At 37.5% G+C, this 1094730-nt stretch overlaps 2 protein-coding genes, 2 long non-coding RNA genes, 1 other non-coding gene and 2 pseudogenes across 5 annotated transcripts; 2 read left to right on the top strand and 5 right to left on the bottom strand.

Moving 5' to 3' along the window:
- Nucleotides 1-26103: 26103 nt before the first annotated feature.
- LOC129520508 (uncharacterized) lies at nt 26104-35001 on the bottom strand. Its single transcript, XR_008666625.1, has 3 exons — nt 33333-35001; nt 31028-31201; nt 26104-26383 (listed from the first exon to the last, which is right to left on the bottom strand). It is a non-coding gene; the product is annotated as an uncharacterized LOC129520508 (long non-coding RNA).
- Nucleotides 35002-44239: 9238 nt separating this feature from the next.
- On the top strand, nt 44240-148117 carry PAWR (pro-apoptotic WT1 regulator). Its single transcript, XM_055341765.1, is given in 7 exon segments — nt 44240-44622; nt 44624-44974; nt 110558-110689; nt 120545-120579; nt 139592-139736; nt 142139-142243; nt 145534-148117. Coding segments are annotated over 7 exon segments (1020 nt in total). The 5' UTR covers nt 44240-44457; the 3' UTR covers nt 145621-148117.
- On the bottom strand, nt 114311-114873 carry LOC129520453 (60S ribosomal protein L15-like; annotated as a pseudogene).
- Nucleotides 148118-195424: 47307 nt separating the features above from the next.
- LOC129520432 (peptidyl-prolyl cis-trans isomerase FKBP3-like) lies at nt 195425-196302 on the bottom strand (annotated as a pseudogene).
- A 29038-nt stretch (nt 196303-225340) lies between these two features.
- On the bottom strand, nt 225341-754073 carry SYT1 (synaptotagmin 1). The gene is made up of 11 exons (XM_055342176.1): nt 753750-754073; nt 634149-634269; nt 570988-571035; nt 431685-431867; nt 378753-378937; nt 372763-372885; nt 367676-367843; nt 364012-364179; nt 319421-319538; nt 230611-230744; nt 225341-226378 (listed from the first exon to the last, which is right to left on the bottom strand). Exons 4-11 carry the CDS (start codon nt 431848-431850, stop codon nt 226172-226174), a joined length of 1269 nt encoding a protein of 422 aa, XP_055198151.1. The 5' UTR covers nt 431851-431867; nt 570988-571035; nt 634149-634269; nt 753750-754073; the 3' UTR covers nt 225341-226171.
- On the bottom strand, nt 320062-320134 carry TRNAR-CCU (transfer RNA arginine (anticodon CCU)). Its single transcript has one exon. It is a non-coding gene; the product is annotated as a tRNA-Arg (tRNA).
- Nucleotides 754074-762165: 8092 nt separating the features above from the next.
- LOC129520516 (uncharacterized) lies at nt 762166-768865 on the top strand. The gene is made up of 3 exons (XR_008666626.1): nt 762166-762281; nt 767766-767872; nt 768762-768865. It is a non-coding gene; the product is annotated as an uncharacterized LOC129520516 (long non-coding RNA).
- Nucleotides 768866-1094730: the final 325865 nt, after the last annotated feature.

Raw genomic sequence — 1094730 nt, 5'->3', positions numbered from 1 at the left:
ACTCACAGGACTGAGATTGAGTCGCATGCTCCACCAACTAAGCCAGCCAGGTGCCCCATATGTTTAATATTGTTTATCATAAACATTGTAGATAATATATGAATTTATCTTCCTCTAAAGGGTTCTGACTTCCATTCTTGTAGGCAGCTAAGTTACTGTTAACTTTAGTGGCTGATGACTTTGAACTTGTGTAAGCTTACTTTTATATTTTTTGGATGGACCTATTTCGATTTGATTCTTAGTCTTAGAGCAAATCTTTAGTCCCAAAAATTAGTCTTTACCCCAAAGCTGTAGCCCCTTTTGAGTTTTGATTGATAGTTTGAAATGTTTACCAAGCCCCTCTGACTTGGTAGGATTATGGTCTGAATGTCTGGGTTTCCTGCAATTTCACATGTTGTAATCCTAACACCAAATATAATGATGTTTGAAGGTGAGGCCTTTTGAAAGTGATTAGGTCATGAGGATAGAGCACTCACGAATGGGATTAGTGCTTTTATAAAAGAAAACCCACAGAGCTCTATAGCCCCATCCATTAGGGTGGATACAATGAGAAGCCGGGAAGAGGACCCTCACTCCACCATGCTGACACCTTGATCTTGGACTTTTATCTTCAGAACTGTGAAAAATAAATTTCTATTTTTTATAAACTGCTCAGCCTGTGATTTTTTTTTTAAGATTTTATTTATGTATTCATGAGAGACACAGAGAGAGAGGCAGAGACACAGGAAGAAGGAGAAGCAGGCTCCATGCAGGGAGCCCGATGTGGGACTCGATCCCAGGACCCCAGGATCACAACCTGAGCCAAAGGCAGACACTCAACCCCTGAACCACCCAGATGTCCCTCAGCCTGTGATATTTTTGTTATAGTAGACCAAATGGACTAAATAGTATTCAAAATCCAAACTCTGTGTCTTCAATGTTGACAATAGCTGAAATCTCTGCTGTGTTTTCTAACTGTTCTCTTCCTGAGTTGTTGTTGTTTGTTTTTGTTTTTGTTTTTGTTTTTGTTTTTGTTTTGAGACCAGGCAATTCATCCAAAGATTTGAAGGAAATTTGTACATAGATTTTGGGACTCCCATTTCTGTGGCTTTCATTTCAGAATTCAGAATTTTCCCCCTTAATTTCCAGTTGTTCTGGCTGCCCCAAACTGCTCTCTGATACCTAAAACCAGTAAGACTGCAGTTTAAGTTCTAGCCACCCTCTACGTCATTCAAAGGAGAATGCCCTCGGAGGTGAATCTGTTTAAACATACATCTCACCAAGTGTGGTTTCCTTTTTCAGAGTTGAGTCCTCTAGTTTAGGCCTGTATTTGGTTGCTTTCCAGCTAGTTTTCATATTTTGTCCAAATTCCGTAGTTGTTATCTGTGGGAGGCTTAGTCCAATATAAGCTACTGTGCCAGCACTGAAAGCAAAATCTCTGTATTACTTTTATAATTTAACAACTAGCTTTTACAACGGGGCACCTCACTAGCTCAGTCAGCAGATCATGTGACTCTTGATCTTAGGGTTGTGAGTGCAAGCCCCATTTTTTGAGTAGAGATTACTAAAAAAATAAAATAAAATAAAATAAAATAAAAAATAACTTTAAAAGTAAAATTTAAAAAAAAAAGTAAAATCAGACTTTGCCTCATTCTCTCCACTCCAAACACTTGTGTCCGCTGGCCCCCAGTGGGTACACACTCACATGCACATTCTCATACCCACCCTCGCACACGTAGGAACACATGCATGGGTTGTCATCCACCAAGGGCAGTAGTGGAGGAAGCAGGAACATGCTTCGTTGGCACTGCAGTGCCATTCATTTGTAGTCTGAACCCCAAACCAACACCTCCTGGGCACTCCCTTCAAATAAAGTGCCTCCCCCCAAAACACACAAATAAAATTAACTAATTAATTAAAAAATTAGAAGGCTAGAACATATGGGCCAAACTATCGTATATTGTCCTAGAGAACAGTTTTATAGATAATATTTATCCTCTATTTTCTAAATTTTCTATAATGTAATGCTTTTTAATAAAAGTTTTTTAATGGATAGAATTTGCATGGCATTACAAATAGTAAGAAGAATATAAGGTAAAAGGTGTGTTTATATAAAGAGCATGAGTCATCTTTGGGTCAGCTGTTAGGTGGGAGCAGGATGGTTTTGCAAGGGTGGAGAAGTGTAAAGAAACAAGCAACAACTTTGCCATATACAGAGGCAATTAGCCTCAATTCATTGCCAAGTAGCTTGAGTTATAAACCTGCTGGATTACTTTATGATGTAGAAGAATAACTGAATCTGCCATAGAGAAACTTAAATATTTCATTAAAAATTTCCAACGTAAGGCAGCCCCGGTGGCTCAGCGGTTTAGCGCCACCTGCAGCCCAGGGCGTGATCCTGGACCCCCGGGATCGAGTCCCACATCAGGCTCTCTGTATGATGCCTGCTTCTCCCTCTGCCTGTGTCTCTGCCTCTCTCTCTCTCTCTGTCTCTATGAATAAATACAAAATCTAAAAAAAAAAAAAAAAAATTCCAACTTAGGGGATCCCTGGGTGGCGCAACGGTTTAGCGCCTGCCTTTGGCCAAGGGCACGATCCTGGAGACCCGGGATCGAATCCCACGTTGGGCTCCCGGTGCATGGAGCCTGCTTCTCCCTTTGCCTGTGTCTCGCTTCTCTCTCTTTCTCTCTCTCTCTCTCTCTCTCTCTCTCTCTCTCTCTCTCATAAATAAATTAATTAATTAATTCTTAAAAAAATTAAAACAAAAAATTTCCAACTTAGGGGCAGCCCCGGTGACGCAGCAGTTTGGCGCCGCCTGCAGCCCAGGGTGTGATCCTGGAGGCCCGGGATCGAGTCCCACGTCGGGCTCCCTGCTTCTCCCTCTGCCTGTGTCTCGGCCTCTCTCTGTGTGTGTCTCTCATGAATGAATGAATAAATAAAATCTTTAAAAAAATTCCAACTTAATATTACATAAAATAATTAATATACATATACAACTAGTATGTATGCATCTTGATGCAAATCAGAAAGGGATATGGAAAAAGGAAAACAATTTGTAGAGTGATGAAATTTGGGGATGATTTTTAAGGCAGTAGATCTCAATTTTTTCCCCTCTGGGATGCATATAATGGGTGACTTTGACATCCCCATGGAATTCCTAGACAGCCTCTGGCCCAAATAAGACGCTAGAGGTTATTATGGGAAATTCTTTCTTGGCCTGCAGTAAAACACTGCTCCCCACCCTCTGCCCCTTTTCCTCTCCCACTCAGGAATATATATACAGGGGCACCTGGGTGGCTCAGTGGTTGAACATCTGGCTTTAGCTCAGACTGATCCCAGGGTTCTGGGATCGAGTCCTGCATTGGGCTCCCCATGGCAAGCCTGCTTTTCCCTCTGCCTATGTCTCTGCCTCTCTCTGTGTCTCTCATGAATAAATAAATAAAATCTTAAAAAAAAAAAGAAATGTATATACATTAGAATTCAAGTAAGTGAGAATATTATTACCCCAAGAACTTTGATTCTGTCCTTAAATAATTAGAAAACATTCATTCATTTAACAGGTATTTACTAAACACCTACTGTGTGCAATGTACTGGTTCTATTTCAACTATCACTGTAATTTACTGATTACACAGTTCATGACTAGTTTGAGTAAGACACCCATGAAAGCTAACAGAGAGATTGATAGAATCCTTGTTTTAAATAATTTAAATTGTTGTAAAGTTGTTTGTAAAATAAATTAAGATTTTTAATAACCTGAAACATATCAGGTTTAGTCAATATTCAATTCTTTAAAAGTTTTAACTTCAAAGTTTTCAGTAATAAGGATAAGCAGACTTGAAAGTAGGAAAAAAGAAGCAAAGATTTTTTTTTAATATTTTATTTATTTATTCATGACAGACACAGAGAGAGAGGCAGAGACACAGGCAAAGGGAGAAGCAGGCTCCATGCAGGGAACCCGATGCGGGACTGGATCCCCGGTCTCCAGGATCACACCCTGAGGCAAAGGCAGGCGCCAAACTGCTGAGCCACCCAGGGATCCCCCAGGACCAAAGATTTTTAAAAAACTCTTGGGGCACCTGGATGGCTCAGTTGGTTAAACATCTGACCTAAGGTCAGGTCATGATCTTGGGGTCCTGGGATGGAGCCCTGGGCCGAGCTTCCCACTCAGTGGGAGTCTGCTTACTTCTATCCTTCCATCCCTCCCCCTACTCATACTCACTCTCTCTTGCTCTCTCTCTCTCTCTAGTAAATAAAATCTTTGGGGGGAAAAATCCAAAATTCTTGTCTTGCCTTCGTTCACTATATTTAAAGATCTTTTTTTTAAATTTTTTTTTAATTTTTATTTATTTATGATAGTCACAGAGAGAGAGAGAGAGAGGCAGAGACATAGGCAGAGGGAGAAGCAGGCTCCATGCACTGGGAGTCCGATGTGGGATTCGATCCCGGGTCTCCAGGATCGCGCCCTGGGCCAAAGGCAGGCGCCAAACCGCTGCGCCACCCAGGGATCCCTGTTCACTATATTTAATCACTGCTCAAGGTTGTTTGGTTTTTGTTTGTTTGTTTGTTTAGTATTTTGAAATAACTTTTCATGTGTGTCCCTTTCTCTTGGCTTTGAATACTAATCAGTCTTTTTAAAAAAAGATTTTATTTATTTATTCATGAGAGACAGAGAGAGGCAGAGACACAGGCAGAGGGAGAAGCAGTCTCCATGCAGGGAGCCCGACATGGGACTCGATCTCAGATCTCCAGGATCAGGCCCCGGGTTGAGGATGGCGCTAAACCGCTGAGCCGCCCCCCTCCCCGCCCCCCCAGGCTGCCCAAGTACTAATCTTTCTACCCAGTTTATCCTGCATACTTTTATCACCTCATGATTTCTTCCTATAATGTAACCTCCATGAGGACAGGAACTTTGTTTTAGTCGCTGCTGTATCGGCATATCCTAGTACCTGGCACATAGTATGTACTTGATAAATATTTGCTATTGAATTACTTATTCCATCACATTTTACTCTCATTCTCTCCCAGCCATCCTCGAGATAAAGTCCAAATTCCTCAGGCTCATTTTCAAGACCCTCCTTTTGTGAGCTGACTACACACCATATCTACCACTGCTTCCTCTTCTTCAAAACTCCAAGCAGTCCAGTCTTACCCCAGAGTCTCCTGATGAGAAGGTTCACTGCCTCTCTGTCTACCTCACCACATCCCAACCACCTCTCCATGTTGTGCTCTCATCCATCTGCTCCCTGAAGACTGCAGTTACCTGCAGCTCATGCGCTCGCCTCATTTCTCTCTTCCATCAGACTGAAGATCTGCTTCACTCAGTAAGTACAACTACTGGCCTTATTCCTATAGATTCAAGCATTCTTCCTTTTTTTTTTTTAAGAATTTATTTAGAGAGAGCATGTGCAAGAAGTGGTAAGTGGTGGGGGGTAAGAAGGGCAGAGGGAGTGAGAGAATCTCAAGCAAACTCCTGCTGAACAAGGAGCCCAATACGGGACTTTGTCTCTCGACCCTGAGTTCATGACCTGAGCTGAAACCAAGAGTTGGACACTTAGCAGACTGAGCCCCCCAGGGGACCTGGTTCATGCATTCGTATTTAACTGTCTCAAATGTCATCATCTCTCCACTTGGAATGTAAGTAGCTGGAAGACTGAAAACTTAAGGCCTCAGGCATCAATTTCTGTGATTTTTTTTCACACCACCTTCTGCATATTCTGAGATAGTCTTCATTTTTCTCCTTTTACTTGGCTAACTCACCTGTCAAGTCTCAGCTTGAACATTTTTTCTTCCATTAAGGTTTTATCAACTAGACAAGACTATCTATGCTTTTCCTTTTTATAAAACACTCATCATACAACACTCTCTCTCTCCCTGCTTGCCTCTAGTCTCAGTGAGAATACACTTGACTTGTTCATTGCTATTTCCCAGTACCTAGCCCAGCACCTGGCAATAAAAGAATGTTCTAACAAATATTTGTTGACTTAAAGAATTGTCCATTGATTTCTTTCCTTCTCATATATAATAATATATTAAGTACATTCTTGGTATTTAATGTATTCCTGATTAATGAAAGAAAGGACAATGAGAATTTATTCATCAGAGATAAACATGACTGGTGACAATGTGTCTGCAGAATAACTGGACATGGCATTTAAAACTTCTACCAATTGGTCCCTTGTTCTCTCCTTTCCTTCCCCAAATAACTTACTGAGACCTCCAGGAAGAGGCACTGGAGATTTGATGGTCAACAAAATGAAGTCCCTATCCTCAGTGATTTAGTTTATAGCCTAGGATGGAAGATAGAACATTAACAAGTAAACAAAAGATGTGATACCAGGCAGTAGTAAGCGCTATATAGAAGAACCAAAATAGAGGAATTGGAGAGCAACTGGGTATGGGGTGACTTTTCCAGATGAGGTGGACGAGGAGGGCATCCCTGAGGAAGGACCTGAGAAAAGTGACAGAGGAGCTGCATGCATATGTGTTCACAGAGGGACCTGAAACTGCAAATCCTGAGACAGAAACTAATTCAGTGTGCATGAGGAAGAGAAAGGAGATAGTAAGCTAAAGCAAAACTAGCCAGGGTGAAGAGTGTGACAGAATGGGAGAGTTAAGGAGGCAGGAAATGTAGGTCCCGAGACTCCGAGTAAGATCTGGGGATTGTATTCGAAATATGATGGGAAGATTTGGAGCATGAGAGTGACATGATCCATCTTCATTTCCTTCAGTGTTGACTGAGCACCTGGGGTCTATGCCAAGCACCATGCCAGGCCTACTTCTCTGATCACATATTGATGTGCCCCTCCCCATGCTCCAGCCGCACCAGCCGCACTCTTGGAACAGACCTCAGACTTCCCTCACCTTGACCCATGACCTGCACTGTTTCCTATGCTGCTGTCAAGACTCAGCTATAACAGCATCCCTCTGATGAAGCCTGATTTTCTTTGGGCTCCCACGGTTCTCCTTCTGCCTCTGCCACCGTAGGTGTAATTGGCTGTGAGTACATCAATTCCTCCCACCAGACCATAAGTCAGCAGCACGTCTTATTTTTGTCTGAGGCCTTGTAATGAGTCATTTCTTCCCTTTACACTTGTATAAATTGAATCCATTTTAAAGACTATTTTAAGCTGAAAAGAACAATATGTATGATATGCTAGGAGGTAAAACGAGCCCAGTGACATGGGGAAAAAAACGATATTCGCTCAATCTAATTAAAAAATGCAACAATAAGTTTAATGAAACATTTTATAATTCATAATAAATAAAATTTAATAAAAAGATTCAGTGAACATCACAGAATTGCAGACTTAGACCTGATCTTGTAGCCTTTTAAAAGGTCTGTTTCTCCTTACTTGGCAGACGATCCTTGGGTGAATAGAATAGGGTGTCACAGAGCGTAAAGGAGGAATGATAAGCAAGAGTGGAGGGGAGTGGGTGCTAGTTACAATCATGATGTAAAAAGACTGTTCACACACCACAGGAGGCTCCTTGCAAGTGCTGGTGGTTGTACACATCCCCTACACGCGCTCTCCTTCCTTTCCCTCTGGATCTGGGGGGATTGAAACATTTGGCAGCTCCTATACTCACTTCCAGTGACTGTTCAGAATACATTTAAAGAAACACACTTCTAAGCATTTCTCCTGCTGCCTTGGCTACAACATATGCATTAGGGACACAGGCAAACCCACACCTATTGTGAGACACACCCGGAACCGAGTGAACGAAAGAATGGTTAAATCGCTAGGTAGTATAGTATATTTTATACTATAGAATAATGGTAGATGTAAGTAAAGAGAGAGTAATGTGTATTTGAAAAAGCAAAGAAAAACACTGAAGTGCTTTACATTTTAAATTATCTAGTTGGAAAAGATGAGACAAAACGTATTGATTGGCTTATTTTTTTAAAAGGTTTATTTATTTTAGAGAGCACTAGAGGGTTAGGGGCAGAAGGGGGTGAGAGAGAACCTCAAACAGACTCTGCGCTGAGTGTAGAGCCTGACTCGGGGCTCAGTCTCAGGACGCTGAGATCATGACCTGAGCTGACATCAAGAATCAGACACTTAACTGAGCAAGCCACCCAGGTACCCCCATTGAGAGCGGCTTAATCGGGGAAATGTTAAGCAATATTTCAGATGGCAAAATTGTATAAGTAGGCATACTTAAGAATTATTTCTTACATATAATCAAAGTTTTAAAAGCTTATTTTAAATTTTCATTATGATTTCACTTTAAATGTCGCCAGATTTTCTTAAAAGGGCTGAATTTGCCCTTCTCCAACATGCCAACATTTTTTTTTTTTTGCTAAGTCCATCAGTACACCACTGAGTTAAAAATGTATTTATCTGGGACGCCTGGGTGGCTCAGAGGTTGAGCATCTGCCTTTGGCCCAGGGTGTGATCCTGGAGTCACGGGATCGAGTCCCACTTCGGGGTCCCTGCATGGAGCCTGCTTCTCCCTCTGCCCGTGTCTCTGCCTCTCTCTCTCTGTGTGTGTCTCTCATGAATAAATAAATAAAATCTCTTTTTAAAATGTATTTATCTATAAGCACAACTTATTAATGTGAGACTGTGTTAATACTAAACAATTGTTAAGAGTCCTTAATATAGATACTACAACCCAATAGTAACATTATATCAGTTATTATAACATGTTTATGTTTTGGACATTGGACAGTAAAAATGTCAGAAGAGATAGTGAGTCTTGAATAGCATCCTTGAAATTTTAATCTGTGTTCATTTATACATCTTTGCAAATGTTAATAGAAACTAAAGTATGGGGGAGCCTGAGCATCCGACTCTTGATTTTGGCTCAGGTCATGATCTCAGGGTTGTGGGATCGAGCCCCAAGTTGAGGCTCTGCGTTTAGCACAGGGTCTGCCTGAAATTCTCTCTTCCTCTGCCTCTCTCCCTGCTCTCTGAATAAATAAATAAAATCTCTAAAAAAGAAATAAACAAGAATGTTTTCTCAAATCTTGGTACAACAATCTCTTTTGACACCACCACCATTTCACATTTGGCTGATCCTGATCCTAAAAATAGAACTGCCCTTTATGGAGCTGACATACTTATTATTCCCTTATTCTCTAAAAAGCTACGTGTTGACTCCAAACTAAGAAATCTGTGACCTCAAGTTAAAATGGAACAAGTGAGTTTCACTATCTGGTAATTATTAGAAGATTTAAAAATATGTATCCCCAGGCACAAAATCTACTTGTTATAATTATGTATAATAATAGATTCTCAGGGCATTAAGAATTTTATGTGAATCTTATTAAAAACAGCTCATGACTTCTTTGCTGACACAAGTCTGTGCTGCCAGTAAAACCAGAGACCATGGGAAAAAAAGCTTTGAATTCTTTGCTGATTGTTTTACTCAATATTGTCTAGTACGTTAGTCTCAAAGAAACAAGAAAAAACATTTCTTAAACACCTACTGTGTGCCAAGTGTTCACAAGCACCTTATGCACAAGATACATACGATTTAGTCCACATAACAACAACAGTGTGATTCCCAGTTTACAAGGAGAAACTGAAGTCACGGACCCAGGGCATGAGCCATGAAGCCAAGATCTGAGCCGTATCTGACTCAGGGCCCCTTCCACTTCAAGTAGTTTCAAGAAGTCAACATAAAAGGCACCTGTCTGGCCCAGTTAGAGGAGCACACCTTGATCTCAGGGTTGTGAGTTCGAGCCCCGTGTTGGGTATAGAGATTACTTTAAAATAAAATCTTTAAAAAATAAAATATTTTATAAAAGGCCTTGTGGATTTTTCATCAAAACCTATTTTCTTCCCGCCTGTCTTCAACAATTGATCTTCAGATCAATTGTTTTAACTGCCAAGATCCGAAGGTATTCCAATAGTGTTCCCATCTTACTTTTAGCAGGAAATAGCTTTAGTTTGTCATAATGTACATGAACTCCATATTGCCTAGAATAACTAATGAGAGCTACCTGTAAAGCTCATCTCTGATCCTAGCCCTTGGAACTGGGCCACAGTTGCATCACGTTTTCTTAAATAAATCTTTTTCTGTATTGGTGATGCCTGAAAATATACCTCTTGGCCATGCTTTAAAAATATTCAGGTATTAAAATAAAATCTGGAACAGCCGAAAGCCTAATTGACACAGGTTGAGACTTTTAAATGGGACTTAAACTTGTGTTTCAAATGTATTGTTAGTTAACTTTTTCAGCCTCCTCAAAAATTATGTGAGACCTTCATCACTTTTGCCACTTTTGCTGCAGTGGTGCCTCAACCTCTGCTCCCAAAACTTTCCCCTCTTCCCTTTCTGCCTCTGCTTCCATTCCTCGGATGGCTGCTTTGTGTCCTGCTAGTCTTGGTTCCAGATTCCCTCCCTCCAGCGACTTGTCAACAGACTTCCTTTATCCTTCTTCACCAAATGTCCTTCCTGTACTTGAGTTTAGTCATTATTGTTCTAAAAATAGCTTTGATAAGTGGCCCAGCCCAGCAGACCAGCAACTGCTAAATTTTATAACACCTTGAGCAAACACATCACTTCATGATTCACTCCTTTCACGACCCCTTGTAAAAGAAAGGAAATCGTTATAGGGTGAGAGTATAGAAGCAAGGAAACCCTTTAAACCTTCAGTAGTTGTTGATACACGGTTTGGTCCACAGAAATAATTAGCGTTAGGAGAAGGATTATATCTAAGTTTTCACTGAAAGGAATGTATGTTCATTAGAAGACTTCAAAAGAGTTGAATCCCTTCTAATGGTTAAATTGTGCACTTAGAAATTCTAAGTGTAGCCCTTATGTATTAGTCTTTGACATGGTCACAGATTTATTTTTTATTTATTATTTATTTATTTATTTAACACAGAATAACACCTGATTCAGTGGAAAGTCTGAATTGCAGATTTTTTTTTAAAAAAGATGTTAGTACTTTTCAGCCCCTACTGTGTAACTTGACTATTGATTTTACAGGAATTCTAAGGATCTGTACTAAGTAAGAATTCACTCTTTTGATTTGAAAATGAGTTGCAATGAATAATCATTTGGGCTTGAAATAATTCATCTTGAGGTCCCCAACTGGCTCAAGTTGGTGGAGCACGCAACTCTTGATTGTGGGGTTATGAGAGTTTGAGCCTCACGTTGGGTGTAGAGATTACATAAAAATAAAATCTTTAAAAAAATGTTTTTTCTCTGTCAAGTAGTTTTTTCTATCAAGAAGGAAGTTTTTATTTGGCAGTGATAAACCGGATAGCTAAACCAAAAATGAGCCTCTACCTTTATATTCTGAAAAGCATTTTCACCTACAACATCAAAGCAATAAAGTGGCTGAGGAAGTTGGTGATGAGTTTTAGCATATTAATTGAAACAGCATTAACAAAAGGGGAATCTAAAATGTCTTCTGAATTACTGCCAGTGTAACATCTATCCCTTGAACCACAAGGTGGCACCAACAGGCTTTTTCCAAATATGTACATTAAAGGATGTGTGTGCAAGACACTCCTTGAATTCCATCCACTTATTGAACAATACCTGATACAATCACTATCACCAGGCCTACTAATTTAATCCATCTGGCAAATTGAACTCCAATAAAAAAAAAGAAAAAAATACTAAAAAAAATATTGAAAGAATATAAAAAATGCTAAAATATTATTGTAATTGCATTATAAAAAAGAAATGACAAATTTTTAAAAATTTAATCCATCTGTTTAAAGAATACTGTATAGGGACACCTGGGTGGCTCAGCAGTTAGGCATCTGCTTTCGGCTCATGAGACACAGAGAGAGAGGAAGAGACACAGGCAGAGGGAGAAGCAGGCTCCATGCAGGGAGCCCGATGTGGGACTCAGTCCCAGGACTCCAGGATCACGCCCTGGGCCGAAGGCAGACGCTCAACCACTGAGCCACCGGGGCATCCCAGGAAGGTAAGATTTTCAACAGGTAATTGTGTTGCCAGGATTAAAGCCCCCAAATATTCCTGTGTGTCTCTCATGAATAAATTAATAAAATCTTTTTCTTTAAAAAAAAGGAATACTGTGTAAAGTTATGGCTCTAGACAACCTTCAGTGTTATCACCTTAGCAAATTACTAGCTGCTTAAGAAACTGCACTTTTGACAAAAATGTCAGGCAGTCGATCAAAATACAAAGCACCACAACCTAGTAAAACAATGCTGGACCGAGGGCCAATAGCTCTGGCTCTGTTTTCATCTTCACCACCATCTCGGTGTCTTCTGTAAGTCACTAAACCTCCCCGGTCACCAGTCTCCTAGTCAGTAAAAAATGAAAGATTAGGACTAGAAGAGTTGATATCAAAACGCATTAAGTAAAAAACACTTCCCCAAAATCTCTCAGGAACGTAATCCAGAGAACAAAGGAAAGCCAGGCTGGGAGGGGCGGGGAACTGGGGGAGTGTTAGAAGGGGTAGGATGGATGGGAAGCCCTTCTGCTCTACCCCTCTTCACTCTGCACAATGTCCAACCTGTGGTCCCTATGCCCAGAAAACGTTTATTTGGAGACCAGTGAGGTAGGAAATTATGAAGGTCCCTTATGTTCCAGAATTCTGACCCAAATATGTAGCTATGTGCAATTTCTTAAACATTTTTTAACTTTACCCAATTTCAGGATACAGTACAGATTATTTTCTCCATTTTACAAACGAGTAAACTGAGACTGAGGATTGTTTCTAAAAATCACCTGGACATAGGATCAGAATCCAGAACTTCTGTTTTTCTGTGTGTGTGTGTGTGTTTTTATCCAACTATTTATTTTGCTAAAAGTATAGATTCATATGCAGTTATAAAAAAAATTAACACAGAGTGGGGCCTCTGGCTGGCTCAGTCCTTAAAGTATGCCATTCTTGGTCTCAGGGTCATGAGTTCAAGCCCTATGTTGGGTGTAGAGATTAGTTAAAAATAAAATCTTTTTAAAAATTAATAACAGAAATCACATGTACTATTTACCCAGTTTTTCCTAATGGTAACATTTTGCAAAATTAAAGTACTATAGCACAACCAGGGTATGGACACTAACACAGTCAAGATACAGAAGAATTAGGGGCACCTGGGTGGTCAGTACAGTGCCAACTCTTGATCTCTGCTTGGATCTTGATAGCAGAGTTATGGGTTCAGGCCCTACAGTGGGCTCTGCTCTGGGCATGGAGCCTATTTTAAAAAGAAGAAGGAGAATGAGAAGGGGAAGGGGAAGGAGAAGGAGAAGGAGAAGGAGGAAGAGAAGAAGGAGAAGGAAGAAGAGAAGGAGAAGGACAAGGAGAAGGAGGAGGAGGAGGAGAAGAAGAAGAAGAAGAAGAAGAAGAAGAAGAAGAAGAAGAAGAAGAAGAAGAAGAAGAAGAAGAAGAAGAAAAGAAGAAGGAAGAAGAAGGAGAAGGAGAAGAAGAAGAAAGAAGAAAAGAAGAAGAGAAGAAGAAGAAGAAGAAGAAGAAGAAGAAGAAGAAGAAGAATTATTACACCACCACAGAAATTACTGTGTTGTGCATTTATAGCTACATACAGTTCCCTCCATAGTTCCCTGGGAACCACTAATTTGTTCTTCATTTCTTTAATTTTTTTCATCTCAAGAATGTTATACAAATGAAATCATACATTGGGGTGCACGGGTGGCTCAGTTAAGCAAATGACTCTTGATTTGGGCTCTGATCATGAGCTCAAGGTTGAGAGACAAAGCCCTGAGTTGGGCTCCACGGTGTGGAGTTTGGAGTCTGCTTAAGATTCTCTCTCTTAAAAAAAAAAAAAAAAAGATTCTTTCTTCCTCTCCCCCTGCCCCTCCCAATCACACTTTCTCTAAGAAAGAAAGAAAGGAGAGAAAGAAGAAAGAAAGAAAGAAAGAAAGAAAGAAAGAAAGAAAGAAAGAGAAAGAAAGAAGAGAAAGAAAGAAAAAGAAAGAGAAAGAAAAGAAAAAAGAAAGAAAGAAGAAAGAAGAAGAAAGAAAGAAAGAAAGAAAGAAAGAAAGAAAGAAAGAAAGAAAGAAAGAAAAAGAAAAAAGAAATCATAGAGAATCATAGAGTACATAACCCTTTAGGATTTAGTTTTCCACTCATCATAATTCTCTATAAATTTATCCAGATTGTTGCATGTATCAAGTATTTATTCCTTTTTTACTGCTGAAGAATATTCCATGATATGGGTGGATCACAGATTTTTTAACCATCCATCCACTGAAAGATATCTGGGTTGTTTTCAGTTTGGGCCCTGAGGTGTAAGGCACCTATAAGCGCCTGTGTACAGATTTCTGCATGAACCTAGGTTTTCATTTCTGTGGGATGAACACCCAAGAGTGCAACTGTTGAGTCACTGTGTCGTCGCATATTAAATTTTTTTAAGATACTGCTAAGCTGTTTTCCAGAACAGGTGTGCCACTGTCCATTCCCACCAGCAATGGAGGCGTGATCCACTTTCTCTCCATCCTCACCAGAATTTGGTGTTTGCATGACTTTCAAAAAAATGTTAGCCGTTCTGATAGGTGTGTAGTGAAAAGTCATTGCGGTTTTAATTTGCATTTCCCTAGTGGCTGATAATGTTGAACACCTTTCTTTGTGCTTATTTGCTCTCTGTATATTCATTTCGACAAAGTGTCTCTTCATGTCTTTTGTTTATTTTCTAGTGGAATTTTTTTTTGAGTTTTAAGAGATCTTTATGTATTCCCAACATTAGTCTTTGTCTTTTCATCCTGTTAACAGAATTGTTCACAGAGAAAAAGGTTTTAATTTTGATGAAATCCATTTTTCCTCTTATGAATCATGTTTTTGGTGTCAGATCTAAGAACTCTTTGTTTATCTCTAGATTTCAAAGATTTTTCACCTACTTTTTTTTAGGTTTTATAATTTTTGTTTTACATTTATGTCCATGATCCATTTTTTAAAGATTTTACTTATTTATTCATGAGAGACACAGAGAGAGAGAGAGAGAGAGAGGCAGAGACACAGGCAGAGGGAGAAGCAGGCTCCATGCAGGGAGCCCGATGCAGGACTCGATCCCGGGACCCCAGGATCACGCCCTGGGCCGAAGGCAGGCACTCAACTGCTGAGCCACCCAGGCTGCGCCCCCATGATCCATTTTGAGTTAATTTCTGGATAAGGTCTGCAGGTTAGGTTGAAATTTTTCATTTTTAATGAATGTCCAATTGCTTCAAGCTACTTTTTTTTTTTTAAGCCATCTTTCTTCCACTGAATTGTCTTTGTAACTTTGTCAAAAATCAGTTGGGCATATTTTATTCCTGGGCTCTCTGGTCTGTCCCATTGATTTATGCGTCTCTCTCTTCCTCTATACCACACCATCTTGATTAATGAAGTATATGAAAAAAATATTGAAATGGGAATTGATTCCTCCCACTTCATTCTTCTTTTTCAGTAACTTTTCAAATCATTCTTTATTTGCCTTTCCATCTACATTTTAAAATGGTCTTGCTTATATCTACAAAAATCTTGCTGGAATTTTGCAGGAATAGCATTAAATTTTCATATTAAATAAGGGGAAATTGCCATCTTTACTATGTTGAGTCTTCTGATCTGTGAACAGAATTTAACTCTCCCATTTATTTAGATCTTTTATTTCTTTTACCAATGTTTTGTAGTGTTTAGCATATACAGCCTGTACCTGGTTAAGTGACATTTACACCTAAGTATTTCAACTTTTTGAGTGATTATAAATGGTATTATATTTTTAATGTTGGTACCGGCATGTTAATTGCTAGTATATAGAAACATAATTGATTTTAATATTCTTACTGGGTATCCTGAGACCTTAAGGAACTCAATTACTAGTTGTAGGAGTCTTTTCTGTACATTCCTTAGGATTTTCTATGTAGACGATTACATCATCTGCAAACAGGGAAAGTTGTATTTCTTCCATCTTGATCTATATGCCTTTTATTTTATTTTCTTGCTTTATTGCCCTCGGTAGACCTTCTAGCACTATGTTGAGGGAGAGTGATGAGAATAGATGTTTTTCCCTTGTTCTTTCTCATAGAGAGAAAGCATTATCATTCACTCTTAAGTGTGATGTTATCTATAGCTTTTTTAATAGATGTTCCTGATCAAAGTAAGGACGTTTCCTCTGTTCCTGGTTTTTTTTTTAGCATTTTTATCATAAATGCATACTGAATTTTGTCAAATGCTTTTTCTGCATCAGTTGCTATTATGCTTTTTTTTTCATTTTTACCCCAATATGACAAATTACATTGGTTGATTTTCAAATATTAATCTAGCCATGCATCCCTGGGGTAAACTGCACTGGTATGGTGTGTAGTTCTTTATGTATATCTGTATGTACATATGCATTTATGTAGGTAGGTGTACGTATATGTGTGTGTGTGTGTGTGTGTGTGTGTATGGATGTGTGAATTTCCTTGATATTTTGTTAAGGATCTTTGCATCTATATTGGTGAAGGATGTTGTTTTGTAAATTTCTTTTTTGTACTGTCTTTGTCCGGTTTGTTATCAGGGTAACAGTTGCTTCATAAAATGACAGCATTCCTTCTTATATTTTCCAGAAGAAACAAGAGTTTATGTGTAATTGGCATTAGTTCTTCTGGTAGTTCCTACCTATTCTTTTCATTCAGTTAGAGACCTTCCTGGCGCCTGGTATGTTGACTGAATTTCACTTGAAATGGGGATATTAAAAAAAATAAAAATAAAAATAAAGAAATGGGGATATTTGGGCAGCCCGGGTTGGGTGGCTCAGCGGTTTAGCGCCGTCTTCAGTCCAGGGTGTGATCCTGGAGACCCAGGATCGAGTCCCACGTCAGGCTCCCTGCATGGAGCCTGCTTCTCCCTCTGCCTATGTCTCTACCTTTCGCTCTATCTCTCTGTGTCTCTCATGAATAAATAAATAAAGTCTTTTTTAAAAAAAGAAATGGGAAATGGGGATATTTTAGTTATTATATTTCAAGACTGAATCTTTTTTAAACTTTGTTTTAACTGGCTCCTCCTTCTTCAGTGTTCCAGCAGGGAATAGGTGGTGATGGTGATTATTTTCAGGTAGGGTAGAAGGTCAGTACTCAGTCTCTATCGACAGCTCATGTGGGGGCTCCTATTGCTAGGCAGGGGTATGCATTCTGGCTTCCAGCTAGACCCCCCCTGGCATCCCCCTGGCTGGCATAGGAGAAGCACCTCATTGCTGCTCTCTATATGACATCTGTTGACCCTAGGATGGTGGAGAGACTGGCCTGATAGCCGTTATCTCTGGGCAGTGATGGAGGCCCTGTATTTCCACTAGGTCTCCTATGACATCGCCATGATGGGAGATGGAAGGATGTTGCACTACTGCCAGGTAGGGGTGGAAGTCCAGATGGTTTATACCATCCCTGTGGAGCGGGAGGTAGGGAGTTCATCACTTCCAAATGTGGGTAAAGCTCCAGCTTCCTCCTTAACCTCCTTTCTCACCACACTCTTGGAGTAAGTGGGGTGCTTCATTTTAGCCTGAAGAGGATGGAAATATAGGTGACCCTCCCTTTTTGCTTTCCCTGGTGTGGGTAGGAGTGGAGAGAGATTTTTCCATGGTGGTTGACTGGCATAGAATGGTTGTCTCAAAGTTTGCTATCTTGCCAGGCTACTGCTTTCTTGGCTCTTTGGCTAGAGAGAGCTGCTGTATTTGTTTTCTATTTGTGCTTAGTGGTGGGTCTAGTTTAGGAGCTTCTCTAGCACCTGTTCTTGGATATATGAGACAAAAAGGAAACCAAGGGGATTCACCATCATGTCATTTCTTGGGTTTCAAGACTCCCAGCTGGTCTGTCTCCTCTCCACCTTTCAGAGTCATTAATGTTTGTGCAGAGTTTTAAGTTGTATTTAATGGCAGAAATACGGAAATGTACACTTGCTGCTTCTTCCCAGAAGTAGGAGTCTTATTTCTAGTCTTTTTATCTCATGTGTAGAGGCAATAATCTCTACTCTACTGTAGAAAAATAATAATAAAGGTATCTCAGAGTGTGCAATTACTGTCAAATGCAGAAGAGATTGTTACTGGTTAAGGTCACTTCACGAAGCAAAAACGACTCAAGTTCCCATCTTAATAAGTAAATGCCATCACGTAAGTCCTGTAACTCTCCAAACATTATCTAATAAAGAGCTCAAAAATAATTATCATGCCTTTAGCTTTTACCATGTGCCAGACACTATGTTGGTTGTCTTACATGCAATTAATCCTCTCAACAGCCTAATGCCATAATATGCATTAGTGCAGTCATCGGTTTTACCACTGGGGAAAAGTGAGGCTTAGAGACTTGAAGTAAATATGCCAGGTCTTGCGTCTGAGTTGAGTCTAGCTGGAATCAGACACGTCAAAGTAAGGTGCAGGGATTGCCAAACAAGAAGTGAACAAAAATATTGCATATGGAGGTGAAGACTGTACTCCTGACAAAGTCACTTGCTTTGGTCTTCCTCAGTTTTCCTATGGGAAGATGATGTGGAGAAGGACACACTGTTCTTTAATGAGCGTGATGTAAGATGTGCCAGCATTATGAATCACAAGACAAATGAAATATTTTATGTGGCTTTAAAGCACTTGAGCCTCAGGGGAAAATACATTCCTAGTCAATGAAGTATGATGAGGTTGAGTATCAGTGCTACCTTTTCAAGTTATATAAAAGTATTTTCCTTTAACAATTAATATCGTCCTTTTCATTAGTCAAAATGCATCCCAATGATATCATCTTTGAATTCACTCTTTTTCTCTTGGAACATGTGGATCCCTAGGAGTGTCTTTCTAAACAAACACCTCTTAGAATTATTTGAAGACTCGATTTGAGCTGAACTTTTCTTGTTCATATTCTATCTGCTTATCTCCTAAATTTTTTGGAGTCAACTTCAGCAAATGACCTTGGTCTTTCTTCTTAGCCTCTTAAATGATATCGCTTATAAGAGCATCTGGTTGGAAGAATATCCTAGATACTTTCTGGAAGTCAATGACAACACCACAATGTCGGAGCTGTACGGGGATTCAACAAAGGAAGGTGGAACATGAGCTAGCTCTTATGATATATGGCACCCCCGCCCCCCCTCCCCGGTCTATCAACCCTCTTGGGTTCAATCCTTTGGAAGACCAAAGAGCATTTTCTTTCATTCTATTTATTTTCACATTTTTGTTTCATAGGACTTTTGAACTATGATTTTATGCTACATTAAGTAATACTTCTAATGTTTTTTTATGGTGCCCATTTTGAAAATGCAACATGGTTCATACATTTGAATTATATAACAGACTATGTCTATGGAATTTATACATTTTTTAAAATTCTAATTCATGGGATGCCTGGGTGGCTCAGCGGTTGAGCGTCTGCCTTCGGCCCAGGGCGTGATTCTGGAGACCCAGGATCAAGTCCCCTATCAGGCTCCCTGCATGGAGCCTGCTTCTCCTGTCTCTGCCTCTCTCTGTGCTTCTCTCTCTCTCTGTGTCTCTCATGAATAAGTAAATAAAATCTTTAAAAAAAAATTCTGTTTCATTTCTTACAGAATTAACTAGGGGGGGATCCCCGGATGGCTTAGCAGTTGAGCATCTGCCTTCAGCCCAGGGCATGATCCTGGAGTCCCAGGATTGAGTCCTGCATCGGACTTCCTGCATGGAGCCTGCTTCTCCCTCTGCCTGTGTCTCTGCCTCTCTCTCTCTCTCTCTCTCTCTCTCTCTCTATCTCTCTATCTCTCATGAATAAATAAATAAAATCTTAAAAAAAAAAAAAGAAAGAAAGAACTAGGGGCCCATGGGTGGTTCAGTCAGTTAAGAACCCAGCTCTTGGTTTTGGCTCAGTCATGATCAAGGTCGTGGGATCAAGCCCTGGGTGGGCTTTGTGCTCAGCAGTGAGTCTGCTTAAGAGTTTCTCTCTCTCTCTCAATTAAATAAATAAATAAATAAATAAATAAATAAATACCTACATACATACATACTTTAAAACAATTAACTAGGTAATGACTATTATAGAATATTCAAGGAAATTTCTGAAATAAACATTTTAACCTCTTTTTTGAATTGGTTAGTACAATGAAAGAAGGTGTATTTGTAATATTCAAGCCAATGTTGCTAATTATTTTTAATAGCAATAGCTGCAAATTATTAGGTACTTAGTCATTTCCCTGTTGAAGATTTTACATAAATTCCATTTACTTTTCACAACTATATGAATTAAGTATAATCTTTTGCCCATTTTATAGATGAAAAGTTGATGCTTAGAAAAGGTAAGTAGGGGATCCCTGGGTGGCTCAGCGGTTTAGTGCCTGCCTTTGGACCAGGGCGTTATCCTGGAGACCCAGGATCAATTCCCACATCAGGCTCCCTGCACAGAGCCTGCTTCTCCCTCTGCCTGTGTCTCTGCGTCTCTCTCTCTCTCTCTCTCTCTCTCTCTCTCTCCCCCCCCCCTCTCTCTCTGTGTGTGTCTCATGAATAAATAAGTAAAATCTTAAAAAAAAAAAGAAAAGGTAAGTAAATTTCCCCAAAGACAAGCTCAGATCTCTTTGACACCAAAGCCTGATATTCTCTAATATATCTTTAATAAAAATAATCAGGAAGGGTGCTGGGTGGCTCAGTTGGTTAAGCATCAGACTCTTGATTTTGGCTCAGATCATGATCTCAGGGTTGTGAGATCAAGCCCGACATTCAGTTCCATGTTCAGTGGGGAGTCTACTTGAGATTCTCTCTCTCCCTAGCCCTTTCTCCTCCCCCTGCTCACACACAGTCTCTCTCTCTCTATCTAAAATAAATAAATAAATCTTAAATAAAAATCAAGAACTTCAAATTCTAATTTGCCCTCACATAGATGACTGCTAACTTCAAGGCTTCCCTTCTGATTGAAAAAGAATGATAGAAATAACATCATTCACTTGGTTGAAACTTGGCTTGTATTAAGGTAGAGTTTCAACTTCAGGTTTATTTATTCAATCTACTCTAAGACCCAATGAAGTAAGTGTTAACTATTTTTCCCTTTTACAGGTGAAGAAACTGAAGAAGAAGAAATTAAGTAACTTGACGAGGATCACATAGTAAGTGGTATAAGCAAGGATTCAGTGAAAGGAAGTCCAACTTTGAAATTCGTATCTTAACCAATATACTATCCAGCCTCTGGCTGATTCTGATACTGAAAGGCTGTCTTCATTTTTGTGAGTTCTTCAAAATATTAACATGGTATCAAACATATCTTTTACTTTTAGAAATACTTTCCCTCCATTTTTCCTTCCTTTTTGTATTCTATAGAACCATATGAAATTGATGATATCCAACCATTCATGAAAATGGCAATTTCATATATATCATATATATCTACATATCTATATCTATATATATTATTTAAAGATTTTATGTACTTATTCATGAGAGAGAGAGAGAGAGAGAGAGAGAGAGAGCAGAGGGAGACACAGGCAGGAGAAGCAGCCTCCATGAAGGAAGCCTGATCTGGAACTCGATCCCGGAACTCCAGGGTCACATCCTGAGCCAAGGGCAGATGCTCAACCACTGAGGCACCCAGGCACCCCAATATATTTTTTTAATATGCTTTCTCAATATAACTCTGTTCTTTCATCTTCCTTCATTTCTTGAACACCCATATGCTCTCTCCTAATGTTCAATCCTTTTACAAGTCTGTAGAAAAATAGAATAAGAAATTTGGGTCTCACCTTTCTTGTAATACAGGCCTATTGCCTTCTGACCTGCTACCTTTGAACATCATTTTGTACATTTATTATAATACTTATATTGAATAACATAGGGACAAAGGGATACCAGTCATGATTTTAGTGGTTTATAGTGAGTATATTTTTCCTGTTATTTATCCAGGTTTGAAAGAAACAAAACCAAACCAAAATAAAGTTGGAAAAATTTTGAAAGTCAGTTTCTTTTTCAACATTTTCCAATCAACATGTATCAGGTACCCACAAGGTACTGACACTCTTTAATGACAGTAAGGTCTAGAAAGATAGAAAATGAAAAAAGCAACAACATCATAATGGTCCTGGAAGAATTTAAAGGAGAGCCTATATACTTAACTATTAAACTTTCCTTTGAATTTTCTGGTTTCTGACCATATGTCCTGGAGGGAGGGTTGTAAATAAAAACCTGCCAGGGGCTATTGCTTTCTCATCTTATTGTTGACTAACTTTGCAAATTACCAATTATGATTTTTTTTTGAAATGGTAGTTGATAGTTCTGCAAAATAATTTCTTTTTTTAAAAATATGTATGTATTTATTTACTTATTTTAGAGAGAATGCAAACATGTGAGCGGGAGTGGGGGCAGAAGGAGAGAAAGAGAATCTCCAGCAGACTCCCCACTGAGAGCAGAGTCAGACATAGGGCTCGATCTCACCACCCTGGGATCATGACCTGAGCCAAAATCAAGAGTTGGATGCTCAGCCAACTGAGCCACCCAGGCGCCCCTCTACAAAATAATTTCTAATGATTAGCCATATGGATGAACTGATCATCAGTCTAGATTTCTTAAGTATGGAGGTGGCCAACAAAAAGGCACTCCAAGTTCTGTGGCCACCTGGGTTTGTGGCTTCACAAACATGGGTTTAGGGAGCCTGAGGAAACAAAGGGTCCCAGGACCCCATCATGCTCGGGGACTCCATGCAACACCAGTAGACTTTACATTAGGGGCTGAGGAGGGCAAGAGGGCCAACTCTTTTCTTCAGCCTGACTCTCTCTTCAAAGCTGGAGTGAAAGATGTTTCATAACTTTGAACTTATTATTTAGTAAGGATGGTTCTTTTTCAGTTTTACATCATTAGCTTATTCACTTGGCAAACATTTGCTAAGTGTCTGCTTGTGTGCCAGGATTAATGGTAAAATATATGAAAATGGGTTAAATGTGGTGGTTGACCTTGAGGGGCTCATAATCCAAAACTACAGACAATTATAAAATTGTCTGGTGATGACTAAAGTAGGGGCCTAGAAGTCAAGCACTACAGAGGAATAAGCACTTAGTTCCCACACAGGGAATCCAAGGGAGTTCACTTAGGAGGTGACATTTCAGCTGATTCGTGAGGAATAAATAGGTATTTTTAAGGCAGAAAGGAAGCAAAGGAAGCCACTACAGAAGGAGAGAATATAATTTGTATATCCTGGTTTGGTTTATGTACCTGAACCTACTTGCAAAGGAGCCAGAGACCTAATTCCAAAGTTCACTTAGGTTATGCTAAGATTAGACTTCACCCTGAAGCACACTAGGCAAAAATGAAGGATTTTAATCCAATAACGTAATCATCAGATTTATATCTTAAAATGTCATTCCGCTTTTATTGTGGAGAATGACTTAGTGGTTAAATAAGTCATCCAGGTTAGAACAGTTAAGAGTTTCCAAAATGGGAGCTAGGGCAGAAATTTAAGAGATTTGGGAAGTTGAAACTCCAGGGAGGAGTTACTGATGGCATATGGGACTTGACAGAGGGGAGCCTACGATTACCTCCAGGTTTTGACCGGAAGGATTACAATAATATATATTTCATTAATCCTTAAAAGCATACTTTTCTTTTCACGTATAAACATCTCTGAAATTGAGCCCCATCTTCTATTCCGTGGTATGTCTACCAAATGTTTTCAGTACTTTTGTTCTTACTCCACGAGACAATAAATAATCGTGCATCAACTACAAGATGACATCTTAGACTTAGTAAACTATGGGAAATAAGATCAGGAACACAGCAGAAAGATCAGATATGGGCCCAAGGGTGAGGAGGGAAAAGGTTATCACCTATGAGAGAGGAGGGAAATGGTACTTTTAAGCATTATGCCTTACTTTATTATTATTATTATATTTGCCTTACTTTATTATTTAGAACAGAAGCCACGTTCCTGTTCTGCTGTACATGGGATGCTTGACTATTCGAGGCAGGTGAAATATCCAACTCTAGAAGCTGGACATGGAGGGATGGAGTTCATGTGATGGTGTGCAGGTTTGGAGCTCACCTAGAAGGGTAGGTTTGTGGGAAGATGGGGCAAAAAACATAGTCTTTTTTTAAGTGACTTATTTTTTGTTGAATGTGGCATCCTGCATTACTAGGTATCAGTTATCAACAAAAGTTCATGATATAAATGCACGTCTCTGTAGTTTTAGTTGCGTATCATTTCATAGTCAAAATACCTGAATTTATTCCCTGTTCTAAAAAATAAATGGGCACGATCCCACCCGTGGAAACAACGGCCACTGCTCTGATGTCCTGCCTGTCTGCGTACTTTCCCCTCCCGTCCGTCCTTAGTGGATCACCGCATATCTGCCAGGGGCATCCCTTAGGACTGAAATTTCAGGGTGCCTGGGGGGCTCAGGGCGTGATCCCGGGGTCCTGGCTCTGTCTCTGCCTCTCTCTCGTTGCATCACTCATGAACAAATAAATAAAATCTTTAAAAATAAATAAATAAATAAAATAAGACTGAAATTCCATGTCATTTCCTGGCTCAAAACCCTCCAATGTTTCCTGTCACCCTTGGGGTGAAATCCAAGTCTACCTCAGCCTATCACCTCCCGTATAATCAGGGCCACTTACCTCACTGACTTATCTTGGACTCTCCTTTTGTTCTCCTGAGCCTTACCATCTTAACCCTGAGACACTACCAGTTTCTCCCCGCTCCCCAGGACCTGTGTCTTTGTTCTGCCTCAATTGTCCTTCCTCTAGATCTTCCCTTGGCTTTCTCCTTTCCTTCGTGTCTCTGTCAAGTGTCGCTGGCCCAGGTAGGCCTTGACTGAACACCCACCCTGAAACCTCCAGAGCAGAGCCCCACACTCCCAGGATCTTTCCTTCAGCCAGCTTCATTTCTCTTCCTTGCGCCTAGCACAACTTGGAATTAGCCATTTAACCGTCCACCTAGAAAAATGTGAAATATGACAAGAAGGACTTAGCTTGTCTTAGAATTGGGCCTGGTGCACAGTTAGCTTAAAATGAATAAGTTTTCATTAAACAGATGCAATGGACCTCAATGTCTGTCCTGCGCGTGGCTGAACTAGAGGAGTCCCTGCTGCTCTCAGGGCCTACTATGGGCCCAGCCCTCTCTCAACGAGGTAGCCATGCCTGTGGTAAATCTCTGTGCCTTATACTAAAATTCTAAGACCCTTGCCTCAGCCAATTAAACCAGAGATTGGGCTGGGGGCAGGAGCCGGGGGTGGGGGGTGGGGGGAGGAGAAAAATACCTGTAGGCTGACTCCTCCCAGGTGTGGTCCACAGACCAGCAGCAGCAGCAGCACCTGTGAGTTTCTTAAAAGTGCCGGTTCTCAGCCCTATTGAATCAGAATCCGCATTTTTAACATGATCCCTAGGTGATTTGGATGAGCATTAAGATTTGAGAAGCACTGATTTATAGCACTGTTTTTCAATCTGCAGAGTTATGAAATCAGTTTAGCAAGTCACAACGAGCAAGTTCTTAAATGAATAGAACAGAATGGGATAGGATAGGCAGGATAGGCTGCATTAAGAACAGAAAAGCACGCAGATGGTTTAAGTGTTATTTTAAGAAACCGAATGGGTATATGCACGTATGCCGAAGATCACAGTGTAATACATTTATCAGTGTGGATCCTGGTCCCAAAGCTTGAAAGCTGCTGACCCCACAGGGCAGCCAGGAACTTGAGGTAGGAATTAACCCATGGAGGTAAGTGATCCTGTATTGTGACAACTAAACCATTTAGATCTTCCAAATAAAGTCTAGAGACTTAAAACAAAGGGGTTGTTTTGACAAACCTTTTGCAGATTGTTAACATTTTCCAAGTTTCAGCTTCTCCACGTAGAGTAGTACATACGTTATTCAACTCTTATTCCTACATTGCAACTTGAAAAAAAGCAGTACCTAAAAGCTCTGAAAAGACAGCAGTTTGGGGTTTTAGATATCGCCTTACCTTAACACGCACGCTGTTAATGAATATCTGATTTACAGAGTTACAGTCACTTTGGGGTGTTTAAAAAAAACACACAAAACAGCAAAAGAGCAAATTTTTTATTATTTTTTTAATAAATTTTTTATTGGTGTTCAATTTACCAACATACAGAATAACACCCAGTGCTCATCCCGTCAAGTGTCCCCCTCAGTGCCCGTCACCCATTCACCCCCACCCCCCGCCCTCCTCCCCCTCCACCACCCCTAGTTCATTTCCCAGAGTTAGGAGTCTTTATGTTCTGTCTCCCTTTCTGATATTTCCCACACATTTCTTCTCCCTTCCCTTATATTCCCTTTCACTATTATTCATATTCCCCAAATGAATGAGAACATACAATGTTTGTCCTTCTCCGATTGACTTACTTCACTCAGCATAATACCCTCCAGTTCCATCCACGTTGAAGCAAATGGTGGGTATTTGTCGTTTCTAATGGCTGAGTAATATTCCATTGTATACATAAACCACATCTTCTTTATCCATCATCTTTCGATGGGCACCGAGGCTCCTTCCACAGTTTGGCTATTGTGGACATGGCTGCTATAAACATCGGGGTGCAGGTGTCCCGGCGTTTCATTGCATCTGAATAAAAGAGCAAATTTTAACTGTCATGATTGATAAGGTCTCAGCACTAATCCAATTGTCAGCAACCCATAAATGTAGTTTCATAGCAATATATTTTCAAACATCTACCTTCATTATCTTCTAAAAAGCAGATGCCTATGTCAGACTCACTAAAGCCCTTCCTTTGTTCGACAGACATTGCGACATATCACTAGTAGAAAACCACACAAGGTGCACTAATTGCCTAACATTCACTCATTCAATGGATCTTTTTAAACATTGGTTATATTTAAGACATTGTGGAAGATAAATGAAAGCCTTTGAACAATCTTAAGGCAACTTTTCTAAACAGGAAAATTTGAGTATTGATAGATTAGACAAGCAGGAGCCATTTTTTTTTTGTGCATTTGAGAGAAAAGAAATAGTGTCTAAATTAAGGCCAAGTTTTGGCTAATTAGAGGCTGATGACTTCGCATACTGTTGGATTATTTGGATTTCATACTCCCTTTCTATTCTTTTTGTTGGCAGTTTTATTCTCCTCTGGTACATTCATGAAAGAGCAATTTCAGGGGGACTGGATGACTCAGCTGGTTAATCACATGACTCAGGTCATGCTCCTTGCTCAGCAGGAGGTCTGCTTAAGATTCTCTCTCTCCTTCTCCCTTTGCCCCTTCCTTCTGCTCTCTCTCTCTCTCAAATAAATAAGTAAATCTTAAAAAAAAAAAAAGAAAAGAACGAGCCATTTCAGAGCAAGACATGGAAACTCCTATCACTTAACTTTCCTTTGGGGCATTTTACCTCTGCATATCACCTGTAACTCTTGAGGAGATTAATTTCTTTCTTTTTTTTTTTTTAAGATTTATCTATTTATTCATGAGAGACACAGAGGGAGAAGCAGGCTCCCTTTGAGGAACCTGATGTGGGACTCGATCCTAAATCCCAGGATCATGACCTGAGCCAAAGACAGAGGCTCAACCACTGAGCCACCCAGGTTTCCCAGAGATCAATTTCAAACAACCTTATGTGTGTAAAAACGTTAGCACAGTGTTAGGTTAGGGGGAAAACGAGTGAAACAGTGAGTAATTAGCAACCACACTGCCACGGTTTCTTATGTCCTTCATTTTCCTAAATATTCCCAGGATAAATCCCCGTCACTAGAAAGAACCTGTACATGAGCATCCTCATTTTCTAAAAGTTTGATCTCTGGTAAGCACCCCAGATTCTTATGATTAAAAATTTCTGAATGGAGCCTTCCGCTTCTAGCTATGACAAAGAAGCTTATATTGGAGTAGCATTCCCATTCATACCAGGAATAAGTTAAGGGTCTTCTTTATCACTGCTACTGTTTAGCCAACATAATTAGATAACAGAAATGAAAAAAAAAATTGGAAAAGTGAAGCAAAATCATCATTATTTGCTAATGGTATGATTGTTTGCCAAAAAGTGCAAGAGGATTTAGTGCAAAACTGTTAGAAACAATAAGAGAATTCAAAATCCATAAAAGCATCCATGTAGCCAGTTTGAAGGAAGAAAACTGGAAAAAAAGTAAGATATCCAAAAAGTGTGAACAATTTACATGAAGAAAACTAAAACGCTACTGAAGGACACACAAAAAAGATGTACCACAAGACATACTATGCTTTTGTTCAGAAAATTTTAGTAGGACAAAGATGTCAATTCTCCCTAAATTAATTTGTAAATTCAGTGTAATCCCAATAAAAACACTGAGATGATTTATTTTGGAACTAGACAAACTGATTCTAAAGTTCAAATGGAAAATAAGCAAATAAAAAGAGCCTGGGAAAGTCTAAAAAGAACAAGAAAACTAAGATGTATTTTTCTATCAGATAGTACACTATATTTTATAAACTCTAACATTTAAAAATGTTACTAATGCATGCACAGGACAGTACTTGGCACATATAACATACACTTGTTGATTAAATGAACAGTTACATCAATGGATTTGTCCAGAAAACTCAAATTGGACCCAAATTCTGATTGGGTCATGAGAAAAAGTGGGGTTTAAAAGTCATGGAGGGGTGCCTGACTGGCTCAGTCAGTAGAACATGTGACTCTTGATCTCTGGGTTGTAAGTTCCAGCCCCACATTGGGCATAAAGATTAAACAAATAAAATCTTTTTTAAAAAAGTCATGGAAAAAAGAAAAACTATTCCTATAAATGGTGCTGGGACAATTGAGTAACCAGTTGGAAAAAAAAATAATTAGGGCCATGCCTTACGCCTTCCATAGAATGAATTGCAAATGAATAAAATATTTAAATGTTAAAAAACAAACCACTGGGGCACCTGGGTGGCTCCGTTGGTTAAGTGTCCTACTTTGGCTCAGGTCATGATCTCAGGGTCCTGGGATGGAGCCCCGGCGGGCAGGGCTCCCTGCTCAGTAGGGAGTCTTCTTGTCCCTCTCCTTCTGCCCCTCACCTCACTCGTGCTCTCTCTTTTTCTCTCTCTCAAATAAATAAATAAAATATTTTAAAAAATAACAAACTGTTAAAGTACTAGAAGAAAAACTGTAAATAATTTCAGAAACCATTAAAAGATGGTATAATTGGGCTACATTATAGTGAAAATTTTCTGCATTATAAAAACCATTTATTATAAACACAATCTAAAAAGAACTGACAAACTGAATAAAACTTTCGCTACCCACCTCCCAGAAAAGCTGTAAACTCTTTACTGAGTTTCTACGACTCAGAAATGAAACAAAACAAAGCAACCACTCCCCCCGCTCCTCACACACGCACAGTAGCAAATTTAGCAAAGGACGTGAACAATTTACAAGAAATAAAAATGATCTTTAGACACAGGAGACGTGTAAGTTGAATCATAAAAAGTAAAATGCAAATGAGACCTGTAGCCAGATTGCATGGCTTACTCGCCCGGTTGGCGAGCATCACAGATCTTGACAGCACCGTGTTGATGCAGGTGGGATCCTCGCATTGATCGCTGAAGGAACTGGAGTTGGGTGCTCCTCAGGAAGTAACTGAGCAATATCTGTTAAAATTAAAACTGCACAAATGCCTAGACTGGCACTTGCACTTCTCGGAATTTAACTTACAAATATACTCTTAGGCGTGACAAGTGACCTGGATGCAAGGCATGCAGCAACACTAACTGCAAAATATTGGAAACGAAGTAAATGTCAGCAGGGGACTGATTCAACAAATACTGGTGTGTGTTTATCCGACAGGTTGCAACCGGACCAACGCAAGAACCAGGCTTCTGTTTCTTTGTGTCTCCTGTACGTACCCGGCTGGGGCCAGGCTCCTACGTCTGCCCCCCCAGCACTCACCAGCATCCAGCATACTAGACACATTTTGTTGCTGATTTGCTGCTTGTCTGTCTGTCCTGCACCCCTCTGCTGGAAGATAAGTTCCATGAAGGTGGAGATTTTGCCACCGCTCTATCTTTACCACCTAAGAGTGCCAGGCACCTGATAGACACTGCGTAACTACTTGTCAGATGAATGAATACAAGAATGAACAGATACAGAAAAATCCTAAATCCATTTTAAAATGAAAAAAGCAAAATGCAGTCGTATTCTAGCCTTGGTGTAAAAAATCATACTGACACAAATGTATGCACACATAGCCACGCATTTATACATGAGCACGTGCACGCACACACATGCTAGCCCATCCAGAGCCTTTATGGCTGGATACACAGCAAGCCAGTGCCAGCCGTTGTCCCTCAGAGCAGGAGAGCAGAGCTGTGCAGGTGGCCATTGTAGGTAGGATTTTTTATACTTTGCCCTAATAGCTCTTGAACATCATTCCACAAACATGTATTATATAATCAAAAGCCAATTTTTAAAAGTTATTTATTTTCTTAAAGTAATCTCTACACCCAACGCAGGACTGAAACTCATGACCCTGAGATCCAGAAGCTTCTGGAGACAGAGAATTAATAACTAGAGGCACAGGAGGCAAACATAGAGTCGAATATTTGAGAGATGAGAGAAGGAGCGTGGGAGAGGGAGGAAATGTCTCCTGTATCCTTGGCCCTAAGGAGCTCAAGACCCCTCCGTCCCCTCCAGCTCACCTGTGTCTCTGCTCCCAGCCTTCCAAGGGCCCTGCCTTCCCCATTCCTTCTGCACACTGTACATAGCTGTGTCTTAGCTGACCTGGCTCCATCTGTTGGAATGCACTTTCCTCCCTTGTCTACTTAAAAAAATCTTTTCATTCTCAGTGAAGCCATCTGTCCTCTTTGTGCTTCCACAACCATTTGTTCTTATTTCCACTTAGAACAAAATACCATCAGTTTGTTTACAAGTTTGTTTGTTTGTTTGTTTATAAGCAGGGGCCCTGCCCAAGATGGTGCTTGAACTCACCACGCTGAGATCAAGAGTCACATGTTCTCTGGACAGAGTCAGCCAAGTGCCCTGTTTACAAGTCTTCTAACACAGATATTCTTTTTTTTTTTTAAAGGTTTTATTTATTTATTCATGAGATGCAGGGGCGGGGGCAGAGACACAGGCAGAGGGAGAAAAAGGCTCCATGCAGGGAGCCCGATGTGGGACTAGATCCCAGGTCTCCAGGATCATGCCCTGGGCCAAAGGCAGGCGCTAAACCACTGAGCCACCCAGGGAACCCCACAGATATACTTTTATGGTATCTGTTTTTGTTTATGTGTGTTTACCGACCTGCAAGCTCCTTGAAGGCGGGAGCAGTCATTCATTCTTGTTCTTCATTGTTAAATGGTAACTTGCATGGATCAAGCTTGAGCGCAGTACGTACACCCCCAAAATGTCCATGAAAGACTCACAATCCTTTTCTTCATGTAGCTTATATATTAACTTTAAAATGAGGAGCAATTTCTGTTGGAAGATGAAGGGACTTTTACTGGACAGCCTTAGAAAATGTTAGTTATTAGCACACTCAAATTACAGTAGAATGCCCACCAATAACATTGCCAAGGAGAATTAAACTTCTAGAAAATTCAATAAAGGGTGCCTGGGTAGCTCAGTCTGTTTGGGCTCAGGTCATGGTCTCCTGGTTGTGGGATCCAGCCCACGTCTGGTTCCAAGCTCAGTGAGGAGTCTGCTTTGGAATCTTTCTTCCTCCCCCCTCTGCCCCTCCCTGCACCCATGCTCTCTCATTCTCTCTAATAAAAATCTTTTTAAAAAAAAATTAAAAAAAAAGAATTTTAGAAAAGCTTAATAAGTGGATTTTGTGGAAATATTCAAATTCACCTGAAAGAAGTCTGCCCAATAAAACCTGACCATAACCAGATTAAAATCATTAGCATATACAAAGAAAGAATGTGTCCATCAGTAGCCAAGTTAGCAGCTTCCTTAGCAAACAAGAGATGGAATGCGAAGGTCCTGGGGAGAGCCCGTTCTGTTCTGTTCAGTTTGGCAAGACTCCCCTTATTTGTGGCGATGAATGCTCTGGCTCTCTTACCAAAGGCCAATAAACACTGGATTCCTCTAATTAACCCCTATTGTTCATTTTCCATATTTACCAAGTAAACTTCCAGTTATGTTTTCACTCCCATGCAGGTCTGCCTTCTTGGAGCATACCCGCTGCTAGTGATGACTTTGACATTCCTGTGTTTCTGACCTTCATATTTTTTGTAATAAGTCAACGAGTTATTTGGCGCTTAGGTATCAGGCAAGTGTGCTACGTTAATGTGAATGTATTGCTGAAAATTAATCTGCTCTTTAATTGCTGATAAAATCAGAGTTCTGAATCTGCAAAGCTGAGGATCAAAGGCTGGCTAGGCCAAGGAAGAAATCTCCAACCAGACTTGTCCCCACCTCTCAAGTAAGCCCTGGCAGACAGTTGGCATATGTCCAGGGCAACCTTAGGACTGCCATCCTGCCCCCGTGCCATCTGACACTTATACATAGAGCACTGCTGTCCGCCAGACATCATGGTGCAAAGACAGGGAAGGAAGGGGCTACTCAGGTATCCCAAGTTCTGTGGCTTATCTAGTCCTGTTGTTCTTAGCCCTAAGACTCACTGATTACAAAACTCTAAAATTTTGATGAAATCGAAACAAGTCTTTCACAGAAAAATGCACAGAAACTGGGCTGTTTGCACTTAGTTTACTTTATAGCCTTGAAAATTAATGCTTTTGACATTTGATATAGGATAGGCTCTGGAATCAGACAGCTGTGTGCTGAAATAATTGGCTTTATCATGTATTAGCTGTGGGACACTGCACAAATTACTCTCTCCATGTCTCACTTTGCGTATCTGTCCAAGGGAATATTGGTGCTCCCCTCCTAGGATTGTTTAGAATTGTTAGACATTAGGGCAGCCTGGGTGGTGCAGTGGTTTAGCGCCGCCTTTGGCCTGGAGTGTGATCCTGGAGACCTGGGATCGAGTCCCACGTCGGGCTCCCTGCATGGAGCCTGCTTCTCCCTCTGCCTGCGTCTCTGCCTCCTTCTCTGTGTGTGTGTCTCATGAATAAATAAATAAAATCTTAAAAAAAAAAAGAATTGTTAGACATTATAAAGTGACAGCACAGTCCCTAGTGTGTAGTAAGCAATGACTTGCTGCTATAAATGGTATTATGCAAAATACTGTCTTCATCAATTTGTTTTTTTTTTAAAGATTTTATTTATTTATTCATTAGAGATACACAGAAAGAGGCAGAGACACAGGCAGAGGGAGAAGCAGGCTCCATGCAGGGAGCCCGATGTGGGACTCGATCCTGGAACCCCGGGGTCACGCCCTGGGCTGAAGGCGGCGCTAAATTGCTGAACCACCCGGCCTGCCCCTGTCTTCATTAATTTGAATGACAACAAAATCAAAGGCAACCTTGACTTTACTTAGTAGTAAATTCCGGTGAAAGGATGCTTTTGATTTGAATAAGAAGTTGGGTTATGTCAAAAAAAAAAAAAAAGTTGGGTTATGTCATTTATGTCATCCACTTGACTTCAATTCATTTTACGGCAATAAACACTGAAAACATTGGCCCAGATAGGTCAAAGAACATACCCGAAGGTAGCCGAATTCGTGCCTTATCACTACCACTGTAAATTAATGGAACCATCTTTGGTTAGGTACATCGTTGAAGCTTCTGTGGGCCAAAAAGGATGACTGATTCATGTTTTAATTTCAAAGTCATCGGATCAAGAGTAACTTGCAGAAGAATTCTATGGTGTTTTGAGGTATTGAAGATTTCTGCTTGTAGAGAAATTAGGAAGACTTTCTCAGTGGGCTTCTGACCACAGGAAGTCTTTCTCCTCATTGGGAAGCCTGAAGTGCTGCCCGCATTGTCTTCGCTTCCTCAAAGGGTGCTGAGCTGTGAGTTGGTGGGTTCCTTTTAGCAGTATCCGTAATACCCCGTGTAGGACCTTAAATCTGAAGATCTGCTTTAGTCTCATGGTCAGAAATACCTATGATGTAACAAAACCAGGAATGAACTCCTCTTAAACTGTTCTGAGAAGGCTTCCCTCCCTCTCTCTCTCTGTTCCTGTGTCTGTTTGTCTCTCTTTAGAGCACACACGCGACCTAAGCATGAAGTTCAATCACATACTTTAGGATGTATTCTTTGTAAACTTAGTGGACTACACGCGACAGAGAAGAGCTTCCTACTCTGATCTCTTTTCTAGTCAACATTTTTTGAAAAGGCTGAGGTCCAGACCAGGCTCTGATAGAGTTGATGACTTTCAGGGCAGTAAACAAGACTCCTTTGAGAATTGCTGGCACAAAGCAATTCCTGTGGATGCTGAGGGCAATGAGTCATGACAGCACGTGGATTGCCTTCAGCAAAGCCGCCTGGCCAGGTATGCTACTGAGCCCAGAGAACCAAACGCTCTGTCCACACAAAGTTTTCCTTGACAAAGCCACTTTTTTCACCATGTGGAAAATGATAAGGGCTTGTTGAGTTTCCAAATGGGAATAAAAAAGATCAGAATACTTCTTGAGTGGCACCGGTGTGCAAATAAAGAATGATGATAAAGAACTGGCTGAAATGAGAGGCATCAGCAGTTTCTTCCAATGCTTGCCTATTGAATGAAGGTGGTTGTGGAGCCACTGTAGGAACCTTTTTCCAGATATTAGAAGAAAGATCAGGGACTACCAAGGGGATCGTGACTTTCGAGATTGGTATGCCTTCAGTTTTCTTCCTTGGTCCCAAGCAATGAACCGTTTCAAATATCTCCAGGGTACATGGCTTCATTATATTTTCTACAATTTTGAGTCTTCTTTTGCCTGACTTAAAAAAGAACAGGGACATGTTAAGGTTGCCCCCCAAGACATGGGCAAGTTCAATTTTGTTAAAATTTCGGCCTTTTAGAATCAAATGTTTTCTCATGAAGTGATTTATCCAAGTCCAGAGATTTTCCTTTTAAAAATTATGTTAAATTCTAGCATATTTTAAACATAAAAAGTACAGAAAGTAAATAACAAAGAACCTAGGTCCTCCCCACTCCCACTGAGATTTAACAAATGTTTTCTTAAATAAAAATCTTAAAAAAAATTTTTTTAAATTTATTCATGAGAGACACAGAGAGAGGCTGAGACCCAGGCAGACGGAGATTCAGGCTCCCTGCAGGGAGCCCAACGCAGGACTCGATCCTGGGACCCGGGGCTAGGGCAGATGCTCAACCGCTGAGCCACCCAGGTGTCCTTCAAGGGAAGTTGTTTTTTCCTTTTCTTTTCTTTTCTTTTTTCTTTTTTTTTTTTTTGCCTTAGGAGGGTGTGGTGGTCAGAATAACGGCCCCCAAAGAGTTTCGAGGCCCTAATCCCAGGAACCGGTGAGTGTATTAAGTTCCAGCAAAGGAGAATGAAGGCTGAAGATGGAAGTAAGGTTGTTAACCAGGGGACTATAAAGCAGAGGCTCCTGGAGTACGCAGGCGTTCTCCCCGTGCAATCATTCATCCTTACACGTGGAGAAGGGAGGCCCAAGAGGGAGCCATAGGAGTTCACGATGATGAGAGAGAGACACAGAGAGAGAACAACATTCCTTATTCTGAAAAGGAGGAAGAGAACCTGGTGCCAAGGAATGTGGGAGGTTCTAGTGTTGGGAAGGCCCGGGAAGCGCATTCCAGAAAGGAGCCTCCAGAAAGGAATGTAGCCCCGCGGGGAGGGAGGCCCAGCCCAACACCTGCGGGACACTGGCCACAGAACCCTGCAGCGCTGCCCGGGGGACCTGTGCTTGGGGGGTGGGTAGAGACGGGGGGGGGGGGGGAGGAGGAAGGGAACTGGAGGTGTCTCCATCGCCATAGGCACAGTCCCCACAGAGGCCACGGCCTAAGAGGAGCAACTGATGACCTGCAAGAGGAGAGTGATGCAGGAGCAGAGCCCTCCAGTGGGCAGGACACCGGCAAGGGACACTGGCTTCTGCAAGGGGCCCAGAGGGGCGCCAGGGTGGCCCAGGGCGCAAGCCAGGTCAGAGGGCAGCGAGGGGCCCCGACACAGGAAGGGGGACACTGTCAGGGGTACGGGCCCGCTCCCACCTGCCCTACTCTAGCCAGTGGGCCGAGAGCAGGGTCATGAGCTGTGGGGAGGGCAGGATGCGAGTGTGGGGATGCAGGGACTGACCCCGAGTCTTGAAGCAGGGCAGCAAGCTCCGGGATTGCCCGACAGCCTGGCCTGTCCCCTTGGGGCCATTTAAAGTAGGGCTGGACAGCACGCCCTGCTGTGTGTGTGTGTGTGTGTGTGTTTTAAGATTTTATTTATTTATTCATGAGAGACACAGAGGGAGGGAGGCAGAGACACAGGCAGAGGGAGAAGCAGGCTCCATGTGGAGATCCTGATGTGGGACTTGATCCCGGGACCCCGGGGTCACACCCTGGGCCCAAGGCAGAAGCTCACCCGCTGGGCCACCCAAGGTCCTGCGCTCTGCTGTTTTCAACTAATCTTACGTGGCTGAGCAGGTGCAGGCATAGAGCAGGCTGGTGGCAATACACTTTAGGCTGAGTAAGGAAGCTGGGCTCTGAAAGAATAGGGAGTGAAGAGCTGGTAGGACCAACAGAACAAAGAGGGGTCGCAGTGGGGGGACCAGAGAAAGTGGGGGACTAGGAGGCCATGGCCGGGCAACAGGGGGTTTGAACTGGGAATCTGGAGGTGACTGGGTGGTGATGGCAGAGCCAAGAGGTGGACCGTGGAGAAGTTGGACTAAAAAGGGGAAAGAGGCAGAGGTGGTTGCAAGTGAAGCCAAGGACCTAAGGTGCCAGGGGCTTGGACCCACTGTCTCCGCATCTCATCACTAGGAAGTGACACAAGTGGGAGAAGAGGACAGTCGGCCAGGGGCGGTTGGCTGGACCACGCCGCGAGCTGGCTCTCAGGCCGCGAGGCCCCTCCTCTGGGGATGGGTTGCACCATGCAGGCTCTAATATCACTAACGCCAAGGATATTACTTGCTTTTTTTGATGGGAATAGTGCGAAGTAGAGTTTGTCGGAGTGCCCGCTCGTGGTTCACCACTTTGTGTCTTTGCACTGCGGAGAGAGGACACATCTGTGTGTGAAGTCACCTAACGCAGCAGTAAGTAAAAATAAGATCAGCAATAAAAATGCAGACAAAATGGTGCTGGAGAAAGATGTCAAAGCCCAGGTCCTTCCTGGACATGCCACCAAGGAAGCCTGGGGTTAGGGGCCGTCAGCCGAAGGGGCAAACCTCACTAGCTGGAGGGCACATGGTGCTACTCTGGTTAAAACACCTGCAAATCAGGAACAAAAGGAAGATGCAACTTTTTTTTTTTCCTTTCACAGAATAGGATTATAAGGTGCATTTGGTAATGTAAACTGGTTTTCGCATTTTAGTTGGATAAACCCGACTCCATATCATTATTTATTTATTCCTTTTAGTATTCAGTATCTTTAAATATCTATTTATAATATTGGTTTTCATGCTTTTTTTGACTCTGCCTACCTTAAGGAATGAACCTCACATGCTGACAGTGCCTCGCCTCCCCTACACAAACAATTGAGGCCAACGGCTCACCAATAGCACTCACTCTTACAATGAGGGCTTTTCTCTAATAGTTTTCTGTTTTCTTTCTTTTTAAAACAATCCTCACATGACCCCTTAAGGGGTCATGACTGCAGTGTGAGAGACTCTTTCTGATACCATCATTTTATTTTATTTTTATGTTTATTTATTTAAAAGATCATTCATTCATTCATTCATTCATGAGAGACACAGAGAGAGAGAGAGAGAGGCAGAGACACAGGCAGAGGGATAAGCAGGCTCCATTCAGGGAGCCTGATGTGGGACTCGATCTCAGGACTCCAGGATCAGGCCTTGGGCTGAAGGCAGATGCTCAACCACTGAGCCACCCGGGCTGCCCTATTTTTTTGTATTTATTGAAGTATAGTTGACAAGTTACATTAGTTTTGAGCGTACAATGCAGTGATTCGACGACTCCATCTGTTATGCTGTACTCTCTGCAAGTGTAGCTGCAGTCTATGGCTGTACATTGCTATTACCATACCATATAACTATTTTTGATATGGTCAGACATTTTTCTCTAGTCTTTCTGATAATAGAAACGTTATGTAATAGGATGTGCCGCACCTTTATAGCCAGGCTACAGAAAATACACCTCCTGGAGTTCTCTGTAATAGTGTCAGTCAAGAGGGGCTTATGATGTAATTCAACATGGAGAAGTAGAGGTCTCTACTTATGTGGCCTCATCAGATATTAGATTTCAGAGCACCTGGAAATCTGCAAAAGGGAGAGACGAGGCCTCCTGTTGAACACCACAGGCGGAACACACGTTTATCCCTACTTCCACAGGTAATTTTTCTTTATTTCTTTTAGATTTTAAAAAATTTATTTATGATAGACACAGAGAAAGAAAGAGAGAGGCAGAGACCCAGGCAGAGGGAGAAGCAGGCTCCATGTAGGGAGCCCGACGCAGGACTCGATCCCGGGACTCCAGGACCGCGCCCCGGGCCAAAGGCAGGCGCCAAGCCGCTGAGCCCCCCAGGGATCCCCCAGGTAATTTTTCTAAAACAAAAGTAATAAACCAGTCACAACAAAGAGGATGGGAGAGGAGAACAAAATGTTGGAGGATGGAAGGAGGGGAACACACATGAGCAGAGCAGAGAAAGGGGACTCCCAAGCACCTGCAAGAGACAAAGAAGAAATGTTTTTTGTCCAGAAGAAAGCTCAGCAATTGGAGGCATGTACTTCTGAAAACAGAAGAAGTATTTGAGAATCTACGTCAGGAACAGTTAGATTCTCAAGTTCCTTCTCTAAGGCCAGTAGCCGAGAGGCTCTCTTTCCTGGTCCTGGCAGAGAAGCGAAAGTCCACAAGTCTGCGGGTGTTGAGTCACAAAGGTCCTGAACTTGCATGTCCCAGGAACGTCGAGCCTAGGTACAGGGTATGGTAAGGTCCTCTCTGCTTTCCCACCTTGGCACCTGGAATGGTTGACAACTGGCGACACAGGCAGAGGCGCAACTTCAGGGAGGCCGATCTGGCCAAGAGAAGAGGCCCACGGATGCTGACATTGGACACGTGCCTCCGTGAAAGGTCTGTGTCCCGGCAGCCGCCTCTGTGGTGAGGACCAACAAGCTCTGGCTTTGCACAAAAGAGCACCCAGTCAGCTTTCCAGTACTTCTGCCTTAAATATGAATGCATGGCAGGCAGGAGAAGAAATCCTCTAACCCGAAAGATGAGGACGAAAACATCCAAAAGATAAAAAGGAACTCCTAGGACAAGAGACCGAGTGCAGGGCCAGAGAAAGAAAAGTTAAAGAAGTTTCCTTTGGGAGAGAAAAGATGGTGAATCTATGACGCAAGGATAGGATGATATGGAAAAAGAACACTTAGAGAATTAGAAACAAATCTTACCCCAAAATAATGGTGGCAGAAACAGGAAACTTGATAGGAAGGTTGGCATGTAAGATGGAGGAAACTTCACCGACAGAAAAAGAACACGCCAGAGAGATTGAAACTAGGAGAGAAAAGATCAAATATTTATTAGCGAATGTTTAGAAGGCCAACATCTACTTAACAAGTTCAAGAGAGAACAGAGGCACAGAGGATTTGCCCTGATTTAGCCCTTTTTTTCATTATTATATTAGGCCCTCATGAGCCCTTTCAGTCTGCCATCTGCCCTAGAGCTGGGAAATTTCCTTATCCTTTATCTTTGCTAATTCTTCTTTAATTTTCTGCGCAGAGAGGGAGGGAGAGAATCTCGTGCAGACTCTGTGCTGAGCAAGGAGCCTGGCGCAGGACTCCATTTCACGAGCCTGAGGTCATGACCTGAGCTGAAATCAAGAGTTGGATGCCCAACCGACTGAGCCACCCAGGTGCCCCGCGATACCTTGAAAACTATGAAGGAAAGTGATTTTTAAAAAAAGATTTTTTTAATTTATTCATGAGAGACACACAGAGAGAAGCAGAGACACAGGCAGAGGGAGAAGCAAGGCCTCATGCAGGGAGCCCGATGCGGGACTCGATCCTAGGACTCCAGGATCACACTCAGGGCTGAAGGCAGGCACTAAACCTCTGAGCCACCCAGGGATCCCTGAAAAATTATTTCTAACCTAGAGTCCCATGCCCCACCAAACTGAGTGCGAGGATACATTAAAATGTTTTCCGACATACAAGGTCTTCAAGAATGTGTAATCCTATCTGAATAACTGAATAAACTGAAAATGTACTCCGCTGAAACGATGAGGGAAAAAAAGGAAGGGGGACAATCTGGGATTCAGGAAACCAGAGGTCTGCGTAGGAAACGATTCCCGGGATGTTAGGGAAACCTAATCCTAGGATGACCACAGAGCCACGAGCCTTCAAATCAACCCAGATCATGGCAGGGCACAGTGGGCTCCAGGAGAGAGATCTCCAAGAAAAAGAGAAATAGAACTGTAGATTCTCTGGTATGATTAATTGCACCAGGAGGAGGAAAGTTTGGGTTTCAGTTTGTGACTGGTAAAGGAATATGATGAAATGATTTTAAAAATGGCAAGTTTTGACTGAAGAGGAAAAAGAATCGTGTGACAAGAAAAAATGGTAAAAATGCAATCATAGTACACTGCCTGGCTCTGCTGGGAACAGTATTTGCAGAGTCATAATGTAATGAACATTAAACGTTTATTTAATAAAACTGTGATATAAACAGAGCAGGAACTTAAGAATAAAAAAGTGTATGTGTAGATAGGGTAAGAGGCAAATTTTCTTTTTTCCATATCAGGAAGTCAACAAGGTAGGTCTAAAAATGAAGAAATCAAGAAGTACAATAGCTGATGAGGGTATTAAGATAAATACGATGATTTCTATTGGCAGAAAAAGAAGAACTCAAATTTGGGGGAGGGTTTTTGGGAGTGAGAAGGTTAGGTAGGGGATTGTTGGCTTTTGTAAGAATCCTTGCAGAACTAAAGTATTTAGCTTTTAAGACTAAGTACATGTGTCATTTTGATTTTAGAGAGTGAACTGCATCTGCTCCAGAAATATTTGCACTGAAGGCACAGTGGCTATTCCTCAATATCCTATTAATTATTTCAACATATACAGATCAGCTATTTCATATCATAGCTAATCCACTGCCCGGGAAACATTAACATTTAGAGTAAGTGTCATTCTGACATATAAAAATGAAACTTTTTATTTGTTAGCATCACCATATTTCCCTTTATTACTAAGGGCAGGTGTACCACCAAAACTGGTCATTTTAGGGATAGCTCAGGGGAAGGTTTTTTCCCCTCTAGGGAACATCTGGCAAAATTACAACTGGGGGGTTGGGGGCAACTAGTGATAGATATCGAAAGGATACAAGCCAAGGATGCTGCTAAACATCCTGCAAGGGGCCAGGACAAGCCCCCAGGAATTACCCAGTCCCAAATGGCAATAGTGCCACAGCTGAAAAACCAAGCTCTGCGTCTTTGAGGATTAATTCATGAGAACGCTAACCATAAGGACTGATGCCCTGCAAACATTTTGCAATTTGGGACTGACTCAGCGGAGTATCTTGGTGCAGTGCTGGAAGCAGTCTGGCTGTGCAATACATCTTTGGAGATGAGAATGGCCGGGTAAAGACACAAGGTATAATAAATGATAACAATAATACTACACAGGGCGTTGTACCTCAATAATCTCTTTCATCCATGGTTCCCCGGGCCCTTTATAGGCTGATAATAACCACTCTGGTTCTCATATACCACCTTTTATCCAAAGAGCGCAGGCACCTTCACAACACTCTCACAATGTAGGCTGTATCATTAGCCCCATTTTACACGGATGGAAACCGAGGCACAAAAGTTAAGCAACTTGCCCAAAGCCCCAGGAGTCGGTAGCAGCCAGTTCCTGACTCAGCCTATTAATACTAAGAGAACTAGTCCACGAGTGCAGTGATACATTTATGTGGCATTAAGCGTCATTCTAGTTCATTCTGGGTCTATAGTTTTCCAATTAATATGGTGTATTCTCTACCTTGTTCTTTTTGCTTGCCTTTTCTTCCCCTCCCACCCCTCACTTCTTAGAGACCAAGAACTCTTCAGTATCCTAACAATAAGAGGGGAAGATAGGATACTGATTGTTAGGATACTGATTGATAGGATACTGATTGTTAGGATACTGATTGATAGGATACTGATTGTTAGGATACTGATTGATAGGATACTGATTGTTAGGATACTGAGGAGTTCTTGGTCTCTAAGAAGTGGGGGGTGGGAGGGGAAGAAATGGCAAGCAAAAAGAACAAGGTAGAGAATACACCATATTAATTGGAAACCTATAGACCCAGAATGAACTAGAATGACGCTTAACGCCACATAAATGTATTTACGGAGTGTCTTCCTTGAACCAAGCACAGAGTGCCAGTTCTCACAATAGCTTAAAAATACACGCTGTTGTTGGTGATTTTATAGCAGAGAAAGCGGAGTTTCAGAGGATTTAAACCAACAACACATCCAGGACGCGTCAGCTACTTAGGAATTCCTTCTCAGGCACACTGCAACCCCCCCTCCCCCAGCTCCTGCAGCCCCTCTGGGTGTGCAAAGCCCCAGCTCCCGCAGCCCTTCCGGGTGTGCAAAGCCCCAGCTCCCGCAGCCTCTCCGGATGTGCAAAGCCTTGTAACTTGTGAATTTCGAGGCAGTGAGCTGAGATCTGGTTCATGCCCAAGCCTCCTACTGCCCCCTTAAAACTCAGAAAACAAAAATCCGTAATTGAAGAATTCCGGGTGGCACACCCAGGACGGAACCAGCCAGGCTCAGCCTTTGAAACCAATTCCCAAGGAAGGCCTTTAGGTTTCTGCGGGTTTTCCAGGGCTCCCTCCCTGTGACCCACACGGTTCACCCCAACAGCCACCCCGAGGGCCAGGACGCGGGGCTCTCCCTCCGTGCACGGCACGTGACTCACCTTCTCGCGGAGGCGCCCACCCACTGGGTGCCACCCGGGCAGAAAAGAGACAGAAGTAGGAAGAACGATTTAGGTTAGGGGAGAGTGTGACCCAGGGCTCGCCTTTTTTTTTTTGTTTTTTGCCAAAGCGGTGACCGGGCGTCCGCAGGCTGCGAGCACACCGGGCCGGGCCGCAGCACCTGCGCCGCCGCCACGTGGGCCGCGGTCCGCCTGCACCCGAGGGACGCAAACCTGGAGGCCCGGCCCCCGGGTCACCCCCGGGTCACCCCCCGGTCCCTCGGTGCAGCGGCGGCGGGGCGACACGGCTCACGGCCACCCCGCCCGGGGACGCCGAGGCCCCGCGGGCGAGCCCCCCGCCCCAGGTCACGCTGCTCTCGGGGGGGGGGGGGGGGCCGCGGTCGCTCGGGCCTTCTCCCGCCCCTCCGCCCGCCGCCCCCGCACGACCCCAAGACCGGCCGCCGCCCCGGAAGAGGGACGCGACGCCGGCCGCACCCGGGGCACTCGGGGGACCCCCAGCCTCAGGGCCCCCCCCGCGGGCAGCTCCGGGTGCGCCCTCCGGCACGCGGTCCGCAGCTTAAGCGGAAGAGCGGCGGGGGCGGGCGGGCACGGCGGGGGGCACGGGGGGGCTACGGGGGACGAAGGCGGTCGGGGGGTCGGCCCCAGGTGCTGCTGGGGTGACGGGGGGCGGGGGGGACGGGGGACGGAGGGGGCGCCAGCGGGGGCACGGGGGACGAAGGGGGACGAAGCGGGGGCGGAGGAGCGGCCCGAGAGGCTGCGGGGGGTGAACAGGGAGGCGGCGGTGGCCGTGGGAGGGCGGCCCCAGGTGCTGCGGGGGGGAACGGGGGGCGGGGGGACGGGGGATCGGGGGTCGGCCCCAGGAGCTGCATGGGGGACGGGGCGGGGGGGCCACGGGGGTCGGCCCGAGTGGCTGGGGGGTTGCGGGGGGCGGCCGCGCTCGCAGCGGGAGGCGCGGGGCCTGGAGCGGGCGGCGCGCACCTGAGCGGCGGGCGGGGCGGGCGGGGCGGCGGCCAGGACCACCCCCCTCGCGCGCCGTCTCGGCCCCTTCCGCCCGCTCCCCGGCGCCGCTCAGCTCCCCCCGCCCCTCCCTCCGCCCTGCCGGCCGGCCCCGGGGAGCCGCGAGCCCCGGCCGCTAGTTGGCGGCAGCGCTTCCGCGCCGCCGCGGGGGCTCACCTGGGCGCCCCCCCACCTCCTCCCAGGTAAGGGGCTGCCCCGACCGCCCGCGCCCCGCCTGCGCAGCGGGCCACCTGGGGCTTCGCGCGTCGCCCGGGGGCGGCGGGGCGGGGCGGGGCGGGGCGGGGCGGCGGGGCGAGCGGCCGGAGGTGCGCCGCGCCGACAGGTGGCGGGGCCGGGTCCGAGTCCGGGTCCCGCGCAGACCCCGGCGGGGCGTGGGCGGGGCGTGGGCGGGGCGTGGGCGGGGCCGACCGCCGGGGGCGGGGCCAGTCCGTTTCCCCGCCCCTTCCCCGCCCCCGGGGGCGGTGACCGGCCCGGGCCGCCGTGTAGGTGCGTCGGAGCCGCTGGCAAGGAGGGGACGCGGCGGCCGCTCGCGGGGCAGCGGGGCAGCGGGGGCAGCAGGGGCAGCGGGGGCAGCGGGGGCGGCGGCGGCGGGCGGACCCCGGCCGGGCGAGGACTCAGCCTTCCCCTCCCGCCCCCCGTGTGCGCCCCGCAGACCGTCGGCCCCGCGCCCGGGCTCGTTGCGCCGCAGCGTCCCTCCGGCCTGTGCAGGGCGGCGGCGGCGGCGGCGGCGGGGCCGGGGCCGGGGTCGGGGAGCGCGGCCGCTCCGCGGGGAACATGGCGACCGGCGGCTACCGGGCGGGCGGCGGCGGCAGCACCACGGACTTCCTGGAGGAGTGGAAGGCGAAGCGCGAGAAGATGCGCGCCAAGCAGAACCCCGCGGGCCCGGCCGCCGCGGGCGCGGGCGCGGGCGGGGGCGCGGGGCGGGCGGGGGGCGCGGGGCGGGAAGCCCCCGGCGGCGACTCCGGGCCCCGTGGCCGCCGCCGCCGAGCTGGGCAGCCACGCACCTGCCGGGCCGGGCTCCGGGGGCGTGAACTGCGCCGGGGGCCCCGCGCCGCTGCCCCGGCCGGGCCCCGGCCCCCGGCGGCCCGAGGACGAGCCCCCCGCCCCCGCCGCGCCCGCCGCCGCCCCCGCCGCCCCCGCCGAGCAGGAGGAGCGGGAGGAGCGGGACGGCGCGGCGGGCAGGGGCAAGGGCGCGGGCCCCAGCGCCAGGAAAGGCAAAGGGCAGATCGAGAAGAGGAAGCTGCGGGAGAAGCGGCGCTCCACCGGCGTGGTCAACATCCCCGCGGCGGAGGTGAGCGCGCGGCCGCGCACACGTGCTCCTCGGCGGGAGGGCGGGCGGGCGCGCGGGTCCGCGCCCCGGAGCAGCCCCGGCACAGCCCCGGCGGCCGGGGGATGGCGACGCGCCCGGCTGGCGACCCGCGCGTCCCTCCCGAGCCTCCGGGGCGCGCCCGCCGTTGCCTCGGCCCGTGTCGGGGGCACCTGCGCGGAGCCGCGGCCGCAGCGCGACCCCGCCCCGCCCCGCCGGGCCCGGCTGGCAGCGTCTCTAACCCGAGGCCCTAAGTCCCCGCGGCGCCTCGGGGCCACGGGAGCGCTACGGGAGCGCTGCGGCCGCCGCGGCCACGGTGCGGGCGACCGGTCCCCGTCCCCGTCCGCAGTGCGGGGCTCCGTGCAGCGGGGAGACGGCCGCAGCGGGCTTGTGTCGGGCCTGCGAGCCGCCTCCACCCCCTGCAGGCTGCAGCCTCTTCCTAGGAGGACGTGTCTCCGCACCTCTCTACCCCCAAGGGAAAAAGCCAAAACAAAACCCAATTTTGGTGAAAAAAAACCAAAACAAAGCCCAATTTTGGTGACCTTAATAGAAGCTCCCCGGTTTTGGGAAGTGGTTCCACAACCTTCTTTCACCCAAAGTAGTACTTGCATTTTTTTTTTCTCCTCCCATTGGCTCTTTAGGGTTTCTTTCTTTTTTCCCCATTGGCTCCTTAGGGTTTCTTTCTTTATTTGTTAAAACTTTTTTTTTTTTTTACTCGTGTCTTTCTGATTTTTTTCAGCTTTGATACCCAGTAAATAATTAATAAGAATCTATTAACTTTGTGGTTCAAGTGAAAGCACGCACAGTAAGTTAGGGGGAGTGCCAGACATACCCAACTTAAGTGTTAATATGTTTTCCATACCTGGAAAAATCATGGTTTACCCTTTGAAGGGTGTATTTTTATATGCAAGTTTCAGGCAGATTTTTATCAGCTAGCAAAACTGTCCTCTGCGGCTTGCTACTTGCACAAAAGATCTGTTATTCATTAAATTGCTTTAAAAGGAATTCATGAAAGTGGTAATCAAATTTCTAGGGTTTCTTTTTCTTTTTTTTTTAAGTTAAAAATATGAAGATTAAGGGGGAAACTAAAGACAAGGCTTTGGAAAAGCTACATTCCTCAACTTTATTTTTAAAAGTAGCTGATGGTCCAAATAAAAGAATTAGTCATTTTCAATCTTTTCCTCATTGTTCATCTGACAGGGGTCTTATTTTGGGAAATATCTTGGCAGATGTTAGACTTCATTTTTTTTTTTTTTTTGGGTCTGGCTGCTTGTGCTGGAATTGTTACTTTTCAAGTACCTTTTCTGTTTTTAACAAGGGTAATGTTTACTGGGGGAAATAAGTGTGGTGTATCTTGCAGGATCCTAAGAAACATCCTTTGTTAATACTCCTGCTTCGGGTTAGGGAACATAGTGCCGAGAATGTAGATGACTCCCCACTACAATTGAGTCTAATACTCTGGAATGTTTTTTGTTTGGGTGTTGGCAACTCCTAAATTTAATCTTCCTTAAAAACAAACAACCCAGGGTACCATTTTTTTTTTTGTCTGTGGAATTTGAACCTTTTTTTTTTTTTTATTGAAGAGGGAATTGAGGACTGCTTTCTTTTTGTGGTAACTATGGCTCTATCTGTCGCTGTAGGACGCAACAAAACATGGTAATGTTTTACTGCAGGATCTAATTAGCAGGCATACTTCTGGAGGGCCTCCTCCTCTTTTCATAGCCACTTAAATCTTTCAGATTATTTTAATAGTGGTAAATATATGACACAAAACCTTAAAGGTGGGCCATCCTTATATCTTTAGGCGGTGGTTTGTTTTAGGATTGGGTGCCATTCATTTCTCTTGGTAGTTTCAACATTGAGAGGGTCCGTTGCTGTGGAGTTTCTTGTGTAATAGAACTTAGCACTCCTGGGGGAAGCAGCCATAAAATGTCTTACAGAATTTTCAGGTTTGTAAATATCATAAAAGCAGAAGATCAACAATCTGTCACTATTCAAGAGTAGACTTGTACTGTATATATTGTTGAGAAAGACTCCTATTTTCGGACAGTATTGTCAACCAAGTTTATAGTAGAGGAGTAACATGTAACTTGCATGCAAGATGTTTTGCATCTTGCAAAACCATCTATTTTGGTGGTTGATAAACATTGAAGTTCCTTCGGGAAGTATTTATTAAACGTCTCTGTGGCACATTCATGGTGACTTTCATTAGCTTCTTTTACTAATTACAGAGTATCATAAAATTGTTGTAGAGATACCTGACACTAGCTAAAGAGCCTACAGCCAAGCAGAAGATAGTTTTAGCAGGGAAGCAAGTCAGAAACTCAGAGTGGTGGATGGGGATGGGAAGCTGGGTGGGCTACTACTTGTAAGTGTAATAAAAAGTGCAGATATTCAGTAGCTTGTTAGTGAGACAAACTTTGGCTTTCATTTACTAGGGTAAAAATTTAAAAAAAATTTTTCCTGAATTTTTACTCTATTTTTCTAGGCAGTAGCCCAAATTGGATAATTTGGATATACTTCCTGCCAATAATTCTGGTATATGTTTGTTAGATCAGTCAGATGTTTATTACACGTCTGTGTTCGAGGCACTGTTGTAAGTGCTGTGGAAAAAAAGAAGAGTGAGGCAGTGTGTATTCTCAAGGAGCAGGACTGTAATCCAGGAGGAGGCATAAGGCATAATTATATGAAAAAACTCGAGTACTGAGTTAACAGTTGAAAAGCCATCCTAACACAGCAGATTGTGAAATAGGAATATTTCATGTGTAGGGGTGCCTGACTGGCTTAGTTGGTGGAGCGTGTGACTCTTCATCTCGGGGTTGGTAAGTTCGAGCCCCACGTTGGATGTGGGGATTACTTAAAAATCTAAAAAAAAAAAAAAAAAACAAAAACCAAAAAAACTTATCTATCATCTGTCTGTCTGTCTGTCTTGTTTTTGGAGGGAAGAGAGGATTGGGGCCATGAGAAACTTCCGAGGAGGGTCTTGAGCTGAGACTTTTGTTTCTGTAGTTCCGTGTCTATATGTGTATGTGTGTGTGTGTGTGTGTGTGTGTGTGTGTGTGTGTATATATATATCTCCACACATACATGTATACATACCTGTTTGTATAGTATTGTAAATATCAGAGGGCAGTGCTTCTTAATTGTGGCAGAGAGTTAATATCACATGAGGATCTTAAAAGAAAATGCCCCCCATGCAGAACACTTCGCTTTTCCCTCCCTGACCCCTGTTTGATTTAATGGGTCTGGGATGGATCCCAGGCATTAGTATTTTGATAAACTTCTCATGTGATTCTAGCGTGAGTCAGGGTTTAGAACTGTTGGGCCACAGTCTGGGGATTTGGGCGTGAATAGAAGCCAGGCCTTGTCCGCAGGCCTCTCAGGGGCTGTAGAGAGCTGGGCGCAGTCCTGGAAGTGCGGCCTGTTGCTGAGCCAGGGCACCTAGTTCGAGGAGGGGACTGGTTGAGGAGGGATTCCTAGACAGGACCACTGCTGTTTTCAGAGTGCTTATGAAGTCACTGCCATTTAATAGGTTTGCACGAGGCCTTAACAGAGAGGGTTACCCTAGAAAATATAAATATCAATAGGTAGAGGTGGAATGGCACTCCAGTTTTGATTGAAACCATAAAGTTAGCATATATTGAAGCTTACTGTTTTCATAGTGGTTGGCTAGAGTGCTGCTTTATGCGTTGTTTTAATTAATGCTCAGAGCAATGCCATGTGGTAGTTACAGTTTCTCTCTTTATCCTCCTTTCCAGAGAAGAAAATGGAGGCTTGGAAAATTTAAACGACTCAGGATCCTATGGAAAGTGAATCAGTGGTAGAGCAATATTTTAAACGTTTTTTCTTTTGTTGTTTTTTGGTGTACATGTGCCTCTTGGGAAAGTGTTTTTTTAAGAATTAACCTCCTCTGGGGGCACCTGGCTGGCTCAGTTAGTAGAGTGTGAAAATCTTGATTTCAAGGTCCTGAGTTCAAGCTCCACATCGATTGTGAAGCCTACTTAAAATTAAAAAAAAAAAAAAAACTAAACTAAAAAAATTAAAATTAAAAAAGAACCTACTTTGCATTATTTAGCTTATTTCCTGATAGCTTTTTAAATTTTTTCTGTGACTTTTTATTAGAGGTTATCTTAAGTAATATAAACATCTGGCTGGGGAGAAAACAATAAAAGGAACTGAATAGAAATTAAGGTCAAATTTGTAGATTCAGGTCTTGTGTTAGACCCTCTTACTTTATAGTTGACTTGGAAAAATTTTGAGCACCAGGCCACCAGCAAAATCTGTTTTTTTGGCTAGAAGTCAGAAACTATGACTCTGTTTTTACTTAAGTGTTACGTTGTTTTTCTGTCAGGATGGGGCTAAAACACTTACCCTGTTATTTAAAGGAGCATATAATATATAGAAAGCACTTTTAGGTGAGCACACTTTTAAGTCATAATCATTCAGCATATTTATTGAACATTATGTAGGACAAGTTCTACTTAGTAAATCATGTAAATCCAGGTAGATTAAGAAATGCTTTTTGGTATGTCCATTATATTCCAGACTGTCTACCTTTCTATGTGATGAGTCAGAAGAGGAACTAATAGTGACTCAGGGTTGGAGAAAATTGGACTTGTCAGTAGGGTAGGTATAGTATAAACACTAAGACTGCCTTAGTAAGATAGCCCGACTTTCCTGTTTGAACTCATTGGTAAAATAAATGGAAATTTTAATATTCTCAGGAATTGTAATGAGTTGTCTAAGGTGAGAAGCCTCTTTCTATAAAAAGAATTATGTAATTAAAGTAGATGACATTTATGGTGTGCTTATTAGGTTCTAGGCACTATTCTTAGCACTTTACATGTATTGATGCATTCTCACCAACCTTATGGTAAAATGGGGGTAGAGCAGATAAGTTACTTACTTGACTGAGGTCACATATGTGGTGAGGAGCAGAGATAGCCTGCCTTTAAAGCCTGATGCTTAATAGCCATCTTATCTATTTCAGTCTATCATATACTGTATACCTAGTTTAAGAAAGACAAAGGTTATTTTATTTTAGTAAACCAGAAGATGCTAACATTACTATAGACCTTGAAAATAGCCCTCTAATAAAAGGCAGATAAAGTGGGACTTCATTAGAAAAACTTGAGAGTAAATAGTGACACTAAAATTCTTACTTAAAATCATTATCAAGCTAGTGGCTTTATTTATGCTGTTTATTATTTCTACATTGGTTTTTGGCACCTGTGTTATAGGTCAGACTATAGCAAAGTTGGTATACATGTTTAATAGCAAGGCTAATTAATATATGTCTTTAAAATGAGTGGCAAATATTAGAGTTTGAAATTTTCTGAGTGCTTTTTTTAAAGAAGTGAGATATAATTCATTTATCATAAAATTAATCCTTTAAATTATTCAGTTCAGTAGTTGTTAGTGTATTCACAAAGCTGTGCTCTAAGTGCTTTTGTATTTTCATCTTAATTTTTCATTATGTTTTTAAAACCTGTAGTACCTAAGTTTTAGCTTCCCACCCTATAAAATGCAGCAGTATCCAAATAATTAAATTTCAGTTTTTCCTGCATATCACAGAGAAAATGAAAGAAACTGTGATGGAATTTTCTAACAGTTTTATGTTTCTTAAAACACCTGCTACCATGTGTTTGTATAGGAGATGAGTATAAGAGGTATTTAACTCAAGGTACAATTTTTAAATAAATTTTTAAAAATTTAAAATTCTGCATATCTTTCATGGACATCTGCAATGCTCTACTGTCTAAACATATGGGAGCTTTGATTCAAAGTAAAAATGGAGTTTTAAACCACCTAAAACCTTAGTCATGTTACTTAAATCAATGTCTGAAAGGATGTGCCCAGGGTTTATGGGGATGCGGGCCACCTGCATACCAGTATCACCTGTGTTGCTTATTTGAAATGTGGATTTCTGAGATCCACCTCATCCTGGGGACAGGGAGGGGTATCTGAGTCTGCTGCAGTCTTAACATGTTGAGTGATTCTTGTACACACAACTGGAGAGAACTGACTTAGATGCCCTGTAATGGTTTACTGATCCGTCAAGGGAAATTGATACTGATTGTCTAACAGGTTTGTCACCTGATCAGATAAAATAATGTTGGTGTCAGTGTCCTAAAACTGATAAAATGATAAATTATAGTTAATGTGTAGGTTTATATTGATAACTGGTTGCTGATGTCTAATGGAAATTTATTACTGGGATGCTGAAAATTCTTTTTTTCCTTCTAATAAAAAAACTTCGTAGACATTTTAACAGAGCTACTTGGAAATTCAAAGCACCTTAAACATTTATGTAATAGTTAGTGCAAAATGTTGCATCTGCCTTGCTTCTTGTCCTGAATTTATTAGAAGCCTAGACTACAGGGAAAAGAAAAACCAAAAATTGTACTTAATGTGTAATTTGAACTTTCATTCATTTTTCATTTTTAAATATCTTTAAGGGAAATCATATAATTATGTTTGTAAATCTATGTCATTAGTAGCTCAAACTCTTAAAGCAGGTTTTGTCCATCTTATCAAAATATTCCCAAGTGAATGATTTTTTTTCTCTTGTTTACTCTCACATATTAAATCTATAGGCATTCTCAGCCAGTTGATTCTTAAAATAGTTATTGCTGAGAGAACTTTGAATTTAAATCTTAGGTATTTGTGTTTGTAGCCATATACCTACTGGTATAGAATTAAGCCTAAGCCACTTATCACATTGTCCTTGGGTTAAGTAAAAATACAATAGGCACCGTGTCTGAATGAAGTTGTAAGAACATTTAATTTCTAAAAGCAGCAGAATTATACTCTTCAAAGGACGAAGCTGCTCCAATGAGTTCAAAACCTAGCATGTGAAAATTGGATAGTAAACATTTATTCTGTGATAGAATTAAGATTATGTAAGTTAGGTGTGGATCAACTTTGGCTTGCACTATAGGATATCAAAAAGTCTTGTCAAGAATTTGAAACCCATGATATCTTCTTTGACTATTTCAGCTACTTTTTATTCAAGTACCATCTTCTGTATGTTTAATATTGTTTTTTAAATTAAGATTTCCATTCTTTTTTAAGTACTACTAAAAATACTCAGAAAGAAATTCCAAAAGTAATAGAAAATCACTTCATACTTTGTATAACTTGTAAATTTCTCAGGTCATGATCTCAGGGTCCTGAATTTAGAAATAAGATTAAATAGTTTACTTTTATGCTCATAAGCTTAATATTAAATACTGTCTTTCAAAGTGAATTTTATTATAAAACATGTTTTCATCCTGTATTTCAAATTGTATTATTTTTATTTTTTAGTCCTCTAGAGTTTATGTAAAGAAACTGTAAACAAAGTTTTAGCTATCACAGAAATGTAATCTGTAACATAAATTCTCTCCTTTCTATTCATTTCAGCAAAACCCTAACAAAATACCTTCAGAATACAACAGCCTTAAAAAAAAAAAATCCAACCGTATAAAACAAATAAAACTATTACTGAAAACTACATTTTGACCCATAAGAATTTGGTGAAGGAATTTAGTTAACCCAAGGACAATGTGATAAATGGCTAAGGCTTGGTGCTATCCCAGTGGGTGTATAGCTAGAAACACAAATAACTGAGATTTAAATTTTTTCTGCTGGTAAAAATAACGTGTTTTAAAATAAAAAGGATTGTGTTCCTTGTAGTTCTCCTTCTGGAAGTCGAGGAAAAGATAAACATCACCTGTTATCTTTCCCATATATATATTTTTAAGATTTTATTTATTTATTCATGAGAGACACACACAGAGGCAGAGACACAGGCAGAGGGAGAAGCAGGCTCCGTGCAGGGAGCCTGATGCAGGCCTCAATCCCAGGACCCCAGGATCAGGCCCTGAGCTGAAGGCAGATGCTCAACTGCTGAGCCACCGAGGCATCCCTTGATATATTTGTTTCTGACCCTTTTTCTCTATATCTACATAAAAAACAGAACCACACTATACAGATTTTGTGTGTAGTTCATCATGAATATTTTTATGGTGGTGATCTTTAAAATTAAGGATGGATTTTTAAAAAAATCAGTTTCAGGTGTGCAATATAGGAATTTTTTTTTCTTTGTGTTGTGGTAAAATACTAATAAAATCTTACCTGCTTCGGAGTGTGCATTCAATGGTATTGAATATATTTATATTATTGTACAGTCATCATCACTCTCTATCCCATTACTCTTCTCCTGTTGTAAAACTAAAACTCTGTAAGACAATAACTGCTCTCTACCTACCTGGCCCCTGGAAACCACCATTACACTTTCTGTCTTTAGGGATGGATATGTTTGTGTTGCTTGATATGAAAATACTTAAGCATTACTTAACTGGTAAAGGACTCTACTACTTCTGTGCCCTATAGAGCTGTCTGATTGGCAGATAAGTAAGTTGTCTTAAGATAAACAGCAGTATATTGTATATTTCTCTTTTCATGTATTGTATTTCCTCTTTTTTTTTTAAACATTTTATTTATTTATTCATGAGAGACTAGAGAGAGAGGCAGAGACACAGCCGAGGGAGAAGCAGGCTCTATGCAGGGAGCCTGACGTGGGACTCGATCCCAGGATCAGGCCCTGGGCCAAAGGCAGAGACGCTCAACCACTGAGCCACACAGGCGTCCCATGTATTGTATTTCTTGAAGTTTCCTGAAGTGTACTTCAAGACAAGTGTTTGGATCTTTCAAAACACCTCATAGGTACTAGGACCTTCAAATAATTGTGAAGGATGCCCAGTTATATTTTATAAAGATTTATTGAGAGAGAGAGGTAGGGAGAGAGAGAATCCTCAAGCAGATTCCCGGCTGAGCACAGAGTCAGACGTGAGGCTCGATCCCAGGACTCTGAGATCATGCCCTGAGCTGAAATCAAGAGTCAGATGGTTTACTGACTGAACTACCTATGTTCCCCATGCCCATTTTTTTTTTAAAACCTCCTCTGTAGCCTTTGATTTCAGTGGGAAATTAGTAATCAGAGCTGCAATAGTTGTGAGTGTGTATAAGTAATAACATCATATAAAAGTTCCTAATCATATGTGCAAGATCACACAATTAAAAGTATAGGACATAAGGAAAAGTGAAGTTTAGGGGCATAACACTCAGAAATTTTGTAAGTGAAGTGTAAAAAGATAGAAACCTAAAAAGACTAGCACAATTTTACACGTTAAATGCTTAAGAAATCTATAAATACTACAATAGATGTGACCTTGAAAAAGACTTGAGTTTTCTTATAGAAGTGGGGGTTGGGGGTCGAAAGGGTGGCAATTTGGAAGTGATGGAGGAAGAGTCATCGTAAATTGGACTGAAGCCGTAACACCAGATGTGGGTGGGGAAGGCCTGTAACAGGAGGAGTGAGCGCACGTCTGAGATATGCACATTCTGTGATGTTCTGTGGGACTGGTTGCATTTTCTGTGCTTACCTAGTATTTCTTTCAGTTGCCCACAGGCAGGTGTGAAATTTGTATTGTGCTCAATTTGCTCCCTAATATATCTGGTGCATTGGAACGAATACAGTTTTCTAAACCAGTATTCTAGTTTTTATGTATATACCCATATTATACATCTGTTTATACAATTATGTGCACACCTACGTTTGTCCATCCGAAATCCATGCAACCAGTGGCTTGAGAAGGTCATTCCAAGTAATGAGATGGAGAAAGGGTCAGGGAGCAGATGTGACTAGAGATAAGAATACTCATTTAAGAACATACTGATCCTGATTGCTAGGGCAGTGGTGGTAGGGAAGGAGAGGAATGGGTGGATTAAGAGGGATTTCACTGGTAATTAGGAAATTACATAACAAACTTTTGAGATGGAAGATTCAACCTCAAACTCGAACCTGTAGCTGAGCCAGGGCTCCCTCCCCTCAGGGCTACCTATACCCTGATTCCTATCTAAATCTTGCTTATTGTTTTCCTTCTTTCTTGAATACTTGGCCTATTCCTCTTGGTTCATCTTGCCATGAAGAACTGTTCCCTTAATTCTCCTTCACTTTCAACTTTTCTTTTTTAAAGATTTTATTTATTCATGAGAGACACAAAGAGGGGGGGGGAGGGAGAAGCAGGCTCCATGCAGGGAGCCCCACGTGGGACTCGATCCCAGGACCCCAGGATCACGCCCTGAGCATGAAGGCAGATGCTCAACGTTGAGCCACCCAGGTGTCCCACTTTCAACTTTTCTTAATTGCTCAACTTGCAGGCATTGTTTTCACCTGCTGACTCCCATTACATTGCTTATTTCCTTCTATGTAATTGAAGTTGGTCTCTTCAAGGTTGCTTGTGACCTCCTAATGGCCAAATGAGGCGGCAGCTTTTCTACTTTGAGCCTATTTGACTCTCCTATAGTGTCTGCCCTTATCCTTCCCTCCCTTGGATTCTACTGCATTTTTTGTTAGATTCTTTTTTACTTGGTTTACTCGGAAACATTGGAGTGCCTGCCATGTGTCCCAGGCTCAGTGCTAGGTGATACAAAGATGGATTGCATGCTCAGCAGTACTAAAGGAACTTTCAGTCTTTTCTCAGAGAAAAAGGTGATGTCTTAGTTCAGGCTGCCATAACAGGATACACTAGTCTGGATGGCTTACAAACGACAGACATTCTCACAGTTCTGGAGGCTGCGAAGTCCAAGGCAGCAGCAGAATTGGTGTCTGGCGAGAGCTGCTTCCTGGTTCACTCTGTCCTCCCATGGTGGAAGGGGTGAGCGAGATTACTGGGATCTCGCTTATCAGGGCACTAATCCCATTTGTGAGGGGCCCCATCGTTATGGCCTGATCGTCTCTCAAGGGCCCCATCTATGATAATACTGTTGTACTGGGCAGTTAGGGTCTCAACATAGGAATTCTGGGGAGCCACAAATGCTCAGTTCATAGCACATAAATGGAATTTGGTGTCATAAGAACTATGGTAGAGAAGAGCATAGAGTATACTGAACCAGCTCAGAAAAGGGAGCCATCAGCTACATGAGGGAGTCAAGGAGGGCTTTACATAAGATAAAGTAGTATTAAGCCTCGTGTCTTGACTGATCCAAAGGATTTCCCAAATGGAGAGGGTTGACTCGGTAACATTTTATGTAGAGGAAAATAGCATTTGTGAAGGCACAAAGCCAGGAAATAATAGCATTTTATTACATATACATCCCTCCTGTCTACCCAGCACTGTGCTGGGGGATTTCCATGTGTTAGTTGTAGTCTCTGCATTAACTCACGAGGTAGATTTTAAAACTATATTCTTTATTTTATAAGATCCCTCAAAGAAGTTGTGACTTGCCCAAAGGCCATACTGACATATTGGATTTGCTTTAGATTTGTTTGGATCCCAATGCACACACATTGGTTATCATTGGTGGAAAGAGAGAGAGATGTGTTCTAATAGAGGAAACTTTGGTGTGCAGAGAATTCATGGTGGGGAGTGGATGGAGAACAGCCGAAGAGGAATCGGGGAACGTGATGGCTCTGAATGTCGTGATGGCTCTGAATGTCATGCTGAGGAATTCAGATGTTTCTCTGCTGTTCTCTGCTAGTGGTGTTGTCTGGGTGTTTCTCTCCTCTCTCTGCATCTGTATATACAGTAGCTCTGACAGCTTCTGGAATGGAAAACTTTTGTCTGCCTAGTTTGAAGTCATTAAGGGGATCTTTTTGTTTGGAGACAGGCATCTCTTCAAGAATAACAAACAACACAACATCATGTAAAAATTATATGCATATGATAAATAAATCCCAAATTTCCATGTGGGTTAGAAAGAAATGAGAGGAGAGAATAGCCTCTAAGTAAAGTTGTGCCCAAGTAATTCTCTTTATTACAAAAATAATTCTGTAGTGTAGATAGATTTGGGAGTGACTTTGTTAGTGGAGCATGATGGAGTGGAGATGGGGGCTCTGATGCCATTAAATGGTCAGGCTCTGTACGGAGTGTTACCGTGAAGAAGTTCATAGTTTAATATTGTCCCTGGGTTCAGATTTGGCCCTGTGCTTGATAGAAAAGCTGGTGTTTTTTTCCATTCCTATATTCTTCCAGTTGATCTTGCAATACAGATGCTTAGAATTCAAGTGCTGAAGAGTGAGCATTGCCTTTGAATTTGTCCTCCCATATTATTTGTTCAACTTCCACAGAAGCTCCCTGCCCCCTTCATCCCTCCTGCCCTCTTTTAGAGGAATCAAGTGCTGCTTCAAACCATGTTTTAGGAATAGTGTTCATTTACTTTTGGTGATACAAAGAAAATGCCTACTTATTTGTAGAAAATTAGAAATAAAAAATTCTAAAATAAAAATTAGAAATAAAATCTTAAAAATTAGCAAAAACAGGATTGCACAAAGGTTAGCTATAGATTACTATATCAATTTGACTTTTTTTTCCATTTTTACTTATGCAATAAGATTATATTCCATGTATATTTTCAGAAACTGTTAAACATGACATCATTAAATATGGCCAATAATAATATTACTTTTAAGCTTTTTGAAAGAGATTAAAAAAATAAAATACTTCAAAGGAGATATTAACTGCTGCATATTTTTTTTGTTTCATAAACATAATTTCCACTATTCAATGATGACTATAACTTTATAGTTTTGGTATACAATTCTTGAGTATATTTTTAGTCATACACATGAAAAATACATCTCCAGAAGTTTAATCTTTCTACAAATACTGGGACACCTTGGTGGCTCAGGGGTTGAGTGTTTGCCTTTGGTTCGGGTCGTGATCCCAGGGTCCTGGGATCAAGTCTAGCATCTGGCTCCTTGCAGGGAGCCTGCTTCTCCCTCTGCCTGTGTTTCTGCCTCTCTCTCTGGGGTCTCTCATGAATCTTTAAAAGAAAAAAAAAGACCATTCTACAAATACTATTAAACCTTTTTGTTTTCAGTATTTTATGAATATCTTAGTATGCCAATAAATATCTACTGTGCTGGGTTTTTTTTTTTTAAGTTTATTTATAGTTTTTAGTAATCTCTACACCCGGTGTGGGGCTTGAACTCACAACCCTGAGATCAAGAGTCACCTGTTCTGGTTGAGCCAGCCAGGTGCCCCACTGTGTTGTTGTTATTCTTAATGGCTACGGACTATTGCATAATTTGGGTCTCTGATAAAGCTACAATACATTTACCACAGTCTAAGTACATATTTTATTTATTTTACTTTTCAGTCTCAGTACTTATTACATTTTAGACACTGAAAAAAGCCTTTTGAGCATTTGAATTGCTCTATCTATTCTGTTACCAACACTCAGGATTTGGATGAACTCTGGCTCATCCTTTTGTCCTTGAATAATTTACAATCTTATTTGGAGAAAGAAGAGTACCTACAATAATTTTGAAACATGAAAAATAAATATGTTAAATGTTACGCTGTGCTGTTAGTACAGGGAAGTGAGAGAGATCCCTAGAGAACTGGATGGCTCAGAAAGTTTCCTGGAGGGAGTGTGAGATTTGAGCTGATTGTGAAGGACTATAAGTAGTGGACACATAAAGAGGAGTCATTGTTTCAGACAGAGAGAGCAGGGTGGGTTGAGGTACAAAGGTGGGAGTTAGCAACCCCCACCATTGGAATAAAGGGTTTATATTAGAACATAATAATAGTTAGAAAAGTTAAGGAGCAGAATTGAAAACTGGGCTGAAGATTTTAGGCTTCTTGTATCAGCCTGTAGGAGAACTTCGAGCAGGATGTTTTGATATTTGTGACACCAGGAATGTAACAGGATCAGCTGAGCAGTGGTGTGTAGACTAGGTTAGAGGGAGCAGAGAACGTAGTAAGGAGATGAATTGAGAGACTGTCCTGCACCAGGCGGGGCAACATTGTGTGTGAAAGCGTTAGCACACGGTAGTAGAGTGTCGTTCATTAACATTTTCAGTTTTATGTCTTGTTTAATGGACTATTACTGTCTTCAGTTGAAGTGCTTAGGGGAGCTTATTATGAGTCACATGATAATTTCAAAGACAATAATTAAACCAGAAATTACTTATACTACAAACTGGCGTTTAGAATGCCTTACTATTTTGATTGTAGGTGAAGAGAAAGGCATTCATTTCTCAGGATAAGCGGGCCATGTTGATAGGTAGGTAGCACTTGCACGCTTACTGGGCCAGTAGGCACTCTTCTAGGTCCTTTATGGGTATTAACTCACTACGTTTTTAGAAGACTCCAGCAGGTCAGTGCTCTTCCTGTTTTACAGATCAGGAAAGTGAAGCATAGAGATATGATAAACCATACTGAATTTCTGATTTGAGGGATTAGTTGCCTCTTTGGTTTTTTTTCTCCCAATATCCCCTTAGCCCGAGCAAAGTTGACCTCCTCATATTTAACTTGCTTTCAGATTTCTATTTAAGTATTTTGTTTTAAGAGGTTTTTCTCTCTTTTTTTGCTTCTTTTGGGGTAAAAGCTACATGTGAGAGTCAGAGGCCTAGCAAAAAGGCTTGGGAAGGTATCCGTGCACTGATGGACAGTGATTCTCTCTGGATGGTAGAATTAAGGAGACGTTCGTTGGTGGAATGTTCTCTGTGTGATCTTTCTCGTGGAGGTTCTCTCCATGACGTAACGCACAAGACGTTTCTGTAGATATCCCCGGGGTATTTGAAGAGGTTGTGTATTTTCTGGGTCTAGAATTCTAAATATTTTCTCTTAAGCCAGTCTCCCAAATTACGTTTCAAATCATTTAACCTTATTTCTGGCTTGTTTGATCTGAAGACATACTGATATTTACTGCTGTTGGCTTGTTAATTTTTCCTTGAACTTTGAGAGAATTTCATCTTATAAGCAGAAAATTCATAACTGAAAACGTACATACTATAAAATCTCAATCTTGAAACACATGGTAGAGGGATACAGGTAATATAATTGGTAGTTTGCTTTGATTTTTTTTTTAAGATTTTATTGATTTATTTAGAGAGCATGAGTGGAGGGGAGGGGCACAGGGAGAGGGAGAGAGAATCTCAAGCCGAATCTGTGTCCAGCTCGGAGCCCGATGTGAGGCCTGATCCCACAACTCAAGCTAAATCAAGAGATGCTCAACCAACTGCCACCCAGGCATCCCTGATGTTCCTTTCAGAGCTCTCTCTACTCTGGATCATCTGAATCACTCACATTAGTTCATAGTAACATGTTGGAGCAGTTTTAGGTTTATAGAGAAATTGAGTAGAAAGCAGAGAATTCTCACATTCTCCTCGCCCGAGTTTGTCTCTTAACATCTTGCATTGGTACGTTTGTTACACCTGATGAACCAGTATTTTTTTTTAAAGATTCTATTTATTCATTCATGATAGACATAGAGAGAGAGAGAGAGAGAGAGGCAGAGACCCAGGCAGAAGGAGAAGCAGGCTCCACACAGGGAGCCCGACATGGGACTCGATCCCGGGACTCCAGGATCATGCTCTGGGCCGAAGGCAGGTGCTGAACCACTGAGTTACCCAGGGATCCCCTGATGAACCAGTATTAACTAAGGCTGATACTAGAGTTCACTCTTTGTTTATACTTTTTTTGGATTTTGAGTGTATGTTGTATATGAACCATTACGGTATCCTAGGGAATCGTTTCACTGCCCTAAAAATCCTCTGTGCTGCACCTGTCCAGGCTTTCTTCCCTCCCCTGTCAACTAACTCATCTTTTTACCGTCTCCATAGTATTACCTTTTCCAAAATGTCTTATAGTTGGAATGCTACCACATAAAGCCATTTTAGACTGGCTGCTTTCATTTTAGCAATATGCATTTAAGGGTCTAACGTTTCATTTTTGATCATTAATTATTTTCCTTAACCTAATAATCCGAGTAACCCAGAGGACCTCACGTAGATTTCAAAAAGTCAGATCTACCCTCAAATGACAAACATTTGTCACCATTAAGGAGTTAATGGCACAGCTGAAGTGATGAATTGATTTATCAAATGAACAGTTGTTTGGAAAATATACCGAAGCTGTAATGGAAATTCGAAAAGAAGGTCACCAAAAAATACTTTGGTTAATGATGGTATTTTCATTGAATGTGTACAGCTTCGTAAGGTGTATATAAAGCTTTGAGAAGACACTAATGTTTACCTGATCATGTCAACTAGAGTATGTTTATGTTAAAATATTAATCCTATCACTTCTTGGTCCACATTTGTAGTTCTTATGTGGCTTTCCTCTAAATGTCTTTTTTTAAAAGATTTATTTATTTTAAAGAAAGCTCGCATGCACATGTGCAAATGGTGGGGAGGAGCAGAGGGAGAGAATCCTCAAGCTGACTCCCCGCTGACTGTGGAGCCCGGGGCAGGGGCTGCAGTCTCAGGACCCCACGAGAGCATGACCTGAGCCAGAGCCAAGAGTCGTGGCTTAACTGACTGGGCCACCAGACACCCTCCTCTAAATATCTGATCAAGTGTTTTCACAAGGAGTCAGATCTACCTGTGACTTTCCAAAGATCCTTAGCAAGGGATACTCATTTGCATTGATTCCGTGAGATGTGTAGAGTAAGCATTTGTAGTTTAAGTGCCTTCTTTCTGCCCGGCTTCGTTTCCAGATGGCAGTACGTGTGCATTCACGGAAGTTACTTCCACCTTCAGGACACAGACAGAGGTCCTGTGTTTCTTGCATGTTGATTAAAATCTTTCCTGTGTCAGTGAAGTCCATCCATTATCATTCTCACAGAGAAGGGATTCAGCTCTGAGATTAGAATATTTGAGATGGTAAATCGATTATAGAAGAGAGACTGTTGTTACATTTCTCAGCACTTCACTTTGCTAAGTTCAAGTTTTTAAAGCTTTTAAGCACGAAGGTAGAGGTGCCTGGGTGACTGACTTGGTTGAGCCTCTGACTCTTGGGCTCAGGTCATGATTTCAGGGCCCTGAATTGGGTTCACCTCCAGGGGGGCATCCATGGGATTCTCTGTGCCCTCCTGGCCCTCCACCCCTCCTCCTGCTTCCTATTGTGTGCCCCAGTGCTCTATCTGTCTCTAAAGTCAACAGATCTTTAAAAGCATGCCCGCAAAACAACTTTAGGCTATGGTTGATTATGAAGTGAATATTTGAATATAATATTTTCTTTTTTCAACTTAGTTTTGCTTGAGAATTTATTTAGTATTGTCAATACTCAGCTCATTGCTTGCTGTGTACAAATAAGAATGTTTATTAAGAATGTGGCACAGATGTCTTGATTGAGAAGTGATTTCATATATAAATTGTGTTTTCGCCTAGATTCCTGCTTTAACATCACAGAATCTTGAGGGAGACTTAAAATTTGGAGTTGAACCTATGATAGCCATTTTTTATTGTGAACTGCAGTTTTTTTTAATAGTACTGTTATTCATTCCAACGAATATTTGAACATAAATAGTAGAAAATAACTGCCAAAAATTTTGTTTCTGCATGAGAAAGAGTCACAGCAATTGCTGTTATCTTGATATTTTGCACATTACTCCTTTTGCAGCGTTTGCATCTCAGGAAACCTCATTTTTTTTTTAAATGTAAAATAGAATTTTTCAGAATGAAACTGAATAAGCTACTTTTTTTAAAGCAAAGTTTAATTTAATTTAACTTATTTATTTTTAAGTAAGCTCTACACCTAACGTGGGGCTTGAATTTACAACTCTGAGATCAAGAAGTCGTAGGCGTGCTCTAAGAATCCTGTGGACTGAGCCTGCCTGTCAGGCATTCCTGAATAAGCTATTTTTAGTATTCTTGAAACCCAGTGATTTTTCTGTGAAGAGTTTTCAGTCTTACTAATTGGAATTTTTTGTTCAAGAAAAAAAATTATAATACATAAGATGAGCATTTTATATGTATTTATTTATCTTAAAGATTTTATGTATTCATGAGAGACATAGAGAGAGGCAGAGACACAGGCAGAGGAAGAAGCAGGCTGAGTGTGGGGAGCCCGATGTGGGACTAGATCCCGGAACTCCAGGATCACGACCTGAGCTGAAGGCAGGCAGGCGCTCAACCGCTGAGCCACCTAGGCATCCCAAGACGGGCGTTCTAATATTAAGATGTTTGACTCATTTAATTTTGTTTTGGTTCCAAGAACAGAGATGATAGTTTTTTTAAATAGATTTTATATTTTAGAGCAGTTTTAGGTTTATAGCAAAATTGCACAGAAGATAGAAAGATCGCCAGTATATCTTTCCACCCACACATGCATAGGGCCACCCATTATCAGCATTCCCCACAGAGTGATACATGCGTTAGAATTGATGAACCTGCTGTGACGCATCATTACCCAAAGTCTATATTTTTTATATTATGGTTCACTCTTGGTGTTGTCCATTCTGTTTGTTTGGACAAATGTATAATGGCGTGTATCCATTGTTACAACATCATACAGAGTAGTTTCACTACCTTAAGGACCCTTTGTGCTCCATCTGTTTAACCCACTTCCCAACCCTTGGCAATTGCAAAGCAATCTCCATAGCTCTGTCTTTACCAGAATGTCATGTAGGAATCATACAGTATGTAGTCTTTTCATACTGACTTTTTTTACTTAGTAATATACATTTAAGCTTCCTCCATCTTTCCATAGCTCTTTTTAATGTTGAATAATAATATTCCGTTGTCTGGATGTACCATACTTTTTCCATTCACCTACTAAAGAAGGTTGCTTCCAAGTTGTAATTAAAATTAAAGCTATAACAAACATCCATGTTTAGGTGTTTGGATATAATTTTCAGTTTCTTTCTTTTTTTTTTTAAATAAATTTTCAGTTTCTTTAGGTAAATACCAAGATTGATGGATTGGACATGATTGATGGATTGAATGGTAAGAGTATGTTTAGTTTTATTTATTTATTTATCTTTAATTTTTTTTTTAATTTTAGAGAGAATGCATGCATGAGAGCAGGGGGACAGACAGGGAGAGAGAGGATCTCAAGCATACTCCCCACTGAGAGCGGGGTTTTATATTTTGTACTTAAGTCTGTGATCCATTTGTGTGTGTGTGTGTGTGATTCATTTTGAATTAGTTTTTTTGAAAGTTGCGAGGTGTTTGTCTAGATTCATTTTTTTGCATACGGATATCCAATAGTTCTAGCACCATTTGTTGAAAAGACATCTTTGCTCCATTGTAATGCCTTTGCTCCTTGTCAAGTGACTATATTTACGTGGATCCATTTCTGGGCTGTCTGTTCCATTGCTAGTATTTGTTCTTTCAGTGGCGCTACATTGTTTTGATTACTGTAACTTTATAGTAAGTCTTGAAGTTGGGTAGTGTCAGTCCTCCATCTTTGTTTTTCTCGTTCAGGATTGTGTTGGCTATTCCTGTTCTTTGCCTCTTATATAAATTTTAAAATCAGTTTGACTATATCCACAAAATACTTGCTTGAGATTTTGAATGGTCTTTCATTGAATTGATGGATCAGTTGGGAGGAACTGACATCTTGACAATGATGAGTCTTCCTAACCATAAATAGGGAATATCTGTTTATTAAGCTTTTCTTTGACATCTCTCAACCAGAGTTTTGTAGTTTTCCTCATAAAGATGATGCATGTATTTTGTTAGATTTATATCTAGGTATCTTTTTTTTTTAATTTTTTTTTTTTGGTGCTAATGTTAAATGTATTGTGTTTCTTTTCCAAATCCACTTGTTCATTGCTGGCATATGAGAAAACAATTATTTATTTATTTTTATTTAATTTATTTTTTAAAGATTTTTTTTTGCTTTTTTTTTTTTAATTTTTATTTATGATAGTCACACACAGAGAGAGAGAGAGGCAGAGACACAGGCAGAGGGAGAAGCAGGCTCCATGCACCGGGAGCCCGATGTGGGATTCGATCCCAGGTCTCCAGGATCGCGCCCTGGGCCAAAGGCAGGCGCCAAACCGCTGCGCCACCCAGGGATCCCTATTTTTTAAAGATTTTATTTATTTAATCATGAGAGAGAGAGGCAGAGACACAGGCAGAGGGAGAAGCAGGCTCCCTGTAGGGAGCCCGATGTGGGACTCGATCCGGGGACCCTGGGGTCACACCTGCCCAAGGCAGATGCTAAACTGCTGAGCCACTCAGGGATACCCTGATTTTTTTTTTTTTAAATCATGTATTCTGCAACCTTGCTATAATTGCTTATCATTTCTAGCATTTTTTAAAAAAAGATTTTATTTGAGAGAGAGTGATCCAGAAAGAGAGCGAGAGCACTAGAAGGAGGAAGGCAGAGGGAGAAGCAGAGTCCTGTGCTAAGCAGAGAGCCCAATGCAAGGCTTCGTTCCTGGACCCTGGGATCATGACTTGAGCCAAAGGCAGAAACCCAACTGACTGAGCCCCTAGGTGCTCGATTTCTGGCATTTTTTTGTTGTTGATTCAGGTTTCTGTGTAGTCAGTCATGTCATCTGTGAACAAAGACAGTTTTATTTCTTCCTTTCCAATCTGTATACATTTTCTTTTCTTAATTACATTAACTAGGATGATAGTTTCATTTTTTAAATTTAAATTACGTGATTCCATGGTAATCTTTGAGAATAAGGTCTTAAAAACAAACAGAAAAACCCTTTTGTAAGTTTCCCTTGTGTTTTTCTTTTAGACCTTGGTTATATACTATCCATTAGTTCTTTAAAACTTATTGTTTTGGGACACCTGGGTGGTTCAGCGGTTGAATGTCTGCCTTCAGCTCAGGGCATGATCCCAGGATCTGGGATCAAGTTCTGTATTGGGTTCCCTGCGAGGTACCTGCTTCTCCCTCCACCTATGTCTCTGCCTCTCTCTCTCTCTCTGGCTCTCATGAACAAATAAATAATAAAATCTTTTAAAAAAAAAAAACCTTTTTGTTTTGTGTAAACTGTTTACATTGCTAAAATGAGGGGAAAATCATAAAAATTTGCTCTAATTCAAGGAAAGAAATGGTGTCATTAAAGAGCTTTCTTTCCTGTTTAGAAGAAACATCATTCTTTAGCTTTTCATCCATCCATAAATAAAAATACTGCCTTTTTTTGGAAAAGTAATCATTAGAAACAAAGACTACCACCCATAGAGAATAACTTACTTAACAATTTCAGTTTCTTTTTCCATTTATTATAGGATTTTTTTTTTTAAAGAATACTTGAGTGAGAATTATTCAACTCAGGATAGATTATTGATAGAGTTGCTTCTTTTGGAGGTCTTGAAAATGAAACATATTATTAGATGGGGGGAAAATGTTAGATGTTATTTATTTACTTATTCTGTTAGATGTTATTTAAATATATTTTTTAGTTATTTAAGTTCCTATGGATCTGGTGACTATATTTTCCAAACCAGTAGTCAGAATGTAAGACCTGATGACAAGATAGGATACTTGAAATGTAGATGATCCTGCATAAATAGACGTGGCCCTACTCTATGGCCTACCCTTTCCTTCCATGCTGGACAAGTTAGAGGCCTTGTTGACTCATAAGTTTGTCATGCAGATTATTTTTAAAAAACAAATAATATCATGTGCAAGAAACTCAGTTTAAGATTGATTTTAAATCCTTAATCTTTACATAGTTTCTGTTGGATGGGGTATCCTGTACATAACAAAGGCAGTACTTTTAGGGTTTGCCTTTCAACAACTCTAGGACTGAAGACTTTCAAATCAAAATGTGAAGACTACTCAGTCTTTAAAATGCACTCATTCCTTCCTTTCCCTCTCTGTTTTGAACTTTTCCATCATTTCTGGGCTGTAATGGACAACATGTGCCTGTGTGTAAGCCTGCTGGTATTTGTTCTATTAGGAAGAGATTATTTCCTTCTTGTGTGAAGTCCCCAACTTGTCCTGATTCCTCACTTTGTCCTCTCTCAGTTTTTTGTTTTGTTTTGTTTTAATATTCTTGGAGGTGAAGAGTTTAGAAGTGAGATGCTGAAATAACCAAAGGCAAACTGTTCAGGGCTATTATCAAGCTGCTTAGAGGAAACACTGATTATTGTTCTCTTTGGTTACAGTGTGAGTGAATGAACTTGCCTATGGAAATACATTTTCTCCTAACTTGAAATATTAAAAAGCAACAACCTAAGAGAAAAACTAAAAGAACAAAGGTAAACAAAACAGTATAATGAACCCTGTGTACGACCATAGCTATCTGGGTTCAGTGATTTTCATTTCTCTCAGTCCTCTTTATTTTGAGACATCCTTGAATCCTATCATTTCATTTGTAAATAGTACAAGTTTATAAAGATGAAGACTCTTTTAAGGATAATCACAGTATTACTATTACAGTACAATTACATGTAAATAATAATACCTTAATATAAAATATCCATTGTTCGTACTTGCATGATTGTCCCATATATGTTTTTTGTATTTTGCCTAAATAAGGTTTATACGCTCAGTTGGTTACTATGTCTGTGTTTGTGTAAATGTCATTTTATCTATTGGTGTTTACTTTATAAGAAATGAAAACAAGTTTTAGAAATAATCAGTTATTTAAAAATAACAATAGTTGCATGTTTAAATGAATCACATTTTTGTGAAAACTATTTTCCAAAAGAAACTTAGAAAAGTGTCATTGTTTTCACATTTTTGTAAATCTCTTTATTATCTGGCTTAAGGAGGGGTTGCTGAATTCTCATATCTACTTTATCATTTAGCTTTTTATGATACCTATATCATGTAGCCTCTGGAAACTTCATGTACAGTAATGAGAGCATGAGATGGGGAAAATGTAGGTAACGTTTTAGTATTATTGTAATAACTTTGGCCTTGCAGATTCTCTGAAAGGGTCTTAGGGACCCACAGAGGTGTCCAGACCATGCTTTGGGCAGTACCCCTACATTTTATTAGGGATTGCAAAATGGTCCTATTCTAATTCGTTCCTACCTTTATAATATATTAGCTAGGGGCACTTGTGTGGCTCAGACGGTTAAGCAGCAGGCTCTTGGTCTTGGCTCAGGTCATGATCTCAAGAGTCCTGGGATGAGTGAGCTCTGCCCTGTTTGCTCAGTAGAGAGTCGGCTAGAGCTTCTCTCCCTCTGCACCCCCTATACTTGCATGTGTGTTTGTGCTCACTCTCTCTCAAATAAAAAAAAATTATTAGCTGGAGTATTTTATAAAGAGAACTTTTCTTTTATCAACTATTTAGTTACTCTGAGATATGGTTTGTACAAATAAGGTAGGTTAAATTATTTGTTCTTTTTCTTTAGGGAGATAGAAGCTTTACTGCATTTGTTTCACCTTGTGAGAAAGATAAAGAGGACCACAAAACCCCCTTTGTACTAATTGAAACTACTTTCAGTTAGACTCCTAGGAGGGAAATGAAGCCCTCTGCTAATCCATTTGAGTTGCCTTCTTAAATTATTAAGATGCAGTTTGTATCTTACAGGTTGCTTATTTTAGTAGTATATCAAATAACATCATAATCTTTAAGACACTCGAGTTTAAAAAGGATTGGAAGCTTCCAAGTTATCTGATGTTTTTACCTATTTGCTTCCTTACAGAAATGTTGTAGAGATTAACAAGATAATGTCTGTGAATAGTTTGAAGCTCTTGGTTATTGTGAGATACATTATTAATTCCATAGAAGGAATAATATAGGTTCTGTAATGGGATGTTAGATTTTGCTGCAGTTTGATTTTAGAAAACTGAACTGTGTAATCTACTTCCAGAATTGCTTCCAAAATTTGAGCACTCTTGAAGCAAGACTGGGAGTTGTAAGCTGTCATAAATGATAAAGCCCAGGGACTAAAACTTGGAATGGAATGAAGTCTGGAGAGAGGAGATGTGTGTCAGAATAGTGTAAGCAATAGATTAATTAGTCATAATAAAATTTCACAAGTGAAAGAGGGGAGGTCATCTTAATTCCCTACTTGTGTATACTTGAGATGAAATGTGGCATCAATTTTCCTGTACTTAACAATTTTAATTTTAATTGACTTTTGGAATTTTTACAATACAATAGAACCATGTTGAGACAAGTTTACTGAGCCAACTATCTATAGATCTTAAAATATTTGGCAGTTCAAATTGTTGTTTAATGTGGGTTAGAAGTGAGAAGGATGTGAGTTGAAGGATAGAAGGAAGCTGAACCACAAAGAATAATCTGTCAGCAAAGTAAATCTTCTCTAGTTAGACTTACTCTTTTGTTGTTCTTGGACCTGATGAAAATTATTTTAGAGATTAGAATTTAATAGCATAGTAATGGTTTGAAGGTATCTATTTTAGTTTGTATTTGTAGACTATAAGAAGAATTTTTTTAATATATTTTTCAGAATTTTTTTTTAAGATAGTCACAGAGAGAGAGACAGAGAGAGAGAGAGAGAGAGGCAGAGACATAGGCAGAGGGAGAAGCAGGCTCCATGCACCGGTAGCCCGACGTGGGATTCAATCCCGGGTCTCCAGGATCGCACCCTGGGCCAAAGGCAGGCATCAAACCGCTGCGTCACCCAGGGATCCCTATAAGAAGAATTTTAAAAATTCAATAGTTTTTGCATTTATACAGTTCCTTTGAAAAAAACTACCTTTTGGGTTTTTTGTTTTTTGTTTTGAGAATCTTTTGAATAACCACCATCATTCCATGGACACATGTCTAAGTTCGAAAAGAAATTAAATGTTTTTTTCATTGTTTAATCTGTTTTTAAAGAATATATATATACACACACACACACACACACGTATATTTTAAGAATTTATTTACTTATTCATGAGAGACAGAGAGAGAGAGAGAGAGAGAGAGAGAGAGAGAGAGAGAGAGAGAGGCCGAGACACAGGCAGAGGGAGAAGCAGGCTTCATGCAGGGAGCCTGATGTGGGACTCGATCCCGGGTCTCCTGGATCACACCCTGGGCTGAAGGCGGCGCTAAACCGCTGAGCCATTCCTGTTTTTTAAAGGCTGTCCTGTTTTTTAAAGAATATTTCTTGGAGGTGTATATCAAAATTGAACCCTAAAATATCAATAATAAGTTTTGGAAAAATATGTGCCTTCCTGGAAATTAAAGAGGAATTGTCTAGTTGTAAATGATGAATGCAGTGAGTGAATATTCATTACAAAATTAAGATTTTTGGTTTATTAACATAATTTGATATCAAAAAAAGGAGAAGTAATTTGGTATCACGTTTACGACTTCCTTTTCAATGTTATGTTTAAAAACATTAGCTTTCTGGGGTGCCTAACTGGCTCATTCAGTGGAGCACATGACTCTTGATCTCAGGGTTGTGATTTTGAGTTGCATGTTGGATGTAGAGATTACTTAGAAATAAAATATTAAAAAAACAACACTGACTTAGTAAAAAACAATAATATGACCCAAAACAAGGTAACGTCATGGGTTTAAAAACAAATAAAAATATACTTTCAGGACATGTTCCAGTAAATATAGATTCAGTTAAAAAACTTGGTAATGATAGTTCATGGTAATTAATAATCCAAAAGCACTACATGATCCTAAAGGGCCAAAATTTAGAGAAGATTCTTAGTAAAGAGACCTCATTTTTGAGTATTTAATTTCCTAAATTTATTTTTTTTTGATTGAAAGGAAGGTTTTGCTGAGGTGTAATGGAAGAAGAGGATCATTCAAATCCTATCTCCAAATCATTTTACGTGATGAAAACTCACTTAAAAAAAAAAACAAACTAAGGAGTGGGGCGCCTTGGTGACTTAGTCAAGTTAAGTATCTGCCTTTAGCTCAGGTCATGATCTCGGGCTCTTGAGATGAAGCCCCAAGACAGGATCCCTGCTCAGTGGGGAGTGTGCTTCTGTCTGTCTGTCCCTCCCCCTGTCTGTGTGCCCAAGCACCCCATACTCTCTCTCTCTCTACCAAACAAATAACATCTTTAAAGAAACATTAGGGGCTAGTTGCCATTCAGCCCTTGAAGTGGTGGGCTTTGGTGACTTTTTTCAGGAGATTTGTACACCTCTTATGAAAATGATCACTTTTGAAAAGTAGGTAAATTGTAAATTTCTTACTAGGTCTATTTATTTTTGATGGGCAGTTTTTTGTTTAGAACATAAAAAACAATTTCTTTATAAGCTGGTATAGATGAAATGTTTTCCCCCAAAATTAATCTGTGATGATTGTATTTGGAGGTGGGGTCTTTGGGAAGTAGATCATGAAGACAGAGTTTCAGGAATGGGATTAGTGCCCTTATAATGGAGGTTCCAGTGAGCTCCCTTGCACCTTCCACCTTGGGAGGAGAGCAAAAGAGACCTCTTGTCTGTGAACCAAGAATTGGGCTCTCACCAGACCGCCAGTCTGCCAGCACCTTCATCTTGGAATTCCCAGCCTCAAGAACTGTGAGAAATAAATTTCTGTTGTTTGCAAGCCACTTAATCTGTTGCAGTTTGTCGCAGCAGCCCAGAGAGACTAAGACCTGAGCTATGACTCCCTTTAACAGCATCCTATTTTCCAGCACTTTTCCTGTAATGTATGTTTTGCATATATGCTTTGCAGTTGGATTTATTTTTGTCAGTTTATTACGTTATGGATACATAGCTTAGTTAATCATACTATTTTTAATTCAGATGTTAGTAAATCACTATATGTAGCATAACTTATTTCTCTTTTAAGTTGCTGTGTCAATTCATCCTAGGCTGTTTAAAACAAGTGTTCCTACACCTTAGCTGCCATACAATCAATAAGGGAGAGTTAGTAAGCCTAGGATGGGACCTGTGAAATATGTATTTTAAAGATCTCACCAGATAATTGCGATGAAAAATGGACCATCAAGATCTATGAGAAACATTGATTTACAGAATTTACTAATAGCTTCATGTTAACTAAAACAGATTACCCACTTCGTCTGGTTTCTTTTTTTTTTTCCATTTAAAAAATTCTAATTTTTCTTAGATTTCTTAGAGTTACTAAACTCTTGGTATTTGATGTATAAGGTGGAGTAAGGAAGCATTGAGAAAATGCTATTTAAAAAAATGTTAATCCCTCAGGTGCCTTGGTAGCTCAGTCGGTTGGGCATTCCAATCTTGGTTTTGTCTCTGATTTTGATCTCAAGGTCATGGGTTTGAGCCCTGCATCAGGCTCTGTGCTCAGCAGGAGCCTACATGAGATTCCCTGCCTATGTCCTCCTTCCACTCACTCTTTCTCTTCTTCTTCCTCTCTAAAAAGAAAGAAATCTTTAAGGAAAAATAAAAATTGCTAGTCATTGATCATAAGGAAATAATAAAAGTGATACTATATCGTCATTGTTAATACAAATAGATACTATTTATCTGAGAACTGTTAAATGGGAGATATTTTAGATAAGCACTTTTAATTGATTTAATCCTGACACAAAGGATAGTTGAATGAGGGGCAGCCCAGGTGGCTCAGCGGTTTAGCTCTGCCTTCAGCCCAGGGCCTGATCCTGGAGTCCTGGGATTGAGTCCCACTTCAGGCTCCCTGCATGGAGCCTGCTTCTCCCTCTGCCTGTGTCTCTGCCTCTCTCTCTCTCTCTCTCTCGAATAAATACATAAAATCTAAAAAAAAAAAAGTAAGTTAAATGAATCTCCATTTTTCTAGAGTGCCACCTGTGCCCCTTCCCAGTTTTAAACAGCTACTAACTGATGGTGTCAAGATTGAAATTCAGATTTATCTCACTCCCACAGCCATCCTTCTTAATAACTAACATCATGAATAGTTAGCAATATTCAATAATAATTACTAAGAATTAATATGAAGAACATATTAATAATAAATCTTAATAATTAATGTTAAATTAACAATACTTTGTGTGGTAGGAAAATGATAAATGGATAAATATTTGATAATGTGAAGATCAGTGTTTCCATGGAACCCCAGTCACTTACTCTGTATTTCACCAGCGGTAAGGGGATCTGCTGAGATTCTTGGTGGTGTCTTACCCATTTTTCCTGTCTCTCTTATGCTTTTAAGTGTTGATTCCCTGTTGATTTTAGAGCTTTTTCTATGTTTTTCTCTGTTCCTTTGTTCAGTAGGAGTTGGCCTGATTGGAATGGATGCCATTTTATCACGAGTTTGCAGATGCTTAAAGGGACTTTATGTGATTTGGTTTAAGCCTTCTGTAGATTTCTTACTCTGGAATTCATAAGAGCTGGGCTCCTACTTTGGCCTTTATGTGTGAATAATGCTTTTTTTTTTTACCTTGCGGAGGGAAGCAAGCTGAACTAAATTCTAGTTCATCGTGGCAGTGAATCTGTTGGTGAATGGGCCAGAACAAGGATGTGAACGGAAGCAAAAGATTAGTACTCCTAGACGATCTAGATTTCCCCGTATGCAGATACCGTAGAAAGTCACAGGCTAAGGGCTAAAATGGTTTTTACTTTTCTGTGGCTGAGCAATTAACCTAATTTTTCTGATCTTTGATTTATTTATTAGAACACATCATAACCTAGTTATTCTACTTATAGGGTTGTTGTGAGAATCAAATGAGAGGTTATCTGTAAAAATTATTTTGTCAGATGTTAAGTATTACCTCTACAAATGATTTTTACAAACGTGTCCTGTCCCAAATGTCTGGATCTTCTAAGCCCTATTGTACTTACAGACATTTTTCTGTAATTCAGGTAGCATTTCCTGCATTCAGTGGGCCTTTTGGAAAAGATTGCTTTTTAGTTTGAGAATCTTTTTTTTTTCCCAAACACGTTATTTATTTATTATACAGAGAACTTATTTTTTAAATATTTAGTAAAAAATAAAGAATTTTAGTTATTTTTATAAACCGAAGTGTAGTTGACACACAGTGTTATATTAGTTTCAGGTGTGCAACATAGTGATTTCAGTTTGAGGATGTTTTCTAGCATTTCTTTGGAGTGGCAGCATTTGTTTGAGGTACTTTTTTTTTCTTTAAGACTTACTTATTTATGTATTTGTTACAGAGAATGCCCGAGCGGGGGGAGGGGGAGGGACAGTGAGGGGAAGCAGACTCCTCACTTAGTGGGGAGCCTGTTGCAGGGCTTGATTCCGTGACCCCGAGATCATGACCTGATCCAAAACCAAGATTCAGACACAACCAGCTGAGCCACCCAGGTGCCCTTGTTTGAGGTACTTTTATTTTTGTTTTTTATTGCTATGCACTTTACTTTCTGGGTATGATTAACCAGACTGTTGTAACTCTCCTGTATTATGATTTCCTGAACCCTAAAGTCTCGGAGCCCTCCTTATGGTATGACCCTGACTGACTCTCTTACTATGATACATGAGCTTTTCATAGTTGCTTACTGAAATGTTTATGAGGATAAGGGGCATGGGGCTTTGAATTAATGCATATAATGATGCAAAGGCAGGAGCAGACTTTGTGGTTAGCAGTTTCTCAGCTTCATGCGGCTTTAAATCAAAGTGTTACTAATAGAAAATTTTTATAAAAAAGTAACAAAACAATCTTCTTATTACTAAAAGTGCAATATTACCTTAAATGTATTAATTTTTACAACTTATGACAAAATTTCAAATGGTACACACAGATAACCACATTATTTTTCTTGTGTGCCTTCTAGGGATATATTTTTTTTAACCAACAAAAATGTATGGATATCCCCAGAGATTCTTTCTTTCAAGGCTGATAATGAACACCATAGTCAATTTGAAATCTTTTGTTGTTTTCTAGTTAGAAATATTATATATGGTTAAGAGTTGAAATAGTTAAGGGCAGGTTATTTTCTTAGCTGTTGGTGAATATTTACTGTTTATATTAATTCTCTAGTTTATGTAAATTCCATCTTTAAAAAAAGATAAAATGGGATGCTTTTTGGCTGTCCTACTGAATAGGCTGAGTCTGTGTTTCAAGGAAGAGGTGTGGCCGAGAGATAGCAGTTTGGAGCTGGTAAGTCTGTCTGTGTCAGTGGTTCTCAAACTTCAGCATCCATTGACATCACTCAGAGGGCTTTTGTTGTAACGCTCGTTGCTGGGGGCCACCCAGAGAGCTTCTGACTCAGTAGGTCTGGATCAGTGTCCAAGAATTTGCATTTCTGACATGTCCCCAATTGATGCAGCTTTTCCTGTGGGGACCACACTTTGAGAATTAATGATCTGTGTTAGTTTAAACCCTATGAGAGTAGATAGATCATCTAGGGAGGTAGCTTAGGTCTACAAGAGCAAAGTTCTGAGGGCTGAGCACTGAGCATCTTTAGTTGATGGAGTCAAGGGATGGGGTGAGGTGGGGGTGAGGTCTTGTCTAGGAGGAGGAGAAGGGTTCTGGTAATTAGATAAATTTGGAAAAATTTTTGTGTTCTATTGCTGTCTCTTGGAAGCTTCAGAATACACACGGACATGATAAAGGATTTAAGAAATCCCTGAGGAAAGAATGTAGGTGTTTTAAAGCAAAGGTCCGTATACCTGCCTGGAGGGCAGAGGGGGACTGTTCCATATCTAGGCTGCCCAGGGGAAGTGGGTGTGGTGTAAAAATGGGGGAAGTGGTGGCAGTTACCAAGATGAAAGTCATTTGGTTTTATGACAGAAGGAACAGGGTACCAGCAAGAAAGTTTTAGTGGGGTTTCTAATTTTGGAGTTAGTCCGCCTGTCTTTGAATTCCAGCCATGTTGGAGAATCGGTGATAACTTCTGGTTGTGTTTTTTAAAGACTGATATTAGACACAGTAGGTACTCAGGTAATGAATTTTCACTCTCACCATATGGTCTTCTTGGTTTCTGAATTGTTGATGTACCACTGCTGACTCTTTTCGACTTTGCTAGTGCAGAGGTTTATACTTTTTATATTTATTTTGTTGAATTACATCTTATTTTGCATTCAATTTCAGTTTTACTCTGATATACAATAAAAGAGAGGGAGTAAAAGTTTTCTCTCTTAATTTCTTTAGCAGTTTAGATAGGCACGAATGTCAGGAATTTGTAGCGTTCGGGTCAGTGAAACTTGTTTGTGTCGCCCTGTGGGGTTTCTGTATCTAGTATGATAGCCACTGTTACAGGTGGCTGCTCAGCACCTGACTAGTCTGAGTTGAGATGTGCTGTAAATGTGAAATACACACTGGGAAAAAGAATAAAATATGAACTGGATTTTGAAGACTTTATTTGAAAAAATACTAATATAAACTTGTGAAAACATTAAGATACTAAACTTTGTATGAATTACATATTAAAATTAAATTTTTGGTCTATTGGATGAAATACAATATATTACCAAAATTAATTTTACCTGTTTCTTTTGACTTGTTTTAATATGGCTATTAGAATATTTACAATGACAATCTGTGGCTTATAATTTATTTCCATTGGACAGCATAGATCTGGGAATGGGGAAAATCACAGTAGAAACATCTAACTTTTAATATTCTGGTATTAGTCACAGTAGTTGAAAAAACTTTGTACAGGAGTAAAGAGGTGAACCTAGATAGTGAATCATGTAATTTTATGAAAAGATTAACACAGGGGCGCCTGGGTGACACAGTCTAACCGACTGGCCTAACTCTTGATTTTGGCTCAGGTCGTGATCCCAGGGCCTGAGATTGAGCCCCAGATTGGGCTCCCCCCCCCCTCAGCTTGGAGTCCACTTGAGATTTTTGCTCCCTCTGTCTTTGCCCCTTCCACTCATGTGCACATGTGTGCTTTCAGATAAATAATTCTTTAAAAAAAAAGATTAACACAGATCTGTTATCTTTAAATGGCTTGATGATAACAGTTTGCATAGGTATTCTAAAAATACAGTGGTAGGGAATCATCTATAAATGTCAATTATAAAAATGACTGGAGAGAAAAATAGGTATTTGTTACATGAGGCCTTTCCTCAAGGGGGGGAAATAATAATTTTTTAAAAATGAAGAGGACATGAATACTAATTTACATAGATAGGTCTTGACAGTTTGAAGAAAATGTACGTGCATTATCTGATTTGATCCTATTGACCTCATTTTTGGTAATTGTAGAAAAATATCTAATATTGTACTGCTGACAGGTTTATTATAGAAACCAGTGCTTCTCAAACTGCCACCAAATGACTCCTTGGCAGGAGAGGATACTGTTCTGTGTATTTCAAATGGCCCGAGTCGTGCGGTATGGTTGCCCAGTTCTTTGAGGTCTCCTTTCCTCTCCTCTACCTACCACCCCGCCTCCTGCATCTTTGAATGCAGTTGGTGCTATAAGAATAGATCATGCATGTATTGTGCCTCTACATAGCAGGATTTCATGGTGTATTCCTAGGAAGGTTGTATGTATCCTAAACCGAGATATACAGCTTCCAAGAAAGTAGAAATAGATCAAATCAAGTATATCTAGAGGCCCTATTTTTATTAGTTTCGGACATAACAAGAGATGTTGTCTTCTGCTTTTTTTTTTCTTTTATACTACCTCTCTCTTCTTACTTAGAGGTTCATTTTGTTACACAGTGGCCTCCCCGCCACCTGCCATCACATACACAAAATCTTTTCCTATAAATGAGAAGACTCAATTCTCTAACGTTTGTAAACTGTAACTTAAATAACTTAGTAGTGGGGCACCTGGATTGCTCAGGCCGTTGGGTGTTTGCCTTCGGCCCGGGTCATGATGCCAGAGTCCTAGCTAGAATCTAGCCCCTCATTGGGCTCCCTGCTCAGGGAGGAGGCTGCTTCTCTGTCTCCTACTACCTGCTGCTTCCTTTGCTTGTGCTCTCTCTCTGTCTCTGTCCAATGAATAAATAAAAATCTTAAAAAAAACCTCAGCACTTTGAGTATAGATAAAATAACCAAATTCAACAAATACTTTAATAGATATAGTTCATTATAGATCCTAGGTCCTATTCTCTTTTGGCTAGGACTAACATTCATCTCTGTGTTGATAATATGGATTAATAGTAATAACGGCAATGATGCTAATGATAATAGATGCTAGGTTTTATTGTTAGACACTCTTCTGAGCCCTGTGTGGCTGGTGGTCTTATTATTATATCCATTTTATAAATGAAGAAATTGGCTTTTTCTGGAATTTAGACCCAGGCAGCATTCAGTTCATTGGGTTTACACTTTGGTGCTCTCACCACCTCGTTATTGAGCACACAGGGTACTCATTAAATGCTAAGTTAAAAATAAAACAAAGCAACTAACAAAAAACTGACTTAATGGAAAGAATAACAGTTCAGGAAGAGGTTAAAAGGCTAAAATATTTGCTCAAGGTTATTCTAGGGACTCAGGTCTAGGTCCTTCTGACTCTAAAGGCAAATGGTTTCATCACTTACGGTCTAGTTTCCTTATCTGTAAAAGGTAGAGAACAGCATCTAAAGTGGTTGATTAAAAGTAACTGTTTAATGTAGTATCTGACTCATAGGTCCTTCATGAATTCTTGCCATGATCATGGTGATTAGGATCTTAGCTATCTAACAGCAGTAGGCCCATAACAGATCCTCTTCTCCACCTGAATGTCATTTACCATGATTTCCTTTTTAAAAATCATCTTTTTCATGATACCAGATACTCTGATTTTTCCTCCTTTACTTCTATTTCATTGTCACACACCTTTCTCTAGCTTATGACCTGTCTGGGAAATTACTGTACAGTTGCTGCCGTTCTCATTAAGACTTGGGCAATTCTTATTGCAAGTTCTTGTAAATTTATATTGTGCTTTTGTTCTGTACATCTTTGTACTTTTATTTCTCTTTCTAGTGAATCTCCCCCACCCCCCGCCCATTTACTTCTGTTCTATATGCATTCCAGGTTTTTCCCCTTGGTCTTTATGCCTTGAATAATATTTAGAGACTATGATAATATCACCCATTGTGCTGGGTGATAGCCATACAGTGATGGATTGAACAGTCTTTCCCTTCCTAGATAACAGATAAATATTAAAAATATTATTATAAATATTGTATATTATAAATATACTATAAATATATTAAAGGGTGATGACTAGGATAAGTGTTAAAAAAAGGTAAGTAGAGAGCAATACTTAAACTCTGGTTCTGGGTCTGGCAGCTTCATCAAATGTTAAAATTTCTAACACCCTTGTTAGAAATTAAAATTCTTGTGTTTCGCTCTGGGCCTCTTGTTTCAGCAAGCTCCGTGGACACTGTTAGGGGCTAGAGCTTGAGAACCTTTGGTTTGGGCCTTTCTGAAAGCCTGTGGCAGGAAAGGGAGGTGATGGTGGTGGTTAGTGTGTGTGCAAGGGGGTTATCCTCAGGAGGGTTTTTTTTTTTAATCTTTGCTTTCCGTCGTTCTCCTCTCTTTCTGCGGTCCCCAGTGCCTTCTCTTGGCACTTCTGCTGCTGGTTCTGTCTTGTGGTACCTGATAACTATGTACCTTCATTCTCTGCCTCATAACATGTTCTTGGCTGATCAGGAAAGAACCAGATTCCTGGCCATGTCACCTCGAAGTTTACCTTAGGGGAAAGCCCTTTACTGTGCTGTTCCTGTTTCCCTCGCTTCCCTCCCTTGCTGCTCTTGACCAGGGTAAATCAGCAGAGACTCCGGCTGCTCATTGTAGGTGGTCGCAGAGCTCCCAGGTACTTGCATCTTTGACTTTGTGGTAACATTTGCTTTTACTGCCTTTTATTTTGTAAAGATTTTATTTATCCATGAGAGAGAGAGAGAGAGAGAGGCAGAGACACAGGCAGAGGGAGAAGCAGGCTCCATGTAGGGAGCCCGATGTGGGACTCGAACCCGGGTCTCCAGGATCATGCCCTGGGCCGAAGGTGGCGCTAAACCGCTGAGGCACCCAGGGATCCCCAATGATAAAATTTTTAATTAACATGTAGTCTCAAGTGACTATAGCTTATTTTTCTCTTGCCCTTACATAAGAATGCAATAAATGTTCCGAGTGACCACAGATAGAAATATGCATAGTTGTAAAATGGAATTTACTATGAAAAAGTCTTTTTGACACTAATCATATTTAGGGATCAATCAGTTGGTCAGGATAATATGTGAACTAGTGGATTTTCTCTAGTCATGTATTACTACTGTACGGGTGGAGATGATGCTGCTAAAATGAGGGAGAGTGTTTTTCATGAGAAGACCAAATAAAGCCTGTCCATGTTTGTGAATGTCTGTGGCTGTATTTGGCCTTCTGTATTGGCTTATTTTATCCAATATCTAAACTGCTCCTGCTAAAAGTAGTATAGATATTTGTAGCTTCAGTGTGTGTATATATATATATATATACATATATATATATATATATGTTAAGAGTCAAGAAACATCTAGAATCTATTTTATAACTTTTTCATTTTGAGATATTTAGTAAGTTGAATCTGTATAAACATTTAAAAGGAACAATAAAACAATCACTTTCTGGTATTTACTTTGAAGGATGACTGGCTTATTCTCTTGGAATTTTAGTGTTATATAACATAGATAAATCTGCATTTGTTTTAAAGAGTGTTCACTAACTTTAATGCGTACTGATGATGTGCATCTGTATGTAAACATAAATTTTTATTTTAACATGAGGCAAAAACAGTCCTGTTCTGCTTGGTTGGTTGGTTGATAGGAAGAACATAAATAACCCTATTACTCATTAAAAAAGAAAAACTGGAAGAATTTCAAGTATTTAGTTTCCTATTAAATTTAGATGAGAAGATAGACCTCCAAGTTGGATTTTTCCTCATGCTTAATGAGAATAATAACTCTTAGCCTGATTCTGATTTAATTTCCTTTAAAGGCTCAATTAAGGAAAATTAATTGCTGTTGTTTATGTTGCATATAGTATATTAGGAGGGTGCTAGTACCAGATGTAACAAAGTGTCGGCACCTAGGATTCATGGTCTTTCTGAACTGTCAAACCTAAAACAAAATTTCACCCTGTTTCTTAGTCTTTCTTGTTAAATTGACAAATTATTGGATAAAGAATGTCTTGGTGCTCTTTCTCCTAAACCATGTTGCCTACCTCATAATCTTCGTCTCTTTTGTACATTGAACCTTTCTTAGGCCTTATCTTACATTTCATGTTACAGACTGCTCTTTCCTTAAGAGACTCCCTGAGAGAAAACTCTTTGTCCTTTGCTTCAGAGATGTCATACTCTCCAGATTTCTCCTCTAATTCTTTGGACACTCCTTCACAAGCACTTTGCTCTATTACTTCTTTAGATGTTGGCATTCTTTGTGGTCCTATCTTAGATCTTCTTTTGAGTCTATATGTGATTGCTCAGCAAGCTCAACTACCCCCATAGCTTCAGATTCTATATATGCTGATAGTTTTTTTTTTTTTAAGATTTTATTTATTTGTTCATGAGAGACACAGAGAGAGAGTGATAGAGACACAGGCAGAGGGAGAAGCAGGCTCCCTGCAGGGAGCCCAACGGTGGGACTCGACCCCGGGTCTCCCAGGATCATGCCCTGGGCTGAAGGCGGCGCTAAACCGCTGAGCCACCCGGGCTGCCCTGCTGATAGTTTTTAAAAATTCTATTGAGATGTGATAAACACAGTGTAAACCACATATTTGAAGTGCATGATATACAAGTTTTGACATTTGTATACACCCATGAAACCATCACTACAATTAAGATAATTGAACCATCCATTGCTCTCAAAAGTTTATCCATTACCCCTTTGTAATTTTTGCCCTATCCAAGGCAACCAGTGATCTGTTTTCTGAAACAATAGATTACTTGGCATTTTCTAGAATTTTATATGCCTGTAATCATACGGTATGTATTCTTTTGAATCTGGCTTCCTTCGGCACAGTGGTGGTGGTGTTGCCTGTTTCAGCTGTGTTTAGATTTGTTCCCACTAAGCCTCACAGACGATTCTCTCTCCAGCTTTGGGGGTGCTTCCTCATGCGGATGCACTGATCAATATTTAGCTTAAATCTAGAGAGGGGATTAGATTTAGAGTCTGCCCTGCAACTTCTAGCCACCTCAGTCTTCCAGGACTCCCACATCCATTCCTTCGGTTCTGGGAGCTTGCTGGGCTTCACCCTCGTCTGGGAACAAAGCAGTAACTGTGGAGCTTACTTTGGTAGTTCTCTCTCAGGGGTCATGATTGTGTGCAGCCTTATGTTCATTGTCTGAAAACCATTATTTCATATGTTTGATCTGGTTTTTGTTGTTGTTTTTTCAGACAGAAAGGTAAATCTGGTCCCTATTACTCCAGCTTGGCCAGAAATAGATGTCATCACTATTAATTTATGGCTGTACTTTCAGTGTCTTTTTTCCTCTTGAGCCTGAGATTTGTGTGCCAGGCTGCCTACTGAATATTTCTGTCTTTTTCCCTAAAAATTTATAATCTGTTCCTGCTGAGCTTTATTGTTCTTGTGTTCTCTAACTTGTGAGCAGTAAGAGCATCACATTTTTCCAAGATATTGATGTGAATACTCAGAATCCACGTGATTATCTTCCATACTTTCTTGCTCCACCTCCAGGTCACATCTGTTCATTCACCATATGTTGTCAGCTTTAGTTCCTGGATATTGCTCAGATTCACCTACTTTTTTCCCATCCCCGTTACTACTGCAATAGTGCAAACCACCAGTATCACTTAAATTGGATCACTGTGGTAGCTTCTCAGGAGTTTATCTGTCTCCAGTCTGTTCTCTGTCCTGTAACAAGAGCTGGATTTCAAAGCACCAGTCTGGTCATACTGTTTTCCCATTGGAAAAGGAGTTAGGAAAATTCCAGACTCTTCGTTTATGAGACTTGATGTTTTGGCCTTTGCTCCATCTGCCCCTTCAATCTCATCTGTCAGATTCTCTATCCTTCACGTTCTGGACTTCAGACATAGTGAACACCGGGTTCCTGAAATGTGATGTGCTCTTGCTCACCTCGAGACCTTCACGTGTACTGTCCTGTGCCCCTGGGGGGGAATTCCATCCCAGATGTGCTCGTGGTACCTCTGCCTTATGGTACTTGAGAATCTCTCTCCATCCCAGGGTCTGCGTTAGGAATCTCCATCAGCACTATTTTAATTGCTGATCTCTTTCAGGTATCAGATGATCCACTCCACGAGGGTAGGAAGTTTTATGTATCTTGTTAAGTTTTTGTAGTGGTTTGTCTAAAACAATGTCTGACACATAACGTGAATATTCTGAATTTGGAGATTATCCATAGTCACATTTGACTGTTGAGAATGAGGAGAGCAAAAACACAAAACCTCTGTTTTTGAAAACCGGTCCTGCATTGTTGAACCACATGGACAGAGGCTGAGCTGTTCCTTCTCCGAGTCTTCTTGGGAATGCAGTATTTCAGGCCTCAATCCAGAGAATGGATTGGCATCTGCTTTTTTTTACAGTTTCACAGGTGATAGGTGCTCTGAAGTGTGAGGAGTCAGATTCTAGTTTTTTTGTTTATCCTTTTTAGCTGTATATTACAGTCCCCTGGGGGACTGATGGTTGGCATTTCATCCTGTGATGTGCATCTTGGGCATCAGTATTTTTGTAACACTCCCAAGAGGATTGTAAGGAGAGCCAGGAATAAGAACCTATGCTTTCATTAAAGTTCTCTCTCATTTTTCTCTGGTAATGGAGAAACTGTTCATATTCAGATTTTGAGCTACTTTTGCACTTTTATTTTATTTTATTTTATTTTATTTTATTTTTTTTATTCTTGAGAGACATAGAGGCAGAGACAGAGGAGAAGGAGGCTCCCTGAGAGGAGCCTGATGCGCGACTCATTCCCAGGACCCCGGGATCATGACCTGAGCCAAAGGCAGACGCTCCGACCATTGAGCCACCTGGGTGCCCCTGACACTTCCATCTTAAAGTTTAAAAATTTTTGGAGAGTGATGATGTGTTTATTAAGCCTGGGCTAATTGGGGATGTCGGGTTGGCAAGTGTGGCCCTTTTAGCCCGAAACATCTCAGACTTTAATATGCTTACACCTTACCCAAGGCTTTTGTAAAATGCAGATTTTGTTAGAAGAATCTGGGGTGAGGTCTGAGATGCTACATTTTTAGCAGTTTAAATTCTTTGGAAAACTAACAGAGACATTAAGTGACTTTAATAAAAACAAATGAACTTCCTTCAGCTTCCTCAGTTTCTTCCTCAGCTATGGGAGAGCTGCTTCCCAAGACGAAGGATTCCTTGATGGTCACCAAAAAGAAGAGGGTGCTGAGGTGCCAGCAGCCTCCAGTACCCAAGCCATAGCTGCCCCTTCAGTGAGGTCATAAAGCACCATTAAAATTGGGCTTTTTGAGCATTTTCCACTTTGAGGGAAAACAAAGTGCATGTGATGTGACCAGGGCCTTCCTAGGTCAGTTCATCGATGGGAAGGAGAAACACCTTGCTTTTGTGCTGAGGGACAAGGGTGCTCTCATTTGGATCGTTGTCTTATAGTTGATGCAAAGCTTCATCTGTTACACCAGAGTATGTCCCCCCCCCCACCTTTTTTAATATATTGAACTCAGAGCCTGCCTTATGAGTACTGTTTCTGTATTTGATCGTATTTTATGACCGATGGCTCAGTCCATGTCTTCTTCCCGACTCCCACACTTTGCTAGTGCTTTAGGAGAATATTATTTATAATTAAGGTGAGTTTTAAATGCAGTCAGGTTTAAGCAAACAGTATTTATGAAAATGGTGGGTGATGCCTTTTTGGGTAGACTTTTCATCCATTTTTCTAAACTCTGTTATTGTGCCAATAGGATGCTGTTTCCCTGAGTCATAGGACTGGACTGTTCTTCACAAGGATCTTTTGGTTTTCCCCCTTTCTATTCTTCAAGGACTGTCAGTTCATTTTTGTTAATCTTTTCATCTTGTTCTCTTGGGTTTACAGCAGCTGTTTTAACATGTTTGAGTACTTAAATTAAGCTGATCTGACAATTTGGCTCTTCTAGGGAGATTTTGTATCATTCAGATAGCACCTGTAGTGATACTTGATTTTCTGTAATTTACCACACCAGGAATAAGGAGCCATTTCAGTGTTTAGGTGTAAACTAAATGTTGCAGAATTAAATGAGTGTCTGTTGTTTACAGTTAACATAATTTGTCAAATGAATGTTAAGAAAAGCCCTAAGAGTTTGAAATAAAAGATAGAGTGGATTTATTTTTAATAAGCAGTAAACATCAGTTCACATGAAGTGTTTAAGGAGATTAAATTGCATCATTAAAAAAAATCATCCTGCTTTCTAGTAGAGAACTAGTTCAAAAGTAGATGGGTTAAGAGTTTTTAAATGATGGATTTGAAATAGGATTTCCTGTTATTGGAATTTTTAATTTATTCATTTTTTGCCAAAAATAGCAATGTCATTTCAAATACAAGACGATAGTATAAACAGGTAAAGTCAGCGCAGTAATGTGTAGAAATTTTAATTGAAATTCTGTGTTATTTTATTTCTTTGCTAATGATGGAGAACATAAATATGAAAACTCATGATAGAACATTTTAAGTTCTTTAGAAAAGAAACTCTTTGTCAAATTCTAAATCCAATTCTTTGCTTTTAAGCCAGGTTTCAGTCTCATACAAACTCATTTAAATCCTCCCAGGAATGCACAGTGTCCCTGCCAAAGGTTTTCACATGGTGATTGATGAAAAGATTTGCTGCAGAATATGCATTCTTTGTAAATACATTTCAGGAAAAGGAAAATAAGTAAGTGCATGATGGTCCATATTTTTATCCTATTTTATTATTGAACTCTTTCCAAAGAGCTTTTGAAATGACATTCTCCATAGAATCACAAATCTGAAGCTTGTTCCATATGAAAGATTTAAGTGACTTGTATTGAAAGCCTTTCATTTATCAGCTCAAATCCTCACATTCATCAGGTTGTAGTCTGTATTACAAGGTGCATCTAGCCAAAGAATATCCTGTATTACTCAGGCAGTTAAATATTTAAACTCCACTGTGCTTTTGAAAGTCTTTAGGGTCTTTGCAGTTGTGAGCTTAATTGTTTTTATCTTCCCTTTACCTTTTTTATTCTTGGATAGAATATACATACCATAAAGTTTACCATTCTATCTTAAAATGTACAGTTCAGTGACATTAAATATGTTCACATGGTTGTGCAGCCACTTTATCATCATCTTCCCAAACTGAAACTTTGACAGTTATTCCCCATACTTTCTGCTTATGAGTTTGACTTCTTTAGGTACCTCACAGAAGTGGAAGAAGACTGTATTTGTCCTTTTGTTACTAGCTTATTTCATTTAGCATATGTCTTAAGGCTCATCCATGTTGTAGCATGTGTCAGAATTTCCCTATTAAGGCTGTAGGTGTGTATACACACACACTCAAACGTATATTTTGTTTGTATACATGTATACTACTGTTTGTTCATTCCTCAGTTGAATGACGCAGAGTGCTTCCTTTTCTTTCCTTTTATAGCATTTATTTTATTTTATTATAATTTTTTTTTTAGAGATTTTTTATTCTATGACAGAGCCCAAGCAAGGGGAGCAGCAGGCTTCCCCCTGAGCAGGGACCTTGGAATCAGTACCTGCGCCAAAAGCAGACGCTTAACCGACTGAGCCATGCAGGCGCCCCTATAGCATAAATCTTAAATACTGATCATATTGGTCCTTTCTAGTGTTTTACAATATGAACAGTGGTGTAGAAATCTGCTATGGAAGGGACCAAGGAATTTAAGCTTTGGGACTATTCTTTTCTTCCTCGATTTTCTTATTGTTACTGGAGTCTTTGTTTTGCTAGTCCAGCCTGAGGTGACAATAGCCTGACCCTCTGGCTAGATGGAAGCTGAGGTACCACATGGAGCATCTCTCAATACAGAGAGATTGAACCAAGATATAGAAGAATAAAATAACGGGATTGAGGATTCAGGGGAAGCTGCAAATGCAAATTGTGTTCCGTAATTTCTTTAAGCAGTTCTTTCTCTTTTGGTTGTAATATGCTTTTCTTTGTGATCGTACATGTTTATACTTACTTAACCGGGTGTTTTCGAATTCATGTTTACAGTGTATTGGCCATTCAGTCACGCAGAGTAAAAATTTAAGTCAGAAGAAAGAAAATACTTTAAATTTCAGAAATGTAATATTTTGCTTAATTTTTAAAATGTGTATTTCATATGACTATACTTCATGCATCTCCTGGACACCTGGTTCTTTCTGTTCAAGATCATTTACTCTAGTATCCAATTAGAATTACTAATTGCAGATTTATTACTCTCGAATTGCATAGAATTATTTCTTCCCATCATACTGGCCTCGTTCAGTTGTGCTGAATATTGCTGTGTAGCATACAATGAATGATTATTTTGACATTAAAGCTTTGAATTAGGGGTTGCAAGTCCTTCCCCTAGAGCACTTGTATTGTAACTTGCAAATTGATGTTTGCACAATCTAAATGGAAAGCATGGAGTATAAAAATCAGCTTTTGACTAGTTTAGCTAAGTCTTAACTCTGGGTATGGGCTTGCTGGAAACACCGTAAAAGGGAAAGGATGTTGATAATGTTTAAAGTATTAGTTGGAAAAAAAAAAAGTATTAGTTGAACCTCTTGTGTTTTAGTTGAAGGGATAATTGAGATAATACGATCTCCCATTGCTCTATGTAACAAGATTTTTCAAGTTAAATTGTGATTGGCTTCCAGTTAGGGAAGAATGTTCATCTAGATAGAGCCAGTGGTATTTACCAACTGTGCCTGTGAAAACATTCCTTTTTACCCTCAGATGCTCACTCAGCCTTCTGTTTTCCAAGTGACATTATTATAGCCTTTAGTAGTCAGAAAAATTAAAAGCACATTTTAAAAGCATGAACAGCAGAGTCTCCCTTCAGTTTCACAAAATTATTACTTTTTATGATAATGCAAATATGGGAGGATTTCTGAAAACTGAGAGAATTTAACTGCTAAACGTCCTTTGACATTTTAAGGACACAGGTCATAGAAATATAAAGCATATGGCCAAGTTGTTGGGCTGCTCAGTAACTTTTGACTTTGTTTAATTGAAAAGTAGATATGTGACCATTTAAGTTTTGAGCATTCTTTTTGCTATGACTCTTCATTGGCTGAACCAGCAATGTAATTAAATCCTCAGCTACAATAAGACAAACATGATGAATCTATTCTATCAAATTGAAGGTTTTTCTGGGGATAATATCTCCTTGGAATGTTAATTGTAATAAATCTAATTTATTGACCATTTTGTTTGCCAACTAGTCTTTGGTCATTTACTGTATGGATTTTCATAAGTATTTTTGGTTGTTAGGAATATTAGAAAACTATAATGAGAATTTAATTGTGATGCTTAGTTGGTTATCAAATAATGTTTTCCCTTATGTCTCAACTTTTTCCCCTTCACCTTACCCCCACGGGGATCACAGCTATATTATTTCATCTCTGAGTTTTAGATTTTTAACCTGTTAATGGAAGTTTTGTAAAGACTGCCTGTTTCTATCGTCTGACTCAAAATATATAATAGAACCTCAGTAAATGGTAGTCCCTATTAATATAACTTCTAATTCTCCTCTACCTTTTTTAAGTGCTTCCTTGTTTCTTCATTATTATTTTGTTTTCAAAATAAAGAGTTTATTTGAGAGAGCAAGAGAGAGAGAGCATGAAGGGGGAAGGGGTAGAGGGAGAGGGAGAAGCAGACTCCTTGCTGAGTAGGGAGCCTGGTTAGGACTCGATCTCAGGACCCCGGGATCAGGATCTGAGCTGTAGGCAGATGGTTAACTAATTGAGCCACCCAGGTGCCCTGTTTTCAAAATTTTAAATTACTGTAGTTCAAAGAATAAATTTTGTCTAATGTTAGATCCTTTCTTTTATTTTTTAAGTAATCTACACCCAACATGGGGCTCGAATTTACAACACTGAGATCAAGAGTCGCATCAGTTCTATGGACTGAGCCAGCCAGGCACCCCTATTAAAAATGTTTTTAGAATCATAATTAAGAAATCCTTGGCGTTTGAAGGAATTTTATCTGGTCTTAACTTCACCAGCCAGTTTAGTCACTGCGTCTACAGTAGTGTGCCTCAACCTTTAGATATTTACATACTGCTCTTATTTCTGCAAAGTATCTTGTTAATACCTACAGTAATATTTTTTTAAATTTAGCCTTGACTAAGCAATAATATCTGTGAATTTTATACTAGCAATATTTTTTCTAATGTACGTTAAAATAACTATATAACCATTTGTGTGCTATTTAAGATTGAGTAGATTACCTTTTTGCTCATTGCCTAAAGCATCCCTGACAGGGTGTTTTTCTAATCTCTAAAAATGATTCCTTATGTTCTCTTTTTATATAAACTTGAACATAATAAAAATATTATTTTGTTAGTGAAATACGGCTTTTTGGTGAACAAGAAGCATAATTATAAATACTGTATTTAGTAAGTTGGAGAAGTCTGAAATTATGGGGAGTACTTGTTATACTTTTTTCATTTTGATGTTTTGAGATCCATGTGGTGAAAGGGGACTGAAAAGGACACTTTTTTTTTTAAATGACACTATTAAAAAAAAATGACTCAAAAAAAAAAAAAAGACTCTGTTTTATACGTACAGATGTTCATTCCTGGTTTCAGTGTGATTCATTCCCTACCTCCACCCTTGACTGTTACTAAGGTCTGAGTCCCAGCATTCTTTGGTTCAGTATTTGTAGAGAGTAAACCTCCCTCTGTTGGGGAGAAGATAGTTGACTGAGGAGGGTAGGGAGTAAGTTGTCCTAACTTTCTTTTAGGCAGGATTTTCAGTATTCCTCCTTTTTTTGCCCAATCCCCCACCCTCTTGCCTTAGAGGCAAGAGGCCTTTAGTACTTAACAGTTCCTAAGCCTTTTCTTCAATTCCTTAGTATACTTTTCTTTTTTTAATTGATATGTAGATCTCAGCTTTATCTATCAGCAGTTGCCCATCTGCTTTCTGTGGTCCAGGATTTTAGCGGTCATCTCTCATTTTGTTGCCTCACTTTTTTTTGTCATTATGTGCTAGTATCTTTTTATCATTTCTTCATTGTCACTTTTAGTGGGAGGAAACTGAGATTAAATATATTAATTATTTCCACAGCTAGAATTTCAGTTCCATGAAGAGAGGGGTTCTTTCTGTTTTGTTTATTTCTCAGTCCCCATTGCTAACACAATGCCCTGCATGTAAATATTTGAAGGAATGAGGTATCCACTAGATTGTGTAACAAGTAACATTTTATGAAGTGTTTTTAATAAGCATGATTTCATTTGAACATCACTAAATGTTATATAAAAGGGTCCCTTTTATGGTCGAGGACACTGGGACTCAGGAGTTAGAGAGACCAGTTTAAGGGTACCTGCTAGCAGAACCTGACTGCAGCTCTGAGATACTGGGCTTGCTACTGAAAGGAGCTGTTTGAATTGCTACAACCAGATCAACATTGAATTGGCTCCATGGGCCTTCAAATTTTACAAAGCAACACTATAATTGGGATAATGAGGATACCGATATTTAAGGATATGGCTCAGAAAGTATTTTGATAAAGAGAATAGGAAAACAACTAAGGTGAAATGGGATTTTTGTTACCTAACGTTTTATTTAAATCTTTCGCATTAAGTGATTTGGTCAATAGGAAATGTGTTCTGAGCCCCGAAAGAAGGTATGTAAATAAGTACTTCATGTTTGTAATTGTTAGGCATATAATTTGATCTGAACTATGTAATAGGAAAAACATATTATTATCATTCTTTGAAAGGCTTTGAAAAGTACGCTGTACAAGAACATTTTTCAGTAAATGTCAGAATTAAGACAAAATGAACATACCATTTTCTGTAGGCATTTTTGTTTTCTCTGTCATTAGAGAAGTCTTGTTCAGTTCTTCTGACATACGAGATCAAGAACTTTGGATCCTTTTAAAATAAACTAAAACTCAATGATATGGGATTTTGGCAATTTAAACAAATCTTAAATTTCAATTACAAAGACAAGAAACCGCATAATAAGCACATTGGTACTGAAGGAATGTTTTCCTTTCTAAATAACTATTGTGTGTTAATGTTCATTGATTCAGATGTGTCAAGTCAAAGTGGCGTTATTACTATTTGCTTTCATACTTGTCTAAATTTATGGAGAAGCATGAACACAAATAATAAACTAAAAGTAGTCCACTTTTGTTCATGTATCTATTATGGTTAAGACCCCAACTAAACATTTATTTTAAGTGCCCATGAGCTACTGCAAGCGTGCCAGTGTCTGGGGGTAAGGGCAGAGGAGAGGGAGAGAATCTTCAAGCAGTAGGGAGCTTGACCCAGGGCTCACTTTCACCACCGTGAGATCATGACCTGAGCCTAAACCAAGAGTTGGATGCTGAACCAACTAAGACACCCAGATGCTCCTCAGCCAAATATTTAGATACTGCTTTATTTTTGGTTTGTATATACATTCTGATACTCCTTGACAGATGAAAAATAGCAGGTAGCCATTAAGAATATTTATTTTCACCTATCTCGGGCCTACTCTGTGCTTCCACTTTTCCCCTTGTAGAGTGGAGACATTCAAATGATAAACCCTGAATGAGCTGACAGCTTATTTAGTGGAAGGTTTCTGAATATCTAGGGGTTTAGAGGAGGCATTATATGTGTTTATGAAGGCCCTTTGGGGGACAAAGCAGATAAAATTTTGTAAAAGTTTCTTGTTGAAACAGTAGAATTAACAGGCTTCAAAAACCAGCTTTTGAACTAGTAGACTTACTGGCAGTTAAATAGACCCCCTAAGCTTTGAAAAGTCTTTCTAAACTGTGTCTGTTTTCTGCTTTCAAATAACATTTAAATGCTCATTCAGGGGGAGCTGACATTTTGTTTATAAGATTTTCTTTCTACTTCAGTGAGTTGTAACATGAAACTAAGAACTAGCTGAGGTCTGTGTTAGACCTTAAATTTGCTGTATCTTTATACCTTCTCTGAATGTTAAGCATTTTGGTTCAAGTAATCTGCAGAATATCTACTAAAAGCTGGTAAGAGTTAAGAGTGCTGTATCTAAATTGACAAATTCTTTCTTCTTCTCTTTCTCCAGTTTTCCCCTTCGGATATTTATTTATTTAGTAGCTACTACATGCCAGGCACTTTGTGAGGTGCTAGTGAGTCAAAGGTAAATGGTGATTCTTACCCTTAAGTAATATAGAGAATAATGTGCAAAAATTCCCTGAAAGCAGTATTTGCCATTGTAATATAAAACGTGAATTGATTCTGTGAGAATATAGCAAGAACCAGAAATAAGGGCACTTTTTTTGAGCTTTAAACAATTTTTAAAAATCCCAGGATAATTTATTTTAGTTTCACATGAAGAACTATTACGGTTGTTTTGTTTGAGTTGTTGCTCCTAACATAGAAATGACTATACTGAATACTCTTAACCTCAGCAGTAGCTTCCTGTAACAGCAATGGTGTTTTGCATTCTAGGAATGGGTTCCACTAAGATCAGCTCTTGTATATTGTTAGAGACCGAATTTTGTCTCCTCCGACTCAACCAAGTACTAACCTCCAGCATGACTGTATTTGGAGATAGGGCCCTTAGTGAGATTATTAAGATTAAATGAGATTGTTAAAAGTGGGGCATTAATCCAATATGATTGGTGTCCAGAAGAAGAGAGAGAGAGACACCGAAAGACAGACACAGAGAAAAGGCCGTGTGAGGGTACCATGAAAAGACAGCTGGCCGCAAACCAAGGAGAGAGGCATCAGTAGAAACCAAACCTGCTGGTGCCTTGGTCTTGGACTTCCAGCCTCCAGAACTGTCACAAAATTAAATTTCTCTTCTTTAAGTCATGTGTTGTATGATACTTTGTTATGGAAGCCCCAGCCAATCTAGGCATATGGTTGGTAAACCAATTTTTCATATAGTTTTTGAAATTCTCTACAATTTCAGTTTAAGCCCGAGTCTTAGGTTGTTTTCAAATCTTTAATTTCTCCTATGTATGTAGACTCCTAGAATGATATAGCAGATTTCAAGAAATAATATTTTTGTTTTACATGGTTTCATCTATTAAGCAGCTGTATATTGACGTTTCCTTGATAAATGACTGTAGCTCATTGACATAATTATACCTTTGTTCACTTTTTATTTAAGATATGTTTTAAAATAACATTGTATCATATTTGGCAGAATTTTTTGGTGAGTGGCATGTAAAATAATGGTATGTTTTCAATCAGTGGCATCTTTGATTTAATGAAATAGGTTTTTCCTATTTTATTATTTTATTCTCCTCCACCTTCACCTTATACAGCATCTCAGATAAATATGCATGATGTTTCAGAATGCTCAGGAGAGGAGATAGACAGTTCCCCTTGGTAAATCATTAGATTTTCTTAATTTTGTTAATAGACATTGTATACAATATGTGCTGTATTTGAGACTTTTTTTTTTATTTTTGTAAGAGCAGAGAATAATCTTGTCACTACAGAATCATAAATATGGCTTAGTGGTTAAAAACCTAGGCTCTGCAGCCACATTGTCTGAATTCAAATTACACTTCCATCACTTGCTAGCTTTGTGACCTTAGGTAAGTTGCTTAACTGCTGCCAAATTCGTCAAGTGGGATTAATCATAGTAGTTATCTTACAGGGCTGTGAAGGTTAAAAAAATTATTCTCTGAAAAGCACTTAAAGCAGTGCCTGACACAGAAGTGATATAGGATTGTTAATTGTACTGTTGTTACTACATTTGAGTTAGCATGATCACTTACTAACAAATTAGAAAAAATAAGTTTAACTGTATATGTATAATCAATAAAGTCTGAGAATTAAGGGCACAAATAGAGTTTCATGTTATCTAACAAGATTGAGAGTAAAATGAATGGTGGGTGTTATATGGTAATTAGACAAAATTGAGATTAAATTTATGGTTCTCCCTTTATTTTCTTTACCAGCCATCTAGCCCCTGCTAATACAAAACAGTAGTTTTGTAGTTACTCCTCTTGATCTCAGGCTCTCAGGTACATATAACTCATAAGCAATCATCCAGGATCCCTACCTGTCAAACTCTTCTAGGATTGACTTCCTTTAAGCCGCATCCTTGTGCCCCCAAGCACTCTTTCTCCAAGGTTCTTTGTCTCCTTCTTGCCTGAGATAGGGGTACCCAAAGTACTAAAGAGCTCAGGAAATCAGAATCCCTTGGTTATGCAGGTTGGCTTGCCTTTTTGGCAAGGTTATGGCAAGGTTTTGGTTATGCAGGTTGGCTTGCCTACTGTGACTGTAGGCCTGGATAGAAGAATAAGGTACAGCAAATAGGACTTGAATCTTTGAGTCTTGGGGCCAAGGGATGGAAGCGAAATGGAGGATCTAGGACTAAGGAAGAGCCTCGGTGGGTGGGGGCATGCTAGGCAAAAGTGGAATCATTAGTTCGCTTGTTAAGTCATTCATTCATCTACTTAATTTTTAAATACCTGTAGTGTGCCAGCATCTGTGCCAAGTGCTAGCTTACATTCAAGGTCAGTTTTAGTGTGTTTTATATAGACATACACTTTTTATTTTTTTGTAAGAGAAACCATTCTTAATGGATTGAATATATATAGAGAGAGGACAAAGAAATGGAAATGGAAATGTAAAGCTTCCTAAGGAGGGGTTAGATGAATGTTTCTAAAGGAAAAAAGAAGACTGAAGCCAAAAAGGTAGGTTCTCTGTGGAGCCTCTACAGAGCTTTGTGCTGTGTAAGTGGAAACTTAGCAAGACTATGACGTTCAAGCTGTTCTTCTCTAGGATTCCTTTTCCTATACCCTTCCCTTATTTAGTAATTTCTTTTTAGTAGTATTGACCAAATGGTGTAATGTTCTTTATTGAAAATTGTGGCTAAAATAGAGAGAGAGAAGCTGTTTGCTGGTTTTGTTTCTCCAAGCATAAAAGGGATTCCAGGATAATTACTCAGTTCCAAAGGATTCAGTGCTATCATTCCTTTTGTTCAAGTATGTATACAAATTATCCTGTCATTGTGTTTATCCAAATATTTCTAAATTCTCGGAAAAAGCACATTGCATTGGAGAAATCTCAACATGTGGTAGGTTGCCTTCCGTTCCATAGTCTCTTCTCTCCCTTCGTCCCAAAATCTCAATAGGTAGTTCAAAGGAAGTTCTAAATGATTTTAAAAATAAACATTCTCACAAAAACCAGAAAGACATAACTTATTTTAAAAGTTGAAACTTCTGCCTGCAGTCTTTTTAGGTTTAAATTTTTATTTATTTATTTTTATTTATTTATGATAGTCACACACACACACACACAGAGAGAGAGAGAGAGAGAGAGAGAGAGGCAGAGACACAGGCAGAGGGAGAAGCAGGCTCCATGCACCGGGAGCCTGACGTGGGATTCGATCCCGGGTCTCCAGGATCACGCCCTGGGCCAAAGGCAGGCGCTAAACTGCTGCGCCACCCAGGGATCCCGTCTTTTTAGGTTTAATTTTAAGTCCTCTGAATTTATTAATCACTACTTTTCATTATTTGAGGGGAGAGGATTTGAGGTGGACGGTGACCTATATTAATTACTTAGGACGTAGGGAAGTTTGGCTTGTTCAGTGCTGAAGTGCTGAAGAAACAGGCTTTACTGCATTTGTATAGTGTTTCTCAGAGCATGGTATGTATGAGAGTTCTTGAAAATCCCGTGTTTCTCATTAGAATCTGTAATGAAATTGGAATAAAAAAGAAAAGTGGTTACCAGAGGTTATTTCTATATGCCTGAGGATCTTTTGAATTGTATCTTTAAACAGAAGGAATGTCCTTGAGTAAGTGAATAAATTTGCTGTTAAAATTATTTTAAAATATAAGAGGTTCTCCGGAAATATTAAGTTAGGATATATACATTTGTATTTGTTAAGTTCCCATTATGTAGGTATTAGTGACAAGAGACTGAAGGATCCACAAACAATACTGGATGAGGTCCCTGCCTTAGGGAACCTGAATGTCTACGTCTGATTAAGTAGGGAACATGAAAGGAAGAAACAGCGCAGAAGTACGTAATCAGGAACTAGAATGAGTTAAAGGTTAAGGATTTGGGAACTTATAAAATCTGGTTTTTACATTTGAAATAAACAGGCAAGGTTTCATTCAATAAATATATATATTCCTACAATGTGGAAGAATTGGGTACTTGGTGGTTGGAAGCATAGAGAAGTAAGGAGGAGATTCCAGTGGAAGCAGCATTGACCAAATAAATTTGTAATAGTACCTACCTGTGAGGATTAACTGAACTATTAGAAAAATGCCTGGTGCATAGTAGGTGTTCAGTAAAAGTTAACTATTACTGTCATTAGCGTGTTGAAATGTGCAGCTGAGTTTCTTTGACGGGAGTCACGGTGATAGAACATTTACCTAGTGCTCTGTGTGTTAGTGTTCTTAGCTTTTCCACACACATCATTTCCTTTAATCCTTACAGTTCTGTGAGGGCACAGTTACTGGTGTTCTCTCCATGTTGTAGAAGAACAAAACGAGCATAGAATGGTTGAGTATATTACCCAGATATCTTGCAAGATAACAAATAATTACCATGAGAGTAGATTGCATCATTGGATGTAGCTGAAGAAAGCCTGTGAATCCTGGATTGTTTAAATCTGATAATAATTGAAAACTAAAAATAGATAATTTGGATTATTCATTTTCTTTGATTATTCATATTGCTCTCTAGGACTATAATCAATAATGTGTGAACTATTGAGCTAAAGAGTATGGTGCTTATTTTTCTGATCTTAGCACTATGCTGAAGAGCCATCATTGATACATTTAAGATCGAATATGTCTTGCGTATTTTTCTGTTTTGATAATTCCTTCGGAAGATAGTCTCTTGTACTGGTGTCTGGTTTGTTTTCCTAGTATTGTTTGTGTGACTCATGTTGAGGAATTTTTATGTTATAAATACCCAGGCCTATTACTCCCTACTGCTAATAAGCATCAGTACAAGTCTAATTAGGTTGAGACCTAGGTTGTAGATAATAGAAGAAAGTGTATAATATAAAGCTGTGGAAAGAATTTCCACCTAAAAGTAGTATGATCCTGTAGTAACTTTAAAAAGATTCCAGAGGGGAGTCAGATATTGATGGAAAATGATACTAATATAGTTAATATATTCAACTATAACCGCACAGTCACTATCTTGCTGGTCAGGACTTGCTTCTGAATTACCTGTTTCAACAATTGAGGGATAAAGGAAGACCTGTTTTCACATTCACTCCAGAAATAGTCAACTTGATGAAAAAATTTTTTTAAAGATTTTATTTATTCATGAGAGACACAGAGAGAGAGAGGAGAGAGAGAGAGAGAGAGAGAGAGAGAGAGTGAGGGGCAGAGACACAGGCAGAGAGAGAAGCAGGCTCCATGCAGGAAGCCTGATGCAGGACTTGATCCCGGGTCTCCAGGATCACGCCCTGGGCTGAAGATGGTGCTAAACTGCTGAGCCACCCAGAATGTCCAGAAAATTTTGATAAATAAGTTTTCACTATAGAATTGGACTCCTAGCCCTGGTGAGCTCTAAAGTAGTAACACCTGATACCAGAGATTAGCGCTGTTTTGAAGTCTTAGGTTCTTCATGCTGAGCTAGACCCTCAGCTCTTGCCTGAAAGTCCTTTTCATATTTTTATTTCATTCACTTTTATGTTTCCTACTATAGGTATTTTAAACTTTTAACTCACCTCACACCCATTACCTTATCCTAAACTTCTACCCATGATTGTCAGCAGAAAAGCATAATTAACTTCTCAAAGAAGAAACTAGAGAACCCCTCGGTCAGAATTCCCTCAATTTTTTTTTCGCCTGTATTAGTATTGTCTCACTTATTGCATTTAGATTCATATTGAGAACCTTCCCTGCAGTTTTAGAAGAGGTTTAGCCTTTAATCTGTACTTTGGTCTTTTTCCTTCCTTTTACATCTCCCACAAATATTTCAAATGCTCAACGCCAAACTCATTTCCCTTTTTAAATTTTCTGTGTGCATGAATGACACCATGAGCTAGATGATTAGGAGTCCTCTTGTTACTGCTGCTACTTGATTGCTTTTGGCTCTGCCAGTCCAGTCAAGTTCTACTTCTGTTTGCCGTGTCTATCCATTGTCCATATCTACTTTCATTTCCTTAGTTCTAACTCACTGCTAGCGTATATAGCAACAGCCCTATTGTGTGGGCACTGCTGTTGTCCCCATTTTACAAGGTCACAGAGCTAATAAATGTCAGTTTTCTCCAAGTAATTTATATAGTACTTCAAATGTATTGAAATAATCTACTAGGAGAATGTGTTGGCTGGGAATGGCCTAGAGAGTTTTAAGAATGAATAATAATAGAACTGCCATATATTTACTAGATCCTGTTAACTGTCGTGATCCTAGGATAGGGCCCACATTGGGCTCCCTGCTCAGTGGGAGCCTGCTTCTCCCTCGCCCCCTGCCCTGCCCCACCTGCACATGTGGGCACCCACTCTCTCTCTCAAATAAATAAAGTCTTAAAAAAAAAAAAAGGAAACACATTTGTTTCCAGCCTGACTATATGACAAATTGTGAGATGAGTTAAAAAGTTAATAATGAGATAGTAAAAATTAGAAAGTATATGTGTTTCAAAAGGAAAACTTACGCAGAATTAAAAGGTGAGCTAGAAAAAAACTGGCTGTATGACAGACCGAAGTTACCATCTTACTTGTATTAAGAGCTTTGAGAAATACTAGGGAAGTCAAGAGGCTGGCATAAAAATTTGAAGACATAGTGAAGAAAGTAAAGGTACATAAAAGCCAGTAAAGGGACGCCTGGGGGGCTCAGTGGTTGAACATCTGCCTTTGGCCCAGGGCGTGATCCCGGGTTCTGGCATCAAGTCCCTCATTGGACTCCCAGCATGGAGCCTGCTTCTCCCTCTGCCTATGTCTCTGCTTCTCTCTGTGTGTCTGTCATGAATAAAAAAGTAAAATCTTAAAAAAAAAAAAAAAAGAAAAGAAAAGCCAGTAAAGATAACACAAGTTCATTCTGCTGACCAGGGCTCCATCAAACCATTGTTTGCCTAATATGTTTGGAGAGAGTTAAAAATAAGGGTGAGACAACTTTCTTGGCAGAAGATTTGGCAGCATGCTTAAAAAGCCATGAAAATTAGAGACGTACACTAGAATTTACGTGAAAGACGATTCAGCTTGTATGACCCACAACCAGCTATGGTTAAACAGATCACGATGTATTCATAATGAACTATCATACCATGCAGCTACCAAAATGTTTGTTGAAAACGAAGAAACATACAAATACACCTTAACAGGATGCCTGTAATTACCTGAATATAAGAAAAAAAACCTAGTAGAAGATTTGTACCAGAGTGATAACTTGCCAATTTTTTTAAGTTTGTTTATTTTATAGAGAGTTGGGGGGGGGCAAGGGAGAGAGGGGAGGAGATAAACAGACTCCCCACTGAGCGTGGAACCCAATGCAGGGCTTGCTTTCAGGACCCTGTGATCATGACCTGAGCCAAAATCAAGAGTTAGACACTAAACCAGCTGAGCCACCCAGGTGCTCCTCTTTTTTTTTTTTTTTTTTAAGTGTTTTGGTCATGTACATTAATTTTATAATCAGGAAAAGTGTCATTTTCTGTGTAAATGTATCTAACGACAGTTTTTAAATTATTTTTAAAAAACTTTATTTTTAAAAATATTAATATTAGTTGAAATGGCTGAAAATGAGAGTACTACCTGTCTAATCATGAATATTGCTATTTAAGCATTTAACGCTGCTTTGCCCTGATGTCCAGTGGGATCCCAGCACAAGATGGTGTGATTGGGTCTGACCACGGATGAGTTGTATCTGATGGTATTGGTGTAGCTTCTAGTGGTGAGAAAGGTGCTTTAAAACTGTAAGAATGAAATTCTGATCTCATTTCCTGTTATTTTGGACGGTTATATTTTGAGATTCCTTACAAATATGATTTTTTTTAATTTAAAATGCTAATAATTTATTGTAAATTCAGCTTTTTAATCTCTGAAATCAGAGTACTTCTGTTAGATGTTTCAATGTTGTTAGAAAGCATAACTAATTCAGTTACTGAATTATTTAATAATTTATTTTGGAAATTTCATACATCTGAATTTACTCCATTTAGTTCTCATACTGTGTGTGTGTGTGTAGTAGTAGTAGTAGTAGTAGTAGTAGTAGTAGTAGTAGCAGTAGTACTAGTAATAGTAGTAGTTTTTAGTCATTGTGATACAGATAACATGCCTTTTTTTCAACCACCTGATGAGTGAAGACAGGCATCATTTGTTCATTTTCCTTCACTCTTTTCATGTAGAGATACTTACTTGTTTGATCTTATTTCCGTTTTCTTTTTGTTATGTTGGGAAGTTTCTTTTGTTTAACCATTCAAAATAAACCTCTCAGGAGCAGGGGAGGGAAGGTAAGGAAAAGCTAGGCAGGGGTTGAGTGATGACAGACTGGTATATGCTAGATAAAGGGCTAATGGAGGATGTGAAAGGGTATTTACCAGGGAGGGAGGCAGATAAACAGCAGCACTAATGGGATTGACATGGCCTTACTGAAGAAAATCTCAACTTCTCTCATGCCTTTCAGGGATATGGCAACTTCATTTTGGAAAGCACAGCCACTTACCCATATTCATGGTTTGTAATGGTGTGATCCTAAATAGAAACTTTGTTCTTTCTCTTGGAGCTATATAGCTTTTCTTTCTTTTCCCTAAAAGCTTTGCTAGGATTGCTTACTTAATTTTCTTTTAAGTACAAAGGACAATCCAGCATGCTTTTAGGGCACATTTATATGATTTATTATACATAGATATAGTTAAATTTACTTGGCTGTTTGAAATATGCATTTCATTTTAGTTCTGTTGTTATTTTTGTCCTCATTCTGATTCATATGAAGAAAATGTTGCCCTGTTCCCTGGTGTTAGAGCTTTATAGAGAAGTATTTATACTTTGCAAAAATTTATTGAAAAACCAGAACACCTAAGGAATTTGTGTGGATTATTTCAAGATCAGATGTGCATATGTTACATAGACTTTAGCATTTGGATAGAAGAGAATATTAAAATTTAGGGGGAGGATTCTGAAAATTAAAGGAAGTAGCATTTTTTTTAAAACATTTTATTTAATCATGAGAGACAGAGAGGCAGAGACACAAGCAGAGGGAGAAGCAGGCTCTATGCAGGGAGCCCGATGTGTGGGACTCAATCCCAGGACCCGAGGATCATGCCCTGGGCCGAAGGCAGATGCTCAACCGCTGAGCCACCCGGGTGTCCCAGAAAGTAGCATTTTTTAATGGGTTTTATGAACTATTCAATATTGTTTGGAGATGAATGAATTATTTCATTCTTTATAAGACTCATCACTTATGAAAGAGAACAGATGTGGAAAAATATAAAGGAATGTGAAGCATTATCTAGCTGAACTCTTCCAGGAACTAGATAGTATACCACAAATTTATTCTGTCAAAATATCAAAGTCACAAAACTTGGCTTAAGCTTTTATATTTAACAAAAATAATTTTTAACAACTTTTACTGTGTTTGAATCAAAATTTTTTAAACTGCATTTTGTTTTATATGCATAGTGTTAGATAAGTAATAGTTGTGAATGGTGATTATCTGTTATGCTTAGCTATAGCTCTACTGTTCAAAAATTCCTACTAATGTAACTAGAAAGTCCTATGGAGTATGCTGTTTTCCATATATTAGAAGCACTTAAAAATACCTTAATAAAATTATATTTATTATTTATTTAATATGTATATTTAAGATTTTATTTATTCATAAGAGACACAGAGAGAGAGGCAGAGACACAGGCAGAGGGAGAAGCAGGCTCCATGCAGGGAGCCTGATGAGGACTCCGACCCTGGGGACCCCGGGGTCACACCCTGGGCCGAAGTCAGGCACTCAACCGCTGAGCCACCCAGGTATCCCCAAGGCTTTCCTTTATTGAACACCAAACCATGTCATGGTCTCTTGGACTTTTATTAAATAAAAAGGGAAATGAGTTTGAAATGGAAAAAAAAAAAAAAAAAACAGACCTTTGAGGTGTGGTAATAGGAATTTGAGTCGTAGTGAGGAACTGAGGCCTTAAGATGCCCAAGTCAAGTTGATGGGCCTGTTTCACACGTACACACGAGTGTCTCTCATTTGTAGAAATTGAGGGATACTTGGTGGGTTGCTTTGTATCCAGGACGTGAAGCCACACCTGCCCCTTGGTCCCAGGGCCCTTCGCTACCTGGTGCAGTCTAGTCGAGGCCTTCAGAGGCGCCCCAGGATTCGGTCCAGCAGACACTGACAGCGTACTACGCAGGCCACCTTTCCCGTGCCGTACGCTGTGGCGCTGTGGCGCTGCTGCTGCTGTGGTGGCCCGTCTGTTGCCTCAAGCAGAGTCTCAGAGCTAGGAGAACACAGTGCCGCGGCTTTCAAACTTTGTTTTGGAGTGATAAAAGTGTGCCTTATTAACGACTCAAATACCATGAATAGTTTGGCTGTTAGTGACATTTTCTGAAATGCCAGGCAAATTTTTTCATAAGGTCACTAACAAAATGTCACTTACAGGACATAGTGGTCATCCTGGAAAAATCTACATATATTTTAAGGTGCTGCATCCAACCGCCCCCCAAACACACACACCACATACACACACAGGTTTTCAGAGGTGATACGTGGTTAGGCTCAGATAATCATCCGTAGGTTCTCACCTGCGGGACTGTTCAGGGTTAGGTTGTGTGGTTGAATGACGTGGGTCGGGTCTTTCTGAGGGACTAATTTTTCAGACTGCAGGCTCCTCCCCCCACGCTCCTGACCCATAAACTAGTCGCATCCCTTAGTCCTCGATCCGACCAAAAGTGCCTTTGCAGAATTCCATGCCTTGTAGGGAGTAGCAGCGACGGACGGAGAGTCCCTGGGCCCTGCGCCGCAGGCGACCCTAGCGCTCGAGGGTAGCCGGGAGCGCCGGGGAGCTCAAGACTCCGGTACGTTCGGCTGAGAGGGCTGAGACGGCTGCCGCGGAGAGGGGTTTTTCAGGGACTTCATTCTGCAGCCGAGGAGAGCAGACTCTCAATCTGCAGGGACTCAGGGTACAGTGGAACGGCGTGGGGGGGGGGAGGTGCAGGGTTGGCTCAGGTGTCAACGCACGGAGCGAGGTGGAAATGAGGGTGCGGAGGTGGCCGAGGTCTGAGGAAGCTGGGCCGGCCGCCTGGCCGAGGTGGATGCGGAGATGAGGCCTGGGGGGGTTCCTCCAGGAAGTCTCCGAAAAATCAACGAAGGAGGAAATCCGAACACACCTGCGTAGGACTACAGGTAGGCAACCGCCCGCTCAGCCGCCGTCCGACCGCTGCTCCCCTCAGCCTGTGGGGCTCCGCATGCGGGAGCCAGCGCGTTCACAGATGACCCGAAGCAAAAGTCTCACACAAAAAACAACGTTCTTTGATATTTTCCATTCCGTTTTCTTTTTCCTCATAAAAATCGTGGGTTGGGTTGTTCTACGTGAACCCCGTGACCGGGGAGTAGGTGCAGCTTGGCAGTTGGAAGGGAGTTGGGGTTAGGCTGCAGGTCGCACCGCTTCCCTGACAGCTTCCTGTCTCTGAGCCTCTTAGAGCTAATCCTCAGGTTCCTCTTCTGCAAAGTGGTAGGCGCCTCGCAGGGTCTTTGTGGGAATTCTACGTGATATTAGATGTTAGTGCTAAACAGGGCCCTGCACACCTGGAACGTACTTAATTGTTCACGCGATTAAGTATTCTAAGTGACGGACTCGGGATTCGAATCTAGGGCTCTGGATTCCAGACTCTGAGATCTTCTCTTAAAATTTTCTACTGAGGGATCCCTGGGGGGCGCAGTGGTTTAGCGCCTGCTTTTGGCCCAGGGCGCGATCCTGGAGACCCGGGATCGAATCCCACGTCAGGCTCCCAGTGTATGGAGCCTTCTTCTCCCTCTGCCTGTGTCTCTGCCTCTCTCTCTCTCTCTCTCTGTGACTATCATAAATAAAAATTAAAAAAAATTTCTAATGAAACATAGTGCCTTACAGACAACTATTAAAAAAAAAGATCTAAAGATAATGTGTATTTTTCTTTGTGTCATTTGTATCTTTTTTCCCCCACTCTACGTGAAATTACAAACATTTCCCATTTCTTGGAAAACACTTTGTAATACTCCATCATTTTGCTCTCCAGAGGCAGAAGTGTTATACTACATAGAATAAAATATTTGTCTACTTTTATTTAGTCCTGATCAGCTAAATTTTATTGCTATTCTAAGACTTTATTATGGGACTTTTCATTGTATGCAAAAATAAGAAAAATGGTATAATGAAGTCCCCCATGTACCCATCCTTCAGCTTCAGTGGTCATCAACTTCTGGCTACGTTTATCTGGACCACCACACACTACCCATTCTATTTCTTGTGTTATTTTGAAGCCAATCTCAGATGACCTATTATTTTAGCATATATCATAAGTATATCTAAAGACAAGGAATATCCTTTTTTAAAATTTTTATTTATTATTTATTCATGAGAGACCCAAAGAGAGAGAGGCCGAGACACAGGCAGAGGGGAGAAGCAGGCTCCAAGCAGGGAGCCCGACGTGGGACTCGATCCCGGGACCCCAGGATCACGCCCTGGGCCGAAGGCAGGCACTTAACCGCTGAGCTACCCAGGCATCCCAAAATCCTTTTTTAAAACAAAATCACTACACCTAAAAAAGTTAATCTCATGAAACTCCTGAGACTTACTTTTACCATATATGCATTGTCCAAACTGTCTCTTAAATGAAATTTTAAAAATGTTTTTTTTTAAATTTTTATTTATTTATGATAGTCACAGAGAGAGAAAGAGAGGCAGAGACACAGGCAGAGGGAGAAGCAGGCTCCATGCACCGGGAGCCCGATGTGGGACTCGATCCGGGGTCTCCAGGATCGCGCCCTGGGCCAAAGGCAGGCGCCAAACCGCTGCGCCACCCAGGGATCCCTTAAAAATGTTTTATTTTAATGAGGATGCAGAGAGGTCAGTATGTCGGTATTGATTCACGTGTCCTTTGAGTTTCACATTTATGAGTCTCTTCTCTCCCTTTCTCTTGCAGTTTTTTAGTTGTAAAAGCTGGCTATCTTTTAAGCCCTAGTAGAGGCTTGTTTCAGTATGTATGACAGAGCTAAGAATGGTTTTTGTTTTTAAAGGATTGTTTAGAAAAAAAAAAAAAGCAACAGATCTTATGTAGCCCAGAAGACTAAAATATTTCCTTGTTTTTTTCAGTTTTCTGACCCCTGCTTTATTTGGATTTTCATGATTGCATCTCCATGGTAGTTATCGAATATATTTTTTTTTAAATTTTTATTTATTTATGACAGTCACACAGATAGAGAGAGAGAGGCAGAGACACAGGCAGAGGGAGAAGCAGGCTCCATGCACCAGGAGCCCGACATGGGATTCGATCCCGGGTCTCCAGGATCGTGCGCTGGGCCAAAGGCAGGCGCCAAACCGCTGCGCCACCCAGGGATCCCTCGAATATATTTTTATGTCCCCTCTATTTTCTGTAATTAGTAGTTGGATCTAGAAACTTAAACAGATATAGGTTCAGGTTTTTTTTTTTTTCTTTTTTAGCATGTTGTTTGTTCAATACCTCCACCACTATATCTTTTATAAGTCATTTATTGTCATATATTTACAATATTATGCTACTGTTTGAAAAATACATTTTGATGAATTTTGACAAATATACACATCTGGGTAAACCATCCTGAGAATCAGGGTATAAAACATTTCCATCACTCCTTCTGTCCCTTTCTAGTCAGCCCCATCCTCTCACACTCAGCTCTTGGCAACCACTGATCTGCTTTCTGTCACTAGGATTTTGCTTCCTCTGGAATTTTATGTAAATGGAAGCATACATTATATAATCTTTGTTTTCTGATGCCTTCCACTTAGCATAATGCTTTTGAGATTTCATGTATTTTGTTACTGAGTTAGTATTCCACTACATGGCTCTACTACTGTTTATCTAATTACTAGTTGGTAGACTTCTCAACAATTTTCAGTTATTGGCTATTATGAAAAAAGTTGATTTTTTTTTGTACAAGTTTTGAGTGAACATGTTTTCATTTCTTTTGGTTAACTAGTAGAATTGCTGGGTCATATGATAAGTGTATATTTAAATTTATAGGGAACTGCCAAACTATTTTCCAGTTTTATTTTTTTTTTTTTTTTTTACCAGTGGGATAGGTGATACTCATTTGTTTGAAATCCGCATTAACACTTGATATTACCAGGGCGCCTGAGTGGCTCAGTTAAGTGTCTGCCTTCAGCTCAGGTCATGATCCCGGGTTCTGGGATCGAGCCTCACATCAAGCTCCCCACTGACTGGGGAGCCTGCGTCTCACTCTTCCTCTCCCTCTGCCCCCCTCCTCCTACTCATGTTCTCTTTCTTTCTCAAATACATAAAAAAAACAAAAAACAAAAACACTTGGTATTATCAGTCTTTAATTCTGATCATTCTGGTTTTATTTCACATTTCCCTAATAACTAATTCTACTGAGCCTCTTTTCCTGTGTTTATTCACAACACCTGTATTTTCTTTGGTGGAGTGTCTGTTTTTGCTCATTTTTAATGATGCACTGAAATTTATCCTGGTGTGTGATACATGGAATAAATCTGATTTCATCTTTTTAAATACAGCTTTCTAGTTATCCCCAAACCGCATATCAAAAAGTTCCTCTTTTCCCACTGGTATGAGTTTCCACTTTTACTGTAAACTCAGTTTGTGAATTTAGATCTATTTCTGGATTTCCTATTCTATTCCTGTGAATTACATTTTTTGAGTCTCAACTAATAGGACTTTAAAAATGTCCTGATTTCCTTTTTACTTGGCTACACTGTCAGATGTGTAGCAATAATCTGAATAATTTTTAGAACATATTATAGCATGTTAATGTTAGTAATTTGTTATTAGGAATGAAAATCATACTCTTGTTTTGTTCGGGGGTTTTATTTGCCAAAATATTGGTGCTCTAAAATGCAGTTTTGGGAATAGCAAAGAGCTTGGTGACAATCAGTGATACTTCTCATTTCTGTTTTTAAAATGTCAATTTATAAGAAGCGGCTTTTTAGTTTCAATTTAAAATAATTGTTAACCCAGTTCTCATACAGTTCTTTCTCTCTCTAACCTATGTAAAAAGAGAGTAAGTTTGACATGATTAATGTTTATCTAGAAATGAGAGCTGGGAAGAGAGAAAGGGCATTCAGTTCCACGTTACTGGTATAATTATAAAATCAGCATCTATTTTCATCTCATTTTTTTCTCTCTCAGATAAGAAGCTTATTTATTAGTAGAAAGAGACTTTTAAAAAGGTTTGGGTTCTTTTTGGTTCTCTTTTGCTGGTACTTATTTAAAAATTACGGTGGGGGAACCGGGCTGGCTCAGTAGAGCATGTGACTCTTGATCTTGGGGTTGTGAGTTTGAGCCCCATGGTGGGTGTAGAGATTACTTACAAATAAAAAAAAATCTTAAAACCAAAAATAACTGTCTCCCTTAAAGATGCCCTCAGCTGTGCACTTAGAGAATCATGAATCTTTGCAAGAAATACAGGTAGAAAATGTATTAACCAACCTTGGTCCAGTAACTCAGTTCTCTTTTGTTTTTATTCTTACTTATCACCATTTCCACCAAAGTATTCCTCCAGGAGTATTTATTGCAGTCACATAAGATAACTTAAAAAATATGTAGGATGCAAATATATATATATGTTGGATGCTTGTTGTGAAAAAAACAAAACAAAAAACTGTACCAGTTGCTAGAAGAACCTTGGAGGGAAGTTGTGATTCGTCAAGTAATCCCTATTCTCAAAGCTGCCTGGAATGTAAAATGAGATAGTATGTGTGATGACTAGGTTCCCTGGTCCGTGAGTGACAGTGTCGCCATGGAAAAGAATATTCCATTTTAACCTGAGGTGATGCCGCCCATCTCCCTGATTTGTCTCATCTTGGTAACTCATTCATTCACTTACCAAGCATTCACTGAATTTTTCTTCTTCTTCTTTCTAATGCGCTGGTGAGGGAAAGGAGGGGAGGTCAGTGCTGAGGGACTGGATCTCAGGAAGTGAAAACAGAGATAAATAAAGTCCTAGTGCTCAGGGAGTTCACGGCTACCCGCTTCAGCTTTTACCTGCTGTCTACACTGCTTTAGGATTTAAGAGTTCTTAAGCTGCTGACGGTTTTACGGTCAGGGCTCCAGGTACAGGAGACTGAGATGATTCCTTCACGGAGTAGAAGGCTAGAAATGAGATCACTCCTTATTTTTTCCAGATTTTACACACTTGCTTCTCAGCCCCCACTGTGCATTAAATGATTGGCCTCTTACTATTGTGTATTGACGAGTTCCTTTACTTTACTCTCTCTTCCATTCTGGGACCTGGATTCCACAGTTTCTACTGTGGTCTTACACATTTTAATGTTAACTAGAGTGAAGTATCATAACTTTTTTTTTAAAGATTTTATTTATTCATGAGAGACACAGGCAGAGGGAGAAGCAGGCTCCCTGCAGGGAGCCCGATGTGGGACTCAAACCCGGGACCCCAGGGTCACGCCCTGAGCTGAAGGCAGACGCTCATCTGCTGAGCCACCCGGGGATCCCATCGTAACTTTTTTAAAAAGTAATTTTTCTGGATGTCTTACGTATTTACCCACATGATCCACCTCTGCTTAAGATTTTGATTGGAATTTTTATTGAACTTTTAAATGGACTTACAATGGACACCTTCACAATATTAGGTTTTTCTCCATTTAAGAATAGGTTTTAATTTGTATTTCTCAGTAAAGCTTTGTAGTTTTTTTTTTCATAAAGTTTTTTGCTTTATTTTTATAGTTACCATTGAAATTCTACAATCTAGTTGGCTATTGATGTTACTTTGGGAAGCTATTTTTGCATACTTCTATAAAAACCATAATGAACTCTAGTAATTTTTAAATATTTTTATGTTATCAACAAAATTGTATCATCTGAAGGGATGGAATTTTGCCTTCTTTTTATTGCGGAAATCTTTTTTTCTTACCTGGTTTTATCAGCACTTCCAGAACAATATTGACAACTATGTAGATAGTGGAATGGATTATCAGTGTCTTACATCTCATTTTGCTTTAAGTCATTTTTTTATTTCTTTTGATATTTTGCCATTAAACATGATACCGTCTGTTGGTCTGAGAAAGGTTTTAAAGAGTCTTAAGAGATTCTTTTTCTAATCAGGACTAATTAAACTTCTAGTACTCTTACTAGATTTTTTTTCTTATTGTTTCTTTTCTTTTTTTTTTTTTACCTAGGATACGTTACTTTTCATAGGATCAAGTTATCTCTTTTGTTGTCTACTCTCCACTTTTGGTCCCTATTAATTTCCACTCTGAACTGCTGTATGTAGGTTCTATTCCCAAAATCAGTTTTGATCATGTTTTACTCATATTCCAGGAAATTGTAGGACCGAAACATCTTTCTGTGTTATGAAGGAAAAGTTCATACTTCTGCGACTATTTCTGTTCCTTGTGATCAGAGTACTTGCTTTTCCAGTCCTCACCTCTGTCAAGAACTGCAAGGTCTGAGGTCTTGCCCTGCTTACAGACTAACCGTGTTAGCTTGCTGTGGTTTCATGGATCATGACAACATGCTAGTCTCCTGGGTCAGAGTCAAATAGCCACGGTCTCCTCATTTTTCTTGTACCAAATATCCAAGTTCCAGTTCTCACCAAGTGACATGACAAAGATCAGATGACATCTGTACACACAGTCCCATTACTGGGAGGATAGGAGCATTCGCTGGAATCTCACTCCTTTCATTGTTTACCCTCATTTCCTAATTTTTAAGACTCCACCTCAGATGCTTCCTTCCATATCCTCCATTGCGGACCTTGTATCTGCATGTGTTGCTCATCTACTGTGTTCTTTCCTGTTCCACATACTCCAGAGTCCCTTCTTGGTTTGCACAGTACCCTACCCTTTTCTTTCTTTTTATAATTTGTAAGTCCTGTTTTCTTTGGTTAGTGCCTTAGTGTTTACAGAGTGCCTGCAGAAACATTATCTATCTATCTTTCTTTCTTTCTTTCTCTCTTTCTCTCTTTCTCTCTTTCTCTCTTTCTCTCTTTCTCTCTCTCTCTCTCTCTCTCTCTCTCTCTCTCTCTCTCTCACAGAACCCTTTAGGGCAGTATTGGTTAAGAATGAGTTCAGTTGCAAGAAACAGATAACCCATTCCACAGTTGGTGTAATGGATAGAATTTGTTTCTTTCTACGATTTTTTTTTCACGTAGAGTCGGGAGAGAGGTAATGCAGGTGTTGATCCAGCTTTTTAGCAATAACCTTTCCATATGCTCTTTCCACCATCTGAAATTTTATTTTTTTTTCAGACACACAGAGAGAGAGAGGCAGAGGGAGAAGCCAGGCTCCATGCAGGGAGCCTGACGTGGGACTCGATCCCGGGTCTCCGGAATCAGGCCCTGGGCTGAAGGCAGGCGCTAAACCGCTAAGCCACTGGGGCTGCCCAGTTTTCTTTTTTCTATGTCTGCAATTCCAAATTTAACCTACACCTTAAATTATAAATTTTTCTATGGAGTTTCTATAGAAGACTTCTTCCCCAGGTGAAAATACTCTTTCGGTATATATTCATAGGTACTACTAACCTGAAAAATGGCCTTTATTATTAAGTTATCTGCATCTATATCTACATATAAATTAGATCTTAAATCTTAACTTCCCACTGGACTATAAATTGTGTCTTGAGTGTGTCATTTGTTACTCTCTGAATAGTGCCTTGTTTAAGGTAGACACCATTCGTTTACTTGTTGAATGAATGTAAAAGAATGAGTAGTAGATCTTACCTTTAGGCAAGCCCTGTCGCTGCTATTTAGAGTCTAGAGAAAAGATAAGTTGTCAGGGGTTTGAATGTGGACGTTGGTGTTTAAGCAGATAATTTAATTTATAGGAATTAAATGTATATATTGCTGAAAGGACCACCTTTGCCCAGATATTTCTTTAGTGCTATCAAATGTGTCTTCATATACTATCAAAATATTCTGTTAATATTATGTGGAAATAAAATGGAAACTATTCTTTCTTTCAGTGCTTAGATGAATATGAAGATGACGAAGCAGGGCAGAAAGAACGGAAACGCGAAGATGCAATTACACAACAGAACACGATGCAGAATGAAGCTGTCAGTTTATTAGATCCAGGCAGTTCCTACTTGCTACAAGTGAGTATTTATTTAAATTAAATTAAATTAAAAATTTAAAAAGACTTTATTTATTTGACAGAGAGAGTGCACACAAGCAGGGGAGCAGTAGAGGGAGAGAGAGAAGCAGGCTCCCCACTGAGCAGGGAGTCAGAGATGGGGCTCAATCCCAGGACCCTAGGATTATGACCTGAGTTGAAGGCAGACGCTTAACTTAGCCACCCAGGCGCCCCTTAAATTTAATTTTAAAAAATTATCTTAAAAATTTATTTTCTTATGAGTTACTATTGATTGTGAGCTCTGAAATCAAGCGTCACATGCTCTTCCAACTGAACCAGCCAGATGCCCCTAAACATTTATTTTTTTAATTTTTTAATTTTACAAATGAATATTTAAAAATACTGGGATGTCAGTTGCTATTTTAATAATAATTTTTAAGTAGCTTTTAATAATTTTTTCTAGTCTCCTTTTGGTTATATCAGCTCCATTTAAGTTTTTTCAATGTATTTAACCATTGATTATAACTTCTATCCAAATACTTCTTGACTTATAAGCTCTGGTTCTTAGTTCTTGATCAGTGAATATTTGCTGTCTGACTGGTGAAGGAAATAGGAATAATAATTTAGAAATAGGAAAAATAATTACCTCTTTGCTTTTAATAAAGTTAGAATTAGTGAATCTGAGTGGACAATTCTGCTCTAGTCTGATATTTGCATTAGAATTACATAGCAAATAACCGAATAGGCAAGTTTATACAAAGTCAGATATTTTAATGTAGTAACAAAATACCATATGTAGTATGTTTTTTAGGATTTTATTTCTTTAAGAGAGAAGAGCACAAGCTAGGTGAGGAGTAGAGGGAGAAGCAGACTTCCCGCTGAGCAGGGAGCCCAATCTAGGGCTTGATCGTGGGACTCTAGGATCACGACCTGAGCCAAAGGCAGAAACTTAACTGACTGAGCCACCCAGGTGCCCCCCCGCCCATATGTAGTATTGTGAATTCACAGAAGCATCTGTACTTCTGTGTAATTATACAAATCAAACTCAATTTCAAATTAGCTGTTATTTTGGGGTTTTTATGGCAAAGGAAATTGGGAGTCGATGGTGTTGGAATGCCTCTACCTAAAGCGAACTAGTCCGCAGAATTGTTTAAACTGTAATTTGAGAGTGATCTTGATTTTATGTGAATTTAATGACATTTTGAGACCTTAAGCTACTCTGTTGTCTTTGCAAAGTTCAGTTTGGACTTTAAAAAAAAAAAATTTAGGGCAGCCCCGGTGGCGCAGCGGTTTAGCACCTCCTGCAGCCCAGGGTATGATCCTGGAGACCCTGGATCGAGTCCCACGTCGGGCTCCCTGCATGGAGCCTGCTTCTCCCTCTGCCTGTGTCCTCTGCTTCTCTCTCTCTCTCTCTCTCTCTCTCTCTCTGAATAAATAAATAAATCTTTAAAAAATTTTAAAAACCCATTTATGTATTTAAGTAATCTCTATACCCATGTGGGGCTCAGACTCATGACCCTGAGATCAAGAGTTGCATGCTCTTCTAATGGAACCAGCCTCCAGTTTTTGGCTTTTAAAATGCATTTTCTTCTGATACCACTTTAAAAGGAGTTTCTGGGCAGTACAAACATCTCCCCATTTTCTCTATGAATTTGCAAGATTATGATAAAAAGGCATTTGACAGAGAGAGGCAAAATATTTTGAAGTAGTTTGGAAATGCAGATGCAAAACTCCTTTGTTGTCTGCTCTTTGAGGCAGATAAACCGATGTGAAGAATGATGGAAGTGATGCAGATTTATCTGTTCCTCTGTATCTAGGTTGATGTTACTAGAAGTACCAGCCCTGTTAGAACATGGTGTAAGCTAACAAGCAATGTTTCTCTCAGTATCTGTGTGGACTGTTCATAGTCTAAAGTATCTTTGTATTCTTTGTTTAACAAAGTTGAAGGTAAACCTGGATATACTCCAGGTGAAGATAGAAGCTTAATTTATTGGGATAGAGACAATACAGTATATTTATTAAGAGTTTAAACCTGATTTTAATTCTTGGTCATGCCACTTACTCTGGTATACTCAAATAGCACCAGGGAACAATAGCTTTTAGAAAGAGAGCTGTTATTTTACATGGATACATGTAAAAGCAAAACTGATAAACATTTTGTTCAACTTTAGAGTATCCTTTCTTTTTTTAATGTGTATAGTAGTTAACACAAATATCTTACTGATGGAAATCCTCAGTGGTCAAAATTTTTTTACTTTTGTAAATAATACTGGAATTAAATCTGTTAGAGACTAAACTGGTGTTTTGAATTATTTGGCCAAGTTTCCAGTAATAAACTTTTGGGCCAAAAGGGCTTAAGTATTTAAAAAATTTCTGCTTAAGTATTTAAGTATTTAAAAAATTTCTGCTACATATTGCCTAAATTTAAGAAAAGTTTTTTAGTTTATATAATCAATGGCATTTTGTGGGAGGGCATTTATGAGTTTTATGTTTCTTCTGTTTTTTTTTAATATGTTCATTGATTTTCCTCTTAAAACAATTTCAATCTTAATGAAGTTACAGGTATTGTATAGAGAACTTTGGCCCCTAAATTGTTTGAGAATGAGTTGCTAATCTCATGCCCTATTACCCTCAGTATTTTACTATGTATTTCCTTTTTCCTTTTTAAAAAAATTCTGATGAAAGCCAACTTTAATTTTTTATCCTCACTCTTAAAAGGTTGTTTGATAGCTACCAGTTTCCCAAACCTAGCATTGATCACTAGCCCACAAATCTTTTTTTTTTTTAGCCCACAAATCTTAAAGTAAATGCTTCTCGTTTACCTAATGTTCAGTTTCAGTACACACCAGTGTAAATACCCTTACTAACTGTTGTGTATGAGATTTAGTATTCTACAGATCCCATAGGGTTGTGGGATAAAACCAGAAGCCTCCATCTTTTATAGGAACTCTGGTGGTGGAGACCAAGGCAGTTTTGCTGAGGTTAAGCAGGATATACCATCATTTGTAAGAGAACCCTCTTGCAACAGATTTATTCAGTTCTCCTAAAAATGGTGGAATTCTCTTAATTTATTCTTTCAGAAGCAGCAGTTACATAAATGGAATATTAAATTAAACCTAAAGATGTGGGCCCTAGTTAACTTTATTATTCTTCATGTGATTTTACATATATATTTAAGATATCTAAAAGATTAGGAAATTCTTCACGTTTCTAATGAAATCTGATTTTAAGAAGCTTCTTACTGAACCCCTAGAAACAGCCATTTGAGAGTAAACCAGCAAAGCATTACATCATCTCAGTGAAGCTGTAGGTTTTATTACATGCACCAACAGATCTACGTGGCTAGCTTCTGCAGTCCACTTTTACAGAATTTATATTATACCTGTTATTCCAAATAGCATTGTAAATATTGATGTATAAACTCTATAATAAAGCGAAGATAAAGCGTTTATCTTACAAGAAACAGAGATATCCTACCACTTACAGTTTTCAAACATTATTGCACTTTAACTTTCATAATTTGACAGTGCATTCATGGAACATTCTGCAGACAACTTATTTTAACAGATATATTAAGGAACACTTAATTTTACAAGCATTACTTATCTTAGCAGTAATGGTGGAGCTGGAAAGCATTGCATCTTCATGCCACACAGCAAGAACCCCCAATACCTACGGTAGAACTTGTGACTCTTTCCAAGGCCACATTCTTGAGGTCTGCAGATGTTAGTCGTTGTATCTCCCTGTGGTTTGGTGATCCACTGGGTGTCAGGATTTCTTTTGATAGCTTTTTGGAATAGGTTAGTGAAGATAACCTCAAAGAATTTATACGTGGAATCTTTGCCAACCCAGTAAGAATTCAGGACTCTCAGACCCCACAGTGGTGTCTAGCTCTGTCCTCTGCAACAGACTGAAGGCTCCAGGCAGACTTTAGCTGGTTAACATCATGATGGACAGGCTTGCCATAGGTCACACCGTTAGAGACTGGGTGTTTGCGGCCACCACGTTGCGCATGAATCCTATATATGATATGATCTTGCTTGGCCTTTTACCCTGGTCTGTGCGCTTTTTTAGGCCAGGTTGGGCAGGGGCCTCGTGGAGCGCAGAGAGCTGGTGGTACTGCCAGCAGTGTACCCGGAGAAGAAAGTACATTACAGGGTACTGCTTCTTTCTCCGTAGCCCCTGGGTGTACTGCTGGGCACCCATCATGGCTTACCTTTGGGCTGATGACCGCCACCAGACCGAAAGGAAAGAGCCTCTTTCTCCTTGCTTGGGTATTTTCTACAATCTCCTATGTAACCACAGCATGGTCCTTAAAAATAAGAAATTAAAAATGACACATTCTTATCATCCAGTACTCAGACCTTGTTTGGGTTTCACTAGTTGTCCCAGTGATGTTCTAAAGTTTAGCAAAAGGATCTCATTCAGCATCACGAGTTGCATTTAGTTGCTGTTATTTCTTTAGTTTCCTTTAATCTGAAGCAGTTCCACAGTGTCTCTCTTTAAATTTCTTAATCTTCCCATTTTAAAAGACTACAGGGAAGTTTATGATTTTTCCCTTCCGTTTGGGTTACCTAATATTTACTCTAATTATATTCACATTATAGATCTTTGTCAGGAATATCACAGAATTGATGCTATGTTCTTCTCACTGCAATTCCTATTGGGGCACATAATTGTAATTTGTTCTATTGCTGCTGTTGATCACTCTGGTCATGTGATTAAAGTAGTTGTTTCCAGATTCTGCTTTCCCTTTCTTAATAAGTATTTTGTGGAACTGCTGATTCACATGAAATCCTTTAACAGGAAAAATATATATTTTTTTATGGATAAGTGCTTTGAATCCTGTAGATATCTTAATTCCCATAAGACTTTCTTTCTTCCTTTTTTTTTTTTTTATTTATGATAGTCACACACAGAGAGAGAGAGGCAGAGACATAGGCAGAGGGAGAAGCAGGCTCCATGCACCGGGAGCCCGATGTGGGATTCGATCCCGGGTCTCCAGGATCGCGCCCTGGGCCAAAGGCAGGTGCCAAACCGCTGCACCACCCAGGGATCCCCAGACTTTCTATCTCTATCATCTTCCTGTGTTTATATCTGTATTGACTCGCTGTTACTATCTTCTCTGATGGATTATATCCTGTTAGCATCCATATTCGTTTTCTATTGCTGCTCTAACAAATTACTACAAATTTGCTGTCTTAAAAACAGTACAAATTTATCATCTTAAAGTTTTGTCAATGGGAAGTCCTCCATGGGTCTCATTGGCCAGCATCAAGGACTAAAATCAGAGGCTAAAATCTGGACCAGGTTCGTTATTGGAGGCTCTAAGGACGAATCCATTTCCTTGCCTTTTCCAGCTCCCGGTGGCTACCCACGTTCTTTGGCTTATGGCCCTCCTTCCATCAAAGCCTGCACTGGTGGGTTGAGTACTTCCTACATCTTGTCATTCTGACCTTTCTTCTTAGTCATATCTCCCTCTGACCTCCTTCTACCTCTGTCTTCCACTCATTTAATGACTCCTGTGACTATATCGGGCCCATCAAATAATGTACATGTCTGGCTGCTGGCTGCCTACCTACCTACATCTATTTCTGTGGATACTAATTTATACTGATAACTTCTAATCTAATACTATAGGGTTTTATTGTAGTAGTTGTAACTCCCTTTTATGACATTGAGAAACTTGTTTCCCATTCTCCTGAATGTCTTCTGATTTGTTCCGTCCCCTTATATGTAACCTATCTCCCATTGCCTCCCCTCCCCATATTTATACCCTCTTCACCACAAGTGGGTTCTGACATCCCATGTTGACTGTCTTTGCTCACGACCACCCTGCTGACAGTCTTCAGGCTTGGGCATCGCATGCAAGGCTGGCTATAGGATGCCCTCCTTATGTTGCTTGAATTGTGACTCTCCATACTGGATCCCCCCACCACACACACACACACACACACACTCCCTGGGATTCCCTCCATGCACTGCTTAGCCTCTGTCATCCTGCAGTAGGCTCCTCTTCCTACTATCCTTGTTCATGTTCAGACTCTGAGACCTCAGGCTGGATTGTTTCTCCATGGAGACCTCTCATCAACCTGATTGGGTTTTCACACCTCCAAGCCAGACTACTACTCAGTATGGACACTCTCTTGATCCTGTTAGGGCTCTGGTATGTCACCCCTGTTCATCTCTTTGCAGAGAGGCTCTCTGCAAGGGCTATGAACTCCCCATGCCATGCCGCTTTTTTTTTTTTTAAACCTTCTGAGGCTCTAAAACTCTTCTGTGCCACCCTCTTGAAAGAATGACCATCACACCCTACCTGGGCCTCTTGATGTCCCTACGTGGTACTCTCTTCCTGATGTTGCCTCAGGACCTGACTTCCCTTCCCACTTTGTAGATACCCTTATTTCTGCTCTGGCCCTGATTTCTCCGGCCAAGCCAAGTCCCCCTGCTATGTGGATGTTCTCTGCAGTTAGCTTGGACCCTTTCTCTGTGCCAGGCAGCTCTTCATGTAGTTAGTGTTCCAGTACTCTGATACTGATTTGGGCCTCTTTATTTCCCTCCCATCTAGCTCTGCCTCACCTAATGGCTTTAGTACTGACTCATTTGGAAAGGAAGGGGAATAATGGGTTTTTCCTTTTTTAATCTTTGTTACTTTAATAAAGTTCTTGTTTAGTTTTTCATTTTCTTAGCTATTTTATCAATGATCCATTACAGATATTTTGTTCTGCATTCATCTTCAACAGCGTATCTTGTTACATTAAGTGTACCAGTATAGGCACTTGAAGTTAGTCTGGAAGGCCAGTTAGCATGCTATGCCACAATTTTATTGAGGATTATGGCTTCATCACTAATTAGTCTAATCGAATAACCTCAGTATTCCTTTGCTATATTTAGCTGGGCTTGTATTTCTCTGATCTTATTTCACATATGCTTTTATATTTGTTTATACTTTACAAGTTCTAATCTGCCACTGCACCTGTAAAGAAAATGCATGGGATTTCCTTACTGAGTGTTCTAAGCTTGACTGAAGCAGAATGTTTTATTTAAACTTACACAAAACAGTTTGTGCCTTGCCAACATTTTCTAAGCTCACTGTAGGTCTCTCCCCCTCCCGCTAGTAATACAAACCATCCCATTGCAGGGAAGATTATTTCAGGCAAAGTATAATTTTAAATTAGTTGTGTAATAGGCTTTGGGGTTATTGTAAGGTCTAATTACATAGTCTTTGAAACTTTAAGACCAATGTCAGTCTTAGCACTTACAGTTTTTATACGTAGTTTCAGTGATACTGGTATTTCTCCTACCTCCTGCCCCATTTAGAATGCACTTGTCAACTTTAACAGGTATACTAATTAATGAGTTGCCATCCTTTGCTTGGAAGTCTTTGTTGCCACAGAAATACAGAGGCTTCTAGTTAACAAATCTGAGGTGAAGTTTATATTTGTGTATTTAATGTGTAAAAACATCAAGCATTTTCCTTCTTAAAATTATAAGGGACTCTTGCACTATAGGGATTGATTTAGTTTTTTCTACCTAATATTTCTCATTCAAGAAATGCCCAAGTTCCTCTTTTTGGCAAGAGTATTAGAGATCACTTTAAATTCCATCTTTAATTGACCACTTTGAATGCAGAGGAGCAGCAGACTTACCTACCACTCCTCCCAATTTCTTCTGATACTAGTTCTCATACTAATATAGTCTATCCAGTTTGGGGAACATTCCATTGCTAAGGAATGTCATTTGATTACTAGAATTACTGTGAAATAGCCTTTAGCTACAAAATGCGTAAAAGACCCTATTTAAATATATCAATAAAGAATAAGCTTGAGTGTCTTCTGTCTGCTCAGAATCTTAACTATTGAAATAGTAGTAGTATAGAAATAAGCTTAAATTCTAATTCCTTACATATCTTGGATATGAACATTGAATGATTTGATCAGAGTTCTAATTCTACAAATTGCACCAAACTAGCAGTATGGAAAATATTGTGTGAAACTTAACTGCGATACGTTTTTAAGTGACTAGTTGTTTAAAAAAAAAAAAAAAGCTGCCAGAAAGATGGAAATCTGATATTACACAACTTCTTATTAGTATACTTAACTAGAAATTTGTCTAATACTGACCTTAAGTCTATTAAGTGGGTCAAAGTATAAAATTAGTATAATGCCACTATAGTTCAGTATTGCTAAAAACAGCCTTCATCTCACATTTTTGTACTTGTTAAAATTCTGCTCTAAATCTGTATTAATCAAAGTTTTACCACATTCAGGAAAATGCTTCTGTGTTAAGCTTCAAAAGTATTATTTATTGCAGTGTTGTTCATATCATTTCAGTGTATCAGCAACCCACAAATCGGTAAATCCAATAAAGGCTGTTCTCATTTAGCAATTCAGCATATTCCATTTCAGTAAAAGGCAGTCTGGGCAATCAAGCTGTCCATTTGGTGTCATGTTTTAAAATATTTCAATTATAATCAAACTGAGAGAGAAGTATTTTGGAAACTATGGCATTAGCATTTTTTGACTAGGTTTTATTAAGATGAAACTGCAAAAATTATTTGGGGAGCTGGGGCTATTAAGAGATTGAACAGGGGCAGCCCCGGTGGCCCAGTGGTTTAGCACCACTTTCAGCCCAGAGCCTGATCCTGGGGACCCAGGATTGAGTCCCACATTGGGCTCCCTGCAGGGAGCCTGCTTCTCCCTTTGCCTGTCTCTGCCTCTGTCTCTCTCTGTGTCTCTCATGAATAAATAAATAAAATCTTTGAAAAAAAAAAAAAGATTGAACAGGGGTGCCCTGGTGGCTTGGTTGGTTAAGTGACTGACTCTTGGTTTAGGCTCAGGTCATGATCTGGATGGAGGGATTGAACCCTGCACTGAATCTGCTTGAGAGTCTTTCCCCCTCCCTCTCCAGCTCCCTCTGCTCCTTTTCCTGCTCCCATGTACTTGCTCTCTCTCTGTTCCAAATAAATAAGTAAAATCTTAAAAAAAAAATTGAACAGAAAAATACCTGGTTGGGACGCCTGGGTGGCTCGGTGGTTGAGCATCTACCTTTGGTTCAAGACATGATCCTGGTTTGGGGATCGAGTCCCACATTGGGCTCCCTGTAGGGAACCTGCTTCTCTGCCTGTGTCTCTGCCTCTCTCTGTGTGTGTCTCTCATGACTAAATAAATGAAATCCTAAAAAAAAAAAAAAAAAAAAAAAAAAAAAAAAAAAAGACTAAGTTTAAAAAAGAGAGAAAGAAAGAAAAAGAAAGAAAGAAAGAAAAGAAAGAAAGAAAGAAAGAAGAAAGAAAGAAAGAAAGAAAGAGAAAGAAAAATACCTGGTTAATCGCAAGATAATAATTTCCCTACCCCAGTGGTTAATGTTAACTTTCAGCCACTTCCTTTTGGTTAGCATACAATCAACATGAACAGTACTTTCTTTTAATTTTTAGCTGTCTTTGAAAATAGGCATTAATCATTATACGTATGTGGTGAATCTTTTTTAAGTTGAATGCATAAAAAAGCAGAAGGGAAATCCATGTGTGTGTATATATACATATATATACAAATACCCACATATATATATTTGATTTTAATTGTGTTTTTGAATGCTCATTGGCTTCCATTAAGCCAATTGATTGATGAATGATGCTTCTTTTGTCAATTTTTTTTAAAAGTCTTCTAAATTAAAAATTTAAAGAAGTGTTTGGTTTTGTCTGAAAAATCAGATGTAGAGTCTTGTTTTGTTTTGCCAGCATTGTGAATTTTTTTTAAAGCAACACTTGTGCCAAATTAGTTTCTTTCAAAATTAGACATTTTTAACGGTTTTATGTTAATATCTGGAATTATGTTTTTGCACACTCACCCAAACTGATGTCATTATTTTTGCTTTACAGGAATCATCTAGAACAGTTTCAGGCAGATATAAAAGGTGAGAATCCTTAAGTTTTAACTTACAACATATTGTAGACATGACTGTAATGTCTGTCTGTGGCTTAACTAACTAGAACTGTTTCAAACAGCTTGTTGAAAATTAAGAAACCTTAATGTTGTGCTGTTAAGAAGAATTACATTGTAGGCAGGAACGTGGTAACGTCTGTCTGATTCATGACTTTGACGTACCCTGCTGTCTCTGAAAACTGCATACTGTGAATTTGTATGGAACTGGTGAAATTAGCAAAATAAAAACTGAGAATCATTTTCCCTTGTATATTTGAACTTTGAAAATACAAGAATACTACCTTTATTAGCTTGGGATGCCATAACAAAACACGGTAGACAGGATAGACTAAATAGAAACTACTTTTCTGACAATTGTGGAACCTGAAAGTCCTGAATCAGAGAGCCAGCAAGGTCAGGTTCTGGTGAGGGCCATCTTCTAGGTTGCGGACTAAGAACCGTCCTTAACCCTGGTGTGGAAGAGCCAAGGAGCTTTCTTACACCGTCCTTAACCCTGGTGTGGAAGAGCCAAGGAGCTTTCTCACATCTCTCTTATCTGCATACTGATTCCATCCATGAGGACTCTACCTTTGTGACTTAAGCACCTCTGAAAGACCTCTGGAAGGCCCCACCTCCTAATATTATCATACTGAACACGAGGATTTCAACATAGGAATTTTGGGGGAATGTAAAACATTCAGACCATACCAAGTCTTCTACACAATGAGTAATGCTTTTACCAGAAAATGTGTTTGACTGTGTATTTACATATATAGGAAGAAAATCAGAATTAAATATGTGAAGTTGTTTAATGGAGATGCTTGGGCTATTAGCTTCCTCTTTCCCGGGTGTTATCATAAGGTTGCAGAAGACGTTGGTCATACGTATGCTAATAATTGTAGAATAATGGTAAACATTATCAAGCGCTTATCATGTCCAACATGCTTTACATGGAGATATCTCATTCGATTCTCAACAGGTATCTTAAAAGAAAGGTACAGAAGGTACAATGTTTACTTTCATTTTGTAGATGAGAGAAGTGGGGTTTAAGAGGTAAAATAATTTTATGAGGATACAAGCTTGGCCAACAGTAAGTCTAGATTGGAACTCAGACAGCCTGATTCCAGAACACACATGCTTGCTTGCACCATCTACCTAAGTTTACATATATAAAACCTTTAATTTTCTCTATTTGTATGTTAACATTTGAAGTATTTGGTTGAAAGTTGGTTATTATATTCCATCTAAAACAAAACATTGATTCAGAGGAGCTCCAATTTCCATACTATTACATATAAATAAAACTCAATTTTTAAGTTTTACTATTGGCTGTAATATCTACTAGTGGTAGCAAGAGGTAAAAAGGCCAAAATAGTAGAGTAGGAAAGTCTGAAACTGTCTCAGGTGAACCTAGTATGTTTGCTGCTACTTCTTCAGTTTTAATTTCTGAGTAATTTTAATTTAGGTATAATGAAACCTGTGAATCTTTTAAGCATCTGACATTTATACATTGCTTAATAATTTTTACTTAACATGAATAGCTTAAACTGGAAAGAATCTTGTTTCTTTTGCCAGAAATTATTGCCAGTGAAATAGCTTTGATTTGGCTTATTTTCAGGCCACATTCTCAAACCAAAAAATTTTTTATCACTAGTTTTTGGTTTAGGGATAAAGATAAAACTTAAGTAACTTAATAAATGTATAAATATTTACTTGTTAAATAGTAAACCTTGAATTATAATTGACACTATTCAGATTACTGTTCTTTAAGTAGAATCAACAGGAGAATAATTTTCTTATAAATAGTCATCAAAAGGTTCATTAACATATCACTGTGTGAAGAAGATTGGTTTTCCATCATGTATGTTTTTATTTTTAAGCTTTCAGACCATTATTTTACTTAGGACCAGTTCCTCTGCTGGTACTTTTTTAATTTTCATGACCTAGAGCATGTTTTGTTACTTTTCAATTTTCAAAGATTTAGCCCTGTTTAATACTGTTATAAAACAAAATTTTTTAAAGCTTCTAGTCATTATTCACTCTGACTTCCAGCAATTCGTTTCTGCATGCAGTTTGGATACTGTCTAAAAAGAAAAAAATACTAAAACAACATAAAACCTAGAATCTTTATTTAAAATTATCTAGAGGAATTTGTTAAATCATACATCAACAATTCATTACTGTCATTAATCTCTGAAGTTTGGATACTGTCTAAAAAGGAAAAAAATACTAAAACAACATAAAACCTAGAATCTGTATTTAAAATTATCTAGAGGAATTTGTTAAATCATACATCAATAATTCATTACTTTCATTAATTTCTCAAGTTGTAGCAATGACTAGAGAATAGATGTTCTTGCAAAGGGTGTCTGCTGACTTAATGGGCATTTTAAAAAAAGGAAGAATGGCTTAAGAATAGAAATTTGTCCTCATCTGTTAGAAAATGTTTTCAGTGCACCAGATAGCTTATGTTATACTGTATACACCTTTTTTTTAAAGGTGTATGACAAATAGCTGGACAAATCGTTAAAAAGTCATTAGAGGATATAATGACAAGATTAGTTTGTATATGTGCTGTTATAATTAAATATATTTTTTCTTACAAATATCAAGGATGTACTTTTTCAGTATTGAGTCTCTTAAACACTATAGTTAGGCTGTATTTTATTCATCAACTCTTGTTTATGCAGAGCATCTCTTATATATTGACTACTTTCCTTTTTAAAATGTATTTAGAAACTATTTGGAGGTGAGAGGATCATGAAATCTCTGAGACTCAAGGTTTAGGAAAGATGGATCAGTATGTTTTTGTAGGTTTTTTTTTCCAATATATGATTTAAAAAAAAAAGATTTTATTTATTTATTTATGAGAGACACTGAGAATGGGGCAGAGACACAGGCAGAGGGAGAAGCAGGCTCCATGCAGGGAGCCCGATGGGGGACTCGATCCCGGGTCTCCAGGATCAATCACATCCTGAGCCAAAGGCAGATGCTCAACTGCTGAGCCACCCAGGCATCCCGTGATTTTTCTTAATATGTTTACTTGGTTAAGTTTATAGACCAATAGTTAAAGTTTTTTTAAAGGACAAGACAGGTTATTAGCTTGTAGATACCCTGCTTGATGTGATATCTAAATAAAACTGTCATACACCTTAAAAAGGGGGGGGGGCAAGACAGTTCTAAGTGACTTGCAAAGGGCAGGATTAACCAGGGTGTATAATTTACCATTTTTATTTAAGCGTATAATCAACCATCAGGAATGGTTCTGAATAAAAAATATGGGAAGCACGTTAAGACAAATATCATTCTCACATAGTAATTAACTGATCCCTTTGTTTTCACAAATATATTTAATGCAGTATTAAGTGTTCTAAGTCCCCTTCCCCTCTAATAACCTTACATGGGATATATTTATGTAGCCTTTAATAGTATGCAAAGCACCTTGACATAGGTTACCCAACAAATAGGTTGGGGGGCAGACATCATCTTTCCAAAGTGAGGAAAAAGGCTTTACTTTGTGAACCCTTTGGTATACCACATTCCCTCTGAGCAGAAATTAGTTAAGTTACAAGAGAAGAAATATTTTTATTTTTTATTTTAAAGATTTATTTTTTATTAGGGCGGGGCTGTGCACATGCTGCAGGGGTGGGGAGGAGCAGAGGGAGAGAGCGAGAAGCAGATTCCCCGCTGAGCTGGTCGCAAGGCTTGATCTCATGGAGGTCAGTGAGAGTGTGACGGGAGCTGAAGTCAAGAGTCCAGTGCTTAACCGACTGAGCCACCACAGGGTCTTGCTTTTATAAAGTATGTGAACACATCATAATATGAACGTTAGAAAGAATAAGCATTATCTTAGCTAAAACGTAGGTGCAAAATCCTATTTCAGACCCGTAGTGTTTCATGTTACTATTGTACTTCTTTCTATAGCTATAACGCATGTACCTTTTTCAGGACTTTTCTTTCCTTATAATTTTTTTCAATTACTAAAAACGATTACTAAAAAATTGTTCTCTTCTTTTTAAAAGCAATCCTCACCACTGAAGATTTGAATTGGAAAAGCCTACTCACAAACTTACCATCCAAGTCAGTCATTATTAACCTTATTTCTATTTTTTTGCTTCCATTTTATTTTTTAGGCTTCTTATTTGTGTGATTGTGAGCATATTGGATTTTGCATTCTGTTTTGCTTCTTAATGTAACATGAGTATCTTTAACTTTTAAGTTTTAAAGAGAATGGCTGGTATCAGCGGAGCAGTCTCTGCTCTTCTCCCTTTCAATGAAGTACAGTATAAACCTACCAGAGGCGCTCATTATAACTGCATTGGAGGCCTATAATTTCTTTATTTTTTATTTTTAAAATTGGTATTTATTTAAGTAATCTCTACACCCAACATGGGCCTGAGATCAAGAGTTGCAGGCTATTCTGACTGCACCAGCCAGGTAGCGCCCCCGCCCCATTCTTTATTTGGATAAAACATGACTACAGTTCTTTTCCTTAAGAGCCAATATCCGCTTCCAGTCAGTTCTGCTACAATACATGTTTTTGGAAACTTGAATTTGTCCCAGTTGATATATTAGGAAACAGTTTGACCATAACACAGATTTTATGTTTGCTTATGCATAATTTTGTTCATCAGAAACACTAGGTAAATACAGAAAACTGCACCCAGCTCAACTGAACTATGTAGGAAGACACAAAACACACACCGCAAACATCTACCAGCTGACCTCAGTAGGAGCCACAGCTATTCATTCACATGTGGAATCACGACTTCCCATCTGATTTCAGATAACTGCTTTTTACACTTCACTTCATGTGGGAAAGAAAAGAGGGATCACTTTTAAAAGATACTATATCTTAGATTATTTCTATCTCAGATCTGTTGTTTTGAGCTACCATACAGAGGAGTTCAAACCCTTAGTTGTCACTTGATTCTTAGGCTCTTTCATAGGAAATTGAATAGAACCTATTTAAGTTTAGGAAGTGAAGAAACAATTTTCATGCAGAGATACAAGATGTCGCAACTTTTTTCTAAATGGGACCGTCTTTATAACCATTGTTTTAAAACCAGTAGTTCTTGTTTGATTGTACATGTGTTTTGAGAACCACTGAGTCACCAGAAATTTCTTTGATTTATTGGTTAGGGATCAAACCAAAACAATCATCCATATTCTTTAATTGCAGACTAAAGACCAAATGAATCTTCCAGTAGCTGAAGAGAAACCAGTCTTCTTGGACTATGTGTGTTTTCTAAGGAAATCTATTCCTTCTCAAGATGCCTTATTTTTATATTAATATATTCTGTATTTTACCGAATGCTGTAAGACATACAATAGCTATATGTTCTAGCTGTGCTTAATGGGTATTACAAATGAACACGAATGTCAAAAAAATGGTAATTTAAAAGTAATTGAGATACTAGTACATTTTGTGGACCTAATTGTTCCCTTGTGGATCTGAATTTTTATCCATGTTGTAAATATTATTAGCTAAGATTTATATATTTATTATGTACCATATGCTGTTCAGAGTACTTTCCTTTTTTTATTTATTTTTATTTTTTTAAAGATTTTATTTATTTATTCATAGAGACACAGAGAGAGAGAGAGAGGCAGAGACACAGGCAGAGGGAGAAACAGGCTCCATGCAGAGAGCCTGACGTGGGACTCGATCCAGGGTCTCCAGGATCACTCCCTGGGCTGCAGGCGGCGCTAAACCGCTGCGCCACCAGGGCTGCCCAAGAGTACTTTCCATATACATTAATTCAGTCAGTTCTCCCAGTAGTCTCATGAGGGAGATGTTTTATTATCCCCATTTTATAAATGAGTAAACTGAGACATATAATGACTTGTGTGAGATCAAAGAGATCAGTTGGTTTTATCAACATAGGTTGCTTTACCTCAGGGTAATATTATTTGCCTAGTATGGGTACAATGCAGAGCGTTTGGTCAGAGTTTGATTTAGCTTATTTTGACTCCCAATAAACTGGAAGGTACCAATAACCGGATATTTTTGTTTAACATAGTTTTTTTTTGCAAAATAACTTCAACTTATGTAGCTTTGGATGTCATAGAGTCTATGCAGTGTTCTAGCTACAGTATAGGAAAATAACTTTTGTTCCTATATTCTTCAGATCCAGCAAGATCTTAAGTTATCCTTATAATCATGAAAGAGAAATTATGTAATAATATTTGGTATAATATTATTTTTAAGTGCATTTTAAGTGTTATATTTCCTTGGAAACTAAGCACTAATCTGAATTTGCTATTCCATATTTAATCTCTGTTTTTAAGAGTTTTGAGATGTAGTTCAGCTATCATAAAGTTTATCCTTTGAAAGTGTACAATTCTGTGGTAGATTGTACTTACCCAGTGTTGCATAACTGTTACCACTATCTAGTTCTAAAGCTTCTCCTCCCCAGTTTTTTTCCAAAAAAAGGGGAAGCTCCATGCCTATTAAATAGTTTGCCAAACTCCATTTTTCCCTTCAGCCTTAGCAACTGGTACTCTGCTTTGTGTTTTTAGAGATTTGCATATGCTGGATAATGCATATGAATGAAATTATACAATATGTGGCCTTTTGGTCTGGCTTCTTTCATTTTGCATAACATCTATAAGGTTTATCTGTGTTACATAGTCTGCCTGGATAATAACACATTTTGTTTAACCATTCATCAGTTGTTGGACATTTGAGGTGTTTCCACGTTTTGGTTCATATGAATTATATTAGGATATGTAATATATAGTGTGCTGTGAATATTTTTGTGTAAATTTTTGTGGTTCCTATTTATTCATAATACACAGAAATATTTCTCCTTTTTTTTAATATTTCTCTTTTTTAAAGATTTTATTTATTTATTCATGAGAGACGTAGAGAGAGGGAGACACACAAGCAGAGGGAGAAGCAGGCTCCTTGCAGGGAGCCCGATGTGGGACACCTTGAGCTGAAGGCAGATGCTCAACCTCTGAGCCACCCAGGCGTCCCTCTTAATACACAGAACTTTTTCATATCGCTTAGTTGAAGATTTTCTTAAAAAATAAAATAGATGTTTTATGTCAAATATGTGGTGAATAATTCTGAGGTGCAAGGTGTACTGTGCTTGGCTGTTTGGGAGACACGTGTTAAGATAATAATGAAAAGTGTATAATTTTAGCTCTTCTTACCTAGTGCAGTGACTTACTTCTAGAGGAATGTTCTCTGGGTTTGTTTTGTCTATACCTCGGGTAGTGAAATTTAGCAACCAGGTACATTTGATGAGATAACTGTTATATTTGATCTTTTTAGGATAATTCACTATATGTAATACACCAGAAGTGAGTGTGTATGATAGATAGCCCTTAACAGGGAAAACTTAAATTTCTAACAGTGAGGTAAGTTATAAGCCAAAACTTATTAATATAGTATAAATAGTTGTAATGCAGACATTAAACTGATGCTTTAGAAAACCATGAATTATATAGGATAATTATTACCTATTTATGTTAAATGGAGAGAGGGAGGATATATTATAAAGAGAATGATGCAGAATGAAGTATCATAGTATATATCAAGTATTCATAACTTGAAATCTACTAAAATTCTATGTAATAGAATATAATATTTGCTTATAAATAAATATTTATCTTTTTGTCAGACTTTCAAAGGGAGCTGTGATCCAAAAAAGTTAAAAACTTTATATTGTAAAATGTATCGGCAGTTATTTCTGGGTTGGTGGGATTACTGGAGATAAATTATTTATATTTTTTGTTTCCCATAGTTAATATCTATCGACTTGAGTATCGTCTGAGTTTTTTATTTTGATCTTTAGTTGGTGTGTGTGTGTGTGTGTGTGTGTGTGTGTGTGTAAAGGAAGAAGAAGAAGATGATGTACAGAGTAAGGGGCTGTTTTGAGGAGTGGGAGTAACAGAGTAAGATAGCAAAATATGTTAAAAATATGAAGGCCAGTCATGTACTTGCTGATTATTTAGGGATTTCATAGTTTATCCAGTACTGCTAAATATTTGATATCCATTCTAAAAGTAGGATTTTATTCATGAGTCTTGTATTTCTTCTAATTGCTAAGCCTTAAAATACCTATTTTCGTGGAAAATTCCTCTAGCTGTAATCTTATAATGCTGTGCCAATCTTGTTCTCATGATAGTTTTAGAATAACAATGTTTTATTCCCCATCATAACACCTCCTTGTCTTTCCACAAGAAGATGTTAAAAAATTCCCGGGGCGGGGGGGAACTTTCAGTAAATGGAAGTATTTATCTTTGATGACACTTTATTCTTTTCCCTTTTCTGGACATTATAGTTAATATTTTTATAGCTAAGGACAGAGGGGATTCTTTTTGGAATTCTATTAGAGACTTGTGTTAACATTCCTAAGTAGAATATTACAAACTTTTTGAAGTTGATGAAACAAGTGTTATTTAAAAAAAAATTCATTTACTTGAGAAAGAGAGAGGATGAGAGAGAGAGAGAGAAAGAGAGAGAGTGCATGAGCAGGAGGAGGGCTACAGGGAGAAGCAGACTCTCTCCACTGAGCAGGGAGCCTGACGTGGGACTTGATCCCAGGACCCTGGGATCATGACCTGAGCTGAAGGCAGGTGTTTAGCCAACTAAGCCACACTCAGTTGCCTCTGAAACAACCTTTTTTTGTTCTGTGTATTTTGCACTGTACATATTTGTCTCCCAAAATAGGTTGAAAACATTTGTTTTTAAAATAGAGCTAAATTTGCTAGAAGATCAAATAACAGTTATTCACAATTTTAATAGTATTCCTTATAAACCTCATATATAATGGGGATAAAGCACTAATTTTTTTAGTAATAATTATTCCTTGTTTTGAATTTGTATAATAATTTCATTTATGTAATGACAAGCCTAATATGAAGGATTTCAGAAATTGTCAATGGGTTAAATTTTCTAAAATACAGTCTTAAGCTTGTGCATCAAACAAATACAGAGCTGTTAGGGGATATTCATGTTTCTAGATTTTTGTGTTTATGGTTGTCAGCATTGTAATTTCTACATGAATAATATTGATGCAGGTAATTGAATTTTTTAAGAGAAAAGCTTTTTAAAATGATTCTGATGACCTTCTATAATATGATACTGCTTCAGTGATACCTTACTCTCTTGATTTCCTTTCTATCACTTTGCTGCTATTTCTCAGTCTTATTTGTAGTTCTTCCTTTCCTGTACTTGTATTTTATGTGTTGGTTTACTCAGTTCTGTCTTCAGCTTTATTCTCTTTTTGTTTTCTGTGTTTGTGCCAGAAATTTTCTTTACTACTATGACTTCTGTCACTACCTGTATATATACCAGTGAATCCCAAGTCATCATTAACTCTATACCTGTCTAACCAACAACCTTTAAATATGTACTTACAGATATCTCAGAAATATCTGAAACTCAGCATGTTCAAAAGTAAACTTGTGAAACCTGGTGGATTTCAGTAGTTGGAATCAAAGTCCACTTTTGGTCAAGCCAGAAATCTGGACATTGTTTATGACACTCCCCCCTACCCATCTATCTACATTCAATCATTTATCAAGTCTTACTGACTTTGTATCTTCAATGCCAACACATCAATCTAGGACATCATCATCTCTTACGCAGATTATTATGATATGCTTATTTTGGAGTGTTAAGTGAAAAGTTTTAAAATTTTATTTTATTTTAAGATTTTATTTATTTATTAATGAGAGACAGAGAGGCAGAGACACAGGCAGAGGGAGAAGCAGGCTCCATGCAGGGAGCCCAGCGTGGGACTTGATCCTGGGACCCTGGGGTTATGCTCTGGGCTGAAGGCAGACCTCAACCGCTGAGCCACCCAGGTGTCCCTTAAATCTGATTTTAAATATTCTCTAGCGGGATGCCTGGGTAGCTTAGCGGTTAAGCTTCTGCCTTCAGCCCGGCACGTGATCCTGCAATCCTGGGATCGAGTCCCATGTCAGGTTCCCTGCATGGAGCCTGCTTCCCCCTCTGCCCGTGTCTCTGCCTCTATCTCTTTCTCTCATGAATAAATAAATAAAATCTTAAAAAAAATTCTCTAGCATGCGTAGTGCTACTATTCAAAGTGTGGTCCTTGAGCTGTTGGTTACCAACCCTTGACAAGATAAGAACAGAACTTGAGAGTAAAAACACTTAGAAGCTTGAATTGCATTTTAATATTGTCATCATCACTCCCAACTGCATGTAGACTCCTTTCTGAATAGGAAATTAATGAGTGTAAGTGCCATGATTGTTTAGTTTCAAATTTTAAATTCAAATTTTTTAGAGCTGTTTAAAATTAATAGTAAAATTAAGGGGAAGGTACCAAGATCTCCAGTATATCCCTTGCCTCCTCTCACACATAGCCTCATGCATCATCAGTTTTCCCCAACAGAAAGGCACAGTTGTTAAGATCGATAAACTTCCATATCACATCATAATCACCCAAAGTGCATAGTTTACACTATGGTTCACTCTTAGTGTTGTACATGCTATAGGTTTGGACAAATGAATAATAAATATTCATCATTATGATATGCAGAGTATGTTTCCTGCTCTGAAAACCATCTGTACCTCCCACCTATTTATCCTTCCCCGAATTATCTCTCCCCCCTGCTTCCTGGAAACGAGTGATCTTTACTTTCTCCATAGTTTTGTCTTTTCCACAGTGTCATATAATTGAAATCCTACAGTATATAGCCTTCTCATATTGGCTTCTTACACTTAGTAATATGCCTTTAAGTTTCTTTTTAGCACCAAATAATATTCTAATGTCACAGTTTATTTGGCCACTCATCTAGGAAAGGATATTGTGATTGCTTTTAAATTTTGGCAGTTAGGAATAAAGCTGCTGTAAACTTCCCAGTGCAGATTTTTGTGTAGACATAAGTTTTCAGTTTCTTCAGCTAAATACCAAGAAGCATGATTGATTGATGGATCATATATTTAAAAGTATTATTTAGTTTTATAAGAAACTACCGAACTGTCTTCCAGAGTGACTGTACCATTTTACATTCCCACCAGCAGTGAATGAGAGTTCTTGTTGTTCTAGTGCTCAACGATATTTGGGGATTGTCACTGTTTTGGATTTTAGCCATTCTCATGGGTGTGCATTGTTTTAATTTGCATTTCCCTGATGACATAATATGGAACCATCTCTTCATATGCTTATTTGCCTTCTGTGTATCTTCTTTGACAAGGTATCTGTTAAGATCTTTGGCCTTTTTTTTTTTTAATAGAGTTGTTTGTTTATTGTTGAGTTTTAAGAGTTCTTTGTACATTTTGTATTATAGTTCTTTGTCAGGTGTGTCTTTTATAAGTATTTTCTTTCAGTGTGGCTTATGTTCCTATTTTCTTAACATTGTCCTTTACAGAGTAGGAATTTTTAATTTTAATGAAGTCCAACTGTCTATTATTTCTTTCATGGATTATGCCTTTGCCATTGAATCTAAAAAGTAATTGTCAAAACCAGAATTTCCTAGGTTTTCTCCTATGTTAATTATCTTCTAGGAGTTTTACAGTTTTGCATTTTGCATTTAGGTCTGTGATCTGTTTTGAGTTGATTTTTCTGAAGGATATAAGGTCTTTGTTTTAATTTTTCATATTTGCATGTGGGTGTTCAGCTGTCCTAGCAGCATTTGTTGAAAAGACTATCTTTTATCTTTGCTCCATTGTATTACGTTTGCTTCTTCGTCAAAGGTCAGTTGTGGGGATATTTGTGGGTTATTTATAGGAGTTTATTTCTGGGCTCCCTATCGATTCTATTGCCCTGTATTCCTTCTGCACTACTACTTTGTCTTGATTACTGTGGCTTTATAGTATAGTCTTCCAGCTTTGTTCTTCAATATTGTGTTAGCTATTCTCGTTTGGGTTTTTTGTTTTTTGTTTTTTGTTTTTGTTTTGTTTTTTGCCTATCCGTGTAAACTTTAGCATTAATTTTTTTTTTATTTTTATTTTTTATGACAGTCACAGAGAGAGAGAGAGAGAGAGAGGCAGAGACACAGTCAGAGGGAGAAGCAGGCTCCATGCACCGGGAGCCTGACGTGGGATTCGATCCCGGGTCTCCAGGATCGCGCCCTGGGCCAAAGACAGGCGCCAAACCACTGTGCCACCCAAGGATCCCTGCATTAATTTGTTAATACAAAATAACTTGCTGAGATTTTGGTTGGGCTTGCATTGACTACAGATCAAGTTGAGAAGAATTGATGCTTTGCTAATATTCAGTCTTCCTATTCATTAGCTGAGAATATATCTCCATTTATTTAGTTCTTTTTTGATATCTTTCTCTAGAATTTTGTAGTTTTCCTCATATAGATGCAGTACTTTCTTACTATATTTATACCTAAATATTTTGTTTTGGGGGGAGCTTAATGTAAATATATTGTGTTTTGAATTTCAAATTCCAGTTGTTTATTGCTAGTATATAGGACAGTGATTGATTGACTTTTGTGTTTTAAACTTGTATCCTGCAACCTTGCTATAACTTATAATTGTTTGTTAGTTGCAAGAATTTTTTGTTGATTATTTTGGATTTTCTGCATAGACGATGATGTCATCATTGAACAAATAGTTTTATTTTTGTCTTCCCAATCTGTATACCTTTTTCCTTTTCTTGTTTTGTTACATTAGCTGAGACTTCCTCTAAGATGTTGCAAATGAGTTCTGAGAGGAGACATTCTACCCTTGTTCCTGGTCCTAGCAAGGTAGCTTCAAGTGTCTCACCATTTAATGTGATGTAGGTTCCTTGTAGGTATTCTTTATCAAGGTGAGGAAATTCCCTTTTGTGTTTAATTCGTCTTAGAATTTTCTTCATGAGTAGGTGTTGGATTTTGCCATATTTTTTTTTCTACATCTATTGTATGATCATTTGATTTTTCTTCTTTAGCCTGTTGATGTGATGGATTACATTGACTTTTTTGAACATTTTGTGTGTGTGTGTTTAATCATCATCATAAGTGTACTTTTTAATCCCTATCCTCTATTTCACCCATCTCCCAACCCAACTCCCTTTGGTATCCATCAGTTTTTTCTTTCTAATTAAGAGTTTGTTTCTTGGTTTGTCTCTTTTATTTCCTTTGCTAATTTATTTCTTTCTTAAATTCCACATATTAGTGAGATCATATGCTATTTGTCTTTCTTTGACTGACTTCGATTAGTGTTATACCTTCTGGCTCTATCCATGCTGTTGTAAATGGCAGGATTTCATTCTTTTTAATGACTGAATAATATTCAGCTGAATGATACATGAATAGGTATGTGTGTGTGTGTGTGTGTGTGTACATACATATGTATGTATATCACCTCTTCTTTATCCATTCATCTATTGATGGACACTTGGACTGCTTCCATAGTTTGGCTATTGTAAAAAGCTGTAATAGGGATCCCTGGGTGGCGCAGCGGTTTGGCTCCTGCCTTTGGCCCAGGGCGCGATCCTGGAGACCCGGGATCGAGTCCCACGTAGGGCTCCCGGTGCATGGAGCCTGCTTCTCTCTCTACCTATGTCTCTGCCTCTCTCTCTCTCTCTCTGTCTGTGTGACTATCATAAATAAATAAAAATTTAAAAAAAAGAAATGTTTAAAAAAAAGCTGTAATAAATATAGGGGTGCATGTATCCCTTTGAATTAGTGTTTTCATAGTTTTTGGTTAAATACTCAGCAGTGTGATTCGTAGGTCATAGGGTAGTTCTAGTTTTAATTTTTTGAGGAACCTCCATACTGTTTTCCACAATGGTTGTGCCAATTTGTATTTTTACAAATAGGACAAGAGGATCCTTTTTATCCACATCCTTGTCAACACTTGTTTCTTGTGTTTTTGATTTTAGCCATTCTGTGAGTCGTGAGGTGATATTATGTTGTAGTTTGATGTGCATTTCTCTGATAATGACTGATGTTGAGAATTCTTTATGTGTCTGTTGACTGTATGTCTTCTTTGGAGAAATATCTGTTTATGTCTTCTACCCATTTTTTAATTGGATTATTTGTTTTGGGATATTGAGTTGTATCAGTTCTTTTGGATACTAACCCTTTATCAGATTTGTCATTTGCAGATATCTTATCTCATTCAGTAGATTGCCCTTTAGTTCAATTGTTTCCTTTGCTGTGTAGAAACTTTATTTTTTGCCATCCCAATAATCTATTTTTGCTTTTATTTCCTTCGCCTAGACATATCTAGAAAAATGTTGTTATGGCCCTGAGAGATTACTGCCTGTACTCCCTTCAAGGATTTTTATGGTTTCAGGTCTTACATTTAGGTATTCAATCCACTTTGAGTTTATTTTTGTGTATGATGAAAGAAACTGGTCCAGTTTCATTCTTCTGCCTATTGCTGTCCAGTTGTCCCAGCACCATTTGTTGAAGAGACTTTTTCCCATTATATATTCTTTCCTTTTTTGTCAAAGATTAATTCACTGTATAATTGTGGGTTTATTTCCTGGTTTTCTATTTCATTTATCTGTGCATTTATTTCTATATGTCAGTACCATACTGTTTAATTACCACTGTTTTGTAATACAACTTGAGATCTGGAATTGTTATACTTCCAGTTTAGTTTTTCTTTTTCAAGATTGCTTTGGCTATTTGAGGTCTTTTGTGATTCCATACAAATTTCAGGGTTGTTTGTTCTAGTTCTGTGAAAAATTCTGTTGATATTTTGGTAAAGATTGCATTTAAATGTGTAGATTGCTCTGGGTAGTATAGACATTTTAACAATTTTTGTTCTTCCAATCCATGAGCATGGAATATTTTTCCATTTCTTTGTGTCATCTTGAATTTCTTTCATCAGTGCTTTATACTTTTCAGAGTATAGATCTTTTAGCTCTTTGGTTAAGTTTATTCCTAGATATTTTGTTGCTTATGGTATAGTTTTTGTAAATGGGATTGTTTTCTTAATTTCACTTTCTACTGTTTTATTATTAATGTATAGGAATGCAACAGATTTCTGTATATCTATTTTGTATCTGCTGCTTTGCTGAATTCATCTATCAGTTCTAGTAGTTTTTTGATAGATTCTTTAGGGTTTTCTGTATATAGTATCATATCATCTGCAAATAGTGAGAGTTTTACTTTTTCGTTATCAATTTGGATGCCTTTTATATCATTATACTGTCTGATTGCTGTGACTAAAACCACCAGTATTATGTTGAATAAAAGTGGTGAGAGTGGGCATTCTGTCTTGCAAGCTGGTGCAGCCACTCTGGAAAACAGTATGGAGGTTCTTCAAAAAGTTAAAAATAGAACTGCCCTATGAGCCAGCAGTTGCACTATTAGGTTTACTCAAAGGATACAACAATACAGATTTGAAGGGATATATGCACCCTGATGTTTATAGCAGCAGTATCAACACTAGCAAACTATGTTTCCATAGTTTGAATGGATACAGATTATCTGGATATTACTCAGCCATCAAAAAGAATGAAATCTTGCCATTTGCAATAATGTGGATGGAGCCAGAGTATATTATGCTAAGCAAAATAAGTCAGAGAAAGACAAATAACCATATGATTTCGCTCATATGTGAAATTTAAGAAACAAAATAGGTTGAACATATGGGAAGGGGGAAAAGCAAGGAGAGGGAAACAAGCCTTAAAAGACTCAACGATAGGGGATAAACAGGTTTAATGGAGGGAGGTGGGTTGGGGATGGGCTAAATAGGTGATGGGTGTAAAGAGGGCACATGTTATGATGAGCACTGGATGTTGTATGTAAGTGATGAATCACTGAATTCTACTCCTGAAACCAATATTGTACTGTATGTTAACTAACTAGAATTTAAATAAAAATGTAAAAAAACTTACTGACATAGTTTTATAAAATTTAAAAAAGAGGTTTCAATATGGTGTAACATAACTTTTATATGCCCTGGGAAACCAAAAAAAATCATTTGATCCTCTTTATTGCGAGACTTGCTTCATTGTGGTGGTCTGGAACCAAACCCAAAGTATCTCTGAGGAATGCCTGTGCTGAGTTCAATTTTTAGCCATAATTGATGGGGAAGTGCTAAAACCACAGTGGGTTAAGTGGCATTTATAAGTATTACATAAATACATTCACAACCACAAATGCATTTTGAAAGAAGAAATATTACAGTTAAGAAGCTGACAGAAGCAGATCTCCAGGATTTCATATGTAATCATTAGGGCTTTTTTCGTTTCTTTTTAAGTCTCGTTTCATGTTGCTAACATTGAAAACAACTACATACAAACAAAAAAGACAGAGATGTTTGTTTGGAAATGTTGGATGAATCTGTAGTAAAGGTAGTTTATGTAATACTTTTTGACAACACCATAGCTTGATATACTTGGGAATAATTTAGTGATACAGAAGACCGACTCTCTGAGACAAATAAGCTTAGGAAAGTAATTTTTATTACAATTTGATTAACACGTTGATTTTGTTAATATAACAGTGATACGAAGGCAGAATTTATTTTTCAACTTACTTGCTGACAAATGGAGCTTACTATGAGTTATTTAAAATTTTAAAGGGTTAACAAATCAATGTGGTTTGCAGTTTTGCTTTGCTTTTGTGGGAGTATGTTCTGATTATAGAGAGCTGGTGACAAGAAAAACATGCTGGAACTTGTGCCATAATGTAAAGCAACGTCCTGCTTCTTTCATTGAGAAAGTCTTGCTATGTCAGCTGAACTAAACAGTGTACTTGCTATATCAGCTAGATTAGCAGTAGTTCACTATAAAAGTGTGAATTGCTTACACTAATACGATAAATTTGAGATTTTTTTTAAAAAATAAGTGATAGTTTGGAAGCTGAGCCAGTTGACTGTTACTATATGCTAAGGAATACAATAATTTTCAAAGGAAAATATTCCGACAAAAGTGTTTGAACTTTGGGATGAATGCTTAGTGTTTTTGCAAGATACGAAACCAGTTTGGTCCCCAAACTTATTAAATATGTGAATTAGACTTATTTATCTGATAGCCCTACTCTTTTAAGAAAATGACCTTATTAGCCTTCCACGCAAAAAAGACTGTCAGATGTTTTTAATGTTACATAATATCAAGGACAAAAATGAAAGTTAGAAATTTGGGAGAAAAGTTTCCATAAATTGTTATGATGGGTTTCACAGTATAGTAACAATTATCAGTAAAGTAGTTGGTAATTCTTGTAGTGCACATTTATAAATGTTAAAATCAAATGGGTAAGACAAACTTGGTAAGAAGTTTGTCAAATTTACAAATTTGGTTAAGACACACTTTGAGTTTCATTTTTTATTGAAAGAAAACCAATGCATAGGAAATTAATAGTTTAAGAATCCATTGTTTTTTATCAAAAGCTGTTTTAGACTGAATTATAATTTTGATGGATAAGTTACTGGTTTTGGCTACCAACGAAGGATTGAGGACAAATTTTTAAAAGCATCATTTTCTGGATTTTGAGTTAAAAGTTAAAAATTAATACCCTGAGCTGAAATTGCTTTAAAATATCTTCTATTCCTGTCAACATACATCTATGGAACCAGTTTCTCTGTTAAGTACTATTAAAGAAACCATAGAAGTAGCCAGCCTCTGAGAGAGCTCCCAGATGGATGCCCTGCCTCCTGTATTTACATCTTGCAATCCGTTTCCACACAGCAGTATGCGTAGGGTTGATGTGATAGTATGTCACTTGTAAGATTAGGTCATAGCAGATATGCATATCTGTCTTGTCTGTTCTGGAAACCAGCTGCCATGTGGTAAACTGCCCAGTGGAGAAGCCTGCGTACTGAGAACTGAGGCTTTTGGTCAACAGCCAGTTAGAAATTGAAGCCTTTTGCCATCAGCCATGTGAGTGAACTTAATGGCGAATTCTCTAGACCAGTCAAGCCTTCACATGACTGCAGACCTGACCAAAACCTCATAAAAGACCTTGAAACATAACCACTCAGCTAAACTGCTTCCAGATTTCTGACCAACAGAAATTATGAGATAATAAGCGTGTGTTGTTTTAATTTTTTTTTTTAAATTTTTATTTATGATAGTCACACAGTGAGAGAGAGAGGCAGAGACATAGGCAGAGGGAGAAGCAGGCTCCATGCACCGGGAGCCCGACGTGGGATTCGATCCCGGGTCTCCAGGATCGCGCCCTGGGCCAAAGGCAAGCGCCAAACCGCTGCGCCACCCAGGGATCCCGCGTGTGTTGTTTTAAGCCACCAATTTTGGTGTAGTTTTTAATGCAGTAATGGGTAACGAATACAAAAAAAAAAAGAAGAAGAAGAAGAAGAAGCAAACTCACTTATAACATTAAAAACTCTTATATACTATTAGTTCAGAGAGTTTGAACTGGTATTTGATATGAAGAATTGCCATTTCAGTCGGTCATCACTTTGAGTTAAGTTAGAATTCTGAAATGACAAAAGTTATTAGTGTGATGGCTGTTTTCTGTGATTGCCTATATGCATACTTCAGTGAAATCACACAGTTTTATGTAATTCTTTTTTCTGTTCATTCTAATTATATTATTGAAATTAATTTCGTGGGCATGGCTAATAAAACACTGAAATTGTATTTTTATATGGCCTTCTAAATTTTTATTTTTCTACATAGTTTGTTTTTATTTTATCTTACAAGAAGTATTAGTCCATGATGGATTGGAACTTAAGAAAAAGGAAACAAAATGCTTTTCCATCACAGATAATCTACCTTAAGTCTCCTGTCATAGTTGTCATAGTACCTTAGGCCTCTTACCTTATTGTCACGGTCACCTTGCTTTATTATGATTGGTTCTGTTCCCTGGTAAACTGAAAGCCCTATGAAAGGCAGAGTCCATGTCTTTGTTGCTGTTACATCTTCCTGCCTAGAACAGTGTCTGGTACTTAGCAGCTACTCAGTAATTATTGGTCAAAAGAATTAACTAAAAAAATTTTTTTTGGTTGTGTTGGAATAATGATTAATTTCTTTAGTTATAAATGAGTCGGCTACTAAAACCATGTGTCCTCAGGGAATGGTAGTTATCTCAGGTGAATAGAAAATATTCCTGGCATTCTTCTTGCTGAGTATTAGGTACTTATAAAATACATCTTTTTATTTCCATAGCACAACTGCCTCTGAAGAAGATGTCTCAAGTAGATATCCCCGAACAGATAGAAGTGGGTTCAGCCGATATAACAGGGATGCAAATACTTCAGGTAATTTGGTCTCAAGTAGCATGTTGGAAAAGAAAATTGAAGATCTTGAAAAGGTATGAATTACAAATTACTTAAGATTGATAAAATTAATTACCATTGGGATTCCTTTTTTTTTTCTTTTATAGCAGCTGAGAAAATAAATTGAAATTTGTATGGGAGAGAGAGTGCCAACAAAGGGGAAAAAATGAGAGGTGCTAGTGGAAGATATCATTAGTGTTAATTGGCATTTCCATATATAGTCAAGTAGCAGTTCTGAATCACGGTCTTAAGTATATATTTTCCAGATGCATTGTGGCTAGGCATTTTCTGATTGCCTTAATACTTTCCTATCCAGTTCTGTTGATGTTAAGATTTTTAGGAATGGAGCCTATTCTTATATTCCTTAATATTTAATGGGCACTAAAAAAAATATTTAATGGGCACTTCCATTCTGCCCCAAGTTACCTCTAATATATTAAAGACAGTCTGTCTTTGAAATGGTTACAAGTCTATGCTGGCAGTGTGTCCTGCTGTGCGTTTATTACGTTATCTGTACAGTTTATCATTTGTAGACTTTCTTCTGGTTTCTGGTTTGACCCTAGAGCTATCTTTGGTGTTTGAAACTATTGTCAGAATAAGCCTGTTTAGGAGTATCCTTGAAAACAAGTTAAATGAATATTGGCATAAATTTATTAACTATACACTCAGGTTTTCTTCTGTCGACATTTAATCTGTGAAGTTGCTAATGGTGCTGATTACTTTCTGATTGTTGAAAATATGTTTTGTTTTGATGAATTGAAATTATTCCCTGTGATATAAAGATTGTTTTACACAGAAATTTAATTTAAAAAAATTTTATGGCATTATGAATGTTTTTAGTTCACATCTCAGTTTTTGATACCAGTTTCTGTGAGTTTAAATTAAAAACTTTAAGGAATACATAGTCTAATAGGTTTCAAGTGTTTCTTCAGAAAGACTTTTACAGCTCCCCACAAGTTTGGATCCACTTCCTAGTAGTTTGGCAACAGCTGATGAATGAGGGTGACTGGCCACCTTTTCTGAGGGTTAATAGGAAAGAGATTAAATTCTGTGCAAAATTTTTCAGTTTTGCTTTTCTTTCGCCCCCAAAATAGTCCACCCAGCCCAAGGCCCTGGATTCTAAATACGATTTCTTTGGAAAAGGTGTGTTATTTAAAGAAAAAAAGTTTAAAAACCAGTAATCTATTTCAGTTCCTTTATTTTATCTATTAACTAGCAGAGCCACAGGCAACCTAGAGGACCATTATTTTTCTGTTTAGAGGTTTCCATACAGCCATCACCTTTTCTTAAACTTTGTATTTTTTAAAAAGATTTATTTATTTATTTATTGTGGGGTCAGGGAGAATGAGAGAATCCTAAACGGACTCCTGCTGAGGTGGAGCTGACAAGGGGCTCTAACTAACTACTCTGAGATCACTGCCTGAGTCGGAGGCTTAGTGGACTGGGCCACCCAGGTGCCCCTTCAACTTTGTATTTTGAATTAAGATTTTTTAAAAGATTGTATTTATCTGTCAGAGAGAGAGAGCCCAAGCAGGGAGAGCAGCAGGTAGAGGGAGAAGCAGACTCCCCACTGAGCAGGGAGCCCAATGTGGGACTTGATCCCAGGACCCAGGGATCATGATCTGATCCCAAGGCAGACATTTAACTGACTGAGCCACCCAGGCGGCCCAAACCTTGTATTTTGAATAAAAAATTTGAATTTCCTCAAACAGGATATTATCCATTAAAAAAGTAAGCTACTTCATTACTAATGGTGGTGAAAAGTTAAAAGAGGGTAAGTCATTGGGTATTAGTATTTGTATTGTTTTGTTTTTAAGAACTTATTTATTTGAAATAGAGAGAGAGAACAAGTTGGGGGAGGGAGAGGGAAAAGCAGACTCCCCACTGAATAAGGGAGCTCGACCCAGGGCTTGATCCCAGGACCCTGGGGTCCTATCAAGGCAGACACTTAACTGACTGAGCCACTTAGGTGCCCCGGGTAATAGTGTTAAAAGAATTGTGTAAACATATTCAGAAATATGGAGCACCTGGATGGCTCAGTTGATTAAGCAACCAACTCTTGGTTTCAGGTCATGATCTCATGGATTGTGGGATCAAGGCGGCCTGGGGCTCCATGCTCAGCAAGGAGTTTGCTTGGAGCCTGTCCAACTCTGCTCCTCTGCCCATGGTCACACGCACTTGCACTTGCGGACTCTCTCTCTCTCAAATAAATAAATCTTTGAGACAAAAAAAAATACATCTTACAACTCCTGTATTCCTCTCATTCTTTGGGTCTTTCTTAGGATAGGTTTTTCCTTCCCTCACAGGTTACTTAAGAAATGCATTGGAAATCTTCCTATGTCTAAGGCACTTCGCCAGACTTGACAGATGCATGTCATTTAAGGTTAAAAACAGCCAGTTACTTCCCCAATTAATACTTTGTAATTATATCTACCAGGAAGTAGTAAGAGAAAGGCAAGAAAACTTACGACTTGTGAGACTAATGCAAGATAAAGAGGAAATGATCGGAAAACTCAAAGAAGAAATTGATTTGTTAAATAGAGTGAGTATTCACACATTCCAGTTTCATAGTTTTTTTTCTTCTTTTTTTTTTCCTGGCAACTGAAAAAAATATGTATATGTAAACATGAAATATGTATATGTATACATGAAAATATATGCATATGAAGAGATTATTTAATTTCATTATTTTTTTAATGAGATGGTAATTTGTGGTAGTAAGAATCATCATTTCATTCTATAAACTGATTTCCTCTGGCCAATTATCAGTTGTATTCAGTTAATACTATTCTTTTGGGGATGGACTGATGAATGGATTTGTTCAGTGCTTTGTTAAGAGTCTGGAGGTGAGAGGCAGCTCAGTCACCACCACACATAAAAGGATATTAGCACAGAGTTGCCTCGGTGAACAACTAAACTTGCTACTTTCTTGCCATAAGAAACTCCAGATGTCTTTGTGTGTATTTTCACCAGTTTTCCCCCTCCAGTTATACTTAGACAGCCCCCACTTTAGGTTTAGCTTACCCCCCCCCCAGGTCTCTATTATACTATTTTGTAACTCTTTTTCTTGCATTCAGCCCTAGAATTTTTTTTTAATTTTTATTTATTTATGATAGTCACGCACAGAGAGAGAGAGAGAGAGGCAGAGACACAGGCAGAGGGAGAAGCAGGCTCCATGCACCGGGAGCCCGACGTGGGATTTGATCCTGGGTCTCCAGGATCGCGCCCTGGGCCAAAGGCAGGCGCTAAACTGCTGCACCACCCAGGGATCCCCAGCCCTAGAATTTATTTTTTGCTTAAGAAGCAGGTATTAGTGCTAAGCCATATTTAGGTAATAGTGTTGAGAAGAGATTCCATAGTTCTGCATGTTAAAAGGCTCTAAATAAGATGGAAATACATTTGCTTCAGGGAAAAGGGGAACAGATTCCTAAGCCAATTGTAACTCTAACAATGAAAGAAGAGAAAATAGAGGCCTCCTTATGTGCAGATCCATTCTAATAAAGCTCGGAGCATTAACTACAGGTAATAGATGAAGACTGCGAAATTTAAGAGTTTAACTTGCTCAAAATCCTAGTTAGTAATCACATAGTAACTATCTGAGCCAGTATTTGACATTAGGTATTCCATAGCCCCAAGTCTAAGCTCTTCCATAATTGTAGACAGTCTTTCATCTTGGTTAGAACCCGGGAAATCTGCCTCTGTTGGTTTTGGAATATGATTTAATAAAATCTGAAAATAGATTTGATGTCTGTGATATATTAGTACTGTCTTAGGCACTGTGTGCGTTAAAAAGATAAAACACCTGCTCTTACAGCTTATAACTTAGTGATGATACAGGAATATAATTTATTATTTAATTCTAAATCTTAGGTCTCAAAAAAAATAAATCTTGGGTCTCAGTTGTAGTAATTCTTGAAATCTTGTATATTTATTGTTGTTGCTTTCAACAAGTAAGTTCCCCAACATCATTCATTTAATTTGTAAGTAAATGCACATTCTGTTTTTGCACATTTTAAAAACGTTCACCTATTGTCCAAAGGTAGTATGCTAAATTTATTAGAATGCTGTTATCCAGCAGAATGCTTATAATTTAAATTGACTACTCCAAGTTTTATTATTTTGAAATACAAGGATAAATTTTAAAATGTGTGCTTTCACAACTATCAGTAAACATACTGCCTTGAAATAGTTTCTTCTAAATGAAACTTAGAGTGCATTATCTTCATATTTACCAGATGGTTATATATTTGGCACTAGGATTGATATAGGGAACGTAGACCTGGAATCATATGAATTTAAAGCTGGAGGATAATTACTTAGTTTAGTGGCTTTCATTTTTCTTTAAGCTCCTCAAACACGATGTTAGAGAAAAGCTTAACACAAATTGAACCAGATCAACTGAATGCTCTAGATTTTCACCTCACAACGTGCACCCTTGTTCAAGATCCTACAGAGTGAGAGGGGTGCATTCAGAACTTATGCCCTGGGGACCCCTGGGTGTCTCAGCGGTTCAGCGGCTGCCTTCAGCCCAGGGCATGACCCCAGGGTCCCAGGATCGAGTCCCACATCGGGCTCCCTGCATGGTGCCTGCTTCTCCCTCTGCCTAAGTCTCTGCCTCTCTCTGTGTGTGTCTCTCATGAATAAATAAATATAATCTTAAAAAAAAAAACACCCTTACACCTTGATCTTTTTGATGCCCCATTTGACAGACTGTAATCCGAGGTCCTGAGTCTTATATTGCCCACATATGAATTTTCTTTAGCCCTCAATTTGGGGGAAGTGGAGATCTGTTTTTAGCTAAAAAATTAGGTATTTATAATGATTAAAAATTGGAAGACATACAAATTAAAGAATTCTGATTTTTGGCTTCTCTTAAACTGAAAAATCTGGCACGAGATGATCTATCTTATCGTGATACTAATGAGAAGGACTTGAAGTGGATGCTCCCTTCAGGCAGGATGTATTCCATCTAAAGTTGTTTTCAGAATTGGCACTTGTTTTTTCCAAATTAAATGCTTGTATGAATTATCTTTGCATGTATGTATTTTATTTTTTTCTCCACTATTATATTTTTTGAATTTTATTTATTTATTTAAATTTCTTTTTTATTGGAGTTGAATTTGCCAACATTTAACATAACACCCACTGCTCATCCTGCCAAGTGCTCCCCTCAGTGCCCATCGCCCAGTCACCCCAACCCCCCATCCACCTCCCCTTGTTCATTTCCCAGAATTGGGAGTCTCTTGTGTTTTGTCGCCCTCCCTGATATTTTCACTCATTTTCTCTCCTTTCCCTTTATGCCCTTTCACTAATTTTTATATTCCCCAAATGAATGAGACCATATAATGTTTGTTCTTCTCCGATTGACTTATTTCACTCAGCATAGTACCCTCCAGGTCCCTCCACGTCGAAGCAAATGGTGGGTATATGTTGTTTCTACTGGCTGAGGAATATTCCATTGTATACATAAACCACAGCTTCTTTATCCATTCATCTGTCGATGGACACGGAGGCTCCTTCCACAGTTTGGCTATTGTGGACATTGCTGCACATGTATGTATTTTAATTTTTTTTAAAGATTTTATTTATTTATTCATGAAAGACACAGAAAGAGAGAGGCAGAGACACAGGCAGAGGGAGAAACAGGCTCCATGCAGGGAGCCTGACATGGGACTCAATCCTGGGTCTCCAGGATCATGCCCTGGGCCGAAGGCGGCGCTACCCCCACCCGGGGGGCCCACGTGTATGTGTTTTAAAGTGTTTTTATCACCTTTAGAATATTTTTAAGTATTTAAAAAACTCATATAATATTTTCTTTTTTGTTTCCTTAAGGACCTAGATGACATAGAAGATGAAAATGAACAACTAAAGCAGGAAAATAAAACTCTTTTGAAAGTTGTTGGTCAGCTAACAAGGTAGAAGATTGAAGTCCCCATGTGGAAAAAATATTTTAAAACTACTGATTGAATGTTATGGTTAATGCTAGGACAATACTCCTATGCTGCAATACATTAAGTGTGTATATTTATTTCTAGAAAACAGTGGATGTCTGTTTTCAAAATACTTCTTTTTCATTATTTCAAAGAAGTATCAACCTTCTATTTCACAAATAAGTAACATCTCTCAGTTATTAAATTGATAGGTTATGCCTGTTGGTTCCGTGTGGTATTCAAATAATATATGGTTTAAAGTCACAACCGTTTGAATATATTTTATCTATGGTAGTGTGTTTTCTCCCTAAAGGAATATACATAGTCTTTGTTTACATGAATTCCAGTACTTTTGGGGAGTTACCCGCAATTGCCTTATTACTGATGTGTGCAAACTTATATGTGTTGTTGATGTACTACTCATAAAGGCTTTGTCTGTTGTCATTTGTTCTTTCAACTTATTTTTAAGCCATTTAGAGTCCTAGAGTGTCACACCATTTTGTATAAGTAATCTTCAAAAAGAAAAGCTATTATGAAAAGTCATTTAATATCATGTACTAGTTGGCTAAATATTAAAATTTTAGAGAATACTTGAATTGTGCTACAATGAATTAAAATACATAATTTTTGTATCTGAATGTTGAAAAAATCTAAAATCACTTTAGCTTTTGAAAAACATACAATTGTAATTTCATTGTAAAATTTCTTATGTAGGTACTACCTTTTTTATTATTCCAAGGTTTATAAGTGAAAATAGATGTTTAAGAAGTTGTTCACTTATCAGTTGTGGAGTGTGTACAATTTCAATGTAAAAGAAAAAAAATCCATATTTTTAATTATTATTTGCATTAAAAACAAAACCAAAATATTTATCCACACTTAAAACATTTATACTTACATTTACAAAGTTAGTACATAAACAGAGTATTGAAATATTTTCCTTATTTCTAACCTGGAGAGTAACACTGTGATAGTTGTTCTCATATGAGAGAATTATTCCCCTACCTCAAATTTAAGGGATTATTTTTTTCCTAACATTGGATTTTTTTTTGTAAAACAATTTTTAAAAATTTTGAAGAATTGTATAAATTTTATATTAAATATCACTTAGTGTTTAGAGTCATTTTATATTGAATTTTCATGTTGAATAAGGAAACCCCCTCGTTTAAGATTTATTAACATTAAAAAAATATCTGGTAGTTGAATCCTGAGCAATAAGCTCATACTGTCTTGTCCAGTTAAACATAGTAAAATCCATTTTGGTAACCTATTGACTCTTTCTTCACTTGCCGAGTCCCTTCGTTATTTACTATTAGAAAAATAGGGAAGTGAGACATTTGGACAAATGTAGAGTAAATGATAAATGTCACACGTTGAATCCTAAAATTCTTTGTGATTACCTAGATTGGCTTCTCACTTTCAACCTTGGCTGAATCACTTGGGTTGCTTACAGAGAATTCCCTTGCTGTAATTTCTAGATAGATTTAGGGTGAGACCCTGAACAAAATTTTTAAATTTCACCATCTGATGATTCTGATCATAACCTAGGTTTGGAAATAGCTGCTGTCACCTCTTTCCTCCTCTCTCTTCCACTGGAGACCCTAGAATGAACATACGTTAGCTACCAGCATTTTGTCCCCCTTATAGTTTATTTAATAATTTATTTGGTCTCTGGGGAAGTTTTCATAGGTTTTAAATACATTTACCAAAAAGTTCAATGTTCGATTACCAAACTGGATGTAGGTGCAGAATTACTACATAAGGGCATCCTTTTCGGAGAGTGTTTACCCAGCATCCTGGAAGAGTGACCTGCTGTCCACATGTCCGAGTGGCGCTGCGCTGGCCCTGGGGCACTCGTCCCCCTTCACTTACCCTTAGGCATGTGGCGGAAACATTGGTACTACCTAGTTTTGCATGCAAGCTTTGGATGTTGTAAAATGCTGTCCGTGTCCAGCTTTAAAATATGTTCGTGTGCTGGTTTTTCAGTAAAGTATTTGAAATTTCTGTTTAGTCTGTATGTAAGTAAGTAAGGGATATATCATTTCCCTTTCAAAATTATACCAGTTTTTAATGCCTTTAAAGACTGAGCAGTTTTTTAAACTTACCTTTTCTTCAGTTTATTAGGAAAATTTCCAGCAATGATCTTAAACATAATGGTACCTAGTGCAAATACAGGAGCCTGACAACTCAGGCAAAGCAATTCACAAGCAGTCCTTCCTCCTGCCCTTAAGATGTATATTTATATCACATGTAGATTTTTACACTGAATATTGAAAAATTTAGAATCTCCTATAATTTCCCTTTGAAATGTGTAAAAAGCGTTGAGATTTTAAAAAGGTAACTTAAATACATGTGCACTACCTTAGAAAATTTGGCTGTTGTCAATAAAGTGCTAGTATTTGTGAAATTATTAGTTCCATTCAGAAATTATATTTCTTATATTTCCTGGGAATTTATGGTATAATAAAGCATATTCAAAGTTTTAATGTGTTTATGATATTATTTTCAAAACAGTTCACTAACTTTAAAATGAACATGACTTGTCCCCTGATTTCTGACATGCATTAACTTGAGCAAAGTAACCTCCATTTCATTTTTCTAGGATTGTTACTCATTTTATTGCACCTCAGTTACCTTTAGAGAGGAAGAGGGTAGTGTTTATATATTTCTTAGGGAATTAACTAAATGTAGAGATTAGCACTGTCACATTGGCTCAAGTAGTTTAAAACAGAAAATTAAATATCAGGGGCAGACATATGAAGCAATGCATTCTTTTTTTTTTTTTTTAAGTAACTTTTTAATTGTGGTTAAAGCAATGTTTTCCTAAGGTGAAAAACCTACCTCAGTTATATGTGGATTTATGTTTTTTGGATTAACCTGGATTTTTATAATTAGAAATTAAAATGTAACATTTTGAGCCCACTAACACTTTGTTGAAAATAATGCAAGTCAGTATGCAACACTGTAATATAAAACAGAAAAGATCTTGGGTTTGATCACTGATCTGATGTCCTAGACAATATTCATTTGTATAGTGATGGTCATCTTTCATCTTTTTTTGTATTTTATAATCTTGAGTCTCTGCCTAGTAAGTTCCATGGAGTGTTGGCACTTAATTTAATAACTATTCAAGGTTCAGTTAATAGCCTGTTAAAAGATTCGGGCGTAGATTTTCATCTTGTAATGTAAGAAACCAAACACACCACTTTTCATTAGGAAAAATAATAAGTGAGAAAGAACTAGCATCCAGGAGTCAGAATTTATAACATGTTGAAGTCAGTGCTAACATTCTCTTACTGTATCTGAACCATTCCCAGTATGTAACAGACTTAGCTTCTTTTGCTTTGGAACCATGCTCACTCGGAAAAAGTAGAGGACATCCCATCAACTAGGATTGCAAGCTGGTGCCGCTTTTGTTGTTCCATTAAACTGAAAGCATAATACTAATAGACAACAAGTATTTTGCTCATCAGGTACCTTCCTCCATGTCGTTAAATTTCTCGATGTATAGAAGTTGGTTGGTTCATTCTCGGTATTAAGACTTGAAAAATTACCCTGGAAAACCTAAACCCATATTTTTTATTTTTTTATTTTACTTAGCTAGACTCTCATAGCATGTTAAAACCAAATAAATCCCTATTCTAAAAATACTTACATGTGAGTATGTGAGAGGAATATGGATGAGGACTATAAATACATTAAATTTTCATATCTATTCTTTTAGTAAGTATTTATTAGTCTAGTAGGTTCCTTATAGCCATTTTTAAAAATGGACATGGACCAGCCCTTCCACTTAGCAGCGGACAATCTATGTGGTGTGTGTCAGTAGCACAAAGTGCAATCTGAATTAGCATGTAACTGGCCTAATCTGAAGAGTTCATTCAAAAGTTGGTTTTTGGTTTTTGGTTTTTTTTCTATTACCTAGCCATTGTCTTTTAGGTCTAGTTAATAGGTACTGTTTAATTTGCTGCAGCATTTAACCCAATGGTGGAGTGGAAGACGTGATGCATATTGGGAAATACCTTACCGTATTTTATTTAGGTAATTATGGTTTATGAAAAGAACATTAAGGAATTTATAGAAGTAATGATGCAAAAAGAATTCAGTGTATTTCAGATACAGCAAACTATTATTGGCATTCTCTCTGTACATATTGATTACTGGTTTGTTTTTAGGTATTTACATCTAATAAGCTCATAGACTGACACATATTGCTTTGATAGTAACAGAATGTTAGTGATGATCACCTGATGGACACTAATTACATGTGTGTTTTGTTTTGATTCCCCCTCTGAATGCCTATAATAAGAATAATAGATAATAATAATAGATAAATGTTACTTTTTTCAGTGAACTTTGTTTCTTAAAAGATTTGGCTATTTTATTCAAGTTTTTTCTTCTACATTTAAGTATCAGATGGCTGCTGCTACCTATAAAGACTGTATGGAAACTAAAATTGACTGTTTTGTCGCAGAATCAATTAATTCAGATACTTAAATATTTGTAGGAAAACACCTGGATAATTTATTGACCACATTAGGATTGTGTAGAGAGCTTTCATAATTCCAGTTGCATAGAGTTTCAATGTGGAATAGTCAACTTGATGGAGATTCACTTTTAATATGCTTTGCATGTAAAATAGTAAATAATAAAAAGAATAAGTTTTCATTTATTTTTCAACACTGGTTATTTTTTTCTCTCTGAACTATCAGCAAAACCTTGACCACGAGTTTTACTTTTGGAGTTAAGGGATAATGTTAACATTCTAATTAATCTGTGTGCCTCTTACTAAAACTATGCAATACATGTACATTATGGTGGGAGGAATAATGTTTTAAAAAAAATGCCATGTTGATAAGACCTGTACACATTAATGGTGGGATTTCTTGAGTAGTGAGGAAGTGCACACATGTTGAATCTAACTGAAAATTGTAATTGTCTTTGTGTTTTAAAGCTACATTAATAATTTCTTAATTCAAAACGAACTCTTTTCAGCTAAATCCGATAGTGTTAAAGAATTTCAGGTCTTTCATAGTTTGAAAAAGATAAGTAGGGGTCTGGGAATGTAAAACCCTGGTCTTTGTTTTTTGAGTAAATGGTTTACATAACCTTTTGCTAATGTGTCATTCTTCATACACCTGCACAAGCTAATCAGTCTTCTTTACTTCTAGAACTCTAAATCAATCTTCTCAGTAATGTCATACGTGTCTGACAAGTGAACAAGCCTAGTGAACAAGCATCCTTCAGTTAGACTGTTTAGACAATGCCTCAAGTCCTTATAGGAGAACCTACTCCATTAGCAAGCCTATTGAAAAAATTTGCAAGGTGCCTTAGTCTTAATTGGACTGGAGCCCTTTATCTTAGGCTTTGTCAAATCTCTGTTTTTATTCTTCGAGAGTCCCTCTGTACATGCACACAATTCTATCAGTAGCTGTATACCACCCACAGACTTTCTTAATCTCTTGTGTCTAGTTTCTCTTTTCACCTCTGCAAGAGGTTACATTTTCTTCCTGGTCAACTTCTTGGAAAGAATTTATGTAATGTTGGACCTTCATGTTAAAGAGATAGCACTGTTCTAATAACCCTTACAATTCATTCATTTTACTTTGATATCTAACCAGATAAGGTTAAAAGGGAAGCCAGAAAGCAAAAACCTACCTTTTAATAGTGGACTGAATGCATAATTTTACTCTTCATTTTTAAAAAAGCTTCTGTGATGAGTCAAGATGGATTTAATAAAGGAAGAAGCTCTCTACTTGGTGTCAGATAGTTAAGTAATACAAAAAAGTTAATATGAACCAGTTAGGAAAGGTAGATTGGACTTTGACTTTACACAGGTGGAAGATGAAATAAGGGTTTTGACAGCTAAGTGTGTTATTCACGTTAAAATGTGTAAAATTATTCAGTATGTGGTCTTAATTCATATATAATCAGCTGCTCTTCCTGTTTAGATATATCGTGGGACATAATATTCATAGTCTTTCCATTATATTACAAATTCTTACCGAGAAAAATATTTGCAGCCCTTTAAAGTGGGAACTCTTGGGGCTCCTGGGTGGCTTAGTCAGTGTCTGCCTCTGGCTCAGGTCATGATCCCAGGGCCCTGGGATGGAGCCCCAAGTCATACCCCCTGCTCAGTGGAGTCTGCTTCTCTCTCTCCTCTGCCCCTCCTTGCTTGCATGTGCTCACTTGTGCTCGCTCGCTCTCTGTCAAATGAATAAAGTCTTTAAATAAAATATTGGGAACTGTTTATTGTGGTTAAAAAAGGTAGATGATGTCATCAGTGGGCATTTTAGCTTTATGGAAAAAATTATTAAGGAAAACTAATAGAAAGGTACCTGATTTCTTTTAGTATTGTAGTGCAAAAGTAAAACCAAAGCTATCAAAGGCATAGGAAATACCATTTTGAAGAACTTGCAAATCACATTTGGTAAGAATGCATTCGTTTGATACAGTGTTAAGAAAAGTTGAAAAATCATAGCTTTCCATAGCAGATCAAAAGTTTCATGTATGGGTAATTTGGGACAATGAACAACGTCACTAGAGTAAAATTATGCCAGTAACTGTCATATTAGCTGTATTCTTTAAGGTGAATCAGTGAAAATTTAAAGGGATGAATGATGGTTGCTTGGGAAATGCTAATTGTGATCACAGGGGGCCTAAAGTGCCTTTTGTGTCTTAACTCCATTAAGATCTGTGTACCTTAAGAAGTTCAGGTAAACATAGTGATTCACTGGGTTAAAAGTGAGCCCAACTTTAACCCTAATGTACTATAGCATAACAACATGAAATAATTAGAAATTCAGTGGCACTGTTTGCCAGGCATTGTGGTTAAGTGCTTTAAGTATTGTTTTTATTTGATTCTTTAAAACTTGTGCGAAATACAGATTAGGAAGGGTAATTTGCCCCAAATCACAAAGCAGTGCTTTGTTCTGGTGCTTGTACATAACTCAGTTTATGACATAATCCGTAGTCTATTAAACGTTTTGCCAGTGCTTCTCAAAGTGTGGTCACCACACTAGTAGTGTTGGCTTCACTTAGAAACCTATTAGAAATAGTAACTCTTGGGCCCCACCCAACACCTGGATGGGGTGGGGCCCAACAATCTGTGTTTTGTTAGGCCCTTCAAGTGATTCTGATGCAGGTCAAAGCTTGCAAATTTGCATTGTGCTTTTTTTTTTAGGTTTTTTTTTTTTTTTTTTTTTTTTTGCATTTCTGTTTTTAAGTTAAGATCTTGGCCTTTCTTTTTTGACATTATATAAATAATATAACATGAACTTGTTAGAAAAAAAAAGTGATCTTTTCATTGTTGTTTACAATGCAAAAGATTGTATCGGGAAAAGCCCTAGCATAGATAATGGCAGCTTGACATAACTGCATTAGTTTTAGTATTATCTCTGGAACTGAAATGGATTCTTAAGTTCAAGGGACTGTGGAAGGAAATCTTTGTTTTACTGTGTTAAGGTCCATCTCTGTTATTGCCTGAAGGTTTTTGGTAGTAAAAATGCATTCGGTAACAATAATGCATTTTTTTCAGACTCTCAAACTTGATTGGAACAAAGAAATGTTTCATCAGTGACAGTTTTATTTTTGTTGGTTTCTGTCCTTTTTTTTTTTTTCATGTATGGACACTGGGGTTGGCCATGGGCAGATTGAATCTTCAAAGTTTATTGAACTCAGAAAATCAGTAACATTTTCTAGCTAATCGATCAGTGAGGAGGACTCCAGTATTCGAACCCGGTGAGTAAAGTTTAGTCTGTGTTGATTGATTTAGAATAACTTTTTTCTTTTGAGATAGTTGATTATTTTTAATTATTTCTGCTTTTTAAATACTTTAGAGCAATTTTAGATTCTATAATTACCTTGAAGGTAGTACAGAGAGCAGTTGGAATACCTCACACCCAGTTTTCCTCATTACTAATGTTTTGCATTAGTATGGTGCACTCCTCACAATTAAGGAACCAAGATGGATACGTTATTGCTAATTAAAGTCCATACTTGCTTCAGATTTCCTCAATTTTTCCCTAATGTTTTTCTCTTCCAGGATCCAATCTAAGATACCACATTAAATTTAGTGGTTAGGTCTCTTACACTCCTCTTAGTTGTGACAGTTTCTTAGACTTTACTTATTTTTGATGACCCTGACAGTTTTGAGGATTATTGGTCAGGTATTTTTTACTTCTTACTATGGCCATTCTCACATATGCACAGAAGTCGAGACAAAAATGATCCATATGTTGCTAATCTTATCCCCCATTTTTATTCTTTTTTTGCTGGGGTACTTTAAAGTTAAATTGTTCATTCATTCGTTCATTCATTCACTCATTCATGAGAGACAGAAAGAGAGACAGAGGCACAGGCAGAGGGAGGAGATGCAGGCTCCATGCAGGGCCCCAGGATCATGCCCTGGGCAGAAGGCAGATACTCAACCACTGAGCCACCCAGGTGCCCCCGTATCTAACAAATTTAATGCTGACTTCTTGATGTGCCTGTTTAGTTTGGGTTGTTGAGGGGCAGGCCTGCAGGAGACTTATTGGGGGAAAACCTCTGTGAGGAAAAAGGGCAGAAGCTAGGAGAGGTAGGGAGAAGGAGAGAGGGAGGAAGGATGGCTGAGCAGGAAGTCTTAATACATAGAGAAGTTTGAAAAAGTTCTTGGAAGATTTAAAAGTCCTCAAACCAAAGGCGGCCTGTTCATCAGAGTAGACTCCTGTCTTACAGGGGTGTCCCTTCTGTGCTCCTTAGGGGCAGGGAACAGCCTAGGGCCTCAGCTGAATACCGGGGGATTCCCACCCCAGCAGCTGAACTGACAGTAGGAGCTGGACAAGCCCTTGTGTGGGGCTCTCCCACCAGGTAGGTCTTGATGTTCACATTTCCCCAGATCCGTCAGAACTGCCCTTTTACTATTAGTTTATTCAAATACAGACCCAAATGAGAGCCCTCCACTGTATTTGGTTCGTATGTCTCTTTAATCTTTATTAGCTTATAAATTACACACACTTCCAATTTGTATGTCCTTTTCAAACTGAAGAAATAATTTGCTTTTTGAAAATTTCCCACATTCTGGAGTGAGTGATTGCATCCTTATGCATCTTGTTCCTCTATCCCCACTATTTCTGGTAAATTGTTGATTAGCTGTGGAGGTTTTATTAGTTTCGATATATATATATATATATACCTTTTGGTAATAATTCATAGGTGGCGTGCACTTTGAATTGAATCACATAAGGAGGTACCCTGTGTCTTTTCTCACTTTTAGTGATGTTATGATTAACAGATGCAGATACTGTTAGCTTAATTACTCTATTTTAAAGTTCCCCATCAACCTTTCACGTAACAGTTTTAGCAAACATCGATAATTGTTGCTCAGATCCGTTATGTCATGAGATACCATTGTATCCTGTAGTTTTCTAATTCTATCATTCTATTTATATTAGTGGTTGGAATTCTTTAAAGGAAAACTTTAATTTATCAATTACTTGGTTCCTTAAAGTAGGAGTAATATATGATCACAGTGTTTGTTTCCTTTTATTTTTATTTATCATTTTAATAATAATGGGCCCACAGCCCAAGCAATCTCAAAAGGTAAGTCATATGTTTGTTTATATATTTCCATGTTGTTATTTTTATGTCCAAGTTGTCTCATGTTTAGCTAGTAGGAGTCCTTTCCAAATTGACCTGTGTCCTTTGAGTCCTTCCTTGTTTTCTTAGCATGAGGTATTCGGTTTCATCCTGTACATTCCCTTTCGGGACCTGGAGTCAAGAGCTACCTTTCTTTGTGGAAAATTAAAGCCTTGATAGCCATTGAAATTATAAGAGGATAGAAAAACCAGAGGGCATTTATAGAGCCCCTTTTTTAACTGTGAAAGTTATGTGGACATTGAAACATTCCAACTGGTACTTCTAGTGGAAAATTTTTAAGGTGGTGATGAATCTACTTGTTCCTTTGCCATTTTTCGTTTATTTTCTCACTCATTTTCTATGCAAATAGGAGGCAGATCTTAAATATATCTTGATTTTTTTTTCTGAAATTTAAGCCTATTCATGCTTATTGAGAATCTCAGGAAACTGATTATTAAAGTCAAGATTTTTTTTGAGTAGTTAAATCACTTTAAAGTGGTGTCAAATTAGAATGCAGCCGCATAACCGTGTAAAAATGTGTAGATATTCATTAAGTTGGGCACGAAAAGGGAGCTTATATAATCTAAAATTCAAAATAAAAAAGTGCCCAAGTTGCAGTTTCTCTACTCCACCACATTAAACTTTGACTCAAACTCGTCCTGTGGGTTTTAATAGAGATAATATCCATGTCTAGTCACTTCTGAGTGAGTGTCTATGCAGAGGTGCCAAAGTCTTCACAGCTGGTTGTGGGGCATTCCTGGTGAGGAGGAAGGAATAATATTAGATGATGGAATGCAAACTGGTGCAGCCACTGTGGATAACTGGATGGAGGTTCCTAAAAAACTAAACCTAGACTACTGTATGATCTGGTAATTCTACTTCAGGGTATTTACCCAAAGAATATGAAAATACTAATTTGAAAAGATACGTGCACCCTGTGTTTATTGCAGCATTATTTATGATAGCCAAAATATGGAAGCAGCCCAAGTGTCCGTTGATGGATGAATGGGTGACAAAGATGTGGGGTGTGTGTGGGGGGGGGGGATATACAATGGAATATTAGCCATAAAAAAAAAATGAAGTTTTGCCATTTGCGGTCACGTGGGTAGAGACAGTTTAAGTGAAGTAAGTCAGAGAAAGATGTATGATTTCACTCACAGAATTTAAGAAACAAAGGAACAGAGTGAGTAAAAAAGAGACAAACCAAGAAACTGACTCTTAACTACGGAGAACAAAACTGATGGTTACCAGAGAGAGGAGGAGTGAGGGAGCTGACGGGAATTCAGAGAGTACACTTACCTTGATGAGCACGGAGTGGCACCCAGCGTTGCTGAGTCACTGTGTTGTACCCCTGAAAGTCCTAGAACACTGTGTGTTAATTATACTAGATCTTTTAAAAAAGGCATCAAGTTGAGTGTTAGGGTGTATGTTGCATAATATAAACTCGTTTACTTTTTTAAATGAAAAAAAAATTGCTAGGGACGCCTGGGTGCCTCGGCGGTTGAGCCTCTGCCTTTGTCCCAGGGCGTGATCCCGGGGTCCTGGGATCGAGTCCTGCATCGGGCTCCTACAAGGAGCCTGCTTCTCCCTCTGCCTGTGTCTCTGCCTCTCTCTCTCTGTGTGTGTGTCTCTCGTGAATAAATAAATGAAATCTTAAACATTGTGAGATGATGGATAGAGGGTTCCCAACCCTGTGAAGTGACGGTGTGACTGAGCCATCAGGAGTTGTTAACATGATTCGAATCCAAGCCCAGCTGCTGGCAGCCATCACCTAGGGGACCACCTGATAATACTGACAAAATCCTTTTCTCTACTTCTGCCAATACCTTCACCCAGAAAGAAGGATCCACTCATTGTCAAATGGGGAAACCACCTGTAGCCTAAATTCTCGCAACTTGCATGAATCACAAAGAGTTGTACACTACCTTGTGCTAGGCTTATTCTAGGTATGAATAGAATAGAAAGCAGTGAAAAAATCCTGACCTATATAATTTTTTCTTTATTACCCATTAAAAAAGTTGACATAGGGTTGAGGAATGGTTGGTCCTTAGGATGTACTTTGGACCTTTCCAGAAGATGAGAATTGACATTTAATCTTTTGACCGCAATGGTAGCCTTCACACATGTCATGGGCTATATATCAAAATCCTGCTTATAAATGTGTCATCAAAATCATGCTTGTAAATCTAATGTTTGAAAAAGATTTATTCCCCTGATCTGGAAAAATTGAAAGTGATTGTGGATTTAGAGCATAAATTCATATTGCCATTAATTTGTTATATTAATTTTAATTTTGCCCCCAAATCATGTCTTCATTGGCTGATGCTAGAGTAAGTCCTCAGTGGGAGTCAGGGCCCTACATTTTCTAGTACCTTCTGATCGTCCACAGCATTCATAATTGTTCAGAGTTTCTATGCTTACTTTTGTAATGGATTTCAAATATCTGTTCCTATAGCTCATAAAATTCCCAGTCATTTACAGTCAAAACTTTTCCTGAGTTTTTCTTTTCTTCTGAGCTTTGTCATTGGAGTGGAACTAAGTCCGGTGTACTTTACAGCTTTTATTATCTAGTTACCTGAGAAACACTCCCCCTGTGATGAAATCATCAATTTCCTTTTTTGTTGTTGTTGAAATTGAGTGGTCAGGACATTTTATCCTTTTCCTGTGATTCCTGCCTAAAGATTTATTTCATTTTGGAAGGATGTATGTGGGAGAATTAGATCCAGTTTTGAGGATTTAGCCCCGATTCACCTGTAGAGTAGCATTAGTCTTTTCATACTTGGATTTTTAAAAACTCTTAAAAATAACAAACTAGTAAGAGCTATCTGTCTTTCCCAGGCTCCTTGAAGAGGTTCTCTTATTTGGCCTCAACTGGATTTTATAACCTCTTCCTGACTAACTTAAAGCTGATGATCTCTGTTGCAGATGAAGTAAAAATGAAAAGCGCCTGTTTACTGGGATGTCCCATGGTGGTATCAATGGAATCCTATCTTGCCGGTACCTGAAAACCCAGGTGTCTGACTACTGACAGGATTAGTCTGCAACACAGGGCTGTTCAGAGGGAAGATTAGAGATTACAAGACACTATAAGATACAAAAGGTCATAAAACATATTTTTTGATGAAAAGTAGAAATTAACCCTTATTTTTTCCTTGCCTCTTCAATGTAGTGTTACAGAGAGAGGTAGTGTGTTTCAGTGGGATAGTCCCTCTGTTCCTGTACTGAGGTCCCCTGGCATCCCCAGGAATATTCAAAGGAACCGGGCTGTGTTCCCAGAACACTTACATACCGGTAAAGAATAGAACCTACACAAGCAAAAGAGGAGTGAGAGAGACTGAATTCCTAAAGGACTGGGGTGGACTTCCTTAGGACCTAGCATTCGAAGCAAACTCTCTAGGAGTTGGGGAGGGAAGGTTGGTATCCACCACAGTCAGGAATATTTAGAAGATTTATTCATCACTGGATGAAACCTGGTATTAAGCTAGGGACCACGTCTAATGCTCTTTGTAGACCCACCACCTCAGGAAGGGGCAGCTTCCAGATTCGATCCACTTGATCACTAGTTTCCAAGTTAGAGCTACTTGAATTCAGATCCCAGCCATACCACTTTTAGCTGGTGTGACCTTGAATACTAGCCCTCTATCTGATAGGTCATTTGCAAATATCTTCTCCCATCCTGTAGGTTGTCTTTGAATTTTGTTGACTGTTTCTGCTGTGCAAAAACTTCTTATCTTGATGAAGTCCCAATAGTTCATTTTTGCTTTTGTTTCTCTTGCCTTCATGGATGTATCTTGCAAGAAGTTGCTGTGACTAAGTTCAAAAAGGGTGTTGCCTGTGTTCTCTAGGATTTTGATGGAATCTTGTCTCACATTTAGATCTTTCATCCATTTTGAGTTATCTTTGTGTCTGGTGTAAGAGAGTGGTCTAGTTTCATTCTTCTGCACGTGGCTGTCCAATTTTCCCAGCACCATTTATTGAAGAGACTGTCTTTTTTTCCAGTGGATCGTCTTTCCTCCTTTGTCGAATATTAGTTGACCACAAAGTTGAGGGTCTACTTCTGGGTTCTCTATTCTGTTCCATTGATCTATGTGTCTGTTTTTGTGCCAGTACCACACTGTCTTGATGACCACAGCTTTGTAGTACAACCTGAAATCTGGCATTGTGTGATGCCCCCAGATATGGCTTTCTTTTTTAAAATTCCCCTGACTATTCGGGGTCTTTTCTGATTCCACACACATCTTAAAATAATTTGTTCCAACTCTGTGAAGAAAGTCCATGGTATTTTGACTGGTGTGACCTTGAACAAGCTGCTTTATCACTTCACCATCTGCAGCAAAGACAAAGTAGTGCCCAACTTAGTTGGGTCATTGTGAAGAATAAATGAGGTCATGCACATAGAGTGTGCAATGCAATGCCTGTTCACAGCCGTGGTGGGAATTCAGTACAGGAATTGAAGTGACTCTTCTAGCATGACTTGTACCAGTAAAGTTGAGAACATTATAATGGTTCTCTTTCCTGAAATTAAAAAAAAAAAAAGTGATCAGGAAGCTCTGGCTAAGTAATAAAACTACCATATGGTTTTCTATTTCTGCTCTTCAGAGAGGCTGTCTGTCCTTAGAGGTCCACCTGAAGCAAGTCAGAAGAACCCTGTCCTAAAAAGGAAAGCAGTATGTGTTGATTCGTGTATCACCTCTGTGTCCCCTGCTAGCTGTGGCTGTTGGAGGAACCCTGAACAGTCTTGGGTAAAGGAAGGAATCTTTTAGAAATAAAGAGCTTCTTTAGTTCATGTTCTCGAGAAGCTCTGAATATTTCCCAGTTAGGTCTCTCTTCTCTCCAAATCCCAGCCTCATCCTGGGCCTGTTTTCCTGCTAAGCAATGCCTCTGCCTGGACTCCTGAACAAATATATTCCAGGGCAGTGTCATTAACCAAGCTGATACGGGAACTAAACAAACAGGGTGATTCAGCTTGAATTCATGAGGGTTGGCAACCAGTCAAGTTCTTTCTCTACTTCTCCACTTGTTTTTTCAGTGAACCTGATTGCCAGTGACCAGTATGTCCTGATAACAGAGAACAGGAAGCGTATCAAAGCAAGAGGTTGTTTGTGTACTGGACCTGCTTCTCAATAACAAGAAGCAGTTTTTGTTGATGTGGCTACACGCACTCTAAAGCAGCGACACAGACGGTGGCAATTATAGCGTCGGTACCAGGGATGATTTTTTTTTTTTATCACTGTGGCACAATGCAAAACATTTTTCCCTCTGAATTGCAGAAATTTGAAAGTAATGTCCGTCTTCTGGCCTAAAATAGTTAACTGGAATGTGGACATTTTATTGTCTGATTATATATATTATATTATACTCTATGTATACTATGTCCTATTAGAGCATAATATATATGTGTATTAATTTGAATTGTACACACAGTCTAATTCCTTTTGTTGTATTCTCCCCTCAAATACTGGATTTTATATACTTGTCCATTCCTAGATCTTACATATCTGATTAATATCCCTCTAGTAGGACAATACCTTGCTTAAGGTGACTTAAGGTGACAGGTGACTTGCCATATGAAATTTGTAGAGTAGAAGAAAGTTTAATTTCTATTTTATTTATTTATTTATATTAAGGTTTACTTGTTTCTAGAGAGAATTGCATACATGCAAGGAGGAGGGGGTGGAGAGAGAATCTTGAGCAGACTCCCCACTGAGGCACAGAGCCTGACACCGACCGGACCTGTCTCCCGATACTGAGATCATGACCTGTGCTGAAATCAAGGGTCCGACGGACCTCAGCCGACTGAGTCACCAGGCGCCCCAATCTCTATTCTGAATCAAGTTCAGAAATAGGAACTTTTTTTTCCCTATGAGTGAGATTAATGAGAAAAATTAAGGCAGGCGATAGATTCTTTTCAACTAAAAATATTTGGGGCTTCAGTTTAAACTGGTGGGGGTAACCAGAGGTAATACGGATTGAAAGAGATGTTGGATTTTCTTAACATCTTGAAAATGGCCAACTAAGCACTACACAGGAAAACATATCAAAAGGATATTTAAAATATATATATTTCCAATTGAAAAAATTCTGTGTACCAAGGGAAAAGCTATTCCTAAAATAGTGAAGTGCTGTATCTAGAAATAAAACTCTAGGACACCCCTTTGCTCTTCTAGATCTGCATCCTTTCTGATGGCTACTCCAGGCTGCATTGGGAGCAGAAAGCTTTTCCAGGACTGTCAGCTAGTGGTATAGAAATAATCAGCTTGGCCCCTGGGGAGCTCAGCTGTGGAGCGTCTGCCTTCGGCTCAGGGCATGATCCTGGGTTGGGGGATCGAGTCCTGCATGGGGCTCCCCGAAGGGAGCCTGCTTCTCCCTCTGCCTGTGTCTCTGCCTCTGTCTCTGTGTCTCTCATGAATGAATGAATGAATGAATGAGTGAATGAATGAATGAAATCTTAAAAAAGAACAAAAAAATAATCGGCATTCAGTGTCTGCCAGCATTTTTCATTTGAAAGCCCAAAAGAGAGTTTTAAATACTTGTTGAATAAGTAAATGTGACAATGATTGAACGGAGAGCCCTTGATTGTTATGTTAGCTTAACCCTGAGTCTTATTTATTACAAATTTTGTGACCATTAGGAAGTTAATTACCCTTGGCTTTGTTTTCTTGTTTATAAAGTGGAATTAATAACACCACATAAAGTATTTAGTAAATGTTTATTGAGTATCTGAATTAATCACTAGGTTCAGTTCAGCTATACTGACTGAGTCTAGTTTTCTGGGGCCTGGGGATTTGCCCTTTTAACGAAAAATGCTGATAATTCTCATGTACCCAAAGTCTGAAATCCATCCATTTGAACCCTAGTACTTAGTGGGCAGGGCAGATGACAGATGCCCAAGGCGGTATTGGAAGCAACCAGACTGCCTGTGTTTTCAATAAATTTACATATGGCTCAAGTATAGACCTCAATAAGCACAGAGGAAGGAGAGATTAATTCTCTTAAAGGACTGGTGAGACTTTTTAAGGATCTAGCATTTGTAGGAATTAAGATTTCAAGAACGCCTGCAGGGACGCCCGGGTGGCTCAGCAGTTGAGTGTCTGCCTTCAGCCCAGGGGGTGACCCCGGGGTCCCAGGATCAAGTCCCACGTCCTCGGGCTCCCTGCATGGAGCCTGCTTCTCCTTCCACCTCTCTATGTGTGTGTCTCATGAATAAATCTTTTAAAAATTTGTTTAAAAATTTATAAATAAATAGTAAAGAGTGCCTGGATCAGTATGTGTGACAAGGCAAATGCAGAAGCCTGGTGTCCTTATTTCCACATGAGCTTTGTCTGTGCTCCCCATTTGGTTCTCTCCAATCTGTGAGGACGAGGTCTGTCTGCCCACTAGATCTTCTCCAGCCAACCTATAAATTACTTTGGATGGCTGTAAGAACTTTTCTGAAAGGTTTCCATGCTTCTCTATGGTTTTGTCCTGGGGATAGAGTTGTGACAGGTGTTTTTCTCTCTCTTTTAGTAAACCGACTTACGCACTTTCTCATCGCCGTGTTAGGACTCTGGGAAAAAGCTTTCATGGAAATGAAGTTCAGCTGCGCTCACATTGTATCCGGAGACTCCCCATCTGATTTCAGGACATTCGCTTTCTCGACTGTAGAAAAGAAATCCACTTAGTTAATTCTCATTTGGTCAGGTTGTTCCGGCTTGTGGATTATTCACATTCTTTGCCTCTGCACTTACAGGTTTCCTTTTATCTGTGCCTTTGCTTGGTAGGCATGAGCAGAGAAGGAGAAAGCAGCAGATCTGGTAAAAAGATTTAGTATGTGCACTGAGAGAAACTGGTGGCGAGAGGAAGGCTCAGCCTAGAAACTCTGTTGATATTAGGGAGGGCGGCACAGTTCTCACTTGTTAGCAGAGGTGTCACCTAAGGATCCTGGCAGGCGAGGCAAGCCATCGATCAGAGATTCTGACCTTTGACCCTGATACGAACTCCCTGTGTAACTTGAGCAAACCATTCGCGTAATAGGGAAATGCCTACATAATTCTGGATTCATGGTCCAAACGAATGTCAGTAAAAGGAATTTAAAGAATTCGCTGAATGTGAACACAATATTCTAGATATTAAACAAGAAACCTCAAAAAAAATGTACCTTGTCTCTTAAGATACTACATGAAATAAAACTGGAAATGAGCTGGTTTTTTTCTGTGCCTTTTCAGAATCTGTATCCCAGTGGCACTAGGAACTATGTAAAGTTAAAATATTTTAGAGTTAATGAGTTTGTACTGCTTGTAAACCATAAAGGGCAGTTTTTCTACTCCTTGGATAGTGTGTGAAATTGTGGCACAGAGCTTGATGGACGTGCCCAACGTTAGTCAACTAAATAATGCTGCAATGGGGACTAAATCGTTTTTTCTGATTTCCCGTCTGCCTAAATGATACGCTCCAACCAAGAAGTGAACACTTTTGTTCTATTTGTGAAAGTCTGAGCTATCTATAGTCTGTTGTTAGTATGTGTTTAATTTTTTGTTTCTAAATCAAGTGGGCCAGATGATAGGTTATTAAAGCAAAACCAAAGATTTCAGACTCAGCAAGAATCTTCTGCATCATTAGGAGGAATTCTCAGTCGGAAATACTGTGCAGGTTTGTAACATGAGCTACAGCATATTAGTGACTTATCACCTCGTACGACACCATATCCAGCTATTATATTATTAGCTCTCCGGTTGTTATCAAAGGAAATTGGCTTTATCCTTTAGAGGTCAATCTTGACTTCCGAGAAGGCTTAAAAAAGTCTAAAATCCTTTGGATCAAAGAACCCCAAAACTATCAGTTGCCAGAATCAAAAGGGGGGGGGGTTGTAAATTCAGTTCCTAAATTACCGAAAGATAAAACAGATAGAAAGTAAAGCTTGTGCCCGGAGATGTCACGGCTTACGTTCAGAGCAGAACTGGACACCGGAAAAGCCAGATGTTCTCCTCAAGTGTCCTATGTTGAGGTCCCTGAGTTTGGGAGGGCTGAGTGTACGGTAGGTGCTCGGCAGCGGGTTGTTCAGTGAACGAACGCACGAATGAATGATGTGTAAATGCGACGGCATCTGCTTCTCTGTTAGCTGCTTTTCCTGTTGGAAGACTTGATCTTTTATCATTTGAATTCCACAAAGAAACATCTTAACCCAGTATGTCTTTGGGCCAATCTGTTTCCAGGCTTGTTTGTGTTTTGCACATTCTTTTTTTGGCCTGCAGTAATATTCTGTGACCTTGCTCATGAATTCCAGTAGGTCGTTCAGTTGGGACCCAAGGAAGTCAGTAAATTAAACTTGATTTGGAATGGAATACATAGGGTGTGTGGTTTGGATTGGAATCAAATTAGGTCCGGCTAATCTTATTTTGGTTTAATCTATGTGGGAAAGAATAGAAATAGGGGAAAAACAAATAAACAAAAAATAGAGGAAGCTATTCTTGTATGATGGTAGGCAGTTTCTGGAAGGAATAGCTCTGAGGGCAAAAGCCTGAATTATTTTTATTGGAAGTTTAGGGATAAGATTGAGCAAAGGAAAGATTAACTTCTCCAGTCATCAGAGTTGATGTTTACTTTTTTAGCTTTCCCAAACCAGAATCTCTGGGCTTTTATTTAACATGTGGATGCTCCGCAGACAAGGCTTGTTACTTAATATAGTTCTTGCTTTTTCATCTTCTCCAGGGCTCTGGGAATTGGTAAGGAAGCCCAATCTTTGGGGGAACCTCAGCAATCAGGGAGGCAGAAAAAGTGTCTGTGACACTGAGTTTATCTGAGGTCGGATCATCTAGACTCTTAAATAGGCCTAAGGAGAAGAAATGTCGAGAAAGCACAGGAAGTTCCTACACTGACCATTTCTTTAAGCTGACTTTTTCCTCCCTTCAACTATTTCCAACTTGCAATTTATTGGATTCTGAAGACTCCACTTTGGTGCTCAAAGGAGAGGAGATCCATCCCCTCTGTGCACTGACTTATTTGAATAAAATGAGAAACTTCTTCAAAGCTCCCAGGCAAGGACGAGGCTGGGAGGGAGCAAGGCAGGCCGGAGAGCACAGCCCTCAGTGCAGAGTTCCCACTGCACGCCAGGGGTCAGGGAGTCGGGAGCCGGGTCGTTCTTTGAGTGTATTTCAGGTGATGGCCTGCTCAGTTCTCACAGAGGAGAGTCAGGAGTTACCTTCAGGACTTTCTTAACCCTAAGAATACTTGTTCCTGACAATTGGATTTCCCATCCCATGGAACTCAGTATTTTGTCCATTTTAACAGCAAATTAAGTTTTCATTTGGAAGAGGGAAGGAGTCATCACATTACTCTGAATTTCTCAGTTTGACCTGGGGGTTAAAGGCATGAATTGAGGAACTGAAACATGAAATTTTTCCAGTTGCTACAGAGTTCTAAGCACCCCACTTCCTATGTGGTTGCCGCCTGTCCTCACCTGGATGGAGGGGTGATGGTGGGTGGCTCTGCTAAAGGTATTTGTGTAGACTTCTTTTCAGCTTCAGAACCATGATGCCAAAGCGGCAATGAATTTTGGCTTTGGTTCATTTTCTAGGAGCAAATCTAATTAGTGACAATCTTTTTTTTTTTTTAAGATTTTTATTTATTTATTCATGAGACACACAGAGACACAGGCAGAGGGAGAAGCAGGCTCCATGCAAGGAGCCCCACGTGGGACTCGATCCCGGGACCCCGGGGTCACACCCTGGGCCAAAGGCGATGCTCAACCCGGGTGTCCCTAGTCATCTAAATGTAATAAATGACTTTTGGCTGGTTCGGCAGGAACTTAAACATTTAGAAAATGAATTTATTGCGGAATATTTTCTACATATAATATTAGACATAAATCTACAACTACACAGGCACACATACGACATATCCTACACTATAGATAGAGGTTTGAAAAATAAGATCCAATTCCAGGTCAGCTCAAGAGACCACGTATCCTGTACTTGGTGACATTTGCTGTTTTAGAAAAAAACAGTCACCGTTATACTTGCTCAGCTCTGCTTCTGGGAACTGACCTTTTTTTTTTTTTTTTTTTTTTTTTGTCTTTGGAAACCGCATCTTTAAAAACGCAAACTCAGTGGCCGAGACGTTGCCGCTTATGTGTCACGCGGGGTGGCTGGTGGCAGTGAGGAGTGGCCGGGCTCAGCGAGCCGCGGGCTGGTAAATGACCTTTTTAAAAGGTCTTCAAATCCACGGGCACATGAAGCCGCCCTGGAACCGGGAGATGCCCGAGTAGGCACGGTTCCGAGGGGCTCACCCTATTCCAGGCTAAGGAGGCGGCGGCACAGCTGCGCCCCAGCGTGACCGCGGCCACTGGGGACCTTGCGACAAGAACTAACCCCCCTGCCCCATCTCTGGGTGACCGGTTTCTTTCTTCCCGAGCTTTAGGGGTCACATTCCTTCTAGTGGGAAAGAAGGGGCCTGCTGGGCCTGCGGCGTGTCTGCGGCCTGCTGCTGCCACCTGCTGCCCTCGGGCCACCACCGCCTCCCTCGAAGGCAGGAAGAGCTTCGGGCCCTGGTCCTTTCTTTGCAGATAAATCTCCTTAGTGTGGGAAGAGGACAACAGGGACACGTTTCAAACACATGGAAGATGATTGTGTATGTGTGTGGGTGGGTGTGGGGGGGCAGCTGGGGGCACGTTCACTAGGTTACATCAGCCTTAAAATGACATTTTATCGCCGGCGACGGCCACCTGGTAAAGGAGAGCGAAGGCCTTGCTTCCCGTGCCGGTAGCAGTGAGCTCCGTGAGGGTCCGGGCCGTTCCGTGGACCTTTCTATTCCTGCCTGCTCTTTAAGGCATAAGGACAGAACCAGACACTTGTGCCCAGAAAGCTCTAGGTGGCTCGTTACACGTGGCTCTTTAAGTCGCCCGCCGTGTTTACACCGACTGTTTTCTCTGCACACAGCGTTCCCGAGCCTTCCCGAGCCTTCCCGGAGCGGGGCCTCCAGCTCCCTGCATGGGCGGCTGCCCCGCAGCTGTGCGGAGCCCGGGCACCTTCCCGCCGGGCCCTGCTGCTTGGCTGGGACCTGTCCCAGGGCCTCAGGTCTCTCCCTTTAGGAACCGATGTGCAGGCGTTTGATTTTGAACTAGTGTTTAGGGAGCCATGGATGCAAATGGTTCCCGGTGTCACCTGGGCAGACCCTGCCGTGGGGCTGCGGGGGATCAGTCTCGGCCCGCGGGTGTCCTCTCGCATGCACGGGCCACCGCTGGGACTTTGCATCCCCAGGGCCGCCTCTACCGAGCCCCCCACCCCGCCAGGCCAGGCCCCTTTATACGCCTAGTGCTCAAGGCCCCAGGGAGCGCTCTGGGATGCGGATCATCGCCCACATTTCAGCCAAGAAAACCGGAGACGGGACGGGGTGGCTTCCCCGCCTTTCCCCGGGCAGAGCAGTGGTGGGACCCCCGGGGGCTCAGGGGTTGGGCCGCTGCCTTGGGCCCAGGCCGTGACCCCGGGTCCCGGGCTCGAGTCCCATGTCGGGCTCCTTGCGTGGAGCCTGCTTCTCCCTCTGCCTGGGTCTCTGCCCCTGTCTCTGTGACTCTCATGAATAAGTAAATAAAATCTTTAAAAAAATAAATTAAAAAAAAAAAAAAAAGGAAATGCAAGTGTTTCCCAGCCTCCAGCTCACCCTCTTCTACGAAGGGCGGATGAGCCCTCCGTTGTCACGGTGGGGACCCTGGGCTCACGGTGGCCTGAACAGGGAAGTGGGGTCGACAGGGACTGAAAGCAAAGTTGAGGCCAAAAGCAGGGCCGGGACCTTGGGTCAGGCTCAGCGCCGCGTCCACACGAAGCCGCGTGTCGCTCCCTGGCGCCTCCTTGCAGGGAGCCCGGGCAGGCCTCCGGGTACCTTCCGACTGGCCTTCGGGGCGGGCAGCTCCTGCTGCTCCTGGGCCATAGCTCCCGCGCGATGCTCCCCAGGATCAGAACCAAGTCCGAATCCCCTCTCCCCGCCCTCAGCAGCACTGTGCCCACCCCCCCGCCCCCAGCACCTGCTGCCCCCCCAACACCTGCTACCCCCCCACACCTGCTGCCCCCCAGCGCCTGCTGCCCCCCAGCACCTCCTGCCCCCAGCACCTGCTGCCCCCCAGTGCCTACTGCCCCCCAGCACCTGCTGCCCCCCCACACCTGCTGCCCCCCCCAGCACCTGCTGCCCCCCCAGAACCTGCTGCTCCCCCCAGTCCTGGGCGGCCTGGCTCACTCCCTGGCGAGGCCACTGCTCCTCCTCCCCTCCTGCTTCTGCTCCTGCTGGGCTCCCGTGGTCCCCGCTGGAAAGCATCCCCCAGAAGGCCTGTCTGGCCTCTTGCCCAGCTCTGATCTAAATACGTTGGACAGTGCTCTGTCGTACCGAGGCACCTGCCACACGGTGTCATAATTACCACATTTTATTGGGAGACAATTCACATACCATAAAATTCACCCTTTAAAAAAAAAAGATTTTATTCATGAGAGACACAGAGAGAGAGAGGCGGAGACACAGGCAGAGGGAGAAGCAGGCTCTATGCAGGGAGCCCAACACGGGATTCGAACCTGGGACTCCAGGATCAGGCCCTGGGTCGAAGGCGGTGCTAAACCACTGGGCCCCTGGGCCGCCCAAAATTCACCCTTTTAAAGTATACAGTTCGGTGGTTTTTACACTCCTGGGGTTACACAACTATGACCACCTTATAATTGGAGCCCTTTCTCCTCATCCCCAAGAGGAAGCACACACCTACCGGTAGCCACTCCCTGCTCCCCCTCCTCCCACCCAAGGACACCCACTAACCTCCTTTCTATGGATGGGCCTGCTCTAGGCACTCCCTATAACTGGAATCCTACAATATCTGTCCTCCTTGTGTCCGGCTCCTTTCACTGGAAGCAGCTGTGAGGTTCAGCCACTTTGTAGCATGCGTCAGTGCTTCATTCCTCTCTCCGGCTGTGTGATACTCCATGTAGGAATATACCACCTTTTGTTTCTGTTCCTTGATTTATTAGTGTGGGTCGTTTCCTCTTTTGGGGCTACTATGAGTGATGCTTCTGTGCACATCTGTGTACAGGTTTTTGTTTGATCATCTGTCTTGAATTCTCTTGGATCTGTTCCTGAGGATGGAATCGATGGGTCATGGGGTAACTCTTCCACAGCAGCCGTACCACTTTATGTTCCCAAAATAATCCAAAGGTTCTAATTTTCCACCTCCTCTTATAATCAATCTAACAATACTTGTTATATTCTGGATTTTTTTTTAAATGATAGGACCCCAGTGGGTGAGAAGTTATAATTGCCTTTAACTGGGTTGTTTCCCTCACAACTGGACTCTGAAGGCAAGGGCTGCTCGCTCCTGTTCATGATTGTACGCCGGGGGCTAAGACAGTGAGTAGGTGCTCAGTTAATACCTCCAGAGTGGGCAGGAGGGCCTAACTCCTTCCTGCCTGCTTTGCTCCTGCGAACTCAGGGAACACAGAGGCTGGAACAAGAAAAGACGTCCTGTCAACTTACCCGCTGTTCCCCAGAGTGGCCATTGGATTTTAATGGCCACGCTCAGTAGAGGGCTCCCTGGCTTCAGTCAGCAGTGTTCCCTGAGAAGGTCCCTGCTTGGAGGAAGAGCGGCGGCAGGTCTCACTTAGCCAGCTCAGAAGGGGGAAGAGCATACCCTACTCTGCTGGCATTTTATTTATTTATTTATTTATTTATTTATTTATTTATTTATTTATTTATATTTTATTTTATTTTTTTCTGCTGGCATCTTAATGCGATTCCAGGGACTCTCTAGTCCAGACCCATTTCTGAGGGCATGTGAACGCTGCCGAATGAGGAAGCCATCCATTCCCAGTGGAAGTGTGGAAGAAAAGAAAGCAAAACAGAAGTTCTTTTCCTGGAAAAAGAGGGGCCACCTTGATCATACATTCAGAACAATACCGGCTAAAGCCAAGTGTGGGGTTCTAAAGCAACCCTACTTAGCCAGGGCCAGCGGGGATCTCACCTGCTGTCTGTCCTCTCCTGGCTGCCTGTCCTTGTCTGTCCCAGTGTACCAGAACCTTGGGTTTGTAAAGGGGAGCTGGAAGCAAAGAGGTCCTTGTCCCCTGGTTTCCTGGGGGCACAGCCGTGTAAGGACAGCACCTTCTTGGTAAGGTTCCCGGGGCTGGGAGTAGGTGGACCGAGGCCATGGGTGCCATCTGCAAAGCCCAGCGTCCATCTCCACCCTTTGTCAACATTCCACCTAGGGAGGTTTTACTCGGGAGTTAGCTTTCCTGGCATTCTCTTCTATCTCTGTTTGTTTTCCTGTACTTTTTTCTCTCCTCGCCTGCTGCAAAACACAATGTTGGCCCAACTCTGGAAGCCTTCTGTGGAAACATAATCTTTAAACCTTGGAACGGATTTTCAGCTCCATCCTTTCCTCAGTAAATGTGGATTTGCTGAGTTAACAGTCCCCACCTTGCTGAGTTAACAGTCCCCACCTCATTTCTGTACACTTTTCTTCTGTTTTGTTTTTAGCCCTCAAGAGAAATACAGCATCTTCTCACGAGCCTTTGAGAAGAGATGATAGGAAAGAAGAGAAACCCGTGTGAAGGTCTTAGGTAAACAGGTCTGACTTGTGTAAAGAGTGTTAATGTTACTACATAGCAGGGAAAATACAAAAGACAGGAAAAAAAATAACATAGCAATCTTTGTCCAAATATGGCCCACTTGTACTCGGGATGGTATTTCAGCACTGTAGGAAAATTCCAGAAATCTCTCTGGCTGCAAATGTTTCCCTTACCTTATCTGCCTCTGCTGATAAACCCGGGATGGACTCGATATCAGCAGAAAGCAGTTGTTTGAAGAAGTATAGCACCAGGGTTGGAGCAGCAATGCCCATGTCCATGTGCTGACCTTTGGCCGATGATTTATCATCGCACCCAGGTCTTCAGTCGGTGGCTTAGTTTGCCTGGCTTCTTAAAATACTAATTTCAGAGATGTCAGACGTTAGCCTGCCCCCATGCAAGGGTGCAAAGTCTATGCCTAGGAGCACTAGCTGAACTCACAGGAAGGGGAATAATGCCAAAGAAAGAAAAAAAAAAGGCCAAAACTTCTAGCAACTTTGCTTTTTTTGGCATACTGAACCACGACCAAGTTTCCTGGGCCCACTTTACACTCTCAGCACCCTTAGGAGCATGTGGCTCTCAGTGCCCGTGTTTGCACACATGACTAATCCCCTCATAGCTCCCGGCCAGTTTTGAGCAAGCCAAACACTTGCAACTTGAGGATGGAGGCAAACCAGGATCTTGTACAAACAGGTTGTGCAGGATTCCTCGACTCTTCCTTTCTTTGAAGAGTTCCTTCTGCTCCAGAGCGTGGCATGGGGGGGAAAGTCCCAAACTGGGGAAGAAACGTGGCAGGACAAAAATGCGAGTTCCAGCCCTGGGCCCTCTGTGCCCAGAGCTGTGCCCTGCGGATGCAGCGGGGCCCCGGGCCGGGGGTTAGCACGGGCTGTATCCACACTGAGGTATTCACCAAGGGAACTGCAGGGTGACACTGCCCTCCAGTGGCCGCCTGTGGCCCCAGTGAGCAGTCCGCAGAGGAGCCCCGTCCCCCCAGTTCAACCCAGATTAACTCCCGGATTGTGTGTGGGAAGGAAAAAGGGAGGAGGGAGAGAGGGGAGGCAGGACTCTGGGCCTGTAGCTCTTGTGCGTGGCCTTGCCTGGGCCATGGGCCGGGCCCCCAGATCCGGTTAGGGCCCCGTGGGAACGTGGCCTCGGGCTGGCAGCCAGCCCCCTCCAGCTGAAGGCCCGCACCGTAAAGCCCCGCACCGTGCACCTGCCCCAGGGCCCCGGCCGCTTTCCGGCCTCCGAGGGCTTGTCCCTGCCTCCCCTGCCCCGTCCAGGCCACGGTGGGTCCCTAACCGCGCTGAGCTGCAGCTGCTCGCCTCCACCCAGCTCCCTACCTTGCACGCCCCGCTCCCCTCTGTGTTCCCTTTGGGCCGAGCTGTCATTGCCCCCGCCCCCAGTATTTCCCGAATATTCTGCACCGTGCACTTAACTTCCTGCTGTCTCCCCGCCCCGCAGGGTCGCAGGATCATGGGGGCCCATTCCTCAGGTGCCTGCGGGCAAGAATGTTTAGAGACTGCCTGAGCCCTCAGGGAATGACAGGAATGCCGAGCATCTCAGGCACTACTTTGCACACCCACAGGAAGGAAAGTGTTGGCCTAGAGGGGAGGGAAGGAAAGGGAGGGGAGGGGAGGGAGAGGAGGGGAGGGGAGGGAAGGGAAGGGAAGGGAAGGGAAGGGAAGGGGCCTTCAAAAATCTCCGCAATCACAATCACCTGCGGCTGTGGAGCGGGCTGTGAGGCCAGGGCCGGGTCTCAGGGTCCCCCTCTGCCCTGGCGCAGAGGCCCCCCGGGGCTAGGGCTTGGGGTGGGGCCACCACTCTAGGTGCCCAGATGGGACTCCCCTGCTGCAAGGTGGCCGTGACTGGTCAGCAAAGGGCCTTGGCAGCCAGGCTGGGGGGTCTTCCAAGGCCGAGCTGTCCTGTCGGGGCCAAGCCTGACTTCATCACAGGGAAGCAGTGGGGAAGGTGGGGGGAGTGTGACTCAGAGCCCCCATCGGGGCTCTTTTTTTTTTGGATGTTATTTTTTTAATAAATAGAAGCCACACCACTTCGTCTGTTACAGCAAATGAGAGGCAAGAATTGAGGAGGGCCCCAGAAAGCATTTTCATCCACAAAATAACAGAAAGGACAAGCATCTTCACCACCCATGCCTTTGGTTAGTTCTTTCGACTGCTGTTCCCCTACCCACATCAGTATGTTGTTTCCAGGATGGGACTGTCTTCGAGTCTTCTACTAGTTGGGAGGCTAGGCTATCAGCTTGCCTTAACGACAGAATGGAAGTCTCTAACTTAGCTGAGAAACCTGGACAGGTCTTCTTTGATTTCAGCCTCATCCCAAGGCCCATGAATGTTTTCTTTAAAAAGCTGCCTGCGAATGAGGTGGAAAGGGCAGAGACAAGAGATGGAAACCAGCAGAAGGGCAAAGAGGATGGCTCCCACAGCACTAATGGACAGTAAACCTCCCAAGGCTGAAAATGTGAAAAGCAACGTGACTCCCACATAGCTGCATGGACTACGTGCCTTCAGTTTCTTCTGTAACATGGGCCACAGGGCAAAAATCTGGATGGCAAATGTCACCATGATGAAAGCATGCAGGGACCGGGCCAACATCATTGGGGGCCCTTGGGCTCTCCCACGGTAATTTTTTATTTTTTATTTTTATTTTTTATGTTTTTTACTTAAATCACACAATTATGAGGATGCCCCGCAAACCCGCACAGAAGACAGTCAGAGCCTTTGTGACAACTGGAGGAATCTGGTGTGGGCAGCAGATGGGTAATTTGAGGCTCCTCTTTTGAATTATTATATTTTTAAAGATTTTATATATTTATTCATGAGAGACACAGAGAGACGCAGAGAGAGGCGGAGAGACAGGCAGAGGGAGAAGCAGGATCCACGCAGGGAGCCCAACGCGGGATTCGATCCCGGGAGCCCAGGATCACGCTCTGGGCCAAAGGCAGGCGCTCAACCGCTGAGCCCCCCCGGGGGTCCCTTCTTTTGAATGATTTATTCACCTGTTATGTTGAGGCATGTCTGGCTCTTGCCGAAGAGCGACCATCACCCTCAGACACTGCAGCCACCTCCTGCCACCACCCCGCTCCACCATTGTCTCCGTAAAAACCTCCTTGGCCACGTAATCACTTGAGAGTGGGCAGCACTCCAGCTCCCGTGGAAGGCGTGCGAACACTGGCCTATGTCACCTGCTGTGTCAGACTCTTGGGTGAACACGAAAGGGGGTCACTTTCCCCATAAGTGCTCCTAACCGCATCCTGTCAAACTCCTTTGCGGGCTGGGGAGGAAGCTCCCCTAATGGTGTCTCAGCCCAACTCCCTAACTTGTGTCCCTTCCGGCTCATTAGTGTCACCGAAGGCCCAAGCCCCAGTTGGTGTTGGTTGTAGAAGTGACTTTGTGTTCAGGGCTCGCCCCCCGCCTCCCTTGCCCACCCCCAGAAGGCACAGTACTCGTGGGGGCCGGGGGCGGGGGGGCTTGGGGCCTTCCTCCTCGTCCCAGCCCCCATCCTGTGCTCCTCCTCTGGGGACTCTGGACTTCCCTCTTCCCCGGGGCCGTGGCTGCTTGCTTGGCCGCCACTCACTGTCCTTTGGTCCCTTGTGGGACAAGTCAGGAGAGTTCCTCTCCTGGGCCGAGTGGCTGCCCTTTAGACCCCCAGGCCCAGGCCCCCCTCACACGCGGTGCTCCCCTTGCCCCTGGCCATGTGGCCCCGGGGAAGAGGTCACGGCCTGAGCCCGGCCGCCTTCCTGCTGTCCCTTGCTCCCAGGCTCGCTCCGGGCGTCAGCATCCCCGTCCTGCTCCCTGTCCCCTTCCTGCCCCGCGGCCCCGGGCCAGAGCCGGTGTCCAGGCCACAGCCTAGTGCCGGTGGGAAGCGACGTCTAGGGCCTGTCGTGTTGTGCAGGGCCCCTGGGAGACTATGAACCTGATCGCAGATGAGTGATGGGAAGGACAGTGGCCACTCTGCGGGATGCGCCCCCTGCCCCCCAAGAGGTGACCCTTCTACCCTTCCAACCCCTTCTTCTACCATGGGGGGCTGCAGAAATGCTGGCTTGTCTCCCAATTCCTGGGTGAAGGTGTCCCTGCATCTCTAAGCACCCCCAGACGTGGACGGCGGGCCAGGCTTCGGTTCTGAGCCCCAGGCCCCCCCCATGGTCCCTGCATGGAGCGCCCCACGGCAGTCTGAGCGCGGTGACCTGCGGCTCTGTTGTCTTAGCTTCGCATTGCATTCAGTCCGGGAGTGGGACCTGGCCTTAGTGGTCTTCAAAAAATTCTCCTTGTGGTTTTGGCATAGGGTGAAGGGTCAGAACTGCCCGTGACCCATGCAGGGCGGGGGGGGGGTGGAGGGGGGCTTGAATGACAGGATTTAGAATTCGGTTCTGAAGTGAGAAGTAGGTTCTTGAGATGCATGAAGAAAGTAGCTTCTGCAGGAGTGGTTTACGGGAGGAGGAACTGGGGGAGGGGATCCTGGCATCGTTCTCTATTTCCCCCCAAATTCTTTCTAGTGATTTTGTTTTTCTCACCATCAAATACCCAATCCCACTCTTTGAACAAGATTTGTTGGAGTTTGGGCTCTTGACCTTTTTCTTATCACTGCTGATTAGGCTGCTAAAGGCACTGTGCCTGAGGCCTTGCTCTAGACAAGGTCCTTGCCCTCTAACAAAGTAGAGAATAGGGGTAAGATAAGAAGTCTGTAAATATCCTACAAAGCAAAAGCAGCTGGTTTCTTTTTTTTTTTTAAGATTTTTATTTTATTTATTTATTCATGAGAGACACAGAGAGAAAGAGAGAGAGGCGGAGACACAGGTAGAGGGAGAAGCAGGCCCCATGCAGGGAGCCCAATGCGGGACTCGATCCGGGGTCTCCAGGGTCACACCCTAGGCTGAAGGCAGGTGCTTAACCTGCTGAGCTCCCCGGGAGTCCCAAGCAGCTGGTTTCGGAAGACGCTTATCTCCTGGCCGTGAGAATAATAATTGCTGCTTCTTCCTGTGGCACATAAAGTCTCTCTACTCAGATACCTTGCTTTTTCATCTTTCCAGGCCTTCTTGTTCACCTGCTGAAATAGTGCCTGGGGCCTTAGAGTAAGCCCACTGGTCAGGTGGTTGACCCCAAAGTCCAGAGGACAAGAAGAAGCATCTCTTTTTCTGTGTGTGTCTCTTTTCTAAGAGTGAGAAATTTTTCCACTTATTTTCATGTCTTGGTGTCCAAGGTTGGATCCTAGGCCCCTTTTTAAACCAATGACCGGTGAAGGGAATGGGAGTCTCATGAGTCGATTACAATCTTCATGTGGAGCAGAATTGATATTGAGGAGTCGACCAAGAACACTACCCAGTGCTCATCTGTCTCTCCTAGCCCTTTCACACCATTCTGTAGTAGTGTCCTCACTGGCCTGTTTCCTCTAGTAGGTCAAGGATCTTGTCTTCTTCATCTTTATCTCGGCGTGTCCTCTGGGAGTTTATAATCTGGATAGAGATAGCATATGGCCCGTAAATGAAACATACGTACAGGCCTACACTTTAAGTGGATGCACATCCCACTTAGTGGTGGAGTCATGGCCTTGAGTTCGGGTGCTCCAGCTGGATCAGCATCATACAAGGTCCTTATGGCAAAGTCCGCTGGAAATGCGTTTCCTCGGAAGAGACTGGCAATGGCTTTCTTCAGCCCCTTCAGCTCCCCTAAAGCTCTGCCTCCAACTGTATCTTTCTCTAGCTGCTTCCTTATGTGATTGTTGGTCCGTCTGCCCCGGATGCAGTAATGTTTATGAGGCTTTTCCTAAGGTTAAAGGACTTCCATGAGTCTCTTGTCACCTGAGGAACTCTAGTCTCCCTCAAGGTGCCTAGAGCTAGGGTAAAGCGGGCACTGGAGGTTTCCTCTGACACTGTTTCTCATTCCTTTTAGCAGGTGCAGCACTAGCATTTGAATAGCTTTTGTCAGGCATGATTGTTCAGAACTGTTTGCCAGAACATAAAACAAGTGGAGAGAGACCCCACGGGAAAACACCAGACACTTAGGGTAGCACAGTAGAGCTCTCGGGGGCTGAGAGAGTGTAGTCAGTCCACTGCACTCAGGGCATAGGGGAAAATATATCAGTTATGGGGAAAATGCATATAAGCAATTATTTATAAAATATTTTTGGAAAAAAATTCAGACAAATAGGCTTATAGAGAATAGACACTGCACGAATGACATTAAATAACTTATCTAATGTATGAATTGGTATATAGGCAACTGTATATATATAATATATATACCAATTCATACTTTAGATAAGTTATTTAATATATATATACAGTATTATATATATAATATATATAATATTACTATACTCAACTATAGTACAGTTTGGGATGCCTGCACCACTCAAATCTGTCTTGTTTTCCAATGGAAACCCATAGCCCCCGCTAAAAGGATGAGTTTAGTCAGCCAGGTTTGTACCATGGAACCCACCACACCCCCGTTCTCCTTAGTTTGTTCCAACGGTGTGGAGACTTGACGTAAGCTGAAGCAACTAGGTTTCTTTCTTAGCTTCCTAATGACTCCAAACTATGACCAGGTTCTGTTGAGTTAAGCCCAATACCTCAGTTGGATCTTCATTAGGCTTTGAAGGGTGGAGAGCAAAAGTCATGACGCCTGAACAAGATACTCCTATTTCTCTCACATGACCAGGCCAGCCATCATCAGGGCCTCAGGCTTCTCCTGTGTTACCACTTGGTCATCTCTAGCGTATCTTCTGTCCAGCGCCACGCTGGTGAGCTGGCTCTGGGGGAGGGGGGTGGCTTGAATCAGCATTGCCTGGTTCCTATGGTAGGAATATCCCCACCGTGGCCAATTTCAAGCTATTGATGTTTTATTTTATTTTTTTAAAAATTTATATATTTATTTATTTAGGAGAGACACACAGAGAGAGAAGCAGAGACACAGGCAGAGGGAGAAGCAGGCTCCCTGGGGAAGCCTGGTGCAGGACTCGATCCCAGGACCCTGGGATCATGCCCTGAGCCAAAGGCAGATGCTCAACCGCTGAGCCACCCAGGGGCCCTGGGAAAGGTAGTCTTTATTCAGGGCTTCCCTGTGCCCAGCACAATGTGGGTGTTCTGTTCCTAAGCAAGAAGGGGGGACTACATTTGGGGGAGGGAACTTAGAGTCTGTCACTAACAGCAGCACTCGGTTCCACACAAATGCCCAAGGTAATGAGGAGCCAGAAGCCCAAGTGAAAAAGAAGTTAATTTTCAGAATGGGAGGAATTGGCGTGGATTTATGGCAGAGGCGATAAATATGCAGCTCCAGACAGAGAAAGAGAGAATAGCTGCCGGTTTATTTAAATTTTAGGTGACCGGTAATAATACCCTTTGCTTTTTCTCCAGAGTGGGAACCAATTAAGGGACAAATAAGTCAAACAGATGGAGATAAAAGTGTCACTTTTCTTACCCATTAGACTGTTGGGGAACGACTCCCACCCTGCAGTAATGAGGGACTCCCTGGCTTCACCTTTACAAGAAACTTCCCCACCTGGTCAGTGGCAGAGTCAGAAAGTGCCACGCTGCCTGCAGCCCCATCTTGCCTCCCCCTCCCCCCAGCACCTGCCCTTGAATGTTCCCTACAGAAGTCCCCAGAAAGGACGGAGGAAAGGCAACACTAAGCATGTGTGGTTTCTACCCACGAATCCACCAATCAGATAATCAACATTGATTGAGGGGCAGGGAGAGAGGCCAGGCCTGTTCAAGCTTGAGGAATAAATGTCTTGTCTAATATGTGTGACCTTTTGAACACTGTTGAGGTTTAGCTAATGACCCTGTCATTGGGTTACGCCGAGTCCCTCTGCATCCCTACAACCATCTCTACTTGCTGAAATGAGTGCATATGGTTTCTCCTACACCAAAATGGCCCCTGTCTTAAAAATATAATGGTGTGTGTCACACACTGAAAATTGTAGGAGCTCACTAAAGAGTTCTAAGACAGGTTTGGAGCCAACAAAGGATTTTTCATGGACGTGGTAAAACTTGAGCTTGCTTTTAAAGTCAGGACAGGAGATTTGATGGGCTGAAGGAACAGCAGTGTTTCGTTCAAGGGGAACTGCATGGGTGAAATGAGAATGAGAGAATGGACGGGCTGTGGTCGGGGCACGGGGAAGAGACTATGGGGATCATGGCCAAGGTGGCTGTTGGAGAGTAGCGGGGAGTCAAGTCTCATGGGTAGCTTGGCCCCATGGCACAGACAACCCTAACAGGGCAGCGTGTAGCTGACGGAAATTTGCAGCTGTTGAAGAAAAACCAAACATGGTATTTTTCACAGATTTTTCTGAACTCTTTAGTTGCATGGCCTAACAGATGCCCTTTTTTGTTTAATCCAGTTAAAATAAATCGCCCTGACTAATACATTCCACGTATAGGATGTAGGAAATGATTCTCAAGCTTTCGTGTGCACTAGAATAACCCTGTAGACTTGCTGAGATACCAGTCGCTGGGCTCTACCCCCACTATGTCCGATTCAGTCGATCTGGGATGAGACTCAAGAATTTTCATTTTTTCTGGGAAACGAACAAGAGGTGGTGGAAAGGGAGGTGGACAGGGGGTGGGGGTGACTGGGTGACAGGCATTGAAGGGGGCACATGATGGGATGAGCACGGGGTGTTATGCTATATGTTGGCAAATTGAATTCCAATAAAAAAATAAATTAAAAAAAAAGAATTTTCATGTTTAAAAGGCCCCAGGCGATGATGCTGTTGCTGGTCCAGAAATCACACTTTGAGAATCACTGGGGTGAATGCTGGCCTGGGATGAATCTTGCCCAGTTTAAATGCATGAATGAATGAATGACAATGAATTCCCTAAATCCTAAAATAGGAGATTAGAGGAGATGGTCTCTGAGGTTTTTGATTTTTGATTTTTTTTTTTTTAGTTTTTCTGAGGTCTTTTTGATTTTTTTTTTTTTAGTTTTTATTTAAATTCTAGTTAGTTAATATATAGTGTAAGATTAGTTTCAGGAATAGAATTTAGTGGCTTATCACTTGCACATAACACCCAGGAGTCTTTTTGAATCTATGCTTCTGCGATTTGAAACTATAGCATAACCTATTCATATTTTTCTTCATGTAATAGAAAACTCGATGTTTACTGATGTTGCTTTTATCCCCTGTTTGTGCCTTCATTTTACATGAGAGCTTATGTTATTACCTGGTGGGAATCCGTAGGTATGTGACTGGACGTGAGACACTTTCTCAAGAGGGAAGCCTAAGCCTGTCTTAAGATGGCTCTTCCACACTCAAGAAAGCAAACGAAGAAAAAAAAAAGCACTTTGAAATATTGTCCATAATGCTTTAAAAGGTAAAAAGAGAAAAGATGAGCCTTTTTTCTTTAAAGGGAAAGTACATTTGACCCAGCACCTAAAGCTTTGAAGAACATTCTCTCGGGATCCCTGGGTGGCGCAGCGGTTTAGCGCCTGCCTTTGGCTCAGGGCGTGATCCTGGAGACCCGGGATCGAATCCCACGTCGGGCTCCCGGTGCATGGAGCCTGCTTCTCCCTCTGCCTATGTCTCTGCCTTTCTCTCTCTGTGTGACTATCATAAATAAATAAAAAAATTAAAAAAGAAAAAGAACATTCTCTCAAACTGCTAAAAATGTTCAGCCTTAAGAAAATATTTACACAATTCGTATCGTCCAGAACAATCTGCTGGATGTCTGACCAAAGAGGCCAGAGGCTTCCTAGAGAGCTCCAGCTCAACACGGAGGCCCCTGATCTGGCCACAGGTGGAGGGCTGTTTGTCAACCTTTGCGGCGGCAGCCCATCTCGCCCGGGCTCTACTTGGCCTACATCCCATTGGTCGAGGGAGGGCTGGCCTCAGCCGGGACAGCTGCTGGCAGCCATATGGAGAGAACTCTACCCAGGCTGGGAGACTTCCCGAACTTCGTTTTGAGGGATCTTTATATGCAGCCCCACACCACGGAGATGAGGCTGAGAGGTGATGTGTCCAAAGCAACCGCATGGCTAGGCCACATGGCCCTTAGGAATAGAGGCAAGATTTTGAGGGATCATCAGGACATTGAGGTTTAATCTCTTTTTCAAGGAAGATGGGTTTTGGGGTCAGAGCCAACCAGGAAGTGGTCATGCAACTTTTTGATGAGAATGCTCCCACACAATTTAAACTGTGGGCGCATCCTCCTGTGATTAGGGATTCTGTGATAAGTTAGTAGATGTGGAGAATATAAAACCTTTGAGTGTCTGGCCCTCTATGGGATAACACGATCTTTGTGTGTTGGGTTCATTCAACAGATTGGAAGTATTAGGATGGAGCAGAAGACCACGACTTCTCCCCACTCCGGTCTCCTCCAACTCAGGCAGGACAGTGTAACATTGACCTCGTCACTCAGTGGGATTTTAAAATAATCCATGCACCATGACTTCTGGAAGCTAGTGGCTAAGTTTATGGCGAGCTGGCCTTTTATCCAGTTCCATTATATTGCGCTTGGGCCGGATCTGACTCCTCACCATATTCCACATAGTGACCAGCCATCAGTGGTGGTCTCAGGCCATACCTACGTCCTAAAACTGAGCTCCGATGGTTGTAAGCAGAAGTCATGATGCCGAAGGTCAGGATCTTTGGGAGGGGAGAGGGAGGTGGCTGAGAGGCCATGCAGCCAATGCAATGCTCTCGCCCCACATTTTGATCCCATGGCTTAAAATCTCTTTTAACCTCCACTGCTGAACAAATCCTATTCATCCTTGAAAACCAAGTCCAGTCAACGGCTCCTCTGTGAAGCTTTCCTGTTTGTACTAATCTGTCCTTTATGCTTGTCCTCTTGTTCTTGAAAACATTGTGCAATTCAAAGCTTTGATTCCTATTTATTCCCTCAGCTCCTTGAGAAAAGTCATCCCTGAAGCTCCTAGCAGAGATTTATTTTAGGGCTAAGGCATTCCGATCTCTTCATGAGAGGCTGTTTTGATAAGGAAAGAACTTGAGAGGTAAAGAGGGGGAGGCACACGGTGGAGGGCGGAGATGAAGGGTTATCTCAGGTCACCGAAGATAAATCTGCCTCGTTTCCAATTTCACTAAAAGTTGAGGCTTTCTAATGAGTCAGTCGGTGAGAAGCCCAGTGTAGAGTGGAGCTCAACCCACTGAAGCTAGAGAAAGGAAGATGAATCCTGTGTCCATCAATTATATGTTGGAACTGGGTCCAAGTGGTTTTAAACTCTCAGATGGCAAAGCGGCAGAAGCAGTATAGCTCTTGTGTCGGGGGTTGCTGGGTTACTAGAAACCAGGCTGTGCCTCGATGCCTTGGAGACCCCACACTGCAATGCACTAAACCCTAAGAAATGTTAAAACATCTCCGGGCTTTTCTGGGAAAGATCATCAACTCACATGTGTACCCCATCTCTTAGAAACTGAACCAGTTGGACATTGAGTAGGTCACGATGTTGCTCCTAAACTACTGGGGGCTTCATGAAGGATCTTAGTCCTGGGCAAGGGTCAAGGGCTATCAGTGAAAAACATCCTTTTCCATTTAAGAAAAGGCAGTGCTGCATCTCTGCACCTCTAGACATAGGAAATCATTTGCTTTTAATTGTCTGATTTCTGGGTCTGACCAAAACGAACCTTGTGTTTTGTGTTTTTGATTTTTATACATGTCACCGCATCTACCGACAGACGTGTTACTATAACGAGAAACTTGCTGAACAGTTTCAGGCCTGCTTTGGAAATAAAGAGATATGGGAAGATGGGACTAAGGGAAGGAGCAAATAAATCATCAAACATTTATAGGCCCGAGATTCATCTTTAATTTTTAGATCATATCCAATCCAAACACGAGTAAAAGACCCATCATCATTTTGATACTCTGTGCATCTGTTGACAGGCTGTAGTCTCTCTACAGTTTCCCAAATGTGCGTAGTGGTCACGTAGGTGACACACCTGTACTGCATTCCCTCTTTTCCCTGTTTTTCCACAGAGTGGAGCTGTAACTGCACTGAGATGAAGCAAACAATTCCAAAGATCAAAGATGGAGTAAATGTGAGTCAGAATTGACCAACAGCTTCCGTTTATCAGTTGACAGGAAAGGGGAAATCACTCATCAGGTTCAGTTTGAAGATCTCAGGATGCTGAAATCAGACGTCAAGATCTTAATCCAAAGACAGTGAAAAATGACCGACTCTTGTGTCTGCTTATGACAAGCCATTTCTTTACTCTGGGATCATATTCTGTGAATCATATTTCCAGTGGCCTGAAATATTCCTTTTGGGGAGATAAGTTGCTTTTCAGACTCCAGGGCCTTCCAGGTGTGCTGATTCTGGCAAAGCACTAGCATCTGGCACGCGGGACTTGGGTTGCGGTACTAGTTAGTCAGCACATATCTGTTCATCTGTAGCTTGTGCCGGGAAGTCTTGGAGTCCATGAGGATGGAGCGGAGAACAAGCCAGATGGGTTCCCGCCTTCACTGAAGTGAAGCTCTCACTCCAGTGACAGGCAGATAGTAAAAGTTGAGCCACGAAAGAAATAAAATACGGTGATGTGATAGCGATTGATCTCTATTGGTCAGGGAAGATTCTCTGAGGAGTGACACCTGAGCAGAAGTCTGAATGTTGGGAAGAAAGCAGCCTTTTGACCATTATGAAGGCAGAGGGGCTGAGCTCCACATGTTTAATAGAAACAGGGCCCAGGGATTTGGCTCTGATGGACAAGGGGGAGAAGAGGATGAGGTGGGAGAGGAAGGCAGGGGCCCAGTCACCAGAGGCTCTACAGGCCAAGGTGAGGAGCCTGGAGTTTATTCTTGTGCAACGAGGAGTCCTTGAGTGTTTGACGTAGGAAGGGGATGCGAGCTGACATAATGAGAACAGTTAATTTGGCTACTGTGGGGAGGATGGACAAATGGGACAGGTGGGGTGGTGGCAGGGGCCCGTCAGTGGGCGTAGACTAGGTGGTGATGCTGAGGGTGGGAAATGGTCAGCTTAGGTATTTATTGTAGTCAAGGCTGTCAGGACTTTGGACAGACTGGACGTAGACCATGAGGGAGAAGAATCAGGGATGGCCACGACGTTTTTGATCTGAGTGATGAGTAAGTGACGATGCTATTGACTAAGGCTTCTTGCGGTGTTAGAAGGGGGTTTCAGAGACAAATGATTCTCTATGAACAGAAAGGATTCTGTTCAGACTCGTGGAAGACATCAGTCGTTCTGTGCCAAACTCCCCTACTGATGTAATAATTAGAAGTCTGCATTAATACTTTTAGCTAGTGTTGTCCATGCGGATGCTCTCAGGTGACAGTTGGGTCCTAGTACTCAGCGGCCTGCAATGTGTGGCCTGGATGAAGCATTAATACTGGTAACATGTGATTTCTCCGGTTAGTTTTTCCCCCCAGACAAAAATGGTATTGAGGAAGTGAGTTGGGATTCTAATTAATTCTCTAGGCAATAGACGACCAGGTTATAATTTTGTTTTCAATCAAATAGTTTGCTTACTGGCTGCAGAGGCTTTTGGACTATCAAGTGAGTGATACAAATTAGCCCTGAGAGTAAGAAAGGGAACACAAGTAAATCCCTCAGCGTCTTCAGTTCAACAACCCCTACTGAAGAGAGCCACTATATCTAATGCCTGATTTTTTGGGCTGTCAGATAGATAGAGAGATAGATGATAGATAGATAGATCATGTCTTTTTCCCCCCTGTGAATATATATTCTCAGATTCTAGATTGGAGATTCTAGATTGAGAACTTTGCACTGGATCCTGAAAGGGGATAGACATCATATGGAGGGGGTCATCTTGAGGGCAACGGGGAGCCATTGAAGAGTTTCATATGCAGGAGTGACTTTCTCTAGCTTTCCACACTGGAAAAACCACTATAGCAACAGTAGGGAGATAAAAACGTAGATGAAGAGATGTTCTCCTCACGTGTCCCCAGACCCGTGACCTCCCCCCACATCCGTCCATGTACATAGGCTTGTGACTTAGCCATTGGTGTCTTCAGAGTCTTTTAGGAAAGACAAAGTCATGATATGCGCCTTCTTGAAATTCCATAAGCACATGCTTCCAGATCAGAGAAAGAAAATTGCCAAACCAGTTAAAACCAGTAGCTTAAAAATACTTTTATAGTGTAATTGCTTTATTATGTGCGATCGCCTGAGTCATTTTCTGATTCAAGGACATTTAGAGATGAGATTTCCTCTGATAACGTAAAGAATCCTTTCCGGTGAGCTATAGCTCTACTGTGGCAATGCTTTTGTTTTGCTTTGTTTTGTCTCCTTTCCTTCTATTGATTGTGCAGATTTGTTTTCTGGAAATGTCTTAGAAGCAGCCTACTGAATTTTCTCTCTGATGGGTATGTATCTTTTTATTTGTAGGATACGTAAACGCCATGACTCAGGTAACAGTGAGCTCAAGTAGAGAAACTAAAGGTAGCTTAAAAAAAAGGGAGCAGACACAAATCTCCAGTTTCTAATCCACAACATTTATGCCATCGGGAAAAATAACGAGAGTAAACTTGAGGCAATCTAGCTGGTGACTCATTACGTCAGAGGACACTTCCTGAGTGGCTCAGCATGCCAGGCAATACCAGATGCTCCTACCCTCACGGTTATTTTGGCACGGGCTTGGGAAATGTTTGGTATACTCATTAGGAAAAAGAATTCGTTCCTCTAAAAACATTAAGTCCTTAGTCTTTTACTCTGCTAGCTTATTCAAACATTCATTTATTAATACATTCAGCAAATGTATCTATTTTGATTAATTACTATAGAAAGGATTATGCTAGGTGTGGAGATTCATGAAAGAAAATCAAATAAAATGAAGCTTTCGAAGAGTGATGGAGACCTCCACTGCATTTCGGTGTTCCTGTGGTGTCAGTAAATGCATCAGTAGAGTTAAATCCAATATAATAACCAGCAGTGGTTTGAAACACTCATTTGAAATGTCCTGGGGCTGGAATAAATAATGAATCATTATTATGAAGTGCTAGGTCCCTGGGGAATATGATCTTTGCACCAGCCAGAGATGGGATGAAAGGCATTTCTGGTCACTGAAACTGTGTGAGGATACAGCATCAGTAATAAATCCAGTCATGTCTCAGGGTACCCGACAGGAGACAGAGCGACCGCCTTTCCAGTGTCTCTTGTATTTCCCCCCATTTTTATTACTGTGCTTTGCATTATCTAAACCCTACTGAGTTTTCCTCTTTGGCTCTAATGAACCCTGTCCCTTTCAAAATTGTTGACCATTATCTCTCCCGCAGAGTTACTAACAGATATTACATATTCAGGGCCAGGAGTGACAAGCCACGTGCAAGAAGAGCTAAAAAGGTGTTAGTCAAATGACCATGAGTCCACACTCCTTTTGTTTTTGTTAACACACAAAACAGGACAACGTGTCTCCAGGCTATTGGAATGAGTAAGATCTTTCAGAAGCTGTGAGGTAACTTTCAACATTGAGGCTACCTCTTCAGAATTCACACCTAGAGAAATCTACAGAGTTTGGAGAGGCCTCTCCGGGAGAGTTTTTGAAAAATTGGTTAAAGGTAGAAGATAGGGCTAGAAGAGTATGCCTTGGGGCACCTTGGAGAGGACATGGTGGCTTGGGAATGACAGTTGTCTGAGACGAGCCAGATGACTGGAAGGAGAAGGGAATGGAGACAGATCTCCTTGGATTCCTTTCTAAGGACTCTGTGGGGTAGGCTTTTGGACTCCCATAGTGTGTGCTATTTCCATTTACAAAAGTAATTGAGTTTTTAGTGAAGTGAGTGATTTAACTTAGATGCATGTGTTTAATAGATACGTGTAGTCCTGGGAAGAACACAAGCCTTCCAATTAGATCTGCTTTGGGAGGGGAGGAGGGGCAAGATGGCGGAAGAGCAGGGTCCCCAAGTCACCTGTCCCCACCAAATTACCCAGATAACCTTCAAATCATCCTGAACATCTACGAATTCGGCCTGAGATGTAAAGAGAGACCAGCTGGAACGCTACAGTGAGAAGAGTTCGCGCTTCTATCAAGGTAGGAAGACGCGGGAAAAAGAAATAAAGGAACAAAAGGCCTCCGAGGGGGAGGGGCCCCGCGAGGAGCCGGGCTGAGGCCGGGGCGAGTGTCCCCAGGACAGGAGAGCCCCGTCCCGGAGGAGCAGGAGCTGCACCAACCTTCCCGGGCGGGCGGAAAGGGGCTCGCAGGGAGTTGGAGCAGGACCCAGGAGGGCGGGGATGCCCTCGGGCTCCCGGGGACACTAACAGACACCTGCGCCCCGGGAGAGTGCGCCGAGCTCCCTAAGGGCTGCAGCGCGCACGGCGGGACCGGGAGCAGCTCGGAGGGGCTCGGGCGGCGGCTCCAGGGAGGGGGCTGCGGGGCGGGAGCGCGAATCCACCAGCGCAGGCCCCGGAGCACAGGGCGCCGGGACACAGCCCAGGATCCGGCCTCCCCCGGGACAGGCAGAGGCCGGGAGGGCCCAGGACAGCAAGGACGCTCCTGCCCCGAGCTGAGCAGATCAGCGGCCCCGCCCCGGAGCCTCCAGGCCCTGCAGACGGAGAGCCCCGTAGTTACTGCGGAGGCTGACTCCAGGGCTCCAGAGCTGGCCCCGCCACTGGGGTTGTTCCTCCTGGGGCCTCACGGGGTAAACAACCCCCACTGAGCCCTGCAGCAGGCAGGGGCAGAGCAGCTCCCCCAAGTGCTAACACCTGAAAATCAGCACAGCAGGCCCCTCCCCCAGAAGACCAGCTGGACGGGCCAGTTCCAGGGGAAGTCAAGGGACTTAAAGTCTACAGAATCAGAGGATACTCCCCCGTGTTTTTGGTTTTTTTTCTCTTTTTGATTTCTGATTGCTTCCCCCACCCCCCTTTTTTCACCTTTCTTTTTCTTTCTCTTTTTCTTCTCTTTTTTCCTTTTTTTCTTCTTTTTCTTTTTATCTTTTCTTTCCTTCTCTCTCTCTCTCTTTCTCCTTTTCCCAATACAACTTGTTTTTGGCCACTCTGCACTGAGCAAAATGACTAGAAGGAAAACCTCACCTCAAAAGAAAGAATCAGAAACAGCCCTCTCTCCCACAGAGTTACAAAATCTGGATTACACTTCAATGTCAGAAAGCCAATTCAGAAGCACTATTATACAGCTACTGGTGGCTCTAGAAAAAAGCATTAAGGACTCACGAGACTTCATGACTGCAGAATTTAGATCCAATCAGGCAGAGATTAAAAATCAATTGAATGAGATGCAATCCAAACTAGAAGTCCTAACGACGAGGGTTAACGAGGTGGAAGAACGAGTGAGTGACATAGAAGACAAGTTAATGGCAAAGAGGGAAACTGAGGAAAAAAGAGACAGACAATTAAAAGACCATGAAGACAGATTAAGGGAAATAAATGACAGCCTGAGGAAGAAAAACCTACGTTTAATTGGGGTTCCCGAGGGCGCCGAAAGGGACAGAGGGCCAGAATATGTATTTGAACAAATCCTAGCTGAAAACTTTCCCAATCTGGGAAGGGAAACAGGCATTCAGATCCAGGAAATAGAGAGATCCCCCCCTAAAATCAATAAAAACCGTTCAACACCTCGACATTTAATAGTGAAGCTTGCAAATTCCAAAGATAAAGAGAAGATCCTTAAAGCAGCAAGAGACAAGAAGTCCCTGACTTTCATGGGGAGGAATATTAGGGTAACAGCAGACCTCTCCACAGAGACCTGGCAGGCCAGAAAGGGCTGGCAGGATATATTCAGGGTCCTAAATGAGAAGAACATGCAACCAAGAATACTTTATCCAGCAAGGCTCTCATTCAAAATGGAAGGAGAGATAAAGAGCTTCCAAGACAGGCAGGAACTGAAAGAATATGTGACCTCCAAACCAGCTCTGCAAGAAATTTTAAGGGGGACTCTTAAAACTCCCCTTTAAGAAGAAGTTCAGTGGAACAATCCACAAAAACAAGGACTAAATAGATATCACGATGACACTAAACTCATATCTGTCAATAGTAACTCTGAACGTGAATGGGCTTAATGACCCCATCAAAAGGCGCAGGGTTTCAGACTGGATAAAAAAGCAGGACCCATCTATTTGCTGTCTACAAGAGACTCATTTTAGACAGAAGGACACCTACAACCTGAAAATAAAAGGTTGGAGAACCATTTACCATTCAAATGGTTCTCAAAATATACCCTAAAAACTATAGAACACTTCTGAAAGAAATTGAGGAAGACACAAAGAGATGGAAAAATATTCCATGCTCATGGATTGGCAGAATTAATATTGTGAAAATGTCAATGTTACCCAGGGCAATTTACACGTATAATGCAATCCCTATCAAAATACCATGGACTTTCTTCAGAGACTTAGAACAAATTATTTTAAGATTTGTGTGGAATCAGAAAAGACCCCGAAAGCCAGGGGAATTTTAAAAAAGAAAACCATATCTGGGGGCATCACAATGCCAGATTTCAGGTTGTACTACAAAGCTGTGTTCATCAAGACAGTGTGGTACTGGCACAAAAACAGACATATAGATCAACGGAACAGAACAGAGAACCCAGAAGTGGACCCTGAACTTTATGGTCAACTAATATACGATAAAGGAGGAAAGACGATCCACTGGAAGAAAGACAGTCTCTTCAATAAATGGTGCTGGGAAAATTGGACATCCACATGCAGAAGAATGAAACTGGACCACTCTCTTGCACCATACACAAAGATAAACTCAAAATAGATGAAAGATCTAAATGTGAGACAAGATTCCATCAAAATCCCAGAGGAGAACTCAGGCAACACCCTTTTTGAACTTGGCCACAGTAACCGGAGAAGGACAAACAGTATATGTTCTCATTCATTTGGGGAATATGAATAATAGTGAAGGGGAATATAAGGGAAGGGAGAAGAAATGTGTGAGAAATATCAGAAAGGGAGACAGAACATAAAGACTTCTAACTCTGGGAAATGAACTAGGGGTGGTGGAGGGGGAGGAGGGCGGGGGGTGGGGGTGAATGGGTGACGGGCACTGAGGGGGACACTTGACGGGATGAGCACTGGGTGTTATTCAGTATGTTGGTAAATTGAACACCAATAAAAATTAATTTATAAAAAACAAAACAAAACAAAACAAAAAAGATCTGCTTTGGTATCCTGACTAGACTGCCTTGTTGGGTTTATGTGACCTTGTTTGAATAATTTCATCGTCTCACCTGTAGAATGGGCCTAATAAAGCCTGTGCTGTTACTGACAGATTAAGGTAAATAACTCTATGAGAAGCATCTACTACCATGCCAGGTACACGCTAACCTTTCAATAAATGGAAACCATTATTAGGACAAAGTTACAAAAGCAGGTTGTAAAATATTCTCTGAAGACTTTGAAAAAATGGACAGATTTTCACTAAATTGTGATATTAGGTATGGTCCCGGGAAAGGAGATTCGATAACCTTTCCCACATAGCCAGCAAAAAGTAAAAGTCTATTCCCTTCTAATTCCATGCCCTGAGATGATCACACCATGAACAGTTTGATGTGTACCTTTTCATTTCTTTCGCTAGTTACATGAAAACACACCCACACGCTTTTCTGTAAAAATGGAATTATGTGGTGTGCACGTATTTCTGTAACTTGCTTTTTTCATGTAGCAATGTATCATAGATGTTTTTCTATGAAAATTCATGAAGTTCTATAGTTTTTATTTTTTGTTTTAATAACTAATACTCTGCAGAATGGATATGTCATTATTATTTCAATCTCCAGCTGTTTGACTCTTAGTGGGGTTTTAAAATCTTATTTTATTTTGCCATAACAAATGATGCTATGGTGTACAACCTTGTATGTTTTCTATCTTTTCTTTTTTTTCTTTTTTTCTTAAGTAGGCTCCACACCCAACATGGGGCTTAAACTCACAACCCTGAGATCAAGAGTCGAAAGCTCTACTGATCCAGTCAGCCAGGTGCCCCCCTGTATGTTTTATTTCTGTAGGATATATTCCTAGAAATATACATGTCAAGGTCAGTGCATATTTGATATAGTAATAGGTTCGTTTCTAGAAAACTTTACTAGAGTCAAGTTAGGACTTGTTTTAGCTGACTTTAAACCTACACGTATGGCTCACATTACTGGAAAACAGCTTAAGAGAAACGGCCTAGTGACCCTGAGTTCAATGGGACATCAAGTGAATAAGGTCGAAAAACAACGTTTCCTTCTCCTGGACTCCGGAAGTTATGGGATTGTCTTCTTCCTAGAACTTGTATCAGTAACTCTGATCCCCCGGGAACAAAATTGCAGTTTTGGGAGCTTTGGGATTCGTTGAAGAGGGATGTCTTTAGCGGATACAAAACTATGCTGGTGGCTCAAGTTGGGTCATTAGTCCCTTTTAGTCAACAGTGTCACGGGGTGGGTGTGGGAGATGCAGTTTGAAGAGTGATCTTTGTTCACATCCCCGAGGAGGCTGTCAAGATAACCAAGGCAATTTTCTCTTGTATCTTCGAAGAGTAAAAATCAGCCTGGAGAAAATCGGTACGATGCTGCGGTGGGAGATATTCAGCGCGCTTAGCTGTCCCACTCCTCTGGCTGCTACTGTGTTAAGGACCCGGTGCCATCTGAGAGTCTGTGCCATTTGCATCATCTGGAGGGAGAGGAGAACCGGGGGCACTGCAGCTGGGTGATTTTCCCTTTCTTGGCCTTCCAGCTCCCTGGTCGCCTCTGTTTCAAAGGCTTGCACTGCCAAAGCCTAAGCCACATCTGGCCCGAGGGAGGAGGGGAGGGAGGAGGGACAACTCTAGCCCTGATCCACAAGGAAGAGCCCTGGGGCCCTGGAACAACTCCTGGGTGGAAAGTGCTTCCGTTATCTTGCCGATTGGTGTCTGAAAAGAACCTTATTTTTCTCTCTAGTGGCTCCAGAAGAGGAAATTAATTTCTAGTTTTGAATCCATCTTCGCCTTTATGTAAATTTTAAAGCTTTTATCAAAAATAACATGTGCACATGGCTTCAAAATACAATAGTGCAAAAGGGCTTATAAAGGAAAGGAACGTTTACTTATCCCTCCCCTCCTCAACTCCAGTCCCATTTTTAACTCATTTCTTCTGATGACTACCTCCATCTCTCTAAATATATAAAATCAGGACACCTGGGGAGCTTAGTTGGTTAAGCATCTGCCTTCAGCTCAGGTCATGATCCCAGGGTCCTCGGATGGAGTCCCGCAACAGGCTCCCTGCTCAGTGGCAGGGGTGGGGTGGGGGGTGGGGGGTGTCTGCTTCCCCTCTGACCCTCCTCCCTCCTTGTGCTCGCTCTCTCTCTGCCAAATAAATAAATAAAATCCTTTTCAAAAATTAAATTTAAAATGTATATATATAATCACATATAAAATACATTGACCTTGACCTTCCACTAGCACACGTGGGAATTTACTTCTCTTTCCTCCTTCCTTCTTTTTGCCTCCCACTCAGTTACATCAAACCATCATTTTAGTTTCCTCCATGAGCTATTGTATGTTAGGTTGTTTTCACTTCTAGTAAGAAAAAAAGTCAATTCCAAATATTTAAGCAGTGAGGAAAATGTCTTTTCCCACAATAAGATGCTCCAAGATGGGAGAACAGTATAAGGTTAATTAATTCGGATAATGTCTCAAGGCGTAGGAGAGGCTGGCTACTTCTCCCCCCCTAATGCCTGCCAGCAGGCCAGCGCAGATTTCCCCTTGTGTCTCTGGCAAGAGCCAGCCACGTTCCCACACCCCAGGAGTGACAAGGAATGTGGAGTTACCACGATTTAGATGAATCCTGATTTACCCCAGTCATTCCTCAGCACCTGATTCCAAAGGAGAACGTTCGACAGATGAAGACAATCTGGGCTCTGGATAGAATCGGGGCTCTGCAAACAAGCAAAAGGCAGAGGGAAGCGGGCGATGAGCGGGGAGGTGATAAGCAGGCAGGAACCAGTAATGTCTCCTACAGGAACCAGGAAACTGGAACCAGTAATGTCTCCTACAGGAACCAGGAGACTGGAACCAGTAATGTCTCCTACAGGAACCAGGGGACTGGAACCAGTAATGTCTACTACAGGAACCAGGGGACTGGAACCAGTAATGTCTCCTACAGGAACCAGGAGACTGGAACCAGTAATGTCAACTACAATTGCTCTGCTGGCGCCAATGTTTATACCTTTACTTATTCTTCCATGAACTCTAGGAAGTATCTCTTGATCCCCCAGGCCTTCTCCTCAGAAATATCCCCTCCCTTCCACTTCCCAGCATTTGTCATTTGCGTCGTTACTTCGTCACTTTTGCCACCACTCACATTCTGCTCTGTGCATTAAGTATCACGACTCCATGCACAGGTTCCCTCTGAGTGCTGGATTTCAGCAATCAAGGTTTGCAGCATTGCAATGGGTCGTTCTCTTTCAAAATCAAACTGCTGTCTTCCTCCAGGGTCTTGGTGTGCCTGCAGTGGGCCGGCAGCATGGCCTGCACCTGCACTTGCTGGACGAGTGAATGAGCCGGAGGTAGTTAGGAATGAAGTCTGCGGATGAGGACAAGGCCAGTGCAGGCAGAGGAAGGACAAGAAGATGGGAGCAGAAACACACCCAGGTTTATGCAGGTGGTGAAGCTACCATGGAAGCCACAGTCTTCAGCGTGGTGGCAGCTGCAGCTTGCACATGGTAGGTGCCTGACTCTACGATGGTTCTTCTCCAAGAATCGGAAGAGTCCTCCAATGCCAGTGATGTGGCATGTTCCGGGTCGGCTGGTGGGACCTTCTCCAGTTCTGTACGGTGCACCTGCATGCAGCGAGCAGAATGGGGCTTGGCACGGGCATCCAGGTTGCCCACGCATACAGGCCTTCAGTTAGGATTCACCTCACCAGGCCACCTCCCCGGGACAGATGACCCGTGGGAAAGACAAATTGAGCCCACCCTGGGCAGGCTGTTGTCTGAGAGTAGTTCTCAGGTGTTGTCACTGAGAACGCCCAGTGAGGTCAAATGGGTCTTGTCCCAGGAAGACACACACACACACACACACACACACACACACGCCCAGGAGTGACTATTGCCTTGAGGACTGTGACTCCAAGGAAGCGTCAGTACCAGATGGATGCAAAGTTAGAAATGTGAACTTTTATTTATTTATTTTTTATTTTTTATTTTTTAGAAATGTGAAATTTTATATAGAAAATCTTTGTAGCTGTAATTAGAACCAGAATATGGATTCAGCACAGGAGGCAGATCCAAAACACTCACCACTGTTGTTTCACTACTGATGCACGCGCCTGACTTAGCACATCCGTGAGCAGAAACCCTGGTTACAGTGGCGCTCATTAGAGAGTCTGTACTCACACCTGGTGGACCATTTCCCTGCCTTCGCCTCTCCAGGGGGGACGAAGAGGGAATGTTAACGATGCCCTATTAAAGCAACTAAACAGTGCAGCAAGTAGTTCGCAGCTCCTCCGCTGCCATTGGGTAGAAAGTGACTTGTTCTAGTGGAATTCTAGTTTCTAAGCAAGTGGAAGTTCCTGTTGGCTCACCAAGGACTGCTGGTTCAGGTACCTTTTTGAATGGATGTTGGGGAAAAGGTGGGACATTTTTCTTTGCTTTGCGTGGAGGAGAGGGATTATTCATCTCGTTGAAATAATTTTGTTCTTATGGTGATTATTTTGGAGTACTTTTCTCCCACCATGGGCCAATTTAAGGAGATTGGGTTACAGAGAAATGTGGAGCCAAAATTCCTGCATCATTAAATTTGATGTCGGATAATAACATGGGTTCTGTTAGTGAGTGGCTGTGCAAGCAGGCTGCTGCCATTGCACACCAAAAATGTTGGCTGAGGTTGGGACTGACCCTTGGGATTCAGGGCCTGTTGAATCCGGGGCTTGGAACTTCTGGGACATGGACACAGCTCCCTTCCACCCCTTGACCTTTACCTCAGGCGGAGCCCAAATGAACTCGTAGATTGTGAATTCCAACCTGGGCCATTCTCTTTCCTGAACTAGAGACCCGAGGCTGTGTGCAGGCTCTTGGCTGGAATCTGAGGGCATTTGGAGGGGAGGGGGCAGCAGGCCTGTGGGTGAATGATACGATTCACTCCGATGTCAAATTCTTTTCAGTATCAGATTTTTTGCTCAGAGTAGCTGTCTGCCTGCAGTCCGTGGGTTTCTTCACTCATTTTTCCCCTATTTTTTCCCTCCTTTTTGTTGGTAGCCTGTGCCCTTCTGTGTCAGGCCTTACATCAAATGCTCCATGGTGGCCATAGTGGTAATGGCCGCTGTCTTTCTGAAACAGGTGGGGCCCAGGCTGGCAGGAGAGCTGTAGATTTTTCTCCATCTGACATGGGATTTTTGCCCTCCTATTGATGGCTGAATCATCTCTTTTCTTAGGGCCCATGCCTGCTATCTGGGATTTTATTTTTTTCAAGACACTGAATACATTCTTATTGAGCCTTTTAGTTTACAACACGAGGTAAAAGGAAAGTCATTTCACCTTAACTAATATTTTACACAGCTGTAGTAAAACATTTCAAACTTTAGGGAATTATGGTGGATTACATATATTAAAAGTTGGGGATTGGGTAAACAATATCTGAGTTCTTGAATTTTCCAGTTGACTCTTCCCTTACAATAGTAACCAGCTCTAGTTACAGAAGTTTCTTCAAGGCCATGTCTTATTGTTGCTGATGTCTTTATATCTGAAGCATTGCTATTTCAATCAATATCCACTAATTCCACTTCAAAAATGAGTTTTGAGGGATCCCTGGGTGGCGCAGAGGTTTAGCGCCTGCCTTTGGCCCAGGGCACGATCCTGGAGACCCGGGATCGAATCCCATGTCAGGCTCCTGGTGCATGGAGCCTGCTTCTCCCTCTGCCTATGTCTCTGCCTCTCTCTCTCTCTCTCTCTCTCTGTGTGTGTGACTATCATAAATAAATAAAAAAATTTTTTTTAAAGATGAGTTTTGCGTTTGGTGGAATTTTGGTGTCAGGCTGTCCTTTCTTTCCATAAACCCATTCTGGTTCAATCTCTAATCGAGCCTTTTCTCCTTTACTCATAGTTAAGAGTGCTTTACCCATCCTCTCATAACTTTGCCTATTCCAACCTTAAAGGCTTGGCATTTTTCTTCTTCTTTGAACTAGGTTTGAATATTAGTATCAAAAACAGCCCCATCCTGTAGTGCTCCTGTATGCCAGCAGTGAACAACATCTCCCTTTTCAGGAAAGTTGGTTTTATCTCCTTTTTTAAGGACATATTTTGTATATTTTGGTGGACCCTCATCCGGAGTCTCTTCACAGTTGGTTTCTTTGGGTTTATCTTCATTAAGCTTCAGATTTTTCACCTGCTCAGACCCTTTACTTAATACTTTCAGTACCTTTGAAACATTTACTTTCAAAAAGATGGTTGTGGGCTGTAAGCCAATGGTCCTTGTTAGCTGTCTTGGCCACATTTTTAATGTTTCCTAATAACTTATGTTCTGTAAGAAACGAATCTGGACTGTGGTCCTGTAGAACCCTGATAATGTCCTTCTTGGGTAGTTGCTCGCTGCGCAGCTGCTCCACATCCAGGCCCACTGTGGATCGGCCACTGCCATCTTCCCCTGCTGCCTCTGCTTTCCTCCTATCTGGGATTTTAATCTTCTGTCTCTTCTCTTTTACTTTTTAATCTTTCTGCATCCACTGGCTTCTTCCTTTAGACCTACAAATGTTTTTAGATTTCCCTTATAACCAAGCCATGTTTATTTCTGTGTAATCTATGTATTTATCTCTTTCTTATCATCATTTTCTCAACCTGATCCTCCAATGAACTATGGCCAAAATTCTTGAGTCAAGCTGTGTTCATTGTCTTCATGTCTCATCACCCATGTATTCCCTGGCCGTTTGCCATATGTCTTCTCCCCACAGGATTTATCTGAAATGGCTTCCTTCAAGGTCACTAGTGACATTTTTAATTTGAAATTTTTATCGTGGAAAATACATTCCATGGAAAATGCCAAATATATTTAATAAGTAGACATTGGATTATTCTCATTGAATCCCTGGTGATTTCTTTCTTACACTTCGTTTTATAATCTTCACTCTCATTCCCATCCCATTCCCATTTTGTGGGCCAGTTGTGTAAGTCATGGTAACTTTGCAAATTGAACTCTAAATCTCTAACAGAAAGACATTAAAAAAGTATAGCCCACGGGGTGCCTGGGTGGCTCTGTTGGTTAAGCATCTGCCTTCAGCTCAGGTCCTGATTCCAGGGTCCTGGGATTGAGCCCCACGTTGGACTCTCTCTCTGCCTGCCACTCACCCTGCTTGTGCATTATCTCTCTCTCTCTCTCTCTCTCTCTCTCTCTCTCAAATAAATAAAATCTCTCTCTCTCTCTCTTTTTAAAGAGAAATGATGGAGGTTTATGTATACATGTGATGCTGTGGGAACAGAGTAGGAGAACCTGGATTGGGCCCGGCCCGGTGAAGGCAGCTGGGGAAAGTTTCCCTGGGGAAGTGTTACATACTCTGAGATGTACGGTTGAATTGGAAAGGAGTCTATGTCCATGATCAAGTATTTACAATGTGTTAGGTTGTATATATGTGCTTTACATACTTTATTTAATCCTGACAACTCTTATAATAAAGCCCCATCATCATCATTATTACTTTAAGGATGACGATGCTGAGGCTTTGTAAGGTTGTTACCTGACCCAGGTGAGAGGAATGAGTGGCATGGAGAGGTAGTATGGCAATACAGTCTCCTGAAGCTTGAGTCTCAAGTCCAACTGTTCCTTGGCTGTGAGATTATGGACACGTTTGTTAAGCTATGTAAGTCTCTGCTTGTCCTTTTGTAATATGAGGATTATGAACATCTTTGCCTCACAGAATGGTGAGGATTAAATGGAAAAATGCATTTGAAATCCTTTGAAAACTGTTGGGTTTTTGAGAAAATCACACATGATCTTTCAACCATAATTTACTGGTCTCATTTGGGTATAACTGCCTTCCATTCTTTCCCCTGGTCATAAAATGCACATAGTTGTAATCATAGCATGCATTCAATTTTATGGCCTACTTTTCCAGTTATGAACATTATTATGTTGCTATGCGTTTTCTTATTGTGAAGTGTATCACACACATACAAGAGTGTCTAAGATGCATATATGTATTTTAAAGAAAAATTATGAAATGAAGAGTTATAAATACACTAACTAGATCAAAACATTGCCAACACTTTAGAAACAACTCTAGGTTCCTCCTTTTCACCCTTCTAGAGGAACTGTTATGTTCATTTTATACTCAGATGGTGTTTCTCTTTATAGCTTTATCACCCATGCATGTATCCTTCAACAATACACGCTTTCGTTTTGAAAAAACTCACTAGTAAGCACAAACCTAAGGAAAAGGCAATATGGCCACTCTTAGATGAAACAGAACACATGTCTTGCAGGGCCCCTGGGTTGTAGCTTGGCCTCAGCTTTCCCAAGTTTTTAGAAGCCCCTCTTGGGGAAATCAGGATGCAGAGTTAGGAGGTAAGTCCTTGGGAAGCAGGAGTATAGGCAGAGAGTATAGGCAGGCCTGATAATGGACATCTGGTCCTAGGAATAGGATGAAAGGAAGGGACTGCACTCTATTTTCCATTTTAAGCATACCATGGTCTACCTCATACTTTCAGGACTAGATCAAAACAAAACATTTCTCTAGAAAGAAATGAATATTCTCAACTGATTCAAGAGTCCAGGAGTGGAGTGGAGAAGAGAAGCATTAGCACATGGTTCTTATAAGCCGAGTGCATATGAGAAACCGGGCCAGGCTTTGTTTGGGCATTCAGTCCTCAGATTGTAAGGTTGGCAAAAGGCAAGAGGATCTTGCTAGTGGTCGTAGTCCTCAGTGTGTCAGTCTTTGGAGTAAGACTGTTCTGATTGCTCTAAATACTTGTTCTATAACTGCCATCTTGGGCTCTTCCTTCATGTTTCCCCTGGAGATTCCATTTGATTCCCTTTTGTCTTGTACCTCCTGTTTTCCTAAATCCAGTATTTTTCTCTTTCTTGGCTTACTTCCTCATTTAGATGGAACACATTAATCAGTTTTACTTACTAATGGCTTAGTGGGAGATTGATTTTTTTTTTTGAGATCTTGAATGTCTGAAAATGCCCATATTCACTTTCACGCTTGTTTGATAGCTTGGTTGAGTTACTGAACTCTAGGTTGGTTATCATTGGAAGTCATTTCTCCACTGTCTTCTAACCTTTCGGGTAGCTCCTGAGATGTCCAGAATTATATGGACTTCTTCCTCTCTTCCTCCTCTTCTTCCTTTCCTCCTCTGCCTCCACCTTTCCTCCCTCTCAAAACTTACAGAATCTTTTCTTTGGTCCAGTGTTTTGAAATTTCACAATAATCATCTAGATTTATGTTCATCCACCGTTCTGAGCACTCAGTGGATCCTTTCAATCCAGCATGTCAGTTTGGGGGAATGTCCCTCAATTATTTTGTTGATAATTTCATCCTCTTTGTTTCTCTGTTTCTGGAGCTTTTACTGCTCAGGCACTGGGTTTCCTGGGTTGCATTTCATAATTTTTAAAATCCCTTTTCTCTTATGTCCCAGATATTTGTCTTTTTTTATGTGTAAGTATGCCACATATGGGAAATTTCCTCCACTCCTCTACATTTTTGTTAACTTTTGTGATCACATCTTCAATTTATGCGAGCATTTTTTTGTTGTTCTCTGAAAATCTCATTTAAAAATTAGCAACCTGTTTTTATTTCATGAATGCATTATCTTCTCTGATTAATATCATATTGTTTAATGTTTTCTCTTTTTGCATGGTCTCCATTTTTACTAAATTTTTTTTCACAAATTTTGTGCTTTGGATTTCTATGTTCTATCCAGGATTAAGCATATTTTCATATGTTTAAAGGCATCTGTGTTTCCTATGCTGATTACCATCTATATCCAGCGTTTTAAGATCGGCAATATTGGTATTGGCATCAGTGTAGGAAAATAGGCAGTCTCCAGAACTCTTGATAGAATATAAATTTTTAACATCTTTTTTTGAGAGTGCAAGTAGTATGGCTCATAATTTTAAAATATACATGTCCTTTGATCAAAAACTTAGCATCAGAGAAATGTAAATTAAGGTTACATTGACAGGTTTCTGTACCAGAAAGAATGAAGGGACAAAACTTACCTTCTCACTTTAACTAAAAAATCTGGACAAGAGAACATGAAATAGCAGTTTTCAGACATTGGATAAGAAGCAGCAAGAGATACATTCCCGGGAGAAGGCAAACAAACAAGGTGGGCTCTACGACTGCACCAGCTCACGGCCTGGAGCTAATTTCCAGGCCACAGCCCAAGGAGGGGGAACCCAAACAGAACCAGGTAGTCCCAATTAATTGTGGAGACAGAGATTGAGTTTGGGGATGTTAAGATGTCAACAATTTGTAGGTTAGAGTACCCCAGGGAATATAGTGTGGGGAGAAGGCTGGAGGAGTGACAGGCAGAAAGGCCGGACAGCAAGCAAGTAAGCTGCCAAGGGATCCTCCTGAGGTTTTTGGCTGAGTACTGACCTGTGCTTTTGTGAGAGGAAAACTGTCTGAGACCAGAAGAACAACCTTAAGAAGGAAGGAAGAAAAATTACTGGAACTCAAATAAGGCTGCGAATAGTTCATGTTTTCACCAGCCATGGAAAGACCTCATTTTATACAGCATTGTGCAGAAACCTCTAAGGAATATCGTCTTAGTATTGGACCTAAGTTAGCCCTTGACCACTGACTGCTCTGGACCTACCCTAGCAAAGCTTAAAAGTAAGTCTTTGAGGTGGCTGGGTAGCTCACTCAGTTAAGTGTCAAACTCTTGATCTCAGCTCCAGTCTTGATTTCAGAGTTGTGAGTTCAAGCCCTGCATTGGGCTCCACACTAGGCATGGAGTTTACTGAAAAGAAATAAATAGATATCAAATTTTAAAAAGTCACTCTCTTTTAAAAGAAGAATTTATTTATTAACTAGAGAGAGACAGCACGAGCAGGGGAAGGAGAAGAAGGAGAAGGAGACAATTAGATTCCCTGCTGAGAGGGGAGTCCAGCAGGGGGCTTGATCCCAGGACCATGAGATTACAACCTGACCCAAAATTATGAGTCAGACCCTTAACTTACTGAGCCACCCAGGTGCCCCTAAAAAAGTAAGTCTTGAAAACATTCAAGTGACACCATAACTTATCTGTATGCCAGAAAAAAATATCCAACCTTATTCAAAGGAATACAACAATCTTGAGATGATGGAACTAGTAGAAAATAGCATGGAAGCGCCTCTTATAAATAGATTCCGTATGTTCAGAAAGGTAGAAGAAAATATGAGCATATTGAAAAGAGAAATAGAAGATATATATCCCAAAAGGAACTTTTAAAGATGAAAAATACCTTATCTGAAATGAAGAATAGACCAGGTGGGCTTGACAGAGATGAAGCACCAGAGAAGAAGAGATCAGTGAACTTCAAGACGGGAACAGAAGCCATCCAAAGGAAAGCACAGAGAGCAAGAAACCTCAGAAAAGGGCATCGTGATCTATGGAACAACATCAAGCAATCAACCGTATGTAATTGGGCTCCCAGAAAAAGAGGGGAAAAGGAGAGAAAAGCATTCAACTAGCCCCCACCATTCCCCCAGTCAATGGAGGGAACTTGGAAGAGAGACTTGGTGGGCATGACCCACACTGGACAAGGTCCAGACTTGAAGCGGCCCTCGTGGATGACTGGCCCCAGGCAATTCCAGGCCCCAGACTTAGGAAACCTTAAGGAAGATGCTCTGAAGTACAGGTATCCCTGAGGGGTGTAATTCAGGACAGGTACCCCGCTTCCCTCCAGGCTAAGGGTATGATCCATCCATCTTCTTTCTTCTCCCAGGGAAATACTGAAGCTGTAGTTTGAAGATGATGGTAGGGCTTCCATCAGTCTGGATGACAAAATGTAGGGTCCCCCTTCCTGGGCACTCCCATGCCCATCCCTGCTGCCCACGGCATGTGATGTAAGTAAAGGAGATTGATTTCTGTGGTGTCAAACCAGTGAGGTGTCAGCCTGTATCTGTTACAGCAGGTACCCAATAAGTCCCCCGCGGATCATCCCAGCTCCTTCATGCTTTCATTACCTACGACCTTGGATAACCTCCAGAATGGCTAGCATCACTGCAGTGGTCTTTTTTCTCTTTTTCCAGACTCTTTTGGTTTCCCTCCATCAATCCAGTGCAGTGGATTCTTTTATAGTTCAAGAATTTCACAACATTTTTAGTCTGCTGATGGCACTTTGTTCTGTTTTCTTTGTATCATTCCTGTCATTTTGGGGATTGGGGTTAAGAGAGTAGTTAGATTTGTGGGGTTAATCCACCGTTTTGTGTCAATTTCCCTTTCATTGTGTTTTAGTGTGCATTTTTTGATTCCTAGTAGTACTGAATATGTTCCCATGTGTTTGTTTACTAATTATTCCCTAATTTGTGAATTTGCTGCTCATGTCCTTTGCTTCTTTATTCATTTTTAAAAGTTAAGAACTATTGCTCAGCTATGTTCAAATTTACCGAGTCTGAAACTGCCCTCTGCCTACTTGTTTCCCTGTGTTTACTCGTGTTGGTCCTTGCTTTGAGCTGTTCTCTCCCCTCTGTCCTCTAAGTTGGAACCTTCATAACGTCTTTAGAAAGACTTGCAGCTCAGCTGCAAACCCAGTCTTCCGTTATCATTCCTCCAGTAATTAATTATGATGGGTAATATTTATTGGAATAATATAATATTATTCCTCTTGCCAGACTCCAGGCCAAGGATTTTACATATATTATCATGCTTCCATCTTAAAATAACTTTTTATAGTGGTTACAATTATTGAACCCATTTTACAGATGAGGAAACTGAGGTGTAGATAGGTTACTTAACATGCTTAGAACACATAGGTGGAGGTGATGGAAAGGGATGCAAGCCTGTTCTGCTTGTTTAAAAAGGCCATAAACCTGGCGCCTGGTGGCTCAGCAGTTGAGTGTCTGCCTTCAGCTCAGGGCATGACCCCTGGGTCCCGGGATCGAGTCCCACTTCGGGCTCCCCACAGGGAGCCTGCTTCTCCCTCTGCCTGTGTCTCTGCCTCTCTCTCTCTCTGTGTCTCTCATGAATAAATAAATAAAATCTTAAAAAAAGGAAACCCTTTGATTTCTTAAAAAATAAAAATAAATAAGAACAAAAAGGCCTTAGCCATGGCACTCTGTGTATTTCCCTGAATTCCTGTAGTCCATCTAGCTGTGTCACTTGGATGTATTTAATCTATGTATCATTATTTATTTTGCTTTTATATATGTCCTATATTTACTATTCAGTTGTCAACTTTTAAAGGTTGCCATGTAAATGTTTTGTAGGCTTGGTGTGAATGTCATTGCTAACGATGTCAGGCCCTTAGTGAAGTTTGCTAAATGTAACAATTGTTCAGGATCTCTTTTGAATTAATTAATTCCTATCTAATGGAGATTCTTCTTGCAGGCAAAGCTGAGAGGCATCTTCTTTGTAGTTTATCTCAAGTAACTCTTGCCACATATTAAATGTCATTCCTTTTTGATGTCTCAATTGTTATGGCAAGTAATTTAGAAGGTCTTTAAGTGACAGCTTCAGCGCTGGATAGAAATTCCATTTGTAGTTACGAAGAACTAATATGCATGGAAATTTCCAGAATTGAGTTTGATTTCCTTGACTCTTTCTGATCGGGGGAAACTTCCTAAGCAAGCCTGGCTACCGTCCCATCACTTTCCTACAGATAGAAACTTCAAGTCTTTATAGTTACCTTTAAAAATTGCAGGGCAATTTGCAATAATGGCAAAGCAGCTCATCTTCAACAGAAATTCAAGAGTGGTTTGGGTCGTTGCCCTTCCATTCTTGCCTAGACTTACAGAGTTCAATTTTATCTTTTTTCCCGGGTGCTGAATCGGTGCCTAAAGAAGAGAAAAAGACACTGCCATCAAGATGATGATAATACTCAGCAATTTATATCTCCTTCGTTTCCTCACATATATTAGGCTGCCCATTTCCCAGCATTCCCAAGGGCAGCTGTGCTGGGAACTGGGGTGGAATCAGGTTTTCTCCATGTGAAGAGAACCAAGTAGAAATTCTTTAAAGATGTGTATCTGGATTCTGGTGCCCCAACCCAAGACAGCAATATGCAAGGGCATTTATAGTTTTTACAAAGGATGGAACAGAATTCTCACCACAGAATTTATTTGTGTTTATTTAAATTATTAGTAGAACTCTATTTACAAGCAGAATTGGTGGGAGGTGATAGCTACAAAATTAAGCAAACTAATGGTTTTAGATTCTTTGATCAACATTCAGGTTTAGGGAAATCTTAGAAAACCACTTGTATATATTTTTTTCTTCTCTCTTCTTTTTCATTTTCTTTTTTTTTTTTTTTTTTTCAAGCAGGCTCTAGCGCAGTGTGGGCTTGTACTCGGGACTCCAAGATCAAAGCTGCATACTCCACCAGCTGAGGCAACTAGTTGCTCCCAAAATACTTGCATATTCACGTCTCGGTGCTGACCTAGAGAGGTTTGCATTGTAGAGCTTGCAATGGCTATAAATACATACATTTTTATTGCTTTAGATTTACTCTACCTACTGTCAAGAGGGTTTGAGGTGAATTATGATGAAAGTACAAACATTCTAAGTCTGAAACACAGTCAGCTTATCCCCAGATAAAAATTATGTGACATGTAATCATCAATGTGATTCTCAGTGAAGAAAGTTAAAAAAAAAAAAAAGGAAATTAAAAGACAATGTGACAGACAATGGCTTAAACAAGAAATAAGCTAATTTTTCTGGAACAAACATAGTTCTGCAGCCCAGGACAGCCCAATAATGCCATCAGTGAGTGACCCAGGCCACCTCTCTCTCTCTGCTCTTCTCCTGAGAGCACAGCTTTCGGTTTCCTGGTTACGAGATGCTGGCTGCACCTAAGGTGTCAGGACGGTGATCCAGCCAGGACAAAGGGACAGAGGCCACAGGCTTGATGGGCACGCCAGCGGCATCCCTCTTAACCAGCCTTCCTAGAAACCAAAACGAATTACTTCTGCCTCGGTCTCATTTGCTATGACTTGGTCACAAGGCCAGAAAGGGATAGAAATTAGGTGTTTTTCAGCCAAGCACATTGCTACATTGACCAGAAAAGATTTGTTTTTTAGAGGCAGAAGGGAAAAATGGATATGAGAGATACAACTTGCAATGTTGGCTACAGTAACTGATTTTAAAAATAGGTATGTTTTTCTAAAATCTATATGTCCAAGTGTATTTATTTATTTTTAGAAAGATTTTATTTTTAGATAATCTCTACAGCCAACATGGGGCTCGAACTCAACCCTGAGATCGAGGGTGCATGCTCTACTGACTGAGTCAGTCACGCAAGTGCTTTTAGAAAAAAAATTTAAATTACATGAGATAGTCATGTGTTACTTTAAAAAAAGAATCGTTATTTGTCAATTATCTCAATAAAAGATTGCCCAATGTGCATTCTAGGAGATATTAGGAGGCATTATTTTTTCTTAAAAGACTCCAGAGGGTGGTTCTGTTGGTTAAGCATTGGACTTTTGGTTTCAGCTCAGGTGGTGATCTCAGGGTCCTGGGATTGAGCTCCAGCCGGGCTCCGTGCTCAGCATGGAGTCTGCTTGGGATTCTCTCTCCATCTCCTCCTCCCGCTGGAGCTCTCATTCTCAATCTCCAAAATAAATAAATCTTTTAAAAAAATTAGAAAACATAAAAGACTTCTGAGTCAAAGTAGTTTGGGATCCCATGGTTACACAGCAGGGGCTGATAGTATGATAGAAATATGCTTTGCAAATCTCCAGGGGGGAGCATAGGTTGAAATAGCTTCTAAACTTTTTTGGCCGCAGAATTCTTTTGTTGGTTTATTTTTAAGACTAGTAGAAGAGAACATTTGAGAAATGAGTAGGATTTTATTTTGTGATTGACCGAAAGAAATTCTTACTATCTCAGCTGTATCCAAAAACTTTAGTTAAACCTCTCCTTGGGATATTTGTTTTCTTTTTTCTTTTTTTTTGGGGGGGGGATATTTGTTTTAAAAAGACTTTTTTTATTTGAGAGGAAGAACTCCAGCCAGAGAGTGAGGGCATGAGCAGCAGGGAGGTGTAGAGGGAGAGGGAGAAACAGGCTCCTGCTGAGCAGGGAGCCCAACTTGAGGCTCTATCCCAGGATCTCAAGATCATCACCGGAGAAGGCAGACACTTTACCAACTAAGCCACCTAGGTGCCCCTCCTTAGGACGTTTTTACGAATATTGTTACCAAAAGGAATTCTGAAAATATTTTGAACAATAGCAAAATCGTTGGAATTCTCACCACCTGCACACACACATACACGAAGTTTTGTTTTTTGTTTTTTCCTTAAAGAACCAGGCATTCCAAAATAAAAATAAAAATAAAAAATAAAGAACTAGCCATTCCTATCTTTTTGTTCTGTCTTATTTTTTAATAGCACATACTCCGTCATTAACCCTTTCGTCAAAGGCCTATGTGTTAAGCTCCTACAGGCGTCAAAAACAGAGCTAAGGCAGGGATGTTCCACTATGTCCACTCCCACGGGCCACACTCCTCATTTGCAGAGTCCTTCGCGTGTTTTTTGTTGTCCCATCTTGCAGAGCAGGGTATCTGCAAATGTATAGGTCATATTAACACGCTGAATGGACGATGGATGGTTGAGTAAATAATGCCCTGGGCAGCATTATTATTATTATTATTATTATTATTATTATTGAGGCTGAGATAAAGGCCCTGGTGCCCAAGATGGTTAGCAATTAGTTAAGCCAAAATTTATCCAGTGTGTCCTTTATTCCTGGCATTTGTGAGACCCTTGGATATAAAGGAAAAAAGCACAACCTCTCCACCTAAAATTCTTTTTTGGAAAAAATTGCATCTCTTTTGCTCAGGTTATAAACTCAGGGCAAAACCTAGTGCCTGGCACTTTGAAGCCCTTGATAATTGCTTTTGTTGAATAAAAGAATGGATGAAAGGAAAAAGTCCCTGCTCTCAACGGATTCATTTTAGAGAATGTGCTTTTTTTTTTTTCTGGACATGTATTTAGAACGTAGTCCAGTGGAGATGAGTATTATATCAAGAATATTTTTAGTACAAGATAGAAATATAAAAACAGCATTTAAGGCATAGTGTGTCAGGATTGCTTTTGAGTGATTCTCACTTTTGCTTCCCAAAAGATACATGGCTATGTTTTTTTCCCCCAATTACTTTTAAATTTCAAAATGTAGTCATATAAAAAAACTAAGTAAGGATAAATAATATACTCGTTATTCCCCTATCTCCAAAAGCTACGAGTAGAAATCTGTGTTTTTTAAAAAAAGTATATTCGGTAAAAACGATGGGTTGTCCTACAGAGAGAGAAGATAAAGAAATATGGAAGAGGACTTTAGAAACCAAGTAAGAAAAATGAACCTCTCTAGCAGCTTTGGACTGTCCACCAGAAGCGTGGTTTGGTTTGGTTTGGCTTTTTATGGGACGAGGCTCAATAGGGAAGGCGATCCTAGAGAAGGTAGGTTTTGTTCCTACCTCTCACTTCCTGGTGAGTGTTAACCAGAAAACTCAAATCCCTTGGGTCTTGCTTCCGTTTCTCTTGCCTCCTTGAGCCCCTTGCTAAATGGTCCCCCCACGTGAGTACTTCTGGGAGGAGTCACGAGTGTCTTGCATGTGATGCAAATCAATGTAGGAGCCAAGCTACAGACCTCAGCTGCTCTGACACAGACCTTTCTATCCAGCACGTTCTTCGCCTTCATGATCTGCACAGAGCTGGCGGGCTTTTTCAATGGCTCCTTCCTCACAGTGTTACATTCAGTTAAGGCCCAAGGAGGCCTGAACTGTGACAGGGTTTAGTGAGTTGGGTCATTTAGTTTTCACATACATTGTGTCTTGTTAGCTTGTATATGCACTGCCAGCTTGGCTGAGTCCATAGGCGCGCCATTGTCTGCTGCCATTTTGTCCTTGGAATCCGCTGCTTGCTATAAACTACCCTGTGACAAATGTCATCATATGCATTTCCTGGACATTTGACTAGTTATTTCCTCAGGCTATGTTCGCAGAACTGCAGAGTTGGGCATTATAAACCGTTTTTCAGCTGTTACCAAATGCTGCCAAATTACCTCTTAAATGCATCCATACCTCTCTCCTCATTTATGGTATTTAAGAGTTTCCTTTTACCCTTGTTAACAGCATGTTATACCTTTTAATCTGCACCAGTGTATTATGTGAAATAAGTTTTTGGTACTTAGGTGCATTTATCTTATTAATGAAGCTGAATATTTATGTTTTTGACCATCAGTATTCTATTTTATTTTATTTTTTCATCATGATAAGTGTACTTTTTAATCCCCAGCCTCAGTATTTTTTATAAGCATTGCGTTTTTTGAAATTTTGCATCATTTTTTCTTATTAATCTCAGAAAGGCTTTATATATTAGTAACTTTAACCATTTTTCAGGGAAACTACATTCCCTCCAGTTTGCTGCTTGTTTTATATATATATATATATATAGATAGATAGTTAGATAGATTTTATTTACTCATGAGAGACACACACACAGAGGCAGAGACACAGGCAGAAGGAGAAGCAGGCTTCCTGCAGAGGAGCCTGGTGTGGAACTTGATCCCAAGACCCTGCATTTGATGCAGGGTTGCATCATGCATTGTTGCATGCATGTGTTGTTCAGCCTGGGATCACGAACTGAGCCAAAGGCAGATGCTCAACCATTGAGCCATCAGGCACCACACTGCTTGTTTCTTTAAACTCAGTTCACAAATGTTCTGTTGTTGTTGATTCAGTTTTTTAAAAATTTGTAGAAAGTCAAGTTTACCAACCATTTTATGGATAGTTTTTACTTTCAGTGTAAAGTATGGAAATTTCCACCTGCATTTTCTTCTAGCAATTTATATTTTCCATTTTGCCCTCAAGTATTTTACTCATGTATGTTTGGTTTTGTTTTTACTGATTGATTTTCTTTTTTAAAGAATATTTATATGAGAGAATGAGAGAGCACGCACGAGGAGGGACGGAGGGGCAGAGAGAGAGGGAGAAGCAGACTCCCCACTGAGCAGGGGAGCCCAATTCTCAAGGCCTGGGGATCATTACCTGAGCCTAAGGCAGACGCTTAACCAACTGAGCTACCCAGGCATGCCACTGACTGATTTTCTCTTGGTTATGGGTCATAATTTTTCTTTATATATCTTTTTTTTAAGATTTTATTTATTTATTCATGAGACACACCACACACACACACACACACACACACACAGAAGCAGAGACATAGGCAGAGGGAGAAAGCAGGCTCCATGCAGGGAGCCCGGTGTGGGACTTAATCCCAGGTCTCTAGGATCTGAGCCAAAGGCAGATGCTTAACTGCTGAGCCACCCAGGTGTCTCTCTTCATATATCTTTTAATAATATTTGCTTGTATATGAGTGTGATGAATGTACATAATTGAGCATCTGGATTTTTTTCTCCTTTAATAGTAAGTTTTATTCAGTAGGCAATTAATGTACTTGTGAATCAGCATGGTCTTTCCAGGTTTGTGTTTCAGCTTTGTTAGGGCAGGTCTGGAGAAGTCTTTACCCTAAGGCTACATTAGCCATACTTTAAGCATAGCCTTTCTGGGAGTCTCCACCGAATTCCCAGGGTATACAACGAGGTCTTTTTACTTCAACTGCTTGAAACTCAAATGTCTCCCAGGTGCATGCAGGCTTTGGTTGTTGTTCAGTTCACAGCATCCTAGTGGTCCTTTGGCCCTGATAGTTCTTTTGGCCCAGATACATGGAGTCTCATTTCGCAAACACACAGTTTAATATTTGGTCAAAGATTCTAGGGGACTCCTTTGCAGAGTTTTGGAGCTCCATGTCCCTTTGTTTTTCTGGTACCCTATCCCACATATTCCAGCCACTTTAATAGCTACAAGCTATTAATATACAAACCTTACTTCCTCAACTCAGTAAGACCACCATACTTTGTGTGGACTCTCTATCCATCTGCTGCTGCAGTCTGAAAACTTTTTCCAGAAGAAAGCTGAGATAGTTACATGGTTCACCTTGTTTGTTTCTCTTTCTCAGTAAGCTTGGTCCTGTTTATTCTGCTGTCCACCATCTGAAAACAATCATTTCACATATTTTTTCTAGTTTTATAGTCGTGTATCAGGGGAGGACTAGACCAGTGGCAGTTACTCTGATGATGGCCAGAAGCATGTATTTGATATGCATTATGGAGAGTCTGATTACCTAATAGCCATTTCCAGCCCCCTCTTCCCTTGCCCACCTCCCAACTACAGACTGAAAAAGCCAGACACTGGCTTAACCTGCATCCTCTGCAGCAAGGAATGATTCTGGGCCTAGTCTAGCCAATGAGCAGAAGAGAAATTCTGGGAGGCTTCTAGAAAGACAGTTTAACTCGCTAATAAAAGGAGAGAGATACTAAAGGAGGGCCTGGCCTACTTTTACTTTGGTATGTGAGCACTTGATGTTTTGAATTATGGCAGCCATCTTGGATAATGGGGCAACAAGCCAAAGGGCGAAAAGCGAACCCACTGAAGATGTTGGATAGGAAAGATAAAAAGAATCCAGGACTCAAAAACATCCTTAAGTAGTGAACCAATCCTGAGACTGTCTCCTTTTGGACTTCACGCTATATGAAACTCAGCATCCTTATATATGAAGTCTCTGATGGTTTTTGTTGTTTTGTTAATTGCAGGTAGAGCATTCCTAAGTGATGTAGGATTTAAATAATCTGTTTTCCACCAAAGAAGACATACAGATGGCCAATAGATACACGAAAAGATGTTCAACATCACTCATCAGGGAAATGTAAATCAAAACTACAATGAGATACCACTTCACACTTGTCAGAATGGCTAAAATCAAAAACACAAGAAACAAGTGTTGGTGAGGATGTGGAGAAAAAGGAGCTGTTGTTGCACTATTGGTCAGACTGCTAGTTGGTATAGCTACTGTGGAAAACAGTGTGGAGGTTTTTCAAAAAAATTAAAAATAGAACTACTTTATGATCCAGGAATCCCAGTGCTGGGTATTTACCCAAAGAATACAAAAACAGTAAATCAAAGGGATACATGCAACTGATGTTTAGAGAAACGTTAATTACAAAAGCCAGGATCTGGAAGCAGCCGAAGTATCCACCAATAGATGTATAGATAAAGAGGTGGTGTGTATCTACAATGGAATATTAGTTAGCCATAAAAAAGAATGAAATCTTGCCATTTGCCATTTGCAACAACATGGTTGGATCTGGAGAGCATAGTGTTAAATGAAATAAGTCAGTCGGAGAAAGACAAATACCATGATTTCAGTCATATGTGGAAATTAAGAAATAAAACAAATGAACAAAGAAAAAAAAAAGAGACAAAAAACCAGACACTTACCTATAGAGAACAAACTGATGGTTACCAGAGGAGGGGTGGGGGGTTGGGTGAAACAGATGAAGAAGAGTAAGATATACTTACCATGATAAGCACTGAGTAATGTATAGAATTGTTGAATCACTTGCTGTATGCCTAAAACTAATATAATGCTGTATGTTAACTATACTGGAATTAAAAATTAAAAAAAATTAATGATAAAAAAATATTCTCTTTTCCAAATGATTGGGCAATCATAAAATAGTCTGTTAAAACAGCTGCTTTTTTTCCCCCTTTTTAAAAGATTTTATTTATTCATGAGAGACAGAGAGAGAGAGAGAGAGAGAGAGAGGCAGAGACACAGGCAGAGGGAGAAGCAGTCTCCATGCAGGGAGCCCGATGTGAGACTCGATCCCGGGTCTCCAGGATCTGCCCTGGGCTGAAGGCAGTGCTAAACCACTGAGCCACCTGGGCTGCCCAGCTGCTTTTTCATATACCAAATTCTTATATATGTTCTGGCCTCTGTATGGACTTTTCTGTTCTATTCCATTGGTTTACCTGTATAGTACGGTGAGCAAGTTTTTAATATCTGGGGAAGGAGTAGGATTTTTAATATCTAGGGTGGGAGTTACTACTGCCCTTAACTTATCAATTCTGATATTTCTTTTCAACTTTGAGATACTCATAGGTCCAAATTTTGGTAATTTAAAAAATGATTCAGCAGAACAACTTGTACTTTTTATGTCTCGAAGGGTGATAAGATTGGTAAAGACTTGGGAAAACATGTAGGCATTACCTAACATTTTCTGGAAAAAAGACAAAGATTATTGGTACTTTGGAAGTTTCTTTAAAACATGACAGTATCACATATAGATAATAACATCAAGGGCAATGTGATTTTAGAAAAACAAAGCAAAGGAAACATTTACGTTGAACAGGTGCTTTCTGTATGCAATTTGAAAGTTGAGATTAACAGTTCTAAAAACATTAGCAAATAGGAAATAGGGTTGTACAGTAATAAGAAAAAATAATGCCTCCGTTCCCATTCTGCATGAGCGATAAGCAATTAGTTTGCTTTCTGAGACTGATGATGTGACAGGAACCTGAGAGAAGCAGGCCCTTTGGTTTTCTAACTGAAGCAGTCAGTCAGGAAGGGTGTTTTGCCTGACAGTTGATTAGGGGTTAAATGAACTGAAAATATTGGTAATTTTTTCTGCTTTTCCATTTATTGTAACAGCGATTATCTGCATTTTTTCTTCTGCCAGTTCTAAAGGCTAGATTTAAATAATTATCCATGTGAGAGAAAATGATTTTGAATGGCAAAAGGGCAATGAGGGTTTGAAACCACCAACTCTTTGAAGGATAAGATTCTCGTCTGAAAATTGGCTAACGTGGTTGATGAGTCTTGAAAAATGCCTTAAAAACCTGCTGGAACTAAATAATGCAGTTCTGAAAAAAATAATATTGAATACGTGGTTATCTAGCTTATTCTTAATTATTCAACCTAACATTGCTAATTCTTTCTGAGTCAATTAGTTATATATTTATTGTCCAGTACTTATTGAGTACCTACTGTATGTCAGGCACTGTTTAAGGTGCCAGAGATACAGAAAGGAACAAGCAGGTGAAAGGCTTAGTCCTTATGGAAACGTTTCTTTGAGAAGAATCACCTAGTAGGCATAAGCCATTTAGTGCTAGAAGGCATTTTTTTATGGAGAAAAATAAAGCAGTGTAGGGTGATAGAGGGTGATGGCTTGGAGATGCTGAAAGTTGAAGTTTAGGTGAGGTTCTAAGGAAAATGAAGAAATAAGATCTAGGTTCCCTGGAGAATGTTGAAGTAGAGTGAATGAAAAACAGGTACAGGAGGTGCAAAGGCCCTGAGATAGGAGCATATTTGGCATGCCATGATCAGCAAGGAGGCCAAATATGAATGAATGGCATAAGTTGAGGAAAGAGTGGTGGGTAATGAGGTCAAAGTGGCGTCTGGAGGCCAGACCATAGAGGGCCTCATAGAACATGGTAAGAATTCAGCCTTTCTTTTGAGTGGTATAGAGAACCACTGGAGAATTTTAAGATGAGGAATGACATGATTTATATATTTTAATGTGATCACTTTGGCTGCTCTATTAAAAATAAACCAAAAGGGAGAAGGATCAAAGTATAAAGACCAGATACGAAGCTGTTGAATTAACCATAGTGAAAGACAGTGGTGGTTTGGACCAGGTTGGGGAGCTGTTGAGAATAATTAGATACTCGTATTTCAAAGGTAGAGTTAACTAATATATTGGACTGATAATATATATATATATATATATACACAATAATATATAGTTATTGTATATAAATTAAATATATTTAATATTATAATAATATATAAAAATAAATATATATTTAATAAAAATTAAATATTTAATATTTAATAAATATATATATTTAAAGTTGTTGATATATTGCATATGGGCCAGGAAGCAAAAAGAATAATCAAGGATTCTTTTGAGGTTTTGGGTCTTACTGAGATGGGAGAAAGTGTATGGCAGCAGTTTGGGATGAAGAATGGGATTGGTGCTGAGGAAGAGCAAGGGTTCAGTTTGAGACATATTACATCAGAGGTGCCCATTAGACATCCACATGGCAACATCGGTAGGTAGTTGGATATATGAGACAAGAGTTCAAGGGTAAGGTCTGGGCTGGAGATAAAATTTTGGAGTCATCAGCACATAAATAGCATTAAAGTCATTAGATAGGATGAGATCACCCAGGATGAGTGAGGGAAGAGAGGAGCCCCGAGGCACTTCAAAGTTCTCAGCATCATTATTGACCTGATTTATATCTTTTGACAAGTCCCTTGATCTTTGTATTTTCCAATTTCTAATAGAGTTTGTCCAGTAAAAATGTAATGAGAGCCACATATGTAATTAAAAACATTTTAGTAGCCACCTTAAAAAAAGTTTTAGAAAGTGAAATTAATAATTTTAATATTTATATGGCGCAATGTGATAAGCAGATTAATGGCCCAAAGGATGTTTGAGATCCCTAAACTCTGAATCTTCTTGTCATAGAGAAAGGCGTTTACAGAAATAATTAAAGTTCAGGACCTTGATACTAGGAGAGGATGCTGAAATATCCAGGTGTGCCCAATCTAGTCTTGACTTCCTGAACAAGGAGTCTTGCTGTCGGTGGTCAGAGATGGCTCAGAAGGAATAAGGGTAAGAGAGGCTTTTTTTTTTTTTTTTTTTTGAGAGGCTTTGAAGATGGAGCCAGAGGGCCACCAGCCAAGGAATGTAGGCAACCTCTATAAGCTGGAAGAGGCAAGGATGTGGACTCTCACCTGGAGTCTCCGGAAGAAACACAGCCCTGCCAAAATGTCATTTTAGCCTAATGAGAACCGCGTCAGATTTTTGAACTACAGAAAAGATAATGAATTTGTGTTTTAAGCCAATAAGTTTGAAATAATTTGTATGGCAGTCATAGGAAAGGAATGTCCTCACTCTACCTCATAAATGATCATCCCCCTATGAAATCAACATAAAAAATTATCAATGAGATATTTACATCCTTTTTTACGAAGTCTTTGACACCTAGTGTATTTTACACATACGGCACATCTCACCTTGGACTAGACCCATTTCAAATACTTAGTAGCCCCATGTGGCTAGTAACTATCATTTTGGACATTGCACTTGGTGAGGACTGGGCAAGGCAGGGTAGTGCGAGGAAGATGTGTGTATTGGTTGATTTTATGTGTCAGTTTTCTGGGTCAGAGAGCTCGGATCTTTGGTTAAACACTACCCTGGGTGTTTCTTTGGAGATTTTTTGGGGATGAGATTAGTAATTAAATGGTCCCATGTTGGGCTCCCTGCATGGAGCCTGCTTCTCCCTCTGCCTGTGTCTCTGTCTCTCTCTCTGGGTCTCTCATGACTAAATAAATAAAAATCTTAAAAAAAAATAAAAATAAAGGCCCTATCTCCAAAGATAGTCACATTGTGATATGCTGGGAGTTAGGGCTTTGCCACGTGCATTTGGGGGAAACACATTTTCAGCTGAGAAGGAGATCCCAGGTCAGGCTCCCCCAGATGCCCAGCCAGAGTCAGCACTTGGTTCCCAGGGATGTAGGAAGGTATAGATCTTCCGAAGTAGGAGAAGTAGGAGAATGCCTGCAGGATGAAAATGCAGGTCTGGGAAGTGTGAGGTCCCCAGGGGCTCGAGGAGTGGCAGGTGGGGGACACAAAGGAGACCTGGGGCCTCACCCCAGTGGGACACAAGTGGGGTCACCCTTGGGCCCATAAGTCACTGCCTCGGGCCGGTCTGACCTGAGTCCCTGGGCCTGGGGCCTGATTGAGAGAGGCCAGCAGCCCACATTTTAGGGAAATGTGAGAAAATGAGGCAATCGTGAGGCTGCCGAGGAATTAGGCACCGGTCTTCCAATCCCTTCTTATAGTTTACAAACCATCTGATCATCTCGGCTTTGCTGAAGGAGGCGTTGCTTTTGCTTTCTGAGATGTGTTCCTTTCCCCCTGAATCAAAAAGAAAGCTCTGCCTTATGTTCAAGGCCAGCTGGGGACACCTTGAGACCCGGGAAGTGTGAGGAGCCTGGTCCTCTGCTCGGGGTGGGAGGAAGTGTGTGTGCCAGAAGGGCCCCGCCAGGGCCCAGGGGAGTCAGGTCCGCCTCCGTCCTGCGCCCCAGCCCGAGCCCCTCCATACTTCTCCTTCCCACCTCGCTCACCCCCTGTAGCATGTGGTCAGGAGCCTGGGGCGGAGGGGACAGGCCAAGTGGGGGCATCTGGCTGCGGGGCCCCGTGGGCTGGGAGACAAGCGCGCAGCTGGGCCGTGGGGCATGGCTGGGGGGTCACACCTGGGGCAGCAATGAGTGCCTCGCGGAGGACAGGGAATGTCCCCCTGTAGGGACGAGGAAACATGAGGGGCCTGTAAGGAGAACAGAGTCAGAAGTTACCGCTGCGTGTGTTTGCACGGCCCGTGAGCTGCAGTTCTTACCTTCTGGAAGGGTTGGAAAAATGGGAAGGAAGGAGGGACACAGAGACCACCCACAGAATCCCAAATAGTCACAATCTGTCCCTGTACAGGTAAAGCCTGCCAAATCCAGGCTAGATCAAGAAAAATCCCAAGCACCGCCTGTTAGATGCTTATTTAATGCCGGGTTTTAATAGCTGTTATCTTGAACTTGCAAAAATTAAGGGACTTGTCCTGGGTTCCTCAGCTTAGTGGGGGATCCGGGCCCGGCTGCTGGTGCCCTTGGCAGTGAGAGTGCAGCAGGCCCGGGCGGGCCTGGCAGGGCGGCTGGCAGGTCCCTGACCCTGAAGGTGACTAGGAGGCGAGTGTGATTGAGGCAGGTGGTGGTGGAGATACAGAGCAGGGAGCCACCTGGGAAGGCCCCCCAGTGCCGACCCCCAGCTTGACCTGAAGGTGGGGCGTGGGGAGAGAGGAAGGGTCACAGCTGGCTGCCTCTCTCCCTGGCCCAGTCCTCTCTCCTCAGGCCTGCCACCAATGGTTTTCTCACGCCACCGAGTTTTTGACCAAGCTGCCTGGACTAGGGATAGGGCCAGAGGTCCCGGAACGGAGAGACCCATATCCCAGGTCTGGACCTGCCATCGCCTAGGCTCGTGACCCTCCACGGGGTCAGACATGAAAAGCACCCTGGCCCCAATTGGGGACCCTGTGGGGAAACTGGGTAATATGCAACACCAATGACAGTGTATTTTGGTAGAAACTCCCCCAAAAAACCAAACTGGAAAATTCTGGAGACTTAGCCTACAAAAATAAATAGGATCTATTTACTAATGGATACTGATAGAGTAATAGAGAAACAGAATCTCACTGCTCAGCGGGGAGTCGGCTTCTCCCTCTGCCTCTGCCCCTTCCCCTGCTTGCACTCTCTTTCTCTTTCTTCTTTCTCAAATAAATAAAATCTTCTTTAAAAATAGGAAAAAAAATCACCCTACACATTCTTGTGGTTTTTCCTTATTGGTCCATCTACATCCACCTTCTAAATAGTCTTACGATGTATGTGCAATTTAGTATCAATTTCTTTCCCTTAATGTGAAAAATGAAACTTTTTTTCTTGTGGTCCCATAGTCTACAATTCCTATTTTTTTAAACATTTATTTATTTGAGAGAGAGGGGAGGAGCAGAAGGAGCGAGAGAGAGAGAGAGAGAGAGAGAGAGTCCCAAGCAGTCTCCCTGCTAAGTAAGCCCTGAGCCCACATGGGGCTGGATCCCACAACCCCGGGATCACCACCTGAGCCCAAACCAAGAGTCAAATGCTCAACTGACTGTGCCATGCAGATGCCCCCATAAATAACTGCTTTTTTTAATGGCCATCTGACTTTCCTTCAGACGGATAAACAAAACAAAACAAAAAGAAAATCAACCATTTCCCTGATATCAGATATTTAAGTTGTTACTAATGAATTTCTTTAAAAAATATATTTATTTATTTGAGGAAGAGAGAGAGAGAATACACAAGTGGGGTGAGGGGCAGAGGGAGAAGCAGACTGAGTGCTGAGCAGGGACCCCCTGGGGGCTCAGTCCCAGGACCTGGAAATCATGCCCTAACCCAAAGGCAGACGCTCAACTCACTGAGCCACCCAGGCACCCCTGCTGATGAACTTTGCACACAAATCACATTGCAGGGGAGCAGTTATTTATGGGGGCACCTGCATGGCACAGTCGGTTGAGCGTTTGACTCTTGGTTTGGGTTCAGGTGGTGATCCCGGGGTCGTGGGATCCAGCCCCATGTGGGCTCAGGGCTTACTTAGCAGGGAGACTGCTTGGGACTCTCTCTCTCTCTCTCTCGCTCGCTCGCTCCTTCTGCTCCTCCCCTCTCTCTCAAATAAATAAATCTTTAAAAAATAGAAATTGTAGACTATGGGACCACAAGAAAAAAAGTTTCATTTTTCACATTAAGGGAAAGAAATTGATACTAAATTGTACGTAGACCGTGAGTAAGACTATTTAGAAGGTGGATGTAGATGGACCAATAAGGAAAAACCACAAGGAGGTGTAGGGTGATTTTTTTTCTAGTTTTTAGGAAGATTTTATTTATTTGAGAAAGAAGAAAGAGAAAGAGAGTGCAAGCAGGGGAAGGGGCAGAGGCAGAGGGAGAAGCCGACTCCCTGCTGAGCAGGGCTCCATCCCAGGACCCTGGGATCATGACCTGAGCCCAAGGCAGAGGCCTAACCGACTAAGCCATCCAGGCGTCCCAGACTCTCTTCCTATTTCTTCCTGTCCAGTTTCTACAATATTTTAAAATGATTTCAAGAACCTAAAATCACGTTAATGTCTCAATGCTTTTGAAAAAAGGCTGCTTAGGATATATAGCAACCTTTTTATATAGGTTTATATTGTTTATATTATTATTGTTTATATTGTTTTATATTGTCAGGTGTTCCTGACAATAAATAGCCAGATGAATAGGTGTTTTCAGGTAATTGAAAAGTGTTGCATACTTGTGAAATTTTCTTTCCAACCGTGTTTTTGTCGCTGTTGTCTTTTAGGTAGTTTCCATGCCCAGCCTATAGCCCAACTCTCGAACTCCCGACCCTGGGATCAAGCCCTGAGCTGAGATCAAGAGTTGGATGCTTACCGACTGAGTCACCCAGGTGTCCCTCTGATAGTGGTTTTGGTCACAGGGAAGAGTTGACCAGGCTGTGGCTGTGGCCTGAGTTGATGCCTTCAGTGACCCTCCTCCTCAGATGGAGGCGTGGCAGCTGCCAAGAGTAGACACCTGTTGTCCTGGTCTGCTCAGTATCCACTTTTCTTCCTTGGTAGTGCCATTGCCATTTCCCCTTGAGGAACTGTCCTTATGCCATGTGGCTCTAGGGCTGGGGACATACCCTGAGTTTAGCCAAAGTGATCGTTTGAAGGAGGACTTGTGACCTAAGCATATATGTCAGGTCTGGGAGTTTGGGTGATATAATTGTGCAAGTAGCACTGTCTGCAAGCATGCCAAGCTGGAAGACTACAGGCTTGGAGCTGCTGGGGGCCATCTGTGCTGCCACATGGTGACCCTGGAGCTTGATGATGAAGTCAGTCTGAGGACAGTAGAGCCGGAGGTGGGAGGACGGAGAGAATGAATGGGAATGATAACAGCATTTGAAGCCCTTGATGTGGGCTGTTCTGGAACGTGATCACACTCTCCTGGTTAGATGATCCAGGAGGTGCTCTCTCCGTCTCTCCCTCTCTTCGTCTCCCCATTTCTTCCTTCCCTCTGTCTTTTCTTCAATCCAATTAAATTGGGTTCCTTCCACAGACAAACAATCCTGCCTATAAGAGATGTCAACACTTGGCTGCATCCCAGTCGGGAGGGAGTGAGAAGGTGACGGGCAAAGTGGGCAGCTGAGGAGGAAGTGAGTTGTTTGCTACAAAACGCTTTTAAACCCGTGTGCACTGGGCCAGCAGCAAATACATTTTGCACAAGAGAAAAAGCCCTGCTGGCAGGATAAGCATTACTGTCAAAGAAAAGGGATGAGTGTGGGAACTTTAGGGAGGCGTATTGGTGGGGGAGGGTAAAAAAAATCAATATGTCTGAAATGCAGATTTTATTTTATTTTTATTTTTTATTTTTTTGAAATGCAGATTTTAAAAATGCAAGTAGCTTAGAGCCAGCCTTGGAACTTGGATCACACAAATCCGCAGCAAGTTTGCATGGTGTTTTTATTACTGCTCCTTCTTGATGGTTCCTCCTACGTAATTATTATTCTGGATGCTTTGGAAAATTTCTTTGTACCCTTAGTATCAGGCTATTTCTCATTTTTATTTTCCTGCTCTTTTACCTTCTTATTCCAAAGTCACCGTCTGACTGTTTTACTGTAAAAATTTGTGTGCAGCTTAAATCACTTGCTGAACATCAAAGAGTCCTGTGCATCGATAATAAAGATGTTTTGCAGGCTGGGGTTAACAGTAATCATGGTTGGAATTTTCAAATCTGTAATAGTAAACTCTCCGCATAAATTGAATAAGAGTGTGATTCCTATACAGCTGTTTCATCAGGGGCGGGGTGACTTGTGTGGCTCAGATAGGAACCCCTGAATCCTCCAAGGAGGAAATGAGAGCATTTAGAAAGTCTTTGCAGCTGCTAAAAGGTTTCCTAATTTTTTTAAAAAAGTTTTATTTATTTATTCGTGAGAGACAGAGAGAGAGAGAGAGAGAGAGACAGAGACACATGCAGAGGGAGAAGCAGGCTCCATGCAGGGAGCCCGACGTGAGACTCGATCCCGGGACCCTGGGACCACGCCCTGGGCTGAAGGCAGATGCTCAACCTCTGAGCCACCCAGGCATCCCAAGCTTTCCTAATGAAATGGACTGAATGTTTGGGTCCCACCCCCCAACCCCCAACTCCCCTAACCTCTCCCCCCACATACACCGAATTCTTACATGGAAATCCTAATCATCATTGCCATTGTATTAGGAAGTGGGGCCTTTGGGAGGTGATTAGGTCGGGAAGGGGGAGGCCCCATGCATGGGATTAGTGCCCTGCTAAGAGACCCTGAGAGCCTCTCTCGGTGAGACACAGCCAGATGATGGCCTCCCAACGGGCACTGAATCTGCTGGTGCTTTGGTCTTGGACTTCTCATCTTCCAGAATTCTGAGCAATAAATGTGTTGCTTAAAGCACTGTCTATGGTCCCGTTGCTCCTTTAGCGGGAAGCGATGAAGACATTTAACATATTGGTCGTTTGCCTGCTTGTTCTCCACCCTCATTCCCACCTTTCTGTGCTCTGCTCTGAGACTGGGGGCTCTGAGGCCCCGCCGACTATTTCCTAAGCTTCCTTCCCAGCTGAGTCTGGTTAGGTTTTCCCAGTGGGAAGGCCCGTTGAATTGGAAGGCAGGAGGAGAGGAGAGGAGAAAAAAAATCCTCTTGGTGCTGCTAGCTTCTGTTGGCTTTCCTCCAGCCATCACGGGCTGATGCTGGATCTGCATCTGGGGCACTCCCAGGCCCTCCAGTGGGAGGCCTCTTTGTGGGTGCCAGCACCAGCCCTCCATTCCCTTTGGTGGGCCCAGAAAAAAAGGGCCCCCTCATACCTCACCCAGCTTCTAGCCCCCCCTTCAGCGTCCGGCCAACAGTAACACTATCTTCTCCATTTTCTTTTCTTTTCCTTTTTTTTTTCTTTTAAGCTTTTATTTACTTGAGAGAGAGAGAGAGAGAGAGAGACAGAGCACAAGCAGGGGGTGGGGTGGACAGGGGGGACAAGCAGACACCTGCCACTCCCCACTGAGCAAGGAGTCTACTTGGGACTGGGCCCCAGGACCCCGAGGTCACGACCTGAGCTGAAGTCGGGTGCCTGAGCCACCCAGATGCCCCTCCATTTCATTCACCCAGCTTGCAGATGGTGTTTACCAGCTGAATTGGGTCTCGCCATGCTCCACCCCCACCCCAGATTCATATGTTGAAATCCTAACCCAGTACCTCAGAAGGAGACTTTATTTAGAGATAGGGTTCTTAAAGGGGTAGTTAGGTTAAAATGAGGTCATTAGGGTGGACCCTGATCCAATAGGAGTCGTATTCTTATAAGAAGGGGAGGTTGGGACACAGATGCACCTAGAGGGAAGACCCCGTGAAGACAATGATGACCATCCACAAGCCAGAGAGAGGCTTCAGGAGAAACCAAACCTGCCAACACCTTGATCTAGGACTGCTGACTTCCAGAACTGTAAGAAAAATACATTTTTGTTGTTTGGGCCACCAGGTCTGTGGTATTTTGTTAGGGCAGCCCTAACATACAATTACAGGTGGCATCTATTCATCTCTGGGTTAACCCACAGTCTGTACTTGACTTTCTTAGCCCTTGCTATGTGGCCAATTTCTTAAATTCCCTTTTTGAAATAACTGGGATAGTTTTGCTTCCTGACTAAAACACCTAATAAATATCCTAAGTGTATGTATGTATCTTAGACCTAAGAACCTTTTTAGGAAAACAGACACGGACAAAAGGTTGGGGTGATTTTTTTTCCTCATAATTCATTAAGAAATATTCTTTAAATAGTTTTGTGCCTAATTTTGAGAGCTATTTAAGAAAAACAAAATGCTCACTATTGAAAGCTAAATGCACATATTTAATACCGATTTCTTTGTTTTGTTTTTGCACCTAACCCCTAGTGAGCCTTGAATTTCTTTTTTCTCAACTTATATTTAGAGCTCTGTCAACGACTTCCTCAGGGTGTACATAATTAAATGGCCTTTCCCCTGACTGAGCAGCTTTGGCTCAGGCCCTACCCTTTTTTGGCAGTGCCTAATAAAAGCTGGCTGTAGGGAGTAGAGTGTGGCCAGCCTTGATAATGGGATACATTTTGTCACAGCCTTGCTCACTCTGACTTGGATGCCTCCTACCAGTTCCTTTAGGACTTAACCTCTAAGACTTTTCTTGCTCTCTCCTCCCCCAAACGATGTATTATACAGGCTGAGATCCTCGGGATACAGATTCCGAGATGAAGGGCTTTTATGGAGAAGCGCTCTGGAGAACCACACCTGTAAGGGAGCGAGGAGAATGGACAGGGGAGGGGGGGAGGTGCTGCAGTTGCAATCGCCTTCTCAACTTGCCCTTGGGGCTGGAAACTGAGATAGCGCTTCAGAGAGATCCCGCGAGGGCCATGGAACGTGGCCGTGGCCGGGAGGATGCAGGGCCTTAGGCAGCCAGCTTCCTCAGCACAGGGCGGAGGGACACAGCTGGGAGCTGCCACCAGGCTTCCAGCAGCTGCAGGCGGAGTTGCCTCAGGGCCGAAGGGGGGTCAAGGTGACAAAGCCTGGCATCCATGGTGATTGGCCTAGAGAAGTTCTCAGAGACTCCGGGCGCTATCACTACACACTGTGACCATATGCCTATGTGTCTGTCCAGGCCTGCGGGCTCCTTGGCGCCAGGGGTACCTTGTTACATCATTTGTTGGCTCTCCAGTATCCGGTAAGAGCATGGTATACAGTAGGCACTTGGTAAGAACATGGTATACAGTAGGCACTAACCAGTGTCGAATGTGGTGGAGGAAAGATGTCTATGTGTTTTACCCAGTCATTGCAGTAGGCAGGGAATTTTGTGTGTCATGCTGTCCCCCTGAGAACAAAATTCAAGAAAAAAATCTTATTTTTCAGTCCCATTTTGGAGAGGTTGCGTGACTCGGGCTGTAGAATACAAACCCCAGGGGACACCTTTTGGGTAGAGCAAGAAAGGTTGGGGTTGTATGAGAGAGAAAGAGCCGAGAGGCAGCAGCATCAACAGGAAATAAAACATTTTTATTGAATATCCATGTAATATGTTAAGTCATTTTTTTTTAACAACAATCAGAAAACTACTGTGGGGTCACTACACAAAGTGAAACAAAATTGATACCACCTCATCAAAAATGAAGGTAAATACAGCTAAAGTAGTTGGCTCGCGGGCCACGAGCCATATGGCAGAGGAGAACACCCCAACGTTTCTACAAGGTACAGAGGAAACCCACACATAGAAACACTCAAGCAGGCAGTAAATATACACAAAGGCAACTAGGATCTTTCTAGAGCATCAGCTTCTAATACTCGACACAGCTTTGTCAGAAAGGTACACGTGGCGTATCTGAGGATGAGTCTTGGTCTTCAAGCAGGTTCGGTCACTGACGTGTGAGACATGGCACGGCCCCCGCTAACTCCGTGGTGACAGTCCCATGTCTGGCAGTGTTGCAAGAGAATGCATTAGTAGTAGTTTAATGCGAGAACTAATGGGTTTCGGCGGCTCGAACCTGCTTGCCTTAGTGGTGGCTCAGCGTGAACAACTGGAAGCTGAATATGGTGAAATTAAATGTCAGTTTGTGACGCTGAAGGAACTTTTACAAGTTGGCCGACTCCCTCCCTTCGGTTGGGTTTGGTCTTTGCGACTGGGAAGACCGTCATTGGACTCTTCTGCTCAAACTGAAATTTAATCTCACATCGTGACTTGTGCGTCTTCGTTATCTGGGGTTTTTAAGAAAGGATGGGCCATCCACAGAAGAGGGAGAGGCGTCTGTCCCAGCCCCGACGAGATGGCCGTGACCGGGCCGGAAGGCCAAAGGCTTGCCTCTTCTTTGATGAGAAAAGAATAAGGACGGGGAATTCTAGTTTTACCGGGAAACAGCCAACCCCATGTGGGAAGCCTCCCGTCAGCCCTTTTGGAGCTCTCTGTAGTTCTTAAAGAACGTGGCCTGATACCCTAACGTCTGAACGCCAGGCTGACACCTGCTTCCCCTCCGTTCTGTTTTGGTGGCCGTGGGGATGAACCCTCACTCAGGGCCTCGCCGCCGACTGTGGCCTAGGTGTTCAAAGGGGCCCCAGAAGCCAGCGGAGGCGGCGTGAGATAACGGGCTGCCCTTCCACAGAGGGGTTGTCTAGCATAGTGGGGAAAAAGTATGGAATATTGCACAGTGCTTGACAAAATGCTGCGTGTCCCACCCCGGCCTATGTATCTTTCTTGTCCTATGCATAGCTTCTCAGTTCTGAATTGGTCCTTTGTAATGAGAACTGTTTGTGCTACACACACCTTGGGCAGTGCAGTAGAAGGGAATGGCAGTATTGTTACAACATCACTACGGAATAAATTGAGTGCTATCCACTGAGGAAACTACGTGTCTAAGCACACACGGCAGTCACAGTGTTACACAGAGCAGTCCTTGAAGACTCTTATGGAATGACTAGTAGCTTCATAATAGTGCCATTTACTACATAATGACATTGAAAACATTTAAAAACTCCTCCTAAATCAAGCATCTAGTGTACATAAGAGGTTGCTTCAGTTTGCTAGAACTTGTTCTTGGTATTTGTTTCACCTTTGTTTTTTAAAGGACAAATTAAAACTCATTGAAGTAAAAAGAGCATATAAAAAGATCACTAGCTGTCTGTTTTGGCTTAATCGAAGTGCATTCAGAACTATGGCTAATTGTTTGTTTCTTCATCTTCTGATGGGATTACAATACTGTCTGTTTACCACAAAGTACTTTTGTGTAATAAGCACAGATTGCTGTGTTAAAAATATTCTGCATTCCTTCTAATATGGTTTTGTGTAATAAAATATTTCGTTACAAAGTCTAATGTGCAAACCTTTTGGAATTATTATAGGTATGAAATCCGGAACAGAATTCGCAGGATGCACATTTGTATAAAGGTGATAACGGAGAGCTACTTTTTTTTTTCTTTTTAAATAGTCAGGCAATATTTCAGAAATGCTGACTTCTGCCCTCAGCTTCTTCCCACCCGCCCCATCCCCGAACAAATGCACCCCCACACACACACCCATGCACACGCACACACGCACATGAACACCGTCACGTTGTTACTCTATATGCAGTAATGTGAAATCACTGACTCCTGTTAGTTGCTTCCTCTAATGTCAGAGTGAAGCCCTGGTTTTAGCTTTGTAGATATACGTACAGACAGACGCTGTTCTAGTTTGTGGCTATGTTTCCTGGAGGTCAGTCTGGATGCTGCTCAGATCATGCTAATTTGCCTGTGAAGAAATTCTACAAAATTGGATTCACCCACCAAATATGTGGCGTGAGTGTATCTTGGTACTCAAATGATCGATAGAAAGCTCAGGTTTAAGTTGTCCTTTAAGATGTCAGTTTCACTGTACTAGTGCCTTACAGGTTGATATTTTTGCTGGAATGCAGACAATACTATATTTACCATATAATATATTATCGGCTCTCCTATATCTCAGTCAATTTACATAATTTAAAATAGAACATCTTATTAAAAACATCTAGATATACACAGATTAGGAAACGCTTACAACATACAAATACACAAACTAGAAATAAATCTTTAGCATACTGGTATATACAACGGTGTGATACAATAAATAATTTCAGTCATGCTCTATCTACACATCATATTGCTTAAAAGAAGAGTAGATTTGGAGGGCAGTGGCATGATGAAGGGCTTAGGGGCTCTCTACATTTAAATTTGTGCAAATTAAAACAGGATTTGAAGTACCACTGGATTGTGTTAGGAATGCATGGCTGGATAAAATGAAAGGACCCATATTACTGAGGTATTTACAGATACTGGCTAAAGAGCACTATGTGGGCAAACGCAGAAAGGCTTCTCTCCTTTACTTCTTGACCGCCAGCATGGCGTCAACTTCCTCCTCTACCTGTAGGGTGTGCCACTGGGCGATGGGTCGCCTGGGGTTGGCCAGCATGTCTGACCAGTGTCGCAGCTCCGCCCCGGTGCTATTGTAGCCCACAAAGACTTTGCCGATGGCATCGTTCTTGCCAATCTTGTCATAGTCCAAAACAGTTACCACCACTTGCACTTTCTGAAAGAGGACACAAAAGAAACATTAATCATCCAACCCCACAGATAAAGCCCTGTTACAAAGCTGCCTTGAGACCTAAGCGACTGGAAATAAGAACCCATCTCAAAACACCAGGCCAAGACTGAAAATGACTTGAATATGAAAACCCTGGTCCTATCCCTATTTCACCATTATGACATCACCATCATCACCTCCTTCAGCTTCTTCAAAATACTGAATAAATGTTAGATTTTGTCGGGTATTTGGCATAATTCTAGGCCTTTTGCATGAGCTATTCGGTTACTTCTCACAATAGACCTTATTAATATTGCCATTACACAAATAAGATGCTGTGAAGTACCCTGCCTGGGGTCATCTAAGGAATGAGAAGTTTGGTTTTCCTGATGGCTGTAACCCACCATGCCATTCTGTCTTTGTCAACTGCGTCCACCTCTAAGTCCATTTGTTACAACTGTCTCATCAGCAAGATTTCTGGCATTGGTGTTCGGTACAATAATTACATGATTATTGTTGAGTATTAAATGTGACCATACAGTGAAAGTATTTAAAAAAAGTAATAACTAAAGATAATTTCCCCATTTATACATTTCCTCGATAAACATTTGCTGAGTAACTGTTGGGTATCCAGCATTGATCTCAAATGGAAATAACCTTCTGGCCGCACAAGATTTACTTCAGTTATTCCATTACACTGTGAGAGTTTATTTAATAACTTACTTTTTTAAACTGCCTGAATTGATGAAAGCAAACCCATGCCATTACGATATGAAACACGCACTTTTTAAAAGCACATTTTAGTTCTGCTTCCTAAGTAATGGGTTTGCTTAGTCAAAATATGTGATGGCTTTAATCTGGAAACTGAGTGCAGAGATAAAGGAAGAATTCAGAATAAAGTAGAATGCACAACATTTGCAGCCAGAGTTAAAAGGAACAGAAAATATAATGCTGGAAGCCAGGGCCAACTGAAGCTCCTGCTGAGTTATGGCCCTTTTCTGGACTTTGTACTCTGAGGACTGCATTATTGTACCAATGTGCTAAGAGATGGCACCTATGTACATCTTCACATCAGAGAAAATGACCACTTTTGAAAGTGGAACTTAGAATGTAAAATGCAACCCACTGGCAGTAAAGGAAACAAATTCCATCTTCCCTTGTGCCGCCGTGGATTGATTCCATTATCAAGGGCATCATCTATCCACTGGAGGGTATTTGGAATAGAGAACAGAATCACTTTGGTTCTCTGAAAAATTCTCAGAACTTTTCCCAAGCAAATTCATCAGGATGAAATCACATTGCAGGACATGGGGGGTAGGAGCATTAGAGACACTATGCACGAAGGTAACGGGGTTTTAGGAGGTTGGAGCAAATGGTTGGAGTGGGCTTCAACTATTTCACCTAGGAATGTACTGATTAATAGTACTCAAGACAGAATATCCTTCTGAAGGCCTTGGATTAATTTTTCCAGCTGCAAATGTAGTTTATCTATACATTTTTTTTGGGGGGGGATGAGTTATATGTACTTTTGGAAATCAGCATATTTTACTCAAAATATATTTTGTAGGGATAGAGATAGATAGAAAGCAGATAATCTTATATCTTCAGAATAAAGGAAACCCAGACCCCTATTTAACATATAAAAATACTTGTTTGTTTCTCTAGAAAAAGTAAGAAGGCAGTCTCCTGGGGAAAACTAACGAGAGAGAGAGAGAGAGAGAGAGAGAGAGAGAGAGAGAGATAGAAAGACCAAACTGACAAGCATAGGAGGAGGAGGGACAAAGTCAAAGATGGGCTCATTATTTCCATGCCTGACGTACTCTGATGGGTTCAGGTTGTCTCTGTCCTGCTAGAAATTAAATCTTCTATATGCTGCTCCAGAAACTCCACAATATGTCTTATTTTTAACGTGTCTCATTTTAAAGAATATTTTCAAATATTTAAAGAATATTTGAGAGAGAGAGCATGTGCAAGTGCCAGGGGGAGGGGCCGAGGGGGAGGGAGACACAGACTGCCCACTGGGCAGGGAGCCTGATGCCATGACCCGCCCCCCACAACCTCCGGGGAGATCAGGACCTGAGACCTAGTCAGACACTTAAGCAACTGAGCCACCCAGGCGCCCCTTTTCATTTTTAATATATTGACATTTGCTGCAAATTATAGCTGAAAAAGAACATTTACTTTTTTTTAAACAGTTGTAGAATTACAGCTCAAAGAAAGTTTACAATAGGATTTTTCATCACAATATCATGTCTTATATATATTATTTTACAATATTAAAAAATAAAACTTTAGGAGGTTTTAGTTTTGATAGGAGTACGTTCTTAGAACTCAAGGGAAGAGTTCACTGAACTCTTATCTATTGCAAAATAAATTGGAGAAAATTGGATGTCTTAGGGGTTTGCCAGTGGGTCCAAAGCAGTGACCTCACTGGTTCAGGCCAGTAAACAAGTGACTGGGAACAGAAAATCGGTGTCCTCTGCAATGTCATTTACTTATATAACAACTGTTGAAAGTAAACAAGTGTGTGCAATTTGCTACCATGTGAAAATGTATACAAGAAAGGTTATATAAAGACCATGAACCGATGTGAGGATAATGAGATTACTGGTAATTTTTAAAGAACTGTCCTACATAATACAGTAGCTTCTGGTCACATGTAGCTTTTAACATTTTAGTAAATTAAAATTAATAAAGTTCATTGATCACAATAGTAGCCGAGGTGCTCATTACTTACTTGTGGTTGGTGACTACTGTATTGGACCACAGAGATGATAAAACATTTCCATTCTCACAGAGAGTTCTAGTAGACAGCAGTGATTTATATATTGTTTTAATTTTATTGTTAGACATATTTTCTAATAAAATGTTAATTTGGAAAACAGAAAAAATTAGCACTGCGAATAATAGTGATGGAACCATTTACTGAGTGTTCTCTGTTCCAAGAGTTTTTATATGCATAATCTCTCTGATGTGGATTCTATTATTCCTATTTTATATGTGAGGAAATTCTAAGCCTGGGTTTCATTATAAAATGGGGATAATAACCTCTCTCATAAGGTTATTGTAAAGACTCAAAGAGATTATGTATGCAAAGTGCTTAAATTGGGCCTAGGCACATAATATACAATAAATGTAGCTATTATATTAGCTTTCTTCATGGAATAAAAGTATGATTTGTTCATAAGATATTGTATTACTGTATCCTAAATTAGATTACAGATTAAAAGTAAAAATATGCAACTGAAGAATATTTGCTGATTTTTTATATTCTGAACCTTTAGAAATTTCCATGGGGTAGTTTTGATGTCTACCCTTCATTCCTCCTTCTTGTTGTGTTCAAAGTTTTATAGGACTGAAAAGATAGGTCCATATCAATTATTTAATAAAATGTAAAAATAGTATTGCTTTAAGACATTTGGCTTTCTAATATCCAATGTCCATTAAGGATTAGTAAGAAATAGTTGATAGTTATTGGATGTGAACTCTGAATTCTAATAGTCTTACTATGGATAGAAGGTAAGAGAAACTACTATTATTTAAAAATTGCTAAATAATATCATATGCTGTTGTGGGTACATGGAACATCCTGTTTTGAACATGTTATCCACAGATTCCTTTAAAAGATTACTCCCTTTCATGACAATTATTATCTATCAGACTAAGATTTCATCTTTACAAAAATATCCATCCATTCTGACTCAGAAATAGGAAACTAAATTTAAACAACTAAAAATACAACTTAGTCTGATTTTTATATTGTTAATCACCTCTTAATAATGAAAGATTAAACATGCTGCATATTTAGCATCAACCAAAATATTTCCTGTTTATTTATTTATTTATTTATTTATTTATTTATTTATTTATTTATTTATTTACTATAAAACTGTGATAAGGAGAACTCCATACTGTGGCCTGGGAATAAATAGTGAAAGCTCATTTTTCTCTTGGCCTTTTAACCTTTATAGTACTTTTTGAGTTAGCAGAGTTGTTTTTCTACTTTAATTCTGCTCAACAGAATGCCAGCTGTTTTTGGCTGATGAGTCAGCACATCCTAGGCTGTATATTTCATCATTTCCTTCTTGATGTAGCTCGATTGTCAAGGGTGCATGGGAATAAGAATGGCAACTCTAATGAAGGCATGTGTGCTGATCATTTACAAGGTCTGTGTCTTTAACTTCTGTGGTCTGAAGAAATAAAATTGAATGGGAAGACAAAATTATGTTTGACATTACCTGGATTTGCTCAAAGGGTACTTCAAAGCTGAATGACTCATTGTAGTAGGGGTTAAGTGTGTTCTTTTTAATTGTTGTTTTTTTCTTCTTCAGCCTCTTGCCATTCTGCATCAGATGGATCTTCACATAGGGATCTGAAAAACAGAAACAATAACTTCAGGAGATCAGAGATACAAATTTGGATTATAATTTAGTTTTTTTTTTTAAAAAAAAAACTTGAGTATTCCCAACAAGGAAATCATTTTATAGTGCATATTTAATATTTTAAAAAGTTTTCAGCATTCTTTATTGAAAGATTTTATGTAACCTATGGGCCAGACTTTTTGCCACAATATCTCAGTATTTATAGCTGGATTTAGGGAATGAGAGCTGTAGTGTGCTAATAAACCAGCAATTTTGGGGGAAAAGTCTCAACATGTAACATTTGCCAATGTTCATTGCAGAAATACTTTTAGCATGGCTAATTTCAAGCTACTAAATAGTTTAATAACAAGCTTACTAAATCCCTGAGTTATTAACAATTGGCTCTTATGAGCTGGAAAGTACTAATTGTAGCATACCACTGCACGGGAATAGCTCTTGATAGAGAAAAGGCAAAAGAGTCACTTCATGCATTCATTTATTCATTTACTCAGTATTAGCTGGGCCCTAGGGATACAGCTGTGAACAAAACAGATCATTGCTGTTTTCTCGATGGAACTTCTGACTTGGGGAGGGGGGATAGACAGCAGGATGGCAAAGAAATGAAATACATGTGAAATTACAAGTTGACAAGAGTGCTCTAGAAGAACAGAGCAAGAATAGAGGATTGAGAATAGCAGGGGTAGTATGGTGAGCCTAAGGTAGCAGTGGAATTCTTTTTTTTCTTTTCTTTTCTTTTTTTTTTTATTCATGAGAGAAAAAGAGAGAGAGGCAGAGACACAGGCAGAGGGAGAAGCAGGCTCCATGCAGGGAGCCCGATGTGGGACTTGATCCCAGGACTCCAGGATCACACCCTGGGCTGAAGGCAAGCACTAAACCTTTGAGCTACCCAGGGATCCTCTGGAATTCTTATACTTAGATTGCTCAGGTAAGCCCTCTCTCTGGAGGTAACATTTAAACAGAGATTTAGAGGCCATCTTTGTGTGTGTGTGTGTGTGTTTTGCACATGCAGTGATGGGGTGGGGTGTGGGCAGAAAGAGCCAGAGAGATCTATTGATCCAGGACCTGATCATCCCAAGGTAGAGAGTAAGTCAGTGCACAGAGAGTTAAGGAGAAAAGGAGCGGGATCCTCTTAGCAATTTCCCCAAAGCCTCATTATGTAAAGGTAAAGTAATAAGCAAATCAATGGAGATGATTCCCACAGGGTTCTCATTACTGAGGAATGAACGGTGTACCTTCAGGTTACTAAGAACCCACACCTAGGTTTGACAGTAAAATCTGTTTTCTTAAATATTCGTCTGGTTCATATGTAATGCATACTCATTACAGGGAAAATAAAAAAAAAAATCAGAAAACGATGATTATCGAAAAGCAGGGGAAAAAAAATCGAAAAATCATGTAGGATTTTACTCCCCTAAAATAATCAGTGCTAAGCCTTCCAAACTGTCTTTCCTCTCTTTCAGTATGTGTAAAGCTTGGGGAAACTCCACAGATAACCTCGATTAAGGCCCGCATATGTTTAGATGACAACCTTTTCTGGTTTGTAGTTTTCTCAGTACAACAAAATCCCGGTTTATTTTCGGCAGCATTGTTTACACGTACACCAAACAGGCCAAACAGGCCGACAGCAACTTCACAGACCAAAAAAAAAAAAAAAAAACAAAAAACAAAAAAACAAAAACAAAAAAAGGAAAAAAAAGATCTTTTTATCTTTGGCCTCTTGAACCATCTCGTACAAGCCAGCTGTTGATAGGACGGCTAAGTGCAAACGAAAAAAAAAATGTTACCGTAATTCTCAGAGTAAGAGTGTTGAGTGTGTGTGTACGAGTGTTGTTTTCCCCTCTGAGGTTTTTTTTTTTTTTAAGATTTTGTTTATTTATTCATGAGAGACACAGAGAGAGAGAGAGAGAGAGAGACAGAGAGAGGGAGAGACCCAGGGAGGGAGTGGCAGGCCCCACGCAGGGGGCCTACGCGGGTCTCTATTCTGAGACCCAGGGTCACGCTCTGGGTCAAGGCGGCTCTAACCGCCGGGCGGGCCGCCCCGTCCAGGTGGTCACACACGTGGTCACGGCCCAGGCCGCGTCAGGGCTGGTCAGGCGGCCCGAGGGTGGCTGGTCTACCCGAGAGTCTCAAGCGCTGACGTCACTGGTGCGCACGCGTACACGTCGGCAGGCCCGGCGGGCGCAGCTGCCTTCCTGCAGGACCGCGGCAGGCCTCCGGAACCGCGCGTCTCTTCTCCGTCCCTGTGCCACCATCGTATCAAGGTGCGGGCTGTGCGGGCGGAGCGCCTGAGGTCTCTTCCTCCGCCCCGACGTTGACCGTCTAGGAGACTCCGGTCATGGCGGCCTGGTCCTCACCATCCGCCTCCCGCTCCGGGGCGTCCACGTGACCCGCCTCCTCCTCTGCGGCTGCGCCTGGGCCTCCCCGTCGTCATCGCTCTTCCGCCTCGGGCCCCGCCCCCTCCCGCATCTCCCTCACCCTTGTCCTGCCCATCAGCAGGTGCCTCGCTCTCCTGCCCCGCCTCCTGCGTGACGTCCTTCCTCCCGTAGGTGCACGTCTGTCATCTCGCCGCTCGGCGAGACCCCCCCTGCTAGAGTCCCAAACCACGCGAGAGTCCCAAACCACGCGAGAGCTGGAGAGGCCGCCGCCGGGGAGGATACTGCCCCGGACCAGATAAGGTGACCTTCCTTGGAGCCGCCAGTGGGGCTGCACAGGTGGTTTTGATCTTTCTCGTCCCATACGCCGTAGAACCTAATTCCCGAGGGACAGAGACGGTGTCTGCAGGGCCCCCTGGTTACTGACTGAGCGGTGCTTGGAGCCGTTTCAATTTCTGTTGGGTCAACAAGTGGCATGAACTTAGGGCCTCGTGGTCTGGCTGGTCGAGGTCTCCGCGCGAGGAGAGGTCACCTGACGTGGCCCCGAGCCCGCGCACACGGGATGGGAGGTTTGGGGCTTCTGACTGGGGGCTGCGTCCACCCAAGGGGCTCAGAGGGTGCAGATGAAAGGGGGTCTGCAGAAACCAAGCCTGGAGACGAGGAGCCAGCTCCTGCAACTAAGTAGTTGGTCAGTTAAACAACCCACTGTAGGTGATTGCTGATGAAAGGACATCTGCAGAAACCAAGCCTGGAGATGAGGAACTGGCGCCCTCACTAAGTTGTTGGTCAGTTAACCCACTATAGATGATTGCAGACATTTGCAGAAACCAAGACTAGAGACGAGGAACCAGCTCCTGCAACTAAGTAGTTGGTCAGTTAAACAACCCACTGTAGATGGTTGCAGATGAAAGGACATCTGCAGAAACCAAGCCTGGAGACAAGGAACTGGCTCCCTCACTAAGTAGTTGGTCTTAACCCACTGAAGGTGATTGCGGATGAAAGGGGGTCTGCAGAAACCAAGCCTGGAGATGAGGAACCAGCTCCTGCAACTAAGTAGTTGGTCAGTTAAACAAGCCACTGTAGGTGATTGCAGATGAACGGGGAAAGTGTTTTTTTCCACCTGTGAGCCATGTTGCTCTGCACAGCCAGAACTGACTTTGGGTTCAGAGAGCTTGTTTGCTTCCAGTTCCCTGGTGCCTCCATCCAGACCCCTGTGTTCGTGTACAGAGATTGTCCAGCCTCCAGTTGCTTTTTGGCGCTGGCTGAATACTCAGGTACTAAATACCCATAAAGCAATGTGTATGCCTTCCAGGTTCGTGTGTTGGAACTTTATCAGCCGAAGTTACAGCTTGTCTCAAGGGACGTGTGAGGACTACACATTTATTTGTTTAACAGTAAATGACAAGAGAATTCCTGTGCACCTGCCATTGGAGGAAGCAAATGAAAAACCCAACAGGATAATTTCAGATCCAGATACAAGTCCTGATGCGATGTGATTAATGCCTTGGGGAGAACAAGGTCATTTAAGAGAAGGGTGCTCAGCAAGGTCCTCCTTGAGGGGGCCAGGCTTGAGCTAAGAACCAAATGACAGGAAGGAACCGGTCATTTGAAGGTGGGGTGCGCCTTCACCTTGTCTTAGCCAAAAGGAACAGTACCTACAAGGGCCGTAAGGTGCACGTCCTTCTGCATGTTTGTGGAGCGAGAAGGAAGCAAGGGGGATGGGGTCACTGCTGACCTGTCACTTTCATAAGCAGAATCTGCCAGTGTTGACAGTGGTTCAGAGCGATTCTATAATGGCATGATACCGACCAGGGAGGACCGAGGGCTTGGAGAGGAGCAGGTGTGGGATCGCCGTAAATGGGCAGAGTTGGGCTCTTGTCTTTGCAGATTCATCCTGATACAAGTATCAAAGCAGCTTCTTTTGCAGGCGGAATTTCCATCTTAATCGTAATCAAGGCTGGCAGTAACCCAGAGGTCTTGCCCTCCCCTCCCAACTGTGTTGAGATAAAATTGACATGTAATACCGTAACACCATGTAAGCTTCAGGTGTGCAGTGTGATGATTTCATATACATACTTGTTGTGATCACCACGATACATTTAGTTAGCACATCCGTCACATAATTACAGCATTTTTTTTGTATGCGGGGAGAGCATTGAAGCTCCACTCTCTTTAGGGACTTCCAGTTGAACGATACAGCATTGCCAACCATAGTTACCATACTACATGCTAGATGCTCATCTTTCAGGTGTGTACCCTTGGGCCAACATGTCCTCGTTTCCCTCACCCCCTAGCTTGGCAACCACCACCATCCTGTTCTCTGTTTTTCTGAGTGTGGAATTAAAAAAAAATAGATTCCACATGTGAGTGAGATAAAGCAGAATTTGTCTTTCTCTTCTGACTTCTCTTAGCATAATGCCCTCAAGGTCCATCCATGTTGCTGCAAATGGCAAGACTGACTTCCTTTTTTTCTTTTTTAATGGCTGGATAATATTCTAAATCTATGTATATTACATTTCTGTTTTAGAATATTACGTCGAATAATTAGAATTAGTAATATTTAGAGCATTTTATTTATTTTTAAAAGATTTTATTTATTTACTCATGAGAAACAGAGAGACAGAGAGGTAGAGACACAGGCAGAGGGAGAAGCAGGCTCCATGCAGGAAGCCCAACGTGGAACTTGATTCCGGGGTCTCCAGGATCACACCCTGGGCTGAAGGTGGCACTAAACCACTGAGCTACCCAGGCTGCCCAAGCATTTTATTTTTATTTAAATTTATTGTGTATCTTTATATATTCATACTACATCTTCCTTATCCATTCATGCATCAGTGGACACTTAGGTTGTGTCCACATCTTGGCTATTGTGAATAATGCTGCCATGAATATAGGGATGCAGGTCTCTTTGAGATCGTGATTTCATTTCCCTTAGGTGTATGCCCAGAAATAGGATTGTTGGATCATATGGTAGTTTTGTTTTTAATTTTTTTTAAGGAAACTCCATGCCATTTTCCTTGTTTTTTTCTCTTCTTCTTTTTTTTTTTTTAATTTATGATAGTCACAGAGAGAGAGAGAGAGGCAGAGACACAGGCAGAGGGAGAAGCAGGCTCCATGCACCGGGAGCCCGACGTGGGATTCGATCCCGGGTCTCCAGGATCGCGCCCTGGGCCAAAGGCAGGCGCCAAACCGCTGCGCCACCCAGGGATCCCTCCATGCCGTTTTCCATAGTGGCCGTACCAGTTAACATTCCCACCAACAGTGCATGGAGGGTTCCCTTTTCTCCACATCCTAGCAAGCCCTTGTTAACTCTTGTCTTTTGATAATAGCCATTCTAAGAGGTGTGAGGTGATAGCTCATTATGGTTTTGACCTGCAGCTTCCTGATGATTATTAGTAAAGTTGAGCATCTTGTCAGGTACCTGTTGGCCATTTGTAGGTCTTCTCTTGAAAAAATGTTTATTTAGATCCTCTGTTTTTAATCAGATAATTATTATTTTGCTATTAAGATGTACAAGTTCATTAAATATTTTGGATATTAGCTCTTATCTAATATATTTGAAACTATTTTCTCACGTTCTATAGGTCGTTAGAGATCATATTCTTTATTACCTTTTGTGCCTGGGTAAGTCTTGACTGTCTAAGCCTGATATGTATTCAAGGTGGACACATTTGAGGATCCTCTTGATTCAACCATCTGAAGTCCTAAATTGCTTCTCCATCTTCTCCAGTCTTCTCCATTGTCATTCAGCCTGGCTTGATTGTGTCCTCTCACTCTTTCATTGCACTAAGTATTTTCCTGAATCCTGGTCGCTTTGGAGATGGCCCTAATCTCTTGATTAGCTCATTAGTAACTTCTTCTGGAATCTAGACCTTGCTCCTCTCTCCCTAAATATGGCTGGGTCTTTTAAATGGAAACCATGAGTCACTTAACTATAAGTCACACCCGTGCTTTAAGAATGCACATATTTTTTTATAATAAGGATCACCTTTCCTGCAAAGTAGGACTGTTTATAATTAAATTTCTTCTGTTTTAGGGGCTGTTTCCCCTAAAACAAAAAGCAAATCCTTGTCATTTCAGTTTCTTGGTAGCTTAGAAGTTCTGGTCATTACACAATAGGACATAATTTTACTGAAATGATAAAATAGGCTGTAATGAGATTTGCTAATGCTGCTGTTGCTTTTCCCGAGTACAACTGCTGGACACCATGTGTGACGTCCAAATATTCATTAGGTTTTGTAAAAATGTAAATGGCATGGAGAAATATGCCAGCTATAAAATTTGGCTGCTGTCCTCAGGGACTTCATATATCTATGGCTGTATCACTTCATTCTGCCCCCCAAAACAAGCATTCCTGGAACTCATCATCACCTAAATACTGAAAACCTTCCTTCAACACCATTTAGATAATCTCTGGTGCCACTGAAACATGTGCAGGACTTGGGACACTTTGCTTTTTTAATTTATCTTAAAAAAAAAAAGAATAGGGCCTTTTTACTTTCTAACTTTGATAGAAAGGAAAGTTTGTTTTCTGATGTCTATATAGTCTTAATAGTATGTGGTTGTAAGCTTGTAGTTCTAAAAATGGATGCACTAAAAAAAATAAATAAAATAAAATAAAATAAAATAAAAAAATAAAAATGGATGCACTGACATCAGAAAGAAGGTTCTTCATTCCTGATGATAAACTGCAGGTACAATGAGGGTAGATTCATCGTCTAATTTTGGATGATTTTGAGGTCTGTCATTTGATTTTCTTATTCATGTGGCATTGCTATCCTTCACTCACTACTTGTCAGGTTTTCTTTTCATCTGAAATCAGCCTAACTGAACTTTATCTCTTTTCTATCATAATAGCTGTTATGACTAAGAGGTTTTTCAGGACACTGTAATGAAATCACTTTCAAACTTTTATATGTTGACAGGCCCTTTTAATATATGAAATTGGGGGCTTTTTTTTTTTTTTTTTTTTTGCTCCCAAAGTTCACCATTATGATAGGCAGCATAGTACCTCCCTCAAAAGATGTCCGCATCATAATCCTCCGAGCCTGAGAACTTTTACCTTATAGGGCAAAAGAGACTTTACAAATGTGATTAAGGTTAAGGATTTTGAGATGAGAAGATTATCCTGGATTATCCAAGAGGGCCCAGAGTAATCACATGAGTTCTTAAAAACAGAGAGCCTTTCCTGGCTGTGGTCAGAGAGACAATAGAAGGAGGTCAGAGGTGCACTACGTTGCTGGCTTTGCAGATAGAGGAGGGGCACAAGCCATGAAATGCAGGTGGCCTCTAGAAGACAGAGAAGGCAAGGAAATGGATTCTCACCTGGAGCCTCCAGAAAGGAATGCAACCCTACTGACACCATGGTATTAACCCAGTGAGACCGGTGTCAGACCTATGACTTACAGAATTATGAGATAATAGCCATATGTTGTTTTTTAAAATGAAGTTTGCTGTAGTTTATCATGGCATCAGTAGAAAACTAATACAACAACCAGAGTTGAAGAGAGGATTCTCTTGTTTATCTAGGAAGGCTTGAGGATGAGACTCAAATTTAAATAGGTCTAGGAAGTGATCTTTTGGGAAAAAGGCATATTTTTCCCCCAAACTTCTAAGAATGATTACTCTGTTCTTCAAAGCAAAAACCTTCAAAAAGTTTAAGTCTTTTCAGTTAAAAAAAGGTTAACTTAGAGCATACAATCAGAAGATAATAGCTAGGTACAGATGTTTTAGAATCATGATAAAATTAATGAAAATGAATGAAATGTTAGCTTTGAATAATTTTTAAAGTAAGATCCATCACAAAGTTTAATGTAATAATGTTCCCTTATATTTCTAAAGTGCTTTGAGATTATATATATATATATTTAAAAATCATATCATCTCCTTTAATCCTTACAACCAACCCAGTAAAGAGACTGGGGTTCCTGAAGGCTGATTTTTCCCTTCAAGAACTCACACCAGGGTCTTAGAACCTGCTGCTCTTTTGTGATGTGTTAGAGACTCAATTGTGAGTGTTAGTGTTACAGGTACAAACTCTGGAGCCAGACTAACTTGAATCTTGGCTCCGCTGCTAGCTGTGTGGTCTTGGACAAGTTATTTAATCTCTTTGTGTCATACTTCCATCAACATAAAGTGCTGAGAATGATGAGACCTCGTTTGTATAGTTGTGAAGATTAAATTGAGTTATCAAGTGGAAAATGCTTCAAATACGTGACCAATGCCTATTATTATTAATTCTTAATTATTATTATAGTTTTGTGAAAGGGCTGACATGTAGGTCAGCATCTAGGTTTCAGACTCTTTCCCAGCTTTGCTAACTTGGTGCCTACCATTGCACTGCTTGCTGCAGAAGTAAACCAAGCTGCCCCCCGCGCCAGATTTATTTCTGGAAAGAAGCATACCTACTTTAAGCAACTGGTTCATTAATGAAGAATTTAATCATGTATGAGATGAAAGAGACAGGGAGGGCTTCTTTCATTACCACCCGGGTGAGGTAGTTGAGTTGTGAGATGGGAAACTAATTCAACATCCTGTACAGTTTTCTCCTCCTCGAAGTCAGTAGATGAAATTTCACAGAGCTGAAAATTTAATCTTGGGAATTCTAAGTGGAAACTTTTTACGAAGGCTCTCGGATAGTGTGAGTCAAAACTATGATTCATTGAGTTTTCTTTCCGGATACTGAGGCCAGCTAATGCTGATACACTTGGGCATATGAAGTATCTGCTTGCTTTATGTTGCGTAAGGTGAGGAAATAGGGAAAAGGAAGCCCTCAGCCTTGAGATTTGTTCCTGTCATTGGGGATGGGGTAATATCTATAGGTTGTTGGAGAAAGGTAAAATCTACACCCTTCGTTTTTCTGTTCAACTCTTTTCTGCCATGAGAAAATTTTATAAGTGCAGCCTAAATGCTGTGCTATAAGGTCAGAACCACCTAGCTCTTCTCTTATCTTTTAGACAGACACCTACTGAGCGCATTACCTCCACTTTAAGCTTCTTCTTGTGCTGAGATTCCAGCCTCCTTGACCAAAAAGAAAACTTGGGGCTGTCTCTGATTCCTTCTTCTCTACTCCCTGTGAAGAGTTAGCCACCACATCCTGCCAGTTTACCCTCATATTTCTCTCTGGTTGGTTCCCCCTTTCTAACTTGTCACATCTCAAGATCAGAAATCCAGTCTCTCTTGTGATCTCGCCCTCAATTCCACACCATTCGTATAATTGTTAAACTGTATTTGATCACACCACTACCATGTTAAAAGTCTTTAGTGCCTTGCCAAACTCTATCATGACCTTCACAGCCCCATCCTAACTTAGTATTTCCACAAACTCTGTGCTCTACTCATGGTCAATACTCACTATTCCTCAGAGAGAATTTAAAATGCCATGGCTTTGAACTGGCTGTCCTTTAGCCTGAAATGCCCTTTCTTTCTTTTCCTATCTTAAGCTTGGTTTAAAAGTCACCTCTTCCCTGAAGATTTCCTCAGTCAGAACCTTCAGACAGATCTTTCTGTGCCCTGCAGCATTTTCTTTTGTAGTTTTGCAAAGTACATATCTCTTTCTTTTCTGGTATTGGAGAATTTTTGTGGTAAAAGAATGACACAAAAATAATATTCCTGTGGGAAATGTGTCTTGAATTCAGAGCCATTGGCTTCAAGATGAACTTTGGGGAGACGTGTAACACGGGAATTTCTTCCATTACTATTCCATACTCCACTTTAACACCCTGGCACATTGTCACCCCCTTCTTCCCTTAGGCAGTTCTAATGTCAAATTATGCCAACTTCATGGAAATATAATTGCAAAACAGCTGCCTGTGAGCAATGATCCTTTTGTGTGAGATATCAAAGAGCCACTGAAGGCTTTTTGTATTTACAATGAGAATGAGAGAGCAGCAGTTCAAAGCTGGATAATGCAAGATGCCTGCAGTTTTCATTTGGACAATTTTGTGTAATTATACTGTCTTCTTTCCTAACTACCACAGTGACCGTGGGCCCCTGTGACCATGGCCTTTACATTTTAGCCAAAGACTTCTCTAGATAAGAAATAACCTCATTTCAGCTGTTTTGTTCAATCCTTCTGAGCCAGTACCCAGCTTCTGAGTAACTATGGGCATTATTTCTTTTATCTTTTCTTCTTTGGATAATATTCAGTAAATTTCAACTTCTAGTGTTAGATGCAGAAAGTAATACTAGCATCAGTTAGGGTGCTGAATTTCAAGTAACTTAAAATCCATTTCAAAATGTGTAAATTGTACTGACTTATGTGATGGAAAAGTCCAGAAGTAGGGCTGGGTGGCAAGGATTGTGAATTGTCCTCTGATATCCATTTCCCCCTACTTTTTAGCAATACAACTCCTGAAGGTTTTTTTTTTTTTTTTTTAACCTGGGCACCATTTGGTCCAGCTGGAAATACTTCTCCCAGACTCTCTTGCAACTCAGTGTGGGCAACTGACTAACTTCTGTCTATTGGAAGTAAATTGAAGTGGTGAGTGGGAATGCCACAGCATATCTTTAAAACGGTGGTCTGTTTTGTCCCTCAAACATTTGCCTGAAGACATTTTCGATTGTCATAATTTGGAGGGGAGGTGATAACGGGCATTGAGTGGGTAGTGGCCAGAGATTTTATTAAACATCCTACAATGCATAGGACAGCCCTCACCAGTAAAGAATTATCAAGCCAAAATGTCAGTAGAGCTAAAGTTAATAAACAGTGCCTTAATATAAGCTTCACACCCTCCATTCTTTCTTTTTCTTACAATTGAAAAATGGATATGATAGCAGTGAATCAACCTTTACCTTGCAACATGAAAACAATCCTCTAAGGGACCACACAAGATAGGGAGGTCCTGGGTTCCTAAATGAGCCGCAGCCCAAAACCACCTACCAATGTTGTCCACTCACCTACATATGCACATGTGGGAGATGAAGAATTTCAAACAAAAATTATTTTTGTGCCACTGTATTTTGGAGTCTTTTTGTTACTGCACTTCAGCCTGTTCCCTATCTAGCACAGATTCATCAATACCAGCTCGGTCCCAGGTTGTCTGTATCACTACTCTGTTTTCTGTGGAGTTATCCTCATATTCCACATGGTGGCCTCTCCCAGACATCCTGGACTCTATTTGTAAGGATGTAAATGACTGTACTAGCTACAAGTCTCATATCATCACACACTACCATTCAAGGGAAAAGAGAGTCTACATCAGAATTCCCAGGAAATGTCTAACCTCACTCTGATTGGACTAACAAGGATGAAATGTCTACTCGATTAGTCCCTGTGGTGAAGAGAATGTGATGAGCTATGTTGGCCTACTCCTTGGTCATGCATCCATCCCCAAACTAATCAGAGGAGTCAGGAGTCCTATCTTTGGAGTTGGCGATAGGCTCAACTCTATTCTAAGCACAATGCTAAGAATAGAAGAATATGGTGGTTCTTCAAACAGGAATTAGAAGGCTTTCAACAAAAGAGTGGGAAGTAGAAGTTGGGAGGCAACCCTCCAACATTTGTAGAGTTTTTCGACCTCTCTTCTCTGGGATTCCATCTCTGTCTAAACTTGGAAATATGCGTGCACTTCTTTGCAGAGAGACATTTCCTTCCCACTTGAGATCAAATTCCTAGAAATGAGCCATTGGGCACTTGTACAAGTGGTCTAGCAATGGCAGAGACAGCAGAGTTAAGCCATGCAGAATCAGGAGTCAGAGTTTCCTTGCTAACTGCAGCTTTTTCTTGTGCACTTATTGAGTAAGCCTATCTTATCAGTAAGCCAAACATTTAATAGTATACAAATAATTAAATAGTAATAGGGTTCACAGAGCAATTTCCGTCAGTGGCAGTTACTTGAGGGGGTTTTTATAAATAATTTGCAAGTATTAGAGAAGACTGCACTGAGGAATTTATGTGTCTTATAGTTTAAAATGCTCCCCGTAATGTTATATAAAAATGTAGCATTAAAAATATATTCTGGGAGAATTTTCTGTGTGAGCACACAACTTAAAAATGAATTTACATTAGTTAAGTGCAGTGTTTGCTAGAAGAAAACAACATTAGATAAGTGACTGCCAAAGAGGAAATCAACTTCATTTTAATGAGACGGACCGTAAAATAGCAAAGGCTGATGTAGTCCATTAATGGTGGCAGAGTGCTTTGAGGAGACAAAAACGTAAATGCAAAATGCTATTATTGTGAATTAAATGGAAAACATTTTTGGTCGGTGGAGGAAGCCACTGAATTCCAACAGTCATTTCTAACGTTGCCAAATGGATTGTACGTGACTGTCGGCCTCTTGATTAAAAGTACAGGCGTGGGGGCACCTGGGTGGCTCAGTTGCTTAAGCGTCTGCCTTTGGCTCAGGTCGTGATCCCTGGATCCTGGGATGGAGCCCCGTATTGGGCTCCCTGCTCAGCAGGAAGTCTGCTTTTCTTTCTCCCTCAGCCCTGCTTACGTGCCCTCTCTCTCTCTTGCAAATAAATAAAGAAAATCTTTTTACAAAAATGTAGGCATGTATGTCCCAAAACTGGGGAATGAGGATACATCAAAGACAGTTTTCACTGATGTGACAAGTTTCTGGGCATGTACGAGGGCAGAGTTAGGGTTTGAGTGTCGCACGTCGTAGAAAGGGTTTATCAAGTTGGCAAAATTCAAGTCTTTTCTCTTTGGCTTTTAAGGTGAAATTCTTCATCTATATAATTCACCCTTCTTTTCCCTGTACTTTGGAAAATCTTTCAGAAAGGGCAAACTTGAGAGCAGGAGCAGTAGTAATTATGTTTGATTCTTTCTGGGTGACTACAAAGAGTTTGGTGGAATGACCAAGTCTAAACTGTTTGTATGAACTGAATAACAAAGTCAAAGGATTTCAGTAAAGCAAACAAAATTGCAAACAGTAAATTTGACTTGACTCTTTTTTGTCTTTTCTGGAGATTTGGGGTTTGCCTCTTATTTATGCCAGATGAAAGGTCACTATTGATAGATATTTCTTCTTCTTTTTAAATTTTAAAGTAGCTTTAGACATTTGTACTGGATGAGACAGCGTTGGAATCAGTGTTCTCGGTAACATTGCTAGGACCTGTAAGCACACAGAATATGACAGATGGATGCTACTCCTTCTCCACAAAGAGGTTCCCAGCACCTCAGCACTGGGTGAAAATGAAAGCAGTGTGAGAATAAGGGTGCTCTTACACATAGTATGACTAAATAGAGTTAGCGCTCTGCAGTGGGGTGACCTCAGACTCACTCAGTTCTCAGGTTGGCTTAGCCAGAATCAGTTTTACTCTCATTAACTCCCTATCTCTTGCACAAACTTGCTTTAAAATGTCTATATGTCTTCTAAACATTTTGCTGTCTCAGCATTAGAAAGTTCATGGACGGAGACTGCCTTACAGTAATTGAGGGAGTGACTTGGAAATGTTTCCAGATGGAGTGGAGGAGACTCTCTCCATGTCTCCATTTTGAACTGTTTCTAGAACTTTTCAAGTGTCTGCGTGTATTACCCAGGGAGTGAGGGAATGACTCCTACGTGTCTTAGCTGGAAATGTCTCAGTGCTTCTTTCTCTGCTTGAAAAAGAAAATACGTTCATGTTTTCAGGAGGGTTTCTTTCCCCTTGCTGTCCTCCTTCCTGCATTTAAGTGACACTGTTGAGCCTGTGGCTCTAGGAGAGGATTAATGATGCAGCTTTCATTTCGCCTTTAGAAAAAGAGGTAATGATTTTAAGAATCATAATATTGTTGAAAACTCATACTTCCCACCTTTGGTTTGAGATTTTATAGTATGAATAATGCATGTCCTTTCAAAAAACAAAAAAAACTTTGAGCACCCTGGTTGGTTTGTTATTAAATTTCTTTATTTGAATGTTGATTTCCCTTATCCTTCAAGAGAGATATTTCATTTTGGTTTATTGATGGCCAAGTATGGGTCTCTTTCCTAAAGCTGTGAATCTGTTTGAGATCAGCTGGTGTTCTGCTTTGCAGGAGAGATCCACTTCTACCTTGGTAATCTGGTTTTCTTATAATATTGTAAAGAGAAAATAAAAATAAGCTATGGCTTTAATATTATACTGTGTATAGGAAAATAACATGAAGTAATATAATTCTGTGGTGATTTTACTGCTTTTTATGAAGCAAATTTGTGATTAAAGTCAATCACCACATATCAGTATTTCACATCTCAGTAAAAACTCACAATAATGTTATTTTGCACACTGATTTCTTTGGCACTGACATTCACCTAAGATACTTCCTCCCTAAATCTGGGAAGAGTGACAGTTGGGGTGTTAAGAGTAGGCCAAATTCTTTATATAAAAGATTTGGTTGCTATGAAATGCTTTAAGTCTTTGCAGGATTTCAGAGGCACACACAACATGGCCACAGATGTACAAAGGTGAGAGCTGGCCTTGTTTTTCCCAATTTTACATTTTCCTGAATCACAGATATTCCATAGGCTGCCATCTTTCACCTTCATGACCTTTGGCATAAGATAACTTAAGTGGTTATTACATTTTTCTTGGTATTATTTCTTAGCTCTGGGGTACAGAATTCATTCACTCACTCACTCACTCACCTACTCACAGAGTGCCTATCATATGCCAGGTGTTTATCATTCAGCCAGCATCCCGTTCCATCCTGTATCCCGATTCTTGACCCAGAGCCAAATGCATGATCGGGATCCAGTAAATATTTGCTAAATGCCTGAATGAATCAGCAAAGTATACATATCTATTGAGCAATTCTTAGGGAAGAGAGTGAGGGGGTACAGAAAACTATAGAAGCCAGTTTGTTCTTCAAAGAGCTTACAGTTGGGTTGGGAAGAGAAGACATACATTTCTGTATTAGGTTTAAACCAACCCACGTATTTCTGTGGTAGGGAAGATAACAAGACAGTGGATGTTTTCTTGCTAAATTATTTGCACAGTGGTGACCATAAGAGGACTTCACACCAGACAAATACCCTTCACTCACTTAGAAATGTTAAGTTTGAATTCAAGGTTCCACCTTTAAGGAGTTCAAACAAATGTCACAAAGAGAAAACTGACCTTTTGTTAATACTAAAAATCATCAGCCCCCATGCCTTCTTCTCCCTTCACCTCCACACATAGATGTGCAATTTCATAAAACATAAATACAGTGATATTTGCATAATGTTAATGCTATGTAGAGAAAGAAAGAGGTCACTAGATGGATTGAACTTGTTTTTATCCTTGGGCCTTTTCCAGTCTTTCTGTGCATAATGGAATTTCATGGTTAACCTAATGTGATTCTCATGAATAGGCAATCCCTACATTTTAAGATGGTCTAAATGAAATGAAATTTTTGAGATATGCAGGATTTTTATAAATTAGAGGATTAGGCCTGCCTGTAACATTTTGTGGGGCCCAGGGTAAGACTACAAATGCAAGTCCATATGCTCTATGTCTAAATTGTTAAGAGCTATAGATTAAAATACAAACTTAAAGACAGGCATTTTCTATTCTCATATTTTAACAAATACACATACGTAATGACTGGGAAACCCAGCTTTCATGGAGACTTCTCAGACTCCTTGAGGCTCTGCCCCAGAAACTGGCAATGTGGGAGAGTGCTCCTGGGCCTGCCCTGTTCCTCTCTTTTGCACCTCCAGCATGCACATATGTATTTGGGGATGCCCTGGCCTGCACGTCCAAGCTTTCTGTACCAGTTCCCCCAAACCTGCTCCTTAGCCACCCTTCAGCTGTGGGGTATGTACCAACCTTCAGGTGCTCAGACTTGGGGAAAATGTCTTCCGACATGAATCAACCTGGGATCATTTCGACAGGGTACTTTAGGTCTCAGGGAACCAGGGCCTGGTCTAGAATGGAGAGTTAGGTGCAGCCTCTGGATGAATAAGTTCTGTGGCTCTTTTGGACTCCTTGTCCCTTGCAAGTGTGGCTAGGGGAGGACCAGAGTGGGGCCCTCTAAACTCTGGGCTCTAGGGCAGGATCCCTTCTCCACAGTGAAGGGCTGTACTGCACATTCTTTTTTAAAGTAGAGTTGGTACACAATGTTATATTAATTTCAGGTGTACAGTATGAAGATTTGATAATTCTATGTATTATGTAATCATCATAGTGTAGTTCTCATTTGTTACCATTCAACATTATTACAATATTATTGACTATATTACCTGTGCTGTACTTTTCATCCCCATGACTTACTTATTTTCTAACTGGAAGCTTGTTCTTTTTTTCTTTTTTAGAGTAACCTCTACACTCAATGTGGGACTTGAACTAATGACCCTGAGATCAAGAGTCACATGCTCAACTAACTAAGACAGCCAGGTGCCCCAAAGCTTATATCTCTTAATCCCCTTCACCTATTTCACCCAGCCCCCAAACCCCTCTGCTCTGGCTACCATCAGTTTGTTCTCTTATTTACGATTCTGTTTTGGCTTTTTGTTGTTGTTTGTTCCGTACTGCATAGTTTGTCCAATTTTTAAACAGCTCTTAGCAGGCACTGTACTGTTTACTGTCTTCAGTTTATCTCATTTATTTTTCATGGTCGTCCTGAGAGGTAAGTATATTACCTCCATTTTACAGCTGAAGAACCTGAGACTAATTGGTTCACAATTAATATTAGTTGTCGTAGAAGTCCTATGACTTTGAACATTCATCTTAATTCAATATTCATAAACTTTATCAGTGTTAGACTATATACATTTTATAAGGGAGGATGATGAAAACATGATATAATTCCTTATATTTTCAATCCAGTAACTGTATCATAATTTAAATGTTCGTGTTTCTTAACCAGACTACTAGACCTGAATGATGTGTCTCATATTTACCTCTCCAGTTTCATCTCTCAGGATACCATCCCATGCTGCCTCTGCTCCAGCTGCCCTGCCCTGAAAGCTCATTGAATAACACTGTATTCCCTCTCCTCTTGGGCCTTCATGCTTGGAAGCTCCTCCTCTTCATGCCCCACTCTACCTACACCTCTTTAATGAAGCTCAGCTCTAATATCACTTCCTCCTGGAGCACACTTTGACTCTCCATTTTAAAACAGCTTCTTTTATTATCCTCATAAAGGATCTCTGTAATCCACTAAAAGGATGGTAAATGGGACTCAGTGAAAATAGCTAATTTACCCCAAACCCTTTCTCTGAGTTTTTCATCAGAAACACTCTTAAGAGGTACTGCTCTTAGACCTTGACAAAAATTACCAGCCGGAATAATCGTAGTCAGTTAATAAAATGACTCACATTGGATCGTTAGCAGTTAAGAATATGAGTTTTCTTAGAGCAGAAGAAGTAAAGCCATGGAAACTTTTTGGAGAAAAGCTATTCCACATCAGTCTTCAGAAGATTGTGCCCTCTTTGTAAAGCAAGTTTATCTAGCAAATGGCTATGAAATATGTTTTTTTCCTTGAATAACCGCCTGTGGTATGGATGAGGTTAGAACATTCTGTTCTCATCCTTCCCAGTTTAGCTTCTGGGTGGGAAGGGTTGCTAGTACTAAATTCTAAGCACTGTCATCTCAAGGAGTGAAGATTAGACACAGGAATATTCTAAAGCAAGCTCATGATTTGCCTTGAAAAATCCATCTAAGAGAATGCAGAGTGAATTAATTTAGTGGAATTGTTATGCAGAGTCAGGAGTCTGATTTTGAATCTTTTTGGAAATATTCTGAATGATTAAGATTCTAAGTCTTATTTCAAAAGGGTTAATTCTTCCAAGCAGTGCTGGATGTGAATATACTTCAAACAACTCACAACTTTTGTTACTTAAAATGAAGGCCATTTTAAAGGGACAGTTAAATATCTTAGTGAATAAATGAATAAGAGGGCAGGCGTTGTTGTAAGAGAAGCTACCATTTATGGGCTCTGAATTAAATGGATAAGAAGCGCTCTGTGTTTTCAGTGCCTTTTTTGGGAAATGGTATACATGAGTCAAAGGCCATAAGGCAGTAAGCAATATTAATGCTTTTAGGTAGAACCTTTTCTGGATGCTTCTGTTAGATGGAAAGAAGTCAACGTTTTGCAAGATAAATTTGGATGTGTTGTCCTGGATTCTTTGAAGCTGAGATTGAACTGGAAATCAATTAAAATATTAGTGTATTTCCCTCTCTAAAATGTTGAAAGAGAAATATGTATCATCCAGCATAAATATAAATACGACAGATCATCCAACATAAACATAACATTTTGTCAAATGAAAATTTTTACAGTGGCATTTTCAATATGGCAGTCAGACCAGTGTAAAGAATTTAGTGAGGTTAACTCATATAAATTTGATATTTGTCCTCCGTTCAGAGAAATGTGATTTCAGGCATAAAGACAAGTCTGTGGTACTGAAATTGAAAATAGAGCTCAATGAGTTAACTGACCTTTCCTCAAGATGCTCTGTGGAAAACAGACTCACTGTATACGGTTTTAAAGAAAGAAATTCCTACATAATTTTGCAGGAAGGCCATTGTGAACATGAACAGATGAACACTGAGTTAGCATGGCTGAAGAAGGTTTGAAAGTTCTTGGAGGACAAATTATGACAAGACTCATGTTTGTTGAATTTTCATTATATGTCCAGCACTTTGCTGGAGGATAGGAGAACATGGTGGAAAACATGGACACCTTGCTATTACTTTGGAAGAAGTTACAATAAGTGAGAGATGAGAGTAGATAAGAGTTCACTTGACAGGGGATGCCTGGGTGGCTAAGCAGTTAAGTGTCTGCCTTTGGCTCAGGGCGTGATCCTGGAGTCCCATGATTGAGTCCCACATGGGGCTCTCTCCCTCTGCCTGTGTCTCTGCCTCTCTCTCTTTCTCTCTCTCATGAATAAATAAATAAAATCTTAAAAAAAAAAAGACTTCACTTTGAAAACCTAAGGACAAACATGAAAATGACATAAAACATAATGTTGTGGGTTTAAAAGGAGGAAATTAGGTCTATTTGTCCTAATTAGGGTAACACTTGACTATTTTTTTTTACTGATTCTTTAATCATAATAAGAGTTTAATATTTATCATTGGAATTTTTACAGATACATAGGAAAGTAGTACCTAAAATTTCTCTAAAAAAACAAAATCAAAACCCAAACCGAAAAAAGACAACTGACGAAGCATCAGTGGACAGCACAATGATTAATGAAAAATATTTAAACTTAAAAACTGAAACACCCAGATCTGCGTATCATCACAAAGACCAAGTAGAGATCAGGGTGTGTACTTCGTGGCATAATTCTGAGGAAATAAAAATAGCTATCAAATAGTCTCAGTTTATTTAGGAACTATTAATGGCCAGTTGGTTTGTAAAAAATCCATCTGCACCAACCACCTGTCAGCCAGACTCCAGCAGCCATAGACAATCCTCAAAAATCAGAGGCTGAGCAAAAAAAAAAAACAGTGCAAATGGAAGCTCTCTATTAACATTGTTGAGAAATCAATACAACTATGGCCATGCATTTCAGATTGTAGGAAGAAGAAAAAGTTCTATGTGCTCATACCTGCTGTGATTCGTACTACCATTTTTACTGTTGAAGTGCTTGAGGACAACCATTGTTTCACAAAAGTCTTTGCAAATGCTAATTATGAACAAACCTACACCATATTCGTGCACACACATACATAGATGCATCCGTGCGTACACACACACACACACTACATCTCTGGCATTTGTCTGTAAAGGCATTTTCAGGGAAAGAGCATCATTCATTTGTTAGGCATTCTCAGGGTGTTTTGTTTTCTGGCACTGCAGAAATTCCTCTAAATAGGTCATCATAATACTGATAATCATCTCCACGGTAACCAGCTTTCAAGGCTACTGGCTAAGGATTAGTGTTCTGGGTGGGGGAAATTTTATTAGAAGCATGGTAGTAACACAAGAAGATGCAATCTAGTGCCATTAAAATTCCCTTACAAGGAGAGTATTTATCAAATATCCTTATCATAATCTAAGTACAATCTATTTGGGAGGCTTTTGTAGGCAATGTTTGGTCTTTTACTGTACATAATAAAAGACACAAGTGTTTGGTTATTTCTTTTAGTCTTTAGGTTAGGATAGACCTAGGAGCTTGGCATTTCCAATGCTGACCCAGAAGTCTATGTCTTGGTAGAAGTCTGGGGATTGGTGTTGATTCTCACATGTTGTCTCCGTCTGCCACTATCTGAATATGTGTTTGACATACTCGAGAGAGAGTGGATTCTTAGGGGACTGTGCAGAAACAGTCCTGAGCATAAGATATTGTGAAATTGAGGAACTCTTCTGAAAAAATTTCTTTCTTAGATATGAGGGAACCTATTTTTTAGTGTCCAGGGATATGACTGACTTCTTAGAAGTAGTCTGAAGCTTAAGTCCTTGAAATGTTTTTTAGCCAAGAGAAGCTGGCATATAACCCAAGCAAACCACTTCAGCTTTATGCTTTTTTATTTGCGTGTTAAAATACTTGATTAATTCCTAAGGAGCAATGTCATGGCAAGCTTATATTTGCAGACCACAGGTTATGACGTTCAATTAGAGTTAAAAGAACTAGTTGAAGCCTTTAGCTGAAGGTGACAGAGTGAAAACAGATTCATAGAATCTTCTCTCTCTCACAACTGAAAAAGTGAATGCCAACAACAAGAAACACTAGCTTCTTCCTCCCCAATGAGAAATCGGCCACCAAATAAGGCAAGAAGTGCAACTTAATATTATGGGCACTCAAACAAAACATGAGCATGTACACACACACATGCAAAATGCTGGCCAAGGAAAGAGGATTCTGGAATAGACAGGGTGCAGCTCCTAACCCTGACATTTCTCCCTGCCCCTCCGAAACTTTACTGCTGAGTCGATGAATCTTAAGACTTCACTATTGCCCTCAAATCTAGATCAATCAGTTCAGATTGACTGTCTTTATTCCGCCCACCCCTCTTTTGACCGAGGAATGGTTGGCATGGCTATTAGGCAGAAGTGGGCTGCTTCTATCTGATGTGTTGTACCAGTAAAGATACCACAATGAATATAAATTCATGAGAAAGCCCATTTTCTTTTTTGTTCCATTTGTTCACACAGCTATATTTCCAGTGCCTTGATTAGAATAGTACCTAGCAGAGAACAGGTACTCAATAAAAATTGGTTGACTGATTGGAACCCCCTTCTCTCCCCCCAACAAAAAACCTTTCAGGGTAGACATGAGTCCTGATTAAAGGGAGGGGTTAAAACTTAGTTCACAACACCTACAAATCCCAGAGAGAGCAGTACCTGGGAGTTCCATGTCAGACAGATGTTACATAGCTTCCACAGAATTTTCCCCTTCCCTTCTTCCCCCACCTCCATCAGTCTACAGTAAAGTAGGTGGTATTCTCACACCATAACTCAGAGGGAAAACAAGTTAGAATCCATGAAAATGGAGTCAAGGAGAAGTTTTCTACCCTAGATCAGAACAGAGAGAAGGTCTAGATAGAGCTATTCAGGTATGAGCAAGATAAGGTGGGGGGAAGGCAGTGACAAATATCCAAATATGCTAAGGCAACACTCCCAAATAAAAACAAACAAAACCAACCAACCCTTAAAAGAGAGGAACATAGCATGCCGAAGAATGATAAAACCCCACTCTTAAAGAAAATATAATCCAAAAAACAAAACAAAATTCCTCAGAAGTGCTTTGCACTATGAATCAAGTTAATGAGAACATGAACTCAGGAAAATATGAGCTCAAAGATGAGATGATAGAACAACAAGAAGGTTTCAGAATTGAGGAAGCTGAGAACAAAAACAATATCATAGAGCAAATAATAAGGTAGCATAGCAAGGGAAAAAATAGATGGCTGCAAATAAAATTATTGAGCTAGAAGAAAAGCTTGTGAATACAAGGGGAGAATTACAAGATAACTGATTTGAGTTCCAAAGCACTTGACATCAGTAAAATTGATGTCCCTGAAGAAGAGGATCCAATACACAAAACCGGAAACATTCACAAATATCATACAAAGAAATTTCACTGAAGACAAAGAATAACCACATCTATGGACTGAAAGGGTATACTGGGTTCTGGGAAATATTAGTAACAGAAGGCTCAACCTACAAACATATTCCCGATTGAATAATTGAAATTCAAGAAGACAGATATTACTGAGGCATTGAAGCAGAAAAAAAGTCACAGAGAAGGGAGCAAAAATTAGGCTGGCCTCAAATGCGTCCACAGTAACAGCACAGGAGCAATGTGTAGACGGGCCAACATGTCGAGACAGGCATTCCATCATGAAAGACCTACAGTCTAGGATGGCAAATAAATGGGTCCTGTGAATCCTTGGGCTTAATGATTAGAGTGTAGTCAACCTTAGAATACCTATCTTAGCAGTTTCCATAGTGTATCTTTTGGACTCTTATTCTTTCAGGTGTTCCATGAAAAAGAGAACTATGCTCAAATCACTCAGAAATACAGAACCTCAAAACAAAAACAAAAACAAAAACAAAAACAAAACCAGAACCTCTAAAAGTCTTGCCTTAGAGATTTATAATATATATCAACATATAAATGACTCTAAGACATTTTTCATTAGAGAAACCTGTTTTTGTTTTTGTTGTTGTTTTGTTTTTTGAGAGAAAGTGCACACATGTGAGTAGGGCAGTGGTGGGTGGTGGGGGAAGGGTAGAGGGAAGAGAGACTCTTAGGCAGGCTCCACACCTTAAACCTGAGCTGGGCTCAGTCTCATGACCTGAGATCCTGACCTGACCTGACATCAAGAAGCTGATGCTTTAACCCATTGAGCCACCCAAGGCACCCCAGGAACCTGATTTTCTTTTATAAAACATGGTTTAACCCAGCATTTCCACTGAAGTATTTTCATTTGCCTGGCTGGCTCAGTCAATAGAGCAGGAGACTCTTGATCTCGGGGTTGTGAGTTCAAGCCCCACATTGGGCGTAGAGCTTTCTTAAAAAAAAAATAAAATAAAAATAAGAGTATTTGACAGATTCCATTTGGAGAAAATTTCATCTATGATACTGGAAGGGGAGAAGATTTAACAACTCAAAAAAGTAACCAATCCAAAAGCAAGTCATATTTATTTGTTTACTTTCTGCCTCAAGGACAGCAGTAGCATTTTTTCATTCACTTATTCATTCATTCATTTTGAAGTATTGAAATCGTAAAACATAGTTGCAGGAAGGAAAAAGTACTTGTAGTAGAGTGGTGGTTGTAGGGCCACTTTGAAAGTACAAACGGTAAATTCCTTCCTAAAGCAGCCATTTTAAATCCTCAAGCAAAGCTCAGTTTCACATCCTCTTTGTTGAAAGGAATGCATCTTTGAAGGCTGCATTCCTGCCATGGAACTCTGATGGGGCAGGATTTCAATTCAGTACAAAAAGAGAAATCCGAGGAGGTGTTGAGAAACTGAACCCTGTTTTCTTCCTTAGGGAGCCAGGAACAATGTGAGAAAGCAAAGGAGTAAATATCTTCTATTCCAGAAGAAAAACAAAGTCTTTGCTGCTTTGCAATACCTTCCCCTACTTCTCAGCATTTCTCCAATTTACACAAGCACTTTCTGATGGTGTGCAATGCCTCCTAACTAGGTGACACACCACGGCTTCAGAATGGTGAAGGACCTTGCTGTCTACTCACATCCTCTCCTATGCTACTTTGAACTGGGAAAAGTATTTTATTTTGTAAAGATTTATTTATTTATGAGAGAGAGAGAGAGAGAGAGAGAGAGAGAGAGAAGAGGACACACCTGCAAGCAGGGGGAAGGGCAAAGGGAGAGAAACAGACTGCACCCTGAGCCCGTCCTGGGACCCTGAGATCATGACCTGAGCCGAAACCAGGGGTGCCAGGTTCAACCAACTGAGCCACCCAGGCACCCCTGGAAAAAGTATTGTAAATCAAGAGGGCTTGTCTCTCTTTCCCTCCCATCCTGTCAGAAGACACAAATGGGCCAGCAAAGTGGAGTCAAAAGCGGGAGGGAGCTTGCAGCTTTCAAATAGTGTTGCATTTATCTGTCCTTGTGAGATACTGCCTGGGAGTTGACTGAGTTAAGAGCGGGTTGAGGCGTAGGTCAAGGGATTCCAAGGAGTAAACAAAGGGGCCCAGAAACTGGAATGCATCCTAAGAAGGAATACTGGGATATGCTGCCCTCTGCAGGATTTTTAGGGAAAAATACATCAGTTAAAACTGGGTAAACCTTTAAAAGTCAACATCAGTTTTGACAAGGATGTAAGCAGAAGGAATGTTCATATTCTCCTGGGGTATTTATCAGGGAATGTCCAGAAAAGCTGAAGATGTGCCTTCCCTATATCCCAGCAACCTCACGCTCCTGTAAATATCCTGGAGGTACTCTCCCACAGGAGATACGTGTGGGAATGCTCCTTGTTGCATTGTTTATGACAGCTAGAAATTGGAAACAGCGCAAATATCCATCAGCAGAAAGCTGTAAGCATCAATTGGGATATATTCCTACCATGGAATGCTGTACAGCAATTAAAAAATAAGTTTACGTTAATCAACATGCACACATCTCAAGAATATGATATGGAGAGATTAGCTGCATAAAGATACATAATATATTATTTATATAAAGTTTGTAAACACATGAAATACATAAAGTGTAATACCATTTACATAACTGAAAATGAAACCAAAACTGTGTGCACTAAAAACAAACATAGCAATGATGAACACAAAACATGAAAATAGGCTTGGGAATCCCATAACATGATATAGGGAAGGGCACGCAAGACTTTGATTATATATATTGTGTTTTGATTCTTTTGCGTATTCATAATACTTATGAATATTCATTATATTATACTTATTATAAGGTCTGAAATATTTCATTAGAAAAACTGAGGAGCTCTGATTTAGATTCAGCTAAAATGTATAAAATTCCTGCCACGTATCTAGTACAGTGCCCTTCCACATCTGGCAGTATGATAGCTGATACCAGAGGAATCTGTGCTCATAAGTGCAATAGAATCCCATTATCCTGAAACTTCTGCTTGTACTTTCAGATCCGGTGAATGTGACCCTACCTGACCTCCTGCCCGATGCCGTGAGCTCACCACTCTGAACAGTAAACTTGCAGGAGAGGTTACAGGGGGAAGGAGAAGGAAGGCAAGGTAAATTATTAAAACTTACTATTAAGAAAGGGTACCAAGTGGATTTGGAATTTTCTTTTCCAAATGAATTCAACTTCTTTCTGTGGGTCACATTGTCTCTCAGTGTACCAATTTCTTAATAGAAGCTGTGTGATGAGGGATATGGGTCCAAATGAAGAAATTCTCTGTGATAGAATCATGAGTGCATGCCGCATGAGGAAAAAGGCAAAACATCCTGGGTTGGTTTTATGTGACCTATAATGGGTAAGACTTGGAGACCAGTTGTTGCTTACCTAAACTGAGATTAGATGTTTACTTTTGAGGCACCTGTAGGGGGGACTTCAAGCATCCAATGAGGTGAACTCCTATTAATAGTTGTCAACTCTGGCTTCACATTATAATCACTGGAGAGTTCTAAAAACTATTGCCTTGCTCCCCCCCCAGAGATGCTGAAATAGTTCATGTAGGGTGAGGCCACTCCAGGTGGTCAGATTTTATCACTGTCACTTCCTAGGTGATTCTAATGTACATTCAGCATTGAGAAACACTGTGCTGCAGTTGTCATCTTCATGGCTATTGGTTTACTCTGGTTGGGGTGGTTACTGCTGGCCCATCCTGTCCTGTTTGTGCTGTGATGGAAGAAACGTTGGGCACTTGTTGTTTGTTTCTACTAATTCTCTCTACTCAGACTTGCAAATGTCTTTGATGTGCCATTTCTTGCCTGGAAACTCTGCTGGAGATTATTCATCATGCCTTGGCATTCTTTTGTGCAAGGCCAAGTGTTTGGAAAAAGTCAGGGCTGTGCTATGCAGCAGAGGTAGGGGAGTGGGGGAATCAAGGGGTCGGGAGATGTCACTGACAAGGCCACAAAGGTCATCAAATTTTTTGTAATGTCTAACAGGCCTGGGCTCTTCAAAGTCTCAGTCAGCTTCTAGACTTACATGCTGGCTAAAAGAATAGAATAATCCTAGCACCCACCCCCCCTCCTTCTCCATCCCATCCCTGATCTCACTGGAGACAATTGTAATAACATTTTAAAAATGCATGAATTTGAGAGCTAAAAATTTAGTTTAAACGTCTAATCCAGCAGAGACATCTTTAACAATACCTCGTTGGATGGCCATGCAGACACTGCTTTAAAAGTCTTTGCTAGTTCCCCATTAAAATACTTCTATAAAATGCCTATACATTTTGCTCCGATGTTAACACTGGGACTACAAGGAGTAGTAGTCACTATTCCAGCCCTTAGATGATTCATAGGAGAGGTTATAAGGGAACACGTGTGACCAATTGCTGTGGAGTGTGAGATGTAGAAGGTAGTCTGCACGTCCTGTACACGGGTTATAAAATTAGGAAAGAGGAAGGTTTGTGTGGATCAGTTTTGTTGGAGAGGGGTTTTGTACAGAGGGAGGGCCTGACACAGTCATTTTTTTGAGTCTTGTCAACATGCATTTTGAGCAGCCTCAGCACCACCTGGGAGCTTGTTAGAGGTGCAGAACAGGACTTCAGGCCCCATCCTAGACCCATGGAAGCAGAATCTCCACTTTATTTTTAATTTTGTTCTTTTTGTTCTTTTTAAAGATTTTATTTTTTCATGAGAGACAGAGAGAGAGAGAGAGAGGCAGAGACACAGGCAGAGGGAGAAGCAGGCTTCATGCAGGGAGCCTGATGTGGGACTTGATCCCAGGTCTTCAGGATCACGCCCTGGGCTGAAGGGAGGCGCTCAACCGCTGAGCCACCCGGGCCTCCCAGAACTCTATTGGAAGAGGATACACACTTTAACAAGATCCTCAGGAGCATCATATGGACATGAAGGCCTGAGAAGCATTTTAGAGGAAGGATTAAAGATTATCCAGGTTTTATGAGATGACACGAAAGCTTCCATGTGTGAAGTGGTCTGGTGCCACTACAGCTCAAGCATAGGGTGAATGAGGAACAAGTGATGCCATTTGGAGGGGCAGGCCTGGGCCTTGTCATGAGGGGGCTTGCAGAACATAGTGAGGAATTTGGATTTCGTCACGAAGGCAGGGAGAAGCTAATTAAAGCCAATTAAAGGTCTAAACAGGAGATTTTTGCTTTAGGAGAATGCCATTGGCAGTAGAGTGTAGGATGGAAGGAAGGTCAAGGGAGGGCCCAAGGGACCCAGCTTTAGGAGGCTGTTGCCATCACTGGAGAAGTGGTAAGGACATAAACCCAGGCTGGCCCCTGGGAAGGGAGGCAGAGGTAGAGACAGGGAGCTTTTCAGGAGAGCTGAGCAACAGGACTTATTACTACATGACGATTCCCATTTCTTTGAAAATCCTTTTAGAAATACATGGTAGGTCACTAGGAGAAGAAAGACCAACACATAAACAAGCGAAAAACCTAAATGCTCAAATGCCTAATCCTGGATAAATGTATAACATAAGAAAACCTGGTTAGGAGGAAAACAGTTATCCATGACAAATATTAGGAGCAGGAAAGACTATGGAAATGTTTGTCATTCTGTTGTTTCGGTGCCGACTCAAATTGTCCTAAACAGAGACTTTTGATGACTGAAAATTGATACTTGCTTTACAATTTAGATGAAGAGAAAACATATTACTGTTGTATAATATCGTAGGAAATTTGTAAAACCAGAGGAATACACACCAACTATGTGCACATAAGGATTTTTGTTGCATTTTTAGCCTTCAAGCTACAGGGGGTTTCTTACTGATTAACAGAGGAGCTATTCTTTTCGTGTCTCATTGGAGGTGTAATTATTTCCTAAAGTATATTGTACCTCTTATACCCCATTCCTTTATTTATAGTTCATGTATAATAGAAATTATTAGTCTCAAACTTTTCTTTAAGAGCAGAAATAAATTTCCAGTAGTTTGCTGTTTGAAATATTAACATGGCTGATTATATTTTACGGATTCTCTTAGCAAAAAAAAAAAAAAAATTGGAGTTTTTCATTCCATTTTAGGTTTTAATCAATAACATAAATTATGTATGAGAAGGCTTAGTATATTAACTGCATTTTAAAAAGGTGTTTGACAAAACGTGAAATTAAATTACCAATGCTGTCATTTTTATGTCATAAATTTTTATATTTTTGAAAATATATTGATCATCTGTTACTTTACCACAGATGAATATTAGCATGAATATTAACCCAAACTCTATTTGGAAGAGGATACACACACACATATATATATAAACATCAATATGGTAATGAAGGTGAAGTCATATGTTTCTGAGAAGCATTTGAACATGAGGTGAAAACAGCAGGAGAGCTGAACTTTTTGTTATCGCAGTCCAGCCTTGCTGCCATCCCTCACTGGGTTGGGGGTGGTGGTGGTTGAGGCAAATATCTACCTTTTCTTTCGGAAGACCAAGATGGTCACATGATGGTCACACAGTTCCTTATTCAATTTCCTGAACTTACCTCTCTGCCTTATTTCTTTGTGTCTGCTTTCCTGACAGCAGCAGTTCACATTTGACCTTCATGTGTCCCTCTCTCTTATTAGTTTTGCATTCTCAAAAGAATTTTCCCTCGCTTTGCGATGGAAACCCTCCCATAGTTATTTATACTTCCAGAAAGCTAAAACAAAATTGCTTCTTAATGTCAGTGGGATGCCACTCCACAGCTTAGCGGCCCTACTAATGCAAACTCCTTTGGGACATCAAAAGCTCAGAGAGTTGACCTTGCACGCATGGCTGGGATCCTAATTCCAAATAGGTAATTTGATCTTGAGTCTTAAGCTTGCAGAACTAGTTCTTTGGCAGCATAGCTCAGCAGTTTTTACAAGGAAATCCTAGATTATACAAATTGTCTCTCCCATTGACTGTAAATTGGAACTTTGTCTCGGGAAAACAATTTACCAACATTTTATGACTCTTTTCCACTCAGGGATTCTACTTGGATGCATTTGTGCTATAGGTTCCCTTGCCCAAGTACCCAAAGAGGTTCAATGTAGTGTTGTTTATAAAGGCCAAAACCCTACATACAATCTCTGTATCTACTAGTGGGGAATGATTTAATAATTGTGGTCCATTCCCTTAATGGAATGGTAGCCAACTATCTGTGTGCTCTTATGCAAAGATTCCTAAAGCCAAGGAATTGTTTGGTGGGGCTTAGTGTTCCCTACTTTCTAGCACTCCCCTTTCTTTGATGTAGACAATTGATATTCTAGAGCTAACATTATAGCATAGTCACATAAGAAAGTAAAATAGTATGATATTTATACATAGTATAGAATATATGCATGTATAGGCATGAAACATTTCTGGAAGGTTATACTTGAAATAGTGAATATCTCTGGATGGAAGGGTTGGGCATGGGAGTGGAGAAAGAGGCTCTACACTTCCAGTCTTCGTCATGAACATGTATTTTATTTCAAAAATAAATTTTAAACAAACAATTCTACGTAAATAAGTAGATAAAATGGAGATAAAGGCCATTGGAAAGGGGCAGTTATCTTAGTCTTTTGGGTGCAAGCACCTTAAAAATGCCTGCAAAAAACAGAGGCCCTTGTGTTTTCTGTGGTGGCCCATGAGACGAGATACTTGATTATTTTGCCTATCATTATAGCCCCACGGAAAGAATGGTTCTCTGGAGTCCTACTGTCACTTGATCCTTCAGGACCCTAAAGATTACGGCTTAAGTCTGGTTGGGATAACAAACATCACCTCCTCCAAGAAGCCTTCTGTGTTTCTTGTGGCCTGCCTGGTATCTGCCTTCTTTCCACTCCTATTCTAAGAAATTCATTGCTTTAGAGTTGGTGCTTATCTGCCCTTTAATCATACTGACTGTATTCCTTTTATCTCCAGGCAGTGGATGGCACAATAGGTCTGCTCAACTATACCTGCTCTCATCACAATGTTCCCTTTGTTACTCTACAGATATGCTGATTAGGCATCAGGGTTTTACTTCTCTACTGAGGTTACCAGTAAAGGGCTTCTTTGTGCAATAAAGGGGAGATGATCACACAGTGTGCCAAATTACCATAATGGGACATTCCTGCATAGTAGCGGAGTAGCTGCAGTTCTTCTGGGAGATTCCTACTTCAGGGCAAAGTCCCAACTTCTTAGCATGAAGAATGAGATTTTATATGCAACCTCACCCTGCCAGCATGCATGCATGTGCATAAACACAGCCACGCACAGGCACACATACACGGAATCCTGATCTGTGGCACTTCCTTGTACACATCCATATTCCAGTTTTACCAAGTCATTCGTCCTCCTGGAACACACAGTGCATTTTTATACCACAATATTACTTTACACCAACTGTGGCTCAATAGCATGCAAAATGCAGTTAACCCATATTCATTTCTCCTTCTTTTGCCTTTTGACTTAATGATGTTTGGCTCTAACTAAATAGCTTCTCCCATAGAGGGAGCAAAAGTGACTCTGGCAAGATAGTGGAGGAGGGGCAAATCCCAATGGTGTCTTACAGTCCTCTGGGTTTGTACTGCTCCACGTTATTGCCCATTGAAGTTTCACTGGAATGTGCTCCATATGTACAAGGCTAGCCTGCATTGTAAGCAAAAACGTGTATTTGCCTTCCTTACATAATATGGAAAAGAATTGTTAGGCTTATAGAGAAAAAGAGATAGTTGTGGTTCAATGTTTAATTTTTGGTTTTGCTGGGAGAGGATGAAATTTATTTTCATTCCTCCTATTTTGAGTTGTACCTTAAATTCAGACATGCACTTATCTCAAGTTTGTCCTTAAAGGCTAATTGGCATTTATTCTATGGTATTCAGACTTCTCTTATATTAACTCTTAACTTAACTAATTGGCTTTTGTGTCCAAAGAAAGGATTAAAAAGCTGCAGAAGTAAACTACTCCAGAGTAATACATAGAACCCACTCACAGAGAGCACATGTGCAAGACACTGGAAGTTCTCTACTCATCAAATATCAATAAATGACACAAACAGCTGTTTGACTGGCATGTTGTGATCTGGCTACTTATTGTACATCACTCTGGATTCAGATACAGTGATATGTGACACATCACCAGATATTTAAAGGCACAAAATATCTGTTTTTCAGCTCAGTTACAAATTTAGAGTGGAGATAATCTATTTGGTATGAAAGCAGTTGAGCAGAGAGAGCTTGTGGTTGGTTCACTGACTGCCTGAATTAAAATTGAGCCCCTCTGAATATTTCTACTTGCCACTCTGCTGTGACAAGAGCATGACAGTCAACTCAAATGAATAATTGGGATAGGAGAGAATGGATAAATGACATATGAAGCATTGTCCTTTAAACTCGACACAAGTTGAACCAAGATCATGGTGGCTTCTCACTTAAACAATGGAGGAACAGATTGAGGTACCTTACTTGAAGTGGTCAAGGTGGCAACTTCATTGAGTGTCAAGTGAAATGGAAGGACAACCTGTTCTTTTATGTTGCTAGTCATGCGTTAGTGTCCATAACTTATCTAACAGCCAGGGCCTTGTTGCTTTCAGTGTGAGGTTAGTCGTTACAAATTTGAGCCCATGGAACCTCTTTCTCTCCTGCCTTTTATTTTCATGAAAATAAAGAAGGCTGAATCTAAGGCAGGGATAGGTATTCAACTTTAATAGTAATCAAAGAAATACAAATAAAAACAGGACTCCATGTTTTGGTCTGTCAGATTGGGCAAAGACTTAAAATTATGTAAAGCTCATTGTTGGTCAAAGGGTTGTCATATACTTAGATGGGAGAGTAACAATGTAAAATGTCAACGGTTCTTCTGGAGGGGAGTGTGGGATATCAAAGCTTCAAGATATATAGATTCCTTGATAAGAAAGTCTACCTTCTAAGGAAGTTGATTGAGGGTAAGAGCAAAGATTTAGCAACAAAGATATTAATTGCAGTGTGTTTTATAATACAGCAAAGTTTGAAATGGCTGAAGTGTTCATCCATTGGACATTGGTCTAATCAGTCATGGTTTGTTCATACAATGAATGCAATACTCTATAGCCTTTTAAAGCAATGCTGAAATGTCTGATGCAGGAAGAGGTTCACAATATTGTGTCATTACCAAAGCGGGTTAAAAATTATTATCCTTTGTATATTCCAACTTTATCATGGAAAGTATATAGATACACATATGTGCATAAAGATAGGCGTCATGATTTAATAGAACCGTACACCAAAAAATTAACCCAAGTTATTTCTGGTAGTGAATGTTAAGATTGTTTAAAACTTTTCTTTCTACTTGCATTTTATTTTTTTTTATTTATTTTATTTTTTAAATTTTTTAAAAATTTATTTATGATAGTCACAGAGAGAGAAAGAGAGAGAGAGAGAGAGAGAGGCAGAGACACAGGCAGAGGGAGAAGCAGGCTCCATGCACCAGGAGCCCGATGTGGGACTCGATCCCGGGTCTCCAGGATCGCGCCCTGGGCCAAAGGCAGGCGCCAAACCGCTGCACCACCCAGGGATCCCTCTACTTGCATTTTAAAATTTTCTATCATTTATAGATAATTACATCAGTGAAACAAAAACACTACTTGTAGCTTAAATAAGTAAATATGAATATGCATGGTGAGCTAAGTCATTTTATGACCCTGACAATGATAGGAAGTTAAGGAATCTGTGAACCTGACTATGATGGAGACTGTATGTTACCTACTCTAATACCCACTTCTTTGGTTTTAGCACCACAATTTTTAACTGGGCATATTGCCACCCAGAATAAAAGACTATATTTCTCAGCTATCCTTGCAAGTAAGGTGGTCAAGACTAGATTCTGACCATTGATATATAAGTGGAAATTCTGTGTGGGACTTGCAGAACTTTTACGAAAGAGCATGGGTTCACCCTTATTTTCTCTTTTTCCCTTCTTACTAAACACATTGTATTTATTGTTGCTAACTGATCAGAACCTTTTACTGAACAGCTTATTAGAATTGGTTGTCCAGAAAAAGAAAAATTTTGGAACATTATATAAAACATATTTACAAAGATATCTAAACTGGCATGTTACATTTCTTGGATTTCAAGATGAGTTCTTTCTTTAGTGATTTCTTTTTTTTAGATGTAGCAGATAAGCCTATATAGACACAACCTCAAATGTTGATATAGCCAGTTTGGAGGAAATAGCTTCCAAATGCAATTCTTAATTATATAAAAGTTAAACATTAAATGGATGTTAATGATGATGGAAATAATGGCATTTTAACACCAGTGCAAACGTGGCTTATTAAAGTACAGAGCCCTTTAATAAATAAATACATTTAGGGAAAATGAGCTCATTATTGAAGAATTCATCATCTGGATGTATCATTTAAAGAATTTTTACCAAATGAATATTTCTTTGAACTAACATGACTTTGAGAGAAAAACTGTATTAAACACTGAGACCAGTAAGTAGATTCTTTAGCATTAGTTCATATTGCCCCAAAAATTAAAGGATAATAATATGATTTGTACCTTGAATAGACAACATTATCTCTTAGTTTCTTTTGGGGATGTGACACTTTCTCAGATTTCATCATTATATGACTAATTTACAGGGTAGCGTCATTGGGTCCTTCGAGGATTTAAACTTTGATAATGATGAAAGTTTATTTTGCTAGTGTTGCTTCTGTAAAAACATTCAGACATTTTTAAATGACTTTTTGAAATGGTCATGAAAATACAAGTAATTAAGAAACCTTAATTCCTCTAATCCCCCAAATATAAGACGTTATTAGAAAGTGGCCAGAGTTTTTTTTTTTTTTAAAGAACACATTTCTTTAGAGAAACATCCCCTTTTTCCTTTCTTTATTTTATTTTTCTCTTTATCAATGCAAATGTTCATGTTTTCATCTCTGTAGGATTCTTTCCTCACTGCATTCCACAAGCCCAGAGAAACTCCCTGGAACTCATACAAAACCCTCTCCTGCTACCATATTAGGAATCAAAATGTGTAGCAGAAACCCACTGCCAAGTAGAGATAATCAACAGGGAATGTCTGTGCCTTCAAGCCAAATGAGTGCATAAAAATGATCAAGGCGGCAAAATAAATAATAAAACTGAGGACTGGCTTTAGAGTATGGTCTTGTTATATCACACTTGCTAATAAAGCTGTGCTGGAAATTTCTATACCTCTTGGCCATTCAGGTACGAAGACCCAGTTAGGTCTGATTTTACTGTGGATATAAGTCGCTCTGGGTCACAAGTAGAGCAAAACTAAATAATATATCTTTGTCTTATTAACTACATGAAAAATTTTGTGTGCTTCATAAATCTTCTACCATAAGACCTAACCGACTCTGTAATATTTTAAATTTTAGGTTTGTCCCCCCCCCCCCCCAACTTTTGCAAAGTCTAAGTGTATAGAAGTTACCAGAAAACTTTCTGGTCATATTGTTTTCACTCCAAGTAAAATTGGTTAACATTAGTTATATTTTTCTTACATGTAGCACTCGATCCATCACATTCTTGACTAGAAATAAATTTTTAATTAATACATGTGACAAACTAATAGATGTTTCAAACCACAGCAGTGGTTCTGGAATCCCAGCAAGGGACAGGATGGAGATTATATAGGAAGGCTGAGCAATTATCTAGTGGATGAAACAGACTATTGTGGAACTAACTGCCTGCTTTATTAAGACAGTAATGATGATACCTGAGGATGTAATGCTGTAATGATGAGAAATATGACCTTGCAGCCACATTTTGTGAGTTTTAAAGGAGGCAGAGCAAGAAATGAGATCAGAGAACAGAAGCTTTCATAAATCAAGGCAACAGATGACAGGGGCCTGGGTGAGAGCATAATTGTAGACTCAGGATGAAGCAAAGAATTTAGAGCTGTTACAAACTAATTTGTGTGCCATAACTCTCTGGGGAATTATAAATATCAGAAACTAGTAGATCCCATGGTCAAACTGCTTTTACCAAAACAACCTGGACCAAAACAACCAAAAAATGAAAAAACAGGGACAAACCAATAAAAATGCGTTCCTTGTACGTTCACTGCACATCATAGTTTACAAAGTTTTCCTGGCTATTGTCTTATTTGGCTCTTTATAAAATTTGTGGGGAAGATCCTCCTTACCTGTTTAATCCACACGTGGGCATGAACTGAGTCACTTCGGTTAAATAACTTGCTCAAAGTCTTAATAAGAATGTGCACTAGATCTCAAATCCTTGCTTTCTCCAAATATCTCACTAATGCCGATCCAAGAGGGAGTGTCTGTGCTTTCAGGAGGGCTCCTCCTCTCCTTTGAAGTGTGACTTAACAATAACTTCCCACCTTGTTCATTTGGTTGTTTAGTCTTTAATTTGAGCGGTTTTTAGTTCTCCGATAGTTCTGGGACTCCACAAAGTCTGGGACTTTTGACACATTATTTAGCCACCCTGGCTTTGGTGAGGCCAAACTATGCCCTGAAGTGACAGCAGACAGGAAAAGCCCTTTCTTAGAAGGACTGGACCAGGGTGCCCAAATACCTTGGCTGCTACTGCCATCTCCTGTTCAGAATGACTCCCCCAGAACTGCCCTTAACATACATTTGCTTAAAATTCAAGTGTGATACCCAGGCCAGACTGCCTCCAGGGGAGTCAGGAATACTGCTTGTGCTTGTGAGGTTCCCCATTCAACCTGTTCTGGAAGCAACATCTTTTGGTTGGAAGTGGCCAGTGTTGGAAGGTGGTATGAACAGGAGTAAGGGAGGGAAGATTACTGTTTGTAGGAGGAGGTAGCTGGGGAAAAGAAGTCTCCATGTGGCCAGAGATGGAGGAAAAGAAGCAGCAATGTATGCCTACTCTGAGTATACTGGATGAAGGACAAACACTTCTACTCTGAAACTAAAATCTCTGCATGGGCCATGTACGAGAGAAGTGAAGGAACACAGGACATCTGATGCTCTTCTGATTCCAGGAGGGTGCATCAGAGGAGTTTTGATGTACCTCAGAAGCACAGACTGGGCTATAGATACACCCCACCTATGAGTGGGGCCAAGAACTGAGATGGCAATGGTACACAAAGAGGACTCTGGATCTTCTCAGAGCCTAGTATTCGCATTTCTGAGAATGTGAGAATCAGAGCCATCCCAGTGGTACGGCAAATGGACATAACCATTCCAGGGTTCAATCTTTTCTTTCTCTCGTGGCTTCCCAACTAATGGGAGGCAGCTAGGTAACTGGGCTGTGGGAGGGAAATGGGACACAAGTGGTTATACTACCACCTGGTGCTAAATAGTCATGACTGTGATGTTACAGTAGTGTAACACATCACTCACATCATCAAAGTCCTTCCCATATTTGTGGGATGGGCCCTTCTCAAAACCATAAGAGGCTACTCTTTTCCTTTCAAGATAGTTCTTGATGCTAAATTTAAGTTAATTTCACTTCTTATTAATGGGAGAGGCCCACACAGTATGATTAGTCACAGGTAATGATCCACCGCAGGGAGAGTTCTAGTGATAAACCCAGAGAAGTGTGAGTCAGAGGGAAGTAAAAAAGAATACAGATGACAGTACCTGACGGTTTGTCTAGAACACTAGCTTCCAGCAGTAAGACTGCCCTTATTCTTGTGGCACCAGACAAACTTCAACTTCTCAATGACCCACTGATACAATTGCTCAGTGTGAAATGCTCTCTTTTCTATCTGGACACAGTTAAATACTGCAACATGCAAGTAGTCCTTAAGCTTGCTCTCATAGGTCCTGCCCAAATATGTTAAGCTCATAGTTGGCAGTCTGTGACAGAAGGTCACAAAGAGGGTATATGTAGATCCCAGCCTAATTGAAAGGGCCGCTTGACAATCTTTTTCTTGATAGCCAATACGAAAACTTAGGCTCCACACATAATATTTTTTCTGAAGACCTGGAAAACTCTTGCCACATAAATTACATAAAGAATTATGATTGTTGGGGCACCTGGCTGGCTCAGTCAGTAGAGCATGTGACTCTTAATCTCAGGGTCATGAGTTCAAGCCCCGTGTTGGGTGTGTAATATTATTTTATTAAAATAATAAAAAAGAATTATGAGTTTTGGATCTAGTTGTATTGTGCAATGTGATCTAGTTGTATTATGTTCTGAGAACTATGCTAGGCAGGCAGGAAAGCCTTCTGGACAGAAGCTCTACCTTTGGTGGCATGTACCTGACCACCACCTAGCATATATGTCTCAGATGAAGCTGACTTCTCTAGATAAATGGCATGTGTATCCTTGCTTGTAGATCTGATCATCCACTGAGGCTTGAAAATGACTCACAGATGAATTCAGTCTTTTTGTTCCTAATGCTGTAGATTATCAAAGGGCATGGTAGTAGGCATGGCCAGAGGTTTGTTGGCCAGTGTGTTAGCAAAGGCTAATGTTGTGATGGTCTAGAACATGTTTTAGGGCCAGGTGTAGCAGGGCATAAATTTGATATTTGCTCAAACATGACCACTTAACAATTAATTCTGTTTTTTTTTTAATCCTTAAAGAGAGTAGAATGAATTTTACTAAGTCCAATCATTGAAATTTAATCTACCATTCATGGGACTTGTATAAGGTAATTGAGGTGTCCAACCAGACAGACAGCAAATAGACTGCTCTGGTATTTGATAAGTAAGCGTTATCGGGTACCAATAGTTTTTGCTTTTACCCTGTGAAATCTGTACTTAGAGGCCACGTTCCTATGCAGTGTTATTATCATACTTATCCTTGGAGCTCTGGCTCCGGTTCGAATTTATAAGAGTAAAATCAATTCCAAGGCCCATTTATAAAATATGACTCAGCCTAATATACTTAAAGAAACCACACAGATCAAATAATATATGCTTTCACATTTGTTGGAAAATTTCTTAGGTGACATTGTTCTTGTAATCAAGTAACTTCTAAGATAGTTGTTCTCAAACTTTAACCTTCATTCGAATCACTGAAGGGCTTATTAAAAACAAATTGCTGTGCAAAAGCTTTTTTTATTTTGGTGTAGACCCAATAGTTTATTTTCGCTATTTGTTTCCTTTGCCTCAGGAGACATATTGGGACTCCACCAAAATAAATATCTTTTGCACAGAAAAGGAAACCATCAACTAAATGGAAAAGCAACCTACTGAATAGGAGAAGATATTTGCAAATGATATATCCAATTAGGGATTAATATCCAAAATATATAAGGAACTTACAAAACTTCGCATTAGAAAGGCAAATAATCTGATTGAAAAATGAGCAGAGGACCTGAATAGACATTTTTCTAAAGAAGACCTAGAGAGGGCCAACAGATACCTGAGAAGATGCGCAACATCACTAATCATCTGGGAAGTGCAAATCAAAAGCACAGTGAGATAGTCCGAATGGCTAGTATCAAAAAGACAAAAAATAACAAGTGTTGGTGGGACATGGAGAAAAGGGACCCTCACACACTGTTGGTGGGAATGTAAATTGGTGTAGTCATTATGGAAGACAGTATAGAGGTTCCTCAGAAAACTAAAAATAGAAATAACCCATGTTTATCAAAGCATTATTTACACTAGCCCAGATATGGAAGCGACTCAAGTGTCCATCATTAGATGAGTAGCTAAAGAAGCTGCAGTATGCATATACACAATGGAATATTCAGCTATAAAAACGAATGAGATCTTGACATTGTGACAACATGGATGGACCTCTAGACATTAGTAGGGTATTGTGCTAAGTGAAATAAATCTGACAGAGAAAGACAGATACCATGTAATTTCACTTATATGTGGAATCTAGAAAACAAGCAAGACAGAAACAGACTCATCAATACAGAGAAAAAACTGATGGTTGCCCGGGGGGGGGGGGTGGTGGTTGCCAGTGGGGGGTGGGGAAGAGGGGTGAAATAGGGGAAGGGGATTAAAAGGTACAAAGTTCCAGTTATAAAATAAGTCACGGGGATGAAAAGTAAAGCATAGGGAACATAAATAATATTATAATCACATTCTAGGGTGACAGGTGGTAACTACACTTGTCATGGTGAGCCCTGAGTAATGTATAGAATTACCAAATCACCATGTTGTAGCCTGAAACGAATATAGCATTATGTATGAACTGTACTTTGGTAATAAAAATTTTAAAAGAAATTGCTGTGCCCCACTCACAGGTGCAGCAGATCTGGGATGGGGTCTGAGACTTTGCATTGCCAACAATTTCCCAGGTGGTGTAGATGCTGGGGGGGCCTGGAGCCACACTTTGAGAATCACAGCTCTGAGAAACACAGGCTTTTACCAACCTCTCCTTCTCTCTCTTTTTCTGTTTTGATCTCTGCATCATTATAATGCTTATTCACATCTGTCTTGGGCTCAGCCAGGACTCCCCAGTTCATATGTTGAATTCTTAAGGCCCAGTACCCCAGAATGTGACTGTATTTGGAGTCAGGGTCTTAAACAGGTAATTACATTAAAACGAGGCGAGCTGAGTCCAAAGGGAGGACTTACTGGAAATAAAACTGATCACCACTGAGGAAGAGGAAATGCTGCCAGCAGACTGCCTTCAGGTGCGATCCGCAACATGCGTGCTTCCAGGGCCTTGGGCCTCGGGCCTCTGCACCTGCCAGCCTCCAGTTTCTTGAGTCATTTCTTTCAAATCTTATCTTATCTTTTCTTTTCTTTTCTCTTCTTTTCTTTCTTTTTCTTTTCTTTCTTTTTCTTTTCTCTCTTCTCTGTTCTCTTTTTTCTCTTCTTTTCTCTCTTCTCTTCTCTTCTCTTCTCTTCTCTTCTCTTCTCTTCTCTTCTCTTCTCTTCTCTTCTCCTCTTCTCTTCTCCTCTTTCTCTCCCTTTTTTTTTTTACACATACACATCCTATTGGTTCGGTTTCTCTGGAGAGCCCTGTATACAAGGTCTCATTCCGTTCAGTTTCTGGTTGAAGCCTGAGGATCGACCCTTTCTTACGAAGGGCTTCCAATATGTGAAAGTGTTGGGAAAAAAAGAACCTTACTGGCTTTTTTCGTATACAGCCATCATTTAATGTCTTTTATTATGATTTGTTTCGATGCGTTGGATATACATGGTGTGTGGCGACTGCTTTTTGCTCATGAAGAGGACCTCGCTGGCTTTCCATTGTGGGGACCCTCATGCTTGAAGTTGCTTTTTAACTAGTTTTGTTTGTGGTCAGTGTTAGAACAAAGGTAACTACCTCCCAGGTATGTAACTGTTCATCTGGACTGCTGTTTAACTAGAAGAGCTGATTTAGGTCCTTCACATGCTGGGGAGTCATGTGAAATTTCTTTGGCGAAGTCTGGATGCTTTACACGTATGTCGGGATAGCTGGATATGATGTCTTATTATCTTCATTTTGACTTTTCCCCAAGTCCTGCCTCACACACAGAGGACTTAATGAGCTTTCACAGAGATTTCTACATCAAAACAGCTCTTGGGGAGCCATGAGCTTTCTGAGCTTGCTCTCCTTTCATCCTTTGTTGCAGTTTTTCTTCTGCCTCTGGCATTGATGTGATTGAACAGAGGGGGCTACTTAGGTTTGCTGCACAAACACCTGTGAAAATCTTCTCAGGCTGCCCTGTTTTAAGTTAGCTTGAAGAACAGAAATTAGAGCCTTCAGAATTGATCAATCCTGGATAACCAGTGTAAGAAAGACTTTATCAAACTCGAAACCCGGATTTTATCTCGCAGAGCTAGAAACCTTGAACCTGTGCTCAGACTGCAGAATCACACGTGTTTAGATGGCAGCACCTACTGGCCGAGCGTGGTATGGCAGCTGCGGTGCACCCGCCCCTCCAGGCCAGAGAGGGGCTAGTGCCACAGGATTCGCGCGTGGTGTTAGTGTTACGGTGACTTTCCTCGGGAGGAATTCTTCTCCGAGCTTTCGAGGGCAGGAGTGTACATCGACTCAAGCTGGAGGCCCAGCTGTAGTGTCAGAAGGTTCTGCGAAGGGCTCTATGCTTCTGAAAATGCTAAGGCACTTACTTGGCAAACAGTGTTGTGAGTATAGACCAGAGCCATGAGTGTAAACCCCAGGGACCCTTTAACTTCTTAATCCTTTCTCCTGAAAAGTTTGAGATTTAATTGTTAGTACTTTTTTTCCAAGTGGTTATCTCCTGTTGATAAGTGAAACAAATTCAAAAATAAACTTTTTTACAGAAATCTGCTAGCCAACAAACGTACTCAGAAAAGATATTGATTCCAAAGTGGAAGAATGGCAGTGGATTTTTGTTCAATGCTGTATCACGAGGGTGGTCGGGCTTCTAGGACTAGCCTCGTGTGTGCTACATGAAAGCATTCTGGGAATATTCTAGCACATTCTTGATGATACAGTAAATATGTGAAAGCTGATAATTGACTTGATTCTAGTTAAAATAGTTATTTTGACTTAACCACCAGTATCAAAGTTGCCCTTGTTTGACATCTTTACTTTTTGAAGCATTTTGATGCATTCTGGATCATAATGAGAAGTGGATTAGCCAGCTGGCATAATGTCTTACAGATGAGGTTATAGACCTAAGACACGGAAGAGGCTTATATTCACGGTCACGTTGTTTATTAGAACTGGCACCCACATGACATGTCCCTAACTGCTCCTACAGTGCTTCTCAAATTGGCTGGGCTGATTACTTGAGTCCATAGATTATTGTTATATTGTCTAAATGGGTGAAGGAAAGTATAACAGATATATGTTCCACTGTTGGATTAGAGGTTTGGTTCTGTTAGGTTCCTGCATGGACTTGATGGAAACCAAAGGACTAGCATGTCCTATGGATACAGCAACAACACAGAAACAACAGTGAGTTTAAAAAGGTGAACTAAGCTAATGCCTGCCTTTCAGCTGTGCACCCTTGGTCTAAAGCTTACTGTCATGACTTCTTTGTGTGGTTGGATCTGTTGAATTTTATCAGATGGTCTGGTTACCTGTAACTAGAACTGTTGAGCCAGACGTGATTAAAATGGCCAGAACATTCAATAGCTCTGATTGCTGGTACTTTAGCAAGCAGCCATCTATCTATCTGTCCTCTTTTCTTATTCTCAGCCTTCTGAAAAAGAGAACTCTGCTTGCTTTCTCCTACTTTTTACCTGGTACACTCGAGGATATTCAGGGGGGGAGGGAGCATCACAACGTGCAGTTGGCAGGGAGATGAATAAAATGATATGTGGAGGCTAGAAGCTCTAGGAGGGTGGAAAGGAAATTGGTTCTGCAGGCAGGAGAGCAGGCCCCCCGTGTGCTGGGCATTATGCTTGATTCTGTATACCTATCCTCTCATTTTTTCAGCAACAATAGCCAAGAGAAGTAGGTATTATTATCTTTGTTTTGATGGAGAAATTGTGGCTCAATTCTGTAATCTGCCTTCTGTCCCTGTGCCCACTTCTTTCTATGTAGTCACACTTTGTAGACATACTGGATAGGTTCAACATACAGGTGCGAAAGTGGGGAGCTTGGACTCCATGTGGAGGGTACGAATGACATGCCTGGAGGAAAAGTAGAGATCCAAGAATGGAGGAAAGGGTGGAGCTAGGTATGGTCTAGTCATCTTGGCTTTAGAGAGAAGGATGTTGAGATAAACTCTTTAAGTCCATTTGGTTTGTCCAGCAGAGCTGCAAATGAAAGATCTATAAAAGAAAGATCTTTGTGATTCAAGATCTATGGAAGCCTCACTTAAAAGATGTTATTCTTGTGGGTATGATGGATTGTTTTAAATTCTATTCCTTAGGAAAAGTAGGAGATGGAAAAACATCCTTATTTCCAGTGGTTCTTAATACCATCAACACCAGGATCCTGAGATGCTGAGAAATACAATTCTTGAGAAATACAAATTAATGACTAGACCTACATGAGTGGGGCCAGCAATCTGCAGTTTACCCAGACCTCCAGATGATTCTGAAAGCCTGCCCAAGGTTGAGAACTGCTGTTTTACTCTTTAATATCTACTACATGAGGAGTTTAATCTCTTTCCTCATTTATATATGAAAAAGCCTTAAAAAAACCCATCAGCAATCATCATGGTAAGACTTAATTTGCTTTTTCCCCTAATATGTTCTGGAAGATGAGATAAATGTAATAATGTCAACTTGTCAACTGTTTGTAATATAAAAAATGACAGTGCAAAGCTTTTTTTTTTCCTTCTTGGCAATGTACTTGAATAGTTTAATTGACTTCTAGAGAAAATTAAATATAATATCTAAATAACAGGAACATCACATCTGAATTTTGACTTTATCTTTTATCATGGTATTATTTTCTTTGACATTATCTGCTGAAGACAAAGATTGAAATTTTAAGAGGGAAAAAACTATTCAGATTACCACAGGTGGCTTGTTACAAAGTCCTATAACCATCTGATTGTAAAAAATAACGATATCAATAATCCTTTTAAAACTTGGAAAAACCAAGGAAAAGTTAAAGATTCCTTCTCTATCTCCATCCCTCAAGAAAAGAAGTACCTTTGAAATAATAAGATTCTAAGAGTGCAGAATTAGAAAGGAGGTCAGGCACAGCAGTACTGGACTATGTATTAATATTGCCAACATTGGCTAGGTGGAAATTGAAACTACATGATTTATTTTTATGGCCTGGCTATTTGTATCATCTTGAGCTGGAGAGTGATGTCAAGTAGAAGTGTAGGGAGGGAACAGCTAGAAACGCTATGAAAAAATATTGTTAAAGAAATTCCTGTTGAACAGAAAAATACAGTTTCTGGCTCCCAACATCAAGTTGTCCCTTCACCTAAGTCCTCCATTTCTAAAACATGCCATTCCATATACCACATCTTTTCTCTTTTTAGATAGTAATGGGTTCTTCCAGAAAACTTTTCTCCTTAATGTCCTGTCTGCAAATGTTTGATATATATCTGTTGTTGACATTTTATATTATGTTGGTTTTATAAGTTAAAATTAATTTAATCATATCTTAAAATCTGTATTTTTTTCTTGCTTCTAGAGTATAGGAACCATATTCTATAAATGTTTATTTTGACCGGCAGATATTTACTGATTTGCTATTGCATATTTTCTACCATATTGGGCACTAAGACACTAAGACATGTGCCAAAAGTAAACCCAGGAAAATATAGTTGGCTAATCATGCAAAAACAGGAGAAGTTAAGAATTCAACATAATAATTCAAAAGATTTTTTAAAGATGATACTTGGTTAAAAGCCAAATAAATTGTTAAATACAAGTTAGCAATTGATATGAACTGAGCATAGGCCTTAGTATTCTATTGACCTAAAGTGTGAAGTTCCCTCAATAGGGTTTGAACTTTCCCTGGTAGTTCAGAGGGGCTTAGCTATGTTGTAGCAAGGTCCCTCTTACCCCAATGTTCTTTTGTTCTGTGAATCAGACTGACCTTGCATACTGATCACTCTGTCTGAAGTGTAATAAAGGACAAATGGAGTATAACTGGTAGTAACAAGAAGGATATATTGTCCTTAGAAGTAAATTCAACGAGAAGGCCACCTTTTAGCTTTAAACAGCAACTCAGAATCTAATGTTGGTAACAACATCATCTAACCTCCTTCGGTTATAAGACTAAATTCAGAATGTTCTAAGAAACACAAAACTTCAGAGATTTTAATTCCATGTGGTAATATGGAATGTAAAGTTGATTGTAGAAAACATGAATTTGACTACCTAGATTAGAAGCTGTTGGGATTAGAACATCACATATACTTAGGAAAAAAAAAAATCTATCAGGATTGTTCCTTTCATGAATCCCATACCCCCCACCAGCCCTCACATTTTTAAGACTTGCAGTATGGAATCTCTAACCTAAAATGATGATGAAGAGAACTTATGATTTCTGACACTGAGGGGAGAGTAAGAATCTTCTGTGTACCAAGCCACCATTGTCTTGCTGCAGTGGGTATCCTGCTTCCATTCTGGCACTCTCCCCCAGCCATCTTCTACACAACAACCAGGGTAACATTCCAAAGTGCTGGCAGGTCTCCTCATTGTCCTTTTATTTAAAAACCTCTGGCTAGCTATTGGAAGTGCAATTGGAATACAAGCAAAGTCCTTTCTGCGCCTTGAAGCCCCTGCAAGAGCTGACTCCTGCCTGCCTCTCAGACCTCATGCCCTGTTTGTGCCTGGTAGTGCACCAAGATCTGGTCACTCCAACCTTCTAAGTATTCCTCAAACTACAAAGTTTTGTCCCATCTCAGGACTTGGCACTCACTCCTTTTGTTCTTCAAACTCTTTCTTCCAGGTTTTCAAGCGTCTTTGTTTTCCAGAGCTAAGTCCACACTTGGATTCACCCTCTACGTGATTCTGTGTGTGTCATCTTCAGAGCCTTTTTCTCCATGTAGGCTGCCATTGTGCCCTTTAGCATGGTGATCTATTAAAACTTTCATTCTTTGAGCCCTACTTCTTTATTCTTAATCAGAAAAAGAATGATTTCGTTTAACCTAGTTTTGTGCTAGATTAATATCACCTGGGAAATATTGAAAAAATAATTGTTTCCTGTGATCTTCAATTCTCTCTCTTGAGATAGAGTCTGGGTATCTGTATTTAAAAAATCTCCTAGGGTGACTCTGATGTACTAAAGAGGTTTGAGGGAGACTGGACTAATATCCCATGTAATATTTCAATATTTTAATATTTAAATATGCTATACGGTCATCAAATATATTCTCCTACATGTATTCAAGTGAAATACAAAGTATCAATTTAGGTAGGAACCACCTCAACCAATCATCTTGTGGTGAGAATGATCCCAGATGATAACTAGCCCCTTACTGTTGCCTGGAAATCTGTTCAATACTCTTTGAAGCCTAGAAAATGATCAACATAATAAATACCTCAGTTTCTAAAGCATTAAAACATTTGGTTATTTATTTATTTATTTATTATTTATTAACATTTGGTTTAGAGGGGGTTATAGATACATATCTGAGCATTAACTAATTAAAACTTATGTGCCTAGGTGTAGTAACTAATTTAGCATGTGAAGTATTATTATTTTGCAGCCATAATAAAACAAAAATAGTCATGATTGTTTGAAACAAGTATTCTTTAACATAAGCCAAAGAGATCTGTTCATATCTCAATAGACAAGTATCTTTAAAGGTATGAATTTTGAAATGGGTCATCCTCTAAGATGAGACATTAGAATAAAGGTAGGTTATATGTTGTCAACTTTTGATTGGTATTGATTTTTATGACTTTAAATGGGTTCATATTGGGATACTGAATTGGCCTGCAGACTGTTTTATATACTGTATAGCAATCTGTCTTTATCAGTGCTTATCAATTGCCTACACAGGTTAAACCTGACACAGTGTTTGAGCTTCTTCCTGTAATTTTTTTCTAGCTGCATTTTCACTGTCTTCAATTTTTCCTTTCCAGTAAAAGCAATATTATTTCCATTTTGACAACTGCTTCAGTGATATCCTAAATTATATTCCTATCTGCCGGTCTATTGCAATTCAAGTTAATACCTAGCTGTATACCTCTAGCATTTACTGGGTACTTATCACTCAGCTATCTGGGCTACGTGAACAGTTTATGTATTTGTCTGATTCTAAATAATACATGTGACCAGATGCTAAAGCATTAGAACAGATTGCACTCAAATAATGTATTATCTCTTCCATGCAGTTGCTGCTTTGGTTTTCAAGTTAGTCAGAAACAAGGTATACATTGAAATAGCAGTTGTTTCTGGTCCTGACTTTCCCAGAATGGAACAGCATAGAGATGTTAGGGTTTGGCGGAGGGCTAGGTATTAGAGTTGCTCAGTCTTTGGTTTTCAAAGGGCAGGGGAAGTCAGGGCAGGATGAGATGGGGGAACATGGAAGGAGGCTGACAGGAGTCTAAAGAAAGACTTTCAGGATTGCCTATCCAGACACAGACTAGATCTTGGATTTCTTTAACTGGACCAGACTAATCTTGATTAAACTGGATCATCGTAATGTACATAATGTCTGTGTATATTTGTCTTTTTAAATTTTGCATTGATTTAAATTGTCCTATACCTCTCGATGCCCTTTCTGTACTCTTTCTTCTTTATACCCTAAGGAAATTGTAGATCATGAATGGGGAGAAAAGAAGTACCTTCCACTTTCCTGTTAACCATTGCTGTGTCAAATCACTTCCTGCTATCACTAAAGTATCAATGTTCTATATTTGCTATGTTCTTATATATATTCTTTGAACAGCTGATGTTACAATTTATAGTAAATCCTTACTTGTTTTTTGTATTACATGTATAGTTTCTCACAATGGTAAAAGTTGATGTGGTTTTGTAGGTACACCAGAAAATGAAAACTTTTCATAGAAAACGGTGATTATTGTTGTCCAAAGTCTACTTCCGTAGAAATTTGCCTTGTTAGGTATCTCAAACATACTTTTTAAAGATTGAAAATGTGCTGGCCATTGGAGATACTCTCTCAAAACAACATCTAAATTGTTCCTCCTTTGGAGATACAGTGATTAATAGGTTGTCCTGCCTCCAGTATCTATTGATACCCACTCATTCTTCACAAAACATTTTTATGATGATACATGCTGTTTATGTGGTGTGGATATAACATATTTGGAATACGAGTCTAAAAGTCTACAAATTGGAGAGCTGTCAGCAACAGATTGATGTTTTCCACGTAGCTTACAAAATTACTGCATATTGATGGCCTCATTGTCAGTCATGACCCCCTAGTAGCCTACCCCATTGTCTCTTAAACTTCATATGCAGGTTTGCACTCCTTCGTATTTTAAAATTTTTTGGTTTCTGATCACAACGAATCAGCCATCTTGAATAGAAATCACTTATCTTTCTTTTGATTTCCTAAGAGGTGTAATCATGTGTAATTCTGGCTACCATAACTGATCAACCAAAGATTCTATTACAGTGATTACAAAGGGTAGTGTCATCTTGTCTTTGCTTTTGGCAACATCTGTGCCAGATTCAAAAAACAATGAAAATAGGCTGCTTTAACTCTGGATCGTCTTCCTAATACATGCTTTGGCATAATGACCTACGGACTGTGTCTTTCTTTATTAAATTAGGGTTTTTTTTTTTTTGTTGTTGTTGTTGTTCCTGGATGGATGGGGGGGCTTTCAAAAATCTTAAGCAATAGGATTCTGGCCTCCCCAGATGTGTACATTTCAGAGCTGGAAAGGAATTTTTGAAAGCTGCTTTTACTGTTTGTTTCAAAAAAGCTCTTGCCTTTTGTTTTTTGTTGTGTATCTTTAAGCTAGTGTTTCTCAAAGGGTGATTCTTCAGGACTTTGCATCAGAAAAACAGGATAAGCAATCTTCAGATACCTGAGTCCCTGTTTAAGAGATTCTCAATCGGAATCCCTGTGCTCTGGGTCTGGGCACCTGGGTAACCTAGTAATCCAGGAGATTTTAATGCACTCTGCTGAGTGAAAACAACTGGTAAGCCACTGGGCCCAGTGTCTGTGACTGATCTTTTCAGTAACGACTCTTGCCGTGTTTCTAGCAATATAATTTGCATTGGGTGGCTAGAGTGAAGTACATCAAAGGCTTTGAATTCAACTAAAGAGCTTGGACATGGAGCTAAGTGTTCTAGGATACTTCCAGCGTTCCTGTGAGGTGGAGCTTTTTATGGTGAGATAGCAGAGGAGACCAGAATATCAGTAGGCTGCCTAGGTTGTATAGAACAGTGATTCAGGAGCCAGACAATTTGAGTTCCAGCTTCGCCTCTGAAATCATGGACAGTTATGTAAGCTCTTAAAGTCTCCTCCCCTGCAAAATGATAATTACAGTACCTACCTCCAGGGTTACTGTGAGGGTTAAGTGAGCTACTCTCTGTGAGACACGTAGCACAGTGCCTGATTCATATCAAGCACCTAGCCAATGCAGAATCTTAAATTACTCCAGCTAAACTAAAAATGTTCTTAGCTTTCATTGGCTACCTTGTAATTTAGGGCTTATGAGGCCTATCAAAGATGTAATACAGGGAAAAGCATAGACAGTACTGGAATTTTTACAATATGCTATAGATTCATTGTCTTTCTAGAAGAGCCTGGGTGACATCTGCATTGCTGAAAGATGGGAGTAGTAAGATAGTCCCTAGTCAATTGAGAGTGTGCCTTGAGTCAGAGAACCGATATTTCCACATTTTTATCTCTTGTCAGGGTTTTTAAATGCGAATGAGAATAACATGATTACGTATAATTCTGTTGCAAGTAGATAGAGTCCTGGAGAGTAATGGCAAGTAGGATAAATCTTACTGGCAAGTTTTTCTAAACATTATGGAGTAGGCAGATTTCTAACATTGTGAATACACATCCTTAATGGTATTCAAGGATGAGTTCCTTTGGAGTTGGTTAAATGGCAGGATTTAGGTGTGTCACAGGCTTAGCAAAAGAGGCTGAAATCATATATGTGTATATCATGTCCTTGAATGATATTTTTCCTAACATATTTAGTGCTGGAATTTGGGATTTAAAGTACTGGTTTCTTCCATAAATTTTCCCATGAATAGAACATGGAAAGAAACTCTGCTCAGAAATTTCTACTGCTGCAAAATTTATACTGTTTAAAGCCCATAATTCTTTCCTTGGAACTAGTAGTGTTGTGTTTTTGTCTTTGTGTTTTGAAGGAAGACAAAATGTGTATGTATAGATGTTGAAGAGAAAAAGGACACAGGTGAAGGCACTAGTGGTAAAAGATGGGGACTGAGGAACTGGAAAATTATTACAAGAGCTCTGTAGATATTTTCCAGCCCAGTTCAAGGTATATATAGCTCCCTGTAGCTATATGCATAGATGTTTAAATATTTGTACAATATATAGAAGAAAATGTGCACAGGACATAGAGGCTCTTTTATTTTAGTGTAACAACATGACTTTGTTTATGAGAACTTAATGACTTTCATGAAATGTCAAAGGTTTTGGATTGAACGTATCACCTAATTGATATACTGATAATATGGTTACATGATATTACCATTATAAAAACTACTTTGTAAGAAAAGAGTTAAAATGTGTCCACTTAATCTCATGTATTGGTCAAACCATTCTAATTCCCAACAGTTATTTGTATGCCAGGCATGAATAGTCTGGATCTATACGTAATTAGATATTATAGAAATTTCCAGGACCATTTTATAGACATTGCAGCCTCTCTCCTAGCAACTATTACTTGGGCATTTCTTAAGAATGTATTGACATTATAAATAACTTTTAAAATGAGCTAAATCTTAATTGGCACCCCAATAGAATGCATATGAAAAGAGAATTTTGGGCTTCAACCCGAATCGCATGCCCATAGAAAGAATAGAATAAGAAAGTTGTGATTATAACTGGCTAGAAATATTTCAGAAATGTCTGCACAGCTGACATTTAAACAGCTTCATCTCTGAGCTTATATATGTGTGAAGCTATTTGACTATAATTTTTATTCTTTACAGTGATTTCGACAGGCCAGCTTTCTAAACCTTACTTAATTAAAAAGTAGTAGAATCATTGATTTAAAGATGAAAAAGGCCTCAGATGTCAAACAGTTTAATTCTTTCATTCAAGAGATTGATGTCTGGACAAGCTATGCGACTGGCCTGTGGTTCTGGTTCTCATTACGGTGTGATTGGGGCTATGTCTTCAAGCACAAGTGTACAGTATGTCAAAAACATTTCTCTTATAAAAGATACCAGTGACATAAAATATTCAGAGATGATGAGATGGGTAAGAGGGTAGAGATCACAGAAATGCTGAAAATGAAGAGAAACTGAAATAAGGTAAAGACAGGTTAAGATATTAACTGCGATGGGGTTTGGGAGTAGTACACATGTCTCTGATGTGCTCATTTCCTTGATCCCCTACAGGTAGGTGACAGGCCAGACTTCTTGGTGTCCAGTATGTTCAGAATGACTTTGCAGGGGATCCCTGGGTGGCTCAGTGGTTTAGCGCCTGCCTTCGGCCTAGGGCATGATCCTGGAGTCCTGGGATCAAGTACCACATGGGGCTCCCTACCTGGAGCCTGCTTCTCCCTCTGCCTGTGTCTCTGCCTCTCTCTCTCTCTCTCTGTTTCTCATGAATAAATAAATAAAATCTTAAAAAAAAAATGACTTTGCAAAATGCAAAGGCTATTGTTCCAATAGAATGTCTTTGACACATGTGACGTCAAAGTCGTAAGAGCAAGCAGGAAGGGTGAGAAGTGTGCAGAGCTGTGGAAGCCCAGGCTGTGTATGGGATGGCAGGAAAAGGGAGGCAGGACTTGAAGGTGAAGCCAAGGGCACTGTGGGTAGGTAGCAGGGGTGCCTGCAGACCCAGGGAGGCAGGGATGCCTGGCAATGACTAACTTCACTAAATGGCCCTGAGAAATGGTAAAAGGTATTTAAAGACCTAAACCCTAGAGCATTCCAGGCATGCAGGGTTATTAGCATTTTATTATTTATTTATTTTTGAAGATTTTATTTATTTATTCATGAAAGACATGGAGAGAGAGGCAGATACACAGGCATTGGTAGAAGCAGGCTCCTTGTGGGGAGTCCAGTGTGAGACTGTCCCAGGACCTGGGATCATGCCCTGAGCTGAAGGCAGATGCTCAGCCACTGAGCCACCCAGGCATCCCTAGCATTTTATTTTAATTAATTAGTTAATTAATTAATTTTTATTTATGATAGTCACAGAGAGAGAGAGAGAGAGAGGCAGAGACACAGGCAGAGGGAGAAGCAGGCTCCATGCACAGGGAGCCCGACGTGGGACTCGATCCCGGGTCTCCAGGATCACGCCCTGGGCCAAAGGCAGGTGCCAAACCGCTGCGCCACCCAGGGATCCCCCGCTAGCATTTTAAATAAACGCACAGTGGTCATGGAAGGTAGTCTATGCAGTAGGAAACAAATGAAGAAAATGGGAAGAAGGAATTCCAGAGACTTGTTTGGTGAGAAGTGTGGCTATTTCCAAAGTAATCTTGTATTTGTGAACTTTTTTGGTTGGAAACATATCATTTCTAAATAGATATTTTTATAAAATAATACATATTTTCTATGTGAAGAATCAAATAATTTCTGCAGAGGGATGTGTACTCCCTTTGGGAATAGTTTAAAGCCATTTTATTTAATAGGAGGGCGAAGGACTGGACAACTCTCACAGGTTAATTCAAGGCCCAGGATGTGCCAGTGTTGATTTAAAGTAGTTCTGACAGAACAAGAACAAGATCAGAGACCATGGCCATGACCTTCACGTGCACCATCTTCATCTTGAGCAAGCCTGAGTTTCCATAACAAAGTTTGTTTTCCTTTTTTCCTTTTGACTGCAGGATTTTTCTAGCTTGTTCACTCAATGATAGACCACTTTATCCAGCTAAGTGACAAAAGCTGGAAAAGAAGCAATCTTTGGAGAGCTATAAATCACCATGTATTGTCTCACCTGAGATACCAGAGGCACATTCTATTCATGCCTTTATTTCTTTTAGCTACTATGCTTATATACAACATATTTTCCTGAATTAAGAAACAGATAATCAAATTTATACCTACGGTTGAACACTCCCCTCAAATCAATAAATTTGGCCTAATACAACAATTTATTCTAAAGTACATAATATCCTACGTATATACTCTGGCTTATAATTTTGACCTGACACCATTTTAAATTGTAAATCCTGGCACTCTGACATCATTAATTTGGGTATCATGACTTTAATTGTGTCGGTGACATTTTTGGGGGGATGAGCATAAAGATTCAAGTTATGTTTTTAAAGTTAATCATACGTGAAAAATCAATGAATATACATAAACCTTGATTGAGCATCCACAAATAGAAAAAAAAAAAAAACAGTCCTGAGAATTCATTTCTAATAACTGAATCCTTGTCTCACTAGAGTTTGGGGGGGGGGGAATTTCTTGATATCTGCTTGTCCCAAGTACTTCCCCCATCCCTATCAGCTGTTTGTTATAAATTGTTTGGTGGAAATAACCATTAGCAGAAAAGAGTAAACAATCAATAACTCAAAGGACTGGGTATTAAACACCTTTGTATAAACAGATTAAGAACATAATGTCTGCGTAATTCAGGAGAAAGCCAATTAAACCCATCCTATAATAAGTGATGATGCTTTCTCACATCTGCCAACAATACGGAATCAACTTTCATTCTTGTTTGCTGATATGCTTCTATTCAAAACTTGAAATGTTGGAACTGTTAAATCATCATCATGACTCTGGTATATGGTGCTCCAGATCTCCCAGGAGAGACTGTCAAAAATGTTTGTCAAAATAGTCATTCATCTCAGTGCCATTGCATTTTTGTCTATAAACCATGTGGTCAGGCAATGTAAAGTCACTTACAATTTTTTTTTAGTTGAACTCAAATTTTACATGCCAGTGCTTAACTGGATATGAACATTTTTTATACCTATTCTAGGTACAGACCACTCTGGTTACAAATCCCTGTTAGGTGATAAATTTCTGTTTAATACAAAACTGTTCAGTTAGTCTTATCTTTAATACCTACAAGTTAAAGAGGTAGGCCTGGAAAAGGCTGTCTAGAGATTTTGGCATATAAATCTAATAATAAAAATTTTGGTTTATTCTTTGTTTATGAAATATGTGCCATAAAGACTTTTACATAGGGGCACCTGGGTGGCTCAGTGGTTGAATCTCTGCCTTTGGCTCAGGTGGGGATCCTGGGGTTCTGGGATCAAGTCCCACATGAGGCTCCCCGCAGGAAGCCTGCTTCTCCCTCTGCCTATTTCTCTGTGTCTCTCATCAATCAATCAATCTTTAAAAAAAAAAAAGATTTTCACACAAACTTGCATATTAACAATTGCAGTGAGCATATGCTTAAGAGGTGGTTACGGTAAATAATATTTTAAATCTGCTAGATATTTTCAAAGCTGGAAACTTTTCTTCAGTTGCTGTGTTGCTGGTATAATTCAGCACTCAGTGAAAAACAAAAATATGATGCATATGGAGAATTTTTCTACTAAACCTTAATTTTCTTTACTTATGAAAAATCTAGATTAAAATGATCACCTCTCAGCATATCCTCAATATTAGGTTCTTCAGAGGAGGGTAAATGCTCTAGTTGAATAAGTAGGAGACAAACAAGTTCTATATGATTCCAGTTTCCCCAGAGAATTTCCAAATACGTATCAGGGAGAGGTTATATTCTGGGGGCCATTTATCACAATTTCATGTTTAGACTGTTCTAGAGGTGAATTCATCTTATTAACTCATCAAGATAATAAAGAAGGATTTGTGCCTTTTAGAAAAGCACAGGTGCTTTACATGATTAAGAACTGAGAAGTACAATGTAAAATTCCTCTCTGTGGTTAAGTTTTATTTTCATGTATCTGTAATCTAGGGATTCACTCCTTCATAAGATGAAAGAAGTTGAAAGCTGATGTGACAACAAATAAACCTAATTAAATTCTGATCATTCCATTTATGTTTTGTCTAACTCTGTCAATTCTGCAAGGGACAACAGCAAAATGTTCATAAAGGGCAGTTAGAAAAGCAGAAAGATTTTTTTGTTTTGCTTTTATAGGAAAAACACTTAAAAAATAAAGGTATCTTGAATAGCCATCTGCACCATATGAATTTATTTTGCTATCGTACTCTATTGCTTGGGATAAAAATATAGTTAGAAAATCGAAATATGTTTGTTCTACAAAGTATATTGAGGCCTCTATCAGGCTAGGAATAAATATTTCAATACTTGTGTTAAGTGTGGGTAAATTTCCCTTAGAGCATTTGTGAAGACAGGGTAAGTGACCCTATATTATATATAGTACCAAATACCGCAGACTATTTGAGAGAAAAATCTTTTATGAGTAGTCTAGAAATGCTTGCATTTCTGCAATATCTGAGTTTGTTTAGTAATTCAAAAAGGAGACTGCACTGTGACATTGAAACGTCATCAAAACCCAGGAATCTCTATTTGGTGTTTGGAGTACAAACCATGGCCATAGTTCCTAATAGACTTTTTCCCTCTGAATCCCTATACTCATACTAGGGCTAAGAGGAAAAGTGCTGAAACTATATCATTTTATTAAGCTGGATCATTTCCAGAAGAGTAGCATATGCATACATTCTCAATTTGAGGGAAAATTTTTTTTTGGGATTCTTTTACCTTCTTCTCTGATTTCTCTAATTTTCTGTTTTTTTTTTTTTTTCCTTTAATAGAGTCTTAGTTGCATAAATAACAAGGGGAGAGGATCACACACCCACCCCTTTTAACCCTGGCTAAGTCCATTTGAGTGCTGGAAAGGAGTTTCTCTGGAAAATGTGAAAGGGAGCAAAGCACGTTCTTATAATTGGAAGATTCCCTGAGGTTAGAGTGCCTTCTGAACATTGTCCAGACTTGTATAGAAAGCGTGAACCTGATTTAGCAGGGGGAGAATAATGTCTCAGGGAATGTGAGTGTAATAAAGACTTCAGGCTTCTCTCTTGTACTAGGAGTAAACTTGAGAACATTATGGGCAAAGGCATCTTATTTTCCAGAAATGCCTTTCACTTCAACCCGAGAACCATCTATTACCATTCAGTCACTTCCCTGAAGTAACAAGTTCCCACGACTGAGAACCACTGGGTCATTTCCCTATAAAACATTTCTCTAGCCAAGGATGGGAACCTTGACAACTCAACACATTGACGAAAATGGTTTTATAAGCCTGCCTCATGGCCTTTCTCCCCTGTGGTCTCATCAGCAAGCAATAAAATAGGCTCCTTGTCCTCAATTCTCATGTAAAAACCTATCTGTCAGAGGTAATTACCTAGTCAGATATATGCACCTCTGAAATGAAGCCAGAAATCATTATAATACTCTGTAATTAGTGTTTATTATTTTATCTGTTCACGTCAGAAGTACAAAAAAAAAGGGCACCTTTCAGCTGGACAATCCTATGCTAACAAGACATGGAAAATACTAATGTAAAAGCTTTTCATTGTCTGCATTTTCTTTGCCATGGCAACTTAAAATCAGCTTGCTTCCAAGTAATTTGTAGCTCAGCCACGCTCCCTAACCTGCACACAGCCAATGTGGCATTTCATCCAGGAGTATCTGAAGCTTTAGCCTGACAACAGGTGTAGGTATTATCTTGACAAAGACCTGCATGATAAGCTCCTCATTTTTCTCTATGGGGACAAGTAGTACATTCAGGACTTGTTCTTGGCAGATGTTATTCTGACAGAAATTCAGAATTCAAATCCTTCAAACCCCTTGCCATGCTGTGTGCTAAGATGTGGAGTAAGTACATGGAGATGCTTCTGTGTTTCAGTGCAGAGCTGTTACCTGAACCTTGGCTTTTGTTGCTCTGCACTTTGTAACCATGGTGGTCCATTTATGTTCTTTAAGGAGATCTGTTGGGATTACCTGATTCGATGGGAACTTGAGACAGTCTCAGCCACAGGGTTTTACAAACTCTAGGTATAGTTTTGCCTTTGAACAAAGGGATAGGCTCCTTTGGGGAAAGCAAAAAAAATGCATCTCTAATACTGTTAAAAAAAAAAAGATGCTGCAGTGTTTTAAAGTAGAAATCAGTGAATTCAGGATAACAATATTATAGCTTAATATAGGCCATTAATCTTCAACTTTTCAAGAACTAAAAAGTATGGTGGAGTAGCTAGGGTCACGGACTTCAGATTTCTTAGTTCTTTAAGCCATAGTTCTCTTGGCTGCCAAATGTTGATAATGATAGTATATATTTCCTGGAATTGTCCTAGGAATAAAATGAGGCAAAGATTGTCAAATATTAAGCACAGTGCCAGAGCATAGTAAGCTCTGAATAAGGTAGCTGTTATTTCTGCTCCATCAGACCATATGGTATGATTACGCATCAATGAAATCTTTTGTGGGTTTGGCACTCTGGGCCATATGGTACATTTCTCTACCTAACTCGAGGATTCTACATATGGGAATGCTTAAGCAGGACCAGAAGAATCAGGGTTTTAAGAAGGAACAAGTAGGGCTTTCTAGGAGATGGAGAGTTTGGTGGGGGGAGAACCTCTTTTGAGAAGTTCCATTTGAGGGATGGCAAGGAAAGCCTCTTCCAGTTGTATGAAACAAGCTGTCTTCACTGAGGAGAGCACTCGACTGACCCCCTGCACAGTTGGAGGAGTGATGGGCACTTGCTGATTGGCTGACGGAATAAGATACCAATGTGAATAAATACGCCCCAGGAATGCATTTCAAATTGTATCTTTGCCAAGGAGTCTTTCTCAACCCCCAGCCCTCTATGTCTTCAGGGTATGCTAATTAGTTCCTGCTGTTAATATTTTCTCAAAAGATCTAAACGACCGGTGCTATTCCACCTTCTTTTTTCAGGGGGAGTTGAAGGAATTTTGAAAGACAGATCAGATTTTAGAGTTGAAATTTTCATCTTAATAGCAAATGGGATCTTTTTAGGTAAAACGAGTCAACTCTGAAAGTCTCCCAAAGAAGTCAAATTGTGTCTGGAAAGTGGGTCTAGGCTCACAAATCAGAAAACATGTTCCAAGTGGAGTTGGAAGGCTTTATTTAGATGATTGGTTTACTCATTTACTCTCTGATGAGAACCTGGCAAGGCATTTAACTTCCTCAGCCTTGTTTCCCTAGCCTTTTGATGGGGATGAATAATACCCATCTCAGCTTTGTTGTGACTGTAAGAGCCACACTGGATATAAACTAAGAAGCACAGTGAATGGCAGACCGTAAACCCTCAAAAGTAGCTATTGTTATTTTTATTGTTTTGGGTAATCCGAGTATTAGTAAACTTGTCTGTCAAGGTTCTAGTTCTATCAGTTGCTGTTTCGGTACGCAAATATCTATGATTACTGTAAGGAGAGGCAAAAGACACAGCAGAGAGGTTTGTTTTGCAATCCCAGATCCCCAGAGGTTTGCTACCGAGCTTGGAAATAAAGATTTCAACCAGTCTAAACACTTGGGCTAAGACTTTGCATAAAACACCTGGAAGCTTTATGTGGATTTAGCGTATTATTGTGTAGTTTAGACTGCTCTTTGAGATTTTAAGATGATTAACAAAACCCTTAGGTATTTTCAGGGTCCTTAGAGGACTCCTTAGAACGCTACCACAGCTGACACTTTTTGATAGCCTTCAAAAGGCCAATTTTCTTTATTCTTTGAAAATGTACATGTCATTATCCAGACATATTTTCAAGTGAGGTTTTAAAAAAAACAATGGGCTTCGTTTCCTGGTGGTCTTCCTAACCTAATGAAAGAAGTGATTTGTTATTTCAAGCATATCCCACTCTCTTGCCTGCATTTTGATTAACTACCTAAACAATTCTCTGCTGAAAAGTTTATTGGGTCTGAGGTCCATTTACTAAAGCATAATCTCAGAACTGAAAGGATATCAGTTATCAGAAATGTTACAGGAACATTAGAATTAAATGCATTTCTTTTCTCTGAAGGAAATTATCATGTAGTGAGGTAGGAGGTAACAGACCCCTGATCTCCCTTTTTTTTTTTAAATTTTTATTTATTTATGATAGTCACAGAGAGAGAGAGAGAGGCAGAGACATAGGCAGAGGGAGAAGCAGGCTCCATGCACCGGGAGCCCGACGTGAGATTCGATCCCAGGTCTCCAGGATCGTGCCCTGGGCCAAAGGCAGGCGCTAAACTGCTGTGCCACCCAGGGATCCCTGATCTGCCATTTTGAAAAGAAACATCTTGACACAAGCCTTGTTTTCAAACATCCTTATTTATTTATTTATTTATTGTTTGTTTGGTTACACCTTAATTAATACATTGCACAAATTTTGGGATTGGAGTTTGGAGAAGTTACATGTAAAAACTGGATAGAAAATAGTATTTCATGTTCAACAATGTAAATTCAGAAATTGAAAGGCAATTTTTAGAATATCTTGTATAGGCATTTTGGTTTATGCTTTCTGGCAGAGTCAAAAACTGGTGTACTCTTGAGTCTCTGAGTTATTATTTTTTTTTAATTTGCAGTCTACTTTTTTTTTCATTTTAGTTTTTTTTTCATCATGGTAACTGTACTCTTCAGTCCACATTCTTTATTTTTCCCCAACTCACCTCCCCTCTGGTTAACCATCAGTTTGTTCTCTATAATTAAGAGTCTGTTTCTTGGTTTCTCTCTCTCTCTCTTTTTTTCCCTTTGCTCATTTGTTTTGTTCAATTCCACATAGGAGTGAGATTATATGGTATTTGTCATTCTCTTATTTCACTTAGCACTATACTCTAACTGTATCTATGTTGTTGCAAATGGCAAGATTTTGTTCTTTTTATGGCTGAATAATATTCCATTGTATGTATATATGTGTCACTTCTTTATCCATTCATCTATCCATAGACACTTGGACTGTTTCTATAGTTTGGCTCTTGTAGACAATGCTACAGTAAACCTAGGGGTGCATGTATCCCTTTGAATTAGTGTTTTTGTATTTTTTGGATAAATACCCAGTAGTGTGATTTGGGTCATAGGGTAGTTCTGTTTTGAATTTTTTGAGAAACCTCTGTATAGTTTTCCACAGTGGCTGCACCAGTTTGAATACCCACCAACAGCACACTGGGATTTGTTTTTCTCCATATCCTCACCAACACCTGTCTTCCTTGGGTTGTTGTTTCAGCCCTTTAGCCAGGTGTGAGGTGATATCTTACTGCGGTTTCAATTTGCATTTTCCTGATGATGAGTGATGTTGAGTAACTTTTCATGTGTCTGCTGGCCATGTCTATGTCTTCTATAGAGAACTGTCTGTTCCTGTCTTCTGTCATTTTTTAATTGGATTATTTGTTTCAGGGTATTGAGTTGTATCAGCTCTTTAATGTTTTGGATTCTAGCCCTTTATCAGGTAGGTTATTTGCAAATATCTTCTCCCATTCTGTAGGTTGTCTTTTAGTTTGTTGATTGTTTCCTTCACTGCGTAGAGGCTTTTTATTTTGATGTAAGTCCCATAGTTTAATTTCCTTTGCCTCAGGAGACATAACTAGAAAAATACTAGTATGGCTGGTGTCCAAGAGATTATACCTGTGTTCTCTTCAAGGATTTTTGTGGTTTCAGGTTTCACATTTAAGTGTTTAATCCATTTTGAGTTTGTTTTTGTGTATGGTAAGAGAAAGTGGTCCAGTTTGATTCTTTTTTTTTTTTTTTTTTCAGTTTCATTCTTTAGCCTGTTGCTGTCCTGTCTGGTTGTCCCAGCACCATTTGTTGAAGATACTTTTTCCTATTGTATATTCTTTTTTCCTCCTTTGTCAAAGATTAATTTACCATATAATTGTGGATTTCTTCCTGGGTTTTCTATTCTATTCCATTGGTCTATATGCATCCATTTTTATGGTAGTACCATACTGTCTTAATTGCTACTGCTTTGTAATATAACTTAATCTGAATTGTGATAGTTTTTCAAGATTGCTATGGCTATTCGAGGCCTTTCATGGTTCCATACAAATTTTAGGATTGTTTGTTCAAGTTCTGTGAAAAATGCTGTTGGTATTTTGTTAGGGATTGCATTAAATCTATAGATTGCTTTGCATAGTATAGACATTTTAACAATATTTATTCTTCTAATCCATGAGCATGGAATATCTTTTCATTTCTTTGTGTCATCTTGAATTTCTCTTAACAGAGCTTTATAGTTTTCAGAGCACAGGTCTTTCACCTCTTTGGTTCAGCTTATTCCTAAATATTTTATTGTTTTTGGTGCAGTTGTAAATGGGATTGTTTTCTTAATTTCACTTTCTGCTGCCTCATTAGTGATGTATAGGAATGCAACAGATTTCTGTACAGTGATTTTTGTATCCTGTGACTTTACCAAATTCATTTATCAGTTCTAGTAGTGTTTTGGTGGATTCTATAGGATTTTCTATATATAGTATCATGTCATCTACATATAGTGAGGATTTTACTTCTTTCTTACCAATTTGGGTGCCTTTTATTTCTCTATATTGTTTAACTGTTGAGGCTAGGACTTCTAGTACTATGTTGACTAAAAGTGGTGAGAGTGGACATCCTTATCTTATTCTTGACCTTAGGGGAAAAACTCTCAGTTTTTTACCATTGAGTATGATAACCATACTCATTTTTGTATTGAGTTAAGAAGTCACTGTCATGACTTTCACAAATCTCCTAGGATCTATATGCAAGTAATTGATGATGTAAGAGCTTTTTCAATTTGGTCAGTAAATTCATCTAACCATTTTTAGTTATTATATTTAGTGATTCCCAAATGAGGCACTTAGTTTGGATCAGTGTGTGGGCATTCCAGCATGTTCTTTGGGTTAATCACTGCTGATCTGGATCCCAATAGTTATACTTTTGTTCTTGGCATGAGTTCATGATTTAATGCTAGCATCTCGTTAAAAGCATTTGCCCAACTGTGAGTCATGTTTTGTTTGTTTTTATAGCTACTGGGGTTAGTAAATTGTGCTTTTGACCTTCACAAGTGGTTCTTAGATGAGGATGGTGTGAAAATCACTGACAAATCAGGACTGAGAGTGGCCTTCCCCACCTCCCCCCAGTTTTCTTGAGAAGTAGACTGTATAAATTTAAGGCAGGCAGCAGGATGGTTTGATTTACGTATATTGTGACATGATTACTACAATAAATTCAGCTAACATCTATCTTTCCCTATTCATAAATAAAAAAAGAAAAAAGGAAAAAAATGTTCTCCTTGTCATGAGGACTACTATTAGGATTTACTCTCAAATTTCCACATATCATATAGCAGTATTTACTACAGTCATCATATTGTATATAACATTACTAGTACTTACTTTATAACTGGAAGTCTGTACCATTTAATCACCCTCCTCCAGTTCCCCAACCCCTGCTAACCACAAGTCTGATCTTTCATTTAATGGTTTTTGTTGTTATTGTTGTGGTAGTTATTGTTTTAAGATTCCATGTTATAAGTGAGATATCTGTCTCTGTCTGACTTATTTCAGTACCTTCATAGGCCCATCTATGTTGTTGCAAATGGTAAGATTTCCTCATTTTTATGGCTGTATAATACTCCTGTGTGTGGGTATGTGTCCATCTTACAACTTTATCCATTTATCCATACATGGACACTTGGGCTGTTTCCATATCTTGGTTAAGTAATGCTGCCATGAACATAGGGGTGCAAATATCTTTTTGAGTTAGTGTTTTCATTTTCTTTGGATATGTTTCCAGAAATGGAATTACTAGATCATAAGGTTGTTCTATTTTTATGGTTTTGAGAACTCTCCATACTGTTTTCCATAGTGGCTGTGATAAGTTACAATTCCACCAATGGTGTATAAGGGTTTCCTTTTTTCTACATCTATATCAGCACATGTTACCTCCTTTTGATGCTGGCCATTCTAAAAGGCATGAGAAGATAACCTCATTGTGGTTTAAGTTGGCATTTCTCTAATGACTAGTGTTGTTGAGCATCTTTTTATGTACCTGTTGGCCTTGTGTTTGTCTTTAGAGAAATGTCTATTCAGATCCTTTGCCCATGTTTTGAAATTGATAGAGTTGTAGGAGTTCTTCCTGTGTTTGGATATTAAAACATTACATATGTGGTTTGCAAATATATATTTTTTTCATTCTGTAGATTGTCTTTTTACTTCATTGATGGTTTCTTTTGTTATACAGAAGCTGTTTAGTTTGGTGTAGATCACTTGTTTGTTTTTGATTTTGTTGGTGTGCTTTGGGTATCCTCTTCAAAAAATCAGTACTGAGACCCATGTCAAGGAGCTTTATCCCTGTGTTTCGTTCTAGTCATTTCATGGTGTCAGGTCTTATGCTTAAGTCTTTAATCTATTTTGAGTTAATTTTACAAGTGATGTAAGATATGAGTTTAGTTTCATTCTTTTACATGTGAATATCCAATTATCCCAGAACCATTTATTGTGAACTATCTTTCCTCCATAAGTATTTTTGGCTCCCTTTTCAAATATTAGTTGACCATATGTACTTAGGTTTATTTGCAGGCTTTTGATTTTGTTCCATTGGTTGGGTTGTCTGTTTTTGTGCCAGTACCATACTGTTTGGTGACTGTAGCTTTGTAATATTGCTTGAAAGCAGGTAGAGTGATGCCTCCTCCTTTGTTTTTTCTCTGAATTTCTTTAGCTATTTGGGGTTTTTTTGGTGATTCCATATAAATTTTGAGTGTGTTTTTCTACTACATTAAAAAATGCCATTAGAATTTTGATAGGGATTTCATCAAATCTATGAATGGCTTTTGATAGTATTGAAATTTTCGCAGTATTCTTCTAATTCTTGAGTATGGGATGACTTTCTATTTATTTTTCCTCTTTGGTTTCTTTCATCAATGTCCTGTAGTTTTCAGAATAGAGATCTTTCACCCCTTTAGTTAGGTTTATTCTTAAGTACTTTGTTTTTAATGGTATTATGAATGGAATTGATTTTTTAAATAAAATTTATGGTTAGTATATAGAAATGTTACTGATTTTTGTGTGTTAATTTTGTATTTTGCAATTTGATTGAATTCATTAATTAGATATAACAGGTTTTTTTTGTTTGATTCTTTAGGATTTTCTATATATGAAATCATGTCCTTTGCAAATACAGTTTTATTTCCTTTCCAATTCTGATAACTTTTTTTTTTCTTGATCACTCTAGCTAAGACTTTTAATACTACATTGAATAAGAGTGGTAAGAGTTGGCACCCTTGCCTTGTTTCTGATCTTAGAGGAAAGGCTTATATTGAATATGATGATAGCTATGGGCTTGAATTATGGCCTTTAATATGTTGAGACATCTTCCTTCTATATCTAATGTGTTGACTTTTTATCATGAATGGATGTTGAATTTTGTCAAATGCTTTTTCTCTGTTGAGATGATCATATGATTTTCTTTCATTCTATTAATGTGATGTATCAAACTGATTTTGTGCATGTTGAGCCACCCTTGAATCCCAGGGATAAGTCCCACTTGATCATGGTGAATGATCCTTTTAATGTGCTGCTGAATTTGATTTGCTGGTATTTTATTGAGAACTTTTACATCTATATTCATCAGGGATATTGGCCTGTAGTCTTTTTTTCTATCAGTGGCATTTTCTAGTTTTGGTAGTAGGGTGATGCTGACTTATAAAATGAGTCTGGGAGTTTTCCCTCTTCTTTTGTTTTGGTTTAGTTTGTTTTTTTTGGGGGGAAGATTTGAGAAGGATTGCTATTACTCGGACTAGCTTTTAATGTAGAAGTTTATGAGGCCATTAAACTCACCTTATCCATTGATTTTTTTTTTAAGATTTATTTATTTTAGAGAGATGGTGTGTGCAAGCGGGGGGAAGGGCAGAAGGAGAGAGGCTGAAGGAGAGGAGAGAGAATCCCAAGCAGACTCCCTACTGATTGCAGAGCCCAATGGGGGCTTGATCCCACGCCCCTGAGATCATGACCTGAGCTGAAATCAAGAGTTGAATGCTTAACCAACTGAGCCACTCAGGCTCCCTCATCAATTAATTAAAAAGAAGAAATACAAATCTAGAGTGAAGATTAAAAGTGAGGATGAGAGTAAATTCCATGGTTTGTGTCCTGTGTTTTATATAGTCAAGAATTAAATAACATGAAGAACGAGTGAGGGGAGAAAAAAGTGAGAAAGATACCCTAGCCAATACCTTTCAAATGGACTAGATATGATAAACACATAGGAATAATTGATCATGGTTTAAATGAAGAAAAAATTATTTTTCCATGTTCGATTAAAAAGTTAAGTTTTGGGGCACCTGTGTGGCTCAGTCAGTTGAGCGTCTGACTCTTGGTTTTGGCTCAGGTCATGGTCTCAGGGGCATGGTACTGAGCCCCATGTTGGCTCACTGTGGAGTCTGCTTGAGATTCTCTCTCTGCCCACTCAGCCTCTCCCATCCTGTCCCACACCTCATCCCCCTGCCACCCCACTCCAGCTCTCTGAAATAAATCTTTAAAAAAAGTTAAATAAGTTTTAAACTTGGTTAACCATGTACTACGTATTTCCATTTATTTTTCTAATTGGTATCATAAAATAAACATGTTCTAAAGGTAGCCCATTATATCCATTCTACACAAACCTGGCATATTGCAGATTTTCCCAACCTAGTGTTTAAGCGATTCTGTTCTTGCCATTGCTCAGGCCAAAACCAGTTCACCCACCTTTGGCTCCTCTGTTCTCTTCCATTGTCAGAAGGAGATCCTGTTGGGTCTTCCTATTCAGAATCTGATCACTTTTCATAAATGTTCTCTGCTTCACTTTTCTCCTAAATGCTTACTATCTAATGCTCTATATTTTACTCATTTATCTTTAGTGTTTTGCTCCCTCTCCAGAATATTAGCCTCATGAAGGAGGATTGCTTATTTTATTCACTGCTGTATCCTTAACCTCCAGAACTGCCTAGTACATAGAGGTTTTATACTCCTTGAGTTGATGAGCAAATAAACATATCAAGGAAGAAAGGGGAAGGGGCAACAAACATTAAATTGAAATTATTCTTAATTTATTCAACAGCTATTTTTGTTTAGTTACTATATGTCTTCTTGAATGCTAAGTTTCTAAATCTTGTATAAACTATATATATTGCATTAAGATGCTAACCTGTTCTTAGATTCTTGTATAAAATAATTTCAGAATACATGTCATAGAATACATACATCATAAGCATATTTGAATACTTTTACATAGTATATAAGTATGTGTATTGTATATTGGTAGTGCTGAGTGAATATATCCCCTTTTATTTGGGTGAACAAATTAGTAATTGCAAATTAAAATCTAAAAAATCCCACGGGACCTCATCATATTTGGATAGAGTTTACTTGGAAATAGCTTTTTCAGAAATATAATTAAACTGTTTTCTCATGTACACTATCCCCTGTTTAATTTTGAGACTGGAGTGATGACAAAATATGTGTTGGAATGTAATTATAAGCACTCCTTAGAAAATGACAGAGCTTTTCTAAATAACAGATTTGGTATGTTGAGTAGATTGTATATCATTTTAGCATCCTGGATATTCTCAATTTATAATCAGTCTTAAAGGATTGTAGTACTCAAAGGGAGAACAGGGGGATCCCTGGGTGGCGCAGCAGTTTGGCGCCTGCCTTTGGCCCAGGGCGCAATACTGGAGACCCGGGATCGAATCCCACATTGGGCTCCCGGTGCATGGACCTGCTTCTCCCTCTGCCTGTGTCTCTGCCTCTCTCTCTCTCTCTCTCTCTCTCTCTGTGACTATCATAAAATATATATATATATATATATATATACATATATATATACATATATACATATATATATAAAAAGGGAGAACAGGAACTAAGTTGTTTATGCAACAATGGCAATATGGCTAACATCTGAATTTTCAAAAGCAATTGTCATATGTAAATGAGTTTAGATTTCAGGATGCAGATATGATTTCTTGGAAACTAGAAGGATGACAGAAATTGAAGATAGTACTTCTTAAAATTTGTATGATTTAACTAGTCCTTTTTTTAAAAAAAATATTTTACTTATTTATTCATGAGAGACACACAGACAGAGAGAGAGGCAGAGACACAAACAGAGGGAGCAGCGGGCTCCATGCAGGGAGCCCAACGTGGGACTCGATCCTGGGACTCCAGGATCATGCCTGAGCCAAAGGCAGATGCTCAACTGCTGAGCCACCCAGGTGTCCCATGATTTAAATAGTACTATGAATTTTTCTATTCTATCCTTAGAATTGATAGGCTTTCTCTGTGTAGGCCATTATTACCCCTACATAATATATGGAAAATGGGTAAGAGTTAAACTATTTAGAAAGTAAAAAATATGTTATGTGAATCACTCTGAAAGGGAAGATTTAAGAGTGCATTGCATATAGGTTCTCACTAGACATTTATTGAAATGATTGAATGCACTTGGACAATAAGGAGCAATTTGAGCCAAAAATCAACATGGATTGTGTTGCTTTCTGGTTTGCTCTGAAGAAAGTCCTAGAAATCTTGTGATTAGATAATTTGTATATGTACAACTTATAATGCAGTGTGATATTGGATAGTAAAATATGAAAGTCTTTGGCAACTTCCACAAATGACTGTATTCTCTCTTTTGTATCATTCATGAAATGGGCCACTTGTCACCCTATGTCTGAGTTTAAGTTATAAAGTTAGCCTGATGAATTTTGCATTGGAAAGATTTAGTTTCACTTCAAGTTTAGTGCAATATAAAGCAAAAATTGCCTATTTAGAGAAAGAAATTTCTTGAGGGGAAATGCATCACTGGAAGAAAAGCAGGGGAAGCCATGTACCAAAATGTAATGTAATTATAACTCTCTCAGGAAAATAAACTTATTATGGATAAGATAGTTTTATAGAGATCATTTTTCTCTCAATGCTTTTGATCCAAGTTTTAAATAAATGATACAGTGCACTTGTCTTTGCAAATTAAGAAGCAGATATGAACGTTGGTAAAATGATAAGGCAGGAGAATGCTGGCTTTATCTTGTTCATTTCTTCCTTAACCACCTTTGAGTGCTGCTCCATCAGACAGCATGCGAGGCACTTGATGTACATTGGTGATACTTGGTTCCCACAAGGCCAGCGATGAAACTCATTACTGGTGTGACACTGTGTGACCAGGGAAGCAAACAGTGCAATAATAGGGAATAGCAAATGCTAAGGTAGGATTGTCTGGTTTTCAGGTGAGGAGACTGAATTCTAGAGAAGCTAAGAAACTGGTTTGAGGTCCTATGCCTTATGAGTGGCGGAATGGGGATCCTAACTAACCCAAGTCAGCCTAACTCCACAGCCAGGGCTAGATCTGCCGTTCTGGAGCCCCCCATCCACCCCTCACTGCTGACCCTTCCAACGAGAGTTCACTGCTTAAAGCTCTCAATGGCTACTCACTACATCCAAAGCATAAAGTTTGTTTCCTTGATCTGGCCCTACCTATCTCGGTGACATCCTTTCTTGCCAGCTGCTGCTTGAACAATGTCCCAGAGGTTCACGTGCATTCCCCGGTCTGTTTCACACAGCTGTTTTGCCTCTATGGTCCCGTGGGCCTGTCCTCTTGAGCTGCATAATCTCTCACTCAGTTCTTTCTCCAGGAAGCCTCCATGATACCCCCAGTTGGCATTACCTACCTTTCCTCTGGGCTCCAGTAAATTCCTATTAATCTTTATCAGAGCTCATCAGATTACTGTCTGTAGACAGAATCTGGCTGCTGCATGTTGATGTGGGCATACTTTTTTTTTTTAAGATTTATTTATTTGACAGAGCATGGGCACAAGTGCACAAGCAAGGAGGGGGCAGAGGCAGAGGGGGAAGCAAGCTCCTGGCTGAACAGGGAGTCCAATGTGGGGCTCTATTCCAGGACCCCAGGATCATGACCTGAGCCAAAGGTAGACACTTAGCCAGTTGAGCCACCCAGGCACCCAGATTAGAAGGTTCTTAGCTATTTAAAGATTGGGGGAAAAATCGAAAGAATAACCCATGATATGTGAAACTATATGAAATTCAAATGTCAGTGTCCGCAAATAAGGTTTTATTAGAACACAGCCACCTTTATTCTTTATGTATGGTCTATGGCTGTTTTTATGTTATAGGGGCAGAATTTAGTAGTTGCCATGAGACCTTGAGGCCTACAAAGCCAAAAATATTTACTCTGGTCCTTGACAGAAAAAATTTGTGGACTCCTAATCTAAATCATATACACTGCTTCTTTCTAAGTGGCTCTCCCTGACTGGACTCTGAGCCCCTTCAAGGTAGGAGCTCATTTTATTCATCTCTCTATCTCTAGCTCCCAGTCCACTATGATACTCAGCAGGTAGGCATTTAATACATATTTGGTGAACACATGCCTTCATACTTTTGTCTCTAGGACAGGTCTTTAAATACTTACGAATTGCTATTGTGCCATCCACACAGTCTTTCCTTTTATAGGCTAAACATTCAGTGACTCCCATTCTTTGTCTGACACTGTGCGACCTGACTAATCTGGCTTTAGTATCTCTTTACATGTGTGTTTTTAAATTTTGTGGTGTCTCTGAAATTTTTAAAGGGTGTATCATTTATTGGAACATACCATTTTTACGTAAAAACTATACATCAAAAGGAAAAACACAGAAAAAAAACCCTATACATCACATTGGTAAACTACAATGTACCATTCTTCTGGGTTAATGAATAGATTAACTTTTTTTTTTTAAAGAACAAAAATCAGAGACGTTTGGATGGCTCAGTGTGACTGAGGGTCTGCCTTCAGCCCTGGTCATAATCCTGGGGTCCTGGGATCGAATCCCACATCAGGTTCCCTGCAGGGAGCCTGCTTCTCCCTCTGCCTGTTTCCTGCCTCTCATGAATAAACAAATTAAATCTTTTAACAAAAGAACAAAAATGGAAACAATGTGATATAGTTTTCTGTCCGAGGTATGACAAAGGAAAATGACTGGCAAATTTTTGAATTATAAACTAGAAAACTTTAGTCTTTTATGGCCTCCAGTATGGAGTTAGATGCTCCCCATGGGGAAGAAAGTATTAGATTTTTTACTTATTTTTAGAAGAAAAAAGGACTTGGAGATTTACTAAGATTTAAGGTACAGAACCATGGTGCTGCCCTTGTTTGGGCATGATTCACACACAGTACTCAGGGGTTCCAAAAGGAGGTGTGGTGGCATCACAGTGGAGGTTGGGGTACCTGAGGGACTCTCCCTGGTTTATTTGCTTTGAGTGTTTTGCTATATGCAGCAGTTTATGAGCAAGTTATGCAAGTAATACTGATTTATGGATTGTATTATTTAATTGTAACCAAACTAATTCCTCATGCAATGAGCATGTTGCTTACAGTGATTCCTGGAAAACAACTGTGGCTTGAAAACTTGATAATGTAAATTTATTTCACACCAGTGAAAAATAAGACTAGGACAGAGCTGGCATCTGCCTGCCTTCTAGAATGAGCTCTTTGTCAGTTATGACTTGAGGTAAAAATGATCTATTTTAGGTTAGCTCTATTTTGGGCTTCATTATATCTTCTATTTTTTATTTTCTGAAGATTTTATTTTTAAGTAATCTCAATACCCAACGCAGAGCTCTAACTTACAACCCCAAGATCAAGAGTCACATGCTCCATTGAGTGAGTCAGCCCGGCACCTCTAGGCTTCATTTTTTAAAGAACCGACCACAATATTACGCCTCAAGATTACTGCCCTTTCCGTGGTAACATAACAGGTAATCCCAGGAGTATCAGTCATTAGAATCACACAACGTCATACCTAGGTTGTGCTAATCAATTTTCTATAAATATAATCTGGATAATTTTACTATAACATACTAACAATGTCTTAATACATTCAGTTCAATTTGATTTGTTCTAATTAAATTCAGTTCAGCTCATATGATAAGCCCAATATGGGGGATAAAGTGAAAAGTTTGCATTTTCATTTAATTTCAACCCTTATGGGGGCCTACTGTGTGTGTTGGGCAATGGTAGATGATGGTCCTGCAAAAACAAATGATCAGATCTTTAGCAAAAGGAATTCAGAGAAAGAGCCAGAGATACCTACAGTGTCTGATAAATCATGGCAAGGGATAACTGCAGTGTGCCATGGGAACATAGAAAAAGGAATAGATAGGGTACCTGGCAACCCTGATGATTAAATAACCCAGTCTCATGGGTGAGAATAGGCTTTTATAGGTTACAATCAAAGAAAGACAAGTCACTGATCAAGTGAAATATGTGGACAGTGCAAAGACAGAGAATAGCAAAGATGAGGCTAGGATATCTGGGAAAGTTTCCTGGAGAAGCAAATACTGAAGTTGGTTCTACACAGGTTTGTTTCTTTGCTACTTTTTGCCGAACAGAAAAAGGAAGGACAAAGAAAAAAAGAAAGGCAAGATGCTGTGAAGCTTTTTAGCTCATACCTTTGAGGCACAACTTCTGAAATGATTAAAAGTAAATTAAAACTGCCCAGGAACTCACTGGCTGCATATGATTGTCTTCCCACTGGGAAGCCACAGCTCACTATTTCCTGGCCGGTCTTTTTTGTATTATGTAAACGTGTGAACACTAACCTTTTTTTTTTTTTTTTTTAAGTTGTTGAAAAGAACACCGATTCCTTCTGGGCATTATTTTTCAGCACAAAAAAGAAACACCAGAAAAAATGAATAAAGAGCAGTTGTTATTTTGCTCATGAGGGCATTTGCTGTTGATCTATGAAGTCACAGAGATTTCATGTGTTGGCATTTGCAGGCACAGTTGGATATGGTTACTTTGTCAAAATAATCTGTAGAGGGTATTAATTGTGAGTCAACTGATGATCATTTTGCAGCTTAAAAGCATTTATTATCTTCTAGGGTTGAGGTTTCTCTGGTTTGGGGATCATGGGCAATTGAAATTATAGTGTGCACAGTCTAGACAGTGGAATGTAGTGGGTAAGCAAACAGGCTTAGGTAACAGATGTAGCTGGAGTGAGGAGCGGAGACCTGCCATTTATTCACTCTGTGACCTTGAGCAAGTCACTTAACTTTCCCAAGCCTTAGTTTTCTCATTTGCTATGGGGATAATATTGGCCTAATGGGATTATGATTAGGCTAAAACAAGATAAAAGCATTGACTAGATTATAGCTATTCATCATCATCATCATCATCATCATCATCATCAGTAGTAGTAGTCTTTCTTTCATCCTTATTTTTTTTAAAAAAGGAATAAAAAAAGTAATGGCTCTTGGGGGATGAATTTGTCTTTGTGCTCTCCCTTGTATTCATACCAGCTTCAAGCTGGGGATGATCTTTTAGAGCTTCAGTTCTCCCCTAAAATGACACAGTCTCAGGAGATTGAAGGGATTTATCAGGTTAGCCATATAATTTATGGAACCGAACAGGACATCATCCCAACCCAGTATTTGTGCTAATCTTGCCTCTAGCCTTTGCTTAGGTACTGAAATTGAAAAAAATCCAATATGGACCTCCATTGTTTATTCCTATTGATCCCAGTTCAGATTTTTGTAGTTAACAAGAGCAAGTTGAATTTTTTTTCTAACATGTTTGCAGGCAGTTATTGTGTCCTCTAATTTTTCTCTTTTCTAGCATTAATAGCCCCAATTCTTTGAATAGTTCCTCAGCTGAGACTGTATCTACCCTCTACATGACCCTGATTTCTCTTTGGATTTGCTTCAGAAAGCCAATGTCTATCCTCTTAAGTGTTTCCAGAAATGAATGCAGTATTTCAGACTTCTTAGGGTTGGGTACAGAGGCTCTGTTGCTGGATTCTCATCTTTGAAATTAATAATCTCAGTTGGTAATGATTTCACTGCTGTGTCACATTTTAGATGAAATCGTTTTGAAACATAAATGATAAATTAGGCAATGACAAGAACCACCCATACCATAGTAGTGGAACAGATATGAAAAGACATGTCTTTTTTGCTCATTGATCCACTCAAGATAAAAAAGAAGAATCCTATTCCTGTAGTTTGTTTATAAGTAGATACCACGTTCCAGTAGCTTTAATTACTAGTTCCTCTGATGATATGAAAGGTGGTTGAAAGTAATTTAGGTTTATCTATTATTATCTTGTATTTTAGCTGCATATTTAAAAATTTTTTTTTATTTAAATTCAATTAATATATAATGTACTATTGGTTTCAATGGTAGAGGTCAGTGATTCATCAGTCTTATATAATACCCAGTGCTCATTACATCATGTGCCCTCCTTAATGTCCCTCACTCACTTCATTATTCGCGCACCCCCTCCCCTCCAGTGACCCTCAGTTTGTTTCCTGTGATTAAGGGCCTCTTACAGTTTGTCTCCCTCTCTTCTTTTATTTTTTCCTCTCTTCCCCTATGATCCTCTGTTTTGTTTTTTCAATTACATATATGAGTGAGACCATATGATAATTTTCTTTCTCTGCCTTATTTTGTTAAGATTTTTTAAAAAGTCAAGTGGCAGTTAAAAGAATCAAAATCTATGCTATATTTGTGTTTGGGTGAATTGATATTCAAAGACTATATATGTATCTATGTGATATATAGATTGATAGACTTTGGCTTGAGGATAGTATTTTTCTCTTCATCTTTGAGCAAAATTTACATAATACTTTAGTTCTCATAGGTTATTTTGTTGAATCCTATTGCAGGATAACTATACAAATACCTTTATTTAAGAAAAAAAAATATAGCCCTGATTGCAATATGTTGGTGAAGTATTTTCAATTTGAGGATCAGGGGGGAATGTATTTCCTGGTTTTATATTTATATCTGCCTTCATATCCTGTGAAGCTCTGCTACTTTTATCCTTGGAGTTTGGAATATAGATAATCTTTGGGTTCAAAGCTTCACAGAAAATGTGTCCTAAGCAATTGGTTTAACTAACCTTGGGTTGGGCTGGCTGGCAGTTTGAGAGAGTCACAGTTCAACATTACTGATGTGGGCAAATGTAGTGATTATTTAACTAACAAGCCAGAGTGGTATAGAGAACCCACTCTGCTGTGGAGCTAAAACACAAATAGTTTTTTTTTTTTTTTTTGCATTCCTCACCTGGTTCTTTGTAAGTATCTTACATGAGCTGCTTTTTGTATTAGCAGTTGGAGGAATTCCCTTGATTTAAGGTGAAGACTGTAGATGCATAATCCAACTAGAGTTTTTTTCCATTTTTTAAAATGTCAGGCTGGGTACAGTGTGGGGGTATGTTTGATACAGAATTTCAGCTGGAGGAAGACAAGCTGAAGAGAGTCAAAGGAGCATGAGGATATGAGAGTTCACTTACTTCTCTTGCTTTTGGTGTTGGTTTTATTTGTGAAGATTTGAGAATTTGCAGGGTAAGAGAAAGTTGGAATCTTGACTATTCAATTAAGCAGCAATCGTGGGTAATGAACACAGGCTCCTGTTGTATCCAAGTAGGTATTCATTAGCTGGGGCACTGTGATTTGGAAAGACCAGTGGGGTTGCTTTGGGACCAGGCCCTGCCACTTCTAGTCAAATTCACGTAACAACGGTGGGTTATGTCTTGCAGTGTTTCATTTTAGAAAGAGGGAAGAGTTTGTCCAGCAACCAGGTATTAACTTGAGAATTAGGATGACTAAGGAAGGCTCCATTCTTTTTCTTTATTCCAATTTGTTGATCCAATTAGCTGTGTTTGTCTTGGGTCTGTTATAAAGAACCATTTGGAAGACAACTCTGGTACCTTAGAAAATTCTTAGAAACAACTTAAGGAGTTGAAGGTGGTAGAAATATACTGCTTGAGGGGCACCTGGGTGGCTCAGTGGTTGAGCGTCTACCTTTGGGTCAGGTCGTGATCCTGGGATCAAGTTCCGCATGGGGATCCCCGCAGACTGCCTGTGTCTCTGCCTCTATTTCTGTGTCTCTCCATGAATTAATAAATAAAATTAAAAAGATATATATACTACTTGAAAAATATACTATTAGTCTTATTTCTTATAAAATAAGCTGGTTCTTGTGGACAAATAACAGAAAGGAGCGGCAGAGTTTGCTGGTCTAGCCTTAGGATGTTCTTCTAGGATAAGTTAGTCTTAGCAAATGACTGCCATCTGAATGATGGAGATGCATTCTTTAAACACATGGAACATTCATGTTAGCCATACAAGAACATTTTTTAAGGAGCCAGGATAGGGTGAGAAAAACAGTTCACCCAGAACTGTCTTTTGCATAGAAATGATCAACATTGATACAGTGCTGTCAACTTGGTTTCCCCCCGACATTACTTCATTTGCTTAGGCAACAACACTGGTGTCCTTGATACCCAATTGTATAGGTGAACAGACAGGATCAGAAAGGTTAACGGCTTCAGATCCAGGTTTCCCAATGCTCGTTGCTGTTCCCTGTCTGCTGTATCCTGCTGTCTCACAGGAGAGGGTCTGTTTATGGCTGAGTTGCAACTCCACTGGAAGCCAAGCAGGCAAGGACAGATGCTGGCATTTTCAGATAGGTATTTATTATTAAGCTTTGCCTTGTAATAATGGTTAAATTCTGCCTCAGGCATGCCTTTTGGCAAGGTCAGGGCACGTATAAAGCATTTTTATAAAGTTAAATTCCTGTTGGGAGGCTTTTAAGGTTTTTATATTTTAATGAAGTTATTAAAATGAAAGTTCAGACTTGCATAATTCATAAGCATTCAATTCACTGCCTCTTTTAAAATCTCTGTCCCTAAACTATTTTTTAAACATTTTAGTGAAATTCTTAGATAAAATATGAACACAACTTTCAGTTAAGATTAAAATAGATTTCTAATTATAGTAAACTACAGCATTACTGTAATATAATAAGCTCTTTAAGCTAGTTTCATTTATAATGTTTTCACTGCATGCAAAGAAGTTACTATAAAAACCAAGTTTTTTTTTAAAAGAGTATTTTCTAAATATATGCTTTAAGTTGCAACTTTAATATACATGGCTTTCAAATGTTTAAGTAATTTTATAAAGTGTAGAAATTGAGAAATTCTCTTAAATGTTGGTTTTGACTTTTGTTAAAGGTATACATTTTTACCTTCTCTTTTAGTGACTCAGATACTTTCAACTTGGTATCAAAATAATGCTGCTGGATTGAGTGTTTTAATGGATTCAAACTCCTGCAAAGATAGCTGATGATGAAAATCTGAAAGTCTACCAGCTAATGACCTAATTTATTTTTTGTACTCTTTGCAATCAATTGAGGTTGTCTTTTTAAGCAACACATTTTTAGGTTTTGAACTGAGGGTAATTGTATCTTACTTTAAAATCCTTTCTTATTTAGAGGCATGATGAGACTGTATAAATGTAGTATTTTAGCTTTTGGCAACAGGAGCCAGTAGTAGAAGCAGCAGCAAGGAAATTCCAGGAACATTTTAAGAAATGGGAAATTTCCCCCATTTTTTCTGCCATTGTTGATGTAGGACCTGTTTGTATTACAGGGGTATTGATGCATTGTCTGCTTTTTTCCAAAAAAGAGAATTGTCTTATCTTTTTTTTTTTTTAAGATTTTATTTATTTATTTATTCATGAGAGACACAGAGAGAGAGGCAGAGACACAGGCAGAGGGAGAAGCAGGCTCCATGCAGAGAGCCTGACATGGGACTCGATCCCGGGACTCCAGGATCACACCCTGGGCCAAAGGCAGGTGCTAAACCGCTGAGCCACCCAGGGATCCCCAAAAGTTGTCTTATCTTACCTTCATTTACAGCATTTGCTATTAACTTGGAAGGAACTGACATCATTGCTATATTATATTCCTATCCAGGAGCATGTTATTCTATTTATTTTAAAGTTCTTCAGGTCCTTTGAAGTTTTCTAAGTTTTCCTCCTAAAATTATGTTTATAAGGGGGTTACTAAGTATATCATGATATATCCAAACAAAGGGATGGTAAGCAACTAGTAGAAGTAATGGTATATCTCTCTGCATACTGACCCCAAAGGATCCGTTCTATATTTTTAGGTGAAAAAAATATTAGAGAATGTTTGATATGATTCCATTTTTTGTAAAATGCACGTATTCATGTGAATGAGTAAAGCAGAAAAGGAAATCTGGAGATGAAATTTCAAATTGAAAAAAAAAAAAGAAATTTCAAATTGTTTCCTTGAGGCAGGTAGCTATCTTTGAATCGAAAGGATTAGAAGGACTGGTTGGGGGACTTATTTTTACCTCACACATTAAAGTAAGTTGTAAAATTATGGGTTATTTTGACTTCCTAAGTTTTTCTTATTTACTTATTTTTTTTTTTATTAGAGAGAGCTAGAGAGAGTGCAAGCAGGGGGAAGGGCCGAGGCAGAGGGGGAGGGAGAAACTGAAGCAGGCTCCCCGGTGAGAGCGGGGAGCCGGGGCTTGATCCCAGGACCCCAGGATCAGGACCTGAGCTGAAGGCAGATGCTTAAACTGAGCCACCCAGGTGCCCCTCTTCAGCTTTTCTATTATTTTAGAACTAAAAATCTAGGGAAATATTGTTAATAGTACTATCCATGAAAGCATTTGTTTCCTTAATTAGGATATGAAAGTTCTTATGAACAAATGGCAGTTATAATATTGGTCAATACCTACGAAAGCTCAGTTCCCTGTGTATATTTAATTCTACCAAATGTATTGTCACTAAATATATATTCAGATCCTTTTGGCTCATGGAGGACAATTAATTACATGGTCATGTTGTTGGCTGAAGTCAGTTTGAAGTCTGTATTTCTTAAGTTACTCAACTGGTTTGCTTTAGTTTTGAGTAAAAGCAGTCACTGAGGATATTAATAATACTTATTTCATATTTTCTCTTAAAAATTTTATTTATTTATGAGAGAAACAGAGAGAAAGAGAGACAGAGACACAGGCAGAGGGAGAAGCAGGCTCCAAGCAGGGAGCCCGATGTGGGACTCGATCCCATGACCCAGGATCACGCCCTGGGCTGAAGGCAGATGCTCAACTGCTGAGCCACCCAAGTGTCCCTACTTATTTCATATTTGCAAGTTAAAAACTTAATTTCTTTTTTTAAAAAATATTTATTTATTTATTATTTATGATAGACATAGAGAGAGAGAGGCAGAGACAGAGGAGGAGGGAGAAGCAGGCTCCATGCCAGGACCCCGACGCGGGACTGGATCCCGGGACTCCAGGATTGCGCCCTGGGCCAAAGGCAGGCGCCAAACCACTGAGCCACCCAGGGATCCCAAAAACTTAATTTCTTAAACACATAAAATCATTTATTTATAGAAGAGAAAAATTATAAGAAGCCTCCTAGTTTTCCAGGGATCACCAAGAATGATATATAACATAAGTTGGGTCATTAGCAATGTAGAAAGGCAACCAGCAGCTATGGTCTCTAGACTTCTTTTGTAAGGAGTTAGTCTATAGAGCAGTGAACAAATAAGATGATGAATCATTGCCTGATCTATTCATGCTGGGCAAAAGATGTGACTAGTGGACCCTTTTTGTCTTCTTCACTGGAAAATGTCTTTATGTCTGTCATTGAGGAATAACTGTAGTGATGTGTACATTCCTGGGTCACTCTTCCTTTATCCCCTGGAGATAGTCTGTTTCATTGTGTGTGTGTGTGTGTGTGTGTGTGTGTGTGTTTTCTACTGGAGAAGTGAGGGAATGAGGAAGAAAAATGTGAAAATGATAGCTGAGAATTTCAACACTTACATTTTGTTCTGATTTTATTGCTTAGCTATTTCTATTATATGGCAACTATGTAATGCCAAGAGAATTTCATTAAGTGAAAACACATAAGTCAGATCAATTAGAAGACGAAGACAAAATAACCGGTTAGATTGACAGAATTTGCAAGTTCATAACTGGTTGTTGAACATTGTTGGAGAACATCGAGGTCTGTTCCCCTAATAGGAGTGCTAGAGCCTCTGAGAAGGCAAATGTAAGTAGAGACCATCTCTGCTCTCCAAGTAGCTCATGGTGCAACAGATGGCAAAACTCTAAGGTTGGGGGGAAGGGAATAGAGTGATAAATTTATAGTGGAGATCAGGAACACAGGATTAAGGGATGATGTACAAACAGTATATTGTAGCCACTTCTACTTCCAAAAGAATCAAGTACAATTTTTTTTAACAATTGTTTTTGAGATTTATTTCTTTGAGCATGGTTGTCACTGTTTAAGACTAGATAGTATTTTCCATTTTTTGCCATCTGTTGTAGGCATAAAGGGAATCTGATAGCCTCGTAAAAGAGAAAAATGGTATAGATATTTGCTACCTATTTTTCATAACCTTATTAGAAAAATGCTATCAGATATGGATAATGAAATCTCTTGAGGCTCACCAAACGTAGTTTAAAAAACAGGAATATTTTGGGGCTTTAATCCTGGCAACACAATTACCTATTGAAAATCTAACCTTCCTGGGGCACCTGGGTGGCTCAGTGGTTGAGCATCTGCCTTTGGCTCAGGTCGTGATCCCAGGGTCTGGGGGTCGAGTCCCCCATCAGAGTCCCTGCAAGGAGCCTGCTTCTCCCTCTGCCTGTGTCCCTGCCTTATCTCTGTGTCTCTCATGAATAAATAAATAAATTTTTTTTTATAAAAAAGAAAATCTAACCTTCCTTATTCCTTTCTTGTATAGTTAATGTAGAGTAGAGAATAGAATGACCAATTCAAGGATGCAAATATAGTCATTCTGGGTTGGATTACTGAGATATGCAGCTGTGGGATCTTTTTCTGATGGTTACTCATGGAAGCACATGGGATCCTATAAGACAATAACACCAAATAAAGATTTAGAAATGTCCCTTCTTAAGCCTATCACTCAAAGCAGGTTTATACATTTATCTCAATGTATTCCATATCCTAGAGTAACAGGTTTTGACTACCCAGCTGCAAAGAAAATTTGACAAAGAATTTTTGAGTAGAAAGGTGCCTTTGAGATCATTCTGAATGGCCCGCCTTTTATGTGTTCTCTTTCAAACATCAAGGTCCCTTGCTAATTCTAGTATTGTGGGATGTGAAAACAGGTAGGTATTACCCTAGCTCTACCTGTCATGATTTTCAGACTTTAATCATATGTCTGCTCAGCTTTCCTTTCCCAAACTACAAAGTCCCAGTCTTTTAAGCCTGTCCTCACATATAGCCCCTTCATCCCTCTGTTTTATCCACTTCCCCTGTCAATTGGTCATCTAACACCATCCATATTTTTCCTAAGGTGGGCGGCCATAACTATGTGTATTCCACACATGGGTGAACTTTAGTCTGGGACAACAGGCATTTTTTCCCCTCTTGTATTTATAATAATTCCATGACAATGCCAAGCCTGTTTGGTTGCAGCTGTGTACTAGGTGAATGTCTTCAGTGGATGGTTCTATGTAACTTTTTTCTTGTTTTATTATTGACCCTATTATTTTCTACTAATTTGATTTTTTCCCCTTTCTTTTCACTGTATTTTTTCTAAGCTTGCCAATACAGAAGCTCATCTAACATACTTTGGCTTACTCAGCCTAGCAAGATCTTTTTATTTATCCTCTGATCTTAGATTTCAATGACTGGAAGCATTTCTGTTACCTTCAAAATTGAGAGTTTCAAGGTGACTGGTAAAAATGTCTTAGTACAAACCTCTTTGGAACTGACTATTTCTACTTTTCCATCTGTTGATTTTTCAGCTGAGTTCTGTCTTCCTAGTAAGCTGTCAATTGCAATTCTAATTTCATCAAAGTTACTTAAATTTGATTTTTGACTTATAGAACTCCGTAGCACTTGACAAAGGGGTAATAAGATTTTGTATTATAAAATCATATTGCCCCATTCTCCCAGCAATATTACACAGTGTCTTCCAGAATCAACCCTTGATAAAATTGAGCCGTAGGTAAAATTTTTTAGTCTTTCTCTACCACCTAATAGGCACTCAAATCCCTTAGACTTGGATTTTCTTCCATAATGTGTAACATCTTTACACCTCTACCAGTGATGTAGTTGAAACTACACTGTTTTGTATCTCATCTTCTTTAGTGTGCAAAGACTCAATTACTAAAATAACACACCAATCTGTATACAAGAAGGAAATAGAGATGGTCCTTCTAGCCCAGAAATCTATTAATATTTGTTGTCCAATCTTAGGTACTCATTGATCCTGTCTTTGCTGTCCAAGTAACTAAAAACTAGTTAAAAAGTCAACCAACTAATTTATATTAGTGGCTTCCATGATGGAATTTTAGTTTGGATTTCAAGGAATTATGGAATTGAGTAGAATTTTTGACTATGCTCAAAGTGTAGCATGTAGTCAGCCATCTGTTCTCCAGGTTGAACCTGGTGAGAAAGGATAAGGACTTAGAAGTCATGTTTTATTCATGGAGTCTGAAGACTGCTTGGGTTGACATCCTAACTCTGCCAAAAATTAATTCTGTAACCTTGGGAAAGTTATTTACCTCTTCAGTTCCATTAATAAAGTAACATTAAAAATAGTATTTACCTCCTAGCATTGTAATGGGGATTAAATCAGTTAACATATATAAAGTGTTTAGAACAGTGGCTCACATTGTGCGATGTAAATGTCTGCTGTTATTTTTACTTGTGTACCCAAGGATGGGCACAATGCATGGTAGAGAGTGGGTATTCAAATGATGTTTGTTAAATGATTGGAGATGTACCTCCTGGCTAAAGGACTGACTTAGGCATTTTTGTGTTAACTGTTCTGTACTAACATGTTTCAGCCTATCTCTCATTTCTGGATTTCAAATCTAGCCCACACTCTACATCTGCTCTTCTCCTTTTATCAAGACCACTGTTAATCCTTCAGACATAGCATTTCTGTCCATTTTTTGGAACTGTGTTTGGGTCTCAACTTGCATTAAGCTTTGATATAACCCTTTTTAATAACTCAATTTCTGTAATGGTCCAGTTTAAAGATATGTCATTCTTTTTTCTTAGATCAATTTGTTCACATATTAGGGATTCAGATTATTTTATCAATATTATAACTAAGCATTTTGAAGTGTCATGGAATTTTATATTGTAACATTCAAGCCTAAAGTTAGGGTGAAACTTTTGACATCACAGCCAACTTATTATGCATATTCCTGTCCTGTTAGCTCAAGATGCTAGTTTATTTGCATATAATTGCTTGACCCTGATATCATGGCCAATTAATTTGTATATCCCTATCTAATTGGCTCAAATAAGTTTTTGCTACTTTATATTTGTTGGCTCAGGTCCCAGCCTAGTGTCTTTTAGCTCAAATCACTTGAGTTCAGAGTGGTTTATCTTTGTCATGCTTTCAGCATGGATGGAAAGGACAGATAAGGGTGGTGGTCATGAATGTATAAAGGAACAATCTACTGCTTTTGTCTTTCAGTAGAACAGATTGAAGAAGACAATAATTTAGACATGTGGACAAGGTATTTCTCAAGAAAGAGGATACTGGGCTGATAAAATAAATAGAACTTCTTATTTAAGGAAATTCCATTATATAAGGCAAAGTATCTATTTTACCTCACTGACCAGGAAAAAAAATCTAACTTGGACTTTGGCTGGCCTGGACCTCAGCTAAAGTTATGTAACATTTAAGCCTCTACTTAAGAGTTTTCTTCTTAAGTTTTTTTCTTGTGATAGAGTTGACCTATAACATTGTATAAGTTTAAGGTATACTACATGTTGATTTGATACATTTATATACTGCAGTATGATTTCCTGCCTGGCTTCCGCTTATACTCTATATGCTTTCAATAAAGTGTTATTTTCAAATTTAAGGTGCATGAGAATAACATGGAGGACTTTAAAAACACAATTTCCAGGTTCCCACCCCCTTTATATTCAGTTATAGCTTGGTCTGAGGTAGTCCCTGAAATCCTAAATGTTAACATTTACAATGGGGTGATTCTTATGTAGGTAGGATATCATCTCTTCATGTGATGTGATACTCTATCTACCTACCTACCTATGCCTGAAAGAATGACCTACCTCTGTTCATTCCTGGTTTCTATGTGGAATCAAGTGGTTCCCTGAGGTTGGGTGAGTTGCTTTTTCCTAGGTGATTTCAAACTCTATTTCTAGAACACTAGAAATGAGAAGACATACCTATTTAAAAATTGTATCTTAACAGTGTATATGTATGAACGTATGGAGGGCTGGGTGGGGTAGGCAGGGTAAATCTTACTGGCTTAGGTCTCAGTTGGCTCAACCACATCCTAGCAGTCTGCTACATGGGGATGGTGACTCCTCTACCACCACAAGTCCCCTTTCTTCCTTATCTCCATTGAGTATTGTGGCCATTTATGAATTATCATTGCCTTTTCCCTTGGGGGGACATAGATGCTTTAGGGGGAATCTCTCCTATAGCCCTGACCCTTTGCTTCACACAGTGTAAATTCCATAGTGATAAGACAGGACTGGGGGTGACCAGAAGGAAACTAGGGGTGGGGCTTGGGGTGGAAAGTAAAAGGGAGAAAGATGATGAGCGCTTTCAACTACATTTCCTCCAGCCATCCCTTAGGATGTTTCTGACCTGATGCCATCTCATAGCTACCTCTCTCGCTCCTTGACTTTCAGGAGACTGTTGGAATAGGTGTTTATGAGACTTTAGTTCTGCATCTGTATTTTTCCAACACCTTTTTTATCGACATGCTCGATGTGCTTTTGTTGTTTTCTTTACAATTTAGGCAAATACAGCCCATATCAAAGAGGCAGGATTGACAGACTTCTTAACTCTTGTCTATTTGCCATGGTTTCTGGCTGTACAAACCACTCAGAAAATTTTCAAGAGGACTATGAGTCAGCTGCAGGGAAAGAGGGAAATGGAATGGTTTTTGAGACATTCTGCATTGGGAATAAGAATCTGGGCTTTGGTCCCAGGTATACCATCTACAAGCTGCTGACTTTGAAGGTCAGTGAAGTCAAAAGCAATTGCCAGTATTGAACAGCTCCTATGTGTCAGACATGGAGGAGCAAGACGATCTATGTACATTATCTCATGCCTCTAAGCTCCAATTTTCTGAGAATATTACGTTCAGAAAGTACCTCAGAGGTCTATCATGAAAACCACATGAAAAAAACAAGTTAGGAAAGGATTTCTATGCTAGAAAGTGTTCTATAACAGTGTTATAATTACGTAAGTGTTAACCTAAATCTGAAAAATAAATTTTTTTTGAGAAGTTTCAATGTAATTGAAATTTAAAAGCCTCTATTCCCTTCCATTTTGCTGATTCAGAATTTTGGTCTTCTCCAAACAGCTATATCCTTAGAAGACCAAAAAAATTTTGATTTGTGATAGAAAGCCCAAATGAACTTAGTCTTGAACTTTCTCATTTAAGCCGTATTTACAAATCTTTAAATTTCTGGTATGACAATCCCCCTCCAAACACACACACATGCACACTCACATGCATACACAGAAAATGAACAAAAACAAAAAGTGAGAAAAGTAATTGTTGTAACATCAACAGAAACAAGAGGCTCAGTTAGGAGCAAGGTATTTACTCCATGAGAGTAACTTAAGAGTCTGCACAGGTGTAGATTTGAATATTAAAAAATACATAGCTCAAAAATACAAGACCTACAACCTCACACCTTTGAGAATCTTCAACTATTCTAATGCCTTCAATATCTTAGACTTCTATGCTGCAGACTGAATGCTAACATCCCCCGAAAATTCCCATGTTGACACCAAATCCCTGATGTGATGGTGTTTGGAGGTGGGACCTTTGGGGAGTGATTTCATTATGAAGGTGAAGCCTTCATGAATAGGATTAGTGCCCTTATAAAAGAGTTCCCAGAAAACTGCCTTCTTCTGCCATGTGAAGACCCAAAAATAAGATAGCCACCTATAAACCAGGAAGCAGTTTCTCACCCAACTCTGAACCTGCTGGTGCCTTGATCTTGGACTATAAGAAATAAGTTTCCATTGAAGACACTCGGCTTATGAAATTGTTATAGCAGCCTAACTGGACTAATACAGTGTTCACAGTCTTCCCCAGTTTTCACAAAAAAATACAACATTTATTTGAAGAGAAATTTATTCTAAGCACACAGATGTATAAGAGGCTGTGAAGATACTGGGAAGTCGTTACTAGGCAGAAGGCTTGATTTTTCTTTTTCCTTTCCTCCAAGTATGGGGCAAAAACCTGACTTGTGGGCAGTCTGGGTGGCTCAGTGGTTGAGCGTCTGCCCTCAGCCCAGGGTGTGATCCTGGGGACCTGGGATCGAGTCCCACGTCGGGCTCCCTGCATGGAGCCTCCTTCTCCCTCTGCCTATGTCACTGCCTCTCTCTCTGTGTCTCTCATGAATAAATAAATAAAATCTTAAAAAAAAACAAAAAACCAAAAAACCTGACTTGTTTTCTACTCTACCAACTTACTCCTGAAGGACAGTCTTGAAATCTGCAGGATTCAAGATTTTAATACAAATAGCTAGCTTCAGAAACTCTAGCTGTTGCTCACAAATACTTGAGAATTGGAATATTAAGCATGTAAGTGCAAAGGTCTACTGTAGACATGTGAATGGACCAGTCAAGTTTGTCCTATAAGAAGGGTTGGAATTTGCATGATTTACTCTTTGGGTAGATGATAGAAGCAAAATCTTTATGCAATGCATTTTAAATTTACATAGTAGAAAAGAAACCCTGCAGTAGAGTAGTAAGAACAATTATTTAACGTTTTTCTTTTTTCCCCAATATTTCTTGTTTAGTTCATTACCCTGTCTTAATTCACTGTTTGATCTGTGTAAAACATAGGACTGCTAATCTCATTTTGCCTTAATTGACCAGCCAATCCTATTAAACTTTTCTTTTATCCCAGTCAAGTAATTGATTAAACTGTTCACTGGTTGCTTTCATATTTTGCATATTTAGCCAACGATTTCATAAAGTCACTAATAGAAATAATTACAAGAATATTTAGTGAGCACTTAGGTGTGCCAACTTCTGTACATTGTTTCTCACAGCACCTTTATAAAAAAAAATCCTATTACTCCCACTTTATACACAATGCAACTACAGCTCAGAAGGCTAAATAACTTGCTCAATGTCAAATTGCCAGTAGTGGTAGAGTGGGAATCAAACCCTAGTAAAACAGCCCACTTTGGTTCTAAGTAACTAGCCATTTCTGGCAACTGTTGTTAAACATTTGAATTACCTGGGATGATCTCATTACATAATTTTGGTCTCCTCAGACATAGGTCAAATTACTTTGAGATAGACCATCCAAGTGCTTAAAGTTATTTTAACGGTAAGTAGGTTAGACAGATTTGAAATGCAAGACTTGTTTTTCCAGGCCATAGCTCCTTTGTAAATAATTCATTATTCATTCAGCAGCTATGTTCAGTGCTACCAGTCACTGAGGGCATTGTGAGAGATATAAATACAGAGCAGAGTCTAGTGAGAGAGAAGGGTGATGTTTGAAGGGTGTAAACAAACTGCTGTTGGCATTTTAAAAAGGGAAAGATGTGTTCTATCAGGATGGATCAGAAAAGACTTCAAAAAACTGCTTTTTCCATAGCACTCATCTCCTGGCATGCTAGATGCTAATTTATTGGTTCCCTGTCTCCCCAAATTAAAATGTAAGCTACACAAGGGTAAGGTCTTAAGTCGTTTTGTCCACTGGTATAAATCTAATTCCAAGAACAATGCCTAACACAAAGTAGGGAGACACTATTTGTTCAACAAATGGAGAATATAAGACGTCAGCTTGGTCTAAAAATGGATAGTATTTAGGCATTGTTTGAAGGAAGAGTTCCAGGTGAAGGAAATTATTTAAGCAAATAATGGAGGCAGCAAATTATACAGCCTGAAGAACTATGTGCTAATTTGATTAAAATATAAAAATATAGTGGGAGATAGTCTGGAGGGATCTATGATAGGTAGACCTGAATGATTGACTTAATTTCACAGGCAAATGGATCCCTTGAGATTGGGAGTTTTGAAATATCCTTAAAAGCATTCCAGGTAATTGCAGTGTAGGGGTAGACGCAGGGTGTACAGATCCCGAAGCTAATATAATCTTAGACCCTGGCAAAACAGCCACTTTGATTCAAATAACTAGCCATTTTAGCAAATGTAGTTTGACATTTGAAAACAAAAGGAACATAAAGAAGGAAAAAATCCATAGGAAATGATGAATACTAAATTAGATATGACCTTTGGCCTTGCCCCTTTCATGTCACAGTGTTAGCAGAGTGGGTGGTAGGAGTCCTCCCGCAGCCCTTCCTCCCCCTGTAGCCCCACCCCCAGTAACCTGCCTACATGTGGAAGTGATTACAAGCTACATTACATATATTCTGCTAGACCCAGATTTCCATAATGAAATCTCAGAAATGCCTGTAGCCACCCAGTTGCTGATAAACAAGAAGAGATAAATGATGGCTGTGAAGTCAGAGACTCAGACTGTGACTGACAAATTGTGGTTGAAATACCAGGGATCATGGGAACTCATTTCCAGGACCTTGGAAGAAGACAAAACAAATGAGGGCCCCTGATGTTTCATTGGCTTCATGGTTAAGCTGCCTCTGGAATTCTGTTAAGGGAATACGATGAATTGGAAGGAAGATTAGGGGTACTGGACGCAGGCGATGAGGTGGTGGTTGGCGTGGGAGCTGGGAAAGGAGCGCAAGAGGCAGGATATGAAGACACCATGTAGAATGGGATTTGGCCATTGAACCAAAGGAAAGAGAGGTCAGAGTTGTCTGAAGTCGTACCTCAGGTACTAAGTAGTATCTGGGAGTGAATTGTTCTTAAAGTTGAGACTATCTCCGTACAGTAAATGCTTTTTTGTTTTAGATTTGAATACCCTACATTTATTAGATTACTGACACTCAAATGATCACAGCTTTGGCCAGTGAAAGTACCTTTGGGGTGGCTTCCAAGTCTTTTGACATGACCCTTGTATTCTTTGGTAGCTTCCCTGCTTTCTGGTTAGATGAGCTGTTCTAGGCCTGTATACTTCCTGCTATTTTTCCAATAAGTACCAGGTTCTTTCAGTGAGAAAGCATATTTTCAAGCCATATCTGGTGCTAGGGATGCTGGTTGCCCCTGGATCAGTTTTTGTTTCTAGGCCTTGATAGTGGACAGAATCAAAAAAGGTGTATGTGTATACACATATACATTTTTATCTGCATATATTTCGTATCTTAGGCACATTAAATTTTTTTCCCTTACATTTCTAGAGTAAACTGCTCATTGCTTTAAATTTGCTCTGTTATTCTTTAAGCAGTGAAAGCAGTAGGTTTTTAAATGGGGTCTTTGTGACATGAATTAGTGTAGCTTTCCCAGGCAACTTACTTATAAAGAGAAATAAACTTCAATACCAGAATTTGGTTGACAAATTAGTAGTTCAGTAAGTGGAAACTCAGCTTTAACACTTTTGAGCTGTTATGCTCTAGAATATAAAATGACCCATGCTGCATTAAGATGACCTTTTGAAGTTTGCAATATTTTTATTAGAGAAAGCACTGAATAACCAGTAATATTGGTTCTAATTTACAGCCACAAACAATGACAACTGTAGTCTATTTATGACGACCTTGTGGCATATAAGGAAAATTTCTCATGCTTTAATAATTTACTATATAATTAAAATATAATTACACAGAAGATAAAATTTTTAAAAATTCCTATTCAGTTGTGGAAATCCTTCAGTTGACTTAGCTTTTGAGCAAGAGAACACTTAAAAAAAAACAAACAAGTTTAGATTATATAGAACTTTAAATCTAAAAGTCTCCTCCATCTCCAACATAAACTGTAGAAATAAATGTGTTACTTTGGGGATCCATCCTCAAATAGATTTTGTTTACTTATATTTTAAATGCTGCATCTTTAATAAAACAGTATTACTAAAAACTATGTTAGACTATCAAAATCCTAATAAATAAGTCTTAGTTAAAATACCATTTTCCTGTCATGGGTAAATTTTGGTTAAAAAAACAAAACACCTCACAAAAAAACCAATGATCATAGGCATTGCCTTTTACAGGAGAAGAAAAAAAAAGTCTAGCTTTCAATGCTGTAGAACTAATTATTGATACTCTGGCTGTGAAATGGGAAAATAAATTTCATCTTTTATGCCAGTTCCAATAAATTGAGAGTGGCTTCTGGAGCACTGTGTTGGGATGGGTTCTGAGACTACTTCTAGTTCTCCATGGGAAGGGAGCTGTGCTCAATAAGGAGTGGGGAGTCGCAGCATGTGTGCTATGCATTTGATATCCATGATGAAACCACATTTAGAAAAGCCCAGTAAACATCAGTCTTACCAGATAAGCCACCCACGTCCATCTTCTTCAGGTTCTTTGCCTCCAGAATGACAACAGTCAGCTTGCCAGCAGTTGGGACATAGCGAAGGGAGAAGCAAATATCGCCCAATTTCTCTTGCTGTGAAAACCAGTAAGAGACCATAAGTAACTTTTTAAACAAAGGTAAATATCGTTTGTACACATTCATGGCAAATTCCTCAGGAGGAGGATTAGGACAATTAGAGTGTGAAAACTCTTAGGTTCATTGGCATTTACCCAGTGGTCTTTCATTCACTGCGGTATGAAGAGTGATTGTAACCCATTTCAGTTTTAAATAGCTCATCTATACTTTATCATTCATCAAAATATATCCATAATTCAACAGTTCAGGAAATGAGACTGAGATGACTTTTTTAGAAACTCTACTCTGAATAGCACTGCAACGCTCTTGGCAAAATTTCATGACTTTATTAAATAGTTTTGAAAAGAGCCTAACACTCCTTTAGTATTATCAACCTACCTAAATTTTTTGTCGTTTTACATTTCAGATAGGATTATGTCTAATAATTTATATTTAGATTTTTGGAGAAAGGATTGGTATATGTGTTAGATTGAATTTTTTTCAAGATTTAGCTCTTCTATTTATTTTTAAGTAAACATTACACCCAACATGGGGCTTGAACTCACAACCCTGAGATCAGGAGTCTCACGCTCTGCCGACTGAGCCAGGCGGGTGCCCCTGGACTGAATTGTTAATGAGAAACTCCAAATTCCTAGTAGCCAAAGGGCAGCAAGTAGAAGTTTTTCAGTCTTACTCATTTCAAGTGAGATCCAACTTTTCCCCCTTATTCTAATATTTATACAAATCTAAGCAGCATGTTGGAAAATTGAAATAAACAGTAATACAGGGCATCTCCTAGCCCCTCCTGTTGTTTCATGGTCATCCTGATCCAAGAAACATTCACAATCCTATATCTCTGGCATTTCTGAACATTTCATTCAGGGTTTAAAAAAATGATATAGAGAACTTTGACTTTTTTCCAGAAAGAAATATGGGTTCTTATGCCATAAGTGTCTTACTTAATAAATTAAGAACCATGATATTGTTCAACATGAGAATTCTTGAATTCACATTTATAAGCATGAGAGTGGGTGGGACGCTAAAGGTATCTAGATTGCTTTCTGATACAAGGAATTAGGTATACGGCAAACTAATGTTTATTTCTTAGAATGTGCTCCCCCTACCCCCTCATAAAAAAGTGAATTCTGATTCCAAAGATGATGGTTATGTCAGATTTCTGGAGATAGGCTCAACACAAGAATAAGGTGCAGAAGGCCTTCTCATGTTACGTTCTTATTAGAACTATATCTAATAACCTCATGTATATGTTAAATCAGCCCGTGTCCCCAGTGTGGAAATAATTGCCTAGATATAATCTAACAATTTAAGGAAATATAATTTCTTTTACTGGGTATTCATTATATCCATCTGTAAAAAAGGAAAGGGTATGGGGCACCTGGGTGGTGCGGTGGGTTAAGTGTCTGACTCTGGATTGCAGGCTCAGGTTGTGATCTCAGGGTCATGAGGTGGAGCCCAAGCAGGGCTCCACGCTCAGCGGGGAGTCCCCTTGGCACTCCCTCTCCCCCTCCTCTTCTGTCCCTCCCCTGCCCTGTGTGCTGTGTGATGTTCTTGCTCTCTCAAAGAAATAAATCTTTAAAAAAAAAAAAAAAAGAGGAAAGGGTATCCGTCTGTTCTGATTTTTCTATAGCTGAGAAGTTACCATTCTGTGTGTGGTTGGGGGGTGGGGAGAGGGTCAGGGAGAGGGATAGATTTTCTGCCTAAGTAATGCTTTATTGAAAATATCACCATGTGTGTTTATAACCCCAGTTCTTTGATTCTTTGAGTCCTCCCAGCACCTTACCCATGTATCTATTATGTCACTGAAGACTCCTGTTTTTGTTTTATTGTGCACACATATGAATTTTCCCATATGACTGCAAACTCCTTGAAACTGGTCTTTGGCTGAATTACCACTTACCATGCATTTCAAAAAGTAAATGGAATTATGAATACTATCCCTGGTTTGATTTATCTAGGTCCTTTCTCCCTTCCATTAGTGTAGATAATAGTTACTGAATGGGCTAAATTCCCCCAAAGTGCCTACTTACTCCCTAGGAATTTACACATGAGGAGAATCTAGTAGAGTGCATTCTTTTTCATGGTCTTTGAAAATACAGAATGGGAATAAATATCACAAATTAATACAAAGTGTGGACAAATTCATCTGAACCTTATAAATTTAAATGAACAAAATTGCAGTTCAAAAACACTCACTAGGAGGAGGGTTCTTTTTGCAGGATTCTATCTTTTTGCCACAATACCCTCCCTGGGAAATTCACTCTGTTGCAGAACCAGGTTACTCGAACCATTCTAGTTAGGTAGGCATTTTAGACACGACTGTTCTTTTTTTTTTTTTTAATAAATTAATTTTTATTGGTGTTCAATTTACCAACATACAGGACTGTTCTCTTTTAAATGGCCTCTCTCTATAGCCCACAGTTTAAATCTATGATTAATGGCATCTCAGCACCATTTTCAGATTTACACTTAACTCCTTAATTTAGGAACCTGAATGTATAAAATTTCACATGCCTATAAAATTGTACCTGGTATGCTAAAATAAACTTGTATTTTTATACTAATCCATTGAAGTTACTTTGCAGTGTTTGAAAATCTTAGTACTTCTGTATCTATAAGCCATTTGAAAGCTAATCACTATTCTGGAATTAGTGTTCTTTGTGGCATCAAGCAGGTAAACAGAAACTCATTCTCTAGAAAAAGGCAAAGAAAATATTCAGCTCATATGAACCTTTATCTTATGAGTTATATTTTTTGAGTTGTAAGGATCTAAGGTAGAAATATATGTGTTTTTCTAATTCTTTAAAAAACAGCTTTAATGATATTATAAAACAAAATTTCAGAATTTGGACAACCACATGCTGGTTTGACTCTTGATTAATTGGGTTTAGGACATTTCCGAATATGATTGCGATGTGTTTTTCATATGTTGTGGATGAGGTGGGAACCTGAAATTCTCGTGAAGCAAACAGAGCAGGGATGTGCGTCATGGGGAGGCTCTGAAACCACCCTCCTAGGTCCATGTCTGGCCGAGCTGCACTTGTGCCGACGACCCCTTCTGAAGATGTGTTCTCCTTGGCCACAGCTGAAACAAGCCTTGGGTCTGAGGCTTACATCATAAGTGCGTGTTGTTACTTCAGAATCTTAGATTGAGATGCTCATACTGGTATGAGGTGTGGGAAAACAAGTAGTTTCTTTCCTTCTAATAAGTCCTTCACTGAACTTCTGTGATTGGATGAATATGTGCTTCTCTTCTTGAGTCTTGTTCTAACATCTGAAGGTTTTACTCTCTTGTAACTTGCACAGAAGGACTGGAATGATTTGAGAGCTTTATGGACAGTTTCACATCAGCCTCTCAGTTCATAGTTTTCACATGTCCATTTGCAAGAAAGATGGTTGAGTAGCAATATACTCCTTTCATAGCAAGCCCTTTTATGTGTATCACTTTAAAGTTCGAGAAACCAAGATTTTCAAGATTTAAAAAAAAAAAAAAGCTTTCTTTAGTGGGGTTGTGGTGATGGGAAACTGAAGTGGTCCTTGGAAAACTTACACAGAAAGATGATCCCCAAATCTACACCTCGGGATCCATACTTCTCAACAATTCCATCTTGTTTTCTCTACAACAGCCCTGTGAATTACGTACCGTCTTGCCCCTTTTATACATAAAGAGTCTAAGCCTCAGAGGTTACATACGATTACATAGGCATCTCAGTGTGGGATTGAAGCAAGGTCCTTTGACTCAAAATAATGAGTTTTCTTTACTATCGGACTGCCATCTGGAATGACAAACTAATACTCCAACTGAGCACCCATTCAGATATTTCACTCTCACTTTAAATTCATGTAACTGGTTGTTTATCACCAAATCTTCCCCTTGCCTGTTCTCCTCTCCAACATCCCTTTCTGTCAAGGTGGCTAAGTAATCGGTTTCCAGTGACCAATGTTCCTTCTATTGCCCTTTAGTCCTTCAGCCCACAGATCTTGACATTTGTCAATGTCTCCCTAATTAGATTTTTAAATTTTACTTAATTTTTCCCTATCATCCTCATCAATATGACCTCTACCCTCATCACCTCTACCTCTGCTATGACTTCTATCTCTACTGTGATACTTGCCACTGTCACCGTCACTGCCACCACCTCCATCACTTCACTTCCACTTTGTTTGAGATGAAGCTCTAAACACATCTGTCATCTTTTTCCTGCAGCAGTCTGAGGAAGAATCTCATCAGTCATAGTCTCTCCAAAGTCCAGTGTAGACTGTATACTAATGCCAGGCTAATCTTTTGAAAGGTCCAGACCCATTTTTCCTGACTTTTAAGAAGCTGTGTACTTTGTCTCTGCCCCAGCTATCTAAAACTTCAAAAACAAAACAAAACAAAACAAAACAAAACATACAAACAAAAAAAAACTTCTTCTTCTACTTTACTGTGTGCTCAACCTTCAGGATATATTTTGAATCTGACCTCACCTCCCTACTTAAAGGCCCCTCATTCCACTACAGGCAGAGAGACCAACCCTCTTGATTTGCAAGAGACTATTGGTTTTAGCCCTAAAAGTCCTGTATACCCCGAGAAGCCTCAGACCCAGGTAAACTGTAATGATTCATAACCGTAAGCCTGGGTTCTCGTTTCTGCCTTAGACCTCTATAGTAGCCTCCTAATAGCCTTTCTGCTTCCACTCTTGCTCCTTTCTAGATTCTTTCTCACCGACTAGGAGAGTGATCCTTTTAAAATGGAAATCTGATCATGAGTTAGCCTTACTCAGAACCCTTCCATGTCTTCCCATTTGACTTAGAATAATCTGTATTCCTTAAACAAAAAGATCTATGTGGTATGACCCCCACCTCATATTGTGCTCCTGATCGTCTTCTCAAGACGTGCCAGGCACACCTCTACCTCAGGGCCTTTGTTTTTGGTGTTCCTTCTGTCTGTGATATTCTTCCCCCAGATACCATCATGGATTGTCCCATTAGTTTGTATAGCTTTCTGCTTACATGTCACTTCTTTAGAGTTTTTATATGGCCATCGTATCTAAAGTCCTATCTGCTTCTAAACATACACACTACCTTTCCCTTTGCCCTGTTTCTTTTTCATCCGAGCACACGTTACTTAAAGTTCTATGATGTTTGTGTAGGTTTTCCCCACTAGAATATCAGGCCTACAAGAGAAGAGAAGTGTTTTTTTTTTTTTTTTTCCTGTTATATTCTAAGCTCTAGAATGGTGGCTGGCACAGAGTCAAGGTCCGTATATGCTTCTTGAATGAATAAATGTAGCTTGCCAAATACAGTGAGATTGGTCCCCACGTCATCCTCTATTGCTACAGGTGAAGTTCTTCAGGGAAGTAAGTAGACACAGAGATTTGCAAGTGGGAAATTTATTGTGTTGTGTCCTTTGGATCAAAACTTGTAGGCGAGTGCAGGAAGCAGAACTGCACAGATAGAAAAGTTGGGCTGTGATGTAGTCCTATCAGAGGTCTCAGCCAATCCTATGGGGAGCTCTGGAGCTAGGATAGCTCTTCAGATTAAGTACTGAATTCTTAAAAGGGGTGAAGTTTTTATGCTTCTGAATCTACCAGTTATTGGATGTGGGCTGTCTCCCACTTCTTGGGCTAGGGCTCTCTTCTCCTGAGGGTGATGTTGAGAAGAAGGAACCCAGTTATGGGGCACCAGCCGTCAACACTCTTGGCAGCCAGTGGAATAAATACCTTGTTCATAAAGATGGTGCAAGATTGGTGTGTGGGGGGCATAGTTCACCAAAGCAATTACTGCATTTCTGAGTTCTGTTCCTTCTCACCGCCAAATTTTTGCATAGTCAGGAAATCCATCTGCAATTTCTTTAGTCCTTTCTGCCTAACAAAATTATCCCGACCTTTAAGCCTTAGTCCACGTTTGTATCTTTAACAAAGTATTCCCTTACTATGCTAGCCCCTGTAGGTTTCTGCTAGCAGTTGCTTTATAGCCAGCAGCATTGTGCCTAGAGATGGTTTTTTTTTTTCCTCTTTATTTCATATATGAGTTTCCCTCATCCTAAACTCCAGAGAAGCAGAGATTGTACTTCATAAGCTCTTATTATGTGCCTTCTTAAGTTGTATAAATAACTGTTGTTTTGAAATGAGCACCTCACCAACCGTTTGTTTGTAAACAGCATGGACACTACTGCTTTATCAACAGAATATACAGTTTAATCAAAGAGTCATCTAATGAATATATTTGGAGCTCCTTCTTTGTACCTTATGCCATAGACATTGCCATGTTAGCCCTTTCATACAGCTAGAAGTGAAAACATTTCTGGAAATGTAGTTTTTATCAGATAATTTCAAAACCCTATAGAGTTGCAGCCGACAGATGAGTGCTTTTGCTCATGTGATTATCTCACGAAGGAGCCTTATTACTATTAGGAATTTCAGCTTTATGTATAATTTATTTTAGTCAATTGCCTTGATCACTAGGTGGAAACTGCCAGTTAGTGTGAGAAAGTTCCAACTGTGAGATTCAGAGAAATTAACCTGCTCTTTTAGAATATGGAGCTGACAATCAGAAAGAACCTTTGTTCTGAGCAGCTTGATAATTCTGTTATTTTTTTTAAAGCAGCCACTGAATAGAGTAGACACAAATTAATGATTTAATAGACAACTACAGCAATGCCTTTCCTTTTTGAAAAGCATTACATATAGATATTAGAACAGAGGTCATTGCCAACACATAAATAAAAAGCTTGATTTAAAATGAATATTTATTTGATGGCTTCTACAGCACCATCAATCATTTTACGTGTGAAAAGAGGGGCTCATTTTAGTGACCTTTGCAAATGGAGCTAAGTTCACGAGCTTGTTGGAAATGCTGTACTCTTGAATGAGTTTTAAAAGGTACCTGAATTGACTTAATGCTGTGACATTTTACAAGGACATATTCTATTTATGTTAATCTTAAGATTTTTCTATATGTCAAATTGGTGAGTTTCTCCAAGTACAGGGTTTTTCTCTGAGGTTGGAAGTCTATTTAGAGGTGACAAATAAAAAATGGCAGTCCAAAAATCTCAAAATGAAAATTCGGATTATTTGCATATTCTTCATTTATAAAAATACGAGGACATTCTCCAGTTATAAAAGGGATAATGTCAAGTTTCTCATCTTAATAAGAATAGCTTTAAATATATCCTTTGGGTGGTAGTAGCTTTCAAATTCATTTTATTCCCATAACTGTACTCATACCACTAACCTATCTGCCAAATCAGTATTTACATCTAATGGCCTAGATGGTCACAGTATGAAATATTGCTGTGGATATATTGAGGCTAAAAAGACCAAATCTGGCTTTGTGTACAAATATGCAGTGAATTGCTCAGGTGAATGAGACAGTGTATTTTGTCTTTGAATACTTTATGAGGATACTATATAACCTATTAACTCTGATTCTTTTAATTATTTCATTTCTTACTTAAAAAAATAGATTCTACCAAAGACTCTTCTAGTCCAATTTCCATGGATACTTAGATGAATAAGGGGACTTTATGAAGTTCTGAATGTAGTGGAGTGACAGATTTATATGGAGAATAATAATACATTGCAACTGTACCACAGAGGTGGCACCAATGCTATGGGAGCAAAGAGAAGGCTGGAACTACCTAGAGTCTAGTAACAGAACTGAAGAGGGGAGGACTTTACCTGGAAATTTTTACCTCTGATAATCATCATCCATTTCTCTGACCACCCCAAATGCACATTCTTTGCAAAACTTAGGTACTTGCCATGCAAATGTAGTGTTAAAACAGGTGGTCTAGCTCTCCCCTTTCAGTCAAAGCTGTTATGTGGGGGGGGGGGCAGTGATAAATAAATGTCCTGGGGTAGCCAGTGTCTGAGCTGATATATGAAGGTCAACAGGAAGAGTCAGCGTGAACCATTTAGAGGAGAGGGCAAAAAATGTTCTCGACACAAAGATGCAACCCCAAAGTCTTGTAACCACTTAAACCAAGTCACTCTGCTACAAGTGTAAAATTCATATAATTAAATATAGATACCTGCTTTATGATTTAGATCTTCAAAATTTTCTCTTAATACATTTATTGTCAATAGGAGATACACTTGTAGTCCTTTTAGAAATAACAGAAATATAGATATTCTGACATGATCAAAATAAGAATGATGAAAGTAGAAAGTCAAAATGCTTGGAAAAGATCAGTAGACTGAGATGTGGGTATTTACTATTTGTTCATTCAACAGATATTTATTGGACATCTCCTATACAGACACTGGGACACAATAAAGCACACAAAAATCAATGGGCAAAATAAACATAGTAGATACAAGGCAAAGTGGTTCTAAGAGTGCCTGGCACATGTAATACCAAGCGCTCACATACTGCATTTTCACAAAAATCCTATTTCAACGGCCTTCTTCTCTAGATAGTGCCACAATCCCTCTGCTTCTTTTCAGAGCCAAACTTCTTGAGTGAATTGGTGGCCATCACTGTCCCTATTTATTCACGTTTCACTGATTTTGCCTCCATTTTATTGAAATAGCTGCTGCTAAGGTTTCAGATGACATCCATCTTGGTAAACCATAAATATTTTTTCAACCTGAAGTCTCAGCAGAAATTTGTTGACATCCCTCTCTTTCTTGGGTTCTGTAATACAATGCTTTCTTGATTTGTTTATCTGGCTCTCTAGCCACTCATCCTTGGTTTTGGTCTTTCTCAAGCTTTAGTCCTAAGCCACATCTTTTCTTCATAATCTAATAGAGGCTTGCCCTGGAGATCCTTGCGAGTTTGCTCACAGACTACCACAATAAAGCAAATATAACAAGAAAGTGAATCAAGTGGACTTTTTGGTTTCTGGTGCGTAAAGAAGTTTATACCGTACAGCAGTCTGTTAAGTGTACAGTAGCATTATGTCTAAAAACTGTAGATACCTTAATTCTCTGTTACCAAAAAATGCTAACCATCACCTGAGTGTTCAACAAATTGTACTCACTGATCACAGATCACCATAACAAATATAATGGAAAAGTTTGATGTATTACAAGGATTACCAAAATGTGACTGGGACACAAAGTGAGCAAATGCTGTTGGAAAAATGGCACTGATAGACTTGCTTCACAAACCTTCAATTTGTAAAAAGCTCAGTAAAGTGCAATAAAACAAATATGCATGTATTATCCCTGTCTGTAGCTTTAATAACAAAGTAGATGTGATTGCCATGTGCCAAGTTGTATCTTCACTTTAGATATTTTGTCTGAGTTCCAGACTCATATCCAACTGTCTACTTGTCATTTCCACATTAAGAGTATTTCACACACATCTTTGATCCAAATTCCAAAAACTGAATTCATGATCTTTTTCACAAACCTGGTTCACTCTGTTTCAGTAATTGCTACCAGCCTCCAGCTAGTTGCTCAAGCCAGAAAACTGGGCATTACTCTTGACCACTAACTATTTTAGAGTTCAGATTTTATCTATTGGAAGTCTCTCAAGTGGGTTCACTTGTTTTCATCCTTACCCACTAAATCTCATTTTCCAACATTAGAATATTCACCACTCTAATCCAATAATTGGTCACCTAGATTATTCCAGTGGTTTTAGCTGGTCTCCTTAAAATTTACTTCTGAAATACAGTGGGCAGAACCACCTTTTAAATAACAAATCTCAAAATTTTCAGGTAGGTATCTTGTCTATCTAGGAATAAAGACCCCACATCTTTACCATCAGTTATAATATTCTTCAAGATTTGGCTCCTACTTACTCCTCCGCCTTCTCTCATGGCACTTGGCCCTGCTCTGTGCTCTAGCCACATCAGTCGTCTTCATAGGATCAAATATGTCATGTTAACTGCATACTCAGAACCATCACATAAACTGTTCCTTTTGCTTGGCACATTCTGTCCTCTCTCTCTTTTTTAAAAAAATATTTTAAAAATGTATTCATGAGAGACACAGAGAGAGGCAGAGAGAGAAGCAGGGAGCCTGATGTGGGACTTGATCCCAGGACCCCGGGATCACAACTTGATCCCACGACCCCGTGATCACGACTTGAGCCAAAGGCAGATGCTCAACCACTGAGCCCCCCAGGTGTCCCGACATTCTGTTCTCTTTTTGTTCATCCTTTTGCTTGATTAACTTATACTCGTCTTTCAGACAGCACTTCAATGTTTATTTAGAGAAGCCTTCCCTGACTTATCAGATTACAAAAGGCCCTTTTTATATATTCTTTAGTAGCCCTCCATACTCTTCTTTGAAATATTGATTATATAATCATGTATTATAATCACGTACGGTACCTGCAATCATGAACAGCAATCACGTATTTGTGTGATTATTGCATTGCATCTCACTCCCATAAATTTGATCATTTTTGCATAGTGTCCTTTTATCTGTATGCATAGTGCTTAGCCCATAGTACATATTTATTGAGCCAAAGAATGAATAATGTTTACCGAATTCTTTACTCTGTCAGAGACTACTAGCTGTTTGTCAGAATTTATAAGTAGGATTAGTAATCCATTCCACTTTCTGTGGTTTGCAGAAAATGAGCAACACTTAATCTTACACTTAATTCAGTTTACCAAACACTTATATTTTCAATATGTCAGTCATGGTGCAATGTACTGGGGAAAAAAGGCTGACTAAAGCTTGCTCTTGCCCTTAAGAGACTTATCCTTTGCTAGGGAGAATAGACATAAAATAGAAGTTCAACATAAAATGGTAAGTGCCATTATAGAAACATATTTTAGGAAGAACCACTTTAGAGAAGGTAGAGAAATTTGTTTTGGTTAATTTCATATGTGAATTTTTAGTTGGAGGGTAGGGGAATGTGAAAAGAATATAGAATATGATGCCTAAAATATCACCATTCATACCCTTTTGGTAAGCTCTAGATTGCTAGGAGTCCTTTAAAATGATATGAAATACTGTTTTGCCCCCTAGTGGATGATATGACAATCCATCACAATATTACATTTTAGTTGATAGTTTCTTGGAGTATGGAAGATTTAACTGAATGGAAATGAGCAACAATGAAGGTGATTCTGGTTATGTCTATAACTTGAGATGCTGCTTTCCTTAAAAGAGGGCATAAGTCTGGGTAAAGGACCAATTGTATGAGGACATGTGAAGAAAGGAAATAATGGAAGACAGTTTAGAAGGTATCCAAAGACAAACCTTTACCAAGTTACCTTGTCCCATTAATGTTCTTCCTATATTAACTACATGTCCTTGATTTCCTGGGACAGGCCTAATTTTCAATATTTCATTTTCTTGTCCACATGTGACTTTGAGGCTCTGTGGTAAAGTGGATCCTGAACACTCGTTCCCATAATTCAAATAACTAATTTAATCTTCTATAGTGAAATGTAGATACCAAGTAATTTTGAAGTATGGGCAACATATTTCTAAATAAAAATGCAGATTTGACCTCTGCACTTAAAAGGAAGCATTGCTAGGAAATATTATGTGGAAGGTGGGCCATTGATCCTGTTTTCATTAAAAACAACAACAACAACAACAACAAAAACAATGCCAGATAATCCTTGGAAGGGATTGTTGGGCACTTTTCACCCTGAGAAGTGTTCTCTCTTTACAGCAGAGATGTGCATTTAAATGATTTCTACATAGTCTTCTACTGATAGAGCAGCATTAAATTTTTACCAATCACGGCAACAGCAAAGACTTTGTATCCTGACCTTCTGTCGCTCGTAGTTATGTTTACTTGTGCGTCCCAACTAACTTGAAAGGATACTATGGGGTAATGGGGTGTTGACAGAGAAAATTCAGTAGCCAAGGTGCTGTTTTTAATCCAAAGAATACTTTTCCCTTTTTAGTTCCAGGATGCTGGTGACCAAGGGGAAAATCTGGAGGAAATGGCACTGCCACACAATTAGGAAGCCTCATTGGCGTGGTAAGTTTTTCCTTTTCCTCTTCACTGAGGGCTGGGTAAAAAAAAAAAATGAGATGGAATGCTGAGCAGCCCCAAGCTGTGCTGCTCACCAGCTCTAGGGGACGCTTTAAGCAAATTCTTCCCTTCCTGTTGAACTATATAAGTAGCACTTGCTGTATCTTCCTGTGAGGATTACATAAGATCTACATGTGAGCCTGAGGTGGGGGGGGGGGGCACACAAAATCCAGGAGAGAATGGAAAGGAAGGCGATAAAAAGAGTGTGATATAGATAGGAGAGTCACACAGAAGCTGGTGAAGAGAGAAAAGCTACTTAATAGCAAGGTTAGGGAGCAGCTTCTCCACTCTGGCTTCATTCAGCTGGCCAGTGAGTCTGTCCATAGCAAATGGGAGCCTTGGAGAAAAGAGAAGGTGGAGAAGAAAATCTGATGAATTGGGGTTGGGGAGGCAAGGCAGTGGGAAAAAATAGAGAAAGGAATAGAAGGGAGAGAAAAAATTGGAGGATGAGAGTAAGGAAAAAAAAAGTTTATCTATTTCATCTTCTATTAGAAAGAGGGCAGAAGGAAGGAGATGATAAGGAAAATCAAACAGCTTGGGAATAGTAAGAAAAGCAGTGGGAGGATTTTGAAAGTTTTTTATGTCAACTCAACTCATAAGAGATGAGACCTGCTGCCTGGCAAGGGACTGTGGGGGTGGGACCTTAATTATTAGTTCAACTGGGAAGAACCCAGGAGACGTATTTGCAGTAATTCAGATACACAGACATAAAGAATTTGATTGAACCTCAGATGACAGGATATATTTTGTAGACTGTGTCAGAAGGAAAAGCACGAAGCACTGTGGTGATTTCCCTGAACCAAGCTAAATCTAGATTGTTGGTTCTCTCCCAGATTGAAGTAGGAGATATAGGTTAGAGCAGTGTCATTGGAAAAAGATTCTATGATATGTTGGAGTTCCATTAATGGCAGCAGAGAGATTTGACGTTAGAATAGGGAAATAGAAAAATGTGAAATAGAAAGCCATTGAGAAGAACATGGGCATTCTAGCTTCTAGTTGCTTTTAATCCAGAACAGAGATGCATTCTGGTGGTGGCTGGAACAGCCTGAGATGCCCTTTACATGTATGCCAACAAATCGTATGAGGAAAAAAATACCTGAGGATAAAAAGTTGTGAATAAGAATAAGGTAGCATGGGGAGTTTAGCAAGAAGGGAAAGTATGTGTTTTGGGGTAGATGGCCCCTAAAAGTTGCTGTTTGGGTACCTTTTGGTAAGATGTAAGAAATTATTTTTGACCAAAAGGAAAATATTATCAATGTTTACAATAAAGAGAGGGAAGTTAACACTCCAGAAGAGATTGGTCGGGGAAGAGGAGGTTGATACTCATTAATGGGGGGAAGACTACCACACAGAGTGGAGGAATGGATTCTTGGAAAGGAAAAACATGGGTGTGAACGTGTAGCGGGAAAGACAAAAGCTAAAAAAGACCAGCTTTGTGAATGGGCCTGGCTCTCCCAGTCTTTATGAGCAAGGAGAACTAAGATGGCAGAAATGTAAGCATCCGGGTGAAACACAGCCAGCTTTTAGATAGACTCTTGGAAATGGTGGTCTCACTTTGAAAAGATGTTTAAAAGTACAAACAGCATTTATGCCGATGATGCCTGAGTAGGCAGCCAAGTCCATGGACATAAAAAGGAAAATTATAAAAGTATTGTACAAAGCAGTGTCAAGGGAGATACACAGTATGGAGCAGAGACATTACTACCTGAAAGCGATTTCATTTGGGTTTGCACGAAAGAGGACAAGAGCTCTACTTGCATGCTCTTGATTGCCCCGTGTCTACTGTGCCTTCAATTTTTGGACATGCTCTTGCTTTGCCTGGTATAACCTCCCTCCCTTTGTTTTTTACTGGATTCCTACTTATTTCTCAACTGTTACCTCTTTGAGTCTCTACTATACTCCGAGTCTGGCCCTTCTTCCCTCTTTGTGCTTCCACCACACCTTTCCAAACTCTCAGTGTAGCACTTGTAGTACTATTCTCTACATATCTGTTTACCTGTCTGCCTCTTTCATTAAAGAAGCCCTGTGTTTTAATCAGTTTTGACTAACAGTGTGTCTGCCATATGGCTAAACGTCAGTATAAAGGGTCAGATCAAGAGAGATTGTATCTTATTGTAGGAAGGGCAGAGGACAGAGAAAGATGACAATTCTTCATTTGTGTGTTATGGTAGGAAAAGTTTGCAATTAGTTGGTCAAGACTGAGAGGGAAAAATGAAAGGCTATGTTATATGCACTAGTGATGGAGAAAAACTAGGTCTAGCACATAGCACATTTTTTTTTAGAGTTAAAATATCATTTAGATTTCTTATGAAAAGCAAAAAAATGGAAGTAGCGTTTTGGGAGAAGGCTTTCTGGGAGAAGGTATGCCAAAAGCAATGGATAAAGATCATTGGGAAAATAACTTGACAGAGTAAAAATGTAGAAAAGGCAAAGAGATAACACAATTTGGGACGAGTCAGTAGGCTTTAAAAATGATAACATGAGTAACACTGGGAATTTCTCTAGTTTGATGGTAGAGAAATTGTAACTAGATTAATATAATAACTACCTTTTTTAAAAAAAAATTTATTTATTTATGATAGTCACACAGAGAGAGAGAGAGGCAGAGACACATGCAGAGGGAGAAGCAGGCTCCATGCACCGGGAGCCCGATGTGGGATTCGATCCTGGGTCTCCAGGATCGCGCCCTGGGCCAAAGGCAGGCGCCAAACTGCTGTGCCACCCAGGGATCCCTATAATAACTACCTTTGATGATAAATGCTAAGAATAAAATGAGATCAAAGATATAAAAGAGCTTTGAAATAGTAATCTGTAAATGAAAGGTATTAACATTATTTTTCTTGCTAACTTGATAACAGTAGAATAAAATTTTAAAAAAAATTCCCCTACTTCTTTGCTTCATTATTACCTTTTTTTAGACATCAAGTAGCTGGATCTTGTAAAGATGCAAAAGAACCCTCTGTTACTTGATGACTTAATACCTAAGGTGGAATATTTGAATTTCTGAGTTGATATAAAAGTCAGTTAAGACTATGGCCACTTTAGTTATTTCCAGGGGAATAATAACCCTCTATAGATGGAATGCTATGGGAATTGAAGGAATTCCTTACCTGAAATGAAGTTTTTGTGCTATAGGCCTGTTGCACCGACTTGGTAGTTTCATAGAGTCACTGTGAAAACCATCTCATCAGATTGTGGGCAATACAAACAGTCTTTCTCATGCAGAGTCCCTTCAGTTTTTGGATATACCTGAGATTCTATGGAGCCGTGTACATAAACGTACAGACTAGAAATTGGAACTTCTTCATCTTGACTATGTGTAACCGACTTGAAGCAACGTTAGTTTACCTCCTTTAGAAAATAGGTTAAAGTGAGCAAGTCAGAGGTGAGAAGTGAACACTCCTGACATCTCCACTGATCTCACAGTTTCTTAGTGAAGCTGTCTCATCTGCATATTACTTTTTTTTTTCAGAGTTTTTGACTTCTGTCTCTTAGGTGGTGATCTTCTGTTCTCATTCATTTCTGCTTAAAGGTTATGCAGCTAATTAGTGTATTTCTCCTGTAGGCCATAAATGCATTGCATGTTGTGGCAGTTACAGAGGAAGTCAAGATCCTCTCTAAGTATATTTGGAATCTCGTTTGCCAAGATTTCACAAATTGTTCATTTTGCAGAAACAGTTTAGTTTCCATGTGGTTTGCCTAGGGGAAAGTTCACTGGTGTTCATTGTTAAGAAAATCAGAACAACATTAGAGAATTCAGTGGTCCCTTGAATGTCACTAAATCACATAATGCAAAAATACAGTTAATCTGCAGGTGAGTATGATATGAATTTGAACAGCAGCCACTCTCTTCAGACAAAGAAAGCACACAGGTACATATTATTTGCTTCATTTTGCATGTATTCAGGCTGAGCGTTGGAGTGACCCTGCTGAGATGTCAGGGTGTTTTTAGTAATGTAAAATACATCGCAGATTTTGGGGAGCAATGATTACTAAAAGAGTTTTTTAAGACCTGTGTTATGCAATTGGTAACTCAAGGCATTTTAAACTATGATGATTTTCTTCCTTATTTGCAATGGCTTTCTGGCTTTCATCTTTTTGATCAGGATATTTTTATGAAAGAAATTTTCTTAAGTTTGTAGGAGATATAAATGAGAAAACTGACCCATACATTTCTCGTCAATATCACCAGATGGCTTTTATCATTTTATTAGGATTTTGCTTTTATCTGTGGTTTTTATCTATTATGTGATATCCTACTATGGAAATCATTACTAATTTTTTTGAAACACTTTTTCAACTGTGAAATCACATAAAAGCATGTTTACCAACATTGTACCCTAAAATAGTTTGTAGATTTCCACAAAACCTACTTCAGAAAAGTAGTGACCATTGTTCAGTACATTCTGCAAAGGGATAAATTAAGAGCCTGAGGTAATCTTATTTCCATTGCTTTGAAATGAAAATTAATTCTTGGCAAATAAATGAAAAAAACTTAAATCACACAAGTTTCAGAAGACTGCCCCAAATCTTTCAACTAGGAGAAAGAATATGTGAAATCTAAGGGAGAGCATTTTGAATTTGAAACTGAAAAGAATTGTATAAAACCGTGTTATCTGAAATAACAAGTGTTAATGAGAATGTGGAGAAAAAGGAACCCTTGTACGCTGTTGGTGGGAATGCAAATTCGTGCAAGCCATTGTGGAAAACAATAAACAACAACAACAACAAAAATAGAATTACCATATGATCTAGTAATTCTACTACTGAGTATTCACTGAAAAAATGAAAACACTAATTCAAAAAGATATGTGCACCCCTATGTTTATTGCAGCATTGTTTACAATAGACAAGGCACAGAAGCAAGCCAAATGCCCATCCATAGATGAATGGATTAAAGATGTGTGGGGTGTGTGTGTGTGATAGAATGTTACTCAGCCATAAAAAAGAATGGCATCTTGCCATTTGCAACATGGATGGACCTAGAGGGCATGTATATTATGTGAAATGTCAATCAGAAAAAGACAAATACCATATGATTTCACTCATATGTGGAATTTAAGAAATAAAACAAATGAATGAAGACAAAAATACTCAAATACGGAGAACAAATTAGTGGTTGCCAGTGGGAAAGTGGGTAGGGAGATGAATAAAATAGGTAAAGGGGATTAAGAGTACCCTTATTGTGATGAGCACTGAGAAATGTATGGAGTTGTCGAATCATTATGTTGAATGATTACAGTTAATATAACATTGTATATTAATTATACTTAAGTAAAGAAATTGTGTTATCTGTAAGAGATCTTTAGATAGTATGAATCTTTGAATATTTGAAAGCATTTGAATGGAGAAGATGAACCGTAGATACATATTACCACTTTTTGAGAAGTTACAATAGAAGAATCTTTAAGCTTATGGGGAAAATCACAAAAAAAGTTAGAGAATGTATAATATTATAGAACAGTTAATTCAAAATTTATCTAGAATGAATTAAAGGTAAAGAAATGAATCAGTGATGTTACTTACAGGTGAGAATGGTACAGAGTTAGGTGGGAAAACTTTCTGAAGGGAGATGTTTCTATTGTAAATTATGAATACACCAAGTGTCTGTCCATCAACTGATCAATGGGTAAAGATGTGTGATTTATATACAATGGAATATTATTCACCGAAAAAAAATCTTGCTATTTTTAACATGGATTGTACCTAGAGTATGTAATGCTAAGCCAAATAACTCAGTAAAAGACAAATACCATGTAATTTCATTCATGTGGAATTTAAGAAACAAAACAAATGAACAATGAGGGAAAAAAGAGAGGGAGACAAACCAAGAAACAGATGATAGAGAACAAACTGGTGGTTACCAGAGGGGAAGAAGAGGGGTGGTATCTGAAACAGGTGATGGGGATTAAGGAGTGCACCTGTCCTGATGAGCACTGGGTGATGTGTGGACGTGTTGAATCTCTGTATTGTGCACCTGAACTAATGTAACATTGTATGGTAATAAACTGGAATTAAAATAAAAGCAAAGAGCCAAAAAAAAAAAAAAAAAAAAAAAAAGCTCCTCAATTGTGTGTGAAGGTAAAGTTTAAAATTGAACAGCTCACAGAAATAAGTTGGGGCAGTTTTTCCTAGGGTCTTTGAGAAAGTTTCCTATTCTTAAAAAAAAAAGTACATCAAGAAAGGAAAATGGACTGGAGCCTAAATCTGTATTCCTAAAAGATGTTAGGTTCTCAAAAATTATTTTGGAAATGGTAACTGCGATAGTTAAGACTGCAATTAAACTACTGAGTTCAAACCAGGGCTTCTCACTAGTTTTATGATCTGGGAATATTCTGAACTTTTGTGGGACTTTGTATCCTCACCAGTAAAGTGGGATTTAAAGACCCTAAATCAAAGGAGTAGGATTAAAGACTTAATATATGTGCAGTACATATAGTACAATAGAATCTGACACTTAGTTCTCAATAAATGTTGTTTTTGATTACAAGCCCTCACTGATGGATTTCAGATCTTCCCATGCCATGAAATACAGGTCATCATTCTCTCTGGTGAATGAACAAATTAAGGCTCAGTCATGTGAAGTAACTTTTTAAAGGTAACATGGGTTTTAGAAGCCAGAACACAGGTCTTTAAAGTACCAGAGTCCATGTTTGTTCTTCTATGTGGCAAAACTTGTGAAATTTTAATTTTCCTTTTATAGTGGATCATTATTCAATAGTATTAAACTCTATGCCAGTAAGCTACTGTTAGCATAAGATGCTGAACTGGAAACAAAACAAAACAAAACAAAACATGGCAGGACTTCCCTGGTGTAAGTGTTCACAGCCAGATTCTTTATCTCTAATATTATGCATCGTCTGTTAAGCAATTTGTAATTGCTTTCAAGTCTTCCAGAATGCACAAGAATCAGCAGACTACAATTCCTGAATGACCATCTCAAGGTCTTGCACGGCTATCTGCAGACTGTTGAGATGAAAGTGTTTCTCAGAGGAGCAGAAGCATGTCCAAACACAAGCTCCCCAATTTCCCTTTACATTATGAGGTTGCCTGAGCTAAATACACTGACTAAAGGAGATGTATCAAACTGCCTTGATTCAGAAGGGATAATAAAACTTATTCTCTGGCCTCATAGGGATTTAGTGAGGTCAGAGAAGAAAAAAAGGAAAGGATAGGCTTTCTGCAAAAGAGGGGATAAATGCAAGAAGGGGATTATTTTAAGCAGTGAATTAGAAAAATATAAAAGCAAGCCACCTTCTCTAACCAAGAGGCAAGTGCTATCTTCTCAGTTCTGTGGCCAAAGGCCAATGGATTGTGTGATTGAAGTACTTACTGGGCTGCACGTAGTAGAGGTTAGAGCTAAAGTCTATAGATGGAGATTTGAAACCCTGTTTGCCACTGTCTAGCTAGTGGCCTTCGGCAGATTGCTTCATCTCCTTGAGCTTTCTCTTTCTGACTTTATGAAATGGGGATAACGATAGAACTGATTGCAAAACTAGTTGTTGAAAGGATTCAAGGAGATGAGATAAACTCATTGAGATGAGGTAAAGTACTTAGAGCAGTGCTTAGAACATGGTAAATGCATAGTGCCTGCTAGTTATTCTGTTCTTCTCAGTAGCATTTCTACCCATAAACAACTAAGGATTTTTTGAAATGATATTTTATCCATCTTTGCGGGCTCACTGCTTGGCTAGTGCCGGGTATAGTACCTGGCACATAACAGATGCTCATATTTTTGTTGTATTAATTGATGGGCGGATAATGCCTTGTGAAGCTTATATAGACACACCCACTACTCTAGTCAGCTGTCTCACTAGACTGTTCTTGGATACACAGAAGAGCACATGGACAATCAGGAATGGGGCCTGGAAAGATGTCTGTGTGAAGGTGTGGGTATCACCACCCTTGGACCCGTCCTAGGTTCTCCTTCTACAGGGCAGCACAGGATCTTCTCACATAGTCAGTCTATCAAAGTCGAAGTCCACCGAATCCTACCCTTGGGTAAAACATGGCTTGGATTTTGCCTCCCACTTGACTCTTTAGTCGTCCTGAGCTGGGGTCAGCACAGCAGTTGTATTACATCTGGCTGCTTGGCTGGGAAGAGTTAAAATGGAAATCAGAAAGCTCACGGGGAAGCCAGAAGATATGCCAGCCGAAACTGCAAGAGTGAAGGCTATTTTCTCTTCTTCAGAACATTTTTTCCTTTGGAGGTTTTTTTTTTTTTTTTTTTTTTTTTTAAGAGAAAATCTATGGCTTTTGACTTGTGAGCAATTTAGAGAAATACTAGACTCATGAGGACATAGTAAAAAAAAACAAGTAATGGTAGTTGATTATGGGTATGGTACTATTTTGGAGATATTAAATACTATATGTAAAGCATTTAAATTAAGCAAGTTATTAGTGAGGGGAAAATATATGAATATTTTAAATTGAAATGAACTGTTTTAACCAACGTGTCCATAATAGAACTTATGGTTTTCCTCAAAATTAATGCATCTCTTTCTGTAATTAATTTAATTTGCCCTGTTTATTCACTTCAGTCAGCCAAGCTAGAATTAGAATCATTTTCAATGGTTCTCTGTCTCCCACCTGTCTAATTGATAACAAGGTTCTGTTGAGTACATTTAAAAAAATATTTACTTATTTAAGAGACAGAGAACAAGTGGGGGAGGAGCAGAGGGAGAGGGACAAGCAGACCCCACGCTGAGCGAGGGGGCCCCATTATAGGCCTCAATCCCACAACCCTGAGATCATGACCTGAGCCAGAATCAAAAGTCAGCAGCTTACCAAGTGAGCCACCCAGGTGTCCCTGTAAATACATTTTTTAAAACATTTTACAAATCTGAGTTTTCTTCACTGTCATAGATTTTTGTACACTCTGCAACAACCCCCTAAATGGACGCCGGAGATGCCAGTTAATCTTTGTATTGCCAGCGCTAGCTTTCTAAACTGGCAGCTTTAATATCCTTATGGCAGCCAACCAGAATCAAATGTTAACTCCCATATTCAAGGCCCTAAGATATTACCCTTATTTATTTTTCTGGATCATCCCCTCTCCCCCGCTGCCCACTTTGTTTTTCTCTTATGTGTACTCGATCCTAGCCTGGTCTAGGCATCTTGTTCTTGAAATGCTCCACATGCTCACCCAGCTTCCTCTGCTTGGAAGTCCTTATTCTCAACTTGAATTCCTAGTCCTCCTTTATAACTCACTTCAGATTCACTTTCACATCATCCCTTTGAAGTTTCTACTTCCAGACAGCAACATCCCTTCCTCAGACACCTATAAACACCTTGGGGGGAGAAACCAGGTCTAATTCATCTGTAGAACACTGGGGTTCAGCAGAGAATGATCTGTAGATGTGTGTTTGCTGAGTTACATCATCAGGTTAATGAAAAAAGAAATCTTTCACAAAGGAGCCATGTCCTTTGCTTATGTGATTTCATTTGAGATACTTAAAGGTAGAAGGTATAGAGCATATAGTTACTTAGGCAATTGTTGTATATAATGGGTTGATTGCTGGGAAGAAGCAAGGCAAGGGTCTTTGTGGAGTGTGTCACCTGGCTTTGGAGTCAGATTGACCTGAGTTAAAATACAGATTCTGTAACTTAATAATCATAGGACTTTGGGGGTAGTCCCTTCGCTTTTCCTCTATAAAATGATGGTAACGATACTTCCATATTGTGTGGGAGGGCTGCAGATATCAAACAATATATGAACAGCCCAGAGTACAGTGCTCTTAATTTTATTAAAATAGAGAAACTTGTTAGAAGCACCTGGGTAGCTCGGTAGCTCAGTTAAGTGTCTGACTCTTGACTTTGGCTCAGGTCATGATCTCAGGGTTGTGAGATGGAGCCCTCACCATGGGGCTGAAGATTTCTCTCCCTTCTTCTCCCTCTGCCCCTCCCCACATGCTCTCTTAAAAAACAAAATAAAACAAAACAAAAGGAACTTGTAAATAAAAGTTTAAAAATCGGGTGGCACATCAATAGTACTTCTAAACAGGAAGAAAAAAGGTGCTAACAGACACATGAAAGAAATGTAGAAGCTTATTACTATAGGATATAGCCTAAATTGTCACGCTTAGGGTCTGAGGAGCCTTCACACTATCACATCGCTGTGTCCATATAACATCCTATGTAACATATAATAGTTCTGTGTAGTGTACAAATGATTATAGAGCTCCTATAGAGGTAATAATAAGAGCAATTTAATAGGGAAATCTTGATTTTCCTCATAATTTGATTTCTGGTTGCAACAGTTGAGATACTACAGCTCAAATGGAAAAAGACAAGATATTACACCCGCCGCTTGCTTTGCTCATCTGATCCCTGAGTCATTGTAACATGTTTTCTTTCTAGGTTCAGCAGTATCTTTTAACTGTGTACAGAGGGCCTATTTATTGGTGCCATTGGCAGGGTACGTGGGGGGGAATCTGAAGAAGTCTCTGAAATAAACACAACCATTAGGACTTTAAAAAGCCACTTGATGGTCATCCATTTAAAAGCTATTACCAATCAGCTGCCTCTTGCTGGAGAAGAAAAAAAAAAATCTGTGGATTGAAGATACTTGAAATCAGAGATTAGCCAAGAGATGCTCTTTCATTTCCAAATAGAGAGCCAGAATGTCAAACATCTCTAGTTTCTCGAAAGACAGAAATCTCTCTTAGGATTTTATTTTCTTCTAAGGGACAAAATGAACTAAAGCAACCCCCCCCCCCTTTGCTGTAATAATATCCTGCACTTCTCTTCCTGTGTCCCCAGATGCGTGCATGCAGCTGGCTGCCCTGCTCTGGTGAGCGTGTCTCATTCTGGCTCTTCCTCAGTTCCTATCTGATCATATTTCGAAATGTCATTCATGTTTATGCAGGCCAGTGCACAAAACAAAATTAATTTAACTCACAACGGCGCATTAATATTATTACTTTTGACACCATGGAAAACTTATTAACTATAGCTTGTCACAGGCCTCTCAGACCGAGTAGCCCAACGTGCAGCATGCAGAGGAAATGTCATATGATGGAAAGGGGTTTGGACTGCCAGACCTTGTAAAAAGTCCAAGTAGTTGAGTTCTTAAATGATTATGCTAAAATTAACTCTCTGTGAATGGCAAGAAGAGCCCTGTCCCATTTTGTTGGACTACACTGTTGGGAAATGTTTTTATGGTGCAGGATTTAAGCTTTATGTATTTTTTCCCTTTATCAATAAATATCATCTTTGTGTTTTAAAGAGGTAGCAGGCAATTTAACACAAGTAGCTATTGTGTGAGCTATAATTGCCCCAGACTGTAAATGAAGGAAAGAGCAGAGTGAGCTAGTATTCATTGCATACTTCCTGGTTCTAAGTGTTCTCACCTTACTGCATCTTATTACAATAGCTTGTGATGAGGGTTTTGTTTTGTTTTGTTTTGTTTTGTTTTGTTTTAAATTGAGGTATTATTGACATTGTAATGAGGTTTTGTATTCTCCGTCTGATGCATAAGGAAATTAAAAGCCTGAGAGGCTAGCTGACTTCTGTTTGCAGGGTTCAGGAGTGGCAGAGGCACTTGCAACCTGAGTACAAAGGCCTTCCTACTCTGGGGGTCTTCTGCAGTCACACTAAATCTGAAGGAAAAGAGGAAACCATAAGCCTTACACGAAGTGGGCAGTATTTCCTCTGCTTTTCATGGAAATGATTTATGGACATTATTTATCACTCAAACCTGGCATTTACAAAGGGACCTGAACTTGGCATTGAAAAAGTTCTATTTTTTTTTCAGTATGAAATTAGATGTGTGACGGTATTTTTTTTTTCCTTTGCTCGGTACCTGTTGGTCTGTTTTACTACATCCACCAAGGAGATTATATGCTGTTGTTCTTTTTGGCTAGGACACTGTTTTCCCCACCAAGAGGGTGTTCTGTGTCACACTTTGAAATGGTGATTTGGAAAGTGACACAGTCAGTCCTGGGAAGTCTCACTCTCTGAGCTTCTGGTAGGACAGCCGGGAAGTCCAGTCTCTAGCTACCAGAAATAGGCTAAAGTCTTCTAGAAACGAGAGAATAGTTGGGCTTCCCTCAGGTCCCACACTCCCCCTGATACTTAAGCGGAATTCCAATGTTAGAGCAGAATGTCCAAAGGCTACTAGGTTTTACTACAACGGAGCCAACCTGCCAGACACCAAAGAGTTTCCTGTGTGGCCGGGAGAGGGGAACACAAATTTGATGGCTATGTACCATAGAGCTTGGCTGGCATTTAAAATGTAAGTGTTTTAAAATCCACGCTTCGAGGAAGTCTTAGGTCGATATGATTGTGTGATGGTATCTCGAAGGCGTTGAAAGCCTTTTAACAATAGATTTGCTGCTGCTTTAACCGAAGGTATAAGCCTTCATCTCGTTATTTTGCCCCATTCCTTTGTGCTGCATGGCAAGATTCACCACAAAAACTTCTCTTTGCCGGTCAAGATTTTATTTCAGCCCTAACAGCTTTTGTTAGCCCTTTCCAAATTTCTTGCTGTCTGTGATACAGGACATAAGTGATGCACCGATGGGGTTTGAGCTCTGCAGTACTGCAGAGGTATTCTGGGTCTTATTTTAAAATGTTGATCTGTTTTGACCTTCCTGTTTTCTAATTTCATAAGAGCAAATACTAAATGCTTTCCTGGTATAATTGGTGGGAAATTTTCTGGGGCAAACTAATTTGGAACAAGGAAAAGAAATTCACCAGCTGAACATAAGCTAAAATGGAAACCCATTCAACGTGTCTACACTGCAGTTGGTATCGGGGTATTTGGAGCACAGAGGGGAATGTTGGAGGGATTAGGTGAGTTTATCCCCATTTTCTTACAACTCATGGTAGAGCACTTGAAAACCTGTTCTTAAATGAGAATATACTAGACTAAATTTTGGAAGAGTGGTCGTTTGTTATGTCAGGCATCACATGTGGGCATTTATATTTATGTATGTGTGTCAAAAATGGGAACAAAAATATCTTCAGCATCCTAAGACAATATTCTCACTTTCAGAGATCCCCAAATTATCTCTGTCCTTGTGCAAATATTAAAAAGACCCACAACTAAGGCATATACATAAAGTTTATATTTTGCTTTTTCTGCTTAACAGACAAATGTATTTTTCCATATAATTATGTCTATTGGCTATCTACTATCCACTAAGTGGGAGTATACATAACCATTTTCTTACTGTTGAATGCTGAGTGCATGTTGCTATATTGAAATAAGTTAGAGTAGGTTGGCATCCAAGAATATGAACATCTACATAGTTTAAATATGATGGCCGGAGGCTCAGCTTGTTAGTGCTTCTGTTTGCAAGAAGTCTTTACAATGTGAAATTTCCTAACTCTGGACAGATTTTTTTCTTTCTTTTCTTTCTTTTCTTTTCTTTTCTTTTCTTTTCTTTTCTTTTCTTTTCTTTTCTTTTCTTTTCTTTTCTTTTTTCTTTTCTTTTTTCTTTTCTTTCTTTTCTTTTCTTCTTTCTTTTCTTTTTTCTTTTCTTTTCTTTTTTTGCTGCAAGTACTCCTCATTAAACATAAAAAAGAAAAACATTTTTTTTTTTTTACCTGGTACCTTTCTTTACAAGGTACCTGCTGGGAAAGTCACCATGACACAACTCCTGTTTTTATTGTATCTGTCTTAACTTTCCACTGAGAATATGCTGCCCATGGGCACTTGCCCAAGAAAGTTAGCGAGGGGCTGATGTATGGAACTCACTTTGCTTAATCAACTCCCCATATCTATCACTGTGGTCCAGAGCTTTAGGAGTCGGTTTCAGCTATTTTTCACTGTCAAAAATTGATTACTTTGAAAGAGACTAAAAACATAAGTACTGATACTGTTGTTTGTCAAAGTAATTGTAGAGGGTATGTCCGTCCTACTGAGATAGGTCTTATGAAAATGCAAGGAGAGATTAGGAGTTTAAAAAAAAAAGAGAAAGTCCATGTAAGCCTTGATTTAGATCGATGCCAGAGCTCTGTTTCTTTCATGGCTTTGTTTTTTTAAACATCTTTGATGAATCACCAGGCTAGTAGATCCCATGAGAGATCACCTTGTCTATTCCCTTACCTTGAAGCAGGACTACAAACCCATGTCCCAATTCTTATTTTTAAAAAGCCTCCAGAGAGGTAGGCTCTTTTAGAGAACTGTTTCAACATTCAACACTGTCAGGAGGCTCTTTTTTGGTTTCCATGCCACATTTGAACGCCTTTCTTTTTATTTAGACTCCAGTGGCTTGAGAAGGTCATGGTAAGCTGCCTTAAATGGATATTTTAAATGGACATGAAATACTCTTTTCCCTCATTTTGCGAAAGAGAATCTAGTTCTTTTATGAGAGGCCAAATCAGATGGGTGGCTACCGCAGAGGCCAAGCCCTGAGACTTGAGGGAGGACAGAATTTGGTTCAGAAGCATAGAGCTGAGTCCCAGTGGCCTCCAGAACACATGAAAGTGTCAATGCAAATGTGAGGCAATATTAATCATATTCATTGTGACACTCAGAAGAACGGAGATCATGTAAATCTTAAACTCATCATTTGCTTAATGATGCTTACATTTTGGGGGACAAATGTGAACTAATACAAGTTAAAATATGTGGGGCATGAGAGAAAATCCAAACAGACATTGCTTTTTAAGTAAGAAAGTAATCTCAGAGCTTTTAATCGGAAGGATGAAGCATAGAGGATGTCAGTGGCAGTTTCTGTTTGGGGATAGATTAGTCCTTAACTGTCAGAGTCTCAGAATTTATTTGAATAATTTAGGTCTTAAACTCTTTGAGAGAGTTGAGCTTAACTTAACATTTACAAAATCTTGGCTTAAGTTCACCAGAGCTTGCATTGAGGATTTGAACCATTTCCACTGTCAGTTCTGAAGTCCAAGTGCCTACGATTTTATCCAGAAAGGAGGCAGCCTGAAGCCTTTTCTTAGAGAACATTGGCAGGGCTGGGAGAGGCGGTGTGAGATGGCTGGTCAGCACCTGGACTGGAGACAGACAATGCTCCGAGCTCTTCCCAGATCTGCTCCCAGCCTCGGCTTCCCACTTCACGTCCTGGCGCTCTAACTTCACTGGGCAAGGGGCTCTGTGCTCCACAGATCACTCTGTGTCTCAAGCATTACCTTCCTGTAGAAGTTACAATGACGAGCTGATTTTTGCTCCCAGTTATATAAGTTCTAGCCCAAGGCACTGAATTCATTATGTGTAGAACATGAGGATCTGAAAGGAGGTTTGATCCTTGAGATTGTGTACTGGGTTTTGCCATGAGATCATCCCCTGGTGACTTGTACAACACATCCTGGTGTAAGTACTTATCTCAGACTTGAACCAAATGCCCCAAAGAGCAGCTCTGCCTTAAATCAGCCTTGTTAAAAATTTAGCTAGGTCTCAGCTCTTTTCTATCTTCAGGTTTAGCCCTATTGTATTTGGAGTAATAGTCACTGAGCTAAATAATTTCCTTTCATTTACCATTCCAGGAGTGAAGTACAGGAACTCAGACTCACATGGAATTTAAAGAGGCACCTTTCTGATACTGATTACTTCTTCAGGAAAAACCTCAATCCATTTTTAAAAGAGATTTATTTATTTATTTTAGATAGCTCACGAGCGAGAGCAAGAGCAGGCAGCGGGAGGGACACAGAGAGAGAGAATCTCCTCCAGCTGAGCACAGAGCTCCATGTGGGGTTGATCTCACCACCTCTTAAGATCATGACCTGAGCCAAAATCAAGAGTCAGATGTTCAACTGACTGAGTCACCCAGGTGTCCCTCAGTCCATTAAAAACAAAAACAAAAACATAAAAGGCCACCAGAATCATGTGCTGCAGGTCTTAATGAGTTCATTACCAGGGTCCCTTATACATTCCTCTAATTATTCCTAGCTTCCAGTGCTAGGAATTTGATATGAAGTCCTTGGTCTAAAAGAAATAACAATGTGGACTTTGTAACAAGTCAAACCCATGGACTTTGAATTTCTGGTCATACTTCCTCATTATGTGATTTTGGACAAGTTTCTTAGCCTCTGTGAGCCTCTTCTCTTTATTTGCAAACTTGGTTAACTATCATACAGTTGGTGAGATTGCATGTGCTACTGTACTTACTTATTTCACATTTGAATTGAATTTGTAAGTTATTTTTCTTCCCAAGGAAACTGATGAGCAATTGGAATCTCCAAATTAGGGAATTTATGAAGAGGGAGCACAAGCTAGCAGGTAGAAGAGGTTGGGTTTGGGTGTGGTGGGGTGGTGGTGGTGGCGGTGGCAGTGGTGGTGGCAGTGGCAGTGGCGGTGGTGATGAGAATCAAGGTCTCCAGAAATCATCTGATACAGATGGTGCCAGATGTGGTTTCCTGCATTGGCAGCAACTTTGCAGGGCTTTGAAAAATCATGATTGGAAATGACACCAGCCACGACTCATTTCATAAAGGCTAGTTATCCCACTAAAATTCAGACCCGACATAAAGAAATATTTAAAAATTTTGCCAAGTTGTATGTGAAACTGGTTAAAGGAACTCCTATTACAAAGATGACATGAAAATCTCCAGGTGGGAATGCTAAAATGGCTTTTTCAAAATATGAAACTTTGAGATTTGAAGAAAGAACAAATTGGATACTAGATGACATTCATTTAGTAATCATCTAGTTTCATAAGAGGTAGCTTTTGCTTTTTTCTGTCCTTTTTCCTTTTCTTGTAAGAGTTAGGGTTTTGAAATGGAAATCTAGGAGGATAGTGCCATATTTCAAATTGTATTATTTTATAGGGGAATCATCCATTTTTGGCAGATTGCTCTTTAAAAATGATTTTAACAATGACAAAAATTGTATACTGCAGAGCTCAGTATCTGACTTTCTCCATTAGATGTTAATAAGGAGCTTCTTATATTGCTTTATGAATCATAGGGGCTTAGAGAACTCTAAGCATACAAAGGTATCTTGTTTTCCAAAAAAAAAAAAAGTCTATACATTCCATTGTTTCTAATTAAACATTGTTTGGAGAACATTAAGACGTTTCCATAATCTTTAGTGTTTTATTCATGATTGCAAGGTAGGACGTCCTGCTCCCTGTTCATCATCATACCCGCTATAGGGAAAAGCAGAGAAAGACATGGAAGCAATGACTTCCTGTTTCCAGGAACTTGGAGCATAATGGAATGGAACAAATCCTAGAATGGGAAGGAGAGACTTGGGAGCAACATGTGAATCTTCTGTGGGACCTTTCACAGGTCTATCTTTGCCACTTGAAAGACTGCCCCAGAAAGTCTGGGAGCAGCTCAGAGACTTGGGAATAAGGAGGGCGTCAAACTGAGGCAGGCTGTTGCAGCCCTCCGTTTGCACAGCGTGGTAGTGGCCTTGGAGTTGGGAGAACAGGGTCAGGGAAGCAAACTGTAGGACATGTGCAGTGTGTTCGTGTGTTTGCAGATTAAAATATCCCTAGCACAGGCCCTATATAACCTGCTTCTCAGAGGCTGTTTAGCAGAAAGGATGAGTGTTTGGAGTCAGACAAAAGTCTGAGTTTCAGCCATCCCATTAGCTACAGGATCTGGTGCAATTTTTAACTTCTTTGAGTTTTGGCTTCTTTGTCTATACATTTGGAATAATAACTACCCATAGTGTCGTTGTGAAGAGTCAGTGAGCTACCATACTTGGCACAGTGCCTGCCTGGCTCATATAAACCCTCAAGAGATGTGCATTTAAATATGGTAAGTCTTGCTCTACCTGGTTTTTCCAGGTAACAGAGCTTTGCAAATACAGTGTACCAAATAGAAACATGAATGGCTTCCCCCCCTAAAATCAGGCAAGCCTACCCTGACATGCAGGTCCCATAGCCTTTATGTGATTTTCAAACATGGCCTCAATATAAACAAAGTATCAGTATGATAGTACTTGGAAAGTCAGTGACCTCAAACAGAGCGTACATCTCTCCTCAGAATCTAAGTTAAACATAGATGTTGATTTTATATTAGGCAAGTATTTCAAAGGCTGTCTGCATTCTCTCTTGATGGCTTAGGCTGTTCAAAAATGTGTTCTATCTTCAAAACATATAACTACGCCAGACTCTTGACCTATTTTAAATTCTAATCTCACTTTATTTTTATTTTTTGACACTGAGATACAATTAAGAACAGACTACTCCTGACATACTGGTTCCAGAAAGACATTTTTTTCCCCCTTCTCTCCTCAAACGCTAGCAGAGAGCACAACTTCAGGGGAGTGCCTTGTCAGAATATTGATGTATTTTATGTAGAAACAACATCTTAAACTAAAGAGCAGTTGCTTAACTTTTGGTAAACACGGCCTCTTACCACATTCCAAAGTGTCTGAAACTTTGAGAATGAGAAGACTGGGCTACAAGTATTTTCCAAAAACAAAAACAAAAACAAAAAAACTCCTTCCTTTTTAATAGCATTGTCTGTGGGGCCTTGTGCTTCACTTCCAGATACTCATCCCTACACTCCGGTCTTACCTGAAGTCCAGAAAATTGTCTTTAAATATAAACTGACTGTGTTCCACATGAAAAGAGATACAGATTTAGAAGTTACTTTCAGAAAGGATGTTAAAAAAAGCAGGGGCTCACTCTAGGACGGAAGGCAGGACTTCTAATAACACTACCCTCTAAGCATTTTAAGGGTACACTAGATGGTTTGCCTGTGGCTTGGGTTTGCTGGGCTCTGAGTTCTCCTCCCGCCCCAGGCTCTCTTGTTTTCCAAGCCAGAAATTTGCCAGCTCCTGGAGCCCAGGAGAACGACGCGCCAGTGAGCACAGTGACGTATACCCGGCCATCTTGGGGAGAATATAATTGCACAGTATTAGTGACTCGAGGGACATTGAAAGTGGAACAAAAAAGCTACACAGTTTATTTGTTCCCTAAGTTCCCTCTTGTCAAGAGACCAAGAACAGGGAAAAGAGGTGAAGCTGGCAGGACCCAGCAGGTGCCAACGGTCGTTCTGTTGGAAGCAGACCGACAGAGAATTCTTCCCTTCGCTTTTCCAAAAGCTTAGGTGCCATTCCACTTTGCCTGCAGATACCTGAAATCTGGAAAGGGTGGGCAGAAGTGGCCCAGGGATATTGAGACCGTCACTGGCCCTACAGTGAGAGGGGAAGTACCTGAAACTGTTAAACAGCAAACAGTGGACTTTTCCCCACGAAACAGTGATTCATTACTCAAGGTGTCTGTTTATTTTAGGAATTTGGGATCCCTGGGTGGCGCAGCGGTTTGGCGCCTGCCTTTGGCCCAGGGCGCGATCCTGGAGACCTGGGATCGAATCCCACGTCGGGCTCCCGGTGCATGGAGCCTGCTTCTCCCTCTGCCTGTGTCTCTGCCTCTCTCTCTCTCACTGTGTGACTATCATAAATAAATAAAAAAAAAAAAAAAAAAAAAAAAGGAATTTATTTGACATTAGACCTTTTTTGGGGGGTGGAGAGCACAAGGTAGGGATGGGAGGGGGGGAGAGGGGCTTGAGGCAGGGAGGAAAAGGGGGAGAGAGAGAGAGAGAGAGAGAATCTTAAGCAGATTCCACGTCCAGCGTGGAGCCTCACACGGGGCTGCGTCTCAACACCCTGAGATCATGACCTGAGCTGAAATCAAGAGTCGGATGCTTAACCAGCGGAGCCACTCAGGTATCTCAGTCTTTTTAAGTCCACGTATTACAGGATTACACTGATATGCAATGTCTAGATTAGGCTAATCCATAGAGGTAGAGAGTAGATTAACAGTGGCTTCTGGACAGAGCATAGGAATAGGAGTGATTGCAAATGGGCATGAAGTTTCTTTTTGGGGTGATGGAAATATTCTAAAATTAGGTTGTTTTAATGGGTTACCTGACTATATTTACTGAAAATCATTGGAAGAAACAATTTTCAAACATAAAAGTACATAATCTATATTACATTTTTCAGATAAAGAAATGAGGTTCAGAAAGTTTATGGGATTTGAACCCTGAATTACATCCTCATTTGACCCGCGCCACACTTTTTCCTGAAATTTAACTCCTATGTTGTGCAAAAGGAAATACTTTCCTTACTTATAAGGAGCTCATACTCCACCTGTGTTGTCGACGGAACAGGTGAACAAGGCAAACTTCCATGTATGAGCATGTTATGTGGCTAAGCACTTCCACCTGGAGACCAAAACTGTGGGTAATGAGGTGTCAAGCGTATGGTATCACATAGATAATACACTGCCACGGTCAAAGACAAAAGAGAGCCAAGCATCATCAGGGAGGCTCCTTAGAATGAGAAGAAAATGCTATTGAATCTCAGACAGTGAGTATCACAGTGTTTTCCTACATAGACTATTACCTGGGGTTCTGGTCGCTTTAGCTTAAAAATGCATGATACATGCTTACTTATGACCTGGCAGTGCTAGGTGAAATGAAAACATATGTCCACAGGAAGCTGTACATTTATGACAGCTTTGTTCATCATATTTCAAAATTGGAAAACAATGCCAAAAGTCCATCAACACGAAAATGGATAAATTGTGGCCTATTCATACTAAGTAATAAGGAGTGAACTGCTGCGTATGCAACTGTAGAAAGGATCTCAGAAACATCTGGAGGGAAAAGAAGCCATACACAAAATAGCATGATTCCGTTTACATGTAGTTCAAGAACAGACAAGTTAATCCATGGTGAGAAAAAAACAGAACAAATTACCTCTAGGAGCTGGGGATTGATTGCAAAGAGGCATGTGGGACTTGTTGGGGGTAAGAAACGTTCTGCAGCTTGCCTGGAGTGGTGGTAATACTGGTGGACAAAACTGTCAAGAGGCATTGAATTGTACATTTCATAGGAGTGCATTTTATTATCTATCAGGTTCTACTTCAAAAAAGGTGTAATGTTGCTAGAAAAGGTCCAGCAAGGAGCAAGCAAATGACTTGGAGAATCTGAGAAGCTATGGTATGAAGACAGGCTATAAATGGATTAGTCTTCATATTTCAAGCAGTGTTTTTATGTCAGGAGAATTAAGGCTCACGCTTTCTACCCACGCAGAGGCCAGTAGAAACATGACTTTGGAATCAGAAAAAAAACGTGTTTGAATTCCTGAGTTCTCGTTGGCTAGCCACATGGCCTGGGGATCTTAGTATTGACTTTAAATCAAGAGTCATGTGGTGAGGAGCATGATCTTGGAGACAAATGCTGTGGTTCAAAGGGAAACTAGAATATTCTGAGGAAGCATCTCTAAACTTTTCAAACCATATCAGGAGAAAACTCCCAGCACCCCTGAGTGCTGTTTCAAATGAAGCTCTCAATCAACGTCAAACATCATGCTTCCATATTTCGGGTTTCAGGGCTTGAAACTCTTTTTTAAAAGCTGCTTTCCAGAGATATAATTCACCTAACATAAAATTCATCCTCTTAAAAAGTGTATAATTCAATGGATTTTGGTATATGTGGAAATGTGTAACCATCATCACTATCTAATTTTAGAATCTTTTCATCACCCCACAAAGAAACCCATACCCATTAGTGGTTATTATTCATTCCTCCCCCTACAACTCGCAGCCCTTGGCAACCATTAGTCTGCTTCCTGTCTGTGGATTTGTCTATTATGGTTCATCTGTGTTGGAGCATGTATCAGTGCTGCATTCCTTTTTTGGTGTGTGGCTGAAAAGTATTCTGTTGTGTGGATTTAGCATGTTTATACTACTTACCAGCTGATGGAAATTTGAGTGCTTTCTACTTTTTTGGCAATTATGAAAAATACTGCTGTGAACATTCTCATGCAGGTTTTTTTTTTTTTTTTTTTTTTTTTTTTTTTTTGGTGTGGCCATGTGTCTCCATTTCTCTTGAGTATATACTCAGGAGTTGAATTGCTGGGTCATATGATGACTCTCCATTTAATATTTTGGGGAACTATTAAACTGTTTTTCCCAAGTGGCTACCCCATCTTATTTTCCCACTAGAAATGCATGAGGGTTTTGATTTTTCCACATCCTTGCAAACACTAGTTATGGTCAGTTTTTTTTGGCTTATAGGAGCGCCTGAGCTTTGAGTTCTTTTTTGTGGTGTCAGGGCATAGAGAAGTGCACAGTCATTGGAGCCATGTTGTGTTATGCCACCTTCTACTCCTGCATGGTAAGTCTTACCCTGCGTTATCATTTATGCTCTCTTTCCATGCCCCACAGTCTCTCAGACATGGGGTCTAAGCTCAGATACCTCCTTTTTATCAAAACATGCATGACAGTGAAAGCTCTCTGAACCCTTAGTCTGTCCAACTCTCTTCGTAAGACGAAAGATACAGGTCAGAGCAATGGTTTTTCTGCTGACAAGGAAAGAAGGGCACTGGTCTGTGTTCCCAATAATAAAAATGACATTTATTTGAGTTTGTTAGGTGCCAAGAAATATTCTACGTGCTTCATGTGAATTTTCTCGTTTGGAGTGTACGATAGCTCATGCAGGTAGGTAATAACCCATTTTACAGAAGGGTTAAGTAACAAGCCCAAGGACACACCAGTAGCAAGGGGAGTCATGGTTGGGTCTGGGTAGGTTGAGTCCAGGGCCAGAGCTTTAAATCTTCCCTACAGTGCTGTTTCACCATTAAAGTATAACTGACTAAGCTGAATGGGTCTGTCTCCTTCACCATTGCATTCTTGCAAACTAGCCTGGTCCCTGGCTCATAAAAAGGGCTTTCTATATATATGTTGAGTAAATAAGAGAATAAGTTTATAAAATTAACAATGATTTAAAGACTCTTGTTTGTAAAATTCATAAAAAAAACTTTTAGCCTTGTTTAAAACAAGTGTGGGTGGGGGTGCTCCTTCTCTTTTATCTTTTAATTATTCGAGCTCATGTTTTTCAGTGAGTTCTCTTTCTCCTTTATTCTGTACTACACATAGTACAACTCCATTGCTGACATTTCATCTACTTGCAGAGTAACAGATTGTAAGGATTACAGATTTCACAGTACAAACATTTGGCCTGCTTAGAGTGTGGTAGGAGTAAGAGAGAAGGTAAAAACATTTAGTGTGAGGAATTCACAAACAAGATAATAAAAAAGTGTTCCAAAACATACGATAAACTCCTCCAGAAAGGATTACATTGCAAAGGATCCAGCTGTGTGGAAGATGGAGGTCACAACAGACTAAGACATTCTCCTGCATCAGTCACGTTTCCCACTCAAAAACCTCTTCACTATTTCAGTAATAAACCTGATGTAGGCAAGACTGCTCTGATCTGTGTTCTTTTTCTCATTCTTCGGTTTTCTGTTTGTTCCCATTTTGACTCCCACTCTTCACTTGCTGCTCTACCAATCCATATTCAAAAATCTATGCTTCTAAACCACTTTGCTTTAATCGAAACTTAACTGAAAACCCTTATATTCTTTGAGTTAAAAGGAAAACTAACCCCTAAATCAGTTTCTATTAAAACAGTTGGATTCCTTAGTATTGTATGTGTCAGAACTTGTATCTCCTAATAATTTTTCCCACGGTGACCCACTTGAGAGGCCACAAAATCATGCCGATGTTCAAAACATTTTGGTCAGAGTCAGAATATAAATCTTACAAGAGCATTCATCCTCTTTATTTTACCACAGTAACTAAAACTATTTTTCTCAATTTGATCATCAACTCCTACTCGACCCTAATTAGTTTATGGCAAAGGTGAAGGTAAAAAATTACCTTGTGGAGACAAAAACAAGTCACTATCGAGGAGAAAAGAATGTACCGTACACTAAGAAAGACTTCTGGAGAGAGGAAATAGAATTCAAAAGTACCATACGGATACCTGGACATCCTTCAAACATGACTTCCCTGAAGGTGGTAAAACTCAGGATGTATGTTTGATAAAGAAAATTCTCATTTGATTCTAATTTGTTCAATTCAGTTGGAAACAATTAAGGACTTTGGATGTTCAAGATGCAGTGCTAGGTCCTGGAGATCAGGTAAATGAGATAGACAGCATCCTTGTACTCACTGAGCTTTAGTCAACTGAGTGCAATATGGTAGAGAGAAAACGGGCCACTGATTCAGGCCGAACTGAGTCTAAATCTATGCTCTGTTGGTTTATTTTCTGGGTGGCCTTGGGCAAATTATATCTTCTACTAAGTGAAATAGGGGTAAGAAGAGTTGCCCCATAGGACTGCCCCCAAGAATTATATGAAATAGTGTGGGAAAAGCAGTTAGTAGTGTGTCTGGCGCAGATGTGGGTCTGGGTCTCCTATTCCAACCCCCCCTTTTTTTAAAGATTTTATTTATTTATTCATGAGAATACACAGAGAGGAGAGAGAGAGAGGCAGAGACAGAGGCAGAGGGAGAAGCTGGCTCCATGCAGGGAGCCTGATGCGGGACTCGATCCTGGGTCCGCAGGATCATGCCGTGGGCCAAAGGCGGTTCTAAACTGCTGAGCCACCCGGGCTGCCCTCCTATTCCAACTCTTAATCTTTGGGAAGAAAAAGCTTCACTTAATGACCCGAGTCTAGATTCATCAGGCTGATATTTAAGGGACAAACTGTCACTAAACTACTTGAGTCTCATTTATTCGGTTGGAGGTTATCTGTTCAAGCTTTCACTTCACTCTTAGCGGGCCTGTCATTGGCAGTCTCAGCTCTTTAAATTTGCTTTTTCTGATCTTTTTTTCACTTCTGGAGGGCATCCTCCATTTCTTTCTGCCTATTCAAATTCTCCTGTTTAAAGACTGGTTCACGTTTTTCAAGTCTTCAGTGGAGCTTCCCTGTCCATACCTTTTCTTGTTTAAAACATATGGTAAATTTGAATTTATACTTCTTACTTGGCTCTTCCTGAAGCTTTTGTAATTTTGCATTATAAAGTTTCTTTTTACTATTATTGCCACTTCCCATATGTGATGCTTAATTTTCTGTTTTATATACTTCATACACTTTACAATATACTTTTATATACTGATTTCACAGATACTCAATATATTTTAAATGAATATATGGGAGTTTATATTCTATTTACTGAAGAATTTTTTTAAAATGGAAAGCAAAATCCTTCTGCCTTCATTAAATTCATTAGCACTCATGAGTAAATAATAACATGTTTGTGTTAATGAGTACCTTTGTATTTAAGACTTTGTATCTTGGGCAGGAATTCATGCTGAATATTTGTGAAATATTAAGAAGTAACAAAATGCTAGAGCTGGTTTTTTTTTTTGCTATGTTACATACATTTGCAATGTATTATAAATTTGAGAGGGAAAATATATATGGAGGCTTTAATCAGTTGCAAGTTGTCAAAAAAACTGACCAAATGTCAAGACTCTGGGGGAAAAAAAAGGCCAAAGCTGAGAAAAACTAGTATGCATCAGTTAGTTTTCTGTTTTTGCATTTGAATTTACAAAAAAAAAAAAAAAAAAAGAATTTACAGGTATATTTTGGGGCTGAAAAGACTGGAAAAGATTGTCTAATGAAGATGGTATGTTTAAACAGAAAGAGTATAGGCTTGAGACCTGTGTTCAGATTTTAGCTCTGGCATTGGTTGTATGAACTTGGAGAAATTGCTTAGACTTTGCTTGGCTTCAGGTCTTATCCCTTTATTTTGTAAAACAGATATAATAATGCCAGTTTTGAAGAGTGCTGTGAGAATTACTTTTGTTGGCATTCAGTGGACACTCATAAAAGGTAGCTTTTATTATTATGTTTATAGCTTAGGTAGAGAAGTTAAAGTAAGTTTTAATGAATGTGAATTTTGGAAATGAAAGCATGGGTGTCTGGGTGGTGAGAGTTGTGAGGGGGAGGGTAATGCAGCAGGTTAAACTATGACAATGCAAGGTCATCAAAGGGTATTTTGAAAATATTCAGTCTCCCATTCATTTCTCCAATTTCATTCTTTAAAGTCTAAATTTAGGTTACTTTTCTAGAGAATTCACAATGAAAAATAAAATGATATTAAATTTTCATTTAGAAACTCAGTGAAGTGAGAATTTGGTTTTGTCCATTTGTGCATGAAAAGTCTTTTTAACTAGAAAGGCAATCAAATTATACACTACACACTAGAGGGATATTTCAAGTTACTTGCTTTTTCCTATGATGTTCTCAGAAACCATATCGTGGAACAGATAATACTTACTATGCATAGCAATATAGTTATGATTTGAAATTCTGACCAAAGACTCAAAATCAAGTAAACCATAGCTATGGCCAAAAGCATACCAAAAAATCAAAGGCAACTCTAGTTTTGTAATAGTTGAAATGGAATTATTATATTTCAAGTCCCATACTAAATGCACTAAAATATATCATGGTCTTAATATAAGACAACTCCAGTACCACTGTATCATACCTACTCTGTTATAAATCTAATTAGCAATAAATACTCCATGATAAACTTAGATATTTGTTTATATTCTTTGAATTCTCCTTGGAGCTGATTCTTTTCCACTTCCTTCTCGGTAAATTTCCATGTTGCAAGCAGAGACTTACATCATAGATTTAACTAAGTCTTAACTTTAGATAAAGTTAAACTAAGCTAAACTGCAAGCTCTCTCTGCATCATGGAAACAGGGTGACAAGAAGGTTAAAAAGAACGACATACTGAATAAACCTTAACAAAAACAACTGTCATTTTTATGACCATCAACAAAAGCAGTAACGACAGTGGTTTGGCTAAGCATCTAACTGCCTCTCTCTCTCTCTTTTTTTTTTTAACTGCCTCTCTTTTAAAAGAAACAGACCGGGGTGCCTGGGTGGCTCAGTCAGTTAAGCATCCGATTCTTGGTTTTGACTCAGATGATGATCTCATGCGTTATGAGATAGAGCCCCACACTGGACCCCATGGTCAGCATGGAGTCTGCTTGAGATTCTCTGTCTCTGTCCTACCCCCACTCACTTGCACGCTTGCTCTCTCTTTCTCTCAAGTAAATAAATGAAATCTTTAAGAAACAGATCAAAATACTCAAAAAGGCATCAAACAATTTTCATCGTTTAGTGCTAGGATATTTTGTTGATGAGCTTTCAGAAACTCTGGACTTCATTTATACAAGAATAGAATTACTATTATTATTTTTTAAAGATTTTGTTTGACACAGAGAACAAACACACATACAGAGGGGAGCAGCAAGCAGAGGGAGAGGGAGAAGCAGGCTTTCCATGCAGCAGGGAGCCTGATGTGAGGCTTGATTCCAGGACATGGGATCATGACCAGAGCCCAAGGCAGATGCTTAAGGGATTGAGCCTGTGAGGCATCCCCAGAATTACTGTTATTGATATGGACTTTCAGAAGAGAATTTTGAAACATCTCACAGCATAATAAACACCTTCCTCTATTCCTTCGATCAAAAATATTTTCGGGGGATCCCTGGGTGGCTCAGTGGTTTGGTGCCTGCCTTGGCCCAGGGCGCGATCATGGAGACCCGGGGTCGAGTCCTGCATCGGGCTCCCGGCATGGAGCCTGCTTCTCCCTCTGCCTGTGTCTCTGCCTCTCTCTCTCTCTGTCTATCATAAATAAATAAATAAATCTTTAAAAAAATATATTTTGCACACCTACTATGTGCTTGCTTCTGTGATCAAACTGGTTTTATAGTGGGGAACAACAGATATGGCCACTGTTGGGATGAAGCTTAGAGTCTGGGCAGGGGTGAAAAGGGAAGGGGGAAAAGATGCACAAGGAAGCAAAGACAAATAAATATAAGTTTCTGGAATGTTATGGATCAAAATAAGTGTCTTTGCTGGATTTCTCTAATGAGATAGTTTGTGAATGACGAGGAAGGTTCTCATTGGCATCCATGTTTAAAATTCCACCAGTTAACCTTTTGTGAGGATTTTCATTCAGGGCATTGATTTATTGTGCAGAGACTCTCAGAGGGCATGAGTTACCATCTGACTGCTAAGTATACTTGGAAATAACATCAGTTCTTTTATGATCTTTGGACATAAAATATGTCATAAGGAATGATGAGTTTAACCCATTCCAAAGAAATATCAAGTAATTTACCATTGGATGCTGAACAGCTTTTGCCATTTGACTGAATATGTATTGTCCAAATGCTTTCCTGTGAAGTAAATGTTTTTCTAATTAGGCTTAAAAATGTGAAATTTTGTTGCAAAATTGATTTTCTATTAAGGCACTAAAGTAGTTTCTCTTCCCTTCTGCTTGGGTACTAATTAAATTATGTCCCAACTAGCTTTAATTCAGCAATCAATTTTTTTTCCATTTGCACTGGATTACAGAATCTCATTTAAAAATCACTCTTTAATGAATTATACACAAAGCAGAGGTGATAGACTTATTCTCTAATGGAGGAAAAAGAATAGTACTGGTAAAATCATAAGCTAGACTTACTCGAAAATCAAAAAACCCTCAGTTGTTTTCTGGTAGTATCTATTTCTTATGCTGTCTTTAGAGATAAATAATAGTGGAAGTCATGGGGGTTAAAAGTAAAATTAGGGACAAAATGATAAAATAAAAAGAATCTAAGTGCTTTAAAGATGCTGGACTACAGATGATGCTGGCGTACAGAACTGAGACAATTTCTAAATGATAAATAAAATTTAAAAAGAAAAATGGAATGATAGCCATTGATTGTACCATCTGAAAAAATTAAGCAGCTGTCTCACGTTAATGGACTATTCTAAAAGCGTGAAGGTTAGGTTCAGGTTTGACTTGTGGGTGGCATCAATATTTTTTGAATGATTAAGAAGAATATCTCAAGAACATAGCCTGAAGTTATACATACTAGAAACATTTTGCAAATAAGTGACTAAAAACCTTTTGTAAAAGGATGTTTTTTGAGACTCTATTCTAAAAAAAAGGGAAAATAAGTTTTATGTTACTGTCTCTCCACTCTGAGGATATACATTTCTGTTTTAAAGAAACAAAAGGAAGAAAAAGATCTAGTGGTCTGTAAAGTCAAATTCCATCTTCATCTGTTGGGAGGTGGAAGGAGAGAGAATGTGGGTGAGCTTAAACCAATAAGGTGGCTTTGATTCTGTCAGAGAAACTTATCAAGTCAGAATGGAAACCTAACCAGAAATGCTTTCCCTAAGGGCTAGAATCTACCATTGGGAGCCATGTGCTCGCTAGGGCTCTTCCTGGCGTAGCTAATCTCTTTGACACACCTTACGTTTTCAACATGTGTTTGGTAGCTTTCAGGTAAGGCTCCTTCCCAAATCGCTTGCACATTTAGTTGATCACTAAAATAACACATTTTTAACTTGCATAGTTGCTTCATCATCTTATGACTTTTATATTTTTCAGCTTTCTGGCAACAAAGCCAAAAATCACAGGGTTGGATCTCAGTGCGTTGGATTTAACCCATTTAAATCCAGTTGTCACCCTGAACCAGACTACTGTGATGAGTGGTTCAGTTTCTAGATTCCAAAGCTGTTTCTTGAATTCTTTTTTCCCCTCTTTTGTAGATATCTTCCATTCATTATTATATTAAAAATAATACTTAACACTATGAGATGAAAGAAAAATGAAAATCATGAGAATTGTTCACGTAGAACGGAAAAACAATATCTTTAAAATTGTGAGAACCAAAGTCAATTTAAGACTGCAATTCATTCACACAACTATAATTTTCTGCAGTTAATGGACAGTAGCATGAAAAAAATAGAGCATATATCAGCAAGAATAATTCTTCAGGTAAAAAAAATGTGATTGGAATCTCACTTCATTTATTATGAGAAATTTATACCCGGTTCTAGTCATCCAGAGATACTTTGTAAGCTAGATACCTGTTTTATGAGACTTCCTATAACATGATAAAAGAAAACAGTCACTCAACTTCAAACCAAAAATTACTATTCCTAAGTAGATATCAATGAGGGAAGTCTCAGGAGTTTAAGAATGTACTTGTAGAATTATTTCCCATTAAAAACTTGCAGAGACATTCAGTAAATACAATGGTGATGAGAAAAAGGAGAGAAGTAGATTTGGATAGAGGGGAAAGGCCAGAATGAATAGGAAGGTAAAAACACAGAGTGAAAGAGAACACAAAAAAGAGTGGCCAAGAAGAAAGAATGGGAGATCTCTTGCTTGCAGAACACTTCCCACATATTGGGCTCTATACCAGGCACTTTATACTCTGTCCTACTTAATCTGAAAACAAGGGGTAGATAATGTTAAACCACTTTCTTGATCAAAAAACCGAATTTTAGAGAGCTTAAGTGTTATGTCCAACTTCTCTGAGCTAGTAAATGGACTCATCAGAATTGAAACCCAGGAGTGGTTGATCTCCAAGATGACTTTTTTCCAGAATTTTAGAGAGCTTAAGTGATATGTCCAACTTCTCTGAGCTAGTAAATGGACTCATCAGAATTGAAACCCAGGAGTGGTTGATCTCCAAGATGACTTTTTTCCAGAAACCAGGGTCACTGACAATAAACAAGGCAAACACTAACATGGGGAAGGACGAGGAGACCACACTGTACACCATGAGAGCAGGAGCAGTGTTGTTTCACTTTCTTTAGTACCTACACAGTTCCAGAAATGTAGCAATGTATAGTAAATATCCACATAATATTTTTGAATGAGTTGGGCTACAAAAAGTCTTAGGGAGAGAAGACATGAAGAAGAAAAATAGAGAAAGAAGAGGGCAAGTAAGAGGGTGAGAAGAAAAATGTGACTCTTTGGAGGCAGTCTATCTACTCTTTTAGATTTTAGAGGTAAGCCTGTCAGCTTACTTCCAAGTCTCAAACTCTGCCCATATTCAGAGAATTTTTGAAAGAGGAAAACTGCTCAATGGCTTTCATTTTCTTAACTCAGGCAAAAATACTGGTTAGCTTTTCAGAAACCCAGTCCAGTGTGATCTTGGAATACCACCATCACTTGATAGTTATCAGGTGAAAGTGAGGGGTATGAGCCAGAAACTGTGGACCAGGAGCCATTTTGAAGCATGAGTGGGTCATTTTTTTTTTTTTTTTAGATTTTATTTATGAGAGAGAGAGAGAGAGAGAGAGAGAGAGAGAGAGAGAGAATGAGCAGGAGAGGGGCAGAGGAAGAGGGAGAGGCAGGCTCCCTGCTGAATGGGAGTCCAAGGACATGGGGTTCAATCCCAGGATCCTGAGATGATGACCTGAGCTGAAGGCAGATGCTTAACCTAACTGAGCCACCCAGGTGCCCTGAGTGGGTCATATTTCAACACTTAACCAACAAGCTAACCATTAGCCAATCAGCTAATGAAAACCCTTTGGTTAATATTTGTTACAGTCCCACTTTGCACCCCAACTGCAAGGCATTTACAGAGTAAAACATTTCAATGAAATATAAAAATTCAATGAAACAACTCATTACTTCGTGAAATGATTAGAAACATTATAATCAAGTGATTCTTTTCAAAGAGATGTTGGATTTGATATTGATATTAGTTCACTCAAAGAGAAGAACTACTTATAAAAATAACAAAATTTAAAAACTCAATATTATCCTTGGGTGGTTTTTGAATATCCACAGTGGGACTAAATTCATTTCAATATCCAAGAATCTAATTTAAACTAATATATTTGGTTAAGTTATATATCTTTCTTTCCAAAAGGAAAGCAGAGCTTAACTCAAATACTTTTTATTTCTTTTTTACAACCACATAATAATCTTAGAGCACTAATAAGATTTGATTTCGGTATAGCAATCAACAAACCTGCTCTAAAGCCTCACTTAGTTACACTGGTCCCAGAAAATATTAGCTTGAGAGGACTCCCAGGTGATAGGCTTGGTTGAGTTTCTCAGAAGGCTTGAGCCACTCTTTGATCTCCCTAGTGGGCTCAAAGTGATCACACCTTACACAGTCTTAGGAATCCTGAAGGATGGAGGCTGTTGACAATCCCATGGGTGTATAATCTCCCCAAGGAATTGTCAGGACCCAAAAAATGGCTAGAAAAGGAGTCGCCTTAGGAAATCAGAGAAGCTAGACTTGTTTGCCTTTCTGATATTGGCCTGTTGAGACATTTGTACAGAAAAGCACGAGGCAGGCATAGCATAATCAAATAGAATTGATTATTATGTAGTTTAAATGCACTAAGGATATTTAACTTCCCATTTTAAATCACAGAAAAATTCTGGGCTGAACTATTAAAACTGGGGAAAAAAAACAATGTGAAGAGTACTATAAAAATGTGAGTCATTTAAAAAATGGATTTTAATATCAGCCTTTGTGAATTATATTTGATATTCCACCCATCATGCTCTGATATCTGTAGGAGAAACAATGAACAGTCTGTGGTATGCAGAAATAATCAAGGGAAAAGTGCTCTTTTATTTCTGTTTAATAGCTACATAACCTATGTAGAAAACACAAAATGATTGTGGAAAAATACAAAGAATAAGATGATTTTTCACTGTCCTTTTAAAAAAGTAGATGTGTGCGTGTCTGGCATTTTGTAAGCTTTTTAGTAGCAGATAGTGGGCGTGTGTGTGTGTGTGTGTCCAGGGAATTCTCAATAGACACAGTGCATAAATCTTTCTCTTTTCTTTCAAATAAGACCCAGAAGACCTGTATACTTTTTAATGAGGTTATGCAATCCCTTAACCCTATTTTGCCAGCTGTCAGCAGCTGGAGGCCCACATCATCCTTCGTAGAGAGCATCTCTCAGTAGGTTATAATGTGAGGAGCAACTGGCAAGTACAGCTTGTCATATTAAAAATGCTAATGTTTTCCTTACCTCTTCCTTCTCCGCACTTTGCAGATCGCGCCACTCCTCAGTTACGTGACCGAAATCCACTGTGTTCATGGGGACTTTAAATTCCCCAATGATGTCATGCTTGGAGAAACGATCAAAATCATACACAGCCATCACCAGGGTTTTGCCTCCCAGTTCTGAGTACGGCACCTAAATAAAAAGAGGTGAAGATAAAAGTCTGGTCACAAAAAAGCTTAAAACAGGTTACTTGTTTACAGTATTTAATTCTAATACTCAAACTGGATAAATAAAATGGGATAATCATGCTTTTTTTTTTTTTTAAGTGAATCACTTGAATAACTGCTCAAGGCTTAAGTTAGGAGAAAAATAGAGACTTAGCCATAGGTCATTTTTATTACTTTATCCTAAAGTTCTTGAAGCTGTTAGCATTAATGATAATAAGTCTTGCTATTAGTCATGCTATGAACACTTTAAGGTTTAGTGGTGTTGGCACACAGTAGGCACTTAAATATTTATCATTTGAATGATTAGTAGCTCTTTCAGGTGGGAATTTGTTTAACAGAAGAATAAACCAAGCTTAATTGCATTTGACCGTGTTTTACTTGTAGAAGATTTTTCTAATCATTATTATGATTAGTTACATTGTCAGGGTATAGTTTTTTTTTTAAAGATTTTTATTTATTTATTCATAGAGACACACAGAGAGAGAGAGAGAGAGAGAGAGAGAGAAGAGAGAGAGAGAGAAGAGAGAGAGGCAGAGACACAGGCAGAGGGAGAAGCAGGCTCCATGCAGGGAGCCCGACGTGGGACTCGATCCCAGGTCTCCAGGATCACACCCCAGGCTGCAGGTGGCACTAAACCGCTGCGCCACAGGGGCTGCCCCAGGGTATAGCTTATTTGGGGTACAAAACTTGCTTCAAAAGTTTTGTTAACTCTTTCGAGCCATTTGGATGCCACAGTTGAATGGAGCAGTAATTTAGGAAAAGACGTGCTAGAAGTCAGAAAGGATTTAAATGAAATTCACAAGTTGCCTCACCTATTGCCTAAAATAATTTACTGATTGACAAGAGCTGACTAGAAAATTGATGTTTTGAGTATCAGAGATGCATTGTAATATAGATCTTGAAGTTCATTCTTAGGTACGACACTTTAGGATGAGTCATGGCAAAAGGCCAAGAACTAATGAATTCTCCAGCTGTTCAGAAAGATCTGGGACAGATGCTATGGGTTGGGATTTTTATTAGTGACATTTTTAATATGCAGAGAAAGTAGTGCATTCTAAGTAAGCTACACTTCAGTAACTGGGTAGAAATGCCTAATTAAGAAATTGTTTAGACTTGTATTGAAGTTTCAATCAATTTTTATTTATCAGTGTAAATGGTTATCTTTGCTCCATCAAACATTTCTCTGTGAACTCTGTATATTAAGGGAAGGGGAGGGAAGCATATTTTACCATATATGTATAAGAAATTTTAATTTAAGAGTTGTTTTTTTGTCACTTATTTGTCATCTATTTGGAGTCTGATTAAAATACTTTGATTAAAATGTAGGAACAATACTTTTTCCATTTTAGAAGAAAAAAAATAAACCCCTCCAAACCACTGATTTCAAAGGAAGAGATGAATTTTAGAATGAGGAAATGAGGATAAACTTTTAAAATTTCATATTACTTCTGAAATCACCCTGGATTTTTTGGTGATTCTACTGAAAGAACGTTAGTCCAAACATTCTTGGACTTGTCTTGGTGTTAGGCTGGCTTGGGTCTAGGTTTTCCCACTTTCCAGCTGAAAGGCCCGGGACAAGTGAATCAACTTCACAATATTCATCTACCAAATAGTGATAATAATAGAGCCCACTTCACAAGGCTGTTTGAGGCTGAATGAATACCTGAGGCATTTAGCACGGTGCTAACACAGTAGGCACTTCTGTATTTGCGATTCGAATGATTAGTAGCTCCTTCAGGTGGGAGTTTGTTTTGAGGCAAAGAGCCATTTAGGTTGGAGCATGTCAAGTTCATGTCAAGTGGATTTTAACTCCATTTTAAAGCCGATCCTCTTTAAACTATTACGCTTTTGTTCTTCTATCATCTTGCCTATTGGCATTTCAAGATGCATAATCTACAGCATTTACTGGCGAAATTAAGCAATTCTCTGGAAACAGCAGCGTGGTCCTTAAGTGTATCAAAATATATTACACTTTGGATTGATTTATGGTTTGATCAACGTTCTTGAAATAAAATGGAACCTGATAAAATTTTAGAGGCATTTAAAAAATTTCAGTAATTAAACTTGAAGCCGCAGAAATTACTCATCAAGTTGTAGCAATACATTTTTTTTCTTCCTTCGAGTTAACATACAGGTAACTCAAAACAGAAAGCTTCCCTAGTATTTCAAATAATTTAAGACTCTGCTTGCTAAATTGTGGCTAGAAATTGCTGACCTTAAATAAAGATTAAAACATAGTCAAATAGTATGATTGTGATTACCATTTGCAATATTTTATTAGTTTTATTTTCATTTTGTGGCGTTTTGGCCATGGTGATTAGTTCTTCATAAGCTGAGTAATTTCAGAACGTTTTTATTGTTACTGTGGGCATAGAATGAGCTTTCTGGACATAGAATAGTGTAGTTTTTTTAGGTAAGATTACTAACAGTACATTGGGGATCATTTTGACTTAAAACCTCAAATTTCAGAGTGAATAGAAAGACACTGCTCTTTTACGAAATTGGAAACAAGGCTCAAGAAAATGACTCATGCCCTCAGTTTCATCCATTTATTTTATACGCAGTATTTGCCAACATGAGGCACATGCCGTTGCAAAGCCTGACTGATAGATGAATGATTTTGAATCTGCCTGCTGGCATATTCACAGACCTTTCATTTTTCAGAAATGTATTATTTTAAGTAATGCATTAAAATTTTTTTTCACATATTAAAGATAGCTACCAAAGAACTGTTTTTACGCATGACTTCGAGACAAGAGCTTGTGTATGCAGAGAGTTGCCTGAGGCTCGCAGAGCACATTTTCCTGTCCAAGTATTATTATATGGCCAGAATCTCTTTGTTACTGTTTGTCAACTGAGGTGTCTCAACAAGATGAAGAACACTAGGGAAGAAATGAGAGTCAAGGGAAAATGCTAGAAATGCAGAAAGACAATAGGTTCCTCTTCTTTTTATTGATAGGTTAAGAATGGTTTTGTGTGCTTGGATTGCCCCCTGTACACCCAGAATTTTGCAGTGAGAGTAAAACCAATTTGTACCATTTAAACAGTGGAACACAGCTTTGCTTTGTTCTGTGATTGTGATTTATTCTCAGGAACTTTGAGACTTAGAAAAATAATAATTTCATTAGTGCTTTGGCTTTCTTTCAGAGAGGGGGCAATGTCCAAGTCCATTTGCTCACTTGAAGCCAACCTCCCTTTTTAGATGTGAATAACATCCTTGTCATATTCCAATCTATATTCCATTCCGAAATGGCTGAGCTGAATCCTACTTTGACCAAATCTAAATGCAGTGTAGGATCCTCAGGGGACTGAAGATAAGAATTTTAAATATTCTGAATAGACTCATTTGTGAGCCTCTGATCGCGTGGCTATGTGCATGTCTATGGACGTGTCAGGATGAGATCTGTCTTTAAGAACCACAGAGGAAAAGTTATTAGTAAGTACAAAAAAAAAAAAAATACCTTGAAAGTGAATTGCTCATTGAAGACAGGATTAAGGGTCTTTCGGTGGACTTTTGTCTCAAATTTCTTCTTTTTATCGGGCAGCAGAAACACTTTCACATAGGGATCAGATGTGCCCCCCATGTCCAAGGCAGGCAGCTCGGCAGCCTGGATAATCCCTACCAGCAGCTGAAATGAGAGAATACAGCAAACAAACATTGGTGGACCTTTGGGAAAAGATGGACTTGTTCGCAGTGTTGGATATTGTGATCTCTCTCTCCTCCTCTTTGCTTTCAATAAACGTTGCTCTTACCGGTCTTAACACAGAAGGCAAGTGAAGCAAGCCATATAGACTTCAGAAACCCAATTACGGCAGACGCAGGCTCTAGGAAGCCTGGTTTTAAGCACAAAAGAGGCTTTTAAAAGGTTGCTGATTACAGTTAAATATGGAATTCATATTTGCAAAAGGATTGCAATCAAATAACTTTCCAGTTGCTAAAAGTCCTTGTGCATTATTTTCTTTTCAGGGCATGATTTGTAAGTGGAAATAAATCGTTAAACGGTAACAGGTCTATGATTACAAAGTAGGAAATTTTTGTTCTGAACTCAAAGCTTCAGACCAGCAAAATAGAAATTTCTTTGAAACTGGGTAGCCTTTTGAGATAAAAAGATGTGGAAGTTTCTATCATATTTGATCTTTATTTGTATTTGCCTACTTTTTATTTTAACTTAGAGTAAAATAGTTACTTATTCTGAAATTAAATATAGGACGTGGAATCAAAGAAGTGTAATTTCAGCTTCACATAAGTGAAAGTGAGATTCCAGGTATGATTTTTAATGCTAAATGACTAAGTTTCTGATTTTCTTCAAATGCAGAGGTTTCTCCATATCTGTTTTCTCAGTGATACATTCCTGTCTTACTATGAATGTGAGTGTAGGCTGGCATTGTTAATGTTTTCACAAAGAAAATGAAAAGATGTGGGTGGGCTGTTCTAGATGCCCTGTCATCAGACATTTTGTATCACAGACCAGTTTAGGTTCACATGGGAAACAAAAGTAGACCTTTATTCAAAGGCATTCAAGATCTCTACTTGTCAGTCAATGCAGTTACATTATAGCTTTTCACATCAGGCCTGAAAATTTGAATCTGTGATATTTTTTTTCGCCAAATAGAGTAGAAACACAATTCACTTCCTTTAAAAAAAAGGGGGGGGGGCACATTCATTTTCTGTAAAACTGACCCACCATGTTTGTAAGAGCACATTGGCTAGTTGGCCTAATTTTTTACTAGGACCAGTACTCTGGATGTTTCCATTTTAATGCTCAATATATCTGTGACATCATCATACAACAGTAGCAGTAAGAGTGCTGGATTGTAGCAAAACACAGAGAGATGGTCAAAAAAACAGCGAAAATAGACATCAGACTATAAAGACACGATTAACAAAAGCACGTATGTCTCTTGGTTTGCCAAGTTGGTGTTTGCTGCAACTTGCCTTTAGACGGCAATGTGAAGAAGCAAGTTTCTATTTTCTCCTTCTTGCTTCTTAAAATAAATGTTCTTTGGGGCAGGGAATGCACTAGTGATATAACCTAAACTCTTTAAACCTACATGACTACATTTCAAAGATTTTTGGATGTTTTGGTGATAAGGGGTGGAGTTACTTTATCCCCCCACTCTTTTGCTTGTGGTGAGTATCACATTTCCTTCTGCCAGGAGAGCTTCTCACTTAGAGTACTTCAGGGTTGACTTCAGTTTTGGTAAGCCAACGTGTGTATTTGATTACAGCTTAATATATAAAGTTCCTCAGACTTTATCTTTCATGACTCATAGGGATCATTTTATAAATCAGATTAGCCGGGAACACTTAGAAAAATCGATGCATACTAATTAAAAAGATATTTTGTCAGGTGGAATCTTCTAGATCGTCAGAATGAAATACCTTTTAAAAAATATGATGTTTGCCAGAGGGGGAACAGTGAAAGCACTCATTATATTTGAGAAAAAAAAAATCAGTGCTATTTTCTTAAAAATGCTTTATGAAATGATACTTAAAGTACTCAAGGTAACTTTAAAGTTTCAAAATTATGACTAACTAGGGTGACTAACCCTAGACTTCTACTGGATAATATGAATAGAATAAATTAGTGAAAAAAATACTGGATAATATTTAAAGTCATGTTACATTTCTGGAAGAAATGTTACATGTTAAGATAATATACGTTGACGTTTATCTTTCTCAGAATATGTAAATATTAGGGAATTTTGCTCTCAACCAACTCCTGATTGCCAAGTTTTGGTAGCTGGGATAGAAATGATCTCAAATGCCCTACTTAACTCACTATAAATGATATATCTATAAATGTGTGTAAATCCATACTTCTAAGCTTGTATCTGTAACCAAAATGCAGCTTTCTGGAATATATTATGAAATAACTCACCAGGGCTATACATGTTTTTTTTTTTTTTTTTTTTTAGTGTGGTAATGCGTATCAGTACATTCTCCATGAGGAGGAACCCTTTGGAAATTCAGAGAGTGAAGACATTATTTAAATTGTTGATTTCTAAATAGCACCCAGAATTCTTGCAACTGCAGAGAATTCTCAGAGTGTGACTGACTTTGGACTTTGGTTGTCAAAGCTGAGCCCTGGAGTTTGTTTTATGTAGTGTTCATTCCCCATCAAACTGGAAATAATTAAGGCAAGTGGCATTAGTAGTAAATGTATTGATTTCTATCACTTCTTCCTCATTCAAAAAAAAAAATGAGTGAAGCAAAACAAATCAGAGTTAAAACTACCTTGTCTGACAAGGACACTGTCCTAAAGATTTTAAGAGCCCAATCTCTAATTCAGCTGATTCCATTAATTTTATTTTTTTAAAGATTTTATCTATTTGAGAGAGAGCACGAGCATCTCTGGGGGAGGGCAGGGAGGCAAGGGAGAGAGAATCATCAAGCAGACCTCCTCCACCAAGCACTGCGCCCCCTTCCCCCCCCACTGCTGGCCGATCCCAGGACCCTGAGATGGTGACTTGACCGAAATCAAGTCAGACACTCAACTGAATGAGCCACCCAGGCGCCTCTCCACTAATTCTTATTTAGCTATTCCTTTTAACAGATCAGAAGACAAAGGGTCAGTTTCATGGGTCTTCTTTTTTTTAATTTTTTTTAAATTTTTATGTATTTATGATAGTCACAGAGAGAGAAAGAGAGAGAGGCAGAGACACAGGCAGAGGGAGAAGCAGGCTCCATGCACCGGGAGCCCGATGTGGGATTCGATCCCGGGTCTCCAGGATCGCGCCCTGGGCCAAAGGCAGGCGCCCAACCGCTGCGCCACCCAGGGATCCCAGTTTCATGGGTCTTAGAAGACTTTTTTCTTTTTCTTTTCTTTTTTTTAAACACAGAGATTCTTAACATTGTCCTTTGAGCTACCTCCATCATGCGGTTAGTAACAGGTAGCTGATATTATCATTCATCTCGGTGGAGCTTCACTGCTTTTTGAGAAATTGAAGCAGGAATGCCTGATTACTGTCGTCAGTTCCTTATTCCTTTTTGGGCAGCAGTCACAGGCACTAGACCTCAAGTTGCTGGTCCTCCTGCATTCCTGGAATGGTGAGCTCAATAGTACTAGGAATTTTGCCCAGTCTCATGGTTTACATAAGGCATCTTGCCTTTGAAATTCATGAAAGGCAGACAATTTTTCATCTTTGACCCCTTATCAAACAGGTTTCATTTTAAAGCTTTGGTTGAGTATCAGATAAAGGACCAGTATCCAAGATCTATAAAGAACTTATTAAACTCAACAGCAAAGAGACAAACAATCCAATCATGAAATGGGCAAAAGACATGAAGAGAAATCTCACAGAGGAAGACGTAGACATGGCCAACAAGCACATGAGGAAATGCTCTGCATCACTGGCCATCAGGGAAATACAAATCAAAACCACAATGAGATCCCACCTCACACCTGTGAGAATGGTGAAAATTAACAAGGCAGGAAACCACAAATGTTGGAGAGGATGTGGAGAAAGGGGAACCCTCTTGCACTGTTGGTGGGAATGGGAGCTGGTGCAGCCACTCTGGAAAACTGTGTGGAGGTTCCTCAAAGAGTTAAAAATAGACCTGCCCTACGACCCAGCAATTGCACTGTTGGAGATTTACCCCAAAGATTCAGATGCAATGAAACGCCGGGACACCTGCACCCCGATGTTTCTAGCAGCAATGTCCACAATAGCCAAACTGTGGATGGAGCCTCAGTGTCCATCGAAAGATGATGGATAAAGAAGATGTGGTCTATGGATACAATGGAATATTACTCAGCCATTAGAAACGACATATACCCACCATTTGCTTCGACGTGGATGGACCTGGAGGGTATTATGCTGAGTGAAATAAGTCAGTCGGAGAAGGACAAACATTATATGGTCTCATTCATTTGGGGAATATAAAAAATAGTGAAAAGGAATAAAGGGGAAGGAGAGAAAATGAGTGAAAATATCAGTGAGAGTGACAGAACATGAGAGACTCCTAACTCTGGGAAACGAACTAGGGCTGGTGGAAGGGGAGGTGGGTGGGGGGTGGGGGTGACTGGGTGACGGGCACTGGGGGGGCACTTAGCGGGATGAGCACTGGGTGTTATGCTATATGTTGGCAAATTGAACTCCAATAAAAAAAATAAAATAAAGCTTTGGTTGAATGGTGGTTTATCTCAACAGTTCCTCACCCTGTTTGGATCTAATGCCATGAATTCCAAGGGCGATTGTTGGAGCTCAGGCTGATGGGCCAGTGGGAGCCAGACTGGCTGGGAGCCGTCAGAAACAGACTGGACGACTTGCCAAGTTCATTTGTATTCTGCTTGCCTGCTCTAAGTGCCATAAGTAGATGTAATCGGTTGAATACTGTGAATTCTAATTACCAGAGGTTAAATTAGCAAGTAGGGGACTGCCTGTACTTAGAAATTATTTCATCAATAGCTTTGATAATTGCATTTTCCCCTCGCGGCACACGAAATGTTTTAAGAAGTATCTTGCTTCAATTCCTACTTGGTAATTTCAGAAAACATAATGGAATTAGAATTCATCCCCCACCCCACCCCCCAAGCCCTCAGACCTGGTTATTCTGGAAATCATAATCCAGTGAATATTGAAGTTTGCCCAATTTCTCCTCTTCCTTGGGCTCTTCCTTTTCTTCGCCATCAGTCAATCCAGTTTCAGCATCATCGTCCTTTAGAGCCTAGGAGTAGGGAAACGAATGATACGTGAATTCAAGTGAATTCAGTGAAACCCACATCAACCTGGGCCTGTGGTTACACTTCCAAGCTGTTAGAAGCAAGCACTAAGATGCTGGAAATCCATTTGTCTGACACACATTCACATTTGCTGCTTATAGATTTTTAAAATTCCACTGGTGCACGGAATTTTCTTCCCAATCAGCAAGCAACATGAAAGCAATGGAAGAAGCCCCTCAGAATATTGCAAGCGAAAAATGTAGTTGTTGCAAAGAAAATGTCCACTTTGGTAAAATGTTTGGCTTTGGTTAAAACTGCTTCTTTCAGAGATATGATAAACATGCTATTAACCAGGCCAGGTTTCACATTCATGTAGTTGAAAGAGATCTAAGCTAAGCATCATGTAAAACATCATTGTTACATGCAGCGGAGTATTTATATGAAATGTGTGGCCTTTTCTTGCCTTGTTTCCTATGAGAAAGGTAACTGAGTAAGTGATTCTCCAAGAATTTCCATTTCCTAAGTTTCACATATACATTTATAATGGTTATGGAAAAAGTGGAAGAAACATGCCACCAGCAAATGCATGTTGAGAGAAAAATCTACCCCACTTCCAGTTTAAGTTTACCATTTTATTTTTATAACAGCTCCACAGAAAGCTAGGCTGAATTAAATTGATTTATGGGTCTATTTGATACCAAAAAACAAGAGCAGTTATGTTTGCAATTTTGTCAAGCTGAAATCAGTATAAACATTTATTTTGCGTTAATGAACAAAAATCATGGTTCTGAAGTCTCAACTCAGTTTGGACCAACTGGGTATTCTTCATCATCTAAACCTTAGTGTAATGTAAATTGACATACTAGAAAGCTCATTATTTCACAAAATATATTCAAATGCTCCTCTCTTTTGAACATAAAAATAGATAATGTATTTCCCATTGAATACAACAACTCTGCTGAAAAAAATCAAAGGTTATAAAGATGGTAAATATTAGGAGCTTTGTTTCTAAGGATATGCATTCTTACTGCTTTAGAGAATTGGAAAAAATAATTTAAAAAGCTATACATAGTTATTCAAAATTAAAAATGATAAAATTACATTTCCCTGACCACTAGTGAGTGGAAAAACTTGAAAATCTTCATAGTAACCAACTGTATTTGTTCTTCTGGGAACTGCTTGTATACATTCTTTGCTGAATTTTTTTTGTTTTGTTTGGTTCTTATTGATTTCTAGAAACTCTTTGTATTTTAGTGGTCTCAGCTTTTATATATAATGCAAATCTTCTTCCATAGTTTTTGGTTATGGCATTTTTATTGCCTTTCATGTATAGGTGTGTAAGTCAAAATAAGACAAAGTGGCAGGCTGCTTTGTATCTATGATAAAGTAAAGGAATTTTAACCCCTGTCAGCAAGTCAAATCTGAGAATTCTCGTAGAACTCAAATGCCAGAAGTATATCCGGATTTCAGAAAGGCATGAGTCCTCAGACTGCAGCTCCATCACCTAGCCTCTCCTGACCTTCCAGATTTCGTGCTCTCTCTTCTCTGCTGAGTGAAAGCTTTACTGTTCATACATTTAAACAGAGATTTCTCTGTGGTGCTTCAAAATGGCACTGAAATCGACAGGATTTTCCAATTTGGCTCTACTCAGCCAACTCCAGTTTGATCCTAAAAATACCCCTGAGACTTGATGGCACTGCATCAATAGAACTCATTTGGGTGGGAAGATCTTATAAAACAGCAGAGATGTAGTTGGAGATGCCTCCATTTCTGTGCTTCTTGAAAATTTTCAGGAGCTGTTAATGAGTTTGGAAAATAAAAAATTATCATTATTAATTACATCTATGTAGGAAAGTTTATACTTAAATGTTTTTCTGAATAGTAAAATGTTGGTTTCCTGACAGCCAAAGGCAGGAAACAATTTAATTACTGAAAACGTACATCTTTTAAATTGGGGGGTGGGGGTGAGGGGGGATAGATCATTAAAGGGAACATGCTAGTAAAGTGACCAGAAAAGACTACTGACTTTAATTAGAGGAGCTGAGGCAGTGAAATCACCTAGCCCTTTCAAAACCTTAACTGTGTGTCAGTCTTCAACACTCCTGTAGATGTGCTTAGAAAATTGCAGCTTAGGTAAATTGCCTCCCTGTAAGATTTTAAAGTTTTTAAAAATAATAGCAAGCTATTTAGTACATATTTCTGTCTGAAAAATCTACACGTTACTCTATCATAATTATTAAAAAAATCATGGATTAAAATACTTTTTCAAAAGTCTCTTTCAGAACTGACAATTTATATATCATGTTTCAGCCCAGTGCAATTTGAAATAGCTGAGATATTAAATCTCCTTCTTCCTAAGTGGTTTTTGCCCTAATAAAAGGTACAGGACCATCTCTGCAATTACTCTGTATGAAATAGGGCTAAATTTTTGATAATTTCTCAGTGCCACTGTTCATCACTGAAGTGATTAAGTCTATTCTTGTCCTGAAGGCTGAGCTTAAGCAGGACGTCTTCTCGACCATCACATTAAATTCAGGCCTATTAAATCAGTAGCTATTATAATATCTCAAGAGCAATACTCCCTCCACCTCCCTCCCCCTTAACAAAATGCAGAGAAAAAAGCTTGTAAACCCAGCAGTTTTGATGGTTTGCTAAATTGCGGTAGTGAAAGCCATGTGTTGGGAGCATCAGATCTTGTCTTAAATTTCAAAGTGTACATGCTTCTGTCTTGCTTCAGCATTCAAAAGTGCTTAATTTACAACCATCAGAAATGATTTTAAGTTAAATTGTCCAAATTTGAATTTGATAAGGCACACTTATATAAAAGGTAGCATTGAGGGACTGAATTTTCTTTCTGTGCCCATCAGTTAAAAACTTGAGCTTTCTAATACTGTTCTATTTAATCAGTTAGTAATGTTTAAAATGAGAACCCTTTAGCTTAAAAAAAAATCAATTTAGTTCAGCCTCTTGATGTGTGTCAGAATGGTACACCCTGAGCTGTGGAGCCCAGCTGCCAGGCCACTAAATGTATATCCGAGCGTTGACGAGGGGTTTCTAAAGAGCAGAGGAAACCTACCGCAAGGGACAATCCAGAACAGTCATGAGACATAACACAGATAAGGAGGACATAGAAGGAAGAAATAAAAATTAAAATATCCACACACATTAGTGAAAACCATGGAGAAATGACCCTTCCAGACCTATGACTTTGCAAATTGATAATGTCTCTCTGCATTTTTCAGTGTTCTCAAGCTTTCGGGAATTAAAAAACAAAAACAAAATAAAAACCTTCAAATATAAATCTTATGCTGTATAAATATACTATTACTAGTTAGTTTGTTGTCATTATGGAATTTTAAAATTCTTTGTTATAAAATTTCAACATAGCGACAGGTGGCCATGAACATTGGAATTTGAATTTCGGTGTATTCTTACAGAGATTGAAATGGTAAAAACTTACTGGTTGCCCTAGAGACTGTGTGTCTTAAGAAATCATGTCCTAAATGCCTCTCATATATGTTGTGTTTTTAAATGAGAGGCATAGACTATATTTGTTTTCCCCATGTTCACACCAATACTCTGTTTAAAATATTCGGTAAGTGTAATTATTTAAGCATTTTACTTTCTGTTTATGCTGTTTTGAAGTTGGGTGATTGAATGGTTACCCTGTGACATGTCTTAAAACCATACATTCTATTTGCTTCTTTATCCTTCCTCTTCATAAAACAATAGAATCCATTATTAGCTACTATTGCCTGCCTTAAGAAGTAGTATAAGCTGCTATAGTATGACTGTTTACTGATAAAGCCTATTTTTCCTTGTCCAAATTACATTTCATTTTGTACAATTGATTGTTCATAAATTAAAATAAGATCTATAAAACCCTACATAGACAAGCAATCTGCTTGAAATGATATCTTTTTGAGTGGTTGAAATCCTAAACACCTTGTTGTAATAGTAGATCACTATCAACTATCACTGACTTCCTACTAGGATTTGAGTATTTGACTCATTTTCTCTTCCTCTCACATCCAAAGGAACTGATGACCAGTGAAAAAATTAACCACCACCAATTCTATGTATTTAGTATTTTGAGATCTTGGTCATTTATCCAGGTCATTACAGGGGTAACAAACACCTCAACTATACTCCAAGTTACTATCTTATGTCATACAGAACAAATTCCACAAAGAAGAAAACAAATTTCTAATGCTAAAAAAAAATCCTGTAATTATAATTTATCATTATTTAATACTTTTAATAGTTAATTCTTGGATATGGGAAAATCTCATTTGTGTTGTATTATAGTTATGAAAATGACAGGGCTGTATTTTCAAATTGTTTCATACACACAGCTGGAAATTCACACAGATTATTCAGTCTCTGCCCATCTAGCACATTCCTTCTACACTTAAGCTCCCAATAAATTGTTTAAAGAAATCTCTGTCAAGTTCTGCTTGTACTGAAAATGTCGAAGTAGAGCAAGGCACGTTTTCAAATTGCAGTTATTATGTAACAAATTAACTCAAGAGAAAAATCTTTGTTAGACCACTGTGGTCAGATGTGGGTACATGGACTTCTGTGCTTGTGATTAAAACTCAGAAAAACGTAAACCTTGTCTGAGTTCAGGACAAAGCTGGCTGAGGGTGAGTGCAGGCACTGCATACATTCTATAGCTCTGAAACCAGTTCAGCGAGTGCAGAAGAGCCTTTGTGAAATTGTTGTCAATAGACATTACAGTGTCTTTGAGAAGAAGTGTTTAAAGCTCAAGCTGGGGAGTGGGGCTGGTGTCCTGAGTGGATGGTTATCTAGGAAACTATGCAAATGTACTAAAAATGCCCTCCTCGACTAAACTGTTCTTAAGGAGATTCACCTATTCGAGAGTTCAGTTAATAGTAATTAATACTATAAGAAGAACTCAAAGAACTATCGATATATGTTGCTATTTGGGAATAAGTAGAACTTTTGAATTATTAGAAAGGAAACAAAGATCATGGAAGATGTTGTTTTCTGTGAAAAAGCTCTACATTTACATTATTAATATGAATTAAATGTTCTTTAAAGATACCCACTATGAAAATGATTCCAAAAAACAAGAGGGATCTAAATATAATTGTTAATAGTAAACTTTATTCTGAACCAACTCATCCACTTAGTTCAATAAAAATAGACAATAACGTAAAGAATATCCAAAGAGCTTCCTGGGCCTCGGGAAGATAACCCAGCCCGATGGATTCCATAGCCTGTATCATGATTTCATTGCCCCTAACTCATGAAACAACAAGAATCTTGCCTTAAAATTATGCGCCGTTCTTTAGGACTAGCTGGCAGTTCTCTCCCTTTTTACTCACTGTTTAGCTCCCTGTTGCACTAGCGCTAATTTTCGAGGTGGATGAATGGGTAGGAGTGGTGGTTTTCGTCAAGTATGGTAGACGGCCGTAAGTCTGAGTTATTTAACAGTGACTGCGGAGCAGTGGTGATGTGACAAAGGCAGCCTGCCCAGGAGGGAGAGCAGTCAGCCACTCTGGATTCTTTCTAACTCTAAGTGCAATTAAGACTGGCTGAGCAGATGTCACCAAAATACTCAGGCATCATTCCAATCTGCTGGGCCTGTCAAGATGGCCCTGCCGGTAGTGGATGCCCTTTCCTCGTTCCCATGTTTAGGAGCCTGGAAAAACCCCACCAAATGTTTTCCTTGCACTTTGGGACATTGCATAATTACTGAAAGGATTGCAAAGCATTTTGACAACAGTGACATCTGTCCAGAAGTTGTTTATTTCCATATTTCCACACTCCTCTGGCATCAAATTATAAGTCATCTATGAACTTGTAACAAAATCATCGAAGAAGTGATACGGTAGGAAAACATTACCTGGTCTTTCATGGTCTTCCCTAAGTCTTTCACGTCTTTCATGTTGATGGCATTCTTCCCTCCTTTCTCTTTCCCCTTCTTCTTGTTTTTCTTTTTGAACAAACATTTCTTACAGATACAAAAGCAGCAGGTCAGGACTAGAAGGACAGCAACTATGGCTATAGCGATTAAGGCCCACGGTGGCACTGAAAGAGGAAAATACGTGGAGAGCGTTAGTAACAGACGTCACCTAGGCAAAGCCTTTTGACCTATGGGCTACAAAAGTATTCACTGATTAATTTGTATTTACTGAGTGCTGCAGGCACCCTGTCCTGCGCTTCGCTACCCGTGTTTCTTCTGCCTCGATGCAGGTTTGTGTTTCCACTTCATCCTTCCACATAGGCTAGATGTGCTTCCTCCACGCTAGCTTTCCATTCATCTATTCATTTCTTCATCTGGAGCCCAGCTCTGGAGTTTGGCCTCGGAGTTTAAATCCTGCCTCCACCGTGTATTAGCTGTGTGACCTTGGGCAAGTCATCTAACCTCCCTCTGCCTCAGTATCCTCATCTCTCAAGTGGTTCTAAATGGGTCGGTATCATAGCCTGTCTGAAGATTAAAATCAGATGCATTTCCTGGCACATGGTAAAAGCTTAATAAATATGAGCTGCTATTACTCATCTATTAAATAGTAGAGGTTCTATTAATATGTTCTGGGTATAATGGGAGGAGTGACAACTATCAAAGAACCAGAGCAAACAAATATCATAATGGTAACTAAGGTTAGGAAGAGGTCCTTGGTGCTCTGCAAGTCACCCACTCTAAAAGTAGGATGGACGCTTACCTGCCCACGGCCTCCAGAGGCAGGGCAGGGGTTATGTTCGGTGCCTCTAAGGTCAGGCTTTGATTCAGGCTTGGCCGTTTTCAGGCTGTGTGACTCTGGCCTGATTGCCTAACTGTTCTGAGTTTGTTTCCTTCTCTGTAAAGCGAAGATGATAATGGTACCTATTTCTAGTATCCTTTGAAAATTAAGGGAGTTAATATACTAAAAAGTTTAGAATGGCATCCAGCAAATAGCAGGAGCCAGATGTTAGTGATTTATTTTCAAGGTATACAGCTAAGTATTATGGGTAACACACAACACTCAGAATATATGTGGGGATGTAAAACATGCACCCTCATAAGTACATATTTAAAAAACACAGGAGTTAGTGGATATCTAGGGAAATGGAGAGGAATAAAAAAATGATTTTTTTTTTGATGGGAAGAGTAGCTTCAGTTTTAGAGACTGTTTAAAATAATAAAGCATATATAAATAAACACATAGACATTTTTCTATTATAGTTGTCCATCTACTGAAGTTACTGTTTCCTTATTTGGCATATCCTATACCACGTACTTATGTTTAAAACAAACTCTTGTGGAAATATTTAAGATTTCACTTGCTCAGAAAGGAATTGAACTATTGAGATTAATCAGAAGAAGTAACTAGATTTGCCTGCTGTAATTAAGAAAAAACACTGGACATTGAAATGGTAAGAAAAAGCTACATAAACATGATTAGTACCAATGATGGCTGAACACAAGTCAGGAATACTTTGATAAAGTAGAAGCACTTAAAAATTAACTTTCAAAACTGAGAAAACCCGCTCTTTGCTGTCCTTCCACATTTAGCTTTATAGTGTAGAACACTTACTATGTGTATTATTCTAGCTTAGGATTGGCTAATAAATGTTAGCCTAAGGATTTATAAAAGCACAATTTCTGAAATTGTGTTTTCAGGCAAAGAAATAGTTGAAAGTAATACATAAGCCCACACCAAACAACATGTTTTCTCATGTTGTCTAATCTCATTAAACAATCATATTTTAAAAATGTAAATTAAACTTACGTAACCGATGACATCATTCATAACACCTCATTTAAAACATTCTACCTCTTTTGATCTAGTTAAAACCCTGCCATGCATGGATGAGAGAGTCTACATATTCATTACAGGCCAGACAGTATTAATAATGACCCTTCATTTTGAACCTCGTAAATTATTCTTCTAGTCGGACTTGTGTGACAGTCTCTCAGAGGGCTACATAAAAGTCTCTTAAATTACACAGGACGAGACAGGGATCATTTGACAACTTCACAAAAAGAAAATAGTGAAAGCACAGGAACATTATTTAATCACAAGGAGTAAAAGAAGTAGGGACATGGAATTACAGGAGGAAATTTTAAACAGTGCAACTCAAAAGTAAAGTATAACCACTGAGGACATTTTGTGATTTTTATTTCTTAAAGTGTTGCCATATTCTAGATGTGATCTCCTGAATTGCTTAATTTGCAACTTCGAATATTCTGTACAGGATATATGAAATTCACAAAGTTTTTCTCACAATTTACTGGCGCCTTTAGAGAGAATTAAAAAGCCTTAAGGTTACCGTTTTGTGTACCCCTACGAAAGCCTGACTGAATAGATACTTGGAATGTAAACCACCATTTTTTAATTAAATTCAGTTATTTGAATTGAATTTTCATCTTAAATTCTGTGAAGATGAACCAAATACTTAGAATTTGGCTAGTTTGGTAAGAAACACTATCTGTAGTATTATTCATTAGTAGTATTTGTAGAAATGCTTCAATATTAGTGAGAAAATCTTTATATTAAGCTAAAAATTGATTGAAGACCTATTTAATATGGGATAGCAATTGTTAGCTGCTACATACATGATCTCATTTAATATTTATGGTAGTTTTGTTCATTATCCCTTCAGTTTTATACAGGAAAAGCCTTATACAGAGGAAAAGCTATAGATCCAAGAGGTTGAGAAATTCAAATACATCTTTATATTATTAGGTAAAAAGTATTTATATTTTAAATGTATACAAAAGGAAAAATCTAGGGCTTTGAAACCTTTTAATAAAACATTTTATATTAAATAACAGTGAAAATAAAAAACAGCATAAGATGTTGCCAAGAGTGATTTCCATAATATATAGTCTAGCCACAATAAAAAAAAAATGGGCTCATCAAAATATTGCTATTGGCAGAAAGCTATTAGCTTATTGTTATTGCCACCCAACTATCATTAAATGGAATTTTACAACAAGAATTTTAACATTTAACTTAAAGACCTTTCAGCAGAAAATAATAGACTAGTGTAAAGCTTTCCATTAAAAATGTTATTTTCATTTTCTGGTTAATGAATTAATCTCACATTGTTTAACCCAAAGATAAACTGATGCATAAGAATTAAGTCAAAGTCAATTCTGAACTGCTTCTGATGTTTTAATGTAGACTTTGTGGTAGACAGAAAAATTAGGATTCCTCCGAAATGCCCACATGCTATTCACAGGGATTTGTGAATATGTTACTTTACGTGGCAAAAAGGACTTTGCAAATGTGAATTAGGATCTTGAGATGGAGAGGTTTTCATGGGTTACATTTAGTCCTGATGTATAAAAAAGGCAGGCAGGATTTTCAGGATCAGATTTGAAGATTCTGTGCTGCTGATTTTGAAGATGGAAGAAGAAACCATGAACCAAGAAATGTAGGTGCCTCTAGAAACTGGAAAAGGCAAGGAAATGGATTCTTCCCTATAGTTTTATTGATTGACTGACTGATTGATTTTTTTAAAGATTTTATTTATTTGACAGAGAGATAGAGCCAGTGAGCACAAGCTGGGGGAATGGCAGAGGGAGAGGGAGAAGTGGGCTCCCCACTGGGCCAGGAGTCTGATGCGGGCCTCGATCCTAGGACCCTGGGATCATGACCTGAGCCAAGGGCAACTGCTTAACTTACTGAGCCAACCCGGTGTCCTCTCCTATGGTTTTTAAGAAGGAATCCATTTATACAACCATTATGGAAAAGAGATGGAGGTTCCTCAAAAAATTAAAAATAGAGCTGCCATATGATCTAGCAATCTCATTCTGGGTATATATCCCAAGGAAACAAAAAAAAAATTACTGTTGTGCAGTGGTATATTCACCCCCATGTTCACTGCAGTGTTATTCATAATGGACAAGATAAAGAAACAACCTAAGTCCATTAATGGATGAAGGGACAAAGAAGATGTAGAATATATTCACACAATTAGAATATTATTCAGCCATAAAAAGGAAATCCTGCCATTTGTGACAACATGGATGACTCTTGAGGGCATTATGCTAAGAGAAATAAGTCTGTGAGAGAAGTCCTATGGGTAAGTACTGTATGGTCACATATATATGGGAAACCTATAAAAGTAAACTCATGGAAGCAAAGAGTAGACTGGTGGTTACCAGGGGCTCGGGGGGGGGGGGATCATGGGAAAATGTTGGTCTAAGGGTAAAAACTTTTAATTCTTTTCTTTTTATTAAATATTTTATCTATTTATTCATAGACACACACACACACACACACACACACACACACACACACACACACAGAGGGAGAGGCAGGCTTCATGCAGGGAGCCCAACGTGGAACTTGATCCCTGGTCTCCAGGATCACGCCCTGGACTGAAGGCAGAGCTAAACCGCTGCGCCACCCGGACTGCCCAAAACTTTTAATTCTAAGATTAAGAAGTTCTAGGGATCAAATATACAGTATGGTGACTATAGTTAACGAGATTGTATTGTATAGTTGAAATCAACTAGAGAACAGATCTTAAATGTTCTTACCATGCACACAAGTAATCCTGTGAGGTGAAGGCTGTGTTAACTAGCCCAATTGTGGTAATTATTACACTGTCCATATGTACATATATATGTATCATTACACTGTCCATCTTCAATTCAGACAATGTTATTTGTTAATTATATCTCAAAGTCAGGGATTAAAAAAGGAATCAGCTCTTCTGAAAGTTTGAGTTTGGCTCAGTGAAAACTATTTGGGATTGCCTCAAGAGACTTGTGACCTGCCGCATATAGATGATTGTACAATTGGAATATTAGTGTGAGTTATTTCTATATTTTCTGTGATCCTGTTTACCACCCTTACCTATCTATCTCTTCTGCAACCATTCCCATGACACTAATGTTGTACTCAAGACTCGCTCAAAGATCACCAATGGTTTTCTTGTGACTAAACACAAACAACATTGTCCATGGTAGGAGGAAATCTTGATTATATGTTCCTTTTTGAAATTTCCTCCTGCTTTTGTTTCTACTGCCCTTAGCAGCATCTTCGTGTATGGATTGGACATTTTTTTCTGTCTTCTTTCCTGTTCCGGAGTCTTTAAATGGAGTTGTTCTTCGAAGCTCTTAGCCCCTGTTCATGTTCACGTTCACTCACTATTGAGGAGATTGTTGCCCATGCCTTAAACTTTTACATCAATTCTTCCATTCTGTTCCCTCTTATATATGCCGGGACTGTACTTCCTACAGCCTGTAGAATATTTCCTACGAATCCATCCCCTCAACCAGTTTGCCAAACCAGCTCAATGGCTCCTCTCAGTGCTTCAGTTATTGCCTGCTTGTTGTATCTTAGCACCGTGTGGAAAATTTTCTTCCAAGCCCGATTGAGTGGAAAGTTGTGCCATTTCTTCTCTCATATATTTTATGCTTCCTTTACATCTATTCCTTCTTGTGAGGTGTGGGCCTGAGGTTACCTCCCATGGGACTGAGTTACTCGTTGCTGTTTGCTCAGTTCTATCCCCAGGTCTTCCTCAAATATATTCCTTCTTTCTTGAGATGCTGTTCTTCTTCTTTAGCCATTTAAATGATATTATTTCTCAAAGCTCAGCAAAAGTGTCAGTGTTTACAGATTTGTAAGCAAAAGTACTACATACGTTTGCTAAAAGTGCCCTCCCACCCCCACCCAGTGAGAAATAGTGACAGTGGTGAAATACATTGGGTCATTTATGTTAGGCTAGAATAAGAAGATGTAGTATTGAAAAATAAAAAAAAAATCTGTATAAATATATCTAAGGCGTTTTGACATAATCCCTTTCTACACATGAAATTCATTTCTTAATAACTCAACATTCAGCTCTTTGTAGATTGTTCATCAACTGCAGTACTGATATTTAATGAAAACACAAAAAATTTAGAATCATTAAGAAGTAAATTTGCATCAGCAGGTCTCTTTTTTGGGGAAAACAAACAACTGTTTCCCCCTTTCAGGAGAGGCCATTCTTTCATGAGGCGTTGGCATAAATTAAGCAGTTTAGAAAATTAAGTGTTTCATTAAACACATTTATTGAACATCTATTTGCCGGGCATTTTTTATAGGCCTGTAATACGGTGCCAAGCATGGTTTGTATAATCATGAAGCTTACTATTTACTTCCTACATGTTAAAAACTAGGTCTTACTTACTTTTTTCAGAGAAGTGAATTTCTTAAATTTGCCAAACTCAGTATTTAGAGCTTAATATGGTGTTTTCAGATAGAATCTACATGGCTTTATGTGCTCTTGTGTACAGATTCAGTGCTCCAAGGGGGATATTTATTGATGAAAGCTGCTAGTAAATATTCTTTTTAAAATAAAAATGTTATTCTCAGATTGAAAAACAACATTTTTGTTTTTTCCTGAGGCAGGCTTTGGCACTGAGCAAATTTTTAAAAATTATTTAATTAAAAGGCCCTCATAAACTTTTTTTTTTTTTTTAAGTAGACACTCCAAATTTCCTTCCCTTTAATAGAGCAAAGTGTCACTGGGAACAAAGGTATTGTGGAAGGCACGTTTATGAAAAAGAAACTCTTACTGTTACTGAAGAGTAGCTTGGGGTGTCCAATATTTGTCCCCAAATCCAAAATCTGCTCATCAGACAGATGAGTCCTACAGAATGAATAGCTGGGGAAAGGAGCTTTATAAAGTTTACACAAAGTGCCCTATGGCCAAGAGGAGCCCGGTTCTAGATTTTCTGATTCTAAGCTCTCACTTCTAAGTAGACTTTTTTTTTTTTTTTTTTGCATTCTCTAAAATCCTGACACAGTCCTACCAGCTTAGTGCTCAGTAAACGTTAGGTGGCTCAAAGGAAACCCACATAGCCATGTTCTTGGGCTCAAGTACAAGTAGAATGGGATGGTCTCTCAAGTATAGGACTGTACTTGTTTTCCTTAGGTCTGCTACTCAGTCACATTTCCTTAGCTCCGATTCTCTCTTGCCATATCCCCATGTAGTCAGCTTTTGTGGTTTCCTAGGCTGGCAAACTTCTGGTGGGTTTACTCATTGGGTTTTTGATAAAATCTAGGGCAAAACTCATTCCTGTGTTTTTTATTTTATATTTTTGCCTCGATTTCACTTTCAAGGGCAGCTCTGCATTATCTAGCAGGTTGCATTCCCATTCATCATATTAAGAAACAACCTAAAATCCGTATCTTTTTCACAAGATGGGCTGCATTTTCCTCTCTCAGAAATAGAACCTCGTCCATTTACACCAGTCCTTGGTATTTCAGCCAAGAGCCTCAAGATGATCTGGGTAATACCGTTGCTATGGCCACTACAAAAATTCAGCAATAACTTCAAGCCTTTTCTACCGTTGACATATCTGTTTTGTCATGAGTGTCTCATCGCCGCACTAATGTCTGTATAATCTATCTTATGAATAACTCACATATTTCTTCATTCTTAGATTTACTGCAGCTTTTTTGCCAACTTCCAGGTTTACCCCAAACAGTCTTTCTAGATCATCAGGCATTGATGCAAGATGCAGAGTAGAACGTGAAAATAATTTTACTGTGAAACAGTAAGAAAAAATAATCTATTTCAGAGCTTTACTTTTAGGCTGTTTATGAATAATTTTAAACACACAATGATAATTCTTCAAGAATTGGCAAAAAGCCAAATAAGCCTTGCATTTTAAAGCTTTCTCTAAATTGCAGGATGCAATAGAAATGAAGCACTGGAAATATGTGGATTAATATACTCATTAACTACCTCTGGAGCAGCGCATTAAATGTGAGATTTGAAACACTGTATGAAGTCATACAGAATATGGTTTAAGAATAAACCAACCAGTCAAAGGTCAGAATGAAGAGTTTCTCATTATAGACTGAAACCAGCTTCAAAGACTGTGCATTCTTTGCTCCTGAGTATTAAACAAACTTACTTTTTCCCCTCAGTCTTGAGGATAGAGTCTGAAGCCTCTGTTGAATTATATGCTTCTTTTAAAATATGACAAAATCTATAGTGTCTTGATGGGAAAATAGACATGGGGGGGCCGGGGGGACAGGGCGTGTGCCATGTGTTTAAGTTTCTATACACCTGGGAATGTGTGGTACCCTTATGGACATGACAGTGCCTGGTCTAAAAGACTGTTGGATTCCAAATTAAAAACTCCTTTCCCAGAGCATCATGGTGAAATTCACAGAAATGAGGGAATTCAAAAAACAAAAAAAAACCTTACTCCTTTATTTGGTCATTTGACTTTTTTTTTTTTTTTTTTTTTTCCCCTCTTGGCAACATGCTATGTGCTTCTGCTGTGCTGGGGATGGTGAAGGAACAGAGGAAGCAGGTCTCTCTCTCTAGGAGCTTGCAAACACTACCTTCCAGGAAGAAACTAGAAAGAGACTGTATAAAGGATTAAGTACAAAATTCAACAGAGTGGGTGGGCTCTGTAGGCGGCAGGTTAGGAAAGGGCGACGTAAAGAGTCCTCCCGTTCCTGAAAGCTCCAAACAGGAGGTGAGTCCCGAGGTAAGCTCCCAAACTTTTCTTGCTACACAGTGAAAACAGCATTTTGGGGATTCCAGTTTTTTCCTCCTTCCTTTCCTGAGTCCCTCCCATCTTGTCTGTCTTCCTCTTCCCTCCTTTTCTTCCTTGATCCTTCCTTCTTTTTTTTTCCTTTCGTTTTTAGATTCCCTTTACTCTGTCTTCTCACCCAGTGACTACTTTGTTAAATAAAGCTCTCAATAAGACACTTGGGAAAGAGTCATAGTACATGAAAAGAGAGGTCCCTGCGGTAAACACATGTAGCCTTCCCTAAATAGCCTTCAGCATTACCTGAACGTGTTTCACATTCTCCTCTTACATAGATAGTTCTGTTGAGCTTTTTCAGTATGTGCTCGTGATGGAAAAGCAAACTGGAAGATACATCTGCATAGCTAGGTTGTAAAAAGGACCCAAGTCGGGGCCCCTGGGTGGCTCAGTGGGTTAAGCATCTGCCTTCAGCTCAGGTCATGATCTCAGGGTCCCTCAATGGGGGGGGGTCTGCTTCTCCCTCTCCTGCTCCCCCATTCGTGCTCTCTCTGTCTCAAATAAATAAATTAAAAATCTAAAAAAAAAAAAAAATCCAAACCATTGAGTAGAGTTAGCTACTTGTTAAGGCAGATGGATTTCTAAACAGTAATACAGAGGCTCATTCATTCATTCATTCATTCATCCCTTTGAGTGTCTATTTAACACATTGATGCTCAGGACATTGAAGGAATAATGAAGTTCAAATTTGCTTAATTTGCTTAAACAGTTTATAATCCATGTGGGCAGATGTGATTAACATACATGAAGCAAATTGTGAACAACAGGACAGCATGTTAAATGTCAAATTAAATGGGGTCTTTTGCTTGACTCTGATTCCATTATGTAGTCATAGAAATCTCTCTCTACTTGTCAAAAGAACTCTTGTTGAGAATTATTTTTAAAAACTTAAAACTCAAGAAACTGGGAAATCTGCCTCTCTGCCCATAAACTCTTAAAAAACCGTTAATGTATTTAAAAAGCTTCAGTAAAATAGATTACTTTGAAAAGCAGAAAGTCACAACCTAAAAAAAAAAAAAAAAGAAAAAAAAAAAAAAAGAAAGTCACAACCTCTACATTGAGACCTCTATCTGCTGATGTGATTTTGGTGTGTGCTCGGCTACAGAACAAATTCCCAGCCCCTGCTGAATAACTTCCTAAGGTTATTGATGTTTCTTGTTGAATGTAGTGATTAGTCTTGATAACAAAAGTTTGTTGACTGATGGCCCTTTTATCTGCACAGGTATTAACCAAATAATTAATTTTATAAAATGTCTATAATAATAGTCTGCTTTCAATGATAAGGCAAAGTCATCCATATCTTCACAATATTGGAATGTCTGAAATTTGACATGGAAAATGATGTTGGGTCTTCAGGCAGAGATAAGCCCCAGCACGACTTCCAGAGGATTTAGATAAGGCTCCAGTCAGCCTGGGAGCTTGCTGTCTGCAGGCTCCGGGGAGAAGTGCTTTGGTAAACAGGAAAGGATGCCAGGTAAGTTGGCAGAGGCGAAGGCGATTCACGGGCTAATCAGTTCAGAAGCCTTTGGAAGTTTGTAACAGTTCTCAGTCATGCTGTGGACAACACAATTTTGTGGTTAAAGGCAAATCCATTTATCCTATCAAATTTGTAGCATGTTGCTCTTGAGTTCTGATTTCCAAGTTCAAAACTAAGAAAGAGTAGGTCTCAGGTTTTTCTTCCCCTAGTGGAAGCTACCTTTCTTCTTTTGTATTAAAAATCATCATTAAAAAGCATCTTTTGGATTCTGCTTCAGTTGGTATTTGGTTTTCTTTTTATGCTTCGGATTTGGCTAATCTTGTCTTTAATCTTTTTCTAGCTTTGGCAAAGAGGCCCAAGAAAAAAAAATCAATTCCAAGAATTGGATATGGCACCTGATGGCAACATTTGGTTATTTCAATATCCGAGCCTCTACTTGTTTCTTTTCTAAGCAATTTCATAGTATGATTAAATCCCGTTATGGTAAAAGAACGTCAGCTAGACAGGCAGGTAGATTCTTGATGCTTCTTCATGCTGGTGTACGACTTCAGGCCAGCAGTCATAAGAAACAAAGAAAAATGTCCCTTAGCCTTGTCAGCCTCCTGTTTTGGAAGGATTTCCACATACCCCTCCCCCGTACTTTCTGTTTATTATTCTAGGGGCAAGTGACAATGTTTTCAGAATTCCCTGTAACTTGGAGCGATTTGATTGTACTGACAGGAGAGCTGTGTGGTTGCTATGCATGAGCAAAGAAGAGCAGGATGTTTGAGTCTTTCCAGTCATGAAAAGGAAGAGTCAGGCTCATTAATTTCATTACTATACAAAGTGACAGGTAGACACAGGGAAAACAAAGCCCCTTGCTTGTCTCGCTATCCGCAGGACATTTTTCCTTGATTATCCAATGGATTCCTGCTGCTACAGACCCAACTTATTAATTTTCCTCTCCATTTGTTGTTTTCTCTGTGTCTCTCAACGTGTTTTTCTCCCTGGCAATTTGTAGCATCATTTCTTCTTTTTGTTTCTCAGTTTTTGGATTTGAACTTTCATTTTTATTTTTCTACAGTTCCCATGATTCTTGATTTTTATTTTCTGTTCTTGCTTTTGAAGGAACTTCTCTATGCCAGTCCATCTCATATATATATACATATATATAGTGGCTTTTTGTTTCTTCCCTCCCACCCCATTTAAATCTTATCCCTTTCCTTTAGAGTGGTACTTCAAGCACTGCAACTGGGAGCACATGACCTCGAAGCCCTTCGTGAATCTTGCTTGGTTTTGTAAATTCGCCCAGAATGTACAATTTTCTTTATTCTCTTTTCCTTGTCAAACATAGCCATTTCCTCCCTTAAAAGACTCTCGAGGGGATCCCTGGGTGGCTCAGTGGTTTGGCACCTTGCCTTTGGCCCAGGGTGCAGTCCTGGAGTCCCAGGATCGAGTCCCATGTCGGGCTCCTGGCATGGAGCCTGCTTCTCCCTCTGCCTGTGTCTCTGCCTCTCTCTCTCTCTCTCTGTCTATCATGAATAAATAAATAAAACCTTTAAAAAAAAAAAGACTCTTGATAGACTTCCTCCAAATGTCTGCCTGAGTAATACCACACCTGAGCATTTTATATTGCCTCTCATGTACATTTAGTTATGCTTTCTCATTTGTATTATCATATATATGATTATATATATATGATTTTATTTATTTATTCATGAGGGACACAGACAGAGGCAGAGACACAGGCAGAGGGAGAAGTAGGCTCCCTGTGGGGAACCTGATGCAGGACTCGATCCCAGGACCCCAGATCACACCCTGAGCCAAAGGCAGACCTCAACCACCCAGCCCCCCAAACATCCCTGTATTATCATATATTGATCCTTGTTTTCTAGTAGCTTTGTAATTTACCTCTTCAACATGGTGGAGGGGGGGAGCTACCTACCTGAAGAGAGATAATGGTACTTTCCTTTCCTTGGCTTTCTATGAAGTATCAGTTGGATTGGGTATGTGGGGAGTCATAAACAAATGCTTATTGAGTAAATGAAAGCATAATTAAAGGCAGAGAAAGCCTTCTTCAAATACTCTTTAGACCTAGTGAGGACGTGGCTCCATTGGACTCCTTGTTAAAACTAAAGGATATCCTTTTTTTTAAAATACTAAAGATCAAATACTGATTAAACTTTAGAGATGTATTTTCCAGATTGTTTAGAAAATTTGTGCAAGTATTCCTTATTTTTCTTATAAAAGATTATGGAAAAAACAATGAAGTTCATTTTATTCCTGTCTGTTATTTTTCCTAATTTTTATGTTGTGTATCCCCTATTGTATTATTGATACTGATATGGTTTTTCCTTTCTTACATCTAGCACCTGTGATATTCCCTAATCTAATTTCTCATTTACATACTTATTTCACTTCATGAGCCTCTTCTCCATGACCTTACACCATTTGACCCTAAAACTAAATTGCAGAGAAGCTAAGGTGGTGGATTCCAGAGTCTCCATTTATGGGTGAGAACACTGAGGATCTGAAATGTGGCTTCCATAATGTGATTCATATTAGAGTCGGGATCAGACTTAGGTCTTTAGTTTTCATGCTCTTTCCATGTATTTTCATGTCCCCATTGAAAACTGAGCAAATATTCATTGATTTTATTTGCTAAGAAGAGTTTAGTTTGGTATATTTGTATATGACTATCAGGCTTCTTCGAAGTGAAATAATTTTTTATTGTTTATGCCAAATCACTGACAGTTGTTTGTCAAAAAATCTGATTGATAATAATCATAGCATCGATGGGCAATATCAGATATACGAAGGATGATGAATCCTGACTCCAAGTTTTGCCACTCGAATTGCCGAATAAATTTGATCCAAGTTATTTAAACTTTCCTGAACCTTAGATTCAACACCTATAATGGGAAATGGGTGGAGAGAAGAGACTCTTGTATGAACTCTTAAGTGATCTGTGACATGTAAATTTGTAATATGCAAAGTACTTAGTATGGTGTGTAATGGGATGGAGGGTTTTAAAGGCCAGTTACTGTTTGCCAGCAAGTCCTATTGAAATTTCATAATTTGAAAATGCATAAAACTTGACTGAAAAAGAAAACTCTAAAAGTTACATAGATAAAAGATGAAATACAAGCAATTTGTATGTCTACTACAATTCCCAGCATACTCGACGTGCTCTGCCCTAATGATACAGCAGAATGTCAGGGTAACATTCTAAAATAAAGATTGCTGTCAAAAAACCGAAAGGCAAAGCATTTTGATAGTGTTTAAGCTATTCATGGATAAATAATAGAATAAATCAAACTTTTGAGAGAATAAATAATAGTTCTTTAAAATCACAGTGGCCAAACATTGTTTTTTATTCAAATAGAGTGAAGAGCATTAGAATAATATTAAAATTTGTACTAATGGAAACAAACACAATATGCACTGTTCTGTATTTTCAGTAATTAGCCCAGCTAAGCACCTGATGTAAATGTTTTAACGCAGCAGTAAAGATATTTATGGCAAGAATTTTACTCTTTCTAGTGGCAAAATGGTAGGTTTTGCTTGATTACACTTAGTTCTGTGGTGCTTATGCATTAAAAGTATGCTCTAGGATGCTGTTTTTTTTTTTCCTTCAAAATTGGCCAACTATTTTAGGTGACTAAGATAGCTACCTTGAATTCAGTGTTTTTTATTCAATAATTATTTACATTTTAAAATTAGAAATGTTTTTTATTAAGAACCAACTTTGTATGCAGTATGTTTCCACTAAATAATACATAACATAGTTTGAGTTTATTATTTCATTTAAATACTAACATCTTCATTCATAAGTGGAAAATTTAAGGTACCAGAAATAATGTCTGTCCAAAGATCCTCGGAAAGGATCATGGCCCAATCTCAAACTCAAGCCTTTGAGCCATCAAGCTCTTTCTATTAATTCAAGCTCTGATTATTCCTTTTCAAATCAATCAGTGATGATAACATTTAAGTTTACCTAGGATCATGATTTTGGTCATTTACTATTTAAATCTTTCCAATGCCATATACATTTAATATTTCTTATTCATCAATTTTTTGCTGTTTCTGCCCACAATTTTCTTTTTTTTTAATTTGCCCACAATTTTCAAGAAAATGGATTTGTGTAGCTGAAATTTACATTTTAATATGTTGTAAAATAGTGAGGTAGAGAATTTCCTTAATGATTAAAAACTGTTAAACTTACTGGAAGAAATAGTTGTTGTTTTATTGTTGTTGTTTTTTGTTTTTTGTTTTTCTTCAGTACTTTACCTACCCGTAATCATCTAAGTCAAGAACCAGGTCACTGAGCAACTATTAGAATGGTTATATCCTTAGAGGATCACTAGATTGGGATACTGCCTGTAAGAAACATAATGACCTTACTATACTAGTGGCCTCTTAAGATTCTTTGAAAAACGATAGTGGATACGTTACTTAACACATCCAGGCAAATGTCTTTCAAGCAATGTAAAATTTTATGTTTGAAGTTCATCTTAATGCTCTGGAGTGAAATAATAAAAAGAGAATTTAGTGGGCTGATGTGAGTAATCTTTTTGATGGGGGGTCACACTATTCTCTGTGAAAAGAATGTTTACTTTAAATTATTGATAGAAGGGAAAAAAACAGCAGAGCACTTAACGTAAAATAGATAATCAGGAAGAAGGATCTTGAGAAAAAACAATCAAGAAGTAGAGAACATTATCTCCTCTTGAAAAGCTTACAGCTGACCTCAGAAGGATAGCACATTGACTTGTAAGTGGCAATTGATTGCTCTAAATCATTTTTAAAATCAGTGTTCTTTGAAACCTACCGTACATTTGAGACAAACGGCTGAAGCTTGAGAAAGCATTCTGTGGGCATTGCAAGAGGGGCGGTAAGTAATCCTGTGTTTATGTTAACCTGGCTTAGCCCCCTGCCTGAATTCTGTGTTCCAGACTCCACTCCTCGTCCATCTTGAAGCACAAGGGGCTGCCTCATTTTCCATTTACTCTACCTCCACTGTGGGCTGCTCTATGTGTATTTGACACATGGAGTGAAGAGAGGGAGAATAGAACAGAGTCTGGGGAAGCTATTTGGAACTGTTTTGTTCCCTGGCCTTTTCTCTGGTTGTCCCAGAGCAACCATCGAAATTGTGAAGTGGGGAGGAGAGGTGGTAAATAGTGTGTGGAGTGCAGTGCATTTCCAGAAGAGCTGAAGCCTGACCTCTCCTCCTGCAGTTCTCAGAAGTGGCAGAGAAAGGGGTTGGCATCTCCACGTTTCCCTACGTTATGAGAAGGGTGTTAGTTGCTTTATTTCAGGGTCTTATGGGTGAGAATTTCCGGTACAATCTCAAAAATGCAAATGTGAAAATGATGAAGACAAACTTAGAGATGTACATTCTTTCATAAAGTACGAGTATTCTGTGGAGTTGGACATGTGGTGCGATTATATAATAGTTAATGTAAAAAGTGATCTTGGCTCTAGTCCTCACCCCAGTCCCCACCAATCAAACCCAAAGATTCCACAACAGCAGATGCTAACACCTACGGCTGGAAAAATATCAGAGAAGAGTCATAAGGTTGGAGTTAGATAAGTTTCTTTTTCTTTGAAAAGATGGGATAAATACTGTTTATTTTGAGTGATTTTGTAATTTTCTAGGCAAAACTCCAACTATGCTATAAAACAAAATAGGCTCCTTGGTGGGGGGGGGGGAGCAAGGTAGAAAGAGAAAAAGTCTTTTTAACACAACTGATGAGAATCATAATCAATATACAGTAATGGAAAATAAGTTTCTCAGATGGCCTAAAACATGATTACTCTGTTATTGTTATAAAGCAACACACAGGGTTTTGCATTTCTGGATCAGAATAGATTTGGATTGATTGACCTCAGTGTCTTAAAGTTAAATATGTTTATGTGTGAATTTTAATAAATGTGAAATTAAATAATAACATTAAAATTATAGAAAATCAGTTATAATGTTATGTATCGGTTCAACTCATCATGGTACTAGAAGATACTAGAGGCTTGGAGTCAACTCTGAGTTTAAAATTCAGTATGTCTCTGTCTTCTTTGAGCCTTCAATTCTCTACATGAAAGGTGGCAATCACACTAAATAATAATTGTGAGAATTATATGAGACATCCGAATACCTGGCACACAGATGGGGTTAAAGAATGCTAATTCTTTAATGCTAATAAATATATATCAAAATCTATTCTAAAATTCACTATTTTTTATCCTAAAAGTATTTTTATTGAAATATAATTGACCTACAATATCCTGTTAGGTCCAAGTATACATCATTAGGAGCCAATATTTTTAAATATTACAAAATTATCCCCAGGATAAGTCTAGTTACTATCTGTTGTCATAGAAAGATATTATAATATTATTGATTATATTCCCTATGCTGTACATTATATCCCCATGATTTACTACCTGGAAATTTGTACTTCTCAATCCCCTTCCCCACCCAACCTGTCTGCCTTCTGGTAACCGGCAGTTGGTTTCCCGTATCTGTGTTTGCTTCTGTTTTATTTGTTTTTTAGGTTCCACATGTGAGTGAAATCACATGGTATTTGTCGCTCTGTCTCACTTACTTTGTTTAGCATAATCCTTTTTAGGTCCATCCATAATTGTCCCAAGTGGCAAGATAAAAGTATTTCTTGGAAACATATTTAAAATGATTGGACCCAAAGAATAAAACTGTAAAACCTGCTGGGTTTCCTCCAAAGATGTTGTTCTAAAAATCAAAGTAAAATAAAACTGACCCAATGTAACTTCTACAACTTGGAAGGAACATAGATAATTTGGAGTTAACCCAGGGTAAAATAAGGAAGATATTTAAATTTTAGATTTACAACAAGAATTAAGAACATGTTCTCTAGGGGATCCCTGGGTGGCGCAGCGGTTTGGCGCCTGCCTTTGGCCCAGGGCACGATCCTGGAGACCCGGGATCGAATCCCACGTCGGGCTCCCGGTGCATGGAGCCTGCTTCTCCCTCTGCCGGTGTCTCTGCCTCTCTCTTTCTCTCTCTGTGACTATCATAAATAAATTTAAAAAAAAAGAACATGTTCTCTAATTTCTGAGAAGGAAGAGTGAGAAGAAATAACCATTGTAGCAGAAGAGATTGAAAATGTTGGAGGCAGAGAGGTAGAGATCTTTTTAAGAGCTAACGTATATTGAAAGAATTTTGAATAGAGCAGATTTGGCATATGGTCAAGTCTTATCGGTTTGCTTATCGGTTTGGAGGTTAGCAAGCAGTTTTGTTTTTCATGCCTGGCCATCACATACAGTGTCTTTTTTGGGTTTTAAGTCTGTGGCTTTAAAGTTTACTCATACTGTTTGGGGGACCTATAGTAGTATGAGAATACAGAGCACTGTTGGCCCTTATACCCGGGAGAAACAATGACAGATGGGGCTGCCAGAGGTGACTCAGGTGCCAGCAGCGAGGTGATCCCTGCGTCATATGCAGCAGTTTGCAAGGAGTATCCTTAGGTCTCATAATATGGTCAGATATTTTAATATCATAAAATGATCCCTCTCTCTCTTTAGCAGAATGGCTTGAGACACAGGTCTACCGGAAAACAAGAATGCTTTTCTGTACAAACAAATTGAATTTTTCCTTAGGACAATTCTAACACTCAGATAGACATGGGAGGGTTCTGAATTTCAACTTTTGAGTGGATTTGATCATTGGATGAGGACTATGGGGGTGCAGATTTAGGAGCTGCAAGAGCTCAACCATGTGAGAAAGTTCAGATCTGGGAAAGGTTAAGATCCTCACGGCTTGGCATCATCCTAGGCACAAGATAAACTTTTAGTTCAGAAAGATGGGATTACCAGAACAGAACAGAATGTTATTTTACAGTTCATTTTCACTGGCCCAGAGTTAATGACGCATGAGAAATTGCCGTCACTTTGTGGGTATTAGGACAGATTTGAAAATGCTGGGTTGTTGCAGTAACTTTGATTCCACAAATCTGAATTTCTTATTAGAGAGGCATTATATAAAAATGGAACTTTTTTGGTGTTTGTGGTTCTCTGAGGAAGCATCTTGTATCAGTTTCTGAAGGGGTTTTGGGGTGTGTGTATGTGAAGTATGCCCCTGGGAAAAGTGTCTTCTCAGACTGCATATTTCTGTAACTTTGGGGCTGCCAGCATTATTAAGGGCCAGAGAACAACAGCAAAGTCCTGAACGTCTACTTTGAAGTTCAATGATACAGCTTTTTTCTCTAACTGCTTATTTACTTCAACGTCTCATGACAAGACATTCAGAGTACTTTCCAGTTTCAGAGCAACCTAGAGAGCCTCACTGAAATGGATCAAAATGAAGCAAATCCACCAGAACAATAGTAGAAAAACTGGAGGTTCTGCTCTGAGGTTTATCAAAGCAGTCCTGTATTTGAATTTATCCAAGGCCATGGGAAATAAGGAGCAGTGAAATTAAAACAAAGGAAAATCTCGCAAATGAGACTGAGCAAGTTTCTGTTCTTTCCAAGGCTGTGGCTGCCTGTAGGAAAAATAGGTATTTGTAAATCTTTCTGAAGCGTGTTTGCCCTTTGCCTTGTATGTCCGCACATAATCAAGGACCTTTGAAAAAAAGCTGAGGTTCTTTAACGGCCTAGTTATGGTAGAAGTAAGATACATCTTCAGTCATTGTCTTCTGATGCCTCATTTCAGCTCTAAACCTAGACGTGTTAGGCTGTATCCAAGTCTGAATATGCAGTAAACAGGAAATTCAGTATAAGGCCCGCTATTGTTCATAATATTTAAAAACTGTGAATAGACTTTCCCCTTGTTTTGAATTTAGGGCTCTGAATTCTGTTTTCTTGTAGGGCGGTCAATGTTAAGTCTAGATGTGCGTGCCAAATGGCGTGCCTTTCTTTAATTGGAAAAATGGAAAATGATGCGGTGAGTACAGAGAAGAGGAAGAGAAAGCCCAGGTTCAAAATGATTACGGAATTGACCTAGGAACAACACCGGTTCGAACTGTGTGGGTCCATTTACACATGGATTTTTTTTATACGACTGCGAATGTGTTTTCTCTTCTTTATGATTTTTTTAACATTTGCTTTTCCCTAGCTTACTTGATTGTAAAAATATAGTATGATACATACACAAAATATGTTAATTGACTGTTGATGTTATTGGGAAGGCTTCCAGCCAACAGAGGGTATCAGTGAGTCACAAGCTATGGCAGGTTTCCAACTGTGTGGGAGTGGGTGTGCCCCTAGCCCCCAGGTTGTTCAAGGGTCCACTGTATACTGAGTATTTAAATTGACTTATACTGAATAATTCCTTCATTTTATGTGAGAGAAACTTCAGTTCCCCTCAGGCCGTGCTTTCTCTTTCTTCATCACCAAACCTTCAAATCACCTCTCATGAATTTCTGAGCCCAAATGTCCCATAATTTTACCACTTTAACAATCAGTCGCTTCTTTATGTTTTCCCTTCTTGTCCTTATCCATACATATATGTTTAGGGTGGCCTTCACGGCACATGCAGTTTTGCATTCAGTTTTTTTATTAGTAATTTTCACATTTTACTACATGGACTTGATGAATTCTTTCAAAGATTATTATTAAAACTTAAGCAAGAAGGAAAAAGCATGATGTCTGGGGATCCCTGGGTGGCTCAGTGGTTTGTCTCCTTCAACTCAGGGCGTGATCCTGGAGTCTCGGGATCAAGTCCCACATCAGGCTCCCTGCACGGAGCCTGCTTTTCCTCTGTCTGTGTCTCTGCCTCTCTCTCTATCTGTGTCTCTCATGAATAAATAAATATTTTTTTAAAAAATCATGATGTCCATTTACCCCACACTAAAGAACTAAAAGATTATAGGTACTACTGAGGCCACCTCCGACCACCTCTGATTGCGTTTTGTTCTCTCTTCCCAAGAGGTAACCTCTACATGAAATCAAACATTTTTTTTTATTCCTGCGCATTTCTTTATGCTTTTACATAAGTGTCTTCATAAGAGTTAGACTTAACTATTTTTTTAGATGTTTTATTCCTAACAGAACTGCAGCACACATCATAGCAAAAATCTTAACTGTTCTTTGAATTTCATGGCTTAGAGTCAAAATAGCCTAACTTCAAAACCACAGCAGTGTAGGAAGTGCACCATACATGATTTGTCTTCCAAATTACCAGAGACCTCCCACACACCCTGAAATCCATGCTATGTGTATTTTGTGTAGCGGTCATGCTCTGTATCCTTGGTGGGACCATTACAGTTTACAAAAGTGACACTTTCAGGCAGCCTCCTGCCTCCATGCCTTATGTGGTCGGCATTCTCATTTCATTTGGACTGTTTGAAATTAGGGATGCTAAATCAGAGAAAACAAACATAAAACTCTGCCTTCTAACACTGTCACAATCATTTTGAAACCAAATAAATCAGAATCATTATTCTTTAATGTGCAATCCATAGGGATACATAAAATAAAGGTGTACTTTAAGTTGGTTGTAGGCTGAGAAAAATACTTTACTTATTTTTATAGCAAAACAAAATAATCTCTTTTTACATTAACTCCTTAATTTGCTTCATCTAAGCAGTTGATCTGTTTCTCCTTTTAGGAGCTTTGTCCTTAGGGAAATAAAATGCTAAGCATTGGAAGAAAAGATGCAGATACCACTGCGATGTGTCTTAAATCATGAGTTAGTTTGCTTGCTACTTTAAAAAAGATGATTTATTTATTTTGAGAGAGAGAGCATCTGAGCAGAGAGAGGGAGAAGCAGACTCCCTGCTGGGCAGGGAGTCCTATGTGGGGTTTGATCCCAGGAAACTGAGATCATGACCTGAGCCGAAGGCAGAGGCTTAACCACAGAGCCACCCAAGCACCCCTGCTTCCTGCTTTATTGATCCACTATGTACAGAAAGGAATTTTCACTTCCGCGGCCATAACCCAGTATCTGAGAGGGGATATGGATATGAATATCCATTTCTAAAAGTATTTGAGGTTAATAGTGAGATGCTGTTCTTTCTTTCTTGGTTCACTTAACCATATAGTTCTAGTGAGGTGATGATGATGATGATAGATTCCGAGTGTTGTTCAGCACCAAAAAGTGTGACTTCATTGCAATAACCACTGGCAAGATGGTAGATGTAGTTGGTATTAGCCATGATACAAAAGCGTCATTTAACCTCAAAACGTGACTGCTAATCATCAAAACCACACTTGTAGCTATCAAACATACTGAACTACACTTGTAGAAGGAGAGGGATTGGTTGTTTTCCCCCATCTCAATTAGTATCTTTGTCTGCAAGGTTAAATGTGAGTTATTTTCATCTTCAATAAATACATTTCCTTTAGCTTCAGGTAAAATTCAGTCTTGATGCATGTCACTAAATATCTGTGGAGGCAAAATTTAACAAAATTGTCTCTATTGCTCTAAATCTTCAAGGTCATTTATCTTGGCAGTGGTCATACAGAGATTCACCTAGCCAGTTGCTACAACTTTTGATAGTGGAATGGTCTGTACTGGAGAGGGTACTAGTTTTCAGTAGCTAGCTTTGAGACTTCTTACAGTTAATTTAGAGGTGATTTATGGATATATATATGTATATATATATGGAAAAATACAGTATCCTCATGTTGTATACAAAGTCTTTGTAATATTGCTACTCAGAGCGCAATTCAAGTGTAGGATAAATGAGAAATGTGAATTAATACATTGGGGTGGGCAGCATTTTACTTCTGCATCAGGCAAAGTAATTAGCATTAGCTTTATTATTATTATTATTTTTTTATTTATGATAGTCACAGAGAGAGAGAGAGAGAGGCACAGAGACACAGGCAGAGGGAGAAGCAGGCTCCATGCACCGGGAGCCCAACGTGGGACTCGATCCCGGGTCTCCAGGATCGTGCCCTGGGCCAAAGGCAGGCGCCATACCGCTGCACCACCCAGGGATCCCAGCATTAGCTTTTTGGAAGTATTCCTACTATTAATAAACTTTTGAAAAACCACATACTCTTTATAGTAGTGTACTATATGTACATAAGCTACTGTGTGGATGCTTGCCTTAAGAAGAAAGTGAAAATTGAAGAAATCTAAGCCAAGATTGAAAGAGAAAAACTGAATACTGATGGTATAACTGAAGCTTTAGGACACAGATATGTGGAAGCCAGGGGAGGTGGTTATTGGCTAGTTGAGTTTCAAGAACAAATAATTCACTTATCACTTATTTAAGTGAGAGTTGGGTCTCACCAAAGGAATATTGATGAATATATCACCATTTTATTGTGTGAAGACTCTTCCAGCTCCAATTACACATTTTTTTTTTTTTTTTTGGTCAAAAAAATTGTTTGGGTTCATTGACTCAATCCCTTTTAAGGAATTATTTATTTGAGAGACAGAGGGACAGGGAGACTGTTGGGGATGGAAGGGGGAGCGGCAGAGGGAAAGAGAGTCTTGAGCAGAGTCTGTACTGAGTGTGCAGCCTGACATGGGCCTCGATACTGCCATCTTGAGATCATGACCTGAGCTGATACCAAGAGTTAGCCGCTTAATTGACTGCACCACCCAAGTGCCCCAACCCAGCCCCTTTTAAAGATCTTGGAACTGTAGCAGGAGGAAAATACACATTTTCCTATATTTCTATCAATATACTTGATCAAAACGTTCAGTAAAATTCTTGTCATTTCATTTTAGCATAAATAGCTCAGAAATCATTGTGCTTGAGAGGATTATGGTTTGATAATTTAAATGCCATTCCAAAGCAAGCCAGCAAGCACAATAGCAAAGATTTTTTTAAAGTCCTGGATATTTTAAAATTAGTATCTAGGGGATTTTGCAGACCAACAGAACCTGAGATTCCTTTTTGAGCTCCTATTCTCAACACTGAATGGGTTTGCATTCTAATATTCAGAGGCAATTAGATACACCTGTGCTAATAAAAAAAAGGAATTGCAAATATTAGTAAGGGAAGTGTGTGTCAGAAGATGGAATTTGTTTTGCTGATTTTCTTGTCATCTGCATGTTAGAAAAAGACATGGCAGTCACTTGCTTTTAGCTTTTTATTGGAAGCCATGCTCTCAACTTGCAAATTGTGTCATTTTTCAAAGCCGTAAGGGGGTTGCGGAGTAGATCATCATCATTTTCCGGTAAACTCCTCTCTTCCTACATCTCTCACCTTAGGACAAAGTAAGCTACAATTCATTTTTTTTTAATTCTAGGCATGTGTTTTAATTCAAGGGATGCTTAAAGTTGCGATAATCATAATCTAGATAATTAATTCATGTAACACCTTCTCTCTATTAACATACATCACTGTATCCTAAATGGTTAGGTGTCTAATAATGTGGCTGAGCAAATCTGTTTAGAAATCCACATCATCCCTTGTAATATGCAAGCAGAGAGATTTAGCAGTACACCACAGCGTCTTCTCAGACTTAGAATCCTCTCCTGGAACAACTGCATGTACTCTGAGTAAGGGGGGAATCTCATTTTAAAGAGGAAAAGAAGTCCTGTAGAAGGCCATTGCTCTTGTGAAAGGCCATTAACTTCTTGGTTCCTTAGAAAAACAACCATTCTCCTTTACTCTTTACTAAGAGAACACTTTTGTTCAGGTATCATACAGCTATTAGAATACTCAAGAATAGTAGGCTCCTTTTCCAGATCTGTGGGATGACTGATGACTGGATTATGTCAGGTTTGTAATTCTTTTCTTTTTTGTCACTCATTGGCCTGGGGTTGGGCATAAAAGCCCGGACTGCTGATACTATATAAAGGGAATCTGTGGAAGATGGCGGGGAAGTATTGTTTTTCTCCCCGATAAAGAGATGGTTCTGAAGGTGAAAAAGACTCCTTTTGCCTTTTCTCCCCACCATCCCACTACCTGATTGGATTGTTCTGTATATCATGTTTGGAGCTGTCGTAGCTATTTTGCAGTTATGCAGAGAAGGTCAAGGGAAGCTCAGTTACTGGCCTGAGAGTTACTCAGATTTCCTGGCTCCAGCTGTAAACTAGCTCTGGAACTGCCTATGCCAAGACTTAATTCTTTCTGAGGCCATTAAATGCTTTATTGTGTAAATTGCCTGTATGGGTCAGGATAAATTAGATTATGCAGCAGTAACAAACAATCCAAAGTATCAGGAACTTAAAACAACCAACGGCTTATTTTTCATACATGTTGGAGGTCTTTGTGGGTCAACAGAGCTTCTGGTTGTTGTAGTTACTCAAAGATCTGGATTGATGGAGTAGATGCATCTCCAAAATTGCTTGATTCAGTTCCAGAGGGAAGAGAGAGTTCTGGATAGAACTCTTAAGTGCTCTAGCCCAGAAGTGACATATACCATTTCTGGTCACAACTAACCTCTCAGAACTGGTCACAGAGCAACACCTACAAGAAGGTAAGGAAGTACTGTTATGCCATCTGCCCTTAAAGAATGATCAGAAATACCTGCTGAACAGTACTGATGATAACTGTATCAGCTTAAGTTGAGAATCCTGTTATGTAGAAGGCATCCTTAGTGTAAGGATGATGATTAAAATTACTGAATATTAGCTACGTATCAGCTGCTGTTCTGTGTCTTGACATGTTATTGTATTCAGCATGTACAAAAATCTTATAAAGTGAGTACTATTATTCTCATTTTCTGATGAAAAATTGTCTCAGAAATTTCTTGCTCAGAATCATTAGTAGGTTAATGTTGGAGTCATGATGTCAAATTAGGCTATTTAGTTGCAGAGCCCACATTCTTAACTGCCAGGTCTGATGTCTCTAACAGTTTTGCTTTTTGAATACACACACACACACACACACACACAGAGACACGTACACACTCATATCTATCATCTGTCTGTTATCTGGTTTTCTACTATGTTAAGAAAAACTAAACATGCGCAACTACCATACCTCTGTTGAAAAACATAAGATAAAATTTCATTAGAAAATGTGTATCAGTTACTACCCTGTGAGCTGGCATCAGCATATTAGACAAATTTTGAATCAGTTTTCCCAAAGCAGATTGGGGGCAGTTTTTCTTCCATTACTCAGAGGTGCAAAGTAAATTTTATAAATTTTCAAGCCTGAGGCCTCAGTCACTAATAGCATGAGCTCTACTCACCTGGGGTGAAACAAGATTGAACACACCTTTCATCATCCATGGAAAGAAAGAGGGTACCCATAGCGCAGAGCTAATCACTTGGTGGATGCTCAAATTCTGCACATAAATAAGCCTTACATTCAGATAATGACTGCAGATAGTTATTATTCATAGAAGTGTGACTACATCTAGCTTACTCTTCACTGGAAGACTATTTTCCTACTGGTACTCATAGACTAAATAAGGGTACATCTGAACTTTGTGATTCTGGAAGTTTATTTGACTCAGATTTTAATTTTCTCTTGTCTGTCTGAGCAAGTTCTGTTCATTTACAGGGGAGATTTCCTGAATTTGGATTTTGAAATTTGGATTATGGAGTTTTAATTGAAAAATTCGTCCTTCAGGTTCACAATGTTTTGTTTGGTAAGATTCCTCTTATGGAAACTACTGCTTCCTTGTTCTTTTTTTTTTTTTAAGATTTTATTTATTTATTCATGAGAGACAAAGAGAGATAAGCAGAGACATAGGCAGAGGGAAAAGCAGACTCCTGGCAGGGAGCCTGATGCACAACTCGATCATGGACCCTGGGATCACACGCCCTGAGCCAAAGGCAGACACTCAACCACTGAGCCACCCAGGCATGCTGTGCTTCCTCATTCTTAATCAAGGTTATTTGAGTGTTACTGATCTTTCTCAGAGCATGGGTGTGAGTCTTAGTCCAGTGAATGAGAGCATTCCATCTGCCCCCACCCACCCCCACCCCGGGCATGAGTGGTCCATAGATGGGGACGTTATTCAAGCCTGTGTAATAGTACCCGGGTTTGGACTGTTGTGACAAATGCTAGATCTAGAAAAGTCAACAGAAAGGCAGAAATTTCCCCATCTTCACGATCTATCTCTGCATTTAGCATAGTAGGCGCTCAACATGTATTTGTTGAATGAATGAAGAAGGCACTTTATGCTGATCTTGCTACACTGGTTGATTGTTAGCCTTGAACTGCCAGGAAGCTACCATGTGGATGCTTGCCTTAAGAAGAAAGTGAAAATTGAAGAAATCTAAGCCAAGATTGAAAGAGAAAAACTGAATACTGATGGTATAACTGAAGCTTTAGGACACAGATATGTGGAAGCCAGGGGAGGTGAATATTGGTTCGTTGAGTTCCAAGAACAAATAATTCACTTATCACTTATTTAAGTGAGAGTTGGATCTCACCAAAGGAATATTGATGAATATATAACCATTTTATTGTGTGAAGACTCTTCCAGATCCAAGTTATTAGAATGGATGACCCAGACTGTATTACTCTAAGTCACTGACTTGAACGTTTCACTCATACAGCAACCATAAAACCATCTGCAGAGAGAGAGAGACCACAGTTGTATATGAGCATTACTCTCAAATTTAAAATATTTTAAATGGCTCAAGGGAGTTGATATATCTGAGGATGCTTCAACTTCAGGGAATAATTCCAGAGAAGCCCTTGATGGGAGTAATAGTAGAGATATACTTACATACTGGGATTTTATTTATTAATAAAGAGTTTGTGAGAGTAGGAGCCAAGAGCTCTTTAGGACCAGGAGTAACTTATCCTGGAAGGCAGATATACTCAGCAGTGTGGCCTTTTCCTTCCTGGAAGGACTTCTAGAAGGAGTGTTGTTACAAGTTCAGCTCTTGGCCTGAATCTTCCTTTATCCCTGACAGTGGCATCTTTTGTCACACACTTAAGAGCTTTGTATTTTCCTCCCTATATACAAGCTGTATAAATTTGAATGAGTTAGTCTTTATGATGGAAATATGATGCTTATCTTATAGGTTTATTCTTATTTTATTATTTTTAAAAAGATTTTATTTTTATTTATTCATGAGAGACACAGAGACATAGGCAGAGAGAGAAGCCTGCCTGATGTGGAACTCGATCCCAGGACCCGGGGATCACACCCTGAGCCAAAGGCAGACGCTCAACCTCTGAGCCACCCAGGCGTCCTTCCTATAGGTTTATATTAAGGAAGATTCAGGCAAACTACTTAATAATTACTGGTATTATTAATTACTGGTAATCATTATTACTATCAGAAGATTCAGAGTATAACCTCTTTCTTGTCTGGTAGCCTACGAAATTTTAGCTATCAGCCTTGTTTTGATTTAGCAATCCACTTCTAGTATATGGGCTTCAAAATCATCATTTTTAACATTCTAGTCCAATTTCTATAATGAGACTTTATTCTTCTGAACTACTGTTGGGATGAAACATCTCAAACAAGTTTTTCTAGGATTGAAGACTTAATCTTGTTGATCTCTCCAAAGTAGTGAGACCATGCTTATGGTTAAGCTCCTGCTATTAACTGTCACATGACCTGCCTAGATATCTTCAAATGATCAGATGCTAGTTTCTACGTCCTCCCTGGCGGTACTCACTACTTTGTGCTCAATGCTTTGCTGGACATCTGCCTAAAAAACTTACCTGTGATCTCTCTCTAGCTGTCTGATTAAGCAGCAGCTCCCTCATCATACTGTGTGTGTCCCCCAGGACTCTTTCTGCCCTGGCTAGCTTTGTCTCCTCACCATTTACACTTTGAACTCTTTGGATGGAACACTTGGGGGTCCATGTGAGGAAAAGCAGGAATAAGTCACAAAGTGGTTGCCCTTCAACCTCTAAGCCTGGAAAAGCCATATAGCTCCAGATAACATGCTTGAGAGTGGGAAAATAACTAAAAGATACAAAACCCCCACAAAATTAGTTTATTCTGTCAAGGATCTCCTATCTCCAAAGCCAGAAAATGAATTGATTTCATGAATTCTTGCTGGGTTCTCGTATTTTTTATATAATTACTGGTGTTAGAATCGATCCTATCAGCAACCTCCTTTGCAGGGCTCACTTTCAACTAGGATTTCCTATCTGTCAAGAGTCTCTGGTTGACTTCAACTTTTGCCCAAGTGGTGTTTATGTGTTTGTCTCACTGGTATCTGCATCAAATCTGTTTTGCCTGCTTGTATCCCAGCTGAGCTGCCTTTCAGCTTTTGCATTTTTAAAGAACATTTTATTATTCTTCTACTTTTATTTTTTGGCTAATTTTGCCTCTCTGTCTTCTTTGCTGCATAATTACATCCTATTTACTGTCAAATTCCTCTTGATGGCATTTTGAGACTCAAGATTTCCTCATTTTCCAAACACTATGTTTGTCCATGCTTTTGATATTTCTATACCTGAATTGCCAGGATGATTTCTAGCAAAGAGGCAAGAAAGGTCTTTGGCTCTCATACTATTATTCAAATAATTTTTCTTTTCCCAGTTTTTCCTTTCCTTTTTCTAAGAATGTCAGTAAGGTGCAATGGAGGTTCTCCATCACCTGCCCAATCCAACCTTTCCCTCCATTGAATCCTTGTTTAGAACATATTTCCCTTTTAAGTGACCTACTCTTGTGTACTCTCCATCCATCTCCTTCCACTTACAGGTAATCTTATCTTTTTGGTACAAAAACAATGTTCTTAACTCTCCATCAGGGGAGAACTCAACTTTGAGTATTTCCTCAGAAATGTCATCAGTCTTGCACCAACCTTTAAGTGACTAGTGTGCTTGCTACAATATGGGGCATCCTGGATGGGATTAAAATGGCCTGTGATACTAACCAGGTCAAATGAGCTTAGGTCTGCCACAGGGAACTTTAAAAATTTGACTTAACCAGTCCAACTAACCTTTGCTATTATTTTTTTTAACCGATAAGATCTTCACTGACCTTGACTTTTCTGAAAACCCAATTCGAAATGTACTTTCTCATGAATATTTTCAGCCTCCAAGATGGCTCTTCTTACTTTTCCACTGTGGGCTCCTTTAGTGCAAATTCAGAGTTTTTACTGTAGTTTCCTGTGCTTGTTTTTGATTTTCTAATCTGGAAATGTTCTCCAACTCTTTGAATATGTGTTTTGTTTTGTTTTCTTCTGTTTTAACTATGAGGCTTTTGAGTATCTAAGTTTATGTGCTGTAAGCATCTATTGTATTGTAACTCCCCCCCCCCACTGTCATTACTGTGTATTCTAGAAGGTCGTTTAGCACACAACAGGCAACCCATTAAATATTGAGTGATCAGTTGCCAATGTGTAGGTGGTAGTAAAACAATCTACCATGTGTGAAGGGATTATATGTTTTTATTTTCTCCAATTGCTAGTGAGATGTTAATAACCCTGGTGTCATGAACAGTGCCTCATTAATTGTTTCTCTTACAGAAAAGAGCTGTGAATCATTGATTTTGCTTGCACTACTTTTCATTATGCCCTATATATCCCAGCAGTATTGTTATTTCAATGGAAAAATGTTTAAAAACAATATTGTAAAGTCTAACTATGGTGGAAATCATTCCTACCTCATAAATTACACCTCGAAAGTTGCTGGTTTGCAACTTCCAATATCTTTTCAACAGCAGTGAACCAAAAGTGCTAGTAAACGGAAAAAAGAACTACACGAAGATGCCTGATAGCTCTTGACTTTGGAGCACCCTCCTTGGTGTCTTAATGTCTTCTCTGTAAAAACTATACATTAGAAGTTCACAGATGATGAGATAATCACTAAAATTCAGTTATCTTCACTTTCCCTTACCTCTTATGACACTTGGAGTCAGAGACAGGCTTAACAGTTTTAAGTAAAAAAAAAAAAAAAAAAAAAAAAAATCCCTCCTCCTTCGAAACTCTTGCTTTTGTTCTTTGACTTCCCATACATTTCAAGTTCTGTCACTTTATCCATGTAGCACTCCGAGCAAATGAATGCTCTGTCACCTTTATACTGAAATCTTGTTCTAGCTGGTAGGCTGTGTAAGGGTGATGGAAAGGCACCATCTCAATCTTCTTGGAACTAACAGTAGCCAAGATAAGAGGTGAATACAAATGGTTATGATACAAGGTAGAATTAATGATAATTGCCTCAGAGGCAAAGGTAGAAAAAAAATGTAGAAATTCAGAGAAAGAATAGAAGAATCAGAATGGCCTCATCAAGGATGCACAGAATCCACACGTGTGGAGCTGATGGGGGAATGACAGGCAATGTGAATAAAAGAATGGAGGGAAAAATAATTACCAGATTGGAAAAGGGAACAATATCTTTTACTTAGATTCTCATGTTGGAATATCTATTTCTACTACTCAAGTCAGGCACTTCGTACGTGTTGCCTAGATTATTTGGATCATTTCCTAGGTAGTCCCCTTTTTCCAGCCTTTCCCTTTCCCAGTCCATTCTGAAATACATGTCCAGAGTAATTATGTTAAGCTCTACTCAGATTATTTCCCTGCTCAAAATACTTCAGTGGTCCCCAGTGAAGCCTGGTGTTCAAGGCCATTGATAATTGGGCTCTACTCATTTTTAGTTTTATCTCCATTTTTCTTTGTGAAATACATGCTTTGAACTTTCTAGTTATCATTGTCACCCCCCATTCTCTCAGCTTTCCCTAGATTTAAAGTTTAAATAATCTTTTCATTTTCATTTTGCCATTGATTTTCACACTCAAAACAATCACCATGTCCTACAATATCTGTTATACCCAATACCCTCAAAAGGACTTTCATCTTTCAGAATTGACCACTAATATCTCTAGAATCTATTCTCTATTTTATGTCTTTTAGATGATTTCTGTAAAACATCATTTTTGGTACAATTAGATACTACTTGAGATTATCTCCTCAATTGTTCCTTCTAAAAGCTGGTCTTAATGCTGGAAAGAATTAACAAAATTGAAAAAGATTATCTTCACTTTTCTTTTCTTTTTGCCACAATTCTTGCAGTTAGATTTTTCTTCCCATAAACATTACGTCATAAAATTCTGCACAAAAATACATTCTGCTTAAAAAGTCAAAGCAAGGTTTAAAAGTTTTTCCTTTATATTTGAGTTTTCAAGTAACGAGCAAGGTGATATTTTCTAAAGCATGGTTTCTGTTTAAAGATATAACAATTTCAGAGTCATGGTGAAAAAACTCGATGCTTATACTGGATTTTGCCATCATAACAGCTGTCACTCCATGGAAACAATTTCTAGAATTTCTAGGAATTGTATATACTTGCTAAGACTGTTGCCTACTTATAAGACTAAGTTTTAGAGTAACTTTAAATATGTTCTTGCCATTTTTACCACGTAAAAAACTAAAAAGCGAGATTTCAGTTTAGAAATAAAAGCTGTTCAAAATTAAAATTAGATGCCCAGTTTTACTAGCTCAATAAGTACTAGATTGAAATGTGTTAAAACTTAGGGGTGAGGGGAAGGTTAATAGGTTAATATATAGTAGAGATCTCTTTAGTTTTATGATCAAATGTTGATATTTCCTGCAGAAGTGTATAGAAAGGGAAAGTCTCTGTGAAGAGAGAAAAAAAAATGCAAAACCTCTGAAGGAAATCATGTGGAAGGTTCTTGAGGAGTGAGGTTACCGGACAGGGAAAACCTTTAGCAGATTGTAAAGATAGTGAGGGCATAGCAGTGTGCAAAGCCGGTGATGGTGATGAAGGTATCCACAAAGGCACCTGAATTTTAGGCCCCCAAAAGAGCAGAGAACGCTGATGGTGATCAGTATGAAATCTTTCCCTGCAGTGCTTTAAAGTGCCCAGAATGTAATTGAAATGAATTGATCAGTTGTTCTAACACCTTTAAAAAATGTGGCATAAGAGTCCATTTTGAACCTGGGTTAAATGGATAACTATTTTGCTTTATGTTCGAGTATACAGCATTATGCTTTCAAGTAATAAAACTGATATTAGGTTCTTAAGCTTTATGAGGTGTGAATTTACTCCCCCTACCCGGGCCACTTTCTTTCCTCCTTCCCTCCCTTCTCCCCGCCCCCCTCACTGAATTTGTAATGTTGCCATCCCCCCACCCTCTTGATGGCCTGTTAAACTTAGCTTTCCATCTCGGAGTTAAAGATACTTAGCACATTTAGAGAGTAGACTTGTGAGAATTAACATTTCCTGTAAAGCCAGCCATTAAAAGCAACAACTTATGCCACTCCAGAATGATTGACTTGAGACCTCCTGCTTGCCAGTGTCAAGGCTTCATGATCCTGGAGTTTGGAAACTGGGGAAAGGGCTGAGATTTTCTGCAGTGCATCTCTAATTTTAGCATCCTTGATCCTGGGTAAGGTTCTCAAATTCATTCCTGCTGCATTGATTTTGTTTTAGAATATTTTTAGTAGGGACACAAGAAGGACCTAACAAGTGTTCTTATCTTAATTTACCAGCGAAGTTGCATCAATGTGAAAAAAATGCCCTCTGCCTGATGTTTTGTTTGATACTGAAATGTGAGAAAGCATGTGGTTATACTTGAGTAATTTAAGAAATTCTCTTTAACACACGGCAGAGAAAAACAAGTAATGGAAAAATGAAGAAACGGGGAAATTGTTCTCTTCAAATTTTGGAGACAATTTTAGGAGAAAAGTGGCAAATGCTCTGTCTTAGTCCATTCAGGCTATAACAAAAATAACGTAGACTGGGGGACTTATAAACAACAGAAATTTGTTTTCATAGTTCTGGAAGCAAGAACGAAGACACTGGCAGGTCAGTGTCTGGTGAGAGCCTACTTCCTGGTTCACAAATGGCTGTCTTTTTGCTGCATCCTCACACGGCAGAAAAGGGCAAGGGGACCCTCTGGGGCCTCTTCTATAAGGGCACCAATCTCATTCATGAGGGCTCCATCCTCATGATCTGATCACCTTCCAAAGGCCGCACCTCCAAATACCATCCTGTTGGGATTAGGTTCCAGCATATGAATTGTGAGGGGACACTAACATTCAGTCTATAGCACCCTTACATACAAGTTAAATATTAAACACAACACACAGTCTTACTATGGATGTTTTGGGAGGAGAGGGCATCTTGCAAGAGAGTTTAGAGCCTGGATGGATTTGGGACCTCCAGGCTTCAGTTGGAACCCTCTGCTGCTACTTAGTGGTTGAATGGCCTTGGTGACTAAATCTCCTTCACCTTCAATTCCTCATCTGTAAACTGGAAGTAATATCAGCATCTGCCTTATAGGGTAGTTGTACCGAGTAAGAAATGTACAGTGCCTGTGGATTCCTGGGTGCGTACTCAGTAAGTGGTAGCTATTAGGACAATGAAGCTCCAGCGCATAAAGCAGCTTCCAATAAGCTCAGCACCTGGGGAGTTCTCTCTGGGCAAAACTGTCTGACCAAAATCTGTCTTCTTCCCCTGATTGAAAGTACACTTAAATGACCTGAGGGAGGATGAAGATGAAGTTCCTGGCTTCCTTAGCTTCTCAGCCCGTTTCTCCTTGTCAAGTGAGTCTCTCTCCTGGCAGAGAGGTGGTGATTGGGAATGATACGGGCAGAGCTGGGAAATGATCTCGCCTTCACAAAAACCCAGGTGATTCTCATGTAACTTGGCCACTAGATTAATTTCCTAGAGTTACTAAAACCAATTGCCATAGACTGGGTGGTTTCAAACAACAGACATTTGTTCTTTGCTGGCTAGAAGTCCCCAACTCAAGGTGTTGGCAAGGCCAGGATTTCCCTGAAGGCTGCGGGAAAGAATCTGTCCTATTCTTTGAGCTTCTGGTGTTGAGGGCAGTCTTTGTTGTTTCTTGCCTTGCAGACACATCATTCCAATCTCTTCTTTTATTGCTATCTGGCTTTCTCCCTGTGTGTGTCTGTGTCTCTTCTTTTCAGGCTATGAGTTCTACATGGTTAAGAGCTACCCTACTCCAGTCTATCAGCTTAATTTGATGAGGTCTGTGAAGATTTTATTTCCAAATAAGGTCACATTCATGGGTATCTGGAGTTAGGCTTGAATATATCTTTTTTGAGAGATAAAGTTCAACCCACAACACCCACTATATACGTCTGCATTGAAAAATATATTTCTCATTTCTTAATGTGGATATATTATTATTTTCTAGCAGCACTACTTATTTTCTATTTAGTTATTTTCCTCTGTTTTTTAAAAACACAATTTTTACATTTGAAAACACACTCAAAAGTTGCCAGTGTGAAAAAGTCGTCATTAAACAAATAGTTTTTTTCTAGAGTCTTTCCTCATAGGATTTTCTTACCATTCTTTTACAATCAATGCTAGGAAGAAACCAAACTCCTTGTAGAAATGTGATACACATAATAGATAAGGCTGCTGGGTATCAGTGTATAAACCTTAACTATTTGGCTGACATTATTGTGGTTTAGGATTAAACCGGTTTTCAAAATCAGTAAATGATGAGTTTCCTCTCTCAGTAGTCCCTGGCTAAAGTAGAGTTTTCATTACTGGGATTTTAAATACAATTAACCTTTTTATAATAAGATTCTGAGTATTTTTGAAGACTCACTTTACCCAGAGAGTTATCAGTTTCAGGAAGTCTGAAAGGCTCACCTCCTATATATTTGAAACAGTTTTTGGAATGTGAGATATGCTAAGAATCTAAACCTTAATTCTTTTGGAGGGCTTTAATGATACAGAGAAATTCTTTTTTTTTTTTTTTTAAAGAATATTCACCTCCACATTTTTGTTCACATGCATATTTCTTATAGAGTGTCAGAAACTTGTAACACCTAATTATCTTAAAACATGAATATGTCAAACTTACAATTTCTAATAATCATACTGAGTATAGCTCATAGTAGTAGCTCATAATTCCAACTCCTACATCTGGGTTCATACTAAAAACAGAAACTGAACTTCTTAGTCAATTTTCTATAGCAAAAGTTTAGAATTGGAGAAACATCTCCAACTCAGGATCCAATGGTATTTTCATAGATACTGTGAAGCCTGTTGAAATGAACTAACTACCATCACCAAAACATAACCTTTGAAGGATCTGCTAGACTGAGAGGTATGAATAGCAGACGGCTTTAGCTTTCACACTCTTTCACGTTGCTCACATACCAGAGAATCTGCACTGTAACATCTCACCACCGTAACTGTGCTGCTGTTAACGTTGCAAAAATATACTATATTAGTGGTTACAATGAAATGCCACCAGAATGAAGAACAAAATGAGAATAAGAGTGATGCTTTCCAGGCCAAACCCACTTAATTTTGTAAAAAGAAAAAAAAATGTATGTAGTACAAATTGATGTTAGGGAAATGAAAATCTCTATTGACTTCTCTTAGGTAAAAATTTTTTGCTCTTTGCCATTCCAAATCCATGGTAAGTAGAATACTAAAATGGTTCCCAAGACTTCTGCCTCCCATCCTGCCCCACTGCTGGTATATATCACCCTTTGTAATCCTCTCTCCATGAGTGTGAATGAGACCTGAGTCATAGTAGGTTACTTTATATGGCAAGGGTATAGGGAAAAATTTAAGGTTCCAAATCAGTTAATTTTGAATCCAGAGGGAGATGGTTTGGGGGTAGGTCAGACTTAATCAGGTGAAGGGCTTTCAAGAGGAACCTGGGTCCTTTCTGAGATGAGAGAGAGAGAGAGAGAGAGAGAGAGATTCTGCTGGCCTTGAAGAAACAAACAGCCATGTTGTAAACCTGCCTTTGACAAGGGCATCTCCAGGAAGTGAAGGTCTCAAGCCTAAAAATGGCAAGAAACTGAATTTCTTCTCCAAATCTGAAGGAGTTGAGTGTCCTGAGTCTTCCAACTGACACGTTGACTGCAGTCTTGTGAGATTCTGAGCAAATGTTCTAGTTAAACTATGCCTGGATTCCTGATCAACATAAAATGGAAAATAAATTTATTGTGTATTGCTTTAAGTCACTATGTTGTCTTACATTGTTGTAACATTCGATGCAGCACTAGAAAACCAATAGGTCTCTCCACAGACCATTTTTTTAGTATATATTCATAATAGTAGAGCATAGTCTCATATTAATTTAATTAGTAATTATTTACTGTCTACTCTATAGGAATGATATATATGATAATGTCCATCTATGCCCCCAAAGAGTTTAGACTAATCTGGAAGCATAAGGCAAATAGCTCTAACAAAAGAGCAAAATTGGGAAGTGCCATAAGCAGGAGACCTATGGAAAGTCAGGAGCCTCTGATCAAGGAAGTGGGAAAAATAGTCCAAATGTGTTGGCATGTGGTCTGAGCAGAACTTTATAGTCAAAGTGCATTAGTCATTTTTAAAAACATCTATTTATTTACTTGAGAGAGAGAGAGAGAGAGAGAGAGTGAGCGAGCGTGTGAGCGCATGAGTAGCAGAGGGAGAGGGAAAGAGAATTTCCAGGAGACTCCACACTGGGTGGGGAGCCCGACAGGGCAAGGGGGGTGGTGGTTTCAGTCTCCTGATCCTGAGGCATGACCCGAGCTGAAACCGAGTCAGATACTTAACCTACTGCACTACCTGGATACCCCAAAGTACATTAGTCATTTGAGTGTATCATAGTTTCTAACATTCTAGCTGTTAACTGGGCTGTCCAACCTATAGGTTCCCAAGTAACTTCTGTTAGGCACGTGATATGATGAGCACTGGCTGTTCCGTACAACTGATAAATCATTGAACACTACTTCTGAAACTAAGTATGTACTTTATGTTGGATAATTGAATTAAAAGGAAAAAAAAGCAATGTGAATTTAAAAAAATAACCAACCAAAGAAAAAACCTGTGAGGGATCAACGATGATACAGGGGGTGTAGATAGGTGGTGGTGTTTAGAAGTAGCCAGGAAAGAGTTAGGTCTGCATAGGGTAATGACAGTTTATTTCTTTTCTCTCCTTCTATTCACTGCCCTAACACTTACCCAATTTGTCTTCATCCTGTCAAGTGCATGGGCTATCATTCTGTCTGTCCTCGCAGGAGAGAAGAAATCACACTCACTGCTTTCACTTTCTCACTTCCTAGCTCGTCACCTCACACCCTGCAAGCTGATTTCTGATTCCAGCTCCCTAATGAAACAAGGCTTTCCAAGGTCAACAAAGAGGTCTAACTCCACTGGCCTTTTCTCAGGCATAATCTTCTGTGATCTATCTGTGTAGATCATGCCTGGATGCTTAAATCTCTCATTATTCCTTCTCCTGGTCAAAAAAGAAAACAAGGCTGACCATACTCTGTTCCTGAAATCTCATAAAGCCTTATGGTTTACACAGTAAATTATGATATACCTCACAAAGCCTTATGGCTTACAGAGAAAAGCATTAAGTGTTCTCAAAAATGGGGTTACATGCTTTCTTTTCCAATCACATGTTGAGTGTATCTTCTAATCCAGTTGCAGCAAGCAAGCTGCTAACCCTAAAACTCTGTCTGTGATGGTCCTCAATTCATATTGAACAACTCAGTATCACTTCCTTGGTTATGCAAATCACCTCCTCTGGTTCAAGGTGTAATTGAAAGGTCACCTCTTTTTTTTTTTTTTCCTTAGCTCCTTTTCTTTTATTCCCATACCATTTTTCCCTCCTTTGTAACTTGCTTACATGTATATACTTCATTATGCCCTGGACTAAAGTATGTGTCACTCAATGTCTTTGAGATTCTTTTTTTTTTTTTTTTTAAGATTTTATTGAATTTATTGATTTATTCATGAGAGACGCAGAGATAGGGAGAGGCAGAGACACAGGCAGAGGGAGAAGCAGGCTCCATGCAAGGAGCCTGATGTGGGACTCGATCCCGGGTCTCCAGGATCAGGCCCTGGGCTGAAGGCAGCGCTAAACCACTGAGCCACTGGGGATCCTCAAGTCTTTGAGATTCTTTATGCTCTCCCAAAACTGGGATTGTAAATCTGTACCCCACAGGGTCATTTGAGGGAATAATTGGTCAAACCATAATATATTGGTGAAGGCCTGTACTAATTACTCAGACATTAATGGTGGTAATGATGATACCTGTCCCTTATCCCGCATTGGACCAAAAATACCTCCAGGGCAGATGGATGCTTTTGTCATTTTTGCTTCTCCCAAACTTCAGGGAGTATGTTTAATAAGTTTTAAATCAAATTGGCTACTGTCTCTCAGAAACTCTTTTTGCTTCGTTTCTCTGACACTCTGCACTTCTGCTATACCCACTCCTCTACAATAGCTCATCTGTTTCTTCATCGGTTTCTTTACTCATCCATGAGTTTTATATTTTAATCATGTATTCACTTTCTCTTTTCCACCGTATTATATCTTCTTAATAATGACAATTACCCCCTTCCACAACCTCAATTTATATGTGGTCAACTCCCAGACCTCCATTTCCAATGCTGATCCCTCTCTTGCATTCCCATTCCCTGCAGGGCATGACCCTGCCACAGTAATAATGCCCAGCTTCTCTGGAACCATTTCCTATTTTCTTCTGCCTGGACACCCTCACATCTACTTGCAGTGCCTGGCAACTGCTCGTTCGCAGAGTCTGTCACAACCCTGCCTTTCTTTCCCTAGCGGATTAGGCTTTCATTATCTGCAGTGTTCCCCCAATTACCTCCTCTCTGCCTTGTCCCTCTTTCCAGCCCTCCCCTTGCGATCTGTCCTACCCACACACAGCCGCCAGATTGATGTTGCTGAAACAAAACTATAATTGTGTTACTTCCACGTTTAAATATCTCGAATGGTTCCTGGCTCCTCTTTAACTATTAAATAAAGTCTAAACTCCTTAGCCTGATATTTATGGCCCTCTCCAAACGAATTCCAAATTACTTCTCCAGTCTTGTTCTTGATGGCTCCTCTGCACATCCCTGAGGTTTCAGCCTGCATCACGTCTTACGTTGTTACTGCTGGTATGCATACCTTATCTTTCCTATTAGATTATAAGAATGATAACTTGCTCTATGGGACATTCCACCACCAGCCATCCACCCACCTTTATTGTCAGCCTGCTCCCTGTAAGACATGTAGCTTGTAGTCTAGAGAAGGAAAGACTGGGTCTAGATGAGGAGACTGTCTTCTAAGAACTTAAAGTCCAGGAAGGAACATAAGATATGAGCGTAATAATACTACATGATAGAAGATGCACATATTAAAGGAATGAGATGGCTGTTTAATAAGAGCGTCATGGGAATGCTAGCATTTTAATGGAGCCTTAATCCTTTAGGTTATGGAGGCTTGGATATGCAGGGATGGGAGTAATGGCATTTCAAATGTAGGAATATGATGGGTTTAGGCTTAAAGGCAGGAAATGCAGGCAAGTGTCTGTAGGACAGAGACTAGTTCAATTGAGAGAAGTTGAAATAAGGCTGGAAAGGTAGTTTGGGGCTCCACCACAGAGGGTCTTGGGTGACAAATGAAGGAGTTCAAAAGTTGGCAAAGGGGGCTTGCTAAAGGTACCTGAGCAAGAGACGTGCGGGTTCAGAGCAGGGCTTCAGGAAGAATCATCTGGAAAATTTATATATGATTAGATTGGCCAACAGTGGAAAATTGTTGTGGGAAGACCTCTTCGGAGGCTCTAATGACTGTGATATGGATGAGGACCCAAATAGTACAGTGGCAGTGGGAGTGGAAAGGAGACAGGGGACAGAGAATGAGGTAATAGGACTTAATAACAAGTTAGATAAGAAAAAATGTGGCAAGAGTGAAAGGGGATAGTAGGAATCCAGTTTCAGGATAGAGGAATATATATGTGTTTCTATATGTTTGGCTGAGGGAAAAGGTGAGTTTGGTTTGATATACCTAATTTCAATTGCAAATAGAGTATACAGACGTACAGCTCTGAAAAGTGTACAACACTTCAAAAAAGGAATTTATTGTTGTTTTAATTTGCATTTCCCTAATGACTAAAAACATTGAACATTTTACATGAATTTATCAGTCACGTGTATCATTCATGGAGTGTCTGTTAAAATCTTTTGCTGGGGCACCTGGGCAGCTCAGCGGTTAAGCATCTGCCTTCAGCCCAGGGCCTGATCCTGGAGACTGGGGATAGAGTCCCATACCAGGCTCCCTGCAGGAAGCCTGCTTCTCCCGCTGCTGTATCTCTGCCTCTCTCTCTCTCTCTCTCTCTCTCTCTGTGTGTGTGTGTCCTCAGGAGTAAATAAATAAGAAATACAATCTTTTGCTCATTTTTGTATTGATTTATAAGAGGTTTTTATCTTTTCCAAATATATTTTGGAAGCATCTTCTTTACTAAATATACATATTATGGATGTTGTCTCCTAGTTTGTGACTTGCCTTCTTGTTAATAGTATATTTCAAAAAGCAAAATCTTTATTTCTGAAGAAGTTGAATTTATCAACTTTTTCCTTTAAAGTTAATGCTTTTGATGTGCTGTTAAGAAAACCTTTGCCAGAAAGAGGAAGTGGGGAGATATCAGCCAAAGGGTAGGAACTTCCAGGCTATGGAGCAACTGGGACTCTCCTACATCACTGGTGAGATATTCATAATACAACCACCGTAGAAAAGCAGTCTGACACTTTAAAAAAAAAATCAGATGTAAATGCTATACAACTCAGTAATTCCACACTTAGGTACTTCGTACTTCCCAAGAGAAAAGAAAACATAAACATATATTCCTGTTTACAGGACTTGAACAAGAATATTTATAGCAGTTTTATTCTTAAAAGCCCTAAATTTAAAATAGTCTAAATGTCCATTAGGTAAATTGTGGATATCCTGACAATGGGAAGTACTGAAGCAATGAAAAGGAGTGGCTGATACATATAAGAACATTCATGAATCTCAAAAATACTGTGTTTTCCGTGAAAGAAACCAGAACCAGACACAAAGGACTATGCAGTGTATGGTTCCATTTTTAGGAAATGTTAGAACAATCAAAACTAATTTATAGTGATAGCAGATCAATTATCACCTAGAACCAGGCAAAAATTGCTGGGATGGGACTAGAGCAATTTTTTGGAGTGATGATTATATGGCGTATATTTGTCGAAATGCACAGAACTATGTATCTACGGTGGGTTCATCTTACTGTATATAAACCAGTCCTTAATAAAGTTAAATTCCTTAAAGTTATTAAAGAGGGGATCTCAGTGGAAGCATCAAGCGTAGAGGTTGAGTTTTGAGTGTGATTTACATAAAGACAATATTGGAAGTTCTGAAATCATGAAGAAGTCAGAGTGATAGAAGAATGCCAATGCAGATCCTTGAAAGTACCTACTTGTAAGTGCTTGGAGGAAGAAGAGAGAAAGAATGCTCAGAAAGAAATGAAGAGAATTAGAGTGTGAAGTAACTAAGGGGAAAGCGGTATTGGGGTAAGATATCAGTAAGGGTAAAGCACAAGGCCTTGGGTGCCTTTTACGTATAGGTCCAACTGTCTCTGGCTGAGTGAATGGCCAGACTGAGTAATCCAGCTAGCAGCAAGCCTGCATCAAACTCCAATGGAAGACAAAAACAGAACTGACTTTGGGAAACTGTCCATAAGTTCTCTTACAATGGAAGCATTGGTAAAATCATGTGGTGCTCAGCTTTTAGAAAGATTAAGCTCAAACTCTCTGGAAGCACCTGGACTTTCATATCAGTAGCAGTGGACTTAGAGCTGGAGACTACTTAATGCATCAGAGCAAAAACAAATGTCTACTGATTAGGCTCTGGAGAGCAGCCAGATAAATTGCATTAGAGCACCAATAGCGAATAAGGAGGAGAAAGGTAGGTGGATGCCAGCATCTGTGGAAAGGTGAGGCGACATGGCACCGTTCCAGCTAGTGTGGGCAGACGATGGCTGGCAAGGCCATTTGAAGCACCACTTCAAACGGTGTCCACAGTTGTGGCATTCTTGGAAGCAAGCATAGCTGAAAAACTGAACTGCGGTGTTTGGTGTAGCTGATAAGGTGAAGCAGAGAAACTCACCCAAGAAAACCTTACCCAGGTACCCACTGCTGGGAAAGGTGCTGTACAAGGACACTTCCGGTTGTCTTTGAACTCTCCATGAAAGCACAGGAAACTGGCCTGTGTTGTGCAGCAATAGTCATAAGAAAGGAGTTCGTCTTGTTTCTTGGGCATTCCAATACAACATATTTTTAAGACTAAAAAAATGAAACTAAGTCCCAGACCCCCACTTGAGTAAAAATGCTTGTGGGGAGAACCATTTACTCTGAGGACCAATTTGGCAGCTGCTGGTATCTTAGTGCTTGGTGAGACTGGGCTGCCAGCTGGCCGGAGAAGAAAACAAACGGGGAACAGCACAGGCAAAAGGAGTAGAAAACAGAACAGGGAATGACAAAGTTATAAAAGGTTGAAGAAAGAGAGAGAAAAATAAAAAAGGTGAAAGAGAAAAGGTGGTTGTGTCATGCTGCGTGGCTGAGGGCAAAGCAAAATGGCTCTGTAGGTAAGTCCATCTTTAATTTGGGTCATATTCCATTTTGCCTCCTACTCATTTTTTTATTATTTTAAAATTTTATTTAAATTCAGTTAATTAATGTATAATGCATTATTGGTTTCAGAGGAAGAGGTCAGTGATTCATCAGCCTTATGCAGCACCCAGTGCTCATTATATCATGTGCTCTCCCTAATATCCATCACCCAGTTTTACCCCATTCCCTCACTCTCCTCCCCTCCAGTGACTATCAGTGTGTTTCCTATGATTAAGTCTCTTATGGTTTGTCTCCTCCTCTGATTTTTTCTTGTTTTATTTTTTCCTTTCTCTAACTCTCCTTTCCAGTAAGACCCCTTTGGAAGTCCCTCTTACCCTCCCTCCCTCCCTCTCTTCCTCCCTCCCTCCCTTCCTTTTTTTTCTTTTCTAAATGGAGGTATAATTGACATATGACAATAGTATCAGGTGTACGACATAATGACTCGATATTCGTATAGCAAAATGGTGATCCACGATGAAGTATGGCTAATATCCGTCCCTACACATAGTTACTAGTTTTTTCCTTGTGATGAGAAGTTTTAAGATCTACTTTCTTAGCAATGTTCAAATATACAATACAGTATTGACTCTAGTCACTGTTGTATGTTATATCTCCAAGACTTACTAACCTTACAACTGGAATTTTGTACCTTTTGACTCCCTGCCTCCAATCTTACCCATCCCCCAACTCTGCTGCTGGCAGCCACCAATCTGCTTTCTGTATCTATGAGTGGAAGCCCACTGCCCCTCCTTTTTTTGCTAATATGATTATCTAGGATCTTTTGACTTAGAAGAGAATACTTCTCCCTACTGTGAAACAGGTTTTGTACTGGGATTGGAGACAGTAAGATGAAAAGACAGTGTTCTGGTCTCGAGCAGACTGGTTGGTAATAAGAGAGAAAACACAAATAGATGAGCAAAACATAAAGTAAAAATTACAAACGTGTGAAGACTTGTTACAGAAGGCGAATTGCTGGTTGACAGGTGAGAGGGTGACAGGAAGACCTTCAAAACAGAGGGGAGTTCTGAAGGATAACCGAAAGTAGTCCAGCTGAACAAGCAGTGGCAAGCACGACATTTCAGGCAGAGAAGAGAATCTGTACCAAGACCGCGAAGCATGGGACACCATGGACAATATGGTCAATAGCTCTAAGCATTTCTGTCCTGATGAAGTAAACTGTGTGAGGGTGAAGAGTTGGACATGAGGTTTGATACGTCCAACATATGTGTGAACCATATCGGATCATCTCATAAAAAGCCATTGATGACTTGCTGAGATATTTTAATTTAGAGGTCCTCTGGGGGAAGAATTCTGGGTCTGAAATGCCACTGAGACCTAGAAACGAGTTAAAATCATGGGCTTTGGCTGAGTTCCTTAGCGTGTCCTATACAGCCTGGTACACAGCAGGTGCTAATAAATATGCATTGGAAGTCTGAATATTATTTATATAGATAGCACTTTACATGTTAATACCATACTGCTCTCACCTTCCCAGAGGTCAAGTACTGTTATTAGCCCTGTGTTACAGAGAGATTAAATGATTTGCCTAAGATCATATACTACTAATGACAGAACCACATTTTGAACCCAGACAGACCAACTCTAAAGCTCACACTCTGGCCTTCAGTTATAGCAAACAATGCTGTCCCAAGTTGGGTGGGTTACTGAGATGGGGCCAGAGTCTCTGAGTGATTGACGTAGCATTCTGGACAAAGTATGATCACTTCAGGGCTATGGAGAGTAGTACTAAAGAGTTTAGGTATAATAAGCACATAATTTTAATAATAATGTTTCTAATCACTGTGTAATGGTTTACTGGTTTTATAGGATTGGTTCCAAATCCTTCTGAATAGGAAATTATTATCATAAAATTTACTTTCAAGGCAGGGCACCTGGGTGGCTCAGCCAGTTAAGTGTCTGCCTTTGGCTCAAGTTCATGAGGGTCTGAGATCGAGCCCCACGTGCTGCTCCCTGCTCAGTGGGGACCCTGCTTCTCTCTCTGCTCTTCCCTGCCCTGCTCGTGCGCTCTCTCTCTCTCTCAAATAAATAAATAAATAAAAATCTTCAAAAATATTTACTTTGAAGTCAATGAGGAATGTAACTCCATCAGTTAAGGTTTACTACCATGGAGATCCTGAGTCTTTCCTGTTTCTGTGGACAGGTGCGCATTACTTCAGTAAATGGCATATTTACCCAGGCAGATATGTTTCTATTATTTAGAGTCTACCACTGATGCTCCCGCCTTCTTTTCTTTTTAACTTGTATGTGTACAAACAGCTCGAAAGAGAAAAGGAGAAGAAAGGGTTTAAGCAGATTTTAAATTATGTCAGGACAGCAGTTTCATTCAAAGTGTTTGATGAAGAAACCTTTAAATGGGCCAATAGCTTCTTAATTTTTATCTTAAACTTCTCTAAGTGCACTTAAAAGGCAGGCTGCGGAGACATGTGGGATCAGAAGATACCAAGTTTAACTTCTTTATGATAGTATTACAGTATTCTCATACGTGAAAATCAGAACAAAAAATAAAGTCAAGTGCTAAAAATATAATAATACATCATATGTTTTCCTACTGGTTTCTGCTTTTAAATTCTTTGTCGTATTTAATAGAAACTGGCACAAACCTGTCAGTCACGCCATAAAAGATCAACGGAGTCATTAAAAGCGAGGAGAAAGCTGTAGTCTCTCAGCTTCTCTCTTTCTGCTGTTTTCTTTATATATTTGCATTTGCAGTCAGGCTTGCTCTCGTGAAAATGTAACCTATATTGTGACATGCAACTGGTATGTGGTGAGGAGTAGACATTTGAGGTTATTTTAAAATATATTTGCATATTTGTAAAGCATTTCAGCAAGGTAATTCCTGAGTTCTTTTTAATATATGTCCAAAATATCCCCTCCCCTTATTTGTCCTCAGGTGTCTTTACTTGATGTCTTTGAAATGCTAATGGATATTGCTAAGTGAGGTTGAGAAACTTAGTTGAGATCCTAATTCACTTGGTGGCTTTATGGGCTCACCAGTACTCTGTATTACCCAGGCTTTAGAAATTTATAAAATCCCTCAACACTAATTCATTTGAAAGGCATGAATTTCTTGGGGGGAATTTTCTGCATAATAGGCTTCCAAGAGGGAAATACAATTCAAGGACACATTTAAGCAACTTTCCTGAATTATCAGTAGCATATGCTTTTGTTATGTTTCCACATTGAACAGAGGCTGTTGCAGGAGTCTTTTCAGACTTGTTCTTTAAAATGTATATTATATGCAATGTTCCAATTTATAACAGAGCGTTTATGATGCTCCTTTTACTCTCCAAGTATAAGTAATACTACAACATGTCTACATATATAATTCTTAGAAATCAAGAAGTGGTAAGTATAAAAAGGAAAAACAAAACAGTTTATAATACATTTATATTTCAATATAAACATCTTCGGGTATAACTACACTAGAAGACACAACGAAATGATCAAATGCAACTGCTAAAAGGGATTTTGGATTTAGAGAAGTAAGACAATCAGAAGATTTACAAAACCAGGAGACAAAACATCAGAGGTTGGGCGAATGTTACCAGCACATTCTGTTTATATTAGAACCACGCACAAATACATTGTAGCCATGTTTATATGGCAAATAGTGCTTGGCTTAGATAATTGTAAACAAGATTTCCTTCTAAATGCATGTCTTCTGGAGATTTTAAGAAGAGTGCAGAATGTGGGGATATTTTTCATTGTATGAAACTCACATGTTGCAAGATCTGTAGACTCTTAGCCCCATAGTCTTTAAATACCAGTTGCCATTCCTCACACCCATTTTGTTTAACACATTAAAAATGGCCCCAACAATGTTTGGAATATCCTGTAGGAGGCAGTGTTAACCCTACTGACTTGACACTTAAGGAATAAGTTTTTACTAATGGTAGCTCGTAAACATTTCTCTCTGTATACACACACGCGCGCGCGTATTTCCTACGTTTTAAACCAGAATTCAACTTAAAAAGATGGTGAAATAAACTAAGATTTAATTAAAAATGTTTGAATGTAAGCACAAATTACTATATTGTGATGTTATGGATTGCAACCCTTATCTCTAAGTGCTCTTGTCCCAAATTGATCCCCTCAGCATTGCATTGATGAAGTCACTCAGTATTACAAAGGACTTGCTTTGCTCTGAAAATAACACTCATCAGTATTGTAACTTTTTTCCTTAGAGATATTTCAATTTACTAGAAGCCAACAGTGAAGAATAACACATTTTAGCCAATGCTTTTCTGAAGTGTGAGGAAGAATTGAGTCAACAGATGATAGCTGAAGCTGAGTCATATACAGAGTTCATAGATACAATGAAACAAAATCTGGCTTTTTGTACTTAGATGGTCATGAGTTATTAACATGGCAATCTGAGTAAGTGAGTCCAATAAAAGAAATGCAGGAGCATAAAGTGAATGAGTGTCTGCTTTAAATCCAGATAATGCAATGAGAAACTCTGAATTAGTGTTAAACCTGTGTTCCAAGTGTTCAATCTTTTAAAACCTATCAAAAGACAAATATCGAGCAGTAGCTCTGAACAGGCACATAAGACCCTCGTAGTTTCAGGTCTTAGTTGGTGATAGGGACTGGCGGAGATGATTTGCAGCCCTTGTGATATTCTGTTATGGCAAACTTAAAAATTTCAAGATTTTTTTCCTGACACACTCCTGTACCACATAACTACTTTGGCCACATCGCTTACCTTACTAAGCCTGAGCATGCTTACATATTAAATGAGGATAATTGTTCTCACCTAGTAGGGTTTTTACAGGGCAGAATGGACGTTGGTTTTACAGAATGCACAGCACATACTTCCACATAAAGTCCTCGATAAAGATTGGCGATCATTACAGTAATTATTGTTATTCACATGCCACGGATTCCTGTATGTTCCTACGGGTTCTCTTCATTTGGTCTTGAAATTATCTTCTGGCATTAACATTATGTTCATGACATTAACATAAAGCAGCGACATGATCCATGACAATGACACTGTTCGTTCTGCAGTCAGATGAGGGAGGACACAGTGACTGGACTGCATTTTTTATCACTGATCGGCTTGTTCTGTACTTAGCTCCCTATGTCACTACTGGTTGTTGAGTTTCATTGGTGTTGCTGTGAGATAACCCCACTTTACGCACTAATTTTCCAGGCCACCACTTTCAAACTGTGTTCCATACAGTCAGGTGTCATTGTTGGTGCTGATATAAGAGTATCTTGGGAGGGTGAGTAAGGAAGACATTATTAACTCATCACATCAGCTTGATTTGTGTTATCTACATTGTAAGTCTAGGCTTCTACAATATTTCATTTGAACAAAGGGATCCTTGGCTAAAATGGTTCGAAAACTTACTGCTTAGGTCCGTTTCTTCAAGATGGCACAGAGAGCATTTGGTACACTGTTTGGTATAATAATGTTTGTAGGATTATAACATTTACGTAGTTTCTAGCATGGTGTCAGATACTTTCAAAGTATAGGAAATATAAATATGTGTAAGAAATGGTTCCCGTCTCTGAGGAATTTACATTTCAGTGAGAAAGACCCCAAACAAAACCAAATAACCAAGATACAGATTTTCATGATCTACTTCGAAAGGTTGGAGGAAGACTCAAATGATTCTGCCTTGGGAAAGGAAGAAGTTTCTCATCTAAGTCATAACATCTGAACTGGTTCTTTTTTTTTCTTTCTTTTTTCTTTTTTTCCTGAAGTGATTCTTGGATGAGAAAACATTGTGTCAGTGTTAATGGCAGAAGGGGTCCAGGAAGAGAGAAAAGCATAACAGAAAACACCAGAATATGAGAATGCTGGCTGGGTTGGAGAGGTTTTTTTGTGAGTAGAATTAACAGGACTGAAATGAATTGCAGGTAAAGGATTGGAGGTGAAATAGATCTGGGAGACAAGGAGATCTCTTATTTGAAAGACTAGGTGAATGAGATCATTCCAGGGAGAACATTTTGGGGGAAAAAAAAGTGGAACAGTGTTAAAAATAATGTAATCCTGGATCCTTTACCACTTTAGGGAGGGAAAGACAATGAAAGAAGAGGACCAGTCAATGAGGGAGTGAGGGGTGGGAGAGAGTGAGGGATGGGAGAAGGAAGAGGAGAAAAAGCAGAGTCTTGGAAAGCAAGAGTGTGAGATAATGGTGGCTGAGAGTGATAATGATACAGAAATATCTGACTGGAGGAAGGTTCACTTGATCTTAGCCAAAAGGCCAAGAAGCGATGACTGAACGAAGGTTGATCATGGCCTTCGTAATTGTGCATAAGGTAGTACCTGGTGACTCAAGTGAAAACCATTTTAATGGCACATACAGGATGGAAATCAGAATGCAGGGAGTCAAGTAGTTAATGGGAATTGAAGAAATAGATATGAGGATCAAGGTTATGTTTTTCAGTAAGTTTTGGTATATATATGAAGGCAGACGTTACAATGGTAGCTTGACAGGTAAGGTAAGGAGAAGATTTTAGTGCGTGAAAGAAGAAAACAGAACATTTCATGAGCACTTATGGTGTGGCTAGGCACTTTTGAATAGGAGACCCTTGTACATATGTGTGGGCCAAAAAGGATGAAGGGGGGAGAGAGTGAAATTATAAGAGTTATTTAAGAAAAAAAGGAAAATGGGAGGTGATAATGGGCAGAGGAAACACCATGAGGGAATTCATCTTTGCTTGATCAGGCTTTGTTGGAAAGGGCTTAGAAGAATGCAATGTGCTTATATTTGGCTGCAAAGTTTTTGGTGTTTTCATGACTTGGGTTTCTATCTGACCTAAATAGAGGGCTTTTCTAAAATGGCAATGGATTTACTAAAATGACAGCTTGAGTCTAATACTAGCTAACATTTACAGAATGCTTATAGAATGACACTCTGCTAAGCACTTTATATGCATTGCTCCCATTACCCAACAACCCTCTGGTGGAGATAACTATTCTCATCCCCACTTTATACAGGAAGAAACTGATACACAGAAAGATCAATGTTCCTAGGTCCCAGGGCTAGTGTGTGGTAGAGCTTAGATTTGAACCCAATGTAGTCTGTGTCCAGAGCTTATATTTTTAATCCCTCTGTTAAAACTGTCTATCCAATAGTATTTCTGCACGAATTACACAATTACCCTTAGTCCACTCTTATTCTGGACGAAGGGACAGGTTCTGGCTATTTGGTTTTCTGCTATGCTCAAGGAAAGGTGCACTCTACTTCAAGAAGCTCATGAATATCAAAACCTTAATCACAGCTCCTTGGATGACATGGGTTCATGCTTTACAAACCAACCATGGCCCTAGTCATATTAAAATCAAAGTTGCAAAATAAAGAAACGTCCTGAAAAGCGTTGTCTGCTTCATTTAGATAACAGTGTGCAGAATGAATTGAAAGATAAAAATGCTTAGCATTTACCATTTCCTTTTTCTTTTTTTTTTTAAATTTTATTTTAAGCCCAATGGTGTTATGGATGATATCATCAGGCAATTTGGTTTGAATATGTTCCATGCTGGACTGTGCAGATTACCCAACTAATGACATGCATACTCCTTGCCATTGTGACACCTCTCTTCTCACAAGTGGGAATTTCAAGTGACAGACTAAAGCTGTTTGCTATCAATTTTGCAAAAAACACATCTGCCAGATAGCCAAGATTTAGTTCAGAGACTGAAATCAATTAATATTCTAATTTGTTACCTGTCATTAGCATCACACTATATTATGCCAAGTCAAAAGTGATAACCTTTATATAACATATGCTCCTAAAGGAATTTGATTTTAGGAGACTGTTTCATTTTTGTTTAGTGTTGCTCCCTGCGTACAAATCCCATTAGAAATTTCAGTTACACAGGCAGTTAAAAATTGTGATGGATTAAAATAAAAGGGTAAAACATGCAGCTACGTATTTTAAATAGAACTACATGGCTGCGTTTATGGTAAGTTTTTGTAGTTCTAATTTACCATAATATTTTAAGATTTAGGTAGTGGACTTGTTTCCTTCTATTAAATCAAGGAGAGTTCCAGCAGCATGATATTTTTATAGGTGTTCCCCAGATCCTCTAGCATTCTGTTGCTTTAGGTTGCTGATCAAAAGCAAATCTCTGTGGAGGAGCAGAGGAATCACCTGGTCTCATGCCCAGTGTCTAAGAAAGGGACACGGGAGTGGAACAGTGGCTTGGGAAGAAAAGAGGTTAGCCAAGGGAAAGAAAGGAAGAAAGGGAGCGTTTTATAGTTTTTTTTTTCCCTCAGCTGACTGTTTTCTTGCTGATGAACATGGAGTGAAATATAAAGTACATAATAGTTATCAGCTCTGAGTGGGAAAGGCTAAAAGATGGAGGTGTCACTATAAGGATAAAAACAAATTGCTTTTTTCAATGTGATGACACAGTCAAGCACTGAAATGATTCTTAATGTCAAAAATCTAAGATTTTTAAGATGCTCTAATTTTTCAGCATCTTAAGGCCCCAAAGTCTAAGAGGGTGGTTGAGGATACAAGTTAAATTGACATTCATTCATTCATTCATTCATTCATTCAATAAGTAGATATGGAGTGCCTCATATGTATGAGGTACCCCTGGTATATGACTGTGCAAAGAACAGTTCCAACTCCTTGCCCTCCTAGAGCTGACAGTATTTTGGAGAGATCCAGAGCAATTTAACAACAAAAAATAAGGAGCATCATCTGGAGTGCTATACGAAGTATTATAGTGAGATTTAGAGCAAGGGTGAGGACAAGAATTGCTGGCAAAGCTGGGGTGGGATGAATGTGTTATCACTGTAAGCAGCATGGTTGGGGAAGTCCTTAACTAAGAAGATGACATTTGGCAAAGCCTAAAGGAGAAGAGAGAATGAGTTATGTGGATACATAGGGAACATACAATCCCATAGAAGATTGCCACACCACTCATGTTGTTTACTCTTCTAGAGAAGGAGGAGATGGTGACATTGAAGACCAGACAAAATATGCATTTTATTTGATGTTTGTCCATTCTTTCTTTCTCTGCTAGCTCTTTTCTGTTAAAGTGATTATTTTGATAAAATATTCAAGTGAGAGTTGGCCCCTGTACATATGCATTTTGGTTTGCACCTTGTAGTCACAACCTCAAAGTTATGACAACGGTACTGGGATCATTCATCAGCTCTGCAGCAGGGCGGGGGAGAGGACTTGCATTTCTCATCCATTGGGCCATCTCTACCTCCTCTAGATTGTGGATTTTCCTGTTGAGAATGATAATTACTGGCAACTCTGCTGAGAGTGTCTGTCAGATGAAATTGAATTTGATAAAAGTAGACAGATCAACAAATTGTTAGTCACTGAGGGACAAGAAGTTGATTCCTTGTGGGTTTTTTTTTTTTTTTCACTTGGTTTCTCAGTGTTCTTATAGAATAATTTTCTTATAATTTGATAAATCTCTCATCTGGATTACTACAACATCCTGCTTTTATCGTCTGCCCTTGCCTTTCTGGAACCCATTTTCAATACTGTAGCTAGAGCGATCTTTAAAAAAAGCACCTGAGTCAGATCATGGGACACCTCTGCTCGAAACTCTCCAAAGGCCTTTTATTTCACTCATGGTACAATCCAGGTTCCTTAGAATAAGGCCCAAGGCCTCACACGATAAGGCCTGTGCTACAATCTGAATTCACCTTCTGCACCCTCCACCTGGTTCATCCTGTGTAAGGCTCACTGGGATCCTTGCTGTTACAAGCAGATTTTTGCCCAAGGGGCTTTATCCAAAATTCCCAGGTTTTATAACTTCTTCCATTTCCTCTAAGCTTCCTTATGAGAGAAAGAAAGAAACCAGCCCTGGTCATCCTCAAAAATAATGTACTACCTCTGTGCCCTTCCATATTCCACTTACTCTTCTTCCTTAGTTTCTTCTATATCATTTCTTACCTAACGTGATTTCCTATATATATATTACACATGTTATATTATATATATATATATAAAATATTTGCATCTTTATTGATTTATTACTTCTTTTTCTCACTAGAATATAAGCCTTGTGAGGGTCCAAACCTATTGTCCCAGCACCTGAAAAACTCTCTAGTTCATCGTAAGTGTTCAAATCTGAATAAACAGACCATCCTGTAGTTTCAGATTAAAATGGCACTGATAGAACTTAGTGCTTCACTCATACACATGCACTTAGGAACAGGTAGTCATTTGTTTTCCTGATAAGGGCAAAGAAAAAGTTTAAAATTGTGCAGAAGATTTTGAAATATTAATAAAAGAAAATCAAGCTTGTAATATCAGGAAGGCACATTTTAGCTATTGCCTAGGAATAATCTTCCTAATGGAATGATTTCATTAATACAAATTTAAAATATATACAGCACAACCCATAAACATGAATGTTCTAGAGAAAAACAGACCTTGAAAAAAAATACCCACCTACATTAAACACAAGATACAATATTTTTTATAAACTGGACTTTGATGTATAAAATATTTTTAAAGACAAAAAATTCCATTTTGTTAACAGAATGCTACTATGCCAATAAAAAAAAAAAAAAAAAAACCTCAAATATAAGTTGATAGTATGTTAAGAGAAGTTCTGCTTTTTTCCCCCAGTGGGTAAGGTCATTTTCAAGCATTTCTCTTTTAACCAACTATATAGAGTAGTACTCACATGGAATTTTATGCAACTCATTCATAAACTTCTCCTTCAGCTTAGAAAAGGCATCTTCCTTTCCTTCCCCAGGACTGGCTGGCTCTGTGGCATTATGTGATAGAACAGTTGCAACAGTGGTGACTGGCGGGGCGGCCAGGGCCTCATGATGACTCTCGCTCACCATTTTAGGTTCAGGTGAATCTAGGAGGGGAGGGAAGCCAAAAATAGAGAGAGAGAGAGAGAGAGAGTGAGAGAGAGAGAGAGAGAAAACAATTCAAAATGGCTGAACTGATCCCACATCAAAGGTGGAGATGAAACACATCAGAGGGTGCACCTGCCAATGGGTAAATAGCCCATCATTAGCATATTACTTTATGTTGGTTCATAAAGTATTTATGGAACCACTGTGGAGAGTCTTTCCCAGAAGGTAAGACCAGGCGTGCTTACTGAAAACACTCTCCTCACAATAATATGTGAGCTGTCAAATCTATTAGTTGTTTATACTGCCAGTTATTTACTGTGCAGATTTAACTTCCAATCCATACATTATAGAACTCTGTAGGAAACAGTTGCTGACAACATACACTCTGTATGATCTCCACATTTTCTTTTTTTTATAAAAGGAAATAAAAATAAAATATTTATATTGAAAATGTTGATGAATAATAGCATGCATTCAAAACAAGTGACTTTTAAAACAGTTATAGGCAATGCAGTTATAACATAGATACTGTAAGATGTCGTGAGTGTCACAAAGAAGTTAGTGTTTGAATCTCATTTATTGATGGCACATTTTCCTCCCATTTTTTTTTTTTGACATTTACTGTAGACAATACTGTGATCAATAATTCACTTGTCTTGCCGGGTATATGTTTGAAGCCACTATAAATGTGGCATGATTGACTATATATATCAAGGAACTGATGATGAAACACGCCTTGCCTGTCAAATAATTTCAGTTTATTTGATTTGATTATATTACTGAATTATTCTATTAAATTAACTTATTCAGTTCCTTTAAATGTTTGTTTACCTCCAAAGTGTTAAAAAACAATCCTTAAGGTAGCCAATGAAAAAAATCTTAGCCTTGAGTATAGAAGACCTCTGTTCTAGACCTCTTTGTAGCTAAATGAATTTTGATGAGGCATTTGACTTCTTCATTTACCTGCCTTCTGAAATACGAAGAATTGAAGCCTACCCTGCCTGGATTTTTCTTACTAGTACATATGAAGTGCTCTGTAAATGAAAAGAAGGAATTCCAAAGAGGTAGGCTTGAAGTCCTATTCTCCAATCTAAATATATTCTGGACTTTCATAATTTTACTGTGTGACTTAAGGTTTCAGGCAGGGCTGGTAAGAAAGGGGACAGTATTGGGAGCAGAAATAGATAAATACAAGCATGTCTTGTCAAAAGTAACTTCACAGTCTCAACAGGCTAGCTGATGGACCTATAAAACCCTTTTGATTTGCAAAGAAATGGAGATAGCCAACAAACAGACATGGGATTTTTATAGAATTGAAACCTTTTGTGAATTAATTATGTATAATTATATATTAGTATAATTAAAAGCACAATAATCTCAGATGTACAGAATTATTATAGAATATGAATCAAAATCCAGAGATTTTTGGGTCTCCTGAAAGGAGATGATGGCTGAAGCTAATACACGCACATAGATAATCGATTTTCATTTTATACTATATTCTTTTTTTAAGGCTTTTAATTTTCCACTAGTAACTACTTATATAACCTGAAAGGATAGAATCAGACAGATGTGGATGTGGATTGACAAGTTGCCATGTTTTTCTCTGTTCTTTAGTTTCTTCATTTGGAAAGTGAGAATAGTCATGCCGAAGACATAAGATTGTGACTATGAAATGAGATAATCTGTGCCATGAACTTAGCCCTCTATCGATTGATCAATCCTTCCATCCTTCCTCCTCCCCTCCCTAGTAATATTTGGCAATCCAGAATTTTCCAGATTGTGGAAAATTGTATTTTTTTTCCAGTTCAAGGTCATTTTCTATAAAGTTTTCTTGATTTTTCTAATTCTGTTGATTCTGTTTAGCTTAGGATCTGTATCCCTGCCAAAATTTGGAGTTCTGTTTGTATAACTTAGGTGAAATTATCGGTATTTTAACACCATAACTTTTTATATTTCATGTGCATCAGCAAAACTAAAATTATATACACATACATAAACACATACATATGTATGAAATATTAGTATGTATGTATTCAAAAACTGATTTTGGTCCTCTGCTTTGAAAATCACCCATTATGATATGCATTATTATTTATCTCCACAGGTTGGTTGAGGATACTTGAGGAATCATGGTTTACTGATAGAATTTAAAATAAACTATTGCATTAAATATAAATACCTATATACAACAGTGTCATCATTAAATTAAAAGTATATCATCTAATTATATATTTACTTAATTTTTGTCATGTTCTGGAACTGAGATATTTTTGCTGGTTATCTGGACTGATCAGCTGTTACCTCAAAGTGGCTACACAGTTGTTTCCAGCCTTTCTGCACACAGATGACTGGCTCATTTGCTGCTCAGGTTTTTAAATATTTCATGTTACCCCAGCTTAGAATAGAATATAAAACATTTCTACATATAGGTTGAATAATCTAAAAGGCTTTCTAAAAATCTAAAAAATTTTCTGGTTCAGTAATGTTAACATCTAGAAGATGGACTTGAATATATATATATATATATATATATATATATATATATATTATTTATTTATTTATTTATTTAAAGAAGCAATAAATGTTTCTATCATTTCCAAAAACAATCCTCTTCAGATACAAGGTATACTTTACAGGTGTTTTATCGAAACAGGTTAAAGCTATAAACTTAGCTGTTACTAGTCAGTGATATTTTCTCTATCATTTCTGATATTTTTAAATCAAGGAAAGATTATAAATATATAGACAATGCTCCTTAATGTATACCACTGTGAAATTAAGGTCTTTCATAAAATACAAAAACACAATGGGCAATTAAGGATCTAATATACTGACAAAGACTAATTGCTCAATATTTTCTTCTTTTTCCTTCATATTTTGAGATGATGCTGTTTGTAAATCACAAAACTCAGAACAGTGACATGGCCCTTGAATTTATATCCGTAGAACTAAGATGCTTATTTCTTATTCTCCATCACTTTGTAGATAGAAAAATTAGCCAATTATTCAGTTCTGCCTAACATGATAACCTTATATTCTTTTATGTAGCATTGTTTGCTTATTTAGAAAAGATTTATATTATACTCAAGTCTTGATAACAGCCAAAAGTCATTGATACCCACTAAGTGGTTTAGATCTGTGAAGATATATAGCTCCCACACCACTCCCATGAGAGGTATAATTATCAGCCACTTAACGGGGAGGAGACTAAGGTATATAGAGGTTATGCGGTTGGTTCAGTCACACAGTAGTTAGTAATTAGTAGAGGTGGGATTTGAACCTAGATGTCTTAGCCACAATAGTGTTAGGGATTTGTACACTGTGAGACAAGTGTCCAATAAAACTGTGGATTTTGAATGAGTTTTTGACCATAGCCCATAGTGAGAAGTACATTTTACATCACACTCTAGTATACGTGCTCTCACCACCTGTATGTTGTATACTGAACAAAAAGCTTCACAGGAAAATACTTGTCTTCACTATGTGTGAAATATTCTAATATATTTAATTCTGCTCTTTCTCACTAAAAAATTCTAGTTGTACCTCCAAATTGTATACACTGGTTTCATAATCCTCTAATGGTTTGAGACCCACAGTTTGGAAAACCACTCTAAGAAAGGACACGAGAAGGTAAAATAAAACTAACGGGGCTGATGAAAACTAAAGATGCCACTTGTTAACCTACTGTGTGCCAAAATACTATCCTTGGTATGATATTCTCCGTTCTCATTACAACCCTGAAAGGCAACTTGGTCTTATTTTACAGAATAAACTGGGTAGGTTAAGTGATTTGTCCTATGAAGTTTTAATCTAATTTAAGGTTCTTTCTACTAGTCTACTCTAATAATAACATTTGTGTTTTATTAAACAATTAAATCAGTACCGGAAAGATAATTATGATTTTCTTTTGAATTGGTTTACCGGTAAATGGAAAACACAAATCCTCTTACCAGTGGGAAACTGATTGCTTAATTTTAGAGGTGTAGCCATTTAGTTGGTTAAACTGGAATTTGGCATCTTGAAATACACCAGGAAAAATATTATTGAATAGAAAAATATTATTTTATAGAAAATAAATTCTGTTAGGAGAAAGTTCACTACGAACAACATGTGCAAGCAATTCTTAAAGAAATACAGATCCCTCCTGACAGAAAAAAAGGTGTTTAGTTTCACAAATAGTCAAAAACCTGAAAGTTAAAGGAACAGTGAGCTAATACATATTCATTTGTAAATGTGGCTAAATGTAGATATCAAGGTGAGGGTTCAGAAAAGTGAGCAATTGGAAAAAACCATAAGGTAGAAAAATACTTCACAGAGGCAAAGTAACAGAACATAGAAAAAGCTGCAGAAATTCTCATTCTTTTTCTAGCAATTCACAATAAAGAATTAATCTGAGATGTACAAACAATTTGAGGATGTTTGTTGTAACTTATTGATCATATTAGAAGAGCAGAAACAGACTTGTTAAATTATGGTGATCAATTAAATAAAGTTATTAAAATTAACAGTAAATGTTTACAAAACTAGAAGTACATTAGACTGTTAGATGAGAAAAGCAAAGTATGAAACAGTAAGTAAAGTATATCCAATTTTTCCAAATGCACTGTTGTATAAAAGACGTTGTAAAAAATACATTTAAAATGTTAAACTTGTAGAATAATCGCTTTTATTCTGTTTGTTTACACTGCCAATATATTATGAACCTGAATTATTTTAAAGTACACAAAGAAAAAACTTTTAACACTGTTTGCTCTTAAGAAAAACTGGATCTTACAGAAAGAAGTATTTTCCTAATGCCAGATTTTCAAAAATACTTTAAGATGTAAAAAGCTAAATAGAAGGAATTAATGCTCTAGTTATGTATTTAGCAAATATAATGTATAAAATGGCCACTGGTTAAAATACAGTGTAGAAAAAAATACTAAGTTATCATAGAGGTTAATCCTTTTGTAGTATAAAATGAGGAAAATCAGGATTTTTGGTTGCCATGACAACTTCCCTTTATCTCTTGTATTCTTCTTAGTAGGACTTTAATTATGTCTATCTCTAGGTCTATAAATTGATATAGATTTCTCAGATTATGTAGTGAGATAGCCTACCATACTGCATAAGCATAATCATTTCTGGAGAAAGCAGTGTTCCCATTTCTATTTAAGTATTGTATTTTATAATAATAGCACACAAAATTAAAAAGTAAACAGGAGAGGAGGGCCTGGGTGGCTCAGTCAGTGAAGTGTCCCCCTCTTGATTTTGGTTCGGGTTGTGATCTCTAGGTCACGATCTCAGGGTTGTGAGATCAAGCCAAGCGTTGGGCATTGCACTGGGCATGGAGCCTGCTTGAGATTCTCTCTCCCTCTCTTCCCCCTCTTCCCTGCCTCTACCTCTCAAAAGAAAGAAAGAAAGAAAGAAAGAAAGAAAGAAAGAAAGAAAGAAAGAAAAAGAAAGAAGAAAAAGAAGCAGAAGAAAAAGGTCAAATAGACACTGAAAATACTACTTAAAAAAAAAAAAAGCATTCTACTGCAGAAATACCCCAAATTGAAAGTACCTATTGAAGTGATTATCATAAAGAGTCCAGCAGATACCATGGAATATGTTAGAATGCATTTTTGAGATGGAGGACAGAATGGTAGTGATTTTATTCTGGCAGAACTTGCCTTGACCTTCTGTAGGTGTAGGTGGAAACAGGAGGAGGATGCCATGTTCATCCTTCTCTTCCTTTCAGAAATAGGGCTCTTGGTTTCAGAGAGTGCTGCCTAAGGACAGCTCAGAGCTGAGTGGTCTCCCCTAAATAATTGCCCTTGGCTGAAAGGAGCTGCCGTGCTCAAGGTTAAACCCACTTCCCCAGGGACTGCGCACATCCAGTGGCTGGTAGACGTGGGTAAAAGGGTCTGGCCCCCCGCCTGACCTAGTGTGATCTCTGAAGGGCCCCGTAGGATCAACTAAAGCCTCTGGTGACTGCACCTCACTTCAGCAGCTCCCTTTGTCCAAACCTGCTCTCTCCACTCCCTCACCTAGAAAGCATTCCACAGTAGGCTATCTCTGACTCAGAGAAGTTTCCCAGGGAATCTGACCTACGGTACCCACTCTGGAAGATTTTTGGAAAACAAAAACAAAAACAAAAAAACAAATCAAAACAAAAAACCCAAACCATTGTCAAAGTTTCATTTAAATTTTTTCCAAACTCAAGGATCCTTAGACAGAAAGTGAAGTCTAGCAGCATTATCAAAAGCTTCCACATGTTTGCCGATGTTTGAAGTCAGGTATATCCTGTCTCTAGTTTGAGTAGATACTTTCTCTTGAAGAAAGAAAGAGGAAAGCCAGACATTATGTATGGTCCCTCTCATGGCAATGACAGCTGATGCTGGCGATAGTCCCAGTAAAAGGGTGAGAGATGAAAGGTTGTTTTCAGACCTTGGAGCCACGGGAAGCACAGCAGGCCGCCTACCTTCAGAAACCATAAAAAGTACAGGCTCCTGGGTTGTCATCGTCATCGTCGTCTTCTTCTTTTTAACAGAATAGATCTAGTTACCTCCAGATTTTACTCAGTAAGCCACAAAAGCTTCCTAAGAGGTACGGGGAGAATTCTTCTTAAGAGCATGGTTCTCAGGCTGTATCTGTCATAAATACTTTTGCACATTGACTTTAAGTGGGTCTGCTTAGCTTTACTTTAAGAATAGAATCAGCATCCCTCCCCAACCCTAAAATATCACACTACAAACACTAAGAAGGTGTATAGATGTTTATACCGAGGGTGATTCTGGAAGAGCATGAGCGGAAGGAAATAGTCAACAGTCACCAGCAGCATTTCCTAGGAATCTACTTATTTATTTACTTGCCACTTTATTTAGGTCGAGTCATGACCTAATGATCAAAAGTGGATGATCATGTGATGCAACGGACTGAGAAAAGCAAGCTGGAACCAGTGTTATTTCAAAACACCAAGAAAATAAGATTAGAAGACACAAACCAAGAAAACTTTACAAGGAACAAAGAGATTTCAGGATGTCTTTCAGAGAAAACCTTGGGTTCTGTGGTATATGTTAAAGAAAGTGATGGAAAAGAAATGACAGATGTGGAATGAAATATTTGTACCTACTGCCAAAGAAAGGAGAATTTGCTTTTGACTTAGAGAACATGTCGAATGAGAACTTAACCATATTAGGAAAACCTAACAACATGAAGGAAGACAATTGCATATTTTTCACTATTTATGAATCATCTTAGACTGGACTTTTTAAATACGTACTCAAAAATGTTGTTTTGGGGGAAAAAGCTTTCCAGATTTCAAAGCAAAATTCTTTGGTATTCTATCCTCGTCAAAAATCAGAATTTTTGAATAACTATTTAAATGGTACCAACATATTTTAATTATGTATTTCTTTAACAAGTGATCAAAAAAACAGTGCCCAAACAATTTGACATCTATATTAAGAAAAAAAGAGCTGGACCTATTTACTGTATACAACTTAATGATTTGAAGATAAGTGTACACTCAAGACACCACCACCACGGTCTCTAGTTCCTGGCTCTATGCAGAGGGCTACGTATGTCTTCTTTCTTCCTTCTTATAAACCTGTCTCTCACAGCCACTGATAGTCATATTGGCTTTCCTTCTTTCTCTGTGATCAAAATCCTTCTGCTCTCCTTATCTTTGCTTTTCTTCTCAGTTTTTTCTTTCCCTTCAAAGAAAGGGGAGAACAATACTTAGTGTAGGTCTAATTTATCATGTACTAGGCCCTTGATGTATGAGTGTCTACTGAGCCTTCTGCTTTATGTGGAGGCAGAGGAAAGGAGAATAAGACACTGATCCTCACCCTTAAGACGGCCCATGAGTTTCTCCTGGCTGTCTTTCCTGCCATTATGGAAACTCAATATGCCCCATGATCGTATCTCTTGATTCCAGAAGTGGGAAATTGCAACTCAGTTATCTTCTTGATATAGTGAAACAATTGAAAACATGTCTCTGATTGCCAGGAGGCAGACGGAAAAGCATGAATAAGGAGTAACAAGTAGGACCAGAAATTAGGAAATTTGGATCCAAAGGAACTAAGTGAGAGATATAGATGTGAGGTGCTCCAAACAGAATAGCTTCAGAGGCAAACACGTATTAAAAACCAGAGTTCAAATGTTTGAAATGGCTAGATAGATGCTGTTACTAGAAGTTGGAAAACTTTGACTTATCAACTTCCAGTTTTCATATTTTTAATGTAAATTTTTTCATATCTTTAAAAATATAATTTAGTTTTTTAGATTTACCAGTGTTCATCTCCTTCCATTCTTATCTTCCCAAGACAAGCAAAAGCAGTTAGTTGCTCAAGATCCAGCTTCCTTAAATACGGAAAGATACTCGATATAATAAGAATTTACTTATTGTCCTCCCATCTCGCTCTAGTTTTGATTAGTTTTTTAAAAAAGATTTTATTTATTCATGAGAGAGAGAGAGAGAGAGAGAGAGAGAGAGAGAGAGGCAGAGGGAGAAGCAGGCTCGGTGCAGGGAGCCCGATGTGGGACTCGATTCTGGGTCTCCAGGATCAGCCCTGGGCTGAAGGTGGCGCTAAACCACTCGGCCACCGGGGCTGCCCTAGTTTTGACTGCATAAAAAAATAATGTCCACTGCCTCTCTCTGTGTCTCTCATGAATAAATAAATAAAATCTTTAAAAAAAATGTCCTATGTCAAAAAATGTCATCACTACTAAGGTTTATTTCCAAGTTGGCCCATCTACTTCAAAATCATTATTTTCTTTTTTAAACTTTGTTTTCTCTGGGAGAGACTGATCTAACAATGGATCCTGCAGATAGCGGGTGGGAGATGTACTCGAGATGTGAACTCCAGTGCTTATCTGTTAGTAGCTCCTGTCCGGTGATATTGTCCTGCTCACAGACTCATGATGGGCAAGAGTCTAGGTAGATTGCATGGCTGCCCCCTTCCGCCATAATCACAGGGGATTTATGGAAGGAGCAGGACCAATGAGGCCAATGCCACTATTTGACATGAAAACGGGAGTGAGGCTCATAGATTTTCTCCTTCAGGGACTGACGCTATGAAGTACTCAGGAGAAACTGAGGCGGAGAGAAGAAACATGCTTATTGTTACAGAGTTAAGAAGTGGTGAAGCCTGGCTTCCGAGCTCTGTGACCATGGTGCGGTGTCATTCCTCCAGTTACCCTGCTTCCTTTGGCCTAGTTTTCAGCTCTGAGTTTCCAGTATATAGTATATTGTACTATACTATAAAACCTAATATTGATAAGAATTGGAGTAGCTGTTCCTGGTAATCGAGAAAGTGTAGTGAGAAGTAAAACTTACCATGTTCACTAAGCTTGGTAGTTTTTTTGAATATTTAGATTCACAGTTGGAGGTGGTGAGTTCTGTTACTAAGTCTCTCCTGCATTCCTACCTTAATGCACGTGAAGAGTGATAGAACTGATGGTATGGAGTGCTCTGCAGGCCTACACAGATGCTGTGGAGGCCAACTGATGGTTGAGGATTTAAAACATTCCATTAAATACATTTTTTTTCGCATTTTTTGCGTCTCAGAAATGGGGATTTGCCTTATACTCTGTGGCATCTTACTATCGCTGCTGGCCAGGCCAGCACACTCTGCCTGCTTGCTATTGCCATTGACTTTCCAGTCAACAAATCACTGAAAAGCCATTTGAGGAAGGAATCTGAATCCCTGTTGTGGTCGAAAGATTTCTATTGTAAGCTTCTACAACGAAACCAGCAGAATGAGAGTCAAGTGTCTTGGAAGATTTTGGAAGCATTAGTGGAGCAATATTTAAAGAAACACAGGTAAGTGGTGTGTAAAAAGAGATGGGCATCATTAACTCTGAATTGCGAACAGGTTTAGAAATTTTAGGAACTTACTAAGCAATCTATTTTGCCTTTAATTTCCTCATTTGCATGTATAAAAGTGACACAAAAGAAAGTCTAAGTCTGAATGACTTTTCAGTAAGTACAAAATAAAAATTCAAGTGATAAGAAACCATTTTGACATAGCTTAATTTGTGGCATTTTTTCTTCATCTATAAAATAATGGTGCATCTTGTAATTCATGGTTTCTTAGAGTACACAAAATATAGATTTCCTACAGAACAAAGAGAAAGCATTAGCTTTGTTTACAAATAATTATTATAAAGCAATAAACTTGATAAAATTTTTAACAAACTGAGTTTCTCACTCCCAGAAGATCAATCACCACAATTATATTTAGCAATTGAGGGCAATATAAATTTCAGAGGAACTAGCTAAAATAAAAATAAATCCATGAGCCAAATGGAAACTATATTTAGTGCTACAGTATTCCCCCCTTCAGACCTATAAGATTGAGAATTGAAAAAATGGAAACAAGTAAATCATATCCAATTCAAAGCCCAAGAACTGAATTACTGTAAAATGATACAGAAAATCAAGGGGTCATAAACAAAATTGAAAGCTTCCCACCTATAATAGGCAAATAAATCTTGAAAATTGGAATATGAGAGCAGTTTCGAAAAGCATATAATGAATTCACAAATTTAATACTGTTTTTCTAATTGGTTTACTATGTACCCATTTCTCTATTAATGAAATATTTTATTGTTGTAGTTTTAAAAGCTGCCATTTATTTTAAAAGCACCATTCAATGGAAAACTTTGATGGCTTGACGGGGCCTCTTAAGATTTTATTAAGAATGGCAGAGTCATAGTCAAGAAGAGATACCAAAATAGCCTTTCAAATGCATTGTAAGGGTTTCTTTTTTTTAATATTTTATTTATTTATTTATTCATGAGAGACACACACACCCACACACACACAGAGGCAGAGACACAGGCAGCGGGAGAAGCAGGCCCAATGTGGGACTCGATCCCGGGTCTCCAGGATCACACGCTGGACTGAAGGCGGCACTAAACCGCTGAGCCACCCGGGCTGCCCCATTGTAAAGGTTTCAAATAAATATTCACTGTGTTTTAAAAATTGTGCAGTAAGGGTCAAAATCTCTTAATTTTTTTTTTTTTGTCAAAAAACGTAGATGTGAAAACCTAGAGATGAAATTGATCTTGCATGGATCATTTTAACATAGTTTTAAGTGAAAATGCTCATTGTGTACAATATTAATCGGAGTTACCTCTTTTTAACTTTTGCATAGTAAGATGAAACTAGATGCTTCTGGCAGTGATTGAAGAGATGCAGCATAGCCAAATCAAGCCAATTGGCTCTCAAAATATTTTCTATAGAAGCTACAGATAGATAATTTGGAATTCCCATTTTCCATTGCTTTGCTGAAACTCAGCTCTGAACTCTTGCTGTTTCTGAGCTGCAGGCACTTGAGAGAAAATCTAAGCTTGCAACTCAAAGCCCTCTTTTATCAAACTGTGCTCAAACTGTCATTGTTTTGTCACACAGTGAAGCAAAGCTTTAAAATCGATCCATTCACAGTTCAGATTGTGGCAAACAAGATGAGAAATTCTGCAGACTACAGTTAGAAATACTGTATTAGTAAATAAAAATAGTAACCCTTTATAAGCCTATACTATTAGCCAGACATTTTCATAAGACCTTTAAACATATAAGCTCATTTAATGCTCATAAAATAAACCCTGGGAGTCAGGCAATTATTATTATCTCTCTGTTATAGATGAGAAAACATGCCAAAGGATGCACAGCATTAGAGCAAAGATTTAGAGTGAAACAGGCTAGCTCCAGGGTCCATGGAACTCTGCCTCACTAATAAATGAATAGATAGATGTTGAATGAATGAATAAATTGGGTGCCTACAATGTGTCTGACATGATACTCGGTGCTTTGGATAAATTTCAAGTAGTTCATTTACCATCTGTATGCTTGGGGATGCATACAGATGGTTAGAATCCAATGTGTTATATGCTGTAGTAGAAATAATTATAGGAGGCTACAGAGAGAAGATTCCAGATAGAAAGCCATTGAGAAGATTTAACATATCTGAATGTAGTGGGGCCAGAAGACTAAGTTTATTTGCTAGGTATATCTGTGTGTGTGTGTGTGCGTGCGAGCGTGTGCGCGCGCACGTGCATCGGATATGAAGTACAGAAAGTGGTGATTGGGCTTATTCTTCCTAAATTCTATCTTCTATTGTGTGCCAACAAATTAACTTGGGGACATGAGACCTGAATAAACAATACCCACAATTTATAAAATAATTATAAAATCACATGTCAACTGCTTACCTAACAGCTATTCACTCTTTCTGATTTAAGATAAGCCTTACTATTATTTTTTTTTCCCAGGCAACTATTTCCTTATCCTCCACTCATAGATAAACTTCGTTAGTCTCTCTCTCCCCCACTACATATAATCTATATATAATTCATGGTAATCTCATTATTTTTATCTATTGTTGGTTTACATAAGAAAGGGCATGTGATCCAGTTCTGGAGTATTGTGATAGGAGAGGAAATCTGTTGGGTGACTTCTGAGGAAGCTTTTCTAACTCTTAAGGATGCTTATACAGAAAGCAGTGTCTCTCCTGTTGGTGGTGGTCGGGTTTGTGTGTGGTACTTTAAGTTTAAATGAGGGGACAGTGAACAACTACCCCTTGATCCACTCAGGAGCACTTAAGTAGTAAATCAGGGGAGTCCTAGGTTTAGAAAGAATAGTTGAAAGGGAGACAGCATATTATATTCATGATGTAACATAGTCTCTACCTGTTTCGTGATGGGTTCTTTTTGCTGCTGTTTCTCCTCCTTGTTCGCTTTTGTCTCTTAATAAGCAATGGCTTATTTTCTGTCTCTCCATCAAGTTAAGGTTTGATAGAGTAGAGATACATCTCTAAAAAAATTTCATGGCTTCTCTTTCCTCTTGAAAAACCCAGATCATACCACTTCCAGAAAGAGAGCTTAAGAACAGATATCCTATCAAATACCATTGAGTCACCATGTCACATTTAAGCATCATTGTGAAAAAAATGTGACTTTGATAAAAATCATTATCTGTGGGTTTTTGTAAACTTTCATTTTGGCCAATAGTTGGATTTAATGCCATTTCCATCTGAGTAGCTCAGTAATAAGACTGATAAATATACCACAGTTTGCATCTCAGATATTCAGAGAAAGAGTACAGTGTAATAGTTTGCATTGAGAAGCACGATCTGTAAACACTTTCTCATTTACATCATAAGCAGGCATGCTGGCTTCCTGACAGCAATATATGGAGCTAAATTGCCTTTTCATTTTATATTCAGTAATTATACACTATAATCTCATCAAAATAAGGCCATTCTATAGGCAATCCTCTCATGTTTTTAGGCCTTTTTCCTAAACTTATTGATCAAAATGTAATATTATGACATACTAAAAGAAAAGTGATCTAAGTACCCAACTTCCTCTTTGGAAGGTGTCAGATGACTTTTAATTTCAAAATGCTGTATTATCATGACTTTTTAACATTAAGTAGAAATCCTCTCCACCTCACTGTAGAACAACACGTATGAGCAGATTTGCAAAGTTCCCTATTGTGTAGGTCAAGATCACTGATGATTAGAATCTCAAGTTAGTTTCATCAGTCTGGTTATAAATTATGATGATTTTGTTGAGAGAAAATATGTTTGTATTTAGCCAAGTGAGCCAAGTGTTTTTTTTTTTTTTTCTATGCTGCTTTTCCTTAAAATGGTTAATATCAATACCTAGAAGCTCAAATAATACCCACCTGGCTAAGGAGATATTTCAGAGTGAGGGCACACAGTTACAAATTCATAACTGGATATTATATTACAGATAAACTAACACTTTTACTAAGATAAAAGTATACTGATCATATGAATAAAATATGAGTGTTGATTTCAATCATCCTTGAGCCACCCTGTATTGCAGGTGAAATATAGAATAAAAATAGGAGATATGACTTAATAAAATTCTGCTTGTTTACTGGATATTTTGTTGGTAGAAAATCACTCAGGGGCTTTTGCAATCAAAGACAAAAAAAATCAATGGAAAAAAATCCTTGAAAACAAAAGATTGTGTGAAAGCTTTGTGCCTTAAACAAACAAACACACACACACACACACACACCACTAATATAAATTGAGGAAAATTATAAAGTCAAACTGAAATATATGAGAGAGATTTTTAGACTGGCATCTTAATATAAGAATTTTCGAGGCTGGAGGTAGAAAGAATAGGGAAAATGTAGTTTTACTAGAAAGTTTAAAGCTTCAGTCAGAGAAAAACAAATCCATATGATTTCACTCATATGGAATTTAAGAAACAAAATATGAACATAGGGGAAGAGAAGGAAAAGTAAGATGAAAATAAGGAGGCAAACCGGAGGAGACTCTAAATATAGGGAACAAACGGAGGGTTGCTGGAGAGGAGATGGGGTAACTGGGTGACAGGCATTAAGGAGGGCATGTGATGGAATGAGCACTGGGTGATCTCTGCAATTGACAAAGCACTAAATTCTATCCCTGAAAATAATACTATATATGTTAACTAACTTGAATTTAAATAATAAAAAAGGAAGTTTAAAGCTGCAAAGATGAAAATAATAACAGGTACCTAATGGAATGCACTTCCAAGTTTTGCATGTTAGAGCAGATTAAGTTCAACGTGGGGGAGGATTGGTAATTGGGGAGTTGAGAGTGCATTTTCAGTGGTGAAAGATGGAGGCCTGCTTCAAATCCAGGGTGAATATAAAACCTACACAATATTGGGCACACATTGTTACTGAATCTTTTCTATCACAAAATGCTGACATGTGAAGAGTGAGAAGGCAGCTGGTAGGGAGAAAATGGATGTAGAGCATTCAGTGTTGAAAAAGGGGAGTGTGCAAAATCATGATGTTATTCATGATCACAAGTAAGCAAGCAAGCCAGCATTTCGCAGAGGGTGTTGGAGAGAAGAAAAGTCTGTAGAAATCAGCTGATGAAGATGGCACTTTCTAGAAGTCCATCATCAAAGACTGAATATAGTTCCGAGTGAGAACACAGCCTTCCGGATGAGGGAGGCATGGCCTGGCATTGAACAGACTAGAAGAACGGAGGCAGCGAACAATGCAGGGAGTTTCTGCTGCCCCCAAGACTTGTCTCTGGCCATGCTGGTTAGAGACGAGGACCACCGTCTCCTTGAGGGGCGCCTGGGACTCGATGCCACAATGTCAGCTAATTTCCGAATGTCTACACACAAGGTCCATAGCGCCCCAAAGTCATGCAGCCTTCCCCTTTCTTATGTGACCTGTCTCCATGATGTCAGTGTATTTCCTGTGCTGCATATATAGTTTAGACCCGACTCCTCTGCTGTTCACAACCAGATTGAAAAAAACAAAAGTGACTTAAGTCTTTATTATCTTTATGAAGAGGCCTAAAAAAAAGAGAAGAAACTAGAACAATTTCTCCCCGTGTGGCCATTCTGTCATCTTTCTCACTTAACGTCTTCTTTCTGGAAGCTTTTATCTGCATCTCTGCTCCCTCGACACTTCTCACCATAGACATTTGTGCTGTTGCGTAAGACAGAAAACTCCTATAAAATTAATGTTCAACTTGATTTAGGCATGAAATTCTAATACTGTCCAGAGAGGGATCCTGCTGTTTCAAAATAATTTTTGGTGTAATTCTCCAAACAAAGAAACCATTTATATCAATAAAATACTTGTTTTCTGTGTATTGCATAAAAATCAATTTATATTCAAATATTTTCCTCCTGCCAGATCAATGTCTTTCTGAGAGCTTAGAAACAAAAGTACCATAGAGATTAACTGTGAGACATTTGGCTCTATGAAGAATAATAAAACAGAAAATAAAATATTCACAGGAGAGCAAAGCAATGCTGACAAGAACACTTTGGTAGCTGTGGGTCACTTCTGAATTAACAATTTTCTACCCCTGTTCTTGAAATGGATGGATTTCCCCTCCCACAGTCTTGATTTACTTATTCATTAACTAAAGGGATTAGTAAAATTATTAGGGCATAAAAGTTGATATAAGTACTAACCATCACAGACAAGGAGCTGAAAATATCTACTTTTCCTCATGATTAAATCCTAGAATTAAATTACAAAATGGAATTTTATAATAAATTTCTACAAGATATTTACTTAGAGTTTAGGAAAACTTGCGTGAAATGAGATGAATTCTTTCTTGTTTTGGTCTAAAAGTTTAATATTTAGCATTTTCTGTTATTTTTACCTTCTTTTCGGGGGGCGGTAGTGATGTTTGTTTGCCTTCCTTATTTCTTAGCTGTTTTATTTGTATCTATCACTTTTTTAAGCAGATGATGATGTTTATTCATCAACATACAGTGCTACCTTTTAAAAAATATGAATTTTCTCTGAGGGATTAAATTTGAATAGCTCTAGAGCATTACTCTCAGAACGTGCTTGGGTCTTCAATTTTAGGCACACACATGTTAACTAATATCAGTATTTTATTTCGTTCTGGGCAAGCTAGCAGATGTGTGAAATGGATCAGGGATTTACATTCTGGGCTGAGGCAGCTTTGATCATATAGGCTAATCTCTAAGCTTAAAACTTGGTAAAATTATGGCTTTAAATTTCTTCTTATCACTGCTTTAAAAAAATAGAATTTAGGGGCACCTAGGTAGTTCAGTTGGTTGAGTGTCAGGCTCTTGATTTCGGCCCAAGTCATGATCTCGGGGTCCTGGGATGGAACCCCACCTCAGGTCCACGCACAGTAGGGAGGCTGCGTGAGGATTCTCTTTCTCTCTCTCTTTCTGCCCCGCCCCCTGCACGTGCTCATGCTGTCTCTCTCAAAATAAATAAATAAATCTTAAAAGAATAGAATTTATATTAATATTCTTGACCATCTTGCCTTTTTCACTGTTTAAATGAAATGTTCTTGACCACTTTCATTCCTTTCTTTCTGTTTTCTTATTCCCTGAGCCAGAGGAAACCTTAGTCTCTTGGCAGATTAAAACTTCCTGGTTATTCTGCATGAGATAGGACTTTGAGTTCACTTACAGTTGGGCTATTCTTAGTCCACCATGATTTCTGTCCCTACCCTGAGTTTTACATTAGGATATTGCAACAAAAGCAACCTAGAATTCGATGTGGCCTAAGGATTCCATCAGATTCCATCTCTTCAAGTTGACTCATGTTTTCTTGGTTGTAGGTTTACCAATCTCCTAAATCTTAGAATATTTCTACATACTATGTCTTTCTAAATACAAATTGTCAACTATACATGGACCCCAAAGAAGATATCAGGTTGCAACTGAATTTTTTTTTCCAAAAATTTCCAACCTTAGACCTGTAGAAGGAGAGTTACAGAATTGCATCCTTTAATTAACAATTTTGAGCTTTTCAAGAACACTTCAGCCACATCATGTCAAAGCTAAAATCAGCAGCCTTCCAAAACCATGAACACAACTTGACTGGTTTTGACAGTCTATTTATTAATTGCTGCCAAACTATAATTATTACTGCATTAACGTCACGTATCTACAGAGGAGCAGTGTCAACTAAGCATCTGCCTTTCAAACTTGAGTATAAATATATTTCTTTAGGTTTTATCACTGATCTTTAATATTCTTAATATTTTCAGGCAATTTTATCTCCAACCTCAAATAAATTGTAGGAACTGGAACTAATTTGTTCCTCTAATTGATTGACTCTCTTACCTCCTGTTGTGTGTGCAATGGATGTCATCTCAGCTGTACGGAGCAACGGGAGGGAAAATATTAATCACAGAACAATTAGCTCTGATCTAAGTCTCCCCCCTCCCCACCTTCAGGAAGGGAAAATAGCCTTCCCCAAAGTTAAAGGGACACATTTCCTCTCTGTAGTTACTGCTAAAGGAAAATAAATATAGGTTAGACTCATTTTCCCCCAGCATATAATTTAAATTCTAAATTAGTGTTCTTTAAATTTGGCAGGAGCACCTAGACATTACAATTAAGATTCGACCCCCGTGAGCCCTTCACAGTTGCATGTACCTCTTTTTCCATAGTCAACACGTTAGTACAATGAGTTGTTTCTCGGTATGCTTTAACCCCTAGGCTGAGCAAGACGTGTGTGTTCACAACTTTATTTCCCTTGCCTACACTTGGCACATAGAAGTTGCGTAATAAATATCTGTTGAGTGAATGAATGAATGAATGAATGAATGAATAGAGTTTACAATCTTCAAATATAAACAGTGCCAGCAGTTTGAAGTTACTTATGCTGCTTGCTGGAGGCACTTCTAAGTAATCCATACATCAGCAGTTTTAACTTTTAACCTTGTCTTCTATAACTTTACATAACCTTATAAAAAAAAAAGTAGAAAGTTTGACTTTTACATTTGTGTATTTTCTACCCTAGCCCCTCCCAAATTGAAAGGCATAAGAAGGTTGATCATGTGATGGAATTCTAAATTGGGCACATTTTGATCTGCTATACCCAAATCCTTGCTTATCTGACTCGGGGCATTCTCTTCCCTCCCCATAATCAATCCCAAAGCCTGATGATGACCATGTGATCACCTTCTGGGGTGTCACACAGTTTCCATGTTTTTCTGAATTTCTATATTCTCACACTCCCCAACCCCAGCTTGCTTGTACTGCATTCTCCTTTCCAGGGTTCTCTCTCTTTATTTGAGTTACATGATAGACAAGGGATAACATTGAATTAAACATCTGAGAATCTGACTGTACTACTTAACACAAGAAAATATGACATTTCTTTTTAAAACAGATATTAAAATAACTATAGATGTAATTTTCATTTGGTGGAGTGAAAAGTTAAAAATTTTAAAGCAGATTATAGACCAAGGATAGGAAATGATTCGAAAGTTAAGAAGGGAAGGAGACTGCAAACACTGTTTCAAAGGTTTTTGTATTTTCTACAAATGTAGAAAAGCTGCTACTGAAGGTACCTCAGGTGTCCACATCTAATAAAACAAGGGGAAAAGGCAAAAATAAAGACCCAGAAAGTAGAGAATAGATTTCATGTTATAGTCTGACATGCCCTTACACATTAAAAGGGATAGCAATAAATATGCAAAACGTTAACAATAGGGATTTCCTCATTTATTTGTGTTCCGATCAGGCCTCCAAGGTTAACAGAATTGGTGTTATTAAAGTTTAGCAAAGTAGCTTTATTGAAATGCCAATTTTGTATCTATCCTCCTGGCTTTAAATCCAAGCAGGCAGGATTCTATTGGCAAATGTGGCCTCAGCATTAAGGCATTCCCAGCAGCTGGGAATTGGTTTTGCCAGCTTTGCACGTCAAAACAGAAGTTTTGCATGGAAGTGATTATATTTACTACCAAATAACTAAGAAAGGACTGAGAGATTAAAGGATGTAATTTGGTTGAATGATGTGCACACATACAGTTATCTTCTTAAAAAGTCTTCAGAAAGTCTGTGTGTGTGTGTGTGTGTGTGTGTGTTTCTGTCTGTCTGTACACACAGTTATTTTCCAAGTGAGGTCCTTGGAACAGCCGCAGTTCTATTACTGGTAACTTAGAAATGAAAATTCTAAGCTCTGCTCCAGATCTACAGAGGGTGGAATTCTGCGGTCTAGTTTAACAAGCCCTCCAGGTGATTCTGATGCATGTTTATCTTTGAGTAGTTGTATAATTAAACATAAGCAACATCGACCATATCCACCCAGAAGAAAAAAACAATTAAATTTTTTCATACGACGTGGCTTCTAACTCAGGGTGATTATTTCACCTAGATCTCATACTAAGAAGAGCGATCTCTTTCAACGTTGTGCTAGATTTACTGAGACGGGAAAAATTAGCCTACTGAATTTTATGGTAGGCTTATTTTCAAGGGTTATTTAGACTATAGATAATTTATGCTTCACATGCTCACCCCGCATAAAACACTTCTGTTCTGAATGAATTTAAACAAGTTTCAGTGCTTAGCAGGAACTTGAAATTCAGGATTCAACAGAAGCTAGATTATTACCATAATAAGAGTCTATGAATTTTATAGCCAATTACATTTTCAAATTCCAGTCTTTAAACTAATCTGAGGCTCTGTAATTCTAATATGCTCCAGGGTAATTATTTATCAGAGCCTACTGGGATTTAAAAATACTTAAGAAGTAGTGAAAAATAAAACAAAAACAAAACAAATAGAAAAGCAAAAATGTTTGGAAATTTGAAGACATGAAGAAGGAAGATAGTTAAAATTAGCTTCATCTCTTTTAAAAAATATTATTATACAAAACAAGATATATTTTGGTCATGGTCTTGATGGATCTTAGTAGTAAATAAAAATAAGGAAATAAGTAACTTAAATTCTTTTATAACAATTTAAAGAGAATTTAGAGTAACTTCTTGGTAGGAAACACACTGAATTTCTACTCATTTAAATCATTCATTATATTGATAGGATCCCATTTGCCCCCAGTTCTGGCAAACTTTTTGCTCCAAACTGTGCTTCCACAAAATTCTTGATTACCCTAATCATTTTAATGCTTTGAGTTCTAAGGCAACCATTTCCTTCCCCTCTGAGCCAGCCCAGTTAGAATTAATTTAGTAATTTATTTTCCCAGTACTGTGTATCTCCTGTGTCTTACTGCCTGGCATGGTATTTATTGCTTACACATACTTTTCTTATATATTTATTGAGAATCTGGTAGGGGCATCATTGCATCCCCTTAGGTGTAGAACAATCTTTGGTATAAAAAGGGTGCTTTAAAAATAATTTCTTGGACTTATTTTGTTATGATATGGGTTTTTCCTGAAATTTGTTGGAAAGATACATGGACTCTTTCAGGCTATTAAGAAATTTAGAGATCCTTAGGGCAGTTTTCTATGGCGTTGTGTGGAGCAGAATGTAGGATCACTTAAGTAGAACTGACCTTCGTTTAGGTATGATTTGCCAGTTTGAATAGCCACAGTTTTGAAAGGAATCATCTGATTCTAGAGAAGCATTTGTGAAAAGCACAGACAGTGATATCAAATTATTGTAAAGGAGGGTAGGAGAAAAAATGCTAACTTTGTATCAGAGATCATTGAGTCCTCATATTTGAATAGATGATAAATTCATTCACATTACTCAGTTCTTACAACATTGGGTGATGTTTGGGGCAGTCATTCTGTCCTCCCAGGAATGGTGGAGAAACAGTCAACAGGCTGGTCCCCTGAGCAAGCCAGAATGATTTCACAAAATAATACTCTACTTATAACAAGATCAGCGTGGGCTGTAGGAAAAAGGTCATACCCACCACCATCAAAACAAGTGTATTTTTCTTCCTTTGTATCCTTTCCTTTACATCTAGGCATTCACATTAGTAAACTTCTGGACCATCGACAAATGAAGTACTTTCTTATTTCACCCTCATCTGCATTTCTTGAACAAGCACCTGAGCCGCAGATGTTTTATACATGTGATCTGTAGACAGATTCTCCTCTGATGCTACTTATGTCAGCTCAGGCACCAGATAAACTAGGCTGCCTTGATGGTGTTAGCTGGTGGGTGTATCAAAGAAGCGTTACAGCAGTGACTTTCCTGCTTCCCCATTCTTTTATTTTTAACTCATTGGGAATAAGATCTTGGTTCTTTTCATCTTTTATAGTCTCTTTCTCAAGAACTTACTCTTCTTCCTTCTCACTCAGAGTCCTTACTACATACTTTAGATGTTTTCTGGCCTTCTATACCTTCCTTCCTTCTTTGCATGCCCACCTTTTCTTATTTTGTCAAAGTATCACCCTTCTCTTGTTTAGTTAACACAAGAATAATGCTACTGATACACATCTAAAGAGAACAAGTCATAGGATTTGGAGTGAAAATACGTTTTTACCCTCAGATCTCATCCTAATGTTACCTATTAAAGGAGGTTTTTTTTTTTTTTTTTTTAACTTCTTCAGGTAGAATGAAACTTTTTCCTCCGTATAGCTGTTGTTGGATATACAGCTATTGTATGCACACATGTGTACTCTGTTTTTATGGTAGTACATACTGTGCTTATGGCAATCATCCTTTTATGTCTTAAGTTGGGGGCATTCAAGTATATGTCCCGTCTTCCACATTATATCAGCAAGTACCTCACTAATTGAGATCTTATGGATGTGTGAAGTTCCTGAGTCACACTAAAGTAGTGCCCAGTTCAAGTTTGTTGATGGCAAAAAATTAATCTCTTATTGCTCATCTTTTGGAATCTGGAAAATGTTCTAAAATTCTCCTTAAAATCTCAACAAATATCTCCACCTAACCATCCTGGCACAATGAAGTTCATGCATCCTCACTATTTATGTATTGGGAGGTAGAAGAAGGGATAAAATGTTAATTGCATAGCAACTGAAATATCAGATGTCATACTGTAATTATGGATATTCAATTAGAAGGAGTCATCATTGAAAGGAATGATCTCTTCTTTAGTCCACAGGCTCCTCGTGTGCTAGAATTTACCACTCTGGAAGACTATTTCATGTGTGAGCCATGGAACAGCAAAATAATTAGATTTTTTTTAATGCATACTCTTGATAAGTAAAATTTAACAAAGGAGAAAATCTCTTAAGTATGTGTACTTAGGGATTAGGAATATCTATATTCATATCTATCATCAAGTCATTCCTTATTTTATCATTGGCTTTGATAAGACAGTAGTGACTTATGTGGAAACACCCTGTGATTAATTTGAATTTAGCAATAATAACAGCTGCAAGTGTAAACAATAATAGGATACTTGAGAAATGGAGCAAAGAGCTTGCATATATTCAGTGCAAATTAGGTGCCAATAATATATGTATTATGCAAGCAAATAGGCTCCTGATCCTTTCTGCTCCAAGACTCACATTCTAATTCTCATTGGTAAGTGAAAGGTAGAACTTTCTTTGCATAATAAACATGAACCTTTTTGCTTTGGTAAGTACCTGCTCTCATTATTAGGGGCATAGACGCATCTGTCTAGGTAGAGACATGTAATAGACTACTGCATCAGAAGAATGTTTGTGGGACACAAAGTCCTGGAAAAAGGAGCAACTGGGAGTAAATGATCAATTGCTGTAAAAATTAGTCTTGCAAACAGAACTAATGAAAAGCTAGGCTTTTAGAATTAATCCATGATGTTCCTGAATGATGGCTGTGAGTGAATGAATATAAATCTCTTTCCAAATGAAGGGCATATTGTCTAAAATAGCTGAAAGTCATTTCTCTGGAAGAGGAGAATTAATCTGGAGAATGAAACACAGAATTTTCCCAGTGTGGTGGAGTGTTGCATCCTGAGAACCTGGGGATTGAAATGTATCAATTTAGAATGTCGTGACTTGGACCATCTGTGGAAAACAGTGGGGTGATAACTCTGGCTTCTTCCACTTGAAATGAAGAGGTGTGTGTGTTTTGATGTAGCTTCTTTTATTGGGGTCTTTTAGAACTCTCAACATTAATCTTATCTTGTTTTAGGTGCATTTAAACAAGTCCTTGATCTTCCTGAGAAATCTGATCCTTCATATGTGATATACAAAGGAAAGGAGGGGAGTGAGTAACACATTGTAGTTTGAAAATACTCTGACTTTATAGGTGTGCATGCCATACTCCAAAGTTCACTGATAGGTTTGGCAAAGAATTGATATAAAGCACATAGGGATATAAAAATGATTCAGAAGATGAAAAGGTAGATTTTTATGAGGATCTAGTGCTGCATTTATTTGGGTATTAATCATCTAGACTGAAGGAAGAAAATTATAGAATGGAAAGCAATATGGCAGTGTGATTTAAAAAGTGGCCTTAAGGGGAAGAACTGCTTATTATCACCTGTAGTACTTTTTCTGCTTGTGTCTGTGTGCTTATCTAAGCTTCAGTTTTCTCATGGGTAAACCAAGGTTAATTATATCTTCTACATTATGTTATTGAGGGGCTTATTTATTTTTTTATTGAGGGGCTTAAATGAGATTTACAAATGAAGGACTTAATGTTTGGCACATAATAAGCACTTGATAAACGTCAGCTATTATAGAAATACTTAAAATCATATTATTCACATTTTCAGTTATGCCAACTGTTTAATATATCTGTAATAACATGAACGTAGGCCTTAGAATTAAATAATAGCTAAAATTTATTAGAAGCTAACTAAGCACTTCCCTCATTTGATATAATTCCTTCCATGGTAGGTAGTGCAATGATCTTCATTTTATAGACGAAAAAAGTAAAGTATAGATAGATGGCATAGCTTATATAGGACCACACAGCAAGTGGAGTGGTTGAGTTCAAATTTATATGAAGATTGTTGCAGAACTATTTAAAAAACATGCTCGAGCTTTCTAATTTTAGAGGTGGAAAATAACATTCGGAAAGGACCAGTTGCTTCCCAAAGTCAGAAAGCTAGCTGTGGCAAATCAGATGGGTTGGTTTTCGATTTTCAACCGACTCATCTTTTTTTATTCAATTAGCTTTTTCTGTTTTTTTGTTTTGTTTACTCCATTAGTTGTATTGAAATTAGTGGAACTTGATGCAACTATCACAGAAATATGAAATCTGAGTGAAGAAAAATTTCCAGAGTTTGAGGATCAACGCTTTTAAAATAGTGTTATTGATTTTTGGTTTCTAATAAGAATAATGAAATAGAATTCCCCCTATTCCTCTATGCATTTTCATAAACTTGAGAAATTTCCAGTTTTCTCTCCTTGACATCTATCTCACATTCACTGGATTTTTACTTGGAGGTCTACCATTACTGATTGATTCATTTATGTTGATTATTTCCCCTCTTTATTCTTCATGGGGGTGGGGGAGGAAGTAAATTCTTTTAGTAGCACTTCAAGATAGAAAAAAAATGTTAGCTAGAAAACTACACTTGGTCTATAATAGGAAATGAGGAATGAAAAAGGTAAAGCAGGACAAAAGAAGGTGAAGCCTTATTTATAGCTTTGCCTAAGGTCAACCCTTGTAAATAAGTTGTTATAACACATACTTTCCTCCTCCATAAGGATGCAGTAAGGGTGAAGGAAGTCAACATAAGTGAAAACAATATAAGTCCTTAGAAAAGGGTTCAAAAATCCAAATTACACCCCTTTTTTCTCCTTTAAAAATCAATTTGGCATGGCCACTTTCAGAAAAGAAGAAATTGATTTTGAATCATAGATCTGAATTCTAAAATCCAATCAAAAACCTTGCACTCAGATGTTCCAGATACATTTTTTATAAGTTTCAAATCCATTTTTCATAAGGCCTAAAATGGAAAAAAATCTGTCATTTGTAGAATGTCTCCATTCTAAAAATATTTTCTGGTTCTTAGGGCATTTCAGTATATTGCATGCTATACATTCCTATAAAAATCTCTGGATGAGTAAGAGAAATGGAATAGAAAATTGATTTAAAAAATAGCCCAATAAATACAAACGTTACAAGACATCAATATGGAGTGAATGAATTATTTGCAATTCAAAAGGAGTAAACTGTTATTGCACATGAGGGAACATTTTCTTTTACAGATAAATTTGTTTCCCATTGGGGTCCTGACATCTCACTGAAAGAAATGTGGAGATAATGAAACAGGACAAATTCTTTAAATGATACAAATGAGAAGAATTAGGAGGAAAGAGACAAAATGTGAACATTAGCTGGTGCTTTCCAGTAATGGAGACGCTGTGGTAGGCTGTCTTGAGGGGGAATCAGAATAAGCGACTCTCACATATCATGAAGATTCTTCATGGACTTGGGAAGTTACTTTTTTGTTCAATACCAGTTATGTCATCTTTGAAGGGAATTCTTGTCTGCCCTCTTAGGAAAAGAAAAAAAAAAACCAATCTACTAGAACAGTGAGAAAGCTATTTGTAGGGCTCTTACTAATCTTTCATGAAGCCTCGTCTGCTCTATTAGAAACTAAAAATAACACAGGGTGATACATGAATATGCAATGAAATATCAAAGCTACTAGCCCAATGGGGGGGGAGGTTGTCACTGATACGATAGGGAAATTATCAAAATTAATGTGAATTTATGAAATCCATCAGGAATTGAATCCCGGTGCTTGTCAGCTGTTGAGATGCAAGTGATAGACAAGCATAAAAACTAAAAGAGAAGGTAAGTGTGCTGAGAGTATGGCTTTCTTAACTCTACCTGCTACACAATGATGGGAGAGCTAGCTGGTACAGAGCTCCCTGAGCTATGACCTCCCTATTATTCCCATTTTTATGTTCAATGACTTTTTAAAAGTTATTTTGGGCACAGTTCTTGGGCTCCATCCAATATATATATTTTATTCTTCACTGGTATATTGCCACTTGAATAGGCTTAGAGAGTTATGTAAAACAAACCAGATGGCAGCCGTTTGGAGTTTGAGATACCTTGAGCTGTGAGGGGGTGTAGAAAGAAAAAAAAAGAAACAATAAAAAAAGCAAAAACCAAGTGTAAATAAAATAATGTTTAGAAGAGATGACTCTATTTCTTTTGTATCTAATTAGCAAAACACTCCTAAAGTTATATATAGAGAATACAAATGTTAGGTAAACTTTTAAATGAGACCAGATTAGATGATCTTTTAAGGAGGAAAAACAATAATAATATTTATGTTCATCATCTCCAAGAATTGGTGTGTCATCACAGCTAAAGGGCCTGTTAAGTATTTTAACATGACTATTTTTTGTCTTCTGCATGGATTGAGAAAATATGAAATTGACATTCACTAATTATTCATTTGCAATGAAAATGAATCTCAGACCTTAATTGTCTACTACTTAGACGATGACAAATTATATTTTCAGGAGAAATCTGGCAGGAGGAAGTCTATCTCACAGCTAGTGTGTGGTATGGGAAATGAGGGGGCTGTGATTCTGCTTCCGACTTTACCACTTATTGGACGTTTAATCTTTGGGGAATTAGCCTCTCAGAGATGTTTTTACTAAGTGAAATCGACATCAGGGACACAATTATTTCCTTTCTTTCAAAGAACTCTGAAAGTTTCATTTCGTTTCTAGACCCGAGGAGAGTAAGACGGCACATAAATAAAAACCCTATCCTAGGAAATAAGCTACAGGAATAGGAACACAATTCCAATGTTCCCATTGTGCATTTGAGGAAAGAAAGTGCCAAACTGTATAGAACTTAGAAGCAAAGTCTCCTACACACTCCCTCTCCACTATTCCCTGAGGATAATTCTTTACAAAGTGATGGCTTACATGTAACAAACATAAGTAAAATGCAAATGAACCATAGGTATCGTGTACATAACGAGGAGGTTTGGATGTGCAGAACTGATAAAGTGAGTAGCTGAAATTTATGCCATGTCAGTTACCAGTATTTTATACTTTTGTAAAATCCAAAGGATCCTAGAAAATTATAGGTAAAGAAAGAGTAAAGTCCTAGAAAATGTGAATATGAGGGGATCCCTGAGCCTCAAAAAAGTCCTGTAGTTTCAGGAAAAAGGAGATGGAGGAGCTTGTTGGACAAAGAAAGATGACCTAACAAAAGCTATAACAGCAACGTGAACTCTTTTTGAGGACTGAAATGTCAGAAGATTAAACATTTCAATTCCTGACATGCTGTAGGATTGCATTTCAATTTCTGTTGATCAAACATTTTGAAGATTTTTTAAAATAAGAACATCTCTCATATTTTCTAATGGAAATTAATGGAAATACAGGATATGCCTTATAAAAAAGCATGGATAGTTAACTTTTGCTATAAAATACCTAATCGTTAGATGATAAGTTACTTGGTTAGGTGAAACTGGTACATATTCATGGATATTTTCTAACCAGTTTTTTTTTTTTTAAGTATAATGCTATTGTTAGGCACTTTAGTCCATACCACTTGTATATAGCTACTTTAGTATATACCACTTGTATATACTGGTAGTATTTACTTTTTGAATGGGTGACTCTTTTTTAAAGGTATTTGTCATTTATCTCCAATAAAGGTGTCTGCTTCTTAAAGAATTGGACCATTCCTTCTGCAGTGCAAACCAGTATAAGAATATGGACTGTGTCCATGATTATCTGGGTCCTCTGAAGAAATCTAGCACAGAGGGATTTTGGAAGAGTGAGATGTCGTTTTGTAAACAATCGGACTAGAATCACTCCAGCATGCATCCTACCTCAAGCATGTTTGACGAACTTCTCCATACCAAACAGGATTGCCTAGAAAAATGGTCTGGATAGATAAAAATGTAAGAGGATGGGTAAAGAGTAAATAAAGTGGCATTTGATTTTTATTATGACAGTCCCTCAGCATCTACTTGCAATTCAAATATGTGACTCTTCATCAGCATTGGTGATTGAGTTCATGAGAGAAGAATTAATTAGAAACTTACAAAAAATGGAAAATGAGGTCTGGGGGTCCTTTCCTGAGTGTTACTAGTGCTCTTGAGGATCAGTTGCTACTGACCAAAATGGTCCTCTCATAGAAGAGAGGACCTGGCTCCCCATCTATTCCTGATGCTAGGTAACATTTCTGTTTGCAAGGGAAGATGTTTTTTCTCTGTAAGTATAGAGCCCATGTAGTTTTTTTGTCAGGAAAGAATAGAAACTCTCAGAAAAAAGTTTCCGCCTTCACTAGACTGGAAGAGAAGTTTTCAGTTTCTAATTTATTCTTTCCTAGTGAGTCTAAAACAGAGTGTGCATGTATAGAAAGATAATGTTGGAATCAGTGGGGTGCAAATTATATTTCTACTCCTATGCTTCTATGCCTAGATACAGAGTTAAATAATTTTACTAGGGAAAAAAGCTGAAACAGAATTTAAGAACCTATTTAATTTTGGTCAATTTAGACGTCCTGAATATTGGATATCCTCTCTTAGATAGAGTTTAGGGTGATATTAAGTTGTATCTGTAGAGCTAGAAGACACAGTGAGGATAACCATTGGTGGTGACAGTTGCAATGCCAAAAATCTTTAATACTCAAATTAAAGTCATCTCATTATAATCTCTCTAAATTGGAGTGGGGGGGGGGGGGCTTGCTGATGGTCATATGGCCAGAAACTGGAGATGCTGACTTAAAACCCAGGATTCGCTTGCCAGATACTAGCTCAGCCTATTTACTCAATACATTACTAAACCAAACTCTTGAAGGGTTAAATGAGCTGTCTAATGTTACATAATAGTAGGGTATAAATTCCATCTGGAACTCATATATTGTTAAGTGACAGGTTATAGCCTGTTGCACAGTTATAGAAGTAGGATTATAACCTAAAGAGTTTACACAGCATTTGAATGAAAGGGCAAATATAAGTGAATTTTGGACTAACAACCAAGACTCCTGTACGCTTCCTACCAAATGATATATAATACAGATAATGTATCAGTCTAACTTCCTCCTTGTATTCATGATTTAAATAAAAATAATTATTTGGTGATTTTATAGCAACATGATCAGTGTATGGGAAAATGTAGGCAGAACTGCAGAATGTTGCCTCACCCAGGGAGGTTTGTTGCTTCTGATATTTTAGGAAGGTGGCTAGAAAAATGGTGGCTGGAAGAGGCTGCGATTTGGGCCTGCTGTGAGTGGCTGAGAGCACAAACACATTGGAAAGGAGTCGTAATTTGTAGATTGTGCTTATGCTTCTTGTTATGAGATTTTAAAAAAATGAAGTTGTTTCCTATAATTATGCCCAGCAGGCACAGAACTTACTACCTTAGTGCTTGCTCGAAAACTTTAGTAAGCATTGATTGACCCTTGAGAACAGGCCAGAAAACAAATACAAGGTACAGATCTCAACTGAACATTATGTGTTTGCCCATGGAACAAAGATTAGAAGAATGAACTTGAAGGGAGATCTATATGGTTGGATGTAGGAGGCTGTGGGAGAATGTGGTTTATGTTCCTCTTCTAAGAGAGAACCTAAGCCAGAGTGGGCCCTTTAGCCTGCAGCGGGGTTTTTCTGCCTTGGCACTGTTGGCATTTTGGACTGGATAATTCTTTGTCTAAGAGGCTGTCCTGTGCATCTTAAGATGTTTAGTAGCATTTCTAGATGCAAGTAATGCACCCACGGTGGCAACCAAAAATGTTGCCACATATTGCCCCAAATTCCCTAAGGCAAGATCACCTTAGTTTTGAACTGCTGGCCAAGATCAACAGTCTTTTTATTGAAGACAAAATATCAAAATAATAATAATAATTAAAAAAAGACAAAATATCTTCTCGCCTGTCCATCTTAGTGTGTCTGCTAAAAGCTGGTACAACCTATACAACACCACTCACTGCAAGAAGCTACACGTGCCATAACATCAAAGCCAGTCCCGGGGCAAAGGTTTGGTCTGGCTTGAATCCTTAGCACCCAGAATAGTGACTTGCATATAGTTATTGCAAATAAATATCTGCTATAACTCAGGCAATGGATGTGTGATAAATATTGCCAAAATTCCTGACTAAAGGACCATAGCATGTTTGGTTTTTTTTCTGAATGATTACTATAAAGGCCAGGTTACATCAGAAATTGACCTACATTAATAGAAGCTGTAACAATATTATTGTGGACAATATTTAAATATTCACAATTGGTAGGCCTTTAAAAAGAAATAGAGTTGATTTCTAACACATGTAACAGACCATTGTTAATGCCATAACCAAGGGAAGTTTGAATATAGTAATATGATGTAATTTTTCTTTGGGTATTGGACTAAGAGAGAATCTTTTCAGGAGAAATGCTAAAGAAAAAGTTAACATTTGTGTTTTTAATTATAGTTTGGACACCTGCTTCCAGTCAGTTAAAAACTGTTGCTTTGATATGTATTGGTAGAAGACATGGTGGCCCATAAATATTCTGATGTGCAGTAACCCAAAAATAAATTCCTAGAACTACGTGGCATGTAATCTGAACCTACCTATATATCTATTTACCTTCAGACTTTATGCAATGGGCTCCTTAATGTGCCATTTTCATAATCTAGGAGAGATATCCTCACATATGGTCCTCCAGCTTCTTCATCTGGTGAAATGCCCAACTAGGGTTTATGAAAGAACTTTCAGGATTTGAGGAGTTGGGACTTACTAGAGAACAAGAGAGAGAAGGAATGTTCAGGAGGAGAACTGTGATAGCAAAGTGTCCTGAAAATCACGGAGAGGGAGGCAATAAGTAGTAGCAAACTTCACAGTGAGCTTAAGGAGGAGACCAGTAAGAGAATACTGGAATTAGGTTTAGAAGTCATTAGAAACTTTTAAGACAACTTTAGTGAGATGGAAGCCAGATTGCAAGGGCTCAACGAGAGAGAAAACAGAAGCTATAATTTTAATACAGGCCCTTTCAGAATTTTGCATTTGAAAGGATAAGACAAAGCAATAATTCAAGGTAATAAGATGAAGGAAGCTTTCTTTAGAATGTGAGAGACTTAAGCATGTGTTTAGACAAAGAGAAATTGCCAGAAAAAAGATTTAAAAACTTATAAGCTAAAAAAGAAATGATTTATGAAACATAACTCCACAGGAAGAGTGTGTGGGTGTGTGTGTGTGGGGGGGGTTGGGGCATGGACAGTTAGCCTGGAGAAAGAGAAACAAAGAGCGAAAATTAAAATGTAGGAAAGGGAGGATAGAATTGGTCGAAACTCTAGTTGAAATATTTTAGATTTTCGCATAAAGTAAAAAGCAAGATCAGCTGAGAGAGAAGATATTGAGAGTGGATTTTCAGTTTCTGGATCTGGAGAAGGTGGTACCGCTGGGTGGCAGTGAAATCTCATTGATGTCACATGAGAGGAATCAAGTGGTTCCAGGCATATGAGTTGATCTTTCATACTCTGTGGCTTAAGAATGGGGACTGAAAAATAAGACTATGGGCTCTTAAGACCTGTTTAACAGAAATAGTAGAAATTTAGAAAGGTACAGAGTTGATATGTAGACTACTGACAGCCCTAGGAAAAAAAGAAATAGGAAATTATATTTTGAGTAAGAAATTGCACCATATTGCAAGAAATAGTGTGATGCACATTCAGTCTTTTCTTTTTTATTGTCAGTACTTCACCGATAAATCACTGAGATTTCTTCCCACTCTTAATTTCCAACATATGAATTATTTTGTTTTATTTTGTATTTTCCATTAGTCCATGAGAAAAGAAATCATAAATACTATAGTCTCAAAATACCCCTTATCCAGCTTTGTTTAGAATTCTAGTCTGGCTTTGTTTCTGCAGTAGCACCTACCACCTTTATTATTTAAATTTGAGTTTGGAATCAGGAAGTGGTTATATAAGAAATTCTTATTTTAACATTTGTCCTAAAAAAACTTTTATTGCTTAATATTGAAACAGTTAATATTTTAATATCTACAGAGACAAATAATGATTTGGTTATTGTGAGAAGTACAATGGTGGAAGTCCAAAATGGCATAATATCTGTGGAGGGGACTTTGGTAATTTTTGAAAAAAAGTATACATTTTTGGTAATCCCTGCCTCTGCTATCCTACTTCTGGGAATTTGTCCTAAAGATACACATTTAAAAATATAAAATGATATATACAAATATAATAATTATGGTACAATATTGAAAAAAGCCCCTAAATGCCATTATGACAGATCAGTTGAGTAATTCTGATATATCCATAAATTGGGGTACTATAGAAACCCACTAAAAAAAGAATAAAATATTTCTCTCTAAAATGATATGGTGAGTTTCAGGATCCATTGTTAAGTGAAACGCCATAGTGGTATGTAATCTAAGGACATAAAAGAATAGCTAAAAATATTGAACTTGACGTGGTAGGTTTGCTGTTAACACAGCCAACCTGAAGTAATTCTGAAACTGTTTTGTGTGTTGTATGATAGAGGAAATGGTAAATAAACTGATGTTGTTAGATAGTAGTGTCCTCACAGTGGAAGGTGTGAAATAGGCATATGAGATGGATGGGCAAGGTGAGGAGGAAGCCTGTGGTGTTGGATTTGACTTAGACGTAAAGTAAAGTTTGAATGCAGGCTCCATGCCCAGCCAATGCGAGGGTTGATCTCACAACCCCTAGATCAGGACCTGAGCCGAAATTAAGAGTCAGATGCTAAACTGACTGAGCCACCCAGGCATCCCAGGACTTCTTGTTTCTACGTCTGGGATAGGGAAGGTGCAAGGCAGACCGACCTTATTATGTAAGAAAGTAAAGACATGCTCCAAATCTGTTGGGACATGTCAAGAAGACACAGGAGTTGGGCTTTTAGGGGCTCCTGCTGGAATAATTTAGGACAATGTGAGCATGAAAAAGAAAAATGATGGTAATAGGTTATAAAAAGTTAAATAAAAAAAAAAAAGAAAGAAAGAAACCATGAGCCCAGGGTGATACTATTAAGTGAAAGGACTAAAACCTCGTTCTTCACAGCAGAGGGCTGTCTCAAAATGTTAGAAGTAATAATAAAAGTAGAAAATCACTTTTTTTTTTCAATAGCCAATTTAATAGTGATTCAGGCCAGAATCCAGAGATGCAAAAACCATTGTGGAAAAGGGGAAGAGGATATTAGTTATAAAGATACAAGTGAACCTTTACAACAGAGCTGTCCAGGGCATTTTGGACAAGTGGGGACATTTACATTTAGACATTACATTTGATAATATTATTATACCAATTATACCAATGTTCCAGACCAAGTGTCGGGAAATGGTGTTGTGGTTATGAAGAAGAATATTCTCGTTTTTATACCTAAGATACATACTGAAGGACTTAGAGATGAAATGCCTACGACTTACTTCCATATGGTTCAGCCAAAAAAAAAAAAAAGTGAATAGTTATATAGACACAGCCAATGTGGCAGAGTGTTACCATTTGGTATAAGCAGACATTATATGCGTGCACTATTCCTTCAGCTTTTTTTTTTTTTTTTGGTAAATTTAAAGTTTGCCCAAATGCAAAGTTCAAAAACTATAAAATGCAACAGCAAGAACAAAACCACCCCAAAACGTATCACATGATTGCAGATTGTAGAGTTTAGGTTAAAAAATCATGCTGTATTCATTTAATATTGAGAAATGGTATGAGGTATTGAGCTGCATGAGTTAAGATCAAATGTAATAACTCATGAACAATAAAAGCATTTCCATCTGGAGAATCATCATCACTTATGCGACGTACTCTGGGTAGCATTAGATCTCCTGCTCCTGCACCCTTGAAAATCTGCAGACAGTGCCATCATTTACATCAAGAGTGCCTTCTCCAAATCAATTCTGTGTTTCCCGAGCTGAATTCAAGAAATCTGAAGACAAATAGTGTGATAATAATCAAATGATAAGTGGCACCAATCATTTTCAAATTGAAGAGATTTTAAATACTGTATCAGTTTGACATAGTCAATTGTGATGAGTGAGGCTCTCCCTCGAGGTGTTTAGAAACAAAACCAGATATTAATGTACATTTTTTTAGGTGGCTAGACATGTTCATGCCTGCCAGGAAAGGGGTAAACTGAAAGGCCTTCACAGGTTCTCCATGGCCAAACTGTTCGGTACTTCCACATATAAACCATGATAAAGATGATGAAATTGTCTCTACTCTTGCCTTGGATTCACAGGAAAATAATTAGAGTAGCTACCTCATAAAGCCAATTTGCCATGGAGATTCAAATAATGAATTTCAGTGTCAATGAAGGATTTCATTGCCAAAGGTTTGAATGTCCCAAATGTGATGTGACTAAAATTTACTGTTAAATATATTTTTAAAGATGCATGCAATAAATTTAAAAGCTGTGCTTTTATAAAGATTTTGAGAAGGATTCCTTCTAGTGGCATCTTGATTTATCCTACTTTGTTAGCAGCCAAATTAAAGTCTCCCAGCTAAATTTACCCATGTGACCTTACAGACAAACTGAGACTAAATGCAAGTCAAGTCTAAGTATGTATTACATTATTACTATACTGATGAGCATATGATGAAGGATAAAACCCAGAGCACCAATAAAATCATGGCAGAAAATATCCATTACTTTCCTATGATCAACCAGGCCTATGTCGCAGATGTTATTTTCTATTGTGTTTCCATTAGGACTAAAATTGAATACAGTGTAAGGCCCATTATTTCATGGTTCCTTATTGCATTAATTTCGATAGAAGACAGGCTAAATCATGTTTCCCAGAGCATAACACATATAGGAGACAAGCTGGAATATAACTCCATTAGTTTAGAAGTGGAGAGCAAATCAAATCCCTCCTATGTGATTTTTGAAAATACCGTAAAATGCTTTTCACAGAAGCTTGATGAAACTTAAATGAATACTCACTATAAAATAAAACATTCCTAAGAGTGTGATGGGCAGTACCTGTAAAAGTCATCAAACCGACCGCTGGATGGCACCGTGACCACATTAGATTGTGTTGGCAAGATCATGTGTTTGTCTCTAAAAACTCACATCATTAACAGCAAGCTCCAATAGGGTGATGCCAATTCCTGATCCTAATTATAAAGATATTGAAGGGATATGATTGTTCAACAATCATACTGGACTGAAAATGATTAAATTATGCCGCCTCCTGCACTGTCCACAGTTCCTTGCAGCTGGTCTCTCAGACCATGGTTTTCTTAATTTCTGCTATTGATGCTTCTCGCACATCCTTTTTCTTACTGAGACTGCTCTTCTTCCCCAGGTCACTTAAATTCGGGTCATTCCCTTCTCAGTGTATCATGCCCAGCATGTTACTGACTGCCTGCATTTCACTGCACCTTGTAGTAAATCCTCAAATCTTTCTTCTAAACTGTACCTTTTATTAACTGAAACTTCATTTTCTCACTGATGTCCCCTTGCCTCTTCTTTCCTTAAAAGGCCAAGAGAGGAGCTGGGCTCGTCACTACTGCTTTCAGAGGATTAACCATGAGCACTTACCACTTAAGTTTTCTGTACTTAGGGTATTTAATTCTTCATCCATGTCACAAACAACTTCTAGGATGGGTGCCCATCTTCCTCTACCGGCTTATACTGAATTCTGCTAATATCCTTGAGGGATTTCAATCCATTGATGAACCTCTGTATTCTGGTCCTCACAATTCTTTTATTTTTTAAAATATTAATTTCTAATTATCATTTGTGTTTCGTCTCTGGGCATTGCTCCATTTTCTGTATTACACATTTTAAAATTCTTTTGCTGTGGCCTTCTGTTTTCTTTTCCCTGTAAATTTGTTCATTTTCTCCTTCTCTGCCCCTCCAGACTGTGACACAGATACCGGTTTCATTTGTCCAGCAACTGAGCCTGAAACCTACCATGTCTATTTGAATAATATACTGTTTCCACAGAATCACATCCACTGAAACATATACCACATGTGCTTGCTAATCTTAAACACCTTATGATGACTGGCTATTCCTTGCCTCCCAAATATTAATAAAAAGAGTCTTAAATCATTCTAAGTTCATTAAAAATTCACTTCAGTGTCACCTGGGGTCCTCTATGATGCTTGGGAATTCTTCTGGCTTTTTCTTTTTTTAAGATTTTATTTATTTATTCATGAGAGACACACACACACAGAGAGAGAGAGAGAGAGAGAGAGAGAGAGAGAGAGAGAGAGACAGGCAGAGGGAGAAGCAGGCTCCACCCAGGGAGCCTGACGTGGGACTCGATCCCGGGTCTCCAGGATCACACCCTGGGCTGAAGGCAGGTGTCAAACCGCTGAGCCACCCAGGGATCCTCTGGCTTTTTCTTCTGGACTTTCTACCAGGCTCCTCATGGTAACCCTGTTCTTTCATCTAGCCTAATTTATATTATATATATATATATATATATATGAATATATATAGAATATATAAGAATATATATAAGATAATATATATAAGAATATATATAATATATGTGTAATATATAATAATATATAATATATAAAATTATATATAATATATATAACGTGTAATATATAATAATATATAATATATAAGATAATATATATATATAAGAATATATATATATTCTTCTTTTAAGTTTATCTCAGGTACTACCTCCTCTCTGAATTATTTCCTGATCCTCCCACTATCTGGACCCTTCATCCTTTGAACTGCATGCATGTTGTCTCTGTTGGAACAAGAACACTTAATTTACTTTTGTCTTTTCCCATCTCTTAGAAGGGGGAATTTCCATTGCACTTCCCAAAGGAAAATTAAGGGGAAGACATTTCCATCTTGTTGTCTCCCTTCTTCCATCCTCCCCAGGGGAGGAATGCCTGGCCTGATTGATGAATTTGGGGAGAGAAATTGAGCATGGGTGGCCTAGGGTAGTCTGAGGTTCTTACTGTGCATTTGCTTCTCCAGAGAGGGTGCATGCTGTTGGATACGCAATGAACTTACAGAGGACTATACCCCACACTTTCAGGGAGCATTGTAGATTTATAAGCACAATTTATTTATTTATAAGCACAATTCAAAGAACTACATTGAGGTTACCCATTTAAGCCTCAATGCAATTAATATGCTCCCTAAAGCTATTTTGATCTGTAGTAGCTTAATTCCTCAGCCTACCTCTCCCATGGTTTTGGACTTTGAAGGAAAAGTCCAAATTAATTAGTCATATTAATCAGTCCCCTTAAATCCCAAGCGTTTGTATGCCTTTTAGGCCACATCATTTTATTTGCCAGGAATCTCTCTTATTAGATGCAAAACTCCTTTTTTGAGGGCAAGAGCTCTCACTGATCTGCATTGTAGGTAATAAAATCTTGATACATATTCATTGAACTATGATTCCAAAGTGAAAAGGCATCTGGAATCTGAGACTGTATTGTTGACAAATGATCACAGTATTTTCAAGGGAAGATACTTCTGCCTTAGGCTTAAAAGAAAATGTCTTACTCTAAAAATAATAACTGAAAGAAGTGCAGAATAGATCATGGAAGTTCCAGAATCAAAACTGATTGAAAACAAAGAACCATAATTCACTAGAACATTGATCTATCCTAAAAGTGGTATGAATGGTATTTTTCTAGATCAAATTCAGTTCAGAGCATTATCAATATTATCATATCAGATTGTCCATGTGTAACTAATCCTAGTCCTAGAAAAAAGTCTAAGAAGAGAGCAAAACAACAATTATAGCAAAAGACCCATATAAAAGATCTAACCTTTTCCAATTACCAAAGCCTACTTTTAAGTAGATATCAAAGTTTACCTCATCACCCAGATATTGTCTTCATATTTTTTCACAATGATTTTTCCTGTTATTCTCAATAAATGTTTTATTCCTTTAAAAGCCTTTAAAAATGAAGTCCTAATATAACTTGAGTTAGATTACTAAATATATATACTTTGAAAATAAAGTCTGTGAAATCTTTTTTAAAGATTTAATTATTTATTCATGAGAGACACAGACTGAGGAAGAGAGGCAGAGACATAGGCAGAGGGAGAAGCAGGCTCCATGCAGGGAGCCTGATGCGGGACTCGATCCCAGGACCCCAGGATCATGCCCTGAGCCAAAGGCAGGCGCCCAACCGCTGAGCCCCCCAGGGATCCCAAAGTTCGTGAAATTTAAGTAGTCTAAGGTATTTAGAACCAACCCCTTTATAAGTAATCAAAAAGCACAGTGAACTAAAATGTTACAACATTTTTAAAAATGTCTATATCTTTATTTAGAAATGACTGAGATATATTTCAACTTCATTTTGATTTTTTTCAGTTTTGACAGTTTTTCCTCTATTGTAGAAATCAAGAAGAAAGGTATAAGTTTACATGATGATTCAGTAAAGATATCTAATTAAAAATAAATGATTTCTTTACACTTCTAAATTTTTTTTAAAAAGATTTTCTTTTACTTATTCATGAGAGAGAGAGAGAGAGAGAGAGAGAGAGGCAGAGACACAGGCAGAGGGAGAAGCAGGCTCCATGCGGGGAGCCTGATGCGGGACTCGATCCCAGGACCCCAGGATCATGCCCTGAGCCAAAGGCAGGCACTCAACCACTGAGCCACCCAGGAGTCCCTGCATTTCTAAATCTTAATTAGCACCTACTGGGTCTTTATAAAACTTCATATTATTTAAGTACTTTTTCAGCACTCTGTTACTTCATCCTCCTATTAAAACCAGGAGATGGATCTTAAATTATCCCCATTTTACAGATGAGACTGAAGTTGGGAGAGACTAAGTAGTTGATCCAAGTCACACAGCTGGCAAGGAGTGTGGGCAAGATCTGTTCCCAGGTGGTATAGCTCCAGCGCCTGTGTTTCTCATCATTCTGCTAACTTACTCCTCTTCTGGAAAAGCATGCAATGTTTTTCTCAGATTAACCCTTAATAGAATGAGTAATTGAATTCTGTAGGGAATATATGAAAATAGTGGGAATTAACTTGAAAAACCTATTTTATATGTGTCAACATGACTAATACGGGAGGTCCAATGATCCTTCCTCTTCTATGGTAATCTAGTAACAGCAAGAATCCTCTTCTTTAAATATTGATCTCCTCATGCCACACTCCTTCTCAGAAGCATCTTTGGTGAATCCCAAAAGTCTGTTTTCAAAGGCAGCTGCTTCATCTCACCACCACTGTCACGTCAAATCCTCTTGCAGCTTTTACAGGTAAATTTCTGTCATTTTTGAGACTTCACTAAATCTGTCTTCCAGAAAAGCCTTCAAACTTCCGTTTGTGTCACTATATCTGGGAAGTCGGTGTCATTTTGCTAACAAGTTCATGTGATAATAATAAATAGGTAGCTAAATAAGATTGTATGTAATTTCCCCCTGCATAAATATCTTTTATTCTCTTTGGATTTTAAGACTTTTTTTCCCATACTATCTATACGTTAGACTTCAAGAAGGCAGGAATGTAACTGGTAGTATTTACTGCTCTTTATACAACTTATTAAATATTGTTGGATACTCAACTTTTTGTGTGTGAGTTTTTAGAGCCATTTAAAAAAGAGTAAGAATTATCTAAGAAGCAGACTGGCATTAATGAGTTAATGGCTCTAGAGTTCGGAAGGATGGCATTTTTTAGAAGGACACTTGTGAATGCAGAAAAATCACAGACGTCCTGCTGTCCTTTGATTCATCCATAATTTCATTGGGACTCTCATTTAAAAGTATCAACATTGTTGAAAATCCATTTAATTTCCCATTCACAAAAGCATTCAACTGGCGATTGCTTCAAACAGGGAAAATTGCTGCTCCAGTATTCAAGATGCCTTGAAAAGAATATTGAAAACTTTAAAGATGAGGAAACTCATGGCCCCAAAGGATATGAAAAAGTTGTTTAGAAATGTGACTGTTTATTACTGTTGAGGCCCGGCAATGTTAGAAGATGGTATCTGCTCATTAAGATCAACCTGCAGGTAATTAGCTTCACATCTGAAACACATTCAATAAACAAGAGCTATGACCTCAAAAATCACATCTTGGTTAGCCTCAAATGATACAATATACCCAAGCTCAAATACTTATTTTAATAAATTTTTTATGTTTTAATGTTTTTGAAGATTTTATTTATCTGACAGAGAGAAAGCACAAGCAAGGGGAGTGGCAGGCAGATGGAGAGGGAGAAGAAATCTCTCAACTGAGCAGGGAGCCCAATGCTTAACCTACTGAGCCATCCAAGCACCCCCTAAGCTCAAATATTTCTGAGGACAAAGCTCTATCTTTCCATTAAAGAGAGTTGTGTGTTGTTTTCTAAGCATAGCAAATACTGTTTCTTATATTCCTAGTGACTATATTGAAAATATTTAAAATGTGAAATTAAAATGTGAAATAGATGTCTTTATTCCATAAATATTAATGATTCACCCATAAAAACTCCCAGTATTCTGTGGGGAAGAGAAAGTGTAATTAAATTTAGTGCAGGATGTCCCATCTTTGCCAAATCGAATATCACTTGGTGGGTTTATTAAAAATGAAGATCCTTGACTTACTGAATATTATCACTTACATTTTGAGCTCCAAGCATCTGCCTGGTATACTTTTGGTCACATTTGTTCATTATAATGCTGAGTCCTTAAAACAACCCAGTCAGTTACAGATGAGGAAACTGAGGTGCAGTGAGGTGGTCTGACAACTGTCACTCAAATAAGGCTTTTTCCCAGATCTCATTGATTCTGCTGAGCTCCCTGCCTCTTCACATGTCTAAACGAATCACTGAAAGACTAAAGATTTGAGTGTGTTAATGTATGTGTGTGTTAGACTTTAGCATAATGCATTCTTAATTCCTTATTTTAATTCTATTTATTGGACTTTAGGGCAAGTATGGCCAAATATATGTGGCCCCTGACATTTTAGTCTTTTAACATTTATTTTTTTGAATAAAGACCAGTGTCTGTGTAACAGGCTCAGTAAGTTTTAATAGTATATCCTTGAAAAAGTCATTTGACATTCTTCTTTATATTATAAAACCCATAAGTTTCACAAGTGAAGGGCAGAGAAGGAAACATACATGTATACTTTTTTTACATTACATATTTCAACTCCATCCCTCTCCCCTAAACACACACAGACAGGGCATAGGACAACATGTTGCCTACAATATTGTGCATACAGTTTGTGTACGATGTTTGTACATGATACTTAAGTATTGTTGATGCTAGGTGACAGATTTAACCACTAAAGTGGCATATAACATGAACAAATTTGGGGTTTTTGTTTATTTCTTTTATATCTTGAAGAGATTCAAAGTATGCCATACTTATTCTTGAAATGATGGGGTGTTCAAGGCCAGGCAGGACTTGCCTACCATTTCTCTGCCCACTCCACCGAGACACTGAGATGGTTATTTGATAAGAACTCAATGAAGAACTCACTTCAGGGGCACCTGGGTGGCTTTGTGGTTGAGTGTCTGCCTTTGGCTCAGGTCGTGATCCTGGAATCCTGGAATCGAGTCCCACATTGGGCTCCCCACATGGAGCCTGCTTCTCCCTCTGCCTGTGTCTCTGCCTCTCTCTCTGTGTGTCTCTCATGAATAAGGAAGTAAATAAATAAAATCTTAAAAAGAAAAAAGAACTCACTTCAAATGCCTAATCTTTCTAAATAGATATTTTAATTAAACAATTGTATTTATTTAGGGAAATAAATAAAAACTAAATTATTAATAAATGAAACAATTATTTACTTGAATGCATTCTTTTAAGTTCATTACATTTAATAAATAATAACAATATATTGTGCTTCATTGGACACAAAGCACTTTTATCTCAGATCTCATTGTATTAGAGATGGTTTATAAAACAGCAGTAGAAACTATCTAAACTATCTAAAACTTGTTTTAGATATAGCAAAGTGAAACTCACAGAAATTAAATTTAGTGATTTGCTTAAGAGAAACCAGATAGCAAATTTAAGATTTTCCAACACTGAGTCCAAGTGTCCTTCTACTGTGCCAAAGCTTTGGTCTCTAAAAAGCTTTCCCTTAGAATCCAGCTAACATTTGTATAGCATCTATAGTGCTTTCATGTACGTTATGTCATTTGACTCTTAGAAGACCCAGGAAGGGAGGTATTTTTAAACCTATTATGATGTCCACTGCATTTCTAAAGCTGGAAGAGGAACATGTTATCACTGAGGACTTAAGGCTCTTTGTAATACTATTGAAGCATTACTAGAGCATCACAAAAAATAAAATTAAGTGAAATTTTGGTCTAAGGAGATGACCTAGATGGCTATTCAATACTGTACTTTCTTCTCCCTAAAATATGCTTCTGTAGAACATCATCTTTGCCATCTAGGTAGTCTCTGTAGTGTATATATCAGTATAGAGCTTGTTTTTCTCTGCATAGGATAGGAAGCGACCATGATTACAATTAGATGCTGAATTTTGTTCTACATGTTGCATTAAATTTTTACGTTCATTATTGATGCATTCTATTTTAATTATTATGGGAGAATTGAAATTTAAAAAAATTACTAGTAGAATTTTTGTATAGACTCTGAAAACTGGTATATATTTGAAAGTTCAGAGTTGCTTTCTGAAAAATCATGTCAAAACGGTGTTTTGCAAAGGCAGGTCTTAAGGCTGTTAAGTTCCAGATGACATAAAAAAGGTAAATTTTTTCTACAAGTACTGGTCCATGTTTTCTTTCTTTTCTTTTCTTTTTTTTTTTTTTTAAGATTTTATTTATTTACTCATGAGAGACACAGAGAGAGACAAGCGGATACACAGGCAGAGGGAGAAGCAGGCTCCATGCAGGGAGCCCGACGTGGGACTTGATCCCGGGTCTCCAGGATCAGGCCCTGGGCTGAAGGCAGGTGCTAAACCGCTGAGCCTCCTGGGCTGCCCTGGTCCATGTTTTCTATAATCAAATCTTGGAACCCCTAGTGGATGAATCTGGCATAATATCCAATTTTGATTTTTGTCTTTGGTTTGCCATTTTCATCTGAAAATAAAGGATAATGATTTCTTGTAAACAGTAATATATTTTTATTTAAGAAGTCAGGTAGTCAAAATGAGAAAAGGAGAGGGAGACTTGATTAATTCAGTGGGTGAACTTTTAGTAAGTAATTAGACTTTAGCCTGAAGTGGCTAGAGAAAGTTTCCTATAATGTAAATGCTTAAAGGAAAATGTGCTTTAGTATTCATCCTATTGTGTATGTTTAATATATATCTTTAAAAACAATAGAGAAGGTTGATAATTCAGTTTCCACTTAATATGTACTCATTACCCATAGAATAGGCTAGCAAAAGATTCTTGTGTTACAAGGATTAAAAACAAGCAGATTAATATTCACTTATTTAGGAATGGGAGTCAGGTCTTCAAATAGCAAGTAGCAAGTGCTTGATGATAAAAGCTCTTGAGTTATTATAAGGATAAATAATTGTTCCAAATTGCCATCTTCCACTGCAATCAAGATAAATTTCTTAGGCGTCTGCTCAAAGAATAAATTCTCAGTGAAATACATTTTAATAGAAGAGTCTTCACAGCCCAACTCAAAGAATAAATTCTCAGGAAATACATTTTAATAGAAGAATCTTCACAAGATATCATATGAAATCAATCACATTTTCTTTAAAGATTATAGAACATTAGAAATTTCAGAGTTAATTCAGTGAACAAAACCTTTTCAACACTGTTCTAAATCTAAGTTGGTTGGTGGGATGGTGCCCAGCCCACTAAAATTAAAAAAAAAATTAAGTTTTTGTGAAGAAGTCTCTCAAAGTACAGATATATAATAAATGTGCTATTTAAATACCATGTAGACTCTATAATTAACACTTTTTTTCTAACTGTTCCATTATAATTTTCAACCATAAATGACATAATAAAGTTAAAAAGTGTTTCTAAAGATAAATAGAGCAAAAATGTCCCCCAGGAAAAATTCCTTTAAATTAGCTTAGATATTTGTCTAAAGAAGTTTTATTTTTAAACACAAATGGAACATCCTTAAGCAAAATTTTTAGGATGATGAGAAGAAAAACCACTATTCTTGCTTTTCTCTCACTTCCATAAGGATCCAGATACAAGATTTCTTCTCACTCCCTACCTCTTATCAAAATGTGAGCCCAACTCTTTTACAAACAAAACAAAACAAAACAAAACAAAACAACAAAAACAAAAAACAAAAAAAAACAAAAAAAAAAAACAAAAAAAAAAACAAGGGATAGCCAGAAACTTAAGACTATAGATATTTATCTCTTACTTTGAAATTCTTAAAAAGTAAAAGGGTAAATCTCCATCAACATAAATGGAGGTATTTACCAGTGTTCTGTCTATATTACCATTTACCTTTGTGCATTTGCCATTTCTCATGTTACATGCAAAACTGGACTGTTTCTTGATCCACTCTAAATCTAAATTTAAATCAAATCCAGGTACTTTGCAGAGCACACAGTGCCTGTTACTGCATGCCGCATCTCAGGAGAAACTAATATTTGGACATATTAAAAAAATGGCTGAACATTGAATTCCCAAAGACAAAACAAGGGGTTCAGCAGGGATTGAAGCCACTGCGAAATGCCATGACTAAGGTTTTTCTCTTTATGTTGTGTTTCACTGGGGATGCCCCAAACCAGGTAAACAAACATGGTTCCTTCCTGTTATTCTGGGGGCTAGTCTATGACAACTAACTCTGATGTAAGTGATGAATTTGTGAATATTCATTCATCTAAGTATTTTAATGGTGTAAGGCATTTCTTTTAACACAATTTCTTGTGATGTTTTTATAAAACAAGCAGAAAAATGAGGACTGAAAGGCCAGTTTAGTTTAAATGGATTCACAGGTGGTTGAACAATAGGAGGACACAACAGAACAAAACAAAAACAACAACCGCAAAAGAAAAGGGCACTCTAACTTCTTCCTGAATGCTTCCAAACTAAGTGGTTCTTCACAGTGCTCTCTTATACCAGTAATCCATCACTGATCCTAAAGTACCAACATTTCTTATTTAATTAAAAAATATAACTGATGTGATGGCCGTCCCTGTGACAGCATCAGGTCTATTCCCCACCCCCCCCCTTTTTTTTTGGTGGAAAAAAAGTTGCAAAATTGAGTGCAGTGGGGATTGTGAATGTGGTACTGGTGGGTATACCATCATCATCCATGTCATGGGAAAAAAGGCAGAAAATCACTTCTGAGGGAGACAGCCCAGCTCTCTCTCTCATTCAGTATTTTACCAAGAAACTGGTTGAAGAAACGAAGGAGTGCGCTGGATACTAGATCACACAACTAACAGATGGTTAAGACTTTAAAAATGTTTGAAAAAGTTCTCCCTTGGACCTAAAATGGTTAAAAAGTAGAGGCCTACTAGTAGACTACTAGGGCATTCCTGCTCCAGGCCTTGATACACCCCTGCCAAATAGGCTTTGTTCTTTCACAGAACTTTGGCTTGTCAGTGATTGTGGGTGTCACCTTCCAATTGGTAATTTATTTGACTAAATCAAAGGAAGAAAGTCCAGATGACTTGCCAAGGGATGGGAACCAGGGCTAAGAGCAGGGTTTTCAGGGCAGACGGCAAACAGACTCAGACCATTACTGACTGTGTAAGGCTACACAAATTCTTTGCCTTGGTAACTTGGCTGTTGAGTACGTATGATAAGTCCCTAAGCATTGGTGTTGAGGAATACGGGGGATGACTTACATGAAGTGCTTGGCCTAGCACGTGATAGCATGAGCCATCGTTGATACTAGGGCCTGCATAGTTTGCTGAAAGAAAACCGTGTGGAGGACAAGGCCCCAATCAGTCAGATTAACTGCTATTCACGGATGTGTCCTCTTTCAAGCAAGAGGAGCAAGAAGAGCATGTTCTTTCATTTACGATCAAATGTATATTTGCAGTTACCAGCAAGGAATTTTTTAATCAAGACAAGTATAGGAGATAATTTACAAGCTAGAATTCTGGATGATGGCAAAAGAAAAGCCAAATAGCTGAGCTCACTGAAATCTTAACCGTATGCGTAAGCGGATGTGCCAATGAGTGTGGTATTTCTTAGTGCGTTGTGGTAGTTTAGCCAAATATAAGCAAAGTTGTGGTGATTTGTAAGAAATAGTGTGTGTGCTGTGGGGGTTACTTAAGGAATAATGCAATATTCTTATTAGGGGTTCACTTTGCTTTGGGTCTTTTGAAACTGTACATCTCGGTGGACAAGATTTCTCACGAATATTCACTGTGTCTGAGAATAGCCCTTGGGGTGAATTGCTGGCTTTATGTGTGGAGCAGTGAAAAGAGATAGATGATTGGAAACTCCACTCAAAATTTAGAATAATGGGCCCAAATAGATAAAGTTTAAAAAGGAAAATATGAAGTCTTTCATTGAATTTTCATTGAATTTTAAAACACAATAATCACAACTCTACAAGTATTAGATGTGTAAAGTTTATCTTGGAAGTCAATATAAAAAAGTAAGGGCTTTAGGGGCTAAAATTCCTTCAGGTACCAATTAAATGATGTAAATGTCCCCCAAAAGCTTGTGCAATACTAGAGTGACGACAGTCTAGTATTGCACAATACAGCGTGACGACAGTAACAGTCCCAGAGAGAAGCTGCATGACTGTTTAGCTCTTGTTGTCATATTTTAAGAGGAACACTGACAGAATGGATTCTGTTCAAAGGAGAGTAAAGTTTTGTACCTCGCCCAACACTGGAAAGATCTGGGAATATGACACTTGGAGAATGTAAGGCAGAGTGATGTCCTCAATGCGGAAGGTTGTCATGTGGAAGCACATCGTAAGCATGAATTGGTACCATTTTGTATTCATCTTACTCAGGCAGGCTTCCTTTAGCCCGCAGAGTTGAAAATAATGAATTCTCTATTACAGTGTTAAGTGAAACCTGGCATTTTTAAATTTCCATCTTCCCTTATAAAATCTGAAGATTTGGTAATGCTGGACTTTGAGGCATTGTCACCTTTTTGGATGGGGCTTTACCCCGCATTTTTGCCAGAGCCCTCAGCATTTCTATTATCCTCAGCACTGAATTCGAGTGTTTTTTGCTCTTACCATTATACTAGATCATTGTTTTCTTATGGGAGAGAAACATTTCTTTGTTTCCATGTTTCAGTCAAAACTGGGAAAAATGAAAATAGGCGATCACATGTTTTTTTTCTTTTACAAGATCTACTTATTTATTTGAGAGAGAGCACGTGAGTGGGTGGAAGGAGCAGAGGGAGAGAGTATCCAAATGGCCACACGTCGATCCCAGCACCCTGAGACCATGACCTAAGCCAAAACCAAGAGTCAGATGCCTAACAGACTGAGCCACTCGGGTGCCCCAGAGGATCACACATTTGAAGAAAACCTTTCTTTTATAGAAGCGAAGCATACATCTTCACAGCCAAAAGAAGGGTGTCAGTGTCAGAAGCACACAGTTCCAGACACCATTAGGGACAGACAACTCAAGTGTCTGAAATCCGTTACGTGTGTGTGTCCTCTGCAAGCCGTTGGATTTGTTTCATGGGCTCCAGAGAGGAGAACAAGGTACGACGTTACAGGATGCTGGCTTTGTGTAGGCCGGGAGTGCGTTAGGAAGCACAGGGCTTTTAAGCAAGATCCTTGCTTTGAAATACTTTGACTCCTCCTTCCCCCAGCCACTTCCTAGTTGTGTGACCCTGGGAAAGTTACTAAACCATAGGTTTTCCTCATTTGTAAAGTGAATATTTGATTATGTCTCATGCAGTTATTTAAAAGTATTACAAAGGTCAGATGTCTTACACATTTAAGATTTAATGAATCCTAGTTGTTTAATCTCCTATAGTATTATTTAGTATAAGATAGAACTACTTCTTTCACCTAAATATGACTTAAAGGGACTATGAATTATTTTTACTTTCCTTTTACATTTTTCTCTTGGCAGTTTTTATAATCACAGCAGCAACTTTTACTATGAATAGATGACTCTCAAATTTTTATCTCCAGATCTGAGCCATCTCCAGACATACAGACTACATGCAGGGCCTTTTTTTTTTTCAGAATACAATATAGTTTAAACTATTTTTGGGTCATTTTCACTTGCATATCCTGGCAGCACTTTTCAACATAGCACACCTAGAATTGAAATTTTTTCATCTCCACAACCAACCTGATGTACTTCTTAGCTTCCCCAATCACTTAATGGAGCCAATTTTCTCCCAACCTTAAGGATCATCGATATCAAGACCGAGAAATTTTATCTTCAGAGTGTGTCTTGAAAGCATCTCCTTTCATTTATTCCTAATGCTTTCTCCTGTTCAGGCTAACATCACCTCTCAGCCAGGCTTGTTGCTGTAGGTGGCTCGATCTCCTTCCATGGATTATCTCAACACATCATCGGGATGTTCCCTGATTAATATTTTAGCCCTTTCCTCTTTCCTGAGCAGGGACTGGGCACTTACTCCAACCACCCGTGAACACCCTCACTTATAAGTCTTATTTTATTTCAACCTCAGCGTGTCCCAAGCTACACTCATGATGTCAGTACCCAACATGCTCTTCTTTTTTTGTGCTTTTGGTCTTAAAGATGTTTGTTACCTTGTCAGCCATCTTAGACATTTAATGGTTATCCTTAAAGCCTTCTTCCTCACCATCTACAATTAGTAATATGACAAAGCCCAACAATATATTACCTAAATATCTTATATCTGTTATCATTTCTTTCCCTCAGTCATTACTGCCATTTATTCTCCACATCTCCATTGTATTTCTACATACCAACATTCAGTCAGTATTTGATCAATTGATTTATGTTCTCATTTACTCAGTAACTGGGACCAGCAATGAAATCGACATTTGCTTGAGTTGTTCTGCTTTTAAAATCTGAAGTATAGTTGACATACAATATTATGTTAATTTCAAGTGTACAACATAGTGATTTGACAATTCTGTACATTACAAAATACCTGCCACGACAAATGGTTTCCAACTGTCCCTATACAAAGTTGCAACAGTGTTATTCACTGTATTCCCTGTGCTGTATGTTGTTCCATCCCTGGGACTTATTTATTTTATAACTAGCAGTTTGTACCTCTTAATCCCCTTCACCTATTTTGCCCATCCTACCATCCTCTTCCCCTTTGTCAACCACCAGTTTGTTCTCTGCCTTTGAATCTTGTTTCTGGTTGGGTGTTTTTGTGTTTTTTTTGTTTGTTTTGTTTTGTCTATTTGTTTAAGTTCCACATGTAAGTGAAATCATAATGGTATTTGTCTTTTTCTGTCTGACTTATTTCGCTTAGCCTAATACCCTCTAGGTCCATCCTTCTTGTTGTGAATAATAAGATTTCAGTCTTTTTAGGGCTGAGTAACCCTCCATTGTGTGTATATACTCCATCTCCTTTATCTGTTCATCTATGAATGGACACTTGGATGCTCCCATATCTTGGCTACTGTAAATAATGCTTCAGTGAACACAGGGGTGACTGAAGCCAGTAATTAAATCTACTGTCTCTTTATTCTTTTTATTCCATTTATTATAGCACATTTCATAGATTCTAGGATGTACTGGGTAACATCTGTGAAATTGGAATGCATCTTATGATAGATGGTGTTTAATTGGGAGCATTTTTGTTTCTTAAATCCTTGTACTCTAAAACGAATGGTGCCTTGGATTTGATGAAACATGCTAATGGTTTTCTGACTACTTGTCCAGCCTCTGTGACTTCCCTGTTTTCTCTGTCTCATCGATCCCTAGTGGCTTTTTTTTTGTGAGCAGTCGGAACAAGTCCTAGAAAACAAAATGCTAAATATGAGATGTTGGCATACTCCGTAAGCCGATCTCATTTTCACATTTTACTTTTTCTGTTATTTGGTCAGAATCTACTAGCCTGCTTATACTCCAACTTAATGTTTACCTCTGCTTACCTGCCTGGGAAATCTTTGATGTCTATTGTTCACCGGATAAAAATCTAAACTTCCTCAGCATAACATAAAAGGCCCTTCCCTATCTGATCCTGGTGTAATTTCCCTGCCTTTCTTCATTTTTCTCACCCACTTTAAGTGCCATTTTCACAGACTTTATCGATGTTTCTTGAGCAAACTGTCATGCCTCCATATGTGCTGTATCTTTTGTCTTGAAAACTTTCTTATGCCTAAATTCAACCTATCTTTTAAAGTTTCATTTTAACATCATCACTCAGAAGCCTTTCCTGGATCTTCTGAGTCGCTGTCTATTTTTTGTTTTATAGCAAGGTGGCTGTAGGTGTGAGATCTCGAGTCAGGCTGCCTGAGTTGGAGTCCAGCCACAGCACTTACTGGCTCAATAAATTAGTAGTTGCTTAACTTCTCTATGCCTCATTTTCTCCTTCGGTAAAATGGGTGTAACAATAGAAACTACCTACAAGGTTGTTGAGGAAATTACATGAGCTAATACATTCAAATCACTTAGGAGAGCTTGAGGTGCCTAATAAAGATACAGCTTTTAGCATAATGCCCAATAATTGTTTGCCTCATCAATTAAAGAGCAAGCCTTTCCCTGATGGGGACAATATCTTGCTTTTCCTTTCACCTTCTACCCCCAGTCTAGCTCCTGACACATGTCCACATCTCATAAGCACTTAATAAAGAGTGCCATCCATTAAACATTGACTAGAAGCACAAATCTGTCATATTTGGTGAAGCAGGGAAGTTATTTTTGTCCGATTCTGTGTACAGAGACTTAAAAATGTTTAGGGTTTCATATAAAGTGGGGTATTTCTTGTCATCTCCTACTTGGAACGGGCAGTATTAGCATAGTGGTGGGATCGAGCTTGTGTCTGAGGTTGCTATTTCAGTTTTCTCACCTCATGTCACTTTGTCCTTCGCAGTTTTTAATTGCCCAGGGAGTGTGACCTGGGTCGTAACTCCAACCAGCTGCATCGATGCGAAGGATGAATGATATTTAGGCCTATAGAATATTGTGCTTTTAAAGGTCACAGCTAAAATGTTCCCTTGCAATAAACTGCCAGCAAGTCACTTTGTCTTGTAGAACAAGCTTGCCTGGCAGTGGAAAGGACAGGGTCCTCAGTGCAGTGGGGGATGAGAGAGCAGAGAAGGAATGGTGACTGAGCCCCACGATTGGGCCAGTGATCCTGTATGGGCTCTTCCTCTTCCTCCACTGCTCCCTTTTCTTCCTCCCTTTATCAGTCTGTCCTTCTCTCCTGCCTGAGACAGTCCTGGAGGTCTGGACACTTGGCACGGTCTCCATGAGTGGTAAGGTGACCCGCAAGTATTTGCTTGTGTTAAATGGTAGGAATACTTGCCAAGGAGGACTTTTCTGAGTGATGCCACTGACTACATCTAATCAGGACTTTCAATTGTACTAAATTTTTACTACTTTTCCATCAAGTAAATGAACAAATGAATTAAAGAAACTGAGCAGTTTGTATTTTCATGTAGCTTGGGGAAAGCATCACATCTGAAGGCAATCTACCTGAAAGCATTAAACACATACAATATTTACCTTGTCAGAGCAATGGTGTATGACATGAGTATTCAGTGATCTTCCCTGGTGAAAATGAGGCCTTATGGCCCAGTGCATTGATCATGGGTCTTATAGTCAGATGGATCTACCTGAATTAGCCCCAAATTCTGCTGTATCATTTTGTAAGACCCTACTAAGTCTTGGCTTTATCATTTGTCTTAAGAGGAATGGTAGTACCCATCATGCCCAAGGTGGTTCTTAGAATGAGGTCGTAACATACATGGCGCCTAGTACTTGATGTAGGGGTGTAATGATCAACTGTTGGACTCAAGTGAATTTTAATATGTGGTTCCTTTAGCAATACTTGTTAGAAACTGAGTTTATGATGTAGTAATCTCCATACATAGAACACTGGATGATTAGGCAAACAAATCATACACCCAACTTATATAATTGTTATCAAATTCCCATTGAATGGTAGTTAAAAATACTCAAATTCTACTAGATAAGGGGGAGTACTCAAAAGGGGTTTTATTCTTTCTGAAATGGAGTCACTAGTAAAAGTTTGCCAGAGAAAAGTTTATTCCATTTTAATGCCCATTTTAAGAGCTAAACTAGATTTTTCCAGTTTTTCAAAAAAAGTGCATTAAATCATAACTCTGATAGGCTCTTTCCTGATATATAAAGTGCATTTAAAACACAATTTGTATTATTTAGAGACATCAGTCTGTGAATCTAGGACACTACTAAATTATTCATAGATTTTAAACAAAATATGTACAGTTGATTTGATGCCTAGATGAAAAGAAAAGAATTTTAAAAGAATTTAATATCAACAAGGAAATTCAACCATATTTGGTTTGTTATGCCTCAGAGACAATAATTATAGCTGAATATGGATTTTTATATTAGACAGTGGAGTTCCTACATTTAGATGTCTGAATTTTTAATTAATTAAAAAGAATGGCATCCCCTCTGATATCCAGAAGCTATGTAATCCCTCTTGGCAGCCCATTCTACTATTTTATTTTTGATAAAACTATACTTTGTATGAAAATGAGCAGTCTGGCTATTTTCCCATCTCTCTTGGATTTGTTTGATCCTCCATAACAATAGATATAGTTGTTTAATATGTTCTTTAACAAGATATCACATATTTAAGTAGAGCAATCTAATTTTTTCATTAACTTTATGTTAGTATACTTGTCACAAATTCCCAGGTGAAACTATGAAGGCATGTGTCTTCAGTTCAAGGCATTTCAGATTCTTTCCCCGTTGTCATTATGTGGTCACCGTTTCGGTGTTACATGCTCCAACAGCAGTATTTTCTCAATGCTTCACTTTACAGAATTTCTCCTGTTTTCTACAACGTGTACTATATAAGTACTCAGATAAAATGTTATGATCTACCCCCTCTTGTCCTCACCTTAGAGTGGTGTAGCCCAAGGACTCTGGAGTCAGACTTAGGTTCATAGCCTTGCTCCAAAATATACTAGCTGTGTGACCTAATATTTTACTTCCATTTCTCGGATTCCTGATTTGTTAAAGAGGAAGAAAAATCATACCTATTCCATAGAGTTGTTTTGAAGATTAAGTAAGGTTTTACTTGTAAAGTTCTTAACACAATGTAGCAAGCACTCAAGGAGTGTTAGCTATTATTTCAAGGTAACATTGAAGTAATTTAAAATAATTGTTTTTTTTTTTTTTGGTTTGCTTTTTATGTGTAGTTTTTTCTTTTTCTGTAATTTCTCAAATCCTAGATCTTTCATGACTTCTTTAATGTCTTACAGAGTATTTTAACTCTGACTTAACATTGTACAAATTTAATAATGAATACAAATCTCAGTCAAGCTTCATACTAATAATTAGTAGAAGGTAGTTAAAGACCGTATAACACAGTGAGGACATCACCAGACTTGAACTTTATAAAGTCAAGGGCTCAATTCTCAGATTTACCAATTAGTATCTACTTAGCTTTGTAAGTTCTTCAATTCTTTTGAACATCATTTTCCCTTACTGTGAAATAGAGACAATATTATTAGCACAGTAATTTACAGGTGGCACATCATTCGTGTGATTGATAAACATTCAACTTCATTTCTGAACCTCAAATGTCTAATTGAATACATGGGTAGACCACACAGAGAGAAAGAGCACCACCATAATGACTCATTTTAAGTAAAGACCTCTGAACTTTCAAATTCCCTAAGAAACTGTGATGACAACTGAATGATCTGTTATGCCAGAGATACTCCACCCAGTGAAGTAAAAGAAGGATTACCAATGCTACAGTTTGAATCAACCTTCTGTATAGCAGGATAATTTGTATGTAAAACATAGTATCTTTTCTTTGCTTATGTTTATCTTTCTAGTTAAAATTGATATGCCCCATTGTTCATCAGTTGAGCTTTTAATCATACCCCTTCTAGAACATACATGCATTAGAGTAGCCTATAAACCATTAAAGGTTGAAGTTCCAATTTTCTTCTAGATAGTGAAACAGAACAAAATTTTCCTGCATATTCACTGGATCTTTCTCCCCTACCCATAGTTTCTGATGAAAGCCAGAAGCAGAGTTTTATTGTTAGGACTGAATCCAGTAGAATTTGGGCTGATTGACATCCTTTTAATTGTTAGGATTATAAAGACTAATTTAAGGTTTCCATTTTCCAGATGACGAAAACTGAGAAACCTGGTAAATGAAGTAATTTGGCTAATCCTGAGACGCTGGGTTCCAGCCCCGCCTCCTCCCAGATCTCCCCACTTCTTTGAGTCAGGCTTCCTGTGATTTTGCTGCCCTGTAATTCGTGCTTTGTGTTGAGCCATGGATTCACACTTGGGAAACAGGTGTTTGGGTTCATTGTCCAAAAATAGTTTTCCTTTGGAGTCTTGAACTTTCTTATATATAAATGAGGACAGTTATAAGAGTGAGTGAAGCTAAGTGCTATTTCAATCATTAAAACAAAACAAAACAAAACCCAAAACTAGATTTTTCTTTTATAATTAACAATCCCATGATATGGAACGACCAAAATACTTCTCTCTTCTTTACATGGAAACATTCTGTAGGCTCCCCTGTTTTGGTCTATTGGAGCTTCCTTAGTATTTCTAAAATCCTGAGTTTTCTCTTTGGATTTAAATGAAGTGCAAACTGGAAACCAGGTACTCTTTGGAACTTCATATTTATAAAATCTGATATTTTACTTTAAAAAATATGTTAATATTTTCCCCTTCTAAAAGGTTTAAAAAATACGGCGCACTAAGTACTTACAGGAAAGGGTAGGGGTGGCGGAAGGCATTTTATAATCACTGGGGAAAATGAGAAACAAAAACAAAAACACAACTTGTAACACAATTTGGGACATCCATCTCATGCCAGAAATGAAATGATGCTGTCATTCAATAGCCAATGGCCGGCAAAATTGTTCCTGAGAAAATATGGCCTAAGATCTTGTATTCAGAAGGCAGGTGATTTCCTGTCATCCAGAAGCTTAAATAAGCTGTTCATGAAATTATTCCTGTATTTGTTAAAAACAAAACAATTATTGGAGTAAAACATCCCCAAGAATGTGGGTACTGAGGTATGTCTCTTTTTAAGGACTAAGTCGCGAGAGTTCACCATTGAAATTAAGTGTTTAACAAATACTTAATAACTAGGCTGCTTGAAGCCACAAACATTTCCAGTTCTTGAAAACTAAGTAGGCAGTAGAAATTCAGAGAAAATGATGGATTTAAATGCTTGTGCATGTGGCTGCGGGGCTCTGTGTGCTCTGCTGATCTTACAAAACAGGCCCCCTGGTAGATCTTTCTTAGATGTAGATGCAGGCAATCTGTCAAGAGGCAGCTTGCAGGGTTGAGACTTGTGGTGTGGCAGGGAGGGCTGGAATATGGTGTCACCATTGAGTTTCCGGTAACTTCTTTGACCTGTTGGGTCTTGAGTTACCTTGTGTATAAATGAGGAGAGTAGTATGTCTGGATGAAATCTTAGTTTTCTCCTAGGTCTAAATTTATCTTCTTTTTACATTTTTCCCCCTGCTTTTTATAATCCATCATCAGTAAATTAACTTCCATAGTTGAGTCCCCAAAAGGAAAGCTTTTTGCTCTTGGCAGAAATTACTATGTAATCATTCCACTTATCCCCAATCAGCTCCCCCTCCCACTCTGTTCCTCCAATGTTTACTATGCTCACTTCTAAACTCTGTCTCCCCAACTGTGTCCTCATCCTCTGCAGACAATTCCTCCCTCATATAATGGAGATTCCTTTATATCATTCCTTACAGAATAGATGTAATAGGTAGATATTTAGATGATATGAGATTGCATGAAAATAGATCATTCCTCACATAATGGACAAGTCCTCTCTCATCTGTTTTCTCAGAGAGAGTGAAAACAGGCGGTAATTTCCTTGATATTTTGTACTTTTTAGCCATTCCTTTTTGCTCTACAAAAGGCATGAAATGACCCTGATTTCATAAAAATTCTAACCTTCTTACCTTCTATGTCTACCTGTATTTTGCCTCTTTCTGCTGCCAGAGGATACCGTTCCTTTGTCTTTTCTCCACTTTCTCTTTAAACTCTTTCCTCTGCTTTCCCTTCTCATCCTCCACTCTGTAAACTGTTCAAATCTCCCTCATGAAGCAGCATCAAGACCAAGATCACTCAACTTCCTGGATCTTAAAGTCCATTTAGAAATGTCCTTGGACTCTTGGGGTCTCTGTCTCTCCTCCTGGTCCAATTACATAATGTATCTCTAAGATGTCATACAGGATACTTTCAAAAATCCATTTTCTTTTTCTTTTTAAGATTTCATTAATTTATTAATGAGAGACAGAGAGAGAGAGGCAGAGACACAAGAAGAGGGAGAAGCAGGCTTCCTGCGGGGAGCCCGATGTGGGACTTGATACCGGGACTCTGGGATCATGACCTGAGCTGAATGAAGGCAGACGCTTAACTACTGAGCCACCCAGGCATCCCTCATTATCTCTTGATTGCATTATTGTCCATACTTGGTTGACTTCCCATTAGTCTTGTTGCTATCCAATTCAAACTTCTATTATCATTATGGTGATGTTTATGAAATTTCTAAACAAACTTCTAAATTCCTTGATTGAAAACCATGAATGGCTGACTCTCTTCAGACTTATTAGCTTGATATATGATGCCCTTCAACAAAGTGGCTCCAGCCCAACTATCTTGTTTTGGTAGCATGTAGGAATCCAAAGTTACAAATTCAAATGACAAAAAAAATATTGCATCCTTTATGTTTCTTAAATTACTTTAAAACTGACTCCGAGCTTCTATCCTTCCTGAAGGGTAGGTATGTCAGTCTTAGTAAATATAGACTTCATCACTTAACATTTGTTCCAAAGTTCCAGAGACTTGCAGGATGTCCAGATTGTAGAAGTTCCTCTGGTCATAATTCATCTGCTCTTCCTAGTTACCCCTGAGATGCCCAGTGGCTCGGCCTGCATGGTCTCACAACAAGTTTCTCACTCCAGTGGTTTTCTTTTCTCTCTTCCATGCTTGGGGCATAAGAATCTTTGTTCTTAAAAGGCACACTTTCTTTGTGCTCCATTCCCTGGGTTCTAAGCCTCTCTCTTCAGTGTGTTTACATCCTTATCGAAAACAATAAGTGAGGAGGTGGGTGGGTGGATGGGTGAAATAGATAAAGGGAATTAAGAGGTCCCAACTTCTAGTTATAAAATATATCACAGATGAAAAGTACAGCATCGGGAATATAGTTAATAAGATTTTTAATAACTTTGTTTGGTGACAGATGGGGGACTACAGTCACCGTGGTGAGCACTGTGTCATGTATGGAACTGTTGAGTCATTACGTTGTACATTGGAAACTAATACAACACCATAGGTTAATTCTACCCCCCAAAAATAATACTTGAAAAAACAATTGGTGCTATTGACTTCTGGCTATTTCTCTTTCCTTCTCTGGAAAGAAAATCCCTCTAGGGCAAGAAATGGTTTACTTGCTTGAGAGGGAAGTAAATGTTAAGATGAAAATAAAAAATAATATTTCAACAAATATCCTGTATCGTTGTCACTTTTCAACTTCGACGCATGTTGTAGCCATTTCAGATTACTTGCCATCGATCTTGGCTGCTCTGTGTTCTTTCTCGCCTCTGTATTTCATCTCATTTTTCATGCCCTCCCTCCTCACGTTCATCGGGACTTCCCTTTATGGCTTAGTTCTCATTTTAAAATGGCCTAGTCTGGGTTAAATAACAGAACATCTTATTCATAGCATTCATTCATTCATTCACTCTTAATGATTCATTTATTCAACAAGAATATATTAAAGTAGCTATTAGATGTCAGAAATGGTAGTAGGCACTAAAGATCCCGTGGTGAGCAAGAGAGAAGCTACAGGTTGGAAACGGTAATCACCATACAGGATGTGAGGTATTTTAATAGGAGCAATTCAGTGTGCTTATGGTAGTATATTCTAAGGGAATGTAACTTAGTGTAGTGGTTCCTGAAGTAGTGATGTTTCAGTACCTCCCTTATCGCACTCACCATACTATTTTTTTTTTTTTTTTGGCTACTTGTCTGTCTTTTCCATTAGATTATAGGTTCTTCAAGGGCCAGGGCTAGGATTTTCATCTCTTTCAGATTAGAAAAATATGTGTTGTGTGTTGCAGTGATGTGAGAGAAAGTCTATTTTAGAAAATTACTTTATGCTACTTCAGAGATAATTTAGAAAAAAAAATCATGAAAGCCTTAAAAGAGCCATAAAATTGGGTCATTTTCTTATAGGAATTATGTATGACTAATAAGTCTTAGTAAGAAACTGTTTCACCTGTAGTTGAATTAAAAAGTTTGACAGAAAAAAAAAACTGTATTTCAGTCATTTTGTTTAAAATTTCTTCCCACTATCTTATTTTTTCTTAAAGGTTTTATTTATTTATGAGAGACACAGAGAGAGGGGCAGAGACATAAGCAGAGGGAGAAGCAGGCTCCCTGTGGGGAAATTGATGTGGGACTTGATCTGGGGACCCTGAGATCATGGCCTGAGCCAAAGGCAGACACTCAACCACTCAACTGCTGAGCTGTTCAGGCATCTCACTCCCCACTATCTTATAAATAATACTTTAAAATAGCAATAAAACCGATAGTCCTTTTCAAATATATAAAACAAACAGATACATTCTTCTTTCATAATAACTTTTTTTTATTGGAAGAGGTATATAACTCCAAAGGTCAAATAGAAAATGTTAATGAAAACAGAATGTAGTCAAGTCAAATAAAATGAGAAAATAAACCAGGATTTTGCTCCTGGCATTGCAAATCTGATTTAAATAGCCTTCTCAGAAGATTAAAGCTGCTATTTACTGAAATGTAAAGTAATGTTCTAATACTTATTTACAAATAATTCTTTTCAACATCAGGATGCTACATTCTCCCAAAGATAATAACCTAAAATGATTTTATATGTAAGAACTAATTTAAATGATTGTTGGGAAGCTAATTTAAAAAACCTGGATTTACCAAAATAGGTCAAAAACCTTATGAAATTACTAATTACCAGTATTTAATAAAGAAAGCCAATGGGTAATTTCAATACTTAGTGTCCTAGAATCAAATTATAGACATTTTAATAGTGATTGAACAAGTCTGTGATCATTACTGTTTCAAAGCTGTAGGAACTAATTTAAGTTTTGCAAATACAGACCTAGCACTGCATGTCTTTGGAGACTATAATGCATCATTTGTAGCGCTCGAAGATCCATTTTCAAAGAATGAGGCCCACTTATGCTCCAAGGTGTGCATTGTTATTCATATAATGATTCTGGCACCCAAGATATACTACTCAGGAACATTAAAATACTCTTTATTTATGTGAAATTGTGTAATCTCTTTATTAATTGCCATGAAGTATGTATTTATTAACTGATCTTTAGGTGGACAGGTCAAGCATGATTCAGGAAGTACTTTCTCCTTAAATTAAAAGTGTCTACTGCAAAATCAGATAGCAATTTAACGGTGGAATTAATTTTTCACAGTTTTATGGAAAAAAAATGATCATGGAAAAATATTTCCATTGTCTGTCCTGAATTGATTATTTCTATCTCAGGGTCTCCAGGCTTTCATAAAGGTTTTAACAAGAGATTGGAAAGAGTTTGCTGCCCACTCATGATGATGCTTCAGAAAAACAAAAAAAAATAGGTTCTTCAGAATGGATCAAAGGCTGTAATTTCCATGCCATTTCTGCCCAATTTTCTTTTCTCCTAATGTTTTCATTTTTTGAAATGGCTATGATTGCAATCCAATTTTGCCCACACAGCACTGCATGCCTAAATGAACCATTTATCACAAACTTTTTGTCTTTTTGATGCTTGAGATTTTATTTGCTTAGAAATCTTTCTTTTTTTTCCCCATTAATGTTTACCACTCAAGCTGCATTACAATTACCTTCAGTAATTACTACCTGTAGTGGCTTGTATTATTGTACTCTCCAGATGTGGCATCAAAAGTTCCTATTTCAAACCAATTATATGTTAGTACTGGAATTCATTGCTGCTTCACCAAATAAAGATTCCCTTTTACATCCTTGAAATATTTTAAGTTTGACTCTCATCCTGACTTATAAGTAGCAGAACTTTAATATGAAGTATCAATCTTAGGAGTTTTATTTAATCTGAGATTTTCAGCACTCCTGTGGTATATCTGTTCCTTTTCATCAGTTGACATTAGTCATTGTGATGGGACTGTTCAAGTTAAATATCATAGCTACTAGTGTATGGCATCGAAACACATATTTTAAGAAACATAGATCTTAGTTGGCAAGCTTTTGAATTTAAGGTCTTTTAATGTGGTTAATTTCACAAAGCCTACTTAAGATTGCCCAAAACCATGTTAAATGCATTGCAATGAGTATTATAACAAACCCTTCTCCACTTTCAGTGCTCAAAGATTTAAGAAAAATGAGTTTAAATTTAGAATAAAACAGGTGTAGACCTTAAAGAATAGCACTTCAGCTCCTTTCTTTAATTTTCATTATATTTGCAATCTGGAAGTCTAGAAGTAAGAGAATACTAAAAGTAGATTTGACAAATGTCTGTGTTTTCATGTGCTTGGAGAATAAAGAAGGTAATTGTTAAGAATAGGTATGATACTAAGAGATGAAGGAGAGGAACAAATATTAGGTGGCTTAAATAGTAATTTTTAGTAATGATTGTGAAGATTCATTTTATAAATGATAATTACACTCTAGAGATTTAGGCATTTTTAAGTAGATATATGCTATATGGTTGTTCTGTAACCTTTACCTTTGTAGACATTTATCACAATTTCCCCAAGAAAAAGAAGAATTTTTGAATTTCTTCAAAAACCCAGGTCTGGTCTAAAACTTCCAGAAAATATTCTATGATAAATTTCAACAGGCTCTGATTATTATACCACATTATAAAACAAAGCCAGATCTTAAAGTTAATTATTTTCCAAAATTGCTAAAAGGCAGACTGTGTGTGTGTGTGTGTGTGTGTGTGTGTGTGTGTGTTTCCTATTGGATTCTGTGACAAGTCATTTGAGTACATTAGCATTTCACACCACTCAAAGCATTATCTCTTCTGCACTGCGGTGTGCTGGAGTCAAGGGCTTGTACTCAACTTGGTTTAAATTCCAGATCTTTCATAATCATCTTTACAATCCTCAGCAAGTTACTGAAATTCCTTCAGCCTCTGTTTTACTTTCTATAAAGTGATGAAGATTGCATGAGAGAATATAGGGAGAAGGCCTGCTATATGATTTAAAATCTCTAAATACTGGTTCTGTTCCTTGTAATAAATTGTTTCCTACACAAAGGTTAATTTACTTTCTCCTGTAACCTTCCGTGTACTTCAATGGGTGTATGTGATGTGTGTATAGTGTCGGTTCTGAGTGTGCAAATGTGCAGCTTATCCCTGGGAATACCTTTGGGACTAGGAGTGTGGTTAATGTATCGGGTTTTAAATTCTTTCATTATTAAAAGCTCTTTGAGGTCTGAAGTAATTTTTATTTTGTTGTGTTTTTGTTTTTGTTTTTGTTTGTTTGTTTTTTGCATTTTCCTTTTCCCTTTTCTCCATTGGACCTAAACTACAATATGTAAAAAGACAGGCTGTGTAGATAGTATAATTGTTTAAAGCTTGGGCTCTGGAGCCCAACTGTTTTGAGTTTAATTCATTGGCTCTGTGATGTTGGGGAAGTTACTTAAACCTTTGTGCCTCTCTATACTCATCTGCAAAATAGGTCTCTTGATAATGATGCCAATCTCCATTGTGTTTTTGCTATGAGAGGAGCAAATTTAGTACATAAAAACCATTAAGAATGGTGATGGCACCTTGCATACTGTGAACACATGCACCTGTTATCTATTACTAATTTTTAAGTAACTTAGTTTCAGTATGGCTAAATGGTTCTTGCTGTGAACATATTATTTTGTTCAGAAGCTCTGAATGAATTAGACAAAAATAAACATGTATTTTTGACGAGTAATGTGAGATTATGATCTTTTAAATGCATATATAACAGAATAAGATACACCAAACTATATATTTTTTAAAAAAGTTAACATTCCAAATAAAGTTAGAAAAACAGATTTTTAATGAGAATGAGTCAAAGCTACATAGTTTGAGAAAATTGGGTAACATATTATTAGGCATGCAGCATATATTATATAATACTAAGTGAATTCGTTACCATCTAAAGCATTTAAGGTAAGAATAGAAACGAGCAGATAGAGTCTTGATACTTTTTAGATTGAATATTGTTCTGTAAAGTCTGGAGTGAATAATTAGTAAATCGATGAAATAATTATTGAGAAGAGAACAGTTTGTTAAATACAGAGTAGAGCTTATCATTAGAACACAGGGAGACCTATCACGTTGCATAGTGAACACTACACATGCGTACTACATAGGGACTATGACTGGAACTTTCCTATTTAGTACAGAAATCTCCTATGAAACTTAAAACGTAAAGAATCATATCAATATTTCATCCTCTGGACATCAAGAGCTATAACAGTGTTTAATTCAAATGACTCAACCTTGAGTTAGTTGATCTGTTGTTTAATTATTGTTAAGGGGAAAGTCTGTATTTTTCCTCAAGGCCAAGCCTTTTCTCCTTTGTGAAGGATAATTTAACCCAGTCCAGCTTCTATTTTCCTGCTGTGTGTACTTCTCTATTAGGAGAATAAAGTTCCAATGGTGAGAAATGACTCAGCAAGAAATTCAATAGATTCTCTCCAACCAGTTTCTTTGTTAAGGGCCCTTTTCATGGGAAATATCACTAGCTCTTTTTTTTATACATAGACAAACCGCAGGTAACTTAGTAAGTATATTCTTAGGTAATTCGTAACTATACAAGGAGTACTAAATAAAAAAGATGTACCTAGGTAAGTTCATCTGTTGCTTAAGGGAGTAGAAATTGATCAGAATAAAATTGTATCCATCCCTTTATTCATTTCTTCCTTGTACAATAAGTATTTGCTATCTAACTATTAAATGTGAGGCCCTGTGCCAGACATATGGTAGTGAGTTAAGATAGAGATACAGTAGTGAACAAAACTCCTTTCATGGAGCCTTCAATTTAGCAGAAGACTCAGTAAACAAACAGATGACTGCATAATTACCTTTGATATGGATTATATGAAGAAAAAGTATAAGGTCTTATCAGAGCATCCAATGCTTGAAGTCGGGGCACCTGGGTGGCTCAGTGGTTGAGCATCTGCCTTTGGCTCAGGTTGTGATTCCAGGGTCCTGGGATCGAGTCCCACATCAAGCTCCCTGCAGGGAGCCTGCTTCTCCCTCTTCCTGTGTCTCTGCCTCTCTCTGTGTGTCTCTCATGGATAAATAAATAAAATATTTAAAAAGGTGGGGGAATGAAATCCATGCAAAGTAATTTAATAGGAGTAATCAATAACTAGGCATATTTAAAAGGCTAAAATATTCATCTGGAAGTTGGCATGGGAGGTTTGCCAAAGAAATATGAAAATGACCCTGAAGTACATTGTGCAGGACACATGTAAGGGTAATTATGACAAATGATTACAAGAAGGTAGGAAACAGAGTGATAAAAAGAAAGGGTAATTGAAATGGAGAAATAAGCACCAATAAAAGAATAAACCTCTGTGGCCTGGCTTGTAGAAATATATATTTTTTCAGATGGGATTAAAATAACTTCTGGGGATTCCATGGGGTTGTTCATGATTTTATTGCTTATAATTTTGTGGCTGGCTTTTATACAGCAGCCTAAAAGTTGAGTTTCATTGAATCTCACTTGTTCATTGACAATTTCTGTTTTAAGAAGTTTTTCTAAAATAGTCTTTATATTTTCATTTTAAATTAGTAAAATTTGCTATTATACCTTACAGCCTCAAGAAAGTTATTACTTTTATTTCAACTTCCTATATGAGAAGAGAATTCAATATATTAATGAAGCAACTACTATGTACAGAATTCTCAGCTATGTGATTTTAGGCACCAGAAAGACTTACATCTCATGGTTTCTATTCCAAAAGAGCTTTGACACAGTGTGTAGTGTATGTGTACATTTGCGTTCAGGAGTCCTTCTTTTGTACACAACTATGAGGATCTAAAAGGATATAATTAAGATTGGGAATTGTAAAAAAATAGGTAAAATAATGAGGTACCAACACAATGAAAGGAATAAGATGAAATTAAATTATATTTTGAGGCAATCTAATGAAAAATAGGAACTAGAAAACCTTACACTAATAAATACTAGGGATTGTAAAAATTATATTACAGAAGATGTAAATAAGCATTGGTTCTTTGCTCAGAAAAGTGAGAGAAAATCTTTAGGAAATCATGAACCAAAAAAAAAAGGTAGGTTTGCCATCCGATATATGGGAGTCTGAAAGGCAGAGTCGCAAAGCTTGGGAAAACTCTGGGTAATTACTAAAAATCACAGAATGGAATGAGTAGAAATATAAAATTTGGTCTATTAGGAGAGGTCTTCGACAGTAATATATACTGATTATTGGAGAGTTTTTCAGGGGGAATGAATAGAAGCAGTTTCATCATTTGGGACATTTAGAAACAAAGACTGGACCATACCCTCAAGGGTAGGCAAACAGAATCGATGACTTTTTAAGCTCGTAATATTTTCAGGTTTCTATGATTTTATTCTTTTTCTACATTGCACTTCTTGAATTACTATGAACAAATGTTGTCATTGCCTCGTGTAGCAGTCATTTTTTTAAAAAACCAATATATTTGCTGTCCCATGGGCATTTCCCAAGGGCAAGTTTGAAAAACAGCAATCTGTAATTTGAATTAATCTTAGATTTCAGAGTTAAATATAAATGAATGATAGTCACAAAGAGGAGTGAATTATAAAAATAACCCAAATAAAACTGATCACAATTAGGGATATTAGTCCAATTTCCTTCTAACCAGTTGTGCAGGGACTATCATCCATTCAAGAGTATATTCCAGATACTATACTATGTACCTTTATATGTATTATTTAGTATATGTATTATTTATATGTATTATTTAGTATTATATGTATATGTATTATATGTATTATTTAGTTTAATCCTTATGAATCCTCTGATACTTATGGAGTTAGGTTATGCTCTTCAGTTTCTCTATGTGGAAACTAAGGCTTTGAGGCTTGCAAATACCAACATTCTAGCTCTTTCTAAGATGACTATAGGGAGAGTAAATTTTCAGGGTAAAGTCAGACTCTGACTCTTGATTGCTAAGAGTACCATGTGCTGAATATGATGCAGAGCACTGATATGATGAAAATACAGAGTTTCTTCAGGCTGACAGCTAAGTGGGATGGCAAGTTTTTGATTTCGGTGGTATGGGTAGATATGGCCTATTTCCATCTTGGAAAAGGTAAAACAGAATTATTGCTCATTTAAAGCGAAAGCTTATTGAAAGCTTACCCTACAGCTAATTCCTTGGGAGACAAGATTCTCAAAGCAAACCGAGCCAGAGTATGAAGAGGTGTTCTGGTGTTCCCAGTGCTATGTGAGCAGTTGTCATGACTGACCCGGGTACAAGAGTCTGGTTGAAAGGATCGCTTCTGGGTGCTGTCTAACTCAGCCACTTGTTAAGTGGGAATTATGCCACCTGGGCCATGGATGCCTGTGATCGGGTGCTCTTGGAAATATCCTTCTCCAGACTGTCAGCAGCACCCTTTTCTCATCCCAGGGTGGGCTGAGCTCACTAACCCATGACCTTCTGCCCAGTTGGGAAAAAGAAGTGTCTTGCTACGGAATGTCAGGGAAGAGACTGGTGTCCTAGGGCTTGTGGCTCTATTCTCTAAATCATGAAGATGCTATTTTATGTTAAGTTGCTGGATGCACAATCTGTATTGACTGGCATTATTGACTCTGCTTTCCCGTCTGCTTTTGGAATGCAGGGGTTATAACTGTGGTGTTTTGACAGTATATTGCATAGTCGCAGTAATAGATAGCACACTATATTGACAGAAATTGAGAAGTCTAACTTTATCTATAGTAAAATGAGCTAATTTTGGAGGAAATTGGAGGTCAAAGAAGTGATGATGGATGTTACATTAGCAGAAGCCTGTTGTAGTTAAGTGTGGTGTGCTTTATCTTCCCTAATACCTCTCTAAAACTCCCTACTTATAGTGTTTCAGGGAATCCACAAACATTGCAAAAATTCACAACCATGATGTGAGCATGCTTCTCCCAATTTGTTTTCTGGTAATAGGTTGATATTTTAAGTCCTGAATTCAGGCTTCAAGCTTTTGGTTTTAGAGAGATCTATCTGTACCCTGAGCTAGCATATTCTGTGAACAGGAAGCCATCGGCCTGTACTCAGTATCTTGGGTGAGGGAGTCTTATTAAATATTATCTTGAAGGTGGAAGTAAAGGAGGACAGCTTGAGCTGAGCTCTCTTCCATTTGAACAGAGTTAGTGATTTTTAATGAAGTATTAGAAAAGAGCGTGTCTTAAGGTAATTGGAGGATGGCTACTCATTCTGATTTTGTGTTTTCAAAATAATACTCAAGATAAAATGACTGGGTTACGGGTGAAGCATGACTTAAATCTGCAGCAACGCCAATGTCTTCTTCTTTGATGATGGCAGCCCATCAGGACCGAGCACCCACCACTGCTGCAACTCAATGTCCTCAATAAAAATGACAGTTGAGCTGACAATAATGAAGCTTTTTTTTTTCTTACATGTTGAAGAAAGACAAAACTTCAGTGTAACAAAGTGAGGATTTAAGCCAATAAAATCTGTTAGTGGACAAATTTATACATAAATTGCCTAAAAGAGGGCTTACGTTATACTATTCACACACAAATGCTGCAAAAGATAACTATAAAATTCTGAAGATTTTTTTAATTAAATTACTTTTCGGGTAACATGTTGTGTGGTAAGTGATGCTTACTAGTACCATTGTTCCTATGGTAACAATTCTCCTAGCAACATGAAAAGATCTTGACAGGATCTGCTCTTGAGAATCCATTTTTGGAGCATCATCAGAGAAAACTGATGATACCACTCTCTATGCTAATCATCCATCTTTTTTTTTTTTTAAAACGTAAGATTTTTCTCAAAATCACGGACCCATAGAGTTACATGAAAACAACCCAGGGTTTGGAGTTTTGTTATTCCTGCTTCTTAATTGCCCAAGGACAAGCTGAGTTTGACCTCCTGTCTTAAAATGCACTTGAGGCCTAGGAATATATCCTCCATATCTATTTCTGTTTTCTGTTAGCAAAAGTGATATTCCTTAAGCACCTTGGAGCTAATACAAATCAAATAAACTATTCCATTTCAGAACCCTGAATCTTGGACTCATGCAGGTATATTCCACAATAAGTGATAGAACTCTGAAAAGAATTGCTTCTCAAGTGATTAAAAGCAGTGACAGTCATTTTATCCTGCTGCTCAAAAGATAAATGAAAGTTTATATGAAATTGTGATATGCCAATAGTGTCTTATTTCTCCTCATTTTACTAATGGGCACACTTGATTGATTATCATTTTCTCCACCTCCAAGCGTTTTGCCAAATGGAAACATTCTATTCTATCTATCTTGGTAAGTGACTGTTTCCTGGCACGTGAGATTAATAAAAAGTCTTATTGCTAAGTCTCTCCTGGTTGGTCTATGTGAAGGTTGATTTGTTTTCCTTTTCTCTGGCTACAGCTTTAGTTTACTTATCCCAGCCAGCCATGTATTTATTTCCATCTTTAGCACCTTCCAGAAAATGCACATTTTTCAGCCCTCTCATAAAAAGATAAATGATGTAGATTTCCAAGTAGCAAAGGAGGGCCTTGATTTCTCAATTATTTTTCAGTAGTACCTTCTGACTAGTAGAGGTGAGGGTGGGATGCTTACCTGGCACCACAGGGGCCGCTCTGGAATCCTGCATCGGTGGGCTGTAGTCTGGGGGAGCTGCGGAGTCCCCAGGTGCAGCACTGACCTGCTCTGTCTGTTGTCATTCAGTCAACAGTGATCCTGGCACTGCCTGAGCCCCTGTCCTCAGATACCAAACAAGACCCAGCCACACAGGATGACTGCATGGTGCCTGGAATCTGCTTCCTCTCCAGCTCTCAGCAGTTCTGCTCAGGCCTCACACAGGACAGCTACTCAGGCACATTCAAGGGCATTCTCGGAGAAGCAGTATGCTAATTCTGTGTCTCAAACTGCGGCTAGCGAAGCTGGGTCCTGATGTACCTCAGGAGCACCCCGAAGAAGGAAACCCAAGCCCAGAGCCCTATGCTGTTGAAGCTAATGAATTATGCATCCTAATGCAATGTGTTCTTATGGCCCCATGACGCTCCTTAGGAGATATGGGATCGATCAACAACAACAACAACAATAACAACAAAAAATCATGAAAGCAGTAGAAGCAATGAATATCACATCCTGGGCCCAACTTAATTAGGTCAGGTGTAAAATATTTCTGAAATATATGTCTCTTTATGTATATATACATATGACAATTGTTTTACAGCAGCTTTAGGTTCTCACGTATTGTTTTAATTAATATCTGGCCTTCCATGTCCAAATAATCATTACTCATCGAAATATTTTCAGTCTTTGCCCCAGTTACTCAATGATCTCTTTTTCACTGACGATACTAGAATGTTGATTTTCCTTGTTTTGTGCTATGACATGCAAAATAATTTCACTAGCATATATTCCTCATGTTTTCCAAATGCGCAAACCTGTATAACCACAATAGTATTAATGGAAGCAAACGAAATGGTTTATTTTGGTTAAATCATCCATTCTAAGCTTGTCCAATATCATATATAATAGCAGGCGTTTAAATAACAAGTAAACTTAAGAAATAGGAAAGATACAAATATATATTATTTGTACATTTTCAAAGGAGTGCATTTTGGAGGAAATAAAGAATCTATGCCCTCAAAACATATTTAAATACAGAATTCCTTTGGCCTAAATTAGGAAAAAAATAAGCATAAAAAAAGCTTATGTATCAGTATATAGACTGAATCTGATCAGATAAAGCAGGTATAGAAGGGTAGATAACGATGAATAAACTTAAGAAGGGGTGAAATATTTGTTGCTGAATGAAAAACATTATAGAACTTTGATATCTGAAAGGAAACAGATGGCATACATGCGTGTTTCCACAGATATAAATAGTCTGTGTTTTAATGAAACTCAGGATAGAAGGCAAGGGGAACAGGCTGGCCTACTTCTTAAAAGATGAATACTTAGGGAGTCTCCTCCCTTGACTCTGTGGCCTTGACAGCAGATCACTCTGATGTAGGCCGGCTGAGCTCAGGTTGGCGTAGTGACTAGAGCATAGTGATGCCAAGTAGCCATGGTGTTTTTCTGAGCGAGGCAATGAGCAGTTGTCACTGAGGTGCTGGCAGCCTGTTTACCTAAGGGCTTCTCCCTCTTAGAATTTCAAATCCTCAGGGAGTCAATACAACCAGGATATAATTGGTGATGGCCAAGCGTTAACATACACGAGTCATCTGGGAGTTTGTAAAAAATCCCCAGAGATTATGATTTAGTAGTAAATCTGGGGAGACATCCAGAAATTCTGCATTTGATGAGTGATCCAGATGACTCTGGTGCATGGGAAAGAGGCGCACAGTCTTCTAGAAGTTGGTAGGCCTGGGCTTAAACTCATTCATGGGAATAGGAACTTAAAGTTGCATATAGTAAGAACTAAATATATTTCAGAGAAGTCAAGTGGTTGTCATCTTCAGACTAATTGTATATTGAAACCAGCTCGTAAAATAGTACTAAATCTAAAGAAGTGTTCTGTTAGGAAATGGGTTTTGGAGATACCTGAATTTTAGAGGGCACTATACTATAAAGGGAAACCTGACTCTGCTTCCTATACCAGAAGAAGATGTGAGATTCCTGGAGACTTTGTAGAAGAATCTGTGGAGTCTAAAGTTGGTAGGCTTTCCCTTAATAGAAGCACATAGGTTATTAGCCAAAGTTCCCCTGGACTGTGCCGAATGGCCCACATTCTGAAAGACTGTGGTATAGCAAGAACTTGGCTATGCTTCTGATGCTAGCAGGGCCTCCCCCAGATGAAGTGAGTCTCTGGCAGCTGTGTGCCCCTCAGGGAAGCCAGGGGCAAGAGGAAAGCCATATGCTGCCTTTCTGCTCCTGCTGTGCAGAGCCACAGTGTTTCTATTAATTTCAACACACTTGCTAACTAAATTCAGAACTTTCTGTAGGTTCAGATGGTCTTTTCTTCCCAACCCCTAGTCCCCCTGAAACGCTGCATACATGGCAACACAAATTGTGGATAGGTTTTGTGAATAATTTGGTAACTGAGGGATAGAACCATCACCCACTCATTCTGCACAGCGGCCTTGTTATTCTGCTTACTGGGTTGCCTATGGGTAATATAATTCTTTCCCCCCAAAGAGAGAAAGGTCTTGTCTCAGTGAAAGAATCAACCAAAACCAAGTAACATCTAGCACTGTAACTTCATCTACAATTTGGCTTTGGTAGAGACCTACTTAAATATCTGGGAATAGCTGCAATATGAAATGATAAGAAAACATTATAGGAAGAGATTGTAACACTATAATTTCTCAAAAGCACTGTTAAAATCAACTCTACATCTACTGAGTACTTAGAGGCCTATTAATCATTGGGGCATTTTTTTTTTTTTTGAAGTCCAGTAGAAAGAAAAAGAACTATGGAGTACTCTGGTAAAGTCATAGGCCTAAGAAGAACAGAGATTTGTCCTGTGCCCTGCACTCCAAACGTTATAGGAACACGAATATGTGTTTACTGCCATGGTCAGAAATCATTCATTCTTGGATAAGGAATTGAAGAAGAATTGGCAATGAGACTGTCGTCTGTGGCTCTCTGAGCTTGGCAAGATCTAGATCAGAAACTCTCTCATCACTAGATCTCTGGGACTCTCCACATTCCCATTCTTGCTTTCTCAAGTCCTCAGGATTCTAGCCTTTATTTCTGTCTCCAAGTTTGAGGTTTCAACCTTTCAGCCCCAAAGTGGGCAGAGAATGAGGCTGTGAGCTACCTCCTGCCTAAGGCCCAGGACTAAGAACACAGGCATGGGGAGTCTTGTTTCAGTGGAGAGGTTGGGAGCTATGAGACAGGCTTGGGTGATTCTGATGAAAGCAGCGTGTGGCTGAGCTGTATCAGAGCCTGTGCTAAAGGACAAACCAGTGCTACTGGTCCTGCCTTTATTTAATATTTGGATATTTTGCTCACCCTTGAATTTTGGATGAATTCTGACTTTAAGAAACATGGCATTTGGGACACCTGGGTGGCTCAGTGGTTGAGCCATCTGCCCTCGACTCAGGGCATGGTCTTGGAGTCCCCGGATTGAGTCCCACGTTGGGCTCCCTGCATGGATCCTGCTTCTCCCTCTGCCTGTATCTATGCATCTCTCATGAATAAATAAAATCTTAAAAAAAAACATGATATTAAAATATTATGTAGTTGATTACAGATTATTTGTATACTATCTTAAATTTTGTGCATGAGGCAGGTGACTTACTTGCCTCATCCTGGTCCCACCCTGAGTAGAAGCCTTGATAAGTGCAATGCACTTAACAGGTAAGTACACAGTATGTGATACAGAGGTTAACATATGCAAATGAAAGAAAGGGAAGAAATTCACATTTATGAGAGACTACTACATATATGCTAGAGAGTGTATTTATATATAAAAATACAATGTATCACATAATATCTATTTACTGATATATATCCTATAGTACATATGTGTTGATATATATATTTATGTATAAAAACAAATATGTTATATAACACACATTTAGTCCATGGATTTTATATGTGAGAGACGAGAATACAATAGCTTGGGAAGGTTAAATGACTGGCTCAAAGTTGCAGGGCTGGGGTCAAAAGGAGAAGGTGAATGGACATCAGAGTAATGTGTTTGTAAATTGAAAGCAAGTCATAAACACTAATGGACTAATAATTATTGGTGTTATTGCATTTGGGAAATGCAAAAAATATTCAAGTTTTTATTAAAAAGCTATGTTTACACCTCTTTTACTAAAATTAAAAATATAAATCCAATGCTGAGAATGTAAGTTTCTAATGTTATCCTTCTAAAATTTTATAGGAAATTTTTTGGTTACACATGATTTCTCAAGTTCTTAGTTTGAATGACTGCTTTTTTAGCAGTTCTTTTTTTGTGTACCCCAGTAATATATAGTGAGCTAGGAGATAGAAGTAAAAATATTTAAATGTCAGAGAGCTTCAGAGGTAAGCATTTCTCTATTAATCAGTTCAGGCGAAAGCTATATGAGTTAGAGGTAAGATCGGGGAAATCAATATTAATTATTTATGTTGCTCTTCTTGTCATGGCGAAATAAATATCTATGAATGACGTGATGGTTAAATCAGCATGTGTTGGGGTTTGAGAAAGGACACGAATATCTATGATCATATTTTTATGCATTACTGCTTGCAGAGTAGAATAAATATCTGCTAACAACATGACAGCAAAGAGATTTGTGCCGGGATAAAGAAGGAAATATCCATAGTCAATACAAAAGCGGGATTGTATACATAAATACCAGTCCTGGGAAAGGTCAGCAATGCTCACAAAAAGTTAATAATATACTGAATATTTAAAGAATTAAATGATAGAATTACAGCGAACTTTAATTTTTTTCATTTAAGATAAAAGAATGTACATTAAAATGTTTATGAAATACATATTAAAAACTAAACAGTTTCAAGATTTTATTTTTACACTGATGGTTTAATTTTCAGTATTTTCAAAGGTACCTTAGAAGCAGCCCAGAGATGTGATAAAATTTTAGTGTTAGGAGTCAGGCAACCTTGGTTTGGGGAACAGCTTTTGTCGCTTATGATTTATGACTTAGGAGAGGCATTTAACTTCTCTGAGCCACATTGTTCTTATATAATTGTGGCTAATGATAGGTACTTTATGGGTGGTCATGAATATTAATGATATAAAGTTCCAAGCACTAAAAAAGTTCCAGATACAATGCAATAATGCAATAAATGGTAGACCTAACTATTGTTTTTGGAGGCAAGGAATACTGCTTTGGAACAAATATTTGACATGACCTATGGAAATGACTATGCATACTTTGCATACATGGAATAATGAAAATAATCGGCATTTTTCTTATTTCCCAGACAAGTCATACATGCAGGATTAAAAATGGAGAGGAAGATCAGTTTTAATATGCAGAGCCCATATTTAAGATTGGCTACGTGTCCTTATAATTATTGAAAAACATGATTTTTTTTCCCTCTAAATACAAGGGATTTACCATTTACATGAAATAACCTCATTTAATAGGGTTTTCTTTTGGTTTAACAAAAGTAATAAGTTACTGACCAAGAAGAAATATCTGAGCAAAAAATGCATTGGGTAACATTAAAAAATGAAAATTGCAGAGACAGACTAAGCTACCTTCAATAATAACTAAAATGTCATTGTTGGGGTATTACTATGAAGCTATGGAAAATAGTGTAATAGTAATGTGTAAATACAGAAAGAAAAAAAAAACCTTGGGGGGGAATAAAGGCCTGTTTCCAATAAGGAAATAGCTCACCCCACGTGCATGCGTGTGTAATACCTGAAGGTTGCTGCTGGTCAAGGCTGGCAGTACAGGGTGGGGGTTGACAAAATGACTCTAGGATCCTCACATTTGGGTTCTAAGTCCAGCCTCACCTCTTGCGAGCTGATGGGTCTCGGACAAGTTACTTAACTTCTCCATGTCTCTCTCTCTCGTGTGTGTGTGTGTGTGTGTGTGTGTGTGTGTAAAAATGAGGTAAAGTACTGTTGTGCGAGGTTTAACCAAGGTGACGCAGTGAGCAGATGTCTGGCTGTTAACTAGAGCTTGATAGCAGCTGAAAGGATGTCTACTCCACTAATTGGAATGATGTGTTTATTTTTATAATAATGGAAAATTAAGAGAATTTCTGTCTAAATGTTAAATTTAAAAATAAAAGCATTTATCGTAAACATAGACCTATTTTCCAGGCTAAGTTGAACTCAGCCCAAGCCCTTTCAGGCATCTAGGAAATTTCCAGGCAGTGTTGTCTCAGGCTACCATTCTGGACTTTCGGAGCCATGGCAAGGCTTGGAGTGAAAGCTTGCCACTTTGATTTGCCTCCTTCAGTTCAAATAGCAAAAGCTTTTAGTTAACAGCTTATTTTAATTACTCTTGCCAGAATCTTATTTGTTCGGAAATTCAACCATTTCAAAAAAACACCCGAATCCCTCAGTCTTTCTGCTTCTGCCTGGAGAGAAAGTATCCATTTACCACCACCACCAACCCCTGTCTCCTGGAAGTCCTGAAAATAAAGGCCTGGTGTTGATCAAGCTGAGGTCCTTTTCCAATCAAAAGCAAGACACTTGTGTCAACTAAGCAGCTGTTTCCCATTCAGCTTTTTTTCCCCCTCCTTATCACAGAATGAAATGCTGAATAATTATTTCATGGATGTCCAATCTTGCCTCCCCGGTAGATTGTAATTTCTTTTGTCTCGAACTCCAGAGTGTCCAACTTTGTGGTAGGCACATGGTAAATACTTAATGAAACCCTCATCCTTATTTATTAGCATCTGCGAAAAGCTTAGACTAATTTTATACTTAGGAAGAAACAGAAAAACTATAGATTCAAGGGATGAAATGTGATGAGCGAGACACACACATTCACCAAGCAACATACAACTTAAAAATGTCTATATTTTTAAAAACCCTGAATGCAAAATGAAGGCTCATTCTACTATTCTAGGACAGGCAATGTCTTTGAAAGCTTGGTTGCCTACTTCCATGAAGCCACAATCAAATCTTGCTATGCACCAATCATCAGAGTGTGCTAAAGTGCAAAATCTTCATCGTTACCTTGACATTTCATTTAGCTTCTGCTGAATACTCAGTCAATTCTTCCAAATTCAGAAAAATGTTCCTCAGCATTTACCTTGTCATTTTGATGATGCCATACATCCCACAATCAAACAGAAATTGTCAGGGCTCCTTTTCTTTTATAGGAATTCAACTATGCCTTTGTAAACCTGAATTACTTGCATTGATTGGTGAAAATGATTTATTATTTTTTTCACACTTCCATATTGCTCAGGGAGAGGAAGATGTAATTATTCAGTTTACGTATACACAACACAACACTGTTTTTAAAACTTTTACGCTTAAAGTGGAGATAGATTTGGGGTTGACACCCTGCAACAAGGAAAACGCAGTCTCTGAGATTTGAGGCAATTCACAGAGTCACGGTGAAATCAGAATGGACTTCTTATTGGAGAGAGTGGCAGAAAATTGCCAGCATGACTGGCACTTCCGGATTCAAGAATAACAGATAATTTCTGGTATCTGAAGCCTGTGATCTACAGACACGGATGACTACCAAATCCACCACTCTAGCTAGGCCTCTCTTTTGAATTCTGGTCTATTTGTTGGAGGTTTATACCAAATGGCCTGCTGTCCCTTCAACCTCCGACTCTCTAAAGTTGTGCTCCTAATCGTTCCTTTCAATACTGGTTTGTTTGTTGAATACTTTGTTCATCTGTCCTCTTCCTAACAAAGTCGCCATGATTTCCCCAGACACTGAGATGCTAGGGGTGATATTTAAATTTTCCTGGTCATGAAGCAACCGTTGGATTTTGTGATTCTTCTTTGGGACTGCCTTTCATACCTAACTCTTTTCCATTCTGGTGGGTTTCTCCCACATTCAAGTCTTTCATACCTTCAGCATTTCCTTCCTTAACGCTAAGTTCCCATCCTTGTGGAAGCAGTGCCAGGCAGGAACAATGACCAAAAAAAATCCTTTTGTTCAAGGAAACCTTTAATACCAATTGTCCAATGGGAACAAAAACCACTCTAGTAAACCCATGCTCCAAATTATTGCAGGATTCAACTACATGACTTCAAAGGAAACAAAATGGGATCTTCAACTCAGAAGGGAAAAAAAATTAAACAGCTTGAACTAAATTATAATAGCTTCAAACACAGATGATTAGCTTCCTGCCTCTACATTCTTTTCTCCTTTACCCCAATTCATGATGCTCCTTTTCTTTTTTTTTTTCATGATACTCCTTTTCATTAGAACTAATATTCCTGCAACACATCAGTGTTTCTTATGTTCAATAAAATCAGCCTTTCAAAGTGGTTGTTTTTAACTCCCCACATAGAGAAGAGCCCAAAGAAATGTTTCACATCTTAAGTTTATTTTAGAGATTGGATCATATGGTATTTGCATTTTGTAAGGTCAACCAGGATATATGTTAGTTCATTGTTGGTCTTCTGTTAGTATTTGACTTTCAACAGCTGAGTGTGCAGAGTTGGGTCTATGCACAATGGAGTTAAATTGAAAAACTAGTGAAAATTTCTATGAAAATTAAAACAATCAAGCATTTTAGAATCCCCAAATCTTTTTGGAAGAATCCTGGGGTTTATCAGAGCATAGTGACAGAAATATCTAGAATAGATCGTCCCTAAGGAGCTTCCGTGATTTGTAAGTTCCCACATGCAGCCGCACATAAATAAACAACGTGATGGCAACGAGGGACAGAGTTATAGGACAGACTGAGTCACATCCAAAGAGTTTAGACTCAGGAAGACCTTAAAAGGCCACTTGCTTCCCTGACCACTTTCTAGATAGGGAAATGGAAGACCAAAGGGAAGTGCAATAATGTGTCCAAAGTTGCTTAAAAGGACTGTAGTAGTCCTTGTGGCACAGTGGGCAGCACCCACTTCCTATCTGGGCCAGTTCCCTCTGACATGCCCGGTCCTCTGAAGGTGATTGGCACAGCCTGGGGCCTGATGCACACTGTGTGGGTTTGCCTCACAGCTGAGGAATCCACAGTTGAGAAAACTCAACTCTTTCATGATGGGAGCCAATGAGATCTTCTATGAGCCAGCTTTGATTTTTGCTCTGGATGTTTAGCTCCAGAGCCATTTGCTATATACATGTTCTTGAGAAGACTAGGAGCCAAGGCAGCTGGTTGCTGTGCAGAACAGGACACCTGTGAACCGTCTCTGAGCAATACGATGATGGGTCTCTGTTAGTTTGAAGGTGGTGGACAATTTGCATGAGATGACAAATAATAGGTAATAGCTATTATTACTGGCGTGACTCTATGTTCCAGTTTGTCCGTGGCAAACCTGGTGTAGAACAATTTAATACCTTGTTTTAGCACCTCCTCTTACTCTCAAAAGTGTTCCACATTAGTATATAAATGATAGAGTCACTTAGTAATAGCTCACTGTGAAAAAACACTCAATTTTTGAAAAGGAATCCTTTCCAGATGATCATAAAAATTCTTAGCTGGCTAGGACTCTACACTGAAGAATTCCTGGTGAATTTTAGCAAATTTCCCAAGTTTTTATGTATAAAGAGGGAAAAAAGTTTACTTGTTTATATAAGGGTTTCTGAGAAAGAACTGAGAACTTTTAATCTAAAAATATAATTTGGGTTTGTTTTGTGTGTGTGTGTGTGTGTGTGTGTGTGTGTAATTCTCTCCATCTGTCCATTTGCAGACATCTATGCCCATTTGCAAAATAATACATCTCCAAAAATATTTATAATATACTCACTTGAGTCATCTTTGATATAACTTTTTATTCCATCCAAAGCTTTGGGACTTAAATGTATTTTTACACATTTATACTTAGACTCACTTATTAAAAGTCCCTTTTGGTATGCCGCCAACAGGTGTCAGTAAGTCTTCTGATCTAAACTGCAAAATTTAACCCAGAGATTCCCAACTGTTTTTGCATTCTTTAACATACTGTCAAATACTAAATCTTTGTGACCACGTCCTTAAATATGGTGAATGAGGTAGTGTATTTTACAATATAATTTCTCCTAGAGTGCAAAAATATTCCTATGTAGCTTTAGAAAAACACTCACGGTCAGTGCACGGTTCAATTCCTTACGCAGGGACTCTTCCTTTCAGTAACTTTCATCGGCCTGATTGTGCTCTTAACCACTCAAGAGGGAAAGTTTTTTGGCTTGACATGAATGTGTCTTTTATCTCTTAGTCACAGCAAATTGTGTCCTGTTCTCCACTGCATCTTATAGCTTGTTCTGTGCAATACGTCATCTGATCAGCTTTATCACAAGAGCATGCATATTTAATTTAAACAAAAATTAGTATGTACATTGCTGAAATCAAAGCAAAACAAAAATTGTAAAAAAGTCTGTGTTTCATACCACACTAGTTATTGTGACCCCTTGGTTGACAACGTATTTCTAAATTTTTAACCAGAGTACCTATAAAGGCAAAGGAGAGAGAACGCATACAATCTGGAGAGTCTGGGGAACTGTAACTCCAGGCCACACTTTTCTAGCATAAAGTCACGTTGAAGCTTTGAGTGTTTTTTCCTGAAAAATACCTAGGAATTTTCCAACTTATTTCATAATATATTTGTAAATTTTGAAGCACAAACATAAGGAACACCTTCCAAATATTTGAAAACGTATAGAATTTAGGAAAACGTACCAGGTTTGTCTTTCAACCTGAGTACACCATGCTGCACGCAGTCTTAAAAGCATAGTTTAAAGACTAAGTGTGCTTGGCTATAATTCAAACAGGAGACATGGTTCTAAGAATTTCCTTCTTTACCCTAAGTTTCAAATTGTGATTTTTTTTTTCATACTCTATCCACCCTATAACATCTATCTATCTGGCTAGATAGTTTATTTCTAAATAGCTATATTTAAACAATATTAAATTATATTAATTACTTCCACCAACATGATTCAACATTTATCCCTAAGGAAAGGCCCCTTTCATTGTTCTTATAAGTAAAGACAAGATAATCATTGTTTTTTAAGTTTCCTATCAGCTTTTGTTTTTGTATGTGGCAGATTAAAGACAGCTGGAAACAGAAACAGCCACACCAAGGCTGGATTCTGGTAGCCTGTGAAAACCCCAGGAAATGACTTTGCCCCAAGGGAAGGGGGGACGCGAAGGAAATGGACGTGTTGACCTGCTTGGTGGCGACCACTTTCATGTCCCCTGCTGTACTCGGTGCTCATGACAACTTCTTTCAGGATGGACTTGGAACCCTCACGTCATTCCTCTGAGCTAGGTGCTATCATTATTCCCATTTTATAGTTGAGGAATCCAAGCTTTACACATATTAAGTAGCTTACTCATATTCATGTAGCTCCACTTGGCAAACTCAGATGCAATACAAACCAACCTTGCTTGAGAGCTCTTGCTCTTAAATACCACTAAACTTTTGACCTTCAGTTTATTTCATGATGGAAAATTGTACTTCTGGTTTTTTTTTTCCATATCTTTCTTGCAACCAGTACTAAATTAAGGCAAACTAAGATTAAAAGGCCAGAAAGGCAATGTGTCAGTGGCACTAAAATTTATCTTTGAATTGTAAGAATACAGAGAAACTTGTATTTTACCAGAGTTTGTTTCTGCCTCTGGGAAGAATATTCTGATGAGCAGTTTAGGTGACAGGGGTGAGACTCTAAGGCATTAAAGGATTATGCTTAAGTAAAAAAATGTCACTTGTCTGCTTTTAACGGAAGGTAGGTCTAGATCGCTCCTGAGCTTTTATATTATTGAAAAAGATATGAAACTTTAGGGCCTCATCTTAATTGTGTGAGAATACTGAGATGCTTCTTGCAGCCTCCTCCTGATGAAGCGTGGTCCTAAGTACGAGTCTCGCATGAATCTGAATGACACAGAATTGTAATCATATAGCATAGGCACCAATTCTCAAGTTAAAAGCCTGAGTTTTACTGAATTCATTACTCAAACCCCAAGGTTGACAACCTCAGAATTCACATAATTGGTAGGCCCTACCCTAACTATAGTCTTGGTAACAGAGTCACCATTCCAGCATTTTTCACTCCACTGCCCCTTTATAGCAGCTCATTCAGTAATTGAGGACATCTGGGACCCTATCTTATTCTGGGTCTAAAAATACTTTTCACCAACACCATTTTGAGGTGTCCAGATAGACACTCTAAATGAGATCATTTGACACCGCATATGTAAATCCTCCAAAGTGGCTGTTGCACTACAGTTGCTTAAATAACAATTCTAGCATATTATAAAACATTTTAAATAGTGCCTTTCTCTTTTTCCCTCTCTATGTCTGACACATACACAGACCCACACAAGATTACATAATAAAGATATAAGCTATATTTTAAATGCACTGATACTAGTTTTTGCCAGTCTCTGAAACCCAATAAATAAGGGCTTTGCTCCTCTAATAGAGATAGTTTTTTTGTTCGTTTGTTGTTTCACTATTCACTTATTTAACAAGTAATCACTAAATTCTTTCTCCATGTCATACAGAAGTGAACAAAAGAAAAGTCTCTGGTCATCTTGGGAGCTTGCATTCCAATGGTTTGAGAATAGCACTAAAGAGATACATGTCACATGGCAATAATAAGTGCTCTGAAGAAAATAAAGTTAGGATAGACAGAATGGGGAGTGATGGGGTGGGGGACTCGCTGCCCACAGGGAGGTTAGGAAAGGCATCTTTGGTAAGGCGGGGTTAGAATAGGGACCAGAAGGAACATGGGGGCTGCCTTTTCCAGGAAGAGTGCTTGCTCCTGTTTCAAGAATATTACAAACCTATTGACAAAGTGATATTGACATTAGAGCAGTTGAGAAAATGATAGATTTTTTTCATACTTTCAAATTTGTGTAAATAAGCCAAAGAAGTATGAACATTTTTGTTATTTAAAATTTCTGTCAAGAAAGAATAGAGTCCTGAATTAGGAAGAAGAAAAAAAATAACTGGCATATTATTTTCCACTTCCACAGTTTTTAATGGTTTCTATTCAATTTTCTTTTTTTTTTTGTTTTTTTTTCTATTCAATTTTCTTGAGGGTTTTATGATTTAACTTTCTGAGATAAAGTGATCTGCTAAACCCTAAGACACACGCCAAAGATAGAATGAATTAGTCTCCATCAGAAGTAACAAGAATCACGGATACCTATGTTGATGCTATGTAGTCTTGTTAACAATGAAAATCACCCAAGGGTGGAGAATGGAGAAGAAATACCTAATGTATTTTTACCCCTCTCCCTCAATTGTTCCTACTTCTCTCTCATATCTTTCCTAGAGTAATGTCTAAACTATTTTTCCCCTTCAGCTTCGTTTGAAGTGAATTAACACCTTTAATAATGCTAACACTGCTCCATACTTTCCAAACTTTTAAGGGCTGGACATTTGATAATCTCAAAAAAGAATAGGGATATAATCATCTAGTCACCAAGTAAAAAAAATCCACCCCTGTAGATATGTGCATATCTACACACACACATATTCGTATATATACAATGTATACAACCACTACTTGGAAGACTCTCATTTTCTATTCATTTCTTTTGTATTTTTCTCCCCAAAGAATCAGAGAATATAGAATGTAATAAAGATGGTGGTGGTGGTGATGAAAAAAAAAAAAAAAACAACTCTTATTGGGCTCTCTTATCTCCAGGTTGTCTGTAGTTTGTCTAAGTTCTTCCTCATGTCCTTCGGTTTGGTGTCCCAATTTCATTTTCAGATAAGGGAATGGAAATTCTGAGAGGTTGGGTATTGTCTCAAGACGACACCACAAAAACGTTGCAAAGAGTATACTCTAACCCTGGGTTGTCTATCCTATTCCTGTAACATCCCATTGGTGCTAGAGAATTCTTCCCTAAAGTAGGCTACATAATTTTGAAAGGCGACATACTTCTGGCTTCGTTCAGGGTAGAGTCAAAAATAGGAGCTTTAGAGAGTGAATCCTGGTCTCCAATCTTCAAGTTTCATTTGACACTTTCACTGTGGCTTAGTCTATAAAAACCTTACGGGATGGTCACAAGCCTTCAGTACATAAATGCAGGTTCTTGTCCTGTGCCTGGAACATCCTATGTGTTTGACTAATTTTAGTTAAAAACATGACCAGAGCAACAACAAAATAGAAGCAGAGCGGAGAAAGATATTTCTCCTACCAGTGTCTACAAGGAGTCCTTAATTAGCCTCCTCTTCACTTCACTGAAAAGTAAAGCTATTCAGTATTTGTTGTTGTTACTTTACTGGCCATGGAAATAGGAATTTTTATTTAGTGACTTTTATGAAGCGTTTCTGTTTGTTTGAGGTTTATAAGGAATCACTAATTTGAGTCCCGCGAGTTATAATGCCAGAAATGGGAAACGAAAGCTTCAGACATCTGCTGTCAATTGCAAAATGCTTCCATTTTATTTTAGCCAGAGGAAAAAATCTGTAGTAAGATTAAATGCGCAAAGGAACTGGACCTGTGCAGTACATATGCTTCTTAAGTTAAAAGTGAACAAACTGTTGGTAATATAATAATGCAGTGCCGTGGTGAGGAGCACAGGCTTGATCAAGTCACTCCATCCCTGATCTGTAGAAAGGAGATGATGTTAGTATCTAGACCGTCAACTGGTCAGATGAAATAAACATCAGGAGTTACTATTTTTAACATAATTGCCTATTTCGTTTCTTCTTGGACTCTCTTCCCTTCTGATTTCTGACATGGGAGCAAGGAATCTGATAATCAGTTCTACTAAGGTGGCAATGGGACATTTATCCTTTTCTGTTTTCTTTCTATAACTACACACACACACACACACAAACACACACACACTGGGCTCTGAGATGGATAACTGGAAGCCATGGGGTGGCTCGAAGAGTTGGGCTCAGTGACGGGAATTGCAATGCTGAGGCAGCCAACATAAGACCCATTTCTAGATAGATGGGGATGCGAAGTAGGTTTTTTCAAGGAATCCACCAGCTTCTGTCTTGCTTAGTGTTAGAACCTCTTAGAAACGTGCGAATTAGATGGCATATGAGTTTGAAGCTTTTGAAAGATAGTTCATTCTTCTCATCATAACTGAATTAAACATGTCCATTTCTGTGGGCGGTTGCAGAACCTGTCTCCCACGGGAAGGGAAAAGTACTCCCTTGTAAAACCAGGCTCACTTCTCATCAGAATGCGTCACTTTCCGTCAAACTACTTTCAAAAATGATGGATGTTAATGATCACCTTAGTTAGGAGGTGTCATCATTTATGTAAAAAAAATTGGGCAAGTTGGATTAATAGAATCATAACCTGGAGGCTTAGACAGTATGGGGAAGATCAAAACCCTTTTTCTCAAAATCATGAAGAATTTATTATTTACTAAGGACTTGATAGAAACAGAGCATCACCTTAAATGTCATCATGCTCCCAATATTTTATTTCCATATTTCTCATGCAAACTTACCAGACTTAATTTATTGGCAACAAAATAAATGGGACTTATATGTGACCAGAAAAAAAAATTGGCTTTATTTATCACATTTGGAATCTGAATCAGATATATTCAAGTTCAGTAACAGCTTAATTGACAGGAAACATTTAATAACTAGTTAAAATCAACACACTTATTTGGAATGTAAATCTGTTTATTGACCTTTTGTTGAAGGAATTTCCTATCGCTTCTACAGTCTTTTATATCTAATTATATTAGTGATGCTAAGTTTGAAGAAAGAGGGTATGCTTAAGACATGGACTCTAGTTCTATAATTTGGAGGATCTTATAAATCTTGCCAGGAAGCATGATACATAGAAGGTGTCCATTTCAAAAAGTGCTGAAAAGCAATGACAGAGGGGAACAGTTTCATTAAAACATGTGGTTAAAAGCAATTTTCCTTAGTTCCCCTCTACTAGGGGGGAGCAGGATTTTTCATTTCTGGATGCGTCTGGCTGTCATGTGTTAGGAATAAATGTGCGTGGACTTGAAAAGCATCTACTATGTTGTATATTATTCAGTACCTTGGCAGGTTATTGATGATAAAGAAAATATAAGGTTTGACTTCTTCTCCATACAAAGTCTGTCCTTGGAGACATTGGAGACATTCAAGACACTGCAGGACTCCAGATTTTTTTTTTTTTTTTTTTTTTTTACATAGCTAGTAAGGAAACTTCCCTTCTGCTAGCATCTCAGGTGGCTCAATACACAAGTTTAGCAGACTCACTAAGCTGACCTTACACCTTCTTCAAGGCATACATAGCTAGGAATGGGCCCTAGGGCAGCTTGTGGGTGAGAGTGGAGGGTGGAGGAGGACTGTCTGTGGCCCCGAGTGGGGAGAGGGCAAAAGGATAAAACTGAACCATTACAGAGGCCCTGCTGCTGAAATCAGCCAGAGGCTAGCAATGTCCAAGAGTGGTCTACCTAGATTTATTTGCTGTTACTTAAAAGTGTACTCTACATTTTATTTCAGATCATCCTAGGATATTAGAGAAACCCAACGGAGAGAAAAAGCTTTCACCTTCAATTAGCATATGAAGTTGCCTGCTTCTGCGGATCAATACCATTCACACACCAACTCCAGTAATGCCTGGAAGAGAGGTGGTTTGAAGTATGTCTCTGGGTAGCCAAACTCAATCGCCACATGCTAGGAGGCAGGTAGAGCAATGAGTGGTGTGGACGTGAGCAACAGGATCCTCATGATTGGGGAATGGGTTTGCCAGAGGAAAAAGAACGAAAGACAGACTAGGAGTAATTGCAGGGAAGAGAAGCAGACTCTAACCCCGGAGCACCTACAAAGAACAGTGTGACCTTGTGGACTCAGGGCCCACCACTATTCTATGAAAGATAATTCGAGAAGATAGATAGATGATTTCTGAAGATGTGAAACACTATTATATATACCTTGCTACTCTGCACAAAGGCTCATGCTTGTAAGTCACTGCTTTTTGAAGAAAGGAAGAATTTGCAAGATACAGTGGAAGTTCCTCTGGGTCAGGGGACTTGGGGGTCAAGGCTGATTTTGGAGGCATAATCCTGGGTGAGTCTTTAAACTGCTACATGCATTTGGGTCGCTCAGCTGCAAAGCAAGAAATTTGGCTCAGATGATCATGCCCATACTACCTCCAAGCTATAGAAATAAAACATTTAAGGAAATTCTCTAAAAATTTAATCACATATTTAACCACTTGAAACATATAATGTTTTGATAAACATATATTTTTCATCTGGAGTCCTTTTTTTTTCTATGCTTTTCTTTCACTCAGATGAGGTATGGGGGGAACAAAAGTGTCTTAGAAGATACTGCATAAGCATGTGTCACACAAGTCCAGTTTTCCTGATAGCTTTTATGTTACTTTGGGCAAGTTGCATACTGTGACTGTAAAACTCTGACTGCTAAATTGAAATTCAAAAAACGTGGGCACCCTGAAGCTGTACTAAGCAGCTTTCCATCTAAAATTTTGCAATTTGTATTTTTGCCTATAAGATCATTTTAATCTTGTAAAAATACGTATTCACAGAGACAAAGACTAGAATAGGAAAATGTTTGTTCTAAGGTCAATTATGGGTGTTTTTCCCTGTGTTCCTTTATCAAAATTGTAAATAACAATAATAATAACAACAGCAGGTGCTATTTCAGAAACTTAAAATTAATCGAGTTATTTTGCAAGTGTGAAATGCTAACTGGACCTGAATTTTCTCTCTCTCTTTTTTTTGTATTTTAAAAATTATATATAAATTAATTGCTCTGTTCTTTTGCATTGACTGGGTTCACATCACCCAGACATCAGAATGTTCTTTTCTCCTAAACACAGGCCTGTTTCTTTGTGTGGTAATATTTCCCATAAGCAGGAGAATGAGTAGGGAGTTGGGGAGCTGAATTCATTGCTTCAGAGGAGGCGTTTGGAAGCAAACGTTAAGCTTGGTTGGCTGGCCCAGTCTCTTGGATCCTGTTGCTCCACAGCAGGGCTTTAGGAGGCAGCTGGGATCTTCACTACATCTGGTTATACTGGGGATTAAGATAAGAGGAAGGGAGATGATACTTTTCCCATCTGTGCATTGGAGGATGCCTGATTAGTTTCCATCCTTACTCAAGGGGAGAATAAAGCTATTTAAGTAATTTGGCTTAGAAAAAAGAAAAACTTACAAGTTAATTCAGGAAATAAAGGAATTTTCCAAAATGATTTGAAGTGTTCCTCTCTATTGGTTTCAGCAAGTCTTTTCAAGTTCATTTGCAAGCATATATTTCTGCCCACTAAGCTCAAACGCCAATGATGTCAACTCAACTCTCTAGACACTTAGGAACTTCCAAATATAAACCCACCATTCTGGTTTTTGTAGGACTGTGTCAGAGAGGGATTTCTGGTGATGGTGACATTTACTGAGTTTTAAAGGATGAGGACGAATCAGTTGGAAAAAACGAGGGTGTAGATAAGAAGGACCTTCCAAGTTGAAGTGATATTGTGACCAAAGAAAAATCATGTGAGGAAAAAAAAATAGAAGGAGTTGGTGTTTCTGAGAATGAAGTGGGGGTCAGGGATGAAGAGAAATGAAACTCCTGGAAGTAGGCACCCACCAGCTCACCAAGGGCCTCGCTAGGGAGGTCAGCCTGTTGTTTACAGGGAATGGAAAGCCACTTAAGGCCTTTAAAAGGGGAATGGCATGCTTGCATTATTTATAGAGATTTCTCCAGCAGTGTTGTGGGAGACAGGGTTGAAGGAGTTAAAGCTGAAGGCAGAAGAAACCCCGTCAGGTGTTCACAGGCACAGTACGGAGAGGTTAGTGAGGGTGGACAGAACAGGCACAGATCCTGTAGTTGCACTGGGATGGCACCGAGGAGGTAAAATTTATAGAAGGATATTAGGGGTAATGGAGAAAAATAAAATGACTAATCCTCTCCTCCCCTGGCTGGATGGTTGTCTCAGCAACCACTGAGGAATATAGGGGACAACAGGGAGATCATTAGTGATGTTTGGAGGTGGAAGGGTCTGGGGGACCAGGAAGGGAGCTATCTAGCAGGCAGCTGGGTATATGGGTCTGAGGTTTTGGAAAAAGGTGATATTGGGAAATAATGGATTCGGTACTAATCAGAGTCTATAAGTAGCAACTGAAGCCATGCGAAGAGACCAGAGCACCCAGGGAAATTATGTGCCATGGAAAAACAGAGTGCTCGGGAGAGGAGCCTGTGGAGCTATAGCATTTAAAGAGCCAGCAGGACACATGTGGTAAATTACTTAATAGCTCAGAAACTCGGATAATAGCTACTTCATTTTTGTGCTGGGGAACCAGAGGAGATAACACATGGACAGTGTTTGACTCGGCTTTTTTTTTTTTTTTGAAATTCACTAAATGCTTCTTTTTCTTGCTTCCTTGTTTCTATACTAGTGCTGTTGCTTTTATTACGTAGCAGAGATGGTACCTTGGATTATTGCTTTATTTGTTTTTTATTTTTATTTTTTAATTTTTATTTATTTATGATAGTCACAGAGAGAGAGAGAGAGGCAGAGACACAGGCAGAGGGAGAAGTAGGCTCCATGCACCGGGAGCCCGATGTCGGACTCGATCCCGGGTCTCCAGGATCGCGCCCTGGGCCAAAGGCAGGCGCCAAACCGCTGCGCCACCCAGGGATCCCCATGGATTATTGCTTTAAACAAGAGCAGAAAGCGTGCCATTTGTTTTTGCGTCAGTTCCAACACATGAAAATTGTATGTAGACTCGAATGAAATGGCTTGTTTATTCAAATTGCACGAAAGAATTGCTTAATATTACACTTGAAAAAAAATGTTTAAACCTGTGATCATTTATAACCCAAATTTGTAAATGGATTGCTATACATACATCCCTAGAAATGTCCACTTCTACATTAAAATCATGGCTTTAGCTGGAGTGTGGGTAATACATAACCAGTAATTCGTAAGTACACATATTCAATAGTGACCTGGCTCTTCTAATGTACTATTCAAGAGCAAGGTAATGGGGCAAGTGATAATGTTGTTCAAGAATAAAGAATCTTGTCAAATAACAGGCTAGGTCATTTCTATAAAGATCAAATTATTTGATGGAATCAGCATGTAGGGAAAATAAGAGACAAGAGCAGGGAGGTCATATGGGTAAAGGAGCCCATTTACTGGCTCTGTGCTGCAGATTTTTCTACCCCATGTGTCTAGTGCAGTACAAATTTATTTAGTAAACACAATTACTTTAAGTTGATGATAGACATTTGTGGAAAATGTCTGAGCATGTTGGCTCTAAACCCCTAACCATGAAAATTTTAAGTCTTAAACGGTTACCCTAAGAATGCTATCATTTTTTTTTCCCTGAAAGTAAACATAAGCTTTTATGATATCTGGTCACCACCAACTATGCTGTAAACACGATCTAGCTTTTACATGGGCTAACGACTAGTTTGAAAGTCTTCTCTGCGCAAACTGTTTATTTTCCCTTACATTTTCTTTTTTTTCCCCCTTACATTTTCTGTAGCTGTTTTTTTTTTTTTTAAACATAACAATGCAGTCCTGTGCCAGAGGCAGGTGATCTGTCTAGGTCTGCATCTCAGGTGCAGAAATGGGTCTATCAAGCCCAGAGCTGCCGCTGCCGCCAGGGGACTGAGCACATTCATGCTCACATGTGGAAGCTTTTTGCTTGATATGCGTTTACTCCCCAAGAGTGATGGTGTGGAACTGCAGTCAGCAGTCATCCACTGTGGAGTTGGTTGCTCCTTCTGAAATTGAAATAAATTGGCTGAGGGAATGTGCAGAACAGCAGTTGGCGAATTTAACACAGAGCACTGTGGGCCCACACGGATAATGACTGTATTATATTAAAGCAGAGAAAAGCAAAGGGAAAACCTACTTAAGAATATTTTGTTTCTCAATACATATCAAGGCATCAGAAATGTAAACAGATCTTTTATTATTTTAATTGTAGCAAAACTGAGTGAAGAGGGAATTTAATTAGCCCATGAATGATTTCACTGGAACTTTCATCTCTTGCTAGTCTGTCTTGGATTATTGCTGGTAGGTTAATCTCTCCGGGAACAGGACTTTTCAAGAAACAATTCCCAAGCTCAAGAACTTATCCTTAGGCCAGATCTGAAAGGCTTTAAATTTTGTACCCCAGCCTCTGTGACCCACCAATCTCTGCATGGAAGTTTCTCCATTTGAAGAGGTGTTTGTGGATTTCAGAGGAGCCCGGAAGGAACCCTGACTGTCCTCCTCTCTGAAGTGGAGGAGAGACGACTTGTCCACCCAACCTTGTTCAGGGGTAGGCCTTGAGATACTGAGATGACTAAGACCTCTCTTTGACCTCTTGGAGGTCATAATTGAATAGGAAGTGATAAAATATAGCAAATAATTATGCTGTAATAAAAGGAGCATGACACACAAGGTGAATTTAAACTAGGCAATGACTAAGAAGAAGAATAGAGGTTGAAGAAGAATAGAGAAAGGACTGATGTCCTAAAAGAGGGAAAGACTCTGGTAAAAGTGTATAAAGCACCGACTTTGGACTCAGAAATCCAGAGTCCGAAGCCTAGTTGAACCATTCTGGGCATGCCACATTCAACTGTAAGCCTTGTGCTCCCTATCTATAAAGTGGGATATAGGTAAGAGGATGTTTTCCTTTATCAGAGATTTTCTAGGCATTCTAAGTCAATACCTTATCACCCTGTAAATAAAATACCTTTCTCTTTTTAATAGGCATGTCACTTTTACTCCATTCCATGTCGTACATCCTCTTGCCAGCGTAAACTCCCAGCCATGTCTCCCAGTGAACATTAATACCAATTCTAACCTTCTTTGCTGGGCTTTTTTTGGGTCCCTATGCTCCAGGATTCCCAGTAGACATAGTAATACCACTAACAACAAGAACATTAGCAACAATAATTGAAACACTGCAAACATGGACTGAGGGTCTATTTGTTTGACCATTATTCGCTTCCCATAAAGTATCTCACTTAACCCTTGTTCTATCCTGTGAGGTAGGCGTCCTTACTTCCATTTAAATGACCAGGAACCTGAAACTCAGAGAAGATATGTGACACTTCCAAGGTTATCTGGCGAGTCAGTGACAGACCCAACTATCAAACAGATCTTTCTAACTTCAAAGATCACCTGCCATCCTCCTCAAGTCACTAGAGTTTACCCCTCTGCCCTTTGAAGTTTTTGGAATGTGGAGAAGGGGGAAATTTTTACAGGAACTTAATGCATATTTGGTTGGCAGCCTAGTCTCAGAACTGGTCTAGAGATGCTCAAAGCAGCCCTAAATTATGGAAGGTCAGGCTCTGGAAGGGACCCTAGAGAGTGTGCTGAGTGATAAAAGAACTGCGGATGGTATAAAACTTCACAGAGGATCTCTGGCATCTCCCATGTACCCAGCAAAAATTCATAATTACAATTTTTAAAAATTACGAATATTCATTAATGTCAGTAGAGGAAGCTGTGCTCACTTTATGGTTTCTGTGGGAATAACAAAGTGTTTTTCATGCAGAACCTAGATTACTGCTCTTAAGACAGTGTTTTTTTGATATTTCACCTAGAGATGCTTAAAAATTTGTGTAGGCAGTCCTGTCTTTTAGATGAAAACAGAAATATAAAGGCCAAAAAATGAAAGTGTTTTTTTCAAAAGTTCATGAGGTAAAATCATCGATAGATTTGTTATTATTGTCATTGCTTAAGGACCATTCACTGGAGGTGGTGGCATGTGAACGTTTGATAATTCAGCTGAATATGAACATAAGGAAACATTCAGAAATGTGCCATATGAAAAAAAAAGATTTGTCTCTATGTAAGTGCAATTGAACAAGAATAATTGTTAGATCTTCTCTTTAAGCAGTTATTTTTCTGGAATTATTTGCAACCCAGTCCTGCCCAGAGGCAAGGAAAGTGAGCTAGATGTATTTTTGAAACTCTTTTCAGAGTTATAATTTTATGATATTGCAATAAATTCCAAGATGACCATGGGGAGTGTGTTGTTCTACACAAGCATTTTATTGCTACTATGCATTTGCAGTAATTGGAGATAATTTACTATTTTATGAAGCATAACAGAATAATTGCACTATTTTCAACTTTAAAGAGAAAAGACTAGGAGAGGTCTGGTCAGGATGATAAATGATTCACATCCCCCTGTGAATGTTTCCTTTTAAAAATGTAAAACTGTCACATGCAATCATATTCTAGTTTTTCATTTTTAAAACGTTTTAATCTTCATTTTATTAGGATGTTGCCAATTTGGTGTTACTGAGTTTGTGTGAATGGTGCTAATGTTTTCAACTTTAGAAACTCTTAACTTTGGCCTGTGTGTGACACACACATTGACTTCACAATCCCTGGACCTCCTCCTTAAAGACCAATTAGTATTTTGTCCAGATGTAATCTGATCCATAAAGGTCTGGCCAGAAGTATCCAAACATGTGAACATACTTCAAATAAGTATATTCTGCCTCAGTTAAGAAGAGTTTCTGGCCCCGAGTGAAAAAATCACAATCATGGCCTCAAGTGGAAGGTTGCTGTGTGAAGGAATTTTTCCAAGGTCAGAAAGCCCGGGAGGAAGAGCACCGCAGGCAGAGTTGTTGATTAGGTGTGTTGTTCCTCGGTAGCTCTGGGCTTAAATCATGGAGGGGGAGGGAGATTCCAGTATCCACCCCTTATCTCCAAGTAATAGCAACTACCTAACCAAGGAGTTTGGTTAAGGTCAAGCTTCTAACAGGTGCGATGCTACCTCCCCTCACCTTTGGATTATCCTACAGGTCCAAGGGTTCGGATAGTGTTTCTAAACTTTCCTGAGAAGGGAAATTCAACAATAAGGAAAGATCTTCCTTTGGGCTCCATACTGCATGGATTGGATGTATTGCTGCATTTATGTTTTTCCTACAAGTAACGCTTTTCCACATCAAGATCTTGACTGACACTCTTCCTTGTATCTTACCTACTCCTTCCTCAGATTTCAGTGCATTCACATGACTACCTTAATCCATCCAGGCAGTATGAACACAGGAGATCTGTGTGCCCCCAGTGCAAGGTGTCGTCCTTGGGAAAAAAATACGTTGGCCTCTCCCCTTGTCTATTTCTTCTGCTACACTGCTTGTTTTGTGAGGGTGAAGACCATGGGGGGGTTTACTCACCATTTTATCTTTGGAATGTATTATGCTCCCTGTTACAGACTTAGAACACAGAAAACATAGAGTAGAGGCAGCAGAGATGAAGAGACAAAATAATCAGAGATCATTTTCCATCTTTGAGTCAGCACTAAATAGGACTCTGGGAATCCCAGTATCAGATTTGGAGCACACCCCATGGCTTGACCCAGACCAAAACTCTAGTAGCAACTTTTCCGGGAAGTAGGCTTAGTGGTGAACACATCTTTTATTAAAACTTCACATTTCCCTGGTAGGTAATGCTGCCTTCCTTGCTCTCTCTCAGTATTTCCTAAAGTCAGCATGGAATATAAATAGATATTAAAGAAAAATAGATTTTATGATCACCTAAGTTTAGTAGGCACTGGGTTAAATGCAGTTAAAGAAGTTTTATTTTTAGCATATTAGAGTCAGATATATGCTGCCTAATATGCCGTATGTAGCTCCGAAGGAAAGAGACATGCAAATTTCCAAATTCAATTACAATAGAATTTTTCTTTACTAGATTATCTCACAGAATTTATAGCCCAGAGAGTCTCTCGGCCACCCAACACCATCTAGTTTGAAAGCCGTATCTCTTTAGCAGAAAATATCTATCTTTAAAGGATGACTTATTCAATGCCCATAAGTGCCACATTCAAAGGTATAGAACATTTTCCCCGCTGAAAGGTACAGCAGTTATAACAGTATCTTCTTAGATTTTATTTGATTAAAACATCCAGTTAATTCTTTGAAGTGGATCCCCTAAGGCATAGAGGGATGTAAATCGTTACAGTTAGATTTAGCAGTGTATCCTTAGTATCAACACAATTAAATTTGACACCTAATACATAAAATATTTTGGTTAACTTAAATGTAAAGCACAAATATCCTAAAAATAACTACTTTTGAAAACAGCAATCAAAATTGACTTGACATTTTGGAATTGAAAGATATTTGGACTTACTCATCCAGCAGCAGCTACCCTTCGACAAGTTCATTATCTCTTTATATACTTCTGTTGGTGTTTGTAGATGAGTCCAAAGAAATCCTTTTATTTATCTAATTTACATGCCTTTCCTTTGTCTGCACTCTGCCAGTTTAGATGTCACCTGTAATAACTATGAAAAATTGCTGTGTGCTTCATGTTCTTCTTCTTCTTTTTTAATCTGCAGAAGACGTTCTCTACAACTACCAAAGGGAGTTTAGTTCCAAAAAACATCAAATCTAATTTAACTGTACTGAGGTGCAATCTCTTGCTCTAATAGGCATTTTGTTTAGTATGAAAACTCATCAGTGGGGATTCTCTCAAAATTGTTTCATCTATTTTAGGGAAACAAACTAAAAGAATGTGTTTATTTTAGAACACCTAAAAATTTTCTGTAATATAATGGTGTAATTAAATGATGCTACTTTATCATCCTTAACTTGGAGAACTTGAGTTTCTTTTTGCATTCTACATTCACCTGGTAGATAAGTCTTAACAAATCACAGCTCCAATCTGGTCATTCTGCTGCTCAAAATTCAATGGCTCCTCACTGCTTATCAAGAAGTGAGCTCCTTAGGCTGTCATTTAAGATCCTAACATTACATTCTTACTCTTGTTTTCCTTCATCACTAATTAATCTGGTTCTCTTCAAAAGATGCCCCCCACGTATCTTGTACCTTTTGTTTAATGTCTCCATATCTGCCAGAATGATGACTCTAATCCTGGTCCTTTGAAACCAGCTCCTTAAGCTTCCTCTCAGATCATCCCACTTCATGAGTCTTTTTTAATCCAGCCCTCTGGATGACATCTCTTGCCTTTGGGAACCTACAACTCCCTGTTTGAAAATCCTCCTCTACCTAGCACATGGCACCAGCCTTGACATTCAAAATTAATTATTCAAGAAAGATGGGTCCGATGAACTATTAACCCTTTCTTAGCATCTCTTTATTGCCTTGAATGACAGCTATTTGTGCTTTTCTGTGACTCTTTCTACTAGACTTGATGTTCCATCAAGGGCAAAGATTGTGTTTATTATTTCCTACTAATACACTCTGCATTAAACAGTTACTGAATTAAAGAACACTATTTTGTTCATTTAAGTTGAAATAAAAAATTAAAAAAATTTCTGTGGCATGCTACCACTTCAGGGTAGTACAAGTTTTGAGTATGAAATTTGGTATACCAGGAGCACTACTTGTATTTTCCTAGGAGACCAGTTTCTCATCTGAGTTATAAAAGAAACCACACTGGACCCAGAGTCCAAAGACAGGCTGTTGAGTCTCATTTTTTGTTGTTGTAGCATTTGTGACCTTGGCCAAGGTTCTTAACTTTTCTGTGTCTTGGGTTCCTCATTATTTAAAAATAAGAACGTAACACTCACCATGGAAGCTTAACTTAAAAATTCACTGATGTAACACATGAGAAAATACATTGCAAACCATGAGATACTTTAAAAAGTATTTCTTCATTCAAGAAATACTTTAAGTGTTGAGTCTCTGGTAGGCATTACAGAAGTCACTGGAGATAAAAAAATAATAGTCTTTTATTTTTACAATTTGATACTGCCTTAAGATGAATGCAAAACTCATGGTCTCTGCTTGGAAGGACCGATAGTTAGAAGAGCCCAACATATAAACAAAGAATTAGAATACTGTGTGCGTGGGGTTGGTGGGGGGAGACATATGATATGAAAGGAAGGAGGGACAGCAGTGCTACTAGCAAGAAAAGGAAAGACACCTAACAAAGAATGGTGACAGGAGGGCTTCCTGGGGAAGGTAACATGTGACTGGCAGCCTATAGGATAAATTTAGCCTAACGTGAGGGTAGAGGCAGAAGGAGTGTTCCAGGAAGAGGGAGAGTATTTGAAATGGTACATAAAGCATGAAAAGGAAAGGAGAAATTCTGGATTTCGGAGATGGGGTGAGCGTAGTATAAAAATACCTTTCCTTGATACATTCCTCTGATGTATTTCTCTTTTTTCGCTCCACAGCCTTCTGTCTTAAACTTTGTTAGGAATACTATTCTAAATCGTGGAGACACATAAGGACTTTCTTCACAGTAAAATGAGAATTTTTACATTTTAAATGAGGATGATTTAGGACTCTCACTGTTAAGACTATATACAGTGAGTATTTTGAAAAATAAGTAAAATCAAAGTTACCCATAGTGTAGATGAGTGGTGAGGAGCACTGTTTGTAGAGTTGGACCACTGGGCACATAGTCCAGCTTCATCACATTATTGTTGTACATCATTGGGCAAATTACTTAATCATTTGACTATAAAATACCAGTATTTAATTATAAAATTATTGTAAACATTAAAGGAAGCAACACAGGTAATTGGTAAGTACATTATCTGATATTTGGTAAAAGTTCAACAACTGTTTGTCTTTGTTATTTAATAACCAATAATCATTTTTTCTATGTACTTCCATTTTTGCTTTATTTGCACATCTATACATGTTTAATTAAAGCTCTGCCTAGATTAGCTGATATTTTTTTAAAAAGCATTGATTAAACCAGACTACTAGATCAAGTATTAAAGTATACAAAATTAAAAATCTGTTTTATTAATCAATAATATAGCTAAGATGTAAACTTCTTACCTCAGTAATTAGATTTAGGATGAAAATATAAGTATACTATACATGAATTCACAATAAAATGTTTTCTAGATTTACATGGATTTCCCACTATTTAAAGAGATTGGATTCCCCAACTACTAACAGGAAAATAAGATCTAATCCCCCAATTTTTATTTTATTAAAAAAAAAAAGGATTCCTGAAGCTTTTATTCATAGGTTGTTATGGGACTGAAGAAAGCTGCCTCTTTTTCTCAAGTTAGTTTTTATTCCTTATTGTATCTTATCTCAGAGAAAATGCAGGAGGAAATACTGGAGCTCAGCCCACTTTTTTTCCCCATTGGAAATAACTCACTTATATCTCTTCTATTTCTCATGTAGGATTCTTTTTATTTTGATCAGTTTTAGCTTTTTGGATAGTTATTTGGCATTTTCAAGTTTATTAACATATATCTGGTCTTAGTATTTCAATATTTTATGTGCCGTTTTTAATCTCATTCATAATTTTATCTATATAAGTAAGTCCACTTGTTTGAAGAAAAATTTTTTTCTCCCATTAACTGGAATTCTAGTCTGTACAACACAAATGAGATATGGGGGTGAGTAACTGGTAAAATAAAAAAAAATGTGTATTAGTTTTCTTTATACTGCCTCATTTTGTTTCTACTTTGTTTCCTTTGGTATTAAAGGTAGAGAAAAAGGTGTAGCAGTTAAAAGCTTTTGTAATAATGCCTCATTTAATATGTACTCCTAAATGCTGCCATAGGACTGAGTCATTTAAAGAGGAAATGATTCTATTGCCTTTAGCTTCTATATCAAAGGAAACATATTTATATGCTGTTAGTAGACCTATTTTGTAGGCAGCTATTCAGGGTCTGAATGCTTCACAACTTTCACAGGAAGTTACTCTAGACTTTAGAAATAGAACATTTAAAGCAAATACCTTATAAGGACTTGTCAAGAAATTAGATATATACCAGAAAAAAAAACCACAGGTCCAAAAACTTTTATGTCCTTTTCCATTATGAGTGAAAAGCACTATCGACAAGTTTTCAGTCGGTGGTTTGGCATCCACTAAATGAAAGTATTTCAATTCGTTACATAGATAGCATTTCCTCGAGTGATTGACATATAGAATCTGTTCCTCGTGTTCTTCTGTCCTTTGAGCATACGGACCACTCCCTTCCCTGTCGTTCCCAGACTCCTTCTCCCAGTCTTAGCAATAGAATGTTCTTGGATGTTGGGGCTACACCTTTAGCATTCTTTTCTTTTATCTTCATTTTCTCTTGGTGACAATATCCCACCATCCATCTGGGCTTTAGCTTTAATCTGAGTGTTGTTGGTACTCCACCTTCGTTTCCAACCAGGACTCTCCCTCTTATTTTAGCTCTACATTTTCCACTGCTGGCTGGATTTCTGCTGGAATCTCAAACCAGCGTCTGTACAGCTGAATCATTTTCTTCTGATTCAAACTGGGTTCTTCCATCACCATCTCTATTTCAGTTATTCTCTCTGGCCCCCAGCTTTGAAACCTGTTCTCATTTACTTAGTCACAAAGTCCTGTCGGTTTGCCCTCCCTAAGGTTGGCAATCTATCCTCTCCTTTTGGTCCCCGCCATAGAACAAATTAAATTGCTTCTTAACTGATTTTTCTACTTCTGTATCTCCAGGATCCAAAATACTCTGCAAATAACTGCTATATCAGTCTTTCTCAAGTCTAGCACTGATACATCCTTGCTAAAATTTTTTTTTAGTGATTCTCTCCCGGGTATGAAATAGTCTGGTGTTCTGTGTTCCACTTCTGGTTCCAATTATATTTGTAGACTCATCTTTTATTACTCTTCCCCATCTATAACAGTCAAACTGGATTAAGTTGCATTCCCTCAAATGCTCTAAAATAGTCACTTTTGTTCATGCCAGACACTTGGCTAAACCCTTTATATGCATTATATGAATTAGTATTCAAAAACTGCAAGGTAGGCATCATTGTTACTTTTGCACAAAGACATGGGAACTTAGGCCTGTCAAAATAGGGAACTTGGCAAATGCTAAACAATGAGGAAGCAGAAGAGTTAGAACCTGAAGCCAAGTCCTTTGCTTCCAAACTCAATGTGCGTTTAACCATTATGTCACTGCATTCTGGGTTCTTTCTGCACTTTTGCGGTTCTTGGTGGAATATGTCTCCTTTAAGATCCTTCACGATCTGGCTTCTGCTGGTCTCTCATGTGACCTCATGCTGAACCATCCCTGTTTATTCTGTTCCAGCCACCCTGGACTTCTTGTTTCCTGAACTTAAGATGATTATTGTTCCAGCATGAACACATCAAAACCTATTTCCTCTTTCTGGAATGCTGTATTCCCTGGATATTTATTTGAAAGACTGGTATTTTATTTTATTTTTAGTTTATTTATGCTTATTATATTTTACTTATATTTAATATATGTTCACATTTAAATATTTATTCAATATTTATTAAAATTTATTTTAATATTTATTCAGATGTATTATTTAGCATTTGCTCAAATACAGTATTTCCAGTAAGTCCTCCCTTACAAAAGGCCCTTTTCTCACTTCTGTTAGCCAACTTACTGTGATATTATCCAATTTTATTGCTGTGTCTATATTGTTATATAAAATTCTATTTTTTCTTCTTCCTCCTCATTCTGCTATATATTGGGAGCATTTTCCCCCCTTTTATTATGACTTGTGAAGCAGTCCAGTTTTCAGTGACAGACATTTAAAATATAGTATAATCTGGTAGTTAGGATGAAGCTTGGGAAGCCAGAGTACATGAGATCAAAATTAGTTCTGTAGCTAACAAACATAATACTTCATGCCATTGCTGAGAGTATTCAATAAATTGATGAATTACTACCTAAAACAGTACTTACACCAAATAAACACTTCAGGTATTGGTTATTGTTTAACATAAAATCTATAGCATATATAGATAATATATTATTTATTATCTTAAAGTTGGAGAACCATGTAAGTTATTTAAAACTTTGACAAAAGTTGGGAAATTTCTATGGCACCATATACATTACTGGAAGCCTGGAATTTCAGCATGCATAAGAATCACTGAGATATTAAATGGAAATTGCAACCCCTGAGATTGACTTGGAGGATCTGAAATAAGACCATAGAGGCTTAGTGGTACCTTAAACTAGATACAGCTCCATCTGAATCTAGTCAACAAGGCACTGTTCTAATCAAAGGCCAGTGTCTATGCCATTTAAATAAAATCACACTGGACAAAACTGATATGTTAAAGTGTATGAGAGTTTGTTGTTAATATGGACACATATTTACAAAAATATTAGGTTTTAAAAGATACTTATCAAAGATATTGATCAACATTTTTCTTTGCATTATCAGAAATGACGATTTACATAAATTTTGGAACTCCTGGGGGTGCCTAGGTAGTTCAGTCAGTTAAGTGCTTGACTCTTGATTTTGGATCAGGTCATGATCTCAAGGTTGTGAGATCAAGCCCCTATTCAGGCTCATGCTGGGCATGGAGCCTTCTTGGACTTCTCTCTTTCTCCCTCTACCCCTCTTTAACTGCTGGCTCATTCTCTCTTTCTAAAAAAAAGAAAATTTTTTAAAAAATTTTTTCTGAACTCCTACTTTGTGTTTACAGAGGACTACATTAACCATCCAGGAAGTTGTGATTCCTTCAGTATTTGTGATTTTTGAATAATTCTTCACTCTTGTATCTCAAGGGTACATTTCTATCAAATCAGATGCATAACAATTATATGGCTTTAAATTATTAATTTTTATTCCTCTCTAAAGGATAACATTAACCAAGCATATGTTTATTCCAAATTGCATTGTTTTAACACTCCCAGTTGCAATGAATAAATAATATTTAGACAAAAAAAGAAAAAAAAACACTTCATTATTGTGCTAGAGCTTCTATTCTATGGCAAAAATCAGATTTTTTTGAATTAATGTATTTATTGGTGAGGGATTAAGTGACATCATAGAGGAATTAAATTTTTTCCCCCGCAGGATCAGTGACATAACGGACTGAGTGACAAAAAAAAAAAATGCACCTTCTGAAAGAAATGCACCTTCTGGCTGCATTGCCTTCATTTGGTAAAGTTTGTATAGTTTTGTCATTGCCAAGATTAGATAGAGCTACTATGGATAGCACTTAGGTAGAACATTCATCTTTTATTTCCCCCTTTCCCGTGCTCACAATGTAGAAAATGACTGTTGACTGCATTTTTGGAAACTATTTCCTCATTTGTCTTTGAGTGGCTACCATAAAACTCTGAAGGACAAAAAAGTCAATACTCATACATTGAGCCAGTTGAAGTCACTCTTTAACCAATTTATTTAGGGTGCTGTTCACATGTTCTAAAATAAAATGTGGAAAGGCAACAATTTGGGGATCGTGTTCTGCTTAAATCAGATCTGTTTTGGGAGCTGCCTGTTAGTTCACAAAGAGATTCAGCCCCCAACAGGTCCTGACAGGTGCCTCTGCTGGCATGTGATTGTGTCCTCCTCTGCCATTGCAGAGTACCACATGGCAAGAGGGCAGTGGGCCAAGAGCACACGGATAGGAACAAGACTCTCCCTACTAGCCAAAAGGTTTCATTTGTGATAAATTGAACTCTCTGTAAAATAATTTCTTATTGAATATAATTTAAAAATATTTAACTGAAACTACATCTTCACAACCTGAAGTTATGGCGTACCCTTGGAGATGGGATGACGTCAATAATATTGTTTGACCTAGACAAGTTCAGTTCCAGTGAACATAAATTGAATCCCTCTTGCTGGGCGTTTCATTTTTATTGTGCTCCTGCTGACAGTACTTCGGAATTTTCCATTCTTTTTTTTTATTACTGGAATATAAAACGTTGCTATTAAATGCTGAATGCTGAAATTAACAGACTTTGGATAACTTACAATTAGTAGAGACTACCATCTACCCAGCTCATCTGGAGATGACAGTGTTTGAAAGGAGTTGGGGCTTTAGGGTCATAGAGACTTTGTTTCAGACCCTGGCAATGCATCTTTGTAGATCCATGGCCTTGGACAAGGTGTTTAGCCTTTTATAAGTTCATATTTATGTATAAAACCGGTTTGAACATTTCATTCATTGGAAGAGGAAGTGAAATAAAGAGCACAAAGCTCTTATGGTTTGGCATAGCATTGAAATTCATTAAATGGCAGCAATGAGGAAATATTAGCCTGAAGGAGTTAGGTAAAAACATATCTAGAGAAAATTTTGGGAAAACAAAACAAATTTTAAAAGATCATGGAATGTCTGTTGGATTTCAGGTAAACGTGTGTGTGAGTGTGCACAAGTGAACAAGTGACTAGGCTTCCGGTCTATCTAAAGGAAGTGAGAAAAGCAAGGGTCTTGTCTAGGTGGTAACTGGTACTGTAACTTTGTAAGTCCTGCTGAACCATTTCTAAACAGGATTCCTGAAAGTCAAATGTTTTTATCATTATTAAGTACACATTTATAGTTGTAATGGTTTTGCTACTATTCCTTAGAGGAGGAGGCAAATAGGTCATTTTTCAGAGGTCAAAAGATTGCTTTCTTCCTTGAATAGTGCCGGCTAAAGCTTTGCCTGACAAGATCTTAGCTTTATTTTATGAGTGTTTTGATTTTCTGGAGAGACTTTCAAAGATTACATAGTACATTATAGTGACACCAGCTCCTATGGGTATTCAAAAGAAAGAGGAGAAATTTGTTTCCATACTCCTCTGAAAACTGCTTTCTAAGATCTCAGAGGTTTATTAAACCTTACGGAGAGAGAGTATCAGTGGCCAACGGATGGTTCTGGCACTGTAATGTGTCATTAGAGGATCAAAATATTTTATTTTTATAAACACAGAGAATATACTTGAGATTTCTCAGAAGTATGGTTGATATCCCTTACGTTAGTAAGGTCCCCATGGGGGACCAAGCTTATTAGGGTCTCTTGGATTTTGGCTATAACAGTAAGGGAATAAACCTGTATTCTTGGGACAGTCCCAAATGTTTTTGCTTCATCCCATGTCCTTTTTATTCTACATGTTCTAACTTGAGTAATTCCATCCACACCTATGACTTTGACTTCTGCCTACGGAAAGACTCCCATGTGTATAACTCGACTCATATCACAGGATCCTTATGCTCAACACTTCCAAAATCAGGCATATCATCTTCCTATGTTGATTCAACCCCAGTCAGTATCTCTTTCATTCTCTCTGTCTCTCTCTCTTGCTCTTTTTCCTTTTTTTTTTTTTTTTTTTTTGTGAATGACACCCTTTACCTCCTCCTCTTCTTCTGCCTCCTTCATCTTGCATTCCTGTGCTTTGTCATTTACTGATGTGGATTTTGATTCCTAAAACTCTCTCAATTCTGTCTCAGCCTCTTAATCCCCTTGACGCCATCTCACCTCATTGCAAATATGGCAACAGACTTTTATCTGAACTTGGTATCCAAACTATTTTTTCTTCCATACTGCTTCCAATGTGATGGTGGGAGGCCTCTGATCAAAATCCTTTAATGTCTGACCCCTTACCTTTCTTTCCAGGCACTAACTTCTTTTCTCCAAATGGGTTGTATCCTTGAATTCCTCTGTTCCCTTAACATGCTGCTTTTTTTTTCACCTAAAAATGCCTTCCTTCACTGGCAAATTCCTACTCATCCTGTAGGATTTAGCTAAACATCACATTTCCAGTGAAACATTCCTTGATTGTCCTAGACAGAGTTAAAGCCTTCTCTTCTGGACAACATCTACTGAAGCATGAATCACACTTAGCAAAGTTTGTTGATGTGTCCTTCTCTCCAGTCACTGGAAGATCACTATGAGGAGGTATACTGCTCCACCTGGCCAACTTCGTGTCACCTGGCCAATGTGATTTTTGCAAGTCTGGGTACTGCTTAGGGGTCTCTGGTGGCCTCAAATGTCCAATTAAGAAGAAACATTGGGTTGATGGATGAGGCAGGGAAGTGAAGGAGGTGTTATGGGAAACAGAATAATGGGGCATGGAGAGGGAAGAAGGAGTAGGAAACAAAATGAAGGTTGAGATTCTGGAACGATGTGTATGTGGCTATAAGTGGGGGGGGCAGTGGAAAACAAAGATGTGCATCCTACACTTTCAGTCTGATTTATAATCAAAATTTGAACAGTACAACTTTAAATGCCATCTACTCCCACATCTTTAAAAACTTTTTTTTAATGGGTTAATTTTACTACAATAAAAAGAAATTGTGTTTTCAAGTGGAAGAGACACAATTTGTTCTCTCTTCAAGAAAGACATCACTCACTAAAAGCAAGCAGGAGGTATAATAAATAAACACTTATTGAAAAGACGGGTCTCAGAGAGAAGTAGAGACACATCTTAGGTTATTTGTCCATCTCGCTAGGGTGTTAGCCCACACAAGACAAGCCACAGAGATGATTTTCACCCTAACGTTGTTACACAGTTGTTGGCGGAAAAATCCCATGGGGAGCAATCAATGCCATACAAATGTTTCAATACAGATGTGTTTTTCTCTGAGTTTTGAGTGAATTAGAGTATAGATAGGGGAACGCGCACAGGGAAGGAATAATGACGTCTCTGTATTTTCTTCAAGCAGACCAGGGTTCGGTCTGTCTTGGAGTTTAGCAAATTAAATACAAAAGAAAGACAAACACCAAAATGTGGCTCTTGACTCTGGTAGGAAGCAACATGAGGTAGTAGCAGGATGCTCAGAGTTGTTTTCAGACTGGAGGAAGTGAGAGTTACCATTCTTTGCTGTACTAAGACAAATACCTGGAGCTTTCTCCATAACCCTGGATGCTCTATAAGCACGAGAAATTTGAATTTAGAGTAGACCCAGGAATGACTGGGCTACTCAGAATGACTAGTCTACCAGAATGACTCTAACATTCCAGTTAGAGTTCCTGTTTAGGCACAAGCCATTTCTTTTCAATTGACTTCCGCAAACAAAGCAGAAACACAGTTAACGCAATATAATGTGATGAATGCTAAGATCCTTAGCTCGAATCAGTTTGTTTTGAAAATCTTTTTTTCAAAAAAAAAAAAAAGAAAGAAAATCTTTTTTTCCTTTTTTTAAATTGAAGTTTGATTTGCCAACACAGAACACCCAGCGCTCATCCCATCAAGTGCCCCCCTCAGTGCCCGTCACCCAGTCACCCCAAGCCCCTGCCCGCCTCCCCTTCCACTGCCCTTTGTTCATCTCCCAGAGTTAGGAGTCTCTCATGGTTTGTCTCCCTCTCTAACTTTTGAGTGGGAAAAGTTGTTTTGAACATCTTAACTCTTGCCAATCATAGTAAACGTCGGGCGAACTGTTCATCTTAGTATTTCAAGGCCTGGTTGTTTCTCTCCAGTTTTAATTCTTGTTACTATTCCATGGGATCCTTCCCATTCAGATCCCGTTTTAAGCCTTCCTGTCTTCCATCCCTGACTTTGAATTTTTAAACCATGTTAATATCCTTCTTCCTTTCATTTCTATCCATTTTTCCTAACCCAAGTCGGTTCCTTGGTTTTGTAATCCTGCATCATAGTCATGGATCTGTTTAGTATGAACAAGTCTAAAACAGAAGTTTTGATTTCTACCACCATGTTTCTTCCTTATAAATCTTCCATCTCAAGACATGACAACCTCAACCTGTCTGTTGAGGCTGAAATTCTGGAACCTCTCTCTCTTGCAAAACACTTAATTAATCCATCAGGGAATGTTGCCTGGTAAATCTCCAGAATATATTCAAATTTTGACCATTTCTCCCTGCATCCATCAACCCTTGGCCCCGACGCACACACATCCTGGCCCAAAGCCATATCGTCTGAATAATCTTCTAACTGATCGGGTCTTTCCACTCTTGCCCTCCTTCAATTTGTTCAGCATGGAAGTAATTCTTCTAGTGTATAAGTTAGATCATGTTCCCTTTCTTGCTTAAAATTCTAAATTCTTACCATGGCTTGTGATTTCCTATGCAGTTTGTGCCTTTCTCTCTGCCAATCAATTTTTCAAGCTTATTTCCTTTTGCTGTCGACCCCTTTATCACTCCACTTAATTCACAGTGTAAGCTCTGTGAAAGCCAGCTTTCATTTTGCTCAAAATCAGTGCTTAAAATAGTACCCGGTGTACTCTTACTAGCACTACTACTAGCAGTAATAATAACTTGCTTATGTAACTCTGACTTTGAGCCTAACACTGATGTCTCATTTATTTTTTCCTGTAACCTTAATAAAAGGTATGGTTATCTTGCTAATTTTACAGATAAAGAATTGAGGCACACAGAAGTAACAGGCACTCAATGAATGTTTGTTGAGTTTCTTCATTCATATAACACTGAGCGTGTACTCTGAGAGCCAGTCTCTGACTTGAAAAATCTGAGACATATTGGCTTATATATCTCAAGGGGCTTTTGTAAAGGAAAGAAGGAAGGAGTAAGTGAATATATGAAAGTGCCATTTAAATATAGAGCTTCATATAAACTGTTCAATTGCCCTATTTTAATTCTGTTATTACTTGTATCCTTTTGGTTAACAAATGACCAAACTGACTTCTTATCTCAGATTGTCATTATTTTACCCCTTTTGTCCAGCTCAGATATCACCTTCTCCATTACCTTCTCTCCTTGAACTCCTATTCTCTTCTGTTGCCCCACTGCACATTACTACCACTGAGTTCCATACACCTTGCACATTGCTTATTTGCTTATCGTCCTCTTCCCTCAGACTAGGAATCCTCTGAATCCCAAAAGGCAGGCACATAGGAGGTGCCACATACATGCTTAGGAGATGGATGGATAAACCAACAACACACATTGTGGCTAAAAATTTAAAGAAATATTCGAACCTAACTGGGCTTTGAACTATATATGCAAGAAGAAAAAAAAGTATAGTTTGGTTTACTTAGATGGGTCAATATAAATGTACTACTCAGATTAATTATTGCAGCTAATGCCTTCCATAAAGAAATATGTGATCACTCTCCTGTTGTTTTAGTAGCTCTATCACAAATCAGGCACCGAACTTGCATTTGTGGAGAAAGAGAATGACCAGGAGCGTTACAAATTTTGGAGGTGGATTAACGGTTTTGTAAATGTAATACACACAGCTTAATTAAAAACAAAGACATAATTTAAAGGCAAAAAAAAAAAATAGAAAAGGCCTGAAGTGGATACTAATACAGATGTAAAGGTAATTCTGCAGTGTTGTTTTTTGGTTTTTACTTATTTCTGACCAATGTAACTTGTGTTTTTGTATACCTTACTTAGTTCAGTCCTATCAGGCTGTTTGAGATGTGTCAAAATATAAAAAGTCAAAAAAGTATTAGAATAGTGATGGGAGAAAAATATAAGATTAATTTGAAGGAGAAAGAAGGCATTTTATAAATGAACATGGAATGCCTGGAGGTGTATCAAGAATACCCTGCCTCGCACTAGTCTTTCAGCTTGGATTCCGTTGCACACAGCATGCATGGCCTTGGGAGAAAACCCCATGTCAAATGTCACTGGAAGCTGCTCAGTGAGGCACATAGAAAGGCACATTGCACCAATGATATTTGACAACTCTGGCAGTGATTTTTCTGCTTCAGTGGCCAACTTGTCCAAAGTCAGGGCAAGCCTACACACAAATAGTTCATAAATAACTAAGCTGTCAGAATCATCTTTATAAGGCAGTGATGAGGACACTTCTTTTAATGAACAATTCACATTTCTGTGTGGCCAGGAATGTTTCAACTATGAAAATATCCAGAAGAACAGATACTAAACTACAGAGGATGAAGGGCACTTTCTAACAAAAATACCATCGGCTCGATATTTATTCTAACCTACAGAAAATAATCATGTCTCAGCACTGTGTTTTGAGATTGCTATTTCATTCCTCATTACCTTTTAATCTAATCTAATAGCATTTTTTTTATTTCTAGTGCCTGATATAGAGTAGATATCTAGGCATAAAAGTAGGAAAAATGTTGGAGGTTAAATACACACACATGCATTCATGCACATATCTTGTGGCAGGCACCAGCTAGATTTTTCACACATTTGATTAATTTCATTATAACCAATAATGACGGTGGCACCGCAGATTGGTCATAGATGACTTTATTGATCCCTTTTCTAAGTGCTTGACATGCATTAGTTAATATTCATAGTAATCCTATAAGGTAGGTTAGAGGGTACTGGTTTTCTTTTTTTCTTTCTTTCTTTCTTTCTTTCTTTCTTTCTTTCTTTCTTTCTTTCTTTCTTTCTTTTTTCTTTCTTTCTTTCTTTCTTTTTCTTTCTTTTTTTTTTTTCACCAATTAAGTGATTTGGTTAATGTCAGACAACTAGTAAGTGGAGGACCTGGGAGTCAAACCCAGGTGGTCATATTTGGGAGCCCAGAATTTTCTCCTTAATTTATTTAATCTTAGAGTTTATCTTGTACACTAATTTTTTCTAAGTTATCTTTGGTTTGCCCCAAGGTGCTCCTTGAAACATCTCCAAGGATTTGGGTAGAATGCTTAAAGTCCCCTTTCTTTTCTTTCTTTTTTTTTTTAAAGTCCCCTTTCTAAGCTCAAATTTATGTATTTGACTTTTACTTACAATTTCAAGGAAATAAAGGAGTCTCAGGACTGAAAATCTATTTGAAAGCCACTTCGCTGTGCATATTAAAACAATAACATAACATCCGGTCAACGTAATTACCTATACCAAATTATCTATATGTATACAATACACTGTAAGACAGTTAAAAAAATCATATGCCTATGGCTTAAGTGACTTTGTTCTTCATAATCTTTCCTTGTATTACATCTTATATCACAATCAAAGTATTATACTGGTATCAAGGTACATACTGGTTTTCCTTTGAACCTTAGAAAACATCTAGTATTCAGAAAGGCAATATGGTGTAGAACAGTTCTCAAACATTTTGAAGCTGCCATAGCCTGTGGGAGCCCAGTTTGAATATCACTATAAATAAAATAACTCGGGAGTCACATGTGGGATTTATTCTGTACCTCACAACTTTAACAGGCTTAGAGATTTAGGCAAAACCCTGAACCTCTTAGGGCCTTGGTCTCTTTACACCGCATGATAAAGTTGCCATTGCATGGTTATTTGGAGGATTATAGGTAAATTATTTGAAGTGCTGGAGCCTAGTTGATGTTCAATTAATGCTTGCTATTAAATTACCATATCCTTCCATTTGCCCTCATAATGTCTTCCTGACATTATGTTTTTAGCCTGGAAATTTTAATAATGATGAATGAATGGACCGTGTGTCCAACATTTATGGAACATTTATTCTGGGCATAGTGCCAATTGTTTTATATACACTGTCCTGGTACATTTTGCTTCATAATAATACTGTGAAGCAGATTCCATTTTGCGGGGGAAAAACTCGAATCTTCACAAAGTTAAATAACTGTCTCAATGATGCAGGTCTGATAAGCATCTGGATCATTCCACACCTGATCCCCGAGCACACCACCAGGCCACTCTATAACATGGAGCCTTTCATTCCACCTCACCCCATTGTGTTCTTGTTATGAGGTATGTCAGTTTGTGAAATTTCCCACTATAATCATGATTTCATTAATATAAAAATATTACAGAGAATGTCCAATTCCATGAAAAAGCAGATGCTGATATGTTGAGCTCTCTCTGTCTCTCTTGAAATCAAATGGTCTATGCAGCTAAAGCCTCTCCTGTCCTTTTGCCCTCTCTTTCTCAGCTATAATCACTTTCATGAAGTTGATATGTATATATGTGCACAGCATTATATTTATGAAATATGGATATCTGTATTAACAATGCAAGTAATATTATTTTTAGGTTGAAAGTTTTTTTTTAGGTTTAAGGATTTTATAAAACCATTTAAATAAATGCATTTTATACATTTAATACACTTTTACAGCTTTAAGGCATTTAATACTTTTTTCAACTCACTTTTGAAAAATCACCATGGATATTGTAATTTATGCAGGTTGATATATGTAAATATAGTTTATTTTAATTTTGGTTCATTATCCTACTGTGTGAACAGAGTTTATCCATTTCCCTGCTGAAGAATAATTAGGCTGTTGCTGTGTTTCACTCTTAATGAGGGAAAGGACCTAAGCATCCTTGTACATACTTCTTATGGAAATTTTTTGCCAGTTTCACTGGGGAATTCACCTAGTAGTAGAACTTTGGAGGCTCAGCTCATAAGCATATTCAGATTTAACAGGTATTTCAAAGGTGTTCTCCTTTGTGGGGTACTAATTTATCCTTCAACTGGTAAAGTATATGAGTCTTAGCTTTACACATCTTCATTATTACCTTGGTACTATAACTTAATTTTGGTCAATCTCTCTTAATTAATATTTCAGAAGCTATTAGTGAGCTTTAACATCTTTGGGTATATTATTGCATTCTAACTTTTTTCTTCTCAAATACCTACCTTTCTGCCCCTTTTTCTTTTAGGCTAATTTTTTTAAAAAATATTTTTAATTTTGATATGCCTTTTCACTTTTATTTAGTTTATCTTCACTCAAGTTTTTATTTTAGTGGAGTCATTTTTAACAATCTTTTCCTTTACGGTTTTTGCTTTTTTTGTTTCTGGATGATAAAAAAAAAAATCTCATCTAGAAGCTGCTCAAGGTACAGGGGAGACTGGTAGACCCAGCAAGGAACGCTCTGGGCTGGCTTTGCTCATCTACCCTGCCAGGCTCTGACTTTCCCAGAATTTACCACATTCAGTGGGGGACTCATCAGATTTCTCACCTACCAGGGTCTGCTCCTCCCTGATCATGAAGCAAAAGTTCCGTGACGTGCTCTTTCTCTCAAGACTCCAGTAGCACATGAGTGAGGCAGCTGTTTGAGTCAGGAAAGAGTAGACAATAGGTTGCTGTCATCATCTATAATTCCTATTAGTGATTCACTGTCCATTGACTGTTTGTTTTTAGCACTTATTTGAGGTATGTGTTTATATGTGTATTATTTTTAATGTCAGTGTTATTATGTAGAAAAAATGAGATGCAAGAAAAAATTAAGGTTTTAAAGTACATGATCAGTCAGTTTGACATGTAAGGAGGGTAAGTAGGTATAGTGACAAACACTCCTTTACAGAGGGTGAATTCAAAGGTTAAAGCACTTGTTTGTGGTATTAGAAGCTCCCAAGGAAAGCTGGCTAGAGGTTCTGAATTGATGGAGAATGTCAGAGAAATAAATTATAGAGGGCAATGATAATTTGAGAAGGAAAGGTGAATATGGAATAGAGAAATGGATCAGTTACACGATATAAGTAATATGTCTCTGTGTTAACTTGGACAAAAAGTGAATGTGTGAGGGGACATTGGGACATATGATGTCTATATTTGTATAGGTAAAAATGTAGTAATAAACCTTTTGTCGTTTCTTTGTAGCTTTTATACACAAGCTCTAAAATGTTTGTTAGGTATATGGCTTTCCCTGGAAGGGAAGAAGAAATGAGGGAGTTGAGGAGAATGTGGTGGGTTTTATGTGTACAGGTTTGCACAAACACACAGACACACATATGCACATACACAATTGCTTCAGACATAATATCTAATTCCTCCAAACTCCACTTTTTAAATCCTTTCAGTCCCAAACTGTGTCAGTTTCATTATAACCCATTCTCACCATACTCAGCTGCCTCACTGACCACATATAAAGCTCTTTACCATCTTGAGCCATAGCATGTTTCTGCACCACTCCCCCCGCCAATCTAGTCCCAATAGTATCCCCCTTCAATCTGTTCTTACCAATAAGCCACATCTTGGCCATTGAGACTTTCTAGTTTTATGTCTGTTGTCGAGAGTCCTAAATTGCCTGACCCATCTGTCATCTTTAACTATTTTGAGAAGGTATTGATGATGGAAGTGACCAGTGTGATTAGTCAAAAGCATCCTTGTGGCTGCCTGTTGCCTCTCTGGAGTTGTGGCAACCATGCAGAAAGCTTGAGTGGCTTTGTTAAGATCCTGAAGGATAATGGAGCTTAAATATTGGCATTTTAGAGCTGACATATTGCTTGGTGTTGTGGATGTTCATTTATATGCAAATCTTTCTCATCAAGTGAAAACTTGTGCTACTGTGATATTGATAGTCACTCATGTTAGTGTGATATTGATATTCACTGGTGCTTTAAAACCCAAATATTCAATTCCACCATCCTTCTGTGATTTGTTTTATCTTAAAGATAGAAGAAAATGTATTTTTATGTATATCCGCAAGCATTAATTGTGATTGCTTTTAGATTCAGACTTAGGCAACACAGTTTTAGTGTAGTGAATAGCTTCTCTGTGTGTTTCACAATAGAAAAATTTTGAACTCTCCTTGGACAGGAAGGTTAATTAATAATCATTAGATCTGTTTCTCCTTGGTGCCAAATCATTTAGATAAAAAATGAAGTGCTCAGTTAATCATTTTGAGGTTGGTCGTTGTCAAACACACAGATGTCTCAAAATATCCAGATGTTTGGTACAATGTAAAAAGATAGAAGTAATTTGCATAATTTTCCTTTTTTTTATCTGAATATACTTATGTTATATAAATGGGTAAATGTCTACATACTGAATCCTCAGGCTGTTTTCCTATAAGACCCAATGATGTTACATTTAAAATGAGTATCATTGAAATGCTTCATTTCATTGAAAGAGTAGGAGATTTATTTTTGGGTAACTGGAGGTTTTACTTTTGTAACAAAGACTCAAATATGAGGGCTACAAAATACTGTACTGTGAGTTTAAGGTTCTTTTTATCTATTATAATCAGTAGCTATCTGAAAGCATTGATCTGGTTTTTAAACTATTCTCACTGAGTCAGCAAAAAGGACAGATGGTCCATTTTTCATGTCTATGGATCTGTTCAATGTCAATAGCACCCACTTCAACCTTAAGAAGCACAGGCTCTTTTATCACTTCAGTATATTTCATTATTGTGTATGCCAACTGCAAATAGTTCTTTGAAATTACTGTTGCACTTGAAAATAACATTATTTATGTTTATAACATAATATACACATTTTACAGTTTTTGTGGCCCATGAGAACACTTCTGTAATTCAGAAAGAAAACAGAGCAATTTTATCATCATACTGTGTTACATTAATTTCACTGGATTTACCTATCTAGGTAGCTAACTCAAACAGCAACATAATTTAAATGAGATGGTAATGTATATTAATGGGAATTTAAAATAAGCTAGGTTAAACTTCCTATTCTACATCTCCCCAAAATAATGCCACAAATATATGCCAATTCTCTTATAAAATTCGAAGATTTTTAGTGCCTGTGCTCAGGGGCCTGTGATATATCTAAAGTTCCATATATCACAGGCACCATTTAAGTCACTCTCTGTCTTTAATATGGATTATACATCAAAGTAAAAATTACTACTCTATTAATCTCTGCTATAGGGAGAAGGTGAAATCAGTTGTAATATCCCTCTCATGTTCTTTACAGTTTGTGGCAATGACTCCTGTATCAGTCTTAATTTGCTGTCACTGCATGTTGAATGTTTTTTAATTTGTTCTTTATTTTTTAAACTTTTGTAGGGAATTCTTAACATCGGAAGGGCTCGATGTGCTGGAGATTCTGGGTTGTAGCCTAAATTAGTCCCCTGTCAGAAAGGAATTTATTAGGTGGATCTTGTGCATTACTCTTACTTGAACTGATGTGACTTTTTAATTCCACCCCCTTAGATGGTTGAGTTTGTCACATGTCTTTGAGGAGAGTCGACCCTCCATAAAATCACACCATATGTCTTAACTATTCAGAATATCCAGGAGCAGGACAATGTGTACTAGACCTTTTTGAAAATCTAAACCAGGATGGATATGGAGAAATATATATTTTCCGAATAAATATATATATTTCTGAAAAAAATGATTCTGGCTTAAGATGGAGTCTCGCAGAATATTTTTTCACTTCAAAAAGCAGTCATGGGTTCTAGCTTTATAGGCAAATTGTTAGTATTAGAAAAAAATGTGGAAAATAGGTTTTTAATAAAAGTATGAGTAGAATTAGATTCAAGCATTGCATAATCAACACTGCTTCAATTCCTTCAGAGATACATAATTTATGTGTTATTTTAAATAATTTTATTATGTTCCTACTATAGGTAAGGCACTGAACTAAGTAATTTACATATACTATCTACTTTACTCCTCACATTGACCCTTGAATAAAGAAGATATATTCTTATCACTTAAATAGGGAATTTTAGGGCTGGAGAGGGCAAAGATCTGAGAACAGAGTGGAGAGGTAAAGAAACCAGAAGTAGCTCCTTGCTCTGCTAACTCTGAAATCATCGTGCTCTTTCCCATCATTGTTCTGCTCCTCAAATGATTGTCAGGATGTTAAATTTGAACCGGACAGTGACCCGTACATACCAGAAAGTAGACCACCGCCTTAAATTGATGGTTCTATGGATAGCTTATGGAAATCTTAGGAAAAAATCTTTCATGGGAAGCAACAGCTTTAAAAGCCAAGAATACATGCTCAAATTTTAGTTCTTAAAAATGTTCTTGTTTCTACTAAAATATAAACTTGTGAAAATAATATTTCAGAAAATGACCCAGAAAAACTTGTAAATAGTACTTTTTAATGTTTTGAAAGTTAGATGCAAAAAATTACCAGACCAGGGAAAAAGAGCACACAATTTTTGAAATGAGCTCATTATTTCTAAAAGGGCCAGAAAGATTAATATGATAATATTGGATGTTCCAATGCTTATTTTTATATTATTTTCAATTTTAATCCAATTTTTATAGCCCCCTTCACCTAACAACATAGGAAAAACAAGAGGTACATAATGCTCTTGTCAAAGTTTATATTTTTAATAACTCATATTTATCTTTGCAAGCATTATATGGTCAATTGTCTCGGTACCTTGCTTAATGTTTAATTTTAAAAGAGAAACTTTGTAAACAATTTCAATTATCTCCCCTATTTAATGCCCAAGTCTATCATGAATGACCCAAACAACTATGCAATTTCCCTTCCTACTTGGAAATGTTAGGATGGGTCAGAGCGCCATTTCAGCAACAAGAGGTGATGGAGAGATATGGACAAAAATCTGGAAATTGGAAAGCAGACCTAGCTAGCCATGGGGTTATCCTGAGTAAAATGGCAAATCTCTGTGTGGTATGAATCGGTCATAGTCTTGGAAGGACAAGCAGTAGTTCAAGGTCAAAAGTAGTTGGATGACAGCGCTCTGTCTCTGGGAAGAGGAGCTCATTCCTGGAGGGAACATGGCCATGCTGTGGGAACAAGTAGTTTGTTGTTCTCTAGAATTGGGGCTGATAATAACCAAGTGGGGCCAATGCTTTATTCATGGAAGTTCAGGCCCAGCAGGAGCCTGAAGCAAAAGCTCCACAGTAGGTCAATACTGTGGCTGAAATGGAGCAATGAAGGCAGGATTAAAACTTGCTGAGCATATAATAGTGAGACATTCCAAACCCAGTGCACCGCTGGGCTGAGGCTAACCTAAAGCATCTGCACTTCATCAGGATTTACTCTGGAATTAACAGGATAGATCTAGCAAATGGGGGTATAAAGACAAACCCACTGGTAAACTGTGTACATTTATATAGAGAATTAAGAAATCATCCCAATTCATTTTGAAACCCATAATTCTAATTATATGGGATCTCCCAGATAATGTGATTAGATGAGTCTTCATTTTCAAAATAGTTCTTTAAACATTTAATTAATTAATTAATTAATTAATTAAAATTTTTCATTTAAATTCTAGTTAGTTAACATAGAGTGTAATACTGGTTTCAGGAGTAGAATTTAGTGATTCATCACTTATTAACACCAATGAGCATTATTAACTTATAGCCAATCCTGGAGTGTGAGGCATATGATAAAAATATTCCTCAAACTTAATGTTCTTAGAAATAAATTCACACTGAATGGTTTACACATGCAGACTCCACTATGAAAAATAACAGAGGAGCAGGAATCACAATTACGTTTCATCTTATCTACTTAATTTTTAAAAATTTAAAACTATGTATGTACTGTCTTCCAAATAAAGCAGTAAAGAATCAGCAGACACATAAAGATAACAATATATAAGACACTTAATTTTTTTTTTAAAGATTTTATTTATTTATTCATGAGAGACACAGAAAGAGAGGCAGAGGGAGAAGCAGGCTCCATGCAGGAAGCCTGACGTGGGACTCGATCCTGGGAGTCCAGGATCATACCCCGGGCTGAAGGTGGCGCTAAACCACTGAGCTACTGGGGGCTGCCCCTATAAGTCACTTTATTTCTTTTTAGAAGAGTTTAGTGATGTTCTCTCTATTCTTAAAGGTGACATAATTTATGGTTTATAATTATTTAATATGTATTTATCTTTAATTTACGTATTTTTCTCCTCTTAAGGTTTTCTAAAAAATATGAGTAGATGACTATGATGATAGAAATCCTGTTGGAACAAAATCATGCTTACCATCATTTTCATGCTCTCTGTCTGATTCAATAGACTTGAGTTTTATAAAGAGGAGAGGATGTGCCAAATATGATGAATGGTGCAGAGGAGTGTAGGTGACCTTGGAGATCAAATAGTCAATATCCTCAATAGCCTCCTTTTGCAAATGAGGAAAGTGAGACTGGGGGTTAGGTTGACACAACTAACTAGATCTAGAAATTTTAGATCTAGAACATAAATATTAAAGTACCAGAAGCACTTCCCCAAAGCAAGAAGGACAATATTGCGTCTCTCTTCTGGATACCTAGGCAAAGGTGACTATTTACATGGAAAGAGGGTCCTTTGGCTTAACGGTGCATGAGACATCAGAGACAGGTACTTACTTGCTTGGAAGAAAGAGCTAAATGTCTGCCAGTCAGAGCCGGACAGAGAAGCCTGGTTGGAACACCACAAAAAGAAGTTCTAATGGGTCTAAGGGAAAAAACTCAGATATAGCAAAGATTGAGAGTGGGTCCATAGATCAAAAAGAGAAATCCACTCTCAAATCAGAAGCCTCGATGATTTTGTCTAGGAAGTCAGAGGTTGGATGAATTGAGAGGGAGGAACTCATGTTATCTATTCTGCAAGAGTACCTAAAAGTGAAGAGATTAAAAATGTAGTTAAGTTTCTAGTTTCTGCAAATATAGGGCTTTTCTAATGGCTGGTTCTGGAAATTTTTAATAATATATGCACGGTGCCTCTAATTAAATATCTTTGAGATGTAGGATATTACATGATACTTTTGTCTTGAGGATTCAGAGTAAAGCACATAGTAATTTTTGTTTTTTTCTCACTCTTTGGAAAGCAAGAAGGAGAAAAATATCTAGCTGGTCCCATTACAGGGGAAAAAGGAAGGAGCTTAGCTTATGCCCAAGTGTCCCGGCCCTGCCAAATCCAATGAGGGCAGATGGGATGATAGGATCTGGAACCATATGCACAAATTGAGTTTTGTGCACACTAAGAGCCAATCCAGTTGCCCATGCTCAGAAAAGTTCAGTCTATTAGGCAAACTGTGACTATAGGTCAAGAAGTGTGACAATAGCAGGACACAAGTCTAAATGAAAACTCAACAATAGGAACCTGAGGAATTGATTTGGAATGTCCCAGCTTATGAGTGAGCAAAACACGGGGATGAAGAACGCTTATTAATCCACAAACATTAACGCTTATTAATCCACAAACATTTTATTCAAAAAGTTTTATCAGGAGGTAAAATTACCTCAACAGCCAGGCCAGAGATCAGAGAAGAAGTGGGTTTTAAAAAGAGCAAATAACAAGAGAAAGGTAGAGTTCTAGGCTTCTACAGGCTGTGGTTTTGGGAAGCTACGGAGCCAGAGATTTAGACACAAGGATGGAAGCAGAACCTGAACACAGATGCTGTGCCAGTGTCCCCTGGATCTAGAGCCTTTAAATCCCTGGTGTTTAAAACCGGGAACAGGGCTGCATCCACATGTTGGGGGCCACGTATGGAGTCCTTGTGTGGGGACAAGGGTGGCAGGGGCAAGAGCGAGGCAGTAAACAATGCGACAATGTCAAATGGAGGCTGATTTTCAAAATAAAGAATGAAATTAACAAATTTGGACATCACAGTCCTGATCTGTGGTGTTATTTCGAAGGTTAACCCATTGCTAGCAAGTCCACAGGGTTTGCTTGGAGGTTTCATTAAATAAAAATACTCCCTGTGTCTTTGTCTCTGCTGCGAAAGACAAAATGTGTGGAACTCAAACGTACTTATGGAATGTGAGTACGTTATTATTTATAGATGGAAGCTAATGACTGTAATGAAAGCAGAACATTTTAGTTAAATAAGCAAATGATCAAAATTGACAAGACAGTGTAAATAAGGCCCAAATTAATTAAGTGGCTCATTATTTTTTCTCGCAGCAGAGATTACTTTGTGTTTAGTCTATAAGTAAGATGCACACACACACACATTTGCAAAGCAGCAGATATAAGACGAGACGTACAGAGAGACGGGCAGGCACACAACTAAAGGTTATATGCGGAGTTATGTCACAGAATTAATTCTGGCTCATGACAAATTCTGAAAGGGTAATAAAATGTTGGTCTTTCCTCTGCTCTCTCCCTTGGGTCCCTGGGGACCCTGCGATAGTCCTGCCTCAGGCCTGTCTGCTGAGCCAGGAAAGCACTTGCCCCCATTGGTGGCAGGGCCTCCTGCGGAGAGATGGCCTCTGTGGCACGTCGCGGTGAACCTCAACTCTTGTGGCACGTCCGGTTCTACCAACCGCATTTTATTTTCTTACACTTATCAGCAATGGCATCCTCCTTTATTGTGTGTTTATATTCTGTCTGCCCTCATCCTTCTCATAACATCACATTTAGCAAATAAAAATACGGGGCACCCGGTTAAGTTTGGATTTTGGATGAACAGCAAAAAACTTTGTAGTGTAAGTGTGTCCTACATATTGCATTAGACGTACTTAGACTAAAATATTACTACTTGTCATTACTTATACTGAAAGCTTATTCATTATGTAATTATTCAAGGGTCCCAAATATTGCATTGAACATACTTACATTGAAAACGTATTTGTGGTTTACCTAGAATTTCAGTTTTACAAGGCATCCTGTATTTTACCTGGTGACACCACCACCCCCATCCCCCTGAATGTAAGCTGCTTGAAGGCAGGAATTTGGAACACCGTTCACTGCTCTGTTCCCAGGACAGTGACCAGTGCCTGGCCTACAGCAGGCTTTTCATATATATTGGCTGAATGAAGGAATTTAACATTCCATTTTTTCTGAGATATCTATCCTGTGTCACAATTATGATTTTGGTAAAATTTCCTTAAGGCCCATATTTATATCGATGTAACTCTTAGAGTAATATTATGCTTCTCAATGTCATGGAAAATGTCTCTGTAGGATCTAATGTGTGGTTTGGAATTTGCTGGATGCAATAAATTTGTAACATTCTACTAAAAGAAGCAAAAAGTTGAAAATATTTTTAGGTACCACTGACACATTCTTAGAGACTGTAGGAAACTCAATTATAATAAAATAGTGTATTTTCAGGTTGTATGTTATATTTTAAATATAATGCCTTATACATGTATTACAGATAAAATTTATCAATCTTATGTAAATATTCTTGCTCATGTGTCCTATTAATTTAAAAAATTTCAAATTTTATTACATTCAAATTATTGCCATCGAAGTTATTCCAGGAGATCATTTAATATGAATTAATAATTCCAGGAGAAACTTCCTCAGCTGTGGGCAAGATTTCATTATCCTGTTTCATTAGTTTACCTATTTAAATAAATTACTAGAGAAAGTGATGCCACAATATCCATGATTAGTGTGTTTGAAGGGCCATTGCTCTTTTTATCCTCATCTTTATTTTATTTTTTTTAAAGATTTTATTTATGTACTTGAGAGACTGTGAGCACACAGGGAGAGAGAGAAGCAGACTTCCCTCTGAGCAGTAAGACAGACTCGTGGCTCAATCCCAGGAACTTGAGATCATGACCTGAGTAGAAGGCAGATGCTTAACCAACTGAGACATCCAGGCACCCCAGCCCCATTTTTAATTGCTGGTTAAATCTAGTTCATTTTTTCCCTTGTTCAGAGAAGATAATCTTTTTCATATTTAAAGATGAAATAATAAATGCTACAGATGATAACGAAATACTAAGAAAATATATAAAAGACCAAAAATAGAGAATTGTGAACTGAAAAAAATGATTATGAATTCTTTTATTGTCCGATTTTTAAATTAAACCATTATTACTTTTTTAAACCAAGAAGGACAGGAATCTGATGTTTTAATGAGCACCTAGTTGATAGTAGTGTGTGTTCAACTGTCTCCTCTGAAAAGCTATGTTGAAGTCCTAACCCTGATACCTGTGAATGTGACCTCATTTGGGAGTAGGGTCTTTGCAAATGTGATTAAGGTGAGGCCATACTGGAGTAGAAAGGACCCTAAATCCAATAAGACTGGTATCCTTAATAGAAGAGGAAAACTGACGCAGACACAGAGGGAAAGCAGCCATATGCAGGTGGAAGCTGAGATTGGAGTTCTGCTAACACAAAGCAAGGAATGCTTGGGGCTTCCAGAAGCTCGAAGAGGCAAGGTAGGGTCCTTCCCTAAGAGGGCTCACAGGGGGCATGGCTCAACTCAACAAGTCGATTTTGGATTTCTGGCCTCCAGAACTATGAGAGAACAAAATTGTTGTTTTAAGCCATTCAAACTTGTGATAATCTGTTATGGCATCCCGGGAAAGAAATAGGCTAGGTAATTCATAAACATTCATTCTTCAGGATTGAGCTTTCCAATCTAAAATGTTTAATGTCAGTAAAAGTCATTACCTCTTCCTTTGTACTCTCATAGCCCAAATTTATTAGATATTTATTTTCCTTTCTCCTTTTCATCTCTCAGACTGAGCTTCTTAAGGGCAAGGTCCATATCACGTATTACTGTAACTTCAGTGCTTATAATGGTGTCTGGCCTAGAAGGTAGTAAGTAAAATGTGAATTCATCGATAAATAATCTTTAAAATAAACTGCTATTGATTCACAGAGGTTTCTTGCACTTTAGCGGTAACGTATAGAGGACGAGTCTGTTGTTTTCAGACATCCACATAAAGTCAAACACAGACTGAATTCCCTCTGTTTTGATATTGCTTTTCCACGTCAGATGTAGTTTCTTCAAAAAGGGAGGGTCAGGACTTCAAGCCACTTGTTCTGTTTTCTCTACACATCCTCACTTTTGGAAGTCAAAACTCTGTTCTCACATTCAGACTGTGCTTTGGGGGAGCCTAGGTCTGACTTACACATTCTGTGTACACAGAGCTTAACGAATTTTCTATCATTTGCAGTTGTTACCTATGTCAAGTTTTGCCTGATTTAAACATGACCAAGCAGTTTTTATTACAACTTCCTAGTTTAACTTTTTGGAATAAAATCAAGTTTAAAAAAAAAAAAAGGAGAAAAACTTTCAAAAAGCTGTTAGTGAAGGAAATAGGAATTTTAAAATAGAAGTGTAATCTCAAGTACAAGTATAGCCGTGACTATAGATTTGCAAAAACAAATGATGCCACATTCCTAAAAGAAAAAGTGCAATGCCAATAATCAATTGGATTGAAAATTTGAGGCAGAAAACCCTCATTTGACTTTCTTTAGCCTTGGGCACATTAGGTGCCATCCGTTTCTTTGCCATAAACTGTCAATAACCACAAATTATCTCTCAGGGGTGTCATTAGAATTTCTTGAGGCCCATAAAGCATTTTGAAGTCAAAAAATCCTAAGACTAGACAAATTGCTATTCTTGCATGGACGTGCACTTGGGTTCTTAAGTCTGTCTTGGTCAGTTTATATGTCACTCACTCTGTATGTTCGTAGGTCCATTATAAAAAACAGCAGGAATTGGGGATAAACAGCTTTCAAAAGAGAGGCTACCATTATAATGGAAGCATTATTATTTATCTATGACATCTTAAGTAGCTTTTGAAACATTTAAGAGGATGAAAATGGAAAACATTTGGAGAATCCTTACAACCTTACAAAGCATTATGTTCAAGGTTATCTTTGAGCATCTCTTTGTATTTACTTTCTTATTATTTATTCAATCTGTTGGACAATGAGATACTTAATTCTATTCATTTTTTTTTCCATTTTGCATCTCAAAATAGGAGCACATACATTTTGGCAAGAGATGAAAAGTAAAAATCATCCTTTTACCCAAGCACTTTTTCCTCCAATTAAAACATACAGAGTTACACGATACTTATATTTGCCAAGAGGACTGAGTTCCAGAAAGGGATTTTAACATCTGACTCTATCCAGAGTTTGTATTTATCATGTATTCATTGCCAGACATACTTGTACATTTTTCTGTTGGTCAAATGGCATTACAAGTGGCCACCATCCTTTATAACAGGAATTTTTAGATTCCTTTGTAGATCTTCATGTTAATTTTTAATCACTGCTAAAATTAATGTAATAAATATTAAAAAGGAAAAGAACTCAGTCTCAACACTCAAACACAATTGTGGAAAAACAGGAATGTGTATAAACATATACAAAGAATATGGGAAGTTTCTTAATTTTTCAAGAATGCATTTTAAATGAGAACGTAAGTCAGCATTATGGCTTTAGTTATGCATGTAATATATTTTGTGAAGCCTAATAAAATAGGAGCAGTACTTGAATGAGGTTCTTGATTACTCTGTCTACTTATGGATCTAAGATTTTTTTTTTTTTTTTTTTTTTTTTTTTTTTTAGCTGCTGTGGTTTAAACTGTTGTGAAGCCCTGAGTGGGTGCATTACCTGTGTTCTTGGTTTCATGTTACTCATTGCCAAATAGAGATGAGCATCTGCCCCCGCCTTGTTCTCTTTCTTCTGAGAAACACAACAATCTACTACAACAAATCACCCATAAAACTGTAATTATTAGCTGTATTTGATTTATTGGGCTCTATAGCTTTGGCTTTACAATCCTCTTTGGCCTAAATACACAGGAAGGGTATTGAAATAGCCCATATTTATACCTTCTCTCTGGCATGGATAGGTACAGGTAAGCTATACTGATCTCAGCTGTTATTACTATTTATGATAAGCTGAGTTTTTCTTTGATTTGCTAGATCCTAAAAGAAACATCAAGAAGAAATGAGGAACTTAAAGATGTGGTAGCGTTTCCCCCATGGCACTCTCCTTCATAGCTCATGAAAAAGAAGATTGGGGAAAATTAGTCCTTCGTATAACTTAAGAGCCTTTATATTAAAAATAGTAACACTTAGGAAGAATGCACACCTAAAAAGCAGTCACAGCAAATGAGAAACTTTTGCAGAGGGGATTTCTATTGTTGAATCTTAACAAAGTTGAGAATTAGTCCCTAAAGGATGAGGTAATGCCTTCCAAAGAAGATTTTTTTTTTATTCTCAACCAATAATAAGTTATATTATCTTGTGTAAATATTAAGATGTGAGGTAATTATCTATATTTTCCCATCTTTCATGTATTCTCTCTTTCATATAGCTTTTCGGATGGAAATCTCTTTAGAATCCTACCCTACCTCACCGACAAAACAAATTGTATTTAGCATTTCTGCTTGATTTCTTGTGAATGTGGCATTAAAATGTCAGTTGAAAAAAAAGCTATTTGTCAAATAAAAGCAAACTGTACCAGCATATGAAAGGGACAAAGATATTATCTCAGCAGGCTTCAGGGAGCTCATTAAAATGTATGTAACCCAGGAGCAAATAATATATAAAAGAGAACTCAGCGGTCTGGTTAAAATTAAGTAATAATAATATTAAATGCATAAAACAGCAAGGATTATCTCCTCTAAGAATCATTTAGCCAACTAACTGTTCTTGTTTCAGATGCTTACATTGGTTCGTAATGGTTGGTTGGTCAAATAAAATTTCCTATAATGAACAGTGATGCAACCCAAACTCAAGAGTCCATGATGAGATATTTCTTTGTACCTGTGATGTTGTAACACGTAGGTCTGAAATATTATTAATGCTTGTGAAAATAAATAAATACAACCTGGCATTTGAAGAATTAATTAAAAATACTCAAGAGTCCATAAGGAATATTCTATGGCTGTGCAAGACACAGCTTTATAAGCACAAGTCTTGTGTAGGCACCTTTCCAAAAAAACCCAAGAAATTCTTTGAGGATTCCTCAAGGAGACTTGAGGGAGGGAGAGTTTGAGAAATCATGACATAACAGCTCAGGTTGTATTCTCTTAAAATATTTTTCATTTTTGGATGATCACTGCCAAGCAGCTGTTTTGTATCCATAAATGGTAAAATGTATACATTTTCACATTATTATTGAAATGAAAGAAGAAAAATTTTAAAAGTGGTGTCCTGGTACTCATGAACCCTCACAGATACATGCTGTGAGGGCCCCCAATGTGACAAGCACTGAAATAATAAACATAGGGTGAGGTTTGGGATGAACTAGGCCTGAATTCAATTCCCACTTCCTTCCCTTATTAGCTCTGTGAAAATCATTCAGTTTCCCTGAATCACTGCTCCTCAATCTGTAAAGACGATGCATCCCTCACAGGATTATATAATTATTATCTTGTATCATTAGACTAAATGAGATAAAATGGGAAATCTCTTTAGTAGAGTAGCCAATAACACATGCCCTCACTTCATCTTTTATAGGACCAATGTGTCGATCATTGAAAATGTTTGGGACAGAGTAGGAGAAAAATCAGTGGTCCAAACATGATAAATACTTTCAGACAGAGGGCCTTTTTTTCCCATGAGGCATTTATTTGTTCGATCATATCTGTAAGGTTTTAACAAAGGAAGCAGCAAATAATTCCAGAGCACAACTAGCTCTTGAGCTCTGGAAGAATTTATCTACTTCACATATGTGAACAGTTTATCCCTAGAGTATTTTTTTCAACCTCTATCACCAAAGGATTAGGCCCAATTATAATTAATTCTTTAATAATGAAATTGATACCCTTTTCAAGCATTTAGACCAGATACTAGATTAGAGTACACTATAAAATATGCTTCTGAGTAATTATGACCTAATTAATTATTTTAGACAGCCTTTGAAAGTTTGATTTACTAATTGGACTCTCTGAAATTGAAAGCAGGAAATAGAGCTGTCCAGCCCACCAGAGGCCTCATTCCATTTGGCACGAAACCAGAGTGAAAGTTGACTTAATTTGTGTCGTTTTGCATGGTTGGGTTTGACAAGTGTGTTTGGGTTTCATAAAATAATCAAAGGTCATTTCTGGCCTGGCTTTTTGCAACTACAACTCAAATTAATAAGAACAAAATCCAAGGCATGGCAGGAGCTCTAGGCATGGTCTGTACTCCTGCCTTCCCCTTTCACGCTTGCTGCATGGGTGTACACTTGTGTAAATAAAAGTACAGAGGTGGTATAGCCAAATGATAATGCTCAACCCTAAAATGCGGAGGTATATGACCTATTCTCCATCAGCTCCTGCTTAGGGTGTGGGCAGTCTTGAACAAATATATTCTTTGAGTCTAGGCGACCCAGGGAAGTTTGGTCCTGGGGTGGATGTACGCTAAGATAAAGAACTAGGGGAAGTTTAAGTGAACATTTCAAGTCTAGGACCAGGTACCCATATCCTGACTTCCTCCCTCTGCCTTTTTACACCACCGAGCATGAAAGTACAGTTGGTATTGATGTTTTATCTGAAAACTTCAACAAATCTACAAGGTCTCCTTCTAAGCTAACTGCTAGAGAGAACCGTCTGTGGCCTTGCTTGTGCTTGTATACTGCTATTTATTTGCTTCAAAGTTCATATAAAACTGTTTAGAAAGCGATGACTTTTTATATGATCTTAGCTTTATAGGAAATTTTTCTCTATGGGACTCTCCAAGTAAACCAGCTTAAAGGTTAATTAACATTGACCAAAAAATTACCTAGAACTGACTCTCAAAAATAACAATTTATCAGTATAATTTCCTAATATTTTTAATATTTAAATCACATATCTCTGAATTCCAATTCCATAGTTTCATGACTCTATTTTTCTGCTTAATACAAGCAGAAGCAATATTTAAAGTCAACTTGAAGAATTCAGTATACACAGGGATTGTATATTTGTATAGGGGAACATCTGAAAGAAAGGATGAGCATGAGCTCTATGATTTTGATAACATAAAACTACTTTTAGCCAACATCTATAACATGCTCCTGACATCTCAAAGAATGTCTTAAAATCTGTTCTTTAATAAAATGTTTATTTTTTTTATAAACTGACAGATGAATCTTACGACTTAACTGGCTTGTCATGGCAGAGAGTTTTCTCCATGGTATGGATATATGATCTAAAAGGATATTCCGTTGACTACTTTGGGGAAATATATAGCTAACACTTAGGCAATGTGTATTTCTGATCTATGTTTGAACATTGTAAGGTTTTGTTTAGATTTCAGAGATATTAATGTGGACTCAGTAGCGCTTATTGATATTAGAACCCTAAAAAAAACCCAATTGGAAAATGCGGTTACGTATTTAGGATCTAAGCAAGTGGATTTGTAGGAGAAGCTGACCAAACCAAGGTGAGCTAGAAATCATCGGTTATAACAAAGAGGTAAAAATATGCCTTACCCTTCTCTGTTACTTTTTTTGAGCATCTTTTATGTACCAGACATTGTTTTATTAGTTAATGGTTATTATTTTCATTGTATAAAGTCAATATTAGACTAAATATAAACCATAGTATTTAATGCAAGGAAATGTGATATTGCTCATGGCCCCTGGGCACTGACTGTTTGCTCTCTCTAGATGATGACATGGCCTAGGTGTCACTGAGTTTGGTTTGCAAACCAAAAGATGTGACACTTACTGTTGATCTGAAGCATGTAGATTGTAAATTTAAGGTTTTTCTGGAATGATTCTATACAATGGTATATAAAAGTGCAGCGCTGCAAAATGAAATGAGCTTTACGGGTCTGGTTGCATGTCATTATAGGCAGTTATGAGCCCCCTCTGGGGTGCTGGGGAGCAGGAGAAGCTGCTACGAGATCTACTCCTATCCTGTTACCTTGCTTCTGATAAAATTCTCTTGCTTAGTATTTAAATTGGGAGCGTAACTTTGCTGTGTCTGCAGGTGTTTGTGAGCATATGTACAAGTACTTCCGTATGTGGGATATGTATGTGGTGGAGTCTGCACATGTGCACAGCTTTGTGTGTGAAGGAATGTGGTCACTATATTGTATATGGGTGATATGTGCATGCCCATGGGTAGGTATGTGTGTGGTCTTTCTCTTCCAATTCATGATCTAATTTATTTTTGTTAAATATCTACTTTTCTATCTTATACATAATTGCTTTATTCTTTTATAACTCCTGCAGCCCCTTTTCTAGAGCATTAACTTTTCCTCTCCTTTTTGTCCATCTTTTTCTGCTTATTACCAATTAAACTATAATATAAAAGAAGGAAAATTCAAACCAATTCACAGAACATCTTCTATGCATGTAAATACACAGACTAATAAATGCTCTGTTCTCATTGTATAACTGACTGTCCTATAGATTTAACAGACAGTGGGGCAGGTTTTTGTCAGATTTGATTCAGAATTGGGAAGTGATTTTGACAAATTTTAAGCTACTATAATAAATATTAAAAAGCCATCCTTGATTTTTTTCTTGAAGATTTATTTTCTATTTCTTGCCTTCAGTGACTGCTAATTATAGTTATCGCGATATTCGTTTTTAAGCAGTAGCAAGAGAGGAAGAAAAATCAAATATCAGCCTTATTTAATGCATTGTATGCCCAAAGGTATGGCAAGAGTTAGCATCAAGTGTCAGTCATTAAACAGAGCAAGAAAGCCTCGTCTCATCTATCCCTGAATCTTGAATTGGAATGCATGAAAAGCAGTAGAATGGCAGTATGCAACCCCTCAAAGTTCAGAAGCAATAGAGAAATTGGAGGTTTTCTTAGGATTGATGAGGGTAATACTGAAGAGATAAAACGGAAGACACTAGTACATTAGCAGGAGAATGGATAGTAAGTGGTGCTTATGCAGGGAGTAGTTAGTTCCTATTAGGAACGCTGGTGTAAATTAGCACTATCAGTCTCATAGACACCAAAAAGAAAACAAACACACATACACACACGCCCACTCACACATGCATATGGTAGATTTTGCATCATTATTTAGGAATATTTTAATACATGAATTGGGAGATAAATTCTTTTTTCTTCTGACTTCATTTGTTATATTATAAAAACATATTGAAAAGTCTTATATAAAACTTACCTGAAATAGTTATTTTTTCAAATGAATTTCTTTGTTGAAAGAAAATATGCTTATATGAAATACTCTGTGAGAGATTAAATCATCACATTTTTTTTTTTATATCTTTGGCCTGCTTTCCGTCCTGCCTTTATTCCTGTCCTTAAGTCTTTTTTTCTCTCATTTCTCCTTCCCCTACCTGCTGTATTCCTTTCTTCTTTTTTCTTCAAATATTCTCCGAGGACAGCCCTTAGTGCTGGCACAAGGTCTGGTATTGTTGAATGACTGCATAGAATGATGTGCTCTGTGCCAGGCATTGTGCATAAAATGCTGGATTGCTTTCTGGAATGGTGGGGGTGAGGAGGTGTCTAGATTCCAATTCTGCTGGCTACTTTTGCTCATATCCAGCAGATCGGATGGGTGCTGCATTAGAGGCGTGTTCTAGGTGCTCTGGGAATATGAGAGAGAGGGAGAAAATAACTCAGCTTAAGAAGAGGTTAGGTTGGAATGCCTGGGTAGCTCGGTGGTTAAGCGCCTGCCTTCAGCTCAGGGCGTGATCCTGGAGTCCCAGGATCGAGTCTCGGGATCGAGTCCCACATCGGGCTCCCTGCATGGAGCCTGCATCTCCCTCTGCCTGTGTCTCTGCCTCTCTCTCTCTCTTAAATAAATAAAAATCTTAAAAAAAAAAAAAAAGAAGAGGTTAGGTTAGGTAAAGTAGGCTCAAACCTTGAGCTAAAGCTCTGGTGTTTGAGAGAACATCGTACTTTCTGGAATGGTGAATAGGGTGGTTTTGTGTTTCCATGGAGCTGCAGGATAACATATATGCTACTTCATCTGTTTTAGCTTTTCTTTTATTTAATCTTCCCATCTTTTTGTTTGTTGTTCCCATTGTCCAGTTGTTACTTCCCATCCCAAAGGACCTCAGAGACTTTAATGTCAATGGGTTTTGTAACTACTGGTGATTGGACAGAAATAGACTTACTACCCATTTTCATGTTATCTAATCTTTGTGTAATATTGTAAAGTATTCTCTGTGTGTGTGTGTCTCTTTGTCCTCTCCCCTCTGTTTATTCATGTATATTGAGTGACTAGGATGCTTTGGTTTCTATGGAGACCTGGGAAAAGACTGCACAGACTGGAATGTCATTAAAGGCCAAAGACACCATGAGCTAGGGTCCTAGTAGGAAATAGAAAATAGCTATGTATATATTTCCTACAGAGTTTTCTGAGGTATAGAATTCTGGTTTCAAAAATATTATTATGCTTCTGCTTCAGGCAAGTATTGCCTGGGTAAGCTTCATCTCAAAAATTCTTCAAGGGCATCGACAGGCAAATTCTCCAGCTGCCTTCCCCTCCAATAAAGTCCAAAGATAAACTAGCAGTGGTAGAAATGAAGCCATCTTTTCACATGATGCTTGCCAAAGGAACATATTTTGGCACAAGAAAATCCATAATTCATTTCTGAATTGGGAATCTCTAAATGGTCTCCCAAAGTAAGATGGAATGCAAAGAATAGATACCAGATTTGTGAGGTTAAAGAGGTACCATATGTGAAACTGCTATACAAACTGTGAAGTGCTATGCAAATCCAAAAAATATTACTATCATTTTCGATAACTAATAGTAAAGCATGATTAGAGAGATAGAAGTAATTATTATTGTCTTGGACAAGTGACTTAACCTCTCAGAGTCTTACTTTCCTCTTCTGTAAAATGAAGTAATGACATCTACCTCATAGAATTGGCAAAATTAAAGATAGCCTGTAAAGTCCGCTATGCACAGAGCTTGATAAACAGCAGGAATTTAATAATTTAATAATGATAATTATCTTAGTATTATAACAGACATTTTTAACCATCCACAATTTTAGAAAAATCGAAAAAAAGACACCTTTTAAATTCTACAAATAAATGCTTGCCATTCAAGCTATTTGGGATTCCAGGTGTTCAAAAAATGAGACAATACCTATGATTTTATATTTCAAGATTCAGTGAGCATGGAGGATTTCTAAGAGTGAAGTTTAAACCTTTGAAGAGAAAAAAAAATAAACCTTTGAAGAATAAGAAATGCATTGGAATGTCTGGAAAAATAAAACAAGGAGGAGAAGAAAAAATAACAGAAAACACAGCTCTTTTATGGCAGCCACCCAGGACAAGTGGGTTATTTTTCAGAATGATAATAAGTACCCACCACCCCATGCGCAGGGCTGCTCCAACTTCATGCGCAGTGGGGAACCTTCTGTGTCCTTCAATATCAAATTGTACATGCAAGTTATTTGTAACAGAACATTGAAAAGTCAATGAAGGCAAACCTGGTAGGCAGCTACTGTCAGAAAACATCTGAATCAATAGGACACTATCAGAATAGTCTTTCCCAAGCAAAACACAAAACTGTATTAACCAAAAGCATGACAGAACTGTGAAATTTCCTCACTCCAGTAACTTAAAGTAACATAGACCTTGGGAAGCAGGTTTCAGTGCCTCGCCCAACAGGCCAGAAAATAACAACAAAATGTTATGGATCATACTATTGAGGATCACCTAAAAGACGTGGAAAACCAGCATGGAAGTAAGTCCTGTAAGGTCACTATGGAATGCCCTTTCCTTTGTGAAGTTTTTCGGGCAGTGTTAAGCCACATCTACCTGCTGGCTTCCGAGTATTTCTTAACTTCCTACTATTACATTTAATTTTAGTATGTCCATTCATCCCACTGTAATGTGAATTACTCCAGAATAGAGACGGTGTAAGGTGGCGGAGAGAACCAGCCCTGCCCCCTGGAAGTCCTGATCTCAAAATCCAACTCTTATACTTACTAACTGTGAAAGTCACTTAATCTTTCTTATCCTCAGATTCTTTATCTGTAGAATGGTGACAAAGCTTGTCTATTAGAAGACATATACAGATACGTACATATGTATGTGTGTATCTTGCATTCAATAAATGCTAGCCATAGAACTATTAATAAGCACATAAGGAATATATATTGAAAATATGAAGGAACTTACTGATTTAAGATTCATCCAGTAATTGTTGGGGAATAATATTTCATAATGTGGATGAGAAGTTAAATGGTAGCATTAGAAAAGTTGAAGGCTATAAATTTGTATTTCCATTTTGAATCAACAATCTCCTCCCTATTATTCTATTTGTTTTTAGAGAAAAGTCAATTTAAAAATACCTCTAGCTTTGCAAATCTTCTAAAGAACAGTTGATATATCCAAACGTCAGATAATCAAATGAAGACAGGCGAATTCTAGTCTGAGCAGTTAAGATGTGGCATATTTATGACTTAGGAACCCTAAATTACCCTAAACTCATCTATGTCTTTTGCTGATTGCCTGTACTGAGCTAGTTTTCTGTGATTAATTTATGGGTTTATGATATAAAATGAGAGGTGTCCTGGAAGCCACAAAGTTACTGCACTTCTATATTTGCATCTTTAGTTAGGGAATTGGCCAAAAAAATCCACTGAAGACAACTATATCATTCAATAAATTATAGGTAAGTGGATAAACATGGAAAATGTAGTATATACATACAAAGGAATTATTGAGCCTTAAATGGATAGAAATTCTGACAGATGCTACAACATTGAAAAATTATGCCAAATGAAGTGAGACACGGAATACCCATGATTTCACTTACATGAGGTATGTAGCAGAGTTAAATTCATAGAGACAGAACATAGTATAGTGATTTCCAGGGACTGTGGAGAGAGGGAATGGGGAGTTATTATTTAATAGACATGGAATTTCATTTTGAAAATATGAGGAAGTTCTGGGGGTGGTAATGATGGACACAACAGTATGGTACCAATGGTAATGATCGTACAACAGTGTGAAAGTACTTAATACCACGGAACTGTACACTTAGAAATGATTAAAACGATAAATCTTATGTGTATTTTATCACAATTTAAAAAAGGTAAAAAATAAATAAATTATAGATTTGTCCAAGGCTAAAGATACAGCTCTTGAAAATAAAAAGCAGTGTAACGGAGTGTTTGGGGTGTTTCACTTAAATCTAGCTTTAAGTGAAGACAAGAGAAAAGAGAACTTTGGATAAAGCCAGTGCTAAAAGGGTTAAAAAGTCATCACTTTGGTTCACCTGGCATTGAGCACCTACCCTGTATCAGGGTCTGGGATAAAAAAGATGATTTGCCGCCCATAGTGAGGGAGTTGACCGTCTGTCTCATGCAAAGAGAAACTCTTCAAACATCATTTTGGTGTAAGTCTGAGAAATTTGTGTGTTTAAGATTAGAAGTTTCAGCATTACACAGGCCCTAGTCTCCATCAGGCTCGAAAATTATAAGGTACACTACCTTGAGGAAGTTAGTTTGCCTCGCAGAATTCCTCATTTACAAAATATGCATTTAAACTTCTCAGAGAAACGATTTGCAAGGCATTCAGGAGGAAGTATGTGTTCAGTTCCCAGTGGCCACTGCTGTGTAGTAATACGAGGACAGAGGTACGGGCTAGTTGGGGGCCACCTGACAATTAGTCTGGCAAAATCAGGTGCAGTAGGCTGGCCCAGGCCTCATTGTGCCACCTCCAGGATTGTTGATGCCAGCCCAGAAAGAGCATGGCATTTGTCTGATCAACACTAGTGGAGTGATAATTGAAAACATATATTTACAACCATAGCTGTAATAAAAATTAGAAGTTAAAATTTCAAGATGATTTCCTTGATCTCAGTTGTCAAAAAGGATGAATGGTATAGCTGGTTGCACTGGGTTGAATGCTTGCTTGCCCCGCGTCCCCCAAACTCATACACTGAAATCCTCACACCCTTGTGTGATGGTGTCAGGAGGTGGGGGGTCTTTGAGAGGTGATTAGGTCATGAGAGCAGAGGAGCCCTTGAGCATGGGATTAGTGCCCTTGTAAAAGGGATCTTGGAAAGCTCTCTGGCCCTCTTTCTGCCACGTGAAGATACAATGAGGAGAAACCTGCCGTGTGGAAGAGGGCTCCTACCAGAACCCAGCCACATTGGGCATCCCAGCCTCAGGCTTCCAGCCGCCAGAGCTATGAGAAGGAAATTTCTGTTGTTTATAAGCCACCCAGCCTGTTATAGTTCATTATAGCAGACTGATCTGATGAGCGCAATGGTACAGACAAAGGCATTTCCTTCATGTGGAAGGGACCTTAAATATTTCATGAGTTGATGCTATTATGTTTGGGATATTTAAAATAAAGTTAAAAATTTTAAATATAGATAAATTATACTTAATCGTGTACTTTCAATACATTTCAAGAGGAAAAAAAAAAAGCACGGATAATTTCTAGCCTACTCTACCTCATGGAAAGCATCTATCACCAGCCTCACAAAAACTCCTGGGAAGGGCAGCCTGGGTGGCTCAGTGGTTTAGCACCACCTCCAGCCCAGGGCCTGATCCTGGAGACCCAGGATCAAGTCCCACATTGGGCTCCCTGCAGGGAGCCTGCTTCTCCCTCTGCCTCTCTCTCTCTCTCTCTCTCTGTCTCTGTCTCTCATGAATAAATAAATAAAATCTTAAAAAAAAAAAACCTCCTGGGAAAACTTGTAGGTATGAAAATGAAGGCATTCTGGGCTCCTGCGTAGAGGACTGGAAGGAAATGTAAAGAGCAGTGCAGGGATGCTGCATCTAGGAGCTGCGTTCCTCTCCCCCATTATCTCCACCCGTCCGACCTAAAGTTCACTTCAGGTTCTCACACTGCCCTTGTCATCTGCTTATTTGGTTTTGCAGTTGTGTGTGTAGGGCAAGGGCAGCGAGAATGCAGGGCTGGTGGAAATACTTTGACTCAGTTCCTTTTTTTCTTAGGTGTTCCCTCAGACCAGTCATACTGAGGCATTTTGATGAAGAGAAAAATGGGGCTGCAAAATTTGAAGCCAACACCGCTTTAAAGAGAAGGCAGCTGGAGACTATTTGGTGGGAAGCAGAATCACCTCAGGAAACAAGCAAAGGTTAGAAAAAGATAAGCGCGTGTGTGGAAAGCCGGGTGACCTTATTGTCCACATTTTGGGGCAGGGTCAACTGAGTATCAGCAAAAATGGAGAAGCATTTTGCCCCTGTCTTCCTCTCACTCATTCAGGCCCATCTCCAAGCCTGCAAATACTGTCATTCAGTGCAACTGTGGGTTTTCATGGGTCTGTTTTTGCAAACACGCAGAGCAAATATCTATCCTATGAAGTGGAAAGAAAAACATCTTAAAATATCTTGTTCCGTAGCTCTTTCCCAGGTTGAGGACGCCTGTATTTTCTCCATTACTTCCACTGTTCCAATGACACATTTGGCTTTGCCTTTGTAAAATATATATTGATAATTGTGCAAATATCATAATTGGAAGTAATGGATATATTAATAATTATACAAATATGCAAATTCATTTTTTCTAGAATTGTTAATAGACCTAATTCAGATAAATGAAAAACCTGGTATTCTATACTATAATACGCTTATAAATATTGCCACATATATAATGCTCTAAGATATAATTTGAGGGCATTAAGAAAATCTTCTCTAAAATTAGAAAAAAATATTTTAAAGTCCAAAAGAGAAGGAAAATCCAAGGCTAAATCTTTCATAGTTTAAACATTACATTCCTAATAAAGAATAAATAACTTCCCAGGAGAGGTTATAGCAAATCGTGTCTGTGCTAGATGCAAACATCAAATGGATAAGCAAAAACCCTGAGCAACCTACAAAACTAGTGCTGAGAATGATTTCTTACCAGATATTTCAGACTACTGGAAATTCAGATAGTATCACTTTGGGGGTCATTGAGGAAGCAAAACAAATGCATTTGTGCATTCCTTTGGAGACATTATTTCCTTACTCTGAAACAATCCATACCAATTCATAAACACAGGCTTTGCCAGGATTCTTTTGGAAGTGGAAAATAAAAACAATAGCAAGTTAAGTAATTTATATTAACCATAATAACGGGGAACATAAGTTACTCAAATATACAATAGAACATATACCGAACCAGATTTTTCATACTTTAGAAAAGAAAATTGTTTGCAGTTTATATTAGGATTAACTTTTTTAAAAAATATTTTATTTTTTGAGAGAGAGAGACAGAGATAATGACTCAGATAGCCCTAGCCCAGATGAGAGGGAGAAGCAGGCTCCCTGCTGAGCAGAGAGCTGGATATGGGGCTCCACCTCAGGGTATCTGGGGTTCGATCACAGGACCCGGGGATCATGACCTGAGCAAAGGTGGGTACCCAAGGATTAAAGTTTGAAGAGGAGAAAAATGATAAGATATTTACCAGAAATTACATTTTGCTGATAGAGAAATGATTATTACTAAGACTGGGATATATTTCTATTTAGAGGCAGAACAAGATTTGCCGTTAAAAGAGAGACTAGTATTTCTACTGATACTCTGTGTCAGTATTATAAAGAGAATTTTTACAGTATTTTCAGAAGAACAAATTACTACTTGCTTATACTGTTATAATAACTTCTGTAATAAACACATAATCAACATGTATGGAATTCTCATATAAGGATATAAAATGTGATTTATTATCTTTGTTTTTATAGATGGGGACATTGAGGAAAAGTAGTTAAATTGTCTTTATGAGGTCATTTATCCAGTATGTGGCAGAAATAGAACTTAAACGTAGCTCTTTCAATCCACTGCCAACATTCTAAAATACAAAAAATAAATAATGCAATCTAAAATAATCACCTGGTACAGACAAATAAGTGAATAAATCAGAATGTTAGAGCAGATCAAAATTAGCATAAATTATTCAGATCGCTGAATCATTAGTTTTAACCTTTTATTAACTTTAAACTTTACATGATATAGGGATCCCTGGGTGGCGCAGCGGTTTGGCACCTGCCTTTGGCCCGGGGCGCGATCCTGGAGACCCGGGATCGAATCCCACATCGGGCTCCCGGTGCATGGAGCCTGCTTCTCCCTCTGCCTGTGTCTCTGCCTCTCTCTCTCTCTCTCTCTCTGTGACTATCATAAATAAATAAAAAAAAAAATAAAAAAATAAACTTTACATGATATATACTAAGCCATGTAGTTAGTTTTAAAGCATTTCTACTTTATCTCTTTCATAACTATACAAGTTATATTTCAGAGTCATGAGAGATGATAAAGTTTTCAGAACAAAATAAAGACGTATCAGTGGGAGCATCCAAATCATATTGTTCCTAGAAATAATGGATAGAATTCTATCCATTATTGTAGTAGCTAACTTTATATAGTACCTACTACCAACAAAATACTGTTATATAAACAAAGTTATTGTATATCTTGAATTCATTTGACTATCTCAATCACTCATTGAAGAAATTAAAACATCTGGAGGTCTACTAAATAGCCTTAGATCCCATAGCTGAGAAGTAGTGAAGCTGGAATTTGATCACAGCGAGTGAATTATCAGTCTTTGCTATCCTAGGAAATACTTAAGTCATGAAATCTGTTTTAGCTTTATTGTAGATAATGGTGATTGTGGAAAACCCATCTTACCCAGTGCCCAAAGAATGTGACAAGACTGTCAATCATTTGTTAAATAAAAACATAGTGATTCTGACCATGATTATCAGATGAATGTCTTAAAGTATGGTCTATTACTGTAGGTCAAAGTACTATTATTATCTATATAAAGTGAACATTCTGGTATTTGTGGTTATGCTAAATATAAGCTACTTGTTGACAGAGGCTGCGCTTTGTTCACTCCTGTATCTCCAACAATTGGGAAAATGTATACAGTAGGTATTCAATAGCAACGATAGCATAAAGAATAAAGAAACAAATGTATTTCCAAAGTAGTATCAAAGATTTTAAAGGAAATAAGCCCAGATAATGTAGTAAGCATAAAAAAATCTAGGAAGCATAAATTGTGAGCATTCATTTTGTGGTAATGTCCTTTACAACCAAATAAATATAATTCTGTTCCTTTAGGTGACTTTTTGTACTTATGGCTATTATCCATTTCGACTTTGCTCCTACTTTTTCTATCTAAAGATAGTTGTCTTTAGTAATTAAATTCTCCTACCCTGGTTTAATTTTAGCATCTGAAGAACAAATTTTCATGATTCAATTTCATGTTTATTGATGATAAGTGATAAAACTGATTTTGTATGTGCATCAATGGCATTTTAAAAAGATCAATTTTTTACTTCCGTTTCTTCTCACCAGACCATCATTCATGCATGAAAATACACTATGCCTTGCCTTCACTAGTTGTGATGTGTTAGTTAAGAGTGAAAACCAGAAAGGAGTAATCAGACCTGGGTCCAAATGGTAACCATTGCTTACTAATTAGACTAACTTTATAAAGCTTTTGTTTCTCCTTTTCATTTATCTACAAAACTGTGATAACATAGGAAATGTTCCTTTGATAATAAAATGAAATGTCATTATATAATTAGTAGAGCAACTGACCTGGACAAAGAACCCTATAAGTGTACCCTTTTCTTTACTAACTCTCCTTATTTTATATAAGAACTCATCTTAGGCCTATGGGTGAGACAGCTAATCAGGATGAAGGGCAAATTATAAATTCAAGGAAAGGGACTTTTTTTTTCCTGGAAGACCATTATTGTCTACAACTGATAGCAATCAACAATTTTGGTTTCATCATCAACGCACTGTTGTAAAATAATATATTGGATTCCCAAAACAGCAAAGGCAAATTTTCATAGAAAAATAATTTCTTTTTATAGTAATATAAGGTTTTCATAATCACATAATAACCAAAATTTATAATAAACATCACTCTATTCATGTATCTAAAGTGATGTCAGAAAGTCTTAGAAAGTGGACTTGGCGATTATTTTTTCCCACTAGCTAGATAAGAAAACAGAGAATCAGAGAGGTAATTGCTTAACTATTGTTGATGGCAGATTGTATGTGTGTATTATTCTTGCATATTATTATTATTATATGGTAGTTTTTTAGTTGTGTGATCTCCCCTATGCTCCAGGACTCCTCACTGTGAAAAGGGGAGTTGAGTGAAGCCAAGACTTGAACTCAGATTCTCTCTGTGATAGAATTCTTTCCACTATAAACATCATTCTAATGAGCTGTATCAAAATGCAGTTTTAGGCAGATAGAGAGAGGACAAAATTTGATTAGTGTTTTGGTTGAAAAAAACTAAGTTTTGAGAATAAGCTTCTTGAACCAATCTGAGACCCCTCAGTTTTTATAGAAGTACTTTCAGTTGATATGGCAGGAAAAAAAAGTTGGTGGTTAATTAAGCCAGATTTTTTCTTGACTCTGTCACTGGATACTAGGAGAGCTTGGATAAATGTGTTGACTTATCTGGCCCTTTATAAATGAAGATGTAAGAGGAGGTAATGTCTGTAAAATGAATATACTACACTAGATAGTTTTTTTTTTCTTAACTCCATGCTACTATTACACACACATCTATACTTTTTGATTGTAAGAACTTGTTACTTCAAATAGAGAATGGTTTGACTTACTGAAACTTATGAGGGACAATTGCAAATACTGAAACTTATGAGGGACATTCACTATTTACTAGTGAATCACAAAACACTTCCCTAGTTAAAAGCTGTTTTCTCTGAGGACATTTCTTCTGAAAACTTCTTGTTTTATTTGGTGTGCCAGGAAAGAGAAACTGTTAATGATGATCATGCTTTCATGTAAGAACATCAACTCTCAGTAGTATTTAAAGAGGTTTGGCAGGTCTAAGATAATGTGAATAGTTTCTGAGAAGCATGCCTGAGCATCTGAATTTTTTTTAATGTGTCTTTGTTATTATTATTATTTAGTGTATTCAGTTTATAGAGAACTGACCCTTAGAGTACTTGAAAGTACCACTGAGCGTTCAGTCATCGAGAGGAAAATTATTATTTTAAAATACAATTTTTAGTGGTCCGTTCATTATATTTCTTAGCTTTCTTAAGCAAAAAAAAAAAAAAAAAGGAACTTTTGTGAAATATAAATGCAATGTGCTCCAAAGATCATTTGTAATATTCTAATCAGTTACCAAATTGTTGTTAAGCTTTAGGCTTTGAGGCTGACTTACAGGTTTATATGCTTTCCTATGCTAAAAAATTTTAATTAAGAAGACTTAATTTTAATACAAATCATAAAACTCATTTATTATTCATGAGCTTGCAACACACACATATTCTTTAAATACAAGAAAAATAGTCACTGTGTTATCTCCAATGTCTTCATGTTATATCATACTTCATAGTATGTACTGATACATCTAATTCATGAACTCTTGGGAAGATGCGACCTGTATTAAGATACTTAAAATGTTTTGACAATGTCATTTTAACTCAGGATTTCCCTTCATAAATATTTTATAAAGTAATTAAGGCATGAAATACACTTTTAAGTGTGGGCTTGAGTTAGTCATTTTTCCTTACAGTTATTTATGAATCATTTACCATGTTCTTGTTAAATAAAAGACAAAGGCTAAAAGGAAAAACTACCACAAAGCACATAACACATCAGAAAATGCATGGTTTCTTCCTTGGAAATATATATAACATTTTCTCTAGGATTATTCCAAATGAGCAGAAGACCTCATTACTTGAATCAATTTTCTCTAAATGATGCCATACTAAATCCTATTTTAATATAATTATGTAAAGTACAATACAAACAACTTCTATATGTCACACTTAAATAATGGACAAAATCATTTAAGGACAGATCAGAAAAACAGCCACTGATCGCTATTCACAATGAAATTATAAGATGACTAAGAAATTGTGAGGGGGTATGGTAAATATTATCTGGGTCTTGTATAAAGTATGTAAAACAAATATGTATGATTCTATCACTCAAAAATTCAACTCGGAAGTGAATTTGCAAACCTTTCAAGACAACCAGGGCGTTAAAGTGATACAACATGGTTCATCAACATGGACTTTTCTACCTTTATTATTTTTGATGGTCACACACTTAAAATTTGTAACTGTTTGCACCGAGGAAATCATTATAATGTTACCAATTCTGCCATAAAGAATGATAGCAAAAAATTTTAACTGTGTTTCACAAAGACATATTTAGGTAAACAATCATTACTATTAATTAATAGCTATGTAAGGACATACAAGTCATAGTTAAGTTGCAAGAAGATTAGGAAGAAATGTACTAATGAGATTAAACTATAGACGTAAAGCCTACAGGTGGTTGCCTTTTTTATTTAATAATTCTAATTTAATGACTATAAGCAAAAGTATCTTGATTCTGTTTCAGAATTTGCTCAAAATGAATAAATTTTCTGGCACATACAGAGAACGTGAGGCACTTTGATAAAATTTTACCTAATTTTTTCTTCTTTTGAATTTGGAATGATCAAATGCTAGTCAAAAGATATGGTGGGGCCAACATAAACATTTCTGTCGCATAGGTGTATCCCAAGGATTACCTGGGCCTCTTATTTAAGAGGATTATAGGATAAATGATTTTCAGTTGACTCCAGTAAATTGGGATTGAGTTTTAGAAGGCTCTGCTTGCTTGCTATATTAATCTCTTATCTTAGAAAATAGAAAGGTGAATATTTCTGTAACAGAAATTTATAGGATCCTCTCATTTTGTGGAAGCTCTAGTAATATTATTGTATTGTGAAATACTTACTGTTCTGTTAGGAATTCTGGGGTATTCTTTCCTTCAGATTCTTTTTATCTAAAAGGAAAACAACATAGCCACTGGTGAGTTGACTGCATAGTTCAGGATCAGTTCAGACTGTCTTTATTATAGATGATTAATTTTATTATGTTATATGTCTAATTAAAAATCTTCATATATATCCAAATACAATATAATGTCATGTATGTGTATATTTAGTATCTATAGAATAAGATAGATAAATAGTTAGGGGTCTTAAATTGGTTTGAAGAGCTAGAGATGAAGATTCTGTGAGTAGTTTATATATTGATTTTTGTTACAGGTTAATTATGCTTCCTCCTAATATAGTTTTTCAACTTGAAAAATGAAATAATACTAATCTAGGTAGACGTTGTTACAGAATATTACATTATTTATTTAAAAAGAATCATATGATTATTATTCAATTAAGTGCGTGGTGCCATATTTTGTATTGCTGTGATTACAGTTAACCCCTGAACAGTGTGGGAGTGAGGGGCATTGACCACCCCTTGCAATCAGAAATCCTCGTATAACTTTTCTTCTACCAAACTTGACTACTAACAGTCTTCTGTTAACCAGAAGCCTTCTCAATAACATATAAACAATTGATTAACACATATTTTTATGTTATATGCATTATATACTGCATTCTTACAATAAAGTAAACTAGAGAAAAGGAAATGTTAAGAAAATACATTGACAGTACAGTAGTGTGTGTGTATATATATATATATATATATATATATATATATATATCCACAGCTTAATGGACCCCTGCAGTCCAAACCTATGTTGTTCAAGGGTCAAGTATGTATGTGTGTGTGTGTGTGTGTGTGTGTGTGTGTGTGTCTGTGTGTGTGTCCCCCATCACGGGTAAAGAGAAAAATAATCTCACATCACTGCATTAAAAAAAAAAGTACAATTCTAGCTTAGGGAGTAGGAAAATGAAATCCTTGCCGAGTCAATATTAGGAATTGCTTTAATGTAATAAAGATGTCAAGAATTTCTGATTTGATTTGACAAGTTAGCAACTCACAAATGAAAAAATTTCACAGTGCTAGAGACAAGTGCCTTTTGATATAAGTTCTCATCAGTTTTAGTCTTCAAAAAATTTAGGTAGAATGAAAACCAAGAAAGAATGAAATATTTAAAAATAGGTTCATAATAGGCATGTTGCTCTGTTTCTAAGGGTTCTTACAGTGTCTGTTTTCAGCAGAACTACAACAATACTATAATGCTAGCAGCTCTGGCAGTGGGTTCATATAGGTACTCAGCGTAAAAGATCTGAAGTGACAGCTATATTTTCAGAGCTGCATTTACTGCATCTGTTCAGTGGTTAAGCCTCCAAGGTCTGCTTTCTTTTTATTTCTGCTTGAAACTCCAACTGTTTTCTAGTAAAAGCCATTAGAAAGAGAATTGTAAGAATGCATTTAGATTTGCCTGGCCGACTCTTAAAATATGACTTTGAGCCACAATAAATTTTTGATAAGATTTCTATATATAGTTCCCGTGTGCTGACACTTTTCTTATTAAAACAAAAACTACAACCACATTCCATGAGTGTACATATTAAGGAACCAGAGTGACATAGTGCTCCTTCCAGGAAATAATGGGGGTGGGAGGGGCTTGCTGAAGTAAATGGAGGTTTTCTACTAAAAAACTAAGAGAATATTTGACATTGTGTTTATTGTACATTAAGACTTACCAAGGGGCTGGCTTCCCAGAGGGATGCAGTGAAAGGATGAAACAGTTTTTGTGACTTATGAGCCATCTGCAGGGACTTGATTTCATTTTTGGATTAGATTTTTTTTTTTTTTTTTTTTTTTGCCTGCACATCTATCACAAGGATGAATGGGCAAGCCTGTTCTACTCTAGGGGACAAACAACTATTTTACTTTTAATCTGTGCACTGAATATGGATGTGCATAGTATTTTTCTAGTAGCTAATTTCTGTCTCTTGCATGTATAAACATCTTTATTTATTTTAGAAGAAAAAAGTGAAAATAGCACAGGATGATTTTGCACTTTCTGCCAACTATCTGGCTGTTCAGTAATGTAATTGGTATCAGTAGTTCTGACTCAGACAGTTTCCTGGTATTGAGACTTGGTACTTTCATGGGTTTATATGATACTTAAAAAAGTGTGAATCTTTTAAGGTAGATTTATGTATTTTTTACAAAATTTTTTACAAAACTCTATCATGTTTTTTAATCCAGTTTTAGAAGCAGGCCTGATATGGGAAAATAACTGAGACTTAGGGATTACTTTGCTTGACAACAGCTAGAAATTAAACTACTGTACCTTGCAGCCCAAATCGTAACCTTTTACAGCACTAAGCAAAAGCACTGTATGCTTTAGGCATAAATATTACAAATGCTTGACTTATTTTGTGGGAGGAGGGCACTATCTGTATTCATTTTAAATGAATATTTAAAAATGCACAGTTGTATTTTTTTTTAAAGGGGCTTAGTTTCAAGAATGACAACTAACATGTATTCAACCTTTGTTTTAAAAAATCTCAAATATTTCACCTTGATGAAAATGTTTATTTTAATGGAGCTTTTACTAACATTTCACTGAACTAAATATTTAGAGTTGGATTTAAAGTATGCAGTATGAATCCTTGCAACATGGTCATTTGTAAACATTATCTTTTTGCCCCAGGTATACTGGGATGGCATCAAAATCCCTACCCCATGTTTTAAATCTGAAAACTGCAAACTGTGGGTAAACTCAAAGTTCTTTTCCTTGGACATCTTCCAACTGAAATGCCAAAACTTGTGGTTAGAACGTGGTTACAAAGTTGATGTGTCATTTCCTCAACACACATATCCCTAATCCTTATGCAATTTTGTTAGACATCTTTTGGCTTAAATTCTTATTCTTAGAACAGTGGTCAGCAAGTAGAGATTACTTTAAAAAGAAACACTATCCAGGTCATTAGTGACTGAGTGTAAGATTTCAAACACTAAAATAAAGCATTACGTGACAACACTTAAATGTATCACGTGATTCTGGATTAGCTCCTGGACCAATAAGACAAAAACAATTAGCTATTAAGAACACTACTGTGACAGTAGATGAAATTTGAATATGGACTCTGAATTTGACAATGGTATTAAATCAGTGGTATATTGTCTGTGTTTGATAACTGTTGTGTGTAAGAAAATGTCCTGCTTTAGGAATTATACTAAAATACATGCTAAAATACTTGGGATAAGCCACACCAGATCTCCAATTAATTCTAAATGGCTAGGAAAAATATTATGAACTGTGTATATATAGACATATATAATATATATATATATATATATAACATATATAACAATATAGACAGAGAAAATCATACAGAACAAAATCGTACCAGTAACCCAGGTAAAGGACATATGAGAACTTCTCAGACTATCCTTGCAACCCTTTCTTGAGAGTTTTTATAAAAGAGTAAAACAATCATTACCAAAAAATGAGATTATAAAACGATCTTAAAAAAATAAAAATAGGGATCCCTGGGTGGCGCAGCGGTTTGGCGCCTGCCTTTGGCCCAGGGCGCGATCCTGGAGACCCGGGATCAAATCCCACGTCAGGCTCCCGGTGCATGGAGCCTGCTTCTCCCTCTGCCTGTGTCTCTGCCTCTCTCTCTCTCTCTCTCTCTCTCTCTCTGTGACTATCATAAATAAATAAAAAAAATTAAAAAAATAAAAATAAAGTGCCATTTTCAGTATCTTTACAAAATACTTCACTGAACTGCGACTACATTATTTTGTTCATTAAGCACAAGATTGTTACATTCTATGTACAACTATAAAAGATAGTGACATTTACCTGGAAAATGGAGAGTATTAGGCAATAAAAGAAAAGTAATGCATCAATTAATAGAGTAAACAAACAAATGTTCTATTAATAAATGCAATCACTGTTGGTACCTGTGGTGCTTCTGGAAGGAACGCTAGGAAGGAAATAACACAGAGGATGGGCTTTCCTTGAAAGAAAGGTAGAAGGGCAAAATATTTTTGCCTCATATTGTGGACAAAGGGACGTTTCTATTTCTTTCTTTTTTGTATCTAACCCCTGACAGCCACTTAAGAGACCTAATTTTATAAGCCTGTCCTCATTATGATAGAAGCAAATGTTTACCAACACAGACTGGAAAAGAGGGGGACAGGGATGAAGGCTCTACTCATTTTTCTGTTGTGACACTTTATTACACAAGTCGAAACACACAAAAACATTTGTTGGCAGTCATTACAATAATAACATATTGGGTTCAACCATGTTTAACATTTTCATTATATTCAAAATAATTATTTGAGAAGGGGGGCTGATAATGAGGCGGAATGGCACTAAGTCAGGAGAGTCCGTTTGTATCTTGAAAAGGAGGATGGGAATTAATTAAATGAGAAGCTCGCGGAAGTTAATTGGGAATGAGTGAAGATAAGGACACTATCAAAGCATGAAGAAATAAAACTATTAAAAAAAAGAAATAAAACTATTAAAATAAAAGGTATAGCAGAAACAGCACACCCAAGAGAAAATGAACCCTGCAGAATCAGGAGTGTAGAGGAGCAGAGTTATGCCTGTGAGGGCTCCTGTTGGCTTCCCACCCCTACAATAGTGCCTGCCACATGAATAAATGTTTGCTGAATGAATAATGGTATATTGACAAAAGTAAAATTTAGTGTTATATAATCCGAGTCTGCTTCTACCTCTGTCTAATGTGTGACTTTAGACAAATCATTTAATCTAATTTTATCAGCTGTGAAATGAGACAGTGGAAAAAAAGGTGATTCTCCAAGGTGCCTTCCAGATCTAAATATTTCTGTATATGGTTCTGTTTATTAAAATGGGCAACTGTGAACAGTTTCGTAGAAGAGAACAGCCTTATATGAGTTTTAAATGAAGAGAAATGGGGAGAAATAGAAAACATGAATGAAAGAGCAATGCATCGATTCAAGTAATGGAAAATAAATCCCATCGAAAGAGACTTTAATATAGAAGAGAATGAAGGTGATTTATGGTTTTGTTAGAGGTGACATTTATTTGTACTATTGATACAGGCATGCAGATGTAGAGATCTTCATCTGTTCTTTTTATTATTATCAGAGTGACTTGTATACACTCCCTGCTTCCACCTTAGGTGTCCTCATGTAGACAGAAGTGTAGAACGTTCAAAAGAAGCCATAGGTGGCAGGAGTTTATATAAATGTTCTTTTACCACAAATTCATAGAACTGGGACTGCCCATCTTGGAGAAAAGAAAGCTGAAGTAGCTCTTAGGATCTGTATTTAATATCATGAAGAGCAATTTAATTCAAGACCCACCTGGCACAATCTCTTATACCTCCACGAAACCTTTGATAATTAACACTGGTTTCCCCATGCATTTTCTTTTCTATAAGCTTGGTGAGCATCTACATTCTGCAAGACATAATTTAGCTTTTACTTCTATTTAATCTCATTATTTTCCTCTGTTCCATCTATGCTGAATTTGCATTGGCAACCAGAGGTGGCCATGTGCTTTGCATTTGTATTTAGGGTGGTCCTTAAGATGAGTTAGATGCTCAATAATCACTTGTCAGCCGGTGGGGGTGGGCATGATACACTTTGAGGTAAAAAAATGAACTGGAATGCTGATCGGCAGCTACCAAAAATGACTTCTTGGACATCAAGTATGGTTGGTAATCCTGGGACTTTCTTGAGGCCCTTACCTTGTTTTTTTCTCATCAGCCTATTTCCCTAGGCATTTTGGGGAAGAGGTGCTGATGATCCATCATGGGGATGAAAAGCACACTGTTCTTGAAATAGAAAGGTCTAGTCAAGTAGCCTGAAGGCATGGGAAGCTGTAACCTGAAATAAGTTTATCACTTAGGTCTGACCCACAGCAGAGGTGAGCATGTGCCACTTGCTCAGCTTTGTCAGATCAGAGCGGAATATTTCTTATAATTCTTTATTGAAATCAAGACAACTGATTGCAATACGCTTATAAGAAAGTTGGGGTGTCAAGATGGCAAAATTAGTCCCTGTGGGAAAGAGGGGGTAGAAAAGAAAAGGAAGGTCTGAGACAGAGAGAGAGAGAGAACATGAAAGAACTAGACTATTTTCAGAGAATTTTTATTTCTGTACAAATTCTAGTACTCCCAACAACTGGAGACTGTGAATATTTATAGATTTACTAGAGTTTATAGATAAAGTAGATATATAATTGCTAATTTTACAAAAAGCAGAACCCAACTCAATATCTTTCCAAAGGGCTCCAAGGTAGCTATAAAAACTGCACATTTCCTAGCAGGACAGAGGGTATTGGTGAAGTGACAAGCAATGAAAACAAGTTGACTCACATTTCCCAGTTTTGGAAGTTGGGTGTGGAGAGTGTAGTAGCAATTCTATTATATACACTTAAGGCTGAAGGAGAAAAATTGATTTATTTAAACCTCGGTTTGTTGCAAACTCAAGCCCAGCAAAGTGCCATTGAACAAATAAGTGGGATATTGGCTAGGGTGTGAATATATGATAGTTCTATGACGATTCCCTCAGCTTTAGTGCTATGCTGTGTTCTGAGTTTAGTTCAGCACCATGGGAAGGTACCAAGCTGGCAGTTCAAGGCCAGCCATGACCTAACCACAACTAAGAAGCAGTCGCCGGTCTTCTCTATTTAACATCCATGTAGGGAACAATCATAGACAAAAAAAGAAAATAAGCAATTTCTTATGTCAAATTTATTCTCAAAGCATCATCTTTATCTCCTTCTAGCTGCTAAATATAGAGTATACAAATATAAACAGCAATACACATTGGTTCAGAGACAGCCTGGACCTTGACATTTACATGAAAACTGCCCTCTTCAAGATGCATGGTGGTAGGGTTGTATTCAGGAGAAACGGAGTGATTAAAAAAATAATTATAACTGCTATTTAATAAGGTGCATTTAGCAGATTGCATAAATTTACCACATTCAGATTTACAAGGATATGGTAAAGTAGTTGTTAAAACTTTTTACATATGAACAAACTCAGTTCACAATTTTTTGGAGTTAGTAAGTGGTTGAGCCAAAGTCTACCTAGATTCAGTTCTGTCTATACCTAAATCCTATTTTTCCCTAGCAACAAAGTCTCTGTGTTGTTAGAATAAATTTTGAGAAGGTAGAAAATCTATTTTCTGGTTATTTCTCTAACACATATTAGATGTTTATCCCCTGAAGCACTTCAAAGAAGTAATCTTAATTTCTTCATCTGTAAAATGGGATAGATAACACAATAGTTACCATAAGGAAATGATTAGATTAGCCAATTTGTTGAAGTGTCTTTGGTTTCAAAAAGTAACTGAATATATCTAATCTTAGAGGAAAAGAAACCTTAAAAATAGAAGCTTTTTCAAAAAATGTTCAACATGTAACCTTTTTAAAATTAGAACTTCTGGAACCTGAATATCATTATTCCTACATTAAACAAAAGAATCCCAAATCAACCTCACAGTTTCATCTACATATGAGGATTTAATATTATAAGACATTTGTCTTATAATTTTTAACTCTAAACATCTACATACTTCACATAAAATTATATTGGGGGAAGAAAAACTGTGAGGTCATGAAAGTCTAGAGATACATCTTCTCTTAATTAGAGCCTAAAAAAATTTTAACATTTTAAAAAGTTCTTAGATGTTGAGGAGCTGTACAAGGGAAGAAGTCCAAAGAACAGAATGGGATTTCAATTTTAAAAGAGAATATGAAGTGATTGTTTCAGAATATTAGACTCTAGATTCTCCCATCAATGGATTAAACCAAACTGATAAATTGAAAAGACCAAAGGAGGGGCAGCCTGGGTGGCTCAGTGGTTTAGCACTGCCTTCAGCCCAGGGGCTAATCCTGGAGACCTGGGATCGAGTCCCAGGTCGGGCTTCATGCATGGAGCCTGCTTCTCCCTCTGCTTGTGTCTCTGTCTCTGTCTCTCTGTCTCTCTCTGTGTGTGTCTCTCATGAATAAATAAATAAAACCTTAAAAAAAAAAAGACCAAGGGAGATGGAGACTAAGAAATAGGTTTCTTAGTTAAGAACCAACAATCTAATTCTCATTAAAGTATTATCTCTTAAAATGACCATAAATGGGATCCCTGGGTGGCGCAGCGGTTTGGCGCCTGCCTTTGGCCCAGGGCCTGATCCTGGGGACCCGGGATCGAATCCCACATCGGGCTCCCGGTGCATGGAGCCTGCTTCTCCCTCTGCCTGTGTCTCTGCCTCTCTCTCTCTGTGTGTGTGATTATCATGAATAAATAAAAATTTAAAAAAAATGGCCATAAATACAATTTTATAAATCTTGTAAAATCCTAAATTAATGAATTCAGAGAATTCAGAAGATAAAAAAAGTAAACGTGTGAGAAAAAAATGGAGACTAGCCATCAAATCACAGGGGAATGTATAGTTACATCCTACTAGATTTTTCATTAGAAGAAGCAATTAGCATTAGATATTTAGGTGATGGTTCAATAAAATTTCAATTAAAAAACTTATATTATTTTACCTGGATTTGAAAAAGACGCTCATGTCATCCATGAAATGATATGAGGAATAGAATAAGAGCAGAACAAATGAGGCAAAACATGGGTGAGTTGTTTTCTCAGCTTTTATTCTTTAATCCTTCACTTGTCTAATGTGAAGAGCAACTAATTTTCTGACAAAAAGAATATGATCATGATTAATTTCTTAGAACAAATTCCTTATAATTGGCAAATTTCCCCGGAAGACTCCAGGCAAGGGTTAAAATGGTCAGTTCTGGACCCTCTGATAGGAAACTCAACCGAAGAACCCTACCTTCAATTTGAAATCAAAATTCATTTGGAATTACATACAATGGCAAGTGAATTTTATTGTGTTCTCAGTGCTCTCACTGTGGTATTTGCCATAGAAGCCCCTAGCATTGTAATTTCCTCTTTAGTTGTAGTTTAAGGTCGTGTCATTTTTGAAAAGAAACTGATTTCATTATAATCACTTTCATATCCTTGATACAGAGAAACAGGAAATAATCATGTAATAATTCACTTTAACAGACTTTAATGTAGTCTATGCAGTATCATCTATCACGTGGATTTCTAACTTTACTAACAATCGAACTAAAATATCAATATAATGAAATCATTTGAATGCTAATTATATTAAGGATAGTAAACTTGGTTGGCAGAGGTTGATGGGAAGCACAGACCTTTTATTAGTCGAATGCCAATCACAGTCTTATTGTCAGTACACTTGAGGTGGCCCCACGTGAAGCCACCATTTCATCTCTATGTAATCAGGCAAATCACAACAAATATTGAGTTTCTCTAGTACTATTCTAGGAGTTTTGCAGAATAAAAGGAAGTAGAAGAAAAGTCCCTGTCTGTAAAATCCCAATTCATAACTCTATCTCAACATTTAGTACAAAATGTTAAAGTTTGTTTTGTTGTAAAACAACATGTCAATGGAAGCTCTCCAATCTTCAGTTCATGGTACTTAGGGCATATATAGGATTTCTAAATAAATATTTATTGAACTAAACTCTAGAAGAACCCAAATCCGTCTCCTTTCTCAACACAGCATCCTCTCACTAAAAATCTACTTTGCCAGTTTGGTGGCATAGTTGTATCACGGAGCTACAATTACTTGTAGATGACTTAATGCCAAGTCTGCTCTGGGTTTTTCTATGCATGCAAAAAACTTACTTGACATCTACAGAGTGTTGAGCTATTACATAAGGCATGAAATGTTTTTAATTATCTCCTATGACATTTATTTTTTTATGATTTTTAAAAGATTTTATTTATTCATGAGAGTCATAGAGACAGAGAGAGAGAGAGGCAGAGACATAGGCCTAGGGACAAGCAGCCTCCGTGCAGGGAGCCTGATGTGGGACTCGATCCCAGGACTCCAGGATCATGCTGTGGGCCCAAGGCAGACACTTTAACTGCTGAGCCACCCAGGTGTCCCTCCTATGACATTTATTTATTTAGATCTATTTTCATAGAGGCTTACATGGAGCTTACATAATTAAATTAATTTTGTGATCCTCAGTAGAAAGGAAAAGGGGCATAGGAGACATTTTGGCAGGTAGGGGCACACTTAGACATTTCTCATGTCAGAAATGTCTGACTGCAGAATATTCTATCTTATTCTATACTATTACTTTTTCTCTCTTCCAAGTAGATAACTGCTATCCCTCAAACCTTAGCCTCTTTCTCTCTTTCCCATTTACTTTTCTTTTAGGGTCGATGAAAAAAAGGCAGAGTTAATTTTGTGATGTGTTTAGTATGGAAGGATTAGGATTTAGGATTGTCATTTTAACAGGGAATAAGACCTGACTGAGTTGGTGAATTAGGGATATTCAAGCCAAAAATTAACAAAAAAAAAAAAATCTCCTGAATTTTCTGTTAAGTTATAATAGATTAACACATGATTTTAAGAGTTGGTTTCTATATCGTAGTATTCATATTCCTATATTAGAAAGAAGCAAATGCCATGAAAATAACATGGAAGACCCACTCAACACATCATAATCTACTAAAATCTCAAATTTTGTATTATTTAAAACTGATTAGAAGTATTTGCAGGAGGTATATAAAAATTACATAGTATTTTAACAAAGGAAACTTTTCTTATTGACTACTTAAAATACACTTTTAATATAGGAGGAATAAAATAACTGTGGCATTAATAGTTAATTTCATCACAAATGATGCTAATCTGATGATTATTTCGGTTAATCTCAATATTATTGAGGAAGTTAATTTTAGGTAAATAAATCGTCAAATTTTAGGTGTTTATTCTGTACTTAACTGTGCATGTTCTATTCTTTCTGTTGTGTGTATATGTATGTACATACATATATACATACAGAATATATACAACTGTGTGCACACACCATGTAGACTTTCATGAATGAATGTATATATCACATATATCTGATAAGGAGATGGATAGGTGCTAGTCATGGAGGTAAGTGTGCATTAGTGATAAGATCTGACGCAACACCACTGGAGACAACATATACCTGAGGAAACTCAACTTGCCTTCTTTAAATCTAGTCATTATCTAAAGAAAATATAGGCACTGGTACTTGAAGACAAAATAGAACTGACAATATCACATCACTTAATTTAAACATAAAGCTATTTAAACAACTATTTTTAACATTGTATTTACTTATTCGACACAGAGAGAGAACACATGCAGGGGGAGCAGCAGGCAGAGGGAGAGGGGGCAGCAGTCTCCCCACTGAGCAAGGAGCCCCATGCAGGGCTCGATCCCAGGACCCTGAGGTCATGACCTGAGCTGAAGGCAGACACTTAACTGACTGAGCCACTCAGGCACCCTAAACAACTATTCTTTTTTCTTTTATTCTGTGAAGGCCTCACCAAAGCAATTGATGCAATTCCTTCCTAATACCTATTCAGTAACTATTTTCCTGATGGAACACTTGAAAAAGTACTTGCCAAACGTTGTTCCACATGCAAAAAAGAGAAATCTCAAGGAATTGCTGCTCTCGATAATTTTTGAATACAGAAAGTGGTGGAGAAGGGATAATTGAATCCACTCATAACTCTTAAACAAGGAAGACTAGGATGAGTTCTCTGTGTATACAAACTAAAGCCCACTGGAGTAGCAAAAGCCCTAAGAGCATATGGTATTTGTGGGATGATCATTCTTTGCATGAGTTTTGATAGGAAGAAGTATCTCAGTTGGAGGTACCAGTAATGGAGGAACAAACTTATGGAAGGGAAAAAGCAATGGACGTGTTTGGGTTCTTGGTAGTCAGTCGGTATGGCAGGAAAATAATCATGGAAGGAGAGAGAAACAAGGCTGGAAAAGTAGACTGGGCTATACTGTGGACAACCTTAGAATGAGGTTGTAGAAGGTGACAAGGAGCAAATGCAAGTTTCTCAAGAGATCAGTTGAGTTTCTCCGAAGATCAAGATAGCAAAGCAATTTGGTCATGATCTTCCAGTCATAATTTACTTAACTTTGTACCACAAAAGTCTTGAATAAAATAGAGCTAAATATTGCAAGGAAAATTTTAAAAAGTGTCTTATGAAGTATATAAAGTTAACGATTTTGTTCCTTTCGTGAAAGGGTTCTTAACACTGAAATTCATGATGCATTGGAGAGAAAGACATTGCCTGACTTAAATTACAATATTTCCTATAGTTTGCTCTATATGGCACTGACACTCTGTACCTAAGAGGGAAAAAGAAAAGGAAACATAGACAGCGAAGCAAGTCTGACATAAAATTGAACACCATGGCACTTAAGTGTATTAGAATTTATTGTGTTGTGGTTAGAAATCAGTGTAACATGCAGTTAAGGTAACTGTTGCATACATAGTTGAGTAAAAAAGAAGAGCTTTGGGGTACCTGGTTCATTTGGTCAAGCATCTGCCTTCAGCTTAGGTCATGGTTCTGGAGCCCTGAAATCCTGGAATCGGGGAGCCCTGCATCCAGTGGGGAGTCTGCTTCCCTCTGCTCCTCCTCCCACTCGTGCTCGCACCCTCCCTCCCTCTCTCCCTCCCTCCCTTCCTATCTCTCAATGAAATAAAATCTTTTTTCAAAAGAGGAACTTTATTTTGATAAACTAGTTGCCTATAAAATTATTTTTACTTGCAAAATGTTACTATACGACTTCTTAAAGGAACATTTGTCAACAGCTATGATCAATTAACGAACTGGCAATTACCATGTAACCTCCCGTATTCACACTTACCATATCTATATAAAGAAAATTCATTTAAGGTCCAGTAGCTAGAGTATAGCATTATATGCATAGAAAATATTTTGATTTCACAAGTGATGCTAAATTAATCACCAAGTCAGAAGTTGCAAATGTTTCTGAATCCGTATGGTTGGAAGAGGCGAGAGTATATGTTTGGTTTCGTATTTTATTTACCTTTTCTGTTGCTCAGTTTTGAGAAGCATTCAAAAATATATTTTCTTTAGCTCTACAGTCTTCCCCAACCAATGTTAGCCACTTAATTTTATTTTTTTCTTTGCTGGTTTGTACAGAGTACAACCAGCACAAGCACAGTACGCAGATTAAAAAAACAAAACAAAACAAAAAAAACAAAAAAACAAAAAAAAAACCCAAAAAACACTTTGTACTGTTGATGATGTATGGAGTAATTTTCTCAGGCTCTCTCAAAGCAATCTGCAAATGCATTAACAAAGGCTATAAAACAAAAACAATCTACGCTACCTATAACACACAAGGGCGAAATATTGTAAAGTTTGAAAGCATAATTGATATCTGCATTAGTAGAAATTACCTAAAGATGAGAAAGTATCCTACTACCATGTAGGACTTCAAAAGCCAAGTATCTCTTGTATAGCTTCCTGAATAAGAGAGTAATGTTCCAACCACTGAACATAGGAAGAAGAAATATTTGTGACTATTGTTAACATAAAAGACTCCTTTGAAATAATGCTTTCAGAAAATCTGTAACTGTTATTATTCCAGGCTGAAAGGAAGGAACCCCTACATGTGTTTCCTATTTCTTATTCCAACTACTGTGTTGCCCCTGAGAGAAGGTCAGTGGTTAGAGTGTAGTTTTTCCTTAAGGAAAAGCATAAAATCTTCCTCCAATTGCACAGTTATCATGCTGATATATTTCATTGCTTTGTAATACCATGTTCAGAAAAACAGACACGTTTTAGACCAAAATAAGACTGTATTAGTAGCCATTAATCAGTCACACCTAAATAATGAATAGTGGGTTATACTTCTTTTGGGTTTGGGGGGAGGGTCATTGACACACTCTTTTTTTTTTTTAATCTAACAAAGGTACACTGAATGGTTACCATATGACAGATGTAGTTCTAACATCCTGTGGATACAAAGGATCACAGTACACGCATGGATTTTACTCTCCTGGTGCTTATAATCTCTGCAATGAATAAGTATGCTCTAACTTTCTCTCTGGGAAAAAAGACCGAATAACAGTTAGCTTTATCCATGCTAGTTTATCTTCATGTTTTTGCACTCAGAACCTCTGAAGCATCAGGCTGGCCACAAACATGCATTACATCACCACATTTACACTTCAAATTTCAGAAGAAGGATATGAGGGGATAACGTTTAAAAGTGTGTGTGTGTGTGTGTGTGTGTGTTTTATATATTGAAGGAAAGAAACATCTGATGAGTTCTTACAAGGCCAGTAGAACACAAATAACTTTCCAGAAAGGAAACTTGAAGCGGCTTGTCAACTATTATTTTTCTGAAGTTTTCTAACACATGTTTTTATGGAGATAACCTAAGATGATAAAAGTAATCATGTAATCCTACAATATTACTTGAATAAGCAAACAATAATCTCATCTTAAAGATTTGGTGATATTCAGTATGCTGCTTTTACTCTTTTATCCCAGTGAAATCTTTTATCAGTTCATACTATGCCTATGGAAAGAAACAGGCAAGTTCAAATACCCAGGATTTTATTAGGAGATACATCTATCCCCAGAGAGGCAACCGACCACTAACACTTGGCTGGTGGTTGATGCAAATTCATGATTAAGCGTGTCTCTATGTAAAGCAAATTCAAAATACTCGGTGTGATGGTATATCTTTAACTGTTGCAACATAATTTATCTTAATAAAATTTGTGTTTTTAAATAACTTGTTTCTATTGTTCCAAGTTAAAATATCTATCATATATTGTGTTTACTACTTCTGAGAAAAAAAGGAATCCATTTTTTTCAGACATTTTGGATGTAATATTATTTAATCATGAATTGGCTTCATAAATTTCCTTCTATATTCTTTCAACAGAGGTTTGATACACACACACACACACGCACCTTTTTTGTTTTTTTTTGAGCCCCTCTGATATAATAGGCACTGTTCAGAGAAGTGAATATTATGGCACACAAATTCCCTACTCTCATGTAATCGATGAGAAAGCGAATCAATATAACTCCAGGTAGTACCAATGGCTATAAGGAAAAACATAGAGACGGAAGGGCTTAAAAGAATGAAGCAGGAAGCAGAAGATGTTGAAGATGAAGCATAACAGAAGATGCTATTTTAGATAAGGTGGTCAGGAAAGTTAGCTCCAGAAAGAGGTTAGAGCAGAGACCAGAGTAAAAGTGAAAGAGCAGCTCCGTAAGGATCCAGGGAAGACCCTCCCAGGTGGAGAGCACAGTGGCCTGAGGCAGGGCAAAGCTGCTTAGGTTCAGGATATAAGAGAAGAGCAAGCACACAAGTTGCTTTAATGCAGCAACGCATTTTCCAACTATTCAGGTTAGATTGCCTTGTGAATAATTTCAAAGGGTTTATTAAAAGGTATAAAAGGAACACATCCCTAATGCTGTGTGGATTTTTAAAGAGTTTTAAATACATTCTAACAGCTAAAAACAAACAGGCAAATCAAGTGATTTCAAGTGTTTTATTTAATATGGCTTTTTTTAAAATTGACGAATATCATTTTCTTATCAGGTAAAAACATGCTACATGGATGAGAATGGGCAATGTTTTCCAGTGATCAATAGACAAATGCATTAAACATCCACAAAATGCAATTACTTCTTTGAGTCTTCAGTTCCTCATTTCTATAACCAGGACACTAGTTCCCTTGATCAGGAAATAATAGTAACTCTGTGTACTTAGAATATGTTTATAGAACAGACCTAATTCCTATTCTTCATAGATTAATAGCTTTCTTCTTTCTTGGAGGTGTTCACACAGAAGCATAAACTGCTGTGGTCAATATGTTAGAAGAGAAAAAAACCTCTAAACACCTCAAAAGGAATATTTCCTTAAAAATTATGAAAAACTAAAATAAACAATGCATAAAGTGAATAAATCAAACTTTAAGATATAATTCTTTACTATAATATTATGCCAAATGCATTTGTATTTCAAGGGCCTTTTAAAATACCTACCTAGGTTTTCTTATTTATACTGAGGAGGAAGATTTCATTTTGATGCAGCTGTGCCCTCATATGTAGACATAAGTGACTTCTCTTTAGCAAAAACAAAGTTTCCAAAAATGTATGTGTGCATCTGTATTACCAACCTTCTCAAAAAGACACTTATACAGGTAGTATGTAGTATTAAAAAAAAAAAAAGCTGTGTTCAGTGTTGGGTTTTTTTTTTATCATTTCTTACCACTTAAAAGGTATCACACACACACACTCCTGTGTACACTGAAGAATAAAACACAGCATATGTACCTATATGTAACACATACATAAATAACGCACTTATACATGATACATACATGTGTTGTATATATATGTGCATGTGTGTATATATTTGATTAAGAAATAAATTACATTTTTATTCAATAATGTAAAATAATAACCAGAAGTCTGACACAAAGTGTACCTCTGATTTTTCTCTCTAGATTTATGAATTCCAAATGACATTCCCAAAGCAAGCTATTAAACTTAGTTTCTAATGATTTTAAAAATGGCTTTTAGAAACTCTAAGGTTTCAATATAATTTAAGCATCATTTCCCAGTTTCCCAGTGCTTCTATAAAGTTTAACAAGCAAATATCATTATATTTTGGCTTTGAGCTTAAGAGTTTTTAAAGTCAACTAAGAGAAAATGGAATCATGTTGATGAGACTCATGATTCCCATTGAAATAAAGTAATGATGGCTCAGATCTTTCTTTCTTTTCTTTCTTTTTTTTTTTTGTCTCCAAAGGACAATTCTTCTGAATTCAGACTTGAGCGTTTAATATATGTATCATATACAAATAATTCCAGACAAATCAGAACTGCCTAAATGGTAAAACCATACATAGAACTTTGGATAGAAAATCAACACTCATACTTGGTGTTCACAAAAATTAATTAGTATATACACATGTGGACTTTAGCTTTTGAATATGAATTCAGTATGCCTGAGGAAATATTTTATAAGCATATTTTAAATAAGTGTGCTCTACCTTGGAATTGACTGTCAAAAGGTCACAATAAATGCAGGATTAAGTACCCTATCTTGGAGCTATTACTAAAAAAAAATCCGTAGCTAACAAGCAGGACTTCAAGAAGACAGTGCATCATCGTAGGGGAACAAAGCTGGAATAAATTTTCTGCTAGCATCATTCTCTGATCCAAATCCTTTCCTTAATAACTACAGCATAAAAACTATAGCATGCGACATAATAAAACATCACTGCACCATCCCCTTGCAGAGATAATAGTTCAAGTTAAACAAGAACAACGGAACACATCCTAGAAAGTAACTTGCAGGAGAGCAGGGATCTTGCCCATTTTAGTCAAATACTGTTTTCTTAGGACTTAGAAAGTGTGGCACCTTATACTTTTCAGTAAAGTTGAGTGAACACATGAATAAATAAATCAATGAATATTGAAGATAATGTTCAGGAATTTATTCCTCGTCTAGTACTTAACAATGTAGACATGCAGTTACAATTTGATTATTAAGTAAATAAATGGCTCTGCAGCTCTAGAATGGTCACATCAATATAAGGTAGAGCAAAATCCTGGCTTTGGATGACAATACCACATCCAATACAGATAATCTTGGCCACCAATTGTGAATTATCTCTACTTGCTGACATGGCACAACCCTGGGTTCTGCAGTTGATTCTAATGTTAGGCAAAGGCACAAGCAGGAGCCTAGGATCTGGGGTAAATGTTATCCCGTCCATCCTTGAATTTCCCTTGCTATTTGCTGGCCAGGTGCCCCTTTGAATCTGCTTTCCCAGAAAATAAGCCTTTGAATTGTTCTTCAGTGAATGGGTCCTTTCTATCCCCAACCTCAATTTCCTATTTTCTTTGCTAGTTACTCAAGACTGGTTTAGAGACCTGTGAATGTTCATCTGTTTGTCCTTCATACTTCCTCTCTTCATCTTTGGGAAATCATCAGTTCTTCCCCTATGTGGGGTCGGGATGCCCTTCTAGGCAGTCTTCTTGGGAGCATTTGAAAAACCTGTAGCTATAGATTAGGGAATACTATGGTATCAATGAGAAGTTGGCAGATATTGATAACAGTACTGTAGTCATATAAGAAAATGTCATATAAAAAGTCATGTAAGAAAACTCCTAACTCTGGGAAACGAACAGGGGGTGGGGTGGAAAGGGAGGTGGGCGGGGGGTGGGGGTGACTGAGTGACGGGCACTGAGGGGATCACTTGATGAGATGAGCACTGGGTGTTATGCTATATGTTGGCAAATTGAACTCCAATAAAAAAATAAATTAAAAAAAAAAAGAAAACGTGCTTGTTCTTAGGGAATACACACAAGTATTTAGGGGCAAAGAGGCCTGATGTCTCTGACCTATAGGCCAATGGTTAAAGGGAACCACCTCTGTATGCATGAGCATGGAGAGAGGGACGGATAGAGACAGAGGAAGAGGGAATGATAAAGCAAATGCACAACGTTATATAAACTATCGCAGAATCTTGGCAAAATGTATAGGAGTTTTTTACACTATTGTAACTTTTCTGTAGGAGCGGAGTAATATAATTAGGCTATAATAGACTATTATGAATTATAAAACCCATCATAAAAATTTTAGGAGTTACTAGCAATAACTACTCAAGGCTGTGTCATTAATATTTGATCCCAAAGGAAGCGCTCACCATACTTGGCCCTATTGACCTCTGTGAGTCCTCTCATGAAGTCTCTTTTTCAAGTTCCTCCACTTGAGGGCTGAGCCAGTCACAATATCCTGCTTTTGGGCTTTTCCTGCTTAGGTCAGGCATCAGCTGCAGGGCCCCCGAGACTCTGTATGTCATAGACGAGGATCTCCAGGTGGCCTCCCTAAGCTGCCATTCTCCAGGTTTCTTGGGAGAGGGATGCTCTCTTCATCTCTCCCCGATAAAAGACTCAGAGCGTACGGAGAAGTATGTTTAAAGAAATTCTTTAACAAGCTGGCTTCTCCAACTTCTACCCTTTATGTCATCCAGGTAGGAGAGAGGTTGTCAAACCAACTTTAAAAATTGCTTTTAAAAGTCCTGCGTAGATTCCAACCTCTCACTTTGGAAGGTACAGGTTTTATCACTTGTCATTTCCTTCCTGGCCTTTGAGGTCCTTGCTGAAACTAAGTCAAAAGTTAGATTTAAATTCCTGGTTATAGTGATAATTCATAACTCATGACCTCCAAGTAATGAACTAATTATGGATTTCTCTCTAGAATAAGTTACATCTAAAAAGGACAGGACAGCAAGGTTTATCTAAACATTATTTCTAGTATTAAGGTTGATGTACACATAGGTTTTCTTAGTTTAGAAAGACAGATCCTGGGCCATTTTGCTGTATATTGTAGCTCCCAATTTTGCTCCGTGAAGAAGGGTCATCTAGCATGGTGGTTCTCAAATGTTTTGGTTCTGGAACTCTTCTACAAGCTCTTAAAAATTATTGAGAATTTCAAGAGAGCTTTTTTTCTAAGTTCCATCTACAGATATATAACCTATTAGAAATTAAAAATAGGAAATGTGAGACATTACTAACTTAAAACAACAGTGAACAATAAATCTATAACGTGTTAATGTAATTAACATGTTTTTTTAAAACTATATTTCAAAACAAAATAGTAGGAAGAGGGTCACTGTCTTACACATCTGCAGATCTTTTTAAACATCTGATTTAATACGAGATAGCTGGATTCTCGTGTCTGCTTCTTTAGTCAGTTTGTTGTGTTGTACTGTATCATGTATAACTTCTGGAAAACCCCTTTGTGAAACTGTTAGATAATGAAATTCAAAAAGATATTAGGAAAATAGTTTTGATCTCATAGACTTCCTAAAATGTTCTTTGGGCCTGCAGAGTCCTCACACCATGCTTTGAAAACCACTAATCTGCAAGATCAAGCATTATTATTATTATTATTTCTATTTATTTATTTAAGATCAAGCATTAGTTTAAGATTGACAATCCTGAGTTTGAATCCCAGGTTTGCCTCTAGATGTTTTTACGGCTTTAGTTAAATTTACGCTGTAAGGGACTAAGTATATCATTTAAGGAATAGAGATAATAACTCCTTCACGAATAATTCAATGAAATAACATAAAGCTTCTCCCAATAGTTTAGCACGAATCACTCATACTTGGTAAAAGGAAGTTTCCTATCTCTCTCTTTCTTCTGCAAAGTCATTGGCACTCATAATTACATGGGTATTTTTAAAATTTATTATTTGAAAGAGAGAGAGAGAGAGACAGAAAGAGAGAGAGAGAGAGTTGGGGATGCACAGAGGGAATCTGCAACAGATTCCCCCCTGAGTGTGGAGCCTGCCACAGAGCTTGAGGCGGGGCTCAACATGGGGCTTGGTATGGGATCAACTCAGAGCTCCAGTTCCAGACCCAAGATCCTGACCTGAGCTGAAATCAAGAGTTGGAGGCTGGATGATTGAGCCACCCAGGAGACCCCATAATTACATTGTTAATGTCTGTGTGGATTGGTTTGTGAACTTGGTATGACTGTATCGTACCTCCCTCGTTTTCCGTGTCCTCAGTGGGGGAGGAAAAACAAAAAACAAAACCAAACCAAAAAAACCAAACTGATACAGGACTCTGTCCTGTAAGGTCAGCAACAGTGACAAAAGACAGTGATTTGAAGAGGTTTTGAAAAAAGTAAGAGGGACACTGAATTATAAGCAATGCACTTATTTTGGCAGCAGAATGCAAATAAAGTATGCTGCTTAGACAAAATTCAACTCTTTGAAAGATAAGATAAAAACATGAGTTATGCTAAATTATTTCTTTAAGAAGCCTAGGTGTGGGTGCTCTAAATCATCTCAGCCCCTGATTCTTGTTGTCAAGTTATACAGCACACAGAAAGGTCAAATGCTTTTCTAGGAGGCAGATGATGGCACTCTGTGCTTCCATCACTAGCTGCCTTTCTGATTTGGAGAAAATCAACCTCTTGGAACAGCAGTTTTCATCCTTATAATGATTCTTAGAGGGTTTAGGTGCTCATCCTTTCAGTTCCCAAATCTCTAAAATAATCATTGGAGTTTTTACCAAAAAAGAGGTATTTGCAACGTGCTGGGCTCTTCTCATCACCACGAATATAGGCACGATGCTAACTGCAGGCCAGTGCCAGGGGGGCAGGAGGAGGGACCTGGATAAAGCCCCTTCTCCACACAAAGGAAAAGCAACCAGTTATTAGAAAAACTCACCATAGGAAGAAAAATTTCCTATCTTATACCTCATGAGAAGGTCTCTGCTGTTTAGCTCCGTTTTTTTCTTCTCGGGAGTCCCAAACCAATTTTCTGACACAGTTGTCTCTCGGCTAAACGGGCAGCCTGCTGCCGGCATGAGCCCGTGAAGCTGAACCCTACAGAACGGTCCCTCTAACGAGGGCCTGCGTGTACTTGCAGGGATGTTGCTGTAGTTGCAAGAAGCTTTGCTACAGGCCGCTTTCCTTTCTGTTGTTGGCTTGCTAGAACTATCAGCAAAAAGACATTTATCAAGAGTGGAGCACAGAGAGATTCAATGGGGCCAGAGAAGCAATGGTTTACAGATGCAGTGATAGGAAAAGTCGAGCAGCCACCAGTGTTACTAAGTATGGGACGACGTCAGAGTTTCTCATCTCATCAGAGTATCACTGCAAAGCCCCACCAATTCTTCACGAAGCCACTTGGAGCTGCCTTTGCAGTGCACCTTTGCTTTACTACCCATCAGGTAGCCTGCCTTAGCGCTGGCCTGAGAATTAAACACCATTAAGTTTCTCCAAAGGACTCAAATAGGAAACAATATTTGACCATTAGAATGGTGCATTGTCTTCAAAGTGTTTCCTTTTCAAAGCCCAGAAAAGCCAGATCTGTTGCCGTGGACAGGTCGCAGCAGGCAAGATGCGCAGTATAAACTCACGGATGTGTCCATCTATTTTTCTCCAGGAGTGACACAATTGGGAAAGGAATGCCAGGCGCATACACTACAAAGTGGAGAAAAAAGGAACCCCACTTCTCTAAGTCCCAGCCTACAGAATGGTTTTCCATTATTTATATTCACTTTCTGCTGAGACTTTGTGTTCTGAAAAAAAGGAAAAAAGGGGAAGTTGACTTCCTATTAACAGTACGTAATATTTTCTTCTTTTTTCAAGAGAGGAGGCGAAGCAGCACATACTTTTATTATCCTGACAGGGAAATGTCCTGAGTGTCCTGTTAATTGAAAGGGACAACTTCTAGGCTGAAAAATCTGTCAGGTGGTCTCGTTGCAGCAACATAATGCTAACCACAGGCTCAGATGAAATGAGTCACATTCGCAACATGCTGCCGGTTCAATTGATTTAAGGAGATAGAAATTACACTTTGGGAAATAAACTGATGATCACAGAAACATACATTAAAAATCTGCTAATTCATACTGATGAAAAACATCCTCAGTGTTTTACTTCATTTGCATATGATGTCACAAATGCTGTTAATACCAAGGTCAGGGAAAAAAAGACAGTAGGCCTTCCAAATAATTTATTTTATATTTGAGGTGTCAGATCCTGTATTGACTTGGAATTCATTCATTGACTTGGTATTCATTCTCTTGCCATATAAATTGACACTGCTTTTGTTTCTCAAAATGAGGTTTTGCATCAGCTCTCTGGGTGAGTATCCTATGTGCCGTATATTACATAAAAGCAATTTGTAGAGGTGTTGAAAGAGAAAAAATAATGTACCTTTGCATCACAGGAAACACCTACTTGTTAAATGGGTTAGGAAAATGGAAGCATTTTAATACATATAAAAATTGATTAGTATTTTGTTTACTTCATTTGCAGATTTTGCTTCTGGTTTTTCTGGTCAACAATTTTTCTCTGTCTCTGGCATAAATGGATTTTAGTCGGAAAAAAATGCTGAACGTTGTTTCCACACTTCTAAAAAACAAAAATTAAAAACCAAACAAAAAACCCAAGTGGTATTTTGCCTAACAAAGTTAAAAGCAACTAACTAACCTAATACCAACAGGATAGATGAATCATTAAAAAAATTCTCTCCTGTTGGCTACTTTTGATCATTACATCTCTACAATGTACCGACTATGTTTGCATTTATGATACTGATCACCACCATATACAGTAATTTGTGTAGCCACAGCCTCTGTGAGTGTTGCATTATAATTCTGGGATGGCTGGTGGTAATTCAAACGGGTTATCTTTTGGTTAACTTAATTGGGATTCAAATTTCTGTGGTAGTTTTAAACAGTCACCGCCAAATTAAATTATTTTAAGAAGGATATTAAAAGAATGAATGTTAATGAAATATCATGCCCACAGATTTATAAGCCATGAGATCAAGTTGTGCTGTCTTTATTTTGACTGTATTTCTCTCCCCATTAGACTTTTAGACCATAGTCAACAATCTGTACCTCCAGATGTAGTTTGATATAGGACAGGGGCTCAAGAAAACTGCCTACTGAATGAATAAAGGAGTGAGCAAGATAGAAAGGAATATAAATTTGAGGTATAGCAACTCAATTTAACTGATACATGTTCTGCTTTCAATAAACATTTGCAAATAGCTACCGTTTACAAAGTGCTTGTTATATGCTGAGAAGAACATAAAGCATCTTACCTTCGTTGTTTCATTTAATCCCCAAAATAATTGTATGAGGGGGTATTATTCTCCCATCTTAATGATAATAGGGACACCTGGGTGGCTCAGTTGGTTAAGCACCTGACTCTTGATTTCTGCTCAGGTCATGATCTCGGGGTCATGAGATCAAGCCCCACATTGGGCTCTGCGCTGAAAGTGGAGCCTGCTTAGGATTCTCTCTCCCCTCCTCCCAAATGACACCCGTTTCTAGCATCTTTATTTCCTCCCTAGCACTCGGCTTTCATCAAAATCTCTTACCACTTGAAATAAAGAATTTAATAGCTATAAGAAAAACCTTGAAAACCATATCTCTTGCTCTTAACCTAGAGATCCTCCTACTAATAATATAAACCTGGTCTCCTCTTCCTCTTCCATTATCCAGAGCCACCCATGCTGCATTCCTAATAAACACTAGCAATTTTCTTTCAAATAGATTCCTTTTTAACCATCCCCACTGACCTCTTCCCCTTCTACCTGAACCATGGCCATGGCTTCCTTCCTAGACTACCCATCACGAGTTTCCGATTTAGGATCCTTCTCCTGTCCACTTTATTATATTGTTGTTTTATTGACAGTTTTTTTTTATCAAAGCACAGTCCAGTCATGCCAACTGTCCAGTTAAAAATCTTCAACAGCTGCTTCCTGAAATTCCTTAGCAAAGCATACCAGGCCTTTATCAACCTAATGCCTCTTTACATTTTTGAACCCTTCCTCCAATATTGTCTCCCAACTCAACGTATTCTGACCATGTTGAAGTCCCCAACCCACTGTGTGTCATGATCTTTTATATTTCCCAATGCTGTGTCACACACATTGCTCACAGCCCCTCCCTATCTAGCAGTTCTATGGTTAAAAAAAAAAAAAGGAAAAAAAAAACACCTTTGCAAAACCATTAAAGCATTATGGAAACCAAGTTTCCAGTGAAACTTGTACTCTTTTCTCAAACTAGCCTGTCATGTTTCCTGGTTTATCTACATGCCACGGTGAGAGAGATGACCACTGCATTGTGGTTATTTGCTTACGTGCCTGATTATTTTATTAATTAGTAAGATCTTTGAAGATAACCATGCTTAGTTAATTCTGTATTCTTAACAGCACAGTTCCTGGCACAAAACAAGTGACTCCTACAGATAAGTGTGGAATGTGCATACTGTTATTTATAATATCTTTTTTTCCTGATTTGAAGTCCTACGTTCCTTAAATGTGAATATCTGATCTGAAAGGTGGAGCAGTTTCCTGGTTTCACTTAGCTGTCCTGAGGTGGTTTTCTTTAACACCACTTTTGGAAGTCTTATGAAATATTATGGAGTCATTATGCTTTTCCCCTATTCCCAGCAGGGATTTTAAATAAGTCAACAAATTCTAACCGCTGGTATCTTCAAAAGGGGGTGATGGAAGTATGAGAATTGATAGGAACACAAGAAGCCCTTTGTTCATATCTGGGAGTAGATAATTGGAGAGACCAGTCTTTTGTCTTTTCAAACGTCCAAACTGATTTTAGCTAGTGTGCGGTGAAGTCTGGACCTGTGGTGGCCTCTTTCCATCGTACTACCATATCCTTCTAATAAATGTTAATAATTTTCTCAAAGCTTGCTTCATTGGGAGTTGTTGAGTTGTTACAAAGTGACTAGGAGACCAAATGTAGATATTTAAATCCTAAGCATATACAGGAACTTAACAATCACTGCCTCCTCCATGACATCATTAGGAACAGCTCTTACTCAGTTTAAAATCCATTTCAAATTAAGTTGCAGAAAGCACTGCTACCCATCCAATGCTCATGGATTTTGTAATTGAGTTTTTCCCCTTTAAGTTTATAAATATACCATGGGATAGTATTTCTGACACCGGTGCACTTAGTAAATAATTTAATTGATCTCAGTTCTGAAAAACCGACCTCTGTGTAGTTTAAGTCGCTCTCCTTTGCCAAGTTATAAATAAAAATGCAACAATGGTTTTCAGTTGAAATATAATTACAACCAGTATGACAGCATTAGAAGTGAGGACAGCTGTTTAAATAGGAACAGTTTGACTCCAAAGGAAAACATAATGCTTCTGGAAACATACTGGAGGCAGCTTTAATTCTAGAAACAACAAGTATAAGATTAGGGCATTGAAGAGCCATGAACGTATTCTTCTTAGCTGGACATAGTGTATTAGAAAATTCACTATAAGGCCCTAACTCACATGGATGTGATAGTGAAAAGATAGAACATCTTTGATGTAATTAGAGGAAAGTAACTTCTGTCTTTAATTTTGTGTTTTTTTTTTCATTACATATTCTACGTAGAACAGTAACACACAAATAACAGATCTCAGCTATATTAGTTGAATGTACTTTGGTGAAGGAAGAGCTATCATCTGACCCAATTAATCTTGATTTGGGATAACTGCCTGATAAATGATTTCCTGGGTAGGGAGGCACCATGGCTCACTGCACTTTGTTTTCATCTTAGATCTTCTGTGTATTCACTGTGTGACCTTGGCAAAGTCATTTAACTTCTCCTTACCTCTTTTCATTTGTAAAGTATAGCTAATCTTGGTCTACCTCACTTTGGCAAAAACAAACACTAGCACTATATATTCGATAGGTATGAACATGAAAGATTATTAATATGAAGGATAACCATGGTGGATTAAGAATATCACCGTGTCACTAAGCTGAACCTCTGAACAAACTGTCTTCACATAGAACTGTTCTGACAACTATGTACCTTGAATTTATTTAAATAGATGCTATGGTACTTATTTTGGTCCATTAGATATAGATCTGCTGGCTGTGTAAAACTATAATACTATAATCTATATTGTGTGAGACTCTGTAATACATACAGTTTTATTATTTTGATTTTTAGAGTGTGACTCTTCTATTCTGAACCATTAACAAGGTAGTAAGTGATATAGGTAGAAACAATATTTATCAGATAAGGAAACTCCCAGAAACAAAGGTGATGTTAATTAATGTACATATTTTAAAAAAGAGGAGAAGCAAATATATTAAAAGTTAGTGACTTATTATTATTCAAAATGAAAGCAGAAGATTACAAATATTTAAAACGGAGTAGGCCTCTGAAGAATAAGCTTATATTAGAGTACAACTTTAGCTTTGAATTTTTAACTTAAATTTAATAGGAAGTTTTTGAACATATTTTTAAAGAGAAAAAAATATTTGCACCAAATATAAGCATGACATAGAATGGTTAAAGGGAAGAAGAATTCTAAACACTATTCTAAGTGGCATCAAGTATTTGAAAGAGTTGTAATCATATTTGAATGTAGATTTTAGGTTAGATTTAAGGAAAAATAAATTGTCGCTATTATGAGAGTTGTTTTTGATGAAAGTATTTGAATTGCTTTTTCACTAAATATTATCAAAAATACCCTAGATTTTTAAAACAAAATTGATAAATGATATAATCTTATTTTCATATAAAGAAAAAAGAAATGGACTACTTAATCTCCTATATACCTTGCCAGTCCTACATTTTATAATTACGTAGGAAAAAAGTGCTTTTACATACTAAACCAGGACTTAATCTGAGATTTTGGTTTGTTTTCAAGAATTGGGTTGAATTGGATGCCTTATTCAGACCCCCTGGAAATGAGCCAGGTGTTGTATGGGAAAAACAGAAATAATATAATGGAATATGCCCAAGTTGATTGCAGCTAAGTAGGGGAGAAACATTAGTGAGAAAGGGCTACCACTGATACAAACAGGTGATACAGCAACATCTAATTGCAAGAAAGTTGGCTAAAACTGAGGATGCATAATGTGGTTGTAGCTCACAAACAATTCATCTCGCTTATTACTGGGTCCAGCACATAGCAACCATTAAAAAGTATAAAATGAACCACTGGAATGAACTGAAATCACAAACCTGACTCTCTTAGAGTATTTTGAACTTTTCATTCACTTCTTCAACAAATATTTATTAAGCACCTACTGTATGTAGTCAATAAAAAAAGACACACATAGTTTCTATCAGTCTAATTAAGGAGATATTAAGCAAATAAATGCAAGAAAGAGTGTATAATAGCACTCTGGAAAGCATTCTAAAAATAGTGTTAGATAAAAACTGACCTTGACTGAGAATTAAGGCTGGATTTTCTAAGTAGGTGACTTTTGGGCTGACATGTGAAAGATGAGTATTTAGTTGGGTTGACACGGAAGTGTCAGAGATGACTGTCTCCAGGTAGAGGAGACTGCATGAGAGAAGAGGCCCTATTACATAGAGGTGTGTGGCACATTTAATGAAACAAAGAAAGAGAAGATAGGCAGTTGAAGGAGGGTTGGGGCACATCCTATAGAGCATGGTGGGCCTCATTTAAAAAATGACTTACATCTTAAAGATGATGAGAAACCACTGGAGGAAAATTACATACTGGTCACAGGGCAAGGATAGTCTGGGAAGAGGTATGGGAAGCAGCTACAAAGTGCACTAAGCTTTTCTCAGAAGGCTTAACATGTGCCTACGGAAAACTGTCAAGTTTTGCCTACGTACCTTATAAAAATCAAGAGATGGTATGGTAATTTTGTCCCCGTTCTTTCTGAAAGCAAGAGTTATACAATGTGACTTAACCTCATAGATTTCAGAAGTGTTACAAAAACAAATAAGAGAATTGGGAAAGCCCACGTGCTTTCCTTACATATTGGAAGTTCTGCATACACTTCAATTTTTACGAACAAAGAAATGTGGTTTGCCATTTGTACATCGGAGTAGTAACTAGTCAGTTAGGCTTGAGTGGGAGACGACTTTTGAGTTGGATGTGGCCAGAAGGAAGGACATTATCCAGTTGATGAGACCAATCTTCTAAAACTTAAGTCAATAACTGATCCATCCATAGTTATCGTCTTAACATATAATATTGTTCTAAAACTTTACAGCACAGTTTATCCTCGTATGCTCTCCCTACTCTTGAATCAGAATCAACTAAACTGATTTTTAAAAATGAAAAGTCTGGGCCTCTTAATTCTGGATCCTCAAGATTCTCAAGCATGCTCAAGAATCTGCAGATATAAAACGTGCATAGAGGATTCTCAGGAAAACCTATGTTTAGGTCTTAGGCAATGATTCCCAAGCATTACTATATGTAAGAGTCACCATAGAGCTTATAAAATGGAAATTCCCAAGATCCACACTCGGGAAATTTAATTCAAGAGTTTTGGGGTGACTGGGCAAATAATATCTTTTTTAAAACGAAGCTTAGGTGAATTTAAGTGCAAAGTTAAGAGCTATTGGGGTAAAATATTTCTTAGTTTATTTGAACTATTTCTAGGAAGATCTCTCAGAAATCATATACACCCTTATATGATAAGTTCTTCAAGGTCAGGAGCACTGTCCTTTTCAACTATCTCTCTTCAGCACTAAGAGAGGGTTAATTATTACCATTCTTTGGATCTCAGACAAAATGTCTTTGCCTCTTGACTGAATGGCATGCTCTTCTGTAGATTCACATCCCTCTGTGTAATTCCCAAATCACTCAACATACTCCTTCGTAATAAAGTGGATTATTTTTAGTCTAAGCTATCTATAAACTCTGGGAGACATTGTCTATTTTATGCTCAGTAGAATTGCTGATATCTAGCAGAGTACCTGGCACTTAAGAAGCCCTTAATAAAAATGCTTATTGAGTGAAAAAAACGTGCAGGAAATGTTAAATGTTTTGATTACTTGAAGACTGTGATCTCTCTTAACCTCCAGTGAAAAGATATTATTTCATTTAAGGTCTTATATTAGATCCTAAGGCAACTTCTTGGAGTACATTTAAGAAATAGACATCAAATTCTGGTAGAACTTCTCAACAGTAATTGGCATAATGGCTCAAATCTGGCCATCTCTCACCATTTTTGCAGCCATGACCATAGTCAAAAATGCCTCTATCTTTTCTGGAATGGGATATTGAATAGGCTTGAAAAATAGAAGCATACTCATAGGAGCAAGATGGCTCAGGAATTAGATGGGTATTAATTAAAAAGTAGGTTTAGAAGATCTAGCTTTAGAAGAAAATTGTCTTCAAAGACTGAAATAATTATATTTACAGACAAAAAGATAAAATGGCTAGATTGAGGTCTGGGGTGTGTTGGGGGGAAGAACATCGACAGGATTGGTGTGAAAACTGCTATCAGGACAGGAACTCTATAAACCTAAAGTATAGGAACACAGAAAGTATAATAGGTAAGACCGAAAAATCAGGATCTGAGTGTGTTGGAGGCATTTTAAGAGACACTGAAGTTGTTAATCAAGAATCCAGATTGAATGAAGAATACAGTTCAGTGGGCTGATAAGTGGGGGGTTCAAATATGGTTTCATATCAAGAAGAGCAGCAAAAGTAAGAGCTTCATGAAAGACAGTAGTCGGGAAAGTTATTACAGATAACCATCCGTGGTATGAACACATAACAAGACGTCATTTGGGGAGGAGAGTTTGTTCATAATGCAATGGAGGATTCCATGACAGGCAACCAAAGTGAAGACAGGACGTGATGTGGATACATGTGAGTTATTCCTCACCTTTTATTTTCTGAGAGAAGTGAGGGACATCTAGTCTAATCTTGAACTAAGACTGAGAAAAAAAAATAACATTCAATTTGTTTCTGTCCAATTTTCATCTTGTCATGGTCTCTTTTCAATTCTAATTCTATTGATTTTTCCACCTCTTTCTCTATTGTACTAGAAAAATATTGAAAGAACAGGATAAAAAAAAACATTAACCTGCAGTAATAGGAATGGCATAGTATTCATCTAGCAATAAAAAGAAACACGTAACGCCTCTGGTACAGATCTCAGACTCCACATAGCTCACACTACTTGGTTCATGGGCACTGGCAAGCAAGTTAAGAAATCTCAGAATATTGTCAGAGCTCAGTATTGTAAATCCAATAGAGAGCAATGAAGGAAGGTGTCATGAAATATAGAGGGAACACTTCCTCTGGATAAGCTTCAAGAACCTATGGACTAAAGCACCAAATCTGGTTCGGGGAGAAAAGATGAAAATGAAAGAAAAGTAAAGAAAAGGATTAATGAAATAAATAGAATTGAGATTGATAGGAAAACAAAGAGGAGATACAGGTTAAAGCACGTGGAATTTCAACATTTTGGAAAATATAAATTTACAGTTGACCAAATTATAAAATAACTAAAATATCAACCAATTGGATTGACTTTCTTATGTCAATAGCAAAATACCTTTCAGTTAAAAGTTCGAATTGTACCTTTGTATTTATTTCAGTTCTGATTGACAGCTGGTTGATCTTAGACACACAGCCTTCAAATCTTTCTAAGTCTCGGTCTTTATCAGTAAAATGGGGATGATTATGCTACTTAACTTCATAACATATTGACACTGAATAAGTGAAGTAGAACATACGAGTGTTCATCGTGGTGCTGGGAAACAAGTAGGAACTTAATGCATGTAATTTAGTATTAATAGCTATGATTTGCTTTGTTGCCTTTTGCTAATACTCATTAATAATGAAATTTGGAGACAACCAAAGATTACTCTGGGTTTCAGGAGAAAACTGAAAGTAGGCTTGCCTACTGCCTTAGACAATCCGCAGAGTGAATGGTCTTGCATAAGTAATTGGAAATCCAAAACAAACAGAAGATCAGAGGGATCTGTATCTAAATGGTAAAGATAAAGCCACTAGGATTTGAAGTATTGATACAAGAATATACAATACATGAGTGTTAAAAGTTTTGTTTTCTCATCGAAAGTACTAAAAATTCATAAAGCTTTTAAAGTACCACTTTAGATTTCACAATAGCTATCACAGAATTTGTTACAGGTAACAAAAAGAGGTAGCATCATGAAAGTTAAACATTTAATGAAAGTGAACAACTCACATTTATAATTTGTTGCAAGGCTATGAAATGGAGTAATAATGCTCTAAGTAATCTTGGGAGCATAAATATATAGAGAGCAAAGCCAAAACTGCTAACAGTTTTACAGTGTTTCTCCTATGGAAGAAAATTGTTCTTGAATAATGTTTTCTTGCTCAAGTAGCAGAAAAGATAAATTAATGGAGTTTTTATTGAACCCTGTTGGGACATACACAATGGGCACAGAAGGACATTGGGGAACTTGTTCACGTGGGCATTCGTTGGGGAAATAAGATGAACAAAAAACAGGCATGAACAGTAGACGATGACTCAGGAATCATTTGGAATACCTTATGCATCCAACCTACTGGTGAGCCCAGGATCCTGGAAATCATCTGTGATTTTTTTCTTTCCCTCAATCTCTGTATTATTAAAACCTACCTGTTCCACCTCAACAAAATGGTCCAAAATTGACTGCCTCTTACCATTTCCACAGCCACTGTCATGGTCCAAAACACCTTCATCTTTTCCTTAGGTGAATGCTTTAATGTCTTTACTCTTTTCCACCTACAGTCAATATTCGACCTATAGCCTACATTTTCTTGTCAACTATGAGTTTGGTTGTAATATTTCTCTGTTTAAAACATTTCACTGATTCCCTATTACAGTTGGAATTAAATCTAACCATTTCTTATGGATTATAGGATCCCATGTGTTTCGCCCCTGCCTATTTCACATTCTCCTTCTCTTTGTACTAAACTCTTCCTACTTTCTGCCCCTAGAACAAATGAAGGTCATTCCTGTCTCAGCACTCTTGCATATATGCTGAATGCTCTGCTTGGAACCCTCCCCCTGCAGTTATTCCAGTATGGTTGTTACTCTTTTTTCATTGCTATTTATTTATTTTTATTTTTATTTTTTGGTTGTTACTCTAAGTTTTGACTCAGAGACTTTCTATGACCATCCTATATAAATGGCTTTCTATTTATTCTCAACTCAATACTCATTATTCCATATATGTCTGAAGGTTGTCATTACCTATACCTTTCATCCAGATATATTCCCTATCTCTGAAGCCATCTACTCCCAGAATTATTTTCTGTCTTCGCTGAGCTTTTACATGGAAAATATTTCCTTACTTTTCTAATGAGAACTGAGCCCATAGTTCGTCTATTTACTTTCTGCTCCCAAAGCCTTTTCTTGACACCGCCTAGGAGAAGAAAGTTGACATGTGGCAACAAAAAGAAGTATAAATATTATTTAGTTCCTTCTCACTATTACCAACTTGACCTTGCACTACCCTCTGAGTTCAGATGATCTGTTACCTTAAGAGGAAGAGAACTCTAGAAGTTGGGACAAAGAGGTTCCTAGGACATCAAGTTATTATAATACTGTCACTGCTATAATAAGATGGTTAGTGGCTCTGGGGCTGGTCCAGACATTAATTTCCTATTAATATTAATAAAGCTGATATAAAAAAACACATAACAATCACATAAAACATGATCCCCAATAGTCCCATCTGTCAAATGACTAACTTACACATAAACTTATAAAATACATCTTAATTTTAATTTCATGACTACCTGAGTTAATTGTGAGCTGTAGAAATACAGAGGACAGGGAGGTCATCATGGCCTGGAGTAATTAAAGAAGCATTTGGAGGAGGAGGAGGGACTTGAGATGGGCCTTGAATTACTGTTGGATTTAAATAGCTACTATACTTAGTCACATAATTTCCCCTCACCTAATTTTGAGGGGAAATTTGCATCTCCTCTCTGCCCAGTTTCTCCTGGCTGGCTGCCATGCCTGTCAACAGCAGCAGCCCTTTAGCTGAAAAATGGCCAAAAAGGTAACCATGAATAATTTCAGGCTGAAAACATTTAAAACTTCCACAGATTGAAATGCTTATGGGAAGAAGAACACCTTCCTATTAACAAAGAGTCTATTTGTATGGATGCAAATCCTTTTCTTTTAAATTTCTCCCAGAGGTTTTAAAAATGTAAAAAGCAACAAAATAAACAGGAGCTACATATTTACTGAAGTCCATAATCAATGCAAAACATCTTAATCATTTGAAACTAAACTGTGGTTCGAGGGAATTAATCATGATAGTCCTGTGTTTTGCCATATGCTTTGACACGGCTCATCATGGAGAAAGTGGGAACTGTGTAGAAGGATTCTCCTTCTTATCCTGTTCTAGAATCAAACTTACTAAGTTAATCTCCAAAGCTTTCTGACAATGGCTTTCTGTGAATATCTGATGATCCTACATCGTACATTTTAGATAACTAAAAACAAAAGGAAAAAAATACAAACAAATAGGTTGGACAGATGTCATTTCGGGGACTCTCAGAAGATGGCACCAAATATTCATCCCTACTGACTGCCAAAAGACAAGAAAGCCAAATATCCTAGCCTGCAATGTCATCATTCAGAGTAATATGACTAGTTTTCCAAAAAAGAGCATCTGTTGCCTGGAGCTCATTCATGGTCATTGCCATATCTGCCTTTCCTTTTCCCCTCATAACAGACTCCAATTACAATTATGGAAACCACTCCTTGCAGAATAGCCACCCTTTGGCCTTGGCAGCTTTGGCCAGCTGTTGGCAAATTACTGCCTTGGCCAGTCCTAACCAAGTATTCTCTCTATGACACAGAATCCAGTCTAATACTTTAATTCCCATGCTTTATATAAGTGATCTTCATACATGGTCACAAGTAGACCTGCCTGAGATAGAAAATCCTAAAGTAATGAATACCATTACTTCTTCTCCAAGCTGAAATACAAATCAGTGTTTCCAGTCAGTTTCAAAATTTTGGTCTTCCCTAGAAGAGGACCTTGAGTAAGAAACTCCTGATTTTTTGTTTTGTTTTCTGTTTTGTTGTTTCTACTCAGTCATACCTTTTTGCTAGGAACTAAGATGTATGATCTTTTTGCACCCCCCAAGCCATACCGTCACCCATCAAAGCAAACCCATTAGAGAGAAAAAAGGCATGCAAACTGAGCACCCTCCAAATGGCAGTACTCCCCTAGGTACCATGAGCACTGAGGTATTTCCATGGTGGTGAGGATAGTTTGAAGATGTGAGATTGGATTGAGAGCCTCGTGAAATACATACCTTCAGTGGGATTCATTCTCAATTTGGATTTTTTTTTTTAACTAAGTGAAAGCTTTTGGAACCCCTGAAGATTTCAATTCTCTTCCAGCATAGTAATTATGAACTATATGGTTAGTGTTTGTTTAACTGCCTATCTTTTTAGTTCAAAACTTCCATGTCTATGTAGGGGGCATGTTTATTTGCTCTTAAGGATCTTCCATGCTATCTGGTATATATTAATAATAATGCTAGAATATGAACAAAATAATCATCATTTCTGAAGTGCCTTCAATGGGTCATATATCTGTATTTTACGTATATTATCTCATTTAAGCAGGCTCCCTGTGAGGAGCCCGATGCGGGACTCGATCCCAGGACCCTGGGATCACGATCTGAGCCCAAGGCAGACACTCAACTGCTGAGCCACCCAGGCGTCCCTATTATCTCATTTAATATATATGGTACCACAGCCCCTGTGAGATGCTATTATGAGCCTTATTTTTCCTGGGAAGTAACTGCAAATCATTGGGTTGAAATGATTTCCCTTCAATCCAGAGCTAGTAAAAGGAAAGGAAAACTAGGATGGTAATCTAGGTTTGTGTGATCTTAAAGTCTTTTTTTTTTTTTAATTTTTTTTTATTTATTTATGATAGTCACAGAGAGAGAGAGAGAGAGAGAGAGAGGCAGAGACACAGGCAGAGGGAGAAGCAAGCTCCATGCACCGGGAGCCTGACGTGGGATTCGATCCCGGGTCTCCAGGATCGCGCCCTGGGCCAAAGGCAGGCGCCAAACCGCTGCGCCACCCAGGGATCCCGATCTTAAAGTCTTAAAGTTTTTTTTTTTTAATTTCTGTGGGTTATTTTTCTTACTAATAAATACTTGTTTTATTGATTCCATCATCTGAATATTGAATAATATTAAAAGATTGTTAAATGGGTTCAGATATTTTATGAGTTAATTCATGTTCCCTTTCTAAATTCTATCATTGGCCTCTAACATATGATGTTGGCTGTAACCTTTGACACAGGTTGTTCTGCTGACCTCATCTTCTATGGCTGGGGTGAGCAAAATTAGCATAGTTATATAGGATGCTTCTTAGCTGCTAAGATACAGAGGATCTATCAGAAAATCTTGTGGTGCCCTCACTGTAAAGATACCAGATTCTTTGTGAGATACCATCTACTAGGGTTTTCAAGGTATGTTTTAGGGAACCCTTTTTGTGGAAGGACTGTACGTGTAGAGTTGAGCATCAAGGTTTTATGTGAGTTCTTCTCTGAAAGTTTGACATTATATGAGCACATTATTCACCAAACCAGTATCATTGTTGAGCGGAAAGTTTAGAGTCAGTTACATTGATCTATTGCTTTATAACTGTGTGGCTTAGAGTAAGTTACTGAATGAATGCTTTTCTGGTCCATTTTTAAAATCTAAATATAGAAATAATGTTTGCCTCATAATGTTGTAAAATGAAATAAGGTACAGGACACAAGGACATATTAGATACTTGAAAAGTTCATGTTTATATTCAATTCACATTCTTATTTCTACCCTGTAGATAGTAACAATTGCCACTAAACTATTGAAATACCCCCAAACAAGAGCAACATCATTTTTTTCATCTTTAGCTCCATATCAACAAAACAAAATAGCTTACACATATGATATTACTGAAAATTTTCTGAAATACATTTAGTTATGCTCACCAAAGAAAACAATCCTACAATAATAATGACAAAATTTGTATAGAGCTCAATGTTTCCCAACATTGTTCTAAGTGCTTTTCTATCCAAATCACAGAATTAATTAGACACATAAGAAAAGTCAGTAAGAATTAGCTGAATTAGTTATGTTCTATAATTATTTAAGAGAACCTACAGTTATCACCCTTTATGATCTGTTTACTTTTAAATGTTCAAATATATTACTCTAAGAAATTTAGATAAGTAATAACTTTCACCATTAACAACTGTAAATCAAACAAAAGTTCAGTGAATGTAAGTATGTTTTCTTCATTATCATTTGGCATATATATCAACTACATGTGATTGTCTTCTCTTCATTAGAATATTATGTAAAAAACAGAATTATGAGATATCTGAAAGCACAGAAAATTGCATTCTTGATGATATTATCGTTACTTGGCTATTTCATTATAGTTTCTACTTATGGCAGTTTTCCCACATAATTTATGCTTTTTGAGATGTTGGCAATTGTTATTTTAAAATTGGAAAAAGAGAAATTAATCCTTGTAGGGGAGTGAAGATTCAAACCTGGCCGATGAAAAAATATAGCTCTAACCTAACTCTAAAGCCAACATTCTTCTTTGTAGAAGAATTTCTATAGAATTATAAAAGATGAAAAGGGACTGTCCAACCCACAAATTGAGAAGATGGGCTACAACACCGAAACATAAAATATGAATAGATCATAGAAATTATGAACATTTCAAATAGTCCTTTAAAGGGAAAATGAAATACACATATATATTTTAAAAATCAATTTACCTACAGAAAAATCACTATCATTCTTTGGAAAGATCTACTGTATAATATAAATTAAAGTAGACCTTTCTTATAATAAGAAACAAGGAAGTAACAATCCCTCAATGACACACATTAGATCTATTTGACCTGCATGTTATTCACATCATTGAATTGTCAAAATCTTTCAAACTTTTCAGTCATGTCTTAAGCATGTGTCTTTTCATATTTACAAAAAATGAGAAAAATCTATCTTATAACCTGCAACTTTGCCATCTGGAGTCTTAAATAACATAGACATTGTAGTATTTTTAACATGGACTAGTGGCATTTGGCAAGGTCACGTGAAGGTGGGAACCCAGGTGCATTAGAAGAGTGAAAATTGAAAAGTCATTGATTGGAATTTTTCTTTCTGGGTCAGTTCTGGACCGGTAATTATTAAGGGACTAGATCTCAGGAGATGTCATGTGATAGAAATACCAAAATAATACCAAAATGTCAAGACACCAATCACTGAGTCGAGGCAATAGAATATTTAAGAGAAAAACAGGAATGGAGTGGAGTGCTTGGCTTGAATGTCCTGGCCAAATTCTAAGCTGAGAGATTGTAGTCTGCTTTTCTTAAATCCCCTTGTAGTTTCTTTTGGAGGCTCTATTCTCATTCAGTTCCTTTGTTAAATGATTTTGCCTTTTGTGTCCTGTTAAACAACTGCTGTGTTCCACTTCAGTGGTGGGTAAAGTGGTTTCTGTGTTCTGTATATAGTTTGTAACATACTCCTTGGGAGGTGAAAGGTGCTGCATAAATGAAATATCCTGTTACTCATTTTAAAAGAAAGCTACATACTGAGTGTAATATAACAAATATATATATTTTAAAGCCCAATACTATAGGCTTAATGAAATTACCTTCCAAACAAAGCAAATAAGAGTTCAAGTATTTTTCTTTTGTGGGTTTTTTTTCTCATTTTGCCATACCTTACCCTTCTTGCCTATTTTATCAACGATAGAAGGATCCCAAAAGAGTGATTCAGTGAATTTGAGATTCAAAGAATACACAGTCATTAAGCAAATGTAATGTGTTTAGTCATGCTAACCTAAATTCAAAGTTTGCATAGACATGGAATATCAATGAAATCAGCTCAGGGCAAGATTTCAGGACGTCTCGGCAAATACAGCTCCAGAATGTTTTCTGTAGAACTCACTTGCTACCTAGATACCAAACCTGAGGTTCAAAAGCCAAATTTTATTCACTTGAAAAGAAATTCAAAACTGTGAATTGATAAAACATTTTTCTAAGCAAAATTTCCCTCATAATAAAAAACATGACAATGAGAATAAAAGCCAAACAAGGAATAAATTCATCTTGCAGGAACCAAGTGCATTGCTACTTCTTCTGCCGAAGAAATTTTAGCTAAAAACAAACAAGTTGTCCATAAAGAAAAAATTGTAAAAATATTCAGAAAGCACATGATGTGATGACTTTTAATTTATAGTCTTTCTGCTAGGGAGAGAGCACACCGTACTGAGGTGCTTCATCCTCCATCAAATTTATTTAATAAATGCCATTTTGCCTTTCTTTTTTAACCAGGAAAAGATTTATGGTAAAAATTATGTAAAATTGTTTTAATCTTTTTGAATAATATAAGGAGAAACAAAAGGTTTCCATCCCTTTTTTAAAAAATCTGCAAATATTTCTATGTTCCCCACAACAGCTGTTTTTCCTTAAATATTTTGGTTATTTTACCATGAAGATTATTAAAACAGAGAACATTCCTTTTTAAAAAATGATAAAACTTTTTGAAATTAACCTAAGCAAAACCTCTCAGCTAATCCAACTCCTGAAATTAATCCACGTACTCTGTTCATTTTCTTTTAAATTTGAAGTGCCCCCCCCCCCAAAGAAAGCTGATTCAGATGAAGAAAGTTGAAGTGAAAGCGAACACTCCGGATGAACTTCTCATCATGAAAAGCAGATGATCACTTGGCACCTTTCAGTAAGAGGGTATTTTAAAATCCGAATCACTTTGTCAAAAATATTACCATCTGAAAAACAGATTTTACAATGTGCTGCTCTCTCGGGCATCATTGGCACTAAGAATAGACCATAAATGGGTAGTATGGAGTGCCTTTCAGTTCCAGTTTTTCTAAAAGCACTTCACAAAGCAATTAGTCAGATAATGGTGGTGTGCTCACTTCTCACAGCCTCTGTACTCACTAATGGCACAGACTCTTTCCAACCAAGTGAACAGGCTGGAGGGAAAGCAGAGTAACATCTTGAGTCTTCCCAATCCCAGTCACATTCTCTCCTTAAATAACGCATTTTACTGTCTTATTTATAAAATGGCTTGGAGTTAAAATTTGCACTAAAAAAAAAACCCCAAACCCTAATTTATTGACTACTTAATCCAATTAATCAGAATCCACAATGGATGTCTTCTAGATAATCTGTGAATGATGAAATCTCCAGAATGTTCTCCTGTCACTCGAGCAGGGGCTTTGTTAGTGAGATTGGAGAATTTTATTTTATATATTTAACTGAAATGAACTTTAGAATGTGTAAAGGATCTGTAAAATGTCACCATTTTAGACTATCAAATAGAACATGTGAAATAGAGGAACTGAATATCATACTGGCAGTTTTTCGTGATTGCAAAGGTTAAACGGGAACTGTCCTGTCCTGGAGCATCCCAAACTTACTGTGATTTTTCACCATGATGGTATAGGAATTAAGATGTAGACCATAGTGGCACTCTGCCTATAGAAAAAGGATCCCATGGGCAACTACTTGGAAGTATGACCTTTTGGATGTTTTTTTAGAGGTGGAGGGAGGAGCAAAGGAAGAGGGGAGAGAGAGAGAGAGAGAGAGAGAGAGAGAGAGAGAATCTTAAACAGGAGCCACACTCAGCGCAGACCCTGACCTAGGGTTTGATCTCACAACCCTGAGATCAAGACGTGAGCAGAAATCAAGTTGGACATTTAACGGACTGAGCCACCCAGGCGCCCCTGACCCTTTGGCATTCTCTAAAAGATACTGTTCAGTTACTTAATTTATTCGAAATAATTTCTGTTGACAATTTGATTAAGATGGTTTTCTATTGTTTACTATTTTCAAGTAAAGATATATTTGGGAATTTAAACTGGCATTGCTTGGAGTGTAAATAGACATCTGTGCAATTGACATTGATATAAAGGGTAAACCACTTGGCCCAATAACAATATTCAGTTCATGAAAAGATGATGACAAAATGTTTTGAAAACAAAATACTGATTAGAGTCTTTTGGCCCCGGGTGAGTTTTGTAAGTAAGAAATTATTAGGCAATCCAGCTTCAGACTCGATAGCTTCAGTTGTAGAGACAAAGTATACATTTCCTTTAAGGATAGTTTTATACACCCAACATAAGGAAGTGGGAAGGCAGTTCTAAAAAGTGATTTTTTAAAATACTATCTATGTTCAAAAGCTAGAGAGGTATTTTGTTTCCCTGGAGTAAGTTTACAATTTTTCATCTTTCAACTGCTTACCTGGAAAAGAAAAATAGCACTCTACATCCCATTTTGCTTGCATCTGAATCACAGTTTAGTAATGGTGAATTAGTTTTGAATTGCTTTTGAAATATATCCTGTCTTCTATTTTTAACATACCCCAATCCAATTTAATATAATCTGATCTAATATCTGTAATGCCTGCATTTATTACACATTCCAGTCATTTTGTATGTTTCTACTAACCTCAAGAAGAACCTTTAAAAAATGTCAGCATTTCTCAGTATGAAATACCCAGTTGTATAATCAAAACCCTGGCACCTATTAAGTGCAAGTGCTTATTTAAAATGTGTGGTGATTAGAACCTTTGCTCTCAAATCACATCTTGTTGAAGTTAATGAATTCTTTGTGGGAATATTAACCAGATTCTACATTTCACTGATGATCCCATCCCCCCTTCTCACTAACATATTGAATACATTAACTACTGACAGTGAATGATTCCTGAAAAAAACCTCTAGTATATTGGACAACGTATTGCATTGGGCCCTGCACTACACATCCCTTTCATCTCTGTTACACATAATTTCAAATTTTGAGTATGAGATACTCTTAGCTCTGGTTGCTATTAAGCATATATGTCCAACAAACAAAAATTTTAATCCAAAATAAACTATCTGGTGTGTGTGTCGGGGGGTGGGAGGGTCCTGGTCAGCTCTGTCTGAAGAGCATGTGACTCTTGATCTCAGGTTGTGAGTTTGAGCCCCATATTGGGTGTAGAGATAACTTACATAAATAAAACTTAAAAATTTTTTTTTTCGCCAGGCTGGAGTGATTAGAAAAGGAATGGTGATATAAATCGGAGCTGAGCTTGTCATTGGAAAGACTGTCAGAAGTAGTGTATGTCGTGGTCATTCTGCTTTTCATCAGCGCCAGTAATCTCCCATTTTTAGCCAAAAAACATAAAAACATGTTAAAGATCTAGGCTCTTTAAAAATAAAGCCCAGGAAATGAAACTCTACATACACAAAAGACTCTTCCTTTAGCAATCACACCATCGTGTTGCCTCCAAATTACTTGCTGCCCTTCTAGGAAGGTGTTACAAATGAAGGTTCCAAAACACTGGCAATCACAGCCAAGAGCATGCTAATGATTTTGAGTCATGCTGATATTGGAAGAAAAACAGCAGGTAGGAATGTCCAAAAATTCATGGTGGTTCAGAGCTTCCTATCGGAATATTTTATAGCTTATTTGTTGTTTAGTTGATTGGATGGGGAACTGAAATACCCCATACTCTGACACACAGTCACAGAGCATTGCTGCTACAGAACGTCGATGGTAATAGCCCCAAATAGGACCTTTTTATCTCCTCATTTTACTCTATCCATCCCTTGATAAGTAAAGAGTAAATATTTCTACCAATACTAAAACTCAAGGTCTTTTACAAAATTTGATTGGATTTTGCACGTAACCCTTCATGACAACTTGTTATACTTAATTTGTCTGAGCACCAGTGTGGTGGGAGATGTGCTAAGTGCTTTCTGTCCAACAGCTGATTTATTCTCAAGACCCGTCTAATGAGAAAATTCATGTTATTACCCCAGTTTTGAAGAGAAGGACATGGAGTTCAGGGAGATTAAACAAATCAGCAGAGATTGCAGAGCTAGAAACTGGCAATGTCATGATTTGAAAGAATTTGGTCTCATGCAAGGGCCCCCATTCTCAAACCCTGTGTTAATTCTATATTGCTTCTCCACATTTCTCAAAGTTTGTGTTGTTGTTTAGACTCTGCTTCAGGACTGTCCTTTCAGCGGATTACTCAGCGCCTTTGTGTGCAGGCCCTGTGCTAGGCGGTAGGTATTCATATCTCGTACATAAGACATGGCAGCTGCCTTCCAGTTGCTTCCCCTCCAGTGGCCAGGACAAAGCAAGAACACTTTTACTTGGCAAAGAAGCTTGTTTTCAGATAAAGGATGAGGGTTCCCCTGAATTCACACTGTGAGGGTTACCTTCCAAGGAAGGTGAGTGAAATTTCTTTGTGAGATCCTAACCTCTATGCTCTTGACTCCCCAGCTCTCCCTTCTGCTAAAGGTCAGTGTCTCTAATATATCTCCAGGCTTGGTCTGAATTTCAGTATTTTCATTTCTCCCAGGTAAATGAAATAAAATGACTTCTAATTAAGGACAGCACCGGGCAAATTATAAGGAGACTAAAGGTCATTTTGGGAGTTCTCAGAGTATGCACTTTCCCCTACTTCTCCTTTTAGGTTATTATAATTCTCTGTTCCGGGGGCACCTGGGTGGCTCAGTGCTTGAGTGTCTGCCTTCGGCTTAAGTCTTGATCCCGGGGTCCTAGGATCAAGTCCCACATCGGGCTCCCCGCAGGGAGTCTGCTTCTCCCTCTGCCTGTGTCTCTGCCTCTGTGTGTGTGTGTCTCTCATGAATAAATAAATAAAATCTAAATAATAATAATAATTCTTCTGTTCCTCTCCAAGTCTATCAAAACTTATTTTTGAGCAAAGCTTTGATACAAGTCAATTTGCAAGTTGTTTTAAATTTACATCAATTGGATCTTTTCTTACCAAATGTAGACTGAAGACTCTGAGCTCTTGTGAAGTCACCTTGAGCAGCAGGGACATGGGAAATGGATAGATGTGATGGTAAGAGCCAGCCTCAGCCTCAGTTGTCTAAAATTGCTCCTTGAGGCACTTGCTCCCCCTAACTTTTCATGAGGCTACTGAGTGAGGAAACTCATTTTTTGAACATAGTGTTTTCTGGAAGACTGTCTTTGCCCCTGTGTTTCCTATTCCTCCTCATTCTTCTGTCCTCACTGCATTTCTCTTTGTTCCCACTCACCCATTCACCCCAACTCCAGTCTCTCCTCACCATCTCTCTTTCCAAAACAAGGAAAGGGAAAGAGGGAAAGAAAGTGGAAGGAGACAGATTAGGGTAAAAGTCAGCTTCTGTGAAGAAAGAGGGTCATCCTTCTTTCAATCCCTCAGAAACTCAAGAGAAAAGGAACAGATGTCTATTCTCAATATTGTTCATGGTCCTATTTAAAAAAAAAAAACAAAATATCACCATCTTCTCTCAATGTACAATTACATAATATTTAGCAGTCAAAAATATGAGGTAATTTAGGCAAAATAAAAAAGCCTGAGACTTTGGGAATAACATGATACAAAAATGTGCATGTAGTTTGATTATCTCTCCTTTTTATTGTTGGGCTCTACAAAAATAGTCATAACAATTCTATTGAGTTATCTGTTTGAGCCTTCCTAGTTGAGAACTGCCCACACTGTCCACAGGAATGACTCCCAAGGGCCATGTTTTTGTTCCAAGAACAGCTTTCCTTGCTGTGTTAATTAATATGGGAATGACCCTTCACCCCAAGCAGGAAAATCAAATTACTTTCCTGCTAATTTGGAATTTGAACTGAGAGATAGAGGGAGTTAAGCTGTTGGGCTTGTAGGAGACTTCTAGGAGCGTGGAGAACATCTTCCTGCAGTTGCAATGGATCCCACTCACCCTGAGGTGTGAATACTTAATGCTTCCCTGGATTGTGTAGATACCCCAGTGTCTTTCTGATAAAGTCACTGAGATATATGCCAGCTCAAATGGTTTCTAGAACTTGCCGTTCTTACTTAATACCATGACCAGGCCTACATGTATTTTGCGAGTAATCCAATCCTTGTTCCTCTGAGTTTCTATTAAGCATTGTAATTCCAAGGCCACTTGTGTGAGTTTCTCTTCATTCTTTATGTTTCTGATTTTTTTGACCCATTTTCTGTATTTTGCCTGATTGGACTCATAAAGATGGAGTAAAGCAGTTCCATGGGGTTACTGGTATGATGTAGGACTCTATAGCATCCTCAACTCATACTGTGCTTTGGGGTCATTCTTAACATATGCTGTTTGATGCAGTATTTATAAACCTTTCTCTTGACCAGACAACAGTGTCGGTGTGGTCTTTCTGAAGCTGGGGGACCTCTGAGAACACCCTTTACTCTTAGCAACAGAAATAACCATCAAGGAAAGGTTAAAGCACTTCCCCAGAGCTTTACCAAAGTTCCAGTAAGACTCCAAACCGTCAGAAACCTAGTAGAGTTCCTATTTCATGCTTTGCTCTTAAGCTGGTATCAATGTAGTATAGTTTATAGTTAAAGAAGAAAGTTATATTTGTGAGATTCTCCTATAAAATCTTGAAACCAACTCTTCCCCTATGCAAAAAGTAGTGTTTGGTAACATTTCCCTAAGCCAGAATCATAGCTGCAGAGATAATCCAAGGGATTCTATCGAGAGCAGCTGGGTTTTGATATGGAACAGAAACGTCATATTCATTAAAAATTACTATTGATGCCTATTTTAGTAGTTTACTGAATGCACTGAGGCTTTGAAACCTAAAAGTCACAGCAAAACCTGACAAAGATCTTTCAATTCTTTTAAAATGGTATGAACGTGGAAAGAAAGAGGTAAAATTATACCCGTAATTGCATATGTTGACCTTTCTATAACAATAATGGATGGGGACAGCCCTGGATTATTATGAAACCGACATGTGGACAATAGTGAATTCAGTTCAGAAACTTCAGGTAAGCTTTTGACTCTAAAAGTGTATGTTACATAGTAAATCTTTTTTTCTAAGGGAAAAGATGTCATTGTCAATGTAAATTAAAACTAATAAAAAAATCACAATACAGTTCATTCAAACAGCCATTAATTTGGGGATTAGTTACATGTTTGGGGCTACTTCTTACTCCTTTTTTTCCCTTCTGGTGAACCTCAGCAGCAACTGCAGGAATTGTGTACAGAGTCAAAGGAGCTTGAGTAAATTCCTCCATTATTCCATCCCAGCCTAATCTACTTAGGAGAACCAAAAGATGTAGATATTTAATAGAAATTAATCTCTTTCTGTTATTCAGTCTTACAATGCTTCATTCTAATACTGATTACACTGATGTTCTAAGATATGCTGGCAAAATGCTGCTGTAATACAATTTCTTTGCCTCTAGAAACGAAAGCTCTTGAGATTGCTCTGGCTTACATAGCTGCTCCAGGTGATTACATCTTTACACAGATGTTAATTACTCTCAGGAGAAAGCTGCCCAAATCGTCATGTGAGTAGAATAATCTTGCAATGGATACCAAAGAGTGACCTAAGGCTATTATGGGTATTGTTTCTCACCTTTGTTGAGATCTGAACTCTACTTTTGATGAATTTAGGGCAGATGGCAAAAACTAGAAATGGTAGCCAGCTCATCACCAAAATGGGTTACTAAAAGTGGATAATAAACATTCGTTTCTTAGCCTACTCCAAAGTTTGGGCCCAGCTTCAATGAGTTCAAAGATGCAGCTATGCCTGGGATTTCTTAAAACTTCTGTCAGTGGTTCTCAGACTTTACTGTGTATTACACTTGCTCCGGGAGAGATTCGAAAGATCCTGATACCCCGCCCTCCATTTGGACCAATTTAATTAGAATCTCAGAAGCAGAACCCAGGGGTCAGTATATTTTAAACTCCACAGGTGAGTCCAGCATGCAGCCAAGGTTGAGAATCACTGGCTTAGCTGCACGGCCTCCTGTTACTCAGGCTACCATCTGGGGTTCCTCAGTGCAGCAGTCACAGAGGGGACTGTCAATAAGAAGACACAATGAGGATTCTAAGGAGAAAACAAAAGCCCTATTGCATTCTCTATTGACAGGTGGAAGCAGTAGTTTCAAAAATAGTAACACAGTACAAAGGACTCCCTCCAGTCAAAACTAAACAAAACACACAAAAAGATGCAACATTTAACATAAATGTGAGAGAGACAGCGACAGATAGATCATCCAATGAATGTCTTAGAAAGGGGCAAACTACATGGGCATCCACTCATTAGCCTCTCCTCAAAAACAAAGGAACAGGAACATATGAACAACTATAATATTTTATTGATCAGAGCTGGAACAATTAAACATCAAAGACTTGCACTGGTAAAAAAAAAAAAAAAAGACTTGCATTGGTGCTTTGTTAATGCTTCAAGACACAGGGAGACTTCAGGGGGCTGAATTCTTGGATTAGATCATTAATATTAAAGATTGGAGAACAATACCTGGGAAAGAGTAAATTATGCCAGCAGGAGGAAGTACACATAGGGCCAATATAGGAAGCCATTTGATGACAATAATCCCAAGCTGAGGCAATATTTAAGAAAACCTACACATTTTTGATGGGTTATCAAGTTTTGTGTTACTTTATGAGTGAAAAGAAGCATTTAACTTTCTTTGTTTGCCACCAGCTTACTATCAGAAAAAAAAAAAAACATTATACGGTTCTTAAGAGTCTGTTGGCTTTATCTCTGTCTTTACCACATTCCTGGTGTTCTGAATCAAACAGAAATTTAGGAAAATGTTGACTAAATACAAGAATAAAAAAAATCCTCTGACCATATCTAATCCTGGCGAACCTCAGAAAGTCTGGATATTTAAAAGGAATTGTATACTGGACACAGGATTTTGTCTTCTTCAAAACTATCAGATTGGAAAAAAAAATATCAGACTAAACTGTTTGAAATTGCCATTCTTATAGGTCAAAATGAGCCAAATAGCACTTTTATATGGTTCAAAAAATGTGCTTTTTTTCTTTTGTTTGCTTCTTAAAAAATGAGTTTAACATAAATGAGCATGGTCTTTAGTTTGAAAGTTTTTCTATCCAGGAGATGAATGTTATTGATGTGCAACTGCTTCTAGAAAAACAAAAGTAGGGTCCCAGTGGAATTAGCTGAATTTCTGACTGGGCATTCACATCAGTAAGCAATATGCAAATTAACATTACAGGACCTAATGTCAAAGGCTTAAAATATTCAAGGATGGCAGATTTGATGTATCAGTCTGATTTCACTAAGAATGTGGAAAATGATTACTCTGAAGGGAAAATACCAAACTAACAGAACATAAAAATACAAGCATTTTAATATTACTGTCCTTCCTTGCAAGATATACTCTGCCCAAATGATTATGCAGCTCAGTCAATATTTGAGCACAGCTGCTTGTTCTGATAAGGAATATATTTTTTCCATGATTATGTGTCCTTTCACAGATTGGGGTCCAGGATAATTTAGGCCAAACAGTTTCATATTCTGTTATGGGAAATAGAGAAATGTAATGCAGGCTCTAAGTCTTTAGATATCCAGCTATCGGAATAGATGAGTTGTGGGATGATGCATGAGAATTTTATTAGCGTAGAGCAGCCGTCTTGTTTCACACACACACACACACACACACACACGCACACACACACACACACAATGTCAAAGAAGAAACATCACAGTATATAGAGGAAACAAAGAGAATTTTCTCTGCAGTAATCTTAGCATGGTGAATTTTGAGGAAAGGCACCTAAAAACATTTCTTATACAAGGATGTACTAATTTATTTGCTTTCTTCCCACAAGTGTCCAAGTAGATGAACATGATGAGTTGCCATATATCCCTTGCACATAGACATCTACAGCTCAGCAACTTTACTTAATGCCACAACGTGACTACCAAGAAGACCCAAGGCAGTCACAGACATTGGAGATATCACTACACGGCTTGCTTCCAGGATTCCTGAATAGCTGGTCTGTGCTATTTTGAATGATGATTCTTTTTGGCTTTCTTTTCACCTTGTACTCCATGACCCACCTCTCTAACCAGTATCTTTTGAAGATTTTTCAAATTTTGACACATGGTAAGAAATATATTTATAGCACTACTCAGTGCACACAGTGCAAATATGTAAGTAAAATGTCTCTTACAGTAGTATTAATTTTCATGGCATCTGATGTAACGTATTTTCTGTTTTATTATATTCCATGTCAAACAGTGGTTACAAACCATTAGTATGATTCCAAGACCCATTCATAGGTCACAACCTGTATTAAACAAGCATTGTTTTATTTCTTAATAGAACCTCATGCCATCGACAAACTAGAAGTCAAAGGAGCTTAGAAAACCTTATCTACCTTCACTTCCTGTCTGAGATAATGTTGGGAGGACTCTTAAATTATTGCGTATATAAAAAGAATTTAAAAGAAATAAATTGTTATATATGAAAGACAATATGCTAGAGAGGTCAATCACCCTGCCTAACCACACACAGGTGGTTGGTAGAGTTAAGATTCGAGTCTGGGGGTAACCGCTTCTAAAACTTAAATATTTCAACCCTCCAAAATGACTTCCAGGCATTATTTGCTGTTTGTGGCTCCACAGGTAAAGAAGGAGCTATCCATTTCTTTTTTCTACAAATTAATCTTCCTCCCAGCGTGATACTGAGTTGGAGAAAAGGCTGATAGTATGAGAGGGACAATGCCCTTGGTGAGAAGCCTGTCCTTCAGCTTGCCCATGGCCTTCAGACTCCATGGAAGGGCCCAAAATAAATGTTCCAGGAAATAATGGCTCTTCATGTAATAACTCTCACTACAAACTAATCAGCTTTTATCTCCTCAAACAGTAATCCACATAGAACCAAATCAACTTGGCATAACACACTTACCCATCAAACAATTCAACATGATTTTATAAAATCTATAAATAAATTTAGTGCTTACATGCAACTATTAGTTTTATAAACAGCACCAAAAATGATGGGATTAAGAAAACTTGTTAACCTGGGAAAAAGTTCATTGAAAGGGCAAGGCTCAATGTCTGTGAGTTTTTCAAATCACATTTGGAAATAAAATTTATTTCTCTAGAATTTTCTTGGATAAAAATGTCTGATTTGTGATTTTAGATCAATGATGAAAAATCCTTAATGATTCCAAATGACTGATTCTTCCCTTCTTTTAGTTATAAATCTAAGTTTATTTTTACCTGTGAAATCCAAAGGAAACAGCATCAATTATCAATGGGTCCACAATTATTAAATGTCTACATTAATTGTCTTCTTTTTGGAATTGGCTGTAAGTCAAAGAGACATGATCTTCCACTAGAAATTCTCTAAGAAAGGAGAAAACACCAGGGTAATACAGAATATAAAGGATTTGGGTTAGATACAAGGAAGAATTTCTACAAGATGTTGTGCGACTCCCTTTTTGGAAGGCCTTTACAAATGGATGAACCTGCTCAGGCTGGCAAAAAATACGTCACTTCTTAAGATATCTTTTCATATTATGTTTTCTCTCAAACATTTCTTTAATTTTGATACTTAACTAAGATCTACTCAAATGGACCAACCATACATAGTTAAAATTTAAAAAGGGCAAAAAAATACAATCTCTCCTAGTTCTCACAACATTTCTACTGCTAAATCATTAGGCAAGAATAAAAGCCTTGTTGTGGTTCTGAAGTAAAAAAAAAAAAAAAAAAAAAAGTTCAAAAGAAATCCAAAAAAATCAAATCACGTTCATGAAATGATGATACCTTAAAAGTAAAACAAAGATTCACATAAGACTATTTTAGCTTGTTTTGTTTCTATAATTTATTCCTTCAAAGGAATCACTTGTGAAAGAAGTGGCTGTCCCTTGCCACTGGTGTTTGTCTTTGATAGCAGTGAGACGGAGTTGCAGCGTGCATACCATATTCCCCCAACACTGATAGAGAGGTTGGATGGATGCTTGCATAACTAGTACATCTGGCTGTTGCTTTGTATTTCCCTTCTTTATTACATTTTCAGAATCAAAAGTAGATAAGCTCTTACACCAGCCACTGTTATCAATATCAAGGAGACGCACACCAAAGATATGTGAACAAAATGAAATTTGACATGTCAATAGGAGACAGACTGCTGTAGGAAAGTACCAGATAATTAAATCTCAGAAAGAACCTGAATTTCGGACTCCTCACAATACAGTGCGATACAGCAGACACAGATAAGAGTTTGTACTTGAAAACACATGCAGTTATCAACTCGCATTGTTTTTTTTCCTATAGTAGAACAAATAGAACAAAGTAATAGTATGGAAGGATGGAGTAGACCAGAGAGTCGTGATTTAGATGCCAATGGGCTAGCTGGGTTAGTTTTTAAAATTGGGGGGGGGGGGAGGGAGAAAGTACAATAATAGGAATCGTGGCAAATAAATCTTATCACATTGCTTATTATCTGTATATCAATCAGAGATGATGACTTCCTGAGGACAGAGGCCTCAGCCTTTTATTCGCTTCTGCCACAGCGCTTGGCATTCGGGAGAGTCTCAGTAAAGAAATGAACAGTTGGTATCTACGAACCCCGCTCACGGAAGTGGCAGGTGGATGGCGACATTCACAGGTCACCTAACACATTCACTTATGTTCAAACCCTATCCAGTGACCCCTCTACTAAATGTGTACAAACCCAACAGCTGATTTTCTGGAATTCAGGTTATTCTCCTGTGAATTTTCTTTTTTTTTAATTTTTATTTATTTATGATAGTCACACACACAGAGAGAGAGAGGCAGAGACACAGGCAGAGGGAGAAGCAGGCTCCATGCACCGGGAGCCCGACGTGGGATTCGATCCCGGGTCTCCAGGATCGCACCCTGGGCCAAAGGCAGGCGACAAACCGCTGCGCCACCCAGGGATCCCCTCCTGTGAATTTTCTAAACTCTCCTTCTAATATTTCTGATTGGTGCCATTTCTGATTCTTCAACAGGTCTTTTCCCCATTCTTAATCTCCTCACCACCCCCCTTTGTTTTACTGATTTCATTAACTTTTCTAGCATAGTCCCTGAATCAAATATGTTTACATCTGCACTCTTGGTTTTTGTGGGTTTTTTTTTTTTTTTGTTTTTTTCTCAGAGATCTTTCTCTCTCTGGTTCTCATTTATCCTAGATACTTCTTGTTCCCCTTTCTGTTTATTTTACTCAATATACTATGGTATATAGTCTCCAACTAGGCTGCGAAACACTCAGATGCATTGATCACATTTTATTCATGAAAAATTCTAATGTCTACTTTGGTTCCTGTCACTCAGCAAATGCATTTCAGATAACTTAATCAAGCACCTTCCCTAGATGGGTGACTCAATAGGCCAAATGAGATATATATCCTATGGTTGTGGGCTTTGAAAAAAGGGCAATGAAGTTAGTAAACTTACTAGGCATGTTTTGTAGATAGGCAAACTAAGGAGCCAGTGGAGATAGTCCTTGTGATATTTCTGTATTCCAATTTATAGCTTTTAGCCCACAAATATAGGTACATTTTTCACAAGAAAGGTCTTTATTTGTATCTTGGCTTATAAGCCAATGACTAATTTTAACATTGTAAAAACATAGTACAAAATTGCAGGCCATTGTTCTCACTCCATTTTTAAATTAAGAGAGGAAAACCTAGGTTAATAGCTGACAAGTATAAAAATGTATGTGCGTATAAAGTCATTATAATCATGGGAAGGAGTTTCATAATTAACTTGCCTGCATTTAGTGCCCATCCTTAGACCGGTTACTGTGGCCAGGAAAGCATAGTCAGGTACTTTAATTCATTTGGTATTTTGAAGTAGAAAATGTGAATTAAAAAGGAAAAAAAAAAATCCTGAATGAACAGCAAAGGGAAAAAGCTGTGAGGTATTTCAAAGATGAGTAAATTATGGCTCATGAAGATAGAATGGCCATTAGATCTGCTGAATGTAAGTCCATAATAAATATACTTAAGATCAAAATAGTCTGGGCCCTGTTTCCCCTAAGCTCTCATAAAAACAGGAAGTAACTGGAAATTATACTGAGCGTGTGCATGTCTCTGCGTGTGTCTGTTTAATTCTCATCTATGATAAGAGATAATCCTCGTAATTACCAGCTTAAGTTCTGGGTTTTGCTTTTCTTTCACTTCTAAGAGCAACTAATTGATAGGTGTTACATTAGGTGAGTGTATGATTTTGTTCTACCAGTGGCCATATAAAATGGACATTACAGAGAGAAGGTAAAAATATTTTGAGTGTACAGTGGATCTAATTTTGGTGTCATCATCCTGTCCTGATTTTAAGTACCATTTCCAAGCCAGTGCCTCGTGTACTGGACATGGATGCTTACCTTCCCAATATATCCTTACTTTTTCATTAATGAAGGAACCTCAGCCAGAAGAAATGACTCATGCTTGTCTTATCAAGTTTAGATAATACCCTTCTCCCTTTGCAAGGAATGGTTTAGGGATGGGCATTCGATATTGCTCTGAGCAGGAAGACATTGGGGAAGTCTCTTCGTAATTTTCTAAAAAAGATTTTGCTCTCCAATTAGAAAAGAGAGAGCTGTATTTATTTTAAAAGTCCTTTTCTGCCACACTCTCTCCTTTCAGCCATCCTGCTCTCTCCCTTGCCATGGAAAGACCTGATACTAGGATGGCAGCACCAGTGTGGCCAACATGGGGCATATGCCAGGAGACTCTCATAGAAGCTGACCTGGCATCTGATAGCAATTATCTGCAGCATCAACCCTGGTACTCCCTAAAGTTAGAATTAATAAATAGACATAATAAGGTGATATAATAAGTGTCACTGATAGTTAAGCAACTTTGAGTAAGGTGTTCCTTAATTTGCTACTGAGGAGTTTACTTCACGCAAACCTCATTCTTATATCTTCATCCCAGTTCTTTCCCCTGGGGCCAGCCTCCCATATCTAACTGCCTATTTGATGTCTCCTGGAAGTCCAATGAGAATCTCCAAACTGCTGTGCAAGAATAAAACATGTTTTCTTCTCCCTCACCTGTTCCTGTTTGGGTCTTTCCCATCACAGTAAATGGTTTCACCAAGTTGTTTAAGGCAAAAACGTAGGGGGAATTCTTGATTTATTTTTTTCTCTCTTGTTCCCCATAACTAATCCTTCAACATGTCCTAGAGGTTCTAATTTCAAAATATTTCTCAAGTCTCTTCTCACCATTATCCTTTCACGAGCCTCATTAAAGCTACTGAAATCTGGTAGTTTCTTTGCTCGTAATACTGCAATAACTTCTGCTCTTTGCCTGTATTTTTGGCACCTAAATATACCTTTGTGCACAGAAATTGGAATGGTATGTTTTTTTTGTTTTTTTTAAGATAGTTTTCTTTTTAAAGATTTTATTTATTCATGAGAGACACACAGAGAGAAAGGCAGAGACACAGGGAGAGGGCGAAGCAGACTCCCTGCAGGGAGCCTGATGCAGGACTTGATCCCGGGACCCAGGATCACTCCCTGAGCTAAATGCAGACACTCAAACACTGTGCCACCCAGGCGTCCTATAATGAGCTTTTTAAAATAATCATTTTATGGCATTTCCCCATTGAATACCCTCTAGTGGCTTCCCATTAGATGAGGTGGAAGAGCCAAGCTCCGTCCCACTTCCCATAAGACCACGCATGAGTCAGTGTCAACCCAGCTCCTCAACTTCATCTCCAAGCACATCCCTTCTGACGTCCTTCTCTAGTTACTGTGTCTTCTCCAACTATCTTCTCTTTTCCAGGAGATGTTGTCAAAATTCTCTCCTTCACATACTTTAGGAATTTGCATAAAGTCACCTTCTGAAAGAGGCCATGTCTGAACAACCTATGCAAATATCACCCCCATGTACATGCACTTATCAATGACGTGTTTCAATTTTACAGGTTGTATGTTTATTATATACAAGCCTACATTTTATATGTTGATCTTGTTTATTGTCTGTTTCCCCAGTAGAATGTAAGTTCCACGAAGGCAGTTATTTGGCCTATTTTACTCCCCGCTATATCCCCCAACCCCATGTACAATGCCTGATACGTTGTACAGGTTCGAGAAGTATTTGTTGGATGACTGAATTAATAAGTGACTGAGGGCTAGTAGGAAGTGTGATCTCATGACCGTATAGAATAGTGCTCTGAACAGTAAATGCTGGTTGAATAAATTAACAGTTTCCTATAGGAGGTGGAGCATCCCTCCAAGCTCCATCACAGTTTTCACCTGGCGTGATTGCTTATAGTCTGGCTGGTGTCAAGGATTGTTGCATCTCTGTTCATGAGGACTATTGGTCTGTAGATTTCTTGTAATACATGCGTCTAGTTTTGATGTTTGGATAATGCTGGTCTCATAGAGTGAGTATAGAAGTATTCCCTCTGCTTCTATCTTCTGGAAGGGACAGTAGAGGACTAGTACAATTTCTTCCTTAAATGTTTGGTAAGATTCATCAGTGAATCCATCTGGACTCGGTATCAACTGGCTTCTTAGGGTCCATTTTATACATCCCTATGCAAACTGACTATCAAGTGGTAACTGGGTATGCAGAGTACTATAGGCTCCAGTAAAGTTCTATGTCCCAATTAAAAGCAGTAGCAGGGTTGGGTTATGTATAGTCTTCAGGTTCTAGCAAGGTCCTTATATACTTATATGAGTATGTAACTAAATGATATAACAAGGAGTGAGTAAAACAATGAGCCCATACTCATCGATCCAGCCTGAAATTTAGTGTTTCCTGTGTGTTTTTTGTTTTTAATATCTGGAAAGAGTTTAATGCTTTCTTTACCCAACATGTGACCTCATGGGCCCACCAGCCTCAGCACCCTTCTTCTATACAACATATCTGTCATTTTGTCTAGAGGATAAAAGGACTATTTAAAATAAAAATATACTTGATGAGGTCAAAAAACTCATTGAAAGAAACGTCCCAGAAAGGCCACCTCCACATTTATGCTGATGGTAATTAACACCGCGCCTTCGCAGGGTTGGTTGAGAAATGCTTCCTTGTGCATAACTGGCTCTAAAAACAGTACCAAAATATTTTCAAGAGTGGCAGCGTTTTTAAAATCTAAGATGACCACAGTGAAAGACAACACTTATTTGGATATAAATTCTAGTACATGAGCTTTTTTAAAAGGAGGAGTTTTGCTATTTCATGGTCATGCTTCATAAAATTTCAGTGTTGCTCTATTCTGCATTGTGGCTATTTTTTAGCAAGAAACACGAGCATTATTGAGTCAGTTTTCCACCTACATTCAAGGCCTGACAATACTGATGGCATTTTGGGAAAGAAGATAGGCATCTAATCATTCATGTGTATATGGAAAGCCACTCATCACAGTCTAGAATCTTATTATATAGAGACAAAGAGGTATATATTCTGTTCCATGAACTAAATTTCAGCATCCATATCAAATAAATATATGGCTTCTATTCCACAGGGTGAAAAAGGTAGTTTCAGAATATGAATGGAAAGGCTTAATGTACAAGAGTTCTTTTCCCCTGTTAGGAACTTCCTCATATATAAACAAGAGGTTTTGGTATAAGAAGCCAAATAACTTTTATTCCATCTTGCAGATAAATAATAAATATATTTACCATTTACTTTCTGAACAGTAAATAATAGGAAGGCCAATTTTTGGTCTTAGTAATGTGTTAGCTAAAGCTTTGCAAACATTTTTGTAACCATTAAATTATATTTCGTTAAAGGAAGAAGAAAAACTACCAACTTTAAAAAAAAATTGGAAGGGAAACACAATGGATTTCTCTCAACTGTCCGGTGTTCTCAGGTATCAGAGATCTATAACCTAAATGGTATATTAGAGATATACAAAAAGGAACTGGAGTAAATGTTTGATAGCAATATAAATTCAACTTTATGATGAACACATATTATTTTTTATAAGGTCAGGTACATGCATGTAAATCATCTTTCCTACTTACCAGAGAAATTTCTTTTAGTGGAAAAATACAAACTGTTAGATGTTTGGTTTGAATGCTTTTATCTATACAGAAGAAACTGATGGGAAAACACTGCCTCTCCTGTCTATGGCATAACGGAATCAGAGAAGACCAGCTAAGAATTGAATACTAGGCTACATGAAAATCAGGCAAAATTGTATATAGCTTTTAAAGTTGCTTACAAATTTCCCTTCTTTCATTTTCTTTTAATTTCTCTACCTTCTCCAAAGTGCTTTTATAAGGAAAAATGCAAGGATGTTGGTAAATGAAAAGAGATTAATATCAACTTTCCTGACTACATACAATTTTAATTTGATGAATATTTTTTGAAATGATTTCCTTTGTTGATTTGGGTCAATTGCATGAGGAGAAATTTTGCATCCGAGATAAACTTGGAGCATGCTGACCATAAATCAGTCTAAAAAAGTTACTCAAGCAACTAAATTATAAAACCAAGTATCTTTACATTTATACCACAAAGTTAAACATAAGTAGATTAAAAATCTCCAAAGTTTTTAGAATTAAAAGTTCTAAATCAACATATAAAACTTATTATCATGTTTTCTGCCTGGAATGTGCCCATTAAAATGTAGGGGGTATGGGGAATGTGAGCAAGATCACCCTATCCCTGGAGGAGTGCTTTCTTGGATGCCAAGACAGAATGATCATTTCTCCTATGGAACATCAAAACAACCATTAAACCCAAAGGATTAATTTAGTCCGTCTCTGTACTCAGTTGCCATCTTGATAGGGAGCCATTCTGGAAAGATACTTTTTTCCTAGAAGTTTTTTTTTCTTTTTTTTTTTTTTTTCAGATTTTCCTTTGCTCATTTGAAGCATAATAACAAAATCATAAAATAACTTATCACCTAGAAAACTGTCATGTTGTGCTCATATTTCAGAAAACCTTCAGATTTATTACAATAAGCTTTCCAAGTGCAGCTTCAATATTTATAAATATGTGAGAGTTAGGAAATATTAAAAAAATGCATCTTTCCATTGTCAGCTAGAATTGTATTAAAAGTTTTCAGAAAAGATAAAAATCATTTTTTAACAAATTCAGAAGTATATTTCAACATTCTCTCCTGTTGCATCATCACATCTACTACTCTTCTACAATTTAAATAAGTTTCTCTCCTTTTGGTCCTTAGTGTACAATGTTTCTTGTAATGGCATATATTTACGTTATGACCGCATTTGATGCTTCGTGTTTTCTCATTTCAACATCTTGAAATTTCCTTATTCTTTTTTTTTACAGGATTATTCCACAAACTTTAATTTTGTTGCTCCTTCTACATTTTTATTCTTGATATTCTTCAGTTATGGACTTAAATTTGAACTTAGTTCTCCAGCACAGTGATCATGGCCAGAATTATTCCTGTTCTCTTTCTACATGTATAGCCTAGAATAAGGCTCATTTTTAACAGCATTTTAATATTGCCAATCAGCAAGCTATTGTGAACCAAAAACTCCATCTAATTTTCTATATATTTGATAGCAAATTTTAATTCACTTTTATGGAGTTGTATTTCTTTCATGAATATGTTTACTGTTTTTTTTTATTAAATTCATTCTTTTATTGTTTTCTAATTTATCATCATCTAAACAAATAAGTACATTAGCTTTGAGAATTAAATAGAACGGGAATAATATAATAGTTATATATCACTGTCTTGCTGGGAGGCTCTGAATTGTTAATTATCTTGACACATTCTGTCCAGGACATAAGAAAACATCACAGATATATAAAGGACTATAATTGATTTGTAAATGTTCTATCTAATTTAAGAGGTAGATAAGTTATTTACACACATTTGTCTTCATAACTGGACCTTTTTTTAGGAGCTCTTAAATTTTTGTCCCAGGTAAAGGCACAGTCTTGCTAAGCTGCTCAGTCATTAGTCTATGCTCTCTGTCTTCTTCACAGAATTACTGGTTTCAATACAGAGAAGTTGTGAATGATCATAAGCTGTCTGGTAACAACTTACTCTGATGACTCCCAACAATCTTTTCTACAACCTCTAGCTCAGCTGTCCTGTATTTCTTAAGTGTGCTGGACAAGGAGTCAGTAGAAAGTTTTAGCCACTGAATTATTTATAAAATTTTCACACTACTTCAGAATATTTGAGCAAAAGAGGTATTTGCACATGTATATATACATATAAGTGTCTGGATGTGCCTTTTGCAATGCACAAGGCTACTCTAATGACAGTTCAAGAATTAGAAGGATGAACCTAGGAGAGCATACAGATTTCACACTTGACGTTGCTACTAAGAAGAATGGAAGTGGTGTGGCTTACAACCCAAAACAAGTAAATGGTCAAGGCAGTGCATAGTTTCCACATTTCAGGCCATTTAACTAGCTGTCCAAAGGTCTCTTCTCTGAGGCCATTAAAATGTTCATACATTTGATATGTAAAGATATGTTAGCAATGAATTTGGTCTTTTAACAATATTCCATGGATGATAATGTCTTTTGGTTTAGTGAGTCATAGAATAACCAACTTTTTAAGGCTAACACATTCACAACCAGGATTTCACAAATATGCACAAATATGCTCTCACTCTTGAAAAAAATAGTTTACATAAGCATGGAATTTGAGTTTTCTATTTTCCTTCAACACTTGAAATTATTATTTTTCATTGCTTTTTTATATACTATCTGCTCTAATTGATTTTTTAAGGTCTTTGCATTATCATTGGTGCTCTGTGGGCTTGTTAAAATATTTATGTATGAATTTGTTATTATTTATTTGGCTTGTGACTGAGAATGATCCTTTATGGTACTTATGTCTTTCTTCAAACACAGAAACCTCTCAGCTATTATCCTACAATTATCCACCTGCAATTCCTAGGAGGTATGTGGTGTACTTCTTCATATTATTCCTTCATATCTCTCAGCATTTCCATAGCTTAACACTCTTATGCTCATTCTTGATAATTTCTTCAGGTTTAACTTGTAGCCACTAATATTCTCTTAGGCCATTTTTCTCTTCCTCCTTAAAGTTTTCATTATGTTTTTAAATTTGAAAACTATATTTTTCTTTTCTTTGAGTATTATTTCTTTTTCACATTTGCTAATTTATTTTTATAAAGCCCTCCTGTTGGTTTCTATTTCTTCTCCTTTTTAAAAAAGATTTTATTTACTTATTCATGAGAGACAGAGAGAGAGAGAGGCAGAGACACAGAGGGAGAAGCGGGCTCCCTGGAGGGAGTCTAATGCGGGGCTCGATCCTGGAACCCCAGGATCACACCCTGAGCCGAAGGCAAACGCTCAACCACTAAGCCACCTAGGTGTCCCTATTTCTTTCCTTTTATGTTTGCAATTATTTTTAAAATTTTTAGAATTCTAGTTTGTGGTGTCTGCTTATTATTCTTCATTATGTTGGACAATTCTCCTGTGAGGGCTTTATCCTTATTTAATTATAAATTCATTTTCAGGGATCCCTGGGTGGCGCAGCGGTTTGGCGCCTGCCTTTGGCCCAGGGCGTGATCCTGGAGACCCAGGATCAAATCCCACGTCGGGCTCCCGGTGCATGGAGCCTGCTTCTCCCTCTGCCTGTGTCTCTGCGCCTCTCTCTCTCTCTCTCTCTGTGACTATCATAAATAAAAATAAAAATAAAAAAAATAAATTCATTTTCAGAGTTTTTTTTTTTTTTTTAATTTTCAGAGTGTTTCTGGCCCAGATATGTTTCTATACAAAATTGTAGGTTTCCATTAGTTTCTTTAAAAATTTTGAAGGGGGCAGCCCGGGTGGCTCAGCGGTTTAGTGCTGCCTTCGGCCCAGGGCGTGATCCTGGGGACCCGGGATCAAGTCCCACGTCGGGCTCCCTGTGTGGAGCCTCCTTCTCCTTCTACCTGTGTCTCTGCCTCTCTCTCTTTCTCATGAGAGCATGAATGAATAAATAAAATCTTAAAAAAATAAATAAAATAAAATAATAAAATTTTGAAGGATTCATGTGCTGTGAATAATATAAATTTAAACCCCATAGTGGTATATACCACAGCTTGGTGTTTTTATTTGTCACAGGAGAGTTACTTTTTTCCCCATTTCATCTAGATTCCTAGCCAGACAAGCTCCAGTCACTTCCGTGGATCAGTGGGTACAATTTTCTTGCTGCTTCATCAAAGAGAAGACAGCTCTTCTTGGGTCTTGAATGTATATGAGATTTTCAGTTCCAGATCCCTAATCATTAGAGACTTGATAAGGGACGCATCCCTGCCTGTTCAGTCATGACATCAGCTCTTAGTCTTTCTACTTCGTACTCTGCTTTTGAGTTGTCCCTTTTTTGACCCTGGAGGATTTTTACTTTTGCATTTGTGCACTGATCTATATATTTAGAAATATTTATAATAATGTTGCTGTGAAGATAGGCATATATGAATAAGAGTGGTGAGGGCTTCAGCTCAGTTCAGCAGAATTGCCGATACAAATTGTAATCAATAATTAATCTAGATGCATGTAGTAAAATTAGGCAATGCTTCAGGTAGTTAAGTGTGAGCTTTACACATTGCTCATTACTATAGCACCTGAAGTAATTTTCTACCCTTTAACATATCCCTCTGTTGTTTCATATTCTTACTGGGTTTTTAAAAAAATATTCTCATAAAAAATAAAATAAATAAATAATATAAAATAAAATAAATAATAAAATATATTCTCCTATCTATTTTATACATTTCTTACTTTGGTTATGTTTTTCTATAAGATTATATCAAGTTCTCTCCCATGTCCATGTGAACTAGGTGGTTAAATGTATGGTAAAATAAAGATTCTTTAAATGCCTAACACTTGGAAAAAGTATATTCAAATAAAAAAATGAATCAACACTAAATAAACTGATGAAAGCATCAAAACTTTTGCTTTTATTAAATTATGATAAAAAGTATTTCATTCTCCATAAAATATTTTATTAGGCTGAAATAAGTATCAACATAAGCAAATATAAAAATCATTTTTATTATTAAAGTGGTTCTCTATATGTTGCATTTAAATGTTTTTAGTTTAAGTGATAATTAAGGGAAATTATTAACATATACTATTTCTATGACTTTTTCAGGATATTGATTTATCTCTTCTTATATTAAAAATATATATAAGTTGCCATGTATATTCTTATCATCTATTTTCTGCTTTATATCCAGTATCTTTGGTTAAGTCATTTTTTCTGTTACCACAATGAATCCTCTGGAGTCTATTGTTGTTTTATATTGACTAGATGCATACAATCTTTATAGAATTAAAAAGTGGCTAGTCTAACTTAATCCATACCAAAGTCACTTTGCCTGATAGAACAATGGAGCAAAAGATTTATTCTGATGTGTTCCAGAATAGAACACTTAATCACTGGAAAATATAATTAAGAAAAACCTCAGGATCAGAAAAGATAGTTTTTGTGAATGGGTTGTAGGGTATTTGATTTGATACTGGCCACAGTGTAGCCATCCTGGTGTTATTTGGGCCCAGCTATCTGGATTAGATTTTTCAGGCAATACAGCTTGTCTAATATGTAAATTTATACATTTCCTTGTCTGTTCCATTTAAGGAAATGTAAAGTCTTAAGAGAGTTGAAGTATGTGGATAGGATCAATTTTACTGCATGGTTGACAACAGTAAGAATCAATAAGATTAAAGAGTAGGATCACTGGAAAAAACTTGGATAAAAAAAAGATGTAGAAAAAATATGATTTTAGATACTGGATAACCAACATTTTAGTGGATCTGTATATTTATGTATTTGTTCTTTGAGAAAGGTCTGCCTCTCCACTAACATGAAAATGCCGTGAGAACAGAAGCCTGGACATAGGGCTTAGAAAAATGACTGGCATATGAAGTACTTAACAAAATCATCATTAGATAAATAAATGAATGAACTCAGGCTTCAGGATGGACAATGTTTGTTGGGCCAAGGGAGAGTAGAAGACAAAGATATACTAATTGGAAACCTAAGTGTAGGGAAAATGCAACAACATCAGCACATGTCCTTCATTGTAAAGTTATTGAAATAACATTATACATTAGCATGGTGACAGTGATTTCCTAGGAAAGTAAAGTACGTTTGGCTCTGGATATATATGCATTTTCAAAATTTAATAGTCCATGCAAAGAAAATATGAGAATTAGGAAAAAAGCATGCCTCAACAGTAACAACTGTGATCTTAGACTGAAGTATCACACTGCATGAGAGACGGGAGAAACTTCTGGTATAACACAAGCCTGTTGGACAGATCTATTTAATAAGTCCATAAATTTTATAAGACTTGGTTTACTTCTATGTAATTTTAGTATTGGTGACCTACTGTAACCCACTTCCTCGGAAAAAAGAGTAAAGATGCAAATAGTGAAATAAACTCCTGAAGACATAATCTTATGCTCCTGTATACAATGGGAATAACATGAAAGTCCATTCTTTAGGAATCCAAAACTTCAGTAACATGGGACTCCAAATAATGACTAGTAAGATAATTTAATCACCCCCAATTCACTTCATACAATTGTGTTTATGCCTATGAAAGTGTCTTGGAAATGACTTAGACTAGAGAAGCAATTTGATTGGTTAATGAAGAGTCCAAGAATGGTAATTGAATTTGATGGAATTCATTATTTAAGACATTCAAGCATATACTTTACAACCCCAATTATGTACTCTAACATATGTAATAGTCACAATGTGATATATGTACTTCGTTGCTGAATCAGGCAGACACAAAAGAAGAAGACATAGTCTGGCACAAAGAAACATCATCAGCCTGAGACAAATCTTGCCTCCACTCTCACCCCCTTACCCAATACTCATGCTGAAATATCATCTGTACAGCAGGGCACAAAAGCACAGAGGCAGATGCCATGGCATATTCTTTTAGAATGCAAGGCTGCCCAAGATCATCTACAGATAATGAACCATGACAACTTCAGATTTGATGAAGTACAAAATGAAAGTGAGAGAAAGCACAAATGTTATATAAGTGACCAGTGCCTCATCAAGTAAACTAGCACTTCAAGGGCATTAATACTAGTAATAATTTCAGAAGTTGCAAAAAATATTAATATTTCCTTTAATATCATGAAACACTTTTCGTTCAGTCTTCTAAACAAATGCTTCCCCCCCCCTCCCACATCACAAGAATATATATGGAGACAGAGGGATGCATCAACAAAACCTATCAAAGTTTCGTTTTTTTTCCATATACCTTAATCTGGCAGTTGTAATGCAATTTCGAGGAATGAAGCAATAGGCAAAGAACAGTCTTCCAATCTCAAACCAGGCGTTTGTCACTCAAGTTCTTGCTGGTTCTCGTTTTCGTGTTTTCCCTTGAGAGAAAATAATAGAAATAATCCATGAAAATGCTGGCCTGCAACTCTGCACTTGCATTTGCTACTGATTGGGTGTATGGACTTCTGCGTATGTAGCTCATTCATTATTCACACTCTGCTCTAGCTTCCTCAATTCCTGGTTGTGCTAGGTGCTCCAGGCTAAGAACCAATAAGTATGAATCATGCTGACATAAAGAAAAATCTAGGAGAATAAATGTTTCAAGAAAGCCCGTTTTTTGCATTTCTTTTGACATATTCTGTTCGGTGGCATTGGTCTATTGAGGAGAAATAGCTCGTGCTGCCACCGAGGAGCCCAGTGGAATTACCAACCGCAGGGAATTATCTCTAAGCAATTCACACTTTGTTTTGCTAACAAGACTCCTTGTTAGGATACTGGAGTGCTAGGCTTCTCTGGCAATGTTCCCCCACCTTTTAGAATTATTGAAAAGCTAACTGAATCTATTTTGATTTGTGAATCTCTTTGTAAGCAACAGCAGCTGCAGCAGTGCTAATAAAAAGGAAAAGCCTTGCTATTTACCTAGGAAGGACATTGAAATACTGCACATACAAAACCTCGGGGATGTGGAGTAGCTTGATGAAACATTTTAACAGTTCCCTTCCTCCCTTACTTTGTTCTTTCCTCCCATCCTTTCTCCTTCTTTCCCTCCACTCCTTTCCTTTTGCTTGTCTTCCTTTCGTTCTGTTTTAATGCACTTCTCTTGCGTTTATCTATTCTTTGATATGGAGCAACCCCTTACCTTATATTTTAGGCTATTAAGTAATGACTTTATTATTATTTTTCTAAGTCATGATTTTAGAATTTGAGATCTCAAAATACTAAGTGAAGTAGCACAATCCTTTCACGTATGTAGAAACACAGGTAGGGAGACTTTGCTATCGGCTGAATCTTCTGGTCCCAATTAAGAATGGAGGCTTTGCAGATTCCAGTGGCTCTGATACCAATCAGACCATTCTACTCTCTTACAGCTTGGGTTTCAATTCTCTAGAGGAAGCTAACATGGCAACACCCTGTTATTTGAGGATTCAAGTTTTCCTACTACAAGATAAATGAATACACAATCCCCTGCAGCTTTCATTATATTCTGAATAGAATTTTATAGTTCCTCTGCAGTTGTTAAGGGGTCCTTATTTGCCAACTAATGGACCGAATTGTTCTGGCATAAATCCACATAGGAAAATCTTCTGAGGATTTATTGGGTTTGAGAAAACCTTAGTCCTTGGTTTAGAGGAATAGATGCTGCATAAGAGAGCGTGGTTTCCTGAGTGGCTTCCGAGCTCCATTTTTGCATGGCTGAAATAGATAAGGGAGTGTCTCCTCCAACCCAAGCTGTTTTCAATGTAGGGACTTATTTATTATCTGTGATTTACTCAATGAGTATTAATTGAATGTGTATCATGGACCTTATTTTTTTGGTCAGGTCTTAGGGATAAGAAGAGAAAAGACAGTTTGCTGTTGAAGGAGTTAGAGAGACAGATGTAGAAAAAAAAATCACTCTATAAATTGATAAGTGCCACAATGGAAATTTAGAACATATTAGGTGCTGAGAAAGGGTTCTTCGTCTTCTCAAGGAGATTTCTCATTTTTCATGTCAAAACAAGTAGGAAGTATTACCAACACTGTATGTTTCTACTGATATGTATGTGTGCCATTCAGAGTACTGGGCATGAGTTGATCAAACAGTGTAGTCCTGGAATTATTTTATGATTAACACAACCGTGGCTTTTCACAGTTGGATTATTTTCAACAATAATTCCAAGGAAAAAGTGGCTTTTTCCCACCTGAAAGCATTTAAAACCTTTCTCCCATAGCTACAGATCCCAGAAAGTATCTGCTTCCTTACAGAGTATGGCCACCAGAGTCATTTTCTACATGCTGGAGAGAATACATGAGTTAGCAATATCCACCCACTCTGGAAGCCAAATAGCAAAGATTAAAAACCATCTGTCATTGAGACTGTGAGCCTGTGAGCAAGCAGTAGACTTCCAGCAGAGTTTGGGGCAGGAACAGTGTGTAACACAGATTTAAAAACACAAGGATTCAACTAGAATCGTTTGCTTAGTCACATGGTTTAAAAGATATTACCAGCTCTCACCAGAACCCATTTTGCCATGTGTTGCATAAACCCATGTGCTGTAAACCAGAGATATTTTTTTATGGAAAATCATTCTTTCTCTCACAATTTTTTAAATGCTTATTTTGTATCAGGCAGGCTGCAAGACACTGAAAGTACATTGGCAAGGCTCAGAAGCAGCTGCCTCCAGTGCCCCACCTCCCCTCATCCCATGGAGCTTGCAGGCTAATGAAAGAGATAGATGATAAATACACAAGATGCCTTATGTCATTACATAATAAAAATTGTAATAAGTTCCTAAAAGGACAGGTCAAAATGCTAGGAGAGTGAGAGCAGGGAGCCTCATCCAGAGTTGGCTCCCATGCAGAAATCACATTTAGGAATTAGCTGGATTTGGAGCTGGGGTGGGGTAAAGGGGGTAGATTAGATTCAAGGTAGAACAATATGTGGAAAAAAGGAGGTTTACATGTTTGAGAACCAACAACAAAAATCAATGTGTTTGTAATCTAGTGTGCATAGAGAAGCATAGAAGGTGTTAATTAGGGCTGGAGGCAGGCATGGGAACCATGAGGAACCACTGCAAGATCTAATCCCTTTAGTTACTTTTGAGTAGGGTGATTGGGGATAGGTATCATGATTAAAAGAAATCTACCTATCCTTAGAAATGAAACTTACCATTTTGATTTAGAAATTAGTTGATTCACTTTCCTTTAAATAATGCCGTGTTTTCCTTCATAGTACTTATTACTATCCATATATGCTTGTTTGTTTCCTCCTCTTGTAACCACCACCTCAACAAAAATCACTGGGAGCTACAGTTTTTATTTTTTTTTCCAGTTTGGTTCACTAATAAGTATCCAGGGCCTGGAACATCTTTGGTGTGGAGTATAGTAGTCTAACAAATATATCTTGAATGTGCAAATGAATGGATAATTCCGAAAATTGCCTCCCAGATGCTAGCAATCACTTAGTGTTCTTATTTTCCCAAAGTTACTTTCATGTGAGGTCAATTTTGCACAGTGAAGGGGAACATAGCAGAATAACAAAATATGCTCCTGGTGATTTGTCATTAAAAACAGTCTTTAGAGTTGTTGTAGCTTATGAGAAAAGTATAAATAAAACCAATTTGGGTAAAACAAATGTATGAAAAATAAAACCGCACATGAAAGTAACTGTGCCAAAGGTTATTTGCTTATGACGCCCTTAATTTTGACTTACGTATGTTCATTTTTATAGTGTGATTTTTAAAAGGCTGATTTGAATATTGCTTTATTATGGAAAATTAACTTTATAGTAGTCAATGTAGGTTAAAAGATCCAGTGAACCTTGATAAAGACAATATAAAAGACTAGTTTATGATGCATTACTCAGGTTTTTGGCCTTATGTATAAGCAGATCACAATGGTATACCAGTAAATTACCCAGCACATAACAATTCAAAGAATAATTGCATTCAAAAATCCCTTGTGCCAAGATGCCCTATGGAATACTTGCATAGAAAAATCTTCTCTGCAATGAGCAAAGGCAAAAAGTAGGGGAGAAAGTGGGAGAGATAGGTTTTTACTTGTACCATTCAAATGAAAAAGAATTCTTCTGTAGTTAAGATAATAATTTAGGAGAAAATGTTTGCTTGTTAGAATGCAAAAATACTTTACGGATTGTCTAGTTCCCAGTTTTTTTACCTATTGGTGAGGACTACAGCTCCAAGAAGTCTACAAACTCTCTGAAATATAGAGTTAAAACAGCTTAAAATACTTAAATAAGTGTTTGCTTTATTATTAGAATTGGGACATTTTTGGTAAAAATGTCAGAGAGAAATCCTTTTACCATATTAGTTAATGCAAGATGAAAGCCACAAGAAATTTTATATAATTTTTCTCTTGAATTAATCAGAAAAAGCACATTTCAAAAGCTTGGTTCTCTTATTTGATTTAATACACAAAACAATGCATCTACTTTCATCATTTTTTTTCTGAAGTCTCAACATAGAATACACTGCAAATTTTGACAACTTGTTTTTGTTCAACTGATTGCCTTCAGTTTCTCAATTCTTTGTTAGTGGGGACAAATGAAAATAAATTTACAAAAGAGAAATATATTCACGTTTGATTCTAAATTATTCAAAAAGTTTAAAATCCTTTATAAGATAAATTTAGTTAAGAAAGGAATCTAGTCGGGAAGCCTGGGTGGCTCAGTGGTTGAGCATCTGCCTTCAGCCCAGGGCATGATCCCGGAGTCCAAGGATCTAGTCCAGCACGGGGCTCCTGCATGGAGCCTGCTTGTCCTTCTGCCTGTGTCTCTGCCTCTCTCTGTGTCTCTCACGAATAAACATTTTTTTTTTAAAGAAAGGAATCTAGTCTAAAGATCTGCTAAAACTAGCCAAAGTGCACATGATCCCATTGACCATTGTTAGTGGTATATTAATTATCAGATATCTAACAAAAGCAACACCAGCAACAGTTGACCACTGTTGGAATATAGGTGAACTCTGATCTGAAGTGCAGGTAAAAATTGAAAGAATAGATTTCTGGAAGGTATATGTGTAAAATGCATTACATATAAACGTATGTGTATGTGTATATATAAAAATGCAATATTAGGGCAGCCCAGGTGGCTCAGCAGTTTAGCACTGCCTTCAGCCCAGGGTGTGATCCTGGAGACCTGGGATTGAGTCCCATGTTGGGCTCCCTGCATGGAGCCTGCTTCTCCCTCTGCCTGTGTTGTGTTTCTGCCTCTCTCTCTCTCTCTCTCTCTCTCTCTCTCTGTGTATGTCTCTCACAAATAAATAAAATCTCTAAAAAAATAAATAAAATAGGGATCCCTGGGTGGCGCAGTGGTTTGGCGCCTGCCTTTGGCCCAGGGCGCGATCCTGGAGACCCGGGATCGAATCCCACATCGGGCTTCCGGTGCATGGAGCCTGCTTCTCCCTCTGCCTGTGTCTCTGCCTCTCTCTCTCTCTCTGTGACTATCATAAATAAATAAAAATTAAAAATAAATAAATAAATAAAATAAAAATGCAATATTAAATATATTACATATATATTGTGTGTATATATATACATATTGTGTGTATATATACACATATACACGTTGTGTGTGCATATATATATATATATATATATATATATCTGTTGAGAGAGAGAGAGAGGATATATGTATTAGGGTGTGTGTGTGTATATACAAAAAGCATTTTAGGAGACTAAAGCCAAAGTAATTAATTTTACAGCACTGAGTTAGTCACAGCCTCAGTTTTTTGCAATAATTCTTGGATTGAATAAACCAAGAGATTAAAAATGTACTCTGCATAGCAATCAGTTGCTCAAGTTCCAGCAGACTCTCTAATATGTATGAGTGGAGTGGGGAAAGAGAACAAGCAATAATTTGTAGGCAAGATTAGAAATCTAGAGATACAAAATGTAGAACCGGAACATTGACATGTTCTTAGATTTTCTTTAGTTGCTTGTTTCAAAAGGTACTCTATTAAAAAAATTGTTTTTAAGATTTTATTTATTCATGAAAGGCAGAAAGAGATAGAGAGAGAGGGAGAGAGAGAGAGGCAGAGACACAGACACAGGCAGAGGGAGAAGCAGGCTCCATGCAGGGAGCCCGACGTGGGACTCAATCCCGGGTCTCCAGGATCAGGCCCTGGGCCGAAGGCGGCACTAAACCGCTGACCCACCCAGGCTGCCCAATAAATTTTTTGATTAAATACAATTTATTAGCACTTATGCTATTTAACAAATTTAAACTTTTAAATAATTTGAGGTAACATTTACATTGTTATATATAACCATTACTATTTTACTATAAATTCAATTTAAGAAAAAATGAACAGAATCTTGTATAAAAAATTTTGAGTGATATTTACAGTAAAGGACTGTATGGATCTTTCAAAGACTTATTTTTGGTTGTCATTGGGTCTGTTGTCAGCTTGAGTTCAAATCCAGGCTCTATGAATTCCTACCTATATTCCTTAATTTCCTCATAAAAAAATAGGATATAGTAATTCTCCAGTATTAACTGTTAAAAGGATTGGATAGATTAATTGAATTAAAATACTACCACATACTAAGTCTTATTGGGTCAGCTATTTTACCCTCATTATTGGTAAAATTATTCTTCCTAATATAAAGTTAACACAGATTTAAATTTGAAAGCAGTACAACCCAGAGGTTCCCATTCTTAAATGCTATACAGGAAATACTACAGGACATTGAAGAGTATGTATATCACTGTACGAATTGTTCATGTTTTTTTATGCACATACCATATATCCTTATGTAGCATTTAAGCATCTTGAGGGCAAAAATAAGATTAATTCATTTTCCCCTATCGCTTGTCCTCTCTCTTTTTTCACTTTATGTCAACACATTTATTGAGCACCTACCTTACGGTAGGTACTTTTGTAAGTCTGAAGTTGAAAGGGCGAGCAAGACAAAGTCTCCACGTTCATGTTAGAAAGCTCAGTTAAAACTGTTATTCTTTGCTAAATTCAGTTACCAGTGCCAATGTTGAAGGGCCAAATACAAAAATAAAGACATAAATATATACATGGTAAATATTTTAGAAAATGTATTTAAATGTGTGAAATTGCAAAAGATATAACCTTTCATAACAAGGCAACAAAATCATGAAAAATTAACTACAATAATGAAGACCGGGTAAACTGATGATAGAATGGTTCTATATTATTATCTGATAGATTTTAGCTTTTTTTAAAATGTGAGCAAGCACTAAATAAAGTTAGTGATATTTATAGTTAAGCCACAAAAAATTTTTTTATAATTTAGAGAAGGGGGTATACTTTGAGAAGAAAAGATCTTAACAATAAATTATTTGAATTATGATAATTTTTAAAGTGTACTTTATGATAGAAGAGTTTATTTTGAATAAAATACTTAGGATATTCTACATTTTTATATCCTATTATCAGAGTCAGAAGAACCCAGATATGAGAAAACCCAGACATAACAAGTATAATGCAATAGAACAAGGAAGACTCTATTGAAATAGCCTGTTCATGTAATAGTACCCACACACTTTTGATTCTAAACTTTATTGATTACCTATTTTTAAATGATATATCTTCCACTTATTATTTGTATATTTATTATTTAAAGTTTTGTTAAAGCCCAATTAATGACTGAACCATTTGTTCATAATACGTATGGAATTTTAGAATTACTTAAACTAAAAAAAATAGCTACTTTATTTTAATGATCTTTAAGATATATACATATAAATCAGTGAAATATATTTACTTTGAAAACTCTTGGAACTTTAGCAAATGCAAAGTAAGAAAATGTTAATAATTACCTAAATTTACTATATTAGAATATGTCTATTTCAGTCTGAAGCTTTGTACTCAATAGTGTCTTGTACACAGTATCTCTTGGTTGAGAATCTTGGATAATTAGTTTATCTAGTAATGTCTTTGCTCTACAAACCTCAGCTTTCAAGCATTTGGTTGAAGGCTTGTGGCTTGTTTATGAAGTCCTTACAATTCTATGAGGAAGATAATACTATTATTTCCATTTTATAGATTAGGAAAATCAGAAATGTAATGATTCTATAACTTGATAAAGGTCACACTAGTGAGGGATTGAGCTGAGATTTGAACCCGGCTATCAGGATTTTAGGCTAATGCTCAGTGATATGACACTGTGTTGTATTTTTCAATGGATGGCCAAAATAATAGGAGTACCTAGCTAAATTGGCTATTTTTTTTAATGATACTGCTGGAATAGTATAGGGTGGGCCTTGTATGCTGATGACATGTTTTAATATAGGCAGATTTTTAAACTTTGTTTTCCAACTCAAAATGCCCCAAACTAAAACTAATTCACTCAGCCTCCTTTCCCCTCTTTCTCATTTGGTCATGTGTTCATTCATTTGTTGATTTACAATGGGCTAAACACACAAATAAAATGATGGTTACTTTCATCATCAACACCATTTGGAGTCATCTTGGCTCTCTTTCCTCTTTTTATAACAGCCACAAGTCTATCAATTATTGATTTTTAATGTTTCCAGTAGCATCTTGCTTTTTTTCTCTCCCTTTCCACCATTAATAGATTGAAACCACCAATTCAAGTCTTTATCACTGGATTCCTACAACCACCTCTGGAATAATCTTCTACCTTCAATCTCTCCTACATAACAACATCAAATTAATTTTCCCCAAATACTTGAATATATAACAAGTCCCATTATTAGCAGAGAAGGTACAAGTTTAAAGAACAAAATACAATGAGTCTAGGGAAACTTAGATGTTTTCTCTCCAAAGACAATCTTGATCGCGGCCAAAGCGTTTTTCATAAAGTATCCAGCAAAAACATAAAACTAAAAATGCAAAACTGATGCATTATGTTATTCCCCCATTTAAAGTTCTCAAGGCTCACTTTTGGTCTAAGGACATGTCTTAATTCCTTATGCTTACAAGGTACTTTATTTTCTGGATGCTGCCAACTTCTCCAACCTCGTTTCCCCATGCTTCTCTCAGTTTTTATGTCACAGTCAAATTGAATTTCTGGAATAAGTCAAGTTACTTCCTCTAATTTTCACTGGACAACTTCCTATTCCAATTCCTTACTATGTCCCAGGGGGCCTTTTCTAGCCTCATCCACCGTTTTCTGTCTTCCTCAGTCTGCTCTAGACACACCGGCCATTTCTCTCCCAACGAGCCCTGTTCTTTGCACCTGCTCTTCCCTCTACACCTCATAAAGTTTCCCTGGATATTTGCTTGGCTTATTCCCTCAGTTTAGTCCAGTATTTTATCAGATGTTGCCTACATAGGGACATCTTCCACTGTCATTGTATCTTTTCCCCATATGTTCTCTGTAACACTTATTACTACTTGACCTTATATAATTTTTTGTCTATTTGTTTATTTGGTTTCTCCCATGCTAAAATGCATTCAGGCAGAAAGTTTGGTCTTATTTGTGCCATGATACCATCACCTTTGACAGTTTCTAGCCCATTTGGGCACTCTATAAGCATTTGTTAAGTGAATGGATGGATTCTTCATGTCTCAGTTTCAATATTATATCTGCTAAAAATATTACTGAATCTTGGGGATCCCTGGGTGGCTCAGCAGTTAAGCGCCTGCCTTCGGCCCAGGGTGTGATCCTGGAGTCCCGGAATCGAGTCCCACGTTGGGCTCCCTGCATGGAGCCTGCTTTGCCTGTGTCTCTGCCTCTCTTTCTCTCTGTGTCTGCCATGAATAAATTAATAAAATATTTTAAAAAATAAAAATATTACTGAATCTTACACTACCACAGCCCTCCTAAAGTTAAGGGGTTCTGGATTAGACATCCTGCTTAATTGAGTTTACCTTGTGCTAAACTTGCCACAGAGTAGACAAGTGAGGCTCAGTAACCATTTATTGAAATAATGAATACAGTGAAGGTCCTTTTAGATCTGTTTCCTTTCAGAATTCAGATCTGAATCCCTTTAAAATAAGAGATCCTTTCAAACTTCTTAAAAATATACATGAAACACTATGTGATTCACAGATTAGCTTTTCAATGAAATGAGAATACACATCTTCTCAAATTAATTTCCTTCTGTTTTCTTGGGTATCATCCATAAAATGTTCCTTCTGTATATTTCAGAGATTTCAAAATTTCTTTTGGGGGGTTTATGGGGAGTATGGATCCTTATGAGAATCTTATGACTCTTTTAATAAAAATTCACACGCACTCAATATATTACTTATGCTTTTAAGTGATCAAAACCAAATTAAGCCCCAAATACACTCCTATTCTGTGGACCTTGGGTTAAGAATTCTATTCGTTCTCTTTTCTTTTTCTGTTTTCTACCAGTTTACCAACTCGTTCAGTGTTCTTCATACTAAGCCAAAATGATTCCACATCAGCTACCTGTTAGTCATAGGCTCAACTTTCTCCTCTTGGCTATAAAGTATTAGTAGTAAACTTTTCTATATATATATATATATATATATATATATATACACACACACACACACACACACACACACACAAATATATATATATATATACACACATATGTATATCTATAAACACACACCCTCATATATATATATATATATGAGTTCATATATATATATATATATATATATGAGTTCGATTTGCCAACATATAGTATAACACCCAGTGCTCATCCCATCAAGCGCCCCCCTCAGTGCCCATCACCTAGTCCCCCCATCGCCCTGCCCTCCTCCCCTTTCACAACCCTTTGTTTGTTTCCCAGAGTTAGCAGTATCTCATGTTTTGTAGTAACTTTTCTGCATTTACTTCCATATAGAAATTAAATCTTTTGCAATCTGGCTTCCCCACTCATTCAACTAAAGTCATTATGAACCTCATGACTGCCAAATCCAACACCTAGTTGTCCATTTTCAATTTCTCCACATCATTGAGATTATTGAGGACCATTTTTAGTATTGTAAAGCTTTGATTCTATATTGATGCACACACTTTTTGTTTTTTTGGTATTTAATATTTTATTTCAGTCTGTTTCTGCTTGCTCTTCCTTTGCCATATCCACATCTAATTCCAAGGTTGTTTTTTTTTTCCCCAAGGTTTTCTTCAGTGATCTACTGTTTCTGTATTCTTGCGTGTACTCTGGTAGTTTCAAATATTACTACTTTATAGACTATTGCTAACATTATATATTTAGCATTGACCTCTTTGCTATACTCTGGACCCAAATTTCATCCTGATGGCTATCTACTTATAAATGTCTTCCTGGCATATAAAATCCACAAGCTTCCAATGAAATGTTGAGCATTTCCCTCACAGCTTTTTCTTATTTTATGTTTCCTAGCTCAGTATTTGATAAGAAAATTTAAATTTATATTTGACTCCACCTGATTTCTACTCCTACATCTGATTAAGTGCCACGTATTATTGATTGTTCCCCTGAAATGCCCCTGCTATGCTTTCCCTTGGATTCTACAGTCCACTAACTACTACAGGCCCTTATCATGTTATTGCTTATATGTACTTTAGCTTCATAACTGATGTCTTCCCTTTAATATCCTGCCACTTCAATGCAAGCTCCACATCACTCTGCCCTCTAGCCTTGCTCTCTCAACACTATCAGAGTATTCTGTATTGCTATTAAAAGATTCACTTTATTCTTCCAAATACTGCAGTTGATTGCATACACATCTGCTTTTACCATCAGATTATTAATTCCTCAAGGGCAGAAGTGGTATCTTAGCCCCTTTTATATCCTCCACAGTGTCACCTTGCCCATAGTGTGCACTTAATAAATGTTTGTTATATTGAGATAAGATATGTGAGAAAAAACAATTCAGAAAATATGCCATCATTGTACAAGGCTTTGCTGAAATGCTATTCTCTACTGTGACATGAGAAAATAACACTACATTATTGTCCCTAATAGTTGATGCTCAATATTGGGTAATATTTATTATCCTTGGTATTTAGTTTTAGAATAAATAATTGCTCAATAGTACACTGGAAAAATTAAAGAGAGTAGAAGCATATATTGACTTACTATTTATGTAATTCAGAAATCAATGATTATTTCACTTGAATTTATCTCAGTACCTATGTGTAAGACAATGCTTTTAAGAATAGTAACCTTTTTAATGTTTTATATGTGTAAAAGGAACACAGAAGGAATTGTCCTTTTTCCAAAATCACATCCAAAAGACACAAAAGGAGATTTAAATCACATGCTTGAATATTGATCATAACTCTGTTTTCTGTTTAATGCTCTGTAAATAGATAGGTGACTTACCTTGTCAAAGTTTTTATTCTGACTTGTCTGAAACAAGTAATATGACGAATTTTTGACATATATATTATGAAAAGCTAAAAATGAGGTGTAAGAAAAAACTAGCCTCTACAGATCTCTAAGCAAAATCAATCAGCAAGATGATATAATAGTTAAAGACTTTGGGTCCTTAAAATTAGACAGGCTTGGAATTGAATTGTGACTTTAACATGGACTAGCTCAGACATCTTGAGAAAAATTTCAAACTCTTGAGTTTTCTTATCTTTAAAATGGTAATAATGGTCCCAGTCTTATAGTTAAGAGAATAGAATAAGATAAAGTCTGACAAGTAATTAAGATATGTAAATGTTTAATGCTCTGCAAATGCTGGTTCCTTTTCACTATCTTGTCTTTCAACAGAACAGAAAATAGACATAGTCAAAAAATATGACCTCTGAATTAATAAAGGGTTCATTGTACTCATTTTTTTCAAGAATATTTATTGATGATCTACTAGATTCCAGGCAACATGTCTTAAATAATAGACTATAATGTGGTTCTGGGGTCAAGAGAGCAATCCTGGCTCTAGTGTCAGTTCTAGGATTTACTAGCTATATGATCACTGGGTAGTGGCTGATGCTGTTTTCCACCTGTGATAATCATCTGAAAGATGTTAAATAGTATTAGGACTAGAGATAGATTTGAGAGGGAACCATGTACTTGATTTCAATTTAAATATCTTTTATTTGAAATACCAGCAGGTTGACCAAGCATAAATATCTAATAGGAGGCAGGAATAGAGGATTATAGATTATATGCTTCAGAAAAGCAGTGGTCATATCTTGTTTGTTCAGTAATATATTTCCCTGTGTTCAGAGTATCTGATCAATCAGTAATAACAACAGTGAAAACAAATCTAATAGAGCACTTACCATGTGCCAGGTTCTGTTCCAAGAATTTTACATCTGTAATTCATTTAGTTTTTATAACCATACTATGGAGTAGGTGCCATATTTTCGGATGAGAAAATGAGGCACAAACTTAAATAACTTGTTCAAGGTCACACAACCACTAAATAAAGCTGACATTCTCATCCAGGTGTTTTAGCTTCAGAGCCCATACTCTTAACCACTGTCCCTAGTTTGCAAAACCGAGAAACAAGGAACAGATCTAGGAGCTAGGGGTAGAGATTTGAGATTGTTCATGTATAATGAAAAACCGAGTCAGAGGGAGTAGCTGAAATCTCCCAAGGACCTATAAAGTGTAAGAAGAGAAGATGGCTGAGTATCCTTAAGGAACACCAGCCTTTAATACAAGGTGAGCAGAGAACACCAACAGTTAATACAATGGTTAAGAATCAGTCAAAGAAACAGAGAATTGTGTTGGGGTACAAAGTAGGAAAATACTTCCAAAAGTCGTGAGTGTGTCCTTAAGCTAAGTTAGAGATTCAAAGTATATCTCTTGGAAGAGTTATTTCAGAGACACAATGAGGGAGAACATACAATGGGCAATGGAATAAAAGGTACTGCTACGTAATAACACAGAAAAGGCAGAGCAATACTTTTAAGTGTGTGCTGTTACCTGTTATTCAGGGAACATTAGTAGTGTGGGACATTTGGGATGGATACTGACTAGAATTTTCAAGAACTAAAAAAAAAAAAAAATCTCTTACAGGCTTAAAAAAAAAATCCCACAATATTTAATTCCTATTTTCTAAGAACTCAGACAATATTCTTTTTTTTTTCAAGATGGTGTGAAGCTAACAAAGAGATGGGAGATAAAAGTGAATAGTAAATTCTTGAAAAATTCAAAATTATGAACGATATTTTAAAGTGTAGAAACAACATGAGGAATAATTTCTCACTTCAGATTGGGTCTCATTTCCCTTTTATCTCGTACACGAGAAATAACTTTTCTCTATAGAATATAGAATTTCTTGGCATTACTGGTAATTAATAATAAAAATCTCGTCACTGTCTATATCATTATGATAGAAATGTATAGAATTCTAAATTCTTCATTTGGTAACAACAACCCTATTACCTATAGAGCTCAGAGGCTACATCTTTCTTTTTTCCACACCAAGAGCTAAAGAAATCTCATCAGCTTTGGGTCCCTAACATTGTGTTTTTTCCAAAGGAATTCTTTTTCTCTTTCTCACAGCTCCTCACTGTAAACAACTTAAGTTGTCATGAGAAGGGACCGGGACAATTGCAGGAGGTTACTGTTGTAAAACTTACACATACGTATGGCCATAGTTTCACCACATCTTTACAGCACAAGTTATGAAAGAGCTTTTATGCCATGTACAGCATGCTCACTGTTGTGGACATTCAATGTAGATTTTATAGGTATAGTCATTCCATTTTTGGAGAGCTAAGTTTTGGGCCTTATTTCAAAGTCTCCCAAAATTCTAGAGAGAATATATGAACTCCCTCCCCCTTTATTATAAATTAACTCTAAATCTGAAAAAGAATACAGTAGTATATAAAGGACCTTTTCCCCCCTCTATTAACCTGGCAAAAATCTTTTAAAAATTCAGATACATAAATTTGAATACAAAGAAGGGAATCTTAAAATTGAGTTTGACTTTAATATAATTCATCTAGAGGGAAAAACTACTAATGAAAAAATTTCAAATTATCCTCTATTACAGAGTTTTAGAGAAAATACACATTCAATTAAGGATTCGCTTTTTTTTCATTCATGCTACATATATTTATGGGCACTTACGCTATGTGCTGAGATCGAAATTATAATTAAAAATTAGTTGGGCAAGGTTAGGAAGGGGGAGGGGAGGGCGTTCCAGGGAGATGGTTCAGCATGTACAAAGTTCTGAAGTGACTGAGCATATAACCAAGGCAGCTTTACCACACAGAGCAAAAAGGGCATGAGGAGCTATAAGTTTGGAATGGGGAATACAGATCCCAGGGCCTCTTGTTTGTCACAGCAATGATTTTGGACATTTTACTTATATTTTATAAAATCATCAAAAAGCTTTAAGTGGGGTAGGACTTTGACCAGTGTTGAATTTTCAGACCACTTTGGCTGTAGCATGGTGAACAGATTTCAGAAAAAAAATAATGGATAAGTTATACATTATTTATTTGCAATCCCAATTGACCAAATTCATTGTTCTCATGAGCCAGTTTTTTTTTTTAAGTTTTAAGGACTGCTGGTTTTTAGAATATCCTATACAGATTTAGAACTACGAATGTACATAGGCCAGCTTCTCTCTGCTTCCCCCACAAACACACATATATCCACTCACCACAATTTTTCTAATCTCTTTGCAAAGCCGACATATTTACTTGATGTAGTAGTTAGGTCATAAACTTTGAGCTAGTTTTCTAGTAGTGACACTCAATTTTTATTGATCATTTATCCAGGATAGGTTTGCATGAAGAAAAGTAAAGGTGATTCACTTCTGGGTGATACTAATTATGATAAGTAAAAAAAAAAATGCTATTGAGTGATCACTGTGTGCCAAGCAGTGTTATACTTTGCTCTGTATTAAGTTACTTAATATCTGTAACAATTCTCTAATTTCTATGGATGTACAATCTATTATATAACTAACCTCATTGAGATCATTCCCTAAATTATGTGACTCAAATTCATATCCACACAGTCCAAAAGTATGAAGTAAGCAAAATCAAACTAACGAGCCTTAAAAATTCCCCACATTGCAAAAAAAAAAAAAAAAAAGAAAGAAAAGAAAAGAAAAACTCTATAAAAAAAAAAACACCACCACAATCTGATAATTTCATCTCAATACACTTCTAATGTGATAAAATTTCCTCTAACAAAACTATAGGAATGTAACATTATTGCATTTAGTCTCTGATGGTTCTGAGTAATATGAGTCAAATGTTTTACTCTGAAGTGGCTAAAGTCTAGCACCAGGTAACATAGTAAATATCATGTCCACTTAACTATGTCAAGTAGAAAAGGAAGGATGCATCCATTGCCTCACGATTATTCCAGTTCAATTATAAAGCTTACATCTTCTGGAAGGATGACTGTTTTATCTGGTGCTAAGTGTCCTTCTGCCAATTAAATAGTTTTCAACTTACTGTTAGTAATACCGAAGAAGTGCTCATTATTTAAGCAATGTAGCCTACTCATTTTTCTTTTATGACCGACTGCTTGTGATGCAGAGGAAGAGCAGGCTACTTTGGGGGACACGGTTGCAAAGATAGTATCTCCATTTAGAAAAACAAGAAGTATATAATCAACATCTATGAAGACACAAAGGCAGTCGACTGGGTCAACATGAACTTGTTTGCAGCTATCTTGACTCACTAGAATTTAAAGGAGTGACAACTGTTAAAAGCTTGAAATAGCAAACTTGAGACAATAACAAATATTGAAATTCCACACAGTGGGTATTTTGAGTATAGACATGCAGAACTTTAAAGAGCTAGAATGAAAATATAAGTATCTCTGAAGAATGAAGAAAACTTTAGATGATAATAAATAGATGGCAAATTTATATGGGGCTACAAAAAGTAGGATCCCAGTAGTTTTATATTGCTTCCAGCCTCCATTACTTGTGCCTTAGCCAGTATGTGGACACAAACACGGGCCACTGGGCTAATAGAAATTTTTGTAGATCAAGTATAAACTAATATATTTAGTTCTACAGGGAAAGCAGTGGCAGGTTATTCTTTACAATTTATATCTAGACTACTTTTCCTCATTTGAAATTCTTCAGAAGCGCACCTCATTCCAATTCACATCTCACAGAAACCATCCCTAACCTTAGTGATCTAAATGAGAGTCACCCCTGTGTACTCCAGAGCATCCCATGACCCCCTCTTAATGATACTCATGCTACTGCTTTGCACTGGCATCTTTTACTTGCTGGTCTTTTCCCGTAGAGTCTGATATCCCGGAGGCAGGGAGCATGTTAATACATCTGTTCATTACACCTAGCTCACCAAATGGTTTCATTAGTTGTTAAATGACCTTACTTCTTTTTAAAATGAAGAACTAAGTGACAAAAAATGATTCAGAAAGGTGTGTTTATTTTCCAAATTATTCAAAATATTTATCCACTCAAGAAATGAGCGTTGACTTTGCAGGTCACCATATTGCCAGATTATTGTATATATTAAATTACAGCCGAAAATATTTTTTGAATTCCCTAAAATTTATGCCATTACTCTAAGTACTTATTAAGAGAAACTCTGGAAAGGCTAAAGATTAGAAATGAATCTAAAAGAATGGATTAAAACACAAAATAGTTAAGTTTTCCTAGTCTGGCTTCTTTTATTTTCTTTTATGACCAGCAAAACTCCCAACAAAGCACACAGGTAGTAAAGGTGCCATATTTATTAAGTTTCTTTACTAACACATTGACTATTAGACTGTAAAATCAATGTAAGACTTTAGAAAGGAATGCAGTTCTTCGCAACTCTGGCTTTCTGTGGTTTCTCAAAAATCATAAATAATGTTCCCTTGTTTTGAGGACATGGAAGCATTTCCACCTGTTTTCTCACCTCTCCACTGACTTCCTCCTAAGCTTGTGTTGCTGCATTTGCAATTGTGTTTTTATTAGTTTGAAACAGGGTAGATTCCAGTGGCATTCTGTGATGGGCACACATTTTCTAAGGAAGCCCTCATATCTGTTGTTCTGTAATAAGAATAGAGCCTAGATATTTGGTTATTTCTTTTTTAAGAGCCTCTTGTAAGAATTATCCATCAGAATTATTGCATCTATTAATTTCTCACATTTGTGTTCATGTAGAAAAATCTGTTTAGTGGACTACACCATCATTTATGTTTTAAGGTGGCAACATCAGTTCATACACAACATATTTGTAATAATGGGCAGGGGCACAAGAATTAAAGGACATTTGAAACACAATAAAATCAATATTTTTAGGTAAGGATGCTTTTTGATTATAATTACTCTTAAATAAGATTGCTGCTTCAATACCTATATGTAAACATTTAAAAATCTTATTCGCAGTTACATAGCCTTTTATTATAAATGTGTAATATATTTATTTAATAAGAAAATCTTTCTTCCAGCTGATTTAATCCTTTTAGAATACTGCTTAAATTCCACAAAATGGAGCTGAGTACTAGAAAACAGAGCTTTTTATCAGTTTGTAGGAAAAAAGAAGAATTAGCTGAAAAATTTGCTGAAAAAATGGAGAGACTAGTTTAAAATTAGCATATTTGAGAATAAATATTTACATATAAAACAATTTCACATATATTACTTACAATAGACTCTTGGGCCCTATAGTTTTTTTCTCAATTGATATTAAATGGATCTTGAATGTTTTCACTCTTGCACAAATGATACAAAAGGAGATTACTGCATAGTGTACTTTCTTTTACTTAAATTATAGCTCCAAGTAATAAAACTCAGTCGCTAGAAAGAATAATACATGCTATTCTTATGATCTTTGCTATGTGTCTGAACTTGCCTGGTAGGGACTAGGTAAGAATTATAACCTTGGAATATATAAAAGGAAGAACAAATGGCAAGTGATCGACAAACTTCCACCATGTTTAGATTTGTGAAATAAATTAAAGAGAGAAATGTGAAGTATCTATTGATTCCTTGGTTTCTAAGTGACAGTTCTTGAGTGCAGTGATTTTGTTGTGGTTTGGAACTACCTGGGCCTCAGAAGCATAATCCATTTATTGAAGGGTACTTGGAGAAGGAAGATAAACCTTTATCTGTGACTGTAACTTTCTTCATAAGGAAAGATGAAAGGTACACTCAAAAGTGGCTTTTCTTTTCCTTGAACATTACAATTTGAACAGAATTAGAGGAGGCTGTGATCACAAATGAAACTATGTAAGGATTTAGGGGATAAGAGAGGAAACTGAGGGAAAAGAAATTTCTAAGTTGTTTCTAATGATGTTTGAAAATCATCTAAATGCTACAATATAAAATCACAGGTTGAATAAATTAATTTTAAAGTCTTCAATGATTTCTTAACCAAATATGGTATGTTACTACTTTTTAATATTTTGCAGGATTTCTATATTTATATATTTGGGGAGGTTTTTTTTTAATAACTTATAAGGTTAAGATCTTTGGTGTTTGCAAGATTGTGTGTACATTAAAAACAAATTCATCTGAGTCAAAGAAAAAGTGTATTGTATTTGGGCCAATCCAGTGAATTTTGAATCCCAAGAGAAGCAAAGAACATAGGCTTTTTATTTAGAAAGTTAGGATCCAATTCTGGTTTTACCTACTTATTGGACTATATGACCATGAGCAAAGTAGTTGATCATTTTTGGTCCATGTAGTTGCAGAATATAATAACATCACTCTCGTAGAGTTTTTGTCAGTTATAGTATTAAGCTCAATGCTTGAAATATAGTAAATGCTTCAGCAAGTGGTAATAAGAAAATAGGAAGATGTTCATTTAAACAGAAAAGAGAACCTCACAAATACTTGTTACTCTTCTCAATAACCAAGGTACACTGGTCGTATTTTCCATTAAGTTGACAAGTCATAAATGAACTATATAGAATGTCCACTAGTTTCCCTCAATCACTAGACACCTGGTACAATGAAGTATATACAACTTTCAACAGCAAATTATTTTGTGGTATTATCTATCTGGTGCTCTGATTAAATGACCAGAGGGTAGAGTGAGTCCACGTTCACTCCATTGGACATTTTCATCAAAATCACTGATCTGGATTTCCTACTAGATTTTTCTCATTTTAGTCAGGAAAGGCTTTGGGGTTTGGAGGAGTTTTCACAAGAATTTTTAAAAATTAGCTAAGTGGTCCAAAGAAAGGAGGCCTGTAAACACGTTTAAGCAAAAAAAAATCATAAAAAAATAGAAGCAGGCCATACAGATGGAAGAAGGAACACAAATATGTAGTATAAGATTTGATATGAAATTGTGGTTTTTTTTAGATTTTATTTATTTATTCATGAGAGACAGAGAGAGAGAGAAGCAGAGACACAGGCAGAGGGAGGAGCAGGCTCCTCGCAGGGAGCCCGATGAAGGACTTGATCCCGGACCCCGGGATCATGCCCTGAGCCAAAGGCAGATGCTCAACCACTGAGCCACCCAGGTGTCCCTGAAATTGTTTTTAAATTCAGTCTTCATAAGTCCAGGATTCTTACATATGAATACCAACAAGTCATCAACAGCAGACTTTTGCTTATCAATGAAATATGAAATATGGTAGCATTTTAATAGATAATTCTGTATAATGTGAGGGTTTTTTTCTACTTGTTTTACTTACGCTTTTGGTTTTCTAATTCAATTATGAATGAAGTCATCAATCACTAAAAGCAGTGATTTTTTAGAAGGTAAAGACTTGAGCAGAAGCCAAAGCATTTGAAATCATATTTAGCATGTCAACAAATGTCGATAATGCATTCATCTATACAACAGCTGCCAATTTCCATAGATCTGAGCTCTGTTCAAGTGCTGATTTTCCTCTCTGACCATGTAACTCTTCAACCTCACCTCAACACCTTGGGTTCCCACAATGGTACCCTCACTGCAAGAGTCTTATTATCAATTTTATTACTCCTTAAAATGAACTATTTGTGATAAAATAGAAATAAAATGGAATGACACATTTCGTTCATTACCATTCAACCTCCAGTTGTCAAGAGCCGGGCACTGTGCTTGTTATGGCAGATGCAGCTATGGAGAGAGAGATGTGCTGCTGGTCTACAGGCAGGTGACATTCAATAGAGCAAAGACAGAGTTTGATTAAGGAAACATAAAAAAGATTACATAGTACAAAACAGATTTACAATTAGCACTAGAGAAATGACTTCTGATGTTGGTCACCAAGCTTATTTAACCAGTGATTAGTATTTAACAACAACAAAAAAAAAATTATTCAGGAAGTTGATGAGCTTTACTCTAATGGCCTTCATGATCTTGGACAACAACAAAATCTTTTAAGGTGTCTGTCATTAAAACACAAATCAAAAAATCCTCCAATTTTCTTAGTAAACTGTGATGCTAAGATAATGTCCCACCTCCATTTTCTAGAATTATTCTTTTCCTCCATAAAATTCAAAGGGGAACTCCCCATATAGGCAAACTTTAAGATGATAATCTGTATTTTCCTAGAGTTCCAAAATTATTCTTTGCTAATCAATCTATAGACCATATTAGATTAGATCTCAATAAACATCATAATCTTACAACAAACTGCTGTTAAAATATAGAACCTATTTACAAATGTCCTCACCAGTCATTAATTTTAATAATAAACATTTTTTTCTTTTAATGAGTATTTTAAATTTAAGATGATTGCCACCATTGTTTCAGGTATTTAAATACATCAACATGAAAGCCTCCTGGAGTTTCCTTTTTAGCAAAAGGAGGAGAAGGACATTAACTCATCTAATCCTCAAGGCATTTTGATGAGGTAGAGACTATTATTATCCCAGTTTTACAGATAAGAAAACTGAGGCTCAGAGAAATTAAATGAATTGCCCATCATGGAAATTACAGGCGGCGGAGCCAGGATTCAAACTCAGTGTGCCTTCAGTTCCTTTGACTCTATACTTTATATTAATATATTATGTTGAATTGTTTGAAATACTTCTCAGAATGTTATTTTACTGTGTCAAAGACTTATTAAATACACATACACACTACTAGTCCCTTCACCAATGTTAGTACTCCTTTGTTACTAAGGTATCCCCTCCCAAATCACTACGCAGTATGTTTTCACTCAGAAAAATAAGACCTAAACTCAATATAGAGTAAAGCAACTTCATTTCTTCGTAATTTTCCCTATTATAGAAAATTATATCTATAATCCTTCTATCCTTACGTACACATCCTGGCCTCTTATGCCACCTCAATCTACACTTACCAACACATTTTCCACCAAAGAAAAATATTAATCTTAAACTATGGATTTGACCTTGAAATTCTGAAAGGCAAGAAAATGCAATTGATCTATCTTCCAGATGACCACAGAGCAAAGAAACGCTGTATTTGAGTATTTCTCTCTCACACATATACACATGTACTCCCTACCTAACTACCCCATTGATCCATCCATCCATCCATCCATCCATCCATCCATCATCCATCCCATCCTTCCTATCTTACACACATGTAATATCTTGGCAGAAAATAAGATGCATAGTCCACAAAACCGTAAGATAAAGGACAAGGAAAATGTGTTTTCTTCCTATTTTCCTGGTCATTATTAAGCTGCAGTTCAATGATACCAACTAAATCCTTCCATGACAGATAAGCATTTATTGCTCCTTGAGGTCCAACCATTATTATCCCACTCAAGATATACTGACAAAACCTGAATGGTGTGTTTGAAAATTAATCAAGTAACATTTTTTCTCCTCTCTGGATTCTGATCCTGCTGATCATCTAGGCAGCACCTCACCATAACATATTGTATAGCAGCTGGCTGAAATGAAATGGGACTTCTGAAATACTCTTAAACCTTTGAAAAATCATGTTTTTCTCTCTTAAGGTATTTCAAAATATCTTAGAAACTCTGCTTAACTGTCACTTTGAATTGAAAAAGCATTCGATGATATCAAGAAATACTGCTTTTGTAGGAGAAAGGATAAAAAACTAGAAATGGGATATTATAAAATTGAAAAGAAAATCTCAAAGGCATATGAACTCAGCACATGCATTCACAGTTTTCCCATCTTCAAGGTTCAGATAAAGATTTTAATTAGCTCCCTTGAAAACTGTTGTTAACACTAAAATAAAAATTCCATCATCACTTCCTTTTCACATAGTACTCAGGATACCATGCCCCAAAATAGAATTTAAATTCCTGATTAACATTTCAATAAAAGAGTAGAGAAATACAACGCAAGCGATGCTGCATTAGTTTAAGTACACTGTAGTAAACGGGTCTTTAACATTTAACGTTTATTATTATACACATATACACATCTTTTATTCTTCTTGTACATGCTAGTGTGTAACAAAATCTCAAATGAAAAATACATATTTAAAGTTATTTAAAAGTAGAAAAGTTATTTATAATAACAAACATGCCATTATTTAAAAAATGTTCTAACATAATTATCACATGTACAACAAACTGATGAAACTGAAGTGGATTCAACAGTATGAGGATATTTACATATATTCCCCTCTCTACTCTATAGATACATTTACGTATCTTTTCCGTGTATTTTCCTGCCATAATGAAGATATGGTATGCAGGGTACATGTAAGAGCATTTTTAAGTCTATCATTCATTACCTTTAAATTGCTTTGATAATTTAATTATGGCTTCAAATATAACATCTATGTTAAATTAGTAAGTCAAAAGAAAAACTTATTTATCGGGGCAGCCTGGGTGGCTCAGCGGTTTAGTGCCTGCCTTCAGCCCAGGGCGTGATCCTGGAGTCCCAGGATGAGTCCTACACCAGGCTCCCTGCAGGGAGACTGCTTCTCCCTCTGCCTGTGTCTCTGCCTTTCTCTCTGTGTCTCTCATGAATAAATAAATAATTAAATCTTTAAAAAAAAAGAAAAACTTATTTATCAAATGCATGCTTATTTAAGTTAGAGTACACAAATAATGGAAGATAATGTTTGATTTAATTCGGAAGCTGTAAATTGCAGCAGCCCTATTTTCATGGTCAAGGTGACTTCTGGATAATACTTAAGTGAATCCTTACACAGAACTGTACCAAAGAGAAAACAACATGTGTCAACCCTGTGGGTGGAGGTGACATGCAATTTAAAATGTCTAATTACACGTTTCACCTTAGCTAAACATCCTGAAAGATGACATGATCTAATTGCAGATTAATGCATTTATTTCTCTAAGGCCACAAATGAAGTAGCTAGAGGAAACATTTCTCAGATTCTCTAAGCAGTCCAAGTATTCTATTAAATGTCTTTGCCATGTAAATCTGAATAATTGTTATGCATATCACAGACCCTAAAATATGACTAAGATATTAGTAGACTTTGAAACATCATTGAGGATTGTTTCCAAATTTGAATAGGTGTAAAAATCATCCCTGGCTAGGGGCCCAAAGCAAACTAGGCTAGTTTGAAAAATCTGATATGCTGTCTTCTAGTCCCTCTAATGTATTCCCTACTACTTACTCTCCCTCTCCAAACCCTACCTTCTTGTCTTCTTGATTTTTTTAAATGAAAAATTAAAAAAAAAAAAAACTTTCCCTCTGGCAAAGCATATTTGTATTTTCTTAACATCATACTGTGGTCTGAATTTTCAAATTTCATTGAAATTTGTATTTGCTGAATGCCTAAATTCTTTCAGGCATTGCTTCTGATAGATCATGCAGTTTGCATCGTTTCTCAACACTTCAACTCTCTTTAAACTGGGTGAGACTTTAGAATTTGGAGATGATGATACCGTGTACATACTGCTTCAGTCCATCCATTAACGCTCTGAGTATTTATTAATGTGCCATATGCTATGCTGGAAATAAAAGATGAACAAACTCCAAGTACCTCTGGAGTTATAACAAAATAAGTCTAATGAGTGTAATAGCACATAAGCAATACGTGCTCTGAGAAGGGGATGTTCATTTTGAGGTTGCTCTTATAGATTGAATGTTGCCCCTAATTTATATTTTGAATTCCTAATCATCAATGTGATATTAGGATATAGGACTTTTGAATAGGTGATTAGGTCACAAGGGTGGAATCTTCATGACTAGACTTAGTGGCCTTATGAAAGAGACCCCAGAGAGCTCTCTGAGCCTATCCACCATGTGAAGAAACAGCAAGAAGAAGGTGTCCATCTGTTCATTTGTTATGGCAACCCAAATGAAGATAGAGGTGGACTCTGAGGCTGTTTCAGCCCTTCTCCATAGTCTTCAGCACTATTTTTATAATTTACTATTTTTTCTAACTTCCTTCAGCATTCCAATGATCTAGCCCCATAGCTTGTCTTTTGGAATCATTCATTCATGCATCAGTTCCTGCCATCAATCTTTGCTGTGCCCTTCTATGTGGTTGAAGGCTGAGGGAACAATGATGAACACAAGACTGTTTTTCCAGGGAACCTATAGGGTGAAGTAAATGAAATAACGATTTATTTGCAGTTTCTAAGTGCTAAGCATGTCAAGCAAAAAATTCTTGTCATTTAAGATTAAACTGTCTTTCATTCCATTCTACTTTGCTTGTTTTTAATAGAATATGAAAAAAATAACTCAGGGTATAGAAAGTGATCCAAGAAATCTATGTAGTCTCTACGAAGGGAATACCACAAATAGTGATCTTCTCTAATTGAGAAAGGGTTGTGTCAACCTAAGGAATCTCATACAGCAATGGCCATTATAGGAGACCAGAATCTACACAGTGTTCATTAAGCCATTGATTGAATTTTGCCCTTAAAAAAAAAAAAAAAAAACTAAGGAAATGTAGGAGTAGAATGATTTTATGTGGCCAAAATGTGACAAAACTGTAGTCTAGAAATATTTCAGAATTACTAATAAATTAATAGTGACAATAGTGCTTTTTGGTGTCACTACTATACAGTATTCACTTCAACAAAGTATGAGTCATCGTATCCTGACAGTCCATGCTGAATCTGAAACAAATTGGAGCTATAATTTATAGTACAATAGAACCTAAGACAGGCACATGTAGTCCAGGGCTCTTTAAATATTCTATAAATAATAGCTCAGAGAGGCACAATTGACAATGAGCAGAGGCTGGATGATGAATCATCAAGTAGTTTAAGTAAAACCCTGCCTGATTAAATGCTTTGTTTTTAAACCACCTGCATCAGTGTCTGCTGTAGCAGGACAGATCAAATTGTTCTCGTTGTTTTTTTTTTTCCCCAAAAAAAGCAGACGGGCTTACAAATGATAAATTTTATTATATTATGAAACTGATGCCAAAGTGAAGTGCTGAGCATTGTGTAACTCCAATTATCTAAATTTTGGCCTAAGATTTACTGCCAAGCAATGTTAAAGACGCGGCTAATGTAAATAATCAAGCTGCTCATGGCTTTGGGTTGTATGTTTGTAATTTCATTTGGGTCTTCGTGGCCAGGAGAATTCATTTTTCCATCCTTCACTTCAGGAGTCTTTTTTGTTTATCCCACCGACCAGTTACCAGATGCTATATCAACTAGGCTAATTAGTTGAGTCTCCTTTGAAAGCTGGTGCTTGCTGAGCATGGTCATTAGAACAGTCAGAAATTGAGACGCTAGAGACATTCTGAGTGACACAAAATGTCCAGCAAGTGTTCTTGTAGCCAAATCACTAGGAGCTACAGGGTGGTGGTGACTAGACTGTGACAAAACATCTACTCAGATGAACAAAAAATCTGGTTGTATTGGGTTGACTAACTTGTTCATTGTACTAACACAACACAGACTGTGAGGGTTTTATTTTAATGTTAACCATTTTGTTTATATACAATTATAAACTGACATCACATAGTAAATGATAAATTTTAAGCTAAGAACCACTCCCTTGCCTTGGAGTATCCTAATTACTTTATAATTTGTATATTATGATATCTCTTATATTGTTGTCCTAAACTTCAATGTTTTCTGTATCAGGACCCCAAATTATCCCTGGACTATCATTTTACCTTATATTTTTGACCAATTCCTTTCTCATATACCTTTTCTATAACATTGGTAGCTCCTTGAGGACATGGTCTTCATTTCTAAATCATTTTTACATCACTAGGGTTCAGCATAAATCTAGTTTGTTTAATACTTGTTTAATAAGCTTTTGCTTAATAAGCAAATGAATGAAGCTCCTGGTCCCTCCGTAGATAATGACCAGATGCTGAGAACTTCTATCCAAAAGAAAAATTGTTGTTTTATAAAAAGTTAAATGTGACATATTATGACAAAAGTGGGGATGGTTATACTGAACTAGGACAAAGATAATCCATATACTGAGAGTCTGGACTTAACTAATATTCTGAAGGGATACATTGCACATTTACATAGAGGATTACCTCATTTCCCATTCAAACTAACCACCTCCAAAATAAGATAAAAATGTATTGAATGTAAAACTTTATCTTTTTTTGGGGGGGGGGTTCAAGTTTTTATTTAAATTCTAGTTAGTTAAGAGGGTAATATTGGTTTCAAGAGAAGAATTTAGTGATTCATACTTACATATAATACCCAGTGCTCATACAAATGCCCTCCTTAATACCCATTACCCACTTAGCCCATCATCCCATCCACCTCCCTTCCAGCAGCCTTCAGTTTGTTCTCTATAGTTAAGAGTCTCTTGGAGTGTCTGTGTGACTCCATCGGTTAAGCATCCAAATCTTGATTTTGGCTCAGGTCATGATCTCAGGGTCGTGGGATCCCAGGTTGGGTTCCCTGCTCAGTGGGGAGTCTGCTTGAGAGTCCCTCTCTCTGCCCATTGCCCCCTGCCCAGTCTCTCTAAAATAAATACATATATCTTTTTTTTTTTAAGTTTTTTTTTTATGGCCAGCTTCTGTTTTTTTTTCCCCTTTCCTCTATGTTATTCAGTTTTGTTTTTTAAATTCCACGAGTGAAATCATATGGTATTTGTGTTTCTCTGACTTATTTTGCTCAGCATAATATACTTGAGCTCCATCCACATTGTTACAAATAGCAAGATTTCATTCTTTTTGATGGTTGAGTAATGTTCCATTGTGTATATGTGTATATATATGGTATACACACACACATATTGGTATACACACACACACACACATATCTTTATCCATTCATCAGCTGATGGACATTTGGTCTCTTTCCATAGTTTGGCTATTGTTGATAATGCTGCTGTAAACATCAGGGTGATGTTTAACATCAGGATAAATACTTAGTGCAGGGTAAATTCTTAGTGCAGTTGTGCAGTTATAGGGGGTTTCTATGTTTAACTTTTTGAGGAACATCCTTACTTTTCTCCAGAGTGGCTGCACCAGTTTGCATTCCCACCAACAGTTTAAGAGGATGTTCTCTTTTCCCTGCATCCTCCTCAACATCTGTTGTTTCCTGTGTTGTTAATTTTAGCCGTTCTCACCGGTGTAAGGTGGTATCTCATCGTGGTATTAATTTGCATTTCCCTGATGATGAGTGATGTTAAGCATTTTTTTTTTATGTATCTATTAGCCACCTGGATGTATTCTTTGGAGAAATGTCTGCTTATGTCTTCTGCCCATTTCTTAACTGAATTTTTGGGAGGGTGTTGAGTTTCATAAGTTCTTTATAGATTTTGGATACTGACCTTTTATATATATATATATATATTTTTTTAATATAGAAACTCATCATTCCTCATGAAACTATTTGTAAATTGGTACTCTGGTGATAGCGTGATAGCTACTCTATTTTCATTTGAGCAACTGGGTTTCCTATTATGGATGTTAGGGGAAAAATAAAATAGGACAATTTTTGTTCAGTAATTTTCTTAGAAATAAAATGAAGGGTTTGTAGTTAAAGAAATATTTGACTAAAAAGGCATGGTTAAAGAATGTATGCACTTGAAGTGACTTTCTCACAGTTACTAGGACATGGCAAGAGAAAGGAATAACTCAAACATAAGTGGTTTCAAATATTAGCTTTGTTATTTACTAGCTACATGTTCTTCAATAAACTTTTTAACCTCTATTAAATATATTGTTCTGCCCTGGAAAATAATGCTTAAGACTTGAACATTTAAAGGTCATTGTGATGACATGAACTACTGTGTGAAAACTTTGTATATACTCCGCTGAAACTAGTCCCAACTGATCACTGGGGCTTATTAGAAACAGTGTCAGAATGTTAATTTCACTAGATATATGTGTATTTCATGATTGTTTATATTATCATAATAAGAATATGACTTAGAGGGCAACCCCAGTGGCACAGTGGTTTAGTGCCATCTGCAGCCCACGGTGTGATCCTGGAGACCAGGGATCAAGTCCCACGTCGGGCTCCCTCATGGAGCCTGCTTCTCCCTCTGCCTGTGTCTCTGCCTCTCTCTCTCTCTCTCTCTCTGTGTGCATTGCTCATGAATAAATAAATAAAATCTTAAGGAAAAAAGAATATACTTAGAAAGGGATTGCTTTATGAGTTACAGGACATCCATTTAATGAAACATGATAGTGATAAAAATTATAAAGTAGGTTCATATGTATAAATGCTATATGTTATATGATTGAGTGAAAAGATAGTCTGCACAAGAGTATTACACAAAAGTCCATTAATGTAAAAATATGGTTAGTGTATATAATGTATAAAAAATCTGAAAAGATCCATACGAGACTGAAAATTACTTTTTAGGGGTTTTTAATTTTATTTTAATTTATTTTTATTTTTAGGGGTTATTTTTGTACCCCTCATATTTTTGAGAATTATGATGTAACAAAAAAGGCTAAAACATTTGTAACTTTTGGGAAAAAAATTCTTATTCTGTTGCCCTGTACAGACATGGCTTATAGTATTCATTTACATCTACTCTGTTCCTATTAAATTAGAGGGAAACTCATATTCCAAAGGTTTTTATAGTTCAGATAATTCAATGTAATTTAGGATACTCTTTGTCCCTTCTTTCTCTTTTCCAGCTAATGAGAGGGAACTACCTTACTATTCTTTCTAGTGCCTCTGTTTTTTTCGTATGCTTCCTTTTCAATGTGAGGTATGTGCCAAAACGAGATTTGAAAGTGTGTTGTTTTTTTTTCCACTCAGAAATGAATTTCTCTGCTTAGTTCCTTTTAGAGGAACTTATTTCTGCTCCTTTCCATCTTAGATATTTTCTCTAGCAAAGACTCAAAAGTGAATTATAAATGAAATGGTGTTGTGATTGAAGTCTCTCAAACTGGGTATTATGTAAGGTTTTTTGTTGTTGTTGTTTTAAGAAAACTAACTGTAGTATTTTGTGACAATTCATCCCTTCTAAACTGACTTGGAACTATCTTGAAACCACTGAACGCATTTTACTCATTATCATAGCTCTGCAGATACTGGCTGGTATTATTTTATGAAAAAAATATTTCCCATTATTAATGTAGATATCCTGACAATTCATAAAATATGGTTTTCAATATTTCTGCAAGTATTCTGTGGCAGTTGTACATTTCCAAAGTATCTCCAATTTTTTTTTTTAAAGATCTCTGGTTCTAAAAATTGTTCCCACATTAGCCTTGGAATGTAGCATGTCTTTCCTATTACTGTAAGCCTTGGTTTGGAGAAAGAAAGAGGTGGTCCTGTTTAAAAACCTAGAATTTTACAATTGATGTGCTATGATGTAATGGACCACCTGTATAAAAGCATTTTTATTATAGGAAAAGGGGCTTTAACTTGAGGTATGTAAGGAACTTACATTTAAGGAACCAGATACATTTAATATCAGTGCATGCTATGGAAGCTTCTTTCTGTGGACACTAAGCAAATATTTAGCTCTATTTTGGCATAGTGAACATAAAGGAAATGGACACTACTTAAAATGGTAAAATGCTCAATCTAATTTAAGATGCTCATATATCTGTGATAAGATGAAAGGAAAATGAATTCTTGACCAGATTAGAATCTTGAGGGAACTGTCAATCAAATACCACTTGCCAGGCCTTGGGTTGATTAAATTCATATAATCCTATCTACACATGAATATAATGAATGCAAATTTTACCCCATGAAGCCTAAATTAATAAACAGGATAAATATGGCTTTATTTTATAGAACTGTACAGAAGAAACATAAAATGACCAGCAATTGGTGTATATCTGTAGAATGTGTATCATTAATAACAGTATATTTTCATTAAAATATGGGTTATGAACCATGCTAAATACTGCGAACATCATTAATTTTCTGTCACAGTATATTATAAAATTTTAAAAGGCAGTAATTAACCTGACATAAGTGTTTCTTACAAGCCAGCTGGTAATTTCTAGATGAAATAATACATTTTATAAATTATATTTTGATTAGTAGTAAAGATAGCAATATGACTAAATAAGAAAATTAAGTATGTCATTAATTGTAGAAAATTTTATTACATAGCTAATTCCCTCATTTTGAGAGCCTTTAGTATGCTGAGTTATAGTAATAGTGACTTTTAAAAAATCATTTGAGAAATAGTGCTTTCTTTTTCCTCCTAATTAAATGGTTAAAATAATCCACAAGACACTTTGTGTTTTATATATATGTGCTTTTCTATCACTACTGTTAATGAGTTTTTACAAACAGTATTCCTAGGCTTCCTTAAGAGCTATGAAAAAAAATGAACTTGACAATTTATAGCTGGTATTTCAAAAATACCACTTGACTATAGGGCTAGATTATTAAAATATTAAGATTTAATTTAAGAGATTTGTTTAGACCTACCCTATTTTTCCTCTCATCCATACAGAATCACAACTTTAAATTTAGTCGTATTCTTGAGTACCTCTTGCAACAGGCCCACGCTTTTCTAAACCAATGAAAATAACCCAAGGAGTTCCATAAAAAACAATCATTTGAATAAAATGTAAGTAACAAACAAAATTTCTGTCATCCTCTAATGCTATACTAGCTCTTCCAGCATTTGTGTGGTCTGTTGAGCACTAAGAATATTATCAGCCTGAACAACAGTAATCTCTTATTTGCCATTGTCTCTTAGGTGAATCTGTTTTTCTTCTCCAGTTTCTGTCAAACTTTTATCAAGCACTGTTTCATTTGGTTGAATGTGATAGCCTGTGTGAAAAGTCCAGGACTCTAACTTAAATTCTTCGGCTTATCTCACAGAAGAGTCCCAACTCACTACCCACTGGGTTTCTAATTCCAGGTCATAGTGTATTAATCTAGCCTAAATATGAGTGGTGTCTCTTTTACCAGTGAAAAATTGCCAATGCAAAATTACCCTCCTCTTTCCCCTCTATCTTTGCTCATACTTTCACTTTGCCAAGCTGTGCCCAAAAGAGAGGCTACAGAACTGGGCAGTCCACAAGAACCTCGCCATCTAAAGCATCTTCTTGAGGGTTAATTCCTGAATCCATAACATTCCAGCTATGTGCCAAGAAGAAATAGGAAGAACCAAGCTGGTGGGGGAAAGTAGCTGAAAAATCTTTCAATAAAACAAAATAACAACAGCAACAGAAAAACTTAGGTGGTACTCTATCACAGTATATTAAGAAACCATTGCTAATTAAGGTCATTAAAGTTGTTTTTTTGAAAACAGATATAATCTCATATCCTTTATACTAAGAGGGTAGACTTATAACAATACACAGTAACTCTATACTGCATTCTGATCAAATTCAGTGCTTTTGTTTGGTCACTTTAAAGCTGAGATGTTTGGGCTAAAAGTGTATTTTTCATTAGCCTTTCAACTTGGTGAGTTAATATATAATGAAACAAGGATTATTACATATTTAGTGTAAGATGTTATAAACACTATAAAGTTACTGAGTGAAGTGGTTTTGAGAGTAGCTCTGGTTTTATAAATACATGCTTTTATCCATTAAGTGTTACTGGAAAGTAACTTCCTTGGCAGGTAGGAACTGTGCTTTTCTGGTTTCCTGCTATTTTGCCAGTTAAGAGGTAGCTGGCGTATACCAGATACCTCTGAATTCTTACAAAACAAATCAATTTATTCCCTTATTGTAAAAGAGATTATATTTTGGGAAAATATTTCTTTCAGATGTTTAAACACTATTAAAAGAACATTTTACTGAAATAAAAATAAAAGGGCTCTATGTTAGAATTCTCATATATAAAGGACCTTCATTTATAAAGTCTGCTGTAACATTAAAAAAAGATTCAGGGTTTTTCTTTCAACAATGTTAAGTACAGTGGTGACATTAAAGAGGAAACTGCATATTTTTTTTAAGATCTTATTTATTTATTTGAGAGAAAGACAAAGATAGTGAGAGAGAGCATGAGTGGGAGACAGAGGAGCAGGGAGCCTGATGCTGGCTTCTACCCCAGGACCCTGAGATCATGACCTGAGTCAAAGGCAGATGCTTAACCAACTGAGCTACCCAGGTGTCCCAGAAACTATATATTTTAAATCAGACTTTTAAAAAATTCCTCCTCAGATTTTCTTCTATGAGGATAAGAAATATTAGAAAAGTAATAAGGCCAAGAAGGGCCGCCTTCAGCTTTAGGTAGGACATGGGGAGGCATGACGGTTCTGGGGGAGTGTATGGGAAACTGAGTAAGCGCAGTTAGCACCATTATCTATCCTTTACTCTCTTTTTTTTTTTTTTTTTTTTTATTTATGATAGTCACAGATTGAGAGAGAGAGGCAGAGACACAGGCAGAGGGAGAAGCAGGCTCCATGCACCGGGAGCCCGATATGGGATTCGATCCCGGGTCTCCAGGATCGCGCCCTGGGCCAAAGGCAGGCGCCAAACCGCTGCGCCACCCAGGGATCCCTATCCTTTACTCTCTTGATACAAACAGAAGTGATTTCCCATTAATATATCGTTGGATTTGTGTCTGTGACTTCACGGCCAGAACCCACATTAGTGAAGCACAACACTAATGTGACTAAGTTAACACCAAAGACTGATGATTCCAGGAGTGTTTCATGTAAGTTCTGCTGATCTCATTTCCTGAACAGAGAAGAGGAGTTGGACTTTGTAACTTTGCCTAAGCACATCATTGATTAACCAGAAATTGTGCAATCCCAGAGAGAACATATATGTATGAATATGTGTGCATATACACATATGGATGATGTATATGGATATTTTATGAAATAGTCCCTTATTCATTCTAAAACAAATCCAAGAGATGAATTGCTGTATTATTTCTAACACAGATATCTTTGGCCGTGCATTGCTTTTAAATTGCTTTACTAGGATAGGACATTGTCAGAAATGAGAACTAATGTGGTGGTCAGGTGACTTGTCTTTTTTCATGCACATGTTTCCAAACTTTGGTGTATAAAAACAGAAGGTGCTCCAAATTTTTTTTTTTTTGAATTTGAGTACAAAGTTTTGAATGCTGAATCATGTCTCAGACCTAAAGGAATAAAACACGTTTGTATATTGATATTCATCATCAGAAAGTATTATGATGGAGGGCTGCACTGGCAATGCGTATGTGTTTATTAAAATAAAATTTTGGCCAAAAAAGCACAAGTTTTCCAAAATTACATTGGCTTTAAAATTATTTGAGAGAGAAAGAAAGAGAGGACACGCGTGCACACGGGCAAAATGGGGGAAGGAGCAGAGGGGGCTGGAGAGGGATAAGCAGACTCCAGGCTGAGCACAGAACCTGATGCAGGGCTTGATCCCATGACCCTGGGACCATGACCTGAGCCAAAATGTCCAAGAGCTGGACATTTAACCAAAATTACATTTAAAGGAATTATCAAATACTGAGGTAATTAAGGTAATCTAATTATAAGTAAGGTACAGTTCTGTTTTAAATTTATTATTTCCTTTCTGTAATACAAATTAACCTCATTTCACTCACATTTTGCACACGATGATCTTTTATTTATTGCAGAAAGAAAGTAACCTATCTTTTGAACAATTCTTTGAAGGGGTTTTCATGAGGTAAAATTTTTTCAGGAATTTTGCTGTTATACTGGCATTCTGAACTCCCAAGATAAGCCTAAAGTCAAGTCCACTAACAAATATTAGATGGCACACAAATCAAATTAAAGTCCTGAGGCTGAATTAGTAACTTATTTTCATTTTTAAAATCAAAACCACTGTTTGTAGTAACTAATTTGTTAAAAAATTATTCCTATCTTTTGCTTACTCTTTATCTTTAGGGCAAAGACAAATGAAATTAATCTCTGTAACAGCTAACAAAATCATTCCTGTACTACACACTGAAGGTAGGGGTGAGGGGAAGGATGGCATTCGTTGAGATTATTGTTATTTAAATATTTTAAAAAGGAAAACTGTCCTCTGGGCATAGGCTATATTTGGGCTACAATGAAAATTCAGCATCTGTTGGCATATAACCCTTTTCAGAGATTAAAATTCTAAAGTCCTTGTAAAAATAAATTTTCCTGTGTGCTTATCAATGCATAAATCCAAAAGGATATGAGCTTCTGAAAGATTTATCTTGCCATGTTTATTAAGCTACCATCATTTGGAAAAAAAAACTATAATTATGCAAAATTTACAACTCTAGGCAACCGGTATACCAGAAAGAAGTTCTAATTTATGATTCATTATGAAGTTCAAACAAAATAAACCATATCATGGAGCTTTGTTAATGGTGAACAAAAAAGTCAATTTTACATAGCTTCATTACAGAACTATCCAGGAAGACGGAAGAACAATAACAATGAGGTATAATTGAAAGGTTTGGCAAAGTCTTTTCCAAAAAAAAGTGGTGGGAGTGGCAGTATCATACAACTTGTCATTAAAACTTAAGTCTTTTCCAAACCTGGCATGCCATGCTTTTATACTAGTTTTAACAGTTGACTGAGACTATAGTAGACTGAGAATTATGTCCTTAAGTGGATTATTAGCTCCTTAACAATTATTGTAGTCTGTACAAAGTAATTTAGTAAATATCTCCTTCTTATTCAATTAATACTTATTATTAACTATTTCCAAGCTACCGAAAATGATATGGAGGAAAAAATACAGAAAGCTTTGGTTAATGTTTCTGATGATTTCATAGAATACATGCAAAATTTAAGACACTATTTTAACTGACATCCTCGTATTACATATTATACAACTGTAGTTCAGAGGAGCAACGTGATGTCAGACAGAGCTAATTAGAGGCAGACACTGAACTAATACTCTACTAATACAGTAAGCTGCTTCCTCATTTTAGGTAAAGAGACCTACATAAATACATAGTTAACCACAAAATAAAGAAATAAATGCTTTCAAATAGTGGGGTGCAATTCTATGGAACTTCTGATATGGATACGGACATTTTCATATAGAAAGGACATAAAACCTTAGTAATTTGGATGCTAAAAAGAGTGGTGGGTTTTTTTGGTTTGTTTGTTTTTTTGTTTTTGCAGGGGTAGGATAGGATAACAGGCCAGGAGAATATGTTGAGGTTTAGAAAGTTAGGCATATTTGGAGAACTATTATATTAATTATAATCTTCAACAAGTAGTAAGAATATATACAGATAAAGGTCAAGGACCAATTTTGATGGTCTTTGAAAACCAGACTAAGACAACTCAACAGGTGGCAACTGTATGGATTAATGTGGTGTTTGGGGAAGATTACATTGGTAATTACAGGGTTGAAGGGCATGTAAGCTAAATATAGAGTTTTTCTAATAACGACTCAAATGAAAATTATTTTCTTTGGGCTCGAGCTTTGATGATGTATGTTGATGGAGTGTTAGTTGAAACCGTTAGAATAAATTGATGGGGCCTCTACAAAGGTTGTACAAAAGGGTGGTTGGGTTTGTGGTCAAAGGAAGATAGTGAGCTGGGTTTCGGTGACCTTAGTGATCAGTGGACTGCATATGTGCAGAGGAAGGGTTTTGCATGAAAAGATAGTGATGATCTTCGAATGGTAACTTTGAATGTCATTCCCACTTGAAAACCTCCCCTTCCCCAACTCGATTCCAGGTATAAGGGAAGAACAGCTTCACTTGGATTGCTTCCATTTCTTTATGAGTGGAGTAACTATTTAATCTCAAGGGTAAAAAAAAAGGATCATTCCATAAAGAAATGTAAGATATAGGTCATAAATAAAGAGATCATGAAGGCAGTTAGTTGTATACATGATAATCAATGGAAAATATTTAATAGAAATCTTGTATTTTTATCAGTAGTCAACGGTGGCAGGATTAAAGGACATATTATGGGTCTAAATAGGATGCAGTTCCATACGGTGGCTCAAGTTCAATATGAGATAAAAGTTCTCCATTTTTTTTCCCAAAGCATGTAATTAATGTAATAGGTTTCCCTAAAACTTTCAGGTATTCTTGGAATAATCCACAAATCTAATTTGACACATTACTTCAGGGATTTTGGATTCTACTTTTTTACAAAACCTTGAAGAACCATTGCCCTTTTCCTTAGGAATGGTGCATCTAAAAAATAAAACTGAGGGACACATGGGTGGCTCAGTGGTTGAGCGTCTGCCTTTGGCTCAGGGCATAATCTTGGGGTCCTGGGATTGAGTCCCACATCAGGCCCCCCGCAGGGAGCCTGCTTCTCCATCTGCCTATGTGTCTGCCTCTCTGTGTCTCTCATGAATAAATAAATAAAATCTTTAAAAAATAAAAATAAAGCTGAACTCCAAAAGACTATCCAAAATCTTTTGTTGTACACTAATTTTGTCACATTAAATTTTACTTGGAAGAAAGTGAAACATTAATGGAACTTGGAAATATTTGTTTTACTTTGATCTTATGATATCTGACCTCTACAAAACAAAGAAGGAACCTTAAAAGTGAAGTAAAGAGAAACATAATGTCGAAATAGAGAATTAAAATCAGCCAAGGCACTCAACACTTCTCACCATTGACCTCATCTCCCCGGAGGACAAATGATAAGGAGAATTAGTTTCAACCAAATTTAGAAAATAATATGAACCAGCATTTACTGGATAATGACTAAGTAGAGATCTTTGTGGTAGGCTCCAGGAATTAGCACTCAAGGATTTTTCATTACGGTGGAGAGACAGCAAATGCTACTTTATATGGTTATCTATACCTGTGTTTTATTTCTACATCCTAAAATCCTTATTAAAGAAGCAAAAATAAAATAACCAATAGGCATTGAGATTAGTAAAGTTGCATGGAGGAATTTGCCCTTAATCTGTACTTTTAAGATATGAGATAATAGACACTAAAAATGGCAAAACCACTTAGCAGATGGGACATGGTCAGAAATCCTAAAATCTCTGTCAATGTGATTATAAGAAAATAAGTGTCATTTTGGCCATCATGACCTTCCATTGCTAATCTCGGGACTGTAGAAGACCGTTGTAGGATATTTTCATCACACTTATAAAAACAATCTCTTACTACCAAGCCACATTTGCAATGTTCTAAGTAAGTGTAGGAGGTGAATCTAGGATTCCCATTTCTCACCTAACAACCTAAATGCCTGTGAGGAGGTTAGACTACAGCTAGTTTCTCCTAGAGGCAAGGGACTGGATTAAGTATCTGGAGATCCTTCTAGCTGTGTAATTATTTTGAATCGATTTTAATTATCCACAAAGCACGAAACTGCTGAGAGCTCTGATTCCAAAGCCATGACCTAAATGTTCCGGAGTCCTACCCTTTCCCCTGTTAATTCAGTTCCCTTGTCTTTACGGGAAAATTAACGCTACAGATAAAGCTTCAGGTAGCATTTGTCTTTTGGCAATGAAAATAAAGAACTTAAATCCTAACAGTAAAATTTAAGTTTAGAAGCTTACTTTGCAAGTTCCAAAGGTGACTTTGATCCCAGGTGTCTAGAAAACAAGAATACGAAAGCCACATTCTCTTTAATAACTCATAGTCCACATTTACATTTAAATGAAATATCCTTTTAGATGCTTTCTTCTATGTCAAACTATTCAACAGATCATTTTATGAACTAGGTTTATTTTATTTAAAAAATACTGATTAAAAGTTTTAATCTGTGGTAGGAAATTCAGCAGTGCCATAGATCCTAAGGTCTTTCCAGATTCATAAAGTGCCTCTCCTTGTCATTTGGCAAGTTCATGAGAGATGCTCTTCCGAAGCAGCAGATGTTTACACACATAACACTCTTATTCTACAAATTCTTAGATGAACAAATAACAAAGAATAGCAGTTGCAGAATGCTTTTCATTTTTAGTGATTCTTAAGCAAGGTATCCCTGATTTCTGGCAATTTCTAATCTGCTAATTGGCTCTGTCATCATTAGGATTGACAAAAGCAACCTATGTTTGAGCCACACAAAGACAGCAGCTGTTCCCATAGTGTTACTGTAGAGTTACACCTCCTGGATAGCTTAGATTTATGCCTCTGGTCCAATCTCAATTTATAAAACAAATTAAAAAGTAATTTTGAAATGAGTAAATCATGAATGATGAGTCACAGGACAATATAACATTTACCTCATTGATGAGTTATTCTTTTCTATCATCTAGTATGTTTGGCAGGCTTATGTGTGTATGAGAGTCTGTGTGTCTGTGTGTATAGTTCAGCCCCCTCCCGTTTCTTGCACCTGTGCAAATAGCTGGAGGGTCACTAACTTAGGTGATATGTCCATAGAAGTCAAAGGATAAAATAGGTGCTATAACAGTGATGAAATACTCCAGAAGTAAATCTTGCAAACTGCTGCTAATTCATACTTTATGGTGAGGTTTCCTTATCAGTTGGACCACATTTCTCAATTTCTATTCCACTACTAGCTTTATCCTATTAAACCCAGAGGAAAGGTTGCATCTTCAGACATGGCTTACCGAGTACTGGCATAATTAGGGCTTATTCCCTGATAGCTGTTTGAAGTTATATATTCTTTCAATGTCCTGTTTTCCTAGCAAAGATCAGTGTCAAAGGAGAAAGAAATAGAGGGAAAAAACTGGAAAGGAAGAGAGGAAGGAGATCCTAAGAATTCAGCTGAATAGGGATGGCAGAAGGAAACAAAGAAAGAAGGAAAGCAAGAATAAGACGATTTTAGGCTTTTGCTATAATTCTTTAAAATACAGCTCAAAGATTCACAGTTCTAAATCCTTACTGATACTGCCTCACATCTTCATATTATCTTGTATGGTCAGCATCACAGTAAACGGCATAAAATTAGGATTTCAGGAATATCTTCCCCAAGTAACTGGAAAACCATACCCAATGATCTTTAACAGCACTCAAAAAATAGATATTGGAGCATTCTAGCTTTCAGAAAATTAAAAATTATCTAGGTGGCACTTATCAACATTTTTATGAGCTATTTTGTTCTGAACAATGTTTCAGCATTAGAGCATGACAAAATCTTCTAAAGTGAGGCTTTTTGTTTAAAAGAATCTGAAGGATTAAGAGAATTTATAATTATTTCTGTCTCCTTAACAAGATGGCATGTAAACAATCTTTAATTCCAGTTTGAAAAGAAGAAGCTCCCAGTATAAGAATATGGCTATTTAAGTAATTGTTCAGCATGACTTACCTTAATTTGTTTGTCTTTATATTACAACCATGTCTCTTTTTTTATGCATCATGATGGTATGTTCAATGAAAGTACTAAAAGTACTACTAATTGTATTTCTATGATCATTCTTTTCTGTGCAATTCTAATAATTTAAGATAGGATTTCAGTTTTGTTCATTTATAAGATAAAATCTAATTTCTTCTCACACCATAACATTTAAAAGTCATAAAAGGCAGCCTCTCAAGAAACAGTAACAGAGAGTAAAGTACCAAAAGCATCATCACTATTTATCCTCCCCTTTTCCATATCCAAATAAGTTATACGCAGGTTGACAAAGAACCTTGGCAAAGAAGTCCAAATTGTAGCATAATTATTACAACCTAATATATTGATCAAGATGGCTTCCTTCAACTTGACTAAACTTCAGAGTCTTCTTCCTAATTCTAGGCCTTTGATCTCTCTTTTCTAAGGGCATTTTAGAAAACTTGTAATTGTAAAATCCTTCTGTGCTCCTTTGAAATGTAAATTTTTTAAAAGCTTCTTTCCGGTTTTACACCCCACAATAGTCTTCCTCAAGAATCTGGAAGCCATCTCTTTAAAATTTAATCACCAAGGAAGATAATGCCCCTATCTTTAGCTGGCCTGGTCCAAGTTGTAAAACTATCTCCTGTCTTGTGGGGTAGGGGAAAGTTTCCTTTTCCTGTAGGTAAAGCCAGTTAGCAAACAGAAGCCTCCACCTGACCACTTAAAACTCTCTTGCCCTTGTTTCAGTGGAGTAGAACTTAGATTGAGTTCTGGTTTCTCCTAATGTGGAAGCCTTGAATCAAGGCTTCCTTGCTTGTTCATGCAAAGTTGTAGCACTGGGTTACATTCAGAGAAAATTAGTGAACATGAAAGTTTGGCATCTTTATAGGAAAAAATTGTAATTAAACTCTCCTAATGCTACCTACCTATAAATACTCCGTTCAAAGAGAGAGAGAGAGAGAGGAGAGAGAAACCAGGCATATCTGCAAAGCCAATTCATAAGGATTATACTTAAAGCTGTTTTACAGATGAAACATACATGTAATGATTTTAAAAACCTTAAAAAAGCAAGGTTGAATTTTCCAATTATATAATAATGAGCATACAAGCCATCATTTGAACTTGACTCCTTAGGGTTTAAGTTAAAAAATCATAGTGTTCAAGTTACTAGCAAACTTAAAGATAATGCTGGTTAACTACCATCACAAATAAAGAAGCATGAACAGGATGTTCTTCAATAAGTAAACATTTCCAAATTGAATGTTTCTACACTGAAAATTTCCTTTTAAACTATACATTCTTTGAACACAAAACTTAACTTTCTCCTAACTTTACCACTTTTTTCTTTTTTTTTTGACTTTACCACTTTGAAAGTGACTAAAAGTAAGTAACTTCAATACAATGAAGTTCAATACTTGACTTTCTTTACAATTCTTTCCTACCTTATCTCCAAAGCCTTGCTTAGTTATTCTACTTTTTTAATTTTATTCAAGGAAAATCTGAGTCTTTATACTTTGAAATATTTTTTGAGACTGCCAAAATACAGGTTTTCAGATGGCTGATCAAGATGAGCCTTTATCTATATGACTAGCTAGCTAAGATGGCTACAGTACACCCTTTCAAATGACTGTACAGCAAATTTCTTAATATATGTTCTTATCTCTAATAATTTAGTATACTAAGGATTATCTCTTTTTGTTTTGACTTACAGATTTCCCTTAACTGCTATCCAAAAGCTCTCTCTGCTGGAGGAGTAGATAGGGGATCGGGTAATTGGGTGATGGGCAATGCAGGGCACTTGATGTAATGAGTGCTGGGTGTTATATGCAACTGATGAATCACTAAATTCTACCCCTGAAACTAATAATACACCATATGTTAACTAAATTGAATTTAAATAAAAAATTCTTAAAAGTCAAAAAATAACAACTCTCACTGGCAAATAACTAACTGAAACCAATACGTAAAAGCATGTGAATCTTAGGAGTAACATAATGGGAGATTTCTTCCTCCCCAACCACCTTAATTCTCAACATAAATAAAGAGCCATTAATCTCATTTTTATTTGCCCAACCTGAACCCACACTTCAACTTCTATTCTTGTGGATTTGTCTCCTCTTATGGAGGGGTCCTACTTCTGTTCTTTTATATTATATTGAGCCTCCCTTCTCATAAGTAATATTATTTTTAGTAAAGCAATACCATTTAAGTTTGCACAGAACTTGAGCCATATCTATGTCGTACTGCATTCTGCCTAATGGCAGGAGCTAAATTTATTAACTGAATAAATGATTCCATAAATCAGGGAAACCCAAAACTCACCTCTCAGAATCTTATCAGCGGAGAATCTACCTCAGACTTTAGACTAACCTTCTTGAGAAATGCAACCAGTGCCACTCATGGGATAAGGTATCTCTGATGTCATCACAGGAAGCCTAATTGCTCCCTATGGTTGTCCTCCTGTTCAAAGACAGATTCCAAATTATCTAAGATTCAAATTTTAGTCATCTTAAAGCTCCTCTCCTTCTTTCACTGGAAATAGACACAACAAAATCTAAACCTACTAGGCAAGACATGATTTCTGTGGAGTACTAACCAGAGGATGACCCTTTGGCTTTTCAAACTTCAATTACTAACATGTAATATTTCCGTATGACCTGTAAGAATCTGTAAATTCAAGATATTATTTGCCTCCAGGGAATCTGAGGGTCCCACAGCTGCTTCTTGTGCTTCTACTGTACTCTCAAGACAGGGCTGTATATTGTCTTTCCAAAAACAACTCATATTTATTTTTATATATTTGGTTCTTTAGATTTTTCACTTCAATATCTAGTTTGATAGTACATAGACAATCTGTTTTGATTGGCTGACATGCTTTCTCAATTCTAGATGTGAGGTAGAAACGATGGTTTTAATATCTCAGTTCATGCTTCCTTAGTTGACTCTTAGGTCTTTCACAAGTGGAATGGACTGGGACTGACTCTGGGTCAGGAATCAGTTAGCAACAACTCCAGAAAGAAATATAATAATACAGTTTTTACTCACCCCAGAGGATTGCTGTAAGGGTCAAACAAAATATTTTATAAATGGCAAATTTTAAAACATCTTTATTGGGTAAAGAGATTTGAACAAATGTTCTTTCAGTAGAAGAGACCATGACCTATAAGACATATAAACTGCATTTGTTAAATATAGATTATCCACAAATTCTTCTAATGAATTTCCCGAAAAGAACTAAATACACAAACCAGGCATTTTTAAAAATTTCTAAATCAGGAGGGATTCCACTTTATCTCTTTCTCTTTCAAGAAGCCAAAGGATGTGTAAAGAAAATTTACCCTCTAGATTTCTTGCTAATATCTGTATAGAAGCTTATGGTAAATATTCAGAAAGTATTAAACTATTCCTAAAATGTATAGTCTCCAAGGGGTTCTGACACACGAAGTTGAGGATATTCAACTACTCTCATTTCTCTACTCTTTCAAATGGGATGAATTTAATGGACTGTATTAGAAAAATACTAATACTGTATCACATGGTCTACACTTGACAAGTAGTTTAGGATGGACATAAATGCTACCTCAAGAAACATTTAAATTTTTTGCATTGTTAAATCGAAGGACTTAGAAGCCTCAAGAATGGCACTCCTGGACTACTTTTGATAATACATGACAAAATTTTTATTTAGCAGGATAGAGAGTTTTTGTTTGTTTTACCTCTTTAGACTTCTTCAAGTTAGGATATTTTAGAGGCTCTATACCTTGATCAATAAATTTTTTGAGGTCAGGCTCATAGAAGTTGATAGACTAGTAGAGTCAAGATGACTCTAATATTAGTCACACAGATTCATCTAAACATGTACATCCCAACACATAGAGTATACAAGATGATATAAGAGAGATGAGTGTATTAGCTATGACCTAGATATTTCTTCAACAGGCACACCCTTCACCCTTTCGAAGAAGAGGAAAGTTAAAAATATTACTTGATTGCTTAAGGCTTTCCTTAAAATTAAACAAGTTCCAAGGATACTAAGAAAAATGCCTAATAACCTTTTAATTTTGAACATCTTGATGTGACAAAGATTTGATTTATGTAGATAGAACTTTAAAGTTTTTTGTTTTTTGTTTGTTTTTTACATGAGTAAGACTTTCTGAGGTTTTGTGTGTGTGTGTGTGTGTGTGTGTGTGTGTGTGTGTGTTTCAGAAGGTAGTAACAGTTGGGGCATCTGTGTGGCTCAATCAGTTAAGCCTCCTGCTCTTGATTTTGGTTCAGGTCATGATCTCAGGATGGTGGGATCAAGCCTTGCATCAGGCTCCATGCTCAATGTGAAGTCTGCTTGTCCCTCTTCCTCTGCTCCTCCTCCTACGTGCTCTCTCTCTCCCTCTCAAATAAATAAATAGAATCTTTAAGAAAATATCTAGGGATGCCTGAGTGGCTCAGTGGTTGAGCATCTGCCTTTTGCTCAGGGCATGATCCCAGGGTCCTGGGATTGAGTCCTGCTTCTCCTTCTGGTTGTCTCTGCCTCTTTTTCTGTGTCTCTCATGAATAAATAAATAAAATCTTAAAAAAAATCAGTTTAACTGAATTGAAGGAACTGCCTCTTATCTAAGTGAATAAAATGTATAATTTTATATAATTTTTTATTTTTACTTTTAAGAATTGATATGAGAACTCTTCTAGAGCTAATTCCTATGTTCCCTAACAGGCAGGTGAAAAGAAAGTTACAAAGATAGTTAAGAAATGAACGATGGCTATACAACTGAACAAAATGAGATTTCTGTTTCTGTGATGTTACTATTTACACAAATTTTTAAAATTTCACATTGCAAACTTAACTAGAAGTGGATTTTGTTTTTTAAATAAAATTGAAGGCAAAATATTTTAAACGGACAGCTTAATTATAAATCTCATTACCATAGGGATCCTTTTAAAATCAGTACTTTTTTGCAAGATAATTTTGGAGGCCTGTCATATTTTAAAAGAAACATGATTTGACATTTAATGAATCCTGTGAGACAAGTGAAAAATAGTGACCTATTTCCTAATATGTATGAGGAAACTGAGGTACAAACACATAAAGTCAGCAAAGTTGCCAGTGTAGTGTACAAGCTCCACTTACTTTATCTTTAGATAAGCCATTATGGTAATAAATTAGGAAAAAACAAATATAATATGAAACCATACCAAAAGCTAAATTTGGATATTTATATTTTGAGGATGTTATAGATTAGAGGAGGAAACAAATCAAACCAAACTACCACTAAAGATAAAAAGAAAATGGACCTTGCAGTGAGGGAACGTGGCTGTCCAAACCCACTGAAAGACTTATCCATGTACATACTCAGACATGATATGTCTATGGGAGTCATCTTCAAGTGGTTCTTGTACTAAGATGAGAGTGGTGGGTACAGAAAACAGGCTCTGTTTTTACGAACACTACTTCTCCTGGATTCTCAGTTCTCTAATTCATTAGATTAAGAAAATCTTCTGCATGACAGTCACACTTTGCACCCAAAGGACCTCTCTCTCCCACAAAAGCAACATCAAACAAATTGGCTCATCTCTATTGACAAAAAGTAGTTGCCAGCAAGAGGCACAAGACAAATGAAGCTGATAGGAAATCTACAGATAGTCTGTAAAAATTCTCAAAAGAAACTTGCTAAAATAACTCCTAAGAGAAAAATAAATAAATCTACATCATGCCTACGTATTTGTTCACTCATTTCTAAGTAATCAATCTTAATTCTAAAGATGCAGATCGAAGTTCTCAGTGTTAAGGACAGAAGCAAGCTCTCTGCATACTTAATTTTTTTTTTACCATTTAGTGAGCATCTATTCAGTCTCAAGTATTATAACAGACACACTGTTATATGTGTGTATATTTTCATGAAATAGTTATGATTTTTACTCTCATTTAACAGATGAGCAAAATGAAGCTTCAAGAAGATAACTAATATGGACAAGATTACATGTCCGTTTGAAGAGATGAATTGTGTTCAATAGATCAAATTTTGGTGTTATCATTTAACTATGCCTAAACTTTGGCCACTGTCCAACCTCTAGCTATATAGAATAACTAGCAATACTTAATTCAGACAAAATAGACTTTAAAAGAAAGACTGTAGCAAGAACCAAAAGGGCATTGATAAGGGGAATAATCCAACAATAGGATATCTATGTAAATATTAGAAATGTTTAAAATTATAAATGTGTAGAAGTTATATGTATCTATGCACCCAATATAGGAGCACCTAAATAGATAAAACAATTATTAACATATGTAAAAGTAATACAATAATATGAAATTTGAACACCCCATTTACATCAGTAGATATATCATCTAGACAAAAAAAAATCAATAAGGAAACAGTGGCTTTGTACAACACATTAGAGAAGATGGACCTAACAGATATATACAGTGAGCACATCCAAAAACAGAATACACCTGGAACATTCTTCAAGATAGATCACATGTTAGGCCACAAAACAAGTCCCAATAAGTTAGAGAAGATGAAAATCCTATCAAGCATCCTAAGAAATCAGAGAGGAAATTTAAAAATACACATGAAAGAAAAATGAAAACACGATGGTCCAAAATCTTCGAGGTTCAGCAAAAACTGTTCTAAGGGAGAAGTATATAGCAATACAGGCATACCTCAAGAAACAAGAAAAATCTCAAACAATCTAACTTTATACATAAAAGGACTATAAAAATAAGAACAAAGGCCAAAGTTAATAGAAAGATATGTTTCTTTTCAAAGCTGAAGATAATTGATAAGCCTTTAATCAAACTTCCCAAGGAAAAAAGAGAGAAAGCTCAAAATCAGAAACAGAGGAAGAGGAATAACGCCCAACACTACAGAAATACAAAGGGTTATAAAAATATTATGAAAAACTATATGTCAACAAATTGGACAACCTAGAAGAAATAGATAAACTTGAAACATTTGACCTTTTAAAACCGAATCAGGAAATAATATAATTTTTGGACAGACCAATTACCAGTAATGAAATTGAATCTGTAATTAAAAAACTCCCAACAAACAACAGACCAAGGGTTTTACAAGTGACAAACATTTAAAGAGGAGTTAATACTTATTCTTCTCAAAAGATTACACAAAAATAGAAAAGGAAAACTTCCAGATTTATTCTATGAAACCAGCATTACCCTAATACTAAAACCAGATAAAGACACTACAAAAAAAAAAAAAGAATAGAAAACTGCATGTCAATATCTCTGATGAACATAGACACAAAAATGCACAAAATATTATCAAACTGAATCCAACAATACATTAAAAGAATCATTCACTATGATCAAGTAGAATTTATTTCGGGGATATGCGGTGATTCAATATTTGCCAGTCAGTGTGATACATCACATTAAAAAGAGAAAGGATTAAAAAATATGTGATCACATCAATAGATGCGGAAAAGTCATTTGACAATATACAACATTCATTCATGACAAAAACTCTCAACAAAGTAGGTCTAGAGGGAATATACTTCAACATAATAATGGCCTTATATGAAAAGCTCACAGCTAACATCATACTCAAGGGTAAAAAACTGACAGCATTTCCTCTAAGATCAAGAAATACAAAGATGCCCACTCTCACCACTTTTAATGAACATAGAATCCTAGCCACAGAAATCAGATAAGAGAAAGGAATAAAAGGCAGCCAGTCTGGTCAAAAAATAAGTAAATATATTACTATTTGCAGATGACATGATAATGTACATAGAAAATCCTAAAGGCTCCACCAAAAAACTACTAGAACTGAAAAATGAATTCAGTAAACTTGTAGGATACAAAATTAATATACAGAAGACTGTTGTATTTTTATACACTAGTAATGAAGTAGCAGAAAGAGAAATTAAGAAAGCAATCCCAATTACAACTGCACACACACACACACACACACACACACACACAACCTGGGAATAAACATGACCAAAGAAGTGAAAGTCCTGTTCTCAGGACTATAAACTATAAAACATTGATGAAAAATTAAAGATGACACAAACAAGTAGAAAGATATTCCATGTTCATGGACTGGAAGAACTAGCATCGTTAAAATGTCCATATTACCCAAAGCAATCTACAAATTCAATATAACTCTATCAAAATGCCAGAACCATCTTTCACGAACTAGAACAAATAATCCTACAATTTGTATGGAAATACAAAAGGCCTCAAAGCCAACATAATCTTGAGGAAGAACAAAACTGAAGATATCACAATCCCAGATTTCAAGATATAATACAAAGCTGGAGTAATATAAACACAATTGTCTTGGAACAAAAATAGACATGCAAATCAGTGGGACAGAATAGAGGGCCCAGAAATAAACCCATGCTAATACGGTCAATTAATTTATGACAAAGTAGGCAAGAATATACAATGGGGAAAAGATAATTTCTTCACTTCAGTGGTGCTGGAAAAAATGGACAGCTATGTGCAAAAGAATGAAACTACAGAGCTTCCTTACATCACACACAAAAATAAACTCAAAATGGATTAAAGAGCTAAATATAAGAAGAAAACATAGGCAGTAATTTCTTTGTCATTAGTCTTAGCAACATTTTTCTACTGTAGTCCCACAGGCAAGGGGAATAGAAGCAAAAACAGAAAGCTTTTACACAGTGAAGGAAGTCATCAACAAAATGAAAAGGCAACCTACTGAATGGGTGAAGTTATTTGCAAATAACATATGTAATAAGGGGCTAATATCTGAAGTATATAACCTATAAAATTCGATACCAAAAAATTAAATAATCTGATTAAAATGGGTAGAGGACCACACCAGCATTTTCCCAAAGAAGACCTACTCAAGGCCAACAGACCATGAAAAGATGCTCATCACTAATCTCAAGAAAATGCAAATTAAAACCACAATGAAATATCACCTTACACCTGTCAGAATGGCTAGATTCAAAAGGATAAGAAATAACAAATGTTGACTAGAATGACTAAAATCAAAAAGATAAGAAATAACAGGTGTTGGTGAGCATGTAGAGAAAAAACTACCCTTCTACACTGTTTGTTGGTGGGAATGTAAATTGAAACACCCACTGTAGACAACAGTATGCAGAACAATAAGGAGGTTCCTGAAAAAATTAAAAATAGAAATACCATATAATTTATAATTCCACTAATGGATACTTAAAAAAAAGGGCAAAAACACTAATTCAAAAAGATCTAGGCATCAGTGTATTTATTGCAGCATTATTTTCAACAAAGTATGGAAGTAAATCAAATATCTATTGATAGATAAACAAAGATGTTATATATGTGTGTGTGTGTGTGTGTAACACACACAATGGGATATTACTCACCCATAAAAAATCATAATGCCTTACCATTTGTGACCACATGGATAAACCTAGAGTGCATAATACTAAGTGAAATAAGTCAGAGAGAGACAAATACCGTATGGTTTTACGTATATGTGGAATCCAAAAAAGAAAACAAGAAACAAACAAAAAAAAGAAACCTCAACGACAGAGAACAAAGGAGATTAAAAGTGCACTTATCTTGATGAGCTCTGAGTAATATACAGAATAGTTGAATCAGTATGTTGTACTTCTGAAACTAACATGGCATATTAATTATATTTTAATATAAAAATTGCACATATATTACTACCAAAGGTATCTTGCTATTTGCAGCTTATAAAGCACTTTCTCATACATTGCAACCTTTTAGCTTGGTGATTTTGGTATTGATCATATTTTCCAGATAAGAACACTGAGGTTCAGAAGAAATCTGTGACATCTATGAAGTCATGTGTCTAGATAGTTGTCATGTTTTGACTATCGATTCTCTGGCTTTCTTATATCACCTGGCTTTTCTGTAAAGTTTATCTTTTGAAAAAATTATCTTTTCTTAATCAGATAGGTGATAACTGCTAATTGATGATCATTCATGAGTAAGAAGCGTTTGAAAATACAATTACTGAATAAAAATTCTACCTTCCCCCAAATAATTACTCTTAGTGACTTTTTGTGTATTTATTCAGTTTTCCTTTATTAAGTCAGACACAGGACACACTATATGTATTTCTGCAATGCTACTTTTTTGTTTTGTTTTTGGTTAGCAGTTTTAAGTTCCCTCTTAAAACTACCCTGTGACTAGCAGATGCTTACTTAAATCATGGTTAGAATAGAACTGAATTAGGGGGGGATCCCTGGGTGGCGCAGTGGTTTGGCACCTGCCTTTGGTCCAGGGCGCGATCTTGGGGACCCGGGATCGAATCCCACATCGGGCTCCCAGTGCATGGAGCCTGCTTCTCCCTCTGCCTGTGTCTCTGCCTCTCTCTCTCTCTCTCTGTGACTATCATAAATAAATAAAAATTAAAAAAAAAAAAAGAACTGAATTAGGGGGCACCTGGGTGGCTCAGTCAGTTAAGCATCTGCCTTGGGCTCAGGTCAAGATCCCAGGGACCTGGGATGGAGCCCTACGTGGGGAATCCCTGTTCAGCGGGGAGTCGGCCTCTTCTCTGCCCTTCCTCCCCACCTGCCCAGGCTCTTGCTCTTTCTCTCTCTCCCTCAGATAAATAAAATCTTAAAAAAAAAAATAGAACTGAATTAGATGTAAGTTGGGTTATGGTACCAGATGGTCACGGTGTCACATTCTAGCTACAGTGTTCAGACTGTGGAATGATCAACTGTAACTATTATGGTAAAATAATACCACATTCTTTGATATGATCCAACTGATAACATTTTGCTTTATTATCCTTCCTGAAATACGGGACTTGATTTTCTCTTTAAGCTTTAGATTTCTAACATTCTTAAACTTTGGTTTCATACAGGGTCCCTTGTTATTGCCTAGAGTCTCTGATCTTTAGCTTCATCAGCATTATTTCTAATTTATTCTCTTCTTACACAGGAAATTTTAGATTAAAACTGTTCACCATACTTCCAGATAATCACAAGAAAAATTAAACAGAAGCTTTTATATTCTTTGTTCTCAAAATGGACATATGAGCTAGATTAAGATGATCCCTACAAGATAACTCCCAATGTGATTATATTCATGATTCAGAATGTGTTAAAATTTACTATATTTTTTAAAGCATAGCTATCAGTAACAACATTCTCAGATTTTCTGACATGCCCTATTTGTTATATCATTTCTGTCTCCCAAATTCTGAATTTTTTTCTTCTGTTTCTTATTTTTTTTCTCTTTTTTAATGAAGTCACAAACTTTTATAAGGTCATCACTTTTCTGTGACCTTTTTTTTTTTAAGCTGAATTTAGTGGTGGATTATTACTTACTTGATCCAAGGGCAAAATAAGCATAGAAATAAAAATATCTGTATTCTTCAATTGTATCATCTTTTAGAAATTATTAAATGCAGGGGTAATGAATTATACCCAAAGGTAAATCACCATATGATATATAAATTATTCCCCATTGAGCATGAATCAAATATTCACACTTTAAAATGGAGTGTCAAATGACTCCTACAATGGTTACTAATGAGATCAGCCAAGAGAAAATGTCCAAAACTCTTTTACTGCTATTTATAACTTACATCTTTCAAAGCTATACTTTTGCCCATCTTACAATAGCAGATTTTTAAAAATTGTGTCAATTAGTATTATTTACTTTGAGTTTAAGTACACACTTTCAAATCCCAGTAGGGAAAAGAGGAGAGAAATACTGTAACATATTGTATCAAGGAATCTATATATTTTTTAGAAGAAGCACAGAGGAGCATTGGGAGAAATTAATAAAAATGCAGACAGAAACATCCTGTTAAGGGGGTATGTTGTGCTGTAGATGCCTGGCTGGAGGCTATGGGTGCTTTATTCCTAATGGTAATTACAAAATCAGGTGAGAGAAAAGCAAGCTTTGTACTAACAGGGGTCTGATGAGTTTCCTGATATCTACTGAAAACCTTATTGCAATGGAACTGGAAAAGCTAATAAATGTTTTTCTTTGCCATGATAATAATTTCATTTGGAGAAGGAAAAGAAAGTTATTAGGATAATTTCTCTTCGATATTTAATTCAGACCAAAAAAGGAGGGGGATAACATTAGCTAGTTATAAACCTATTCTAGATATTTGGAAAAGTATTTCAAAAGGACCAAGAAAATTTAAAACTTTTTTTTTAAATTTTTTTTTTTTTTAATTTATGATAGTCACAGAGAGAGAGAGAGAGAGGCAGAGACACAGGCAGAGGGAGAAGCAGGCTCCATGCACCGGGAGCCCGACGTGGGATTCGATCCCAGGCCTCCAGGATCACGCCCTGGGCCAAAGGCAGGCGCCAAACCGCTGCGCCTCCCAGGGATCCCCAGGACCAAGAAAACTTAGGCATGATCCCCTGGTCCCACTTAAAGAATGGGAAATATCACAATGATGAGAGATAAAAATTTTAAAGTTATTATCCACGGTAGTCTTAAAACTTATAGTTAAATTGTTTTGAACATTGCACCTCAATTTCTCACAGAAATAACTTAAAAAAAGATTGGGTTTCCAAAAGCATCCCAAGGAAATCTTGGGGGACAGTATGCAGCTGGACCCCAAAGACATCTGGTGATGATAACTGAAAGTTCCTCTCCAGCAGCAAGGACAGAGGTGGACATATAAAGGATGCATAAGAAAGAAATCTTCAGAAGGGCTGGTGGTGCAGGGAAACCATGGCATGCAGAAGAGTTGGGTTCTGAGGGGCTGCTGTATGTACCTCATTTGGAAGATGAGATCCACAAATGTGGAAACTGGGTACTAAACAACCAAGACATAGCTTTGTCTTGCTTTAAAAAATTTGTAGTGAAACTGGAGATATATTAGAAAATGCTTATTCATAAAGAAAGAAATTTTAATATATCTGTGCTAAAGGGGCACCTGGGTAGCTCAGCTGTTGAGCGTCTACCTTCAGCTTAGGTCATGATCCCAGGGTCCCAGGATCCAGTATCCAGTCCCACATCGGGCTCCCTACAAGAAGCCTGCTTCTCCCTCTGCCTGTGTCTCTGCTCCTCTCTCTCTGTGTCTCTCATGAATAAATAAAATCTTAAATATATATATATATATTTATATTTATATATAAATATATACATATTTAACATATAGTATGTTAAATTTTCTCTTTAAAATTGAGAAATGACATTTACTAAAAATGTATTAGAACTAACATTTTAAGTGTGTGCAACTTGCATTTAATTTAATGACCTTAAGTTCCCACTGCTATTAAGATAGAGACAAGAAAATATGTTTTGATATACTATCAAGAAAGTAGAAAAAGTATTTAAAAGTAACCATCTTAGGGAGATTGTCATGTTGTTGATCTCTACATGGTAAAATGTAATATTTTTGGTCTTGCTATATCCTCTGTATTTACTTCCCATAAGCTTAAATGTTTTAGATTCATAGTTACTTTTGTCATTTAGGAGTTCTCTATAAATACACTTTTCCTTGTTTCTTCTATTGCTTAGTTGTAAAATCACAGTAAAATCAAATGTGTTTTAAATTTTTTTTATGAAATGTAGTAACTTTTATGTGATCATAAAAATAAATATATATATTTCTCCCAATGGAAGAAATGCTTCAAATTTGATCCAGGATTTTTACTGCAAATGTTTAACCATGACAAGAAATCTGTTCTCTGAAATATTTATCAAATACTATTAGCAATATATACATAATAGAATGACTAGTTTAAAGTATGCACAGAATTCGGGAGGGAAATGCAGTAATGCTTCCAAGAAACAAAGCTTTTTCGTAAGAGAAATTCATTAAAAATAAAAGTGATTCTAATGATGTAATGCTTCTTCCTCCCTTCCTTTTGTGGAGCATGACCCAATCTGGAAACCTTATCACTCATAATTAGTTAAGCATGTAATGCGCTCATTTCTTCAGACATGCCTCAGGACTCTTTATTTGTTTCACTCCAACTAACAATTATAACCTTCATACAGAATTACAGCTATTTTCTTCACATTTAAGGAACCACTGAAATGAGGCCTGACTGATATGTTTTGTACGTTACTCCTGCAATAACATTATGCTTATCCCAGATGCAATGACCATATTCTACTTTTGAAGGAATAAAACCATCCAGTAATTCTTAATTAGGAAACTAAACACAATAGTGTTTTGTGATCAATTGTGACAAAGATTCAAATAATCAATTACTAGTAAGGTATCAAATACCCAAGCTCTAGAAGCCTTTTCACATACTTGCATTCTAATTGGTTTCATAGATGAGGGGAAAAGGTACGAAGCATGAACATAGGTAAAGCAATATTATTCAATGAGTAGCTAGATCAGACTTTTGGGGGACCCGAATAGGTACCAGGTACTGTACAAAATCTAAACATTTATCACATTATTAATAACCTCCTCTAAACTTTTATGAAGAAAATGTGGAAGGAATAACACTTTCGGGTGTAATTCCTGGTACAGTTTTAACTTTGAGAAATTTGTAATGTTTGACTTACTTTAAAAAAATAGACAAGACTGGGAGTAGAAAAAAATGTAGAAACTAAAAAAAAAAAAAACACAGGAGAGTTAAATTTCCTATGAATATCAGCAATGGGGGCAGAAGGGAGATTTCAGGTGACTTTTAAATTATTTGGACTATATATCCTCAGTCTGAAGACATAAAGAATTCTAAACAAATACTGCATAGTAGCCATCTTTTCTCAGATTCATGGGTTAATAATTTTGAAACTTTTTTTTTTGTATCTTAGGAATGAATAAATACATTCAGTTTTGGTTTTATACTGTCAGAGAAGAGAGTTCCTATATGGGAAAGAGGGAAGAGAGCATGAACTCCACGGTGACCTATCAGTTTGAATTTATGGCTTTTAAGATACAGAAACATGTAGATATATAATTATATAATACAAAACATGCAGGGATTTGGGTATATGTACCATATGTACATGATGAGTGTATGTGTACTTCCTAGTTCTATCTGCTGAGAAGGCCTAAAAACAAACACATCCAGTAGTGACAAGAAGCATAACTGGCCCCAAGATCTTGATTTCAAAGTACCTTTCTTTCAAAAAGTAATCTAAAAGAACAAAAAGAAATCTAGGCATTTTCAGAAAATTACTGATTCCAAGGCTAGTTGGGGAAAGTAAAAAAAAAAAAACAAAAAAAAACACGTCTAAAGCTCTTCTTGTGCCAGAAATAAGGGATATACTCAAATAATGTTGCAGTCATGTCAAAAAGATATAGGGGCCAGCTGAGAAGGCTTTCTCTGTCCAAATGTAGACAATTGAGCATCAAAAGAAATAAAGGATCATAAGCTTGCCTAGCAAGCACCTTCCTGGTAGACAGCATCTTAACAAAGTAATCAAAGTTAACATCACCCTAATGGGACAAATGGACATCATGTGCCTCCTGATAGGCACCACAAACGACACATCAGTCTCTTGTTCCTACCGTCACTTTATTGTTTATTCCTAATGAAAGTGCACAATATAAATCTAATAATAAGGAAGCATTGGACAAACCTAAATTGAGAGAAAGCCTGAAAACTGGCCTGTGTCATTTAAAAAATATCTGTCATGAAGTGCAAATCAAGATTGAGGAGCTGTTTCAGAATAAAGGATACTAAAGAGATATGAAAATCAAGTGCAAAGCATAGATGGCATTTGCTTGGATATAAAAGACATTATTGGGACAAGTGCTGAAATCTGAATAAGGTCTGCAGATTAGATAATAGCGTTATGACTAATAAATGCTAATTTCCTAATTTAAGATAATGTCTTTATTTTTAGGAAATATACATTTAAATATTTCATAAGGGAAAGGGGAATCATGCCTTCAGTGTGCTCTCAGATGGTTCAGGGAAATAATCATACACATACACAGAGAGGGAATTAACCTTGGAGGTTACAAGTGAAGGTATACAGGAATTATTTGTACTGTTCTAAATTCCTGCCACTACTTTGTCTTGCCTGGCTCCAACCAGGGAGAGTGCCGCACATATAAATGCACTTTTCGTATATGCCGAAGAAAGAAAACAGGAGAGACTTGATCTAAGCCTAGAACTGCATTGTTCAATAAGTGCTCACTGTGTGGCTGCTAGCCACATGTAGTTATTTAATTTAAATTTAAATTATTAAAATTAGAAAGTTGGTTCTTCAATTACATGCAGGGAGCAAAGGAGATTCCCACATTCCACTTCACCTGGGGACAGTATGCTGTGCTGGTTATGGTTACTTAAAATTCTGGAGACTGTCTGCACCCTGGCTGTCTGGGATGAAGTCCAGGCTCTACAACTTATTAGCAGTGAATCCTTGGCAACTGACATCACAATTATTTTTTAGATTTCCTCGTCTATGAAATAGAGAAAGGAATAGCACCTATCTAATGGAGTTGTGTGAGGATTAAAAGAGTGGAGTAAAGAACAGAAAATAACACTCCTCTATAACTCAAAGGAAATGTTCCTAAGACATATGGGGGGACAGAGTTAATGATCTCTTCTGTGTAAAATAAAACACGCATTTTATATCCATCACACTTTATTTAAAAAAATAATCAAGCACCAGAGGTATGGTTGAACTTAATGACTTTTAAGGTCTCTTTCAATACAGACATTGTGATTCCAGGATATGAAGACGACTGCCTTTCTGCTTTAGAAATGACTCTATAATGGTTATTACTTATAATTTTGGAAGGTTGTTTATGTATCTCTCTCAAAATGGTCCAAGAAAGTTATTTTTTAAAATTTTATAAATATGCCTACATTCTAAGATGTTAAATTAGAAGTAATCAGCAAGTGGCAAAGCCTAGGGTTGACGGTAAGTCTTGCAATTCCGAGTCCTTTATGCTAAACGATTCCATTCGTTATGTATTTACTGTAACTTTGTTGAGCACATACATTGTATGGAAATGCTGGTACATACTCGGACAGTGGTGTGGAAAATAGAGAACTGTCTCCTATGCTCAGTATGAGGGACAGTCCAGTTCAAGATCTCCAAATTGATCACAGAAGCTCATAGTTCAGAGAACCCTAGTGATTTGGAATTGCATGGAGAAAAGTCAAGTAATTCTGTACCTCTCTGGGTTTGCTGTGTAGCACTAAGGAAACTTTTACAAAGAAATACAGGGGGCAGCCCAGGTGGCTTAGCGGTTTAGCGCCGCCTGCAGCCCGGGGTGTGATCCTGGAGACCCGGGATTGAATCCCAGGTCAGGCTCCCTGCATGGAGCCTGCTTCTCCCTCTGCGCCGCTCCCTCACCATGAATAAATAAAAATCTTAAAAAAATTTTTTTAAATAAAAATAAATAAAAAATAAAAATAAAAAAGAAATACATATTTAGGTATTACTTTTTGATACAAGATAAAATACACTGAAATTTCTATAGTGACGGTAAAGGATATTTTGACTTGAAAGTATTATCTATTATCCTCTCTTAGACCTAAATTTGCTGTCTCATCCAATACAAAGACATGCAAAAAATGATGCTCTTTTTCTTACTTATAAAATTCAAGCATTATTTATTAAATTTTATACCTAATTCTTACCACCTTTTATCCTTTCCTAACCCATATCTCTGCAACCTTTTGTGACTCAAGATTTGGTATGAATACCAAATAAAATAAAATTTGTAAATGCATTGTAATAATCTCACTGGTGCTATGTAAACATATAGACCATTATTTAGTTTACATTTTTCTTTTAAGTCTATTAATTTAAAAAAAAGACTCCTACATATCACTCAAAAATAAAAGTTTATATATTTTTTAATTTGAATTTTGTCAGTTCAGTAATTCATTTTCCTTAGTATTAAATAAAAAACCAAAATGTCATAGCCCTCTTGAGCAAAAACCATTGAGAGATACTCTACAATACACTGATACTAATATATGTTGTCTAAGGCTGGCAATGGGTGCACCAATCAGTTTATGTATTGGTCTTCAGGAGAATGCATTTCTGTTATTCCTGATCCACATATATATACGACTGAAATGTTCCAGAGTCATAGGAATTGTGGCAAACACAATTTCTTACACAGATGAAAATCTATTTAAAACATCATATTTAAGGATTTTAAGAATCTCCAGAGAAATATTAACCCAGTATTTTACTATCCCATTCCAAAACTTGATGCACAGCACATTTGTCACTAGTTAACCTTCAACACCCTTTCTTTGGAGGGAGGTAATAATAATTCCAAAATGGAAGATGTGTCTCCACCTGAAGCCAAAAGAAGAAGAAAATTTGTCATCAAAGTTCCTGGAGGCTTAGGTATAGACACATGCTTTGTGTTGTGAGCCAATTAACACACACCATCCCATCTTGGACTTTTGTGTCTTAACAAAGTGAGGTAATCATGATGTAAGGAGAGTTACTGATTATTCCAGGGATGGAAGCAGAGGTGTCAAGTGACTGTCTATTGGTAAAGGTATCAGTTGGAAGAGTTCTAAGCAGACTCTTCCCTTATTTTGCCTGATTTGGCTATTTGGCTATCCTGGCTTCCCTTGGAATCCTGGTATCCTGCTCTCTTGACATCTTTCTCAATCATGCAACCAGCCACCCTGCAGATTGAACACCTCCCTTTTTGTTCAAGTTTGCTAGGGCTGATTTCTGTTGTTTGTAGCTTAGAAACTTCACTTTTACACCTGTCATAATTGTTTAACTTTCTAACGATATACATTTATTATAAGAGTTGTGACTTTGTTACCTATATAATGTTTGCATAGCACATATAAACACAGATACAGACATTAAAATATTCAGTCACCAGTAACTCTACCACCTAGCAATAAATCATGTAAAATTATGGTTTATAATCTTTTATTTCTCCTTCTGTCTCTGCATCTCAGTCTCAATTAGTATCTCTCCACATACATCACATACTACCTTGAAATTTTTTAGTATCTCATCAATATTTCGAGGAAATATTGAAGGTTTTTCTTTACTGTCACCATACATGTATAGCATTTCCTTGTATGGAGGTACTATAATTAATACTGTAATTGCTGGCCACTGAGAAAGTATCTTTTTTTCTTCCAATTATAAGTAATTCTATGAACACTATCCTGTATATAAAATTTGGCCCAGCTGATCTCTCTCTATATTGCTTTGTTTGTGTGTGTCTAGGTGGTGCTCTGATGAATAATGCTACGTGAAAAATGTAACTACATTGAAGATCATTTGCACTGTTCAGGAGAGCACTTTCCATCCAGCCAATACTGCCTTTTCTATACTTACCAAGAACTCTATCTCTGTTGCTTGAAAAAGGCAAAATGTAAGCAGCTTCTTATGTCCTCAGGGCAGCCCTTTTATCTGAGTCTGTAGCTCTCAATCAGTCAACTAACTCTGCCCTGATATATAGCTCCCCAGAAAAGCAAATTACACATGCATGCTGCATGGATTGATGCTGGCAGCTGTACAGGTAGGGACGAGGCCGTGGCAGGCAACCAGCCTGAAATGGAGAGACTAGCAAGGGAATGTCTCATCTTGCGTCGGTGCTTTCTGGTCTCTTCCCTTGAGACCAGAAATCAAGCCCACTCAGCATATACGGTGCAGTCTTATTTAAGAAAACACATCTATGTTACTTACCCTGAACATTTGAGTTAAATTACTTTATATAGGATTTGATATGAGAGTAGTTAAAAATTAATGGAAGACTTAAAAGTGTCTTGACAATGTATATGGCTTTTTCTAAAAGATTTGTTCAGTATAATACATGAGTTTTTAAGATTTAACTTAATATTTTTTGTGTTCTTACTCTATCCAATAACTGATATTTCAGTTCTATCTCATGCCCAAAATTCTATTTAACTTTAAATAAGAGACAACACTATGAAACAATTTAAAAGCTAATCTGATCAGGCAAGTGTGCTTATGTGTGGCTAGGTGGTGAGTGAGGGCTCTTAATGGAAAAATATTCTCAAGAACAAGGTTAGTGTAGGTCCTACTTTATTTTGTTATGTTCAGATGAATGCCAGTGTCCTGCAGTCAACTCTGGGTACATTGACCAATTGGGATACATTTGAAGACAGGATGGTAAAGAAACCAAAGCCATGACTCATGAAAAACTGCCTAGGGCAATAATGTAGGAGTAGGAGTATAACTGTCCTCAAATACTTGCAAGGCTGTTGTATGGAATAAGATTTGTTCTGCATAGCCACAGGGATTCAGCTATAGGTGGAAATAGAAAAAAAAAAAAACATTTCAACTCAATATAGGAAAGAATTTTCTAATAAAGCACAGGGTCAGTTTTTACTGCTTGGAGAATTTATGCTGAGACTGAACGGAAAAGTTTTCAAGTGTATATTTCTTGAAAAGAAATGAGCTAGCAAAACAGCATTAATAAACACTATGCTTTCACAAATATTAAGCCCAGAGACTTGGACAGATAGTAAAGTTCTAGATGTAATTAAATGGGGGTCTTCATAATTTCAGTAGGTGAAACTAAACAAGGTATTTATAAATAAAAAAATACTTTACTCATTTTCTATGCACGACAATAGGGAAAGAAAACTATAATTCAAGAGAACAGATCAATAAGTATGCAATAAGCTAAATATATTTAGTGTCTAGTAAACAAAAAGAAGGGAAATAAATGGATTTAGCTAGATTGAATTTCAGAACTGAAAAAAGAAATGTCATCAAGTGAAATGTTAGTTTCAATAAACAATCTGAGTCTTCCTTACTAAAAAATAAGTTCTGAATGACCTTATCTACAATTACCTGTTTTATCATTTACTTCCAAAGAGAACATTGGTTTTGCCACAATTCTAATATTTAACAAAAAAAACACATATATTTGTCTAGGTAATATATTCAGACATTTCAGTGAAATTAAATACAAGAAAATCCTGGCTTAACAGATGGGTCCCGTACATAATTTCTAAACTTATCTGGGTGTCTCAGCTTGAAAGCTGAGCTACTTTACATTTACCAAATCAACAACTGAAAGTGAATCTTGCATTAGGTTTCTTTTAGCTTTTTCCATCTTTTTTTTTTTTTTTGAGCATAGTCTACCATTTAATTAAAATAAGACTACATTTCATTTAGACCTAGAAACATCTGATTAAAATCTGGAATAGAACATCCTTATAAACAGAGCATAATTAAATACCAATATGTTAAATGTACATTTAAAAGTAAATCACAGTTTCCATTCTTATGCATTTGGGAATCTTAATAAAGAGAGAGAATTGAGGATGTAAAGTAGGTAACAAAGCCCTGAAAACTGCTTGAAGTATAATATTCTTTTCTTAATCAGCTGATATTTTTCTTCCTAAAAATACATATGATAGCAAGTAATTTTAAAATTCAGTATGATTATAAAATGATTTGAAATTTTTAAATAACTTCAGAATTATAGTCGGGGGTATCTGGGTGGTTGGTTAAGCATCTGCCTTCAGCTCAGGTCTTGGTCCCAGGGTCCTGGGATTGAGCCGTCACATAGGGCTCCTTGCTCAGGCTCCATGCTTGTGATCTCTCATTCTCTGATAAATAAATAAAAACTTTTAAAAAATAAAAATAAAATAAAAATTAAAAATAAATTTAAAAAAACTATAGTCAGCATAAGTAGAAGGAAGAAATACTTTTGAAACATTTTGACAAATTTGTGATGTCAAGAGAAAAAATGGCAAACATAGACATTAAATGCACTATAAATATGGTAATAAAACAAGAAGAAGACTTTTTGCAAATGCATTTTACAAAATGCAAATAATAGTAAAAATGTCATTTTGAATGTTGGAAATTAATAGTAGTAAAGTAACTTCTGTGTCATTCCTACATTTCTTTCTTTTTTGCTCTCATTATCTTATCCTAATTCCAGTCTCTACCAATAAAGGCCAGAAGCTTTATCACTGCAAGCTGTTGTTCCTAAATTTGTCTGTGCATCCAAATCACTTGGCGGGTTTTCAGTATTGGTTTTGCAGCCATACCTAACACCCGTTGAATCAAAGTCTCATGAGGGACCTGGAAATTTTCTGTTTAAAACATGTATCTGGTAAGGTGTTAGCATTCAAAATATATAAAAATCTCATATAGCTCAACAGAAAAACATATCTGATTAAAAAACTGAAAAGTCATTTTTCCAAAGAAGACATATATAAATGGCAAACAGGTACATGAAAAGATGCTCAACCTCAAAAACCATTAGGAAAATGCAAATCCAAACCACAACGAGATATCAGCTCACACCTGTTAGAATGGCTATCATCAAAAAAGACAAGAAATAACAAATGTTGGCAGAAACAAGGAGAAAAGGGAACCTTCACACCCTGTTGGTGGAAATGTAAATAGGTGCAGCCACTATGGAAAACAGTGTTGAGGTTCCTCAAATAATTAAAAATAGAAATATCACATGATCCAGCACTTCCACTTCTGGGTATACATCCAAAAGAAAGAAAATCAGTATCTCTAAGAGATATCTGCCCTCAAATGTCCATTGCAACATTATTTACAGTAGCCAAGACGTGGAAATGACCTAAAGGTCCATCGGTGGATAAACAAAACAATATATATAATAAACTATTATTCAGCCAAAAAAAAAAAAGAAAGAAAAAAGGAAACCTGACATTTTTGACAACCTGGATGGACCTTGAGGGCATTATGCTAAGTGAAATAAGTCAGAGAAAGACAAATACTGTGTGATCACTTACATGTAGAATCTAAAAAACCCAAACCCATGAACAGAAACCATATTGGTGAGTGCCAGGGGTGGGGACAGGGAGGATTGGTTAAAGGTGGTCAGAAGGTACAAACTTCTAGTTATAAGGTAAATTCTAAGGATGCAATGTATTTCACAATGTCTGCAGTTAACAATGTTGTACTATGTATTTGACTATTGCTAAAAGAATAGATCTTAAAAGTTCTCATCACAAGAAAAAAATAATAACTATGTGAGGTGATGGATATTTGCTAAATTTATTATGGTAATCATTTCACAAGAGACACATATATCAAATCATTAGGTTGTATACCTTCAGCTAATATTATATGCCAGATATATCTCAGTAAAATGGGGAAAACAATATTTGCAAATACTTCTGTGGCAAGGGGTCAGTGCTTGAGAATTACTGACTGTTTTTTTTTTTTTAAAGATTTTTATTTGAAAGATAGAGAAGAGCAAACATGAGCAGGAGGGGTAGAGGGAAGAAGAGAATCTTAAGCAGACTCTACACTGAATGAAGAGCCTGACTACAAGCTCGATCCCAGGACCCTGAGATTATGACCCTAGTAGAACCAAGAGTGGACACTTTACCAACTGCACCACCCAGGCACCCCTACTGACCTATTACTAAAATGCTCCCCTAATTGCATTTATACTTGCAGAATGCCCTCCTTTCTAATCTATCTAGCTGAAGCCACCACTTCAAACTTCCTAAAGCATCTCTCTGATAATACCTTCCTATTCTAAAACTTTCAATAGCTCATAAATGATCTTCAATCTGCCTTTTTCAGGAGATTACCAATCATCTTTCAAGGTACAGATCAAAAGACACCTTCCTCCAAGATGCCCACTTTCACTGCCTATGATAAAAGTCATCACTTCCTATTTGGAACCTCCATAACATGCTGTATCATCGATGTGGTGCTTATGACTTTGACTTTTGTATTATAAATATCTTCCTTGTTTTACTTTTTGCATTAGATTACATGTAATTGAGGATAGGGACAATGGATTATGAAGCTGTATACTGCATATATATTTCACACAAATAGATAATGATTTGTATTAATTAATGCATGGAGAGATAGAAAACAAAATAGTATTCTTGACTCGAGTTAAATTCAGAGGTTTTGTAAGGAGAAAGATAAGAAATGTTTCTAAGAGCATTTGAGCTGTATGTGGGGTTAAGTTGGCATCAGGTGTAGGGACCCATAAACTGTTGTGCATCAGCCTCAGAGCTATAATTCATACGCCGATTTAAACTTATGCAAATGAGGACATTACAGTGGAAACATATATATAACATGCATATCAATAAAAGAAAACAAATTACTCTGTAATTTGTTGCTGTTAAAGTAGGTCTAACTCATTAAACTGCTCTGTGGCTAAAGCATCTGAAAACAACTGGTGTAGAAGGTCATAGGTTATTAACAGACTATATTCCAGAAAGAAAACCAGGAAATAAAAATGTCTTTTCACTGTGATTCTGGTCCCTAGTTATGCACCTTTCTCTTCCATATCAGCTCAGCCTCCCTCTTCTTCCCACCCATGGATATAGTTTCCTGGGTATCATTACTACAGTCTCCATTTCTCCAGGGTCAGAGTCCCACAATAATTTTCCCAAAGCCTATTTGAAAGCTTCCTTATATCCTCAAAATTTTGCTCAGGGATGCATCAAAAGAATGCCAAGGTGGTCAAAAGAATAATTGAAGATTAATATCATTGTTCTAGTTTGAAAAAGTCACATATGTTATCTTAAGAGAACAATCTATGTGACAAAAAAGATCTGTACTTTGTAAATGAAAAAACCTGAAACTAAATAAGACTAACTGATTTCCCCAAGGTAGATCCACTTCAGTTCCCTTTCCAACATACCTAATTTTCCCAAAGATATTTAAGGTTTTAGGAGACTCCTAAAGACACAAACAATATTTTGGATAGGAAAGTGTCACTACACCCTTTGAATCTCCCCAAGTATGTGAACAGCGATGCATACTGCTCATTTGTTCATTATCTAGATCACTAGTTAATAATTAGACCTCAATTACTGTGAGTTTAATCATTATCTGTATACATCACTGAGTCAAGTAAATCACATATTTTACTAGATAAAATATTGCAAAATACTTGATTATTAATCAAGCAAAATTAAATAACAAAAAAAAACCCAAAAATAATAAACCTAACAACTCACATAATGGGAACATTTACTTAAAGACTTGTTCAGACCAAGGAATGAAGGAAGAATTCTGCGTTTTATAAAAATCATAACTGCTAGGGCATTTGGGTGATTCAGTCAGTTAAGCAGCCAGCTCTTGACTTTGGCTCAGTTCATGAGCTCAGGGTCATGAGATGGAGCCCCTTGCCTGGCTACCCATTGAGCATGGAGCCTGCTTGAGATTCACATGTCCACTCTCCCTCTGCCCCTGCCCCCTTGTTCTTTCTTTCTCTCTCAAAAATATAATTGCTATCATCGGAGAAAAATTTTCAAATAATCTGTAAAATGAGAATGAACCATTTTTAAAGGATGTATGAATTTAAAATCATTAGGAGATCTAGAGAAAAATATCTATAGTTCCTTAAATATCAATATAGTGTTTAATATAACATTAAATAGAAATCTGTTACTTTGTTGGACAATTATTCTTCAAACCTTAAGGTTCTACTCAAATGTCTATTCAACTAATATGGAAAAACAACACTGAGTGTACTTGGCTTAGTTTAATATTACCTAACAATTCTTGGTCATTGTTAGATCTTATAGCACATGTAGATTGATACAACATAGATATTCTTAAAAAAAAAAAGAATGCTGGTTACTGAGTGGGCCTTCTCAGGGAGCATTTGAGGAAATTTTTAGATAGTTGCACAATAGCTCTCAGTGGGTTTGTGTTTTCTTCTGCATGCTTGGATGTCCTACCAAAACATGATGACTAAGAAGCCAAAAAATATATTTTAACTTATTAAAAATCTCTCCCTTTTAAAGTATCTTGCATGTAAAGCTCCTTTTGACATGTTCCCAGTAATTACTAAGTCTTGAGAATACTTCCATTACATAATGCTTCTTATTTACATTTACTCTCTAAAGTTGTTATCTGGATTATTACAATAACCAATATTTCTTTATTTTTAGACCTGTGCAGATGTCATCTGACAATGGACATCTGGTCTCTTTCCTTAGTTTGACTATTGTGGACATTACTGCTATAAACATTGCAGGTGCCCCTTTGGCTCTCTATATTTGTATCTTTGGGGTAAATACCTAGTAGTGCAATTGCTGGATCCTGGGGTAGCGCTCTCTCTCTCTCTCCATAAATATATGTATACACACACACAATATATATATATATATATATATATATACACACACACACACACAATGGAATATTACTCAGCGATCAGAAAAGATGAAATCTTACTATTTACATCAATGTGGATGGAACTTGAGAGTATTATCCTGAGTGAAATAAGTAAGTCAGAGAAAGACAATTACCATGTGGCTTCACTCATATGTGGAATATAGGAATCAGTGCAGAAGATTATAGGGGAAGGGAGGCAAAACTGAATAGGAAGAAATCAGAGAGGGAGATAAATGAGAAACCCTTAACTATAGGAAACAAACTAAGGGTTGCTGGAAGGATGGTGGATGGGGGTTGGGGTAACTAGGTAATGAGCATTAAGGAGGACACATGATATGATGAGCACTGGGTGTTATATGCAACTGATGAATTACTGAACTCTACATCTGAAACTAATGATGCACTATATGTTGGTTAATGGAATTTAAATAAAAAAATCTATTGATACAATTAGCCAGTATAGAGAGCAAAAATTTAAGAAACACTCTAGGACTCCATCACTAGCTTGTTTAGAATAAAGAGAGAAAAGAAATAAGGCAATGGCAAAAGAGTTTCCAAAGCATTATGTCACTTACTTCCCCAGGGAGTCACCAATATCATAATCACAAAGCCTGAGAAGCTGGAGTTCTCTACACCTATCTCCATTTTTGACTTCCACTCAACTCTTCACCCATCATTTGGGCTTAGTCTAGTCTCATGAGTCCAGTGAAACAACTCTTGCTGAGATTCCCAATGATTTCCATGTTCCTAAATCTCATGAACATTTATCAGATTTTGAGATCATGATAGTTTTTGACACAGTGTCATTCTTTCCTCTCAAAACATATTTTCCCCTGGTCTTGTCACACATTTACTATATTTTACTCCTTCTGGGTCAGCTCTTTCTTCACTGCTTGCAGCTCTTTCTTATGTACATAGACATTAAGTGGTGGAGTACTTCAAAGTTTAGATTTAGGCATTTCATACTTTTATTCTATACTGTCTTTCACATCCACATTTTGAATTACTTCCCAAATACAAGTAATTTCTTCTGACTCTAAGTCAGTATGTTCAATTTCCTATAAGGCATCTCTCCTAGGACTTATTTCCAAACACATATTCATGTCCAAAATCAAATTCACGATTTTCCCACACACTGAGTTTTCTGTCTCAATGCATAACACCCACATCCATCTAGTTGTACAAGCCAGAAAACTCATCTTGATGACAAACTAATCTATCCACCTCCACCTTAGTGCCCCTTTACTTCACTCACAACACTGAAACTTGGGTGATCATTTAAAAATGAAAATCTGGGGATCCCTGGGTGGCTTAGCGGTTTGCCGCCACCTTTGGCCCAGGGCATGATCCTGGAGTCCTGGAATCGAGTCCCACATTGGGCTCCCTGCATGGAGCCTGCTTCTCCCTCTGCCTGTGTCTCTGCCTCTCTCTCTGTGTCTCTCATGATTAAATAAATAAATTTTTTAAAATGAAATAAAATAAAAATGAAAATCTGATCACTTCTCTCCCTTGTTCAACACTTTTCATAGCCTCTCATTCCTCTTAGACAAATTTTGATATGACCTAAAAACCCTATGTGATCTGATTATCTCTATTTCTTTAATTTTTTTCCGTAGCATACTTTTCTACATTCCCTGTGCTTTAGCATAGTGGTCCTTTCCATCCCGTGTTTTTCTCTCTCAAGGATTTACCTGTATTTTTCTTCCCCACACTTATCAATTCGTTAATTTCTAGTTTGTTCTTTAAATAGAAGCTCATGGGTACCTTATTCAGGAAAGCATAGCTTACCCCTAAAGTAAAATTTATTTATTATGAACTCTCAGAATGCTGTATATCTGTTTCTCTTTTGCAGCATTTTTCAGAGTTGAAACTTTATGTTTTTTACAATTATCTACTCCTTTTTCCTTTTCTAGACTATAATCTTTTTCTCTTTCTTTTTCTTTCTTCTTTCTTTCTTTCTTTCTTTCTTTCTTTCTTCTTTCTAGATTTTATTTATTCATTCACGAGAGGCAGAGACACAGGCAGAGAGAGGAGCAGGGTCCTCACAGGGAGCCCGATGCAGGACTCGATCCCCAGACCAGGATCACATCCTGAGCCAAAGGCAGACGGTCAACCACTGAACCACCTAGGTGCCCCATCTTTTTTTTCTTTTCTTTTCTTTCTTTTCTTTTTTTTTCTTTTCTTTCTTTTTTGTAGACTATAATTTTCAAGAAGACAAAGGCTCTGCTAGTTTTTTTGCTCCTCTTTGTATCCAGAATGCCCAGCACATAGTAGGAAATCAATGAACACTAATTAAATGAATGAACAAATTAATGTTTGTGGTCTGAACTGGATAGGTGTAAATATCCAGAGGCTTAAGCTGGTTTGGCTAATGAATAAGAAGGGCATAAAGAAAATAAATCCCTAAGAAGTTTTACTATTTGACATCTAGAGCCTAGGAAAGTTTATCCAGGCTTAATATAAAACTTTAGGTGTTAAATGTTTGAGAACTGGGACCCTGAATATGTGGTAAAGAAACTAGCAAGCATTAGGAAGGGAGGTCAAGGCTTAAGGTTAATCCTTAGTTTATTCAATTATTCATCCATTTACTTAAAAAACTTTATTAAATGTCTACTATGCACTATGGACTATGCTAAGGATTATGCCTACAAAAGTAAGATGATGGCTGCCTTTAAAAAGCTTTCAATATGGTGGACAAATGGCTCTGAGGCCTACCCAATGGTAAAAAAGGAGCTTCTAATCTATATCTAGGTCTGAACTACAATGATTCTGGAATGCACATGACAAAAGAAAGTGGCAGGGTTGAAGGATGATAATGCCTAGATGGATATGTGAACGGAAGAGGAAGGAGTTCACTCAGACAATATTGGAGATAATTCTAGAGCATCAGTAGTACTCAACAACATTATACATGGCTACTGGTTGAAGAGACAACATATTCATTAAACATTAAAATAACATATTGCATGTGGTATTTGACACTTTCAAGACTAAACTAGAATGACACACTATCAGATTGCAGGAGAATCAAAAGTATAAAGGATTATATTGAGGTGGATGTTATTGAAATGCCTGTTTGGTGCTGACTATCTTCAGAAAACATATATTGATTTATAGCCATCTGTATTTTTCCTTCATGGAGGATAATTAAGACAAACCTATATCTATACTGGCTTAAATTACAAAAACAAACAAACAAAACAACACACACACACACACACACACACACACAATAAACAAGGCTTACCTATTAGGAAAATATGGAAACAATCTGGTTTGGATAGGTTTTGCAATTCTCTGGAAATAGAAAAATGAAGTATATATGTCCCTAGACTTTTTTCCATATGTGTAAAGTCTAAGCTTGTTTTCATGATTTTTGTTGAAATATTAACAGGTAGAACACAATTATGTGTCCTGAAAAAATTTAAAGACAAGACCAAAAAAAAAAAATCAATCCTTTTTACTTGAAAAATAAGGAGACAAATTGATGAAGCAAAACAATTTAGAAGTGATTAACACAGAGATGTTTTGTGAATAAATGGATGGCTGATAAGAAATAATGACATCAGAAAGTCACTAAACCAATCACATTTATATAATATAATCACTTACTTTGGGAATATTTTACAAAAAGTAAATGAAAATATGAATGGGAGCAAGGGCTTTAAATGGAAGTTAGGGTAAAAAAAGAGAAATATAATGTAGTTATTGAGTGCTATACCCATAAGGTAAACATTTCTGGATAATTATTCCATCATTTGAGGACGAGCAGGGAGTATGCTATAAAATGTCCTCTTCGTGTTGCAGAGATTATGAGTCTTTTAGTTCAGCAAAATGTCCTTCATTATACATTAATGAATTGTGTTCTGATATTTAAATCAGTTCTTTGAAAAAATGTAGACTATAAACCAGTGTCCCAGAACCTGATCAGTCTTAAGTGAATAACATTGATTTCCTCGAAATGCCTGATAGGAGATTTTACCTCAAAACCTAGAGATTCTTCCAAGAGCCAGAAGAGTGGGTTCTGTCCTCAGCCTATCCACGAGTCTTTCTTTACCCATTGTCCTGAAAATGCTATTCACAGATAGAAGGAGTGTTACAACACAGAGCAAACTAGAAACATCAAAGAACCACAGGCACATGAAACACTGTTTTAGTGATTAGGGAGGAAAATTATGACTTTAAATTCTGATCAGTAGAGCCAGAACGATTGACACAGATTCTGGACTAACAGTGAACTGCTGCATTCTGAATTTTCAGTTTTATAAATTATTGAGATACGTAATTATCGAAACTAGAAAAGACTGTGGCCCAAGCTTCTGGTATCTCTGAAGTAGCACCCATTACCTTTAAGATAACATTACACTTGGAAATAATATAATTAGTTCTCAAAATCCTCATCTGTCTTCAGGTTCTGTAAGCATAAAATCAGTACTTCAACTAAAATAATGCAATAATGGGATGCCTGGGTGGCTCAGCGGTTGAGCAGACGTCTGCCTTTGGCTCAGGGCATGATCCCAGGATCTGGGATCGAGTCCCACATCGGGCTCCTTGCCGGGAGCCTGCTTCTCCTCCCCCTGCCTGTGTCTCTGACTGTCTCTCTCTCTCTGTGTCTCATAAATAAATAAGTATTATAAAAAAATAAAATAAAATAAAATAAAATAAAATAATGCAATAACAAAGATCCCCTGAATCTGGAAATTATAAATTCTATGCGTATGAGTTGATGTGTAAATAGAATTTTTTACTGAGTTTGGAGGTTATGGATGTAATCGAACTGAGGCTAAGGTGTATGAAGTGATTTGCCCCAGGATGCCAGCTACTGAAGGTTACTCGGTAAGTCCAGAGACTCTGAGACTCTTTTCCTTGAGTTTCTTAAAACTTTGACTTTCTACTATTGGCCAGGAACACAGTGACTTTGTGTATATATATATATAACAGTGATTTATACAAAAGTATGTGTGTCTCTGTGTAAACAAGGATATAAGAAAAACAGAGAAAAATTGGACTGTGGTGTAGTCTGAAAATTTCTATTTCAAATAAACCCAATTATTTTCACCTTTTGGGCATAAAATGAAATTGAAATGAAATTTGCATGATTTTTCATGCAAAAGACATGGCTGCTGGCTGAGCAATTCCAAATATTGCAGACTCCAGGGAAATGGCTAGAGAAAAGGCTTTCTCCCCTCTATACATGAGAGATAATTAAAATTACATGTTCCCTTCAAAGCATAAGGCAGAGAGAACTGGACCAGTGTTTTGTATCAGCAGCCATCTTGATCATTTTGCTTCTGTTAAATCCCAAGAACTTGTGGTTTTGATGGTGTTTTTCTGGTTACAAAGCATAAGCAAACTCACATTTTTATTTCATTTGACAAAATAAAAAGTAGGTTCGTGACAGTAATAACTGGGAGGCAGATCAGAGTGTTTGACCCAACTGCACACGACATTTTACATTTTGGCTACAGACAGCTCGTCTTTTGAGACTTCCATCAGCACATAAAAGGAGAATTTAGTACTTAATGGTCTAATAAGTATGCAACTTCTGGAAAGGAGAACTGCTTCAAGGATGTAAATCTCTAAGCATCATCACTTAAACCTGATCTTTTCGCTTGGAGGAGTTCAATCTCTTTGTCTTCCATCAGAGAAGTGTGTATGTATGAACGTGTGTGAGTGCGTGCGTGCATGTATATTTGTGTACATATATTGTATATTTCTATTGAATTATCTTCTAACCCATTTCACATAATTTTCATTTTTCCACATTATACGTGCAATCATGATGATCTCATCAGGCCACAAAATGAATCTCTTTCATGGAGCGGTGGTTTCTACACACATATTTTGACACAAAGAATAAATGAAGGCTTTGGATTCAGTGTCTGCTTTGCTACTTGCTTACTCCATGAACTTGGACACCCTTTTGTTCCCACCCCCCTTATCTTAAAGTGAGAATCATAATACTGGGATTATTTTACTGATTTTACAAAGTAATGTACCTGAAACATTCTCTCTAGAACATGAGCAAGAGAATGTCCTTATTGGATGTTAAACTCCCTTCCCGACAACAATTCACCCTAAGTATCATCCTGTAATGAATCAGAACATGAAAATACAATCTTCAAATAATTTATGTCAAAGAGCTCTTTGACTATACCAGTAGATATTATTAAGGTGCCGCAATGTAAGCTTTTCATGTACAGTTAGGAAGTGATAGCTGTCTTGGTACTCACAATATGAAGCACAACCCCTGGCATAGTAAGCACCAAAATTGATATTTTAATGATGAGATGAAATGAAATGACAGAAAGATGAATATGACCCACAGATGCTGTGTGCCCGGGTACAGGGAAGATGGTGCCCAGACCCTGCTTTCTCCCATCCATGCCTCTGACAGTTGGATCACGACTGCATCAAGACAGGAAGAATTCTGTTTCAACCTCCCTTCTTAGTCATTCTTCTAATCAGAGTCACTCAGAGGCTAATCACCTGAGCAGGTGGCCAGGAGACAACCCACACTCCTACAGCAACACGTGTGCCTCTTCCCATTTTTCTGTCTCCATAGCACTTTTTGTCATGTGACATAGTAAATGTTTTACCTTTTGGTATTTGTCTGCCTCCTCCAACGATGGCAGACACTTCTACCTGTTTTGTCACCTATCTTCAGCACTTAGAGTCCGGCATTTGGTGAGGACTCCTAACTATTTGCTGACTGTTTCAAAGAACTTCTGCTTATCATGAGGAAATGCAGTTTTACATGCTAACTCCTTCCTATTCTTTTGGTTATATGAACAGATGCCCAGAATAAAATTAGTTATTAGCAGTTAATAGGACTAAGATTTTACTGTATTTTTCTAGATTTTTTAAAGATTTTCTTAATATTGAAAATAACTGAAGCCTTCGCCTTCTTCTACTAAAAGAAATATCTTTGGGAATGAAAAGTACAGCATAAGGAATATAATCAGTGGTATTTTAACAGTGTTGCACCGTGAAAGATCGTAGCTATTTTATGAACATGACATAATGTATAAAAGTTATCAAAGCATTGTGTTGTACACCTGAGACTCCTGTTACTTCGTGTATCAAGTACACTTCAATTAAAAAAAAAAATGAAAAAAAGGGTGAAAAAGAAACCTTTGTAATTGTATTTTCTTAATACACACATTTATTTAATTCATACCTCTATTCACTGACTTGATGGAGAGTATGCTAAAAATAGTACTCTGATTTCTCTAGATTCCTGGAAATATATGACAAGGAGGATAGATATTTTTATCTTACCTCAGGAAAGGGAAAACTCATCAGTGTTTATGAAATAAGAGAAAGCCCTCTGTGGGGGTGGGAAAAAAAAACTTCCTGATGCTCTATCACATATCTTTCTTCATGCCAGAGATTAAAACAGGTTTTATGTTACATATTTTAATAGCACTGTAATGTGCTATAATTCTTTAATTGTTTAAATAGACCAATTAATCTATCTTTCCTTTTCCAAGGTCATTTCTCTTACAAAGAATAGTATTCCCCACTTCATACCTGTTAGAATGGTTATTATCAAAAAGAGAAGAAATAACAAGTGTTGGTGAAAATGTGGAGAAAAAGGAACCCTTGGGCACTGTTGGTAGGAATGTAAATTGGTGCAGACACTATGGAAAACAGTATGAGGTTTCCTCAAAAAAAAAAAAAAAAGAGGTACCTAAGATCAATAATTCCACTTTTGGGTATTTAACCAAAGAAAATGAAAACATTAATTGAAAAAGATATATGCACCCTATGTTCACTGCAGCATTATTTACAATAGCCAAGATATAAAAGTAACCTAAGTGTACATCATGAAGGAACAGATTTAAAAATGTAGTATATATATACAGTGGGATATTCAGACATAAAAAAGAATGATTTTTTTTTTTGCCATTTGCAACATTGATGGACATTATGCTAAGTGATATAAATGAGACAGAGAAAGACAAACACCATATAATATTATTTCTATGTGGAATATCAAAAAGAAAAAGGAAAAGAAGCTCATAGATAAAGAGAACAAAGTGATGGTTGCCAGAGGCAGTGGAGAGTGGGTGAAATAGGTCAAGGAGGTCAAAGGGTATAAATTTTCAATTATGAATAAGAAGTCAGTCATGGGCATGTAATGTGTTGCATGGTGACTACAGTTAATAATACTATAGCATATTTGAAATTTGCTAAAAGAACAGATCTTAAAAGTCCTCATCACAAGAAAACAAATTTTTGTAACTATGGAGATAAATGTTAACCAGACTTGTGATCACTTTGCGATATATTCAAATGGTGAATCATTATGTTTTACACCTGAAACTAACGTTCTATGTCAAATACATCTCAATTTAAAAATAGTATTCTTATGTTTAGGTATTCGTATTTATTTAACAAAAACTGAAATTAAAATAAAGTGAACTCTAAGCAAAACCGAACTCTAGAGGGAGAAGCAGGCTCCATGCAGGGATCAATTGCAGGACTCGATCCCAGGACCCCAGGATCATTCCCTGAGCCAAAAGCAGTTGTTCAACCATAGTTATCCCTAAAAAGAGGTTCTATTAATTGATAACTAGAAAATACAAGTATACGGTTTGAGGCATTTTATGCTTGAGAATATCATATGATGCTTAGAAAATTTTATAATCAATTTTCAAAAATTTCTGTTTAACCAATAAACTTAAAGCTCTATAGAAAATAGCTGAGTGCTTTCAACTTATATATGAATGTACTTAGCAAATTAAAAGTTGGGTTCAGGGGCTCCTGGGGGCCTTAGTTACTGAAACATCACCTTCAGCCCTGGGTCCTAGGATTGAGCTCCACATTGGGCTCCCTGCTCATTGGAGAGTCTGCTTCTCCCTCTCATACTCCCCTCTCATGCTCTCTTGCTCTCTCAAATAAATAAAATCTTTAAAATAAATAATAAATAAATAAATAATAAAACTTGGCTTCAAAAATATTTAGTGCCAAGCATGTTAGGACTTAATGCTTGGAAAGCAAAACTGCAAATTTATTTACAAATTTTTCTTTTTATATCTTTTTTTAAGTTTCAAGACTTTAGCAATTGCGCTTCTGCTTTTTTATTGGACAGTATATAAATTGTGCCAAAGTACTGGGCAAGCTCTTAAGTGAAAGGACATTGATGATCTCTCATAGTTCTTAGAGTGGAAGCCTCTTGAAGTCCCTGGGTCTCTTTGTTTACTAATGTGTCCCCAGAAACTATTTCATTGACAAACTCATCATAGGTTTTGACTAACTGATTCCAGGAAGAAAACATGAGAACTGTTAACAAATTAAATAGAGGCAAAAATATTTTGACTTCCATTTGTTTTAAAGAAATTGTAACAATGAAAGAACTGTGATAGGAGAACATTCAAGTAGAAAAAAAATTACAAAAAAAAATCCAGAAAATATTATGCAGTGGGTGATTTTTTATGTATTGAGTCCATATTCTACATTTGGCAATGTATTAAATGGAGGGGTATCATCATATTCTAACATAGAAAAAGGTACGGATAAGAATATCCTTAGTTTTCTTTAATAGACCATTTTATTTATTTAACTTATTAAAATATTTTCCAATTTTACTGATATATAACACGTATTTTATTATTTAAGGTGTGCAACATAATGATGTATATGTTGCAAAATGATTACAATAATGTTTGGTTAGCATTCATTATCTCCCATACTTACAAATTGTTTTTCTTGTGATCAAAAACCTTAAAAAAAAAAAAAAAGAAAGAAAGAAAACCTTAAAAATCTACTCTCCGAGCCACTTTCAGATGTAGAATATAGTATTGTTAACTATAGTCACTATATTGAACATTACTAGAGAAAAACACAAAGGGTAAGCTTGACATTGGTCCTAGCAATTATTTTTTATTATTATTATTTGAAACCCAAAGCAAAGGCAATAAAAAAAAAAAAACCAGACAATTGAAAACTACATCAAACAAAAAAGCTTTTACACAGCAAAGGAAATCATCAACAAAATGAATAGGAAACTTACAGGATGGGAGAAAATATTTGCTACTTCCATTTGCTAATCTGATAAGGGATTGATAGCCAAAATACATGAAGACCTCATGCAACTCCGTAGCAAGAAAATGATAATAATTCAAAAATGGGTAGAGGACCTCACTAGACATTTTTCCAAATAAGAGATACAAATGACTAATAAATAAGTCCATGAAGAAATGCTCGACATCACTAATCTTCAGGGAAATATAAATCAAAACCACAAAGAAATATCACCTCATTCCTGTTAGAACAGCAGTCATCAAAAAGACAAACAGTAACAAGTGTTGTTGAGTAGTGGATAAAAGGAAACTCATGTGCATTGTTGGTAAGAGTATAAATCGGTTTAGCCACTATGGAAAACAGTATAGAGGTTCCTCAAAAAATTAAAAATATAACTACCATATGATCCAGCAATGCCACTTCTAGGTATTTATCCAAGGGAAACAAAAACACTAATTTGCAAAGATATCTTCACCCCCATGTTTACTGCAGCATTATTTACTCTAGCCAAGACATGGAAACAACCTAAGTTGGTTGATGAATAAAGAAATGTGTGTGTGTGTGTGTGTGTGTGTGTTTGCAACAACACAGATAGGACTTGAGGGTATCATGTTAAGTGAAGTAAGTCAGAGGAAGACAAATAGTATGATTTTGCTTATATATGAAATCTAAAAAAAATCCTTGAACTCTTAGACACATACCAGATTGGTGGTTGTCACGGGACGGTAGGGGAGAAGGAATTGAGTGTAGGTCAAAAGATACAAACTTCGAAGTATAAGATAAATAAGCCCTGGTGATGTCATATTCAGCATGATAATTATAGTTTATCTGCCTATTTTAAATACAAAATTGTGGAGTCCAAATCACAGTTTTAGCCTTTTTTGTATCTTGGCACAGTCTCATAACTTAACCATTTAACTTAAATAAAATATAATTTCGTTTACTATCTTGATTTCTCCATATACTCTATTCTTTCAGCCATTTGTCAGTATTGGAAATGGAAGTGAATGATGTCTCTAGCCAGTTTTCATAGCTTTAATTGCTTTTTAAATATTCATTATGTATCTTTTCAGCTTTTATGTCTCCAGGATGGGTCCCTAATACTTGGAGCTTCTCAGTTGATATTTTACACTGGCCATCATTGTATCTAAACTCTCTACGTTGAAAAAATTGTCTTTGTCTTCTAAAAAATAGTTTAGAATAACTTAATAACACAGCTGTTTTTCTGTGAGCACATCCTTTCATTTATGAACCCCACTATTTTCTGTACAGAAAAGTTCCCCTTCCTAATCCTATTTATATTTCATCTAGGGTGAAGCATGTGGAATCTACTCCAATACAATGGCAACTCAGATTTTGCTTTTTGAATCAAAATCTTTTGAGTGAAACCACACTGTAGGCTCTGTAAAAGTTATCAGGCAATTTATCTTTATTTTTTTATTAACTTATATAAATTCAATGAGTTAACATATAGTGTGTCATTACTTTCAGATGCAGAGTTCAGTAATTCATCAGTTGCATATACCACCCAGGGATCATTACATCACATGGCCTCCTTAATGCCTGTCACTGTTACCCCACCCCCCAGCCCACCTCACTTCTAGATTTCATTCAGGTCATGCCATGTAAGTGCCATTGTGGGAATAAACATGCATGCACAATGGAAACTGCATACAAGATTTATCCTTTAAGCCCCCAAAGCATATTTTTAAATAAATATACTAGATTTTGAATTTTCTTTATTAATAAAAATCAATCAGATAGAATTTATTTTCATATAATTAGAACTCCAAGGAAGCAAACTTTCAAAGAACTTGATGTTTAAAGCTGATGTGTTGAGCAACTTCTTACAGGACATAGGATTGGTAAAAGAATTCATCGCAGCATATGAAAAAGTCACCTGTGCAATATTTCACATTAAGAAACTATCAAAGTATCTGACACTCTTCTCTTCACCAGCTAAAATTTAACTTTTCTTTCTTTCTTTTTCTTTAATTAAAAAGAGTCAGAAGCAGAAGACCTTGAAGAATGACTCTGGTTCCCTGGGAGAAGCTAGACAATTATTTGGGGGTACCTAAAGAGAACACTTTTCAAGAAACTACTGTTTATGTTTTACATGCACTGAGGCTTAAAGTCCTCATGGAATTTATAAGACAAAAAGAAACTTAATGCCTACCTAATAGATCCAACATCACACTGAACCTAAACCACTGTGAGTGATGTCAAGATTCTTTGAAAACTCTCATTTTATGTGTTACCTTTAAGTATTAACATTGGTTTTAATTATTATATTATTCCTATAGTTAACAGTGTTTATTTAATTTTGCTTTATATAGAAAACAGGGAGTGATTGCTTCCTCGATTATATTCACTTTTTAGGGAAATAATACCATTGTTTTTCTATGATTTTTGACTTTATTTCACTATATTACTTACTGTATTACATTATGCAATATATTATGAGGATTCAAAGGGTTTTTAGAAAGGAAAAATGCGGACCCATTGTTTCTCCCATCTTAACAATATAAACAAAATCTGAATAACCTGTAATCTCCCCTTAATATACTATCTTTTGCAAGATTTTATTAGTATTTAAAGGGATATACAGAAAGACGAAAAAATGAAGTTTTAATTCTTCTGACTTTAAGAATGTAAATAATTTTCAAACGCCTATTAAGAAATTATAAAACATTTAGCCAGTTGTAGGAAATAAAAGATTTTTCTTTAGATTAACATATACAAATTGAATTGTAATTTATGAATATAGGAACAATTTTGAAAACTGCTTCCACTTCACTAGTTTTGCATGCTTCATGTATCATGTAGATACTCACACATCTGTCTTATAAGAGTTCTGAGCAATAATGAATTTAGAGCAGTACCTGGCTCATAGAAAGTAAGCAAGCAATGAATATTAATTTATGTTTATTAAGTTAAAACAGATTTTTAAAACAGTAAAATACAATTTGATTTAATCTAGACATCCCCCGATAATTTCTGGAATTCTATATGTTTTTAATATGATAATTAAAAGTAAGGAGTTTTAGTTGCTTATCATAGTATTGCACACATCTACTACCTTATTTTCATCACAATTTTGAGGATAATGCATACCATTAATGAAATGCAGCATCCCATTTGCATTAGCTTCCTAATGAATGAATCACATATGCTCATAAACAATTCTTTTAAGGACTCCGTTACAAAGATTTAAGGACTGAACTGAAATTTTACAATATTTATGGGCCACCTTCTCCATAAAAAGATTAATTAAACTCTGATACACACTAGTATTTCCAATTTGCTTTTCAAAGTCTAGCACTTAATTATGAAAAAAGGTATTGACAAATTTGATTTCTAACTAAATTTTAGTTAACTGGGATTGTAATACTTTTAGGCATAGCTATTTGAATTATTATTTTTACCTAATACGTTGTTTAGCCCCACTGATGAGACAGGTCAAGTTTTGCATCACACAGATTCAGGGGATATATAGGCATACCTCAAAGGTACTGTAGGTTCAGTTCTAGACCACTGCGATAAAGCAAATATTGCAATGAGTTAATTTTTTATTATTATTCAGTGCATATGAAAGATATATTTTACACTACAACATAGTTTATTAAACATGAACTAGCAAAAAAAAAAAAACATGAACTAGCATTATGTCCAAAAGACAACATATATACCTTAGTTAAAAAACACTTCATTGCTAAAAATTGCTAACCATTATCTGAACTTGTGGCAAATCATAACCTTTTTTGCTGGTGGAGGGTCTTGCTTCAGTGCCAATGGCTGTTGACTGATCAGCGTAGCAGTTGTTGAAGGTTGGGGCGGTGGCAGATTCTTAAAACAAGGCAACAGTGAACTTTTCCACTTCAGTTGACTCTTCATGAACAATTCTCCGTGTCAGGCAATGCTGTGTGCTAGCATTTTGCCCACAGAACTTCTTTAAAATTTAAACTCCATTTTCTCAAGCCACACTGTCATTTTATCAACTAAATTTATATAATATTCCAAATCCTCTGTTGTCATTTCAATGGTTCTCACAGCACCTTCACCAAGAATAAATTCCATCTCAAGGAGCTTCACTCATCCATAAGAAGTAACTCCTCATCACTACAGTTTTATCACGAGACTGCAGCCATTCAGTCATATCTTCAAGCTCCAATTCTAGTTCTCTTGCTATTTCCACCACATGAGCAGCTACTTCCTCCACTGACGAACCTCTTCAAGTCATCCATGTGAGTGGGAATCAACGTATTCCAAACTCCTATTAATGTGGATATTTTGACCTCTTCTCATGAATTGTGACAAGAGAGGGCCTATCCATTGAAGCTTCAAAGCCAGATCCTGACATCTCCTCCCTAGCTATGAAAGTTCTATGCATCTTCTTCCAATATAAGGTGTTTTTTGGTCTGTTGAGTATAGCTGCCTTCATTCATTATCTTAGCTACATCTTCTGGAAAACTTGATGCTTCACCTTGCTCTTTTATGTTATGGTCGGTTCAACCTCTGCCAACTTCAAACTTCTCTTCCGCAACTTCCTCCCAACTCTTAGCCTTCATAAAATGAAAGAGAGTTAGAGCCTTGCTCTAGATTGGGCTTTGGCTTCAGGAAATGTGGTGGAAATGTCGATCTTCCATCCAGACCACTCAAACTTTCTCCATATCAACAATAAAACTATCTTTTGCTTTCTTACTATTCATGTGTTCACTGGAATAGCACTTTTCAATAATTTCCTTTAAGAGCTTTTCCTTTGCATTCACAACTTGGTGAACCGGAGCATGAGGGCCAGATTTCAAATGATCTTGGCTTTTAACGTGACTTCCTCACTAAGCTTAATCATTTCTAGCTTTTGATTGAAAGTGAGAGACGTGCAACTCTTTCACTTGAAGCACCTGCAGGCCTTTGTAGGATTATTAACTGGCTTAGTTTCAACATTGGTGTGTCTCAGCAATAGGGAGGCCCAAGTAGAGAAAGAAAGATGGGGAGAACAGCTGGTTGGTGAAAAAGTCAGAACACACACAATACTTATCAATAAAGTGTGCCTTCTACTTATGCACAGCTTGTGGAACCCCAAAATAATTGTGATAGTAGCATCAAAGATCACTGATCACAGATTGCCATGATGACTATAATAATAATGAAAAAGTCTTAAATATTGCAAAAATACCAAAATGTGACATAAAGACACGAAGTGAAAAAATGTTGTGGGGAAAAATGGCACCAATAGACTTAGGCCTCACAGCATTGCCACAAATCTTACATTTATTAAAAGAAAATACAGTACATGTGAACCACAATAAAGTGAAGTGCAATAAAATAAAGTATATTTATAAGACGTTTGGTGATTCTTTAACTGAAGAAAAACGAGTGGGGTAACATTATTGCCTCCTACCTTAAAGGATACAAAGACTCGTTTATTTTAAAATACGGGTAAGAGATTCTAAAAAAATATTTTCATATTTTATATACATTAACGTATTACTATTTATGTTAAATAGTTTCCAGTGGGGGCCCCTGGGTGGCGCAGCAGTTTGGCGCCTGCCTCTGGCCCAGGGCCCAATCCTGGAGATCCGGGATCAAGTCCCACATCGGGCTCCCGGTGCATGGAGCCTGCTTCTCCCTCTGCCTGTGTTTCTGCCTCTCTCTCTCTCTCTCTCTCTCTGTGTGACTATCATAAAAAAATAAAAAAAATTAAAAAAATAGTTTCCAATGAAATTAATAACTTATGAAATGTGAAGAGCTTTTTGCCATTGAAAATTATGAGCATTTTGAATTAGTTATGTATATATAAATCTATACCTGTAATTTAAGTGCTCAGAATATCCTAAAATATCATTTTCACTCAGCAATTTTTCAAATTGTTATATTTGTGTATCATTTTAACCAACAAACAAAAAGGTTTAATGCAGAAAGAACAGAAACCTATTGTTTTTATACATAATTCTAATGCAAATAACTAAAATTTTGATACTTTTTCCAACTTTTTTGATATAAAATGCAAAAAGATGTATCCATGTTTACCTTGAAAGATTGACTTGAGATTTAACAATTTTTTACTTTACTTCCAGCTTTGAGCTATCAACCCACTTTAAAACTGTGTGTAGGGAAGCCCCAATGGCCCAGCGGTTTAATGCCGCCTTCAGCCCAGGGCGTGATCCTGGAGACTGAGGATCAAGTCCAACGTCAGGCTCCCTGCATGGAGCCTGCTTCTTCCTCTGCCTGTGTCTCTGTCTCTCTCTCTCTGTGTCTGTCATGAATAAATAAATAAAATCTTTAAAAACAAATAAATAAAACTGTGTATAATATAAATTACTATTTTCTGTTCTCTGAGTTGAGAATTGTTAATTAATTCTGTACAACTGTGGCCAAATTTTTAACCCCAATTTAGCAGCCAGAAATTCTAATAGTAAAATCTGAGTTTCAAGTTCTCTGTTTTATGATACAATCCCGCAAATTACTTTTAGGAAACTGGATACACCAAATATTGTATATCAGATATATCCAGTGCTTATTTGAGATGTCAAATTATTAATAATGTTTTATATAAGACTTTCCGGGCAGGCTACAAATTCCACGACAATCAGAAAATAAAATATAATTCCCCTGAAGGGTCAAATCATGCAAAACAAATAATTATCAATGAAATAATTATTACCTTACTTATCATTTTGGATTAATGTAGATGTGCCTATATAGAAGGAAAATAAATTATTTCTTAGTTTCTTATCTGTCTTCATTTGATAACTAGTCAGTGATGTTTATTTTGTTGTTAACCAACTCTTGCTCTTCCAGTTTCTAGAAAAACTGATTATTCCTGGGGGAAAATAAAAAATATCAAAATTTTTAATAATTTGCTAAATTTCAGTGACAGGTATGACAATTGATAAAGTATTGTTTTTACTGTTCATTTTAGTTTGCCTAAAATGCCATTTTGCTTCATAGTTTATAAATCATTAGCACTTTGGGAAGGGGATATATATGAAGCTCTAATGTACAGGGTTCAGAGATGTTCCTAAGGTATCTTTTATGTTTTGACAATTGTTATACGTTGAGCTTGCCTTCACTTGCGTTCTGGAAAATAGATGTTCTTACACAGATTTTTTTTTCTTTTCTAAGAGTCAGTGGGCATAGTTACACACATATGTTAAGGTTAAACATCTATATGATCAGAGTTAGTATAAGGATTGGTAGCTAAAATAAGTTTTAACACGTAAAGAGAAAGAAGCACCATGCACATTTCTTTCATTAAGAGTATTCTCCATTTAAGATGCAGTTTCAAGCATGTATGATGGAATGTGATCACGCGAATATTGCCAAGGTCATTCAAAAACAACCAGTTCGTGCTTGTGAAGGAGAATTTGTTTGGGCTGATGATCACCGTTTCATCAACAACTACACAAACAAATATTTGGACATGTTTCCCTAACAGCACATTATCTCTTCCAATTACCCTCCAATTTACACTTGTGTTACTTTTAACAGCTAGACTGTCCTTTCTCACAAATAATAATGGCCTCACCACTAAAATGAAAATAAAAAGCAGGCAAAAGCTTAGTTTCATTAATGCTGAGACATGAATATTAATTACAGAGGATATTGAAATATAAAAGAACTCCCTTTGCTGTCTCCAATCCCTTTTGAACTTCTCAGGGGCTTAAATATAGTGTTTGCTTGGCAGATATTCATGTCTGGAAGATAAAGAGAAGGAAAATACTGGACCAAAATAATATCTCAAAAACTTGGTAACCAATTTTAATTTTCATCAATGATGTAAGAAGATTTTCTTTTTTTAAGGAAAAAGTTGTTTGAAGAGATGCAAATTCAATTCAGTTTCTGTTTCTGGAAGATACAAAATTTCATCATCATGAAAAATGTTGACAGTTAAATAGTTGAACTGGAAAACATTGTTCGTGATTATTCTTTCAAGTTAGAGAAGCGATGGATTAGTATCAAGTTAGCTCAATATACATGCGTATATGGATGCCTTTAAAAATATTGCTTAAAGTTTTTTTTTTAAAGATATGGGATGTTCCCATTTTTATTTTATTTTTTTTAAGATTGATTGATTGATTGATTGATTTATGATAGACATAGAGAGAGAGGGAGAGGCTGAGACACAGGAGGAAGGAGAAGCAGGCTCCATGCCAGGAGCCCAACGTGGGACTCGATCCCGGGACTCCAGGATCACGCCCTGGGCCAAAGGCAGGCGCTAAACTGCTGAGCCACCCAGGGATCCCCTCAATGCTTAAAGTTTTTATGTAGGAAGGGTATAGTTAAATAAATGGATTGAAGACATGAACAAACTGGATAATTACATGTAAAAGAATAAAACTGAGAGATGCCTGGGTGGCTCAGTTGGTTAAGTGTCTGCTTTCAGCTCAGGTCATTATCCCAGGGTCCTGAGATCAAGCCTAGCATCAGAAGCAGGGAGTCTGTTTCTCCCTCTCCCTCTGTACCTCCACCCATTGTCTCTCTCTTTCTCTCAAATAAATAAGTTTAAAAGGAAGAAGAAAACTGTGCCATTTTCTTACACTATACATAAAAATAAACTAAACATAGATTAGGATCTAAATGTGAGACCTGAAACCATATAATCCTAAAAGAGAACATAATAATTTCTCCGACATTGACTGTAGCAACATCTTTCCAGATAGGTCCAAAGCAAGGGGGGAAAAAGTAAAAATAAACTATTGGGACTACACCAAAATAAAAAGCTTTAGCATAATGAAGGAAATCATCCACAAAACAAAAAGACAACCTACTGACTGGAGAAAATATTTGCAAATGGTACCTCCAACAAGGGCTTACTATCCAAAATACGGATGGTCAATAGTCACATGAAGAAGTCCTCAACATCACTAATCATCAGGGAAATACAAATCAAAACCACATGAGACATCATCTTGCACCTGTCAGGATGGCTAAAATTAAAAAGACAAGAAATAACAAGTGTTGTAGAGGATATGGGAAAAAAAGGAACCAGGATACACTGTTGATGGGAACCACTGATATAGTTGATGTGGAAAACAGTACAAAGATTCCTCAAAAAATTAAAAATAGAAATACTATTCTACTTCTACTTCTGGGTGTTTATCCAAAGAAAGCAAAAACACCAATTTGAAAAGATATTTTCACTCTTATTGCACTATTTCCAATAGCCAAGATATGAAAGCAACATATTTGTTTGTGTGTGTGTGTGTTGGAATTTACACAGCCACAAAAAGAATGAGATCATGCCTAGAGGGTATTATGCTAAGTGAAATACATCAGACTGAGAAAGACAAATATCATATGATTTCACTCATATGTGGAATCTAAAAAATCAAGCAAACAAACAAAAAGCAGAATCAGAACTAGAGAGAACAGACTGATGGCTTTAAAAGGGAGGGAAATAGGGGAATGGCCAAAATAGGTGAAGGCGAAAAGGAGATACAAGCTTCCAGTTATGGAATAAGTAAGTCATAGGAATCAAATGCACAGCATAGTAAGTAAATAAGTAAACACATAAATTGGATGTTTAATTATCTCATTATAAAAGAACTTAAAAAGGGATTTGTGCAAATGGATGAAAAGGAAAATATGTCAAGTGATTTTGACTTCCTTCCAATGTTCTGATAAATTACATTAAATTTACTTAAAAATTCTGTACATTTTGACAGTATTGAGTATTTACATTAACATGAATATTCTCTCCAACAAGGATCCAAGTGCTTATAACTTTAAGGAGTATAAAACCAATAATCTTTCGCATAAAAGAGTTTTCTCCTAAAATTATAAATAATAGCCTGACATTATGCTGTTCACCATTCTGACTGCACTCGGGGTATAGTCCAGCTCTGTCCATGGCTTTCAGGGACTCATGGGGTGTTCCTTGTTGTCGCTAACTTCCTCTTCTGTCCTTTCCTTAGTTGTACATACTCCAAACATGCCTTCTTTCCATCTCTCCTCACACTATGCTCAAGCCTCTCCCCTGGGGTCTTTAGCTCTCTCCTCTGCCTAGAGCCTCTGACACAGATCCCCCAGTATTTGGCATCTTGTCATTTCGGTCTCAGGTCAAATGAAAATTTCCTTGATTATTCAAACAAAATTGGCTGTATGTCTCCACAGTCATTCTCTAGCCTTTGTGGTTTTCTTCCTCTACTCAGATTTACTCGATTTCATCATGTTTGTTTTCACATGTACTTATTAAAGTCTGTCTTCTCCTCCTGAATGTAAGTTCTATGAGAGCAGTGTGTTGTCTAGCTGGCTTACCAATTTAGCCCTAGTAACAGAAGGGTGTCTGGCAAAAGGGCCAAATGAAGATTTGTTCAACAAAGGAATAGTAAATAAACATCTTTTCAGCATCTTTTTCCCATTAAAACATTTATTCTGCCAGAAAACTATGGAAGTATACCTATCCTTATCCATTGCCTCTCAGTCATCACCAGTGGATCTATTAGCAACTTCCAATGACCATTTATTTAACTTATTTTGTCACATTTGTGTTGGTCTTATTGAACTACAATTTCAGTGAATAAGATAATGATATTTTTAATTTAGATAGGAGTCTATTCACATGATTTTCTTAATTTGTATTTCTAAAGGTAACAGATTAAAAAAAAACTAGGAGCTAAATTCAATTATACAAAATTAATGACTTCCTTCAAAAGTTCTTTATATTGGGAAAATATTCTGTTTTACCTATAAAATAATCTAGATATAAAATTATTTTGGAGTTTCATTAAAAAGCATTGATAGAAATATAAAGCATATTGAACTAAGGATATTAGAGAAAAAGTTTTCACATAGTGTTTCAAGAGTCGGCTTCAAAAAATCCAATTATATTGAGTTTGCAGATTAAACAGAGGACAGAACATTTTTAAAAGCTACATTAAGTTTCAAAGAGTAAAGTCTTCTTGGATAAGAAGAAAGCGAAAAAGAAAAATCTTTTTAGGGGAAAAATATTAATATTTCCTAAGTACATTTTAAATATTTTACGTGGTGTAGACAGTACCCATCTCTACCCACACTTACAGACACACATCTTTTCTACATAATACGTTAATATATATTTAATATATAAAATACATTTTTAATATAAAAAATTATCTGGAGGTTACCACATAAAATTTGAAATAAAAACATTTTTCCCAGGGCTTATAGCTTTTCATCATTAGCTTGCTTCCTCTAATGGACAATCTGCATCACTTAGATTGGGATTTTTCTTCATTCAATTATTTATTGTGTTGCACTTTTAACTCGAACTAAGCAATGTTCTAGCTCTCAGAATGTACTGGAAGACAAGGCAAAGTCCTACACTAGAGATAACCATAAGAAAACCATCAATAACCTCAAATATTGTTAAATGCAAGCTTGTAATCTCACATTTTGTTTGAAAATGGTGACATTTAGTAAGCAACATTTTCGGGTGTTAGTCTAGTGTAAGTAATAGTATCACAGCAGAATTTGCCAACTCAAAACCATCAATAATGAAGTAAATGCAGTCTCATGCTAAGTACTGGGCACAGAGTAGGCACTCACTAAATATGGATTGAAGAGATGAGTCAAAGTAGGAATGAATGAAGCACTTCGCTATCAATAGTCCCATCATTTTGTATCATTACAGGATCCGCAATTAACTGTTGGAAAACATACTCTTTCATAAATGTCCAATTTTAGCTGATAATTTACCAGCATCCATTTTGAAAGGCTACACATAAAGAAATTGCGTTTTTTTAATGTAAAGACGTAACTTCAATGCATGTGAAACGGCCATTAAAGATTTTCCTGCCCATTGTAAATTGTGCTTGAATTGGCCTACAGAATCAAAAATATCTATGCTCCTGTTCTCCAAAGCCCAGAGTGCAGTGGAAAGCCAGCTGGCAGGGCCCGCTGGCAGGCTGCCATTCTCATCTGTGGTTGCAAGGCAGTCCTAGGGGGAAAGACAATCATGAATTCTGTTTAACTAGGGCCATAGAATGGCATTTGTTTCTTGATGGACTGTGGGTCTATTACTAAGACTAACTAGATGAAAGCCATTCAAATCCTACTTTCTGTGACTATGGGAAGATCAGGGGACTGAGGAAGTTTTGAGAATAGAGATTATGCTGTTTGTTATGCCTTGACACAATGATAAAACAATCAAATGGAAAGCAAACGCTCCTGCACCAACTGGCTATTTGGACTGATATTTTCCCCCTGAATTGTCTTGGTGTGCTATACGGTTGTCCTACATATGAGAAAATAACAATAAAAACAGTGACGGTAATGATAATTAACATTTATTGTTACTCTTTCCGGGCATTGTTCCAAGAACACTGGCATTTATGAAGTCACCTGGACCCTCTGAACAAGTCTGTGAGGTAGTACTATTCTTACTGTAATTTTACAGGTAAGAAATACGGGGCAGCAAGGTTAAGTAATTTGCTCAATATTGTAGAGTTATTTAGTACAGTGTTAGTGTGAGATTCTTAGTACAGACAACATGTTTTCAACCAGATAGACAGAACAAAAGACATCATCTATATCACTCTAAACCAGAACTGCTGACATTCAAGCACTTATGAATGCTTTAAGAAATGTTTCGTTAGTAAGGTTAGGAGTCTTGGTTAATAGGAATAGTTCAATCTGAGATGTTTCACCCCTTAGGGAGCTGAAGATAAGGAAGGCTGCCTATGTGCAACGCTTAAATGGTCCTTTATATTTGGTTCATTTCCTAACTTGAGAATTTTAGCTCTGCCCAGAGTGTTGTGGGGACTAGCTCCGCAAAATAAAAATCAGTGAGAACACAGAGACTCAGCACTGTATTCCCTGCTCAACACAAAATTCGAAAACCACTAGGAAAGGAAACCTCCCCTCTACCAAAATTTTAACTTGCAGTACACACTTATCAATAAGTTAATTGTGATCTTTGCGTGATGATGGATGTAAAGCCTTAACATAGAATTTCCTCTGTGGCACTTAGTAAATTATATAGATCCTTATTAGTTGTATGGAGCAAATCAGTTGATGGGATCCAGTGTGGGTCAGAGTCAAAGCATCATCGTCCACTGCTTCTCAAGGATCACATCAACCTGAGGCATATGCCTCTACACACTGGTCTCAGGCCATCATTATTCAAGCTTACAGTTTTATGCAATGGTGAAGATCCACCTCCAAATTTTGCAGAGTGTCCAAGACTCGGTTTAATAGAAAACACACTTTAGCTCCTGGTCACCAAACATTGAATCCTATCCTAAAGTGCTCTAAGGAGAGTTTATAAAGTCATATGTCTATGTTGATACCATTGAACTATAAGAAAGGAAAAGTAGCTTTTCTCTTAAGCTCAGAAATCATTAATAGCCAGATATTTGGCATTTAATAAAAATAAATTACACTTAATATTTTTTCAAATGATATTTCAAAGAAAGTACAAAACCTACTCCATAACACATTTTAGTTTAATCAAATGTGTTGTATATTTATTTTTTTAATATTTTATTTATTTATTCATGAGAGACACAGAGAGAGAGAGAGGCAGAGACACAAGCAGAGGGAGAAGCAGGCTCCATGCAGGAGCCCAACGTGGGACTCGATCCCAGGATCCCGGGGTCAGGACCTGGGCTGAAGGCAGCGCTAAACTACTGAGCCACCCGGGCTGCCTGAAATAGCCAGTTCTTTATTCAAACTGTCAAGTTAGCAATTTTATTGGAAAAGAGTGAACGATTAACAGGAGTTGAACGATCAACAGGAGCATATGAAAGAGATTTGTGTTATACAGAGTTGGATATTAGAAACACACTCTTTCATTCACTTATTCATATAGCAAATTCATGGATTATATACTAGAAACTGATTTAGTGCTTTAAGAATCACCTACATTTAAAGTTGGTATAATCATTCCCATTTTACATTTCAGGAAAAGGCTCAGGGATAAAGGAACTGTCCATTGTATGGCAGCTAAATAGCTGAGTTTGCTCCCTGTTCTTAGGTTTCTTTTGTCCATTTTCTTTCTCCTATACCACTGACTGCATTGTTTGTAGGTTCTCAGCACAGTGGGAGGCCTGATTTCTCTAGGTTGGAATCTCAGCTAGTCAAATGCAAACTGCAACGTAGTCCATAAATTCAAATAAGGAATAAACTTAAAGCATTTGACACAGTAACTGTTACTCTTGTACTTTTCTAGTGTCCTAGAGAGACTCGAATTAGCTAGTATTCTTAGAGCATTTTGCACATATCACAATAATTCATTATCGTATCCTATGGCCTTAAATATATGGTCCTAATATATTGGATTTAACAAAAAGCATGTTTTTTTATAGAATAACTTCAGAAACAGTGTTTTTATAGAATAATTTTAAAAATATTTTTAAAATGTGAATGAGAGAAATGAAAATGTTTCTGTGATAACATGTTTTACTTTTGAAATGAAAATGCCACAGATCAAGCCACCAAACGTGTTTTTTTTTTTTTTGGAGTTTGTTTAGGATATGGGAAACACGCAAGTGCCAACCCTTTAGTAATTGCTAAACCAAATATTATTTTACATTAAGCATTTAACAGGATAAATATTATATCAAAGAATTTTTGATTGCCTTATGTACTATGTTGATTACTTAATCCTATAATCCTAAATTTCATAAATTAGTTTTATGAAGATAACACTTTGTCTCTTCTCATTTTGTATTTTGAATTGATTCTGTCTTGAAATAATCAATTCTCCTATGAATAATTTATTTCAGTACATTTTTTTAAATTTTATTCATTTACTCATGAGACACACACACACACACACACAGAGGAAGAGACACAGACAGAGGGAGAAGCAGGCTCCATGCAGGGAGCCCGACGTGGGACTCGATCCCAGGACTCCAGGATCATGCCCTGGACTGAAGTCAGAGCTAAACTGCTGAGCCACCTGGGCTGCCCCATAATTATTTATTTTTAAGGTATTTTACAGGGTGCTATGGAAACCTAAAAGGAAGGTACGTCATAAATTTTGACTTAAATAATCACCATGTTAAGAACTAATTCATAAGTTTTTACTATTATACAGGTTTTACAATAAACTCTGTCTCTGTTTACTCCTGGCCACAAGTCTACATGACAGTACTATTATTTCGATCCTCATTTGATAGTCACGAAGTGAGTAAGAGAGTAAGTGACTTGCATGGCCACAAGTCATAGGCTTGGCAGAAAGTCTTCATCAGTCTAACTGCTGGGCTGGAGCCAACTGGCACTAGATTATGCTGGTGACAAAACGCAAGAAATACCATATACAATAAACTAAGGTTGGGTAAGATTGACACTAAAAATAGATATGATCAAAGTGCCGGTAACAAATCAGAACACCAGCACCAAAGAGATATTTGTAAGAGAAAAGAGAGGTCTGGGCAGAGGGAAAGCATAAAGGAGCAGTTCCAACTGTTGAGTTTCCTGACACTTGTATAATTCTGAGGGACTATCAGAAGAAAAGACAGTAAAGGCAAAATGGATACAAAGTTAGGCAGAAAGAACAGTTATCCCACAAATTTTGGTTAAATTATCTTATTTTTAAAAAACTTTACCAAAAAAACATATCCACTCCTAGGCTCCCTATTCCCCCATTACCTTGAGGGATTTGTGTGCATGAGGCGCCTTGAAAATTGAGGTATCAAGGAGAAACATAGGGGGTACTTTATTAGGTTTTATATTACTGGATATGACAGGAACATATGTCTAAACAGTATGCATTAAACTAATTTCTAATTTATTAACTTAATATATCATGGTTTATGTTCATTTATTTCATTTCTCTTTTAATGTGACATGAATCCAGTCTGTTGCCTACTTTTAGGCTTAGGTTTCCGTTTCATTTAAGAGAAGTTTGTTTTCAGTAACACTTCATCACCTACTTGCCTCATTTTAGCAGAAATCATAGTACATTAAGTTTTATTCAGATAGAAAGCTTAGTATGTTTGACTAAACTTTTCCATAAAATTCTCTTATAGCCTGAACTTCATGAGTGTATAAGTTTTCAGACTGTGTTTTTTGAGTATTCAGCAATGTTGGTATTTACACTTTCCTCCTCTTTAACACAGATGTAAAGAAAGGTATATGCCCACATATGCTGGCTTTGGAAATTATGCTTAGTATTGATATCAAATTCTGTACACATTTAAAAAGTTTAATTTACAAATATGTATATTATTATATTAAGAAATAATATTATTGGCCTAGATGCTTAATAACTTTACTATCAGTGTTTATATATTCTGATAAATCAGTCAATGGAAAGTCTCCCCCCCAAAACAAAAAAATAAGGCAAGAATTATTGTTAGAATTGAAAAGGTCCTTTTCATTCACTAATAATTACTCTTGCTTTTGATGTTGCAATTGCCAGCAAATCTGGAATTGTTTTTGCATGGATGCTCATGTTCAGGGCCTTCATAACGGTTGCAACAATGGCAGTCATCCATTTGCGCAATCCTAGTAGGTCTTGGTAAACACCTGCTGGCAAAGGCCATCAGCAGATCAAACGTAGCTGGGCAATTCAGTTACTAGTGAACACAAATCATAATGAGAACATCATAATACTTACAAGTGACAGTTTTTACTTTTAAAATTTTAATTATGCTTATCTCTGTCAAAGTGATTCTTCTCAAACTAGAATTCATATTGAGTTATCTATAAAATATTGTGGAATTCTCAAAAATAACTCATCCCTCTCATCATAATTAGTGTGTGCAGGGAAGTAGGGAAAGAGGATATAAACCAGTTATTTGGGGTCCAATGCTGGTGATTTTTTGGATTGTTAAACTATTTTCTCTATTTTTATATTGAAGAACAGTTTAAAATCTTTTTTTTTTCTTTTACATTTTAAATAGCAGTTACTGATCCCCTGGTTGTGTGTGACTAAGCTAATTTCTGAGGACTTTTATGTGTAGGACTCAAAAGATATTATAATTTGACAAATGATAAGATTATTATTCTTAAAATTAATGATGGGCACTAGGTAGGTTTTTATGTTAAAAACACAAAAGGATGGTGTTTTCCATTTTAGCAAGTCTAAGGAGTTAAGGAATCCATCTAGTTTTTATCAAACCATACCATTTAGGATAGTTCAAACTTGGTGAGGATTCCCCAGCCTCAGAGCTCAGGTAAATCATAGAAGGAATGGAAGGAAACCAGACAGGCCTGGACCCTTGATTCATAAGCACAAAGACAAAAATAACATACCTCAAGAGGAACAGAATGGATAATTGCTAATATATACAATGATGATATAGCTATTAACTTATTCATAGTTTTCTTAGCTTTATTATCTCTTGAATATTTGTCATATATAAGAGAATTTATTAGAATAATTCTCAGCACTTAAGTTTAACTCACTGGCTTTGTGGATCTAAGAAGACACGCATGAGATGAGACATATCTCATTTTGTGGTTTGTTTATTTTGGAACCCACTACTTAGCTCCTAAAACAGGAAAGAATGCTTAATGGATATCACTAAAGCAGTGATTTCTGATCTGCCTCTTGAGCACAATTCAAATTGATGGGGTTTCTAGGGACCTTTCTGACCAAGCTTCCTTTCATCCTACGTGTTCTGAATACCTTTAAGTTTTACACCTTAAAAAGCTGCTAAAAATGTCTTCTTCCATGTATACCACCCAACTGTCATTTCAGGGTGGATACTTTAAAATTCAGTAACGTCTGGAATTCCTGCTATCTATTTTGACAAATTTGTTTCAGATATACTTCCCTTTGATCAGAAAGATATTAGAAACTATTCAGTCTTTAACTTTCTTTTATAAAATGCAATCTTGGAGGGAAGCTCTGGCAACACGGAAAGCTGAGTATGGAGTCATAGTATTGAGTTTTATGGCCAGCCCAGCCATTTACTAGTTTCCTAATCTTGACCAAATCTGTTTCCTTATCTGCAAAATGAAGAGAATATATAATAATGTTACACTCAGTGAGAAAAAGCATATGCAAATGCCTTGTGCACCACAAGTTGTAATGTGTATTAGTATTGATTATGTGTCATTTGCCTCCTAATATCTTGCCAATGTTTTAACAAAAAACTACATATTGAGAGCCCATTTTGTGCCTAATGATGTGATGAATAAAAACAAACCAAAGCAAACAAACAAAAAACCAAGAAGAGACTTAACCCCGCCAGCAAGATTATAGCTCAGATAGGAAGGAAAAGTAACTTATGTATACATGAAACGTATACATGAAAAGTAGGATTAATTCTAAATAGATCTTTAAGGAAAAGACAGTGTAAAATAGGGTACTATCTATGTTTCCAAAATCTGTTAGTATTCATATTGGTGGCATGATCACTTTTGCATAGTTTTTATTTAGAAACACTCTAGCTGAAGTTTTTCAGCTAAGCCTTGAAGGTAGGGTGATATTTAAATCAAAGGAAAGAAAAGAGTTGGACTCTGAATAGGAGATTGGGGATCCTGGAAATGCAAGTGCAGTGGGGAGTGAAGATGAACAATGTGGCGTAAGGAAAAGATTAAGAAAGATATGTGGGGTAAAGGGGCCAATTTTGGAAAGAGTGAAGTGGAGAATAAAAGATTGATTGCAACTGACAGAAACTGTAAAGCACTGAAGAAAAGAGAAAGAAAAGGAAGATAATGTGAGAAGGAAGAAGAGGGTTGTCAAAGGTCCAGTTTAAGAAACATTAATTTTGAGATGCCACTGTGATACTCAAGTGGAGATATCCACTCTCTTAATCAATGAAATCTGAGCATTTCCCCCCTTCCAACTGGATAAAATACAAGTCCAGAAACATTGGATATATTTTTAAAAACTGAAATATAAACATTTAGTCTAGGTCAGTACAATGTGCTAATGAAGAACTGCGCATTGTGTTTTTGTGAAATGGACCACAGCATGCTTCTTAATGATATATTATGCTGACTGTTGTTATTAACAGTTATTTTACCAAAAAAATCTTGAAGATTATTTAAGGTTTTCAGAACCTAACTGGTTTTAAATCTAAAGATTAGCTAAAAGATAATTCACCATGCATCTTTTTACTATTCAACATTTTAAACCATGAAATTTATGAATAGTTCATGTACTCAATAACTTTTTTAAAAAGAATTTATTTATTTTAGTGGGGGAGCACATGCGCACTTGTGGGGCGAGGGGCAAAGGAAGAGGGAGAGGGAGAGAAGACTCCCCTCTGAGTGTGGAGCCTGGTGGGGCTCCATCTCATGACCTGAGATCATGACCTGAGTGGAAACCAAAAGTCTGTCGCTTAACAGCCTGAGCCACCCACGTGCCTCTCAAAAACTTTTTTTATAATCCAATATTATTCAAGACATAGTCTCTTCGTTATCTTCCCAAACACTAACCAGTACTAATCCCAAGGCCTTCCCCATGGTCTTTTAACCACAGGATGGAAGTCCCATGAGACTTTACTAAATTACCTATTTCTAAACTAGATCAAATCCCAGTTCCTCCCTCCAGTTTATCACTAAGCGATTTTTCTGTTCTTACCTATTGTATTGTATGCCACTTCACCCTTATTTTTATATTGTCATTTACTATGTCAATTTCACTTATATTGCAAGCTCCTTAACCAGAAAAATGTTTTATCCATTTTTGCCTCTCTAGTGGGTAAATCTTGATCTCTTTAGAGTCTTCATCCTTTGACAATCTGATGGAAGCTATGAGCTCAATCCCCTAGAAAACTGCTTATGCAAACATACACACCACTTTCTGGACACAATTCTGAATATTCTGAAACCCCCGAGGCAACACAAATGCCAGGATAAGATATCCTGAATTAGTGTTGAACAAACATCCCTTGATAAAGAATTCAATGCATGCTTGTCAATGGATTAACTAACTAGAAGTATTCAAATAATTTTTGATCAGTTTAAGAAAATTAACTGGACCAGGAACCCTGGGAGAAATGGGGCAGGAAATTGCTAAGAATCCAGGAAGGGGAACAAGTAGGGGATTTAGGAAAATTGAAAAGCTTTGGCTTTGGGTATTAACCTAGCCATAGCTGCCTTTTTCTAGTAAAAATTTGTTACCAAGTACACATTTCTCATAGGGGAGCAAGTAGTAAATCTGTATATGTAGGAAGCCTTGGAATATAAGATGCCTTAAAGAATCCTGTGCTCCAAAGTAAAAAATAGAAGTGACAGTGAGCAGGAGGAGGGAGGATATGCGGGGATGCAAATCACACCCTTGGTTTCCTGATGAAGCATGACTCAGAAGCTACCAAAGATATTAACCAATCACCGGGAGAAGGTAGGCTGAACTGTGTAGAGTTCAGAAGGTAGCCGGAAGAAGTGATCTCTGAAGCATTTCAGAAAGTGAACAACTCCAACAAGATTAGTAAGAATAATAATAGTCATTATAGATAAAATTATCATTCATTGAACGTTTATCTGTGTCAAGCATCATACGAATCACTTCGCATGCATTATTTCTCAGTAAGTTGAATATATTTTATTATCGCAGCAGCTTGAATATGTTTCACTACAGCTTAAAAATGAAAATGGATCTATCCATCCAGGTAGAGCATTGTACACAATGATATTAGGAAAATGAAAGTAAAATGGGAAATGAGTTGAAATATGAGCAATTTTACTTGTGCCACATTACACAGTTGTGTAGTCTTCTATATACAAGGGCAATACTTAATCTTTCCAAATCACAAAAAAAAATGTTAAAGTACTTTTAAAACTGATTTAAAAATGATTTTTATGTCAGCGGTTCTACCAATTTATACTTTTTACTACTATTACTGTTACTAATTAGCATCTCAATTTTCTCATGTAATAAGTTTGATTACTATCCTCTCAACATAACTTGGTTTATATGCTCTAGTAATAGTTTTGGAGTATGAAACTTGAGAATGTCTCTTTAGAAATAGAAGTTAGTTTTAAATATTTCCATCTAGAAAAGGTGAGCTTTTCTTCTGTAAGCCAAAAACATCACATCTGAGAAACATAACTGGTGTTCTCAAACAAGCAATAGTAACCTATTTTTCCATGTATTACCATCGTAGGAATGCACATACCTCATTCAATCAGTAAGTAATCAATATCGGCTAAGTAAAACATATTGTTTGGGATTTAAAGACAATGAAGACATTCTCCCCATTCTCAAGGAGCTCATGTTGTAATGGAAAAGGTGAACAATGTATACAAACAACCATATTGTAAGATACTTAAACTAATGTATGACTTGTGAGGCTCCCAATCACATGACTAAAGAGCGCATATAGATCATGAAACCTTATTAAATGACTTGTTTTTCTTATTAAATGACTTAATCTTAAATACCTCGTATCTGTTTATCCAGCATGTCTATTATTTATCTATTCTTTTTTGCTTCACCAACAAATAATGCACTGTCTTATACTTTCACTGAACGTATGTTTTGAGTCTTTCTTAGCTCTTTAACTATATTCTGTTCTCCTTGAAAAAAACAAAGCTTTTAGGAAAAAAAATCTGGAATATGTGGCTAAGTGCTCATCTCATAGTAAGCAATAGAAAAATACTTGCTGACTGGGTACCTAAAACATCAGGAATACATACTGACTGAAATATATATCATCACTGTTGTAAGGGTTATAAATATCTTTTAATTGCTAATGTGTTGATATGCATTTAACTATAAGCAACATTTAGGTGATGGTTACTTTTGGAGAATAACATCAAATGTCTGATAATTTTCAAAATCACCCTTCAGCAGAGTATCATTTAAATGTTGACATTGATGTATTTTTGTTTAAAATGAGATTAAAGGTAAAATATTGAAAAGCAAAAGCATTTTGTCTAAAAACAATTTTCTTGAAAATCAGTGCCAATCCAGGTATTTTATGGAGGATGGCTTTTAAAAACGATTGCACTCACTTTATATTCATGAACCCTTAATGTTTCTCTTCCTCTGACTTTGAGAGTACATTAGTCTTTCAAGCATAGGAAAATTTTTTTTCTCTGCCACTTTCCCAGATGCCTTAAAGATAACCCAACTTTTATCTACTTGCTCAAACAATGAATTAGATGGCACTGTGGCTGGGAAACACATGTATAAAATGCTTTAAAAAAATCAGTGCTATGAAAAGCTCTAGTTTGCATAATGGAAATTAAACTCATTTTTTTTGTTTTTAAAAAAGATTTATTTATTTACTCATTATTTTATTTTATTTTTTTTAAATTTTTATTTATTTATGATAGTCACACAGAATGAGAGAGAGAGAGGCAGAGACATAGGCAGAGGGAGAAGCAGGCTCCATGCACCGGGAGCCCGACGTGGGATTCGATCCCGGGTCTCCAGGATCGCGCCCTGGGCCAAAGACAGGCGCTAAACCGCTGCGCCACCCAGGGATCCCTTTACTCATTATTTTAGAGATGAGGAGAAGGGGGGAGTACTCTCACCCCACTCAGGCAATAGAGCAAAAATATTTTATTCAAAATGACTCTTAAACTCATTTAGAACATTATACCCTTCTATTCAAAACATTCCAATGGTTTCCCATCTAATTCAGAATAAAAGCCAAAGTCAACCCAGTGCCCTGCACCATCTCCCCCCATGTTACCTTACTGAAATAAATTCTTGCTTCCTCCACTACTTTAACCAGAGCACTATGGCTCCTGGTTTCCCCAAATCACCATACACCTCTTATTAAAGTTCAATTTCTCACTTCCTTCAGATCTGTGTTCAAATGTAACCTTTACCTACCATCCAATTCTGATAAATGCATTGATGATAAAAAAAAAAAGAAACTCTCAATAAAATAGGTTTAGATGGAACAGACCTCAACATAGTAAAAAGAAAAATATGAAAAGCCCACAGCTAATATCATACTCAATGAAAAGCTCTTAGTTTTTAGGAGCTTAGGAAAAGCTCTAAGATCAAGAACAAGATAAGAATGTCCATTCTCATCACTTTTATTCAACATAGTACTGGAAGTCTTAGCCAAGGCAATCAAGTAAGAAAAAGAAATAAAAGGCATCCAAATTCGTAAGAAAGAAATAAAACTTGCACCAATTGTGTTTGACATGATAGTATAGTATAGAAACCCTAAAGACTCCACCAAAAAACCACTAGAACTAATAAATGAATTCAGTAAAATTGCAGGATATAAAATTAATTTACAAAAAACTGTTGCATTTCTATACACTAATAATGAGTTAGCAGAAAGAGAAATTAAGAAAACAACCCAAATTGTAGTTGTATTCCCCAAAATAAAACACCTAGGAATAAACTTAACCAAGGAGATAAAAGACCTATACTCTGAAAACTATAAAACACTGATGAGAGAAATTGAAGATGATACAAATAAATGGAAAGAGATTTCTTGCTCATGGATTGAAAGAACCAATATTGTTAAAATGTCCATATGACCCAAAGCAATCCATAGATTTAATGCAATCTGTATCAAGATATAGAACTAGAAGAAATAATACTAACATTTGCATGGAACCACAGAAGATCCCAAATAGCTAAACAAGTCTTGAGAAAAAAGAACAAAGCTGGAGGTATCACATCCCAGACTTCAAGACATACTACAAAGCTATTATGATCAAAACCATGATATGATACCAGCACAAAAACAGAGACCTAAAAGAACAGAATAGATACCCCAGAAATAAACCCACACTTATGTGGTCAATCTATGACATAGGCCACAAGGACATACAATAGGGGAAAGAGAGTCTTAAACGGTGCTGAACAAACTGGATAGCTATGTGCAAAAGAATGAAACTGGACTTTCTTACACCATACACAAGAATAAACTCAAAATGGATTATAGACATAAATGTGAGACATGAAACCATAATATTCCTAGAAGAATATATAGGCAGTAGTCTCTCTGATATCATCCATAGACACATTTTTCTAGATACATCTCCTCAAGAAAAGGAAACAAAAGCAAAAATAAACTATTGGGACTACAGCAGAATAAAAAGCTTTTGCACAGCAAAGGAAACTGTCAACAAGTTGACAGAGCAACCCACTGAATAGGGAAGATATTTGCAAATGATATATCCAATAAAGGATTAGTATCTAAAATATACAAAATAACCCTTATTCAACACCAAACCCCCCCCCCAATAATCTGATTAAAAATGGACAGGGGACCTGAATAGACATTTTTCCAGAGGGGACATACACATGGCCAACAGACACATGAAACGACATTCAACATCATTCATCATCAGCAAATGCAATCAAAACCCCAATGAGATACCATCTTACACCTGTCAGGAGGATTAGATCAAAAAGTCAAGAGATAACAAGTATTGGAAAAAATGTGGAGAAAAGAGAACCCCTTGCACTGTTGGTGGAAATGCAAATTGGTGTAGCCACAGTAGGAATGTCCTTAAAAATTAAAAATAATATTACCATATCATCCAGTAATTCTACTACTATTTACCCAAAGAAAATGAAAACATAATTCAAAATGATATATGTACCCTAATGTTTATTGCACCATTATTTACAAAAAAAAAGTTATGGAAGTGACCCAAGTGTCCATCACTAGATAAATGGATAATGAGGATGTTGTTTGTGTATATATATATACATATATATATATAATATTACTCAGCCATAAAAAGAATGATGTACAATATGAATGGACCTAGAGGGTATATGCTAAGTAAAATAAGTCAGAGTACCCTAAGATTTCACTTATATGTGGAATTTAAGAAACGAAACAAATGAACTAACAACAACAAAAAAGAGAGAAACAAATGTTTTAAATACAGAGAAAAACTGGTAGTTGTTAGAGGGGAGGTGGGTGGGTGGGAATGGGTGAAATAAAGGGAATTAAGACTACACTGATCGTGATAAGCACTGAGAAATACATAGAATTGTTGAATACCTGAAATATTGTATACTGTATCAAATATGACTGTATATTAATTATAACTCAATTTTTAAAAAGTTAATTAGTTCATCAAATGACATCATACATAATGAATCATTAAAAATGATCTATTCTAAAATAATTATATGCTACTAAAGGTTAAAATAGCTGTAGCATGAAAGAAAAGAATTGTAATTGAAATAAGTTTTAACGTTATATTGAAAAAAGGATACTTAATAATACAAAAAAGAAATAGTAATAAAATGCATTATGCCTTTACTCCCAAAACTGGCAGTCTCTACTTTCTTACCTTGTTTTGTTGCTTGTGTTTTTACTTCCTTGTTGGCACTTTGCTAAATAAAATATACCACCATCAAAGCCCTTTTCTATCTTCCTTTCTACCTCCTTCCCTCCCTCTCTCCCTTTTTTTTCCACTTCTTTTTTGCCCCCGATAAAAGGTAAGCTCTTTGAAGGCTCTAGGTTATTGATACTGAGTATTTTTAACCTAATGCTCAGTTTTCTGAATTAATGAAAGAATAAATGATCTAGATCTTAGTAACTCTAAAGCGAAACCCTCCTCTTGAATTCCAGCTGTAACACCAGTGATATGATTGTGAGTAAAAGCATCATTTTTGTGACCTAAATTTTCTCATTTCCAAAATGGCCATAATAATAGTACAAAGCTCGCAACAAGTTTGAAGTAGGATTAAATAAGTAATGCACAAAAATTCTTAGAATGGCACATGACACGTAATTAAAGCTCTCTACATGTAAATTATTTGTAGTAAATGTAATGAATTTTGTATAGACTCCTAAAAACCTCATGTTCCTTAAAATATCTTCCATATACTCTTTGTTTTAAAATATTTGTCACATAGCTAAAATGTGCAAGATCATTCTTAAAAAAATTAGATTTTGAAATACTTTAAAGTCCTTAAGATTAGCATATTTCAGCCCTAAAAGATACTAAATGTGATTATAACATTTTTATTTATGATACTGTCTGAATATATAAAGGAAATCAAACATTAAAAATACTATAGAAGATTATGATCACTAATAATAACTGATGAAAGTATTAATTGTAAACAAGATATTATAATATCTGCTACCCAAGAATACTTTGCAATATGATAAAAGTGGAACTTTAAAAACATCTTTAAATATGTTCAAATCTATAAAAGCACTTAATATATCTTATGTGTTTTGACACAATCTTTATAAACTATATCAGAAAATACTTAAAATTATAAAACTGAATTAGCTTAAAGTAAACCAAACCACTTGCATTTAACATATTTTATAGAATTATTCCATGTTGTATTAACCAAGAATAATTTATATAACTCTTTCTAATATTAAAAATATATACATTTCAAAATAATTATAGTTTGTATGAAATATTACCCCAAATAAAATCATCTAATCACTTAAAGTGTGCATTACACACATTGTATATAATGGAATACTGATTTTAAATGTACTATGTTTGCATATGCATATAATACTTTTGTTAGTAGGTATAAGAGGCTCCTAACAGTGGTTACATCTGGGAAGTAACAAGGGATTTGGGAAAAACTATTTTTCAATTTACACATTTTTGGATTATTTGAATATTTTAAATAATTTTTAGAATGCATTTTCACTTAAAAAGTTAAAATATTTTTTTAAAGCATTCTTTTTTACTGGCAACAAATCATACTTTTAAAAAAGTTTCCAATATAGAGAACTAAACATATATCGAAAATCTATACAGAACGAGTATCTTTGTTTTTCAGTAATAGAAATCTCTGTGCCTTGAATATAGTACAGATTTTGATATAATTGAAAATTAAAAACAGAGTGGTAGGGATCCCTGGGTGGCGCAGCGGTTTAGCGCCTGCCTTTGGCCCAGGGCGCAATCCTGGAGACCCAGGATCGAGTCCCATGTCGGGCTCCCGGTGCATGGAGCCTGCTTCTCCCTCTGCCTGTGTCTCTGCCTCTCTGTCTCTCTCTCATTCTGTGTGACTATCATAAATAAATAAAAAAATTAAAAAAAAAAAAACAGAGTGGTAAGAAAGATGAAAAGGAGTATAAACGGAAAAGGTAAAGCAAAACAATGATTATCTCTTTGAAAGATAGTTAGCATTGCCTCAAATAATCTAAAATAGTGGTCCCATTAAAATAGAATTGAAATATATTCTTCAACATGTTTACACTCTTAATTATCACAAAATGAACACTTAAATCAACACACATTCATTTGGAACTTAATAATGAGCTCTCTGGCCAATTTATTTGGGGAGGTAAAGATTGTAAAAACAAGGAAGTCATCTTTCACCTTACATAAAAATGAGAGTCAACTATAATTAATTCCAGTTCATGAAGATTTCTTATTACCAAGATCACACATTAAGTTACTATATTTGTTTGAAAAAAATAGGAATGAGTGAGAAACAAATGAAAACAAAATCAACAAGGATGATTCATCCAGTAATATTCATCAAAGATTTTTAAGTACTTACTTAGTAAGTGCTAAGGACCTCTAGGTAGGTCAACAATGAGTATATAATTGGAAACAACATAAAAATGCTTCCTGCACTCAGAGAGCACTCAAGTTCAATCTGACTTTCTGCACTGTGGTAGTAAACATTAATGAACAATGAAGATTGCTATAATTTTATACTTTAATGCATTATTGTTAGAAGAAGAGTATAGAAATGAAAACATATCTCAGAGATTTTTTTGACACAATTATTCTCAAATGAATAATCAGTGATCAAAGAATGTTAAAGATCATATCAGCCTGTATTTGTTACAATCTCACTATTTTATCTTTAGCCAGAAGATTTATTTTTCACTGCATTTTTTTTCAGATATTTTCTGGAAATGTGTTTTCACACCCAGAGGATGTTAGATCACAGAGTGTTCCCATTAAAAAGAAAAGAAACAAACAAGAAAAAAAAATCTGTGATGCTATGATTTTGAGAAAACACATTACCAAAATAATTGGGAAAAATACTAAGATTAAAATTAAAATTTCAGTAATATATATTTAAAGCATTTCTTTACATCCCACTTAGTATTTACTTTACTTCAATTTAATCTTATGAGTATCCTCACCTATAAGATAAAAATTTATAAATATATTTCTTCTTTAAAAGCAATTAAGTATTCAACATTTTCAAACTTAAACTCTTAGTTTCCCAAAATTAAAAAAAAAATCAATTACTGTTCAAATCCCTCTCTACCACAGTTAGCCAATTCTTGACAGCTCTGTAATTTTTAAAAGTAATATATTCCTATTCTTATACTGTGGAAAAACTGAACATTTGTTCTCAAACATAAATAATAGTAATTTATTTTTACATAGTCAGCCGTATTACATTTTTGAATTACAATGTTATTGTCTGCCCATAGCAGATACATTCCACAGTTCTCAAAGAAAATAATTGTAATAGAAATAAATTCTAACTTTATATTGCAAAAAGGATACTTAATAATACAAAAAAAAAAGAAAAAGAAATAGTAACCCCTATAGGTGGTTGAGGATGTCTGGGAGTTTGTGCTCTTCAAGTATCTTTGAGCAGATGAATGAAATGACTGAAAGATTGAGGCCATAATCTCCAATCTTATGCACCTTTATGCAAAAATTCACACAGTCAGTAGGAAAGCAAAAGGAATAATGAAAGGTGTCAGAGAGATAATCTAGTAAAATCACATCACTAACTTAGTGACCCTAGCATGTGCTAGGGTCCCGAGTCAGGAAGAAGATTGGAATATTAAAAACCTGAAAGAAGAGCAATGTGACCAGAGCATGAAGATGAGAGAAATAATATGAGAAATTAGGCTGGTAACTCAAGTTAACAGTAGAATTAATAAGGCCAGGTTGTTTTGATTATGGTATGGCAATAGAGGTAGAGAAAAGTAAACAAATTTAAAAGTTATTTGTGAGCCAAAAGTGATCAAAACATCAAATATTTTGGATTTGGGGTTAAGGATGAGAAGCCTATGAAAACAAGTTTCTAGATAACACAACTAGCTGAATGGTGGAATATTCATGAGGATCAAAGACTTTGGGGAAAGACTAGATTTGTTGGTGAAATGAATGAGTTCAGATTTGGATGTGGTGGATTTGAGGAGTCTTTAACATATCCAAACAGATCTATTAAACTGGCAGCTGTTTTCATGTCAGGACTCCTCGTAGGTCACAAATGACTTAGTTTATGCTCCAAATTTGCCAGGAGTACCGGCATTTTTCATTTTTAAGATTTTACTTTTTAAGTCCCCTCTATACCCACCTAACGTGGAGCTTGAACTCACAACCCCAAGACCGACAATCACATCCTCTGCTGACTGAGGTAGAGCCAGGTGCCGCAGGAGGGCTGGCCTTCTTAAATCAAATACATACCCACTGTTTGAGATGCAGGTCAAGAAAAGACAAGCTTCCATTAAAGTATGAACTAAGCATCCCCCATAATAAAACAAAAGTCCCTCGGAGTGCAGATCATGCATCGCCTCCTCTATGAAGCCATGGCTGCCTCAATTCATTGGTCATTCATTCTTCTGTGGTTTCAAAATGTTTTGCACTCTCCAGTTGCAACTTAGAGAAGAGGCTTTAAGACCTTGACGATGTCCTCTCCTTCCAAGTCCAGGGCTCAGGGGAGAGTTTTACGTTCTGTGCCCTTGTAGTTATAGGACAGGTAGACTGGGTCTGGCTAATCGCCTCTGACCAGAAATTATTTTTGCCTCTTATACCGTCAAAGTAGTTAAATGCTGGTGAGGAACCTTCCAGTGCTTCCCTCTCTACTGCAATGAATCCTTAAACATGATATTGAAGTCACAGTGTTATAAGCCACTGAGGCCCTCATCAGTCTGGGTCCTTGAAGGAGGATGTAAATCTGAGAAACACTCCTCCTCCACCCCTCCCTCTGCCACACACATGCCAGCGTATACACGCACACACACGTGTGCGTGCACACACACACACACACACACACAGATCCACAATGGCTAAGTAGTAGGAGCAAGAAATAAGGCTTATGTGTTTAAGCCACTCATGTTTTCCCGTTGTTTATTATCAAAGCGAATCCTACCCTATCCTGACCTTCTCACAGTTCACATCTGGGTATGTTATCTTTACTGGCTTATGGTATCTCTCAACTGAACTATACTTTGTTCTTCTATAGGTGGTTGGGGATGTCTGGGAGTTTGTGCTCTTAAAATATCTTTGAGCAGATGAATGAAATGACTGAAAGATTGAGGACATAATCTCCAATCTTATGCACCATTATGCAAAAATTCACAGTCAGCAGGAAAGCCAAAGGAATCATGAAAGGTGTCAGAGAGATAATCTAGTAAAATCACATCACTAACTTAGTGACAGACTGAAGGTTTTTATATCATTTGATTGTTTTTAAATGCGAACACAAAATTCTACGTATCGGTGCTCAGTCTTTGTTAGTTCCATAGACTAGTTCTCTACTCATTACCTTAAAGGAAGAGAAATTATATTCTAACCACATCTGTGTATCTACTCTACAAGAAAATTCGCTCCTAACCAAAAAAGGAGTACAGCACGCTGACACAGTTTCAACAAAAATAAAGCTTAATGGTTTTTAGCTGTTAGCTATTATAACTAGTAGCTATTAACTGAATTTCTCAGAACGTAGCTGACCAACATGGATCTGCTTGATTGGGGATGACCAATAACAGCTTTGTTGCCAGATTCTGTGTAGACGTTAAAAACAATAATCCAGTGCACTCTGGAAAACAGTATGGAGGGTCCTCAAAAAGTTAGAAATAGAACTACCCTACAATCTAGCAATTGCACTACTAGGTATTTACCCCAAGAATACAAAAATAGTAATTTGAAGGGATACATGCACCCCAATGTTGATAGCAACTATTATCAATATTAGCCAAATTATGGAAAGAGCCCAAATGTCCACTGACTGATGAATGGATAAAGAAGATGCATATATATACACACATGCATACACACACAATGGGATATAACTCAGTCATAAAAAAGAATGAAATTTTACCATTTGCAGCAACAATGTGGATGGAGCTAGAGAGTATTATGCTAGGTGAACTAAGTCAAAGAAAGACAAATACTATATGATTTCACTCGTAAAATTTATATTAAATTAAATGTAATTTAATTTCACTCATATAATTTAAGAAATAAAATAAATGGTCATGGGGGAAAAAGAGGAAAACCGAGAAAAAGACTATAGAAAACAAACTGATGGTTATCAGAGGGGAGGTGGGTAGGGGGAATGGGTGAAATAGTCTTTGGGGATTAAAGAGTGGCAATGAGCACCAGGTGTTGTATGGAAGCAGTATGATGATCCCTTATATTCAAAATAAGCCACTGCGTATTTCTGCATACCCATTTTATTTACATATGCTTGATGGGATTTTAAATGCACTGTAATTCTTTGAAAATTGGTAATACTTTTAAGAGAAGTATTTTTAAAACTACAGATTGTTATCTGTTAGTACGTTGTTAACTTACTTGGTCATGCCCATATTTATTTAATGAATGAGGGGAAAAAAGAGAACTGAAGATGAATTATTAAAACACAACTAATAATGAATATAAAAAATAAAAAATATTTCACTGAATTTGTCCCTATTGTGTGTGTTTGTGTATTAAGTAAACGCAATGATTCTAGAGAATGCTCTCTTCCTGCTGTCTCTTAGGCACTGGCAAGTCAGAGATGATAAAAAAAAATACCACTGCAAAATCCTGAAACACTTGCAGTTAGTGGTGCAATCAGCGATATTTTAAAATATCCAAATATATGCAAGTATATATGTACTAAAACGTAAGCTATTCAAGATCCAAAAGAGCCTTGGTTCCACAGATAAGGAAAACAGAGCATATCATGTATTGACCAGAAGAGTTTATCATAATACTCTTGCAATATTCACACAAAGGTGGTCTTACGTGGTTTCAGCAAAGAAAACTCCATTTTCAAAATAGGTTATCAGAGTATAATGTCCAGAGGAATTTAGACGCTGGGAGACCAGAAGGCCATTCAAGATTGACGCTTTAATTATTACTTCATTACTGCTGCGGTGTATTGAGTGGTACTGCAATCTCACAGAAGTTAATATGCCTCTCTCAGCACCCAGTTTACTATCATAAAATGACCTAGGTAGACTTGGGTTATTGAGTTCTTGAAACCAGGATATGAAACCAGATAAAGGAAAAATAATTTCCGGTTAATGCTCTGAGACCCGTGTTGTCTAAATGACAATCGACACAAAAGGATTTGTTTCATTATGTTTCCAGTGTTTATTTACTTTTGTTTCAAAGTCTAAATTAGAGTTTTGTAGGATATAATCGAATATATAGTCAAAAGGAAATTACATTGAAAAAAATCATTACTGTGATAAAAAGCCAAGGTGTTCACTTAAATGCAGAGAAATCATAAAAGTGGGCGTAGGCCACAGATGTGATTCCCTCAGAAATGAGGGCAAAATGAGAAAGGTTATCAAGATTCAACAGAAGGTACATCGAGGGTGTCTCAGTAATACATGCCATGAAAGAAAAGGAGCTACACTTCTAAAGATGAATATGGAAGATGAAAATATACACCTGCAAGACACCTAAGAAGGCATTTTGAGAGTCAGAGTGGAAATGGTATGTGTTTCATGATGGCAACCATAAAAAATGTAAGCCTGTGGACCCAGACTGGAAATGATTCCACAGATAGAAGATACCACATATCTTTAAATGATGTGGAGGTTATGTGTGATTGTATCATTTTGAAAGTGCCCTTGATCATGTTTAAGACTGGTTTAGTTAAAATATTAAAGCAGGGTTCAACTCATGGACCCAGCATCTTTACACTTCAGCTCTATTTGCCTTTTGTCTCTTCCATGAGCAAACTGCACTCATTTCCTTGGCAGCACTTCTGCACAGGGTTCCTCTGTCCATAGGGCTCTTCTGCTTTTTAGGTAGTTGGTCCCTTCTTTTATGCCTCAACTTGCATATTCTTAGTTGACCAGAGTCCCCAATGTTGCTTTATTTACTCGCCTGTTTTATTATTTTATAGCATTTCTTTTTCAAACCACTTAGCTGTGCTTTGCTCTTAAGTGACGTTGGTTTTCATCGTCTGCCTTAGAAGCAGGGGGCTCGTCTGTTGTGTTTGCTTCTAACTTCCCAGCATCCAAAATAATGCCTGCCATGTAATAAAAGCATGTGAGTACTTCCTGAGAAACACACGCTGTTCTTAAAATAATTCCTTTTCATTTTGGGGTGCAGCAAGGAGAAAATGCAGCCTATTTTTGTGCAAATTCATTATGTTGTATCTATGGCAATATACAAGTGGTTAGGGTATTAGGGTGGTTATAAACTTGAAGTATCCCCACACACCCAACAAACATTTAAAGTAGTGGTCTATGCACAGCTGGACCCGTACATATTTTCAGTTCGCTGTTTTGGGCTTTCCTGAGCTCAAAGTCCAAGAATCCTCAAGTTCTACAAGTACCTGCCTACTGTAGTAAAAAAGAGAAAAGAAAGGCAGTAAGGACCCAAATAGAATTAAATGACACTCAACTTAGCCCTCAGCCTCTGAATATTCAGTCTTCCTACACAGATACAGTCATACCTGTTAACAGACTATTGAGTATTTCCATATTTGTTGGTAAATGGCCATTGCTCCAAGCCTTTGAGTGCCACTCCTCTCTACATCCTCAACTATTATGGACCTTTCCCTAGAATCCCCTGGATTTTCCTCTGATCCACCAACTGAGGGGTTAGAGTCTGGAACAAGAGGGGCTCTCCAGGAGCCTGCTCCAGCATTAAGGCCAGCTTGCATCCTTTCTCAGGGTCAGTGCCTGTACCTTATGCACTGAGTGCTGCTTTTGCCTGCCCTAAATCTAGTCATTTTTCCTTCTTATAACAGCAAAACTCTCTTTCCATTTAGTTAAGTAATGTTATTTCCAATATTTATTTATTTATTTCCAACTTTATATCTAGGAATGACACTATACTGAGCCTAGTTAAGTATTTTATTTCATGAGTTCAGGGCAAGTGATCCAAGTTGTTCCCATTGAGCTTATCCTAGATTTTTTTTTTTTTTTTTTTTTTTTTTTTTTGCAAAAGAGATGTTGTCTTTACATGGAGATTTCTGACATAACCCTATAGTCACTTGATGCATTCCTACCACTGTAAACGAAGAGCCTGACTCCAAATAAAGTGATGGCAGAGGGAAGTAGAACCAAGATGAGAGGTGAGGAGGGAATAGGGGATTGTGTGGTTTCATTTCCCATTTCCAGCTACAACCAAATCCAAAATAATCCTGAACTTTATGGTAACCTGAGCTCTCAAAACCCTTTTCTTTCTTAAGCCATTTTGAGTTAGGTGGAAGTTCTGCAAGTGAAAGAGTTTCTAATAAAAAATGGGTGACAAGGGTGGCCAGCGAGATCTGCCTCCTACTAACAGGGTATGAGACAATTTGCAAACATTATTACATTTCTCTTTCTAGTGAAATGAAACTTCCAGCAGTGAAATATCTTACTGAAGCTTACCATGACAGAGTAGGTATTGTACGCAGGTCTGTAAGTTTCAGGCTTGTGTCACATCACCATGATGGCCATATTGATTCAAATTATGAAGTGGATAAAGTCTGCTTGGGACTCTTGGATCTATTTCAGACACCTCTACTTCTTGGTCACCATTTGTTGCCCTTCATCCACTGAGGAACTTAACGATTACATGATTGCTTATGGTTGAGTATTGGTTCTGTAAATAGACTGCTTGTGTCTGAATCCATATCCTACCACAGAACAGGCATAAGACTCTGACAAGTTACTTTTTTCTCACCATTTTCTCACTTAAACGTTATAGGTGATTGAAAATACTAAAAAGAATGAAGCATGGAAAGTACACAGAAAAGTGCCTGACATGTAATAAGAACACAAGAATGTGATTACCTTGTGTTTGTCCAGGAATCCCCATAAATACCTCCCCTATGCTCTAGTTAATCTTGCATCCTTTCTATAGGTCTTTCCTAATTCAAACTCCTGTTTCCTCATATTGGATCAGTGAGAGAGTCAATTAAGTCAGTCCACATCGCAGCATGTATGGCTCTTGACAATCACTCCCAAACGTGTTTATTTCTTCACATTAAGAATTGTCAATTGATGGACTTCAGTGACGACTGAATAATAACTGGGGCTTGGATATGTTCCCTGCTTCACATCCTCTATCATGGAGTAGAAGGGAAAAGCATTGCTAGATTCATGACTTCCATTAATATCAGATTCAGGAAGCAGTAGCAAGTTGTTTGTGTGAGTGTGAATGAGGCAGATAATGAGAGACGAGGATAAAGAACTTGGGGTGAAGCTATATCCCTCACTACCTCGATCACATCTCTGTGCACTTGGGAGGTGGCTTAGGATCCTGTAGTTGACCAGTAAAAAAAACAAGTGTGATGACGTCTCATATTGCACTGATATAGCAATGACTAAGGGCCAACTGAGCTTAGTGACTCAGGCTTAGTGACTTCTCTTAGATTTAAGAAAACTGTCCTTTGGATAATTTTAAAATATACATACGATTTATTTCAAAGTTAGGGTCACAAAAGTAATGTCAGTATATTAAAAATCGCCCTATCTCCTCAATGTGAATAAAGAGAGTGTATCCAAATTTAGTGATGTTTATTTCTAATTTTTATAGGAAATAGCAAACTACTACTTCTATTTTGAGAAAATTTGAAAACATATTTTTTTCTCTATTAAATGCTGAGTCAGTATGATCCAGTAGGTAAAAATTATAAAAGGCTTCCTAAGTGTGTAATTGCAAGCAAACAACTTCATCTCCTTTACTGCAACTGTAAAATGGAGAATCTCTTCATCATCAAAGTCAAATAAGGCAATGCAATTCTTTAAACATACCGTGCTCTGTAACTGTCATGAAAATAATGATTTAACTATCATTAGAAGAACAAAATTGGGAGAAAAAAGTGCCTAATAGGACATGCCATTTGTGTGCACTTTCAAACATTATTGTTCACTCGCTTTGTAGTCAAATTTGTTCCTGATATTACCAATAGGCTAGAGTTCACCTGCAAGATCTTAAAAACATTCAAATCATGGCACAGTCCATAAACAAGTTAAGAGGCTGCTCCCTTATTCATCTATACAGCTGTTTTGTGAAGCTAACCTAAAAATGTATACAAATTAAGAATTAAATTTCTTCCTTATTGACCAAAAATAAATAAATAAATAAATAAATAAATAAATAAATAAATAAATCCAGCTGCTAGAGATTGCTAGAGATTAGTATGGGCCCTAGAGTATTAAGCTCCCGGTTTGTGATTCTATAGGAAGATAACTCATTAAGATAGAAAAAAAAAAAAAAAGGAAAGAAGAAAGAATAAGGGGAGGGTAGGAAAGGAAGAGGAGAGTGAGGAAGAAAATGCAAGGGACGGCAAGGGAGTTACTAGATCGCTCGTGGCTGGAGAGCTGAGCAGACCTCTTCCACTCTGGCAGGGGGTAGTGATGCACTTCAACACATAGAGGCCCAAGGGTCCAGAAGTCAAGAGAAATAAAACTGTCGCTATGTGTTCAATATGTAAATACTGAAACATTCTCAAAACTGTAGCAGAACTAGTTTACTCTTTCCTAAAGGAGCTGGCTCTCCGCTAGCATCAATATTCATTTTGTGGTGTCCAGAAGTGGCTTAGAAAATATCTAAGATTCTTGATTTAAAAAAAAAAAAATTGGAAACCTGCATATCAAGCACGTTTTGTTTTTTTGGTCTTATTTCATTTTCACAATTTAAAAGCCGAGCCAGTTTTGGTCAATTGAGGAGGATGTTGGCTTTTTTGGTTGAAATGTCACTTTCTTGAATTATGAGATATATCTCAAGGTGATTAGTTTTTTTAATTTAACATTATAACTTAATGCAAATACTAAAAATAGATATATGTATTATCATGTTGTGAGCTATGCTTTTAACATGAGAGTTTCCTGTACTCTCGAGATAAAACTCGAGCATTTTTAGGAATATAATGGCCTGATTTATACACATTTAAATATAAAAACTGTGGCCTTGGAGCTTGGACACTGGTTAAAATAGGATGGTGATGTTATTCTATTTATAGAGGAGATTCTGGTGCTCTGGAAATATGTTCTAATGTCCAATGGTTCACTTTATTCATTCCTCAAATCTGATGAAAATGCTGGGGATTACACAGAAAGCCAGCCTTGTAAACCAGGACCTGGCAGGCAGTCCAAGTCAGAAACAGATTCGGTGCTTTGCTCCCTTGTCTTTCTCCTGAGAAATTGTGTCAACTCTTTTTCATAATCTTGCTAACTCAAAGCATGATTGCTAGGGAAGCTCAGCTAGGCCTTTGCAACCTGTGTTACACTACTTGTCCCTGTTTCAAAAGTCATTAGTGGTCTAAAAACTATTGTTGATTTTTTTTTCTCAGAATTAAGCAGTGTCTATAGTTTATAGGTGGTAAATAAGATCCTATCCTCTGCTTATACGGCTAGAATACTGGGGTACAGTACGTCATGAAGGAAAAGATAGTCTTGATTGCTCTTTCTCCTTCTCAAGGAGAGCGCACACAATGACACATTGACATTTTTGTGAGTCTAGACTGCTGCCGTGAGGCTATACTATGGTTTACATTTACAGTAACCCTCAAAAATTATGTCGGAAAATAATAACCCATCCTAAAAGCAACCTTATTTGGGATCTCAAAATAATATTCAGAGGTTCCATGAAATGCAAACCAATCCTCGATTATCTGTGATGATAAGGACAAGTAATGTAAATGCATAGGGGCTCCGTAACAAGACACAGGTGTACATTTCACAGGTACTAAAGCCAATCCAAGGATCTGAAATTCTTTTTTAACAGTAATTTCAGCTTTACCCACTGGTATTCAAAAGCACAGAAAGTTACTGTGAACCGATTCATAGTTTCACAATCTCACCATCTGCTTGGATCCTTTGTGTGTGTAGTGAAAGGAAATTACATGAGATAAAAGTTCTTTCATGAGTTACTGTAAAACACAGACGGTCAACATCACATTTGGTAAGTCTTAGCACTAACTTTGGAATTAGCTGTGTATGGTTTTTTGTCTGAGTATTGCATGTGCTTTTGCCTTCATCTTGATGAAAATATGCCCACAAATCTCTAAGTAGCAATTAGTAAATCCAATTACCAGCTTCCAAGCTCCAGTGAAGTCTGGGCCCCAAGGTTGGCCCAGAGAGGGGACCTCTAGAAACAAGAGACTGCCCCCTGGAGGCCACACCCGGGAACTACTCCTCGGAGGCATCAGGTGGCCTGGCCTGCCTTCCCCCCTCAAACCCCCTGGGACTGGAAGGATGGTTGTAGTCAGGGAAGATGTGGGAGGACAACAAGGTATAGTGTGTATCATCTAAGCAATTGTGGTTTAAGAATGATCTACATTTCAATACCTCTGATTCTATTTGTGTTTAAGTGCCTGTGTGCATTTTATCCTTGATTAACTAGTTGAAATATTTAGAGAATAAAAAAAAAAAAAAAAGAAAAGTAAACATTTACCTATTGAAGGAAAAAAATACAACCTCTTTTACTCATAATATTCTTTGGCAAACAAATAATGATATGAACTCTATGCTATACAGAATTAAAAGCAAGGCTACACTTCACTGAGAGAGAAACAGGTTCACTGGGATAAGGTCAGACTCAAGTTTCAGTACCATACCTGGATTTGATTCATTGGATATTTCAACCGAAAATTAATTCCTGACTGAGGCACTTAACCACATGTCTTACCCACAGTATTTGGGGTTATTCTAGCCGAGTTGCCGTCTGGCATGTGTGATGAAATGCTGTCTTACAGGCCTGTTAGGAAATTATATCTTAACCCAATAGTTTCACTAGATTCCTATACTAGCTGAAAAAGGCCATTCTCGTTCTGCATGGAAATTTTTCAGCTCCCATTTTGTACAAACAGCTAAGAAATAAAGGGCATTTATTATCTTCATCTGCTTTACAATTTTCCAGGGCTCCTCTTTAACAAAATTACTCCCTAGGTGTATAATTAGTGTGTTCAACATACAACACGTGAGACCAATATAGGAATGACCAGAATTTTTTCTTTATATCTCCACAATATTGGTAACCAAAAAGATGAACTTCGACCTCCCCTCATTTACATTACTGGTAAATTATGGAAACCAGCGTGCCACATAAACTTCTAAGCATTGAGCATTGTAGACACAAAAAGAAACCCAGAGAGAATACGAACTAGTTCTATACAATTAAAATTTATAATTAAACTAAATATAAAAATTAGAGAAATGATTTTTTTAAAAAATGCTTTGCCTCTTTTTAAACGTGGCAGAAAATTCATTTCTAATGCTATTTTATTTTTATTCTAAATTGGACTTTAATTTGTTTTAGAACTCTCTTAAACACTTTTTAAATGAAGGAAACATATTTGAAAAGGAGGCTTCTTTGCAATAAGACATCTATAATTCTATTTAAAACTACACAAATAGCATTTCCAGTGCTTACTCTTTTGACAAAATAGCAATTTTCTCACTGTACACCTTAAAAGAATTAAAAAATATAGTAAAAGTTAAACTTTTATTCATAGATACAAGAAAGGACAGCATGCTGTCTTGCAATAGATACCATGAATATATTTGCAATATAATTTAAAATAAGTTTATTTTCCTATTACTAACACATGAGTAGAATGATGTCTATATGCCCTGCTACCATAGTTTATCTTATAGTCAACATAAAATAGTTCTTCAAGAACTCTTAAAATGACAGAGAAGCTAAAGGAAAAATACTGTCTTCTTCTAACTGGAGAAATTAAATTGTGCTTTAAAAAGGGGGGGGCACACTTAATGGAGAGGTTTAAATCAAGTTTTCAAAAATATTACAAAAAATATTGATCATTACTAGAGTAAGTATTAAAGATACCACTTCACAAGCCCTTACCTGAAAAAGCAATGATAACCATGCCATTCAATTATGTAAAAGATTAGGAACAAGTTTATCTTTATGCAAATGTTGAAAGAAACACCTGATAAGAGCCTTAGAAAAACAGAAAGTTTATCCTTCCGTTATGTCCAAATCATGTAAAAATATGATTTCAGCTTGTTACCTGTATATAGAAGTGCATTTTCTTGTTCTGAGAGGCTTTTTTTTTTTTAAACCATGATTCATGCAAAAATAACTTCTTGCCAAAGCCATAGAAGAGCTATATAAAGGGAAATATCTAGACCTCCCATTCATTTTGCCTCTGGGTATTCCTAGGCTTTCATCCAAAATACCATTAAAAGCATCCCCAAGACATTGTTATTTTTCTTTAAATGGTACTTTTTTACAGGAGTACTCCCTAGCTTCAGCAGTTTTGACACTGTCCATTAATTTCTAATCCTCTTAGAAAAAGTTGCATGATTTAAAAATGTATATACATGTAAACGCATACGTATGCACATATACACATATGTGTGTGTATATATCCCTAAATGCTAAAAATACTTATGTATTTAGGCTGCCATACACTTTATTCCGGTTTAAATAGCATTAGCCAATTTCAATGGAAAACAAATTCAACTAAAAAGCATCTCTTATACATTACACTTTTGATACAGATGGATTTATGACAAGCAAATCAATTACAAATTTTAAAAATCCACAAGTAGATCAGATGCTTAATTTAAGAAAGCATCACCGTTTAGCAAAAACACTTGCAAAACCCATACCTACATTATTCTATGGCACAAAGTCAAACTTTGGTCTTGGCTTTTTGTAATAACAGAACAAATTTGCTCCATTATGTAATCAAACTGTTTCATTTCTGCTTTCCCTCCCCCAGATCATCTAATCACTACCATTAGAAAAAAAAATGTTATGTTCCAATTTGGCATTAATGATATCTCTTCCCGGCCATGCACAAACTGGAAATCAAAAGAGCTATAAGTATTTCAGGCTCATATAATTGTCTGTCTTAAGTAGAATTTTTTAAGATTAGATGGTTCTCAAAACCTGTTTCAGGGAATTTCTCTAAATTGACTTCATAAACTGACTTCAAAAGAGAGGAATTGATATCGTGTCCAAGGTGTCATTAGGCTAATGGGGAGTTCCAATTAACTTTCAGATTTCTAACACATTCTGCATTTTATTTACTAATCTTCCATTTCATTTTGCAAATGTAACTATAGCTTATTTTCATAATAAATAATAATAAAGCTAGCATATAGTTTTATTTTCAGTTAGCACCAAGCCTAAGATGCAGATCTTATCATGTAAATACCATGTTATCCATTTTCATATTTCTTGATTAGAACTATCCGATCATCGGACCAAATAGAATACTATTCTCCATTAGGAAACGAAGCTTCAAACCACTCTGCAACTCTCTATTGTGTGGTATTTTGTGGAATTAATATTTTAGCATCTCCTCTGTATAGGAGCAGCCCTTAGTTCTGATAAATATATGTTAAAGTCTCTTTACCATATTTGCCCTGAAACATTGATAAGATTTACTAAGACATTCTTTTTAAAGGAGAAAATATGAAGACTGTATAAAATTGTCATGCTAGAACATTTTGTGGGATGACAGGGAAATAATTTCTTACAATGTATCATTTCAAATCTCTTCTCAGCCCACTCACTATATATTGGAATTAGTTCTGACTTCTAGAATATAAAGGCTTAATTTTTCAGAAGTATGCAAAAAACCAAATACTCCTATGCATCTCTCTCACATGTCATTGCTATAATTAACGTTTGTAAAGAGACATGAAAATAAATGTCACAAATCAAGCCCAAAGTTTTACCTTTCCTAAGACAGGAGAGAAATAAGCAAACAAAATCCTAATTTGCTCACATGGGAAGTATCTGGGTTCCTCTTTGTACATCTTTTCATGTCTAAACTTGTTAATTCAGTTGCACACACATGAGGCAATTAAGGGATTGTCCTTTTGTCCTTGTATCCAAAAGGTGGTACCTCTAAAAAATTAGTTAGCTTTCAACAGAGATACTACATTTAAAAAAAAAAAAAAGGCATTTAAATGTCAAAACCCTAGATGGAAGATCTTGTTTTTGTGACTAGATGATTCTACTTAGATAGGAAAGATAAGTGCCTCAAATGGAAAATGGGTTTAGAAAATGTGCATTTACAGTGATGGCAAATGAAACCAGGCCTTCTCTAAGTCAACGTATAAACTTATACACCAAAGCTATGTGCTGAGGAAAAAAAAAAAAAAAGGCTTTCTGGGGCACATAAATTAGTGTGGAAGAGCAGATACAGTTAGAAAGAAGATTACCTTTTCTTATCCCAAGTGTGCACGTAGGAAAAAAAAAAAAAGTGAGACTTGGCGTTTCCCCTGATAAACCAAAGGAAGGGATTCAGCTGGACGCTAACATCCGCTGGCTTCCCTCCGGAATGCTTGGAAGCACTTGGAATGCTTTCCCGGGCACTGCTCTCTACCTCCTCCCGTCCGACAACAATCACTTAGCCGTCCTGGTCATGAATAACAGGAAAGGAAGGCGTACAGCACCGATGAGGGAATTGCATGTTGCTGAAGCTGCTGTCAAGGCTCTGTCCAACAAGGACCTTTTGCTCGACCTATGGTGCGGGCAGCCAGGGAACAGGGCTCTTTGGATATCTTCCTCTTATAGTAAGACACGAGAACAAAATTTGCCTTTTAAGATTTTTAAAATTTGAGGCTATCTCCCTACCATTACTTTCTAAACTTTGTTCCACTACAAGAGGATACGTGGCCAACTGAGCTTCCATGTGCCTCCCAAGTGGAGAACTGAAATTGCACTCACACCACGTCTGCATCGCCCAACATCCTCATTAAAAGAAAATCAGGCAAGGCAGGACCTGGATATCCCGGCAACGTAAGGCACACAGAGCCAAAGGGCCGAGAGAGCTGGCAACTGCATACACAGAATCAGTGAAACAGTTGCTTCATTTCACTGAAGGGTTAATGGTCAATAAAGTAGGAATCACACGTAGGCAAAACGAACGAGATTAGCTTTCTCAAAGTAGAAATCCAACCCTCCCTTGCAAATGTTTTGAAACTTTACATCCTTTGCCCCCCAACGCAAAGGCCATAGCAGGGAACCTCAGGACTAAGTAATGATCTGGTTTTTGAATTTTTTTTTTCTTTACACGAGAACCCCGCCCCCTCCCCTGAAAGTTCAGCAGAGGCTACCACGGATGGGCAGAAGCCCCTAGCCAGCCCCACAGGACAGGGGCCAACGGGCAAAGTGGGATGGTTGGCACCTCAAAGCGACGGCAATTAAGCAGTTGAAAGTGGGTTAGATCAGTGGGTTATTTTTGCTTCGTTGTAAGGAATCAAGTGAGAGGCACAGCGTCTTGCAAGGAGGAGAAGGAGTCAAACTTGATGCTTGCCCTCCCGACAGCCCGGGCTGGAGCCTGACTCCCTTTATTCCCTCCAATTGCTTTCAGTTCTCGAATTTTTGCAAAGGTTTGTCTCTACCCTGGTCCCTCCCACCATCACCACCCCGACCCCCCGCGACCCCTCGCGACCCCTTAGACCCCCGTCTTTGCTCTGGGAAGAGGCGATCCTCTCCGGGAAGAGAAAGGAAACCCTGTGCCTCCTTCGGATGGGAGGAGGGTGGGGACGCGGGAGAGCCCGAGCCCGGGGGCGGGGGAGGTGGGAGATGCGATGGAGAAGAAAGGATGAGCAGGGGAGAGGGAGCAAGAGGATGGGGGGGGGGGGGCAGCTGCAACTCCGGCTCGCATCGCGGGCGCTCCTGCAGGAGCTGCCCCCGGGGCGCGCGGGTCACGACCCCCCCCCCCGAGCGCCCTCCCCCTGCAGCAGCCCCCACCGCCCAGACCCAGGCGGCCGGGGGAGGGGGGGGGCCGGTCCTGCAGCCGGGTCCGGGCGAGGCGGCCACGCGGCGGGAGTCGCCGTCTTACCTGGAGGCAGGACCCGGGGGGTGCCGGTGTCCGTCCCCGCGGCTCTGCCCGCGTGGACCTGTGCGGGCGCACGCGTCCTCCCGCTGCCTCTGCTCGTGGAGGGGCAGCCTGCAACACAAAAGGGGCGCGTGGGTGTGGGTGCGTGGGAGGTCCCCGGGGCCGCCAGCCGGTCCCAGGGCCGCCCCCGCGCTGCACACACCCCTCGGGGCGCCGTGCACACCACCCCGGGGGGCTGGCCCGGGCGCGGCTGCAAGTTGCGGCTGCGGGAGGCGGAGGCGGCGGAGGCGGAGGAGGCGCGGCGCGGCGGGCAGCGCTCGGGCTAGAGCATCCCCACACTGCAGCTCCTCCAGGAATCCCTCCGGGAGGAGGCGGCCGCCCCGCAGCCCCGCCCCGCGGCCCCCGCCCCGGCCGCCTCATTGGCTGCACCCGGGACGCGGCTCCAAGGAGCCAATCCGGGCGGCTCGCAGGGGGCGGGTCCGCGCGGCCGGCGTCGCCCAGCCCAGCGCCCTCCGTGGGTGTGCGGCCCGCGGCGGCCGGGGACCGGGGCGGGGGGGACCCGGGGCGGGGCGACCCCCCCCCAAGGAGACCGCCTCAAGGGCATCCGCCTGGGGAAGCCCCGCAACCCCCTCCGCGCGCCACGCAGGCCCCGCGCAGAGCCGCCCCCACCCCCCGCCCCCCACGCCTCCTCGCGCTCCCTCGCTCTCTTTCTTTCTTTCTTTCTTTCTTTTTTTTAACTTTCAATCAAATTCTGCCCCGATACTGAGCATGCCCAGACCGCGACAGCACCCCTCGGAGTCCCGAGGTGTGTGGGCGCACGGGCTGCGGGTGCCTGGGGACCTGGGGGGGGCGGGGAGGAGGCAAAGTTTGTCTCCGGCCCCCCCGACCCCGAGGAGTTGCGAGCGCGCGGGGCGGCCCGGCCCGACACGCGGGGAGGGGGCGCGTAGACGCGAGGCTGCTGCCGAGATGCCAGCAGGGCTGCGGGTGGCGGGGGGACCGTGCAGGGTCCGTGTAGACGCGAGGCTGCTGCCGGGATGCCAGCAGGGCTGGGGGGGGTGGGGGGCAGGGGAACCGTGCAGGGTCCGTGTAGACCCGAGGCTGCTGCCCGGATTCCAGCCGGGCTGGGGGAGTTGGGGGGTGCGGTGTGGGGTCCGCTGGACGACCCGAGGCTGCTCCCCGGAATCCAGCAGGGCTGGGGGGCGCGGTGCGGGGTCCGCGTAGACCCGAGACTGCTGCCCGGATTCCAGGCAGGGCTCCGGGGGGCGGGGGGGCTCCGGGGGGCGGTACAGGGTCCGCTGGGCGACCCGAGGCTGCTCCCCGGATTCCAGCAGGGCTGGGGGGAGCGGGGGGACCGTGCACGGTCCGGGTAGACCCGAGGCTGCTCCCCGGATTCCAGCAGAGCTGGGGGGAGCGGGGGGACCGCGCACGGTCCGGGTAGACCCGAGGCTGCTCCCCGGATTCCAGCAGGGCTGGGGGGAGCGGGGGGACCGTGCACGTCCGGTAGACCGAGCTGCTCCCGGATCCAGCAGAGCTGGGGGAGCGGGGGACCGCGCACGGTCCGTGTAGACCCGAGGCTGCTCCCCGGATTCCAGGCAGGGCTCCGGGGGGCGGAGGGGCGCGGGGGGGGGGGTCGGTGCGGCCACAACCGGGGCCTCGCGAGCTGGCAGCTGCAGACTTGTGGGGCGGGGACCGGGACCACTACGCCGGGGCGGCCGCTGCCCGTAGGTGGGGCCCGGGGAGCGCGGCTCCGCCCAGGCGCTGCGGCTGCGGGCGGAGCAGGTGCACGGGAGGCTCCGCGGCGCCGCCAAGTTCGTGGGCTCGGGTGCAGGGCGACCCCCGGGGGTGCTGTCCCCGTCGGCCCCTCCATCCGCTCCCCTCCATCCCCCCCCTCCATCCCCCCCGCCATCCCCCCGCCATCCTCCCCACTCTATCCACCCCCCTCCATCCTCCCCCCTCCATCCCCCCTCCATCCTCCCCACTCTATCCACCCCCCTCCATCCCCTCCCCTCCATCCTCCCCACTCTATCCACCCCCCTCCATCCGCTCCCCTCCATCCTCCCCACTCTATCCACCCCCCTTCATCCTCCCCCCTCCATCCCGTCCCCTCCATCCAACCCCCTCCATCCCCTCCGCAAACGATTCTGCTCGGAAGTAAGAAGCTTTTCCCTGGTGAAGCGGCGCTGACCTGATTGTCTCTAAGCTCCAGAGTAATTTAGAGCTTGGTGATAAAGCCGCGCGGGGGGGGGGGGGGGGGGGGGAGGGGCCGAGCGGGACCCAGCGCCAGCGGGCCCTGCTCCACAGGTGAGAGGCTTCCAGAAGCCCAGAAGTATTTCCCTTTCTCACTCACTGACCCTGCTTCATGGCCTTGGAACCCCTGGTTCGGTTTTGTTTGTTTGTATTTTTTTTTTTAAATCCTAGCAGTTTGTGTAAAAGGGGATCAATAGCTACAAATTGGGCTCCCCCGTTTGACTGACAAGATGGTGTGGTGGCATCTCAGGTGAGGCAGTGGAGAGCTATCTCAATTCCCCAAGCCCATCCACTTTGAACTGGAGTTTCATTAACATTGGTTTGCAAAGGTAACTGTAGCAAGAATTCAATTAACAGTAACACATTTCTTGAAGTTTTAATTAAATCACTCCTATTTATGTAATGTTTAAGATTAAGATCCTTAGTCCAAGTGGAGGGGTAAGAGGAGACAACCTTAATATAAACGAATCCTTTTAATGACAGGTGCTTGTGTGTCCTGCAAGATTGTAGCTTGAGGTAAATGTCTTCCATTTTCTGAAGTATTTCTCAATCCTTACTTTAGAATAGTTTCATAGTTGGAGAATTGAGGTCATAGATGTTCATTTAAATCAATCTAGTATCTGATGAGAAAAAAAAAGGAGAAGAAAGGAGGAAGACAAAGAAGAATAATCAATTACCTCTCTAATCCTGTTTTCTGATAAATGTCTTTGTATGAGAGGATCGTCATAATATCCACCTCCAAGAAATCTTCATTCTAAAAATACTCCCAGCACAATCTCTAGATCCCACTTATTAAAAACTAAGGCGTTAAATGTGTGTGTCCCAAAGTTCCCTGAAGAAGACTACTGGCTAACAAGAAATGGGCCTTACTTGTGTACTGAGATTAAATTTACAACTAATACCATTTCTGTTCAGGAATATTAAGAAGACTCTACTTACACACTGGATATAGATCTACTCTAGTTTTTGCAAAACTAAGATTTTAAAAAAAGATTTTATTTATTTAAGAAGACAGAGAGAGAGAGAGAGAGATCACAAGCAGGGAGACGAAGGACAGAGGGAGAGGGGGAAGCAGACTCCCCACTGAGCAGGGAGCCCCCATTTGGGGCTTGATCCCAGGACCCCGGGGTCATGACCTGAGCTGAAGGCTGACATTTAACGGATTGAGCCACTCAGGTCCCCCGAGACTAAGATTTTTATTCTCTCTCCTATTCGTATGTTCTACCCAAACTCTGGGAATAGACTGAAGACCTCCACCAGGTGCTACCAGGTTGACAGATCAGTGGACATCACCTCTTTGCCCTTTATAGAAGGCTTATCTTCATTAAAAGAAGAATCAGGTCATTTGTCCTTTCTCTCTCTTTATTTCATTTCTCAGATACTCTTTAATCCACTGACATTTAATTTATCCCCTCACTGTATGAGATTTTTTAAACACTATTTCCTATTTTAGAAGTGTTTTAATGTTTTGCTTAACATTTTGCTTCTCCATTCTTTGCTTTAAGAGACTATTGTTCATTTTTTTCCTCACATATTTGCTCTGATTAAGATCTCATTTCATCATTTTCTTTATTCATTTATTTACTACTCTAACATTCCCTTCGCCATCTATTTTAAGCTACTGAATCAGAATAGAAACTAAACTGGATTGAAGTACTGAGGATAAAAGTTTGTCTTATGGCAAGCATGGGAATTAGCCTTTAGAAATTCATTAATTATAAACCTAGCCAAGGCTTTCAGTAGACCACAGAAATGATATATAAGAGAGGTACCAAGAAAATTCTCCATGTTGGTGGAAACACTTGTATATCCTAGTACTACAAAGTTCCAATTCATTAAGGTTTTCACATATCATTAAACATTATACCTTTAATAATCACATTGTTGTCTGGTAAAATCTATTCATAAGTATCATTTTGATTGTGAAAAATGAAAATAATCAACTTCTCTAAATTTTGCCTATTATTTGTATAGATTTATAGCTTTTTAAAAATGTCATGTCTATACAGTTTCTGCCATTGCCTTTCAAGATACAGCTCTTTCTTCTTTCTTTTTTCCTTCTTTCTTTTCTTTTTTTTTTTCTTTTTCCTTTCCTTCCTTCCTTCCTTCCCAGGTCAGAAAATTGATTAAATGTTTGTTTTCTGAGGTAAGAATCTGGATGGAATTCCGGCTTCACCACTAATTATCTGTATGATCTTGAAAATGTACAAAACCTCCTCCAAGCCTCAATTTTCTCATCTATAATATATACGTAAAGATACAACATAGGGACGCCTGGGTGGCTCAGTGGTTGAGCGTCTGCCTTAGGCCTAGGGCGTGATCCTGGAGACCAGGGATCAGGTCCCACGTCGGGCTCCCTGCATGGAGCCTGCTTCTCCCTCTGCCTGTGTCTCTGCCTCTCTCTCTCTCTCTCTCTCTCTCTCTCTCTCATGAATAAATAAATTAATTAAATTAAAATAAAGATACAACATATATCCTTAAGTTTTCTTGTGAGGATAAAGTAAAGCAGAGTACATAAAGTGCTACTTCCAAGCACACATCAAGGACTTAAAGATATTAACCATTATTATTATTATTTTATCATTATTATCACTGCTACTACTGCCACTTTTTCAGACTTCTAATTTCAAGATTTGGTCTCCTCCCATCATCCAGTCTACTTAAGCTAATAGTGAGGTGTACACTCTTCACCTGTGAAAACTGAATTTAGAAGAAAATTAAATCCATGTTATAAGAACGTGTTTACATATAAAATGTCAATAATTATCTACCTGGCATATGTTAGTCTTAAACTAATCTTTTAGAAAATTAGCGATTTTATGTTTCGAGAATGTGCACATAAGTATTGTTTTTTCCATTAAAATTGATTTTATATTACTTTTAAAATTAAGAGAAAATTGATTCTAGTGCTAAAAAAACTTATGAACACTGTGGTTTCGTTCTCTAGCAAACAACTGGAGTCATCCACTTGCTTTAATGACACTTAAAGGCAGAGGAGCTATCCATTCTGGTTTCCCTTCCACTTCCTTTTCTCAAGATCATTTGGTCTGGCAGTACTGCTAATAATTTTATAGCTAACTGGCAAGGAAAAAAACATCAGGACTCTGTATGAGAATTAGATAAAGAGAAATTAACCACATGTATTTTTAAACTGGACACACAGAATGTTAAATGAAGAGAATCTAGAGTTGAGTGAGGGGAAAAAAATGAATACAGATGGGAGTCAAGTCTCTAGGGAAGAGAGTAAGGGCCCCATAATTGAACTATAATACTTTACACTTTCCAAAGAAAATAAAGAGCTAGCAGTATTCAATGTGGCTTTACAAAAGCCTTTTCTTAAAAGTTATGACTAAGAAACTATTGGAAATGAAAAGGAGGACAGTGACTCAAAAAGTAATATACTGTGTCAGGCTATTGAGGTTAGCAAGGAAAATATTATTTAGGTGAATCTATCTCAAGGGCAAAATAAAAGTAGTTTGAGCTAATGTTAGCTAAAGGTCTTAGAAAACAAATGATATATTTTTCGAATACTCTATTATATAAGGAATATAGTGTGGTGAAAACAGTTCACTAAAAGAACAAGAGCAACATTAGATTTTATACTGATTCCCTTTGAAATCAGAGGGAGGGTGTGTAATTACATGAATATATAGAAAATCATAGTTCAATTGCTTTATTCATCTTCTATGAAAAACGTTTGTCTAAAGAATTTAAATCACTTAAAGACATAGAGATAGTTACTTGTGATTGGCTTCATATAGAGGAATAAGAAAGAAAAATTCTCGCCTTTTGTACTCTTGCTCCAGTATAAAATTTTTAACAAGAAAATAAGCAAGAATCCATTTGTACTATTACTCTAGCATAAAATTTTTAACAAGGAAATAAGCAAGAATCTCAATGAAATTAGCCCTGCTTAAAAAGTTCCTTAGATCTTAACTTCATATAAAGAATACAATGAAGAGACACTTTTACTTATAATCAATCAATAAATTAAAAGTTTATTTGTGAAATAATTGTTTGGAATTATATATATATGTACATATATATACACACACAAACACACATATATATGTTCAATAGATATGCACCTACACACATATATATTTTAAATGTAAATACTGTCCAACTATTCCTCTAGAGAATTCGCAAAATCCTATATAATCTATTATACCTCAAAGTTTAGTAATAATAATCCCATATTAAATATTCCTAATCACCACATTTAATACGATATCTAAAGGAAAAAATCAGTCCTATCTCAGAATATTACAAAGATTTTTTAAATCAACATATTTTATAATGGCAATACTTTGTGTTTTCATAGTATTTTTATCCATATCATCTGAATCTCATAGTCCTCTCCTGTCATTCCACTGTTTCCACTTAACAAAGGATAAAATTGAGGCTCAGATTGTTTAAAAGGTCTGCTAACCGTTACAGAACAATTAAGGGTAATAGGGAATGTAACCTGGTTCTACTGATGCTATATCCATTTCTTTGCCCATTCTCCCTCTGTACGTCTGCATTGGTAGTATGAGAACATGCAGTGACGCCAGGCAAATCTAGAATGGAGTACACCTAGATGGGACCAGGTTCAAGGTTTGCCAGTAAGCATGAACAAAATTTGGAGCAATCAGGCAAAGACAGCCATGTTAATTCAATGATGAGGCGGGGTTTTCCCAGGAGATTATTATTTTTTTTTAAAGAATTTATTTTTTTTTAATTTTTTATTTTATTTATGATAGTCACAGAGAGAGAGAGAGGCAGAGACACAGGCAGAGGGAGAAGCAGGCTTCATGCACCGGAAGCCTGATGTGGGATTCGATCCCGGGTCTCCAGGATCGCGCCCTGGGCCAAAGGCAGGCGCCAAACCGCTGCGCCACCCAGGGATCCCTTCCCAGGAGATTAAAGACCTATCTTGGTAATAGGTTAAAGTAAGAATTTACCATTTGTGGTGTTGAGCAGATGGAGAGCAGATTCTGCACATGTCTAACAGATCAGAAGACTGTGGAGTGGATTTAGAGGCGGTCAATGAGAAATTCAGAGACCAGGTAGCAATAAGCCAGTAAATCACGGTAATTTAGGAAATTAACTTTGCTGTGTTGCCTATTCCTAAGGCTATAGATTAGATATTTGTTGGTAAGAGAGTGACTGTAGTAAAAACTGAAGTATATACAACTGAGATCTCCATTATTTAATTTCTTAAATGAAGGGTCTATAAGACGCACCTTTCTTCGGTCTTTTTTCAAAATAAAGTTGGATGTTTTGACTTATCTAATGTAAACATTCATGCTAAAAGAATTAAGAACTTCCTACCACCTATTCAATGATTATTGCTTATAATTGGTTTATTCCTTTCCAAATACCTTGACTTTTCTGCTTGAGAATGGGTTTCTCAACAATCCATGTGTTTAAACTTTCATTTAAATGGAGGAGTTTTCAAAACATTCAAAAAATGAACTGGATTTTTTTGTTTAATCTCAATTAGAATAGATGTGTTTAATCTCAAACTTAACATGCAGATTTTTATATTATACTTTAAATTCTTGTAGCATTTTATCTGTTTGCAAACCACATATTGAATAGTGCTAAAATAAAAATGATTAAGCAATCGATATTGTTAATATCCCAGAACTTGACATTTAATTTTTAAATATACGATGAATTGTTCACAGTTCAATTATAGTGTTTTTTTTCCTTAAATAATCATATTAAATAAGTAATTCTTTATATACTACCTGAAGCCTTTTTCAGGGAACCCATCATAAGGTAGGAACTTATTTCATATCCTTTCTTCATTAAAAATGTTTTTCTTCTGAATGCCTTACAATATTTTTTATTGTTTGTTTGCTCTTTGCAAAGTTGTTAGACGTTTAAGTTGTTAACCTTTATCATTACAAGCTTAAGGTTTAACAGGGATTTAACACCCGAAGCTTCTGGGAAGTTGTAGCCTGTTTACTTATTTCTGTGGGGTAGCCAACGGTCTGGTTATGGGTATTTGAGGGTTATTGAGGAGAAAACAGGCATGGCATAGGGAGTCGGTCAGCAAGAATGGACTAGAAACTGAAGATATTTCTGTTACACATCTGTCAGATTCTATCTGATACCACAGTGAGTGTATGGACCTTCAATGAATAATAGCTACAGCTGTACTTTTGTCTTCCGTAGGTCACACAAGTACCTCTGGACCAACTCCATTTTGGCATCATACATAGAAGCTTCTGGAAAACAGAGATTGCACCATGACACATTGACACAAGACTATGTGAGAGATATAGAGATTAATAGGTAATTTGCAAATTATATGTTTCTATATGCCAATAGTCTTAGAATAAATGACATTACCCAGTTTTCTAGATAAATGATCAATATACAAAAATAAATTTCTATATATAAGAAACAAATAGAAGAGAGGGTGCCTGGGTGGCTCAGTCAGTTAAGTGTCTGCCTTCTGCTTAAGTCGTGATGTCAGGATCTGGGGATCAGCCCTGAGTCGGCTCCCTGCTCAGTAGGAAGTCTGCTTCTCCCTCTCCTTCTGCCCCTCCCTGGCCCCCACGCCCACCATCACTTGTTCTGTCTCAAATAAATAAACGCAATCTTTAAAAAAGACAAGTGACATTTAATATGATACCATTTATGATAACATCAGGAGATAATAAATACCTAAGAATAAATCTAACAAAATATGGGTATAATCTCTATATTAAATATTATACGTTGCTGAGAAAAATTTAATGAAACCTAAATAGATGGAAAAAATGTACCGTTTTCTTGTATTGGAGGAGTAAATGTTGTTAAAATGTCAGTTTGTGCCATACTGATTTATAGATCCAATTCAACACCAATTTTAATGTAAATTGGCAAGCTAATTAAAAATTTATATGCAACTCTAAAGGTTTTGCATTTTCTATGAAATTATTGAAGAAGTTCAACAGAGTTGAAAGTCCTACACTACTCAATATTAACGTATTATGAAGCTTCTTATTCATAATATTCATTTTACTGGTAACAAGAATAATCTGATAGAACTAAATGTAGAGTCCAGAAACACTCATATGTATATATATATATATATATATATATATATATATAGAGAGAGAGAGAGAGAGAGAGAGAGAGAAAGTATCACCTAATTTGTAACAAAGGCACATCATTAATTCAGTGGGGAAAGAATTTATTTTCAACAAATGATGCTAAACCAATTAGATAAAAAAAATAAACCAATTAGATACATATCTAATTGGGTAATTGGAAATGATCATAGATCAAAATGTAAAAGGAAAAACAGTAAAACTTCTGGAGTAAAGTATAGGAGAATATCTTCATGAACTTGAGATAAAGAATTCTTAAATGGAGTACAGAAAATGCTAATCAGTATTGGAAAGATTGACAAAGTGGACTTCCTTAAATTAAGAACTTCTGATCATGAAAAGACATCATTAAAAGAGTGAAAAGGCAGATGACAAATTAAGAGATGTCATTTATAATTCATATATCTGACAAAGGACTTATCCAGAACAACAGAGTTTCTAGCATCTTAGAACAAATAATTGTTAAAGGAAAATACTGACAAATTAAGCTTTATCAATATTAAAAATTTCTTTCAAAGAAACCATAAATTGAATAAGCAAGCCACATATTATGAAAACAAATTCACAAATGTATACCCAATTTGTGTATAGGATATATTAACAATTCCTACAACCCAACAATAAAAAGACAGCTAACAACTTAAAAATGGGGACAGAGTTCCTCAGATACTTCGCATAAGAAAAATGGCTAATAAGTACATGAAAAGTACTCAAATCGTTAGTGATAAGAAACCTGCAAATTCAAACTACATGAAATGCCCCTATAAAATCTCCTGACAAAGAAAAGTGCAAGAGCAGATTACTGGTTATTTATACCAAACTTTTACAGAAGAATTAACTCAAATCCTTCTTTAACTCTTTCAGAAGTTAGTAGAGAAGGATACACTTTTTTCACATATTCAGTGAGGCTAGTCTCATAAAAAACAGACATCACAAGAAAACTAGTGACCAATATCTTTTCTGAGCAAAAATGCAAAAATCCTGGACAATATACCAAAAGACTGAATTTGGTAGCCTATGTATGGGATTATATACCATGACCAAATGGGATTTATTCCAGGAATGCAAAAGTAGCTGAACATACAAAAATCAATTGAACATGCTCCACTAATAGGCAAAAAATAACAACAAAAAAAAACCACCCCAAAATATCATCTCAATTCATTCAGGAAAAACATTTCACAAAATCCAACACCATTGCATAATGATAAAATTCAACAAACCAGGAATATAAAGGAACTTGCTCATCAAGATAAGGTTATTTACAAATAACCCACAGCTAATACAATTGTCAAAGATGAAATACTGAAGCTTTTCCTTTACAGTCAGGAAAAAGACAAATATTTCACTTCTGCATGTCTATTAAACACTGCATTAGAATTCATAGCCTACACATTTAGGCAAGAAAATTAAATAAAGGGTATCAAAATTGGAATAGAATAAGTAAAACCACCTTTATTCTCAGATAATAATGTATATGTAAAATCTTAAGGAATCCACAAATGCAACTATTAGAGGAATGAACAAATTGGAGAAAAGTTGCAGAATACATCAGCACACAAATATTATTTACATTTCTATATATTATCTATAAACAATCCAAAAATGAAAATTTAGAAAACAATTTCATTTATAATAGCATTAAAAAAATAAAAATCCCAAGAATAATTTTAACAAAGCACACCAAACACTGTACAACAAAACGCTGCTAAAAGAAATTTTAAAAGACTTAAGTAATTGGAAAGCTGTCTCATGTTTACAGACTAGAAGACTTAATTTTGTTAAAATGGCAATACTCCCCAAATCATTCTACAGAATCAATGAAATTTCTATCAAAGTCCAATGACCATTTTGCAGAAATGAAAATCTGATCCTAAAATTAATATGGGATTTTAAGATCCTCTGAGTGGCCACAATAATATCAAAAAAGGAAAACAAAATTGGGGGAACTCACATTTCCTGATTATAAAACTAACTACAAAGCTATGGTTATCAAAGTACTGTAGCACTGACTTAAGTATAAGCATACAAACCAATGAACTAGACTTGAGAGTACAGAAATCAAGCATTTATAGCTAATTGGTTTTTTACAAGGATGCTAAGACCATTTACTGGGAGAAAGAACAGTGTTTTCAAAAAATGGTACTGATAAAACTGTATAGCAATGTACAAAAGAATGGATTTGTACCCTTACCTCACACCGTATTTAAAAATTAACTCAAAGTGGATCAAAAGTCTAAAGTTAAGAGCTAAAACTATTAGAATAAAACAAGTAAACCATGACCTTGCATTTAACAATGATTTCTTAGGTATGACACAAGGAGTATGAGCAACACAAGATAAAAAAAAAAAAGCATGAAATTTTATCAAAATTTAAAGCTTTTGTGTAAGGCACCTGGGTGGCTCAGTCAATTAAGCATCTGCCTCTGGCTCAGGTCATGATTCAGGTCATGGATGACCCCTTATCAGGCTCCCGGTTCAGCTGAAAGCCTGCTTCTTCCTCTCCCTCCGCCCCTCCCTCAGCTTGTTTTCTCTCTCTCTCTCCCTCTCTCTCTCTCTCTCTCTCTCTCTCGCTCACTTTCTCTCTCTCAAATAAACAAAATCTTTAAAAAAAATTAAAGCTTTTGTGCAAAAGACTCTATCAAGAGAGCCAAAGACAACTCACAAATTTCTAGAAAATATTTGCAAATTGTATCTGATCACGTTGTTTAGAATTCAAAATATATAAGGAAAATGTACAACTCACCAACAGAAAGATAAACAACCCTATTAAAATATGGGCAAGAGGACTCAATTAACATCTTTCTGAAGAAATTATAAAAATTGCCAAAAGCACATGAAAAGTGCTCTATATCATTAATTATTAGGGAAATTAAACTACAAACCACAATGACATACCACTTCACACCCACTAGGATAGGTACGAATAATAAAAAAAAAAAAAACAAAATAAATGTTGGTAAAGATGTAGAGAAATTTTAACCTTCATATACTTCTGGTGGGACTGTCCAATTGTTCAGCTGCAATGGAAAACAGTTTGGCAGTTTCTCAATAAGTAACAGTTACCATACGACCCAGCAATTCCACTCCTACATATACACTCAGAATAGTTGAATGCAGATATTGAAACAAAAATTTCTACACAAATATTCATGTCCGCACTATTCCCATTAGCCAAAGTGTGGATACAACCCACGTATCTCTCAATCAACTGATAAGTGGATAAACAAGATGTAGTAGACAGAGAATGTAATACTGGTTATCCATAAAAAGTACTGAAGTATTGATACATGCTACAACATGGAGAAACTTTGAAGGCATTATGCTAAGTGAAAGAAACCAGAGACAAAAGGCCACATAACGTGTTTTATATCTCTATGGATTTAACTATAAAGGATATAGTGTTGTGGGTTTTTGTGTGTGTGTGATGAAATTGTTCTGGAACCAGGTAGTGGGGATGACTGAACAGCATTGTGAAAGTACATTTATGCCACTGAATTATACACTTTAAAATGGTTAAGATGGTGAATTTTACTTATATATTATATATGTTTTATGTTATATATTATATATATTTTACCACAATAAAAAAAAATCAACAAGAAATAAAACATGATCCCATGTGCCCAGAAGGAGAGAGTGGGACAAGAGAATGGCATTATATTTTAAGTGTCAAGAATATCACTTTCGATGACCCTGTGTAGTATGGTGAAGAGAGATCAAGGGAATGGTTAGGACACTATAGGAATATGTATTCTAATTGAGTGAGGATGGGGTGCCGCACTGAAGTTTTTTCTTTAAGGAAGCTACATACAGTTTCACATCTATATAAGAAATTTACTGAAACATGTAATGCTGAATCTAATTACTCTGATCTTCTAGATAGATCTGACACATTTTCAGGACATCATAGTACAAATGACCTTACTCGATGAAATAACAGGGTATTCCTTCAGTGTCCACAATATTAGACAAATTAATAGTTTGTCTACAAACAATAGTTTGTAGTTCCTCCTCAAAGGAGGAAGTACAGGTTCTTCTCTTTGAAAATTATCCTGTTCCTTTAGCCTCCTCTTATGATCACTTAATCACTCTGAGTCTCTTAAACTTTCTATGCACTCTCAAAATTGTAGTGCATCACATGTGCAAACTCTGACTATATAGCTAAGTGGTTCTGATACACAAGTCAGAGTTTAGAACATTCACTTCTGGGTTATTCAAAAGTTATTTTTACCTTAAATAATTACAAACCCTTTGACTTTACAAGTTCCAGCTTTACAGGATTACGGAGATGGGGTATTTTGCATTTGGTGAGATTCAGGAAAAGATGGAGCAACTAGAACACATATGCCAATTTCCCTTTTCATTTTTAATGCACACCAATTCTGTGCTTTTCTATAGTCTTTCAAAATGCCTGTTAATGCTTGTACTGAAGTTATTTCATTGCTCTCAGACACAAAACACTGCAGGAGTTCACTTCTTTTGCTTTCATTCCAATGGATTAGGGCAGTTTTCTAATTAAAACTAATTATGAAAGTATTTTCTATTGCAAGATCTTACATGTTCTTTAAAAAGTCCTTTTTTTGTACATTAGAAAATCTGTTGTTAAAAACACTGATAAGATTTTATTTCATTTCTTCACTGTACATTTCACATAAATACTTTTCCTTTATGTTTTCAGAGTTTAAAAGTGATATAAATACAGAGAACAAACTGGTGGTTTACATGGAGAGATGCGCAAAATAGGTGGAGGGAGAGGATTAAGAGGTACAAACTTCAGTTAATAAGGTAAATATGTCACAGGAATGAAAAGCACAGCATAAAGGATGTAATCAATAATATGGTAATAACATTGTATGGCGATGGATAGTAACTACCCTTATTGTGGTAAATGCTGTGTCATGTGTAGAACTGTCCAATCACTATGTTATACACTGGAAATTAATATAACATTATATGCCAATTATACTCCAATAATAATTTTTAAACATTTCTGTATTTCCTAAAATTCTTTCAAGTGAATAATTTCTGACTTCCCATTTAGTACAATGCATTCTAAGAAAATAATATGACAAATGTATCAGGATGAATGTATAAGGACTATACATTCTTTTTAATAGCGAAAAATTGATAATGCTATAAAAATCCACCAAACAGAATTGGTTAGTCTCTGGTATATCTATTCACTTGACAAACTACTCAGTAATAGTATAAACACAATTTTAAGACTTTATATTCTGTTTTGTAAAATACTTTGTATTAGTTGCTTTATAATGGCTGTATTAGGGAGGTAGTGCTTTCATTTCCCAGTATAGAGATGAGGTTTAGTAGAGGTAAGCAATTTGTCCTGTGTTTCACAAGTAAGTGGCAACCCTAGATCAGAAAACCAGGCAATCTGACTCTAGAGAGACAATGCTTTTGATCACTATCCTATTGATGGCTCTCTACATTTATTGACATGGAATATGTTCTTAATATATTATTTAAATATACCAATTATTCAGAATACCAGTCGGGAAAATGAAATATATAGTTATATCTTAATATATTTCCAGTAGTTGTGAGAGCAAGGATTTATAGCAATCCCAATTTATTATATTTTTTTCATTTTTTTCTGATTTTCTGTAATATTTGTATTTAATTAGAAAATATAGAATATTCTTTTTATTTTTTTAAGTAAACTCTAGGTCCAACATGGAGCTTGAACTCACAACCCCAAAATCAAGAGTTGCATGTTCTTCTGAGTCAGCCAAGCATCCCAGAACATTCATGAGATATTAGTGCTACATGATCACTTATTACATGAGTGTTTGAAAGAAAATAAAAATATATATACTTCTTATATAAATGTATCAAATGGTTATTAACTAAGATATTAACAGTGTTTATATTTAAATGATAGATTATAGGACAAGCTTTCCTAAATCCCTGTTTGTCTTTAAATGTATATTTGTCTTTTCTCACTCACAATATATTACATAGAAATAAAAATGTAATAAAAGTTTAAAATAAAAAATATGGTATGATTTGGTTTGCTTGCATTGAATACTCAGTGTTTACAGGCAGTGATGATCTCAGGATGGCAACATAACTGAGCCTTCCTATCCCTACAGCAATGTAAACTATTTAAGCATTGCACAGATAATTTAAGGATGATACAGTCAATGTTCCCAGAGTAAGCAATTTTCATTCCATTACCACAGCTGCATAAAGGACAACTCTCAACCACCTGCAGAAATTTCTTTCAAATATGTCCTAGGAGAATCTCAGCATGCAGCTTAGCAGCCTTCTCTCAAGACACAAACCAGGTTCGGTTATTGAGCTTCTCCTGCTTCGCTAATTCGAGTCTAGATGTGCGTTTTCACAGAGTAAAGAAAAACAGCCACCCCACTGAACATGAATATCTTAAGAATTTGTTTCCAGAGGAAATGTCGTTTTACATTTGGGTTAAATTAAACTCAAGATGTGCCTTTGTGAATGGTCTGAACACAAAACCCTAAGACATAAAGTTTATAAATGCAAATAGGTGGTCTATTACTCTTTCAATTCCAAGTCAAATCTCATCTCTTCTGTTTATATTTTATTGGGAAAGATCACAAAGTTGGAGAACCACAATGGCAGGAAATGAAAACTTTAGATTAGCTAATTAAATAGCTTACTTTTTTTAATCTGGCCTAGTCCATGTTCACTTTGTAACTGCTAACAGTAGAGAAAGATATTAATAATACATTTTGAGTTATTACTCAGAGGACCAGAATCAGTGACTGAGGATTGTTACTACACAAAGTCAAAAATGTCATTGAGAGTGATTTTGATTTCACAATATTCTTGATCATCATGTTTATTAAAAGATCCATTAAAATTCCATCATGCTAATTTAACTGGGAAAATGTAATAGATTGCCATTGGATAGCTTCCACTAAATTAATGTAGGAGAATTATAACCAAAGCCTTGTTGGCATTAAGAAATAAATACTGTAATGAGATATTAATCACTAGCTGAAATCAATGACATCATTAATGAGTGAAATTAAATCTTTGAGACAAAAAGTAAAACTTTTTCATTTTTAAAAATTTAGAAAAACATTTTCATTTTTAAAAATAATCCATTGATATTTTCATTTCAGTATTTGTGTATCTTACTCATTATAATTTAGACTTGTGTACATTAATTTGGAGTGGTATAGGGGCAAACCATTCCTATTTCCTACCTCCTAGGAGTGCTCACAGATACCGCATTTCCTTTTTATTTTTCTCAGGGGGCAGGTTCTTTTGTAAGAGTGGTTGATCCAGTCTAAAGCTGTCCCGTTGGTAAATCAGTCAATTTCTGTGGATCCAGTAAGCAAAACAATTTTGATTTTTCCATTATATCCTTCTTCTTAATTTTTAATCAGTAGTAAAGGACATATGTTGACTCTCCATCTGCTGGCCTTTTATCTTGCCTCTCATTTTGTCCAGGATCCAGGCAGGAAAGAGGGATACTCTTCATTTGACTTTCTCAAGGAACCTAGCCTAGAGCAATTTGTACATTAGGTATGTTGAGTTGGCCATTTTATCTTCGTCTTTCCTATTGGGAATCTTTCATATTTAGAAAAAAGTAGCTTAGTAACAAGGGACTCATTTATTGCAATGAATATATGATTCAATAACTCAATAGCACAAAAATTTCAATAGTATGTTACTTTCTATCCTTAATCCATAAGCATTAAGTGCCTGATATTTTGCAAAATGCCATTATAAAAACGAGTAAGACTCAGATCATGTCAGCAGGATGGCAGACTAGGAAACCTTGGACTTTCTTTCCCCAGTAGATACACTGATTCAACAGAAAGACACAGATCAATTCTTATTCTGAGAAATCCAGAAACTAATTAAAATGAGAGGCTCTTCTTGCAGCCTGGGCATTTATGAAGCTAGCTACAAAACTGATAGTAAAATTGGACACATCTTCTTGCCATGATCCACAGCCTTGCTACATTGCCACATAATTAGGAAGAAACCTCCAGATCCCAGCTTATCCCTGAAGAGAGAATTAGACCACACAAATGACATTCCAACCTTTTTGAGTGCTCTTAGGGGACAGCTTCTATCTCATCGGTCTCAGTGTTGACAAAATCAACATATGCTAGAACCCTGGAACTATAAAGAACAAAGAAAGCAATTTAATCTGAACACATCCACTCACTGCAGCTACATTTCAAGTTCAACACAGAACAAGTGGATGGGGGGGTAGGGTGGGAACAGCTCCCAGCTTCTCTCTGGGGAGGAAAAGATATAGACTACACATTCAAAGTTCTAAATTTTTGGGGTGCCATCCAAGGAATTAGGATTAATGGGGGATCCCCAGGTGGCTCAGCAGTTTGGCGCCTGCCTTTTGCCCAGGGTGCGATCCTGGAGTCACGAGATCGAGTCCCGTGTCGGGCTCCCGGCATGGAGCCTGCTTCTCCTTCCTCCTGTGTCTTGCCTCTCTCTTTCTCTCTCTCTGTCTCTATCATAAATAAATAGATAAATAAATAAATAAATAAATAAATAAATAAATAAATCTTTAGAATTAATTACCTATCTTGAAGCACTGACAGGGCCTGACATCCATTAGACCCCTATGGATACCAAGAACAGAGGTGGTAGTTTGAACTAGTATGGGCACTCACCACAGTTCCTTCTGGCTCAGCACAGAAAGAGCAGGCAAAAATCAAAACAAAAATAGAAATAAAACTAGCCACTAGCTTTTTCCTGGGGAGGGAAAGAGTTGGGTCTCACATTCAACATTCCAAGTTTTCTGAGTGCTACTGTGGGATTAACTTTTGCCTGGCTCAGAGTACTGGTCGGACTCAGAATATGCTGTACGTTGGGGGTCAACAGAGAACAAGGCAATAGATTAGGCTAGTAGTGTATGAGTACTTATCATGGCTCCTCCTCCAGCTCAACAAGGAACAAGCAGGTTAAAAACAACAACAACAAATGGCTCCCAGCTTTTCTTTGGGTAGGGACAGAATTGGCCTGCATATCAAAAGTTCCAACTTTTCCAGAGGTTACCAAAGGGACTGGCCTCTCTGTTGCATGAATCAGAGCACTGATAGGATGCGACATTTTTTACATGTCAGAATCACTGAGAATAAAGTTTATTTGAACTATGACACAAATACCCACCACCAGCACCCCGCATAAACACACACATACTAGTACAACTAGTGAAAAACTCCAGTTCCCAGCTTGTCCCTCGGGAGAGAAAGAGTTGGACAGTGCATTTGATGTTCTGATTTCTCCAGTTACCACTCAAAGGATTAGTTTCTATCTCTTACAAGGAATAAGAACAAACAAGGTGGTTTGGACTAACACAAATATTTGAGAGGACTACAGAAGCTCTGACTGGCTTGATTAGTGAACATCATGTCAATCCACAAAAGCTGAAAAAGGTGGCGCTTTTTCCTAACATACAGAAACTAACACAAAGAATCAAGACAAATGAAAAATATACATAGAAACATGATTCCCTCCCCCCTTCTCAAAAGGCACAAGATCAAACTCCAGAAAATAACCCTAATGAAATGGAGATATATGAATTACCAGACTGACAGAAAATTAAAAATAATAATTATCAAAATCCTCATTATGTTCAATATACTCAGAATAATACATGAAAATAAAGTAAAAATTTCAACAAAGAGAAATATTTAAAAAGAACCAAACAGGGGATCCCTGGGTGGCTCAGCGGTTTAGAGCCTGCCTTTGGCCCGGGCGCGATCCTGGAGTCCTGGATTGAGTCCCACGTCAGGCTCCCTGCATGGAGCCTGCTTCTCCCTCCTCCTGTGTCTCTGCCTGTCTCTCTCTCTCTCTATGTCTATCATAAATAAGTAATTTTTTTAAAAAAAGAACCAAACATTAATTTTAGATGTAAAGACTATAATAACTGAATTGGAAAATTTATAAAGGAGTTCAATGTCAGAGTAGACTGAGCAGAACAATTAGCTAACTTGAAGACATTCGAAGTTACTTAGACAAGCAAAAAGGATAAAAGTGAGGAAGTATAACGCATTTATGGGATATCAATAAGAAGATCAATATATGCATTATGTGCGTCACAGAAGAAGAAATTAAACCCAAAAGCTTATTTAAAAAATAACGATTGAAAACTTTCCAAATAAAATGGACATCTACATCCAGGAAAATTCAAAGGATCTGGAATAAGGTGAATCCAAAGAAATTCATACTGAGACAAAGTATAAAATCAATTTGTCAAAAGTTAAAGACAATGAGGGAATTTTGAAAGCAGCAAAGGAAATGAAATTATTATGCACAAGAGATCCTTTTAAGACTGCACACAGATTTTTTAAAAGAAATCTTTTAGGCCTGAAGAGAGTGGTATGATTTACTCAGAGTTAAAGGAAAAAAAATACCAAGCAAAAATGCTTACAGGCAAATTGGTCCATCAAAAATAAAGGAGAAAGAATGACTTTATCTGGTAAACAAAAGCTGAGGAAGCTAATTTCTACTTGATCTGTCTTAAAAGAGTTGCTATGGAGAGTTCTTCAGTTGAAATAAATAAAAGAGTTAAATAGCAACATGATAACAAACTATAAAACTCCTATTACCATAATGGAAGTAGGTAAATCACTTGCTTCTAGTCTAAAAGCTAAAAGACAAAAGTATTAATATACCTAAAAAAAATGTGTTAATGGATACAAACTGAAAACAGTTGTAAATTGCAACATCAATAACAAAGTATATGCTGGGGGAAAATAAAAGTGTAGGATTTTTCTATGAGATTTCAGTTGTTATCAGCTTACAACAGACTGTTGCATTTTATGTGATTTCCATGGCTACCACAAATAAAATATCTATAGAAGTTATATAAGAGAAAAGGAGAGAAGAAACAAAGCATATCAATACAAAAAAATCAATGAAACACAATGAAAGACAGCCAGAGGGGAGTAGAGTGACAAATGAACTACAAGACAAACAGAACAATTAATAAAACTTACTTTAAATCAATTTACTTTCCTCTCAATAATTACTTTAAATGAAAATGTATTAAATTGTCCAATCAAAAGATAATCAAAAGTGGCTAAATGGATTTTTAAAAATCCAACTATATGTTGGCAACAAGAGTCTCACTTTAGATTTATGGACACAGATAAGCTGAAAATGAAAGGTTGGAAAACAACTTTCTATGAAAATAGTAAACAAAAGATAGCAGGGATAGCTACACTTATATCACACAAAATAGACTTTTTTTCACAAAATAGACTTTAAATAAAAAATTGTCACAAGAGACAAAGAAGTATATTAAATAAGGATGAGTCAATTCAACAGGAAGATACAACAATTATAAATATGTATGCACTCACTATCAGACCACCTAAATATATAAAGAAAACATAGATTGAAAACATATTGATTGAATGAAAGGGAGAAAACAGCAGCAATATAGTAATAGTAAGAGAAATCAATATTGCACTCTCAATAATGGATAGAACAACCAAGTAGAACATTAATAGAGGAACAGCAGACTTGGACACTATAGACCAAATGGACTTAACAGACATATAAAAAACAAGCAGCAGAATAATAATCTCAAACACACATGAAATATTCTCCAGGATAGATTACACGTTTGTCACAAAACAAGTCTTATAAAAAATTTTAAAGACTGCAATCATAACAAGTACCATCATTCCAAAAACAATGGAATAAGACTAAAAATCCAAAGCAGAAGGAAAAATGGAAAATTCAAAAAATGTGAAAATAAAATATTTTAAACCAATGGGTCAAAGAAGACATCAAAGAGAAATTAGAAAATATCTTGATAAATGGAAGTAAGACATAACATATTGAAACTTATGGGATGCAGCACAAGTAGTACTAAAAGGAAAGTTTTCAATGATAAACATTTAAAAAAAGAGAGGAGAAAAATTAAACAACCAAGATCTTACATAAAAAAACTAAATTTACACCTCAGAAGAGAAGCAAACAAACAAAAATATTAAACTAAGGCCAAAATTAGAAGGAAAGAATTAATAAAAATTAGAGCAGAAATAAAATAGAGAAAAGAAAAATAGAAAAAAATGATTTTTTAAAGGACAAAATTGATGAATTTTAGGTTACTTAAGGAAAAAAGATGACTCAAAATAAAAATTGTAAATGACAGAGGAGACATTACAGCTGATATCACAGAACTAAATATGATGAGAGACTACTATGAGAGAGTGATCATAGACTACTATGAATAATTATATGACAGCAAACTGGATAAACTGGAAGAAATGGATAAATACTTAGAAAAAATACAACTTACCAATACTTAATCATGAAGAAATAAAAACAGACCGATAAATAGTAAAGGGACTGAATCAGTTATCAGAAACTTCCCAACAAGAAAAGTCCAGGATCCTATGACTTAACTGGTGTATTTTACCATTTAAAGAAGAATTAATGCTAATCTTTCTCAAATACTTAACCAAGACAGATAAGGACAATGCAAGAAATAAAAGCTATAAGTTGCATACCTGATAAATATAGATCCAAAAATCTTTAACAAAATTGTAGCAAATTCAATTCAATAGCACATGAAAAGTTTCATACATCATGACCAAGTGGGATTTATCCCTAGGATGCAAGGATAGTTCAACACTTGTAAGTATCAATTTTAATAGAAGAATAAAAGTCATATGATACTTTTGATAGATGCAGAAGAAAGTGTTTTTTATCAAATTCAACACTCTCATCATGAACACTCTTGACACACTAAGAATAGAAAGAAATTGCCTTAATATAATAAAGCCCAGGTATGAAAAGGCAACAACCAATGTCATACTCAATGGTGAAAAACTGGGATCCCTGGGTGGCGCAGCGGTTTGGCGCCTGCCTTTGGCCCAGGGCGCGATCCTGGAGACCGGGGATCGAATCCCACATCAGGCTCCCAGTGCATGGAGCCTGTTTCTCCCTCCTAGTCTCTGCCTCTCTCTCTGCTCTCTCTCTCTCTCTCTCTCTCTCTGTGTGACTATCATAAATAAATAAAAAATAAAAAATTTTTAAAAATGGTGAAAAACTTAACTTTTTCCTTCTCAGATCAGACACAAGGCAAAGGTCCCCATTCTAGCCACTCTATTCAACAAGTTCTGGGTAGAACTTTTAGGTAAGAGGAGGAAATAAAAAGCATCCAAATCAGAAAGAACTAAGTAAAATAGCCCCTATTTTCAGATGACATAATCTTCTATACAGAAAACCCTGAAGAATTAAAAAAAAAAAAAACTGTTAAACTAATAAACACATTCAGTAAAGTTGCAGGATACAAAATACACATACAAAAATCAGTTGCATTTCCATGCAGTGACAATAATCTGAAAAAGAAATGAAAGAAACACTATAACTTACAATAGCATCAAAAATTTAAAAAATCCATAGAAATAGACTTAACTATGGAGGTGAAAGACATGTACACTGAAAACTGCAAAACACTGATTAAGGAAATTAAAGAAAATCGAAGCAAATGGGAAGACCCCCCACGTTGATGGATTGGAAGATTTAATTCTGTTAAAATGTCCATACTAATCAATGCTAATAACTCTCAAATCCCAATGAGATTTTTTATAGAAATAAAAAAGACAATTCTTAAATTCATATGAAACCACAAAGGAAATTAAATGTCCAAAATGTACTTGAGAAAAAAGAAAAAGCTGGAGGCATCTCACTTTCTGTTAGCAAATTATATTACAAGCTGTAGTAGTCAAACAATATGGTACGGACTAAAGAACAATATATAGACCTATGGAACAGAATAGAGATCCTCGAAATAAATCCACACAAATAGGGTTAACTGATCTCCAACAGTGGTGCCAAAAATACAAAATAGAGATAAGATGGTCTCTTCGATAAACATGTTAGAAAAACTAGACAACCACATGCAAAAGAATAAAATTGGACCCATATCTTATATGATACACATAAATTAACTCAAAATGAATTAAACACTTACATGTAAGACCTGAAACTGTAGAACTCCCAGATGAAATCATTTAAAGAAAGATTGACGTTGGTCTTGGTGATGTTTTTTTTTTGCTATAACATCAAAATTATAGGCAACAAATACAAAATAAACAAATGAGGCTACATCACACTAGGCTTCTGCAAAGCAATGAAAATAATAAAACAAGAAGGGAATCTAAAATGGGACAAACATTTGATACAAACCAGGTATCTAGTAAGGGATTTATATCTAAAATATATAATGAATTCCTAGGACTCAAAAACAAAACACCTCCCACTGATAACCTAATTTTTAAAAAAGACTAAGGACTTGACTAGACATTTCTCCAAAGAAGATATATAAACAACCAACAAATCTCTGAAAAATGCTCAACATCACTAACTAGGAACTGCAAATCAAACCACAATGAGCTATTACCTCACACCAGTTGGGATGCCTATTACCAAAGAGAGAGAAAGAGACAAAAAGTATTGGTGAGGATGTGGAGAAATTGGAGCCCTCCTATGCTGTTATTGAGAATTCAAAATGGCACAGCTTCTATGGAAAACAGTAGGGAAAATTACTTAAAAAAAACTAAAAAAATAAAACTGCCATATGATTCAGCAATCCCACTTCTGAGAATTTAACTAAAATAATTGAAATCAGGATCTTGAAGATGCATTAGCACTCCCTTGTTCACTGCTGCACCATTTACAATAGCCAACATGGGGAAAAAAACCCTAAATGTCCATCAACAGATGAACAGATAAGGACAATGTGATATATACCCACAATGAGTTGTCATCCAATCTTAAAAAAGAAAGAAATCTTGGAATATGTGACAACATGGATAAAAGTTGAAGACATTACGCTAAGGGAAATAAGCTGGTCACAAAAGAAGATAAACAATGATTCTACTTATATCAGGTATCTAAAATAGTCAAACTCATAGAAGCAGGGACAAGAATGGTTGCCAGGGCTGAAGGGAGGAATAATTGGGAAGTTGCTAATCAAGGGGTATCTAGTTTGTTATTCAAGACAAATATTTCTAGAGAACTGCTATACATTTTGCCTATACTTAATCATACCGGATTGTACATGTAAACATCTATTAAGAGGGTAGGTTTCCTGTTAATTTTCTCACCACAATCAGGAAAAAAAGTCAATCCTTGCCCTCAATATGTCAGTAGTGGAAGATTAAGTTATGTGAATTCATAAGTAGGCATTCCGTTCTTCCTAAAAATGTAGAGCTGAAAATCAATTTCTGTGGCATTAGGTAGTTTTCACAAGCATAGGTGTCAGCGGGAAGCGCTGTGGTTATAGTTGGGTTGATTCCTCTTTAACACATCCCGTCTCTCCCATTCTCTCTTCCTGTTTGTTTTTCTCCAAAACTCCTTTTACTTTCTTCATTCTTCACCCATTACTCCCTTAATGAATCTTCTTTACTTCTAAACAGTTGGTATCTTTGAACTTCCCTACCTGTTCCAGGACTCCCTTCCTGAGAACTACTATCCCACAAGTGGAAGACTGACTCCTCTCAATTTAATTACCATTCCCTCATGTAGGATGACTGAAGCAATTACACCGAAGGTGGATCTGTGACCTGACTGGATTGAAGGATCTTCTTTGATAATTTGAGATTAAAATTAAGATGGGCACTTGACGGAATGAGCACTGGGTGTTAGTCTATATGTTGGCAAATTGAACACCAATAAAAAAATAAATTTATAAAATAAAAAAGAAATTGCTTTATTAAAATAAATAAATTAATAAATAAATAAATTGATTAATTAATAAAATTAGGAAATCTTAGGGACACCTGGGGGGCTCAATGATGGAGCATCTGCCTTCGGTTCAGGACATGATCTCAGGCATCAGGCTCCCCTTGAAGAGCCTGCTTCTCCCTCTGCCTGTGTCTCTGCCTCCCTCTGTGTCTCTCATGAATAAACAAAATCTTAAAAAAAAAAAAGATTTAAATTCGGAAATCCTAGCACTCTCTGATGTTTATTCACTAAGTGGATGAATAATTAGCAATGAAAGGAAGACATTAGAAGAACCAAACTTCCAACCAGAAGACAGTCTGCAGAAAGGGAAGAATGGAGGAAAAAGGGAAGAATAGAAGAAAAAGAATCCTTGACATTGTCAGCTTTCTAGTTCTGGTGCTAGTCGTTGGAAAGACCTGGTTGAACCTTTATGTTTTGTGTTCTTAGGGATAGTTCAGTATCAGTCAGAAGAATCCTAACTTGGGGTCTTTTGCCTCTTCTTGAGATCTTTTATTTCCGCTCTCTGCCCTGATACTTTTTTTAAAAAATTATTATTTGAGGTCTGACATGATTCTCTCTACTGACATTTATTTTCTCTTCCTTTCCCTCCTGCATCTTAATTTCTATCCACATTTTAGGTCTCTTTTTCTGCTTCTCTCTCTGCCTTCTCCTCTCATGGTACTTCTGACCCTTACATGCCTGATGTTAGCATAATTCTCCTCTATAATTTTTAGCTCTCCTCTTATCTCTTTGCTTTTCTTCTTTTTCTTAGTCATTATTTCCTCTTCTTGAATCTAATTTGAGGCTTGGACTTATACCTGTGTCTTAGTTTAGGGTTTTTTAAGCTCTGCAACTTCCAACCTACGTGAGATAGAAACCTACAGCATTATATTACAAAAGGAAAATCAAAGGAAACGTGCTATTTCTAAATATATGAGCTTACTACAAAAGGTTAGATATACAAATACTGTATAGTTTTTTTCTCAAGACAACTTACTAAAATTCATTTAATTTTTCTTTTAGTCAAAGAAAATTAAACAATTCTCGAATGCTTTGAGGTCAATGTGTCATGTCTTTAACCATCGCATACAGACCAAAGCGATCAGTTTCCACTATGAGAATCTGATAAATAAGGTTTAATCTAGTCCTCAATTAAAACACCACTATCTAATTGTCATTCAGTGTTCTCTGTGCAGAAGCTGAAAATATGCATATGAGAGAATTTTCCATGAAGGTAATGTTTATAGTCATTTCTGGGTTAAAGAACAAGATTTATTTCACTTTATGGGAATGTATTTCCTGACATTTGTCCCACTGCATTATGATCAAAGGGCTGTAGTGCTGAATGTGGGAATTTCTTCAGGAAGGCTGACTGTAAGTGATTATGTAAACTTCTAAGCAAAGGCAATCTCCGTGATGTACCCTGACTGTCAGAAACCCTTTGCAGGTTACATAGTGCTGAATATAGCTGGTTGCTGCCTGCTGGGATTCCACAGGAGATTTGGGGTTGTTTTATAAGTATAAAGATAAGTAGGTATGTAGGTGCTGCTGCCAATAAACTTGAACCCAAAGAGATGAGCCTATTCAAATCATATCCATGGATGTTCCATGGAGTTTGATCTCATCTTGTAAATAGATGAGGATTTCATTGGCAAATATGAAACCAAAATTGGTTTTCAGATCTATGACCTCTAACCTATCAGGTAAGGAAATTGGCCTGAGTACTCATGGAACTCTGAGCCGTGTTTTGAAACTCTCGTATGTGAACCACCGAGTATGTTTATATTGCTGCTGTTAATAAGGTATAGTGCTAGATCTTTTTATGCTAAATGCTTGCTGGGAACTAACTTTAGGATGTGACATGAAATTATGTACATCTCTTACATTTATTGGTTTTCATCCACATATAGAAATACAAGTATTCAAAAAGATCTGCAATAAATTTTATGCACTAGAATTTTTATGACTTAATCATTTCATTCAGGTGTTTGCTCAAATATCTTTACCTAAGAGAAGCTTTCCAAATTCAGCTTTTCTAAAAGACAGCCTCCCCATTACCATGTATACCCACACCTTACCATAATGTTCTTTATAGCACATGCCATTCGTTTATATGTATAGAGAGGTTATGTGTGTATTGCTCCTTCCTCAGCTAAAACATTTGCTCCAGGAAGGTAGGGCTTTTGCATCTTTTTGTTCCCTACTGTATCATCTAGCCAGGAAAGATTCTAACTTGGTGAGTTAGAATGAATCACAGCATTAGCTATCATTATTTTAAAAAGAAGAAAAAGAGAGAGATAAAAGTAAACTAACTGATTCACAATGATAAGATTGTTGAATAGCCTGGTATAAATTCATAGCTTAAACCATTAAAACCTATTATATGTTTATACCTTAAATCATTTTTGTAATGAAGAGGGTTTTTAAAATTTTTAACATTATGTGAATAAAGCAAGATCTAGAATTGTATATGTAACATGACTACAGCATACACGCGCGCGCGCACACACACACACACACACAACACACACACACACCTAAGGAGGACTGAGAAAAAACACTCCAAAATATTTATAGTGCATGTGCTTAGATGGAAAGACATCATGGATTTTCTTTATTTATAAATATTTCACAATTATTATTTACCAACCACAGTCAGAAGAAATGAGGCAAAAAAGGAAGAAAAGAAGAAAGAAATACAGTAGTGAGTGGGAATTGAGTATTATGGATCGATTAGCTATCATGCTAAGGTACTATAAATATGAAGACTTTAACAACTAATAGTAGTACATGATGTTTTTCAAATACTCGCTATGTGTAAGTACAGTTTGAAGGGTTTTTTTTTTAGTACAATATACTTTATTGATAGTACTTGACAAACTAGGGATCCCCAAGCCCCTCCCCTCCTTCAGAGGGTCTGGGATGGAAACTGTGTAGAAGTCATGAGATTCTCAATGTGTTAGGGGATGAGAGTTGGGACAAGGACTCCCTAGCACCTGAGGACCTCTCTCTCTTCTTGTTGGTCTCACTGGAGCTGGAGGTCCAGGAGGCTCTTACTCCTTGGAGGCCATTGTGGATCATAAGGTCCACCATCTGATTGCTGTAGCCAAACCCATTGCCATACCAGGAAATAAGCTTGACAAAGTGGTCATTGAGAGCAATGCCAGCCCCAGCATTGAAGGTGGAAGAACGGGTGGGTATACTGTCAAAGCCCCAGGAGAAAACCCAGTCCTCAGTGTAGCTTAGGATGTCTCTGAGGGGCCCTTCAATGCCTGCTTCATCATCTTCCTGATTTTATCATATTTGACACCTTTTCCAGGCAGCACGTCAGATCAACAACTGACATATTGGAGGTAGGGTCTTAGAAGGCCAGGCCAGTGAGCTTCCCATTCAGCTCAGGGATGACTTTGCCTATAACCTTGGCAATGCCAATAGAAGCAGAGATGATATTCTGGGCAGCCCCTTGCCCATTATGCCACAGCTCCCCAGAGGTGCTGTCCTTGGTCTTCTGGGTGGCAGTGATGGCCTGGATTTTGGTCATGAGTCCCTCCACAATGCAAAGTTGTCATGGATGACCTTAGCCAGAGAGGCTAAGCAGTTGGTGGTGCAGGAGGCATTGCTGACAAAGTTGTCATACTTCTCATTGTTCAAACCCATCACTAATATGGCATCAGCAGAAAGGGCAGAGATGATGACCCTTTTGTCCCTATCCTTCAGGTGAACCTCAGCCTTCTCCATGGTGGTAAGACCCCAGTGGACTTCACAACATACTCAACACTAGCATCACCCACTTAATGTTGGTGGATTCTTGCTCCTGGAAGATGGAGATGGACTTCCCCTTGATGATAAATTTCCCATTCTCAGCCTTGGCTGTGCCATTGACTTTGTCATGGGTAGAATCATACTGGAACATGTAGATCAAGTAGTTGAGATCAATAAAGCGAATCACTGATGGTGATAATATCCACTTTGCAGGGGTAAAAACAGCCCTAGTGACCAGGTGCCCCATATGGTGAAATCCATCTACTCTGACCTTCACCGTCTTGGGGACACAGCTGGCACTGCAAAAGAAGATGCAGCTGTTTGTCAAATGGGCAGGAGCAGAGAGCCTGAGGTTCTTCACATAAATAAAATTGTTTAATTCTCATAATTACTAAATGAGGTCAGTGTTATGGTTGTTATTATCATCACTGCCATTCCCACTTTACGGATGGAACCCAGAGAGATCATATTACTTCCCAAAGTTGCCCAGCTAAGAGATGGTGGACCTGGGATTTCAATTTGACTCAGGATCTGAAAACACTTATAACTACCATTATGTGGTAGAAAGAACATGAGCTTTGGAATTAAGCTGGTTTGGGTTTGACTCTAATGAACATTTCACTCTATGACAGTATTCATGAGGCACAGTATCTAGCATATGATTTATAATGGCAGTTCAGATGAGAGGTTTTCATATTTCTCAAATGTTCAGCATATACATCATTGCAGTTCCATAGAACTAAATAATCCAGCTGTCATTTTCAAAATTAAGAATCCTGGGTATTTATTATTTATTAATTATAACAAATGGATTAATTATATAACTATAAAAGTGATTGAAGGCACAGCTGACAGTTGAAAATGCCTTTACAAAACCTATACCTGATTCTGTTCTCAGTAAAAAACAGTTCAGGAAATTTAATTTAGGATGCCAGGTGGCACAATAGGTTATACATTAACTTGTCCCCTCTGGAAAATTAAATTTGAATTTGGCTCTGGTCACAAATGAAATGAGTCATTTGGTAGATGCCACTAAGGAAACTCACAAAGCCAAAATGACATTTCATTGAAAAATCACCTGTTAAGAAAAATGTCTGTAGTCACTGGGGACATTTTCAAGGAAAATAAACAAGTGTGTAAGGCAAAAAAAAAAAAAAAAGAAGGGATCAAGGGGCTACTGTGAATTATAGTCTTGCTGAAAATCTGGAGAAAGGAAAGTGCTATAGTACTTACGAGCTTATAGCCAACCACAAATCTACATTTTATCCTGTTCTTCCTATTTTTTCCCCAATCTCAGGATCCTAGGAGATTATTCACTTATTTCCCAAAGAAAATTGGCTTTTTTCCTTGTCACAGTTTTAGCCAAATGTCAGTTTGTATCAAATTATCATGGATTACTGAGCTCACTGCACGGAACCATCTAATTGTGATTCTAAACCATATGTTTAGCTCTTCCTGTTTCTTTCAGGTAAATAAATAATATAATTATGAGGACTATTCTTTCCTCATTTAAGGGACTAAGAAAATGTACAATTGACAGACTTCAGAGGTAACCTTAATTTGGAATTAATGCTTATTCCTTTCATTGTTACATTCTTGTCTGTGTAATAATCACATAGTAAGTATTTTGATAGATGAGGAGATTAATAATGGTAAAATTTCCAGCACAAACATCAAAGCTCAGTTTATTCATATTTACTATGGGAGAAATATGGTGCACAAATGTTGAAATCATCTTAGTCCCTATCCTAGGTGTTTTATACTGGATTCTAAATAAACACTGTCAATTCATTGTTTTAGGGTGTCGACTTGAGGAGTCAAGTCATGCCCATTAAAATTGTACTAAAAGTAATATCCAAAAATAAAAAAAATATATAAAAAATAAAAGTAATATCCAGACCACACTGCTTCATGACTGCTTCCCAGTCCCGCATTCCAGTAGTTGATACTTTCAAGGTCTCCATGGTCCTGGGCATGTAAGCTTCCAGGCTTGCTGATGCTCCAACCAACCGAGGTCATCTCTAGCCTCCAGTTTTCCTTCAGCGGGCAAGTTTCTGACCATTCCATTCCATCACTGGAGAAAGCTTATGATAAAAATTTATACTATGACTAGGCAATGTTAGTGACAAAAATTTATTCATTGCATCCCTGGTTTTTATTCCCAATAGTACTTGCTAGGCAAAGGTCCTTGCTTAGCAATCTTATTAGACCTTAAACAAATGGACAAACCTCACTCTAGCTAGATTAAGACAAAAGGGTCATATCTACCAAAAAAAAAAAAAAAGCCATAGAATTTGCATATGTTAATTCATTCTTCCTAAGTACAAATATGCAAATGTCATTCTATGAAAAGAATGCATTGACCTCTGGCAAACTTTATGTAGGAACAATGGCCCTAAATTTATTAATATTATCTATTCACATAGAAAGAAGTCATTGTAATCAGAATGATAGTGAAAAAAACAACCCATAACAGCAAATCAAAATAAACATGCACACATGGATATACCCAACTCTTCTATTAAAAAAGGAAAAAAGAGCTTTATAAGCATAGCTTTTCTCTTTTATATGACATAAATGAAAATTATGTTCCTTCTATTTTATGTCTAATCACTTTAGGAACCCTAAAAACTAAAAATTATTGTTGATTTTGTATGATAATATCTAGACCTATATTCTTTAGCAAGGGTTCAATACATACAATTAATAGAGAACTTTCTGCAGTTTTCAAGTGTCATGGGTGAAATTGTGATTTTGCTTTATTTTCAGATTCTTCAAATCTGACTTAAAGAGTCTGGCAATTATGGAAACAATGAAAGACAAAAGTTGGCAACATGCATTGTCTCACTTCTAGGAGATAAGTATTGAATATAAGCCACTGTAAGCAAAAATTTTCTTAGGCCTCCACATGATTACATATTTCTACCTTAGACATCCTGGAAATAAACACCACTTTTCAATGATAGGTATAAAAACTTTCAATTTACTGTCTAAATATTTTTTCAGCTACCAATTTGAAAACCAATTGACAGTTTTATTAAATGTTAAATCCAGTCTTAGTTTTTCAGAGCTTCTTTTGTTACCTTTAAAATAGAGTTCCAAATGTTTAACCAGAAGTTTTGAAAACACTTTAAAATCAGTAGTGAATAGAAAAGTAGCTCTGTGGGACTTTCAGAATATATTTCCTTGGTCATGCCATTATAGAAACCATTTCTGAGGATTGGAAAAAGTATACTGTGTCTGAATTGGGATTTATTTAAAGATAGCATTATAATGAGAGGAGAGTATTATTATATTGTTTTCCAAATATTTAAAATTCTCTGAGATTTGTGACTCAATTTGTTGGACACCTAGAGATATTCTATCAACATTGTTATTTTTAATCAATTTGTTTTAATATACTTTTAATTAATTGTGACTATATATAAAGGTCATCTGGCTTATTTTAAATACAATTGGATCACGTGATTCCTTTGCTTAAACTGCTTCAGTAAATCTTTGTTGCTTTTAAGATAAACACACATGCGTGCGCGCGCAGGCACACACACTCACACAAACACAAACACCACATTCCTTTCAGGGTTCTTGTTTATAAGCACCAAAATGACTCTGACTATTTTAAAAAAGAAAAGTTGAGCTTATTGGAAGGCCTGCACTAATAATGAGCAGCTAATGGAGAATCTTGGAAGTCATACAGGAACACAGTCATTCCGGGATTCCAAAAATCAGAAAGAACAGAAATTATCCTTTATAAATGACAGTCTAGGGAGGCAGCATAGCCTATCTGTTGGAGTATAGACTCTGAAGCCAGTTTTACTGAGTTTGAATTCTGTGTCTGCTGCTTCCTACTGTGTGAGCTCATTTAGGTTACTTAACCTCACTGTGGCTTAGTTTTCTCTGTAAATGGGAATAACAAGTACCTACGTCATAAGGGTTGGTTTTAGGTGAGGGCAAACTATGCTCTGATAACAAATAACCCCTTCAAATATCACTAACTTAAAAACAAAGATTCATTTTATGCTCGTGGAACATGTTCATTACCGGTTGGCTAGATGACAGCTCCACATTTTTGTCATCACAACTCCTAAATCCTGGCTGAAGGAAGAGAGATTCTCTGGAGCATTGTAAATGGCCATTAAAAGAGGGCTGGAGTGCATCATATTGGAGTGTTGGTAGGCCTGAAAGTGACACACATCATTTCTACTTACAATGCACCCTACTTACAACAAAACTGATAACTTGCTTAGGAAGGACGTCAGGGAGTACAATCTTACTGAGCCCAGAATATTTGGCAAGGAGCACCAGTGATTACTACCTGTTCCTAAATGAGTTAATATATACAAAACACTTAGAGCTGGACTTGGCACATATTAAGACCCATAAATGTGTACTTACTAAATAAAATAAATAGGATATTTCTATGTATGGTCCCAGTCAGAGCCCACTTTAATAGGTATCACCCATCTTATTTCTTTACATCATTCATTTCAGATATAATATCCAAGGCTGAGCTTTAGGTACTTTTATATACCTTTATTGCTGATAGGTGTCATTTAGCTGTTTCCATAGGGAGAAATAGAACAATCACATGTTGTTTTCTTTTTTTACCAGTAGAAGGAGAGTTCACAGTTGATGGTCGCTCAAACTATGAAATGTTAACAAAATTACCCCTTTGGCTGTTAGATTTCCTCATTTATCCTTCTACCTAAACTACATCTCTAAAAATAATACTTGCCTGTAACATAACCAACCTTAAAATTGCAAACATACCCAATCCCCTCCAGAAAAGCAAACAATCCAAAATCTCATCAGTTACTGTACACAACTCCAAGAATCTAGGTATCTAAGTCTAAGACTTCTAGGTGACATCTATTTCCTTAAGCCTATTATTATCCCATCTCAATAAAAATGACCTATAAATGCTCGTGGAAGAAAGAGAGAAAAGAAGGAAACATGCAAGCATAGACAATATCCTTTATTTCTGCAGACATAGCCATCTTCTGTCTTGGGGTCATAGTTGTTATTTATGACTTTTTAACCCTATGACCCATTCATTATTACTTTTACCTTTAGCCAGAACGTTGACTATGGTTATTGGTTTCAACTTGTAAGGAAGATGCAGGATATTTTTGTGAGATCTGAGCCTTATAGTGATCCTATTTATAATGGATTATAGTGGTTTTTCATTACCTTCTATCACTAAACAGGTGACATTAGGAGGGTCTCTGGCTCCATTCAGCTTTAATTCACTCAATATATATTTGTTTAATAACTCCTATATTTTAGGCACTTTTCTATAAGTGGGATACTTTGGTGGGCAAATCAAATCTCTCTGTCCCTAAGTCACTAACATGAATGAAGAATGAAATAATGTATAGCAAACACTAAATATTATTAAATAAGTAAATTTTTTATGATGTTAAAATGTAATAAGTGTGAAAGAAAGTATGAAAGAGAGAATATGTAGAGAAGCATACACAGGGCTGGAATTCCTGTAGTGGGGGAATTGTAACCCAGTTTTCCTTAAAACAGATCCATTGCCCATGGCAACTCTGTAAACTTAAATTTAGAATTGCTCACCGAGTGACATGCAGAACCTCAACTAGCCAAGTAGCAGTATCAGTTTTAAATTGGTAGAGATATCGTTTCAGTTACATAAAACAAACAAGTGGGTCATTTACTTTCCTAGGGGCAGGTACATGTCAAACTCCATGCGAGGAAACTGAACACATGAGTTCTTGTATGATAGAAAGACGACATACATACAGGCCATATAGAGCATCCTCTAGGCATAAGATGGTATCCAAACCTAAAAATAGTTTGAATTCTTATGCCAGAAAATTTTTAATAGGAATTGCATTATTTTATAATGCTAGCTGCATCTTGATCATCAGTTAACTGATAAGGCCCATGAATCATAATCTTGAACTTCGCTTTTTCCATAATGCAATTTCCTTAAGGTGATGATATCATCATGTCAGAAGAGTGGACCAGTCATTCAGCAAGTCTATGAACATTTGTGCTGGTATAATAGAATGAGCAGAAAAATATCTAAACTTAGAATATATGTCTTTCATGTCCCTCCATAATGAAATGTCATATGCTTAACATCAGGAATGGAGTTGGCTGCACCCTTTGGGGTATGTTATTGAGTTAGGGGCTTGGGGATGGTAGTTCTTTCTGGAAAATTGGGTTCTTACATGTGGTATAGCAGGGTCAGTACTGAGTCAAAGACTATGATTTTTGAGCTGATCAATACTGTTCCTTACTATCAAATAAGTACTTTATTTAATAACCTTTTGGACAAACTATCAGGTAGCTGGAATGAAATTGAATGATATGATGTTCTTGGTTAAATTTCTCTTCAATAGAGAGGGATTTGGTAAACACTCACATAGAACAAACAAATGTCTCACCCTAAAAGGTTCAAGAATACCCTTCTTCCTCCTTCTTTAAAATGTTCTAATATTGTTCTAATTTCTTCAAGGAGCTCAGCACTGTCCACTGATCTGTTGTGAAGAAAATATTTTGTGCAGTCATTGTCTGATATGGAAGCCACTAGACACACGTGACTACTGAGCACTTAAAAGTACAACTAGTGGACCATAAAGCTAAATTTTTAAAATTTAGTTTAAGCTGTATTAACCTCATGTAACATGCTAGTAGCTCCTGCACTGGGCAGGACTGCAGCCAAACCTCCCCACACACCTTGCTTATATTTCTGCCTCAAGCTTTTTTATTTATTATAAAAATTTACTCTAGAAAAATCTCTCCACTTGACTGAACTCCAAGTCTCTCCTGATCTACTGCAGGCGTAACACTGGTAAGTAGAGGAGTTAGTTACTTACTCCAGTTATGTCAGTTACAAAATGATGAAGCTAGGACTTGAACCCAAGCAGGCCTTCCTCTAGAGACTATGCTCTGCACTGAGGGCTAGCCAGCCTCTAATCTACCCAGTGATTCAATTAGCAGGTCGAGAATCTTACTGACCCTTCTCTGTTCTTCCTATCTCACATCCATAGGGTTATATATTCCGGTCAATCATACTTCCAAGGTTCTCCCAAATCTGTGGTTCACATTTCCCTTTGCTTCCACTATGTCAGTCTTCATCATTCCCCTCCTGGATTTAAAGGTAGATATCTCTTCATTTGTGGATTAATATCATGCATTATTGTCCTGGTGGATAGGAGGAATGGATACTTATCTCCAAATGTTTTATATATGATCTTACTGCCATATTGCTCCATCTCCAATTCACACTCCAATTGCTACCAAGAAATTTTTTTTGTAACCAAAAATCTGATTCTGTATCATATCCTATCAGTCCTTCATTATCTTACTTCTCCAGAGTCGTTCTCTACCAATCTCTTCTCTATTCTGCCCACTGCTTACCACCTTCTCTGTTGTTACCTGGAGACCTCATACAAAGTCATTTTATTATTATAGCCTTGTTATTTGTGCTTTTCTTTATCTGGAACATCCTTGACTATTCTTACTTGAATTTAAAAGACTCCATATACAGGCTTAACTCTGGTGACCATTCATAGAAGATCTAGAATGCATCAGACTCTGGGCCTATATTTTAAATCCTTACAACAACCCTTTGCAGTAGGTGTCATTCCTTGACATGTATGAGGAAATTGAGGCTCAGGGAGCTCATGTCATGTGTCCAAACTCACAGTCAGCTGTCAGAGTTGAATCTCTACTTCAAAAATAGTCTCTTTTCTGTACAACATCTATTTTACACAGTGATCTTCCTTGGAATTTTTTCTTATGCATTCAAGTTCTCTTAAATTACAAAGTGCCCAAGTTTTCTTAAATCACAACATATGCTTGCTTGTATTAAGTGGCCCTTCCATGTTCTTTATATTTTGTGCTTTTCAAATAATTGTTACCTTGTACATTCTCTTATCCAGAGAATATCATATTAATCTGTGTGTGTGTGTGTGTGTAAGTCCCATAGTAGGAACTCACTATTTGCAGAATGAATAAATGAATAGAATTCACAAAATCTATCTTCCAAGTTAGGCCCTTTTTTAATTTTTAGATCTATAATATTTTTCCTACCATTTCCACACCCTTTTGGATACTAAAAGATAGAGGAAAGGGGATTAATCCTCTATTACCCCACTTCATTTAACTCTTCACATGAAAGTAATCTCTATGCTAATTTTAATTCTCTAATGTTTTCCTTTATTATAATTGATGAATGCCAATTTTTTTCTCTTTTTACTCAATCCAATACTATAATGTGGGACTTATTGTTGGAGATTATACATTGCATGAGAGCAGACATGTTTATATCACTAGTATATATTCAGACTTAGAGCTGTCTTTTGCCCATAGAAATTGTTTGATAAATATTTGAAGATAGATTCATAAAAAATCCTAATAGCCAAAGCAATCCTGAGAAAGAATAACAAAGTTAGAGACATCATGCTCCTTGATTTTAAACTATATTACAGAGCTATAGTAATCAAAACAGTGTGATATTGGCATAGAATTTGACAGACAAATGGAACAAAATAAGGAGGCCTGAAATAATCCCAGACATATACAGTCAATTAATCTATGAAAAATAACAGCTAAGGGTATACAGGTGGCACAGCATCAATCTAAAAACCTTCTGCAGGATGAAGGAAACATTACCAAAATAAAAAGGCAATCTACTGATGGGGAGAAAATATTATGCACCATGTATCTAATAAGAGGACAACGTCCAAACTATATAAAAAAAAATACGACTCAATAACAAACAGAACACACAAAACCACTAAACACTCTAATTAAAAAACTAGAAGATCTGAACATTTTTCCAAAGATGACATACAGATGGCCAACAGGTACATGAAATGATGTTTGATATCACTGATCATTAGGGAAATGCAAATTAAAGCCACAAGGAGACATCACTTCATGCCTGCTAGAATGACTAATGTCAGGAAGAAAAGAAATAACAAGAGACAGTGAGGATGGGAGCTGTAGTGGAAGTATAAATTGATCCACCCACTATGGAAAATAGTATAAAGGTTTCTCAGAAAATTTAAAATAGAACTACCATGTGATCCAGCAGCTCAACTTCTGGGTATTCATACAAATAAAACAAAACCGCTAACACAGGGATCCCTGGGTGGCGCAGCAGTTTGGCGCCTGCCTTTGGCCCAGGGCACGATCCGGGAGACCAGGAACGAATCCCACGTTGGGCTCCCGGTGCATGGGGCCTGCTTCTCCCTCTGCCTGTGTCTCTGCCTCTCTCTCTCTCTGTGTGACTATCATAAAAACAAAAACAAAAACAAAACCGCTAACACAAAAAGATGCCTGCACCCCATGTTCATCGCAACATTATTTACAAGAGCCAAGATATAGTAACAACCTAAGTGTCCATGAATAAATGGATAAAGAAAATGTGATACATACACACAAAGGAATATTATTAAGGCGTAAAAAAGGAATGGAATTTTACCATTTGTGACAACATGATTGGAACTTGAGGACATTATGCTAAATAAGTCAGACAGAAAGACAAATACTATATGATTTCATTTATGTAGATTGTAGAAAATAGACAAAAACCCCGAATTCATGGACACAGAAAACAGATTGGTGATTGCCAGAGATGGAGGTAGCAGAGCGTTGGGCAAATGGGTGAAGAAGATCAAAACCCACAAATTTCCAGATACAAAATAAATAAGTCTTGAGAATATAATATATAGCATGGTGACTATAGTTCATAATAACTGTTGTTTATTTGGAAGTTGCTAAGAGAGTATATCTTACTAGCTTTCATCACAAGAAAGAGTTTGTAATTCTGTATGATGATGGAAGTTAACCAGACTTATTATGGTGATCTTTTCATAATATATACAAACATCCTATTGTTACATTGTATACCTGAAACTAATGTATTATATGCCAATTATATCTTTTAGAAAAGAAAATTGTGTAATCAAAAAAATATTTGTTGAAGAAATGAACAAATGCAATAATTATATAAATGTAGAAGAAATTAGCCTACATTTACCTGAATGGAAGTAAAATTTTCTCTACCATAAACACTGGAGAAAGGGAAGCTCTTCTCTAAGTTGGTAGGGGAATGGGATGACAGCTATATTCAAGAATATGAAAGGACCAAATGTGTCTATCCCATAGTGTTTCGAAGCTTTCTGCCAGCTTCAGAATCTAAATCCTCTAACATTTACATAATACATTTCTTCTCTAGTTCTTTCCCGTAGGAAATTCTTCCAAAAATAGCAATTCTTATAAGTGATATATTATGGAAAATGCACTCTTCTTCATGTGAACTATGTTATGTCTTTATATTTGTCAGTCCCAGTTGTGAAATTATAGTTTTTGGACTTTTGCTAGAGTTAGTTTAGTTATGAATTTGTTTCAATTATAAATTTTGTTTACAACATGCCCTGAAGAAAAAGAGAGCATTGCATTTAAGTATTAAATTCTACAGGAGCCCATTTCTTGTGTGTATTTTATTTGTATGCTTTTTTTTTCCTATTAACCGTGGAGATAGTTTATAAGGTAAGGGATATTTTTGACTCAAATTCAGTCTATTAAAGTTAAATTTCATTTTATCTATTTAGTCATGCATTTATTCATTCAGCATATGGTTATTCAGTACTTACAATGTGCCAAAAATAACAGTGTCAGCACACAATGGTAAAAAAAAATACATAAGTTTTTAAAAACTGTGACTAAAATCAATTGGTATGTAATATAATTACTCACTGACTTTCATTTTAATTTCTAGAAAAAGAATAGATTAACTCTGATATGTAATAAAAATCAATCAGATGAACCTTAATATTCATTTCAGAAATTATTCTTCACCTTTTTTCAATTTGCTGGAACTTTGTACATTTAAGTCTCACTCAACTGCTCAGAAACTGTCAAAAGTATAATTATAGTATTTTAGAGCTGTAGCTAATCTTAGAGATAATCCAGTCACAAAACTCAAAATAGAATTTTACAAAATGACTTGCATATTTACTCAGTTGTTAAGGTAGAGATAGCATAGGGCCCACCTATAATCATTCTTAATTCATCCTTTGGTTATGACACCGTGCTATGCACATTTTCCATCACTGGAACTTAGCCTTTTCACTTTTCATCATCCAGATGTTAACAGCATAGAATTAGTTTCAGTGTCAGTGACTTCTATTTATTGAAACCTATTTGTTCTTTTTCTTGGACACGCAAATAGGCTACATGTCCCAGGTTCCTTGCGGTTGGTGAGAATGTATCATGGAGTTCTAGTCAATGGGATCAAATGCAAAGGCTTTGTGTCTTATTGGGAGAAGGTTTAAAAAAAATTGTGTGGGTCAACTCCACACTGTTTCTCCCTCCTGTAGCTGGATGCAAATGATAATGAGAATCCACTATGGTAGAACCACAGATGAATGAATTCTTGGTCGCCTGATTACTACTCATGGAAAAACTATCTGCAGATCAGAATTCACCCCTTGAACTGATAAGTGAGCAAGAACTAAACTTTTCTTGTATGTTAGTCACTAAAATTTTGTATCTGCAGCATTGCATTACATCTCTGGGATTCTTACTGGCTTCTTAGAATCTTAATACTTAAGCAGATAAAGTGACCAGTCCATTTGCAATTCATGCAGGTGCTTTTGCAGGGAGAGGCTATATGAGAAAGGAAACTGCTTTTCATATAAAAATGAAGACCTAAGTATAATTTTAAGTGTGGAACTAGTTGTATTCAGACATACCTACCACTTAACATTAAATGATAACTAAGAAGCTTTAAAGCCACATTTATATAAAAGAAGTGTCACTATAGGTCTATAAAATTCTTTGAATTTGGCTCTTGTCAACACTTACGAAATTGTCAAAGAATGCCAATAAATGAAGAACTTTAATTATATTCCTCAAAAATATGAGGGATGCAATAAAGCTATGTTTCTGGTTTTGTAACCACATGCACTGGAAAAGCAAATGGGTTAATATTGATGTTACCCAGTGGTTTTTCTTCATAAACTACAAATTCCTAATATGCCATATTTTTCTACAGTGGTAGAGATGAGTACTTGTATAAGCAAGCTTAAAAAAGTGTTTCCTACTAAAATAATGAATAGAAGGTGCAAATATACATACATACTTTTATGCAACATATTATGGCATATATACCATATAAGATATATATGTATATATGTGTCTATATGTATGTGTGTATACATACATGCTACAATGTACTTCCCGAGTCAGAAATATTTTATAGTACTTATTGGTAATCACAAACATGTATCCTATTGTGCTGTCCTATTTTAAAAATTTAATGAAATCGTTAAAAATTAATCTGGTTACTAATCTTGATATTTCCTTAAAAAAATATCCTCAAAAACCTGGAAAGTTGAGGAACGCTGGAGTGGCTCAGTGGTTGAACATCTGCCTTTGGCTCAGGGCGTGATCCCAGGGTCCTGGGATTGAGTCCTGCATCAGGCTCCCTGTGAGGAGCCTGCTTCTTCCTCTGCCTGTGTCTCTGCTTCTCTCTCTGTGTCTCTCATGAATGAATGAATAAGTAAGTAGGTGAATAAATAAATAAATAAATAAATAAATAAATAAATAAAATATTTTTTAAAAATCTGGAAAGTTGAAAAGAGAAAATTCAAACATGTAATATCTTGATACATATGCCTAAAAAGCAATACAGTTGACCCTTGAACAGCACAAGTTTGAACTACATGATTCACTTCTATAGATTTTTTTAAATAAATACAGTACAGTACTGTAAGTGTATTTTCCCTTTCTTATGATTTTTTAAAAGATTTTATTTTATTCATTCATGAGAGAGAGAGAGAGAGAGAGAGAGAGAGCATAAGCAGGGAGAGCAGCAGAGGGAAAGGCAGGCTCCCCCTGAGCAGGGAGCAGGACATGAGGCTCAATCCCAGGACCTATGGATCATGAACTGAGCCAAAAGCAGATGCTTCAACTGACTGAGCAACCCAGGCACCCCTTCCCCTTTCTTACGGTTTTCTTAACATTTTTCTCTAGTTTATTATAAGAATGTAATATTAATACATAGAACACACAAGATATGTACTAACTGACAGTAAGGCATTTCTGGTCAACCGCAGAATAGCGGTAGTCAAGTTTTGGGGGAGCCAGAAGTTGCACCTGGATTTTCAGAGGTGTTGGGGCTTGGCATCCCTGACCTCAACATTGTTCAAGAATCAATTGTATTTCAGACCATTTTTATTGTTATTTAAGTTTGTAAAGACAAGTATCAAGGTTTTCCAAAACAGTGTTTTTCTCCATTGTACTTCAGATGCACAGAATTAGATGAAAAATAACCTCTGGTTCATTGAACATACTCATCATTGTCAGTACTTAGCACATTTTTGTTTGGTCATTAATTTTAATAAATAATGCAATAAGCACCAGTGAAGTCACCACTGAAAACCTAATTGATCTTGCCAAGTTTGTGTATGTTTTTGTTCTTAGCTGCTGTAATGTCCTCTTTATTACATTTGTTTGTATATATATATATATATATATATATATATATATATATACACACACACACACACATATTTTTCTTTTACCTTTTGTTTATTTGGGTTTATTCTTTAGCAATTTAAAAAATATTCTTAGATGTTAAACTCACTCATTTTGGTGTTTCCAATCTTTGCAATATAAATATTTAAACTATAAGATTTGTACAAAGCAGCAGTTTTGAATTCTATAGGTTTTTATAAGTACTAGTTTTACAATCATTCATTTCTAGGAATATTATAATCAGCTTGAGGATACTTCACATACAGCAAAAGTCATCAATTTTAAGTGAATTGCATGATAAGTTTTGTCTTTTTTTTTTAAGGTTTTATTTATTTGAGAGAGAGAGCCCAAGAGAGAGCCCAAGCAGAGGGGAGAGCAGAGGCAGAAGCAGACTTCCCACTACTCAGGGAGCTTGATGTGAGACTGGATCCCAGGACCCTAAGATCATGACCGGAGCTGAAGACAGATGCTTGACCGACTGAGCCACCCAGGCGCCCCAGCATGATAAGTTTTGAGACAGATGTATGTACTCATATAACTGCTACCATAATCAAGGTATAGAATATTTCCATTACCCCAGCAATTTACACCATAAATTTTCATTTCTCCTGATTAAATAATCTAGGAGTAGGACTGCTGGATCATCTGGTAAGGTATATTCTAATGTGAAATTAATACTAGTAATATGTGAGATTTCTAGTTGGTTCTACATTTGCACAGACACTTGGTATTGCCAGCTTCTTTCATTTTAGCCATACAAGTGGATCTATAGCGGTATCTTATAGTTTATTTTGCGTTTCTCAAATGATTAATGGTGTTGAACATCTTTTTAAGTGCTGATTAGGCATTCATCTATCTTCTTTTGTCTATTTGCTTTTCAACTTAGATTAAATTTACAATGTTTAACAAATTTACATTTGTTTAACAAATGTTTACAATGTTAAACAATGTTTGTTAAATGTTTAACAAATACATGTGAAAATGCAAACTGGAAGAAAATATTTGAAAGCATGTGTATGATTAAAATTTTTTAAATAGACTTTATACAGAACTCACAAGTCAATAATAAGAGAACCAACCTAGTTTAAACAATAGGAAAATTTTTCAAAAGATATTTCACAAAAGAAGTTTTATACCAATTTCTTTCATAAGTGACTTTTTTTTTTGGTCTGGAAGCACAGTTTTTTCTTAATAATTTTACTCTTGGACTTGACCCCACCAGGTTAATTTTCCTAGGTACAAAGAGGGGGATCCTTTTAGTAGAGAGATCAGGTCTGCTTTTATTTCAGAAAAATTGAAAGTATTTAGCTCTATCATTGTTTTGTTTTTAGGCCTTTCAATTCTAATTGTATGTATGTTGGATCTCCTATGCCTGTCTTCAATATCTTTTAAAAAATAGATTTTATTTTTTTTCAGATTTTATTTCTGTTCCCTTGCTATATTTATATTCTTTGTATCTCTCACTGTATATTCAATCATATTTACCTTCTTTAGGCATTTTATATTTAATATTTATTTCTGAGTTAATTTTCTGTTTTTCTTCACTTAACTTCCTCAGTAATGTGGCTTTCCACTTCTATTTTCAGTTTTTGAATTTTCAATTCATTATAGTGTACTTTATCTCCAATGATTATTTAATTGGGTTTAATTTATATTGGTGTTATGTACCAGTTGTCTTCTGCTTTATGGTTTGGAATATTTTTTCAGCTGAAAAATTTTGATTTTTACTTTTTCTTTTCACACTAGCTTTTTGTGAACGATGGGTTCTTTTTACTGTTGTTGATAAGCTTTTTAATATTTTTCTGGACCAGCAATAACAGATTATTTTGTGGATGGGGGATAGATGAGTTTGGATGATTTCATCTATTAGTTCAACATTACCTTCAGAGTGAAAGACAGTTCGTTTAATAAATGGTGCACTGGGAGAGGTTGATTTTTTATTTTATATTACCCAGTGAGCTCATTTGCCCTTAGTATATCAACTATTTGTCAGACAAAGTGGAAAGGCTGTGACAGCTCCAAAGAGCTGAGAAAATGAGCCCTCAGATGCAGATCCAGAGTCACCAGAAAACTAGGGACAATTCAGTCTTTACTATCTAGAGTCAGAAAAAACTTTACCTTTATCCTCGCCTCAGATAAAACATTAGGAGAAGATCCTCTTTGGGTTAGAATTTATCAGGCCAGTAAATTTAGAAAAAGAGAGGTGGTGAAGCACTGCCTAAATTTATATATCTCTTTTAATCAAATTCTTAAGTGCATAGGGCTTCAGATTACTCCTAGCACATCTTTAAGCACTGCTCTGAATCATTGCTAGTGTCAGGCAGGAACTATTTGTCCTAAGGTAATGGCAGGAAGAAGCAAGAACAAGATTCTAAGTTCTTTTTCTACTTTATCTTTCTGCAGCATTGCCATGACCCAAGCCAAATATTTTATCCTCTGTCTTTCCTCCACACTCTTGACACAAGAAACTTTTACGAGTTCAAAACAGAAGCCTAGAAGCTTTGTATGGTTTTCTCCATGGGTGTATTCAGTTTATCACCTCACATTGATCTCATGGAAGGGAACCAAAGTGTAAGCAAAGTGTAAAATGGTACTTTATGAAGTGAAGATATTAAGTTTCTGTAACATTTATGAACGATTTCTTCAACTGGCATAATTCTGAAACTTTCATTAACTTATATTATTCATAATGATTTTAATAAAAGAAATTCATGATAGAAGGTAGCCTTATAAATTCTGGAATTTTCATCTTTTAAATAATTTTAGATTTTAAAAAAGGTGTTTAGGGGTACCTAGGTGGCTCAGTTAATTAGCTCTGAACCTGGGCTCCCAGCTCAGCGGGGAGTCTGCTTCTCCCTCTGCCACTCCCTCTGCTTATGCATGTGCTCTTTCTCCCTCTCTCTCTCTCTGTCAAATAAGTTTTTTTTTTTTAAAGGTGTTTGTTTTGCCAAAATATTTGCTTTAGTTCGTAATCATGGCAAATAAGTTTTAAATTATATTTTCTTTCAAGAGTGCCTGGGTGGCTCATTCTGTTAAGTTTTCCAAATCTTGATTTCAGATCAGGTCATGATCTCAGGGTCCTGGGATCAATTTCCATGTCAGGCTCTACCAAAAAGTACAGAGTCTACTTGTCCCTCTCCCTGTGCTCCTCCCCCACTTGAGTTTTCTCTCTCTCAAATAAATACATGAACAAAATATTCTTTAAAAACTGTATCTTCCTTCAAAAGAGAAAATTATGGACTACATTTTTAAAAGTACAATTAGAGGTTAAAAAAACTCAATACTTTCTGGAGACTTGGAAGTTAATAAATTTTGTTTTACTGAGGCATGAAATGAATTGCAAAACAACTGCAATTACACTTTATATAAAATTTTGGGTAATAAAAAATTTTAACTTAGGATCAAAATTTCAAATAAGAATATATCAAGCACAAGGATTTTTAACAAAATAATTATTCAACCTCAGATATGTTTATGGTTTTTTTAAGATAAGGTTAGAGTTTTGTCATCCTTGGTTTGTTTTGTATGCTATTTAAAGGACCCAAATCTTTTGTTTTGAAAATCAAACATTTAGAGATGTCAATTTAATAAAAGATGGCAGTAATTTAATATATGGGCACGTATGTCATTGTCCTCATATTTACACATGCTGAATGAGAAAATATTATTAGAGCAGTAAATTGGGAGACAGGAATCTCATACTATGGATCAGAACATTTACCTAACTCTTCAGAATCTCCATGTACCTCATGGACATGAAACCATCTCCAAACATCCTGGGTAGAATTCTTGTATGGAAGGTTTCATTTTAAAACAGCAGCCTTTTAGATAGCTTTCCAAGGTCAGTTTAAGAGAATCTTTCTATGAGTAAAACAGGGTAGGTTAAAGCTTTTCAATAAAATGAAGATTATTTTTTTATACCTTCTATTCTGAACTAGAGAGCCTTGGTAAACCAGTTAAAAGACTGGAGCAAGTATAGAGCTTTAATGGACCGCAGTGCAATGTCGGCTACCTTGCAGAGAGCCATACATCTCTATTTAATAATCCATCCTCTAATGGCCTTGGGATTCTAGATAAATTTAAATAAATCAACCTTGATTTTTCAGACAGAATTAGAGAATCTCTGATTTATGGGCCAAACTTGTACCTGTAATAGTGTAATGACGAAGTAGAAGACAATCTTAGATAAATGTCAGCTAAGATCACAGTTAAGACTCATGCCCAGTTGGATCTTGTCTGCATGATATGCTCTTTGTAGCTTTATCAATGTATCAAGCAGCACTTATATTTTACAGAAACTTTCAACGTTTATTACTTTCACAAAAGAAAGAATATATAAAAATTGATCTGCACACTAATCTAAAGCTCATACTAAGGTTTAAAAGAAAAAATCACAACATAATTCTATCTTGTGCTCTTTCAACTCTGTTTAAAAAAAAACAACAACAACTTTTTTTGGTGTAAAACTGAAAACCAGTAACTGCTTCACAAGTAAAATTTTATTGATGTTATCTTCATATTGAAATCTCTGAAGTTGACAGATCAGAATATTTTTTTTTTGCTTTAGTTTTTCCTATTCAATATAGGCTGTTTTAAATCAGAGATATAATTAGGAGAAGGTGGAGTAATTCATTTTTCCTCAACTCATAGTAGTAAATAAGGAACTTAGCTGTACTTTTCCATTCTTGGTAGAGTAATAAAAGGTACATGATTGTTTCCAGGAAGAACATCAGATTGGATATGAATGAAGTAAGGTAGTAGCTATTACAAAGTTTACACTCAATGCTGTTAGTTATAAAAATATTCAAAATATATTTTAAAACATTATTTAATTCATATTAATTGTAAAAATAATACATATTCACTGTAGAAATTTTGGAGATAAAATATACAAAGAAGAAAAGTAGTATTATCTCTAATCTCATTTTCTAGCTTTAAACTCTCAGTATATAGAATATTATTTTGGTGTAGTAATCTTTAGCATTTTTTACATATGTGTGTATATTTCTATGTGAAATTGAAATTACATTTATGATTAGATAAATTTAAATCATGCATTGGTCTTTTTAGATTATTTTAAAAATATTTTCTATGTTATTAAACATTCTTTCAAAACTTTAATATGTACATTATAGTCTATATCTGTACTATTATTTATATAACTCTTTATTACAATAAACAGTATTCTCCTGTATTAGGTGAAGCACAACATAGTGGCTAAATGGGAATACTAGTTGAGGAAGATAGAGCTTTTGCTGGAGAATCAGATATCTGAACAAATAATGTAAGACAATAAAGAAGAAAAATGAGATGAAAACAAAAACTAGAAATCCATGATGGTTACAAAGAAATAAATTTAAAAGTTCCAAATTAAAAAGATTAATGTACCCATATTACGTTATTTTAATTAATTGAGTTAAACTTGATTTTTTAAAAAATATTTTATTTATTTATTCATGAGAGACACACAGAGAGGCAGAGACACAGGCAGAGGGAGAAGTAGACTCCATGCAGGGAGCCCAATGTGGGACTCGATTCCAGGTTCCCAGGATCACGACATGGGCTGAAGGTGGTGACAAATTAAATAACTAAATTTAAGCCATATATACACAGTTTCATTATTTCAAGTAATTCATGTATTTTAATTAAAATGATAAATTTTCCCATATGGTTATGCTTTTTGTACTGCATTCCAGATGTGATAAGCAGGTTAACATTATTTCCACATTATACAATTTGATTAGATATGAACAGAAAAAAATCACTATGTTCTTTGCCATTTTGTAGCTCTCATGGAAGGGTAAAAATTTGAAAAATATTTAACAAATCCTTTTAATAAATGCATTCCTGCCAGTTAAGGTTGTTCTTTCATTTAAATAACATAAGAAGACCAAAACAGCAACTGATCTAACACATTCAAGTTCACTCATAAAAGTAGTTTGTGATACGGTTGTATGTGATGAAAAAGAAATTAATCTGGTATTGACTGAGACAAGGAGAGAAGAAAATCTCTTCCTGAGTTTTACTGGAAATGTCATTGGATGTTGGTTTTTATTTTTAGTGTTTTGAGGTTGTCATACATTGGAATGCAAAACGTAAAATATTAGTTATAAAGTTTTAAAGGTTTCACATAAATACAGAAGATAAAATAAATGCATAACTTTCATTAACCACTTTTTCCTTTAGCTCTCTTACCAAAATGATTTTATTCTGGATTCTTCATGGTAACCAGTTATATACATCTACTTTGTTGGTTAAGGTAAAGACAAGTATAAAAGCTAATTTAAAAAAAAAAAGTTAAGAGTTAGTTCATAAATTTAAATATGTAGTTTAGAAGGATAAATAACCCTATTTACATCAATGAAATCATCCAGACAGAACAAGAAAACATTGGTTTGAAAAGACACAGTAGAGCGGGTCGACTTAACAGATATATATTGAATGTCCCATCAAAAAGGAAAAGAATACACGTTTTTCTCAAATGTACATGGAACATTCACCCGGACATATCATCTGCCAAACCACAATAAAGTTTTAATAAATTTAAGATTGAAGTTATATGAAGTATTTTTGCTCACCATTATGGTATAGAAGTATTATAAGAAAACTGGACAATTCACAAATATATGGAGATAACCAACATGCTCCTGCATATTCATGGTAAATGTAGAAATCAAGAGAAAACAAAAAAAATAGTTTGAGACCAATGAAAATGGAAATTTAACATACCAAAATTGATGGGATACAGCAAAAACCGTTCTAGGAGGGAAGTTCATAGTGATAAATGGCCTACCTCAAGAAATTAAAAAAAAAATGTCAATAACCCAACTTTGTACCTCAAGGGACTATAATAAACAAATCAAACCCAAAGTTAGGAGAAGGGAAGAAATAACAAAGATCAAAGTGGAAATGAATGACTAGGGATTAAAAAAAAAAAAAAAAAACAAGAGAAAAGATCAGTGAAACTAAGAACTGGTTCTTTGAAAATATAAAATTGACAAATCTTCACCTAGAGTCACCAGAGAAAAGAGTACTCAAAAAAAAAAAAAATCAGATGAAAGAGGGAACAATACTACAGAAACACAAAGGATTATGAGACTGGTATAAGCAAGTGCATGCTAACAAATTGAAAAACCTAGAAGAAACAGATAAATTCCTAGAAACATACAACCCACCAAGACTGAATCATAAAAGAAATTCAAAATATGAACAAATCACTAGTAAGGAGATTGAAAGTAATTAAACACTTCTCAATAAGCCAAATTCCAGGACCAGACAGCTTTACTGGTGAATTCTACTAAACATTCAAAGAATTAATTCCAATCCTTCCCAAACACTTCCAAAAAAATAGAGAAGGAAACACTTCCAGACTAATTTTATGAGGCCAGTATGCCCTAATTCTAAAAGCAGACAAGAATACCAAAAGAAAAAAAAATAATACAGGCCAATACCTTTGGTGAACATAGATACAAAAATTCATTACAAAACATTAACAAACTAAATTCAACAATACATTGCAAAGTTTATGCAACATGATTAAGCAGATTTATGCCAAAGATGCAATGATGATTCAACATCCTGAAATCAAATCTAACAATACATTAAAAAGATCATACACTGTGGTCAAGCAGATTTATGCCAGGGATGCAAAGATGATTCAACATCCTCAAATCAATCAGTGATTTACTGATTACATAACATTAACAAAACAAAGCATAAAAATCATATGATCATCTCAATAGACGCAGAAAAAACATTTAACAAAATTCAGGATGCATTTATGGTAAAAACCTCAACAAAGTGAGACAACGGGAATGAATTTCAACATAATAAAGGCCATACGTACATAACAAGCCTACAACTAACATACCCTATGGTATGATAAGAAATATGACAAAAATACCCTCTCTTAGCACTTTTATTCAATGAAGTATTTTAAGTCCTAGCCTCAACGGTTAGGCAAGAAAAAAATTAAAAAATTAAAAGATAGAAGGCATCCAAACTGGAAAGAAAGAGTGTTACTATTTGCAGATAGCATGATATTATATATAGAAAACACTAAAGACTTCACTTAAAAAATTGTGATAATCAATCAAGTTCAGTAAAGTTTCAGGATACAAAATCAATATACAAAAGTCTGTTGTATTTCTATACATTCCTAATAATGAGCTATTGGAAAGAAAAATTAAGAACACAGTGTCATCTAAATTTCAACAACAAAAAATGAAGAATAAACTTAACCAAGGAAATGAAAGTCCTGTACACTGAAAATTAAAACCTTAATGAAAGAAATTGAAGGTGACACAAATAAATAAAAAGATATTCTGGGCTCACCAACTGAAAGAATATTGTTAAAATGTCCATACTACCCAAAGCAATCTACAGTTTCAATGCAATCTATGAAAATTCTAATGGTGTTTTTCACAGAAATAGAACCAAGCCTCCTAAAATTTGTATAGATTCACAAAAGATCCTGAATAGTCAAAGCAAGAAAAAAAAAAGAAAAGAAAGAAAGAAAGAAAGAAAGAAAGAAAGAAAGAAAGAAAGAAAGAAAGAAAGAAAGAAAGAAAGAAAAGATATTGTCAAGAAGAACAAATTTGGAAACTTCCAGCCCCCTGAGTTTAAACTATATTACAAATCTAAAGTAATAAAAACAATATGGCATAAGCATAAGAACAGACACTTAGATCAAGAACAAAATAGAGAACTCAGAAATAAACCTACACATATATGGGCAATTAATTTTCCAGGAAAGAATAGTTTGAAGAAAATCTCTTCCTGAGTTTTACTGGAAATGTCATTGGATGTTGGTTTTTAATTTTTAGTTTTTTGAGGTTGTCATACATTGGATTGCAAAACGTAAAATGTTAGTTATAAAGTTTTAAAGGTTTTACATAAATACAGAAGATAAAAAATAAATGCATAACTCTCATTAACTAGAAGTAGTTTTTCCTTTAGGTCTCTTACCAAAATTATTTTATCTTGTATTCCTCATGGTAGCCAGTTATATACATCTATTTTGATTGTTGTTTAAGGTAAATTAAAAGAATAATTTCTTCAATAAATGGTGCTTGGAAAATTAGACACCTGCAAAAGAATGACACTGGACAGTGTCACACCATACACAGAAATAAGCCAAAATGCATTAAAATCTTAAATGTAAGACCTGAAGCCTTAAAACTCCTAGAAGAAAACAGATGGTGAACTTCTTGACATCAGTCTTGGTGATCATTTTTTTTTTTTTTTAATCTGGCGCCAAAAACAAAGGCACAAAAACACAAAAAATCCTACTCCCAAGCAAGTGGGATTACATTCAATTGAAACACTTTTGGCCATGGGATGCCTGGGTGGCTCGGTGGTTGAGCGCCTGCCTTCAGCCCAGGGTGTGATCCTGGGGTCCCAGGATCGAGTCCCACATCGGGCTCCCTGCATGGAGCCTGCTTCTCCCTCTGCCTGTGTCTCTGCTTCTCTCTTTCTCTCTGTGTCTCTCATGAATAAATAAATAAAATCTTTAAAAATAAATTAAAAAAAAAAAACAAGACTTCTGTCCAGCAAAGGAAACCATCAACAAAATGAAAAAATATCATACTGAATGAGAAAAAAAATCTGATATGGGGTTAATATTCAAAATATAAAGAACACATACAGTACAATAGTAAAAACCCCAAACAATTGAGTAAAGAAATACACAGAAATCCTGAATGGATATTTTTCCAAAGAAGACATAGACATGGACAGCAAGTACATGGAAAGATGTTCAATATCACTAATCATAGGAAAATGCAAATCAAACCGCAAGGTATCAGGTCACACCTATTAGAGTTGCTCTTATTAGATAGACAAGATATAAAAGTATCCAGTGAGGATGTGGGAACGTTTGTGCACTATTGATCGGAATGTAAATTAGTGCAGCCACTATGGAAAACAGTACTTGAAAAAATTAAAAATTAGAATTATCATATGATGTAGCAATCCCAGGTATTTTTTTATTCAAAGAAAAATGAAAACGCTAACTGGAACAGATGTATACATCCCCATATTCATTGTAGCATTATTTGTAACAGCCAAGATATGGAAACAACCTAAGGATCCCTTAGAGAATGAATGGATAAAGATGGTGTGTGTTTGTGTGTGTGAGCGTGTGTGTATACATATGAGGATGTAGATATACATGGAATACACACACAATGGAACATTTTAAAAAGAAGAAATCTTGCTATTGGCAACAACATGGATGGAAATTATGCTAAGGGCATGAGGGCATTGTGCTAATTGAAATAAGTCAGAGAAAGACAGATACCACATGATCTCATTTACATGTGAAATCAAAACAAGGCAAAAGCTTGTGGATACAGAGAACAGATCAGCAGTTGCCGGAGGTTAGGGGAAAAGGAACAAAATGGGTCAAGGGGGTCAAAAGATGAAAACTAAATTATAAAAAAAATAAGTATAGAATGGTGACTATAGCTAATAACACTATATTTTATATTTGAAACCTGCTCAGAGAGTAGTTCTTAGAAGAACTCATCACAATAAAGTTGTAACTATGTATGGTGACAGGCGTTAACCACATTTGTTGTAGTGATCATTTTGCAATACATACAAATATTAAATAATTATGTTGTACATCTGAAACAATGCTTTATGTCAGTTATACCTCAATTATTTAAAAAGGGGGGGGGTCAGGGGAGACACCATGCGGTTTTATAAACAGTACTAGTCTCTAATACAGCTAGGCATAATGAGGGAATTCGGGGAATACTTCTAATTTCTTTTTTAAAATACAATATAAACTTATCAGCTTCCAGACTGTTTTACCAAATTAAAAAACCAATGGGGATCCCTGGGTGGCTCAGTGATTTAGCACCTGCCTTTTGGCCTAGGGCTTGATCCATCAAGTCTCGAGTTGGGCTCCCAGCATGGAGCCTGCTTCTCCTTCTGCTTGTGTCTCTGCTTCTCTCTCTCTCTCTCTCTCTCTCTCTCTCTCTGTCTATCATGAATAAATAAATAAAAAATATTTTAAAAAATTTTCAAAACCAAGTCTGAGAGGAGTTAAATATTTACCCCAAATGAAACAGCTGGAGTGTGAGTTCCAGAGTATGATCCATGACCTGAATTCAACTTTAAGGCTTTCATTATTAAGTTCACTGTTCAAGACCCCTTGAATCAAATTGGAAAAACAGAAACTATAAATGTATGAGAGGGGAAATGCCTCAGAGTGGGAGATTTTACTCATGATGAACTATGTATTATCTTCTTCTTTCCAGTGGAAGAAAAGCATTTCCAGCTACTTATAACTGAAAAGGAAATCCAACTTGTTCAAATATTTTTTCCAAAAGATTTATTTATTTATTTTGAGAGAAAGAGAGAGAGAGAGAGTGTGTACACAGGGGAGGGGAAGAGGAAGAGGGAGAGAAAGAGTATCTCAGGCAGACTGCCTACTGAACATGGGACCCCATCTCAGGGCCTTGAGATCACGACCTGAGCAGAAATCAAGAGTCAGACACTTAACCGACTGAGCCACCCAGGTGCCTCGCTTGTTCAAATACTTTTTTAAAGGAGCTTATTTACCATGATAGTAATATACACTCTAGGAATATTCTGTTCACTTATCTTTGATTATAAGCCTATAGAAATCTAGAACCATTACTCCCCCAAATATATTCAGTTTGAGTGATGAAGAGTGGTGATGGGTTGCATACAATCCTTCTTATATATGTAATATGGTAGATGTTTTAAAATTCTTATCACCATGAATGTGCACAACCGTGGGTAAGGAGCTAAATTATTCTCCGTGCACGGCTGGATAGGCAATGCACAAATATCCATGGATAACTTGGATACGCAATGCATGAATAATCTATGGATAACCTGGAAATGCAAAACTAGAGTCATGGATCTCAGCAGCATGTTCATGTTTCACCAGTGAGACTAATCGGTATCCAATATAACCTTCTGGGTCGATTAACCTAAAATATATTATTTTGAGCAGTTTAAAAAAAGGTCTTTTTGGATCTTTATAATAAAATCTTCTCATGTGACAAAACAAGAATTAATTAGTGTAATATAGAGCCCAAGGGGGGGAAAAAGTAACGTTTTATTCAAAGGAATAACTTAATCATATGTTGAGTAAAGAAATGTTTTCATGTCTTTGGTTGTTTATTTGTTGCAGACCATTTGGAGTGTAGGTTAACTGAAAATTCATTTTATACAGTCAATTTTAAAGCACAATTAATAATTTATATTTGAAAACATTCATCATATATGAGAAACAAATTAGCCCGAGAGCTCCCCAACCCGCACTTCATCTGTTCAGTGAAGAGTCTGTTGGCGTCAGTTCCTGTGGATGGTTTGCAGAAGACCATCCTCTTAAATCCCTAGCAATCACTGGCTCTCCTCCAGAATGAGCCTCATTTAAGCTTGAAGGAGAATTAAAGCAGAGGTTCCCTCAATCTCTGAGCTATTTAATCACTACTTTGGCTCTGCCCAGGGCAATCAGCCCATCAGAGCCGTGACTCATTCCTGGGTGAGCCGAGTCTGGTATGGACCTGGGTGGAATGAGAGCTTAATTATATACTCTGTCTTTTTCACAGCAGGAACAATCGGTATATTTAGAGTCTTCTGTACCGCCTGAGATCGTGTTTGATCTACTGACCTGAGGAGGAAAACTTTCAATATGAACTGCTAAATTATGTAATACCTCATCCCTCCTTTTTCCTCCTTCTCTTTACATTCTTTATTGGTGGAAGATAAGACCTCATCTTAAATACCACTGACATTTTTATTTCATTGAAACAAGATCATTTTTCTCTTGGCCTTCATCTTCCTTACGCTTAGAGTGCCCTAATTTCTTTTTGAATATGAACTGATTAAACTTGCTGATTTTAGGTCAATACCTCTTGTTCCCTGTCCTAAACAACTTACTCATATCATTTAAATCCTCACAAAAATTTTTATGAGATAAATTGCCATCTCCGTTTAATAAATCTGAAAGCCAAGACTTTGTGACTTTACGATTTGTCTAGGTCTGAAAAGCACGTGGTAGACCACAGAATAAAATCCAGGTCAGCCTGAATCCAAAATCCCATTATCTTAATCAATAGTGTATCTTACTTCACAAAACAATCTTACTGACTAAAAGTCGTGGAAGTGTTTAGATAGTCTCTGAAATAGTTACCTTCTCTGAAAACAGAATTGTATTTTCTGTGGAATCGGATCGGAGGTAATCCATCCAGAGTTTAACAGTTTAGATTAACTATAATCTTTGACATGAAGAACTAGATCTTCAACTGACTTAACTTTTATCAGAATTTCTGATAACTTGACAGTGTCCAGTATAGCTAAAATGGGAAGATAAACCAAAGATCTTTAGTCTGTGTTTAGAAGATTCTTCGTCAAATGTGGAGCTACAAATTTACAACATAAATACGGTACTGGGATCCATTATTTCACACACTGTCAAATGGAAACCCTGGTGAATATTTATTCATGAGATTTCTCAACATAAGTTTTTAAGATATTAAGCAGTCTAATTATTTTCCAAAGTAGATGCGTGCAGTAACAGCAACAGGAATATAATTTTAGAATTAGGCTATTTTCAACTTGGCTCTGTAGCACAGACTTTAGAACCTGATTTAAATGTGGAACTTGTAAAAAACACATACCACAAATGAAATAAGGTGGTATCTACACCCACATTTGAATGGAGAATTCCCAAAAGCATTCTGAAATGTCCACATAGTTGGACATGTTCCTGCCATGCATAATTATTTTTTGATTCCCTCAATTTCACACTCTGATTGTTTTTTCCATTGCCAAGTGTCCTGGAAGGTAGATGGCCAACTTGACATCTTTTCTACGTTTATATTCACCTGTCCTCTTTTCTGTATAGCTATTACCCTGCTTTTTGTATGCAGGCTTTCACATTCACTATAAGGAAGTGGGCGCGTGAAGTAACTGGTGTCCTGATTCATGGTACAGGCCATAGGCACGGATTTGGGTGAATTGCTACTTTGATAACTGTATTCAGGACCCCCAAAGAACTGGAGCTTTGAAATCTTTCAGATCGTCTCTTCTTATTTGTGTATATATTTAATTCAAATAGTGTGTGACGAAAGATTATCCTGTGAAGAACGTAGCTAGAGCCAGAAACTCGCACAGCTAGACACATTCCTGAGTGGGAGGACGCCTAGGCCTTGATGCAGCAATAACTTATCTGACTGTGTCCAAGAAATACGAATGGCAGCCTTTCCACCCAACCTGAAGCAGTCTATCTCGGGAATTGTATGTTTACAGCTAATTGCAGTCAGGTACATGCCTGGTGGTTGGGCTGGATTCACATGAGCAGCCAAAGGGGATTTAAACATTTGTGTTGTTGAAGAAAAGGTCATGCTGATATATTGATGTAACAAAATTTTCAATATTTATCCGAATCAACCAAAAATATGTTTGTGTAATTGGACTATTCATTGCAGCCTAATCCTGCGACATCCCGTGTTCTTCATCCTTTTGGGGGAGAAGGGGGAGAGAGACACAAACTGAAAGCATAACATTTAGTTCTTATAGCCTAATATTTCATTTTAATTACGTAACAATTTAATTATGACTTGTGTTAGCAATAGGATTCTTAAAAACTGTTACTTTTGGAAAGTAGATTATGATTTTTTCCCCTAAGCCATTTGCTTCTTCTTGTCCTCATTCCTCTATTATTTCAATACTTGAAATTCCAATAAAAGATGTATTTTTAAGTGTTCTTGTCCTTGGAAAAATATCAGTAGGCTCCCAGTGAATGTCTTAAAGCAGTGAAACTGCATTCATATTTTGCATTAAAATGACAGATGAAAGGAGACAGACCTCGATGCGGTCTGGAAGCCAGGCAGCCAGGTGCTTAGTAAGGATTATGTTTGCTAATTTAAAAAGGAGGGGTGGGGGGAGACAAAGGGCTTTGCACATCAGCGGTCTAAAAACAGGAACAGGAGCACTGTTGAATTCAAGCTGTGTCATCTACTCCATCACAACCAGGAGCCACCTTCCCCCCTCCTCTACTTTATTTCTCCATTTCCTCAGTTTCCGCCCACAGGGATTGTTGCTACCACCCCTTCTCCTCCAAGGGGCATAGGAGAGAGGCCTGGCACCCTCGGCTCCCCGGACAGCTGGTGTAGCAACAGTTCTAGAAATCCGCTCACTGTGAGTGCTGGATACTCTGCGAGCACTCAGATCACACACTGTGCTAACAGGCTGGTGGTTCCATATTTTAAGTTCTGTGCTTACCACTATTTAATAAACTATAGTAAGATCACCCCCAGGAAAACGTTTGTAGAAACTGTATTTCAGAATGATTTTTTAAATGCTTGTGTGTGTGTGTGTGTGTGTGTGTGTTTTCCTCTCTCCTTTCTAAAAATTAGGTCAGGATTGAGAGACTGTTCACTCATAATAGGATAATGATAGAGAGCTGTTTACTTCTGAGGCTTTTGAATCAAGGTTGTAAGGACAGCAATTAAAAGTTTATCACCGAATTCTGCTCCAGAAACCAATAGTGCACCATTAACCAAACTAAAATTTAAATTAAAAAAAAAATTATCCGTGGCAGGAGAAGGATGCTCACCCATAGCACAAGGGATGCCACTGCATTTTCTTTCCCTACACCAGACACGACTGGGGGCTCCTTGCACCATCCTTCCCAAGGGCCTCTAAAAGGCATTCTTTCAGGTGCCGAGTGCTTTACGCCAACTTAAAAGGTGTGACCAGGAAAAAATAAGGACAATTGCTAGCAAACGCCAGAATGAGTTCTGTCCTTCTAAGAAATCACCCTGGGAGACTGTGTACATTAATTATAATGATGCTACTAAGGCTTGAAACACTTTTGGAATTCATCAAACGAAATTGTTCTGAGAGCCTGTTTTACAAACCAGCTAAGAAAATGAATTTCATTACCTTATAGTCACACTTTGTCTATTCTCACTGCCATGAGCCAACTCAGGATGAGTTTAAAAACAGACGTTTCATAGCCAGTTTGAATTTGGACTGGTTAGCATTTGTCACCGTTGGAACTTACCAGTTTCTGATTTTTTTAAAGAATCTCTCCATTCAAATATTCATAAACTGTTTATTGAATTTCAAAAAGCAGTTCATGAATTGTTCAGCATCTAGCAGGATTGATTAAATAATATCTAGACCATTTCCATAGAAATAGGCTTATTATTATTACTAACTTCCACTATTTTCATGTGTCAGGTCAAAAGAAAATGACGTTTTAAAAACTCATGAAGAAGTATGGTTCATGAGTTTTCAGAAGTTCCAGAAAATGAGACTGTCACCCTTAGGTGAAAACTGACATAGTGAACTGCATATGCTTCAAGAGGAATGAAATGCAGAAACCTGAAAAGACTATAATTAAAAATAAAACAGCCGCCTTTGTGGTTTTAACCATAAAAATCAGTAGAAGAAAATATAATTTGATTTTTCAGTTTCATGTGAGTAACTCAATCATAACAGCTATAAATAAGACACTTAATTTAAAAACAATCCAATCACCATTTTTATGGTTTCTTTCATTGTTTTTTTTTTTTCATTTTCCCCCAAATTTATATACCTTTCTTAGAAACCCTGACTATGTTTATTATTAAGTAACCATAAAGGCAACTGAACACAACTTTCAAAAGCCAGGTTTACTGAAGTATTGCTCATAAAATTAGCAGTAAAGTATTCTAAACAATAATCTAAAATACTGCCACCAACTATTATCGATATTCTTCTAATTAAGCATAACAATATAACAAAATTTTTAAAAGCACAAGTAGTAGGTCATGAATGGGTTATATTCCAAATCTTTACACACTAATGTTGCAAAATTAGCTCACTGTACAGTTCAGGTATGGAGGGGAAGAGTGAATTATTTATTTTATCTGCATTTGGTCTGGTTTGTATTTGATCTGTATTTGAGCTCATGAGCACCTACTTGATACCCTCTAGGCAGTTACCAGGCAAGTGTGTGTTTGTATGTGTGTGGTAGGAGGAATGACATCTAGCCAAATATCTGAAATCTTTCACACTTAGTTCAATAAATACAACGATTTTTAGCAATCTTATCCAATCATGTTCAATTTCTACAGGAAATAAGAAAATTTCTATTTCTTTGTATTTTATCTTCCTCTCAGTAACCATCTTGGTTTAGTAGGGGAAAGGCAAGGCCAATCCCTGTTTTAACTGATACAGAAACCATATGCAAAAACCTACCTAAAACTCGAGGGCTTTCCCACCACGCCCCCTACTGCCCTACTGGAGTATGATATGGTATGGTTGTTTTCATTATGCACGTATTTTTGTTCACCTCGTGACTGTTTCTGTTAGTAAAGGTATAATGAAAGCATTTCCTCCATCCCAAGATTTGCCATCTTATAGTAGAAAAATATATATAAGACTTCAATTACTCTTTCTGTAATTATTCCAATGTTGTAACAAGCTAATTTGCATATATCATGCTTTCAATATCTTTGCATTCACCTCTCTCTGGATAAGGAATATGGTTTGTAGTTGGCCAAAGTCATAAAAGTAGAACCAAAATTCATATCCAGATTTTCTGTCTCCTAACGCAGTATAAGGTGCATAAGATTCACTTGGTTATATTGTTAAAATTCAAGTTTTTATCCGTAGGTCTAAAATGTGTCTGGGATTCTTTACTTGAAACAATCTACCAGGTAACGTAGATGCTGCTGCTTATCTTGCACACTTTGACTAACAGATCATATTCCTTATCCAAATAATTAGAATAACAATATGTTTATAAGGTTTTATGCATATGTTTTGGTATGTAACAAGATTTCTTACACTCCTTTCCCTAAGTAACCACAACAGTCTTTAACATTCTATTGAGATCCGCCAAATGTCTTACTGTGGCATATATCTGCACTATCCCTCAAAATATCCTCTGTGACAAAACTCCCTGTGCTTCATAGTTAAAGCAGAGCTGATGTGTAACTCGGCACTGTCTAGTCTTTAACATATATTGGTCACAAAGACCTTCAAGACTCAAATATTTGATCACTTGTTAACCTGTCCAGTCTGGCTTTCATTCTCCTTTCTTTTCTTCTTCCAATTATTTTCATTATCATCCATTAATTGAATCTCCTACTCCCTTCAAAATTTCTGGTTTCAGGTCTTAGATAAAAAACAAGTTTAAGAAATTAACTCACTAACAAATAGACTAACAAATAGATTCCTGCCACTAAATTATCTTTCCATAAATAATCATATTTGGAAATAAACTATTTCTTAATACAAATGAAGTCTTTTTTCTTTACTTTTCCAATCACAATGGTATGAAACTGGACATCAATTATAAGACGAAAACTGGAAAATTAATATATATATGTGGAAGTTGAACAACATACTACTGAACAATGGGTCAAAGAATACAGCAAAAGAGAAAAAATACCATGAGACAAAATGTAATGTTAAAAATGTATGGGATGCAGCAAAAACCATTCTGAGAGAGAAGTTAATAGTGATAAATGCCTACTTTGAGAAAGAACAAAAATTTCAAAATGAAACAAAAAAACAAGCCTAACATTACACCTCAAGTGACTAGAAAAAGATAAAACAAAGCCCAGAGTTAGTACAATAAAGGAAGTAACAAGATCAGAGCAAAAATAAATGAAATAGAGACTACAAAGATAATAAAAAATATAAATCTAAGAACTGGCTTTTGAAAGATAAACACAATTGATAAACTCTCTGAAAAAGAAAAGAGAGAGAGGGCTCAAATAAAAAAATGAGAAATGAAGGAAATGTTACAATTGATACTACAGAAATATAAAAAATCATAATATACTCTTTGAACAATTATATGCGAACAAGTTGAGCAACATCCAAAATGCATAAGTTCCTAGAAATATGCAACCTAGTAAGATTCAATCATGAAAAAATAGATGGATTACTAGTAAGGAAATTGTATCAGTAATCAAAATCCTTCCAACAAACAAAAGTCCAAGACCAGATGGCTTCACTGGTGAATTCTACTCACCATTCAAAGAAGAATTAATACCAATCCTTTTCAAATTCTTCCAAATTGAGAAGGACAAATCATTCCAAACTTATGTTATGAGTCTAATATTACCCTTATAACAAAACAAGACAAGGAACCCACAAAAAAATCACAGGCCAATATCACTGAAGAACATAGATGCAAAAAAAATAAATAAAAAAATATTAGCAAACTGAATACAATAATACATTAAAAATATTATACACCATGCTCAAGTGGAATTTATTCCAAGGATGAAAATGTGGTTCAACATCTGAAAAATCAATCATCATGATACCCAACATTAACAAAATGAAGGCTGAAAATCAGATGATCAACTCGATCGATATAATAAAAAAATTGACAAAATTCAGGAGTTTATGATTTAAAAGCTCTCAAAAAATGGATATAGAGGGAACATACCTCAACATAATAAAGGCTATATATATAACAGGGCCACAGCTAGCATCATTCTCAATGTTGAACATTTGAAAGCTTTTCCTCTAAAATCAGGAACAAGACAAAGATGATCATTCTTGCCACTTTTATTCTGCCCAGTATGGAAGTCTTAGCTACAGCAGTTGAATGAATGAAAGTAAGAAAGAGAAAGAGAAGGAAAGAATAAAGAAAAGTCATCCAAATTGAAAAGGAAGAAATAAAACTGTTACTATCTACAGATGACATATAAAGAAAATTCTAAACATTCCTCCAAACACTATTAGAACTAATCAATAAATTCAGTAAAGTTGTAAATACAAAATCAATATACTAAGTCTGTTTCATTTCTGTATACTAATAATGAACTGTGAGAAAAACAAATAAAGAATACAATCTCATGTACAATTCCATCAGGAGAATAAATTACCTGAACTAAACAACCAAGGAAGTGAAAGACCTGTGCACTGAAAACAGAAATTAATAAAAGAAAGAAATGGAATGATGTTTCATGTTTATGGATTAGCAAAATATTGTTAAAATGCCCCTACTATCCACAACAGTCTATTGATTCAATCCAATCTGTATGAAAATTCCAGTGGTGGGGAGTTCCCAATCAAGATGTTTAAACATTGTTCAAATACTGAACTCACCCACTCCACAGAACACAGCAAATCACACCAACTAATGGAAACAAATCCTCCTGAAGCACCAAGGGCTGACTGAAAAGCTACTGAGCAGGCAAAGACAGAATGAAAAGAAAACAGCAAAAGATAAAGAGATCCTGTAACAAAGGGATTTCCCATCACTGGATGCTGCAAAGAGCAGTGGGGAGGGATAGTGCTGAGGGACTAGGAATAGATCACTCTCTGCCCTTGGGCACAGAAAACAAGCCATAGTTTAAAAAAGGCACAAGCATATAACATGAGAGTCTGCTGAGTGGTGGGGAAACTACAGGGTAGCTCTCCGGGTCAAAGGGACTGGAGAATGACATGGTTTATGTTTCTACCCCACATTAAAAGGCTGAATGGAGCAGGGTCTGGCTGCAACTGGTGAGTTCTATCATCCCTAAGCTTGCAACATTAGTGGGCCAACTGTCTACACACCCACACCAGCCCCACTCAGGATGGGGTATGGAAAAAAAGCCATAGCTTAAGAAGGCTGAAGAGATGTGAGAACACTCTTTCCTCTCCTACTTTAGAAGCCCAACTGGAGCAGAGTCTGGATGCCATAAAGAACGAGTTTAGATGCCATAAATGGAGAATCTTGACACTGTAACTGGCAAATCCAGATGTCACAAAAGGTGGGTCCAGTCATCATAGAGAGCTGGCAACCTCAGCAAACCCAGAGATCTCAAGTGCACACCTGCCATAGGTATATATGAAACCCTGACAGCTCACATCATTCTTGATGATGAAAACTGAGAGCTTTCTCTCTAAGGTCAGGAACAAAATCCATTTCTCTCCATATCTATTAAACATAGTCCAGGAAGTTCTAGCAACAGCAATGAGAAAGAATAAAGAAGTAAGAGGCGTCCTTATTGGTAAAAAAAAAAAAAAAGTTAAATTGTCAATACTTGCAGACAACATGATAGTGTATGTAGAAATCCTAAAGACTCCACCAAAAATTCTACTAGAAGTAAAAAATGTCATCAAGTGTCAGGATACAAAACTAATACTCAGAAATCAGTAGTGTTTCTTTTGTTTTTAAAATATTTTATTTACTTATTCATGAGAGACACAGAAAGAAGAGGCAGAGACGCAGGCAGAGGGAGAAACAGACTGCCTGCAGGGAGCCCGATGTGGGACTCTTTACCGGGACTCTAGGATCACGCCCTGAGCCAAAGGCAGATGCGCTTAATGGCTGAGCCACCAGGGCATCCCTCAGTAGTGTTTCTATAAACCAATCACAAAGTTGTAGAGAGAGAAATTTAAGAAAAAATTCACACCATTTACAAATGCACCAAAAGGAATAGGATATCCAGGAGTGAACTTAACGAAAGGGGTGAAAGACTTGTATTCTGAGAACTATAAAACACTGATGAAAGAAACTGAAGATGACACAAACAAATGGAAAGATATCCTTGCTCTTGGACTGGAAGAATTAATATTGTCAAAATGTCCTTATTATCCAAAGCAATCTGTAGATTCAATACAATCCACATCAAAATGCCAATAGTATTTTTCACAGAACTGGAATAAATGACATTGGCCTTTATATGGAATCACAGAAGAACCTGAAGAGTCAAAGCAGGCCTGAGAATGAAGAAGAGAGCTGGAGGTACCAGCAAGATCGTGTAATGGGGAAAAGACAGTGTTTTTGACAAATGATGCTGGGAAAAGTGGACAGCTATGTGTGAAAGAATGAAACAGGACTACTTTCTTAACACCATATGCAAAAATAAACTAAATGGATTAAAGACCTACATGTGAGACCCAAAACTATAAAAGTCCTGGAAGAAAACACAGGTAGTAATTTATCTTATAACACTGGCCCTAGCAACATTTTTCTAGCGTTGTCTTCTAAGATAAGGGAAACAAGAACAAAAGTAAACTATTGGGACTACATCAAAATAAAGTTTTTGCACAGCAAAGGAAATCAACAAGAAAACAAAAAGATTGAATGGGAGAAGATATTTGCAAATGACATATCTGAATAAAGGGTAAGTATCCAAAATATATAAAGAACTTATACAATTCAAAACCCCAAAACCAAACATCGTATTAAAAATGGGCAGAGGACCTGAGTAGGCATTTTTCCAAGGAAGACCAAGACAGGTGGCCAAGAGATCATGAAAAGATCTTCAACATCGCTCATCGTTAGGGAAATGCAAATCAAAACCACAATGAGATATCACCTCACACCCATTAGAATGGCTAAGATCCAAGAAGACAAGAAACACGTGTTGGTGAGGAGGTAGAGAAGAAGGAAACTTTGTGCACCGTAGGAACCGTTGTGCACTGTTGGTGGAAATGTAAACTGATGTAGCCACTGTGGAAAATAGTATGGAAGTCCCTCAAAAAATTAAAAATAGGGATCCCTGGGTGGCGCAGCGGTTTGGCGCCTGCCTTTGGCTCAGGGCGCGATCCTGGAGACCTGGGATCGAATCCCATGTCGGGCTCCTTGCATGGAGCCTGCTTCTCCCTCTGCCTGTGTCTCTGTCTCTCTCTCTCTCTGTGTAACTATCATGAATAAATAAATAAAATCTTTAAAAAAAATTAAAAATAGAAATATCATATGATCTACTCATTCCACTTTTGGGTATTTACCTAGGGAAAACAAAAACACTAACTCAAAAACATATATACACCCCGATGTTTATTGTGGTATCATTCACTATAGCCAACACATGGAAGCAACCTAAGTGTCCATCAGTAGATGAATGTATAAGGGAACTGTGGGTATATATATATATATATATATATATATATAATGGAATATTGCATATATATAATATATATATAAAATAGAATATTGCATAGTCATACAAAGGATAAAATTATGCCTTTGAGGGTCTTGAAGGTATTATGCTAAGTGAAATAAGTTAGACTGAGAAAGACAAAGACCATATGATTCCACACATAAATAGAATCTAAAAAAGTGAACAATGAAAAGAAAGCAGAATCAGAACTATAAATATAGAGAACAAACTGATGGTTGCCAGAGAGGTGGGAAGTTGGGCAAGATGAGTGAAGCAGAGAGAGAGAAAGATAGGCCTCTAGTTATATAATAGCTAAGTGGCAGAAATAAAAAGCAGAGCATAAGTAATACAGTCAAAGATATTGCAGTAGTGATGTAATGAGACAGATGATAGCTCTACTGTGGTGAACGCTGCATAATGTGTAAGCCTGTCAAATCACTAAGTTGTGTACACCTGAAACTAATATAACAGTGTGTGTCAATCGTACCCAGAGAAAAATTGCAATGGCACTTTTCACACAAATAGAAAAACTATCTAAGAATTTGTATGGACCCTGAAAAGGCCTCAACCAGCCAAAGCAATCTTACGAAGGACAAAGCTGGAAATATCATGGCCCTGGATTTCAAACTATATTACAAAGCTATCATAATCTAAACAATATGCTGCTGGCATAAAAATAGACACAATAAATCAATGGATCTGAAAAGAGAGCCCAGAAATAAACCCATGCCTGTGTGGCCAATTAATTTACAATAAAGGAACCGAGAATATACGATAGGGAAATGACAGTGTCTTCCCTGAAAGGTGCTAAGAAAACTGGATAGCCACATGCAAAAGAATGAAAACTTGACCATGCACAAAAATTAACTCAAAATGGATTAAAGATTTGAATGTAAGGCCTGAAACCATAAAACTCCTAAAAGAAAACATGTAGGTGATAAGATGCTTGACATGAGACCCTCCAACTATGCTTCGGGTATTCACTGGTGAATTCTAAACCCTAATCCAGGTCTTCCCTACATGTGTAGACAACTCAAAAGTTTTCTTTCACTCCTTAGAGTTTTTTCATGCTGCTCAATCTTGTGCCTTAGATAGCTTTAATTTTTGCCAAATATCTAGAGTGGAAACTAACATAGTATTGATCTTACTCCTCTGCACAGCCCATCTTATTGAAATCTTAGTCCCTTCTGTTTTTATTTTTTGTTATTCCATCCTTGTAGAGCTATGCTCCTTCTCTACGTGTTAGTAGAGGCTTTTTCCCTGGTACATTCTTTGCTCATCAGTCTCCTGCCCTTTGTTCAGAACCTAAGGAAAGAAGTAACTGTAAACTGTTGGTTTGCTTAACCTTACAAGTACTGTTTCTCAGAGATTATGTACTCTATGTATTCAGTCGTATTCCAATGTCTATAATATGTTAAACTTTTTTTTTCAGTGAAGCTTCTCCTTTGGTTCTGTGATGGAACCTTCATCTGTTACAAGCTAACCTATCTTAGGAAAATTATAAGTCCATTTACGTGGTACTTTTTCTAGTTTATATGTTTATTTTTTTGTCTTCTAGATTATAAACCCCATGGGAGCAAGGAGTTTATCTGTGTTGTTCATCACTGTATCCAAGTGCCTAAAATCGGTAACTGTCACATAATAGGAGCTCAATAAATTTGTATTGAACAAATGAAATACACAGTGACCTCATGAAATCCCTGTCTCAGATAAACACCATCTCCTTCTTTCTTTCCTTCTATTGTCACAGAGACAAGGCTCAGAGCATAGAGCTCTCTCATTCGGGAATGAGCAGACCCATGTTAAATTTACCATCTCTATTAGATTTCATTATCCATAAATTTCTTTACTTTCTTGATTGTTCTAAACAATAAGATGGCACACTATTTGCGAAGGAGTTTTTATACTTCACAGCAGAGTCAACCTTCAGTTGTATTGCATTTCTCCATATTCCCGAATAACAAACATGTTACCCACAGCTCTGCAGCCCATTCTCATTGAAAAGCCCAAGTTAATCAGGAGAATAAAAATCAAAGTTAATGAGTAATATATCTCTTTCTGGTTTCCACCAATGATATTCTTTGTTTTCTGTAATATTTCAACTCACTTTTGCTTAGACCATAGGAATATAGGAAGAATTGTTTTATTTTTATTTATTTATTTATTTATTTATTTATTTATTTATTTATTTAGGAACAATTGTTTTATAATGACTGAATTAGACCCCTGGTGCCATGGAAAAGAAGAAAAATTGATTTAGCCATTCTGAATGGTCCGTTGGATTTCATAAAACAAGAGCCCTATTTAAATTAGTGACACTTGAAAGATTTCTGATTTTAATTATGATGGGTAATCACAGTAGGCAGCATTTAGAAGTTCAAAACATAATTCTTCTTGATTGTTGATTTTTTTTTGGCTTAGGTCATTGGCAATTTGTGAAGAAGGAGTAGTTATCCATCACAGACCTACACCTGAGTAATTTGTATTGTACAGAAGAAGAGTCTATATTCATTTTGCTTCTACTGATAAAGACAGCCCTTGAAGCAAAATAGACATATTTAGAGATCAAGAGAAAAAGCCATTTTTATTTCTACTGATTTGAATTAAAAAGTAGATCATAGGATCTAGGTATTCATAATTTCTAGTTTTTTTCAGGGAACAAATCAATTTTAAATAAAGTTAACATAAAACTAAGCCTTTCATTGGTATTCTCAGAACCTTCTCTCATTAAAAATATCTTAAGCTGGGATCCCTGGGTGGTGCAGCGGTTTGGCGCCTGCCTTTGGCCCAGGGCGCGATCCTGGAGACCCGGGATCGAATCCCACGTCGGGCTCCCGGTGCATGGAGCCTGCTTCTCCCTCTGCCTGTGTCTCTGCCTCTCTCTCTCTCTCTCTTTCTCTCTGTGTGTGTGTGTGACTATCATAAATAAATAAAAATTCAAAAAAATATATCTTAAGCTGATTTTAATAAATGTATACATTCATTCAATGAACTTTAAAATAAACAATTACTTTTCTGTCTCAAATCTTGAGCATTGCTTCTGAAAGCAATGTTCCAAGTATATGTATTTATAATAATATTATTAGTGTAATCCTCATTTTTAAGGTCTCTTGAGCTACCCTATCTTTGTTTAGAAAATAATGTTCTCTTAAAATTAAAAAAAAAAAATCGGGGATGCCTGGGTGACTCAGCGGTTGAGCGCCTGCTTTCGGCCTGGAACGTGATCCCACAGTCCCAGGATTGAGTCTCACATCGGGCTCCCTGCATGGAGCCTACTTCACCCTCTGTCTGAGTCTCTGCCTCTCTCTCTGTGTCTTTCATGACTAAATAAATAAAATCTTTAAAAAAAATCATTTGCTCTTATCTAACATGAAAACATCAAACCATATAGTTTTGGATAGAAGTAAAAAATTATTTCACATATTTATTATTTTTGCTGTCTTATGTATTTAACTACTGATATGTATTTAACAAAGTCCATTTTAATTTATGTATGTTTTCTAATATTCATATTTACCTTTGACTAATCATCTAACATTTGTTTTCTAAACTCAATTTAAAAAGCACAGCTGGAGGGGCTAGTGGGTAGCCCAGTTGGATAAGTGATCTATTTTTTATTTTGGTTCAGGTCATGATCTCAGGGCCCTAAGATCAAGCCCTGCACTGTGCAACCCACTGAGCATGGAGCCTGCTTGAGATTCTATCTCTCTCTCTTCCCTTCTCCTCACTCACACTCACTCTCTCTCAAAAAAATAAATCTTTTTTTAAAAAAATTCACAACTGGAAAATATCGCCTCCAATGAAGAACGCTTTAGAAAAATAATTGTATGTGTCTAAACTAGTTTTTTAAGAACATTTCTTTTCATCTGAAATCTCATTTCCTGGCACCTGTGTGGCTCAGTGGTTAAGCATCTGCCTTCAGCTCAGGTCATGATCCTACAATCCTGGGATTGCACCCTGCATCAGGCTCCCTGCAGGGAGCCTGCTTCTCCCTCTGCCTATGTCTCTGCCTCTCTCTCTGTCTCTCTTATGAATAAATAAATAAAATCTTTTTTTAGAAAAGCATTTTTTTACTTAATGATTCCTTTTTTTAAAGATTTTATTCATTTATTCTTGAGAGACACAGAAAGGGAGAGACAGAGACATAGAGAGAGAAGCAGGCTCCATGCAGGGAGCCCAACTTGGGACTCGATCCTGGGACACTAGGACCACACCCTGAGTGAAAGGCAGATGCTCAATCACTGAGCCACCCAGGTGTCCCTACTTAATGATTCCTTATAGTAAAATTAGAATAATCTGTTTTGGTTAGCATTTTCTTTATATGATAAAGGTAAAACTGATTACCAAATAATTTAAAAAATCAGGCCAAAAGCCACTTGAAACTTATTCAGGCATGATAAGTATTGTTATCTAAGGGAATTAAAGCTTATAGTGATAGTTGAAATTTAGCCTATGATGTGTTTATTAAGATGAGCATACTCTTTATTGAATATTTTTGAAGTATATGTGAGAATAATTGAAGAAGGAGAAACAATGCTGACATGAAGAAAATGAGCACTGAAAGATATAGCAAAATGTTGATGATGAACTATCTCAATTCATGAGGGATAGTATAAGTAGCTGAGTTGAACTGAAGCACTAAGAATTTAAGTGAGGTAAAAGATATTTCCTAATAATGAAGGTTATTAATTATTGGAACATGTTCTTAAGAGACCTGCTGGAATTCCCACTTTTTAAAGTAGAAACTAATAATTGAACAGCAGAGAAAATTCCTAATAGTAAAGTAAGAATAGATAGGTTTTCTCTTACTATGAAGAATAAGCATATTTAAATGCAACTCAAAGAATTCTCACTTTAAATTGATATTAAATATTTGATTTAATGTAAAGTCAATAAGCCACAAATCAGATATGTTGGCTATAACTTTTGGAGACTTGACAACATAGTCATAAATATAGCAAACACGCTTTTCTACCTATAAGAACTAATGGGAAAGCAAAGTGCTTAGGTACAAAATAATCATACCAAAATAAATAGATGTCGTATATTATAATTGGTACAAAAATATAAAATCTTCAGAAAAGTTCTAATAAATATATGAAACTACTATAAAATTATTTTAAAATATTTAAAAATATGACAGAAATCTTAGAAATCAAAACTTATGTCATGAGCCTCTATAGGCTCTCCAAAGTCTTTTCTAGTAATTATGGGCTTATGCAATTTGAAGCAAAATCTCAAATGAGGAAAGTTGAATTTTTTTGCAAGTATGACTTGGAATATTAACTAAATTAAGGAGATAAACAAGATCAGCCAAGACATTTTTAAAAGGAGAATGAGATTACTTGTCATGTCAGATCTTAAAATATATCATAAAGATAATTAGAATTTCATAATTAGAGAGTGAATTTTTATGAGTAGTATAATGCAAGCTTCTCCATTTTTAAAAAATACCTATGAGAAGATTAAAAAAAAAAAGGAAAATTACTGCAGTGCCTGGCTGGCTTAGTCAGTGGAGCATGTGATTCCTGATCTCAGGGTCATGAGTTTGCGCCCCACATTAGGTGTAGAGGTTACCTAAAAATAAAATCTTAACAATAATAATTATTATAAGAAGAAGATTATTACATGTAAAAAGTGAGACTCATAGTCAACTCACTGTCAGATTCTATTAAAAATTTCTAATAATCACAAAGCCAACAAAATATTAAAACAAATTGGCACTATGACCTAAAAAGGATGCAAACATTTCTCCTTAAAGAGATGCCTTTTATATTATTCAGTGATCTTATGCTTAGTCCAGAAATGTAAGATTGAAACAAAAATATCAGAAAATAATGTAACAAAAATAATATTGTAACTGTATTTCGTTACTTTTTTCACCAAACCTTTTATTCAATCTCCTCAATTCTGTGGGTTATCAATACTGTGTTTTTAGTTTACCAATCTAGTGATTGCTTTTTTTTGGAAATGTAAGAAAATATCTATATATATGTTTGTGTATTTATTACACAAAAGATAGCAAACTCTATTTATTGTTTGACATTTTGCTTTTCTCCAATTCACATTATATCCTGGAGATTGCTACATTTCAATTTATAGGCATATTCCTTATTCCATTTTGCAGCTGCATGGTAATGATTGTGTAGACGGATCATAATTTATCCAATCAGAACCAAATTAAAGGATATTTGGGTCATTTCCAGTAACTGGACACTATTAATAATGCCACAAAGAATAACTTTGTACAGAAGTACTTTCATATTTTTGTTGATCTATATTAGAAATAGACTTCTAAAAAAGAACTATTGAGTGAATTGGTAAATGCCTAGCGATTTTTCTAGATCTTGCCACATTCTTCACCAGAAGTGCTGAGTCCTTTTGCAATCCCATCAACAATGTATAAGTTTTAATGTTTTCATATGACAGTTTTTTGTCAAATTTGTGGATTTTGAGCAAAGAACTAAGAGATATAATTTTAATTTTTATTTTTATTATTATGCATAAGCTTGATCATCTCTTCACATATTTAGGAGATTTTTATTTCTTCTTCTCTGAAAAGTCTGTTCATATATTAGAATAATTAGCCTTTGGTGTATATTAAAGATATCAAATACTTCTCAGTATGTAATTATCATTTTTTTTTTTTTACTATTTTCTGGAATGCAAGTTTTAATGTGCTCAAACCTAGTAACATTGAATCATAATTAAAAATTTCCCTTTTCTTTGGTTATAAAACAATTTACTGATGCCTTGTTTAAGTACGTGGTGGCTACATTTCCACATTTTCATCTCTGATTCATTTGGAATTTCTTGTGTGCTATAATGTGATATATAGATCTAAATTTGTCTCTTCTAAAGTGACTTCACAACAATACCTAGTAAAAAGTCCTATTTCCTCACATATTTGGAAATGTCTTAATATATTATAGGGCTATATTCCCCAAAACTCCCCTTTTTGTGCATTTTCTAGAAATTTCTACTTGTTTATTTTTCTAATATGGGAAAATAAGCCTATATATTTTTTTATAGAAATCATGCAAATTTACAACTTAGGAAGAAATGGCATTTTTATGATACTGAGTTTTGATATCCAAGAACAGTATATGTTTTTGCTTTTTATTTGTTTCTATTTGTTATGTATCTTTTTGGGGATTTAAACTTTTCCTTATATAATTTTTACACAGTTTTAAAAAATTTTTACCTAGGATCTTTCTTTTCTTTCTTTCTTTCTTTCTTTCTTTCTTTCTTTCTTTCTTTCTTCTTTCTTTCTTTTTGTTATTGTTGCCATGGAAAATAGGATTTTTCTCTGGCATATCTTCTAATTGATTATTAATTATATTCATTGCTGTATATTTCTCATGATTTTATAATATTCTCTTATTTTTTGTAGTTTTCCCACTAATTCTTTTCAGTTTTCCAGGAATATAAACATATTTTCTGTAAAAATCATCTCAATTTTTATTTCCTTTCCTCTAACTGCATTCCTTTACCTAAGTTATTGGCTAAAAGCTTAATACCATGTTAAATAAAAATGATAATGGTGGCAGACTCTTTCAGACTTGAAGAAATTCAAGTCAATGTGTGCTCAATGTATTACTCTTTCAATATATTAGGCAACATTTCTACAGACAATCCTAAAATTAAATGAGCCTCATAGTAAGCACCTATTTCTCCTTCTCAGATTGATGGGTTGACTGTGACTTTGACCATCTCCTCTCACCTCAGTTTGGCTTAACTCTGGGCTATAGGTTCAAGTTTACTACACATTTCTTTTCATGCTAAAATCCAGGTTAAAGAAAAAGGAATTAAAGAGATAAATTTTCCATTATTTGGAACATATTGTTTTCATATGAAGGTCAGGAGTTCAAGGAAAGAGAGTAAACATATCTTTTTGAAGTATCTGCTTACAACTGAAAACTAGTACTTCAATCTTGTTTTATTGGTCAAAGCAAGTTGTATAGTAAAGTCTAAAATCAGCAGAACAGGAAAGCATACTCACCCTACAAACAAATCTTGCCCTGGAAATAAAATAATTATTTAAAACAAAAACTGATTTTTGCCTTTGTTTCCCAGGAAAGGAAACAGTCAACAAAAGCAAGACAACTGACAGAACGGGAGAAGATATTTGCAAATATCTTATCAGATAAAGGGCTAGTGTCCAAAATCTATAAAGAACTTATCAGGGATCCCTGGGTGGCACAGTGGTTTAGCGCCTGCCTTTGGCCCAGGGCGCGATCCTGGAGACCCGGGATCGAATCCCACGTCGGGCTCCCGGTGTATGGAGCCTGCTTCTCCCTCTGCCTATGTCTCTGCCTCTCTCTCTCTCACTGTGTGCCTATCATAACTTCTTGCAAGATACATCCACGAAAGCAAAAGAAACAAAAGCAAAAATGAACTATTGGGACTTCATCAAGATAAGAAGCTTTTGCACAGCAAAGGATACAGTCAACAGAACTAAAAGACAATCTACAGAATGGGAGAAGATATTTGCAAATAACATATCAGATAAAGGGCTAGTTTCCAAGATCTATAAAGAACTTATTAAACTCAACAGCAAAGAAACAAACCATCCAATCATGAAATGGGCAAAAGACCTGAACAGAAATCTCACAGAGGAAGACATAGACATGGCCAACACGCACAAAAAAAAAAAAAATAAAAAATAAAAAAAAAAAAAAGAACTTATCAAAGTCACCACCGAAAGAACAAATAATCCAATCCAGAAATGGACAGAAGACATGAACAGACAGTTCTCCAAAGAAAACACGAAAATGGCCAACAGACACATGAAAAAATGCTCAGCATCACTTGGCGTCGGGGAAATACAAATCAAAACTACAATGAGATACCACCTCACACTGGTCACAATAGCTAAAACTAACAAATCAGGAAATGATGTTGGTGAGGATGCAGAGAAAGGAAACCCTCTTACACTGTGGTGAGAATGCAAGCTGGTGTAGCCACCCTGGATAACAGTGTGAGGTTCCTTAAAACGTTGAAAATAGAGCTACCCTACAACCCAGCAATTGTACTACTGGATATTTGCCCCAAAGATACAAGTGCAGTGATACAAAGGGGTACCTGTATCCCATATTTGTGTATGTCCACAATAGCCAAACTATGGAAGGACCCCAAATGTCCATTGCCAGATGGATAAGGAAGGTGTGGTATATGTATGTATATATGTACATATACATAACACAATGGAATATACTCAGCCATCAAAAAGAATGAAATCTAGCCATTTGCAATAACGGGTATAGAACTAGAGGGTATTATGCTAAGCGAAATAAGTCAATAAGAGAAAGACAATTATCATATGATTTCACTCATATGTGGAATTTAAGAGATAAAACAGAGGATTATGGGGAAGAGAGGAAAAAGTTAAACAAGATGAAATCAGGGAGGGAGACAAACCATAAGAGACTCTTAATCATAGGAAACAAACTGAGGGTTGCTGGAGGGGAGGAGGATGGGGCGGATGGAGTAACTGGCTATTGGATATTAAGGAGGGCATGTGATGTAATGAGCGCTGGGTATTATATAAGACTAATGAATCACTAAACTCTACTTCTGAAACTAATTAACACTACATGTTAATTAATTGAATTTAAATTTTTTAAAAAAGAGAGAAAAACAAAACCAAAAAGACAGAAGAGTAGACTATGCTAAAAATACATCTACCAATTCCATTTTATTGAATTAAAAATTTTTTTCAAATTAAAATTTTAACCTGGAACGAAGGTTGAATTTTGTCCAATTTTTTGCCCATTACGGAGAAAAAAAATAACATGATTTTGTTAGAACTAATAACATAATTAATTATATTAATGAGTCCTTACCATGGAACAAATTATACTTTCTATAATGGACTACATTTTTGTCATGACATTATTTTATTAATGTGCTACTGGATTATGTTTCTTAGTACTTTGAGATTTTTTCCCATGAGTATTCATAAATGAAATGTTTTTTATTTGTGTAGTCAATATCAGGTTTAGATTATAATGGCTTTCCTTTTCCTATTCTCTATAACATGTAAGTAACTTTTAGTTAGAGATTTTCAAGTATTGGCAGACGTACAATGTGAAGCTATATATGTCAGTCTTATTTTGTTGTTGTTTCCCAGTGTTGAGTTTTGTTTGTTTTTCAGAAAAACTGGTACTTTACTCAGCTTTTCCTATAATAGTGTGGCATTTCAATTTTTTTTCCTATTTGTGTCATTTTGATAATTATAGTTGTTTTGTTTTGTTTTATTTTTTAAGTAGGCTCCAAGCCTAGCACAGAGCCCAACACAGGGTTTGAACTCAGGACTTTAACATCAAGATCTGAGCTGAGATCAAGAGTCTGGTGTTTAACTGACTGAGCCACTTCACATGCCCTGATAATTATAGTTGTTAAGAAAGTTATACATTTCATCTTAATGTTTTCAAAATTACTTACAAATACTATACAAAGCTGACATAAGAATCACTAAATTTCATGTTGCAGTATTTTTTTCTTTTCCCTTCTTTTTGTTTCTTTGAAAAATGAACCTCACCATGCAGAAGGGGTCAACAAGGAAACATGTCTATCCTCACCCTGACACTAGGTCAAGGGGAGGAATCTCCCTTCAGAATTTGTAAACTACAAGTGGGTTATTGTGCAAGACTGTGGTCTGAAGTCATGTTAACTGTTCCATCTTTATTTTTTAAAAAAATAGTGTTAGTTGTGTCTATTTTGCCCATTTAAAAATATATATTTCTTTGCTACTCTACTGTGTTTCCATTTTTATTCATTTATGCATTTACCTTTAATTCCTTCATTTTACCTTTTTCAATTCTCTCAGTCTATTCTGAGTTGTTGAATAAATTATTATTATTATTAATATAAGCACTTCAATGTTATAAATTTTTTCTCAGTGCTATTTTAGCAGCTTCCCATAGATACTCATAAATAATAACTATTGTTGAGTTCTACAATTTAATTTTTTTATTGTCCCTTGGTATAAGAGGTGATTTTTAAAGAGTTTTTATTTTATTTTCCAGTGGCAGAGACTTGCTGCTACTTCTCTATTTTTTTTCCTTTTACAATAATTATATTATTTTAAAATCTAAGAAATTGGAAATGAAGGAGATGGAAGTAGTGAATATGAAAGAAGGAAGATGGAAAGGAAGTTAGGAATTACAAATGTGGGTGAAGAACAAATAACAGAAACAATATTAAAAATAAGAAAAATTATTTTAATTAAAATATAAACTAGGTATATAGATAGAAAGGGACTACTATACTCCTCCCAGAATCAGCCAAATAAGATCCGTATCAAGACATGTCTTGGTAAAATTCTGAATTTCAAAAAGAGAGGAGGATCAAAGCTTATATACTTTGAACAAAAAGATAATAGCTTTGAATTTATATCATAAATTAAAAATTACTAAAAGGCAGTAGAGTAATAGTTAAAGGTATTGAAGAAACAAGTTTAAAATTCAAGAATTTTATAGAAAACCAGGTTTTTTTTTCTCACATTAGACGAGTTTCTCAGACATACAAGGACTCAGAAAGCATACCATCTAAACGCTTATTGAATGCACTATTAATGCATGCACACACGCACACACACCAAACATATATCTTTAAGATTTCTTGTTATATTTAGTAATCATTATAATATGGCATGTATTTTGCAAAGATTTAGGATAAGTTGGTGATGAAAACAGAAGTAGACCCTGTTTTCATAGAGCTTTGCAGAGAAAAATATAAAACAGAAACAAAAACAAAAAACCCCACAACAACCTAAAATAAAGGACACATAGTATGAAAGAACTTTTTAGGTTTTAATGTAGTTGGTTCTTGATTTTGGAAGTTCACTTTATTTGTTCAGTTTTTCTCTTATGGATTGGATAAATTTTGGTTCTGAATTTTTAGGCTAATGGAAAATGTGATTTTTGAGTCACATCCTTAATCATACAATTCACATGAAATTCCTGATTTAAAAAAAAATTTAAAATTATTGTGCTCAAAGAAAAGCTAAACAACAATAAAATAATCTACCCTCTCCAAAAAGGGAATTCTTGACAAAGATGGAACACTTAAAGATTTTTGTGTTGACCACTGTCAAAAATCATGTTTAGAGGGATGCCAGGGTGGCTCAGTGATTGAGCATCTGCCTTTGGCTTAGGGCATGATCTTGAGGTCCTGGGATCGAGTCCTGCATCAGGGTCCCCGCAGGGAGCCTGCTTCTCCCTCTGCCTGTGTCTCTGCCTCTCTCTCTGGGTTCTCATGAATAAATAAATAATTTTTTTTCAAAAATCACGTGTAGAATAATTGCAACTATGTATAAATTTGCATATCAATAAAAGATTCTTTTAAAGGTCGATTTGTTATAGCGGTGAACTTATTGTAAATAATATAGTATGACTTTAGTATACTTACTATACAAATAACTAATCGCACTTTTTAAGGGACTTATTGGAATCTATTTTTTAAAAGATCAAAGGCCTCGAAAAGACAATTTATGCAGTATCAAGTTATTTTATTAAGTTATGTCCAACCTCACTGGAAGAAAGTTTAAATTGGCTTAAATATTGAGATATAATTTTTAGCCTATCAAAACAAACACACATATTATTTATTGACAGAGGACTTTTAGTTTGACATTACATTTCTGGAATGAATTTTGATAACACCCATCAGAAGATTTCCATGTTACCAGAGGGGAATGTGGGTGGGGAGATGAGTGAAATTGGTGTAGGGGACTAAGAGAACACTTATCAAGATGAGCACTTAGTGGGGCCTGGGTTGCTCAGCTGGTTACATGTCTGACTCTGGATTTTGGCTCAGGTCATGATCTCAGGGTTGTGGGATTGAGCCCAGATTGGGCTCTGTGCTCAGAACAGAGTCTGCCTGGGATTCTCTCCCTCTTTCCCTCTCCTTGTTCTCTAATAAATAAACAAACAAACAAATAAAATATTTTTCGAAAGATGAGCACTGAGTAATGTACAGAATTGTTCAATCACTATTGTACACCTAAAACTAACATGACACCATATGTTAACTAGTACTCGAATTTAAAAAAAAGGCTTCAATGTTCATAATTTTGAGCCAAAAATTCTACTTATATAAATTTATCCTGGGTATTACAGTCAGTAACATGGACATAGACATTTCTATAAGGGCGTAACATGTAACAGTGATTCAAATTAGTGCTTTTGGATTTCTGGATAAGCTTGTTATTAGATTAGAGATGGATACATCTCTCTCCTAGATTTCCACAGAAATGGCCAAAAGGAAGAAACAAAAGAGGAAAACCCGTATCGGTGCTGAAAAAGTCAGTCTTTTTAAGCTTTAATGAATCTATGTTAGTATGCATGCCAAATGAACTTCTTATATGAAGGTATAAATGCTGGGGAAGCAATGGGGCAGAGACTCTTAACATCACTACAGATTCAAAATGGAATATTTGTTCTTGAGACCAGCTCATACAAGATATAAAGACTTTAAACTTGCATAGAACACACCTGTCAGAATGAGAAACAGGATAGATGGATTACAAGCAGTGATCAAACAAATTTAAAGAGAAAACATTTTGGCCTGGAAAAGTTCTAAACTTCTTTCTAAAGCAATTATGAATAAGGAAAAGAGACCTAATTTTAGACGAAGTCTGGTAATAAGAAGGATGAAGGGAAAACAAAACAAAATTCCACAACTACCCTTAGAAACCAAATCAGATTTTCAGCAGACATTTGTGCAATATTGAGCAGGAAAAAAAAAAAAGAGTTCTAAAGTAAAAAAGATTGCATGTTCAGAAAATATTTATCCAAGCAAATTGTCATTCCTCTACAAAGATGATAGGGCACCATTCTCAGACATGAAGAGACCAATGTCCCTTCTGAGTAAGCATTCTTAAAGACCCTCCCACCACTGTCATGTCTAAATCAGTCTCCCAAAGAATCTGAACAGCTGCAGAAGCTCTTCATCAGAGGTTTGAGCTTTGAAAAAATCGAGAAGAGTCTGAGGAGCCATTACGAGCAATGGGCGGGGAGGGGGGGAATGCTTATGGACTGTGGTAATGAGACATCCAAACACCAACCACTCCAGAGGCTCTCTGCGGAGGAGGTGGATGCAGTCATGAATGTAAGACCATGCAAAGTGGGTGGAGAGGGCTGTCTCGAGAGAAGATTTTCAAAGACCTGGTGCCCACTTAAGTACGAAAAAGTTTTTTGTTTCGTTTTGTTTTGTTTGGTGGCATTAGACACTGAAGAACATCATCTCAGAGATTATTTTAAACACAAAGGGAAAGTTGAAGTGATTGAAATCATACTGACTGAGGCAGTGGCAAAAAAAGAGAGGCTTTGCTTTTGTAACATTTGACGACCACGACTCTGTAGACACAACTTTCATTAAAAAATACCATAATGTGAATGACCACACCTGGGAAGCAAGGAAAGTCCTATCTAAGCAAGGGATAGGTAGTGTTTCATCAAGTCAAAGAGGTGAAAGTGGTTCTGCAAACTTTGGTGGTGGTCATGGAGGTGGTTTTGGTGGGAGTGACAGCTTTGGCTGTGGAGGAAACATCAGCCGGCAAGGTAGCTGTGATGACAGGAAAGGTGGCGGTAAATATGGTGACAGAGCGGTGGCTATAATGGATTTGGTAATGATGGTTATGGAAGAGGCAGCCCTGGTTACTCTGGGGGGAGCAGAGGCTATGTAAGTGGAGGACAGGGTTATGGAAACAGGGCAGTGGCTACGGCAAGAGTGGCAGCTAGCCCAGCTGTGACACTAGAGGATGCAGAGGTGGCTGTGGTGGTGGTAGTACAATCAAGTTTGGAGGTGGTGGAAGCTATAATGATTTTGGCAATTACAAATCAATCTTCAAATTTTGGACCCATGAAAGGAATGAACTTCAGAGGCAGAAACTCTGGCCCCCTTGGTGGTGGAGGCCAATACTTTGCCAAACCACAATACCAAGGTGGCTATTGTGGGTTCCAACAGCAGCAGAACTAGCTAGGGCGGTCACAGAAGGTTTTAACTTCTGCCAGAAAACAGCTCAGTAGGAGAGGAGAGCCAAGCAGTGACGGAAACTACAGGTTACAACAGACTGGTGAACTCACAGGCAAGCACAGTGGTGGCAGGGCCTAGCTGCTACAAGCGGACAGGTCTTAACACTCATGTGTATGGGTAAAAAACTCAAGGACTATATTTATGACTAATTGGATAAGAGGTTATTTTAGTTTCTGCTCTCTGGAAAGTGTAAAGCCTCCCAACAAGGGCTTTAATGAGGTGGGTTTTTTGTTTGGTTGGGTTTTTTTGCTCCTATGCCATTGATTGCTAAATGCAATAGTCGTATCATGATACTGAATAAGAGTATCTAAAAAAAAAAGGCCAATATACTTCCTTGAAAAAATTAGTCAAAGAGATACTTTGAGCGATAAATTACAATAATGGAAGAACAAAGAGGTTGTGATGTTAAAAGGCTTTAAGTTGAGATAGAGAAAGATGTAGTCTACAAATCCCTAGAGTTAAAAGCAATGTAAAGTTTAAACACTATTCTTAACAGGAAAATAAATAATTGTAAAATATTAATATACTTCTCAGATAACATCAGTAAGAGACTAAATGTGGGCAGAAAGTAAGACCAAACTTGTCAATTATGAAAATAAATGGATAAAGATTTTAAGATATTTGTCTGTGTATTGAAGTGCTGGCAGTCAATTTACTGAACAAAATATACTTGTAGGAATATAATTATTAAATTGACTCCATCATACTCCTGGCTCCTGAATACCATCTAGATTTCATGGATTTTCAGCCCCACACATACTAGCTAAAAGCTTCATTTTCTTTCTTTCTTTTTTTTTTAAGATTTTATTTATTTATTCATGAGAGACGCACAGAGAGAGGCAGAGACATAGGCAAAGGGAGAAACAGGCTTCATGCAAGGAACCCAATGTGGGACTCGAACCCGGGAATCCGGGATCACGCCCAGAGCCAAAGGCAGACACTCAATCACTGAGCCACCCAGGGGCCCCTAAAAGCTTCATGTTCTAATTCATAAATTCTCCTTTGGTCCAAAGTCAACATTAACTTCCTCTTTCCCTTCAAAGCTTCTTTCCTTCTTCCCTCACTGATGCCGGATACAAACCACCAAGTGGAAAGGGGATGAGTTCCAGGTTTTCTTTTTTTCCCCTCTTTTCTCTCGAGCTTCAGCAAAAGTAGGACATCACAAGAATGTGCCACCTTATGTGGCAGATGCTACTGTAGTCCAGCAATCTGGAACCATATTTGTATCAGGTATTTAAACATTACTTCTGGGGCGCCTCAGTTGGCTCATGGGATCCAGCCCCACATCAGGCTCCTTGCTCAGCTTGTCCCTCTTCCTGTCCCTCTCCCCCTCATCCCCAGTCAAGCTCGAGTGTGCTGTCTCTCAAATAAATAAAAATCTTAAAATAAGTACATAAATAAGTAAATAACACTTCTTTTGTTCTGTCTGGGCAGTGCTTGTGTGGGCTTTTTGGAACCCATCACTGGAATCTCACATGCAGCATGTGATGTGAGCAGGGCTGCTTCTGCTGATCAGCTTTGGGATGGGAGCTCTTTTCCTCAGAAGTGCTCCACAGAAGACCTACGGCGTTCTTACTTGCTCAGCTCTGAATCTCAATCCGTCTCCGGCACATCTCCTTCACCTGTGTGAGGCCAGGCCCCTCCAGCCAGCCTCTGGCCATCAGTTATTTTGTCTGTATATTATAGGCACCAGCCGCAGCACCTTCCCAATTCTGGGACACCTGTCAGTCTTTCTGCATTTGCTCTGGGGTGAGCTGTCTTCTTGGTTGGGAGGCAGTGACAGGTCTGTGCCTTTGGGGAGGGAAGAGGAGACAAGCACTCTATTCACAGAATTCCTTATTTTCTTCATAGAAATTGCTCTCTCTAAAGAATTCCTAGTCTTCACTCATATAAAATTGTGGTGGGAGAGGGATTGACAGTAACAGGACCAGTTTGAGAGACTTCTTTGGTATGTTCTGCATAAAAGTTTTATACTTAGAATAATAGGTTACTTTGCACTAATTATTCTCAGATTTGAGGCCAGACTTCATGATGGGAGCAGTCTTATTTTAATATTCTGTGACATACTTAAATCACAGCATAATTCCAAAGGCTTTAGTTATCTAGCTGCTACACACCCTCTAACCTCATTCCCACCTGCTCCAAGCAATCCATCTACAATGGCGTCCTTTAAATTCCTGCATCTTATGCACCTGGATGTTTCCTGTTACTAGGACACTATTTTCTTAAATGTTTGCATAACTAGATCTTCATTCAGAAAGTAGCCAATGCCACCTACCGAGAAAGAGCTTTCCTGATCCCCCTTGTCTCATTCAACTGCTTTATTACCTTTGTCGCACTACTAATTTCTAAAAATGATCTCTCCCCCTACCTGAAGGTAAATTCCAGAGAAATGGGAAACTAGGATATAATTTACGTTGCTCTATCCCTAGAGATTAGAAAGCTGCCTGCTTCCGGCCATATACCAATAAATAGAGTACTGAATTAAACAGAAAAAAAAAGAACAAACAATAATATCAAAGGTATAAAATAATGGCATGTTCTCTATACAACAGATAATTGAAAAGAAATGGGAAAAATAAGTACAAAAATTTTTTTTGAAATATAGGTAAAATTTTACCAGGCATATACAAATTTAAGGAAGCAAAAGTGCAAATATTAACTGTTAACAGCTTACACTGAATACCTTTCATTATATTTTAGTGTCAAATATTAAAGCATCAAAGACAGTACAATGAGCTCAATGAGGACAGGGACTTTTGGATTTTTGTTAACTTTTTTATTAACTAATATATCCACAGTACCTAGAAGAATGTCTGTAAGATATGTTGTAGGAATAAATGACTCAATCAATCTAAATCAAAAACTCCTAAATTTAACAAAAATTAGAGAGAATTAGACTAGTTGAATTGCCCAAAATACAGTTCAAAGTTTAGGCAGAACGGTTAGGCAAAATAGATAAATCCATCACGTGGAAGTTTAATGTAATTATTATTAATAATACTTATTTTCAAATACCTTCAATTCTCTCAGGCCTCCCTTTTTATTTAATGTTTTACTTGGAAAATCCACAACATTGGCATGTTTCATGTGCTTTTTTGATTGAATGCTGTATGAATATTGGGTAATGAATACATTAATATAATAAACTGATTAATATTAAATATCTTATTTTACAAGAAAAGACTATAGATTTTTGCAAACATTTACAAACTTTATTATATTCTAGATTAAACAGAATAGTTCAATCAGCACCTATAAGTCAGATTTATGGCAATGTAGGAGGACTCTGAACTCACTTCCTCCATAGAATACACCATATTATACCCATTAGTAGAACAATTCTCCCTGAAGAACTCAGGGCTGAGTAAACAGCTACTTAACAAACAAAGAGAGAATGGAAGGTGAGATCAAGAGAGAGACACGCCAGGTTTAGAAGAGAAACTAGCATAACAGCCACAGGTCCAGCCAGCCAACAAAAGTCATCAGAGGCTGTTTAAGGAACACCATACACAAAACCACTCCTTCAGCTTTAGAAGAAATGGCCATTTTGACTACTCCGTAGAAACAAACATAGAAAGTCAAGCAAAATGGGGCAGAGGAATATATTCAAAAAGAAAGAATAAGAAAAAAACTCAGAAAAAAACCTAAATGAAACAGTGAGAAGCAATACACCTGAAAATAATTTAAAGTAATAACTGTAAAGATACTCACCAGGCTGGAGAAACAGAGTGGAAAAACTCAGTGAGACTTTCAACAAAGAGAAAATATTTTTAAAAAACTAACAGGGTTGAAAAATACCATAATTGAAATTAAAAAAAAAAAAACTAGAAGGAATCAACAGTAGATTAGAAGATGTAGAAGAACTATGAATGGTCTGGAAGGCAGGGTAATGGAAAACATACACACTAAACAGCAAAAAGTGAAAAGAAATTTTAAAAATTAGAGTAGATTAAGAGATCTCTTGGACTACATCCAGTGAACAAGTATTCCTGGTATAGGGGTCCCAGAAGAAGGGAGAGAGCAAGAAAGGAATAGAAAACTTATTTGAAAAAGTAGTGACTAAACATATCCTGACCAAGGAAAAAAATAGACGTCTAAGTCCAAGAAGTACAGAGAGTTCCAAATAAGATGAACCAAAGGTGGTCCACACCATAGGACATAATAATTAAAATATCAAAATTTAAAGATAAAAAGGGAATCTTTAAAGAAGCAAGAGAGACACAAAAAGTTACCTACAAGGGAAAAATAATAAGGCTACCAGTTGATTTTTCAGTAGAAATTTTGCAAGATAGAAGAAAGTGGCAGGATATATTCAAAGTACTGAAACTTAAAAACCTACAACCAAGAATACTGCACTCAGCAAGGTTATCATTGAGATTTAAAGGAGAGATAAAGAATTTCCAAGACAAACAAAAGATAAAGGAGTTTATCACCACTAAACCATCCTTACAGAAATGTTAATGGAACTTCTTTAAGGGAAAGGAATGACCATAATTAAACATAAAGAAAAACATGAATAAAAAGATGTAAAATAAGACAACATATATATAAAATTTGAAAAAGAGAGTAAAAAGGAAAGAGAAGGAGGAAAAAGGAAAATAATATTTTTTTCTCTTTTTTAAGAATGTGTTTAAACTTAAAAGACCATCAAATTAATATAGACTACTATTCACTTAGAATGTTATATATGAACTTCCTGGTAATCACAAACCCAAAACCTATGATAGGTACACAAAAAAATAAAAAGAAAACAAAATAAAACACTATAGATACTTATTGATCACAAAGAGAACAGCAGAAGAAGAAAGGAAGAACTACAAAAACAACTAGAAAACACATTTTTAAAATGGCAACAAGTATATACCTATCAATAATAGCCTAAATAATAGCCTAAATGCTCCAATCAAAAGACACAGAGTAGCAGAATCAATTAAAAAAAAATAAGACTCACCTGCATGCTGCCTACAAAAGACTCACCTCAGACCTAGAGACACACAGAGACTAAATGTAAAGGGCTGGAAAAATACTATGCAAATGGAGGAGGGGAAAGAGCCAGGGCTGCAATACTTACATCAGACGAAATAAACTTTAAAACAAAGACTCTAACAAGAGAAAAAGAAGGGCATTACATACAGATAAAAGAACCAATCCAACATAAGGTTGTAACAATTATAAATATCTATGTACCCAACACCGGAAAACCTAAATACATAAAGCAAATAGTAACCAACATAAAGAGAGAAACTGACAGAGATACAGTAATAGTAGGAGACATTAAAACTCCACTTCCATCAATGGATAGATCATCCAGACAGGAATCCAAAATATATAAAGAACTTATACAACTCAACATCCAAAACCAAATATGCTATTAAAAAATGGGCAGAGAAAAAAAAATGGGCAGAGGACCTGAGTAGACATTTTTCCAAAAAAGACCAAAACAGGTGGCCAAGAGACCATGAAAAGATACTCAATATCACTTATCATCAGAGAAATGTAAATCAAAACCACGTTGAGATATCACTTCACACCCATTAAAATGGCTAAAATCCAAGAAGGTAAGAAACAACAAGTGTTGGTGGGGAGGTAGAGAAAAAGGAACCCCTGTGCACTGCTGGTGGAAATGTAAACTGATGTAGCCACTGTGGAAAATAGTATGGAGGTTCCTCAAAAAATTAAAAATAGAAATGCCATACAATCCACTAATTCCAGTTTTGGGTATTTACCCAGAGAAAACAAAACACTAACTCAAAAATATATACACACTCCTATGTTTATTGCAGTATTTATTGTAGCCAACACATGGAAGCAACCTAAATGTCCATCAGTAAACAGATGGATAAGGAAAACTGTGATACACACACACACACACACACACACACACACACACAGGAATATTACAAAGCCATGAAAAAGGATGAGATTGTGTCTTCGAGTGTACTGAAGAAGGTATTATGCTAAGTGAAATAAGTTAGACTGAAAGAAAAATACTATATGATCCCATGCATGAATGGAATCTAAAAAAAAAAAGAACAACAAATAAAAGCAGAAACAGAACTATAAATATAGAGAATTAACTGATTGTTGCCAGAAGGGAGCGGGGTAAACCAAATGGATGAAGAGGAGACGGAGATACAGGTCTCTTGTTATGGGATGAGCAAGTGAGATGAATAACAAGCAGAGCATAAGGAATATAATCAATGATGTTGTAATAGTGATGTGATGGGACAGATGATAGCTATACTTGTGGCAAATATAGCACAATGTATAAACCAGCCAAATTACCAAGCTGTGTACCTGAAACTAAGGTAACGTGTGTTAACTATACTCAAAATATTTTTAAAGTCAGGTGTGATTTCTAATTATAGCATAACAAACTAGATAGTGAAAAAAGTTTATATAAGAAATATTCATCCACTATTAAATTAAGAAAAGAAACAGTCATTATTTCAAATAAGAAAAAAACAAAATTTGGAAACATTGTAAATAAAACATTATAAATTATACAGTAAAATCTGCAGTTAAGAATTTATATGCTTAATATGTTACTACTTAAGAAAAAAGCAAATAATCACTTACTTAGAAATCTAAAAAAAGTAAACATATATGGAGGGTGAGAAATCAGGATTTTCACTAAATTGATGCACATTTATGTTTGTATATATTTTGCAATTATAAAAGCAATGTATAATAAATATGGGAGATTGCTTTTTATATCTGTATGTTAGTGTTCTTTTTTTTAAGACTGTATTTATTTATTCTTGGGAGACACAGAGATAGAGAAGCAGAGACATAGGCAGAGGGAGAAGCAGGCTCCCTGCAGGAGCCTGATGGAGGAATCGATCCTGGACCCCGAGACCATGTCCTGAGCTGAAGGCAGATGCTCAACAGCTGAACCACCCAGGCATCCATGTTTGTGTTTCTAAGCCATTGTCCCACAAAGCTTTGTTTTATAGTATATTTATAGGAATATTTTTGTGTGGTGGTAAAATTGTCAATGTTCAAGAATGTTTAGAAAATACCAGGTTAAACATAAATGAGGAGACATATTGACTGTAGGATTTTTCAGAATAAACAATGGGTTAAGACATATTGCTGATTTCTGATTTGCCTGTAATAGGCAAATTTATTAAAATATCTCTTGGCATATATGTTAACAATTCTTGAATCTAAAATCTCTAAAAATTTTTAGAAATATTTTCTATGCTGATATACATTTTAAATTTTGGGCAAATTGGTAATTTTCTAGGAAAACATAAATGACTACAAATGAATATAAAAAAATTAATGAGTAAACAAAAAGTCTGTTAAAATATTTAAAAAGCAAGCAATGTTCATAGATCATTTAACAAATAATGTTTTCAATTATTTTAAATGCAAATTCTATGTAATATTCCAGAAAAAAGGAAATATACGTTGTTTCCTAGTTTATAAAACATGCTTACAATTTAGAAAAAAAATTTAATTAAAGGGATATACTTATCACTTTAGAAATATCCCAACCAAATAAGATATCCTGCAGTGTAGTTAAAAAAATCCTTGATAAAGCAGAGTTGTCATATAGTCAATTATTGCTTATGTTTTATGAAATGTATTCATACAAATCATTCTATTAGAGTCAGAAAAAGAGGTTCAAAATCACATTTATTTAATTTAACCAGGAACAATATCGACTGTAGTTTCACATCATAACTCCTGTCTCTTGCCCATGTTTCTTGTCTAGTCAGTTTGTCATAATATAAATGACTTTGTAGTTTACTCTGATAAAGGTTTCACCTAGTTTTTAGAATTACTGATAATGGGGTCATTTGAAGTACATCTTTAAAATAAAAAGTTGCACCTAAAAAGATTGGTGAAAATCTTTCTTCGGTTACTAAAAATTCTCCTTTTTTACCTAATCTCTTCATGGTGTTTTAAACTTGAATTATCATTTAATTTTTCCCCATAAACTACAATAACTCATACTCATGTGGACAGTAAGTTAAAAGATGGGTGTGGACAAATAAAATAATTAAAATCAATATTCATTACTACTTCCCATTTTAAGATTACTTATTTATAGGTCATGATCATGAAATGTGGGAGTCAAAAGTTTTAAAACACTTTTAGCTCTACTAAGATGGTGCTTTTTAAATCTAAAATTAAAACAAATCAAAATTTGTCTTTAATTTTCCATCTCAGTTTTGTGTGAGATGGATTTTATTCATTTTTAAATTTATCAAAGACATTTATTGAGGAATCATAAGAGTCAATATAAAGTTCATGCTATGCAAATATGTTCTTATATCTGGGAAGGCTAAAGCTATAAAGTTCCTGTTGAGATTAGCATAGTCCCAACATTTCAGAGTCTAAAGAAAGCTAGGAAACAAGAAGACTGAACTATAATAAATATCAAAAAGGTCAATTGTAAGCCCTGATCCAGTATTTTTCTGGAAGATTACTGCTCCTAAATGTCCCATTTGGTCAACTGGCATACTGGTAAATGAATGTTTGTCATTGCAAGAAATACATTTTTGCTCCTAATCCATGCATGCATCCATCCAATCATCTACATGATATATAGATTTCCACATAAAAGAAAGAAAGAATGTAGCTGAATATGAAAAAAAAAGCTGAAGTGTATTTACAAGTAATATTAAGGACAATTACTGCAGATCAAGGACAACATACTACCCAATATTTTTATAATAAAACATATTTGTATTTGTCAATGTATTTTCACTAGAATAGATGAACAGGGTAAAGGAAAGAACGCTACCCCTGAGCATCAGAAGATGTAGTTATGTTATTCTGAGCAAACTGTATGTTAATGTTAACGTTTTGATCTAAAAGTTTTCCTTATTCTTGATTTAGTAATTGATTTGTATTCCATGGCAGTGTTTACATTTCTATAAACTTTATGTAAAAGACGTTTCTGAAATGAAGTGTAATAAACTCATACTTCTATACATTGAGCCAGCAGAGCCTTCTATCTCTTATTGTCTAATTTTCTCTATTTCCACATCATTCTGTTATTCAGAGCTTGCAGTAATCTTCCTCACTCTAAGGTCTCCTTCAGCAGATTTTCTTTATATTATCCTCCATAACACTACTTCTCCTGTTATCATCCTAACCACTTTAACTTACCACTCCAATATTTAATATCTTTTTACCATTTTATTGCTGCAGAATGTAATTACCACCCTTCAAGGAGTTTCTAAATTATTTTTCTAAATTTATTTTTAACCAACATTCTTTCATAGAAAGAATATGAAAAAAATATACAATTAAGCTTAAAGATTATGTATCAGCCAGGAACAAAATATAAAGGTAGAGAAAACATTTTTATGAATACCAATTATTATCATTTTATTATATGATGTGTGGTTGTTAAATAATAAAACGTTTATAAAACAAAGCTTCTCTTACTCCTTATGTAGTAATTAACACTAGACTTGCTCTTTCTCTGCAAACTACAAAACTGGTCAGAATTTTGAGAAAATTGTCTCTACCCATCAAACACAAGCAGTACATGACTCTGATTCTCCAGAGAAGGAGAAACTGCACATTTACCCTCATTTCCTGCCTGTGGTACCTTTTCTAGACTATGCTTCCAGGATATGGACACATAGCAGAGCATAGAAGTCTTGCTAAGCTGAGGGGCAGATATCTGAGACGCTGCTGAGGTACCTGGAATTGACTGGGCAAGGCAGACAGAGAAGAAAACTGCCCAGAGGAGTGGGCACAGAACTCCACACAGTGGTTCTCTATGTTGTATATAGTAGAGAAAAAAATAGAACACCACACTCACACAACATTCTGACAAGTTAAAATGAATTATTTGGTAGTCATTGATGTGCCTGACTAAACTAAATCTGATACTCTTTAAGAAAGACAACATTCAGATTTTCTATAACATCAACCACAATGTTCAGAACATAATTTCAAAAATATTTATAGAAGTATAAGGAAGAAGCTATGCACAAAATAAAGACAAAAGCAGGTAGTAGAAACAGATGTTCAAAATGACCTACGTGTTGCAATTAGCAGGCAAAAAACACTAATATAATTATTATAAATATTCAAAGACTTAAATAAAAGATGACTATGTTGAATAAATGAGTAAAAACTCTCAGCAGAGGAATGAGAAATAAAAACAAGCATTAAATGAAAATCCTGAAAACTGAAATAATCTGAAAAAATTTAAGTAGTATATGGACTCAGCAGAGTGAAGAACAAAAAATGAAGGGTCTTAAAGACAAATTAATAAAAGTATTTCCACAGAAGATGGTCCCTCACCACCACAAACAAACTTGGAAACAATTCACATATCTACTCACATATCTTTTATCAAAATGATGGATAAAATTTATATTTATGAAATAGAGTACTTCTTGACAATAAGAAAAACTCTGAGCTACTGATACATTCAATAGCATATATATATATCAAAAATAATATTTGAGAAAAAGAAAACAAATAAAAGTATGCATACTGTATGACTGTATGATATCATCTATATGAATTCCAGAATAGGCAATATTATGTATGGTGGTAAAAATCACAATATGTGGAGAAAACTTGGATAGTAGCAGAACCAAATCTAACAGTATGATGGAAATGTTCTGTACCTTGAGATATTTGTGAAATGGTTCCATATACATTAGTTGAAATGCACAGGATTATATTTTTAAGACTCCTATTTTGTACATATACAAATTTCCCCACAAAGAAATAAGTGAGTATGTAGAATTTTTTTTATAAAAATGATGTCTTTATAAACATCACTATGTGCATTAAAAAAGAAAGCTTGTACATCAAGAGTTAATATTAGTTTTCTGAAGCAGTAGTTCCAGGTAAGATTTCATGTCCTATGTTCCAAATTTTGTGATGTTTCTACTCGAACACAGTTTTAAGTAGAAAATAGATCACCAATTAAAACAGAGCAACATTAAACCTAGTTGTACCAAACAATATTAAGTTGTCATAAGAGGCTAAATAATTCAAATCAATAGTAATAAATAATAAATCAAAATGTATACAAAAATACAATTGAAATACAAAAGCTTAGTTATTTTAGATATCCATTATCAGTCTGATAAATCAAGTTGATATAATCAGATGTATCAATTAAGTAATAACTTAGTCTAATAGTCATACAGTTGAGGTATCAACTCACTTCCAATTAAAAGAATTACTATACATTATATGTTAGTATTTTCTTTAGAAGGAAACACATAGATGATACCAGAATTCAAAACTCCCGAGGGGTCTTCCTTGGAGTTTTGACTTTTCCTTGACTTTTTCTTCCATTATCTCTCTTTCTCCTGTATTTGCATACAGCATCTTCATTTCTAAGGTCTATGTTAAATTTTTGTTGCCAGTGCTCATCTGACTTGAAAAGTGTGAACAGAGACTAACCTAGACTACCTGTGCTGAGAGGCTGCAGAAGCACAATTAAAATCAGACCGTAACTAGTCTGTCAGGCAGTATTTTCATTTCACAGAAAGAACTTGTGCCAATGTTTCCAACTTTGAGATATTGTCATTGAGGAGATTTCTAAAATATTTCCACAATTTCTTTGATAATCTTCCATTAACAGATGTAGTTTAGTTCCTTTTTCCTTGGCTATGAACTGACTTTTGTGACTTGCTTATAATAGAACGCAGTGCAATTGACATTGCATGCCACTGAGAGTAGGCTACTTAAGTTGAGACAATCTCCATCAGGTTCTCACTTAGGGTGTTTGTCTATAGAAACCAGGTACTGAGATGTGAAAAAGACCAATCCATTTGGAGAGGTCACATGCATATACCTCTGTGACACCCCTGGCTAAGCTAAGACCCCAATCAACAAGTATCAACCAGTAGACAACTTGGGGAAAAAATTTTGACAAACTATGAATAGAAGTAACTTTTCTTATTTATATTCCTCAGATGAAGAATTGATATAAAAACTCTACAGCTAACATCATACTTAATTGTAGGAAACTCAACATTTTCCCATCAAGGTCAGAAACACTGCAAAGAAGTCCTCTCTCACTCCTGGATGACTAGAATCACTAGGTAATATAGATTGTTAAAACTTCACATATTCACATCCTGGTTGGTAGATTCAATGCGATCCCTGATAAGTTCCCAGCAGGCTATTTTGTAGATGCCAAATTTTTCTGAAGGAAAAGGACCTAAAATACCTGAACAATACCAATGAAGAATGAAGTTGGAAGTCTCATACTACTTGGTTTCAAGAACTATTATAACACTATATGGTAATCAACATGGCATGATATTTGAAGCAAAAAGATACATACATCAGTAGAACAGAGAACCTAGAAATAGATACACACGGATATAGTGAACTAATCTTTGATAAGGCTATGAGTGTAATTCAAAGGAGTAATAATGGTCTTCTCAACAAATGGTGCTAAAACAATTGGCAGTCCATATGCAAAAATTTTACCTAAACACAGACCTTTCACCTCACACAAAAGTAAAGTGCATCATAGACCTAAAGGTGAAATTGAAAGCATTGACATTTCTGATGGAAACTTAAAACAAAATCCACAAGACCCTGGGTTGGTGATGAGTTTTTAAATATAGTACTGATAGCATGACTCATGATATAAAAATTGAGTTGTACTTCATTAAAAAAAAATAACACATTTATTCTCTGCATAGGACATTATTAAGAGAATGACAGGACAAGCCAAAGACTAGGAGAAAGTATTTGCAGAACATAAATCTGGGGGAAAAATGTATCCAAAATAGCAAGTGTTAATATTCAGCAATAAGAAAACAGATGACACAATTAAAAAAAAAAAGCAAGAGGTCTGAACAGACACCTCATAAAAGAAGATATAAAAATGGTGACATAACCATATAAAGAAAGGCTCAACATCATTTACCATTAGAGAACTGCAAATTAAAATAATAGTGAGAGAATACTATATAACTAATAGAATGGCCAAAATCTAAAAATGTTGACAATATCGATATTTGTAAAGACACAGACAGCAAGAACTCTTACTGGTGAGGATAAAAAATGGTATCATGGATTTAGAAGATAGTTTGACGGTTTCTTACAAAGGTGAATCTAGCCTTATCATACAATGCCAAAGTTGGGCTCCTATGTATTTAGCCAATTAAGATGAAAACCTATGCCTACACAAAAACCCGAGGATCAATATTTATAGTAAATTTATCATCACCCAAACTGGGAGCAACCAAAATGTCCTACAATAGGTGAATGGATAAACAAACTGTGGTACATTTGTACAACAAAATATCACTTAGCCATAAAAAGAAATGAGCTATCAAGCCATACAAAAATATAGGGGATCCCTGGGTGACTCAGTGGTTTGGCGCCTGCCTTTGGCCCAGGGTGTGATCCTGGGGTCCCATAATTGAGTCCCACATGGGACTCCCTGCATGGAGCCTGCCTCTCCCTCTGCCTGTGTCTCTGCCTCTCTCTGTGTGTCTCTCATGAATAAATAAATAAAATCTTTTAAAAAACAAAAAATATATAGATAAAATTTCCATAGATATTGGCAGTAAAATAAAACAGTCTAAGAAAGCTACAAACTGTATATTACCTTATAACATTCTGAAAAGGCAAAACTAGACAAGGTAAACATTGGTTGGTTGTCAGGAGCTCAAGGGTTAGGAGTTAGGTGAAGAATAGGAACTTTTAAGGTGGTGAAACTGACCCATTTGATACTTTAATGGTAAATTCAGGACATTGAGCCTTTGTCAAAAGTCACAGAATTTTACAGCTCAAACGGTGAGTCTCAATGTAGGCAGATGTTTGTGACATTATTCCAGGGTTTACGGGAATCACAGGACGAAATGCTTAATGTGACAAAAAAATCTAACTGTATTATAAATATGAAACAACCTCACTGAATGGGGCGGAGGAACTGGTTGCTGACTTGAGTAACTTTGGAAATTAGTGGAGAATATTAGACTAAAGGCAAAAGGAATTGTATGTAACAAATGCCCTCTTGCTGTTAAAGATTTTTCCCACAGGCATAGAGGTTAACAATTCCAGCTGCACTTTATACGTATGACGAAATCGAACAATTAAAGAAATAGAAGAAGGGAGTGTAGTAAGGCTTCTCAATATTGGAGTGGGAGGCTACAGATAGGCAAAGGGTGGAAGCTAGAAGATGTGTGTAGTAACTAATCAGGCTTGGAGACATCACTATCAACCCGTAGCTTAATATAGATTCAGGTGGTTAAATATAAAAATACTTATAAATATCTTCATATGCATAGGTTAGTGCACACATATCTATCTTCATGCTCCATGCTCCAGCTGAGAGGTCCTAGAAGCAATGACACTATAAAAGCAACAAGCACACCTGGCACCAGGCTCTGGACTTCTGTGAAAGGAGCAAAAGCTCCTTAGGGAAATGACTAATTCTTGCAATGGAACAGGAAGTATGTAAGGCAAACCTAGGGCAACTTATAAGAAAGTGCTCAAAACAAACAAACCCCAAAAAACCCAGAAAACCCCCTCTGCGATTATGACGGTATGTCAAGGCGAAGCAGGAGTCATCTGAAAGAGCTTCCCATAGCCAAGCTGGAGATACTTAGGAACAGAGGAAACTAAATATTATTAGGTTATAATCCAAATATGTATTTCATACATGTTCATTAGTCCATAATAATAATGATTAGCAAAAATAAGGGGAGAAAATAGATAAAAGCATCCAAATACTTTATGTAGATACACTGCCCTTGTAGAGGTATAGAATCATTTCCCACTCCTAAGTGTGGATTGTATATTGTGACTTTCTTCCAGATAGTATATTATGGAAAAAGAGAAAAAAAACAACACCTCATTAATCAAGATTACTATCTTAGGCAGAATAATGACCTCAAAAATGTCCATGCGCCATCGCTCAGAACATGTGAATATGTTATATAGCAAAGGGAAACATTAAGGTTGCAGATGAGGGGATCCCTGGGTGGCGCAGGGGTTTGGCGCCTGCCTTTGGCCCAGGGCGCGATCCTGGAGACCCGAGATCGAATCCCACGTCGGGCTCCCGGTGCATGGAGCCTGCTTCTCCCTCTGCCTGTGTCTCTGCCTCTCTCTCTCTCTCTCTCTGTGTGTGTGACTATCATAAATAATAAATAAAACTTAAAAAAATATTTAAGGTTGCAGATGAAATTTGCTAATCAGTTGACTTAAAAGTAGGAAGATTATCCTTTATTGTTCAGATGGACCTAATGTAATCACAAGGGCACTTAAGGAATGAAAGAGGGTGAAGAAGAACAAAATCTGAGGGAGAAATGAGTATGAAAGCAAGACACTGAGATGCAATACTGCTGCCTATAAAGTGGAGGAAAGAAGCCCAGAGACAAGGAGTATGGACAGCATCTAGAACCTCTCTGGACAAGAAAACATACGCTACTCTAAACACTCTGGAAAAGTATGCCGCCCTTCTGACATGTTGATTTTGGCCTAATGGTCCCGAGGTTGGATCTGTACCCTACAGAAATGTAAGAATATGTTTGATTGTTTAAGCTTCTAAATTTGTGGTAACTTGTTGCAGCGGTAATAGAAAATGAATACAGGTAACATCAACAGGGAGACATCATATTGATAATATGTACCTTTGACATTTGTCATGGGAATGCCATGCTATCTGTGGTCTTCCCCCCAAAACACATTATTCCAGCCTAACCATGAGAAAGACCAGAATAAATCCCAACAGAAGCACTTTATACACAACACCTGACCAACAATCCTTAAAACTGACAAGGTCTTCAAATGCAGAGAATGTCTGAGAAGCTTTCGCCGTCAAGAAGACTGTAAGGAGAGGTGACGATGTATATATAACATAATGTGTTACCTGGGATGAAATCTTGAAACAGAAGGACATTGGAGCAAAACTGAGCACATTTGAATAAGTTACCCACTTTAATTAATACTAATGCATAAACATCAATTCATTAATTTTGAGAAATGCACCATACTAATATAAGATGCAAGTAATAGTGGAAACTGGGTATGATGTATATGGGAATTTTCTACTATTTTTGTGATAATTTTATATATATAAAAGTTATGAAACAAAAGTGAATTTTATAGTCACTACCAGACTTTAGGCACATGGGGAAGCCTGAGAGAGAGAAGCCTAACTGAGGGCAGTAAACCTTAGAACTAGGAGAGAGCATCACTTTTTAAATGTTTATTTAAAGTCACTACATTCAAAGTGGTTTGTTTTGTAGCAATCAAGGCGGCAGTCAATCCCCTTTGCATCCTTCCCCTCTTCACTAAGTTGCTTTCCTTTGCAAAGGTGGGCCGTCTACACCATCAGCCATCCTCTTGTACGATAGCAAAAGCGGTCTATACTTAGCTTATTGTGTGCTACGCCTAAATCCCAATGCTTCATACATTACGTCATTCAATCCAACAACTTTAGGATGGCCTGTGACATTGAGCATTTTATAGATGGTTAAACCAAGATGTAAGGAGATTAAGCAACTCTACTGAAGTTGCACAGCCACTAGACACTGCAGGGAGATCTGTGACTAGGTGACCTAACCTCACAATCCATGCACCTAACTAGTATTATATGCTTCCTGCCAATAAGCAAGCCACCTGAACCATCTAGACTTCAGAAACTGAAAAAATAAATAAATAAAAATTCTTTGGGATCTTAGAGATTAAGCCATCCAACTGTAGTGACACACCACATCCTTAGATATCACGCCAATGCCTCCTTTCCTGACACATGTCTTCTCATAACCTCTTCCTATACCTTCCATACACCTGCTTCTAATTCTTTTTTTTTTTTTTTTTTTTGTTCTTTTCCCTCCTAACTTATCTCTCTGGCCTCTGGAATGGCCCTTGCAATGGTAAACAAACTTTGCCACATACTCAACTATTTCACAGTTCCCCTTGCTCCCGTAGTTTTCCTTAGCTGTTAATTACCTCATATTACTGAATCCATTCAGCTCAGTTCCTCCCATCACTGAATAAGCACTGTGTTGATGTTCATGTTTTTTTTTTATAAATTTATTTTTTATTGGTGTTCAATTTGCCAACATATAGAATAACACCCAGTGCTCATCCCATCAAGTACCTGTCACCCAGTCACCCCCACCTTCGCCCACCACCCCTAATTCATTTCCCAGAGTTAGGAGTCTCTCGTGGTCTGTCTCCCTTTCTGATATTTCCCACTCATTTTTTCTCCTTTCCCCTTTACTCCCTTTCACTATTTTTTATATTCCCCAAATGAATGAGACCATATCATGTTTGTCCTTCTCCAATTGACTTATTTCACTCAGCATAATACCCTCCAGGTCCATCCACGTCGAAGCAAATGGTGGGTATTTGCCGTTTCTAATGGCTGAGGAATATTCCATTGTATCCATAGACCACAGCTTCGATGTTCATGTTGATAGTGGTGGTTTCAGCATTCATTTAGCTTCTGTTCCCCATTGTCAAGTTATATGTTGATAGGAACCCTTTTCTTTTGAGATTCGGGATACCCATTGGTATATACCCATATAATCTTATTATCTCTCCTTAATAGTGTTATTTACCAGCCTGGCCCTGGTCGCATCTATAGCCATCGGAGGATGCTGTGGACTGACCCAGCATGTGTCTGTCCATCTCTAGCCTCAACACAACCTTGAGGCACTCTGACATCTGTATGAATAAACATCTAGTCTTCTTGCTCTCCTTTGGAATGTCTTAATCTCCTTAACCTCTTCTTTACTCAAGTCATGCACACCCAGGGTCATATATCAGAAACCGCTTGCTCATTTTTCTCAGCTATTCTAACTCAAAAATTTAAAGTCCGATATTCCATTCTCAATGTTTTTTGTGTGTGTGTGTGACTTCAGCTACATTCTTGCAACATCGTTTGTGTCCTTGCTTCCTTTTGATCTTTGTTAACTGCCTATAAAAATAAAACCAAAAAACAGCAGTACTCTAATCCTGAATAATTCTAACATTCTCTCTTCTCCTTTTCTTCTGGGAGTCTCAGTACAGTTGAAAAAGTAACTTACTTGTGTTATCTTTTGCTACTGTCAATTTATAATCCCTCATAAGCTCTTGGAAATCTTTGCATGTGACAGTTTGGCTCCCTTTCCCATTCCCTAGAGCTTAATTACACTGCAATACTAAGGGGTTCCTCAGGACCTTCCAAAGTGCTTCTCAAAATGGCACAGGTGCTCCAGGCAATTTCGATATGACCAGCCACCCCTACTACACAAAGAAGGTGATCAGTAAATATATCTGGAATGAATGATTCTGGTTACAAATTTTTTACTCAGAGATACTATTTCTAGATGGTTCTAAGTACTTTATGTGAATTACATTTAGTCATCACAAGAATTCATCAAGATATAGGAAGCACCTTTTCTGATGAGGAAAAAGGCTGAGAGACAGGTGTTAGGGCGACATAGACATACCACCAGAGTCAGGATTTGAATCCAGTTCTAACATTAACCTGATACTTTGACCCACTGTGTTTCTTACTTTGGTGGTTGTGAATACACTGTCCAGTATATTTTCCTAACGGTCACTCCAATACAAACACAGGGCTGGCTGCATTTCACTTCAACACAGAACAAAGGACTTGCAGGCCTGGCGAGGGAAATCATTCTGACATTTTACAGTTTTAGCTGAGTTTTGGACTCCGTATTTTGTTTCTGTGCACTCAAAAAGTTATCCACCATGTTTGTCTGAGAGCTGAACAATTGAATCAGAAGAGCAGAACCTAGAAGTTTGCAATAGCCCCGGGGAAGCATATATCTACAAAAATCTGACAGGAGACTGACTTTTCGAGCTGAGCAGGAGTTAACTGTGAAATTTGTGCCTGCTGGTCCCTCTTGTCCCTTCTATCCTACAATGCCCTACTCATTCCAGTAGGATTACGTAAACTTCGGCGGTTTAAGGTGATAGGCCCACTACATACCAGACGTCACAGGTTAATGCATTTAACTCTTAGACATTTAATTTTATAGATTATTTCTGGGGAAACAGATGGAAATTTCACAGCGTTAGAAAAGTTTAACTTTTGGGAAAGAACCCTTTTCATAAACATCGAGTTATACATATTAAATGTTTGTGCTGCACATAGACACTGAGTTTTCTTTGTACCAATATCTAAAAACTTGAAGTATGTGCTTGTTTGGCGTACACCTTTTTTTTTTTCTTTTCATGTCATACAAGTTTAAAGAAAAACAAAAATAAAAGAGCTACTGATGGTTTCAGAGAACCAAAATCAGGTTTTAGAGGCAATTACTTTTCTGAATTTTTTCCCAGTTAACATACATTTTTCCACCTTTTCTTTCTATGTACCTGAAAAACAGATATTTCAATATATTCACACTTCATTTTTTTCATAGAAACTTACTATATTCAAAGCATTTGCACAGACACAAACTCCTTTCCCTCCCAATGGGGTCTGCCTCGATTTGCATTGGTTATTCTCAGATGAAACTACAGTAATTTCTACTTTTCATTAACTTTTCTTTTATTGTATTGTTTCAACACATTAGTTACCTTCTGTTCCTCTACGTAAATTCGAATCTTCTAGCTGATGCATATACTTTAAAGAGAATTTAGCATGCTGGAAATTTATGTTTAAGTATGCAGCAAAGAAGCATTCTTGTTCTCATTATAAAATTTAAAAATAAAAAAAAATTAAAAATCAGTTTTCCAAATTGATCCAGGAAATCTTCTGGATTTGTATTTGTTAACTCTGATTCTCAAACTTTGGGGTGCAGGAGAAATATCTGTGGAGGCCATTAAAATGTAGATGGTATTTTCCCTCTTGAGAATGACAGAGATTGAGATTGAAGCATTTATATGTCAAACCATACTCATAGGTGATTCTGTGGTGCATGAAATTTGAGATCTAGTGAGTTGTCAAGAGTTTTTCAAACTAGCTCTCTTCTCAACAACTTTGGGTTTATTATGTGTCACTTTCATTATACTTTTTTGGCAAATGAGTGGGAATGCTACATTCTATGATAGCTCTCAGAAAACTTTTGCCAAAGAACAAAACTTTTAATGTGAGCCCATCTAGACCATTGGGATGGTTAGTCATCCAACAGTAACTCATAGAAGGAAAGTGACTGACAAAATTAATAGGGAAAGTTTTTATTAAAATTATTACTCTATTGCCTCAGTTGATGACAACATGTAATTTTCTTCTTCATAGCCCTCACTATAATTTGCTTCATTTAGTTCACCAAGAGGAGAGTTATATTTTTCTGTGATCACTGTAGAAACATCAAAAAAAAAAGGTGCTTTCATGTGTTGAGCATTTTATAATGCCAACCAAAAGGCAAATCTTTAACAAGAAGAAACCAAAAAGGTTAATTTCAATTATGATCATCCTTTGCTTGTGACCACTTGAGTGATCCTGCTTAGATCATTGAGAGTATACAAAATATACTCCTCCTACATATGCCAACCTGTTCTAGAGATATCCTGCTCTTTAAATGTTTCAGTCCTTAAAATAGATATTTCTAAAGATCAGCCTCAGAACTCAAGAATTCACAGTCCCAACTTTCTTGTAAAAAAAAAAAAAGTGAGAGAAGAAAGAAAGAAAATTACTAAGATAACTCTCACTATATTTATTTTTCCTTGAGACCTTGGTATCTCTCCTTGGCATTGGTATGATGTCAAGAATTTGTTTCCTTATCCCTCAACTCTGGATTTCTTCAAGGACTGAGGGTAATCCTATTAAGAGAATGTTGATTTCTGAGGTTCCAAGATTTTCAAGGAGAGGAATACATCATTTACTTCTACATCTGACTGTATCATTCTTTAGCTTAAAACCCACGTACCATCACCATGGTATAAAATTCAAGTACCTACAACATGGCTTAAGCTTCTCTACAATCTTGCTGCTTCTTTGTCCAGTTTTGTCCAGCCTTATCTGCTACCATTACTGCCTTGACCCTGAAGTAACGGCCACACTAAAGTGCTCATAGTGCCCTACATATTCTGTTTTGTTTCTTTTCTCATTGCTCGTGTTCTCTGTGGTGTACGTCCTTGCTCCTTATATTCTTACTGTCTGCTTCTGGAGCCTAACTACCCTCTCAAACTTTTAGTCTTGCAGCTCAGAAAAGCCATGTAGCAAGAATCCTTCTTGGCCTTTAGGCTAAGTTAAGTGATATGCCCTGTAGCTCCATAATGCTTTGTGCACATTTTGCCACAGAGTGTTTCAGTTTTTTTTTTTAATTGTACTTCTCTCTCATTATACTGGCCTATTTAAAGACAAGAAATATGTCTAATTCATCTTTGGAAATTTCTAAATATAGTCTCATAGTTGCCCCTCGATAAATGTTGACTAAGGGAATGAATGGATATTTCTAACTCTTGACAGGATATATGAATATATATAGCATATTAGGTGCCAACAAGTATTTGTTGAATTGAGTATATAATTGGATTAATGAATCACTGCAATCATCAGACTAGATGTTCCCTACTGCAGGCAGTTGTCAAACACCAAGTTAGAGAACTAAATATTTTTTGGCTCTGAAATTTTGTTACAAGGTAATAACATCAAAACTCTTTTACTTATTTTAGGTGAACCTACTATATTGAAGTTATACAGTAAATATATATTTATTGAATTTTCCTCATTAGTCTATGAGGTCAATGACATTATTGATTTTATACCCAGGGTGGAACATTCTTGGCTTATTGGACACAGGAAATACTTCTTGGATGAGCAAATGAACCAATGAACGAGTAGACTCCATTGTCGATATTCTGTTATCCACACTCATTAAGATGTCCTAATCGGGACTGGATTAAGATAGCAAACAATAAAAAGGTCTTGAATTTTGAAAGGAAGTTCAAAAATCTCAATAAACAGTCTCAACTATTTGTACAAAGTCTCTCTTAGCTGACAGAGTAAGAAAATATGTGTGTGTGTGTTAATCTGTATATCATCACCTGACTATAAATATCTCCACATGCAAACATCTGTACTGACTTTAAGCAGAATATGAGTCGATACTGATGTTTCTGCTCCCGCGCATAACCGCTTGAGTCATTCCAGCTTTCTTCCTTGTTTCCAAGTTATCTCCACTCCAGCAGTGAGAAAACAGACCTCCCACTGTCCCCTTCCATTTACTTTAATTGTTCAATTCCAGTAGACGGTGAGTTCAGAACTGTGAACCCATGAGTCAGTCAGAGCCAACTTTATCGACTAGAGTGTAATGTTTATGCACAATTTCTTTTGCTTGCAGCTTTACAGACGCTACTCAGTTCACTGTCACTCAAGTTGGTGCCTAATTCCCCAGCTCCAGTAAGTGAAGCTATTTCACGTCTTTCTTAAACAGTTTGGTTCTTCTGTCATAATCCACATTCTATCTTGGGATCCCTTGACCGCCAAATATTTTTTTTTAAACTTTCATACATGAAAGCTTCCCCTTATGGCAGTAAAATTCTGTGTTTTGACAAATACATAGTCATATTCACCACGACTGTATTTATAGAATAATTTCACTGCTCCCCCCAAATCCTCTGTTTGGATTATTTACCCCTTCTCTCCCAAGACTCTTCCAACCACTGTTCTGCTTACTATATTCTATAGTTTTGTCTTTTGGAAATTTCATTTGAATGCAATAATAAAATACATTGTCCTTTTAGGCTGACTTCTTTCACTTCACAATATCCACTTCAGATTCATCTATACCTTTTATGCTTAAGATTTCACTCCTTTTTACTGCTTGAATAATATTTCATTACATGGATATACCACAGGTTGCTTATTCATTACCTGTCTCAGGACATCTTGGTGGCTACAAGTTTTGGGTGATGATAAATGAAGCTGCAAAGTTTCTTTGTGCATGTGAGGCATATCTTCTACATGCAGTAAAGCAGTGAAGCTATTTGGTCTTGGCCTTCACTTTCTGCTTTCTGATACTTAAGGTGAGCCGGAGGTGAGAGTTTGCAGCCTTCCCAGGTCTGTCCTGAGCATGTCCACAGCATGCATGTGACTTTCTGGATTCCTAAAACTATGTTGGAGCATTTCAAAGCCCTTATGGACAGATCATCAGTCCCCATAATTTCCTTTTACAAATTTCAGTTAGTCTATTGTTTGCCCCCACTGTTATCTAACCCCCTCAGATAGCTAGGAAGTTAAAATGCTTGATGTAATTATTTTCAACACACTGCTCTGGGGGAAAAAGGCTTTTGGTACTGGATATATCCTTTGTCAAGTCAAATATAAACAGTCTCACAAGTGGGGTCTTCCAGGGAACCAGCAAACACGTTAAATAATGACAACATTTTTGAAATAAGACTTTCAAAGAGCTCTAGCTACATTCTGTTCCCCCAGGTGGCTTTCAGACTGCACTAGGAATTTGGGCTATTATTTTTTTTAAGACTTCTGCATGGTTGGAGACAGAGATGGGATTGGGACAAGTTAAAATACCACAAAGCTCAGTTTTTACCAAGATTTAGCTTTTTTTTTTTTTTTTTTTTCTGTAATAAATGCTTCCTGGGTTTCTTCAAGCCTTTGGTTAGTTTCCAAAGTCCTGGAGAAGTTGGTACTGACAAATTTTGTAATTTTGAGGAGGTTGTATTTTCATTAAGGTGAGAATTTTCAGAGGTTCCTACTTCACCGTTTTCATTGATCTCAAGTTCTATCAGTTTTTACCTAACAAATTTTGATGCTCTCTTGTTAAGTGCTTATATAGTTAGGATTACTATGCCTTCTTGGATGACTGATCTCTTTATCATTATGTAATGCTAATCTTTATCCCTCATAATTTTCTTTGATTTGAAGTCTTCTTTGTGAAATTAAATAGCTATTTCAAGCTTTCTTTTGATTAGTGTTAATACAGCACACCTTTCTTCTTTTAACTTGGGTCTCTTTGCTTAATGCAGATTGCTGGTAGACAACATATAATTGGGTCATGTATTTTTACCCATTTGGAAATTCTCTTTTAATTGGTGCATTTACATCTTTCATATTTTAAGTGATTACTGCTTTAGTTTGATTCATATTCTGTTTGTGACCACTTTCTTTTGCTCCCTTTTTTTCTGCCTTTTGATTTTAATTGAGCATTTTATATATTAATCCATTTTATCTCCTCTCTTAGCATATTACACTTTAGAAATTTTAGTGGCTGCCCTGAAAAGCCATATGTTTTTAGTTAATCTAAGTCTATTTTCAAATAACACTATATTCCTCACATATAGTACAGGTGACTCAGAATAATGTATTCCTAATTCTTCCTTCCCATACCTTGGGGTACTGCTATCATTTATACTCACCCAATATGTTGCCACTCTTGTTAATTTACCAGCTTTATTTTAGACAAATTAAGACATTTAAGTCTTTACTTATTCCTTCTCTGGTGCCCCCCCCACCCAGCTTTTTAAACATAGATCCAAGTTTCTGACGTATATAATTTTCCTTTTGTCTGAATAACTGTTTTTAACATTCCTTGCAGGGCAGTTCTGCTGGCAATAAATTCTCTATATTTGTTTGCATGAAAAAGTCTATTTCTCTTTCATTTTAGAAGAATAATTTTGCTGTATGTAAGATTCTAGGTTGGTGGGTTATTTTCTTTCACCAGTTTGCATATTTCATTCTATTCTTTTCTTGCTTGACAAGAAGTCCTCTAGGATTTGTACGTTTGTTCATCTATCAGTAAAATGTATTTTTCCTGTGGCTTTACTTAAGACTTTTTCTTTGGCTCCTTGTGGTTTAAAAACTACATGCACTGGCAGGTTTTTGTTTGTGTTTTTATTTTTGTCCAGCTTGATTTTCTCTGAGCTTCCTGGATCTGTGGCTTAGAGTTTCTCGTTAATTTGAAAAATTGTTGGGAATGTTGAGTCAAATATTTCTTCTGCCCATTTTCTTTCTTCTCAGTCTTGTATTCCAATATCATGTATATGATACTTTTTGAAATTACTTCATAGTTGCTGAATGTTCTTGTCTATATTTTCATTGTATTTCCTGATCAGTTAAGTTTCTACTGACTTCTTTTTCAAGTTCACGGTTTCTTTGGCCATTCTAGCACACCAATGTATCCAAAGAATATTCTTCATTTCTGTTTCTGAATTTTCGATATACAGTATTTCCTTATTATTGTTTTCCAGAGTGTTCATCTCTGTTTACATTACCTGTTTTTTCCTTTATTTAAATTCAGTTAGCCAACATATAATACACCATTAGTTTCAGATGTAGTGTTTAATAATTCATCAGTTGCCTATAACACCCAGTGCTCATCACTTCATGTGCCCTCCTTAATGCCCATCACCCAATTACCCCATCCCCTTACCCACCTCCCCTCCAACCCTCAGTTTGTTGAGGGTTACGAGGTTTTTCTCCCTCTGATGACTTCCCATTCAGTTTTCCCTTCCTTCCCCTGTGATCATCTGTACTATTTCTTGTATTCCACTTATTTACATTATCTATCTGTCCTTGCATGTTGCCTACTTTCTCTATATGTCCTTCTTCCAGATGAGATAAGGTTCACAAATTATTGTTTCCTGGAGAGCAGACCTTTGTTTGCTATGGAGTAGATACCAAGTGTATTTCATCCTGACTCTTCTCCCCACCAGATCCAGGAATTGATTTTTCCCAGCTCTTCAATTTGAGAATATTGGGATTCCTGGAGGTAAATCCCACAGTGGCCTGAAGGACCCGCTAAGGATGGAAATCAAAGGAGTTTCTCATTCTTATGCTAATCTACATTTAGCCTCTAGCAATTTGTCAAGATTACAATTTAAGTGTTCTACTAGTTTAGGACTTTGTCTTCTGCTCCAATTAAGTATATAAGGTGACTCTCAATATGCCTCTGTCTCCCAGATTTCAGTGTCAGTCTGCCCTGCAACCTTATTTCTCTAACGCATCTAAGAAAAGTCATTGATTTTCTGTGTGTCCAGCTTTTTTTGTTGTAAGGACAAGAGTGAGGACTTCCAAACTCTTTACATGTTGCAACTGAAACTAAAACAATGCCCTCCAGACTATAATATTCTGATTTTCTTTTAATATTCCTAGAATTTCCATGCTGGTGAAACAGAAACTGGTAATTTCTTTTATTAGATCCTTATTTCAGGTTTCCTGGATATCTGAATAAGGACTCAATTTTCATGGTCATTTTGTTGAAATAGTTTTATGTCCTTAATAGTCTATGTCATCAAATTGTTCCTGGTACTTAAAACAACAACAAACAAGCAAAAACACCATTATTTCTGAGGTTGTTTACTCTGCCTCATTATAAATGTCTTTAAATCTAGGAGAATTTAAAAGTTGTCTGATTTTGTAGACAGAGATTTATGCCTATTATAAGATGCATAGCTCTTTCGTTAACTGATTCATAGGAAGGCTGTGTTCTATTCCAGTGTTTCACAAAATGTGGTTTTAAGATTACCTATAACAAAATAACCTGGTGGTTTATTCAGAATTCAAATTCCTAAGCCCAAATCATGCCTATTATATCAAGGTGTAAGGCCTGGGAATAAACATTTTATAAGACTCCAGGTGATTTATATACATATACTAAACTTTGAGAAATACTGTTAACATTCATTATTATTATCTGCTATTAGCTATGGTAAGTCAAGCAATATCTAAGTCTCCCTTACTCCAAGAAAGTGTTCACTCAAGTATCATTCTTTGTAACTAAAGGACAAATGTAACCCAAATTATTATGGGCTACATGATTCACCCACACAACACTTATTTTTTAAATCCTTTAATGTTTTAAAGATTCATCCCATGGAGCTGTTTATTTCTTCAACCAGGGCAGAGGTGTGAAAGCTTTCTTCACAGTTCTTCTAATTATACAATCACACTATCAACCATGTAGAATGAATCAATACTGCAATGTTGTTTCAGTACACTGCTTTTGGAAGAAATGCACTATAAAGCTAGGCCATATTGTCAATCTTAAAACAAAACTGAGTCTAGACTGAAATAAAACAGAGCATCTCAAAATCAAAAATAGGAGATCTCCTATGTTTTTTTCCTCCTGCCATCCTCAGGAAGGAGCTGATAAGGAACCCCCCAGTATCACTCTTAATATTCAAGTTTACTGTCTCTACATCCTAATGAGAAGTTACCATACAATGTTCTTCTGATCCCATTAAAATCTACTTTAAAAATGAATCTTTGGCATTTCACATTTTTCATTCCATTTTTGGAACATGAGTATAAGTGAAAATTGGGTCGAAATGTTCTCCTGGTCCTACCTTCATCTTTCATTTTTCCATCCCAACCTACTTTTCCCTGTGATCCATCATGGATTGTATGGGAATAATGCAAGAGTCATTCAAGGTCAAAATGGAAATTCTGAAAAAGAATTCATTATAGACACTTGCTGAGAAATAACACTTATAACTGATATAATTTGCTTATTTTAGGTCAGAAGATGTGAGTTACATGGAAAGACTTCCTTGATTAAACTGAAAATCTCTGTTAAACAAGGTATGATCTTTGTGATTTATTCACAACTGGGTCTTTGAAGGGCAAGAAAGATTCCCGTTTTTACTGCTTAGAATTCCAAGAAAAGGAAAAACTTTCATCAAAAACTTTCTATGGCACTGAAAAGCCTACTACGTCAGCAAATATAGTTAATACATTTACAAAAATCATTGTTTTCAGTGCGTTGTTAGTAAAATTTGGGGAACACATGAAAAAGAATCTGTCTGGTACAGTAATGCAAAATGCCATCTCAACATGAGATAAACCATTTTGCAAAAAAGAGTAGGGAGATACTAGATGGGGAAAGATGGTTTCCATGTTGGAATTTGCACTTATTAAGTGTTAACTATGAATCAGACTCAATGCTGGTGCTTTATATCAATCGACAAAATAACACCATGAGAATTACACACAGTGAATCTAAAGGTCATTAAGTCAGGACTTGGCACAGAAAGGACTGAAACTCAGATCACTCTAACTCTAAAGCACATCCTCTTTCTTTATACTATGCCTTCAGGATCATGGGTTTGCATTCACTTTGACCTTCATGGTCTCCAGACCTTTGAGTCTACATCGACCACCAACCCCCTCAACTGACATTAATCCATTCTTTTTACCAATTCAGTATTTGTAATTTTTTTGAATATAAAACTTTTTCAATTCTAACAATAGTATTGAATACATTATAATTGTCTTTGATCTATAAATGACTTGGCTAAATTAACATAAAATTGGTCATTAATAGCAATAGGAAGTCTTGAAATATATTTGGCTTCTTAAAAATGTTAAATTCTTCAATATCTCCAGCACAACTTATTAGATATTTGGAGCAATCTTGTGTGGGCCAACTGACATAGCCTTGTACATAGCTGAGTAGCTGAGAGGTAAGGAAATCCCATTTTATCTTTTCTTACATTATGTATCAGTGTAATCATATGATTTAACATCAACACCGTAATCCAACATTATAAGCTTTCATAGAAAAAGAAAACACATACACTTGTCCTTCCTTCCTTCCTCTTTTTCTTTATCTCTTTCTTGCATCAAAGATTTAATGAATGTTTACTATGTCCATACTCCATTCTAAGCAAGGACATATAACAGTGAACAAAAGAAATTCCTACTGGATAAAAAAAACAGGACCCATCTATTTGCTGTCTACAAGAGACTCATTTTAGACAGAAGGACACCTACAACCTGAAAATAAAAGGTTGGAGAACCATTTACCATTCAAATGGTCCTCAAAAGAAAGCAGGGGTAGCCATCCTTATATCAGATAAACTAAAATTTACCCTGAAGACTACAGTGAGAGATGAAGAGGGACACTATATCATACTTAAAGGATCTATCCAACAAGAGGACTTAACAATCCTCAATATATATGCCCCGAATGTGGGAGCTGCCAAATATTTAAACCAATTAATAACCAAAGTGAAGAAATACTTAGATAATAATACACTTATACTTGGTGACTTCAATCTAGCTCTTTCTACCCTCGATAGGTCTTCTAAGCACAACATCTCCAAAGAAACAAGAGCTTTAAATGATACACTGGACCAGATGGATTTCACAGATATCTACAGAACTTTACATCCAAACTCAACTGAATACACATTCTTCTCAAGTGCACATGGAACTTTCTCCAGAATAGACCACATACTGGGTCACAAATCGGGTCTGAACCGATACCAAAAGATTGGGATCGTCCCCTGCATATTCTCAGACCATAATGCCTTGAAATTAGAACTAAATCACAACAAGAAGTTTGGAAGGACCTCAAACACGTGGAGGTTAAGGACCATCCTGCTAAAAGATGAAAGGGTCAACCAGGAAATTAAGGAAGAATTAAAAAGATTCATGGAAACTAATGAGAATGAAGATACAACCGTTCAAAATCTTTGGGATGCAGCAAAAGCAGTCCTGAGGGGGAAATACATCGCAATACAAGCATCCATTCAAAAACTGGAAAGAAAAAAAAAAACAAAAACTGGAAAGAACTCAAATACAAAAGCTAACCTTACACATAAAGGAGCTAGAGAAAAAACAGCAGATAGATCCTACACCCAGCAGAAGAAGAGAGTTAATTAAAATTCGAGCAGAACTCAATGAAATCGAGACCAGAAGAACTGTGGAACAGATCAACAAAACCAGGAGTTGGTTCTTTGAAAGAATTAATAAGATAGATAAACCATTAGCCAACCTTATTAAAAAGAAGAGAGAGAAGACTCAAATTAATAAAATCATGAATGAAAAAGGAGAGATCACTACCAACACCAAGGAAATACAAACAATTTTAAAAACATATTATGAACAGCTATACGCCAATAAATTAGGCAATCTAGATGAAATGGACGCATTCCTGGAAAGCCACAAACTACCAAAACTGGAACAGGAAGCAATAGAAAACCTGAACAGGCCAATAACCGGGGAGGAAATTGAAGCAGTCATCAAAAACCTCCCAAGACACAAGAGTCCAGGGCCAGATGGCTTCCCAGGGGAATTCTATCAAACGTTTAAAGAAGAAATCATACCTATTCTACTAAAGCTATTTGGAAAGATAGAAAGAGATGGAGTACTTCCAAATTCGTTCTATGAGGCCAGCATTACCTTAATTCCAAAACCAGACAAAGACCCCACCAAAAAAGAGAATTACAGACCAATATCCCTGATGGATGCAAAAATTCTCAACAAGATACTAGCCAATAGGATCCAAAAACACATTAAGAAAATTATTCACCATGACCAAGTAGGATTTATCCCCGGGACACAAGGCTGGTTCAACACTCGTAAAACAATCCATGTGATTCATCATATCATCAAGAGAAAAACCAAGAACCATATGATCCTCTCATTAGATGCAGAGAAAGCATTTGACAAAATACAGCATCCATTCCTGATCAAAACTCTTCAGAGTGTAGGGATAGAGGGAACATTCCTTGACATCTTAAAAGCCATCTACGAAAAGCCCACAGCAAATATCATTCTCAATGGGGAAGCACTGGGAGCCTTTCCCCTAAGATCAGGAACAAGACAGGGATGTCCACTCTCACCACTGCTATTCAACATAGTACTGGAAGTCCTAGCCTCAGCAATCAGACAACAAAAAGACATTAAAGGCATTCAAATTGGCAAAGAAGAAGTCAAACTCTCCCTCTTTGCCGATGACATGATACTCTACATAGAAAACCCAAAAGCCTCCACCCCAAGACTGCTAGAACTCATACAGCAATTTGGCAGCGTGGCAGGATACAAAATCAATGCCCAGAAATCAGTGGCACTTCTATACACTGACAATGAGACTGAAGAAAGAGAAATTAAGGAGTCAATCCCATTTACAATTGCACCCAAAAGCATAAGATACCTAGGAATAAACCTAACTAAAGAGGTAAAGGATCTATACCCTAAAAACTATAGAACACTTCTGAAAGAAATTGAGGAAGACACAAAGAGATGGAAAAATATTCCATGCTCATGGATTGGCAGAATTAATATTGTGAAAATGTCAATGTTACCCAGGGCTATTTACACGTTTAATGCGATCCCTATCAAAATACCATGGACTTTCTTCAGAGAGTTAGAACAAATTATTTTAAGGTTTGTGTGGAATCAGAAAAGACCCCGAATAGCCAGGGGGATTTTAAAAAAGAAAACCATATCTGGGGGCACCACAATGCCAGATTTCAGGTTGTACTACAAAGCTGTGGTCATCAAGACAGTGTGGTACTGGCACAAAAACAGACACATAGATCAATGGAACAGAATAGAGAACCCAGAAGTGGACCCTGAACTTTATGGTCAACTAATATTCGATAAAGGAGGAAAGACTATCCATTGGAAAAAAGACAGTCTCTTCAATAAATGGTGCTGGGAAAATTGGACATCCACATGCAGAAGAATGAAACTAGACCACTCTCTTTCACCATACACAAAGATAAACTCAAAATGGATGAAAGATCTAAATGTGAGACAAGATTCCATCAAAATCCTAGAAGGGAACACAGGCAACACCCTTTTTGAACTGGGCCTCAGTAACTTCTTGCAAGATATATCCACGAAGGCAAAAGAAACAAAAGCAAAAATGGACTTTTGGGACTTCATCAAGATAAGAAGCTTTTGCACAGCAAAGGATACAGTCAACAAAACTCAAAGACAACCTACAGAATGGGAGAAGATATTTGCAAAAGACGTATCAGATAAAGGGCTAGTTTCCAAGATCTATAAAGAACTTCTTAAACTCAACACCAAAGAAACAAACAATCCAATCATGAAATGGGCAAAATACATGAAGAGAAATCTCGCAGAGGAAGACATCGACATGGCCAACATGCACATGAGAAAATGCTCTGCATCACTTGCCATCAGGGAAATACAAATCAAAACCACAATGAGATACCACCTCACACCAGTGAGAATGGGGAAAATTAACAAGGCAGGAAACAACAGATGTTGGAGAGGATGCGGAGAAAAGGGAACCCTCTTGCACTGTTGGTGGGAATGTGAACTGGTGCAGCCACTCTGGAAAACTGTGTGGAGGTTCCTCACAGAGTTAAAAATAGACCTGCCCTAAGACCCAGCAATTGCATTGTTGGGGATTTACCCTAAAGTTTCAGATGCAATGAAACGCCGGGACACTTGCTCCCCGATGTTTCTAGCAGCAATGTCCACAATAGCCAAACTGTGGAAGGAGCCTCGGTGTCCATCGAAAGATGATGGATAAAGAAGATGTGGTTTATGTACACAATGGAATATTACTCAGCCATTAGAAACGACAAATACCCACCATTTGCTTCAACGTGGATGGAACTGGAGGGTATTATGCTGAGTGAAGTAAGTCAATCGGAGAAGGATAGTGTATGTTCTCATTCATTTGGGGAATATAAATAACAGTGAAAGGGAATATAAGGGAAGGGAGAAGAAAAAGACTCCTAACTCGGGGAAACGAACGAGGGGTGGTGGAAGGGGAGGAGGGCGGGGGGTGGGGGTGAATGGGTGATGGGCACTGAGGGGGGCACTTGACGGGATGAGCACTGGGTGTTATTCTGTATGTTGGTAAATTGAACACCAATAAAAAATTAATTTATTAAAAAAAAGAAAGTCCTAGACTTCAAGGAACTTTCATTCTAGGAGAATTTTTATAAAAATAGAAGTGAATTTCTACCAGACTTTTTCTCTTAAATTTTGCATATTTTTTGAGAATGTCAACATAGCCAAATAGATATATGAATACTCTTAATAATATTGCTTACATTAAGATAAATTGAATATTTGTGTCAAGATGGAAGGACTGATATCTATTCAACCACTTTTATATTCTCTGAGCATAGTTCATGGTACTTAGTTGGTTCTCCCCCCTCCCATATATATATTCATGCTCTAAGGAATTTGTGTCTGGGATTACACTTTGTAATTTAGTAGCCACTAAACACATGTGGCTTTTAAATTTATATTTAAATTAGTTAAAATTAAATAAAACTATAAATTCAGCTTTGCAATATCATTAAGTGGATAGATGAATAAAATCAAGAAATTTTTTCACCAACAAAAGATACACAGATGAATAAATGAACACGTGAAGGTTGAAGAAAAGAAAGTAGTAGAGAGATGAGTATCGGAAACGAATGTTGGGGAATGAGAAAGGCATTTTTTATATGCCCATTCAGATGCATAGTCACATGTGAGTGACTCATAATCTCACTATTAGTAATACTTACATCAAAATATTTTAAAAGTAAACTTACTTCGGTTTAGCCAAAATGCCATTCTTTTGTATTTCCACTGATTCTTATAGTGTAATAAAATGCTATAGGTATGTTTCTAGGTCTAGTGTAGTCTTTTATCTTCTTCTCTTTCCCTCATAGTACACAGAAAGGGGAAGGTCAAGACAGGAGGTAACATGGGGGAATGCCTTTGAATGAATTTATTATCAGTATAGATCATTAATATGTAAAACTGATAAAATGGAGAGCCCACATGGTCCAGCATTTAGGCAAAGTTACAATAAAATAAATAACAACATTCTATCAGAAAAAAATTAAATCTTTGCTCGGGCTTTAAAATCTTAGCCCATGAATTGTGAAAGCAATTTTTAACATATTATCATTAGATACTCCCTATTTCTCACCCATGCCACACAGTAACTACTACTAAATATTTTTCTTTCCCCTCTCCTTCTGGCATCTCAGCTATCTTGTCAACATTCCCCATAACCCCAGGTTGTGATCTGTCTTCATTTGTCTATCCGTCTTTCTCCCCAGCTGTGCTCTTGCACCCATGCTGTCTTCTATATCTCCTCTCCCTTTTACACGCCTTTCCACAAAATGCTCCTGGATTCCTTAGACAAAAATATCCCCTTACTTCTCTTATTTGTACATTTTCACACTATGCGGCTCAAAGTAATGGGGAAAGCTCCAGTTATACACATATTCCAGAATCTGGGTCCTCAATTTTCTTATAATTGACCACATGTTATATATTATTTTCCCTCTTTGTGCCTTATTGGTAAAATGAAGAAAACATATGCATATCTTAGAGCTGTGACAAATATGAGATAATTTGTGTGAAAATACCCAACACCTAATTCAAAAGTGATTTTTGTCCTTTACCACACCCCATCTACAGTTCTAATGGAGCTTCAAGTTCTATAGACACTATTGTGGTGGGAAATTTCATAAAACATCAACTGTTTTTAATTCACTTCATTCAAAATATTTTCTTGTATGCATATCTGAGGTTTCAATCAAGTCTTTAAGAAAAGGCAAAGTAGAATGTTAATCAAACAAAGACATTATGATCAGCTGGTAATCCATTTTGGACTTTCTTTGCTATCTTACCACTTCCTTGCTATAAAAAAAAGAAGGAAATTAGCAAGACTAGAACCTTTGGTGAATTAAATTATTCTACTTCTAAAGACTATTAGGGAGTTCTATGCTCATTTTACACTTGGCTCAAGTCATAGTAATTAGAATTCCTCTGAAGAATATAAAGAATAATAATTTATGAAGAGGTAAATATGTTAAATTAAGTTTAGGGGATTACTGAGATTCCATGAAAATTTCTTATATTTTAATAATTAAAAATATCCTTGAACATGTTTAAATTATTCACATTAGTGGTTTAAGTATACATATTGCCATATTTTGTAAAAAATAAATTATTAGAAAAGAGGCAGCATTTTCAGGTTTAGTTATTTGGGGAGCCTCTCTGAAAAGACAGCATAATGCATTAATCAACTTCAGTGATGCAAAAGTCAGGCTTCATAACTTGGAATACAGTTCTACCCTTTACTGAAGTACAGTATTGATCTCTTTATGGCTCAACTCTATCCCCTATAAAAGTGGAATAATTAGAGGTAACCAAACATTGGAGATTTTATCAAGGAATTGATATAGCATCTGCTGAGTGTTAAATAAAATGGCTTCAAGAGCCCATGTTAGTGTAGAAACAGCATGTAGTGCAGTAAAACAAACACTGGCCTGAGCCTATGCAGTATTAGCCCAGGCTCTGATCTGGTCAGGAACTTTCTACGTCGCTGTATGAGGCTGGCTTCACTTCTCTGGGCCTTGATTTTCTCATCAAAAATTAGCTCTTTTTTTTTTTTAATTCCATGAGCTACTGAGTTTTTAACACTGTAGGGAATAAAGTGATTGAATCAAAATCTGACATGTATTTGAAATCTGTTCTTAAAATCTCCTCTTAAAGAACTAAAATTTGGTAAGTCATGGGCTGTAATAGCTAGAATCGTATCCAGAAGAGTATATTTCCAAATACATTATCTTCTGATGGAGGCTGAATTCTATTGAATAGAAAGAAATAATTATCATCTATTTTACATGCCATTAATCATCCAAAAAAAAAAGAAAATTGTGTAAAAATTCAGTTTGAGTATATGCAAGGATATTCTTCTTATCATGAGTCTCTTTAGAAGTAAACAACTTTGTAGCTAAGTATGAAGTCTAACTAGATTTTTGTTTTTAAGTAGAAATGTCTTATTCTGATTTAAACTATGTTGGGAAAGAAGATCAATAAGCTGATTATAGTAAACTGACTACATCTTCCAGGAAGGCTACTTAGAAATAATGTAAAGACAAACACATTTAGCATAGAGTTTTAAAAGGCCAACTTTGTTCTTGCATCTATGTTTACATATTCTTACATATTCTGTTTCCATTCTGCTACCAAATTAACTATTATATGAACCAGAAGAAACCATCTAATTAAAGAACAGAATGTAATCTGTGCTGTTACTCTTCCCTTGGTCCTGTTATAGAATTATCTGTGAAGATGATGAAATACTGCTCACTACTAAGTGACTTATGCCTCTGTGGCCATTTTTCATTAGAGGTAATTGTGGCTTAGTGTAGAGCCTGGAGGCCTAGAGTAATGTATTAGCAGTAGATGTTTGGCATAGTTTAGTGCAATCTGATAAGATAACCTTCCTTATCTCTACCATCCTTCCACCCCACCTTTCTGGTGTCTTCCAGGTTAGTATGTAAAACATCTATCAGAAGAACAAACAAAATCTGAAAGTCATTCCTGATACTGCTCTTCCTTTCACCACTCCTGCCATATCCAATTTATTAGTAAATATTTTATGTTTTCTCTGAAATATTTCTTGAATATTTCCATTTCTCTCAATCTCCAACATTAACCCCTAGCCCATCCTGACACTCTTTGTCTTCTCCTACTTTGCTTGTCATCCTGACTTTTTCTTAATCACATTTTTTTTTTCCTTTTCAATCCATTCTCCATCTTTGAATTACTTTGTTTTTAGGCTAGGGTACAGTGACCTTAACCAGACTGGTTTGCTCTACTAGAATATTCTCTCTCCATCACTTCTGTTTTGGATAGACACATCCTCAGGAGGGTCTTCTCGTTCAGTTACTTTCCCGTATAACATTTATCTCACCTAATGTAATCTTACATTCATTTATGTGATTGATTCGTGCAGATCTATTACATAAATTCCCTGAGAGAAGCTATTGTGCCTGGTTTTGCTATTCATGGTCCAGCTCAAAGCTTAGTGCTTGCATCATAATTTGTACTGAATATTTTTGAATGAATAAGTGAATAAATGAAGGAATGATTGCCAATATTTCTGGTCCTTGGCTCAGTCTTTGATTAAGTTATCTTGTATCAACCGATCTAGAATGAAAAGAATAGAAACAATTGAATACATGTTTAAACAATCTAGATAAAATATTTCATGTCATCAAATTAACTTCATCTTGATGGTGCCATGTGGTAATGTAATTAAGGGATAAGGGTACTACTTCTCATTATTTATATCTATCTCTTACTACCTTATATAAAGTTTCCTCAAAAGTTCTGGGCTTTATAAAACTTCTATTAGCCTATAATGGTGTTATTTTACCATATATTTCAAAGTTTTGAATAATCTTATGTAATTTTTACTTAGACCTGGAACAACTACACTTTTTATTTCATCCTTCTTGTATTCAAGTTTCTTTATTTTTTATATATTTTTTAACTGTGAAGTAACATTAAGAGAGCCAAATATTAAATTTTCACTAGATACTTCACATATGTTCCTCACACAATATTACTCAAAAACAAACTTGCAAGTAGGCGTCTATTCTTTGGAGGCAGAACCCTAACAGATTGTTCAGTCAAACCAAAAGCTTTATTTTCTCTCACTTTTTCCTTTCATCCTCAGCTTGCTTTTATTCCCTCATCTTGTCTCCCTTTCCCGACTTTGCTTCTCCACCTCCTCCCAAAGTATCCTTAGAGCACCTCCTCACTCAGTCTGCAAACTTCTACTGGTCTCTGCTCCCTCCATCAATCTGCTCAGGACACAAAGATATGCCTCTCTGACCTCAAATACATATAATTGAATTTTTTTTCTTTTAGGTTTTTTTTCCATCGATTGAATATTTGATCTGTTTTCCCGGGTTCGTTATTCATCGTTGTTATTCATATATTTCTCATCACATTTATCACATCATAGCAGTAATCCTGCTTTGTCACTTACCAGCTATGTGAGTTTTGGCTCTGTGCCTCAGTTTCCTCCATCGTCAATCAGATATAAAAATAACATTCAGCAAGAGAGGCCCAGGACTAACAATTTTGAGGGGCGCTGTCATATTTTAAAGATACAAAATAGAGAGTAGAAATTGGCACAGTATGGTTGTTTATTGAGAGAAAAGGAATTGAAATAAAGTACAACTTGCTAAAAGCTGATTGGGACTACAACTACCATAAAAATGAGGAAATAAAGCAGTATTTATATTCATCAACACTGCCTTTATAATACTGCTTCCCTACAAATTTTGGCTTCAAACTTTTATTTTTTAAGATTTTATTTATTTATTTGAGAGAGAGACAGAGACAGAGACAGATAGTGAAAGAGAGCATGAGCAGGGAGAAGAGGGAGAAACAGGCTCTCCGTTGTGCGTTGTGCAGGGAACCCAATGTGGGACTCCATCCCAAACCCCAGGATCATACCCAAGCCTAAAGGATATACTTAACTGACTGAGCCACCCAGGTGTCCCTTGACTGTGAACCTCTTGGTTGCATCTTCCTATGATAGCAATTTCGTAAATCATTTTCTATAGAGATTATTAGAACTAGAAATATAAAAATTCCTTCTACCAGAGTAGATTGATTTTTTTATTGATAGTTTGAAATGATTGTTTTAGACTTAAGAATCATTATTGTCAATATCACATAGATCTTTAGAATCATCATCTAATTTGGGAAAACATTGGTCAGGTTTCTCTCATGTATGAGCTCTAAGATTGGAGGACTTTTCACAGACTAGCTCCTGGCTCAGTATCTTTCTTTCTTTCTTTCTTTCTTCTTTCTTCTCTTTCTTTCTTTCTTTCTTTCTTTCTTTCTTTCTTTCTTTTCTTTCTCTCTCTTTCTTTTTAAGTAAATTCTATGCCAAATGTGGGACTGGAACTCACCACCCCAACCAAGATCAAGAGCCAAATGCTCTATTAACTGAGCTAGCCAGATGCCTCTGGTTTAATACCTTTCAAGCCATGTTTTTCTTCTGACTCTACACACTTCCAGGGCTCGAAATTGTAGGAGCCATTTATTTCCTGATGCTGTCTCTGGTCCTTCATCCAGGATGTTATGGGTTGAATACAAAGCATCTCATACCACCTTAAGTTAACCTCTAAGTAATGTTATAAATAAAATCATTTTATCATATATACTATGGTGAATTACTATTACTTCTACATTAAGATAAGAAATATAATAGAAGTAACATAAAAATACTATTTTATCTCATTTAAAGAGTCACTAAAATTTATCTATGAGCATTCAGAATATTTTAACAATGAGGATGATGTTGATAATTACAACAAATAACATTTAACTAGAGTTTACTGTGTTACTGACACTCTTCTAAGCATTTTGCACAAATAATGATTTCCATAACCTTATGTTACATATGGTTTTTGCATTCCATTTTTACATGAGGAAGTAGAGGCACAGATGATTTCTTTTCTATCATATTTAATCTCTATAGTGTATATATTTTTCTCCTTTAAACTGCAGATTGTGAGAATTTTAAATACTATTTGATGATGAAGTAAAATGGTAAAAAATTTATTAGAGATAATATTTGATACCATATGTCAAGTTATTTAAGAGTTAAGATCCTGGGGCAGGCTAGTGTCTGGTTGGCAGTGACTTTCCAATTATGCTGTCTTAAAGAATTTCTCTTTAATATCCAGGCCAAAAATTTCTTTGCAATCTTTTCTCCATTCACTAAAAGAGGGTTGATTACCTAAAGGGCATTGACTCCTCTAAACTATGCCTATATCTTGTATAAACAAGACGGTGTATAGTCATTTTCATTCAATGACAATTATTTTTTATATGTTTTTTCCCTGTAAAAGAATATAAACTACTACAAATCAAGGATCTTTTCTACTTGTCTTTATATCAACACCAAGCACAGAGCTTGGTATATAATACAAAATCAGAAATTGGAAGTTAAATTGGTGAATGAATATTGAGAGACAGCTTTGGAATTTGACCTTTGAAACACATATAACATTCCAGATATTAGAAAATTATCTGGTGAACAAGGATTAATAATTTCACAGGAGATTTTTTCTAGAATTTTTATGATTAATTTATGAATTATTAAATGACAAATGAATCCAACCTGACCCAAACAACTTTGGTTAGAATGAGCATGTAAATTTGCACATTTGGTAGATAGATTGCTATTTTTATTTTTTCTATTACTTTTTAAAATCCTATGCCTTTTGAACCCTTTTATAAATGAGTGACAATTGTCTTTATGAACACTGAAATAACACAGACCTACTTGAAAAATCACTGTAATATACTCATATAATTTTAAATCTGCTCTTTTAGAAGCATTTATGAAGATTTCTTTGGAGGTCTTTTTACATATATAGACTAATACTAATTTCGCTCATTAAAATGATCATCCTGTATTTTTTCACATCATTTATAACATTATATTTTATTTTATTTTTTTTTTTAATTTTTTTTAATTTTAGTTATGATAGTCACAGAGAGAGAGAGAGAGGCAGAGACACAGGCAGAGGGAGAAGCAGGCTCCATGCACCGGAAGCCCGACGTGGGATTCGATCCTGGGTCTCCAGGATCACGCCCTGGGCCAAAGGCAGGCGCCAAACCGCTGCGCCACCCAGGGATCCCAAACTTATTATATTTTAATTTATATTCTAATTTATATTTATATATATGTTATTTATTTTTATGTTATTTACTTTAAAAGTTTAGAATTAGATGTCTGCGTTGTCTATTTCAACCCAACAAAGGCACAGTGCAATGAAATGCTAATGAAAGACATTAAGCAGCACATAACAAGATCAGTTTTATGTTTGAGAAGGTCATCCTGATGATTATGTGGAGAGTAAACTGAGGCGAAGAGACCAGCTTCAAGCCTATTTTAAAAGCTGAGGCTAAAAAAATAAAAAAAAAAAAAAGCTGAGGCTAAAGATGATTGTCTTGAACCATAGCACCTGTGACAAGAATAAAAACCAAAGAGTGAATGTTAGAAATGTTAAACAATAACAACAACAACAAAAAGAAAAAGAAAAAAAAGAAAAAAAAAGAGCAAGAGAGATTTGAGGGCCAGTTAAAGAAAAAGATGTGATCATGAGATGCATCAGCATGCAATAAGATTTAATAGAGGACAGGTAGGCAGACACAGGAGAGGGGAAGTTCCTCATAGCACAAGTCTACCCAGAAGCTCATGGCACTTCAGAGGCTACCCTTCTCTAGGAGGGGAGGAGAGCAAGCAAACTTTCATGGAACATGGGAACCAGAGAAGGGACTTGTGTATACGGATGAGTTTTTATTCATAAAAACTGAGTAACAATCTTATTTTTCTCACGATCAAAAGAATACCCTCAACTATTTTTCTAGAATATACTTAACTTAGTAATTGGTTTATTTATAATCTATACTTCACCTATTTCAAGTGTCAGATTTTAGCAGCTATGAACTAGCTCTATTATTGAGTGATTACCATATATTAGGCAATGTTCTAAAAGCTTTTGATGTAGTAATTCATTTAATCCTCAAAACACTTCTATGAGATTGGAAGTTGTAATAATACCTGTTATATATTAGAGAGCTGTGGAACAGAATGGTTAACAGATAGTAATTTGTGGAAATTGGTTCTGAACACTGGCAGCTAATCTCTTATATACAAGTTTACCATGTCATACACAGGGCAGGTAGGGTAATAATAAAAGAGATGATTGCAACCAGTATCAAGATGAGGCACTTACTGTAGTTGAGCACAATTACAATAGGCTTCATTCAACTATTCATTAATATCTATATGCACAGGTGCTGTGCTATACATCAAGAACAAAGAGCTGTAGGAAATATGGTCCTTACCCATAAACCTTCTATTCTTTGGGAAATACGGACTCCAAAAAATAGTAACATGTTATAGACAGAATTTTTCAAGTATCTACCATGTTCTGGTTAATTATAACTTTTTTGATCACGTGCAACTTTAATTCTTTCATTCAACACAAATTTATTGAATATCAACCATGAACCAGACAATCTGCTGAATGCTGGGGACACTAAGGTGTGTAAGAAAAACCTGATCCTTTAAGCCAGTTTTTTTTTTTTAAGTAACCAGGAATTACTAAATACAATTTCTTCTTTTCTACTCTTGGGATTATGTAATTGAGGGTCAGAAATGTTAGGAAATTTTCCCAGGATGACAGAACTTTTTAAATGGTAAGACTAGGGCTTGATTCAGGGTCACCAGTCTTTGAAAGTCTGTATTTACTCAGTTTGTATTGAGAGCTTACTATGTTTCAGACCATAAATGCAGCATCGAATGAGATGAAGACAGACATGGCTCTCTCATTGTACCATGCTCTAAGTACCAATCTGTCCACACAGGACATTGGAAAGTACAAGGAGGAATTAAAAATAAGAAAGATGTATGGCTAAATAGAGAGGGCTGAAAAAGAAGTGTGAGTTTTAAAGGAGGCTGGAAACCAAAATCAATTGTTAAGGCAATGTATGGTTGCTAGACCTTGCTCGTAGACAAAAAACAAAAAGAAAGGAACAAGTCCCATATCCTTCCTTCAGCTTCTTCCTTCAGGGCCTCCTCTTGAGAGAATCTATCAGGGAACCAGATGGTGAAAGAGAAATGGGTCTGCAGTGTCCTAGCCTTGAGTATCACAGAGCAGGAGTTTCTAGTAGTGGTTTTGGAGCTGAGAGACAATAGGTACATGACACATGCTATGCCCCTATACCAGAGATAATATAATAAAAAATTTCTGAAGATTTGGAGCTAGGAAAAGTAGAAACTACTTGATTTGACCTGCTTCTCTTTCAAATGAGAAAACAGAGGCCCAAAGGAATTAAGTGCTTTATAAAAGATTATAGACTTGTGAGTATCAAAAGGCCAGAATAGGAATCTAGACTTTTCTTATTCTACATTTCACTGAAGTTTCTGCTGTTCAGTGCTGTCTCTAAGTAGTAAAAAAAAAAAAAAAAATTAATAGACCATATTACCAAAAGAGGAAGAAGGTGATCTATAAATGATGTAAGAGATGGAGAATGTATATGATGGGTAATTCTTATATTCTCCTTGGAACCAAATAAATCACTGCTTGATGACTTTATTTAATAGGAAGTTAAACTTTGAGAATTCAGGGAATAGATGATAGTATGTATCTTAGTCCATTTCCCTCAAATCTCGTTCTTTAGATCTGAAGTTGAGTACCACTCAGCTCAAGGTTAAGCTCCTGTCAAGACTGATTAATGATTTCAGTGAATTGTACATTTTTTGAGGCTATCCATTTGCTAATTTAGTTCTACTCATTGATTCTCAGTTACGAGATGACAGAGAGAGAGAGAGAGAGACTGCATAGTACAAAATTGTTGAAGCAACAATTACTTTATCTCAAAGGACTGTACTAATTGCATTGCCACAGACACCTTGTTGTTAGGGCAAAGAGAAGTGTTTGATGAGCAATCATGTTATGATAGCATCTCCTCTGTCCTGCAGAGTCAAGCCAAGCCAAATCAAGGGTCCCTGTGAATTAAAATCTCCTTCAGTGGCCTGGCTTTGTATGATCACGAAGGTTTGTGAAAAGGTAAGTTTTACAAAGATGTCTAAGTCTTCTATTGATTGTTTTTGTAGATAAGCTATTGAATAAAGACTCCTTCACTTCAAACCCTTTTAAATCCATTTTATGTAAATTGAAAAAATCCCACAGTATATTAAAATACTACAATATGTTTTTGTCTTCGGTCAGGGCTTTTCACGGATTTACTGACTAATATTGCACATGGTTTTGTTTGGGCATTTTTCTCAGTGATCCTCTGAAGTCAAAGTCTTTTGTTTAATTTATTCAGTAAGAGCTGGCTTTTCTTCTCAATTGTTTAAAATGAGAATGGCATTTAATTTTAGCACTTTACTGTCTTGGCATAGAGCTGAACTTTGGCAGCTGAGAGAATGGTTTACCTTCAAAAACGAAAAGATTCCAGAAATTTAAGAGGCTGCACCAGTTAGTTTCATTGGGAAAATTATAGTTGCAGATCAATCAGCTTTGATTTTTGTTTTTGTTTGTTTGAGATGAATTGTTCTGAAGCAAGAGTTAATAGTATAACTTTGGGAGGCTGCTCAGTTTAACATGGTAGACATTTTCCATGAACAATGATGATTTATAAATTACATACAAAATATTCAGATTAGGCCAGAGAAAAAAATCACCTAATTTTACTCCCATGATAAGGATATATAACGATGGTTATTTTAGGGAACATATAGCATTAGTGGATTAGCTCAAATTTTGCAGTTAGATTTGATTTAATTATTTTATTTGACATTTTTCTTTTTGTTTGAAAGCAAAATAAAAGTAAATAGTGGAATCATTTACACAATAAGCTGGATCTCTCATTGTATTATCTGAGATTTCTGTTTTCTTTTAACAAAACAAATGAAGATAGCCTGAGAATCAGAAACAAAAAATAATTTTCACCTTGACATTCAAATCTTTTCCCTTTGGACTTATTCTCTTGCTTCTAATTAAATCTTTTATTTATCACAGAGAGATGAATTATTTTTAGCATCATCAGAAATCCCTGGGTTGTCAAGTTTATTCCAAAGGTGGAATAGAACATTAGCTAGAATATAGCACCATTAGGTATTCAGAAACGTGGAGGTAAAGGGGAATTATGGAAAAGGAAAGAGTATGGGAAGTAAACTATATTAATAACTATGGAAGTAACATGCCAGGTAAGAATCAAGTGAATCACTCCATTGTTTATATATTAATATATTACATATTCTTTATCCATTTGTCTATTGATGAACACTGGGGTTGCCTCCATATCTTTACTACTATGAATAATGTTGCAGTATATGGAGGTGTATATATCTTTTTGAATTAGTGTTTTTGCTTTACTTGGGTAAATACCCAGTAATGGAATTACTGTATCATATGGTATTTCCATTTTTAATTTTTTGCGGAACCTCCATACTGTTTTCTACAGTGGCTGTACCAATTTACATTCCCAGCAATAGTACATCCTCCACATTTTCTCCACATCCTCACCAACACTTGTTATTTCTTATCATTTTGAGTCCAGCCACAGGTGTAGGGTGATAATAGCTCATTGTGGTTTTCATATTAGTCATAAAAAAGAAGGAGATCTTGCTGTTTGCAAGAACATGGATGGACCTAGAAGGTATAAGGCTAAGTGAAAGAAGTCAGATAGAGAAGGACAGGTATCATAAGACTTCACTCACATGTGAATCTAAAAAATAAAACAAATGAATAAAACAAGGCCCTCAAATACAGAAGGCAAAAGGATGGTTGCCAGAGGAGAGGTGGATAGGGGAAGGGGTGAAATAGATAAAGGGGATTGAGAGGCATAGAGTTCCAGTTATAAAACAAGTTATAGGGATAAAAAGTACAGCATAGGGAATATAGTCAATAAGATTATAAAAAAAGATTATAATAATGTTGCTTGGTGACAGATGATGACTACATCTTTATTGTAGTGAAAACTGAGTACAAGGCATAGACTTGTTGAATCATTATGTTGTACACTTGAAACTAATATAATTCTATGAGTTGATTATACTTCAATAAAAAACACATGTAAAAAAGAGTCAGGTAAGAGGCAAATGGGTGGCTCAGTTGGTTAAGTGTCCGCCTTCAGCTCAGTCATGATTCCAGGGTTTTGGGATGGAGCCCCATGGGCTTTCTGCTCAGTGGGGAGCCTGCTTCTTTCTCTCCTGCTGCCTGCTGCCTGCCTCTGCTTGTGTGCTCTCCCTCCCTCTCTCTTTGTCAAATAAATAAATAACATCTTTAAAATAAAATAACATTTGTAAGATAAAAAAAAATCTGGTGAACCAATGCTTGGTTGCTTATTATTTATTTATTTATTTATTTTATTTTATTTTTTTTAAAAGATTTCATTTTATTTATTCATGAAAGAGAGAGAGAGAGGCAGAGACACAGGCATAGGGAGAAGCAGGCTCCATGCAGGGAGCCTGATGTGGGACTCAATCCCGGTCTCCAGGATCAGGCCCTGGGCTGAAGGCAGGCGCTAAACCACTGAGCCACCCAGGGATTCCCACTAATGCATTTTTAAAATTTATTTGTTCAATATCAAATACTTAACTTATTGAATGATAATAATCTAAGATAGTTTTTGCAACTTGTGGGTATTTCTTCTATTTTGCGCCTATTGAGGTAGGAATGTTCATCTACATTAGGTGCAATTTTTTCACTTACAGGCAAAGGATTTCTTAAGCTTTTCTGTACACCTCTTTCTAACTATAAAAAATTCTTAAAAAATAGTATGCAATGTGTATTACCTTCCTGACAATATAGCTTAATATTCAAAGTATTTAAAAATGATTATGATACCTACTAAGCAGAGCTAAAGCAGAATTCAGGAGGTCCATACTGTTCAAATGTTACCCCATTAGCCCTAGATCGTAATTCAGTCTTAACAGGATTGACAAAATGTTGAAGGGAGATACTGAGGGGGCTCAAGGTGGTGACTCTTTTTTTTTTTTTTGGTTTAGAAATTATCATAAATTCTAATATCTGGAACATCTGGCATGATTTAAAATAGTGCTTATGGGCTAAATAGCAGTCTTGCTTTGAACATATATCATTTAGTCATAAAATGACAATAAAAGCTTAATGTCTATAAAAATTACGTAATAAAGAATAACAATGACATTGTTTTGTGAACTCAGGTGTTGCTGCCTTTGAAAGATCTGAAGAAAAAAAAAAGGAAACTCTAATCAAAAATGAATTGCATAGGAAAGCCTGCCATAAAGAAAATCTATTTTTAAGGGCTCCTTGGAGATTACAAAACTGCAGTATGTTATAAGACACACACTGCATACGAAATCTTTTTTACTATAGTAACTACTTTACAATGCTTCTCTGGACCCATAGGAACTATAAGTAGGCTTGTGTAGGATCAATTCTTTGTTTATGACCACATGCAATCTAAATAAAGAAAATTATTGCTGCATAATGCTTGTTATTACTATAATAAACTTCAGTATCCACTATAGACTATCATTTTTTTTTCTTTTAAAGTAAATCTTCCTGGTAAGAAGTTTAAAAATAGTATTTCAACTGGTATATGAAAGAGACACAATATATGGGCATCTGGGTGGCTCAGTCAGTTAAGCATCTGCCTTTTTTTTAAATAATAAATTTATTTTTTATTGGTGTTCATTTTACCAACATACAGAATAACACCCAGTGCTCATCCCGTCAAGTGCCCCCCTCAGTGCCCGTCACCCATTCACCCCCGCCCCCCGCCCTCCTCCCCTTCCACCACCCCTAGTTTGTTTCCCAGAGTTAGGAGTCTTCATGTTCTGTCTCCCTTTCTGATGTTTCCTACCCATTTATTCTCCCTTCCTTTCTATTTCCTTTCACTATTATTTATATTCCCCGAATGAATGAGAACATATAATGTTTGTCCTTCTCCGATTGACTTACTTCACTCAGCATAATACCCTCCAGTTCCACCCACGTTGAAGCAAAAAGCATCTGCCTTTTTGGCTCAGGTCATGATTCCAGGGTCTTGGGACTGAGACCTTTGTCAGGATCCCTGCTCAGCGGGGAGTCTGCTTCTCCCTCTCCTCCCTGCTCCTGCTATCTCTGTCTCTTCCTCTGTCTACGTCTCTCTCTCAAATAAATAAAATCTTTTAAAAAAGAGGGACAATATAATAACTAAAGTAATATGATTTGTCTCCTGATTTAAAAGATGGTGTAGATGATGCAAAGGTCACATGAGAGCAAAGATAACCACTGCATACATTTAAAGATAGTTTGAATTAAGAAATTCAATATTTCAAAGCCAAAGAGTTAACAAATAAAACCAGCATTACCTCTTAGCTTAAATATCACTTTAATAGGAAAGTTGGCATACTATTATGTATCGACGTCATATTGTAAAAAATATATATTGTACAGAATTACGTATGGTTAAAGTAACTGCATCTCTTCCCCTACCTGCCATGCTATTTCCCAGAAAAAACAACTTCTCATTTGCTATGCCTTTTATCCAGATATTTGTGTGTTCATATATGATTGCGTGTGTACATACATGTACACACACACCACCAAAAAGGAAGTGCAAATTATGGAAACTTAAAGAAAGCATGGATAATATTAATATGTCAGAGGAATAAAAAGAAACCTGGGGAAAATAATGATATTATCCTTTTATATTAAAGATAACTTGGGTCCTTAAGAGATTGATTAGCAAGTGTCAGAAAAAAGTACAATATGCATAGGATTGGCAAAAATTCCATTCTCGTATCAAATTTCATTTCTTAAGTATTTATTGAGTCCAAGCAATGCACTTATTATTGTGTATCCATGTCATAGATCTCAAAACCTGTGCAAACTAGGTATTATTAGTCCTAATTTACTGATGCTGAAACTAAGACTTGGAGGACATGATAACTTTCTCGAGTTTGTATACATTAAAATGGGAGAATCAAGTTTTGAGTTCTATCTGTCTATTTCCTAAGCCTGTAATATCTCCATGAAAATGTATTACTCCCTTTCTAATTTTAACAGAAATAATTAGAAAAAATATTAGAAGTTACCAAATTAGATAAAGGCTTTTTACATATAAGGAATTTGCATTAGCTGATCTTAGATTGAGGAAGTATCAAGTACATAGAGTGCTAATGTTAAAATCACACCTTCAATTTCATCTTACATAGCGGAGTAATTTTTATCATTGGCAGATTTGTTCTTATTTTGCCTCTTTCTCCAGACATCTACAGGGACGTCTTACAGCAAAATGTTACCTTAGCGTACTTAACTTAAAAAAATTATCATCTACACACCATAGATCTTCAAACAATTGAACAATGAAAACAGTGCTATGAAGGTGAGGAGATATTGCTAAAACTAGAAGAAATGTGAAATAGAGTGATGAATGGGAAATCAGACCTTTGTACACATGGTAAGAATTTTCAAGTTGGCTTCCATGGATTATCTTTCCCTAAAAATATTCAGAGAAGTCAAAAACCCACCGTCCACCCCACCTCTACCCTCGTGGATTGCAGCTGCATAAATAGATTACATATTTAGAAAGATATCTCTTGCAGTGATTTTGTAGATTATACCCAAAGTATTCTGAGAAAGAAAAAACAAAGTTGTAGTGTTATGTGGAATGTCCGACAAACCTTTGTGTGTGGCAGTGGTGGGGGTGGGGGGACAGTTGGCATTGACATGTTGAAAATAATATTGAAAGAAGAAAAACCAGTCTTACTTTTGGGGCAATTAAAATCACAATTAAAAACAGTTACCCAGAGTTATATAAATTCAGTCTCCAAGTTTTCTCTAATTAAAATTAGATTTTGAGTAGCTTCAGATCTAAAGACAGAATCCTCTTAAACTAATATTAAGTGTTTTTTCTAGAGAAATGATGGAGATACAGAAGACAATCTAGATGTCAAAAGCTTGACATGGTTATAATTTATGTTAGCCACACGTATGGAATAATTTCAATAATTCCTACGAAGGAGGGATTGGAAATTACAATAGATGTTAGGTTAACGTAATAGATGTAATGTTATATGTAATTGTCAGTAAGTTAGCCACATAGTAAGCTATACACTTCAGTCATGATTAATCCTGTTTGTGTACAGGGAAACTCTTCTCCCTTGAAGAGAAGATACTTACTCAGTATGTTAGGCGACAAAGGTTTATTCTATTAATGCAGGGAGAGATGAGCATGTGTGGGAAGCCCTCTCAGTAGCAGTGTAGTAACTGGATCCGACTCAGTTTCCGTGACTTCAACGTGCATTAGCCTCAAAGAAAATAGAGATAAATTGTCTTACTTTGATTTAGGCTAAATAACAACTCAAATGACCCATATTTACGTTCATTCCCCCAGATTTCAAGATACACGACAAAGCTATAATAATCGGAACAGCATGGTCCTGGGACAAAAAGAGACACATAGATCAAAAGAACAGAATAGAGAGCCCAGAAGTAAATAACACTTATATGTTCAACTCATCTACAACAAGGGAGGCAAGAATATAGACTGGGGAAAGGAATCAAGCATCTCCTATTTAAATCTTTGCACATAGCTCATTGAAAATTACAAGAGAGTATCTGGGTCATTTTAAGTCCATCTGATAAAAGACTGCATTTATGGGGCAGTGACTTTGACTGACAGCCACAGGCAGTTGTTTTCCTTGATATGCAGCATATTCAAGCAGTGTGTCTGGCGTGGCTGTCACTCTCTAATGATGGCTTTATGTCAGAGGGCTGATATTCCTGATAGTTCCTACTGATTGGTCCCATGTGCAAGACTAAAGCAGGAGAATACTAAAGTCTGGGCAAAAAAAATCTAGGACAACAATCACATCCATAGTTTAGAAACAGAAGATCCTGGAACTAATAGTCCCAGCCATAGCACAATGTTGAATCATGCTCAATGAGTGTCTCTGAAGTACCAAATATTGGCCATATTCAGGCTCTCATTTTCATCCTATTGTCTTCTTTAGCTTTTCCTCACACATCATATTAAAATATGCTTGGTTTTAGTATAATCGCTTTTCAGCTACATATTTTCTTGGCATGTAGCTGTTGCTCAGCATTATCTTAAAATTAATAAAATGTTCTTCTGAAGATTCAATTTAAGATACTAATCAGCATAAAGGATTTTTAGCAGACCCTTTAAGAAGAGTAGTTCATTAAAAGTGACAGATGGTAGTGGATTTTTTATTTCCTACCTATTGTTTTAAATATGGGTGACCACTTTTAGAGTGTCAGTATTCCTAACACAAAAATTTACATTAATAACCACTTCAATAAGAAATAGATTAACTAGATTTTTAAAGGAAGGAACTTTGTAATAGAAATCAGAATTATTAAAGAAGGATGCCTAGTTTAGGCACTGTTCAGAAAAAAACGTTCCTTTAATATAAAAATATGATGATTTTTGCATATAATGCCTAAATTATGTTAAATGAATTAGTAAATTAGTTTAATCCCACAGACCTCAATATACTAAACTTTAAAAAATTTTAAGATTACTCACACAATCGATATCCTTTAGAGAAATTTACTATTAAAAATACATACACAAGAAAATACCACTGGGAGACCATTCTTCACAGGTTTTTCATGTTTTTTCATGTCTTGAGATCAGAGGTGCTTTTTTCCTGACTGTATTTTCCAGAGTAGCAAACAACTTTGAAAGATAAAGATACAGTCTCCTTCCAGAACAAAGGTCAGTACATTTACTTCCCATTATAAAATATTTGGGTTCCCCAAGCTTAGGGTTCCTCTTCTATAATTCAATCTACTGTATTTACAGGTGTTAGCTGGTCCCCTGTAAACTCCCCTGTGAGATCTGAGGCTCTGAAAATCCAAGTAAGAAAGATACTCAGTCTACTGCTATTGTTGAGAAATGAAGTGTTATTAGTGTTTGATCCAGGAGTCATGGGTCTTATCTTAACACTTTTAAAACTATGGCAGGCTACCTTGTTACCTTGAAGGAGGATAAAAAATATCAGATACTCCACAGTCCTTGATAAATCCACTATTTTTATTAACAGTTTGCTAGTATATTTTCTCTACATACACGATGTCTCCTTGAGGTTAATTAACTTAGGCTGGTTGATATATATCATCATAACTTGTTTAAGAGCAGGAAAACAATGATGTTACCACTAATAATTTGCAAATATATCTAGTGGAAATATCAAAGCTTATAAAATGTTGGCTAATCATTAATCTACTTAGAAATGGGGCTTTTAAGAGATTAGTTTTAATGATCTACAATAGACTTTATAACATTTGGTTTCATGCACTTTTCATGGGGAAATAGTTATCTCTATTAAATATATCTTTCAAATTAGACTTTTTATTTTGTGAGAGATTTTCAAACACTTATCAGTATGATGTACATAGATGATTTGGGAACATAGAATAGCTTGTCTAATAATTTCAGCTTAATTCCTGAAACTTTCCATAGATGCTTCCAAAAATTAATAAGTGCTTTCAGAAAGAACAGAGTATTACAAATGGTTGATAATTCACACATCTATTGTAGCCTGCTTCTTGGGAAAAAAAAAAAGTTACTCTTCAGTCCCTTGATAATTAGCTCCTATTGTCAAAGTTTCAGTTACAATTTGATTAAAAAAAATTCTAAATGTCAAGAACCATGCAGTCTGATAAATATGGATGACATTTAAAAAGCAAAGTAGGTAGTACCTGTAGAAGAAGAAGAGGGTGTCTTTTGCTGTATTTATTAATAAGATACCTATACGTCATTCGCATTTATTCTTCTATATGAATAATACCTTCTGTTTCTAAAGAATGGCATTATACCTTATTTCCCTTTCTAGGTAGGTGGGTGACTTAAATACTACTAACAACTTTATAAGTAATATGTTAGAATTAAAAATAGACTATTTAAAAGGAAAAATAGAGTATGTATAAGAAATCCTGTTTAGTGTTTGGAGTCAGATTCAGAGAGCTCCCCAAATTATGATTTTTTTCCCCTAAATTTGTTTTATTTACTAATTGAATTCTTGAGACTACATCAGGGCATAGTCATTAGTTATTACACTATGTAATTCAGACCTGCCATTTGGGTAAACAGCCACTTCATACCAAATTAAATACTAACAGCTGGGAGGTATATTGCTATATTGAGTGAAAACAGCAGGTTAAGCTCCTATGTAAAACGACTTGGGAGAACCAGCCAGTTGTGAATTTTTAAAATATCACAGGTTTTAACTACTTAGTTCTCAAAGATATTCACTGACTCCACTTTGCATCCCATTTTGATCTGTGGTATTTGATGTTAGATTCTTTCTGTATTGACCTTGCTACCTCTTATTAAAATGTTATAATGGAAAACCACCAATTATGCAAACAATATAAATAATTTCATTAGCCACAACCTTAAAACACAATTTTTCAAGGTGTTAGGTTAAAGAACACACATTTTTTTAAAGGATTTTATTTGAGAGAGAAAGAAAGCAAGAGAGAGAACATGAACTTTAGGTAAAGGAACATACATATTTTTAAAAAGGATTTTATTTATGTGAGAGAGAAAGCAAGCAAGAGAGAGACCATGAGCATGGGGAGAGGTGGAGGGATAGAGGACCCTGGGATCATGATCCCAGCCAGAGGCAGATGCTTAACCAATTGAGCCACCAAGGTGCTAAAATAAATCCATAGCTATAAGCCAAGTTTTTAACCCTTTTTTTATTTTGTTGGATTTCATATATTTCTTTTGGTGATATATATCATTTGATAAAAAGTAAGTACAAAGGTAGATGCAAACTTTGTAACTTTTCTTGTAGCCAGCCCCTACTTTTTAAACACCTGTTTCTAGTTAATTTTGCTTGCCAACAATGTGCTTAATTGCTTCCTTAAAAAAAAAATCACCTAATAGGTCTTGGTTAATAAACTGATTTCAAATATGCATGTATAATAGTCTTGTTTGTTTCTCATTAACATTTTACTAGCTTTATTGAGATATATTTGACATATAATAAAACTGCAAATATTTCAAGAATACACTGGTTAAGTGATGACATTTTTATGTACCCATGAAACTACCACAGTCAAGAAAATGAACATAATATAATCCTGAGATGGTAATTTCATGTGTCAACTTGGAGGGTGTTTTTGGATAAGATTAGCATTTAAATTGGAAGATTTGGAGCAAAGCAGATTGCTGTCTATATTGTGAATGGGACTCATCTAATCAGGTGAAGGCCTTACTAGAACAAAAGGATCAGAGCCTCCCAAGCAAGAAATACTTCAATGGACTGCCATCAGTCTCTACCTGCACTATTGGCTCTTGGTCTTGTTGGCCTAAAATGCTTATTTTGGACTTTCCATACACTAAAATCACATGTAACTGTTCTTCATAATAAATCTCTTTCTCTACATAAACATACATCTTATTGGTTCTGTTTCTCTGGAGAAACCCTAGCATAGATTTTAATAACAAGTAGGGTACTGCTGTAACAATACCCAAAAATGTGAATGTGACTTTGGAGGTGGGTAACGGGGAGAATTTTGAGATTCATATTGAATAAAGCCTTAGATTGACCTAAAGGTATTGTTGATAGGAATATGGGTATTAAGGGTGATGCTGGTAGGGTCTTAGATGGAAATGAACAAGTCATTGGCAACTGGAGGAAAGCCAGTCCTATAAAAGAGTGGCAAGGTGCCTGGCTGAGTTGTGTTTTACTATGTTCTGTGGAAAGAAGTTAAAAGTGATATACCTGATATAATTTTAATTTCTTAGATATTTACTTGAGGATGATTTTAAGCAATTTTTGAAGGTGTGGTCTAGTTTCTCCTTAATACATAAAGTGTGAGAGACAGAAATTGAATGAATTGTTAAGTAAAAATAAACCAGAACTTGAAAACTGGGAAATTTCCCAAGTGAAAGTAGGTTCTGGAGAGAAAAGTAAGAATATGCATGGAAAATCATTTGATAAAGAGATCACAGATAGGATTTGTAGACCATCTCAGCAGAAACCAGAAATAGAGATGGTATTAAATTAGTGAAAACAATGCTTGGTGGAACTAAAGTGAACAGCAATGGCCAAAATGGAAAGCTATAGAACCATTTGGATTCTACAAGAGGAGACAAATATTAGTCTGTGAAAATGCACTATACTTCAAGAAAAGAATGACTTTGAAGGTGATTCAGAAATCGCAGGTCAGCCACTTCTACTGCACAGATGGGAGGGGGTAAGGCTGTTTCATCCTGTGTTCCCAAGAGTGGGGCTGTCCCCCATTCCCGCTCAATAGGCAGGTTGCCACCTCCCAGTGCTTCAGAGATAAAGCCTCTGCCCAGAGTTGTGGGGGTGGGACCTCTGCCTAGAGCCACTAAGCAGAAGATGTTGCCTTCCCACTGGGACTAGAGAACAGAGCAGTAAACCAAAGAGGATTATTCTTGATCCCTAAAAGCCAATGGAATTTGCCTTGTTAGGTTTTGACTTGCCTGAGATTTATCTCCCCTTCTTTCCAATTTCTCTCCTTTGGAATGGAAGGTCTATCCCATCCCAGTCCCACCATTGTATATTGGAAGCACATAACTTCCTTAATTTTGCAGGTACAGTGTAGAGAGAAATTTGCCTCAGGACAAAATGGTCTCACTCACACCTGATTTAGATATTCAGAGGAGATTTTAAAGTTACAGTTGATGCTGGAATGGAATGAGTTAATGCTTTGGGGATTTTCAGAAAAGGTGAATGTATTTTTCATCAGAGAAGGACATAAGTTGGGGGATGTAGAGGATGGAATATTATGGATTGAATTGTGTCCCTCCATTCATATGTTGAAGACCTAATACCCAAGTTGACTGTATTTGGAATTAGAGACTTTAAGGAAGTAGTTAAGGTTAAATGAATTCATAAGGGCGATGCTCTAATCCAGTATGATGGGTGCTCTTCTAAGGAGAGAAGGAGATACCAAGAATGCTTGCAGGCACAGAGAGAAAAGGGCTTATAAATATAAGAAGGCAGCCATCTGCAAGTCAATAATTTTCTTTATTTCACTATAGGTTAGTTAGTATTTTGCACCATTTTATATAAATGAAATCATATATAGTGTTCACTTTTGAGTTATTCTACTCAATTTTTGATTCATTTAGGTTCTAACTGTGGCTCAATAGTTCATTTCTTTTTATTAAGTATTATATTATTGTACATTTATACCACAGTTTGTTTATTCATTCACCTTGTGATGGATATTTAAGTTGTTTCCAACTTCTGGCAATTACAAATAAAGCTGCTGTGGAATATTTATGTACAATCTTTTTAAAATACAGGCTTTCATTTCTCTTGAGTGAATACTTAAAAAGGAAACAGGTAGATCATATGTCAGAAGTATATTTAATTTTTAAGAAACTATCCAACTAGTTTCCAAAATGGTGAAATTTTAAAAGCAATAGTAATTACAATAGCAATAGAAAATATGAGTATACAGAGGATAAACCTGACCAAAAGCATCAGAAATTTTAAATTACTGTTGAGAGAAATTAAAAATCTAGGTGAGTTAGGGACAAATGAGGGTAGGCAGGGCTAGACAGGGGGCCACAAAATCAGGCTTACAAAAATCCCAAAGACGTGGAGATGAAAGGAAACCAGAGATAAATAAACCAGACCATCTTGTTCAGGTGCCAGAGGTAGGGGTCTTGTTATAACAGCTACGTGTGAACAAAGAATTCTTAGACCCTAGAGGATGTTACCACTAGTCTTTACTCAATGGTGATATCAATAGATATGTTAAAAGATTTAGGTTCCCTGGTTGGCTTTCAATGAAAGGCCAACCCTACAAGCCCTCAGTGGCAACCCTGTCTCGGGATCCCTCTCAATTCTGAGAGCTTTCTCTATATCTTTGCTTAATAAATTTCTATCACTTTACTCACTTGCCTTTGGGAGATTCATTCTTTGACTCCATGAGACAAGAACCAAGGTCTCCCATATCATAGATAGAGAGATAAGCCTTAGAAGATTCAATATTTTTAAGATGCCAGGTTTCCCCAGAGTGACCTATAAATTTAAGTCAATTCTTATCAAAATTGAAGAGATGATTTTGTAGAGATTGGCAAATTAATTCTAAAAATTGTACAGAAATGCAAAGAATCTAGGGTAGCAGACAAGTTTGAAAGGATTAGAAGACTAACACTCCCTAAATTATTTATATAGCTACAATAAACAGAATAGTGTGATGATGTTGGTGTAAGCCTAGACAAAGAGATCAGTGAAACAAAATAGAGAGTCAGAAATAGTCCCACACATATATGACCCACTGGCTGGCAACAAAGATGCAAAAGCAATTTAGTGGAGAGAGGATAGTTGTTTCGATTATCTGGATATCCATATGTAGAAGAATGAACTTCAGTGTACACCTTGCATCACATAAAAAGTTAACTGAACATATCGCATAGAAGTATATGTAAAACCTACAACTATAAAGTTTCTAGAAAACACACTAGAAAAAACACTTTGTGCCAATGGGCTATGCAAACCTTTTTTCCTGAAAATTAAAAACATAATGGGGTCTATTATATTTCCTCTCAACATGAGTAAATTCAGTGAAGGTGAATTCTTACTGTCCTATCTCTAAAACTAATTGTTCCCAAATTTAGATGTTTCATTTCTGGGATCCCTGGGTGGCGCAGCGGTTTGGTGCCTGCCTTTGGCCCAGGGCGCGATCCTGGAGACCTGGGATCGAATCCCATGTTGGGCTCCCAGTGCATGGAGCCTGCTTCTCCCTCTGCCTGTGTCTCTGCCTCTCTCTCTCTCTGACTATCGTAAATAACAACAACAACAACAACAACAAAAAAGAATTTAGATGTTTCATTTCTTTTTACCAAAAGTTCTTTTGCTTACATATCTCCCTACATCTTACAATAAATCATACAAAAACAACAGAACATACTTGCTTTACTGTTTACAGCTATTTACAACTGTCATTTATTTACAACTATTATATTATGGGCCTCATAGTGATCTTCTGTAGAAAGTTCTATTGTTTTCAACATGGGAAGATATTAATGGACAGTTACAGAGTGATTTGTACAAGATCACTTAGCTAACAAAACAGAAGCTGTAATTTAAACCAAATTTCCATTGACTCTAGTGTATATACTCCATCACTGTGCTTCATGTGATATTTTTATTTAACCTACTCTTTGTAAGCAAGAGTCAAAGAAAACGCTATTGGTACCTGTCCTTTTTCTTCAAAAATATACTTTTAAAAAAAATGAAGAGTAGGTAGGCAACCTACATGCTGGGTTAAAAATGAAATGACGTTTCATTTCCATATAAGTTCCAATGCTGAATAGATTTGGCTAAGTATTCTTAGTTATCCTGTTTGATACTGAGACATAATAAATTTAATGGAAAGTTCACAAGAATAATTTCCTACTAATTTAACTGTGCATATGTTCCCTTTAAAGTTTTTTTAAAGGCTAAGAACTTGCCATCCCATGAGAAATTACCTTATTCTGTGCCATTTCTCTCCAATGTATATAGAACATTAAAGTTCACAACTTCTTTATCAAATAGAACATAAAAGAAAGTAGAATATTTAAATCTAATAAATTATTACTTATCTTGTACCTAATGCAATAGGTCCATAGATGGTGCTGTGCGAGGACAAGCAATTATCTAAGAAAAGGTTCCTTCCATGAAATATAATTATAATATAGATGTAGAGGAAGAATAAATATAAAGAAGACAACAAATTAAAGCTGAATATATTATAGTAATATCGAAAATGAATGCCAAGGTAACTCAACGATGAGAGAGTAAAAATATGAGAGCATGGTCTAAGAATTATTTGTGAAAAAGTGAGATTTAACTCATGTTATAAAACAGTAATTTTTAGGGATGGCATATGGAGGTCGAGCTTACAATAGGATTTTTAATATTAAATTATTATATCCATCTTTGCTAACTAATCTGTTGGTAACAAGCTCCGTGTCAATTCAAATAAAGAAGGTGAGAGGATTGCAGAAACAAAGGAAAAAATTATGATTATAATTTGTCAAGTAGTCAATACTGTCACCCTATTTTCCTTGTTGTTGTAGTTACTCAATCAAAAATAGTTCTTTAAAATCTGTGTTGGAAAAGAGAGAATAGAGCATTTCAGGCAAAGGGAGTCAGCAAGACATTTTGTCAATTCTTTCTTTATAGCTCTCTAGGCTCTCATCTCCTCCTGACTGGCTTATTGCAGCAGCCATCTCAATGGCCTTCTTGTCGTAAACTCTCTTGGCTTCCAATCCATTCTATTCACAGACACTGTGTTAATCCCCCCTGAACACCCATTTGTTGATGCCAATCTTTTGATCAAATGACCTAAGGCAGAAATTTTAGGGGATATTGCTGTAATTTGATTATTCAAAGTTGTTCCCTAAAAAGTGTTTCTACCCAAATATATTTAGAAAACATTGTTTGAGAAAACTCTGCATGTTTGTGTGGAATTTAAGACTTTAACATGCTAATATGTGAAATGAACCTTCAAAGTAGGAATGAGAGAGAATGAAGCATTCATTGATTCTGGAACATCCAGCTGGGAATAGCTGACATAAAATAAAGACAGACTGTGATGACTATTTCACAATGTATACAGCAGATATTAAATCATCAAAGTGTATACCTTAAATATATACAATCTTAAATTGTCAATTATACACCAAATAAAGCTGAGGAACAGAGAGACATGCATAAGGAGTCCACAAAGAAAGCAAAATTGGAGGGTATGAAGTCAATATAAAAATTATTTTTGTATACTATTAACAACTGATAATTGGAATTTCAAAACGAAATTTAAAACTAATATATTATCAGGGATCCCTGGGTGGCTCAGTGGTTTAGCGCCTGACTTTAGCCCGGGGCGTGGTCCTGGAGACCTGGGATCGAGTCCCATGTCCGGCTCCCAGTGCGTGGAGCCTGCTTTTCCTTCTGCCTATGTCTCTGCCTCTCTCTCTGTGTGTGACTATCATAAATAAATAAAAAAATTAAAAAAAAAAAACTAATATATTATCAAATTCATATTTTAAAGCTGTTTCCAATCCTTTCACAAGGAAAACACAAAACATTGCTTAGGAAAATTTAGAAGGTATATATATATGTAATATATATATTAAAAAGGAGACATACCATGATCATAAATTCACACACTAATTAGTGTTAAGAGGTTGGTTCTCTACAATTTGACATATAATTCAACACAATCATATTCAAAATCACAGAAGGCTTTTTTGGGTAGAAATGGACAGGATTATTCTAAAATTTACATGAAAGTGAAAAGGTCCGGAAACATACAAACAATTTTGAAAAAGAAGAAGGTTGGAGAAGTTCTACTACTAGATTTCAAGACTCATTATTACAATAATCTGAATAATGTAATATGGATACAAAATAGATATATAAAATAATGAAACAAAATGGAGAGTCTAGATAAAGTACTATCTATATATTGCAGTTGATTTAATACGCTGGCCTAGTTGGGTATCCATATACAAAATAATAAATCTGGGCCCTTACTTCAACTATATACAATAATTCACTTGAAATAGAGCATACATCTAAATATAAGTTCTAACACTGTAAAACTTCTATTAGAAAAACACTGGAGAAAACTCTTGTGATGTTAGGGAAAGGCTTCTTATGGAAAAAACACATTAAAATATGAGCTACAAAACAATTGATAAATGATTTTATCAAAATTATACACTTCTATTCTTCAATACTCATTTCAGGAAATGAAATGGCAAGCCACAGGCCAGGAGACAATACTGGCAAATATATAACTGATGAGGAACCTGAATCCAGAATATATAAAGAATTCCTACAACTCAATAATAAAAAGACCCACATCCTAATTAAAAAGGAAAAAAAAATTAGACAAAAGATTTGGACAAACATTCCACCAAAAAGTATTACTAATGGAAAGTAAATACAAGAAAACATGTTCAAGATCATTAGTCACCAGTGAAGTGCAAATTGAAATCACAATGTGATACCATAAAACATCCACTTGTATTGTCAAAATTAAAGTGACTGGCCACAGCAAGTGTTTGTGCATATGAGGAGCAACTGGAACTCCCCTAGACTGCCAGTGGGAACATATCCTCACACAATTAAATACACAGCTCCCTTATGCTATAGTATTTCCACTACTACGTATATACTCTAAATAAACTAAAGCCTATTTTCACACAAAGACTTGTTGAACACAAATGCTCACAGGATATTTGTTAGTAATTCTTTATTAAAGTCTAGAAGTTTTGGGGCCCCTGGGTGGCTGAGTCATTAAACAACTGTCTTAGGTTCAGGACATGATCACAGAGTTCCTAGACTGGGCCCCTCATTGGGCTCCATGCTCAGCAAGGAGTCTGCTTCTCCCTCTCCCTTTGCCTCTCTCCCTGGCTCATGCGTGTGTGTGCGCACACTTTCTCATTCATTCATAAATAAATAAATAAATAAATAAATAAATAAATAAAATCTAGAATTTTTAACTACAAGCTAGAAACAATCCAAATGACAATCAATAGGTTAATCAAACTGTGGTATGATCACACACTGGAATACTATTTAGTAATTTTTTTAAAAATTGACTCATAAATGAGTTTCTCAAAACAAATATGCTAAGCGAAAAAGCCACATTCCTCCCTCTCACATACACATACAGTATACAATCATACACATATGATTGTATAACATAGGATTCCATTTATGTAAAATTCTAGAAAATGCCAATTAACATAATGACAGAAGACACATTGGTGGGAGAGTGGGAAAGCTGGACTACAGAAGAGCATCAGGAAACTTTATGAGTTCATGGAAAGGTTATTTCAACTGTGATAATGGTTTCATAGGTATACACATATGTTGAAATTTATCACATCTCAGCATGTGTAGTTCATTTAAAATTATACTTCAATAAGACTTTTTTTTAAAATGTACATACAGGAAAAAAACAAATGATAGTATTTCTTAGCTTGGAATTTACTGCCCTCTGCCATCTGACCAGTCTCTGAAAATATTTGAATGATATTGAACCATACTTGCCAATTCCTGAGGTGTAAAGGTGGCCTGGCTAAATATCTCTCCCCCTTTGAAAGTGTATTATGTTGTTTCCCCTGGAACTTGTAGGATTTTTTTTCTTTTTAATCCTCGAAACTTTATTGTTTTATCAAGATAAACCATGGTGTTAAATTTCCCTAGAACATGATCTGAATACGTAGTGGTCCATATGTTATTTGATTTCAGGAATTATTCTTTCATTAGGTCTTTGAAAGTATTTTCTGCACTCTTGTATAGATTGAATCTTCTTTGGCCTTCCATATCACCTGTTTTATCATCTGTCTTGACCAAGACAAGCTTACCCTTTCCCTCAGCTTGATTAAACTTCAGGCAGGCTTTTTCCTTCCTCTGACCACTCATGTGCCTTAGGAAACCTACATGGCCTAACCACAGAGGTCTCTCTTCTCCCTTTTCTTAGAGCATTTACATTAGAAAACTTCTCATTATAAATTCTTTCTCTGTCTCTTTCAGATTTACATCTTTTTAGAAACTTCTTGCTGGTTTTATAACCTTCCATGGTTTTTCCCCCAAACCTGGGAGTCATCCCTAATAATCATGGGCGAGAATACTCCCCATCTCCCGGTTTCTGTGAGAGGATAGGAAGCCTAACTCACCTAGTTCCAAAATCTTTCATCATAAAGATACAAGATGGCGCCAATGGTCCTCACACCTCAGGAATTAAAAACTCTTTTGCCCCTTTTGTCAGCAGAGTGGAGTTCAGATTGCATTCTTTCTCACCTATTGTATGTAATAGCTTTCAGTAAAGTCCTCCTTATCTATTTTGTCAAGTCAATTTTTGCACTGATCATATTTTTTTCTTTTCCTTTTACTGCAATATCTACTTATACTCAAGTCTGTCTGGCATGCTATAGAATGAATACTAATAATATCATTTCGCCCCTTTTCAGTATGTTTTTGAAATGATCTAATTTATTAGTTCAGGTAGTTTCTTTTCCAATTGATAAAAAATATATGTATTTTAAGTAAACTCTACCCCAAGGTGGGCCTGGAACTCATGACCCCAAGATCAAGAATCATATGCTCTCCCAACAGAGCTAACCAGGCATCTCTTCCAATTAATAATTTAGTATTTTATAGCTTACCTTTGGTATCCTTAATGTACCTAAAAAGGCAAAGCAATTATTTCCTAAAATTCCAAAATCTGAGTTTGCCTATGCTTTGCACACAGTATTTTTTCATTTTGTTGTGAGAGCTTTTGCATGAACACTGTATTTATTTATTTATTTGAAAGATTTTATTTATTTATTCATGAGAGACACACATAGAGACATAGGCAGACAGAGAAGCAGGCTCCATGCAGGGAGCCCAACGTGGGACTCGACCCCAGGACTCCAGGATCACACCCTCGGCCGAAAGCAGGCATTCAACCACTGAGCCACTCAGGCATCCCCTGCATTTATTTTTAATTTCACCTTTAATATAAACAATCCCACTGAGGCCAACATTTGCCCCTAAATACTATGTAAAGATTTTCTTTGGCCTTACAACCCCTAAGCATGGCATCACTTTGCTATCTTAAGTGTGAGGACTTGTCATTTTTTTCTTTTGTCCAATGTTCAGCTTATTCAGCTATTGGGAGGAAGGGGTACTGAGAGAAAAAGGCATTAGGCAGCCAACCTCTTGTCAACTTTTCCTACAGATTCATTGAATTCCATCTCCTATTAGCATATCTGGTCAATTAATTGTGAGGTCAGAATGAGGTCTCCATGACTAGGCTTTCAGGAGTGATACCACGTTGGAAAAAGTTTCATCTAATGGGAATCTTGATGGCTCAGAGGATTTTGCTACTGAATCTATTCACGTAATATCTTTGTAGACCCAAAATGTCCCTGGTACTATTGTTTCTTTGTTTTTCCTTTGACCGAGCTATAGATACAATCTCTGCCCTTTCCTTTTTATTTAGTTACGACAGTTATTTTTGTGTGATCAGAAGATCTCTTGCTCAGTCTCACTATCCTCCCTGTTGCATGGAATAAGAACGAGTCCCTAAGTATCTCCCACTATTAACCTCCAAGATAGAGAATTTAGTAGTACTCGCCACCTTCCTAATTCTTTATCAGATTCAAGAGTATAGGTCATCCTGGGGTGCCTGGGTGCTACAGCTTGTTAAGCATCTGACCCTTGGTTTCAGCTCAGGTCATGATCTCAGGGTCATGAGGTTGAGCCTCATGCTTGGAGACCCCTTAAGACTCTCTCCCTCTCTCTTGGCCCCTCTCCCCTACTCACATATTCTTTCTCTCTCTCTCTTTCATATAAATCACTTAAAAAATAAGAATATACATAACTGTTTAATTGTTGAGGAATTTATCTAGGTATAAACTGTATATAATCTAGCAGAAACCTTTAGAATTATAAGTATGGCTTTATCACCCCTGATTTAGTATCTATACAGTTTATATCCAATTTGAGATTATTTTTCTTCTTTGAAAGAGATTAATGCTTTGCACACTTTGCCAACTTTCTTGGAAGTCTTCCCAAATTAGCATTAAAATAACATTCAAATTTTATTTGTGCAGCAAACAAAACATTTGATCAATTCAGATGAGACATGATTAGCACCCATTTGCCTAATCTCTTTTAATAATTTGACAGATAATAACCTTCTAACTGGTATCAGTGCTCAGCTCATGTTCCCTTCTTCAGTTTATTTTCAGCAGAGAAGCCAGAAGCCAGCCATTTTAACATAATAAAATGGAAGTCAGATGATGTCACTCTTCCATTCAAATTCCTCCAACAGGTTCCATCTCATTTAGAATAAAATCTGAAGTTCTTATTATGAATTATGAAGACCTTAATGGTCTGGGCCCCTTTATGTCTCTAACCTAATCTCTTCCACTTTCTCCCTAAATCATATCTATCCCACTGGCTGTCTTGTCATTGTTTTGTACAGCCCTGTTCTGCTCCGCCTCGTTGGGAGTTTTTGCATTGGGTCTTCCTACAGCTTGGTTCATTCAGATTGAGTTACCTTCTCAGGAGTCTTAAACCACTCTACCCATAATTGCAACCCCCTAGATATTTTAGCCTATTCTTGCTCTTAGCACATACAGTCTGTTTACTTTACTTATCTTGCTTATTATCTAACTTCTCCATAGGACTATAAGTTTCACGTGGGCAAGACTTTTTGTCTACCTTGTTTATTACTTCTGTATCCCCAGTGCCTAGAGCAATGTCTGCTTGTTATGGACAGAACGTGTGCGCCCCTACATCCAGATTCTTATGTGGAATCCCTAACCCCCAAAGTGATGTAGTTGGAAGTGGAGTCTTTGGGAAGTAATTAGGTTTGGATGAGGTCAGGAGGGTGAAACTCAATGATGGAATTAATACCCTTTTAAGAAAAGACAGGATACCTGCCATGTGAGGAGGAGACAGTGAGAAAACAGCTTTCTCCAAGTCAAAAAGAGGGCTCTTACCAGATACAACCATGCAGGCATCCTAATCTCAGACTTTTAGCCTCTGGAGCTGTGAGAAAATGTAATTTAAGCCACTCTGTGGCATTCTGTTTTAGCAATGCAAGCCAACTACATCACTGCTCCATAATAGATAGTCAATAGTTGAATGAGTACATACATAAATCAGGGTCTGGAAAGGAAAGATCCGGATAGCTCTGGTGTGGGAATCTTTGCTCTAAGCAGGAAAACTCAGCTGCCACAGACCACTAATATCATCCATGTTATCCAATTTGGTGGTAAAAAATAAAACCAATGACCTGGAACTATTGTTGACAGTGTTCAATTCAATATTTATTCATTCCATAGACACACGATAGTGTATTGATTTCAAGCACAGGTTGCAGAGCCAGAATGCTTGGCTTGAATCCTCAGCTTGACCATTTAATACCTTGAGCAAATTGCTTAATCTTCGTGAATCATTTTTAAAATGAGCATAACAATAACAATGGTCTCAAATATTGTTGTTAGGATTACATAAGTTTATACGTTTAAACCATTTAGAATTCTTGACACATTTATCGCTCGATAAATATTAGATGTTATTGTTAATCAACTATAGTAAAGTTGCTTAGTCTATTCTAGGATTCACAAATAAGCAAAGATGTGCCTCTAAGCCAAACAGCTACCATTTTCAAATCACTCTGGTTCTATATCCCCTTTTCAGATAAGCAAGCCTGTACAGAATGTCAAAATTAATTCTTTACAGGGAATGAGCAATGCATTTTAACCTTCGAAAATAAAAGATCAATCGTTCCTGATGTTCTGAATCTTTCAAAGGTCACAACTTCCTAAGGAAGACACCAGTTACCTGAGAAATTTTGTAAAGCTCTTCCTTGGGTAAAGATACTTCTATCCCTTATAATGAACAATGTCGACAATCACACGATCATAGAGTATTAAAACTTTTAGAGGTGTAGGAGTTCATATAGGTCACACAGTTTCTGATGAGCAAACTGAAGTCCTAGTAGAGAGTTTTCATAATGAATATTCAATATATAATACAACTGAAGGTTTGGTCTATATCCTATTATACTGAAGAGAAATAACTCCTAGTAGTGCACGTTCTATTTGCTTAGACCAAAACTCTAATTGTTTCAGCAAAAGACGATTTAAAAATTCAACATATTTAATAATACTCCAATGATAGAGAGTATTCAAACATATGTGAGGATGTCAAGAGAATAAATATATATTGGATGCATATGTTTTATATAAAATTTCACATGCCTATGCATAAACAGGTCTACGTTTAACATATAAGGACAGGCATCACTTTCACAAGTCAACTTTTTAGATGCAGAACATCATCCCAGATAAAACTGAAACTAGGTATTGTGGTTGCAATGACATAAATAGTAGCATATGATTCTTTTATTAAGAGTATTTGGTAGTGAAAAAGAAAGAGTATTTGGTAAATCAAAATTTTTAAACTGCTATATCTTCATGTAATTGCAAGCAATTTAACATTATGATTTCTTGTTTTTGACTAACTAAAATAAACCATCTAAAGAAATAGCATGTAAATAAGTGAAGAGAAGGTATTTTATAAGAGGCTTTTTTTTTTGCACTAATTACTCATTACTCACACTGTGGACATAGTATTCCTAAACTGATATAGGGAATCTTTAAAAAAATTTTTTTAAAAAAAACCACCCCGCTCTTCACCTGTACAAGAACTTCAATTGTCTCTAAATTTTATGAGGCTTATTTCTTCCACTTGCTTTCTTCCTCTACTTATGATTTTTTTCTCTGTTTGCAGGGCATGATATGTACAGCATGGCGGCATCTTAGCCAATATGCTACACAAGGGAAATTACTCTTACTCTTGGGGATATTTGGCAAAAATACTTTTCATGGGAAAGCTTATTTCCTTTTATTAGGATGTCTGAATACTAAATAATAACAATCATTGAGTTATTTTTAAATGGCATTACTTAAGTATTTCTAAACCTTTAAAGGACCTTGGGAAAACAAGGCTGAGTTCCAGGTTAGAGATTTACTTACTTATTTTCTAATTAGCAGATATCATAACTTGCTGTAATACCCAAGTTGATATTCAGTAGTACCTCATCCCAAAACTAACACCTTTCAAATGTCTATTTAATATTGATGAGACTAAAGCCAATTGGTTAGATTTTTTAAAATTTAGTCATATTTTATATCAAGTAGATATTAGTATATTTTTATATGCAGTAATAGCACTTATGCATGATCCTTGATTGAATCCCAGTTCCCAAGCATCAACTTCTTCCTAGATTAGCTGAGTGCATTGGGCCTATTGAGCCATTAGCTTTTATTGAAGGATAGATGAATATCAGCCCCTGCAGAATAATGAATTAGTTATTGCCTTGTAGCAAAGCTTTTTCCTGGTTTCTCTCCATAATGGGACTCCTTTAACCATTCCTTTTTCTAATGCAGGCAGAGAGTAAAGTAGCAGTCAAAAAAAGAAAATGAGATCTATTGAAATACAATCATCAAGTGGGCATGGCTTTAGCTTCTCACAGTAGGGTGACCTGACATGATTCATCTGTAATAATAATAATAGGTAGCCCTTTGGGGGTCCATGGCAATTTGATATTGAAATATACATGTTCTATAATTGAAGTAATAGCTGTCATTCATGAAAAGGTAGAAAAAAATTTACCTAAAAGGATGTACTATCTGATACATGAATCTTGTGATAGACTAAAATGTTTCTTCATTCTCCAACCTTTTTCTTTGAAGATATTTTACACTTATACTTTTGCAGAATCACTTTCTAGCACATTTTATTATTTCCAGACATCAATTTTAAAGCTGAAATAAAAAGATGTGAATGAAATACTCTGTATAACCACATCTTGGAATTTAACAGATTAGCAACACTTAGAGAGAAAATAATTTAAATAGCTGTTTTTCTTTCCTAGAAAAGCTAAATCTTTTATATTTACCATTTTTAAGGTAATTTTTACTGAGATCTTGCAGAATTAGTATACTAACATTTTACTTAAGGGTAATTTAAGAAAATGGGGAAAGATTCTTAGAATGAGTGTTTTTAAACTGGCTATCAGCAGAACCTCAGTCTGTTCTGAACATCTACTCTTAAACGAAAACACAGACACAAAAAGAGATTTCCAAAACCAAGTAAATGTACAGGTGGTGGGATGCCTGGGTGGCTCAGCAGTTGAGCATCTGTCTTCCGTCCAGGGCGTGATCCTCGGGTCCTGGGATGGAGTCCCCCATCGGGCTCCCCGCACGGAGCCTGCTTTTCCCTTTGCCTGTGTCTCTGCCTCTCTCTCTGTGTCTCTCAGGAATAAATAAATAAAATCTCTTAAAAAAATAAATAAAATCTCTTAAAAAAAAGAGAAAAATCTCTTTCAAGTACAGGGCTTGAAAGGCCTTTTTTCCCATGGTAAAAATAAGACAAATAAAGAAAAAAATGAAAATCATATTTCTCTGGGGGATTAGAAAAAAGCAGCATTTGCAAAGTAACCAGGGAGAAATCAGTCTTCAAAGTTGACAGAGCACAGTGCAGTTTCTATAGAGTTCCTAGAGAAAATGTATAGACTTAGAAAAGAAAGTTCTAAAATCTTTGATCCAAGTTTCCATCTTGAGAAGCTTTAAAAGATGATCAAATTAAACCCAAAGTAAGAAAACAAAAATAATAAAATTAAGAGTAGAAAATTATGAAATAGAAAATACAGGAAAAAAAAATCAGTGAAACCCAAAACCAGTTTTTGGAAAAGCCAAACAAAATTGATAGAGTTACAACTATAATGAACAACAAAATAAGAAAATACCAATTGCCAATATTAGGAATAAAGAGGAATAATTACTATAGATTCTACAAGTGTTCAAAAAACAATAAGGGAATATTATTAATTTTATGCCAATCAATGTGAGAACTCAGATACAACAGAGATATTCCTTGAAAGGCACATGTTACCAAAACAAAACTAATAAAAATCTTTTTTTTAAAATTCTATTTATTTATTAATGAGAGACACACAGAGAGAGGCAAAGACACAGGCAGAGGGAGAAGCAGGCTCCTCACAGGGAGCCCGATGTGGGACTCAATCCTGGGGCTGGGATCATGCCCTGAGCAAAAAAGCAGACACTCAACTGCTGAGTCACCCAGGCGTCTCAAAATCTTGAACAGTATATACTTAATAACTTGAATTCAAAATTTAAAACTTTCCCAAAAATAAAACATTAGGCTCAAATGATTTCAATGGTAAATTCTAGGAAACATTAAAAAATTATATTGTCATTTCAATAGGTACAAAAACAGCATTTGATCAAACTCCATGCCCATTCATGATAAAAATTCTCAAGAAAATAGAAATAAAAAGAAAATTCTTAAATCTGATAGAGGTCACTTAGGAGAAAAGAAACCTACAGTTAGCATCAGCTGCAACCCAGTGCAATAACATAAATAAAAGAAAAATAATAAAGATTGAAAAGTAAAATATATTTTTTCCAGACAACATAATTTTGTTCATTATAAAGCCTCAGAAATTCTGCAAAGAAAGAAATATTAGATCAAGCAAATTATCCTGGTTGTAGTTTACAAGGACACTATATATACATCAGTTGCAGTTTGCTAAATGAGGAATAGTTGAATAATGAAATTTAGAAACCAAAACCAATCATAATAAAATCAAAAAGGGTTCTATTTAGTAAAGAATATATAAGATCTCCATAGAGGTGGAAATGTCCAACCATGGGTTAACTATAAACACAATTGTGGTGTGTGTGTGTGTAAATATATATATACCTATTTATATATCCAATGATAAGCTATTAGCAACAAATAATTTACTGTTGATCTTTTCAACATCATGGATGAATCTTTAAAAGATTTTACTCTCTAAAATAACTAAATGAAACCAAAGAGAAGAATGTATACATTGCATGATTAAACTTCTATGAAGCTCAGGAACAAGCAAATTAATTTATGGTGTTGGAGGCGAGCAAAGTTGGCTTTTGGGTGGGGGGTTGCCTGAAAGGGAACATGAAAAAAAAAAACAAGGATGGAAATTTTCTACATCTTGATTGGGGTGGTATTTATACCGGTGAATATTTGTACAAAACACATCATACCATACATTTAAGAACTGTATTTATTATCTGTAAATTCTATCTCAACACAAAATGTTTAAAAATTCTGGTTTATATTCTTTCCTCTTCTCACGCACCCTTCTCTGCATCCTTCTAAGGGAGGGCAGGGTCAAGTACCTCCACATCACATCCTCCCCTATTGCTCTCTCTTATTCTCTAAGTGATCATTTAATTAGTGCTTCATACGTGCTAGGCATTGTATTAACCACTAAGTATAGATATGTCCATTAAGATAGGATTCCTACACCTGGCTCGCACTAGCTTGTAGATTCCAACTAATGTCATTTAAATACTGTGTCACCAAACCTCCGGAATCCACAGCAAACAACCACCAAATGATGGGTAACTAGCTCTAACTTCATTCCTTTGTCTCTGGAAATAATTTGGTGCCGTGGAAGAAGTATCTCAAGTATAATTCTTTGAATAGAAAGAATTCTTGATGTTCCTCTTGTCTCTGTCACAAACTGTCCTGTGACTTCAGGACAGTTATAAATGTGATAAAAGTGGATACTGCAAGCACACCCAGTGATAAAACAAAGAGGCAAGGGCAGAGTGTGAAGTACCCATGGACCAGTTTATATATTTTAAAAGGTATCCTAAAGGTTGTGGAAAGTCATTATAGCTGTGTGTGGGGGGGTGTGTGCATGTGTGTGCATGCATACATGCGCACAGCAAAGTGGAGTGGGGGTAGCATTACATTTTTTAAGCAGCAGAAAGACAAGTTCAGTTTTGCCTTAAAATAGATGACTATGATCACAAGATGAGGAAAGACTGGGGGATGAGATATTAAACATAGACTACTTTAAGGCTATTACCCTCAGTTAAGAAACTATGAGGGCCTAAAACCAGGAGTGGACTTGAGATATTATTAAGGAAAAATATATAAAAGTGATAATGGAAGCTACATACAAAGCCATGGTCTGAGATATTTCTTAGGTTTCTGGCTTGAATGACCAGGTCGATGGCTTGCCATTTTCTAAGACAGAATGTAAGAAGAGATTCTTTACCTGGGAACTGGGATAAGTTCAGTACTAGACTATAGAGTTTCAGATGACTGTGGGACATCCCATGAAGCTGTAAGCAAGTAGCCAGTTAGTTGAAAGCAAAGCAGACTATGCTGAGCTGGAGACAGTTGTGGGTTGCCCCCTAACAAATGCAAGTTGAAGGTATTATTAAGCTCATTCAAGAGGAATATAAATAGCATGGAGGCAAGCCAAGGACACAGAATAATTTGGACTTTTAAATGGAGTTATTAAAAAGAGATAAGCCCATAAATAACCATCTTAGAAAGAGTGGCCAATAAAGTAGGAGGAAAATCAGAAATCTTATTGAAGCCAAGGGAAAAACGTTCAGAGAAAGTTAGTCAATGCAGCACATTGCCCGATTAGCCTCCCCAAGGGACATTATGAAGCCAGGGCCCATTCAAGTCCGATCAAACTTAACGGATCACTTGGTAGCAATGGACATATAGCAGGAAGAAGAAATGGAGATTTATGTAACTCTTACCGTGGCGGAACCAATACCCCACCGCAAACCTTCTTCCTCCTTCTTTAATAGGGCATTTGATAAAGTAGGAGTGTTATCCTCCATTTACCACCATGACTCAACAAAATGTGCAACTGCTACCTCCACTTCACAGAGAACTAGCAGAAATTTAGCAAACAGCCTAGATTTTAAGTGGCAGAGCCAATATTTGAAGTAAGTTTCATAAGTAAATCCAAGCCTCCTTCTACTGTGTAGGATAACAGCTTGTCTCCTGCCTCTACCACCATCTTCCTAAGAAGCGTAACTCAGTGAAAACAGTAAGTTTGGTGGAGGAAATTGCAACTATTTGAACCCACAAATCATAGATCAAAACTAACATACAGTCTCATGTTGTAATAATCATGATCCTTGGGAACTGATATCAAAATTGATCCCAGGCATCTTTTTTTTTCTCCTTTAGAAAATGGAAAAAAAATGTAGAAATGCATAAATAACAGTTAACAACAGAGCGCTTGCCACGGTCAAATGGTTTTAAGCACTTTATATGTGGTAACTCCTTTAATTCTCCATCAGTCCCTTAAGCTGGCATGGCTTCTATCATCTTATCTCTAGAGATGAGGAAACTAAAACCACAGACATGAAGTGTTATGCTCAAGCAGGTTTCCAGAGCTGCATCTGAGTGGATATCTGCAGTGAACCTAGGATTCAAGCCTCTAGATCCAATGACTCTCAAGATTAAAGTCATGCTGCACAACAATCATTCACATCGTTCAGTGAGACCTAAAAGAACTGCCTAGACTCACTGTCCTCAAAACTATATGCTGATCCGGGTGTTTTATTGTTTGAAGTTCATTACTACACACTTGTGTTTCGGGGATCGGCTCTGCTTGCTCCTGACATCATCCACTAAAATCAACTTATTTTTACCTCCGTGTGAATTAGATTAAAAAAATGAAATAAAAAAAATGAAATAGAGGCAGCTGGTGGGCAGGTGACACACAGAACAAAGGGAGGCGAGAGAGGAACGGAGGGAAGAGATGAACAAGGTTGGATGTTTGCACAGGGCCTTTCTGGTTTAAAGGCAGTTTCTTATAAAGAGATAAGGACGGAGCTCAGCCCTAGATTTCAAGCCTCAATTTTAGCTGTTAATCCATCCAATAGCAAAATCTATCTTTTCTTTGTTCCACTGTTTAAGTTTCCTAGGAGCAGGGGTATATTTATTCACCTTAATTTAATATTCTGTTTGTGAGACTAGATTTTTGGTAAACCATGACTAATTACCTTTGGTCTCTAGGAAGCAGAATAGCAGAGTCCATAGCTCTGCAAATTTCAGCTGCAAAATAAAGGAAGCTCCATGTTTGGCTGTTTGTTTATAGATAAGAAAAGAAATGGTCAAATTTGCCAATGAGAAGACATGATCTGTCCCTGCAGGGCGTATCTGCTAAGAGAGACTATGAACGAGTCCTATTATGAGTGTTCTGGATATGATCCAGCTCTATCCTTTTATGCCTTTTTTTCTCATCTTTTGTTCATTCTCTTTTTTCTGGCACTCCAACTTGGAAAAAGGAAAGAAAAAAAAATCGAGGTCTGAAACGTCAACCAAATATTTTTTAACGTTTAGTGGCTCTAGGAAAAAATGAGGTATTTTTGTTGTTACTGGGTTTTGTTGGTTGCTGGTGTTTTAAAGAGGGACAGGTAAAAACTGCGAGTACTAATTTAAAATAGAAACTGTTTCATCTCCAAAACAATTGCTCTATGGGATATCTAATACCATAGAAAACCAAAAGACAGATTCCCAAGTGGATATGCGTTATCTTGGGCGTCTGTGATCAATTATATCCTTGATTTGAAATTCTGTTATTTATTTTAGTAAAAACATTGTCCATTTCTCAAGGAGTAAAATGAAATTAGAGAATACATATTTGATGTTGTCATTAGGTACTTTAAAAAAAAATGACTACAGCCAAGTAACTAGAAACGATATTCAGTAATCAGAGCTTGCTAGTCTTTCCAATGGTAAATTAATAGTTCACATAATCATCTGTATTCCTTTAGTCTTCAAAGCTAATGTCTTATTGGTCTGCACCTTCTTCAGTGTCTACAGGGTGACCAAGGCCACCTGGTTAACACAAGTAACAGGAAGAAGATGGCACTTCCAGCTGGTGGCAAAAGCTGTGAAGCCCTGTGCATCTAGACAAAGGTGCACCCTACCTGTCCTACCACTTTTCCAACTTTCCTGTGAAGTTAGACTCAGATTTTCTTGTTCCATCTAAGCTGTAACTACTGTCAACGTTCTTGCTGATGCTTTGTCCCTCTAAAAAAAAAAAAAAAAAAAACAAAAAAAAAAACAAAAAAAACCAACAAAAACAAAAAAAAAAACAAATTAAAAACATAAAGATGCGAAGAAACAAATTAACAAGTGATTTCTAACTTTAAAGCTGTTGATTCCGATACTATGAACTGGAGGTCCACACAGAAACCATGTCTTCTTTTTGCTTAAACTTCTTCAGCGGCTCCCTATTGCCTGCAGGATAAAGTCCAAATTGCTTAACAAGGAATTAAAGTTTTTATAATTTGTCTGCTACCCACACTTCCAGTCTCATCTCATCCATTACCTCACACTGAACCTCTCCTACTACTACTAGAGAAAATATCTGGCTCCTCCTTGAGTATATCATGGATTTTTATTGCCCTGCCTTTGTGCAGACCGTCTGCAAAATAAAGTCATGCTAGTGAACGGAGATAGCATCACCTTGGTGACTATAAGAGCATGGGTTTTGCCTTCAGATTGCCAGGTTTTAAATCTTGGCCATATCCCACATTAGCTGTGTGATTTCGGATAAGTGAATAATCCTCTGTAGCTCAGTTTTCTTACTGATAAAATTTGGTCCATAATGAGGCATCTCGCAGAGGATTGAAAAATGCTTAACTCTGTGGGTGTTTTTCTGAAGCAATCACTTGTTTTTCCATTACTGTTCACATCTCTTATTACCTTTTTATTCATGCCTTATCAATTTGTACATTATAGGTATCTGTGTCTTGATAACCTATAGTGCCTAAAACCTACAGTGTCTTTAAGTAACAGAATTACAGTGACTGACTTAACATGGTACTACAGTTATCAGCATTACAATTATTTAAGAAAACATAAAATGTACTAGGGTACATAAATATTGCTAGGGTCCATTTGAAATATCAGGGTTGTGCATGCCTAAAAGCACCAGTAGGCAAAGTATCAAGTTATCTGAGATTTTCTCAGAGTGATGAGATTATAAGTGATTTTTTTGTGTGCGTGGCTTTCTGTAGTTTGCAAATTACTTAAAATGTTGTTAATATGAAAATGGTATAAATATTTTTAATTTTTATTGTTAGAATATCTTCATGATCAGAACACTTAACATAAGATTCCCCCTCTTAATCCTTAAGCGCACAATACATTATTGTTGTCTGTAGGTACAATATAGTACAGGAGACCTCTAGAGCTGATTCAATTTACCAGCTTGCAAAACTGAAACTTTACACCCTTTGATTATGATTACTCCTGGGCTCCTGACAGTTACCATTCCACTCTTTGGTTCTATGAATTTGATTATTTTAGATACCTCAAGTAAGTGGAATCATTCAGCATTTGTCTTTTTATGAGCGGCTTTTTCATTTAACATAATGTTCTCAAGATTCACCTACGTTGCATTTTACAAAATTTCATTCTTCTTAAAGGCTAAATAGTATTCCATTCATCTGTCAATACACATTTAGTTTTTTTCCATATCTCGGCTCTTGTGAATAGTGCTGCAATGAACATGTGAGTGTGGGTACGTATGGAATGAGAGAAAATATTTGCAAAACAAATCTGATAAAAGGCTCATTTTCAGATATATAAGACAATGGCGTGAACCTTGAAAAGGTTTTAAAATTCTGACTCACTGGAACTAAACCTAAAACAGACTCAAGCAAAAGAGATAAACAATTGGGTTCATAATCTGCTTGGAACTGATGGACAGTCATGGTTTATAATGCCTATTTCATCGCAAACTATGTGTTTATCTTATGTTTTTTTTTATTGGAGTTCAATTTGCCAACATATAGCATAACACCCAGTGCTCATCCCGCCAAGTGCCCCCCTCAGTGCCCGTTCTTATGTTTGTTTTGATGCAAGTATTTTCACTAGCATGACACTACAACTCCTGAACCATGACTAGAATAAAACTCAAGTTCACAAATGGAACAAAGAAAGGAGAAATCCTTCAGGCTAAAGAGAAAGAGTCAAGTGTTTTCTGGAATTAAATGGAGAGATTAGAAAAGACAGGATGGTAGGAGTCGTGGAAAACTTAACAGTGGAATGAAGTGGTCTGCTAATGGTGCAATCTGTGAGAAAACGGGGGTAGATGGACATGCACCTGCTTCTACTGACTTTGTCTAATGACTGTTTTTTCCCCTTTCCAGTCTTAATTTTTGTGTTGTTTCTGTTTTTAATTTGTTTTCTTCATGGAAGGTTTTTGGTTTTTTTCTCTTCTTCTACAGATTTCTTATTCTTTCCAATGGCTACTCTATACTTTTTTATTCTCTTCAAATCTCTGGATTCCCCTCTTCACCCTCACTTAGTTGCTACCATTGGATAAGAACTACTTCAGCTTACAGTTACTAACTTTCCTGTATCTATGGCTTTCCTTTTTCCTTTCTTTCTTTCTAGTTACAATGGGAGAAATAACAACTCCTCTGTGATCTGCTTTGTCTTCTCAAAAATGTCATTGTTTCACTTATCGCTTTCTTTTTATACTTTCAAACCAGACTTCCCCACCAACTCTTTCTAATTTGCACCTTAACATGATCACATTTCATCTACATTTAAAAATAAATAGCCCCCCCAAAAATCTCGTTTATCACTATGGTTTTTCCACTCACTACTCTCTTTTCTCATTATCAAATGAAACAATAATAATAAAAAAAAACTTTGTGCTCAGAGTCTCAGCATCTCTACTTCTTACTTCTCAATAGGTTTTAATTTGGCTTCCCCTCTTTCCATTCCACTGGAACTACTCTTACTGAATTCACTAATGAGCTCCATGTTACTAAACCAAATGGATGTCTCTAAAGCTCATTATCTTCATGATATCACTTCTTCAAATTCTGTTCCCGTATCTCTGTCCTCTATTTATCAGTCTCAATATTGGCTTTTTCTTCTGAACTGTAACACTAAATGTTAGAAACTACCAGGATCCTCTTCTAGATTTGCTTCTTCTATATCCTTTCATCTACGGAATACTATGTGCTCCAAGACTTCAGTGATAGTCTGAATGCTGGATTTCTAGAGCTCTCACATTGCTTCTTATTTCAAGATTCTCATATCCAACCATCTGTTTGACATTTGGATGGCTCACAGTCATCTCAGATTTAATATGTATAAAACCTCTCCTCACTCTGTAAATGACACCATCTTCTGCCCAATTCAAGCTAAAAACCTGGCAGATTCTCTCTCCCTTCCACTCACAACCACTTAATCACCTAGTATTACTTATTCTATCTTGTAAATGTCTTTCAAGTACATCCACATCGTTCTATCTTCACTGCTAATAATATTTTTAAAGTTATAAACATTTCTATTGCATTTCTATAATGCCAACTCTAGAATTTCCTAATCTATTCCTTCTTGGATACCGCCAAATCCATGACTTCCATGAAGCATCAAGACATATCATATGCTACCTACGGGGACAAATACTATAGATACTCCAGTGAATTCAATTCTGAGCCTGGGCCCTGCTACAGATTAATTTATAGCTTTGTTAAAGATGGTGGCAAGTAGAGGGAAAAATAGATTTGACTAATAACAATTTCACGTCTTGTTCAATCTCTCATGGTTTCAGACCAGAATAGCCAATGGCCTTTAGGCAGTTAGAAATTTATCTAAATGTCAAAAGTCAAATTTGTTCTCTTCTCCCCAGCATAGAGAGTAGAGCAGAATATTAGCACCAAAGTAGGTATTATCTTATTGAATCTTTGTGATAGCTCTGTGAAAAAAGAAACAATTATCACATTTTTTAAAGATGAGGAATTAATGTACATAATGAAAAGACTGGAAAATTAACCAAGGTCTCATTTTGACACTGAGCTACAATGCTCTGCATTCAGAGCAAGAACCTACAACTTTTGTGTGGGTAGCACATGAGAGGAGTAGTTCACAGTGGAATTAGAGACTGCTTTATGTAAGGGGTCATTTGTGTTGAGGCTGGGTGCTCATAATTCAGGTGGTGGTTTAAGGCAGTTTAGTAAAATTTTAAAGCTAATGAGATTATCTGATCCAACACTCCATTTATAAATTGAAAGGTTAGACGATTTACTTGCCTGAGATTACACAATAGGCTTTTTGAGATCTAGGACCTAGATCTGGTTCTCTCGGTCCAATGCTTATTTCAATGCATATTCCTCTCTGCTTTCCTTTAGCCTTTTTTGCTTTGTAAGAGGACTCATGTCCACACCCTTCCTTTAAATCGCAAACTTGTGGTGTGAGCTTTTAAATATATTATTATAAATATTCCAGCTTGAAGTGGTTTATTTAAATTTATCTGGGAATTTAAATGTTTATATAGGAGGAAGATAATAATTGACAATGTCTTCTCAGGGTGTCAGGAGCAGTCTAATAATATTAATAAAAACAGAAGAGTCAGGAAGTGATTTTGAATGACAAGAATCTGGCTGGGGCTGCTTGTCTAACTAAATCAGGTCCAGGCTTAAGGCAAATAAACAATAGTCCAGGCCCAGAAACAGAGCACTAAGTGGGTTAGAGATTCTGACAGAAAATGCAGCGCTCTGGCTCATTCCCTGAGACAGAGGTATTAGGGCACATTAAAAGACTCCTCAGAGCTCCTGGATGACTCAGTGGGCTTTGTCTTGTCTGATGTAACTTCATATTAAAGAAACTTTACCCTTTTTGTGCCAGATGGAACATTTTCAGGGTTGGTTCATTAATAATTTTGGTAAACATGCCCAGACAACGCATCCCTTAATTGTGGTCACTACATTGTTAACATTTTTAGAGAATGCAGCAGTCTGATTAGATGATATTTATCCAACCTCTTCTCATCGGCCATGGCATCCCCTAGAGGACTTCTCTTTTCATGGATCTGAAGCCAGAATTTAGCCTAATTTCAAGACTCATGACCCTGTGTGCCTCTCTCAGATCTTCTCTTTTAAAAAGGGAAAGGAGTAAACTAAAACGCTGCAGATAATTAAACTCAACAAAGAACAAAAAGGATCAATCAAGCTTATCTTTGAGTCTTAACCTTTTATTCCACCAGATATTGCAGTTGTCTTCTGTTCCACGATTCTACAGTTTGTATATTTTATACATATAATTTATATGGCCTGAGGTTAAGACTATACTGTTTCCATGTGTACAGGTGATTAGTCATGTTTGACAAGCCTGATGAGGAAATAATGGGAATACATTATTGGGTACCAGACATTTAAAGCTTAAAGGCCTTGGGATTGATTGCTTTCTCAATGAGAACAGGCATGACAAATTGCTTATGTGATTTTAGTCACAGTCACACTTTGCAGAGGATCATATAGATAGACATGATCTGATGCTGAGATTTTCATGAGTCTAATATAATGGCCATTTTCCTTTGTATGTGACTTATGTCTGTGTCAATAATGCTTAGAGTGGAAGCCATGTTGGGTGGCCTGCAGTTGTCATGTGCTAATTTACCATTTGGGTAGAGTTTCTCCCTGACTGGAAGAAGCTTGGGACGGTCATGGGAACCCCACCTCTGGGTTCCCATGACCCTAGGTCAGGGTCTCTGACCTAGGCTGCAGGGTCAGAGAAAATTTCCAGGAGGTAACACCAGAGAGGTTTGGGGAAAAAAACACAAATGTGAATTTCTAGTGGAGTGAGTTGGACCATTGTATGTTGAAAGGACAGAGGATCAGAGTTCAATTTTTGGTATGTTAAATAGTATTCCGTTATTAAAGAGAACTTGTGTATCAGGATTGAAAAAAAGTTTGACTAAAATAAGATGTGAATTAGGAACTCTATAATAGTTTATTTAAAAAGTAGAAATAGAAAATGTTAGGGTCAAATGGTAGGGTATCATTACATATTTTGAAATTAGCTTCTTTTATCAAGGCTTTCTCCAGGATGGAGGTGGTGGTTAATAGTTATAAAGTAACAAAATCAGATGTAAATGCATAGGGATTCATGGAATAAGGATTCTTAAAACGGGTAATGATGATACATTGCTCTAAAACGTGGAATTATGCCCTCTCTCAGGAATAAATTGGCCAAAAATAATTTGGATAAGGGACTGCTAAGCAAAAATTATCTATAATAGATCATGAAATATAAACTCATATCAGAAGTCTTTGGATTTGATAGGGGGCTAGTCTGGAACAATATGTATAGATTTTCTGAGTACCTGTGTTAAATATCAAAAATGAGATGATAATCATAAGAATGATGAAGATAATAATGCCTTCCTGTCATAATTTAAAGGCTCAGAGCTTTTATTTTCTCTGTAGGAAAAAGTAACATAACTAGTTTAAAATGAAATGTATAGGGCTACATAATTTGATGGGGTTTAAAAAGCTACTTAGCATATTATAGACATCTATGATTGTGCATTTATTGAGTAGGTCATGGAAGGTGTTATACCCAGAGTACTGATTGCAGATGATAATTGCATTAATCACTCTTACTTTTACAAATCTAATTCTCTACTGCACTCATTGAAATAAAAGGTCAGATATCTTCCATTATAAAATTCATCCATGCAAGGGATTGTGAGAAAAAGAATACCCAATTAACTAAAGACAAAACAACTATCTTCCCGTTGTCTAAAAATATCTGCAGTTAATGCTCAGTGTTTCTGGTTTTCTGTACATTATGTAATATAAATTAAGAAACAAAGAGTTATGTACATATGTATAAAGAACTTAGTATACCTTTTTTTAATTTGTCACAGCAACAAGTATTTTCTCTATCATTGTATTCTGAGTGAATACAAAGAGCAATTTTTACAACTGTGTAAGATTGCATCCAGAGGATGTTTATCCATTTGGTGTTGTTAAATGTTTATATTGCCTCCTGTCTTTAATTTGTATAAATAAAGCTAGAAAAACACCATGTGCTTAATGCTTTTCCTATACCAAAATTTTTTTCGCTTAGACTAACTTCCTAAAAATAATTTATCAGGTAAAAAAATTGCTTTCCAAAATATTTTCATTTAAATTCGGATCAAATATTAGACAGCAATTTTTTCTAACAATATATAAGAATGCTGAATGTTGTTTATGCTATTTTTCTATTGACTATTTTAGGTAAAAGCTGCCTAAAACTATTTTTGCTTAATTTCTATGAGTTATACTTATTTTTATTTCCAGTCTTAGCCATTCTATTTGCCAGAACTTGCAACTCATGGTTAGATATAGATAGGCATAAAATGCAGAAAGAACACAGCTTTTGGCTTAAGAAAACCTCAGTGCAAAATGTGAGTGTGATCGTATGACAGGAGCTTGGCAAAATTACAAAACAGTCTGAATTGCAAGTCCTTTGTGATAAAATAGGCATAATATTTGTTATATCTAGATTAGTTTGAGAATTAGCATAGATCTTTATAAAAGGCTGGTATGCATTAGATTTTCAGTAAGTGTTTACTTTTATTATTCTAATTGTTGTGTTTCTTGCTATCACTGATGTTTCTATTGGGATGACGAGGGATTACCATGGTATAGTTAGTTTTTGAACAGAGGCTGTCTAGCCAGGAAGTAGGTTTCTAGTCATTCCTTTGACACTAGTCCTTTGCATGTAGGTTGGGCTGGTCATGTGATACTTTAGGCCCTGTCCCACTGAGACAGTTTGGATAACCACCATGCAGTCTCTTACCACTCCCAATGTCTGGGTTTGCATTCCCCGAGTGGATTCTCATGTCGATCACATGAAGATAGCAAAACCTTTGTCATCCTGGATCCCAGAATGGCTGTGTAAAGTAGAATTTTCTCCTTTTCTGCTGTCACCTGACTTCTACTTGAGTGAGAAACCAGGTAATTGTGTTAACTCTAAGACCCTAGGATTTCTCCGTTATACTTCTAGTGTTTTCTTGTACTCAGAGAAATTGCTATCAGAAGCGATGTGGTGTCATAAAAGTAGATGAAACTCTGTAGCATTGGCTCAATAATTGAATACTGGGTAATAAGGAAATGGATATTGGTGTCTGGAAAGCCCATTCATGTTATACAATGACAAAACATTGGGTTAAATTGTCACACAATAATTTGGAAGGCAGGGCAGGAGACCCATGACTTTGTCTGTTAGGAATGAGGATGGAAATAGAATGTTAGGAGTTGCAGTAGGCAGCATTTAGCAAGCATTAGATGAAAGAGACCAAGAATTAGCCAGTCTGCAAATTCCCTCAAATTGCAGGGGGCTGAGGTAGGGGACTTCGACTCAATCAGAAATCCAGCTGAACGCAGTTTGCCATCTTCTAACCATTTTCCCTGGATGTTGACAAGTTGTTGAGAAAGGAAGTTAAAGAGAAGATTGCATATGTGAGATACACTGTTGGTCTCTTTTTTCAGGGACAGAAAGGGCAGTAGAATAAGTCTCTACTACCTACATTCCACTGGCCACAGCTCAGTAACAACCACCCTTGATTCCATAGGGCTATAAAATAAAACCCTTGCCTGGACAGTTTCTTCCCAGTGACAGCTCAACTCCAAGGAAGTAGAGGCAGCATTTTTGCTTGATGAATAGCTAATTCCACCATAGCTATTAGATTACAGGATTTATCTGTTGGAAGAGAGTACTTAAAATTATATGGGGATTTTTCATCAGCAAGTCAGTAATGTTTGGGGGTGGTGGGCGGGGGGAGGCTGGAAATCATTGCAAAGGCAACCGCTCTATCCTGGTGCTCCACTACCAATACTGAAGGGGATAGGATGGGTTTCAGGGTCAATGGGGGCTTGTTTCTCTATCTTAAAGGCAGCTCAGGTACCTGAATCCTGATGCTCAGTTCTGCCTCTGTGGCCATGATATTTGATATCCTCATTGACTGGGATTGAGACCTGCTCTCTGGCTATGCTGTCCTTCTTCAGGCCTCAGTAACTTAAAGCCTGTTTATGCTGGGCTTCTGTTCTTTTAGTTGAACAAGCCCTTATAGAAGATATGGGTTTGCCTGGGATGTCTGTACTTAGATTTGTTCAGGATTTTTGCCTTCAGATTTGAAGGCAAGAAATGAAAGGTCTAAGGTCTAAAAGGGAAACCAGGTTTTCAAAGTATGAGTTTTCTATGAACTCAAGAACCTTCTTTCAGCTTTGTCAGAAATGCCCTTCTACTGGAGAAAAAGAAAGCTCTATTAGGTGCTGCTGCCTTGACAAGTTTAATAGGAATAGGCCTACAAGACAAGAGACAGATGCTCCTGTACTTGAAATACGCAGCTGGTGTGCCAGAACTAACATCTCCCTTCTTTGCTACCATTGGTTTCATTAACCTTCAGATATCCTTTTATTATTCTGTCTTAAACTAATATTATTCCCTCAAGAGTCTGGCATGAGCAACAGGAACATGAATAATATCAATAATTGTGTTAAACAATTAAGCTATCATTTAGCAGAAGCCTAAAGTTTACCCTAAATCTGAGATAGGTATGGAGGTCAAACTACAGGACTGCATCTTAGCTCATGTGATACGATTTCCTAGTTTATCTTTTTTCCTCATGCCTAGATAATTTTGTTCAATCAGCATGAAACATACTGCTAAAATCCCTAATGCTGCTATATATTCAAGCACTCCTAAAAGCACATTGGAAAAATGGAATAGGAGCCCCATTTTAATCTCTTCCAAGATCTTAGCAAGATGACTTGCTAAGTCATGACCTAAAAACATGACTTAGGGACACCTGGGTGGCATCTGCCTTTGGCTCAGGTCATGATCCCGGGGTCCTGGGATCCAGTCCCGCATCAGGCTCCCTGTAGGGAGCCTGCTTTTCCCTCTGCCTGTGTGTCTGCCTCTCTCTCTCTGTGTGTGTCTCTCATGAATAAATAAATAAATCATTTTTTAAAAAAGGGAATATGGTAGAGAATTAGGAAGTGGGATATCAAAATATATAGAAAGACCTCTGAGTACTCCCAAATATTTATTTTGCACAGTATTTTATTTCTAATCCTTGTTTCAAGTGCTTCATTATTTATTCTGAAAATTCCTCCTTTTCCTCAATTTTATTTGGATATGCCAATAGATCGTATTGGTGGTCAATAGCAGAACTTATTATAAAATGCAGTTAATAATCGGATCAACAGTTTCCCAGGCACACACTTTTCACATGCCGGGAGGAATTGCTTTGTGGGCTCTGTCTTTTCTGTCATATGGCAGCAGCTTACAAGGTGCTTTGGTCAAGAATGCGTTTCTTCTGGGAAAACTCACATTTTCACAATTTCACATCTGTAGCTCACTGAGAATGGATCAGGAAACCTGCTTTGAATACAACAATCCTAAGCACTTTTCCTCCCCTTTCTACCAACAGAAACATGTTATTGATATACTAGGGGATAGGTTTTGTTTGTTTTTAAGTAGGCCCCATGCCTAGCATGGACCCCCGGTGGGGCTTGACTCATGACCCTGAGATCAAAACCTGAGCTGATATCAAAAATCAGATGCTTAACCAACACAGGAGCCCCTGTTTATTTTTTATTTAACTTTCATTCCTTTTGTTACATCCTTTAATTAATTCTTTTCATTTTCATCCGTTTGCAATTATCTGTACTTGCTCTCCCCTACATTCCGTGCTTATAGCACAGACCAGTGCAAAAATAGCTACCATTCTCCCTTTCTTTTCAAGAAAAATGTGCATTTTGGGGGTCAGTGAAGCATGCTTCTAGAGCCCACTACCATAACTGATGAGGACTCAGCTTCTGCAGACCAGACGTTAATCCTAGTTCCTACTGCTGTTGTTTATTAGGAGGTTAGACTCTCCCAGACTGTCTTTTCTAGAAAAAGAAGAAAAAAAAATGTTTTTATTCTAGAAAAATAAAAGGTGGTGGTGGGGTGTCCACATAAATGGTTTGCATAACTCAAGGTTATGGAGAAGAACGATGTATTATTAGTAAGTACAGAGTTAATAACATTTTTTATTGTTATCATTGCATTACTATGGGGATGAAAGAAGTTGCTGCTTTATAGGCAATCAGATCCACACAGTCCTGATTTGGGGACCAAACTTGCAGGCAAGTAAGTCATCCGTTCATATTCTAGGATTTCCAGGATGCTAAACAGGGACGGGTGAAATATACTTTTCCCTCTTGCTCAGTGATGCCTGAAGGTAATTCCCTTGAGTGTCATTATTTTGACTTAAGGCATTTTAGTCTCTGTTAACATGCAAACAGCCCTGGGAGCATAGACATATTTATGTAGTACCTGTATGCATGATCTTTCCAGTGACTTTCTTAGACCTGAGTTTCATTATTCAGGAGCTAGGACCTTGAGGGACTGGGACGGGTTAGTGGAGGGTTAAGTACCATAACACTGCTGAACTTTCATGACCGTTTTTGTTCTGAAAGTTTAGGACTCTTGTTTCCTGGTGACTTGTAATTTTTTTTATATTCATAACTACTCATTGTAACCTCTGGCCACCTACTAATGTAACCATTTAATTGAATGTAAGGGAAAACTCTGGTAGAATGATGAAGCATTTTACCTTTTTTTTTTTCTTTTTTCCTAAGCTGGAAACCAAACCTTACATTCAGATGCTAAATTGTGACAGACACATTTCTAGTGGCATATGGCTCTTTGGAAGTCTTCCCTGGTTGGGGAAACTGGCAGTTCTGAAGTCACCTCTGGTTAGTCATATGGCTGGCTTGCTGATGGGCTGTCTGAAGCCTCCAGCAGATTTTGAGAATCATCAAAACATATTTGATTCACATTGAATCTTTGGTGTCACTGTAAGCAATGGAGTTACTTTCTTCTTCCATCAAAAGTGCCTAAAATTTTAGGGAGAGACCTAGTACAGTAGTTTGCTTTTGAAACATCAGAGCCCTCATCACCAATTTCCATGAAGCATCAGATATCCAAATATTCTTTCTTGGATAAAGGTGTCAAGACAGATTTCCCAACTCAGTTGGTGGTATTTGGGCTGAAAACTACTTCCCTCCTGAATCAATTCCTACAAGGGGCTAAGTAAACCTTTCTACTTGAGCCCAACTCACTTCAAGAGAGGAGCTTTTCACAGCTGTGTGGCTTGGGAGTCCCAAAAGGGACTCAAATGCACAATACATTCATTTTCTCTGTGTAAAGGATTTCTGAGAGACAACTCTGAAAGTATAATCTTGGTAACAAAGTCTTAATGATGTAAGATGTTTCTCAGAAGGCAATTTGTAAGCAGGTCAAGGTCTTTCCCTTTGGAAACAATAGGTCTGTTTTCATCTGCACCAAATATTTATATTATGATTTATTTTATGGCTAAATATTGGGCCAAAGGATTAAACTAACAAGATAAAGGTAGCAATGGTACATATAAAACACTGTAGCAGATTTGTGTCACCACAAATTGCAAACATAACTGGATTTTTTTGGTGCTTTTAAAAGAAAATGTACTTTCCCATGTACTTATTTGCCCGCCTCCCCCCACCCCCCGCTGCAGAGGTTTAAATAGTTTTGTAGTCCTGAAATGGGTGTAGGTTACAAAATATGATTTTGTTGGTAAAAGTGACGCTACATAAATATTTATATAGGAAGTGGTTCTAGTTCTGGAAAGGGTCACTTTGGGGAATCAAAGACAGAGTAGTTTTCTGGCTTCATCACAATGGAAATTAATTTAAATTACATGTTAATTTTGGATAAGTTCTGCAACTTCACTGGGCCCCTACTTATTCATCTGTCACTTGGGTACTGAAGTATATTAACTTATAGGTTTCTTGGGAGGCTATAATAAAATTAAAGTAGTAAAGGTACTTTAAAATTTGAATGTGGTATTTAAAGGTGGTTATTTAGTATCTTAGACATCATTAACAAGCCATTTTCTTGAGTACTTAATCATAGATATGATTAGTCCTAAACATAATTATGCCTCTCAGACCAAATTTCATCTGGATTTAGTCTGTGCATTAAAACAAAGAAACACCCTCACTTCTACTTTCTTATAGATCGATCTTCATACATGAACTTTTATTCTTCTGAACTTCAGTTTCAGTCTCAGTTAGAGTATTATAGTAGCGCCTGTCTCACAGGAATATTGTAAGGATTAAGTTTTTGAGCTGCTATAGAATCACATATATACATTCACCATATTTTATCATTTAGGCAGAGTTATGCTAATCATAATTACAATGCCACTATACTTTTAAAGCACCCACTCCTCAGTATATTGCATGATACCACAGTGCAGGAAAAGTGGATGTAAATCAACAGCAGCAGTTGGAAAAAAAGTAGCTTCTTTCCAACCATATAGTACAGTTTGTTTTCTGGCAGCACTTTTAGCTTTCACTCTATTTTAATCCTCCAGGTTGGGAAAAAAAAAATCAGAGCTAGTTTACACAAATGTTCCAAAGTACCTTAGTCTTGTACAGGTTTTATTTTTAAAATCCCATTGTAAACTACAAAAACAAAGCACACTTGAAGTTGATTTTTTTAATGTAAGGGGATTTTTCCATTTGAAGCACATTCCTAAATATTACCTTCCTGATTACTAGACAGACTGCTGATTAAAATCTTCAATGGTACTATGGACAAATGCATATAAGGAAATAGTTTCTAGAAGCCTTCAAACTAATTTTTCAGTGGCCCACATATAGGTTTAATCATCCACATCTATAAAATCTCTAGTTGTGTTTCTAGAAGGTAAAGTTTGATAGTGGGTTTTCATGTGCATGTGCTCTTCAAAGCCAGATGAGGAAAATGAGAAAGCAGACAAGAGACTCTTGTCAGTGACAACGCTAAGTGACAAGAACTCATATCTTACTTTGTTCTCCATATTTTTGCCCTTCTTCTGTCTATCTTAGCCAGTGAGCAAGGACCACTATTACCTTGTCTCTGGAATTTTGCAGAGCTGAAAAGAGAATTGTTTTAGAAGACAAAGAATCTCCTGGTTTCTGATAAAGGTCTGCAGGAGAAATGCAGAGAGCTTCAGGGCACACTCAGAAGAGACTCTCCCCTCCTGTGAGCTGCTGCAGAGAATCACACTCACTTTGGCAACTGCTCTGGGGCCCTCAGGATGCAAAAAGGACAACGTATTTGCAGCCCCAGAAGGAGAAGCTTGCGCATGAGGAAGGCCAGGGGTTGGCAGAGAGGTCAGTGCCGTGTCAAGGTGGGCTTACTGCAGACAAGGGCACATTTCACAGCTACTCTTGTGCATCCAGATACAGAACAAAAACACAAAAAAAGAGAAAGCATTCCCCTCAAACCACCACCCCAAAGAGCAACTATTTTACATGTAAATGGTTCATCAATACAGATGTTGCAAAATAGAGCCTTCCTTTTCTATTAAGAATTCTGGTTATTCATATTCCCCAAATGAATGAGAACATACACTGTTTGTCCTTCTCCAATTGACTTACTTCACTCAGCATAATACCCTCCAGTTCCATCCACGTTGAAGCAAATGGTGGGTATTTGTCGTTTCTAATGGCTGAGTAATATTCCATTGTATACATAGACCACATCTTCTTTATCCATTCATCTTTCGATGGACACCGAGGCTCCTTCCACAGTTTGGCTATTGTGGACATTGCTGCTAGAAACATCGGGGTGCAGGTGTCCCGGCGTTTCATTGCATCTGAATCTTTGGGGTAAATCCCTAACAGTGCAATTGCTGGGTTGTAGGGCAGTGTATGTTCTCATTCATTTGGGGAATATGAATAATAGTGAAAGGGAACATAAGGGAAGGGAGAAGAAATGTGTGGGAAATATCAGAAAGGGAGACAGAACATAAAGACTTCTAACTCTAGGAAATGAACTAGGGGTGGTGGAGGGGGAGGAGGGCGGGGGGTGGGGGTGAATGGGTGACGGGCACTGAGGGGAACACTTGACGGGATGAGCACTGGGTGTTATTCTGTATGTTGGTAAATTGAACACCAATAAAAATTAATTTATTAAAAAAAAGAATTCTGGTTATTTTATGTTTATCTAATGTATTCAAATAAGTACATTTAAATAAAATCTTTTGGAAGATGTTGAGAAATAACTCATTGTTCTAAAAGTTGCTAAAAGGAATTGGGGATTTTTATCCTGAATATCGTATCTGGAGTACGGCTTAGACACCAAAATTTTGCAAAGTTCCTTGTGTAGCCAAGGTGGAGGAGTAGGATTCTAGATATAACTGTCAATTTACAAAATATCACCAAGTACAGAGGAACATGGGAAATGACATCATGAAGATGGAATCAGCAAAGTCTCAAATGTGAAATACTCTATGGTCTTATGTCTAACGTGTGACCCATGGGCCAGCAGCTTTGGCCTTAAGCGGGAGCTTGTTAGAAATGCAGACTCCACCCCCTCCCCAAAAATGCAGACTCTCAGGCTTCAACCCACATCCACTGACTCAGAGTCTGCATTTTAATAAGATTTTCAGGTGATTCATAAGTACATTAATATTTGGGAAGCACTGCTCTACAGGCAAACAAGAAACTCGTTTCTTCAATACCTACATATCAGGGAGGAAATAAAAAGAGAAAGGAAACTTATTAAAACATATTAAAAGATGTATCAACACATGCAATGTGGAAATTAGGATACCAATTCACACACACCAGCTGCTTAGAAAACAAACATGCTGATTTAGAGATAATGGGGAAAATTCTGTGCTCATTATATATTTGGTAATATTAAGAAATTATTAATTTGAGATGTTAAAGGGTCTTATAAAATATAGGCAGTCTTTATCTTTTACTGATACATGATAAATTTCGGATTAAAGCTGAGTAAGTTTGCAATTTGCTTCAAAGTAGTTCAGAAAGGGGGATGTAGGGTACAGATGAAACGATTTCACATGTATTGATAATAACCAATAATGGGTAAGGAATATAGAAGAGAGTTCATAATATTATTTTCTTTGATACTGTATATGTTTGAAGTTTTCCATTATAATGATTTTTTTAAAAAAGAAAAGGATATTAAGTTACTTGCTCAAGTTTTATAATAAGAAACAAAGGACTTAAGAATTCAAAGTAGGTAAGTTTTCCTACAAAGTCTGTACAAACCTTCCATTGATTGTCCAATCTTCAAAGTATTCATATGATTCTCATTCATTCAGGGTATACAGTATGTCAAGCACTATGTTATACTTTGGTGTATGTGTGTGTGTTTGTGTGTACTGCTATTAGCTATATATATGTATATATTTTAAATTTTATTTGAATTCAGTTAATTAACTGGTATATATATTTTTATAGGAAGTCACAATAAAGGGAAAAAAGAAAGATGAACATACTAAGTACTCTAATTGAAACATTAGCAGAGTCCTGGGACAGGTAAGAGAAAATCTCTTGGCCACAGACAGACACATTTCCCAGAAGGAATAGCATCTGAAAAGTTTCTCATTTGAACTTCAGCAGGTAGTATTTCCTAGACAGCAGGATCAGCATGGACAAAGACAATAAATTATGGAAAGACTTGAAACACCCTTGGATGGTCATAACTCAATGTGGGGAAGAGAGGGCATGGCAAGGGCATGGCTTGAGATGAGCATGAAGTAAAGGGAACCAGCATAAGATGGGTGGGTCACAAGTGCCTTGTTTTCCACTGTATGAAAAGCATCTGGCACAATGGGTGCATAGTGAACAAATAAACGTTTTCATTTTGTGGTCAATTAAGAGCCATCAGATATCTTGAATGTTGTTGACTTAATTGTAGTTTTAGAAAAATAGCAATGATGACAATGAGGAGAATGGGGGAAATATATAAACAGCTGATGAGAAGAACAGAATTGGTTAGGAATGTAATGGTAGGCGTCTCAGCTAGAGAGGGTAAGTGATAGATCTTCAAATGGAACTTGGCAGGATATGGAGACTAGATGGGACTGTGTCTGAAAGGGATGGAAACTGAGGATTCTAAGGCCTTAACAGTAAGACTGGATATACGATGGAATTTACTGTGGCACAGGAGAACAACAAAAGCTTTTCCTTGAAAGGGATTGATAAATTGTATTTTGAACAAGTTATATCTGAGATACTTAAGGTCAAAATTAGAATGATAAATCTGGAGCTATCTTAGGCATGTCAGAAAGCCTGTGTGGGAGGCTTTTGCATATAAACAAATAATACCGAAAAGATAATAGCTTATTTTCATTGAATTCTTTTCTAGAGCCAGACACTCAATATATTTCATTTAGATGACAACTGAAGTCAGAAGTGGATAAAAATAAATCCATAAAGGAAGGAAACATGAGCTAAGGCAGTAACTTGAATTTAACATTTCTTATCCTTACTATAATCTCCACAAGGTCTCCTCTTGATTCTGCATGCTTGTGAAATACCAGCGTCTATATACTCTCCAAGCCTTTAATCCCCCTCTAGCCTTACTTGCCTCTTTCATAGTGGGGTTCCTTGACCCATCTCTTGAACCACGTGTCTGACAATTCCTAGGAATTTCTCTATCTCGGATCCTGAATCATTTATTTTCTCTGTTCCCTGGTGCTGAAATGATCAGAAATGCTAGAAAAATGTCCTAATACTGGGTGCATCTATGTCTACCTTTTTTATTCAGATAGTTTTAAACAAAGAGCTATTAAAATTTTGCCATGTACCAAACGCTGTTCCAGGAGCAAATATACAGAGGGAAGGAAACAAAGACTCTGTTCTCACAGTGGGGAGATCTATGAATCAGTGGTGGTGACAAGTCCTAGGAAGAAAAAGGAGAATATGGAGTTGGGGTTGGGAAGTGGAGTAGTAGGTGTTCACCTGGAGGTCTGTGCGGTGTATGGAATGTGTGTGTATGGCATTCCAGTTTAAAGAGGCTCATTAAAGGAACCTTCTCTGACAAGGAGTCTCCCCTTCTGAGAGTCTCTTACACCCACTTACTAATTGTGTGCATTGTAAAATGTTAAATGCATCTTTAGTTTCTCTTCCTACATAATTTTCTTGTCAATTTTAATAATTTGTGTGGCTTCTACTTTCACCATTCTGCCTAAAATTATCAAAATTGAGTTTCTAGTTCTACTTTAACAGCTGAGTTCTGGGTTCCATTTTACCAACTGCATGTGGAAAGTTTTTACCCGATAATTTTTCAAGTTTCTTACTCAGTAAATTGAAATGCAGAACAATTCTCTTTCCTAACTAATCCAGCTTTCTTCTGGTTTAACGTTATAATGATCATCACCATTTTCTGAGTCACTCAGAATAAAGTCAACTTCAATTTCCCTTCCTTGTATTACATTTACTTAAACCAGGTTTCACATCATAAAATGGTCTTTAGAATCTCATGCAAATAGATGGTTTACTTCTCATATGGACAATCACAGAACATAACCCTGAAGCAGAGGCAGGCTTACAGGCATGAAGGTTCTGGAAAATTACGTGAAATCACGTTTCCCTTATCCCATAATCATTGAGGAGCCATTGAAAGGTTTGGACAAGCCAAGGTCCATTTTGTGTTATGTTGAGATCACTCTGATGGTAGTATTGACAGGTTTAAGGAGAGTGTGAGGCTAAGCAGAGACTGACTTTGGTGAGAACAATCATTCAAGAAAGATTTGGGGATAGTTAATGAAGGGAAACAGAATAGTCCGGTCTTTGCATTATTACGAGCTTGTCATTCAATCTTCTTGGTGATAAGACCATCTGAATTTTTCTGGGGAAAAAAGAGTAAATATGGCTTTTGAGGAGGTTAAGACATTTGATAAATATTCAACAGTGGTACCTCAAGGATATAGATCAACTTCGACTCCAGTATTTGCTTTTAATTGTGCTTCTCATAACTATGTAATACAGGCTAGCAGACTCTTTCCCTAATGAAAAATTTCATTCTTCCAAGTCTGATCACGTCTTCTCAGATTTTTCAGATAGGAATTGTGCCAGCAAGTCTTTAACCAAATAGGCAATTTTACAGAATTGCACGAGTTTTACTATAGACTCTTTCTCCTATTGCTAATTTTTTCTATTAGAAATTTAGGGCACATGCTAATAAAATCAGTAATATAAAGAAAGCAGAAATTTCCACTTATTCTCATATTTACTAGCCCAAGCCTTGATTCACTCTAAGTTTGCTCAGAAGTTTGAGATACAGAAGTAAAAGACTTAAAAATAAGTGAAGAAATATTTTCAAATACAAAAAAGCTAGGTTGTTTTTCTTTAAACAAAAAGTAACTGCCCAGGAATGCTTACATTTTTTCCAATATAGTTGACCTTTAAAACTTTATTTCTTGGAAAAGAAAATGAAAGATGTCTGCTTTGCGAATTTAAGAAAACCATTTGGAGACGTGTGGGAGGCAAGTGAGACATTGGGGCTCCTCTTACAGGCCTCAGTGTAATGGGCTCCAAAAGCCATGAGGAAACGAGTACAGCTTTCCTGCTCACTCCCTCCATCCTCCATCCAGATGGCTTCCTTGTTAAGTATGGAGAAATCATTTCTCCTTTGCACTTGGCTAAAAGTAGAATTTGTTAGACAACATTACTTTGTCTGGACAAGGTGTGAAAGATACTTTTTTGGATCCCCTGTGATAACCCTTTCAAAGTAGAGGCCCATTAACTAATTTTGACATTCCCGAGAGGACCATCTGTAATGGGAGGTGGAAGGTGCCAGAACAGAGAGGGTTGATGGGAATCTCTCAGAAATCTCATAGCCACAATACTTACCAGAAGCTTCTGATATATAAAGAGCTCATACAACTCAATAACAAAAAATCCAAACACTCCTAGTTGACAAATGAGAAGATCTGAATAAACATTTTTCTGAAGACGACGCAGATGGCTAACAGGTCCATAAAAAGATGCTTAATATCACTAATCACGGAAATGCAAGGCAAAACCACCACCAAAATATTGTTGCACAGAGTCAAAGAATGAATTTCGCAGACACCGGAGAGCAAGTAAAAGGATAAAAGTTTATTAAGTAAAAATACAGAGAAAGCTCTCAGAAGCAAAAGGGGGCCTGACAGGGTTGCCACTGAGTGCTTGTAGGGTTGGTCTTTTATTCAGGGAACCTAAATCCTTTTAACATTATCTATTGATGTCACCATTGAGTAAGGACCATTGATAACATCTTTAATGGCTTACTTCTTCTTCAGAGTCTGGTTATTCTTTGTTGGTCACAAGTAGCTGTTATAACAAGACACCTTCTCCACCCACACGTTAGGGCAGGGTGGTCCGGCTTGCTCCTTTATCTCTGGTTTCCTTACGCCTCAGCATTTTTTGGTATTTTTGTGAGGCTGCTTCCGTGGTCCCCTATGTAGCCCTGCCAAGACCTGTGTGTCCCTAACTCAATATCACCTCACAGCTGTTTGAATGGCTGTTCTAAAAAGTGATACATAACAAGCATTAGCGAGGATGTGGAGAAGGAGAACCCTTGCACACTGTTGCTGGAAATGTAAATTGGTGCAACCATTACAGAAAACAGTGTTGATATTCCTCAAAAAATTGAGGATACGATCATCACATGATCTAGTAGTACCAATTCTGGGCATTGATTCAAATAAAACAAAAATATGAATTCAAAACGATAAATGCACCCCCATGTTCACTGCGCCATTATTTAAAATAGCTGAGATATGGAAACAACCTGTGTCTGTGGATGGATGAATGAATAAGCAGGTTGTATATATACATACAACAGGATATTACTCATCCATAAAAAAGGATAAAATCTTGCCACATGCAACAACAGAGAGATCTTGAAGGCATTAGGCCAAGTGAAATAAGTCTGAGAAAGACATATCATGTGATCTCACTTGTAGGTATAATCTTCAAAAGTAGATTGGCGATGATGCAAGAGGCAGGAGGTGAAGGGATGAGCCAAATGGATGAGGAAGATCAAAAGGTACAAACTCCCAGTTATAAAATAAGTCATGAGGATGCAATACAGAGCACAGCAGCTCTAGTTGATGATGATGCATTGCATATATTTGAAAATTAAGAGAATGTCTTAAAAGTTCCCATCACAAGAACAAAATTACAGCTAGGTATGGTGACAGACGTTACTCCCCCCCACCCTTCCCCCTCCCCCACATTTTTCTTCACTCGCTAATAAATCAGATCTTTAAAAATATTAAAGATAAAATCATTAGGATTATTTTGCTTTAATACTCAAACGTTTTTCATGTGAGATCTTGCCACAGGATACTCCAACCCCAAAATTTAGGTGATCATCTAGTCAACTAATTCACCAGGGATTTGCATGTGTGTTAAGCGAAGTCCTGTGAATAACCTTTCAAAAGTCTCAAGGATCTGGGATGAGGACTGGCAACATGATCATATATGAATTGCAAAAGAGTCTTCCAGGTTTTTCTTTGCCTTTTGTTGTAGGGGTTAAAAGGTGTTTCTGAAGCTTATCTACGGGAAGTCACGGAGTAAGAGCTGTGTTGAACACCTGTCTGTAGCTAAGTGCATGACTGTGGGGAGACAGGCTGTCTCCTGGCATTCAAGCAGGAGTCTTTGTGTTGTTTGTCAAAAGTAGCTTTCAGTCTCAGACAATTTTTTCATGCAACTAGGGCTGCACACACCGCAGGCCTCAGGAAAAAAAAATATCTTGCTACCTTTTGCATTTTTTATTATTTAAGAAATTTTGGGATACATTGAGTTGTGGAGTCTATGACATAGGCTTGCGAGTTCCCATTGCCCCTTTTCATTTGTTTAAAAAACAATGCGTAATATTGGTTTAAAATGTATTTCATTTTTAGAAGGATACAATTTTCTGGGAAAAAGAAAAGAAACAATGGACTAGAGCATCCCTTCCTCTAGGAAAGATCCAGGCATTTCATTTTCAGGGTTGGCATGGAAATGCACACAGAAATGATTTGATACTCCAACCCCAAAATTTAGGTGATCATCTAGTCAACTAATTCACCAAGGATTTGCAAGTGTGTTAAGCGAAGTCCTGTGAATAACCTTTCAAAAATAATGCATCCAGTTTTTGGTGGCTTTGAATTTTATTTTAAAAAGCTCTAAGTTTCAGAATCTATGAATTTCTGCCACATTCAAGTACTAAAGGAAATCTGCTATTTCATGGTTCCTGATTAAAATGAGCAACATCCACAGTTCCAGGAGCAGCTTTTAATTGGAGATTAATTTGTAAAGGATAGACAGCTCATCAGTTCACCCAGATCAAAGGCACAGATGGAAGAAGGCTGAAAATGATGCTTTTTGAATAATCAGAATTATTTCAGATTAAAACACTGCTGCCATTTAATTTCATTTATACAAAGTGCGATTGGCCACAGATCTCTAAGTTATGGTAAAACATAAATGTAACTGTAACCATTTTATGAGAGGTAAATCTAAGAAGCATCATTCTTAACTTTTACCCATACGAATACACAAAATCAGTAGGAGGTTTTAGGGAATAGATAGGAATAATCACGGCAGAGTCTCACCCTTCAGCCGCAAACCTACATAAGAGCAGATCATTTCTCAAATTATCTTCTAAGATCACTGCTGTAGGTTCCAGTTCAAGATGCCCGGGTAGGAAGGTCCTGAATTCAACTCCCACAACAGCTATGCATGGAACAATTTTGTCTGAACATAAACCAACAAAAAACCCTGAGAACTAGTGGAACTCCTCCATATTGGGGAACTGAGAATAAAACCACCTTAAGGTGGGTGGGAAAGGCTGAGGCGCAATCTTGCTATAAACCAAACCCCCACCCCGACCCCTCACACCACCGCCAGCCCAGCACAGGGACTAGGAATCAGCAAGGAGCTCAAACCCTGGAGCTTCTCTGAAGAGGGAAGCATGCATAGCCCTCACAAGCCCTTCAACTTTTAAAGCCCACACAGCACCTAGCTTGAAAATCAATGGGGCTTATGCCCATGAGATCCCCTGGAGCTGTGGGTAAAGCAGGAGAGGAGGTTCTTGTATCATGGGGTCAAAGAATGAATCTCGTGAACAAAGGAGAGTGAGCAAAGTGAGTTTTATTTCACACGGATCCAGAGGCTCTCAGGAGTGAGAGGGGTCCCAGCTGGGTTGCCAATGAGGGTTTTCATCTCTGGCCTTTTAGTAGGACTTTACCAGGACACTCAATGGCGGTTAGGTCAGTGGCCTGGAACGAGACGTGATGCTTACACACCGTGTGAGAGGTTTGTTTCTGTGACATCTATGATCTATAGATATGTATTGCTAGGTCTCATTAATCTTTATAGAGAAGTTTTCCTCTGAGGCATGATTAGTTTTTGTGGTTATTTTTATTTTCTGTGGTTACAATGTAATTATTAGAAAAACATTTTGACCCTAGTAATTGGAATAGAGTGGTCTAGATTTTCCTGATCCCTTTGTTCTGTCTCAGCATCTGCATCCCTGAAATATCCTCAGAGCCTACTTGGGGGTCCCCATTCTTACCCTACCTGAAGTCTCACCCTTTGCCTGTTCATGGGGAACAGAGACACACCTCTTAAAGCTGGTGCACAGATGCACTTGCACACACTCACTCATCCCAGGGCCCAGGGCAGAAGCAACCATGTGAAAAGTGCCCAGACTTTACATGAATGAAGCCCATTTGCTAGAGATGGTATTGGATGTTAACTAGACTTATTGTGGCAGTTTATAACCAACACAAACATTAAATCATTATGTTGTACACATGAAACTATTATGGTGTTAGGTCTATTATACCTCAAAAAAAATAAAAAAGAAATCCTCTTAGGACTTGGGTCTGAGAAACAGGGTAAATGGTAGCCATGTACAGGGATAGAAACATCTTTTCTGTCTGGGAAAGATTAAATAGGTGGATTTAAGACATTTTTTTAAGATGCCTATCAGGCATCCAAGAGGTAGTTGATTAAATAAGCGCAAACTTGAGAAGAGTTATAAGTTTTGGATCCAATATCTTATTGATCATATTTTAGAGTCATAGAATGGAATGATATTACCCAGGGAACAGGCGTGATAAAGTGTGTATGGGCATCTTTTTTTTAAAGGAGTTTTGCTGTAAGAGAAGCATCAGGAAAGTAGCTGCGTGAGCATATTCATTGAACACCTGTGAGGTGTGATGACCTGGATATACTGAAATAAACTTCAGGTGATGGGAAAAGTCACTTTAAAAAAATGTGATAAAAGACTTTCTCTTCAGGAATAGAATATCCAAACCAGTGTCCCCAACTCGAGTTTTTTTCATCCGATCGTGTCACACAATTTTCTAAACTAAATCAATATTATCTGGTTCAAAATGGTCTGTGACTAGAAGATTCTAACACAGCCTCTCTCAGCCTATCACTAATATATCCATAAAGAGAATTTTTTAGAAAAGGAATTACAACTTTAGAAACCAAGAAGTCAGAAAACATCATAATAAAATGTGAAAGAAATTAACACCAATCATTAATTAAATAGAAAAAGGGAGGAAAAAATCACACAGCACAGCTTGACTTTGCTTCTAGTGTTAAAATTAAATACAAGATGGAGATCAGACTTGAGTATTCCTTGATCAGACAAAACCATTTAAGCCATGCATGTAAGAAAAACTAAACTGAGTTTATTTCATGAACATAAGTAAAACTTAAACTATTTCTTGCAAATTTCTCTGGCAATCATCAAAGACACTTAAATCATCTTCTTAAAAATAGTATGAGATAGTCACTTTTAATCAATCCTTACTGTCTATAAAACCTCACTAATAATACTTAAAGATCAGACAATTTCCTATCTTGACTCTTTGAACCATCCTGTAACTTCATGCGCCTAACTTCCTATCGTTTGGTTTTTAATTTTTGGAAGCTTCCAGTACCTGAACTGCTCTTATATGCACAATAAACTTACTAAATACTACTTACTGAGTTGGTGGTTTAAATTTTGCTATTTCTGAGTTTTTGGCACAAGAAAGACATAACTTAATAAAGACACTTCTCCCAATGGCAGAACAGTATTTGCTCCCAAATAAAACAGCAGCACAATTTTTAAAAAAAATATTTATTTGTTCATGAGAGGCACAGACAGGCAGAGACACAGGCAGAGGAAGAGGCAGGCTCCCTATGGGGACTCGATTCCAGGACCCCAGGGTCACGACCTGAGCCAAGGGCAGACACTCAACCGCTGAGCCACCCAGGTGCCCCAGCAACACAATCTTTAAAAATTAAAGGTAAATAGAAAAGAACCAACTTATCAGTCCTCAGAGTGCTGAATCCCAAAGCAATTGTAGGGAAAATTCAGGAAAACAACCCAATTTATACCATAGACATTAACAGCTGAAAATCTTAGGCAGTGGTGGCACCTGGTATCTCTGAGTTAGAGGAGGAAGAGGGGCTACAAGGAGTTCATTAAAATTTTGCTTGAGTTGGTAGTGCCTCAATTCTATCCCCTGCACCTAGATGTGTGTCCCCTCCAATCCTGGCAGAAGAGGGAAGATTTGTTCTCCAAAGACAGTAAAACAGACTTTCTGCCAGTAGGGAAGGTCAGACATAGCTAAAGGTAGGGGTACATACTAAAAACAAGTGAATTAAATAAATATTTAAATCCAGAATGTTGAATCCACTTCAAATGCAAATGTACCCCCTGTCTACACATAAAAACTAAAACTGTAAAGCTCATAGGTGAAAACTGAGGTGTAAGTCTTTGTAACTTTGGATTAAGCAATAATTTCTTAGATATGATACCAAATGCACAAGCAATTAAAGAAAAATAAAGTGGACTTAATCAAAATTAAAAGCTTTGGACTTCAAAGGACACATCAAGAAAGTGAAAATAAAAGGTAGAAAATATTGGCACTCCATATATCTGATAAGGTTCTAGTATGAAGAATATATAAAGAGCTCTTACAATTCAACAATAAAGAGACAACCTGATTTTAAAATGGGCAACGGATTTGAATAGACAATTTCTTCGAAGAAGGTACACAAATGGCCAATGGGCTCATACAAAGATGCTTAATATCATTAGTCATTAGGGAAATGCTAATAAAAACCACAATGAGATGTCCACTGGGATGGCTATAGTCAAAAAGACACAAATTTTGGTATAAACGTGGAGAAACTGGAATGCTCACATATTGCTGGTGAGAATGTAAAACAGTGCAGCTGCTGTGAGAAACAGTTTGGAATTTCCTCAAAATGTTAAGCATAAAGTTACCAAATCCTCCAGCTATTCTACTCCTAAGCATACGACCAAGATAAATAAACACATACATCCACAGAAAAATTTGTACATGAATGTTCATAACAGCCTTGTTTGTAACAACCAGAAAGTGGAAACAAACTAAATGTCCATCAACTGATGGGTGGCTAACCAGAATGTGTATATCCATACTATAGAATATTATTCAACCATTAAAATGCAGTCATGTTCTGATGCACGCTACGACATGGATAAACCTGGATAACGTCATGCTAAGTAAAGGAGGCACAAAACGGGTTAGTTGGTCCGGCTTCGACTCTTGGTTTCAGCTCAGGTCATGGTCTCAGGGTTCTGCGATCGAGCCCCAAGTCTGGCTCTGCAATTCAGCAGGGAGTCTGGTTGAGATTCTCTCTCTCCCTCTCCCTCTGCCCCACCCCTCACTCACTGGCATATACGCTCGCTTTCTCAAATAAATAAATAAAATATTTAAAAAAAAATATATATAAAGACTACAGATTATAGGATTCCATTGATATGAAATATCCAGAATAGGCAAGTCTCTAGAAACAGAAAAAGGGGATTAGTTTTGTCAGGAGCTGAGGCAAAGGGGCATAGGTCTGAGTCTAATGGGTATGGGGTTTCTTTTGGGGATGATAAAAATGTTCTGGAATTCCATATCAGTGATCAATATAAAACTGTGTGATAAAACCACTGGGTTGCACACTTTAAAAGAGTGAACTATTTGCATTATGTCTCAATAAAATTATTTTTTAACAGAAGAAAAAAAAATAAAGTGATTGCCTTAAAAGGATCCAAAGAAAACTCAATTTTGCCTGAATTATTGTTCTTTGCTAACAACACAAAGCAGAACATTAAAATTATGTGAAGCATAGAAGACTGTTTCACATACAAGATTGTGTGATTCTCTTCTTTGGCTCCTAACACCTAGTAGTTTGTTCTGAAGGAAGCAACTTCGGCCTTCTTTTTTTTTTCTTTTTGTACTTCAAGCCAGTGTGTCTTCATCTACTCTAAACTTGTAACCTATCATGTGTGTAATCATTGTGTAATTAGGAGTCCATCCAGTCCCACCTCTCCAAATGCCTACTGGGCTTTTGTATTTGGTTATACCATCCCCCCCATCTAATGCTGAATAGATCTTCTCTCTGAATTCTCAGTTTTCAAGCTTATTTTTTTTTCATTTCATGTTCGTTGCATTTCTTATTGTGTGTGCTCTTTCTGTCTTTCCCTGTCGTGTTCTATTGATCTGCCAAGTAATAATAATTACATACCATGCTTCACCTTTATTTCTTTTGATGTTACGCTACTTCAGGACTACATCACACCTATGATTACAATTAATAATAGTTCTCTTTAAATGCATGAAATGCATAAAACCAACTTCTATTTGCAAACAACTTATATTTCATGCTATCCAAATCTGGGGAGCAGCTCTAAGTCTTGAGCTGGAGAACATTTCATACTTGTCTCCAATTCTTCCACGGCTCCCCATTATATAAAGGATAAAATCTTAAATCTTAACCTTACCTTCTGGGCACTCTTCTGTTAAATTCCTTCCCTACCTGAGTCATCTACCTCGCTGTGTTAACGTCTCTTCCATAGCTCCTCCCTTAAAACTTTATTTTCCACTATTTTCATGCTTCACCTCTTTCAATCTCCACTATTCCTCTCACCATCTTGCTACACTTTTGTGTATCCAATGAGACCCAACCTTCAACTTCATGTAATTTCTCCTTTAATTGAAAAATAATCTATTGAGACCATGGTTTGTGCTCAGCACCATTCTAATCTATGAAGTAGCACCCAATGAGTAAGATGCCCTCTCTGCTTCCAAGGAGTGCATCACTTGTTGAGAAAGTTTCCATTATAATACTGTAAAAACTGAAGAAGAGGGGTAGGACCCAACATTCATTGACCACCTGTATCTGCCAAGCACATTATGAGCTACAGACAACCCAGTGAGATCAAGATGGTCATCCTCACACTTGGAGGAGAAGTAGAAGCTTAGAAAGGACAGGTAACTTGTTCGCCTGACACAGCTAGCAAGAGGCGCTCTGGTCTGTGCAAACCCAGAGCTCCCCCTTGCACTGTGATGTTGTGAAAACTTGGTTGAGCAAACTTGCTGTCTTTTGAATTCCTACTATATTTTCTTCTGTGCCATATATTTGCCATTTATCATACACTGGATTAATTCCTTCTTATATTGACTTAAAAAAATGAGTATCTACAAACTGCCTGACATTGGACTAAGTGCTGTCATACAAAGATGAGTATGTAAGATCCTTGCCTGCAGGAGCTCTCAGTCTAGTGGGAAAAGACAGCAAACGGGGACATTTATCAAATAATGAATCAAGGTCTCTGTCACATGACGGTCCTATTTTCAAAATGTCAAAATCCTGTCACATTCTACTTCTTTAATGGTTCACCCTGCTGCAGGACCTAATCTCTCCAGGCCTGGCTGTGTTTGGGCTTCTGTAAAGCAAAGTGGGTGGGGGCATCTAACTGCCTTAGGATATCAGAGAAGGTTTACTTAGCAAGGGACTGTTTAAACAGAGTTTTAAAGAGTGACAAGGGTGACTAGGAGAATTCCACTTTATAAGGGAAGAAAGTTCATTCCAGGGAGAAGGAGAATCATAGGTAAACAGAGAGTTGCGAAATTGGTATGTCATATTCAGCCTAAAATCCAGAGCCTTCTTAAGAGAAACTGGTAAGAAACAGGGCTAGAGAGGTAGCCACCCTCATTATACACCATCGTGAGGCATTTAATTTTAGGGATCTTTAGAAAATGCTGATGCCTTGGTTGTATTCAAGAATAATTAAATCAGAAACTCTGTGGGTCACAGCGAGGTGGAAGGGCTGGCACCGGACATGTTTTAGAGCTAACCAGGGTGATTCTGATGTGCAGTCATGGTTGAGAACCAGTGCTTCAGGCAAAAGAGAACCAAATAAGCTTAGAAAGTAAAAGAAACAATGACATCTGTGCTCTTGACAGAGCATTCTGGCAACAGCGCAGAAAATAAACTGAAGAGTGGTATACCAAGAGGTGAGAGATGTAGTGTGAATCTGTTAGAATAGATGAGGCAAGAGATGATAAGCCCTTTAAATTACTTTTTATGCCTTTTCACCTTTATGTTAACTAGATTGGAAACATGTTGTCTGATGGGTTCCTGTCATATTGATTTTCCTAACAATATTTTTTGCCTTGTGCAATTTAGGTTTTCTAATACTACTTCTTGAATCAAAACATTTTACAAGACAAAGGTTAACAGTATTGAAAAGTTTAAAAGAAATTATCTTCCGAAGTGTGTGTTTCATGACTGTAACATCATACATGATTTCAAAAAAAAAAGCTTGAAAAATACATACCAATATAAAAAAGAATTAAAATGAAGCATTAATCCACCACTTTAAGATATGCACTCTTCATATTTTGGGATGTGTGCCCCTTCTCTGATTCTTGTTTAGTAGTTATGATTCTCTTTGTATAATTGGGAAAACCGAGTCATGATATATCATAAGTGATTTTTCCACCCCATTAAAAGCTCATGATTAAATTTATTTAAAGGATTGCATGATGTGCTTTACTATACTTTACACAGCTATTTTTTAGTTGTTGGACATTTGGGAGATTTCTAGTTTTTTACTATTATAGCTGACCATATTTGATAAAATCCTTTATTCGAATTTCCAGTTATTTCTTTTTTAAAAGATTTTATTATTTATTTATTTATTCGTGAGAGACACAGAAAGAAAGAGACAGAAGCAGAGACACAGGCAGAGGGAGAAGCGGGCTCCTTGCAGGGAGCCCGATGTGGGACTCGATCCCCAGATCCCGGGATCACGCCCTGAGCTGAAGGCAGATGCTCAACTCCTGAGCCACCCAGGCGTCCCTCTGGTTATTTCGTTAGACTGGTTTTCAAGAAATGGATTTATTAATGAAAAGAGAAAGAGTGTTTTGAAGGATTTTACTACAGATTGCCAAATTATTTCTCTTCCAATGTCCATTCTTCCTAACCATGTAATAGACTTATTTTTCACCTACAACCTTGCCATCATTATGCATTTCCATATATTTTTTATTTTTTTTAATTGTTGGGGAATATCAAAGCAAAAAACACAAAATCTTTGCTTTCAAGATGCTCTGAGCCTAGTATGAGAAACAGGTAAAGGGGTCAATACAAAACAATGTGCTGAGGATTTGTTCAGAGGGATGTTTCTACTTTTGAAACTTTCAAAGCCTCTATCATCCTAAGTTACTACCTTGCGGTTGTCCACCCAATTGTGACACCTAAACTTTCCGTGCCTGGATACTGGGATTTCTTTCAAGCGGACAGAGTGGTACATGACAATACATTTCATGATCTTAATTTGTACTTATGTGATGTATAACCTTGATCATTTTTTAAATTGTGTACTTCCTCCTTTATAAATTATATGATACAGACTTTCCACATGTGTACAGTAGGATTTGAGGATTTTTTCTTTTGGATGTACATCAAGTGATTTACAATTTTTAAAAGATTCTTTTTCCAAAGGTATTTAAATATATTAGTATATAACTTTGATAACTGTATCATCATCCTTTTAAAAATCATCTCTGTATATCTTTACAGAACCAATGTCTTCTTTACATATCTTCTGCGTATAAAGTTTTTTTATTAATTGAATATTTCAGTTTTGCTTTTTTAAATTTAAAGAATAACTTTCTAAATGGTACTGATTGTAAGTGTACTAATTCAGTATTTACTACTGTTTAGGACTTCCCTCTTGCCCTTCATGAAACCGATTTCTTAACACATTCTAGCTTCCTTGGCTAAATACCTTTTCTATTTTATTAATTCTGTTTTTGAGGATTGCTGTCTATTTTTATTTCTTAAAATCATGTCATTTTCAAGTTCAAAGAAGAGCATATAGAATAATATGGCATGCTTACATATAATTATCATTCATTTTTATCAACTTTTAAATGTTTGTAGTACTTGCTGTAGATAAATTTCAAGAAACAAAAAATGACTCTGGCTGCCTAACAAGATACCACAAATTGAGTCACTTTAGCAACAGAAATTTGTTGTCTCACAGTTCCAGAGGTCAGAAGTCTGTTGAAGATCCATGCTCTTTGTGAAGGCACGAGACAAGGATCAGTTCCAGGTCTCTCTTCTAGCTCTGCTAGTTCCTTGTATAATGGCAGCCCATCTGCACATGGTTATTCTCCCTGTGTGTGTGTGTCTCTCTCTCCAATTTTCCCAATATAAGGACACAGATATACAACCCAATTCAGTATGAACCCATCTTAACTAGTTACATCTGCAAAGATCCTATTTCTACTATTTTCCTTGAGAGGTCACATTCTGAGGTGAGGATTCTAACATATGAATTGTGGGGGAGCAAAGTACAACCCATAATAATAATAAATATTCTTAAAGCCCTTTGTATAATTGTTGAATGATGTTTTTCCTCTCAAACTGAATTTTAGAATAGAATCTTCTCCAGTATTTTATACTGTTTTACATACGAATTAATCCATAAACAAGGCATAAATTTGGTTGGCATATTCTCAGTCTTTATATAAATATTATATTATACTTACCATGTTGTAATTTGTTTCTTTTGTTCAATCTTATGTTTTTGAAATGTATTTGTGTTGACATATTTAACTCTATTCATTCACATTAAATGCTGGTTGATGTCCCTGTATATAAACTTATTAAAATCGACTAATCCAATCTTCGAGTAACAGATATTTTGGATATTTCTAGTTTTTATTACTATAGACACTGCTGTGATTAGTTTTGCTGTATGTCTTTATATATGCATACATTCAAGGACTTCTCAGGGAGATATACCTATAAATGGAATTGCTGAGTAGGAAGATATATGTTTCTTTAATTTACCAATTTATCATTCTGCCCTTGGAAATTGCTTTACTGGGACACCTGGGGGGCTTAGTGATTGAGCATCTTCCTTCAGCTCAGGGTATGATCCCGGGGTCCTAGGATTGAGTCCCACATTGTGCTCCCTGCATGGAGCTTACTTCTCCCTCTGCCTGTGTCTCTGCCTCTCTCTCTCTGTATCTCTCACAAAGAATTTTTTTTTTAATAAAATGAAATTGCTTTACCAATAGATACACTTATCAACAATAAGGGCATTTCTCACAAATTATTTCTTCACCAGTAAGTATTTTTCATAGCATTTTGAACATTGTTAATTTGATGAGTTAAATGGTTTTAATTTTTTGTTTAGCTACTTTATACATTTGGTCAATTGGCTTTTACTTTACAAATTGTCAGTTTATTTTATAGTTGTCTTTTCCCCAAAGTTATTATTTTGGGTGCATGTATGGTCTATAATTTAAGAGTATTTATATTCATTCTGGATACTTTTCCTTTATTGGTTTTGCGTATTTCAAATATCTTCTCCCCACTTATGGCCTCCCTTTCCATTCATGGTGTTTTTGGTGATACAAGAGTCTTTCATTTTAATTAATATATTCAACTTTAAAAATGATATGTATCACCAGGCCATTTTCTAAAAAATAAAAAAAGACTATTATCTTGAAATCAAACATATTTTCTTTTTTTCCCTAAAACTTTCAAGTTTTTCTCAAAGTTTTAAATCCAATTAGAAATTGTGTTGTGTGTGTGTGTGCACACATGCATGTGTATGCTACAAGATTAAAATCTACTTTTATGTTTTTTCATTTGGATGACCAGTTACATTGGCACTATTTTTTCAGTGATCCATTCTTTCAACTTTCCATATAATGAGGGTCTGTTTCTTGACTAACTATTCTGTTCTTCCACTATATTTGTCTATAACAACTTGCCTTAATTACTATGACATTCTAATAGCATACTTTTATATTTTGCAGAAAAAAAACATGATATTTTATTTTTCTAAATTAACTTAGCTTTTCTTGCTCTTTTGTACATATCTATGCTTTTTTGGGTCAGCTTGTTCTGTTCCTTGAAAATTTTTACTGGGATTTTGATTGCAGTTGCATTGAATTTATAGATTAATTGAGGACAATTTGATATGTTCAAGGTATTGAGTCTTTTTATCCATAAATATTTTATAATTTCCACTTATAGGGTGTTCTTTTTAATCTCAATTTTTCAAAATTTCTACTCTAAAATCTTGCGTATATTGATAGGTTTATTTCAGTGTTACTTAGGGATGTGTGAATAGTATTCTTTCAACTGTATTTTCTTATTTGATCTTTATTAAGATATAGAAAAATTATTAAATTTTATATTGTGATGTAATAATTTTATTTTAAAATATTTTGCTGAATTTTCCTATAGTTTTAATGGTTTATATAAATTCTCTTAAATTTTCTATGACCAAAAGTAAAATACAGTTGAATTTTTAATTTAATCACTTCTACCAATCTTCTAATAAATGAGTTTAATGCTCACATATACTATGATTGATTACATATTTACCTTTTCTGCCTTCTGATGGCTTCATAAAATTTTATCACCTCCCTCCATCCTGCTTTTCATTTGCTGGTCTGGGAGTTACATATTGCATTTCTAATTTTTTGTAATCCTCTTGAAACATTATTGTTTAACTATAAATTATAAATAGCCATGCATTTAAAGTTATTTTACATTTTATAATGTAAAATGCAAAATTAGTTTTGCAATTGTAGTAAAAAACTTTAGCTATATTTTAAGTACAAAATTATCCCTATTTTACAATTCATTTACAAAATATTTTATCAATTTATATGTGCAACATTCTTTCCTGCTTCCTGGTTTTACTTCTTTTTCAAAAAAAAAAGAAAAAAAATCACTGAGTGCCTGGGTGTCTCAGTCAGTTAAGCATCTGACTTGTGATTTTGGCTCAGGTCATGATCTCAAGGGTCATGAAATGGAGCCCTGACTACATCGAGCCCTGTGTGGAGCTCCTTGCTCAGTGGAGGGTCTGAGATTCCCTCCTTTTGCCCCTCTCCCCCAAATAAATAAATATTTCTTTTAAAAAATCCTTAAATACTTTTTTTGAGTGAACTTTCAAAAATCTGGCATGACTAAAAAAAGCTTTATTTTGCCCAGGCTCGTAATTTGTAATTTATGAAGCTACAATATTTTAGTTTCATATTTATTATACCTCATCCCTTTAAAATATTTCATTTTTCCCTTCTGATGAGATACCTGTTGACCATTTAATATTTTTTATTTGTTGTTCATTTGAATTTACTTTGCTGACTTTTGCTGATTTTTCTCTCTCTGATGTTCTTAGACTCCATCCAAAACAATAGATTTAGATGTGACTTTATGTTTATTGACCCTTCTTGGTCCTTACTTACAGTGAGCTTTTAATCTGAGAATTTGTATTTTTAGTTTTGGAAAATTTGCAGTAGTTGGCCACTTAGATACTGTTTTTTTACTATTTCCGCCATTCTTTTATTCAAAAATTCTGGTTAAATATTTGTTGGAGCTTTTCGAGATATCTTTCAAGGTATCTTTCAAGCTATCTTTCAAAGAGCTCTTTTGTCCATTGGTGCTGAATACTCTTCAATTCACTAATTCTCTAGGAGTAAACATGATGAAATGTTGATGTCCGTGAATATAATGTTTATTTCCAATATGTCTAAGTGCTTCTTTATCTCATTTCTGCCAACTGTTTTTTAATTCTTGTGCATTTTAATAAGTCATGATTTCAAATGTGTCTTACAGAACTTTAAACACATATATTTAAAATTTTTATTGACTAGTCCATAAAATTAATCTTACTTGAGGTGACATAGCAAAGGATGAGGAAAAGGAGGCAGTAGGAGTATCTGCACTGAGGTGCAGGCAACAAGGGGAAATAATTGTCTCTGGAGAATTTAAGAACAACTTTTAAAAACTGACTTAAGTTTATTCTGCTTTTTGTCAACGTCATAGTCTAGTGTTTCTGAACAACATTAATGAGATGAACCAAGAGGTCCTTAGCGTGATTAAACTTTAGGCCAGTTTCTTCATAACTATAATAAGCTGTAATACTTCCTTTTCTTATAGTATCTCCCCTTTGAGATGTAAATCTTCTCCCAGCCTCTTGCCATTTTTATAACTGGGGAATTCTTTCTAGAAATTGAGAGTCATCCCTTTCAAATGTACTCAAGATAGTGGCCCTGTCTTCTAGTCTCTGTGGAGGGTAGGGGTCTAACTTCCATAAGCACCAATTAGCAATCTTCTCCCAGCCTCTTGCCATTTTTATAACTGGGGAATTCTTTCTAGAAATTGAGAGTCATCCCTTTCAAATGTACTCAAGATAGTGGCCCTGTCTTCTAGTCTCTGTGGAGGGTAGGGGTCTAACTTCCATAAGCACCAATTAGCAAACACAGATGGCCTGATCACACTGACTCAGCTCCTCTCAAACCAAGGCCTTTCAGTACTGTACCATGAGCTCACTCCAGTGCTTGTACAAGTCTCCCACCTTCTGTTCCAGCAGGGTTTAGTTCAATCTCTCTCCCCTATTGCAATTCTCTTAAATAAAGTCCTCCTTGGCTATTTAAATCTGCATAGTATAATTGTTCTTTGATAGTTCAAAATACTTTGCTCTACAGCCACCTGGAGTACTCTACTATTCTTATTGAGTCAGATTATATTCCAAATGCTGGTTGTGTTTATCTCTCTTACCATGAGGTATTCTCTTACCATGAGGTCCCAGGACTGTTGCTGTTGGACTTGATACATGACTAAGAGTGTTATTATACCCATTTGTCTTTTTGTCTTTACTATTTAGTTGAGTGTAGTAATATTTCCAAATAAATAATGCCTTGCATGTAGCATTGGTCAGGTGGCTAAATTCTGGACAATGATATATAAGTAAAAGTTAAGGTCTACTCTCCAATTTATCTTTCTTGCCAGAAAAATATACTCCACTTTGTTTAATCTGTGATATTTAGGATTTCAGTTACTTTCAATACACTCAAGCCTTCACTGATAGGGCTTCCATGGCATAGACAGTCTGCCACAAAAAATTACTCCTTTAAGGAAAAAGAATTGGAGTTTGAAGAAGCAGGACTGTTTTGTTGCAGCTGGTGACATGGGTAGACCACTGACAGTGGCTCTCAGTGATGCATCTCCTTACTAGTTGATTTCCCAGAGCACATAAAGCATTGGTTTAATATTTACTTTTCAGACCTTTAATACCAACTTAGACCAGAATTCACCAGGACTTTTTTTTCTGCACAAAATTAAATATACAACATAGTGAAATCTACATGCTAACTGTAAAAGCAGAGAGACAAAAGAGTAGCAGAGTGGGATCTTTAGTGAGAGAAGAGGAATATCAGACTGACCCCAGAGTGGCACTGTGTGCTGTAATGGAGTCTATTCACTTGTAATCATATCAGCTCATTATCTTGCATTACAAGGTATTTTAAAACGCTATTTTCTTTTTTGGTAGATAGTCATGCTTTCACTCAACTCCCTTCAGCAGTCACAGATGTGCAGGTGCATTACTCTACATGCTCAAATTTCTAACCGAAAGGGAGAGCACTGAGAAAAATTCACACTGACTAATCATCAGGCTCGCTTGTTTTTGCCCACATATACTAGAAATTGTCTTCATTCCAGGTCTTGGTTTTGTTATTCCGTGGTTAACTGGCATTCTTTTGATGTCTAATATGTATTGTCTGCCCTCAAGTGGAAGTACTCGTTTAAATATTAAACCTTAATATTAGTTAATAAACTAAGTACCAGTTACATTTAGTGATTTCAAAGAATATTACATTTGTAGGAAAAAAAATAGTTAACACAAGCTGGAACTCAATTATTTCATATCTACTATTGTAATTATTTGGAGACCTTCTCCTCTGCCAAATCTGATCCCTGATAGGAAAAAATCACAATAGCAACACACATATCATTACTTTCAACTCATGAGAGTGAGTGTTTTGGTGAAAATCTTGGCTTAAAAGATAGTACAAATGAGGAATTTGGAATGAAAAATTGAAATAGTTATATCTTAATAAAGATATTTATTATTTTAAAAATTATATTCCTAAAAATTATTTAATGATCAAGTTTTTCCTATAATAAACATTTGGTGGTAGAGTATAAGATTTATAAATCAGGATCTGGATTTACAGAAGGCAACGTGGAACGCTGCCTCTTGACATCACTTAAGGATCTCATCTTTGTGGTCAAAGACTCTCTCCCACATGCCCATATGATGCCACATTATTTGAAATGTCACAGTTTGCTAAAGGTTATCAAGTAGCTCATCAAATCAATAGGAAGACTGGAGAAACATTCTGTAGCAGGAACCAAAGGACTGAAGATTCAACTAAGTGTCAGCCACAGAAATATGTGCATAGAACATGTGGCAGATTATGTTACGCTCTCAACTCTCCATTCTGTTATATCATTATACATTCACACCCTTGCCATGGTCTCTTGGTAGAAAAAGCGTATTTCCTAGTCTCTTGATATGGGGCTTGGCCATATGACTTGCTGCGGCCAATGGGATGTTAGTGGGCATGGGAGAGCAAAGGCTTGGGATGTGTCTGGAATGTGCATGTGGCAGGTATCTCACTATCTCATAAAGAGTGTGAGTGATATGAGAAATCCTAAACACTAGGCTTGGCTTTAAACCAAGTCCAGCCCTGCACAGTCTAGATCAGTTGAGCCCCAATTAACATGTAACTCAGAAGTGAGAAGTAAATAAATGCTTTTACTGCATGCTGCTGAGATTTTTGTGGTTGGTTGTTGTGCAGGAAAAGCTGAGTGACACAGGAAAACAATGGCCCCAATACTTCCGGACCCTGACAGTCATGGATTTTATCAAAAATAGCAATAAATATCCTGTACTTTCTTAATTTTCCCTCAGATACCTAAATTCCCATATAAAAAGGGGCAATTAGGCATCAGACATCAAAAGGTAATAGAGCCCCTCAGCTTTCACAGTGGTGGGTGAAATTTTGTTTCCCAAACTTTGAAGGGTTATTCCAAAACAGGAAGGTTATTGCAACATTGGACAGCCCAAACAACAAACATCCAATACTTAAGTGAAAAGGGTAGGCATGGGGGAAAAAAATTCCACTTTAGGGGAATAAGTACTAACAGGGCAGTATCTTCAAAAGAGATTCATTAGTAAGCATTACACCAAATAATGGTTCAATGTTTACTCTTAAAATCTTTTAAAAAAAAGAAACTCATAAGAGCTTCTGTTGCCCATAACAGAAATTAAGAAATACTGTTAGAGGAAATCACAAAGTACTTTTGGAATACGAGAAGATAATAACTCATTATGCCTGCCAGCAGTTGCATTTAGAAAGGGATGGTTAATGAGAAGAGTCTAGAAAGACATATAGGACTTTTCAAAAAAAACTTTTGAGAGAAGGACATTTCAAGAATAGGAAGGGCAATCTAAAATGAAAAGCAGATATATAATGAAGTAGTCGGGAATTTAATTAAGAGATGCAAAATGAAGACGAGAATGAGGGAAGTTTAGAGAGATGATGATTACAGTGAAGGCAATATTGGGGGTGTGGAATGGAGCTTAGGAGCATGGATTTTGACCTTGAGCAGACCAGAGTGACTGGGTCTGTGAATTTGGACAAAGTTTGTTACTTCTCTCTTCTCCAGTCTCTACAGAGAGAAATCTTTTGAGATCCTAAACTCTATGGCACATTAAAAGAATGTTAATTCAGGGACTTCTGGGTGGCTCAGGCAGTTAAGGGGTCGACTCCTGATTTTTGGCTCAGGCCATGCTCTCAAGGTCATGGGATTGAGCCCCGTGTTGGGCTCCACTCTTAGCGGGTAGTCTGCTTAGGATTCTCTCTCCATCTCCCTCTGCTCTTCCCCATGCTCCCATGCATTCTCTGTCTCTCAAATAAATGAATAAATCTTTAAAAAAAGAAAAGAATGTTAATTCAAATAGGCTGTAGTAAAGTAAGGTAGGGAAGGGTAAATAAAGACTAGAGTAGGAGCCAGATTTAAAAACAAAACAAAACAACCTCACAACCTCCAAAACAGTAGAGTTAACAATGATTAAATACATACTTTGAATCAGGTACTTTTTAATATAATATATATATTGTATACTCATTAATGTTCAAAATAATCACAAATGTAATTATTCTTTGCCTTATTACAAATATAAAAACTGGAGCACAATGATAGTAAGTAATTTACCTAAAGTTACACAATTAGTAAGTCACTGAATTTGGAGCTCTGGTATCTTGCCCCAGAGTTCATGCTTTTAACCACTCTGCCAGTAGCTTTCAATGTAATTTTTTTTACCTCAATCTGCAGTGAGAAATATATTTTATGTCATAAATTAGTGTGCGTGTGTGTGTATATAGCTCTCAAGTTCCAGAAATTATAGTTATCCATAGTATATATGATTTCAAATTCTATAAAATTATAGTTATTTGTACTATGTATAACTTATTTGGCTATTTTGATTCTAGTATAGTCTATTTTTTTTTTTTACTTTTTAGAAATGTTGGTCACAAAAGAGTAAATTTATTATGGAACCACTAAGTGATCACAGTCTAGTCTTTGATTAATAGTGCACTGTACCATAGTTTGCACATCCTTCTCAGGAATTTAGAATTTATCCTACAAAAAAAATAGAGAGCTAGGACTTTAAATAAGGGAATAACATGGAGCTTCTGGGTGGCTCAGTCAGGTAAGAAGCCTACTCTTGGCTTCAGCTCAGAGCAGGATCTCAGGGTGTTGGGATCAAGCTCTGCATCACGTTCAGCGGGGTATCTGCTTCCCTTCTCCCTCTCTCTCTCTATCCCTTCCCCTGCTCAGGTACTCTCTCTCTCTCAAATAAATAAATAATGTCTTTTGAGTGAATGAATATGAAGGAAGGAACAAAGGAATAACCTAATCAGGCCATATATTTTAGAAATACCACTCCCAATAGCAAGGAGGTGAAGCTGGAGAGAGTTGACACTGGAAGTAACAAGCCTACCTAAGAGACAATTACAATACTACAGAAGAAAAGAAAATGTGGAAAGCAGGAGACAGAGATGTAATAAAAGGGCACAGTGATGGACAGATGATGGAAGAGAGGAATGAACGGAGAATAACTTCCATGTTTCAGATTGTGGGACTAGATGGATAGTGGAATTCGTTAACTAGGCTGGAGACTGCAGAAGAAATTGGTTACACGAGAAAGAAAATAAATTCAGGTAGTTGGGATTTTGCCAAGTGTCAGAAATTAAGTAGAATCACATTTTGACCTGATAGGCTTGCTACTGTTTTAGTGTTGTTAATAAACAACTAATTACCCTTGAATTTTATCTATTACCACTGTATAGTCTGAGATAGATTAACTTTTTTATTATGTTTTCATGTTGTTGACCTACATTGGGTTTGTACTCTACTAACACCCTTATTTTCTTTTCATTGAAACATTGGTCGGTGGTTTTGTCTCCTTGTTCAATTCTTGAACATTAATCATTTCATCCACTCCACTTCTGTCTATGTCAGCTTTCTCGGGTCATAAAGTTATAATAATTAAAAAGATAATTATGCCATAAGATAATTATGCCACCTATGCTGACTATTTAGTGAGTTCATTTTGGCTCTTAGCTACTACCCCGTATTTTTGCAGGGTTCATAAAGCATCTGTTTAGTCATATCTTCTAGAGTTTTACAGAAAACTTGTGGTTGCCAGTTTGAAGTTTTTAGAATTGTTAAAAATAAAATCTAAGGAAACATTTCCCATCCCAATTCTTTTGGCATCACTTCTAATTTTCCAAAATTTAAATATGATTATTTGTAACGATTCCACAATTAAACATGTAAATTCCTTATATAATATGAAGTTCAATTAATTTGAGCTAGTGATTTGAATTCAATTAAAGTGGCTATCAACCTTGAGCACGGTGTCTAAAACTGTCTAAAGTGCTTATTACACCATTTCCTCTTCCTGGGCATTCTGTTTGACAAATTTCTGAGCCTCCTCTGTGTGGAGAGGCAATACCATATTTACCTATTGAGCGATCAGTCACCCATTGATCTCTGCATTTATTTTTATCTTACAACTCTTGCCACAAAACCCCTGTATAATTCCCAACCCTTATTTACATAGTGTATTTGGGCACTGTGGGGTTAAAATATCAGCAACTTAAGATGGGAAAGAACCTATAAAGCTGTTTCCTGCCAAAGAGAGTCCCAGACCCACAATGGATTGCAAAATAGTAGGCCTTATTTGTACTCTGGCATAGACTGGTCTATCCTGACATGCATAAAGATTAATTTCCTTTTAAATATTTGCTCCTTCCTTTACATTTTGAAAACATTTTCATTCTGGAAGAAGACAAACGTGAAGATAAACAGTTGTGCCTCTTTTCTGCTATTGGTTATCATCGTATCATCTTCCTTAACCAATGAGTGTATCCCATTTTTGTTCTACTTCATCCATAAGTGGCTCTACTTGATCAAGTAGATCCACTTATACATTCAACAAATTCAATCATTCAACCAGTATTAGCATCCACTATGGAATAGGTACTGCGCTCAGTGCTTGTGGGACCACCGTGAGTACTAAAACGGATCGGTTAGAAGCCTGGTAACATAGAAGTCTATAATTCTGTGTGTCTGTGAATGAGTTCCTAGAATATTCCTAGGGATGCAACAGGCCCCCTTTAACGGTGAATTTTCATAATCAGAAAAAAAGAGGAGTTTTAACAAGCAACGACTGCTCTGGAGCTATGTCTCTGGTGTTAGGATCAATCTTGCATCTTATAAGAATGCTGTCTGAAAGAATGTGATGAGAGTTGCTGGAGAGGATGGTCACTACCTTGTAAATCAAGTAATAAAAGTGAGTTAATGTGAAAAAAATCACAAAGATAAGGAAGCAGACTCTTTGAAAGGATGAAGTTTTCAATGGTGATAAAGCTCTCTTGAACTCCTCTGATATGACTACCTTTACGTTTCAGGAATTAACAGTGACATTTGAACGGATACGTATAATATACAAGAAATAGAGTACTGAGACCTAGAAATGTTTCTTAGTATATAGTGTCATGCAAAGGTTTAACAAATTCTCTTTCTGTATTTTCAGTGATTCCATCTGGTAATAAATTATTTCGTCTCAGTTTTCTCATTGGAATCTAGGGTAGAAATTGCCTTAATTGTTTTCACTGCCTTTTGAAAATTTAAAGTACAAGCAAAATAGGTCAAGATGCACGAGATACTCTCTTCTTAGTGATATGCTAGTTTTGGAATGCCACTGGTACATTCGGCTTCTCTACTAATTGGTAGATGATTATGAAGAAACTGACATTATTTTTCTCTAAAGAAATAAAGTAATAAAAGTTCAGAAACCATCTCTAATTTATGTTGAATAGAAATGTGTGTATGTGTTGGAGGAAGGGCAGTCCATCCAGTTTGGAAGGCAGCTCCATTTACTGCTAAGAACTTGGCGTGGATGATGTATGCTCTTCCTGTTAACACCTGTTAACATCGACATAGGATGCTCCTGCCACCTGAGAGCACGTGTTACGGCATACCACGTGATGTCTCTATCACCTGTAAAACTAAGATTTCCATCGACAGAAATAATCATGTCTTAATTATGCAGCAGCAGTGAAACTCTCAGGGAAGTTTTATCATGTCAAGAATCAAGGAGTAAATGAGTCGTTGTTTATAAATTGAATTTTTACAAAGATGAACTCAACCTTAACAAATTCATTTTGAATAGTTTGTGGTTCTAGGGGAGACTGAAGAAAGATGATGTATTTGAGTGTGTGCATATTTAACTTTTTTCCTGGAATTATCCACATGTGTATATTACTGAGTTTATTTTTTTTATTACTGAGTTTAAAGATGAATGCTCAATTTAAAATAGGACCTTACCTAAATAGGCACAGTTTGCCAGTATGGACTGCCTTTACCCCATGACACAAATCCAGATTTTTCTTGTGAAAGAAGTAGAAAATGTATTATTAAAACTTTGTACAAAGTTTTAAAGAAAAAAGAGACAACATACAGAAATGCTTTCTACCTGTTCCATCCCTAATTCTTAATAAAGGGATCTAGTAATACCAGAAAATATCCAAAACATAAATGGCACATTGAGAAAAATCCTCCAGTGGTGATCAAACTAGAGCTTTACTTGTGATGCATAAGTGTATGGATTCATGTGCATTGAATATTTACAATGTTCCATTTTGAAATTTTGAAGATGTACCATTACCTATATAGCCATTGAGGCTTGCTATTGGATTACTTTACAAAGGAAATAACTTTCCACACACACACACACACACACACACACACACACACACACATAAATACACACACAATTAGAATCAGAGCCTTATCAAAGTCTATCGATGACTATAAATTCCTGAGGGCAATGATCAGAATCACTTGTTTACCACTCTATTTCAGCAAAGTAAACTCTTCATAAACACAATGAACACACTTACTAAACTTGGCAGCATTTCGCATACATTTATTTTTAAAATACTTGCTTTAATTGCCTGTTATACTGTTGGAATCTTAAGCCAGAGGTTTGTGTCTCGTTCACAGGTATATATGCCTGCTGCTTAATAAGTATGCCTTGCATGTAGGAAATTCTCAAAAATGTTTGTTAAATGGCTATACCAGTAGCTATTACTACTCAAGGTCATAGTTAGACCTAAGTGGTGGTGTGACCTGATAGAGTCGTTCCTGGTGGTTGGAGACCCAGCTGAGGCTTTGACTCTGGACTAGGCAACAGCTTTATTTATTTATTTTTTAATATTTTATTTATTATTTATTTTTCATGAGAGACACAGAGAGAGAGACAGAGACACAGGCAGAGGGAGAAGCAGGCTCCATGCAGGGAGCCCGATGTGGGACTCGATCCCAGGAACCAGGGATCACGACCTGAGCCAAAGGTAGACGCTCAACTACTGGGCCACCCAGGCACCTCACGGGCAACAACTTTCTTCATTTTTTTTCATGGCGTGAATTCTTTCCATTATATTATTTTATTTACTATAAAATTATTTCTGATTAATGTCACCTACTCGGTGAAACTTTGACCACCTTCTACCTGTCTTCCACAAGCAGAATGTATTCTTTCCCTCACCCCTGCAATCCCATGACCCTTTAATTGCTCCACTAGCACAGCATTTGTCATACTTTATTGTGCTTTTTGCTTATATGACTATTTCCTACACTAACTTGTTACTCCTCTGAGGCTTTTACTTTATCATTTTTTAAATCTCCACCCTTAACACGGAGATAGACACATGTATTGGGCTCCAAATTTGTTTAATGTAATTACCAAACACCCTGGTTTGGAAAGAAATGTGTTTTATTACCTCTTTACTGTTAAATGCGTGATTGTGGGTTATGGTCTAACAAAGGATATGGCATGTAGGAAGCAAGTAACTCTTAGCAGATAGAAATTCCCAGAAAGAATCGTAGAGGACAACGAGGTATTCCTGGAAAGGTGCCTACCAGTTGGAAAGTACCCATTAAAGAAGCTTGTGGATCAGTTACACTCCCAGCTCCCTTTTGAGAGTCTTCTTTTGCAGGATCACTTCTTAACCAGAAAACACCTGAATGAACCTAGAATTGGCACCTACTATAAATGAAACCAGTGAGAGAGTGGCTGGGACTCTATGAGCTTTGCACACTTCCATGTGTGTTTTCATCTGTTTTTGTTGTTGTTGTTATTGTTGTTGTTTTTAAAGACCTATTTCCTTCCTTCCCAAAGTATTTTCTGGAGTATTTTTTCCAGAGGATGGCAAGAGATATTGTTTTCAGAAAGCATTCTATGCTTAAATAAATTTGGAGAATGAAGGGTAAAGTAAAACAAAACAAAACAAATGTAGGAGCCCTGAATTAAGATTTTTCAGAGACTCTACTATATAACTGAACACTGAGTTTTCAATGGAAATAACATGTAATGTTTTCCAAAAATTATTCAACCCTGGAAACATTAACTTTGATGATGCAACTATAAAATAAATCTATGCTTTATGAAATAATAATCAATACCATTGAATTTTCTTTACTCCTAGATAGGCTTATCAAATGTTTCCCTTATTCATATACACAACTCTTTTCTGCATGACTCAGATCCTGAGGGAAGCTCAGGAACATTTCTTCAACTGGTGCTAATGGCATTATAAGACATGCCACATGAATATTCTTTCTTAGATTAAGTTTTAAATGAATATGTCGGCTCAAAAGTAACTGCCACATGCACAAATAAAAATGTCATGCTAATGTACGAATTCCAAATCTATTAGACTTTTAAATAATATTACATGTTATCATAGTGACAGTGTATTCCTCTTTTATTCCTCTGTCCTTGCCAGAATCAATTCTACCCTTACCACAGTAAAAGTAAAAATGTAGAAACATGAAGTGCTAATTACCAAATGTATAACAATAAAAATGCAGCATGTTATTGTGTGAAAAATAACTTTGGCTAACGTCTCAGCTTTCATCTAAAAAAGCTTCTCAACACATAGGAAAAGTTAATGAAAGTCACTTCAGAATCTTGCTCCATGAACAAGAATATCCTTATCATCCTTCTTACCCAATCACTAAAGTTCTTAGGTATTGCTTTTGCTTGGCAAAAATTTATATTCTCTACAGTTCTGGGACTGTTTAATAATCACTGCGCCATATTGCAAAATTAATGGCATACCAATACAATAAAATGGTTTATAGAACTAGAAAAATAACATGACTAAATTAGAGACTATTAAGCAAAACATATATTGATGAGTAAACATTAAGCCTAAACCCATACCTTGGATATTGCACAGATATATGCTTGAATATGATAAGGTCAATGAAATTTATTGAGAATGTCAAATTATTTCATTTGTTAACTCATTAACAAGAGACCGGTTGTTTAAAATGAGGTATTACCTCTCTTTAGTTGCTTAAGGTTATGTTACGAAGGAATAAAAAATATTTCTTCAGTGTTATGCTTTTAGAATTTGTCATAAGTTAATAATTTAATGTGTCAGTTTGAGATGAACAAAAAGACTCCTAGAATTCAAACCCCCAAGTTAATAGACAGAACTTTGAAATTGATATGTTAAGATATAATGGTATATTACTTTAATATTACTCTACTTCCTCAGGCTTACAAAATACCTACAATATATTAAAATTTAGTCAGTTTTCAGTTCCAAAATACAGGCCTCTTCTTTTTTTTTTCAAAGAAATTTGCTTACAAGCTATGGTTGTTGACATCATATTGATGAGTATGAAATATCTCCACTATCAATGAGTAGGAGGCAGAGCTCCTCATATCCACAGCTGGAATGGATCTGCTTCTATAAAAATGGGAAGTAGCAGCTGCAGGGAACATAAATTGTGCAATTGATTTGATTTTGCAAAGCAAACACATTCTTCGTGTTATGATTTAGCTTGCTAATTAGGCCTTGCATAATCAAAGGAAATTTGAAAGAAAATAATTCTGAATTAAGCTCAACTTCTACACCTTCTGACATGTCCTTGTAATATCTTCCACATTTTCAAGATTAGTGTATCTCAAACTGAATGCCTTGAACAACAAAAGAATGATTTGCAGATGATGTCCCTTTGGGTGAATTTGTCCTATACAAAATGTGAATAAAGTCAAACAGAAGAATACTGATTGATCTTTGACACCTGGGTCTCAAGGACTATGCAAACCAAAAGCAATACATTCTTTCCTATTTTGTATCAGGTGTCTGTAAACTTTTCCTGTAAAGGACCATAGTAAATATTTTAGGCTTTGTAGGCCAAATGCTCCATAATGCATCTAGCCAACTTCTGTTTTTAGAGGAAAAGCAACTATAGACAATATGTAAATAAATGGGTGTGACTGTGTTCTAATAAAACTTTGTTTACAAAAATGGGTAATGGGTCAGAAGATTTGCTAACTCTCGGTTTATTTAATTCTCAGAAATAAAAGTTAATGAGAGTGTCAACTCTGCTTCAATTAAAAAAAAAAGAAAAAATAGAGTATCAATCTAAACCATGACTAAAAAAAAAAAAACCATGACTAGAGTTAAAAAGATTTACTGTATAATAACAGTTTAATTATCAGCAAGATATTATATTCTAAGCATATATATATAACATGTATAAAAAATAGAATAGTGATACATTTTATCTTATTTTATTTTTTAAAGGTTTTTTTTATTATTTATTCATGAGAGACACAGAGAGAGGCAGAAGGAGAAGCAGGCTCCCTGCAGGGAACCCGATGTGGGACTCGATCCCAGGACTCCAGGATCACGACCTGAGCCAAAGGCAGATGCTCAACCACTGAACCACCTAGGTGTCCCAGTAATACATTTTAAAATGAAAAATAATGAATGAGAGCCTACAGTAGTTCTAAATGTGACTTTATATTGTCAAGCCAACCGTGTACCATATGTATTTCATATCCCATATATGTTTTGTATAGAAAGACTCTGCATAGGTTGTATGTATATATATATATGTATGTGCAAACACATATGTATGTGCATATATATGTATATGGAGACAGAGAGAATATATACAGCACATTTTAAGACATATATGTGGGATAAGAGGGGAAAATGGAAAACGTATTGTGGAATAAGTCAAACCTTGACTAATGATGGAGTAAACACAAATATATCAGCAAATTCATGAATTGTATTTGTCTATAATTTATATGTAGCTGTTTAGTCGTCAACATATAATGTTGAGTATTTCTTATGAGCTGACAACTCTTCTGGTGTTAGAAGAAATAACAGAAGTAAGTGAACCATGCTTGCCTTTCAGAAGCTCAGAATATAATAGACATACATGTATATACTCTCATGACTAGAAAAATGATAAACAAATATCTATGTATGATGTGATATATACAGCACATTACAATAGATGAGAGAGAGAGAGAGAGAGAGAGAGAGAGAGAGATAATACACAGATGTATCTACCTATCTCGCATTAGTAGTCCACACAACAAATGTTATAGAAATTGGGAAGGAAGAGAGAAAATTGTGAGCTGTGTGGTGTCGGTTAAAGGGACACCCCTTAAAACAGGGGATCCCTGGGTGGCGCAGCGGTTTGGCGCCTGCCTTTGGCCCAGGGCGCGATCCTGGAGACCGGGGATTGAATCCCACGTCGGGCTCCCGGTGCATGGGGCCTGCTTCTCCCTCTGCCTGTGTCTCTGCCTCTCTCTCTCTCTGTGACTATCATAAATAAATAAAGAGAAAAAAAACAAGTAAAAAAAAAAGATCCTTAAAACAACATAGGCTTTGAAATATGAGTAACATGAATTGGATTTACACTAAGGGGAGGGAAATACTCTTTTAGGTGGTGCGGAACACTGTATTCCGGTAATGGGTAGGAAATTTCAACATGGGCTAACGGGGGGGGGAGATAAGAATTTCAAAAAGGAGATTGGGGTGTCATTGGAAAAAGAGCCTTGAGTCTCATACAAAGAAGCGTTAACTTTGTTCTGGAACCGAAGTAGAATCAGTTGTTGACCAGAGAAGCAACTAGATGAAGCTGCTTCTCAAGATGATCACCCCAGTAGGGGTTGTAAAATGAGATGAGCCCAGAAGGCGGCAGATGACAGGAACACTGACCGGGGAGGTATTCCCTGATGAGGGGGGCATGATCGGAGCAGTGTGGTGGCAATACCAGAGGAGCTGAGAGGATGCATCACTGAGCTAGTCTCCAGGAACCAGGAGAATAACACCTGGCATTTCACTTACTTAGTGCAAATTCACTCTTATGAGGCAGGTAGTATTCCAGGCGGTGACATTTTTACCTGCCTTCACATGTTTTCTCTTACGCATGAGAAAAGCGAGCTTGCAACAGGATTGGGCCTTTGACATGAAAATATCTAGCACAACACACTAACAGGTGTTTAAGGAAAAACAGCCGCAATAGTTAAGTACAGTTTGGGATCGCACAAATTCGAGAAGTGCTAGCAAATTTTAAACAGGACTCTGAAGCTAATATGCTGCTGTCTGTAGTGAATCTCCACACCAGGAATGCTTCTGGCTCAGCATCTTTGGATTATTATTTCCTTGATCTAGGATGTTCTTTGCTCAGGATCATTCCCTTACTTCATTCAGGACCCAGCTCAAACCTATCTTTTCTGGGGCCTTCCCTAACCACACACCCCCTCTCAACTAACCACTGTCTTCATTACTTTCTATCCTATCATTCTACTTTATTTTTTCACTGGTCTTAACACTATATAAAATTATTTATTTTTTTGTTTTTCCCTGGTCCTTGTAATTTTTTCGAGAACAGGGAGCTTGACTTACTTTGTCATTGCTGTATCTCTCGTGCCTAGAATAGAGCTTGCCCATTGTAAGCATTCACTATATATTAGCTGAATAAACAAATGAAGTGAATACATTTAAAAATAACGGTGCATGTGAGTAGAATTAACCATTTCCCGTTACCACCGGGAGCCCCGCTCCTAATCATTGCTTACATTGGTTAATGCAAATCCTTCCTTATTTCTCTTAAGTTTCTACTCTTCCATTTCAAATGGTCCTTCCACACTTACAGAGAGGTTAATCTTTCTAACACACCATTCTAAGCAGCTCAGTTCGTATAACTGGATGCCTTCCTCTCTTCTGTAAGTTAGCAATGAGATTCCCCGTCCAGGAATCCAAAGCTCTCAGGAATCTCACGCTATCCAATGCCATCTGCTAAGACTACAAAATACTGTTTTGTTCTTAGGCCGCTTTCTTGACAGTTGCCTGCAAACTCTAAGCTCATTCTTGTCTTTGTGCTTTGACACGGGGACTGTCTATACAGAAGACACTTTCCACTCAAATCCGTTTATCAAAATCTTGCAAAGTATTCACAGATCGTCTCAAGTAACTTACCCTCCAGGAAAGCTTCTTTGACCTCATATAATCTACATTTTTTTCTTCATTCTGGACCTAAATATGTCATGTAGTGTTTTCTGTTACAGTGTTTTAGGATGACTCTACAAATGTTTTTGCTTCACTGGAAATTTACAAACGTCTCAAGGGAATCTAAACTCTGGGAGTTAAAGGCAACTATTTCTCTAAAACTCAGCAAGGAATCTACCACAATAAGAGGTGCTTACAGCTACTTTCATTCAGGTATAACTCAAATATGTATTCCTTGTCTTCTGTTATGGTTATTAATCTGAGTTTCTTTTTATATATACACAGAGTTGTAGGCACATATTAAAAGCAAAAAATAATTCCTGGCCCTCAAGTTAAAATGCCTAAAGGATATTCCTTTGCAAAATTCTGCTACTGAGTGTGTCCTTTTGGATCACAGCTGCAACTGGCTTACAGGGCCCACCTCTCTGTGTCTCTTTGCCTCTTCCCTCCAGGGTGACCCACTTCATTCTGTGTGGCTAGAAGCAAGCTGGTAGGTTTGCTCCCTTTGGTTACCCTACTGTGCCACAGCGGGCTGTGTCCTTTATTGTTTCTGCTTCTCGAGCAAGAAAATGTATTACTTTCTCTTCCACAGCAGCTGTTGGACCATTCTAATGACAATAAATGCTACACCCTACCGCACACATGCCGCATAGCTGAGTTGTGCCAAGTACTGCAGCAGTTATAGGGTGATGGTATCCTTTAAGCTCATGTTGGGCCTGTTGCTGACACTTTATGGCACACAAGCCTTATAATTCTATTAATTGCTTCATTTCAAAGGAGAAGTTTTTATCAGCATCTTCTAAGGGTCACCCACTGTGGATAATCTCCTCCTCCTTACGTCTTTAGTGTCCCTACTCCATCACAGATGCTTGTTCAAAGTTTGCTCATTGTAGTTTTTGTACTAATATATCGGTTCTCCTATGAAGCAACATTTAGTGCCTTTTTTAGATTATTAATAAAAATATCAATCCCGAATTCCTCCATTTAACCTATATATGTCTTATTCTTACTTCCTTGATTTGCGGTTGCTTGTATCTTTACAAAATACATATTTAAAAAGAAATTCCATCACATCTCCTAAATCCCTGCACCACGCAAGTTTTATTTGTTGCTTGCGTCACTGAATATACTTACTCTCCTCAGTTAAATAGAGCAGGATGTGCTGTCCATACACGCTTTAATTCACTTAATGACAATGAATGATTGAACAGGGCTTCACTAATTCTATTTTCATGGAATAGCTTTTGGGCTTTCGGGTACTTCTCTGAAGAGCCAAACTGCTTCCAGAGCTGTAAGATCAGATCTATTCTTGATACCAAACAGCCTCTGAAACTTAGGAATATAATTGAGAAAATCCTTAGAGTGTTCTTTAGTTTTTATTGTATAGCAAACGTGACACTTTCTCTTTCACACTAATTGCTCAAGAACCACTGTGAATCTGGAACAATACAAGAATCAGGCAGTAAGGACAGAGTATACACATTCAGGCTCCATGTAGTGGAGTTAAATACTCTAGAAGGAATTCAGCCAAGATTTTTCTGGGGATCAAAATTTAAAAATGGTGGCGTAGGCTGGTGGACAATATAATAGGAAACTAAAAAAAAAGATTAAAATATTTAAGCATTTCTTTTCTCCTTCTTTTACACATTTTACTCTGAACAATTTCAGACAAGAGAAAATATATAAACAATACAGTGAACGCCACTAAAGTATAGAGTGTAACCTTCTCTTCTCTCACACTCCATTCCTTCAGAAGGAAACACTAACCAAAATATTCTGTATTCTGTGTGTCTCAGGCACACTTTATTCTCTTCCTATCACTATGAAATAACATCTTTATTCAATACAGTTTGTGAAATTCATCAATATTAATCTATGTGGCTCTAGATTATTTATTTGCAATGCTGTATAGTGTTAAATAAATACAGTACACTTCTTTATGACTGTTAGAACATTGCTACTGTGCATGCCTCCTTGTGCAGAGTTTCTCTATATACCTGGAAGTAGAATTTCACCAGTTATTTCCATTTATTTGAATGTTACTTATCTATTTATTTATTTTTAGAGAAGGGTGGAGCAGAGGAAGAGGGAAAGAGAGGATCCTAAGCAGGCTCCACACTCAATCCAGAGCCCAACTCAGGGCTCGATCTCATGACCCTGAGATGATGACCTGAGTGGAAATCAAGAACAGTTGGATGCTTAACTGACTGAGCCACCCAGGTACCCCAATTTCCATTTTTTTATGTGCCATATAGTGTATAGCCAACTTTCTCTTAGAGGAGGCTATACCAAATACATTTGTGTCAGTAGTGTAGCTTTCATGTATCCAACTTTTTGAATCATTAGACTATTTTTTTTACCAGTTTGGTGTAAAATTATACATGATAATCATTATACGTGATTGTGTTTTCATTTTAGAGTCCCTTTATTTAGTGCAATTGATAAACTTTCCATAATATCCTTGTGTTTTGGGGTTATCTCTTCCATCAAAATGTATCTTTTTGCCACATTTCTGTGAGACTTTGTCTTTTAGTTCTTAATCTGGACTTGGTTTTCATAGTCTGTGCACTAATCCTCTGTCAGTTACAGGCATTGCAACACATTTTCCCTGTGTCTGCCTTGTATTGGTCACATTTCATGAATAGGAGACTTTAATCCGTTTTTTTTTCCAAAGATTTATTTATTTATGAGAGACGCACAGAGAGAGGCAGAGACACAGGCAGAGGGAGAAGCAGGCTGCCCACGGGGAGCCCAGTGCGGGACTAGAACCTAAACCCTGGGATCACAACCTGAGCCAAAGGCAGAGGCTCAACTGCTGAGCCACCCAGGCATCCCAGGAGTCTTTAATCTTAATGCAATAAAATTTAACTATCTTTCTTCATGGTTTTGCTGTTGTTTGTGTCCTGAGATATCCTTTTGTAACAAAAGCCACTGTAGTATTTTTCTACAAATTTTGGTTTTCATATTTATGTTTTTAATCAATCCATAATTTGTGTGTATGTGTTGCAAGGTTGGAAGATAACTGTATTTTATTTTCCACCTGATTTACTAATTGATCAACCACCACTTTTTGCTAAATAATTCATCCTTTCTTCTTAATCTGTAGTGCTTCTGCCATCATAAATCAAATTTTCATAGATGCATCCTTATGATTCACTCATAATAAATCTTGGTATCTTATAATAAATATATGACAATAAATCTTGGTAACTGAGAACTCTCATCACCTTTTATTCTTTTTTAAGATTGAGTTGTCTATTTTTGGCCATCTGCTCTTACAATTTTTTTTAAAATTTAGCTCATCAAGCTCATGAAAAACCCACTTGGAATTTTGATTTGTATCACAATGAAGAAATTGTCATCTCTCAGATAATGAGGTCTGCCATTAATGTGATATATCTCTACTATTTGTTTTAGGTATTTTTAATGCCTTTAAATAAAGTGTTATTTTTTCCATACAGATCTCAAGCATGATTTGCATTTATACCTAGGTATTTTATATTCTTGTTCTTAATATAAGTGACATTTTAAAATTATGTATTTTTAAAAATTGTGTAGAAAAGCCAGTGATTCTTCTTCACCAAACTTGTGTCCAGCCATCTTGCTATATCCCTATTTTTCTGTTTTTTTTTTTTTTAGGTTCTTTTGAACATTTTATGTGGATAACACATAATCTCTGGATGATTATATATATTTTAGCCATTTATAATCTTTATTCTCTTTTACTACTCCTCTTCTATTTTCATGCTCATCAGAATTTTCAGTCCCAGGTGGTATTAGAGTGGTGGCAATGGACTTTATCGCCCTACTCTTGACTGTAACAGAAATATTTATAAATTCCTGTGACACTCTGTAAGTAGTCTTCCTTTATCAGAGTAAGGGATTTATAATCCCTTTTAATAGAAGCGTATTATTATTTTTATCATTAATGATTAATATTAATGAATGTTACATTTTATCAAATGCTTTTCATGAGACTTTTGAGATGGCCATATTGTTATTTCCTTCAGTTGGTGTAGAGGATTACACTGACAGATTTTCTAATGTTGAACCATAATTTGCATTACTGGGATAAATACATCTCTGTTTGACATGTTAATCTCATATATTGTTAGAATGAACTTAATAATACTCATTTTGGATTTTTGTATGTCTTTTCAAATGAGATTTACTTATAACTTTCTTATGTCCTTGGCTAAACATTATCAAGATCACACTAGTCTCATAAGAAGAACTTGGGAATATCATTTCTTTTTATCTAATTTATACTGTTAGTCCTTTCTGTATTTTGGATAATTCTTAGAATTTATTTGTAAAATGGTACTATAGGCCTAGTAGTTGAATAGCTATAGTATTTGGCAGATTTATAGCTACTCATTAATCTGATTACATTTTCTGATGATCAACAATATATGCATATTTTCTATTTCTTTCAGAGTCATTATTAAATAAGTTATTTTTCTTGTTTTAGGAAATTTTTCAGTTTATATATTTTAAAATTTAATGATCTAGAGTTTTTCCTAGTGTTTCCTTTAATATTTTCTTCTCTAATCTATAATTACATTTCTTTTTTAATTTTACTAATATTTATTCAAGTCTTTTCTTTTTTTCCTTGATTATTCTTGTCAAAAAATTGTCTATTATGTCAGTATCTTTTAAATTTTTAAATAAAGTTTTGGTTCTATTGATCTTCTCTAACATTTGCTTTTATGTTTATATTTTTCGTTCTCAAACTTTATTTGGGTGTATTTTGTTGTTTTGTTTCTAAGTTCTTTGGCTGGATGTTTAGTCTGACAATTTTATCCAATGCAAATGGTTAAGGTTTATGTTTCCTTCATATACCACTTCAGCTATTTTTCATAGATTTGATATATAATGTTAGTAGAGTCAAATTATTTTCTAATTTTTATAATACTGCTTCTTTTCAGTGTGTCTTTAATTTTCCTGTTGTTCTCTTTAAACTTCTTTTGTTATTGGTATCTAAATTGCTTTATTTAGAGAACAATTGTTTAGCATTGTTCTATGTATACTTGAGGAGAATATATTTTCTTAATTTTTGGATGCATTTTTTGTTTTATTCTATGATATTCTGCATAATTTTTTCAAATTGATTTTCCAGTTCACTAATTCTATTTTAAGCTGGGTTGCATGTATTTTCATTTATCTGTTGAGTTTTAATTTTAAAAATTATAGTTTTCTTTGCTGCAAATTTTCTTTTGCTTTTTCAGGCCCACCTTGCTTATATTTGTGATTTCTTTTTTCTGAATTTATTTAATATATGTTTTCTATTCTTTTTCTGATATTTCCAATTAAATTCTATTCTCGCAATTTTAATTATACTGTTGTTTCTGATGATTTCCATTCAAGGTGGCTTATTTCTATATGTGCTTTTAATCTGGTCTGTGAATCCATGTTTCATGTGGCTTTAACCATACAAATTCCTTGAGACATGGCATGAAGGCATGTCCTTCAAGAAAAAAAAATTGCTTTTATTTCTGTCACATAACTCTAGGAGCTATTAACCCTGCAATTTATTTATTTTTCTTATTTTCTGAACCCTACATTGAATATAAATGCAAACCTCAAACTTGCAGAACTGCTATACTATGAATTTTTATTCTTAGGGACTTCCTTTATTCCATGTTGCAGACAGACACAGACATCTCCTTGTCACCGCCTTCAGGCAATAAGTAGATTTTTTTTTTTCAGTCTTCTTTTTCACTAGCTATAATCTTTCAAGAGTCTCAGGATTGTGTGAGACTTCCGTTTTTATCCTCACCCCCATCTTTTTTTTTTTTTTTAACTTTCCATAGTTCTGGAGGAAAAAACTCCTTTATGAAGTTCTCAAAATGTAGGCTTTAGACCTAACATCTATGTATGAGAATAGGAAAAAGGTATCTTCACTCTAACTCAAACATTAGTAATAACAAAACAATAATAACAAAAAGTACAAAACTTTCATCCCTATAGATTCCCCCTTTAAACAAACAACTCCATCTTCATTACATTTGCTTTATTACCTATTTTTATCTCTCTCCAACCAAAAATAATATTACATGATAAGCTTACTTTCTGATCAAATAATCTTCTACTCCAGTAATTTGCTTAAATATTCTGTCAATGATTGATTCCCTAATTGCTGTTTTCTGGTTGGTATACTTCTAAAGTAATTTTACTCTTATTTCCACCATGATGTGTAACATATAGTTCTACTTTGAGTCACATCCTAAAAATCAATTAATCAAGTGCCTCATTAGATTCTCATACTTATGCCTAATAAACTAATAAAGCTAAGATAGGCAATGTTATAAATGACATGGATTAAATTTATTTCTTATGCTTATTTTTTTACCTCAAGTGCAAGTATTATTTATGTCTTTGTTTTTAGAAAATCTAGTGACAAAGTCCTTGAAATGAAACTTCCAACCTTTAGGCATGACAAGATTTTATTGGACACAGTGACCTCTCCAACCTTTAACCTACTTACTAGATTATAGAGCTTCATAGACTATATTTGACTATCAACTGATCTACTAGGATTGTTTATATAAGAATCTAAGGTACATTGATCTAGACATATACTAATTGATTCAAAAAGGCAATAGTTTTCATTTTTTGGATAAGGGAATAGCATCATTTTTAGCTAGTGAAAAAATCAAGTAAATGAAATCACAGAAAATAATATAGCACAGGTCACCAAAATATTGTAGGAAAAAGGTAGAATGAATAGTGATAATAAAAAGTTTGAATTCTTACACTTGAAATGAGGAGGGGGAAAAAAGCACAGTTTAGACAAGGATAGGTAAGGCTTTAGTCACTGCCAAACTAAGCAGCTATGACTTCTGGTTGCTCAGCAATTGGGTTACTCACTACTTCCAGGATATCACAATGACACTATCCCATAAAACAGGAATATGGTTGCTTCCACCACTTAGGGTAAACATTGGCAAAATATGGCTCATGGAACAAATTCAGCCCATTGTCTATTTTTGTAAATAAATGTTTACTGGAACATAGCTCTCGTTCACTTATGTATTGTCTATTGAGACACTCATACTGAAAGTGGCAGCATTGAAAAGTTGGGACAGAAACCATCTGGCTTGCAAAGTGTAAGATAGTTATTGGTTATACTTTAACTTAGAAATTTCCCAAATTCTGGCTTAAGGAATGGCTGTGGAAGTCTGAGAGAATTTTTCTTTCAGGCAAAGACATGTATGAGTTAGACTGTAGTAGTTTGATCTAGAGATGATTAGCCATTAACATTTCTTTTTTTTTTTTATTTTGGCAGATTTTTAGTCTGCTCTGCCTTTTCCTTTCTTTTTTTTAAATTTTTATTAATTTATGATAGTCACACAGTGAGAGAGAGAGAGAGAGAGAGAGAGAGAGAGAGGCAGAGACACAGGCAGAGGGAGAAGCAGGCTCCAAGCACCGGGAGCCCGACGTGGGACTCGATCCCGGGTCTCCAGGATCGCACCCTGGGCCAAAGGCAGGCGCTAAACCGCTGCGCCACCCAGGGATCCCCGCCATTAACATTTTTGAAGTAATTGTTGAAAACACTCAGCTGTGTGCTCTATACATCAACATCATTGTCATGAGGGAGGCTGACACTTTCCTAGGTTGGAGAATATAAAGGGGGATGATAAGGGAGTGGTAAAATTCTCACTTGATTGCTAATCCCATAAACTAGTTTCAAGTTCCTTGACCCTGGCCAATGTTTAAACTCTCTCCTGGAACATTTTTCTGTGTTCTTCAGAAATTCCCCCTTGTTGGGACCCACTTATCTGCATTTCCCTTGACACCGTGATGTAATATCAGTCCATTTTTTAGTGCCTCTTCAATCAGTAGATATCTAGCAAGGTTAGTTTTCTTCCTCTTTGTACAGGATCAAGTGTAACTCAAGCAGCTGCACTCACTTATACAGCTTTAACTAGTCTATGCATTATTTTCTATAATCTGATAATAATTCAGTAGCACCTTCTACTTAAGTTCCTGCCATCAAATCTGCCATCTCTGGCCCGTGAGATTTTCCAAATGGGATTCAGATTCAGGAGACAACTGTTTTCTCAGTTAATCCTATAGAAACCTTTCTTTCTAGGCTTTTAGTGATAGTTCAATATCCTTACCCTTTTTCTTTCTGGGGCTGGAGCTCATAGCATAGCTTATAAAAAGGAAATCCTTGCAAAAACACCTCTCTTATTTTCAATTATTTAAGAACCTTGATATATATGAGGAATTTAAGAGTACTTAACTAGTTCTTGGAAGGCAACGTTGAAATTTATATATAGTGACCTGTCTCTGGTACCCGAGAGCTATCAAACCATGATGGCCCAAGCTAGATGAGCCTCATTTACAAATGCCATTTTACTGACCTAACTGTGTGACAAAGCATGCACCAATCCAGACCTCCAACTTATTGCCATGGTTGCCAAACATTTTGTAAGTTAGGAATTACCTTCCTCATAGCTATGTTCTTTAAAAAGTACCTGTGATAGAATTTAATGAGATAAGATGTATGAAAGCTACTTCTACAATGCCTGGCAGAGAAAAGAAATTTAATAAATGCATATTCCTTTCCCTAATACAATAATGATTAGCATAGCAAGCCATTTTATCAGAAGTCTCAGATTTGCAACCTGTAAGCTGAATTCCCTGTATGATGATAACGAGCTAGAGCTTGGTACCAGAAACCCAAGTTTGACAAGGTTTTTACTCTCCAAGTCACCAGAGTTTCCATCAACATGCCCCACACATTTTCCCTATCTGACGAGTCCAGACATGAATTTACATTTGAAAACCATGGCCTGGAAAGTAGGAACCAAAATTCCTTTTTTCTTTGTTCATTAATGAAATCATCATAGCAACTTCTCTGAAGATATAGCAAGATCCCTGAAATCCCCAATCACAATCTGTTGCTAGCTACCTTGACCTCATTTCTTACCTTGTCTCTATCTTTCACTCTCTTCTGGTCAGGTTGGCCTCTGTTATTCCTTGAATATAAAAAGTTGAAACCATCTCAGGATATCTCAATTGCTAGTTTCTCTGAATAAAACATACTCTTCCCAGCTATCTTCCTAGTTTGTCCCAACACTTCTTTAGGTTCATGCTTGAAATAGGAACATCACCTTCACAAAGAGACTTTCCTGACCACACTGTCTAACATAGTTTCCCTACTTTTCTCTGCCCTAATACCTTGCTTTATTTTTCTTCATAGTAGTTGCTATAAATATATAACAGAGTATATGTTATGCTCATTTATTTATTTATTGTTGTCTATGGCCCTCAATCGGATGTAAGGTCCGCAAAAATAGGCTGCTATGCACTGGCCAGTACCTGGAATAGTGCATGAAACCTAATAAGCAGTCAGTATAAGTCTGTGATTGTTGTTTACTGAGATATAACCAACATATAACATTATATTTGTTTTAGACATACAACGCAATAATTTCCTACATGTATGTATTGCAAAAATTATTATCCTAGTAAGTTTAGTTAACATCCATTCCCACTCATAGTTACAATTTTCTTTTCTTGTAATGAGTTTTAAAATTTACTCTATTAGCAATATTTGAATATGTAATGGAATATTAACTATAGTCATTATGCTGTACATTATATCCCTAGGACTTATTTATTTTGTAACTGAACATTTGTATTTTTTGACCACCTTCACACATTTCACCTACCCCCACCCCTCACCTCTGGTAACCACCTCGGGTAACCACCAATCTGTTTTTGTTTTTAAGATTTCACATATAAGTGAGATCATATGGTATTTGACTTTTCTGTCTGATTTCACTCAGTATAATGATTCATCTTTGTTGTCACAAATGGCAGGATTTCTTTTGTCTTATAGCTGAATAATATTTTTGTGTGTACCACATTTTGCTTATTCACTCATCTATCAAGGGACACTTAGGTTTTAATATTTATCGATTATACAGAATTAGGAAAATTTCAGGAAATAATACAGAGACAGTGTAGGAGTATGTGGTGGTTGTGATGGGGTGGCAGTCATGGAAATTGTAATTCACAAATCTAGTCAAGTCATATGAATTCTAAAGCTTAGCCTTGGACCTAGTTTCCTCCCCATTCTTAACTATTTCTCCTCCTTCTCTTCCTCTTTCTCCTCCTCTTTCTTCTTCTTTTTTTTTTTTTAGAGAAGGGAGGAGGGCAGAGGGAGAGAGAGAATCTTGAGCAGGCTCTATGCCCAGTGTGGAGCCTGATTTGGTGGTTGATCTCACAACCCTGAGATCATGACCTAAGCCAAAATCAGGAGTCAGATGCCTAACCGACTGAGCCACCCATGTGCCCTTCCTCCCCTTGCCATTAACTTTTAAAAAGGTCTAAAGTAAGCCAAAGATAAACCTTTGACTTCTGTCTTTTGACTTCACTTTCTTGTGTCAAGTTGGATGGACCATGATGATCTGATAATTGGTTAAATATTATCCTGGATGTTTCTGAGGATGATTTTTTGTAGAGATTAACATTTAAATATGAGAAAGAAGCCTGCCCCATATAATGTGGGGTGAACATATCCAATCAAGTGAGGACTGTAATATAATAGAGACTGGTCTCCTCTTCAAAGAAGGAACTTTGCCAATGGACTTGCACTGCAAAATGGATCTTCCCTGGGTCTTCAGTCTCTCTCTCTCTCTCTGAATGCAAACACACACACACACACACACACACACACACACACACACACCCCATTTGTTCTGTTTCTCTGGAGAACTCTGACCAATATAGCTTCCAAAATGGGCTATCACCTTAAATAGCTAAAACTCACATATACATCCAAAATCCCATATATTTATGTTCTGTAGCTCATCTGAGACTTACCTACTTTGAAGTTGGGTTGAAAACGACAAACCAAATTAAAACAGAAAAAAATTAAAGGATTAAGCCATGTTAATAAAAATAAGTAGATCCATCCATACACACTAAAAAGTATATTTACTGAAACTCTTTTTTTTAAAGATTTTATTTATTTATTTGTGAGACACACACACACACACACAGAGAGAGAGAGAGAGAGAGAGAGGCAGAGACACAGGCAGAGGGAGAAGCAGGCTCCATGCAAGGACCCCGACGTGGGGCTCAATTCTCTGTCTCCAGGATCACTCCCTGGGCTGGAGGCAGTGCTAAACTGCTGGGCCACTGAGGCTGCCCTGAAACTCTGACTTTTGAGAGTGATCACATATCTAAATTTTATGACCCATGGAGGGTAATAAAATTTATTTACTTTCTGAGACTACCAGGTAAATTCTAAATAATTCTATAACATGCAATACCTAGTATGGCATCTATTTAAAAGACCCAACATTTAAAAATAAATTTGCATTCAGCAAACCTGCCTAGAGGAAGAAAAATGATTGTGCTAGCAAAAAGTTAAGGTTGAGGTTTTTAAGAATCACATTTATATTCTGACATCCCATAAAATTTTTTATTACTTTATGCTAAGGAGATTCTTGATCTTGTTTCCTCTTTCCAAGAAATTCCTAGTTTATCCCAAATACAGTTACATATAGGTGAAGATGAAGCTGCTTTTTTTTTTTTTTTTCAGAAAGCTTTACCTGAACTTTTTCAGCACTTACACAACACTCTGGTCTTAAATTAACTAGAATTTAAGTATTTCCTCAACCTGGAACAGTCTTTGTCCATTTTTGGACTCAGAATTTAGCAATGTTCTGGACATATAATAAGTGTAAACTTATTACTTATTTACTGAATAAATAAAATGATGATCAAGTCATTGGTAAAACAAACATAGAACATGCTACCATTGTTATATTTTGACTCTAGTTTGGGGCACCAAGTTTGTAGAAGTGGAATTCACTGTATAGAATATATATTTAAAGATAGTGCAAAATATGAGTTGGGAGAGATACAGAATCAAAATTAATAGGAGTATGGTTAGGAAAGACTTCCTGAGGGAATCTAATTTACAGCTAATCTTAGAGAATTCGACAGACACGGAATGGAAGCATATGTGAGTATGTATTCAGAATAAGCATACTGAGAACAAGGAGAATATTCTAGGCTGGGAAAGGATGAGGAGCAAAAATTTAAAGCCAGTTTCTGTGGGGGGGAAATGCGTGGAGAAAAGCAACCCAATGTATTTGAAGAGGGCCAGTTTGCTGGTGCAACAAAGGCAAGAATCAGGTGGAGAGAGTGACTGCAAATGCCAGGAGGAAGAGTTTGGATTTAATATGGTAGGCACCAGGGTGCTCTTCCCTAAGGGTCCTTGACTAGGAATGACATGATGAAAATGGTGCTTGAGAAAGATTATTCTCGAAGCAGGGGGTCAATAGCCTAATACTAAAATGGGAATTTTCACCCAATGCATTCACCAAAACATTCCACTTTGCCACCCTAACAGGCCTTAGTGATTATGAGAGACTATTTTTGAAAGGCCCTGCACTTTTGGTGGCATATTTCATTCATGATCTCTGCCAAAGGATTTCTTGTCCCTTTCTCTTCTCTTATCTTTGTACTTTAACAAATGCTCTGCCACTGGCAAAGACAGGAACCGCAATCGTTTGTTTTCTGCTGCCTGTGGCAGATTGATGAAAACAGTTGCATTTTAAGCTACTTCTCTGTGTTTCCTTGACAGGGACTTCAGCTGTGACAGGGGCATTAACCTTCGGGGTGAGGAAACAATCCTTACTTCATGCTCTCTCAGTTCAGAGCTTCTCCTCAGCAGGGAAAAAGCAAATCATGTACATTATTTGAAGCAATTTTGTGATTTATCCACTGGGTACTGACCTACAATCAAGTGAACTTTGCTTAAAACCTCCGAATGGATTTTTAACTGCTGCTGTGGAGCAAAAGGAGACACGTTCATGCAGCCACCATCTCGAAAGCAAACCTCTCTTTAAAAAATTGTCTGAAAAGCCAAGGAACATGCTACATGTCTCACCTTAAATTGGCTAGTCCCAGTTTCAAAAATACAGCAAAATCTCATCTTATCTCTTAAAAACGGGTGCCAGTTGTATAAACATACCAAAGACAATGAAGAGGACTCCTTGTTTTCTCAAAATTTATGTTGCAAATTCAAACACCAGTGTGATGTGACACATGGAGACTAAATATTAACCAACATCAAGTATGTTCTGCATGCCTGCCCCAAAGAATCTCACTAGAGAATTTGAACTGGAGATGTTTTGAGAAATTCACACCATGATTATAGATTGTTATTAGATTAGGATTCACACACTACAGAATTCTACTTCACTGACAACTTACTTGGTTGAAAATTGATGAATCGCATTGATAAATTTAATGACCAATCAGATTTTTACTAATAAATTTTAAATGAGAATACATTTCCCCTACCCTGCTCTTCAAAGCAATGGTTTGCCACCTTCTGGGATTGTACAGATCTTACACTTCTTTGATCTCATGTCAATCTCCTTCTCTACCAATAAAAAAAATAACTGAATTAAATATAATTTTATTTTGAACTTAGTTTTTTTTTTCTGTTTTGAGGATAGATACCTTCTAGGATGTCCTACAGGGTTGATTATTAGGGCCACTGAGAAGTGGCGTAGCTACTTCACAGCAAGATGTTTCTGGGCAACGTGTCAGAGGCTGTCAGATTCAGAGGTTCCATGTGGAAGGGGGCCTAGCAGGCAGTGGATGAAGAGGGAAGCAGCTAAGACAGTGAAAAGTGACAGGCATGTAATCCAGAATTGTTTTTTCACGTTGTCACTGGCAAATTTTATGTTCACCTGAGTGGCTAAAGTGCTAGATGAATGAGGATTTAACAAGAGCAGAGAGACTATATGTGGAAGAAATATCTCACTCTTAACAATGCCAAAAGGAATTGTTCCTGTCCAGGAGTTCTGGTCACAGGCACAAGTATTGGCATAAAACCTTGGAAATAATAATAATAGGTAACAATTATTTAGTGCTCATTATCTGCCTAATATTGTTATAATGGCTTCACGGGGGTATAATTCAATTCTTACAACAAACCTTTGAGGTCAATATTTTATCAGCATCAGTGTTTTTAGATAAGGAAACTGGAGTACTGGAAAATCAAGTAACTTGCCCTAAGAGCACAGAACTCTTAAGGGATGGAGAAGAATGCAAAACTGCATATTATAAAAATGACATGTAAACATTAAGAAGAATTATATAGATTTATGTGTTTATGCATGTGTATATGTATCAAAATAGTATAATGTTTGAAATGTATTAGCAAGGGAGAGAAATTTATATACAGTATGATGACACACGTATAGTATATTTAAATATGTAAAAGGATATATATGATTTTGTAAAGTGACAAAAATTTTGGCTGCATTATTTTCGGCCATTGGGTGGGAAGTAAAACTTTCAGTGAGATGAACTCGGATAGTTAACTAAAGAGCAAGTTTTGAATGCAGCCTGTCTTCTCCCTACTGCTTATAGCCAGTGTGAGAGAAAAGAGGTATATTAAAAAAGGGAATTGTTAAGCAAAAAGGAAGTGGAACTCAATGATTTGGGAGATTCTCAGCCTATCCACACAGTGGGCTCTGAAACTGGGCCAAGGTCTGGCTGTACAAATTTTTGCTGGAGAGTGTAGACATGAGACTCCTGGATCCAATCAACCACTTAAGCAGAAATATTGCCAGCTTGGATGGAAAGGGACAGAGATGGGACGAAATAAAGAAAGCTGTCAGAATTCTGGGACTCTAGAAGATAGGAAATGGGCCAGTTTGGCTGTGGACATGTATTGTCCTTTGAGAAAAGGAAAGAATAACTCTTCAGGTGACTCAGAGGCCCTCAGGGCTGCTACTGCCAACATGGCCCCAGAGGGTGAAAGTCCAGAGTCCTGGATCATCTCCTTCATTGAACAGAGTAGTGTTGGCACCAAAAGCCTAGAAAAAAAGGGCCACCACTCAAAACTCAATGGAAAAAAGACATATTTGAATACAGATAACACCTAAGAAGACATTTAGGTAGCATATATAAACATGGAAAGATACTCAAGATTATTAGTCATTAAAGAAATGCACATCAAGACTACAGTGAAATACCACTAGGGGCACCTGGGTGGCTCAGTGGTTGAACATCTGGCTTTGGCTCCAGTGGTGATCCCAGGGTCCTGGGATCGAGTCCATTGGGCTCCCCACAGGGAGCCTGCTTCTCCCTCTGCCTGTGTCTCTGCCTCTCTTTCTCTCTCTCCCTCTCATGAATAAATAAATAGAATCTCAAAAAAAAAAAAAAAAGGAAAAGGAATACCACTACAAACTTACTAGCATGGCTGAAACCAAAAAGATTGACCACACCAAAAGTTGGTGAGGATGTGAATGAACTGGAAATTAATACACTTCTAGTGGGAATATAAAATGCTACAATTAAGTACTTTGAAAATTTTCATTTAAAAAGTTCTACACAACACCTACCATATTATCCAGATGTTCCATTCCTAGGTATTTCCCCAAGACAGAAAAGCATAAGTCCACCGGAGGACGTGTATATGACTGTGCATAGCAGATTTATTTGTAATAACTCCAAATTGGAAACAATACAGATGTCCATTAAGAGATGGATAAATAAACTGTGGTATATCCATATAATATTATTCAGCAAGAACAAAAGAGTACTGATACCTAGTTTGACATAGATTAATCTCAGAATAATTATGCTGAGTGAAAGAGAGCAAAAAAGTGCACATTTTTATCATTCTATTTATATAAAACCATATAAAATGAGAATTACAATGATAGCAGATGAGTGGGTGCTTGGAGATGGGCAGCAGTGGGTAAGGATTGTAAAATGAGCAAGAGAACATTTTTTAGGTCAGTGGATTTATCTGTCTTCTTATAGTGATAATTTCATGAATACATACATATATCAACATTCATCAGGCCATACACTTTAAATATATGTGGTATACATCAGTTATACCTCAATAAACCTACCAAAAACACATCAGGACAATTTCCTCATCTCCCTAAATATTTTCCCAAGTATCTTGCATAATATATTCCTATATGGGTAGGTAAAAAATTTACATAATCATTCTCCTAGCTATTTAAAGATATTTTATTTTATTTTTTATTAATATAATGAACACTGAAATATACAAGTTCTTTTCTTATATTTAGAGAATCTAGCAGGTGTTTTACAACAGACATAGGAAAAATAGCTGTATATGTTTAGGTGGAGTCTCTTCTTTCTCAAACATTTTTTTTTATCCTTATTAGTGCTAGTTAAGAGTAAAAGTAAAACGTAATGAGGCAGATTTTTGAGGAATATTAGTCAAGTAGCTACATGTGGTGGAGATGGCTAGCAAAAACTGAGGTCTATGTTCTAGTTCCTCCTCGGTCTACTTTAAAACCGAATTTCTAATTGTTTTTGGAGTTTTAGGTGAGGCCGCATGGTTAGATTCTGTGGCCAATGGTTTGCCACAGGTGAAAGCGATCTATGCCATCTTCAGGCCTAGTGCACAAACTTTCCCTAAGGTGATCTTCCATGCTCTCTTTCCTGGTCCGCTGCCTGGATATAATGTACCTACCAGGGACTTGAAAGCCTCAGAATCTGATATGGAGATAGATACAAAGAGCCCAGGTCCCTAAGTGACTGTATGCGGTAGAGCTTGCCTTCTCCCAACGAATTACCATAGGCTATGACCCAGGAAAGACAATACAACTTTATTGTATGAAGCCACTGAGATTTTGGAATGGTTTGTCATAGCTGTTACCATATGGTGACTAAATATACTTCTGTCTTGTGCCAGATTTTAAAGGAGTATATGTTATGTTTAAAAATAAATGAGGTCGGCCCTAAAGAGAATTACTTAGCAAGTCTAAGACAGACAAAATGAATTCTGATTCTACTTTTTTAACTCGTATGCTTGCTGCTTTCTCTTATTTTGCTTATACTGAAAGGCATCAAGTGCACGTGGATGGATAGGAGGATAAGAGGGACGTGAGACTATCCTCTATGAAGCAACGTGGGTTTTATCGATGTCGGGGAATAAATAGTTTAAAATTACTTGTAGAGCTGGAGTAAACAGAAGTGGCACAGTTGTTGAGAGGATATAAATAAGAGGTGAGACATATGTTTAAAGTTATTTAAATGTTAATTTCTACAATTTAATTTAAGTTTTGGTCGTCTTAACTGAGCCAGTTATAACTTATTTGGTTTTTACCCCCACGGAAAGTGCTAATCTCTAGTAACATCAACATAATTCTAAAACCGCCCTTTCCAAGGACTGTGACATTCCCAGATATACATTGCCACTTCTGTGTTCCTAGGAACTTGGTTGTTATTTGTCACTTTCCACAGGAAAACACAGTTTGAATATGGAGTCCTTACTATTTGTAGCTTGTTTTTCCTGGTTGGTAGCGTTACATAACACTCCAGTGCTCATCCCGAAGCAACAAATTACCCTGCAAGGTTCTATGTCAGCCACATGTGCCCATAGTGACAGGGCCCCAACCACTTAGGCACTTTTAATCTCCTGATGCCTAAACATGCAACACAGAGGGGCCAGAGGTACGGACGGGGATTTCTCCAGAGAATTTCACTCCAGGAATCAGTTCAGATACTTACAGGAATAACTGTGGTATCTTAGAAAAAGCACGAGATCTACAGTTAAATTGAAGTTGGAGGGTTAGTATGCCCTTTATTTGCATGTAAACTTGGTTCAAGTTACTTCTCTGGGCCTCTTCTCTTTCTGATCTATAAAATCTTGATAAAAAACTACAGAAAGGTTATGAAATTTTATTTAGGTGGAACAATAAACATATTTTGGCGGTAATAAAGCCATTTTATAGATATATGATATATAAGACAAGTACTAGGTTTACAGAGGAGCTCCCACTACCCTTTGGCAAACATGTAAGTTCTATACAGCCTCCCCTCTCTCTGGTGGCCAAGGGTCTCCCAGACACTGCAATAGGTGTGGATCATCCAATCAGACTCAATTTGGGCCCCAAACCCTAAGGGAACTAAGTTAAAACCAGCATTATGCTTCATAAAATCTGCCCCACTGATGTGCTTTTCTTGATGGTCATATGTAATAATTTATTTAAATAACATTAAATTTGGACTTTCGTATAATATTAAATTGGATTATTAAGGTAAATTAAATTTGAATATCCCTGCTCTATTAGGTATATGATCTTCCTGTTCAGAATCCTAATGGTATCAAACTTGCCAATTTCATATATTTTTATTACCTGACTGTTCCCTGGACAAACATGGGCTTACTGCTCCTGTTAGAATTACCACACCTGTACCATGCAACTCAACTGCAATAAGCCCAGCTCTTCCTTTTTTTTTTTTTTGAAGATTTTATTTATTTATTCATGAGAGACAGAGGGTGGGGGCGAGGGAGAGGCAGAGACACAGGCAGAGGGAGAAGCAGGCTCCATGCAGGGAGCCTGATGTGGGACTCAATCCAGGGTCTCCAACATCACGCCCTGGGTCAAAGGCAGGCGCTAAACCGCTGAGCCACCCAGGGATCCCTAGCCCAGCTCTTCCAATGAACACGTATATGTAGTGGCATCATGAGATGGGGACCAATGGAGAGAAACAGTCCGGCACATCTTCACCATAGGGAATACTTGTTCATTGCTATAGATTTCACACAGGAAACATTATTTTAAATAATGAAAAGTTATGCTTGGGGACTTAAATCCTTATTGTCAAATTGCAATGAGCAAACCAGTTGTGGTGGAGTTGCTTTATATATTTGCTTTTATATGTTTATAAAGAGGTTATATTGACACTGCCGATTTGAAGGAAATTTGGCCATAACTAACAAATGTGAAATTAATATACTCTTTGACCAAAAGGAATCCATCTTACAAAATTATTCACACCTGTTCACAAAGATATTCATATAAGAAAACGCGACACATCGTGGGGGGAAATGCATATTACTTATGTGCCTGTTAGTAGTGGTATGGCAAAAAGAATAATTTTACATCATATTATGGAACATTTTACATAGCTATTAAAACCAGTAAAATAGATGTACATCTACTAATATGATCGAGTTCCCATAATATACTGTGAAGGATAAAGAGCAAAATCCATTATGAATACATATGTATATATTGCATATAAAAATGTCCAAAATGCACATATAGAACATTCATAGTAATTTCCCATTTGCTTTTTACTCTCCTGTTTGAAATTTTTATAAGGATATACTATATCTGCAATTTTAAAAAGAAAAAAGAACAGAGAGGATAATTATTCCACAAAAATTATGGACTTTTGAGCTATTTAATCTATTAAAATATCTTTGTATATTTATTGATCAACTCCTGAGTCCGAGATATTGAATAGAGTGGTAAGCCAGCCAAGCATGGCTCTTTTGTGGACCTGCATCCTGGTCTTTTTTTAAAAATATATTACATATTGATTCATGAGAGACACAGAGAGAGAGGCAGAGACACAGGCAGGGAGAAGGCTGCATGCAGGGGCCTGATGTGGGACTCGGTCCCGGCACCCCAGGATCATGACCTGAGCCTACAGCAGACCCTCAACTGCTGATCACTCAGGCGTCCCTGCATCCTGGTTCTTAAGCTTGAATTTCGATTTCTCTTTTCTTGGCTTACAAGGAGTTCAAGCACAGTCTTTGTACTTCTGCTTCCTACTGTCTCATTAATTTCTAATTTTGTCATTGAACAAAATAGCTTCTTGACATCATATCTATAAAAACTTCTCCAGATAGATTCCTCAAAATTTGTCCCAGGCTTTCATCTTCTGTTAAGTCTTTCTTTTCTTAACTACCTTGACTCAGATGCCTCTCTACTATTATTTATCTCTAGTTCTTATCTCATGCAGAAGTCAGGCTTGCCTGTACCACTACTTATCATTAAGCATCTAAAATATATCTCTGTCACCTTAAACACATGTTCAAAACTAAACTTTTCATCTTCAAAATATTCCTTCTGCCTTCCTTATATACATATTCTTTGCATACCATCAAATTCACAAAACCCTGGATTTAAAACTAGGAATCACCTTTGATCTCTCTTCGTTGACTCTAATACCCTATCGACTTTCAATTCCTGTCAGTTCTGTCTTTGAAATATTTACTAGTCACTGCCCAGTTAGGTTCACTGTTGGCCTCTTGCAATCCTTGAAATAATTTTTTCAGCCACTAGTTTTTTTTCTCACTCACTTCATCTTGTTCGTTGATATGGCTAACAATTAAAAATGAAAACTCCTAGTAAGCATCTGGTTTTTGCAAGGCTATACTTAGATCCTGAAGAATGAAAGGCAAATGAATCATAACCCTTTCCTTTTCAGAAATCTGGTCATGTTCTTTCCCCTTCCTAAAAACATGACAGACTTACTGATTTCTCCTTAAGTAGTCCCAATTCTTTCTTATGATAATTCAAGTTCCCTTCATGCAGCTATGCACTTTTTTCCCCTCAAATAATCTTAATGCTTCAATCCAACATTTAAAAATACTAGATATACAGAGCAAATAGAAACCAGTACAAGAAAGATAAACCAGACTTTCAGAGACACCATGGCCAGAGCTCCTGCCCCCTCCACTTTCAACTGGTCCCAGGCCAGCCTCACTGCCAATCTGGACAGCCCTTTCATGCTTCAGATCAAAAGCCTGGGTGTTTTTGTCCATGTCCAGGGAAGGGGACACTAAAGAGTGGGAACATATTCACCACCTTTTAAGCTCCAGATGAGTAGAATTTTAATCTTAGATAAGGTCAGTCTCTTCCCCCAAGAAGAAACAAAGACCAGGCACTGGCCTGCAGAAGTCTCCCCTAGTCCAACTGAGCTACCAGCCTGAAGCTTATCATACCTACTGCTCTCCCGTTGGATCATTGTGCTCTTCCTCCTCTCTGCAGAGATCCTTCATTTTTTTTTTTTTTGAGATCCTTCATTTTCTTATCTGCAACTCCAAATCCTCAAATTCAGCCCAAGGGCCAACCTACCTGTTCACCAAATCTTCCCTGATTATTCAATTGCACCTGACATTTTTCCCTTGGCAGTACCATAATCTTTACCTTTTATATGGCACTTTGAATTTCACATTGCATTTCAGTTATTTAAATACAAATCTTATTTCCCTATCCCACTCTCAGCCACTTACGGCTGGATTCACATCTCAGGCTGTAGATAGCTCTGTGCATGAACTAAATATGTTTTCAAGGTAAATGAATAAACATAGTTTCTATTAGAAAATACATTACAGTAAGTTAGCTTCTTGAAAGAGAAAATGTTAGTCCTCTTCCTCTCTAACTTTGGTTTATCGTACATTTTACTTCCTTCCTGGTCGTGTACATTCTTAACAATTAAATGTTTCCTATCCGGGCTCAGTTAGTTAGGTGTCTGCCTTGGGCTCAGGTCATGGTCTCAGGGTCCTGGAATGGAGTCCCCCGAGGTGGGCTCTCTGCTCAGCGGGGAGTCTGCTTCTCCCTCTCCCTTTGTCTGTCACTCCCCCTGCTTGTGCTCTCTCTTTGTGAAATACATAAATAAGATCTTTATAAATAAAGAAATAAAGAAATGATTTTCCTATCATAACTTCCTAAATTATCCAATAACCCCAATTAAAATTATAATCAAACCAAGATTTTTTTATCCCAGATTTTTGATAGACTTTTGATCAAGCCATATAAAGAATGAAATGAACCATTTATTAAATTAGTGTATAACAAGCATCTTCAAGTAAAGACTTTGATAGTCAGCATTTTTATTCATTTCTTAGGTCTCTTTCATCTAGTATAAAAAAGTTTTAATGAAGATACATGTTTCATAAAAGAAACTCTATACCCATATTTTCCAAGCCAGATATAAAGAAATTTTCTTCACTTTGCTTACTACAGAGTCAATGAAGAAAAATAACACTTGGCTGCCACTCTATGACCTTTAGAAGGCTGGGCTCCCCATGCGACCTTTCTAAACTAGACTTGCTTTCATGACACAGCCTAAGTTTACATTCCCATTCACCTTGTTGGTTCTAATTTGTGAAACTAATAGATTTCCAGCAGAAAGCTTCAGACTTATCCATCTTTCTGAGCACTTCCATAAAGCAGGAGCTGTGAGAGAATTATTTCCGTTCCTGCCTCTCAGCACAACTGCTGCGTATTCCCTGTTGTGTACAAGAGACTCTAAGGATTTACATTGTTTTTGAGCATGTGGCTTTATGGTATTCTCCTGGGTCTCTAGGATGGAAGGAAGTCACAATAAGAAGAGGAGATTTCTTATATAAGCCACACTCTTCATACACCCAAAGATCTGAGGTCACCAAGCGGGACTTGGTCAATTGTTTGGAAAAAACAATATCTTTATCAACAAAAGGGAAATGAGGCAGAAAGAGAAAGAGGTTTCCTTGAGACTGAATGAACTATAATGATAAATATCTTGGGAACCAAAGCTGGAATCAAGACCTGCATTTTTTGGGCTAGAGGTAAATTTCATAATCTCTAATAACTTCCATTTCTTCAATTGCAAAATGTCACCAAAATAGAGTGTTGTGACAATTAAATGTGATAAGTCATATAAAGTGCCTCATACTTTTCTTGATGTATTTCTCTGAAACTATTAATATGATGAGTATTTATAATGCAGAACTGAAGCACCTTGCAGCAAGCATTGCCGACACTGACTCCCCTAAACAACCACCCTGCTTCGTGCTTTCCTAACAGACCTTCAATTTTGTATATATTAAATACAGTATCCATACAGCTGAGGGAACAGGTCTTCACCCCTCAACTTTAGCAGTGAGTCTGATCTGCGCAGGAGCAATTTCCATCACGTAGTATAATGCTGGTCAATGATACTAACCTCACGTGAGGGATTAGTGGAGGCTTCTAAGACTGATCTTTCTCATTCATAAAAGAGATCTCTTTTTACAACTCTCATGTGAGCCTGGAAGCATATAACCTTGTTTGCTACTGGCAGCCATCCCACTACCATGAGGAATCATACGGGAAACCAGATGCAGGATAAAACCAGGGTCAAAGCCTATAGATGGAAAACACATTGTTCTTGATGACATCACTACATCATCACATCCCTAGTCTTTTGTGATGTGAGTCAATATGTTTCTTTATTGTTTAAATGACATTGGTTTTGATTTTCTAATCATTGCAGCTAGAAGTGTTCTAACTCATATACTCTGTGTAGAGAATGGAGAATCTCATTTTAAGCAAATATAAAAAAAATGAATTCTGTGATCTTCTCAAACATTTTGACCTTTTAAATCCATTTCCAATTTGAATCCAGAGTTAAGGGAAAGATATCCTTTTGTAATAAGAATCCTGTTGTGTAAGATATCCTGTAATAAGGAGGGAATCTGAAGGAAGGGAAAAGTCAATTGCATGCCACTTTGTGAACAAATATCTCTAACAATTTCTCTATTTCCCATAACCATTTATTATTCATTCAGAATTCTTAAAGTCATTTGCTTGAGCAGTCCTAATATTTGAGGCACATAACTTTCTTAAAAGGTGATCCCTCCAAAAAAAAAAAAAGGGTGATCCCTCCAACATTTTCTTTTTTTCCACAATCACAAACAAACGAATGGCATTTCATCACTCTTCTGGTAAAACTTCATCTCTCCCATAGCTTTGGTTATTATTTATGCTGATCATTTTCAAATGTTATCTCTAGCCTAGACTTCGTTTTTTTTAGTTCCAAAGCTATACATTTATCTGACTGCTGGAAATTTTACTTGCAATTTGGCAACTTAAATCTAGTGTCCAAAAGTGGATATCACTTTGTTTTCCAAAACTTAATCTCTGTTGTTATCTCCTTCTTAGTGAATACAATTATTCACCCAGTTTTACAATTTATTCTATATTCCTTCCAGACTCTCCCTTGTCATCAACCTCCAGTGATGACAGCTTATCGATTATATCGATTATATCAGCTTATCACCTACCTCTGTGGGTTATTGTCTTTCCTGTTTTTCTACTGCTTCTACTTGAGTCAGCTTTCATCATTTTTTGGCTTATCTATCAAAATATGCTTCTAATTTGTCAGATTGGCCTCTTGTTTCTTTTCTCTTGTCATCCACAGTGTCACCAAAGCAAACTTTTCATTCATCAAACCAATTCTCATACCATTTTCTGAACCCCATAGCCTGCTAAAGATGTCTAAATAAAACAGGTTTTTAAAGTGATCTATGCCTGGCTAGCTTTACAAACTCAACTTTTGCAGGCTTCACTATCCACCTTTCATATCCATCTTCTTAGGTCACAACTCTCAGATCAGCATCCTGGTGTCCCCCCTCCCCCCAAAAAAAAACCATTTAATTATCTACCTATTCCAACTAGATCATGAGTTCTTATTCATCTTGAATATACATCATCTAGCTGAGTGATGGCAGAGAAGAGGTGGTCTATACTTGTTCATTAAATTAACAATGAATGGGTAACTTCCAAAATTATTAGAAATGATAGTAAACCCATAGTTAATCAACTCTAAATGAGGAAAATTTGATTAGTGTTCATACATTGGTGAAACAAATTGAAAGCTGACCCCAAAATTCTGTCTCTAAAGGCACTCTGAGAGGGAATTTGCCTTTCCTGAACACCAAAATCTGGACTACAACTCAAATATGTGGTTTTAAGAATGTGTATACATTAGTTCTTTATTTGATGCTTTATATACAAAGAAATTAAAGAAACCAAAAGTATTAATTGTAGATACCTACACTATTAAGTAGGTAATTTATTCTTTGTTACCAGATCACTTCTTTTGCCTTCTGTAAGGGATTTTTTTTTAAGATTGTATTTATTTATTTATTTATTTATTTATTTATTTATTTATTTACTTACTTATTTTCTTATTTACTTATTTATATAAAGGGGAGGTGAATGGCAGAGTGAGGTGGAGAGAATCTCAAGCAGACTCCACACTGAGCCCGGAGCCTGATGTGGGGCTTGATCTCACAACTCTGGTATCGTGACCTGAACTGAAACCTAGATACAGATGCTTAATCCACTGAGGGATCTAACTGTCCTTTCTGTAAAGGATTTTGAAAATTCCCTTTAAACTATGGATTTTAAAGACTAACTAAATGCATGAATATAAATGAGACCTGATATTTTTACAGAATGCACTTAGAGAGCTTATATAATGCAAATGATACAGATCTGTCAAAGCAAGCAACTAGGTTATTTTCTTAAAATATCTATGGAATTCCCCTTTTAAAATTATTTTCACTGATGAAGTCCAAACTCCAAAGGAACCAGCACTCTTACTTTAGAAATACATTTTTAAAAATCAGGTTTAATATTCTTTTCATTTATTGAACAGATCCAACTTACATGAATATACCCTGTGTCTCACTGGGGATAAAACAGTGACCAAAGTGGTTGGAAACCCCTGCCTTCAGCGTGCTTATCTTCTGCTGATGCTCAATATTTGTTCCATCTCTTCTGTTCCCTGAGTCTATAGACAACACTCACGTATATGTGCGCGCACGCATCTGCATGTGTGTACACATACTGGATAGAGCATGGAGAGAACTCTGGGTCATATTAATATTGGCACCTTAAAGAAAATCAATGGATTGTATTGCTTAATACAAGTTTACATTTTTCTTATTAACATAGTCATGAAATTTGCATTATTTCTATTACTCATTTCATTTATATGTAATAATATTCACTGTGGCTAAGAGAGGTAAGAGAATAGTCATTTTTTGTCAATTGCTGTAATCTTTATATAAAATACATTTAAAATATAATAGGTTAATACTTTGTAACTCTTACTCTTATTTATATTATAAATTCAACTATTTCATTATTCTAGCATAAGAAATTATTTGCAGTTCTGGTGACCCTGTGGTGAGTGATAGTATGTGGATAATACTATCAAAGTATTTCCTGACACATAATAATGAAAAAGTGTGCAAAACACTTGGCTGTTCTGTGGTAGTTGTTAATTGCCTTTGTATTACGGTAGTTGGTCCTTTAACTGAAGCTGATTGAGTTAATAACTGAATATTTGGAATACTGATTCACAGCTGGCTTTTTCTATGTGTTTGAATTTACCATGGTAACCGTGAATTGGTTTTCTTACTGTGTTGTGTATTGCTTTAAATTAAACTGATGAGATTAATAAATGAATAACAATTATAAGAGCTGTACAGCCAATGTTTCATTATCTTGGTTATTTTCTATTATGATCACATACAGACCCTATAACTTCCCATCTGCCTATCGTTGCCTATTATAGGTTATGCATGTTAAACATCATCTGCCTTAATCAAGGTACTAATATGGACATCATTTTTACATTTTCATTACTTTGAATTCTAAGGAGTATTTAAAAAGGCATAGTGTTGAAATTACTACCTGTGTAAATTAATATAATGATATTGAAAATTTGAAAAAAAAAAGAAAAAAAGAAAAAAGAAAATGTGACTAGTTCATTATATTTTCACCATAATTTTTGTTACTTTGTCTTTTCTTTGAAGGTATAACACATTTATTTTTTTTTTTTTTTTGTTTTTCAGGCCATTTATTTTTTTTTTTTATGAATTAATTTTTATTGGTGTTCAATTTACCAACATACAGAATAACACCCAGTGCTCATCCCGTCAAGTGTCCCCCTCCGTGCCCGTCACCCATTCACCCCCACCCCCCGCCCTCAACCCCTTCCACCACCCCTAGTTCATTTCCCAGAGTTACAAGTCTTTATGTTCTGTGTCCCTTTCTGATATCTCCCACACATTTCTTCTCCCTTCCCTTATATTCCCCTTCACTATTATTCATATTCCCCAAATGAGTGAGAACATACACTGTTTGTCCTTCTCCGATTGACTTACTTCACTCAGCATAATACCCTCCAGTTCCATCCACGTTGAAGCAAATGGTGGGTATTTGTTGTTTCTAATGGCTGAGTAATATTCCATTGTATACATAAACCACATCTTCTTTATCCATTCATCTTTCGATGGGCACCGAGGCTCCTTCCACAGTTTGGCTATTGTGGACATGGCTGCTAGAAACATCGGGGTGCAGGTGCCCCGGCGTTTCATTGCATCTGAATCTTCGGGGTAAATCCCTAACAGTGCAATTGCTGGGTCGTAACACATTTATTTTGAAAGATCACATCAATTCATATTTTTTTAATGAAATAATGGAATCACTCCTGTTTCATAGGCTAGCAAATAGAGGATTAACTTTTTTTATATTATTTCCCTTAGCCTGTCAGTAATAGAAAGAACAAAGTGAAAATTTTCTATTTCATTTACTTCCAGTATACCTTTAGTAAATTCTTTTCTGTGAGGCACTACAAAAATTATCTCCCTGGGTCAAAATTTTTATTATTTTTGTTTCCTGTTCTAAAACTTTTAACAACTTTCCATTACCTATACGATCCCTCCCAGTCTTTGGCCTGGAGTTCAATATCCTGCCTAAGCCGGCTAGTTTTCTGACCTATTTTTTTTTAAGTAAGCCTAATGTAAGTTCTACTTATGGCAAAATATGAAAATATGAATATTATAGAAATAATCCCATTATCAATATGAAGGATAAACTGGGGATTAAACTTGAGGCAAGCAAGCTGGCTAGGTTCGATTATTAGTTCATGTGAGAGAAGAACCTAGGTCTCCAGAAACAAGATTGAGAAAGCAAACCCCTATGGGACATGCCTCTCATACAGGTCTTTTAACTGTAGGGCATTTTTACATAGTGAACATTAAGAGGTATCCAATATAATATAGCTGATGAATTTAAGGGAGACATGATCTTGTGATCACTTCATAGTTGAAACCTTCCTGTTCCATGTCAAAACACAAGTCATCTGGCAAATGTACATTAAGGGTTCCAGAGGTATAAGGCAAGAACAACACTTATATACCTTACTACTAAACCAAGAAAAGCTCATTTAGAATTTCAGTATACTTTCATATATACTATAGTCAAACCATATTATAATTATGTTTCTGTGTATGTATGGGGTAAGGGAATTTTTTTTTTTTGGTTGTTGTTGTTCCAGGTGCAAAATTTCAGGTGGGTAATTAAAGAATCCTACTTAAGAAATCATGGTGAAGACTTTATAAATAATTCAAGCCATTTAAATTCATTTCAACAGGTAGGTCTTGAGGACTCACTGCATTCAATGCATAAAGAATGATTGATGGAACTGTTTTGACTTGAAAAAGAAGACATCAAGTTGAGGGGGGTGGAAGTGTTATAAGAGCTGACTTACTTTTTGAAAGAAGTATGTTCTTTTTTGTACTAGATCATAAATGCAGAAGCAATGAATGATAGTTGTCCAAAGGCAACTGTCAGCTTAATATTAGAAAGAACTTAACAATTTAGAACTATCTAAAAATGAAATGGATGGGGTGCCTGAGTGGCTCAGTCGGTAAAATGTCTGCCTTTGGCTCAGGTCGTGATCCCAGGATCTTGTGATTGAACACCTCATTGGGTTCCCTGCTCAATGAGGAGTCTGCTTCTCCCTCTGCTCCTCTTCCTCTCCCCTCGACCCCCTGCACCATGCACGTGCTCTCTCTCTCTCTCAAATAAATAAATAAAATCTTTGTAAAAATGAAAATAAAAAATGAAATGGGTTACGGCATGCCAAATCTCTGTTTAATCAGAGAAGAAATGGTGTCTTTTTTTGAGCTACTATAATCTGATTCATATATTGAGTAGAAGGTTGATTTGAATTATTTCTAGGTTCATTCTAGGCATGATTACATGTAGAGAACAGAAAATTGGGGACTTGAATATCTGGTCCTGGTATAAAATTTACTAGATGATTGAATTAGGTCAGGTACTTCAACTTTTAATCTTAAATTTCCTCATCTTTCTCTATAAAAGACATTACTTCCTTAATGATAAATTAATGGTATTATATTCACATCTGAGAGGAAAAAAGGGAAATAATTCACTTGTCTTGAAAAAAAAATATGCAAGAAAAAGAAGCCCAATTTGGATGTATCATCTTCCTGATGAATCTTTAGTAGAATTCTTTTAATTATTTTTAAAAATATTTTATTTATTCATGAGAGACACAGAGAGAGAGGCAGAGGGAGAAGCAGACTCCCTGCGGGGAGTCTAATGCGGGACTCCATCCCAGGACTCAGAGATCAGGACCTGAGCTGAAGGCAGACACTCAACCACTGAGCCACCCAAGTGTCCCAGAATACTTTTAACTGTGCCTTTTACAGCTAAATGTACCAGCATTCCATATATGTGACAAGCAGTGGTATTATTACAAAATTATTTTAAGCATTCATAATTGGGTAACCTAAAGATACTCACTTTTGTACACTCCAATTTTAAAATTCCGGAAGAGTTTCTCATTTTTATAAAATATAGAGTAGCTTATTTGACTTTTATGCATATATCCATGTAAATCTTAATTGGATTTATGCCTCAGGGTTCTCATCAAAGATCAATTAAAAGCATTAACCATCTGATCTAAGGCTGTCATCTGAGGAACATGAAATTAGCCTTTTCTCCGATCCTTCATTTAATATTTTTTAGAACTACATTTATCTCTATGGATTTATTTAGTCAAAATTTGTGTGTTATCTCTGCAAAGAACTCAAATCACTTCCACAAAGCAATTTTATATTAAAATTATAATTGTTATTTGTAACAGCCATCACGCTTTTTGCTCCTTTGTTTGGTGGAAACGAGATCTTTTAAGAGTATCAGTGATTCTTCTAATCCCAGGCCATTCTCTAGGACTTGAGGGGGTTCATTCCAGAAATAAACAGTATTTGTTACAGTTCATTTCCCTGTTGCTTCTTTAGGGAAATGAATATAACACTTCAATGCCAGAAAAGAAAAATCTGTGTGTGTGTGGGGGGAGAAAAACAGCTACATTTTCAAATGTCAGTAGGCCCATATGGCATCTGACCTAGGAACAAATTGTCAGCTAGAAAAACTCTCCCTGCCCCAGTCCATCATTGAGCACTGACCTCCTGCTGCTCTTGTTGATGTGTAATAAAAACTGTTTTTGTGCTCCCTGAGTAGAATAGTTTACATTAGAAAATATACTGAATTTCACCCAAACTTAATCATCTAGAGCTATCAAGTGAATACTTTTTTTTAAAGATTTGTTTATTTAAAAAAAAAAAGATTTGTTTATTTATTTATTCATGAGAGACAGAGAGAGAAAGAGACAAAGACACAGGCAGAGAGAGAAGCAGCCTCCATTCGATCCTGGGTCTCCAGGATCACGCCCTGGGCTGAAGGCAGGTGCTAAACCACTGAGCCACCCAGGGATCCCCATCAAGTGAATACTTTTAAAGTCCGATTGACAGGGACTGATAATTCTCAGGTAAGAGTGATATTTGAGGCAATTATTTGTTAACTACTGTTACCAGTCTCTATCATAACATATGGTCTTTGATATATCTAAAACATATTTCTTAATGTTTGATAACCAAGGCTTATAGCTCTGTATTATTAATCAATAGATAATATTACTACCTCATTTTTTAATATTTTCTTTCCATGTAACCTTATATACATTATCCAAACTTATGCTCATTGCAAAGTTTTCAGTTGCATAAACAGGAACTCAAACATCTAATTTTTGAGTTCAAAGAACTGAGCCACATAGTTATCAAGTAACTAAGTCAAAGGCAAGCAGTTACTGACTGGCCGAACAAGGACAACAACAGCAATGTCCAAAGCAACCAATATAAATTGTTTATTTACCATATGTGAAGCACTGGGAGTATGTCCTCATTTTTCGTCTTTATTGAAATTCGACAATGAAATGTTGGACCACATATTGCAACTATCAATTGTACTAGGATCCACTGGTTTTGAATTTGAGTAAGTCTTCTAACTAATTCCATGCCAGAGTTTCTCTCCATGCACTGCCCACCTAGGAAGTAGGGAAGAAAAAATAGTAAGTTTAAAAAAAGGTGAACAATTTTCTGGATAGCAAGTAATATAACATTTTACAAATACTCTTTTTTTTCCTGAAGAAAGACCACAAAACCAAGACTTTTATAAAAGTACTGCCCTTTGGGGATCCCTGGGTGGCGCAGCAGTTTGGCGCCTGCCTTTGGCCCAGGGCGCGATCCTGGAGACCGGGGATCGAATCCCACATCAGGCTCCCGGTGCATGGAGCCTGCTTCTCCCTCTGCCTGTGTCTCTCTGCTCTCTCTCTCTCTCTCTCTCTCTGTGACTATCATAAATAAATAAAAAAAAGTACTGCCCTTTGTTTCTCCACTTTAGAGTTAGTACAGCTTGCATTATTTGATATTCAGTATAATATAAGATGTGCTGCAAAGAATGGATTCTGGTTATCTCACCAACTTCCATTGCCTCTTTCTTCTGCCAAGAGTACCCCTGTCAACATCTAGGGACCTCCCTACTTTGCTGTTGTGCTCTGAGTTTTATTGAGATTGACACAATAATTGGTGCCTATTTGACCCAATTTAGATTGCTGAGAATTACAAAGACTGATGAGGGCTTCTGAGACAGTTTCTCTCTTCTCTGGTTGTGTGATGTGCTGCTCTGAGGTCAGGAGCATGAAAGATGGCAGCAGGGGTGAAGCAGAGGTGACAGCCTTGATGGAACCACACCCTCCCTTTGGACTTTTTATTATGCAGGTAATTTTGCCCTTTATTTTTTTAAAGCAAATTGGCTTGATTTATTCCTTGGTTGCAAATAACAGCAAACTAAGTGATACAGTGGAGACTCCAACATAGAGAGTATTAATGGATTACTCTGGCAGTGGGAACTTGTATTAGTTGTGATCTTAATTTGCCTCTATACCATAATACGATGTGAGAATTATATCTATACCACACATGAATTTTTAATTTGTCTCTTCCATGCTGTAAATTCCAAGAAGGTAAAGAACATCTCCATTTGGTTTACTGACAATGACCCAACATCTACCACAGTTTATGGCACAGAGGAGGTGTTTACTAAATCTTCATAAAAAGAAAGGAAGCAAAACAGAGCAAGGAAAAAAAAAATAGGTTCATTATAGTTCCTTATTCAGAGACAGGGAATAGGTACAGGAGACTAGGTTATTATTAATGCTTTAAAGATAGAATAAAAATTATATAATGGCTCAAAGAATACCCATCATGATTTTATAAATGTTATTGTAGAATACATTCTTTTCTCTTTGAATAAAAACAAAATGTTTATAGGACTTTGAAACAAAATAAAAGTCATTTAAAAAAATTCTAGACAGTCAATCTGGATGCTTATATAGCTACACATTTACCCTATTAGTTTTTCTAATGTGTAATATAGTACAAACAAATTAAAGTGTCACATTCAACATTAAAGTTTGTATCAAGTTTAGGATGACCTTATTAATAGCTACTTCAGATTTCACAAAGCAAGCAGGAGTGTATTCTCAAAATTCAGGTTCAATGCTTCAAAGTACTGTTTTAATTTACCTTCTTTCTTTCACAACAAAAGGACATTCAACTCTGTCATCACTTCTCTACTAGTGATCCTTGAAAGGATATTCATCTAAATAACTTAGGACAAATATTGCTTTAACTTGATCTACAACAATTCCTTAGAAAGAAAAATGAGTGCTTCAAACACCCAGTGGTCTGAATATGAACAATTTATTAAAATATATTCAAATATTCTTATTTTTTTCAATAAATAAGAACCCCTTGGGAATGTTCAGATATTTGCTAAGATCCAAGATGTGAATCATTCTTAGTAGAATTTACTTCCCTTAACTGTTTTTGATTTTTTTAAATTTTTTTTTTATTTATTTACGATAGTCATACAGAGAGAGAGAGGCAGAGACACAGGCAGAGGGAGAAGCAGGCTCCATGCACCGGGAGCCCGACGTGGGACTTGATCCCGGGTCTCCAGGATCGCGCCCTGGGCCAAAGGCAGGCGCCAAACCGCTGCACCACCCAGAGAGCCCTGTTTTTGATTTTTATAGAACATGCCCACAATTACACATGGTATTAGCTTTGAGTACGTCATGAAATAAAAATATTGGTTTAATGAATACCTGCCTAAATGTATACAAATGTTTTTATTCAAGGTTCACGTAAGGCTGAGTGGCTTATCTCTTCTCTACTTGCAATCATAATCATCCTGATATCTTGAATCAACTTTCAACATACGATCTTTCTTTAGCTTACAGATTGTTCTGATAGGTTAATTATTCATTTTAATCCATTTTACAGAATGAATAGGAAACTTTGTATGTATACCAGAGACATGTTACCCTAACATTAAATTTATGTTTAAAACACACCAAATTTTATACAGCCAAGTATCTCCTAAGCAATAAATGATTAAAAATGCCTACTATTGATTAACAATATTCCTTTGGCCATCAGGTCTTCTTTTGCCAATCAAAGCAGGTACTGTGTTTGAAGAGGTATATATAGGGCTAGACAGTAGGTCTGTGTTATTAAAACATGGCTTTCTGTAATGAAAAGAGAGGTTAGCCACAAATATATGGTTAATTCATCACACACTGAGTTTCTTTTCCATACAAATTTCCTTTATAACAATACGTAAAACTCTAACATTATATACTTTGAAAATATCTGAAGGTTTCTAGAACTTTTGGTATATATCAACACTAAGAGCAGGACTGATTAGATGCCATATATCAGTGCTGTCCAAGAGAAGTTTCTCCAATGTCAGAAATGTCTTGCATTTTCTAGTACTACAGCCATTAGTCACATAGAGATAGCAAGGACATGGGATATGGCTAGTTAACTAAGGAACTGAATTCATATAATTTTTATATTAAATGTATACTTAAATAGCCACATGTGACTCCTGGAAACTGCAGTTGACAGTGCATAAGGTCAGCAGTTCCAGAAAGTCTCAGTCTTTGGAGTCAAGTCCATTTTCTCTCTCCTTCTCACCTTCATTTTCAACTAACTTTTCCTTCTTTTCTCTTTCTTGTTTTACTGTTCTTTGCTCTAAAAATTGTACAGCACAATTTCATATGTGTTTAGAACTATTATCCCTTGGGTCAGGACAAAGAATGTATTTAAGTCATAAATGTTATTTTTCTGAGCATTTAAAATCTAGTTAGGGAGTTAGAAATCAAATACATAAAAAAAAGCAAATACATATACACACATGCACATACACACACTATAGTGTATATATATCAAGTTATATCAAATTATTTTATACATAATTAAACTCAGAGGAAGAGAAGATTATTGCAAGCATAGTATTTCAGCATGGCTAAAGAATGGAGTATTAAAATGGTTCCTTAAGAATAAATTAGGGAAGAGGAAAAATAAATTTGGTAGGACCCTACGATTGCCTCGTTCCACAGAAACCATTAGAAAACTCAAATCATCCTAAATATCCTAGAAATTAACCTGAAGACTAAAAGAACAAACTCCACAACTAACAGTAGACAGGGGGCCACATTGAAGAAGGTACAAAGTGCAGAGACACGGTGTAGGGGGTAACAAGACCCTGGCTTCTGTGGAGGTGAGGGAGCTGTGGTCATGTAGAAGGGTGAGAGGGGGGGAGCACACAAGGAAATGTACAAGAACATTTCCCCATAACCATTGGCTTGGAAAGCAAAAGGGGCTGAATTTCGTAAGTTCCTGCAACCAGCAGGGCTTAAGAAAAAACCCTGCAGTTGTGTTAGTGGGCTGTACTCTGGGAGAAGCCAGAGGCATCAGGCTGCTCTTGGGGAAAAGGCAGGCAAACAATCCAGAGACATACAGCACGGAAACAGTGATCTAAAGAGCACCTGGGCCACATAGTGGGGAGATTATTTGTACTTGGTGCATGGCCCCAAGAGGCACTGTTCATGGAGACACCTCTCTGGGAACAAAGGCACTGGTTGGTGCCATTTCCCTCACCTACCCTTCAACACCAACAGTCACCTTCAGGAAGCAGTGCAGTGCCGATGCAGGCTGCCTATCTTGCTTACACTAAGCCCCATCCCCCTGCACTGCTGCAGAACTGCCCTTTTCAGTCATGCTTGTGTTAGTCCCAGTGTGGCAGGTCCCCTCTCCTGGAAGACTGACCCAAACCCTGTTCACGCTGTGTTTCTGACTCAGGAGTTTTGCAGAGCCTCAGTTCTGGTGGCAGTGGTGACAGGTCTCATTTAACAAGCAGACCAGAGCACACCTAGTTAAAACTCCTCACATTAAGGCCAGTAAACAAATACTGCCCACAGCATGCAAGGAGAGCTTCTGCAGATGACTGACCTGAAGGATAGAGTAGCCAGGACACAACAGCAGAACCCATGTAGCACACACTGGAGACACTCCCTAAAGTGCCAGGCTCTGGGTCCTACATGACCTCTTCATCATTTACTTTTAGAAGCAGGAGAGATAACTGGCTTTTCTAACAGAGAGAAGCAGGAAAAGATTTAGACAAAATGAGAAGACAGAAGAATTTACCCCAAATGAAAAAACAATATAAACATGACCTTATCTTGGTCATGACCAAAGATCTAAGTGAAACAGACATAAGATGGAGAATTTAAAGCAATGATAATAAGGGTGCTCATCGAACTTGAGAAAAGAATGAAAGACATCAGTACAGGAGTTAAAAAAGAATGTTAGAAACCCCCTTGATGAAATGAACAGCAGGTTGGAAAAAGCAGAGAAATGAACTGATGATCTAGAAGATAAAGAAATGAAGGGGTAACCTGGGTGGCTCAGTTGGTTAAGTGTCCGACTCTTGGGGCACCTGGGTGGCTCAGTGGTTGAGTGTCTGCCTTCAGTTCAGGTTGTTATCCCGGGATCCAGGGATCGAATCCCACAACAGGCTTCCCATGGGGAGCCTGCTTCTCCCTCTGCCTATGTCTCTGCCTCTCTCTGTGTGTCTCTCATGAATAAATAAACTCTTTTTTAAATAATAAATTTATTTTTTATTGGTGTTCAATTTGCCAACATACAGAATAACCCAGTGCTCATACCATCAAGTGCCCCCTCAGTGCCCGCCACCCAGTCACCCCCACCCCCCGCCCACATCCCCTTCCACCACCCCTTGTTCGTTTCCCAGTTAGGAGTCTCTCATGTTCTGTCTCCCTTTCTGATATTTTCACTCATTTTATCTCCTTTCCCTTTTATTCCCTTTCACTAGTTTCTATATTCCCCAAATGAATGAGACCATATAATGTTTGTCCTTTTCCGACTGACTTGTTTCACTAGCATAGTACCCTCCAGGTCCATCCACGTTGAAGCAAATGGTGGGTATTTGTCATTTCTAATGGATGAGGAATATTCCATTATATACATAAACCACATCTTCTTTATCCATTCATCTTTCGATGGACACCAAGGCTCCTTCCACAGTTTGGCTATTGTGGACATTGCTGCTAGAAACATCGGGGTGCAGGTGTCCTGGCGTTTCATTGCATCTGTATCTTTGGGGTAAATCCCCAGCAGTGCAATTGCTGGGTCATAGGGCAGATCTATTTTTAACTCTTTGAGGAACCTCCACACAGTTTTCCAGAGTGGCTGCACCAGTTCACATTCCCACCAACAGTGTAAGGGGGTTCCCTTTTCTCTGCATCCTCTCCAACATTTGTGGTTTCCTGTCTTGTTAATTTTCCCCATTCTCACTGGTGTGAGGTGGTATCTCATTGTGGTTTTGATTTGTATTTCCCTGAGGGCCAGTGATGCAGAGCATTTTCTCATGTGCATGTTGGCCATGTCGATGTCTTCCTCTGTGAGATTTCTGTTCATGTCCTTTGCCCATTTCATGATTGGATTGTTTGTTTCTTTGCTGTTGAGTTTAATAAGTTATTTATAGATCTTGGAAACTAAATAAAATCTTTTTTTAAAAAAAGTGTCCGACTCCTGATTTTGGCCCAGGCCATGATCTCAGGGTCATGAAATCAAGCCCTGTGTCTGGCTCCTCACAGGGTATGGAACCTGCTTGAGATTCTCTCTCTTCCTCTCCTTCCCTCAACTCTCTGTGTCTCTCTGTTTCTAGAAGAAGAAGAAGAAGAAGAAGAAGAAGAAGAAGAAGAAGAAGAAGAACTACTACTACTGGTAGTAGTAGTAGTAGTAGTAGTAGTAATGGAAAGCAATGAAGCTGAACAAAAGAGAGAAAGAAGAATTATGCAAAGTGAGAACAGATATAGGGATCTCAGTGACTGCATCAAATGTAATAACATTCATAGTGTAGGAGTCCTAGAAGAAGGAGAGAGAGAGAGAGAGAGAGAGAGAGAGATGGAAAATTTATTTGAAGAAATAATACCTGAAAACTTCCCTAATTTGGGGAAGGAAACAGATATCTAGATCCAGCAGGCACAGAGAACCCCCAGCAAAATCAATAAAAGCAGATTCACACCAATACAGAATACAATTAAACTAGCAAATTATAATGATAAGGAAACAACCTTAAAAGCAGCAAGACAAAAGAAGACAATTACTTATAAGGGAAAGCCCATCAGGCTATCAGCAAATTTTTCAGCAGAAACTCTTCTGAGCCAGAAGGACTGGCATGACATATTCAAAGTGCTTGTGGGAAAAATCTGCAGCCAAGAATATTCTATCCAGCAAGGCTAACATTCAAAATAGAGAAGTGAAAAGTTTCATAGACAAACAAAAATTAAAGGAGCTCATAACCACTAAACCAGCCTTGCAAGAAATACTAAAGAGGACTCTGTGAGTAGAAAAAAAGACCAAAGGTGACAGTATGAATGTAGAAAGCACAAAAGCAGTAAAAATGAATATTCCTATTAAAAATATGTCAAAGAAATCACAAAATAAAAGGATGTAAAATAGGACAACGTATACCTAAAACATGGGGAGGACAGGAGTAAAGAATGAATTCAAACTTAAACAACAATCAACTTAATATAGACCATTATTGCAGAAGATGTTACATACAAACCTAATGATGATCACAAATGAAAAACCACTAGTAAATATGCAAAGAATAAAGAGAAAGAAATCCAAATATATCACAAAAGAAAACCAGCAAATCATGAAAGAAAGATAAGAAATGAGCAGAGAAAATCTTCAGAAACAACCACAAAATCAATTATAGTGGCAATAAATATATCTCCCAATAGTTATTTTGAATATAAATGTACTAAATGCTCCAATCAAAAGACAGAGGGTGACAAAATGGATTAAAAATATATATGCTGCCTATAAGATTTAATTTTGGCATAAAAGCAATTGTATATTGAAAATGAGGGTATGGAGAAATATGTATCATGTTCAAAATCACTGATCATCAGGGAAATGCAAATAAAAACTACAATGAGATATAACCTCACACCTGTCAGATGACTAAAATCAACAGCACAAGAAAGTAGGTTTTGGTGAGGATGTGGGAAAAAGCAGAACCCTTTTGCACTGTTGGTGGGAATGCAAACTGGCACAGCCACTGCAGAAAATAGTATGGAGGCTCCTCAAAAAGTTAGAGATAGAAAGAACTACCCTATTACCCAGCAATAGCACTACTAGGTATTTACCAAAAGGATACAAAAATACTAATTCAAAGGGATACATGCACATCTATGTTTATTGCAGCATACAATAGAATATTATTCAGCCATAAAAATGAAATCTTGCCATTTGCAATAACATAAATGGAGCTAGAGAGTATTATGCTAAATGAAATAAGAGAAACAACAATATCATATGATTTCACTTACATGTGAAGTTTTAGAAATGAAACAAATGAACAATGGGGAAAAAAGAAAGAAAAGACAAGACTCAACTATAGAAAACAAACTGATGGCTACCATAGGTGTAGCAGGTGGGAGGATGGGTGGAGTAGGTTGATGGGGATTAAGGAGGGCGCTTGTGATGAGCACTGGGTGTTGTTGTATGGAAGTGCTGAATCACCATATTGTACATCTGAAACTAATATTACACTGTACGTTAACTAACTGGAATTTAAATAAAAACTTAAAAGAAAAAGAGTAAGTTTAGAAATTATTCAGGGACTGTATCACAGGAAACCTCATAATGATGACTTTTTTCCATTAGACACTAGAAAAATATTTAAGGGTTTCAAGTTAGAATGTAATAGGGTTAGAGTTTTTTTTTTTAATTTATTCTGGAAGGGTTGATCTACAATGATAGTGTACTTCAATTGTCTGTAAGTTGTGTTATAATTATCTATGTACATGTCTGCTTCATCAGCTATGATCCAGATTGCTGATGGAAGAAATTAACATATTTATTTGAGTATTTGAAGTACCTGCCATGATGTTAGGCTTATAGTAAGTACTCATACACTGTTATAGATTATTCTTGAATATATGCATCATCTCCAAAACTACAAATATGTCTATGTAATCCTCAAACAGTTTCAAAAGATGCTAAAATCCAAACTCTAGTTTTCTTTTTTCCTTTTATATAGTAGGAATTAGTATGCAAATTTCATTTTCTGCATTAAATATGCTATCCTTGTTTCAGCAGCTGTCAAGTGAGTTTTTAAACTTAGGTACAAAAAAAAAAGATATCACAATCTAAGTTTACACAGGAAAGTTTGTTCATTTCTTTTGCCTAGATATTAGGAACTTAAAGATTCCTTTTGACAAAACAAAAACAAAAAAGAAACAAAAAATAGACAATGGATATAAACAATTTAGCATAAGCTAGACGAAGAGAGGCCAAGGAATCCAGAAGAAAACAGAACCAGGATGTGCCTTCTAAAATCATTATCCTTTCAGCCAAGCAGCAGACAACAGACTATAACTGAGCAGAGATATTTAACATTTCTGTTTTGGCCAACTGAAAGATATCATTCACATGAGTAACATGTTACCTCCAATAATGGTTACTCATTCTCCCAGTTTTTATAGAAATTTTTGTGCTAACTGAAATGGCACTATCCCTTTATTTTTCCCAATGAACCTTAGCACCATAGGAAGACCAACAAATTTCAGGCCTGTCACTAGACACATAAGCAAAAAGTAGCTACACAGAACAACATAAAGAAAATACCTGGTTAGCATAGAACAGCAGAAAAATGGAGCCTTAAAGAATTCAATTCAGAGATGACAAGTGAGTTGATTTAAAAAAAAATAAAAAAGGAACAGGGGTTTCCATGACTAAATAGAGATAAATATCTCTCAACAGCAGGTGGTGCAATGCACAAAACATAACAAAATATTTCTAAAGTATGTTTCTTATCCTTTAATTATAACGTGTTAGGATTACTTACAATTATGTATATTAAATGCATAAAATGTATAAAGAATAATTCATGATACTTGCCCTAAGTGAAATTATAGTCTAAAAATTGGGTCAGAACCGCAAACCTTAATCATTAATGTGATAATTCAAGATGTTGTAATAGAGTTATACCCAGGATTCACTGAAGGCTGTAGAGGGAGTTTATTACCTAAATGCCTCTAGGCAGGAAGGATAGAGGGGAGGGCTTCAGAGGAAAAAAGGCATGTGTTAGTTGTTTGATGGATGAATAATGACTTTCAAGTGATCAAGGGGAGAGAGCACTTCAGAGCAAACTGCATTAAAGCACAGAGGTATATAAACCTTGAGAAGCATCTGGGGAACTCCAAGTAGATTCATCCGGCTAAGCTATAAGGTATGATCATAGAGGGAAGAACATGAACTTTGAAGTCAAACAAGCTCATAGCTCTTACCCACCACTAAGTAGCTGAGTGATTTTGAACATACTAAATAACTTATCTGAGTCTTACTTGTTAGAAAGAGAGAATGATATTGACTTTACAGGGATTCTGTGAATAGTGTAAAAAAAAAAAAAACCCTCCCCTCAAAAAAACCAACAGTCATCTAAAATATCTTCCTAGTATCTGGGTAATAAGATCCTCTTCCACCTCATCACCTTCAGATGGAGAAGTAGAGTCTTGGAAGCCTGACAGTGACTGTATATATATCAACACCACAAAATATAATTATAAGAGAATATTATAAAAAACAAGACATGCCAACAAACTGGACAAGAAATGGATAAATTCTTAGAAATATATATATAAACTACCAAAACTGAAACAGGAAGAAATAGAAAACTTGAACATATAAACAGAAAAGAAATCAAATCAGCAATCAAAAAACTCCCAACATATAAAAGTACAAAACCTGATGGCTTCACAGGCAAAGTCTACCAAACATTTAAAGGAGAGTTAATAACCATTCTCCTCAAACTATTACAAAAAATAGAAGTGGAAGGAAAACTTTTAAATTCATTCTATGAGACCAGCATTACCTGATACCAAAAGCAGGCAAAGACTCCACTAAAAAGAACTACAGGCCAATATCCCTGATGAACATGGATGCAAAACTTCTCAAAATACTAGGAAATTGAATCCAACAGTCCATTAAAAGAATCGTTCACAACAATCAAATGGGATTCATTCCTAGGCTGCAAGTGTGATGCAATATTTGCAAATCAATCAACGTGATACAAAACATTAATAAAAGAAAGGATAAGAACAATAGGATCCTTTCCAGAGATGCTGACTGTATATGTAGATACATTTAAAGACTTAAAGCAGAGGAAAGTGTTTTAGGAAAATCACTGTGATGGCATCATGGAGGATGGGAAGAACTTTATGCCTGGAATCAGGGAAAACAGCAAGAAGACAGTGGCATTAGCCCCGGAAATATGAGTCCAGAACTGAGAGACCAAATGTTGAGATGGAGAGAGGGGTTGTTACCACGTCCACTTTTCCTTTTTTTTTTTTTTTTTTCCATGCAAAGCCTCAGCAGTTTGAAAGACTTCAAATACAAAGTCACCATTGAGGTTGCTGTGGTTACAATGGGAAAGAAAAAAGAAAAAAAAAAAAACACTGCACATTTTTTCTTCTTGCCACATTCTTAAAACAGCAATTTTATCACACTATATTTCAGAATACTGTGTTATAGCTAATCTTTGGCCAAGAAAGTTTTCTATTCTGGCTTTCAAAGTAAATATAAGATATAACAGAAAGCCTGTCACTCAAAACTTACCCCTTGACTCATCCAAGGTATTTAAGATTCTGTACGTAATGTCTGAAAAAAAAGGTGTAGTCATGTAACAGTGGATAAGAAACAGTCAATAAAAATATGCATTTGGCTGCTGGGCACTGCCATCGTCACTCAGAGCACTCCAACTGCACAAATTCTCTGTCATTACCAGTGCGATTTCTTGTCAAGGAGGGTTAGTTTTCACCAAGAAAGGCATATAAGATAGACTCTGCAGGAAACTCATCTGTGTCTTCCTCTAAGCTAGTGTAAGCGTTAGTTTGATTCTTCTAATTATTGTTTTAAATTCATAACTTTTTTTGCTAACATATTCCTAATCATTGGGACATAAGAGCTAAAATCAACACCTACCCACATTGTCATGTGACATTGACCTAGTCTGTTTTTTATGGTCTTTGCTCTAAAAATGCCTGTATCCTAATAGCTGCGCAGACTGTTAATAATGAAGTGCAAATCTGGTACACAAGATAGATAATGTGTGTATTGCATATAGTAATTGAATGTGTATGTAGTAGACAAGGGTAGTTATGTCCCTGCTACCTATGTACTCTCCAAAGCAATGTATATAAGTTCCGAAGCTGATTGTTCACCTCAGATCCATGTTTCATTATTTTTATAGTCTTTTCCTGTAACACTAGGAAAAACATAATAAGGTCTGTTTCTATAGTGCTTTCTATTTCGCAAAATGTTTTCTTTTTCATGCGTTCATTCCATGAATAAATATTTATTGATCTTTTATTATACAACAGACATTGTTCTTGGGATTTGGTAATGAACACAATAGGCCAGGATACTTATCCTGATGGAGCTTGCATTCTTATTCTCCTTGGGGAAGTAAATGATGCAGTATATAACACGGTGATGGGTGCAACCAAAATAAATCAAATACCAGAAGGAGATAAGAAGTGCTGAGATTTGCATTTTTAAACAGTGAGGTCAGGGAATAAAGATGTAAAGGAGAAGAAGGAGCAAGTTATGCTGATATCTAAAGAAAAAGTATTCTAGGAAATGGAAATAGGATTACAAAGGCCTTAGGTAGCAAAATGCTGGAGATATTCTCTCAGCTGTAAGAAGTCAATGGCTGAGGATCCCTGGGTGGCGCAGCGGTTTGGCGCCTGTCTTTGGCCCAGGGCATGATCCTGGAGTCCCGGGATCGAATCCCACGTCGGGCTCCCGGTGCATGGAGCCTGCTTCTCCCTCTGCCTGTGTCTCTGCCTCTCTCTCTCTCTCACTGTGTGCCTATCATAAATAAATAAAAAATAAAAAAAAAAATTAAAAAAAAGAAGTCAATGGCTGCAGACAAGTAAGGAAAAGAAAGAGTGGTTGCAAGGAAGCCTAGGGGCATCAGGATGGTTCAGTTAATTATCAGTCTTTTAGTTCAAGTTCAGGTCATTATCTCAGGGTGGTGAGACTGAGCCCTGAGTCAGTGGTGGGGGGGTTCTGCTTGAGATTCTCTCTCTCTCTTTCTCTCCACCTGCTCCTTCTCCTCCTACTCTCACTCTCTTTCTCAAATAAATAAAATCTTTTTTTAAAGTATAAAAAAATTAATGAAAAGCCAGACTATGTAGGATTTGAAGACCATTTTAAGGGCTCTCTTTTTTATTTTGAGTGATAGGGAGTCATAGGAGAGAACACAGGAAATCAAAAATATTATCTGATTTATAGTTTTAAAAAGCTCACAGTATTTCTGGATTGAAGGAAACATAGGAGGACAAGAGTAGGAACAGAGGCCACTTAGGAAGATATAACAAGAGTCCAGGAGAGAAAAATGGTGGCTTAGACTCGAGTAAGAGCAGCAAAAGGGATGATATGTCTATTTTGGCTAGTTTTAAAGTGGGAGCTGAAAGGATTTCCAATTAATTAGAAGTATCGGGATCCCTGGGTGGCACAGCAGTTTAGCACCTGCCTTTGGCCCGGGGCGTGATCCTGGAGACCCAGGATCGAATCCCACGTCGGGCTCCCGGTGCATGGAGCCTGCTTCTCCCTCTGCCTATGTCTCTGCCCCCCCTCACCTCTCTCTCTCTCTCCCTCTGTGACTATCATAAATAAATAAAAATTTAAAAAAAAATTAGAAGTATCAATGATGACTTCAAGGTTTGGGGCCTGAATGACTGGATGGATTCTGTGGCCATTAACTGGGTTGGGGAATACTCTGGATAAAGGAGTTGTGAGAAGGGAGGTTAGGAGTTCAATTGTGGACTGGTTAATTTTAAGATATATATTAAACACCCAACTAGAGATGTCCAGAAGTCAGTTGAATAGAGTTCAGGAGGGAGTCCAGACTAAAAAGGAAAAACTTGGGAATTATCAGCACATAAACTGTATTTAAAACCATGTCACAGGGTGTGGTCACCAAGAGGTTAGATGGATGGAGTAGAGGCCCAAAAGCTGAGTTTGGAGGTGCTCCAAAATTCAGGAATTAAGGAGATGAGAAACAACAGCATAAGATACTAAGAACTAGCCTGTAACATAGGAAAGAAGTCATAAGAACTTGGTGCATTTCCAGGAGAAAGAGAAATCAACTGTAACAAGACAAAGATTGAGCGTTAACTTTTGGATTTAGCAATGTGAGACAAGAGCAGTTTCTGTGGAGGGGATGCAAGCCTTACTGTAGTGAGGTGTTTGTTTTTGTTTTTAAATGGAGAGCGATATTCTAACTCTAGAAATCTCCTTCAAGGAGCATTGCCTTAAAGGAATGCAGAGAAAGGGGGAAGTTGTAGGAGTGAAAATGGAGTAGAGAAAGGGCTTAGTTAAGATGGAAAAACTAATATGTTTATTTGCCTTTACATTGTATTGTTAAATAATCTTAACAACCATGTGGGGTAAATAGTATTTGCTCCTATTTCACAGGGTAGAAAAGAGTGAGTGAGTGAGAGAGATGAGACGCTAAATCAGATTATGACACTTGCCCAAGCCTTGTCATGAATTAGTATTAGCAAGGATTTACTTGTTACAACAGGGAGCCTTTCCCTGTAAAAAGAGAAGAAAGGATTCTTATCCCCATGCTGAAAGACCAGGGAACCCCAGTATATAAGGGGCCCTTACTTACCTAATCATAAGCTCACCATTTATATCCATTTATATTATTATTGATGTATATATTTCTTTTCTAGTTCTGATTTGCCCACCCACATGTAAGATTCTCTCTTAATACAATGCCAGCCACAGATCATTGTTTGTATCTATTGCTCATGATAATTACTGTTTGTGACTATGAAATTAAAAAATAATAATAATTATATCAATTTAAAGAAACAATTGCTTGCTACTTTACAGAAACAGAAGCAGGAAATCAAAGAGGAAATTAGTTCTGCAGTTTTGTGCATAGGAAGGTGATACAATGTATCTAAGCCCCTGAACATTTTTATTTTTAATATTCTTTTACTTAAATATTTTATTTTGATAAGTTATATCCTTTTTAGAAGTTAATATAAGTACATGCTATTTAGTAGCACTGGAGACTCAAGTTCACATTCTTTTACAAAATGAAACAATAAATTTTTAGTTATGAAGATATAAATCTTTATAAGCTATAAATGCCCCCACAATATTGTCTATTCTTACTTATACGAGAAATTATTCTTCATATTTTGCTTTCCTTGTTTCAAATTAGCTAGCACATATTTATTTTGGTGTGATGACATCTACAGGTCTTACGTATATACGTGAAAAGAAAAACAGTGCCATAGATAGAATATATTGTCATTCTTACTACAGATATCTAGTGCTTTATTTATCCCTTTAAAAGTTAAATATATTGTCACAGTATTTATCCAAAAACTAATTAATTAATATTTTTCCTCCAACATCATTGAATTAGATTACCCTGCTGGTGGGGAGTATGGACCAAAAGAAAATCATTTTGAGATGGTTTAAATTCATACTTGTGAAAATTAATGACTGAAAGGAGAAAAACATGCTTTCAGCAAAGAAACGAACACAGAGATAATTAGAGTGCATTCAATAATATAAAACTAATATTTTATGACTCACATTCATGTTCTTCTATTTGATGAGCATTTCAAAGCTTGGTAAAGGATATGTTACCAATTAGTGTCTTTGAAAAGTACATCCAACTGAAAAAGAAACTATCAAACAACTAAAAAAGTTATAGGAGAAACAGAAAAATGTTCAGGAAATAATGTATATTATTTTATGATATAAATAAGATTTCTTTCTTTTTTTAATAAATTAATTTTTTATTGGTGTTCAATTTGCCAACATACAGAATAACACCCAGTGCTCATCCCGTCAAGTGTCCCCCTCAGTGCCCGTCACCCATTCACCCCCACCCCCCGCCCTCCTCCCCCTCCACCACCCCTAGTTCGTTACCCAGAGTTAGGAGTCTTTATGTTCTGTGTCCCTTTCTGATATTTCCCACACATTTCTTCTCCCTTCCCTTATATTCCCTTTCACTATTATTAATATTCCCCAAATGAATGAGAACATACACTGTTTGTCCTTCTCCAATTGACTTACTTCACTCAGCATAATACCCTCCAGTTCCATCCACGTTGAAGCAAATGGTGGGTATTTGTCGTTTCTAATGGCTGAGTAATATTCCATTGTATACATAAACCACATCTTCTTTATCCATTCATCTTTCGATGGACACCGAGGCTCCTTCCACAGTTTGGCTATTGTGGACATGGCTGCTAGAAACATCGGGGTGCAGGTGTCCGGCGTTTCATTGCATCTGAATCTTTGGGGTAAATCCCTAACAGTGCAATTGCTGGGTCGTAGGGCAGATCTATTTTTAACTCTTTGAGGAACCTCCACACAGTTTTCCAGAGTGGCTGCACCAGTTCACATTCCCACCAAAAGTGTAAGAGGGTTCCCTTTTCTCCGCATCCTCTCCAACATTTGTTGTTTCCTGCCTTATTAATTTACCCCATTCTCACTGGTGTGAGGTGGTATCTCATTGTGGTTTTGATCTGTATTTCCCTGATGGCAAGTGATGCAGAGCATTTTCTCATGTGCTTGTTGGCCATGTCTATGTCTTCCTCTGTGAGATTTCTCTTCATGTCTTTTGCCCATTTCATGATTGGATTGTTTGTTTCTTTACTGTTGAGTTTAATAAGTTCTTTATAGATTTTGGAAACTAGCCCTTTATCTGATATGTCATTTGCAAATATCTTCTCCCATTCTGTAGGTTGTCTTTGAGTTTTCTTGACTGTATCCTTTGCTGTGCAAAAGCTTCTTATCTTGATGAAGTCCCAATAGTTCATTTTTTCTTTTGTTTCTTTTGCCTTCATGGATGTATCTTGCAAGAAGTTACTGTGGCCAAGTTCAAAAAGGGTGTTGCCTGTGTTCTCCTCTAGGATTTTGATGGAATCTTGTCTCACATTTAGATCTTTCATCCATTTTGAGTTTATCTTTGTGTATGGTGCAAGAGAGTGGTCTAGTTTCATTCTTCTGCATGTGGATGTCCAATTTTCCCAGCACCATTTATTGAAGAGACTGTCTTTCTTCCAGTGGATAGTCTTTCCTCCTTTACCGAATATTAGTTGACCATAAAGTTCAGGGTCCACTTCTGGGTGCTCTATTCTGTTCCATTGATCTATGTGTCTGTTTTTGTGCCAGTACCACACTGTCTTGATGACCACAGCTTAGTAGTACAACCTGAAATCTGGCATTGTGATGCCCCCAGATATGGTTTTCTGTTTTTAAATGCCCCTGGCTATTCGGGTTCTTTTCTGATTCCACACAAATCTTAAAATAATTTGCTCTAAGTCTCTGAAGAAAGTCCATGGTATTTTGATAGGGATTGCATTAAACGTGTAAATTGCCCTGGGTAACATTGACATTTTCACAATATTAATTCTGCCAATCCATGAGCATGGAATATTTTTCCATCTCTTTGTGTCTTCCTCAATTTCTTTCAGAAGTGTTCTATAGTTTTTAGGGTATAGATCCTTTACCTCTTTGGTTAGGTTTATTCCTAGGTATCTTATGCTTTTGGGTGCAATTGTAAATGGGATTGACTCCTTAATTTCTCTTTCTTCAGCCTCATTGTTAGTGTATAGAAATGCCATTGATTTCTCGGCATTGATTTTGTATCCTGCCACGCTACCAAATTGCTGTATGAGTTCTAGCAATCTTGGGGTGGAGGCTTTCGGGTTTTCTATGTAGAGTATCATGTCATCGGCGAAGAGGGAGACTTTGACTTCTTCTTTGCCAATTTGAATGCCTTTAATGTCTTTTTGTTGTCTGATTGCTGAGGCTAGGACTTCCAGTACTATGTTGAATAGCAGTGGTGAGAGTGGACATCCCTGTCTTGTTCCTGATCTTAGGGGAAAGGCTCCCAGTGCCTCCCCAAAAGAGTTTTGATCAGGAATGGATGCTGTATTTTGTCAAATGCTTTCTCTGCATCTAATGAGAGGATCATATGGTTCCTGGTTTTTCTCTTGCTGATATGATGAATCACATGGATTGTTTTACGAGTGTTGAATCAGCCTTGTGTCCCGGGGATAAATCCTACTTGGTCATGGTGAATAATTTTCTTAATGTGTTGTTGGATCCTATTGGCTAGTATCTTGTTGAGAATTTTTGCATCCATGTTCATCAGGGATATTGGTCTGTAATTCTCCTTTTTGGTGGGGTCTTTGTCTGGTTTTGGAATTAAGGTGATGCTGGCCTCATAGAACGGATTTGGAAGTACTCCATCTCTTTCTATCTTTCCAAACAGCTTTAGTAGAATAGGTATGATTTCTTCTTTAAACGTTTGATAGAATTCCCCAGGGAAGCCATCTGGCCCTGGACTCTTGTGTCTTGGGAGGTTTTTGATGACTGCTTCAATTTCCTCCCTGGTTATTGGCCTGTTCAGGTTGTCTATTTCTTCCTGTTCCAGTTTTGGTAGTTTGTGGCTTTCCAGGAATGCGTCCATTTCTTCTAGATTGCCTAATTTATTGGCATATAGCTGTTCATAATATGTTTTTAAAATCGTTTGTATTTTCTTGGTGTTGGTGGTGATCTCTCCTTTCTCATTCATGATTTTATTAATTTGAGTCTTCTCTCTCTCTTTTTAATAAGGTTGGCTAATGGTTTATCTATCTTATTAATTCTTTCAAAGAACCAACTCCTGGTTCTGTTGATCTGTTCCACAGTTCCTCTGGTCTCGATTTCGTTGAGTTCTGCTCAAATTTTAATTAACTCTCTTCTTCTGCTGGGTGTAGGATCTATTTGCTGTTTTTTCTCTAGCTCCTTTATGTGTAAGGTTAGCTTTTGTATTTGAGTTCTTTCCAGTTTTTGAATGGATGCTTGTATTGCGATGTATTTCCCCCTCAGTACTGCTTTTGCTGGATCCCAAAGATTTTGAACGGTTGTATCTTCATTCTCATTAGTTTCCATGAATCTTTTTAATTCTTCCTTAATTTCCTGGTTGACCCTTTCATCTTTTAGCAGGATGGTCCTTAACCTCCACGTGTTTGAGGTCCTTCCAAACTTCTTGTTGTGGTTTAGTTCTAATTTCAAGGCATTATGGTCTGAGAATATGCAGGGGACAATCCCAATCTTTTGGTATCGGTTCAGGCCCAATTTGTGACCCAGTATGTTGTCTATTCTGGAGAAAGTTCCATGTGCACTTGAGAAGAATGTGTATTCAGTTGAGTTTGGATGTAAAGTTCCGTAGATATCTGTGAAATCTATCTGGTCCAGTGTATCATTTAAAGCTCTCGTTTCTTTGGAGATGTTGTGCTTAGAAGACCTATCGAGGGTAGAAAGAGCTAGATTTAAGTCACCAAGTATAAGTGTATTATTATCTAAGTATTTCTTCACTTTGGTTAATAATTGGTTTAAGTATTTGGCAGCTCCCACATTCGGGGCATATATATTGAGGATTGTTAAGTCCTCTTGTTGGATAGATCCTTTAAGTATGAGATAGTGTCCCTCTTCATCTCTCACTGTAGTCTTCGGGGTAAATTTTAGTTTATCTGATATAAGGATGGCTACCCCTGCTTTCTTTTGAGAACCATTTGAATGGTAAATGGTTCTCCAACCTTTTATTTTCAGGCTGTAGGTGTCCTTCTGTCTAAAACGAGTCTCTTGTAGACAGCAAATAGATGGGTCCTGCTTTTTTACCCAGTCTGAAACCCTGCACCTTTTGATGGGGTCATTAAGCCTGTTCACGTTCAGAGTTACTATTGAGAGATATGAGTTTAGTGTCATCATGATATCTATTCAGTCCTTGTTTTTGTGGATTGTTCCACTGAACTTCTTCTTAAAGGGGTATTTTAAGAGTCCCCCTTAAAATTTCTTGCAGAGCTGGTTTGGAGGTCACACATTCTTTCAGTTCCTGCTGGTCTTGGAAGCTCTTTATCTCTCCTTCCATTTTGAATGAGAACCTTGCTGGATAAAGTATTCTTGGTTGCATGTTCTTCTCACTTAGGACCTTGAATATATCCTGCCAGCCCTTTCTGGCCTGCCAGGTCTCTGTGGAGAGGTCTGCTGTTACCCTAATACTCCTCCCCATAAAAGTCAGGGATTTCTTGTCTCTTGTTGCTTTAAGGATCTTCTCTTTATCTTTGGAATTTGCAAGCTTCACTATTAAATGTCGAGGTGTTGAACGGTTATTATTGATTATAGGGGGGATCTCTCTATTTCCTGGATCTGAATGCCTGTTTCCCTTCCCAGATTGGGAAGGTTTTCAGCTAGGATTTGTTCAAATACATATTCTGGCCCTCTGTCCCTTTCGGTGCCCTCAGGAACCCCAATTAAACGTAGGTTTTTCTTCCTAAGGCTGTCATTTATTTCCCTTAATCTGTCTTCATGGTCTTTTAATTGTCTGTCTCTTTTTTCCTCAGTTTCCCTCTTTGCCATCAACTTGTCTTCTATGTCATTCACTCGTTCTTCCACCTTGTTAACCCTCATCGTTAGGACTTCTAGTTTGGATTGCATCTCATTCAATTGATTTTTAATTTCTGCCTGATTGGATCTAAATTCTGCAGTCATGAAGTCTCTTGAGTCCTTTATGCTTTTTTCTAGAGCCACCAGTAGCTGTATAATAGTGCTTCTGAATTGGCTTTCTGACATTGAATTGTAATCCAGATTTTGTAACTCTGTGGGAGAGAGTGCTGTTTCTGATTCTTTCTTTTGAGGTGAGGTTTTCCTTCTAGTCATTTTGCTCAGTGCAGAGTGGCCAAAAACAAGTTGTATTGGGAAAAGGAGAAAGAGAGAGAGAGAAGAAAGAAAAGATAAAAAGAAAAAGAAGAAAAAAAGGAAAAAAGAAGAAAAAGAGAAAGAAAAAGAAAGGTGAAAAAAGGGGGGTGGGGGAAGCAATCAGAAATCAAAAAGAGAAAAAAAACCAAAAACACGGGGGAGTATCTTCTGATTCTGTAGACTTTAAGTCCCTTGACTTCCCCTGGAACTGGCCCGTCCAGCTGGTCTTCTGGGGGAGGGGCCTGCTGTGCTGATTTTCAGGTGTTAGCACTTGGGGGAGCTGCTCTGCCCCCGCCTGCTGCAGGGCTCAGTGGGGGTTGTTTACCCCGTGAGGCCCCAGGAGGAACAACCCCAGTGGTGGGGCCAGCTCTGGAGCCCTGGATTCAGCTCCCGCAGTAACTACGGGGCTCTCCGTCTGCAGGCCCTGGGGGCTCCGGGGCGGGGCCGCTGATTTGCTCAGCTCGGGGCAGGAGCGTCCTCGCTGTCCTGGGCCCTCCCGGCCTCTGCCTGTCCCGGGGGAGGCCGGATCCTGGGCTGTGTCCCGGCGCCCTGTGCTCCGGGGCCTGCGCTGTGGGATTCGCGCTCCCGCCCCGCAGCCCCCTCCGCGGAGCCGCCGCCCGAGCCCCTCCGAGCTGCTCCGGGCCCGCCGTGCGCGCTGCAGCCCTTAGGGAGCTCGGAGCACTCCCCGGGGTGCAGGTGTCTGTTAGTGTCCCCGGGAGCCCGAGGGCATCCCCGCCCTCCTGGGTCCTGCTCCAACTCCCTGCGAGCCCCTTTCCGCCCGGGAAGGTTGGTGCAGCTCCTGCTCCTCCGGGACGGGGCTCTCCTGTCCTGGGGACACTCGCCCCGGCCTCAGCCCGGCTCCTCGCGGGGCCCCTCCCCCTCGGAGGCCTTTTGTTCCTTTATTTCTTTTCCCCGTCTTCCTACCTTGATAGAAGCGCGAACTCTCCTCACTGTAGCGTTCCAGCTGGTCTCTCTTTAAATCTCAGGCCGAATTCGTAGATGTTCAGGATGGTTTGAAGGTTATCTAGGTAATTTGGTGGGGACAGGTGACTTGGGGACCCTACTCTTCCGCCATCGTGCCCCAATAAGATTTCTTTTGACCGCAAAAATCACATTGTGTCAAAATGCAGCCAGCCCTATGTTTATTATGTACTCTATGCATGATAAAAATCCTTAGAAAAAATTATTATTTTTCAGTCTTCTTTTGATCATAAGAATGATGCATATATGAATATAAGAATATTTTTGTTTTCTTTTTAGCTTTTTTTTAAACACTTGCTTTTTTTTTTTGAAGGATTTTAAAAATTTATTTATTCATGATAGACAGAGAGAGAGAGAGAGAGAGGCAGAGACACAGGCAGAGGGAGAAGCAGGCTCCATGCAGGGAACCTGATGTGGGATTTGATCCCAGGTCTCCAGGATCATGACCTTGGCTGAAGGCAGGCGTTCAACCACAGAGCCACCTGCGTCCCTTCTTTTTCACCTGGTGCCATATTTAAATCTCTTGATTTAAATAATACACATGAAATGATATAAAGGCAAACCTAAATTCTACCTCACACATACACTCATTCCCCTTCCCACAGAACTGTGAGACAACCATTGTTAAATATTCTCATGTACTAATATTCTCACACTTTTTTTTCTTTGGAGTCAGTGAATAAAAATGTAACTCTTTCTCTTGTACCTCTGTGATATCTAATGCACATATATATTTATGCACACATATACAATTTTACATAAATGTAATCAGATAAGCAATTTGATGCTATTTCCTTTTATGTAGTTGCCTGTTCTTCCTCATTGCTTCTCTCCATCCCATCCCTCTAGATCTCTCCTTCACCACAATCCTAACCAGAAGCCATAGGTGATGGGTCTAAACTATCTGAGTATAAAAATCTGTATTTTCCATGTGCTTAAAGCCATAGTCAAGTAAACGCACTTGCATAGGATATTTCACATTATGTATAAAAGTATACTTAAAATAATGATCACACCCCTCTGTGTGTTATCTTCTCTAGGCAATAGCTTGTGAAAGTTGTAGGTCGCTCCAGGTCAGCTTCATCCTTTTAAATGGCTATGTAACATTCTACATTGTAAATACCCCATTATTTATTCAACCAAATTTGCGTAATCATAATTTTATAGAATAATGGAAGCATGTTCATTTTTAGAAGACTTTGAGATACTAACTTAGTATAGAATTTGCCCAGGTGCTCATCTTTGAGCACTTTTTTCCTTTGACAGGGAGGACCTCCAGTCATCTCACCTGAACCCAGCCTTGGAGTGAAAGGAAAGGAACTATATGAAGTTTTAAAAGTAAAGAAAACATTTGTAGATAAACCAGGATTGACTGTAATCAAAGTTCATCTCAAAAATCTTATGACCCCCCTCCAAAAAAATCTTATGACCCAATTCAAAATAAGACTCATGTAAAATGAAAACAAATGACTGTCAGCCTAGAAACCACTTCAAAAAATTCAAATAGCTATTTAGATTTTTTAAGTTTATCAGTTTCTCAGAAAGTGCCAGAATGTGCTTTTTGAAATTCTTCTTTGCCCCATTTTAAATTCTGTGCTCATTTGCACTTAACTTTTAAAATATTTTTACATTAAGGAAATTGAGCATATAGGCATATCTGAGTTCATTAAAATGAAGTTAATAAGATTCTAGTCAACTTATTCATTGCTGAAGTAATAATTTTGATATAAAATTAAATAATGCAGTTTTAACAAAATTTTGAAGGAATTTGTTCATGGTTTACCAAATTAAAAATGTGTGTGTAAAGCATGACAGAGAAGTTAAGTTGTCATACTCTATAATTCTATCTCTGGCATTTATCATTTGGATAAATTTAAGCAGAGCATTTTTCCTCCATGCAGAAGTTGAATAAACTCAGGTTTTGGAGTAAATGTGGTAATAATGTAGTGAATCTGCTTGTTGTATTTACAGATAGTAAAGAAAGAACAGTGTTATAAAGTAATAATTTCAGAAAATATATCAGAAAACTATTAATCTTTCATTCATTCATTCATTTAAAAAATGCATTCCTAATATTTCTGGATACCATAAATGGGACTAGAAATAGAAAAGAGAGTGGGCCAAACAATAATGAATAAAGGAAAGAGCCTCCCTTCAAGGCCTTTTGCATCACATGTGTATATAAAATGTCATAGAAAATTAAATGTGTTATTATGTCAATTTTTCAATTTAGCTTTACCTTATTCTGTGAACTAGTCGGTTAGCACACTCCTCTAATGATAAGGGACCATAAGAGGCCCCACCCAATGTTGTGTGTGTTTATGTAATATATATGGAAGAGCCTTATTCAGTCAGATGGAATAAAATAAAAGCTCCAAACACGAGAATAATTTGATTAAGCTCTTTGAGTTTCTTTCAACATAAAAATGGGGAAAATATCATCTTCCTTACAGTGTTATTTGAAGAATTAAATTAAAAGACACAGTAACTACCTATTGTTTATCATTTATAGGTATGTATGTATGCATCTATCTATTACCTATCTATCTATCTATCTATCTATCTATCTATCTATCTATCTATCATCTATTCATCTATCTATCCAATCATCCATGCCATATAATGGAAAATGAATGATAGGTCAGTCTTATCTTTCTAAATATCTCTTTAATTCATAGTGTACAATAAAGGATAGCATAATAAAATGAACATCTAAGGGGGGAGGCCTATGCTGGATTACTTAATAGGCAAAATAACCTGATATTTTAGTCACTAACAAAGGCACAAAATGTTTTTTTTAAGTGTGATTATTTCAAAAAAGTATCAAAGTTCTTTCTTGTTCATGACATGATACAGACCTTAGTTGGATTTCCTTACACATATTTTTATGATATGGTATTGTTGGATGCTGTAATCTTTTCAGGATTTAGGGATTCTAAAGTGACTCCACCTGGCCCCAGGGAAAGACTGTTTATTTTATGCTACAGAAAAGAACTACATTTAATTCTAATCCCCAAATACTAGGTATATATATATGAATGGAAATATTTTATAGTGTTGAAAGCTTTGGTTTAAATATTTAACCACTGCCTCTCTGGTCAGAGGGAAAGCCTTGATTGGAAAGTATTTGATGATTTTTATTTCCACCGTTACTGGTTTCAAGATGTCATTTGATGCCACTGAACATAGATTTGGAACAGGGATAGATGCTGACAGCCAGCTCTCATGAATTGGTGCAAGCCAACCTTACCATACCAGTGGTTGGAATATACTACTTATTAAATTTCATACTCGATAATCTGGCAGGGTTATCAAGGTTATCCGTTTTACTGCTTCAATCAAAGCTAAATCTCTTCTACAACATTCCTATCCACTGGAGTCAAGTTTATTCTTAAACACTTTCAAGAACTAAGAGAATGGACTTCCCCAGGCAGCCATCTATTCAATTTCTGGACATCATTTACTAACAGATATTTCTTTCTTATATAAGGCCAAATCTGCTTTGAAAAGCCTGATACTAATGAATTCTAATTTAAAAATATTAGTTCATGATTTTCAAAGAGATTTAACATATGCAATCTCCTTTGTTCCTAAAGAGCTTTTCAATGATAAAAAAAAGACATTTAAAGTTCTTGCATAATCAACCAAATAACCATTCACCCCAAATTCCAATGCAATCCCAAATGCTATCTCAGATTCTAGTTCTTTATACAACAAAACCCTGAAGTTTTAAATTTTTCTCCTTTTTGCTTCCCTAGGTTTTACCACTTGACATTTATAGACCAAATTATTGCTATAGTTCATATTGTTCATTTGAATTCTACTTTTAGAATTCATTTTGGCCTTTGTTCATTTGTAACCATTTTGGCCTTCAAAATGATAGTAGCTAAAATTGGTTTTCACTTATATGCTATGACTATACAACATTACTTGATCTTTATATGACTTTGTGAAATATCCTGGTTTTATTCTTTTTTTGTTCCTAGAGTTTATAAAATTTATGTTTTCAACTACAGCATATGCTTTATATGGCATATATAATAATATTTGGTTTTCAATGTTTGTTATATATATTTCCAAACTGGTTGATTGCCTTTCAAATTTTGTTTATAATTCTAAATATTTTCTATTATAAAAGTAAAGCTGGATAAGAGAGGAAGCTTGAGAAATGAAAAAAAGAAAAGAAAGTAACACCTAGAGATACATTATCCTGATGATATTTTAGTGAATTTCCTTTTAATTATCTTATGTACATGTTTTAATCATAATTGCGATTATTCACACCAAAACAATACATATTTGTTTTTAAATGTCTAATTTCATATTTGTCTTCCTCAAGTTGGGCTGTGGAATGGGTGATTTCAACCATGTTTATTTCTTACAGTTCTGGCAGAAAGATCAAGGTGCCAGCAGATTTGATTCCTGGCAAGGATCCCCTTTGTAGGTTACAAATGGCTGTCTTCTCACAGCTGACTGTTTCTCTCTCTTCTTATAAAGGCACTAATTTCATCATGAGGCTCTATCCTCATAATTTCATTTAAACCTAATTACCTTCCAAAGACCCAACCTTCTAATATCACCACATTGGAGGTGAAGGTGTCAACATATGAATTTTGTGGGGACACCAATATTCAGTTCATAGGAATATTATAAAAGTAATACATGTTTATTATTTAAGCTTTGGGAAATATACCCTCCAAAATTTTAAATAAACATCATCCAGAATCCTTTGACTCTTTGCTCACAAATGCTATCTTTATTTAGATGGTAAAATTGATTTAGGAAAGACCTTCAAGTCCTATTTTATGTCAATAAAATCCCTATTCTTTAATTCTTATTTTTGGCTCTTCATTCAGGTTCCCGAAATAAGTCTAAAAGAACTTTTCACCAATAGTATATTTCTGGCATATTTTTTGGCTTTCCTTTGGCCTTTCCAAATGAGTGATTATCCGGATGGGAAAAGTCTTGAGATTGGACTCCCCAATCCTAACCAAACACCCACACGCGCGCGCCCCTCTGGACGCCTAGATCTTTAATCTTTACTATTACAAAGAAGAAATTTGAAAGCCTAATTTGTGTTCCTTCAATGAGATAACTTTTCTGAAATGTAGCTGACTATATTTATTCTTAAGTGGCAAAATATTTTATAGATGTTTCTTGCTGTGCAACTCTAGAGCCTCCAGAAAGGAATTAAGCCCTGCTAATACCTTGATTTTAACCTAATGAGATCCATTTGGAACTGCTGACTTCCAGAACTATAAGAAAATATATTTTGGTTGTTTCAAGCCATTAAGTTTGTGGCAATGTTACAGAAGAAATAGGAAACTAATACATATGGGTACTCCTATAAGAACTCATAGTCTTGCTGAATTGAAGTTAGAAATATGAGTTTAAGGAAAATAGATCATTAGAAATTTAAAAGGCCACACACTAGGGGCAGGAGAGGTGCTCTATCATGAGAGACCTTTGGAATTCTGCGGAGATTCCTCTTAAGTCTTGTGATGAGTAATGACTGGAACATGCCTGAAAGAAACTGCCTCCGATCAGGAAAAGAGCAACCCCAAAGCAATAAGCTCAAAAATTTTCTAGAACTCCTAAAGGGTTGGAAATAGTTTGCTTTTCCACCAGTCACAGTGGAGAGATGTATCAGCATTGAGTAATTAGGACCTCAGAAGCCATGCTCTACCCACATAGAATTAAACTGGGAACCAAAAACTGAAAGAACTCTGTAAAATTCCCAACTATCTGGCAGCTAAACAAAAAGACATAAATCAATATGGGTCAAGAAAAAAAATCATAAGATAAATCAGAAGTTATTTTCAACTGGGTGATTTAGAACACAAATATCAAAATTTGTTCAACAGCACTTAGTGAAAAACTTATCAATAAACACATGTATGAGAAAATATGAAAGGTCTAGGATTCATAATCTAACTTTCCATATTTACAATCTAGAAAAAGAAGAACAAATTAAACTTAGAGCAAGAAGAACCAATACAACGTGAAACATAAAACAACAAAAATAAATAAAACCAAAAGTTATTTCTTTGAAAGATCAACAAATATTTTTAGCAATAAAATGAACATACCTCTAGATTAATCTAATACAGGAGAAAAGTTATAAATTACAATACCAAAAATAAAATGGGGATAATCCCTGAAACATGGTCATCAACGTTTTGGCAATCAGATTAACAAATTAGGTGAAAAAAAATAAAATCTTTGAAAGACACAAACTATTGGGGGACCTGGATGGCTCAGTGGTTGAGTGTCTGCCTTTGGCTCCGGGAGTGATCCTGAGGTCCTAGGATCCGAGTCCCACATCAGGGGAGCCTGCTCAAAAATAAATAAATAAAATCTCTTTTAAAAATGAATAAATAAAAGAAAGACACAAACTATTAATGTTCATTCAAGAATAAATAACCTCTATAACACTGTATCTCTTAATAAAATACGTTAGATTCATTTAATTAAACCTTCCCACAATGAAAAAGCTCAGACCCAGCTGTCTTCAATGGTGACTTCTACAAAATATTAGGAAGAAATAATACCAATCCTACACAAACTCGTCCAGAAAAGAAAAGAGGAGAGGATATTTTCCAACTTATTTTATGAGGTTAGCATTATCCTGATACCAAAATCTGATAAATCTTACAGGAAAAGAAAACAAGAGACCAGTATATCTGTCCTAAATATAGATGTAAAAGTCGAAACAAATTTTTGGCAAACTGAATTCAAAAAAAATATAAAAAGGATGATATATCTAAATACATTTATTACAGGGATTTAATGTTTAAAATTTTAAAAATCAATCAAAACAATTTATTTTTTATATTTTTATATAATTTACCATATAAGTATTCTTTAAAAATAAATTTCTTATGCCCTTCTAAAAAAGATCATATACTGAAAAATCATTTGACAAAATTCAATAAATGTTTATGATAAACTTCCCAATAAGCCAGGAATACAAGAAACATCTCCAACCTGATAGAGGATATCCATGAAAACCTAGAGCTAACCTCATATTTAAATGTGAAATACTGAATGCTATTCCTCCAAGATCAAGGATAAAATAAGGAGTTTTCTTCTCACCATTTCTATTCAACATTGTTCTGGGGGACCAGCTAGTGAAATAAGAAAACAACAACAACAAAAAAGAAATGAAAAGTACATAAATTGATATGAAAGAAAGACTGCCTTAACTTGCAAACAATATTATCAAATTTGAAGAAAACCCTAGGAAGTCTGTGAAAAGTAACTAGAAACAAAAAGTAAATTCGTGAGATCACAGAATACATTATACAAAAATCAACTATATTCCATATACAAACAAAAATATTAAAAATGCCATTTACCATTTTTAATAAACAACAAGCAACAAATTCTAATAAATATAAAATGCCTTGCATGAATTAACAAAATGTGGAAGACCACAAATGGAAATTTTGGAAGATCTCACCTGTAAAAACTGATTTGGGGAAGTTGTATAAATTAAATATAAAGTGTGAGTACATTTATAGGAAATAAGTAGCTCTCCATTCATTTCAGGCTGCCTAATTTCTTTGGCATAAGTCGTTCTGAAAGATAGTGTATATGTATATGCACTTTGAACTACATATAAAGTGAATTAATAATTTTAACCCTGATTTGGTTAAAAAATGTACAAAAGTTGTATTTTGAAATCTACAAAAGACTAGTCAGAGAAATTAAATAAGTGAAGACACACATGATTATGGATTAGAAGACGGTATATTTAAGATATGGATTCTCCCCAAATTTATTTTAGATATTAAATTAATGAATTAAGTAATATATATGGTCACATAAATATAAAAATAATGCAATATCAATAGAAGTCCCAGGACACTTTTTCTAGATAAGCTGATTCTAAATGTTATCTGAAAATTCAAAGGGCCAGAAGTGTCAGAACAATTTTTAAAGGTAGAACAAAATTGGAGGACTTATGCTAACTGATTTCAAGACAACAAAAGACACAATAATCAAGACCATGTATGATTGATTATAGAAAGGAATATAGGTCAGAGGAGAAGGGTGTTCAGACACTGACTTACACATACACTGCTTTATTTTATTTCCGGCTCAACAGTCTCTTATGTTTGTTTTAGTTTTTGTTCTGTGTCCATGTGGGGCAGTGAGGGAAGTTGGAATGAGTGTTGAATTTGGCTAATCGTTTTGGGCAGCATTTATCCGGATAATTACATAACCTTCCTCTGTCATTAATTTTGTACAGAAATACATCTGTGATCTTATTCCATTCTAAACAGGTCTCTCAGGCTGACATGCACTGATGTATCATTTCTAGGACTATGAAATCCTCCGAGAACTTTAGTCACTGGCAGTTTTGATGACCACGTTTCTTAGAAATATGGGTTGCGACGCTTGGAAGCATCAAGACAGCAAAGCTTTCAGAGCCCTGGCATGGACATCAGCCAGGCCTGAGAGGGAGTCCTGTTTATTTTGCTTACAAGAGGCTCCTTCTTGGATGAGATACTTAATTTTCCTAAATCTCATCTGAAATTAGAGGATTCGAACCTCAAATCCATAAGTTTATTTTTCAGAGTTAAATGGTGTATGATAAATGCCAAATGAACAGTAGTTAGGATGATCATTTTATTGGTTCTACTGCTGCTGCTGAAAAGCACCCCCGTATACTTCCTCTCAGTTGACAATCCCCTAAGATGGTGATCATGCTTCGGGAAGCTATTTGTGAGCTGGAATTGATTGCCTATGTGTTCACTTGTATGGCCAAGTGCCTTTGCACAAGGCAAGAATCCCATAAACATACCAATGGTTAGGTAGTGGCCCAGTGGCACAAGACAAAATGGGCCAAAAGTCGAAACCTTGTATTAGTCACAGCCTCTCTTTTGTCATATGCCCAAGCTAAAACTAAAAGAATTGCTCTCCTTTTTCATTTGATCACGGGGCTTTTGGCAAAAGAAGGACAAGTTTTTTGGAGGGAATGGTGTCTGGAAAGTGTAAACTGCTCCAGAAAGAGCCACAGTCTCTAACTTCAGCACATTGGACAGGGCCAGAGACCACTGCCTCGGGCTTATTGTGCCTCAGAGCAGAAGCTGGAGGGGGGGGGGACAAGAGGAGGAAGCAGAGCCAGGAAGGATTCCGAGAAGGAAGGGAATGGTCAGATTTCTGTTTTGATTGTATTTCATCATATTTGAAGGACAAATAAAAATTAAACACAGTATATGAAGCTTATTGTTGTTAATCTAGATTCCAAATTACATTTTGCATTAGTTTGTATTAGGCATGTCTAAGGAACTTCTGTCAAACAACAAATAAATCCTGGATTTTCATATTTTATAGTTTCTTAGATAATAAGACCCAAAACAGATGAACGTAGTGGAAGCCAAAGAGAGAGAGAGAAGAGAGAGAGAGAGAGACAGCAAACTGAGGGTTGCTGGAGGGGGGGAGGATGGGCCAAATGGGTGATGGGGATTTAGGAGGGCGCTTATTTTGATTAGCAATGGGTGTTATATGTGAGTGATGAATCACTAAATTCTACTCCTGAAACTCCTAGAATTAAATAAAAAATTGATACAAAAAGTTAAGATATTAAAAAGCCATTGTCATGTAACACTTAAAAAAATTAAATGCATATATGATATATTAAAAGTCAAATGTAAAAAAAGTAAAATGTACCTTTATTTTCTAAAATGTTATTACTTTGATGTATCTTCATTCAAAGACATCCTAGAATTTTAAAATATATATAACCTCTTGGAAAAAATTTTAAAGACACAAATGTATGTATTTTATTACATTTCCATTAGATAAACATATATTTGATCATCTGTACTAAATCCAGAGTCATGGCAAGGCTGGGATCCAGCCATTCAGCCTTTCTTCCCTGGCCTCCCTCCAAGAGGGGGGCTTGAGACCCCATCACTAGCAGCCTGGGGTCCGATACTCTCAGGCATCAGCCTGAAGTAATAAACTCGACTATTTTGGATGTTTCTGTGGATTATGGTCTGTCCTAGCCAACCTCACTTTTCACGTCTATTTTCCTTCTAAATTAGAAGGAAAATAAAACTCTCTCCTGCCACTCTGATTCTATCTGATACCACTGCCTGGTATTTTCTTCCCCATTAGTATCTACGTTTACTTCTTGTTACCATGGCAACCAACCACTTTTAGCAAAATCCTTGATACCAGGTTTCTCATTTTCAACAGATAATCTTCATTGTGCATTTCTTCCCCCCTGTTTCAGGCCTGACATCTCGGTATCATCCAACTTATGCTTCTCTAACAGAATTTATTTCTCTTTATTTTTAAATCTCTTTTGAGAAGTTGTAAATTTGTTTATAAAATAGTGTCATGTTTTCAAACAAACCTAAGAGATTCATAAACGTATTCACATTTTGCTTCCAGAAAAGATAGTTCAGTGGTCAAGGAGTCCTTTTTATTACTAGAAACAAAAATTCTGTGGCTTCTAGAATTTATACAACTGATTTTATATTCCAATAACATGTTGATTTTAAAACTACCTCCATGACTCACTTTTGGTTTTTAGTTCACTAGCTAGCTCTATTTTGCTCTGCTGATGTAAAAACAGAGGACTTAAAGACAGAAATTAGTTTTGTTCCTTATACGACAACTTACACAATTTTCTCTAAAATTTTACTGAAATTAAACTGCTTTCTTATTTGGGGTTTTATTTCAATTAACCAGATGCTCCATGCCCTATCTAATCAGGTATACTAGAATGATCACTCAGGTTGGAGAGTCATCGTGTTCTACTATTTGATTTACAAGTTTGAATTTCAGTAGTTTTGTTTTCCAAGAAGTACAACAGTTTGTTTCTAACCACAAGGGAGAGATGAGCAGAATTTTTCAAGAATGATGGGAGCTCTCAGAGCAAATAGCCTCTTCTGAGAAAATGGTTTATACGGACGAGTGAGATGATTGGATTTTTATAAAGAACTATGAAGCTACTTACCATAAAAGAGAGAGAAGTAGGAGCATAAGGAAATCGTAACTTAGGTTTATAAAATAAAATATACAGACTAAACTTGCACCAAAAAAATGCCAAAAGCAAAACCTATATCATTAGGATATACAAACTTCATGATTTTAAATGTTTTCTGACAATGCAGACAACTTTTAAAAGGTAGAAAGATATTGTGAATTTATAAATATTTTATCAGAAAAATGTTCTAAAACACTATCTCGGTATAGTTTAAATAGAGATTTAGGTTAAGTAATGCCTAGGTAACTAGAGGTTTTTGCATATCAATGTTCTAGATGTTTTGTTACACAATGACAAGTAAATTGAAGTTTCCAATTCTCATCAGGGACTGAATATCTGTACGTGGAAAATACCTGCCCTTTGAGGTCAAGAGTCCAAAACAGGAAACAGTGTGATTTGGCACACTTCATATTTATTTCTGACTAGTCTGTGTATCTACTGGTCTGAGGGACAGCCTGCCTTACCTGCCAAATCCTCACATATTAGTCCCTAAAGACTTGTTGGGAATAATAAATGCAGTTTTGTTCTTTTCTCCGTTCTAAGTAGTGGGAAAAAATCTTTGCAATAATTATCTTCTTCCTATAAGTTTCACATAGATTATTTTTTATGGGATCTTGATGATTTTAATCTTCAAGGGCCTTTAATTCCAAATTCACATGTGCCCTTATATAATTGCTTCCAATAATGCAGGAAAGTAAAACTGAAAAATTAATTTCAAGTCTTTTAATGAAAAGTAACTCTAGTTACAAAGAGTTAAGGTTAAATTTAGATGTGGATGACATAGATCATTTTAAACATTTTTATATTGGAAATTTTTTTATGCATTTATTTCAAACACAGATTTTCTACAGTCATACCAGACATGGTTGTACTGCGATAGCAGGACACTTGGATTTGAAAATATAATGCACACATAGATTAGCTTTCAACTGCATTTCTTCAAGTACAAAAGGATTGCTAGACATTTTCTAGAAAGACAATGATTTCTCAATTCCTTCCTTCTCTTGTTCCACTCGAAAAGAGAGAAATATAAATTTGGTGGATGATAATTCCTACGCTGAGATATATTATAGTTGCGATGATTGGAATTTTCAAAAGGTAAAGGATCAAAGGTAAATAATAATCAGATAGAAATAGTCTCTTCTCGTTTATTTCAAAGTGACTGAAGTGATAACCACTAGCTATCTTTCTCCCCTTTGGGCCACTTTCTCATCTGTCTTGTAGCAGAGAATCCTTTCACAAACACTTGTTGTTCAACAATAATTAGAAAGAGATGATTATGGTTTAATATCTTTACCAGTATGCCCCCAGTGGAGATATATGGAGACAAACAGATCTTTCTGTGAGCTTTACTAGTATTTCGGTGCTAGCCTAGGTTTTAGTTCCATTTCATTCAGTTGGAAGGATTTTCTCAAGGAGGAAAAGAAAAAAGGCAAAGAAATATTCAAAAACTCAGAAATCTTCGAATTGATAAGGAAGAAAAATATCATATCTGAAATTTTTCCTGATCTGTTCCTTTCTTTCACGTTTATTCTTGAAATATTTGTTGAGCTCCTATGACTACTAAAATTTTTCATAAAGTGGCTTTCATCAAGTTTACAACTTAGAATGGAGAGGGTATGAATATAAATAAAGAAATAAGTATATGATTATGAATCATGTTAATAAAACTTACACACAAAGAAGAAGAATAGAAACTGATGGAGGAAGACTGTTTGGATAAAAGGGTCATAGAAAACCACGATGTGAATACAACACTTAGTCCAGGCCTGAAGGATGAGAGGACAGAGTCATGCAGAGAGGAGGTCAGGAGCAGACCAGGTAAGGGAGATGTCTAATTAGAAGCCTTCAGTTAAGAAAAGTCCCGAAATGATCAAGAACCTGAAAGACCCAGTCAGTTGAAGCAGTGGCCAGGAGGAAAAAGGAGAGAGAGTGTAAGAAGTAATTTGGTAGAGGAAGTCCATGTTGGGTAGTTTCAACTATTCTAAATGCAGTGGGAAGCCCTTGAACATTTTTGAGAAAGCTCTCATTTCTGTGACCGGGCTGTTAACTTATTTTGGTACGAATAACATGGTTGGATATTTCCGACAATATATTCCACTTTCCTGAGCAAGCCTGAGCAACTCTTTGCAGTCATTCATTTTTAAATCCCAACGTCAGACGTGGTGCTTGGTGTATACTAGGATCTCTATTAGACCTTTGTTCAATGAATGGACAATTGAATCAAGTTCTAGATAAATGTCATGTTCTCTCCGGCATCTATGAGTCTACCATCAAGGGAAACAACCCCAGTAAGGAATTTACCAGACTCCACTTTCTGCACCGATGTTACACTCTATCAGAGTTTCTCTTTATGTATTTTTATGTATGCATTTAGTAAAGACACATTTGAATTCTCGTTATTTGGCCAATATGGCCCTAGATAATCCTAAAACTTTGTGCATACTGGTCTCTAAAGTCCTACTTTCTGTTAGGATCTTTGTAGTCATTTCCAAAATGCTAATCAGAACTACATATACTATTTTTTTTAAGATTTTATTTATCTGAGAGACAGCATGAAAGAGAGAGTACATGAGAGAAAGCGCAAGCGGGGATGGGGGGCGAGTTGGCTCTTCCCTGAGCAGGGAGCCCAATGTGGGACCCGATCCCAGGACCCCAAGATCATGACCTGAGCCAAAGTCAGATGCTTAACTGACTGAGCCACCACCAACTGACTGACTGCAAATACTATTCCAAGTACAATCACCACATTTTCCTCGGCAGTGCAGGTTATAACATAATTTTTAAATAGTAGTTGTTGCAGTTCAATCCAATTCCTCCTAACAATAACTGCAATAAATAAGACATCTTAAACTTCTTTAAAAAGCAATATTTTCTGGGAGGCTCCTTTATACAAATCTTAAATCCAACCACTATGAATTAGCCTTCTCACAATTTTTCCCTAAATTGAAAAGTGGAAAAGACATTTAAATAGTTCATGTGAAATGTCAGAGGGGCACACATTGTGATGAGCAATGGGTGTTGTATGTAAGTGATGAATCACTAAATTCTACTCCAGAAACTAATATTGCACTGTACGTTAACTAACTAAATTAAAAAAAAAATGTCAGAGGGAATCTTCCTAGGATAGAGCAGATGTAACATGTCTCAGCAGGTTCTAGGCCCTACCTAATTGTGAATATACAATAACGAGGGCTAAATATAATTAAAAGCTAAAGTAAAACAAGGAAGAACAATATGAGCTTGGAGCAAGGATCAGGAAAAATCTTTTTTTTTATTGCTACCATCTGATCACATTTCCCATAGAGTGAGAAAAAACATGAAATATTTGAGCATCTCACTGTAACGTTAATAAATGGTGTTCCAAAGCTGGTCTCTTGAGAGGTCACTCAATCTTTAGCATTGAAGAGTTTGCCTTTGTCAAATGAAAGCAGATCATTAGATGATTAAATGACTGTGTGTGCACGCACCCATGTGGGTGGTTTATATGTATTTGGTTTCCAACCTTCCCTAAATCCTTTTACATAATAGAGGCGGAATAAAGCACACTCTAGTCCCATCGGACCATCTCTAGCACTCAATACAGATAATTCCCTCTTCTAAGAAACCCAGGATGCTGTGAGACTGATTTGAACCTTGCATTTGACCCCTTTACAGAACAACATATACCCTCAGGCTCCTCTTCATGTAGTCTGTGCTTGGCTTGTAGTTAGCATTTAGCTAGGGCAGGTCTAACCGGTTGAGAATTGGATAAAGCATTGTTTTTTAGAGCCCTATGGCTGAAGACTGCCTTAAGAATCTCGATTTGGCTTTGACATTTGGACCTTAGAAAAAGAAGCAAATTCCATGTCTTTGGTCTTATCATGAATCATTCGATACACATCCCTTTAGTCTAGTCCTAAAAAAAGCCCTGAATTAAAGTCAAAGACAGATGTTTGCCTCATATCTCACTTGACTGCTTAAAAAAAGAATTATTTCACACAAAAGGTTGTTCAGTTGAAATAGATCGATACACAGAAGCATAAAATCTATCTTCCTGTTCAACCAAATTGCTAAGATAATTAGCATGGGGGACTTAGGAATCCTTTAGATACTTTTTGTTTTGCTTTAAAGGTCAAAAGCAGCTTTCATTTTCTGAGGGTGTGGGACAAATCCTGTTTTGTTGTGAATTGACACAGAGTTCATCAGAGTTAACTGGCAAAACACCTCACCGTGAAGCTATGCGGGACAACTTTCTGCCTCCTAAATCAAAAATATAGAGGAGAAGGGAACAGGATCTGCTGCCCTGCGAAGATAGTAGTAGAGTAAGGCAGTTCAACCAGCTGTAATAAAGTGTCTGGTCTGAAGTGTAGAATAGGGAAGAGCCAGTGAGTAGGGGAGTCAGTAAAATGGAAATGCATCTCTTTACTACACATTTATTGGAGGCTTTCTTTGAGAGCTTTGATTGGGTTTTCCAGCAAAATCAGCCGTCCAATATTGCCAAAATAAAAAGAAGTAATAATAAAATTGGAGCCTGAAATCTAAATGTATTTTTCTCTTATTAGTGGGTCCAGATGATCTTTGACTTCTAACACCAAAAATTGGCAAGGGCCTCAATTAACAACCACTAACTCCAAAAGAATTTGATTTGTTTCCACTGGTAGTCAAAGTTTTATTGCTATCCCAAGGTAAGACAGTCACATAACTCTCTTTCCAGGCTTGACCACATAAAAATATATGTAGTCCAAAAATCTCATCATAAAGTGTTAGAATATCTACCTATGAGGATGATGGAACTGTAAAATATATTGATATATTTTATTTTAAAAATTGGCCAGTGAATGCCTGACATGTAGTAGGTACAATGCCAGGGACTCCAAATTCAAAGATGGGGTCTTTTATAAGAGATCACAGGCTAAAGGAGAGCTCTAATTGGCCTTTTCTAATAGCTAGTATCAAAGACAGGAAATTCACTCAATTAAACTTAAGAAAGCACAGGTTTATTGTAAGAATATTTATTTTTATATCCTTATATGTAATATGTATCCTTTTAATGTACTTTACACATATTACATACACATAATATATATACTCTGATAATTTTGTATACTGCTCATGTAGTGTATATTATTTTTAAATTTTTTTTAAGATTTAGTTATTTATTTGAGAGAGAGAGAAAGCACAAGCGGGAGGGTCAGAGGGAGAGGGAGAGAGAATCTCAAGCAGATGCCTTGCTTGGAGAGGAGCCCGACACAGTGCTTGATCCCGTGACCCTGGGATCACCACCTAAGCCAAAACCAAGAGTCAGTTGCTTAACTGACTGAGCCACCCAGTCATCCCTGTCATATATTTTATATGTATGAGCCACGAGACTCCAGAAGTTGCCCGTGCTTTGCTCTCCTCCATCTCCTTCATTCCCTTTTTCTGTTTCCTGAGCATATTCTCCTTCATTTTTCTCTCTGCATCCTAGAGTCTTTATCTTCTGTGCTTCCTTCCTACCTTCTCTCAAGGCTTTTGCTTTTATGAGGCTTTGCGTCCATTTATCTACTCAACAAACATTTCTTAAATATATACTATGTGCAGGCACAGTACATGGAATGTCAAAGAGAAATTACAAGGATATTAAAAAGATATTGCGCTGGACTCATTAAACATGGCAAGACAAGTATTATTCAAGTTACTGCCGTGGGGGAGAGGACTTCAGTAGAGGACTGACCTCAACCCCATCGAAACTAAAGACAGGAAAGTTTTTAAGCACTGGAGTGAGCCAGGGGAAAAGTACTAGCAGAAGTTAAAGGGGATGTAGGCCAGTCAATGTGATTGGGTCACCTATGTTTGCTAATTGGTGCTTACCGACGACGTTAGGCTCCTACCCTCCCACGGGGACTGGGAGATAGGAGTTCAATTTTTCTTGATGATTACATTTCAAAAGGATGACTCCTAGGTCTTTGAGAAAGACATTCGTGTGTGGGTTGTAAAACTGGCAAGAGGCTGGGAGAAAATTTACATCACAAAGAAGCAGAGAAAAAATTTACAGTTGCAAGTTTTCTACAGTAAATGCTCTAAGAAGAGGGAGGTCAGGGGCCTATAGTCAGAAATAAACTTGTCTAGAGTTTAGTCAAGCTGAGTGAGAAATTAGGACTGTATTGGTCAGAAATCTAGCAGGCAGAGAATTAGATATCAATCCTTGCTCTCTTGAGGCTTATATTCTCGGAGACTATATTAAGAAAAAAAGATCAGTAGGGTTTAAGTAAACAAATAAAAGAGCATTTCTGATTGTTATAGTAGAAAGGAAAGGAGAGATGAAGGATGAGAGGGGAGTTCAGTCTTAAATATGGGGTCAGAGATGTCCTCGCTAAGAGAGTAACCTTGAGCAGAGTTCTGAGGGGAATAAGGTTAAGCCCAAGAAATAGTTAAGAGAATTTTATGCAGAGGCAAGAAACAGTGTAAAGCCTCTGAGTTTCCAAGATCAATAAAGGACTTATTAAACTCAACAGCAAAGAGACAAACAATCCAATCCTGAAATGGGCAAAAGACATGAACAGAAATCTCACCGAGGAAGACATAGACATGGCCAACATGCACATGAGAAAATGCTCCGCATCACTGGCCCTCAGGAAAATACAAATCAAAACCGCCATGAGATCCCACCTCACCCCAGGGAGAATGGGGAAAATTAACAAGACAGGAAACAGCAAATGTTGGAGAGGATGTGGAGAAAGGGGAACCCTCTTGCACTGTTGGTGGGAATGTGACCTGGTGCAGCCACTCTGGAAAACTGTGTGGAGGGTCCTCAAAGAGTTAAAAATAGATCTGCCCTATGACCCAGCAATTGCACTGCTGGGGATTTACCCCAAGGATGCAGATACAGTGAAACGCAGGGACACCTGCACCCCGATGTTCACAGCAGCAATGTCCACAACAGCCACACTGTGGAGGAGCCTCGGGGTCCAGCGACAGATGATGGATAAAGAAGCTGTGGTCTGTGGGAACAGTGGGATGTTCCTCAGCCATTAGAAATGACAAATACCCCCCCCCCATTTGCTTCGATGTGGAGGGACCTGGAGGGTATTATGCTGAGTGAAATAAGTCAATCGGAGAAGGACAAACATTATATGGTCTCATTCATTTGGGGAATATAAAAAATAGTGAAAGGGAATAAAGGGGAAAGGAGAAAAAATGAGTGGGAAATATCAGAAAGGGAGACAGAACATGAGAGACTCCTAACTCTGGGAAATGAACAAGGGATAGTGGAAGGGGAGATGGGCGGGGGCTGGGGGTGATTGGGTGACGGGCACTGTGGGGGGCACTTGATGGGATGAGCACTGGGTGTTATGCTATATGTTGGCAAATTGAACTCCAACAACAACAACAAAAGTCTCTGAGTGAGGAGCATGTTTGATGGGAGCCCTGAGACCAAGGAGAGGGCAGTACAAGGAGTAGTCAGGGAGAGAACAAGAAGGAGAAAGACAAGATTACGTTGGGACCTGGAGGCCACAGCAAGGACTCCGGCTTTCATTCAGTATGAGAGGGCCACAGAAGAAGGGGACTCTCATGAACCTAATGTTAATGCGACTAACATTATAAAAGCATTGCTCTGGCTACTGCATTAATAGAAGTGCTGCAAGTGGGGGTAAATGCAGAAGTTGGGAGACACACCAGGGGATATGTCTAGGAGACACTTGGAATCTGAAGTTCAGGAAAGGAGCGTGAACTGGAATTCAAATGTGCGAATTACAAGTGTATGGGTGTTATTATATAAAACCACCTGCCTGGATGCACGTACTAACAAGAAGAGTAGAGACAGGAAAAAGAATTGCCTTGACACATGAAAACAAGGGAAAAAACAGCCAAGGAAGCTCCCAAGGAGGCTCCCAAGGTAGAGGGATACCCGAGCAAGTGTGATCTCCCGACGGACAGGTGGAGAAAGTGCTTCACGGGAGAGGGCTTGACCAGCAGTATAAAACCTCTGAGTCATCATGGAAGAGACTGACCAAAGCTCACCTCTGCAGCAGTGGAGTAAAAGCTTGATTTGAGAGGGCTCAGGGAATTCAAGAGCTCTGTTATTACACCCATTAGGGATGATTTTATTCTAGAAATGTTGTCGTAGAAGGGAGAAGAGATATAGGACAGTACCTAGAGGGAGATTTGGAGTCAAGAAAAAACATATATACATACATTTTTAGATTGAAGAAATTACAGGGTATTTGTATGTCGATGAGAATGATTTATTAGAGTGGGGAACAATAAGGTAAGAGAAAAAGGAGAGAATTGTGAGATTGATATTCGTGAATACATGAGAGAGGCTAGGGTGGAGGACACCAGGGGAGGGCTGACCTTACACAAGCACTGTCTGTAAGTACAGCTGTGGTGAAGGTGGCGAGCAGGCTATGTGGGTACAGACGTAAGCAGGTGAGCAGACATGGAGATAGGGACTCCCAGAAATTCCTTCACCTCCAAGTTATAACTCAGTTCTTTGTAACTGGGTTTGCCCAGAAGAAGCTGATCAGCCTCGTTCAGATGCTCCTACCTGGCATGCCATCGGTCATAAGTCATGGGTCACTTTGGATCCTTTAGATTAACGCCTTCCTGTTAACTAAATGTTCCTGGATGGAAGATCTTACCAGGGGAACAGAATTGTGGTCCAACCCATTGGTCTTTCTATAGCAGGGATGAAGGGAGAACAGTTTTCCTTGGAAGAGTTTATGACTGGTAGGTTCTGTAAATATGACTTCATGTGTGAAGCAAGAAAGATATAAACACATATAGAGATAAAGTGCTATGGGTTGTGACGCAAATCATTATAAAATACAGAGCTTAAATAAACTCGGGAGAGGAGATATTCAAGCAGAATGACATCAGAGCAGAACACAGCTGAGTCTGGAAAACCTAGTGCTAATTTTAAAATATATATAAAATATATATATATATATATATATATATAAAATATATATATATATCCCAGGTATAGAAAAAATCTGAGACATACAATATAGATAGAGCACAACCCAGGAGCTACAAGCTGTTCAACGAAGCAGGTGCATAAAGAGGTAGGGTGGGGGAGAGGGAATGGACGGAGAAGGCAGCTGAGTACGAAATAAAGAGGTGAGAGCATAAGACTCATACACGCGCAAAAACATTTTCAGTTCATTTTCTGCATGACAGGTAGCTGACAATGGTTTTTAGTCATATTTGCATTTTATGAAGATCTCTCTGGAATCAGAATGCAGTCAAATTGCAGGTGTGGGAGACTGGAAACTATCTGGAATAGTCCACTGAGAGAAGGGATAGGATCTAAACTGAAATGGAAGCAGGAGAATAATCTGAAAGACAGCAGGATGTAGTTAATGAATTTCATGGCCAGGGAAAGGACAGCGTCTAGACAGACTAGAGCCTGAACCACGTGTATGAGCTTCAAGTATGAGAGTCACAGGGGCGCCTGCATCAGTCAGTTAAGCATCAACTCTTGGTTTTGGCTCAGGTCATGATTCCATGGGTCGTGCCATTGAGTCCCTTGTCAGTCTCCATGCTCTACTTGAAGTTTCTCTCCTTCTCCCTCTCTCTTCCCCCCCTCCCTCAAATAGGCAAATAAATCTCTTTTTAAAATATGGAGCTTCATAGAGTAAGCACAGTGACAAAAACATCTTACCTGCAGATGTTTGCTTACCAAAAAGCATTCACGAGGGATAAAAAATTACCCAAGTGAATTACTGTCTAGAATTTAGGCCGTAGATTGGAAAATACAAGACAAGAAATCTCTGTAAACTCAGCTTTACAGACTCAATCTTAACTAATTATTTTCATATTAAAACAAGAATCTTCTCATCATTGGGGTAATCCCTTGAAGACATTTAGTAATAATGATCATACTTAATATTTTGAATCCATATATGCATTTTCTCATTCACGCCTCACCATATTTCTCTGGGGTAAGTAATGGTTACCTCATTTTACAGATGAGAGATTAGAGACACAGAATGGTTAAGAAATTATAATCATTAGTAGAGCTAGGATTTCTTTTTTTTTAATTTTTTATTTATTATAGTCAGAGAGAGAGAGAGAGGCAGAGACACAGGCAGAGGGAGAAGCAGGCTCCATGCACCGGGAGCCCGACGTGGGATTCGATCCCAGGTCTCCAGGATCACGCCCTGGGCCAAAGGCAGGCGCTAAACCGCTGCGCCACCCAGGGATCCCAAGGATTTCTTTTCTGAGATATAGACAAACAATAGCTTTTAGAAGTCATGATCAATAAAATTTAAGGGTGTAAAGTGATCAGAAGACCAAAAAGTTTGCAAACCACTCTATTAAGTAAGCTGGGAAGTTTTATTTACGGCGATGCCTAGAAAATCAGATTTGTATTTAGAACATGACTCAGAGCGCAGAATGGAAGAGGAGACTACTGTCCCAGTGAGAGTTTGAGAGAGTTTATTTTACAAGAAAAACTAGGAGAGGAGGTTATTTTCTAATTTTAATTACTAAACAGACAAATTAGCTACAAAATGTTCCATCTTATACCAATTCCCACTCTAGCGTAACTGGTTTTGAAGGTTCTAATATATTCATTACCCTTAAGAAAAAATAGTTAAGTAACAATAAAAGTTCACTGAAGATGCTCAACTGGGAAAAAAACAAAGATGGGTAGAAACTGTTTCAATATCTTAAGGGTGTTCATGTGGAAGAAAGAATTAAACTTATCTGCTCTAGTGAGCATAATGAGTTCCAATGGTTGGAATTTGCAGGGAGGCAGATTTCAGAACTTTGTGACATTAGAACTGTTGAAAACCGAAATGAGTTGCCTTATTTAAATGTTAATTCCTTGAAAATAGCTACTATTTATAATGTGGACTCTACATAAGCCACTGTATTAAACACTTGACATGGTATCAATTCATTTCATTCTTAAAATAACCAAGTGATAGGTATTATTACGCTCCTATTTTATAAATTGGGAAACGGCCTAAAGAATTTCACTCTTCACTAACTGATCCCCAGGTTACTCAGCAAACAGATGATAGATAGAGGCAGGATTCTAACTCGGGTCCTCTGATTCCCCTACGGGGGCTTTTGCCACCAGCCTCTGCATGAAGTGTGTGACAACAGCTGTGAAGAATAATGTGACAGACTGGATGAAAAGCTCTTGGGCAGTTCTTTTTAAGCACTAAGATTTTTTAACTACTCAGGGAGGGGATCCTACTCTTTATCTTTACATTCTCAAAGCTTTTCACAACACCTAGAGCACGGTTTATTTTCAATAGGTATGTTTTAAATTAATAATTGAAAATGTCACGATGATAAAGAAGGAATGCAAAGTGCTGTTTAGAAAAGTTGTTGATGTGCTCTTTTTAACCATCCCAATGATTACGAATCACATCCAGTATATGTCAATATTACTTGGTTTGGCTAGGTTAAAAATAACTGAAAATCAAGAATATTATCAAGAACCCTCAACTCCACAGAGAGATGACCATAGGCCCAGGGGAAGTGAGTCTTTAAGAGTTTTATTAAATTGTTTTTATATGTCGAACTGGTATCAGTCGGTTTGTATACTGGAGAAGACAGAGCAAGACTTTTTCCTGATGTATTGTGCTCAGAAATGGAGTCATATGAGTAGGTTATTAGCTCTTTTCAGCTTCCGTGAGCATCATTCAGATGGCTCCCATGGGGTGAGGAAGGGAGAGATCTACTAAGTATTTATAAAATGATGTGGATTGTACGTGGGTTGTCTCCAAATTCTGTACTTTATTGTGGCTAAGGTTTAGCATGTTAAGACAGTATGATCAAAGAGAAATCTCAAAGTAATAGGAGTCAGAAAGATCTGCCCAGTTCTTTCTTTACACCAGCTTGTGTATTGTGGCTACCAGATTAATTATAATATATAATTAAAATTTTACCCTCATTTACCCTGTGGAAAAAGAGAACAGGACACCTGAGATTTTGGCTGTCCATCTGTGCCTACATGCATCATCTGAAGCTTGATGCCCTGCTAATCTCCAGGAACGTGCTCACTCCTACCCCTCTTTCTGAGCGTTGGGCTCAACCAGTTGTAAATTTCAGATGTTCAGACATGACCATTGAGATGAAACATAAAAGCATTAAGCTCAGAAAGTCACTTAGTTTTCCCATTTGGAGTCAAGTCCTCTTTAAATTTGTATGCAAATTTATGCATCCAACATGCAGATTTTATGATCTCTAGATTCTTCGACAATATCTGTAGCCTTATTGCATAATGACCAAGGTTGGTGTGGGGTTTCACTGAGCAGATTTGGACAATAAAACCTGTGGCCAGCCTGTTGGCTGCCTGTCTAAAGTAACGCCAAGTAACCTCCAGTGACAGGTTTCTGAAGGTAGATCTGCCACCTTGAAACTTTAAGAATATTGATAAAATCAATTTTCGCACATGTTTTGGCGAAAGGTAGTTTGGCAAACATATATGTATATTTTCACATCTCTGATAAGGAAAAATATTTGAAAGAGCACAGTGTTCAGCTCCGCAGAGAATTATGTATCTGCAATTTAGCAAGATTGAAAACAAACAAGTAAAAAACCAGTACACACATGCCCTGTTCTTCTTCGAATCCAATCTGGCAGATATTGCTAACTTTGATGACCAGGCCCAAGAAGCAACCATGCAACTTGGAGATAGAAACTAAAGAGACGGGATGAGGGAAAGTTCCTCCCCTCTGCTGAAAGCTTTGGTGGCAACTATTTGAATTTCTGTTAGAAGACACACATGCTGAGTGGTGTCTCACAGCTTATTCGATAGTGTTATCAGACTGAAGGCACTTCAGACCTGCATATTTCAACAAAACAGTGATTTGTAACAAATTTCATTTTGCTTAGTGAAAAATGATGATACAGTTGGGCAAGCATGGAAGCTAGACCCCTCAAAATATAGATCACTTGGATGAGAAACAGGTCCCACAGTGGCATTTCCTAAGTCACTCTGCTGGTCCTTCATCTTCTCCACATACAGCAGCCAATCTCAGTGGATGGCTGCCTAAGCTCCTTTGATGCTCTCCCCCTTCCAGGGCAATCTTATTACCCATCTGCTTCCCAGGGCGGGGGGGCGGGGGTGCTCTCAACTTATGCTTGCTTCCTGGCCATGTGCCCATTACAGTCAAAGCAGCACTATGTCACCAAGGGACAACCCTTGAATGCTTATGGTGTGGGGCACAAATGTTTAGTGTGAATTTTAAGTACAGTTCAACTTGCAATACTTTATTTCTGCAAGCTGTAGCTTGCTCTAGCACAGATCTCTCTTCTTCTCTAGGACAGGACATTCAATTTATGTCCAATATGTCACTTTCCTTGGCCATGCTTTACAGCCACAAGGCATTTACTGTCATTTAGGGAGCCTAGGATCCAAGGGGTGAGTCTATAAATTAGCTTTGATTTCTTTAATGTTTTCTTTCTTTCCCCCAAATATCTCCGATGCATTGATGTTCCAATCTGTGTTACTTTCATTAAAAAAAAAGAAAAGAAAAGAAAAAGGAAAAAAATCTGACAGCTTGAACACATCTAGAGGCGGATACCCTATAGTTGGCCTGAATTCAAATACTTAGAAAATAACTGAAATCTAGATATTTCCTCTATCTTGTTGCTAAAATTCCCATGGAACTGGCAGGCTTAGTTTAGCATCTGTTGAAATAAACAAAACTCAATGTATTATAAATGAATTTTTCAGTAAGTATTTAATAATGTTTGAGGAACTGGTTATTCCAGTGAGTAGGTTTATAATGAAAGCATATTTGAATGTGGTAGAGATGTTTTCTTGCTTTAGACAGGTTCCTATCTTAATCGAAAGAAACATTCTCATCAGGGGCTTTATCACCAACTATCAAATCAGAGGGAATTGGAAAGACAGAGGTAGTGGGGTTACAAAATTGTCCTAAATTGAGGCTTTAAGATGACTAGAATTGCTGCTAAATTTCAGAACATTTCCATCACAGTAAGAATGCAAATAGAGTTTAAAAATTTCATTTTCTTTTGAAGGACTCTAACTGGGAAGCAACGAAAAACTAGGGGTTGACAACTTGGCTTCCAGCATCTGATTTTGGATCTTTCAATTATTCTCTCCTCCCCTCATCTACTCCCTAAATGTCTCTCCAGAGCCTAAGCTTTGGTGAATATGGTTGGTTGACACCAAAGACTCCTACCACCATCCTGGTATTAATTCTCTCATTCCTGACACATGGGCCTACCTCTTAGACTTGTAACTGATGCCTTCGGGGACGCCCCAAATAGGAAGGCATCTGATTAGCCTCCAAGTCCACATGCTGCTAAATACCTATACAATACATGTGGATCTGCTGAACTTCAACAGTAACTATTTCAGTCTTCTCAACTCTTTGGGCTTAATATGTTCTCATTAGAACACCATCTGAATTTATATACTTTTAAAATTTTGTACCTAATTTCCAGATGCTCAAACATTTTAAAAATCCCTTACCACCTCCGTTTCCATCTGAACCAAAATACTTAACATTTACATAATGTGTGTGTGTGTGTGTGTGTGTGTTTTCCCCACAAAGAACATTACCTCAATTAGCCAAATAGTGTTCAAAACACTCTTATGGAGTGTTTTCAGATCTAGAAAATGAGGTTTATTTCAAAGCCAGTGGAAGATGATTTGGCATCCGGCTTCCTTTCCATCTCAAACAGTACTTTTGCCATCATAAAATAAATACTCTCTCACTTTCAGTGAATGATGCTGCATATGAATAGGCTTCCTTAGACCTTCGCAGAGAATGCCGGGCGCTGTACATTCAGCCTCAAAGACTATTCAGAAAAGATTAATGGTTACCAAACTATATGAGCTTTTACAGTCATCTGGAATAATATTTGTTCAGAGGGCATCCAATTTCTGGCATTCGTTTATTCATTCATCCATCATGTATTTACTGACCACCTACTATGTGACTGGCATGTTAACCTGCCAAAAGAATTCACTGGCCATATAATAATCACTACTCTTCCAAACACGTTAAAGAATTGTAAACACATTACCTCATTTAATCTTAACTTTAATCAGGCAAGATAGATTTATCAGTCAGTATTCTCCCAAGAAAAAGCACCAATATAATACAGTATGTATGTATGTAAGTGGGTGCGTGTACACGCGCACGCACACACACACAAACACCCACACACACAGAGGATATGAGACAGAGGAAGGAGAGGAGACAGGACGGGAGGGGAGGGAGAAAGGGGAGGAGAGGAGGTTTTAAGGAACCAGCTCACACAATTGGGGCTAAATTTGAAATGTTCAGGCCTGGCCAGCAAGCTGAAAATCCAGGGAAGGATTGATGTTGCCATCTTGAGTGCAAAATCTGCCCCCTGGAAACCAGGAAAGGGTTTTTACATTGCAGTCTTGAGGAAGAATTGTTTCTCCTTCAGGAAGCAGTAGTCATTTCTCTTAAGGCCTGCCCACATCATGGAGGATAACCTGTTTTCCTCGAAGTCTACTTATCTAAATGTTAATCACATCTAAAACATGTTTTCACACCAGCATCTGGGTGGGCGTTTGACCAAACAATGAGGCACTATACACTTGGCAAATGGACATAAAGTTAATCATCACAGTGGGTATTATTAGATCTTATATGTGAAGATGTTGAAGCTCGGATATTTACCCGGATTCACTCAGATAATAATTGAGAATTTGGGAATTGGGGCCAGGTTTGTCCTAAAACCAGTATGTTTTCCTCTGTATCACAATACATGGTGGTATGTTACAGAATCAAAGATATTGTCTTAGCAGTTTAAGCATTTAGGGTTATCTTTGTCTTACGATTTTAAGCATTTAGGGTTATCTTTATCTTACCAGTTTAAGCATTTAGGGTTATCTTTGGAGGCGGATGCCTGGTTGCAACTCATCCATCCAAAATTTTAGTTGAGAGTCTCCTATACAAAGTGCACTGTGCTAGGAGCTGGGGATAGAACAGTGAACAAAAAAGACGATGGTCTTTACCCCTAGTGGGGAAAATGGATGATAAACAAATAAACATCAGAGCTGCCTATCTCAAATGCTACAAAACCGTGTAAGTATGATGGGGGTAATTCTCTGGGGGGGGGGGTGATATTTGAGCAGAGAGCTGAATGAAGTAAGAGCACAAACCGTGGAGGTATCTAGAGAAAAACATTATTTTCAGTTAAAGGGGAAAGCAAGTGCAATGGCCATAAGATGGATTAATGCTTGATGTGCTTCAGGAACAGCAGCAGGAGACCAATGTGGCTGGAGAAGAAAAATTTAAGCAGGCATATGGAATAATAGATTCAACCTAGCACAAACAGAACATAATTGTTCTAAAGGCAGAGGGAATACAAGAGTGGTTCGGTTAGGAGCATTTAGCAAGGAAACGATTCTTGAAAAGCGAGTTCTAAGCAGAACGTTTGAAATTTAGCAAAAATTAAAAATGGAAAAGTAGGAATGAATTAAGTAAAGGCACAGAATCAGTTATCAGATCCTGTACATCAGGTCCAAATGAAGATATATGAATATGTGTAATGGTTTGAGTGAGACAGAGAATCTCTATCGTGGACAAATCATGTGGGTGATTGGAGGTCTAGGGATACCAGAGAAGACAAATGAGAACATAAAAAGGCTGGACATGCATTATTTAGGCAGGTGACAAAGAACAGAACTTGGTGTAAGGTGGTTAAAAGGAAGTTAATGGAGAACTCAAATACATAGGCTTCAATTTTATATAAAAGGAAGAGGTGGTCATTGTAGGTGGGAAGTGAATGCTAAAATAAATATTTGAAGATTATTGATAATAAAAAATAACAGGGTGCCTGTGTGGCTCAGTTGGTTAAGCGTCTGCCTTCAGCTCAGGTCATGATCTCAGGGGTCCGGGGATGGAATCTGTTTCTCCCTCTCCCTCTGCAGCTCCTCCTGCTTGTGCTCTCTCTCTCTCTCTCTCTCTCTCTCTCTCTCTCAAATAAGTAAATAAAATCTTTTTTTAAAATAAAATAACAACTATTAGTGCTTTCTACATGTTGTAGGCAGGTTTTATGCAGTATTTCCTTTATTTCTTATAATAATCATTATGACACGAGATACTATTATTATATCCTTATTAGAGATGAGGAAGCTGAGATACAGAGATATTGAAGAGGTATTGCCCAAAGTTACATAGCTGATAAATGGCGGAGCTGGCATTTGAACCCAGTCTGGCTCCAGGGCCCAAGCCTTAACTAATAGTGACTTCCAAAGGAGCCTAGCAACCCCATTGATGATATATGGCCTAGCAATCTCTACGGCCCACAGAAGGTTCAAAATCATCTTTGTGAAATTGAAAGAAAAATTAATTATAGTTTTAATTCTATTCAATGGGATAGAAAAAAATAAAGAATTTTGAGTACAAAATATGGCAGTATTCCTGGGAAGCAATGATGGTCTGAACTCATAAAAAAAATGCAGCAGCCAACACAGAAAAAGAGAGGCACTATAATTAATAAAATGTGGCAATAGATTTGATTTAGAAGGTAGAGTGAAAAAGATCATGCCAATGTTGGAAGTTTACTATTAACAAATTGGCAGGGAGAAAAGCACAATCATTTCTCGTTTATTGTATCAAACATAAAGATTCAATTTCACTTAATCCTCCAAACCCTGTGAGATTTCTAAAGAATTGTTATTTCCCTTTTATAAATAGCACAGGTCAAGTATATGCCCTAAAGCTAAACTGATAGCAAGCGGCACAGCCAAGTTCAAATCCGGTGGACCTGAATCTAAGAGCCGTGCTCTTTTTGACCTTCATGCTACTTCAACTTTTTGACAGGTTGGGTCTCAACAGTTAGAGGACTCTCCAAGTGCTGCCGCGAGATCGTCCAGATATTTATGCCAGCAGGGCATGGAGATTCAGCGCTGAAATCCATCTTCAGGAATTACCAGCAACTCATATAACTCAATGTGCTTACCACATCCCCCTCCAAAAAAAAAAAAAAGTTCAGAAAAAGAAGAGCTGGGGTCCAGAAATGATGCTGAGGTGGATGGTCCAGGGGAGATGGGGAGAAGGACGAGCACAGTCGGTGATGCAGGGTGGAGAAGCCTGAGAAGCTGTAACTCTTCTGTGTTTTTCAGAGCAACAGAATCCAAAACCTTAGCAATGGGATGACACCTCCACTGCGCAGTTTCAGCTGTGTCCCCTGCATAAGCGAACACCATCTGCCACGGAGGCGGAACGCTGGTGAATTGGAATAGCAGTCCAGACTCATTTCTGAAAACTTGGCAATGACTTTCCATGGCAATGTGACTCAAGTTTGCAGGGATGCAAGAGCTTCCTAGGACAAAGCCAACTTATTGTACACCCTCAAAGAGAAAACAAACAAACAGCCTGCCCAACTCACAAAAGTTGTCCTGCGGCTTCATCCTAAGAAACAAATCCCGAAAATAATAACCTAGGTTCGAAATAGCATATTCCTGATACAGATTCGGTATGACTCCATCATGTAACATAAATGAGTGGGGTGTACAGGTGAAGGGGATGGGGGGGGATTTGGAGGGGAAGGCCCGACTCAGAATATTGGTAGCCTCATCTGCTACATGGCACACCAATCTCTTTTTAAATGGCCTAATTTATTCTTTAGCATTTAATTCTGATTTTGGAATATTCCATCACAGAATAAACCAAAATAAGACATGCAGTTAAAATATAAGTGGGATTTCATGAAAGCTGTTTGATCTTGCTTCTGAAAGATAAACCCAAAGGAGAGAAGTTATCCATTTCCAGCAGCCAGACAGCTGTAAAATAGACTAAATATTTATTTTCCAGCCTTTCCCACTTTTTAGAGGGACAGCCAGGAAGTCTCTCGAGGAACAAAAGGTGGGCTTGTGTGAGGCACACACCCCAGACAGCCAACACTGGCTTGCTGAAACCCCTAATGTGCCATTTGAGCAGATGGAAAATTTTTGCTCACCTTAGAAACTACTCATCCATCCCTGGGGCTTAAATCTCCCAGGTGTTGTGGCCATCTGCCAGGCTTCTTTACAACAAATGCTTGCTTAAAAAATGGGATACTGAAATCTCATAGCTTCCTCGGGACACGGTCAAAGAGCATATGGAATCGAAAATTAAACCCCAAATCTTATATCCACCAGTTCTACTATTGCAGCCTCTGCAAGGGCAGAGACTAGGGAGATTGATTAGGCGGGTTGAGTTGCTGACATATCAAGTGAACGCGAGGGAACGTTTCAAGGGTAGAGGGTGAAGAATTCTGGGATCTACTGGAGATTGAAAGCTTCAGAAACAAGGACATTTTCAGACAAAACCATTCATTCAATACCTGCGGTGAGAACTAGTGGTCATTTAGGTTTACATTAGCAAAGAGTTAAGAGAGGGAAGCAGAAGAGAGAGAGGAAATGATCATTAGTGAGAAGAAACACATTTTTTTTTACTAGTTTAAGTCCTTATAATATGTGAGTATTAAGAGTAGGACACTCTTGAAGCTGCTCCCACGAGCACCGTGAGCCCTGGAGCTCTGCCCACAGGAGTGTAAATGCCTGCAACAGAAGGAATTAGCCAAAGCCATCATTTCAGCAAAGAAGAGGGTATCTGGTTGTTCATGAATGAACAACCTCATGATCCATTTTCAATCTGCTTTAACCGAGCTCAAGAAAACTGATAGAAGCCCAGATATTGTGTCTTCTTAAACAATAAATGAGTTTCGTGGTTTTTAAAATAGAACAGAGGTTGAAATTAAAATCAAGAAAAAATAAAAAGGAAAATAGATGAAATCAAAGTTAACAATACACACCGAGACCCACAAGGACTCTAATAATTCTCTAAAGGAGTCAGGTGACAAACTGTAATGATGAAGCCCTGGCACTTCATTGCCAAATCTTTCTAAAGGAGTTGTGTTTTTCTTTCTTTCCTTTCTCTTATTTCCTGTTTATTCTGTGCCTCTTTTTTCTACCTGAAAACTGAAGACCTGGTCATAGTTCAATGTCGGTGTCACTTAAAGCTTCTAGTAAGTGTTTCTATTTCCTGCTCTGTGTGAATACCTTCAATAATCTCTGCTCTCTGCTTGCACGTACCCAAAATATAGACAGTTCAGGCCCCCACCTCCATCTTAGCACAACTTTCATGGTATAAAAACTAACCTGATGAAGGTGGGGGGGAGGCTCATATTCTTCCGATAGTTCCTAATTTTGTCCAACAATGTGTATGTCAGCAGCTCTTTGCCCTCTCCCTCTGGCACATACATTCTCAACTCATCAACCTCTATTGATTATTGGTCCTCATTTTAACAATCATTGATTTTGGTTGCTGGTCAATTGTCTACATCAGCTATAGCAAACAGACCTTAATAAGGTAGCCTTCTGCTACTTTATTGTAATAATTTTAGAGCATCTCCTAAGAGCTCCCTCTCCTTGTTAAACTCACAGTAGCAACGACAAGTGGCGTAGCTCTTTCAGGAAAACAACTGTTGCTTATTTGGATTGCCTGGGAAAACAGCTCGTGCGGAACTATGCGGTGTGACCCAATCTTCCGACATTTCTCTTTCTTTTTGTGCTTTGTCCTTATATCCACGTGAGTTCACGGAAGCTCTAAAGATTTTAAAAATAAAAATGATCAAATAGAAAACACTCCCATAGACTATGTGAAGGGTGTAAATTTCAATGAACCATGGTTTGTACCCTTAAAGGAGCTTATAATCTACTTGTGAAGACAGACATGCACACAATTAATGGAATAAGTAAATAAAAGTCTTAAGAGAGACATGATGGATGTAGGGTCCCAAATATATTTGTAATATGTAAATCTGAATTTCATGTGTGAGTCTGATTCTGAAGGCATTCCCAAAAAGGAACTTACCAGACTATCTACATTCCTAAAGATCATTTTCAATTTAGAAATATATTTCCTTTTCCCCCCCACACATATGATTTTATTATTCTATATTCCAAAGTAAGCAAGTGAAGTAAACACTGGTGATGATAAAACATTAAATTTATAATCATTATCTTCATATTATACATCAAATTTATATTCATTTTTATGTATCATGGGGTATTCATTATAAAGAATATTTTCTTCCCAAGTTCATTTATACTGTTGAGGACACCAGATGTATGAAAGCATTTTTTTTTCTTTTCTACTGCTTTAAAAGATTTGCAGTACTAAGGCAAATATTAATTCATGTACATATAACCTAGTTCCCTAATTTTAATCTGAGTAGGTCATTTTTTACTTTAGGAGAGTATTGGGATGCCTGGGTGGCTCAGCGGTTGAGCATCCGCCTTCAGCTCAGGGCATGATCCTGGAGACCCAGGACCAAGTCCCACATCCGGCTCCCTGCATGGAGCCTGTTCCTCCTTCTGCCTGTGTCTCTGCCTCTGTGTATATGTGTCTGTGTGTGTGTGTGTCTAATGGATAAATAAATAAAATATTTTTTAAAAAGGAAAGTATCAAGAAGATGTTATATAGAAACTTTACTTTTCTTTCAAAAGGCAAAATAAAGTTCCTAAGTTTTCTCTCCAAACTGTCTGCCCTAATTCTGTCCTACTTCTTGTAGTAAGGGGGACAGTTTGGATTTCCTATCTATTAATTATTTGACTTGTTTGTGGAGACTGTCAGGGAGATTGTTAGTGAAAATGCAGTCAGGATTTCTTTGGATAAATCTGTGATGACAGCATGTGACGGTTTCACACTAAGAGGCCAAAAATGTGAGACAAATGTACCATAAAAAAATCCAAAGTCCTTCTACACTGTAATCAATACTCTGACTAGTATGTGTAACCTACAAATACCCAACTTTTAGCCTGGAAAGATTCAACTGCTGTAAAACCTTCATGAAGAAATTCATTTCTGGGGACATCTGGGTGGCTCAGTGGTTGAGCGCCTGCCTTCAGCTCAGGTTGTGATCCCAGGTCCTGGGATCAAGTCCTGCACCAGGGTCCCCGCAGGGGAAACCTCTTGTACTATTGCGGGGAAAGCAAACCAAACTGGCACAGCCACTGTGGAAAATGGTATGGAGTTTCCTCAAAAAGTTAAAAATAGAACTCTTCTATAATCCAGCAATTGCACTACTGGGTATTACCCAAAGAACACAAAATTCTAATTCAAAGGGATACATGCACCCTGATGTTTATAGCAGCATTATCTACAATAGCCAAGTTATGGAAACAGCCCACATGTCAACTGATGAATGGATAAAGCAGGTGTGGTATATACATAGAATGAAATATTACTCATCCATCGAAAAGAACAAAGAATAAAATGGGAGAAATAAAAAAAAAAGAATGAAGTCTTGCCATTTGCAACAACATGGATGGAGCTAGAGAGTATAATGCTAAACAATGTAAGTCAGGCAAAGAAAGACAAATAGCATATGATTTCACTCATATGTGGGATTTAAGAAACAAAATAAATGATCAAAGAGGAAAAAGACGGAGAGAGAGAGAGAGAGAGAGAGAGAGAGAGAGAATCAAACCAAGAAACAGACTCTTAACTATATAGAACAGACTGATGGTGGCTGGAGGATTGGCTAAATGGGTGATGGGTTTTAAGGAGAACACTTACGATGAGCACTGGGTGTTGTTGTATGGAAGTGTTGAATCACTATATTGTGCATCTGAAATGAATATAACACTGCATGTTAACTAACTGGAATTTAAATTAAAACTTAAAAAAAATAAATTCACAGGGTGGGTGGGTGACATCTATCAGTTAAGTGTCTCACTCTTGGTTTTGGCTCTTTCTCTAAAATAAATAAATAAATCTTAAAAAAAAAAAAAAGGAAGAAAGAAATTCAGGGGTGCCTGGGTGGCTCAGTTGGTTGAGCGACTGACTCTTGGTTTCAACTCCAATCATGATCTCAGGGTCATGGAACCAAGCCCTGCATCAATCTCTGCATTCAGTGGGGTGTCTGCTTGAGATTCTCTCCCTCTCTCTCTGCCTCTCCCTCTGCTTTTTCTCTCAACTAAATACATCTCTAAAAAGAAAAAAAGGAAAAAATAAATTCAGTTCTGTCTCTACAGACCGAGGCAGACTTCTTGGGAAATAGGGCTCCAGGAGAATAAATATAGCCACTATCGACTTTCAGTGTGATATACAGGCATACCTTGTTTGACTGTGCTTGGCTTTATAGCACTTCTTACAACTTGAAGGTTTGTGGCAACCCCGTGTGAAGCAGTTTCCAATAGCAGTTGCTCATTTCACGTCTCTGTGCCACAGTTTGTTAATTTTTGCAAGAGCTCACACTTTTTCATTATTATTGTTATATTTGTTATAATCAGTGATTATGACTCACCGAAAGTTTATATGATGGCTAGCATTTTTATAATAAAGTACTTTTTAAATTAAGATGGGTACTTTTCTTTGGTGCAATGCAATTGCACACTTAGTAGGGTACAGTATGGTGTACACATAACTTTTATATGTGCTGGGAAACCAAAAAATTCATTTGGCTCACTACATTGTGATATTCACCTTACTGCACTAGCCTGGAATCAAACCCGCTGTATCTCAGAGGTATACGCCTGTATTTCACATTGGCAAATGATCCAGTTAGTCCTTTAGCAGGTGTTCAGAAAGAAAATTAAATTTACAACATTAGGAGTCAAATAATCTCTTCCATGAGCCCCATGGTATGCCCATGATCATTGAAGTCCTACACATAATCCAAGCTCTCTCTGCTACAACAGCAGCTGGGATTCAATTTAGCAATATCTCAGGGAGCTAAGGGAGCCCAAGTGCTCTCACCTAGCAGTGTAGGAACTAGGCTCTTTTTTGGCACCAGAAGATGACTCCATTCCCACCCGATGTTCACATTTGCTGTATCTTAAGGCAAAGATGATTCCTCCTCAGAGGTCTCTTCCAGTACATCTTTGCCTTGAGTCTTTTGCCACGTTTTGTTAGCTCTTTGATATGGACTTCATTTTTCCCTGCATTAGTTTCTCCAGCTGCATACACAGGACATTTGGTGATGAGTTTGTGTTGAACATGGCTGTGGAGATGACGGATGTTTTAAAGGTTAGGATTACTAAGAAGTGTTTTATTTTAGTTCAAATGTGACTGGCATGGCGGTGGGTTATTACTTCAGCCCACTCCTCTGTCTATAACCTACATAATTTGGGCCAGATTTATATGGCTTTCACCTAAGGGAGCACGAAAATTTAAGTAGAAAAACATTGAGCTTCTAAAGTCAAGGCTGTCTATGATATTGTAACCTAAAGTTTCATCACAGCCAGAAAACTCATTTGCAGGTCTGCTTGGACACTTCTCTCTTTCTACCAAACTTACCAAAAACATAGAGAAAGTGTATCTCACTGTTGCAAGCCTCACACAAGCCTGCGAGAACCAATATAAAGGGAATGTACAGAGCAGGAGAAAAAAGAGTCACGGCTCTGTCCTGAAAGTGTAAACTCTGAGCAGTGTGGAGAGAGAAAGACAAATATTCTCACTTAGCACAAGAGGAAATAGCTATTCCAAAATAACAGTGGCAGAAGCCAGAGTATCTGTTACAAACTTATTAAAAAAAAAAAACTTATTTTCATTGCCCAAACCCCATGGAATCTGCTCTTAGCAAGGTGATCCATGAGACAGTGCATACTTAACCCAAAGGCTGCTTTTAATTCTTCAGTTTACTTAATTTCTTTAAAGAGAAACGAGCTTTTCTCTATCCTCTTAAGTCCTTGTGTCCTGACTCTGTCCTATCTCCCTACAAATTCTTCATGGATTGCAAATCCTCTAAGAGTTGCAATTCCTGTTTAAATGTTGATGGCTCCCTAATCTAAATGTCCACCAGAGAACTCTCTCCCGAGCCCAGGTCGCTGTCCCAGACTTGTTATGGTACAGTGTCATCTGAATATTTCACATGTAGCCCAAAACTATAATTTCTTCACCCAACTGCATGCTTCTCCTTTCTCTGTGGTCTACATCTTGAAAATGGCATTTATTCACTCCACCGGCTGCTAATGATACCCTGGTACATAAGACAGATGTGGTCTCTGCCTTCCTTCAGCTTTAATCGAATAGTGAAGAATTAATTTTAACAAGAAATAGCAGATATTAAGACTGTTGCAAAAGGTAAAGTACATCGAACATATAAACGGGGTACTTGAAATTAGTAAGGGTGGCAGTGGGTCACACTGATTCTCTGTCTTGCTTATTAACCCAATTTAGCACCAAGTCATGTAGTGCATAGCTCCTTAAACATTTACATGTCCCCCCAAATAAAAACACAAAACAAAACAAAAAAAATTTACATCCCCTCGTTTCCCTCTAATCCCACTATCTCCATCTTAGTTCAGGCTACCTTGGACTTAAATCACAACAAACAAGTCCTTAACAGACTTCCATTCTTACCCTCCTTGCCATCTTCATGTCCTAAAATGTAATAAAAAAAAACTTGGAAAATCATTATTATGATGGCTATCACCCAGATGTACAGAAAACCTCTCTTGGTTGTGATCAAACCCTAAGACAATTCGGTCATCTGATTCAGGAACAGTTGCGTGTACACCAAATGGCCAGCTGTTGACAAAAGTCTGAGAAAGCATCTGTCATGCAGTTAACAAAGCAAAGTGCAACCTTCTCTGCCACATGAGGAAAAGGAGAAACACTCAGCTGGCAGGAAGGCAACTTCGCACACCCACAATGTTGTCACCTCTCTGAGTCTAATTAGAAACTTAAATCCAGAATAGCATGAAACGAATTAGATTTTCCCATCTAAAGATGCCACAGTTGTTTCATGTTTTAATAGCAGCAGCACAGAAGTTCATTGTGAGATGTATCCAGATAAAGTGAACACCTACAGTTTGCTATATACAGGAATGCATGGAAGAAGCAGCTGCTCCTGTCTGTTCTCTAAATGCCCCCATTAAAGCCGACGGCATTCTTGAATGTTGCCACAACTTCCCAGCTCAGAAGACGGATGGACGGTAGGCTGGCCAAAGGAACATCTTGAGTTTTCAGTTAGTCCTACCCTTGATTGACCGATGCACATCCTTGGAGAATTCCCCAAGCTGAACCTTGTGTTAGCAGATGAAGAGTTGCCTGCAGGAGCCAGTTCTGATATTAAGAGTGTTAGAATGACGAGTTTAGAAAAAGAGTATCTGAGCAAAGCTGAGAGTCATGGCAGCATGGAGTCCTTTTCCTTCAGTGGCACCTTAAAATCTCCAATCCTCAGGGAAATAGTGTATACAGACTCCAGGGTGGCCTACCCAAGACCCATGGCTAGAATTAATTACACAAATATATCTTCTTTCCCAAACCACTTTGCTAAGCTCCAATCTTACATATGCTACTTCTACCAACAATTTACTGGGCACCTACTACACAAGAGTCTCTATGCATTTGGCCATTCAACTGACTCAGTATTTATTAGTACCTACTCTGTTCCAGACACAGGTCTAAACAGTGAGATACAGAACGAAACAAGAGAGACACAGTCCCTCTTCTCAAACGAGACTATTCAGTTGGGCAGGTAGACCATAAATTATTACATGTGGGATCGTATTTAATCTTTAAAACCCATTTTTACCAGTTGTGAACATAATATTTTTATTTTTTTATTTTTTTTTATAAATTAATTTTTATTGGTGTTCAATTTACCAACATACAGAATAACACCCAGTGCTCATCCTGTCAAGTGTACCCCTCAGTGCCCGTCACCCATTCACCCCCACCCCCCACCCTCCTCCCCCTCCACCACCCCCAGTTCATTTCCCAGAGTTAGGAGTCTCTATGTTCTGTCTCCCTTTCTGATATTTCTCACACATTTCTTCTCCCTTCCCTTATATTCCCTTTTGCTATTATTCATATTCCCCAAATGAATGGGAACATACACTGTTTGTCCTTCTCCGGTTACTGTGGCCAAGTTAAAAAAGGGTGTTGCCTGAGTTCTCCTCTGGGATTTTGATGGAATCTTGTCTCACATTTAGATCTTTCATCTATTTTGAGTTTATCTTTGTGTATGGTGCAAGAGAGTGGTCCAGTTTCATTCTTCTGCATGTGGATGTCCAATTTTCCCAGCACCATTTATTGAAGAGACTGTCTTTCTTCCAGTGGATCGTCTTTCCTCCTTTATCGTATATTAGTTGACCATAAAGTTCAGGGTCCACTTCTGGGTTCTCTATTCTGTTCCATTGATCTATGTGTCTGTTTTTGTGCCAGTACCACACTGTCTTGATGAACACAGCTTTGTAGTACAACCTGAAATCCGGCATTGTGATGCCCCCAGATATGGTTTTCTTTTTTAAAATTCCCCTGGCTCTTCGGGGTCTTTTCTGATTCCACACAAATCTTAAAATAATTTGTTCTAAGTCTCTAAAGAAAGTCCATGGTATTTTGATAGGGATTGCATTATACGTGTAAATTGCCCTGGGTAACATTGACATTTTCACAATATTAATTCTGCCAATCCATGAGCATGGAATATTTTTCCATCTCTTTGTGTCTTCCTCAATTTCTTTCAGAAGTGTTCTGTAGTTTTTAGGGTATATTTTGAGAACCATTTGAATGGTAAATGGTTCTCCAACCTTTTATTTTCAGGTTGTAGGTGTCCTTCTGTCTAAAATGAGTCTCTTGTAGACAGCAAATAGATGGGTCCTGTTTTTTTATCCAGTCTGAAACTCTGCGCCTTTTGATGGGGTCATTAAGCCCATTCACGTTCAGAGTTACTTGAACTTCTTCTTAAAGGGGAGTTTTAAGAGTCCCCCTTAAAATTTCTTGCAGAGCTGGTTTGGAGGTCACATATTCTTTCAGTTCCTGCCTGTCTTGGAAGCTCTTTATCTCTCCTTCCATTTTGAATGAGAGCCTTGCTGGATAAAGTATTCTTGGTTGCATGTTCTTCTCATTTAGGACCCTGAATATATCCTGCCAGCCCTTTCTGGCCTGCCAGGTCTCTGTGGAGAGGTCTGCTGTTACCCTAATATTCCTCCCCATGAAAGTCAGGGACTTCTTGTCTCTTGCTGCTTTAAGGATCTTCTCTTTATCTTTGGAATTTGCAAGCTTCACTATTAGATGTCGAGGTGTTGAACGGTTTTTATTGATTTTAGGGGGGGATCTCTCTATTTCCTGGATCTGAATGCCTGTTTCCCTTCCCAGACTGGGAAAGTTTTCAGCTAGGATTTGTTCAAATACATATTCTGGCCCTCTGTCCCTTTCGGCGCCCTCGGGAACCCCAATTAAACGTAGGTTTTTCTTCCTCAGACTGTCATTTATTTGCCTTAATCTGTCTTCATGGTCCCTTAATTGATTGTCTCTTTTTTCCTCAGTTTCCCTCTTTGCCATTAACTTGTCTTCTATGTCACTCACTCGTTCTTCCACCTCGTTAACCCTCGTCGTTAGGACTTCTAGTTTGGATTGCATCTCATTCAATTGATTTTTAATTTCTGCCTGATTGGATCTAAATTCTGCAGTCATGAAGTCTCGTGAGTCCTTAATGCTTTTTTCTAGAGCCACCAGTAGCTGTATAATGGTGCTTCTGAATTGGCTTTCTGACATTGAAGTGTAATCCAGATTTTGTAACTCTGTGGGAAAGAGGGCTGTTTCTGATTCTTTCTTTTGAAGTGAGGTTTTCCTTCTAGTCATTTTGCTCAGTGCAGAGTGGCCAAAAACAAGTTGTATTGGAACACGGGGGAGTATCACTGGTCCGTCTAGCTGGTCTTCTGGGGGAGGGGCCTGCTGTGCTGATTTTCAGGTGTCAGCACTTGGGGGAGCTGCTCTGCCCCTGCCTGCTGCCGGGCTCAGCGGGGGTTGTTTACCCCGTGGGACCCAGGGAGGAACAGCAGCAGTTGCTATGGCAACTCTGGAAGCCTGGATTCAGCCTCCGCAGGAACTATGGGGCTCGGGGCTCTCGGCTCTCCGTCCGCAGGGCCTGGAGGCTCCGGGGCGGGGCCGCTGATCTGCTCAGCTCGGGGCAGGAGCGTCCTTGCTGTCCTGGGCCCTCCCGGCCTCTGCCTGTCCCGGGGGAGGCCGGATCCTGGGCTGTGTCCCGGCGCCCTGTGCTCCGGGGCCTGCGCTGTTGGATTCGCGCTCCCGCCCCGCAGCCCCCTCCGCGGAGCCGCCGCCCGAGCCCCTCCGAGCTGCTCCGGTCGGCCCCGCCGTGCGCGCTGCAGCCCTTAGGGAGCTCGGAGCACTCTCCTGCGCTCGCAGGTGTCTGTTAGTGTCCCCGGGAGCCCGAGGGCATCCCCGCCCTCCTGGGTCCTGCTCCAACTCCCTGCGGGCCCCTTTCCGCCCGCCCGGGAAGGTTGGTGCAGCTCCTGCTCCTCCGGGACGGGGCTCTCCTGTCCTGGGGACACTCGCCCCGGCCTCAGCCCGGCTCCTCGCGGGGCCCCTCCCCCTCGGAGGCCTTTTGTTTCTTTATTTCTTTTTCCCCGTCTTCCTACCTTGATAGAAGCGCGGACTCTTCTCACTGTAGCGTTCCAGCTGGTCTCTCTTTACATCTCAGGCCGAATTCGTAGATTTTCAGGATGGTTTGAAGGTTATCTAGGTAACTTGGTGGGGACAGGTGATTTGGGGACCCTGCTCTTCCGCCATCTTGCCCCTCCCTCCCCAGAAAACAATCTTTAAAAAAGAACATAATATTTTTAAAACATTAAGGAAATAATTTGCTTAAGGGCATGCAGATGTTAGGTTGTGAGCAGGGCTTGAAATGTGAGGCTCCTTAGCTTCACAGAGTGCAACCCTTAATGTGGGTTATGTCGCTTAGTGCTCAAAGACACATCACATCCAACACATGGCAGCCTAAACTCACTGTACCTTTTCTTCAGACCTGCCCCCAGTTTTTCTCTCAGCAAATAGCAGCATCACTTATTTTGTTTTTCCAAACAATAAATCTGATCATTATCATAGATCCTGCTTATCTTTCCCATCTCAACCATAAAATCACTTATCAGGTCTTAGAGATGTTTACCTGCCTAAATCTTTCACATCCATTTTTTTTTCCATTCGTACTGCTATTCTATGTTTTAAACTTTCTTTCCTTTTCCTCTGGGTGATTGTCATGGCTTCCTTATTTCTGCGTCTTTAAATAATCCCTGTCCTCCCTCCAAACAATCATCTACTGTGCTGACTGAACAAACTTCTCAAAATATAAATTAGATCATGTCACACTTCTGTTGAGTCCCCACTCCCTAAACAAAAGATTTATTTTCAGATTCTATCAATCTCTTTAGGGGCTAGTGTCTGTCTGCCTTTCCCTCAGTTCCTTCCACTACTGTATTCTCTATTTTAGTCTCCCTGTAGAAATTCTAATTCTGCACATGCATCCTGGCCCTTCCTACCTTTGTACATATATATGCCTTGTTCTCTCTGCGTGGAGGTAATCTCCCCCAATCTTTCTTAAGCCAGCGTTTACTTGTTCTTCAAAACTCAGCTTAAGAACCAATTCCTTTAGAAAGTCACCTTCTCATCTCACTTCCCAATATTGCGGATCAATCCTTCTGGGTCTTATTTCACTTTGTGCATACGTACTTACCATGCATGAGTTCTCGAAAAACCCCAGAAATGTGTCTGTCTCCAATGATAAACTGAGCTTCCTGAGATCAGGCTTAATCAATCTGAGTATGAGTCTTGCAAAATAGCAAAGTAGGTGCCGTTCAAAGGATACGTGAGCTGTGGTCAGAAAATCTGCTTTTTCAAAGTCCATGCTCTTCCACGTAATAGCTGTGACCACAATTGTCATTTAAGCTCTTACCTGAAGTTGCCTCACCCATTAAGAAGCAAACGATAATATGATAAGTTGTAGAAAGATGAAATGAGACTCAAAATATGAAAGTCTTTTCACCTATAAAATGTGATAAATATCTTACTTTCCCATGCCCCTCAGAGCTCCTTGGGAGCAGAACCCATGTTTTGATAGCTTTGTAGGATTTTTCCCTCTTCACAGTCACACACAGTTTAGTACTGACCTGGTACATAGTTCAGATTTGATAAAATACATGTTTGTTTGTTTTTTTTAACTCATAGTGAGGGTAGTAATCCTTTGCTTTAAAATGTGTAGAGAATATTTCTCTACAGAATTTCCCTGGAAAGGGATACCTGGGTGGCTCAGTGGTTGAGCGCCTGCCTTTGGCTCAGGGTGTGATCCCAGGATCCTGGGAGCAAGTCCCACATTGGGCTCCACACAGAGAACCTGCTTCTCCCTCTGCCCATGTCTCTGCCTCTCTCTCTCTCTCTCTCTCTCTCTCTCTCTCTGTGTGTGTGTGTGTGTGTGTGTCTGTCTCATAAATAAATAAATAAAAATTAAAAAAAATTTCCCTGTTAAGAGAAAATGCAGAGTGAGAAACATGAAAACTTAAAAACTAAACTTAGCCCATTAATTAAGTGCCTGACGAGTAAAAAGAGTAGGAGCACAGAAGTAAGAAAAGTCAATCATGTCTACTACAGTGTGTCTTTGATGGCTTTTTTTTTTGGGGGGGGGATATTCAAAAAGACAGCAACTTGAACCTAAGAACTCTTCTCAGAGTTTGACCTGGGCAGAAGAGAAGCAGGCAGTTCATTTTTTCAATTTTGCCTCCAAGTCTGCAGCCACTTCCACCATGTGGAAACTCTTCCTCTCATTTGGAGGCTACTGGAGTCTTGCTTCCAGGTGTCTTCCTAGAACTGGCATTCCTAAAGATTTCTCCTCACCTCTGATGGCCCCCTCTCATTCCCTCAGCTATGTTTCTGTCTCCACATTATTTTTTGCAAGTTATGATACAAAAACTATTATACCCATCAACTCAAGCAACAACATCTGTTAGAAATACCACACATGCTAGATTTTAGGAAATCTGATATGGGTAAGATACAGTCCTTGTTTCTAGGAAGCTTAACACTGTTTTAGGGAGTATAGACAAATCACAATTTATGGTCAGATGACTACATTATAAAACAGAGAGAAAACTGTGGTAAAAGCCCCTAAGAAAAGAGCAGCTCACCAGACTGGAGGATTTGAAGAAGGTGCTACAGAAGACATTATCTTCAGGTGGGTTGGGAAGGGTGCGTACAAGTTGTCAAGGTCTGCGGTGGGAAGGAAGGGAGAGGACACATGCATTCTAGACAAAGAGAATGGCATTTCCAAAGGCCTAGGATGGGGCATGACATATTTAGAGGATAGTTGGAAAATGCATATGTTTTAGAAGCTCCTGAACTCAACTGAGGTTGTCTCTAGTGGTAGACCATTGAGCTACTTAAGAAAATACAATGGGGGAGTTTGGATTGTGAGCATAAGGAATATATTTGGTCTAAGGGAACCTTCAACATGGATTACTGCTTAAACCTGTCCCTCCAGTTCTTCTTTCTGAGCCATTCCCCCACCTCCAGCCCAACATGTGTCTCCTCTGTCCACATGTTCCAGCATCATCTCTGATCTAATAACTGGTTAACTTCATATCTGTCTCTTCCATGTATGCAATCGCATCCACCCTGCCCTCTCTCCAATGCCTAGCATGACTTTACAAACCTGTCAAATTGAACAGAAATGTATCTTATTTCATTAAACTCTAAGGAACAATAATAATATAAGGAACAATAATAAACATATGCAATGTAATTGAACATTTATGCATTATACTTACTAACTTTTGAAAAAACCACGTGGGTATGATCATTCTCACGAAACAGTTGAGTAAACTGCAAAACGGGAGACTCTTCATCCTGTTTCATGTGAAATACCCAATCATGTTAAAACTCTATCACTTCTACTTTTTATCCTACATTCTGATGCCAATGTATTTGAAAATAGGATGCTTCTTTTTCAAATGTGTGGAGCCACTTTGCTTTTGTGTATGTGTTTGGGTCTTACAGTGAAAACAATCTTTACTAGACTAAATGATTCCTCCAGAGAGGGAGATAAATGCAAAATTTTTGAAATGATGATCATACATTACAAACTCCTCTTTGTTTCTTGAAGGAACAGTGAACCCTCTGTACCATGTCAACAGTGCAGGTTGTGTCTGCAGACATACAGCGGACTAGGAGGTACAAAAATGTGTAATTTATTGTGATTTGTCTGCAGAAGTTTTTGGAGTCAGGGATGCAGGAATTTCAGGGTTGAGCCTCTCCTCAGAGTCATCTGAAATGTCATTGATTATTACATCTTCTGTACTGGGCATTCCTATGGCATTAACTTTGGTTTCCAGGAAATATAGCAGTGCGTTACAATTTCATTGATGGGAAATGCCCACTTATTTTTTTTTTATCAGTTAGGCTCAGACTAATATTTAGGTTATTACAGGAAAGACACTAGTAGGCATATTAATAAGTTCTAATCCCATCAATATTTTTCAAACTATGAGGGAAATCAAGCATTTTAATACTAAATGCATCTACCTAAATGTAATACCTACATTAATCATAATTTATGACCATCTATTCTTTTAGGCAATTTATCATGGAGAATAAATGAACCTTTTCTTCCTCTGGACCATTTTTTATTGTTTTATTTACTGCTTTATAAATATGTATTTAAAATATTCTATAATTCAATATTAGATTTCTTTCTTAGTTATCTAAATAGATACAACATAACTTTGCTTTCAATGCAGCTTATGTGTGGTTTTATGGATTTATCATTATCCTCCTTAAAGAATACATATATATGTATTTTCTCAGTGAAAGCATGAAGCCCCTGTTGAGTAAGTACAGTTAACTGTTTTATTCAACTTCTAAAACTATCCGGGGAACCTCTAAACAAGCCTGTGTTTCTCTTAGGCATGGATATATTCCCTGGGACTCTGTTGTCTACCGAGAAAGATAGAGTTAGTATAGAATTAAACTTGATGAGAATTTATGCAAATTTGGTCATTCAAATAGAATTAAACAATTGATCTGCTCTTGGTTTAGGAGCTACCCAAAAATTAACCAAGATACTACTATCTTCTAAGTCTTACATTGTGAAAAGAAAACTTATCCACAGATAAAGAAACACAGATTCATTTTTTTAATAAATTAATTTTTATTGGTGTTCAATTTACCAACATACAGAATAACACCCAGTGCTCATCCCGTCAAGTGTCCCCCTCAGTGCCCGTCACCCATTCACTCCCACCCCCCGCCCTCCTCCCCCTCCACCACCCCTAGTTCGTTTCCCAGAGTTAGGAGTCTTTATGTTCTGTCACCCTTTCTGATATTTCCCACACATTTCTTCTCCCTTCCCTTATATTCCCTTTCACTATTATTCATATTCCCCAAATGAATGAGAAAATACACTGTTTGTCTTTCTCCGATTGACTTACTTCACTCAGCATAATACCCTCCAGTTCCATCCACGTTGAAGCAAACATGGATTCTTAAAGCTATAATGGACCTAGGAGTCCTCTAGTATAATACAACAGGGGCTTTTTATGAAAATTGTCCAATTGGTAATGAACTCTTATTTAACTACTTTCTTTAATGACATTTGTGAAGGAGAACTCAATGCTTCCATCTGAAAAACTCTACCTGTGGGAGAGTTCTTTACGTTTCAATCTAACTTACTGTAGTTTTTAAAGACAAAGTGATTTGATCTCTTTTCCATTCAGCAGCTATTAAGGAATGAGGATATCTATCCTTCAGAACAAAGGTGCATAACTGATAACCTCAAAATCTGTTTATTATGAATTTGCTATTTAATAGGAAAGGAGTCTCTATCTCAAAATATAATATACCACATTGTAAAGGTAGTCCAGGAACCATAAATATATTGGTTTACCTTGAAGTAAAAAATTAAAATCACATTTAAAATCTTAACATAGGTAATAAATTAATATATATTAAAAGGCATCTCAGATCAATAGAAAGGCAGTTAATAAATGGATTTGGAATATACAGTTAACAAAACAAAAAAGATTCAATGTGGTTCTTATAGTATCATTTACCAAATAGATTGAATTTTAACTAAGTACCTAAAGGTAAATACTGTTTAGCCAAAAAATAATTTGCCTATTTAATATCTTCTTAATCTAGAAGCATGCAGAGAATACTCAAAGGAAGGAATATACAGATTCAAAGATATAAAAAGTATACATTTTTGTATGTAAAAACAAAACTGGAATTAAAAGCCAAAGAGTATAAGAAAAAAAAATGGCAGCAAATATGTCAGACCAGAGGTCAATCTCTTATTATACAGAAGAGTTCTTAAAATTAATAGAAAACATATCTCAGAAGACAAATGGACAAATGAACATACTTTCCAAAAGCAGAAATACAAATAAGAAATGATCTTGTGGGAAATGTTCATTCATACAAGTAACCAGACACAAATCAAAATAACAACAGAAAACACATCTATCAACAATAATTAAACATTATAAAATTTAAGCTAGGTCAAGCATTTATTGTACATTGGCATGATCCTTTTGAATTTGTATTTGGTATGATGCATTAAAACAATAAATATATGCATATAGTGGGGTAATAACTCTATTTTGAGATTTTCCAGGAAATCATCTAAATATTATTTGGAGAAAAGTGCTATTCATTGATGCCCCTTGCACTATTATCTATGTTAGCCAAATCAATTTAAAATAATAAAAAATAAAGTAGTATTAAAAAATCATTATTAATGAGTTGGTTGTTATGATATGTCATAGAGTAATTATAAGTAATAAGACATAGGAAATGAGATAGATAAAAGGAGCACTCTAAATAGTGGATCAATGAATGCACAATGCTGACCTAAGAATGAGTTTGGTATATCCATGGAACAGAACAAACGCTCTTGTGCTGGCATCTAGAGAGCCAGGGAAGAATGTAAGGAAATGAAGCAGGAAAGGCTACACATGGGCAGGAGTGGGAAAAAGAGATCCTGAAGCATCTTAATTGTCTTGTTAAGGACTGTTGTTGTTAACATAAGGGAAGGGCCAGCAATCAGGGGGTTTTAAAAAGTCATGTGGTCTCATTAATTTATATATTAAAAGACTTGCCCTGACAGCACAGGGTAAGGCAGAGAGTACAGCTGAGATGGAGACTTTTTGACAATCAGATGACAGATGATGATGACTTCAATGAAGGTAGGAAGGTAGTAGCGTTAGTGGGGATGAGAAACAGGCAAATCATGGATGATCTGAAGATAGAGACCAACAGAATAATGGTAGGAATCGGAGAAAAAGAGCTGGAAAAATAATACCAAGTTTCTTTGTGGGTTTATGAACGAACAGAAAAGGTGATAAAAGTTTACAATCATAATTTTAAAAAGAATATTCTTAGAAAACTTGATTAGAAAGGACCTCCTTTGGGGCTCCTGGGTGGCTCAGTGGTTGAGGATCTGCCTTTGGCTCAGGGCGTGATCCCGGGATCCTGGGATCCAGTCCTATACCGAGCCCCCTCAGGGAGCCTGCTTCTTCTTCTGCTTGTGTCTCTGGCTCTCTCTCTGTGTCTCTCATGAATAAATAAATTTTTAAAAATCTTTAAAAAAAAAAGACCTCTCTTAACCTGCTAAATGGTATCCCCACTATAATTAGAGCAAATATAAGACTTAACAGTGAAATACCGAGAGCCTTCCCTTTATGCGAAGGCGAGGAATGAATTCTATCATCAGTGTTTCTACTAGACACTTAGCTAGGAAGTCCTCACACAGAAGAGCACAAAAGATAAATAAGTAGACTCAAGACTGGATGGAAAAGATAAAACTCTAACTGTTCAGTGATGGTATCTGTATTATCAAAAGAATATACAAGTAAATTATTAGAATTAATAAGAGAGGGATGGGGTAGCTGGATGACAGGCACTAAGGAGGGCACTTGATGGGATGAGCACTGGGTGTCATACTATATGTTGGCAAATTGAATTTAAATTTAAATTTTTTAAATTAAAAAAATTAAGAGATTAGCAGATAACTAAAGGAAAATAAAAATATACACACCTATTGCTTTTCTATAAACCATCAACTAGTTAGAATATGAAATTTTAAAAATATACCATTTATAATGTAACCAGAAATGCAAACTTCCTCTGATACATGTATCTACAAATATAGATAATACTTCTGTAAATAAAATTATAAAGTTTGAGAGACATCAAAGAATAATCAAAGTTATCTAAATAGAGAAATATGCCATGTTTGTGACAAGAAAACCTGGAATATTGAAAAATGTCACTTTTCTCCATATTATTTTATGGATTCAATACTACCCTAAAGAAAATCCTTACTTTTTTTGGTTAAATTTGACAAGTTTATTCTTTATTGCATAAAATAGTGAAAAAGGTCTAAATAGCCATGACATTCATAAAGAAGAAGAACAAAGTGTGAGGCATTGCACTAACGTATATCAAGGCTTGTTGTAAAAATATAATAATTGGAGCAATGTAGTGACGGTCCTGGGCTAGACAAATACACAAAAAAGGAATAGAACAGGAAGCCAAGAAATTGATCCACACACACAGAAACATAATATATGACAGAACCGGCATTGCAGATTAGTAGGAAAAGACAGTCTTTTCTATGAATGTTCTGGGAAATCATGCATACACATGGAAGAAGAATGAAATTCAATATTTCTTTCATACTTTACATAAAACTAGTTCCATGTGGACTAAAAACCTAAATGTGAACGGCCCATGAGAATTGCAGGTCATCAACTGTGGTGCCCATGCAAAAAAAAAAAAAATGTGTCCTCAGAAATTAGCCAACAGACTATCTACCACCAGTCAAGAGCCCAACAAATTTCTCAAATCCAGACAGACAGAACTAAGCGGATCAGTTAATAAAAGCCATTGAGGAAGGTCCTCATAAGGTTTTGAAAATATGACCCAAGGCACAGTGTGCCCAAGAGATTTGTGAAGAGACTTTCAGAACTTGTTTTGAAGCGTACTTATGGAGGCAGAGCTAATGCTCATCTTCTCCCTCTGAAATCTTTTCAACGGATTTACAATGGAAGTTTAAAAGGAGAGAAAACACAAACAGTAGTGATGGTCATCATAAGATAAATTTTCAGCAAAAATTAGATATTTCAAATTTGATCTGAAAACCAAAAGACTCCCCTAAAATCTCTTACTTTCTGGGATACAGTGTAAACAATATTTGGAGCCCTGAGAAATCAGGGCTAAGATCCACAGAGATTCATTCCATAGACCACTGAGTGACAGACTCAAAGAAGCTCTGTGGAACACACAATTTCTGAGTTAACATTAACAATTAGCAGTGAGGAAATCTTGAGCAGATCACAGTGGGACGCTCTAGAAGTTCCCCATGTTTGGTGAACACCCCAAAACATCATCAAACCACTTGTTCATTAAGAAAAGCTAAATTTACTAGAGGGACTGCAGTAAGGGAAAACCCCACCTTAGCAATGTCTTAGCAGTGGTTCAGAAGGTGGGTGGGAGTCAGAAGAGGGATATTTATAAGATCTTGGCATTTTGGCACAAGTAGTTTAGGGTGAGGCTCTCGAGTCAGAGAACTAACTGGATTTTGCACAGTTTATGATATCATATTTCCAGCTTAATAAACATAGCAAAGTGATAATCTACAATTATCTAGGGCAGTCATCTCATAGATATTTTTTGCCTACATTTCCTGAAGCAAGCAATGCTGTCATTTGTTGCTTCATAGTCTTATTTTTCCTGAGCAAAGCTTTCCTGGAACAAAGAACTAATTTGTATTGACAACACTTGGTTCTTAGTCCTCGTAGCTATGCTTGATGCAACTGTAGTTCTATCCCCAAATACTAAAAAGAATATGGCACTGTTTATGTAATGTTCCAAAGGAAACAAAATAATTATACAGCTCACGGGCTCATATGTAGGAGGCAGAATGACTTAGAACAACAAAGAAACCAGGGTAGAGGTTACCTTGGGGATGAATTGGAAGGTGTTGACTTATTAGAGGCATTTGAAAGTTATCTGGAGATCTCACAATATTCAATTTCATGCCCTTGGTGGTAATTATGCTAATAATTGCTTTACAACAATTCTTTAAACTGTACTTATATGTAACACACTCTGCTGAATGTATGCTATCCTAACAATTTTAAGTTCATTAAAATGCATGTTCTAAATTCAAAGTTATATCCTTGTATTCCATTTGATGTCTGAATTCCAGTTGTAACTCCCATCTCTTCTGTTCTTTTGTAGCTGAATGACCTTGATAATGTTACTTGCCTTTCTCTTCATTTTCCATAAAAATGTGAATAATATCATTTTTGTGAAGATCAAATAAAATGTGTAACTTAAACGGTACTTATTTTGGCATTACATTGTTAATAATGATGATGATATCCCTTGACATTACTAAGTAACCCTCTCATAGTCTGCACATGGATCCATAGAGTTCTGAAAACATTTCTTTCTTTCTTCTCACTTATTTTCACTTTTGAATTACTAGAGGTTTCTCCTGTGTGTGTGACTGGAAGTAATTTATCTAGGAGAATTACTTTTTGATAATTAATTATGATGTAAGGACGAGTTAGGGGCAGACAGGCTAGGCAGGGAAAGATAAGGGAAAGGCCCCAGAGTCAGGCTCCTACTTAACCCAAGGAAACAGAGATAAGACAGTAAAAACAGAAAAAAATAAACCTGGCTCCCTAGCTCCAAAATGTTAGAGAGTATGCCCCTTTAATGGCTACTAAGTAATCACAGAAACTCATCAGACCACAAAGAAATATGTCATGAAGGTGTTATCAATAGTCCCCGCTCAAACCAAGATGGTACAAAGAAAAGCCATGGGCTCCCTGACTAGGCTCACAGGAGTAGAGAAGTGTTATGGAGGAGACATTAACCAGAGAGAAGGGAACACCTTGTTTGGGCTCATGATATATATATATATTTTTTTTTTTTTGACAAAAACATCTTCTTTAGTATTATGATGGTTACAAGTCCACCATGTTTGTTCTAAATATCCACCTGGTACTGACGGGTTCCTTGGTCAGTTTCCTATAAAAGACAGGCCATAAAAGCCCTCCACGGCAACCCCGTCAGGGGCCATCTCACTTCTGAGAACTTTCTCTGTGTCTCTGCTTCATAAACTTCTATCGCTTTGCTCAGTCTCTGTTGTCCTCGAGATTCATTCTTCCACTCGGTGAGCCAAGAACCAAGCTCTCCCGTATCAGTTATCCATTCTAGTCCCTCTCAGATTCCTTTTCTGGTTCCTGCTAATCCTCAACTTCTTGATTTTGAAGCATCATAAGACTCAGTGTTTGAGCCTTTTCTCTTTTATTTCACAATTAGCTTATCCAGTCCCCTAGCCTTAAATACTTCTATAAGCTGATGACCTCCACATTTATATCTCTGTCCTGGACCTTCCATTTGCTAAGCCCTCTAATCTTGGAGTTATAATTAACTTCTCTCATTTTTGTCATATCCCACATTAGATCCATCAGCAAATATTTCTATTACTGACTTCAGAATATACCCAGAATCCAACCACATCTCACCATCTCCACTGTCATCCCCTTAGTTGAACCACAGTTTTCCCTCACCCAGATATTGGAGTAGTATCCTAACTGGCCTCTGTTTTCCCATCACTCCAGTTCAATTTGTTCCTAACACAGTGGCCAAATTGATTCTGTGGTATCAACAAGACATGAAGTCATGTTTTTCCTGCTGCTTAAAAACCTTCCAAAACCTCCCATTTTACTCAAACTTAAAGATAAAGCTTTTGGCATTACATATAATCACCACCTAATTTATAAGCGTACCTCCCTACACACGCACACACATTCACACACACAGCACTGCCCATCTCCCTTCTCTGATTTGTTTTTCTTCAGGATCTGCTCCTCCCCCTTCAACCTTACCTCTCTGACATGATCCCCTGTTTGCTCCCCCATAGCTCACTCTGCTACGGACACACTGCCCTTTCCCACAACACCCAGGGCACCCTCCTAAGTGCCTGCAGTTTCATCTACTCGGACCCTCTGCTCTCAGGTTTGCACCTGGCTCATCTCCTCACTTTCTTTAGTCTTTGTCCAAACATCACCTTTTCAACCAGACCTTCTGATTAAATTTTCTTCAGCTTTTCTGATTAAATTTTCTCCAGCCTCTATTTAATATGTTATACTGTATAATACAATATAATTTACTTATTTTTATAAATATCTGTTTGTACACACACATTAAGAGTGTAGAGATTTTCATTTTTGTTCACTGCTATTTCCTAAAAATATAGAATGCTGGCTGGTACATATTAGGCATTCAATAAGTGTTTGTTGAATACATGAAATTGTCTAACACCTCTCACTGTGTATGGTGTCTCAGTTTTATCTAGAAGCATATATAGATATGGATATAGATAGAGATAGGTATAAGGTAGTTGAGCAAGTCCCATCTTCTCCAAAATAGGTAGTCACATTATCTGGCACCATAAATATCGTTTGCTATTCATTTCCCATGTCCCTTTTCTACCAGAGTACCATAGTTAAGCCTGAAGGAGATAGGGAAATATCTGCCATGCATTCCTGTCATTCAAGTTGTGCTTGAATCCTTAAAATCCTTAAAATATCTCCTAGATTTGTCCTAATGGCATCATTCATCTTGTGTCAGGTAGTATGGGACTATGTGACTACTGCCAGCGTAACTGATACTTTAAACAGATTTTCTTCCTTAACAGATGTACAGCCTCCTGGAAATTGGCCAATTCAGAGACTGGTTAAAAATAAAACAAAGATCTCCAGAGTTTTAAAAGTAGCTAGTGTCTTGGTCGGCTATCACAGAAGACCATGAACTGTATGGCTTACATACAACAGAAATTTGTTGCTCACAGTTTTGGAAGGTCAGGGGTCCAAGACCAGAGTGCCAACATGGACAGGTTGTGGTGAGAGCTCTCTTCTGCTTGCAGACTGCTGGCTTCTCCCTGTGTCCTCACCTGGTGGAAGGGGTAGTGGAGCTCTCCAGGGGTTTCTCTTATAAGGGAACTAATTCCATTCATAAGGGTTCCATCCTCATGACCGAATCACCTATCAAAGCCCTCGCCTCCTAATACCATCACGTTGGAGGGAAGGATTTCCACATATGAATTTGCCTGCCTGCAGCCAGATTTTATTAATTTCCTGGATAAAGAGAAATTTCAGGGGCTTTTAAGTGTTAGAAGGAGTGAGTTCACGGTGGTTATGCCAATTAAGGAGTGAAACTTTGCACCCCTATTATGACTCCAATGAGTTTATCCGTTTGAACACAGGTAATTAAAACAGGTCCCATTGTTCATTGTTAAGGAAAGTCTTCATTTGGTTTTAATAAGGATCTAGTATCCCAGAGTCTCTCAAAGTTCATTATCCTTTATCAGCTTCAGCTGATTTGAACCTGTCATGATGAAATACACATTCAGTTTTTATTGAAGCTCTAGATGACTGCAGTTGTGAGCAAAAATTTTTCTTTTATACTACCTGTGGCTGCCTATATAATTTTCAGCACTCAGGCAACAAACACTACACTATATATATTATTCCCAGGGTTAATTTTTTTTTTACTTTTCTACTATAGAACAAATGAGTTTTTCCTCTATAAACATGGACACGAATTTGTGGAGAAAGATAATAATAGTTCATTTATTTACTCTTTAATGCATTCTATATGTAGTAAATGCCAGACACAATGCTTTTTACCTATTTTTTAACTAGCTGGAATTTCTTCTTTTGTCTCATTCTCTGCAGTGCCTTCTTCTATTTGTTAATTTCTTGTCACTAATTGAGTTATCCTCTCTACCTTCCATTTGGTGATTTCTTTCTTGAATTATTTCCTGAACAGACATCATTACTAATAAGTTTGTATAGTGAAGGCCTTTCAACGAACCCTTTCCTATTATTGAAGGAAGAGCATAACTTTTATTCAATACAGTTATATAGGGGGAAATATGTTTAACAGGAAAGTTAACCTACTCAAACTTCTGTAGCCCATCAGTTTTCAAATCTCCTAACAATTAGAGACTATTGCACAATTTTATTCATTCAACATTTACTGAGAAATAAATAAGTGCCAAACATTCTGCTAAATTCTAGGGATGTTCAGCTAGACCCAATTTTTCCGTGGCTCTGCAATCAGACAACTACAAAGCAAATTATGATGCCAAGTTTCCTATTTGCTCCACTTGTTCTCCAGGATTTAGGAGCAAGGCTCCTCCTGCCGGATTCCTGGGACTGCTGGCCCTTCTTACTAGAATTTTTTTCATTGCCAAGGCTTAATGTTCAGCAATTATGAGTAGCTATCAGTTGACCCAAAGATATCTAAAATAAACATATTTTGAAATAATGTATTAGACTTTATTCTACTAATGAGAAAATGAGAGGCCTAAATTTGTGGCTGTGTGTTAGCCTTGTGGCTAACCTTTAGCCTTGAGTACTACTATTGAGTATTAATATCATTCCTTGCCACTCAAATTTTGATCCACACACATGCAACATCAGCAGTATCTGGGATTGTATTAGAAATGAAGACTCTGTGGTGATCCCCAGACCTACTAAATCATAACATGCATTTTCACAAAATCCTCTGGTGATTTGTATGTACATGGAAATTTGAGAAGCTGCTGTAAATCACTTTGACTTTTTGAGCCCTTCCTTGTAAGTGATTAAAGCTCTTTCCCCTACATAGTTATATTATTAATTTCAGTGAAAATAAAAGGAGATGAATAAGAAAGAAATCAAATTTTGAATCCAGAGAGGCCAATATTAGGCTTTGTTAGATGAGGTAGATACATCTAAGATTTTAATGGGATGGTGGCACAGATAAATGGCAAAATTATTTAGAAGTTTTGCTACCTGTTGACATTATTGGAAATGCCTTCCAAGCAATTGGAAATCATCATAGAGGATTAACGTAACCCACCAGTCAGGAGCCTTTTGAACACTTGTAACTAATTGATGTTCACCCCTCCAGGCATCAAATGCAATTACTGTTTTATCTGGGGCACAATTTAACTTGAATTTGATGTATTGAATGTAGAGAGAATCACATACAGTAAAGGCATGAAGAAGTCCACTTGAAAGGAGAGCATCTTTCATTCAGCAGTGGAACACACAGGGCACTGGCCCACTGACATGAGGCCTGAATCACACTGCTGATCTGTCACAGAGGTGAAATAAATAAACCCAAAGTCTTATAAAACTATTGTTAAGTACGTGTGCTATGTGGGGAAGTAGCTTACAATGAAATTAGTCCTAGGATCATACTAAACAAAATAAAAAAAAAAAGAAGGTCTCATTTATTAGTGTTATTTCTTAACCCTAATAAAAATAAATTAGGGCCTGTGTTTTATCAACTGCAAACATGGATTCTGGCTCTTTCTAACTAGAGTTTGTTGATTGCCCTGGGTTGAGGTTTAGGAATTGTGAAGATGGTATATCTGAAAATGCTTTGTAGGGGCACCAGAGTGGCTGTCGGTAAAGTGTCTATCTCTTGATTTTGGCTCAGGTCATGATCTCAGGGTACTGAGATGGAGCCCCACATCAGGCTTGGCATTGAGCAGGGAACCTGTTGGGATTCTCTCTCTCTCTTTCTCTCTCTCTCTCTCTCTCCCCCTCGGCCCCTCCCCCACTTGCACCCTCTGTCTGTCTCTCTCTCTTAAAAAAAATGAAAACACTGTGTAGACAGAAGTTGATCTGACATATTATTCATCATTAGGCATAAGTATCTTTCTTATTTCAAAATTTGACTTATTTTTTCTACAAAATAAATCTCCTTATTGTGGAAAGTATAGCTCAAATTATGCAAACGTCAATAAAATCTGTTATTTACTCATCAATTCTCTGACATGACCCCACAATAAGGATTTCTATGTTCACTCAATAGAATGTCTGTATTTTTTTTTTATCCTGCATGCAGTTATCTCAAAACAGAAAGATTATTTACATGACACGTAAATCACTGCCATCCACAAATCTCTACTTCTGAATGCTTAGGCAACTGTGATTTAAAGTTCTCACTGCCTTGTTTTTAGAAAAATGAGCCAAAAAATACATGTAATATTCTGGTCACTGCCTCCAAAGTATAAAATGAATTTATTGAAGCACATTGTATTGATGTCATATGGAGACATTTGAAAGGTATGGGATTAGTTATTGGTATACTTTTAAAGAATATTCTAACAGAATTTCTTTTGTGGCTTTTTATGTGAATACACACACATATGTATGTGTGCACATAAATATAACAGCTAAAACTTTCTTCTTGCCAACTCTAGGTAGCATTACTTGCATTTAGTGTGGCAGAGATTGGCTACTTGCTCAATGACTCAATTCCTTTTTCTTCCAGGCAATTTTAGAGTTCATTTTATAGACTGCATTAGAGTTGACGCACAAACTGCCAAATGGAATTTATGTGGGCAAGAAGTAGACCTCCATTATATTCAACTACTGAGATTTTGGAATTTATGTGGTGTTATAGCTAGCAATGCTTTTTCTGCTAGAGAATAAGCATGCATCTGAGAACAATCACATATAAAATTTGTGAAGTTCTTTCTTATTAATTGTTCTTAACCGTACTCCCCTCCTACTCCATACACGTGTCTTTTTTAATCTAGAAGAAGAATGTGAACCAAAAAAGAAAGAATAAGGAAGAAGTAAGAGTGAAGATAGTACAGGAAGGGAGATATGTGAGTACAGAGGCCTGATCTTGTCCAGTGGGTTGCCAGGGGCAGTCTGTATGTCCCAAACTCCAATAAGCTGTTTATTACTAGACTCTTAAAGGCCCTCCTCTGTTGCTAATACTCATTTGCTGCTCTCACCCCTATCTTCAACCGTCTGGTCTTGCTAACTGCTCAATAAATCTGTTTTTCCTACAACATATCAACAGGACAGCCTGCCCAAGTGCAGCTTGCACTTCAGAAGGACTGTTGCTCTACTCTGCATATCCTGTTAATGACATCTGTCATGATTACTGTAATAATTCTATGGAAAAGATATACAGCTCAGTAGATTTTAATAGAGCTCATTCTCCATTCTCCCTTAAAGACGGTTGGTTTTTTTTTCTATGCCTCTGAATATGATAACATAGTGATTCAAACAATTATTTTGAGCCTGTTAAATTCTGGTACTATATTTGGCTTTGGGAACATACGGAAATAAGGCACAACCATCCACGAGAAGCTTTTAGTCTTTTACAAGCAGTCAAGTACATAAGCAATTCCCTTCAGTACAACATGATGAGTTCTATAATGGGGGTGTCTGTGGAATTTGCAAATTTTACAAATCAGAGAAGGGAGTGGAAGTATGTCCTGGAAATATGGAAGATCGTGAGAAAAGGAAGAGGGACAAAAGGACCAAGATATACATTCACCAACAAAGAATACATATTGCTAGGAGGAGAATATCTGAGTTTGTGAAAAGGATTTTATGGCAAGCATGTCCAGAGGCTTGGCTGGCATGTTAAGAAAACTCTGTAAGACCTGGGTGCATGCTAGAGGTACGTGTCTTAGGATATGGCACAGCAAGGTAGATAATGAGAGACAAAGTAAGAGGGTCAATTAGAAATTGATTTCAACAATCCAGAAAGTGATTATTGTACCAATGAAATCAGTGAGGAGTACACAGATTATTGATGATACAGATTAGGCAGGATGTGGTTACATCTTAAACATAAAAGAGTCAGAGATGGCTAAAACTCTACCCAAGGTAGAACATTAGGGAATCACTAAGAGATTGGCTGAAGCCATGGGAAATGATAAACATCCTTTGAGTTGCATGTAGGGTGAAAAAGAAGGTCAACCAAATGTTCACAAGGTGATTTGGAGTCACAGGAACAAAGCCATCAGCATTAAATATTGCTGAAGTTAGATGAAAAGAAAATCTAAAAATGGGAAAGGATGAACAACATTGCTTCAAATGATGTCAAGAACAAACGTGATCTATGATAAAGTAGAATTATGTCTAGGATTAAAGTAAATTATTAATAGACTTTAGAACGGGTTAGTTAAGATTTCCTTTATACGGAGATATATATTTTTACGTTTAATTTTCAGACAAAATTGCTACTTTTTTGTCTAATGCCGAAAAAACACTTATACTATAAAACTACATAGAGAGTAGGAGGAGCTTGATATGCTAACTTACCTAATAGCTTCCTACCCATGCCTAAAACCACATCTAAATAAGAAACACATTCCCCAAGTGTCACTTCAATTGTTCTTAAGTAATCCTTACTTTCTGCCTTTAAACGTTTGAGACCACAAAAAAATTAAAATAAATATTCTATGTTCTATCATGAATATCTTCATTAAAGTACTGAACCATCAAATTATTTCAACCAGACATCAAGGTGATGCTATAGTGCAGTAGTACACTGTGAGTACAATGGAAGAGAGAAGAATTGAAAATCTTTTAAACATGTCAAGGAATAATGGGAAATTCCTGACAATAAAACTCAAAAAATTAAATTCAGGAATAAAATACAAATATAAAGGAGATTAATACAAAAGTGGATCTTCAGATCATAGGAAGCAATTAATAAGATTTGAGTAAAAGATGAAATTTAACAATAGAAAATGTCTCTCAAAATGAATGTAAATAGTTTTAAATTACATGCATTATATTTAGCCTGTAAGAGTTATAATGGTGATTTCTTGACCATTCCAATTTTAAACATGAGTTGGAATTGTCTCCCAAGAGGTATTTAAGACAATAGGTGTCTTTGATTTAGGAACAGAAAAAAATGCATTGTAAGAATCTCTAAAATATTTTCCAATCAGATTTAGCAGCTATCTAATATGATATAAAGCAAATCTGTCCCTTCTCCTTCTAAACATTTCTGTTCCCAGAATACATTGAACTGCAACTGCATGCTTATCTAAAAATAAATCTTAAAAAACTCTAAAAAGAGGAAATTCTCTGTTCTTTCCTGAAGAAATTCATAGTCCAGACTACATTTCCAATTTCTCTTAGATTTTTTCCCACCTGGACATTCTACTTGAGACTCAGATTCAGGATATACCACGCTCAATTTCCTTTCCTCAATCCTCTTCACTTTTCTGGCTTCCTTAATTCTCTTACTGATTCTAGGATTCAGTCATATTTGACTCTTTCTTCTCTTCAGTTTCTAATTGGTAACCAAGTAAGTCATACTGGATCTCATTCTGATTCTCATTCCCTTCTTATAGCCTGTGCTTGTTCAGATTCTCTTTACCTTTTCCCCAAAGTATTGTCCTAGTTTCCTAACTTGCTTTATTTGGACCTTCTTCATTCCAATCCACTCTAGACTTTGTTGTCATATTACTATGTTTGACGCTCAAGGGGCACCTGAGTGATTCAGTTGGCTAAGCATCCGACTCTTAGTTTCTGCTCAGGTCATGGTCTCAGGGTCATGAGATCAAGCCCTGCTCTGGACTCAGCAGAGAGTCTGTTTGGGATTCTCTCCCTCCTTCAGCCCCTCCCCCACCTATCTCTCTCTTTCTGTCTCAAATAAGTAAATAAATCTTTAAAAAATACTTTTGTAGCTCTATTTGATCATAAATGTCCTTTATTCAAAATCTTCAATGGCTTTCCAGTGATTTGTGAACAAACCCAATGGCTTTGCCAGGTATGCAATATTTCTCAAATCTTTTTTTTCCAATTTTATCCCCATTATTTCTTTTTATGCATGTCAGCTCCCACTAACAGCAAAATATTCCTTCCTTTCTATACCTTTTGATCTATTGTTTCTATTGATCAGCTCATGACTTGTGCCAATAATGCCCTTCCTGCATTTCTATTATTAATCCAAATCCCATGTTATCACTGGAAATACTATCTCCTCAAAACAATTCTTCGTATTCTCCATCACATTCCACCCCTTTAGAAGTTTTCTTTGAATTCCCTGGATTCCAGTAGTATTTTTTTTTCATTTTTAAATTATACTCATTAATTTTACCTTATCTTACACTTATTTGTATACTTATCTCACTTACAATCATGAAAGGTCCTTTAAGACAGGGCACTTGATTCATCCTTATAGTAGTGGATACCTAGTATTTCTTTATTAAATACAAAATGAGGGCAGCCCGGGTGGCTCAGCGGTTTAGCACCGCCTTCAGCCCAGGGCCTAATCCTGGAGACCCGGCGTCAAGTCCTATGTCAGGCTTCCTGCATAGAGCCTGTTTCTCCCTCTGCCTGTGCCTCTGCCTCTTTCTCTCTCTCTATGTTTCTCTCATGAACAAATAAAAAAAAATCTTTTAAAAAAATGCAAAATGATCTGAAGATAAAATTTCTTTGTCCTGCTTCTGATTTTAAAGTGGAACTTTATACCACATCAGGTAGCACAAGCACAGTCATGAAGCAAGATAACACCAATATTAGCACATTTAGGATCTTAGTATCATCAAGATATATGAAAAAAATGGAAGGTAATTAGAACTCCAACTTTTGAGGGGAGGTATCCTTGAAAAGTGAATACCTCAAAATTTCAGATAATGAGCCTTACAAAGTTTTGGTAGGCCAGGAGAATCTACTGTGTTCAATTTTGAATTGTTTGATGTTAAATTCTTTCCATTCTAACTATGATAAAATAATCTAATTTCTTCTACAAGAGACTGTAAATAGCACTTTGCACTGGCTTAAAACAGAAGTAATCAAATAAGGACCAGAAGCTTTACAACAGTCTGATAAACCTGGAATTTTTTAGTATAACCACCCTTCCTAATACTTAAGCATTATTAGTGGAACAAGGACCTTGAAGAGGGTGTCAAGAGTAGATAGGAAGGAAGGAGTAGAAAATAAGAGAGAGCAGCAACAGCTTCCAAGGAGGATTTTAGGAGTTAAAGGAATAAGAATGGGAGGTGGACAGAAAGATGTAGATTGCAGTTAAAGGAAAACTTTGGGAACCAAGAGATAAAGATTCAATTCACAGCTCTACCACTTACTGGCTATGGCTGTCTAACCAAATATCCTTAGCTATAAGGTTCAAATAGGGTAAATACCTAGTACACTAAAGTGAGAGTAGTGATTTCTACTCCAAAGATGTTCTAAAGATCAAATGAGATAATTACCTAACATAGTAACAATTATATAATCAGTGCTTAATTCATGGGAAGCTATTGCTGTAGGACTTTCCACTGCAGTAATGTAGATGTAGACCTAGGTGGAGAACCTAGTTCTGTCCTCATTAGCTTATGACTTGAAAAAAAATACCTAAATCCACCTTCAGCCTCAATTTCATCTTTAGCACAGGGTCTATATGAACATTAAATAAAATTATATATATTTCATACACTTATCAATTGCCCCTTGAAAGTTAGATGAAATTGGCTGGAATTCCTATGGTATGTTCTGTGAACAATCCATTACCGTCACCAAAACATGCATTGTATTTTGGGAGAGGAGGAGAGAAAATGAGAAAAGAGGGTCATATTTTAGTTTTACTAAATAATACATTCATTGAAGTTGTGCTTTTGTTATCTAATATTTCCCTAATGGGTGAAGGTAGTTTTACCCTGAGCATGTATATTTTCTTTTGCAGGTGACTTTTCTCCCTTTAGAAAAAGTAAAAGGTCTATTTGGAGCAAATGTTTTATAAATTTAAAAAAATTATTTCTGATCAAAAATAGCCCAATTGGAAAACATTTTACTTCAACAAACTTATTTTGTCATGTAAAAAATAAAAATGTTGAACCTATAGATATCAGACCTTCTTACCTCTGTCAGAACTGTGAAGAACATAAGTCAATGGGAAACATTAGTATTCTGTTTTTAAAGAAATAGCCTAAGATAAATGTATTATCTCCTAGTGGAAGGAGAGAACGGTGGTATTTGTGTTGAAGGTAGTAAGGAGGTCAATAAAAATTGTGAACTATTACACACGGGGACTATTTGAATTGATCAAATATTCATTCTTTATACTGATCCACTGAGAGTCTGCTATTTCTGGAGTAGAAAGATGTAAACTTCTAAGATTTAACCATGATCAGAAGCTTCATCCATCCCTCTGGGAAGCATGCACGCCAGACTCATGAGTCATCCACCCTTGGGTGAAGGATGGAGGAATGGAGAGTCCAGGCGTTTGATGCCATTGGTATCATTTCCTTTTTTGAGTTTTTTATCTCTTTTGAATAAATAAACTTAATAGTTTCTGATAATTATATCATGGGATGGTAGTGGCTAACATTGGCACCAATTATGAATATATTTTAGTTAGTCCATAGACGGATGTTCTACAACATTTTTCTCCAGCTCCTATTTCTGACTCTTCCATTTTGTTCTTTTATCCTTGCTAGGACATTGTCCTCAACTCCATTCTGTGACTTCCAAAAACCAATTGCAGCCACAAAATAAAAATCAAAGGCAAACACCAAAACAAAGAAATAAAGAAAACAATATTTACAAAGGTTTCTATGTGTCTGGAAGTTTTGGAGTAGGTGAAAATAGTATTACATCAGAGGAACAGAAACATCTTTAAATTCATTGTTATTATTATTTCTTGTCCTTGCCCACTATGAGACTCAGCGATTCCATGTAACTCATTCCTCCTTTCTCATCATTTTCATGATAAAAGCAAAAACATACAGTTATAAACCCAGTAATGACATTACCAACAATTCTTCCCTTTTCCTAATGCAGAGAGTTTGGTTCTCCATTGCCCCCGCTGTCAACTCAGGTCAGAGCTTCCCTTTACATGTCCAAAAATTCAGCAAAAGCTTTGAAATGACTACTTTGAAGAGCCTGGTGGACTTCCTAGGCCATACAAAATGTTCCATCTTTTTTATCTATAAGCAGCTGAGATAATGGGGGATTGAAGCAAAAGAAGAATTTTTACTTTGTACTGACACTGGTCTAAGAACCATAAATACATTAATTAGTTTAATCCCACAATTCCCCTAGAGGATCAGCATACTATCACCCCCATTTTGCAGGCAAAAATGCTGAAGTACAGAAAAGATTAAGGAATTTACCCAATGATACCCAGCTAGAATGCATCAGAGGGAAGAAGCCAGACTTTTTTAGTCAGGATAGGTTGGATTTTGCTGTCATATATTAATCAATCAATAAATCAATTCAGAATTTCAGCAACTTGATCCTTGGCATGAAGTTATTTTAAATGCATTGATAATAAATGGAAATAGTTTCCAAACAGCAAAATCAAATTGAAATGTAAGTGAGCTTTATGTTAAGAAACGTTTATTATGGGTAGTCATAATTTCCAAGTCCCTTGTTTACCTACTCATTTGAAAATGACTCAAGTAAAAGTGAAATGATTGTTTGCCTTCTTACCCACATAGTTACCAGAGTATGGCATAGGATTACCACATCAAAGCTAATCTCATAGAGAAAAAAACTATGCACAGGATTGAAGACAAGGAAGGATTCAAATCCTGGCTCTTCCACTTCCTGGGACAATGACCTTCTCTTAGTGATCTCTTCTGGGCTTCAATAATGACAATGTCTCAATGGGATTATTGTCAGAAATAAAGGAAGTAAATAACATGCTAAGTGGAAAGGCGATTTTCTGGTCTTTGTGGTACGACTGCCCTGGGTTCAAATTTTAGCTCTGACAAATGATATGCATATGATATGGGGGCTGTTGCTAATTTCCTTACCTCAGAAATGGTAAAAATTATACCAACCTGGGTCTTACAGAGTTATGGGAAGCTGAGAGTGAAAATGCAGAAAGCTGGTAGTTGAACTGACATACTGCAAAAGTTTAATATGTGGTTGATCTGAATATTTCATATTACCAATTTTTTATATCTGTAGGACACAGAGGCCATGATACTTTTTTGAGGCATTATTAATTACCCCAGACTTCAATCAACTTAAACCCCAAATAAAATAATCACACATTATTCATCTCTTCTATTAAATCCCTTCACTGACTCACCATTGTCTTCTGTGTAACATTTTAAATTCTACTCCTAATAGTTCATGTATCTGCACAGCAGGCTTACAAGGCAGGCCTTGGTCCTTCCCATATAGGTTCTGTGGGCACAAGAAGGATTCAGTTCCTTAAGGCATATAGAGAGCAGGCTAGATGCTGCATAAAAATGTGAGAAGACCAGTTCCTGCAATCTGACTTCTCAAATTGATTTTGTTATGTAATATAGAAATGATTGTTCAGGTTCCCCATCACTTTTTTTTCTCACTCAAATGTCCTACTTCCACTTTTCTCTCCCTTCACATCTTTCCATAGCTGTCTTAACTGGAATAGCTCTGGAGTTTAATTAAAACAATGAGCATCTAGTTTGCACAGTTTGTACAGGTGAAGAATATAACCCAGCTGTGATGATTTATTGATGTGAGGATTAAACTCCTGCCCTCTCCATGTTAGTGGGCTAAGCAACATTTTCCCTTTTAAATACCCTGATTTCCTTGTAGAAGGGCTTAATTGATATAAGCAAGACAAGAGCAACACAACACACCCCTGGGTCTTACGTGTTAGAGCCTAATGAGAGGGAAGAAAGAAGTAATATGCCCCTATGTCTATGATGCATCTTCAGAGTATTAGACCTGTTTTTAAAAGTATATCATTCCTGAACATTTTGTTAAAGCATCACAAATTTAAATATTATATGCCTACATCTCAGTTGTGCTGGTCATTTTACTTAGCTGTACAGTGATGGGTCATTCACTTGTGCAACAAATATTTTGAACTAGTTAGTGGGTTAACTGAAGAGGTCCTGTGCTCTGAGAGCTGAGAGATGAGAAGGAGTTTGGGGAGAAGGTGGAAGAATTTTTCAACTGCAAGAAACATTATGGTGAAAGAATCCAAGGCTGAGGTGAGACTGGAATGGTAAATAGTGGTTTGATCCCCTAGGACCTTGTGTCCCATATTTAAGAAACTTGAGCTTTTATCTTAAGTGAAATGACCTTCAAAATCATACAGTAGAAAAGGACTTAAAGGAGCAGAAATCTCACAATTCATAGCAAAAATATGGCTATTAAAGAGGGGGAGCTCAGTAGGCAACAATGACGTAACATAAAAACTCACCTAACACCAGCCTGGTATGTTAGGAAAGAGTCTTCTGGGAGAGTGATGTCAATTCCAAGACCTGAAGGTTGAGGAATCAAGGGGAAGAAATTACGAAGGGTATTTCTTTTTTTTTTTCTTAAGTACAATTCCTTTAATATTCTTTTTTTAAATAAATTAATTTTTATTGGTGTTCAATTTACCAACATACAGAATAACACCCAGTGCTCATCCCGTCAAGTGCCCCCCTCAGTGCCCGTCACCCATTCACCCCCACCCCCCGCCCTCCTCCCCCTCCACCACCCCTAGTTCATTTCCCAGAGTTAGAAGTCTTTATGTTCTGTCTCCCTTTCTGATATTTCCCACACATTTCTTCTCCCTTCCCTTATATTCCCTTTCACTATTATTCATATTCCCCAAATGAATGAGAACATACACTGTTTGTCCTTCTCCGATACCCACCATTTGCTTCAACGTGGATGGAACTGGAGGGTATTATGCTGAGTGAAGTAAGTCAAACGAAGGGTATTTCTGATAGAAGGAAAACATGGAATGACTGCCAGAGAGAGGACTGGATACATTAGGTCTGCAGGTGTGGAGTGACGAGTGCTGTGGGGGGGAGGGCAGAGAGGAAATGGGATAGGCAAGCTAGCTCTGAATCAAGATGAGCTTTAACCACCACAGCTACCATTAAGTTTATTCTAGGGGCAATGAGAACTATGAAGGGAGTATCTTCTCTCCTGCCGTCACAGTTGTCTTCCTCTGGCAGTCAACACAAACAAGTAAAAACACAAGTAAAAACCACAAGTAAACAAGTAAAAACCACAAGGGTACACTGCATTTGCTTCTTCAACAGGTATTTCTTTTAAGCACCTATTTTGGGCTAGCACAGCATTAAGTACGAGAAAAAACAAGCCAGAAAGCAGGCAATATTCTCATTTCTATCTTCCATTTTTGCAATTATTTTTATTAAGCATCCACTGCGCTATCTGTGCCAGGAATACAATGCTGGGAGAAACACAGACAGGGCCTCTGCTTCTACTGAGATCTAACGCATGTTACCGCAAAGCTCATAGGGCTTTGAAAACACAAAGGACGGGCACCTAAAATGACTTCTGTCTCTGTGTACCATCTGGGTAAGGGGGCAGGCAAGAGATAAAAAAGCATTGTTAAGATAGGTTTTCCAATAATGTATTGGAGGAAGAGGGAGAAGCTTTACGAGTACAAAAAGAGAGGAAAGACCATGAGGTTTTCAGGAACTACTACAAAAGATGCCAACTATACCATCAACTTTAGCACAAATCCTGTGAACAACAGAGAAAAAAGGCCCATGTTCAAAAAGGTTTCCTCTCTGCTTTACAGAAAGAACCAGATTCGTTCCTTTGTTAAATATAAAACCAGTCACATTAATTGACATTAGGTTAAATTTGACAGGATCTAGGGATCGGACTAAGGGACATTACTATTTTAATCTTAAATGACTTTATTTCTATACCTCTAATAGAGAGTAAATCAAAGGCTTATGAAAGTCCTGCAGCTGGGAAAAGGAAGCATGATGCAGATAACTATTTTTATTTAAATCAATGTGTTGTATTCATAGAGAATAGGGCAGGATGCTGCAGCTGCAAGAGGGAATTTAAAATTAGAGCAGCTTCAATAGTGTTCACAATTTCATCCAAATTCCTGAGCCTTGCCCCATAGTAAGCATATTTTTTGCATTTGTGATGTGTGTGCATGCATACACATTTAATATTTTCATGGGAAATTGAGACAAACTGCTCTAGAGTCTGAAAATAAAATTATTCTCTGTTGGATAATAATCCCTCTCTCTTTCTACTTATGTCCGTGGCCTCAAAGTCATGTCAAAAACTGCTACTTCATAGCTGCTGCTTCTACAAATAAGGAACTTCATTCAATTTCCAGTACCTGGACAGGTACTGTTTGCTCCACATATGACAGAAGTATAAAAACTACCCTCTAGTGTTATCCGACCAAAAGAAATAGCTGCCTTTCAAAGAATTGCTTATGTAATCCACATGTCCTAGATTTCTCCAGGTTTCAAGGGTCATCTTTTCCTATAAAACCCAAATGAGAACAGTCCAAATCCTCAACTGGCTTGCCCACGGAGGTCTAGTTTTTATCGGGTTCCCTTCTTCATCTATTTCTAGGAATCTTTACAGATGTCCTGAGTCATATAAATAATAGAATACAACCCAGCTTACGAGGGCATTGTCCACCTGAATAATATAATTGCTTTATATCTGCCGCGCCTTTACAAAGCACTTGCTCACTCATCATCTCATTTATCTTCACATTATCTTGTACACAATGGCACCCAGATGCAAATAACACACATATTTATTGATGGCGTGGATCCACATTTAAGGATTCCCAATCCTGTGTTCAGTCACACACGACATTGTCTTGTCCCCCGGGGCTGTTATAGTCAAGTGAACTAACACATGTGAGAAAGCAGTAAAAAAAAGTGTGTTCCAAATAGATTGCTGTTTGATTTTTGTTTTGTGTTTGACATAGTTAAAGGTGTGCAGGCCAGGTTGTCCCTTCTGTTCTATTCTTTGGATAATGATCAGATTAATCTCTCTGCATGTTGCATCTGTTATACTGCCGAGTATACAAGAAGGCTCTACTTTGAAAACTCCTCTACTTATAGTCCAAGGAATTGCATCATGATAGTGTTCGAAGTTTCTCAGCTCAAGGGAGAACTTACCCAGCTTGAAAATCCCGGTTGTGGTACCTATTTCCGCAGACCGCCCAGCCTCCTCACCAGACTCTCAGCATCTCTGGGGAGAGTAGACCTACCGTTGGTAAAGTTAGCAAAACAACAAGGCCGCTGATTGATTTAGGAAGTGACAAATGTGTCAGGATTCCCCTGTGGGAAGCTGTGGAAATCTGGCCTGTCCACACATCCTTGGCAACTGTTACAAAGCCTTTTCAGTTGCAGTAAGTTGTAGTCTGGCTGACTAATTCAAAAGGAGCTCATGCGTGGACTAATTTTCTGCCAGCTTTGCATAGAAACACCCAGTAATAAGCCCGTGGAAGTCAGTAACATTTGCTTTACAATTTCACAGAGGCCACAATTAGAATTCTTCCTCCACAGTCGGGTGAATGGACAGAACAATCCAGAGACTGAAGGTGTGATGGCAGGGAATGTTAGCACCCTTCAATGCTTCGATGGCTTGAGTCTGGAAATGCTCCCGGAAGGAAGACTCTGTCTCCAATAACCCCTGGTGGGCTCCATCCTTCGGTGTATTCATTTTATGCCAGTTCCTTTCTGCCTCTGGTGTGATTTACCAGCACTTCTCCACCATGCTCACATATGCCACCCTTCCAACTCTGACACGATTTCAGCCTGTCTCCTGCCTTTGACGATGACCTAAATAACAAAATCTCTGTTCTGAAACACGTTTCTTCAGGAAAGATATTTCACTACAGTTTTTGGCTTGGTTCTGTTTTGCTTAGATGAGGTAGAAAAAAAAAACATGGTGAAACAACTCATTATGTGCACTGACTTCTTTAAAAATATACATAAAGTATTTGAATGAATAATGTATATATTTAAGAATTCTTGATAAGTACAGTTGAGAACTATTAAAATTAGATTTAAGCTAAGGAAGGAAGGGGGAAAAGCTAAGTAGAAAAATATTTCAACCATAAAGTAAAATATGTAGTTCGTACATCATAACTCAAACACCTACACTGATGTGCACAGTATGTGGATGATTCTACAACTGTGATTTTCACAATAGTTACGTGTGCTTTTTCAAAGACAATATTTCATTCAATCATCATCTAATCTTACTAGTTGTAAGGGTTGGAGGAATATATATATTTTAACCTGTTTCTAGGAAGGAATAAATATATTTAAAAAAAGATTGTTAAATCAGAATATCAATTTCCCATAGCATGCCAAAATTTAGAGTTTTGAGATTAAAACTACAACTGGCTTGTAGTCTTTAAGACAGCTCCTCTCACTTTTCAGTAGATACTCAAAAATAATCAACGTGAAAACCAGTATCACAAACATCAACTGATTTTCTGTCTTTAACCTATGTAAAAGAAAAATCCATGTTGCTTGGAATACTCAAGTGCTCTGAAAGCCTACTATTGAAAGCCACAGAGCTACACTCATGAATCTGAGAGAAAACCAATAATTAAAAGTAAGGTAGAGCATAAAAATAAGATTATATGGCTCAGATGCTAATCAATGATTCTTAGTTGTGATCTGTATTTGTCGTACTTAGTTTGTCCCAAATCATTTGAATATCTTTTGGGTATTTGTAGGAATTGCCCACAGTGTGAGTCCTATCCTTCTAAAGTCAATCCCAGGACTCTTCGTGCCATCTTTTCCCACTGCTAGGCCATCAGGTGACTTAGATTCTGGCAACTAGACGTACCCACGTGAGGCAACCAGAAGGAACAAGAAGACTCCCTATATGAAAAACAAGAAGTGGGCAGCCTGGGTGGCTCAGTGGTTTAGTGCCACCTTCAGCCCAGGGTGTGATCCTGGAGACCCAGGATCAAGTCCCATGTCGGGCTCCCTGCATGGAGCCTGTTTCTCCCTCTGCCTCTCTCTCTGTGTGTCTCATGAATAAACAAATAAAATCTTTAAAAAAGAAAGACAAGAAGTAGGCACGTGCAGAATCCATCTTTTAGTGAGTAACATAGTGAAGGGGTAAGACCCCTTGAGAGTGGCAGTGGTGGAATTTTGTTGTGGCCATTATGGCATTGGTGGTACACACTCTGTTGACTCAGAACTATGCTATTTGTGCAGGTTGGGGACAACAGCAATTTTTTCTTTGCAAAAGTTCTACATGACATTGTTGGGGATTTTTAATGGCTAGTCATTGGCTTTCCAGAAGATGCTTTCAACTACCTAATGAACTTCAATAAATTCCTACCTGTTTTCACCTGAAAACATTGACTGCACTAAGTAACCATTTTCTCATTGTATTTGAATAGTATTCTACTTCTGGTCTAATTTCCTGATCTGCTGGTCTGTTGTGTGGTATAATTGCAAATTCACATCAGTAGGGCAGATGCAACAAACCCTCTTTCATAGTATTTGAGTGCCCTCTCACTTGATCTTCTTTCTTTTTCAAGCATTTATCACCTATAAGCAAAGTATATAGTTTATTCATTATGTTTAATACCTAATGTTTGTCTAACCAAAGCTTCCTGTAAAATGTAAGCTCCACAGGGCCAGGGATTATATTCTGTCTGGGGCATTTCTGTTTCACAAGTATCCCAAAAGAGTCAAGCACATAGTTGGGATTCAGTAAATAATGAGTGAATGAATTAACAAAAAAATACATCAATTCATCTTTGTGGTTCTAGAGGATCTAGGGAGAGATGGGTCCTGATGGCAGTTTTAAGTAGAGGTATGCTAGAGATGCTTTACCTATTTTTCCCATATTCTTGGTCTTTAAGTGAACCTGGGAACTTAGATCAAGTGAATCTTAAATGTGAATGAAGGAAATTCCTTTCTCTCCCACTCAATTGCCTTCATCAGAGAAAATCTATATCATTAGCCTGCTTTTTCTTTACTAAATACTTTGCTATTCTGCATATGTTCTCCTGAATTTCCTCATGCCTACCTACTAAAGGTCTCCATGAAAATGTATCATCATCATTAAAATGGCATTATCAAGAAAGTACTTCAAGTAAACACATTATTGAGACAAGTCCACTATTAAGTGAAAATAAGTGGCAGGAAAGTGAATTAATATCAAAACAACTAGGAGGCATTTGCTTAATAAAATTGATTGAAAATGGAAGCTATTAAATATTTTTAATTATGCTCAGAAATAGACAAATGCATTTGGAACAAGTTTACAAATTTCTCCTCACTCACATAAGTACAAAATCATTTAACATGATTCACAATCAGATCAAGTCTCTTTTCTTTCTCAATATGAAAGTATTTTCCAAGGAGTTGGAAAAGACATATATGACATTTTCTACCAAATAGAGAATATTGACAATCAATGCAATTTATTTTAGTAAAACCTTTATAACTTTGAGAGAAGGAAAGAAAAGGAAATGGAAAAAGAGGAATATAAACACATATGTTGAATATCACAATGGGTCAGAAGCTGGGCTAGGTCTTTATACATACATGACCTTTTACATATGTCTTTTCACGTCATCTTCATTATAACTCCAAGAGATATTATTATTGCTGATTAAGAAAATTAAGTCTTTGGGAATTGTCTTAAGTCAATGGAGCTAGTAAATGGGACACTTACAAAAATCTGACTTTAAAAGTATTATTGAACTGCACTGTACTGACACACTAAAGATAAGGCTAATGGGAAGATGCCATTAGAATCCCTCTTGCCTCTTATTGAAGATGAAAGAAATCATCTCTAACATAGACTTGAAAACTCTCAAAGGACTTGGAGAAAATGACTGGCAAGGTTTAAACATGTCAGTTATCATGGCACAAGAGAATTGTCATAAAAAAGGAATGCTGATTATTCAAATCCTAAGAGAATAAAAATGGATCCAAAGTTCAAATTTAATTAAAATTACATTTTTGCCCCTGGTAATCTAATTTGCATTGTTGGACTTGATTGTTTTATTAACATAAGTAGAAAATCAAATAACATGGCAAAGAAGTAAAGAGTGAAAGAATGAAGAGAGAAAGTACCAATCTTTGTTTACTTCATAAACATAAACTAGCTCCCCAAATTCCATCCTTTGGTAAACAACTCTCTCCCCGGTTTTATGAAGCACTGCTTCTAAATAAAATCTTTTTTGAATAACAAGTTCTTCTTTATGAAATTTCCTACATAAGTCAAACTAATTTTCTCCCTGGAGAAAGTTCTGGTCCCAGCATGACGGAAGCCCCAGAACATACCCCTGTGGTCCCAAAGAAACTAATCAAACTGCATCAAGATGTGACACTCAAAATTTGACTTTCATGAGAAAAATATTATAAATGGATGCTTGCAAATGTAATTAATATCAATAAAACCACATATTATGGCACATTTCACTGAAACATTAAGAGATCATTGAAGCTGTAATTTAAAGAATATTCTTACATCATAGGAAATGTTCCATAAAAACCATATATTCCAAGAAACAAATCATCAAAATGGGAAATATACTTCATTATACAAATCTGTGGGTTTTAAGAATGTTTTGTGCATCAGTTTAAAGCATTTTGGTCTAAAAAACAAACACGCAAAAGGTATTCAAAGAGTATTCAATGTGAAGAATTTTTCTGCAAGTGACCAACTGAGAGATCGAAATGTGTCACTTACGTTTCAAAACCAAAAGCATGACCCAGAGACTGAACTTATTGCCAAAGACCAGTGAACTGCACCTAAACTAACTTATTTTTTATGATTCATTTATTTATTTGAAAGAGAGAGTATGTAGAGGGAGGGGCAGAGGGACAGCAGGAGAGAGAATCTCAAGTACACTCCACCCTGAGCATGTGACCCCACTAGGACTCAACCCCAAGACCTTGAGACCATGATCTGAGCAGAAACAAGAGTGGGATCCTTAACCAACAACCACTCAGGCACTTCATGCCCCTAAACTCACTTTTGACTAATCAGAAGAATTAGATCCTATTAAATATTTCACAAGTTACCAAATATTAACTTTGTCATTAAAAATGAAACAAATGAAAAAAAATGAAACAGATGAACAATGCTTATTTGTCTGGATCATGTTTTGATTGCTTGTTTTATGTAAAAGGAAACTGGTAGAAGATAAGTCTCTTTCCCTGGACGTTAATTTTGTAATATTTCATATGATCTTAAGTCCTCACCATCCTAGTGAACTATAAATAAGTCTTTTGCCACCACCAACTTCATTCTAGAGAAATGTGGCTTTTGTAAATAATAAATAGGTAAGTTTCAGGGAGCCTGGGTGGCTCAGTCAATTAAGCCTCCACCTCTTGATTCCAGCTCAGGTCTTGACATCAGGGTCGTGAGATGGAGCCCTGTGTAATCTCCACACTGAGTGTGGAGCCTGCTTAAGATTCTCTCTCTCTCCCTCTGCCCCTCTGTCCTCACGTGGTATAAATAAATAAATAAATAAATAAATAAATAAATAAATAAATAAATAAATAAATTTCAAAAACCTACTTGAATAAATTATTTGAATATTTGCAAGCTATATTTGCAATATATTCTGAATATAGGAACATAGTGTTAGGAATTCAGGAATACAGTGTTAGGAACACTAACTGGGCCCAGAGAGGTTGAAACACTTTTCCAAGGTCATACAGCTGGTAAGTAACCAAACTGGGATTCAAACTTCAGCAGGAGCTTGAGGTGGCTCCAGAGTTTGTATCCTAATCTACTATCTTATTTGCAAAGTTCTTTATATTATTCATATTCATACTTTGATACGTATATCACAAATATTATTTTCTCCAGGTATATTTGTTTTTTTTCTCCAGGTATATTTGCCTTTGAACATAATTCAAGTTTTTTATTTAATCATGTACATCAACCTACTAAACCTACTGCCAGGATTCATGACACATGCTTCCACTGATCCCATAGACCAAATATCTCATCGTCCTCACTTCATGTAGACTTTCTAATACTACGGTAATTTGTTTCTACTCCTTCTATCTTTTTCTTGATATTTCTAGATCTTTCTAAATAAGATCAGTTCTTATCTCTCTGAAGGCACTGTCTTTCATGTTCAGATTAAGCTATCTGATCTGTGGTGTTTTTCTCTAAGGGTCATCTAGAATTCTTGTATTTCATTCTCTGAAAAACCTAAATTATACAGAAAAACCAGCCCTTGGACTGGAAGCTGTAAAAACCAAAGTCATGTTGCCAAGTTATAATCTCCTCCACTGTTCCCATGACTCTATTTCCGTGATATCTACTCTATGATATATTCTTAAAAAATATATTTTCTCTACATATGCAAAGGTGTTGTCCCTGTTGGCATAAAGAGCATGCTAAGGATGTATGAATCATATATTCCTTTTCTTCCCTTTTTTCAGTTTTTATTTAAATTCCAGTTAGTTAACATATGGGTTACTACATGTTAGTTTCCAGTGTATAATATAGTGATTCAACATTCCATACATTACCCAGTGCAAATCATAAGTGCACCTTAATCCCCATCACCTGTTTAGTCTCCCATTCTGTCTATATTGTTCTTTTTCACTTTGAGTCAAGGTGCAGTTGCGGCGGTTTACATAGTTATTATAATACAATGAATCACATATTTCTGATCAGTCTGAACACAGAGGCCCCCCCACCACAAAAAAAATAGCAAAATAAAAATACAAGATTTTCTCAGGGCATCAAAGATTTATTAGTAGGCCCTTCTTGACAGGTTCTGTTGCCTTCAGGCAAATAGAGGGATTCACATTAAAAGATGTGACTAAATATAAATATGTGTTCATTAGCTGTGAAATTGAGTCATTGTGTTTTCATGGATTTCAGTAAGTTCTTAAAAGTTTGCTTTTAAAAAGACGAATATACATCATGGTATTTTGTTCAAAGTACTAACATTGTTCAAACATCCTTTGTAAAATTAATGATTGTTGCACACGTCTGTGTTCCTGCTGAAATATTTGAGGGAGGAAGAAAGGGCAGGGGTGTAAAGGAGGGAAGAGAGTCGGGCTTGTTTGTAATAATTGTTTTTTCAAGAGCGGTATCTGTGAGGTCCATTTAAAAATGGACACTGAATATAATTTCACAATGTAAAGTAATCAAGTTCAATACTTATTTCTTGGATTTGTTGAGTTCTTCCCATCCTGGATGTACTCATGCACTTCACAAACAAAGCCACCTTCTCCTTCTATCCCCGTCAGAATCTGGTGGGAGTTTACCTTTCCCACTAACACCCATTTATGTGAATTGGATTCATTGAATTAAATCAAGAGCAATCACACGATTTAGAAATGGAAACACAGGGGCACCTGGGTGGCTTGGTGGTTGAGCATCTGCCTTCAGCCCAGGTTGTGATTCCAGAGTCCCGGGATTGAGTCCCACATGGGGCTCCCTGCATGAAGCCTGCTTCTCCCTCTGCCTGTGTCTCTGCCTCTCTCTCTGTGTCTGTCATGAATAAATAAATAAAATCTTAAAAAAAAAAAGAAATAAACATTGGAGACAGCAAGAGAATTAAAATGCATGAATGATGGGATGGAAGAGGAGGATAAATTAAAGAGAAATTTCATACTCGAATGAGGAAAAATAAACAACAGTTTTTAAAAAAAGAAGAAAAGAAAAAAGCAATCATGTGCTTCTGAATTTGCTTAGTAGTGGGACCTGTGTCAAGGTCCCAGTGTTTTTTTCAGGGCTCCAGGCCTTCCTCACTGATTTCACTCTGCACCTATAAGTTGGTAAAGCTGTCGCTTCTTTAAACAATTGTCACTAATATATGGCATTTGTATTTATATATATTAAATGGTAAGCTATCAGTGCATCAGAGGTATTTAATGTATCCCATCATTTGATAGACCCGTCCCCAAATGACAACACTCCAGAAAACACATTAGTGCTGTTTACGTTATAATTGGACAAAACAAATCTTTCCTTGCAACCACTGTGAAATAAATATGGAGACTTTATCTGTGAGTTTCTAAAGATTTCATTGTGAGGCAGATCTATTGTAGAAAATGTCACCTGAAACATATTTATATATTTATCAATTTTTTTAGCATTTCTTAGTTACTAATCCAAGTTTACTTTTCTTTATCCCTCACTATGAAACACACGGTATATCTCATCTTTAGGAATTTTAAGGGGCTTTAAATATTTCCCTTCCACAAGGGTTTAACCCTAATATGAAAAGTATGAAGTAATTTCAAAACTAGCTTTCAAAACAATGACATTACTCAGGCAATTTGTATATTCCTAATCAGTTCAACAAATACATGTTAACTAGCTATTAAGTTTTGGACACGATTCATCTTAAAAGCAGAAATATATAAGAATAAATCCTGTCCTGTGCCTGTAAGTGGAGACAGGCATGTCAGGATGAAAATGCAAATAATATATAATTCATATTTAATTTCTGTTTAATATATAATTAAGCTTTATAAATCACTAAATGAAATATATGATAATTGGTAGCGAATACTAGTTACTGAGAAAATGTTTTGTGTCACGCACGATAATACATTGTAATACATTACCTAATTTAATCTTGACAATTCAGAAAGTTAGGAAGTTTTATCTACCTGTTAACAATAATGACAATGAGACTTAAGCTCCTTGTTGACATTGTTGGGTTTAAGTGTTTGGCCCCTATAGTCAGAGCACCCGGGGATTCAAATCCCTTCTCTATAACCAGTTTTTGCTCCACGGTCTACATCTCCAAAGCAGGATTGGTAAGAGAAGTGGCCTCACACAGAAAAGTACAGGAATAAGGAAGTCATCACCAACAATGTGCTTCACGCTGGGCTCCTGGTATAGCAAGGGCTGAACAGATACTAGGTGACCCCACTTCTTCAACAAAACCAATGGAAGTACCTGGGGCAGATGCATCAGGCACGAATGAGAATTACTGCACAGAACCAAATCGCAGTAACCAAATTACTGCACAGCTTTGTGTTTCCTTCTCCTTAGTGAGCTATCAGGCAGCTAGGAGTGGCTGATACATAGACAAGGACAAAGTAAATGAGGGAAGCAGTTATAATTCAGAAAATTCACAGATTGGGGACCAGGTTATGAGAGTAGAATGTGATTAGATTGTGATTTTCCATTAGTACTTTCCACCATTCAGATAACAGAACTAGTAACAGTAGATAGAATGTAGAGGGTCATAAAGAAAAAAAAGGCTAATTCCATTTTGTTAACTTTTTGTTTTTCTGCCAGAATCAGTGTTTTCACTTTTTCTTATCATCAGGAAAACTTCCTGTACTTTATTTTCAACAGTTGTTGAAAATACAAACAGTTGTTATGAGATCCATGATTCCTAACTTATGTTACAGCTTACCATGAACAAATAATAACTCTAATCAGTTGCTGTGTGGTGTTTTTTTCCCATTAAAGCAATTGAAAGTGACTGTTTCATGGTCCATAATTGAAAAGGTAAAACAGAAACACACACTTCACTAAATGATGTCAAACAAATGTGATATTGAAAAGATCAATTTAATTTTAATCTTCTAGATCACCAATTTTACGGTGGCAATATTCTGTTTGAGTCAAGAGTTACATGGAAGAGTGAATGATAGTTTTAGAGCCACAAACACCAGGGTTCATATCCAGCCTCTCACATCAGCTGCTGTGTGCTCCTGGGCCAGTTGATTAACCCCTCTGATTTTCAATATTCTCACCTGTAACATGGAGATAATACTTTACTGTGGTTTCTTAGAAAATTAAATGGATGTGTGGATGTTAGCATCCAAAATAGTGATTATCAAGTAGTTTTTACTTACTACATATTAGAATTTTTCCACCACATTCCAATAAATTAGGGTAGGATTGTTTTTATTATTCAAAAATATTTTTAGGGCATAAGAACAGGGGAAAACTACACTATCACAGGGAAAAGTAATCAACTGATTTCTGTATATCCAGTCAAGTTTAATTACCGTATATGTGTGTATGTGTCCACATATAGTGGGTGTATATGTGTATGTGGAAAGAAAGAAAGAAGCAGAGACCAGGAAAGAGAGAAGGAGGAGGAGAAAGAGGAGAAGGGAGAAAAATTATTTCTATGTATTTTAAATGATTCAGGGGAAAAGGAAACTCAAATTTTAGAGCACTATCAAAGTACAGTTATCATGAAATACACTCATCTATCAATATAAACTTTTAAAGGGATACAGTCATCACTATCATCTTATAATTGACTCTATGCCTTACTGCAATTGGGGTGTATAAATAACCCAGATAGTCTATCATTCCCAGACTCTGTCTGGTTTTCAAGCCTTCCATAATCCTGGCTTCATTTTGCCCACAATCCCTCATGTCCACTCATCAGCAATATGTATTTTTAACTTCAATGGTTGAACCTTCATCATAGTTCCACAAAAGTGCTAGATTCTATTTCTTCAGATATTCCATTCCCCTGGCCTAAAATGTTTCTAATCCCTACTGTTCACAAAATCTACTTTGCTGAAAAAATCCAGCTCACTGTGTCTACAGTCATTTTGCGTTACTTCCAACAGCAGTTTTTCAAATGTTGATCCACAATAAATTTTTCACTAACACAGAGGCAAATAAAAAATAAAAAATAAATAAATAAAAACCTTTTATGTTGGTCACTGAATATAAAGTCCTGAGTAGTAAGGTTCCAGTTTTCATCATTCTTTGTTATATTTGAATTTCCAAAATACATTTATATCTCAGGTTTTGTGGGACAAATCTAATTTCAAATATATTTCCTCTCTCCATAATCTCTTGAGATAACACTTAAACTACTTTTTCCAAAGAGTCTCTTATATCCAGTAATGAAACAAAAATAATTTATCAGAAGGGTACTGATTTTTGGTTTTGTAATATATGGCCATATATGTATATCACACAATAAAATACTTAAAAATAGATAGAACTTGCATAATTTGCATAGTTTGCCAACGTCTTTTAGGATCTTTTATACTGTCTCCCTTACATATTGACATTGTACTGTTTAGGAATCATACCTAGGCTGGTGCAGAACAGGCACTCAGTAGTTGCTTGCTGATGAGCTGGGAAGCTCCTTCCATCTGGAAAACAAAATGAGATCTCTATCAGAGCAAAGCTTCATAAAGACAATGACTTGATGCACAGAGTTAATAACATGGATCATTCTGATAATATCCAGCTAAAGTAGCAAAATAGCAAATGATGAAATATGCATTTCTGGTTGAAATATTTCCCAAAGATGATGAGTTATTGATCCTCTCTATGAATGTTGAAAGCAGTGCTTACTTGGGCAGACTTAGGAGCACTTGCTCCCTTCTGCACTAAGAAGGGACCCTTTTGGATTCTCTAACTCTCACAACCAAATAGATAATACACTACACTCCTTGCAAAAAAAAAAAATTCTCCTGCTTTGAAGAGTACATCAGAAATCTTTCTTTTCTGTCTCAAAAATTGTAAAGATAGAGCCTAGAAAACTACCACAGAGGTGAAATACCAAGACCTCTGTTTATGAGGGAAAAGACAAAGTGTATAATCCTCTTGCCTTGCCCTGGGCCAAACATGTTTAATGTGCTGAAAAGGAAGGAATTTTCTCCTTCTTCTTACATAAAATGTAAGCCTTTGTACATGTGCCCTATTTAATTTCCCCTTGGGTTAGAGCTGCCTGTACAGTCAATGTGACCATTTTCACTCAACTGCCTCCCTTTATTTATATACTTTTCAAAAGGCCAAACCAATTTGTGCATCATGTTGAAGTCCAATGCAGCGTTCATTCTTTATATAATTATAGAAAGTTGCTTATTGTTTCCTCTACATCAACAGTATATTTATCTTAATAACAACTCGCTAAGTTCCCAAGAAATCCTTGTCTTTATTCAAAAACAAACTATTGGATTGACCTGAGGCCAGGACGTGACCTGAGGCCAGGATCTGTTTCCAGATCCTTCTGCAGAAAATATTTTGGGAAAGCAGCTTGGAAATCTTTATATCAGGGATGTATCTGTGATGACTTTTTCTGTTTAGGATCTATAGAAATGCTCATCGTTTATTTACATTAAGAAAACGATTACTGGACTGCAAAAAAAGCTGAAATCTTGTTTATTAAGTTCATGTTTCATATAAATATTAAAATTTATACTGTTTCCTTATGAAGTTTAATAAGAGCTTTATGATTAATATAACAAGGATAGAAGTTAAGTTGTAAACAATATTAATCAATTAAGTTGTAAACAATATTAATCAATTAAATTGAAGCAATTTATTATGAAAATTTTAATGACCTCTTTTTTTCCTGTTGGAGAAAACAAAAACTTTGTGAAGTTCTATACCAAGAGAAACAAGCTGTTCCATGTCTTGTCTGACGTATAAAGAAGATTCACATGAAATAATTGTTCCCAGATGACCCAAGAAAAGCACATAGTTTTTAAACTTGGAGGCAAAGCTTGAAATACATGACTCATGGCATTCAATGTGTGAATTTCACCCTACTGTTACTTGATTTTTTTAAGAAATGACAATCCCAGTGGGTTGAAGGGATGACTTCTTTTGAAATTATCAATAAACCATGAATGGTGAGATTGTCCCAAAATTTAACCAGGCAGCAAGCAGTGATAAAATATGAGGTTTTGTCTCAATTGGACGCAAATGATAAAGAAGCAAAAGTGGTGAACTTCAAGAGGTATCCCAAGGCTTACAAGATAAATCTGCTTCAGGAAGCAAAAGAAGGAAACTTCTAATTCTTTTCTCCTACAATTTTAAGAATAAATGAAGAATAAAATAAATAAATTCCACTCTCTCAAAATCAAATCAGCATCTACTTCCTTAATATCTACAATATGCACAGACTATCTAAAACAAAGGGAGCAAAATGATTAGTTGGAAGATGAGTAAACTTCCTAATATATACAGGGCCCCTTTATCCTCACCCAAAAATGAGGAAGTTGAACCTTGATTGGTCTTTTTCCCAATAGAAAATAATTGGAGCTGGGTGTTCAAAAGTATTAGAGGAGGGAAAATGGAAGTCAGAAATGGTATAGGTTTTTTTTTTCTCCCTTTCTTCTGTCTTCTTTAGCTTAGAGGGCAATAGGAGTTGTCCAAAATTCTCATTGCCCCTCCTGATTGACAACCAAGGTTAAAAGTGGAATAAAACCATTACCAATATATTACCCCAGAGTGTGACATTGACAGGATTACTAGTACTGACATTTTTCAGTTACCTGGACAAAATATTTATGTTATTGAATTGTATTTGAGTACCTCTGCAACAAAAGAAAAATGTTGCTAATGTAACAGAATACAAATATGTTACTAATGTTATAGAACACAAACTAATGTTTAAGTTGTTTAGATTGGAATTAATTTTCTTATAAAGCCCTAACTGTATGAAAATAGGCTTAGAAAGAAAGAGCCAACAAATTATACACAAGTATAATGAAAATCAACAAAGAAGTTAAATTAAAAACCTATTTATAAAGGAAGAGAAACTATGTCTTATGGCCAATGTATTATTGTTCCCTATTGTGTACAGGGGACAGTGTTTCATTTTATCATTAAACCACAAGCCAAAATATTCCTCTGAGTTTTTCTGAGATGCAAGGAACATCTCTTGAAGATTTTATTAAAAACAAGTCCAGGCAAAAACCTATTCTAATACATACTTCATGCCGCTGGCCCAGGAGGTCACTGAGTTTTTTCAAAATACTTTTGAAACAGGAATTCAAAAACAGTCTGCTGGAAGCCAAGAAAAATCTTGAGTTTCTCATATGGTTTAATAGCTAGAGTTGCTGTGTTCAAAAATTAAATGAATTCAGTGATACATAAAATTTCTACCATTTGCCTTGCTTTATAAGTTCACGGGGTCAAAAGTAGCCAAGATTCAAGAAATCTACTTTATTTTAGTATTTAGTTATTTTTATTTTTTGAGTACAGTTGAACATTTAGTTATTTTTAATTTTTTATTTGAGTATAGTCGACACACAACGTTACATTGGTTTCAGGTGCAAAACACAGTGATTCAACACCTCTATATATTATGCTGCACTCACAAGTACAGCTACCATTTGTCAAGCTACAATGCTATTACAATATCAGTGACTATGTTCCCTCTGTACCTTTTATTCCCAGAATTGGGAATTATTGAAATCAATTATTATTGAAAGCCTGTTTCTCAATCCCCTTCACCCATTTCACCCATCATCCTACCCCTCTTCCCTCTGGCAACCATCAGTTTCTTCTCTGTATTTATAGGTCTGATTTTGGTTTTTGTATGTTTATTCCTTTGTTTTGTTTTTTTAGATTTTGTGAATCAGTAAAATCACATGGTATTTGACTTTCTCAGTCTGACTTAGTGAAATATATATTTTTTAATGTGTCTGATCCTTAGAATCTAGACTTGGATGTGCCCACCAGGAAACTCCAAGAAGTAACATGTATGATGTTGGAATCAAATAGTCCAACATGTTTTATTCTCCCTTCATGTAAGTAGATAATCTCTTTTTAGCATGTATTTTTCGTATGTATCAAATATCACATACTTTTAAAAATTGATAGTAAATAAATTACATTCTTCTTCCCCTTCCTTCGTGTAGGGAAATGTTACAGATACTTCATACCATCAAGAAGGGACCCCACGCCAAATAGTGAAGTAAAAGAAAAGAAAACCATAAAACTCCTAGAAAAACCTATGGGAGTAAATCTTCTGGACATTAGTCTGGGAAGTGACTTCTTGGATATGACACCAGAACCACAGGCAACAAAAGCAAAAATAGATAAGTGAAACTACATCAAAGTAAACATCTGCACAGCAAAGGAAACAATCAACCAAATGAAAAGGCAACCTATGGAATGGGAGAAAATATTTGCAAACCATATATCTGATAAAGAGTTAATATTCTGGGGGCACCTGAGTGACTCAGTCATTAAAGCAGTGAACTCTTGACTTTGGCTCAGGTCATGATCCCAGGGTTCTGGGATTAAGCCCCACATCAGGCTCCATGCTCAGTGGGGAGTCTGCCTGAGGATTCTCTCTCCCTCTCCTTCTTCTCCCCCACTCTCTTTCTCACTCTCTTTAAAATAAACAAATAAATCTTTAGAAAAAAAGAGTTAATATCCAAAATATAAGGAATTCATACAACTTAATAGCAATCATCATCATCATCATCATCATCATCATCCTATTATAAAGTGATCAAAGGAAATGAATAGACATCTCTCCAAAGACATATAAATGGCAGGAGGTATATGAAAAGGTACCCAGTATCACTAATCATCATCACAAATCAAAACCATAGCAAGACATTACCTCATACTTGTTAGGATGGCTATTATAAAACAAAACAAAACAAAACAAAACACCACAAAAGATAATAAGTATTGGCAAGGGCATGGAGAAAAAGAAACCCCTGTACACTCCTGCCAGGAATGTAAACTCATGCTACTACTATGGAAAACAGTATGGAGGTTCCCCAAAAAATTAAAAATAGAACTACCATATGATCTAGTAACTCCATGTCTGCGGTTACCTCCAAAGGAATTGAAACCAGAATCTTGAACAGATGTCTGTAACCCCATGTTTATGGCAGCAGAGTCCATAACAGTCACCACATGAAAGCAGTGTAAATGCCCACCAATGGGCGAATGAATAACTTGTGGTACTGTCATGCGACGGAATATTATTCATTTTTTTAAAAAAGGAAATTCTGTTTTTTGTGACACATGGATGAACCTGAAGGACTTTATGGAAGAGCAATAAGCCAGACACAGAAGGACAAATGCTATATGATACCACGTCAGGAGGAATCTAGTCATAGAGAAGCAAAGTAGAATGGTGGTTGTTGGGGGCTGGAGAAAGATGGAAATGGAGAGATAATAGAGTGCAAAATTTTAGTTATGCAACATAAATAGTCCTAGTGATCTACTGTGCAACAATACTGTATTATATAGTTAAAAAATTGCTGGAGGATAGATCTTGTGCTGTGTTAATAATAATAATAATAATAATAATAATAATAATAATTAAATAAATAAATAAAAAGGATGGGAGGAAACTTTTAAAGGTGATGGATATGTTAATGGTAGAAACTGCAGTGATGGTTTTACAGGCATGCACTTATCCCCAAACTTACTAAGTTATATACATTAAATATGCATGCCTTTTTGTATGTCAATCAAATCTCAATAAAGTGGTCTTAAAAAATAACTACACAAACCTCTATTTAAGATCATAACATTGTATATAACCCCTAATTTAATATTGTATTTTTACTTATTTTTAGTGTATATGCCCCCTAATATAATATTGTATTTTTACTTATCTTTATTGGAAGGAACAATTAATGGTCAAGTTCAAGAGGGGGTTGAGAGAAACAGCTGTGGGTACTGAGGGCATGCAGGGAACATAGTGGAAAAATTTTAATCCTCCCAGGTCTCTTTCAAAGTAGGTATATAACCCTGCTGAGTACCAATATTCATTGCTTCCATTATATTTGTTTTTAGTTATATTTTTATCTTTAACTCTTTTCTATAATAGACTATCACAATCTAGGCAGAAATTCTAGGTTTCTTATTGGATTCTATTTTTACAGTACACTGTAGTTAAATTAATAAAATAATAATTTTATTCTAAACACATTTTTAAATAACCTTGATGGAAACTAATTATTTTTTCCCAAAATAATATTCTTATAAAACTGAGATGCATCTTATCCATGTCCTAAGCATTAGAAAATCAAGATAGTAGTCACCTGGTAAAAACAAAACAGAGTAGTGTTGTAGAAACTAGATTGTAAGGGCTCGATGAAAATGTAGACAGCAAGGGGGTGCCTGGCTGCCTCAGTCAGTAGGGCATGCAATTCTTGATCTCAGGGTTGTAGGTTCAGGCCTACGTAAAAACATAAATATATAAAATGTGGGTAGTGAGGAAGTAGGAGCAGTAAGTAGATATTTATGTTAAGATGTCTGGCAGTGAAGGAAGGGGAAGAAGCAGGGACTTAAAGGATCGGATGGGAATGGCTTTTAGAAGAGAGGAGTTTAGGGGCACCTTGATGGCTCAGTAGGATAAGCACCCAACTCTTGATTTCAGCTTGTGTCATGATCTCAGGGTCAAAACATTGAGCCCTGCCTGCATTAAGCCCCACCTTGGGCTCCACAGTGGGCGTGGAGCCTGCTTAAGATTCTCTCTCTCCCTCTCCCTCTCCCCTCCCTCACTCTATCAAAGAAATGTAAATAAATAAATAATATAAAAGAGGAGTATGTTCATTAGACAAAAGGGGGAAAAAAGACTGAAGGATAGATCCTTTGGAGGAATGTCTCATTAGATGTAGAAAGTGATAAGCAGAATAGGGACTGAGATGAAGCAATCCATGTCAGGTGAGCTTCATTCCTCAGGAAAGCTTTAAGTAACACTATCTGCTAAGAGTAAGAGCGGTGAGGAAAGGGAATGAATCTTCGGAAAATTGAGGGAGTGGAGATTAGCAACAGATGTCCTTAAGAGTCCTCTCGGGAGTCTCACTAGCTCAACTGCGTGTTGACTGCCAGCTCTGTTAAATAGGGAGCTGATTGAAGTAGACAGTAGGAACCTTTTTATAGTCTAGGAAAATAGTGTGCCAAGCAAATTAATAGAAGTCTAGGCATGAAAACTCAAACTTGTGAAACTGTGCTCAAATAGACGGCACAATAGACAATTATGCTCATTTCAGTTGATTCTTATGTGTTTGAAAGCTCGTGCAGGTTCCTCAAAATCCTAAGAGATGTAGGTATATTTCTATTTCCCCCTATTTCTTTCAAGAAAAAGACTACATTTCTTCCATGTCTGACAGTTCCCACATACTACAATACAACACTATTTCCTACCAAACACACAAACACACAAGTGCACACATATACACGCACACTGATATTTATTATATCTTGGCTTTTGTGTGATAAATTTAAATGGTACAGTCTGGTGAGTTATGGCTGAATGCATGTGTATCTATTCGGGACAACCTATTTTGTGACATTCTCAAAGCTGAGCCGGGGACGGTATTTATGAGTGTCATAGATATTAGAATGAATAATATCTAACTAAAATTATAAAATGGCAGGAAGTTAGGCATAAATATACTACTAGTGGAATGCAGAAATATGATTCAATGTAATCACAGTTAATTTCAAAAGTAGTCACATAAAAAAATTTTTAGAAGAAACAATATGATGAAAGATGGCCACAAATACAGCAAAAAAAAAAAAAACCAACAAAAACAAAAACAAAAAAACAACTTGGGTGGAGAGATTCAAAGTAGATGTGAAACAAACATTACACTTCCTATTATTATAGGAGACACAGCTCTTCTTCAGACACTGGTATAAAAAAAGGGGTAGTGGACTTCCTTTATGGCATCAGCTTAGCTCATTATGACCCTGTAACTTACCTCC

The sequence above is a fragment of the Nyctereutes procyonoides genome, unplaced genomic scaffold, assembly GCF_905146905.1.
Source record: "Nyctereutes procyonoides isolate TBG_1078 unplaced genomic scaffold, NYPRO_anot_genome, whole genome shotgun sequence".
Lineage (NCBI taxonomy): Eukaryota > Metazoa > Chordata > Mammalia > Carnivora > Canidae > Nyctereutes > Nyctereutes procyonoides.
This window is presented reverse-complemented; position numbering and strand designations above follow the sequence as displayed.

Bases quoted from the DNA above. Each gene is read 5' to 3' on its own strand.
- SYT1 (XM_055342176.1), bottom strand. From the start codon at position 431,850: ATGGTGAGCGAGAGTCATCATGAGGCCCTGGCCGCCCCGCCAGTCACC. The intron at 364,180-367,675 runs GTATTTTTTTTT...CTTTTTATTTAG, and splicing joins ATGAGCAATTCACTTTCAAG to GTGCCGTACTCAGAACTGGG. The intron at 319,539-364,011 runs GTAAGGAAAACA...TGGTTTTCACAG, and splicing joins AAAGTGCGGAGAAGGAAGAG to CAAGAGAAATTGGGCGATAT.